The sequence below is a fragment of the Bubalus kerabau genome, chromosome 14, assembly GCF_029407905.1.
Source record: "Bubalus kerabau isolate K-KA32 ecotype Philippines breed swamp buffalo chromosome 14, PCC_UOA_SB_1v2, whole genome shotgun sequence".
In the NCBI taxonomy this organism is placed as follows: Eukaryota; Metazoa; Chordata; class Mammalia; order Artiodactyla; family Bovidae; genus Bubalus; species Bubalus kerabau.
Genome location: NC_073637.1, coordinates 59,829,803 through 60,983,235, shown reverse-complemented (window position 1 = coordinate 60,983,235; position 1,153,433 = coordinate 59,829,803). Strand labels below are relative to the sequence as shown.

Below are 1,153,433 nucleotides of genomic sequence, written 5' to 3'. Positions count from 1 at the left end.
AATCTCAGGAGAAGGAGGCCACTACCCAATCTGGGGACCTTCTGAGAACTTGCATTTTTTTCACTTCTCTCTTTCCACTGTTGTTTTTTTTAATAGCTTTGTATACTTGTGAGCCTGTAGGCATAAACATTTTAAGTGTGGAGGATGGGCCTCTAAAAGAAGACTTGAGGGACTTCTGGCAAAATGTAAGTAAAGAAAAATCCCCTCACTCATCAAAACCACCAAGTACCACCACTCTGAGGAGAATTTGCCTTTGAGAATTAGGCAAATGGGGTGGTCAGAAATTGAGAGAGAGGGACAACCATTTTCTGTTTCTAATGGTCCATGTCCAATCCTTCAAACTGAGGCTTTATCAAAATAAAATTTCTTTTTTTTTTTTTATAGAGAGCAGAAAATCCTCACTCGCAGGAGCTATTTAAAGTCTCTGGCCTTGCATTGAAACTGCGGATTTGGCAGGAGCAGGTTTCAGCTGGATTTTCTGGGCAGTAAGTAATGCAGCAGCAAATTTACTCTTTTTAATATAATGGCAACCATCGTTGGAAGGAAAGCGAATGACTGTAGGCGGTGCCAAATTTTAAATGAAAAATCTAACTATAGCTGTTCCCTGCTCTCGCTGGGAGACCGCTGAATGATTGTGCAGGAAGCCAGGGTGAAGGGTGACCTCAGCCTGCCTGCTTTGGAGACTAACTCACAGGGTAGCTGAGGTCAGCTCGCCCCACACTTGGCCCCTGGGGAGGATTTGCAGTCGTGTGACAATGGGAGCAGCCTGGAATTGAAAAGCAACTTAGCTCCGTTGAACCCATGTAGAGCTGGTATCCAGCAAGGGAGGTTTCCTCTTTGATCTCTGAGCCCTTGAGCTGAGACATGAGAAAGAATCAGAGTTATAAAATAAGAACCCAACTTACTGTGTAAGCTAGCCAACGAGTCTCTGGGGCCTTTCTGGATTCTGTACAGGGCCTGATGGAGCCAAGGAGACATCATGGTGTACATTTGTCCTTATGTAAGTGAGGGGGAAAGACTTTTCATTGGAAAAGACTGATGCTGGGAAGGATTGGGGGCAGGAGGAGAAGGGGACGACAGAGGATGAGATGGCTGGATGGCATCACTGACCCAATGGACGTGAGTCTGGGTGAACTCCGGGAGTTGATGATGGACAGGGAGGCCTGGCATGCTGCAATTCATGGGGTTGCAAAGAGTCGAACCCAACTGCGCGACTGAACTAACTAACTAAATCAGGGGAAGCACCTACTTAAGCTGTTTACTTATAGTGATTTTGCTTTTCACTCTATTTTTCTATCCCTTGACCTTCCATTCCACCTTAAAAAATGAATTGCTTTATGAAAGCAGACTTTGTGAATAATGATGTTAAGTCTCAGGGAATGACTCTCTACCAATCTAAAAGTAGATATTTGGAGTAGAGGGTACAGTCTTGAGCTAAACTGGAATTAAGTTATATCAGAGTGTGTTTGATAGAGTGATTTTCACTCTAGGGCAACTTAACCCTCGTTCATCACCCTGGACCAAGTTGGAAGATGGCTAACTTATGCAGGATGAGTTCCCAGATGTCATTAAGAGAATCACTGGGGAGAAAGGATATCTTCCTAGACAGGTTTTTAATGCAGAAAAAAATGTCCTCTTCTGGAAAAATAAAGTGCCACAAAGGATATCTATTAGTACGGAAGATAAACGAGCACCAGGATTTAAGGCAGGAAGGAAGAGTTTAATGCTACTGTTTTGTACAAAAACAGTCCGGTTTATGATCAGTTCTGCAACTGCCCTGATCTACAAAGCTGCTTATGTGTGACCCTTGAAGGAAAAGACACTGTCAGCTGCCAGTCTTTTGGTTGAACAACAAGAAGTGCTGGACAACAAGAACCCTTTTTTCTGGATTGTTTCTATCTATGGTCCTTTCCATCTGTTTTCCCTGGACAATGCCCGTAGTCATGCAGAACTTTATGAGCTCAACACTGAAGGGGTCAAAGTGGTCTGTTCATTCTCAAACACAATGTCTCTAAAGCAGCCACTAGATTAGGGAGTCACAGGACCTTTGAGGCTCATTCCACATGATATTGTAAAAGGATCATCAACACTATGGAAGAGAACTCCAATAGAACATCATGAAGGTCTGGAAGGATCACACCATCAAAGGTGTCATCATTGTTATGGAAAAAGCTGTGAACAGCGACAAGCCCAAAACAGTAAATTCTTGCCGTGTCCAGATGTTGTGTATGGCTTCAAAGAATTTATAACAGAGGCAATCAAGAAAATCGAGAAAGAGACTGAATATAACCAAAAAATATGAGGGTGTTGGTGAGGGTTTTAGATATGAATCTTCAAGAAATTCAGGAGTGAATAGACACCACACCAGAAATTAATAGAAGATGACCTGATAGAAATGAGTGCTTCCAAACCAGTGTAGGCGATGAGGAAAAGGACATAGAAGAAGCAGTGCCAGAGAACAAATAGATATCCTACAGTCTGGCAGAAGAGTTTCAACTGTTCAAGACTGCTTTAGACTTCTTTTACAACAGGGACCCTTCTATGATATGGACACTGAAGCTAAAGCAAATGGTGGAAGAAAGATTAGTAACGTGTAGAAGCATCTGAAAAGAAATACAAAAGCAATAGAGTCAGACAGAGATTATGATAGATTTCCGTGAAATGACAGGAAGTGTGCCTGTCTCTCCTGTCTCCCCTTCCACCTCCTCCTCCTCTCCCACCTCTGTGACCCCTGACTCAGCAAGACCAATGTCTCCTCTTTCTCTTCCTCAAACTACTCAACGTGAAGATGATAAGTATGAAGATCTTGAAGATGATCCTCTTGATTTAATAGTAAACAATCATCATACCATACAGATAATATTAATAAACATACCTGCTGTGTATGTGTGTGAGAGGCATTGTTTGAAAATCTAGTGACTGTACAGCAACCACTGTATGAGAGGTTTCTGTGTCATTATCATCATGACCTAAATATTCATCGTGTACGACATCATGTGCAAGACTTGTACAGGATAGTCTGTCCTCATATAGGCTTAAGATGAGAGATATTTAATGCAAAATTAATAATGTATTAGTTTTGCTACTATTTCATAACTTTTGCTTTCAGTGAATCACCTTACCAAACAGTAGTGGTCTCTTAACTTTTTTGGCACCAGGGACCGCTTTTATAGAAGACAATTTTTCCATGGACTGGAGTGGGAAGGACGGTTTCGGGATGATTCAAGAACATTACATTTGTTGTGCACTTTATTTCTATTGTTATTACATCAGTTCCACCTCAGATCATCTAGAATTAGATCCTGTAGGTTGGGGGCCCTTGCCATACAGTATGCTTGTCTCTCTCATAATTTAAGAAATTTCATATCAGCCTAGCATCACAAGCGGCTTAAAAAAAAAAAAAAGTACCAATGTTTACAGTACTGTCTTATGACTATGATACTGTATGCCCAAAACATTTTATAATGATTTGTTCAGGGTATAGGCTAGCTTACCATGAAGCAACACACTAGACTAACATAAAGCAATCATTTTGCTGTTGCTTCGTTATCAGGCCATGGATCCTTATACCTTTGAATAAATATAAATTTCTTTTTCACATATCTTTGTTTTTGATGTCTAATGTTAGTAATATGTGTAACATCTAGTGTATCATGTGAGATAATATTGATGTAAGTACTGACAGTCAATTCATCTTATAAACAAATGATATAAATTTATCATATTGATAAATACAGTGCAGAACTGTACGTGTATTTTCCCTTATGATTTTCTTGATACACTTTCTTTTCTCTAGGTCTCTTTATTGTAAAAATATATATGGCATATAATACATATGCCATACAAAATATGTGTTAATTGACTTTTTATGTCATCAGTAAGGCTTCAAGTTAATAGCTGGCTATTAGTAGTTAAGTTATTGAGGTGTCAGAAGTTTTTGACTGTACCTCTAACCCCCACATTGTTCAACGGTCAACTGTACTATTTATACATTGCAGTAGTAGTTTTCTAAAAACCTGAGTGCCAGCTAAGCAAAACTGAAAGCAACATGAACTCTTAAAAAACCCCTGTTAAGGATACTATAGTTTGATCTCATCTATGCATTTTTCTACCAAAAAAAAAAAAAAATGCTGTTCTTTAAGAAGCACTTCACATGGTTATCTCATTTAAACTTCACAGCAGCTCTATGGAGCAGATATGATTAGCTGCACTTTAGAGTTAGGTAGCTTAGACTTTTCAAAGTTAAGAAGTATGTCCAAGACCACAGAATCAATATGTAGAAAGACTAAAATTCAGCTCCCATTTGACTCTGTGGCTCACAGACTTGATCAAGGTGCCAGGCAACACACATTAGGACTGCCATGTTGATCATAAGGCCATGAGGATGAAAACAAAAAGCCAGCTTTGGAAGGCAGTAAAATAGAAAGAAAGAAAGGACCTGGATCTTTTATAATATCAGTGATACATAGAACCCTGGAGCTATCTACTTCCAGACATCTTCCTAAGGGAACAGTAAGTATTGTTCTTTTTTCCTTTCCAAGTAAAGTTCCAAGTGCACCATGCAGTAAGTGTTGTCAAGAGCACATACCCGTGCAGCTCAAACCCTGATCCAGATGCAGAACATTATCATCCCTGCAGAAATTTCCTTTATGCCTCCTCCCAGTCAACCTCTATACCATCCTACCTAACCAGGCAATCGCTGTTGTGATTTTTTTTAATGCACCATAAATGAACATTGCTTGTTCCAGAACCCATATAAATGGAATCCTACAATATGTAGTCTTGGATAAGTCTTGTTTCACTCAACCTGTAATGGGAGTAGTTTGTTGCTTTTATTGTTGAGTGTTTCTTAGAAGAAAAGCTATGACAAACATAGATAGTATGTTAAAAAGCAGAGACATTACTTTACTGACTAAGGTCCGTATAGTAAAAGCTATGTTTTTTTCCAGTAGTCTTATATGGAATAGGCAATGGCACCCCACTCCAGTACTCTTGCCTGGAAAATCTCATGGATGGAGGAGCCTGGTAGGCTGCAGTCCATGGGGTCGCTAAGAGTCGGACACGACTGAGTGACTTCACTTTCATTTTTCACTTTCATGCATTGGAGAAGGAAATGGCAATCCACTCCAGTATTCTTGCCTGGAGAATCCCAGGGACAGAGGAGCCTAGTGGGCTGCCGTCTAAGGGGTCGCACAGAGTTGGACACAACTGAAGCGACTTAGTAGCAGTAGCAGCATATACAGATGTGAGAGTTGGAACATAAAGAAGGATGAGCGCTGAAGAATTGATGCTTTCAAACTGTGGTGCTGGAGAAGACTCTTGAGAGTCCCTTGGACTGCAAGGAGATCAAACCAGTCAATCCTAAAGGAAATCAACCCTGAATATTCATTGGAAGGACTGATGCTGAAGCTGAAGCTGTAATACTTTGGCTACCTGATGGGAAGAGCTGGCTCATTAGAAAAAACTTGATTCTGGGAAGGATTAAAGGCAGGAGAAGGGGATGACAGAGGACAAGATGGTTGGAAGGCATCACCGACTCACTGGACCTGAGTTTGAACAAACTCCAGGAGGTGGTGAAGGACAGGGAAACTTGGCATGCTGAAGTCCATGGGGGTTGCAAAGAGTGGGGCACACTGAGCGACTGAACAACAACAAATTCCATTATACAGGGCTTCCCAAAGCACAGTTGTAAAGAATCTGCCTGCTGATGCAGAAGATACAGGAGATATGGGTTTGGTCTCTTGGTAGGGAAGATCTCCTGGAGGAGGAAATGGCAATCCACTCCAGTATTCTTACCTGGAAAACTCCACGGACAGAGCAACCTGGCAGGCTATAGTCCACAGTATTGCAAAGAGTCAGATATGACTGAGCATAAGCAAAATTCCATTTTACATGGTTTGTTTAATTTGCCTATTGAAAAACCTTAGACCGTTTCTGATAGTCAGAAACTATCAGACATTCAGTCATGTCTGACTCTTTGTGACCCCATGGATTATAGCCTGCCAGGCTCCTCTGTCCATGGAATTCTCCAGGCAAGAATACTGGAGTGGGTGCTGTTTCCTTCTCCAGGGAATCTTCCCAACCCATGGATCAAACATGGCTCTCCTGCATTTCAGGCAGATTCTTCACCATCTGAGTCACCAGGGAAGCCTACTATCAAGAGACATTTCTAAGTATAAAGACAGGTCAACTTAAAAAGTATCAGCAGATACATGTTTGACTTTATCTTATAATCTATAGGCAATACATTAGAATATGTAATGAATCCACATACTTTTTCCAAAGGAATACCTGAGACAGAAATAGCAATAAATTTAAAAATGACAATCATCAATCAGATGAAATAATTTAGATGAAGCTTGTCTCTCTTGAAGTACGTAGTCAGGAAGTAGTCAGGCAAGTAATCAGGAAGAAAATGCAATGTGGTTTTACGAAAACTTTGTATGAAAAATTATGTTCAGTTCTGTGTTGCTGAACATAGTTCTGTTTTTGCCACATAAATCCTCTACATCAAATTACTGTCTGAATGCTTTATTAAAACTCCACTTCTGGCCTTTGTTTTGGAATCTATTATTTTCATTGCCACCTCCTGATCGCTGTCCTCTGAAGCTTCCTTTTTCCCACTGCAGTCTGACACCTTGGTTACCCTCACCCTGTTCCCTGAAGCCTCAGTTGCCTTTCTGCAAGCTTGGGTTATTATCTGGTGGGGGTGGGGGTTGCTGGGCACAATAATATTCTTGTGTAAGTCTTTTTTGTGGACATACATTTTTATTTCTATAGAAATTATTACTAGGATAATTCCAGTGCTCAGTTTTATAAGGGTTGGCCAGATCATGTTACAAAGTGGCTGTACATTTTACGCAGTAGACATGTAGGAGTGACTGGTTTTTCCACGTGATCGCCCACATTTAGCATTTAGTTTTGTCAGTTTTAGTTCTGGTGAGTGGACAGTGGTATCTCATTATGGTTTTACTTCACATTTCCCTGGTGACTAATAAAGTTGAACATTGCTATAAAGCTGCCATAATCAAGACAGCATGGCATTGGTGAAATTAATGATTAATTAATCAATGAAGCAGAATAGAAGACCTAGAAATAGGCATACCCAAATATTATCAATTGATTTGTAACAATGGCAGAAAGGCAATCAATGGAGAAAGGACAGTCTTTTCAACAAATAGTGGTGAACAGTTGGATATTCATGTGCAAATTAATGACTGTATCCATAGCTTGCAACATACACAAAAATAAACTCAAAACGGATTATAGCTCTAAGTATAAAATCTAAAACTATTAACCTTCTAGAACAAAATGAAGGAGAAAATCATTATTAGTTTTAGGCAGAATTTTTTTGATATAAACATGATCCATTGAAGAAAAAAATGAATTGGATTTTATGAAATTTAAAATGTTTGTTCTACAGAACTCACTATTGAGAGAATGAAAAGGCAAGCTATAGACTGAAAGAAAGTATTTGCAAATTATACTTCGGAAAAAAAAAAATTTCTATTCAAGATACATTGCTGCTGCTGCTGCTAAGTCACTTCAGTCGTGTCCGACTCTGTGCGACCCCATAGACGGCAGCCCGCCAGGCTCCCCCGTCCCTGGGATTCTCCAGGCAAGAGCACTGGAGTGGGTTGCCATTTCCTCCTCCAGTGCATGAAAGTGAAAAGTGAAAGTGAAGTTGCTCAGTCAGGTCTGACTCTTAGCGACCCCATGGACTGCAGCCTACCGGGCTCCTCCGTCCATGGGATTTTCCAGGCAAAAGTACTGGAGTGGGGTGCCATTGCCTTAAGATCTCCTAAAACTCAGCAATAAAATGAACAGTCCAATTAAAACTTAGTAGGAAAAAAAAAAAACTTAGAAAGATCTGAACAGACTCTTCATCAAAGCAAATACAGAGGGCAAACTGACATATGAAAAGATGCTCAACATCATTAGTCATTAGGGGAGTAAAACCACAGAATGATACTACTGCACATCTATTAGAATGGCTAAAAAATTAAATATCAAACACTGCCAACGATACAAAGTGACTAGAAGTCATTACAGTGCTAGTAGGAGTACAAAAGACAAAAAAGGGCAAAATAGTGCTACCAGGAATATAGCCACATTGTGGAATACAGTATAGCATGTTTGTTTTAGTTTTTGCTATGAAGTTAAACATACACTTATGATATGACCCACCAGTTCTCCTTCTGGGTATTTACTAAAGTGAAAAATGAAAATCTCACACAAAAATCTGTATGTGAATGTTTATAGAAGCTAATTTGCACTCACCAAAATTTAGAAATACCATGGATATTATTCAATTGGTGAATGCATAAACAAACTGGCACATGCATTAAAAAAAAAATAGACGAATCTAAGTGCATTTTGCCAAGCATAAGAAACCAGACTCAAGAGGCTGCATAGAATATGATACCATTTATTGCCAATGGGCTTTTCTGGTGGCTAAGTGGTAAAGATTCTGTCTGTAAATGTAGGAGACATGGGCTTAATCTCTGGGTTGGAAAGATACCCTGAAGGAAGAAATGCCAACCCACTTCGGTATTCTTGTCTGGGAAATCTCATGGACAAAGGAGCCTGGCGGGCTACAGTCCATGGGGTCACAAAAAGAGTCAGATAGGACTTAGCAAATTGTTGTTTATTGCCAATATATGTGCCATTCTTAAAAAAAAAAAAAAAAAGCAGAACTGTTAGGAAGAAAATCAAGCCAGAGGTTAACAGGGATAGAAAGTGAAGAATTTGGTTGACTACAAAGGAAGCATATGGGAATTTTGAGGGAAATGGAACTATTTTGTACTGTGATATTATGGTAGGTATACAACTCTGTACATGTGTCAAATCCTATAGAACTGTCCATCACAAATAGCAAATTTCTTAAAAATCTTTATAAACCAACAACAATGTATGGGGAAACCTCAGTAAATACAACCTATAATTAATGAACTTAGTTGCACTAAAAGTAATAACGTCACTACACAGAATGGAAAATCATATTTTGATTGGATAATGTAAGACAAAAGACTGAAAGAACCCATACACAAATATTGTATTCTAGATAGAAGGTTGGTTCTCACAGAACTATAGGTTACCAATCCTGAAAATACTTTATGCTAGATTTAGAAAATAAGTATATGGTAGATATTGAGAGCTGATTTTTTTTTTTTTTTTTTTTAGCTTTTAGACAAAGAAGTTACAAATGATGCAAGAAATTGGGGTGGAAAAGCTAGAATGAACCCAAGGTATTTAATTAAATTCACAAGTATCAATATGAATGCATGTTTTTATTTTGTTTTTGTTTTATGCATTTGTGTATATGTATGTGTGTTCATATGGATAGATAAATGAGATAAATGTAGATGTGTATGTAGGCATGAGAGATAGACAGACAGACAGATCCAAGCTCCTTTGTCCACTGAGAATGCCTAGAAACAATGAAACCTTACTAATAATTAATCCATCTAGCATCTATATGATGAATTCTAAATACCATTCTCAAATAAATAAAAGGAATTAAACTAGTTTTAGACATGAAAGTTCAGTGAAACACATGATCCTGGCACAGAAAAAGCCTCTGTGGAAAAGTGGTTGATTCCTGGCTGATTCCTGGTCACTACTAATGTCTCCTCAGCAGCAGGAGGTTGATCTCAGGTCTCTTCAGCTGATGCGGGCTTGCTCCGGGCAGAAAACAAGATGGCTCACTGCCTGCTCTCTCGCGGTCCTAAGGAGATAGTCACATTGCTGCCTCACTCCCAGTATAAGACCTGAGAGGCAGCAGGAATTTGCTTAATGGTCCAGGTGTAAGTAATGAAAAAGTCTCTATTCTCTTCTTATGCATCTTATCTCTGACCAAAGACAACATGTTGAAAAGCTAGGAAGATGTAGTAAACGGAAATTAATTGTAACTTGGTTCAGTTGCTCAGTTGTGTCCGACTCTCTGTGACCCCATGGACTGCAGCACACCAGGCTTCCCTATACAATATTTTGGAGAAGGCACTGGCACCCCACTCCAGTACTGTTGCCTGGAAAATCCCACGGACTGAGGAGCCTGGTGGGCTGCAGTCCATGGGGTCCCTGGGAGTCGGACACGACTGAGGGACTTCACTTTCACTTTTCACTGTCATGCATTGGGAGAAGGAAATGGCGACCCGCTCTAGTGTTCTTGCCTGGAGAGTCCCAGGGACGGGGGAGCCTGGTGGGCTGCTGTCTATGGGGTCGCACAGAGTCGGACACGACTGAAGTGACTTAGCAGCAGCATACAATATTTATGAAAATTGATATCGATAAGCTTCTATTGTATTGCGCTATTCTCAGGGTCTTTTTTCAGTACACATGAAAAATGTTTAAGTTCATGCTTGGCCCTGGTCCCTCCACACCAAGCTTCAGTTTTTACACGTCGGAGTTCTCAGGAGCATCGCCTACAGACAAGTGGACAAAGAGCCTTCTGCCCCCCGAAAGTCCTAATCACCTGTGTCTTTACTCCTCTCCTCACAGACACCGCTCCCTCGGTGGCTCAGAGGGTAAAACACCTGCCCGCAATGCGGGAGACCTGGGTTCGATCCCTGGGTAGGGAAGTTCCCCTGCAGAAGGACATGGCAACCCACTCCAGTATTCTTGCGTGGAGAATCCCGTGGATGGAGGAGCCTGGTCGGCTAGAATCCATGGGGTTGCAAGAGTCGGACACGACTGAGCAAATTCACTTCACTTCACTTCACTGACACACGCCTGACGACTGCTGTTTCTCAAACATTCATGCTTAAAGCTCATTGCTGGATGAATTACTTCAGGGGAACCTTCATGAATTTTTGATCACCTTAAAAAAAAAACAAAACTAGTACAAAGCAATGTTAAAACATTATTTTTTTAAAAAATAAAGCAAGCACACACTTCCAATTTACAATGAAAAGATTTTTATTTTTATATATTCAATGTTGATTTGTGCCCAGAGGCAATCATAATGTTATATGGTTCTAATCATTGGTGTAGAAGGAATTTTATGGTCTTTTTTTTCACTTAAGCAGATCATGAACATTTTCCCTATACTGCCTAGTCTTCATAATTACAGTTTTTAAGAGCGGCATAATATTCCATCTAGTGGGTAGAGCATAGTGTATTAAACCATATTCCCAGTGTAGGTCTTTTAAGTTGCTTTAATTATTTTTTTATTATGAAGAGCATTGCAATAAAATTAGCCATTTGTGGACCACTTTTGTTCTTTCAGGGGGTTTTCTCAAGGTACATTTCTTTCTTCCCACAAATTTCCTCCATATCACAGATGTCTGGGCTACAGACTCTTGGATAGACTGCTGCTTCCTTATTCACTCAATGATCCTATTTGTCTTGATTCCCGGAAATAACAGAGGTATATATGACCTGCAAGGAATTTATAAGACAGTGGGAGAGACAAACTTATAAAAGATCATTGTACTTCCCTTAAGTTTTATGGTGGAAAGAGGCACAAAGTGTTTTGGAAAAGAAAGTGAGGATGGTGCTAACCAAGAATGAGGAGGTCAGGGGAGGGTCCTAGTGAACCAGAATATCAAAACATAAAGAGGGATGGAAAAGGGAAATGATGGAAGATAGAAGATGTGGAAGAATAAAAAACTGCCCTCTAGGCAGAAAGGAGAAGATGAAGGAAATGATGGAGAAATAGCATGTAAATTGTTGCTGTTGTTCAGTCGCTAAGCCACGTCTGACTCTGCGACCCCATGAATTGCAGTGTGCCAGGCTTCTATGTCCATCACTATCTACCTGAGTTTGCTAAAACTCATGTCCACTGAGTCAGTGATGCCATCCAACTGTCTCATCCTCTGTCGTCCCCTTCTCCTCTTGCCCTCAATTTTTCCAACATCAGGGTCTTTTCCAGTGAGTCAGCTCTTGGCATCAAGTGGCCAAAGTATTAGGGCTTCAGCTTCAGCATCAGTCCTCCCATGTACCATACCTTAAGTAAATCATGGTGACAGAAGCATAAAGGGTGAAACATAGAGTTGTAGTAGTAGAGGTTATCAGAGAGAATGTTGTCAAGATCTTAGGGGGCGAAGGTACCTGCACTCCTGAAGAGTGCTGCATGATACAGTACATCTAGCCACACGTGGTCAATCAAATTTAAATTAATTAAAATTAAATTAAAATTTCAGTTCTTCCATCACATTTCAAGAGCCTTTAGCCACACTGACTAGTATTTAGAGTATAGAACATTTCTACCATTGCAGAAAGTTTTCTTGGATATCACTGCCAGTGGCAATGGAAGTGTACATAAAAAGTTGTTAAAAGTTGTTTTAAATATTTTGCCTGAGGAGAGGCAGAAAAGAGAAATTTTCAAAAATGCAAGTATTTATTTGTAGTTGCATATATCACTTGCTGGAAAAAAAAAAAAAGTGCCGTATTTTAGTTTTGCTAAATTCTGCATTTCCAGAAAGATGGATACCTGAGCCAATGAGGAATAAAGCCCTGTTTCCTTGGGAAAAAACTTGGTGGTGTCAATGCAAGGAAGAGAATAAGCTTCTTCCACTTAAAGGGCAATTAATTCTTTCCATGGACTTGGCGATACAGAAGGCAACTTAGTCAATTGCCATAAAGTGACTGTTCCCATTTAATTGGCATCCAGATCAAGAAGCAGAATATTACTAGCATCTCCCAAGTGCATCCACTCTGTGTTTGCTTCCCGGTACTACTCCCTCAAGTGTAACCACTGCCCTGGTTTTGCCAGTTGTAAAATTTTATATAAAGATTTAGGTAAGTACCTTTTCACATCTGATTTCTTTCACGAAACATGTTAACATGGTACTAGTGTTTTTTAATTTTTTTAAGATTTTTTTTTTTGACATGGACCATTTTTAAAGTCTTTCTTGAATTTGCTACAATATTACTTCTTTTTTGTATGGTTTTTTTGGTTGCAAGACGTGGGACCCCAACCAGGGATTGAATCCACACCCCTTGCATTGAAAGGTGAAATCTTAACCACTGGACCACCTGAGAAAGCCCCAACCAATGTTTTTTACTACATGAATTTTAAAATTCTTTAGTTATGTCACAGGCACACCAGAAAAATGCAAAATGCACATGTGTGTTTGAAGTGAAATGAGAAAATAAAAACTTATGTATCCTCATCCAAGTTTACAGAATAGATTTTTACCAGGATCTTAGCAATTCCCTGTGTGCTTTTCTTTCACTACAACTGTTTTTCTCCAAACAGAAGTAACAAAAAACTTGCCCGTGTAAGGAAAGGACAAGAGTGACTAGGCAGGCAGAACAGAGCGTCTGGGTCCTGCTTCGTCCAGCTGGAGGTCTGTGAGAAGCCCTTCCGGGGATGTCTGTGCAAAAGTATTCCTGCCAGTTCTGGGAAACCTAGGGCTCACTACAGTCAGGGCAGGTGACAGCGACCTGCATGGACCAGGAGTGTATTGTTGACCTGAAACAAACAGACTGCCAGATATTTCTCCAGCAAAGATGAGTTTTTTCAAGGTTAGCAGAAAATTGTAACTCCAGGTCTATAACCACGGTGAGCCATGTGCAAGTCCCCACACAGCAAGTGACGTAGAATACATTTTTTTTTTAAATAATTTGCTTTTTTACTGAAGGATAATTGCTTTACAGAATTTTGTTGTTTTCTGTCAAACTTCAACATGAATCAGCCATAGGTATACATATATCCCCTCCCTTTTGAACCTCCCTCCAATCTCCCTCCCCATCCCACCCCTCTAGGTTGATACAGAGCCCCTTGTTGAGTTTCCTGAGCCATACAGCAAATTCCCATCGGCTATATGTTTTACATATGCTCATGCGAAGAGTTGACTCATTGGAGAAGACTGTGATGCTGGGAGGGATTGAGGGCAGGAGGAGAAGGGGACAACAGAGGATGAGATGGCTGGATGGCATCACTGACTTGATGGACGTGAGTCTGAGTGAACTCTGGGAGTTGGTGATGGACAGGGAGGCCTGGCGTGCTGCGATTCATGTGGTTGCAGAGTCGGACACGACTGAGCAACTGAACTGAACTGAACTGAATGTAAGTTTCCATGTTACTCTTTCCATACATCTCACCCTCTCCTCCCCTCTCCGCATGTCCATAAGTCTGTTCTATATATCTGTTTCTCCATTGCTGCCTGTAAATAAAATTTTCAGTATCATTTTTCTAGATTCTGTGTATGTGCATTCAGTTCAGTTCAGTTCAGTCCCTCAGTCGTGTCCGACTCTTTGCGACCCCATGAATTGCAGCGCACCAGGCCTCCCTGTCCATCACCAACTCCCGGAGTTCACCCAAACTCATATCCATCCAGTCGGTGATGCTATCCAGCCATCTCATCCTCTGTCGTCCCCTTCTCCTCCTGCCCTCAATCCCTCCCAGCATCAGGGTCTTTTCCAATGAGTCAACTCTTCGAATGAGGTGGCCAAAGTATTGGAGTTTCAGCTTCAGCATCAGTCCTTCGAATGAATGTTTAGGACTAATTCCCTTTAGGATGGAGTGGTTGGATCTCCTTGTAGTCCAAGAGACTCTCAAGAGTCTTCTCCAACACCAACTCCAACTCCAACAGTTCAAAAGCATCAATTCTTCAGTGCTCAGGTTTCTTTATAGTCCAACTTTCCCATCCATACATGACTACTGGAAAAACTATAGCCTTGACTAGAAGGACCTTTGTTGGCAAAGTAATGTCTTTGATTTTGAATATGCTATCTAGGTTGGTCATAACTTTCCTTCCAAGGAGTAAGCGTCTGTTAATTTCATGGCTGAAATCACCATCTGCAGTGATTTTAGAGTAAAAAAAAAAAAAATAAAGTCTGACACTGTTTCCATTGTTTCCCCACCTATTTCCCATGAAGTGATGGGACCAGATGCCATGATCTTCGTTTTCTGAATGTTGACCTTTAAGCCAACTTTTTCACTCTCCTCTTTCACTTTCGTCAAGAGGCTTTTGAGTTCCTCTTCACTTTCTGCCATAAGGGTGGTGTCATCTGCATATCTGAGGTGATTGATATTTCTCCCGGCAATCTTGATTCCAGCTTGTGCTTCTTCCAGCCCAGCGTTTCTCATGATGTACTCTGCATATTAGTTAAATAAGCAGGGTGACAATATACAGCCTTGATATACTCCTTTCCCAATTTGGAACCAGTCTGTTGTTCCATTGTTACTTCTTGACCTGCATACGGATTTCTCAGGAGACAGGTCAGGTGGTATTCCCATCTCTCAAAGAATTTTCTACAGTTTATTGTGATCTGTACAGTTACAGGCTTGGCATAGTCAATAAAGCAGAAGTAATGATTTCTGGAACTCTCTTGATTTTTTGATGATCCACCAGATGTTGGCAATTTGATCTCTGGTTCCTCTGCCTTTTTTAAATCCAGCTTGAACATCTGGAAGTTCATGGTTCATGTACTGTTGAACCCTGGCTTGGAGAATTTTGAGCATTACTTTACTAGTATGTGAGGGGAGTGCAAATGTGCAGTAGTTTGAGCATTCTTTGGCATTGCCTTTCTTTGGGATTGGAATGAAAACTGATCTTTTCCAGTCCTGTGGCCACTGCTGAGTTTTCCAAACTTGCTGGCCCATTTAGTGCAGCACTTTCACAGCGTCATCTCTTAGGATTTGACATAGTTGAACTGGAATTCCATCACCTCCAATAGCTTTGTTCATAGTGATGCTTCCTAAGGGCCACTTGACTTCACATTCCAGTATGGTTCTAGGTCAGTGATCACACCATCATGATTATCTGGGTTGTGAAGATCTTTTTTGTACAGTTCTTCTGTGTATTCTTGCCACCTCTTCTTAATATCTTCTGCTTCTGTTAGGTCCATATCACTTCTGTCCTTTATGTGTCCATCTTTGCATGAAATGTTCCCTTGGTATCTCTAATTTTCTTGAAGAGATCTCTAATCTTTCCCATTCTATTGCTTTCCTCTTTCTTTGCATTGATCACTGAGGAAGGCTTTCTTATCTCTCCTTGCTATTCTTTGGAATTCTGTATTCAAATGGATATATCTTTCCTTTTCTCCTTTGCCTTTAGCTTCTCTTCTTTTCACAACTATTAGAAGGCCTCCTCAGACAACCATTTTGCCTTTTTGCATTTCTTTTTCTTGGGGATGGTCTTGATCATTGCCTCCTGTACAATGTCATGAACCTCCGTCCATAGGTCTTCAGGCACTCTGTCTATCAGATCTAATCCCTTGAATCTGTTTGTCACTTCCACTGTATAATCATAAGGGATTTGATTTAGGTCATACCTGAATGGGCTAGTGGTTTTCCCTACTTTCTTCAATTTAAGTCTGAATTTTTCAATAAGGAGTTCATGATCTGAGCCACAGTCAGCTCCTGGTCTTGTTTATGCTGACTGTATAGAGCTTCTCCAAATTTGGCTGCAAAGAATATGATCAATGATTTCGGTATTGACCATCTGATGATGTCCATGTGTAGAGTCTTCTCTTGTGTTGTTGGAAGATGGTGTTTGCTATGACCAGTGTGTTCTCTTGGAAAAACTCTGTTAGCCTTTGCCCTGCTTCGTTTTGTACTCCAAGGCTAAATTTATCTGTTACTCCAGGTATCTCTTGACTTCCTTCTTTTGCATTCCAGTCCCCTATAATGAAAAGGACATCTTTTTTGGATGTGAGTTCTAGAAGGATTTGTAGGTCTTCATAGACCCATTCAACTTCACCTTCTTCAGCATTACTGGTGGGGGCATAGATTGGATTACTGTGATATTGAATGGTTTGCCTTGGAAACAGAGATCATTCTGTTGTCTCTGAGATTGCATCCAAGTACTGCATTTCGGACTCTTTTGTTGACTATGATGGCTACTCCATTTCTTCTAAGGAATTCTTGCCCACAGTAGTAGATAAAATGGTCATCTGAATTAAATTCACCCATTCCAGTCCAGTTTAGTTAGCTGATTCTTAAAATGTTGATGTTCACTCTTGCCATCTCCTGTTTGACCACTTCCAATTTGCCTTGATGCATGGACCTAACATTCCAGGTTCCTATGCAATATTGCTCTTTAGAGCATCAGACTTTATTTCCATCACCAGTCACATCCACAACTGGGTATTGTTTTTGCTTTGGCTCTGTCTCTTCATTCATTCTGGAGTTATTTCTCCACTGATCTCCCCTAGCATACTGGGTACCTACTGACCTGGGGAGTTCATCTTTCAGTAACCTATCTTTTTTGCCTTTTCATGCTGTTCATGGGGTTCTCAAGGCAAGAATACTGAAGAGGTTTGCATTCCCTTCTCCAGTGGACCAACTTTTGTCAGAACTATCCACCATGATCCCGTCCATCTTGTGTGGCCCTACAAGGCATGGCTCATAGTTTCATTGAGTTAGACAAGGCTGTGGTCCATGTAATCAGTTTGGTTAGTTTTCTGTGATTGTGGTTTTCATTCTGTCTGCCCTCTGATAGAGAAGGATAAGAAGCTTATGGAAACTTACTGATGGGAGAGACTGAGGAGGAAACTGGGTCTTTTTCTGATGGGTGGGGCCATGCTCAGTAAATCTTTAATCCAGTTTTCTGTTGATGGGTGGGGCTCTGCTCCCTCCCTGTTGTTTGACCTGAGGCCAAACTATGATGGAGGTAATGAAGATAATGTCCACCTCCTTCAAAAGGTCCCATGCATGCACTTCTGCGCTCAGTGCCCCCGACGCTGCAGCAGGCCACCGCCAACCCACGCCTCTGCCGGACACTCGTGGGCAAGTCTGACTCAGTCTCGTGGGGTCACTCCTCCTTATTCCTGGGTCCTGGTTCACACAAGGTTCTCTTTGTTCCCTCCGAGAGTCTGTCTCCCCAGTCTTGTGTAAGGTCTGGTGGCTCTATGGTAGGGTTAATGGCGACCTTCTCCAAGAGGGTTTATGTCATACCCAGGTCTGCTGCACCTGTCTTAATCAGTGCCTGCTTAAGATGGGCCAAGTTCAGATAAGATTCCAACTCTGCCCCTCCGCCACTCCTGCCCGGTCTGTCTTACAGGTAAACATAGAGCAATTGGCAGTGCAGATATTTTAAGAAGAGTCGTGAGTCCGTTGCATCACACTGCCCCTCTCCTAGTACACACTCTTGCTTCTGTTAATGGCATTGGAGATAAATCATAGCCATTTTTTTCAGAATAAAAGAGAAAGGAAATGTCCACTCCCTAAAGAAAACCTCTTGTTGAAAAGCCTTGTGTTAAAAGGCCCTGGTCTGCAAGGGGGCAGTTTCCCAGGTGCTGCAGTGGTGAAGAATCTGCCTGAAATGAGGGAGACCCGGGTTTGATCCCAGCACTGGGAAGATCCCCTGGAGAAGTGAATGGCTACCCACTCCAGTATTCTTGCCTGGAAAATTCCATGGACAGAGGAGCCTGGTGGGCTATAGTTCATGGGATCATGAGTCCAGCAGGACTCAGTGACTGAGCACCACAAACAGGGAGCAGCGTATCCAGGCGACAGGATGCACAGGGTTATCAGGCGGGGTGGGGAGGGGTGCCCAAAACTAACTGTCTGGTTTTGCTGTTGACTTTGCTTTCTTCTTACTGAGTTGAATACATCAAGGCAGGATATAAACTACCTGCTTTATTTCCCTTCCTTCTCAGTAATAAAGACATCCTATTATCTAAATGGGAGTGCATTGAGGTGACAGTAGAGAGGGGGCAGTCAGAGACCATTTAAGCCAGAGTTGGAAAATAAGCTCTTGTCCTCCACTGCCTGGGGTTTAAGGCCAAGGCAGAGTCGTCCCTTTGCGTCCTTCTTGTTAGCCTTTATCCACCACAACACTCCCAGTTCCAGGTGAGAACTGTACACACAGAGCAGGCTCTTACAGAATTAGTTCTGTTCACAGGGAGAATTCTGAAAAGCCCCATTCATTGCTAGCAGCAGAGCCAGTGTGGGGAGGAAAGGCTTGGCTCCTCCGTTTGGAACGTGTGTCTTAACGCTTGTTTTCCATTCAGCCCGTAATTGCCAGGGTTTCCGGGAGGTGACCCGGGAAAGGGCTCCTGAATTCATCCCAAGTTAAAAAGCTCAGTGAAAAGAAGGAGGGTTGCTTTTTAAAATGTAATAGGAAAGCAGCTCATTGCCCACTAGGATCATCAGGGAAATAAACTAGTTTTACTAATTTCTAGTTTCGATTGGAGCGTGTAGGTTTGCTGTAGCATTTGCAAAAAGTATTTCATAGAACTGGTGAAGGATGCTAATGCGTATATGGGAAGGGATTTTTGGTGGTTAAATTTACTAACTAAAAGAGATTTAAATAAGTTAATCATTAACTTGCTATGAACGGTCATAGTGAATTAGCTAGGACATTCTAATTGTAGTTAATGGACTATTTATTGTATTTCTTTGGTCGAACTCAGTTTTCTTATGAAACATAAAAAGCATTACTTGCTGCTGCTGCTGCTAAGTCGCTTCAGTCGTGTCCGACTCTGTGCGACCCCATAGACGGCAGCCCACCAGGCTCCCCCGTCCCTGGGATTCTCCAGGCAAGAACACTGGAGCGGGTTGCCATTTCCTTCTCCAATGCATGAAAGTGAAAAGTGAAAGTGAAGTCGCTCAGTCGTGTCTGACTCTTAGCGACCCCATGGACTGCAGCCTACCAGGCTCCTCCGTCCATGGGATTTTCCAGGCAAAGTACTGGAGTGGGGTGCCATCGCCTTCTCCGAAGAATTAGTTCAGTTCAGTTCAGTTCAGTTCAGTTGCTCAGTTGTGTCCCACTCTTTGCGACCCCATGAATCGCAGCATGCCAGGCCTCCCTGTCCATCACCAACTCCCGGAGTTCACTCAGACTCACGTCCATCGAGTCGGTGATGCCATCCAGCCATCTCATCCTCTGTCGTCCCTTTCTGTTCCTGCCCCCAATCCCTCCCAGCATGAGAGTCTTTTCCAGTGAGTCAACTCTTCGCATGAGGTGGCCAAAGTACTGGAGTTTCAGCTTCAGCATCATTCCCTCCAAAAAAATCAGGAGGTGCTATATTTCCACAGGGAAATATGCCCTTTAAACCACAAGAGGGCAGCAGCATCACATTTTTAATCCAATGCTTCTTTTGAAGCCTAAATCCATTATTAAATACTGTGACAGTTACGTTTTTCTGCAAATGGTTCTTATTAATTCTGATGGTGTTTTATGAGGAAAGTTATTTTAAAAATTTTTGTGACTATAGTTTGTTACATATGAGATTACTTTCAAAGAAAAGTGCAATAAGATCATTTTAATGAGTGAATTAAAGTGCTTCACTAGGGTGAATTTTTAAAAAAAACTTTAAAATTCATTTTTAAAGATCACATCATTAAAATTCTACAAGTAGAGCTTTTCAGCAATATTAAAGTGTATGAAACAAAACTATATTTAACAATGGATAAAACTTGTCATGGTCTAGATATATGTATTTTTTATAGCTATTATCTGGTAGTAAGTTTTAATAGGTTATATGTATTTTTAAAACTGCTGCTGCTGCTGCTGCTAAGTCGCTTCAGTCGTGTCCGACTCTGTGCGACCCCATAGACTAGGCATAGTTAAAATGAGAAAATCAGTACCCATGAAAATTTACAACGAATAACCCAAATTTAATGTAAAAAATAATTGAATATTTTTCTGTGCTGAATCTACATTTTCTTCATTGCTCAATATTCTGTAACAACCTAATTGGGAAAGAATTTGAAAAAGAATATACATGTATATGTGTAACTGAATCACTTTGTTGTACACCTGAAATTGTTAATCAACTATGCGTGTGTTAGTCACTTGTGTCTGACTCTGTGACCCTATGCATTATAGCCTACCAGACTGGAGTGGGTAGCCATTCCCTTCTCCAGGGGATCTTTCTGACCCAGGTATCGAACTCGGGTCTCTTGCATTGCATGCAGATTCTTTACCTTCTGAATCAAATATTCAAATATAAAATAAAACATTTTTAATAATACAATATAATGGCAATAATTTCATCTCACCACCAGATGGTGCTATTTAAACAATGAAGTAAATGCTGCTGCTGCTAAGTCGCTTCAGTCATGTCCGACTCTGTGCGATCCCATAGACAGCAGCCCACCAGGCTCCTCTGTCCATGGGATTCTCCAGGCAAGAACACTGGAGTGGGTTGCCATTTCCTCCTCCAATGCATGAAAGTGAAAAGTCAAAGTGAAGTCGCTCAGTCGTGTCCGACTCCTAGCTACCCCATGGACTGCAGCCCACCAGGCTCCTCCGTCCATGGGATTTTCCAGGCAAGAGTACTGGAGTGGGGTGCCATTGCCTTCTCCAAATGAAGTAAATGGGAAAGACCAAATAGAAGAGCCAAGATTTATACATATGCAACACATATTTCCGAGAAGGCAATGGCACCCCACTCCAGTACTCTTGCCTGGAAAAATCCCATGGACGGAGGAGCCTGGTAGGCTGCAGTCCTTGGGGTCGCTAAGAGTCGGACATGACTGAGCGACTTCACTTTGACTTTTCACTTTCATGCATTGGAGAAGGAAATGGCAACCCACTCCAGTGTTCTTGCCTGGAGAATCCCAGGGACGGGGGAGCCTAGTGGGCTGCCGTCTGTGGGGTCGCACGGAGTCAGACACAACTGAAGTGACTTAGCAGCAACACATATTTATATATTCACTAGATTTTTTTGACAAGTACAGACTAAGTTTAATTTCTGTGACGGAATCCTTTGAGAAAATATGTTTTTAAAAATCCAGGGAAAGAAAATGCACTGTCTGGAGCAGATAGTTCACAGAACTAATATGAAATTCATGAAATTCATGTAGTGGTGAAACTTAAATGTAGATTTTGACCTTTTCACGCACAAAAGACAAAAGAGTCTATTCTAACAAAAGTCTTGTCCCATGGAAGCTACTTATTTTTGTCCCTGAAATTATCCCTTTTGTTTCTCAGGCACCGAAAAACAATCACATTTCATTACCTTTCACTTTAGTAAAAGGAGAAAGAAAACTGTTCCTTGATTCAGCAAAAGGTAAACTCAAATCAAATCTCATGTAATCTGTATCATCTTTAGATGCTGAAGTAATTATATGTGTAGAGAAGCCGAACTTTATCCTTATTCATTCATTCAAAAATAGTTCTGTTTAAATTTGGGGTGTGTGTGTGTGAGAGACAAATGATGTGATTGTAGATATTCTGCTATAGCATAAATGAACTTGGAATGCATTACCCATTTCATTTAAAATGTGCTTTACATTGATTACTTGTAGTATAACAATCAAATGATAACAAAGTTATGAAATTTTACAGGTATGAACAGTTTTAGGTCTGCTATGCATTGTTGTCAAATCGTATATAGGAAAAGGAGCTACACTTTTTGAGTTCTACAGAGATGATAAGTGCTTTTTTTTTTTTTTTTATCATTTATTATCTCTGTTCTCAGTTTTGCAAAGAACTAGAACTTGAGTTCTAGTTTTGGCCCTGCAAGCCATGCTCTTTTCTTCAAGGTTGGTAAAATCAACGAGGGGACAGGAATGTTACCTCATGCCTTCAGCAACAATCACTAAGTGATTCTGAACTTCTTTCCCTCTGAACCCGGATGGGGCTTTGGATTCTCAATTTAGCATTCCAGGTAATTCCACCGTTAACTTGTGGCAGAGAGCGAGGTTTAAAACTGTTTGCTATCTTGCCTTTTTAAGTCATGTTGCTCATAAGCAGAAGTTCTCTTTTTTCAAAGTTTCTTTAAAGTTCTAGAAGCAATTATCAGCCATGGAACACTAAATAGTAACAGAAGGTTGAGACTTTTGCTTTTAGTTCATGAAATTAAGTCCATATTTACTTGTGTATGTTTTGTTGGTAGTGAACAAATGCCTGTCTTAAGTTTCATTAATTCCCTGGTAGAGGAAGGTATATGCCCTAAAATTGTTGGTATTTGAATTTTTCAGTTCAGTTCAGTTCAGTCACTCAGTCATGTCCGACTCTTTGTGACCCCATGAATCACAGCATGCCAGGCCTCCCTGTCCATCACCAACTCCTGGAGTTCACCCAGACTCACATCCATCGAGTCAGTGATGCCATCCAGCCATCTCATCCTCTGTCATCCCCTTCTCCTCCTGCCCCCAATCCCTCCCAGAATTAGAGTCTTTTCCAATAAGTCAACTCTTCGCATGAGGTGGACAAAGTACTGGAGTTTCAGCTTTAGCATCATTCCTTCCAAAGATATCCCAGGGCTGATCTCCTTCAGAATGGACTGGTTGGATCTCCTTGCAGCCCAGGGGACTCTCAAGAGTCTTCTCCAACACCACAGTTCAAAAGCATCAATTCTTCGGTGCTCAGCCTTCTTCATAGTCCAACTCTCACATACATACATGATCACAGGAAAAACCATAGCCTTGACTAGACGGACCTTTGTTGGCAAAGTAATGTCTCTGCTTTTGAATATGCTGTCTAGGTTGGTCATAACTTTCCTTCCAAGGAGTAAGCGTCTTTTAATTTCTGCAGTCACCATCTGCAGTGATTTTGGAGCCCCAAAAAACAAAGTCTGACACTGTTTCCACTATTTCCCTAACTATTTCCCATGAAGTGATGGGACCGGATGCCATGATCTTCATTTTCTGAATGTTGAGCTTTAAGCCAACTTTTTCACTCTCCACCTTCACTTTCATCAAGAGGCTTTTGAGTTCCTCTTCACTTTCTTCCATAAGGGTGGTGTCATCTGCATATCTGAGGTGATTGATATTTCTCCCGGCAATCTTGATTCCAGCTTGTGTTTCTTCCAGTCCAGTGTTTCTCATGATGTACTCAGCATAGAACTTAAATAAACAGGGTGACAATATACAGCCTTGCCGTACTCCTTTTCCTTTTTGGAACCAGTCTGTTGTTCCATGTCCAGTTCTAACTGTTGCTTCCTGACCTGCATATAGATTTCTCAAAAGGCAGATTATCTAATTAAACAAGATAGTAATCAAATAAGAGCTAGTATCTAACGAGTCCTGAGCTCTTAATCTGTGTCATCTACTGTTCTAAGTGCATTTTATGTGTCCTCTCAACAGTCCTATGAGCTACTTTTTATTATCATAGCCATTTAATAGATAAGAAATTTAAGGCAAAAACTTGCACATCAGTAACCACAAATCCAGGAATTTTGTTACACCTTTGGGTCAATGTTTGCAGAATCATGACCTCAAATACTTTTCTCTGTTGGTCACTGGCTCCTTTTGCTGATCTTGACCCAATAATATTAAACATTATGCTAGGTATTGGTTTATTTTTTTCTCAGCTACAAACCTTGTCTTTACTCTTCTTTGTGCACTGGGGCTAGAACTTTACAGACTACAAGTCTGCTTTGCCAGCATCCCCTAAGAAACTCTACCAAAAGGGGGACACCATGGGAAATAGATGGGGAAACAGTGGAAACAGCGTCAGACTTTATTTTTCTGGGCTCCCAAATCACTGCAGATGGTGATTGCAGCCATGAAATTAAAAGACGCTTACTCCTTGAAAGGAAAGTTATGACCAACCTAGATAGCATATTAAAAAGCAGAGACATTGCTTTGCCAACAAAGGTCCGTCTAGTCAAGGCTATGGTTTTTCCAGTGGTCATGTATGGATGTGAGAGTTGGACTGTGAAGAAGGCTGAGTGCCGAAGAATTAATGCTTTTGAACTGTGGTGTTGGAGAAGACTCTTGAGAGTCCCTTGGACTGCAAGGAGATCCAACCAGTCCATCCTAAAGGAGATCAGTCCTGGGTGTTCATTGGAAGGACTGATGCTGAAGCTGAAACTCCAATACTTTAGCCACCTCATGCAGAGTTGACTCATTGGAAAAGACCCTGATGCTGGGAGGGATTGAGGGCAGGAGGAGAAGGAGACGACAGAGGATGAGATGGCTGGATAGCAACACTGACTCAATGGACATGAGTTTGGGTAAACTTTGGAAGTTGGTGATGGACAGGGAGGCCTGGTGTGCTGCGATTCACGGGGTTGCAAAGAGTCAGACACGACTGAGCGACTGACCTGAACTGAACTGAGGGGCTGAAAGTGTGCAGGTCTCCTGAGCGTCACCCTGGTGATGCTTCACCCAGGGAAGAGCAGTGTCTTTTTGCAGCAGCGTGTCTTTTTGCAGCAGCAGCTGAATCCAGCATGTAGTTTCTCCAAAGTCTGTGGTCTTTCCAGCATTTTCCGTTTTCCCAGCATTTGCAGAAGCAGCCGCATTGCACCCTTCTCAAGGATTCCACCAGGTGAGCACAAGTGCAAGTACTCCTTCCTCTTGGAGAAGGAAATGGCAAGGCACTCTTGTATTCTTGCCTGGAGAATCCCCATGGATGGAGGAACCTGGCAGGCTACAGTCCACGGGGTCTTAAAGAGTTGGACATGACTGAGTGACACACACACACCCCTTCCTCCAGCTCCTTGAGGGCGCCTTCTCCAGGCTTCTACATTTTATGTTCAGCCCCTTCCCTTTGCCCCTCCAGTCCTAGCGGTAGTAGCTCGTCCTTCAGTTTCTATCACTGTAAAATGTTTTGGTTTTTAGATTACCTAGTATTATGGATTCAATTGTGTTACCTTAAAAGATACTGAATTCCAAGCCCCAGTACCTGGAAGTGGAAACTTACTTGGAAATAGGATTTGTCAAAAACCAAACTCTGCACAGTGAGATAAACAAAGGAGAAAGAGGTGTTTATTGCAAGGGTTTCCACCTGGAAACTCAAGGCTCTGAAAGCAATGAATTCTGAGTTGCTCACAGGTAAGGGGGTTTAATGAGGCAAACGTGAAAGTGATTTGGCTTTTTCATATGACTGGTTGCCAAGGGGTTTTCTTCCCTATTGGATTGAGGCGAACAAGCAAGTCCAGACCTGATGTGGGCAGCCTTGGTGGCTGGGGGATTCGCCGAAGTCCTCTGCTGATTTCTGAGAAGAGCTGAAAATTCTGTAACTTAGGTAAGGTTAAGGGTCATTTTCTTCTATACACTTGCAGTGGCCAATTCTATTTTGTCCCTAACATAAGTGGCTGCTTTAAGTCCTGGTTCTTCAGGCCTTCGCAGATAGTTAAGATGGGCTCACCGGAGTGGGCCCTAGTGCAATAGCTTGTTGTTTGGTTGCTCTTCTGCGAGCCCGTGGACTGCAGCTTGCCAAACTCCTTGATCCATGGGACTTCCCAGGCAAGAATACTGGACCAGGTTGCCATTTCCTATTCCAGGGGATCTTTCTGACCCAGGGATCTAACCTGCCTCTCCTGCAAGTCTCCTGCAAGTCTCCTGCATTGCAGGTAGATTCTTTACCGCAGCCATGGGGGAAGCCCTGTGCAATATGACTCTGTCCTTCTAAAAAGGGAAATTTGGACACAGAGACAGTTGCTCACCCAGGAGAACACCGTGTGAACAGGAAGGCAGGGATCAAGGTGAGATATCCATAAACCAAGGATTGTCAGAAAACAACAGAAATGAGGAGAAAGACAAGGAACAGCTTCTCCCTCACTGCCTTCAGAAGGAAGCACCCCTCCTGACACCTTGATCTCAGACTTCCGGTCTCCAGAACTGTGAGACGATAAACTTCTGTTGTTTAAGCCCTCCAGTTTGTGGTACTATGTTATGGCTGTCCCAGGAAGTTCAGATGGCTAGTTAGCAATTTTTTAGGTTAAATTCTCTCTGTTAAAATAACTAGCATGACTTATCTCTCTCAACTGAGTACCAAATAATATAAGGACAGAGAATCATAGATCCTGTTTTTATCATGGTACCTTTAAGGGTCCTCCATTTGACATCGCCGCCACATGATTCTTATTGAACTTTAGCTGCTGTGTTTCATTTGCTTGTGCCGCCATAACAAAGCACTCCAGACTGGGTGGCTTAAATAACAGAACTTTATCTTCTCAAAGCGCTGAAGGCTCAAAGTCTGAGATCAAGGTGTCGGCAGAATCAGCTTTTTTCTGAGGTCTCTTTCCTGGACTGGTTTTCTCCCCGTGTTTTCACACTGTCTTTCCTTTGTGCGTTTCTGTGTCCTAATCTCATCTTAAAAGGTGACCAGACATATTGGAGCAGGGCCCACTTGTACGACCTCATTTGAACTTAATCACTTCTTTAAAGACCCTATCCAAATGCAGCCACATTCTGAGATACTGGTGGTTAGGATTTCAACCTATAAATTTTGAGGTTGACACAGTTCAGCCCATAACAGCAGGAATCTTTTGATAAAGAAAAAGTTAATTCCTTGGGGTCACACATCCTCCTTTCAGCAGCTCTTAGAAAGGCCGTGTGGCAGACCTTCCAATACTTCTCTTGCAGAAGCTCACAAATCATTCCTTTAATAATCTAATTCAGGGTGTTGCCCAAGGTCAGACTCAAGAGCTCACTGATCTGTTTTGTCTCCTCTTGAAAAATCAAAACTGGTCTTCAAACTTTTCGTATTCCTCCTGGTCTCCAGCAGTGTTCAGAGTTTAAGAGACCGGCAGGTGGGTCCATGGGCTTTCTCAGAATCCTTAGAAGGTGGTCCATCCATAAGAACATTTTCACTCTTTTAAAAGAGAAATGTGTTCTCTTAAAAATGTTTCACTCCTCTGGGCAAGTTGAGTAGTTCCATATGACTTTGCCATGCCTTACCAAGACTCTATTTACCCCACACTATTTTAATTATTTTGTTTTAAATGTAACTTAAAATCCTTTTAATCAGCTTTAATATTTTAATGACATTTATCTTACTTTGAGTTCTAGAATTATCAATGAAATATCAAATCCATTTTCTTTGTTGTTGGTTACATAATTTTCCCTCCATTATTGAATTAAAAAATGAGATCTTTAGAAAGCACTCTGAGAAGGCTTTATATTTATCAATCCTTTCTCACTCTCTTCCTAAAGTAGAGCATTTCTAATCAAGATCTGGTTTTAAGATCAGATACATCTTTTCAACAAATTCTGTGCAGTGTGGGGTGTAACTTTAACCATTCCTAACCTTTCTCCACAGAATACCAAGATGATAATTCTGATATTGAAATGACACTTGGACACCTAGTAAAACACAGGCATAATTCATGTTAATCCTCATAATTAGCCAATTTGAATGAAACTAAAAATAGTGTGAGTTGATTGGGAACCCTGGGAAAGCTCCCTGATTGCAGGGAAGTGATAGTCATCTCATTAGGGAGGAATATTAAAATCTCCAGGTGGCACAAGCTGTCACTACCCTCCACTAATTAGAACTCCCAACATTTCAAGGCCAGCAAGGTGATTTCTCCTGCCAGACCTCTTCCTATATTGGCAAGCTGTAGGTAGTGATAATAACTCATGAAATATGAAAATCTTTACTTAGAGCAGAACTTGACATGAAAAACTAGAGGAAAGCCATAATGTAGCTCTTCAGAAAACTGCAGTTATTACTTTCAGAAATAGTTCTTCTGAGAGAAAATTACCATGATACGTCTTCATTTTAAGTGACAAGTTCAGTTGGTTTTGAGCCTTCATTCTGTAAAGAGAAGTGTACCTGTGCCATGAAATATAGAGGAAAAGCTAAAGTGTTAGCCGCTCAGTCATGTCCAAGTCTTTGCAACTCCATGGACTGTTGCCCACTAGGCTCCTCTGTCCATGGGATTCTCCAGGAAAGAATATTGGAGTGGGTAGCCATTTCCTTCTCCAGGGGATCTTCCTAACCCAGGGATTAAACCCAGGTCTCCTACTTTGCAGGCAGATTCTTTACTGTCTGAGCCAAAGGGAAATGTGAATATACTATAGTTTTAATAAAGTCACAAACTGAAGCTAAAATATATATGATCATATCAAAGTTGTAAATGTTCTGGAATGTTGTGTTTCCTTCCCTGTCCACCATTATTCTCTTAGCAATACAATGAAATTTTTGCCTAATGAATAAATCCTGCAGATAAATTCAAAATTATCAGTTCATCTTGGTCATGACTTACCTCCTTCCAAATATTAGATTGAAATAATGATAATTCAAGAGAACAAAAAAGCTTTCAGAGTTCATTTCTGAGATACAAGTGGTGGGTACTCAAGCCGACATAGTCACAATTTTGTTTAAAAGAACTAAAATGGTAGTTGATATAGATAAATAAGAAGGTATCTATATGCCCCAAATATTTTGGTCTACACATTTTCAAATATTTATTTCATTTCAAAGTTCTTGCTCCTTGTAATAATACATGTTAAACATAGATGAGTATGCAAACACAGCTGTTTGGATTTTTTACTTTTTTTACTTGTATTTTATCCTGGTGTACAGCCAATTAACAATGTTTTGGTAGTTTCAGGTAGACAGCAAAGGGACTCAGTCATTCACATATGTGTATCCATTCTTCCCCAAACTCCTGTGTTCCCCAAGCTCCTGAGCAGAGCTCCTGTGGTCCTTGTTGCTTATTCATGTTTAATCCAGCTTTATGTCAGTTTACTAACATTTGTACAGGACTCAGGAACATGGCCACTCTCTAAAATACCTGCATACCTACCCCGTCATTCTTTGGTTTAAGGAGAAATATCTGTTCTAGAAAATTCTGTTTCTAGAATTTTTCCAAGCCAATTCTTGTATTACTCTTTCCTGTTTCACTTGCTTTTTTCCCTCTTCTTGCCTTTTGGTTTCAAGCATAGCAACCAATGAATAAAAGCTGCCTCCTTCCTGCATTTCTAGCCAGTCCCCAGTGGGGAGGGAAGATGGACGATAAAAACTGAAAGAAAAATGAGAAGCAGAGAGGCTCTATAAGTGAGACACCAGGGTGCTAACTACTTGTTTTGCTCTTATACTTACTGTTACACTATTGATTTGGAATCACACAAGTCACAAGAGAAAAATGGACCATTCTTTAAAACTTAAAAGCATGAGCAAGTCTGTAAAAGGGAAACAGTGAATGATCAATACAAAAAGATCACCTCTTCTCTAATCATCATCATCTTGGGGGATATTTAAGACGGATCACAACTTCCCTGCTTCTGGTTTCCATGAGGAGGCCCTTTCTCCCAGCACTCCTGGTCCTTTTCTTCTGTCTCTGTCTCCCCAGAGGAGGGAGAGTAACTTATTTGCATAGTAAATTTGAAAGAGATACTCAGCTTGGGGCTTCCCAGGTGGCTCAGTGGAAAAGAATCCACCTGCCAATGCAGGAGATATAGGAGACTAGGGTTCAATCCCTGAGTCAGGAAAATCCCCTGGAGAAGGAAATGGCAACCCCCTCCAGTATTCTTGCCTAGAGAATTGCATGGATAGAGGAGTATGGTGGGCTACAGTCCATGGGGTCACAAAGAGTCGGACTCGACTGACTGTGCACTCATGCACCCTTATCTTAGCTGGGCCTAGCTGAAGCTCTAACTGTCCTTTTTTTTTTTCTCAACACCCCACCCACCCCCCTCAGCTGGGCTCCAGACTTCTCCTGAGAGCCTGCTGCTTGCAGGAAGCACTGTTTCCTTCTTTTTCCAGCTTTGCCCCGGAGGAGAGAGGTGAAGGTTGGTTGGTGCAAAGGCCAGAGCTTCTGTGACTGGTGAGTCAATGTTCTTATTCCGAGGTTTGCATAACGGGTTCATTTGGCTCACCTGGGCATCCATCTTATTCCTGACTAAACTCTCAGCACAGATACTAGTTTGGTCTTCTCTTTATTCTGTTTTATTTATCTATTTGTTTAGTGGAGAGGAGGGATGCTGTTTGTTGGAAACCATCTTATAGACCAGCAGTCCCCAACCATTTTGACACTAGGGACAGGTTTTATGGAAGTCAGTTTTTCCAATGGAGGAGTGGGAGAAGGGGAGGGCATGGTTTCAGGGTGTTTCAGATGCATTACACTTATCATGTACTTATTTCTAATTTAATGCCTTGCTGATCTGACAGGAAGTACCTGTCCATGGTATGGAGATTGGGGGCCCCTATTATAGAACATACCATATCGGTCATAATTTACTTAAATGCTCCATGAGCAATCAATACATATAGAATTAAAGTTATTGCTGAGAACTTGGGTTTACAAAGCTGAGCCTACCAACACAGGCTATTGAAAACAGTTCAGTAGAACTAAGAACATCTTTAAGTGGAAATATGGATATTTGTCAGCCTTCAAGTCTTGAAGTCTTTATATTCACTACTGTTTCTTCATCAAAGCTTTTGCACACAGTTTAAGTCTGGATTAAATCTCTTCTTCCCTCTTCCTCTGTTGTATATAAACCTCTTGTGTAGCACTTGCCAAAATCTGCTTTGTCTTACAAGTGTTTGTGTACTGTTTTCATTGGAGATCAGGGGCCATGGGTTATTGTAATTACATGCTTCCAACTCCCAGATACGTGCCCTGCATAGAGTTATACTCAATAAATGTTGATTGAAATCAATTAAATCACAGCTTCCTTGAAAGCTAACAAAGAACAAATATGAATTGCTTTATTAATAACTGAGAACTAAAGAGTTAGATAATAAAGGCGTGTTTATTCCACTTTACAAAATTGCTGTAGCTAGACTAGATAATTTTCCACTGTTTATTTTTTCAAAATCTGTGGCACGCTTTATTGCTACTAAGTTTTGTGGAAATTAAATTTTAATAGATTGAAGTTTATTTAATAAGTAATCGAGCCTGCAGTGATAATAGTAATTCATTGTGTACATGAAGAAGTACTTGGTTAAGGGAATGATTACCTCCTGTATCACTTTTTCTGATATTTCTCTTCACATATGCTTGAAATTATCTATGCTTTCTGTTTATTCTTTTAAGAACTTAATCGCAGTTACAGATATTATTTTGGGAGTGGCAGGGCTTGACACATGACGCTTGTCGATTTGATGGAATTCTCTCCTTTAAAAGCTGACAGACAGTCGTAGCTGTCATAACGTGCAGGACTGTATATTTAGTCAAGTAGCTTATAAATATCAGGAATTCTATACAATCATTTATTATTCGTAAAAGAACAAAAGGCTTATGATTAGAGAACCTGACATATAGTCCTTGGTTGACCACTTACTTGTTATGAATTTGGGCAAATAAGTTATTGGGGATGGTTTTCGCTTATTAAAAGTGAAATAACTACTTCAAGGGTTAAATGAGAAGATCAAGTAAGATTATGTATATAAATATGCATTGTCAACTTAAAGTTTATATAAACAATTGTTATCATTACTTAACAAGGAACACATTTGCCTTCTGGTCTCAGGATTATTAGAAAGATATGAATGAGTTATCTTTGATTTTCTGTTACTATTACTCTGGTACTTTGATGCATAGATGAGATGCCGCCTAACAGTGCTGTAAGCCTTAATGGAGTAGTGGGTGAACAATCTCCAGAGACCAAACTCAAAGTCACAGCTTAAAGACTTCAGAAACAACCCACAGTCATAACTGAAGGTCTTTATGAATCAATATGATTTATTGACATGGTAAGTGATTATATGGTACGGGGTTATATGCATAACTCTTTGAGTTCTACAACTTCTAACACAAAGGTGTTACTTTTTTCTGTTTTGTATGTTATCATCAGCAATAGTTTTGCTAAACTCGCCAATACTTCCTATCAAAAACCTTTTCCTCCAATGTCCAATAATACTTTCTCCCTGTCTGCCTAAGCTTTGTAACTCTGTCCTTGAGATATTTTCAGTTTTCAATAACAGTCTCCTCAAGGCCTTTCAGTCTCCTCCTAACCTCAGACTCAAAAGCAATGCCAATTCTTTGTAGCCTACATGGAAGCTCCCATGTAGGTTGTATCACTATTACATAATATTCATCCCAAAGTTTACTGGTCTAGTTGTTTTATTGGTTTAAAACAACTGCTTTATTATAAATTCACATATTTAATGGGAAAGAAATTCAAACAGGACATAATAAGAATAGAAATTTGAGTCTTCTCTGTTCTGTGATGTCTGGGGCCTCAGTTGGGAAGACTGAAAAATTGGATCTTAAGATTGGGTACTAGAATCATTTGGAGAAAGTCATTCACTGTCCATGATGGTTGCTGACTGCTGCCTAGGTCGTCATTTGGAGACAAAGGATGGGGAAGAACAGCTGGTCCCACAGCACACACAGGACACGTGGTTCTCTCATGACCTAGTGTCTTGTACAAGCTGAAGCAGCCCCTCAGTGCAGAGGAACACCTGTGATTAGTTCCACCCAGGAAAGTAGCGGCATCAGGAGTTCGGCTAGTCAAAAACAGGTTGATACTCACAGTTTATTATTAGATTTTCTTTTAGGCTAGTCCTTTCTAGAATTAGTTTAAAGCCAGTGATATTTCAATATTGCAAAGGAAAAAGCCTTTGACTTACACTTTTAAAAGTGATTAATCTACAAGTATGTAAAATTTTATTTCACATAGACTTAAATGTGATTGGGTGTAGGTTTGACACGTTTCGTATTTGCTAATATTGTTTTATAGATATTACTTAACATTGTTTTCAATTCTATGAAAGGAATTTGCCCCTCTTCTAAAATGTCCTATCTTGAAATGAAGAAATAGAATTCTAGAGAGATGACATAACTTGCTCCAGTCTCTTAATAACTGGCCACAATCCCTAACTAGGTCTGTTTACATCAGATTTCACATTCTTTCTGTTGCATGGTGTGGGAGGGTTAGTTATATAAGACAATACATTTTTTTCCCATTTAAATATAATAGTTATGCTTTGGTTTGTCACTTACATTAACAACTAAATAGCAAACTAACTACATGGGTGGCCGGTACATGCTATTATTTTCTTATTCATCAATGTGGTGATATCATAAATGCCAGTGAGAGACAGATGAGGACTGACTCTCCCTGTCTCTTTGGATTGAGTTGTACTTGAATTTCATTTGAAAAAGTGCACTGTTAGAGATTTTAGACCCAAAGTCTTTGAAAGGAAACATTAGTTAACAGAAAAAAAGTTGGGTATTTTGCTGATTGATGTTACATTAAAAATCATTACCCATCGATACTTGACATTTTCAGAGTATTTTTGAAAAAATTAACATGCTCTAGAAAACTTGGAAAGCAAGTGAAAAATAAATTTATTGCTATAAGATTTTTGTAATTTAATGAACTATGCGGTTTTATGGGTGGTACACAGGCATTTAATATACCATTTTAACAGTTTATTGCCTAAAACAGAGAGGAGAATTCCCTTGTGTATATATGTATAATTCTGAAGGGACACTATGAAGGATTTTGTATTTTTTCCTAAAGGACAGTGTGAAGCTAGTAAAAATCTTAAGCAGTACAGAGACATCATAATTTTTTTAAAAAGAATTCTGGGTGTGGGCAGAAAAATGAAGTAGATGAGGTATGGACAGAGTGGACAAAAACCAGAAATAAATCATAGGTCAATTACTGTGGTTTAACTGATCAATAATAGTAGCTTGGGTATAGATATGGCAAAGGAGCAGATCAAAGTAGATAGACATACTTTACAGAATCAGTATTACTGGCAATTTATTAGGGGTGTAAAGTATCAGAGCAGGTGGTATCAAGAATGACTCTGAGGTTTCAGACACCTGCAAATGGGTAAGAAGTGGAGTCATTTTCTACAATAGAGATCACAGCAAGAAGATCAGGTTTGGGTGCCAGGAGTCAATATCACAAGTTTAATTCTAGGTCTGTGGAACATAAGAGGCCTGTGAGGCATGTGTGTTGCAGGGATTTGAGGAAAAGTCTAGCACAATCTGAACTGCTGCTGCTAAGTTGCATCAGTCGTGTCCGACTCTGTGCGACCCCATAGATGGCAGCCCACCAGGCTCCCCCGTCCCTGGGATTCTCCAGGCAAGAACACTGGAGTGGGTTGCCATTTCCTTCTCCAATGCATGCAAGTGAAAAGTGAAAGTGAAGTCGCTCAGTCGTGTCCGACTCCTAGTGACCCCATGGACTGCAGCCTACCAGGCTCCTCCGTCCATGGGATTTTCCAGGCAAGAGTACTGGAGTGGGGTGCCATTGCCTTCTCCACAATCTGAACTATTTTCTTTCAATTCTCTGCTGGGCATTTGTCTTCTATGATCATGCTCGTTTCTAACCTACATTTGGCCCATGCTGTATTATTCTTTGCTTTAAAAGGTCAAAGGCATGAAAATACCAGTGTATGTTGCAAAGTGGTCAGCTTGGTAACGTGAAGATAGTTATATATGCTGAAATGCTGAGTCAGGCCATGATCCAAGTTAACTTTGCTAAGATCTAGAGATGATTTATAACAGATCAGGAGACCATTAGCTTTCTAGTCCATCCTAACAAAGAGGAAGATACTCTGGAAAGATGGCCAGGATGGGCTCCCAGCTTCAGGATCGCAATAGCTGGGAGGATGGTGGTATGGGTCATTCTTCTACTTACTGATATTAATTCTTGAATATATCCCCACATGTCAAAGAATATCACAGTGTCTAATTTCTTCCCTTCTCTTTGCCCTATACTTTCTTCACATCTCTTCTCGGTGTCCCTCTTGAGAGAGGGCTTTCCTGATCATCTCTGTAAATTTGTAGCTATCTCATAACTCTATACCCTAATCTACTTATTGATTATCCTACTAATCACCACCTGAAGTATATTTATTTGATTAGTCTCCCCTGTCCTCCCGTTCACCCCACTATAGAATGTAAACTCTTTTAGGGAAAGGACTTGTGCCATTCACCATGTATTTCCACTTCATAGTAAAAATCCTGGCACATAGTAGGTGCTCAATAAATATTTGCTGACTAAGTATTGTTTGAATAATTATTGGATGAGTGGATTACTGGAAACTGGGGTGGAGAGGAAGGAAGAAGTGGCAGGCAACCAGAAAACCACATCATACTCATTCTGATTGTTATAATGCCCTTTGTGTGTTGTGTTAATCATTGTCATACAGAAGTTTCATTTTTTTTTTTACATAGTCACCATATTTTAAATTTTCCTTTAGATCAATGGGTCCTGGGAATTATTGATTCATTATTTCAGATCAACTGAAAAATGTTGTGAGTCTCTAAAGCAACATGTTTATTTCTTCAGTTAGCCCACTGATTGCCCCACTCTGTGTCCCAGTATTCATGCCTCATTTCTGCGCATGCCATCAGTTCAGTTCAGTTGCTCAGTCACGTCTGACTCTTTGCAACCCCATGGACTGCAGCATGCCAGGCTTCCCTGTCCATCACCAACTCCGAGAACATGCTCAAACTCATGTCCATTCAACTGGTGATGTCATCCAACCATCTCATCCTCTGTCATCACCTTATCCTCCTGCCTTCAATCATTCCCAACATCAGGGTCTTCTGAAATGAGTCAGTTCACATCAGATGGCCAAAGTATTGGAGTTTCAGCTTCAGCATCAGTCCTTCCAATGAATATTCAGGACTGATTTCCTTTAGGATGGACTGGTTGGATCTCCTTGCAGTCCAAGGGACTCTAAAACATCTTCTCTGACACCACTGTTCAAAAGTATCAATTCTTCAGTGCTCAGCTTTCTTTATAGTCGAACTCTCACATCCATACATGACTACTGGAAAAACCAAAGCTTTGACTAGACTAGCTGCAGGAGAAGGTGGTGAAGCGTGAGGACCTCTTCATCGTCAGCAAGCTGTGGTACACGTATCACGACAAGGACCTGGTGAAAGGTGCCTGCCAGAAGACGCTCAGCGACCTGAAGCTGGACTACCTGGACCTCTACCTCATCCACTGGCCCACGGGCTTCAAGCCTGGGAAAGACTCCTTCCCCTTGGATGAGGACGGCAACGTGATTCCCAGTGAGAAAGATTTCGTGGATACCTGGACGGCCATGGAAGAGCTGGTGGACGAAGGGCTGGTGAAAGCTATTGGAGTCTCCAACTTCAACCATCTCCAAGTGGAGAAGATCTTAAACAAACCTGGCTTAAAATACAAGCCGGCGGTTAACCAGATCGAGTGCCACCCATACCTCACTCAGGAGAAGTTAATTCAGTACTGCAACTCCAAAGGCATTGTGGTGACTGCCTATAGTCCCCTCGGCTCTCCCGACAGGCCCTGGGCCAAGCCCGAGGACCCTTCCATACTGGAGGACCCCAGGATCAAAGTGATTGCAGACAAGCACAATAAAACCGCAGCCCAGGTGCTGATCCGATTCCCCATGCAGAGGAACCTGATCGTGATCCCCAAGTCAGTGACTCCTGAACGCATTGCTGAGAACTTCCAGGTCTTTGACTTTGAACTGGACAAGGAGGATATGAGCACCTTGCTCAGCTACAACAGGGACTGGAGGGCCTGTGCCTTGGTGAGCTGTGCCTCCCACAGGGATTACCCCTTTCACGAGGAGTTTTGAAGGAGTTTTGAAGCTGCGGGTGCCTGCCCTTGCCCAGGTGACCTGCCATCTCCCACCTCACTTTTCTTGTGTGTAGCGTAATTTGGCCCGTGTCCCTCAGTGGTGGGTCAGCGACTTCTAGACAAACCAGCAAGGGCTCGGCCAGCTTGGTGTCGGGTCCAAAGAGCAGAATCAGTAGATTAGTAGAAGTCTCTTCAGTTTACGTGACTACTGGAAAAACCAAAGCTTTGACTAGACGGACCTTTGTTGGCAAAGTAATGTCTCTGCTTTTTATTATGCTATCTAGGTTGGTCATAACTTTCCTTCCAAGGAGTAAGCGTCTTTTAATTTCATGGCTTCAGTCACCATCTGCAGTGATTTTGGAGCCCAGAAAAATAAAGTCAGCCACTGTTTCCACTGTTTCCCCATTTCCCATGAAGTGATGGGACCAGATGCCATGATCTTAGTTTTCTGAATGTTGAGTTTTAAGCCAACTTTCTTCACTCTCCTCTTTCACTTTCATCAAGAGACTTTTTAGTTCTTCCACCTTTTCTGCCATAATGGTGGTGTCATCTGCATATCTGAAGTTATTGATATTTCTCCCAGCAATCTTGATTCCAGCTGGTGCTTCATCCAGCCCAGCATTTCTCATGATGAACTGTGCATAGAAGTTAAATAAGCACAGTGACAATATGCAGCCTTGACGTACTCCTTTCTTGACTTGGAACCAGTCTGTTATTCCATGTCCAGTTCTAACTGTTGCTTCCTGACCTGCATATAGGTTTCTCAGGAGGCAGGTCAGGTGGTCTGGTATTCCCGTCTCTTTCAGAATTTTCCACAGTTTGTTGTGATCCACACAGTCAAAGGCTTTTGCATAGTCAATAAAGCAGAAATAGATGTTTTTCTGGGACTCTTGCTTTTTCGATGATCCAGCGGATGTTGGCAATTTGATCTCTGGTTCCTCTGCCTTTTCTAAATCCAACTTGAATATCTGAAAGTTCATGGTTCACATACTGTTGAAGCCTGGCTTGGAGAATTTTGAGCATTACTTTGGAGCATGTGAGATGAGTGCAATTGTATGGTGGTTTGAGCATTCTTTGGCATTGCCTTTCTTTGGGATTGGAAAGAAAACAGACCTTTTCCAGTCCTGTGGCCATTGCTGTTTTCCAAACTTGCTGGCATATTGAGTGCAGCACTTTCACAGCATCATCTTTCAGGATTTGAAATAGCTCAACTGGAATTCCATCACCTCCACTAGCTGTGTTTGTAGTGATGCTTCCTAAGGCCCACTTGATTTCGCATTCCAGGATGTCTGGCCCTAGGTGAGTGATCACACCATCATGATTATGTGGGTCATGAAGATTTTTCTGTATAGTTCTTCTGTGTATTCTTGCCACTACCATAGCCTGTAAATAAAAGTACACCATTTAAAGAAAATGGTCAGTCTGAAGTCTAACTACTCTGTGTGCTGCTGCTGCTGCTAAGTTGCTTCAGTCGTGTCCGACTCTGTGTGACCCCATAGACAGCAGCCCACCAGGCTCCCCCATCCCTGGGATTCTCCAGGCAAGAACACTGGAGTGGGTTGCCATTTCCTTCTCCAGTGGCATGAAAGTGAAAAGTGAAAGTGAAGTCATTCAGTCGTGTCTGACTCTTAAGCGACCCCATAGACTGCAGCCCACCAGGCTCCTCTGTGCATGGGATTCTCCAGGCAAGAGTACTGGAGTGGGGTGCCATTGCCTTCTCCGAACTACTCTGTGTAATTCTACCCAAATACCAGCATATGGAGCTATTCAGCAACATCCTGATTACTCTTCCCTGAGAAACACGCTGTCAGAGAAATTGCAGTTTTTCCAAACTGAAATTTGAGGTTTTAGCTGCTTCAGTCACCATAGTAAGGGACATCTTTTGTGTTGTCTCTTGTTCATAGTGATAACTGCTTTAGGTGTAGGTCTTACAGAAAGCATGTGCCCCAGAGCAAGTACAGGTATCTGGCTCTTTTTTATTTTTCCCTCGCTTTCAAGTCAGTCGCTTGGCTTTTGGGAAAGACCTCTACTCTACATTAGTACCTGTTTCACTAACCAAAAGAAACTCAAAGAAGATTTCTGTTTTATGAATTAAGCTCTTCTCTACTAATAGAAGTCTTCTGTAAAAGCTAAGTGGTGTAACGTGAGCTTTTGGAAAGCAGGGAGAATATGCTTTTTTAATGCTGTTTCAGCTCAAAGGTTTCATAGGAATGCTCTGTTGCTGGATAGTGGGGGAAACCTGTGTCTCATTTTCCAAATGCTGTGGAACTGACTACTCAAGGTGCATCTTTCATGAGCTTAAGAAAATGTCTATTCTAGTTCCAACTTTGTCCTGATTCACTGTCTAGATAGGGTGTTCATTTTAAAATAATGTCTAATTAGGTGATCACTCCTATTGCTTCCACTTTAAAACTTTTAATTTATGTCACTCTTTTCAGACTCCTGTAGGCAAAGCCAAATGCTAAGAGTAGAAGGCTTGTGTGTACTCAGAGACCATGTGAAGGATGTGTAAATGCATGTTCTCTGAAAATACAGTGAAAGTTTTATTCTAAATACATTGTTTTTGAACTGTTTGACTTTGGGCAAAATTCTCAGCTTCTCTGACCTTCAGTTTCTTCAGTTATAAAATGACAATAAGGAAACCTGTTTTTCAGAATGATTGCAAGTATGACTACTGAGGAAGCTAAAACTACAGTAGTTGTTATCTTGTTTTACGAATACGTGTTCTGTAGAACACTGTATATTAACCCAGGAGCCCCAAACTCACAGTAGAACAACATATTTGAGAAGACAGTGTGTTGGGAACTTTCTGTGAGGAGTCAGACCTGATTTAGATAGGCTTAGAAGAGAAGATTTCTTGTTTTTAAATAGAGTGGTCTGATCCAGAAAAAAAAGAGATGCCAGTGGATAAGACCTGTTCGCTGGGTAGCAGCAGCAGCCGCTATGGCTGTGGCTATGGCAGAACTACTGAAATTTTCACAGCCAGGAGGCAAACCAATTGTCTATGTTGGTCAAGAACTCAGAACATGAGCCAAAGAACCTGAACGTCACCAAAAGAAATGTAGATTCATGCACTTAATTTATAGGAATGCCATTTGCACCTGGGAAGCCCACATGAATCTCTACAGACACATTTTTATTAAAAAAAAAAAAAAAAAAAAAGAAAGAAAAAAAGAAAGAAAACAGTGCTTCTAACCTGAGTTGAGGACAAAACAAAAATAAAATTTAAAAATTAGTGGTAAGAAACCTCAGATCTGGACATTCCGTGGCTGTTTAAGTACTACCTGGTTATGAGTCCTGGGACCCCCTCGTTGTAAAACAGCACCATACAACCACTGACATTCAGAGTGATGAATGATGAGCCCGGTTTATGTATGTGGAATGTATTCTGAAAATATCACAGGTGGTAAGCTTCGTTTAGGAGAAGGCAATGGCAACCCACTCCAGTACTCTTGCCTGGAAAATCCCACGGACAGAGGAGCCTGGTAGGCTGCAGTCCATGGGGTTGCTGAGTCAGACATGACTGAAGGACTTAACTTTCACTTTTCACTTTCATGCATTGGAGAAGGAAATGGCAGCCCACTCCAGTGTTCTTGCCTGGAGAATCCCAGGGATGGCAGAGCATTGTAGGCTGCAGTCTACGGGGTCGCACAGAGTCGAACACGACTGAAGTGACTTAGCAGCAGCAGCAGCCGCAGCAAGCTTCGTGTATTTAGTATTTCAGTTTAATTTTCTGATTCTGAATTTTCCATGGTTTCTTAAATCATGCTTTCAGAAAGCTTTAAATCATATAAGATTTAAAACCTGATTCCTTCATTCATGTTTACAGTGATCTAATGTTTCCTGAGTTTATTCTGTATGTGAGACAGTGATCAGAACATACTGAGAGGTCTGACCTCTTGCTGTTTTTAATAATCCTTTACCTTGAGAAAGTTAAGTGAAGTGACAGTTGTTTAGTCATATCAAACTCTTTGTGATCCCATACAGTTCATGGAATTCTCGAGGTTTGAATACTGGAGTGGGTAGGTAGCTTAGCTGGTAAAGAATCTTTCTGCAATGCTGGAGACCCTGTTTTGATTCCTGCATGGGGAATTTCTGCTGGAGAAGTCATAGGCAACCCACACCAGTATTCTTGGGCTTCCATGGCAGTTCAGCTGGTAAAGAATCCACTTGCAATGCAGAAGACCTGGGTTTGATCCCTGGGTTGGAAAGATCTCCTAGAGAAGAGAAAGGCTTTGGACTGTATAGTCCATTAGGTCACAAAGAGTCAGACATGATTGAGTGACTTTCACTTTTGCTTTTACTGTGAGAAAAAGATAACAGTGCAGCTACAGTTTATGTAAGACTCTGAAGTATTTTTCTACGCTTTGGGACAACTACTTAGAGCAAGCTGAAAGAGCACAAATTAGCTAACAAATCCCATTACCCCTTACCTTCTCTTTCATGATTGATACAACAAATGAGAAAATGTAAATATAACACATTGTAAATCTATGACTTACAAAAAATAAAAAAAGAGATGAGGGAAATATTTACCCAATGAAAAAATGTAAATATGCATATTTAAGTGGGTATTATTGATATAGGATAAATAATTTTAATAGAAGTACATGAGAATGCTAATCCTTTTTTATTAATCTAAATTTATCATTTCAAATATTTGTATGCCTTTCTGGGGCAGGTTTAATTACAGTATGTAAGGCCAAATTTATTCCACTGAAAACAAGAGAAGTTCTATTCAGCTGACATGTGAAAAACATAAATCCAAATTCAGTCCAAGACATCTTTTCCTTACTTGTTTCGGTACTTAATTGTGGACTCCTACATTTGTGGAGAGTTTGAAAACAGACTCCAGTACGCTTGCCCATCAGTACCTGATGTATTCCTCAGCCCTGGTCCTATTTCTTTGAGGACTTTCATTTTCCTCAAAATGCTGTTGTGGTTAGAGTAGAGTTGAATTCCTTAAGTCTTGAAATATACATCGCTTTAAATGATCCAAAAGTAAAGAGGAATTGTGTCATTATGTCATTTGGGGACCATGGAATCGACAGCAGTAGGAAATAGATGTGTGAAAAATTGTGAAAATGCTGAGCTCACTCAGTGAGCACATTCACCACATCCTGTGACTGGATCCTTCAGTGCTATTTGCACAGAATCCGAGAAGCAGCGATCTTATCTTGAGATGTGTGTGAGAAACTGGCCGTTACATCCAGACTCCAATATCATATTATGCAGGCAAATGTATTGGTTACGTGACTTGTGCTGGTTGTTTTACATATCTATCCCATGAATGGCCTCAACAATCTTCTGAGTAAATACTGCATTCATCTTTTTTAATAAGTGATAAAACTGTGACTCAAATAATTAAGTTCCTTTCGAAAGTCACCTAGTAGGTAAAAGACAAAAGTGGAATCTAAATTTTTTGAATGATTTTGGGGTCCACAAGTACTGTCTGACACCTTATAATGCCAAGGTGCTTCTTAAATTGACCTTGAAGATAACAAAGCTTCATTGTAGTTAAGTAGGACCTTCTGTGCCCAGTGTCAGCCCCAGGGAAAGCTAATTAGATACAGTAAGTTCTTATATATGAACCCTCAGTTGCGAACTTTCAAAGATGCAGACATGCATTCCATCAGCGTCAGGTATGAGTGAAATTGCAGCTTGCTCTCATCTCCTATTGCTGACAATCCTTCAGCTCTACCGTCTCCCACCTCTTCTCTTTCTCCAGTCAGTAACTCTTCTTTCCTCTTCACTGGAGGCCAGTCCTGGTATGCCAGCTGTTGTACTGTACTGTAAGATAAAAAGTGTTGTGTTTTTTTGTGTTTGTTTTTAATAAAGTATTATTTGTATGAAAAGTAGTATACACCTATTAAAGAACAGTAGGTATAGCTGATTGTGTTAGCTGGGTACCTAGGCTAAGTTTCTTGGACTGAGGAACAAATTAGACTTACAAATGCGCTCTTGGAATGGAACTTGTTTGTATGTAGGGGACTTTTTAAAAAAATATGCTTCATTTTTTAGTGCAGTTTTAGGGTCAGTTTTTGCTTCCCTGGAGGCTCAGAGGATAAAATGTCTGCCTGCAACGCGGGAGACCCGGGTTCGATCCTTGGGTCGGGAAGATCCACTGAAGAAGGAAATGGCAACCCACTCCAGGATTCTTGCCTGGAGAATCCCATGGACAGAGAAGCCTGGTGGGCTATAGTCCATGGGGTCGCAAAGAATCAGACACCACTGAGTGACTTCAGTTACTTTACTTACTTGCTGCTGCTACAGCTAAGTCGCTTCAGTCGTGTCCGACTCTGTGCGACCCCACAGACGGCAGCCCACCAGGCTCCCCTGTCCCTGGGATTCTCCAGGCAAGAACACTGGAGTGGGTTGCCATTTCCTTCTCCAATGCATGAAAGTGAAAAGTGAAAGTGAAGTCGCTCAGTCGTATCCGACTCCCAGCGACCCCATGGACTGCAGCCTACCAGGCTCCTCCGTCCATGGGATTTTCCAGGCAAGAGTACTGGAGTGGGGTGCCATTGCCTTCTCCAACTTACTTAGGGTCACAGAAAAACTGTATGGAAGACACATTTCCCAAGGCCCTCTGTCTTCATTCATGCATAACCTTCCCCATTATCAACCTCCCTCACCAGGATGTACAGTTGTTTCAATGGATAAACCTACATATCACTTCATGGCAAACAGATAGGGAAACAATGGAAACAGTGAGAGACTTTATTTTCTTGGGCTCCAAAGTCACTGCAGATGGTGACTGCAGCCATGAAATTAAAAGATGCTTGCTCCTTGGAAGAAAAGCTATGACCAACATAGACAGCATATTAAAAAGCAGAGACATTACTTTCCCTTCAAAGGTCTGTCTAGTCAAAGCTATGGTTTTTCCAGTAGTCACCTATGGATGTGAGAGTTGGACTATAAAGAAAGCTGCTGCTGCTAAGTCGCTTCAGTCGTGTCTGACTCTGTGCGACCCCATAGACAGCAGCCCACCAGGCTCCCCTCCCTGGGATTCTCCAGGCAAGAACACTGGAGTGGGTCGCCATTTCCTTCTCCATAAAGAAAGCTGAGGGTCGAAAAATTGATGCTTTTGAACTGTGGCGTTGGAGAAGACTCTTCAGAGTCCCTTGGACTGCAAGGAGATCAGTCCTGGGTGTTCATTGGAGGGACTGATTTTGTTGAAGCTGAAACTACAATACTTTGGCTGTGAATAACATATCACAATACTTGTCTCAAATTTTCTTATATGATCATTTTAGAACTCTTTTTTAAAAGAATATTTAAATTACATATTGAATCTCTTTGATTTTGGCTAAAGTTTTATTATTATCTACACTTCAAAGTTTACTCCCAAAGTTTTGGAACGTTTCTTGTGAGTATCACATTGAGAGCAGAAGACCCAGCTCTTCATGACTTAAAAATATCTCCTGTGTATTTTAATCATTTACCATGTTATTTATTTGTTCTCTCTGGTAGGATATAAACTCCTTGAGGTAAGGGATGCTTATTTCTTACATTCATCGCTCTAGGCTCTGATCCTAGAAACAGTAGCTGATATATACCTTCTCAATGACTGTTGTGAGGCAATGACTGTTTAGCAAAGATTGTATTGTTGAATGAATGAATTCCCCTTGCTTCCTTCAGTATGACACAGAAACTGATATTTCCTGATATGTTGTCAAAATGACTTTAATCTTCTGTCAGTACTTTAGTTTGTCAATTATCTTTTTCAGATAAGGTTACCTTGGTACCACAGTCATCCCCCTTTACGTGGGGTTTCACTTTCCATGGTTTCAGTTAATCTGCAGTCAACTACAGGCCAAAAATATAAACTAGAAAATTCCAGAAATAAATAATCCTTAAGTTTTAAATTCAGAATTGCCATTCTGAGTAGCACGATGCAATCTCGAGCTCGGCCCCTCCATCCAGTCTGAGATGACCTCTTGTTCAGCGTATCCCCCGTTAGTCACTTAGCACCTGCTTGGCACCTGCCTCAGTTATCAGATTGTGTATCGCAGTACCACAGTGCTTGTGTTTGCTGCTGCTGCTGCTAAGTCGCTTCAGTCGTGTCCGACTCTGTGCGACCCCAGAGATGGCAGCCCACCAGGCTCCCCCGTCCCTGGGATTCTCCAGGCAAGAACACTGGAGTGGGTTGCCATTTCCTTCTCCAATGCATGAAAGTGAAAAGTGAAAGGGAAGTCGCTCAGTCGTGTCTGACTCTTAGCGACCCCATGGACTGCAGCCTACCAGGCTCCTCCATCCATGGGATTTTCCGGGCAACAGTACTGGAGTGGGGTGCCATTGCCTTCTCCATGCTTGTGTTTAGATCACCCTTATTTTACTTAAATAATGGCCCCAGAGCACAAAAGTAGTGATGGAGGCAATTTGGAAATGTCAAAGAGAAGTCAGAAACTGCTTCATTGACGTGAAAAGGTGAAAATTCTCAATAAGGAAAGACAAAAAATGATATGTTGAAGTTGCTAGGATTTGCTGTAAGGAAGAATATTCTGTGAAGTTGTGAGGAAGGGAAAATAAATTTGTGCTAATTTTGCTGTCACATTTCAAACAGAGAAAGTTACAGCCATTGTGTGTCAGGGCTTAAAGATGACAAAGGCATTACATTTGCAGAGACCACATTCACATAACTTTTATTACACTATATTGTTATAAGTGTTCTATTTTATTAGTAACAGTTAACCTCTTACTGTACCCGATTTATAAATCTTTATCATAAGTATGTACATATAGAAAAAGTCATGTATGTGTCAGGTTCAGTTCTATCTGTGGTTTCGGGAATCCACGGCAGGTCTTGGGACATAACCCCCGTGGATAAGGAGGCCCTACTGTAACACTTAAGCACATAGAACTAGCACAAACGTGGTATTTACTTACGATGTAATTTACATGCAATTTACATAACTTACTTATGAAGCCTCCATGTTAAGCATATATGTTCTATTTATATTGGGTTGGCTGAAAAGATCATTTGGTTTTTTTCTATGCCATCTTACAAAAATATTTAACATTCTAAAATATTTAAAAATCCTTTCAGCTATTAGCAGGAATTTGACCACAAAATGGACTGGGAGCACACAGTGGGTAGAATTACCCAAGTAGATGTTCCCATCACTGTTGCAATAGCTTCATGGATTGTTTTTGGCTTAAAAGTTTGGGGCATTATGACTATTTACATTATTAACTGTTTAACTTGCAGAGTATTTAGGGTCTTCGCCTATCAATAGAGAAAGAATAATAACCAAAGCTACAAATCATCTGATCCCAAGAATACACCACTTGCTATTTGCCCTTCCACTTGCTTTATTTACTCCTTGATATTAGAGAATAGCTTGCATAATTTATTATTTCTGGTATGTGTTTAATAACTGGCTATGCCTCCTAAGGGCATTTGAATCATGAGTCTGGAGATAGCAGTAGGATATATGATTCTTTACTTGAAAATGCTGCTCCATTTCATTTTGAGTCTTCAACTGCTCTCTGCTGAAAAACATATCTGTAGAATAAAATTTGTTCTTCTAGAGGTTAAAGGAGAAAAAAACAACGTGACAAGCTTTCATGCAAAAGGTAAAATTCATGGATTGAACTGAACTAAAAGAGCCTGTAACTTCTGTGCAGTAGTATTACAGAAATTACTTTGTAGCTTGTCAATCAATCACTGGACTTTTGCTTAAAATATTTGCATTTTGGTACCTAAACTGTAGTCATCCAATTAAGTGAGTATTGTTTTGAATTCATATTAGCTGTTTTTAGTTACTAGCTATTTGCTGAAAACTTGAAAATCCATATTTTTCGGCCAGCTGTTTTACTTTCAAAAATCTTTGTTTTGAAATGAGAATTTCTGAATAATAAATGTATTACTTTAATTCTTGATTTATATCAATCAAAATCAAAAATTAATAAATTTTGTACCACTACTTTGAATATGATTAGGTTTGGGGACAAAACAAGCTAAAAATGAAATAATTTGCTTTACCCTGTCCTTTCTACCCTTCCCTCTAAATGAAGATTGGAACTGAGAGAAGTGAAAAAACCTGATGACTTAACTTTTAAAAAAATCCCTACGCTTGGATATGTCAAATATTTCTTTTTTCAACCCAGCCTTACAATACCTAAATGCTAAGCTTCTCTTGAAGACCTATGACTTTTTTTTTCAATTAAAGCAATTTTTCTTTAATATGAAGGAGAGTAAAGTATTCACACTTATCTAGAATCCAATTTCAGAGATCTATTTAAGCTTATGAACTTCCAGGTGATACAATTATGCTTTCCTTCTCTCCCACTAAACTCCAGTTGCATTTTAGATAAATCTGCTTATATTTTAAGAGCAGTTTTAGGTTTACACAAAATTGAAAGGAAAATAAGTTTTATTATAAGCCCCTATCCCCATACATGTATAGCCTCCTCTGTTTTCAACATCACTCAGTAGAATAGAATGTTTCATACCAAGGATGAACCTATATTGACACATAAGTCTTCCTAAGTCCATAGTTTATCTTGGGGCACACATTTGGTGGTGTATATTCTATAGGTTTGGACAAATATACAGTGACATATATCCATTGTTATATATCACACAGGATAGTTTCAGTGTCCTAAAAATTCTCTTTGTTCTGCCTGTTCATCTCCCTCTACTCCAGTTCCTGGCAACCACTGATGTTTTATTGTCTTCATAGTTTTCTCTTTTTAAGAATGTCATAAATTTGGAATCTTACAGTATTTAGATTTTTCAGATTGGCCTTTTTCACTTAGCAGTGTGCACTTAAGTTTCCTCTGTGTCTTTTCATGGCTTGAAAGCTGCTTAATTTTTTAATGTCTCAAAACTTTTTCTGTATTTTAAAAATATTGCTAAAATACTCCTCCAGAGGGCAGTATGGTCATGTCAGTGAATATAGCAGAGTGGTACTTTGCAGAAAATAGGACAGATGAAATCAAAAGTAATTAAATAACAAGAGGGTGCTGGCTGCATCTTTTTCTAATTTCTTTTTCCTTTTCTATCATTCTCAAGAAGTTGCACACAGAGGATCTCACAAGGGGGTTATACAGAAATGAGAAGAGGCATTTTGTTAGGACAGAAGTGAAGGAAAGCTATAAAATGAAAAACAAAGTTTTAAAGGAAATGCATTGTCCAAATGTCTGTAAATTTTTCACTTTCGTGGCTTTACTCTCTGGGAAAGCACCTGCTCTTTCTTAAAGATTCCTGTGTTAGATGTCAGTGTCTCCCAGAAGCTTCTTAATTGACTACCAACCTCTGGAACAATGCCCTTCTTATTCACTCCCAGAACAGCCTGTGTTGCTCAAACCCTATTATGTCTCACACTAAATTATTATTTTCTACTGGTTCTACTGTTCTCAACCCACATACTACACTATAAACTCCATGAGTGTCTTTATCAGCTTTTTATGTTCATGACCTAATAAAGCATTAACAAATAATGACTTTTAAATAAGTATTTTTGAAGGAAGAGTTAACTAATACATGGATTTAATTATACACACACCATTAAATTAATTAAATAAGACTTAGGTGGCTCTCATGACATGACAATCTCATAAGCAAACCAAAATTCCTCAGGGTTACAAGATCAAAACTTTAAGGGCAACACATCACAGACAGCTAACTAGACTTTAAACTGCCAATCAAATAACTTCCTTTCTTTTCTTCTTCATTTTCTTTATAGAAGTTTTTCTTCCTGCCTCTAACAGGAGTGCTTCTAACCACCTCTGGTTTAGCGCTACCTGATTGGAATGGTTAAGTGCTCAAATAAACACTTAAAATTTTTAATACACCTCACTTATCTTTTAACAACACACATCTGTGTTCTTTTGGCAATTATAAGATATTTAGGAAGAGTTTCAGGTATCAAAAGCTAAAATTTCTGGATAAAGTGCCTTAAGAAGGTATTTCAATGCATCACTAAGCTACCAGAAAAGGAGGATTCCAGAAGTTTAGAAAGGAAGAGAACACACAAATCCCAAGAGGAAAGGGATGGCTAAAGTTACTGCTCTACAAGTAGCACCTGGAGATTTCTGCCCAGAGCTTGGACTTAATGAAACCTTGCCCCAGTTGGAGAAAAGAAAAGATTTTGCACTTGTATTAATAACTTGGGAATTGAGCTCTGACTCTCTTGCATAAAACCAAAACACCCTCAATGGAAATCAGGTGGAAAACATGATGCAAAGACAGTGGAACTACTTGTTTGTTTTATTTTGGCTCTGGGTGGAAAAGAAATAAAATTTATACATATATATATAAATTTATAATGTGAAAGTTTTCTTGAGTTGGTTTACAGAGGTTACTGGCAAAACTAAATGTCAATTCTTTCTGTAAAAAGACATCTTGAACCCAAGTAGAAAAAGTAAACTGTAAAATAAGCCAATAAAATGTGTTCCAAGGAGCATGATTTCATGATTTACAAAAAGGAATCATTTCACAAAAAATGATAGTTATGTAAGTTTAAATTAACAATATAGAACATGAAAGAGTAATTTTTATTTAAAGGAACCAAATTGTATATTGAAAATATAATACATAAATAAAAGGCTGTCAAAAATAAACAGCTTTGATAAAAAGATTATCTGAAGAGGAAAATAATTAGTGATTGCTATCAGAGACTCAATGAATGAGTTGCCAGCACATTAATCTGAGATAAAGAATTCATGCACTAAAGATAACCCTAAACTCAGGATTCAAGGCAATGGCATAAGAAATGAAAATTATGAAAAGATAAAATTAGAAGAAATAAAAAGTTCTAACATACCCTTAATGAGATATTCAGAAAGGGGAAAAGATATGTCCAAGAAGCACTGTGTGAAGATCAAAGCAAAATCAGACTCCTCAGCTCTAAGAGAAGCTAAGAAATGGAGTCTAGAAATAAAAGGAAATCCACCCTAGGCATGTTGTGTTCCCACTGTAAAACAGCAAAGGCAAAAAGAAGATCTTAAAAGTAACCAAGGTTGGATGCAGGGATGGAAATGGTGAGAAGGTACGCTACCTACAAAAGAATGATGACTTCCATGTGGCTGATTTCTCAACAGCAACAGTAGAAGCCAGGGGATTGTGTATCAGTATTTTCAAAATGCTTAGAAAAAATAACCATCCACCTACATTTTCATAAACTGTATAACAATCATTCAAAAAAAGGAATGAGATAAAGCTATTTCCAGGCCAAAGACAAAAAGTAATATTGTGGGGTGATGTTCAGTTCTGCCTAAAATGGTCAGCTAATTCCTCAGTTTGTCCTCCCTATCCATAAGTTCTAAAGGAACTAGAGTGGAAAAGTGAAGAAAAATAGAAGAAACCCTTCCAGTGACAGCTGGGCACAGGAGGTTCTTTGGAGCTAATGTGTGTGCAGAGGAGTAGATTTGACCTAGGACTGGAGGCAATCTGTCAGTGTTGTAAAAATGTATACTTTTTTCTTTTAATAGGAAAGGAAAGAAATTGTTGGAAAGTTGCTCTTGCTATTGCCTTGGGAAACAGTGCGTGACCTACACCTGCCTGACTCAGATCTCTGATCCAGGTCCCCTAAAGGACAGAATTCAGTTCAGTTCAGTTTAGTTGCTCAATTGTGGCCGACTCTTTGCGACCCCATGGACTGCAGCATGCCAGGCCTTCCTGTCCATCACCAACTTCTGGAGTTTACTCAGACTCATGTCCACCATTGAGTCGGTGAGGCTTTCCAACCATCTCATCCTCTGTCCTCCCCTTCTCCTCCTGCTTTCAATCTTTCCCAGCATCAGGGTCTTTTCCAATGAATCAGTTCTTTGCATCAGGTGGCCAAAGTATTGGACCTTCAGCTTCAGCATCAGTCCTTCCAATGAATATTCAGGACTGATTTCCTTTAGGGTTGATTGATCTCCTTGCAGTCCTAGGGACTCTGAAGAGTCTTCTCCAACACCACAGTTCAAAAGCATCCATTCTTTGGCGCTCAGCTTTCTTTATAGTCCAACTCTCACATCCATACATGCCTATTGGAAAAACCATAGCTTTGACTAGACGGACCTTTGTTGGCAAAGTAATGCCTCTGCTTTTCAATATGCCATCTAGGTTGGTCATAGCTTTTCTTCCAAGGAGTAAGCATCTTTTAATTTCATGGCTGCAGTCACCATCTGCTGTGATTTTGGAGCCCAAATAAAAAAAAAGAAAATAAAGTCTCTCACTGTTTCCATTGTTTCCCCCCATCTATTTGCCATGAAGTGATGGGACCAGATGCCATGATCTTAGTTTTCTGAATGTTGAGCTTTAAGCCAACTTTTCTACTCTCTTTCACTTTCATCACAAGGCTCTTTAGTTCTTCTTTGCTTTCTGCCATATGGGTGTTGTCATCTGCATATCTGAGGTTATTGATATTTCTCTCAGCAATTTTGATTCCAGCTTGTGCTTCATCCAGCCTGGCATACTTAGGATTATTTTCATTGGTAGGCACAAGTGATATTGGGCCATAGTCCCTAAGTGTCTAACATTATCACACTTTGGAATTAATTACTGTTACATTCATTTTACAAAAAGATTCTGAAAGTTTCTCTCTCTCTCTCTTTTTTTTTTTTTTGACTATTCTTTGAAGCAAACTAAATAATCCTGAAATTTATTAGCTCTTCAAAGATTTGGTAAACTTTCTTTGTGAAACCATCTGAGCCTTGTGATTTTTAGTAATATACTCCTTGATGAATTGGTCACCTGTGAGAATCAGTCTATTTAAATCCTCTAATGCTTTAAGAGTCACTTTTTGTAAATATAAAATTTCCTGGAAAATTATATATGTATTCTTATTTTCACATTTGTTTTGAATTGAATTATGTAAAGTAGTTTCTTACGGTTTATTAAAATTTGAAGTATTGTTATTCATTCCCTTTTTGAGGTCAAAAAACTGAAGCTGAAACATTTAGTTCCCAGTTGCACACTTAGGAGAAAACAAAGCCTGTCTTTAAAAATCAGGCTTTCTGACTCATTTTTGCATCTGTTCTCCTAAATCTCATTGCACATCCACCCAGTTTCCAAGCAGCTGGTCTTGACAGGACACTAAAATGTTAAGTTGTTGTCAGAGGGTGATAGAGTCTTCTTAAAATAATACTACTTTTGCTATGATAGTGTTGAGTTCTGTCAAATTTCCTCACTGAAGATAAATCGTGGCCATCCTTTACTGAAATTAAGCAGCCTGAATATAGCTAAGGGGACACTAATCAAAATGACATCCTGTCATATATTGGGCTAAGGAAATGGGCTTCTTCTTTAAATTAAAAAAAAAAAATCAAATTAGGCTCTCTTGCTGTGTTGCAAACTTTGCAAAAGAGTGTCTGCAGGTAGAGAATACAACTCAGTACAAATTTACTTAATGAAAAGTATCTCACAGAAATATTTCCAACTTATTCCTCATACAGAGTGGAAGTGTTTATTGCAATTAAAGTCTAATTAAAAATAATACAAATAAGTAATATATATTTTAGAGGAGGTGTACTTGGAAACAAGGTTTATAGAATGGATTTTGATATATCAATTCATTTAAGTTTTTAGATTGACATAAAAATTGATTCTGGGTGAAAATATAATTGAACATCTCTTGCAAATGTAATGAAATGACCAATTCTGCCACGCTATCAGTGCCAGACAATTTCTATCCCGCATCCAGGAGCTCCAAGCACAGCGTGGAGTACAGTGCTCTATCCGCCTTGTGAGCCTGAACTTGCCAAGAGCCGGAGCAGCATTTGCCGTGGACTAAACCCACGGGGCCGAGGACAGCAATTCCACGTTGTTTTCCAGCTTCACTCTAGGCTATGCTCCTGCTTGTTCCCTAAGCTTCAGTCACTCTGCCTGGCTTTTCAATTCTGGGAACATACATATTTTACTTGTTACAGGTTGGACCTCATCTTTACTTTCCCCCATCCCACCCCTGGCATAATCTTTTCAAAGATCTCCATAAGGCTAACTCTAGTCACTATTCAGCATTCAGTTCAAATGTCACTTTCACAGAGATGTCTTCTCTGACCACGTCTATTATTGCCCTGAATACAGGTTAAATAGCAATGACTCACAAAGGACATTGTATCAATACTTCTGCTGCTAAGTCACTTCAGTCGTGTCCGACTCTGTGTGACCCCACAGATGGCAGCCCTCCAGGCTCCGCCGTCCCTGGGGTTCTCCAGGCAAGAACACTGGAGTGGGTTGCCATTTCCTTCTCCAATGCATGACAGTGAAAAGTGAAAGGGAAGTTGCTCAGTCGTGTCTGACCCTAGCAACCCTATGGACAGCAGCCTACCAGGCTCCTCCATCCATGGCATTTTCCAGGCAAGAGTACTGGAGTGGGGTGCCATCAATACTTCTAGGGTGTGTTTAAATTCAAGGTACATTGAGTTTTGAATATGAAATAGTATGAAAATCCTTGGTTTTGTAATGTGCCTGGAATAAGAAAGATTTCCAACTGAGAATCTGTTTTAGCCTTTATAAGAAGGACTAGGTTCTTTTACAAAAAACAATATCATGAAAACTTGCCATATTCAAGCATGAATTTAAAAGGCTTATATAAAACAGATAAAAATATGTTTAGAAAAAACTTAATATTTTCATGTTTATTACAAATATCTATACACTGATGCTACATTATATTCATGCATTTTAGACTTGCATTGAAAATGCACTTAGCTCATTTAAAGGGATTTCAGTGGGGACTTCAAAGGGATCTTATTCATGCAAATATGATCCAAGATGGTACAAGATTGTATCACATCTACATGTAGTATTAGCTGTTTTACTAAAATATAAACTACATTTTAGATACCATTTCTTTTTTATCAGTTAATAATTCTACCACCACAAAAATTGTTACGAGGTTACAAAAAAGTATAATAGGATCCTCATTCATATTATTAGCGTAGTCTTCTAATAGAAAGATGAAGTACATACAGGAGAGAATTGGTGACTAAGGTAGCCTTATGTACTGAAACAAATCATAAATATACTAAATAATAAATACTAAACAATGTTAGACAAGAGGCTGTAATGTGAAAAGTTTCTATGTAAAAGAATAATTCTTGGGGCCCACAGGACAGTAACATGAACTAAACTTTTCAGAGAATATTCATTGGATTATTGGAACTTCTCTATGTTGAAGGAAGATGAGACATGGATAAGATGAAAAAGGAAGAAGGCTGTTTCCTAGACCTTTTAGGGTTTGTACTTTTTTGTGTGCCTATATTCACAAAGTTGAATATTAATATATTCCAAAATAGATTTAAGTACATTTCATTTATGTTTTATATTGTTTCAATTGTATGTTGACTATACATTATGTCCACACAAGGACATAAGAACTCATCTATAGACTTGACTCTCTTTATAGTTGTAAGAACTATTAATTGCTCAATTTGGGAGGCAATGGGCTTCCCAGGTGGCACTAGTTGTAAAGAACCCACCTGCTAATACAGGAGACATAAGAGACCATCCAGGGGGTTCGATTCCTGGGTCAGGAAGATCCCCTGGAGGAGGACATGGCAACCCACTCTAGTCTTCTTGCCTGGAAAATCCCATGGACAGAGGAGTCTGGTGGGCTACAGTTCATAGGGTTGCAGAGTCAGACATGACTGAAGCTACTTAGCACACACAATGGAGGCAGCACAAAATTCAACTCATTCAAATTGTCATCAAATCTCTTGTAGAAGTCACTAGGTTCTCATCTGAGTTCTGCTTGCCCATGAAGCCAAGTGCTTGTAGCAGCTAATTTCATGTTTCCAGATGCTATTTTTTTAATGTCTCTGTTTGGACCCATGCTTATATTCTTGTGGTTGGCAGAAGTATGATAGCTGAGCAAATAGAATTTTAATATATATATATATATATAGCAAAAAAAAAGTGTTAATTAACTAGTGTTCTAACTAAAATCCCTAGATTTTACCATCCTATAAATATTCCAACAGTGAAGTTCAAGGATCACAATTTATTTGTGACTTTGTAAGATCAGCTTAAAGAAATTACTAAAACACCAAACAAATAAGTGCAGATTAAAGGTCACAAAACAGGTGATGACAAAATCTTTTGATATTGTTAACATTTTTTTAACCTTTAAAAAATTTTTATTTGGACAATTTTAGCCATAAACAAAGCAGAGAGAGGAGCCCCACGAGCCCTACAGCAAGTGACCTCAACTTGCTCTCCTCCATTCTGGTTTCAGCCACACACTCATTCCTCCAACACTCAACCTCCTTCATGGGATTATTTGAAAGCAAGTTCCATATTTCATTTATCTATAAATAGCATAAGATGTGGCTCTTTAAAATATCCTGAAGAAACTCCCACAACTGCAAAAAATTAACAAATCTTTAAACGTCTAACAGGTAGTCAAATTTAAACTCAGCCCATGTCCTCAGCCATGTTGCACTGTATGTCAGAACTTCATTCCCTTTTGTGGTTGAATATACCATCATGTGCGTTGGTATACGGCACAGCACATTTGGTTCATTCATTCATCTGTTGATGGACACTTGGGGTGTTTCCAGCCTTTGATATTGTGAATAATGTTATTAAAATAGTGGTACAAGTATCTCTTTGAATTCTTGTTTTCACAATTGGGGGTATATACCTGAGAGAAAAATTGCTGGATCATATGGTGAATTCTGTTTAACTTCTTCAGAAACTGCCAAACTGTTTCCTACAGCAGCCGCACTATCCCATTCCCAAGAGCAGTGTTTGAGGGTTCTAATTTATGCACATCCTCACCATTTCTTATTTTCCATTTTTTGATATTAGCCATCCTAGTGGGTGTGAAGTGGTATCTCATTGTGATTTTGATTTTCCTTTCCCTACACCATTATGGCAGAAAGCAAAGACAAACTAAAGAGCTTCTTGATGAAAGTGAAAAAGGAGAGTGAAAAAGTTTGCTTAGAAAACAACATTCAGCAGTGTAAGAGGGTTCCCTTTTCTCCACACCCTCTCCAGCATTTATTGCTTGTAGACTTTTGGATTGCAGCCATTCTGACTGGCGTGAAATGGTACCTCATAGTGGTTTTGATTTGCATTTCTCTGACAATGAGTGATGTTGAGCATCTTTTCATGTGTTTGTTAGCCATCTGTATGTCTTTTTTGGAGAAATGTCTTTCTTTGGCCCATTTTTTGATTGGGTCATTTATTTTTCTGGAGTTGAGCTGTAGGAGTTGCTTGTATATTTTTGGGATTAGTTGTTTGTCTGTTGCTTCATTTGCTATTATTTTCTCCCATTCTGAAGGCTGTCTTTTCACCTGGCTTATAGTTTCCTTTGTTGTGCAGAAGCTTTTAAGTTTAATTAGGTCCCATTTGTTTATTTTTGCTTTTATTTCCAATATTCTGGGAGGTGGGTCATAGAGGATCCTACTGTGATGTATGTCAGAGAGTGTTTTGCCTACGTTCTCCTCTAGGAGTTTTATAGTTTCTGGTCTTACGTTGAGATCTTTAATCCATTTTGAGTTTATTTTTGTGTATGGTGTTAGAAAGTGTTCTAGTTTCATTCTTTTACAAGTAGTTGACCAGTTTCCCCAGCACCACTTGTTAAAGAGATTGTCTTTAGTCCATTGTATATTCCTCTTACACTGTTGGTGGGAATGCAAACTAGTACAGCCACTATGGAGAACAGTGTGGAGATTCCTTAAAAAACTGGAAATAGAACTGCCTTATGATCCAGCAATCCCACTGCTGGGCATACACACCGAGGAAACCAGAAGGGAAAGAGACACATGTACCCCAATGTTCATCGCAGCACTGTTTATAATAGCCAGGACATGGAAGCAACCTAGATGTCCATCAGCAGATGAATGGATAAGAAAGCTGTGGTACATATACACAATGGAGTATTACTCAGCCATTAAAAATAATACATTTGAATCAGTTCTAACGAGGTGGATGAAACTGGAGCCTATTATACAGAGTGAAGTAAGCCAGAAAGAAAAACACCAATACAGTATACTAACGCATATATATGGAGTTTAGAAAGATGGTAACAATAACCCTGTATACGAGACAGCAAAAGAGACACTGATGTATAGAACAGTCTTTTGGACTCTGTGGGAGAGGGAGAGGGTGGGATGATTTGGGAGAATGGCATTGAAATATGTATAATATCATATATGAAACGAGTCGCCAGTCCAGGTTCGATGCACGATGCTGGATGCTTGGGGCTGCTGCACTGGGACGACCCAGGGGGATGGTATAGGGAGGGATGAGGGAGGAGGGTTCAGGATGGGGAACACATGTATACCTGTGGCAGATTCATTTTGATATATGGAAAAACCAATACAATATTGTAAAGTTAAATAAAATAAAATTTAAAAAAAATTACACCTAACCAAGTCTAAATACTCTGAAAAAAAAAAATTCAGAAAACTAAGATTATGACATCTGGTCCCATCACTTCATGGCAAATAGATGGGGAAACAGTGGAAACAGTGACAAACTTTATTTTTGGGGCTCCAAAATCACTGCAGATGGTGATTGCAGCCATGAAATTAAAAGACACTTGCTCCTTGGAAGAAAAGCTATGACCAACCTAGACAGCATATTAAAAAGCAGAGACATTACTTTGCCAACAAAGGTCCATCTAGTCTTTTCAGTAGTCATGTAAGGATGTGAGTGTTGGACTATAAAGAAAGCTGAGGGCCAAAGAATTGCTGGTTTTGAACTGTGTTGTTGGAAAAGACCCTTGAGAGTTCCTTGGCCTGCAAAGAGATCCAACTAGTCCATCCTAAAGGAGATAAGTCCTGAATGTTCATTGGAAAGACTGATGCTGAAGCTGAAACTCCAATACTTTGGCCACCTGATGCGAAGAGTTGACTCATTGGAAAAGACCCTGATGCTGGGAGGGACTGGGGGCAGGAGGAGAAGGGGACGACAGAGAATAAGATGGCTGGATGACATCACTGACTGAGTGGACATGAGATTGAGTAAATTCCGGAGTTGGTGGTGATGGACAGGGAGGCCTGGCGTGCTGCAGTCTGGGGGGTTGCAAAGAGTCGGACACAACTGAGCAACTGAACTGAACTAAGGATATTGAACATCATTTCATGTGCTGATTAACCATTTGTATGTCATCTTGGAGAAATGTCTATTCAAATATTTTGCCACCCCTCTTTTTTTTGGTTCTGAATTTTTTTTACTTTATTTATTTGTTTATTTTAGTGGAATACAGTTTATTACACCAGCGGGCCCAAGGCAGAGTCTCCTCTTAGCCAAGGACCCTGAATTTTTTTAAATTATTCAAGTACTTTAAATTGTCTGTCTGTGTTGAAGTGGTTTTTTTTGTTCCAATATTCCACAAAATAGAGACTGTGTATTCATTTCCTTTATATCACTTCTAAAGGATATGTTGAAGTACACTATATAATTTTTAGATTAAGACTAAACTATTAAAAACACTAAAGTGCATTTAAAAAATAGTGTGCAGTTAGAAATAAAGCTTTTTCTTGTATGAAAATGAGATTTAGATCTAAACTTGTAATAATATGTATGTTCCTTTACTTTTGCACTAAGTGATTTCACATTTATTTAATATTGCAAATGAAATTCCCAAATGAACAATTATTTGGAGGAGGTTTCTCTCTGGAAATGGAGCTATACTGGTAGTATTTTTGATAACTTGCAAATATAATACATTCTTACTTAATCATATTTTTAGAAAAGGGTTTTCCACTGTCCTTGGTGATAACTACATTGGAACTACATTGTGCTATTAAAATATATCAGCTGCCAAGTTCAGTAGTATTTATTAGTAAGTATTATTTAATGGAGTCTGCAATGAATCATTCAGCACATGAAGAAATGCTTAGTAATGGGAAGAACTGCTTCTTCTATCATGTCTTTGATATTTCTATTCACATATATTTGAAGTAATCTTAAAAGGATGCAAACTTTGGGACAGTCGGTTCTGGCTGATGGTATGGGTTGGGGAAGGAGACAGTGGTCAAGAATGAGGGAGCTACTCATTCAGAACGTGGAGGTGAGACCAACATGGCCTGTGCTGAGAGAATGGCAGTCATTCCTCGTTTCTGAAGCATCAGTATTCTTTCCATGGTCTTGAATTTTTATTCTAAGTCCGGAAGGCTTTATAATGATTATACTTCAGGATCCGACAAATCTGGCTTCAAGTCACACTAGGTGTCTGACACAATATTTCTCTGACTCAAGACAAGTTATACATCTTTGCTAAGCCTTTCTGCCCTCATCCATAAGTAGGGTTAATAATGCCTGATTCCTCAGGTGCTTCTAAAGAATAAAGGGAATAATGTGTATCCGTATTGTCTCTCAGTAAAGTGGGGTCACGCAGAGTCAGACACGACTGAAGCGACTTAGCAAAGTGTTTAGAGCACAATCAGTTAAAAACATAATAGGACTCTTGACCTTACTTGTGTTAGTATTCTATATGGTTGGTGCCTGTGTCTGGGTATTTTGTGGGCTTGTTAAAGGGTCCTGGTAAATGATCCTGTTGTGATCACCGATTCTTGTACCATGTAAACCAGGGATTTTCTCTCCTTTAGAGCTACAGCTGATAATCCTTAAAGCCTACCAGGGAAGCACAGAGAAGACACTGTGCAAATATACTACTCTTACTAGAAAGCAACAATGCATGCTGTGTGCATGCTTGGTTTTGTCCGACTCTCTGTGATCCCATCGACTGTAGCCCACCAGGCTCCTCTCTCCATGGGATTCCCCAGGCAAGAATACTGGAGTGGGTTACATTTCCCCTCCAGGGGATCTTCCTGGCCCAGGGATTAAATCCTCATCTCCTGTGTCTCCTGTATTGGCAGGTAGATTTTTTTTTAACCACTGAGCCACCTGGGAAGCCCAGAAAACAGCAATACTGCTACCTTAATCTTTGAATTTTACTGTTTCAAAGCACCTTTACATAAAGCTGTGAAAATTATATAGAAAAAAGACACTACCATAATTAGTCCCTTTGTTTAGATATGTAAATTAATCAAGAAATATAAGTAAATTAATCAAAGTCAATATATTCTGGCTCTTACTTAAGATACATTAGTCATATTTCCTTATGAGAAAACCTAATAATCATGATTATGAGATACAATATTATTTTGATTTATACTTCTTGTTTGCTGGTAAGTCTGCTGCCAACATACGTTAGTCCACAGTTATGCAAAACCATCCTATTAAAGTGTAATAGATCACTGGTCTGTAGTCATCTCAAAGTGACTTCAGATGTAATGATATCAAAGGTATGTCTTCTACAAATGTGCACACCAATGGTGGCAGACTAACACATGCAAAAGTCCTAAAATAAAGTTGAAGAAATAAGGCAAGACAGTTTGTATTTGCTTTAAACCAGCGGGATATTTCATATTTCCATTTCAAACAAAAATTTCATGGAGCTTCAGTTTTGTGTTGGCACTATGCTAAGTAGCAATAGGACATACAAACATCATTGTCAGTCTTAAGCAGGAGAGAGCTCATAGGGACTGAGTCACAAAACAAATAACCACGGCATGCCTCATGAAATGTTTATAGTTACATAGTTTTATAAAAATGTAAGTGCCATAGTGTGAAGGGAGAGATCTGGAAATTCAAGTGAAGAGATCTGATTTGGGTCTGGGCAAGCAAGAGAAGTTTTGTGATAACATTGATATTTAAGATGGTTCTTGAAAGATAGATAGTATTTTTATATGAGAAACTGACAGAAAAGAATATCCTCTGGGTCATAAAAGCAAAAAAGAGATGCATCAGGGGAGAAAGTAACTTGAGAGGCTAGGCTAGAGCATGAAGTAGGAGAACCGTGGAAAAACAAGCAGGATGGGACTATTAACGGAATATTATGGAGGGTCTAAAAGTGAAGAAACTCCACTCATTTTTCTTTTTTACGTAATGGGATGTCAGTACGTGTTTCTGAGAAGGAGTAGGATGGTGTGGGGAATAACTGAATCTGATCTACTTGACAATCATTCAACAGATCCTTGAGGCTAGATGCAAAGGAAAAAAGGTAGAGATTGTCACACTGAGTGAAGTAAGTCAGAGAAGGGCAAATATCATATGACATCCCTTACATGCGGAATCTAAATAGAAAAGATACAAATGATCTTAGTTACAAAACAGAAACAGACAGAGAATGAACTTACAGTTGCCGGGTAGTGGGGAAGAACAAGGGGGCGGGATGGTTACAGAGTCTGGGCTAAATATGTATACACTGCTATATTAATTAACTGGATAGCCAACAAGGACCTACTGTATAGGAATAGGGAACTCTGCTCAATGTTATGTGACAGTCAGCATAGGTGGGGGTTTGGGGGAGAATGGCTATATGTATATGTATGGCTGAGTCACTCTGCTTTCCACTAAAACTATCACAACATTGTTAATTGGGGGTACTCGAATATAAAATGAAAAGTTGAAAAAGGAAGAGCTGCTGCAAGGCTCTTTTTAATAATAAGAGCATAATACAGGCTGTACACGGAGAAGGCAATGGCACCCCACTCCAGTACTCTTGCCTGGAAAATCCCATGGGCAGAAGAGCCTGATAGGCTTTAGTCCATGGGGTTGCTAGGAGTTGGACATGACTGAGCGACTTCACTTTCATTTTTCACTTTCATGCATTGGAGAAGGAAATGGCAACCCACTCCAGTGTTCTTGCCTGGAGAATCCCAGGGATGGGGGAGCCTGGTGAGCTGCCGTCTATGGGGTTGCACAGAGTCGGACATAACTGAAGTGACTTAGCAGCAGCAGCAGCAGCAGGCTGAACAAATGGCCAGGGAAAGGCTAGAATCAAAGCCTGGGTCTTTGGAGAAGTTGTAGCCATATGACTTCATAAATCTGAGTGAAGCAGTGATGATGGGAAATGATGGAAGAAGTACACGGGCTTCAAGCCTTGCTGACAGTATCTTCTCAGGCAAAAAAAAAAAAAGGCAGATGGGAAGTGAGGAGCTGCCATCCCTCACTGCACTGACCAATCGTGCTCACTCGGTGCATCTGACCGCCGAGGCCAGGGTCTTCTCCTTTGTCCATCACCATTTTGTGCATCTCTCCTGAAGGATCGAGCATGTCTAAAATATGAGGACTTGCCTAGATTGAAGAGGAGATTTTGTGAGGCAGTGGTATGAGGAACAGTAATCTGAAAACATGTGCTTCATCCAGGGAAGTCCAGAGGAAGAGAATTTGATGAGTTTGGTCTTGAACGTGTCAAGCTTATTTATTTATTTTTTTTAGTAGTGTTGGGGGAACTAATATCTTTCCTAAAAATCAATGTGTGAATTTTACTTTAAATGTCAGGTATTTCAATTGTTTCTGCTATTTTTAATTTTTTTTTCACTGGTGTATAGTTGCTTTACAATATTGTGTTTCTGCTGTACAGCAAAGTCAATCAGTTGTATGTATACATATATCTCCTCTTTTTTAACATTTTCTTCCCATTGCGGTCACCACAGAGCACTGAGTAGAGTGCCTTGTGCTGTACAGCATGTTCTCATTGGTTACTCATTTCATACGCAGTAGTGTCCAAGGTAAGAGAAACCAAGTGAGACGGTAGGTGTTGCCAGAGGGCCAGACACGCTGAAACCATAATCACAGAAAACCAGCCAATCTGATCACATGGACCACAGCCTTATCTAACTCAATGAAACTAAGCCATGCCCGTGGGGCCACCCAAGATGGGAGGGTCATGGTGGAGAGGTCTGACAGAATGTGGTCCACTGGAGAAGGGAATGGCAAACCACTTCAGTATTCTTGCCTTGAGAACCCCATGAACAGTATGAAAAGGCAAAATGATAGGATACTGAAAGAGGAACTACCCAGGTCAGTAAGTGCCCAATATGCTACTGGAGATCAGTGGAGAAATAACTCCAGAAAGAATGAAGGGATGGAACAAAAGCAAAAACAATACCCAGCTGTGGATGTGACTGGTGATAGAAGCAAGGTCTGATGCTGTTAAGAGCAATATTGCATAGGAACCTGGAATGTCACGTCCATGAATCAAGGCAAATTGGAAGTGGTCAAACGAGATGGCAAGAGTGAATGTCGACATTCTAGGAATCAGCGAACTGAAATGGACTGGAATGGGTGAATTTAACTCAGATGACCATTATATCTACTATTGTGCACAGGAATCCCTCAGAAGAAATGGAGTAGCCAACATGGTCAACAAAAGAGTCCGAAATGCAGTACTTGGATGCAATCTCAAAAACGACAGAATGATCTCTGTTTGTTTCCAAGGCAAACCATTCAATATCATGGTAATCCAAGCCTCTGCCCCAACCAGTAACACTGAAGAAGCTGAAGTTGAACGGTCTATGAAGACCTACAAGACCTTTTAGAACTAACACCCAAAAAAGATGTCCTTTTCATTATAGGGGACTGGAATGCAAAAGTAGGAAGTCAAGAAACGCCTGGAGTAACAGGCCAATTTGGCCTTGGAGTACAGAATGAAGCAGGGCAAAGGCTAATAGAGTTTTGCCAAGAGAATGCACTGGTCATAGCAAACACTCTCTTCCAACAACACAAGAGAACACTCTACACATGTACATCACCAGATGTCAACACCGAAATCAGATATTCTTTGCAGTCAAAGATGGAGAAGATACAGTCTGCAAAGATACAGTCAGCAAAAACAAGACTAGGATCTGACTGTGGCTCAGAACATGAACTCCTTATTGCCAAATTCAGACTTAAATTGAAGAAAATGGGGAAAACTACTAGACCATTCAGGTATGACCTAAATCAAATCCCTTATGATTGTACAGTGGAAGTGAGAAATAGATTTAAGGGACTAGATCTGATAGACAGAGTGCCTGATGAACTATGGATGGAGGTTCTTGACATTGTACAGGAGACAGGGATCAAGACCATCCCCATGGGAAAGAAATGCAAAAAAGCAAAATGGCTGGGGAGGTCTTACAAATAGCTGTGAAAAGAAGAGAAGGGAAGGGCAAAGGAGAAAAGGAAAGATATATGCATCTGAAAGCAGAGTTCCAAAGAATAGCAAGAAGAGATAAGAAAGCCTTCCTCAGAGATCAATACAAAGAAATAGAGGAAAACAACAGAATGGGAAAGACTAGAGATCTCTTCAGGAAAATTAGATATACCAAGGGAACATTTCATGCAAAGATGGGCTCGATAAAGCACAGAAATGGTATGAACCTAACAGAAGCAGAAGATATTAAGAAGAGGTGGCAAGAATACACAGAAGAACTGTACAAAAAAGATCTTCATGACCCAGATAATCATGATGGTGTGAGCACTCACCTAGAGCCACACATCCTGGAATGTGAAGCCAAGTGGGCCTCAGAAAGCATCACTATGAACAAAGCTAGATGGAATGGACATGACGGAATTCCAGTTGAGCTATTTCAAATCCTGAAAGATGATGCTGTGAAAGTGCTGCACTTAATATGCCAGCAAATTGGAAAACTCAGCAGTGGCCACAGGACTGGAAAAGGTCCATTTTCATTCCAATCCCAAAGAAAGGCAATGCCAAAGAATGCTCAAACTACCACACAATTGCACTCATCTCACACGCTAATAAAGTAATGCTCAAAATTCTCCAAGCCAGGCTTCAGCAATATGTGAACTGTGAACTTCCTGATGTACAAGCTGGTTTTAGAAAAGGCAGAGGAACCAGAGAACAAATTGCCAACATCTGCTGGATCATCGAAAAAGCAAGAGAGTTCCAGAAAAACATCTATTTCTGCTTTATTGACTATGCCAAAGCCTTTGACTGTGTGGATCACAATAAACTGTGGAAAATTCTGAAAGATATGGGAATACCACACCACCTGACCTGCCTCTTGAGAAACCTATATGCAGGTCAGGAAGCAACAGTTAGAACTGGACATGAAACAACAGACTGGTTCCCAATAGGAAAAGGAGTACGTCAGGCTGTATATTGTCATTCTGCTTATTTAACTTCTATGCAGAGTGCATCATGAGAAATGCTGGGCTGGAGGAAGCACAAGCCGGAATCAAGATTGCCAGGAGAAATATCAATAACCTCAGATACACAGATCACACCACTCTTATGGCAGAAAGTGAAGAGGAACTAAAAAGCCTCTTGATGAAAGTGAAAGAGGAGAGTGAAAAGTTGGCTTAAAGCTCAACATTCATAAAACGAAGATTGTGGCATCCAGTCCCATCACTTCATGGGAAATAGGTGGGGAAACAGTGGAAACAGCATTAGACTTTATTTTTTTGGTCTCCAAAATCACTGCAGATGGTGATTGCAGCCATGAAATTAAAAGACGCTTACTCCTTCGAAGAAAAGTTATGACCAACCTAGATAGCATATTGACAAACAGAGATATTATTTTGCCAACAAAGGTCTGTCTAGTCAAGGCTAGGTTTTTTCCAGTAGTCATGTATGGATGTGAGAGTTGGACTTTGAAGAAAGCTGAACACCAAGGAATTGATGCTTTTCAACTGTGGTGTTGAAGACTCTTGAGAGTCCCTTGGACTCAAGGAGATCCAACCAGTCCATCCTAAAGGAGATTAGTCCTGAGTGTTCATTGGAAGGACTGATGCTGGGGCTGAAACTCCAATACTTTGGCCCCCTCATGCGAAGAGTTGACTCATTAGAAAAGACCCTGATGCTGGGAGGGATTGGGGGCAGGAGGAGAAGGGGACGACAGAGGAAGAGATGGCTGGATGGCATCACTGACTTGATGGACATGAGTTTGGGTGAACCCCCGGGAGTTGGTGATGGACAGGGAGGCCTGGCGTGCTGTGATTCATGGGGTCACAAAGAGTCAGACATGACTGAGTGACTGAACTGAACTGAACTGAGTGTATATATGTCAATTCCAATCTCCCAAACTCATCCCACCCTCCCTCTCTTCCTTTGGTGTCCATATGTTTGTTCTCTATGTCTGCGTTTCTATTTCTGCTTTGCAAATAATTTCATTTGAACAATTTTCCTAGACTCCACATGTATGTGTTAATATGCGATATTTGTTTTTCTCTTTTACTTACCTCACTCTGTATGACAGGCTTTAGATCCATCCATGTCTCTGCAAATGGCATAACTTCATTTCTTTTTATGGCAGAATAATATTCTATTGTGTACATGTGTGCATCTTCTTTGTCCCTTCCTCTATTGGTGGACGTTTAGGTTGCTTCCATGTCGTGCTTATTGCTAATAGTGCTGCGATGAACATTGAGGGGCAGGTGTCATTTGTATGACTAGCAATTGAGTAGGACCAGGGGCTCCAAAGTGAGAATAGAGTCCTGTGATACCTGGCCAGAGGCAGGAGGCCACGAGTGCTTCATCGCTCCTTCACTACCTACAAAGTCTCTAGGCCTTCTTCATGGTCAGGCTGATAAATGATTATTCTACCTTTAATAATTATTGTCAATTACAAAATAAATATTTGGTTCCCAGACTCATTTTACCCACAATTGACAGAAGATTGTTATTATTTAGTTGCTAAGTCATGTCCTGGAGAATCCCAGGGATGGCGGAGCCTGGTGGGCTGCCGACTATGGGGTCACACAGAGTCGGACACGACTGAAGTGACTTAGCAGCTTAACAGAAGTCATGTCCAACTCTTTTATAACCCCATAGACTATAGCCCAAAAGGCTCTTCTGTCCATGGGGTTTCCCCAGCAAGAATACTGAAGTGGGTTGCTATTTCCTTCTCCAGGAGATCTTCCTGACCCAGGGATCGAATGCATATCTGCTGCATTGGCAGGCAGATTCTTTAGCACTGAGACACCAGGGAAGCCCTGATAGAAAATACTAGGTATTAATTTCACAATCAACATGTTATCAAAAAGAACTGTTGAGAAGGAAAAAATCTGAATTAGATTTTTCTTACCGAGTGACATCAACAAATAAATTTAATCCTCTGAGTTAACTGAAATGGAACGTGTAAATGCAACTCCTACTGTGTGCATCTCATTTGGTCTTGGCAACTACATAAATCAGGTTTTGTTTTGTTTTTTTAAACAGGAGAGAAAACTTAGCTTCAGTAAGAGTAACACATCTATTAATTTCCAAAGTTTAGATTCCAATCCAGTCATATCCAAAGTCCATGCCCTTTCCATTTCGACACATTACCCCCAACCTTGCATCTGGGAGAATCCAGCTAATGCAATGCAAAGAATATAAAAAGCTTAAAGCAGGATGCAAATGTGGCAGGGATATTATAAATATCTTCTAAATGGTTCCGAGATACTTTCTACACACCTGATGATTTCTCTCTAAATTAACTGACTTGTTTAATCTTGCTATCTCATTTCCTGTGGAAACCTTCAACCTGATAAACGGTTAAAAGTTATTTAGATTAAAGAAGTCACTGAGCATTCACTGTGAGCACAAAATATACAGCGGTGTGGATTATGAAAAATCCAGAAACCTATAAGAAGTACAGTTACTTTGAAGAAGAGAGGACAGAGATGAAACCTGTCCACTAACAACCGGAAAACATTTCCATCACTGAACATACATCCACCCAAATGCATCCATTGGCACACATGCAATATTGGAACAATTCCCCTGGGGGACAACAGTAATAATTTGTAAACTGTACCCAGATTTTACACCCCATTAACAGTCTCCCTGAGTCTTAACTCAACAGTCTAGCAGTAACTCAGCAAGCGACTTGGAAGTTAAAAATGTTCCAAGGTCAAAGAATCAGAGTCCCTAGGTGCTAAGATTGTCTTAGGAATTAATTCCAGACCCTATTAACTTTAGGGCATGAGGTACTCATGTGTATTAGTTCTAATTTATAAGTAAAATTGTTTATAATTATGTTTGACTTTTATTCATTGTGTAAACTGGCTCAAGCCAGATGGAGATTATGGTATAATCCCCACTTGGGCTTGGGCTCTTTAATATTACAAAATAACAGAGAAGAAACAAATCCTATATCCTGGCCAATTCTCATGGCTGCTTAATGCACTCTGGGCCCTTACCCACCCCCATTGCCCCAGCAATATGTTTTCCCATGCCTGAATAATTCTTTTTTTCTAAAAAAAATAAATGCCCTGGAATCACCATCAAGATTATTGGTGGTAGCCTGTGCTTTTCAAGATCTGCATGAAATTCTAAGAGAAGGAAGTATGGACTCTTTAAATTAAGTATCCTTTCAAGATTTGCAATCCAGGCGAGTAAGAAATACTTCTTTTCCATGGATAATTTTGTGAAAGAGACAACACAGATACACATCAATGTATATATAAGCATATACACATTTCCCAGGGGCAGATGTTGATTTTGAAAGACAGTAATTTTTGAAAAGGCTCTAACCTAAAAAAAAAAAAAAGTAAAGAAACAGCTCCCTAGCTGTCCTTTAATTTGCAAGGTGGTATTTTTCACAAAGGAGTTTATGCTGGGGGGTATGAAGCAACGTTGTGTTCAGCTATTTTCTCAAATTCATTCCAACTTTTCCCCCCGATGCCTGCTGGGCATGAGAAACATCTTCCTACTGCTGAACTACATGCCTTTATAATGTTTTCTTTCTCAGAGCCACATAAACCCAGGTGAAATACTGAGTTTTATGCTCACAGGTATTTTTTCTTTTAAGATTTTTTTTGATGTGGATCACTTTTAAAGTCTTTATTGAATTTGTTCTGTTGTTTATGTTCTGGTTTTCTGGCCAAGAGGCATGTGGGATCTTGGCTCCCCCACCAGGGATCCCACCCACACCCCGTGCTTTGGGAGGTGATGTCTAACCCTGGGCCGCTGGAAAGGTCCCACACATGGCATCTTATCAAATTCTTAAGCAGGACCACCTCCTGTCTGTCTTAGTAGTAGAGCAGGTTTGTTCACTCAGTTACTCCTTTGTTTGTCTTCATTCTGTAAGTGCATTCATTTTTTTTTTTTTTTAACTTCTGAAATTGTGGCATATTTCCCAAAGCACTTAGAGTCAGTTCCACTTTGCCTTAACAGGAAACTTGCCCACTTCTCTACACCAATGACCTATTGCTTCATGTATGTTAGTCTGATTCTCCTAAACATACAAAAGGATCCTTAAGGCAGAAACTGAGATTTATACTTTTAGGATCTCCTAGAGCAGCACTGTCCAAAAGATCTTTCTGTGATGATGGAAATGTCCTAGCGCTGGGGGTTCAGCACCAGAGCCTAGAGCCACATGTGTCTACGAGCGCTTGCAGTGCGGCTAGGGCAGCTGAGGAACTGAGTTTTAATTTTATTTAAGTGTACATAGCTCCATGTAGTTAGTGGCTAAGACACTTGAAAACAGAGCCTTAAAGCATCCAGTTCAAGTAGATTATACAGCAAATGCTCAGTAACTATTCTAATGAACATATAGACCTTCATTGGGCATAGTACTTCTGTTTTCATGTACAGAATTTTTATTCACTTTGGAATTATTAAGTAGGGAGGTAAAACTTTTCTGAAAGAAAGGAAGGGAGGGAGATGGCGAGAGGGAGGGAGGGAGGGGAAAAGGGAGAAGGAGGGGATGCTGGAATGAGATACTTTAAAAGGAGAACTTTAACTGATGCCCTTGAAAATCACTTTAAATTAGAAGTTATTTTCTCCACTTTGAGTTGGACTTAGCTGTATTATAATCTAGTTTCAAAGATTTCTATGGAAGCTCAAAATGTAAAGTGGTTCTTACACTGATTGTAGTGAGACAAATTATCAGTAATATGAGGACACCTAATTTCATTCCAAATTGTTCAATCAGATTTAATCAGCCGGAACCAAAGAACATCCATAAACATTTTCAGAAAATGTGAACTTGAATTGACTTAAAATTGTATTGTGTTCTTCTTAAATATATTGATTGGCATTTTCTTGATCAGTATTTTAGACTGTAAACTCATGCTTTTACTTCATAAAGTATTGATGAACTTTTAAATGAATCAAATAAATGTTATTTTAAGTTTTATCACAAACCTTAAGATTCATGTAATGTTGCAATGTTGTAGGAAGTATACGAGCTGGTTACAGTAAGATAGCTATTCTAATTCTGTACCGGTGATTCAACTCTAAATGGAGGGGGATGTATAAATTTTAAACTATATTCTGAAGAATGGTTGAAAATATTTAATTTTCACAAATACAAAGACTGACGTGCCTAAAACATTTACCCATAATCCCTATCACATATGTTTTGAAACATGCTCAGTATCTTCATTGATTACATACCTTAAGAAACATGAATATTAACAATTTAAACTTATAACTGAATTTATATTAAAGAAATATCACCTATATGTATTTTAGACAGGGATTCTTATAAGGTTCTCTTTGGACATGCTCCACTGCTAAAATCCTTCAGTACTGCTGGCCTGTAAGGTACCTTGGACTCGTCAGAGCAATCTTGATTCCAGCTTGTGCTTCATCAGCCCAGCATTTCTCATGATGTAGTCTGCATATAAGTTAAATAAGCAGAGTGACACTATACAGACTTGACGTGAATTGTATTAATCAGTTGCTTTTCACTCCTATGTCCATTGTCATAATTGATCTTCCTCATGTCAGGAAGGTAAGATTGGTGTGTGCCTGCTAGCTAAGGCACTTCAGTTGTGTCCAACTCTTTGCGACCCCATGGACTGTAGCCCACCAGGCTCCTCTGTATATGGGATTCTGCAGGCAAGAATACTGGAGTGGGTGGCCATGCCCTCCTCCAGGGGATCTTCCTGACCCAGGGATTGAACTGCTATCACTTTCGTCTTTCTATTAGCAGGCAGGTTCTTTACCACTAATGCCACCAGATTGATATGTTTACTTGACCTTATATATTATAATTATGATTGCAAGCCTCTTAAGCAACCTAGATCTTCTGACTAGTCAAGCTTCCTTCCCACAGAACTTTCCTGCACCTGGTATAATTTAGGTTGAAGATCTTCCTCTCCAAGGTCTCCTAGCCTGGTGTTCCAGGGAGCTGTGGTCTATCTAGAAGTGTAAGACAGTTTTTCCTACTCTCAGATCTTGAACATCAGATGATTGAAATTGTTAGTAGTTATTGATCGCTGGAAGAAGAATTTTCACATGACAGGAAGAAAGTTTCCATCTGATGGTGAAGGTTCATGTTTTCCATTTCTCCCAAACTTCTACATAAAAAATCATGAAGCATTCAGCTCAGTAACTGCTATAGATAGTCTGCCTGGCATGTGAGTTTAATTGCATTCCTCCAGGTGTACCGTCTGGCAAATCTAATTTGATTTGTACAAGGAGTCTTCCCTTAAACAGTGTTCCCTGAAAGTCCAGAGAGAAGGAGACTTGAATATAAAGTAGGAAAGGTTCTGATTCAGTTGATACACTGCCAGTCACATCCTCTAGACTTCATGGCTAGTGATAAGATGATGGAAACCAGCTATGTATCTGAGGTGACGACCTGAAGAGCAATGAATTGGAAGGACAAAACCCATCTCAGACCTCAGAAACACCTGGAAAACCAGGATCTCTGACCCTCACCATGTGTGGGAAACAGATTATCTTCGAAAAAAATGTCACTCACCATCAGGCTTTCCGTCTCAAGTAGGTAAACATTTTGACTCATCCTTACTCCTGTTTTCTTTCAAGTTTTGGAATTTTGTATGTAAGATTCAGTCTCCCAAAGGCATTAACCTCACTATCTTTGATTATCCAATGCTAATTTTTGCAGAAGGATTTGACAGGTCCAGCTTAAGTCAGCAAATCGTATTAAACCAATCAGCTATGTCAGTGGTGAGGTGTGGTCTTTGGCTTAATTTGGATCAGGTCCTCATACATCATGGCATTGGTGGGGCAAGGGTTGAGGTTAATAATGACATGCTGTGTACTTGCCTCTTCCTCAGATTTTGAACTCGTTGAGGGTATAGACTGCTGTAGTCCAATTCCGTAGCAGAATGCTAAGCACATAGTAGGTGCCAAATGAAATGTTATGACTTCACTGTTGAGTTTTTTACTTTGCATTTGGGTTAATATTGCAGCCAACATAAGAGCCTATTAAGCAGTTTCCTATGTATTTCAGAGACCACAGACCTTATAATGGTTTCAATTTGTATACAAGTTAAGGCTTAGCCCCCACCACTCTACCCAAGGACTGTATACCAGGGCTTTCCTTATGTAGTTATGCTCCCTGATCCTATAATTTTAATTGCATTCTCCCAGGAGCTCAGCTTGACATCCAATTTGATTTGTACATAGAAGTTTCCCTAAGGCACTTCCCTAGAATTGCTTACTCTAATGAATTTTAAAATCTGTTTTTCCTGGTCAGTCGATGGAACTATTTTTTTTTTTTAAACAAAGAGAACTTTTCAATTTTTCCAGAAAATGTCTCACTGTGCTTATATTTTCTTTTTGTAATATTTCATATATTTTATGTATTAATCCAAGGAACTATTCGTTGCTTATTTTCAATATTGGTTTCTGAATATGTAATTTGTCATTTAATTTTGTTTTTTTCCACATACTGTTGCCCTTCCCTTTAAAGACAAGATATTTATGGGCAAGAAAATAGTCACTATGTGAAAAGAGAATTAAAAAAAAAAAAATCACAGCTGGCCAAAGAAATTCAATTCTTCCCTGAAGCTTGGAAACATCTCAAACTCAAGTGTGAGGAGAAGTCAGAGTTCTTTCTTATAATTATATCCTCCACTTACTATTTAGGATGATTCAACAGGTAGAGTTTTTTTTTCCCATAACCAATGTACATGTCATTTTGCATGAAATACCATTTTTGTTTGGTGTTATTTGCCAGGGTCACAGATAACAATCAAGTACTCCTTTATGTAATTCATCTACTTTTACTTTTTTCAGTGTGTAGAGGGGTTGTCGATGAATTTAAACTTATGAATAACATTTAAAAAAAACAAAGGTCTCCCTTCAAGATGGAGTCAATTCTGGAGCAACATAAAATACCAAGATTACCTTGCTGCAGGCACAGTTACCTCTCTATTTAGTACTAGCCATGTGCCAAGCATAATTCATGTACTTTCCTCACTTCCACTTATGCTGGATATATCAGTTAATATTTTTGTGTCTCCATTTCCTTATCTCTAACAAAATAATAGTTACCTACCTTATAGGATTGTTCTGAAGGTTAATTTTAAAACATGGTATTCTTAAACTAATCCCTAGCACTTAGTAAATGGCAACCCACTCCAGTGTTCTTGCCTGGAGAATCCCAGGGATGGGGGAGCCTGGTGGGCTGCCGTCTATGGGGTCACACAGAGTCGGACACGACTGAAGTGACTTAGCAGCAGCAGCAGCAGCAGCACTTAGTAAACAGTCAGGAAATACTAAGTTATTCTTACTGGACTCTAGAGGGCAAAATTGGTATTACACTTCCACTATGGTCTAGAAGAAAAAGTAAATCTAATCATTTCTATTCTGTGTACAAAAATTCACATAAAGTGAGGAGTGGCAATGAAGATCTCATAAACTTATGGTAATTTTTCTTGATATTAACCTCCTTCAATTCTATGCCCACCAAGCAATACTTCTAAGTTGCTGCATAAGATTGGGCTGCACAGCTCTAAGGACATCATTTGCACAGTAGTCCATGTAAATGGGGTCCCTGCCAGTTGTTCTGTATACAACCTGCACACCCCTACATGGCAGCCCTGCTTCGCCTGTACTCATTTAGAACCTACCCAAGGGCAGAATGAGAATGTCTGAAACTTTCAGATTCATGAGTTCTTTCATGTGATTCACTACTTCAAACTCTTACTGTCTCTAAATGAATTGATGTGATCATGTCACTAAATTTCAAAGTCTAAGCAAAGAATGATTGACCTGCAAGTGACACCACTTGAAAACAACAACACTCTAAAGTCCACCTTAACATCAGGCCAACCTCTCTCTTCATCATTTTTTTGGATAGAGTTACAGCAAATTTCTACTGAGCACTACTTATGGATGTGCACTGGGAAAAGTTAGGTCCTGGATTGATTGATGTTCAGTTGCTCGGTCACGTCCGACTCTTTGAGAACCCATGGACTGCAGGACACCAGGCTTCTCTGTCCTTCACCATTTCCTGGATGATAGAGGTGAAGAAATTAGATGTGAAAGTTACTATCTAAACAGTATTATCATCCTAGGTTAAAAACATCTGGCAGACTTGTATCCAAGTGCGACAGGTAATTGTTACCTCTCCTGTATCTCTTAATGGGGGTGCAATGGAATTTGGGGCAAGTGATTCTCCATCATATAGTAATGTCCCCTATAAGGCAATAGGATCCCTGGCCTTCAGGCCATGAGGTCACGTAGCAAGTTTCAGTCATTGTGACAATCAACATTACTGGTCATTTTCCAGATATTTCAGTTGGAGAAGGAATGGTACTGTTTTTTGCATTTTTGGTTTTTGAGTTTGTTTAGCTCCCACCCTACACATTAACCACTACTGGGCTAGAAGTTCATCCCTATTCTGAAAGAGCTTAATGCTAGGATGTGCAGAGAAAAGAGAGAAACCTTGTTACTTTCTTTATATCTCCCCCTTGAATGCTTTGATCATATAGCTGGATTATACTAGGATAGAATATTTTTTCTAATGAATAAAGAGTTCTGTCACTGTTTTGAACTTCTTTCTTTAATATAATGCTAAGATGTCCATCTTATCTGCATTCAGAATTTTCCATCTATATTATATTTCTTTAATTTTTATGTGAAGTCAATAAATGCAATGTCAAATATGCTGTGATAGAAAATATAAAGGATAGTGTTTGTTGGTTGGTTTTTAAGCTCATTTTATTCTGTTATCGACACAATGTTTACTGAGGTATACTATTATTTATTGATTATTTCCTTGCTCTCTAAGCAAAGATTTTTTCAAATTTTAACATAGGACTTTATACCAATGTTCTTCCTTACCTTTTGATATTTCACTTTTCCTACAATGTTTTTCCTTTCTCTACCACAATTTCTTCCTTTCTTTTCTACTTTTTTCAATTTTTTAATCAAACTTTAAAATAGTGTAACGTTTATTTGAATATACTTGTCAAACATATGAACAGAAATAAAAAAGAATAACCAATATAAAATATTGAATATGTCCTCTCTTATTTAGAATATTGAGTCAGTAATCCTGAGATAAAGCTTACAAACTTACTTTGTTTCAAGAGTCCAATCTGCCAAATGGGGATAATAATATCTGTACCATAATTTTTCCAGTGGGACCGACAACTAACCCCAGGATTGTGCTTTGACCTTTGGATGCACAAATTCTTTATACGGTAAGCTTACTTTTATAAAAATGAGTTTAACTGAATTACATTAAGCTTCTTACCATAGAGTGTATGACCCAGATGCATGATTGTTCTGTAAGACACAGTTTAATGTACAAACTATGTTGAAATGCATACATAAACTCTAACTGCCTCATGCCTGGCTGTGTCGTCTATCTAATTACTTGGCTAATGCTGAATGAGCCAAATGCTTAAAGACCATTAATTTTCCTCTCCTATTACTTCCTAATACTTTTCAGAAAAGCTTGTAATTTTCTTATCTAAATGTTTCAAGTATTAGGAACCACTGCTGAAGTTGGAATGGTAACATAAATAGCTATGAAAATTATCTCGGTAACCAGATATTATTTTCACTCCCTAGGATCCATCACAGGCAATTTTGTTCCAACTGCTAGGGAATGTCAGTGACCAAAATCTAGACCACATTGTGTCCCTTTAATTCTTTGCATTCAAGTCCAAGTATGCTAAGCAAACAGCTCTAGTCTTTTATTTTAGCTTTCTGTTGGCCTTAAGAGATGCAGGAACTTTGTAGCTAATTGCATATATTTTAAAATAACTCACGTAAGCTCTTCAAACTATACTTAGCGTAGAGACTATCACATATTAGAGGATAGAAGTTTGTTATTTTTCAGATTGACATGGGCTGTAGCAATTTTCAAGGGTTCTTGCTCCTCTGTGAAGGCTAGTTCAATAAATCTACGTCAAATTTCCCACCATTAATCTAAGTCTTTATTCCCAGATTGATTTGTGTTCTTTTCGAATATGTCTGGTGGTTCAGGATTTAGGGAAATGGGTTTTACTGAGTATAAAGTAGGGATGTATTTACAATTTTACTTAAAAAAAAATTCTAGATTCCAGACAAATCATAGAGAAACCAAAAAGTGAGATGAGTAAAACTGGTGTTTTTCCTAAATATCTACATAATAACCTTCAAGAAAGGGTGGCTTTGGGTGAAAAATCAGATTTTACAAAATATAGTCAAGCATATTGGTGTACACATTTCCATTCTCTTAAACTTCCCTGCCACTTGGAAGTTGTTTAATAAGCATTTGCTGAAGTAAAGCATAAATGAATGGTTAAGAAACAGGTTCTGGATTTGTACAGTGTTTCTATCACTGATGGACTTCCCTGGGGGCTCAGCTGGTAAAGAATGTGCCTGCAGTGCAGGAGACCTAGGTTCGATCCCTGGGTTGGGAAGATCCCCTGGAGAAGGGAAAGTCTACCCACTCTAGTATTCTGGCCTGGAGAATTCCATGGACTGTATAGTCCATGGAGTCACAAAGCATCGGACACGACTGAGTGACTTTCACTCACTCACTTGGTCTATTACTGACTAGCTATGGGATGTGTGACCATTTATTTAACCTCACAAAATCTGTTTCCTTATGTTGAAAGGATTATATGACCTAATGCTCAGTGATCACCTAGCATAGCCCCTGACCCACTGGCGCTCAAGAAATGTTAGAAAATAGATAATAATGATAATGCTCATCGCAGTTTACTCAAAGTGTAGGTAGCAGGGTGGGAGTTCATGCTTTCTCTCCAGGCTCTGACATTGACATGACTCAACTCTAAATATTTTCAGTATGTGAGTGCCTTCACCCTAAGTTTCCTGTTGTTTGGATATTACTAGCCCAGTTAGGGTCAAGTGTCTACCCTAGAGACAAGCATGGTCAAAAGGACAGAGCCATGTAATGCTATCACAAGGGTAGGAGTTCTGCTTCTCTGTTGCAGGCCTAGTTCCATTAAAAGCAAAGGTGACTGAGAACACAGTAGTCACCTTAGGTATTGTCTAGTTCTACCATTGTGTTACACTCTTGTTGATTTCAAGTAGCAGTCCAGTATTTCAGTGAGTATTGGATTCATTCCTATTTAATGTTCTACTTCCATTAATGACCAGAAGGAGGTGACCTATTAACTTTAGCAGTTGGGGCCAGGTTGTGGGTTGGTATAGAGAGAGTTGCAGAACAATAAAAACCAGAGAAATGAGGTTAGAATAAATTTTACATTAAGGAGTTAAGGAGTCAGGCAAAACAATGGGTTACCACGAAGGGGTAGTAATATCATTAGAGAGAAAACTATAAGATGGGTTAGACTCTATAATAGAATGGAAAAAAAGGTTTTTTTCCCTCTTAGGTTTTGGTTATTTTTATGTTTATGTGAAATATGGTTGTTCATGGTATTCTAGGAAATTACTTCAGATAAAGTAATGAAGCTAAATTATGAAAACAGATCAGTGAGAGCTGGGAAGCAACCCCATGTTCCAACCTATTTCCTTAAGTAATAATCAAAGAAATCAACTTTTCTGTCTTTCAAACATTTCATCAATCAATAGATGTCTCAAGACATGTATTTGAAACTGAAAACACTCTTGTAGAAAAGTAAATAAAAAGAGTTACCTTAAACTATGATTTTATTCCACTAATGTGGAATCATTTTGTGGCAGCAAATAAATTCTTTTAAGTCGTGAAAAGTTCAACAAAGATTGAAAATCATATTCTCAAGTATAAACTTGAATTTGAGTAATTCCTAGTAGGGCCCTGGATTTGGGCTTATCTGGTGATTCAGATCATACAAGTATCTGTCTGCAATGCAGGAGACCTGCGTTTGATCCCTGGATCAGGAAGATCCCGTGGAGAAAAGGGAATGGCAGCCAACTCCAGTATTCTTGCCTGGAGAATCCCCTGCACAGGGGAGCCTGGCAGGCTACTGTCCATGGGGTTGCAAAGACCTGGACACAACTGAGTGACTAACACTTGAGTAATTCAGATCAAAATAGTGTATCACCTTAATATAGCTAGGCAACTGGCCATGATAGTCAACAATGATAATAAAAGTGGCTATTTAATGACAAACAGAATATTAAAAATGTGTGGACACATTTTAAAAATATAAAATAAGTATAAAAACTTATTTTGCCTAATCAAACATTTTAAAATGAGATAAGTAATCTTTTGGTAACAAATCTGTGGAGTTTGTAAAAGTACAGATTGTAAATAATAATAAATCCTGAATTAGCACTTTTCTCTATGCTAATCATGCTTATTTCTCTTACACAACCTAATGTTCCCATTTTATGTGAGAGGAAAATGAGGCATTGAGAAGTTAAATAACTTGCCCTAGGCCACATTAGTACGGCAAAAATTGCTATTAGAACTCAGGTAGTCTTTCTCCATAACCTGGGCTCTTAGCCTCATATGACAGGATTATTCAGAGAATACTCAACTAAATTAAAATCACACATGTCCAAATAATCTTTCCAGAAACTCTCAGCAAAAATATCTTTTGGCATTTGGAGATTAACATTTGTTCCAAAACCATATTCGAATGCTTTTTTTTAATACTAAATTTAATTTAAAGACTGTTTTGAAAGCTTTGTGTTCAAGTGTGCTGAATTTACCCAGAAAAGTATCCAAGAATTGATTGTTATTGCAATGTCTGGCTCCAGTTTTGTCTCAACCAAGGTCTTTGCTGTGACTATGACAAATCTCAAATTGATGACTCACACTTCCAACACAAATACAACTCAATCTCATTCAGCTGCTACAGAAACGATGGAAACTATGCCCAGATGCTCAGTTACTATTCAGTCTTGACTTGAATGGCCAAATGTTTCAATGAGGATAATCAAGATAGAAAAGAAGTTGGGAAAAAAAAAAAAGCAGTAATTCAGAATCTCAATGCAGTTTTTAATACACTATAACAGTTGGGGCACATCTGTATGATTCTCAAGGTTCAAAACAGTTTTTTACATTTCTCTATGCTTCAGATGGGTCAAACTATGCAAAGAATTTGATCAATTTTTGTTAATAAACCAAACTTGGGTCCACTTGCCCACGTGCAGTAAAGCTAGTCGACTAACACAAGGTTGGGGTAAAGGAAAGTGCAGTGTTTATTGTAAAGGCCTCCATATGAGGAGTATGGGGTGACTCCTGCTCTAAAACCCAAACATCTGGGAAGGTTTCAGCAAAGAATTTTTTAAAAAATATTTATTTTTAGTTTTGGCTGTGCTAGATCTTCGTTGCTATGCACAGGCTTTCTCTAGTTGGGGCAAGTAGTGGCTACTCTCTAGTCATGGTGTGTGGGCTTCTCATGGAGGTGGCTTCTCTTGTTGCACAGCACAGGCTGTAGGTTGCATGGGCTTCAGGAGTTTTAGCTCGTGGGCTTAGTTGTCCCGTGTCATGTGGGATCCTTCTGATTGAGGATTGAGCCAGTGTCCCCTTCAACAAAGCATTTGTAAAGGTCAGGTGAGGGGGGGCGGGGGTCACAGGGTAGTGATCAGCTTGTGCACGATTCTCACAATTCTCTGATTTGTTGATGGTGAGGTAACAGGTTAGTGTCACAGGGTTAACATTATCAATCCTTAAGCATAGTAGACATGGGGAGGCATGTGCTTATGGTTGTCAAGGAGCTAATTTCTTCCATGTGGTGGTGGTTTTACCATCTGTTAAACAACTCAGAAAATGTGCACTAGATACTATTATCTAGGTACTTCAAAGAGGAGCAAAAGCAGAGGATATGGGGGAGGGATCTGCCCTGGGAAGGCCCCAGAGGGTTCTGCTCAGTTACATTTCCATTTCTGCAAATTTCAAAATTCCAGTGAATCATGGAGTCCAAACCATAAACCATTATTTTAAGTAAAACTGAACAGAGTAAAATTCAAGCACAGTAGAAGACAGATATAGATTATATTACATGTTTCAACTGGAAGAGGTCTTTCAATCTCAGATTTTCTAATTTTTATTGTTTGGTTGCCGAAATATTTTATTAAAATCAGAGCCCATATAGCAATATGTTCTTTGAAGTTTCCTTTATTATTCTCCTTTCACTCTCTTGCCTGCTTCCCCAAGGAAGAATAGTTCTTTTTAAAAAAATTTCTATTGGAGTATAGTTGATGTACAATGTTGTGTAGGTTTCAAGTGAATCAGTTATACATACACATACATCCACTCTTTTTTAGATTCTTTTCCCATTGAGGCCATTAAGAGCACTGAGTAGAGTTCCCTGTGCCATACAGTAGGTCCTTATTAATTATCTATTTTATGTATAGTAATGTGTATATATCAATCCCAATCTTCCTGTTTATCCTTCCTCCTCTTTCCTCCCTGGTAACCATAAGTGTATTTCCCACATCTGTAACTCTATTTCTGTTCTGTAAATAAGTTCATTTGTATCCTTTTTTTTTTTTTTTTTTTTAAGATTCCACATATAAGCAATATTTGCCTTTGTCTGACTTAGTTCACTCAGTGTTACAATCTCTAAGTCCATCCATGTTACTACGAATGGCATTATTTCATTCTTTCTTTTGGCTGAGTAATATTCCATTGTGTATGTATACCATATGTTCTTTATCCATTCCTGTGTTGATGGACATTTATTAGTAGGTTGCTTGCATATCCTGGCTATTGTAAATAGTGCTGTAATGAACATTGGGGCACTTGTATCTTTAAGAATTATGGTTCTCTCTGGAAACAATAAATGCTGGAGAGAGTGTGAAGAAAAGGGAACCCTCCTACAGTGTGGGTGGGAATGTAAACGGGTTCAGCCACTATGGAGAACAGTATGGAGGTTCCTTAAAGAAGAGCTACCATGTGATCTGGCAATCCCACTCCTGGGCATATATCTGAAGAATAGTCCTTAATGCAATTGGCTCTGAGCATGTTTGCTCATGAGCAGAATCATGAATGAATACAGACACGTGGTTGCTCTTAGTTCTTCATCCTCTCTATCCTGTGTATCTGCACTAGGATACTGTCATTTGGCCAGCTCTTGGGCCTTTGTTCTCATCAGTACCTCCCTTTCTTGCTGAAATGGGGAAAGCTTTAGGTTGCCTTAAAGGAAGGCTTCCCAGTTGGTGCTTGTGGTAAAGAATCTGCCTACAAATGCAGGAGATACAAGAGATGTGGGTTCAATACTTGAGCCAGGGGAGACCCCTGGAGAGGAAATGGCAACCTGCTCCAGTATTCTTGCCTGAGAAATCCTGTGCGGAGGAGCCTGGTGAGCTACAGTCCATAGGGTCACAGAAAGCTGGACACTGAGCAACTAAGCATACGAAGGAAGGTGGGATACCTATTGTCCCAGCCCACTTTATCAGTGCTCTGCATCATGATTTAGAGGAATATCCCAGTAAAAATTAAGTTGTTTTGCTTTATTTTGTGGATTGTTTCTAATGGGAACGTGTAAGGAGAGGGTCTTCTAATTTGGATCTTTTATTTCCTGAAGGCCTTGGCTAATTTACCATTGAACAAGAGAGCTTAACTTTGCTATAGCTTTGGTAAACTTTAGACAGGTTTAACTTTCTGATTCGAGGCCCTGACCTGTCTTTCCTTAGAGCATTCACTTTAGAAAACTTAACACTGTAAATTCTTTCTGTCTCGTTAAGATGTAAATCTTTTTAAAATCCTCTTGCCAGATTTATAACCCAGGAATGTCTTTCTTAAGGAAACCATCTCTTTGAATTGTAAACATAAAAGAAGATAGCATCCTATCTCCCAGTCTTTACAGCAAACCCAAATGGCCTAAACACAGAAGGAAAAATGTGCAAGCTCAGAAATAACTCACTGTACTTACATATCCCAGTGATCAGCTTCCCACAGTGGTTGTCCTCCAGTGCTTTTCCACCAGCTCGTCCTAGTACTTAAAACCCCTCCTGCCTTTTGGTTTAGTGGAGTTGAGTCCAGTCTTTTTCTCCAATTGCAATATCCAGAATGAAGTCATCCTTAGCTGTTTAACTTTGTCTAGTGCAATTTTTGTTTTAACACCATCTTCCCAACCCAGGGGTGAACCCAGATTTCCTGCATTGCAGGTGGATTTTTTACCACTTGAGTCACCAGGGAAGCTCTGCTGGCTCAGACAGTAAAACCATCTCACAGTCTTCAAATCGTAGATTGCCTTATGCTGATCTGGGCCCTATGTGGATGGAACGCTCTGGATCAATCTCTACATTGTCCCTGGAAGCAACCTAGAGGAAATTCCCTCAGCCTCAGGACTACACAGAACATAATTTGAAAACTGCTGAATTCCAGCTTCCTCAAATGAGAGAGGTTTATCAGTTCTCTTAAATAGCCATCCCCACCCCAAAGAGTGGAGAAGGAAATAGCATCCCATTCTAGTATTCTTTCCTGGAAAATTCCATGGACAGAGGAAGCTGGCAGGCTACAGCCCAAGGGGTCACAAGAGTCAGACAGGGCTGAGTACACATGCACACACATCCCACATAGACTATCATAGCCATCCAGGGTCTACTCTCTGGATCTTGGGACATTTTTTTTTTTTAACAGGTGTTGTTGACTGAAAAAATAAAGGCACAACCTAAAAGTTGAGAATTACATTTTGAATAAAATATATTTATTTTAGTGGACTTGCTGAGCACTTAAGCCTGGGAGACAGCCTCTCAGATGGCTCTGAGAGATTGCTTCAAAGAGGTTAAGGGAGTAGCCAGGATGTATAAGAGGTGTTTTGTTGTTGTTGTTTTTGTTTAAAAAAGTTAGGTAGTTAGAATATCAAAAGATTACAGTTAATTAAAGAAAACCAGATGTCTCAGATTAATAAATTTAGCACTTTTTTGTGTTTGGGAAATTACAAGAGTCTGGGCTCATTGAAATCATTCCTCTAATATGTACCTCAGTTATCTAAGGCCAGTTTCTGATTTTTCTCCATCCTGAACCCCCTCAGGGTACACACTCTGGGTGGTTATAGTGGCTGGTAGCTTGATGGCACAACATTCTTTGTTGACTGATATGGGAGGCGACATTACATTCCTCCAGCCTCTCTCTTAACTGGCCTCTTACATATTATGGTGGTCTCTACAGAAGAGATGGTCACACCCAAAATGTCAAACATGTCAAAGGTGGTAGAATATTATATCAGGGGTGTTAGGTGAGCCTGAGAAATGGAGAATTTCCTGCCATATCAGCAAATGATGTCACAGTCATCAGTGATTGCATGGATGAGCCCTGAGGGAATTCAGGAAGGAAAGAACACCTGCTATCTAGCCGCCATCAGACTGCAGCCACTCCCTATGGTGAGTCCTGAGGAAACTCAGGATGTGAAAACACAGGATACTGGTCCCACATAGGTGAGGTATATATCAGAGGAATGATTTCAGCGAGCCCAGACTCTTGCATCTTCCCATACATAGAAAAGTGCTAAATTACTTAAGTTGACATATCTGATTTATTTAATTAGCAGTAATCTTTTGATGTTCCTGTCTACCTACCCTTTTTTGCAAAACTCCTACATACCCTAGCTGCACACTCCCACCCACCCCCACCCCATCTCCTCCAGAGCAGTGTCTTAGAGCTATTGGAAATGCTGCCTCCTGAGCTGCAGTCCTCATTTTTCCCCAAATCAAACTTAACTTGCAACTTTCACATTGTGTAATTATTTTTTCAAGAAAACAAAAGTAGTATTTAAACTCTCTGGGTGGGTCTGTCAAGCAAACAAACCAAGGCCTCGTGGTATCTATTAACTAGATTGACTTTTTGGGGAGGAGGGAGAAAATTTTCTGGAGAAGTAGAGAATAGCAGGGTACCTGTTCCCTAGAATGGTCCCAGATGTCTGTCTGAGTTCCAGAGGGAACTCCAGAATTTCAAGGAAAAATGAGGCCTCTTGGGATACAAGCCTCAGTAATTCATAATGAGGTAGTCTTCATCAAAAACTATTACAATGTGGAGACACAAGTTCATGAAACTGGAGTTCTTATTCTTCATATAATAAAAACATAAAAATCTGGAATAAACTTAGTTATAGTGGTAAGAAGCAATGATTCCACTGAGCAGCTGAGCAAATAATTTTTATAACGATACTTCTTATGACTTGACTTTTAATAAAGTCACATAAAAAAGGTTTCTACGTGTATAGAGGAATAGCAAATGGGGGAAAGAGGCACGTGAAAATGAACAGGAATTCAAATTTACTTGTTGTACATGAGTTTTACTTCCTTCTCATGTGGCATTTCCCAGAATATGTTTTTTGGAACACCAGTATTTCCAGTCAAAAATGTTGGGTCACAGTGCATGCTGTGAGCATTGACTTCCCAGATGTGGATGTCACCAAACACAAGTTCATGTGCCCAGTGTACAGGCCAAACAAACCAAAACATCAGTGTTTGGAGCAGAGAAAGGTTTATTGCAGGGCCATGCAAAGAGACAGGTGGCTCATGGCCCCCAGACCCCAAACTCTCTGAAAGCTTTCAGCAAAACATTTCTAAAGGCCAGGTAAGGGAGGAGGGTCAGAGGGTATGTGATCAGCTCATGCACAGTTGTCTGATTGGTTGGTGGTGATGTAACAAGGCTGTGTCACAGGGGTTAACATTATCAGTTCTTAGGCTCCAGGTGACCTGGGGACTGCATGCTCATAGTCATCAAGTAGTTACTGTTTTCCATTTGGTGGAGGTTTTCCTGTCTGTAAAATGGCTCAGAAATTGTGCATCAGATACTGTTATCCAGGTACTTTAGAGAGGAGCTAAAGCACAGGACGGGGGAGGAGGAGTGTGTCCCAAGAAGGCCCCATAGGGTTCTTCTGGGTAATAGATATGCACAATGCCATTTTAAGGAACTATGGTGGACAGATTCTAAGTTTCTATCAAGCTCTCTGTCTCCAGGGACTTCCCTGGTGGTCCAGTGCTTAAGAATCCACCTCCCAATGCAAGAGACTTGGGTTCGGTCCCTGGTCAGGGAACTTAAGATCCCACGTGCCACAGAGTGACTAAACCCAGATGCCACAGCAAGAGAAGCCCTCACATGTGCAACAAGGAGTCAGCACAGCCAAAAAAGATCTGTCTCCAGATGTTCGTGCTCATGCCCTTGTTCCTTCTCCCACTGAGTGTGGGACCTTTGGCTTGCTTCTGCAGGGGAGCAAAATTATCCACCCCAAAATGCTCCTTTGGCACTTGGATTATTTCAAACTGAAGACAATCAAGACTCAAAAGAAGCAGGAAGAAACTTTGATCTTCTCCCTAAGTGTCTAAAAGAAGGACCTGTTGCAGGAAGGGAGCTATCACCATAGATAACTACACTGTGAAGCAGGTGTGTGGACAGGGAGGGATCTAACAAAGTCCATTTGTTAAAATTCCTATCTGAGTCCATTGTCTCTGCATGGCCCAGCATACATTTGTTTACTAAACTTTTGCTTTCCCATCTCCATGTGAATTGCCATCCTCTCCTTTGAAATCCCAAACCACTACTGCCAATATTTTCTTTTGTCTATAGCCAAAGATGGTATTTAAGATGAGAATTTTGAGTAGTTTGGCAAGTTACACAGTTATCCTGGGTCTTTCCTGTATATACATGTTATTGCACTTCTGATTTTCTCTTGTTAATCTGTAATATAATTCTTGGACCAGCCAGAAGAACCTAGAAGGGTAGAGGAAAATTTCTTCCTCTTAAACACTTGGAACCAATAGAATATAGCAAAGATGTTAGCATGTTACGTCCATAATCATGTTACATCATAGAAGACTGTACCTTGCATCTAGAGTGAGTCTCTAGAGACACTCCCTGCTGGCTTGAAGAAATAAACAACCATGTTGGAAAAGCCACTTGGCAAGGAACTAAAAGCAGCCTCTAGGAACTTATGGTAGTCTCTAGAAGTTGAGGGCAACCTCCAGCAGACAGCCAGCAAGAAGCCAGACCCACAGTTCTACAACTTCAAAGAAATGAATCTTGCCATCAACCTGAGTGGGCTTGGAAGTGTTTCTTCCCCCAGTTAACCTCAGGATAAGAATGTAGCCTGAATGACACGTCAATAATATACCCTTGTGAGACTTTGAGTTCAGGATCCAGCTAAGTTGTGAGACAGTAAGGATGTAGTACACCTTTAAAATGTTACATTTGTATTAATTAGTTACACATCAATAAGAAAATGAATACAGCAACTGAACTATTTTGCAGTAGAGTGTGTGTTAGTCATTCAGTCATGTCTGACTCTTTGCAACTCCATGGGATGTAGCCCACGAGGCTCCTCTGTCCATGGAACTCTCCAGGCAAGAATACTGGAGTGGGTCCATGTGTATTACCCCCTTCTCCCCACTGGACTCTCTCTTAGGTATCTTAAACCTAACACTTTCCCCAAAGAAATCTTCCTGCATCTGAATACCACTGTCCACTCGGTCATACAAACAAACCCTGGGAATCATCTTAGTCTCACCTCACCTACCTCTCATATATATATGTTGACCATGTCATATTGACTGTAATCTCTTGCAGCCTAGTTGTCTGCCTATTCCATTCTGATCCTGAGCAACTTAATGGAGGAAAAAACGTTCTTCCTAACTGGTCTCACTTTAAATTTTTTACTTTGTCTCATGTCTATAGACCTTAGGGGTCATCCAAGGCAAGTGAAGTCTTCATAGCCAGGATTAGGGGACATTTTCCTCCAGCTTTTTTCTCTCTGGGATTCCCATCTGCCAGTCTGGAGGTGGGCTGTGATTTCCCGGTCCTTTTAGTTTCTCTGGTCAAAGAGGTGGTAATCTTTCTATCAGAGTTTTTAGCCTCCTGGACTGTGGAGGGTGCCCTGTGGTCCATCTTCAGGGCAAAGTTGCAAATAATGAAAAAAAATGCCCCCTGTGCCTCCCACTTCTCTAAATTTAGATTCCCCTCACCTGTTTGCTTTCTTTGGTTTCCAATTTGGAATCATTAAGATAGTGGTGTGGTTTTGTTTTTTTTTGGTGTCTGGTCCGGAGTTTATAGTTGTCATCAATGTCAGGGGTGATCTTTGATAGCTTACTTTACCATTCTGGAAGTGGCATTCTGAGATATTTTTTAAAAATTATGTTTGAGTTTTTATTCCTTGTTTTTATTTATAGTATTATTGTGTTCTATTTAAAGTATGTGGTCTACCTAGTTTCTAGTATTCTGAATTGAGTGAGGTATGCTTATTGTCTTATAAGACATCTCATAAAATGATGACTGAAAAAATGTATTTTATATAATACACAGAGAGAGATAGTTTCAATACCTTCAGATATATTTTGTTTACTTGGTCTGTCAAAGACTGAGAAAATGAAATATAAATCCATTACTACTGTGTTTATTGGGCTTCACTGATAGCTCAGCTGGCAAAGATCCGCCTACCATGCAGGAGACCCTGGTTTGATTTCTGGGTCAGGAAGATCCCCTGGAGAAGAGAAAGGCTACCCACTTCAGTATTCTGGCCTGGAGAATTCCGCAGACTATATAGTCCATGGGGTCACCAAGAGTCGGACACGACTGAGCGACTTTCACTTTCACTGTGTTTATTATTTCCCCTTATATTTCTGAAAGTTTTGCTTTATATATTTTATACAATATTTTTAGAAGCATAAATATTCATGACATCTAGAGTTCCATTGTGAAGTTAATCCTTCATCAGTATAAAGTTATTATATGTGACTTCCTTTGATATTGACATTCTGAACCTTTCTTTTTATTTGTATGTACTTGGTGTGTGTACATATATATATAAAACTTCCTGTTTTGAATTTTTTGTTTTTACTTCTTTTTAAAGCAGATGACTGGCTCAATTACCTAAAGCTTTGTTTCCCCTTCTCAGGGGAGACATTCTTTTATTTTAATCAGTATTGTTTTTATTTTTTTTCCCCCTGGAGTATTAGTTATTAGAGAATTTGTATTATGGTTTATTTAATTATGTTTTCTACATTGCAACAGAATCTAATGAATCTCTTCCTTAATGAGATACGAAGAAATTAGGATAGTCAATCTTGTCATTTTTTTAATCTCCATTCTGGGGGTTCTATCATGCTATATTATAGGATTTTTGGTCCCTGTAATATTGTTATCATACTCAGCTTTCCTTCTTAACAATTAATATATATTACTATGTATATAATTTATAACTATAACCATTTAACATTAATTCTGTGTTCAGATATATACAGAGGTGAACTTCCATAAAGTTTACATTTTGGTTTATTTTCATTGCACTAAATTACATACTCAAGTAGATTCATCAGGATGTACATGTAGATGATGTATTCGTGAACGTTCACATAGTTGACAGCCTCTGTTGACTTTGCATTGACAGGACTGTAAGGAAGCCTAGTATGTGATGCACATTCTGTATCAAGTGCTGCACTTTTGTGTAACAGCTATTTTTGCTGACAGATTAAAGCAAGACTAAATTTTTCACTTGTAGGTGACCTTCTGGTCTAGGTATACGAAAGACTCTTTCCTTATTCTTAGAGATCAGTAAGCTCATTAAAATTTTTCTGAGTGTTAGCTGATAAGCCCTATCCTATGAATCTGTAGTTTTAGGTTCTCATTCAATTCAGGAATAGTTTATCTTTGAATTTTTATCTGTTGAATTTCTTCTTGTTTCATATTCAAACATGACTATTATCTCAATGATGGATTTCCATTCTTTTCTACAGTCTTGATTATCTTGTATTTAATCACATGCTTTGAACTATATGATATTCTGAAATCTGTCCTCCATTCAGAGGCTTTTATATTATTACTTCTCTTTTCTGCCTCCAAAGTGGTTTTAAGATCATCAGTGTCATTTTCCCCTTTAATGCATTTTATGCTAACTTTTTCTCAGTCCAGCGTGTTTTTTTTTTTTTTTTTTTTTAATCATCTCATTGCCATCTCCATTTCATAGAGTCAGGATTTTCTTTAATTTCCTTTAAGAAGGTAAAGTTACCCAATATTTTTTCTCTTACTAGGGGGAAAAATCTTTGAACATAGGCTTTTTTGTCAATCAAACATAGCATACCATGCTTTCCTTTATGTCCCATTTTTATTGCATATAGACTTTCTTATTTTTCCTTTATTCATCTTAAATTGTGAGTACAGTTGACCCTTGAACAACATGGGGATTAGGAAGACAATCTGAACATAACTTAAGAGTTGGCCATCCATGGGGCATTTTCTCTATATTCAGAGATCCACATCCACAGATTTAACCAACCACAGATCATGTTGTACAGCAGTATTTGCTACTGAAAAAAATCTGTGTATAAGTGGACTTGCACAAGTCAAACTTGTGTTATCCAAGGGGCCCAACTATACTGTTTTTGGGTCTTAAAGTCTGAGAATGGACACACCTCAGCTACCTTATCTCCCTGAGGTCCATTTGAAGTCCCCTGTTAGAATCTGATTGGAGCTTTGATACTGGTATTTGCATCATTTCCATCATTCAGGCATCTAAAGGTGTGACGTGAGCATTCACAATCAGGATATTTTGCCTCTGCCTTCCAACTTCCTCTGTTCTCAAGGAGAGGGTAGGGGGCTCTTTGCTTGATGCAGTTGCCATTCTCCTTTCTGCACGTTTGTTCTCAACTCTTACAGTGACTCTCAGCTGAAGCAATGGCCAGTCACTCCAGTCCACCACTAGACCTTCAAGGGTGTCCCTGCAAGTAAAATATTCTCCACATTCCCCTGGTTTGGCAATAGGCCTGACTTTGCAGAGAAGTGGTGTAGTTAGTCTTTAATACTTTTAAAGTGTGTGGGAGGAATGCATGTGTATCCATGTCCCAGATTGGTTGAATGATCAAAAAACAATGGCTTTATAGATTGGGTCAGGAAAAGAATGGAAGAATAGACTAAGATCTTGTTTCAGAACAAAGAACTAATGAAATTCAAAGTGTATTTGCATGAAATAGAGCTCTGTGTCTTTTTCCTATCTATTTTCCTATCTATATCCTGTCTATTTCCTTATTTTACCTGTGGTAAAATAAGATTACGTGTTATGAAACTCTTATGAAAATGACAAATATTTCAAACCAAAATAGGCTTTTATTGTTAAAAAAAATTACCCACATAGGATTTTTATTTCTGTATGCTACCTCATTTCAATTTTGCTTTTAAAAAAGTTGCAGGATAAATAAACATATCACAGCTTTCAACTGTTAAAGGATACATTAAAATTCTAATATATCATTATTTTTTAGAGATGATGATCCAATTTCTTATGCAATAAATTCAGTTAAAATTCTCAGAATAGAAGAAAGGATTCTTGGAAGATTTTGAAGTGAATAATGAAATAATTTGATAGTCTTTACATGAAACAAGGCAAAAATCTTTGATAATAAAAATAAATCACTCAAGAACAGTCTTATGAACCCCTATCTAATGAATATATAATTTCTTAAGAATTTCTGGTTGAAAATGCCTTCTAAGACTTTAGTGGCCAACTTGTTGCCACTGGAAGCATTATCTCAATATCCCTCTTATTCTTTTGTTTATAGATAATATCCACCAGCTTAGTACCTTGCTTGTTATTCAGTAAGAAGACGATGCCCAACTAATCACAGGTTTTTCTTTTTTTTTTTTTTAAGTTTCTGGGAAGAATTTACATTCCAAATATCTATAGAAGAGAAAAACTGCCAACATTCTTGGAAAAACACAATACTGATGCTTCTATTTCTATCTAAATTTCAAGTTCTCTTTTATTTCCTAGAATTAAACTTAAAGTCATACCCTTAACATTAATCATTAGTATGCCTTCACATCCCTAGACAGGTGTTAATAATTTAAATATATAAAATTTGTTTAATATGAAAAAAAAAAACATTCGTTCAAGGAAATGATGAGTAAGTAGAAACAGCACATTTTTTAACTTTTGATCTGAAGAGTATTGTCTTTGAAAATAATACCCAATGATGATGACAGTTGGGTTGATTTTCTACCTTAGAATCTTCTTAGCTCTCTACTGTTGCAATCATAGATAAAAGACATTACAAAGAATAATATTCAACTGAACAAAATATTTTTCAAGGACAAGCTATTACAAAGTAATATCATATAATAAATTATGAAGCAAATGTTTGGGTTTCTACTACTTTAGTGTTTCTCTCTATTCCTTTGTCTATAGGGCAGCCAATCAAGAATTTATTGAAATTGTTTAAGCTTCCCTCCCAGGCAGGGGAACTTTGGTAACTCTACTGGACATCTCTACATTTAAAAGTCTGCCTGTTGTCACACCAGCAGCCAATCACCACTTTTATGTGGATTTTAAACCATAATTCTGAAATGGTTAATGAAACAATCCATATAAAGCACTTAGGGTAGTGCTAGCAAAGAATAGGAGAAGGCAATGGCATCCCACTCCAGTACTCGTGCCTGGAAAAATCCCATGGACAGAGGAGCCTGGAAGGCTGCAGTCCATGGGGTCGCTGAGGGTCAGACATGACTGAGCGACTTCACTTTGACTTTTCACTTTCATGCATTGGAGAAGGAAATGGCAACCCACTCCAGTGTTCTTGCCTAGAGAATCCCAGGGAAGGGGGAGCCTGGTGGGCTGCTGTCTATGGGGTCACACAGAGTCGGACACGACTGAAGTGACTTAGCAGCAGCAGCAAAGAATAAGAGCTCCATAAATCTTAGTCGTCATTATAAATTATTAATATCATCATTATATTGTTCTCTTGCTAGATAAACATTCCTAAATATATGAAATACTAGGAAAGCTTCTATTTCTTAGATTCCTTCAAGTTCTTTGAATGTTGCCAACATCTCTCTCTACTTAAAAAATTGACTTCTCTCTTACCTGTTCTATTTTAAATTTCTGTTTAATCCTAACCCTGTCTCTGTCCTTGCTCATTTTACTTTTACTCCCTTTTCCCCTCTCTTTATAAATTTGAATGCATTTATCCTTAATTTGATTTTAAGGTGGACATTATATCTCTATTATTTTTCTCTATAAATGCTCTTAATTTTATATTTGGAACAGTTTTCACAGAAAAGTAACCTATACTAAGTAACTCTTTTTTTCTCTGAATAGCCCCTAAAATTGAGAATTTCCCAAGTTTTTCTGAAAGCATATTCTTCATCTTATGATTAGTCAGGGGTCACAAATTCAGTAACTACAGGTGTAAGAGGGGAAATTAATGGGTGAAGCTGGTTAGGTTTTTTTCTCCAGCAAACTGGAGAGAATGCAGGCAGCTACTTCTTACCTCCAACCAACTGTTGCCTAGAGGAAATGTGGGCTGGTGTTGCCAGATCATCTGATATTTTTTTTTTCCCCCCAGAAAAAGCAGGATTATGAAAAGTTTTGGTGAGATCTTCGAGTGTTTGTTATTAATCAATTTACAAATTTATAAAACACCACATGTGTTTAGGAAGCAACAGTTAGAACTGGACATGGAACAACAGACTGGTTCCAAATAGGAAAAGGAGTACATCAAAGCTGTATATTGTCACCCTGCTTATTCAACTTATATGCTGAGTACACCATGAGAAACACTGGGCTGGAGGAAGCACAAGCTGGAATCAACATTGCTGGGAGAAATATCAATAACCTCAGATATGCAGATGACACCACCCTTATGGCAGAAAGTAAAGAAGAACTAAAGAGCCTCTTGATGAAAGTGAAAGAGGAGTGAAAAAGTTGGCTTAAAGCTCAACATTCAGAAAACTAAGATCATGGCATCTGGTCCCATCACTTCATGGCAAATAGATGGGGAAACAGTGGAAACAGTGTCAGACTTTATTTTTCTGGGCTCCAAAATCACTGCAGATGGTGACTGCAGCCATGAAATTAAAAGATGCTTACTTCTTGGAAGGAAAGTTATGACCAACCTAGATAGCATATGAAAGAGCAGAGACATTACTTTGTAAACAAAGGTCCATCTAGTAAAGGCTATGGTTTTCCCAGTGGTCATGTATGGATGTGAGAGTTGGACTATAAAGAAAGCTGAGCACCGAAGAATTGATGCTTTTGAACTGTGGTATTGGAGAAGACTCTTGAGAGTCCCTTGGACTGCAAGGAGATCCAACCAGTCCATCCTAAAGGAGATCAGTCCTGGGTGTTCATTGGAAGGACTGATGTTGAAGCTGAAACTGCAATACTTTGGCCACCTGATGCAAAGAGCTGGTCTTTTCAAATGAAAAGACCCTGATGTTGGGAAAGATTGAAGGCAGGAGAAGAGGACGACAGAGGATGAGATGGTTGGATGGCATCACTGACTCAATGGACATGGGTTTGGGTGGACTCTGGGAGTTGGTGATGGACAGGGAGGCCTGGCGTGCTGTGGTTCATGAGGTCACAAAGAGTTGGACATGACCGAGCAACTGAACTGAACACATGTTTGTATATAAAATATATGAAATCTTGACATGTAGATGTGACAGAGATGTTGAACTGTCCACTGAATATCTGTTTTCCATTCTGTTGGGTTAAATTCTTCCTGGAAAGTGACTGCATAGCAGGGATTAAGTTTCCTGGTATCCTTTGCAGTTAAGGGAGGCCACAAGATGATGTTTATATACTTTTACATTCATAGGTCCTGTTGTTACACAGCTAGCCTCTTTAAGTAGATGTGGGGGATGTTAAAAGGTAAACTGAAAAACCAGCATTTTCATATTTCCACCAATGAGAAGTACAAATGTCAATATACAATGACAACTTTTTTTATGGCAGTGTTTTTTATGTGAAATGTATTACAGAAAATTTTAGACATCGTGATTATAACGTGTGTTAGTTGCTCAGTTGTGTCCGACTATTTGCGACCCCATAGACTTGGTCCACCAGGCTCTTCTGTCCATGGAATTCTCCAGGCAAGAATACTGGAGTGGGTTGCCATTCCCTTCTCCAAGGGATCTTCCCGACTTAGGGATCAAACCTGGGTCTCCCACATTGCACACAGATTCTTTACCATTTGAGCTACCTGGGAAGCCAATTAATACTTGGCATTAATTACTTCGTTCATTTGAATTATAATACTTTGTTCATGTTGTTTTGTAGTTTAAAAATCATCAAAGGGAAAAAGGCTATCTTGTATTCACTGGATTTAATCCAATTGCTGATGGTAGAATGGCTTTTGTTTGACACTCACTCACCTGATGGCCTCCAATTGGGATAGACTCATCTTCTGGTGTGGAGCTGGGCAGAGAAGAGCAGGATGGGGCAGGAAAGCAGCAGCAGCAGCAGATGAGGAGGTGTGGGTTGGGTCTGTCATTCCTACTATTATCTGTCCCCAGTATCTTCAGTAGAAGTGGAACCGACAACAACCAGCAGGTTTTTGGAACCCCTGCTGGTGTCTTGGAGGGACCAGTCAGCCACTGAACCCAGAGTTGCTCTCAGCTGTATTTAAGCCCCAAATCAAATCCACCACCAGGTGGCACTAAGCCACACACAGGACGTGCAGCCATTGGTATGACATTTCTCCGAGGCTAGCTGAGCTCTCACCCTTGTCTGTTCCTTAACCTTGAAAAGAAAAAAAACACAGCTCCGTATTTTGTGCCATGTAATCATGTTGTATCCCACATATTGTCTTATGGCAGGAGTGTGAGGTCTTTTCCAATACATTTTCTCACTTGTTAATAACAATCCTAAGTGGGTGAGGCTGGTATACTGTTGTCCTTTTGGGTAAAGAAATTGAGGCACAAAGATATAGTGTGACACTAAATAAAACAATAAACAATAAAATTGATTGTACATTTTTTAATTCAAAAATTAAAATTAAATGGAAGTCTTTTAATTGCTCTATTTTAAAAGCCCTAAGTAAAGCAGTTCATCTTAACTTGTGTAAATGGTTTTCATGCAGCCATGGCATTACAGTTCATATATATTGCTCTCTTGTCATGTAACATCCAACAGATAAGGTCCCAAGGGCTCAGAACAGTTACTAATAGTTTGATCTTTACATTCTGTAACATAGATAGCCACTGTCTCAATCAAGCTACAGGCATCACGGTAACAGAGGGAATTTGTCTTACTGCTAGCTGTGTGTAGCAGACAGACATCGATCTAATTTGTTGGATAGCTATTTCGTATTTTAAAATATAATTTTTAAAGAAGCAAGATGTCTAAGGACTTTTATTCTAATTTTACACTGACTAGAATTGGATTTTCTCTTTTTTTAACCTACTCTAATTCTCATAGAATTAAATATAGTTTAAAGATGAATAAACAAACAGATAGCCATACTATGATTTAGGACTTCCCTGGTGATCCAGTGGTTAAGAATCCGCCTGCCTATGCAGGGAACATGGGTTCAATCCCTGGTCCAGGAAAATTCCACATACCATGAGGGAGCTAAGCCCATGGGCCACCACTAATAAGCCCATGTGCCACAGCTGCTAAGCCTGTGCTCCACAACACGGGAAGACACTGCAAGGAAAAGCCTAGGCACTGTGGCTGGAGAGAACCCCAGCTCATCAATGAAGGCCCAGCACAGCCAAATATAATAAATTTTTAAAAAACATACTATAATTGACCAACTAGGCTCCTAACTCAAAGTCATTAATAAATTCAAAGCTGTCATGCTATTAATGAAACCTACATTATTTAACATTGATTAGCAAAGGAAGAGTTGGGTTTAAAATGTGTCTGTAGTGTGGTGAGATACCAGATTGCACTATTTAATTATGTAATAACAAATGAAAAAAAAATATGAATTTTGAAGGAAGATTCAGATGCCCAAGAGTTCCATGAATTTGAGCAAAGTATATGCATTTGTTTTAAAGACTGAATACCAACTTTGTTGAATGGTTCTAAATTGGAGGGGCAAATTATTCTAGTAAGAGAGCATTCATACTTCAAACACTAGAAGAAACAAAAAATAGACAAATATGTTCCCAATTCTGCATAATTATTAATTCAGAGGGCTGATCCCATGAAGTTCCATACATGAATAATGAACAGTCATTTGTATCAAACCTATAACTTGTTTATCGGCAAGGGAGACCTTTTCTTTATGAACAAGGAACTAACCACATTTTAGCTTCAGAAATAACTCATGAAAAAAGGAAACTTTTGCAGCTTATCAACATTCTTATTTAATAATTTCAGTTGCTTGGAGGTAAAACTTACCTTTAATGTTAATTTAAAATATTAATCTTGAAAATGCATATTTTAAAGAGACATCACTCAAAATAGAAAAAAGACAAAAAATACTACATATGTTGATATATTTCATTGATTCTAAGATGAACTTTTTCACATTTGATATGCTAACTTTAGGATGCATCTTCAAATGAATGATGTGTCATGCTGTAATTGACAGCAACTTTTTTTCTTTCTTGGTAGTGAAAAAATAAGTTAATCTTAAAATTAATGACTTTCAGATTCAATGAAATATGTGATCTGTCTTCTACCTCTCTCTGTTTGAACTGAATAGATTCTCTCCCCCAAATTTGTATCGCCTCCCTCTCTTTTTCCTTGCCTTTAAAAGTGTATCTTAAGAACACTCCTACTATCCCTAGTATTCCATGAGTATTAAGTATATGTATACATGTTTTATACATACATATTGCATAAATATATAATTTTATAGTTAGATATATTATTATGGAATATACTTAAAAACTTAAAAACTCTTGCATAGGAAAGGAAACTATAAGAAAGGTGAAAAGACAACCCTCAGAATGAAAGAAAATAATAGCAATTGAAACAACTGACAAAGGATTAATTTCTAAAATACATAAGCAGCTCATACAGCTCAATACCAGAAAAACAAATAACCCAATCAAAAAATGGGGAAAAGACCTAAACAGACATTTCTCCAAAGAAAACGTACAGATGGCTAACAGACACGTGAAAAGATGCTCAACATCGCTCATTATTGAAAGTGAAAGTGAAGTTGCTCAGTCGTGTCCGACTCTTTGCGACCCCATGGACACCAGGCTCCTCCGTCCGTGGGATTTTCTAGGCAGGAGTACTGGAGTGGGTTGCCGTTTCCTTCTCCAGGGATTCTTCCCAACCCAGGGATCGAACACAGGTCTCCCGCATTGTAGACAGACGCTTTACCATCTGAGCCACCTCAAAACTACAATGAGATATCAACTCACACCGGTCAGAATGGCCCTCATCAAGAAGTCTACAAACAATAAATGCTGGAGAGGGTGTGGAGAAAAGGGAACACTCTTGAACTATTGGTGGGGATGTAAATTGATATAGCCACTATAGAATATGATATGGAGATTCCTTAAAAAACTAGAAATAAAACCACCATATGAACCAGCAATCCCACTCCTAGGCATACACCGTGAGGAAACCAAAATTGAAAGAGACCCATGTATTCCATTTTTCATTGCAGCACTATTTACAATAGCTAGAACATGGAAGCAACCTAGATGTCCATCAACAGATGAATGGATAAAGAAGTTGTGGTACATACACACAATGGAATATTACTCAGTCATAAAATGGAATGCATTTGAGTCAGTTCTAATAAGGTGGATGAACCTAGAATCTATTATACAGAATTAAGTGAGTCAGAAAGAGAAAGATAAATACTATATTCTAACACATATATACAGAATCTAGAAAAATGGTACTGGAGAATTATTTTCAGGGCAACAATAGAGAAACAGAATAGACTTATGGACATGGAGAGAGGGGAGAAGAGGGTGAGATGTATGGAAAGAGTGACATGGAAACTTACATTTTTTTTCCTCCTCTATTTTACATATAGTAATGTATCTTAAGAACACGCCTACTATCCCTAGTATTCCATGAGTATTGAGCCATGAGTATTGAGTGTATGTGTACATATTTTATATATACATATTACATAAATATATCATTTTATAGTTAGATATATTATTATGGATTATACTGAAATTTCACCAAGGGGAGGAGATAACAGGAAATCCTCAGTATAAAGCTGGCAAATTCACACAATATTTATGTGATCATATTTTGGTTCTTACCAAGTTTATTGCATGATGACCTGGAGACAGCCATTTTGACACTTCTTGAAAATAAAACAAAGTTTAAAAACTTTCCTAGATAACATGTTCTAAAAACTTTTCATTCATCTTATATTTGTTCTCAATTATGTCCAAATGATAGCAGTAATAATAATGCCAATTTCTTTATGCCCTTTTGCCTAAGTTTTATTTTTATAACATAAAATAATTACATAAACTTTTCTGTATCATTGTGGTGAATGATTATTTCTCATATATTTATGGCTAAAATTTGGTGATTTCATCTTTTGGTGTCACTTGCATTTCAAAATTGGAGAAGGAAATGGCAACCCACTCCAGTGTTCTTGCCTGGAGAATCCCAGGGACGGGGGAGCCTGGTGGGCTGCTGTCTCTGGGATCACACAGAGTCGGACACGACTGAAGTGACTTAGCAGCAGCAGCATTTCAAAATTAAATTGCAAAACTGCTGGAATAGAGTCAGTCATCGAGAATTATGCTATATTTTTCCTCTGTAATTTCTCAGGGCTTCTGATACAGTTGAAATAGTGTTAAAGGCTAATTGACTTGAAAGATTCAACTCTTCAGGCTATAAACAATGTAAACCTAATCAACCCATTTTAAATAGTAATCAAACTAGTTACATGACATTTTTATTATTTCAATATTCACATTCCAGCTATTTTATCAATATTCATACTAATTCAAATTATTTCAATTTTCACATTTCAACTATTTGACTATATCTTCACACATTTTCATACGAAAGTGAAGTGAAAGTCGTTCAGTCATGTCCAACTCTTTGCAACCCTATGGACTATACAGTCCATGGTATTCTCTAAGCCAGAATACTGGAGTGGGTAGCTTTTTCCCTTCTCCACATATTTATATGATTCTCCCCTTATTTCCCTCACAAAATTAAAATGGCTTAATTTTTAAAAACAATTGGTAACAATTTTTAAGATAAAGAAGATAGACTTTATTATATATGTACACTTTGGTCACGATGAAGGGAGATAAAAGTACTTGGGAAAGGGATCAGATGGTTACCATAACTAAGCATTTAAATTTAGTTCTGTGGTTTCTGGCATTCAGGCTCCAAAAATTGAAAATACAAAAAGCAATAGCACTCATATTTTCTGGTAAATGTGTCAGTCCTTCAAAAGATAGAATGATTTGACTCTGAAGTTCAAAATAGATTCATCAGTTAGTTTCTTATACAAAGCTCAATGAGTAACACCATTAAGTTGGACATGGAAGTAAAGCAGAATTGGTATGTACAATAGGAGTTACACATTTTTATCTGGACTAGGTGATGTGTGTAAAATTCATAGTGTTTACAACTGTAATAATTTGAAGGTCTTTCTCTTTTGTAAATTATTTTGTGGAAAAGACATAAATCTGTTGAATGTCATAACAAAGATAACCCATACACTTCTTCAAAATGGCCTGTAAGTACAGTGTTCTTATTCTCACTAATATAACTGTATAGAAGTTTAAAATGTAAATGTCATTTACTCAATGACTGTCACCAAAATTGAATATATATGTGTGTGTATATATATATGTGTGTGCGTGCACATATACATCCCATTCATACAGCTTTTATTAACCTGTACAAAGCATTGATTACCTTTTGTCAACATTTTAACCACCGAAATGTGGCTAGTTAAAAGTTAAATATCTTAGTCCTGTGTTTCCCTTTTGATAATGGTGAGTAGAGAGCCTACTGAACTTTACAGAGCGATACGGATCTTCTGAGTTTTTCAGGAATTTTTTTGGTATAAAATAAAATGCTTTTACACATGAATGATTCACACAGAAGTAAATCTCTGCCCCTCTCATCAATTCTTGAAAGTTTCAAGATTTTTAAAGCCCAAAAGCAATGGAAAAGCTGTCACTTTCTGTTATTTTCAGGTCAAGCCTTACTTAAATGACTGGTAAATCTGGTGGACTTTCCAGCTTCAAACCACAAGTACAAATTTTTAATTTTAAAAGAAATTCTGAATCCAAATTACGTGATAAATTCTTGGGTCATCTCTGCTTTCCTGGATCAGTCATAATGGAAGAGATTTCAGGCATGAAGCTCCACTGGGGCTTAGAGCAAATGAATGACTACACAATTTAACCCAAAATAAGACATTTGCATGGCCTGAAACCTTTGCATTTAACCAGCAACATTCTTCTAGAAGGATACTGACAAGGATTAGGAAGAATATCAGGTTCTTACACGAATAAAATTGAGACTTAAGCTTCCTGCCAGTCCTAGAGAAAACTACAACACTAGGGAAAGAAAACAAATTCCTAAGATTAAGCCATTATTTCAGGGTATAAGAATGCTCAAGCGCCAAGTCCTGATCTCTTGGCAGCAAGATTTATTGCAAGGCCTTCTAGACCGTGGTGCTAAAATACCTAATATACTTACTGCTCTATTTGCTTTTGGCTCAGAAATCAGACAAGGCTGAGTCTCAAGGTAGAGACATCAGTGAAGTGATTGAAAAGGTAGGGACTGGTAGATATTAATGAAGAATTACAGTTCCTACCTAGTTAATAAAAAAATATTAACCTAGTTAATAAAAACACAGTATCACAATGGTGTCCAGGGCACATAATAAAAGCACCAAAAGAGTAGCTTAACCATATCTTATTTAGGTTACCTGCTTCATAACATGAAATTAGGAAATACATAATTCAAGTTTGGTACATCAGTTCAAGTATGCCATCAAAAATTCATTTGCCTTCCGATTTCCAGATCTGCTGTTCTTAACACAGTATTTTTCTCATGCTCTCAAGATATCTACTCATTATATCCATATTGCTGGTGGTGATATTTATTTATTAAAAAAAATCTCCAACAACTCATCTGGAAATACAATACATGACCATCCTTAACTGCAGTTGAAACTGAGTGATTAAATTATTTTCTTTAGATATATTGATGTCCTGAACACAACTGCAGTTATGTTAGAAAGGAAAAAGTTAAATGGATATTGGGTAGATACCTTCATTTTCTGCTCTGAATATCTCATATTCATATATTAACCATGTATTTTGATATTGGATTATAAGATGTCCATGATGAAATGAATAGAGAAATTGTTGCAGAAACCCTAACCTTGAGGACATGAAGTAAAAATGGAATACTATACTTGAGAACTATTTACCTTTATTATGGAAACATAACAAACAACAAACTGTTTGGACTTTTTAAAGCTATTAAAGAAAACACAAAGTATATGGATATAAATGAAATTACAGACCCCATTCTTCATTCCCAAAATAGAAGGATATAAATATGTATCATACATTGTTTTGATAAAAAAGTATAACTGGCAAATTTTTAATGTATTATCTTATTTTGGAGATAGATATGCAATCTCATTTGAGATATCTTCTGTGAGATAACACTGAATTTTTAATGCTATTTGGAAGAGATTGTAGGAATAAAATGTCTTATCAATCCATTATGTTTCTCAGATGAAATTAGCATTTAGACATAGTTTTGCAAAAGTCCTTTTAAAATATATTCAGGTTTGTAGCTTTACATATTATTAGTAAAATGCTATCTTAGAATATACTGTTTGTAACATCCCAATGCAAAATTCAAGCTTGCCAATTTTTGTTCAGATTCCTTTAATAAATTTCATTTGTACTGAACACTTCAGCTCTATTTAATCAAGGGAGAGATTTTCCATTTTATTGCCCATGTAAAATTACAACTTACTTTAACTCCAGTCTTGTTTTTCAAATATGGTTATGCTATTATGAACATATTTTGTTAAGCACCCATCAAAATGTAGTGTAATTTTATCCTTTATTTTCTATAGTAGAGACTGCACCATGAATTTTTTAAAATAACATTTTCTTTGATTGACTTCAGATTTCTTTCTTATCAATAAGAATTATATCATTTCTAACCTTCTCATTATGAAGCCACATGGATGTGAAATATAAGTCAACACAATAAAAAATGAGGATGAACGGGCTTGAGATTCTGTAAGTGTGCCGAAAGGCAGGTTTTGTTGTGGTTGTTTAAGTAGTCAAGCTATTACTTCATTGCTGTACAAATATGATGGCTCCAATTTTGTTCACAATGTGATTGAGGAAACACTTAAACAGGAAGGAAAAAAGACAATAGCATTTCATATGGGATATTCATGATGAAAAGTCACCTTTTAAATATAGCATTCACTGTAGTGGGACTAAGAAAATGCACAATGGCATTTGATAACATCTCAGAGCTACATGTGTGATCTAAAATTCAAATGTTTTCAGGTGTCTTAATGTAAGGAACGGACAAAGTCTTTTTAAAACTCTGTAGGACTTGAAAGACAACACTACCTCTCTGCTTTCGGGAAGAATGGATTGGAGACTGGATACAGAGGGAAGAAAACTGATGCAACGCTAATTTTAGTCACTTTGCTGTAGAATAGGAAACAACAGCATAATCTTCTGCTGGCGGTTTCTTTCCTCAGAGATGGTACCTGTTGATTTGTCTTTATTGTCTGGTTTTGAAAGAAACCTTGGCAGTACAGTAATGCAGGCGTGCTGACCAACCTACCTGTGGATGCCAGAGTGTTAGGATATCAAGAAAGTAGAAATATGGTTAGACTGTTTCTGCTGACAGTAACCGAGTTCGTGAAATAAAGGTTGCAGGATATAAACTAGTTAACATAAGGATTACCTACCTACCTGGCAGTATATGTAAAGGATAGTCCACAAAGGAAACAAAAAACACTTATTTGTTGTGAATGGGGTATTTGGCAAAGGAAAATTCTCTGTGTGTGTCTTATTATTTTTTTGATAAGTTTTGTTGGCATATAGTTGATTTATCATACTATGTTGTATTGGTTTCTGGTGTACAGTAAAGTGAATCAGTTATACATATACATATATCCATTCCTTTTTTAGATTTTTTTCCATATAGGTCCTTACAGAGTATTAAGTAGAGCCCTGTGCTCTAATTAGTTCTAAGTTCTAATTAGTTATCTATTTGTCATCCCATATAGTAGTGTGTATATGTCAGTCCCAATCTCACAATTTATCTCTCCCTTACGCCTTAATCCCCTGGTAACCGTAAATTTGTTTTCTACATCTGTGACTCTATTTCTGTTTTGTAAATAAATTCATTTATACCATATTTTATATTCCACATATAAACAATATCCCGTGATATTTGTCTTTGTCTGACTTGCTTCGCTCAGTGTGACAATCTCTAGGTCCATCCATGTTGCCGCAAGTGGCATCATTTCCTTCATTTTTTATGACTGAATAATATTCCACTGGGGGTTTCCAGCTTGCTCAGCGTTTAAAGAATCTGCCTGCCAAGCAGGAGATGAAGGGTTTGACCCTTGCATTGGGAAGATTCCCTGGAAAACGAAATGTCAACCCTCTCCAGTATTCTTGCTTGGAAAATCCGAAGGACAGAGGAGCCTGGTGGGCTACAGCCCATGGTGCAGCAACTAAAACAGCAACAACAATATTCCATTGTGTATATGTATCACATCTTCTTTATCTACTCCTCTGTTGATGGACAATCAACTTGCTTCCATGCCTTGGCTATTGTAAACAGAGCTGCATGTTTACATGTACAGGATACATGTATCTTCTGAATTATGGTTTTCTCAGAATACATGCCCAGGAGTGGGATTGCCAGATCATATGGCAGTTCTATATTTAGTTTTTAAAGGAACTTCCATACTGTTCTCCATAATGAAAAGATGTTCAACATCACTAATTATTAGAGAAATGCAAATCAAAACCATAATGAGGTGTCACCCCATACTTGTCAGAATAGTAATCATCAAAAAACCTACAGACAATAAATATTGGAGATGGTGTAGAGAAAAGGGAATCCTCCTACACAGTGGGAATGTAAATTGGTACAATCATGAGATTTTTCATCTAACTGACTAAAAATTATTACATTTGGGAATTTCAAGCTAATATAACTTTATAGTTTTATTGTGATATTTTGAACTATATTGTATATTTAAAATGCTTACCCCAGTTCTTGACTAATAGTAAACATTCAGTAAATGATAGTTATAATTAATATTTCATTAAGACTATAAATTGTAAATATCTTTAAAAGATTTTTCATATATACACTGGTTTCATAAGTGGTTCCTCTTTTTTTTTTAATCGACTCATTGAATACACATACAATACAATGCATATATTTTAAGTGATCAGTTCAATGAGCTTTGACAAATATTTACACCATGTGACCACTACCTCAGTCAAGATACAAACCATTTTCACTACCAGAGAAAATTCTTTCATGCCCCTTTTCAGTCAACCCTAAACCCCTAAAACCACTATCACCAATTTGGAGTTGTAGAATTCGAAATCAGAAGAGTATTGTACCTACATTTCTGTGTCTGATTTATTACCCTCAGTATAATATTTAGATTTATTTATGTTGCTATATGTACCAGTAGTCTATTTATTTTTATTGCTGAGGAACATTGTATTATACAAATATTCCATGTTTTGTTTAGAAATTCACATGTTGATAAACATTAGATGATTTCCTGTTTGGAAAATTAAAATAGCTGTACAAATATTGATGTCTTCTTATGTGTGTGTCAGTCATTCAGTTGTGTCCAACTCTTTGCGACCCCATGGACTATAGCCTGCCAGGCTCTTCTTTCCATGAGATTTTCGAGCCAAGAATACTGGAGTGGGTTGCCACTTCCTTCTCCAGGGGATCTTCCTGACCCAGGAATCGAACCCGGGTCCTCCTGCATTGCAGGCAGATTCTTCACCATCTCAGCCACCAGGAAAGTCTTCTTATAGCCACATTTTTTCACTTTTCTTGAGTAAATATCTAGGAATAGAAATGCTGTGTCATTGAGTAGGTGTGTGTACATATATATGTGTGTGTGTGTGTGTGTGTGTGTGCATAACTTTATGAAAGTTAAAGTTCCCAAAGTGGCTGAACCATTTAACTTCTATCATCAGTGTGTGAGAATTTCATTTACTCTAAATTCTTGTCAGCATTTTGTTTTGTCAGTTTTTAATGGCTATAGAGTGGTATCACATTATTGTTTGGATTTTATTTTACTGATGACTTACATTGAATATCTTATGATGTACTTACTGGCCATTCGTATATCTACTTTTGTCTCTTGCCCATTTTATTGGTCTGTTTTTCTTAATATAAATATCTGAGTATATTTGAATAGGAATGCTTTGTCAGAGAAATGTTTGCAAATGTTTTCTGTCATTTTGTAACTTGACTTCTCAGTTCCTTCACAGCATATTTTGAGAAGCATAAGTTTAAAACATTTTTTAATGATTAATGTGTTTTCTGTCCTCTGTAAGAAATCTTTTTGAATCTTAAGCTCATTATTTCACAATCTTTTTTTCTTTCATACAAGAATTTTGAATTCTGTTGACTTGTATTCAGTTTCATTGATATTCCTGCCATTGTGTTAATTATGCTTGAATTTAAGTAACAGGTGTCCAAGACTGTTTTTCAGTCCAGTCCTCAATTTTTTATGCTGCCAAGGGGATTTGTTACTAAAATTTAATTGTATCAGGATTTGGTTACAACAGTAACCATTTGAGAGTGACATAACATTTTGAGAGTGAATTCAGAGGACTCTGAAACTAAGCATTATGATACTCCTAGGCCTCAAAAATTCATAACCTCAAGTCTGCTAGATCATGGGCCTGCGAGACTTGGGAGTCTATGAGACTTTGAGATTCTGAGAAAGTGAGTTGACTTAAAGTATTAGTTTCAGATATGTAACATAATGATAATCTTCAAAATTTTTAAAGATTATTATCTTTTTAAGATTTTTATAAAATATTGACTATCTTCCTTGTGCTGTACAATATAAACTTGTAGCTTGCTTTATGCTTATTAGTTTGTACATCTTAAATTCCTACCCATATCTTGTCACTCTCCATTTTCCTCTCCTGATGGATAACTACAAGTTTCTGTTTTTTATATTCAATTATTTATTTTTTATCACTTCCGTTTGGATACTTATTCGTGTCCGACTCTGCAACCTCATGGACTGCAGCACACCAGGCTTCCCTGTCCATCACCAACTCCCAGAACTTAATCAGACTCATGTGCATCGAGTCAGTGATGACATCTAACCATCTCATCCTCTCACATCCCCTTCTCTTCCTGCCTTCATTCTTTGCTAGCACCAGAGTCTTTTCAAACGAGTCAGTTCTTTGCATCAGCTGGCCAAAAGTATTGGAGTTTCAGCTTCAACATCAGTACTTCCAATGAATACTCAGGACTGATTTCCTTTAGGATGGACTGCTTTGATATCCTTGCAGTCCAAGGGACTATCAAAAGTCTCCTCCAACACCACAATTCAAAAGCATTGATTCTTTGGCACTCAGCTCTCTTTATAGTCCAACTCTCACAATCCATATGTGACTACTGGAAAAACCATAGCCTTGACTAGACGGACCTTTGTTGGCAAAGTAATGTCTCTGCTTTTTAATATGCTGTCTAGATTGGTCATAACTTTCCTTCCAAGGAGCAAATGTCTTTTAATTTCATGGCTGCAGTCACCATCTGCAGTGATTTTGGAGCCCAAGAAAATAAAGTCTCTCACTGTTTTCATTGTTTCCTCATCAATTTGCCATGAAGTGGTGGGACCAGATGCCATGGATCTTAGTCTTCAGAATGATGAGTTTTAAACCAACTTTTCACTCTGTTTCACTTTCATCAAGAGGCTCTTTAGTTCTTTGCTTTCTGCCATAAGGGTGGAGTCATCTGCATTTCTGAGGTTATTGATATTTCTCCCAGCAATATTGCTTCCAGCTTGTGCTTCAACCAGCCTGGCATTTTGCATGATATACTCTGCATATAAGTTAAATAAGCAGGGTGACAATATACAGCCTTGACATACTCCTTTCCCAATTTGGAAACAGTCTGTGTTCCGTGTCCAGTTCTAGCTGTTGCTTCTTGACCTGCATACAGATTTCTCAGGAGACAGGTCAAGTGGTCTTGTATTCCCATCTCTTGAAGAATTTTCCACAGTTTGTTGTGATCTGCATAGTCAAAGGCTTTGGCATAGTCAATAAAGCAAAAGTAAATGTTTTCCTGGAACTCTCTTGCTTTTTCAATGATCCAATGGATGTTGGCAATTTGATCTCTGGTTCCTCTGCCTTTTCTAAATCCAGGTTGTACATCTGGAAGTTCACAGTTCATGTACTGTTGAAGCCTGGCTTGGAGAATTTTAAGCATTACTTTGCTAGTGTGTGAGATGAGTGCAATTGTGCAGTAGTTTGAGCATTCTTTGGCATTGTCCTTCTTTCGGCCTGGAATGAAAACTGACCTTTTCCAGTTCTGTGCCCACTGCTGAGTTTTCCAAATTTGCTGGCATATTGAAGGCAGCACTTTCACAGCATCATCTTTTAGGATTTGAAATAGCTCAACTGGAATTCCATCACCTCCACTAGCTTTGTTTGTAGTGATGCTTCCTAAGGCCCACTTGACTTCGCATTCCAGCATGTCTGGCTCTAGGTGAGTGATCACACCATCGTGGTTATTCGGGTCATGAAGATCTTTTTAATATAGTTCTTCCATGTATTCTTGCCACCTCTTCTTAATATCATCTGCTTCTGCTAGGTCCATACCATTTCTGTCCTTTATTGTGCCCATCTTTGCATGAAATGTTCCCTTGGTATCTCTAATTTTCTCAAAGGCTAACAGAGTTTTGCCAAGAGAGCACACTGGTCGTAGCAAACACCGTCTTCAAACAACACGAGAGAAGACTCTACACATGGACATCACCAGATGGTCAATATGGAAATCAGATTGATTATATTTTTTGTAGCCGAAGATGGAGAAGTTCATCAGTCAGCAAAAACAAGACCAGGAGCTGACTGTGGCTCACATCAGGAGTTCTTTATTGCCAAATTCGGACTTAAATTGAATAAAGTAGGGAAAACCACTAGACCATTCAGGTATGACCTTGATCATATCCCTTATGATTATACAGTGGAAGTGAGAAATAGAATTAGATCTGATAGACAGAGTTCCTAAAGGACTATGGACAGAGATTTGTGACATTGTACAGGAGGCAGTGATCAAGACCATCCACAAGAAAAAGTAATGCCAACAGGCAAAATGGTTGTCTGAGGAGGCCTTACAAATAGCTGAGAAAAGAAGAGCAGCAAAAGGCAAAGGAGAAAAGGAAGATATATCCATTTGAATGCAGATTCCACATTTAAGTGATAACTTTAAGTACTTGTCTTTCTCTATCTCACTTATTTCACTAAGCATAATACATTCCAGGCCCATCCGTGTGTTGCAAATGGCAAAATTTCATTCCTTTTATGTCTGAGTAGTATTCCATTGCACATATACCACACTGTCTTCACCTATTCATCTAGTGATGGGTACATAGGTTGCTTCCATATATTGACTATTGTAAATAATGCTGATATAAACATTGGGGTGCGTGTATCTTTTCTAATTACTATTTTTGTCAGAAAAATACCCAGGAGTGGAAACGCTGGCATGATTATCGACACTGAGCATCTTTTCATATGCTTATTAGCTATCTGTACATCTTCGTTGGAAAGATATCTATTCAGGTCTTCAGCTTATTTTGTAATCAGATTGTTTTTTGATATTAAGTTGTATGTGTTGTTCATATATTTTGGATGTTAACCTCTCATCAATTGTAACATTTGCAAATATTTTTCCACTAAATAGATTGTCTTTTTGTTTTATCAGTGGTTTTCTTTCCTGTGCAAATGCTTTGAAGAAATAGAAAATATGAGTAGTCTTAAGTCTATTAAGATTGCTATGCAGTCTTGAGAGATTTTACAGTTTTAGGAGTGGTTTCCATGGTGTAGTGATATTTTATGGACATATTTCCATGTAGCAAACTGTGAGATTTCAAGACCAAAAGGCTGTGAAATTTTGAGGTCTTGATGTTATAAGACTGCATACAATGGGGTCTGAAATTGAGGACCGAAGACTACTGAGACTCAGTGACAGTGGGAAGATGTGACAAGAGTCTCTGAGATTACAGGACATCAAAATTGTGATACTTTGAAACCAGATTGATCTTTTGGCTTTCCAGTCATTCCCAGCCTCTGATTATGCAGCAAAATTTCTAGATGCAATACTTTGGCCACCTGATGCGAAGAACCAACTCATTGAAAAAGACCCTGATGCTGGGAAAGATTGAAGGCAGGAGGAGAAGGGGGCAACCGAGGATGACATGGTTGAATGATATCACTGACTCAAGGGACGTGAGTTTGAGCAAACTCCGGGAGATGGTGAAGGACAGGGAAGCCTGGCATGCTGCATCCATGGGGTCATAAAGAGTCGGACTTTAGCGACTGAACAACAGCAACAGCAATGAGCAGAGAAATGTGTCTTTGGGTTTGAGCTTTTTCCAGATTGAAGCCTGACACACTAAACCACAGATTTGTCGGAAGTTTGCCTGGCTTCTCCTCATCTAAGCCAAGATTTTCATTTTACTAAAAATGTGTCTCTCCTGTCCTCTCCTCCTAACACAGCTTCAGCCATGGGTCTCGAGGATGGAAGTTTCCTCCATCTGTTCCCTTGTAAATGCACAATGTCTCATTCCTCTGAGTTTAGTGTTTTTAGGTCCTACATTTCTTTGTGTTCACATCTCTTTAAAGAAAATATTTATATCTGGAGTAAAATGTTTACCTTTACATTGAAGTATATAATAAAACTAAATGATTTCTACTAATTAATGTAACTTTGCCAAAGCAGAATCGCTAACTTCTGCGGAAGAGTCCAGTCAGCTAGAAGCAGTGATTCTCCACACAGGAACACCCAGGAGAAACTTGAGAGACCCCATTCCATAAGCTTCCTTTCAAGAGACCCCACCACATTCTTTGTACATGCACCCACACAGACTTAGGAGCGTGGATATGTTCCCCATTTTCATATGCTTTTAGTTTCTTCTTTACTATGATAATCACAAAATTGCCAGTTGACATATGACAATACAGATAATATTTCAAGCTTTACATTATGTCTGTATCTGTCTATCTTTCTGAATATGTATATGTGTGCAGTAATTTCTTATTTTTTCAGTGGGAGTAATGGTATTTCACATCCTTCTACATTCTAACTGGGAGTGGGAACTTGAGTTTCCTAACTTTCCAGGTGTCTTCAGAGTATCCATTGTCCATTTCACAGGGAGTCCTCTGATATTAGTAGTTGAGACAGATTTCATCAGAAAGTTTGACAAACCCTTATTGGTTATTTCAGTTTGGTTTTCCTTGTCTATGTGGTGAACGGTGACTCATTAGTGTGGTCAATGTGTATTTGCAACATAAAAATTTTAACATTATAATTTTGTTCTTGGAACTGATATCTAATTTTAAATTGAGGCTTACACTTTCCTTCTTTTTCCATTTCAGCTGAACACTGGAAAAATTTGGAATTTGGAACTTATGTGTAGAGTTTTATCTGGGAAAAGAACTCTCCAGTTTGAGCCTTATTTCCACTTTTAGTCCATTTAGAATCGCCTTTTTATTTTTCTTTTTCAAAAGGATGTTGAAAATGGAGCTATCTAATATAGCTGCTATTGTACTGTTTTTTAAACATTGTATAGAGAGTGAGTCATGAATGGGTTACACCTTGAAAGTTGTGAGTAGGACAACTTTAGTTAGTATTGTGTCATGGAGAAAAGAGATGGATTTAATTACTACACAAGATCAAAGTTGTTAAAGTAATTACTAACAGTAAGAGACTTCAGAAAAGAAATAGAAGAAAGAACAGAGGTCACTCCTGAGCTTTCTTTATAGCATTTTTTCATTTCCCAACATAGGACATTTTTAGTATATCTGTTTCTGAAAAGACATAATATAAGAGGCAGATGTCCTCAAGACACGGTGTTAAACAATTCCACTGTCCTTCTCTCACTACTTTCAGTGTTCATAACAGTGACACTAGGGGAAAATTACAGGTATTAGTCCTGCAAGTAATATAGCATATGTTATATCCCAGACAGACTTTTTTGTGTGTGTTGATTAATGTACAGCCTGCCCTATTTTTGACTAAAATTTCTGAAAAAAAAATCCAATGTTAAGATAGCTACCAAAAATAGACTCTCATTGAATTTGTATTCATTGTAAAGGTGTTAAAATCTAATATATTATTAATAATTAAAGTTCTTAATATTTAGGATTTATGTTCCTAAAGTTAACATATATGATAGATACTTTGAAATTGACTAGAGAGTAGATTAATACACATGAAACCTCCCCCCACCTCTCTCATGTTTAAGGGAGTTCACACACATACACAAATGAATCAGTCTTCTTGGGATAAATGCATTTTTTTCTTATGGTACAGAATTTTCAGCACTCTACAGTTTGAAATTTTCATGAATAATAGTCTTAAAGAAAAGCTGTTTGAATTCTGAAGTAGATAATTATTGTATACAGGACTACAAATACTTATTCAAAGACATTGTCATCCTTTTCTTTTTTGTATGTGTTCCATTTACATTGATGTTCTTTTTTAATTGTATCTTATCCTTGAAGGATAACAATCACACAAATAACTCATACATTCTCAGCAGAAGTAAATTAATTTGAAAAAATGGAAGGTACTTCCTCCTTGCATAAGTGATAGAATTTCATTGACAAATATCTGGTGAGTCAGGTTTTAGTCTGAAATATTTTGACAGAATGTCAGAAGGTTGACTGATGTTACAAATGCGTGTAGTGAAAGCTTACTTCTTAAGATGAATGGAATAAGAAAGAAATCCAAGAACAAAAATATGTATTGGGACTAAAAAGGGAATAACAAGATGGAACAACAAGTATCAGATATAGTCTCCTATTAAGTCCTCAACAACAGCAACCACAACAAAAAGAAGATACAAGAAGCAATGCTGCTTTTAAAGACCCTGGCATCAGACAATGAAAGACAGTATCTTGAGAAACGGGAAACAAATGAGGTGAGCACTTCTATTACCCTTGGCTTATTGTTTCGAGTTTTTAGTCCATGACACAAAAAAGGGAACCTGGGAGAGCCTGGTAGACTCCCTTATTGAGGAGAATTGTCTAAGGATCCCAGAAGACCAAGTTCTTAGAGTTCATAAGACAGAGTAACATAGAGGATCAAGTTACATAGAAAGAGAACTCTGGAGATCAACAGAAGATCTTTCTTTAGTAATCAGAAAATACAAAAAATTTATCAAGCTAGACAAATAACTAGTGGAAGTATCTTCCAAAAACAAAAGAAAAATGAAGACTTTTACAGACATACACTAGCTCAAGAATTCATCACCAGCAAACCCACCAGATTACAAGAAATGTTAAGGCTAAAATATACAGACTATCAAGCAAACATTTAAAAGTCAAATATTAGAGCTGTAGATTTTGAGTATCCATCTCTCAGGAAATGATATAGAATAATCATATAGAATGATATAGAAATGATAGTGAATAACACTATCAACCGCATTGACCTAATTGACATCTATAGAAAACTTCATCAAACAGCAAAAAACAGTACATTATTTTAAGCATACATAGAATGTTTCCCAAGAAAAACTATATACTAGGTTAAAAAATGTGTCAATTAAATGTAAAAGGATTCAACTCTCACACAAAACAAATTTTTTGAGCATAATAAAATTAGTTATTAAAGAAGAATCACTGGCAAACATGCAAACATGTATGACTAAGTAATGTCGCTAACAAAATACAATGGGTCAAAGAAGGACTCCAAAGAAAGAAATAAAATATTTTTAAATGAATAAAAATAAAAATGCAACATATCAAAATGTGAGATGCAGCTGAAGCACTACTTAGCAGGAAATTTTGGGCACTGGATGCCCATATTTTGTGTGTGTGTGCAAGTTCCTAAATCATTGTCAGCTTCTATTTTAATAAACTAGAGAAAGAAGATCAAAGAAGATCCAAAGTAGCATGAAAAAGGAAATAATAAAGATCAGAGTGGAAATCAATAAAATTGAAACAGAATATCAATAGAGAAAACAAATGAACCTCAGAGATGATTCTTTGAGAAGATCAATGAAATTGGTTAACTTTTAACCAGAAAAATGAAAGTGTTAGTTGCTCAGTCATGTCTGACTCTTGGTGATGCCATGGACTATAGCCCCCCAGGCTCCTCTGTCCGTGGGATTCTCCAGGCAAGGATACTGGAGTGGGTTGCCATTCCCTTCTCCAGGGGATCTTCCAGACCCAGGAATTGAACCCAGGAATTCTCCAGCATTGCAGGTAGATTCTTTACTATTTGAGCCATGAGGGAGCCCTTTTAACTAGAGAGAAAAAGTAAATTAGCATGATCAAAGATGTGAGGAAGTCACCAATTGCATCAGCTAACAAGAGAGTCAGTCTGTCCTTTGACGCTTCGAAGTCAGGTTCTAACTTCTCTCTAGCTGTGACGGTCCTAGATGGCATCTTCTTCCAACATAAGGCTGCTTCATATACATTGGAAATCTGTTGTTTAGTGTAGCTACATTTGTTAATTATTTTATCTAGCTCTTTTGAATAACTTGCTGCAGTTTCTATATCAGCACTTGCTGCTTCACTTGTAGTTTTATGTTGTGAAGACAGCTTTTTTCCTTAAGGCTCATGAGCAAACCTCTGCTAGCTTCATACTTTTCTGTAACTTCCTCATCTCTCTAAGCCTTCATAGAATTGAGGGAGAGGTAAGGCCCTACTCCGGAGAAGGCAATGGCACCCCACTCCAGTACTCTTGCTTGGAAAATCCCATGGACGGAGGAGCCTGGAAGGCTGCAGTCCATGGGGTCGCACAGAGTCAGACATGACTGAAGTGACTTAGCATAGCATAGCATAGCAAGGCCCTACTCTGAATCAGGCTTTGGTGGAAGGGAATGTTATGAGCGCTTTGATCTTCTATCCAGACCACTTAAACTTTCTCCATATCACCAGTAAGGCTGTTTCAATTTCTTATTATTTGTGTGTTCACTGGAGTAGCACTTTTAATTTCCTTCTGTCTGGATTCACACCTTGGCTAACTGTTTGGTGCAAGAGGCCTAGCGTTTGACTTATCTTGATTTTGGGCAAGCCTTCCTTAATAAGCATAATCATTTCTAGCTTTTGATTTAAAGTGAGGGACATGTAATTCTTCCTTTTACTTGAACACTTGCAGGTCACTGTAGGGTAACTACTTGGCCTAATTTCAGTATTGTTGTGTCTTAGAACAGGGAGGCCCAAGCAGAGGGAGAGAGCTGGAGGAATGACTGGGCACTGCAGTAGTCAAAACACATACATTTATGGGTTAAGTTCACCATTCTTAGTTGGGTGCAGTTTGTAATATCCCCAAACAATTACAGTAATATCAAAGATTACTGCTTACAAATCATCATACGATATAGCAATTGCAAGAATTATTGATATTACAAAAACACAAAGTGAGAAATGTGCTTGGAAAAATGACACCTAGAGACTTGCTTGACACAAACCTTCAACTTGTAAAAAAATGCAATGAAGTGCAGTGTAACAAAACAAGATATGCCTGTATTTGATGATGAAATACTGAATCCTTCCCCTCTAAGATCAGGAATGAAACAAAAAACTAGCAAACATTGTTGAATTAAAGACCTAGATAATTCAAGAGTTTCATGGTGTTCACAGAGAAAAAGCACCAAATCTCTTAAAATTGACCTGTAGATTAAATGTGATCTGAATCAAAATCCCAGAAAACATTTTGTATTGATAAATTTATAAGCTAATTCTGAAGTGTATGTGAAAATGCAAGAATCTAGGAAAAAATAAACAACTATGACAAGGAAAAAAAAAGTTGGAAAATCAGCAGTACCTGATTTCAGCCTTAGTGTGAAGCTGCAGTATTCAAGAAAGTTTAGTATAAAGATAATCAACTTGATAAATGGGATACAATAGAGACTCCAGAAGACCAAAATTATGGATTTTCAACAACAATGATGAAGGCAATTCATTGAAGAAAGAATCATCTTTTCCACAAATGCTGCTCTGCTGGGATAACTGGCTATCCATATGCAAAAAAAAAAAAAAAAAAAAATTCTACCTATATTTTATAACATATACAAAAGTTAACCTAACAGACTAAAACTTCTAGAATAAAGGATAGAACAAAATCTCTGTGACTTTGAGTTAGGTAAAGATTTCTTAGATATGCCACTGGCAGCAAAATTCACAAAATTAAAGATTGATAAATTCAGTTCAGTTCAGTTTAGTTGCTCAGTCGTGTCTGACTCTTTGTGACCCCATGAATCGCAGCACACCAGGCCTCCCTGTCCATCACCAACTCCCGGAGTTCACCCAGACTCATGTCCATCGAGTTGGTGATGTCGTCCAGCTATCTCATCCTCTGTCGTCCCCTTCTCCTCCTGCCCCCAATCCCTCCCAGCATCAGGGTTTTTCCCAATGTGTCAACTCTTCACATGGGGTGGCCAAAGTATTGGAGTTTCAGCTTCAGCATCAGTCCTTCCAATGAAATTGACAAATTAGGCCTCATCAAATTTTCAAAACTTTTTTTTGAAAGACACCATTAAGATAATCTAAAGAAAAACCAAAGGCTGAAAAAAATAACTGCAAAGCATATATCTAATAAAGGCCTAGTGTTATGGGCTAAATCATGACCCCTAAAAATTCATATATTGAAGCCCAAACACCTGCTCCCCCAATGTGACTCTTTTTGGATTTAGGGCCTTTAAAAATTAATTAAGGGGGAATGAGGTCATGAGTGTGGGGCCTTAATACAATATGACTGGTGTCCTTAGGAATAGGAGGAAACAGGGATGTGCATGCACAGAGAAAAGGCCTTGAGGATGCAGAAAGAAGGCAGCCATCTGCAAGCCAAGAGAGGAGGCTTCAGGAGAAAATAACCCTGCCGTCTCCTCGATCTTGGACTTGCAGTCTCCAGAACTGTAAGAAAATACATTTCTGTTGTTCAGTCGATCAGTTTGTGGTATTTTGTTATGGTAGCCTGCCGGGGTCCAGCCCCGGCTGATCCAGGGTCTTCGAAGGAGAGACGGCTAGGCGGCCTATTCAAATGTTAATTAGATATAATAAAGAGGAATAGAATGAGGATAGCTCAGTAGGAAAATTCAGTGGAGAAAAGAAGCTGAGTGGCTTGGTTTACGCGGAAAATCAATATAACCCGTGACACCAGGTTAGCTCTGACCACGGAGGCCGCAGGCGCCCTCTCGAATAGCGGAAGGTGCCCCACCTTAGACACCTTCTCGAGTGGGTCTTAGAAGCCCAGGCAAATAAATGGTCGCAGAGGACATCCACGCTCCAGATGGACACTCAGCTAGAAGTGAAAGGGAAGAATGACATGGGGAGACCAAGCGTTGGTGAGCAAGGCCCATAGCTTTATTTTCAACAGGGGCTTTTATACCCTAAGTTACACATAGAGGACAATAGGGGATGCAAAATCAGCAGTCTTTGATGCTTATCAAAAACCAGGGTTTCTTTCCTGCAGATTTATCGTATACAAATGGTTTAGGTGATTTACATCATCTTCTGGCCAGAGGCCTATTAACATTTTATGACTCTTGACAAGGACTTATCAACAAAGACTTATTTTCTCTAAGAGTAATTATTTTAAGGTTTGGCGCCATCCTCCGAAGATAAGATTACGTTCCTATAGGGTGGATGTGTAATGGGTTTACAAAGGAAAGAATTTACTACCTTAAGGGTCTAAAGTTACTAACACCAAGGCCACTACTTATTTTTTCTACATACCAACTATATTAATTAATGCACATTCAAGGATACAATTCAAGGGATGTGAAAACTTGGCAACAAACATTGGCTCATCAATGAAATCTTTTACTAGTTTTATTCTGACAGTTTCTAATTCTCTGAGAGGCTCTAAGCTATTTGAATATCTTAAGCTTCCCGTGCCTCTGGAGGCTGGGAGACTGTAAACAATCGTATGCATAGCTGTAGGTGTCCGGGTAAACTTGTCAGGCGAGTTAGAGAGCCATCTGAGGGGTTTGGATTTAAACACTCCTAATTGCCCAGGAACTTTATTAATTGAAGCTGTAAGTTAACTCTTTGACAGAGAGAGAGAGATGGTGGTGGGGGACAGCCCCCAGTAAAGCCAGAGGTGAGAGCACAAAGCAATAAAGTAGGCAGACTCTGGTTTTTTGGGGGGTAGATGCTCGAGAATATCCGGGGGCACTCCCGAGGCTCGATCCCGCCTTTGCGTATGCCGAGCCCCCTTCCTCATGACCTTTGTCACGAGTGGAATGTCTCTCGCCGGCTCCCGGCATCTCCCCCTTTTTTATTTCTTAAAACAGCCAGATGTAGCTCAGTCGCGAGCCTCTGAATGCTCTGCCGAAGAATCCTGACAATACAAGGAAGAATGAATATGAGAAGCAGAATTAAAACAGCCACCGTAACATAGCTAAGGAAGGTAGACAGCATATTTTTTCCTGAAATGTAGTTAGAGAAAGTATGGAAGAAATCATTTGCTGTTCCAGCGGCAGTAAAATCTAATCGGGAGTGTTCCATGGTTGCTATTTGATTGTGAAGTTTCCCTAAGTCTAGACCAATGTCAGAGCTGTTCCAGATACCTGAAATATGGTTTTTAATCTTTTCCCATTCAAAATCTGTCTCATTTACTTTCAGGGGTGTTACACATATCCACTGATAGTCAGCATGACAGGACAGTGCCATTTTCACCTTTAAAGCCTGCAATTCAGTCCCAATATGTATTACTGCTTCCTCTAGGGCGTCTACCCTCATTTCTAACTTCCTGTCTATAGCTTCCTGTGTTGCCAATGCTAAAGAAACATTTTTGGACATAGAATCAACATACTGAGCAGTATGTACTTGTTGAGTCAATGATATTGCTGTCACAGTAACAGAAGTGATTGCACTTATCAAAGCTGCTATTCCCAAGATAAGTAAGCCCACAAACCGTCGGGTTCGCATTAAATCCTGCAGTTGTTGTAATACAGCCAAACCGTAATTATCATACCAATAAGAATGCACAGATACAGGTATCATGAGATAGGGTGGGCGTTTCAACACAACAAAAGAACAAACATTATATTGGGGGGTCAAACAAGATGAAAGCATACATTGTTCACAACACCACTACCACAAAGGAGCAAACATTATATTGAGGGTTTAAACAAGATGAGCCAGGAAGCAGCTGCAGGCGTCGGCCCGGGGGAGCAGTGTCCCCAGCATCAGGAGGCAGAACGCGAGCGGCAGGCTGTGGGCCTCGGCGCTTACAGAGGGCGGAGGGGCGGGGATCGCGGCCTTGGGCTAGCCGCCGCGGCTTGGGCTCCCAGCGTTCCCCTCTCGCCGGCGGGAGCGCGCTGGTCTGGACTGCATTCCGCGGGCGCGCTTTCTTCTCTGGCCCTCACTCACCGCACAGACTTCTTTGCTCTAGGTCGCGGGGTGCAGCGAGAAGGGTACCGGGCGCTGCTGGCGGCGCGGAGGCGAGAGCTGGCTGGGGGAGGGGGAGCGAGCGAGTGCGCGCCGCGAACCTGGTCTTTGGGGAACGTGACATGACGAATTTGTCTGAGATCCAAATCGAAGAATCTGCATTCTGTAGAAATATACAAGCATACCCTCTCCCACAAGTTAGCAACACATCTGGCCTTTTTCACTCTCCAGTATGGAGGTCTTTTTACTTGACCAGGGGCCGAGTCGTAGCCTGTAATTCAGGCATCTAGTGTCTCATCATTGTAGTCTGCCCCTGTGTGTTTACGTTTAAGTGATTAATTACAATTTGGACATAACTATTTGTCTAGCTGTTTACCTAGAGATATGAAATTTATACCTTAAACCAGCTGTATTTTGATGGTGAATTTTGTGAGAATTTTTGGCTTTATCAATCTTTTTATTTAAGTTTAAAACAATTACTTTAGTCAATGCATCTGCCAAAGCATTTCCTTCATGTAAAGGGCCGGGCAAGCTGGAATGGGCTCTATGTCCCACAAAATATTTTTTATCTCTGTGTTTAATCTTTCTGTAAATCAGATAACAAGGAGAAGATAGTAGTTTTATTTTTTGGAATATTAGCAGTTTCAATATGAGGAAACAACCCAACAATATATCAGGAGTCAGTCAAAAGATTAAAGGTGTGGTCTCCTAAATGTTGAAAGGCCTAAATAACTGCTTGTAACTCAGTCTTGACATTTTATTCCCTTGAATTAAAAGATCTTTTAAAGGCCTTGGAGCTGTAATTTCCTGCACCCAAAAGGCTAGATCACTAGATTCAAATGTTTTGTGGCTCTTAGCTTGAGAAGTCAAGTTTTTTCTTTTCTGATAATAAGGTAAAAGCAAAAGCTATGTTACTCTTTGACCTTTATTAATTTATACAGTTTTGGTAGGCAGTGAGATCAAGACTTTAATTTCTCAATATAATCAGAATCTACTACACCATGCACCACCGAAATTTCTTCTTTTTTTTTTTTTTTTTTATTTGAAAAGAAAGCGAGCTACGTACGCCCCAGGACAAATCTTCCAAAGTCCTCAGGTAGGGGGCCAGCCACTCCCGTTGGAATTGGAGTAAGCGGCACGTCAGGGGTTAATATTGTTGCTCAATCCTCTTGTCTTTTCTCCTAGCCTGGGTGAGACCCCCCCTGAGGGGGTTTTCTCCAAGGAGCACGCTCTGCATATTGTGTACTAAAAGCTCCTTTGTTTAAAAAACTTTTTATCTTCCTCAGGCTTAGGCAACTCTTTGAGAGGCTTTGGGGGCAAAGTGGGGAACTCCTGGGTCCTGGGAGGCACAAACGGAGGCGGTGGCAAAGTGGTGGATAAGTTTTTTTTGTTTTTTTTTTTTTTTTTTTTAAAGTTTGCGCAGAGGGGGAGGGAGCTCGCCAGGGCGCTCAGCCGCAGCGTCCTGTAAGCCCTCTTTTTTTTTTTTTTTTTTTTCCAATAGCAGAAATTATGATCTGTGCAGAAAGTGGAGACTCACCACCATCCACCGCTATAGCCTCTCTCATAGGCTATTTAACAGCCTCATGACGGAGGTCCAGGACATGTCTAATCATAATACACAGAGCCAATAAACATTTGTCTATTCTTAGATGCAGAGAAACCCATATTTTCTTTTTTGAGAATATTTTTATTTATTTTGTACCCTCTTTACCCTATCTAAACTGCAGAGGGGACTAGAAAAGAAGCCTCAAGGTGAGGATCAAATTTATCCTCGGAACTAGAGAAAACCCCTTTCCGGGAAACTCCTAGCGGAGGCCCTTTACCCCCACATGGAGGAGGAGGCATGGGGGGATGGGAGCGTCCCGTATTTCTCTTCTCCTGTTCTGGAGATCTTTTAACTGTTTGGTGACTAAATCTTACAGACTGTCTGATAAGGGATGTTTCCCTCAAGCTCCTAGGAGCGGATGGTCTGACAGGGGAAGTTTCTCTTAGGCCTTTTGGGGCATCATTGTTTAAGAGATGCCGATCTCCATCAGAGTGATATTTAGCTATTATCTCGCCTAAATTCTCTTTTTCTTTTGGGGAAGGCTGATCTTGTTTCTCATCCCTAACTTTAAGTTGTTCCTGAGTAGTCATGGCTGCTAACATTTTTCTTAGTTGCCTATAGTCAGGTGGGTCTTCATTTTTCTCATTTTCCTGAGGTTTAACTACAGTTTCGACCTCATTTTCCTCTTTAAAGGTTACTTTTTTAGATTCAGGGGCAGGTTTAGCCACAGCATTTTCTTCACTATCCCCTTTAAGATGTACTTTTTCTGAATCGGGGGCAGGGTCTAAGACATCTCTAATGATGTTCCATAAGGAAAAAGCGTCATTAGGAACATTTTCTGAGCCATGTTCGGCATGGTAAGTTTTTAGCTGTTTTCCTACTTTTTCCCAGACATCTAAGTTAACAGAGCCTTCGTCTGGGAACCAGGGACAGTGCTCTTGTACAAATGAAAAAAATGATTGAATGGCAGATTTTTTAACTTTGATTCCTCTTTTATTTAATAACTGTAAGATTACTCCTATAAAGAGCTGTCTTTCATTTGATTCAGTGTTACCCATGTCAGAAAATTAAGTATAGTAAAAGATTTTGCTTTTAGCTATCAAAAGATCAGGCTTTTCTTTGGCCTTTTAACTTCAGAAACTGTTTTCTCTCTCTAAGTCTAACACTTTAACACTTTCAACACTTCCCACTCCTCTCGCCCTGTCTGTCCTACAGGGGGGTCCGCGGCACCCTTGAGTGGGGTCCTAGCCGTCCCGAACACTGGAAGGACATTAGGGCTGATGACCCAGATTGTCCCGGAGGGGGGGAACAGAAGGCTGGTGACCCAAACTGTTCCGAGGGGGGAGCAGTAGAGCTGATGACCCAAACTGCTCCGTGGGGGAACAAGAGAGCTGATGACCCAGTTGTTCCGAGAACGGGGGAGCAAAAGGGCTGATGACCCTAATTGCTTTGGGGAGCTTACCTTCGAAAAACCTGTTTCGGGCGCCACCTGCCGGGGTCCAGCCCCGGCTGATCCAGGGTCTTCGAAGGAGAGACGGCTAGGCGGCCTATTCAAATGTTAATTAGATATAATAAAGAGGAATAGAATGAGGATAGCTCAGTAGGAAAATTCAGTGGAGAAAAGAAGCTGAGTGGCTTGGTTTACGCGGAAAATCAATATAACCCGTGACACCAGGTTAGCTCTGACCACGGAGGCCGCAGGCGCCCTCTCGAATAGCGGAAGGTGCCCCACCTTAGACACCTTCTCGAGTGGGTCTTAGAAGCCCAGGCAAATAAATGGTCGCAGAGGACATCCACGCTCCAGATGGACACTCAGCTAGAAGTGAAAGGGAAGAATGACATGGGGAGACCAAGCGTTGGTGAGCAAGGCCCATAGCTTTATTTTCAACAGGGGCTTTTATACCCTAAGTTACACATAGAGGACAATAGGGGATGCAAAATCAGCAGTCTTTGATGCTTATCAAAAACCAGGGTTTCTTTCCTGCAGATTTATCGTATACAAATGGTTTAGGTGATTTACATCATCTTCTGGCCAGAGGCCTATTAACATTTTATGACTCTTGACAAGGACTTATCAACAAAGACTTATTTTCTCTAAGAGTAATTATTTTAAGGTTTGGCGCCATCCTCCGAAGATAAGATTACGTTCCTATAGGGTGGATGTGTAATGGGTTTACAAAGGAAAGAATTTACTACCTTAAGGGTCTAAAGTTACTAACACCAAGGCCACTACTTATTTTTTCTACATACCAACTATATTAATTAATGCACATTCAAGGATACAATTCAAGGGATGTGAAAACTTGGCAACAAACATTGGCTCATCAATGAAATCTTTTACTAGTTTTATTCTGACAGTTTCTAATTCTCTGAGAGGCTCTAAGCTATTTGAATATCTTAAGCTTCCCGTGCCTCTGGAGGCTGGGAGACTGTAAACAATCGTATGCATAGCTGTAGGTGTCCGGGTAAACTTGTCAGGCGAGTTAGAGAGCCATCTGAGGGGTTTGGATTTAAACACTCCTAATTGCCCAGGAACTTTATTAATTGAAGCTGTAAGTTAACTCTTTGACAGAGAGAGAGATGGTGGTGGGGGACAGCCCCCAGTAAAGTCAGAGGTGAGAGCACAAAGCAATAAAGTAGGCAGACTCTGGTTTTTTGGGGGGTAGATGCTCGAGAATATCCGGGGGCACTCCCGAGGCTCGATCCCGCCTTTGCGTATGCCGAGCCCCCTTCCTCATGACCTTTGTCACGAGTGGAATGTCTCTCGCCGGCTCCCGGCAGTAGCCTATCATATCAACTGATCTACTCTCTGGAAAATATGTATTCCACGCATACATGCTAAGTTGCTTCAGTCGTGTCCGACTCTTTGTGACCCCATGGACTGTAGCCCACCAGGCTCCTCTGTACAGGGGATTCTCCAGGCAAGAACACTGGAGTGGGTTGCCATGCCCTTCTCCAGGGGATCTTCCCGACCCAGGGATAGAACCTATGTCTCCTGTAGCTCCTGCATTGCAGGTAGATTCTTTATCGCTGAGCCACTAGAAAATATATGTGTGTGTATATATATATATACACACATATATACAAAACTCTTAAAACTCAATGATAAGAAAAACAATCCATTTAAAAATGAGCCAAAGATTAATAGAAAATTCACCAAAGAAGATGTAAGATGGCAAATAAGCATATGAAAAGACCAAAAATATCATTACTCATTACAAAAATGCAAATTATAACCATAGGAAGATACCATAACAGATCTATTAGAATGACTAACATTTTAAAAGATTCACAAGTTTTGGAGTGAATGTGGAGAAAATGTAATACTCATACAGTGATGGGAATGTAAAATGGTACAGTCACTTTGGAAAACAGTTTGGCTGTCTCTGGAAAAATTCAGCATACTCCTATTGTATGATTCCTCTCTTAGGTATTTAATCAGGAGAAATAACAGCCTATGTTCATAAGAAGACTTGACACAATTTTTTATATCAACTTTGTAATATCCCCAAATGGGAAACAACCTTAATGCTAGTTCTTCAACACATAAATAAATAGATTGTGGTGAAACCATACAATGGAATACTATTCTACGCATGGAAAGGAATAAACTGTTGATAACCAAAACATGGGTGAATGTCAGAAATGAATCTAAGTGAAAGCAACGAGAAAAAAAATGAAAGAGCATATCGTGTATGATTTTATATATATAAAATTCTTGGAAATTCAAACTAGTCTGTAGTGACAGAAAGTACATAAATTGCTGGCAGCAGGAAGAGTACACAGAGAATGGCAGGGGGTAGGGATGAGAAAAGGGCATGAGGAAACTTTGGGGGATGGTGGACATTATAGACTGACTGTGTCCCCTCAGAATTCATATGTTGAAACCCTAATCTCCCAGTGTGACAGTTTAGGAGGCAGGCCCTTGGAAAGTAATTAGGTCATGTGAGGGGAGCCCTCATGAATAAAATTATGTCCTTATAAAAGAGACCCCAGAGAACCCTCTTGCTCTCTTTCCACCATGTATGAGATACAAGATGTCAGTCTGCAACCCAGGAGAGGGCTCTCACCAACTCAACCATGCTGGCACTCTCATCTTGAACTTCCAGCCTCCAGAACTTTGAGAAATAAAATTCTGTTATTTACAAACCACTCAGTCTATGGGACTTTGTTACACCATCCTGAACTAACAGAACATGTATGTCACTATCTTTAGTATGTGTTAGTTTCGTGGGTATATGAACATATTAAAACACATCAAATTTTTATGTAACCTGAAATTTATCATGTATAGATTATTCCTCAGTAAAACAGTTAAAAATTAAATAAATTTAAAATACATTGGTGCATACTTTAATTACGCACTGGAAATTATTTTCCGTTGGTTAAATTTAGCAAAAATCTTCGTATAGTGGCTTCCTGGCAAGCAAGAGATGTTTAAGTGGAACCTCCGTATATTAATTAGGCTGGTGTTTCAGAAAAATTGTGTCTGTTATATGAAAATGCAGTTTTTTGTTTTGTGATATGAATTAATGCTATTTTATAATCCTCACTGGTGACTCCACATGATAATTTCTTTCCAAATAGTAAATTCTATCAGATAATTTTACCTTCAGTTTCTAAGTGAATTAAGAACGTCACAGAAACTTTTTCTGTACCTAAGCCACTTAATGAAAAAAGTAGGCAATGGTTGTATTTAATGGTTATATTACTATATGGGAATATGTCCTCACAGACTCTGAATACCTCTGGCAGCTCTCCACTGACATCCAAATATTAGAATATCCCATGACCTGATCCTCTTAATTTCTGTCTCTTCTCTTAGACAAATTGATTTCATGTCATCCTGTTGTTTCCAATAGCTTCTTTGTCCTGATGATCCTCATATTTTTATTTTACTGAGTCCAGGCATTTTCTTCCTCTGCTGGGTAACTCTACACGTGGTAACTCAAAGTGGTTTCATCCACTTCCAGAGTCTGCATGAGGAATCTTAACACATAAGAGAATGACTGCACTATCTTAATTTATACACTAAGCTTTTTCACATTCATTGTGTATTTCAGACCTTTCTCTCTCTCTAAAATGCTGCTGCTATGTAGGCATTATAGCTATTATCCTCATTTTATAAATAAAGAAGCCAAGAGCCAAAGATTAAAACTCATTGGTAGTCACACAGTTAACAGACTAGTTTTACAGAAAAGCCCATTTTTATGCAGCTGGATTGTAAGCCATGTGAAAGTGAGGACTGTCCAACTCTTCATTATTATTCTTAGTTGCAGGAAATAAGAGATGTTTAATCATTTCTTAAATGATTGAATCTATTTATTTCAATCTTTGCTATTAAAATCCTTAAGTACAGTGTCAATCCATTTTGCTGATTGAAAATGTATCTTCAGATAACCAAGGATCTTAGAATGCATCTCAATCAAATTCAGATCATCAATTTTTATACATTTGTGAAGTTCAAACCTGGAATGAATGAAAATGAAACCCAGAACATTGTCTCAAAGGAATTTAAACCCAGCACATTTACCAAAAGGCATTAAAATGAAATGAAATTATAATATTGAATTGTTTTCTTGTTGTTTGCTTCATTTCCCACTTGTAGAATGCCAAAAAACTATTAAAGAGCTTTAGTTTGCATATCACTTATGTTCATAGCAACAAGTCACATTGTAAAATATTAGCACTTAGTTTCATAAATCACAACATATAATAGAATTAGGTGACTGTAAAAAGGAAGTGGCAATTTTCTGGTCAAATCTAGAGGAGATATGGGACTAGCAGTAGCTTCTCATTTAACCGTGCTAGCATGCCCAGTTGCTTCAGTCCGACTCTTTGTGACCCTGTGGACTGTACCCTGCCAGGTTCTTCTGTCCACGGGATTCTCCAGGCAAGAATACTGGAGTGGACAGCCATACCCTCCTGCAGAGAATCTTCCCGACCCAGGGATTGAATTTGTGTCTCCTGCATCTCCTGCATTGCAGGTGGTTTCTTTACCCACTGAGCCACAAGGAAAGTAGTCCAAAGCAATTATTGTAAAACTAATTTTAAATCTTTGTTACTTTATTTATTTATTTTTGGTGTCAAACCATTTATTTACAAGCAAATAATTATTTCCTTTTATTCATAGTGAACTCATCCTACTTTCTTTTTTTTAATTTATTTTTAAAATTATTATTATTTATTTTTTTTAATTATTATTATTATTTTACTTTACAATATTGTATTGGATTTGCCATACATCAACATGCATCCGCCATGGGTGTACACGTGTTCCCCATCCTGAACCCCCCTCCCACCTCCATCCCCATACCATCCCTCTGGGTCATCCCAGTGCACCAGCCCCAAGCTTCCTGTATCCTCCATCGAACCTGGACTGGGGATTTGTTTCTTATATGATATTATACATGTTTTAATGCCATTCTCCCAAATCATCCCCTCCTCCCTCTCCCACAGAGTCCAAAAGACTGTTCTATACATATGTGTCTCTTTTGCGGTCTCGTATACAGGGTTGTCATTACCATCTTTCTAAATTCCATATATATGCGTTAGTATACTGTATTGGTGTTTTTCTTTCTGTCTTACTTCACTCTGTATAATAATGAATGTAATAAACACAATGAATTTCAGTGAGCTTAATGAGTAAAAGTATTTTTTTTTAGTCTGTAGATGAATAAAGAGGAAGAGTTCATCTTAAAGAAATGGGTTACTTTTAACCACTTTAGGGAAAATGTATACTATTCCTTAAATAAAAACGCCCTTAGAATAGGGATTCTGGTCATGGCAGTGGCAATTGTAGCAGATATGTTGCATTTTCACAAATTCAATAGAAAAACAGAGCAAAACTACACGGTAAAACTAAATCATATGGATAGCATGAAATAAACAACACGGATTAAGCTGAGGGGAATTCTACAAAGTGAAATAAGCCAGACAGAAAGAAAAATAGTATATCGTATCACTTATATGTGAAATCTTAAAGAAAAAAATAGAGTTTACTTCATAGACCCAGAGAATAGTGGTTGCCCAGGGGTTGAGGGAAAAGAAAAATGGTGCTATAGGTCAAAAGGTGCAAATGTCCAGTTGTAAAAATATGCTCTGAAGATATATATGAGTATATATGTGATTATATATTCAGCTAATGTATATTTATATGTTTAGTATTAATTATACAGCATTAATCATATATATTATATAATATTAATATATATTATATATCATTATGTTATATTATATGTATTATGTTAATGACACAGTATTAATAAAATTGAATGTCACTAAGAATCAATCATAAGCATTCTTCACATTTCATTCGCTCTGTTGTGTCTGACTCAGTGACCCCATTGACTGCAGCAGGTCAGGCCTCCCTGTCCATCACCAACTCCCAGAGGTTGCTCAAACTCATGTCTATAGAGTCGGTGATGCTATCCAACAATCTCATCCTCTGTCGTTCCTTTCTCTTTCTGCCTTCAATCTTTCCCAGCATCAGGGTCTTTTCCAATGAGTCAGTTCTTTGCATCAGCTGGCCAAAGTGTTGGAGTTTCAGCTTCAGCATCAGTCCTTCCAATGAATATTCAGGACTGATTTCCTTTAGGATTTACTAGTTTGATCTCCTTGCAGTCCAAGGGACTCTCAAAAGTCTTCTCCGACACCACAATTCAAAAGCATCAATTCTTCTGCATTCAGCTTTCTGTATAGTCAAACTCTCACACCCATACATGACTACTGGAAAAGCCATAGCTTTGACTAGATGGACCATTGTTGGCAAAGTAATGTCTCTGCTTTTTAATACGCTATCTAGATTGATCATAACTTTTCTTCCAAGGAGCAAGCGTCTTTTAGTTCCATGGCTGCAGTCACCATCTGCAGTGATTTTGGAGCCCCCAAAAATAAAGTCTCTCACTGTTTCCCCATCTACTTGCCATGAAGTTATGGGACTGGATGCCATGATCTTAGTTTTCTGAATGTTGAGTTTTAAGCCAACTTATTCACTCTCCTCTTTCACTTTCATCAAGAGGCTCTTTAGTTCTTCACTTTCTGTCATAAGGGTGATGTCATCTGCATATCTGAGGTTATTGATATTTCTCCCGGCAATCTTGATTCCAGCTTGTGCTTCATCCAGCCCAGCATTTCGCATGATGTACTCTGCATATAAGTTAAATAAGCAGGGTGACAATATACAGCCTTGACATACTCCTTTTCCTATTTGGAACCAGTCTGTTGTTCCATGTTCAGTTCTAACTGTCACTTCTTGACCTGCATACAGATTTCTCAGGAGGCAGGTAAGGTAGTTTGGTATTCCCATCTCTTGAAGAATTTTTCACTGTTTATTGTGATCCACACAAAGGCTTTGGTATAGTCAATAAAGCAGAGGTAGATGTTTTTCTGGAACCCTTTTGCTTTTTTGATGATCCCACGGATGTTGGCAATTTGATCTCTGGTTCCTCTGCCTTTTCTAAGACCAGCTTGAACATCTGGAAGTTCACAGTTCACGTATTGTTGAAGCCTGGCTTGGAGAATTTTGATCATTACTTTTCTAGCGTGTGAGATGAGTGCAATTGTATGGTAGTTTGAACATTCTTTGGCATTTCCTTTCTTTGGGATTGGAATGAAAACTGACATTTTCCAGTCCTGTGGCCACTACTGAGTCTTCCAAAGTTGCTGACATATTGAGTGCAGTACTTTTATAGTATCGTCTTCTAGGATTTGAAATAGCTCAACTGGAATTCCATCACCTCTACTAGCTTTGTTTATAGTGATGCTTCCTAAGGCCTACTTGACTTCGTTCTAGATGAGTGATCACACCATCATGGTTATCTGGGTTATTAAGATCTTTTTGTATAGTTCTTCTGTGTATTCTTGCTACCTTTTCTTAATATCTTCTGCTTCTGTTAGGTCCATACCATTTTTGTCCTTTATTGAGCCCATCTTTGCATGAAATGTTCCCTTGGTATCTCTAATTTTCTTGAAGAGATCTCTAGTCTTTCCCACTCAATTGTTTTCCTCTTTTCTTTGCATTGGTCACTGAGGAAGGCTTTCTTATCTCTCCTTACTAGTCTTTGGAACTCTGCATTCAAATGGGTATATCTTTCCTTTTCTTCTTTGCCTTTTGCTTCTCTTCTTGTCTCAGCTGTTTTTAAGGTCTCCTCAGACAACCATTTTGCCTTTTGCATTTCTTTTTTTTGGGGTTGGTCTTTATCACTGCCTCCTGTACAGTGTCATGAACCTCTGCCATAGTTCTTCAGGCACTCTGTCTATCATATCTAATACCCTGAATCTATTTGTTACTTCCACTGTATAATCATAAAGGATTTGATTAGGTCATACCTGAATGGTCTAGTGGTTTTCCCTACTTTCTTCAATTTAAGTCTGAATTTTGCAACATGGAGCTCCTGATCTGAGCCACAGTCAGCTCCCAGTCTTGTTTTTGCTGACTGTATAGAGCTTCTCCATCTTTTGCTGCAAAGAATATAATCAATTTGAATTTGGTATTGACCATGTGTAGAATCTTCTCTTGGAGAAAGCAATGGCACCCCACTCCAGTACTCTTGCCTGGAAAATCCCGTGGATGTAGGAGCCTGGTAGGCTCCTAGTCCATGGGGTCGCTAAGAGTTGGGCATGACTGAGTGACTTCTCTTTCACTTTTCACTTTCATGCGTTGGAGAAGGAAATGGCAACCCAATCCAGTGTTCTTGCCTGGAGAATCCCAGGGACAGAGGGGCCTAGTGGACTGCCGTCTATGGGGTCGCACAGAGTCGGACATGACTGAAGCGACTTAGCAGCAGCAGCAGCAGCAGCAGCAGCAGAGTCTTCTCTTGTGTTTTTGGAAGACAACTTATGCACAGAAATTCATCTTATGTCATTAAGATCAGATTATGAGCATGCCTAGTTCCTTCTCTTGACCAAAATGTGAGGTATTAAATTACTTTACTCATTCATCCAGCCATCCATCTATTTATTAAACAAGCCAAATGAACAATAACTATTCTCTCTCTCCCTCCCTCCCGCTCCCAACCTTCTTCCCTCCTTCCCTCTCTTTGTCTTATACACAGTCACATTATACTTGTGGTATCTCTATAAATGGGAGGATCAGAGATAAATGACAGATATCTTGATCTCAGAATTAATGTAATCTGCTAGACATTTCCAAAGATTTTTATCAAGTACTTTATCAAAAAGCCTCCCAAAAGAGGATCAGAGCTATTTGGAAAATTTTAAAAGCCCACTCAATATGAAACAAGCTAAACTTTTATTGAATTTATTGACTTTTGAGAGGTTCATCTAAAATCTTATTGAATAAACATTTCTATATTAGACTTTTCTTGACTCTATTAAAGAAATAAACTTGCAATTTCTGATTTTCCTTCAGAGGTTGGGTGTATGGAAAATTTTTTCAATATAATTTTTGAAGATTCAATGGGATTTAGTTTTATTCTACATTTTAATTCTCAATTGAAAGTAAAGATTAAAGATATCTCCAAAAATATCAGAAAAGAGAACTATAAATGTAAGGTCCTTGTATATACTATGTCTGCCATTTGTTTCTTTATAACAACAGGTCCAAGTTCTGATCAGTCCAATTTTTTTCACAGAGACAATTATAGAGTTTATATGAGAAAGGCATCCCCCCCTAATAAATCTTTATAAAGGATATTTACCCTGGAGGAGGGCACAGAAGCCCACTCAAGTATTCTTGCTTAGAGAATCCCCATGAACAGAGGAGCTTGGCAGGCTACAGCCCGTAAGGTCACAAAGAGTCAGACACGACAAGGTAGACTAAGCACAGCACAAAGATGTTTAACAAAAAATGAAATGGTTACAAGTTGTAGAAACTACTGCTTAATCAGAGTTTCATTATGACCAAACATTTAAAGCCTTGGCACACCGCCATAACATTAAACAGTTAACTCTGCGTCTGTCACTCTCAAGATAAAAGCAATTATAATTTGTAAATGGCCCCCTCAGTTGTTTTTGAACAGCCACCTTGTAATTATATTCAGCACAAGGTTAATTGAAAACCTGCTTTCCTGGTTCAACTTGAATTTTTATGTAATTATCCAATTCTTATACATGAAATCAATATTAAGGAAGCAATTTGTTTAAAAAAGTTCTGACTTTATGACTGAAAAACACTTTGCTAAAAAAACAAAACTTTGTAAGTAATGTACTTGGGGAAAAAATCAGCCTTTGGCTCAACTCACAAAGTGTGTAATTTGTCCAAGGGTAAAGATTCTCCTCTAGAGTTTTCTGATGTACACATATGTTTTTCAACAAAGATATTACCAAGTTGTTAACCCAAACAGATATCTATTAGAAATGCAAATGCTTTGCGCCTTATTTCACGGTGTATGTGGTACAGAGACGTCTACACATGAAATCATAGTCGTGGTTAACACCCACACAGGGACATACTGCCCCTCCTGTAGTTTGTACCAGCTGAACACAGAGCGGCCTTTGCCCATTTCACTGCCAGCGGTATTACATTGTTCGCGCCCTGGGAACCGTTTGTAACTGGAACCATAAGGAAAGTTACAACTCAGAGACCAGCATGAGCAGCCAGTGTCCCATCACATCCCTGTGAGTGATTATCTTCAGCTAAACTTCTTCTATGTTGTTTTGTTATATTTTATAATGCTTTTCCAAAGCTGGAAGTGGCTCACGTAAACCTATTATCTAAGCACTATGAAAACGATTTAGTTATACTACTAATATAAATATATAGCTAACCTGTCCACTCATTCAATAATTTATATGCAAATAGGAAGATCAGTCAGAAATTATTTGTGATGTACTTACCACTTGTAATGTGCTAGGCCAATTATTACAATAAACAGATGAATATTACAGTGAATAAAATTTATATCGAGTTTAGCATATGCAGGTGATTCAGGGTCATTTGAACCTAAGGATTTGAAAGACATTGTCCTTATAATTTCAAGATATCATTTATAATCCAGATGGCAAGAGAAATTATAGATATTACCTTAAAACTCTGCTGGGCTTCTAAAAATGGACCACTGTACCATGGCTCAGTATTAATACTGCATTTCAAAGGCTCACAAACCAAATAATGACTTCTAAAATATATTGACATTCCAGGAAAATACCTCTAAGTCATAAAGTAACTCAGATAAAATAATTAGCTAAGAAAAATTATTTATGAAAAGATCATAAAATGTTTTGAAGAGGTGATCACTGTTGTTGAGGGGAAGTGAAAAGGCATAGCAAGAAGAGCTTTCTCCAGTGAAAATGTTAGCAACATTTTCAGCAAGCCAAAGGAATCAAACAGAAGAATCCAAGAAAAGAATAAAATGTCCAAAATTAAAGATCGAATGCTGCATTGGTTTTCATCACTTGGTTTCATTTGATAAGCTAGGCATTATTTTAATTCTCAGAACATACCTACAATGTAGGCATAGTTTTCTCTATGTTATGGGTAAGAGAATAGAGACCACATTGAACTGTATCAAGAGCACAGAGAGAAAATAGTAGGGCTTGGAACCAAGTTGTATTTTATACCTAATCACATATCATTTCTAAAGTGCTAAGTTGTTATCTTTGAAGATTACCTGAAGCAAAGCTTAGTGTATAGAAAGATCTGAGTATCCCTTGATTATCACATTCTAAACTTTTAATGAGAGAACATGAACTCTAAAGGAGAAATACGTAATAATTTCTCACTACTATTTGCAAGCTAAACTATCCTTTGATCCAAATAGGCCCTAGTAAGTTTATTTCTGTTAGAAGTACTCTAAATATTAAATTTATTTGTGTTATCATAGCAAAATCTAACAGGAAATCCACATGGAATGAAATTTATTGAAGTGAATAAATATCTAAGGCAAAATTCTGATGACTGAAAAAAGATTCAGTTCAATTCAACTCAGTTCACTCAGTCATGTCGGACTCTTTGGGACACAATTGACTGCAGCACACCAGGCTTCCCTGTCCTTCACCAGCTCCCAAAGCTTGCTCAAACTCATGTGCATTAAGTCAGTGATGCCATCCAACCATCTCATCCTCTGTTGTCCCCTTTCCTCCTGCCTTCAATCTTTCCCAGCATCAGGGTCATTTCCAATGAGTCAGTTTTTCGCATCAGCTGACCAAAGTATTGGAGTTTCAGCTTCAGTATCAGTCCTTCCAATGAATATTCAGGACTGATTTCCTTTAGGACGGACTGGTTTGATCTCCTTGGAGTCCAAGGGACTCTCAAGAGTCTTCTCCAACACCACAGTTCAAAAGCATAATTCTTCGGTGCTCAGCTTTCTTCACAGTCCAACTCTCACATCCATACGTGACCACTGGAAAAAACATAGCCTTGACTAGACGGACCTTTGTTGGCAAAGTAATGTCTCTGCTTTTGAATATGCTATCTAGGTTGGTCATAACTTTTCTTCCAAGGAGCAAGTGTCTTTTAATTTCATGGCTGCAGGTACCACCTACAGTGATTTTGGAGCCCAAGAAAATAAAGTCTTTCACTGTTTCCATTGTTTCCCCATCTATTTGCCATGAAGTGATGGGACCATATGCCATGATCTTTGTTTTTTGAATGTTGAGTTTTAAGCAAACTTTTTCACTCTCTTTCACTTTCATCAAAAGGCTTATTCATTCCTCTTTACTTTCTGCCATAAAGGTGGTATCATCTGCATATCTGAGGTTATTGATATTTCTCCTTGCAATCTTGATTCCAGCTTGTGCTTCATCTAGCCCAGCATTTTGCATGATATACTCGGCATATAAGTTAAATAAACAGGGTGACAATATACAGCCTTGATGTACTCCTTTCCAGATTAGGAACCAGTCTGTTGTTCCATGTCTGATTCTGTTTCTTCTTGACCTGCATGCACATTTCTCAGAAGGCAGGTAAGGTGGTCTGGTATTCCCATCTCATGAAGAATTTTCCACAGTTTGTTGTGATCCACACAGTCATAGGCTTTAGCATAGTCAGTGAAGCAGAAGTAGATGTTTTTCTGGAACTCTTTTGCTTTTTCTATGATCCAATGGATGTTGGAAAATTGATCTCTGGTTCCTCTGCTTTTTCTAAATCCAGCTTGAACATCTGGAAGTTCTCAAATAACGTTCTGTTGAAGCCCAGTTTGGAGAACTTTGAGCATTAGTTTGCTAATGTATGAGATGAGTACAATCATGTGGTAGTTTGAACATTCTTTAGCATTGCCTTTCTTTGGAAATGGAATAAAAGCTGATCTTTTCCAGTCCTGTGGCTACTGCTGAGTCTTCCAAATTTGCTTGCATGTTGAGTACAGACTTTTACAGCATTATCTTTTGGATTTGAAATAGCTCAACTGGAATTCTATCACCTCCACTAGCTTTGTTCATAGTGATGCTTTCTAAGGCCATTTTGACTTCACACTCCAGGATGTCTGGCTCTGTGTGAGTGATCACACCATCATGGTTATCTGGGTCATTAAGATTTTTTTTTTTTTGTATAGTTCTTCTGTATATTGTTGCCACCTCCTCTTAATATCTTCTGCTTCTGTTAGGTCCATACCATTTCAGGAAAAAGATTACGAAACAGTAATATAGAAACTATCATGTTAGATCCAAAGTTAAAGCTAATAGCCAGTTTCGTAGTTACTATAATTTTTCACATGTTATTGTAATGGTATATCTTAGCTCCATCAGTAAAATTTTGAGTAGATTGCATAGAACAGCGTTGTCTAAGGAAACCTTAATATGCAATCGGTATCAACAAGGATGGGAAATAGAGAAGGACATTATCATCTTATGGTAAGCTTCCTCTTGTGACATTTGAGATTTTCTATAATGGTGACCTATAAATTTATACTTTGGAACAAATTAAGAAAGGAAATGTTCCAGAACATTAATAACTGAACTTACAGAGCAAATGTAACAATCTAATGAGGTACTTTCAGAGCAGACTAGTCCTTACTTACAGAGGAACTGAAGAGATGATGGAAAGATGTAATATGATAAAATAATACTGTAATCCCTGAAGCAAGTTGTAATCAAATGCAGCTCAGAGTAATTAAGAAGATGGCCACCAGATAGAACATAGTCATCAGCAATAATATGTATTCTAACCTAAAAAGTGAAGAAGGATATAAGGAAAATGCAATGCATTGCTTCAAAAAAAAATACCAACATAATAAAAAACCAAAAATCAGTCATCTTTGCTGTGACTCTTACCAGTCTCCCCAGTCTTCCCTTCCCATCTTCCCTGATACACATAGAATGTGACCTAAATATTGAGAAAAAAGCATAATTCACAATCTCACTAGAGCACATTCAGGATCCCCTCAGGGTAAAAGTTAACTAGATTGTCATCAGTGCAAAAAGATCCATTGCTTATATAGGATCGAGGGACAAGGAATAAAGAGAAGAACAAATAAAACATCTATGTTAGGCCTCTGATTTTCCACTGGACCCCTTTTCAAGCCCTAGACCATCTGACCATCCTTCAGCATATGGAGGAGTAGATGGATAATAGGAATCTGCAACTCAGCAGAGTATTGGTCTCATGGCTGGAATTAGTTCTGATGAAGTAGAAGAAGAAAATCAGAGTATATTCAGGTCAGAATTATCTTAGGTATATTTCCCCAAGATAAAATATCAAATCAGATCTCAAACTTGCCAAAGCATAAACATTTACATGTATATACATATAGGCACTTACACACACAAGTACACAAGGTTTACTTGCTTGAAGTAGGTTGGATAGAGATATTGCCATGGATATTACCATATACATATTCTTTTTCGAGGACAGCATAGCAAGGCACATCTTGTGACACTGTACTTAATAAGCCTGAGATGAAATCTCCACTGTGTGTCCCTTTGTGTCTACAACTCATTAACAAATACAAAATGTGCACTTAGTGGTAAAATATGGAATGGTGGTAGTTACAGCAAATGGCAAGTTCTCCTTCCCATGTTTTAAATTTATTCAGACCTTAGGGTTTTCCTATGTTTTCGTTCAGTCACTAAGTCATGTATAACTCTTTGCGACCCCATAAACTACAGCACGCCAGACTTTCCTGTCCTTCATTATCTCCCAGAGTTTGCTCAAATTCATGTCCATTGAGTCAGTGATGCCATCCAACCATCTCATCCTCTGTTGCCCCCTTTATTATGTTAGTATTTCCCAAACATGGCAACACTTTAGAGTTCTGTGTAGAGATTTTTGTAAGTATTGATACCCTGGCCTCATTCCAGACTGTCAGAATGGTACAAATGTAGTCTGTAGCAGAAAACCATCATATTACATGATTCTGTGGCCACATGTAAATAAAGTCTGTAGAACTCGATTATCACTTAGAATTGACAAGTATTGTCATGAGTTTTGGTGTCTTCGTGATAGTTATGAAAGCATATGCCACCCTTTCCCTGTGCTTCCTTGGCTAAGATGTCTCCTCTAGCTGTCTTTTGTCCCTTGCAGCATTCAAAAGAGTATCTTCTGATCTATTGCCCCCAGTACTTTTCTCATTTCTGCTCATCTTTCCTCCCAGGGGGATCTTATTCAAGCTTCAAATCACATCATTTTATTTCTACAGAAAAAAAAAAACTCCTGAGGCTATGAACTTATTGCAGTGAATCCAGAGAATAATTTCAGCCTTTCCTTACAATCAAATTATGTATTTTATTGAACATATATATCAAGAGATCTAACATGAGTGCTCTAAGGTTTCAGTCCTCTTAAATAGAAATGGATTGGTCCCATATATATATATTTTTTAAAGTAAGTATATCACATGCTTCTTCTGGTTCTATATCTCTATGCAACTGCCATATTTATTGGTATATTGTCATGTATGGATGTGAGAGTTGGACTATAAAGAAAGCTGAGCACAGAAGAATTGATGCTTTTGAACTGTGGTGTTGGAGAAGACTCTTGAGAGTCCCTTGGACTGCAAGGAGATCCAACCAGTCCATCCTAAAGGAGATCATTGGAAGGACTGATGCTGAAGCTAAAACTCCAATACTTTGGCCACCTGATGTGAAGAGCTGACTCATCTGAAAAGACCCTGATGCTGGGAAAGATTAAGGGCAGGAGGAGAGGGGAACAACGGAAGATGAGATGGTTGGATGGCATCACCGACTCAATGGACATGGGTTTGGGTGAACTCTGGGAATTGGTGATGGACAGGGAGGCCTGGCATGCTGCAGTGCATGGGGTTGCAAAGAATCAGACACGACTGAGCAACTGAAATGAACCGATGAGGCCTTGAACCATGCCAAACTAAAGTGAAAATTTAGTACTTTTTTTTTAGATGCAAATATTACTCAGTTTTCAATTCCTACTGCCCCACCTCATTTAAATGAAATTAATTTTGGTACTGTTTTTCTCCCACTGTGAAAAAATTAGAGAAAAACACAGGATGGACAAAACAACCACCCAAAATCTGGCATGCAAGAATAACTTCTGTATAATTAGGCTTGAAGTGCATTTTAGGAAAGCAGTATCAATCTTATTCTTTCAACAATGGAACAAATGATAACTTTCCCAAAGCTATCAATTCAGTGAGTTACTGAAAAACTTCCTCATGACATTTGCTGATGTGCTAAAAAAATACATATTACAAGGCAGGATGTGAGAAAGGGTGAAGCAAAGTAAGACTGATAAGACTAGGATGTTATATCAGAAATAGCTACAAAGAATTTAATGCAAGATCTAGGATCATAAGTGACAACTGAGGTACTGATAGATGCTAAGAAGAGAGGGTAAGGTATCAGAGGAAAGCAGATCAGAAATGCAAGTCCTAAAATGTCATGAGAGTAGAAAGAAATCAGGACAGGAAAGATATCGACATTCCTTGAGAGACAATTATGTGCTGGTATTTTTGCTTGACACTCAATTTAATTTTGTTGTTGGCATGCTGCAGTCCATGGGGTAGCAATGAGTCGGACATGACTGAGTGACTGAACTGAACTGAAAATACTATCAAGAGGGTCATTGGTAGATACCCAGCAAAATGTTTGCAGAAATATACATGGGAAACATGACAGCAAGGATCCAGTTATTCAATTTAGGACCTTAAATTCAGCTCCAGGGAAAACTTCTGTTAAAAATCATTACTGTCTTTCCAGAAGAACTGCACTCGAAACAGGGACCCAGACTGTAAGATAAGATAGATGCTTGGTCATAAAACTTTCTATTGTTAAGAAATAGGATGCAGGCATAGAAAATGACCAATATCTAGAGAGATTTGGGGCTAAAATCTTAGTCTAGAACTCCCAAGTTCATTTTGATGAAAAACAAGTCAGCAGGTAAATTGATCTAGCTAAAAGGCCAGGAAAACTGTTGACACAAGGGAGGTGAGTGTGGATGTGAATTTAAGATTTTTTAGGGATGTAAGCTTTAATCTCTGGAAGATTAATTTTTTAGGGATGTAAGCTTTAATCTCTGCCATATTTGGGTTCTCTCTCTTTTTTTTTATCCCAGTCATATGTGGCACTCCAACTGGAAGGGAGCCTAAAATGTGATTTCAAGGTGTCTAACCACTTTGGTGCTGAAAGACATGCTAGTAAAGGGTTGACCTGGATGAGAAATGAGCAACTGGGCCATAGATACCATGTCTTTGCTCCATTCTATTGGCACAATCTTCAGTTCAGCTCAGTTGCTGAGTCATGTCTGAATCTTTGCAACCCCATGGACTGCAGCACGCCGGGCTTCCCTGTCCTTCACCATCTCCCAAAGCTTGTTCAAACTCATGTCCATCAAGTCAGTGATACCATCCAACCATCTCATCCTCTGTCATTCTCTTCTTCTCCTGCCTTCAATCTTTCCCAGCATCAGGGTCTTTTCCAGTGAATCAGTTCTTCACATCAGCTGGCCCAAGTATTTGAGTTTCAGCTTAAGCATCAGTCCTTCCAATGAATATTCAGGACTGATTTCCTTTAGGATTTACTCGTTTGATCTCCTTGCAGTCCAAGGGACTCTCAAAAGTCTTCTCCAACACCACAGTTCAAAAGCATCAATTCTTCTGCACTCAGCTTTCTGTATAGTCAAACTCTCACACCCATACATGACTACTGTCATGGAAAAACCATAGCTTTGACTAGATTATCAGCAAAGTAATGTCTTTGCTTTTTAATATGCTGTCTAGGTTGGTCATAGCTTTTCTTCCAAGGAGCAAGCGTCTTTTAATTTCATGGCTGCAGTCACCATCTGCAGGGATTTTGGGGCCCCCCAAAATAAAGTCTCTCACTGTTTCCCCATCTACTTGCCATGAAGTTATGGGACTGGATGTCATGATCTTAGTTTTCTGAATGTTGAGTTTTAAGCCAACTTTTTCACCCACCTCTTTCACTTTCATCAAGAGTCTCTTTAGTTCCTCTTCACTTTCAACCATAAGGGTGATGTCATCTGCGTATCTGAGGTTATTGATATTTCTTCCAGCAATCTTGATTCCAGCTTGTGTTTCATCCAGCCCAGCATTTTGCATGATGTACTCTGCATGTAAGTTAAATAAGCAGGGTGACAACATACAGCCTTGATATACTCCTTTCCCAATTGGAACCAGTCCATTGTTCCATGTCCGGTTCTAACTGTTGATTCTTTACCTGCATGCAGATTTCTCTGGAGGCAGGTCAGGTGGTCTGGTATTCCCATCTCTTGAAGAATTTACCACAGTTTGTTGTGATCTACACAGTCAGAGTCTTTGGTGTAATCAATAAAGAAGAAATAGATGTTTTTCTGTAATTTTCTTGCTTTTTCTGTAAACCAATGGATGTTGGCAATTTGATCTCTTGTTCCTCTTCCTTTTCTAAATCCAGCTTGAACATCTGGAACTTCATGGTTCATATACTGTTGAAGCTTGGCATGGAGAATTTTGAGCATTACTTTGCCCAGCATGTGAGCTGAGTGCAATTGTGTGGTAGTTTGAACATTCTTTGGCATTGCCCTTCTTTGGGATTGGAATGAAAACTGACCTTTTCCAGTCCTGTGGCTGCTGCTGAGTTTTCCAGATTTACTGGCATTTTGAGTGCAGCACTTTAATAGCCTCATCTTTTAGAATTTGAAATAGTTCAACTGGAATTCCATCACCTCCAATAGCTTTGATTGCAGTTATTCTACTTAAGGCCCACTTGACCTCACATTCCAGGATGGGCTCGAGGTGAGTGATCACACCATTGTAATGTGATCTTAGCCCAAGATTGTGGCACAATCTTAGCCCAAGGCTTTCAACACATCAACATCAGATTACACATGATATGTCTCTTGTCTCCTATGTTTTCTCTTCAATCCTTCAACCAACTCATCTTTAAAACCTCACTTCAGGTTATCTCTCTGCTCAGATCATTCTTTCCTTTTTTTAGTTGATTTTTTAGTTTTATTGTATAACTTAAAATTTATTTTTTTTAATTTTTAAATTGGTTTCTATTGGAGTATAGTTGCTTTACAATGTTGTGTTACTTTCTACTGCACAGCAAAGTGAATCAGCTATATGTATGCATATATCCCCTCTTTTTTGAATTTCCTTCCCAATTAGGTCTCCACAGAGCAGTGAGTAGGGTTCCCTGAGCTATACAGTAAGTCCTTATTCATTATTTATTTAAATATAGCATCGATAGTGTATATATGTCAATCATTTTCATCCATAATATCTTTGTTTAATTTTTCTTTGTATCTGAATACTTCACTTAGATTTGCTTTTTTAGGAGGTGCTCAAAATTTATGTAGCTCTTTAAATTACATCTTTTATCTTGGCCTACATATACTTCTTCATCCTGATATAAGACCCCTAAATTCACAGATTGTATTTTATTGTTTAATGTCCTCCTGGTGTCTAGCTCAATATACAACACATGGTCTGCACATGACAAAGAGATTCAACTCATAGAATGCATTTGTCTTTTGGTTTCTTCCGTGTCCCCTCAATGATTAGCATAATGACAAGTTCCATTGATTTAGTGTAGTACATGCTACAGATGCCCCACCCATATCCTGTGGTCTACTTCTGCAGATGCTTCTTCCCTCAGGTCAGTGACTCCCTTTGTCTTTCTGCCTGAGGGTATTCTCTGGCCTCAAGTATGCTCTTCTATAGTTTCTGAAGGATTAAGGCCTCAGTAGAAATCTTTAACCAGTGAGGAACAGAAGTTGTTGTTTAGTCACTAAATTGTGTCCAGCTCTTTGTGACCTCATGGGCTGGAGCATGCCAGGCTTCTCTGTCTTTTTTATCTCCTGGAGCTTGCTCAAACTCATGTCCATCGAGTCGGTGATGCCATCAACCATCTCATCCTCTATTGTCCCCTTCTCCTCCTGCCCTCAATTTTTCCCAGCATCAGAGTCTTTTCCAATGAGTCGGCTCTTCACATCAAGTGACCAGAGTAATGGAGCTTCGGCATCAGTCCTTCCAATGAATATTTCTTGGATTTCCTTTAGGAATGGAAGTTGATGAATGAATATTCCAGCTTTCTCTTAGCTCTTATAGGAAAAACTCCAAGGCATGTTTCCTACAGTCTCATTACAACAGGATTATAAATTGGCTTTTTCCTATGCTGCCCACAGAGGAAAACTGCTCAATAAAGCACTCTCTAATGTCTGTCTTCCCTGCCTGGTTTCACTTCCATACTTGTTTAGAGTACTTCTGGAGTTATTTCCAAAATAAACTACTAGCACTCAAATTCTTGTTTAAAAGTATGCTTTGTGAGACCTCCACATAAACCCAGTTAATAATGTGTTCATTCATAATAATTTTTATTAACTCAGTAAAGCATCTCCACAGAGTTTAACCCAAGACAGGGTAACCCAAAACTGTGCCTGACACTTGGTAGATATTTAATAAGATATTAATTGCCTTTAACTTTGTGTGATACTTTATTCACTTAGATTAAATAAAGTTTGTAATAGTTGAAGATAAGACATTGCATTTTACATAGTCATTTGTTGTGATTTGTTTTGATACAATGCATACTTATATTTCTAAATTGTGACCTAAGTTAATATATTTTTTAAAATCCCTCTTGTTATATTCCATATAAACATTTCCAGCTATTTCTAAGTTTTTATCTGTTTGAATATTATTTAAATGAAATTCGAATGTCAAAATCTTGTGTAACTTAGTAAAATTGTGAGTAAGAAATTGATGAAAACAGTTGCATCAAACTGCATATCAACTGACACACTCTTCATGGGAACCTAGGCACTGAAGTAACTTTTGTTCTTGGGAAAAAGGCAACAGTGTATTTGTTCTTGGAAGAAAATGGCAGAAAGTCTTCAACTTGAGGCAGTTTATGTTATAATTTATTATTAGTTTCTATCACTGGTAATTGCAAAATTTGTACAGTGAAGAATAAATTATGTGGAAGAGGCAAAAGCTAGCACTATAGCTTCCCTGGTGGCTCAGATGAAAAAGAATCCACCTGCAATGTGGGAGACCTGGGTTGGGACGATTGCCTGGAGGAGGGCGTGGCAACCCACTCCAGTAGTCTTGCCAGGAGAATCCCATGGACGGAGCAGCCTGGCGGGCTATAGTCCATGGGGTCCCAAAGAGTCAGACATAATGAGTGACTAAGCACAGCACATAGATTTAGTGCTATTCGTATCTGAACAATATTTTATCAGTTAGGAATTATTTCAGTGTTTTCAACCTCCAGTCCTTCTTACAATAACCCTGGAGAGTAAGTAGGGTTGTTATCCTTTGTATCTCCATTTTACAAAACAAGAAATGTAGCTGAGAGTAGCTGAACACTTTGACCAAAGTGACACAGCTGAGACGTAATGAGCCAAAGCTTCAACTAAGGTCTTCTGAATCACTCTGAAGCTGCAGCATACCGTCACAGTGAAGACAAAGACTATGAATTTTGAACTTTCGGTAAACATGGAAATCTCTTTTAAAAGTCATTTCTATCCCTTATAGAAGAAATTTTAAAAGTTGGATCTAGTAGCCTCTAAAACTCTTTTGGAAAAGGTTTCCATTTTACGTACTTGTTGACCTATCTGAATTTCACTCACCATAAACCAGGTTTGATTTTTCTCTTTGTTTAAATATCTACTAGCTTGTTTTTTTAAAAAGGGTTTAAGTTGGTTCATTCATGTTGTAGTTGCTTTTCCATTAGCCAATTACCCTCGAATGTAAGGCTAAAAAGTCTTAAAAGATTTTTTATTGGAGAGTCCCATGAAAATGTTATTTCCACCAACAGTAGTGTGTCCATCAGTAAACAGGTGTTCAAAGAAGTGAGACTCAGTGGTATCATAACCCAACTGCTGAATGATTTACTGACTGAATGGCTGGGCTAATAATGGTGGGCTGAGGTGAAGATGAGAAATAATGGTGAGGTGTAAGGAATGTACAAAAGGAGAATCAACAGGTCAGATCTGGATGATTGAATGTATAAGAAATAATAATAAAGAAATCAATGAATAGTAGAAGACTTCTGCTTCATCAATAGTTACAAAGCAAGTTATCTGGCTATCTTTGGGTTCATCTTCCATATGCACACAATAGAATGAGTTAAATGTGTATGATCCTATCAAACATGTACATATTTTTCTGTTTAGTGGTTTCATTAAACTGTAATCTAAATTTACACTTGTTCCTATTAGGAAATAAAAAGAAACAAAAGCAAGATTTCATATTTTATGGAACATTAACCACATGTAGCACAGCTTTCTACCATATCTAAATCTAGAGTATTTTGTGCACTTCATTTTTTTAAGCTATTTTATGGCTCTGTACATTATGAGAAAAGCTGGACTGGAAGAAACACAAGCTGGAATCAAGATTGCTGGGAGAAATATCAATAACCTCAGATATGCAGATGACAGCACCCTTATGGCAGAAAGTGAAGAGGAACTAAAAGCCTCTTGATGAAGGTGAAAGTGGAGAGTGAAAAAGTTGGCTTAAAGCTCAACATTCAGAAAACGAAGATTATGGCATCTGGTCCCATCACTTCATGGGAAATAGATGGGGAAACAGTGGAAACAGTGTCAGACTTTATTTTTCTGGGCTCCAAAATCACTACAGATGGTGACTGCAGCCATGAAATGAAAAGACGTTTACTCCTTGGAAGGAAAGTTATAACCAACCTAGATAGCATATTCAAAAGCAGAGACATTACTTTGCCAACAAAGGTCCGTCTAGTCAAGGCTATGGTTTTTCCTGTGGTCATGTATGGATGTGAGAGTTGGACTGTGAAGAAGGCTGAGCGCCAAAGAATTGATGCTTTTGAACTGTGGTATTGGAGAAGACTCTTGAGAGTCCCTTGGACTGCAAGGAGATCCAACCAGTCCATTCTGAAGGAGATCAGCCCTGGGATTTCTTTGGAAGGAATGATGCTAAAGCTGAAACTCCAGTACTTTGGCCACCTCATGCGAAGAGTTGGCTCATTGGAAAAAACTCTGATGCTGGGAGGGATTGGGTGCAGGAGGAGAAGGGGACGACAGAGGATGAGATGGCTGGATGGCATCACTGACTTGGTGGGTGTGAGTCTCAGTGAACTCCTGGAGTTGGTGATGGACAGGGAGGCCTGGTGTTCTGCGATTCATGGGGTCGCAAAGAGTCAGACACGACTGAGCAACTGATCTTATCTGATCTTATGGCTCTGTAAGTTTAGAAAATTGATATTGATGCAAAGTATTCCTGACCATAGATATGCAAGTGTATTTTTTTCCAGTGAAGGTATACAGATCCCCCAACTCCTGAAAAAGGAGCCAGTTTTACATCTATTAACATACCAATTCATCATTGCTTTATTGCCTATGTATGTTTCTTCTCTTTGGCTTCTCCTTTTAACCAATTTTTAATGCCTTTGCTCAATCCCTCATTAATTAATGTTAATTACTTTGCTCCATGTTCATTTTTTACTTGTATGAGAGTTATGGTTTTGCTGTATTTAAAATTATCTTGTAACATACCGCTTTTAAAAATCCAATGAGTTATTATTTCCTCTTGATAATATCTAAGTTGAGAATGATGGTGATGGTGGGGAAAAGAGGGGTTATGCATGTTGGATAGTAATTCAGTGTCAAGTTGCCATGGACAAAAGAAGAAATAATGTTTAAGTAAGAATGAATGAAGCAGATGACTTGCACTGTTGAGTGGGGGAAAAAAAAAAAGGCACAGTGTGAGAACTGTGAGTTTCAGTTTTCCTTGGAAACTTACTGAGGACTGCAGCCCAGAGGACTGAATTTCTCTCAGTGAGCCAAAGAGATAAGGGGGGTGGTCAAGCAAAAAAGCGAAAGTCATTCAGTCCTGTCTGACTCTTTGTGACCCCATGGACTATACAGTCCATAGAATTCTCCAAGCCACAGTACTGGAGTGGGTAGCCTTTTCCTTCTCCAGGGGATCTTCCCAGCCCATGGATCGAACCCAGATCTCCCAAGTTTCAGGTGGATTCTTTACCAGCTGAGCCACCAGGGAAGCCCAGGGGGTGGTCAGCATATATGCAGTTTTGGTTTGGGGCAAATGCAATGAGGCATGAGCCTCAGTAGAACATTGCTGTTGGTCACAAAGAGTAGCTGCCTTCATTAAAGATTTTAGTGCTTCTCTAAATATGAAAAAACACAGAAAATTGGGTTCAAAAATTTTTCTTCTGAAAATACCTATCTGAAGGCCTGCTCTGCCAGTTTTTCCCAGAGCACAGTACCTCATTTTTGATCCCCACCCTGAACTGCTTTCAGGGGGTGTTGGAGGTCAGAAGCTGCAGTGGCTACTGACATAATCCTTGTAGAGCCAGAGGGAGAGTGACATTCTTTCGTTGGCAGCACAAAGGAATGGCGTACTTGGTTCTTACTCCTCATTAGTAATTATAGACTACATAAAGAGAGTTCAATTATTTCACCCTTTGCTTGCTTTTATACCTAAAATAGTAACTTGGTGAATTTATATATTGTGTGTATAATAAGGTTGCTGTATGATGCAGAACTGATTCAATGGAAAACAGTACAATTAACTGGTTGATTGGCTCTTGATGAAGTCTTGTAATTTCAGGTTCGATTTTAGCAACAGCCACAGATCTAAACCTCTTTGAAATATTGCTTTTATTATAGGATGTTGGGTGCTTCACTCTCAATTTTTTCTCAAGTGGAAGTGCGAGCTTATTCCATTTTTTTCCCCCCAAAATAAGAAGAGGGAGCCAAGATGATTCATTTAACTTTTACCTTCTGTGAGTCATGCTGTGATGCATAAGCATCCGTCACCATGTGACACAGCCTCAGCTGCAGGCTGCTGGAGTCTAAACCTAATTACTGTCTGTCAGGATGCTATTGAAGAAGATACCTTAAAGGTTCTGCATATGTGGTTCTAGCCTGCCAGTCACCAGTTCTAAAATGATCAGCTTGGAAAAGTCATACCCTAAAGATACGCACATTGTTAACTAGTTTATGGCTGATTTCACTCTTTTAGGTAAGCCCAGGTATTTAGCTATTTACTTATAATTCCCAAGTTTCCTTTCTTTTGTGAAATTTTCCACGTGTTTTTAGGTTAAAAAAAAGAGAGAGAGAGGAGTTTGACTGTATCTGCATTATAGAATTATAGATTAAAAGATGTTTAGTAGAATGTAAGTGGCATTTATATTACAATTCATTTTTCTTTTATGAGTTTTGAGGGAATGGAGGATCCCTTTTCTTCTTAGCTCTGCTTTCCTTTACCACAAGCAAAGAGATCTTCATTTCTTTTCACAACAAGGAGAACAGAGAAGAGAGTCTGTTTCTCTTTCCACCCCGTATGTACTATATGACTGAAAGAATAACTCATGTAACTGGTAAGTGGATTAATATCCATTTGGTCCTTTTGGCAGTGGGCAACAGTACTGTGTCTCAAAAGCAAGAACTGTTTCACCCTTTCCTGCATTGTTACCATGCGCCAAGGCTTCCCCTCCATTTCTCCTTCTGGAGGCAAACCTATAGTTTGATAGTTACTGGATTTCTGAAGAAACTTGCAACAATCCATGCATCTGGCTGGGTGAATATACTTGGAATCTGCTTCGAAAACTCAGTTCTTCCCACAGATGGAAGTTAAAGAGTAGATTTGCGATAAATAGTAGAATGAATTTGAGCAAATTCTAGGAAATAGTGGAGGGCAGATGACCTTGGCTTGCTGCAGTCCATGAGGTCGCAAAGAGTCAGACACCACTTAGTGACTGAGCAACAACAACAAATAAACTAATTTTTCAGAATCGGATCTCTTTTGTAGTATTGCTTCACTTAAACATTTACCAGTACCGAGCAAATGTATGCTGTTGCTGCCAGCATTATTCAATATGAAAATTTGGAACCTTAAGAAATGCTGATAGTGATAAAATAATCATTCTATGCATACCTTAATGAGCAATGCAAGTATTTTATTTTGACTCACTTTTATTAAAAAGCTTTTATACTGTCTCCAGTTCAAGATAACAAGTTGAGCCCAAGAAATTATCTCATATCTCATAAGAGACCTTGCTAAAAAGATGATAAGAAAAATTTAAAAGTTTTAATAATGAGGTGAAAGTAAGATGGACTATTAGTATATCTTTCAGTGCATTTCTGAAACATCAAAATTAAATGAGAACGTTGAAGGATGAATCAGCAAAGGAAGTCACAGCTAAGAAAAGATGTTGTGGGGACAATGGTAAAAAAAAAAAATGGAGCTGATCACTTTGGAAGAAACAGAGAGAAACTTTAGATCAGGATTAGCAACTATGTCCATGGACCAAATGTGCAACTATGGTCCAGTCCACTGTCTGATCTTATAAACAAATTTTTATTAGAACACAGCTATTCATATATGAATTTTCTTTGGATGTTTTCTTGTTATAATGGTAGAAGTAAGTAGTTGTGACTAAGACCATCCGGCCTTCAAAATCTGAAATACTTTTTTTCTGGCCTTTTATAGAAAAAGTTTGCTGACCCCTCTCTAGACTCAGAAATAGAATGTTGCATAGATAACCAGAGAGAAAAAAAATAGGACTTAAAAGAGAGAAGAAGTGAAGGTGGTAAGGTGTTAAAATATCTACCTCACCTTCCATCTCCCACCTTCTCATGCCAGGAAAGAGTAAAAACCTACCCAAGATGGAAAGAGGGAAAGTCACCTCAAACTGAAAAGGAAAAGAGCACTTTGCCATTCTTCAGGCTGTGAAAACAAACAGAAAAAGCCAGCTTTAAAGTTAACAGAAAACATTGTTTCACTCAAGATCACAGAGCTGTTGTAAAACACTACCACCTGTTCCTCTTCAACTGACTACTGCTTTCTTATCAGTGATGCTACAGAGCCATTTGGCAATTTTCATTTATTACTGGGAATATTGAAATGCTAAGTCTTCTTCGCTTTAAGGCAGACCCAGTGCCTAGTCAATCCCATTTCTTCTAAACCTGCTTCAGAAAAAGTGAGCAGTCCTGAACTGAAGGTGTGTGTGCTCAGTTGTGCCCGACTCTGCAATCAAATGGACTGTAGCCCACCAGACTCCTCTGCCCATGAGATTTTCCAGGAAAGATTAATAAAGTGGGTTGCCATTTCCTCCTCCAGGGGATCTTCTTGACCCAGGGATTGAACCCACATCTGCTGAGTCTCCTACATTGGCAGGCGGATTCTTTTCCACTGAGCCACCTCCTTAGAGTCCTTCAGTGAAAAGCCAAACCTTATAAAATACACTTCCCTTCTCCCTCTGGGCCAGCAGAATTCCTCTGGCGTGTACTCCCTGGCTGCAAATCAATAAATCTTATTTTATCAGACCATGGACTTGTTCCTAGTCACCTGATTAGTTTTTATCAGCTATTCAATATAATATTCTGAAAGATAAGAGCGTGACTCTCATATAATTACAAAATGAACACATGTCAAAGATATTAAATTCAACTAATGAGGGAGTTAATAAAGTTATAGGGAGGCAATTTAATAGAGATTATGGTAGGGTAGGTGTGCTAGGTTAGATACACAGCTGGTTAATGTCCATCTGGAGCACAAGCTATCGTCTCTATCTCTAGGATCATCTTTTCTACTGGACAGAAATTATTTGTATCTCTACTAAACAAAAATCTAAAGATTAACCTCCACCCCCAAGAATTGTAAGACAGCACAGACAACATTAATAAAAAATAAATCCCAGGAGTCCACTAAAAGAAAACTGAACAGCCTCTTCTGCTTTTTACAGATTTCAGATAATTCTCTTATCATGCAGATCACAGAGGGTGTAGACTATCTCCCCTCTCCAAGGCAAAATATCAGTAGTTTTTTTGTTGCTGTTGTTAGTAAATTAGAAAAACTGGGGAGAATGAAGGAATCTGTTTGGCTCCCAACATCTCAGAGTCAGCTCCACTCAAACTTTCTGGTGTTTGTGAGGCTTTACCCCATAATGGTTGGATTTTGCCTGCTGCTGCTGCTAAGTCGCTTCAGTTGTGTCCGACTCTGTGCGACCCCATAGACGGCAGCCCACCAGGCTCCCCCATCCCTGGGATTCTCCAGGCAAGAACACTGGAGTAGGTTGCCATTTCCTTCTCCAATGCATGAAAGTGAAAAGTGAAAGTGAATTCGCTCAGTCGTGTCCGACTCTTGGCAACCTCATGGACTGGAGGCTACCAGGCTCCTCCGCCCATGGAATTTTCCAGGCAAGAGTACTGGATTTTGCCTACTAACCCTAAAGCAAAGTTGAATGAGAGGTGATAAACTGCTCATATATGCAAAGATCTCAGTCAGTCCTAATTAGGGAAGATAAATAAATTACCGGGCCTCATCAAATAGTCCAAGAAAGCTTTCAGAATAAAAAAGAAATAGAAGTGAATACATATATGTATACATAAATATGTTTAATTTAATATAAATTTAACGAATTTATTGTATTTTAATTTATTATCTTAATAAATAATTTTATATTTGTGTGTTTATATATAAATGTATAATATATAGTAAAATATTTTATATTTATAAATATATTTATATAAATATATATATATTTCTTAACGAGGAAGAAATATATAGCCTTAAGAAACAAAATTTTTACTCTCAGGGATATTCAAAAAGATTCTCCACCCTAAAGAACTAGATAACCAAGAAAAAAGGGCAATGAAAATAGGAAAAGCTCCTGGACATTTAAAATACATTGCCAAGACCAGATTTCAAAAAGAAAATTTGAAAGAAAAAGATAAATATCCAATAATATAAACAAAAATTTAAAGAATGAATTTAGTTTGCCTAACTTCATTGGCAGATGCCTGTTTATGAAAAACATTAACAAGTGATTCAACATTAATTGGTGATTTGGGAGTCATATTCTTGAAGTGTTTGCAAATGGGTATTTTATCAATTTAAATACCTAAATTTCCTATCACAGTATTGTACATTTGGAAATTGTTAAGAGTAGATCTTTAAAGTTCTCACCACAAGGAAATAAACTTTATAAAATGCCTACACAAATGTACATACATACATCAGTTCAGTCACTCAGTCATGTTCGACTCTTCGTGACCCCATGCACTGCAGCACACCAGGCCTCCCTGTCCATCACCAACTCCTGGAGTTTACTCAAACTCATGTCCATTGAGTCGGTGATGCCATCCAACCATCTCATCCTCTGTCATCTGCTTCTCCTCCTGCCTTCAATCTTTCCCAGAATCAGGGACTTTTCAAATGAGTTAGTTTTTTGTATCAGGTGGCCAAAGTATTGGAGTTTCAGCTTCAGCGTCAGTCCTTCCAGTGAATATTCAGGACTGATTTGCTTTAGGATGGACTGGTTTGATGTCCTTGAAGTCCAACGGACTCTCAAGTCTTCTCCAACACCACAGTTTTAAAGCATCAATTCTTCAGCACTCAGCTTTCTTTATCATCCAACTCTCACATCCATATATGACTACTGGAAAAACCATAGCTTTGACTAGACAGACCTTTGTTGGCAAAGTAATGTCTCTGCTTTTTAACATACTGATTAGGCTAGTCATAACTTTTCTTCCAAGGAATAAGAATCTTTTATTTCATGGCTGCAGTCACCATCTGCAGTGATTTTGGAGCCCCCAGAAATAAAGTCTGTCAGTGTTTCCATTGTTTCCCCATCTATTTGCCATGAAGTGGTAGGACCAGATGCCATGATCTTAGTTTTCTGAATGTTGAGTTTTAAGTCAACTTTTTCACTCTCTTTCACTTTCATCAAGAGGCTCTTTAGTTCTTTGCTTTCTGTCATACATACCAAGTCAATAATAAATGTTGATTACTTACTCCTTGTGTAAGTTCTGCACAAGTTGCTGCGTATGGGAGGAGGGCATAAAAAATAAAATTATAAAGCATCAGAAACCTCTAAACATATGCAAAATTTGTGATCTTTGTAGCTCAGCTCTATACAGAAATCTCTTCTTTAAATGAAAAGAATCCATTTCAGAAAAGTTAAAATTATTTCCTACTCATGTCTTACGTTTCATTGTGACTAGTCTTCTAAACACTTGAAAGAGCTCACAATGATCATGAGACATAGACAATGACGTTCTTCGGTCCTCAGGGTCTCTGACAATGATGAATGATAAATCTTTAAATAAATGAGCTGTGACATGGTATTGCAGGCAGTCTTACTTGTCATGCAGATAGCCTGTTTCCCTCAAAAGAGCAAGAAGGCAGTAGTTAAGATATTTTAGTCCAACTCCATTGATGTTTCTGAAAAGCCTTACATGGACAAGGACAGGGTATAAAATTGATACTAGGCAATAAAACCCAGTGAAATCTCATCGTTGCTGGATGATGCCATGAGCTCACAAACATGGCTAATGGATAGACACCCAAATCTCCCACTCTTAGAACTCATACAAAGGGTGCTTAATTAGCATGCTTGGGTTATAGATCTCTTAATCACCATTATTCACAGGTTAAATTAAAATGAGCACTATGTAATTGCTCATCTATTGAGAACACAGCTGTAACCAACAAAAAAAGTATAAAAACAGCAAGTCAAAAGAGGGGAAATGGATGGCTTGGAATTCATTGCACATTTTTTTTTTTTTTTGGGTTTCCATCTTTCAGTCTCTAACGATCTTCTTTTTAAAAAAGTATATTTTTTAAAATTTTTATACAATTTTTGAAGGTTACTTTCCAATTACAGTTATTTTAAAATATTAACTATCGTCCCTGTGGTATACAATAAATTCTTGGGTCTCTCTCCCCAACCACTATTTTGCCCCTCCCCTCCTCCCTACTGGTAACCACTAGTTTGTTATCTCTCTCTATGGGTCTGCTAACTTTTTAGCTATATTCACTATTTTGTAGTGTTTTTAGATTCCACACATAAGTGATATCATATGTTATTTATCTTTTTCTGTTGAAATTATTTCATTTAGCATAATACCATCTACTACCCTTCTTATTGCTTTTCTTTAGCAGATTCATGGCTATTTTCCTTCTTTTTCTTAGTAAGTGGCACCTGCAGCTGTATCTTCCTTTTGGAAAAAGTCATAAAAGAAGGTACTGGAAACTTGCTGATCACTCTACCACCAAAGTGAATATTTACTGTTCCTCAGCATTTCTCTATCAAAGTCAGCCCAAGGAAAGGACCAAAGTCAACTTTTATTCTTCTTATTTTGTTTCCTGATAGTACAATATGTTCATTATATTAATTTTAAATATTGCTAAATTTGGAGATGAAATAAAAGACAAATGTAAATTTAGCCCTTGAGGGCTTAGATTTAAATAATTTATATAATAAATTATGGACCATTAAAATTTGATGCCTAATACTTTGGGGTTAGATAATTCTATGAGAAACTAATGAAAAACAATGAACTCTTACCCTAAAGTCAGTAGGGGAATGAAAGTAAAATTCTATTGTATTCATAAATTCAGGAGGTCCTTGTAACTCCTAAAACCAATTGGTAAAACAGTTAAGAATACTTGATTAAAACAAAATGTCTTCTGTGAATGAAATAACTGACACAGATTATTCAGCATGATTATGTTAGTTATGTGATACACACTGTTAGAGAAAAGAGCAGTATATCTTAGCAAAACAATTGATCAGTTCAGTTCAGTTCAGTCACTCAGTCATGTCCAACTCCTTGCGACCCCGTGAACTGCAGCACGCCAGGTTCGCCTGTCCATCATCAACTCCCAGAGCTTACTCAGACCCATGTCCCTAGAGTTGGTGACGTCATTCAACTATCTCATCCTCTGTCATCCCCTTCTCCTCCTGCCATAGTAAAGAAAAGTTAGCATTTCAGGATTCAGTTTTTTAAATTTGTTTTCCACAACTTGGTCTTCCCAGATAATTACTTAGTTTTTGCTTTTTGTCTTTGTGTTTTTAATGATTTTATTCTGTTTGGCTGTTCTCAGTCGAAGGAAAAAAATTATTTTAATCAAACCTGTCATCCTCCAGGCTGCTTACTATACACACATTCTCTCAAAGCAGAACACAAAAGTGCTCACAGAGGGAACTCATGCTAATTTCCTTCACCCAAACCAATGCCTATTTTTCCTTCCTTACAGCAAAACCCATAGATGATATAAATAAAATAATTAATTAGCAAAGAAACTTAATTTTTAAATGTTTTCAGTTGTCCATACCAAAAACAAAATCTCATCAAACTGAAGTGATCACGATGTCTTTTGTATTCACCACTCTGGTGGATTGGCTGTCACTTTGGCAGATACATCAAAGCTGTTTTTGCTCCTTTTTTGTGAATTTCTTGATAAGAAAAATAGTATTAAGCTATAAAAGCTGAATCATATTCAAATGCACATATTTTGCCCATTTAGATACACAGTTAATAACTTGCTTTCTTATAAAATAATAGTAGATATTGGGACTGTTTCAGAGAATCTCATATTTATTCTCTATTATTAGGAATCCCATAAAGCACTATCTCTCAGCCAGGCTGCAGTCTCAGAAATTCTGTTGTAGTTAGTTTGAGGGATAGTCTTGGCATCAAGATTTTTTTAGAGCTCTCCAGCTAAATCTAATATGAAGCAAAATTTAAGAACTATTGATATAAATAATGATATTTTAAATAAGAATATACTAAATTTATCTTATAGCAGGTCTATCTAAAGCTAACGTTTTCCCTCATTACTCTCTGTAATTTAAAACAGTGCTTCCCATTCTTCTGATATCTTGGTCTACTTAGAAAATTGTGATAAATGTGATCAGTGTGATATGTGTATGATATGTGTGATCAGTGAACTGAGGGTAAAGAGAGAAGGTTATTTGTATTAATAGAGAAGCCTGGAAATCTCAGCTGTCCCAGTGGGAACTAGACTTCTCTAGGGTCACAGAGGGTCAGAGGTCAGCATTGAGACATTTCAGTAACCATTCTGTGCAATTCAATGACTGAGACACTCGGTCATGGTTACACTAAAATGTAGTCAATGAATATCAAGAAAAACATAATAATAAAGCTATTTGCTTTTATTTTTCCAGTTTTCTTAGAGGTAGCTTATTGTGGGGCTCATTTAGAAGGTTTCTAGACTGGAATGAACCTACAAGTACTTAGCCAATCTTGGGGGATTTCTGATGGAATACCTGACCCAAACTCATCCCCCCTCCTGAATTCATGGGAGAAGTAATGCTTTTTTGCTCAAATCCAGTCATTCCAGAGAAATACTCCCCAATATTATTCTGAGTCTTATTTTTCCAAGGTTAGACCGGGTTAGAAATTGTCATTTCCTTTATTTTACCTTAATCTTTACTGGGAGAAAAGTATGGAGAATCAATAATCCCTAGCACCTGAACCTAATAATAATGGATTTAAAAGCTGTAAAATAACAGCATATGAGAAAAGAACAAAAGTTGATTTTTATTAAAGTTACATCTTAATAAGAAGACATATAGCATATGGGATGGGAATATAAAATAAGACAGAAGAGGCTGAGTTTAATTATGCTTAATTAAAAATTGTCCATGTGGGACTATGACAAAGCAAAGCATATTTGGCTTTAGTTATTTTTGCTTAAAACAGGTATGATGAAATGTAACTTTTACAGTCTGAAATTAGATCACTATCGAGGTGTTTTATTGAGGTAAATTTCATATTTTAAAACTTGCAGGTGGAAAAACTTAAAAATATGCTATAACAATGTTTCAAGGTTTTACTTGGGAAGTGATTTTAAAATCAAATTTCAGAGTTTAGGAAGAGTAACTTGTAAGAACCTTTTTTTCCTCAAAATATTTATGAACCATCATTTATTGACAGTGACATTTTCTACCTAGACTGAAAGCTTAATTCAAGACACAGATGTATTAATAGAAGGGGGAAGTGGGGGAGAAAATACACAACCTAAAAGTTGAAAATTATGTTTTATTGGTGGACTTTCTGAGGACCTCAGGCCTGGAGACAGGCTCTCAGATATCTCTGAAGGACTGCTCCAAGGAGGCAAGGTGAGGAGCCAGTGTACATAAGAATTTTTGTAACAAAGACCAGGTAGTCAGAACATCAAATGATTACTGTTAATTAAAGAAAATCAGTTATGTCAAGTTAAGGAATTTAGTGCTTTTCTATGTATGGGAAGAAGCAAAAGTCTGGGATCACTGAAATCATTTCTTTGATATGCACTTCAGCCATCTGGGGTCCATATCCTGTGCTTTCTCATCCCCGGTCTCCTCAGGGCTGGCTGCAGCAGCTGACTGCTAGATGGTGGGTATCCTGTTTCCATCCTGAGTTGCAGAAGCTATAATGTGGTGGCTTCATGGTTACAACATCCTCTGTTAACTACCATGGCAGGCAAAATTTTTCCTTCACAGTAAGAAGGATGAGTGGAGAAGGTAATGGCAACCCACTCCAGTACTCTTGCCTGGAAAATCCCAAGGGTGGAGAAGCCTGGTAGGCTGCTCTCTATGGGGTCACACAGAGTCGGACACGACTGAAGTGACTTAGCAGCAGCAGCAGCAAGAAGGATGAGAAAGAGGAATAGCAAAAGAAAGTATGTTGCAACTTATTTACCTGGTGGCTCACACAGTAAAGAATCTGCCTGTAATGCAGGAGACCTGGGTTCTATCCCTGGGTCAGGAAGATCCCTTGGAGAAGGAAATGGCTACCCACTCCAGTATTCCTGCCTGGAGAATCCCGTGGACAGAGGAACCTGGAGGGCAGTCTGAGGGGTCACAAGAGTCAGCCATGACATTAGAGACTAACACTTTCACTTCAAAGATCATCATAGACATCAATGCCTTCACACTCTAGACAAAGTTCTAACTCTATGAACCTTCATTTAAAAAGTGTAGAGAAGAGTTTCAACTAAGTGAATTATTATGAAAAATGATAAGATTCGTGTTAGACAAACATCTGGGACATAGTAGGTCTGTGGTTGAAGTGAAAGTGAAGTCACTCAGTCGAGTCTGACTCTTTGCAACCCCATGGACTGTAGGCCACCAGGCTCCTCCGTCCATGGGATTTCCCAGGCAAGAATACCGGAATGGATTGCCATTTCCTTCTCCAAGGGATCTTCCTGACCCAGGGATCGAACCTGGGTCTCCCGCATTGCAGGCAGACGCTTTAACCTCTGAGCCTTCAGAGAAGCCCAGGTCTGTGGTTAAATACCTTCAACACTTCTATCTCAGTGTGTTTAAAGCTGAATTCAGTTTTTTTCCCTATTCTAAAGCAACCTCCTCTCTCGAATCTCCTATTTTTATGCCACCTGCCTAATATTTCTCAGAGGTGTGAATTTCTTTCTGTTCTCACCAACAGCTTATTAGTGAGGACTTTAGTTCTCCATGCTGTAGTTGTTGTGATGTCTCCTTAGCTGATATATTTTCTTTCTTGTAACCTTATTTGGAAATAGAATTGTTGCAGATGTAATTAATTAAGAAGTAGTGCTGGGGCAGTGTGATTCCCTGATCCAATAGAAACGGTGCCCTTGTTAGAAGAGGGAAATATGGACACAGAGAGAGAGACACAGAGGGCAGGAAATACTGTATGAAGACACAGAAGATAGGATGCAAAGATGAGACAGAGATTGGAGTTATGCTGCCACAGAACAAGGAGCCCCCAGGATGACCAGAGCTAGAAGAGACAGAAGGATCGCCACCACAGGCTTGAGAGGGAACATGGCCCTGTCAGCTCCTTAATTTTGGACTTCTGGGTTCCAGAATTAGAAGAGAATACATTTCTGTTATTTTTAAGCCACTCAGTTTGTGGTGTTTAATTACAGCTGCCCTCGGAAACTGTTAAATCCTCTGAGTTTTTGTAGAGTGCTGCTGCTGCATCACTTCAGTCGTGTCCGACTCTGTGCGACCCCATAGACAGCAGCCCACCAGGCTCCCCCATCCCTGGGATTCTCCAGGCAAGAACACTGGAGTGGGTTGCCATTTCCTTCTCCAGTGCATGAAAGTGAAAAGTGAAAGTGAAAGTGTCTCAGTTGTGTCCGACTCTTGGCAACCCCATGGACTTCAGCCTACCAGGCTCCTCTGTCCATAGGATTTTCCAGGCAAGAGTACTGGAGTGGGGTGCCATTGCCTTCTCCGTTGTAGAGTGCAGCCAACTGCATATGTTAAGGGTCTGCGGCGAGGGCAACTAAACAGTATAAGCAGTGGACGGTGAAGTCTCTCACACAGCCCCTTGGCCTACCTCCCTCCACCCCCACAGCTATTCCTGTTCAAACCAGCTGCAGGCAGGTGCCCCCTTAAAACACCTTGTGCTGCACGTCCTTTACCTTCCGCGTTTAATTGTTTTATTTATTTCTTCTGCTGTTGTCTTCTGTGTTTCTAAATAAGATGCATAGACTCCTATTGTATTATTGTTCAGTCGCTCAGTTGTATCCAACTCTTTTTGACCCCATGGACTGTAGCCCGCCAGGCTCCTCTGTCCCTACTGGAGCAAGTTGCCATTTCCTTCTCCAGGGGATCTTTCCAACCCAGGGATCCAAACTTGAGGCTCCTGCTGCATCTCCTATATTGCAGGCAGATTCTTTACCACTGAGCCATGTGGGAAGCCCAAGTCAGATATTTATTGATTCTTTCCCCCTGTATGTAGGAGTGGTGTAGTTTCAGAAAAAAACGATAGAGGTTGTAGCATTCTGTGAGGGATTTATGCCATGCAGTCTGCTCATCATAATTTAGTTTCGTAACAGACATTCCATTTTATATTTAGAAACTAATCATTTAGCAGCTAGTTTCATTGGGTACCACAGACCATGTAAGAAATCCTGGGCTATCCGGTTGCTCAACATGGGGAACTGAAGGTGCCCAGTTAACCACACTCTATATCTCTTTGGCAGAGAAGGCAATGGCACCTCACTCCAGTACTCTTGCCTGGAAAATCCCATGGACAGAGGAGCCTGGAAGGCTGCAGTCCATGGGATTGCTGAGGGTCAGACACAACTGAGCGACTTCACTTTCACTTTTTACTTTCCTGCATTGGAGAAGGAAATGGCAATCCACTCCAGTGTTCTTGCCTGGATAATCCCAGGGACGGGGGAGCCTGGTGGGCTGCCATCTATGGGGTCCCATAGAGTCGGACACGACTGAAGTGACTTAGCAGCATACCTCTTTGAGGTGCAAGGGAGTCAGCAGTCCTCCGGGAAACCTGTGATCAGTGGGAGATGGGAGCCAATGGCTCACATTCCCCACTTCACTTCCAAATCCAGTGCAGACAGTTCTGATGTACTTGAGCTCATTCCTTCAAGGGCCCACAGTGGTAATTCGGTCAGTGCTACATCCTCAAATTGCCTTTCTTTCCTTCCTGTTTCTCTCCTCTTGTTATCCCATTCTAGTTCCCTAGGATCTTTTTGCAAAGTAAATTAACAACAAGGGAGCAGTCTCTGTTGTCAGAAGGAACCCAAGGAGATAGAGCTGTGAAGTTTTTCCCATAAAGTTGTACCTGACTATTTTCTTTATTATTATAATACAAGGACCCAGCATAATACCTTGTACACAGTAGGCATTCAGTAAGTATTTATTTACTGAATGAACAAATGCACAATGGCTGATCCATTTATTATTACACATTATGTATATACATGATTCTGGGCTTTCCAGGTGCACTAGCGGTAAAGAACCTGCCAGCCAATGCAGGAGATGTTAAGAGTCACGGCTTCAGTCCCTGAGTTGGGAAGATGCCCTGGTGGAGCACGTGGCAATCCACTCCAGTATTCTTGCCTGGATAATCCCAGGGACAGAGGAGTTTGGTAGGCCAAATTCCATAGGATGGCAAAGAGTAGGTATGACTGAAGCAACTTAGCACAGCACAGCACATACACATTATAGTTGACTCTCTATACAACTAAGATAATATCTTTATAGTTTCAGACTGCACTTCTATGCCTTGCCTATGTGGGTATTTTGAGAAACGTTGTTTTAAATAGTAAGATAAGCTATGTATCTGGCAAATTGATAATTTATAATTCTAATATTATTAAAAATAAAATCAGGTTTGTTTTTCAGTCAATTGGTCATGTCCAACTCTTTGTGACCCCATGGACTGTAGTATGCCAGGCTTCCCTGTCTTTCGCTATCTCCAGGAGTTTGCTCAAACTCATGTCCATTGAGTCATTAATGCCTTCCAACCATCTCATCGTCTGTCACACCCTTCTCTTTCTGCCTTCAGTCTTTCCCAGCATCAGGGTCTTTTCCAATGAGTCGCCTCTTATCAGGTGGCCAAAGTATTTGGAGCTTCAGTTTCAGGATTACTCCTTTCACTGAATATTCAGGGTTGATTTCCTTTAGGATTCACTGGTTTCATCTCCTTGCTCTGCAAGGGACTCTCAAGAGTCTTCAGCACCACAGTTCGAAAGCTTCGGTTCTTCAGGACTCAGCCTTCTTTATGATCTGACTCTCACACCTGTACATGACTACAGGAAAATTGACTAGAATCAGGTTAGTGTTTGTTCAATGTCTGTCATCAAATCTAGTGACCTACATGCAGCTGGAGTGTCTGTCTTCCCTCCCTATTAGAGGAAAATCAGTCTTGCCATCATAAGAATGTACTTACCTCCTACCATGCTAAACTTTTATTCTTCCACTCTCCCATCATTTCCACTCCACTTTCTGGAATGCTGTGGCTTTATTCTCCTTTGATGTCTGCAAATGTGTCAATCTCTTTCTGAAACTGTGCAACTCAGATTGGGACTTGAACCCACATGGGGGGCTTCCCAGGAGGCACAGTGATAAAGAATCTGCTTGCCGGTGAAGGAGACATGGATTTGATCCCTGGGCAGGAAGATCCCCTGGAGAAGGAAATGGAAACCCACTCCAGTATTCTTGCCTGGAAAATTCCATGGACAGAGGAGCCTGGCCAGCTACAGTCCATGGGGTCACAACGTGTCAGACACAACTGAGCGGCTGAGCATGCGTGCACACACGCTGGGACTCAAACTCAGTCAAAACCCACAGTCTTCCAACTGAGATCACGCATCTGGTTTCAGGACTTAATGAAGCTCAGGTTCTTGATGTCTCATTGCAGAAAGAATTTAGTGAGACACAAAGTGATAGGTAAGAAGTAGATTTATTTAGAAAGAAACACTCTATAGAGGGAGTATGGGCCATTTCAGAAGAAGAGAGTGGCCTTGAAATATGGCCTGTTAGTTTTTATGGGCTGGTTAATTTTGTAGGCTAATGAGTGGGTGGATTGTTCCACTATTTCAGAGAAGGGGTGGGGATTTCCAGGAACTGGACCACCACTCACTTTTTGGCCTTTGATAGTTCATCTCAGAACTGTCTTGGCACTGATGGTGTGTCATTTAGCTTGCTGGTATGTTACGATGAACATTTATTGAGGCTCAGGGTCTAGTGGAAGTCGTCTGCCAACTTGGACTTCTTTGGTTCTAATCAGTTTATGTTCTGTCCTAGGGCTATGTCATTTTTTTTTTTTAAAGTTTGTGCCCAGCCCCCTTCCCTCCTGCTTCATGTCTACCTTTCAGCCTTTATAACTATTCTTCCTTTGCCAAAAATATTCTTCCCCATGATCTGTTCTCATTCAGAGCTCAGCTTACATGTAAACAATGGAGAGAAGCCTTCTCTGGCCACCATTTCAGAGTAACTACCTTAAACCTCCACATCCAATTCATCTCTGATTTTAGTTCCTAAATCAACTCTTTCTATTTTGCTTTTTCTTTACTACCGTTACCCTAACTAAAGTGGGACAACTTGCTGTTACTTCTTTCCTTAACAACTATGAAAACTCTCTTAAGAATTAACCCCTTGGGAAGGAGTTATCTAAAAAAAAATCTACAATTTCAACTTAAAAGACTAGATGCTGGCTGAAGCGCTGGAACAGCATTCTGGAAGCCCACTGCGATATCAGGTATAGTTTTTTTTTTTATTGCTTGATTCTGGCATAAAGTCCAGACTACCCACTCAAATGGCAGGAAGATAGTTGGGCACATGATAGCAACTACTTCTAATAATGAAATTATGTCAGTATTTCAACAACAGGTATGGTTGCACTTTTGCAAACTGACTGATGCATACTGGCACATACTTGTTAGTAACATATATGCCCAGCCCTACACATCTAAATGTAAGGGACCTTAAATAAACATACATATGTGTGTGCGCACATGTACACCCACACTCAACATTCTACAGTGACTGCCCAATTCTTGTAACCCATCGTCCCTTGATAATCTTGCCCTTGACTACCTTTACAATACCATATTGTATCATGATCCCACTGATTCTCCTCAATACAGGCAAGCAGGAAGCTGAACCTAGCTGTGTTCATATCCCAGAATGTGTATATGACCCCAACAGAAGATAATCTGCACTGATGACCAGCTCAAAGGACAAAATGGCAAAGCAAATGAAAGCTTAAATGCCATGTGTTGTTGTTGCTGTTGTTCAGCTGCTAAGTTGTGCCCAAGTCTTTGCAGCCCCATGGACTGCAGCACACCAGGCCTCCCTGCCCCTCACTCCCTCCTGGTGTTTGCCCAAGTTCATGTCCATTGAGTTGGTGATGCTATCCAACATCTCATCCTCTGTCACCCTCTTCTTCTGCCTTCGATCTTCCCCAGCATCAGAGTCTTTTCCAATGAGTTGGCTATTCGCATCAGGTGGCCAAAGTATTGGAACTTCAGCATCAGTTCTTCCAATGACTATTCAGGGTTTATTTCCTTTAGGACTTACTGGTCTGATCTCCTTGCTGTCCAAGGGACTCTCAAGAGTCTTCCCCAGCACCACAATTCGAAGCATCAGTAGTCATAAATGAGTGGCTATAGATAAGATATCTGAAATTATGTTTTTATGAATAATAATAGAAAGGCAATTGGGTAAAATGTACTAAAAGTGCATAAAATATAAATACCTTTGACCCTGCAATTTCAATCCTAAAAATTCACTTTAAAGAAAGAGAAATATACAATGTTTTTACAAAAATATGTTAATTGTAATATTATTTATAATTAAAAAGTCAAAAAGTTGCTACAATAGCTGGTTAGTAAAATAAAATATGAGTCCACTAGTGGTAGACAGCCATTAAAAATGTTTGAGAGGATGACAAGGGTTTATTATGTATTATCAAGTGAAAAAATCAAGTTATACAGTGGAATGTGCAGTGTGATTCCAATTTACATAGAGTCAGACAAAGTGGTAAAGTTAGATGATGAGATCACAAATAATTTTCTTCTTGTTTATGTTTCTCTGTATTTTTCAAATGTGCTTCAGAAGACTGGAATTGCCTTTAAGATAGGCAGGAAAGCCAATACGTTTTATTAAAAAATGGTAGTACATTATTTTTGAAAGGAATAAGCACCAATGTGCTTCACTGACATTGTGATCTATTGTGAAAAGCAGACCTCTAAATTTCTGTAATGCATAGATGATAAAGGAGATTTTGCTGAACAGAGTCAATATCATTTTTTGGGCTTCTGGTTTTTTTCTGTGACTTTTAAGATGCTTTAAGATGATGTAGCAGACTTTTTTCTAAGACCCAAGAGCGATTTTTCTTGAAGATGACTTTATGCAAATAATTTTTACACACTAAAAGATTGAAATAGAAACCAAACTTATAAAACCAGGCAAGATGAAGGGGAAAAAAGGTTCAAAGAGTCCTGCTCTAATTTCTCAAAAGAGCACTGTGTTCCCTCCTGGCTTGTCTTCATTAAAAAGACCCATGTGCTTAGCTTCTCAAAGACTTTTCGAATTTGCTATAAATTAAAGAGGTATGAAGTGACATCTGAGAATAATGTCAAGTGAAGAAAGCTTCTATTATTCACAGGGCCAAAGTTTTTAAGCCAATTTTGTCCAAAAGAAAAGCTGAAGCATTCTGGGTTAAGGAAAACTGAATCCAAACTCCTGGTTCATTTATTTTATTTTGAATGTCCATTGATTAGAAGTTCATTCTAGCTGATAAAAACTTCAGTAGTGAATGTGTGAGGAATGCTTGTCCGAAGTTAAGTTAGTGTGCCATTTGGTTATTCAAAGTGAATCAACTTTCCCTTAAAATTATGTCTTATTATTTACGAGTTCTGATGACAAGAAAAATTGCAACTTCAATTTGTAAGTGTCTTAAAATTTCTCGGTCTTTTATTCCAACAGGGTCAAATCTCCTGTTTTCAGATGAAAGGAATTACTGATTACCTTCAATGTTTCGTTTCCTACTTTTGTCCATCTTCATTACCATCTTTTATGCATTGCTTCAGTTATCTCTTTTGTCTTGTTACAGAGAACATTTTTGTCCAGCATTAGGTCCTGCTAAATGGTTTCCCCTAAAACTTCTGTTGTATCTTATCATCTCTCTTACATCAAGAGTGACAACTTGTTGGCTAAGTACTCACACTGACCCGCTCCATCTAGCATTAATATCCCTCCATGAGGTTACATTCTCAACCTAAACCCACATAAACTACTTCCCACAGATAATCTCTAATCCTGGCTGATTGTCCTTCTTTCTTTTTTTTTCTTTACTACATGGCATGTTATTCTTTCCTTCTATGTCATTCCTTGTATTTGCATTCCCATCTAAAATCATCTTCCTTGGGGCTTTTCTTTCTTCCTATGCTTAAACAAATTAATATCCTATCTCAAGTCTTTTAAATCCTTTGACAATGACCTATTCCTTATTATTTCAGCACTTTATTTAATTATCTTTAATATCTGTTTGTCTAGTACCTATAAAGTATAGGGGTTGCTCTGATAAAATTTCAAGCTTTTTATTGATAGAGATTGTATTTTAAAACTTGTACATCTCACTTAACTATTAGAATAAAACAAAGCATCTATGAATTGCACTTAATAAACTTTGGAGAAATAAATTACATGATCTTTCATCATATTATTGTATTTATGTTACCTAATAAATTATATTACCTTTCATTATATTATTCAGAATGTGGTTACTAGTTTTAAAACTGTGTCTAAAGGCATGAATTTAGCCAACTGCCCATAAATGCATGTGAATGGAGTGGTTTGGAGATGGAAAGAGGTAACTGAGCTTATCAGTTTCTTCAACAAATTGTTATTGCACACCTCAGGCAATATCAAAAGTTTGTGGGACTTACAATCAACTTTGAGATAAGAGATGCTATGTAAGTTATTAGACACATAGACATGTACTTATAAACTGTTATAAATTCTCTGACATTAACAAGATGCAGTGATGGAGAAAAGTGGATGGAGGGTAGGAGGAGTACAACTTTTAGATGAGCTAAAGGAATGACCTTGCTAGAGGGCTGGCATTCACTTTGTAACCCAGAAGAGGAAGCCAGTCATGTGATGAGGGCTGGGACATTTCAGGTTGTGGCAACAGTATATGAAAAGGCTTAAAAATAGGGACAAAAGGAAAAATAATAGGCTTTGAAGCATCAAAGAGAAGCCAATAAGTTGAGGACACAGTAGCATGAGACAAGGATGAGATGTTGAATATTCCAGGTCATCCAGGGAATCACTAGCCATGTAAAAAAAAAAAAAAAAAGACTGAATTGGTTTAAACTAAAATGGGAGATGGTTTGTTCCTTGAGGTCAACTTTACTGCTTTGTGGAAATAGATTAGAGAATACCAAATAGGACAAAATGTTTATGCTTTTTTTGCAAAAGCTATATCCTTCATTGAACCATATTACCTCAGTTCAGTTCAGTTCAGTCACTCAGTCGTGTCCGACCTTTGCCACCCCATGAACCGCAGCACATCAGGCTTCCCTGTCCATCACCAACTCCCGGAGTTCACCCAAACCCATGTCCATTGAGTCTGTGATGCCATCCAACCATTTCATCCTCTGTCGTCCCCTTCTCCTCCTGCCCTCAATCTTTCCCAGTATCAGGGTCTTTTCAAATGAGTCAGTTCTTCGCATCAGGTAGCCAAAGTATTGGAGCTTCAGCTTCAACATCAGTTCTTCCAATGAACACCCAGGACTGATCTCCTTTAGGATAGACTGGTTGGATCTCCTTGCAGTCCAAGGGACTCTCAAGAGTCTTCTCCAACACCATAGTTCAAAAGCATCAATTCTTCAGCACTCAGCTTTCTTTATAGTCCAACTCTCACATTCATACATGACCACTGGAAAAACCATAGCCTTGACTAGATAATGGCAAATCATAGTATCACCTTAAATTAGATATTTTTAACTTTTGCAGTTGGTTATTAGACAATTGCCAGGTTTTCTTTTTAATGGTAGTTATTTCATTACTCCTTGAGACCATTTTGGGCTTCCCTGGTGGCTCAGATAGTAAAGAATCTGCCTGCAATGCCAGAGACCCAGGTTCAGTCCCTGGGTTGGAAAGATCCCCTGGAAAAGGGCATGGCAACCCACCCCAGTGTTCTTGCCTGGAGAATCCCATGGACTGAGGAGTCTGGCCAGCTACAGTCCATGGGATTGAAAAGAGATAGTCACAAGTGAGCAACTAACACCTTCACATTCAGAGAGCATTTCATTTATGTTTTAGTGGTAATTTAAAAAAAAAAATGCTTCCCTGAAGAAGGAAATGGCAGCCCATTCCAGTACTCTTGCTTAGGAAATCCCGTGGACAGAGGAGCCTGGTGGGCTACAGTCCATGGGCTCACAAAGAATGGGACAGAACTTACCGACAAGCCTCAGCAAACTTCATTTTCATTAACATGATTAGGAAATGGTTTTGTGTCTTGGTCATCTGTGTCCAGGCAGGGCATTCTGAGACATCTATGTGGGATGCCTCACTCTCTCTGGTTATAGCCAAACCCAGGACTGGAGTTTTCTGATGAAAGTCTTCCTCAGTAATCTTTGATACTGTCAAGTTCAAAAGCACCGTTTGCCTCTGTTTAAGATTAAAACTTATTTGAGTCATTTCATCCTTACTTAATTCAGTTAGTGTCTTTCCTCATCTCTTACCTTAGCCTTGATTTATCAGCTAATATTTTTCTAAGCATCTCAAGGAATGGCTTAGAACAAGTTAATTGTATTTCTGTAGAGCTGGACCTTTGGGAGGAAAGAAAACTCTTATATCTACATCCCCTAATCTGTAATATCCTTTTCAGCTCACGATAGAAAATGACCTAAATCAACCGAATTAGCAGAAAACATATACGGGTTTAGCTTACATGGCCCTTATGTGATTGCCGTCATGAAATCATGAAACTCATACAATTTTAAACTGATCTTGAAGTGAGATGAGGACAAGTTAAATAATCCTCTATTTTCTTGCATCGTGTTTCAGTGACAAATTCCATTTTAAACAGTTACATGATTACAAGCTCTGAAATTAAATTTCATGATGAATAATTAAGCACCACTCTTCAGAGTCCCTGGGAGAAATCCCATTCTTGGCAGTGCAAACACTTAGAATAATCGATTGGGAGTCAATTGGCAATTGGCAAAGTACTTCAGATTTACTTTGCAGTTCTGAAGGGCCCTCCTTCACTTCAGCCATTGCAGCCCCTTCTGTCCCATTTTTGTGGGAAAAAAGGAGGATTCGATGTTGCTCTGCTCCTGTTTCACACTGCGGTATAGAATTCCTCACTTGGTAGTGAAAGATACTCATATAAGAGGGTATTTAAACTTTTTACATACCACTATTCATTTTAACATTTTTTATAGTCACAGGTGAAAACAGTGAAAAACATAATTTGAGAATTCTTGTTCACTGTAATTTATTCTGGAATACAGGGTACAGGCGATGTGGGGGTGTTGTCTAGAGAACAGACCCACAGCCTTTGTTTTGAGAGAAAAAACTCTAGATTTCAACCACTTGGGATCTGTAGCAAATGGGTTAAATTCTCTGTGTCTCAGTTGCTTTATCTGTAAAATGGGTATAGTAATATTTCTCAAAGTGAAGAGTAAATGATATTATAAATAAAAGACCCTTCATCCAGTGCTTGGTCAGAGTCGACAGTTCTAAGGATAAATTAGATTATCCTAATAGATTATCCTAATAGATAGATTACTCCTTGTTCATAGACCAGAGAAAGGTTACAAGGCAGGTGTTCAATACTGTTTCCATTTTCAGAAATTTTACCTGCAGGAGTATGAGTGAAATATCAGTCTCTCCACACAGTAATGCTACTTTCTCAGGTCAGTGTATTCTGTCTGGGCTCTGCCACCGATGAAGAGCTGGATATTATTAGCAGTGTTGGTGAAAAGTAGGGGTCAGCAAACTTCTTTTTTTTTTTTTGTAAAAGACCAGATTGTGGGCATTATAGTATATGTCCCATAGACTTAACTCTGCTGCTGTAGTGAGAAAGCAGGCATAGATAACACATAAACAAACAAGTATACCATTTTCCAATAAAACCTTATTTATGGGCACTGAAATTTGAATTTCTGATAATTTTCACTGTTCACAAAACGTTATACTTCTTTGAATTTTTTCCCAATCAATTAAAAATGTAAAAGAATTTTAAAAGGAGAGAACTGTGTGGTTTCATTTTTATAAAAAATGTATGAGGCAAGGAATGAAGATCTGATGGGAAAGATGTTTTGGGTTAAAACAAGAGTTTTAGAGTCAGACAGGAGTGGGTTTGAATCCTGTTCTCTTCCTTCTTTGGCTCCATGACTTTAAACACAAGGCTGTTGAACATCTCTCCCTTGGTATTTTCATTTATAAAATGGTGATAAAAATACCTATTTGATTGGGCTATTGTAAGGATTGAATAAATTATTCTATATAATGGTTCTTGTATACAGTAAGTACTTAATAAGTGTCATTGTGACTAATCTTTCTGTTACTATGTGGTAGGCTGAACAATGGGCTTCCCTAGTGGTTCAGATGGTAAAGAATCCACCTGCAGTGCCGGAGACTTGGGTTCAATCCCTGGGTTGGGAAGATCCCCTGGAGGAGGGCATGGCAACCCACTCCAGTATTCTTGCCTGGAGAATCCCTGTGGAGAGAGGAGCCTGGTGGGCTACAGTCCAGGGGTCTCAAAGAGTCAGCTGAGAGATTAAGCACAGCACAGGCTGAATAATGGCCCCCTGAAACAGACTGGTTCCAAATAGGAAAAGGAGTACGTCAAGGCTGTACATTGTCACTCTGCTTATTTAACGTATATGCAGAGTACATCATGAGAAACACTGGACTGGAAGAAGCACAAGCTGGAATCAAGATTGCCGGGAGAAATATCAATAACCTCAGATATGCAGATGACACCAATCTTGTGGCAGAAAGTGAAGAGGAACTAAAAAGCCTCTTGATGAAAGTGAAAGAGGAGAGTGAAAAAGTTGACTTAAAGCTCACCATTCAGAAAATGAAGATCATGGCATCTGGTCCCATCACTTCATGGGAAATAGATGGGGAAACAGTGGAAACAGTGTCAGACTTTATATTTTGGGGCTCCAAAATCACTGTAGATGGTGACTGCAGCCATGAAATTAAAAGACGCTTACTCCTTGGAAGAAAAGTTATGACCAACCTAGATAGCATATTCAAAAGCAGAGACATTACTTTGCCAACAAAGGTCCGTCTAGTCAAGGCTATGGTTTTTCCTGTGGTCATGTATGGATGTGAGAGTTGGACTGTGAGTAAAGCTGAGCACCGAAGAATTGATGCTTTTGAACTGTGGTGTTGGAGAAGACACTTGAGAGTCCCTTGGACTGCAAGGAGATCCAACCAGTCCATCCTAAAGGAGATTAGCCCTGGGTGTTCTTTGGAAGGACTGATGCTAAAGCTGAAACTCCAATATTTTGGCCCCCTCATGTGAAGAGTTGACTCATTGGGAAAGACTCTGATGCTGGGAGGGATTGGGGGCAGGAGGAGAAGGGGACGACAGAGCATGAGATGGCTGGATGGCATCACTGACTCGATGGACGTGAGTTTGAGTGAACTCTGGGAGTTGGTGATGGACAGGGAGGCCTGGCGTGCTTCGATTCATGGGGTCACAAAGAATCAGACATGACTGAGCGACTGAACTGAACTGAAAAATGTCCATGTCTGGATCTTAGGAACCTGTGAATAGATAGGTTATTATGCAGAGGGGAATTAAGGCTGAAGACATGTAAAAGCTGCTAATTCACTCACCTTCAGATGGAGGAGATTATCCTGGGTTATCCAAGTGGGCCAAGGTACTTACAAGGGTCCTTATAAGTAGAAAAGGAGGCAGAAAAGAGAAAACCAAAGAGATGGCCATGAAGAGGAAGACTTGACCAATGTTACTGGCTTTGAAAATGGGAGGGAGCCACAATTGGAATAAACACAAGGAATGTTAGAAGCCTCTAGATGCTGGAAAATGTGAGAAAAAGGATTATCTCCTAAAGCCACCAAAAAGAAACACAGCTCCTGCCAACACCTTGATTTTGGCCTAGTGAGACTCTTTTTGGACTTCTGTCTTCCAGAAGTGTAGAGTAGTAAACTTGTGTTGTTTTAAGGCGCTAAGCTTATAGGAACTGGTTATAGCAGCAATAAGAAAGTAATATATACTATTGGGCCTCCCTGGTGGCTCAGATGGTGAAAAATCTGCCTGCAAGGCAGAAGACCTGAGTTTGATCCCTGGGTCGGGAAGATCCCATGGAGAAGGGATTGCTACTCCACTCCAGTATTCTTGCCTGGGTAGTATTAATATCTTTATCCATGCTAAGAGAGCTAGTTGTCCACAAAAGTATGTGCTTCCCCCTTCCTTAGTGCAGAGAACTTTATGGAACTGGGGGGTGTCAAAAATCAAGAAATAGCACAATTAAAATCACCAAATTAATAAATAATAAATTCAGTACAAGGTATTATATATTTTTAATAACAGTTTGAAAACTGGGAGTTTTCAGATTCAAAGATTCCCATGAAGCTCAGGGGCAAGTTGTTGTTATAAGATGGCTTATAAAGCGAAAATGAGGTAGCTGTTAACCTTTGCAATGATTGGTTAATGCAATGGGAGGTTTCCAGATGGCAGGATATTGATTAAAAGTGATTATCTCGTACAATTTTTAGGAAGATGGCTTACGTTTCTTTTACGATTTTCAGAGGTGTTTACAAGAAGTAACCTAAATATTGCTTTTATTCATGAAATAAGACTTAGTTTTATTAACATGGCTTTTTGTCTGCTCAGGGAATTCTCATTTCTAGTCTCCATTTTGTATTTTATTTGAACAATTTCCCTCTTTTGTTCATTCTCTCAGCAAGTTTAGAGTGTGACCAACTAGTAGAGTATTAACTTGCATTTCCACTGTAAATGGAGTCAGGCTGAAAAATCACATATTTGCTATTTCTGTTAGTTCAGTAGTCAGGATGGAGAGTCATGTAGTCTCCATTACCAACGATTTCATGTCATCATGAATGTGGGTAGTCAGATCATTGAGTTCTTCCTATTGCCTAGTCCTCATGGATATTGTCTGATACGTGAGTGGCTGCTGAAAGGCATTTTAAAATGACCTTGAGAGGATACAATGCACTGGAAAGATTAACATGATGACTATATGGAGAATAATAGCCAAGAATTGAACAATTTCCCAAAACAGAGATTTGCAGAAGCCAAGATTTAACCAATTAAATAAATCAAGTGGGTTTTATTAAGATACAGGTTTCACTACATTTTTTTTTTTTTTTGGATAATGTATGTGTATTTGGGTTTCGATTTTTTCTGCATTATTTACATAGGCAGAACATGTTGTATTAGCAATCACATATCCTGGTGACCACTTAGGAGAAGATGAACATATGGATGTTTTTATTTCAGGATGTGGCATTATAAGTGAACTTCTACCTAAGTTAGACCTCTATATGCTGTGGGCAATCAGGTAATTTAATGAGAAGCATTTCCATGGAAGCAAAAGAAAAACAAAGGTTAATTTTAAAGAAAGGTTAAGAGGTTAGCAAAGGTTAAAGTTCAAGTAAATTATTAATTCAGTTTCTGAATCTGGGGAGCAGCCAGTTGAGAAAATTTTCTAGATTTGAGTTTGAATCATCCTTACATGGTGGAATGAGGATGGCAGTTTTGCCTGTGGATTTTCCTGGTTTGCAGTTTGTCTGTATCAGATATTATAGAGCATTCTGGTGAACTGTCTTAAGTGACATATAGCAACAGGCATGAGGTTGTCCACATATGGTCTGTTGTGGTGCTTTCTCTTAAATTTACAAGTAGATTCAGTTCAGTTCAGGCACTCAGTCATGTCCGACTCTTTGTGACCCCATGAATTGCAGCACACCAGGCCTCCTTGTCCATCACCAACTCCCGGAGTTCACTCAAACTCACGTCCATTGAGTCGGTGATGCCATCCAGCCATCTCATCCTCTGTCGTCCCCTTCTCCTCTTGCCCCCAATCCCTCCCAGCATCAAAGTCTTTTCCAATGAGTCAACTCTTCGCATGAGGTAGCCAAAGTACTGGAGTTTCAGCTTTAGCATCATTCCTTCCAAAGAACACCCAGGGCTGATCTCCTTCAGAATGGACTGGTTGGATCTCCTTGCAGTCCAAGGGACTCTCAAGAGTCTTCTCCAACACCACAGTTCAAAAGCAGTAGATTACAAAGTTTCAAAGACAATTAACAGGACTAGAATCTGATAATGGGTACACAAGAGTTATCTACTGAAATGCATTTTTTTTATAGTTGGCACATTTTTATCGAAGATATTTACTGTGAAAGCAATTTGTTTGTAAAGTGAGACTAATCCTATTAAACATGGCTTGATTGTTTACATAAATGTAACAAAAAATAGTCTATGCATTTTCTTGAAAATGACTTTTCAGTCAAAGGTTGGGTCATATCTAAAGTACTTTACTACTGTTATAAGGTCAACCTTAGTTCTTCAAAGTGTTTAGTAATAAGGAATCTCAGATTAGACCTTGAAAGTCTCTTTACGTAAAGAATCCAGGCTGAGAAATTGTCTAGTTGTGTTCTATTACACAAGGAGTACAGATTTTTATTGAACTTATGTAAGTACATATATTGTCAAGAAAAATAAGAATATTTAATAAGAGTTCCTGAATTCTGGAGCGATCAGGGATGGAGAATAACAAATGTTTCAACTGTTGTTGACAAAAGTATATTTTACCATATTGCTGTAAGTTATAGATAGCTTAAATGAGAGGAGAAAAAAAAGAGTCCTTTAAATCTGGAAAACAAACCATTAAAGAGCCAGGAATGTTTTGAATAAAGCCATGAAAATTATGATTATCTTCATCAGTACTTTCAGTCTCATGTAATTCTTGTTTTGTTCCATCTTGGGTTAGCAGATTTATGAATCAGTTTTTCATTAGTTTTAGAAATCCTTACCTAGTTCATTGTTGCAATCTTAAAGTGATCAGAAACATGAACTCTACAGTATTGTCAGGGTTTTTTCCATGAATATCTTTGAAGATGAAACATATTTGCCTATAATTGATTATGACCACTTTCAGAGAAGACTTGAGGATCTTCCCAACCCAGAGATTGAACCCTGGTCTCCCGCATTATAGGCAGATTCTTTACTGTCTGAGCCACTAGGGAAGCCTAAAACTATAACTATGAATGACAAAAGTATAAATGACAAAAACTATAAATGACTTAAAAATATCCATGTTTAAAGATCTGTTGATAATTCATCCCCATACCAAAAATGATGCAGCTGATGAGTAAACTTGTTTGTGTTTGTGATATACAGTATTTTAAGATAAATGTTGGAATTATTATTGATAACATTATACCAGACAAGGAGTTCGTCAAGGCTGTATATTGTCACCCTGTTTATTTAACTTATATGCAGAGTACATCATGAGAAATGCTGGACTGGAAGAAACACAAGCTGGAATCAAGATTGCTGGGAGAAATATCAATAACCTCAGATATGCAGATGACACCACACTTATGGCAGAAAGTGAAGAGGAACTAAAAAGCCTCTTGATGAAAGTGAAAGTGGAGAGTGAAAAAGTTGGCTTAAAGCTTAACATTCATAAAACGAAGATCATGGCATCCGGTCCCATCACTTCATGGGAAATAGATGGGGAAACAGTGGAAACAGTGTCAGACTTTATTTTTCTGGACTCCAAAATCACTACAGATGGTGACTGTAGCCATGAAATTAAAAGACACTTACTCCTTGGAAGGAAAGTTATGACCAACCTAGATAGCATATTCAAAAGCAGAGACATTACTTTGCCAACAAAGGTCCGTCTAGTCAAGGCTATGGTTTTTCCTGTGGTCATGTATGGATGTGAGAGTTGGACTATGAAGAAGGCTGAGCTCCGAAGAATTGATGCTTTTGAACTGTGGTGTTGGAGAAGACTCTTGAGAGTCCCTTGGACTGCAAGGAGATCCAGCCAGTCCATTCTGAAGGAGATCAGCCCTGGAATTTCTTTGGAAGGAATGATGCTAAAGCTGAAACTCCAGTACTTTGGCCACCTCATGTGCAGAGTTGACTCATTGGAAAAGACTCTGATGCTGGGAGGGATTGGGGGCAGGAGGAGAAGGGGAGGACAGAGGATGAGATGGCTAGATGGCATCACTGACTCGATGGACGTGAGTCTGAGTGAACTCCGGGAGTTGGTGATGGACAGGGAGGCCTGGCGTGCTGCAATTCATGGGGTCGCAAAGAGTCGGACACGACTGAGCAACTGATCTGATCTGATCAGAATTCTAGGAATTTCATATAATTTCTAAATTACTTATATTAATAACATATACCTATGTAAATATAAGAAACCTCCCTAGTGGCTCAGACAGTAAAGAATCTGTCTGCCAACGTGGAAGATAGGGGTTGATTCCTGAGTTAGGAAGATCCCCAGGAATGACAGCCTGCTCTAGTATTCTCACCTGGAGAATCCCACAGACAGAGAAACCTGGCAGGCTACAGTCCATGGAGTCTCAAAGAGTCAGTAAAAACTAAGTGACTAATGCTTTCACACATGTCATATAATCTAAGGATGTTAAACATCATTTATTTGACAATCTTTCCTATGCAATTTAGCATCAAATATGTCTTCTTGTTCAGTTGCCAAGTTGTGTCCACATTTTCACAACTCCACGGACTGCAGCACTCCAGGCTTCACTGTCCCTCACCATCTTCTGGAATATGCCCAAGTTTATGTCCATTATATGGATGATGCCATCCAGTCATCTCATCCTCTGTCACCCTCTTTCCTTCTGCTTTCAATCTTTCCCAGCATCAGGGTCTTTTCCAGTAAGTCTACTGCTCACATCAGATGCCTAAATATTGAAAAACATTTCTCTTTTATAAGGAGAAAGTACAACTTTTGAGATTTTTGAGGAGCCCTCTGGAAAATCCCCAAATTAGTGCAAGTTTGAAAAGACTTCATTCAAAGTTTGATTTGGGGAAATTTGTCTGAAATGCCAATAGGTTTAAAACATTTGGTCAAACAGGAACATAAGTCACTGTGAAACAATAGTTATACCTTTAGCCAAAGTGAAAATGAGAAGATATGCATTGCAAATACAGGAAGTTACATGGTTGTAAGTAAATAAAAACAAAAACACCTTGGCTATTTAATATTGAAATGACTTAGTTTTTCTAAGTAATCAAAGACCTAATAAAGACAACGTGGAACACAGGAAATATTTTCTAAAGTGCAGAGTCTTTGTTTTCCTAGGCAGATTACATCTACATAAAGAAAAACCCTTTATAAACTTTAACTAAGAGTGGAGCAATAATCTGCAAAATGTTATGGCTTTAACAAAGAGAAAATTAAACTCTAATTTTGTATCAGTACATTATTGGACTCATTAAATGTGAAATGAAAATGAAAAACTAATTTAGCAAGCTTTGGCCTCACAACATCATTTCTTTTCCACAGATCTTCTAAAAAAAATTCCATATCCATTTAGAATTTTTCTTGTTCTTTTTCCTTTTAATCTGGAATAGCCAATCATTTTATTTTGGATGGCATTACTCATTTTTCATTACAAAAACACATGCTATATTCCTTGCTTACTCAATAACCTCAGATATGCAGATGAAACCACCCTTATGGCAGAAAGTGAAGAGGAACTAAAAGGCCTCTTGGTGAAAGTGAAAGTGGAGAGTGAAAAAGTTGACTTAAAGCTCAACATTCAGAAAAAGAATATCATGGCATCCGGTCCCATCACTTCATGGGAAATAGATGGGGAAACAGTGGAAACAGTGTCAGACTTTATGTTTTTGGGCTCCAAAATCACTGCAGATGGTGACTGCAGCCATGAAATTAAAAGACGCTTACTCCTTGGAAGAGAAGTTATAACCAACCTAGATAGCATATTGAAAAGAAGAGACATTACTTTGCCAACAAAGGTCCATCTAGTCAACGCTATGGTTTTTCCTGTGGTCATGTATGGATGTGAGAGTTGGACTGTGAAGGCTGAGCACCGAAGAATTGATGCTTTTGAACTGTGGTGTTGGAGAAGACTCTTGAGAGTCCCTTGGACTGCAAGAAGATCCAGCCAGTCCATTCTGAAGGAGATCAGCCCTGGGTGTTCTTTGGAAGGAATGATGCTAAAACTGAAACTCCAGTACTTTGGCCACCTCATGTGCAGAGTTGACTCATTGGAAAAGACTCTGATGCTGGGAGGGATTGGGGGCAGGAGGAGAAGGGGAGGACAGAGGATGAGATGGCTAGATGGCATCACTGACTCGATGGACGTGAGTTTGAGTGAACTCCGGGAGTTGGTGATGGACAGGGAGGCCTGGAGTGCTGTGATTCATGGGGTCGCAAAGAGTCGGACACGACTGAGGGACTGAACTGAACTGAACTGATGTCCCATTTTCTTCCCATACTTTGCATGCAAAGTTGCTTTCCTTTACTTTTACTATTTCTAGTAGTTCTACTTTTATAAATTTTTATTATAAATTTTTACTATTAGTAACCTTTACTTTCCAGCCAAAACTAAGAAACAGGCAATTTTGAGCTATCATATATTTACATCTTATAGTAGATTCAATTTATAAATATGGAATTAAAGATTATAATTTTTTTAGAAACATGTTTTTCACAGTATAATTTTTAAATGTGGCAGAAGACATATTTATTAATATACTCAAATATACTTTGTCTCTATAAAAATCAAATCAAAAGTAGATAGATTTAAACTTATATTTAGCAATCTGTGTCTCAGTATATTATCTTCTTGGAAATGACCTTAATATTCAATGACTACCCAATACTTAGTTTAACTCTAGTGTAAACTTTCATTTCATTCATATTTACTTAAGCTATTTGTTTTTAATGACTATGCTTAAACTTTGTTCTTGCCACCTTAATGTTCAGATGTCAGAATTCCCCAAATTGATATATTTCATCTAGCCTGGCCTCTTGGTCTCCTGATATCCAGGGTCATGTCCTTTATCTTGCTGCTTGGTCTTAGTTATTCTGGATGTTTTAAAGTGTGTGTGAATGTGAGTACTCATTAAGTGACTATGTTATGATTAGAAGACAACTGTACAGGAGATTGTGATTAAAATATTTATTTTAAAACAAAATGACAGGCTCTGCAAGCAAGCGGAGACAGCTCATAGGTCTTAATGGTTAGAGTGAGCTGAAAAACTGTGGGGCACCATTCTCAACTTGCTCTCCTTCAGAGCCAAAGTGTATTCTGCAGGATAATGTTGAGTGTTAAAGGAAGAAAGACAAGTTCTGTGCTCACATAAGTTTGGGACATCCTGAATTAAACAAGTGAAACACATTTTTTTCTTTGATATTATGGGAATGTTTATTATATACTTCAAAGTGAAATTGCAAGCTTCCCAGATACATTTGATCATGGACTTGCATGTATATTATATATATATATATGTATACACAACATCCAAACAAGAAATTACCATGCCCTAAAAATGTTTGTAAATTCCCTTGCTCATGATGCTGATTTTAAGGGACTAAATTTCTGCTGGTTTATTATTCATCTTGCTTTTTTCCCCTCTTTATTGAATGGTTTCTACCTAACTGTTTATGTATTCTCCAGAGATTAACAGTAAAAGGGAAGGTATAAAAATTCTGAGCTCTTCCTGGCTTACCATTTCAGCTTGTCCAGCTGGCAAAGAGTGATTTGAATTCAGTCAATCATACCCATGTTTACTTGAGACTGATGTCTCCATGCAACATTCAGGAACTACAAATGAGAAAAAGAAAGATATCTAAAGGGGAATTAAATTTCTGTTGTGTGGTGTTAAAGAGAATAACACTTTATTCTTTCCTTATTCAATCATAAATAAGAAGTCTATTGATCTGGATATATTTTAGTTCAGGCTACTATTAAAAAATAGACTGAATGGCTTAATAGAAATTTATCCCTCACAGTTCTAAAAGCTGAGAAGTTCAACATCAAGATGCTGGATAATTGGGTTCCTAGTTTGCAGATGGATACCTGTCTGCTGTGTCCTCACATATCAGAAGTAAGTGAAGAAAGGTCTCTCATCTCCCATCATCAGAGTTCTATTTCATGACCCGATTACATCCCAAAGTCTCCATCTCCAAATATTATCACATTGGGGATTGAGGATTCAACTTATGAATGTTGGAGAAACACACAGTTCATAGCTAGGTGGGCTGTGAAGGTGCATCTCTTTTGGCTTCATCATGGTGTGATGATTGATGACTCAGGATAAGTAGACACTGTCCAAAAAGACTATATAGGGGTACCACAATGTAGGTGAACAGTGCACTAAAGTGGGAGTTAGGAGCTGGCAATCCTGCTTTTATGTTTTATCAACTGAACATACTCGGTGACTCTGGGTCAGGGTTTTTCCTTCCATATCATGAGATCTACTCCCTGTTATTATGCAGGTACATTTTGATCCAAAGGTAAATGTTTTGGGAAAAGGTTTTGAGAGAAAAAAACTGATATTAATGTAAGTATCAAATCCAGAACATACAATATATCCAGTTCATTGGCAATCACAGCCTCTTCACAAAGATGCCCTTAGTTCTACTGAAACATCTGAAAAAACTCTGAGTCATGCAGGTTGTACCATTGCCAAAAGAACTCTTCAGAAAGAGTAGCCATGGAAACAGCACACCAGACCTCTCAAGGGGTGTATAAAAACTAACAGTCTGAGGGAGTGCTTGGCAAACAGTGGGAAAGGTAAGAGTCTGTGCTTACCTTGTGGGTGAAACAAGGGCCTTTTGATTGATATTACTGTTCCAAAAGGTCTAAGCATAAAGTCGAAGCAAGAATCCTGACCTCTGAGCAGAAACTGGCAACTACATTACATCTGGCATCTGTGACTTGCTCTATGGGGATCCTGTCATGACCAAGAATCTTTAATCTGTATCTACAGTAATGTGTCAGACTGCCACGGCAGCATGAAAAGCTCTGCCACCATCAATTCTGTTATTTGATGGTTCATCTCTTTATCTAGTAAAACTTCAGAGAGAGTGTGCACAGAATGAAGGAAACAATTGTCTCCGAATGCTCTGCTACACACGTGAAACCACACCACTCTCCTTATCACCCAGTTATTTCAATGAAAACAACATGAGTTTACTTACAGGTGTATTCATTTTATTGTATTCCATCTGTGATGCATAGATTCATTCTTGCAAAAAGTTTAACTGGACAGAGTACTAAATGAAACTTTTCTTTCCACTTCTTAATTCCCTGCTTTTTGAGAGGCAAACTTATTTATCAGTTCTATATAAAACCATTAAATCCCTTTCAGTCTCAGTCCTCCTGTTTATTGGTTTTGATTTGGGGGTTATTATTAATTGATATATTTTAACCTCCACTTAACTCTATCTTTTGAGCATCTTCATATTTCTGTACATCTAAATCTGCCATCAATCTTATTGTTCTAAAATTTGCATCAAAATATGTCCCATTTTCCTGAGATAAAATATTTTCCTCACTAAGTAAAGATTTAGGGATAGTCAAGATTAGGAGAAAACAGGCTTTAAAATCAATGAAACATTCACATTTTATCTCTGCTGTTTAATAGGTAGTTGTGTGCATGAGTCCTAAATCACTCTGTGTTCGACTCTGTGATCCCATAGTCTGTAGCCCACCAGGCTCCTCTGTCCATGGGATTCTCCAGGAAAGTATACTGGGGTGGGTTGCCGTTCCCTTCTTCAAGGATCTTCCTGACCCAGGGCCACGAGTGCCACCTGGGAACCCCTAATAAGTAGTTGAATTTGAGCAAATTACATGTACGTATGACCCTTTGTTTCCTCACAAAAAGGAAGAGTGGTGGTTATTATAAAGTAGCTATGAATGGAAATAAAAAGAAACCCCACCCAACATATTATCTGACATGATGTAGGTACATAGCATAAATCATTTTCCTTCACATTTAAAAAAATTTCTGTAAAACAGTGATATTCTAGAGCAGACATGTTGGTGATACTTGACACGAATTAGGTGATCAGTGCATTATGTTGTGGATCAATGAATGAAGTTGCATATCCTGTGTAACAGATAGAAAAGATCTTCAGAATCCTGTAGATCCTTGTTTGACTCTAATTGTCTTACTTCCATTGGATGTGAGTTCTTTGAGGAAAGGATGTAGATTTGACTCAACTCTACACACCTCAGAATGTACAGAGCCTTGTTCATGGTTTCATGTGATCACCATACAAAATAGTCTTCCTATGAATGAATGAGATTGGTTTCCAACTGAAACAGTCACCTGATTCTGCACCAAAGAGATTCCCTGTTTCCCATACCCTTCATCTATTATTTCCATTATTGTATTATCAATCCAATTACATTAAGTCTTTATCAATTTGGAAATTCTGGACACATATTAAATGATCAATAAAAGTATGTTGAACAAAATTGTCCATTGATTACAAACTGAGGTTTCCAATCTTAGGAAAAGAATACTCAAATTAAAAATCAATTTATAGTTTCTGGTCTTACGTTGAGATCTTTAATCCATTTTGAGTTTATTTTTGTGTATGGTGTTAGAAAGTGTTCTAGTTTCATTCTTTAAGATATTCTATTTCTTCCTGGTCGAGTTTTGGAAAGTTGTACTTTTCTAAGAATTTGTCTATTTCTTCCACGTTGTTCATTTTATTGGCATATAATTGTTGATAGTAGCTGTATTTCTCTCTTCTTTAATCCCCTAGTCTCAGTGTGTTCTTGTCTCTCACTTCTATTCCATCCTCCCTCCTCTCTTCCCCAACTTCCTTCCATTTCATTGCCTCCTGAATTGGTCTATGATTTAGGAAGAACAATATCTGCTATGTAGTAGAAGTCAGTGTATAATTTCTCTATTAACTGCTCCCTTCCAGACTTTAAGGGTCCCCACTGCGTACTGGTTAAAATATAACCGCTATTTATATGCATCAGCTGATTTGTAGCTACCTGTCCAAAGTCATTTCAATCCATCTTTCCCTTTATTTATTAACCACTCTGATCTTCCTGTTTTTCAGAAGCTTGAGTACTTTGGGAACTTGGCATGTGCATAAGTTGCATTTGTGGGAAAGCTCCTCCTTATGACAGTTTCCTGGAATCATTTAGGCCTCACCAGAAATATCATATCCTCTGAAAATAGTACTACCTTATCTAAATTCTACTCACCCATTATTCTGTAGCACTTCTTTCTCTTTATTTCAAAGGTTTAAAATTTCAAATTGAAAATAGACCACATAATTTTTTGTTTGGTCTGCTTCATTAATTTTTCAGCTTCTTGAACAGATTCCATGTATATTTCTTTTATAATTTGGGTATGCAATGAGTGTGAGTTTTGGCATATAGTTGATATTCATAATTTTGAATAAATAAGTCAATAAAGGATGGCTGGTTGTTAAATTTTGTAGATTTGAATTAATAGTTTCTTGGACACAACACTTAGAGATTTTAATTTATAATGACCATAATTTCTATTTTGATGCTTTGAATCCCAGTGTATTATGATTTACTTTAACATACCATTTGTTCTCATTTTTTTAATTAAGCAAAGTGTTACTTTTTATTGGTTGGAGTTGTATTTGCCTTTAACCAAAGGTGTTCATGCAATTCGATTGGTCATCAGAAACCTAATTGATAGCACTAATGTGCAAGAAACTTTAAAGGACTTTCTGAGCCAATAAAATATCTCATTATTAGGTGCACTCTCTTTTTATTCCAAATACTTAGCAATTCCAGAACTTGTTGTCATTCTTAATGACATACCATATAGTTCATTTTTATTGCACTAAAGTAGAACATTGTAAAATAGGACACTGGCTCAATCAATAATTTAAATAAACGCACCCAGAATATAAAGCCTTCAATTCTATGCTTTTATCCCAAATTTTGGTATATGATAAATAAGAATTCATAAGAGTTTATTAAAGGTACAGCATTAAACTATTATGGGTAAAGAATTGGATTCTATTTTTTCAAAGTTTCTTCTTGCCAAGAATTCTTAATTACTTTGAGCTCTAAAATCATTCCATCTGCACCAACATTTCCCTGATGGCATTCCTATTTTGAACATATCTTTTGAAATTACTTATTATAAGACCGTTTACAAAAGAAGTAAAATGCAGTCTCTCTCACAGCATAAGTCAATCTCTCTTTTAGATGTTTATTTAAAATTTTATAGAACCAGAGGGTCCTAAGAATGCAATATGTTTCCTATAATACCAGCATAAGAATGGATTCTGCAATCATAGAAAGAAGTATCCTTACTAGGAGATAATCAGAACCAACATACTTAATATTTTGCTCCTTATTTTCAGAACTTGGGACTGGACTGTTATTGAACCCATTCTGTAAAGTATTCTGCAGGGGGAAAGGAGACAGGGTGTTACCAAACTCTCCTGGAGATAATCGTGATTATGATGACAATATTCAGTACTTCTTGAGTACTTGCAGTGTGCTAATTTACATGCTCTGGTTAATCCAATTCTCACCACAGTCAAGTAGGAACAATGATTATCCCAATTCCTGAATGAGAAAACAAAGGCTTTGAGAGGTTTCATGATATCCTACAGTTGAGTCAGTTAGTCTCTCTATCAGTCTGTGGCTAATTAGAGGGGCTGAAATATGTGGGAGGGGGAGAGGTACCGCAAACCTTCCTCACTTGGAATTACTAAGGACACGCAACAGAAAGGGGGTAGAAGCTCCAAAGACACTGTAGTCTTCTAGATGAAAAGATTAATGAGAGTATTCATATATTGCTTTAGTAAAGACAGGTGACAAAAGAGAAGAAAGGTGGTGGACACTTAAATATGAGAAACATATCCCACCTGAATTGTTTAGTATATAGAAAATAGCAAGGAAAAATGAAAAGCATAGGGGTGTTTATACCCTAGTTCTATCTTGATATTGATGGAATTCTGGGAAGCATCCTGATTGCAAACAGAAAGCAAAGATAAAATGGGGGAAGATGTCCAGAGATATGGATAGAGATATTCTTGATTTGGTGACTGATTAGAAAATAATAATGAGTTCATGATCTAAGCCACAGTCAGCTCCCGGTCTTGTTTTTGCTGACTGTATAGAACTTCTCCATCTTTGACTACAAAGAATGTAATCAATCTGATTTCAGTATTGACCATCTGGTGATGTACATGTATAGAGTCTTCTCTTGTGTTGTTGGAAGAGGGTGTTTGCTATGACCAGTGTGTTCTCTTAGCAAAACTCTGTTAGCCTTTGCCCTGCTTCATTTTGTACTACAAGGCCAAACTTGCCTGTTACTCCAGGTATCTCTTGACTTCCTTCTTTTGCATTCCTGTTCCCTATAATGAAAAGGACATCTTTTGGGGATGTGAGTTCTAGAAGGTCTTGTAGGTCTTCATAGAACTGTTCAACTTCAGCTTCTTCAGCATTATTGGTTGGGTCATAGACTTGGATTACCATGATATTGAATGGTTTGCCTTGGAAACAAAGAGAGATCATTCTGTCATTTGTGAGACTGCATCCAAGTACTGCATTTCGGACTCTCTTGTTGACTATGATGACTACTCCATTTCTTCTAAGGGATTCTTGCCCACAGTAGTAGATATAATGGTTGTCTGAGTTAATTCCACCCATTCCAGTCCATTTTAGTTCGCTGATTCCTAAAATGTTGATGTTCATCTTGCCATCTCCTGTTTGACCACTTCCAATTTGCCTTGATTCATGGACCTAACATTCCAGGTTCCTATGCAATATTGCTCTTTATAGCATTGGATTTTATTTCCATCACCAGTCACATCCACAATTGGGTACTGTTTTTGCTTTGGCTCCATCTCTTCATTCTTTCTGGAGTTATTTCTCCCCTGATCTCCAGTAACATATTGGGCATCTACCGACCTGGGGAGTTAATTTTTCAGTGTCCTATCTTTCTGCCTTTTCATACTGTTCATGGGGTTCTCAAGGCAAGAATACTTAATTGGTTTGCCATTCCTTTCTCCAGTGGACCACATTTTGTCAGAGCTCTCTACCATGACCCGCCCATCTTGGGTGGCCCTACACAGCAAGGTTCATATTTTCATTGAGTTAGAAAGGTGGTGGTCCATGTGGTCAGTTTGGTTAGTTTTCTGTGATTGTGGTTTTCATTCCATCTGCCCTCTGATGAATAATGATAAGAGGCTTATGGAAGCTTCCTGATGGGAGAGATTGACTGAGGGGGAAACTGAGTCTTGTTCTGATGGGCAGGGCCATGCTCAGTCATCTTTAATCCAATTTTCTGTTGATGGGTGGGGCTGTGTTCCCTCCTTGTTGTTTGACTTGAGGCCAAACCATGGTGGAGGTAATGAAGATAATGGAAACCTCCTTTGAAAGGTCCCATGCACAAACTGCCACACTGGGTGCCCCTGACTCTACAGCAGACCACTGCTTACCCACGCCTTTGCCGGAAACTCCTGGACACTCATGGGCAAGTCTGGGTCAGTCTCTTGTGAGGTCACTGCCCTTTCTCCTGGGTCCTGGTGCACAAGGTTCTGTTTGTGCCCATCAAGAGTCTGTCTCCCCAGTCCTGTGTAAGTTCTGGCAGCTCTATGGAGGGGTTAATGGCAACCTCCTCCAAGAGGGCTTTGCCATACCCAGAGCTGCTGCACCCAGAGTCCCTGCCCCTGCGGCAGTCCACTGCTGACCCGTATCTTCGCAGGAGACACTCAAACACATTTCTGGCTCAGTCTGTGTGTGGTCTCTGGGTCCTGGTGTGCACAAGCTTTGTTTTGGCCCTCTGAGTGTCTCTGGAGGGTAAGGGGTATGATTCTAAACATGATTTTGCCCCTCCTATAGTCTTGTTGGGGCTTCTCCCTTGCCCTTGGACATGGGGTATCTTTTTTTGGTGGAATCCAACATTTTCCAGTCAATGATTGTTCAGCAGTGAGTTGTAGTTTTGGAGTTCTCACAGGAGAAGATAAGCAAACGTCCTTCTACTCTGCCATATTATGCCACTAGACCATTCAGGTATGACCTAAATAAAATCCCTTATGATTATACAGTGCAAGTGAAAAATGGATTGAAGGGATTAGATCTGATAGAGTGCCTGAAGAACTGTGGACAAAGTTTCATGACATTGGAGAAGAGGCAGTGATCAAGACCATCTGCAAGAAAAAGAAATGCAAAAAGGTAAAATGGTTGTCTGAGGAAGCCTTACAAATATCTGAGAAAAGAAGAGAAGCTAAAGGTAAAGGAGAAAATGTAAGACATACTCATTTGAATGCAGAATTCCGAAGAATAGCAAGGAGAGATAAGAAAGTCTTATTCAGTGATCAATGCAAAGAAATAGAGGAAAGCAATAGAATGGGAAAAACTAGAGATCTCTTCAAGAAAATTAGAGATACCAAGGGGACATTTCATGCAAAGATGGGTGCAATAATGGACAGAAATGGTATGGACCTAACAGAAGCAGAAGATTTTAAGAAGAGGTGGGAACAATACACAGAAAAACTATACAAAAAAGATCTTCATGACCTGGATAACGATGATGGTATGATCACTGACCTAGAGCCAGACATCCTGGAATGTAGAGTGAAGTGAGCCTTAGGAAGCATCACTACGAGCAAAGCTAGTGGAGATGATGGAATTCCAGTTGAGCTATTTCAAATCCTAAAAGATGATGCTGTGAAAGTGCTGCCCTCAATATGCCAGGAAATTTAGAAAAATCAGCACTGGCCACAGGACTGGAAAAGGTCGGTTTTCATTCCAATCCCAAGAAAAGCACAATGTCAAAGAATGCTCAAACTACTACACTATTGCATTCATCTCACACGCTAGTAAAGTAATGCTTAAAATTCTTCAAGCCAGGCTTCAGCAATACATGAACTGTGAAATTCCAGATATTCAAGCTGGTTTTAGAAAAGGCAGAGGAACCAGAGATCAAATTGCCAACATCCATTGGATCATTGAAAAAGCAAGAGAGTTCCAGAAAAACATCTATTTCTGCTTTATTGACTGCACCAAAGCCTTTGACTGTGTGGATCACAATAAACTGTGGAAAATTCTTAAAGGGATGGGAATACCAAATCACCTGACCAGCCTCTTGAGAAACCTATATGCAGATCAGGAAGCAACAGTTAGAACTGGACATGGAACAGCAGACTGGTTCCAAATTAGGAAAGGAGTACGTCAAGGCTGTATATTGTCTCCCTCCTTATTTAACTTATATGCAGACTGTATCATGCAAAATGCCGGCTGGAAGAAGCACAAGCTGGAATCAAGATTTCTGAGAGAAATATAAATAATCTCAGATATGTAGATGACACCACCCTATGGAAGAAAGTGAAGAAGAACTGAAGAGCCTCTTGATGAAAGTGAAAGAAGAGAGTGAAAAAGTTGGCTTAAAATTCAACATTCAGAAAAAAAGATCATGGCATCTGGTTCCATCACTTCATGGCAAATAGATGGGGAAACAGTGGAAACAGTGGCAGGCTTTATTTTGGGGGGCTCCAAAATCACTGCAGATGGTGACTTCAGCCATGAAATTAAAAGACACTTCCTCTTTGGGAGAAAAGCTATGACCAACATAGACAGCATAATAAAAAACAGAAACATTACTTTGCCAACAAAGGTCCATCTAGTCAAGGCTATGGTTTTTCCAGTAGTCATGTATGGATGTGAGAGTTGGACTATAAAGAAAGCTAAGTGCTGGAGAATTTATGCTTTTGAACTGTTATGTTGGAGAAGACTTTGAGAGTCCCTTGGACTACAAGGACATCCAACCAGTCCATCCTAAAGGAAATCAGCCCTGAATATTCATTGGAAGGACTGATGCTGAAACTGAAACTCCAATACTTTGGCCACCTGATGCGAAGGGCTGATTCATTAGGAAAGACCCTGATGCTGGGAAAGATTGAAGGGAGGAGAAGGGGATGACAGAGGATGAGATGGTTGGATGGCATCACCGACTCAATGGACATGTGTTTGAGTGGACTCCAGGATTTGATGATGGTCAGGGAGGCCTAGTGTGCTGCAGTCCATGGGGTCACAAAGAGTCGGACATGCCTGAGCAACAGAACTGAACCACACAATTGCACTCATCTCATATGCTAACAAAGTAATGCTCAAAATTCTCTAAGCCAGGCTTCAACAGTATATGTACCATGAACTTCCAGATGTTTAAATCGGATTTAGTAAAGGCAGAGGAACCAGAGATCAAATTGCCAACATCCATTGGATCATCGAAAAAGCAAGAAAGTTTCAGAAAAACATCTACTTTTGCTTTATTGACTATGCCAAAGACTTTGACTGTGTGGATCACAACCAACTGTGGAAAATTCTTATAGATAGGAATATCAGACCACCTGACCTGCCTCCTGAGAAATCTGTATACAGATTTCAGCGACTGAACTGATTGAACTAGAAAAATTAATGGTTTATTCATCAGGTTATTTGATTATCATCGTAACAATGCTGTCAGTAGTATCACCATTTTATAAATGAGAAAATGGAAGCATTGAGAAAGCAAGTAACTGGCCCCACCCCCCGTGGCTATTATAGAGTAAGACTAGGAATCAAATCCTGGGAGGCTGGCAGAAAAGTAAATTTCAGTCTTTATCACAGTGTAAGTAAATCTCTTTTAAACATGCTTAGTTTTTTGTTTTTTGTTTTTTTTTAAACCCAGAGTTTTGTAAGAATATAGTATGACAGCATTTCTGCTGGTCCGCGTGTGACATTCTGTTGGATTGTAGGGGTGAGAGTTTGAGAAGCCAGAGGATAGCTTTCTCATTTTTCAGTTTGGGTAAATGGGAAGTGCTTTTATTAAACTGGGGAGAAATGTGCATTTGTTTTATTTTGCCTCTCATTTTTCAAGAGAGGGCTAAAGAGGCAAAGAGGTGAAGTAACTTGCCTGAGGTTACATAGGGAGATAACAGCAGACATTCCAGCTTCAAGAGACTAGATTCAAGGCTTAGCTCTGCTGCTAAGTCGCTTCAGTCGTGTCCGACTCTGTGCGGCTCCATAGACGGCAGCCCACCAGGCTTCCCCGTCCCTGGGATTCTCCAGGCGAGAACACTGGAGTGGGTTGCCATTTCCTTCTCCAATGCAGGAAAGTGAAAAGTGAAAATGAAGTCACTCAGTCGTGTCCGACTCTTAGCGACCCCATGGACTGCAGCCTACCGGGCTTCTCCGTCCATGGGATTTTCTAGGCAAAAGTCCTGGAGTGGGGTGCCATTGCCTTCTCCGAGGCTTAGCTCTATCAAAGTACTAACTGGAAGCCTTCTTATCTTTGAATCTCTGCTATGTCATATGAGAATTGAAATTCTTATCTCTACCATGAGCCATATTGCACATGATACTAATAGATGGTAAGTTTCAGGGGCCCTTAATTTCATACACTGATACAGTTAATTCATATGTGGGGACCTGAAAAATGGAGACTGCCCCAGTGGCCTGGCCCACTTCACAAATCTAAACCTAAGTCAGCCTTCATTTACCAGAAATGCCTCACTGTCAGGGATACCTAACACCAATCGTAATACTCCAACTCAGTTCTAGCTAGTTGAACTTACCCTAGAAAATAGGACCTGCTAGACTTACAAGGAAATCCCCCACTTCTGAGCCAATCATGCCCTGTTTCTGCATTGCCTCTTTCTTTTCTTTTTAATTAATTTTTTAATTGGAGGATGATTGCTTTACAATGTTGTATTGGTTTCTGCCATATGTCCACATGAATCAGCCACAGGTCTATGAATGTCCCCTCTCTCTTGAATCTCCCTCCTGTCTCCCACCCCATCCCACCCCTCTAGGTTGTCACAGAGCACTGGATTTGAGGTCCCTGCATCATACAGCAAATTTCTACTGGCTACCTAATTTTGCATATGGTAATAGACTTTCTTTAAAACATGCTCTTGCCCCAAATCCCCAGGAAAGAGTGTACCACTGCTTGCTAGGCACTGTACCCCACCAATCCATGGATGGTCTTCTTTTGAATAACGGACATCAGGCTCATCACTAACATTTCAGTTTTGTCCTCTGGCATGTGGATCTTCCAAGGCTCGGCCAACTAAAGAAGGTTGCTAGCTATCTAGCTCTACAAGGGTTGCGCCATTATTCACTGCAGTCACTCCCTTTAATACACCCTGAAGAGTTCATGGTGGAGGTCAGAAATGAGGCACACTCTGCTCCAGCCAAACTGACAGAATAGGCCTCTAAATATTTATTTTCAAAAGAAAATTTTTTATGAACCTGGATTCTTTCATCTTCTCATACTTAGAGAAGCCCTGAAACCGTAAGATATGTAATCCCCGCTAGTTGCAGCAAACTGAGATGTGTACTTGTTTGAACATACTCCCTTCGCCCACATCATATATACACTGATCTTTCCCCTTACCTCTTCAGAGCAGTTTCTCAGAGCTCTGTATTCCAGGCTGTACTCCTCAATAAGATACTGAATCAACTCCATACATAGCTTTTATGTTGTGCTTTTTTAAAAAAAATTCAACAGCTCTACACTTAATTTTGTATTCATATATTTTTTTTCATTTTTTCCTCCTAGAATTTGCCCAGAGACAGATAAGCATCACACAAAGGTTGAATCTGCCCTGGATCTATTTTTACCTGAGGAGTTATGATGGCTTTGTTTATAAACCTAGGATAAAAAATCAAGATCTCCTATTATCCTAGTCCCAAATTTCAATCCCCTAGACAACAGTGGATGCCTCTCCTCTCCTTTCTATTGTCTGGATCTTCTCTCCAGATGATCCTTTCTTCTCAGCCCTCTCACTGAGTCACTAATATTCAGGCACCCCATAAAACACGCCTAGGTAGTGTTGTAGGCTGTAAAAGTAACTTTTCTTCTCTGCAAATATCTGCAGGTAGAATCAAAATATCCTTCTTTTAGTTGCATTTTCTTTAAAGATTTTTTTTTTTTTTGATGCAGACTGTTTTTAAAGTCTTTACTGAATTTGTTACAATATTGCTTCTGCTTTATGTTTTGGTTTTTTGGCCAAGAGGCTCCTGGGATCTTAGTTCCCAGACCAAGGATTGAACCTGCAACCACCTGTATCAGAAGGCCATATCTTAACCACTGGACTACCAGGGAAGTCCCTAGTTACATTTTCTTAATGTTTGATGTTTGTCAAATCCAACAGGTGAAGCACAAGTAAATTCTGCAAAGTTTTAACTCCCATTTTTCCCGAGAGCATTTGCTTTTTAAGAGAGACTGTTTATTAAGACAAAAAAAATGAGTGATTATATAAAGGTAGAATTTGCAGCTGCTGGGCTGGCTCCTGACTTTTTAGAAAGCCAAATTCCTACTCTGGTCCTGTTTGGCATCTGAGGATGGTGGTTGTGCCCCCATGAAACCTGGCAGATATAATTTGAGAAAGTGAGATCATAAGTCTCTAAGACTGATTTACTTCAAAAATTTCAATCCTGAAAAAATGTTTAGCCAAGGCTGTTAAAATGAAAAATGGAATTATGGGCTGTGTTAGTTTCATTTTTTTCAGGCTGCTTCAGATAATTCAACTGCAGTTAAAATTTTATACCTTGAAAATATTTTCATATTTCACAAGTATAAATTCAGCTCTGGATGGCATAAAGCAGACTTTCCAGTTAATGAAGCATTTCAAATACATTTATCCTCTTCTCATAAAAGAAACCAAAAAAAAAAAAAAAAGTTGTTATTGAGTTTTAATCATCATCAAGGATGCTTGTCCAATAGTTTTTCACAGATAGTTAAAATCTCTTTTCCTATAATACACAATAGTCTTAAAGTATGTTAATTATTCTAATATGCTCATCTCCTAAATAATAATTTGCTAAGTATTAGCACACTCACTTTGGATTTTCTGCTATATGCAAATTAGTCCATGAATGATTTAATTCCAACTCATTTAACTTTAAGGTGATACTTATAAAGAATGCTGAGAAGTTCTAAGAACAAAATTACTTTTTTAGATTCTGATTTGGAGAAGATGGATGTATAACTAACAAAAGCACAATGCAGACTTAAAATGGAGTGTGAATGGAGCTCGTGCTGTGGTGCTTGCTGATTTTTCGATGCCCCAGAAAAATAGCCTGGTCATCATCTGAGCTTCTCTCATTCTTAACTCTCACATCTTGGGGGGTAGAGGCAAACTTCTCCATGGCCCCTGATCTTTCCCAATGCTATCTCCAGGCCCTCCTAAACAAAACAATCCCTGTGCATAGCTGGGTAGAATTTTGCTTCAGTTTCAGCCCCAAGCCATCTGGCTGGAAATCTGACCAGAATACAAACAAGACACCTTTTCAAGCCAATCAAGCTGTGATATGCAAATGAACTCTGGTGTCCAGAGATTTCACTACCAGTTCCCTAATTGGGGAAGTCATCACTTCCAAATCCCCACCCCCAAGCAGCATGTAACCTCAATGGTGAAAGATAAGACTCTCTCTCTCTCTCCTGCAATCCAGGCACCACTAATGACCAGACTGGTCTTTGAAAAATGTAAACCTGATCCTATTATCTATCTTCTTAAAACCTTGCTTTCTTCCTAGAACAAAATTTAAATACCTACGCTGTCTCCTGAGTCCCTCCTTTAATGAGGCCTCTCCAGTTCCCACCTCATCTCATTCTCCGTTCTTCCTTGCTCACCATATCCCAGCTTCCACAGCCTCCTCCTCTTCCATGGATCCCAGCTCTCTCCTTCCCAGAAGTCTTTGCATTTGCACTTCCTGCATCAGGAATCCTCTTTCCTGGCACTGTGCAGGCATATATGCCCTGGTCAGCCTGTCTAGCTTAGCTCTCTCTCTCCAGTTAATTTCCCTGTCATCATTTTCTTTCCTCACCTCCCTCCCCACCTCAGTTTGTGCTGTGTTACAAACCAGTATTCTCTTATGTGATTGTTCATATTTTATTGTCCATCCCCATTTAGGATAACATAAGCAATTTCTTGGTACTTACAACAGTTTCAGGCACAATGTAAGTGTTCAAAATTTCTGTTGAATCAATTAATGAAACAATATTTACAAATGGAGAAAGAGAAAGGAAAGAAGAAAGGTGTCAATGAGTGACATGGTGAAAATTAGCATTATTCCAAGAAAACTGTAATAAGTTTCATGGCGAGAAGTTCATTAGGAAATATACATGACTATTGTCAGCTTAAAAAATACATAATGTAAGAGTTGTGAGTTTCAGTTTTATTCAGGGACCTTATTGAAAACTATAGCCTGGGAAACAGTCTTTCAGATAGCTCTGAGGAACTGCTCCCAAGAGGTAGGAGAGGACCCAGAATAGATAGGAAAAAAAATTTTTTTGACAGGAAATGCATAGTCAAAGGTGTATCTTGATAAAAGATTACTGCTAATCATAAACAAGAGAGATCTCAACTTGATGATTTTAGTGCTTTTCTAATATGAGAAGATGCAAGAATCTGGAGTCATTGAGATTCTTGAGGAATGCATCTTAACTAACTAGGAGCCTGGTCATCCAAAACATAGAATACATTATCCTTTTATTTTCCCATCCTGAATTCCCCTCAGGGCACCCTGTCTATGGGTGACTGAAGTGGGTTGGGATTTAACCCTTTGTATAACTGGATGATGGTCTACCTTCTTTGTTCCTTTTTTTAAAAAATACCATAATAACAGAAGTATTCTTTTTTTGTGTTTATCATGTTATCATATTCATTTTTTCTAAGCAATCTAAGTATTTCAGAAAATAAAGTGGACTTGAGGATAGGTTCTCTGCAATGTTTTTCTAATAAATAAATCATTGTATAACTTGGCCAATTTGAATCTTAAAATATTATAAATGTATTCATCTCTTTGTCCTTTCCTGTTTCTGAACAATACAATTTTGATCCAAGACTTAAATACCACATTCATTTATTTCAATTGTGTGTGATGGGATGCTGCATGCACTGTTGTATTTTCCTTGGTTTTGACTTTTAACAAAGTTCAGTGCCATAACTCATGTTCAGAGGAAGAAAACAAAACAAAATTACGTTTCAGTTTTGTTTTGTTTTTTTTCAAACTTGTCTCCTTTTTAAAGAACTCATCAAATAGGCCTTATATTACTTATGATACATGCCAAGCTGAGACACAGAGAGACATCCAAATCCAGCTGCTCAAATGAGATATATTTTTGTTCTTCTTTTATGTCATGGTCCAGAAGTAGGTGGTTCAGGCTTAAAAAGGAAGTTCTGAAATTCCCGACACAGCCAAAGCAACTTCTCCAGCTCTTCTCATCATGAAGCCTGCATCAAAGACAGGTTGTTCCAGACTGAGTTAAACAGGCAAGGAACCAAGTGAACAATAGTATATTATATATCTAAAAGTTGCTGAGAGTATATCTGGAAAGTTCTCAACACAGATAAAACAAATTTATAAATGTGTAGCAATAGATACTAATTGTGACAGCCATTTTCCAATATAAACATATATCCAATCATTTGTTGTGTACCTTAAACTTATTCAACGTGAAATATAAATTATATCAAATAAAATTGAAGGGGGGAGACAGGCAGTAGGTGAGAAAGATTGAAGATGAGAAACACTGGGGTGAGTTAGTAGAATAGTACTGGAGGGCTTGGTGAAGTGGGAAGGTTAATCAATGTGAACAGATCATCTGTATTTGTGAATTGATGCTTCATGGAGTTAGGCTCCTGCCTTTCCACAGAGGCTGGGAGAGAGGGACATGGTCTTTCTTCAAGGTTACCTTTCTAAGGGATGGTTCTCGGGACATTTCTTGGGCTTTGAAATTGCCAAGAGACTAGAAGAAGACTTCAGTAGCTTCCTTCATTCCTTCCTTTGTTTCTTTTTGGTTGTGCTGGATCTTCATTGCTGCGAGCAGGTTTTATCTAGCTGCAGAAAGGGGGGACTTCTCTCTGGTGTGCAGGCTTCTCGTTGTGGAGGCTTCTCTTGTTGCAGAGCATGGGCTCTAGAACATGTGGGCTTCAGTACTTGTGGCACAGGAACTTAGTTGCTCCATGGCATGTGGAATCTTCCTGGACAAGGGATCGAACCTGTGTCCCCCACATTGGCAGGTGGATACTTAATCACTGGACTACTAGGGAAGATCCAAAGATTCACATTTCAAAGGGACAAAGAAGGAATTTACAAGTTTCCTAAAGTAAATGCTTCATATAGTTTATCTTCCACCATGGGAAGAGCATGTCACTTCCCAAGCCTTCCACATGCTAGCCACCTCTCGTTCCTCATGTCTAACCTGTGTGATGGCACTGATATCGTGGATTGATGTTATATTCTGAGGAATTCTGTCTGAATCTCTCCAAATTATATGATGACAGAGGGCAGGAGAATTAACACAACCCTGAAGTAAAAACATAAATAAATGCCTTTGTGTCACTCATGTAAATCCAAACTGTTTCTGATCCCCTTATCTGGCCAGACTAGAAAAGAGTGCACTCACTAAATCAACAACTGCCTACCATGGGAACATGAGGCTTTATAAATCTGATGTAGCAATGACACTATGTCAAGCACAGCAGCTGTGAACAGGGCTATTACTTGTTGGAGCTTGCAGTGGTCTATACTCTAGTCATTCTCCAGGATCCATTGTTAATGTTCAGTCACTAAGTCATCCAAATCTTTGTGACACCATGGACTACAGCACGCCAGGCTTCCATGTCTTTCACCATCTCCTGGAGTTGACTCAGACTCATGTCAGTGAGTTCGTTCTGCCATCCAACCATCTCATCCTCTGTCGCCCCCTTCTCTTGCACTCAATCCTTCTCAACATCAGAGTCTTTTCCAATGAGTCAGCCCTTTGCGTCAGGTGGCCAAAGTATTCCAATACTGATGCTTTAGCATCAGTTCTTCCAATGAATATTCAGGAGTTATTTCCTTTAGGATTGACTGGTTGAATCAATGCATTTCTGCAAGAGCCATGTTGGCAAATTAGGCACAGATGGGAGAGGGACCACCCCAGCATCCTTTAAGTTTTTAATAGTGACATTAATGTCTGACAATCTGAGTATAATATGAAGAAGAAAATGACTTACAACAATTATAGAAAAAAGAATAAATTGCTGACTCACTTATCAGGGAGATAGCATAATCTAGGCAAAAAGATACAGGTCATACCTGAGGAATAGTTATTGTTTATCTTGAAAACATTTATGTAATAGTTTGTATCTGCTTGGCTTTATAGAAGGGGGAGAGTTCTTTCTGTCCTTGAAACCTCTTAGTAGATTGCCTGTAAGATGTATCACATTCCAGTTTAATGACCATTCAGTAATAAAACTGAATTCTTTTTCTAAAAAAAAAAAAAGATACAGGTCAAAAAGACCAAAGTTGGAGTGTTTCAGCCACATGGCCTGATTACTCTCTGAATGACCTATCACAAATTGTTCAACTCTCTAAGTCTCAAATTCTATACCTGTACATAGGCTTAGTAATATTTTCCTTCAATCTGTTTAGTAGGAAAAACTATTAAGTAAACAGATGAATATAGACTGTTTCCTTAATAGTGATAGTTATTGGTGCTGTAGAAGAATGCTGGGCAGGCTAGCACATACCTGAAAAAGAAATGTAAGGCAGACAGAGCAGGAATTGAGACATCTCAGTTATTCATTCTCTAAAATCTGGATTTCAGTTCTTAACCTTCTAGGCCTGACAGATGACATTAGATATTTCATCTATAAACAGAAGGATAAAGTAGTATATTTTTAATATAGAAAGTAAAAGAAAATTTTAATTCTGAAAGAGATTGAAATAAGACCAGGGAACACAGAATATGAAATCTGTTTTGAACTCAGTTCCTGTAAATACTGGTTCCAAGATGAAAGAGAGAGTTCAATATATTCTTATTGGAGCTTGACAGAGAATTGCTTTATTACTTTGAGATGAGAATATGAATGGATTATTATTAAACAAAATCATACTTCAGTTGTGATACAAGAGAAGGACAGAATAAGAGGAGGATTGGGGGCCACTTTAGAATCCCATTTAGACCAGTAACTCAAGATGCTACAAAAGTAAGAATCTCTAGCCAAGGCACACTGTTGTTGTTGTTCAGTCGCTAAGTCATGTCCAACTCTTTGCGACCCCATGGACTGCAGCACTCCAGGCCTCCCTGTCACTCACCATCTCCCACAGTTTGCCCAAGTTCATGTCCATTGCATTGGCGATGCCATCCAGCCATCTCATCCTCTGACACCCTGTTCTCCTTCTGCCCTCAATCTTTCCCAGCATCAGGGACTTTTCCAATGAGTTGGCTGTTCACATCAGGTGACCAAAATAATGAAGCTTGAGTCAGCATCAGTTCTTCCAATGAGTATTCAGGGTTGATTTCCCTTAATATTGACAGGTTTGATCCCTTTACAGTCCAAAGGACTCTCAGGAGTTTTCCGCAGCACCACAGTTTGAAAGCATCAATTCTTTGGTGCTCAGCCTTCTTTATGGTCCAGTTCCCACATCGGTATGTGACTACTGGAAAAACCATAGATTTGACTATATGGACCTTTGTTGGAGAAGTGATGTCTCTGCTTTCTAATAAGATGTCTAGGTTTGTCGTAGCTTTTCTTCCACAGAGAAAGTGTCTTAATTTCATGGCTGCAGTCACCATCTGAAGTGATTTTGGAGCCCAAGAAAATAAAATCTGTCACTGTTTCCACTTTTTCTACATCTATTTGTCATGAAGTGACGGGACCGGATGCCACAATCTTCATTTTTTGAATGCTGAGTTTTAAGCCAGCTTTTTCACTCTCCTTTTTCACCTTCACTCAGAGGCACTTTAGTTCCTCTTCACTTTCTGCCATAAGGGTGGTGTCATCTGCATATTGAGGTTATTGATATTTCTCCTGGCAATCTTGATTCAGCTTTGTGCGTCATCCAGTCTAGCATTTTGCATCATATTCTCTGCATATAAGTTAAATAAGCTGGGTGACAATATACAGCTTTATACATACTCCTTTACCAATTTTGAACCAGTCCGTTGTTCCATGTTTGGTTCATTATCCTCCCCTTTGTCCAACAACTAAGGGGTTAATGCAGGGGGGCTCTGATCCTAATTATCATTACTGTAATTTTCATCTTTACTACCCATCCTCCCATCCTGTGTACGTGTGTGCTCAGCCATGTCCAACTCTTTGGACCCCATGTTCTGTAGCCTTCCAGGCTGCTCTGGCCATGGAATTTTCCAGGCAAGAAATACTGGAGCAGATTGTCATTTTCTTCTCCAGAGGATCTTCCTGACCCTGGGATTGAACCCATGTGTCTTGCATCTCCTGCATTGGCAGGTGGATTCTGAGCCACCAGGGAAGCCCTGTGATTAAGCAGACTATCACTAAAGCAAACCAAAGTAACTCTCCCCATGAATGTCCTCTAACTCTCCCCCAACTTAACTACAATATTTCTGCAAGGGTCTACTAAATATGTTGGTTTAAAGGCATAGAGGCATACATCCCCCATAGAGAAACCAGAGTACTACAAGCTCAGGGGCAATAGCAGTGCATAAGCAGGGGATCTCCCTAAAACTGAAAGAATAGGAATGTGTTTGGACCATAGACTATATCTAAGGCACCAGAAGGTGATGGCTAGAGTGGCAAAGAAGAATTGAGACTGTTGCATAGGGAATCTGGTGCCATTTTCCTTGCTTTACAACCCCAACTTCTTTGTGTGAGCCTGAGCACGTTATTCAACCTTCTCTGCTTTAGTTTACTCATCTGAAAAATGGGAGTAATATCTTCTCACTAAGGTTATTAAGAGGATTAATGGGTGGAATGTGCTCAGAAAAGTGCCTGATTACAGGGAATGTTCAGTAAAGGAAGCTGGTATTATTGGTGAAAAGTGGTGATGTACTGTGTTTAAAAGGAGTCCTATGGCTGGTTCCATGGGCAAATGTTTGCATTTTAGTGACTAAATTTAACTACCTTTGATGTCATCAAAGTATAAAGGGTGTGTACTGCAAACTATTCCAAAATGATCCATGACTCTTTTGAACAGAGGGTGGGAGGCTGTGCTGAGTCATAGGAAATACAGCAGATGAAGGCCCTAGAAAAGAAGTTCATTAGCAACCAGCTGGCCTAGCCTCAGTACAGGCCAGCTTATTTATCCTTTATGCTTCATGCCATAGTATGACACTGTTTGCAAAGCTCAGCAGTAAGATTTCTTCATTTTCTAATGCAGATCCCCCAGAACAATGTCTGTTTAGGTTACAATCAAATCCATACATACATTTTGCTGCTTAGAAGATAAATTTAAAGTTCTTAGCATTGGTGATTTAATAGGAATGAAATTTGGCTAGTTGGTACAGACTGATGAATATTAGTCTAGAAAGGTGGAGAAGTGCACTTTTCTCAGTAGCACTTGATTCTTTTAAACCCCAAAATAAGCCAGTGGCAAGAATTTCATACTAAAATGTTTTTAGTGTTAGAACCTGAGTCTGTGAATGGTAGTCAGGGCTTTTTGGGAAATGAATGTATAAGGTATTAGGGGGGAGTAGGATCAAGATGCAAGATCGTGAGCTTGCCTCCTCCCACTGACACACCAAAACTGCAACTACATGTAGAATAACTCTGAGAATGATCTGAAGACTAGCAGAAGAGCTCTTCTATGATTAAGAATATAAAGAAAACATGCACACACTGAGACATGTTGAAGGGAAGGATCAGTGTTCTAGTCTGGACTCAGGCTCCTCAAGAGGTGATCCCAAAGAGGAGGGCGATATTACAAACTCAGAGGTCCTCCACAAGGAGCAAGCATTTGAGCCCCACATTAGGCATCTCACCCCTGGGGATGGGCAATGGGAAGGTGACCCCCTTATTTAGTCTTGAAAACCAAAGGAGCTTACTATCAGAAGAGCTGGAGGGTGTGAGGAAATAATGGGCATGTGCACAAATGAATTAGCTCTGAGTCCCAGCACAGAGGCAACAGACTAAAAAGTGATTAGTACTCTACCTGGCCTGTCAAGGTCACCCAAGCACGACGTCCAGTCCACACCTTGCTCCAGACCCCCGTGATCTCCTCCAAGGCTGTGGATTCTGATGAGCCCCAGAAAAAGGCCCGGTTCACACTCTAGATACTCTCAATCCAGCTACCACCAAAGTGGTGGCCCTCAGTGCATCCAGAAGAAGCCCCAGCATACATCAGACTTCAGCTCCAGTCCCTTCCACCCCACCAAGGCAGCAGCTTTCAACATGCCACAGGAGAGACCTCAGCCTCAAATGACTCCAGCCCTAGCCCTCCTGCCAAAACCATAGCTCCCAGTGCACCCTTGGAGAAGCCCCAGCTGGCACAGGGATCTGGCTCCAGCACCCCACTTAGGCAGTGGCTGCACGGATCATGGGAAAAGCAACAGAGTTCCAGAAAAACATCTATTTCTGCTTTATTGACTATGCCAAAGCCTTTGACTGTGTGGATCACAATAAACTGTGGAAAATTCTGAAAGAGATGGGAATACCAGACCACCTGATCTGCCTCTTGAGAAATTTGTATGCAGGTCAAGAAGCAACAGTTAGAACTGGACATGGAACAACAGACTGGTTCCAAATAGGAAAAGGAGTTTGTCAAGGCTGTATATTGTCACCCTGCTTATTTAACTTATATGCAGAGTACATCATGAGAAATGCTGGGCTGGAAGAAACACAAGCTGGAATCAATATTGCCGGGAGAAATATCAATAACCTCAGATATGCAGATGACTCCACCCTTATGGCAGAAAGTAAAGAGGAACTAAAAAGCCTCTTGATGAAAGTGAAAGTGGAGAGTGAAAAAGTTGGCTTAAAGCTTAACATTCAGAAAACAAAGATCATGGCATACAGTCCTATCACTTCATGGGAAATAGATGGGGAAACAGTGTCAGCCTTTATTTTTTGGGGCTCCAAAATCACTGCAGATGGTGACTGCGGCCATGAAATTAAAAGACACTTGCTCCTTGGAAGAAAAGTTATGACCAACCTAGATAGCATATTGAAAAGCAGAGACATTACTTTGCCAACAAAGTTTCATCTAGTCAAGGCTATGGTTTTTCCTGTGGTCATGTATGGATGTGAGAGTTGGACTGTGAAGAAAGCTGAGCGCCAAAGAATTGATGCTTTTGAACTGTGGTGTTGGAGAAGACTCTTGAGAGTCCCTTGGATTGCAAGGAGATCCAACCAGTCCATTCTGAAGGAGATCAGCCCTGGGATTTCTTTGGAAGAAATGATGCCAAAACTGAAACTCCAGTACTTTGGCCACCTCATGCGAAGAGTTGACTCATTGGAAAAGATTCTGATGCTGGGAGGGGTTGGGGGCAGGAGGAGAAGGGGACGCCAGAGGATGAGATGGCTGGATGGCATCACTGACTCCGATGGACGTGAGTCTGAGTGAACTCCGGGAGTTGGTGATGGACAGAGGGGCCTGGCATGCTGCAATTCATGGGGTCACAAAGAGTCGGACATGACTGAGCGACTGAACTGAACTGAACACATCCCAAGAGAACCCCCAGTCCATACCAGGCTTCAACTCTAGCACCCCACCTCCATCCTGAGATAGAAGCCCCAGTTTGCACTGGGAGAAGCTTCAGACCACCCCACCAAAAAAGCTCTAGGCCATGCTCACTTCAGCTCCAGCCCTGCTTCTAGAACCATCAGGCACAAGCAGTCTGCAGGGAAATGCTCTGCAGAAGTACCTGACTTCAAGAGTGGGAGAGGTAACTGTTTGACCTGCCTGTGTTTCACATTCACACAGGAAGTGAAACAAAATGAAAATACAAAGCAATATGTTCCAAAGGAAAGAATAAGATAAAACAAACAAACAAACAAAAAAAGCCCTAATGAAATAGAGATAGGTAATGATAAAGAGTTCAAAGGAAGAGTCATAAAAATGCTCACCAACCTTGGTAGAAGAATAGAGGAACATAGTGAAGATGTCAACAATAAATTAGAAAATATAAAAAAGAACCAATTACAGCTGGAAGAATAACTGAAATGAAAAACACACTAGAGGGAATCAAAAATTAAGTGATATGGAACAATGCATAAGCAACCTAGAAGACAGAATAGTAGAAATCACAGAACTAGAAGAGCAAAGAGAAAAAAAAGAATTTTTACAAAATTAATATAGTTTAAGGGACCTCTGGGACTATATCATGTACCTATCATTCTCAAACTATTCCCAAAAATTGCTGAGGAAGTAACAGTTCTGTATCTGTACTCATTCTACAAGACAAGCATTTCCTGGATAGTAAATCCATATATTGAAACCACAGCAAAAGAACAACAGGCCAAATATCACTGATGAACATGGATATAAAAATCCTCAGCAAAACATTAGCAAACCAAACTGAGTAACAGATTAAAAGGATTATTCATCATGATCAAGTGGATTTATTCCAGATATGCAATTATGATTTGATATCCACAAGTCAATCAATGTGATAAACTGTTAAGAAAACAGAAGATTGTATACCTGTGGTAGATTCATTTCAATAAAAAAAAATAAAAAATAAAAAAAATAAAATTGCATGATATTTTCAATAGGTGCAAAAAAATGGATAAAATTCAGCATCCTTTCATGATAAAAGCTCTCAGCAAAGCTGGGATAGAGGGAATATAATTCAACATAATAAAGGCCATTCATGACAAACCAGCTAGCATCATAATCAATGCTGAAAGGCTGAAAGCATTTCCTTTAAGATGAAAACCAAGTCAAGGTGGTCAACTGCCACCACTTTTAATCAACAGTATTGGAAGTCTTAGCCTCATCATTCAGACAGGAAAAAATAAAATGAAATAATTAATGTTGAAAGGCTAAAGATTAAGATTAACACCAAGATTAACACCAAGTCAAGCTTGCCCACTGTTGCCATGTGTTTGTCTTTTTCCCCCTATTTTCTTCCTGTAATTGATTTCTAGTTTAATACTGTTGTGTTTGGAAAAGATAAAAGGCATTCAATTGGAAGGGGAGACATAAACCTGTCACTATTTGCACAAGGCATGATACTATATATAGAAAATCCTAAAGACTCCACTAAAAATCACTAGAACTAATAAATGAAACAAGATATGAAATTAATACACAAAAATCTTGCATTGATATAAACTAATAATGATCTACCAGAAAGAGAAATCAACAGAACAATCTCATTTCCAATTGCATCAAAAATAAGAAAATACCTAAGAAGAAATTTAACTAAGCAGGTGAAAGATCTGTACTCTGAAAATTCTAAGATACTGATCCCCAACCTTCTGGCATCAGGGACTGGTTTTGTGGAAGAAGATTTCTCCATGGACCCGGGATGGGGTGGGAAGGTTTCAGGATGATTCAAGTGCATTGCATTTATTGTGCACTTTATTATTATTACATCATCAGACATTAGATTCCAGAAGTTGCTCTAAGATATTGATGAAAGAAATAGAAGATAAGACAGATAAGTAGAGAGATATTTCTTTTTCATGGATTAGAAGAATTAACATTGTTAAAATGTTCATACTACCCAATACAATCTCTATCAAAATAGGAAGTGCATTTTTTACAGAAGAAGAAATATAATCCTAAAACTTGTATGGAATTACAAAAGATCCCAAATGTCCAAAGCAATCTTGAGAAAGAGGAGTGAAGTGGGAAGTATCATGCTACCTGACTTCAAATTATACCCCAAAGCTCTAGTAATCAAAACAGTATGGTCCTGGCACAAAAGCAGACACGCAGATGAGAGTAGAGAACCCAGAAACAAACTCACATACATACGGTCAATTAATCTGTGACAGTGGAGACAATAATATTCGATGAAGAAAAGACAGTTTTTTTTTAATAAATGATGTTGGTAAAAAATGAAACTAGACCATTTCTCACACCATATACAAAAATAAACTCAAAATAGATGAAGGGCCTAAATGTCAGACCTGAAACCATAAAAATCCCAGAAGAAAACATAGGCAATACACTCTTTGATATAGGTATTAGGAATATTTATCTGGATCTTTATACTCAGGCAAGGAAAACAAAGCCAAAAATAAACAAATTGAACCACATCATTTTATTTTGTTGATGTGAGTGAAAAAGAGTAAAAGAAGGAAAAATTCTCATCTAAAAATATCCATTTATAGGAACTTGGATAGCTAAAAAACACAGCTAAAAGAAGAGACTTTCTAAAGTACAACTTCCACAAATTACCAGATTTTTTAAAATTGCCAAACAAATATTTTAACATTAAAGAAAGTTTCTAAAATAAAAATCATATTTATCACTCATTACTTTCCATATTTTACTTAATTGTTGTCAAGACCTGTGTAGGCCTTGCACCATCCCAGCTAGTCAATGGCCTTGACTCATGCCTTCCAGTTGGCGATTTCTTGAATTCCACAGTCATGAAGACTGAAAAGCTATCAAGGGTTTTCAAAGTCCTGAAAGTGAAAGTAAAGTCGCTCAGCTATGTCAAACTCTTTGCAACCCCATGGACTGTAGCCTACCAGGGTCCTCAGTCCATAGGATTTTTCAGGCAAGAATACTGGAGTGGGTTGCCATTTCCTTCTCCAGGGGATCTTCCTGACCCAGCAATCGAACCCGGGTCAGTCCTAGACAGAAGGATTTAGAGGATCTTCTACTGCTCTATACTTGAGCATTCTGTAGCTCTTTGTGTTCTACAATTCCAATTGCCCACAATTTCTAGAAATTAACTCCATTTGAAAAGAGACCCAGATTTCCTTCTGGTCTGACCCCTACTCCCATCAACAACTATCTACCTCTGCTGTAGTCTTTTGGATATCTACGATTTCACAGCACTTGCCAGGCATTGACCCCAGAAGGAGCTCTGTTCACCATCTGAGCCATCAGGCCAGAGTTTGTTCTTCTAAACTCCATCCAACTAAGGGCCAGGCTCAGGTTTCAAACTCTGGTTAATAAATATATAACCAGACTTTTCTCTGGTTAATAAAATAGGAACATTTTTCCTTCTGTCTCTGACTCTCCATCTTTACTTTACACTTTTCATTTTGATTTTTAATTGGAGGAAAAGTGCTTTACAGTGTTGTAATGGTTTCTGCCAAAACAACACAAATCAATCATAATTTTACATATATCACCTCCCTCTTGAGCCTACCTCTCCTCCCTGCATCCCACCTGCTAAGTCATCAAGAAGTGCCAGGCTGAGCTCCCCGTGTTATACAGCAACTTCTCACCAGCTGTCTATTTTACACATGAAGTGAAGTGAAGTGAAAGTCTCTCAGTTGTGTCTGACTCTTTGCAACCCCATGGACTATACAGTCCAAGGACATGATGGTGTATATATGTCTGTGTTGCTTTCTCCATTCGTCCCACTCTCTCCTTCCCCTACTGTGTCCAGAGTCCATTCTCTGTATTTGCATTTCCATTCCTTCCCTGCAAATAAGCTCATCTATACCACATTTCTAGAGTCCATATATATTCATTAATATACAATATTTATTTTTCTCTTTCTGGCTTACTTCACTCTGTATAAGAGCCTCTAGGCTCATCAACCTCACTATTTACTTGAAATTTTTAAAGCCAAGTGCTCTTCTCCATCATTCAGTTAAAATGTCCTTCTGTTGGGAAGCCTGTGCAGCATCAGATGGGCATACTGCTATAGCCCCTGGGTCTGATCTTGTGGACAGCTGTTCTCTTGCAGAGGATTTGGTAGGTGGTTAGATCTTTTTAATCTCAATCCTCTCACAATCTCTGTGTGCATGTAACTGGCTCTGAGTACTCATTTTCATTGTCCCTCATATGAGAGTCATTTTTTACAATTACAACCATAATGGGTTGATCATACTATATCATTTTATGATTTAGCATAATTTCTAGAAGTCTACATTGCTCATATTCTTCATAATGATTCACTTTGGTGGTTGCATAATATTCTGTCCAATGAAAATGATAATTTACATGACAATTTCCCTATTGCTAAGTCATAAATTGTCCCATCTTTTTGTGAGACTAAAAATGTAATGGTTTAGAGAATAAAATCCACAGTCTGATATCTTCTGCACTGTAACAAATTTCCTAAGCACTTTGTACCTCAGTTTCCTTATCTGGGAGATAAAAAGAGAGCATGTAAGGATTAAACAAGCTTATAAAGGATCTAAAACATGTCTGGCACAGCATAAGTACAACATAAGTGCTGGATGTTATGAGTATTATTTAGCTTTCATTACACAGAAAATATTTAATGAACATTTCTATAAATGTTTTGCTCTTTATTTTTTTAAGAATACATACTACAAATTTCATTTGCTCAATCAAGGTAAGACAAATTTTGTGACTTTTGTTGCTTCCCAAAAAGGCTATTCTAATTTCCAATGTCATAAAAATATATTAATATACTAGTTTAAAATATGTGTCAGATTTTTCTGTTGCTATTTTTGCTGTAATACTGATTCATTAAAAATGAAATTAATTTTTATTTCTTTGATGATTAGCAAGAAATCTAACATGTTCATTACATGATTAATCTCAACATGTTTGCTATATGATTAACCATGTTTTTCTCTACTTAATCCCATGTAAACTCTTCTGTAGTATTCTGAACAATTGCATAATCAATGCATCCCACATTTGATAAGATGGAAGTACATTTACAATTTAGGAAACATGATGAGATTGGCAAACTCATTAAAAACAGTAGATTTTTCTTGGTCTCTAGGGTAGCATTATAGGATACAAATTTTAAGAAGCCTATTGTGAGTTAGCACATATATAATAACTCTATGTTTTCCTTTGACTCAGTTAAACTTAAGCCAGTCATTTGATAGATCAGTTGCCTCTACTAAAAAGAACAGGATGATTTGGAAAGAATGTTATGTTCCATTTATTATTAACATATGAATTATTTGTAACATTTTATGCTCTGATTCTAAAATCTGTTTAAAACTTCAAGTTAATTTTCATAATAATGACTCATGAGGATCGTTTTGATGGTGATGATGATGAAAGGTGAAACTTGCTCAGTCATGTCCAACTCTTTGTGACCCCATGGACTATACAGTCATGGAATTCTCCAGACCAGAATACTGGAGTGGGTAGCCTTTCTCTTCTCCAGGGGATCTTCCCAATCCAGGGATCAAACCCAGGTCTCCTGCAATGCAGGCAGATTCTTTACCAGCTCAGCCACAAGGGAAGCCCAAGAATACTGGAGTGGGTAGCCTATCCCTTCTCCAGCGGATCTTCCTGACCCAGGAATCGAACCGGGCTATCCTGCATTGCAGGTGGATTCTTTACCAACTGAGCTATGAGGGAAGCCCGATAATGATGAAACACCTATTAATTATGGAGCATCAAATATGTACCAGACATTTGTCATTCATTATCCCTAATCTTAATAAATTCTTCACAAACTATTTTGTAGATGAGACAATTGAGAATCTGAGAGAGTTAGTGCCTTGTCCAACACTGAATGAATAGCAAATGAGGATAGAATTATTAATTCTGCAGGAGGAACTGCCATTTTTTAAGATAATCTCCAAACATTCATTTCACAAAAAAAAAAAAAAAAATAGTGTGAAAGACTATCTTGCTACTGTGGAAGACTGTAGTCCATTTTTTTCTTTTTCTATGGGCTTCCCAGATGGTACTAGTGGTAAGGAATCTGCCTGCCAACGCAGGAGACACAAGAGATGTGAGTTTGATCGCTGGGTCAGGAGGATCTCCTGGAATAGGAAATGGCAACTTACTCTGGTATTCTTGCCTGGAAAATCCCATGGACAGAAGAACCTGGCAGGCTACAGTCCATGGCATTGCAAAGAGTCAGACATGACTGAGCACACACACACACACACACACACACACACACACAAGGGTATTTATAGACAAATTATAAACATATTTATTTTTCACCCTGTAGAAAAAAAATTCCTTCTCCTTTGGAATTTTGTTTTTTATTTATATTGGCTGAGAGAACTAAAAATAAATTTTCATTTCTCCTCTGTGTGCCTTCAAAAGTTTGACAGCTTTGTAAAGTTTTGAGAATTTATTTCTTTCAGAGCTTCATCATGGATTTGGTGCATGAACAAAGGTGTAGTGTCCATGGCTATTGCTCTAGACAAATTAATCCCTAGGAATTACTGGTTACTTCCCCTAGATAAACATCAAGATTCTGAAAATTAACATATCTTGTGTGTAGGAACATACGAAATTAGAACCTTGCAGGACCTTAGAGCTGATCAAAAATCATTTTCTTCATTCACTGATTCATTTATTCACAAGCATGTATTAAGTAAACTTCCCAGGAAGCGCTAGTGGTAAAGAATCTGCCTTCCAAAGCAGGAGACATAAGAGACATGGGTGTGATTCCTGGGTTGGGAAGATCCCGTGGAGGAAGGCATGGCAACCCACTCCAGTCTCATTGCTTGGAGAATCCCATGGACAGAGAAGCCTGGTGGGCTACTGTCCATGCTAAGAGTCAAACATGACTAAAGGGACTGAGCATGCATGCATATACTAAAAGCTCACTAATGCAGGCACTAAAATGAGCTTTTAAAGGAAACCATGATCAAATAGCCTTAGTTCTGATAATACAGAAATAAACCTATGATTTAAGACATTCGATGAGATTGTGTTGTTATGGAAGCATTGAGGAAAGAAACTGAGTCCAGCCCTGGTTACAGCCATGGCACTTTTTCAGGGCTTAAGGCAGAATCACACAAGGAGAGAAAGTCTCTGAGGTGTACCAGAGACTCCCTAGTTTATCCTCAAACCTTTAGCAACATGATACGGGAACACAAAGCTAACCAGGCGTAGACACCCACTGCTGAGCGGCACATATTCTTGTGGGGAATGCAAACGTGTATCGAGTCTCTGCTTTGTAAAGTAATGAATAAAGGTATATTTCAGGCCTCTGTGATGCTACTTTTCCTTGTTGTTGAATAACTCACTTGCAAGAAATTTCTATTTTGTCAAATATCAGTTCTTCATGAAAATATAGAGAGCATCGTTATTTTTTCTCTTATCCAAACTTATGACAGAAAAGTACATCTTTCACTAACTTGAACACAACCCTGTAGCTGTAAATATGGAAACAAAGACCTAGAATATAATATTCTGGGAATGGCAACTAACATCTACACATTATGATTCTAATGGCAGCAATCATTTTGGATTTAGAATGTGAATATAGCTTGGATCTCAGTGAAGTACCATAATGCTTTTACATTCAAATTCTCTGTGCATTCCTAGAAAAAAAAAAGTAACCAAGTAGAGGACTTTCTGACTGAAATAACATCCTCGGCTTCTCTATATTGAACCATTCCTATTGAATCAGTGTGTTAACATTAACCAATTAATAATTTTGTGAACATCTATAATGCTTACCATAGTCTTCTAAGTATTCTGAGAAAAAATCAAATTCCAGGTTGCAATCTAACTTGGGAGGCTATAAACATGTAATTTATATGTGTATATGTTTGGAGTTAGATATGAAGGTCCAGGTTATCCATCCTCTGAAACTGTATGTGCTTGTGAGTGTGCACATGTATACATATGTGTATGCAATCTATATAAAAAGAGATAGATCTATTTTAATATGTTAAATCTATAAATTTTTATTTAAATACATTTTTTAGAAATATAATCTTATCTATGAAACAGTAAACATATACTAAGAATAATTCTGTATATTTTTGTACGTGCCTTTCCTCTTAAAATCAATACCTAATGCAGCTCCTGGTGTTTAATAGCCATTTATTCAATATTTTAGGATGAATTAATGAATATTTTTCTCACCAAATATCAGCTAAAAGTGACAGCAATAAGCCAAGCCATGCTTTCCATTTCTTTTCATGTCATTGGAAGTTGAAAACATTTAGAGCAAAATCCAGATGAACATTTTGGTAGACTCTTAATAAGCAATTTTTTAAGCTGAGCATCACCCTGACATCATAATGTTGACAAATATTTCATCACTGAAGGAAATGTTAGCTTGTCTATAATGGAGATGTGAGGGTGTCATTGCTTTACAATGGTGCAAAATTTATAAAACTGAAAGACTATTTTTTATGTCACTGCTAAAGCTCTCTCCATCCCAAATCTCATTTCCTAACTGACTAATCTACTTCTCTGAGGCTATCCAAGGAGGCTCATCTCACTGATTCTTTCCACTGGAATTAGGTTTTCAAATTTGCTCTTGAAATACTGGAAGAGTTCAAAGTAGCCAGGATAAAAACAGTTTCTCTATAGCATTCCAGTAGTTTATTCCTAGTTAGATACAGAAAACAACATGCAAAAAGAAAATCCATTGACATCTATACTGTGTATCCTCAAGACAGGTTGAGTCATTTTTTTTTTAATGAGCATCAATTTGATATCCTGAAATATGCTTAGACCTAGTGAGAGTGCTAGCCTGGTATTAGGACTTTCCGTTTGTTTTGTTTTTTCCAGACTTTAAAGGAGGAAATAAACCTCTGATGAGTTAGCATGTTTTCTTAGGCAGCTGCGATGCTTCCCTGAACACTGCCTCTGAGCAAACATACTTAATCTTTGGGTAGAGTCTCATGCTGTTGTTGAGCAACAACCTGTAGGTCTCATTAAAATGTGGTCTGACAGGTCCTGTAGAGATTTCTTTCTGATTTCCTTCAGCCTCCATGTTGGTGAATTTAGGTGAAAAGGCAGGTTGGCAAAGAAAGAGGCTGTTTGGGGGAACATGGGCAGACATGATGGAATGATGAGAGATCTTAGAGGAATACCATGAGGCATTCTTTTTCCAGCACAGAAAATAAATGTGAACTTTGATTTACTGTAACGGGGCGGTAAGAGTTTTCCAAGGAGAGGTGACTATATTTAGAAAGGGAATCTCAGACTCCTTAGGATTATGAGTACCAGGAATTCAAATGAACTTTGTCACTATTGCCAGTTTTGTGAGAGAAAGATGTCCCTGGAGCACAGATGGCACATTCGAATGAGATGCTGATTATGCCAAGAGGTTAGCATGCCTGAAAGCACTGCTTATTGATCTGTGAGTAGGCCCTCAAGAGAATTAGCGATGAACATTGATTGATCTGTGAGTAGGACGCCTGGAGAGCTAGCCATGAAGAAGAATGCATAACTCTCTAAAACACCTGAGAGAATCAAAGCAACTTGAGATACACATCCAATATAGAAATTATTTTAATCCCCCTGGTCTTCTATTCTCTGTCTTAAAATAACTGGAAGAAATTGCATCTGTTTAAAACGTAGCGCACAAAATTAAAAACATAGAACATTTGAAAACAGTGTTCAGTTAAGAAATATTTGCAGTAGGTTCTCATTAGTTAGATATTTTATACAGAGTAGTATGTATGTGTGTATATATATATATATGTCAATCCCAATCTCCCAATTCATCCCACCATCCCTGTTTTCCACCTTGGTATCCATATGTTTGTGTCTCTATTTCAACTTTGCAAATAGGTTCATCTGTACAGCAGAAACTAACACAACATTGTAAAACAACTATATTCCAATAATTTTTTTAAAAAAAGAAATATCTGCAGGCAGAATTAAGAAAAAAAATTTACAGGAAGTGCAGGAATAGCAAGAAAAGGAAATCCATAAAAAGTGATAGCCAGATTTGCTTCAGAAGCAAAATCAAACTGTGATACTCTGAAGTGTGTGCTTTCACAGGGCTCACTTCCCCTAAATGACAACCTCTATATTTAGGGGTATGTGGCCAGTTTGACTGTCTTCTTCAGTACCTGATAGAGAATCAGAATATAAAGCATAAAAAGAAGCTTCACAGTAAAGTCTGTTACCTCCACCTAAATCTCTCATGCTCTCAAGAAGCAATATGTCTCTCTTCCTATAAGCAAACCTTACTTGTACAGCATCAACTTATTTAAGAATATAAAATATTTGGGTCTCTTTAAACTGAGCTTAAAGACCATAAGCATTTTTAGATTTCTCATCACTTGTAATTAAAATTCATTTAGCGATTCTGAATATATTAAGTAACAGAAAATAAACTTAAAATGCAAGTTTTTGATCACACACACAGTAAAATCTCAGAGGAGAAATCAAACTCTCACCCAGAAGACTCAACTTGAGAAATTTCTTTCAAATACTCCTAAAAAGTCTTGCTTACTTTAAAATGCAATTTGGAATATAAAGATAGATATAGCTTATATATCTCCTAAAATATTTTCAAATACTATTTTTTCATTCAAATTTCCCCATTTTTTATAAGCAGTTACTGTTTTGTTTACTCAAATAAAACAGAAAAGTCAAAACCTTGATGGAGTGATTACATAAATACCGCCACAGGGAGAAAAGTGGTTAATCTTTCACTATGATCATGGTTTATTAATTTCTTCATTTAGTTCTGCCTGAATTTGTTTTATAAATTAAGGTTATGTTATTAATTATAAAAAAAATTTGGAATTGCATGTCTACATAGGAAATTGACCATTTTATTACAAAATATCTCTATCTTTAGTAATGCTTCTTGCCTTAAAAACCTTTTTAAATATAACAGAGCTATATGAGCTGCCTTTTGGTTAGTAACTGCATAGTTTATCTTTTCCTATGCTGCTTTTAACCTTTGTGTCATTATATTTAAGGTGTGTCTCTTACAGGCAACATATCCTTGAATTATATGGTTGTTGTTTTGTTGTTTTTAATTCACTCTCTGAATTTATATTTTATTTTTATTTTATTGGTTGTTGTAATTCTATATTTTATATTTAATTGTTGCTATAAATTAATGACTGGAATGTTGGATTTAACTTTACCATCTTACTATTTGCTTTCCATTTGTTCAACTGGTTTTTGTTCCCTTGTCTTCTTTTTTGCCTTCTTTTTGATTAATCAAGTTTATTTACTATTTCATTTTGCTTGGTGAACTTGTTGGTTATACATTTTTTATTACCTTTCAGTGGTTGTCCTAGAAATTATAACCTATCTATGACATTTTAGAATCTATTATAAATGAATACTTTTACCATTTACCAGCAAGGAGCTTAGAATATATTTACTCTATTTACCCCTCCCAGCTTCTGATGACATTATTAATTCCATATTTATTTAAACTCACAAGTCACTATTACTATTGTTTTATGCAGTTAATATTCATTTGTATTTACATGTTTATCCTTTCTGTGCTCTTCACATACTTAAATTTTGTGTAAGTAGATTGTCAGCTCCTTATGCAAGACTTATTTGTCTTCTTTACAATAATACTGTTTTCTGTCTCCTCTGTCTCATCTCTTAACACTGCCCTGAACAACATAAATTCTAGCTTTAAAACACTGTTTCCCAACTCTTGGCTCATCTTATAATTTAGCAGGTTAGCTTTTATTTTGGTGTCTTTGCTGATATTATTCCTTTTCCTCCCAACATCTCCTCTGTCCTTCAGTTTTTTAAGTCATACTGTGTCTTCCAGATTAGCTCAGATGTCTCTACCTCACAGACAAGATGCCCCATACTTTGACCAGATCTGGAGTGTATATCTCTCCTCTATGACATGAATTTCAACCAATATATACTGGTTGAAAGTTAATAAGACCATTTCTCTAGTAGACTTTGAATTTCATGATACTAAGACAGTGCTTTTTGCCTTTAAACTTAGGTTCTGTGTTTGGTACGTTTTAGTTTCCCTAATGGCTCAGGCAGTAAAGAATCCGCCTGCAATGTGGGAGACCTGGGCTCAATCCCTGAGATGGGAAGATCCCCTTGAGAAGGGAAAAGCTACCCACTCCAGTATTCTGGCCTGGAGAATTCAATTGACTGTATAGCCCATGGGGTTGCAAAGAGTCAGACACGATTGAGCGACTTTCACTTTTCACTATAACAAAGTACCACTGACTAGGTGGCTTAAATAACAGAGATGTATTGTCTCATAGTTATGGAGTCCAGAAGTCCAAGATCAAAGTGTTAGCAAGGTTGGTCCATTCTGAGGCTGTGAGAGAAGGGTCTGTTTCAGACCTTTCTCCTTGGCTTGTGGATGGCCATCTTCATGTTCAGATATTTTTCTTATATGAATTATTTTCTAAATTTCCCTGTTTATAAGGAAACCAGTAATACTGGATAAAGCCCACTCTAATTACCTCATTTTTACTTAATAGTTTACCCCCCAAGTAAAGTCATATTCTGAAAAACTGGGGGTTAAGACTTCAATGAATGGTTTCAAAAAGGACATGGTTCAGCCCATAATGGCTTGTAACAGATATTCAATTATTGCAAGTGGAATAATTGGTTAGGGGAATGAGGAATTTGTGTCACCTGTGGGACAGAGTAGAGTTCATAAATAACCAGTAATATGTATTTGTGCCAAATGGACTCATATTTCAGTTTATACATAAAAGTTCTAGACAATGTGTGATTGACAAAAAGGTTAGAAAAATAATATAGCTATTTGAACCCCCCCATGATGATAAATATAATTTTTAAACTTAATTTAAATGAAATTATTTGTAACACTTCGATTAAATTCACCATGTGGATACACATATAAAAATAATCTGTAATTACCAAAATATTTATTTTTTACTAAAAGCATTTCTCTAAACAATCAGAAGCAAATGATTTTTAAAATATGAAAGTTTGAATTTAGTCACTAGAGGGAGCTATATGTCACTCTAGTAGTAGTGTGGCATTGGTTGCTCAGTCCAGTTGGACTCTTTGCAACCCCATAGACTGTTGCCCTCCACACTTCTCTGTCCATGGAATTCTCTAGGCCAGAATTCTGGAGTGGGTAGCCATTCCCTTCTCAAAGGATCTTCCCGACCCAGGGATCTGTACATAGTATTAATAACTTACAGAGCAAATGACAATATTTTCTAAATATAAACATTGAGAGGAACTAAATTCATAAAGTGAGAAAATCAGGAATAGAGGCACAGTAAGAATAACTCAGATTTTAACTAATTCACCCAGTTTACATTTTTAGAACCTCTCCCAACTGCAGCAGAGAACACACTCTAGGTATATTGTAAGCCATTAAATAAGTCTCTAAAAAATTTGAAACAGTTCAAGACATACCAAGTATGTTCTCTGAGTGCAATGAAATTATATCTATAACAGAAAACTTCCTAAATATTTGGTAAGTGAATACCCTTCAAAACAACTCATGTATCAAAAAAGAAATCAAAGAGGAAATTGAAAAATATTTTGAAGTGGGTGAAAATGAAAACACTTCCTATTAAATCTTATGGGGTGTTAATAAAGAAGTACTTGGAAATATATAAAACCAAAAACCTTTATTAAAGAAAAGAATAAGGTTCTCAAATGGATGACTTCAGCTTCCATTTTAAGAAACCAGGAAAATAGAAAAGCAAATTAAACCCAAAGTAAGTAGAAAAAAGTTAAATTGTACTATAAAGGTCAGACTGAGATAAAAGAAAAAGAAAATCAATGAAATCTAATACTGGTTTTTTGAGAGATCAATAAACTTGATATGAACAAACCTCTAACTAGATAGATCAGATGAACAGAAAAGAGAAGAGGAAAGACACAAAAACTCAAGACAGGGATGGGAGAGATGACATCACTACAGATTCCACAGAGTATTGTCAAGCTACAGTTGGGAATCCAGTTTTTCTAACCTACAGATTAAGAGAAGAATATCTGGCAACTGGTCTTTCCCATACTGACCTCTGTAGGCAAGGTTTGAGACTCTGTCTTTGGGGCCTCTATGGCAGTTTTCCACCTAACTCCACTGTATTCTAAAGTGAAAGTGAAGTCGCTCAGTTGTGTCCGATTCTCTGAGAGCCCATGGACTGTAGCCCACTAGGCTCCTCCATCCATGGGACTCTCCAGGCAAGAACACTGGAGTGGGTTGCCATTTCCTTCTCCAACTGTATTCTAAATTATCTCTTTATGTATCTGACTGTCATCCTAGACAAAGAGCTTCTGCAGGCAGATGCAAATACTTGAAACTATGAAGGTGTAAAATACTCTAGATTGTATGAGCATACCACAGAATAAGAATGAATACTAGCAGAGGGGGGCTTCACTGGTGGCTCAGACAGTAAAGAATGAATACTAGCAGAGGCAGCAAGCCCACTTTGGGTGAGTTCTTGGGGGCACAGCCTGATAGCTCCTCTGAAAGTAAAGACCCTTCAGACATAGCAGAAGGGAGCAGCTGGATCTCTTTTATGCCTTTCGCCTCTAATTTGTTTTTTCTGCTGATTCCTGAGATTGAGCATCTTGTTTTGACCACCTGTGTTTCCTCTTGGAGCTGACTGTGGCTCAGATCAGGAGCTCCTTATTGCAAAATTCAGACTTAAATTGAAGAAAAAGTAGGGAAAAATACCAGGTCATTCAGGTGTGACCTAAATCAAATCCCTTATTATACAGTGGAAGTGACAAATAGATTCAAGGGATTAGATCTGATAGACAGAGTGCCTGAAGAATCATGGATAGAGATTCATAACATTGTACAGGGGGTGGTAAGCAAAACCATCCCCAAGGAAAAGAAATGCAAAAAGGCCAAGTGGTTGTCTGAGGAGGGCTTACAAATAGCTGAGAAAAGAAGAGAAGCAAAAGGCAAAGGAGAAATAGAAAGATATACCCAACTGTTCTTTGCCACACATTCTTTTAACCTTATAGAAAGCTGCATAGAATAATTTCTCACAATTCTAAAATTACTTCTATATCTGTGATTACATGTTCTCTCAATCTTAGTGTTGAACATTTTTGCTTTCTCTATTTCCTTATCTGATTGCATTTTAAAATCTATCTTATTGCACCTTTCAAAGTACCAGCTTTTGTATTTCTTTACCTTTTCTATTACTTTTGCTTGTTTTGACTTTTTCAACCCAGGCTTTAAAAAAAGTGTTAAAATTATTGCATTTGTGTTGACACAACACTTTTAATTGAAGATTAGCTTTTCGATCTAAAATATTGATGTGTCCCTATAAAACAAAAGGCTAAACTTGCACAGAGGAATCAGCTATTAATTAAATATCTTCCGTGTATGCAATACCTGCCAGTATTAAACACCCTCAGCTTCCCTAGGAAAGCTGAAATATCTCAAGAGGGAGGTAAACAAATGAAAAGACTGCTGGCTATGTGAACTCACAATACCATTTTTGTAACCTCTCACGGTGTCCTAGATTTTTTCCCTCAACTCAAGTTAAAATTGAACAGCATAGAAAAAGCAATTCCTAGCTATTAATTAAAGAAACACACACATGAAGACTTGAGGCATGACCGAAGTGAAGTAAGAATCTCCTGTCTCTAAGCGTCTTATCTCTTTGCTGTGTTTGTTTTTCACATATTTTATATTTTACTCTCAGTAGTATTTTGAAAACAAATTCATTCTAAACAACATTTCTGCTTGCATTAAATGAATGGCAAACCCTCTGATAGTCGGAAAAAAAAAATACCTCCCCTCCCCAGAAGGTATATTTACTTTCTAATCTCTGGAACCTGAGACTGTTACCTGGTTTGTCAAAAGAGTAAATGCTATCTTCTTTGGAAAAAAGGGTCTTTGTGGATGTGATTAAAGTAAGGATTTTAAGATAAGGAGATCAGTCTAGATTTCATCACAAGAGTTTTTATGAAAGAAAGGCAAATGGAGATTACTTACATACACACACACACAGACACACACACACACACACACACAAAAGCAGAGAAAGAGGCTGAGACTAACTTGATATGGCCACAAGCCCAGAAGTATCACAAAAAGCCTGAAGCCACAAAAGCTGTAAGAGGCAAGAAACAGAATTTTCCCATAGAATGTGGACACTTTGATTTCAGACTCTGCCCTTCAGAAACTGAAAGAAGAAATTTCTGTTGTTTTACGTGACCAAGTTTGTATTAATTTATTACAACAGCCCTAGAAAACTACTTAAATTTGAACTCTTTTTAATAGGTCCAAGAGAGTCTATTATAGTCATATTTTATTACTTAGGGTAAGAACTGAAATTCTTGTTCAATTCACAGAGATTTGTTTTTAGTAGTTATTTTTCAGCAAGACAAAGGAAACTGAAAGCAAATCATTAAAAATTATATGACTCAAATCCTAAACCCTAAGGCATCTCATACTGATTATCAACCAACAAAGTGCATATTGATTATCAACCAACAAAGTCAGTTTTCTCTGAAACCCATTAATAGATGAGGAGGCATTTATGAGTCTCACTGATTTTAGTTACCTGAAATTCTTTTTAACTTCTTTTATATGTCCACAAGTTCAAGTAACAGTTGATTAGAGAGAAGTCAAAATAGAACAAAATCCCACTGAAGTAAAATTTTATTTATCTACGCTTTCAAAGATTTTTTATTCACACTGAAATTTAAAAATGCATGCATGCATACTCAGTTGCTAAGTTGTGTCTGACTCTTTGAGACCCCAAGGACTGTAGCCAGCTAGGCTCCTCTGTCCGTGGGATTTTTCCCAGCAAGAATACTGGAGTTGGTTGCCATTTCCTTCTCCAGGGGATCTTCCTGACCTAGGAATCAAACCCACGTCTCCTGCATTGGCACATAGATTCTTTACCACTGAGCAACCAGGGAAGTTGGAAGTCAAAAGTATATACATATTACATGTAAATCAGATTCTATCAGAATAAATACCAAAGAATTATCTTGCTTTAATAATAATAGCTAGTTTGAACAATTATCATTAGATTCTTTAGAGACAGTATCTCCAACCTATACAATGGTTTTGAAAAGTAAATTTTAGTATAGTTGACCATTAAACAACAAAAGAGTTAGGAGTGCTGATTCTCCATGAAGAAAAAGTCTGCTTATAACTACAGTTGGCTCTTTGTGTCTGTGGTTGCTTTGCATCTGCACTTCCCTGTCTGAGGGTTCAATCAGTTGTGGATTGTGCAGCGCTATGGTATTTACTATTGAAAAAAATCCGCATGTAGGTGGACCAGTGTAGTTCCAACCTGTATTATTCAAGAAATGAGGAGAATGAGAATTCAGTTCAGTTCAGTTCAGTCGTTCAGTCGTGTCCGACCCTTTGCGACCCCATGAATCGCAGCACGCCACGCCTCCCTGTGCATCACCAACTCCCAGAGTTCACTCAGACTCACGTCTATGGGAGTTGGTGATGGACAGGGAGGCGTGCTGCGATTCATGCGGTCGCAAAGAGTCGGACATGACTGAGTGACTGAACTGAACTGAACTGAACTGAATTCTCATTCTCCTCATTTCTTGAGGTTAATTTACTTGGTGAAGTTTGTGAACAGCAACAAAAAGAACAAAGAATGTTGTTCATCATTCAGTCATACAAAAGGTTTTCTATGAGCTCACTGCAGTCTCCCACCTTCAGCGCGCCTTGCAGGGGACTCAGGATGGTGAAAGCAGGATAAGCCTTGGGTCCTTGGCTATAATGGGGCCTCTAGAGAGTTAAGATGTATATCTCAAGAATAATCTCAGTGACCCTAAATTCTTGCATTTTCCCATGGTAAAGCCCTAAAATTATGAAGTTGAGATATCTGTAATCTTTTACCAAGATGTACGCTTGGCCACATGTACTTCTGGCCCTGCAAATTCATATGCATAGTGGCTCCTCTGCTGTCTCTTGGAAGCAGTTCCTCAGAGCTATCTGAGAGACTCTTTCCTGGGATATAGTCCTCGGTAAGGTCCATAAATAAAACTGAACATCACAACTCTTAGGCAGTAGGTTTTTCTTTCAGTAGACAAGGCTCTACAATTGATACAAACTAAAGGTCCTCTGATTTCTTAGCCTGTGTTCTACACAGGCTACTTCTCTGCACTTCCTCTTAATTCTGGTAGCTGCCGCCTCATATTGCTTGAAGAGGAGAACTTAGAACAGGGCTTCAGCTTCTTTGCCCTTTTATTCCTTTGTCTTCTCCTTTTCCTCCTACGTTCTCTCTTCCTCCTTCTCTTTGTCATCAACAAGGTCTTGAGTTGGCCTGGAAATATAATCAAAATGATCATTTTGTTTCTATAACAAAACATATTCTGAGTTCCTATATCTGAATTCACATATTTAGTAATAAAATTAGTATTAGCACTTAATTTTATCATGCTTCATTTGCTGTACTCTGCTGCATTGTAAGTATTTTTGTTCTAAAACTCTCTTAAATATCATGTTTATGTCCAGAAATAGATGCACATAAATATAGTCAACTGATCTTTGACAAAAAAGCAAAGATAATACAATGGAACAAAGTCTTTCCAACAAGTGGTGATGGGCCAGCTGGACATCCACATCCAAAATAAAAAATAAAAATAAAAATTGAATCTAAAAGCAGATCTTACATGAAGTGGATCACATACATAATAAGTGTAAAACACAAAACTAAACTATAAACCAAAAAGATACCATAGGAAAAAACCTAGATTAACTTGGGTATGGTGATGGCTTTATAGATTCAACTCCAAAGACACAATCCATAAAAGGAAGAATTGATAAGCTGGACAAAATTAAAATTTAAAACTTCTACTCTGTAAAAAGTAATGCACAAAGAATGAGAAGACAAGAAACAGGTTGGGAGAAAATACTGTAAAAGACACAGCTAATAAAAGATGATTATCCAAAATATGCAAAGAACTCTTAAAACTGAAGAATAAGAAACAAGCTCATTTTAAAATGGGCCGAAGACTTCAATACACAATTCATCAAATATATACAAATGGTGAATAAGCAAATGGAAAGATATTCCACATCGTATGTGAGGACAGCAAATGAAAACAACAATAAGATGCCACTACAACCCTATTAGAATGACTAAAATCTTAAACACTGACAACACCAAATACTGGCAAGATTGTAAAACAACAAGAACACTCATCCATTGCTGGTGGGAATGCAGAATGGTATAGCCATTTTGGAAGACAGTGTGGTGGTGATTTCTTCCAAATTTAAGCATAATGTTACCATAAGATACAGCAACTTGGTATTTACCCAGAGAAATTGAAAACTTATGTCCACATACAAAGCTGCTCACAGATGTTTACAGCAGTTTTATCCATATTTGCCAAAACTTGGAAGCAATCAAGATGTTCTTCAGTCAGTGAATGAGTAAATAGACTGTGGTACATTGAGACATCTGAACACTATTCAGTACTAAAAAAAAAAAAAAAAAAAAAAAAAAGTGCTATCAAGACATGAGACATAGAGGAACCCAAAATGCATTTTACTAAGTAAAAGAAGTTGATCCGAAAGGCTAAATACTGTATAATTCCAACTATATGACATTATGACATTATGGAAAGATCAAACTATGGAGACAGTAAAAATATCAGTGGTTGTCAGAGGGAGGAATGAATAGACCGAGCACAGAGGATTTTCAGGGCAGTGAAAATACTCTTTATGCTACTATAATGATGGATACTTGCTATTGTACATTTTTTAAACCCATAGAATGTACAACATCTAGAGTGAACCCCTCTGTAAACCATGGACTTCGAGTGGTTATGATATATCAGTGTAACCTCACCCATCATAACAAATGTTCTGCTGTAGCAGAGCATGTTGGTAGTGAGGGAAACTGTGCATGTGTTAGGGCAGGGGTATGTGGAAAATCACTGTACCTTCCTCTTATTTTGTTGTAAAACTAAAATTGATCTAATAATCTTTTTCAAAAAATCACTTTCATTACTTAATCTTCTGAGTTATCCTTACTAATCTTCTGAATTTGTGCCTGTTTTTCTTTCCCTGTCCCAGAAAATGATAAAAAAAAAAAAAAAAAAGAACAGAAAAAAGTTTTAACTGCCCAAGTTATAATTCTCCAAAGTATATACAACTCTAGTCTTTTTCTTCCATCAGCTAATCTTATTTTACTCATCACCTGATCTTGTTTTAATACACACTTACTAAATTCTGTCTAGCCTATCTAAACATGGCAGTTCTTAAATTTTAAAGGTCATTGACCTTTAAATTTTGAGGTCATTGACCAATTGAAGATCTAATAAAACTCATGTCCAAATGGCACTAAAGGGTGCATATAATTTCAGGGCATCCACAGAATTCACCCTTAGACCTCAGTTGCAGAAACTCTGCCCTACTAACGATTTTCTCCTTAATCTGTCTCAGCTTTCCATCCCCACTTCACATTTCAGTTTTCTTCATCTTTCACCTGACTTACAGTTTAGTCTTGCAACCCATTCTCTGACCCCCATTTCCACTCTGTTCACTAATGAGATGTCAAGATAACCTATCTAAAATAGCTATTTGAGCATGGTGCTGGGAACCAGTTCACACTGTCTGGAAAGTGCTAATGTGAGTCTCTTCCCAGCTTTGAGTTTAGTGATATCAGGTTGGTAGGTTGAAACCAGTCATAGCAGGAGAATTTACACTACGAAAATTGGCAAACGCTACAAATAAGGATTTTCTTTTGAGAACAGATTTACCAACACAATACTGCCTGTATTTTCAGGGCAGATATTTTCCATTGCCTAAAATTAAAATTTTTTTTAGTATTTTTGACCTAAATAAAGAGGTAACCAAGATAACTCCAAAAGATAAGTTTATCTGGGAATAACAGAGGTATTGCAATATTAGACAAGCAAACAGTAGCAAGCCATGGGCCTGTCCTTTGAGGGTTTAGGATAGTTTTTATTCATGGGTAGAAACTGTAATAGGGCTACTGTTCAGTTAGTCAATTAAAATAAAAAATCAAATGGAAACCAGCCTTGAAAACTGCCCAACCAGACGAAGACAGTGCAGAAATACAAGCAAAGCCCTATTCAGCCCCCTTTGTGAGACTTTAACCTGACCTAGGGCATCTTCCATTCATGCCTCTGGCAAAACTTGCCAAGGTTGATATGAGACAACTTCTGATCATCCCTCCATCATTCAAGAAAATTCCAACACTAGGAGTTTTCTGTAAATCAGGCATTTATAGAAAATCAGTCTCTTAGGGCTTAAGTTTTGTCTTCCTGAGTGCACACGTAAGATTCTCATTTTACATCCTCCAGTTCTATTTTTGACTGAAATTCTTTCACAGCAAGTTAGGCCTCTATAATCTGGTCTTGTACTTCCTTTCTGGCTCCATATCCCACACTGCCCATGGCCTATATTCTACAGTCTCCAACCACATCAGGCTGTTCATAGTTCCCTGATTATACTAAACTGTTTCCTGTATCTGTAACCCAAAATGTGCCAATCCCAATCCCAAGAAGCCCTCTTCTCAACAGCTAAATTTACCTTGTTAAAAAATCAATCATAAATATTATCCTAAGTCCAGCCTTCCCTAATACTCCCACTCAACATCAATCCCTACTCTGTGCTCCATACCGGTCTTTCATCCTTCTCAGGACATTTACCATTTGTTTAATAAACATTTATTAAGTATCCTCTGGCAACCCACTCCAGTGTTCTTGCCTGGAGAATCCCAGGGACGGGGGAGCCGTGTGGGCTGCCGTCTATGGGGGTCACACAATCGGACACGACTGAAGCAACTTAGCAGCAGCAGCAGCAGCAGCAGCAGGCAAGGGCAATATATTTCTGTCTGCCCTAAATTTACTGTAAGTTCCTTCTAGGCAAAAACTGTATTATTTATCTTTTTGATTCTCTAGACTGATCTTCCATGCTAAGTATCAAAATTTATTCATTAAATAAGTGATGTGCAATAAAAGTTGGTCAGATTTAATCAAAACCCATTATAGTTCCAGTACAGTTCAACATCTCATTTAATTTTTAATAGAATTCCAGGTCATGAGGCTGGAATGAATTTTCTTTATATATTTCTCTTAACATTCTACAAAGTTGAAAATGGATGTCAACTATTAACAAAATGGAAGATTATATCTACAGGATGACACATTTGTCTTTAGGGCACACAGGAGTATTTCTAAGTAATTAACTTCTTGTTCTAAAGGTTAATTTATAACCTGCCTTTTTAACATCATATGACTATGTGCTGTGAACCCCTTTTGAGGACAGTTATTGGTAGAACTGCTTTTAGGAGCAAGTTTGAGAGTCTGTGCTTCTGCCTAGCTTTGCTGGGTATGAACTGAGCTAGTTGTCACATCTTTCCTCTGACTCATTCCTCACAGCAGTCAGGAAGAATGAATATTTCTATTCCTAAATTCCCAAAGAGGAAAGTAAGGCAGAAGAAGAAGGCTGTGTGGTTTGTTCACATTTAGCATGAAATGTGAATAACATATGCACTGACACACAGCAACCAGACAGCATTTTAATTGCTCATCTAACCTCCAGAAAGAGTCACCATCTGTTGAAATTCCAAAGATTAAAAGATATAAAACCTGACAGAAAACTGAAAGCACATAATAAACCATAGAGCCTAGCCACAAATCTTGGAAAACATCCACGATAAAATGGAATTTATCTGCAAATAAGAAAAGAATAACACCACCAATTAAAAGAGAATGCCAAGAAGGAGTCATAGGAGGATAGAACACAAAGTGAAATATGTGTTAACCTTTCAAAGACATTCCCCAGTGGGAGTCTTGTTATCTGTGGTCAAGGCCAGGACCCTCCCAGTCTCCCAAATCAAACGTTGTCCCTGAAAAAAAGCCTGTATTTTTTATCACCAACGTTAGTTTCAATTAAATTATCAAAGACTAGATGATATTTGACCATGGCCCCAAGGCCAAGCTATTCACCTCTGAAAATGTTAAGGTTTTGCCACAAATCGGTTATTAATTTAATATATATTTTTAGAATCTTGTTTTGCAAGTAAAAACGTAAGTGCCGAAACTGAACATAAATCTCCCATGTACTCGTAGGTGCATGACAGAGCTCTCAGAGGGTTTCAAGTCTGCTAGGAAAACAAAATAATGTATGGACTTCAGATTTTTTTTCCTCTCTGTGAAATCTTGATTAATTGTACAGAAATCAGATTAGGTGAAATCTCAATTGAATTCCTGCCCTAATTATAATCACCACTCATTAAATATTTGCTAATGATAATGTTAACAGCTTATACTCATTGCTGCAGCCTATAAGTTTTATATTATTAATCCCCTCAATCCTCACCAAAGCCCTATGAGATCAGTGCCATTACCAGCCCCATTTAAGTAAACTGAGGCATCAAAGAATATATTGTTGTTTTTTTCCCCCTTGAAGTATACTCAAGAACACAGTTAATGAGTATGAAAGTTGGGATTCCAAACTAGGCAGTCTAATGCCTATACCCACACACTTAACCACTGTTTTAAACCTAAGGGAAAATAGTGTTGATGAATTTTTTCTAGTATATGGTATTTATTAAAAACCCACACACGATGGAACTTTCTAGCCCAAGTTTATTTTTTGATGGCAATTGGGCAACAGCATTCACAATGTTCTCAAACTGGACATTATTTTTAACTAATGACTATGGAATGTCTACTATATGCAAATGTTATGTGCAGCTGGGAATCTGAACATTCACCAGGCATGACTCCCCCAGAATATTAGACTCGCAGAGGCAGATTCATGAACAGAAATTGCTCTGTGGTGTAGGGCTATGACAGGACTTCACAGAACTCTAAGGGAGAACACAGGGTACCCGGTCAGCCAGATGCAGGAGATGAGGAAAGGACAGCAAGAGCAGGTGATAAGTGGTTGGAGACCATGACAGACAGAATAATATCTCCCAAAGATATCCATGTCCAGTCCCTGGAACCTGTGACTGTTATCATCACGGCAAAACGGACTTCAGAGGAGTTCATTACATTAAAGATCTTGCTGTGGGGAGATTATCCTGAATTATCCAGGCAGGCCCAAGGTAATCCTGACAGCATTTATGGGAAGGAAGTGGCAGGAGAAAGAGAAGAAAATGTGAAGATGGAAGCAGAGGTCAGAGTGACGTGCTTGTCAGCTTTGAAGATGAAAGAGGGCTGTAAGGCAAAGAAAGAAGACAGTCTGCACATTCTGGAAAAGACAACAGATTCTTTCCTTTCCTTCAGAAAGAACACAGTCCTGCCAAATTTTGCCTTTAGCCCCACAAATCCTCAGGCTTCTGACTTCCAGAACTGCAGCATAAATTTATGTTGTTTTAAGCCTCTATATTTGTGATAATTTGCTGTAGCAACCATGGGGAACTAAAGCAGATTGCCTTCAGGCTTCAAGTTTCATATTCAATGTCAGCTTCAGGTTGTCCCTGCTCACCTGGACAAATGTTTCCCCTCTTACTCTTTTACATCAGCTGAGGTGTTTTTCTTCATAGACTTTAATATCATTTTAACTATGTAATTGGCAACCCACTCCAGTGTTCTTGCCTGGAGAATCCCAGGGGCAGGGAAACCTGGTGGGCTGCCGTCTATGGGGTCGCACAGAGTCGGACACGACTGAGCGACTTAACTAACTTAACTATGTAATTACTCTTTTACTTAATGTCTCTTCTCCATTAAGCTGTAAAGGCAGGAAATATGCATTGCCTTGCACAGTACACATCGAGCACTCATGAGTGTTTGATCATGAAAGAAATAATTCATGAATCAGCTGAGTCTTGAGATACATCAGCCTTCAGGTCAAAATATAGAGATGGATCCTTTCAGGAAACAGAAAATTCTTTGATGTGTTTGGAGCCTGAGGAGAAGGAGAATAAGAAGGCAAAGAGTGAGAAATTGGGACAGTGGTTTGGATATATGACTTTATTATGCCAGTGAAGGAATACCATTCCAAGATTTTTTAAGTTGGAGATTAAAGTTATCAAATGTGTGTGTGTGTGTGTGTTTTGTCATTCTCACGAGTAATGTGGAGAATAATTGGACCAAGACTGGAAGAAGGAAAACAGATTGGAAAGGAAAACTAATGTTTGCGTTAGTCTAATAAGGAAATGATGAGCGTCCAAGCCAAAAGTGATAAAGAGATGGAAAGAAGGCAACTAATTTACATAATCAAAATGAAATCACTTTTTATTTTGAAAGGCAGACTCTTGGAAATATAAAGAAAACATGACAGTTCAACTAATTAATGCTGTTAATTTTCACTTACTATTATTTGTTTGGCTCAATAGTTTAGACTTCTGAAGAACTTGTCATCAGAGCTTTAAGAACATTTTTAACATAAAATAGTATTTCACAAACTTTATTCCAAACCAGATTCATTATATTTTTGCTATGGATTTATCATATGCCCTATATTTATAGTATTTTTATTTAAAGCAACATTATGTCAATAATTTTATAAAATGAGCCTAGGATGCTAGGCAATATCAATGAAACCATAGTTAAGAGTGCCAGTTGTATTTTTCTAAAACATAATAAAATATTTAACTACTAAAATAGGTCTAATCTGTTTACCACCCCAAATCATTTTACAATGTCACCATTACTGTGCAACACTATAGTTAACAAGAATAGCTAATCTCTGTAAGTATGTCTCTAAAAATGAAGCAATGTAAGTTTGAAAAAGAGAGTGAAACCAACCATAAGAAAAAAATTTTAGGTAATTTTTATTGGAGTATAGTTACTTTGTAGTGTTAGTTTCTAATGTACAGTAAAGCGAATCAGCTATGCATGTACATTCGCTGTTGTTCAGTCACTCAGTCATGTCCAACATTTCGTGACCCCGTGGACTAGAGTATGCAGGCTTCCCTGTCCTTCAGCACCTCCCAGAGCTTTCTCAGACTCATGTCCATTGAGTGGGTGATTGCATTCAACCATCTCATCCTCTGTTGTCCCCTTCTCCTCTTGCCTTCAATCTTTCCCAGCATCAGGTTTTTTTCTAATGAGTCAGTTCTTTGCATCAAGTGGCCAAAGTATTGGAACTTCAGTACCAGTCCTTCCAATGAATATTCAGGACTGATTTTCTTTAAGATTGACTGATTTGATCTCCTTGCAGACCAAGGGACTCTCAAGAGTCTTCTCCAACACCACAGTTCAAAAGCATCAATTCTTTGGTGCTCAGTCTTTTTTATGGTCCGACTCTCACATCCATACATGACTACTGGAAAACCCATAGCTTTGAATATATGGACCTTTGTTGGCAAAGTAATGTTTCTGCTGTTTAATATGCTGTTTGCTGTGTGTGCTTAGTCACTCAGTCGTGTCCAACTCTTGCAACCCCATAAACTGTAGCCTGCCAGGTTCCTCTGTCCATGAGATTCTCTAAGCAAGAATACTGGCATGGGTTGCCATTTCCTTCTCCAGAGGATCTTCCCAACCCAGGAATTGAACCTTGGTCTCCTGCATTGCAGGCAGACTCTTCACCAACTGAGCTACAAGGGAATATGCTATCTAGGTTTCTCATAGCCTCTGTTCTAAGGAGAAAGCATCTTTTAATGTCATGGCTGCAGTTACCATCTGCAGTGATTTTGGAGTCCAAGGAAATAAAGTCTGTCCCTGTTTCCATTCTTTCCCCATTTGCCATGAAGTGATGGGACCAGATATCATGATCTTCATTTTTTTAATGTTGAGTATTAAGCCAGCTTTTTCACTCTCCTCTTTCACCTTCATCAGGAGACTCTGTAGTTCCTCTTCGCTTTCTGCCACAGGGGTAGTGTCATCTGCACATTTGAGATTATTGATATTTCTCCCAGCAATCTTGATTCCAGCTGGTGCTTCATTCAGCCCAACATTTCGCACGGTGTACTCTGCATAGAAGTTAAATAAGCAGGGGACAATATACAACCTTGATGTACTCCTTTCTCAATTTGGAGCCAGTCCATTGTTCCATGTCCAGTTCTAACTGTTGCTTCTTGACCTGCATATAGGTTTCTCAGAAAGCAGATAAGGTGGTCTGGTATTCCCATCTCTTGAAGAATTTTCCACAGTTTGTTGTGGTCTGCACAGTCAAAGGCTTTGGCTTAGTCATTAAAGCAGAAGTAGATGTTTCTCTGGAATTCTCGTGCTTTTTCTATTATCCAACAGATGTTGGCAATTTGACCTCTGGTTTCTCTGCCTTTTCAAAATCCAGCTTGAACATCTGGAAGTTCTAGGTTCACATTCATATATCCACACCCCCCACCCCCAGCCTTTTTTTTTTTTTCCTTCCCATTTAGGTCACACAAGCACTGAGTAGAGTTCCCTGAGCTGTATAGGAGGTTCTTATCAGTTATCTATTTTATAGATTGTATCAATAATGTGTAGATGTCAATCCCAATCTCTCAATTCATCCCACCCCTCAAAGTAACAAAATTTTGTTGAATCTCTCACCTTAGTCATTGATTTGAAGTCAGACAACTCTCTGAGCCTAATATATTCATTTGGGAAATGATGGCAGTAGCCAGGGTACCTATCGGGTCTCTTTTTTAACCTCAAGTTTTCCCTAGTGGCTCAGCAATGAAGAATCCTCCTTCAATGCAGCAGACGTGGGTTCAATCCCTGTGTTGGGAAGATCCCTTAGAGAAGTTAAATGGCAACCCACTCCAGTGTTCTTGCCTAGGAAATCCCATGGACAGAGGAGCCTGATGGGCTACAGTCCATGGGGTTGCAAAAGAGCTGGACACGAACTTAGCAATTAAACAACAGCAATCCTATGCTAGGCCAGCTTCCAAACTTGGCTAAATTGCTTCAGTGGAAATAAATTGTTTTCTATCAACAGCAAAAAATGATAAAAATCAGAAATTGTGGAAATTTGGATTTTTTTTTTCAGTTATTAGACTGACTATTGACCAATCCCAAGGGGATGCTCTGGATTTTTTTTCAAAAGATAAAATCCAAGTGTTCTGTTATCTTCTGGGTTAGTTATATTTTTAAACAGCTTTCTAAGGTTTTTGATACTGTTTTATTTTACTTTGTTTCAATGTTCTATATGTTTGGCTTCAGCAGAAGAGCTACAATATGTCATTCAGTTCACTAACATATCTTAAACTGTAAAAGGTAGCATATAATATTGCAAAATGAACGTGAACCATCTTAAATCTGGATAAGCTGAAATTTGAAACATTTCATAGACTGTGTTTCTCAAAATATTCCATCAAGTCAACACAATACAAATTTGATTTCAAATATTTTAACTACTAGTTTTTGATGTGAAACTGTAAATGTGAAGTAAAATAAGAAAATTTTGCTTTTGTAATTTCTCCTCTCAGTCTAGCTTTATCCCACTGGCATTTACTGAATATCCACATGATGAATTAATTGAATCATATCCCTTTACCAAACTGTTATAGTGTAACCAAGTAATACATAATTAAGCAAAATCTCAGTATTTTCTCACTGTATTGTTTTGCAATATGCCACAGTTTGAACAGTTTTTTCTTCAATATACCTTCATAGATAACATTTTTTAAACTGCTAGGATTCAATAGTGTAGATAAGGGGACCATTTAATCAGCTTAAAAATTAAGAACAGTCAACTGCTTTAGGAATTTGGGGGGAAACATCCCTTTTCATTAAAAAAATTACATATAAACAGGGAGTTAGCTACGGAGTAGGAAATGGCAAATCACTCTAGTATTCTTGCCTGTATTCTAGTACTCTAGACTTCCCCAGTTGCTCAAATGGTAAAGTGTCTGCCTACAATACAGGAGACCCAGGTTCAATCCCTGGTTCAGGAAGATCTCCTGGAGAAGGAAATGACAACCCACTCTAGTATTCTTGTCTGGAAAATCCCATGGACAGAGGAACTTGGTAGGCTACAGTCCATGGGGTCCCAAAGAGTCAGAGACGACTGAATGACTTCAGGACACGACTTGAGCACACACACACGTGCACACACACACACACACACCCACACACACATGCACGTGTATGCAGGGAGTTAGCTAATTAAACTGTTTCTAGCATCTTTGCCCAGTTACTAATTTATTTATTTCTACACATAGATATTTAAATGTATAAAAATTGCAAACACTTATGACAAATTTTAAATACTCCTAACATTTAAATATAGTACATAAAATACTCATATATATTTATAATATATATATTTTATATTTATAATATAAAATACTCATAAAATAGTCTTATATACTCTGTGTGTATGTACAAGGTAAAAGTCTTTTCCTATGTAATAAAAACATAGATTTTGTGTTTATTATAGCTCAGCTTTCACTATGAGGATTGTTTTCTTCTTCTGAGTAATGTAAAGTCACATAAAATATGGACATTATGAATGTTATTTTGCTGTTACCATAAATACATAGTTCTAAACCAGAAAGATATCTACAAAAATATAATTTTAAATTAGATTCAAAATCCTAACAATATGGAGTACCTACTATATCAAAATGAAAGTAAAATATTGAAATATTGATTTAAACTTTTAAATAAATCTTGATTTTACCTTTATAGATAAACCAATACTTCTCATTAACTTGAATGGATATCATCAGTCAGAGATATCTTAAAAGTTTTAAAAGATAAAGGGTTTGGAAATTATTTTTAAATATGTAATGCTTTAATGTAAGATGTTATATGTATTATAAACATCTATCTCATTGTGTATAAGATTTTCTCTTTCTTCACAAAATGAAGATATATGCACTTCCCAGTTTATTACTCCTATGATCAAAACCCACCCTTGTCTAGACTTCCGGAAAGCCTATCTAACGAAACTGACCTTTTCCGGTATTTAAGAAAGAAGGTCTGTCTTATCTGCACACACATTAGCTTAAGCTTTTCACATGTACATTAGGAATAAAAGTTTATTATTTCCATAGACAGTTTTCAGAATTATGATTTATCAAATTCCCACTTCCTTTGTGGCTCAGATGGTAAAGAATCTGCCTTCAATGTAGGAGACCTGGGTTCAATCCCTGGGTAGGCAAGATCCCCTGGAGAAGGGAATGGTAACCCACTCTAGTATTCTTGATAGGAAAATCCCACAGACAGAGGAGTCTGGCAGGCTATAGCCCATGAACTCACAGAGTGGTACACGATTGAATGACTAACACTTTCACTTTCAAACTCCCATATCGCTAATGTTTCTCACACTGCTTTTGAACTTTTTACAACTGAATTTGCTATGGAAATCTACATTAATAATATGTTAGATTTACTAGCTTTTCCAGAATTTCAGCCAAGCAAACTAGAAATAAAAATAGCCTTAAGGCTGAAGTTAATTAAAATCTGCATATACCTTTGGTAATTTAACTTTTTTATGTATTTAAAGGTTTAAACAAAATAACAATTAACTCAATCTGAATACAGATAATTTTTAAGTAAAGAAGATAAGATAAAGGTTAATTTAGCATTCATTTAATTAATTTAACATTTAGTTAATTTAGCATTTAAATAAACATCAGAAAATATTCTGACAAAACTTTTGTTATCCTATATTTTTAAAAAATCTCATTAATATAGTAGTTTGTAGTCACTAGACAAATTTGGAAACTATAAAAAATTATAATGAGGGTGAAATTAACATGGTCACACCAAATACAAAATAACTATTCTCATTTTGGTGTTATTTTCACCTGAAGATTCATGTAAATGTTCTGGGTCATACATACATAAACACACTTTTTCCTTTTATGTAGCTAAGATCACAATATATACTATATAAACTTTGGCTTTAAAATGCTATCATCATTATTTTTCTTACCACTATATTTTCTTTGCTACCATGATTTTAATGTTTGAAAAATACAAATAGCATGTCAAAGTGATATACCAAAATTTATCTTACCATTTTCCAAATTTAAATTGTTTCCGATTTTACCCATCTTAATAACACTATAATATACCTTGCTTATAAATTATTTCCTGTGAATCATTGATTATGTCTAAATCTTTTCTCTTTCCAACTTCTCTGCCACCATCCCAAGTCTAAATCAAACATTCTACACTCACTTTTGCCCACTACAATCCAAACTCCGTATAACAGCCAGGGTGATTTTCTTATAACAGCAGTGTGCCCGTTTTCTGCCTTACTTAAACCCTTCAATGTGCTCATTGCTCTTGAGATAAAACCAAAGTTTTTATGTTGAAATCCTGCCTGCCTGCCTTGTCCTCTTATCTCACATTGAGCTAGGTTTCTCTTCTTTTATTAAGTTCCCATTGCTCTAGAATTCTTACAGTTCCTCCTAAAGGCCAGTTTAAACTCTTTTCCCACATGGAGTTTTCTCATGAGCAATTCTGTCCATCTAGACCATTTTTCTCCTCCTCCTTCACACAGCCAATGCTATTTCATCTAGGAAAAACATCCTATATGCCTTCTCAGTTCCCTGAAATTTCTCATAGCACTTATCACAATAGTACATCATTTATGTCAGTTCTATCACTCAGTCATGTCTGACTCTTTGCGACCCCATGGACTGCAGCACGCTAGGCCTCCCTGTCCATCCCCAACTCCTGGAGTCCACTCAAACCCATGTGCATTGAGTCAGTGATACCATCCAACCATCTCATCCTCTGTCCTCCCCTTCTCCTGCCCTCAATCTTTCCCAGCATCAGGGTCTTTTCAAATGAGTCGGCTCTTCGCATCAGGTGGCCAAAGTATTGCAGTTTCAGTTCAACATCAGTCCTTCCAATGAACATTCGGGACTGATTTCCTTCAGGGTTGACTGGTTGGATCTCCTTGCAGTCCAAGAGACTCTCAAGAGTCTTTTCCAACACCACACTTCAAAAGCATCAATTCTTTGGTGCTCAGCTTTCTTTATAGTCCAGCTCTCACATCCATACCTGACTACTGGAAAAACCATAGCCTTGACTAGACAGACCTTTGTAGGTAAAGTAACGCCCTTGCTTTTTCATATGCTGTCTAGGTTAGTCATAACTTTCCTTCCAAGGAGTAAGCGTCTTTTAATATCATGGCTGCAGTCACCATCTGCAGTGATTTTAGAGCCCCCCAAAATAAAGTCAGCCACTGTTTCCACTGTTTTTCCATCTATTTGCCAAGAAGTGATGCAACCAGATGCCATGATCTTTGTTTTCTAACTGTTGAGCTTTAATGTATGTGTATATAATTGGGCTTCCCTGGTGGCTCAGATGGTAAAGAATTTGCGTGCAATGCCGGAGACCCAGGCTCGATTCCTGGGTTGGGAAGATTCCCTGTAGAAGGGAATGGCTATCTACTCCAGTATTGGAGTATTGGCTACCTACTGAAGTATTCTCTTGCCTGGAGAATTCCATTGACAGAGGAGCCTGGCAGGCTACAGTCCATGAGGTCGCAAAGAGTCAAACATGACTGAGCTACTAACACTTCACTTCACCTTACGTATATAATTATCCTTTTGCAATATTTAATTTGTAGGTTTATACACCTTTCTGCACCTTGCTGTTTTTGCTCAATAACATCCTGGGAAGGTCTTCTAAGTCATCTGGTAGCCATTTTTTAATGGCCACATAGTACACCATGTACAATTGAGTCTTAATCTATCCAGTCATTCATCTGTTGTTGAACACTAACTTTGTTGCCAGTTTTTAGTTTCTATACCCAATACTGCAATAAAAATCCTCATAGATATTATATATTTTGTGTGTCAATGCTTTTATTTCCAGGAATTATTTTCTAAGAGTTTGCATAATACTTTTAAGAATACAAGTATCTTACCTTGTAATAGATGTGGTCGGATTAAGTTTTTAAAAAGCTACCTAATCTTATATTTCTATAAGCATATAGAGTATCTGCTTATATATGCATATAGAATTCCATTTTCTCTATGTACCCACTAGCAATAGATACGTAGAGTTTTTCCAGTCTAATGAGAATAAAGTGATATATCATGGTTATTTTTATTTGCATTTTCCTCATTGTTACTGAAATTAGGAATCTTTATGTGAATTTGGAGCCTGGTAGGCTACAGTCCATAGGGTCACAAAGAGTTTGACACAACTGAAGCAACTTAGCACACATGCACGCATATGAATTTGTTGGCTATTTGGATTTATTCTTCCATGTAATTGCCTAACCATATATATTGCCTATTTTACTTTCATTGTTCTTCTTATGTCAATAATTTTGGTATATTGTACTATTTAGTTCTTTGTGCATTATAGTCATTGTAATTATGTTTTGTGGTATTTTGTGTCTTAAACAAAAGTTACAGCTTGTAGGTATCAAAATGTTTACCTCATCTTATACATCTTCTTTCTCATTCTTGATTAATATCTTTATTTGGCATAACATGTGGCTTCACTTTTATTTCTTCTATGATGAATATCCAGTTGACTCAACATAACTTAATAATTAACCCATTTTTTCCCTATTTTATTAAACTACCCTTTGGCAAGTAATAAATTCTTGTATTTACTAGGTCTAATTCTGAATTTCTATATTTCCCACTCTTTGTCTATTTCTATATCAATATTACATTGATATGATTACAAAGACTTTATTTTTCTAGCATTGTGATTTCTGATGAGACAAGAGTCATATTTGCATTATTCTCCTAATTAATATGTTCTGGCTATATTTTGATATTTAACCTACTATATATATATATTTTTTTTTAAGGTTATTCAGTCTCTACTTAAAAATAACTTGTTGAGATTCTAATTGGAACTGCATAATGTTTATAAATTAATTTCTGGAAAACTTAAATTTTATGACATTGAGTCTTACCATTCAAGATTCATCTTAATGAATAAATAGTAGCTTAGCTGGGTTTGGATTTTTGTGTTGTAGTTTTTTCCCTTAGTAATTTATAGATGCTGTTTCCCTACCTTTCAACTAAGTTGGGAATGAGAGGTCTAGCATCCATCTGATTTTCTACTCTTCTGTAGAAGTACTTATTTTTTTCTGCACAGATGCTTGTAAGCTTGAGATTTTTGCCCGAATTTGCATAGGTCAGTGCATTTTCTCATTCATCCTGTCTGGAACTTATTAAGTCCTTTCAACTGACAATACAGATCTTTTCTCAGCTCAGAAAAAAAATATTTTTCTTAATTATTGCTTCTCTTACATCTGTTCCATTCTCCTTCTGCAATTCCAATTTTTCATTTTTTAATTTTCTTGGACCCATCCACTAACTCTCTTATATTTTCCATTTTATACCTGTAATTTATTTAGTACTCCCCTCTGTACTTTGGTATAGTGCTTAAACTTGATCTTCAGGTTAGTAATTCAGGTTTCAGCAAAAGTCATCCTCTCCCTCATACACATACTGAATTATATAGTTGTGAAAATCATGTTTCAGTTCCAAAAAAAGTACTCTTATTTTCTCTTCATTTTTGCCTCCACCTGGAGCTCTATTTCACTTGGGATGGATTCCATTTATTGTGATTGATCATCCTATTTCTGGCTTTTAGTCCCCTTAGATGGGTGGGGTTTTTTTCCCTTGGTCTGCTTATGAGGATGCTGCTGCTACTGCTGCTAAGTCGCTTCAGTCGTGGCCGACTCTGTGTGACCCCATAGATGGCATCCCACCAGGCTCCCCCATCCCTGGGATTCTCTAGGCAAGAACACTGGAGTGGGTTGCCATTTCCTTCTCCAATGCATGAAAGTGAAAGGTGAAAGTGAAGTCACTCAGTCGTGTCCGACTCTTTGCGACCCCACTGCAGCCTACCAAGCTCCTCCATCCATGGGATTTGCCAGGCAAGAGTATTGGAGTGGGGTGCCATTGCCTTCTCGGATGAGGATGCTACCAACATGCAATTTTCCTAAGTGACAGCATTCTCATAGGTAGTGGAAGGTAAAGTGCCCTACCCCCATGCGCTGATGGTATATATGCAGGCATTTGTTGACGGCAGCACCTGCAAGAAGATTCTAGGAGGAAGAGAACCTTCTGCACAAGCATCTCTTCTTTTCTAAGGACCGAGCTCTTAGCAGGATCCACCCCTCTCAGATTTTACATTGAGACGCATGCTGTTCTCCAACTGCTCTCCAAACCAGTAAGGAAGAAATCTCACTACCATCTTTGTCCACCAGGATGCCAGCCAGGACACGAGCATCATTCATGCACATCTATCTACAGAATTCTGTAGCTATTTGTATCAGTAGCATCAAATTGGAGAAAGCAATGGCACCCCACTCCAGTACTCTTGCCTGGAAAATCCCATGGACGGAGGAGCCTGGAAGGCTGCAGTCCATGGGGTTGCTGAGGGTCGGATACCACTGAGCGACTTCACTTTCACTTTTCACTTTCATGCATTGGAGAAGGAAATGGCAACCCACTCCAGTGTTCTTGCCTGGAGAATCCCAGGGACGGGGGAGCCTAGTGGGCTGCCATCTATGGGGTCGCACAGAGTCAGACACGACTGAAGTGACTTAGCAGCAGCAGCAGCATCAAATAGCTTGGGTTTAGGTGAGAGGAACAAGAGATAGAGAGAGAATTGTGTTTGAGTCACATGTTCCCAGAATACTTCTCCCAGATATTTTTCAGAATTTGTCTCTTCCTTTTAAATGTTCTCAGTGCTCCAAGAAGGCCCAAATCATGTCTATTTTACTCACCATTTACTCACCTAGCATGATGCCTACATCAAACAAAAGAAGTCACCAATTAAATGTTTACAAATAATGGGTGTTTGTGATATCAATCCTCAAAGAATATTTTCAATTAAATGTTTAGGGCCATAGCCATTTCCTGCATTGTTCTTTACACTGTGTTTATACTTTCAAAGTCTTTCCAAATCATGTGTCTGTGAACTATGTACGCTAAATTTTATACATAGATTCATCAGAATTTCCCCCTGTTATCAGATGGTCCAGAGCTTTGCTCATCATAATGACTCACTGACTTCCCTTGGGCCTATCAAAGCTTCCTTGCTCACCCAGCATGTGTGCCCCTTTACAAAAGACCATGTTTGCATTTATCTCAGGAGCATCTCAGTTCAGTTTTCCCATAAAACTAAATAGCCCTCAGGAAGCTGGGTAGTTAGTCTTAGAAGAGCAACATGTGACAGTGTTTTTTAAAAGATAATGAAAAAGTACACTAGAGAATTTTTTTTTTTTTTTTAACTAGGGAGCTTCAGAACATTAACTGCTTTGCCAGCTGAGAACAGGTGCAAATCCAGTGATCAGGTGACACTGTTGCTATGACAGAGGAAAAGTTTTCTTGCTCATAACAGATATATCCAAAGGTGAAATGACAATATGTTCTAGACTATTTTTACCAGTAAATTTCCACATACATTAAAGAAGAGAATTTGTACAATAAAAATCTCTCTTTCAACTCTCCTGTGCTCCTCTCGTACATGTCTTTATCTTTTGAATCAGTGGTCTTCATATCGTGAGGGTCTTTAACAACCCCTGATGACCAGACCACACCCTATACTAATTAAGCCGATTCTCTGAAAGTGGAACACAGCATATGTATTTCTTTTCTTCTTATTTATTTATTTTTATTGAAGTATAGTTGATTTACAATGTCATTAATTCCTGTTATACAGCAAAGTGATTCAGTTATGCATATATATATATATATACACATACATATGCTGCTAAGTCACTTCAGTCGTGTCCGACTCTGTGCAACCCCATGGACTGCAGCCTACCAGGCTCCTCCGTCCCTGGGATTCTCCAGGCAAGAACACTGGAGTGGGTTGCCATTTCCTTCTCCAATGCATGAGAGTGAAGAGTGAAAGTGAAGTCGCTCAGTCATGTCCAACTCTTAGCGACTCCATGGACCGCAGCCTACCAGGCTCCTCCATCCATGGGAGTTTCCAGGCAAGAGTACTGGAGTGGGGTGCCATTGCCTTCTCCGTATATATACACATTCTCTTTAATATTCTTTTCCATTATGGTTTATCACAGGGTATTTTTTTTGTCATAGTATAATTGCTCTACAATGTTGCATTAGTTTCTGCTCTACAGCAAAGGGAATCAGCTATATGCATCCATTCTCCCCTCCCTCTGCAGCCTCCCTCCCACCCCGCGCACCATCCCACCCCGCGCACCATCCCACCCCGCGCACCATCCCACCCCTGTGGGGTGCACCAAGCTGAGTTGCCTGTGTCACGCAGCAGCTTCCCACTAGCTATCTGTTTTACACGTGGTAGTGTGTATTCGTCGATGCTACTCTCTCAGTTCATCCTGCCTTTTCCTTCCCTGCTGTGCCCACAAGTCCGTTCTCTATCTCTGTGTCTCTATTCCTGCCCTGCAAATAGGTTCATCAGTACCTTTTTCTGGATTCCATGTACACATGTGTATTTCTTAGAGTTCTCTAAGTTAAAGTGAATCCAAAATGTGGCCATGTAGCAATAGCTAGGCCCTTGCTATTTAAAATGTTCTCTGAGGGCCAGTATTATGGTCAGTGTCAGGGAACTTGTGAGAAATATTCAATCTCAGGCACCATTTCAAAAATATTGACTCAGAATCTGCAATTTTAAAAGTATTTAATATGCCCATTCAAATTTAAGAAGTATTGAACTATACCACCTGGTTGCTCGCACTGGTCCTAACTTCTGCAGACAGGTTGGTTCCAACAAATTCATTCAAAAGTTGGCTAATTGAGTGTTTATTCTGTGCCAAGGATATAGTTAATAATCCAAGATATATATATACTGTTTAGATAGCTATATATTTTTTTGGAGTATCGAAGCAATACAAAGTAAAAAATATTCTAAGACATACAGGGTTAACTTTAGTTATTTTTCCAATAAAATTAGTGAGTAGGGTTGGCTATTCTACTCAGAAAAGCCAACCTCTAGGTGGCCACAAAACCATTATAGAACTTTAAGCCTTCTCCTGGGTTAGAATTTCAAGTTTAGGATACCCTATTCCTGCAGCAGTTATGCCTAATGTGTCACCAAATATTTGCATAACCAAACTAATAACCTGTCCTTAATGTCCTGAATTGTACAGGTACTGTGGCCTAGGAAAGCAGCAGTCTGGACATGCAAAGTAAGCTTCTTGGAAAGACTTTTGCATATAATCTGGAAGTTTTATATCTGGTGTATAAATCTTTCGACTGATTTGGGGGGCAACTTTTTACTTTCTCTTTCTTTGGCCTTTTTTATATTTTAATGTTTAATATATTCGTTCTAAAAATTGGTGAAAGTGAAGTTGCACAGTCGTGTCCGACTCTTCGTGACACCATGGACTGTAGCCTACCAGGCTCCTCAGTCCATGGAATTTTCCAGGCAAGAGTATTGGAGTGGGTTGCATTTCCTTCTCCAGGGGATCTTCCCAACCCAGGGAGCGAACCCGGGTCTCCCGCACTGCAGGCAGACGCTTTATAGTCTGAGCCACCAGGGAAGCTAAATAGCTTTTTATAAATTTCATAATGTCCTCTCTTTTATGTGTAAATGATAAACTGCATAAGTAAATTATCCCTGAGTGCATAGCTAAATAAACATAAGATTTCTGACCTCCAGAACTCCGTATATTATACGTTTTCCCTTGTACTGGCAAGTATTAGGGGTTGCCATCATGGACTGAGCTTAATATCATAGGAAAAAGAAAAAAAGCAATGCTACCATGTACCTGGCTTCCCTGGTAGCTCAGATGTTAAAGAATCTGCCTGCAATGCAGGAGACCTGGGTTCAGTCCCTGGGTCAGGAAGATCCCCTGGAGAAGGGAATGGCAACCCACTCCAGTATTCTTGCCTGGAGAATTCCATGGATAGAGGAGCCTGGCAGGCTATAGTTCTGGGGTCACGAAGAGTCAGATATGACTGAGCAACTAACATTCTCATCGTATACCTAACAGTCAGTCAATTATTTATTTGATGGAGATAATGCTAGAGTATGGATGTGAGAGTTGGACTGTGAAGAAAGCTGAGCGCTGAAGAATTGATGCTTTTGAACTGTGGTGTTGGAGAAGACTCTTGAGAGTCCCTTGGACTGCAAGGAGATCCAACCAGTCCATTCTAATGGAGATGAGTCCTGGGTGTTCTTTGGAAGGACTGATACTAAAGCTGAAACTCCAATACTTTGGTCACCTCATGTGAAGACTTGACTCATTGGAAAAGACTCTGATGCTGGGAGGGATTGGGGACAGGAGGAGAAGGGGACGACAGAGGATGAGATGGCTGGATGGCATCACCTACTCGATAGACGTGAGTTTGAGTGAACTCTGGGAGTTGGTGATGGACAGGGAGGCCTGGCATGCTGCGATTCATGGGGTTGCAAAGAGTCAGACATGACTGAGCAACTGAACTGAACTGAACTGAATCACATTAAAAAAAAAATCTTAGTAAAGTCTGCTTCTTCAGTTAATAAACAAATTTGCGCTCAGTCACTCAGTCATGTCCAACTCTTTGCCACCCTGAGGACTATAGCCCTCCAGGCTCCTCTGTCAATGGGGATTCTCCAAGCAAGAATACTGGAGTGTGTTGCCATACCCTCCTCCAGGGGATCTTCCCAACCCAGGGATGAAACCCAAGTCTCCCACATTGCAGGTGGATTTTTTAGCCTTCTCAGCCACCAACGAAGCCCAAGAATACTACAGTGGGTAGCCTATCCCTTCTCCAGGGGAACTTCCCAACCCAGGAATCAAACCAGGTTCTCCTGCATTGCAGGCAGATTCTTTACTAGCTGAGCTACCAGGGATATCCAGTAAACAGAGTTATCAATTATTAATTGTAAGATACCAAAAAGGTATAAGAACATTAGAAGAAATGCCTTAAAATCAAGGAATTTACAGTGTAAGTGTGATAATTTCTACATCTTATATTAATTTGCAATTGCTATATATGGTATCTGTGAATCTACTCTACTCTCTGGTATATATATTCCAAATAATATCTGTGTTGTTTATCAAGTATTTATAGCACACAGTACATAAGTGAATCTATGCTATTTTATTTATTACAAGACTGTGTATCCCTAAATCACAAAATGTAGGGGAAACAATTCCTATATTTTATACTGAAAAGTTTGAGTTTGAAAAATAATATAATTCCTTCCTGAATCTTCTCATAAATAGTTACTGAGTACTTACAATGTACAAAGCACTACCCTGGAGCTAGGATACAGTAATGAACCAACTTTTCAAGGTCTTTGACACCATGAGTATTCTAATTTCAAGAGATGGATGGATGGATGAATGGTGGGAGAGGGAGTGATCAGCAATAAAAATCAAAGAAAAATTTAAAAGGTAGCAATAAAGATGGTGATGGATACCTACAGAAACTTGTCTTAGGAAAGAATTCTAGAGCTGAGACCTGAATAAAGAGAAAGAGTTTGACCATGGAAAGAGAACAATTAACAGGGCTGTGAAGTAGGGGTTTATTTTCATATCCCTGAAGCAGGTCAGTCTGATGGGGGAGTAAGAAGAATTCTGCCATCTTAAGTGACTTCACAGGTTACCTTAGAAGGGAAAAGTACCCAGAAACTCACACATGGAAAGTTTCTATGTTCCAGGCTTGGACCAAACATCTCATATTACATCAACTAGAATTCCATATCATAGTCACCCCTAACTGCAAGGGAAAAAAACAAACAAACATACTCCGTGAATTCAGTAAGATGAAGAAACACAGTTAGTGATTAGCCAGGTATTATTAGGGCTTCCCTTGTGGCTCAATTATAAAGAATCCACCTGCAGTGCAGGAGACCTAGGTTCGATCCCAGGGTTGGAAAGATCCCCTGGAGAAGGAACCGGCTACCCACTCTGGCCTAGAGAATTCCATGGAGTGTATAGTCTGTGGGGTCGCAAAGAGTCGGACATGACTGAGCAACTTTCACTTTCACTTTTAGGTGTTATTAACTGCAAAATAAAACTCCAGTTCCTGACTTCTGCTAATAGAAATCCTATGTGCAAGACTGGGCTCCTTCAGTACTGGCCGGTCAAAACTCCAATCCCCTTGGAAATTTTCATTTAATTCCTGCAGGTGGAAGGTCTCAATACTTCAACATTTGTACAGTAACTACTGAAACAGTTCTACTGATGTTACCAGTTACAAAGAGTGCCAGAAACTGCTTGTCTCCTCATATCTGTTCTCCACTTTTTCTACAGTAATGTAGAACCCGATATGCATCTTGGGGCATGCATATATGGACTAAAGACATTCCCTTATGATCAGTTTAGCCAGATGACTAATCTGGAACAAATAGAACATAAAAGAAGGTATAGACGACTTCTGAGAAGTACCTTTACCTTTCTTGCTGGCTGGAATGAAGACATGATGACTGGAGCTAGAGCACAGATCATAGAGCACAAAGTGGAAGATATGCTAGGCTTAGCAGAGCAGTGAGTGTAAGGAGCTTGGATCCTTGATGATTTTGGAGCTGCCACACCAAACCAGAGTATGCCTACATCTTTATAAGACAAAAATTAATTTCTACCAGAAAAGTAATTGCTCAACCCTGTTAAGTGGTATAAATGGCATTCCAAAACAGGTCTGCCATATTGAAGCAAGTATTCTTGACTACCATACTACATAGTGACTCAGAGCATATGATCTATTAGCTTCAAGATAACCCAAAGCCTCTACTTAATGGTGTAGTGGCAACCCTCATTTACCACAGCTCACCACTGGGATTTCTCTAATCTTGTATCCTCTTCCACAGCTTGGACTTGTGACTGATTCCTAGTAGTTAATTCTTGCATTAAGCTCCAGTTTCAGTAAATGGGATTCTGGTTCCTTTGGCAAAACCTATATCCTCACCTTGAATTCTTACCCACCTCTCTCCAATTTTTCTCAGTTGATGAGGAATCTAAAGCCCTAATTCTTGTGGTTGAAACTGTAAGTCACTCAGTCATATCTGACTCTTTGTAACTGCACAGACTATAGCTCACCAGGCCCCTCTGTCCATGGGATTCTCCAGGTGAGTGTACTAGAGTAGATAGCCGTTCCCTTCACCAGGAGATCTTCCCAACCCAGGGATCCAACCTAGGTCTCCTGCATTGCAGACAGATTCTTTACCATCTGAGCCACCAGGAAAGCCCTTTGTTCTCATGGTTGGGTCTCCACTAACTGCAAATTACTCAGTTGTGGAGCATTTGTCTGCCATGCTATCTTCCTGTTCTCAGCAAATTACAGCCCTGACTAGTCTCCGTAATCAAAGATATGGAACATGATGATATGGGTCACAATGTGTAATGATTAAGCTCTCAGAGTCCTGCATTGCATTGTCTGGGCTTAAATATCAACTTTGGCCCTACCTGCCTATGACCTGGATATATCACCTAACATGTCCATGCTTCAGTTTTCTTTTCCAAAGTGGAATAATAACAATAATAAACCCATAGATTTTTTCCATGGGAATTAAAGGAGGTAATTTGAGTAATGCACATAGAACTGGCACATACAATTATTCAAGAAATGTTAGTTTGTAATCATCACTTATTTCTAAGATAAATCTGACCTAATCGCCTATGGCTTTTTCCTGTTGCTAGGCAAGACTTTAACTTTTCCTTGTTGACTCTCCAGGCTATCAGATTTTTCATGAGGACTGCTTTAAGTCTGGTTATTGGTCTGCTTGTCTTTTTCCTCTAATAGATTGAAAGCCCCTCAAGGGAAAGTACTATGTTTTATTCATTGTTATTTCCTCTAAAATGCAGTGGGTACACAGATACATTTTTTGAATTGATTTAAGACCAGAAAGTCAAATAACTTACTTTAAAAATTAAAAACTGGAGGTCCAGACAGGTAAATATTCTGGCCAAATCAATACAGCTATTTTCTGGTGAAACTGGAGCCAATACCATGTCATATCACATCTCTGTGCTTTTGCTCATATTGTTCTTACAACCTGGAATTTTTTAAAAGTATGATCAGATGTTACCTTCCTGATGTGTTCTTTTCATGAAGTTAATTATTTTTATCTGTTTATTTTGAATACTCAGGGTAACATCATATACTCCTGTGTTTTATTTTTATGTCCAGTTCCATTATTACTTTTGAAGTCATAAATGTCACCATGACTTATATTTTATTCCTGTATTATCCAATGCAGTTTCCAAAATATAGAAAGTAACAATAAATATGTGGTAGAGTAAATAAGTCCCATCAATATTTTACTAAATACTGTATGTACTGGCTAATCCTATTGTGCAGACTGTGCGAAGATTGTAATAAAATTTCACTTGGCAGTTTCTCTTAATTGTGCACTGGAGTTCAACTCTTTCAGAGATTTATAGAATCTTAAACTGTCAACCTCCATCCCAGGAGACAAATGCCAATGCCCACCCTTCTTGTTGCTTTATAATAATTGAACAACTGCATTCCAGTTAACCACTACTATCCTAAATTACTCAGTTGAGCTCTGGAAATCTGTGGCCAAATTATCAGGCACTCTTAATTGTATAGATCCAGAAGATTAAAAAAAAACCCAGGCAGTTGAATGAGAATCACTGCTTAAGAGTTGACATTTGAGAAGTTCAAGTTTCTTCCTGTGTTCATGTCAAATATACCACCTTCACATGTCTCAAGTGGAGTGGGGGAAAAGAGGAGCAGTCCAACTGAAGAGTGGGAAAATAGTAGATAAACATACAACCATATTTATTTTGTATCTAACCCTTTGAGGAATCTATTTTTTAATATTTGAATGACAAAATATATCATTGATAAACTGAAAAAACAAATATACTAGAGAGCTCAAAAATTTTTTTTAATTTTATTTTATTTTTAAACTTTACATAATTGTATTAGTTTTGCCAAACATCGAAATGAATCCGCCACAGGTATACATGTGTTCCCCACCCTGAACCCTCCTCCCTCCTCCCTCATTTGTAAACTGCTACCTGAGACATTGTAGTATAGAGCGGACTTTCTCTTCGAAATAAAAGCAAAACTATTTTTATTGTCACCTCTGTATGTTTTGGTGTCTCTCTTTTCTCTCTGTCTCTTTTTAAATATCTGTTTTCACTGATTTCCTAATCCAGCTGATCTTTTAACAGATCCAGAATTTAAAGACTCAGAGCTAAAGTTTAATTCACATTTGTCTTCATGCTGCAAAGTCTGACTGGCTACCATGTGAATGCATTTCTTTTCTTTAAGTTTGAGCATAGCCAGAAAGGAAGGAAAGAAATGGGAAGAGAAGAGGAGGGGAGGGAGAGGGAGAGAGAGAAAAAGAAAGTAAGGAGGAAGGCAGAGAAGGAAGGAGGGAAGGGAGGAAGGAAGAAAAGAACGAAGGAAGGGAAGGAGGGAGGAAGGAATGGATGCTTTTGTTTTTCTTGCTGTTCAGCACTAGAGAAGATGAGAAGGCAGGCAGCTAAACAGGATTAGAAAAGTAATCAATGGCAAGACAAGTACTATAGATTTCTTCTCTCTCCTACCCTTGCAAAGATGAAATCTAGCAATTCATCTGTTTCTTACTTGTCAGTAGCAAAGTCAGTTGTAAGGACTTAGAACTATAATGATGAAAGAACAAAGTGCTAAATGATAGGGTTGTAAAGCCTGTTTATTTCTTTTAAAATTTATGCTCAATTTTTAAAGGTTACTTTCCATTTACAGTTATTACAGAATATTGGCTGTGTTCCCTATGTTGTACAATGCATCTGTGAGTCTGTCTTACACCAGTAGTCTGTGCCTTCCCCTCCCCTAGCCTTATGTTGCCCCTCCCCTCCCAATGGTAAGCCCTAGTTGGCTCTCTACATCTGTGAGTCTGCTTCTTTTTTTTGTTGTTGTTATATATATGTGTGTGTGTTGCACCTTCTTTATCCATTCATCTGTTGATGGATACTTGGGTTGCTTCCATATCTTGACAATTGTAAATAATAATGCTATGGACATTGGGGTGCATGTATCTTTATGATGGGTTTTTTTCCAGGTATGTACCCAGGAATGGAATTGCTGGGTCATATGATAATTCTGTTTTCAGATTTTCGAGAAACTGTCATACTGTTTTCCACAGTGGCTGTACCAATTTGTATTTCCAACAGTGTAAAAGGATTCCCTTTTCTCCACATTCTCACCAACAGTTATTATTTGTGTTCTTTTTGATGCTAGCCTTTCTGACAAGTGTGAAGTGATATCTTGATTAGCAGTGTTTAGCATCTTTTGCTTTGCTTGTTGGCCATCTGCATTTCCTTTTTAGAAAAATGCCTATTCAGTTTTTCTGCCCACTTTTTAATTGGGTTGTTTGTTTTTTTTGATGTCAAGTTGTATGAGCTATTTATATATTTTGAACATTAACTCCTTACAGGTAATATTATTTGCAAATGTTTTTTCCCATTCAGTAGGCTGCTTTTTTTGTTTTGTTTTTATGGTTTCCTTTGCATTGCAAAAACTTTTAATTAGTTCCATTTGTATATTTTTGCTTTTATTTCCTTTAGGAAATGGATCCAAAAAAACATTGCTTCAGTTTATGTCAAAGAGTGTTCTGCCTGTGTTCTCATCTAGGAATTTTATGGTATCTGGCCTTACATTTAGGTCTTTCATCTATTTTCAGTTTATTTTTGTATATAATATTAGAGAATGTTCTAATTTCATTCTTTTACATGTAGCCATTCAATTTTCCCAACATACTTACTGAAGAGACTGTTTTCTCCAGTGTATATTTCTGCCTCCTTTGTTGTAGATTAATTGACCATCATTGCATAGGTTTATCTCTGGGCTCTTGATCCTGTTTCATTGATCTGATCAGTTGTTGTGCCACCGCCATATTGTTTTGATGACTGTAGCTTTGTAGTATAGCCTGAAGTCAGGGAGTATGATTTTTCCAGCCCTGGTCTTCTTTCTCAAGATTGTTTTGCCTATTTGAAGTATTTTTGTGTCTCTTTTCATCGTAATGTAGTTTATAAAATTTGGTGAATATTGATGGACTCATTACCTTTCAGATGGTTGGGGACTAAATACTAAACGGTACTTAAATAATATGTTCGTGAAATAAGTAAACGCCATAAATTCTTTCTTTACCAAGAATTTTTCATGTATAACAGGTACAACCCAATATTTAACAGTTGTTAAATATTGGTTTAATACTCGTCATTTAACTCTGACTCAAAACTTTACAAAATATTTTCAGAAGTAGAAGCTACTAGAATACCTCACCAAAAAATTAATCTCTTGGAGCTAATACTTTTGTTCCTAATCCCAAATTAATTCCAAAGCTAGCTGTGTTAACTTCTCCAGGCTCCTATACTAAATGAGTATGCATGGAACATTTGTTTTCTACTAAACAATTGCATTCACTAAGTTGTCCCTCCACAGCCAGTATTCAACTCCTTCTTCAGAAGCTACCTCACTGTCCAACAGGGTGTAGGCAAGTCTTGTTGTCCTTTCAAAGCATTATACTTAGATTTTTGAGACCATACACATAAGAGTAAAATTGATGATGGCACCAAAGAAGACTTAACCAGTTTGTATTTAGAGAGAGCTGGTAAAGAACTCTTACCTGTGCTTTGAACACAGAGCCAGTTTTCATTTACTTCCTGGTCAAAGAAACTTCCTCACTCTTTTTCTATCACCTAGTAGGTTGCCTACTTGCTGCCCATGCTTATGAGTATTCCCCTCCAGGGCACAGAATAGTAGATACCATTGTGGCTAAGACTACTAGTTGAGCTCCATTACGCTATGCTATGCTATGCTAAGTCACTTCAGTCGTGTCCAACTCTGTGTGACCCCATAGACGCCAGCCACCAGGCTCCCCCGTCCCTGGGATTCTCCAGGCAAGAACACTGGAGTGGGTTGCCATTTCCTTCTCCAATGCATGAAAGTGAAAAGTGAAAGCGAAGTCACTCAGTCGTGTCCAACTCTTAGTGACCCCATGGACTGCAGCCCACCAGGCTCCTCCATCCATGGGACTTTCCAGGCAAGAGTACTGGAGTGGGGTGCCATTGCCTTCTCCGTGAGCTCCATTATACAACCTCCAAATTTTAGTTTAGCACTTGAACTTCTAGAAAATGTCAGTATAGGTGAGTGTGCCATGTGACTAAATGCTGGCCTGACTAAATGCATGACTTAACTTTCACCAAAGTTCTATGTGGCAAACTTTGGGAGTTCTCCCTAATACCTCTTTCTCACTTCCTTTTTATGCCTTCTTTCATTATACTATTTGGAATGTAATCTCTTTGAAATCGGGTTAGGAGCACAGAGCCCAGATGAGCTGGACAGGGTCTAGGGACCCTGAGTATTTCACAGAGCAGAGCTGCCATATTAATCAAGGTTTGCAGAATTCTAGACTTTTGATTAGGAGATAAATACTCTTCTATCTACTTTAAACCACTGTTTTCATTGTTATTGTTGTTTATTTGTTGGTCAGTTATACCTGAAGCAAAATCTATCTAATTTACCATATAAGATATAACATGTATACTAGATCAGAACTCATTCATATTTTGACCAGTTTATTGATAATGCATTCAGCTCTAATCCAAATGTCAGGACCACCCAAGAATCCATTTCCTACATGGAGTAAAAAGCATGGACATTTTTAGAGTGATGGCACAGCCCTACTTTAAAAGGTTTCCTTAGCTAAAGTTATTAATTGTAAAAATAAATAAATAAATACACTTAGTTATACAACAACAGTTGCAATCTAGGCTATTTGTCTGGAATAATATCATCTGACTTTGACCTACAGGGAATTTTCCTTTTAGTATGATGTATGATGAGACTTGATTGCTGGATGCATTGACATTTTAGGAAGAAATAGTTTGCTGACAGCCCAGCCTGAGAGCTGGCCCTATTCCTGCTGCACACTCACTCACCCAGTGCTGCTACAGAAAACTCACTGCAAAAATGTCATAGGCAGGAAGCAAACTGATGAAGGGCCAATTATCACTCGGAGAGAACAATCTGATTGCAATGGCTATTGCATGATACACAGAATCAAGGTGAACAACTTCCCAAGTTCCGGGGTGAACAAAGGGCTATAAATCCATTTGAGGGGTAGAATAAGTGTAATATTTTACCTTTATAAAATATATACTCTCCAAAGAGCTTGAAAGGATTTCCAAGATATACCAACAGCCTCCAAACTACTCTAGAAATGTACCAAAGGAGATAATCTGAAATTAAGCTTGAAAGAAAGAAAAAGTGAAAATAAGGACGCTCAGTCGTGCCCGACTCTTTGCAACCCCATAGACTGTAGCCTACCAGGCTCCCCCATCTGTGGGATTTTCCAGGCAAGAGTACTAGAGTGGGTTGCCATTTCCTTCTCCAGGGGATCTTTCCAACCCGGGGATTGAACCTGGGTCTACTGCATTGCAGGCAGATACTTTACCTTCTGAGCCACCAAGGAAGCCCCGAAATTATGTTTATTCACCATGAAACCCTAATCCACTACCAGAATCCTTCTGCTGGCAGATAATCAGAATATACTCACTTTCCAGAAATGATTGAGGCCATCTTATATGAATTCCCTTCATTTTCTTCTTTACCTTCAAATGTTATTTCTTGAGAAAGATTTATGCAGTCAGTAGCTCTATTCCTATGGGACTTTTCTGTCCTTCTTGGCTTCCCCAGGACTTCTCTGCATCGGTACACACATTACATATTCCAGCTCCCACTGTCCATTTCCTCCCTTCCCCCATACTATAGAGCTCCAAATCGATCGCTTCAATTCCACTTCCTTTCCAAACTGGCTAGCTTCTTCCTGTTGTTGCATAACTTCTTAAAAGAGCATCACTGTCTATTGCTTCCACTTTCCCTTTCTCTATGTTGGTTCATGTAATCTGGGCATAGTCCCCACTTCTAATCAAACTTCGTTATTAAGCTTCACTAATATTGTGCTATATTAAATGAACTTTTCCTAGGCCTCATTCTGCTTGACACTAAAGTCTCTGCTGTAATTAATGTTTTGCCTTTTCTCAACTCTTCCTTCTGTTTGTACTGACCTCTGCAGGGTCCCTCATTATTGACTGTATCCTCCTTAATGTTCTTTCCTCCTCTGGCATCCCTTCCACCTGTGGTGGCCTAGTTCTCATCCTTCTCTTCTAGTTTCTTATGACTCTGCTTTTCTAGCATGTTTTATCAGCCCAACATCTAAATGTATGTTTTCCTGAGTTTATACTTTAGCATATCATGTTTCTCACTATGATTCATGTGTTATCTCATTCGATATTATTTCCATAGTCTTCATGATTAAACCCATGCAAATAATTTTCAAATAAAATTGCTCAAGGTCTTAAGGTCCAAACCAGACACACTCTCTGTACATCCCACATAGTTGTATCAGAAAGACTAAAAATCAAAGTATTTCCATATAATAAATCACCTTACATCTAAATTTTAATTCTCCTTCTCCTTTCTGTGTTATTGGTCCCACTAAATGACTACTTCATCATTTTAATTTCTAAGATTCATGATACAAATCTTATCGTCTCTTCCTCTAACTCGTGACCTATCCCCAGCCTTATAACTTTTGACTTAACTCTAAATAAGTCCAAGGAATTCCAACATGCTACAGCAGATGCAAAGATCAAATATAAGCTTCTGAAGATGCCTGCAAGTTGTTGCTAGTCCTAACAACTCTGCCCACACAATGACTTGTTCATCCACTTTTATTCTAACAGACTCCAGTGCAAGCCCACATAAACTCTATTATTGTCCATTGTTATAGCCTCAAAAGAGGTCTCACTCCTTCCACGCTCGTCTCATATCCAAGGGATCCTCTACAGTGTTTCCATAGTTACCAATACTAAAAGAAATCTAATCCAGATATTTGTCTCTGTTAAAAAAAAAAAAAAAAAAAAGAGCCCTCAGTACCTCTCCACAGCACCTAAAATAAAATCCATTCCCTGTCTAGAACTTAAATCTAAGCACAATTTATTCACATTGCCTGACAAGATTATTGAGTATATATGAGTATATATGAATCTAGATTCTGGAGGCACACAGCCGATGGCTGTATGAAATCTAAATTGAGCATCACAGAGCTACAGATGACTTTAAACACAACATAACCCCGCCCCCCAAAGCAGAACTCTTACAGAATAATTTTTTAAGTCAAGTGGTTGACAGTAATTCGAAAGTAATTTCAGTCCTTATGCGCTCTTAGAAAACATTATCAGAAATTCAGTTTATATCCTACAGCAACATTCCATTAAAAAGTATTTTTCTCTTCTGTTCACTAAAATTCTTTCTTATTAGAGATTAAAATGTAGTAAACACTTTAAAAATTCCTCTGCAGTCTACCCAGGCAGCAAAACCAAGAACATGACTTTTGAAAGATGACAGGTTAGACAGGGGAGTCAAACAAAACTGAGAATATAGCACGAAGTTCTAGCTTTAGAGCTGCAGACTAGCCTGAAAAAGTGAAGCAGCAGAACTCCTGGCCTGGGCATGGATCCAGTCTTGAGAGGGAATTGAGAAGAATAGTGGACAGCAGTAGTAATAGGGACAATTAGCTCCCAGTCTTGTTTTTGCTGACTGTATAGAGCTTCTCCATCTTTGGCTGCAAAGAATATAATCAACCTGATTTCAGTGTTGACCATCTGGTGATGTCCATGTGTAGAGTTTTCTCTTGTGTTGTTGGAAGAGAGTGTTTGCTATGACCAGTGCATTCTCTTGGCAAAACTCTATTAGCCTTTGCCCTGCTTCATTCCGTATTCCAAGGCCAAATTTGCCTGTTACTCCAGGTGTTTCTTGACTTCCTACTTTTGCATTCCAGTCCCCTATAATGAAAAAGACATCTTTTTTGGGTGTTAGTTCTAAAAGGTCATGTAGGTCTTCATAGAACCATTCAACTTCAGCTTCATATATAAAGACAATTCTAAATTTTCAGCTTTCAAATGTTATTAGTATTAAATATGCAAGTCATAACAATACATTTTTGTATAGCATATTTCTTCAAAATGTGTAAAGCATTCATGACATGAAAATTGGATCTTAATACTATGAGTACTCTTCTTCAATCCAGATGTCATAACAATCTCTAGAGGAAGATTTCTTTATTTTACATGTAAAAGCATTCAAGTAATAGATTATTCATAATTTAACAGATACAATATATACATACATATTTATATTTATAACACACTATATATACATTTATAACAGATACAGTATATATATATATATATATATATATTTATATCATGTCACTTCTTTAAAACAATTATTTACCAGTGAATTATTTCTTGCTATGCTAGTTTAATTTTAGAATAGTCCATAACTGAAATTATTGATACAACTGCAGATAACCTACATTAACTTTTGAAGTTAGTGTGAAAGTTGCTATTTTTAACAAGTTATTGATCTAACTAGAAACTAGTTTAATTATTTAATGAAGAATCCAGTTCAGTAAGTTCAGTTCAGTCGCTCAGTTGTGTCTGACTCTTATCAACCCCATATGGCAGCACACCAGGCCTCCATGTCCAACACCAACTCCTGGAGCTTACTCAAACTCATGTCCATGGAGTTGGTGATGCCATCCAACCATCTCATCCTCGGCCGTCCCCTTTTCTTCCTGCCTTCAATCTTTCCCAGCATCAGAGTCTTCCAATGAGTCAGTTCTTTGCATCAGGTGGCCAAAGTATTGGAGTTTCAGCTTCAGCATCAGTCCTTCCAATGAATATTCAGGACTGATCTCCTTAGGATTGACTGATTTGAGCCCCTTGCAGTCCAAGGGACTCTCAAGAGTCTTCTCCAACACCACAGTTTAAAAGCGTCAGTTCTTCGGTGTTCAGCTTTCTTTATGGTCCAACTCTCACATCCATACATGACTACTGGAAAAACCATAGCTTTGACTAGACAGACCTTTGTTGGCAAAGATGTCTCTGCTTTTTAATGTGTTGTCTATATTGGTCATACCTTTTCTTCCAAGGAACAAGCGTCTTTTAATTTCATGGCTGCAGTCACCATCAGCAGTGATTTTGGAGCCCAACTCAATACATAACTTAATTATAAATGTCCCCCAAAACCCTGGGATTGGCATGCATTTCCATGTCTCTTAGTTTAGTTTCCTTTTTCCACTCTAATTCACTTCTCTCATAGACTAAGTAATCATTATTATACTGATAATATTTAGATGGTATGATAAGAATATTAGACTAATTGGTCAGAAAATTTGGGAGCCAGTTTCAGTTCTTGCCCTAAGTTGCTTTGTGACTTTGGGCATGTTATTTAAGCTATGGAGGTTCCGTTTCATAATCTATAAAATGAGAAGTTTGTACCAGATGCTAAGATCCCTTCAAGCAATGAAATGCCATTAATTTCTGATTCTCAAATATAAATCTTCATTACTGATCTGTCTTTCATGGTCTATTTCTACAAACCTGATAGTCATTAGGGAATTTTCTTTTGGATGCCCCATTCCCTATTATGTAAAAAAAAAAAAAAAAATCAAGCGAGTCTATAATAATTTGTACTTTCAAATTAATAATGTCTTCTAATTGTACAACTGGAATCCATATAAGCAAATAATGGGCAATAATTGGTTATTAGAAGAACCTCAGCTTAATGTCATAAGAGAAGCTCTGCCCTAGAAGAAACTATGTGTCTCCCCTTTGGTGAAGAAAATAAAATTTGAGGAAATTTAAAGGGCAGGGAATTTTACAGGAGTTCTCAGCTCAAGCTTTTTATTTTCCTTCTTAAAGTCTATATAGGTTGATATAACATTTCCCACTGCATGCAACTTTTTCAGATACCATTTTCAGGTATGTGAGAGCTCTTAAAGAGAATTTAATAAGAAAATTGCCCCTGGGGCTCCACAAAACCCCAGTAAGCAGTTAATTTTTTAATCAGGCAAGTTTGAGCATTCCTATATGTACTGTGTATTATTTTCGGCTTGTCACTGGTTATGCTATTGCCCCATTCTGGAGTGATGTCCTCATTTTTTTCTGTTTCACAAGAGGCAGTATAAATATGCAGTTGGTTGACCAAATGTTTGGGCACTGTAGTCAGAAAGACCTGGGTTTAAGCCATCTTTTAGTCTTTGTTGGGGGCAAGAGGAGAAGGGGACAACAGAGGATGAGATGGCTGGATGGCATCACTGACTCGATGGACGTGAGTCTCAGTGAACTCCGGGAGCTGGTGATGGACAGGGAGGCCTGGTGTGCTGCGATTCATGGGGTCGCAAAGAGTCGGACACGACTGAGCGACTGATCTGATCTGATCTTAGTCTTTGTATGACCATGTTACTTTGTTGCTTGTTACTAAGTTACTTCAACTTTCTCAGCCTTAGTTTCCTCCAAACACAGCACTGAGGGTAGGCGTGAAAGGAAAGTGAAAGTGAAATCGTTCAGTCGTGTCCCACTCTTTGCGACCCCATGGACTGTAGCCTCCTAGGCTCCTCCATCCACAGGATTTTCCAGGCAAGAGTACCAGAGTGGGTTGCCATTTCCTTCTCCAGAGGATCTTCCTGACCCAGGGATCCAACCCGGGTCTCCTGCAGAGTAGGCAGACTCTTTACCGTCTGAGCGTCTGAATTTTACATGCTGTCATCATCATTATCACCGTCATCATCATCCAGTTCTTATTGATTCATCCTGTTCTTTCAAACCCATGAGAAATTGCCTCTGCTTGCTTCCCACTCTGACTTCAGCTAATCAGCTGGTTAAAAAAGACTACTCACCCATCTTTTGTTGTTGCTGTTCAGTCACTAAGTTGTGTCCAACTCTTTGCAGCCCCATGAACTGAAACTGACCAGGCTTCCCTGTCCTTCACTATCTCCTGGAGTTTACTCAAATCCATGTCCATTGATTTGATGATGCCGTCCAACCATCTCATCTTCAGTTCCCCGCTTCTCCTCCTGCCTTTTCTAGCATCAGAGACTTTTCCAATGAGTCAGCTATTCACATCAGGTGGCCAAAGTATTGAAGCTTCTTTAAATCAGCTGCAAGTTTTGGTGGTATTTATAAAAATTTATGAAGTTATTTCAATCAATGTCAGACTCAAGAAGGAAATATTACTATAAGGTCTATCCCAGGACTGAAATATCGATGGAGTTTCTAGATTTGCTTTCAGGGGTGGACAAAGAGGAAACTGCATTTATGGAAAGACCCTGTATCCTTTCTCCACTCTATTACGTTCTCTCTTTTTCATTCTTGATGTCACTGAAACTGATACCAGTGTGATAGGAATTTACGCAAATCATTTTTGTTACCAGAAGCCTTTTCCTCGTAATCTAGCATCTAGAAAGCAGAGGCTAAAGCAGGAAAGAGCTGAGGGAAAGTAAACAGCAAAGCAGAGAAGAGAGAGATACTTCCCCAGACTGGTCTCCATTCTTAGTTTGGTACATTTATTTCTGGAGAAAACTGAATTTAACAGAGATCTTAGAAACCTGAGGGCCTTCACTTGAAATGTTTATAGTGAAACAAAACAATAGAGAAACTCAGGTTTGTAGCAGTCAAACATCAAATAACATAACCTATTTGTAGGTGGTGCCCCAAATCTTGGCTTCCAGCTTCAGCTAGATTAATAACAAAACATTTGTGAAGGTATAAATAGATGCCTTAAGCCACCTTAATACCAGAAATAAGTCTTTTCTGTTATCTGAGATGCAGGGGGAAGAAAGGAAATAGAGGAACAAAACAATACTGTGTTGTTATTATTATACATTTCATAACACAATTTTCATCTGGAAATATTCTTTGACTGTTCGCAGGTGCCTCCTACGCAAACTTATGAAAAGAAATACATTTCCCAAAATTCGATATTTTTTGTGGCTCAAATTCTAGACCTGGTAAATACAGGAAGCTCCAAAACAACTGAATAGTTGGATCTGACATCTCTCCCATCTTAAAACATGTGGCAGCCTCTCACCATTGTTCTGTGAGGCACTATCACTTCTAAAGCCAGATTTCAGGCAGGCATTATAATTGTTAGTTTGCACCAGACTTGAGGTAACCAGGTAAATACAATTTTGCTGAGAGATGGTGTAACAATTTAGAAGTGTTATGCTTCTTATACCTCGAATGCTGTGACATTTTTCTTCTTCTCTGAAATAAACATTCTTATCCAGCCCAGCAGGGATGCAAGCAAAATTAACCTAATACTTCACAAATATTTGCCTCTTGGTAAATAAAAACCAGCAGAACACACATTATTGACATAGAGCTGCTTTTCCTGCAAGGGGCAGTGGGTTTCCGTCAGAATGTAAGTTCATATTTTTGCCTTCCAACTCCAAGATGGTTAAGATGTTGGCTAGGATGAGAGGTATGCTTTTTGCAGCATGGTCTGTCCTTTTGAAGTTCTCATTTAATCAGGCAGAACATGGCCAATAAAACAGGTGAATTGGTACCCTTATACTAATTTATACAGCATGATCTGGTAAATAGTATAAAAAAGAATAAGAATAGCTAACATGTACTATATGATTACTATATGGCCAACATTGCATATAAATTAATCACTTACTCAAAAATAGTACATCTTTGAATAGAAGGGATGAGAGTGAGCATTCTTAATTGTTCTAAATATTAGAGAAAAATTAGAAATATTTTATTATTAAGTATTATGTTGGTTATATGCTTTTTTTAAATGATATCAGGTTGAAGAAGTTCCCTTCTATTCTTAGTTACTAAGAGTTTTTATCATAAATAGATATTGGAGTTTGTCAAATGCTTTATCTACATTTATTGAGATGATCACATAGTTTTTCTTCTTTATTCTGTTAATAACGTGAATTAAATTGGTTGATTTTCTGAAGTTAAAAGAAGTCTTCATTCACTTATTCTTGATCAGTTTAGGAATTAATCAATTCTGTTGACTTTTCAAAATCTATTCTTGGCTTTCTATTTCATTGATTATGTGTTCTATCTTTACTTCTCTCTAGCTGTTTACATTTATTCTGCTCTTCTTTGCTAGCTTCTTAATATAGAACCTTCAGTCATTGCCTTTAGATCTTTCTTCTTTTCTCATATAAGCATTTAACTCTATAACTTTCTCTCTCTCTTTTTTTTATCTGAATGTTACTTTATTTTATTTATTTTATTTTTTAAATTTATTTATTTTAATTGGAGGCTAATTACTTTAAATTACTTTATGTAATGTAAATTACTTTACAATATTGTATTGGTTTTGCAATACATCAATATGAATCCGCCACGGGTAGTTGCATCTGTCAAATGCTGATATGCTGTATTTTCATTATCCTTCAGTTCAAACTATATTCTAGTGACTTATTTCCTTTTTCACAATGGATTATTTAGTAGTATGTTGTTTAATTTCCAAGTATGTTGCTATTTCTTAGATATTATTATTGATTTACACTTTCTTCCCCCCCTCCCCCGCCCAAAATACCCAGAATTATTCAATCTTCTAACCTGTATTATGATTTGTTTTATGGGCCAGTGTCTGATCCATCTTGAGAGAACAAGAAATGATCTATGAGAGCTAAAAATATTTTTGTTGTTTAGGAATTGTTGAATGTGGTATTATCTAAATATCAAGGTGTTTGATAGGGTTGTTTGGATCAGTGTTGCCACTGCTGAGCTTTTGTTCAGTTGTTCTATCAGTTACAGAGTAGGTAATTTTAAAATCTCAAAATTCAATTCTAGAGTTATTTTCTCCCTTCAATTACATCATGTATTTTTAAGACTTTAAATATAATTTACCTGCTCCTGTCTTCTGTATTTTTACACATATTTTCTTTATTGCACATAGACTGTATAAAACATGTTGGTTAATGTTTTATATAGTCAATATTCATTTATGTTTATGCATAAACATGCCCTTTCTGAAACTTCATTTTTCTGTTTGTGATTATTTTCCTCCCAATTGAAATTTTTTCATTAGAATATTGTTTTTTCTTTTAAATTTTGTTTCTGGTGACAAATTATCTCGTTGGTTTATCTGAAAACATACTTATTTTACCTACATTGTTTTCTTTAAATTCAATTACTTTGCCATTTTCCTCATTTGGAGTTTTGCTGCTTACACCCCTCAATACATGCATTATTTTTCTCCAGGGCATTGTCACCTTTTAGCTATGCTTTATTTATTTAATTAATTTATTTATTTGGCTGCACTGGGTCTTAGTTGTGATATGTGCAACCTTTAATTGTGACAATGGAATCTACTTCCTCGACCAGGTATCAGACCTGGCCCCCTGCGTTGGGAACACAGAGTCTCAGGCACTGAACTACCAGGCACTTCCCTTACTTTCATTTTTGACAAATATTTCCAGTGGATACAGAATATAGGTAAGCAGCTACTTTCATTTAGCATTACAAAGCCTTCTGGTATAGACACCATTCTCTCAACTGGAAGCAGAGATTGGAAACATTCCTCCAAGGAAATGAAATTCAAGTCACTCCCTGAATACAATCAATCCTGGAATATTTGGGGAAAGGACATTCCAGATAGAGGGAAAAGTAAATTCAGAAACTCTGAGGTAGAAACACATTTTTCATGTTAAAGAAACTGTCAGGGGTAAAAAAAAAAAAAAAAAAAAATCCCAGTATGGTGGCAGAGTAAGACATGTGAGCAAATATTGTAGAAGAAAAATTGGAAAACTGCACTTGGTCTAAATCACACAAGACTTTAAGACTTTCCAAGCCAAGATACAGCATCTGAATTTTAATTTAATTATATTGGAAACCTTTGGAATGCTTTGAGAAGTGATATAACTTGATTGAAATTATTTTTTAATTAGTTATCTCATTTGTCTTCATAACCCATGTCATTTACTCCTCACAAGCCCTAGAAAAATTAATGAAGCAAGTGCTACCATTATCTCCATCAAATGGATGAGGGAACTGAGGCTGAGAGTAATTAAATGACTTATCCGAAGTTACACAGTCAATAAATGGCAGCAGTTGAGTATTTACCTATATCTCTCTTCCTCTGAAATTGTAATCATATTTGGATTTGAATTTTACTTGAAACTTTCTCACAAACCTGTAGTACTAACCATTGAGTATAGTGTGTAAGATTCTTTTGTTTTCAAATAGTGCTTTTGGGGGAACATTTCTAAAAATGATGAGCTTGATTAAGTAAGGAGTCTTTTCTACTGGAGTGTTTGCACCTTGCTGTTATGAATATCAAAATATTTTTTTCAATAGAAATGGAATCCAGACCTACTTTCTGTAAAAGAAAACTTGAAATAGCTTTCTTTGCCTCTTTATCATATCTCAATAACTCTGCCACCTGTTCTCTCATTTAAGCAGCCCTTCTACAGATTGATCCAAACACTCAGAGAGCAACTTGGAAGTACTGAGTTAAATTTAAAATTTTCCCCAAGATTCTGATTTTCATACCACCTGATTCTTCTTATGTAGAAATTAAATTTGAAAATAGAAAAAATAAATACAAAATCTGAAAGTTTTTCACATAACATCAAAATTATAGTTCTGAGAGCTTACGGTGAACAATGTCGGATTCGTGATCTACAAAGAAGAAGATTTAGCTCGGGACCAGGGATCAGCCTTGATCACTCAAGAGCTTTTGTATAGCAGAGTTTTATTAAAGTAAAAAGGGACTGAGAAAGCTTCTGACATAGACACCAGAAGGGGGATGGAGAATGCCCCCTTGCTAGTGTTAGCAAGGGAGTTATATACTTTTTAATTAATTATTACAATAAATCAAAGGAATGTCTCAAGTTTGTGAAAATTTTACCAGACCCACTCCCATAATTTACATCTTAAAATAACAGGATTAGCCAGAAGGTTTTCAGGAAGAGAAACTGTCCTCAAGCAGGATGCATTATTGTTATATAATCCATAGTACAGAGTTTAAACTGAGTTGTATATTGTGTAATCATCAGTTCCCAGCTTAAAGAAAAAAACGTTTTATGTGACTAAGACTAAGGAATGTAGAGAAAAAATGTATGTCCTTTCCTCCTCCTTGAGAATTCCAGACCCCTACCTCCTCCTTGAGAGCCCCAGACCCCTTTTTTCCTCCGCGGGAACCTGAACTTCTTATCAACCTGCCTAGGAATTGACTCTCTAAGTACTATTCTATATACCTGGAGTATAATATAAATAAAGAACAGAAAAAAAAAGGAAATACTGTCATGTCCATAATTATCAAGTTGGATACCCAGTAGCTGCTTTTCAGTGGAAAGAGAAGAAAAGCCAGAACCATACATATTTCCTTCCCACTCCATCCCAAGTGAGGGAAGTCCTCCTTCTTTGACCCAGGAATGGAGACTAAAATTTGTATATTTTAAATAATCCAATTTCAGTTTGTAGAAAAACAAGAAATGGTGACAACGCAGATAAAAATATCTCTTATTTTGAATATATGGAGTAAGAACACAAAAACGTGCAGAGATTTAAATGCAAAAAAAAAACAAAACAAAACAAAAAAAACACCTTTATTCTCTAGATCCAGCATGAGAATTCATTTTTGTAAATGATCACTTTTGATCTTTCATAGCATATCTAGTTAACTTTTATCTGCTCCCCCACAAACAAATCTAATTAACTGTAATCAATATCTTTCAGAAATACCTGGCTTTCCATCAACACCTCTGATTATTCTCTTGATCTCAAAAAACGTGTACATTGATACTACAGTGTTTCAAGCCACTGTCAGTAGGAGTGCCAGGAGGTGAGGAAGTAGAGACAGTGCCATTGACTGTGTAAGAAGAATGTACCCTCCAGTCTGAGTTATTTGTAGTGTCCCAGAGAATGTAAGCAAGATTTCCATTTAGCAACTAATCTTGAGTTAATTTACAGATATGCATAGCAGCATTAGGAAAAGCACCTCTAGAAGAAATCCCTAGAGCAGGAGGGAACCATCTACATGTTAGATTTCACACTGCAAGTTCACAAGTTATCTAATGAGTAGAAAGTCTAGGGTGAGAGCTTTTGGCTCTTTCATACAGCAAAAGAATATTGAAAGGTGGGACAGGATGCTTCCTGAGATCATGACTCCTCCATCACTGGAACTGATCTAGTACATACTGATCAAACACTTCTTGGTGGTATTAACCAAACACCACATGAGTGGAAAAAATAGATTTCTACCAAGTCCTCTTCCTGGGCTTCCCAGGTGGCACTAGTGATGAAGAATCCACAAACCAATGGAGGAGATTTAAGAAATGCGGGTTCAATCCCTGGGTCGAGAAGATCCCCTGGAGAAGGGCACGGCAGTCCACTCCAGCATTCTTGCCTGGAGAATCCCATGGACAGAGGGAGTGTGGTGGGCTGTGGTCCATAGAGTCGCAAAGAGTTGGACATGACTGGAGCAACTTAGCACACATGCAAGGCCTCTTCCCATTGGGAATTGCAGACCAAACTATGAGAGAAAACAGGAAATTAAGGACAAATTTCTTACTGCTTGCTGTGGATACTTCAGAATTGTTTAGGGCCTTCCCTGCTGGTCCAGTGGTTAAGACATCACTTTCCAGTGCAGGGGGACGTGGGTTCAGTCCCTGGTCAGGGAACTGAGGTCTCACTTGTCTCTTGACCAAAAAACAAAAACATTAAAAAAAAAAAAGAAGAAGCAAAATTGTACCAAATTCAATAAAGACTTTAACAATCATCTACATCAAAAAAATCTCAAAAAATAAGAATTGTTTAAATTATTTTTATTTATTTATTTTTTATTTTATTTTTTTATCTTAATTTTTTTTAATTTTATGATTGCTTACTATTTATTCATTGCATATGTCATAATTTATACATAACTATACATTTGGGCTTCCCTGATGTGTCAGTTAATCTTGCCATTTAAAAACTGGAAATCTTTGTATCATTGACTTGAAATTTGTTATGTGAGTGTAAAATTAGATTGAGAAGGGATTCAGAATCATTTTCCTAAACTACTTTGAACAGACAGATGACCATTCAAGATTAGAGATACTCAATAAATAGGTCAAACAGCTTTTAACTGAAAAATGGCCTATTGGCTAATTATGGGATGGGCTAGCATACTTGACTCAGTGAAAGGTGTAAGGAAATCTAATGTGGATACATTTTAAAATTTATTTATGAACAGTTTTTAAAAGTGAAGCTTTACTCGAGTTTTAAGAGATATTTGGAAATTAATTTAATTCTCCTATTTTTAAATGGGAAAACTAAAGATTGGAGAGCTTTGTTGTTTAACATCTAGTTAATATCAGAGTGAGTTCTAGACTATCTATTCCTAAATTCAGTTGTAGGTAATAGTTTTATTGTTTCTGACATATCTGCATATTATTTAAAACTTTTTTATATAATATTTTTCTCTAATTTGACTCATACATTTCATTAAAATACATTTATATAAAGAAGAAACTGTGTTTAAATATGGGTACAGAGCCCCAGTGTTTGGTAAACATTAACTTCCAACATCATGCTCTTTCCTCCACATCCAACTATCTGAGAAGGTCATGGTGACCAATGGCCAGAATAGACAAACTCTAAATCAGAGAGTAGATTCTCAGATAGAATTGTTTAAATTATTTTTAAATTAAACAATAATTTAAACAATTGTTTAAATTATTTTAATAATTTAAAAATTTTTAATGTGAATTTTTACATTTACAACTTTTGTAACTTTTTGGGAACTCCATGACAATTTTAAAACCTTATTGTTTTATAGCCTGTGTTTCCAGACTAATAATCCCCAAGGATCCTGCAAATTGTCAGAATGAGGAACTTGATGCATTCTTAAAAAATATTGACTTTACCCTGGGCCAAAGAACAGTAATGTGAAGGCAAAAAAAAAAAAAAAAAAACTTATTACAAGAAGAAACTTTAAATAGGATGATTCATTATCTTCTATTTCTTTCTTTGTATCTTTGTCACATCATTGCATTACACTCAATAAAATGCACTTCTGAACATCACCAGGAGGAAACGGAAAAATGGGATTCAAGTCTAATCTTCATTCATAGTAATTTATGTGATCAACATGTTGTTGAGAGAGTCTGGCAAAGGAGACTCAGGAGAGAACCACCCCCCTAAACAGTAAACATTATTGTGGGCTTCCTGACACATTTCTATTACTTTCCTCTCCTCTCTAGTTACACATCAGAAGCACTGAGGTCAATCATGCCAGCTTCCTTTAGGGACTCACAAGAGATTATATAAATTGTCAGTCATAATAAAGAACCGCATAAATGCCTACTTAAAATGTATTTCAGGGAGTAGGATTTCTTTTTTTTTTTTGCTTTTCCAACTTCTTCATAATTTGAATTCAGCATTGAAATACATCATGAAAGGAAAAGGAAGCCATGCATGATTTTATTAAAGATTTAATAGCAGATCAGTCTTTCCTAATTATCTGTAGTTACATCTTAGTAACATCAGTTACTAACATCTTCAAACATCAAGTATAATGCAGTTTTAATGAGGTTTATTTTCCACAGCAGCATAATGGCACGTTGCAATGATGTCAACTGACGTTCAGTCTCATTGTTTTCTATTCTATCTGAAGGACTCTTTCACAATTGACATTTCCCTCCTTAACAGTTTTTGGCTGAGCAGAACTTTCTCATTACAAGTGTCAACAATTCAAGCCCGAGATGAGTTGTGTTGGTTCAACAAAATAAATAAAATTAGATGCTTTCATTACCAAATCTCAGAAGAAGGACTTTTGTTGAGTGGTGAGAATATGAATTATTTGATTTTATTATTTCTGACTCTCCATTCCAGCTCTGGAATCTGACCATACTTCTGGACCAGTTTTCTGCAGACTCATTACACTCTTTCATCACAATATAGTTCCTAAAACCTCAACATAAAACTTCTGACTCCAGGCCATTTCCGTGTAATGAGAACTCTAACAGCAGGGCATGTGCAGACCAGACGCTCCCCACGGGTTCCCAGTGGAGACAGTTAGGTCTGTTCTCCTCTGATACCACAGCCTGTTCTGATATTATTGTCTAAGGACATTGCCTTTTGAATCCTCTCTTTGGGGCTACTTTGCCCTATTCTCAATTCCATTTCCAATTCTATCCATTTCTTTCCCTTGGACAAAACAAGAAGCACTCCTTTTCCTAGGACCCTCAGTGAGTTTTCTTCCATTTCCTTTTCCTTCTTTCTTATTTGAGAATATGATTAAATTGCTCAGTGCTTTGGCCTCATTTCCTAGGACTCATTGTTCAAATGATCTTTTCCACATTAAGACAAGTTCTTAGCATGGATATTTTCCTCATGTTCACACTGTGGGACTCTGGACTGGAGAATTAATCTGCTTGGATGCACGTCAGCCTTGTTTTAAAATCGAAATGCCTCTTCTATTAATAACAACTTATCCCAAAGCCAGAGACAGAAATGAGGCCCATAGGGTCATTTCCCCTTATTGAAGCTGCATATTGGACATTTATAAATATCATTTCACACTTAGTGGGCATCTACCAGTGTCAGGTCCATTCATGTAGATGATCTTACTTAATCCTCCTATGAGCTCTCTAAGTTAATTACATTCTCTGCAGCATCCAGATAATGAAATCTGAGCCCAGAGAGGTCATATAATTTAGCTAGTTCACACAGCTAGCAACAAGCAGATCTGGGATTTGAGCTCATGGCTCCTAAATCTAAGTTCAGTACTCATGTTTCTTACCATGCGTGCTGCATGCTAAGTCATTTCAGTTGTTTAAGACTCTTTGCGACTCTGTGGACCACAGCCCACCAGGCCACTCTGTCCCTGGGATTTTCTAGGCAAGAATACTGGAGTGGATTGCCATACCTTCCTCTAGGGGGTCTCCCCAATTCTGCTGAATATCAAAACATCAAAACCAGACAAGGATATAGAAGTTCAGTTCCTACCTATCTCTTCAAGCTATGTGGTTTTATGCTAATCTTAACTCCTCATGGCCCAACTTTTCCATCCATAAAATTATTTGCCACTTAATAGAGGTGCTTTGTAAATTAATAAAATTATGTTTAGAGATTAGCATGGAAATAAACTGTGCCTTTAGGACAAGGCATGTGCCTTTGTCCTAAAAAAAAAAAAAAAAAAAAATGGGAGTTAATCAATAAATCTTGGGAAGAATCTAATATATGACATTTCCCCTGCAAGCCTGTGTAGAGTATTGAGAATAAATTTATACCAGACAGGAAATAATATACAAGCTCCAAAAAAAGATGGTGTGATTATAGATGTGAGTAGGTCTGGTTGATATGGGTCCATTTGAAATATTTCAAAACAAATTTTACATTTATGATCTAAGGACTGTTATAGGTATGCTGTCATTGGCAGAAGGAGATCTATTCTTTTAGGAAGAAAAGCATCTGCTCCTCATTTATATAAATCTTGATGGCAACAGTGGGGAGAAGTCATTTGTGAATGGTCACTACTGGGTTTTTAGGTACCCTAATCTGAACTTGCAGGGTTAGGTATGATCCTTTTAAAGAAGGATGGAAACAGTTTGAGACCAGATGTGTAACAGAAGGTTTACTTGTCCAGAAGAATGACACCTTTACATACCCAGGAATTTTCTGGCATTTGCTCTAGAGGTATGTGTCAGGTTCCCCTGTGTTTTCTGGAATGTTGGATGACCCAGCATGTGACACTAACATGCTGCAAAATTATTCAGCAGACTCTGTGAATAGCCTAGATGAATGGCTTCTCTATCATCTTCTATGGAAAGTACCCTTTACCTTTTTTCCAGGGCATTGAAGTGGGAAGAAGAGTAGGAGAAGCAAGGGGAATAGAGAGGAAGGAATTCTAAATAATCATAATCTAAAAGATTTACCGTCAACTTAATTGAAATGAGATTGCCGGGCATATTATTGGATGCTTTACCCACAAATTTTTAGATGAAAACTCAAAGTACTAAGTATATAATCATTGCACACATTAAACACATATACATTGATTGCTAACGCTATTCACACAATGCAGATGATGGCATGTGGACTTTTGGATTTAGTATTGTGAGAGGTGGATTCGTATAATGGCTCTAAGACATCAGGAGTATATCTTAGGTATCTCTAAGATAACATCAGTAAGATAGCTGACTACAACTGAATTGTTTGCATCTTTTCTTTAATCCCTGAAAGGGGATTAATTATCATGCCTCACAGAGTTTTGGGTTTTGAGACTGTTGTACCTTTTACTATGTAAAGCTCTATGAGAGCTTAATTACTCTTGTCATGGACAAAAAATAAAATAAGGAGATTTTCAAAACAATCAACTCAAGATTAAAGGGTAGAATAATAATAATGTGAAGAGTTTGATTATGAATTCTGTAAAAACTTCCCATAATTTTCATACACTTCCACATTAACCTAATTTATAAAGGCATGCCCCTCCTGGCCATAAAGACTGGTTAACATTAATTTACAGCTCATATCGTGCTTTAATCTCCCTGCTATTATTTATCGTACTTATTACTTTACACACTTTTAGTATCTAGAGTAAACATGTCAAACATTCAATAATATTACCTTGCCTAGGGTTGTTTTTTTAATGAAAGCATCTCTAGTAGATTTTAGCTTATAGCTGTCAGGTCTACGATACAAACAGTGTCTAAAAATGATCCTTTCAGAGCCATGATTTTGCTTCAGTGATTACAGCAACCTATTCAATTTTAGGAAAGGAAAATTCATGCCTTCAAGGAAAGGAATCAGAGCCAGACACAGGGACAGGGATGCAAAGTTAACTCCAAGAAGGTCTGCTTTTTGTTCATCCCGAGGAATCTGATTTACAAGAACAATGCCTCCTGATTTTTCAGAGCAGCAAAGGAGGAACCAACTTGACAGAATTCAACAAGATAAAAAAGTCCTATATAAGCTTTTCCCCTTGGGCTCCATAGGAGCTTTTCCAAAATATGCTCCAACACAAAATAGTTTCCAGAGTTCCTCATGAATGGAAAAAAAAAAAAAAAATAGGAAGGTTTCCGTTTTCAAATAAAGATCCAGCACTTCTCAGAGATTAGGAACCATTGGAAGTTTTAAGGTTTGGCAAAATCCCACAATAAAAAACCATTTAACTTTATTCTGTCCAGTGTTTCCTAAGTGCATTTGACCTGAGGATGGTCTTACTGCTTAATATTTACTATAACCACATTTTAGGAATCTCTAAATTACCAAAAAGTCATACATGAAATATGAAAAAGAGAAAAGATTACCTCAGAAGTCAGCCTGCCCAGAAATGCAGTGTGCAGAATGTGATAGGCAGAGACACAGGGATGAAGGACCAAGAAGACTGAGATTTAAGATCTTTCAATTTTCAGGGTTTTTCTAAATATCAATAAAATCTCTCTTCAGATATAAAAAATTCCATCAAGGGGAAACACACATGCTGATGCACACATAAACAGAAGCAATCTAGACCAGAATCTGGGCCAAAATCATCTCTCATAAACTGTACGCTCGGTTACTGGCAGCGAAGGTTATGCCAATTTTCTAATGCAGCCTTTTAAACAGATGGCATGTGGAGTCCACTTCCTGTTCAATCATTTACTGATGTTTTGCTGACTTATATAGCAGGGATGCAGAATAGCAATATTTCCTTCAATCTTTTTGCCACTTTCCAGCTCAACAAATAATCGAAATACACAGTGTATGAAATGTACTAGTTCACGCTTGACTACCTACCCAGATACTTTCCTCATTACTGAGACAGCTTGATCCTCTCTATCACCCAGGTCTGTATTTCCCATACAGAAGGAACTAAACTAGACCCTTTCGAACACTGCACTTACTCAGTATTAAGTAAGAAATGCTAGGGATTCTACCCAGACAGAAATGATGTCTAGCTTTACTGCCTGGAGTATCATTTTATTCCCTAAAATCTTAGATCTTGTTACTGGATCTTTACTCCACTCCTCGAGCCTGATTCTTATTCCTCAGAACAGATATATGCCAGTATCTGAAGAACTGCTGCAGAAGTAGGGGCTTTTTCACAAAGGCTGTGTGAAGGCTTAGGTTCTAGACCTGGAGATAATGTCAGAGCAGGTCCACCTACAAGGCTGATTTGATTCTTCTGCACTAAAATACCAAGTGAGACTTCCTTAAGTCACAAAGCCTAGAGAAATAATCTCAGAATCTTGCTGGGGGCTAAGCCAACCATGGGGACAATGGGGTGTCTGTGAAGACAGAGGGACAAAGGCAAAGGGTGGGTAAATCTCCACCTTTCTACCTCTCTGTATGTTTCTCCTCTGAAAACTTTTACCCCTGCCTACAACTCTGAAGCCAGGCTTCTAGCAGCAAAGTGGAGTGGGGAAAAAAGTAGGCAAATCAGATCATTCAAGTCACTTAACTATCAAATAATAATGGCCAGAAAACCGGGGAATGAGGATGCTGGGATTTTGTCTTGGGTTATCTTGGATTTCTGTTACTGTTTTCTTCATTTCCTGGGCATCTTATCAGATCAGTAAGCCACCCCTGCCCCCTCATCTGTCACCCACTTCATCAATAATCACTATTAATTAGTAAACTGCTGTGTTTGTAGCTTGCAGGAATTAACTCCACAGGAATCCATTTCAAAGATACAATCCATGTCTAAGAGATTTACAGGAAGATCCCCAATCTCCAACAAAATAAAATGGGAAGTCTGTTTGGCTATTTGATCTGCTACCCTTCAACTGAGGGCTTGGTTTCTGTGCCTGAGCTTATTCTTAGTGAGCATCTCTACAAGTCAATTCCTATTCCTGTCTATGCTGCACTCCAATCCTTCACCAGTTTTAAGTGAATTCATCATTTTGTAATTATTAAATCTTCCATTTTGTCTGTAGAAATTCCTTTGCGACAGTCTAACTGTGTCTTTCAAAGAATTTTATGGCAAAAAATGCATCTTAAAAACTTGCAAATTTGTGTGTATCAGAAAAGAGAAATGTTTGAATCCTTAAGGTCTCTGGCTAGGACCGTGGACTATAAATTAGAGGACCAAGAGGAGGCTGGAAGCGGTAGTGCTGGTCATCAATCTGCCACAGTTTTATGTGCTCCCACTTACTGAATATTATATTCTGCTGAGGGTAACACCTCGGCACTCTTCTGTGAACATGTTCTGTTCTAAGTGCTACCAAAAAAGGAGAATGTTCCAACAGAGCCCAAAGTTGATGTGAAAACTTGAACCTACTTATGATTTTCGTCGTTCACATTTAGTTTGTTCAGAAGCCATAACTTACTTTTTTCAGTGTTTCAGTCTTCATTTGGGCCATAGCATGCATAGCCCTGGCTTGGTAAGCTGGAATGTCAACTTCCTTTCTTCTCTGATAATCACAGACACTTCTATGGTTCTTTGGGGATATGAACCTTGACCCTGAACCCCAAACCAATGACTAAGGTGCCAAATAGCCAGCAAAGAACTGTGTTTGTGGCCTTTACCTGTCTGCCTTCAAAGATCCTTCTATCATGTTCTACATTCTACCAACCAAAATACTTTCAAACTTGCCTTCTATAGAACTGCCTTTTTATGCTTCAGTCACATGTTCTTGACTGCTGGATTCTTAGATGCAGACAGAATGACTTCCTCCTCCTGTACATGTGTGGCTCAGTCGCTCAGTCATGTCTGACTCTTTGCGACCCTGTGGATTGTAGCCTCCCAGGCTCCTCTGTCCATGGGATTCTCCAGGCAAAATTACTGGAGTATGTTGCCTTGCCCTCCTCCAGGGAACCTTCCCGACCCAAGGATTGCATCTCCGGCATTGGCAGGAGGATTCTTTACCACTGTACCACCTGGGAAGTGCCCCTTCTCTTGAGGGTAGGGTTTATTTCTTCACCTGTTTTGGCTCTATGGTCTCAATAGTCTCTAGGTCTGTCCATGCTTCCTTCAATCCACTGTTTTGCTAAGAAAAAACAAACAAACAAAAACCTTGGTTATAATAAGAAATAAGTAGCAAAGCCAAATACATATTTGAGGTTGAAGAAACTTCATGGACTTGGTTTAACTTCAGAAAAATAAATAAAAGATTGAAAGCTCTTTATTATTTCATTCATATAAACAAATATGTATTAAATACCCATACTATGCCAGTCAATATGGCAGTCACTAAAGTTCTGAAAGAGATGGGAATACCAGACCACCTGACCTGCCTCTTGAGAAACCCATATGCAGGTCATGAAACAACAGTTAGAATTGGACATGGAACAACAGACTGGTTCCAAATAGGAAAAGGAGTACATCAAGGCTGTATATTGTCACCCTGCTTATTTAACTTATATGCAGAGTACATCATGAGAAATGCTGGGCTGGAAGAAGCACAAGCTGGAATCAGGATTGCCGGGAGAAATATCAATCACCTCAGATATGCAGATGACACCACCCTTATGGCAGAAAGTGAAGAGGAACTCAAAAGCCTCTTGATGAAAGTGAAAGTGGAGAGTGAAAAAGTTGGCTTAAAGCTCAACATTCAGAAAATGAAGATCCTGGCATCCGGTCCCATCACTTCATGGCAAATAGATGGGGAAACAGTGTCAGACTTTATTTTTCTGGGCTCCAAAATCACTGCAGATGGTGACTGCAGCCATGAAATTAAAAGATGCTTACTCCTTGGAAGGAAAGTTATGACCAACCTAGATAGCATGTTCAAAAGCAGAAACATTACTTTGCCAACAAAAGTCTATCTAGTCAAGGCTATGGTTTTCCAGTGGTCATGTATGGATGTGAGAGTTGGACTGTGAAGAAAGCCAAGCACTGAAGAATTGATGCTTTTGAACTGTGGTGTTGGAGAAGACTCTTGAGGGTCCCTTGGACTGCAAGGAGATCCAACCAGTCCATTTTAAAGGAGATCAGTCCTGGGTGTTCTTTGGAAGGAATGATGCTAAAGCTGAAACTCCAGTACTTTGGCCACCTCATGTGAAGAGTTGACTCATTGGAAAAGACTCTGATTCTCGGAAGGATTGGGGGCAGGAGGAGAAGGGGACGCCAGAGGATGAGATGGCTGGATGGCATCACTGACTTGATGGATGTGAGTCTGAGTGAACTCTGGGAGTTGGTGATGGACAGGGAGGCCTGGCGTGCTGCGATTCATGGGGTCGCAAAAAGTCGGACACGACTGAGCAACTGAACTGACTGACTGAACTGAAAGATACAGTGGTAAATAGGACAGAGAGATGAATACTACCTGCTTTATGGTACTTACAGCCTAGTTTTAATCTACCACATATCTCCTATCCAATAAAGCTGAGTCATCTTGGGTAAGTCATTTAATTGTTTAAGCTCTCATTTCCCTTTTAAAAATTTTGGTAAAATAAAAAGGTTAAATTATATTATATCTGAGACTTTTTTCAGCATAATGTTTTAAGAAAATTATCTCTTTAACAATCAGAGTGAATGATCTAAACCATACTATACATACTTCCACATATATCTTGTGAGTTAGCCAAAGCAATTCTGGTTCTTTTTAAACAATCTGTCCTTTCTCAAACATGGATGTAAAAGATTGTTCAATAGTAACAAGTAAATCATAGCACTGATAAACCAAAGGGAAGAATATTCCTTTAATTTCACTTGAAAATACATCTCAATAAAACCCTTAACAAGTTAAATAAGAATGTTCACAAGTTATGTTTATGCAAGTCATGAAGTTAAGAGCGAACTGTGATTGATTCCAATTGTATGCAACTTTTCTACATTTTACCACCTGAGAATTACATTTTGAAAACAGGGCCATTCTTTCAGTTATTTCTGACATTGTATCATTGCATTTTCATCTCTACAGCCAGGCCTACACAACACAGCACCCTCCAAATGTATGTTTTTAAAAACTATTTTCACAGAGACACCTATGAGTACCTGTCTCTACTTGGTACATAATAGGTAAATATTTTTTCCTGTGATCTGGCCTACAAGAAGATACTGCCAAATACCCACACAGTGTTGCAAATAGCAACTTCACAATTTGTAATTACTAACCCTACAGAAACAGATGAACTAGAGAATGTCTCTGGATTCTGGAAAGATAAATTGAGGACAACTGCAAATGGCAGAGTTTGGAGAAACTGAAAGAGGATGAAAAGAAAAGCCTTGAGAGGAATAACCCTCCGGAAAAAAACATCCATGTTCTTTTCCCAAAAAAGAATCATAGATATTAGTGCTCTTCTAATTTTCAGTAGGACCTGGAAAATCAGTAGTGTTTATGTCAGCATGCAAAAAGGGAGGCTGACAAGTAATGAGCTGGTTACAGTAGGATCTAAATAAAGCCCAGCATACACCATAGACTAGATACTCAAGGAATATTTGATAAATATGGATATGAATCTCAGCTGCAAGTAGCGTATAAAAGTCACCTTCATTTTTAAAATAGTGAGTTTGAGGTATCTGAATGGAAATGTGAAAGAAGCAGCTAGATTTTTAGTAGAGTACAGGAGAGATCTGAGTTGGACATAATATTCAGAGCAATTGAAGACACTCCTAACATGTATCTCTTACTAACTGCACTGAAAGACTTGGGGTTTCTACCACGAGATAGATGAATGATTAAAAAGAAATAGATAATGCTTTGTATGTTCTCAAGAGACTGAGTGGATTCATTTAGCAGAGAGAGTGATGTAAATGCACTTAGGTAAATTGAGATGGGGGATGAGCACTCTAGATAATGGAAAGGACAGGTAGAAGAGATGTTAGAATTCCAAACACAGCAAAAATGGCACACAGTTTTAAAAAGTTGTGTCTAGGCACCCTATAGAGAATACAACCTTCACAAATACAACATCCTCAGATTGCAAATTGTGAGACAGGATGAAAAAGGAATGAATCATAATTTTTTTATTATAATTAATTTTGTTCTTGCACAATTTCTTTTAAATTTAGATGTTACTTATTTAATTAAAATTTCAATTATAATTATTTGGGTTATTATCCATATAATGGCCTAAACTCTCCATGAAGTTAGGAAACATGTCTCTGTTATCCCCCCACCAGTGTATGTCTAGGGCTGGTCTAGCGCATGGACTATCAGATCAGATCAGATCAGTCGCTCAGTCGTGTCCGACTCTTTGCGACCCCATGAATCGCAGCACGCCAGGCCTCCCTGTCCATCACCAACTCCCGGAGTTCACTCAGACTCACATCCATCGAGTCAGTGATGCCATCCAGCCATCTCATCCTCTGGCGTCCCCTTCTCCTCCTGCCCCCAATCCCTCCCAGCATCAGAGTCTTTTCCAATGAGTCAACTCTTCGCATGAGGTGGCCAAAGTACCGGAGTTTCAGCTTTAGTATCATTCCTTCCAAAGAAATCTCAGGACTGATCTCCTTCAGAATGGACTGTTGGATTTCTCCAACACCACAGTTCAAAAGCATCAATTCTTCAGCGCTCGGCCTTCTTCACAGTCCAACTCTCACATCCATACATGACCACAGGAAAAACCATAGCCTTGACTAGACAAACCTTTGGTGGCAAAGTAATGTCTCTGCTTTTGAATATGCTATCTAGGTTAGTCATAACTTTCCTTCCAAGGAGTAAGCGTCTTTTAATTTCATGGCTGCAGTCACCATCTGCAGTGATTTTGGAGCCCAGAAAAATAAAGTCTGACACTGTTTCCAGTGTTTCCCCATCTATTTCCCATGAAGTTGTGGGACCGGATGCCATGATCTTCGTTTTCTGAATGTTGAGCTTTAAGCCAACTTTATCACTCTCCTCTTTCACTTTCATCAAGAGGCTTTTGAGTTCCTCTTCACTTTCTGCCATAAGGGTGGTGTCATCTGTATATCTGAGGTGATTGATATTTCTCCCCGCAATCTTGATTCCAGTTTGTGTTTCTTCCAGTCCAGCGTTTCTCATGATGTACTCTGCATAAAAGTTAAATAAGCAGGGTGACAATATACAGCCTTGATGTACTCCTTTTCCTATTTGGAACCAGTCTGTTGTTCCATGTCCAGTTCTAACTGTTGCTTCCTGACCTGCATACAGATTTCTCAAGAGGCAGATCAGGTGGTCTGGTATTCCCATCTCTTTCAGAATTTTCCACGGTTTATTGTGATCCACACAGTCAAAGGCTTTGGCATAGTCAATAAAGCAGAAATAAAAATACATGCTTTGATGGTTGATGGGTGGCTTCTTTGCTTGCTGATAAATGTCTGTAGTAACATGCTGTACCAATGTGTTATGTGACCTCATACACAAGCCTGGAGATTTGAAGCCCTTAAGACTCCACTGTTGGATCTATCCTACTGAAAATATTTTCAAAGATTAAAAATGTTAGATTAAAAATGTTTAGAGCTTTCCACTTAAAAAAAAAATCCTATTCTATCTGATTTCTGATTTCAGGAATACTTTTAATGATGAAATGAAAAAGGTAAAAGGAGACATAATTAATGTTTATTTTTACTCCTATACTCAAAACATTCTTTTCATGGTTTAACTTCTTTTGAATAGTTTCTTCAGTGCTTTTGTCATAGCAATGCCTTACTTTCATGCAGAAAATATTAACTCACAGTTAGAAATGAAGTATATACATAAGAATCACATCAAGTGCTCTGTTTAACTTCTCAACGAAAGTCACTTTGACAGCAAATTTTGAAATGGTTCAAAGCACAGTCTGTTTTTTGTGTTGTATTGTGTTCTACAGGCAAACTATTATGAAGTCTCATCTGTGAATCTTTGTTTTGGGGATTTCCCCCTCTAGTGGTGGAAAAAATTGTTTTTTTTTTTTTTTCTGGTATGTTTTGCTTTTGATACAAAGGTCCTTTGAGGTAGGAACCCTTTCCTTTCTTGATCAAATTTGGTTTAGGTACAACTTGCTATTTGGCTAAGGGGGTTTTCCATGTATTTTTGGTTATCTCATACTATCCTTTTTGCCCATTGTGTATAATAGTAAAAAAATTCACAGCATATTGCCTGTGTTCTCTAACCACCTAACTGATTTCTTGTACTTACTGTATTCAGGTTAGCTGCAAATTCTTTCTCATTGTCCTCATTGAGCAGTGAACTTGCTTTGTCCTCTGTTTGAATCTGGCTCAACTATAGACAGTGGTAGAAATGGCTCACTGAGCCGGGTGTAAGCGGCTCTTTAGGCGGGTAGCTGATTCTGCTTCCTCCCTCTGGGAATGCTGGCTCCTAGGACAGTTCACCCCAGTGTCCAGTCACCAGACTCTGAGATGCTCAAGACTCATGGAAGGGCACATGTAAATGTGTCAGCTAAGAGCCCCAAGTGAGCACTCATCTAAAAACCAGCATTAACTTCCAGTCCCATGAGTAAGAAATCTTGAACATTGCATTCAATGGACTCCTCAGATGACTGTATCCCCAGCCAATCTCATGAAGAACTACCCAGCTAAGCCAGGCAACCTGCAGAATCATGTGAAACAATAAAATGGCAGTTGTTATAAACACTAAGTTTTGAAGGGTGTTATGCAGCGTTAGACAGCTAGGACACTATCCCTAATGAAAGACCTCAATTTGAAATTTACCCCCCATGGTTTTTTCCCAGCCCCATGTATTGATTCTGAACTCTAACCAAGCTAAGAGCGCCAGGGAAATAAGCACTTGTCATTTTTGTCTAATCTACCAAGTTTCTAAGTAAACATTTTCAAAACAAATGAGTTTAATCACAAAAACAACTCCCTCTGTATTTTTGAAATTGTCAAGAGTAAAACATGTGCCAATATCACAATGTCTCCAGTCATAACTGTAATTAGAGTTGTGTTATTAATTATTATGCTTATGTGCATCCCCAATGGTAGCAATTCCACTTTGATATTTACCTTTTTTCTTTGGTGAAGCTGGTAGTTCAAAAGTCATTTTTCACAACTTGTCTATCTCTTAGTGTTCCTGTAACATTTGGCCACTGCTTGATTCTTTTCTGGCTCCTCTTCCTTCTCATAACATCTAAATGCAGCAATTCCTTCAAGTTCTGTCTAAATATCTCTTTATCTAAACCTGCCCTAAATGTCAGTCAAAAAGGACCTGCTTTAGTCAGGTCCATTCGTTTTATTTCCACATTAGTCAAGTCTTTCTCCAAATTTACATTCTGTTTTATGCCCTTTTTTCTGAAACAGACTTCTGACCTATCCTCTGTGAACTTCTTTAAATAAACACAGCTCAGTTATATAAACTCACGTAGGGATCCAATGAGAATTCTATTTAGATCTTGAATCACCTTACTCTCATACTTCATGCTCGCTTCTCCAATTTTTTTTTTCCCCCTTGCACCATGACCCTCATTTATCACCTAGCCCTTAGCTTCAAAACCAGTTGATATGTGCTGCCTCACAACTTGTATTGCATACTGTCCAGACCGCATATTTCAATTTGCTCCTGCATCCCACCTTGCACCCCAAGGACCAGCATCAAGATTTAACAGAAATGCCCATGTCTGGCCGGTACTAGTTACTCAGCTCACTTTGATGACCCCAATCACCTGTTTCTTTTCCATGAAGACTTCCTTGTTAACTGTTAAATATGAACTACCTTTACTTGAAGTCTCATAGTGCTAAGTACTAAGTCACTTCAGTCGTGTCCGACTCTGTGCAACCCCATAGACGGCAGCCCAGCAGGCTCCCCCGTCCCTGGGATTCTCCAGGCAAGAACACTGGAGTGGGTTGCCATCTCCTTCTCCAATGCATGAAAGTGAAAAGTGAAAGTGAAGTCGCTCAGTCTTGTCCGATTCTTAGTGACCCCATGGACTGCAGCCCACCAGGCTCCTCCGTCCATGGGATTTTCCAGGCAAGAGTACTGCAGTGGGGTGCCATTGCCTTCTCCGTGAATTCTCATAGCTCTGTTTATATTTTGAGAACTTATCAATATTTACTTTGTACAGAAGTAGTTTGTAATTATGACTCATTTCCCTACTCATTGCTAACCTGCTTAGAGGGCAAACTCTGCTCTTTAAACTGTCATCATAAGCACTCGCTTTTGTCTTAGTCTTTATTATTTAGTCACATTACACATTTTAATTTCGTCTGCATTATGATTATCACTAACCCATATCTGTAAAGCCATTTCCCCGAAATCATAATTTAGGCATTATCTGCAAGTCACCTTCATTTAGAAATTATACTTTAGGAACTTTTTATACTCAGGAATAGCAGAGAATACTGTCTTTCATATCATATCATCATGAAAAATTTTGTTAGATGAGAAAGTAGGCTGATTCCCTAAAAGCAAATTATGTGATCAAAGTCTTCTTTCTGAATTCATGTTTTGCCTACTTGAATTCTCCTCTTGTTAAGACATTTTTCTGCTTAACATGGATGAGCCATTGCTTTCTCCATCTTGTCTCCCTAATTTATGCCAATTTAAAACCTTTATGAATGTTTTCAAGGTCACCACTAATCATACCAATCTTCTTGATAAAAATAACATTGCTTCATCATGCCATTTTATCTTTTAAGTAATTTACTTCATTTATTTGGCATAACCCCAATTCCTTACTTAAACCATTTCTGTTAAAATAAAAGCAGAGGTGTTATTTTTGTAAAACCTACACTAATTAAAACATATGCCCTTTTAAATATGTTGGCAAGAACACAGAATTTTAGAAAACAAGGAAGAGAGTTATTGTCACTGATTTCTCTTACTTTTCTTTTTTCATTAGAAGGTGAAAATTCAGGAGTAAGATCTTAAGGAAAGTATGTCATATGCATCATTTGATTACTCAAAGCACCTAGCATGAAGTTTGGTAGGCTAAATCAGTTAACAAATGTTTTATATTGTCCACATGAGAAGATCAAGTAGGGGGAAAAGACAGATACATTTTGCCTGGAGATGGAGACTATGAGAAGTCTATGAGATTTTAAGGTATACATGTTCACTTAGCAAATGGCTTTAGGGCTTAATAAATGGGAAAGAAATTTGGATTAAGCATACCAGTGTGAAAGTCATCAGTGAGGAAATGGAGTTTAAAGACTAGGATTGGGTGAATATATCCAGGGAAAGCCTGTAGCATGAAAAAAAGAGAGAAAGAGAGAGAGGGGGAAGGAAATGATCTTATTTAGTACATCTGAATACTTCAGTAAAGAAAGAAAATAGAACTGTGTCTCAAAATATGATTCACCCAGGACCAAAGAGATAATGAGTGCTATACATAGAGGATAATTAGATATAAGTATCCTCTTTGCTCCAGCAGAAATAATCCTGGGTTCATTTATGCAAACAAGACTGAACATAGGTAGAGGGGAAGGAGTAATGTGATGAATCTGGGATATTTGTTGAATGAATGAGTGAAGGAGAAATGTTAAATTTTGTTTTTGGACTCCAGAGGCCTACATGATCAAGCCTATTTGTAAAAACTTGCTTCCTTCTCCCTTGCTGCCTCCCCTGAGAAACCCTCTGGACAGCTGCATTGAAGAGCCAGTTTCTCCTTTTCTCTACTTGCTCTCTATCCTGTTTAACTGCTAATCATTATGCCAAGGTTCTAAGACAGAGGTTCCCAACCTCCAGGATCTAATGCCTGATGATCTGAAGTGGAGCTGATGAAATAATAATAAAAATAAAGTGCAAATAAAAGTTATGTGCTTGAATCATCCCCAAACCACCCCTCCTCCCTGGTCCATGGAAAAATTGTCTTCCACAAAATTGATCCCTGGTGCTAAAAAGGTTGGGGGCCACTATTCTAAAATGTACAGTAGAATAGATATTTCACTCAAATATGCCACCTCTGTTTCTCATCACACTATTTTAAATCCCTGCCATGCTGAGCATGATGATGTCATGAGAAGGATCTCTTTAATCTTAATTTTGCCTTCTCTTCTCTGAGCCCAGTTCTGGCCTTTCTAAAAAAGCAGAAACTTCCTACCTCCCAGGCTAAAATACGCCTTCCCTAGGCATATCACCCAATGTATTGCTCTGATAAAAGTGAAAGGCATGTCATTATCTCTTCAATCACTTCAGTTCAGTTCAGTTCAGTTCAGTCGCTCAGTCGTGTCCGACTCTTTGCGACCCCATGAATCACAGCATACCAGGCCTCCCTGTCCATCACCAACTCCCTTCATTCCCATAAATAAAATGTTTTAGATTTTATAGTTTTAAGATATGTAAAGCTGGGCTTCCTTGGTGGCTCAATCGGTAAAGAGTCTTCCTGCAATGCAGGAGACCTGGGTTCAATCCCTGGGTCAAGAAGATCCCCTAGAGAGGGAAACAGCAACCCACTCCAGTGTTCTTGCCTGGGAAATCCCATGGATGGAGGAGCCTTGTGGTCTACAGTCCTTGGGGTCACAAGAGTCAGAAATGACTGAGCAACTAAACTTACCAAAGCTGGGGGGATGTTGGAGACAGGAATTTGAGGGAAAGAGGATACTAATAAGTCTGTAGTAAGAAACTTTAAACTCTCTATGAATGATTTTCTCTAATGGATTTTTATTATTATATCTTTGGTGCCTATAAGACCCATGGCAGACACTCGTAGATGCCTTAACAAATGAATCCCCCCACCTTAGTCTTACATAAAGACAGACCTCTTTTCTGCTCTCCACATGACATTGTGCTCACAGAATGTGTCAGAATCCCCAGCCTCAAAAGTGTGGGTCTTCACCTCCCAGAATATTGGAAATAAAAGCAAAAATAAACAAATGGGACCTAATTAAAATTAAAAGCTTTTGCACAACAAAGGAAGCTATAAGCAAGGTGAAAAGACAGACTTCAGAATGGGAGAAAATAATAGCAAATGAAGCAACTGACAAAGAATTAATCTCAAAAATATACAAGCAACTCCTGCAGCTCAATTCCAGAAAAGTAAATGACCCAATTCAAAAATGGGCCAAAGAACTAAACAGACATTTCTCCAAAGAAGACATACAGGTGGCTAACAAACACATGAAAAGATGCTCAACATCACTCATCAGAGAAATGCAAATCAAAACCACAATGAGGTACCATTTCACACCAGTCAGAATGGCTGCGATCCAAAAGTCTACAAGCAATAAATGCTAGAGAGGGTGTGGAGAAAAGGGAACCCTCTTACACTGTTGGTGGGAATGCAAACTAGTACAGCCACTATGGAGAACAGTGTGGAGATTCCTTAAAAAACTGGAAATAGAACTGTCGTATGACCCAGCAATCCCACTGCTGGGCATACACACTGAGGAAACCAGAATTGAAAGAGACACGTGTACCCCAATGTACCAGCACTGTTTACAATAGCCAGGACATGGAAGCAACCTAGATGTCCATCAGCAGAAGAATGGATAAGAAAGCCGTGGTACATAGACACAATGGAGTATTACTCAGCCATTAAAAAGAATACATTTGAATCAGTTCTAATGAGGTGGATGAAACTGGAGCCTATTATACAGAGTGAAGTAAGCCAGAAAGAAAAACACCAATACAGTATACTAATGCATATATGTGGAATTTAGAAAGATGGTAATGATAACCGTATATGTGAGACAGCAAAAGAGATACAGATATATAGAACAGTCTTCTGGACCCTGTGGGAGAGGGAGAGGGTGGGATGATTTGGGAGAATGGCATTGGACCATGTATATTATCATATGTGAAACGAATCACCAGTCCAGGTTCAATGCATGATACAGGGTGCACTGGGATGACCCAGAGGGATGGGATGGGGAGGGAGGTGGGAGGGGGGGTTCAGGATGGGAACACATGTACACCCGTGGCAGATTCATGTCAATGTATGATAAAACCAATACAATATTGTAAGGTAATTAGCCTCCAAAAAATAATAAATAAACTGAAAAAAAAAAAAAAAGTGTGGGTCTTGATTACTCCAAACCAGTAAAACCATGGTAATTCTATGTCCCTTTGCCAGTGATTGTCTTAGAATGAGTCATGGCACCCAGTGCTAGAGAATGAGTCAAAAGGGGAAGATGCATAAAGGAGCTATGCTTTTTGAAAAAGAATTTTTGCTCATGAAGAGAAACACAAAAGAAAGAAAAATTATTATTTCTTGCCTCTGGATAGTTTGGTGATGATTCAATTATTTGAACTGTTGCAATCATCTTATGACCACGAAAGGAGTAAAGCAGGGTATGCCTGAGCTGTTTGGGATAAAACTGTTTAAAGATATTTAAATAACCTGCCCTACCTCAGACCTCCTTGCTATATGGCACTATAACTTTGCTTTATTTTTATAACCTTGAGTTAAGGATCTTTTTGCCTGCAGCCAAAAGTTTATTAACTGATATGGGCCCTACTGAATAGGGTGATCGCACCATCATGGTTATCTGGGTCATTAAGATCTTTTTTGTATAGTTCTTCTGTGTATTCTTGCCACCTCTTCTTAATATCTTCTGCTTCTGTTAGGTCCATCAACATTCCAGGATATTGATGGAATGTGAAGTCAAGTGGGCCTTAGGAAGCATCACTACAAACAAAGCTAGTCGAGGTGATGGAATTCCAGTTGAGCTATTTCAAATACTAAAAAGTGATGCTGTGAAAGTGCTGTACTCAATATGCCAGCAAATTTGGAAAAATCAACTGTGGCCACAGGACTTGAAAACGTAAATTTTCATTCCAATCCCAAAGAAAGGTAATGCCAAAGAAAGCTCAAACTACCACTCAATTGCATTCATCTCACAAGCTAGCAAAGTAATGCTCAAAATTCTCCAAGCCAGGCTTCAAAAGTATGTGAACCATGAACTTCCAGGTGTTCAAGCTGGATTTAGAAAAGGCAGAGGAACCAGAGATCAAATTGCCAACATCTACTGGATCATCAAAAAAGCAAAGAGTTTCAGAAAAATATCTACTTCGGCTTTATTGACTACACCAAAGACTTTGACTGTGTGGATCACAACAAACTGTGGAAAATTCTTCAAGAGATGGGAATAAAAGACCACCTGACCTGCCTCCTGAGAAATCTGTATGCAGGTCAAGAAGCAACAGTTAGAACTGGACATGGAACAACAGAATTATTCCAAATAGGTAAAGGAGTACGTCAAGGCTGTATATTGTCACCCTGTTTATTTAACTTATATGCAGAGTACATCATGCGAAATGCTGGACTGGATGAAGCACAGGCTGGAATTAAGATTGCTGGGAGAAATATCAATAACCTCAGATATGCAGATGACCCCTCCCTTATGGCAGAAAGTGAAGAGGAACTGAAAAGCCTCTTGATGAAAGTGAAAGAGGAGAGCAAAAAAGTTACCTTAAAACTCAACATTCAGGAAACTAAGATTATGGCATCTGGTCCTATCACTTTATTTAAATAGATGGAGAAACAATGGAAACAGTGAGAGACTTTCTTTTCTTGGGCTCCAAAATCACTGCAGATGATGACTGCAGCCATGAAATTAAGACACTTGCTCCTTGAAAGAAAAGTTATGACCAACCTAGACAGCATATTAAAAAGCAGGGACATTACTTTGCCAACAAAGTTCCATCTAGTCAAGGCTATGGTTTTTCCAGTGGTCACTTATGGATGTGAGAGATGGACTATAAAGAAAGCTGAGCTCTGAAGAATTGATGTTTTTAAACTGTGGTGTTGGAGACGACTCTTGAGAGTCCCTTGAACTGCAAGGAGATCCAACCAGTCAATCCTAAAGCAAATCAGTCCTGAATATTCATTGGAAGGACTGATGCTGAAGCTGAAACTTCAATACTTTTGCCACCTGAAGTGAAGAACCGAGTCATTGGAAAAGACTCTGATGCTGGGAAAGATTGAAGGTGGGAGGAGAAGGGGATGACAGAGGATGAGATGGTTGGATGACATCACCAACTCGGTGGACATGAGTTTGAGTAAGTTCCAGGAGTTCGTGATGGACAGGGAAGCCTGGCGTGCTGCAGTCCATGGAGTCGCAGAGTGGGACGTGACTGAGCAACTGAACTGAATAGGGTGGAGTCAGGAAAAAAGGTTAAAGGGTGTTGATTTCCAGCTACTGTGGGTGGGTTGAGTGGATGAAAAGGACACTCCATTCTGGCCTTCCTTCTGGGTATTGGAACCTAAAGAAATGAATCAAAGGAAGGTGATTGAGACCCCACATATTCCAGTTTCTTCCATTTTAAAAAATGATGAAAAACATCACAAACAGAAGTCCAGTGTTTCCTTTGCTTCTTTAAAAATAAAACAAAACACCCACCCAAAAGTTTTAGGGTGAGATGATTCGCATGTATCTAATTCACATTAAAAAAATTTTACAGTCTCTATTTCCGTGACCTTAACCTTTTCCATAGAAATATCAGCTGTCCCTCCAAATCGCTTTCTCTCCCAATTTTAACTGTCAGTCTACAGCTGCTCACAGCCTCAGATTAAGCTCCTCCTCGTGCTTCTCTTCTTTCCTTTTCTGTCTTTCACTTTCATTCTTTCTTCCTTGCACCAGGGCAAGGATATTTGTCAATTTTGAGGGCCGGTTCTCTATCCTGGGTTTTCCCAAGTCCATTGTTCTCTAATAGAGCTCTGTTCTGTTGCACAAAACCCCAAGAACTTATACAGCAAAGTCAGACTTCTTTTAGGGGCCAGAAGCACAAGACTGTGAACATTCACATCTCACTTATTACTATTTTTTGTTCTCAAAGATTCACGGCTCCAGACTAGGAAACTCTACAGGACAAATGACCTCGTTTCTTCAACAAATAAATTGCAAAGTAGTGGAAGGAGGGAGAGATAAAAGGGGAATTTACAGATGTGGAAAGGCTAAAGAAACATATCAACCAATCATAATGTATAAACCTCATCTGGATTTTTTATTCCATCACTCCTGAAAAAACTTACTCAATTTTAATTACATTTATGAAATAATTGGATTAGCACTCTGGATATTTGATAATACTAAGGAAATGTTTATTTTATTTGTTATAGTGGTGTTGTGGTTATGTTTTTTAAAAGTTATTAGCTTTTAGAGATCTTTACTGGAATGTTTACTAGAGATCTTTACTAGAATCACAATAAACTGTGGAAAATTCTTCAAGAGATGGGAATACAAGACCACCTGATCTGCCTCTTGAGAAACCTATATGCAGGCCAGGAAGCAACAGTTAGAACTGGACATGGAACAACAGACTGTTTCCAAATAGGAAAAGGAGTACATCAAGGCTGTATATTGTCACCCTGCTTATGTAACTTATATGCAGAGTACATCATGAGAAATGCTGGGCTGGAAGAAACACAAGCTGGAATCAAGATTGCCAGGAGAAATATCAATAACCTCAGATATGCAGATGACACCACCCTTATGGCAGAAAGTGAAGAGGAACTCAAAAGCCTCTGGATGAAAGTGAAAGTGGAGAGTGAAAAAGTTGGCTTAAAGCTCAACATTCAGAAAACGAAGATCATGGCATCCGGTCCCACCACTTCATGGGAAATAGATGGGGAAACAGTGGAAACAGTGTCAGACTTTATTTTTCTGGGCTCCAAAATCACTGCAGATGGTGACTGCAGCCATGAAATTAAAAGACGCTTACTCCTTGGAAGAAAAGTTATGAGCAACCTAGATAGCATATTCAAAAGCAGAGACATTACTGCCAACAAAGGTCTGTCTAGTCAAGGCTATGATTTTTTCCAGTAGTCATATATAGATGTGAGAGTTGGACTGTGAAGAAAGCTGAGCACCGAAGAATTGATGCTTTTGAACTGTGGTGTTGGAGAAGACTCTTGAGAGTCCCTTGGACTGCAAGGAGATCCAACCAGTCCATCCTAAAGGAGATCAGTCCTGGATGTTCTTTGGAGGGAATGATGCTAAAACTGAAACTCCAGTACTCTGGCCACCTCATGCAAAGAGTTAACTCATTGGAAAAGACTCTGATGCTGGGAGGGATTGGGGGCAGGAGGAGAAGGGGACAACAGAGGATGAGATGGCTGGGTGACATCACTGACTCAATGGACGTGAGTCTGAATGAACTCTGGGAGTTGGTGATGGACAGGGAGGCCTGGCATGCTGCGATTCATGGGGCTGCAGAGTCGGACACGACTGAGCAACTAAACTGAACTGAACTGAACTAGAATGTTTGTAAGATCCAATTATATGGTCAGATGTGTGTGTGTGTGTTAGTCACTCAGTCATGTCCAAATCTTTGCAACCCCATGAACTGCAGCCCCTCAGGCTACCCTATCCAGGGAATTTTCCATGCAAGAATACTTGAGCAGGTTGCCATTTCCTTCTCCAGGGGATCTTCCTGACCCAGGGATTGAAACCACGTCTCCTGTGTCTACTGCATTGGCAGATGCAATTCTTTACCACTGAGCCATGTGGGATTTTATATGGTCAGGTATTTGCTTCAAAATAATGTTCCCTGGTGGCTCAGACAGTAAAGAGTCTGCCTGCAGTGCAGGAGACCTAGGTTCTATCTTTGGGTCAGGAAAATCCCCTGGAGAAGGAAATGGCAACCCATTCCCATATTCTTGCCTGGAGAATCTCATGGTCAGAGGAACCTTGTGAGCTACATTCCATAGGGTCCTGGGAAGGGTGGAAGTGGCCACAAATTCATCCTTACTGAAGCTGGAAAATGGGTACTTGAAGGTTTATTGCATTCTTTTTCTGTTTGTGGCTGAATTTCTCTGTAATAAATGATGGATAAGTGATGATGACGATAGGTAGATATAGATGGATGGATGGATGGATAGGCAGTCAGATAAAGAGAGAGACAGAGACAGGGGCTTTCATAGGAATAGATGAACTTGAAAACACCTGGTAGGTGACTCAGTGGGGGCAGCTAGCCTAGCCTTAAGGAGAGCAGTCCTAGAAGCTCTCTGGTTTCTGTTAGTACCTGTCACGCCCATCAGTTATCCCCCTACATAGTTCCTGTGTTAGAACCTGGGCTTCAGGCATATCACACAGTGTTTGCAATGATCCTGAAGGTCACCATGACCTTTCCAGATTTGCTCAACACCTGACTACCCACTTAACTTCATATATGAATACTGAAAACATTTCTTAACCACAGCCTTTGTCAACACATATGCTTGAAGCAGGGGGGAAGCAAGTGAGCTCCTAAGATAGACCTGTGTCCATTTTCTATGGACAAAAGTGAAGCAAGTGAGCTCCTAAGATAGACCTGTGTCTGTTTTCTTTTACTATTAATGCCATCAGCCTTGTGTAACAGGAATTTTAAAGATCCATTATTTCTGTCTTCCACAATGTCTGTGTTCAATATTCATCTCTTCTCCATATTTAGCATGGTTCATATGTGAGAAGGAGGTCAGAGGCCAGATTATATTTAAACATCTTATTTGAAGTTGTCTCAGAAGATGTAAAATTATTTTTCATTCATTATGACTCACTCTTTTATGAAAGACTTTAAGTTCAGAGTTTAATATTTTCAAAATATTCACTCAATTTTGTTCATCTGAATTTTTAAACTTCATTTCTAATGGTTCTTATGCAGTTCTTTTTCATAACTCATTTTTATTCACATGAGTACCAATTTCTAGTTCTGTGAAACTGATTGTATTCTTTAGTTATTGAAACAAATAACTCTTGAACTCCAATATTTGTATGTTCCCGTGACCTGGAGTTCCTTTTATACAAATTTCTCCACCTGAAAAAAAAAATGTAATTCCTTACCTGGTTATTCAGCTTTGTAATTCTTCAGAGCACATCGAAGTTCAGCCTACAGGGTGGCAAGTTCAAAATTACAAAGTTTATTATCCCACATCCTAAAACATTGATGGATTCCTGAAGACTGACATATAGTATAGTTGGGGAAGTGGACCGGGGACAAATAGAGCAGAGGGATCTTAGCTAGAGGGCATTTGTGTTTTTCTTCTTTGTCTAATATCTGACCTCCCTCCTGTGTTTCAGAAATTCTCTGAACATGGGTGTTAGTAAGAATCTATCTTCTACTGTAAAAGCCAAAAAGCCCAGTGCATCCCTTTCTAGCCTCTGAGGCTGCCAATGTTCTGATTTTTGATCCAAGCTTAGCCAATCAAATGTGCCTGACTTGGATCTGGAGTCTGGAGCTGGAAGCAGGGGTATCATCTTTGAGGCAGCAGCACCAGCACCAACATGCAGTGTCCGGAGGTGGGCCTGGCAGTGCCGCCGTGGTGGCGGCCGCTGCTCAGTGCCAGGAGCAGTGCGTGCGCACACTGCAATATCCGTGCCTGGTGGCCTTAGAACCGGTCCTCTCGCTAGACTGCTTCTCAAAACTGATCTTCTTTTGTGGTTCTGGCTGCACCATCACCTTTTATAGTTGTCCATTTTCTGATTCCTTATTTTTGCCAAAAAGTCTTCAAGTAACACAGTATCTATTTAATGAATTATATTTTAGTTTAATTCAGCCAAAGTCAGCCTCATAAGAATCCTGACTTTAAAGGAAATGCTACCATGAGTGGCTGCAGCATAGACCCTCCAAGAAATCTAGGAGTTAGAAAACATCCAGTCAGCTCGTAAGGGATAGAAAACTGTCAGCCTAGGACCTGCCAGACAGAGCGTCTAATAAAATTAGATTCTGAGTTTCTTTAGAACGAAGTTCCCACCAAAAGCAAAATTCTGAAGGTCAGTGTCACTGATGAGGTTTGGGGGCGGGGGAGGGGGGGAGGGGAGTGAAGAATAAGCACTTATCAGCTCAAAAATCAAATGAGATACTCAAACCCTAAATTCTTCTCTCAAGGAATGGGCCTGTGTCTCTAGTTCTGATACACCATCTCCCCATCCACCACACAGCTACTGTGGTTTAGAACTGATTCTGCTCAGTGTCCTGGCGTCAGCTGGAAGACAGCTAGACTTACATCCCCACTAAGTCGTGAAGTCATGAAGCCACTCAGTCATGTGCAACTCTTTGTGACCCCATGGACTGTAGCCCACCAGGCTCCTCCATCCATGGAATTTTCTAGGCAAGAGTACTGGAGTGGGTTGCCATTTCTAAGCATCACTTAAAAGGCAGTGGTTAAGGCTGGTCTAATCAATAGGCAAGACCTTGAACAGTAGATGTCTTTGTCCTTTTTGCCTAGAAGAGTTGTCCTAAAACAAAATCTATACCAATTTGTGAAGAACACATGGTTTGACTTGATGGTCATGGACTTGGGGGTAAAAAAGAGGAATCAGTGACAAATGAGATTGGGGAAAAGTTATGGACAGACCCAGTGTATGAAGACAGGTGTTTGTCATGTGAATTCTCACCAAAGATTCCCACCCTGGAAAAGGTGTTTCATAATTAGGAAGAAAGATGATTGCCCCTAGTGTTCATTCAGCAGGTGCATGCATAAAGTGACCAGTGTAGCTGTATCAGTTATCTACTGCTGTGCAACAAATCATCACCAAACTTAACAACTTAAAACTGAGAACTGGAGAAAACCCAAGAGAATCATAACATGAACACTTGCTGTGGTATTTAAGGATCTTTTCTTAAGCAGGCCTCTCCTTCACTAAGCAGTTTTCAGGCCCAACATTTGCCTCAGATCTAGCAAGGTATTATAACTCTGGAAGGCAATCACCCTCAGGTTCCCAGTGATTCATTCTTAATGTCTTTTAATTGCACCCTTTGAGTAGTACTACCGTCTGCTTCTAATATTAGCTGCCCATGTATGTCACATGCCCAGGGACACCATGCTATATAAAAAACTTCTATAACTCTCTGAAAGGCGGGCCCTGCCTGGAAGCCCTTCTGAATCTGCCACTTCTTAAAATGTGTCTACCCGCCTTCAAACAGTTAAATGGTACCACTGAACTCTGTTGCTTCCCCACTGCAAGCCTTGCTATTAACTCAAGCTTACAGGAGATGGCCACCTCTGACCTTTTAACTGATACTGGTACTACTTTTATCAGGATATTCTGTATCGTTTTGGTGAGTGGTATATCCTCCAGGCTCTTCTATGGAACACGGTCCCCTAGTGAGAATTCTGGCTGTACATAATGTATTTATAGTATATCCAATCCCTGGGTCAGGAAGATTCCCTGGAGAAGAAAATGGCAACCCACACCACTATTCTTGCCTGGAAGATGGAGGAGCCTGGCAGGCTACAGTCCATGGGGTCGCAAAGAGTTGGACATGACTGAGCGACTTCACTTTCTTTTTTCCTTTCTCTGCCACATCCATATCTCTGAGCCTTTTAATCGCTTCTTACACTATATGTTCTGGAAATTCTGACATCTATACCTCATATGTGGTCCGTGACTAATCATTTGTCTTCATTATTTTTCCCAAGGCCTTGTCAGGATGTTCAATTGTCTATCCCAGGAGAGTGATCCCAAATAATTAAAAAAACACTCCCTTATCTAACCCTTATGTTTTCCCAATCAGATCAAACACTCCCAAAATCCAGGGTCCTGTGTAGTCCCGCAGGTCCTCAGGGGTATATGTTAGCTGGTCCTGTGGCAAAAGAAGTTAAAGTCCCTTTCCTTCTTTAGCAGGCCCAGCACATCCCTAGCTGCAGTGATGTCATAACTCAATCGTCCTTTTTGCCTAGTAGGCAGAAGGGAATTGAGGGCAGATCATGGGGGAATGGAGAGATACTTATTATCTTTGAGGGGAGAGGCTTTTGCATTATTTTCTCATGGAGGACAGTTTCTAGTCTTTAATAGGGAGAAATAAGCCTTTTAGTTGGAGTTTCCCTGGTGGCTTAGACAGTAAAGAATCTGCCTGCAATGCAGGAGACCCAGGTTCAATCCCTGGGTGGGGATATTCCCCTATAGAAGGCAATGGCCACTCACTCCAATATTCTTGCTTTGAGAATTTCCATGGACAGAGGAGCCTGGCAGGCCATGGTCCACAGGGTCACAAAGAGTCAGACATGACTGAAGCGATGAACACCTTCACTTTTTTCCCAGCCTTTTTGTAGGCCCAAAGGACTGAACGAGGTCTGGGAAGTCAAGATTTTTAGAACATCAATGCCATCCCAAGGATCATGGTTCCATTTTTATTTTTTTCAACCAGAGTCCTGATCTTGGTGCAGCAGACATGCCTTGGAAGGATCTGGACTTTTTGAAGCCCAACTACTCTTTAGGCCTCAATTTCTCTGCCTTTTTGTTGCAGAAGATGAGAGTCTCTTTGAAGCTACCAAAGGGGCCCTCTGGCTTTCAAGTTTAGCTTTTAAGTGAAGCTTCATTATTCTAAGCTTTCTGCTGTATTTCTCCAAAGCATCCATCAAGCTTAGCCAAGCCACCCAATTCCATCCTCCTCATAGTTACTATGTTCCCCTTATGTCTCAAACACTTCACACCTCACACCAGCTGGTACAATCTTTTCTAACTGTGTTTATCCCTGTTTTCCAAGGCAAAAGTCTTTGCAATGACACTGTCACGTGCCAGGCACTCTCCATGCCCTGCCTACCACCACTAATGGGCTCCTCCCTACCTACCATGGAGCTGTGTGAATCTGTCCCAAATCCCATCCCCGTGTGGGCTCCCTCCTGCCAACTCTCACTATTGGAGCTCCTTGATTCTGAGACAGAGGTGTGCATCCAGGAAGTTCATTAGGAAGGCCTAGTGGTCTTAAAACCTGTTGAAGGGAAAGAGAAGCAAACAAGCAGAATGGGACAGAAGAAGAAGGCAGCCTTGGGGCCCCAGCCAAATCTTCAGTCAACCCTCTGCGAAGTGCTGAAGGTGGAATGAGACAGCTAATCCCTGAAGTGAAGTGAAATGAAAGTTGCTCAGTTGTGTCTGACTCTTTGCGACTCCATGGACTGGGGGAATTCTTCAGGCCAGAATACTGGAGAGGGTAGCCTTTCCCTTCTCCATGGGATCTTCCCAACCCAGGGATCGAACCCAGGTCTCCCACATTGCAGGCAGATTCTTTACCAGCTAAGCCACAAGGGAGTCTGGGGCCCCACGGCTTTGTCTTAGCCACATTATTTTCTTTAAGCCCAGAACTAATAATTACACAACATAAAAACTCATCTTAAGCTCTGTACTAAGCTTTATGTAACAACAATGTATCTTGCTCAAGGACATGTTTCTCCTTTTTAACAAGAACCTTCTGACTAATCTTGTTATCTTAAGACGTATGTTGTGGAACTGGGTCTGGTAAGACCTTTCCATTGTTAGTTTTAATCTTGTTCATTTAAGATGTGCATTTAGCACATCTTGAGAAATTTGTATGCAGGTCAGGAAGCAACAGTTAGAACTGGACATGGAACAACAGACTGGTTCCAAATAGGAAAAGGAGTACATCAAGGCTGTATATTGTCACCCTGCTTATTTAACTTACATGCAGACTACATCATGAGAAATGCTGGGCTGGAAGAAGCATAAGCAGAAATCCAGATTGCCAGGAGAAATATCAATAACCTCAGATATGCAGATGATACCACCCTTATGGCAGAAAGTGAAGAGGAACTCAAAAGCCTTTTGATGAAAGTGAAAAGAGGAGAGTGAAAAAGTTGGCTTAAAGCTCAACATTCAGAAAATGAAGATCATGGCATCTGGTCCCATCACTTCATGGGAAATAGATGGGGAAACAGTGGAAACAGTGTCAGACTTTATTTTTCTGGGCTCCAAAATCACTGCAGATGGTGACCGTAGCCATGAAATTAAAAAACGCTTACTCCTTGGAAGGAAAGTTATGACCAACCTAGATAGCATATTGAAAAGCAGAGATATTACTTTGCCAGCAAAGGTCCATCTAGTCAAGGCTATGGTTTTTCCTGTGGTCATGTATGGATATGAGAATTGGACTATGAAGAAAGCTGAACGCTGAAGAATTGATGCTTTTGAACTGTGGTGTTGGAAAAGACTCTTGAGAGTCCCTTGGACTGCAAGGAGATCCATGCAGTCCATTCTAAAGGAGATCAGTCCTTCCAATGAATGAGAAGGACTGATGCTAAACCTGAAACTCCGATACTTTGGCCACCTCATGTGAAGAGTTGATTCATTGGAAAAGACCCTGATGCTGGGAGGGACTGGGGGCAGGAGGAGAAGGGGACGACAGAGGATGAGATGACTGAATGGAGTGAACTCCGGGAGCTGGTGATGGACAGGGAGGCCTGGCGTGCTGCAATTCATGGGGTCGCAAAGAGTTGAACACGACTGAGCAACTGAACCGAACTGACACTGTGTACATTGTTGTATATCTTTTGAATGATGACAGCGGTCAATATAAAACAATGTGATCTAAACGAAGGAATTCTCAGTAGACCTCAGATTTATTTTCTGATGTTTTAAACCATGACTCAAGTTGTTCAGAAGCACCTTTTTGGTTTATTCATTACTTTAACAAGCTTAATATATAACTCCAAAAGATCTCAGTTAGGAAGAGAAAAATCCTACATCATTTTTTGTGCACTTGACCCTGATTGTGGTTCAACCTGAGATGTAGCTCTCATTGACCTATGCTGGTGTCCTCAGGCCATTATTTCTCCTACTCTTCTGTGCTGTCTTTTCGAAGCTGGCAGGATGCCGAACTCTCCCCTACTAATATCCCATCACTAATGTGTCTGCTCAGATTCACAGGAGCACTCAGTCTGGTCACAGTGGTGACGCAATGGCTTTCTGTGAATAACTTCAGGCTCCCTGGGAAGACATCTCATGACCTTACATGCCATCTGCCAAGCCATCTGTGTCTTACTCCAGAACCTAAATAAAAGCAATAGTCCCTGCTAACTCCTAGGCACCATTCACTCAGCAAGTATTTATTGAGTGACTACTATGGTAAGGTAACTCTGTAAGGTACTATGGGTAAAAAGGTCTCACAGAGAAGAGCAATAAGCAAGCAACTGACTACAAGACAGTTTCACAAGTGATACATAGAAGTATGTGCAGATTCTAAGGGAAGAATATGCACCTTGGAAAGAAAGTAACAGATTTTCTTTCTTTAAGATGTGTACATGTTGTGTGTGTGCATGTTAGTCGCTCAATCGTGTCCGACTCTTTGCGACCCCATGGACTGCAGCCCACCAGGATCCTCTGTCCATGAGATTTTCCAGGCAAGGGTATTGGAGTGGGTTGCCATTTCCTTCTCCAGGGGATCTCCCAACCCAGGGATCGAATCAGGTCTCTTGCACTGCAGACAGATCCTTTACTGACTGAGCTACAAGGGAAGGTATACATGTTAAAAAGAATTTAATTTGACCATACAGAAAAACAGAATCAATGGTAGTGATACAGTGTGTTGAATTGTCTTTAGTCAGGTAATTATACCGGTCATAAAATGAATGGAGGTGCTCTGCTTTCAGCTTGTGAAGTGTTACCTATTACTCATCCTTGAATGAACAGACCTCCCAGGGAGAGAAAGATCGATGAGTTTGGTAGGGGAGAGTGAGGATCTTGAGAAAAGCTCTGCTCCTTGTGACATTCGCAGCCATTGATGTAATTGCATATTCTTTCCACTCCTATGTGTTAGGCTATATTTATGTCAGGAAAAGGATCCTGCCAGTATGTAAAACTGGGACTGCTCTTGGTTCCCTCCCCCCCATGCAAACTGTGCTAATCATATCTTTACCTGTAATATTTATAGTCTTGCATTTATGGCACATTTACTATATGCCAGACACTGAACTGTAGTACAGAGGTAATGACATTTAATCCCTCCCAGGAACTCTTGGAGGTGTCTATTAGTAGCCCCATGCCAGTGAGTAAGTGGAGACTCAGACAGATTTACTAATGTAGCAGCTGACACAAGAAACAGATGACCGATTCAGAAGGGACCATTTTCAAAGATGGAGATGGATAAGGAAAGCTATGAAGGACGGGACAAGGACACACATACTGGCAACAGGAAAGTGCCACAGCAGGTTGCCTCTAACACACCCGAGCCCCAAGGAAAAAGGGAAGAGATGGATACAACTAGAGCCACATGAAGGCTTGAGGGAAGAAAGGCCATCCTCTAGGGGTTGAACCATAGTGGAGTGCAGTCCAGTTCAGTTCAGTCCCTCAGTCGTGTCCCACTCTTTGTGACCCCATGAATCCCAGCACGCCAGGCCTCCCTGTCCATCACCGACACCGGAGTTCATTCAGACTCACATCCATTCAGTCAGTGATGCCATCCAGCCATTTCATCCTCTGTCCTCCCCTTCTCCTCCTGCCCCCAATCCCTCCCAGCATCAGAGTCTTTTCCAATGAGTCAACTCTTCGCATGAGGTGGCCAAAGTACTGGAGTTTCAGCTTTAGTATCATTCCTTCCAAAGAACACCCAGGACTGATCTCCTTTAGAATGGACTGGTTGGATCTCCTTGCAGTCCAAGGGACTCTCAAGAGTCTTCTCCAACACCACAGTTCAAAAGCATCAATTCTTCAGCTCTCAGCCTTCTTCATAGTCCAACTCTCACATCCATACATGACCACAGGAAAAACCATAGCCTTGACTAGACAAACCTTTGCTGGCAAAGTAACGTCTCTGCTTCTGAATATGCTATCTAGGTTGGTCATAACTTTCCTCCCAAGAACTAAGCATCTTTTAATTTCATGGCTGCAGTCACCATCTGCAGTGATTTTGGAGCCCAAGAAAATAAAGTCTGACACTGTTTCCACTGTTTCCCCATCTATTTCCCATGAAGTGATGGGACTGGATGCCATGATCTTCATTTTCTGAATGTTGAGCTTTAAGCCAACTTTTTCACTCTCCTCTTTCACTTTCATCAAGAGGCTTTTGAGTTCCTCTTCACTTTCTGCCATAAGGGTGGTGTCATCTGCATATCTGAGGTGATTGATATTTCTCCCGGCAATCTTGATTCCAGCTTGTGTTTCTGCCAGTCCAGCGTTTCTCATGATGTACTCTGCATATAAGTTAAATAAGCAGGGTGACAATATACAGCCTTGATGTACTCCTTTTCCTATTTGGAACCAGTCTGTTGTTCCATGTCCAGTTCTAACTGTTGCTTCCTGACTGCATACAGATTTCTCAAGAAGCAGGTCAGGTGGTCTTGTATTCCCATCTCTTTCAGAATTTTCCACAGTTTATTGTGATCCACACAGTCAAAGGCTTTGGTGCAGTCAATAAAGCAAAAATATATGTTTTTCTGGAACTCTCTTGCTTTTTCCATGATCCAGTGGATGTTGGCAATTTGATCTCTGGTTCCTCTGCCTTTTCTAAAACCAGCTTGAACATTGGGAAGTTCATGGTTCACATATTGCTGAAGCCTGGCTTGGAGAATTTTGAGCATTACTTTACTAGCGTGTGAGATGAGTGCAATTGTGCGGTAGTTTGAGCATTCTTTGGCATTGCCTTTCTTTGGGATCGGAATGAAAACTGACCTTTTCCAGTCCTGTGGCCACTGCTGAGTTTTCCAAATTTGCTGGCATAGAGTGCAGCACTTTCACAGCATCATCTTTCAGGATTTGAAATAGCTCAACTGGAATTCCATCACCTCCACTAGCTTTGTTCATAGTGATGCTTTCTAAAGCCCACTTGGCTTCACATACCAGGATGTCTGGCTCTAGGTGAGTGATCACACCATCGTGATTATCTGGGTCGTGAAGATCTTTTTTGTACAGTTCTTCTGTGTATTCTTGCCACCTCTTCTTGATATCTTCTGCTTCTGTTAGGTCCATACCATTTCTGTTCTTTATCGAGCTCATCTTTGCATGAAATGTCCCCTTGGTATCTCGAATTTTCTTGAAGAGATCTCTAGTCTTTCCCATTCTGTTGTTTTCCTCTATTTCTTTGCATTGATCACTGAAGAAGGCTTTCTTATCTCTTCTTGCTATTCTTTGGAACTCTGCATTCAGATGTTTGTATCTTTCCTTTTCTCCTTTGCTTTCCACTTCTCTTCTTTTCACAGCTATTTGTAAGGCCTCCCTTGACAGCCATTTTGCTTTTTTGCATTTTTTTTCCATGGGGATGGTCTTGATCCCTGTCTCCTGTACAATGTCACGAACCTCCATCCATAGTTCATCAGGCACTCTATCTATCAGATCTAGGCCCTTTAATCTATTTCTCACTTCCATTGTATAATCATAAGGGATTTGATTTAGGTCATGCCTGAATGGTCTAGTGGTTTTCCCTACTTTCTGCAATTTCAGTCTGAATTTGGCAATAAGGAGTTCATGATCTGAGCCACAGTCAGCTCCTGGTCTTGTTTTTGCTGACTGTATAGAGCTTCTCCATCTTTGGCTGCAAAGAATATAATCAATCTGATTTCGGTGTTGACCATCTGGTTATGTCCATGTGTAGAGTCCTTTCTTGTGTTGTTGGAAGAGGGTGTTTGCTATGACCAGTGCATTTTCTTGGCAAAACTCTATTAGTCTTTGCCCTGCTTCATTCCGTATTCCAAGGCCAAATTTGCCTGTTACTCTTGACTTCCTACTTTTGCATTCCAGTCCCCTCTAATGAAAAGGACATTTTTTTTGGGTGTTAGTTCTAAAACGTCTTGGAGGTCTTCATAGAACCGTTCAACTTCAGCTTCTTCAGCATTACTGGTTGGGGCATAGACTTGGATTACTGCGATATTGAATGGTTTGCCTTGGAAACGAACAGAGATCATTCTGTCGTTTTTGAGACTGCATCCAAGTACTGCATTTTGGACTCTCTTGTTGACCATGATGGCTACTCCATTTCTTCTGAGGGATTCCTGCCTGCAGTAGTAGATATAATGGTCATCTGAGTTAAATTCACCCATTCAGTCCATTCAGTTCGCTGATTCCTAGAATGTCAACGTTTACTCTTGCCATCTCTTGTTTGACCACTTCCAATTTGCCTTGATTCACGGACCTGACATTCCAGGTTCCTATGCAATATTGCTCTTTACAGCATCAGACCTTGCTTCTATCACCAGTCACATACACAGCTGGGTATTGTTTTTGCTTTGGCTCCATCCCTTCATTCTTTCTGGAGTTATTTCTCCACTGATCTCCAGTAGCATATTGGGCACCTACTGACCTGGGGAGTTTCTCTTTCAGTATCCTATCATTTTGCCTTTTCATACTGTTCATGGGGTTCTCAAGGCAAGAATACTGAAGTGGTTTGCCATTCCCTTCTCCAGTGGACCACATTCTGTCAGATCTCTCCACCATGACCCGCCCATCTTGGGTTGCCCCATGGGCATGGCTTAGTTTCATTGAGTTAGACAAGGCTGTGGTCCTAGTGTGATTAGCTTGACTAGTTTTCTGTGAGTGTGGTTTCAGTGTGCCTGCCCTCTGATGCCCTCTTGCAACACCTACCGTCTTGCTTGGATTTCTCTTACCTTGGGCGTGGGGTATCTCTTCACGGCTGCTCCAGCAAAGCGCAGCCATTGCTCCTTACCTTGGACGAGGGGTATCTAGTGGAGTGCAGCCACTGGCAAAACCATAGGGAACAGAGGAAGTTTACTGAGGGAACAGAGACCCTGAGCTCTACTGTCTCTCCTCCCATCCTCTAGTCTCCTGCACGTGCCTCCCATTGACCAAACCCACCCAGTAACAGAAGAAAGGGAGCCTAGATGATATGCTCTGAGAAGTTCAGCATGGAGAAAGTAAGTGGGATGAGGGGAGATAGGAGTAAACAGAATCACTAGCACAAGTAACTTGCCCAGAGTCCCACAGCTAGTAAGAGGCAGTGCCCGCAGATTCTACCAACCATTATCTAATCCAAAGATCATGTGCTTTCCACTGTGACAAGTCATTTTCCGATAAATTATATTAATAGCTATTTCAGAGATCATATACTTTATACATCTAAGACTTTTTTTTAAAAGCATATCCTTTATAAAATCAAAATACTTTGGTTCAAAAACAAAAGAATTTCTATCAGCCAGAGCCATTCAAAGGTTACTTTGATAATCACTGAGATTCCTTAATGAAGGCATTTAAATCTAGTAGGCATTCAATTAATATTGCATAAATGCATGACTGTTTAGCAGGGATCTTAGAAAAGGAAATTGCTATATACGTGCACTTTTCTGTTTCTAAGATTCTGTGGTTCCATAAACATCCACTATGGTCCTCGGGCCTCTGAGTTACAGATGAGGGTTGCTCTAAAGAATAAGTCGTATAAGATGCTTAAGCAATCATATGACTGGAAATACTGCATTCCCAAGGGGGAAAATCAGGGAGGATCATGTCTCAGTCAGGAATGCTTTCAGCTGTTGGCATCAAAAAATTCTGAGCAAAAATGTTTGAACAAACAGGAAGAAAGGGTTTGTAAGGCACTTGTCGGAGCTGCTGTCTTTACGATCCTCCAGGGTGCTTTCCTCATGACTGTACATTAGCTCCTGTGATTCCATCCTCAGGGTTCACAATTAAACCCTGAAGAAGGGCAAAGTGGCACAAGGCCTAGATCAGGAAAACAGAAGTTTTCCAAGAATCTTACTATAGGACCCTGCTTGTATTTCATGACAGCCCAGAAAGAGGTCAGGAAGAGAGGGTTGAAAATAAAAGGTGGGTGGGCCGAGCAAAAGGGTCTGCGGCAGCGCCCTAGCGGTGGCAGTTGTACAAATGGCCATCTACAAGTAGATGTTTGCATCTACTGTTAAAAAAAGGGGGACAGCCCATAGCCCTGCACAGGTTCAAGTTCAGGCCCCAGTGTGTTCCTTAACATTTCCTCTAGAGATTAGAGTCCAGGGAACGTTAGCCCACAGCCATCTGGGTAACTAGGATTGCTGTGACTGTTAAGCATGGGCAATTCCTCTGAATGGGTTTTAAAGGTAAATGCAGCACTTAAAAGCAGCCTTTCTTCTCTAGTTGTAGAAAATGAAATTAACCAAACTGGAAGCATCTTGGTTTGGAGCTGAAAATTATTAGCTTATCTTAACCCCCAATCTGATGGGATTTCTGACAGAGTTTTATTCAGCATCTGTTTTAACACAGCTCTGGCAACAAGGAACCGACTCCCTCACAAGGCAACATCACTAATTTGTTGGAACAACCTTTAAAAACTTTTTATATTGAAGTGAAGCTGGAAACCTCTTAAGTCCCAATCATGGATCCTAGGAATATTTTTTTCTAGTTAAATTGGGTTAAATCCCTATTGCCCATGTCATCCCCCTAGTGTTTGAAGTCATCTTTCATATTTGAATTTGGCCATTTTGTCTTCTTTTCATCATTGTTTTGAGCTAGATGTCCTTTAGTAATGTTTGTTCTATTATACTACAGTTTGACAGTGTCCTTTTTAATTAATAAAAAATAAACCCCCTGATACTCAGGGAGAAGAACACACTATAGATATGATAAGAATAAAGGCTTCAGATCAGATCAGTCACTCAGTCATGTCCGACTCTTTGTGACTCCATGAATCACAGCACGCCAGGCCTCCCTGTCCATCACCAACTCCCGAAGTTCACTGAGACTCACGTCCATCGAGTCAGTGATGCCATCCAGCCATCTCATCCTCTGTCGTCCCCTTCTCCTCCTGCCCCCAATCCCTCCCAGCATCAGAGTCTTTTCCAATGAGTCAACTCTTCGCATGAGGTGGCCAAAGTACTGGAGTTTCAGCTTTAGCATCACTCCTTCCAAAGAAATCCCAGGGCTGATCTCCTTCAGAATGGACTGGTTGGATCTCCTTGCAGTCCAAGGGACTCTCAAGAGTCTTCTCCAACACCACAGTTCAAAGGCATCAATTCTTCGGCTCTCAGCCTTCTTCACAGTCCAACTCTCACATCCATACATGACCACAGGAAAGACCATAGCCTTGACTAGATGGACCTTTGTTGGCAAAGTAATGTCTCTGCTTTTGAATATGCTATCTAGGTTGGTCACAACTTTCCTTCCAAGGAGTAAGCGTCTTTATTCCTTTTTAAATACTATTTTTGTAGCAAGATTACATCAGTTCTTCATGTGAATCATTGTTCAGTCAGCATAAGGTCCATTCAGAACTCTGTGGCCTGACTCCAGAGATCTTTCTTAAGATTGCCTCAATCTCTTAATTATTTCATGCCTGTTATGTTTAAAGGCATTTAAGGATATTTTTTCCCCCATCCTCAGACTCTTCAACTTATAAGACCTAAATAATCATAATCCCAGGACTTTCTTGCCCATTTATACCATCAAACATTTTGTCTTATGTCTTGTTGAAATTCATTACGCTTAAATATTTATTTCCCCTATAAGGAGGTATTTTTGATAAATGAGGGAACAAAATATAGAAATTTTCAATGAAACTACATAAAAATTCATTAATCTGTAAGAATTCTAGAAGTTCTTCAAGATTGCTGATTAAAATCTTGAGATTAAATATGCTATCAAAATTACTTTATACTTAAACACAAACACACATACACAAAAACTCTTGCCATCTGTAGCTGGAAAATTTGAAGGAATTATTCTAGGAATATTCCCTTAAAAAAATTAATCAGGCAAGGGCTTCCTTGGTGGCTCAGTGGTCATGAATCTGCTCGCCAGTACAGGAGACATGGGTTCGATCCCTTCTCCAAGAAGATCCTACTTGCTTCATGGCAACTAGTCCCGTGCACCACAACTACTGAGCCTGTGCTCGAGAGCCTGGGAGCTAAAACTACTGAGCCCGTGTGCTACAGTTACTGGAGGACCATCTAGAGCCTGTGTTCTGAAACGAGAGACGTCATCACAATAAGAAGCTTTCGCTCACTGCAACTAGAAAGCCCGTGCAGTAACAAAGACCCAGGACAACCAAAAATAAAATAAATAAGTTAACAAAATAAATCTAGGCAAATAAAAGAACTTTAGCATCTTAGAATGCACCAGGCATGTTATAAATGAGAAATGAAGAGAAAAGTATCATGGAGAGACTCTAAGACGAAAGCTGTGTCTTTAGAAATAGAAGATGATCACATGATGAGCACAGTACGCAGGCCATATTAAATGGACAGAACAGATAGCAGAAGAGTAAACAAATTATTGGTCAACATCTTTAGGGAAGAAGTTGTTAAGAGTATTTCACTCCCAAATTGCTTTTTGAAGTGTGCAGGTAGGAGGTGCTTGAATAAACATTGGCAAATGCCCAGGCTATTCTGGAAATTATGAACAAACCAAATGCAGTTAAATCCATGAGACCAGATGGTAACTACCTGAAATTTTTAAATTAAGCCAAGGAGGAAATTGTTAGGCAAAATGAAAAAAAAATCCTTTCTGGATATATACAGTGAAGCTAGAGGAGGAGAATTTGCCATGAGACTCTCAACGTGAGTAAAGCCCCTTCAGGAGGCTGTGGAAACTATAGCCAGGGAACTGTTGCCTAATGTTGGGCCCCTGAACACATTAAGCCTTGTTACCTAAGACAATCCAGTTTCTAAAGAGGAAATCATGGTGAGCCGATGACTACATGGGGAGAGAATAGAAACAAATCCATTCACTTGGCAGACACTTACTGAGTCCCTACCAGGTACCAGAAGTTCAGGGACGTCAACTTAATACCTGGGGGGAGAAGGCAAACTGACATAACCCTGCTTAAACACCCATGCGTTTCAGGATTCATGTTTGTATTTCTCTGCGCTTCAGCCAGGCCTCAGAGAACGGTGGACTCAGGAGGCGTCACCCTGTGTACCTGTCTTTCATTTAATTATGGCCATGATCAAGCCTGCTGAAATTGAACAGGAAGGCAACCATACTCAAGGACTAAAAATATAAACATTAAGAAAAGTTGTAAGCAGACATTTGATTTAAAAAAAAGACTCATAGAAGAGTGGAGGGTTATCACAAAGTGGCAGCAATTCGATTCCAGGTGTTACATGACAGGATGGGCAAGGGAGTGGGTTGCCTTGATACAGGAGAGGGGCAGCCAAGCTCTTCTCTAGGTTTCTATCCTCACTCTGGTATAAACCTATGAGGATTTTTAAGTGGCAAGATGTTTTAATCTTGTATCTTTCTTGAAATAAAGAGGGAAAAAATTGGGAGATCTGAGAGTTGCTTAAAATTGTGATTTTAGGATCTGCTATGGGATATGTGGACATGGACATGAACTTGGGCAAACTTGGGGACATGTTGAGGGACAGGGAGGCCTGGCGTGCTGCAGTCCATGGAGTTACAAAGAGTTGGACACAACTGGCGACTGAACAATAACAACAACAATGGAATATGTGCATGCATGTGTGTGTGAGAGACAGAGAAAGAGAGAGAGACAGACTAGCAGACAGAGACAGAGAGAGATGGAGAAGATACAGAAGGACAGTGATCTGGAGAGCATGGAAATGGATGCTATTGTTTTGATGCTGCAATACTGAAAGATAAAAAAGCCAAATATTTTAATATCACTAACAAAAATAGTGTAAGGATTTACAACAATATCATTCATTTTATAGCGTGAAACTGTCTCTACTTATTACACAAAGTCTCATATTTATCTTAGCTGTCATTGGTCATTAATATGACTGTTACCATCTTTAGTCTAACAAAAAGGGCAAGAATGAATAAACTACCACCAGAATAAGATTAGGCCTCTGTATTATTCACTCTCATGGCATGTTGTACTTTTCCCTTTTAGTATTTTGTAGAATTAAACTTAATAGTTACTCATGAAATGTCTATATCTCTTATACTAACCTTGAAGTTCCAGGATGGTCTAGACTTGTTCACTGCTGCAACCCATCACTAGGCAGGGTCTGGCACATGATGGGTCCTCAAATATTTAAGGACAAATGAATGACAGGGTAATGCTGGGAGTGGACATGTCAGTGACAAAATGAGGGGAGGTCAGGAGTGATATGCCGCTGAGAAATGAGTTGAGGATCAAGGATCAGGAGTAGAATTCGGGGACAGGAAGGGGGTAGCTGTTATAAACAAGATGACAGCAAAATAAAATAGAACACTTACACAAATGTGTAAGTCGTTTATTCTTAGAATCAAAGTAAATATTAAGTCATGTTTCTTTTCATATTTTCAGCTCCCACTTCTGAAGTATTTCTTGCATATTCTTTGTGTTGAAATGTTGATAGCATTTTCTGGTTGCGATTACTCGAGGTTGTTCTCTTTGTGATAATCCAATGAGCTGATTACTCGAGGTTGTTCTCTTTGTGATATTCCAATGAGCTGTTTACTCTTGATATGCATGTGTGTTCTAGCTCCATATAAAGTCTGCTTTAAAAGATGCTAATATTTAATTAGCATGTACCCATCTACAGCTAGGCCTTTGCAAAGCTCTCTTTATTCAGATGTTAAGATCTCTAAAGAAAAACCATCCATCCTTGAATTGCACAAATTAGAAATGTTCCCATAGTTTACTTTTCATTCCAAAATCATGTTATCTGGCCCAGTACAAGAAGACATTGGACTTCTACTTTAAAGATCCTACCATGACTTCCCTAGTGGCCCAGTGCTTAAGAATCCACCTGCCAGTGTAGGGACATGAATTTGATTCCTCCTGGGGGAAGCTTCCACATGCCACAAGCCCCTAAGCCTGTTCACTAGAACTGCTGAGCCTGTGTACTCTAGAGCCTGTGCTCAGCAACAAGAGAAACCACCACAATGAGAAGTCCACACACCACAGCAAAGAGTAGCCTGCACCGCAACTAGAGAAAGTCAGTGCAGCAAGGAAGACCCATGACAGCCAAAAATAAAATAAAAATGAAGGTTACAAATAAAGATCCCTGCAGCTCCAGCACTGAGCCATTCTGTGCCAGCCATCCACAGAGCAGCGAAAGCATTGTGCCTGGGGCCACACTGCCTTTGAGTGAGTGAAGTCGCTCAGTCGTGTCCGACTCTTTGCGACCCCATGGACTGTAGCCTGTCAGGATCCTCAGTTCATGAGATTTTCCAGGCAAGAATACTGGAGTGGGTTGCCATTGCCTTTAGAGGCTCACAAATCAAAGTGTTTGATCTCTTCTTGAATCAGAAGAAGAAGAAGAAGAAAAAAAAAGTCTGCATAGGTTAGCAAAAACTCTTTGATGTTATTAACATATTTGTCATTATATCAGTTGAAAATATAATTTTTAATATTTTTATAGAGAAAGGGACCCACAAAGAACGCATAATGTTGGCATAATGTTGACCCTGGGGAGGAAATAAAGTAGATAGACAAAGCCTATTATCTTCAAGCAGATCATGATCTTGGAGTGATGCAATCTACTGGGTCTTCTCCAAATTAGGTCATACACGAACTTAGCCTGCACTAGCTATTTTTCCTTTTATATAACTGTACACTGGGCTGTCTTTTTAAATGGAAAATTTCAGTAGAGACCGTCACTTCCATTTTGTTCAAATCTCTAAAGGCTTTTCAGAGCTAAAGACAGAACTTGCCCTGATGCTGCAAGAATGAAGACTACTTAGAAAATGTAATTCTTTTTTGATTTATTTCTTCTATTATCTATTTATTCTATATATTTTTTTCTTTTTCTCTGTCTCAACTGCATTTTTTGCTATTAGTAAAATATAGTACATTTGAGTTTATACAGATGCGGGCTCCACAAATGTGGCAATCTCTGTAACTCCATTTGAAGTTGCAGCTGTGATAACTGCCTCTCTCTGTCTCTCTCTCTTCCTGTCTCCACTGGATGAAAAGTATATAACTCTATGTTGTACAGCTTACAGAAGAAAAGCAAAGAAAAACAAAGGCTCTGTTCAACGTCCAGAAGAATGTCAAATGAAAGCCATAAATCACAAGCATAATTGAAAAATACTCCTCATTATATATTCACTCAACTTTCATTCAAAAAATACGAATATTTTAATGCTTTCTGTATGCCAGGAGTGGTAATTAAGTCCACAGGAGTGGGACATTTTCAACATCTGGTTCATCTTCTTCCCTAACAACCTGATAAAAGTAAGGCCCAATCAAAAGTCCTAGGAGACTCCAGTCAATTGAAGGTAGATTCAGCTATTTTGAGAAGATGCTGTGTTCGTCAGCAACTGGCAAATTAACAAGACATATCTTAGCTGAGAATGATTTACTCACTATGGACAATTTTGAATAGCCTAAAATAACCATAAACTGCTTTAAGCAAGTACGCAGTGCCTGAGAGCATTACAGCATTGAGTATCTGACTGGTTAACATTACAATGAAGATTTGGAAAGGAATAGATGGAAAATTTAGAACACGGTCCCATTTTAAAAGGGGCTCCAATAGCAGACTGATGCTGTTTAATATATAATTACTACAGAGATGTTTTAAATTAAATTACAATTATATAATAAAGGATTCCTTTTCCATATAAGGCAGGCACCCCATTTCTGCTCTTAAATGAGGGAAACCCATTTTTACCTTAATGTTATTTTGGACCACCAAATTTACAATTGTGCACATGCATTTAAAATATTTATACATAGAGGATTTTTCCAGACTTACTCAACTTAGAAGCCCAGAGGAATCTACAATCCCACAAGACCAAATATTGAAATATACATTAATATCTATATCTATTTTCTAATTGCTCTTTACTTTCCCTAAGCTCATTTTAATGATCTTAAATTGGTATTAGTCCTTGGAAATGCTGACTGACCTTCTCCAGGCTCCCACAGCATCTTCTGAATTTTGGTGCATATTTTTGTCTAGTGGGACGAGTTTGAATGCTGTGAATCAAATTTTAATTAAAATAAATTAGCTTGACTGTAGGCTTTCTGACGTTCTTAGTTGCACAGTTTTAATTATTCATATTAAGTAAAGAGCTGAGTCAGAGGAAAAGCTGGTAAAGAAGATAGATACTTTTCTTGAACAAAGCAGAACTATAAGGAGCAGGGAGAATTGAGAGGCAGCCAAATCCTAAGCTGTCTGATTAATTTGACTCTAGATTAAACAGGCATGCTTTCAGGCTAGGGCTAAATGTGGGATGCCTCTTTCTCCTTAAAAAAAAAAAAAAAAAGTATAGAGCAGAATGAGATTTTTTTCCCCCTTCCCCCAGTCTTAGCACCTACTACAAACAGAGGGGAGGGAAAAGCATCATTTAGGAATAGAATCCAAGAGAGAGGAAGAAAATGTATGTTTCATTATCATCTGAGATCATCTTGGGGCCCAGTGTTGGAGGTCTGGTTATTCCCATAGTCTGTTGTCAGGATTCCAGGATCCCTGCTGCCATTCTATCTACTTCACCCAGAGTAGAGCTGGAATGGGATGAGATGATGGAAAACTATACCAGAGGCTGACAAGAAAACAGGGGAAATCAGGGGAAGAGAAGCAAAACATTAATGGAAGAAAAAGGAAAGAGGAGAAAGAGTCCAAAGAAGTGGATTTGTTCCCCAGGAATTGTGAGAGACAGCTTTGTGAGGTGTCCAGTGCCTTTTCCAAAAGACCCTGATCTCCTGGTGAACTGGGAATAATTTGAAAAGAACAAAGGACCCACTTCCACACTTTCCCTCATCAAAACTCCAAGTTCTTGTGCATGCAATAGGGGTTAGAAATTGGATTTTTGAGCCTGAATTAAAGGCTTGCATATTCTTCTAGACTTCATGTGTGTATGTAACCAGCAAACAGGAAAAGTGGTAGAACAATTGACCCTACCAGCACTTCCTTCCAATTGTAAGGGGTAATGTTAAGTGGGCTTCCCTTGTAGCTCACTTGGTAAAGAATCTGCCTGCAGTGCAGGAGACCCGGGTTTGATCCCTGGGTTGGGAAGATCCCATGGAGAAGGAAATGGCAACCCACTCCAGTATCCTTGTCTGGAAAATCTCATGGACAGAGGAGCCTGGTGGGCTGCAATCCATGGCGTCGCAAAGAGTTGGGCACGACTGAGTGACTAACAGTAATGTTAAGTAAGGGAAACTAATTTCCATTTATACTGTTCAATTTATAGTCTAATCAGTCTAAGGGGAAACATAAATAGTCTGATTTTCTTTTCTACATATATGATATCGAGTCTTTCCAGAAACATAAATAGTCATATACTACACATACTGTTTGGCATCTTGCTTTAATAAAATAGGTATCTTGAAAATCATTTCAACACATAAAAAACTTCTCCATTATTTTTAAATGGCTGCATGTTGTTCTATTGTATAAATGTACCATTCTATAGTTCACTGCTTTCAGACTGACTGACATTTAAGCTGCTTCCAGTCTTTTGCCATTGATGTTATAATGCTTTAATACATATTCTTCAATATACATCATTTTGCACAGTGCAAGTACATCTGTAAAATAAATTCCTAGAAAACGGAATGCTAGGTCATTGTGTAAGTACATTTGTAATTTTGATAGCTATTGTCAAATTACAATTCATAGACATTTTTGACAATTTATACTCACTCCCTCATTAACATAAGGTTATTAAATGTTCTGATATTGCTGATCTTGTATATGAATCATAGCATATCAGTTTGCTTGTAATTTCCGTTTCTCCTGTTTTGAATGATGGTTAGTATCTTTTCATATGTACGGCAATACTTATTTGTCTATTACTGGGACATATTTTGCCTCCCAGATAAAAAATAAATTTGTATATTATTCTCATTCCGGTTATAGGATCACTTTTCTGGTTAATGCAGCCATCATTAGAAGTCTTATATTGTTCAAATATACAGGATCCCTGGGCATCCCTGGTGGCTCAGTAGTAAAGAATCCACCTACCAATGCAGGAGACATGGACTTGATCCCTGGGTTGGGAAGATACCTTGGAGAAGGAAATGACAACCCACTCCAGTATTCTTGCCTGGGAAATCCCATGGACAGAGGAGCCTGGCAAGCTGTAGTCCATGGCATCCCAAAAGAGTTGGACACGACTTAGTAACTAAACAACAAATACAGGGTCCCTAGACCTAAAATATATGCTTCAGGAATACATTTTACAACAAGAGTTGTCTATAGGTGGGTATAGACAACAATATAAAACGAAACTTTTACCTTCTTTTCACCTTCAAGCAATGGATAGAATGTAACTATGAAATACATTAGTTGACTCCCAGATCAAAGTCCTCACGCCTCTGAAAGGTTAGCAGTTTTGGGTCTATCATTGGTAAATTCCCTCCTGAGACTGGTTTCATCGGACCAGGCTTTATAGGGTCATTGCCATGGTTATCTGCATCCTAGAAGATAAGACCAAGAGACAGGGGGAAAGAAAATGAAGAAATAGATTTGATAAATAAATTAGACCATCTTTCCATTTTAGATATATTTTGTCATAATCACTATGGGTGCATGAAGTCGCTTCAGTCATGTCCAGCTCTTTGCAACTCTATGGACTGTATCCCACCAGGCTCCTCTGTCCATGGGATTTACTAGGCAAGAATACTGGAGTGTGTTGCCATGACTTCCTCCCAGGGATCTTCCTGACCCAGGAATCAAACCCACATCTTTTATGTCTCTTGCATTGGCAGGTGGGTTCTTTTACTAGCACCACCTGGGAAGCCCATAATCACCATGAAGGTCCTGCAAATAAAAGGCTTGAACATTTCTTTGTTGAAGCCCAAATGAAGAAATAAAGTAAATATTGCTTGTTAACAGAATTTTAACAAAAAAATGTGGTTCATTTGGAAAATGGAAAGCTAAAAATTAGAAAATATACTGTTAACAGATGAGATTTTGTACTCATTAAACTAGATCAAGGACTTACAACTTTATGATCCACCAAAAATATTAATTAAAAATGGCGACTTCCTTTGGCCAAATAGGAGGCAAGTTATGGGTTAATTATGAAAGAAGTAATCCTTGAGAGCCCAAGAAAAACTGTATGTAGAACTGAGCACATTTAAGAAAAATATAATTTTAAATCCTCCCCAGTTTATTTGATATTAAAAAGTTTTACTTGATAAAAGTTTTACTTTTCCAGTCTGGGTCCTCAATCCTATTCATTCTGATGAGAAGCTACTCTTGATCATAACTGTTATTATAATTTAATTTACCCCAATTTCCCTGATCACCTGGGGCTTCCCTGGTAGCTCAGCTGGTGAAGAATCCACCTTCCCCTGGAGAAGGGATAGGCTACTCACTCCTGTATTCTTGGGCTTTCCTGGTGGCTCAGACAGTAAAGAATCTGCCTACAATGGGAGAGACCTGTGTTCGATCCCTGGGTTGAGAAGATCCCCTGGAGGAGTGCGTGGCAACCCACTCCAGTATTCTAGCCTGGAGAATCCCCATGGACAGAGGAGTCTGGCGGGCTACAGTCTATGAGGTCACACAGAGTCAGACACTACTGAGCAACTAAGCAAGCAAATGTTCTCTGATCGTAAGTACACACAAGGTCACGAAGGCAAAGCTATCCTTATTTAGAGCATATGTGGAAAGCACTTATGAGGCTCTCCAAAAAAAAAAGAAACAAAACCAAAAACTCTGTTTCCACACCAGAGACCAGCTATAGAGGGTCTTAAATATTAATTACATTTAATCACACAGCTGAATGGCATCTATAAGCAGATTTATGGCAGGGGATAGACTGTTCCACCATGGTTACTGGGAAAATAAATCTTTGAAGAAAAACAAATGTTAATGATAACTGGTGTGCATAAAGCATAAGTCAGTTGTGAGGTGCCTGGTATCAGGACTGAGTTTAAAAGTACACTAGATTTTATCTTACAAAGCCTAACAATAAATGTTTCTATTAACAGACAGAATGTTCAGGAAGCATGTTCTGGTAGCCTGAGTGGTAGAGATCTCAAAATAAATTTCATTTTTAAAAACCTCAATCAAAGAATCAGCCTGATATAATTAAAATAACAAACGGAGAAGTACATAGAATATTAAGGATCAGACCCTGCATGGTATATACAGAAAATTAGGTTGTTTTAAGACTCCACTTGCATGCATGCTAAGTTGCTTCAGTTGTGTCCAACTCTTTGCAATCCCATGACTGTAGCCCACCAGGCTTCTCTGTCCATGGAGATTCTCCAAGCAATAACACTGGAGTGGGTTGCCATACCCTCTTCTTTAAGACTCTGCATGGAACTAAATCATATTTGGATATGAAGCTTGCTGGGATTTCACTGGCATCATCCAAACTTTAAAAATTCCATGGAAGGTCTAGGTCAAATTGAAATAGATGATGCCAATGTTTGCCCAAAGAAAAATCAGTTTGGTTTCAGGGAGACTGTGTAAATAAATGAGCAATGCTATAATGTAGTTTGAAATGCAGGACTCAGTCAACATTTAATTATGGGTCAGAGTTTGCCCACATTCAAGAGGCAGAGTTTGATTGGTTAAAAACAAAATAAGAATAAAACTTGCTTTAAAGAAAGCAGAAATAGAAAGTTTCTCAAAATAAATTAAGACCCCACCACCAAAGACTGTGCTTTCAGTTCTGGAGTATGATTTTTTTCCTTTTTTTTAATTAAAGTATAACTTTTTACAGAATAGTTAGGAGAAGAAAATGGCAACCCACTCCAGTATTCTTGACTAGAGAATCCCGTGGACAAAGGAACCTGGTGGGCTGCCATCTGTGGGGTCTCACAGAGTTGGACACGACTGAAGTGACTTAGCAGCAGCAGCAGCACAAATAAGAAGTATACATTTACATGAGTTGTCACGAATAGAACACATTTGTGTAACAACCACTTGGGTCAAGAAATAAAATATGACTACCATCCCTGGAGACCATCTCATGTCCCTTCCAACTTTAGCCTCTGCCTCCTGTGCAAAGACAAACTTCTAACACGATAGATTAATGTCACCTAGCTTTGTTATTCGGAGAAGGCAATGGCACCGCACTCCAGTACTCTTGCCTGGAAAATCCCATGGGCGGAGGAGCCTGGTAGGCTGCCGTCCATGGGGTCGCGAAGAGTCAGACACGACTGAGCGGCTACACTTTCACTTTTCACTTTCATGCATTGGAGAAGGAAATGGCAACCCATTCCAGTGTTCTTGCCTGGAGAACCCCAGGGATGGGGGAGCCTAGTGGGCTGCCATCTATGGGGTCGCACAGAGTCGGACATGACTGAAGTGACTTAGCAGCAGCAGCAGCTTTGTCATTCACATGTATTCTTTTGTATCTGGCTCATTTTGTTCAATATTTGTTTGTTGACTCTTGTTTCATGTTCTTGGAGTTTAGTTTATTTTAAGGTGTAATTTTAAGAATAGCATTTCAAATGTGTAAAGAAGTGAGGTTTGTTGAGAATGATACAATACCCACTTGTGAGCCTCGGGAGTGCCAGTTCATTTTTGATCTTCAGTCAATAAACTGCGCCTTTGCTAGCACTATGCTTATATACACGCTAGTGCACAGTGTATTGTTCTGGGCTTCCCTGGTGGCTCAGTGGTAAGGAATCTGCCTGCCATTCAGGAGACATGGGTTTAATCCTTGGGTTGGGAAGATCCCCTGGAGATGGGAATGGCAACCCACTCCAGTATTTTTGCCTGGGAAATCCCATGGACAGAGGAGCCTGGCGGGCTACAGTCCATAGGGTCAGAAAGAGGCAGACACAGCTTAGTGACCAAGCAACAATGGCAACAGTGCATTGTTTTATTCCTCTGGTTGGGAGTCTACAATCAGAGTCACTGAAGTAGAAATAGGAATATCTGGCTCTGTTCTAAGAGGTTGTTATCACATATTCAAGACTTCTCTATCTATGAGAAAAGACTTAGCAATTCTAACAATTGCTCTAGAAATGAGGGGCAACTTAATCAGAGCATCCAGGGTTAACATCAGCAACCCTCAAAGGACCACACCTTCAAGGTTGCAGAACCCCTAATTAATAGTGTAACTTTTATAACCACAGGAAATGTTAATTTTCAGAATAAAGTTAGGGCATTTGAAGAGAAACCTCTGAGCACCAGTAGTATCATTCTTGAACGTAATGGACCGAGTGAGCAAAAAGGGACCTGCTTCAGTGTATAAATCATATTAATCTGTATCGTAGGTTAATATAAAATAAAGAGACCATAAAGATGGGTGTTAAATGAGCACAACGATGAGATAAATAAAGTTGATAAATTACTAGGCAATTTAAAACTTGTGAATGGAGCACCCTAAGATGCTGAGAAAAGATGCTTTCTTGCCTAGCAGCTCACTGCCGAGCCGTGATCGGGCTGGGTGCCTATTTTTAGTTGTCTTCTGTTACTGAGCCCTGTGGATGCCACCCACTTCTTTCATTTACCTTTGGATAATGGCCAAATACCAGGATTTACTCTTCCTCAAATAGTACAGCTCCCATCTGTTCACAAGAATAAGAAAAAAAAATGAGATATGGAATACACCATGGTCTCTTGGACATTCTTGCCACATCAGACTAAGAGAGGTTTGAGCTATTTTCTTGTGACTTTCTTTCTTTTTTGAACTTACGGCATTGGTAAATCACCATGAAGCGGGTATGGGACGGCAGTGCTTAATCCAGGTTTTGTCCAGGAACTCATTTATATAAGTATCAACAGGGGAAATAAAAGCATAAGGTATTTTTAAGGATTTGTCTTACACAATCTCCTGAGAATGTTTGCATGTAGCTCTTTCGGGCTCTCTCTGTTAGAGAATAGAAGAACACTGGCTCTCAGTGCCCCAAATGAGAAAGGGAAAACAGTCATTGGTTACAGTGAGGCTAGCTGTCACTAGATTGTGCTGGAATAATAAATAATCCCCAAATATGCCTGGCTCACAGTAACAAAGTTTATTTCTTTTCCATATTGCATGTGGCCTGGAGGTCAGATGTGGTTTTGCTCTGTGTCTTTCCTGTTCAAAGTTCTAGAATAAATGAGCAGCCCCTACCTGGAATATGCCATTCTCATAGCAAAAGGAAACAATGACAAAACTTCAAAATGGTTCTTACATTTTCTGCTCATGCTGGCTTATATCGCCTGTGCTCGTATTCTGCCGGCTTGGAAGTCACGGCAAGCCATGACAGCCATTGGGTAGGAAGAAGTGTGCCCTCTTCCAGAGAGGAATGTCAGTGAGAAACAGTCTGATAGACTCATCAATATTTGGGGGAAAAAATATAATTTTCCAACATCACTGTCAATTAATTATCTTGGATGTAAAAGACAAAGACTGTTTATCCCAAGAAGGAGAGGCCTAACATTGAGCTGAGTTCCAATGGGTCTTTGTTGGTTATCCATTTTAAATACAGCACTGTGTACACAACTTTCCCAAAGTCCCTAACTATCCCTTCTCCTTGGCAACCATAAGTTCCATTTCCTAAGTGTTTGAGTCTCTGTTTTGTAAGTTAATTTGTATCATTTCTTTTTAGATTCCACATATAAGGGATGTATATGATATTTCTTCTTCTCTGTCTGACTTATTCCACTCAGCATGGCACTCTCTAGGTCCATCCAGGTTGCTGCAAATGGCATTATATAATTTTTTGTTAATGTTCTGTGCCAGCCTAAAGGGGAGGGGGGTTTGGGGAGAGAATGGATACATGTATATGTATGGTTGAGTCCCTTTGCTGTCCACCTGAAACTATCACAACATTGCTAACTGGCTATATGCCAAGACAAAATGTGTTTGGTGTTAAAATTTTAAAATTAAAGAAGGAGATGTCACTGTGGAAACTATTCATAGAATTTAACTACAAAAGATCCTTTTTGGTCCAAAAAGGATCTGTTTCTCCTCTGAAACAGATAGTTGGTAATGTGACATTTTAACTGAATTCTAATTAAATCTTTAAAACAAAGTAGAATCCTGAGAAACCAGTAAAAGAACAATCAAATCATTACATATTTCTACATATTTTTACATACAAATATTACATATTTTTACTTGAAAAGAAAATAAAGGGGCTTGGTTGGAAAACCTGTCAGACCAGTAGCTATCTTTTATCATGCTCAACCTTTCCCTGGTTTCCTTATTGGAATAACATATAAATTAGTATGAAGCCTCAGAAGAAACAAATACCAGCTCCTCCATTTAAAAAAACCCTTTATATGATACTCCCCCTGACAAAATATTTGCACAATCACAACTTCTGGACTTTACTATCAGTACTACAATTTCCAGGGAAGAAATTCATCTTATACTTTCTTTCAAGTCCCTTGGAAAGGATTCATTCCTCCAGCTTAACTCCTATGACCACTCATAAGCCCATCACCAGTGCCCAGGGATGGGGAAGGGATGAGGGTCATGACTGATTGATAGATAGGTACATAGGTAGATAGATAGGTAGATAGATAGATATTTCTGTGGAACTGTGTGACTAGCAAGGGGTCATAGTCCCAATTAAAGCTGAGGAGATATCCCACAGACAATAAACACAACCACTGCTGCCTTTGGACTCGTGCTTTTACCTGGCCTTCCAACTTCCTCCTGGCTCTTTTTAAAGGACTTTATCCGAGATACTCTTTTCTGTTTCTTCCTGTTTCTGCCTCAGTAATATAAACAGCCTCAGACATGATTGCTGGAGATTCAGATTCACTCATCTGATCAGTATCTTGGTAAGATGACACATTCATTCCTCGTGATGAACAATTTTTAAAACTACCTCATTACATTTACTATACTGAAAAATACCAACCTAGAACAAACGATCCCATATACTCATTTATTTATTCATTCACATATTTATTATTCATTCATACATTCATTTGCTCAGCAAGTATTCATTAAACACTTTAATACACCAGACACTGAGCTAGGTGAGTTTGATTCCTATGAATATACAGAAAATGTGACTTCATTTTCATGATTTTTTACCATAGGATCAATGTATCTCACTGATTTTGAAATTTTAAGTCCTAATTTTGGGAAAGTGGCTTGGAGCATAGTCTAACGAACCACTTATTTTTGTGAAATAGTCATTTGAAGCAATTTTTTAATAATTTGGAAAAAATATCAAGAATCATAAAATGTTTGTATAATTTGACCTAGTAGTTTGTATTTAAGGATTTTTTCTAAGGGAAAAATGCTCAGGAGATGTTTATTTGTAACATTATATTTATTATAAAAACTAGAAACCACCTGACAATATAAGAATAGGGAATGATTAAGAAAATTGTGGTATTTCAATTCAATGAAGTATTATGCACTCATTAAAATAATATATATGAATATGAGTAATGTTTCTGTTAGGTGGCAAAGCCAGAATACAAAAAGGTCAACTCACTGTGATGCATATTATTTAAAATTTGATATGTAGCCCAAACCAAAAGGCAAAAAAAAAAAGTGCAAATATAGTTGTTTATCATTAATATGCTCAATAATTATATGTTTAATCATACTGTCCCCTTACATGATATTTTGTAAAACCTCAAGTTAAATAATATGTAAGTTTCAGGTATATTTATTTATTTATTTTTGGTTTTGCACCATTTTTACAAAATTGCAACCAATTTTTTCCGTGGTGATAATGCAATCAGCCACAATATTAGAGTGATACAAGCTGCTGTAATAAACTTGTCCCCCAGATTTATACGAGCTCAAGAATAATAGAAGTCTATTTGTTGTTCACAGGACAGCCCGATTCACATGGTCTGCTTGGTGTGATGATACCTGCACATAGAGTCTAGGGCTCAGGCTGTTGGCTACTCTGCTGTCTTCAAGAGTTTCGAGATTGCTTTGGTGGTTGCCATCTCTGTTATAGGGGGTAGGGACATATGGAAGCGATTTTTGTGGGGCAAACCTTACTCACTCATCAATGCTGCTCACATTCTGCTGGCTAAAATGCAGGCATTTGTCCATACTCAATTAAAAAGAAGGCTGAGAAACAGATTCATTGTGTGCCTAGGAAAAGAGAAAATTAATTTTGCTGAAGATCTAGGCAACCTCTTCCTGAACCCAAAGTTCATTTGGCTCCAGATACTGGTTCCCTTATATATTGTCTTGATACATGAGTATGAAATAATCAACTGTGAGCTGAATAACAATGAATTAGCACTTACAGCTGCTACTGCTAAGTCACTTCAGTCGTGTCCGATTCTGTGCGACCCCATAGACAGCAGCCTATCAGGCTCCCCCGTCCCTGGGATTCTCCAGGCAAGAACACTGGAGTGGGTTGCCATTTCCTTCTCCAGTGCATGAAAATGAAAAGTGAAAGTGAAGTCGCTCAGTTGTGTCCGACCCTCAGCGACCCCATGGACTGCAGCCTACCAGGCTCCTCCATCCATGGGATTTTCCAGGCAAGAACACTGGAGTGGGTTGCCTTTTCCTTCTCCAGTGCATGGAAGTGAAAAGTGAAAGTGAAGTCGCTCAGATGTGTCCAACCCTCAGCGACCCCATGGGCCGCAGCCTTCCAGGCTCCTCCATCCATGAGATTTTCCAGTCAAGAGTACTGGAGTGGGGTGCCATTGTCTTCTCCAAGCACTTACAGAGAACCTATTATATGCTGCTGCTGCTGCTGCTGCTAAGTCACTTCAGTCGTGTCCACAGATGGCCTCTCACCAGGCTTCCCCGTCCCTGGGATTCTCCAGGCAAGAACACTGGAGTGCGTTGTCATTTCCTTCTCCAATACTATATGCTGCTGCTGCTGCTAAGTTGCTTCAGTCGTGTCCGACTCCATGCGACCCCATAGACAGCAGCCCACTAAGCTCCCCCATCCCTGGGATTCTCCAGGCAAGAACACTGGAGTGGGTTGCCATTTCCTTCTCCAATGCATCTATATATATGGCTCAGATGGCAAAGAATCTGCCCACAATGCAGGAGACCCAGGTTCAATCCCCGGGTCAGGAAGAACCCCTGGAGAAGGGAATGGGCTACCCACTCCAGTATTCTTGCCTGGAGAATATACATATCTGTTTGTGTGTATATATATAATTTATGTCCACACATAAACCTGAACACACATTTTTATAGCCGTTTTATTGCTAACTGCTAAAACTTGGAAACAATTAACATGTCCTTTTAGTAGGTAAATGGATGAATAAACTGTGGTACATTCATAAAATGAAATATTAGTGATACAAAGAACTGAGCTATCTAATCACAAAAAAACATGGAGGAAACTTAAATGCCTCTTGCTGAGTGAAAGAAATCAATCTGAAAAGGCTACATATTGTACAATGCCAACTGCATGACATTCTGGAAAAGTCAAGTAGACAAAAGGTTAGTGGCTGCCTAGGGAAGGAAGGAAGCATGAATACGTGGGACACAGTGGGTGATGTATGTGGCAGAGAAACTGTTCTGTACAATACCATAATAGTGGACACATGTCATTATACATTTGCCAAAATCCATAGACTACACAGTACAAACTGTGGACTTTAGTTAATAATAATGTAAGAGTATTGGCTTGTCAATTGTAGCAAATGTACCACTAATGCAAAAACTTAATAGGGGGAACTGTGTGGGGAGAAAGAAAGGATGTGAAGATAAATGGGAATTTTCTGTATTTTCTGCTCAATTTCATGTAAACCTAAACAGCTTTTAAAAATTAAGTTTATCAGTTTTAAAATATGGAATGAAAATTGCTGTTTAGTCTCTAAATCGCATCCAACACTTTTTGTGACCCCGTGGGCTGTAGCCCGCCATGCTCCTCTGTCCATGGGATTTTCCAGGCGTGAATACTGCAGAGGGTTGCCATTTCCTTCTCCAGGGGATCTTCCCCACCCAGGGAAAAACCTGCGTCTCCTGCATTGGCAGGTGGATTCTTTACCACTGAGTCACCTGGGTTGACTCATAATCTCTAAGTCTGTTTCTTAAAAGGTCAGTTCAATGTTTTCCCTATGGGAAAATTTTATAATTTCTTTTAGTTCAGTTCAGTCGCTCAGTCTTGTTCAACTCTTTGCGACCCCATGGACTGCAGCACACCAGGCCTCCCTGTCCATCATCAACTCCCAGAGTTTACTCAAACTCGTGTCCATTAAGTCAGTGATGCCATCCAACCATCTCATCCTCTGTCGTCCCCTTCTCCTCCCATCTTCAATCTTTCCCAGCATCAAGGTCTTTTCCAATGAGTCGATTACTCACATCAGGTGGCCAAAGTATTGGAGTTTCAGCTTCAACATCAGTCCTTCCAGTGAATATTCAGGCTTGATTTCCTTTAGGATTGACTGGTTTCATCTCCTTGCAGATGGGACTCTCATGGGACTCTCAAGAGTCTTCTCCAACACTACAGTACAATAGAATCAACTTTCTTTATGGTCCAACTCTCACATACATACATGACAATTGGAAAAACCATAGCTTTGACTAGACGGACCATTGTCAGCAAAGCAGTGTCTCTGCTTTTTCATGTACTATCTAGGTTGGTCATAGCTTTTCTCCCAAGTAGCAAGTGCCTTTTAATTTCATGACTGCAGTCACAATCTGCAGTGATTTTGGAGCCCAGAAAAATAAAGTCTGTCTCTTTTTCCATTGTTTCCCCATCTATTTGCCATGAAGTGATGGAACCGGATGCCATGATCTTCGTTTTCTGAATGTTGAGCTTTAAGCCAACTTTTTCACTGTCCTCTTTCACTTTCATCAAGAGGCTCTTTAGTTCACTTTCTGCCATAAGGGTGGTGTCATCTGCATATCTGAGGTTATTGATATTTCTCCTGGCAATCTTGATTCCAGTTTGTGCTTCATCCAGCTCCACATTTCACAATTGTACTCTGCATATAAGTCAAATAAACAGGGTGACAATATACAGCCTTGATGTACTCCTTTCCCAATTTGGAACCAGTTCCATGTCTGGTTTTAACTGTCACTTCTTGACCTGCATACAGATTTCTCAGGGGGCAGGTCAGGTGATCTGGTACTCCCATCTCTTGAAGAATTTTCCACAGTTTGTTTTGATCCACACAATCAAAAGGCTTTAGTGTAGCCAATGAAGCAGAAGTAGATATTTTTGGGGGATTCTATTGCTTTTTCTATGATCCAATGGTTGTTGGCAATTTAATCTCTGGCTCCTCTGCCTTTCTAAATCCAGCTTGAACATCTGTAAGTTCTCGGTTCATGTACTGTTGAAGCCTAGCTTGGAGAATGAACAAAGTTTGTGGAGGTGATGGAATTCCAGCTGAGCTATCAAAACCTAAAATATGATGCTGTTAAAGTGCTGCACTCAATATGCCAGCAAATTTGGAAAACCCAGCAGTGGCCACAGGACTGGAAAAGGTCATTTTTCATTCCAATCCCAAAGAAAGGCAATGCCAAAGAATACTCAAACTACTGCACAATGGCACTCATCTCACATGCTAGCAAAGTAATGCTCAACATTTTCTAAGCTAGGCTTCAACAGTACATGAACCAAATATATATGTGTGTGTGTGTATATATATATATAGTGTTTTATATGATGAAGTTTGATGGATAAATTAGGTGCAATAATATGTTAACAATAATAGTTGATAAAATTATAACAATATACAATTATATAATTGTTATATAACAATATTACATAATAATAAAAGTAATGTGTATGTGGTCTCTCTTTATGTCTCAAATTATCTTACTGTACAAACTTAATGCCTTTTCTGTCTTAACTGAGCACTTACCATGCACTGTGGCTTTAACTTTTGCAGCTTGAGGTGCAACTGCAAAACTAGCATAAATTTCTGTTTCCTGCTTTGCAATTTCACAGACTGAAGATTCATTCTTCCCATTGATCTTAGCCACCTCAGCATTCTTCTCTTTCCTTATTCAGTGGGGAACTTTCATCTTTTCACTTCAGGAAGCACCTCACGGTTTCTCTTCGGCATATCCAAATAACCACCATCACCACTGTTGCTCTGTAGAGCCAACACTTAGTAAAATAAGCATGACTTGAACACAAGCACAGTGGTATCACAATTGTGGATCAGATAACTGAGGAGGCTTTTGTTTGTTGTTTAGTCTCTCAGTCACGTCTGACTCTCTGCCACCCAGTGGACTGTAGCCTGCCTGGCTCCTCTGTCCATGGAATTTTGCAGTCAAGAATACTGGAATGGGTTGCCATTTCCTACTCCAGGGTATCTTTCAGATCCAGGGATCAAACCTACATCTCTTGCATTTCCTGCATTGGCAGGTGGACTCCCTACCACTAGCGCCCCCTGGGAAGTCCAACTGAGAAGACTCAGTTCAGTCGCTCAGTTGTCTCCGACTCTTTGCAACCCCATGAATTGCAGCACGCCAGGCCTCCCTGTCCATCACCAACTCCCGGAGTTCACTCAGACTCACGTCCATCAAGTCAGTGATGCCATCCAGCCATCTCATCCTCTGTCATCCCCTTCTCGTCCTGCTCCCAATCCCTCCCAGCATCAGAGTCTTTTCCAATGAGTCAACTCTTCGCATGAGGTGGCCAAAGTACTGGAGTTTCAGCTTTAGCATCAATCCTTCCAAAGAAATCCTAGGGCTGATCTCCTTCAGAATGGACTGGTTGGATCTCCTTGCAGTCCAAGGGACTCTCAGGAGTCTTCTCCAACACCACAGTTCAAAAGCATCAATCCTTCGGCGCTCAGCCTTCTTCACAGTCCAACTCTCACATCCATACATGAACACTGGAAAAACCACAGCCTTGACTAGACGAACCTTTGTTAGCAAACTAATGTCTCTGCTTTTCAGTATGCTATCTAGGTTGGTAATAACTTTCCTTCCAAGGAGCAAGCGTCTTTTAATTTCATGGCTGCAGTCACCATCTGTAGTGATTTTGGAGCCCAGAAAAATAAAGGCTGACACTGTTTCCACTGTTTCCCCATCTATTTGCCATGAAGTGATGGGACCGGATGCCATGATCTTCGTTTTCTGAATGTTGAGCTTTAAGCCAACTTTTTCACTCTCCTCTTCCACTTTCATCAAGAGGCTCTTTAGTTCACTTTCTGCCATAAAGGTGGTGTCATCTGCATACTGAGAAGACTAGTGACTAACGGTGGGATACCCTGAATAAAGGGGTGATTGACCTCCCACGCAGGATGGAGCAGGATGCGGGAGATTACATGAGGCTACTCAGAAAGGTGTGAGTTTAAAACTTCTGACTTGCTTATTTCTTGAATTTTCCATTTAATATTTTCAGGCCACAGTTTACCATGGGTAACTAAAACCATGGTACATGAACCTGCAGATTAGGAAGGACTACCATACTTTCCCCCTAGACTTATTTGGAGCAAATTCTGTGGGGAATGAATAAAGGAGATGCCACTTTGGACACCAGAGCCTAGATAAGGACACTTCCCTTGAAAAAAATCTTGAAAAAAATTAAAAGGAAAGTATTCTTTTTTATACAAAGTAATATCAAAGTAGAAGTTAAAATTATTAAAATTACTATCTAGGAAATTAAAATAAAATCTCTTTTGAATTTAACATTAGTTGTACAGAGCTAAGCAAAATTAAACCTGTTAAATGATTGTGTGGCTAAAACTAAACACTATGATTTAATGAAGCAATCTCATCACTGTTCCCTTTTAAAAAGAAAAAAGTCTTATTTTGAAAGAGTCTGTCTTTATTAATGGTAAAATTGGGTTTAAAATAGATATTCTCATGTTCGCTGCGGCTTCTAATTAAAGTGTGGAATACCTGTTAATTAATCAGATTTGAGTGAATTTCCCCAATTGTAGATTTTCTCACTAACAAGAAATACAGGAAGAAGAGTTTCATTTCTCTGAATAATACATTTGGCACCAATATTTTAATATCTGACATTGAAACAATATCATGTGTGTCTAAAGGGACATTCTAAATGTATTGTTTGAAAAGGTTGCCTTCAGTTCTAATCTGAACTTCAACTGCTGCAGTAGAAAGAAAAGTTCAAACTGCTTCCATTCTTGGTCATAACTCCCTGAGTTTCTGCAATGTGTCTGACTACAGGGAAAAAATATCCTGATATTTTTAAGGCATTGAGTCTTCAGGACACTAGAATCTCAGAAGAAATGTGCTGTTGTGCTGTGCTAATTCATTTCACTTGTGTCTGACTCTTTGCAACCCTATGGACTGTAGCTAACCAGGTTCCTCTGTCCAGCATTCTCCAGGCAGGAATGCTGGACGCTGTGCCCTCTTCCAGGGGATCTTCTCAACCCAGAGTTAAGTCTCCTGCATTGGCAAGGCAGGTTCTTTACCACCTAGCGCCACCTGGGAAGCCCTAAGAACTAGTTTCTAAAACTTAAATACGAACTAGGTCATAATCTATTATATTAACATGTAGAATCAAGAGGCTCAGGAACAGCAATAAAAATTTTAAGAAATTCATCTTAGAATTGAATTTATTTTCATGTTGCTAATGGTAATGTCACCATTTATTTGCACTTGCTAAGAATCAGACAATGCGCTACAATTTTGTTAATGCTATCATACAACAATCACTATAAAAAGCTACCTTTAGATTTTAATGGATTCTTCTTTTAGAATAAAACCCATGATCTCCTAGACCCTCCTCAGTCTCAGCTCACGCCACCCTTCTCTTGATCTTTATTTGTTAACTGTATGCATGTGTGCCCAATCGCTTCAGTCATGTCTGACTCTTTGCAACCCTGTGGACAGTAGCCCACCAAGCTCTTCAGTCTGTGGGATTCTCCAGGCAAGAATACTGGACTGGGTTGCCATGCCCTCCTCCAGAGGATCTTCCCTGCACAGGGATTGAACCTACATCCCCAGTATCTCCGCATTGCAGGTGGATTCTTTACCGCTGAGCCATGGGGGAAACCCCATTTGTTAACTAAGTGGTCTTTTTAAGGCTCTTTCTAACTCCAGGGCCTTTGTCTACACGGTTCCCTGTGCCTGGAATTATCCTGCCATGCTCTTCACTAGCAAACTCTTGCTCATTCTTTACTTTTCAGTTTACCAGTCAGTTCTCTTGAAAGACATTCCCTGATACCTTCCCAAATCTAAATTTGGTCCCTCTTTATGTTCTTTTGCATACTGCATCCATTCTTGTCCTCTATTATCATTCATTAAAATTTGTGATTATCTATTTAGTTACGTATTCGTATTTTTTTTTTCAAATAATTCCATTCATTTATTTTTGGCTGTGCTGGGTCTTCGTTGCTTCACAAGTTTTTCTGTATTTGTGGAGAGCAGGGGCTACTCCCTAGTTGTGGTGTGAAGGCTTCTCATTGTGGTGGCTTCTCTTGTTGTGAAGCACAGGGTCTAGGGCACACAGGCTTCAGTAGTTGTGGCTCCCAGGCTCAAGAGCACAGACTCAGTAGTTGTGGCTCATGGGCTTAGTTGTTCCATGGCATGTAGGATGCTCCCAGATCAGAGATCGAACCTGCTTCTTCTGCACTGGCAGCTGGATTTCCCACAACTGAGCCACCATGGAAGCCCCACATATTTGTATTTAATACCTATCTCCTTCACTAACTCAGAGGCTCCCGGAGGGCAGGGACCACCTCTAATTTGTGAAAGATACTCACTATATTTATTGAGTGAATGAATTAATACACCAAAACAGGAGTTACATTTATGGTGTTGAAGCATCACTGATGTTGTTTAGTCACTAAGTTGTGTGTTGAAGCATAGTAACTTCTAAACTATCAATATATTATTAAATAACTATTTCATCTGATTTGGTGGCTTTTCTCCAGATTGATACTGTTGGATAGTTTTTTCATTATTGAAATATGATTGACTTAAAAGATTAAGTCATAAAACATATAATTTACATTTTGCAATATGATTACCATTGTAGCAACAATTAGCACCTCTATCATGTCACATAATTATCATTTTTTTCTAATGATGGGAACAATTTAAAATCTAGTCGTGTAGAAAGTTTAATGTGTACAATACGGTTTTATTGTCTATAATCACGCTATTTTGCATTAGATCTCTAGGATATATACTAGCTGCTAGTATGTACCCTTAAACATCTCTTCCATTCCCCCACCAGCCAGCTTCCAGTAATTATCATCTATTCTGTCTTTTCAAGTTTGGTTTTTTATTTTTTTAACTCCACATATAAGGGATATGCAATATTAGTTTTTCTCTGAGTTATCTCACTTAACATCATGTCCTTTAGGTCCATCTATTTTGTCACAAATGGCAGGATATCTTCGTCATACATTCATCAACTGATGGACACTTAGGGTGTTTTCATTACTTGACCATTGTGAATAATGTTAGAGTAAACACAGGAGTGATATATCTCTTTGACAATGTTTCTTTCCTCTGGATATATATACCTAGAAGTGGGATGGTCAGAGTTTATGATAGAAATAATCTCATTTTAAAAGTTATCCCAAAAATGCTACTGAAAAACTTATTTTGTGTCTAAATACAATAGCCACTTGCTTTTTTTTTTTGTAATTTGGATATATATTTGTAAAAATTATCTCTTTATTGTTAGAGTGGTGATCATTTTCCCACAGAACTAAAAGCCATCTTAACTCTGAAACAATCCTTTGACTTTTTTCACAAAGGAAATTGAATAAAATATTCAGAATATCAAACATGCAATACTTCAAAACATCAAGCTTAAAAGAGAAAAAGCCTTATGGGATCATTTTACCAAAGCATTCTTTTGTAGAAGGTTAGATTTTAGTTAGTTTCAAAAAGGCTTCTCCAAATATCCCTACACTAAGATCTCCAGTTTTTAAAAATATTCTCCAACACTTATTGTAGCATTCATTTTTTTCAATTAATAATGTACATAGGTAATTTGAATTGATATCTTGCTGTTTCATTTCTTACCTACCCAAATAGATGCATGCTTCCTCTAGAAAGTAGAGGCTGTTTCTTCAATCTCTTTATACTATCCTTATCTCTGTGCAATGTGCATGGATTGCATGATAAACACTTGCTAAATAAATGAATTCCAATTATTTGATCGCACTGAAGAGTCCAATGCAATGACCAGCAAATAGTTTTGACTCTGCTGCTTTCACTGGGAATAGGAAACATTGCAGAAAAGTCTGTAGAGATGGCACAGGAAGACAGTATTTTCCATCTGGGCTTGATATTTATGGAATGTCTGTTATGTCCCAAGGTTCTAATAGATACTTATCTCACCCAATGCTTTCATCAACTTAAAAGATTGTCATTATTCTGCCACTGCAGACACAAAGTCTAAGTTAATTTCATCAACTTAAAAGATTGTCATTATTCTGCCACTGCAGACACAAAGTCTAAGTTAATTTTTAAGACTAGCTAGCTAAAAAGAATTCAAATTGAGGTCCATTTGATTCCAAGACAGCTCTTTCCACTAACCCATCATACCTTTGAAGAACAGAGGTGACTACACTTTGGTTGTTGCAGATCGTCAGAGAGGAAGGCAACACAATGGGAAGGAATAAAGATGCTGAAATTTAGAAGCTGACATGGTGATTCGGAGAGAAAGATGCTATGACTTTTCTTCTCATTTCTGCTGAAACTAAAATTACATGTTCAGCAGATTTGAGAGTAATCCAGGGGACCCAATGATTGCTAAGACCATGTCTCAACTGATAGGACTACCTGTGGGTATCTGCTAGAGACCAGGAGGAAATTCCCACAGTGAGATCCCAGAGATGACAAGGCAGAGTAATGTATCAGCGATGCATAAAAATGCTGGCTGGCAGATTGGACAGGACACAGGATGGGCAATGCTCTCTCCCTCTTGGGCTGTTGTGAACCAAGGGAGGAACTCCCTGAACTGGGATGTTAAGGATAGGAACAATTTGGAGTTTTCTTTTGTCTTTGGTTGTTTAGTCACTCAGTTGTGTCTGACTCTTTGCAACATCATAGGCTGTAGCCTGCCAGACTCCTCTGTCCATGGAATTTTCCAGGCAAGAATACTGGAGTAGTTTGCCATTTTCTTCTCCAGGTCTTTTGTCTTTTGTATATCATCAATTGACTTAAAACTTTTAAAAATATTATTTTATGTCTTTAAAAAATTTTAAACATAGGAATAAGGCCGCAAGAAGATTGTAAGTGCCTGTACTAGAGTTCAGGTATTTTCAGTTCAAGGGAGGAAGAGGAAATTATGCTAGAACTAATATATAGAAGTGATTATTTTTGAATCCTCAAAAAGGTATGCTAATAAAAATTTATCCCATACATATGTCATTCCATATGAATAATGAACATATAAATAAATGAAGTGTGAAGTAAAATTCCCAGAAAGTACAACTATCTGGCACCAGGTCTGAATTTGCAAGATGCTAAAATAATCCTAACTTAGAAAAAAAATCTAACTCTTAAAAGTTATCTGGTAAATATTCTTTCAGAATATTTATCTATTTCAAAGATCATTGGAAGTTTAAAGTGTCAGTTCACTCTCTCTTCACACATTGTTAGTAGAAATAGAAATATAAATGCCGTCACTTCTGCTCTTTGCAGAAATTATTGTCCAATTATTCAGAACATATTTGAAAGACCATGATGTTACCATAGATATCATCTTCATGATTTCAAATGTTTGCATGTAATTAAAGTACTTTGTTTCTAGAATTCATGTCTTTTTTGAAATTTTTATTTATTTCTCTTTAAAAAATTCCTTCAAACTTCTAAAAATATGTATTGTTTTACAAGACTTTCTCTAAATTGCTCTGCATTATTAGAATGTGACATTTTGATAATGACTTTTTAATATGGAACTTCGAGCTGGAGGGAAACAAACCAATAAAAGTAGATGAATTTGGAGCTGCAGAATTTAGCTACTTACTAGAGACTCTAAAGGTCTGAGCCAAAAGGAAACCAGCATGTGGCCATCCATACTTCTTCTCACTCCCTGAAGGCCTTACAGTAGTCTGCTGCCACAGTGTGTTCTAAGGAACAATACTCCTGTAAGAGGTCCATCTAAAACTTTGGTGATAAAATAACTTGGGGAAATGCTTTGTATTAAATCCACCCTCATATAGACCCTTGGGAATTCTCATTCATGCTAGCTTAGTGAATGCTCCAAAGAGTGCTGAAATAAAGAAGCTTCTTTGTCTCGTAATGCTTGGTGTTTCCTAAATATATTAGACATTGGAAACCTTTCCTCTTCCAGAAAGAGTTTAGTAGTTTCCTTCAGACTTCAGAGTTCAAGGAACAGACTTTGAAAAACTGTTGTTAGTGGGGGTCGCCAGAGAATGTGAAAGTGAAAGTCATTCAGTTGTGTACAACTCTTTGTGACCCCATGGACTGTAGTCCATGGAATTCTCCAGGCCAGAATACTGGAGTGGGTAGCCATTCCCTTCTCCAGGGGATCTTCCCAACCCAGGGATCAAACCCAGGTCTCCCACAATGCAGGCAGATTCTTTAACAGCTGAGCCACCAGGGAAGCCCAAGAATACTGGAATGGGTAGCCTATCCCTTCTCTAGCAGATCTTCCCAACCCAGGAATCGAACCAGGCTCTCCTATATTGCAGGCAGATTCTTTACCAGCTGAGCCACCAGGGAAGCCCTCTCCAGAGAATATATATATATATATGTTCACATATATGTACACATTTTATATATATATATATATAAAATGTGTACATATTATGTACTTATACATATATATGGGACTTCCTGTGTGATGCTAATGGCGAAGAAACTGCCTGCCCATGCAGGAGACATGAGATGTGGATTCGATCCCTGGGTCAGGAAAATGCCCTGGAGGAGGGCATGGCAAACCACTTGCCTGGAGAATCCCATGGACAGAGGAACCTGGTGGGCTACAGTCAGGTTGGCACAGAGCTGGACACTACTGACTTAGCGTGACCTAGCACACATGCATACATATTTATACATACACAGAAAGAGACAGAAATTGAGGTTTATGATGAAGAAGTGGCCTATGTAGTTATGAAGGCTGAGAAGTCCTGTGATCTGCCATATGCAAGCCATGAGATCCAAGAAAGTCAGTGGTATAATTCAGTCAAAGTCCAAAGGCCTGAGAAACAAAGAAGCCCATGATGTAAATCCCAGTCTAAAGTTAGGAGAATCTGAGATGTTCTGGTTCAGTTGGAGTGAGACAGGAAATGCAAAGGAAAGAGACAAGTAAGACAGGAAAAAGGGCTGAATTCCTCCCTCCATCTTTTGTTCTGTTCAGGCCTTACTGGACTGGATGATGCTCAATCACTTTGGGAAGGGCAGCCTACTTTACTGAATCCTAGGATTCAGATTCTAACCTCATCCAGAAACACCTCACAGATACACCTAGAACAGTGTTTATCTGGACATTCTTGTGGCTCACTCCAGCTGACACAAGGTTATCCATTACTGGGTTTAATTTGAAGACCACAACACAGGCAACCACAACAAACAAACAAAAATCAATAAAGGGTCAAAACCACAATAAAACAAACTTCATTTAAGAGCCACAAATGGTTCAAATATTTGCATGACATCATGTACAAAAGTTTATACTTTTTGGAAAGAAAAGTCCAAAATATGAAAAAAAAAAAAAATACAACAGCTATTCTAAATGGGCTTATCTTGATTCATTATTAAAAATGACACTGTCAGCATAAAGCTATGCTATGGGCTTAATGTGTGCCTCACATACATTTTCATATAAGCATGTTTCATATATACATTTTCATATAAATGGGTTTCATACTATGTGATTTTCATAGGTACAAAGAATGGCTCTAGTGCAGAGGAATGTTTTCTTTCTAGGTATCAGATTTGCTCGATCCTGTTTATTCTCATCAAGGCTTTGATAAATTTTCATACTAGTGGAAAAATACATATCACAGCCAGTATTATCTGAAAGAAGTGAGCAATCAATCACTCCAGCGGTCTTGACCCTTCATCATTACAAAGCAAGATGAACTTTGACCTGACCTTTCATACTCTGTTCCCTTCTCCACTATCTTGATGTCAGTCAGGCTCTGAACATCCCAACAGATACAGAAATTGACCTGTGGCTGTGTGCAGTGACTTAACAAAAGAGAAAGGCAAAGGAAGTAAGGTATTCTTCAGACTATGGGCCTAAAGAATATCAATTATTAAACTATATATATAAAAGGTAGATAATTGCTTTAATTTGGGTAATTGGTTAATTAATCTAATTGAAGGGAGAGATACATGCAGAAATGGATGTGTCCATGATAATTTTTTTTAATTAATTCTTATTGGAGTAAAGTTGCTTTACCATATTGTGTTAGCTTCTACTATACAGCAAAGTGAATTAGCTATGCATATACATATATCCCCTCTTTTCTGGAGAAAGATGTGGTCCGTATACACAATGGAATATTACTTAGCCATAGAAGTAAAGAAATTGTATCAATTGTAGAGACGTGGATGGACTTAAAGACTGTCATACCAAGTGAAGTTAAGTCATGATAAATATTTTAACCAAAGGAATTTGGAGATCTGTGTGAATGAATAGCCCAAATCTAATCAGTCATGAAACAATCAGCTCTCATTGATTGAGATCTAGATATAAAATCACGTGACCTGGTAGCATGGGGAATAAGCACCTAGGTTTCTGTTTTGCTGCACGCTTTGATGCTGCTCCTTTTTCAGGTAGCACTCAAAACTAGAGGAGCCTATCTCTTTTGCACCAAAAGTTGGTACGTTTTTAGGCAGTAAGTCCCCTTGACTTTGTTGTTGTTGTTGTTCATTGAGGAGGAAAAGAAGGAATAGGAAATGAGAAGAAGCAAAAAGAGAAGGAAGAGAGGAGGGATGGAGGAGGAGGAGAACAGAGGAAGAGGAAGAGAGGTAGAAAGAGCAGGAGAGAGAGAGATGTGGGGAAAGGGAGAAGGACAAGGAAGAAGAGGAAGAGGAGGAGGGATGGAGAGAAAGGAGGTTCCCCTTCTGGTAGAAAACTAATAGTAACAAAACCAAGTTTCAGTGTCTACACGTGTGTGTGTGTGCACGTGCACACATGCATTCAATCATATCTGACTCTTTGCAACCCCATGGATTGTAGGCGATCAGGCTCCTCTGTCCATGAGGTTTTCCAGGCAAGAATATTGGAGCAGGGTGCCATTTCCTCCTCCAGATCTTCCCAAACCAGGAATCGAATCCGTTGTCTCCTGTGTCTTCTGCATTGGCAGGTGGATTCCTTACTACTCAGACACCTGGGAAGCCCCTAATTTCTACCTACCATGTTCTAAAAAGAAAGTGTTTCTTCTGGAGGATTATTCTTAAAATGGGAAAACCCAGGAAACCCTTCCTCACATCTCGGTAAGGTCTCATGCCTTCAGGCGAATACATTTATGTCAGTTCCTTTGTTGCCAAGGAAGCAGTCAGCTTCCTTGGAGGTTCCAGGACACTCTTGAGGAGATGAGCCTATGAGAACAAAATTCTGGGCATTATCAGGAAAGAAAGAAGCAGAAAAGTGATTTTCCCTTTTCCCTACTCTATGATTTTGTCAAAAGCTGCTGCTGCTGCTGATAAATTGCTTCAGTCGTGTCCGACTCTGTGCGACCCCATAGACGGCAGCCCACCAGGCTCCCCCGTCCCTGAGATTCTCTAGGCAGGAACACTGGAGTGGGAGAAATTGTTATTTGGTAATACAGTACTTATAATCCTCTGTATTGTTAAATCAGCTTAAAAAGGAGACCTGTTAAACAGAGGTGGCTCTCATACTGTGGTGGTTCACAAAAACAAACCAAAATTTAAGCTTGTAAATGCTTCAAGGTTAGAAACTGAAATCCAAGGACAACCAATTTGAGCTTTACTCAAATAAACAAACATTTTAATATGCCTCAGTTTATCTTTTCACAGTAGTTCTTATTTTTTTAAACACTCAGCTGGCTATAGCTGTGCTAACGAGACCCGATGGAGGTTTGCTTGCTTTTTAAAAACTGTACTTCAAGCAGAGTGTTATAGCAGGATCCATGCACAGCCGGAAGGATGATAGCAGTGATCAGGAGATCGCTTGGTCAGCCGCTCCTCCTCCTCCCAGACCTGGCGTTTTCCTTCCTTATAGAATACCGTTCGCTCCTACAGCCCCTCCGTTCCATCATCCTTTTGCTATCACATCATCCTGGCTTTTCCTGGTGAACTACCTCTCTTGATTCTCAGACTGTGAGGTTATCTTTAGGCTGATTCCATTCTGAGGTTCTAAGAGCTCACACACAATGCAGACTTGGTCAACCAAAGAACCCCCTCCCCTGGCTATAGGAGTTGCTTTAGGGATAGGCGTGAAACCCCCCGTTTTCCAAATAGAACCTAAACTATTTGCCCCAACACCTTTTCCACTGAAGTTGACCTGGCAGCACATAGCCTAGAATAACCAACAGCCATTACATGCAAAGAACTGAGAATTTACAAAAGAAAGCACAGCCCATGGGCTGAGTGAGATGACCTCAGGTGAGCCTGAGGACATTGTTTGAGCACCTGGATCTAGTTATGCATGAAATTAACATTCCTCTGGGTTTTACAATTATCTGGCCTAATGCATTGCCTTTATTAAGCTACAGCTGAGCTTCTGATGCTCACCACAAACAGCCAATTCACCTATCCGTTGCTAGACTTTGGAGGTAAAAATTTTATTTCATTACATATGTTTCCTTGCCCTTATTCTTTGGCGCTCCTTCATTTCTTAGCCTTCCTTCCCTGCATTTTTTTCCAAGACAAAATACCAATTTACAATGAAAAAAGAAATAAACAACTACCTCCTACATGAAGTCCTGTCCTGGATTTTTGTAGCTAGGAATAATCTCCCCTTCCTTTAAATTCCCATGAGACTTTATTCCTCTAATATTTCACTTCTATTCTAAACTTTTTGCTCTTTATTCAACACATAAATCTTCTTAAGACATAGGCTACATCTGGTTTGATTTTGTACCCACCCAGCATCCGATGCCTTTCCTTTATTAAATTCTTACCTAAAATTGGAAGAATAAACAATCAAATGTAGTCAGTTACAAACAAAGTCTTAGATATCACTCTAAGACTATTTTGTCTATTAAAATTCAAATAAGGTTTATTTTTCGTTTTAGGAGTGAACAAGTTTCAGAAACTTGCTTTCTTTTATGGAAAAGAGCTAAATGAACCCGACAAGCAAACAAATACAAAAAGCTAGTTATAAAGTACTAGCCAGAGACTTCACTTTCACTTTTCACTTTCCTGCATTGAAGAAGGAAATGGCAACCCACTCCAGTGTTTTTGCCTGGAGAATCCCAGGGACGGGGGAGCCTGGTAGGCTGCTGTCTATGGTGTTGCACAGAGTTGGACATGACTGAAGTGACTTAGCAGCAGCAGCAGCAGCAGCCCTTAATATTATTGTCTTACTAACGCTTTTTCCCTGAGCTCTGACTCCAAAATAGCTTTTAAATTACTTCCCAAGCTCCTTTGGAGAGCACAATCCTGAACTCTGCCAGATGTCACTGTCAGGGGAATTTCTAAAGGCAAGAAGAAGAGCAAAGCCTTTTGTCCTGGACAAGCACGGGCAAAGTCAGGAGGAGAAAACAGAGGGTAGCAAAGGACAGCTGACCCTTTGGAATTGAATGGAAAACACCAACAGATATCACCCGCTCATATCAGGTTATGAGCAGAAGTCAAAGTCAAGAAACAGTAGATGCAACTCATGTTTGGCAGAGACCACTTCCTAGAACTTTGCTGGTTTTTAAAGGCTCTCCCCAGAACTCTGTGGGTCCTGGCTAGCAGCATCTGGTATATACCCAAAGAGAGGGAAATATATTGACCAATCCCAAACCTCTAAGTATAACTCATAAACTAGTTTCTCTTTTACTTTATATTCAATAAAGCATTTTAAAATTCCAAATATAGGGCTTCACTGGTGGTTCAGTGGTTAAGAATCACCTGCCAATGCAAAAGACACAGGTTCAGTCCCTCGCCTGGGAAAATCCCACGTGCCACAGGGCAGCTAAGCCCATGCATCACAACTGTCGTAGTCCATGCCCTGTAGAGCCCGTGCTGCCCAACAAGAGAAGCCACTGCAAGGAGAAGCCCACACACCACAACTAGAGAGTGGCCCCTGCTCACCATACCAGGGAAAGCCTTGAAGACCCCGTGCAGCCAAAAATAAACAGAAATAAATATTTTTAAAAATCCCAAATATGTGCTTTCTATGTTACAGGCTCTTCAACCATTGGAGTACCTGTTATGTCCCTCCCAACAATCCTAGGAACTTGATTCTTTTTCTCATTAATGAGACAACTGAAATACAGAGTAGCTGTCTCTTCTATAACATCACTTCTCTAGGAAGAGAAGCAAGGATTAGAACCCAAGTCTTTTGATATTAAAATTGTGATATCCAAGGAGAAAACTTCTTTCAACTCAGAACAACAGAGCATATTTTAATATGCATTTAGTGTACACTATTCATGTGTTCTTAAGATCTTGAAAATGAGAATGTTAAGAATCAATCTCTGTTTCAAAAATTATAGCACAGACTCATAAGAAAGATGAGCTTAAGGGAATATTTCGGGGAGAGTAAAGAATTAAATGGTTTTTTCTGTGTTTTATTTCAATCTTCTAATATTATACAAACATACAATATTATATATATTTCATTATTATTTTTCTTCCTCCTTCATTTTATTTCTTTTCTCTGATAGATTAAATAGACCGACACTGAGATGATCAGGAAAAGGTAGGTGAGATTATACTGTACTGGACAGACTAGCTCATTTAGGAAAAGCTTTCACAGTGCAAGAGACCTGGGTTTGTCCCCTGGGTTGAGAAGATCCCCTGGAAAAGGAAATGGCAAACCACTCCAGTATTCTTGCCTAGAATAATTCCATGGATGGAAGAGCCTGGTGGGCTATAGCCCATGGGGTCGCAAAGAGTCGGACATGACTGAGCGACTTCACTTCACGTCTGGTTCCTTTTAGTAAAGAAGGCACATTTAGGGGAGAAAGAAGTGCTCATGAAATTGACAACTCAGAGGATGAAATGAGAGAGGTGGCCAATTGTGTTGTGGTATCACTTTACTTTTTTAACAAGGAGGTGTTTTTGAGAAACCTTTGAAAGGGCAGAGTTTTGTTGAAATAATTCAGAGCCTGCAATTTATGAGATTTATATGCACTAGAACATAATATAACTAAATTCTGTTGTGTTTCCTGTATGCAAAGATGTTGAATCATCTCTCTTCCTCTACCTGAAAGGACTTTCAACACATCTGTCTACCTAACATTTCAAAATTCTAATTTACTTTGGGAGAAAAACAAAATCACTCTGACATACCCACTGAGTAAACTGTGTAGGAAGGAAGAAATCTGTTTGCTTCCATTTGGGGGAAAAGATTGAGGATCCTGATTAAGGACATGATGGGGGGGAAAAACCAGATAAAAGAAGTATAAAAGATGAAGGAAAGATTGAAAGACATTGGAAAGAGATGACACTAAAACCATGACCACCAATTTGTACTTACTCTTTATGCACTGGTGCTCTCTGGCTGATTATTTATCCATATGGGTAGCCCATCTTCCCAACTGGGTTGTGAGCTCCTTTCAACTCCAGCACCTAGCTAAAAGCTTTTCTCTGCACTAACTGCCAAAAATCTCTGGCTGTCTACTCATCACAAAGAACAAAATGGAGACTTTTTTTAATTTTAATGCCCAAAGAAAAGATCTCTTCCAATCTTTTGTGAAAGCCTTAACTGAAAAGAGAATTATTACACAAAGGAAATGGAAGAGAGGTAAGTGCTGTGAAGGAGTTCAGAAAAGTAGCCGAGAGAGTCTGAGTTGCTCTGACCCAGGAAGCACAAGAGGACCATACATGCTATAAAGACCAGGGTCTCAAGAAAATGGAAAAGTTTCTTTCATTCCAGGTGGCAAGATAAAGATCCTGGCCTTCAAGGACCCAGGTCTTCCTGGACACTGATTCACTGAACAGTAACCAGTATAGATCGGTGAAAAGTAACAACCTTCAAAGGCTGTATTGTACTGTGTTAGCCAAAAAGTTCATTTGGGCTTTTCTGTATGAAGTTTTTGGCCAACCCAAAACATACAACATTCGGAACTGTTGCAGAATTCTCCTGTAGGCAGAGTTCAAGGAGTATCTATGGCTCCATTTCTTGTTAGCCTAACAGAGTGGGAGCTTTGGTTGAATTAAGTTGACTCAAAGGAAAAATTTCCTGCACAGATGTATTTTGGGAATAAATATCAGCTATTACATATTTCAAGTGTTTTGAGTTTTTCACGACATCAAAAAGGAAATTTAGTAATGTTTTAGGAAATGTTAGGAATTGTTTTTTAGTAAAGTTTTGCTTATATTTCAAAAAATACAGGAAAGTATAATGAAATAAATAAGACATAATTTCACAATCCAGAGATCACCATGTCAGAATCCTGGTTTATTTTTCTTTCATTCTTTCTATTATCTATCTACTAGACTAAAATTTTCTAAATGCTCTTTCATGGAAAATGGAACATTTATATAATTGTAATCACTGTCATCTATTTCTACTACATGTTGTATCTTCCTGGTTAAAAAACACATTTAAAATTAACTTCACAACCATATGTAGAGCAACTACCTAGAGTTAGCTTTATATATCTAAATAGTTTTAATGCCAGCACTTTTTGACTCACATTTCATCATTCTTGAGGGATTTTTTTTCCCCTAGTGATCATCCTTTTGTTCTATAGCACATCTTCAAGCAGATTATGTAAGCAATGTTGGCAACCAGTTAATTTTATAGGAAGCAGCACAGCATGGTGGTTTTTAAAAATATGCATGGTTTTTGAGATCATATAGCTTAGGCTTTGAATTTCTACAATAAATGATCTTGTGACTGACTTTAGGAAATTTATTTCACATGTCTGAGACATAAAAATAACTATCTCCTAAGGTAATTAGAGTTGCTCCATCGTGCCCATGAGGCTCCTCTGACTATGAAATTCTCCAGGCAAGAATACTGGAGTGGGTAGCCATTCCCTTCTCCATGGGATCTTCCCCACTCAAGGATCGAATGTGGGTCTCTTGCATTGCAGGCAGATTCTTTACTGCCTAAACCACCAGGGAAACCAAGGTAACTATGGTGTGCTGTGCTTAGTCACTCAGTTGTGTCCAACTCTTTGTGACCCCATGGACTGTAGCCCGTCAGGCTCTTCTGTCCCTGGGATTCTCCAGGCAAGAATACTGGAGTGAGTTGCCATTCCTTCCTCTAGGGGATCTTCCCAACCCAGGGATCAAATCCAGGTCTCCTGCATGGCAGGTGGATTCTTTACTGTCTGAGCCACCAGGGAAGCCAAAGTAATGATAAGGATTAGATAAAACAATCTCTTATCTGTTAACCAATACACTGTACCGGAAACACAAACTTTCAGTGAATAGTTATTGTTCACTCACTAAGTGGTGTTCATCTCTTTGCGACCCCATAAACTGCAGCACACCAGGCTTTTCTGTCATTCACTATCTCCCAGAGTTTGCTCAAACTCCTTTCCATTGATTCAGTAATGCCACCCAACGATCTCATCCTCTGTTTTCCCCTTCTCCTTTGGCCATCAATCTTTCCCAGCATCAGGGTCTTTTCCAGTGAGTCTGCTCTTCGTATCAGGTGGCCCAAGTATTGGAACTTTAGCTTCAGCATCAGTCCTTCCAATGAATGTTCAGGGTTGATTTCCCTTAGAATTGACTGGTTTGATCTCCTTGCTGTTGAAGGAAATCTTGAGTATTCTCCAGCCCCACAGTTCAAAAGCATCAGTTCTTCAGCACTCAGCCTTCTTTATGGTTCAGCTCTCACGTCCATACATGACTACTGGAAAAAACATACCTTTAACTACACAGACATTTGTCAACAAAATGATGTCTCTCCTTTCTAATATGCTGTCTAGATTTGTCATAGCTTTTCTTCCAAGGAGCAAGCGTCTTTTAATTTCATGGCTACAGTCACTGTTTGCAGTGATTTTGGAGCTCAGGAAAATAAAATTTGCCACTGTTTCAAAATTTCTCCCCATCTATTTGCCATGAAGTGAGGGGACTGGATGCCATGATCTTAGTTTTTTGAATGTTGAATTTTAGGCCAGCTTTTTCATTCTCCTCTTTCAACTTCATCAAGAGGCTCTTTAGTTCCTATTCACTTTCTGCCATTAAAGTGGTCTCATTGGCATATCTGAGGTTGTTGATATTTCTCCCAGCAATCTTGATTCCAACTTGTGAGTCATCCAGCCCAGCCTTTCACATGATGTACCCTGCATATAAGTTAAATAAGCAGGGTGACAATATACAGCCTTGATATACTCCTTTCCAAATTTTGAACTAATCCATTGTTCCATGTCTGTTCCACTGTTCCAGGTTGCTTCTTAACCTGCATACGGGTTTCTCAGGAGACAGGTAAGATGGTCTGGTATTCTCATCTCTGTAAGAATTTTCCATAGTTTATTGAAAAGTAGTTGGTACTATTCCAGGAGAAAGTATTCCATTATAGGCTATGTTGAAGAGTTAGTCCTAGTCAGCAAAATTTGGTCCTATGTTACCCTCAAACGTCATCTACAGCTCCTTAAGTCAAGTGTGGATTCTGTACATAATGGCAGTTAATCCATATGCTGATATGAAATAATAAAAACAATGGATCCAACAACAGCTAGTTGGACCAAGCATATTGTCTTTCTTGGGTATTTGACATAGATGATCTTGTAGACAGAAATGTACTTTTAGGCTATGGATGGAATGGATGCCTTTTAGGCTAAACACAGATGATGTCAGATGGAAAACTGAACCCACATGAAATGAATGGGAAGTTGGTAACCGTTTTGCTACCTTTTTTTCTTAAAAAAAAAAAAGACTGTTTTGTTTAAAACAAAACAATAATAGCATATGTATTATTAATGTTTTCAGTCTCACAAGCAATGTATGAGATTTCCCGTTGCTCCATATCCCTGCCAGCTTTTGCTGTTGATAGTGTTCCAAATTTTGGCCATTCCTGTAGATGTGTAGTGATATCTTGCCACTGTTTTAATTTTCATTTCTCTGATGAAATATGATATGGGGTTTATTTTCATATGCTTATTTGCCATCTGTAAATCTTTGAGGAGGTGTTTGTTAAGATCTTTGGCCTATTTTTTTAATTTTTGTTAATTTGTTTGTTTTTGTTGTGTTGTTACATTTTAAGAGATCTTTGTGTAATTTGGATAATATTTCTTTATTCAATGTGTATTTTGCAAATATATTCTTCCACCCTGTGATTTGTTTTTTCATTCTCTTGGCATTGTCTTTCACAGAGCAGAAGTTCTTAATTTTAATGAAGTCCAGCTTATTAATTATTCCTTTTATAGATCATGCATTTGATGTTGTATCTAAAAAGACAACCCCAAACCCAAGGTCATCTAGGTTTTTTCCTATGTTATCTTTCAGAAGTTTTACAGTTTTGCATTTTACAATTAGTTAGATGATCCATTTAAGTTACTTATTTTGTGAAGGGCAGATGTTGTTTAAAAAGATTAATAAAATGGGCAAAAAAAAAAAAACAACCTAGCAATGTTAATCAAGTAAAAGAATATATAGAGCAAGAACATTGGAATGAAAGACTGAATATTATAAAAAAACTTTTATAGGTATTAAACCTATAATAAGGGATTATGAACACCTTTAAGCTAGCATTCAATATTTGGAACAAGGAACAAATTCCTTGATAAATGTAACTTACCAAAACTCAGGAATAGATAGAATATATGTATAGCTTTATATCTATTAATTGACTTTGATAATAAGAAAGCTTTCCACAAGGAAAATTCTAGACCCAGATCATTACAAATGATATGAATCTTACACACATTCTTTTGGTAAATAGATAAGGAGAGAAAAATTCCCAACTCATTTTTTTGAGGCTATCCTACTTATGATACCCTGACAAAGATATTACAATATAGGTATATTACAGACAAATATACCTGGATCCACAAAACCTCCAACAAAATACAAGAAAATTGATTCTAGTAACATAAAAAGGAATAACATTTTTGTGAATGTCATCCAAGGAATAAAGACTTGATCCAGCTTTCAAAAGATCAATCAATGTACTTAACAATTCAGAATAAAATTTTTAAAATCAATAAAATTCTGTAACTCTTTATTATAAAAATTTTCAAAATTGAAGAAGAGAAGGAACTATTTTATTGTGATAAAGGGCATCATGAAGAACCTACAGCTCATATCATACCTCATGGTATGTTTAATGATATACCATTGGAAAAGATGCTGATGCTGGGAAAGACTGAGGACAGGAGAAGCGGGTGACAGAGGATGAGATGATTGGATGGCATAACTGATTCAATAGATGTGAGTCTGAGCAAACTCTGGGAGATAGTGAAGAACAGGGAAGCCTGGTGTGCTACAGTCCATGGAGTTGCAAAATGTCAGACATGACTGAGTGACTGAACAACAACAAGTGATATACCTAAGGGTATACTTTATCCAAGATTGAGAAAAAAACAAAAATGTCTTCTATTTATCACTGTAATTCAATTTCTAGCCACAGCAATATGGAAAGAAAAAATAAAGCCTGTTTATTAGAAAGAAAGAATTAAATCTGCTTTTATTTGCAGATGGTAGGATGTTCTACATATAAAATCCCAAGTAATCTATTAAAAAGCTACTAAGAACTAATATGTGTTTGGGTTCCCTAGTAGCTCAGATGGTAAAGCATCTGCTTGCAATGCAGGAGACCCAAGTTTGATCCCTGGGTTGGGAAGATTCCCTGGAGAAGGAAATGGCAACTCACTCCATTATTCTTGCCTGGAGAATTCCATGAACAGTGGAGCCTGGGGGGCTACAGTCCATGGGGTCACAAAGAGTCGCACATGACTGGGTGACTAACACATACATACGTAAGAACTAATAAGTTAATTTATAAGATACAAGATCAATATACAAAAGAAACTATATCTCTATGTGTCAATACTATCAACAAACATTTGAAAATGAAATTAAAATAGCAAAATTCCCTGGTGGCTCTGACAGTAAAGCAGGAGACTCAGGTTTGACCCCTGGGTTGGGAAGATCTCGTGGAGAAGGGAATGGCTACCCACTCCAGTATTCTTGCCTGGAAAATTCTATGAACGGAGGAGCCTGGAAAATTCTATGAACGGAGGAGCCTGGCAGGCTATAGTCCATGGGGTCACAAAGAGTTGGACACGACTCAGAGACTAACACTTTCACTATTTACAACATTAAAAAATCATACAGCCTTAGAGTTTGGGGGCAGTCAGGATATAAAAAGTACTAACCCTAAAAGGAAACTAATTTATTTTTAATAGCCTCTGGAAGTGGAAGAAAGAACTTGGTTACTTCTATAGCTACAAAAGGGAATGCCTTGAAAAATCCTCTCACCACACTGGTTCCTCTATTGCAGAAGAGTTTGCACTACCGTCAGAATACAAGGCTTTCTCTTAGTGCCGAATGGGTCAAAATGATGCTGATCTTCAGAAGAAAGTGCAAGTCCAGGATATGGGCCTTTTAACCTCATGATCAATCCTCATCTCCACATTTGTTCTCTGAATTAAAAAATGTCAAGATCAGTTCCTTTTCCCTCAAATCTGGGATGATGCTCTGTAGAGAGTCATGTCATCTTTCATGTCCTTGTTCATTAATCCATATTTATTTGAAGCTACTTTGTGCCTAGGCACTGTGCAAGTGTGGGAGATATTATCTGAAACAAGACATACCCGTTTCCTCAACTGAAGTATCAGATGAGAAAGTAGTCAACAGCAACCAGTAAGTATTAGAGAGGAATGAGTACAACATGATAACACTCGCTTTAAGAAGAACATCCAGTCCAACTCTGGGAGGTGGGAATGGGGTGTCAGTGATTCTAGAAAGATGGTGGGAGGTGGGTAAATGAAGCAAATTCATCTGCCCTGTGTAGATTTTTCTCTGTTGGCATAGTGTACTGGTTGTTTAGGAAGGAGTCTCTTCTCATTGAGAGGCATAAAGTAGCCTCTTTAAATAAATATGGGTTAATGAACAAGTTTCTTACCCTAGAAGCTTTAAAACAGCACAATTTTAATAGTAAAAAACCAAAATTTTCACCAAAAATTTCCCTTCTTACTGACTTCTTTGTTAAAAAATTTGAAATAAAATAATGTCTTACTGATGTTCTATTTTTGCTTACTTCTCTCTTTTGTTCCCTTGACCTCCTGTCCTATTAAATATGCATCATTTTGGTGCTTCATGAACTGTTTGCTCAACAGTATGTGGTAAAAGCAAAAAGTACACAAAACAATATCATAATTGCCCTTTGTGACTGATATCTTCCTAGCCTCTCTTAAAGTAAGTACTTATGCTGTCCTTTTTCATAAATGGAAGTTCTTTCAAGCACAAGTCATTGAGATCTGAGAAAAATTTATAATGTTTATTACTTATTCCAAGCCATGCTTCTTTCTCCAAATGATTACACATCAAATCTTGTTTTAGCAGAATTCAAAACCTTTTCTGAATTATAATGCTGAGCAGTAAAAACTTCATCTCTGCCTGAAGAAGATAGCGGTTATAAAAATTTCACCATTCTTTAGGAGAGGATGAGCATTAAATAACACACCTATCCATGGAACATTCATTTATTCTAGGTGCTGAAATTGTGCTGGTAACATGGTGGTCAACAAAGTAGACAAAATCCTTGCTCTTTTGGAACATACATTCTAGCCAAGAGGGGCAACATTAAATAAATAACTGGGTAATAATTATATATATCCATAGATATATTCTTACATATATGAAATTTTTGTCTGAATCTATCTCCCATCTCCTAGATGTCTTACCAAAGCAACTTAGTGCTCCTATGATTTTCTGATCACCATATCCTCCTAGGAGAGTGTCATCATTTGCTCAGAATAAAACCTGGGGGAGGATGACATAATCAAGGGACTTCTGGATTGTATGTTATGGTGCAGAACCAGAGAGTTGATCTCACCCTGAAAAAAGACAGTAAATTGTTCTGCTTTTCTATTAAATAAAGGTGAAACTGAATACCTTCTACAGTTTTGTGCTTATAGAGACAATGAAAAACATATCTGGCCAATAAATAGATGCATACCAGATGTCAGGGGCTGTCTTGAGTTGCTCCAGTAATGAGGTCACCTTTGAAAAATCAACTGCAGTTGATGCAATCACCTAATTAAGCTTCTGAGAATCCTCTGTCTTTTTCTAGTATCCATATAGCTTGTGCTTAAATGAAAGAGATAAGTTAAATGGGGAGGGGGGGGAGGGTGTGATTGCATTACTACCCCTGCAACTTACATTTGTAACTTGCAAGTTCAGTGGTAACACTTTTGTCTATGATTCCTGAAGCGCTGTGATATTGCTTTGGCTCACTACTTATTACTTTGCTAGGGAGGTTGAGACTTAGGTCTTTGGGGAGTATTTTGCTTTGCTTGTGTGTTATGGGGGGTGTGATTTTCTGCCTTGAAAACCTTCATGATAATGTAAGAGTTCATAACAGCTGCTGAGTATATGTATTCTAACTCTTCACTCAGGAAGGAAAATTAAGTACAGAATGTGTTTGTAGAATCACAGAGCCCCTGGACACTAAGAACAGAATTTCTACTTATCCTCTGCCAGTGGACCACAGTGGTGCTCTCGGTTAGAATTAGAATGCAGTAAGCCCCAGAAAGATCTGGGTATTTCCCTTTTCCTAAGATAGTCACTCTGGGAAATAATTGCCAAGTCCTTTGGGGGGAAATGAGGGAAAAGAATTAAATATCTACTTGTGGAAGGGAACAAGATGGTGGAGGAATAGGTGGGCATGGAGTACATCTCTCTCCATGGATACATCAGGAATACACATTCAGACACAGACACAGTGCATGCAGAACACCAGCTGAGAGCAGACAGGAGTACCTGACTAGCGGAAAAGAATTTATAGAACCACGCAAAACTCGGTAGGAGGAAGGAACTGGGTGGGGAAAACAGGCTTGTTAGTAGGACTGAACCTGCCTTCAGAGGGTAGGCGAACTGGAGCAAGGGTCTGATCCCCACAGCGAGGCAATTGTCTGAGTCAGAGGAGAAACATTTAAAGCTGAGAGTGAAACAGCTGATCTGTGGCAGCCTAAATGGAATGAGAATCAGACAGTTCTTGCTGCAGCCATACATACCCTGGACAGGGACGCAGGTGCCCTGGAAGGTGCAGCAGCTGGGAGCTGGAGTTCAGGGATTGTGGATCAACCCCAGGGTGAGGGCTGCTGTTGACTGCAGAGAGACGGATAGAGGGGATGTGAGGGAGGAAACTGTGGTGGGAAATGCCTGTGGAGGAAAGCTGGGCAGCCATGGAAGCAAGGCAATACTGCTGAGTCATGCATAGGGGGTAAAGCCACCACCATAGCCTCTTTCTCCCCAAATGTGAGCATAGACCCCTGAACAGTAGAGAGGCTGCCCATCAAATGCCTGACACACTGAACTACAGAGTAGAACAGCAGGTGGGGCGGGGGGCCCTCTATGTGCCTGACATGCTCAACAACGGAGAAAGGTCACAGGCAAGGGAGCCGTCTAAAGGCCTGAACGAGCAGAGCTACAGAGAAAGACTGACAAAAGAGGCCTTCTGATCACCAGCTACAAGAGGCTTGAAAAAAGACTCTGATAGGGCCAGAACTCCCGGGGTGGAGGCAGTCCCTGCACACTTGGTGCCGCCAGGGACCCCGCAAGCCAAGCAGCTGTGCCACCTTCACGCTCAACTGTTATTGGGGCAGGGCTGCCACAGGCAAAAAAAGTCTTGCATCTATTCACGTGGGGTTGCTTTGGTCAAGTCCAACTCTTTGCAATCCTATAGACTGTGGTCTGCCAGGCTCCTCTGTCAGGGGGGTTCTCCAGGCAAGAATACTGGAGCGTATTGGCCAACACTGGTTGCCATACCCTTCTAGAGCACTATATTTCCTGCTGCCCTAGCTGCCAACTCCCCTGAGTACCTGGTGCTGCCAGAAGCCCTGTGACCCAAGAAGCTGCACCACTTCCACACTTGGCCCTCACAGGGGCAACCCAAGTCCTCCAGGGCAGCCTCAGGAGCAAACCCCAGTGGATCATCCACATAAAGAGGTGGAAATAAAACCACAGTTGAAACCCAGGGGCAATGTGGCTAAGGAAGAAGACCCCAAACCCTCCCACCAGCTGTACAAGCTTCAGATTAAATCCACAAAATCAACTAGGCAGACTCTGTGTCTATGAAATATATGGAAGTAACCTAGATGTCCATTGATAGATGAATGGATAAAGAAACTGTGATACATATACACAATGGAATATTACTCAGCCATAAAGGGAATGTATTTGAGTCGGTCCTAATGAGGTGGATGAACCTAGAACCTATTATACAGAGCGAAGTAAGTCAGAAACAGAAAGATAAATATCATATTCTAATGGATATGTATGGAATCTAGAAAAATGGTACTGAAAAATTTATTTTTAGGGCAGCAGTGGAGAAACAGACATAGAGAATAGACTTATGGACATGGGGAGAGGGGAGGAGAAGATGAGATGTATGGAAAGAGTAACATAGAAACTTACATTAAACCATTTGTAAAATATATAGCCAATGAGAATTTGCTGTATGGCTCAGGGAACTCAAACAGGGGCTCTGCATCAACCTAGAGGGGTGAGATGAGGAGGGAGATGGGAGGGAGGTTCATAAGGGAGGGGATATATGTATACCTATGGCTGATTACATCAAGGCTGTATATTGTCATCCTGCTTATTTAACTTATATGCAGAGTACATCATGAGAAACACTGGGCTGGAAGAAGCACAAGCTGGACTCAAGATTGCTGGGAGAAATATCAATAACCTCAGATATGCAGATGACACCACCCTTATGGCAGAAAGTGAAGAGGAACTCAAAAGCCTCTTGATGAAAGTGAAAGAGGAGAGTGAAAAAAGTTGGCTTAAAGCTCAACATTCAGAAAACGAAGATCATGGCATCTGGTCCCATCACTTCATGGGAAATAGGTGGGGAAACAGTGGAAACAGTGTCAGACTTTATTTTTTGGGGCTCCAAAATCACTGCAGATGGTGACTACAGCCATGAAATTAAAAGACGCTTATTCCTTGGAAGGAAAGTTATGACCAACCTAGATAGCATGTTGAAAAGCAGAGACATTACTTTGCCAACAAAGGTCTGTCTAGTCAAGGCTATGGTTTTTCCAGTAGTCATGTATGGATGAGAGTTGGACTGTGAAGAAAGCTGAGTGCCAAAGAATTGATGCTTTTGAACTGTGGTGTTGGAGAAGACACTTGAGAGTTCCTTGGACAGCAAGGAGATCCAACCAGTCCATCCTAAAGGAGATCAGTCCTGGGTGCTCATTGGAAGGACTGATGCTGAAGCTGAAACTCCAATACTTTGGCCAACTCATGTGAAGAGTTGACTCATTGGAAAAGACCCTAATGCTGGGAGGGACTGGGGGCAGGAGGAGAAGGGGACATAGGATGAGATGGCTGGATGGCATCACCGACTCGATGGACATGAGTTTGAGTGAACTCTGGCAGTTGGTGATGGACAGGGAGGCCTGGCATGCTGCAATTCATGGGGTCGCAAGGAGTTGGACATGACTGAGCGACTGAACTGAACTGATGGCTGATTCATGTTGAGGTTTGACAGAAAACAACAAAATTCTGTAAAGCAATTATCTTTCAATTAAAAAATAAATTTAAAATATATGTGTGTGTGTATATATATATATATATATATATATAAGTTCAGTTCAGTTCAGTCCCACCGAAGGAGGGCCAGATCCCAGTCCCTGCTGTCCCCCAGCCACAGCCCTCCAGGACCCTCTGGCTTCCAGAGGAGCAGTCAGCACGGAGAGCGCTGTGGCAGCCTTCTTGGGCGGTGGGCAGCAGGCCAGCTGTCGACGGGAAGACTGAGCAGGACCTGGTCGGGCTCCTGGGGACGGACTGCAGGCAGCCACTCTCACTGCTGTTTGCAGGCCGACAGCTGGCGGATCTTGCTGCTGGCCAAGCAGGCCTTGCGGGCAGGGTTGGAGGCGGCCCTGGCCGGGCGCTCTGCCCTCGACCTGGTATTCAGCTGGGTGGTGTCGGTGCCATTCACGCACACAGCCTTGGGAAGGACCCGGTTCTGTGCGCTCTGCCCAGCCTCCTCCTCCAGAACCTGACTGGGCACTGTGAAGTCTTGAGTGTAGATGACGTCATCCTCAATGTCGAAGAGCTCATCCTCCACGTCGTCGGCACAGCCCTGCAGGTCCTCCAGGTAGGGCATCACTGTCATGCCCCGCCACAGGTCCTTGCAGTCCGTGCTGGGTGGGATGGGCACCGGCTGCCCATCTCATACCCAGACTCATTTTCCAATGAGTCAACTCTTTTTATGAGGTGGCCAAAGTACTGGAGTTTCAGCTTTAGCATCATATACAAAATATCTACTTGTGGTAGAGGATTCCTCTCTGAATGTAACCAGACTCCAGTATTCTAACTCAGGTCTGTAAATTAGGTGGAGAGCCATGATTTTCTATTGTGATTTAAGTCAAGTCCATTTTCACCAGAGCACAAGCTACCTATAGATTAAGTACCTTAGTATGATACACAGGTATCCAGTCCAAAAGAGATTATGACTTTTTAGGCACTTCTAAAGATTTCTGTGGGACTTCTCTGGTGGCTCAATGGTAATGAATCCACCTGCCAATGCAAGAGATCTGGGTTTGATCCCTGGGTTGAGAAGATCCCCTGTAGAAGGAAGTGGCAACCCCCTCCAGTATTCTTGCCTGGAGAATCTCATGGACGGAGGAGCCTGGCGAACTACTCTTTCATGGGGTCCCAAAGAGTTGGGCATGAGTGAGCAACTAAACAACAACAAAATATCTCTTTGGGGTCACACTTTCTATGACCGTTTCAGCCTTGTTACCTGCTGTGATAACCACCCACATTGACTCTGGTGGTTAAGTTGGTTCTTGACCTCTTCCACATTGATTTTCCTTTATTTCCATTAAATCCTAGAAACCATTTCAATGTCAATGTCTCTTAACTTCTTTTGTGGCCAAAGAGGAGATTCAAGGAAGCAATTAGTGTCTTGATGAGAAGTCTCTGGTCCTTCTTAGGGACCAGTAGGGAATAGTTGAGCCAATCCTCTCTGATAATGACATTCAAACATTCCTATCTCCACAACCTCACATCCCCTTTATATTGCACACAGGAATTTCTAGCATCTCAACTCCATTTAGGATAGTCTCCACAAGACCAGGATTTAGATAACCAAGTGAACAAACCATTAGAAGCTTTTCCAGGCATTCAAACTTGTACATCAAACGCAAACCCTCTGATAAGAACCCCCGCATTGATAAATTATGTCCCTCTTCCTTCCCTGGGCTAGCATCCTCAGAATACACAGACACACACACACACATACACACACATTTCTTCCCCTGGATCTTGCTGGTATAATTTTTAATACAGCAAAATTTGGTATTATTTAAACACATGGCTCATTGCTATTAACTAAACTCTAGATCCTATTAATTTTTTCATTAATTTCCTCTTTCTTTTCCAGGACCCAATCCATGGTAAAATACTGGATTTAGTTTTCATTTCTCTTTGGTCTCCTTCGGTTTGTGACAGTTTCTTAGTCTTTCCCTGTTTTTTTATGATTGTCAGTTTTGAGGAATATTGTTCGGGTATTTTATAGACTGCTGCTCTGTTTAAGATTGCCTGATATTTTGTAGAATTCTAATTTGGGGGAATAATTCTATAGAGATGAGTGCCCTTCTTATCATTTTGTATCAGGAGGTAAACAAGTTCCACATGACATCACTGGTGATGTTAACCTTCATCATTTGGTTAAGATGGTGTCTGCCAAGATTCTCCACTGGCAAGTTGCTACTTCCCTTTTCCATAGTCTATTTTATGGAAGCAAGTAACTAATTCTCTGAGGGTTTTAAAGCTAAAACAAGTGTAACACATTCGATCTATATTTAAAGGAGAGATCTTTAGACTATGCCAGTTGTAGACAAAGCCTGTTTGCAAGGTGGGGTAATAAAGCTGACACAAGGGAGAGATGAGGATGAGAAATGAACAGAATCATGACAGTATTTCCATAACCTGAGGTTCAGAGAAGCCCCCTGCCTTCTGAAGGTTATATTTTGCACTATTGTGCTGGAAAATCTTCCTTTTCACCTAAACTAGCTTAGATTGGATTTCTATATGTACAATTTAAAAGATCTAAGTAACATACAACTTCACTGGACTGATATTAGAATTAAATGATAAAAATAAGCAAAGTAAGTGCCCACTGAAGAATGAGACACAGAGGTAATGATAAGTGTTGGATATTATTAACTGATGCAGATAGGATTTTTGAACTATTGTATTCAAATGTATTATGAAATAACTTAATGATCATGAATTTCTTGATAAAACTTGAGAATGTGAGATCACATGTTAAGAATATTTGTTATTGTAGCACTGGATTCAATGATAAGTGAAAAGAGTTGCAGTTCGTAACCCAACCTTGCTGCCTGCTCAATAACTAAGCCATGTTTGTGTTAGATTTAGAGGCAAGAAAAGAGCAGCTTGATATTTGAAGTGCATAATTACCCACATTCTTCTTCCCTGAGGAAAGGGCCATCAGAGCTAAGTCTTTTAGTCAAGAAGCATCTTTGATTCACAAATACTATGAGCATCCTTAATGTCCCATGACTATTACCTAGAGCAGTTTTAGCCTTGAAGTGCAGAGCGGGGGAAAGGGGGGGTGCGGGGAATGAACATTTATACCTTTAGTGCATATCATTAGTTGATCTGTTATGACATTTATCTATGGTCATGAAATGAAAGAATAATTTGGGCATTAATGTCTTTGAATTGCTCCCATTTAGTTCTCCCTTTTATACATTTTTTTTCCACAATGGGAAAATAACAGGTATCAAAAAGACAAGCTCTTAATAGCTCTTCAATGAAGCCATCATGATACTGCCTTTTCTCTTGAGGAACTCAATTATGAATAATTTCACATTCCTAATTTAGTCCTGATTTTCTAAGCGGAAATTTAGTATGAAAAGAGTGCAATGGAGAGGCAACTTAGTGTTCAGGTGTCTAAAATAAACTGTCTCTATGTAATAGAAGCGGAATATGCTCAGTGGTCAGTGCCAGTATCGGGGAAAATTACAGGTGTTTGGCAGTGTGGCACAGATCACACTGAAGCATTCCAACTTTGAGAAGGTTGGTAAGAAAATGTCAGGGAGGGAAGAAGGGGCTATACTGAGCTATCCCCAGACAAAATGGAGAGACAAGAAAAATCTACATGCCATGTCATCCTACCCCTAGCATCAGCCCTCTCCAGCCTTTCTCCAGTTAATGAAACTGGGAACTTCAGGCTTAGACCCATTCTTTCAGATCTAAACATTCACCTTCCCTTTATAACCCACTAACACTTGAAGAATGCTGAGCGCCGAAAAATTAATGCTTTTGAACTGTGGTGTTGGAGAAGACTCTTGAGAGTCCCTTGGACAGCAAGGAGATCCAACCAGTCCATTCTGAAGGAGATCAGCCCTGGGATTTCTTTGGAAGGAATGATGCTAAAGCTGAAACTCCAGTACTTTGGCCACCTCATGCGAAGAGTTGACTCATTGGAAAAGACCCTGATGCTGGGAGGGGTTGGGGGCAGGAGGAGAAGGGGATGACAGAGGATGAGAGGGCTGGATGGCATCACTGACTCCGATGGACGTGAGTCTGAGTGAACTCTGGGAGTTGGTGATGGACAGGGAGGCCTGGTGTGCTGCGATTCATGGGGTCGAAGAGTCAGACACGACTGAGTGACTTAACTGAACTGACTGAACGCTTCAGCAAACATCTGTCAAACACTGAAGAAGAGAAAACACACACACATACATAAATTCTCTATAGTTCCAATCTTCTACAAACTTGTGTTTCGGTGGGAGAGGAAAAACAAGTATACAGATAACAAAAACAAATGGGACAGTGGTGTAAGAGAAGGACAAAGAACTAGGAAAATGGAAGAGGAATAATCAGAAGTGTGGATTAATAAGGTGTAGTGCAAGAGACACTGACTGAGGAGTTCTTAGAAGTCAATGAGAAAAAATAAAGGAAGTCAATGAGGAGGAAGATTAAGGAAAAGATCTGAATTTGATGATTTTAATATAATTATAAAATACAGTTTAAATGAAGTGACTCATAGATTGCATTTATTTATTTATAAACAAATATTAAAAAAGGGAACAAGTGAATTCATGGATTTGGGGTATGAGAAACGGAATGATGATCACTTATTTCAATAATTCTCACAGTGATCCATAAGAAAGACATAATATATTTACCATAGGAAGAACAGCATTTCCCTGTCAGGATTGGAGGCAAAAGAGAAATAGCCCAGTTTTTAATTGTCACATGGTTTACAGAATTATCAGGTATGTTAAATCAAAAAAGAAATAATGGGCTTTAAGAATGTGGAAAATGTCATTTTCTCATACAGACAGATTGCAGACTTGAGGGCTCAGCTGAATGAAGGCTCATTAGAAAGCTTTAATGAGTGGCACCACCTTGTAAGTATCTATGACCCTGAAATATAGATGGAAAGGCAACAAAGAGGAACTAAGTGCTACCCTTAGGCAGGCAAATCAAAGTATCTGTTCCTAAAAAGAGGACAGACACTTGCAAGCATCATTATTCTTTTGCTCATTTCTGAATAACTCAAATCAACTGATATCCTGCCATGGGCTTGCCGTCCCTTTTGTTCTATGGGGAAACAAATCCCATCCTCCACACAGAGGATGCCTGTGGAGGATGCCTATTATTTCTATCTTTCAAGCATCCCTTATCCCTTCTACCGACTGGATACTTTATCTCCTTTGGAGAGGTTTCTTCCCCTAGAGGATGCACAAGGACAGCTAACCAGACTCCTTTTACAAAGATTGATGTGCTCATCAGAGCACAAGGTTTGCTTTCTTTGTAAGATCGCAAACTTTGTCATCTGCGTAAGGCTGGAGCTGCACTCTGGGCACAGTCTGATGCAGAACGAAGCCCAAACAAAAGGCAGTGCTGAGAGCAAGTGAGAGAGAGACACACACACATTCCAGCCGATGCTATTAAGCCTTGAATCAGCCCAGCTGAGTTATCGATACACAGCCCAGTTTCCTTTGTTTGCTTGAGTAAGTTAGAGTTGAATTTTCTGTCACTGGCTAATAAGAATCCTGAAGGCAGCAGGTTTTCGAACTACATGTATGGGTAGGAAATCATACAGGCTTCACTTTGACATCAAAATCTGCCTGTTTCATGATTAAGCTTAGTATGCATGCTGTAGCATGAAGATGTCCAGATAATCATACCCACTATAGGATTAATTACTGAGAAAGGAAGAAGAAACACAACTGGGATGAAGATAAAGTATATTTTTCATCTTCTTTCAGTACCTATGGAAAGGAATTGTGCTGATACTCTAGGAGAAATTCCATTTTAATCTTCCTAGTGAATTGCTCATAGAAACTTAGGAACCTGGTGTCATTAAAACTAGGAACCTGGTGTCATTACCAAGTGGCTCTAGTTCTGGAGATGACATCTATGGGATGCACACACCAAAGGAAGAAGGAATGGAGAAGCTGGAGACTAGCAAGTAAAAGGTCAAGCATTAAGCAATCATCTATTTGGGGCTAGACATGGCACTAAATTTTAAGAGGAAGGGGAGGTAAGAGCAAGGACAACTTAGTCCAGAGAGACACATACCACTCAGTTCTGTGAAAATGTACACCTACATTACTTAGTAGGCTTACGGAAACCTCACTAACTTGTAACAACAGCAAAAGAAAGTAGGCGTAGCAAAGACTCTGAATAGTGGGATATAAAATACATTGCCAGTAGGTGCATTGTTCTTAGAAGATTCACAGTACATCTTCTCTGAATGAATAAAAACAAAACGCGTCACTTTCAATAGAATACACACAGTCTAAGCTGTGAATGTTGAGAAAGAAATTAGGGGGAAAATAATGAAGAACAAACTCATATTTGGCATTTTCTCATTCTGAGCACTCCACAGAGAAAAATCGATTTCCTACCCCCCCCCCCCCTCAGCTCTTATCAGGTAAAGCTATTGATTCAAAGAAATAGGTTATACGGAAGCCATTGGAGTTTCTAGTCAGGTAGACTCTGGGTTCAACACTATGATTCCAGACAAGAGAGGAACGTCCTTGAACTTCAACGTCCTCATCTTTCAAATAGGAATAATACTAATTCTCTTATTGGATGGTTGTGAAGGGTGAATGAAGACGGGAATTTGACCCAGGAAACTTTTGTACCTCTCACTTCAAGGAAGAAAAATTTTCAAAAGTAGATTTCTAGGAATGAAGGTAGATCAGACTGAAAATGAAGAGCGGGGAAGGTGTTTTTGCAGGTGCGACGGTTCTAAGACCTTGAGGTGTGAAAGAGCTGGATACTCAGGAGACCTCAGGATGCTTTCTGGCCGAACTGGTCAACAGTACCGAGCCCTCCCTGCGTAGGGTTACCAATTGGCTGAATTCCATTCAGGTGTCAGAATCTACCCGTCTCCAGTGTGCGTCCTTTCCTTTTTTGCATGTAAAGTTGGTTTGAGGGAGGAAGGGTGGAGGTAAAACGTGCGGGAAAGAAATTACAGTTCAGATTACAAGAATAACAAAATCACTAAGGTCGGAGAAGGCAATGGCACCCCACTCCAGTACTCTTGCCCTGAGAATCCTATGGACGGAGGAGCCTGGTAGGCTGCAGTCCATGGGGTCTCTGAGGGTCGGACACGACTGAGCGACTTCACTTTCACTTTTCACTTTCATGCATTGGAGAAGGAAATGGCAACCCACTCCAGTGTTCTTGCCTGGAGAATCCCAGGGACGGGGGAGCCTGGTGGGCTGCCGTCTATGGGGTCGCACAGAGTCGGACACGACTGAAGTGACTTAGCAGTAGCAGCAAGGTCAAGGGAGGATGTCAGCGAACGATGCAAAATCCTGTGGAATGAGGAGTCAGAGACGCCCTGAAAAGAATTCTGTATTTTTACATGCTCTTTCCAGAGCCCCCTCTCCCGGCCGTGGATCATCACCCTCCTTTCCTCCTTTTTCCTTCCAGCAAAACTAAGCATTCCAAAAAACTTAGAGTTTTCTTTCAGAAGTCTTAATTTCACTGTCACGGAGCTTTTCCACCGCTTTAACCCAACTTTCTTTCATTTCTTTGGCTAGAGCCTGAAATTCGGGCTGCCTGACAGACTGGAGCCCGAAATCGGGGAAGCTTGGGGCTTCGTTCCGGCGAAGACTCTCGGGTGCTGGGGCGCAGAGCTCGGTTTTTCCCCGGGGTGAGGTTCCCAGCGCGAGCAGGGACCTAGTAGGACGCGCGCGCTCAGGTCCCCAGTCCCCGGTTGCGGGGACGCGCGAGCGCCAAGGAGGCCTTGGGGTGGGGGTGGGGGGGGGCGCTTTAAACCCGAGCAGCGGCTTCCGCACGACCTATTTTTAGCGGCGCGTCCCCCCCGCCCCCCTTTCCCTCGGCCTCGGGCGTGGTAGCCTCCGGCGGGCGGCCGCCTCCCTTCTGTCTCCCCCGCCGCCTCTCGCTCATGGTAGCGTCCACGCGGGCAGGTCTGGAAACTGAGCATGTCTGGAAGCGCTCGGCGGCCTCGGCGGCGGCGGGGGCAGAACCGGGCTGCGTCAGGCTGAGCCCGTCCACCGCGCGACCGCAGGAGCGCAGCGCCGGCGCCGCGCAGCCCAGCCCCGCCGAGAGGGGCGCACTCGCCGCCGCCGCCGCCGGGCCCGCCGCAGCTCACCGCAGCCCCCTCCCGGCGACCCGCAAGTAAGTTTGTGAGGTGGCTGGGCGGTGGGGCGAGGGACCGGCGCCCCCGGGGAAGCCCTGGAGGGAGGCGCGGCTGGGGCTCCGGAGAGCCGGCTGGCCCCGCTGACCCGGGTGCCCGGCGCCTCGGCCAGCCTTTTGGCTAGTTTGAAAGTGATGACCCCTGGGATGTTGGAGTCGGGGGACCGGCAAAGCAGGAGGGCCGGACTGACTCCGGTTGGAGGCTAAGGGGGCCAACTTGGGGAGAGGGAAGGACCGCACTGCCAGGAAGCGGGCTGGTGCCGGCTTGGGAGGCTGGGTTTGGGATGCGGGCTTCTGGCTGAGAACAGCCGCAGAAGGAAAGAAGGGTGTCCCCGGGGGATAAGGTGGCAGCGACGTGAGAACCCAGTGTGGAAGGCATAGGAGAGGGTGAGCGCGTCCTGGCTGGAGCGGCGGGAGGGAAGGTGGATGGAAAGTGGGGCGCGTGGAAAGCGGATTTGAACCAGAGCAAAGGACGCCGGTGGAAGAGGCCGTCTGCTTCGGGAAGCAAGTGGACTGTAATAATTTGGGGAATCTGTACCAGATCAGGGCAGTGTAATGATGGAGAGAGGTAGCATTGGATCAAGGTCTTTGCAGCGAATATGCGGGGCCAAATGTTGAGAACTGGCTGAGCAGAGAGGATGGATGCAGAAAGTGGCCCGGAAGGGCCAGCTGGAAAATCGCTGGGGTATTTGAGTGAAGGGGAGGAGGGGAACAGTGCAGCGATCGAGCTGAGGAATGGAGCCAGGGTTGGGACCAAAAGGCTCAGGAGAGGCTTGCAGGCTGCTACGTGTGGTCCTCTGAATAGTGACTTGGTAGCGGTTCTCTGAGGTTCATTTGCAAGCCAGCTCCTCCTTCATCTCCTACCTGGCTTGGTTACAGGGCGGCTTACTTAAGGCGAGTTTGTAGATTTGGACAGATCAGGCAACCGGGAAGGTAGTCGTTTGCAGGGGAGCTGTCTGTGCTTCCCTTAAGTGGTTCCCAGCACCCTTGGGGTACAAAGCAGGATCTGAATGTGTATGTTTCGGGGGATGTGGAAGTGGGGGGTTCTCCTCTAGGCCACAGGAGCCCTCGGTCTCGCCCCGAAGGTGCGGTGTTCGGGGCCGAGAAGTCAGGCAGAAGTCTGCAGTGTGCAAGTCGCGGCGGGGCGTGTGAGTATTCGTGTGCGCGCGCGCCAGTGTGCGTGTTGCCCGCCCGGGGTCGCCTGTGTTGATGCAGTCTGTCTCCATGACGAGGAGATCCAGGGCTCCACAGGCGGCACGGGGAGGGGATTAAAGGAAACGTGCTTTCCTGCGTCTCTCCTGCCTCCTTTCCCTAGGGTCACATTCTTTGCTCATCCAGTGATGTTCTTCTCTAACCTCTTCCCGGCTCCTGCACACCCCCACACCTGATGCAGGTCTTGTCTTCCGATTCGGTCCCCGGAAGACGCGGCTGTCCCTCTTCTGCCAGAGGGAATCCCAGGAATCCCGGTGGTTAGAGGGGCTCCCAAATCCGCCCCGGCTCTTTCCCTGGGGCGTCACTAACGGGGACGGGGGCGGGGGGTTCCGCAGTTCGCTCTGCTGCCCCTGCAGGTGACTCTGTGATGTTGCCCAGCGGACCCCGAGTGATGGCTCCAAATAGCTAGAATCCAGAAAATTGGACAGAGTGAGTGGCACTTACTGGTCCTCCGGAGGTAGGTCTCCCCTGAGTTCCCCACAGGTAATTAAATTGTAACTTAAAAAGGAAAAATGACTAGATTAGTAGACTAAACCAACTCTGAGGGCAAAAAAGCTGTATGTAAAAGCGCCTCTTTGACGAGTAGATATTTTACCCACCGACCTCAAGAAAGGAAGAAGCTTCTGCAATGTACAGATCTGAAATTAGAGGGGAAGGGGGCGGCAGAGCGGGAGTGGCATATTTCACTAAATATGAAAAATGAGGATGAAGTCAACTCTGGAAACCGGTACCATCTGTGGAGGGACTCAAAGAAGGGGGAGCGAGAGTTGTACCTACTGTCTGCCGATGTCTCTGCAGACTGGGCTCTAAGATGGTGTGTGCAGTCATCAGAAGTAATTCTGAACATCCAGATTGCAGGGGGGAAACTCAGAGGAAGGGAAGTGAGGAACTCTAAAAAAATGATGAGGACCATAGGAAGGGTAGTCTTGCAGGGTGATCACTGACCCTTGGAGGGACACAGCAGAAAGACCAACAAGCTTCTAATGGCAGGGATGTATCGTCTTATTCCATGTGACAGTGGCTAGGCCAGTTTCTAGTAACTACTGGAATATACCTTTTGAAATATGACCATGATTCTGGATATCTGTAAGGTGAAAAGTTTGAATAAAAAGACATATACTGCCATTTTCTGCTTCTACCACTGTTTTTTCTTCATTGATTATTGTTAATACATGTGGTGAAGGTAAAATAAACTATTATTTTGCCTGTTAATTCTCCCCAGAGTGCTGTTCAAATAGATGTAACGAAATATGTTTGTCTGTTTTTTGCTGGAGAGTCATGGAGGAAGGAGAGTTAGGCAAATTGATTAGGATATCAAGTAAAGTTAGAGTTTAGGCATCTGAAGATATTATATGAGTGTGGAGGTAAAACTTCATTTATATAATGCTAAATTCAGTATGAAATGAGAAAACCCTTCTCTCCTTAACTCCAAACTTCCTGCATTTGAAATACAAAGGGTTGTACCCTTGGACTGATTCCTAGTCTTCAGAAGTCTAGCTTGACAATAATTTTCCTGGAGAACTGTTACCTAAATTCAGGTTTGCTTTAGGAAATAATCAATAATCAACAGATTCTTTGCAGCCCTAAGGTAAAGACATTACCAAAAAAAAAAAAAAAAAGTGGTGAAATGGCTTGATGAAGCAGAATAATGAGTGAGAGAAATATTAACCAAAGTGGGAAAAGAGAAATCACTTTCTCTTACTCCAGGGAATAGATATTACTGATAGGTTTAGAACTTTGGTTCTCAACAGGGGCAAGTTTGCCCCCCAAAGAACACTGGTGGTACCTGGAGATGTGGGGAGGGGTGCTACTGGCATCGTTTGTGCAGAGGCCTGGGAAGTTGCTAATGTTCCACAATATACTGAGTTGTCCCCGCAACAAAGAATTATCCAACTGGGGCTTCCCAGGTGGTATGGTGGTAAAGAATTTGCCTGCCAATGCAGAAGATGCTGGTTCAATCCCTGGGTCAGGAAAATCCACTGGAGAAGGAGATGGCAACCCACTGCAGTATTCCTGCTTGGGAAATTCCATGGACACAGGACCCTGGCGGGCTACAGTCCATGTGGTCACAAAAGTCGGACTGAGCACACACACACACACCTGTCAGTAGTACTGAAGATGAGGAACCCTGGCTTAGAACAGGTGTGATTAGAATGAAAAGCTACTCCTGTCAGGATGCTTTCACATGTTTTCATTGGAAGTCTACCTTGAAAAATCAAAAGTAGTTAATATTAAGAGACTGTCTTTGCAAACTGTTCCCCATTTACAAAAACACTTGCTTTAATGAAGTAAATTAAAGAGATTTCCTTTTAGCAGAACTTCTTTTCAGCCTTCAAAAAAGAGGTCCTAAAATAGGTTGGGAATGTCTGAAAGGCCCATATAGTATGTATAGGAGCTGAGTAAGCTTTTTTTTTTTTGATGATAACAAGTTAAAACTGTTCTACTGTGGTATTTTTCACTGAATTTGTTTGGTAGTTGCTTTTACAAATACATAGCTTTAATTTTTAATTAATATTAATTTATTTTAAATTTAATAAGTTCTTCATATAGTGAGGAATTGAACTGAACCAGAGGAAAATGTTAGCTGAACATTTATTAGAAGCCTCATGAAATGTTCCCAGATGAAACCTTAGTGTTTGTAGGTATCCACACAGAAAGGTAAGAATCCCATATAATTTTCATGGATTTAGTTTCAGTTTTAAATCGACAGCAAGGCATGTATTGAGAGGCAAACCTTTCTGGCCTGTAGTACAATACACTGCCTGGAGAGGAGGAACAATAGCTTACACTCATAGATGTAATAAGATCAGGGCGCTGTTCTAAGATGGCCCACGTGCAGGAACTCAGAACACCAGAACACCTGTTAGATAAAACCTTGGTCATGATGACACTGAAGAGATTTGGTCAGCATTTCCACTCTCTCCCCTCTGTCTGCTTCCACCTGTACAGTGCTTCTGTTGGTTGGCTGATTGGTTTCAGAATTCATTCTAAAGGGATTCTCATTAGGGCTGCTTACTTCCTTTCTTGTTATAATAACCATTCCCTCCATCGTTGGCCGTCACCAGCCCTCAGTCCCTCAGGAATTCACACAGCAGAAGAGCCTCCTGCTTAGTCTCTGGGGCAGTCAGTATCCCCTCCTTCACTCCTGTGTGTACAAACACAAACAACTGTTTCCTGCTTCTAAGAGGAACAGAGCTTTGTCTCTTGGAAAAATATTGGGTGGGGAGAGCCCTTGTTTTCCACAAAGGCAACCTCAGTTTCTCTGTTGCAGTCCTTAATTGCCTTATTCAGTTGTTTGTTTAGTTGCATATTCTTGATCTTAGGAAGGCTTCCTCTTCCCGAAGACAAGAGGGAAAGAAGTGAGGAAAACAGAACTTCACTGTGAGCCACACTGGTGTTGATCGAGGGCACTTCTCATGGGCTCTGTGAAGCCTCAAGAAAATAATCTGAACCAATGATAATACTCTTTGTAAATTCAGCGAGCCTGTGTAATTTCAACACTAGCAGGCTCTCCTCTGGCCACTTGAACTCAATGCTGAGCTGCATTGTTCATTGCAACTGGTTTGCAAAACCACGTTTATTTAGAGTAACATACATGTATTTCATGTATGTCTCTAAAAGTCCGTCTCTACAAAGAAACACAAGATAGGTATTCATTTTCATTAAATTTGAAGAGGCTATAGAGATATATATATATAGCCTTTTCTTGAAAACATTGATACTTCAGACCCCCTTGGTGAAATGCAGAAGGAGTAAAAAAAAAAAAAAAAGGAGGGAAGCAGTTACATGGGTTTCTCTATAGATCAGACAAGGAGGGAGCAAGCAATTTGAGGTGAAAGGGGTCAGTTCTTGTCTACCTCTTCCTTTCTTTTGGAAATAGTTATTGATTTTGTTTGACATCTGAGCAAGGAGAGATGGTTTCTTTTCCCGCAGACACTTGTTGAGCTGATGTGTGCCCTTTTATACATTTAATAGCCATAGTAGGAGGCAGTGGGCTGGCTGGTACAGATGGTTAGAGTGAAGCAGAATTTCAAATCATTTTCATCAATAAAACTGCAACAAAGGCTCACTTTCAAAAACTGAGTGTATCCTGTGACTATTTTGATGAAACAAATAGCAAAGATTACAGAGCTGAGCATCCCTGCTGCACTAGGCACTACCTGGGCTTTAAACTCTCAGAGTATACGTATTGGGAATGGGGAGTGGGCTAATGGCAGCTTCTCTTACCTGAAACAAACTGGGTGGTCATTGAGGCAGGTCAGTTACTGTCCAGTTCAAAGAAGGACAGTGTAAAGACTGGAAATGTTATTGAACAGTGTATGTTGCCCTTGCTGAATTCAAGAGTAAGAACAACAAAAGCAAGAATTTGAAATTTATGCTATAGTAAAGGCAAAGAGAGTTTCTGTTTTTAATTTCATTTTACCTTATTAGCAAGGTAACCTTACCTGTGGAAGGTTTTACCTTCGTTCATAAATGCTTATTCATCTGAAGAAGCAAATAGCCCAGAAGATTTCCCAAGGCTTTCAGCCTTATAAAGAGTGTGTCTCTTCTATCTCTGAAATATTCATTATGTTATATCATTTGGAATCTGAATACTGGGCTAAGTTGGTTGACACAATCCCTTCTAATTTTGTGGTTTAGAGCTGTCTCTGTCCTTTTAAAGTGGTGAAAGAGGTATATTGTTTGTCATTGGGAGCACAGTTACAGGTGCTGGAAGCAGCTTCTTTTACACACAAACATGCCTGGTACTTGACATTGGTCTGGGACTCCACTGAACATAGATCTTAGTCTTCTGGGTTATGAAACATGATTTCAGCCGTTTTGATTTGAACTAGCGTTGCAACCTGGCTTGTGAATCAATTTGATGTATTTGGAAAAGACCAACGGATGAGCCAGAACACTCACTACCCAGTAGCAGAAAACAGGTATAGCAGTCCAGGGAGTTGATCTGGCACTCTTCCTTAGTAGTTTTGTGACTTTAGATGAAGCTTGTTTTTTTTTTTTTTTTTAATTACCTTATGGTGCTCCAATTTCCTCATCTCTGAAACAGAATTTTTTTTCTCCTATAGAATTCACTGTAGGGTTAGAGGAAATATTTTCAAAGCAAAGTGCCTGTCAATAGTGATGGTGATGGGCTTGTGTGTCCTTCTAGAGCTGAAATTAAATGGTTACTGTCCAGGATGGGGAAGCAGTGGGGCCATTGGTGAGCAAACTGAGGTGGAAAAGGACCTGGGAGTGGATCATAGTTAGGATGGGGTTTTGAAGGTGAAGTGGTCTTGTCCTCTTTTGACTGATGGGGCCTTGGGGACTCAGGGTTATGGTGTGATTTGCCGAAGGTTATGCTACATCATTTCAGCTGAGTCTATTTATAGAGTCTCCATTCCAACATTCTCCACTTAAGAGCACACTTATTCTCTTGGTTAAAGCCATGTTTATTCTGTTTATTTAAAAATGGTTATTCAACTCAAGAACCTCTCATTTCAGTTGTTATAAAGGTCTTTTATAGACAGATTAAGACAGGCATCAGTGGATCTCTAATTGAATTTGTACAAGAGCTCAACTCTTCACTTAAATGATCAAAATGATATCTTTATTTTTTCCTAATTGGAGTGAACAAAATTGAATATTAGCCCTTGTTGATGGTTCTGTTGCTAAGTTAATAGTTTTGTTTTTGTTTTAAATCAGTGCTGTTGCCGTTGTGGTTCCTTGAAGAGTTTCAGATTCAGTGAAAATGTAAAAATCTGCATGTGTTGGAAATACTTTGTGAGTTGTAAAGTATTTTATGTATGTTGTCTTATTTGTAACTTATGGTAAAGATATATTATCAGTTGCAATAATGAAAGACTTAAAATTGAAAGCCAGGACAGATGGCAACTTTGAACAAACATTCCCTTTTGAATCATTCAAACTTGAATTCAAATCTCCATGTTTTAGTCACCAGCTGTGAAAACTTGGACAAATAACTTGACTTTCCAGCTTCTCCTATCTTTTGCAAATCACATTAACCGGATTATGGGTATGATTCTTGTGATGATTTAGTAAGATAAGCAAGTAAAGATCTTAGCATGATGCCTGCACCCTTCTTTGTCCTTGTACGCTGCTAATTCACCATATTTCAGCTATGCCCTTGAAAGTAACTATTTAAACTTGAATTTGTTCATATATTTTCACCATAAGAATCAGAAAACTTGATTTTAAGTGACTTGAGAGGGGAATAAAAAGAGAGGCTTCATGGATGTGTAACTGAGTAAAACATGGGTTGTTATATGTATCTAGCTTCCAGCTGGACCTGATTTAGGGCTCGAACCATGTGACTAGTTCACTGTTAATGGGAGTGAGAGTGAAAAGGTTGTTAGTAGTCCAGGTGGAAACTGTGCATTCATTTCTTGTAAGTTTTCCATCAGCTTCCTCTTCTTGGGCAAGGGCATAGAGGCTTGCAAAACACAGTAATAAATCCATTACAGACAATTATACACGGAAAAGTATTGAGCGAATTATATTATTTTGTGGAAGGGAATGAAATGAAGCTGAAATTTCAATGGAACCTACTAGTAGTGGTAAGTCAAAATCCGATAAGCAATAAAACACAACAGAACAAAATTCAGAGCTTCAGCCTGGTAATTTATCAGCGCTCCTTAACTGAATTAAATAGAAACTGATTCTGGATTATTTAAACAGAAAGGGATTCAGTGTATGGTCCTGGAAGAGTTTATGGAATCAAGGAAATGATGAAGAACGAGACCTTGGAAACGATAACCTGGTGCTGGAATAAGTCAACTCTAGCTGTTTTCCGTGATTGGGACTCTGTGCTTAAGACTTAGAATTCCGAGGGAGCCAGAAAGAGAGAAAAAGTGTCAGAGCACTGCCTTCCCTGTGCGCGTTACTCCTCATCTGTTACCTGGCAATGAGTCTTGCTCAGCCATTGGTCAGCACCGAAGCAGGCCCCGCCCACAAGCAGCCAGCTGTCAAGGAGCAACCTTTGGTGGGGGGGATTCGTTCAGCTGTTGGTGGAGTGTCGATCCTGAGATAGAGAGTGAGATAAGAGGTGGCTCCCAGCCTCTCCCCAAGACCCTCTAGCTCACCAGGCCTTGGGCCAGTGGGTGAGCTGGAGGGCCCAGGGAATAGGCTGAAGGCTGTGTCTGCCCACTGGCCTTGGCTCAGGCCTTGATGGCAGCCATGAATGTCTCCCCCATCCTCTCCTTTGTGACCTAATAGCAGCGAGTCTGCAGGTCACAACCTGTGGGACCTGCCCCCGCCCAGTTTGTGCGGCCTGAGGAGCCTGAGAGCCAGTTGGGTTGGGCACCTGGCTCCCTCAGTGATGACCGCTGGGTAGGGTCTGGGAACTTGGCCCTGAGGGACCTGCTGCCAACTGAGCTGTGTCTCCTCTTAGCCTGGACCCAGACCTTGGAGGATGAAAGTTGTACCCTGGGACCTGGACCCTTCCTAATCAGAACAGAGAATAACATTCATCCCGTAGAGATTTACAGGAGCATCATTACCTGACCTCAAGAACAAAGGAATCTGACACAAGATGTCTGCAGCAACTAACCACACCCCTCCCTCACCTTTCCTAGAAAAGGGCTTTGCTGAAAACTTTTGGGGAGTTCGGGGTTTTTAAAGCATGAGCCTCCCATCTCCTTGCAGGGCCCTGTAATAAATCTTTCTCTACTCCGAACTCTGATGTTTTGTATTGTTTGGCCTCGCTGTGCATCAGGCACACGGACTTGCATTTTGGGAACAAGTTCAGAGGAAGAACAGGGCATCATGACCAGCAGTCCACCACCCCTGTGCTTATGGACCCAAGGGGCTACCAAGGCATAATCTGTAATCCACCCCTAGTGGAAAGAGGGGACTAGATAATACTGGACAGACATACTCATATTCACGACATGGATTTCTGATGGAAAAACTGGCTTCAGTGATGATCAGTTACTGATCATCAGGAAGGAAAACAAAACAAAAACAAAAAAGAAGTGTGTTATTTATGTGCCAGACAGAACTACTGTGTCAGTTTTCCAAGGCTGTTCTAACAAATTACCACCCACTGGGTGACTTAAAACAACAGAAGTTTATTTTCTCACAGTTCGAGAAGATAGAAGCCTGTAGTCAAGGTGTTGGCAGGGCCATTCTCTCTTTAAAGCTTTTTGGGGGAGAATCTGTTCCATGTCTTCCCCCTTAGCTCCTGGTGCTGCCTGTAATCGTTGGTGTTCCTCCGTTTACAGAGGCATCACCTTAATCTCTGCCCCAGTGTCACATGGCGTCTTTCCCACTCCCTCCGCCATGGTGAATCTGTGTCTCTTCTCTTCTCATAAGGCTACTAGTGGTATTGGATTAGGGATCTGCACTGTTCCCCTATGACCTCATCTTAATGTAAACAGTTACATCTGTAATGACCCAATTTCAAATGAGGTCACATTCTGAGATTCCAGGGAGAACATGAGATTTGAGGGGATACTATCCAACTTGCTGCTGCTGCTAAGTTGCTCAGTCATGTCTGACTCTGTGCGACCCCAGAGACAGCGGCCCACCAGGCTCCGCCATCCCTGGGATTCTCCAGGCAAGAACATGGAGTGGGTTGCCATTTCCTTCTTCAATGCATGAAAGTGAAAAGTGAAAGGGAAGTTGCTCAGTCGTGTCCGACTCTTAGCAACCCCGTAGACTGCAGCCCACTAGACTTCTCCATCCATGCGATTTTCCAAGCAAGAGTACTGGAGTGGGGTGCCAATGCCTTCTCCGACTATCCAACTTGGTGCCAATGTAATGTGGATAGGGTAAACAGCCATGCACACAGCGATATCTGAATAGTGGGAAGGGGTACTATCCTATTATTCTCTGTCATAAACTCTGTATGAAGTATCATGCCTGGTTTCAGGCTCCCATTTTCAGATGATCATGTGTCTGCTGGAGAACTAATGGAAAAACAGTTTGCTTTGTAAGAGCAGTTTTTTGAACTACGGACCATAAACTTGGCAAAGAGGAGTCCAAGATAAATATAAAATGAGCTTCCAAATGTCAAAAGGAAGAAAGATTTCATCTTTATTGCTTGCTTGAGAACTAGGACCTATGGCTGGGAATTCCAGAGACGCCGATTTTCTCTACGAGAGAACAGTCTTGTGTGAGTGTGGTTCAGGAGTTCCTATCTCTGGAAACATTCAGCAGAAGCTCATCATATTTGTTACGGATGAGATAGAAGAGATTTCTGAGTATGCAGGGAGCTTAGATTGATAACTGCCCCCACGTTTCATGTTTAAGATTGTCTTCTTCTAGGAGTATATAGGACATTCGTGATCCCCAAAGCATTATTATATGTTGTGGCAATAGAAGAGAACATGGCACACATAGACTCTAGTTATTACATAGATAGATGTTTAATTGATCTACTACGGTGGTGATAAAGAACAAACCAGGAACCTGTACAGTATCTGGCACAAAGCACAAGGTCAATAATTACTTGTTGAGTGAATTCGTTGTTTCATCAGCGTCTACTTTACAAATATATGTTCAAGTTGTTTACCTGGAGTGCTTCCCTGATCATCATCAGCCCTGTCATATTCTGTCACCCACTCCAGTGTTCTTGCCTGGAGAACCCCAGGGGCGGGGGAGCCTGGTGGGCTGCCATCTATTGGGTCGCACAGAGTCGGACACGACTGAAGCGACTTAGCAGGAGCAGCAGCAGCAGCCCCAGCAGCATATTCTGTCGTATGGTTTCTCTGTAGCCTTCTGACATCCAGGATTACCTACCTTGTTCATATGTAATTCCCCTCTTTGTTTCATTTTTACCATCTTAAAAATAGGGTTGGAGGTGGGGAGTGATTTTTCTCCTTAATCTGTCCTCCTCTGGGCTGTCTTTGCCAAGAGAGGTAGCCCTGATCCTCTGAAATTCATCTGTTAATGTGAAGCCTGAAGGGGACTTTGGCTAAAGAAGTGTTTCTCAGAGTGTGGAACAGTGTGACTGATTCTACACAGATGACTTTGGGAGCTGTATGGATATATATTGAACTGCAAAGATTGAATTGAAAAGATTCTGAGTTTGTTGTCTTTCAGTGTTCGTTATTAAGGCAAGGAGGAAGTTTCAATTCAGTGCCAGTGTTAAAACTAGTATCTCAAATACATGTTTATCTCCCTTTTGCAAATAGAGTAGGCTTCAGTTGCCAAGCTTTCAAAAGTTTCATAAAAGTATCTTGTTTTCATTGTTTTCAATTTTATCTTCTTTCATGCTAAGTGCTAGTTTCCAAATAAAATAATGACACAAAGCTTCCTTTAAAAATTCATGCAGTGAAATTTCTAATGGTTTTATATTTTAAAAAAGCAAGAAGGTAATATAGATGGATGATTGAGACTTGGAGATTTCTGTGTGAGAGTTCTCCTATGCTTCAACTGTCTGGATTTTCTTCCTTGCTTTTCTGGCACACTTTTGCACTCTGGACATCTGTGATGAGCTGTTCTGTGTAAGAGTCCTCCCTTCCTGAATTGTTTCACAAGATACCTGTTGGCTCAAAGAAAGGGGAAATTGTGCATATAAATGTGGCTTTGCATTGCTTACAGTGCCTAGATAATGTGTATTCCTAAACTGTTTTTTTAAAAGCAATTCAGGATGGGGGACACATGTACACCCACGGCTGATTCATGTCAATGTATGGCAAAAACCACTACAATATTGTAAAGTAATTAGCCTCCAATTAAAATAAATTAATTAAAAAAAAGGCAATTCAAAATTGCTTTTCTGGCTTTCAAGGTAGGTTCTTACATTGATAGAATGAATGTCATATTAATTTATATAATTATTTTTCCATTGTTTTCTCCATGTCACAGGGCCCAGGTTTCAAAAAGAAAAAGGAGATTTTTTTTTTTTTTTCATTTTGCCACCTCGGGGAATCAGTTATAATACTGAAAAAAATTTTAAGCTTTTCAACAAATTTTATACATGTGCATGTTTAGAAAATCAAAATTTTCTACAAAGCATATGATATAACTAACAGTTTATTCCTCCAGTGCTCACCATCTTTAGTTCCTTTTCATGGGAAACAACCAGTTTTTTCCCCCCAGTGTTTACTTCCATATTCCTAAATACATACTTAAGAGTTCTAGGTCTTGATATTTGCTTTTGTCTGATGACTCCCTAAATTAGAAAATATAGAAGATGTGCATTAATATCTCTTTTAGTAACATCCCTCCATCTTATTCTTCTATCTTCCCACTGTTCCCAACACTATTTCATTATTTTTTAAAATGAAATAAAGTTCAGAAGTTTGGTTTCCACTTAAGATGGAGAAAGCCCCAAGAAATCACTCCCACCATCACAATGAGAAAAAGCTGAATAATATACAAAATCTTAACTTGTCTGGGGCCCATCTGTGAGAACTGAACTCATAAGATAAGCAAGTGAACTGAAATCAGGGAAGGACGAGTCCCTCTAAGGAGATATGGGACATGAACCCTTTCACCTGTGCCAGAACACGGGAAGAACAATAAATAAAGGTAGATAAGAAGAGTATGCCTGTGTTCATAGCATTAGCCACAGTAGACATGGGGTAGAAGCAACTCAAGTGTCTACTGATAGATGAATGAATAAACAAAATGTGGCACATATATATATATATTATATATATATATACAATAGAATATTATATGGCCTTAAAAATGAAGGGAAATCTGATACATGCTGTAACATGGATGAACCTTGAAGACATTATGTAAGTGAAAGAAACCAGTCACAAAAAGACAAATTCTTATATGATTCCACTTTTCTTCCTTGACTGTTTAAGGTACCTCAAATAGTTTTTTTCCTTGACTGTTGAAGGTACTTCAGACAGTCATGAAGATAAAAAGTAGAATGGTAGTTGTCAGGAACTGGAGGGAGCGGGAAATGGGGAGCTTTTGGTTAATGGATACAGAGTTTCAGCTTTGCAAGATGATGAAAAGCCTTCTGGTGATGGACAGCGGTGATGGTTGCTCAACACTGTGAGTGGATTTAATGCCCCTCAGCTGTACACTTAAAGTGGTGAAGATCATAAATTTTATGTTATGTGTGTTTTACTGCAACTAAAGATAATAATACAAAATGATTTTAGAAAGCAAATAAGAAAGATGTAAAATATTTTGAAGTTTTTGAAAGTTAAGTGAGGACTGACAAGATAGCTGAGAATACATGAGAGTGTAGATACAAGGGGAGTTTGTGCTTTCTCACAAGGTCTTTCTTTTTTTGTTGTTGAAGTATCATTGATTTACCATGTGTATTAGTTTCTGGTGTACAGCAAAGTGACCCAGTTATATGTACATATATTCTTTTTCATTTTACAGGCATATGTTTCTTCTTTTATACATATACATGTATTTCTTTCCATTATGATTTTTTTGCAGGAAGATTGAATATAGTTCTGCGTGCTATATAGTAGGACGTTGTTTGTCTATTTTATTCATAGTAGTTTGTATCTGCTAATCCCAAACTCCTAATTTATCTTTCCTCTGCTTTCCCCTGTGGTAATCATACATTTGTTTTCCATGTCTGTGAGTCTGTTTTGTTTTGTAGATAAGTTCACTTGTATCATATTTTTTTTTTAATTAAAAAAAAAACTTTTGGGGGGCTCTCCTGCATGGCATGTGGGATCTTAGTTCCCCGACCGGGAGTTGAACCCTGCTTTGGAAGTGTGAAGTCTTAACCACTGGACGCAAAGAAGTCTCATTTGTTTCATGTTTTAGATTCCACGTGTAAGTGCACAAGTTCTTTCCCATGGGCTTCTGCTCAGTGCATTCCAAAGAGTTTGAGGGCAGGGAAGTTAACCAGAGAGAGACTGTGTTGGTTTCACAGGTATGTGCACAGTGCGAGGCTGCCCCTGGAAACAGATGTAGAATCCCGCCTGCACCTCCACATTCTTCTCTTACCAACAAAAGCTTTACACTGCGGGGAAGGGGCAGAAACCCCACTGAGCCCAGGATGGTGCTCTGGTACAAACCTGAGATCTGCCCCAGATCCGGAGCGTAGTCTGGCTGCCATGGGAGGAGAGTGGGGCAGAAAGGGTGAGGAAAAGCCAGCCCAAGGTCCAGGTTTATAAGGCGTAAGAGTGAGGGTAGACCCAGAGAACTCAAATGCAGCAGCCATATTCATAATTGCTCAATATTGGTAGCTGTACAGAGGTCCATCATTTGGGGAATGGATAAACCAGCTGTGGTGGTATTCCACAGACTAGGATTCTGTAATGAAAGGGAACAGAAGGGATGTGCTGACCTCATTGCTGTGCCAGTGATCAGGGAGAGTGACCATCAGGGAGGGGGCCGTGAATATTTCATGGAAAACATGGCACTTTAGAAAATGCAGTGGCTCTAAAGTAGATCAAGACAGTTATGTAGAAAGCAGGATAATTAGAGGGGCTGATTGTGAGGCTAGGAGAGCCTTAGAGGTCATAATTTGCTCAGCAAGAAGATAGTCCTATATATGATCTGAGGTTTTTTCATTTTACCACATAAAATACTATTGATGTATAAACTACTCTATTTTTGAAACTCAAAGCCCTCTATAAATGTATCTAGTTTTTTTTTTTTCCCTACCCTAAACTTGTATCACGTTGGTCATAGACTCATCAAGGTTAAAGTTTCTTTAGAATTCATCTAATAATCTTCTGAACTGGTGCCTCCTAAGCTGTAGTTCATAGGCATGGATAGAATTTGGTTAGTGCACAAACTTGGGTGCAGAAAATGACATCTTTATTGTTGTTAACCTCTAACTGGAAGTTCGGAGAAGGCGATGGCACCCCACTCCAGTACTCTTGACTAGAAAATCCCGTGGACAGAGGAGCCTGGTGGGCTGCAGTCCATGGGGTAGCGAAGAGTTGGACATGACTGAGCGACTTCACTTTCACTTTTCACTTTCATGCATTGGAGAAGGAAATGGCAACCCACTCCAGTGTTCTTGCCTGGAGAATCCCAGGGACAGGGGAGCCTGGTGGGCTGCCGTCTATGGGGTTGCAGAGAGTCGGATACAACTGAAGCGACTTAGCAGCAACTGGAAGTTAGCATTGTTCTTCGTTATGGGTGTAGGTCACAAACCACAGTAGCATGGCAGTACCTGTGGCCTTGTCAGCAAATAATCACAGATAATATCATATTTCATTACAATTGTTGGTAGAGATACTTTAAAAAATCATCTGTGCTCATTCCTGCTTTGAAAATATGTTTATTATTAGATCTGCTGTTAGATCTTTTTATTTAGAATATTAGAAAAGGAAACATGTCACAAATTCATTCTTTCATAATTTGATAACTGTTTCATTGTATTTCATTTCCTTTGTAATCCTATGCATATCATTCTTTGAAGAGGTCATAGGCTCAGACAGAATCCTAGAGGGATTCGTAATATCACAGAAGAACCTGGAACCTTTCTTGGACTCGCAGCAGATAGCTGGGACTGGGAAGCTGGAGCTGTTGAGTGTCTTTTTGCACTCTGCACATGGGCTTGATCTGCCAGATGCCAGCTGTGCCATTCCATAGGAAGCAGTGGTTCCAGCTGGTTTCATGTTTGTTGCGGAGGGCAGTGGATGTGTTTTTCAGGATCTGTAAATCCTCTGTGGCCTCTTTGAGAGGCCTCTCCTAGAGTGGGGGCCAGTGCAGCCTTAGAAATAAGGAGATGCTGTGATGCCTTTTGATCTGGACTGTTAGAGGGCCTTGGTCTTAGAACTCCACCCCATGTCTGTGGCTCTGGGCCTCTGGGACCCTTGCTGGGGAGACCGGCAGCTGTAACAGGGGTCAGCCTGGTGACTTCCACTCTCGTATTTGTGAATTCTAGCAGGACTGGTATTTAACTTCAGAGCTGCAGGTCAGAGCTCTTTTTCTACTTGTGATTCAGTTCCCTAGCAGGTCAGGTAAGATTTTAGTGAACACGTCTCCCTTGCCAAGATTTTTATTATCTTTCAAACTTTCTTATAAATACTGTCATTCCAGAGTGAACCACTTGGGTGACTTAAATGTCAGCAGTGTTAGCGGACAAGTAGGGATTCCCTTAGACCCCTGAGGGATGGGAGGATTGCTTCCCTGTGGGTTATAGTTTACATAAATATTTACATATCCATTATGAAAGTAGATTGTCTAAATTATCTCAGGATAGCTTATTTCATTTTTGACAACCCTGACAGGAGGTTTTACCTCTTTTGGAATAAAATTTGCCTTTGTTTAACTTCTTTCACTGATCTAGGTCTGGTCTACAAAACCTCACAGTTATCTGGGAATTTTTCCTGAAGTCACTATAGTGTTCTTACTATGACCTTCCTGACGTGTGGAAGGACTGCAGATCACTGTGAAATCTGCCCAAAGTATGTTTTGACTGAAATATACTTTCTGGGAGACATTATCGTAGGCTGCGATGGAACATTTTTATAACAAATGTTTAGAATCTGAATATGTGCTAGGCACTCAGCTGAACACTGACCATCTACATAAAATGAGGGGCAGAGCTGACTTGCCCCTGCCCCTGTGGGTGCTGGGGGGAGGTTGCCAGTGTAGTGTAGGAAGGAGCTTGAAACCGCAACTAGCAGGGTGGGAGGCTGTACAGAAGTGGGATCTGACCTGGAGAAAAGAGGAGCACTCTAATTGAAGGCTGGAGGGTGGAGCTGGGGGCAGGGATAGAGCAGTGTCCCAAGTGGAAGAAACAGCTTGGCACTTATGAGGAAGTGAAAGATGATCAGTGTGGCTGGGTCAAGGGTCAGGGTGGTACCAAATGGAGGTGGAAACAGAAGCCAGCATCAGACAATACTGGATTTTCTTGGCCAGGCTGAGGATTTTGATCTTTGAAACACAGACTGACATAATCAACTATTCCTTATTGACACAGAGGTAGCACTATTTCTTTACCAGGAGAACAGATGACATTGAGCAAAAGTAGAATGCCTTTCACCTTAAAAAGAAAATTTTGCTGTTTAAATACAGGGAACATGACACGCATACCATAACACATATACATTATTACAAGTATTCCTTCACTTCTGGGTTAGCAGGCTTTTGGTCTCAGTGCCAAGATTAAATTACTTGTTTCTTTGAGGTTCTGAACTGAGGGAATTCTAAACCACTTGCCTTTGTCATTTGCCTTTGAAGACTTCTTCGTAAAGTTTCCATTATAAAAGCTCTTATAACATCTTCAGTCTTTGAAAGAAAGGGTTATTAAAATCACTCAAGTATCTGCCTGTTATTTTATCTGCCATTGTTTACCTGTTTGTTCGAACCTCATTATAAAAGACTGGAGGTATCAATGCCATAATTGAATGGAACTGACTTGTAATTTTGAACACTGTTGTCTCTGTGGCCTTCTTAACCACTACTCTGAATTTAAAATTCTTGCAATATTTTGATCATGTGAGTGAGAATGTAAAATACAGTTTTTATTTCATGTAAACACTTTTGAAATGGCAGCATTTTGTCCAGAGGTTAATTGGAGCAGCTCTTGCCTCATTTTATTATTAGTTACCCGTGGGGATGAGTCAATTACCGCGTGATTGTATTATTCTCATGGAGGAATTGGACATGAACAGCACGAACATTCTTCCCTCTCGGGCTGCCGAACCAGGATCTGTGTGTCCCCTTCTGTGCAATTTCTGCAAGGTTTCACATGAAGCTGAGGCAGCCTGTGCTGAAATGGCCAGCATCCACCTGTACTTAAGTGGCTCATTATTAATGCCCCAGTTCTCTTTACCTAGTACACAGAAGATCTAGAAGGATTCTTAAGGATTCTACATTGTGAAGGAGGACTTTGAAAGGACCTGGAGACAAGGATATTCAGAGGAGGTGACTAAAGCAGTTACAGAGAATCATTTTTCACTATGTTTGGCATCTTTATGCATGATGTCAACAAGAGCCTCAGCCTAACCATAACATCAGAGGGCTTTGTTCTCTATTTTAGGTCCTTTATTTGAGAATGTACTCCCATGAAAAGGTCATTTTGTTTTTGTTTTTTTTTATCTGTGCAGAATTCCTTTGTGGACTGCCCCACCCCTTAGAATCAACCTTTCAGTCCTGCAGTTGATGCGGAGTGAGCCTGCCTCCTTTGCTCCTGTTCTCCCAGGGTGAACGTGTGACCCAGCCAGCCACAGGCCCCCACCTGCAGTGACCGTGGATTGTTCAAGGATGGGTGTGTGATCCCAGCTGGCAGGATGATGAGAGCACTCCCTGGGATTTTGACAGAGTACAGAAACAATGTCATCTTTCTTGTGGGGGAACAGAGTTGTTAGGATTGTATCTAGAGCTGCTGGTGGCCATCCTTGTTATTGAATGGAGAAAGCCTGCCTAAAAATGAAGCTTGTCCAGAGAAAATAAAAATGAGATGAAAAGTTACATGTCAGCCTATTGATCTGACTACACCTGAAGTCAGTAAGACTCCTGAATATTTCAGTGTCGTGAGCCCATTTTCTCACTTCTATTTAAGCTAATGTAAGCTAGGTTTTGTTACTTTTATTTATTTTTAAAATATTTATTTACTATTTGGGTGTGCTGGGTCTAAGTTGTGGCATGTGGTATCTTCAGTTGCGGCATGTGGGATCTAGTCCCTGACCAGGGATCAAACCCAGGTCTCCTGTGTTGGGAGCATGGAGTCTTATCCACTGGACCACCAGGAAAGTCCCCATTACTTTTAAATAAAATAATTAAAACATTTATGTTTTAATGTTCCCATAAACTCTCCTTATACTAAAATGGCAGCAAGAAAGGAGAGGTCTGAGTATGTCATTTGGTGACATTTGTCATTTGGTGTAGAGTGAGGGCTTTGAAATTTTCTATTGCCTGAGCCAGAAAGTTTATAAGGGAGACCAAAGGATATGCTTTCCTTTCCTCCTGTTGCCATTTCCTTCAAATAACCTTGGGTCTTTGAAACCAGGTTCTGAGATAGTAGCATCCTAGTCTTCCCTATATACAGAAATGGGAGACAGTGCTGCTCTGTATTAAGAAACACCTAAATGGTAGCTGGCTGATTCCTAGTTACAGCCTTGCCATCTGAAATCCGTGGGTACATTTATCTGTGATGCATTTGCTTTTACCATGAGGCATTCTAAGGTCCATTGTTCAACAAATAAGATATTACAGCCCCATTAATGGTCTCTAACATGAATAACAGGATTAGAGGGACAAGCAGTAACAATAATAAAAGACAAATTATCCTCAATTTCTAGTAACTCAGCAATGAAAGACATTTAATTTCTCGTTTGGATGTTAAATAGCTAGAAAATATGAATCGGTCATTCTGGATGCACAATTCTGCAACAGCTTCATTCCATTTGGTATCCTAGGTATTGGTGTCTTACAGGCATTTCCTTTTAAAGACAGGGACGAGCAGATGAACAGAATGGTAATGAAAAAGAGCACTGCAAGTGTCCTGAGAACCTAAAGTGGAAAGCAGAGGGTCTATAATAATATTTCTGATACAAGTTTCTGTTAGTGGCTTATTTTTTTCCATGGTTTCTTTCTGAAAAGATTCATGAAACATCTATAAATTAGGATTGTTTGTGGCTTAAAGGAGGCTAGGGGAATCAAAGACATTATTAACACTTGTTACATTGATGCTTGTCTCATGGATAATAATTTCTGGTAAGAAGGGTTAGAAGATAAGCCCTTTAGCTAATAATAGACTCTGGTTCCTAAGCTGGAGAGGTACTCTGTAAATCATTATCCAGTGACCAGAACCTAAAGTGGAAATTTTCTTCCAGGATATGGCCAGAATGGTCTCCAAATATGTAAAGAAACATCTTGGTTAGCTTACTGTCTTCCATTTAGAAGAGAAAATACAACAAACACCAGTTTTCTGTTAGATATCATAGAATGTGCAGAGGTTTTTATTATCCCTTGTGCTCCCGTAATAGAAAAAAATAGATTTCTCCTTCCCAGGTAATTTAATGGGGAAAAACATCACATTTTCAAAAGAAAAATGCTGCACAAGAGAAAGTAGCATGAAGGTAATGAAACTCTGTTGTGCTGTGTTTAGTGAACTGATGGCTTAATAAACTATTGCCTTGGTGACAAAAAGAAAAACAAGAACCAAAACAATCCTCACCTTTGTATCCAGAGGAGGTTGATTAATAAACATGAATTAGCAGATAAATCTAAATTTGCGGTTTGCCTCCAAGTATTTGTTTTTTTTTTTTTATCAGTTATCATGTCTGTAAGAAAGCAGAGCTGAGAGAACAGAGCCCCCTGGGGTTGGTTCCAACTAGATGGAGACTTTGCAATCTTATGCTGCGAAGTGACTGGAATGCACACTTCAGTGCAGGGAATTTCCTGTGCATTTGCACCTCAGTCTGCATGTTCTTCTACTGAAAGGAGTGAGGTACAGAGCACCACCTATTGCTGTGACTGTGCCCATGTCGGCTGCGGAGACTGCTGGCCGGGACCTAAGGCTGCAGCCCAGGGACAGGTGGGCCATGCAGACCCAGGGTTCCTGGCCAGTGAGGACTCATTTGTGGAAGGAATAGTCTATTGGAAGACAAGGAGCCTCCTTCGGTTTTGTGAAATTAAGACGAGAAAGAACGGGGTCTGCAGAAGTTCAAGTGGTGACTCTGAATGTATGAACCTTGTACTTGGTACAATTGCTGACAGCAAACCTGAGCATTCTCTGCTGTTTGCAGTACAGACGCTGACCCAGGGAAGGGATCGCTCCAGTACAGAAAAGCATGAGTCACGGAGGAGCCACGTCTGGGGGACGAAAGTCCAGGGAAAGTTCAGATGTTCCCTACAGCCTGGCATGCATGAGCACCTGATGGGAGCTGATATATAGGAACCCCCTCTCTTGAAATACATATTTTTGTGTAATACACTTCTGCTAACTGTATAATAAACTGATTGTAGTTTGTATTTCACATTAATTTTGAGGATTCTCAACTCATTTATTCATTCTTTCATTTAGTATGTAAATTGATTGCTTACTCTTTGCCAAACATAGAAAAAAAAAAATATGGTGAATAAATCCAGAGAAATCTCTGCTTTTGCAGACATCACATTCTAGTTTGTGGAAACGATCAGCCATTAAGCACATACAGAAATAAAGGCTTTGAAGAAAAGTTACTCCAATAAAATGTGGGTAATGTGAAAGAGCATGACAAGCCTGGAGGTTGAGGAACAACAATAGTACTGAGATTAAAAAGAGGAGGAATCTGAGGACTGGCTCAGGGTAGAAGAACATTTAGAGAATGGAAAGCAGAGGAGGAAAAAGCAAGGCGTCCAAGGAGTGGCAGCCAGTGAGGCAGCAGGAGAACCAGGAAAGTGGTCCTTAGAGCTTGTTAACGTCATTTGTGAAGCCCGAGTGACCTGACCTAGCTGGAGATTTTGGAAGTTCCACCCTGGCTGCCGAGAAGGCAGGATCATCACAGGACAGACACGGAAGAAGAGGAACCATTGAGTGGGCTGTGGCTGTGACGGATGTGAGAAATAAGTCTTATTTGGACTATGACTCTAGGGGCAGAAGTGGTCAAAGAAGCTGCACTGGGGATATGCACAAAACACAGCACCCAGAGGACTCACTGAGAGAGTCGGTACTGGTGTGAGGGAACAAGAACCATCCGGATTAGGTGGTTTCCATTTAGATCAGCGTCACTCAAAGTACTGGGGTGCAGGCTTTGATGTCACTGGTCTGTGACAACATAAGAAGCTTGTGCCAAATGTAAATTAGCCGACTTTCTTTTGCATAGCTAGGTTTTCTCAAGGAAGGAAACAGTGGATTGAGTCAAATTCTAACACAAGCTCTTTCTTTTGCCATAGACCAGAAAGAGTTTCCAGACCAGACTCATCTCTGGCCTTTACTGGAAACCAGCTGGACCAAGTTCTCAGAGTTATCCATTCTTGAAGAATTGCTGATTTTTTAGTTTCATGTGTGTGCTGTGGTTGCCAAAGTTAATAGGACTGCACACAAATAAGTAAATAAAGTACTTTATGGAGCAATACCTTCTTAAAGATATGATTTCTAGATTTTGATTTGATTTTTTTGATTTTGTTTTTTGACTAGTAGGCAAGTATAAGAGAATAGGCTTAGGAGAACATTCTTCTTTTAAATGTTTTCTAAATTTTTTATTATTTTTATTTGTTTATTTATTTTGGCTTTGCCACAAGGCATGTGAGATCTTAGTTCCCCAACCAGGGATTAAACCCATACCCCCTGCATTAGAAGCATAAATCTTAACCACTGAACTGCCAGGAAAGTCCTGCATTCCTTTAAAATAACAAATTAACCCATGTTTATGAAGTAGGGTCACAGGGCAAGTCAAACTATACCATACTTGTTCTTCAAACCTTAGCACCATCTTTTAGGAAGCCTTCCAGGTTATCTAACCATTCTGATGGGTCTCATGTCTTTTCACAACACTGTGTATGTTTTACCTTTTTCATAGCATTATTATAAATCAAGAATGGTTGACTGAAATTTCTTTGCCTCTCCCAAAACTATAAGCAAGTGGAAGGAAGACTGTGTCTTACAACGCCAGTAGCAAGTAGAATGTTTGGAATGTTGTAGATAACCAATTAAACTTTACACAATGTGTCGCCGATCCTGTTTGTGATGCCAGTTGTCTTGCTGTTTACACTGTTTGCTGAAACCAGGGTAGGCAAAGCACAAGCAGGAAGCTGGAAGAAAACTCAAGGAGCTGTAGGAACTGCAGACACGTTTATTCTCTCTTGGCTGTTGCAGCAGCTTTAACAGTAGACACACTATATTCTCTCCTCTCATGGCTGACCCATCAGACATAGCCATGATGCAGTAGTAAATGCCACTGCTTTCTGGGTGGAGTTATGCTTACAGCACAAAGTAGCCTGTGACCAAGGGAGCACCTCCTGATGCACATGCGCAGTGCTACAAATGGGCTCAGCTGTTACATAGTCATTATTTATAAAATGTGGGGCGAGAGAATCTGAACATGCTATCTTGGACAATTTGCTCTTTCCACACTCATGCTATGTAGCATCATCATAATTTCAAAGAACAAAAGGATACTGTGTACATTGCTGGGCATAATGTTTAGCATTTAAGTTTGGGGTAACTACCAAAGCAAAGGCTTCTCTAGGCTAACTAAAATCTGAGATGAATGATACTATTTATAGCCTCAAATATGTAAAAATGTTTTTAATAGTTAATGAGTTTTGCACATTGGACTTGTCAACCATGTCTATTGAAAGAGAGCAATTGGCCTGGGTGATATCATTTCAGATATAAAGGAGACTTCTGTACATATATTATATATTATAGTAATCTCATTGTACCACAAACGAGGGCTTCCTTCATAGCTCAGTGGGTAAAGAATCTGCCTGCACTGCAGGAGACCTGGGTTTGATTCCTGGGTCAGGAAGATCCCCCAGAGAAGGAAATGACAATCCACTCCAGTATTCTTGCCTGGAAAATCTCATGAACAGAGGAGCCTGGCAGGCTACAGTCTGTGGGGTCGCAAGAATCAGACATGACTTAGCGACTAAACCACCACCACCACAAATGATGTCACTGTCAGATTTGAGCCTGTGGCATCTAGCAATTTCTCTTTCTTTGTTAGCAGGTACTGGAGTTCAGATATGATGTTTGGCAAAATTCCTTGAAAATCTTAAGGTCTGATTACAGTTACAGGTGAACCAGTTACCATCTGGAGAGTCTAGGTTTTATAACCAATCAGAAAACTTGGAGCTCAGGTTTCAATTTTTTTTTTTTTTTTTTTTTTCATTCAACAGATTTTTGGAGCATCTACTGTGTACAGAAAGTACTAGGTACCATTAAAGTGCTGGGTGATGTGGGGAAATAGAAAGATGAATCAGACATGGATTTTTGTCTTTAAGGAGGAGTAAAATGGTATATCATCAGTCTTTTTGCTGCACCTACTTCCAGGTGTTATAAAATAACACAGACTGAACCTCTATCCCTGGAGAGAGTGAGTCATGCTTCTTTGGTGGAGATCACAAAGCCTGAAGGTCTTCTAACCTGATCCTGTCTGCTCTTCCCAGGGATTGCTTCCTGAGGCAGTTCTTCCATTGGTTCTTGCAGTCATTGTTCCCTTGGGTGTACCACTCATCAGGAAGACCTCAGCCATGGCAGCAGTTTTCAAAGCCAGCTTTGTTCTCAGTCTCCTGCTGGTTGCTCCTGTCTGCAGTTCTTCTAGGGTCTAATGGGTTTAGCATCAATTTGCATTGTGCCCCATCCCTTTCTTTCTTTCTCTTTTTGTAGCAAAGTCAAGGCTTATTGCAGGGCCAAGCAAGGGACAGAGAGAAAAGCCTCAGATCCGCTCCAACTTGGTTTTTGAGTTAGGGTTTTTAAAGAAGAACAAAGAAATTGGAATTAATCATCATCTTGTGATACTTCTTAACAGTAGTTTCAGGAGTCAGAATGCCTGTGGATTATAGGTCTCTGGTCTGGTGGTTCACAACCTAGGGAGTCTGTTAGCTCATCTTCTTTGCCTGGGAGGAACAACCTGAGTCTGTCCTTTAAGGATGTTATGATGTTATCAATGACAACAATTTTAGTCATCTCACTCCCCACTTCTTTCTTTTCTTTGTTTTGCTTTGAGGCAGTCAAAGATTCTATCAGCTCTCCCTTGGCTATAGGTGAACTTCCTAAGGGCATCCTTCATATTGTTAGTCCTGAAAGCCCATATAAAAAGGACTTTGTCAATAATGCTGATGTTGATGATGGTGATAGTAATAATGATATCACTAATATATATTGCACTGGTCATAACAAACACCCTCTTCCAACAACACAAGAGAAGACTCTACACATAGACATCACCAGATGGTCAACACTGAAATCAGATTGATTATATTCTTTGCAGCCAAAGATGGAGAAGCTCTATACAGTCAGCAAAAACAAGACCAGGAGCTGACTGTGGCTCAGACCATGAACTCCTTGTTGCCAAATTCAGGCTTAAATTGAAGAAAGTAGGGAAAACCACTAGACCATTCAGGTATGACCTAAATCAAATCCCTTATGATTATACAGTGGAAGTGAGAAATAGATTTAAGGGCCTAGATCTGATAGATAGAGTACCTGATGAACTATGGAATGAGGTTCGGGACATTGTACAGGAGACAGGGATCAAGACCATCTGCATGGAAAAGAAATGGAAAAAAGCAAAATGGCTGCCTGGGGAGGCCTTACAAATAGCTGTGAAAAGAAGAGAAGTGAAAAGGAGAAAAGGAAAGATATAAACATCTGAATGCAGAGTTCCAAAGAATAGCAAGACGAGATAAGAAAGCCTTCTTCAGTGATCAATGCAAAGAAATAGAGGAAAACAACAGAATGGGAAAGACTAGGGATCTCTTCAAGAAAACCAGACATACCAAAGGAACATTTCATGCAAAGATGAGCTCGATAAAGGACAGAAATGGTATGGACCTAACAGAAGCAGAAGATATTAAGAAGAGATGGCAAGAATACACAGAAGAACTGTACAAAAAAGATCTTCACGACCCAGATAATCACGATGGTGTGATCACTGACCTAGAGCCAGACATCCTGGAATGTGAAGTCAAGTGGGCCTTGGAAAGCATCACTATGAACAAAGCTAGTGGAGGTGATGGAATTCCAGTTGAGCTATTCCAAATTCTGAAAGACGATGCTGTGAAAGTGCTGCATTCAATATGCCAGCAGATTTGGAAAACTCAGCAGTGGCCACAGGACTGGAAAAGGTCCGTTTTCATTCCAATCCCAAAGAAAGGCAATGCCAAAGAATGCTCAAACTACCGCACAATTGCATTCATCTCACATGCTAGTAAAGTAATGCTCAAAATTCTCCAAGCCAGGTTTCAGCAATATGTGAACCATGAACTTCCTGATGTTCAAGCTGGTTTTAGAAAAGGCAGAGGAACCAGAGATTAAATTGCCAACATCTGCTAGATCATGGAAAAAGCAAGAGAGTTCCAGAAAAACATGTATTTCTGCTTTATGGACTATGCCAAAGCCTTTGACTGTGTGGATCACAATAAACTGTGGAAAATTCTGAAAGAGATGGGAATACCAGACCACCTGATCTGCCTCTTGAGAAATCTGTATGCAGGTCAGGAAGCAACAGTTAGAACTGGACATGGAACAATAGACTGGTTCCAAATAGGGAAAGGAGTATGTCAAGGCTGTATATTGTCACCCTGTTTATTTAACTTATATGCAGAGTACATTATGAGAAACGCTGGACTGGAAGAAACACAAGCTGGAATCAAGATTGCCGGGAGAAATATCAATCACCTCAGATATCCAGATGACACCACCCTTATGGCAGAAAGTGAAGAGGAACTCAAAAGCCTCTTGATGAAAGTGAAAGAGGAGAGTGAAAAAGTTGGCTTAAAGCTCAACATTCAGAAAACTAAGATCATGGCATCTGGTCCCACCACTTCATGGGAAATAGATGGGGAAACAGTGGAAACAGTGTCAGACTTTATTTTTCTGGGCTCCAAAATCACTGCAGATGGTGACTGCAGCCATGAAATTAAAAGATGCTTACTCCTTGGAAGGAAAGTTATGACTAACCTAGATAGCATATTCAAAAGCAGAGACATTACTTTGCCAACAAAGGTTCGTCTAGTCAAGGCTATGGTTTTTCCTGTGGTCATGTATGGATGTGAGAGTTGGACTGTGAAGAAGGCTGAGTGCCGAAGAATTGATGCTTTTGAAGTGTGTTGGAGAAGACTCTTGAGAGTCCCTTGGACTGCAAGGAGATCCAACCAGTCCATTCTGAAGGAGATCAGCCCTGGGATTTCTTTGGAAGGAATGATGCTGAAGCTGAAACTCCAGTACTTTGGCCACCTCATGCGAAGAGTTGACTCATTGGAAAAGACTCTGATGCTGGGAGGGATTGGGGGCAGGAGGAGAAGGGGACGCCAGAGGATGAGATGGCTGGATGGCATCACTGACTTGATGGACGTGAGTCTGAGTGAACTCCAGGAGTTGGTGATGGACAGGGAGGCGTGGCATGCTGCGATTCATGGGGTCGCAAAGAGTTGGACATGACTGAGCGACTGATCTGATCTGAACCTAGAAAGAGCCATCCATCAGGGTTATCTCTACAATAACTAATCATGACAATAATAACACTAGTGTTTGTGCCTTCCTTTATCACAAAGTACTCGAAGTTCACCTCCACTGTTTATCACCTGTGCGGAGACAGAAGAAATTAAATAGCATAGGCTTGGAAGCCAGAGCAGATGAGTGCTCTCTGGCAAGCTAGTGATCATCTTTGAGTCTCCCTGTGTTTCCTATAAAACTGGGAGCTAAATCCCTACATCACAGGACTCCTGTACAGGTTAATTATAATGGATATAAAAGCCCATCATATGGGAGTTGCATGGCACATATAGGGTACTAACTATCCACTCTCTCTCCCCCTGCTCTGAGATTTTAACTAAGTTGGCCATCATATTCCCCAATGATTTAGTTTTTCCAGTATTTGTTGTGTTGGTCTCTTCCAGTCCACCTTGCAATCCCCAGTGGAGCCATTCCTGCAATCCACTGCTAAAAGCCAATAGGTATATATTCTGATCTGAATATATATTGAAGACTAAAATTAAGTAAGTCCCTAACTTAGGTGGTTTGCAAATATTTTCTCCCATTTTTTAAAATAAAAACTCTGGAAGGACAGTGTCATTATTACGTCCACTTTGCAGATGAATAACCAAGGCAAAGAGAAGTAATTTGGCCATCACCCTCCTCAGTTCCTACCAGCAAATAGGAGGTACCTGTAAAAAGATCCCCAGATAGAGCTCTGGTTCTCCATTAGCTTTGGTGATTGGCTATACTCTAGTGATGCCCTGGGTTGGGTTGATGAGGAGTGATGAGATCTGTGTACATATTGGGGACTAAATATAATCTCTGGCTCTCATTCTGTCATTGGAAAAACAGTGAATATTTGCCTTTATAGTACTTAAGATTGTCTTGAAGGCCAAGGCAGGTTCAAGAGAGAAACGATAAAGCTGGGACTAGAGTAATCTTAGATCTTGACGCCTAATTCCTAGCCCATGCTGGTACAGTTTTCCTAAATTTTGGTTTATGATGTCCATTATTTATTTTGACCTGAAGTGGTAACAGATGCTGTGTTGCCAGTGGTTTGCCCTAAAAAATTATTCTTCACCTGCCAGGGGAGTCCAAGCACACCCCAAAACTGTGATGATGGCTTTATTCAGTGTCATGATCACTAATGTTCAGGGGATTTACTCTTGAAACTCCCACCTACCTCAAGTACTTCATTCTCATTAAATCCTCCTACAAACTTTAAGAGGTGATCCCACTGTGTTATCAATACAGCATTCCCAAAGCTGACAACTGCATCTCTCATTCACTTACTGTCAAGGTAAAGTGTTTTGAGCCCCATGATTAGGAATATATTAGACAAATGGACTCAGATTTTATTTTGTCATGCATTGTGTAATTTATTGTCTTAGATAGATTCTCTTGCCTGTTCTTTTGTCTTAAATTAGATAATTTTCTTAAGGGAAAGGATACTATACTTACTAAATATCTGCTAAGCACTAAACTCCCTGGAGGGGGGCATGGCAACCCACTCCAGTATTCTTGCCTGGAGAATCCCCATGGACAGAGGAGCCTGGAGGGCTACAGTCAATAGGGTCACAAAGAGCCAGACACGACTGAAGTGACTTAGCACAAGCATGAAGCTCACTGTGGGCTTGTGGGTTCTTCTTTTTACTAGTCTTACAATTCTGTGTAGATATTCATTAAGAGTGTTTTCTCACAGATGCACACACATCTTGGCTTAAGAACACCTTGGGAAAGGAGTAGGGAGAAATCTACAAGATAAAGGAAATAAGCACAAACTGGTGAGAATACTTCATGAATACAGTGCAAATGCTTGACATGGGGAACAGATTTTTGATGGCAAACTATTGCCTTGGTGGATATATAAAATTTATCACTGTGGGAGGCAGTGATCCAGCAAAGGACCAGATATAAACCTTGCAAAGAAATATTGCAAAAGAAAAATTTGGTAAATAAGCAACAATTTCTTTTCTTGTGTGCTCCTCTGCCTTCTCTGTCAGATTTGCTGCTGCTTTTTGATGCATATCAAGTAAGTATTAGGGGAGAATAAATCCTAACATTGGGAATCAATCATGATGAATGCTGTTTCTATCTCTAGAATATCTGTTTTCTTATGTAGCATTTTATAAAGTTGAGTGGAATAGAATAGAAGTAGAGTGGAATTGAGTAGAAAATGATGCAAAGGTAGATAATCAGAATCAGAATCTACACATAGATTCTACACATAGATGGAATATACACATAGTTGATGGGGAATAAATGGTAATTATGGGGATGGGGGATAGTGATGGGGAATAAATGATAGTTATGTTTATTGTTTTTTCGAGAGGAGACACTTCCATGGGAGAAAAAGATAACAAAAGCAATTTTACTTATTGGCAGAAGAATAAGAACCTTACTAATCTTTCAACACTGACATACCTTTCTTTCCTCTCTAGTGATGCTGAAACTCCTGAAAGACAAAACATAAGAAAAGCACGTTTACACATGTATGTGTACATTTTGTATATGTATGCATTTACATGCAATACAGAGCTTATGTAATCCAGCATATATAAACACTCATATAATTTGGGATAACCTAGGCTATGGAGTGTTAACAATCACCCCACAAATATTAAGAGTTCCAATGGTTGCCACCGTTTTTGGTGCCAGGGGCCAATTTCATGGAAGACAGTTTTTCTACGGACCAGAGTGGAGGGATAGTTTTGGGATGATTCAAGAGCACTACATTTATTGTTCATTTTATTTCTATTGTTATCATATCAGCTCCACCTCGGTTCATCAGGCATTAGATCCCAGAGGTTGGGGACCCCTGCTTTAGATCACAGAAATGTGTCATTCAGGCTGTGTCCATTGCAAGTCAGCTGCGGCTCTCCTTTACTCGATTTTACTCTGAAGGCAGGCTGACAAATCAGCCTGTATCTAGATCATTGCTTATCTCATAAGAGAGAGAGAGAAAATAACATGGCGGTTGTTGTTGCTATTGAGTAGCTCAGTTGTGTCCAACTCTTTGCGACCACATCAACTGCAGCACGTCAGGTTTCCTATCCTTCACTATCTCCTGGAGTTTGCTCAAACTCACGTCCATTGAGTTGGTGATGCCATCCAACCATCTTATCGTCTGTCACCCCCTTCTCCTCCCGCCTTCAATCTTTCCCAGCATCAGGGTCTTTTCCAGTGAGTCAGCTCTTCGCATCAGGTGGCCAAAGTATTGGAGTTTCAGCATCAGTCCTTCCAGTGAATATTCAGGATTGATTTCCTTTAGGATTGACTGGTTTGATCTTCTGGTAGTCCAAGGGACTCTCAAGAGTCTTCTCCAATACCACAGTTCGAAGGCATCAGTTCTTCAGCACTCAGCCTTCTTTATGGTCCAACTCAACTTTATGGTCCAACATGGCAAACCTTATAATAAATCCAAGAGCTTCTGCCCACCTGTGTCAATTCTTCCCACATGTCATTGGTCAAAGAAAGTCATGCTGCAGCCTGATACCAGCATGATGGGTATAGATGATCCTCCAGCAACCATGTTTCTGAACGATAATGTGAACTACTATAGTATGATAACCCAATATAGTGATGTACAAACTCTGTATTTGTTGGAGGAGTATTGGTGTATAGGGAATGCACTGTAGTTCTCAGAATGTAATTGTACCCACAGGAACTGGTACATCTACTCTTAGGTATTTTTTTCCTAGGTGGTTGGGGAGATAGTAATGGATAAGAACAGAACATTGCTTTATGGCTCTGACCTCACTAATCCACATTCTCTCTCACTCTCCCCCGAAAAAAACTCTTTCGTATTTCCATTCATTCTGTAACTAAAGACATCGAGTCACTATTGCTGTATTATAAAGTAAACAGCCTGTATTTTTCAGTCAAGAATCTATTGAGAACCTCCTCTCTGCCAGGCACATTACCATATGCTTGATGACACCTTGATGTTATTCAGAAATGATGTTTCTTTGTTATTTCAAGCCTGGAGGAAATAGTTTATTTCATTAAAGAACAAATATGTTACGTATATGCTATTCTTAAGTATATATTATAAAAATATGTATATTAAGTAAGCACTCTAGCCACTGTATGAAATTAGATCACGATTTTGTGGAAGAGACAGACATGTCGAGGGCGAGTTTACAAAGTGCTTTGAAACATGGGGAAGAGAAAGGTAGATTCTTGGGGAATGAAAACATTACATGGTGCTATAGAAGAGATCTGTCCAGCCCTGAGAAAGATGGGTAGGATTTGATTAACAGTCAGGGAAGAAATGTCCCGAAAGCCTTCTAGGCAAAGCAGTTAGCATAAGCAAAATCTAAGGCACAGGGAAGAAAAATGCAAAACAATTTTGAAAAATACACCATAGGTCTTTATAGTTGGGATATAGCATTTAGGAAAAGCATAGTTAGAGATAAGAATGGGTCTACAGATTAAGAAAAATGGAGGAGTTATTTGACAGAATTTATCATATGTCTCTAGAAAGATCAACCTTCCTGAACCTATAAGTATGCTCTTTGGCCTGACCGTGGAGTCTTCTCAGTTGAGTGAAATCCCATTCCAAGCCCCAGGGTTTCCTTGTATCAATTACCTTTGATTACTTTGAGCCCCTACCTGTCCCCTTTTCCACATCTAAGATTTATATTGAAGCCTCTTTGTTTTACAGCTTTTTCTATTTGAATAAAGTGAACTCATCCCAGTGAGTGACCTAAAACATTTCTCTCATCTAAATTAATCCCTTATGCGGACTTCCATATTTCATATACAATTTTCACTTTTGTAAATGGACCCCTCAGTTAATGTGTTCAGAAAAATGAATTACTGCATCATTTGCATCATGAAATGTACCATGAGTCACTGTTTTTATGATGTTCTACAAATATTCAACGCAAGGCATATAGTGACTCATCTGTGTCATAGGGACTGTGCTGTACAGACATTTCAGAGACAGATTGAAATGTAACCTGCCAGGAAAACCATCACTGCTTCAGTTCCTCTTTCATAAAAGTCAGAGGGACAGATATTGGAAAAGGACTTCTTCTGCATTACCTTTTTGAAGAGGTTTAATTGAAACTAGGTGCATTAGTGGAACTCTGTGCATTAGTGCTGTGCTTTCCACCAAGGAGAAAGAGTGCCTTCATACCCTGCCTTCCAGGATATCTCTGCTAAAAACCCTGTTGAATAATTTCTGTTGGATGATTCCATTCTTTCTTCTTACCTTTTTCTTTCTTTATGTCTGGATTAGAGAATGAATAATTTGGGTTTAGAACTGGAGTATTTCAAAATGATTCAAACCCTTACATTGTAAAAAGTGAGAGTTTTAGGTCCAAAAATATGAAGTGATGAAACTTAAGTCACGTAAAAGCTGAGGTCTGAAGTCAAGAATCTTGATTTTCAATGTAGTGTTTGTTTGAGCATATCTGTAACATTGCTCCAAATTAGGGATGATAGATGTTACGTAGAGCCAAATTATTCGAGAAAGGGGTGCTTGTTACTGATAAAAGGTTGTTTATAAATTTTATAACCAGTGTTATTTTAGCTATACTTATGTATTGATCTAATGCTTTTGGAAGTTGAGTCATATAATTTGAGAGTTGAGGTGTCTTTGTGTTATACATATAGAGTATTTTAAATTTTCTTGTATTTATTTTTTATATTTGGGGGATTAATTTCAGTATTCAATAGAAATACACAAATGTAATCACACTTTGTTTTTTTGTTTTTTTTTTTTTTAATTTTTTTAATTTTATTTTATTTTTAAACTTTACAATATTGTATTGGTTTTGCCAAATATCAAAATGAATCTGCCACAGGTATACATGTGTTCCCCATCCTGAACCCTCCTCCCTCCTCCCTCCCCATACCATCCCTCTGGGTCGTCCCAGTGCACCTACCATCCCTCTGGGTCGTCCCAGTGCACCAGCCCCAAGCATCCAGTATCGTGCATCGAACCTGGACTGGCGACTCATTCCATATATGATATTATACATATTTCAATGCCATTCTCCCAAATCATCCCACCCTCTCCCTCTCCCACAGAGTCCAAAAGATTGTTCTATACATCAGTGTCTCTTTTGCTGTCTCGTATACAGGGTTATTGTTACCATCTTTCTAAATTCCATATATATGCATTAGTATACTGTATTGGTGTTTTTCTTTCTGGCTTACTTCACTCTGTATAATAGGCTCCAGTTTCATCCACCTCATTAGAACTGATTCAGATGTATTCTTTTTAATGGCTGAGTAATACTCCATTGTGTATATGTACCACAGCTTTCTTATCCATTCATCTGCTGATGGACATCTAGGTTGCTTCCATGTCCTGGCTATTATAAAACACTTGTAAAAGAATGAAACTAGAGCACTTTCTAACACCATACACAAAAATAAACTCAAAATGGATTAAAGATCTAAACGTAAGACCAGAAACTATAAAACTCCTAGAGGAGAACATAGGCAAAACACTCTCCAACATACATCACAGCAGGATCCTCTATGACCCACCTCCCAGAATATTGGAAATAAAAGCAAAAATAAACAATGGGACCTAATTAAACTTAAAAGCTTCTGCACAACAAAGGAAACTATAAGCAAGGTGAAAAGACAGACTTCAGAATGGGAGAAGATAATAGCAAATGAAGCAACTGACAAACAACTAATCTCAAAAATATACAAGCAACTCCTACAGCTCAATTCCAGAAAAATAAATGACCCAATCAAAAAATGGGCCAAAGAACTAAATAGACATTTCTCCAAAGAAGACATACAGATGGCTAACAAACACATGAAAAGATGCTCAACATCACTCATTATCAGAGAAATGCAAATCAAAACCACAATGAGGTACCATTTCATGCCAGTCAGAATGGCTGTGATCCAAAAGTCTACAAGCAATAAATGCTGGAGAGGGTGTGGAGAAAAGGGAACCCTCTTACACTGTTGGTGGGAGTGCAAACTAGTACAGCCACTATGGAGAACAGTGTGGAGATTCCTTAAAAAACTGGAAATAGAACTGCATTATGATCCAGCAATCCCACTGCTGGGCATACACACTGAGGAAACCAGAAGGGAAAGAGACACATGTACCCCAATGTTCATTGTAATCACACTTTGAAATTTACAGGGTCTGCAAGTGCAATAAAATGGAGAACTCTAGGTGTAGATCCATCTAGCCACTGTAATGCCATTGTAGAGAGGAGCAAGAGGGTTTGGATTGAATGAATCAGTCGGGGTCCAGATCTCTGCCATAATGATCTTGTTACTGACTTTCATCAAATGAAGATGTCATTGACTGTAAGTAGTTTCCTGATTTCAGGGATGCGTTTGAATGACAAACCCATCTTAGAACCTAATGATTACAGTTGCTATGTGATTGGGGGCTATATTAAGTAACAACCACTTTGAACATTAATTTTGTTATCTGTTAAAAAGGTGAATGAATACTAATAACTTCCTTAGAAAGGTTTAAAGATTTGCAGAGAGATTCTAAGAATTATATGAGAGAACATGTACAAATTTTGAGGTTTAAGGATTCAGTTAATGCCTTAGTTATTAAAGATAACTTATTTTACACTTCAAGTAAAAATACTTCCTTTTAGAAATTAGTAATTAAAATATAGATTTGGCCATATTTTTCTTTAAGAGGGAACAAAAATCTCTACCACATGAGAGAATTAAAAGTAGAGTAGATAAACATAAAAACCACCTTTGTTAAATTACTGATGATAGGGATAGGAAGGAAAGAACAGAAGAAGGACCCATCTACATATGGCCAGACTGGAGTTACCTCGGCGTATAGGCTTCGTGACTTTATAAAGAGCTCATGGCCACCTGCTAGTATATTGTCTTTTGTCTTTGGCCCAAGTTCTAGAATCATTCTTTGGGCAGAAGAACTCTATGTTTGAATTCAGCAATTTGTTTTTCTATAATACTAAGTTTATTAAGTATCATAATCAAGGGTGAGCCTGTGCCTTAAAAAAAAAAAAGAAAAATTTGAGAATCATTTAGGAACTATGACAGTAAAGTATAATGAGGGGGAAAAACCAATAGATTGAATATATTGAGAGAAGAAGAGAAAGGAATACATACCTGTCTTTTCTAAATTAAAGACATCAAAAGGAAAGCCCTAAGTTAGCCTAATGTTTTAATTTTCTATATTGATTTATCTGACTTTGCCTTTGATATTTTTAAGTGTTATACACATTTCACATGTATAAGCAAAGGAGTAAATTATTGGATGCTTCAGTTCAGTTCAGTTCAGTCGCTCAGTCGTGTTCGACTCTTTGCGACCCCATGAATTGCAGCATGCCAGGCCTCCCTGTCCATCACCAACTCCCGGAGTTCACCCAAACTCATGTCCATCTAGTTGGTGATGCCATCCAGCCATCTCATCCTCTGTTGTTGCTTTCTCCTCCTGCCCTCAATCCCTCCCAGCATCAGGGTCTTTTCCAGTGAGTCAACTCTTCGCATGAGGTGGCCAAAATATTGGAGTTTCAGCCTCAGCATCAGTCCTTCCAATGAACACCAGGACTGATCTCCTTTAGGATGGCCTGGTTGGATCTCCTTGCAGTCCAAGGGACTCTCAAAAGTCTTCTATTAGATGCTTACTTTTCCATAAACTTGTAAATTTGTGTGTAATACTCCCTTAAATCATTCAAGTAAACCTACTAGTTAGATTGAAAAACAGAATTCAAAGTCATTGTGGCATTTTTAGTATTTATGGTCTTATGTTCAAAAACACAAATATCTGTTTAATGTAATATCAACATATATTGAAATAAAATATGTGTAATGCATAAACTTGTTTTATTAAAATTTTAACTAAATATTTTAAAACTAGTGTATTTTCCCTTTCAGCATCTGTCATGTAAATATATTTGAGTATGTATCTCATTTTTCATAATTGTAATACCTACTAGTAGTTTATCAAGTATGTATTTCACTTACTTAGGTAAAAACAACTCAAATAGTATTATTTACCTCTTTTTTTAGCTGTGCAAATTACTGAAAGATTTTTTTAGAATAGTAAAAATCACTACTATAAAATGCCTTATCTGTTTCATTAAATAAAAGTGTCTGACTCCGTTTGTATATATTATTTTTAATTACTTTTACAGGAAAATTGATTGAATCAAGCCTTTCTGCTAGTGCCTGATATTCTGATTAAATTTGAGTTGTTTAAATCAAATACTCTCTAGTTTGTTGCTGTGCTATGATTTAATCTCTTTCTAATATCTCAATAGTAACTGAACTTCTTTGCTAACCCCAAATCTTTAGTCATCACCTACATTCCTAAATATTTCATGTACTTCTTTTAAAAGGCAGACAGCTGGATTTTTTTTCATCCTATTTTATATTCTGTGTCTTTTGCTTGAAGACACATTTTCTTGGATAAGTGTTTTGAGTTTGATCATTCCTGCTGTCTAAATTCTAAGCCTAGAACTATGCCTATTCATTGAACTGTAAGAACCAATCTGTTAGTCCCCCAAAATGTTGGACTTAATCATTGTGCATTTTAATTTAAGAAAGTAAAATGAATCCATAGCTTTTAAAACCTGTGAGAACCAGATGCTCTACTTTGGTTTGTTTTCTTTTAAAGAATCTAGACCAGAGCTATTAATAGAAATATAATGTGAGGGCTTCCCTGATAGCTCAGTTGGTAAAGAATCCACCTGCAATGCCGGAGACCTGCTGGAGAAGGGATAGGCTACCCACTCTGGTATTCTTGGGCTTCCCTTGTGGCTCAGCTGGTAAAAAAAACCTGTCTGCAATACAGGAGACCTGGGTTTGATCCCTGGGTTGGGAAGAGCCCCTGGAGAAGGGAAAGGCTACCCATTCCAGTTTCTGGCCTGGAGAATTCCATGGACTGTATAGACCATAGGGTCATAAAGAGTCAGACACGACTGAGCGACTTGTGCTTTCACTTTAATGTGAGTTATGTTTGTAATTTGAAATTTCCTAGTAGTAACATTAAGAAAGTAAAAGAAATTGGTGAGATTATTTTGAATTATGTACTTTATTTATCCCAATGTATAAAAAAATCAATATTTCAATTTATTAGGAATTTAAAAATGTCAATGAGATATTTAGCATTTTATACTAAATCTTCAAAATCCAATGTGTAGTTTATACTTACAGCACATCTCAGTTAAAGAAAAACGTTCAGCCCCTGCATTGCACTCGCCTCTTCCCAAGTGTTTCACAGCCACTTGTGGGCTAGTAGCTACCGTATTGGACAACTCAGCTCTAAATGGCTATTTGGGGGATTGTCTCTCAACAGGTCATACTTTGACTCAAGGCAACTTTACTTCACTGTTAATTGGGGTCAGTTGTCTGGAATGATCACAATGTAATTCACAGTAGCTAGCAGTTCAGCTAATATATAGATAGAAACCCACATGCCTACTTTAAATTGGTTTTCCATATGTGGGGCTGAGATAAAAATGTAACAATGTCTACCAGAATTACCTCTCTTTAGCTACATAGCACTTTAAGTAATACAGTATTTTATACAGAAAAGAATAAAAACCTAGGTTTAGAGATTTTGTATTTTTGCCTTCTAAATGAGAAGAAGAAATTATAAGTTAGGCTAAGGTAAAAGTATTATATAGAAAAAAATTATGTTCTTTACAATTGAAAATACAGTGCTTTCCTATCCAGTGCACTCAGTCTACAAATTAATGTATTTTAATCATTTTTCATAGTTCTGTGTTTTATTTATTCCCCTTTTTGTTACTATAATTTGTATTATCTGAAAATTTTTTCATAGTCTCCAAAATATAATTTATAAAAAGATAGCCAAAAGAGTTTATATTTATTCCCAGCTTAAGATTCAACATGTGTGAAAGAACATGCTTTCAAATATTACTTCAGAGAGTCCAATTTAGCAAATATACTTTTAAGTGTTAATAGCTCTGAGTAAAGAAATGACTCCAATTAAATTAATTTAAATTTGTTTAGGAGATTAAGTAATTTTTTTCATGGTTCTGCTAATAGTTCTTTTTCTACTATAATAAGATGATCTTAAAGATTTATATTTACTTGAGAAATTATTACTATTTAATGATCTTTTTAGCTATGTGGATAATAATTTTCAAAGTCTGTTTTTATCTTCAGACATTCTCCAAATACCCATCCATTATTTTCTGCTATGGTTGCTACCTGTGTTTTTCTTTTTATCTGCCAGCGTACCCCTCCTTTCTGTAAATCCGGTATCTATTCTTAGCAGTTAATTGGGGTCAGTTGTCTGGAGTGATCACAATGTAATTCATAGTAGGTAAACAGTGTCTCAGATTCATTTTCTGTTCTGTATTTTTACTCCATTGCCATTTGTTAACTATGTTAGTTGGATTTTTCTTCTGTTCTGTTCCTACCTATAACTAGGCTTCCCTGGTGGCTCAAATGGTAAAGAATCCGCCAGCCAATGCAGGGTTGAATTGGCAATCCACCTGGAGATGTGAGTTCCATCTCTGGGTCAGGAAGATCGCCTGGAGAAGGGAATAGCCACCCACTCCAGTAATCTTGCCTGGAGAATTCCATAGACAGAGAAGCCTGGTGGGCTACCATCTGTGGGGTCCCAAAGAGTTGGACACTACTGGGCATCTAACACATAACTGGGATAGAGAGATTTTTAATTACTATTTCTCACTCACAGCTGCATTTTGTAATATAAAGCAAAAACTAAAGGACTTCTTGGTAATATTCTTAAGTACCTCAGGAGAGGGTAAAGTATTGTCCAAAGGGCTTAGATTTTAGGAAGTGAAATGGCTCCCCCCCCCTACTTTTTAGGCTACCTTCATTGTGCATTTTGCCCCATAACTTCAAAGCTCTTTTTTTCCCATTAAAATGCAGGAGCCTATTACACAGAGTGAGGTAAGCCAGAAAGAAAAACACCAATACAGTATACTAACGCATATATATGGAATTTAGAAAGATGGTAACAATAACCCTGTGTACGAGACAGCAAAAGAGACACTGATGTATAGAACAGTCTTATGGACTCTGTGGGAGAGGGAGAGGGTGGGAAGATTTGGGAGAATGGCATTGAAACTTGTAAAATATCATGTATGAAATGAGTTGCCAGTCCAGGTTCGATGCACGATACTGGATGCTTGGGGCTGGTGCACTGGGACGACCCAGAGGGATGGAATGGGGAGGGAGGAGGGAGGAGGGTTCAGGATGGGGAACACATGTAAACCTGTGGCGGATTCATTTTGATATTTGGCAAATCTAATACAGTTATGTAAAGTTTAAAAATAAAATAAAATTTAAAAAAAAAAAATGCAGTATGAATCTGATCCTCTAGATTTTGAAGAGTTACTGATACTGTTATTCAATTGAGTTTTTAAAATTTCCTTGTACTAATTGTTTCTTCTTTGGGGACATCAAAGGAGTGGTTTTCATAATGACTCCTAAATTGTAATGTTAGACATAAGTGTTCAGATTTTATCTTCATGTAAGACAATAATTTTAGATTCACAAAGAACTGATGTGCAAATCCTTACTCATAATACATTGTGATTTAAAGCTGTGGGAATCCATTATCACTATCTCATTAAACATATACATATAGCTAGGTCAAGATATTTATTCACAACAGATGGAAAGCTTTGTTTACAGAAATGGTTGTACATGTTCATATAGTAACTTTAATTGCAATAGCTGTAAACTGGAAAAATTCCAAATGTTCACCAACAAGAAAATGGATAAACAAATCCATACAATAGAATACTAGTTAGCAAACAGTATAGAGAAAATTGAAGTACTGATGCACACTCAAACATGGATGTCTCCGCAACTTTTATGTTATGTGAAAGAATAGTGCATATTGTATGATTCCTTTTGTATGACTTGCTGGGATAGGCAAAGCTAATGGGGTGACAGCAAATCAGGAGAGTGGTTGCCTATGGAGGTTGAAAATGGACTGCTTAGAAGGGAAAGCAAGAGAACTTTTGGGGATAATAGAGATGTTTTATATCTTGATTGGGATGTTGAGTACAAGGGTGTGTACAATTGCTAACATTTATCCAACTGTACGGGCTATACTTAGTATCTGTGCAGTTTCACTCTATGTAGGCTTTACGGATATTTTCCAAATAGAATGTAGGTATTAACAAGTTTGCACTAATAAAAGGAAAATGTTAGTAGCTAAAGGGAAGAGATGTAAAAAGAATCCAAAGATGGAAGGCAACTCTGTTAACCACTGGGACTGTCAACACCTCCCTAAGGTTGACAGAGAAAAAACACCTGTAGTTTACACAGCGGGACAAGGGGATACTGAGCCTATATTTAAATTTACGTAAAATGAGTATTTTGCCTTCGAGGTAACATTCAAAAATCTTTTTATCTTTCATGGGCTGGCACCCACCTCCCTCTCCAGCCTCATTTTTTATTAGCCTTCTTACTTCCTTACATTCCTGATTCACACTCATAATCTTCTGGTTTCACCTATAATCTTCTGGCTTCCAAATGTATCTTATTCTGTTTCATTCAGGGCTTTTATCCATGCTGTTTCTTCAGTTTCAAGTACTCTTCCCACAACAAACTTCTTGGGTCTCATACTCACTTGCTTTGGGATTTTTTTGATCCCATTTGTTCCCCTAGCTTTTTAATCTATATATATCTCCTACTAGAATGTAAGCTTCCTAAGGGCAGGGACCACGTATGTGTCCTTTGAAAGGGTGTGTCCTCAACAAGTAGCACAGTGGCCTGGGGGGTGGTTGATTCCAGGGATATATTTTAAATTAATGAAGTTGGAATTGTTAGTGCCATGAATTTAACAAATAATGTAAGTATTGACTTCTAAATCTCTTCCCATGGTCTGTAGAAATCTCTGAAGATGCTAGGTCAATGGGTACACATTCTTGAAATGAGATTTCTGAGGATATAAAGGCTGTGGTTGTCAGTCTGATTTCTGACAATGTGTGGGATATGCTGTAAGTCCATAATCCAATGCTGACGTCTCAGACCTGGAAGAGTTCAGAATGCCTTCCCTGCCCTTTGTATCAGTAGCTTTCTTTCTATTTACTGCTTTCCATTTATATCAAAATCCAAAGAAAGAAGCTGCAAGTGAATATCCACACAACCAGAAGCTTTCATGTAATCCTCTATTGATTAATGCCTTAACAGCTCTCTTTTAATGCTAGAATGTATTTAGAAACTCTCTCCTATGTGAAAAACTGTGTCATACTAAAAGATCTACACAAAATAAAATTGAAAGCTAGCTAAATGTGTATATTTCCAGGAAAATACTCAATATTTATCTACTTATTCAGTTCAGCTTAGTTGCTCAGTTGTGTCTGACTCTTTGCGACCCCATGGGCCGCAGCACGCCAGGCCTCCCTGTCCATCACCAACTCCCCAGAGTTTACCCAAACCCATGTCCATTGAGTCAGTGATGCCATCTAACAACCATCTCATCCTCTGTCGTCCCCTTCTCCTCCCACCTTCAATCTTTCCCAGCATCAGGGTCTTTTCAAATGAGTCAGCTCTTTGCATCAGGTGGCCAAAGTATTGGAGTTTCACTTTCAACATCAGTCCTTCCAATGAACACTCAGGACTGATCTCCTTTAGGATGGACTGGTTGGATCTCCTTGCAGTCCAAGGGACTCTCAAGAGTCTTCTCCAACACCACACACAGTTCAGAAGCATCAATTCTTCAGTGCTCAGCTTTCTTTATAGTCAAACTCTCACATCCATACGTGACTGCTGGAAAAACCATAGTCTAGACTAGACAGACCTTTGTTATTACCCTTATTATATGTAAATTGTTGACAGAAAAGAACATAGTTACTTCTCAGTTTGATGCAGTCTATATGTGATTTCAGTTTATGACCTGAAAAGCTTTACAATTCTGGCTACAGAAAGTATTTACCAGATGGTCTTGTCCAAGAAAGGATTACTTGAATCTATTATTAACAGATACAATTTCTGCTTCTGTTATAAAATCTATTCTCAATCTATTTGAAAATGAAACTCTTTTGTTGGCTAGATAAATGTGAATATACTTAAGGAATCCCTAATTGTTCTGTAGTATATTATTTCTTTAAGCTTCTTGGGTCTGTTATCAAGAAGGTTAGTATATTTAGTTGGAAAACAAATGATGAATCACCTTTGGAACTAACCTCAAAATTTAGAATAAGTGTACTTTTCCAATATTCATTTAAATATTTAGACATGTTCTTTATTGAAAATACTCATAAAAGTCTATCTGTAACTTACAGGTATATGTTAAGTTGAAATTCTTATAATAAAACATTTTCAGAAAAAAATAAATAGCAAAATTAATTTTCTAGAACCTATATTTGAGTTTTAAAGAATTCTCTCTCTACATATCTATCTATCTATAAAATAACTTACATAGTCTGCACTTAATAAGAGTTACATGGGAGATACCCCTGAACTCTGTATATGTTCATTCATTTAGTATTTACTAAGCACCTTTTGTGATCCAGACACTATTCTGGGCACTGGGGATACAGTAGAAAATAAAATAGAATACCTGCCTTCATGTCACTTAGACTTGTGTGATACTTTTTACTCACCACCCAATGAAGCCTTGACATTTGAGAGAGATGCCTAACTTCTTTCAAAGTCTATACTCACTTAATGCCTACCATTAGAGCAAATACCTTACTCATAAAACAGATATGTTATAACAAGTCAATTGCTACAAAGCACTATGGATTGGCAATGTTGGGTATATTTATCCAGTGAAAGTGAAAGTGTTAGTCACTTAGTTGTGTCTGACTTTGCGACCCCATGGATCGTACCCTGCCAGACTCCTATGTACATGGAATTCTCCAGGCTACATTACTGGAGTGGGTAGCCATTCCCTTCTCCAGATGATCTTCCCAACCCAGGGATCAAACCTGGGTCTCCCGTATTGCAGGCAGATTCTTTACCATCTGAGCCAGCAGGGATGTGCATTAAACTATTCCACAAGTTAGCAGCTGTCCATTATCATTCAATGTATCAGTGCACAATTGAACAGCTTAGAGATACAATAACTCCTTAGCATCTCAGTTTCTATGGGTCAAGGCTTTAGAAGCAGCTGAGTTGGATGCTCTGATTAGGTTTGTCACCAGCTTGAGTCAGTTTGCCAGACAAGGTTACAGTCATCTGAAAACTTCACCTGGAGTGGCTTCTAAGATGTTTCATTCACACAGTGCTAGTGGTTGGCAGGAGGTCTTAGCTCTTTCCCGTCTGGACCTCTCCACGCTTGAGTGTCCTCACAGTGTGACACCTGGCTTCTGTCAAAGCAAGCAAGCTAAGAAAGCAAGGCAGAAGCCACAGTCTCATCTATGATTTCACCTGAGGTGCTGCCCTGCTTCATTTCCTCAGCATCCTGTGAGTTAAAGAGGTCAGCTTGCACTGTTCTTTGTTGGGGAGGACGCTCAGTGGAAATCACAGCCGGGCATACTGAAGTTGGCTGCCATGCTGGGTATTTATCCAGGCTCTTTCCCTGGTTAAAGTGCTCTCCATCATCATCCTGTGTGCGTGTGCTCAGTCTCTTCAGTTGTGTCTGACTCTGAAACTCCGTGGACTGTAGCCCACCAGGCTCCTCTGTATATGGCATTCTCCAGGCAAGAATACTGGAGAGGGTTGCCATGCCCTTCTACAGGGCATCTTCGTGACCTGGGGATCTTCCTGACCCAGGGATCAAACCCGCATCTCTTATGTCTCCTGCATTGGCAGGTGGATTCTTTACCACTCGTGTCACCTGGGAAGCCTGGTGTCTTAAAAACAATGGAATGCATTTCTCACAGTTCTGGAAGCTGGGAAGTCCAAGATGAAGGCAGTAGCAGACTCAGTGTCTGGTGAGGTACCACTTTTTGGTTCGTAGACAGATCTCTTCTTGCCATCTACAGATCTACACACAATGGAGAAGATGGCAAGAAGAGAGCTGTCTTCTTGCTCTCTTCTTGTCCTCAGTGACAGAAGGGACAAAGGAACTCTATGTAGTCTCTTTTAAAGAATGCCAGTTCCATTTGTGAGGGTTCTGTTCTTGTGACCTAATCTCATGACCTCATGACCTTCCAAAGGTGCCCGCACCATATATCATCACATTAGTAACTAGGTTTCAACATAGAGATTTTGAGGGGGACACATTCAGTCTGTAGCACTCTCAAGCTTGAGTGACTCAGATTGTACACTAAGATGCACTAGATTTTGTGGTATTACCTGTGAAGAATCAAAATAAAATTGTTTCTTGAAAATCATTTAGTAAAGCTTAGGTTAACCCAGCAACCTATACCATCTGTTTTATAATGTGAATATGGTTGTCAGCTAACCCAGGACTCAATCAATGGGTTGGACTTAAAATTACTTCTTCAGATGTTAATAAAGGGTGCCTACATTGGGTGTAGATCTGTATGTTTCATGGTGATTATATAGGCCAGATAATCAGATGTAAGATCACACCAAAACAGAGCCTTCTGTTTGAAAGAGCAAATCTTTTGAACTGCATAGACGACTTTGGAGGTATTATTTTTAAAAGTGGTCATTAGATGTTTACACTACCATAACTAGCTGGAAGGAAGCAGCTGTATATAGCACAGGGAGCTCAGCTCTATGTTCTGTGATGACCTAGAGGGGTGGGATGAGGGAGTGGGGTGCGTGGGAGGGAGACTCAAGAGGGAGGGGATATATGTATACATATAACTGAAATATCAATAACCTCAGATATATAGACGACACCACCCTTATGGCAGAAAGCAAAGAGGAAATAAAGAGCTTCTTGAAATTGAAAGAGGAGAATGAAAAAGCTAGCTTAAAACTGATCATTCAAAAACCTAGGATCATGGCATCAGTCCCATCACTTCATGGCAAATAGATGGGGAAACAATGGAAACAGTGACAGACTTTATTTTCTTGGGCTTCAAAATCACTGCAGATGGTGACTGCAACCATGAAATTAAAAGATGCTTGATCCTTGGAAGAAAAGAAAGATATGACAAATCTAGATAGCATATTAAAAAGCAGAGACATTACTTTGCCGACAAAGGTCTGTCTAGTCAAAGCTATAGTTTTTCCAGTGGTCGTGTATGGATGTGCAAGTTGGACTATAAAGAAAGCTGAGTGCCGATGAATTGATGCTTTCGAATTGTGGTGCTGGAGAAGACTTTTAAGAGTTCCTTGGACTGCAAGGTGATCAAGCCAGTCAATCCTAGAGGAAATCAGTCCTGAATATCCATTGGAAGGACTGTTGCTGAAGCTCCAATACTTTGGCCATCTGATGTGAAGAAGTGACTCATTGGAAAAGACTGTGATGCTGGGAAAGATTGAAGGGAGGAGGAGAAGGGGAAATGACAGAGGATGAGATGGTTGGATGGCATCACCAACTCGATGGGCATGAGTTTGAGCAAGCTCTGGGAGTTGGTGATGGACAGGGAAGCCTGGTGTGCTGCAGTCCATGGGGTTGCAAAGAGTCAGATACAGCTGAGTCACTGAACTGAACTGGTGATTGATTCACTTTGTTGTTCAGCAGAAACTGACACAACACCGTAAAGCAATTATACTCCAAAACTGAAATAAAAACATGGTCATTAGAAACACGTGATAATAAAGAACATCAGAGACCAGTTAATCAAAGTGAAATTTAAGAAGGGTATATAGGATCTTTATTTTTTTTTACTTCAATATATTTGTGTTTCTGTACTAATATTCTGAGTAGTCATAATGTTGTATGAAATATCATTTCAAGATGATGGAAGATTGGCCTCTCCCTTGTTAAAAATAATTGTTATTTATCATGACTGCCTTCAAGATTGGTGGAAATTTACTCTCACCTAGCTTCGTGTTGTCAGAGCTATAATTTCATTCTTGAAACTTTAAAAATTCCCTAAGTACATATATTTCTTTTGAAGAAAGTTGTCATATTAATTTTAAGTCCACTGGCAACCAGTATAATTAGGGTACAACATATTCTTTCTTGCAGTAGATTTCAGAAGCATGCAAATAAAGCATTTTGGTTGTTTGATTTTCATTTGGGTGTTTTCAGATTTAATGAGGTTTTCCTAAATGGGTGACCAGAAAGTTCAGACCATGTTTTAATATGGACTTTTTTTTCTTTCTTAGCAAGCACCATTACGAATTGCTAGATTGCTATTTTGTGATGAAGAAGAATCTCTTGTGCAATGTAGTTTGATTTTGCCTCTTGTCAGGACAAAATGAATTATTTCAGTCATATCAAGCTTAAAGATATATTTTTTTCCAGTGGTAGGAATCCATTGCTAAATTAAATCATAAAGCTTTTTATGGAACTAAAACAGTTAATATGACATATGAGACTTAATGTCCTATGCTGTTCTCATCCTGGAGTGGTCAATACTAAATTAGTTGAACTTTTAGCATTAACTCCAAGCTCTGTAGTAGAATTTTCCTGACAATTGAAGAGGAAATCCACAATGCCATTGCTTTAAAAAAAAAATTAAAGAGGAGTGTTTTTTGTTTTTTGGGTTTTTTTGGTACTTTCCATTGGAATCTTTTAAATGCCAGACTGTATTTCCATAGAACTTGGTTTAATAGATGTTATGTGGAGAGAAAAAAAAATGCTGTGATCATACAAATTCAAGAAGGTATAAAATTGTAGCATTAAACAGGCTTCCTTATTAGAGGTGGTCACAGAGCACTTGATCATCACACATGACCAAAAGGGAATATTTTCTACAGTAGGAATTCAAAAGTGCAGAGAGCCTTTTCCCTCTAGGAGTATGTCATGAGGTCAGAATCTATGGAATAAATTTTTTCATTCATTACAAACACGTTCACCTTGGTTCTTGATGTTTTGATTAAGCTGTGACCTCTGAAAAGGTGGGTATTAGGGACCACCATGGAATTAGCACCAGTGCTTTTCTAATTCTAAGGGGAAGGCAATGTTTGATTGTTAATTAGCGATGGAACTGAATATGACATGCCTGAGTCTAAAAGTAGGTTTAATTACTTCTATATATAAGACACTGTGCACACTATGCTGGCTGCCTAAGCTGAAGATAAATGCATTGAGAGTTTGAATTCCCTGACATAGGCTGTAAACTTCAGTAACATTTAAAATATTAATAGACTGAGTCAGCTGAGCTTACTCTGTGCTAAGTGGGCTCAGAGCTTTATGAACATGGACTCTTAAATGATGATGACATTTGTGGCTTAAAGAAGCTCAGTAAGTGGTCCAAAGTCCCACAGCTCAAAACTAGCCCAGCCAGGCTTCACACAAACTCCTAACTACCTCTGGTGAATACAGGCATGGATAGAACATGAGTAATCAGTTGTTTAGTCTCATTAAAGAAAGAGTATCCTGATATATGTGAAAATAATGGGATCTTAACTGAATTTTAGAAAAGATGATTTCATTAGGATGTTACAATATAGTCACTCAAGAATTGTCTCCAGGGGATAACATTGGTTTTAAGGTAAGAAAAGTAAATATCCCTGAAGAATTAGGTTCAGATGATACAAAGGATATATTTCTAAGCAAATTGTCTTAAGCCTATCAAAGTATATTTTAGTAGAGACTTCGGTTTTTGTAAATTTGTTAAGTTGGCATTTTTTGGTGAGGCATTGTAATAGAAAGGGTCTTAGACTTTTGACTTTCCATTCTGCATGGACTAGGTCTTCTGCCTTAGTCAAACTTTTGTTTTTGTTGTTGTTTAACCTCTTTGGTGCCTGAGTTCCCTTCAATGTAAAATGGGGAAAATAGCATGTATTTCATAGGATTATTGTAAGTGTTAAATGAGAGGACTTACATAAAGTACATAGACAACACAACTAGCCACTAAAAACAAATGGTGTTTTCTTCCCCTTTTCCCTACCCCGGTAATATTTGTTAATGACATTAACTTATTTGATGTATTTATTTAAAGACAAGATAAAATACATGAAACTTTCTACAACTGGATGGCATCCTCTTGACATACTAATTTATAGTTGAAAATCTCTATAGCGTGGTTGAAAATTACTTTTGAAAAATCCCTTGGTCTTGATTCTAAGACTCATGCTTTTACTCATTTAACATTTTAGAAAAGATGTTCAGAAAAGCTATTATTAATTCACTGGTGAGCCTTAGAATCAATGGCACCTTAGAATCAAAGAAATACCACAGAAAACATAATGGGTAAGGTAACAAAGAGAAGTAACTGTAATTGCTCGGTGTCGCACAGAGTCGGACACGACTGACGTGACTCAGCAGCAGCAGCACCATTGTTTTCTCCATTTCATTAAAAAGAAACCAAAACTCAGAAAGCCCATGTAGCAATGGGTATAGAGAGAGAACTTCTGATTCTGCTGGTCAGAGAAAGTCATCTCTACTTATATCTAACATTAGCTCTCAATTCCACAAAGAATAACTTCAAATGAGCCAAACTGGAAACAAGAGGCATGTAGTGTGTAGATCATAAAAAACATTTTATTTTTGGTATGTTTTTTATTTTTAAACTTGGGTGTGAACTAGGAAAGAATCATGAAATGTATTTCTCAAAGGCCTTTGGAAATGGATAATCGGTAGGATGGACCATTTGGAGAGGCAGATGGTCTTGAAAGGTTTGTGCGACTTGATAGTAATTTTTGTCAAATCAAAAACTGTAGTAAATCTAAAGTACCTTTGTATCACTGAAGTGACTCAGCATTGGTAACAGGGTGTGTAAAGGAAAATCTGACCATTGGAGAAACATAGGTGTCTTTTTTGGATAATTATGTTCTAATGTAAACTTATCGGTTGTTTGGTTATATAAGGGTAAATTTATAAACTACATGACTGAAAGCTTCTTTTTCTCTGTGTCACATGTGCACAAACAAAGGCAAATCTCTAGGGAGGAGTTTAGCCTCCTGGAATGGAATATCTAAAGAGTAATGATGTACATTCTGCCTTGAAGGCTACAATCAATCTTTATTGAAAAGAATCTAGACTGAAGACAGGCAGAGCTTTTTGGACAATCCTGCCTCATTACATTTTGCATTTGTCTGCCATCTCCCTACTTCTCTTGGTCATTGAGGGTTATAACCATTTACTTACAGTGATTTTTTTTTTTAACAAAGAAAGATAAATGAACCTACAATAGTAAATCACATCCTTGTTTCTTTATTTTATTTGGATCTCTGTAAAGATTCAGCATTGAACTTCTCCCTTCAAAACTTAAGTAAAACATTAGGCTAGGAAAAGCTAGTGGCTTGATATATTTGTTTTATCCTTGAAAAGATAATTACAAATGTTCACTGCAATTTGATGACCAAGTGTGCAATATACTTTAGTATTTTTTATATGAAAGGTTTTGTAAATATATATATATGGACACACACATATATGTGTGTGTGTGTGTGTGTGTATTTTTTCAGTCACTTAGTCGTGTCCAAATCTTTATGAACCCATGAACTGTAGCCTGCCAGGCTCCTCCATCTGTGGATTTTCCAGGCAAGAATACTGAGATGGGTTGTCATTTCCTACCAGGGCATCTTCTCAATCCAGTCATGGAACCTGCAACCTGGGTCTCTTGCGTCTCCTGCATTGGCAGACAGATTGTTTACCACTGAGCCACCAGGGAAGCTCATGTATCTATCTATCTATCTATCTATCTGTCTACCTCTCTCCACACACACACACACACACACACACACACACACACACACACACAATATTGTTGTTCAGTTGCTAAGTCATATCTGACTCTGTGCAACCTGATGGACTGCAGCATACCATGCTTCCTTTGAGTTGGTGTTCCTAACCATCTCATCCTCTCTCAAGCCCCTTCTCCTTTTGCCTTCAACCTTTCTCAGCATCAGGGTCTTTTCCATTAAGCTTCAGCTTCAGTCCTTCCAATGAATATTCAGGGTTGATGTCCTTTAGGATTGACTGGTTTGATCCCCTTGTAGTCCAAGGGACTCTCAAGAGTCTTTTCCAGCACCACAATTCAAAAGCATCAATTCTTCGACACTCAGCTTTCTTTATGGTCCAACTCTCACATCTGTACATGACTACCAGAAAAACCATAGCTTTTACTAAGTGGGCCTTTGTTGGCAAAGTGATATCTTTGTTTTTTAATACACTGTCTAGGTTTGTCATATCTTTCCTTCCGAGGAGCAAGCAGTGAAATCACCATCTGCAGTGATTTTGGAGCCCCCAAAAATAAAATCTCTCACTGTTTCTACTTTTTACCCATCTATTTGCCATGAAGTGATAGGATTGGATGCCATGATCTTAGTTTTTTGAATGTTGAGTTTTAAGCCAGCTTTTTTCACTCTCCTCTTTCACCTTCGTCAAGAGGCTCTTTAGTTCCTCTTTGCTTTTTGCCATAAGGATGGTGTCATCTGCATATCGAGGTTGTTGATATTTGTCCTGGCAATCTTGATTCCAGCTTGTGCTTCATCCAGCCCAGCGTTTCTCATGATGTACTCTGCATATAAGTTAAATAAGCAGGGTGACAATATACAGCCTTGACGTACTCCTTTTCCATTTTTGAACCAGTCAGTTGTTCCATGTGAGATTCTAACCATTGCTTCTTGACCTGCATATAGGTTTCTCAGGAGACAGGTAAGGTGGTTTGATATTCCCATCTATTTAATAATTTTCCACAGTTCGTTATGATCCATGCAGTCGAAGGCTTTGTGCATATCAACATTCTAAGCTTAAGGTCTGATATTAAATATTCATCATATTAAAGCATTTTGCATAAAGTATAACCATAATGTATATTTCCTGTAGCTTATGCCCCCAGATGACTTTCTATCTAGGACACCATTGGAGCAAGGCAGTTAACAAACTGAGCGCTTCTCTCCCGCTACACAGCACAGTGCTTCCGGACATTCTATTTGGAGCAGCTGTCGGATCTGACTAACACAGCAGGATGCCCCAGAATATCTTTTCTATAGAACTCTCATTCTTTCTCTCTCTCTCCCTTCACCCCCTCTTTTTTTCATTTTTTCCAAATAACAAAAAAAAAAAAAAAAAAAGGAGTTGGGGAATTTGTATAGTTTTTCTAAAAATTAACACTTAGAAAAAACTTTTCTTTTTCTGTCCATTGAGATTCTAAACTTTAATCCTCCATGAAAGAGGACACCAAGGGAAGATGAACAAAGAAAAGAAACCTTCTGTGTAAAGAATAATATTAAATGTGAGAAGATAAAATTAATCTAGTCCAAACAACCTTGACAAGTAAATAGTGATACATTATTAAATTCCGATCTCTCTTACATAAATTTTATCCATCCTAAATATATGGGATACTTAATACAGATGGATATTATAACTAAAAATCTAACCTTGAGAATTATAACAAAATTGATAAATTTAAAAAATATCTATTGCTTTGTTATCAGTGTAAACACACTCTCAAAAGGGAAAGTCTGAAGTAATTGGTTAGGATTTCTCCTCTGTTCCCACACTAGAACTGAGAACTGATTAAAATCCAAGTGTAAGAAAATGTAGTTTTCAAACACTCTGTTCTGTAATGTGTACTGTACTTATTTGTCTGAGTGGTAATCTTTCTGGCCAGTTGCTTTGTTTGTGAGTTGTCTTTTCCTCAGAAACCATGGACAGCTCCTCAGAGCCTCAAAGAAAGATTGGTTCTTTGTATGGTTTTCAAGACCTTAAAAAATCCAGCTTGTGAACTGCTTCTCCTACCCTTTCCCCCTGTTTCCTGAGCTCACTGAGCTCTCTGCCTTTCCTCAAATGTGCTACAGATTCATAGTATCTGAAATGGCGCCCCATCACTTTCCTGCCTAGCAAATTCTGATGATTCTCAAAGCTCAGCTCCAATTTCCCCTCAAGTGAAAGCTTCTTGCATCCTTTCTTTTCTTCTGTCTCCTGGCCAGATTACTTCCTCCCCCTCTGCATTCCTTTACTTTCTTTATTCATATCACAAGGATGGCATATATCACACTGTAATTATAGGATGCTTGCTTTTCTGCTAGTTTCTTAATCTTATGGAGAGCAGGTACTTGTTTATCTTTTCATCCACTAGAGCCTGGCATGGTGAAAGAGATAAATACATGAACTGAACCATAGTTTTATTTACAGTTGTCAACAGTCATTTAATAAATGAGGAAATATCCATAAATGTCTTTCCTTTCTATATGAATCTCTTTAATGTTTAAAGGGATAGATTCTTTGAATAGTTGATATTTCTAGTAGCCTGTGTATTCCCAAGGTAATTTACATTGCTCCCACGTTTTTCCATAGCTTAAAGCCCCAAGCCGTGGGCTCCCTAAAGATTCCTTCCGAAATTAATGTAACTAGCTAAAATAGAAATAGAAAAAAAAGGAGATGAGGACAGCAAAGGATGAGATGGTTAGTTAGCATCACTGACTCAGTGAACATGAATCTGAGTAAACTCTAGGGGATAGTGAAGGACAGAGAAGCCTGGTGTGCTGCAGTCCATGGGGTTGCAAAGAGTCAGAAACGACTTCGCGACTGAACACCAGCAGCAGCGGCTAAAATGTCGTAAAATATTCTTGAAACTTACCACTTCACAGGCTCTTTTTCCATAAGATCTTCCAGCAGAAGTAATTTAGGGTTATTATTATCTAGAAGCCCTCTGTATAGCTGATGGAATTGAAGTGGAGCCAGGGAAAAAGATAAAGAAGGCTAAGTTCTCCTTTGCCAGGGAATCAGAAGGACAAGCTGAAAAGTGACTTTCTTTCAACTAAAGAAAACCACATTCCACTAAAGGCAGCACATTTTCAGACAGGTGATTGGCCAACTTTATATCCAGGAGGAAAGCGATTTAATAGGAGAGAAGTAGCTTTTCAGAGAATTAAACTTTTTGTCTTAGTCTGGACTGTAGAAACAAGGCCTATCTCGCCTATCCCACAGTTGGGCAATTACAGTTCTTTTGGCCTGAAAGAGAAAATCAAACTTCCAGGGAATTTTAAAAGGCCTTTTGCTTGTGAAATATGACAGTTTGCAGAAGCCTTTTCTTCTTCCATTTACCTTTCAATGAGCAAACTTATCTTCCTGACCAAAAAAAAAAGAAAATGCATTAAGCAGCAGCTGCAGCCATTTCCCCTTAGGCAATATGCTGGGGGAATATTTGAGAGGATAACTCCCTGAAGATAAGTGGGCTCCTTGGTAGCCTCGGGCAGGAAGAATCAAGGCAAGTCCTTTATCTTATACTCTGGGCACTTCTGGGGATGGGCTTGTTAGCCCGATTTAAAAGGAATACGTGCTTATCTGCAGTATTTTACATCCCAGTTGTTGAAGTTTTGCAGGGAGTTCCTCTGCAAGGTCCTTATGGTTCTTTTTTTTAATTTTATTTCCAAGTTTGAGGCAATTTGAGAGGTACCTTCTTGGGATCTGGAGTAAGTAAGACTGAGAAGCTGAGTGAAGCTTCACTCTGTAAATCTGTTCCTGTTTGTCAGAAGATTGTCTCTCAGGCTGTAGGGCTCGGAGCAATAGTAACTATTATTGACATGTGATGACCCAGTCATATCATACTTCACTTAAAATCCTCTCTGAGACTGTGTTCAAATCCCTCTTGATCATGTTCTGGGACTCTTCTCTTCACTGAACCTCAGTACTATGCCCCTCTCTCCCCACAGACGTGTCTTCTTTTTCATCAGGCACGTCTGCCTTTAGGATCTCCTTGTCCTGGATTGAGGTTTCTGCAAATATTTATTTCTCCCCTTTACCTCTGATGAGCCCACAAAGAAAAGATAGCAGAAATCCTCAGAAGTGGAGAAGTGGGAATGGTTACGAAAACTAATGTTTTAACCTGTCCCATGATTCTGCTGCCTTGCCTATAATGATGCTAATTGGATATGCCCTTTCATTTGGAATTCAGGGCAAAATAGATAATATTTTATCAGTTAAAAATCTGCAGAGCATCTACTTCTTTCCACAAGTACTTTCTTGGTGATGAGTATGAAATCACTCTGTTTGTAACTCTCATTCTTTCTTTCTCTCTCTCTCTTTTCTTTTTTTCTTCTCCCCTGTCATTCTTGACAACAGTTATTATTCTGCTTACAGCTTTGACAGATGGAAATGTTGATTAATAATGTATAAGACTTAGTAACACAAGTCTATAGTATAATACTTCATGTGACAAGAACGAAATTCCTTCATATCTAGGATTCATTTTACCTCTTAAAATTATATGTTGAAAACAGTAATTTTTAGGTAGAACGGCCTTTGAAATCAAAGTTTACAAAAACAGCTTGTAAAAATTTTGTTTGTTGGGAGAAAGACCAGTGGGTTTACATACATTTTTCCCATATTAATGTTTTCAGTTGATTATTCATGTTTCAAAGAAAAAAATATAATAGATCTGATAGTTTTTTTTTGTTTTTGTTTTTTTAGCATATTTTTGTTCCTCCCTCAGTTAATGAAAGTATTTGCAGTGAGGAGGGTTCTCTGATAGTGGGCCTGTGAGTGGCAGTGGTGTAGGTAGTAGGGGGAGCAGGTGAGAAACAGAAGATGGGGGTGGATGTTGAGGTTGGGGATAGGGGTGCTGGGAAGGGCACTGATGGACTGAGCAAACCTGTTGTTGCTAAGTTGTGTGTGACTCTGCAACCCCGTGAACAGCAGCACACCAGGTTTCCCTGTCCTTCTAGAGTTTGCTCAGATTCATGTCCATTGAGTCGGTGATGCCATCCAACCATCTCATCCACTGTCACCCCCTTCTCCTCTTGCCCTCAATATTTCCCAGCATCAGGGTCTTTTTCAATGAGTTGGCTCTTCACATCAGGTGGCCAAAGTATTGGAGCTTTAGCTTCAGCCCTTCCAGTGAATATTCAGGGTTAATTTCCTTTACAATTGACTGGTTTGATCTCCTTGCTGTCCAAGGGATTCTCAAGAGTCTTTTCCAGTACCACAATTTGAAAGCATCAGTTCTTCAAGTGCTCAGCCTTCTTTATGGTCCAAAGTTGTGAATGTGCCTGGTGGTGAAAGTAAAGTCCGATGCTGTAAAGAACAGTATTGCATAGGAACCTGGAATGTTAGGTCCATGAATCAAGGTAAACTGGATGTGGTCAAGCAGGAGATGGCAAAAGTGAACAAGGACATTTTAGGAATCAGTGAACTAAAGTGGATGGGAATGGGTGAATTTAATTCATATGACCAAGTAAACCCTGGATATTATTCAATACAAGGCAGAGCCTTTTTCCAACTTATAAATGACATTAAGATTGTTTTGAAAAGATGTTTGGTGAGCAGTAGGAAGTAAGAGTGATAAGGTAGAAGAGGAAATCAGAGTGCAGCCTCACACAGGCTTTCCCTACAAACCAAAGGCACAGACCCCAAATTCTACCCCAGAGTTCATTTGAAATGACATTCAAAGTTGCCTTCAGCACCCCTAACAAGGGGTTATTTTCTAACATGATGATTTATGCTGCTGCTGCTAAGTTGCTTCAGTTGTGTCCGACTCTGTGCGACCCCATAGACGGCAGCCCACCAGGCTCCCCTGTCCCTGGGATTCTCCAGGCAACAACACTGGAGTGGGTTGCCATTTCCTTCTCCAATGCATGAAAGTGAAAAGTGAAAGTGAAGTCACTCAGTCGTGTCCGACCCTCAGCGATCCCATGGACTGCAGCCTACCAGGGTCCTCCATCCATGGGGTTTTCCAGGCAAGAGTACTGGAGTGGGGTGCCATTGCCTTCTCCGTGATTTATGCTACAATTGTGAAATAATCAACTCTCATTCAGAGCTACCAAATATCTCTTGGGTTTGATGTTGAAAAAAATTTGAGATTAACCTTTTGTTGAGAGGCCCTAGATTATTACTTGGAAAGCAAATTTGTTAAAGCACTTCTTTATGTAACATTATTTATCTTCATTATGCAAATAAAAATCGAACAGTAACAAAGCCTTATTATATGAAAGAACAGCATGTGATACAAGGAAAGGGCCAAAGGCTGGGAACCAGGATGCCTGAATTCTAGCTCAGCCATCCCCATTCCCAGCGAGAATGTCACTGCTTTTATTCATTTTGTGTATTGAATTTCAGTGTCATGTTTTATTTGAAAAGAAGGTTTTATACCAACAAAGAGGAAAAAAGCTTTAGAAATCCTTGTATGCCGTGTCCTGGGTTTGTCCTTGGGTACAGGGACGTTTCCTTTCTGTTTTCAGAGCACCTGGTGCTCTCTGTTGACATCAGCCACCCTCTGTCCCCCATGCTGAGCTCACCTGTCCTGAGTGATGATCAGCATGGGAGGAACTCTCTTTAAGTGTTTTACCTGTGGATTATCTCATTAATGGGTAAACTTTTTCTGTAGAGGGCCAGATGGTAAATATTTTAGGCTTTGGGAGCCATAAGGACTCTTGGCTTATCTCTGCTGATACACTACAAAAGAAGCCATGAGACAGTGTGTATTGTGTTTGAATAAAACTCACACAATGTAAGATGAAATATAATCCACATCCTCTAACTTTCAAATCTGGTAGGTTTTCTATAATTCCTTCTGCAGCCTCCTGAACTATAAAGGAAATTTTGTAGGGAAAAAAATGCATTTATCATCCCAAAGTGGATAACAGAACTTTTAGGAAAAGAATAAAAGTAATAAAAGAGGAAGTAGACTTTGGAGAGAATTTTTAAACTTTTTTAGTTCATAGAAATTTTCCCCTCAGGAGAATAACGCATTTTCTTAATGTTGTTTAGCTGTTAATGAATTTTAGTGTAATGTATTCTGCTAATGATGTAAACAAACATTAATATCTTTGCTTCATTAATATTCTCACGGAATCTGCACATTTTCCCTTTAGAATTAATCCGTATGTGTTTTTCTTTATTTGCACATTTCTCCTACAGAGGACCTACTACCTATAGGAGACAATATAGCATGATGTTGCAGTGGTTGAGTCCTAAGGCTGAAAACAGATTCCCTGGTTTTGATCTCCAACTTTGGCATTTATCTTTATCAAATTTCTAAACTTCTCTAGTCTTTGGTTTTCTCAGCTGTACAGTGGATATGATAATAACATCTATGACAGGGTTGCTGTGAAGATTCTATGAGCTAATACAGGACAGCCCCGGCTGCTATATGCTGGTTACTCTCACTCATGTTCAGGGAATGTTATCCAATATCACTATTTCTGTTAATGCACATCAACTCTTGAATCACTCTGAAATTTACCAATCACATTTCTTTTTCCTGATTTATGTTTTTCATTTGGATCTGAATGTTTTAGGAAGATGCCCATACAGAGAAAACCTCAAAATGTATTTAAATATAAATTTTCTTTAAAGGTGAAAGCATTTCTATAGAAGAATGAATTTAGATGATGTTATCTATCACAATTCCTATTTGCTGCTTATGAAATAAAAGAAGAGAGGTGTGCACAGCCAGAAGTCATCATCAATATGATTGATTTTGTATAAGTACAGTATGCTTCTACAGTTAGATCATAGATGGAAATTAAGAGATCTGAGTTAGATTGTATGTCTTACATAACTTCTGTGAGCTCCCTTTCTCAGTGGGCTAAATTTAAGATCTTTTTCAGCAGTAAAAATGTGTCCCTAGTATTTTTATGAACATAAAATCACCCTCTATATATTTAAGTGGATACTAAATGGTAAGATGAAATCATAGAAACTTGAATGCTTTTTGCAAAGAACCTATAGAATAATGCTTGCTTTATCTAGTGATATATTTTGGACTCTGAGTCAATCTCTCTCTTTTTTTTAATATCAACTTGCCATTAAACTTGATTGGTATATGCAAATAATTCATATGGCCAATTAAGTGTTGAGGAGGGAAAATAACCATCTCCTGCTAGTGTGTGTTCACTTGGCTAGTGGGGGAAACACTTGCCTTCCTTTTGATACTTGTTTTTCAGTTCAGCATACAAATGAATTAAAGGTCTCTAATGTAACCATCTTGTTTGAATTGTAAAGTATGAAAGTGTTTGATTAGTATTATATTGAAATTGCCAGTAAGTATCTGAATTAAGTTCAGTATCAGTTCAGTTCAGTCGCTCAGTCGTGTCCAAATCTTTGCGACCCCATGAATCGCAGCACGCCAGGCCTCCCTGTCCATCACCATCTCCCGGAGTTCACTCAAACCCACGTCCATCAAGTCAGTGATGCCATCCAGCCATCTCATCCTCCGTCGTCCCCTTTTCCTCCCGCCTCCAATCCCTCCCAGCATTGGAGTCTTTTCCAATGAGTCAACTCTTTGCATGAGGTGGCCAAAGTACTGGAGTTTCAGCTTTAGCATCATTCCTTCCAAAGAACACCCAGGGCTGATCTCCTTCACAATGGACTGGTTGGATCTCCTTGCAGTCCAAGGGACTCTCAAGAGTCTTCTCCAACACCGCAGTTCAAAAGCATCAATTTTTTGGCACTCAGCTTTCTTCACAGTCCAACTCTCGCATCCATACATGACCACTGGAAAAACCATAGCCTTGACTAGATGGACGTTTGGTGGCAAAGTAATGTCTCTGCTTTTGAATATGCTATCTAGGTTGGTCATAACTTTCCTTCCAAGGAGTAAGTGTCTTTTAATTTCATGGCTACAGTCACCATCTGCAGTGATTTTGGTGCCCCAAAAAATAAAGTCTGACACTGTTTCCACTGTTTCCCCATCTGTTTCCCATGAAGTGATGGGACCAGATGCCATGATCTTCGTTTTCTGAATGTTGAGCTTTAAGCCAGCTTTTTCACTCTCCTTTTTCACTTTCATCAAGAGGCTTTTGAGTTCCTCTTCACTTTCTGCCATTAGGGTGGTGTCATCTGCATATCTAAGGTTATTGATATTTCTCCCAGCAATCTTGATTCCAGCTTGTGCTTCTTCCAGCCCAGCGTTTCTCATGATGTACTCTGCATATAAGTTCAGTATAACAGGTTTTATTGAAATGTCCAGCTAGGTGTAGCATTGGATATACATTATTTGTTAACATTTTATAATTATCTGTTTGGGCAGTAAAATTTTCATAGGTCTAAAGATCAATGAACCATAGAAAATGATAAGACAATATACAATTTAGTGGCAAAGAAGAGGAAAATCAAAAAGCGCTGGATGAGGAAAGGTTTCCTGGGTTTAATAGGACTCGACCATGGCTTTAAAAGGTGTGTTAGCAATCTCTAAGACTACCTTCAGGCTTGATGATTCACTAGATGGAATCACAAGATTCAGAAGTTGTTATATTCATGGTTACGAACAATAAGAAATCAATGAAAAACAATAACAAAATAAAAAATTGAAATACACGATGCATGCTTCTCTGGTGGCTCAGGCGGTGGAGAATCTCCCTGCACTGCGGGAGACCTGGGTTCTATTCCTGGGTCGGGAAGATCCCCTGGAGAAGGGAATGGCTACCCACTCCAGTATTCTTGCCTGGGAAATCCCATGGACATAGGAGCCTCCCAGGCTCTGGTCCATGGGATCCCAAAGAGTCAGACACGATTGAGCCACTAACAAATACATAAGCAAAACAGATGGAATTAAGTGTAGTGATTCCGTTCCTTTTTTAATGTTTTAATGTTGTATTCATGAAGCAAACTGTACTTTCAGATTACTCCTTTTTACTCTGTTTTAATTACTTATGATGACTGTAGGTTCCATCTTGGTCTCTCAAGATTTGTGTGGTTGATCACAGGCACACAACTTTCTAGTCTGTCTTTTTTACCTGATCAAAGAGAGTTTTTGAAGTTTTAAATCTGTGATTACAAGTGAAGAAATTTATTAATCAATAGAATAATTATATTAATTATTATTAATTCTAATAATTCTGTTAAGCAATCAAATTATGTTTCCAAGTCCTTTTTTTTAAATTTTATTTTATTTTTAAACTTTACAAAATTGTATTTAAGCAGTTTTGAAAATGTACTACTTATTTGTTAAAATGATTTCTAGAACCTGAAAAATCAGAATGGTATTGTATCAGGTTGGCCTAAAGTGTTGCATAAGATTAGTGTTAGGATACTCTGGTTAGATAAATTTTATCATGTTTACTTGGATATTAAAAAGCATTGCCTGCAGTATAATCCCAATAAGATAAGAAAAAGGGTAAGAAAAATATATTTAAATTTAATGTTGCTCATATTTTCTGACCTAAATTCTACCCCTGGAAAGACAAGCAGGTTCTTCCTCTTGTCATTGAAGATAGAACAATAGTCAGGTGATTTTTGCTTCTGATTAGAAAATTTTAATTTAAGCCCAGGGATCTTTTTTAATATTTTCCTCCCTGTTCTCCACTTTAATCTTTTCCAAGAGGATCATTATTATTTAGAGGGTTTCTTCTTATAACACATTTATATACATCTGTGTTCTTCTCTTTTGAGATCAGATCTTTATTTCTGAGCAACCTTGGCTGTTTGTTTTATTTGGAAAAAATCAGAAACCTGGATATTTAAAAAGACATTTTCTATCATCTTCTAACACCACTTCTCTTTTCCTCAACTTCAGGCCCCCTGAACTCTGCAGTCAGTATAGTTTGGTTTCTACACCCTCAAGTGGACAAACTGGGGTTTCTGTTTCTCATCAGAGAGATCATTTCCGTTTATATTAACCCTCCTTCTCTCCTCTCTTCAGTGTACAGTCTTGGACGGAACAATGCTCTTGTTGCTTCCATGAACTGATGGAGAGAGCTCTGTTAGTGTTCCTTCTACTGAGCTGTTAGCCTGTCAAGAATGCGAACTTTAAAAGGCCTCTATTGAGAGACACTGCTGCTGCTGCTGCTGCTTTTGAGTGGCTTCACTATCATGTGTGAAATAGGCAGCTGTGTAGCCCGGGAGCTTGGCTGCTGCAGAAACTAACACGTCACTGTGAGGCAATTACACTCCAATTAAAAAATTAAATTGCAAAAAAAATGTAAATAAAAGGGCCGGCCTCCATTCCAACTTCTTGCCACATCCTTGATCCCATTATGGATGCACATTCACTGTTTCCACCGTCTGTGCTGTAAGCCAGCTCCCCAGTTAGGGTTCATGGGTTACCGGTTTCACTGTTTTAGCTTCATTTTTAGCACCTGGGAATTTTCCTTGTTTCTTCCAAGCTCAGATAATTTGCTGTTAAATTTTATCTCTCACTTCTGTCTGTCTGTAGCAAAAATAGGGGAAGTCGCATTAGCTGACTCCACCGTATTACTGAAAATATGAGTCTTGGAGTCACTGTCTGTGCCATTATTTCACAGAAATTACCTCTTTTCCTCCTCATCTTCTCCCTCCCCACCTCTCTTTTCTATCTCCCTTCTTTTTCCTCATCTGACTTGTTGGGTCTCATTTGCAAGAAAAAAAGAGATTACATACCAAGGAACAGGGGACTTATTTGTTTTCAAACCAGTATCCTCTGGGCCTAGGTGTTTTCGTTGGGCTCAAATTATGTATAGTTTTCCTCTTATGTACAATTATCAGTTTTACAAATTAAAGTACATTTTGGTAATTATAAGTTATGTTACAAACTAGAGGGCTGTATATGGTGTTTATTTTCATTCAGCATTGTCATAGTCAGCTTTTCAGTTATTCATTAAACACATGTCTATTAAATACCTTTAGTATTTCTCTAAGTGCTTGGACAAAAATATATCCCTGTGCATTTTTGTGAGAGAGGGGATAGAGAATAAACAAACATAATAAAAATTTCCATTTATGATGAAAATATTTATTTGCCTATGGTAATAATTTCAAAATGAAGTGTTCTTTATAAAAGTTTTCTCTTATATCTAATCACCTGATTATTTTTTAATGTGCTATGTATTCAGTTTAGAGCAGGGCCTACATTGATCGACTCACTAGTCTCTCTGTTTTTATTACATATTTAGTTCATTCACCTTGAACTACATTGTGGAGAATAAAAATATAGAGAGCAATTTTATGTCCTTTTAAAAATTATAGCTTGAACTAGAAAGAGGTTACTTCTTGCTCCTACTCTTTGATTTCATTTTAATTTCAAAACTAATTTCATGCTTTTAAATGTTAAAGTACTATAAGGGTTTTCAACTTCCTGTCTTTAATTCTACCATTATCTATTATCTACCATGCTAATTTCTTTCCTGATTAATTGGGACTACAACAGACACCAGAACAGAAATAGCAGAGGTCAGAATGCTTACCAAATGATGTTCTGATATAATGCATAATTCATGAAATGTTATATTCACTCATATTTTCCATTGTGCTCAACTGAAAATGTGCCTTGCTAAATGCAACTCTACATTGTTTCAAATGTTGAGATCTACTAGCTTTTTCCTGTTAGCTTTCATCATAAATGATTCTTCAAAAAAAGGATCCTTTTGGTTTTGTCTCTTAAGGTTCTCCAACGTTGGTTCCTCAGTGCCAAAGGAATGATAAGTATCAGTTCATAATTCAAGTTAATCTACTGATAATGAGTTTATTTCATTATATAATGTAGTTATTTTTAACCAATATTCTATTATGTTGTGTTTTCAAAGAGGAAGTTAATTTACTGCTGTTCTTGCATTGGTAATCAGGACTCTCAGCTGCAAGTGGCAGAAATTCAAATCAAATGAGCTTAACTGAGAAAGGAATGGGAAGGGTAAAGGTTGTGGTATTGATTCAAGCATGGTACAGCCAGGGCTTCACCAATAGCACGAATATCCTGGATGCACGCATGTCTCTCTCACCTTTGCTCACTTCTTACTTTGACATCAGTTTTTGAGTAACAGGTGGCAACAGACATGGTCAGCTCTTAGTTCCAGGCCTCATAGTTCACATTTACAGAGAAAAGACAATGATTCTCTTCCCCCTGATGTTTATAATTTCTTCAGAAGGGTTATATTTGGCCATACTCTCCAGCAGGAGTAGGCCAAACTCTCAGCAGGAGTAGTGCCATAATACGAGTCCTTATCACCTTTCATTTTAAGGGCATTTATCATGCCCTTTCGGGGAGGGCAATGGCAACCCACTCCAGTACTCTTGCCTGGAAAATCCCTTTTAAGGGCATTTATCATGCCCTTTCGGGGAAGGCAATGGCACCCCACACCAGTACTCTTGCCTGGAAAATCCCACGGACGGAGGAGCCTGGTAGGCTGCAGTCCACGGGGTCGCTAAGAGTCGGACACGACTGAGCGACTTCACGTTCATTTTTCACTTTCATGCATTGGAGAAGGAAATGGCAACCCACTCCAGTGTTCTTGCCTGGAGAATCCCAGGGACGGGCAAGCCTGGTGGGCTGCCGTCTATGGGGTCACACAGAGTCGGAGATGACTGAAGCAACTTAGCAGCAGCAGCAGCAGGGGTTATCAAGAGCATATTTCTCATTTCAGAGTCATTATTTAGAAACTTAAATATCTCTAATTGAATCAGTGTTTGAGTAGAGTCATGGCTTCTTTTCATTTCTGCTGCCAAAACTCACAGCTCCATCATTTCCAGCCTCCATTACCACTTCAGCCCTCCAGATACCTACCTACTCCATGATCTGTCCCCTGAAGTTCATGCAGAACTTTGGGTCGGGGTCACCTTTGTCTGGAGTCAAATTCATTGTGCTGCTTATCTTTGTGAGACTCATCCGTGACACCTTTTCATCTACAAGGGCTTCCCTAGTGGCTCAGTTGGTAAAGAATCTGCCTGCAATGCAGGAGACCTGGGTTCAATCCCTGGGTCAGGAAGATCCCCTGGAGAAGGAAATGGCAACCTACTCCAGTACTCTTGCCTGGAGAATTCCATGGACGAGAAGCGGGACAGGCTGCAGTCCATGGAATTGCAGAGTCAGACACAACAAGAAAGAAGCAAAACTTGTTTTTCTACACAAGGCCCTTTATTTTAGGCATAGACTTTGGAATCTTGGAGTGAGTGAAGTCGCTCAGTCATGTCCAACTCTTTGAAACCCCATGGACTGTAGGAGCCTACCATGCTCCTCTGTCCATGGGATTCCCCAGGCAAGAGTACTGGAGTGGGTTGCCATTTCCTTCTCCAGAGGATCTTCCTGACCCAGGGATCGAACCTGGGTCTCCCGCATTGTAGGCAGACGCTTTATCGTCTGAGCTACCTGGAATCTTGGAGCCACAGTCAAATCATAGTTCTCCTGCTTCTTAACTGGGTAACATAGGTTTCAGTTTACACACCTTCTTTGTTTCTCAGCCTCCTCATCTATAACCGGGTGATCAAAATAAGGTCTGCTTTTATAGACTTGTTTTGCAATGATTAAATGAGAAAAAATATATGTGGCATTTACCACAGCAGCTGGCATATAGTTAGATTTTTATTGAGGTATAGTTGACATACAATATTATATTAGTTTTAGATGTATTACATAGTGATTTGACATTTGTGTATGTTGTGAAATAATCACTACAATAAGTCTAGATACCGTCTGTCACTGTACAAAGTTAATAAAATATTATTGACTCTGTTCTTTATGCTGTACTTTAAATCCCCATGACATTTGTTTTATAGCTAGAACTGTGTACCTCTAATCCTCTTCATCCATTTCACTCCCCCCATTATCCTCCCTTCTGGCAACCACCAGTCTGTTCTCTGTATCTAAGAGTTTTGCTTTATGTTGTCTGAGTTTTCTTTTTGTTTTTATTTATTTATTGTTTGTTTTTTAGATTCCACTTATAAGTGAAATCATGTAGTATTTCTCTTTCTCTGATTTACTTACATTATACCCACAAAGTCCACCCATGTAGTCCAACATGGCAAGATTTCATTCTTTTTTGTGACTAAGCAGTGTCCCATTGCATGTATTCCACATCTTTATCTGCTCATCCATTGATAGACACCTAGGTTGTTTCCACATCTTGGCTATTGTAAATAATGCTACAATGAATACAGGGTGTACGTATCTTTTTGAGTTAGTGTTTTCATTTTCTTCAGATAGATACCTAGTAGTAGAATTGCTCGACCATTTGGTAGATCTATTTTTAATTCTTTGAGAAACCTCCATACTGCATTCCATAGTAGCTACACCAAGCTGTTATCAAAAAGGACAAGAAATAACAAATGTTGGCAAGGATATGGAGAAGAGGGAACCCTTTTGCTCTGTCGGCATCTAGTTCGTCCTGAAGAAGTACTGGCCACACTATGACTTCTCTCTCTCTTCCTAGCCTCGTCTTTGGGCCATTCCCCCATATCTGCCCTGTGATTTAGCCACAAACTTCTTATTTCCTGAGTTGCCATTCTGTTTTATAAATCTTGGCCTTTTATACATTCTCCTTCCTCTGTTTCCCCAACTAGGTTGAGTGATTTAAGATTAGTATTATATCTTACTTGGAGTTACAGCTCTTAACACAATGCCAGGCACCTTTTTGAAGACTTGTAAGAAATAATGTTGGGAGAATGGCATTGAAACATGTAAAATATCATGTATGAAACGAGTTGCCAGTCCAGGTTCGATGCACGATACTGGATGCTTGGGGCTAGTGCACTGGGACGACCCAGAGGGATGGTATGGGGAGGGGGGAGGGAGGAGGGAGGAGGGTTCAGGATGAGGAACACATGTATACCTGTGGCGGATTCATTTTGATATTTGGCAAAACTAATACAATTATGTAAAGTTTAAAATTAAAAAATTAAAAAAAAAAGAAATAATGTTGAATGAGGACAACTGTTCATTCCTGAAAATAAAATTAGCTCCTTCAAGTATTAGTATTTGCTTTTAGTTTGGCATTATAGTTGGGTAAGGTAGAAGCCTCACTGGAAAAAAAAACTACTTCACCCTAGATAGCCAAGTGTTGTGGAATAGGTTCTTTGGGCTAAGTCAATGATTTTTTTTTTTTGTTTTTAATCACAACCCTTTTCAACTATCGCTGACTAAACTATCTGTTACAACAGACAGACACTTAACATTTGATACCATAAAAAGGGAAAATATGCTCATTTATGAAATTAAAAGGGAAAAGAAGATAATTGTCTCATGGGTAAAGTTCTCTGAATGTGCTTTGTTTACCTGATGAGTAGCATTAAGACTTGCTTATGGCTCAGTCTCTCAAGACCCCACCATTGCTGCTGCTGCTGCTGCTGCTGCTGCATTGCTTCAGTCGCCTTCCGACTCTGTGCGACCCCATAGACGGCAGCCCACCAGGCTCCCCCGTCCCTGGGGTTCTCCAGGCAAGAACACTGGAGTGGGTTGCCATTTCCTTCTCCAATGCATGAAACTGAGAAGTGAAAGTGAAGTCGCTCAGTCGTGTCCTACTCTTCGCGACCCCATGGACTGCAGCCCGCCAGGCTCCTCCGTCCATGGGACTTTCCAGGCAAGAATTGAAAGAGCTCTTCAGTAGAAGGGCTAGTGGCACTTTTATTTGATCAGTTTTGAAGCATTCAACCAAAGTGATTGGACCACACAGTAAAATACATTAGAAACATTTCTACTACAAAAATATGTGGTTGTTTCTGGCAACTTTTTCTGAGGCCTCAGAACAAATAATAATTCTCTGATCTCCAGAAGCTAATTTTGTTAAGTGGTAACTGGCTGGTTTTAAAACTGTTAGTTAAGGAGGGAAGAGTATGAAGTGCAAGAGGAACTAAGTTTCATTGTAAATATCTCTTAGACTTTGGAGTTGCTTTATTTGCATATTGCTGTGATTTAGTGTTGGTGAGTTGCCCAGAATCACAGAAGTACAATAAATAACTGTCTTGTTCAAGACCTACTTGTTATTTGTCTGTTTATAAACTGCTACTCCAATATTATTTACTCTACTTTATAAATAGTAAAGTTCACTTTAACTTTAATCTTCAAGTAAACAAACATTTCATCCAGTGACAAAAAAAAGTACCATATTCTAATTGTCTAATATCAACAAAACATTTTAAAGTTAACTTTTTGCAGATATGATTAGGTATTTTCCATCAGTTAATCGAAATGAAATATTTGAAAAATTGCTTCAAATGTTTTTCACAGTTAAAAATGTTGCCACCATAGATTAACTTGTCATGGAAACACTTATACAAATACATTTTTCTTTACTAATTCATTACAATTACAGTATCTTAGATGAATTTTAGAATTAAGTTATAAAATTATTTTAAACATATTTTAGCTTTTTAGTAAAGCTATAATGTAATAAGTGATGGCTTTGAAGTTATTTGTGAGACTTACAGAAGGAATGTCTCTAAATTCCATTTTGACAGAATTTTATTCTTTGTAAGATTACAAAGGATAGGAAACACTATATAAATATCGTTAACGGAATCCTTTGGGCACCATTTGTTATATTTATTTCTTAGAAAGGATGGGGTGTGTGTACCTCTCCTGTCCTTCAGTCCAACTCCCCATACAGTAATTTCTTCTCCTTTTTGTTTTCTCATAAAATAAATAATAACATTTTTTGGATTAGGGAATTTATAGAACCAAGTCATGTATTCAGGAATTGGGAAGCTAATATGGGAGGGTATCAAGGGTAACATGATAAATTAACAGCTTCAAAATTAGAGCTGTGCATATACTGTTTTAAGAATCTGTTTTTGCTGTATTTCTTCTTCTAGTTGGATATTTTTCCAGTTGGATCTCCACTTTTAAAAATATTATAGAAGAAAAACTGACACTTAAGATCTTGCCATGTTTATTTAAGAAACTTGCCATGCTTATCATAACAAATTAATGTTTTTCATTCTGGTACAAGCTTCTATGTCAGTGCAGACTGGTAACTAACATTTCTTTGATTAGCAGAGATCTGTGAATTGTACTGGGGGTAGCAATACTCTTGTTGATCAGTGGTAAAGAATCTGCCTGTCAATGCAGGAGACTTGGGTTCAATCCCTGGGTTGGGAAGATCCCCTGAAGAAGAAGATGGCAACCTACTCCAGTATTCTTGCCTGGGAAATCCCATGAAAAGGGGAGCCTGATGGGCTACAGTCCATGGGGTCACAAGGCGTCAACATGACTTAGCAACTAAACAACAACAATCACTATCCTAAGTCACCTCCTGAGTCTGTATTTCATGTCTACTTGATATTTCTTTAACACATTCTACATGCAATATCAGAGTTTCTGTGCTCTTTACCATTCTGCATGCAGTGTATTGGAATTAATTTGCATCTTGTTTTCTAGATGTCACTAAGTTTCCATATAAAAAAGAAGAAATTTAACATACTTATCATAAAAAATTAGATTTTTACTGATTCCTACATAATTCGTTGGTCAGAAATTGAATGCATTTATAGTACAAGGGCTAATCATGGGAAAAGCCAAGAAAGATAAAATTGAGTTTGAGAGACTTGTACCTTATAATTGAGACTCAAACCTACCATGTCATGTCTGTGGAGTTTACATTTCCTTTGGCAACACATTAAATGTTTTTTTACTCAAGATAAAATGTTTGCCATAAAATTCACCCCTTTAAAGTATAGAATAAGTAGTTTTTTAATATATTAAAAAAAAAACAAAAAACACTGTACAACCATCACTGCTAATTCTAGAACATTTGCATCATTCACAAAAGAAATTCCATACCTATTGGCAGTCACCTTCTATTCTTTCCTGGTTCCTGGTAACTATAATCTGCTTTCTGTCACTGTGGATTTGCCTATTCTGGACATTTCATATAAATTGAATTGTACAACGTGAGACTTCCTCTGTCTGTATTCTTTTACTCAGCATAAAGTTTTCAAGGTTCATCTGGGTATGTCTCAGTACTTCCTTTCTTTTTGTGGCTGAATAGTGTTCCTTCCCACTCCAGTACTCTTGCCTGGAAAATCCCATGGACGGAGGAGCCTGGTAGGCTGCAGTCCATGGGGTCGCTAAGAGTCGGACATGACTGAGCGACTTCACTTTCACTTTTCACTTTCATGCCTTGGAGAGGGAAATGGCAACCCACTCCAGTGTTCTTGCCTGGAGAGTCCCAGGAACGGGGGAGCCTGGTGGGATTTCGTCTATGGGATCGTACAGAGTCGGACACGACTGAAGCAACTTAGCAGCAGCAGCAGTATGGTTGTATGGGCATGCTACATTTTGTTTACCCTCTTCTCAGTTGATAGACACTTAACTTCCTTCCACTTTTGCCTATCATGAAAACAGTGCTGTGAACATTTATTGTAAGTTTTTGTGTGAATGCATGCTTTCAATGCTTCTGTATAAATACCTAGGAGTGGAATTGCTGGGTCATGTAGTAAAACTATGTTTAAATTTGGAGTAACTGTCCAACTGTTTTCCACGTTTTTACTTTTTCATCAACAAGATATGAGAGCTCCAATTTCCAAACATTCTCTCCAACATTTAAATGTGTTAACTGCCTCAATTTTAATTGGATGGGTTTTCTTTTTATTGGTTGTAGGAGTTCTTATATATTGTGAATGCTAAAGCCTTAACAGCTCTACTTTGTAAATATTTTCTCCTATTCTGTGGGGTATCTTTACACTTTCTTTGTAATTCTCTTTGACATGCAAATATTTAATATTGAAAAATTCTAGCTTATTTTTGTTTTGCTTGCTTGTGTTTTAAAGTGTTTACCTAACATCTAAAAAAATTTAACTAACATCTTTTTATGGAACATCATGCCTACCTTTCCCGTTTCATCTCACGTCTTACCCTAAACACACAGACACACAGGCACACACATACCTTTTATGCCATACCCATTCCTAACCATGTCAACATGCCATGCTCTCTCAGTGGCCTTGGCATATGTTTCTTCTCTCACTCAAAGTGCCTCAGTTGGCAGTTTTCATGAACTCTGACTTGACCTTTAGGAAGCTCACCCAGACCTGCCTTTCCTCGCCATGATCCATGGCTGTATATCCTCCACTTTCCTCTTCTAATCCCCAGGCATACAGTTACATCATACTTCAGCTGCACATTTTCATCTCTGCCACCCACACTGCACCTTGAACTCCTTGAGATCGGATCTTTCTTTGATTTCTGGTTATCCCAAACTGAACAGTGGTCTGCAGTCAATACTGAGAAATATTTGAATGAATGCCTACTATTAGACTCAGGCTGCCTTAGTCACCATCCAGAATTAAAGGCTGTGTCTTTAAAAAAAAAAAAAAAAAAAAGGCTGTGTCTTTCACAAACTCTTTTCCATGGGCGGACTTGGCAGTTTGGACCTTCAGTGTCTGTTCTCCTCCTTTCACCCCATCGTGCCCACTTGGTTACAGTCACTATGGTAGCCTATTCACTGCAGTAATAATAAAGCATGTAATTTGAGCTAAATGATTTCCTGGATTATTTAGTTCCTCATCTGATTACATACTAATTCTTGGGGTCAAGAATTAGAACTAGGTTCAGGATCTTTGATTTTTCTCTGAAAGAGTGAGTTTTTACATAGGTAATTCAGATTCACAAGATATGAATAGAAAAGTTGACTTTAACACCAATCCCATTTTCCTTAGACCCATTGGGAAGAAGGGAGGGGGTGAGGAAAGCTAGCGGAAAAGCAGGTGACAGGATCACAGTTTATGCAGGTCGGACAGGTGCAGACTGACAGTGAGGACTGGGTATTATTATCTGGCATCCCATGCATCCCCAAGAACACCGAGGCGTCCATTGTGCGCTGTTGGGAAGAAGAGCAGTTGAGATGTGATGCAGGCATTCAGCAGTTCCAGTGGCAAAGTCAGAGATGAGGGGTGTTTCATCAGGCTGCCCTGGATGGCTATGAATTACTCCCTTGGGGGCAAGTGACCTACCTCTGGTCATTAACAGATTGGATTTCCCAGTCGAACTAACCCAGTGACTTCTTTGTAATATGTTGCTACCTCACTCACATTTCACTTGTAGACTTGTGCCTAAATTCAAACCAAGGCATTGAATCACATTGTGTCCGTCAGCTTTAACTATTTTAGAGCACATTTTTATTTTTGCCAGGTTCCTCCTCCCTGCAGAGTCTTTACTAACTGGATTTGGGAAGGGACACTGGCAAGGCCCACTACATTGACTTCAGCTTCCTCTTCTGAAGGTATTTATTCTTGGTGAACTCCTCTACAGTTCTTTGTAGGAAATGAAAACCAAATTGGAGAATTTTTGGCAGTGTCGCAGGCTGACAAAACTTCCTATTACTTCTTGTTATAAACATTAGGCTGGAATGACTCTTTAATGACCTGGGAATGTTGACATAAACCAATGGCTTATGCTGGCAAGTGTCATTTAGGCAAAGAGCTTAATTCAAATGTTGTTAAGCAAATGTCTGTAGCATAATGATAGGATATTATAAACCCTTCATAAAGTAAGCTGTATTTGTATTTTACAAATATGTTAAAATTTAACATCCAGCAGCTATGCTTAGTCAATTTTTAAATTGAGAACAATCTCTGCATTATAAAGCATGATTTACTTAGTTTTGTAATTACCATAGAAGTACAGAGATAATTCATGAATATTCTTGCTGTTTCCTGATGAGATTTTAGTTATGATTTTTAAGTCCAAAATATCTCTATCAGATGTCATACTTAGTGAATAAAAACAGTTTGGAATAAATTATTATTCTAAGAAAATAGTTTTATAGTCCAGATGTGTTCTGTACGTGATGTTGGCTTATTGACTAAAATAAAAAAACTGAAAGTAAGAGCTTATGTCACATGTGACAGTAGCTTAAACTGAGAAATAGAGAGGGAGGAAAAGTCAGTAAATGAAGAAAATCTAGAATTTCTTTCTCTAAATTATTTATTGTGTACTTCAGCTACATATGCCAACATTTGTCAAAATTAGTTTGTCAAGAATCCAAAAATTTTCTAAATACAGATTGTCACTGAAGCATAGGACATACCTAGTAGAATATTAAATACTTGATTTACTAATTTTTCTAAAAATAGGGAAGCAATATATATTTGTGTGTCTGTGTCTCTGTGCAAAGCAGGAGAGACAGAAACAGAGAAAGGCAAGAAGAGAGATACAAAGTAAACTGCATTACTTACTATTAAAGCATGCCTTGTGACTACGGCCTTCTAAGTAATTAAATATCTGATGAACATATCGTCATATACCTAATAACTGGAATACAACAAAATACAGTCAATGTTAATATTATATGAAATACAATTTCATATTTAGGGATTCAAATTTTATTAGTTTTTCCAAAGAGCTTTATTAGCACAATCCTAGAATCTTAAAACTTGTTACCTGAGGTAACAATGGTAATACATGATAAAGATTATTGGAATAGTGCTTGACATTTTATAAAATATTTCAGGCAGGTGACGTAGTTCATCTTCCGTGTTTTACAGACAGAGACAGAGATTTCTGCTCCTTAAAGGAGTAGGGTCGTGCAGATTTCTGATATCATCAGGGTAGAACCTGTCTCTGAACTTTGTGACATTGTGCATATAGAAAACTTTCATTATGTAACCACTCTTAGGTGCCTATTGATATGACTTTAAAAATTATTTAAACATTGTCAGAATTTGCTGTACAAAGTCCTAAATGTCTCAGAGTTCCAAACATAAGTGTTCTTGACATCATGCTTTTTCTGTCAAGTTATAAGGGACAGAAGAAAATATTTCTCCAAAGAAAGAAAGTAGAAATATAAAGTCTCCATTTTAAATTTAATCACCTTTACCTTATATTGAAATATAAACAGAACTTCATATCATGTTTGGCTTCAAGTACTATCAGAAGCATTTGTGTTTCAGTATTTAAAATTGTACATAAGGAAAATATAACGTTGTAATAACTGTCTCAGACACTAAAAACTAATTTGGCTTCTTATAGCTTTTGGGGGAAAAAACCCCTTACTCTTCAATGGAAAATCTCAGAGTTTTCGTTGTAAGTCATTATGTCAGAAATGATTTTCAGGTATATTGACATTAACTGTCAGTATATTCTGAACCATCCATGCTTTCATTCCGATCCCAAAGAAAGGCAATGCCAAAGAATGCTCAAACTACCGCACAATTGCACTCATCTCACATGCTAGTAAAGTAATGCTCAAAATTCTCCAAGCCAGGCTTAAGCAATATGAGAACCGTGAACTTCCAGATGTTCAAGCTGGTTTTAGAAAAGGCAGAGGAACCAGAGATCAAATTGCCAACATCCTCTGGATCATGGAGAAAGCAAGACAGTTCCAGAAAAACATCTATTTCTCCTTTATTGACTATGCCAAAGCCTTTGACTGTGTGGATCACAATAAACTGTGGAAAATTCTGAAAGAGATGGGAATACCAGAACACCTGATCTGCCTCTTGAGAAACCTGTATGCAGGTCAGGAAGCAACAGTTAGAACTGGACATGGAACAACAGACTGGTTCCAAATAGGAAAAGGAGTTAGTCAAGGCTGTATATTGTCACCCTGTTTATTTAACTTATATGCAGAGTACATCATGAGAAACGCTGGACTGGAAGAGACACAAGCTGGAATCAAGATTGCCGGGAGAAATATCAATCACCTCATATATGCAGATGACACCACCCTTATGGCAGAAAGTGAAGAGGAACTCAAAAGCCTCTTGATGAAAGTGAAAGAGGAGAGTGAAAAAGTTGGCTTAAAGCTCAACATTCAGAAAACGAAGATCATGGCATCCGGTCCCATAACTTCATGGGAAATAGATGGGGAAACAGTGGAAACAGTGTCAGACTTTATTTTTTTGGAGCTCCAAAATCACTGCAGATGGTGACTGCAGCCATGAAATTAAAAGACGCTTACTCCTTGGAAGAAAAGTAATGACTAACCTGGATAGCATATTCAAAAGCAGAGACATTACTTTGCCAACAAAGGTCCATCTAGTCAAGGCTATGGTTTTTTCAGTAGTCATGTATGGATGTGAGAGTTGGACTGTGAAGAAAGCTGAGTGCTGAAGAATTGATGCTTTTGAACTGTGGTGTTGGAGAAGACTCTTGAGAGTCCCTTGGACTGTAAGGAGATCCAACCAGTCCATTCTGAAGGAGATCAGCCCTGGGTGTGCTTTGGAAGGAATGATGCTAAAGCTGAAAATCCAGTACTTTGGCCACCTCATGTGAAGAGTTGACTCATTGGAAAAGACTCTGATGCTGGGAGGGATTGGGGGCGGGAGGAGAAGGGGACGACAGAGGATGAGATGGCTGGGTGGCATCACTGACTCGATGCATGTGAGTCTGAGTGAACTCCAGGAGTTGGTGATGGACAGGGAAGCCTGGCATGCTGTGATTCATGGGGTCGCAAAGAGTCGGACACGACTGAGCGACCAAACTGAATTGAACTGATCCATGCTTTATAACTTGAAACTCTCTGAAACATATTTTTGGCTTCTCTGGTGGCTCAGCTGGTAAAGAATCCGCCTGCAATATGGGAGACCTGGATTCGATCCCTGGATTAGGAAGATCCCCTGGAGAAGGGAAAGGCTACCCACTCCAGTATTTTAGCCTGGAGAATTCTGTGGACTGTATAGTCCATGGGGTCTCAAAGAGTCAGACACGACTGAGAGACTTTCACTTTCCCAACATATTTTATTCTTCTTGAAATCTATTCAAAGAGTGACTATTTGGAAAGGAAATACATGCTTCCCTGCTGTCATACTGCTTCTCTCTCTCCCTCCCTTTAATGTCGAATCTGGTCTTAATATACCTTTTAGCAAATAGAGTTGTGAATACTCTCTGTCCTCTCAAGTTATCCTCATCCTCAAAAGAAGGAATTTATACATAGCAGCTAAATAAAGTGATTTCTTTTTCAGTTTTCTGTTAAAGCTGCTTCTCTTCTTAAAGGGAGATTCATATTTTGCATTTCACGTTTTCTTTAAGAACAGACAGGTTTTCTGTTTCCACATTGAGAAACTGATTTGAAATCTTGCTATTTGGTAGTTACCCCCTCATTGCATGTGTTCAGCAAATATAGGCATCGACAAATTTAACAAAAGATAAAACAGAAAGAAAAAAGATAACCAGTAATGTTCTGGCCCGTTGCACATGCTGCTATTTAGATATATTGAATACATATTGAATGAGTCGTGCTTCGCAGGTGATACTTTTGTAAAGAATCCACCTAACCAAAGCAGGAGACACAAGAGACGCAGGTTTGATCCCTGGGTTGGGAAGATCCCCTGGAGGAGGAAACCACAACTCACTCCAGTATTCTTACCTGAAAAATTCCACGGGCAGAGGAGCCTGTCAGGCTACAGTCCATGGGGCCGCAAAGACTCAGACATGACTGAGCACACACACGCACACTGATGGAGTCATACTGGACTTTTCCAGTACCTAAAACACAAGTTAATTTCTGTCTAAGAGTCTTTATATATTATTCTATCTTCCTTCTGATAAAAATATAATTTTTCTTTGCTATATAATAGATGGTAAATAATAAGTTTGTCAGTAAAACTCCGAACAGGGTACTACTTTTCTCCCCATTTTCCAGACAAACTGAGAGAGCATGCTGAGTTTTTGAAAGAGGAATTGAGATAAAGTGCTTAGAACAAAGTTTGAAATAGGGTAAGCACTTAATAAATATTAGCTTTTGTAATCTCATATGTAAATCATATTTTTTATCTATATGTTTCTTTTCTGAGTCAATTGACAAACACAAATTTTCAGAGTTAAGGAAAGAACTTTTCTAAGCCTACCACCAATACTTCTTCTCTATAGGCAAGCATTAAGGCCATCAGTTAGAATGTTTTAACTGTTTTCACTGAATCCTTTTAACTATATGTCTAGTTTTCCATACCATAGCAATTAGCAGCAGTCAATTGATAGGTTGTAATTGGAGCAGCGTCAGTTGGGGAAAGGAAAGAAAAGCTTCTGATTTAAATGAATCATAATAATGATCTGCCACTCAAGTCACCAATAAATTTTCTTTGGCTTACTCCATTTAAGAAAGCAAAAGTAAGTGTAATAATATGCTTTATAAGTTTTACTTGAGGTGCTGTATTTCCTACTTTTATTTTTGATGTAACTTTGAAAAATTCTTCAAAATCCATAAGTACTTTAGAAAGATTCAGTTGTTCCCTTTTATATATATATATATTTTTGCCCAGATGTCACCTCCTTAGCTTGACATTACTTGACCACCATATCTAAAATAATAGCCTTATCACACGCAGGCTCCTTCCTTACTTTGCTTTTCCTCACAGCAGTTATCATTTCTTCTTTATTATTTTGTTGCTGTAATCTTTTTCCTATACTGTGATATTAGACCACATGAGGACAGCAGCTTTTTCTTTGTTTTGTTTTTGTTTTTTTGTTATAATCCTGGCTCATAGAACAGTGCCTCTCAGGTAATAGTCATTTAAATATGGCCCAAAGAATCAATGAATGGGTGAATTAATAAAGAACATAAAAGCACCAGGGAACACAGCAGAAAGCAATGACGTAAAACTGCAATAAGTTTATACTGCCTATTACGATCTTGGATATCTCTCAAATGTTTTCTCTTAAAGCCACTGTTTTATTCAACCTTTACTGATATTTGCAAAACGTTTATAGCAAATCTTACTGTAATCTCAAAGATATATTACATAAAATTGCATTATTCATACTGCAGAAATAAGCAAATATGAACTGTGAATAAAGACATTAAGTGGTAGAGCTAAGCTTGAATAGTTTATTTAACACAAGAGCATTGAAAATATTTCAGCTTTTATACTAAAAGTACTGTTCTACATATCCTATAAAAAGGAGAGAGAGATTCCTGTGTTTTATGTCATCTGTGTGTATATAATCTCTTTTATGAGCAATACATTACTTAAAATTTTTTCTTGGGACTAAGGTCATTCTTTCCCAAGTAAATGCTGTCTTGTCTACAACAACAGCAAATACCATAAACATGATATTTAAATTCTAGTTAATTGGATTTGAATGAGATTGAGAAAGGATATTTAAAATAGTGCATCCTTTTAGAAATACTTATTTTTTCTGTGTTTATTTAATCATTCAGTCTATGTCTACTTATCAAGACATGTACACACCGCTATGTTTAAAATGGATAACCCAACAAGGACCTCCAGTATCACACATAGAACTCTGCTTAATGTTATGTGGCAGCTAGATGGGAGGGAAGTTTGGAGGTGAATGGATACATCTTTGTGTATGGCTGACCCCTTTGCTGTTCATCTGAAGCTATCACAGCACTGTTAATTCTTTACCATCAGAGTCACTAGGGAAGCCCTAATCGGCTATACCCCAATACAAAGTTAAAAAAAAAGAATAATGTTAAAAGAAAACAAAAAGAGCTAGGCAATATATGTCAAGGAAACAAAGGTAAAAAAAAGTTACTTTTATTTCTCTGGAGGAGTTCAGTCTAGTAGGGCTAGATAGGTAAGAACATCAGTTATATGCATGCACACATACACATATATGTAGTACTTGCTCCTGATCACCATCTGCTCCTCTACCCCACATGAGCTCATCTATCTTGACAGTCCAGGGCTGCCCCATTGCTTAGCTTCCTACTGTTAAAAGGTATTGGAAACGCTGAACTCTCTTAGTCTTAAGTACCACAATTTCCCATCCTGAACCTAAAAATGTTCCTCTGTCTATAACCAACCTCATCTCTTTCTGTCAAGCCTCAGATAAAGTTTTCTGTCTTTTTTCTGTATTGGCTTTATCCTTCCATCTATTATTGACCTGACCTCTTCTCTCCAAGAATTTTCTTCAGTGTTTCACTTGCATTTTTTAATAATTTGTGTCGGCTTTCCCCCTTTGCTCACTTTCTCCATTCCTTGTACTCCATATCCAGGTTGTTTACCAGCCCACACCAGCATGGTACCTGAGGACCAATAATAAGCATTCCTTCCCAACTTTCCTTTGAATAATGCCACATTGGTAGATTGAAATTGCTCCCTTATACTTGAATTATCTACATGACAGAAATTGGCAGATGTTACAGACCAGATTCCCCCTCTGATTTTTAAACATTTATAGGCAGTACTCAGATCAGATCAGATCAGTCGCTCAGTCATGTCTGACTCTGCGACCCCATGAATCGAAGCACACCAGGCCTCCCTGTCCATCACCAACTCCCGGAGTTCACTCAGACTCACGTCCATCGAGTCAGCGATGCCATCCAGCCATCTCATCCTCTGTCGTCCCCTTCTCCTCCTGCCCCCAATCCCTCCCAGCATTAGAGTCTTTTCCAATGAGTCAACTCTTCGCATGAGGTGGCCAAAGTACTGGAGTTTTCAGCTTTAGCATCATTCCTTCCAAAGCACACCCAGGGCTGATCTCCTTCAGAATGGACTGGTTGGATCTCCTTGCAGTCCAAGGGACTCTCAAGAGTCTTCTCCAACACCACAGTTCAAAAGCATCAATTCTTTGGTGCTCAGCCTTCTTCACAGTCCAACCCTCACATCCATACATGATCACAGGAAAAACCGCAGCCTTGACTAGACGGACCTTTGATGGCAAGTAATGTTTCTGCTTTTGAATATGCTATCTAGGTTGGTCATAACTTTCCTTCCAAGGAGTAAGTGTCTTTTAATTTCATGGTTGCAGTCACCATCTGTAGTGATTTTGGAGCCCAGAAAAATAAAGTCTGACACTGTTTCCACTGTTTGCCCATCTATTTCCCATGGAGTGGTGGGACCAGATGCCATGATCTTCGTTTTCTGAATGTTGAGCTTTAAGCCAACTTTTTCACTCTCCTCTTTCACTTTCATCAAGAGGCTTTTTAATTCCTCTTCACTTTCTGCCATAAGGGTGGTGTCATCTGCATATCTGAGGTGACTGAAATTTCTCCTGGCAATCTTGATTCCAGCTTGTGTTTCTTCTAGTCCAGCGTTTCTCATGATGTACTCTGCATATAAGTTAAATAAACAGGGTGACAATATACAGCCTTGATGAACTCCTTTTCCTATTTGGAACCAGTCTGTTGTTCCATGTCCAGTTCTGACTGTTGCTTCCTGACCTGAATACAGGTTTCTCAAGAGGCAGATCAGGTGTTCTGGTATTCCCATCTCTTTCAGAATTTTCCACAGTTTATTGTGATCCACACAGTCAAAGGCTTTGACATAGTCAATAAAGCAGAAATAGATGCCTTTCTGGAACTCTCTTGCTTTTTCCATGATCCAGCGGATGTTGGCAATTTGATCTCTGGTTCCTCTTCCTTTTCTAAAACCAGCTTGAACATCAGGAAGTTCACGGTTCACATATTGCTGAAGCCTGGCTTGGAGAATTTTGAGCATTACTTTAGTAGCGTGTGAGATGAGTGCAATTGTGCGGTAGTTTGAGCATTCTTTGGCATTGCTTTTCTTTGGGATTGGAATGAAAACTGACCTTTTCCAGTCCTATGGCCACTGCTAAGTTTTCCAAATTTGCTGGCATATTGAATGCATCACTTTCACAGCATCATCTTTCAGGATTTGGAATAGCTCAACTGGAATTCCATCACCTCCACTAGCTTTGTTCGTAGTGATGCTTTCCAAGGCCCACTTGCCTTCACATTCCAGGATGTCTGGCTCTAGGTCAGTGAACACACCATCGTGATTATCTGGGTCGTGAAGATCTTTTTTGTACAATTCTTCTGTGTATTCTTGCCATCTCTTCTTAATATCTTCTGCTTCTGTTATGTCCATACCATTTCTGTCCTTTATCGAGCTCATCTTTGCATGAAATGTTCCTTTGGTATCTCTGATTTTCTTGAAGAGATCCCTAGTCTTTCCCATTCTGTTGTTTTCCTCTATTTCTTTGCATTGATCACTGAAGAAGGCTTTCTTATCTCTTCTTGCTATTCTTTGGAACTCTGCATTCAGATGTTTATATCTTTCCTTTGCTCCTTTGCTTTTCGCTTCTCTTCTTTTCACAGCTATTTGTAAGGCCTCCCTTGACAGCCATTTTGCTTTTTTTGCATTTCTTTTCTATGGGAATGGTCTTGATCCCTGTCTCCTGTACAATGTCCCAAACCTCATTCCATAGTTCATCAGGCACTCTATCTATCAGATCTAGGCCCTTAAATCTATTTCTCACTTCCACTGTATAATCATAAGGGATTTGATTTAGGTCATACCTGAATGGTCTAGTGGTTTTCCCTACTTTCTTCAATTTCAGTCTGAATTTGGCAATAAGGAGTTGATGATCTGAGCCACAGTCAGCTCCTGGTCTTGTTTTTGCTGACTGTATAGAGCTTCTCCATCTTTGGCTGCAAAGGCAGTAGTAGGGGTTCTTAATTGGCAGCAACTAATTCTGCCTAGGGCATGGGGGAATGAATTGGGCAATGTTTCTTAACTCTAAGATTTTATATTATAGACCACTAAACATGTATATTCAGAGTACATCATGAGAAACGCTGGGCTGGAAGAAGCACAAGCTGGAATCAAGATTGCCGGGAGAAATATCAATAACCTCAGATATGCAGATGACACCACCCTTATGGCAGAAAGTGAAGAGGAACTCAAAAGCCTCTTAATGAAAGTGAAAGAGGAGAGCAAAAAAGTTGACTTAAAGCTCAACATTCAGAAAACTAAGATCATGGCATCTGGTCCCATCACTTCATGGGAAATAGATGGGGGAACAGTGGAAACAGTGTCAGACTTTATTTTTGGGGGCTCCAAAATCACTGCAGATGGTGACTACAGCCATGAAATTAAAAGACGCTTATTCCTTGGAAGAAAGGTTATGACCAACCTAGATAGCACATTGAAAAGCAGAGACATCATTACTTTGCCAACAAAGGTCCGTCTAGTCAAGGCTGTAGTTTTTCCAGTGGTCATGTATGGATGAGAGTTGGACTGTGAAGAAAGCTAAGCACCAAAGAATTGATGCTTTTGAACTGTGGTATTGGAGAAGACTCTTGAGAGTCCCTTGGACTGCAAGGAGATCCAACCAGTCCATTTTAAAGGAGATCAGCCCTGGGTGTTCTTTGGAGGGAATGATGCTAAAGCTGAAGCTCCAGTACTTTGGCCACCTCATATGAAGAGTTGACTCATTGGAAAAGACTCTGATGCTGGGAGGGATTGGGGCAGGAGGAAAAGGGGACGGCAGAGGATGAGATGAGTTGGTGATGGACAGGGAGGCCTGGCATGCTGTGATTCATGGTGTCACAAAGAGTCGAACACAACTGAGCGACTGAACTGAACTGAAACATTTATATTCCTGCAAAACAGATAGCCCTCACTATCTGGACTCTTGCTATCCAAATATTTGCTAAAACAATGTATAAAAATTTTCACTAAAAGTTTACCATTCAAATAGAAATTCAAGTAACAAATTTATATAGTGCAAAAATGGAAATATTTAAGTTGCAGGTGAGTCCATGTAGGAGAATGTGTTCTTCCATCATAGTTTAGCTGTTCTCCTTATAAGATCATTTCAGTGTCTTCTAATGAAATGGAAAAGCCTTTGAAGAAGGTTGGTGAGTGCAAAGATCTAGGGAATTCCATTCATTGGAAGGATCATTGAAAGTATTTTGTAAGGGGTGAACACACAAAACATGTAAGCCTGGTCATGTGTATGTCTTCATCTATAATACATAAGGGTTTTTTCACTACTTATAAAAATGTCTATCACAATCTATATTACAATTATTGGTTTTGCAAAGCTTCACTGTGTCACTCAAGCATAGTTTGGTATGTTTGAAAAGCTAGAAATATACCTCATGCAATGGATAGATAATCATGGTATTTGAAAACAGATAGATGTTACTGAAGGTACTACATAGCTATGAAGATCTGAAGAAGAACATGAAAGAGATTGATCTTTTGGTAAAGAAGTCAGGTTTCAACATCGAGCTAAGAATGGTACAAACAATTTAACAACTATGCAAGGCAGCATCATTTGAAGCAACTTTTTGGTAATGAGATTGTAGCAGTTTTTCCCAGTGAATTACAGAATACAGTCGACAAAAGGTGCTAGAGTTTTTTCATAAATACTTATTTTCTTGGTAAAATGTGGCATTTTAAAAATGAATGTTATCAGAGGATAAGAAAAAAGACCCAGGGTATTAAATATCCAAAAATAAGCTGATACAACTTTTAAGTGAGAATTTAAAGTTATGTTAAAAAACATTTCAACCAACAAATAAAAACCTTATGTATTTGCATAACTCTGTACACCTCAGTGTCCTTAAGGAAATGAAGAGTAAATTGCCTATTATTTGGTTCTCAAATCATAAAACTTTGGCTGAAGATAGAGGCATTTAGTCATTATTCAAGGAGTTATAAGTTCTGACAATTCTTAAGGGTATGGTTTCTTAGAAGAACACAAAGACTTGGGGTTGAGATGAGTAAATTTTTATTTAATAAATTAAGAGTTGATGAAGAAATTGTTGAGTAAGTGCTGCTGTGAAAAAAGAAAATTTGGATTATAAGCTAAGAAAATCCTTTTTTTTTTCCATCTCAGAATGAATATCTGAGCTATTTTTCCATCCCTAATTCGTTTTGCTGGTGGCGACACCATCCCTCTGCCAATGACTGTGTATTTCATCGAAACTTCAGTGATACTCTGACATGTTTAGAAAAACTTTCTGTTTAGTTCTCAAAGGTGGAAGTTCCTCAGTTTTCGGTTTTAATTAAGCATGTCTCTCTCTGCAAAATGAAAGTCAAAGACTAGCAGAGAAAAGTCAGTTCTCTAGGCTCACCAGAAGGACTTGTTTGAAGAGGTGAACTGACTTTTGATGCTGTTGGGTATTTTTAGATCATGTCCAAAAGAATAAAACATGTGTCTTAGTGAAGAATGACATGCACATATTTTGCTTGTACTGTAATTTATATCTAATAAAAATGCCTCACTCTAAGATACTACATTCCCTATGAAATAGATATTTCCATGAAGGGGTTAACTATCTGCTTATCAACAGAGAAGCTCTTAACATTTAAGAATTCGTCTCTTGGAAGCAGGCCGTTTTTCCTTATATTTATTGAGTCTCTGATATGCAGATGACTTCACTGTTAAACAAAAGGAAAAACGGAAGAAATGTTAGAAAAAAACAATTATTTACGTGACCATAATAATAACGCAATTCAACTAAATCAATTTAACAGATATTTATTGAATGTTCCTTCTAGATAATAAACCACACTAAGTAATATGGGAATGAAGATAAAAAAAAATAAGATGTAATTATTTCACTTAAGGAACTTTGCTGTTCCATTGCTAAATCTTAGCTGACTCTTTTGCAACCCTGTGGACTGTAGCCTGTCAGGTTCCTCTATCCATGGGATTTCCAGACAAAAATACTGGAGTGGGTTGCCCTTTCCTTCTGCAGGGGATCTTCCCTACCCAGGGATCAAACCCACATCTTCTAAATTGCAGGTAGATTCTTTACCACTGAGCCACTGGGGAAAACTGTTAAGGAAATACTAGACTCAGATAAGTGAATAACTATTGAATTTATCAGCTTTGTTAGTTTTTCTAAAATATCTATAAATAATTATATTTTAAAGAAATATTACTATATCTCCACTCTGATTGTCTGTCCATCTGTTAAAACACAAGATGCTCCTCACACCCATGGCTAGAAACTTCAGTCCATGGTTTTTTTTTTTTTTAAACTATTTCTTAGATGAAGAATATCATATTATTAAAACACAATGCTCACCTTTAACAGACAAATCATAACACTAGTGAAACATGAAAAATATTGCAGTAGAAATATGTATATCATGAGAAGGGTATAAATATGAAGGGGACATCATTCTACTAAGTTTTAAATAACAAGGGGACATTGATACTTGAGCTGTACTTTGCAGGACAAATAGATCTTCAGGACCAGGAAGGGAGAGATAGTACCAGGTAGGAACATAATGACCAGTCTGTTAGTTCTGAAACATATAGTCATGACCATATTCAGTTTATTGAGGAGATAACCAAGCACCGTGTTGTCAGTCCTTAGGAGGCCTGCAGGGTGGGGGTAGCTTGAGATGGGGATCAACAGGGTAACCTGAGCTGAACCTTGAAGAGCCTGGAAGCCGTGCTTGGCAAGTCTTCAGGGGAAAATCAACATCTATATTACATTCCTGAACTGTAATGTGTTCACGGCTGGTTTTCCCTACTTCTCTTAAGTTAATCCTGAATACTAAAGTGCTTATGTTCTGAGACTACAGGAAGATTTATTAAGTGTGCCTAAGATATTTTTTCACTTGAAAGATTTATTTAGAAAAAGTTCTTTCTGTTCTTAAATACACTGTGTTTTGTCAATCTTTTCTACTGGGCAATCCACATGAGATTGGACCTTTAGTGACTCATCAAAAAATATTGTAAATTCTAAGAATCTTAGGCAGTTTAGATGTATCATACATTTTAAAAGGCTTATATAGTTAGTGCTACCCTTGGGTACAATAAGGTACACCTGAAAAATTTGAGTTTTGAACTGAGATTTCAATTTAATATTTTTGACTACTTACAATGTACAGAGTGCTGTGTGAGGCCTGCAGCAGGGGGTGAAAACAAATTTACTAAATGGTGGTAATCCAACTGAGTGAGGACAAGCCAGAAAATAGGGCCAAACAATTTGGAAGAAGAACCCAAGTGTAGTATTTAGGTGGTAGGATTTTTTTGAGGTTTTCTAAATATGGAATTTGTGTGTATATGTGCTTTGCCTTAGTAAAATTAATTTATAATATGGATTGAGGATCAGAGACAAGTTCAAAGCCAATGAAGCCATTTCTAGATAGTGATTTGAAAACCGTACCAGAGAAGAATAGCACTCGAGGGATAGGCTTCATGTGTTTTCCAGACAATATGTTCCCTATCAAACACTAAACTGCCAAAAGAACCTTTTAAAAAATCTATTTTTCAATTTGAATGCTGGTTAGTCCATCTTAAGATTTTAAAGTGTTCTTTATTATCTATTTATTTATATATTTTCAGTTACTTAAAAATATCTGAAAAAAGATAGTTAAGACAAAGCATAATAAGAGCTTGAATTGGGTGGTGGTAGTAGGTATAAAGGAGAAGGAAATGGCAACCCACTCCAGTGTTCTTGCCTGGAGAATCCCAGGGACGGGGGAGCCTGGTGGGCTGCCGTCTATGGGGTCGCACAGAGTCGGACACGACTGAAGCGACTTAGCAGCAGCAGCAGTAGGTATAAAAAGTAAACAGTGAGTTGATATATTATTAAGTGGTAAAATAACAGCAAGAAACAAGGTTTGTCATCTGTTTAATAACTAGAAAAAATGATTCTGGAAGTCAGAAAAAAAAAATCAGATCCATAGATAGAACTTCGTGAATCATGTACTGGGAAAATCACATTAGAGAAAACTTTGAAGAATTTCAACATAAAGGAAATGGAGGAATGATGATAGAATAATGGAGGACAGAGCGGGTTAGGAGACCCTGGGTATTTCAGCATCCTAGAAGTCAAAGAAGGGGAGTTCAGGACAAGTGAACAGTGAGAATGGCATCTGACAGAAGACTATCGGAATCGGTTGACTGGTGATGAGATTATTGGAGTAGAACCTAGAAAGCAGAGGTGGGTGATGAAAAAGGGAAGGCAGTGGATGCAGGTAATATGTCATGGCGTTTGTTAGTAAAGGTAGGAAGTAAGATAAAGGAATAGTTTAAAGTTGTAGGAAAGATCGTACAGAATCAGGGACATGGAGGAGAACTAGGAAGAGATGGAGTTGGAAGATGTAGGCAGCAGAGAAGCTTATGACTATATTATGGTTTGAAAGAAAATGAGATCAAAACACAAAAACACAGCTGTAAAATGTATCATTGTAGTTCATATAAGAATAAAATGAATTTTCCTCAGAAAGTCCTAGTAATATCTGGTATGGTCAATTATTCTGAAGAAAATAATCTCAAACTCTTTTAAGGTGATCTTTGTTTAGTGTGTTAATTTATTTAAAAATTACTCTAAGGCCCATAACCTTTTATTTCTCTTATGATAAGTACTTCCTATAATGTGAACATAGGGGATATTTTGGAAGTGGGTACTTAGGATAATCATAAATAGAGCCAAGTCCCTTGTGATAAATGCTTATAGACCAATTGCTGCCATGCTCAATTGAATACTAACATCTCTTTCCCATGAAGTGGCTTTAATACAGTCAAGTGACAGCGGCATTGCAGTGGGAGGGCACATAAAGCCTTGCATTAGCTTGTCTCCAAGGTTACATCTGTGCTGTTATCAAGTTGTAATGTGTGGGATTTCCCAACCTTCTGCAAAGACTGTATTTTGGGGGCCAAGTATCAATTGGGTATAAAAACAACTTGGAAGGTAATTGTGCTACTTGGTCTATAGCCATGCTGACCTTAATCACGGAATTGTTCTAGAGAGAGACATCTGTCTCCTGTTAGGGATTTTGTGTGATGATTCCAGAAGTAGATAAAGTGTTAGCACTGTTTGACCTCATTTTGCACATCCAAACAGAAGGATCTTAGTTTACTTAGTTTCCTTCTAAGCCATGGTTTGGATAAAATTGAAGAGCAAAAGAGACTTGAAAAATGAAATGGTTTCCCCTCAACGTTTCCATAATTATTATTCCCTGATGTATACAAGTTTCAAAGAAACACAAAAAATCAGTTTAAAAAGTGATTACATTTTAGAAGTCTGGAACCTGTACATAAAACTCAAAATAAAAAAAATGATATTTGTATAGTTTAAAAGGGAAAGAGTCACTGCTTTAGTTCAGCATTCTGTAGAATTTTACATTTCTTTATTTCAGACATTTATTTATTTATTTTTTAACATACATTTATTATGTTTCTTCTCCGTCTCCGGCACTGTGATAGGCTTTAGGTTTACTAGGTTGGTTTGAAACTTGGTGTTTGTTCTCAAGGAACTAGAGGGAAATATAGGCCTATGTAAAGGAAGTAAACCATTGTTTCCAAAAGTTATTGTGGATTAAGAACACGATATTATGAGGGAGCTGCACCTCACAAGGGTAAGGAAAGTTTGGAAGAAACACCATGTTGATCAGATCACTTCAAGTCTTATAAACCACACCGAGGACTCTGGGCTTTACTGTGAGGGCAAAGCAGAGTAATTAAAAGGCACTGGGGCAGACATCTGTTACCATCAGTGTCTCCTTATTGTTATCATCATCATCATCGTCATCATTTCCACTGTCATGGTTTTAAACTCTTACTATGTGCCAGGCAATATTAAGTCCTCTTATGCATTATTATTTTAATTCTCACCATAATCTTTTGCTAAGAGGACAATTAACACTCCTATTTTAAAAATAAACAACCAGAGTGGACTTGTTCCAAAGATCTCAAAAGTAGAATCAACCAGGCTTAGGGATTAATTGGATATGTAAAACAGTAGTACTTCTGATTTGAACAATGTATACACTTCAAGAAGTGTATCTATAAAACCTACCACATTTGTTGGTACTCTTAGAAGCAGTAAAGTCAGAAAGATTAAGCTTATACTCTGTCTGTAGGAGTGCAAATTGCTACAGCTTCTATAAAAGGCAATTTACCTGTATCTTTCAAAAGTAAAAATATGCATAGATTTGACCCAGAAACCTTACTTCCAAACCTTACTAGCCACAAACATAACATCTGTATTGTATTCTACATCTATAGATACATAGGTATACATTGCAGAGTTTGTAATTGCAGAATATCAGAGGCAAACTGAATCTCCTTCACTATGAGACAGGGTAATAGAGTAAACCCATTCAGTGAAATGCTTTATAATCCTTAAAGACAATGAGGCATCTCTGTATGTGAACCGATAAGGAAACACATGTGTGAAAAACCAAGGTGCAGAAAAAGTATGTACATATAATTATGCACATATGTGAAAAAGCAAGGTACAGGAAAAAAGTGTGCATATAGGCTACTTGTATATAGTAGATAGGGAGAGAGAGAGAGAGTTTGGTATAGATAGAAATCCATAGAATATCCCTTTAAGGGTAAAGATTGACTTATAGTCTCCTGAAGTCTTGGAGGTCCTGAAATTTTAATAATACAAGTAAGAGAATAAAAAAAAAGAAGTTAGTATTTGAACCATTATTTTTTCACTTGTTCAAATCATATTGCTGCCAAGATATTACATTTTTTCCATTAGTTTATTAACATCTGGAGAATACGTGATACTTTTGGACGTAAAAGACAATTCCTGACCTTTGCAAACATATAGTTTATTTAGGCAAATAAAAATAATATGTAAATGAAAAGATTATGTATACCTTTTAATGCTCATTGTATTTTGATTGCTAAATTAGATGTAGATGAGTTCAGAAAGAGGGGATATCAGAGATACCCAAACTATGAGACAGGAGTTCACAGCATCTGGACCTTGTATCCTTGAAGAATTTGGATACATGCAGTTAGAGGGGGAAGAAAATGTCAGGCCATGGAGAAGAATCAGAACTTTGTAGTATAGTCAGGGCTCTGGAATGAGCACTGTAAGCAAACAAGATCAACCAGAGTAGGGAATTTGTCTAGGTTTGAATATCAGTATTAGTTTGTAGGGGCACCAGAAAGCAAGAAAAGGCCTTTGATTTGATGTAATAATTAAAAAATGGGCTTCCCTTATAGCTCAGTCAGTAAACAATTTGCCTGCAGTGCAGGAGACCAGGGTTTGATCCCTGGGTTGGGAAGATCCCCTGGAGAAGGAAATGGCAACCCAATCCAGTATCCTTGCCTGGAAAATCTCATGGACAGAGGAGCCTGGAGAGCTGCAGTCCATGGGTTCGCAAAAAGTTGGGCATGACTGAGCGACTAATACTTACTTACTTAATAATGAAAAAGAAGCCCCTCTGTAAAACTCAAAATATTCGAATATCTTCTTGACAGTTTGCTTTGCTAACATTTATTTTGAATCTTTGGCATAAAATTGTTCTTCCCATACTTAATGCCTTTTATTCTTCTCTTTATGCCTATTATTTCTTAAAATGTTTTTAGTGGAATTAGAATATATGTGTACCTCATCACCTGTACATAATTTAAACAAAATCCAATGGTCTCACACAGTTTGAAATCATCCTATAAAGTTTAGTATCACTCAATAGGGTTTGTGGTCAAAAACCCTTAATCATTTTCCTTTCCTATTCCAAGTATTTTTATATATTTATTGTCTTAAGTATAGGGTATATGCTGCTGCTGCTGCTGCTAAGTCACTTCAGTCGTGTCTGACTCTGTGCGACCCCAGAGACGGCAGCCCGCCAGGTTCCTCTGTCCCTGGGTTCTCCAGGCAAGAACACAGGAGTGGGTTGCCATTTCCTTCTCCAATGCATGAAAGTGAAAGGTGAAAGTGAAGTCACTTAGTCGTGTCCGACTCTTAGCGATCCCATGGACTGCAGCCTACCAGGATCCTCCATCCATGGGATTTTCCAAGCAAGAGTACTGGAGTGGGGTGCCATTGCCTTCTCCAATAGGGTATATAAAAACATACTTTTATTATATGGTAGGTTCCTTAAGCCGATATTCATGGAATTTTAACACCTCAAAAATACAAAAGCATCTGTCTATGTATGCACTGGGTTATGAAAATACTTCTTTTGTTTAAGTCAGATCACTTTACAGAAATTCTTTTATGCTTATAACTAAAGGGCAAAATAGTTTCAACTAAATGAGCATATAAAAATACCATATTCCTTTCAACTGGATTTTGAAGTCTAGAATGTTCAGTTCAGTTCAGTTCAGTCTCTCAGTCGTGTCCAACTCTTGGCAACCCCATGAACTGTACCTCCCTGTCCATCACCAATTCCCGGAGTTCACCCAAACCCATGTCCATTAAGTCAGTGATGCCATCCAGCCATCTCATCCTCTGTCGTCCACTTCTCCTCCTGCCCTCAATCTTTCCCAGCATAAGGGTCTTTTCAAATGAGTCAGCTCTTTGCATCAGGTGGCCAAAGTATTGGAGTTTCAGCTTCAACATCAGTCCTTCCAATGAACACCCAGGACTGATCTCCTTTAGGATGGACTGGTTGATCTCCTTGCAGTCCAAGAGACTCTCAAGAGTCTTCTCCAACACCACAGTTCAAAAGCATCAATTCTTCAGCACTTAGCTTTCTTTATAGTCCAACTCTCATATCCATACATGACTACTGGAAAAACCATAACTTTGACTAGACGGACCATTGTTGACAAAGTAATGTCTCTGCTTTTTAATATCCTGTCTAGGTTGGTCGTAACTTTCCTTCCAAGGAGTAAGCATCTTTTAATTTCATGGCTGCAATCACTATCTGCAGTGATTTTGGAGCCCAGAAAAATAGTCAGCTACTGTTACCACTGTTTCCCTATCTAAGTGATGGGACCAGATGCCATGATCTTAGTTTTCTGAATGTTGAGCTTTGAGCCAACTTTTTCAGTCTCCTCTTTCACTTTCATCAAGAGGCTCTTTAGTTCTTCTTCACTTTCTGCCATTAGGGTTGTGTATCTGTATATCTGAGGTTATTGATATTTCTCCCAGCAATCTTGATTCCAGCTTGTGCTTCTTCCAGCCCAGCGTTTCTCATGAGGTACTCTGCATATAAGTTAAATAAGCAGGGTGACAATATACAGCTTTGACATACTCCTTTTCCTATTTGGAACCAGTCTGTTGTTCCATGTCCAGTTCTAACTGTTGCTTCCTGACCTGCATACAGGTTTCTCAAGAGGCAGGTTAGGTGGTCTGGTATTCCCATCTCTTTCAGAATTTTCCACAGTTTATTGTGATCCACACAGTCAAAGACTTTGGCATAGTCAATAAAGCAGAAATAGATCTTTCTCTGGAACTCTCTTGCTTTTTCGATGATCCAGTGGATGATGGCAGTTTGATCTCTGGTTCCTCTGCCTTTTCTAAAACCAGCTTGAACATCTGGAAGTTCACAGTTCATGTATTGCTGAAGCCTGGCTTGGAGAATTTTGAGCATTACTTTACTAGCATGTGCTGCTGCTGCTAAGTTGCTTCAGTCGTGTCCGACTCTGTGTGACCCCATAGGCAGCAGCCCACCAGGCTCCCCCGTCCCTGGGATTCTCCAGGCAAGAACACTGGAGTGGGTTGCCACTTCCTTCTCCAATGCATGAAAGTGAAAAGTTAAAGTGAAGTCATTCAGTCGTGTCTGACTCTTAGCGACCCCATGGACTGCAGCCTACCAGGCTTCTCCGTGCATGGGATTTTCCAGGCAAGAGTACCAGAGTGGGTTGCCATGCCTTCTCCGACTAATGTGTGAGATGAGTGCAATTGTGTGGTAGTTTGAGCATTCTTTGGCATTGCCTAGAATGTTACTCATGAATAAAACTATTAAAATAATTATTTTGGTAAAGTATAATCCCAATAATCCACTGTTTTTTTTTTAACAGGTGTTATTCACATTTTAATGACTATACCAAGTGAGGGGTCTAGTATTAAATTCACACACCATTTTCCTTAACATTGTGCTAAAAGGTTAACCTAAAGAGAACAATTGTGCCTATACTTATAAGTCCTGGCTTGGCATTCAGGGAAAGTCAAATTATTCCATGTATTTTGAAACATTTATATAACCATGAAGATATATTCTCATTTCCTTGTGACAAAGGGGCAGAATGTGGCTCTTAGTAATGCTAGAATTTTGGCCAAAAGCTATAAATTCATACTTCAGTGTGGAGACTGATATTGGGATTAGAATAAAGATTGTGAATCATCACAGTAAATGGAAAATTTAAACTTGCCTGAAGATCATAAAGTTTTTTTTTATGGAAAGGTTGTATTGATAAACAATGAATCATTTAAGTGTCATTTAAAAGAATAACAAGCCCACTCTCAAGACCTCTGAAAAACTCTGCTTCATAGAAATGTAAACATAAAGGGCTTTTCGTGCGTGTGTTTTTCAACTCAGTAAACTTTATTGAGTGCCTCAAGGTGTATGTCCTTGAAGAAATAAATCATTTAGTTATAAGATGCAAATAAAAATGCAAGATGACGTAAATAACAAAACTAATGTCCTAGTAATTATGAATGCATACTAAGTCACTTCAGTCATATCCAACTCTTTGCGACCCTATGGACTGTAGCCCTACAGACTCCTCTGTCCATGGGATTCTCCAGGCAAGAATGCTGGAGTGGATAGCCATTCCCCTCTCTAGGGGAGCTTCCTGATCCAGGGATCGAACTTGGGCCTCCTGCTTTGCAGGCAGATTCTTTACCATTATCGCCACCTGGGAAGCCTCAATTATCAATGGTCACTATGACTTTTTTTGTTCAAATATTTTATTTGTATACAGTCTAAATTAAAATGCAATTCTCTAGGGTTTTTTTTTTGTTTGTTTGTTTTACAAGTCTACATTTAATATAAACAATATAAACTTATTGAAACCCAAGTTGATAGTGCTTGCAGATAAAGTAGATTAAGAAAAGATTGCAGTTTTTAACAATATTGCCAGCACCTTAGGAAATTTTTCTGAACTCTAAAGACTAAAAACAAGACTCTCTCAAAGAAAAATTGAACCAGAGTTCACCTGGCAAGAACAACTTAAATCAAGACTGTTTCAATAGAGGAGGGGCTTCCCTGGTGGCTTGAGGGTAAAGCGTCTGCCTGCAATGCAGGAGACCCAGGTTCGATCCTTGGGTTGGAAAGATCCCCTGGAGAAGGAAATGGCACCGCACTCCAGTATTCTTGCCTGGAGAATCCCATGGATGGAGAAGCCTGGTAGGCTACAGTCCACAGGGTTACAAACAGTAGGACATGACTGAGCAACTTCACTTTTTTCTTTCTTTAAGTAGAGGAGAGAGATGGAGCTCACCTCTGCTGAAACAAAAGGCAGGAAGGTTTTTATGTGCTGTGGGTGAGCTAGTAGAAAAGTCGTGGAGGTGTTGGGGAGGTAGGCCATTGTGATAAGGCATCTTTGTTGATGGGTGTTTATGGAAGTTAGACTTCTGTCCTCCCACTGAGAATGGGGAGTGGAGCAATATCTCCTTTTAGAGTTACATTTCAAAGGGTTGGTTCTTAGGTACTTATGAAGGGCCTTCCTTGGTTGTAAAACTGGCCAGAGACTGGAAGAAGATTTACATTTCAAAGAGGCAGAGAATGAATTTACATTGGTAGTTTTTCTAAGAAAGGGGAGGTCAGGGACCCACAGTCAAAAAGAAGCATGTCTAAGGTTTAGTCAGGCTGAAGGCTGTAGTGGTTGACTCTTCACTTAGGGTAAGTTGGATCACACACACTCATGTTATTTGACCTACAATAGCAACAGTTTTGTTTGACTTGATCTAAGATACTGGATCTAATTTCTTTACATGTTATTTCTTCATTTGGTAGAAGCAAACAACTCTGGAACTGTGGTCTTTTCGCACTCTAAAACAGACTTAAGAATGATTTTATATGCATTTACATAAATATAGTGTGTGTATGTGTGTGTATATGAAGACAGGTTAAAAATTAAAGTTGGGAAAAATGGATTGGTGTAAAAAAAGCAGACCTCAAGGCCCAAGGCCTTATAGAGTTCTTAAAGATGTGTCATAAATTTGCTTCCGAGCTTCCCATAAGTTAAAGCAAGGAAATAAGCATAAATTGCAATAATGCCATGTGTTGTTGAATTGTTGATTTTGTTCAGTTGTTAAGTCATGTCCAACTCTTTGAGACCCCATGAACCATACCATGCTAGGCTTCTCTGTCTTCTACTATCTCCCAGAGTTTGCTCAAATTCAGGTCCATTGAGTCAGTGATGCTATCTAACCATCTCATCCTCTGCTGGTCCATTCTCCTTTTGCTTTCAACCTTTCCCAGCATCAGGGTCTTTTCCAGTGAGTCAGCTCTCCACATCAGGTAGCCAAAATATTAGAACTTCAGCATCAATTCTTCCAATAAATATTCAGGGTTGATTTCCTTTAGGATTCCCTGGTTTAATTTCCTTGCAGTCCAGGGGACTCGCATGAGTCTTCTCCAGCACTACAGTTTGAAAGCATCAGTTCTTCGGCACTCAGCTTTCTTTCTGGTCTAACTCTCACATCCATACATGACTACTGAAAAAAACATGGTGATTTAGTCGCTAAGTCGTGTCCGACTCTTGTGATCCCATGGACTCTAGCCTGCCAGGTTCCTCTGTCCATGGGATTCTCCAGGCAAGAATACTGGAGTGGGTTGCCATTTCCTTCTCCAAGGGATCTTCCTGACCCAGGCATCGAACCCGGGTCTCCTGTATTGCAAGCAGATAATTTAACAACTGAGCTACGAGGGAAGCCGAAAAAAAAAATAGCTTTGACTATACAGACCTTTGTGGGCAAAGTGATGTCTCTACTTTTTAATATGCTATCTAGGTTTTTCATAGCTTTCCTTCCAAGAAACAAGTGTCTTTTAATTGCCTGCAGTCACTGTCCACAGTGATTTTGGAGACCAAGAAAATAAAATCTGTCACTGCTTGCACTTTTCCCCCATCTATTTGCCATGATGGGACTGCATGCCATGATCTTAACTTTTTGAATGTTGAGTTTTAAGTCAGCTTTTTCATTGTCCTTTTCACCCTCCTAAGAGGATATTTAATTTTGCTTCAATTTCTGTGATTAGTGTTATCATCTGCATACCTGAGATTGTTGATATTTTCCCCTGCAATCTTAATTCCAGCTTGTGATTCATCCAGCCTGGCATTTCGCATGATGTACTCTGCAAACAAGTTAAACAAGCAGAATAACAATATACAGCCTTGATGTACTCCTTTCCTGATTTGGAACCAGTCTATTGTTCCATATCCGGTTCCAACTGTTGCTTCTTGACTTTTATATATATTTCTCAGGAGACAGGTAAAGTAGTCTGATATTCTCATCTCTTGAAGAATTTTTCACAGTTTGTTTTGATCCACACAAAGATTTTAGCATAGTCAGTGAAGCAAAAGTAGATGTTTTTCTGGAACTCTATTGCTTTTTCTATGATCCAAAGGATATTGACAATTTGATCTCCAGTTCCTCTGCCTCTGAAACCCACCATGTACATCTGGGAGTTCTTGATTCAGGTCCTGCTAAAGCCTAGCTTGAAGGATTTTGAGCATCATTTTACTAGCATGTGAAACAAGAGCAATCATATAGTAATTTGAACATTCTTTGGCATTTCCCTTCTTTGGGATTGGAATGAAAACTAACTTTGCCAGTCCTGTGGCCACTGAGTTCTCCAAGTTTTCTGACATTTTTAGGGCAGCATTTTAGCAGCATTATCTTTTAGGATTTGAAATAGCTCAGCTGGAATTCTATCACCTCTACTAGCTTTGTTTGTAGTGAGCTTCCTAAGGCCCACTTCACACTACAGAATGTCTGGTTCTAGGTGAGTGACCTCGCTATCGTGGTTATCTGGGTCATTAAGACCTTCTTGTATAGTTCTGATGTGTATTCTTGTCACTTCTTTATCTCTTCTGCTTCTGTTAGATCCTTACCATTTCTGTCCTTCATCTTGCCCATCCTTGCATAAAATGTTCCCTTTATATCTCCAAGTTTCTTGAAGAGATTTCTAGTCTTAACCATTCTCTTGGTTTCCTCTATTTCTCTGCATTATTGAATAGAGATCAGGCAAACCGTATTGACAGAAACCAGAAATTTAGAAGAGTAGTTTTCCTGGTGTTCTGACACATTTTTCCACTGAACGCTTACAAGGGCAGTATTTTTGTGCTGACTAATATTTCACTGAACCTAATAGCTGATTTCACAGGCCTGACTTTTGCTTGTTTACTCATTATTTTCTTTAATGATGTCCCTCAGTGCAATATCTTGGCAAAACCCCAAAGTATAATTCAGTAAGCATAATTTAGTTATGTATTGAAATAATAACATCCAGATATATTACATCTCTCTAAAGATAGAATTAAGAATTTCTAGAAGGATGAATTGTGTCAGACAGTATTACATACATTTTTGGGGCAGAGGAGGGGGCAATAACCAAACCCTTGATAAGACTCAGTGAATATAAATTATGAGCATTTGCAGTTACCAGTTTGAGGAGGAGAATGTCAAGTTCTTGTATCTTTAGTAAACATAGTTCAGTTCAGTTCAGTCGCTCAGTCATGTCTGACTCTTTGTGACCCATATAAGCCCCCATATATTTTAACAATTAACCATGGGCAGGATGTACTTGAAACCTTCTTGGCATGTAAGATGATTTAGGATATAGACTTGCCAGCTGCTTACTCTGCTGGTAGTCAGAATCTCTTACAATTAGAATGTTAGAATTATGGTACTTTCTCTATTCTGCTATAGAGCAATTTTTAGAGTATATTTTATCTTACTTTTTATATGGTTTCTCTGTTAGACAGTGAACTCTTTCTGAGCAAAGACTGTATTTTATTAATCTTTGTGTCCTTAGTTAAGGCTTGGTAAATAGTAGGGCACAGAAAACATTTTATTGATTCTATGAATGACTTAAGAAAACTGAGGAAGCTTGATATTTAAAATTATATATAAAATATGTAAAATTACCCATGAACATGAATCATTTCCACTTCCCCTCTGTCCCATTTTTGCCACTTTGCAGTTCAGTTCAGTCAGTTCAGTCGCTCAGTCGTGTCTGACTCTTTGCGACCCCATGAACTGCAGCACACCGGGCCTCCCTGTCCATCACCAACTCCCGGAGTCCACCCAAACCCATGTCCATTGTGTCGGTGATGCCATCCAGCCATCTCATCCTCCATCATCCCCTTCTCCTCCTACCCTCAATCTTTCCCAGCATGAGGGTCTTTTCAAATGAGTCAGCTCTTCACATCAGGTGGTCAAAGTATTGGAGTTTCAGCTTCAGCATCATTCCCTCCAAAGAAATCCCAGGGCTGATCTCCTTCAGAATGGACTGGTTGTATCTCCTTGCAGTCCAAGGGATTCTCAAGAGTCTTCTCCAACACCACAGTTCAAAAGCATCAATTCTTCAGTGCTCAGCTTTCTTTATAGTCCAACTCTCACATCCATACATGACCACTGGAAAAACCATAGCCTTGACTAGATGGACCTTTGGTGGCAAAGTAATGTCTCTGCTTTTTAATATGGTGTCTATGTTGGTCATAACTCTCCTTCCAAGAAGCAAGAATCTTTTAATTTCATGGCTGCAATCACCATCCACAGTGATTTTGGAGCCCCCCCAAATAAAGTCAGCCACTGTTTCCACTGTTTCCCCATCTATTTGCCATGAAGTGATGGGACCAGATGCCATGATCTTTGTTTTCTGAATGTTGAGCTTTAAGCCAACTTTTTCACTCTCCTCTTTCACTTTCATCAAGAGGCTCTTTAGTTCTTCTTCACTTTCTGCCATAAGGGTGGTGTCATCTGGATATCTGAGGTGATTGATATTTCTCCCGGCAATCTTGATTCCAGCTTGTGCTTCTTCCAGCCCAGCGTTTCTCATGATGTACTATGCATAGAAGTTAAATAAGCAGGGTGACAATATACAGCCTTGACGTACTCCTTTTCCTATTTGGAACCAGTCTGTTGTTCCATGTCCAGTTCTAACTGTTGCTTCCTGACCTGCATACAGGTTTCTCAAAGGCAGGTCAGGTGGTCTGGTATTCCCATCTCTTTCAGAATTTTCCACAGTTTATTGTGATCCACACAGTCAAAGGCTTTGCCATACATCATAAAATATTGGGGGTCAAGATCACAGAATCTCAAACATGATGGCAGACAGTGCTAGTTTTCTCTCAAGGCCCACTCTGCCCACCCCACTTGCTTTCTCATAGACACCTTGATTTGTGACTAAACAGAGGATTGTCCAGAATAATGGCTGCATTTTCTAGTCTCCCTTAGACTAGAAATGGTCATGTGACTACATTCCAGCCAATTAAATGCAAGTTGAAATTTCATGTGTAAATCTTAGGATGCATCCTTATTTCCTTCTTCCTCTTTTCTGCCAGCTGGGCCCAGACACTCTCCCTAGAGTCAGCAGCCAGTTAGAGCATGATGGGGACCATCTGTTGAGAATGGTGAAAGGAAAAAGGAGCCTGCATACCTGGTATCCATGAAGTTGCCATATCCACCTTGGCCTTCTTAAGACTCAAGATTGGTTTTCTATGAGAAAGGGACAAACTCTGTCTATTCTGTCACTTTAATTTTATTTTTTTTTGAAACTTGCAACGAGATTTGATGGTATTAGTATGGGACATATTTTCCTTAGAAATCTTTCCAAAAATCTCTTAGTAGTGGGCTAGAAGCCCCTCTTCTGTATTCCCATACACTCTGTGTAAATTTTTCTTGCCCTATTTTATTATAATTATCTTTTTTATATTAAATATTTTTGATGGCAGAGACAATGTTTTATTCATGTGCCATTTGTCTTTATTCCTGAGCTCTACCTGCCACTGCTAAGTCGCTTCAGTCGTGTCCAACCCTGTACAACCCCATAGACGGCAGCCCACCAGGCTCCCCCATCCCTGGGATTCTCTAGGCAAGAATACTGGAGTGGGTTGCCATTTCCTTCTCCAATGCATGAAAGTGGAAAGTCAAAGTGAAGTTGCTCAGTTGCGTCCGACTCTTAGTGACCCCATGGACTGCAGCCTACCAGGCTCCTCCGTCCATGGGATTTTCCAGGCAAGAGTACTGGAGTGGGTTGCCATTGCCTTCTCCAAGTTACTCTTCTCCAAGGGCTCTACCTAAGATAGCCTAAACATACATATTATATGTTCAATGAATGTTTGTCAACAGATTTATGACCTGAACTAATGAAAGAGCCTAACGTAGTACCATGGAGTTAATTGTACCCTAAGAAAATTTTGGTTCGAAATCATAGAACATTGTACACAGTAAATGCTCCAAAAAATGTATGGAAATGTTTGTTACCTAAAAACATGCTGGTTACCTCCCATGTGTTACTCAGTATAAATTCTTATTTGTTCAGACGTAGTAATGAATGATTTTTTACTAAAACTTTGGATATAACAACAATTTGTGCCAAGGAACTCTTTTTTTCAGTATCTGCTATGAGCTAATCAATATCTTGATCTTTTTTATCACAAGTGTATAAAACTGATTTGTAGCACATAACTGATTGACCCTAATGGGAAAAAAAATCAGTGCCTCTAAAATACAGTCTGTTCCCTCTGTATTTTCTGCTTCAGAGAATTGACAGTTTATTAATCTTTCACTCACTTTATTTTCCAGAAAAAGCGTTCAGTTTATTATGAACTTGGTTTAATTTTCTTTGGTTTATGAGTGTCTTAACATTTGAACTAGGTACTAAAGATACTGTTTTCTTCCTTTTCTTTCCAGGTTTTCTCAAAGTGTGAGTAAATAAGTGGTTTGTGCATCATTGTGGTAGCAAAGCTAAAATTCCTGACGGTCTTGTCTACTTGACCTGCTGCTGCTGCTGCTGCTAAGTCGCTTCAGTCGTGTCTGACTCTGTGCGACCCCATAGACGGCAGCCCACCAGGCTCCTACTTGACCTACTCATTCCCTACTTTGAAACCAAGAGAAGATTGTGCCACAAGACTCCTCCAGAAATTGCTGCAATGTCTGTAACTAATTTATCATGGTAAGTGAATGACTTCCTAACTTTAAATTCAAATATATATATATCATGAAACAACATTTTATAAGTTCTGTGGTCAGAACTCAAAGAGGGAGAGAACTTAAAAATCTGTTTTCAAGAGATTGTTGTCCTATATTAGGGTGAAGGAAGCAACCTGGAATTAAAGTTTGACACGTTCAGCACCAGGGGATCTGGGGACTCTGGGAAGGGTTCAAGCCTGCCACTGAATTCCAATAATATCCAGTGCCATTCTTTCTCTCACACTTAGGGGAAGAGAAGGATGGGAATAAAATAGGCTTTCAGTGTTCCTTTCTGCTGTCATATTCCCAGATTCAGGTCTCATAAGCTGTAAGGGTGTCTCTAAGGGTGGGATAGACATTTTCTCATCAATACTTTCCTTCAGGCCTTCTATTTCAATAGATCTAACCAAATTAAACTAAATGGAACTTAAAAAGAAACTTTTTAAATAGATTCATGTCTCTAAATAGCTGACATTCAGAATAATCTTTGACTTATACTTCATTTAAAAGCTGTTTGTGGTTTTTAAAAAGCATGAAGATGTTTTTCTGGCAAATAATCAACAACTTTTATGGCAATGAAGAGCAGTACTAGTATGGATGAATTTGATGGCATTTTACTGAACTTTGGGGTTTTCTTCTGTAGATTAAGAGCTGGATAAGTGATACTATACAAATTCACAGTATTCAGTATGTGGATGTCAGAAAAATCTGGTAATCTTTTCTGTTTCCTTGAGCCTATCTCATCCTTGTCTTCAATTTGTGCTGGCAACATAGCCTCAGATTAAAGATGAGTTTCTGTGGTTTAACTGTGTGCATTTATTTTTAGTTAAGTAAGCAGTTTCTTTAGGCAGAGCATAGGATCATTTGTTTAGAGTTGTGTTTCTGAAGGGCTTATTTTTATGGATGCCTTAGAATGTATTCTTTGATCCCTACTAGGTGCTAAGTATTTCAATTAAAAAAAAATTGAAGCTGAAATATATTCTGTAAAAATAAATGAAAAAGTATTTCAGGGGTGAATTATTTCTAAAAAATGTTTACTTTTATATTCTGATGAAAATAAAATTATCATTAAAATTTAAAAATTAAACAATTTCTGGAAAGCTTGTGAACCCCTTCAAACCCCTAGGAGATATTAAGGACACATCTTTTTAAAAGAATTACATCCCGGTGGCTTCTCTGGTGGTTCAAGGCTTAGGAACACATGTTGTAATCCAGGTGATACCAGTTTGACCCCTGTTCTGGGAATTTCCCACATGTTGTGGGGCACCCCTTAAGCCATGTGCCACAACCACTGATCCTGCACTCTAGAACCAGCGAGCTGCAACTACTGAGCCCATGTGCCTAGAGCCCATGCTCAGCAACCAAAGGAGCCACTGCAGAGCTGGAGCTTTCTTACAATTAGAGAAAGCCTGCACACAGCAACAAGGACCAGCAGAGCCAATAAATAAATTCATATTTTTTAAAAAAAGAAGAATTATACCACCTGGAAGACATGTGTGTTGGAGTTAAATCCTCAAAACAAAAATTGAATGCCAAAGAAAAAGAGGAGGAGGAAGGGAAAGGGACAGAGAAGGGGGAGAAAGAAGAGGTGTGGTGGGGGAGAAAAAGGAGGTGAGGTTGGGGAAATAGAAGATGAACAAGAAGCAGGAAAGGGAGAGGGAGATTAGAACACAGATATAATTATCTTATCTCAAGACAGGCTGTGGTGTGGCCTGCTTCGCAGAGTCGGGACGAGACCGACACTGGAGCCTGTCCTTGGTTTGCCCCTCAGTTAACAGATGCCTTGATGTGAGCTGGCGCTTTGACCGGGGGCCATCCAAAACACAACGAACTCCTCACCAACAGGGAGATGGGGTCCTGTGGTTCCAGTCCAGTTGTCCAGCGTGGCTCTTAGAATTTAGTGGATGTTCTAGAAATGTATGCTGTGTGAATGCGTGGAAAACATGCAAAGTAGGTAATTCAATGGCAAATTAATGTTTTTATTTGAAAAGAGAATTTAAAATTGTGAGAGTATCTTATAGAATTCATACGTCTGAAATTTGTTAGAATTCTTTCCATGTTAAAAGTTCAAATTTCACAGAAATAGTTCTTGGATATTTTCATGTGACAATACCCTTAATTCTGGCTACAACAGGTGCTCCATGCTGAATCTGTTTTTTTTTTTTTTTTTTTTTTTACTTTTTTAGCTATTAGTTTTATTTTATTTTTTTAATTTTATTTTATTTTTAAACTTTTCATAATTGTATCTTATAGGAAACTCTGAACTTGTTTCACCAGTGTCACCCCTTCATACGCTTATGTGCCATTTGGTACTTCCATTCTGCCTCTTAGAATTTGGGCTCCTCACATACTGGCAAGAAGGAAGCATGGAAAGGAAATCTAAGATGTACAAAACAAATCGCTAATTTATCTCACTTGTACCCGGTTTATTTATTTATTTATTCTTGCAGGCCATACCCCATGGCACATGGGATCTCAGTTCCCTAACCAGGAATCAAATCTGCACCCCTGGCCTTGGAAAGCACAGACCACCAGGGAAGTCCCTACACCCAGTTTAGAAATCATTAATCTTCTTTTTCACATTAACCTTTGTAAATCATCCATATGTCCTAACATTTCTAATCTACAATTTGGGGAATATTATCTTATAAATATTTGAATATATATAGATGCATAGTAACTCATCAATTCTCTATGGAAATTTCTCTCAGGGCTACATTAATTTAGTGAAATAGGGTCTGGCTCTCTGTTTTGAAATCCAGAAACTAAGACGTGAAAATATTGACTGCCATTGGAAAATAAACTGGGTTGCCAGACTACTAACTGAAAATAAGATACGTGTATAACTTTTAAGTGTGCAGACTGCTTTCTTTGGCCTGAGGAGTGCACCCTCTTAACTGTTGTAGAAAACTATCTGGGAACCTAAAGCGGAAGTTTGGCTGAGGTCGTATCATCATGGAAAGGAGAGTTACATGCTTCCAGTGTTCAAAGGAAACAGAGTTGGCGTGCCCGACACTAAGGGATGTGTCTGCCAGACACCACCATCTGTTTCCCAGGGCAGCTTCTTCATGGCTAGGAGTTACAGTAACACTGTCAGTGTTCATCACTCTGATTCTTCTGTTCCAGGTCTGCTGGACTCTCCTTGGGTTGACTTTCTCATTAATATTAGCACTGGGCTTATAGCCAAAACTTCCTTCAGTCTGTGAAGAGTTTGATCTGCCTACTAAGATGTTATGCATACCTAACCATAACCATGTGTTGATTTTAAAATTTAACTTTGAGGATTAATGGGAGAAGGGATGCCTAATTGTGTTCCCTACATGTAACCTGGGATTTAGAAAATATAGGTTAAGATACTTACATTCATGTTTACAACTATCCAAGCAATACTCCTAGCTTTGAAATACAAGTATAAGAAAAATATCTTTTTACATGTTAAAATTGAAATGATTACTTTCTCTAGAAGTTATGTGTGTGATCTTTGAAAAAAAATAAAATAATTTGACTCTTTCATGCAGAATCTCAAAGAGAAAAACCATCTAGGAAGGTTCCAAGTTTCTGAGAGACTATGCAATATTAGGGCTTCCCTGGTGACTCAGGCAGTAAAGAATCCGCCTGCAATACAGGAGACCCAGATTTGATCCCTGGACTGGGAAGATCCCTTGGAGAAGGAAATGGCAACCCACTCCAGTTTTCTTGCTTGGAGAATTCCATAGACAGAGGAGCCTGGCGGGCTATAGGCAGGGGTCTCAAAGAGTCGGACACAACCGAGCCACTAATACTTTCAGTTTTATGCAGTGTCAAAGAGTGGTGGGAATCAGTTACAAGTCACACAGGGACATACAACAGATGTTTCATGAATCCTCTTCTTGTCTTTAGTAAATAATTACCAAAGGGAGGCAATGATGGAGTTGACACTGGTTGAGACAGAGACAGAGAGATGTACAGAATCAATTGCAGGCATCCATGGACAGGTGAGAGGTGTCAAGCTATGACCTGAGGAGGGGTAAGAATGGTTTCTGGTAGCTGAGACAATTAGCAAGAGACATGAGGAGGCAGTAAGAATTGAAAAAGGGTCCTATGTCTGTAGCACAAAGGGGGAAATGGTACAATGCTGAGGGGTGCTTGGAAGGACTTTCAGTGCTTCCTTTTCTGATAATCATCCTGGATTCCTCCTTTCAAAAATATTTTTTAAAAATGTGTATATATATGTGTGTGTATATATATACATAAATAACATATATAAATACTTTATATGTACATATATGTAATGTTTTTAAACATATAATGTTTACAATATGCAATCTAAGTAAATATTATCAAGAATGAACGTTTACATGGCAGTTACCATGTACTAGGCACTTTTTAAAAAAATACTTTGTCCGCATACTCCTCCCAGCAACCATCTTAGGAATGTAATATTGTTATTTACATTTTTACAGATGGAAAAGTGAGGTCCAGAAAGTTAAGTAAATGACCCAGTATGATACAGTCACTAAGTAGCAAAGTTAGGAAGTGAAGGTGGACAGCCATCTGATGCTCCTAACCACTCAACTACCCAAGTAAAACCCAAACCGTCAGTGTCAAAACAGTATCCTAGCTCTGTGCTTGTGGCTTCAAGCCAAGTGCCCTAGCTCCCATCTCCAACCAGAACGTTCCCCTTAATTTCTTCTGTAGAGATATCCTGGAGCCTCTCCGGGAAGGAAGGGAGTGTGTGGACCAGGAGCACTAGCAGGCATTAGCAGTCGTTTGGAAGGTAGGATGTGGGGTCAGGGAATAAGCCCCCTAATTTCCAAGGGGTGGTAAGGAGGTTATTGCTGGAAGAAACTTAGTTGAATTTTCAAAATTCTGTAGAATTAGCTACCTAAACTACTAAATGTAAACCTTAGTTCTATTTGTTATGTTATAGGCTAGAAATTGCCTGGTTTTCAGCAGGATACAAAAGAAGCACAACAGAAAGATACCAGCCCTTTGCTGTAAGTCAGCTGATGTGGCTCTCCAACTGTCCATCTCATAATGACCCTCCACTACTAAGTCTGATACTTTCTACTCCCCCAGCTCTCTTGCACTCTCAGCTTCCATTATTTTCTTGTTGCTGTGCATACATGGGCCAGAAGAGCGATTCCAATAGTGGCTCAGCTAACTTCGCCATGTGACACCTATTTTACCCCCAAAGTATGTTTCAGTGTGCAAATGCCTACACACTGGAGTCTTTGTCCCATGCTATCTTAAAGAATTTATGACATCTGGCAGAGGTAAAGGTAATTCATCTAGAGCCAGATAGTGGAGGCTAGAGGGCAGTGGATGAAAGTGACAAGCTATATAGGCAGTCAGAATCTGCTGAGCACCTGTTATGTGCCACGTGCTGTGCTCTGTGTTAAACACAGGGAAGTGTTGGTAAAAACCGATCACTGGTCTTAGAGGAGCTTAGCGTTTGGCCAGGAAAACTAACTGAGGTTGACCCTAGAACAGCACAGGTTCAGGTTTGAGCTGCCCAGTTCAGTCGCTCAGTTGTGTCTGACTCTTTGCGACCCCATGGACTGTAGCACACCAGGCTTCCCTGTCCACCACCAACTCCCAGAGCTTGATGAAACTCATGTCCATCAAGTCAGTGATGTCACCCAACCATCTCATCCTCTGTTGTCCCCTTCTCCTCCTGCCTTCAATCTTCCCCAGCATGAGGGTCTTTTCCAGTGAGTCAGTTCTTCGCATCAGGTGGCCAAAGTATTGAAGTTTCAGCTTCAGAATTCGTCCTTCCAATGAGTATTCAGGACTGATTTCCTTTAGGATGGACTGGTTGGATCTCCTTGCAGTCCAAGAGATTCTCAAGAGTCTTCTCCAACACCACAGATCAAAAGCATCAGTTCTTTGGCGCTCAGCTTTCTTCACAGTCCAACTCTCACATCCATACATGACTACTGGAAAAACCATAGCTTTGACTAGACAGACCTTTGTTGGCAAAGTAATGTCTCTGCTTTTTAACATCCTGTCTAGGTTGGTCATAGCTTTTCTTCCAAGGAGCAAGCGTCTTTTAATTTCATGGCTGCAATCACCATCTGCAGTGATTTTGGAGCCAAGAAAATAAAGTCTCTCACTGTTTCCACTATTTTCCCATCTATTTGCCATGAAGTGATGGACCAGATGCCATGATCTTTGTTTTCTGAATGTTGAGTTTTAAGCCAACTTTTTCACTTTCATCAAGAGGCTCTTTAGTTCTTCTTCACTTTCTTCCATAAGTGTGGTGTCATCTGCATATCTAAGGTCATTGATATTTTTCCCAGCAATCTTGATTCCAGCTTGTGCTTCCTCCAGCCCAGCGTTTCTCATGATGTACTCTGCATATAAGTTAAATAAATAGGGTGACAATATACAAGCCTTGATGTACTCCTATCCTGATTTGGAACCAGTCTGTTGTTCCATGTCCAGTTCTAACTGTTGCTTCCTGACCTGCATACAGATTTCTCAGGAGGCAGGTCAGGTGGTCTGGTATTCCCATCTCTTTTAGAATTTTCCACAGTTTGTTTTGATCCACATAGTCAAAGGCTTTGGTGAAGTCAATAAAGCAGAAGTAGATGTTTTTCTGGAACTCTCTTGTTTTTTCTGTGATCCAGTGGATGGTGGCAATTTGATCTCTGGTTCCTCTGCCTTTTCTAAATCCAGCTTGAACATCTGGAAATTCATGGTTCATGTACTGTTGAACTGCTCAGGTTCACTTATATGCAGATTTTTTTCACTAAATATTTTGGCCTTCTATATATGCAGGTGCACAAACTCCAGGTGTATGGGCCACTGTGAGACTTGAGTGCACTGGATTTTGGTATCCTTGGCAGGTCATGGAACCAATCCCCCACAGATACTGAGGGACGACTGTAATCAAATAACTGATTTAATGTGATACGTGCTCTAAGAGTACGCCCAAGGTGTTTTGAAAATCAAAATGGAGATTTATTTTTTCCACTTGGAAATAAGTGGCTTAATTTTCAGAAATACAAATCCACCTCTTGCATTTATTTGTAAATATAAAGAAATAGGTTAATTACAGAGTCAAACACTATAGAAAATTACAAAGCAGAAATGAAAAGTGAACTGAATCCTACCATTCATAGAAAGCCACTGTTATAAATGCTGAGATATAGTCTTTCCTACATACACTCACATCTTTTTCAAAAAATGGACTCAAACCATACATGATCTTTGGCCATCTTCTGTTTTCACTGAATAGTTTCTGAAGTCGTCTCTCTCTTTGATAGAGATACGGTGACACCATCACATGTAAAGGCTGGTGAGGTTGTATGGCATTGTTGGGCTTAGTTGCTCAGTTGTGTCTGACTCTTTGAGACCCCATGGATGCAGCCTGGTCAGCTACAGTCCATGAGGATTCTCCAGGCAAGAATACTGGAGTGGGTTACTATGCTGTCCTCCAGGGGATCTTCCCAACCCAGGGATCAAACCCAGGTCTCCCGCATTGGAGGTGGATTCTTGGCAGTAGTGTTATTTATTTCAACCATGCAGGTTGGAATTTCATATGTTTAATAATTTTTTTTTAAAATTTTACTCTTGTAAGTACTTCTCTTGAGATGAAATTTAGTCAGATATTGCTAGGTCACAAGGTACTGGGTTACGAAGTACTGCACCAATCAGGCAAGGCTCTACCTTATTGCTGCTCCTGGAGTTGCAGACCGGAGAAGGCAATGGTGACCCACTCCAGCACTCTTGCCTGGAAAATCCCATGGATGGAGGAGCCTGGTAGGCTGCAGTCCATGGGGTCGCGAACATTCGGACACGACTGAGCGATTTCACTTTCACTTTTCACTTTCATGCGTTGGAGAAGGAAATGGGAACCCACTCCAGTGTTCTTGCCTGGAGAATCCCAGGGATGGGGGAGCCTGGTGGGCTGCCATCCATGGGGTCACACAGAGTCAGACATGACTGAAGCGACTTAGCAGCAGCAGCAACAGTAGGAGACATCAAGGTTATGGAGAAAATGTGAGATTTCTGAGAAAGTTCTTGTCAGCTCAACTCCTTTTTTATTTTAGAAAAGGACTCATCATATATGTTAATCCTTTCACCAGATGTAGTCCCTCATAAACATTGAAAATGTGCTGATAATTGTCAGAGAAGTTATTTTCTTACAGTTTACCAGTAGAATTTTATCAAAAGTCAACAAACTGTTCTATCATGAATGCCCATAGATTGGAAATATGACAAAAGTCTGAATTGTGTGAGTTACTAATATACTGACTAAGTTTAGAAGTGGTAAATGGTCTTTATTGGATATGCCTGTAGTATAAACTGCTATTATGAATGTTGTTAAGTTCAATAATGCTTTAATAGGAGATTAAAACTAGTTTGGATTATCTTCTTTATCCAGATACAGTGTGTTAGAATCCTATAATTGAGAAAGATATAAAATCTGATTTGTCAGGTTATTGACATTATTTATAATATTTTCACCTCAGTTTTTCTTAATAAGTAATGAAGAAATGTATCATTTTATATCATTCTTTGGCACTTGCATTTAGGAGAAAAAATATTCTGGAGAGACAGAGCAGCCTGTTTATTCTAAGGCAGGGGGAGAAGGGGAATAATTAGGATCTTTCCTCAAAAATTGCCTTAGCCACTCTTCTGCAAACTTCTTGTCCTGTTTACATTGTTAAATGGTAGGCTCTCGTGGACAGGATTTGCAGTTGCAGAGAAAGTGGAGACTTGAATTGTCTCTGTTTTTGAAGGGATCAGAGCCCACAAGGGGAAAATATGGATAGGCAGAGATTGCAAGGAACGTTTTTACCCTGAGTTTTACAGTAAAGTTTGAAAGTCAATTGTCATCAGCCTAATATTGGAGAAGAGGAAAAAATAAAAAGCTAATACATAAATATTTATGTGTAATGCTTCAAACTAGAAAAAGAGACGAGAGCTTCTGAGTGATAGGAAAAGTTTAGTTGGTTATCTACTGTGTGTATTTCTCAGCACGGTAAGTGCATGTTGAATGAATGGCTAGTATATTCAGGCACTGGGAAGAAAGAGTGGGTTTGAGAGCCTAAACTTAATCTTCTTGTATGTGGGGATGTTCAGCTTGTGCAGTAGATCCAGAACATAGAAGAAAAGTAAGTTGAGTTTGAAAGTGTGAAACTGCTAGTCACTCACTTGTGTCTAACTCTCTGTGGCCCTGTGGACTGTAGCCCTCCAGGCTCCTCTGTCCATGGCATTCTCCAGGCGAGAATCCTGGAGTGGGTTGCCATTCCCTTCTCTAGGGGATCTTCCTGACCAAGAGATTGAACCTGATCTCTTGCGTTGCAGGCAGATTCAAGCAAATCACCTGGGAGAGAAAGATAAGAGAGGATAAAATAGCCAAAGTGGAAACTCAATGTGTCCCCCAAATTACACAATGCTTTATGTTATAGTGCAATGATTTGGATGAAAGTCAATTTACTGAATTCTGAAAAATTTCAGTATGTATTTCTGTTCATAATATGCTCTTTGAAATAGAAATCCCTTCATCATTAACATGATTAATGCTATCTTGATTCAGGAAACACTGTATTTTTAGAATCCTTGACCATTTTTGGCTTTGTGCTATGTATCTTTAGAAATAGCTTTTTAAAAATTTAGAGGAAACCTTCTTGATATTTTTCTCCATATATCTACCTCAGATTCTTTCTCTTTGGAATAAGAAAATAATTAGTGAAACAGAATGTTTTATTTTTATTCTTAAAAACCAGTGCCAACTAGACATGAATCACATTTTGAAGATAATTGTGTGGTAAGTTTTGGTCTGCTTGCAGGCAGTGCTTTTCTGTGGAGTTAATGAGTCTGGGGTTGCAGGTCCCATTCCCACAGGAGCCAATTAGTTTCACTCTTTGATGACCAAAGCCCACACCTGTAACTTTGACCAGCCCTCAAACTCGCCATTGGTCACAAGTCATAGAAATAGTAGATTGATCACCAAGTCACTATCAGTATCGGGGAAAAATGTAAACAGTAAAATCAAGTATGCCTCAGGGAATGATAATGGGTCACATGTATCATCTTCCTTTTGAATATCATCCAGGTTTATAAATACACTTCAAAATATGTCTTTTATCATTATCAGAGGAATCATAATTTCCTCTGTTGTGAAACAACTACAGTGAATAATGACAGAAATGTTTCCTTAGACTGTAGAGGTTTTAATGTAAAACTCAGCAGTCCATTAGTAACACCAACTATTTTGGGACTTGAGCAATTAAGGTAAAGATAGGTGGATGTTCTATGAAAAAACTTTTGTTAGTAAAATAATTATATAGGCTAAGTTAATGTTATTTGGAGCATGATCACAATTAAATTGTCAAATCTTAAATATCATTTGCCATTGGTGTACAAAATTTTCAAGAATTTTTTTATCCTGGTATATATCCCTCATGACTTTTTAAATGTTTGCTTATTGAGTTTTATTTGTTTGTTTTTTTTTCCTTGATTTTAAAATTATGAAGAGTTCAGTTTGACTTTTTAAAAATGTTATTTTACTGAAGTATAGTTGATTTATAATGTATTCATTTCTGCTGTGCAGTCAAGTGATTCAGTTTTATTTATATATAGATTTTTTTTTCTGTATTTTTTTTTCCATTATGCTTTTATCATAGGATATTGAATATGGTCCCCTGTGCTATGCAATAGGACTTTGTTGTTTATCCATTTTATATATAATGGTTTGCATCTTCTAATCCCAAACTCCCAATCCACTGCTTTTCTACCGCTCCCCAGTCCCTGGCAACCATTAGAATGTTCTCTGTGTCCGTGAGTCTATTTCTCTTTCATAGGTAAGTTGATTTGTGTCATGTTTTAGACTCCACATAGAGTAACATCATAGGGTATGTGGCTTTCTCCTTCTGACTTACTTTTCTTACTATGATAATCTCTAGGTCCATCCATGTTGCTGCAAATGGCATTATTTCATTCCTTTTTATGACTTAGTAGTATTCCATACTGCATCTTTTTTAACTATTCTATGTCAGTGGAAATTTAGATAGTTTTAGATTGTTTCCGTGTCTTGGCTATTGTGAATAGTGGGGTTCAGCTTGATTTTAAAACTATTCCATCTCAATTGAGAAAAATCACTTTTTGAATCAGCTGAGTAAGAGTTAGGTTTATTCATTTATACTTGGTTTTGTGTTCTTTTCTAAAGAATATGAGTTGTTATGAGATTTATAGGAATATAAAAACAGTTCCTGTACAGTTAGAGACAAAGTTAGTATAGTTTAATTGCACTATTTTTATGTAAATTAGAATTTTTTTACAATTATATTTATCCATACTTCATTCAGCAAGTATTTTGAGTGCCTACAATGTACAGTTTTCAATGCTGTGGATAGAATAATGAATGAAACAAGTCCCTACTCTTGATTAATATTATATTCTAGTGCTGAAGACTAGTAAATAGATTAATAAATATGATTTATAATATCAGATAGTGGTGAAGATTTTGAAGAATAATCAAGCAGTGTGAAAACATAGAGTGATAGCAGGAGTGGGAAATTGGTCAGGAAAAGCCTCTTGGACAGGTAGCATTTAAATCAGGAGGGAATAAGATATACAACTCATAGAGGAAAGTCATTTTAGGCAGAGAAACAGAGGAGACTAAAATGGACCTTGTGTGTTTGAGAAATCATCAAGGAAGCTAGTCTGGTGGAGACAATGGGCTTCCCTGGTGGCTCAGATGGTAAAGAATCTGCCTGCAATGCCGGAGACTTGTGTTTGATCCCTGGGTTGGGAAGATCCCCCGGAGCAGGAAATGGCAACCCACTCCAGTGTTCTTGCCTGGAGAATTACATGGACAGAGGAGCCTGGCGGGCTACAGTCCTTGGGATCCAAAAGCGTCGGAAACGACTGAGCGTCTAACACTTTCACTTTTCTTTCATCCAATAGAAAGGAGAGTCCCAAAAACTGCACTTGGCGAGGGTAGCAGGTGAGGGTAGCAGGGGGTGTGTAGGTCATGAGAACGACTGGATTACATTCTAAATGTGATGGGAAACCTTGCCCTCAGTTATCAGATTACAGGAAAAAGTTATATAAAGTATACATTTCAGTGTTAGAAAGAACTGACGGTTGAGACCGGAGTCTAAATTGGATTTCTTAAAAGGACATCTCTGTGATCTTAAAATTTTTTGAAACAACTTATATTTTTAATATAAATGTACAGCAGATATAATTAGTGAGATGTAATAATGAAAGAAAAATAGATTCATGGAAAACCTTTTTCAGGAATATAGCCTGTCTCTCCTTATCATCCGTTTTTTAAAAATCCAACAAATCTGATACATCTGAATAATTACAGGCATAATATAGAAGAAATTTCATCTACAGAAATATTCTACCTTGAATTAAAGAGTCTTACAGAAGGTGAATGAATGTTTTTTTGTAAATTTATACATTGAGACTAGATTATCAATTATCCAACTTACATTTATTTTTAAATCTCTTCCTACAAAATAAACTTCAAGACTGATTTCCATATATAAACACAAAAGTGCATTAAACAGTGAAGTGTCCATTCTGTTCTGGTTGTTTATATATGTGGTTTTAGTGAGGAACCAGATGTAACACGACATCTGCTGCTGCTGCTAAATCACTTCAGTCGTGTCTGACTCTGTGCGACCCCATAGACAGCAGCCCACAAGGATCCCTTATCCCTGGGATTCTCAAGGCAAGAACACTGGAGTGGGTTGCCATTTCCTTCTCCAATGCATGAAAGTGAAAAGTGAAAGTGAAGTCGCTCAGCCGTGTCTGACCCTCAGCGACCCCATGGACTGCAGCCTACCAGGCTCCTCCGTCCATGGGATTTTCCAGGCAAAAGTACTGGAGTGGGGTGCCATTGCCTTCTCCAAACACAACATCTATTCAAATGTTAATGTGTGTTTTGATCAGAGTGTTGGCATAGAAATATTAGACGTTCTTTCCTTGGGAAAAATTCATCTTTATTTTAAGATTATGGCCTTTCTACACTTTTGGTGGTACAGTATGAATTCTTTCGTGGTACTGCTTATAGATAGAAATCAGGTTATTACTTTTTATGTCTTTACTTGATAAAATTAAAGTTGAAAATACAATGTTGAACCCTCTTCCCCTATCTTGTATGTTTATGTGTGTGTTTTAATTTAATTGGACCGTAAATTTAAAAAGTCTGTAACTTCTGGTGTATTGGGAGTTATTTTAAACTGGCTCCAATGCAGAGTATTAATTGTCAATGGTATATTGACCCAGGTCATAGAAGAAATCATCCATGGACACCTGCCACCTTCATTAGGCACTATGGAGTTATAGATCCAATATATTGAGAAAGCTTGAAAATGATATTATTGCCAAAAATGGAATAAAATGGCTTTACAACCTATTGGATTCTTCTTTTGCTAGATTTATGCAAGGCTCTGCCTATATAAGAAAGTGTGGCTAATCCTTCCTTCTTTCTGGATGTACCATTTGATGTCTAGGAGGTATCTCTGCAGGGTTATAACTACCACTTTCCTGCTATTTATTTTTTAGTCATATTTGACATTTATGGATTTCCTTTTCCTTTCAACAATTATTTAATAATTTTCTTTATCTGATAGCATTAAAGTTTTTTATTGGTGGTTCAACAACATTAAAGTTTTTCTATTATGCACAGAGTCAGTTAGATCATCTGTGAACGCTACTTAATAATGCTACTCGCAAGTAACAGGAAATATGTATATTTCATAATAACTAGACTTGAACTTTTGAATGTGTTTTGAGTCCCCAGAATTTGTAAAGTTACCTTCTTTCACATTCACATTGACAGAGGTCACATAAATGATGTTTGGTGAATTGAAACTATTAACTATAGATACCATGTTGAATTCAAGTGAACATTTTCCTTTGATCTAGGTCTCCTTAGGCAAAATGGTGCATAATTTTACAACTTCTGTGCTAAGGATGCAGAGCAGCACGGTCACAGTAGCAGAGAGAGAACCACCTCCCCTGACAGATGATTCCTAAAGAGCCAGACGCACCAGGCCCCCCTCATTTGCTTGAGATCTCACCATACAGAGTGGAAGTCCTGAGACTTCGCCATGTTTTCTGACTGATATATTTCACACAGGAGGGATGCTGTTCTTCCAGATGGCTTTTCAGCTTTATGCACGCTACTTTCCTGGACTCCTGCTGTAACCGAAAATTGGGTTTTACTCCAACGTTTGACAAAGAAATTAGATTAGGTTAACTACTCTTTGGTTTTAGATTATTGATACAAAGTGCTTTCATGAATATGACAGAAAAAATTGAAATTCAAGCTAAGTGATGTCCCTGGGTACATTCTTATTTAGACGTTTTCCCTGAGGTTTTTATAGTGTCATAAAATTATATGCAGATACAAAATTTGCATAGAATCAGGCTCATTGAAATTTTGATGATCTTTTCAATCTGTAATATTCTCTTTAGTGTTTTTATGGAAAGCTAGCTAGATATTTGAAGAGACTATAAAGATGATGATGTGAAAAGATTTGAAAGGCATCTATTAATTCTCCTGCATGATGAAAGCATTCATTATGTTTATTACTTCTGGGTTCTCATGAACTGAGTAAGAAAAAGTAATTTTCTTGAAGTGAGGATTTGCTTGATATCCCTCCAAAGCTTTTCCAAGTTCAGATTTTAAGTATTTGGAGAATAAAACAGATATATCAAATACTTATTCCACTTAGCAAGGTGTAAATCTGATTGATTGAGGTGAAGCATGGAGCTCTAGCTGTGACCAGAACATATACGATGAGATGTCTGACTCTTCAGCTTCTCGGTTAGAGAGTGTCTGGTTAGCCAGCTGCTAGGACAGAGATGAGGTCAGCTTACACCTAGTTGGCACCTGGCACTCACCAGATGCTTTGCGCTCATAACTGGCTGAACATTCACCAGAGTAGTCAGTCTTATTCCCCTCGGAGGCACTGTGATAGACAGGACATATATAGTTTTGGTAGGAAGAGCTCGTTTATAAAAAGGTCCAGCGCTGGAATAGAAGGTGGAATGATTTCACTGTTGTAAGGCTATTTTGTGTGTAATGCATGCAGGCACTTGTCATTGGGCACTGAGCAGTTCTGTGGATATATTTTCAGCTCTAAATTTGAGCTCTGGCTCACTGGAGCTAATTCAGGAGCTATCCTAATATTTGAGAAAATAAGGCACCTCTGTTCCAATCCTGTGATCCTGATTTTTAACCTCTACACTTTGGAGAAGTTTTCTCAGAGCTGTGTTCTGTCATCTTCTGCCCTTTCTGTCTTTGAGCCATTTCACATCATCAAAAATTATTGCCTGGCCTTGGTGGGACATTTGTTTAAAATCATAGAACGTTTTTGAGAAGGAAGTTTTGAGGTCGCATAGGGCATTGGTTACAGAGTTGGGGTTCATGGACAAGGGGCAGTCAGTAATCAACCATTTTGTTACAATATGAGAAAAATAAAAATAATTGCCTAATTTTGCTAAATTTCTTTCTTTCATTCAAAGTGATTATTTCTTATTAAAATGGTCTTTTGTGAAAAGGTGACATTAAACAGTAATAATTGTCCCTAATTGATAAAAATAGAAATATTTAGTCCAAAAGTGGATGTCCAATTTCAGTTTTCAGATTTCTGTTTATATAAATCTAAGAGTCTGGGAACTACTGACCTAGTTTGGATAATTACCCAAGCCATGGATCCCATCAACAGAAATCCTAAATTGATTTCTGTTGATGGGATCCTAATTCACTCTTTACTCAACACTCTTCCTGTGAGTCCCCAGCCTCATGGGCTGCCCATATGAATTTGGGCTTTTCTTATTGTTACAAGTTTCCCTCTATTTTGGCTATAAGGCTACTACTCTAATTACTAGTTTATCATTTTACCTAAAACCGTATATGTTATGTTACAACATTTTCCCAACTATCTTCTAAAGGACACTAATTTCAAGGTATATGTTAACAGGTATCACGAGGAGGAAGAGGAACCACAGTCAGATTATTTGGGGAAGCAAGAGTTCCAAACGGTCTGATTAACTTCAGTATTTCACACATTCTTTGTTGGGCTAATTCATTTAATGATTATTTATTGAGCATCCACTACATGGCATACAGTGTTCTATATTCTGATCTATACTGGAGATCTTTAAGAGGAAGGTAGAATAATCTGAGTTTCCCCAATTTAGACTGTGGGACTTTTTTCTTTCTTTCTTGCAGTTTGCAGTTATTAGGGGAAGCACTAAGATCATTAGATAAAAGTTATCTTTTTCTCCTTTGCTGCCTTTCTTTGACCTTTCACAAAGGAACCATGTTGACTCCTTTAACTCTTACTCAATTACATAATTTCCAGTTCCTTCTGCTCTAGGCTGGTGATGCCTTAGCTTGTCTGTTGCTTCTGTTGAAAGTATGGCTAATAACTGGACACCGAAACTGGGTTTGGCTTGGCTTCATGCAATGTGGGACCGCTATCTTCTTTTGGGGGGAGTATATTCCTATAAGCGCAATTATAAGAGTTCATTTTTGTTTTATTTTGCCCTGCTTTGTTTTTGTCAGTTTTTATCATGTGGTTATCAAATATGAGCTCTGAGTCCATAATGGGCACACATCTCTATTAAGCACCATCTTGTTAGAGCTGGCCCTTAGATCAAACTGTATCCTTAGGTCTTTTTGGAAATATGTTCTTTGGACTTCAGAGGAAAGCTTCCCACTGAAGTCTGCCCTTCATAGGGGCAGGTTATTGTAGGAATGACTCTGGAATAATGAGTACAGGCATCTCAGCCACACAGCTTGCTGTACTGCAGAAACAGTGACACAAGAAAGTGTCAGGGGAACACTGATACAGCATTAGGCCTCACAAAATTGAGAATGTGGTTCAGGAACTGAAGGCCGGTTAAGATACACTGATGTCCTCATGACTGTCATCTCATTGCCCCAAGGAGCAAAACTTTATTGATCTCTCTTCTAGTTCTTTTGCATTCATCTAATTTACTGAGGCCTGACTTTCTCTGTGACTTTCTGATTCTGTATCTGCTCTCACTGTTTAAATCTCATCATGTATTTCAAGCTCAAGTGGTGGCCCATTCAGGACACTACTGTCTTATGTCAATAGGTTTCTCAGTCAAGCAATTCTTCTACTATGGCAGTTCTAATCTACCATATGGCTTGTGTAACAGGTTTGATTTTCGATAACTGTCTTTGAGATAAATTAGTCCTAAGTAAGATCACAAGTAAACTAAATAGATTACTATAGAATAGAGAGTGGTTCTTAATGTGTGGTCCCTGGGCTAGCAGAATTAACAGCCCCTGGGAACTTGTTAGGGGCTCCCCCTGCAACCCTAGTGGATCAGAAATTCTGGGGCTGGGATCCAGCAGTCTGTAGTTTATTGAGCCCTCCAGGTGATTCTGGTACATGCTCAAGTTTAAGAACAGATGGTATAAATTGTCTCTCTGGAGTCTAGATTTATTGTGTGACTGCCAAAAATAATGACTTTGGGCATAATTGATATGCAGAAGATCTTTCTGTTAATATTTAACTAACAGTTTCAGCTGTTTTTTGTAAAGTTGTTTTTTGACAGGAGGAGAATTGTGTCAGCAGCTAAGATGTGCTTCTTTTCCTATTAGCTGTGGCATCCAATTGATGTAAATTTGAGACCAAATTTTTGGTATACAAATTAAAACAGTAATTCTGATTCCTTTATGTTTAAACTGTTCAAAGGGGAATATGTGTTGCTGGAGGCCATTCCTGACCATTCTGATTTTCATGGTATTTAAAAATATATATAACAGATTTATTGAAATAGAATTCATATGTCATATAATTTACTCATGTAAAATATATAGTTCAATAACTTTTAGTATATTCAGAGTTGTGCAACCATCACCATAATTACTGCAATGTTTTTATCATATAAATGGCATCATGTATGTACTTTTATCACTTGCTGCTCTTACTTAGCATACTGATTTAAAGTTCATCTATGTTATAGCATCTATCAGTAATGCAGTCCTTTTCATCATTCTAAATCATTGCAAACAGTGGTTCATTAATATACATACATCTTATATCTAAGAATAGACAATATTTTACATATACATAAGTTGCATTTTATTTATCCATCCACCTGTTGATGGACACTTGAGTTATTTCCACATTTTAGAATAAATAATGCTGCTGTGAACACTCATTTTTTTGTATGGATATACAAATTTTTGTATGAACATTATTTTAATTTATTGTGAATACATCATTAGGACTAGAATTGCTAGATCATATGGTAACTCTGATTTCTTTAGGACCTGCTAGACTATTTTGCAAATAGTTACATCACTTTAGGGCTTCCCTTGTGGCTCAGATGGTAAAGCGTCTGCCTACAATGTGGGAGACCCAGGTTCAATCCCTGGGTTGGGAAGATCCTTTGGATAAGGAAATGGCAACTCACTCCAGTATTCTTGCCTGGAAAATCCCATGGATGGAGGAGCCCGGTAGGCTACACTCCATGGGGTCGCAAAGAGTTGGACATGACTGAGCCACTTACATCATTTTACATCCCCATCATGGATGTATCGGAGAAGGCAATGGCACCCCACTCCAGTACTCTTGCCTGGAAAATCCCGTGGACGGAGGAGTCTGGTGGGCTGCAGTCCCTGGGGTCGCTAAGAGTCGGACACGACTGAGCGACTTCACGTTCACTTTTCACTTTCACGCATTGGAGAAGGAAATGGCAACCCACTCCAGTGTTCTTGCCTGGAGAATCCCAGCGACGGGGGAGCCTGGTAGGCTGCTGTCTATGGGGTCTCACAGAGTCGGATGTGACTGAAGCGACGCAGCAGCAGCAGCAGCAGCAGCAGGGATGTATGGATGTTCCAATTTCTCTATATCGTTGTTGGCACTTATTTCTGTCCCTCTTTTGAGTCCAGTCTTCTTAGTGGATTTGGAGAGCATCTCATGGTTTTGATTTGTACTTCCCCAGGGATTAATGATGTTGATGTTAAGACTCTTGTTATATAATTTTTGGCCACTTCTTTGGAGAAATGCTATTCAGATCATTTGTCCATATTTTAATTGGGTTATTTGGCTTTTTGTTATTGAATTACAAAAATTCTTTATATGTCCTAGATGCAGATCCCTGCCAGATATTATAATTCATGGTAGTTTTTTTAAATAAAGATTTGAAAGACTAGATATGATTTCTATGTATGGGGAAGGAGATTAACGAGAGATTTGAAAGAGTGACTTTTCCATGAAACAAAGTAGCGGTGGTCACTGCTACAATAATTCAACTTCAGATTCACCTGTTATTTTTCTAGGATATTTAATTGAGCGGTTTTGCTTCAGATTTGTTGAGGAAAAAAGCAATACAGAGTTTTACAGGCAAGAGGGTTTTCAAAAGGGGTGCATAGCCAAACAATGAAGAGTTGCAGAATGAAAATTAAATATAAGCTGTGGAAATTAGGATCCTGGTTACTTGTGACACAGGAAAACACTTTGGAATGATGGGCCAGAGGCATAGTGTACTCAGCTTGGAAGTAAGGGAGAAGGATGACGTGGTGACATTTAAATCTGTGCCTCAATTAAATTGCCATGTGATGAGTAGGAGAGAGAAGGCTGGTCCTGAGGTGGAGGCAGAAATAAGGAAGAGGAAGTTCTTTAGACTGGAAAGATTTGAGCATGCTTGAAGTAAAGGGTAGAAAGTGTGTGGAGAGTGAACAGTTGTTTAAACATAAAGGAGAGAAAGTGGGCAGAAGAGATAATATAAGGAGAGCAGTTCCATACTGGCCAGCAGGCCATCTCTCAAAAGTCTTCAACCATCCTCAGACGTGGGACCCAAACAGACAGGCTGTGTCTTTTCTGTTCATATCATTCATTTACTGTTTCCTGAATGAGACATCTAACTCTCATCACATTCCTTTCTCATAATATATTCATCTGAAACATCTATCAAGTCATTAGGGTTTATTTATTCATAAAGAAATATTCCTTATTATAGAATATTCTGTTACTGAGGGATTTTTTACAGTGACATTCTGTTTGAGGCAAGCTTTTAATTGAAAAATTCACCTAATATCTCTTATAACTCAATATTTTAATGGCATAAATATACCTCTAGTTAAAAATCCAGGTGCTTATGTATGTGAGGGTGAAAGTGAAAAGTGTTAGTCACTCAGTTGTGTCCGACTCTTTGCAACCACATGGACTGTAGCCCGATAAGCTCTCCTGTCCTTGGCTCTCTCTGTCCAGGCCAGAATACTAGAGTGGGTTACCATTCCCTTCTCCAGGGGTTCTTCCTGACCCAGGGATTGAACCCAGGTCTCCTGCATTGCTGGCAGATTCTTTACCACCTGAGCCACCAGGGAAATCCCATGGATATGTGGAATGTTTACTAATTTTAATCTCTTAGCCAACACAAAATTAATAATCTACACATTTCTAAATGTTAGATGCTTAAGAAACAATAATCAAAACATTTCTTTCCAAATGACAAGGTTCCTTCGGATGATTTTTTCTTTGTTTTTTGGTTTATATATGAAGCTTTCCATCAATGTAGTATCAATATCTGGCAAATAAGTGTATGCAAATCAGACTTGTAATTGACCAGAAACCAGAAGCTCTAACTTCAAGTCCCTCTGAAGTAACTGTCACCTTAACTAAATCACAGTTTCTCTGGATACTTTGTTTTCTTCATGGTAAAACTACAAGGTCAAAATGAAATTGCCCATGCCTCCCAGATTTATTTTGTGAGTCTTTATAGAAATTTGGAGTTTCATTTTCTCTCTTTGTTTCCTAATCCAGATCCCCAAGTTAAAACATACACACACACACACACACACACACCCCATTCTGTTTCAAAGGTATAATGCAACAAGCATGTGTGCGTGCTCAGTCGCTAAGTCATGTCTGACTCTTTGGGAATCTGTGGACTGTAGCCTGCAAGGCTCCTCTGTCCATGGAATTCTCCAGGCAAGAGTACTGGAGTGGGTTGCCATCTCCACCTCCAAGGGATCTTCCCACCCAGGGATTGAACAGGAGTCTCCTGCATCTCCAAATTGGCAGGTGCATTCTTTACCACTGAGCCACCAGGGAAGCCCCATAATGCAGCATACTATCTTATTTATCATTGCTGATTTTTTCAGTTGATTGCAGATCCTCCAAACAGAAATCTTGGTGTTTTCCTTCCTGTCCTGAATCCTTTCATGTAGTGTTGATTCAGAGCGTTTTGCCAGGCTGACCCAGTCTCAGGTCTCCTGAACAGCACTTATACACTTGCTGGACCTTCATCTCCACGTGAACCACTCTTGGGTTTACTGCCCTCTTGCTCTTCAGCCCAGACCTACCAGAGGGTCCCAGCAATCTGGTATTTTTTCTTTTCCTATCTAGGTCTGTGAATTGCAGTGAGGTTTTTTATTTGTTTGTTTGTTTTACTTGGGGGGTTGTGGATGGGGGACTGAGGATGTATTTTTCATACCAAGCACTGTGCTAGGTACGCTGTCGTATAATCTCAGTAAAATTTATTTTTTTGGCTCTGTCATTTGGCTTTTTGGATCTTAGTTCCCCAAACAGGATTCAAACCTGGGTCCCGGCAATGAAAGTGCTGAGTCCTAGCCTTACTGGACCACCAGGGAGTTCCCTTTAATCTCAGTAAAATTTTATACATCTTCTGGAAATTGGGTCATCGCCAATTTATGTATGAGGAAACTAAGGGTAGTTCAGGTTAAAGAACTTACCCAAGTAAGTAGAGGGAGGTTGTCGGAACCTCTGACAGCTTACATACAGAGTTTTTGTTCTTTGCTACTCTATTTTTGTACATCTGGAATAATCATGGGGTAGAAGACTATTGGGCCTACCTAGAAGGAAGAACTTTAATGCTCTTTTCACTTTTTTTGTCCTGGATGCCTTGAAGAGTGGGGAGGGGAGAGACTAAGTATATGGGGAAGGAAAGCATGATAAACATACCTCAGGGGAGCATGCTCATTTCATTTCAAAGTGTCTATTTTAATGGAAATCATGCTTTCCCATTGTTAATAATAAATGCTCATAAAAGCAGTTGTCATTCCTTGAGTTGCTTGTGTAATGAGGCAAGAGCACTACTGATCAGTGTTTTAATTAGATGATAGCATAAAATGTATTTTTAAGTTTCTCTATGTAAAACTCCAATGCATTTTACGTAGTTAACATCATTGGTGTCTGTACATCTAAATTTATCTTCAGTACCTGTAATAAGCCATGCTGTATTAGTTTGGAAATGTATTATCGGTGACATGTATTACATCCTCTAGGCAGCTACAAGATTGCATTAAAATGAAGTATCGGTTGTACACCAGATGTGTGCCTTGTCATTGCATCACTTGAAATACTGTGTTATGAAGAAACTGATACAGTGTTCACAAATCTATCAGGATTATCTTGCAGATGGTTGATAAGAACAAAGGGAGCAATCGTTACTGTACAGAGGTTGGCAGTTCATCATATATTGAGTGCATACTTTTGACTAAAAAACAAACAGATGATAAGGACTGAATCTTAGGCTTCATCTAGCTAATAGTCTGGTGGAGGAGCCAGGAGATAATTGGACTTTCAGTAGCATGGGAATCATCTTCATTTTGTTTATTCCTATTTACCAAAATAGTCTGTACCCATAAATCACACTAACCAAGTCAAAGCTGTCCCTAAGCAGAATCCTTTTATCACACAGCACTTTGGTTAAAAAAATCACTCACAAAAATTAGTATGAAAAACAGTTGGCGTAATAGCAGCTGCTCAGGAAAAGACCTGGGGATTTCATTGGACTATAAAGTTGATGTAGACCAGTGTGATGCGCTCCCATACCTATTATAATATGCGACATCAATAAAAGCATAGAGCAAAACAGATGGGCAAGGAAGAAGACTTCATCTGTCTGCTCTACTAGTTAAATCACACGCAGAGTAGTGCATACTTCCAACCACCACATTATGGAGACTGACAAAATGAATCCATGTATTAAAGGTAGAACTGCATCTCATAAGGATGTTTTCATTACCAAACTGTTAGTCAACTCCAAGACCAATACAGAGTCTGTGAGGATGGTGATGAAGGTATCATTAATAACTCATGCTTATTATATTACCTTATTTAATGTTCTCACAGTCCAGTGGGGTAGGCATACATATTACCACCCATTTTGCAGAGAATAAAATGGGTACAGAGAGGTTTATGCATCTCCCTCTGATCACACAGTAAGGAAGAGGGACACTTGAGCCCGTGTCCTTAATGGTATTGCCAGGCTGCACAACCTGCGAACAGCTGCCCATCCTGGACAGTGCTATCCTGGGACTGTGATGCTTTTCAGGAGGAGAGAGATTTTATGCAGTGCTATGGTGTGGACCTGGCCAGTGGGTTAAATTTGGCAGACAGACTCTCAAATCTTTGAGTAAAAGCATTTTCTGATAAACAGAGGAGCTCAAGAACTGGCAGGGGAGCTGTTGTAGGTAAATGCAAGATCTAGAACAGCTCTTTCCTATGGTCTGGCCCTGACGGAGATGGAGACTTTCAGTTATCTAAGATACTAAGAGTGGTCAAAAGCTTTTGTTGTTGCTGTTTTACTGTCTTTAAATTATTGACTCAAAACAACATTAAAGAACATTGTGTTATTTCCCACATTAGTTCCAGTCTGGAGTCTATTTTTTTTTTCAGGGATGAAAATAGAGAGTTCTGTTCAGAATTCAAACATTCTGGGATGAGGTTTTTTTCTTTCAAAGAAGAAAGGTATCTGGAAGCTTTCATTGCCTTCCCTGGAACAGCAATCATAGGCTTTGACAATTACCTAATTTGAGGCAAGTTAATAACAGATTTCTTTTCATCCTTTAACAGCAGTATTACAAAAACGTGGCAAAATTTTCATTGATACTCTGCAGGGACCACGTTCCATTAATTGCAATTTATATAAATTGTCTCCTGGTAAAGATGCACAGAGATCTTAGGTCAGCTTACATAAATTTTAAAAAGTCACAATTTCAGAGAAATAGTTTTAACATTTATTGAGCGCTTAGTATGTAAGAGGTAGTGTTTCAAGCATTTTACATTTCAATGCTCTTAATCCTTACACTGGAGAAGGAAATGGCAACCCCCTCCAGTGTTCTTGCCTGGAGAATCCCAGGGACAGAGGAGCCTGGTGGGCTGCCATCTATGGGGTCACACAGAGTCGGACACGACTGAAGCGACTTAGCAGCAGCAGCAATCCTTACACTAATCAGGAGAGTGAAGAATTACAGATATCCCCTTTGTAGACAATATAAATGGATAGAAATAACATGTGACTGCCGAAGATCACATAGGTGCTGTCTGACATGTGATTTGAGCCTTAGCAGTCTCAGTCCAGGGCCTCCTCTCTTAATCAAGTCTTTGCAGGGCCTCATTATCCAGTTTGCTATCCACGAGAGAAGCAAGCTGTTCATTGTATGGTGAGTGCATGGAGCAGATGCTGCAGGCTGGCTCATTTGATATCCACTCTACTCCCCCTCTGGGCTTCCCACGTGGCACTAGTGGTAAAGAACCCTTGCCAATACTGGAGGCCTAAGAGATGCGGGTTAGATCATTGCTGGGTGGGGAAGATCCCCTGGAGGAGGGCATGGCAACCCACTGCAGCATTCTTGCCTGGAGAACCCCATGCACAAAGGAGCCTGGCGCTACAGTCCATGGGGTCACAAGGAGTCGGATACTACTCAAATGACTTATCATGCACACACGCACTACTCCCCTCCTAGCATATCTTCCTGGGCTGGAGCCTGGACATTCAAACAGTACCTTTGCAAGACTCCCTGGCAACTAGAGCTTTCCTCGTGCTCTGGGCTCTGCCAAGCAGATTCTGTTGACTGAGACTTGGGGTGTGTGGAAGTGAGGTGCAGACAAGGCAACAAAGGCATTTGTTCTTCTGTAGTCACTGGTCTGATCTTTGACATCATAGCTGTTGAACAGGGAGTTGGCTACACCAGCAAGAATTCCTGTATGAAATTCTTGTCATGTGGTTGGAACTTCATAACTACTTATTACCCTGCAATAAAATACTTTCTACTTAAGCATGTTCAATTACCTTCCCCATGAACAAGAACCCTGATTAATGCAGAGGTCTTCAAGTCTATACGTGGATATTATCCAGGCATCCCTCTGACTCTTGGTGGCCCTCCAGTACTGGAAAGTCGACTAGAGGCAGTAGATTCCACCAGTGTTAGAAAGTTATTTGGCAAAACCAATAAAATATTGTAAAGTTTAAAAATAAAATAAAATTAAAAAAAAGAAAGTTGGACGAGAAAGCCCACCTCAAGTTTAAAATTTGGTGATTTTTGAGATTAAGGACCAGAATGGGGCTGAGAGGAAATACTTCCTGCATTTGCTTAAGCCAATTTTTTAGTAGAGTTTATCTCTTTCTTTGCTGAGTTAGTCATCTCACAAAAAGCACTGCATTTCTGGGATATAATGTGTCCAGCAAAAAAGTAATGGACACTATCTTGAGGAATAATTGTTATTGTGTGCTCAGTCCTGTCTGACTCTTTGCACCCCATGGACTGTACCCCACCAGGCTCCTCTGTCCATGGGATTTCCCAGGTGAGAATACTGGAGCAGGTTGCCATTTCCTTCTCCAGGGGATCTTCTTGACCCAGGGATCAAACCTGCATCTCCTGCATTGGTAGGCAGATTCTTTACCAGTGGGCCACCTGGTAATCCTATATAATTAAGAAGACCTTCCCCCTCCCCCAAAGCATTGCTTGTTAAATGAATACTCTCAGTTGTGGAGGAGCAATCATGGAGATTGTTCTCATCTCTCTTTTGCCTTTTTCTTCTCCGAACTTCCCCGCCAAGTCAACGCAAAGTGGGGAATTGTACTTTGTCTTAAAAGGTTGAGTAGGACAGTACTAAAGGCATCCCTGGAGCTGAAAATCCACTAGTAAGAGTGGGGTGACGTTGAGACATGAGTCTGCAAGTTTAACTGAGGTGAAGGGAAGGGCAGAGAAATAGGAGAAGCTAAGACTGGAGAGACGAACTTAGAACTAAGGAGATAGTCTATTATGTGGATTGCATGGTATTTTTAGCAGATTTTAAAAAAATTATAGTTGATTAACAATATTGTGTTAGTTTCAGGTACACAGAAAAGTAATTCAGTTTATATATATATATATATACACACACACACACACACACACACACACACACACATACACACACATATACATACACACGTATCTATTCTTTTTCAAATCCTTTTCCCATTGTTACAGAATTTTGATCAAGACTTCTCTGTGCTCTAGTAGGTCCTTGTTTGTTTTTATTTTATTTCTTTTTAATTGAAGGATAATTGCTTTACAGTGTTGCCTTGGTTTCTGCCATATATCAACAGGAATCAGCCATAGGCATACATATGTCCCCTCCCTCTTGCACCTCCCTCCCACCCCACCCCACCCTTCTTGGTTGTCACAGAGCCCCAGTTTAAATGTAGTATTGTGTATTTGTCAATCCCAAACTCTTAATTTATCCTTCCTCCCAACTCTTCCCCTTTGGTAACCATAAGTAAGTCTGTTTCTGTTTTGTGAATATGTTTAAGTTAATTTGTACCTGTATTTGGTTTCTGCATGTAAGCGGTATCATATGATACTTGTCTTTCTCTGTCTCGCTTATTTCACTTTGTATGATTTTCTCCAGGTCTACCCATATTGGTGCAAATGGCATTATTTATTTTTTAATGACTGAGTAATAGTTCATTGTATGCATGTACCACATCTTTATCCACTCATCTATTGATGGACATTTAGGTTGCTTCCATGTGTTGGCTTGGTGAATAGTGGTGCTGTGAATATCAGGGTGCATGTATCGAACCACGGTTTTCTCCAGATATAGGCCCAGGAGCGGGACTGCTGAATCATATGATAGCTCTATTTTTAAAAGGCTCTTTTAAGAAAATTAATATGAAGTTGGTAAAATGGATGATTGAAGGTAGGAAAGAGACAGACGGACGAGTAGCTGTGAATCTACTTCAGGAGCAAACATCTGAAATACAAAGCTAGAAATGGAAAGTTCAGGATTAGTAAAAGGGTACTGGTCCAAGTTATGAAATTGTTGTGAAGCTGACTAAAAAAAAAAAGAGAGCTTTAAAAAAATGACACTTAAGTGGTATGCCATCAATGCCATGCCTCCATGATCTAAATAAGAATAAAAATACACAAAACTATTGAACTTAGCCATTAACCACCCTTGAGGCATAATTTCAAATACAGTTTTAAAAAACAGATGACAAACAGCAGGAGCTGCAGCTGCACACAGGCCACTCGTTCTTCCTGGTTGTGTGTCAGTGGAAGCTGGCAACAGAGGTGTGACCAGCACTGAATGCCCGAGGTTACTGGAAATTCCGTAGCAACTCTCTTTCTCCATCTAGGCGTGATTACGTTTTCCAATGTGAGCTAAGAGGAGCTCCATGCTATTGTTCTTATGGGCCTAGGAAAGGAAGATATCCTTTTGAGATTTTTCCGTTTGGTAGTTTCTCTGATGTTATTGATCTAGCTTTCCTTCTGTTTTAATTTAACTTGTTAACTGTCTTTAAAAACAACACTATAAAGGCATTGGGATATTTAGCAGATAATGGAAAACCTGGGGGTCATAAGTGGAACTCAAAATAGCTTTTTCTTTTCCCCATGGAAAATTTTAAGGCTAAAAAAAGTATTTTAAGCCCAGAGTTGCATCTCTTCTAGAACTTTATTTCAGTTAGATTATTGTAGGGCACGTACTATAGGCAAGTCATGTAGGTACACTTATTTTCCCAGGTAATGAGATTGCTCAGAAAATGTTCATTGTGTTGAGACACTTAAGCGCTATGCATCAGGTCAGTACCAAGTTGGTGACTTCAGGAGCTCTCAATCCGTTTATAATAATGTCTTATTTATCTCAAGGTAATTTATTTGGGAATCTTAGCCATCCTAGAACACATTAAGAACGAGGAATGAAGTTTAAAATTCTCTTACGTCCTAAAATAGATGCAGCATTGTCTGTCGCCAAGTGCTCGCCACGGGTAAAGCCCTCAGGCAAATATTACTTTTATTATAGATTTAATTTTAGCAAGTTTAGATTATGGCTTCCCAGGCCATAGCAAATCAGAAACAACAGACTACAAGGGGGAGGCAGAGGTGATAGTGGCATATCCAGTGAATTCTTCAAGTAACGACTAGGAGTTTCATTTTATGAGGGGCTAAAGATAAGTATCATCCTTATTTCCCCATTCTCAGGAAAAGCTACTCAAAGGCCCAGATATAAATAAAATATGCAGCTAACCCTGAGCAAGGGATGGAATAATGATGTCCCCTTCTCAAGCCTGTGTCATTGGATCAGTCCTTAAAGACACGCAGCCCTTGCTCTTGGCCTAATACTGCCATTATGCCGCCTATTACCATAAATGTTTAAACTCTCTTAAGTTGAACATAAAAGGAATACAGCATTGAAGAAATTCTACCATTTTACTTGTCTGCACCTTAAGGTTCATCAGTGCCTATTGTTAGAAGGTAAACTGAGGCACATTTAACTTTTTTTCAAGAGTTTGCACATACAGTGTATCACGATGGAACAGTGCCATGCAGAAAAGTGGTTAGGAGCATTCCACCGACAGGAGCTACGGGCAAGGATTTTAGAGAAGATGCAAAAGCAAAGCAATGATTGGCTGCAGCTATTTAAACACTTGCCTTACCAGGGGAAGGGCTTCCCTGATAGCTTAGTTGGGAAAGGATCCACCTGCAATACAGGAGACCCCAGTTCAATTCCTGGTCGGGAAGATCTGCTGGAGAAGGTATAGGCTACCCACTCCAGTATTCTTGGGCTTCCCTGGTGGCTCAGCTGGTAAAGAATTCACCTGCAATGCAGGAGACCTGGATTCGATCCCTGGGTCGGGAAGATCCCCTGGAGAAGGGAAAGGCTACCCACTCCAGTGTTCTGGCCTGGGAAATTCCATGGACAGAGGAGCCTGACCCTTCCAGTTTCATGCCCTCCTCGTTTAATTCCATGGACTGTATAGTCTGTGGGGTTGCAAAGAGTCGTACATGACTGAGCGACTTTCCCTTCCACTGGAGAAAGCCTAGGTGGCTATTGGTGATTGTTAATAGTTGTTTTTAAGTTGCACTTTCTTGAATTCTAGTACATTAACTTTGGCTTAGAGCTTCCCTGGTGGCTCAGTGGTAAAGAATCTGCCTTTCCAATGTAGGAGACTCAGGTTTGATCCCTGGGTTAGGAAGATCCCCTGGAAAGGAATTGGCAACCCACTCCAGTATGCTTGCCTGGGAAATTCCATGGACAGAGGAGCCTGGTGGGCTACAGTCCACAGGGTCACAAAAGAGTTGGTCATGACTTAGTGACTAAAAAACAACAATGAACAAAAGGTTTTGGTTTACTTACATAGGCTACCAAGGCATTAGAACCACCTCAGTCTCATGCCCTCCTTGTTTAATTACTTTAACAGTAGTTTGGTAGCTTAGACCAGTGAACTAAGCTGGAAAATTGATAGTGTAAAATTCCTTAGGATGCAGTAGAAGTTATTTTGCCCAGCAAAACCCTTCTATTCTCTCTCACTTCAGAATTTCTTCCTGGGGTCCCCTTGAAGCTCCAGAGGGATGAGAGTGATTATTTAATGGCCTTGATCAAAAATCAGAATTCAGTGGCAAAGTGAATGTTCACTGTAGACCCCTGTCTTTACTCTCACCCTTTTAATAAGAAATGAAGAATCGTAGCAGTCCAGAGCCTTTCACAAGACAGTTTTCCAAACCTCAAAAACTCTATGTACAACACAGAGCAATAATTAATTTTGGTAATGATAACCCTAAGTCATTACAAAAATGTTAAATTATCCATCATAAAAATTAATCAAACAATGCCTGTTCTGGGCAAAAAAGCAAGAAAGAATTAGAATGATTTTGGGAAATGCTCATGAAAATATTTGAACACTATATTAGAGGGGTTGTTGTTGTTTAGTCATTAAGTAGTGTCTGACTGTTTTGTGACCCCGTCAACTGTAGCCCTACAGCCTCCTCTGTCCATGGGGTTTCCCAGGCAAGAATACTGGAGTGGGTTGCCATTTCCTTCTCCAAGGGATCTTCCCCACCAAGGGATCGAACCATGTCTCCTGCATTGCAGGTAGATTCTTTACCCCAGGGAAACCCCTGTATAAGAGCAGTAAGTTTAGGTTTTTGAAAAGTTCGATTCCATGAAGCATTCCATATAATGCCAGTGTAAAGAATCTGCGTATTTGCTGTATTTTCTCATAATAAAGCAAAGCAGTTAACTAAATATTATCTCCTTAACAGTTCTGGGATGCCTATGTCTATAGAGCCTAGATACATTTTTAACTGATATTTTTAATCATTGTTGAGTAATTCATTGAATGATCCATATGCTTTGTGAGAGGCTAGTTAATTCCCATTTCCCGTTATCTTTCTAATGTAGACTAGATATCAAAATTGATTGTATCTCATGAAAAGAAATAAAATTTCAGCCTCAAAAAGACTAATACTATTGTTGATATATGCCTTCAGATATTAAGTAGAACAAATCTCTGAGACATCACTGCCTTTTGGATATGGATTAGTTTCATTTGTCTTGGTGTTCAAATTTATCCATCATGAATATAAGTAGTAGTCACAGAATCTGTAATTTTTTCCTTCATGATTATTAGAGTTTTTACTTTAGTAGGATTGTTTATTCTCTAATGTCATAGTAAGTAATACACATTCATGTTTAAAATTTCCCCTATAATAAGATAACTAAAGTTTTATGTACTTATATATTCAACAAATGTTAATTAGTGCCTGTTTTGTGTTAGTACTAGGCACTAAGCACTATGGATACATACTAGCCTTCCTGAACTTACATCCTGGGGGTGGGGAGTGGGGTGGGGAGCAGTCACACTTACATAGTGTTTACTAGGTGCCCTGGTGGCTCAGACGGTAAAGAATCTGCCTGCAATGCTGGAGACCTGGGTTCAATCCCTGGGTCGGGAAGATTGCCTGGAGAAGGGAACAACTACCAACTCCAGTATTCTTGCCTGGAGAATTCCATGGACAGAAGAGCCTGGTGGGTGACAGTCCATGGGGTTGCAAAGAGTTGGACACAACTGAGTGACTTTCACTTAAGCACTATTATAACACTTTCCATATATTAATTCAGTTAATCCCTCATAACAGCCCCAAGAGATAAGATCTGTTATTATTCCCCTTCTTATACATGAAGGTACTGAGATATAGAAAAGTTAAGCAGTTTTTCCAAGGTCACACTGCAAGTTAGTGTCAGGGCAGGTCTTTATACCCAGGCAGTTTGGACTCATGCTGAAGCTGAAGCTCAAATATTTTGGCCACCTGATGCGAAAAGCTGATTCATTGGGAAAGACCTTAATTCTGGGAAAGATTGAAGGCAAGAGGAGAAGGGGGTGACAGGGGATGAGATGGTTGGATGGCATCATGTACTCAATGGACATGAGTTTGAGCAAACTCTGGGAGATGGTGAAGGACAGGGAAGCGTGGTGTGCTGCAGTCCATGGGGTCACAAACAGTTGGACACAACTGAGTGAATGAACAAGTCTGGCTCCAGTCGTGTAGCTCATAATCATTGCATATGCTGTATATTGATGTTTGTCTTCTACAGAAATTTTTTATCATTTAGAATTATATGCAGAATAAATAATTCAGCAGAAGAGTTTACCTTTGAAAAACAAATGGTTAATTTGCTACTGATAATAGGAATAAAATTGCTTTTATTTTCTTTTGCAGAATTCCCAAATCTTCTGTAAATCAGTATGTATTGACTGTCTCAATAGAATCATACACTAAACTCTCCAATACAGTTTGGTCTTAAGTGAATCATTCAAGAAATTTCTATGACTATCCTCTTCAAAGTCCAGATTTAGTAGCTCCACCTAAGAGTGACTCATTCAGATTCTTCATGATTGTTCTTTTCCTTGTTGACTGAAAATAAAGAGGAACATAGAAAAAATTGTAAAGTCGGAAAAAGTGGTTTTTGATATATTTGACTTTCCTACTGGTACCCTCTGCCTCCCTTGTTTCCTCCTTCTTAGAGAACCTACAGTATTCCCTTTTATCTTTGTCTCATGATGGTTATTTCCCATTTTTGCTTTATCTCATTGAGGATACTTATCATCTGTCTAGCTCAAAAACTGATCGGTTAATGGACTGCCTCATATACTTCCCCTTCAGGGCAACTGATGTGTATTTTTGTCAAGAGCTGGAGAGAATGTGTTAATGCTAGGGGATGCCTCTAAGTCACTACCAAGCAGTCGGTAGGAGTAAATGGTCAGTTTCGTGGTCATTTGACCTCTTGGAGCTCCTAAAAGTATGCTTTGTAGGAGACTGCCAAGTTTGTACCCATGATTTTTTTTTTTTTAATAAGTGTCATTAAACTGAAGGAAACACTTTGCTTATGTTTGCCATTAATCTCTTATTGGGTTTGCCTTTGAAAACAATGTAGAAATTTAAATGTTATAAACTCTGAGATTTGTTTCAAAATAATTGGAGTTGAAAATGAATGGAGGTATAGAAAAAGGAAGAGTGGCATGAGTTGATAACTAGAAGATATGTAAGGAGCTGAAAATCATTGAATTGTAAGTATGTTACATTATATCCTATTCTTATATATATTTGAAATTTCCCTAAGAAAAGTTTAAAGATACAAATATTATATATTTGATGAAAAAAATGTCATAACATTTTACTCTATATTTTATTTTGCTGAGGTTAATATCCAAAGTGAAATTTAGAGTATGCATTAGCGAGAGTTTACATAGATGGTGCTATGCATATGGTAGTACAAATAAATAATAAACTATTTTCACTAAAATGATGCCAGTGTTCCATGACCAAGACTTGAGTCATAAGGGAAAATGTGTGCTTTCTTTAAAATATTTTTTGAGTAATGAATACTGAGATGTAACAAATAAAAACATGTGATCTATTTGAAATGAAATTTCAAGTCTATGTCACTTGAGATTTTCATATATCACAACAAATATTCTTTACCATAGTCTAATTTCTTATGAAGCAGAAATGTATTTGTGTATTTTTTTGAGATCTACAAACTCAAAATTTTAACATCCCTGGTTATTTTGTTTCTTTTTTAGTGTTCTTCCAAATGCTGATTTATTTCAGCACATTTGATGGCTGATGTGATGGCTGAATCAACACATTTACAAAAGAGAAAAATTTTAAAGATAGAAAATGTTAGAGAAGGAAAATGTCACCTGAAAATCTATAATCCAGAAACAGTGCTCAAAGATTGAGAGTAAGGGCCCCTTTATCCCATCCCCCCTTAGCACCTCCCCAGAGGTAGGGTGGCATCAGCAGGAATGGTTACATGTTGCCAGGCTCACCCCGGATTTCCTTACCCAAGCATGACGCACTAGCAGCAGAACTGAAGGACCTTGAAAACAATGAAGGGCAACGGCTGCTCGCCATGTGCATCACTCATCGATGGCGGTGGGCCCTCATCGTGCTCTTTACCAAGTGAGATCTCAGGAATAACAGTAGAGACCCAGGCCCAGTCATGAATGAGAGTGAATTTTTAATGGAATCTCTATCTAAAAAAGCAGACCGTATTATTCTAAAGATTTACAATCCATTAGATGATTAAATAACCACTGACTGGGCATTTGAGACACAATATTTTATTCTGAGAGTTGAGAGTGGAAGAGATGTATTTCTAAGCAACTGACATATAGCCACCCATATATCATGACATGTTGCTCACTTTGAAAATGAAATGTTTAAAATTAGAGGACATTCTTAAGGAATATGTTTACTGCTACATACTTTCTGGAATGCAAAAAATAAGATATAAAATAAAGCAGTTTCTTATAGAAATTAATCATATACTTGATATATGACCCAACAACCCCACTCGTAGATAATTACTCAAACGTAATTAAAACTAATATTCACAGAGACACCTGTATGAAGATTTTTATAACTTAATTCATAATCACCTAAAATTGGAAACAACTTGAGTATGCATCACAGACAAGCCAATGTCATCTAGTCATACAATGGAATACTACTATTCAGCAGTAAAAAGGAAGTAACTATTGATATTAGCAACACCATGGATACATTGTAATTAGTTTGTTAAGTTAAAGAAGCTTAGACTGAAGAAGCTACATATACTGTGATTCCATTTGTTTGGGATTATAGGAAAGGTATAGTTGGAGAACAGATGAGTGGTTGTCAGGATTTTGAGGAAGGGACAGCGGTTGAATAAAAGAGGGTACACAGGGAAATTCTGATGAAACTGTTCTGTGTACTAATCCGGTGATAGATATAGGACACTATGCATTAATCGTAATCCATAGAAATGTATCACAAATGTGAAATTCAGTGTATGTAAATACATTTTTTAAAAGATCAACCATGATGTTGGGTGATTCTAGGGAATAGAATGTAGACTGGAAAACAAATCTAACTTACAAATGTTGCAGATGTATGACATAACCTTAATTAGTCATCATAGTGGGGAAAAAGTCATTTATCTAAAATAATTAGAAAATATATTTTGACCAGAAACTATAAAGCTGAAGACAAAAAAAGAACTGTGCATGAACATTATATTCTAATTGGCAAGTTTGTTTCTCTCAGGAGTACTCAGTAGCAATTCTGAAATTACTTTATATGTGTACATATATATGTAAATTGCAGATAACTAGAGTCAGCTTTATCACTATCAGAAAAATAAATTATAAATAAGCAAGAGGGGGCATATGTCTCCTTAGAAGCCTGTTTTCACTTCCTTTGGATAATGGATTGCTGGATTATAAGGTAATTCTGTTTTTAATTTTTTGAGGAACCATCCTACTGTTTGTTCCCCATAGTGGCTGAACCAGTTTACAGTACCATCAGCTGGGCAGACGTGTTCCCTTTTCTCCACATCCTTGGCAACACTTCCTTATCTCTTGTCTTCTTGATGATTGCCATTCTCACAGGTCTGAAATGATATCTCAGTTTGGTTTTGATCTGCATTTCCCTGATAATTAGTGATGCTGAGTACCTTTTCATGTACCTGTTGGCTGTTTGGATGTCTGTTTTTGGGGGGGTGGGGAGGTGGTGTCTATTTCATTCCTCTGCCTATTTTTAAATACATTTTTGTTGTTGTTATTGAGTTGTAATATAGATATGAGTGTGAGCGTAGCTTCATTTCTTTGCTGATACATCCCTACCTTACTTGTTTTTATTGTTCTCTAAAAATATTCCTCGTACATGCACATCCAGAGTTTTTTTTTCTCATTTTCTCTAAAATTTCAGTTTAACCTTCCCCCACCACCATTAACTAGTCTCATCCAAATTGGAATACTGAATATTTAACTTCTGTCTCTATTGTCATTGTTTATTTTCACCTGCCATAATGATTTTGATGCCCCAAAGACCACTTGAAAGTACTAAAATGTTTTGAAATGTAAGTAGAAGTGACTGCCAATTAGATTTTAAGCCTCCTAAATAATTCTGAGTCAGTTTCCCCATTTCTGACATGGATAAGCTAATTTCATAATTATGTAAGTGCATCATTCTGTTTTTGTGTAAATTAAATGAATAAAGATAATAAAAAGGGCTTGGTATATAAAATACCCTAGGTCTATAGTTTTATTCTGTTCATGGATACAGCTGCAAAAATAGAAATTATAGCATTTTATCATCATTATTTCATCTAACTCTCAGCTGTTTACCCTCTGGGAAGAAATGGAATGAAAATGAGCTGTTATAACCCTTCTTGGGCTTTATAATCTGACGCTATCTACCCTATCCAGTATATTATTCTTTAAACTCATAATTCAAAAGAGAGTGTATAGCCATAGCTGTGATTAATTAAAAAGCATTATTTAAATTAACATTTAAATGTGCCAAAAGAAGCCTTTCTGAGGGCTTGTACTCAGACACCCAGATTAAAAGCCCTATTTTTCTTCTCATGCTAGTATTTCACTGGATTCAGGAAGAAGGAAAATAACCCAATTAAAATGGAATAAAAGTGAAATAATACAATTTCTTCTTAGGAGTAAAATATATATACAGTGTTTTACATAATTTAGGTATGAAACACTAAATAGTGAAACTGCATATATAGTGATATGAGTGGGTAATTGCCAGTTCAGCTCAGTTCAGTCACTCAGTCATGCCTGACTCTTTGTGACCCCATGGACTGCAGCATGACAGGCTTCCCTGTCCATCACCAACTCCTGGAGCTTACTCAAACTCATGTCCATTGAGTCGGTGATGCCATCCAACCATCTCATCCTCTGTTGTCCCCTTCTCCTCCTGCTTTCAATCATTCCCAGCATCAGTTCAGTTCAGTTCAGTCACTCAGTTGTGTCTGACTCTTTGTGACCCCATGAACCGCAGCAAGCTAGGCCTCCCTGTCCATCACCAACTCCTGGAGTCCACCCAAATCCATGTCCATTGAGTCAGTGATGCCATCCAACCATCTCATCCTCTGTCATCCCCTTCTCCTCCTGCCCTCAATCTTTCCCAGCATCAGGGTCTTTTCAAATGAGTCATCTCTTCGCATCAGGTGGCCAAAGTATTAGAGTTTCAGCTTCAACATCAGTCCTTCCCAGATGATCGACACCGAAATCAGATTGATTATATTCTTTGCAGCCAAAGATGGAAAAGCTCTATACAGTCAGCAAAAACAAGACCAGGAGCTGACTGTGGCTCAGATCATGAACTCCTTATTGCCAAATTCAGACTGAAATTGAAGAAAGTGGAGAAAACCACTAGACCATTCAGGTATGACCTAAATCAAATCCCTTATGACTATACAGTGGAAGTGAGAAATATATTTAAGGGACTAGATCTGATAGACAGAGTGCCTGATGAACTATGGACGGAGGTTCCCAGCATCAGGGTCTTTTCAAATGAGTCAGCTCTTCGCATCAGCTGGCCAAAGTATTGGAGTTTTAGCTTCTGCATCAGTCCTTCCAATGAATATTCAGGATTGATTTCCCTTAGGATGGACCAGTTGGATCTCCTTGCTGTGCAAGGGACTGTCAAGAGTCTTCTCCAATACCACAGTTCAAAAGCATCAGTTCTTCAGCACTCAGCTCTCTTTATAGTCCAACTCTCACATCCATACCTGACTACTGGAAAAACCATAGCTTTGACTAGATGGACCTTTGTTGGCAAAGTAATGTCTCTACTTTTTAATATGCTGTCTAGGTTGGTCATAACTTTTCTTCCAAGGAGCAAGTGTCTTAATTTCATGACTACAGTCACCATCTGCAGTGATTTTGGAGCCCCAAAAAATAAAGTCTCTCACTGTTTCTATTGTTTCCCCATGTATTTGCTATGAAGTGATGGGACCAGATGCTATGATCTTCGTTTTCTGAATGTTGAGTTTTGAGCCAACTTTTTCACTCTCCTCTTTCACTTTCATCAAGAGGCTCTTTAGTTCTTCACTTTCTGCCATAAGTGTGGTGTTATCTGCATATCTAAGGTTATTGATATTTCTCTCGGCAATCTTGATTCCAGCTTGTCCTTCATCCAGTCCAGCATTTCTCATGATGTACTCTGCATATAAGTTAAATAAGCAGAGTGACAAAATACAGCCTTGACGTACTCCTTTCCCAATTTGGAACCAGTCTGTTGTTCCATGTCCAGTTCTAACTGTTGCTTCTCGACCTGCATACAGATTTCTCAGGAGGCAGGTCAGGTGGTCTGGTATTCCCATCTCTTTAAGAATTTTCCACAGTTCATTGGGATCCACACAGTCAAAGGCTTTAGCATAATCAATAAAGCAGAAATAGATGTTTTTCTGGAACTCTCTTGCTTTTTTGATGATCCAGTGGATAATGACAGTTTGATCTCTGGTTCCTCTGCCTTTACTAAATCCAGTTTGAACATCTGGAAGTTCACGGTTCACGTACTGTTCAAGCCTGGCTTGGAGAATTTTGAGCATTATTTTTGCTAGCGTGTGGGGTAATTGCCAACCCCCTGTGTAATATAGCAGAGAGGAATAATAAAATTAATTAATCATGGTCCTCTTTGTAATTCTTGAAGTTACTTATAATTTTCTCTATCCCAGGTAGGACATGCCTGTTTTGATTTTATGTTAGTTCAGGAAAGGTTGAGTGTTACCCTGCTGTGAAATAAGATAGATTTTAACATATTTATATTATATGTAGGAGAAGGCAATGGCACCCCACTCTAGTACTCTTGCCTGGAAAATCCCATGGGCGGAGGAGCCTGGTAGGCTGCAGTCCATAGGGTCGCTAAGAATTGGACACGACTGAGCGACTTCACTTTCACTTTTCACTTTCATGCATTGGAGAAGGAAATGGCAACCCGCTCCAGTGTTCTTGCCTGGAGAATCCCAGGGACGGAGGGGCCTGATGGGCTGCTGTCTATGAGGTTGCACAGAGTCGGACACGACTGAAGCAACTTAGCAGCAGCAGCAGCATATTATATGTACCCAGGGGGCGCTAGTAGTAAAGAATCCACCTGCCAATGGAGCATAGATCTTGGGGTCAGGAAGATCCCCTGCAGGAGGAAATGGTAACCTGCTCTGGTATTCTTGCCTGGAAAATTCCATGGACAGAGAAGCCTGGTGAACTACAGTCCATGGGCTCACAAAGAGTTGGACATGAACAAGCAACTAACGCTTTCACTTTCCTAGGCATTCATGACTAAAAGAGTCAGAGTAGTTTTTTATATTAAGTGTATACCTAACTTTGAAGTGGGAATACAACCAGAACCTTCATTACTTAACTTTCTATTCTTTTTTTTTTTTTTAAGAGTTCTAGGACTTTTAATTTGTCCCAAAATTGCTGAAGCAAAAATCATGATAAAACATTCTGCTTTCCTTTACACCCCCCAATGCAAAAAACAAAACAAAACAAAAAACAAAACAAAACAAAACAAAAAAAAACAACAACAAACTCCATAGGAAAAAAATGGTTTTGTACATGGGAAGAAACAATATAAATTCAGAACTTACAGATAAGGGTTAGCTCTGCTGCTGCTGCTGCTGCTAAGTCGCTTCAGTCGTGTCCGACTCTTTGCAACCCCAGAGATGGCAGCCCACCAGGCTCTCCCGTCCCTGGGATTCTCCAGGCAAGAACACTGGAGTGGGCTGCCATTTATCACTCTTTAAAAAGTTTATATGAATATCCAGTCAACACCAACAGGGTTATCTCCCTTGAAATGTTATCTATACGGATTTCCAAGTAGACCACAGAGCTGTATACTGTCTTGGAATGTCCTCAGAAGGCTCTGTCATTGATCAATTAACACAGTAAAAACCCCAGAGTCCTTTCTTTCAAATGGGAGAGGGAGAGACAGGGATAGAAGAAACTATTCAAACTTCGTCTTCTTTCCTTGTGGCTTGTGGTCTCCTCCTCCTCCTCTGCCTCCTCGGAAGCCTTCTCGCCCTCCAAAGCCTCCCCGGCCTCTGCCACCAAAGCCACCTCGGCCACCTCTGCCACCACCTCGGCCACCTCTGCCACCACCTCGGCCTCCAAAGCCACCTCTGCCTCCTCCTCGGCCACCAAAGCCACCTTCACCCTTAGGTTTGGCCCAGTCCAAAGTGACTTTGTTTCCATCGATTTCACCATCTTCCATGGCCTCCTTGGCAGCTTTGGCATCTTCCTCACTGCTGAAGTCTACAAAACCAAACCCTTTGGAGGATCCAGTCTCCCGGTCAGTGACTATCCTTGCTAGTCACTGAATAGAATAGAACCATCAAACGACTCCTTTAACGTCTCTTCTGTGGTATCCTCAGAGAGACCTTTGACAAAGAGAGTTTTGGATGGCTGGCTTCTTGCATTAGGTGATCCCCTGGGTCCTTGCAACTCCAGTCTGATGGCTCTGCCCTCAATTTCCCTTTTATTACATGAATTTAAAGCTTCTTTAGCATCTTCAAATGAAGCAAATTTTATAAATGCATACCCTTTAGATTTGCCATTTTGGTTCTGGGGCACCTTGATATGAGTTGCCTTCTCATATACTTCCTGAAGAGTTTCTTCTGTTGCATTATAGGAGAGGTTGCTTAAAACCAGGGTTTTTGATTCACCACTCCAAGTGCTATTCTTTCCACCTCTATGGTCTTGACTTTGACCTTTCTCTCCGGTGTAGTACAGAGAAATGGATCACCCATCTAACTCTGTTCCCTGCTTTTCTTCCAAGGTTTTTTCTGCATCAGCTTCTGTCTTAAATTCAATATAAGCAATCCCTTTACTCTTTCCATTCTTGCTGACTAATCTGATCTCCACAGCATCTTCAAACACTTCTTTTAATTCATCCCGAGTAACTTTGTAAGGCAGATTTTTAGCCAAAAGTGTTCTTGCATCTCGATCTTTCTTACTGTCTTTCCCCTTTGGTTTTTCTAGTTTAATTTCATTGCCAAAGACTTTTAAACCAGTGAGTTCCAAGGCTTTTTCCAGGTCTTCGGCAGATTCAAAATCCACATAGCCAAACTTCCTAGACACACCAATTCTGACATCGACAACAGCAAGATCATTTTTAGCAAAAAGATCACTGATACCCGTTTTCAATTCAGGAGCAGATTTATTGAAGTTCAAGTTTCCAACAAAGGGATTGAAAGACGTAGTTGGTTCTGTGCCTTCCACTTTTTGTTTCTTGCTTCAGGAGCTGCTTTTTGTTTGGCCATTTCCTTCTTTCGTTTTCCAGGTGCTTCTTTGACAGGCTCTTCTTCCTCTTCCTCCTCTTCTTCCTCCTCATTGTTGTCCTCCTCTTCATCATTGTCATCCTCTTCCTCCTCCTCTTCATCATCATCATCCTCCTCTTCATCTTCATCTTCAGCAGTGCTCTTAGCCTTCACAGGAACAGCTTTTACTGGAGCTTTCTTTCCTTTGGCAGGTACAATCTCCATAGGTTCTTCTTCAGAGTCATCTTCGTCCTCCTCATCCTCCTCCTCCTCCTCCTCATCATCCTCGTCATCATCATCGTCATCCTCGTCATCCTCATCATCTGTGGCAGGAGCAGCACCAAAAGCAGCAGCTGCCTTCCTCACTGCTGGCTCATCCTCCTCTTCATCATCATCGTCTTCCTCTTCACTGTCATCTTCATCTTCTTCATCACTGTCTTCCTTCTTGGCATTCTTGCCGTTCTTTGCTCCCTTGCCTGGGGTGGCTGCTCCCTTCTTACCAGAGGTTGCTACCACTGCTTTGCCTGGGGTGGCTCCCTTTTTGCCAGGTGTTACCACTGCTTTGGCAGGTGTAACTGTCTTCTTGGCTGGCATAGCTGCTGCCGTTTTGCCAGGGGTGATAACTGCTTTCTTTGCTGGTGTGGCAACTGCAACCTTTTTTGTTGGGGAAACCACCATTTTCTTTGCTGGAGTTGTGGTAGCCTTCTTGCATTTTTTTCTGAGGGATAACAACCTCTTCGCCACTGCTCTCATCGTCTTCATCTTCTGACATTTCCTCATCTTCACTATCTTCTTCTACCTCCTTTGGGGGAGGAGCCATTTTCTTGGAGTCACCTTGATTTTTACCGGCCTTTGCGAGCTTTACCATGATGGCGGCTTATGATGGCGGAGTGTGTGGCGAGCAAGTGGCGCAGACAAGCCCAGAGGAACCTAAGCACCGTCGATGGCAGCCGCTAATCCCTGAACGCGTACGCTTGGCTGCCAGCTAGCTCTCGAGACTCTTCTTTTTTTCTAATATGTTCATTATCAGAATTTTCAGATATGCTAAAATTTCTCTGGTCAAACATGTCTGCTAGTTTAATGACCTGGCATGCCATCTGTGTGTTTTCTCTCAACATGCTGGGAAATGTACATTATCCCTAATTTTTAAAATAGTATGAAAAATAGGCATTTCACTTCAAATAAGATATTCACCAACTTTACAATACATTAACTTATTTCATGAGTAATTAGGAAATCAACAAGTCTTATATATGGGAATCATAGAATACTGATTATTTTTCACAAGGACAAATCCAGAGAGTTTAAATTTTTCTTTTTGTGTGTTTTTTATTTAGTAGGCCTTGAGATCAAGAAAATAAATAATAATATTGGTCAAACATATACTAAGTGTTTAATAATATGCCAGCCATTGTCCAAATATTATTGTGTTATTTCATAAGCCTCTATGAAAGTTCTTTGAGGGTGGTATTATTTCCATTTTATTTTTGAGGCAAATTAGGATCAGGCATGTGAAGACCTTTGCTCAAAGTCACACAGGAGGGCAGAAAGTCAGGGGTCACATACAGATTTTTGTAGTTACCAAAACCCCAGAATTTTTCCACTGTGTCAGAATGTTACTTTTTTCATGTCACTTGTAGCTTCTCTTGCCCATGAAATCTGAACAATGAGCAGTAACAATGGTCTTCTGCAGAACAGAACCTCTCAGAATCTCTAGTAAGATATGAGATCGTCAGGCCACAGTACAATTTGTAATAGAATTTATTAAGACAGAAACTAGTGGGGAGAGAATGAATTAGACCCACTTTCCAACTATGACAATTGTAAGCATGGGAGTTAATTTCCTTTACACACGGTTTACTATTTGCATGCCAATCAATCTGAGAATCCAGATACGTCCAGACACTGAAATGACAACACGAAGGGGAGCTCAGAGAGAGAAGCTTGGTGTTTTTGGTAACCTCTGCTTCTGTGGGTCCTCAGTCAAATGTCTGCTGGCAGCCCTGAGTCCTGTTCTTGGTCAGCAGCATGACAAGTAAGGAAGAACTGCTAACGGGGCAGTGGGAGAAAGAGGACAGGCTGAAAACCATCGGGTATCTCTGCATCTGTCCATCATCACAGCTGACCACAAGCCATTCAGAGATTAAATGGTCACTACTTCATTTCCACTCTACATATCTCCTGCAAGTTTTCTTTTGATAAGAATAACCCAGAAACGCACAAAGGGAGGGGTTCTGGGAAATGTAATTCCTACCCTAACCTAGTGGCTGTGATACAATCCAACATACAAGCAGGAGCTGTTTTTTCCCTCGTTTTACAAATGAGGAGACTGGGGCACATAGCCAAGGAACTAGCCCAAGGCCACCTGGCCCGTGAGTGACAGAATCAGGTTTGGATCCAGACAGTCTGATTCCAGATTGCAAGCTCTTAATTCCTGTGCTTTGCTACCTCAGCAATAAAATAGGGTTCTATAGGGTTCTTAGTGTATTTTTCCTTATTTCAAGTCTCCTTGTGTCTGGTAAGAAAGTTCATCACTAGACAGCTATATAAAGCAATGATAGGACTTGTCTTCATGCAGTTCTATTTTTGTCAACTTCCCTAACTTACTTAGTTTTTCTCCTATTCTATGTTTTGCCCTTTTAAGACCCACTATTTTTTCCAAAATAAATTCTTGATTACTAGCTTTCTGACTACTTTGACTTAAAAAATTGTCTTTTAGCAGTTACGTATCTTTCACTATTTTAATGATCATTCACATGTGTGATCTCTGTGTATATTCTTACATCATTAATATCCATATGCCTTATATTCTCAAGCATATTCCAACATTCTTAAGTCAGGAATATTACCTACTTTTCCTTTGTTTCACCACCAAAGTGTGCATGCTGCTGCTGCTGCTAAGTCACTTCAGTCGTGTCCGACTCTGTGCAGCCCCATAGACAGCAGCCCACCAGGCTCCTCCATCCCTGGGATTCTCCAGGCAAGAACACTGGAGTGGGTTGCCATTTCCTTCTCCAATGCATGAAAGTGAAAAGTGAAAGTTAAGCCGCTCAGTCGTGTCGGACCCTCAGTGACCCCATGGACTGCAGCCTTCCAGGTTCCTCTGTCCGTGGGATTTTCCAGGCAAGAGTACTGGAGTGGGGTGCCTAGATGTTAGTTAAGATGCTCTTAACTACTTAAATGCCAAATCTTCTTGTTGTAAAGGAAGTTTCATTTGAATAACTGGAAATCATGTTCCTATTGAATAGCAGTGCTTTCTGTATATGTATACCAGAGTATCTGTTTCAATTCTGGGTTTTATTCTTGTGGTTTTATGGCTGCCTTCTTAAAGATACCCTCAGAAGAGGGTATGCTTCAGTTTTCCTTAGTCTTGAATTCTTGATTATATTATATTCTAACTCAGCATCATTTTCATATTCTATATACTGTTATATTTTTAAAACACTTGTATAGATAAGTTATACTTTGAATAACACCATAAATTTTTAAACAAAAGAAAAAAATTACATAGCATGAGCATTTTGGACTGAAAGAATCCCAGTATTTCTTCAACATTAACAAAAATATTCCTTTCAAATCAGTTTCTTCTTTTTCCAAGAATAGTAAAATATTAAACAGAGTTTTTAAAACCTTTTAAAAATTAACATAAATTGATCCTATAATTTTATAGCCAGAGTTGGCAGATTACTTGAGTGACTGAAATACTGAGTTATAACATCCAGTTTGGATTAGGAAAATAAACAGGTTTTAAATTAGTTGCATCACAAAAGCAAGTGTCTGTAACGAAAATGTCTTCATAACAAGGTTCTACTATGAAGCGCACTTAGAGATAGAATATCTAATTTTGATATGTAAATAAAACATGCTCAAAGGTATGATCCTGCTGAATGGACAAATGACAGATATATACAAGTAGGTATGTATTTGGGGGGTTTAAATGATCCTTTTTACTTTATAATTCAATTTACATGGCTTAGTAGCTACTACTCAAAACTTTTAACATGTTACCATGTACTCAGGTGAATAGTACATTTAAGAAACTGAACAATTAAAGACAGATGGCAAGTTAAGTTTTAAAAGTTGTTTTAGTTGAAACTATCCAGCAAATGAAAATTTTCATGATTACTTCTGTTCTTGTCGAGAAAGATAGGAAAAAGGCCATCAATTAGCACAAAAGTAAAAACTAACCAAAAATAGCTCCATGATCTTTCTGTATCCTCAGAAACGTGATTTAAAGAAGTGACTTGACAATGAATGATTTCAGGAAGAAGGGGAGTTTATCTCATTTTCTCAAACTGGGCTATATATATATATATATATATATATATATATTTTTTTTTTTTTTTTAATAGTGAGGTAAAGTCAGGAGAAGGAAATGGCAACCCACTCCAATACTCTTGCCTGGAGAATCCCTTGAACAGCAGAGTTTGCAGGAAACAGCCTATGGGGTCACAAGGAGTCGGACACGACTGAGTGACTAAGCACCAGCACGAAGTCCCCTCAGTGACAGTAGAACAGCAGCCATGGAAAGCCGTCACTATAAGGCAGTTACCATCATTATCCCAACTTTACAAGTAAGGTGATTTCAGGTTAAAGAGGTCATTACTGCTCAGCTAGTGAATGACAAGGAAGTTCTGAGTTTCAGTGGCTGACTCCCAGAGTTCAAAATTTAAACCATGATGTTGTCCTGCTAGTCTAATAACCCAGATGTAGTGGATTGCAAAACAATGGCATAATACTTCACATTTTCCTGTATTCGTGCCCTGTACCAAGTGGCTTTTCGGCTTTTTCCATCAAGAAGTGAGGTTCATTTCCCCTTCCTTTGAATCTGAGTAGGCCTTGTGACTTGCTTCAGCCAGCAGAATCCCGCAGAATCGACACCCTGCACATTCAGAGCCTGGCCTGCAAGGGCCCCCTGCGTGCTTCCACTCTCTAGGAAGCCCACCCAGACGTCATGTGTGCAGTTAGAGGCTCACCTGCTGGCAGGTGAGAGAACGTAGTGTGGAGCTAAGTCAGCCCCCTTGACCCAGCCATGGTCACAGAGATGTGAGAGAGTACAAAACAGATCAGCAATGCCAAGTTGCCCTGACGGCACAAGTGAAGGAGGGCAGTTGAGAAAAAAGAACCAGCCAGATGAGTCCAGTCAAGATTGCTTATCCAGAGACTCATGAGTTAAATGGGTGGTTGTTTTTAGCTATTACCTTTCAGCGTGATTTGGTATGCAGTAGTGTTAATAAATCCACATTTTAACAATTGTTTGACTATGTTCATACAAAACCTGCACGTGGATGTTTTTAGCAGCTTTATTCATAATTGCCAAAGCTTGTCAAAGATGTAACTTGCCAAAATGTATTCAATAGGTGAACAGGAAAACAGGGATATATCTAACCAGTGGAATATTATGCAGCACTAAAAGAAATAAGTTATCACATCACGGAAAATCATGGAGGAAAGTTAAATGGAAATCACTCAATGAAAGAAGCCAACCTGAAATGGCTACATTACTGTGTGTTCTAACTGTGACATCCTGGAAAAAGCAAAACTATTGGTGTCAATAAAAAAACTGTCAGTGGTTGGTAGGGGTTAGGAAGAAGGGAAGGATGAATATACAGAGCACATAGAATTTTTAGGGCAAGCTATGGACTTTGGATAATAATGTTTGGCACTGTAGGCTCATCAGCTGGAACCAGTGTGACACTTTGGTGGGGCATGTTGATGGTGAAAGAGGCTGTGCATCTGTGGGGCCAATGAGTATATGGAAATTCTCTGTACTTCCCAGTTAGTTTTGCTGTGAACCTGAAACTGCTCTAGAAAAAAGTCTGTTTAAAAAAAAAAATATGGTTTATGTATTGAACTCAATTCTTCCTTCTCTCTCTTTGTGGAAACATTCAGTATTTTTGAAAAAAAAAAGTTTGTACATATAAATATGAATATGCGTACGTCTGTGACATGACAAGATTATAACTCTGAAATTGATGCAGTCCCGAGCAGTTTAATTCACTGTCAATGCAATAATGCTGCTGTTTGTCTTAAGGGTGAATGATTTCTCCTTTGAATCTGAATATGTTCCCCAGAGGGGTGTGAAAAGTGGGGATATATTTCTAATCAGTTTTCAGTACCCAACTTATTAGAACTGTTATTTGATTAGTGCCCACTGCAAATCAATATAACATGAAGGGTATCCATTTTAATGAGCAGAGAGACTTCTGTAAAAAACAACAAATATTTATCAAAGAATTTAATTTGAAGAGGCTCCAGAGGTCAAACACTAATCGAACAGCTTCACTTTATAAGACATGGGCACTGAAACTCCCAAAAGTTTAATGACTTCCCGAGATCACATAGCTAGTGATTGAACCTGTACCATTATTTAGTAAGTTATATGTCTTTCAGCAGTGCAGAGTGTCCAAAGCATGTTATGGTAGAGAAGGGAAAGCATGAGAGAGTGGTGTTCTTGTGCAGTTTGGAGAATTGACTGGCTCAGGGATGGTTAGTACTGACCTTGAATGTTCGCAGTTTTGAGATCTCCAGTTAAATTTACTCACGGTCAAAGGGTTCATTTTGGCTTTCTGAACATATTCTTGCTGACCCTTGAAACCTCAACTGGAGCATCACATCATATTGTTTGGGAAGCTTTCACTAACGTCCCCAGGTACCGTTGACCATGACCCCACCATCCATGATTATGCAATATATCAGTTAGAGTAGTGGTTCTCAAGCAAGGGATGGTTTTACCTCTCCGGCGATGCAGGGCAGTTGTCTGGAGACATTTCTGACTGGCATTACTTGAGTTTGCTACTAGTATTTAGTGGGTGGAGACCAGTGATGCTGGTTTGGAATAATGGTAGATGTTGGCTCTTACTGATATCCTTAGAAGAAAGATATGACTTTTTATTCAGTAAATCAATTCATTAGTACAAAATCAACCCAGAACCTTCTTTGAAAACGAGCCCTGTACCTTCAGAAGGAGACTTGGCCTCTTAGAACATTTAATTAATTCCAAGGTAATTCCTGCAAATTGGTGCTGAGCCAAGATGAGATGCAAATGTTTACAGACATAGCAAAGGGGTTATCAAAATTCTGACTTGAAACCTAAGATGTGGATAATGTGATATGGGACATGACTCAAAAAATATAAAAGCATTGCATGGATGACTGATTGGTAATACAAGCAAAAGAAGGTAATGGGATGTGTACAACAACCAGCTCTACCTGAGTGTCTCAGAGAAAAGAGCAATCATTTCTAATAACTTCATTGTTCCTGTTGTTGTTCAGTCACTCAGTCATGTCTGACTCCTTGCGACCCCATGGACTGTAGCATGCCAGGCTTCCCTGTCCTTCATCATCTCCCAGAGCTTGCTCACCTCATGTCCAGTGAGGCTATGATGCTATCCAACCATCTCATCTTTGTTGTCCCCTTTTCCTCCTGCCCTCAATTTTTCCCAGCATCAGGTTCTTTTCCAATGAGTCAGCTATTTGCATCAGGTGACCAAAGTATTGTAGCTTCAGCTTTAGCATCAGTTCTTCCAATGAATAATAACTTTATTTTGTACTAAATTCTAAGCTTCTCAGTATTTCTCAATTATAATGCATCTGTGGTCTGCCAGAAATGGTTAAATGATTATATGTATGATCCAGAAAGGAGTCATTTGTTCAGAAATTCTTATTCTTCCACTTACTAATTCATTTATTCATTGACTAACTCAATACTAAGGACCTACCAGTTATCAGATTCTATGTTAGGTGCTGAGATTATAGCAGCAAATAAGACTTACAGTGTTTATGTCCTTAAAATTAATTACATAAATAAGTGTTTATTTACATCAAGGTAAGTGTTGAAAAGGAAAATTATCTTATGGCATGAGATTGATTTATAGGGAATTTTGACCTGACCTAGTGTGTAGAAAATTTCTCTATGAAAGTTAAACTTAAGCTGAAAGCTGCTGTGGACAGGCTTCCTGGGCTGGGAAAGTATTCATGTCTTCAAGAATGATAAGAAGTGAGGGAAGAGAGTGAGATGACATGAGACAAGGCCAGAGCATGCATGGCACTTTGGACCAGGTTAAACATGCTGGCTTTCGTCCATTGGGTACCCATCATGTCCTACACCATGAAGACACAGTGTAATATACAACTGTCACATAATAGGCACATTATGGTACATGATTGGCACAATGAAGGATATGAAAGTATGGAAGTCATAGTTGGTTCATTCAAGAACCCTTCAGTGTCATGAGGGAGACATATGGATGATGCTTCTTCTCCCAGTGAAGTTTCTGGGAGACAGTCTCTTATTTTTTATTTTATCCTGTGCCCATAATGCAATAGATTTGTTCTCAGTAGTAAATATGTATTGATGGCATAATTTTTTATAAATATCCATAGTGCAATGGTAAGAATGCTTATCCAAGGTCCCTGATTTTTGAACAACCCTTTGAGTCTTAGAACATTGGCTTCTGGCATCTTGAGGGTTTAAGGCTTCAGGCTATGCCTGCCTTTGATCCTTTAGATTAAACTATATCATCTTAGATACTGTGGAGTATCACCCAAGGACCTGTATTATGTTCAGAACAGGAGAAGTGCTGGGCTGCAAAAGGCCCTGCATTCTACCTATTACTCTAAGAGTATAGGATTGAACACTTTGGATCTGGTGGTGACTGCTGCTCATTAACACTGTGATATTTTAATTTTCTTGTCCTCAGTTTCCCAGTAGTAAAATGGAGAGAGAGGCAGAACCTACTTCATAGGATTATTGTGAAGATTGACTCTAAAAATTTGTATAAACTTCTTAGTATACTCTCAATATATATTAATATTAAACCCTCAAAAATGTTTCATTTTTAAAATTATAGTTTTTATGTCATTCTTGCAGTTCCTCTGAAATACTAGTAACTCTAGCATTTGAACCTAGTTACTGTTTTTGTTTGTTTGTTTGTTTGTTTGTTTTAACAACTTTCACTCTTGACTGTATCAGGCTGTCCCAGGCGTTGGGTGTCTCTCGGGAAATTTCCTCCGCCATCTCCAATAGCATACAAATCACTCTCCGGCATCCCAAAAAGCAACCTATCCTTCAAATGCTTGGATGGAGGAAAGGTGTTTCTGAGACCCAAAGGGAGCTACAAACTCACCTCTCAAACCAAGCTGTAAATATGAAAGCTATTTAAGGCCCACTGTTGGAAACAGTTTCCAGACTTCTTTAAAATCGTCACCATACATAACAGTGTGCTGCTGCTGCTAAGTCACTTCAGTCGTGTCCGACTCTGTGCGACCCCGTAGATGGCAGCCCACCAGGCAGATCCCACCAGGCAGCCTGCCCCTGGGATTCTCCAGGCAAGAACACTGGAGTGGGTTGCCATTTCCTTCTCCAATGCATGAAAGTGAAAAGTGAAAGTGAAGTCACTCAGTTATGTCCGACTCCTAGCGACCCCATGGACTGCAGCCCACCAGGCTCCTCTGCCCATGGGATTTCCCAGGCAAGAGTACTGGAGTGGGTTGCCATTGCCTTCTCTGGTGAACCATTCCTTGTTGTGAAGTTGCTCAGTCATGTCCGACTCTTTGCAACCCCATGGACTGTAGCCTGCCAGGCTCCTCCGTCCATGGGATTTTCCAGGCAAGAATACTGGAGTGGATTGCCATTTCCTTCTCCTACATAAGTATTATTATCAATGTCCATAACCTAATTTATTCTGGTACAGAAAGTTCCTGAACCTGTATTATCATTTTCAAGGTGAAGTAAACAAGGAGTCAGGAGATTTTAGACCTACAACTCTGTCCTGAAATAGAATTATGTTAATGATCAAGTCAGGCAATGTGAGCCTCTATTTTTATTGGTTAACTGGCAGATTGAACTTATATGTAATGGGGTGATTTTCTTTTATTTTAGTATTTTCCTAAATTTTCTAAAAGTTTTATAATGTGTATTATTTATATGATCAGATAAATCATTTTCTTTAAAAAAGGTATATATATATATTTCAGTACAGAATGATGATGTATATATCTTTCATTTGTTTTCAAATCTTATTTGTTTTTATTGTCCTATAAAGGGAACACTCATGCTCAACGTGATATAGATGATAGATGGTAATTTGCATTATTCTGAAAGCAAATCTTGATAAATAACATGAGTTTTCACTGCTTGCCAGGGGATCCATTTGGTTGTCTACAATTGACTTAGAACATTTTTTGACAGAGAGCTAAAGAAGAAATTTGTTTTACACAAGGCTTAGCTTTGCCTTCATTTTTAAAAAATATATACCTTATTTTTCAAGGGCTGTTACTGACCCATCATATTCATCATACTTGAAGCCTGTTTTTAGTATTTTCATCCTATGATAATTTTTGACTTTAGCTTTGACTTTGATCTAAACTGCTTTTGAATACATAGCCATTTAATATTACGCCAAAACATGTATTCACTGTACATGCAGGTACCTGATCCCAGAAATACTGCTGTGCTTGTCTCAGAATTAAACGTCCTTCCAGTACTCATTGGGATTTATTAATGTATGGACTAATAATTTTAGAAAGACATCACTGTCTACTGACCTTTTGGTTAAGGCTCTTATCTCTTAAAATATTTCAGGTCTCCTAGACACAGTTAAGGATTATTAGACACTGTTAAATTGAATAAAAGATAATCAAGACAAATTTTCAGTAACACTGAAAAGATTTTTAACAGGTTGGTTAAGGGTCAACAATTAGATTTTATTTTTATTTTATTACATAGCTTCATGCTATCTAAAAAATATTCTTAATTAGATGTTTTCCAGTTTTCAAAGCAAATTCAGTTCTCACTGCACACACAGTGGTTTGATTGTAAATAACAAAGTAGAATGAAAATATAGCTAATTCTGGATCTACTTTTGGTTCAATATCTTGTAATTATTTTGTCATTAGAATTGCAGAGTGCTTTTCTCTTAACCAATAATATTTTTTTTCCTAAATAAGGAGTTAAGGAGCTATGTTAAATTTCTGAGTTTGATAAACTGACTTATGATATTTGGAACTTTGTTCTCTGGGATTGATGAGTTTTCATTTGTAAATGTGCCATCAGTGATTAGTCACTGATGACAAGGCATGTATTTCCTATGTGACAAGTGCTAAGAGATCATGAACTACTACCAGGTAACACAGTTGGAGTGTCTGTCATGTAATGCAAGGCGGGGAGGGACTATGTTGAATTGGAGAAATCAGGGAAAGGAAAGTCAGTGTATATAGATTTTCTATCATGTGTCAGACACTGTAACAGAATCATTATATGTGAGATCTCATTTAACCTGCTTAAGCTTATCAGCAAGTAGAAAAAATTAGAATTCAGAATCAAATCTATCTCATTTAAACTTGATACTTTTTCCATTTTTATCATTTACATTTCTTTAATAGACAAACTTATTGAGATATATCAGGAAAGCTTGAAAACTGTGGTCATATACAGAGATGGATCAGCATGGGATGTTAATGATGGGAAGCAGGAAGAGCAATCCAGTCAGAATCTCATGAGTGAAGAAGACATCAGAAAGGGTGTTTGAGAAAGGAGAAGAAGTTTAGTTGGACCAGACCAGAACAACCCTTGGAGTGGTGAAAATACAGACTGGAAAGCAAGGTTAGCAACATATGGTAAAGGACTTTGAAATGTCAAGACGAGGAGTATAGACTTAATTAGGAAGGCAGCAGGGAGCCACTGAAGGTTTTGTGCGGAGGAGCAATATGATTACAGCTGACAGCAGTCTTAATAAGGCTTAATAAATAGTCCAGTTTATAACCTTAGGCCAACTGCTGAGCAGAAGCCAAAAGCTGTGCTGCAGAATTAGCAGACTAATTACTGTAGGCAGGATGGCCTGAATTTAATCTGAGTCATCCTTCATAATGGAGTATAAACTCCTAGAATTGTCAACAAATATCTGAAGTGACAGGTGACGTGTCTTCTCAGAGTCTGCTGCCTTCATTTGGCACCACGGTGGCATCCTGTTAAAGTGTCTTAACAGAGCCATGATTTACATTTCACCATTTTTGAAACCTCTCTTCCTTGTCAATATTCAGTGTATTTTTATGGCTTTTCTGCAGGCCTAAAATCTATTGCCATCTGTCTTATTACTTATAATAATGCTTTGCCATATTTTATCAGTATTAATCTGCTTTGCCAAAAGGGAAAGCATCATTATGTTATCCGTAGTCTGAATTAACAGCTGATGTTGACTAGAAGACAATATTCAAATTTCAGTTCTAGCAACCAAGATAATTTCTTTTTTTAATTTAGGGAGTAGGCTACATAAGAATCCTTATGTAAGATAAAGTTTCCTTTATCTTTTGGTTACTTTAAAAGGTTTTAATGTTTTTTAGTGTGTGCTTATGTGTATACATGTGTTGTGTGTATATGTGTTTGTGTGCCATGCTCGCATGCATGTGAAAGCAAGAAGAGTGTGAGAATATGCATATGTAGAAAAAGAACTAGATGTTTATCATATTGCTTCCTTCTGGGGAATAATTCCTGGAAAATAAAAAAGTTGCATAATTAAGTTTTTTATAAAACACTTTCTTTGATACATTATGGTGATTACTATCACCCTTAATAGTAAGAATTTTTTGCTCTTTTGTCAGCAAGCCAATATTATTTTGAACTTATGTAATTTTATATATGTTATGGACTGTTTTTTTGCCTTTTTTTCACCTAACTAGATTGTGTGTCTCTGGAGGATACATATTTATACAGAGCCTGGCACCTGGCTCACAGTATATCTTCAGATAGTCTTCCATCCTGTTGATGCTGTCCTCTTAGGACAGTCTTGCCTGGGCTTTCACTCACTCAACAGATTCTGAGAAACTCTCAAGTACTTTGCCAGGTAGACAGAATACAGGCTCCTCTCTTAAAAAGCTTGTAGACAAACAGTTAATTACAATATAATCTATAAGTGTTGTGATTGTTTTAAGTACAGTGTAGAAACACCCCTGGGGTAAGAGTGACTTACTGGAGGCCATAACCTTTTATCTGAGTTTTAATATAATTGAGAAATGAAAGGCATGAAGATGAGAAAGCAGAAGAGAATTAGAACATACATGGGCCTGAGTATAAGACTGAGTGGTGGGATGACATTCCTGCAAATGTAGTTTGACTTCGGGAGGAGAGGTCATCAGAAAAGCTGAAGCCAGATCCTGAAGGTTTTGACAGCACACAAAATCAGGTCACTCAGGCACTATGATTTCTATGTTGTAATTTGAAGCTACAATTTAAAATTAACTGGGTGCTTCTAAGTCAATTACCATGGCTACCCATTGTCATTTCTTTGAAAGAATAAAAAAGTTGTTTGGCTTAAAATGGCATAGTTTAGTCATTTTAAAAATAGTCTTAATGACCCAGATAACCACGATGGTGTTATCACTCACCTAGAGCCAGACATCCTGCAGTGTGACATCAAGTAGGCCTTAGGAAGAATCATTACAAACAAAACTAGTGAAGGTGGTGAAATTCCAGTTGAGCTATTTCAAATCCTAAAAGATAATGCTGTTAAAGTGCTGCACTCAATATGCCAGCAAATTTGGAAAACTCAGCAGTGGCCACAGGATTGGAAAAGGTCAGTGCTCATTCCGGTCTCAAAGAAGAGCAATGCAAAAGAATGTTGAAACTACCACACAGTTGTGCTCATTTCACATGCTAGCAAGGTAATGCTCAAAATCCTTCCAGCTATGCTTCAACAATATGTGAACAGAGAACTCCAGATGTAGAACTGGATTTAGAAAAGGCAGAGGAACCAGAGATCAAATTGCCAATATCCATTGGATCGTAGAGAAAGCAAGGGAATTCTAGGAAAAACATCTACTTCTGCTTCATTGACTATGTTAAAGCCTTTGACTGTGTGGATCACAACAAACTGTTGAAAATTCTCCAAGAGATGGGAATATTATAACACCTTACCTGCCTCCTGAGAAATCTGTATGCAGGTCAAGAAGCAACAGTTAGAACTGGACATGGAACAACAGACTGATTTCAAATCGGTACAGGAATACATCAAGGTTGTATATTGTCACTCTGTTTATTTAACTTATATGCAGAGTACATCATACAAAAAATGCTGGGCTGGATGAAGAACAAGCTGGAATCAAGATTGCCAGGAGAAATATCAATAACCTCAGATACACAGATGATACTACCCTAATGGCAGAAAGCGAAGAAGAACTTAAGAGCCTCTTGATGAAGGTGAAACAGGACAGTGAAAAAACTGGCTAAAAACACAACATTCAGAAAACTAAGACCATGGCATCTGGTCCCATCACTTCATGGCAAATAGATGGGGAAAAAGTGGAAGCGATGACAGATTTTATTTTCTTGGGCTCCAAAATCACTATGGACAGTGACTGCAGGCATGAAATTAAAAGACACTTGCTTCTTGGAAGGAAAGCTATGACAAACCTAGACAGCATATTAAAATGCAGACATTACTTTGCCAACAAAGGTCCATCTAGTCAAAGCTATGGTTTTTCCAGTAGTCATGTATAAATTTGAGAGTTTGACCATAGAGAAGGCTGAGTGCCGAAGAATTGATGCTTTTGAACTGTGGTGTTGGAGAAGACTCTTGAGAGTCCCTTGTACTGCAAGGAAATCCAACCAGTCCATCCTAAAGGAAATCAACTCTGAATATTCATTGGAAGGACTGATGCTGAAGCTGAAGCTCCAATGCTTTGGCCACCTAATGTGAACAGTTGGCTCATTGGAAAAGACCTTGATGCTGGGAATGATTGAGGAAAGGAGGAGAAGGGGGCAAGAGAAGATGAGTTGGTTGGATGGCATCATTGACTCAATGGACAAGAGTTATAGCAAATTCCAGGAAATAGTTAAGGACAGGGAAACCTGGCTTGCTATAGCCCATGGACTCACAGAGAGTAGACAAGACTGAGTGACTGAACAATGAGGCACATTTAGAATACATAAGGAATTAGGATTCTAATTACTACTTAAGTAGGATAATATTTGTACCTACTTTTAAGGTCACTGTGAACTTTCAATGAGATAATGCAAAAAAAGTGAGTACATGGCAAATATAAGAATTCAGTATGTATTACTGGTGTGTATTATGAACTATTTCTGTCTTGTATTCCTGAGAAAGACTTGAAATGTTGTGAATGGTTACTTAATTAGCCATTTCTTATCTCCAGATTTAAACTGAAAGTTATAACTTTTGAAGATTTTATTTTATTGGGTGGCTTAGTTGTCTGTAGGTGGTGAGACTTGGAAGGGGCCTTAGGGTTTATCGAATTTTCTCTTAACTTAGAATGTTGATTAGCATTACAAAGAAACAAGACTGATGCACAGGAAGGGTGTTATAAAGAGACTTAAAGGCATATTGCGCATCAAATGTATTTCTGTGTGCCCAATGAATCATATTTGGTGTCTTACACTTAACACGGGATGTCTCATGTGGCGCTAGTGGTAAAGAACTCACCTGCCAATGCAGGAGGTGTAAAAGACATGGGCTGGATCTGTGGGTCAAGAAGATCCCCTGGAGGAGGGCATGGCAGCCCACTCCAGTGTTCTTGCCTGGAGAATCCCTTGGACAGAGGAGCCTGGTGGGCTATAGTTCATAGGGCTGCAAAGAATCAGACACGACTGAAGCAACTGAGCACGCACACACACTTAACACAGTGTTTAAAGCTGTCAGGCTCCACTTCTAGCTGCGTCTCTTTATCTGAAAAACAAAATAATAAGAAGAATACAGATGTCATAAGATTATTGGAGAATTGTGCAATAATTTATATGATGTACCTAACATGATGGCTGTCAGATAGTAAATATTCCAACAGTGTTCAATATTGAAACTCTGCTATTATACAAATATGAGATGATAGTGCAAATAAGATAATTTGTGAAAATAAGAGAGAATGTGGATTTATCACTCAGATCTCAGTAAGGGTTACTACAGTATGTTTTATATAGTCTTTACTCTCAGGAACTAATTCTTTCTCACTGCACTCTGTGAGATGGAGGAAATTCATTGTTTAAAACATAATCAGAAAACACCTAATAGTCTTATTAAATTTCAAATGTGCTTTTGAGGCCAGTGCACTCACTTATAAAATTTTTTGTTCCTAATATAATCATAGCACTCCTATCTACAAAATCTATCACTGTTTACAGAAAAAAAAAGTTGTTTCCATGTCAACCAAATTTTGTGATGTAAACAGGAACCACTAGGATTTCCAACTATTACTATATAGCATCAGTATTACTTTTTAAAATTTATTTTTAATTGGAGGATAACTGCTTTACAGGTGTGTTGGTTTTTGCCATACAAAAACATGAATCAGCCATTGGTATACACATGTCCCTTCCCTCTTGAACCTCTCTCCCACCCCAGCTGCATCTCACTCTTCTAGATCATCACAGAGCACTGGGCTGAGCTCCCTGTGTCACACGGCAACTTCCCACTAGCTATCAGTTTTACACGTGCTAATGTATATGTTTCAGCACTACTCTCTCAATTTGTCCCACACTCTCCTTCCCCTGCTGTGTCCTGACTAAACCCTACATAGTTCATAGTACTATTATAGTGTCTAGTCAAGGCTATGGTTTTTCCTGTGGTCACGTATGGATGTGAGAGTTGGACTGTGAAGAAGGCTGAGTGCCGAAGAATTGATGCTTTTGAACTGTGGTGTTGGAGAAGACTCTTGAGAGTCCCTTGGACTGCAAGGAGATCCAACCAGTGCATTCTAAAGGAGATCAGCCCTGGGTGTTCTTTGGAAGGACTGATGCTAAAGCTGAAACTCCAGTACTTTGGCCACCTCATAAAAAGAGTTGACTCATTGGAAAAGACTCTGATGCTGGGAGGGGTTGGGGACAGGAGAAGGGGACGGCAGAGGATGAGATGGCTGGATGGCATCACTGACTCGATGGATATGAGTCTGGGTGAACTCCGGGAGTTGGTGATGGACAGGGAGGCCTGGCGTGCTGCGATTCATGGGGTTGCAAAGAGTCGGACACGACCGAGCAACTGAACTGAACTGAACTGATACCTATGGAATAGGTATAGTTTAGTCAGGGACCCAACCAGAAATAGTGACACACTCAGAGTATGTAATTTGAGACTTCAGTTTAAAAAGGGATGATTTACAAAGGGTAACCAGGATGTAGGGGGGCCATAGGAAAAGCACAGTAACCTCCAGGGATGAGGGACAGTAGTGGTGAGAGGGGGCTGGACCACTCCTAGACATGAGGTGACCAGGGATGGATAGAGACAGAGGGCTTTGTGGATCGGGCTGAATCACTTTAGCTGAGGCCATCTCTGGGGCGTCTGGCTGTCCACTCAGTATCAAGTGGTCAGCTTGGTAAAGGACATCTTAAATTTTAACTTTTGACAATAGCAGCTTACAGAATGTGATTACAACAAAATTAAAAAGAAAAGACGGTAAACCAATGAGTGGGGGGAGGTTCATTTGGGGCTGTGATTACAAATTTGGGATTTTGTAATCTTTACTGTTTATTTCATTTTGTAAATGAACTACTTGGGGAATATATATCTATATCTATATCTATATATCTATATATCTAGCTATCTATCTCACAAGATTCATTTGAAAATATACTAATGTGTTCATCTCTTCATGCCGTCTTTCTGTATATTTCATGTCCTTCTCTCTTCTGTAATTTCTCTGTCATCTCCTGATCCTTTGTTCATAACAGAATGTCTGATCTTTTGAAATGGTGCTAAACGTCCCTTCTGTTGTTTGTTAATGGTTTGTTTTTCAGAAAAAAACAGTGTATCCTTGCCGTGGAGCACAATGCAGCAGCCATTGAAAATTGTGCTATTAATCTGTTCGTTTATGGGAGAATAGATGTCCACAACAAGAGGGGAAAGAAAGCCTTTTGTAAAATAGCACACACTTAGATAGGTTGCAGGCTGTTTCTTATCCTCCATTTGCAGAAAGGGAACATGGAAGAGCTGAGTGGCATATTGATTGGCTTGACGAAGGTCACGTGGTGAGTATCTGCAGCTCTTCCAAGAACACCCCAGTCCCTAGAGCCTGGATCCAGTCAATAGCCTGTTGGCTCAAAAGCTAAAGAGATGACGGATGAGCTGGTTATCTGGCTAGAGGCACGGGGAGCTGAAATCCGTGGAGTCTGCAAGGAGACTTTCTGCTGCACAGTGTCTCCCTCCTTGGTAGGGCTGCAGAGGCTCCCCCTTCAGGACAGGCTGGAACACTGCATCCCTCAGCTCTGCATGTCTGGATTGCTGCATCCTTGGGGACAACCTCTTAGCCGCCCCTCAGGTTCTTTGTTCCTTAATATGGGCAAAAATTCAATGGATTTTTAAAATAACTTGGGCCTTTTATTTGCCAGTTAGACTGCAGTAGTATAAAGTGACAAATTTGTTTCATTTTATGGAATTAGATATAACTCAAAACACTATGAAATCAATATGCAAGTCATATTTTAAACTCTTCTCTCTTTTTTTTTTTTGAAGAATACAGTTCAACCTGGATAAACATATATATATATATATATATATATATATATATATATCCAACCTTCTTTCAAAGGGTTAAAACTGAGCTCTCTGGAAAATCAGTAGCCCAGAATATGTAGCTCTCTGGGACTGAAAAGAAGGAAAGCATTTTTATGTGAAGAGGAGGAAAATTACTTGTGTTTTAAAAATACCTTTAAATATAATGTGTATGAATTTGGCAGAATGATCTAAGAGGAAAAGAAAAAAAAAGCATGTGGCAGCATTATAAGAATTTGATATAGAAGAAGACCATGCTGAAGCAAAGTTGACATTTTGAAATTACTCTCCTTTTAAAGACATAGCACATTGTAAAACTGGTCATGAATTGAAGGTTGTGCATCTTTATTTGTTAATTTGTAGAATTTATGTTCTAACATTTATCTTTACTCTCTGAAGTCATGAAGAATATGTCTTTCTTATACAAGTCCTTAATCTGAAAAATACCTCACTCCTTATTAGTTTACTAATATATATATTTGTAATTTTAGTTCCAGTAAAGGAGTTATTTGGGGGTTTATGTGATTAACTAAATTAGCTGTATTTTAAAATCACTGTAAACCATTAATCTGTGCAATCTCTTACAAAATCAGAACTGCTAAATCTATAAAGATATGAGTATAAACTCATTAAAATAAAGGTGTCTTTTGGTAAATATTTTGTAGGAAAACTAATATATGTCTAAATTGTCTATCTAAAATATTTTCTATCCCAAATTTTAATAAGATATCAGTCTAAATTGATGTGGCAAACTAAGATGTTACTGCTTGAGGACCATGTTACATGGTCTTATGTTAAAGAGACTGTGCAGTATTTTCCCCTGCAAACGTTCTATATGTAGCCAATATATTTAAAAAAGAAAACACTGTACATCACTACCCTTATTTTTCATTTTACTTTAATAGAATACTAATAATTTTTAAAAATATTTAAAATTGCATCATATTCAGAAGAGAATAGTGACACCTAGCCAGTGAATTTGTCTTCATTTAGTTCCTGAAGAGATGACCCACCATGAAAGCCCATGCTAGATAAGAAAATGACCAAATGTAAACAGTCAAGATCAGTGCCCTCTGAACTTTTTTCAGGGTGTGTACCTATCAATAAAATATGTGCCTCCAATACATGTGCATATATTTAGTAATAAATTATATGTCAGCTATGATAATATACTCTGTACATGATAAAACGTATTCCCAAAATGGAGTTCTTTACATAAATAGAAATTTTAACACATGTTGTACCCTTCCAAAATAGATGATTTTTTATAACACCTGGATACAGGCCACTCCCCGCTACTCATATGTACACACTTTGAATATTAGTATTCAAGAATACTATTAGTATAGAATTCTGCTTTTTCTTAGATCTCTTGAAATAATTCCAAGTTGTGTAATAGGAAGCTAAAATTGGAAAACTCTGATATACAAGTATATCGGTTATCCATCACCAAAATAAAACCATGTAGCAACCTGCCTTCAATCATAGTAATTTAAAACAACAAGCATTTATCAAAATTCCCATGTCTGTAGGTCAGCTGGATGGTTCTTCTGGGCTCAGGGGGCTCACTATGTCCGTGGTTAGTTGTAGGGTGTGGAGGTGGTTTGCTGATCTTGGCTGGGTTCTCTCCTGTGGCTAGCTAAGGGCTGGGACAACTAGGGCTTCCTTCCACATGCTTGTCTATTATATTCCTTCAGAAGGCGAGACTGATTGTGTTCTCACCATGATCTCAGAGAAGCAAGATTGGAAGCAAATAACCAAATGCTCTTTCAAGCCTCTGCGTCCATCAGTTTCACTTCTATCTCACTGGCTAAAGTAAAGCAAGTCACTCGATGGGGCTCAGCATCAGACTTGGAAAACAGTACAGAACTATAAGATAAAATGCTTGAGTATGAGAGGTGGGGCCATTAATGCAAGCAATCCATAGCATTAGTGCAGTATCTTTTCTGTTAAATATAGGCAAATGGACTGATGATTGCTAGATAGCTTTAAGAGTAACCAGTGCCAGGTGTACCTCAGTGTTCTGATTATTTCTGTATTTAGGGTAGTTTCCTGACCATAGATAGATGTTTCATCTTTGTAATTCAGCTCATTGGATGTTTAAGTTAAATTTTAAGATTGTATTTCCAAAGGGTTTTGTCATCACTGGTTTAGTCTCAGTTCTAAGGAAGCAGGAAAAGTGAAATTGTGACTATTTTAATTGTGTATAATTATGTATTCACATGTTTCACATGTGAAAAGTGAGCCGCTTTTCATGAAGCGTTGTGTGCATGAGTGCTCAGTGGCTTCAGTCATGTTGGACTCTTTGCGACCCGATGGACTGTAACATACCAGGTTCCACTGTCCATGAGATTTTACAGGCAAGAATACTGGAGTGGATTTCCATGCTCTCCTCCAGGGGATCTTCCTGACCCAGGGATTGAACCTGTGTCTCCTGCATTGCAGGCAGATTCTTTACCACTGAGCCACCGGGGAAGCATTGGTCTAAAACTAAAGAGGAAATATGGTAAAATTCTATTGTTTAAGTTAGAAATTGATAATTCTGCAAAAAATTGATCTTTTGTATCCTGTAGCATATATTACACACAAACATTATTTAAAGAACAAGTACCCCAAAGTGGGAATAAATAATACCTCTCTTTAAAAATGAAAAAAATAAGTTAATTCTGAATGATAAGGTTGTATCTATTTTTGAGGTAACTGATAAATGTCCTGGATTTTGTAACTGTCATTTAAAGCATTATAAAATAGTAAAAAGGTTAATAGTAATAATATCATCATTTTAAGTCACATTTTGTTATTTTCTGTATGTTTCCCACAGGTGTGATTTCAAACAAAGAGCTAAATGGCTTCTCAGAGTGTGTATTCACCCTTATGGTGATAACTACCATTGTTGGAACACTATTTTGTGCCGTATTAGGGCATTCATTTAGTGCTCACAACTCAATGAGGTAACTATGTTTATTACCCCAGTTTTATAGATTAAAAAAGATTTAGAAAGGTTAAGTAACTGGCCCAAGGTCACAATCAATCAGTCATAAGAATCAGAACTTGAAATCATTTTTTTCCAACACCAAATCCTATGGTCTATATTTTTAATTTTATTCTCAATCATTACTCTGTAAAGCATTTAATATTACATGGGTTTTTAACATTATAGAGACCATTTAAGAGGTGAATGATCTGAATGTGCCTACAGAGGAGTCAGAATGGCCCTTGGTGTTGCCCAGGAGAGAGATTCTCTTTGGCTGCTTAGCATAAACATCCAGCATTTCCCTAGAGCTCTAGAAACCTCTGACTTTCAGAGCTCAAAACCAATAGTCATATTGTTGACCTTGTCCTCATTGTGTCTTCATGGTTTCATTGTTATTTCCCCATTTGAGGAATTAATAAGTAGTCTGGTCCTGTGGGAGTGTGATTTCTTATTATAACTGATTAAATTAGCATCTAGTTAAATAAAAATTTACAAAGCAAAACATTTCAAGACAGACCATGTCTTTTTATTGCTGTAGACTCAGTCTTTCAAAATGATATATGTCACTCTCAAAATGCACCTGAAGAGAACCCTCAGATTTAAGGTCCATCCTAGAACGTTGTTGGTGGTCAGTCACTCAGTCATGTCCGACTCATTGCGATCCCATGGACTGCAGCACGCCAGACTTCCCTGTCCTTCACCATCTCTCGGAGTTTGCCCAAACTCATGTCCATTGAGTCGGTGATTTCATCCAATTATCTCACCTTCTGTCGCCCCCTTCTCCTCCTGCCTTCAATCTTTCCCAGCATCAGGGTCTTTTCCAGTGAGTCAGCTCTTCACATCAGGTGGCTGAAGTATTGGAGCTTCATCCTCGGTCCTTCCAATGAATATTCAGGATTTATTTCCTTTAGGATTGACGGGTTTGATCTTGGGAGTCCAAGGGACTCTCAAGAGTCTTCTCCAGCACCACAGTTAGAAGGCATCAATTCTTTGGCATTCAAACATTTTTATTGTCCAACTCTCACACCTGTACATGACGACTAGAAAAACTATATCTTTGACTATATGGACCTTTATCAGCAAAGTGATGCTTCTGGTTTTTAGTATGTTGTCTAGTTTTGTCATAGCTTTTCTTCCAAGAAGTAAGCGTCTTTTAATTTCATGGCTGCAGTCACCATCCACAGTGATTTTGGAGCCCAAGAAAATAAAATCTGTCACTGTTTCCAGTGTTTTCCCATCTATTTGTCATGAAGTTATGGGACCAGATGCCATGATCTTCATTTTTTGAATGTTGAGTTTTAAGCCAGTTTTTTCACTCTCCTATTTCACCTTCATCAAGAGACTCTTTAATTTCTCTTCACTTTCTGCCAAAAGGGTGGTGTCATCTGCATATCTGAAGTTATTGATATTTCTCCTGGCAGTCTTGATTCCAGCTTGTGCTTCATCCAGCCCAGCATTTCACATGATGTACTGTGCATATAAGTTAAATAAGCAGAGTGACGATATACAGCCTTGACAAACTCCTTTCCCAATTTTGAACCAGTCTATTGTTCCATGTCCAGTTCTAACTGTTGCTTCTTGACCTGCATACAGGTTCGCAGGAGGCAGGTAGGGTGGTCTAGTATTCGCATCTCTCTTAAGAATTTTCCAGTTTGTTGTGATCCACACAGTCAAAAGCTTTAACATAGTCAATGAAGCAGATGTTTTTCTGGAATCCCCTTGCTTTTTCTGTGATCCAGTGGATGTTGGCAATTTGATCTCTGGTTGCTCTGCCTTTTCTAAAGTCATCTTGTACATCTGGAAGGAATTGGTTCACATACTGATGAAGCCTAGCTGGAAGGATTTTGAGCATTACCTTGCTAGCATGTGAAATGAATGCAATTGTGCAGTAGTTTGAACATTCTTTGGTATTGCTCTTCTTTGGGATTGGAATGAAACCTGACCTTTTCCAATCCTGTGGCCACTGCTGAGCTTTCCAAATTTGGTGGCACATTGAGTGCAGCACTTTAACAGCATCATCTTTAGGATTTGAAATAGCTCAACTGGAATTCCATCACCTCTAGTAGCCTTGTTTTTAGTAATGCTTTTTTTAAAAATATAAATTTATTTATTTTAATTGGAGGCTAATTACTTTACAATACTGTATTAGTTTTGCCATACATCAACATGAATCTGCCACGGGTGTACATGTGTTCCCCATCCTGAACCTCCCTCCCTCTTCCCTCCCCATACCATCCCTCTGGGTCATCCCAGTGCACCAACCCTGAGCATCCTGTATCGTGCATAGAACCTGGACTGACGATTCATTTCACATATGATTTTATACATGTTTCAATGCCATTCTCCCAAACCATCCCACCCTCACCCTCTCCCACAGAGTCCAAAAGACTGTTCTATACATCTGTGTCTCTTTTGCTGTCTCACATATAGGGTTATCATTACCATCTTTCTAAATTCCATATATATGTGTTAGTATACTGTATTGGGAGTTGGTGATGGACAGGGAGGCCTGGCGTGCTGCAATTTATGGGGTCGCAAAGAGTCAGACATGACTGAGCAACTGATCTTATCTGATACTGTATTGGTGTTTTTCTTTCTGGCTTACTTCACTCTGTATAATAGGCTCCAGTTTCATCTACCTCATTAGAACTGATTCAAATGTATTCTTTTTAATGGCTGAGTAATACTCCATTGTGTATATGTACCACAGCTTTCTTATCCATTCGTCTGCTGATGGACATCTAGGTTGCTTCCATGTCCTGGCTAATGTAAACAGTGCTGCGATGAACATTGGGGTACACGTGTCTCTTTCAATTCTGGTTTCCTCGGTGTGTATGCCCAGCAGTGGGATTGCTGGGTCATATGGCAGTTCTATTTCCAGTTTTTTTAAGGAATCTCCACACTGTTCTTCCAGAGAAGGCAATGGCACCCCACTCCAGTACTCTTGCCTGGAAAATCCCATGGATGGAGGAGCCTGGAAGGCTGCAGTCCATGGGGTCGCTGAGGGTCGGACACGACTGAGCGACTTCACTTTCACTTTTCACTTTCATGCACTGGAGAAGGAAATGACAACCCACTCCAGTGTTCACACTGTTCTCCATAGTGGCTGTACTAGTTTGCATCCCCACCAACAGTGTAAGAGGGTTCCCTTTTCTCCACACCCTCTCCAGCATTTATTGCTTGTAGACTTTTGGATCACAGCCATTCTGACTGGTATGAAATGGTACCTCATTGTGGTTTTGATTTGCATTTCTCTGATAATGAGTGATGTTGAGCATCTTTTCATGTATTTGTTAGCCATCTATATGTCTTCTTTGGAGAAATGTCTATTTAGATCTTTGGCCCATTTTTTTATTGGATTGTTTATTTTTCTGGAATTGAGCTGTAGGAGTTGCTTGCGTATTTTTGAGATTAATTCTTTGTCAGTTGCTTCATTTGCTATTATTTTCTCCCATTCTGAAGACTGTCTTTTCACCTTGCTTATAGTTTCCTTTATTATGCAGAAGTTTTTAATTTTAATTAGGTCCCATTTGTTTATTTTTGCTTTTATTTCCAGTATTCTGGGAGGTGAGTCATAGAGGATCCTGCAGTGATTTATGTCGGAGAGTGTTTTGCCTATGTTCTCCTCTAGGAGTTTTATAGTTTCTGGTCTTACGTTTAGATCTTTAATCCATTTAGTAATGCTTGTTAAGACCCTCTTGACTTCACATTCCAGGATGTCTGGCTCTAGGTGAATGATCACACTATTGTGGTTATCTGGGTTTTAAAGATCTTTTTTTGTATAGTTCTTATGTGTATTCTTGCTACCTCTTCTTAATATCTTCTTTTTCTGTTAGGTCCATACCATTTCTGTGCTTTATTGTGCCCATCTTTGCATGAGATGTTCTCTTGGTATCTTTAATTTTCCTGAAGAAGTCTCTAGTGTTTCCCATTCTGTTGTTTTTCTCTATTTCTTTGCATTGTTCAGTTAGGAAGGCTTTCATATCTCTCCTTGCTATCCTTTGGGACTCTGCATTCAGATGGTCTATCTTTCCTTTTTTCCTTTGCTACTCACTTCTCTTCTTTTCTCAGCTATTTGTGAGGCCTCCTCAGACAACCATTTTGCCTTTTTGCATTTCTTATTCTTGAGGATGGTTTTAATCACCACCTCCTGTCCAGTATTATAAACCTCTGTCCATAGTTCTTCAGGCAGTCTATCAGATCTAATCCCCTGAATCTGTTTGTCACTCTGACCATGCTTACTTTATTGGTAAAGCAATTTCAGGTGTGAAGTTTTGGAACTGTCATTCAAATTAAGTGATTGGGCTTTATTTAAGGAGTTATTTCTGTATTTCTGAAACTATGGCTAGAATATACTCTGAAAGCCAGTTTGAAAGAATAAATTGCCTAAATTCTGGTAGATAAATTAGTTATTCTCAAGATGGCATCTATATTAAGTTTACTTGCTAAGCCTCTGTTATGCAACTTATTGAACCTGAATAATTATTTAGCTAGTGGGTTTCTACCATTATTTAAACTTTTGGTAAGGCAAAACTAGATTTAAAAAGGAGAGGAAAATTGGGTAGTGTTGGTCTGTGTATGTAGGCAGCATTTTTAACCACAGAAGATGAGGATATAATGAAAAGCTGTACATATCCAAAAAGGTTGTTCTTCATTCTCTGAGAGATAAATTGTAGCCTCTTTTCTATCAGGAGCCTCTAGCCAGACAAAAATAATTTCATCATTATCACCTTACATCAAATACTGGGAAAAGGTGAAATCCCTTCTCCCCCCTCATCAAACAGTTTTTTAAAAATTATAATAATGATTTCTTTCTAAGTGGGGAAAAAAAAAAACATGTCTTTTGTCGTTTTTAGGAAAATTAGAAAATACATGAAATGAAAGGGAAGAAATCACTATTATCTAAAATTCAGTCATCCAAGTCCTTTAACTTTTTGTGTGTACTTTTCTGGAATTTTTCTGTACATTTCAATGGGTTCACTCTGTCATAATTGGTTGTCTCCTTTTCCTACTAAAATACACATAAATATTTCCATGTCATTAAATATTCTTGAATAACAGTAATGACTAGTAAATGGGGGTAAAATTCTATTAAATATTCCATTATGAATTTAACCAGGTCACTTAGTCACACTGTGATTGTTTCTTGGCCTTTCACTCTCCGGATACCACTATGACAGGCATTCATCTGACAAATCTTCCAACATTCAAAATGACTTTCTTGGGAAAAATTTATAATGATGTAAGTGATGGGCCAATATGAGTTTAACATTAGAAGTCTTTAATGAAGTTTTTGAATTGCCCTCTTTCAAAGTCTTACCCTGGCCAACAGTTTTATGAGATTCTAATTTCCTTGGACTCTATCATTGGTTTCTATAATTCAATTTTTCTCCATTTCATAAATTTTTTAATGATGCCCTATTTTATTCAGTTTTCTTTTATTACCAGTGAGGATTAATTTTTCGTATGCATTTTAGTATTTACATTTTTTTCCTTTTGAAATATAGGTGTTTCTTTTAACCATCGCCAAGAATTGAGTTATTTAATGTAAATAGACTAAAAAAATAATTTGGATGATTTGGAATTAACCTATGAAAACTGGAAATTGCAGTTCACTCAAATTTTGTTGCTATTTGGTATATTTTTGACTTTAGATGATTTCATTTATAATATTACATTTTACTCTGATACAATCTTATACATTGCATAATATATTTTGTGAAAGTGTAAACTTTACCACTGAATGACAACAGTGATAACAACTAAGGGATCAGTAAGTCCCCATCCTTATTGATCTTATTGCTTTTATCCTCTAGGATGGTAAAAGGGATATACCATCTATAGTCATAGGATTGTATGAACCAGTTTCTCTCTGAAATATGTTTTATTTCCTAAAGTTAATCTTTTATTTTAGAATCTTTGACTCCTACCCCACCCCCCAAAGAATTGGCTGAACAAAGACTAGTGAGGAAAGGAAAGCCAATCCAGAACACCTATGCAGAAGCGTCTTCTTGGTATCAAACATCACTGTGCCTCCCTGAGGGAGCAGACTTGACACAGGTCTGTTTCTTTATTCATTCAATAAATATCTGCTAGGTACTGCAGTTGGGGCCATGGATTGTCATTTTGGGAAGTCAGGGAAGGCCTCTCTGATAAAAGAGGAAATTACTCTAAGTTTCTTGAAGAGGGAGCATGAAGGGAACACAAAGAGGCTGAAACAGAGTGAACAATGGGGAAAGGAGTGGGAGCTGAGGTAGCGAAGAGGTCAAGGGCCAGACCACAGAAAGTGTGAAAGGTCAGCTGTGGAGCCAGATACCTGGGAGCACCATCTACTATCCGCCTGATCATCTCTGTGACTCAGCTGCTTTCATCTCTTACATGGGATAACAATACTTCCCTCACTAGGATGTTGTGAGGTTAAAATGTGATGCTCAGAATAAGGTCTGGCACTTTAAGTGTTCAGTAACTGTTTGACATTATTATTTTTATAAATTGCTACCCAGGTTCTACAGACCTCTAATTTCTGGCATATCTGCTATACTTTTCTTCCTTTCTTTGTTTTTTATTCACTCTTTTAAATAATTGAGGATCATGCCTTAATCTAAAATAACTTTATATCTCAGAAAATACTCATTTTCATAATTGCTGTTTTCTGTTAAGAAGTAGGAGTATAAGTGATGGAGAAAAGTGTTGGTGTGGTCTAAGACTTCTGGGGCTATGAAAGTGTTAGTCTCTCAGTCATGTCTGAATCTTTGCAGTCCCATGGACTGTAGACCACCAGGCTCCTCTGTCCATGGAATTCTACAAGCAAGAATGCTGGAATGGGTTGCCATTCCCATTGGCAGGGGATCTTCCCGACCCAAGGATCAAACCCAGGTCTCCTGCATTGCAGGCAGATTACTGTCTGAACCACAAGGGAAGCCCTACTGGTATAAGTGATGGAGAACAAAGTGTCAGTGTGGCCTGAGACTTCTGGGGGTATCTTGGTACCTGGATGAAAGTGATATTATCTGCATGAAGTCAATGAATAATTCTTGACATTTCTGTAGAGACATGATCCATTTGTAAGAATATAGTGACTAAGAAGACCCTGGAGACAGATCTTAGAGCATTTGAATTTGAGTTTCACCATTTACTCATTTATTCAGCATGACCTTGGGCAAATTTTTAAAACTCTTTGTGCCTTAATCTCTTTATGTATAATATTAGGATAACAACCATAATTATCTCAGAGTACATTTGCAGGGATTAAAAAAAGTTTATTAACATTGCTTGCAATGCTTCTTGGATCATAATAAATGCTCAATAAATATTAGATACTCTTATAATCACTTATAAGAGTGTTTTGTGACTTAAAAATAAATAAATAAGCTGAAATTAGAATTGCTACCTTAGGAAATTTGTCACAAATGTTCTTGAAATTTTCATCATCTGTTCCTCTTTTGCTATAACTAAGTTTAAATAGTAAGAAATTGCTTCATCAGATATTCTTTCAATTGATTTGAATTCTGTGATATGCCTCTATGTTTGGTAGGCTGATTCGTGACTATATTTATTGAAGCCTAATCAAAGTCTGCAGGACAGAGCTTCAAACAGCCAGGCTTGCAGCTGTGGATAATGTGGGTCTCAGATTCAGCTCTCGTCCTGGAATAATTTTTAAGAGAATAAAAGAGACTGGTATATTCTGAAAGGACTGAGAGCTACCACTGGAGAGATTGTCATATACTGAGGTCAGTTGCTTCAACTTGGCAAAGTTGTGATTGTGACATGATTGTGGCTGCCTTTCCTTTCTTCCTGAAATATTAGCACAGGAATATTAATTTTCTTAATTCTGCCATTATCTCTAGGGAGAGTACTTGATTATTTGGAGCTATGTGAAGAATATGTTCTGACAGACTAATCTAATCCTCTAAGAAAGTGTGAGAAATCTCTTGGATGAAAGGCTAGCGATAAATCAGAGTATGTTATTTCAACATGAAACAAACAATCAAGTACCTGGAGGCATATGGCTTAACTGAGAGATGGGGACTGAAATGTTTCTGCCCTTGGCTTAGTGATAAAAATATTAACATCCATAGCATTCACAGTATATTTGGCTGCAAACAACATTTTATTCTGTGCAGTTTAAATAGAAATGTCTGTGATTATGGAAATGTTCTACAATGGCACTGTTCAATATTGTGGAACCAAATTTGCGATTTAATTAAAATTTTAAAGCATATGTGACCAGTGGCTACCATATTGAAGAGAACATCTATAGATAACTTAAATAAATACTAGTTTTATTTCATATAAGAAATCTGGAACTAAGAAGTGTAGGAATAATGTGGGTACTTAGTGTTACTAAGGAAAGGAGCTCCTTCAGTATTGTTTCTCAGCAGGCCTAAGATTTGCAGCCCCTTCATCCTCATGGTCTTGAGATGTCTATACCCCGAGGCATGTCATCTGTATTCAACATAGAAAGAAGGAGGTTGGCTGGAAAGTTAAGGCTTCTCTCTAGAAGGCCCTTCTGTGTTACTCCTGGAACTTTCACTCACCACTTATTGGCTAGAACTTGTCACATGACCACGCCTGCCTGCAAGACAGAATGGGAGTTCGTGTATTTTTCTTAGCACTTTCTATTGTAGAGAAAGCAAAAAGAAGAGAAGTTTGGAAAGCGTATGGAGTATACTGGTTTACAGTGTTGCCACAGAGAATCCTAAGATTCTCTTAGGAATCTCCTAAGAGATTCCATATCCTATGGAATACCACAATTAGGGGCACAGACCAGTTAATATCTTTCTCAAAAATCTAGGTGAAAGACTGTAGATGACACCAGACTTAGGCTTCACAACTGTTTACAGTATAGAACTATAGAATATAGGGCTTTGATGTATTGGAGTGATGATAGGTACAGAGTATTGCATTTAAGGAAAACTGACTAGTATTAAGTGATTTTTGAAGTATTAAAAACAACTTAGCATATTACTAAAGGAATAAAGATATTTGAGTTAGAAATTCAAATGTCAACATATGCAGGCATCCCAGTTACAGGATGTGTGGGAGGCATGGTCTGGTGCCATATGTACCAATGGGTCACCCTGGAAGGACCCCACCACACACACACCACAAGATGAATACTTATCCTGTCAGCCATGAACAGATATTTAAACCCTTCTTTTACAAAATCGGAACCTGAGGCTTGGAGCAATTAAGGTGTTGTCTACAGCTTCATAACCACTGTGTTGCAGAGGATTCAGATCAATCTCTGTTGACAACAATCCAAAGTTGTCCACAAAAGGATAAAGTGAGAGCTGTCAGTACTCACCGCCCTGGGCTCACAATCTGGTTTCTTCACTTACTGTGTGATCTATCTAAGATCCATTTCTGTTCACATTTGTTTCCTGCTGAAAATCCATTAGCAATGGCTGCCCTTTTAGATAAAATTGGCCCCCGGTACTTCACTGTCTTTCCCAAGTGGCACTAGTGGTAAAGAGCCTGCCTGCCAATGCAGGTTAGATAACAGAGACGTGAGCTCGATCCCTGGGATGGGAAGATCCCCTGGAGGTGGGCTCGGCAACCCACTTCAGTATTCTTGCCTAGAGAATCCCATTGACAGAGGAGCCGGGCAGGCTGCAGTCCATAGGATCACACAGAGTCGGACACGCCTGAAGCGACTGAGCATGCACGCATGTACTTCACTGTCCACCCTCAGTTCCTCAAGGGTGGAGAGAAGGCTACCAGCTCAAGACTGTGAGCTCCTCAAGAGTTAAGAAGTTCTTCTCAATATCTTTTGATCTTAGTACAGCATCTGACACATAGTAGAGGCTTAAGAAACAATTGATTTATCAAACAAGCTATTATAGAGATCAATACATCTCCTATTTTTAGAGGACTATAAGATTCTATATACATTTTTGCCTGTGTAGTTGACTTTTTTTTAGACTGCTTTGGATTTCTCATTTTTGCTAAGAAAATAAGATTGTGAAATATAGGTAAATTTGTGAATGTCTTCCAGTATTTTATTCAGTATATTTTAAGCTTATGTATGTTCAGTGTAAATGTTTTTCCAATGATTTCTGTATTAATATCTCTCTTTGAATTGATGGTTACAGAAATTTATATTTCCTTAAGATGGAAACTAAGGCTAGAAGGATTTCTGTAGCCTATTATTTGTGTGCAGATAGAATTTTAGTGATTTCATTTACATAATAGGTTGGTATCTTTTGTTTTCTTTAAGCATTTTTCCTTAAGTCATAATCCCTTATAAAATGAATGCATTTTCCAAACATCCAAAGGCCCATTCAATGAATTGAAAGGAACTTTATGTGTTATAAAAACCAATGGACCGATTTAGTTTGCTTAATCTTAAAAGAGAACTGATGGAATGAAGTTAGCATTTAAAAGATACAATTGTATACAGCACAATGGGAATGAAAGTTATGTTTATCCCATACTTTCTTCAAATGTAGATTGTGCTCTTTACCTATCTGACTTCCTTTCAGAGCTAAGTAAAGGAACATTTATTACTGTATTCAAAATACCTCGATTTTAACAGCTGCCTCAAGAAGAAAAGTTTATTGATTTTATAATCCTAAAAATCAAGAATTCACTTGCCTATCTCCTTCCATGTCTAAAACCTGCTGAGTATAAAATTATACTCTCTACCTTTACCAAAACAAAGTGGCTACCTACTTTACAGAAGTCATAAAGCTTTGGGAACTAAGACAGATGCAGAGTATGGAGTATCCTAGATGTGGTATTTTAGCTTACCTTCCAATCATGATCTTCCAAGTACTAGAGAAAATAATAGAGCCTTATTATGACTATGCCTGGAAAAGGCAATGGCACCCCACTCCAGTACTCTTGCCTGGAAAATCCCAAAGACGGAGGAGCCTGGTGGGCTGCAGTCCATGGGGTCGCTAAGAGTCGGACATGACTGAGCAACTTCACTTTCACTTTTCACTTTCATGCATTGGAGAAGGAAATGGCAACCCACTCCAGTGTTCTTGCCTGGAGAATCTCGGGGATGGGGGAGCCTGGTGGGCTGCCGTCTATGGGGTCGCACAGAGTCGGACACAACTGAAGTGATTTAGCAGCAGCAGCATGACTAGGCCACTCTTCTAGTCCTAGTGGCTTTCAAGGATTTCTTTGACCCTCCTCATCTCAGAGGAAAAGGGTTTTGAGTCTTGTTGTTTCTTTTCTAAGTCTATAGGAACAGATCCATTTTAGAGGTCCTCTCAGGTACTCCCTTGAATGACACAGGTTAAAACTGCATGAGTTCAGTTATACAAAGATTCTTTTCAACAGTCAGTACTGTAGTGCTATGCTATATAGGTGGTTGGTTGAATTCATGCATGTACAGCTGTAGATATGGAGAAACTATGGATACAGAGGGGGACTGTAAGTTATAAACAAATTTTTTACTGCACAGAGACTTGGTGTCTGGCCCCTAAACCCTGCTTTGTTGCAAATAGTTTCTATACATTATTTGCTATCCTTACAGTGCTCTGAGGCAGACATTATTGCTCCATTTTATAGACTTAATTAATGAATTTTAGTTCATGCATCTCTAAATAAAGTAATTCTCTGTGGTAGATTAAATTCCTGCTACTCCTCATAGAAAAAGCAAAAGAATTCCAGAAAAACATCTACTTCTGCTTCATTGCCTATGGTAAAGCTTTTGACTGTGTGGATCACAACAAACTAGAAAATTCTTAAAGTTAATGAAAGAGAGACCCTACCTGTCTCCTGAATAACCTATATGTAGGACAAGAAACAACGGTTAGAACCGGACATAGAACAATGGACTGGTTCCAAATTGGGGAAGAAGTACGTCAAGGCTGTATATTGTCACCCTGCTTATTTAAGTTATTTGCAGAGTACATCATATGAAATGCCAGAGTACGTGAACCACAAGCTGGGATCAAGATTTCTGGGAGAAATATCAATAACATCATATATGCATATGATACCACCCTAATGGCAGAAAGGGAAGAGGAACTAAAGAGCCTCTTGATGAAGGTGAAAGAGAAGAGTGAAAAGCTGGCTTAAAGCTCAGTATTCAAAATCTGAGATCATGGCATCTGGTTCCATCACTTCATGGCAAATAGATGGTGAAAAAATGCAAACAGTAGCAGATTTCATTTTCTTGGACTCCAAATCCACTGTGGATGGTGACTGCAGCCATGAAGTTAAAGAAACTTGCTCCTTGGAAGAAAAGCTATGCCCAACCTAGACAACATATTAAAAAGCAAAGACATCACTTGGCCAACAAAGGCCCATATAGTCAAAACTGTGGTTTTTCCAGTAATCATGTACAGATATGAGAGTTGGACCAAAAAGAAGACCAAGCCCAGAAGAATTAGTGCTTTTTGAACTGTGGTGTTTGGGAAGATTCTCAAGAATCCCTTGGATAGCAAGGAGATAAAATCAGTCAATCCTAAAGGAAATCTACCCTGAATATTCACTGGAAGGACTGATGCTGAAGCTGAAGCTCCAGTAGTTTGGCCACCTGATTCAAAGAGCCGACTCATGGAAAAGACCCTGATGTTGGGAAAGATTGAGGGAAGGAGAAGAGGGCAACAGAGGATGAGATGGTTGGGTGGCATCATCGACTCAATGGACATGAGTTTGAGCAAACTCTGGGGAATAGTGAAGGACAGGGAAGCCTGGTATGCTGTAGTCCATGGAGTTGCAAAGACTGGGACACAAGTTAGCAACTAAACAACTCCTCCCACTGAGAGGTGGAGCTTACTTCTGAGAGAGTCATTTCCTAGGCAGGTTGATAGGGAGTCTAGGGGTCCCCAAGGAGAGAGGGGTCTGGAATTCTCAAGGAGGAAGAAAGGACAAACTTTTTTGTCTTTCTCTACATTCCTTAGGATTATATAACAATAATGTATCCTGTCTAAGGACAGTCTTTGGATTCAACCTTTTGTTATCTTAAAATGTTAATTATGGGAGTAGACCTGGTCTTTACAAGGATGTATCTGGCCTGAGGACAGTGTTACCTTAAGATGTAAATTATGGGAGTGGGTCTGATGAGGTCTTTGCAACCTCCAGACATTCTTTGGATTATATAACCTCATTGTTAACACTAGCAAGGGGGTACTCTTTCTGCCCCCTTCTGATGCCTATGTCAGAAGATTTCTCTATCTCCTTTATACTTTAATAAACTTTATTACACAAAAGCTCTGAGCGATCAAGCCTCGTCTCTGGTCCTGGATTGAATTCTTCTCCTCTGGGGGCCAAGAATCCCGGTGTATTCGCGTGATTCAACAACAACCTTTCACTTCCTTTCTTTTTAGTATAAGCTGTCTTTGGTGGCTTGGTTCACCAACAGTATGTGACACAAGTGATATTCTAGGACTTCTGAGGCTAGGTCACAGAAACTTTGCAGCTTCCGTCTGCAACTCCAGTGACAGTTGTTCTTGGAGTCGTGAGCAGACATACAAGTCCAACTGGGGCCACCAAGTTAAAAGGAAGCCCAAGATATGCTAATATAGCCTACAGTTGTTCCAGTTTCCAAACTTCTGAAACATCCCTGCTGAAATCCCAATATCATGAAACACAGATAAACCTTCCACACCCGATCCGGACCAAATCCCTGACCCAAAAAATTCATGAGATATAATAATAATAAGGTGATGTTGATGATAAATCATTTTTTACCAACTTCCCACAGGAATAAAACTGAATAGATTTTTCTTATAAGAAAACAAATAGAACCAATTTGAAATATCTCTGCCATCTTGTTTTATTTTTCTTTATATTCCGTTATCCAAAATGGCTATATATATATATATATATATATATATATATATATATAATCTGTTACTTCAATTGTCTGCCTTTTTCTGCAGAATATATACTCCATGAGGACTTTGTGTTGCTTTGTATAGCTTCCAAAGCACCTGCAACCAGAGTCTGGCAGCATGAGTGGATGCTCAAGGAATATTTGTTGAATAATGGATGAATCATGATTCACAGTAGAAAAAAAAATAGATATTACTCTTTTCTGAATAGAATGTAATTCCTATGGGAAAATATGAAAACCAGGATATTAGAAAGATAATATATCAAATATCTGGGTATCCCAAACCAGGAATTAACAGATGTTCAGATTATACCATGTTTGCATCAGAGTTTGTTTTTTTTTTTCTAAAGGAAATAAAATATTGGAGAGAGTTGAACCTGCCTAGATTTTCCTATTCCCCTTTCCCCTCTCCTAGAGGCAATACTATCAGTATTCAACATGCAAATTCTGTGTTTTTACTACGTATCATTTTATGCATGAACAATATATCTGCTCGGCTCTGCCTTCAAGTGAAAGTATATTATAGTCCCAAGCCCTGTTTCCCTGTTCTTGCTTCTTCCCTAGTCTCCCTCATGGCATCTTTTATCAGGTTTACTGCCACATCTTCTGAGCTGCTCTTTGATTTCTCTCTCATAGAATCATTTCAACATATTCCATCTCTTCTCCACCCAGCAGCTGGATTGATCCTTAAAAGCATCCATTAAGATCATGTATCAATAACTTCCATCATCCTAGCCCATGGGGGCGCCACTGCAACTGGAATAAAATCCAGAATCCTTGCCATGTTCACCAAGGCCCTGTATGGTCCACCCTCCAACCTCCAAGCCTTCCACTCTCCGCCTTGCCCCCTGAGCTACAGGAGCACTGGCCTCCTTGCTGTTTAGGAAGCACACCAAGCACATTTCCATGTCTGAGCTTTATCTCTTGCTTGTCCTTCCCCAGATGACTGTTCCACAGACCTGTCTTCTGTGGTTCCATCAGATCACTGCCTGCATTTGGGTTTTGTTCAAAAGTCACTTCCCAGTGGGGTGGGGAAGCCATTCAGTCTATAGTTAAAAAGTCCTCATGATCCCTTTTCAGGCTTTATTTTTCTCCATAAAATGTACCACTGCCTGACAGAATGTGCTCATGTATGCATGTATATATACATGCATTTATCTATTTTTGCTGTCTGTTCCTTCACTAGATTATTTGTTAGGTCAGGTACCTTCTTTGATTACATCTTTTTTGTGTCTCAAATAATAACTGACATAAAGTAGGTGCCCCCAAAATATGTGTTGAATGGAGAATATAGAAATATAGTATTCTGTGTATATAAATTACATCATATGTGTTTGTATCTTGTGGCAACTTGCTTTACTCAATCAACATTGTTTTGGAAATATGTTCATTTTTTTATAGTTTTATTTTTAATTGGAGGATATTGCTTTACAATGTTGTGTGAGTTTATGCTGTACAACAACATGAATCAGGTATAAATATACATATATCCCCTCTCTCTTGATCCCCCCTCCCTCCCTTCCCATCTCATCCCTCTAGGTCATCACACAGCACAAAACTAAGCTCCCTGTGTTATGCAGTTGCTTCCTACCAGCTATCTGTTTTAGACACAGCAGTATATATATGTCATTGCTAATCTCAGTTCATCCCACCTCCTCCTTCCCTCACTGTGTCCGTGTTTTATCTATATGTTTATATATCTACTCCTATATTATTCCATACATTTTATTTATCCACCCCCCTATTTTTAGATTATAGTTACTTTTTTAAAGATTTATTCATTTATTTTATTTGTTTGTTTTTGGCTGTCCTGGGCCTTTGTTGCTGTGCACAGGCTTTCTCTAGTTGTGGAGAGTGGGTGCTATTCTTCATTGCTATGTGTGGGCTTCTCATTGGGGTGGCTTAGCACAGGCTCGAGGCATGTGGACTGTAGAGCCTGGCCTCAGAAGTTGCGATGCAGGGGTTCAGTTGCTCTGAGGCATGTGAAATCTTCCCAGACCAGGGATTGAATCGGTTACCCTTGCATTTGCAAGGCAGATTCTTAACCACTGGACCACCCGGAAGCCCTGTAGTTACTTTTGGAATTTCACTTCTCTAAACATTGCTTAAAGAAATTTTTATAAAAAATTTTATTGGAGTATAGTTGATTTATAATGTTGTGTTAGTTTCTGCTTTATGATTCAGTTATACATATATCCACTCTTTTTTAGATTCTTTTCCCATACAGGCCATTACAGAGTATTGAATAGAGTTCCCCGTGCTATACAGTAGGTCCTTATTAGTTATCTATTTTATATATAGTAGCATGTATATGTCAACCCAATCTCCTAATTTATCCCTCCTCCCACAAAAGCCACATTTTTAAAAATATACTTTTCTTGTTTGTTTTTCCTTGTAGGTGTAAAACAGAATTAAATTTCTGAGTTTTCTCACCTAGCAGTTAAATTTATCTAGAAAAGTAATTGTACTGAAATGAGTTTTTGGCTTAAAGGATTAATCTATCATCCATGAAATGTCCCTCTGCAAACCTAAAAGGGGTTTTGGGAGTGGGGAGAAAAACAACATTACAAAACATTTTTAAAGGACAAGTTTAGTATTCTATGTATCTCTTAAATCTCATACTTTTCTGACATCATGCCTTAGTGGTGTGTACGTTCTGCCATTAAAACTAGAATGTAATGTTACTTCTGATTAAATTATTTCATTTTGATGTTGTGTGCATGCATGTTTGTATGGGTGTGCATAGCAATATGATCATTTGAACTACTGTGTTCTCGATGGTTTAAGCAACAGTAATATTCCAATAAATCATAGAGGATCTATTCAGAGAATTTTGCATTTTGCTTGCTACAGTTTAAAAAGGGCCAACTTTATTACAAAGTTATGAACTTTGTTAACTGAAGAGGTGATGAGAAAAATACATTGAAAAACTCATTCAAGCTGTAATTCTAAGACATAGACAATCTTCCAAAAACTTGGAGCTTTCAATGTGCTTTGAAATAGCATATTTTATTGGTGATATCATACATCTTGACTATGAAGCTATGAATGCCACTAAAACAGATAAGAAAAAATTGCTTTTGGGGGTGATCATTTTGACTTGCTCACTGTTAAATGATTCGGAAAGAAAAAAACAGCTGAGTTCAATTTACTTCATTTGTAATTTGTAACAATTTGGATAGAAGTTAATCTAAATGTCAACATTTTAAAAAGTTTATCTATGCTAAGAAAAATTAGAAAGTAACTGCTGTTAAAGTCAAATGGCAATTATACCTCAGTAAACCTGGAAGAAGTTGGATTCAGGAAATATAATTTATTCATTTAGCAATTACTTATTGAGGGCCTACCAAGAGTCAGGTGCTATTCCAGAGACTCAGGACAGAATTATATATAAAATACTTGAGGTCTTTACTCCATTTGAGCTTACTATAACAGTAGTAGGTGAGATAATAAACAAGGAAATTCATACTTAAATGAGGTGATGCCACAACATGAACTGACTTGTGCCATGAAGTCCATAACACAGGGCAGTGTGATTGAAAGTGAGTGTGTCTGGGGGACAGAGCGGGTCAGATCTGCCTTAGCTGTGGGGTCCTGGGGCCACCTCTGAGAAGGTAACATGAGCTAAGAGCTGCATGAGGTATCAGCCATACTGACATCTAGTGAAAGATTCTGCAGTCAAAGGAGCAGCAGGTGAGAATAAGGGTGAGAACAAGTTTGCTATGTGTGAAGACTGCCGAGGTCTGTGTGGCTGAGAACGTGAGGGAGAGAGGGGCAGAAGATGGAGGTGGAACAGCTAGGAACCTTGGGGTAGGAGCTAGATTTTAAGCTAGGAATTCCGAGGTATTCTAGGATGCCACTGAAAAGGTTTAGCAGGGGAGTGGCATGGCAGATTTATGTGTATGTGTGTTAGGCTAGACATATATATATATAGATAGATTTGTAATTATTAGTATACTTAAATTGTATTATTATAGTGCAAGAAAGGTGCCATTTTACGTCACTCCTCTTCGGGTTTTTCAGCTTGGTCTAATAAATAAACTGACAACAGATAGATTAGAGAAAAGCCTGTAAGTTTTACCTGACATGAGAGCCCTTGTGAGAAAATGGAGACCCAAAAGTGGCAAAACCTAAATGCTTTATGCCAGGTTGAACAAAGAGAGGCAATTGTGAGAAAGCACTTAAAATATACAGGGAGGCCAAGGGAAGATAAGGGTGACTTTTACAAGGTGTGTTTGTACAAAATTCACTCTGCTCTGACTCCTGATGAAGAATGTTTCTTTTCTTCCTTGGTACAGGGAGGGAATCTTTCCTACCGGAGTTTTATGTTTTTGTTATATCTTGTTTTGGGGAAGAAAAGGGGAAATTGGAATATGCTTCTTGCATCACTTCAGTTCAGTCGCTCAGTTGTGTCTGACTCTTTGCGACCCCATGAACGCAGCACGCCAGGCCTCCCTGTCCATCACCAACTCCTGGAGCCCACCCAAACTCATGTCCATTGAGTCAGTAATGCCATCCAAACATCTCATCCTCTGTTGTCCCCTTCTCCTCCTGCCCTCAATTTTTCCCAGCATCAGGGTCTTTTCAAATGAGTCACTTCGCATCAGGTGACCAAAGTATTGGAGTTTCAGCTTCAACATTAGTCCTTCCAATGAACACCCAGGACTGATCTCCTTTAGGATGGACTGGTTGGATCTCCTTGCAGTCCAAGGGACTCTCAAGAGTCTTCTCCAACACCACAGTTCAAAAGCATCAATTCTTCGGTGCTCAGCTTTCTTTACAGTCCAACTCTCACATCCATACATGACCACTGGAAAAACCATAGCCTTGACTAGACGGATCTTTGTTGACAAAGTAATGTCTCTGCTTTTTAATATGCTGTCTAGGTTGTTCATACTTTTCCTTCCAAGGATTAAGTGTCTTTTAATTTCATGGCTGCAATCACCATCTGCAGTGATTTTGGAGCCCAAAAAAATAAAGTCTGCAACTGTGTCCACTGTTTCCCCATCTATTTGCCATGAAGTGATGGGACCAGATGCCATGATCTTAGTTTTCTGAATGTTGAGCTTTAAGCCAACTTTTTCACTCTCCTCTTTCACTTTCATCAAGAGGCTCTTTAGTTCCTCTTCACTTTCTGCCATAGGGTGGTGTCATCTGTATATCTAAGGTTATTGATATTTCTCCCAGCAATCTTGATTCCAGCTTGTGCTTCTTCCAGCCTAGCGTTTCTCATATGTACTCTGCATATAAGTTAAATAAGCAGGGTGACAATCTACAGCCTTGACGTACTCCTTTTCCTATTTGGAACCAGTCTGTTGTTCCATGTCCAGTTCTGTTGCTTCCTGACCTGCATACAGGTTTCTCAAGAGGCAGGTCAGGTGGTCTGGTATTCCCATCTCTTTCAGAATTTTCCATAGTTTCTTGTGATTGACACAGTCAAAGGCTTTGGCGTACTCAATAAAGCAGAAATAGATATTTTTCTGGAACTCTCTTGCTTTTTTGATGATTGATCAGATGTTGGCAATTTGATCTCTGGTTCCTCGGCCTTTTCTAAAACCAGCTTGAATATCAGGAAGTTCACGGTTCACATATTGCTGAAGCCTGGCTTGGAGAATTTTGAGCATTACTTTACTAGCGTGTGAGATGAGTGCAATTGTGCTGTAGTTTGAGCATTCTTTGGAATTGCCTTTCTTTGGGATTGGAATGAAAACTGACCTTTTCTAGTCCTGTGGCCAATGCTGAGTTTTCCAAATTCGCTGACATATTGAGTGCAGCACTTTCACAGCATCATTGTTGAGAATTTGAAATAGCTCAACTGGAGTTCCATCACCTCCACTAAGCTTTGTTCATAGTGATGCTTCCTAAGGCCCACTTGACTTCACATTCCAGGATGTCTGCCTCTAGGTGAGTGATGACACCATTGTGATTATCTGGGTCGTGGATATCTTTTTTGTACAGTTCTTCTGTGTATTCTTGCCACCTCTTCTTAATATCTTCTGCTTCTGTTAGGTCCATACCATTTCTGTCCTTTATTGAGCCCATCTTTGCATGAAATGTTCCCTTGGTACATCTCTAATTTTCTTAGAGATCTCTAGTCTTTCTCATTCTATTGTTTTCCTCTATTTCTTTGCATTGATCACTGAGGAAGGCTATCTTATCTCTCTTTGCAATTCTTTGGAACTCTGCATTCAAAGGGGTATCTTTCCTTTTCTCCTTTGCTTTTTGCTTCTCTTCTTTTCCCAGCTATTCATATGGCCTCCTCAGACCACCATTTTGCTTTTTTGCATTTCTTTTTCTTGGAGATGGCCTTGCTCCCTGTCTCCTGTACAATGTCACGAACCTCCGTCCATAGTTCATCAGGCACTCTGTCTATCAGATCTAGTCCCGTAAATCTATTTCTCACTTCTACTGTATATTCATAAGGAATTTGATTTAGGTCATACCTGAATGGTCTAGTGGTTTTCCTGGCTTTCTTCAATTTAAGTCTGAATTTGGCAATAAGGAGTTCATGGTCTGAGCCACAGTCAGCTCTCGTCTTGTTTTTGCTGACTGTATAGAGCTTCTCCATCTTCTCCATGTTCTCCATCTCCTTCCTGCATAGGCTTTCTCTAAAGTGCCTTTCTGTCCAAAACCATTCCCACACTCATGTGACATACCTACAGTTGGCCCAATCTGCCACCCCTCAATATGATTAATAATAATGCAATATTATATATAGCACTTAATGTATACATATATGTTTATATGCTGAGTTTCCCTGGTGGCTCAGATGTTAAAGAATCTGCCTGCAATGCAGAAGACCTGGGTTGAACCTCTGAGTCAGGAAGCTCTGGAAAAGGGAATGTCTACCCACTCTAGTATTGCTGCCTGGAGAAGTTCCATGGACAAAGGAGCCTAGTGGGCTGCAGTCCATGAGTCGCAGAGTCGGACACAATTGAGTGACTAAGCACGATATTATGTATATGCTGTATCTTTATATATGTTTATGCTATAAATTTCTATATTTTAGTAGGCTTTCTGGCTACTGCATGGAGAATGACCCCAGTTGAGAACTACTGAGAAGGGGATAGTATTGGAGATGGGGAACACCATCCATATTTAATATATATTTGGCAGTAGAGCATAAATGACTGATTGGACCTAGAAAGTTCAGGAAAAAAAGACAATGGTTCTAGTGTATGACTTCCCATTTGCCTAAAAATAATATTCTCATTGCAAATGATATTTATCTACAGTTTACTATGCAGAACCTGAAGGGCTTCTCTTGACAAGGACATCTTACTTGCTGACTTTATTGCTATTTACAGAGTCTACTTAAATGTAGAAAACTATGAAATGACTTACTAATCTGGGCTTGTCAGTTATTTAGTCAGGGCCTCTCCCTAATTACCCTCAATCATGAGGATTTGTGATACTGTGAAAGAAAAGTACCTGCTGCTGATAAATATCAGTACATCTGCTTAATCATTTATAAAGTCCTGAATTATTCATGTATGTTTGTGTGACTGCAAGCACTTTGGGGACTTGTGGGTATGACTTGATGTCCCAGATGGAAAGCTAGTACTGTGTCTATAGGTAGCATGTGGAGGACTCAGGGGTGATCATAAAGCTATGGAAAGTGGAAACATTTTGACTCCAAATAATGGAAGCTATCTCCCTGTGCTTTCACTTTGCTGCCTGGTCCCCAGGAACAATCTTTTCTTAGCCATTGAGATACGTGCCCCCACCCAATCCCCTCAGATTTCCCTACACTCAGCAGCCCCAGATATGACAGCCTTTTTCCATGTGATGCATTTTCTCACCTTCAGGGTTCTGATTCCTGACTGCGCTGTAGGATGCCGTTACATGTATCTATGTGACCAGCCCATCCTGTGGACACCTAAACTTGAGCTTCAGAAGCAGTCAGATGGATGCTTTCCTTTGTTTATTCTGGATGCTACATTCATTTTCACTGTTTACGATCACATTCACTTTTTTGAAATGCACGTGACATAGTTTCTTTTTCTCTCCAAGGAAAGATTAAAAATAATCATGACTTTTCTGGATAAAAACTAAAACAGATACTATTTAGAGTGCTTTTGACATAAAATATATTAGAGTTAGTAATCACTGAAATTGTAATAACAAAACAAGTAGCCACCATTTCATGGCGGCTGGTCGTCTGCCAGGCAGTTAGCTAGGCCCTCACATATGCTCTTTCTAAATGATATGGTGTTTCTCTCAAATACGTATTATTATTCTCACTTGATAAATTTGGAAACTGGAACTGAGAAGTCCTGCAGTCTTGCTGAAATTTGCCCTGCAGGTGAGCAGCATGTTCAGTTTTCAAACGTAATCTCTTTGGCTCAAGAGCTCACGTTCTCAACCACCTCACTCTCCACCCCTTTTAAAATAAAAAGAGCACCATTGACTGTTTGCATCCCACTGTATTTCAGTAACTGCATGAATATAATCTCAATTGGCTCCTCCCCAAAGACTAATAAAATGGCTATTTTGTACCTGTTTTATGACTAAAAACTAAGAGGTTGAGAAGTGTTCCAAAACTTACTGTTTCATCATGTGCTTAACGATTTCACGAGAGAGAAAGCCTAGTTGTTGATAATTCATGTAAAGTCAAGGGGCAGGACTGGCTTCCATTATGCCAGAGCTCAAAATATGTCACCTCCCTCTCTCCATGTCTTGATTGTGCTTCCTCTCTGTCAGCTACTTGCACACACAGCCTTTCCTGTTGAGGGGGCTGACTGTCTGCCAACTGCCGAAGGCTCACATCCTGTCTGCTTACTAGTCCTTAGCAGGCCAGCCATGCCTCTTTCCCTGAACTTCCTGCACATTTCTGGAACTGAATATCATTTTCCTTGTTTGGCTGAATCTGAACCCCCAGCTCCCTCCTGGAGCAGGGAAGTGGGCTCAACACAACACAAAGCCCATGAAGAGAAGAGAAGTAGTCCACTGTACCTTCACCCCCAAAAAAGGGGAGATGACCATGGAGTGAGTAAAGCAAACAACAAAATAACATCTGTCCATCCAGAAGCAGTAAGGGGCATAGCCAGGTCTCAAATTCAGATCTATAAGCCTTCAAAGCACTTTCTCTTACCCTTTACACTGATCTTCATCTCTGGATAATTGTCTTTAAAACTCTATTGTGAGATAATTTCAAAATCTCCTGTACTTTTGTGAAAAAAATGCCATTTTGTTAAGGAAATGACCTTTAGAAGCATCAGCCTGCTTGTGATATACCTCTTAAGTCTGTCAACATACAGAGAAATACTATTTCTAGAAGCTAGAGATTCTCTAAAGTCAAGGTTTAAAAATGCAATGATTTAGTATCTAATTTCATGGCAGAATCTTGCATTAAATAAAATGTCCCTGTTTACACCTTGAAAATAAAGGATATTTGGCATAGAATGGACTTTTTCCTCACCTTTCAAGAATGAACTACTATTTTCTATCTTTCCCCCACACACAGTCTTTATCAGCATTTCAGCAATCTTTATTTCAGTGTTTTTGACCTCTCACTTTGAGGACAATACTCTCCCCTTGGGAGAAATTGAGTAGAGAAAGGTGCACAGAAATAAATAATGTAACCCAGTGGAAAGAGTACAGGATGAGGAATCAGGAAGCCAGGGTGATGATCCCAGTATGATAATACCTCTCTGTGAGTGAAGGATAGCAAATTAGTTCCTAACTTTTTAAGATGATCCTCCTACAAGCCTCTTAGATAATCTCATTATTGGCTGTATTTTCACACTGGGGACAGTAGAGCTTTTCAAATTAGCCAGTGAATCAAAATTCATTCACTCAGACAAAAATGAATTGAGAGCCTGTGGCAAAGTGCTGTGGTAGATATGGTGAAACCCAGAAGATAGTTCTTCAAGGGACTCTGTTGTCAGTCCCTAAAATGCATTGTCTGATAGGTACATGACACAGTGCTAGAAGAGGGGACTGTAAAGATATCTAGAAAAGCTCTAAGGGGCTTATAGTCCTACCTGGAGAGATACGGTCAGAGAGACAGATGTGCAAAGCAGCATATACAATGTGTCACGTGAACAGGACACGTACTTAAGGCATTTAACTTCTGATGAGCAGTTCAGACGTTAGGGACTGTCAACACATACCTTGTAAGACGGGTAAATCTAATTAATTCCATGAATATCACCATAAAGGTAAATGTAGGAGGTCAAGGGAGGTATACAAGGACCATATTGTTGAGCAATTATATCTAAATCCAGAGTGGAGTAAATAAGGAAAGAAAAGATTGGAAAAGATCTTTCACAAACAGAGAAATGACCATAACAGTCACATATTAAAATGTTGTCCATATAGGAGCCACTAGTACATATCAACATGTGTTGTAAATGAAAAATACACATTGATTCAATGTGTAAAACCAGAATGCAAAATACATCAATAATTTTTATACAGACCACCTGCCAAAATTATATGATGACATTTTGGGTACACTGGGTAAAATAAAACATTATTAAAATTAGTTATTTTGATGTGGCTTCTACAGCTTATGTTATATGGCTGTTTAACAGCACTATTTAAATTGACCAGATAGGAACTGGGATTATGAATCCCGTTTTTCACCAGTTCTCAATTCCAAGTTGTAAGGAAGCTCTAGATATCTTTATTCTAAAGCCTGGTCACTAATTTCAAAATGTTGGGGAATTGGGTGAGAAAACACATACTTATTGAGCACCTGCTCTTCTTGGGGCTGCCATATAAAGTTGGATTTTTTTTATCCTCACTTCAAAGGAAGCTCATTCAGATTAAGTAACTTGTCCTGGGTCCATAGAGCACAAACAGAATCAAACTCAGGACTTACTCCTTCCAAAATAGATGCCTGTCTATATACTACATTGTCTGAACCAGTGCTGCCTGAGTAGTAGAGTGTCAGGAAGTCAACACAGTATTTACATATTTACATCAAGGTATTTACAGGGACAAAGCATAAGGGCTTTGGAGTCACCAACCTTGGATTCTAAGCCTGGGTCTGCTGTTTTGTAGCTGGCAAATTATTTAACTACTCTAAGATTCTGTTTTGTCATCTATAAAAAGTGGGCATGAGAGTAATGCTGTTCTAAATGTTAAATCAAATTATATTAACTAAGTACTTAGTTCCCAGAATGATAGTAGCATGTTTAAGATAAAGGGCCAGGGATAAGCATGTTGATTCAGGCCCTATTGCTTATCTGATGGGTATAGAATTAGAGCACTGCTCCGGTGCCCTTAACTTACCAGCCATGTGACCTTGGGCCAGTTACATCTCTGTGCCTCAGTCCCCACTGACATATGAATCGGGTTCAATAGGAATCCCATCCCCATTGTCACTGGGATGATTAAATGAGATAATACACAAAAGTTGCTTAGAACTCTACCTGGAGCAAAATAGTGAAACAATGATAGTTGCATTTTTACTTTTACTGTTGATACTCAGAAGACATTTGTTTTTCCAAAATGTATTTATATGTATATATTTATTTATTCTTTTAGCTTTTTGTTTTTATTCTATTTCCTGATATTTGCCTTTAAATTTAAGGGTACTAAACCACTGGCTTTCTGAATTTATTCCTTTTAGACTCTTCTTCCCAAAAAGCTAGTGCTGTACATGTGCTGGCTTTTAGTAGCCACTGCCCTCCCCGCTTCAAGCAGCTTTTTACCTGCCGCCCAAACAGTGTGGGTTTTATCATGCAAATCCCACTGGCAAAAGAAAAAAAATCACTTTTTTTTCCAATACTGAATCCTTAGAACCTAGCAAAATTCCACCCACAAACTAGGTATTCAATGAATTTGTCTAATCAATGAGAAATCAGGTAACTATGCCTATTAGATTAATAATAAAAATAAAGATTTAGATAGAGTTCTAATTAGGTTCTGCACGTAGACTTCTTCTATGAAGAAAGTCGTTGAAAATTTGTAAATCATTGACTGTATTCTGGATAACTGAAGTCACTGGTTAAGTGAGATTTATTGGGGCTGAGACTGGGGGCAAGAATAAAACTGCACTTACTTGACCTTTTTATTTCATTTTCAGTAAGATGGAGGAAAGATTGGCTGTCTCAGACATAGAGGGGATTCATAGTGGTGCCCCTTGTCAGTGGAACTGCACTGGTCGTTTTCAGATTGGACAACAGTTTTAGAAACTTCAGTGTGTTGTCTAGATTATTATAGGTTTATAACTCTTAGATTTATTCTTATACCCTCACTCTCCAAAAGCTGGTTGAATAGGCTCTGCTGTGAAGACAGGAGTGCATCATTACCTGGACAGCTGTTGCTCAGGGATGCCCTATGAAGCCCTGCACAGTTTGTCCTTAATACTAATGAATGTCACAATCAACACAACCCCAAATTATGGGTTTTTTTTCTTTACATGCTGAAAGCACTGCTGATTTCAATAATGAAGAATGGTATGTAGTTAAGTGTGAAAGAGACTTTTATTCTTTTCTAGGTGGGGTGATAGAATAACTTCCAACTCATTAAAATTTGATTGTTAAGTTTTGAGGCATGTATCTAAAAAATAGCAGGCCACTGATGAGTAGATTACAGACTATCCACAGTTTCTACTCTCATTTGTTTCCTTCCAAAGAGGTACAGGATTTGGTTTTTTAGTTATTACCTCTTTGGATAGAGGCAAATTGGAAAATAACATAGAATATCTGGCAGTTGGAATTTTTAAATAATAATGATATAAATAAATAATGTAATAAAATCAGAGTGTATATTTCTTCTTGGAAAAACACAGTAAAATAGACAGCAGTGCCAAATTGAAATAAAATATCAAGTACAGCATGTTAACCTAGATGATCAGGATTTTTTCAGCAACTCATATTCTCCAGTTAAATGTACAGAAATTGTTAGTACTCTCCCATTCATAACACTTCCCAGTATGACTGTCAACTATTGTTTATTTTTATAGCTGAAATTGGACTTATAAACATCTGCCTAATACAAACAAAATTTGCCAAATAAAAACAAAATTTTCAAACAAAAATTCCTTGTTTGAATTTTTTAAAAATAAAAAAGTGTCATTTGTAACTGTAGTTCCAAAATTATCCTAGAAAATTTATATATGTATATATATATATACACACCACCTACACATATCAAACAGACGTTAGAATTAGGATAATGCAAAATACTGAGTTGGCCCAAAAGTTCATTCAGGTTTTTCCTTAAGAGCTTACAGAAAAACTCAAACAAACTTTTGGGCCAACCCAATAAATCATAGTATTTTAAAACAAATATAAAATACTTTAGACTTGACCTTGGGCAATAGGCATTAAGAATTCAAGGAGAGTTCTTTTTCTGGTGTTTCTAAATCCTTTGTCTTAATGAGTCTACCAACAGAGCCCTTTATTTATAGGGAATTAAATGGAAACCACTAAAGCAGTCCTGATAATATCCACCCGCTTTCCTGTTATTAAAGAGACTTGCAGCGCAATGGAGTAGACAAACACTCTAATCTCACCTATTTTATTTCTAGTATAATGTCATGGGCTGGTGACAAGTGTGTAGTTACTTAAGAGGCTTATTTAGATACTAAATACCCAAGTAGGGGAACCCTGAATCATTCATTATAAGACATGCATGCTAAGTTGCTTCAGTCGTGTCTGACTCTCTGCGACCCTGTGGACTGTAGCCCGCCAGGCTCCTCTGTCCATGGGATTCTCCAGTCAAGAATACTGGAGTGGGTTGCCATGCCCTCCTCCAGGGGATCTTCCCAACCCAGGGATGGAACCCTGTTCTCTTACCGTCTCCTGCATAAGCCGGTGGGTTCTTTACCACTAGCACCACCTGGGAAGCCCATTATAAGATATAATAACAATAAAGAAGTAAAAAATACAGTGAGGCCTAACTGCTGAATTACGAGTTGGTCTAAACATGAGCATGTTCATAGGGCCCGGCAAATCCCTCAGCACAATACTGCACCTAGCAGCCTGCTACCCGTAGCTTGGGAACTGCGCATTAACGGGTCATGTTCCAAGGCAGACCACCAGATGGCACTATGTCCAGTTTATGCTAAATAACCAGCCGTATTGCCATGCCTGGGCCCTCCATGCCCTTCCCGCTTTGTGCCAAGGTGTGGGACATCCACTTTCATTTCTGTCCATGTCCATCATGTGTTGCCTTTCTTAGACTTTGCCTTTTAAGTTTACTCTGCATGTCCACTTAATCAGATCTTACCAGAGTAAAATATTAGGGACAGAAAGAAAAGATACACACTCTCTCATTAGTTCACAGCTTAGCACTATTCAGATTGCAAAGGGTGGGAAGGAATTTCTACCCGTGGCAAGTCATATCTTACTATTTCTCTAAAAGTGCAACAAAAATCTAGCTCCTCTTGAAGAAGAGTAGCAAAAACAGATTTTATTGTCGTTGGGCCTGGTTTAGTTCTACCTTAAAAGCAAATTGGCCTTAATTTCTCCTGGAGCTTGAGTGCTATGGAACAGAAGGATTGACAAGACCACAGTCTTAGCACATTTTTAAACCCTACTGTGTGCAGAGGGAAGCAGGCAGAGCCTTTTCTTTCTCGGCTATGATATGGAGGTTGACTTTGTGACAGTCTTCTTCTCTAGCCCAAGCAGGTGGACACGAGTGGAAAAAAGTGTGAGTGTGATGAGAGAGTGAGGTGTGGCTCACCTCCCCGTCACTGTTTCCCTCTAGAAATTGGCAAGGCGGACGCCTTCGTGTATCCAAATGCGGCTCCTTAACAGATTGCTTTGTCATCTGAGGAAGCTGGTATAACTCATTTCTGCTTCTCTTCACAAATCAAGGTGTGGCAATGCCCTGGGGCTTTCTTATTTCCTGGCTTCTCTGAATCCACAGGGAGCTTCTCCATTTAGAAATTGAATTTTTACAGTGATCTCTGGTAGAAGCAGTCTAAGCTTTTATCCCATCCCCAACATATCCTTAAAATGACATATGTTTGACTCTTTCTGCTCCTTCTGTTTATTAGGATGCAAGGTAATTTAAACCTAAGGACTGTGTTTACAGGTTTTTAATATCTTATCATCATCATCCCAGATTTTGAAAATAAATTAAAAGTTAAATGTTTCTTTGAAGGCATTTAAAACTTTTTGAGGGTATTAATTTGTCAGTAACTGAGGCTTATCTCTGGTAATGCTGCACACTAATTTACAAAATCTACCTTATCTAAGTTTTTCGTTTTTAGTATTTAGGAAGAACATTCTGGTGGTATGGAGGACTTTACCTAAAGTTATGTAATAAAGTGAGGGAATGGGGATAAAGTGGTCAATAGGTCAGTGTTTGGAGTCTTAAAGGACAGAGTTCAAATCCCATGTCTGCCATTAACTAGCTATTTGCCCTTGAGCAAATTCCACAACTTTTCCAATTTCCCATTCTTTCGTCTGTTTAGTGGAAATATGAATAGTAGCTACTTCCTGGGCACCACTGTGAGAGTGAGTAATAATACTTCAGGGGCACCACTGTGTGGCAAGACAATACGCCCCACAATGCCTAGCACGTGGTGAGAACACAAGTGAATTCTAGTGAGAGCTGTGTCTGCCTCAATATTACTGCGTTTTCTGAAGATTTTAAAAGTCTGATATGGACACTGTCTCTAAAGTGCTTGTCTGTTTTGTGTGCTACAAGGAAATTTCACCTGAGTACTACCTACCATTTACTAACACTTCTTACTGTGTACTTTAAATGATATGCCATAAAGAAAAATACACTTATGGAAACACATTTCTCACATACATAATGGAAGAGCAATTGGCGTTTATAACACCCGCCTTCTTTGTACTCACTGAATGGCGTGTTCTTTAGGGGATGACAGCTTGCTGTATGGAATTTAGGGTCTCCTTTTTCCTCGGATGTTTTTCTGCACGCCGGCCCCTCCCCGCGACAGCCGGGCCCCTGGTGGAGGTGTGGGCGGAGCTTGCGAGACACCAAGTACCAGGCTCACAGGTAACACAATGCCCATCAGATCCGCCTGGGCTCCCAGTCAGCTCTAAGGTTGCCTGCTCGCCTGCGCAGAAATGACGAAGGACAAAAACAGCCCAGGGTAGGTGGGATCTACCAGCTCCATCTGTTGTTACTTCCTCTGTTCTTATGAAGAAAGCGTTTCCTACTTCCATTAGCAAATAGATCTCTGATTTCTGTGCAAATGGAAAATCAAATCTTTGTGTTTATGAGACCAAACAGATGGATTTCTGTTGCCATTTGTTTCCTGGCAAAATGGGACCATGAACAAGGCAGGCAGCCAAAGGCATAGGTATTAAAGACAGGGAAAACCCTCCGACATGCTTGGTTTTCTGTAAAAAAAAAAATTGCCTTAAATAAATGTATCCATTACTTCTGATCCCTTTCAAAGCCATGGTGCTTTGTAATTTTTTAACGGTATTTTTCTGATTTCACCCCAGCACTCCCTATCATTGACTAGCACCTCTTATGGATGGGTTAAACGACACGACTGAGCGACTGAACTGAACTGAACTGAAACGATTTTAAACGATATGGGGAGATAATCAGACATTTTGGTCTCCATTTTAGTATGTTGTATTTAGCTTGATACATTATTTAAATCATTCTAAAATAATTACTTGAGAAAATAAGTCATGAAAAAATGGTGTTTTTCTTAGAATGATAGTTTTTCAAGCACTTTGTATTTTAAACTAGCAGTGGTATTGGTCTAGCAACATAATGTATCTGTTGGATAGTTTGGTTTTCAGTTGTTTATGGGCAATGGTAGATGTCTGTGTGATTTTTTAGAGCATCTGACATAACAAAGGTATAGAAACTCATCTTTCACCCCAAGAAATAAACTCCCTTTATTTACTAATCCCTTTTATATCTATAAGGTTATGTTTTCATTTTCTTTGTTTAAGTACAATGTGGACTACAGAATTAGTATTTTTTAACGTCATTCAAATATCAAAATTATATTACTTTACATAATTAAAGCTGTTTTTTCCTTCTGATATGGAGTTTACAGATGGGGTAGGTGGGAAAAAACATGATTTTTGAAACTTGAGTTATTTAACCAGATTACTTAATTAGCACTTTGCCACCTGGTTTGATAAAGTTGACCACAAATTTGCATCTGGGAAGCAAGAAAACCAAATTATCTGGAAACATAATTAAAAATATATAGGTGTTTGCCTGCATTATAGTAATACATTAGGGGTTGAAATTTCCTATATAAGAATTAACATGTTTCAACAGATGTCTCCCTTTTGACCAATTTGACCCTTCATTTAATAATGAGAAAAACCTGCAGTTCTTCTTGCCCTCCTTCCATCAATATTTAAAGGAGGAAAACCAGAGTTCTGAGGCAAAAACACACAACTACGTAGAATATGCTTTGATCGCAAAACCAGTAGAGTTATTCAGAAACCTTAGCAAATTATTTCTTTAGAAATGGCCCCAGATGTACCACCACTTTTATTAGAAGAAGATGTTAATCATTTAATACAGACCACTCTTCTGTGTGCCTTACATATATTAATGTAATATCACAACCACTTCTGTGAAATTGGTATTGTTATTATTCCTTTTGTACTTATTAGGATACTAAATGTAAAAAAGTAAATAAATTTCTCAGCATTGTGCATTTACTAATGATGGCAATAGAGTCCATAGTAGATTGGTAATAGATTTTTAAAAAATTATTAAACAAATCCAACAAGATTAAGTTTTTAAAGTTCCACGGATACTTTCTTCATAATATTCTGATTATAAAATATGTGCTTATAGATACAAATCAAACAGCACAAAGAAAAACTTCTGCCTCATCCTCTTTCTGAACCTACTCTCCTGATAGTCGCTGCAATTTTTTTCATGCTTAAGCAACAAACGCATGTGTACTTTCCCACTTGCACACATGTTTTTAAGTGAGTGAAGTGAAGGTCACTAAGTCGTGTCCAACTCTTTGCAACCCCATGGACTATACAGTCCATGGAATTCTCCAGGCCAGAATACTGGAGTGGGTAGCCTTTCCCTTCTCCAGGGCATCTTCCTAACCCAGGAATTGAACCCAGATCTCCTGCATTGCAGGCAGATTCTTTACCAGCTGAGCCACAGGGAAGCCCAAGAATACTGGAGTAGGTAGCCTATCCCTGCTCCAAGGGATCTTCCCAACACAGGAATCAAATCGGGGTCTCCTGCATTGCATGCGGATTCTTTACCAACTGAGCTATGAGGGAAGCCCTGCATGTTCAGACATAAAAGCATCCTATTTGGTATTTCACTAAATGACATGTCATGGTGGAGTAATGCTTCACACCAGTAGTTACGGCTCAGGTTTACAGAGGTGTATAATATTTCATGTGATGAATGAACCATGATTTATTCATATTATGATGGATATTCAGGTAAGTGAATGATCAATTGCCTAAGTGTTTAAAATAGACACTTGACAGAAATAATTAGATGAACCAGTTACTTTAACCAAAGCTAAGATTTGATTATGAGGATATTTTTCATAATACTGCAATTTCTTAGCGTTTACTTAATCAAACTTATGCCTGACTGTATCCCAAGTACACACTTTTTAAAATGCTCCCCATCACTTTAAAGACTATAATTGATCTCATCATCTTTGTCTCTAAATAGTATCTTAGTTTAGATTCTTTGAAGCAAACCAAAAAGACTTAGGACATGGGAAAATTGAAATGTCTATATCTATTAAATTTTTGCTGATGGGGGAAGTAAAAATGCTAAGTCATTACCGTTCTAAATTTTGGATTGAAAAGCAAAACAAAAGCAATAAAAACAGTAAAGAGGTACAGGCAGCTCTGAAATAGATACATTGTCTGGGATAGTCTCCATAAGAATATGCTTTCCATGGCTGACTGAACAGCAGTTCACTGTGTACAACCCGTTGAGTTCCATGTCTCCAGTGGCACCAATCTTATTTCCTGTAGAATGAAACAGGCATCTTTTAGCCACCTAGGTACATAGGAGAATTATCCCTTAAATGCTTTTATGTTTCTATTTTATAGAGTCCTGAAAGAGACTTTTTTTCTCTTTTGAGTTTGAAAACAAAGTAGATCTTCTACAATGCTTGATGCTTTCTTTTTGTGCCTCAGGAAAAAAATTCCTCATTTTTCTTATTTCTTAAGAACAAGCAGCTCGTCAAGTCATTTGCTTGACTTTTCCTGCTTCTGGAACTGAAGCAGGTTTGCTGATCTGGAGTGTTTTGTAAAGCAGCAAACAGTGATTTCAGTTCTATCCCCATCACAGATTGGGAAAAAAGAGAGACTATAACACATTCTTTGTGCTCCTGTGGAACCCATCAGAGGTAGAGACGTGGAGCCTGGCTTCTTAAATGCCTGAGAGAGATTTTACGTTATGTTTATTTCTCAAGGTTTAGTGCAGAAAATACATATATGCTTTGGAGGTGATGACACGAACGCAGTCATCTGAGAATGGGAGTGTTAACGCTGATAATTCTGAACGTTCTGTTCTAGACCATCTGGAATCTAGGACTCCATCTGAGTGCATGCTATTGGAAGTCTTACAAGTATATATCCTGGCTCTAATATATATATTATTCATACATATGAATTCTACCCACTTGGAGACAAAAACTTATCCAGAAAATGCATCCTGGTAGTTACTCTTTAAATATACACTATTCAGAATAAAGGATTTGTTTCTATAATTTTGACGTTTTGTGTATAGTCAGTTCCTTCAAAGCCAGTTCAGTTTCAAAGCAATTTATATGATCATTTTAAATGCAGAATGATAGAAACTTTTTCTCTTTTTGTTTGTTACATATTGATTTTGATGATGCTGGTTGGAATATTAATGATTTTAAAATAGCACAAAGGGACAGAATTTAGTATAAATTTTTAATTGTTTTCCAGAAATGCTCATCTCTATTGAGACTGGCAATAAAAAATTTAAACATTATTCATGTATCTGTAATATAATTCAACATAGATTTCTTTAGCTTTTATTTTTTGCAAGACATTCGACTTTTTGTGAGAAGAAGATTCAGAAATAAACAAAACACAGTCCTTGCTCTCCAGATTTTACTGGTTAGTGAGTGAAACTCAGAGTTAAATGTGTAAATATTAATATGATATCACATCAGGAAGGCTGCTGTGTGCTCACACATTGCAGTGTTAAAAACATGAGGCCATGAGATAATTTGGGGAAGAGAGCATACTTGACTACATGCCTGTTGTGTACTCAGTTTGGGGTCCCAGAGTCTGGCAAGTATCTCAGACATTTACTGTTTGTAACTGTGTGTAACACAGACCAGTGGTCTAGCTCCTGACTCCATCTGCATTTGGTTTCTTTCTAGTAGGGTCATATGTATAATGAAAGACACAGGAAAAAGACATGGCTTCTTCTTCAATGGTAAAAATCAATTTTAAAATGGTAGAAGATGGATGCTGCCCCCCACTAATATCCAAAGGAGAAGCATGACATTAGCTGAATTTTTTATTCTTTTGTGGCTTCTTAAATCTGTGAAATACGTGTAAGTCTGAACTCAAAGACAGCAGCATTTTAAAGTTACTCTATAACCATGACAGAAAAGCAAAATGTTGATGTTAATCATTCATTTATATGTACATATTTATATACTAATATTTACATATATATGTATATATGTAAATATACTCTGCTTCCCACGTGTCGCTACTGATAAAGAACCCACCTGCCAATGCAGGAGACATAAGAGACGCGGGTTTGATCCCTGGGTCGGGAAGATCCTCTGGAGGAGGGCAGGGCAACCCACTCCAGTATTCTTGCCTGGAGAGTCCCATGAATAGAGGAGCCTGGCAGTCCATGGGGTCGCAAAGAGTTGAACACGACTGAAGCAACTTAACACACACTTGCACACAGAAATATAAAAGAGAAACTTTTAATTAACAGGGAAAGGTTTCCATATTTTGTTATCTTTACAAAGAGTAATCTTTAGGCCACTCAGTATCTGTAGGCACCTTTTCTTTCTATTACATGATCCAAGTACATCGTGGAATAATTCTGAAAGCACAGTCAGTCTCTCTGCTTGATATTGGACTTGTCCTTTTAAATTGGTCAAAAATTTACTGCTCCTGGCTTTTCCATTTTTAGAAGCATTTCAAATTAATTGCATACTTTAATGGGGACATATTAGCAGTCTCTTCCCTTGCTTTTTATTGTTTATTGTGTAACATAATGAAAACCCTTTTTGGACTTGTTTTTATGTGTAATCCAATTTAGAATGATAAAATTTTTGAAAGCCTATGGAAATAACCTAAACTGAAATAAAGGTAATCCTAGAGTGGGTTTACAGTACTCCAAGGTTAAATTGAAACTCTTTAATGCTATATAAAGCTCCTTGGGTTTTATACACCCTAATCTCTCCCACCTGTCCATACATATCCATATTTTGAAAATTGCTTCAAACATGGTTTTCTCAGCTCTGTGTTTTTGCGCAGGCTTATCTCTGCTCAGAGGGCCCTTTCTTATTCCACTCTGCGACTTTGTTGTACGTCTTCAAGCATCTAGTCCTTCGTGGCTCCCCTTTGGAGGTCCTTCCCATTTCCAGGCAGTGCTGCAGTTCTGTTCAGTTTGAACTCTCCCAAACTGAATTTGCCCCTCAATCACTGCACATAATCACATCACCTTTCCATCTCTCTCTCTCCTTCACCTCGGAAGACTCAATTCTTCTTTGTATTCCCAGGGCTTAGCTGGTGCCTTGCCCTCCATGTTGGGTGATTTAAGGCTACAGTATATGTAGCATTTTGAAAGTGACAATATGCTTGATGATCAAATAGCTCTCAAATGCTAGATTTTTTTTTCCATCCATGGGAAGGCAGTTTGAATTGTGTGCTGGTTTTCTTTAATCATGAACTATGAGAGTGCAAATCATGTTGATTAAATCCTCTTCTTAGTCTAGCCTTTCATTCAGGCCCTCATTATATCTTGCACAAACTATCTCAGGATCTTCTTAACTAGTCTTCCCTATCATCAGTCCCCTTCTCTGCCGTGCAGCCTGTACTTCACCAAGAGAGCTAACTTCCTGAAAATATAATAACATCTCATCATTCAATTCTTAACCCTTCCTGGGCACACCATATCATAATACATAATCCAGGCCCAGCATCTAAGACTGTAGCCTGGCAGCAGTGTGAGATCTGGGACGCATCATGTTTTGTTCCCCATTATACCCCCAACACCTGGCACAGTGATTGGCATGCCCTACAATCCATGGGCTGTTGTAGGATGTCAGTGATCACAAAACACAGCTTTATTTTATGTACTGCTAAGGGAAAAGAAATCTGCAAATTCTAGTATGGCACAATTGTTTCTTTCTTACATGCCTTTGAATTTTTATTTTCTTCTTCCTGAAAGATTTTTGAGACTTCAGATAAAATCAGATTTTTATTACCTATCACTCTGGTGCATAAAGTGAAAGTGAAAGTGAAAGTTGCTCAGTCGTGTCCAACTCTTTGCGGCCGCATGGACTATATAGTCCATGGAATTCTCCAGGCCAGAATACTGGACTGGGTAGCCTTTCCCTTCTCCAGGGATCTTCCCAACCCAGGGATCAAACCCAGGTCTCCCACATTGCAGGTGGTTTCTTTACCATCTGAGCCACAAGGGAAGCCCAAGAATACTGGAGTGGGTAGCCTATCCCTTCTCCAGAGGATCTTACCAACCAAGGAATCGAATCAGGGTCTCCTGCATTGCAGACAGATTCTTTTCCAACTGAGCTATGAGGGAAGCTGGTAGCAAAGAATAAATCACCAAAATACATGGGCTAAGGTGATTCTTAGGTACTTAGAAGCTTCCCAGGTGGCTCAGTGGTAAAGAACCAGCCTGCCAATGCAGGAGATGCATGTTTGACCCCTGGGTTGGAAAGATCCCCTGGAGGAGGAAATGGCAACCCATTCCAGTATTCTTGCCTGGAGAATCTCATGGACAGAGAAGTCTGGGGGGCTATAGTCCAAAGAGTCCCAAAGAGTTGAGCACAACTGAGTGACTGAGCACATGTGCAAGGTGATTCTTTCAACTGTACAATGAAAGCCTGGCATTTTGGCATCTCTCTCCCTCCCCGCTCAAGGGTCATTGATATTTGTGTTCTGTTCCGGATAATGTTGTTTCCTGTTTCCTCAGGAGCATTAGTGACAAAGTATGACTTAGAAGAGTCATTTTATTCCACCCTCTTTGGAAGTTTTTTTGTGCATTCATAGGTAGTGACAAGATAATAAGTGCCACCTGTCCAGCTGCATCCTGATTTCAGAGGTTAAAAGGTTAAAACTGGGGAAAAAAAAAAAAAAAAAAGGTTAAAACTGTATAATATGTCTCCCGATTGATGAACTCAGTGACTCAAGCGAGGGCTGAATGCATACTATTATTAAAATGCTCCCAACCTACCCTTTCCGAATCCTCTCCCCACCGCTCAGTCCCACACACTGTTCCTCTGAATTGTGAGACTTTGTCAATGGGAGGAGATCCTTTTGCAACTCTGTGCTGTCGCATTCATTCCTACTCACTCAGCATGAAATTGACTTCTCTTTTCTCAAAGAAACACTGGTTCTTCGTGATCCAATTTAAATGCCGTCTCCAAGTCTGCCATCCTTACTACCCCAGATGGACTTTGTTTCTGCCTCTCCAGTGCCCTCTGAACTTTTGTATACACTCATTTGAAAACTTCTCACACTTTTTGTGGCTACATGCTGAAGGATAAAGACCAACCATATGCTATTTTTCTTTGTCCTCTTGCTGCTGGTGCAGTTATTTTTCAGTGAAACTTGAATAAATATAGTTCAGCACATTTCATTCCCCTAGTTAATTGTAGAGTGGTATGAAGTGAGAGAACGTTGTTCCCTGGGAGGACTTGTGATACTGTTGCTCTTAAATGAATGGTACCCTCAGTCCAATATCATCCAACAATGGACTTGTTATTTTTGCTTTAGATAGAATATCTAAGTTCTGCATTGGTCAAGACCTGCATTTTACAAAACAAACAAAAACTCACTAATCCAGTGTTTGTGTACATTTCATCAAAATTGTACAAGGTATTTGCTAAACATCATTTACACATTCAGGACTTTTACACTACAATTAACCAGAGATCAGAGTCTCAAAAAGGACAATTAGAAGCAATTTTAGAACCTTTAAGAGAAAATTTAAATTCTCAGTTGGAACATTGTAGATTGATTAAAGAAAAACATTAGCTGGGATCCAATGACTGGTTCTTTAAAGATGTCTCCTCATTTCATTAACAAGGGTCAAAACCAAGAATCTATGTCCAAATCCCTAATGTCAGCCATGAATCATTCTTTAAATAGATGGTAACATAACTCAAAGAGACACTGAATAAGGAACAGGTGATAGCCTTCTAGAACAGTGTTATTGAAAGTATTGTCTGGTCCAGCCTGTATCAGTCACATGGGATACTGGATAGAAATGCAGTATGGGGCCTCAGCTTCTCATTCCCTGGATTCTAAGTGACTTTTTATAGGCACATAAGCTTGATAAGATGTGGTTTAGATCCTGATCCACTGAATCTGATACCACAGAAGATATAGTTACTGTTTTCTTGATAATCCTCGACTAATTCCCAAATTCCAATAGGGATTTTTTTTTTTTCCTTCTGGGCTGTAAAAGTCAGAGCTCTTAGGTCCCATAATTCAAAAACTTTGAAAAGTATTTTCTAGAATATTTTTATCATTAGCCTTTCACTGTGAAATTCTATAAACATAATGCCATTTCAGGTCAGTCTATATACAGGAGAAGTTAATAGCTCTCACTGTGAATACAGATGGAAGAAAGAACTAAAAAAGATCATTTTGTATTTTATGCTTTCCAGAGGAAATGATCTATGATATAGAATTAAACAGAAAACTTTTAAAAAACAATTCTGAGTCACCGACCACACGTAGAAAGAGATCTGAGTCATCCTAGGTCACCCAGAGGATAGAGCCATAACTGGCAATGGAATATGGATATTGTCCCCCATACTTACCCCCTTCTTCCTTCCTCTGATGATTCTGAATCTAGTCATTGTGTCATGTGATCCTGCTCTTATGAAACAGCATGGCTGTTTTCTGAGCAGCTTTTCATTAAGGATTTTCTCGGATTCTAATATATTCAGCAGAAGCAGAATAAATATTACTTACTTTAAAAAAGGGCATGGGTTATTTACACAATAAAAAGGGCACTTGAAAAAATACTCAAATAATTTAGTTTGAACACATCTAGCTCCATTGTCTGGCTTTATTCCTATTGATGGGATAATTATGTTGGAAATTATGTAATAGCATCACTGTAGCTTGAAAGAAAGAGACAATTTGAATCCATATCTATGAGCTATTGTGAGTTTTTTCCTCCCCATCACAATTTCACCTGCATTCTTTTTGTATTTACATCTATCCATCATAAACTCCATAAATAATAAATTAGCTGTTTGATTACCTCTGAAACCTACCTAATCCCTCTGCCCAGCCCCTCTTTCGGTTGGATTCCTAGCAGAGTCCCATGTCAGCCAGGAATGGCAGATAAATCGAGACTCAGGAATCAAGACCGCATACATAAATGTATACCTGTGTATGTATTCTTCCTGTAAATTGCAGCTATATTTATTATAAGCATTTTATATAAAAATGCATCATTAGATTGACCTCTAATTAAGTGGTAAGATATCTGACTGGCATCATTATCATATCTTAGACAGTTTCCATCAACATTTTCAATCTCTCTCCACCTCTAAAACTAGGATTTACTTAATTAGCATCTACTTATTGATTGCACATGTCCTAAATTCCTTCAGTGTGCCAGGCAGTGTGCTTGGCACTGGGACTCATGTGAGCAGGAAAATCACTTCTTTCAGCCTCCTTGCTTTTTTTACCACTATACCTTGGGCTTCTGACAGCGCTTGTTAGGAGTAATCTTCTCTCTTCCTGTTCCCATCTGTAATTAACAAACCACTTTCTGTCCTAAACTGGGGCCTTTCACTAGGGAGAAGGTGGGACAATCTCTTGAAAAACCCCTAGCATATCTGCTGTTCATTTAGTTTGTGTGTATGTTTTTAGTCACTCAGTCGTGTCCAACTCTTTGTGACCCTATAGACTGTAGCCTGCCAGGCTCCTCTGTTCATGGGATTCTCCAGGTATGAATAGTGGAGTGGGTAGCCATGCCTTTCTCCAGGGGATCTTCCTAACCCAGAGGTCGAGCCTAGATCTCCTGCATTGCAGGCAGATTCTTTACTGTCTGAGCTACTAAGGAACTCCCCTTCCTTTTATAATGAAGGAGTGCTTGTTTGTGGCAGACGAAGTACTGTGCAATAGTTGACAAGCCAGAGATGGTCCCGGCCTTGTAGATTGCGGTCTGTCACTTGTTCAGTTCAGTTGCTCAGTCATGTCTGACTCTTTGCGACGCCATGAGCTGCAGCATGCCAGGCCTCCCTGTCCAACACCAACTCCTGGAGCCCACCCAAACTCATGTCCATTGAGTCAGTGATGCCATCCAACATCCTCTGTTGTCCCCTTCTCCTCCTGCCCTCAATCCTACCCAGCATCAGGGTCTTTTCAAATGAGTCAGCTCTTCGCATCAGGTGGCTAAAGTATTGGAGTTTTAGCTTCAACATCAGTCCTTCCAACGAGCAGCCAGGACTGATCTCCTTTAGGATGGACTGGTTGGATTTCCTTGCAGTCCAAAAGACTCTCAAAAGTCTTCTCCAACACCACAGTACAAAAGCATCAATTCTTCAGTGCTCAGCTTTCTTTATAGTCCAACTGTCACATCCATACATGACTACTAGAAAAACCATAGCCTTGACTAGGCAGACCTTTATTGGCAAAGTAATGTCTCTGCTTTTTAATATGCTGTCTACGTTGGTCATAACTTTCCTTCCAAGGAGTAAGCGTCTTTTAATTTCATGGCTGCAATCATAATCTGCAGTGATTTTGGAGCCCCAAATCACTTGTAGATTGCAGTCTGTCACTTGTAGTTTACTTTAAATTTACTTTTGACACCAGTGCTCTGAATCAGTGTCTTCCCAAGTGACCCAAAGAATCACTGAGAATCTCTTTATACCTGGAAATATTTGCAGAGACTTCCAGAACACTCTCTGAGGCTACCCTGTCCTTCAAGAACTGTCACCATCGGTTTCCAAGTGCAGGATTAAATGCCATCATCATCTTTTTATGTATTCTGCTTCCAATTATCTGGGAATTGCATGCAATACAGCATGGTGGATTCTGTATACGTAGATTGTTACCTACATGCCATTTCCTGGCATTTAGTAAACACTTGTTCCAAGTCAAGTGGTAGGGCCACCAACAGCCTGGGTTTCAGAAGCATTTCTAATGGGAGCTAAGGGGCTTTAAAGCAGTCTTTTAAAAGTGGCTAATGTCTATGCCTCATGCTTGGGTAAAATCAGATCCATTGCTGGTGGAACAGTTTGTGTAAATTATCATTTTAGGTAGTAAGCATGCACTCTGCTGGGAGTTTCAGAATTTGGGGTATGTTCTCGATAATGTGAAATGTTATGATAAAGACTTTCCATAAGGCAAAATCTCTCTGTACTCAGAATGAGCTAGCCACACACACTGGCCTAAGACAGGTGACTAGCAGATGAGTTAAATTATTCCCAAAGAAATTCAGATGTTTCCCAGGTGCAGGTGCTACGATATTTGTATTGTGGACATGTGCTCAGACGGGCTGACCCCTTGTGTTTCGGAGATTTCAGATTGCCTCTGGGCTGTCACTTTTTACCTCTTTGGAATTTAACCCCTCCTCCCATACACACTCTGATGAGGATTGTTGTAGAGACATAAACTAAGTTGGAACTATGGACTCACCAGTGGTCTTGCAAAAAATATGCCGCTAACTCCGATTAAACATCTTTCATTGTTCTGCGTTCTCTGAAGCTCAGGCTGTCTATACTGTGTGCCTCCCAAGGAAATACCAAAAAGTAGCTGAGATATCTTGTATTAACTCTGCAAATGAAGTATCTGAGAGTGGCATCAAATTATTGAGCAGATTAAGTGTGTGTATACTTGTGACTTGGGAAAAATATTTAACTGTTCTCTTTCAGTGCAGTTCAGTTGCTCAGTCATGTCCAGCTCTTTGTGACCCCATGGACTACAGCACGCCAGGCTTCCCTGTCCATCACCAGCTCCCAGAGCTTGTTCAAACTCATGTCCATTGAGTTGGTGGTGGCATCCAACTATCTCATCCTCTGTTGTCCCCTTCTCCTCCCGCCTTCAGTCTTTCCCAGCATCAGGGTCTTTTCAAATGAGTCAGTTCTTCGCATCAGGTGGCCAAAGTATTGGAGTTTCAGCTTCAGCATCAGTCCTTCCAATGAATATTCAGTACTGATCTCCTTTAGGATGGACTGGTTGGATCTCCTTGCAGTCCAAGTGACTCTCAAGAGTCTTTTCCAGCACCACAGTTCAAAAGCATCAATTCTTCAGTGCTCAGCTTTCTTTATAGTCCAACTCTCACATCCATACATGACCACTGGAAAAACCATAGCAGTAGTCTAGATGGACCTTTGTTTGCAAAGTAATGTCTCTGCTTTTTCATATGCTGTCTAGGTTGGTCATAACTTTTCTTCCAAGGAGTAAGTGTCTTTTAATTTCATGGCTGCAGTCACCATCTGCAGTGATTTTGAGCCCCCCAAAATGAAGCCTCTCACTGTTTCCATTATTTCTCCATGACGTAATGGGACCGGATACCATGATCTTAGTTTTCTGAATGTTGAGCTTTAGGCCAACTTTTCCACCCTCCTCTTTCACTTTCCTCAAGATGCTCTTTAGTTCTTCTTTGCTTTCTGCCATAAGTGTGGTGTCATCTGCATATCTGAAGTTCTTGATATTTCTCTTGGCAATCTTGATTCCAGCTTGTGCTTCATCCAGTCCAGCATTTCTCATGATGTACTCTGCATAGATGTTAAATATGCAGGGTGACAATATACAGCCTTGACATACTCCTTTCCCTATTTGGAGCTAGTCTGTTGTTCCATGTCCAGTTCTAACTGTTGCTTCTTGACCTGCATACAGATTTCTCAGGAGGCAGGTCAGGTGGTCTGGTATTCCCATCTCATTCAGAATTTTCCACAGTTTCTTGTGATTGACACAGTCAAAGGCTTTGGCATAGTCAATAAAGCAGTGGATGTTTTTCTGGAACTCTCTTGCTTTTTCGATGAGCCAACAGATGTCGGCAATTTGATCTCTGGTTCCTCTGCCTTTTCTAAAACCAGCTTGAATATCTGGAAGTTCACATTTCACATACTATTGAAGCCTGGCTTGGAGCATTTTGAGCATTACTTGACTAGCGTGTGAGATGAGTGCAATTGTGTGGTAGTTTGAGCCACCATCCCCAAACTTACCTTTAATTACTCTTTTAAGGCACTTCTCCCAGAGAAGGACTCTGAAGTCATGGACCCATACTCAGCACTCAGTACGGTGCTCTCTTGGCAATGCCTGCCATAGACAAGGCAGCAGAAATTGTAGCATGTGTGTAGACCTGTAGCATATATATAGCATATGTGATAATCCTATAAATCCTTACTTTACTTATAATTAGTACTAGATGATGGAGTGTTTAATTTTACTTGGATTAGTCCACATACTTTTAAAATTAGATAAATCCAACTGGGCTATAAATTGATTGAGATAAGTTACCACTTTAGTTTTTTCCATAGGTGCTGGTCAAATTTGGGATATAGAGTAATTACTCAACCATGTATTAACTTGATAAAACAGTGTGATTGAATGACATTCAGTTTCATCTCCTTAGGTTTGTATAATATCTCACAAAAAAATGCAGTATTTGGAACCTGTTTGTAGAGGTTTATATTAAAAAGTTTACATATATTTACATAAATATATGTATCATTTTAAAAATTAGTTGGAAGGAATGATGCTAAAGCTGAAACTCCAGTACTTTGGCCACCTCATGCGAAGAGTTGACTCATTGGAAAAGACTCTGATGCTGGGAGGGATTGGGGGCAGGAGGAGAAGGGGACGACAGAGGATGAGATGGCTGGATGGTATCACTGACTCAATGGATGTGAGTCTCAGTGAACTCCGGGAGTTGGTGATGGACAGGGAGGCCTGGCGTGCTGCAATTCATGGGGTTGCAAAGAGTCGGACACGACTGAGCGACTGATCTGATCTCATCTGATCTGATATATTATGTGTTTATTGTGTGTCAAGTTATATGGTAATTTAATATAATACATATTTTATATATGCTTATATAATATGCTTGTATTATATATGTACATAATATAAAATATATTAATTTTATATATATACGTATGTATATATATATATATATACATATACTTAAGACACAAAGAAGAGTTAAACAAGCAGAACATTTAGCTTGCAAGAAAGAAAATAGAGGGACTTAATAGACAAGCACATATATTTAAAAATTTATTTATCCAAAAATAGATTTGTCCTAAGTGACTTTAAAGGTAAACTCAGGCCAGTAATTTGAGATTATGTGAACAGACTTTGGTAAGGAAAAATTTTCCCAAATTCAGATCTGGCCAGGGTAGGAGTAATCCCCTTTGGGAAATGATGAGTTCCCTTCATTAGATGTTTTTACATATGTAATAGGAATTTTAGGGGGTCAAGCATTGATGTACAATTTAAATATGGCTTTTATAGTTATCTTAAACATTAAAATATAGACTTCTTACTGATTCTAAGTTTCTTTATTTGTAAATAATAATAATACCTGCCTTTCCCCTCACAGATTATTGTGCAAATAAGAGTAGATGATACAGCTGACCCTTGAATAACATGGTTTTGAACTGCATGGGTCCACTTGTGTGTGAATTTTTTTCAATGTATATAGCACCTGTATTTTCATTTTACAGATCTCTAAGTATGCGGGAAAAAGTTTGTGATTGATTAGAGATCACAATACATGGAATCAAAACTAGGGTTTTGAGACTTGATTCTATCCAGACTGTCTCAGCTTCCCACCCTTGAGTGAATCATTTATCAATTTCTTTGTTTTTGAGGCAGAGATAGCACAACACAGATTTTCAACTGTAGGAGGTGGTGGAGGGGAGGAGCGGCACTCTGAACCTCCCCAAACCCTTACATTGTTCAAGGGTCAACTGTATATGCAAAGTGTTGCAAAAATATAAAGTCAGTTCAGTCAGTCAGTTCAGTCGCTCAATCGTGTCCGACTCTTTGCGACCCCATGAATCACAGCACGCCAGGCCTCCCTGTCTATCACCAACTCCCAGAGTTCACTCAGACTCACGTCCATCGAGTCAATGATGCCATCCAACCATCTCATCCTCTGTCGTCCCCTTCTCCTCCTGCCCCTAATCCCTCCCAGCATCAGGGTCTTTTCAAATGAATTAGCTCTTTGCATCAAATATGGGAGTTTCAGCTTCAACATCAGTCCTTCCAGTGAACACCCAGGACTGATTTCCTTTAGGATGGACTGGCTGGATCTCCTTGTAGTCCAAGGGACTCTGAAGAGTCTTCTCCAACACCACAGTTAAAAAGCAAAATATAAAGAATAAGTAGTATAAGTAATTCTATTGAGCCAAAGGAAGTTACTCATTGATGAATGTGAATCAGGTCTGATTAATACCACAGTTATTCATTAGCATTTGTAAGAAACATCCAAATTAAATCACCTAAAGATAATGTATGAACTTGTATTTTTGAGATTTAAATTCAGAGAAAAGAGTACTGACTCACTTTAAAGGGATTTGGGTACGGGTGAATTTATTTCCCTTTCATATTTATTTTTAGTTATATTTATGTATTATTTTTCTCTTACATGGAAGATCTTAGGTGATATTACAGGTTTTTGTTTGTTGGTTACTCTGTTGGACTATTTTGTATGTCTCAAAGGAGCTTTGGAAAAAGATAATAATCTGTTCCAGAATATTATGCCTCTTCAAATAATTTAGAATTAAAACCATTTCATAGAAATGAATTTAGATTTCTTAGCTTTATATATTCACATTCCTACAATAGTCTTTATTAACCTTTAAAGGACACAAGGTTTTTCTGATTGTTATGCTTTAGGCAGCGTGTAAAGGTGTAAACTGGATATTGTGTTGAACTTCTTAATTGCTATTTCTGCATTGAATGTGTTATTTTTCCACCTCTGTTTCAGTCATTATCCATTCACAGACTCTTCAGCTCCTGTGGGGAACTTTGGGAGAACACATTGCTTCTCTGAGTGGATAGGAAATGCAATCCAATACCTTAGATAAACTATTTAAAAGTAGAATAAGAGCCTATGAACTGGTTTTTCATGAAGACTGAGAAATGCGTGATGGAAGGCAAGGCAGTCTAGCTCTGCTTAGAGAAGTGACATAGAGGTTGAGAACATAGCAAGGCTATCAGCCTGCCTTGGTTCAATCCTGGTTCAGCCTGTGTGACCTGTGTGACCTTGCTAAATTACCTGGTTTATGTTTGTCTCAACCAGCCTGTCAGGGAAGCAGAGGTTACGGGAGCACCAGCATCCCTGTATTATTCACGTAAAATACTTAAGGCAATACTGGCATATAATAAGAACTCAATACATGCTTCTAGCTAGCTATTCTTTAGAGCCCTAGATCAGATGAGGAAAACCTGAGCTCTAAGCCTCACTCGTTTGAGTCACACGTAGTCAGTTATTGCTCATAGAAATAGCATTTTCTTCATTAGTACATCATTATTCAAAACCACAGGTGCTTCTGTATTGCAGAATGTAATTTCAGGGCCTCATCTATTTATCTTCACACTTAAGTGAATTTCTCTCTTTTTCTGTTATTTTTCTATTTATTTCATTTTAACATAACAATTTCTAAAGCTCTGATTATATTCTCATTATTTGTTTGATTGTAGCCTTTGAGTTGCACTTAGAATCTTCATGGAAAATATTGTCTTCCACAAATATTTCCTTTGGAATTATAATTGCACCTAATACTTTATAAAACATTTTCAAGCCCAGTGTTGCACTAATCCTCAAAACGTCTTGTGATACAGGAATTTTTATTCTTATTTTGTGTGGAGAAAACTGATAATGTAGTTAATGGAGTAAAACTAAGCTAGGTTATTTATTCAAGTTGTTTATTTCTGCTGCTGCTGCTAAGTCGCTTCAGTTATGTCTGACTCTGTGTGACCCCATGGATGGCAGGCCACCAGGCTCCTCTGTCCATGGGATTCTCTAGGCAAACATCAGTTCACTTCAGTCGCTCAGTTGTGTCCGACTCTTTGCAACCCCATGAACTGCAGCATGCCAGGCCTCCCTGTCCATCACCAACTCCCGGAGTTCACTCAGACTTATGTGCATCGAATCGGTGATGCCATCCAGCCATCTCACCCTCTGTCGTCCCATTCTCCTCCTACCCCTAATCCCTAAATCAGGGTTTTTTTCCAATGAGTCAACTCTCGCATGACGTGACCAAAGTATTGGAGTTTCAGCTTTAGCATCAGTCCTTCCAATGAACACCCAGGACTGATCTCCTTTAGGATGGACTAGTTGGATCTCCTTGCAGTCCAAGGGACTCTCGAGAGTCTTCTCAAACATCACAGTTCAAAAGCATCAATTCTTTGTTGCTCAGTTTTCTTTATAGTCCAAGCTTGTGCTTCTTCCAGCCCAGTGTTTCTCATGATGTGCTCTGCATATAAGTTAAGTAAGCAGGGTGACAATATACAGCCTTGACGTACTCCTTTTCCTGTTGGAACCAGTCTGTTGTTCCATGTCTGTTTCTAACTGTTCTTCTTGTCCTGAATACAGGTTTCTCAGGAGATGGATCAGGTGGTCTGTTATTCTCATCTCTTTCAGAATTTTCCACAGTTTATTGTGATCCACAAAGTCAAAGGCTTTGGCATAGTTAATAAAGCAGAAATAGATGTTTTTCTGGAACTCTCTTGCTTTTTCTATCATCCAGCGGATGTTGGCAATTTGCTCTCTGGTTCCTCTGCCTTTTTTAAAACCAGCTTGAGCATCTGGAAGTTCATGGTTCACATATTGCTGAAGTCTGGCTTGGAGAATTTTGAGCATTACTTTACTAGCATGTGAGAAGAGTGCAATTGTGCAGTAGTTGGAGCATTGTTTGGCATTGCCTTTCTTTGGGATTGGAATGAAAACTGACCTTTTCCAGACCTGTGACCAATGCTGAGTTTTCCAAATTTGCTGGCATATTGAGTGCAGCACTTTCACAGCATCATCTTTCAGGATTTGAAATAGCTCAACTGGAATCCCATCACTTCCACTAGCTTTGTTCGTAGTGATACTTTCTAAGGCCCACTTGACTTCACATTCCAGGATGTCTGGCTCTAGGTCAGTGATCACACCATCATGATTATCTGGTTCGTGAAGATCTTTTTTGTACAGGTCTTCTGTGTATTCTTGCCACCTCTTCTTAATATCTTCTGCTTCTATTAGGTCCATACCATTTCTGTCCTTTATCGAGCCTGTCTTTGCATGAAATGTTCCCTTAGTATCTCTAATTTTCTTGAAGAGATCTCTAGTCTTTCCCATTCTGTTGTTTTCCTCTATTTCTTTGCATTGATCACTGAGGAATGCTTTCTTATCCCTCCTTGCTATTCTTTGGAACTCTGCATTCAGATGCTTATATCTTTCCTTTTCTCCTTTGCTTTTTGCTTCTCTTCTTCTCACAGCTATTTGTAAGGCCTCCCCAGATAGCCATTTTGCTTTTTTGCATTTCTTTTCCATGGGGATGGTCTTGATCCCTGTCTCCTGTACAATGTCATGAACCTCCATCCATAGTTCTTCAGGCAATCTGTCTATCATATCTAGTCCCTTAAATCTATTTCTCATTGTACTGTATAATCATAAGGGATTTGATTTAGGTCATTCCTGAATGATCTAGTGGTTTTCCTTACTTTCTTCAATTTAAGTCTGATTTTGGCAATAAGGAGTTCATGATCTGAGCCACAGTCAGCTCCCAGTCTTGTTTTTGCTGACTGTATAGAGCTTCTCCATCTTTGGCTGCAAAGAATATAATCAGTCTATTTTCGGTGTTGACCATCTGGTGATATCCACGTGTAGAGTCTTCTCTTTTGTTGTTGGAAGAGGGTGTTTGCTATGACCAGTGTGTTCTCTTTGCAAAACTTTATTAGTCTTTGCCCTGCTTCATTCTATATTCCAAGGCCATATTTGCCTGTTACTCCAGGTGTTTCCTGACTTCCTACTTTTGCATTCAAGTCCCCTGTAATGAAAAGGACATCTTTTGGGTATTAATTCTAAGAGGTCTTGTAGGTCTTCATAGAACCATTCAACTTCGGCCTCTTCAGCATTACTGGTTGAAGCTTAGCCTTGGATTACCATGATATTGAATGGTTTGCCTTGGAAATGAACAGAGATTATTCTGTCATTTTTGAGACTGCATCCAAGTACTGCATTTCGGACTCTCTTGTTGACCATGATGGCTACTCCATTTCTTCGGAGGGATTCCTGCCCGCAGTAGTAGATATAATGGTCATCTGAGTTAAATTCACCCATTCAGTGCATCTTAGTTTGCTGATTCCTAGAATGTCGACGTTCACTCTTGCCATCTCCTGTTTGACTACTTCCAATTTGCCTTGATTCATAGACCTAACATTCCAGGTTCCTATAAAATATTGCTCTTTACAGCATCGGACCTTGCTTCTGTCACCAGTCACATCGCAACTGGGTATTGTTTTTGCTTTGGCTCCATCCCCTCATTCTTTCTGGAGTTATTTCTCCCTCATCTCCAGTAGCATATTGGGCACCTACTGACCTGGGGAGTTCATCTTTCAGTGTCCTATCATTTTGCCTTTTCATACTGTTTATGGGGTTCCCAAGGCAAGAATACTGAAGTGGTTTGCCATTCCCTTCTCCAGTGGACCACATTCTGTCAGATCTCTCCACCATGACCCATCCGTCTTGGGTGGCCCCACATGGCATGGCTTAGTTTCATTGAGTTAGACAAGGCTGTGGTCTGTGTGATCAGATTGGCTAGTTTTCTGTGATTATGGTTTCAGTGTGTCTGCCCTCTGATGCCCTCTCACAATACCTACCATCTTACATGGGTTTCTCTTACCTTGGACGTGGGGTATCTCTTCACGGCTGCTCCAGCAAAGCGCAGCCACTGCTCCTTACCTTGGACGAGGGGTATCTCCTCACAGCTGCCCCTCCTGACCTTGAACGTGGAGTAGCTCCTCTCAGTCCTCCTGCACCTGTGCAGCCACCATTATCAATTAAGTGGCTCCAAATCGGGAAAGGAGTACGTCAAGGCTGTATATTGTCATCCTGCTTATTTAACTTACATGCAGAGTACATCATGAGAAATACCTGGCTGAATGAAGCACAAACTGGAATCAAGATTGCTGGGAGAAATATCAATGACCTCAGATACGCAGATGACACCATCTTTATGGCAGAAAGCGAACACAAACTAAAGATCCTCTTGATGAAAGTTAAGGAGAAGAGTAAAAAAGTTGGCTTAAAATGCAACATCCATAAAACTAAGATCATGGCATCTGGTCCTATCACTTCATGGCAAATAGATGGGGAAACAATGGAAACAGTGAGAGACTTTATTTTTGGGGCTCCAAAATCACTGGTGACTGCAGCTATGAAATTACAAGATGCTTGCTCCTTGGAAAAAAAGCTATGACCAACCTTGACAGCATATTAAAAAGCAGAGACAAAACAAAAAAAAAAAACAAAGGTCCATTTAGTCAATGCTGTGGTTTTTCCAGTAGTCATGTATGGATGTGAGAGTTGGATAATAAAGAAAGCTGAGTGCTGAAAAATTGATGCTTTTGAACTGTGGTGTTGGAGAAGACTCTTGAGAGTCCCTTGGACAGCAAGGAAATCCAACCAGTCCATCCTAAAGGAGGTCAGTCCTGGGTGTTCATTGGAAGGCTGATGCTGAAGCTGAAACTCCAATCCTTGGGCCACCTGATGTGAAGAACTGACTCATTGAAAAAGACCATGATGCTGGGAAATATTGAGGTCAGGAGGAGAAGGGGACGACAGAGGATGAACTGGTTGTATGGCATCACCGACTTGGTGGACATGAGTTTGAGTAAGCTCCAGGAGTTGCTGATGGACAGGGAGGGAGGCCTGGTGTGCTGCATTCCATGGGGTCGCAAAGAATCGGACATGACTGAGTGACTGAACTTAACTGAACTGAAGGCTTGTGTCACAGAGCCTCTTTCACAGGAGACAAGTGACAAAGGAGAGAGGGGTTGTTTTTCTTAGAGGGAAATAGAGGAATGCGATTATGGGAAGCAGGGTAAATGAAATCTAAATAATAAAAACAGCAGGTATTTACTATAACCCTCAAATGTGAATTGGCTTACATTTAGAGGTTAAATGCTTCTCAGCATTTGAGGCAAACTGCTTACTTTAATAAAGAGTATGTTTACAGTCAGACAACTTGCTCACGCATTCTTAGATCATGGAAGAGGCTTATGCAATTAAATTATATTGAACTGTTACTCCATGGTGATATATCTTCTTTTCTTCTAAAATTAATATCCACATTGCCCTGTCATCTAATTATTGGTCTCCTTGATTGTATTTCTTAGCAGTTTCTCGCTATTAAGCCAGAATATCAGTACTCTGAACACATGTGTTCTTCCAGGCTCTGTTGTAGTGTCCACGTTTTTGAAGCTGTTCTTAACTTTGTACTCTAAAATTTTTGTTTGATTTTCCCTAGCAGTAAGCCATTTTGCAAATTGCCTGACCAGAATAGACAATGTGTTTTTCTGCCTTTTTTTTGAAACTGCTACTCCAGTTTTACATCGCTGGTATATCCTATAAAATCTGCTTTTGCACTCCTTTTCAGTTGACTTTGTTATGAAATGATTGGCAGGAAAGGTAATAAAGATTTTGTCAATACCATTTGGAAAAAGAATACTGTCACAGTTTAGTGTAGTCTCGGTTGGAAGATCGCATTGGATAAAATGACCGCTCAGGCTTTCTTCCAGCCGTAAAGTAGGATGGAACTTAATGCCGCAGCACAAATAAGCTGCTGCCACAACTGGACACCTGGTAAATGCCTTTTGATGATGGTGATTAAATAAAGGTCAAAGAATATCACTGCCTCCTAATGGTAGTCATCACACATCAGCTTTTCTCCCAGTGCCTTTGAAAATACTACTTGAAAAGACTATAAAAAATATGGGTTTTGTTTAGGCAGCAAATGCTCTCATTAGGCATCTCAAGGTTTCTTCAGAAAAATAAAACAAATGTTAGGGTTCTGAGTACTAGATTGTAGGTTTAAAAGAAAACTAAATGTAACCTTTTGTTATGTAAAATAATAAACTCTTAAGATAACCATAAAGGCTTTCTTTTAACACAAAGTGTATGTCTTTCTATTTTCTAGAAGGCTCTAAAAACAGTTATGTGCTATGACCAGACATCTATTGGGCGGGGGGAGTAGGGATGGACACTTTAATAAAGTAGAAGTTAACAGTGCTTAATTTCTAGTGGAAAGTGAAGAGATTTCTACAGAGGATTGTTTCTATTCTTTAGGGGTAAGCTTGAGTATATAAAAAAATATTACAATACTTTTAAAATAACTGCCTACCAAATTGTTTCTATACTTTTAATGTCTGGGGTCTCATCATTGGGAGAAGTTTCAGTCTTGCTTTTTCAATATTCTAAGAAAAATCAGATGAGAAGCACCTGTTTTCTTTCATATTACTGTGCCTTTCCTTGCCAGTGACATGAGTCTTACAACTGCCAGTGGAAGGCAGAAAGGCTGTCCAATTTGTAAGCAAAACTTTGATTACATATTTGTACTCTGCTGTCATGAATTCAGATATGCAGATGATACCACTCTAATGGCAGAAAGTGAAGAGGAACTGAAGACCCTCTTGATGAGGGTGAAGGAAGACATTGAAAAAGCCAGCTTAAAACTCGATATTAAAAAATCTAAGATCATGGCATCTGTTCTGATCACTTCATGGCACATAGAAGGGGAAAAGGTAGAAGCAATAACAGTTTTCCACTTCTTGTGCTCTAAAATCACTGTGGATGGTGACTGCAGCCATGAAATCAGAAGACAAACCTAAACAGTGTGTTAAAAAGCAAAGATGTCACTTTACCAACAAAGGTCCATATAGTAAAGGCTATGGTCTTTCCAGTATTCATGTATGAACGAGAGAGCTGGACCATAAAGAAGGCTGAGTGATGAAGAATCGATGCTTTCAAACTGTGATGTTGGGGAAGACTCTTGAGAGTCCTTTGGACAGCAAGGTGATAAAACCAGTCAATCCTAAAGAAATTGACCCTGAATACTCATTGGAAATATTGATGCTAAAGCTGAAGCTCCAATACTTTGGTCACCTGTTGCAAACAGCCCACTCACTGGAAAAGACCCTGATTCTGGGAAAGATTGAAGGCAGAAAGAGAAGGGGGTGACAGAGGATGAGATGGCTGGATGCCATCACTAATTCAATGGATATGAACTTGGGCAAACTCCAGGAGATGGTGAGGATGGAGAAGCCTGGAGCGTCGCAGTCCACGGGGTCGCCAAGAGTCGGACACAATTTCGTGACTGAACAACAACAAAATTATGAATTCAGCAAGAAATATGTACATATTTTATTTCATGTGAATTGCAGACCAACATCTCCTTAGTAATGACAATGCTATAGACTATGTAATCTAGAGAATTCTTCTGTTTACCAGATAAATTGGCACCCCCTTGTGCCAGGGGATCATTGTTACTCAAAGCATTCTTGGAAGGCTAAGCTTTTCAGCACCTGATTATGGACAGCAGCATGCAATTGGATGTATCGATTTCAGAGACTAAGAAACATTTATGTTAATCTAAAGAAGTGCATTTTTACGAGATCCTTATGAGCCTTTAAGTTTAAGAAAGACTTCTTTAGATTACAGTTGTTTGGAATGTGAACTCTGAAGATGGATTGTGAAGTGAAGTGAAACTGAAAGTTGCTCAATCCTATCCAACTCTTTGTTGGAATATACAAATATACAACTCTTTGTGGAATATACAGTCCATGGGATTCTCCAGGCCAGAGTACTGGAGTGGGTAGCCTTTCCCTTCTCCAGGGGATCTTCCCAACCCTACCTGGGATGAACATATCAGCTCCAACAATCCCAAACTATATCAGGAGTAGACAGACTATAGCTGGTCTTCCCAATCTGGCCTACTGCCTGTTTTTTAATGACTTGTAATTTAAGAATATTCATAGATTTGTAGAAACTTTTTTTTAAATGGTGACACATGAAAATTATATATGAAGTTCATTTCTGTGTCCATAAATAAAGTTTTATTGGAACACAGCTATGCTCATTTATTTATGTACCATCTGTGGCTTGTGTGCTACATTACCAGAGTTGAGTAGTTGCCACAGAGACCCTATGTTCTGCAAATCCAAAACTTTTACTATCTGGCCCTTTACAGAAAAAGTTTCTCTTCCTCTGAGCTAAGCAGTCTTAGTTAAATCACTTAAATTCTTTGTGTTTCAGTTTTCCCATCTGTAAAATTAGCATAATAAATAAAATCTGTGGCATAGAATTGTCATGAGAGAATAAAGAGGCAGCATAGTGTAATGGTTTACAAGCACAGATTCTGGAGCCAAAATGAATTTAATCTTGGTCTGCCATTTAATAGCTTTTGGCCTAGACAAGTTACATGACCTCTCTGTGCCTTAGTGTCCTTACCTATGAAATAAGGAAAATATGTACTAGTCCCTACTTTTTTGGGCTTCCCTTGTGGCTCAGATGGTAAAGAATCTGCCTGCAGTACAGGAGACCTGGGTTCAATCCCTAGGTTGGGAAGATCCCCTGGAGAAGGGAATGGCAACCCAGTCTAGTATTCTTGCCTGGAGAATACCATGGACAGAGGAGCCTTGTGAGCTACAGTCCACGGGGTTGCAAAGAGGCAAACACAACTGCGAACTACCAAACACACACACACGCATGCACACCCTACTTTATTGGTTGCTGTAAAAATTAGCACACTTCAGTCCAGTTCTGTCACTCAGTGGTGTTCAACTCTTTGTAACCCTATGGACTGCAGCATGCCAGGCCTCCCTGTCTGTCACCAACTCCTGGAGGTTACTCAAACTCATGTCGGTGATGCCATCTAGCCATTTCATCCTGTCATCCCCTTCTCCCACCTTCAATCTTTCCCAGCATCAGGGTCTTTTCCAATGAGTCAGTTCTTCCAATTAGGTGCCCAAAGTATTGGAGTTTCAGCTTCAGCAACAGTCCTTCCGGTGAATATTCAGGACTGATTTCCTTTAGGATGGACTGGTTGTATCTCTTAGCTGACCAAGGGACTCTCAAGAGTCTTCTCCAACACCACAGTTCAAAAGCATCAATTCTTCGGTGCTCAGCTTTCTTTATAGTCCAACTGTCACATCCACACATGATTACTGGAAAAACCATAGCTTTGATTAGATAGACCTCTGTTGGCAAAGTAATGCCTCTGCTTTTAAATATGCTCTCTAGGTTGGTCATAACTTTTCTTCCAAGGAGCATGTGTCTTTTAATTTCATGGCTGCAGTCACCATCTGCAGTGATATTGGAGCCCCCCAAAATTAAGTCTCTCACTGTTTCCATTGTTTCCCCATCTATTTGCCATGAAGGGATGGGACCAGATGCCATGATCTTAGTTTTCTGAATGTTGAGTTTTAAGCCAACTTTTTCACTCTCCTCTTTCACTTTTCATCAAGATGCTCTTTAGTTCTTCTACGCTTTCTGCCATTAAGGGTGGTGTCATCTGCATATCTGATGTTATTGAAATTTCTCTTGGAAATCTTGATTCCAGCTTGTGCTTCATCAAGTCCAGGATTTCTCATGATTGCACTCTGCATAGATGTTAAATAAGCAAGGTGTCAATATACAGCCTTGACATACTCCTTTCCTAATTTTGAACCAGTCTGTTTTTCCATGTCCAGTTCTAACTGTGGCTTCTTGACGTGCATACAGATTTCTCAGGAGGCAGGTCAGGTGGTCTGATATGCCCATCTCTTGAAGAATTTTGCAGAGTTTATTGTGATCCACATAGTCAAAGGCTTTGACATAGTCAATAAAGCAAAAGTAGGTGTTTTTTGGAATGTTCTTGCTTTTTCGATGATCCAATGGATGTTGGCAATTTGATCTCTGGTTCCTCTGCCTTTTCTAAATCCAGCTTAAACATCTGGAAATTCACAGTTCACGTACTGTTGAAGCCTGGCTTGGAGAATTTTGAGCATTACTTTGCTAGCGTGTGAGATGAGCGTAATTGTGCAGTAGTTTGAGCGTTCTTTGGCACTGCCTTTGGGATTAGAATGAAAACTGACTTTTTTCCAATCTTGTAGCCACTGCTGAGTTTTCCAAATTTGCTGGCATATTGAGTGCAGTACTTTCACAGCATCATCTTTCAGGATTTGAAATAGCTCAACTGGAATCCCATCACTTCCACTAGCTTTGTTCATAGTAATGCTTCCTAAGGCCCACTTGACTTCCCATTCCAGGATGTCTGTCTCTAGGTGAGTGATCATGCCATCATGATTATCTGGGTTGTGAAGGTCTTTTCTGTATAGTTCTTCTGTGTATTCTGCACCCCTTCTTAATATCTTCTGCTTCTGTTAGGTCCATACCATTTCTGTCCTTTATTGTACCCATTTTTGCATGAAATGTTTCCTTGGTATCTCTAATTTTCTTGAAGAGATCTCTAGTCTTTCCCAGTCTATTGTTTTCCTCTGTTTCTTTGCACTGATCACTGAGGAAGGCTTTCTTATCTCTCCTCCTATTCTTTGGAACTCTGCATTCAAATGGGTATATCTTTCCTTTTCTCCCTTGCCTTTTGCTTCTCTTCTTTTCTCAGCTATTTGTATGGCCTCCTCAGACAACTGTTTTGCCTTTTTTGCATTTCTTTTTCTTGGTCATGAAAAATTAGCACTGGTGAATTATGCCAATGAGTATCTGGTGTTGCTACTGTAATTGTTTTACTCTTGGTGGTAGTGTTGTGATTGTTTTTACCACCTTCCCTTTATAGTAATACAATTATAGGATTTTCCTAAGAATTAAATCACATAGTCCAGGTGAAGTTTGTGGCATTTCATTCAATAAGTGTTAGCTGCTATTGTTATTGATATGTGCATTTTCAGCCATAATGTGCTGGTGTATGTATAATTCTCATGTTGGCAGGGATTGGAATATTGTCAGAATAAAAGGGAGTAGAAGAATAGTCATGTAGAAAGGCCTTGCATAGGATTAACACATAATATTTATTTCTGTATTTAAATTCATTGGGGACACTAACCTTAACACAGTGACTATTAGTAGCAGTATACATAAGTGACCTTGTTGTATAAATAGGGGAGAACAGTTTATTGTCAGTGTATGAATTTTATGTAGCAAGCAATTCTGCAAGGACTGAGTGTAACCAAAGGAGCCTCTGGGGGCTTTTCCAGAAAAACATCTATTTCTGCTTTATTGACTGTGCCAAAGCCTTTGACTGTGTGGATCACAATAAACTGTGGAAAATTCTGAAAGAGATGGGAATACCAGACCACCTGACCTGCCTCTTGAGAAATCTGTATGCAGGCCAGGAAGCAACAGTTAGAACTGGACATGGACCAACAGACTGGTTCCAAATAGGAAAAGGAGTACGTCAAGGCTGTATATTGTCACCCTGCTTATTTAACTTATATGCAGAGTACATCATGAGAAACGCTGGACTGGAAGAAGCACAAGCTGGCATCAAGATTGCCGGGAGACATATCAATCACCTCAGATATGCAGATGACACCACCCTTATGGCAGAAAGTGAAGAGGAACTCAAAAGCCTCTTGATGAAAGTGAAAGTGGAGAGTGAAAAAGTTGGCTTAAAGCTCAACATTCAGTGAATGAAGATCATGGCATCTGGTCCCATCACTTCATGGCAAATAGATGGGGAAACAGTGGAAACAGTGTCAGCCTTTATTTTTTTGGGCTCCAAAATCACTGCAGATGCTGACTGCAGCCATGAAATTAAAAGATGCTTACTCCTTGGAAGGAAAGATATAACCAACCTAGATGGCATATTCAAAAGCAGAGACATTACTTTGCCAACAAAGGTCCATCTAGTCAAGGCTATGGTTTTTCCAGTGGTCATGTATGGATGTGAGAGTTGGACTGTAAAGAAAGCTGAGTGCCGAGAATTGATGCTTTTTTTTTTTAATTTTATTTTATTTTTTAAACTTTACATAATTGTATTAGTTTTGTCAAATATCAAAATGAATCCACCACAGGTATACATGTGTTCCCCATCCTGCACCCTCCTCCCTCCTCCCTCCCCATACTATCCCTCTGGGTCGTCCCAGTGCACTAGCCCCAAGCATCCAGTATCGTGCATCGAACCTGGACTGGCAATTCGTTTCATAACTGTGGTGTTGGAGGAGACTCTTGAGAGTCCCTTGGACTGCAAGGAGATCTAACCAGTCCATTCTGAAGGAGATCAGCCCTGGGATTTCTTTGGAAGGAATGATGCTAAAGCTGGAGCTCCAGTACTTTGGCCTCCTCATGCGAAGATTTGACTCATTGGAAAAGACTCTGATGCTGGGAGGGATTGGGGGCAGGAGGAGAAGGGGACGACAGAGGATGAGATGGCTGGATGGCATCATTGACTCGATGGACGTGAGTTTAAGTGAACACCAGGAGTTGGTAATGGACAGGGAGGCCTGGTGTGCTGCAATTCATGGGGTTGCAGAGTCGGACACGACTGAGCGACTGAACTGAATGTTATTTCATATAGCACAGTGGCAAACCCCTAACCAAATTATCATTAAGTTTGAGTCCAAGTAGATTACTCTTTACGTATTCTGTTCTTTAGGTCACCTCAAATCACCAGAAGTTGATATTTGGGGAAAAAATAAACATTAATTCACACTTGCAATGCAGAGTAAAAGGATAATAAAAATATCTCATAGTTGAATTCTTTCATGTCTGAACAGTAAGTAAGAAAATGCTTGACAGGAAGCACCTATATAAAAAAAAAAGGTGAAGCACAGCAATTGGTTGAAAGAGACTTTTGTTTAGAGATTAGAGGGGTGGGTGTGAAAGCATGAGATGTTGGTCAGTGGTCCCTGATGCCTTTGAGCTAGTCAATAGTTAAATTTAATATAATCTATATGATTAATTTTTTTAAATAATTTGATTATTGGAGAGAACTGTTATGTAATTTTCCTACTGCTTATTTTTGTTATAAACACATTATAACTTAAAGCAGTAAGAAAAAGTTTTCTTTCAAGTCAGGGTTAAAAATTGGAATTAGTTTCTAAGAAAAGTTAAAGAATACATGTGTATGTGTATGTGAGTGTGTGTATAATTCAAAAGTAGGAAATTAAATATTCTACTGCATTTAAATAATATATGACAGTTTAAGTTCCTTATCTAATTTCAGTCTTATACTTTAGACAAATTCTAGATATTCTTTATTGAGTATGCTATGCTATGCTATGCTATGCTAAGTCACTTCAGTCATGTCCGACTCTGTGTGACCCCATAGACATCAGCCCACCAGGCTCACCCATCCCTGGGATTCTCCAGGCAAGAACACTGAAGTGGGTTGCCATTTCCTTCTCCAATGCATGAAAGTGAAAAGTGAAAGTGAAGTCACTCAGTCGTGTCCGACTCTTAGCAACCCCATGGACTGCAGCCCACCAGGCTCCTCCATCCATGGGATTTTCTAGGCAAGAGTACTGGAGTGGGGTGCCATTGCCTTCTCCGTTATTGAGTATAATAGCAATTAAATATCTACTTCCTCAGAAGAGGAGAAGAAAGGTGACTTTTCTCTAGATTAATCACTTTTATAACTCCATCCTAACTTAATATTGGGCTTCCCCTGTGGCTCAGCTGGTAAAGAATCTGCTTGCAATGCGGGAAACCTAGATTAAAAATATGTATTATCAATAATTAGCTTTTTTGATCTAAACATTTAGTGTGTACTCTGAATAGTACTATGTCAGTATATTTTATACTGTTCATTTCTCTAGGACAGTGCTTGTTTAAATTATTGTTGGATGTTGTTACCAACCATACACTGCTGAGAACTTAATGCATGCTGCCACGCTTCTCTGCCTTTTGGAATAAAAAATCAAAGTCTTTCATTCATGTCCAATTGATATACTATATGCAATGCAATGTCTCATCTACCTAATAAGTCTTTATTATTCTCTCTAGTATAACTTTTGATTCTCTCATTACATATTCTCAGCTGCTAATTGGAAGCAGTTGCTTACGTTGAATTCACATACTGGGCTGCCACGTTACAGAATTCCTGGGCACCGCATTGTGCCCCTGGGGCTGTGCAGTGCACCATCTGCCTGGCCATCATGGCAGCCATGTATTACCTTCATTGCGCAAACACAGGCAAATTCAATCTTGGATATTTATGTTTACTATTTAGAGCCTGCTAATTACTTCATATAAGTTAGCTTTTGCATAAAGAACCAGGATTTACTTACATGAACTCAGATGCTGTAAATTTAGTCAGTATTCACATTTGTTTTTTTCTGAGGACTTTACAGTTATTTCTGAACCGCAGGAAGCACTTGAGAATATAAAGGTCTGTATTCTAGACTTTAATCACAAAAGGTTAAAGTTTCTAATGTGATTTAGAGAACAAATGTAAGAGACCTTACTGGAAATGGAAGTGGTTTTGGCTTATTTACAATGCAGTGTTTTCAGTTGTGAAGTTGGCCAGCTCTGTAGGCGGAAGCTGTAGGAGTTGTGACAGTCAGTATATTACAACATTTTGCCACTTCTTGACTTTTCTACATTTTTAACAATCATTGTAGCAATGCCTTAAGTTTCTGGAATGCTCTTCTCCCACAGTAGTTTCCAAAGAGCTAAGTTTTGTTCATTAATTACTAAACTCTGTGTGATAAGCAACTGAGAAGCGATGGGAAGATGATGAAGAAAAAAAAGAAGGTCACCCTGACTTTGTTAGCATTGCCCTCAATATGCAGAGGCAGCCCAGGTATTTTGGTTCTCTGCATTATGATATTTCTCAAATCCTCTTGCTTGTAAAATTCAAATCTATTATAGCTATTTCACTCTCTCCATTTTTTTCTCAATTCCTTTTAGTAAAGGCCTGAAAGAAATAGGCCTTTATATTTATTATTAGGTTTATGAAAAATAATAACTGCTCTGAGTATACTAATGCCTTTTTTTTCTTAAACTTCTATTTCTTTTGTCCTACTTATGTCCTACTTCGATGGATGGACTGAATATTAGCTGATAATAAGCCATAGAAATGTTTCAGTCCCAGACCTTTTGAATGATAGTATTGCTTAATTCCTCCCTGTGTTTCTTATTTCCTGATCCAGATAGTGAATGTTGGGAGTGCATGCATGGTACACATGATAAGCCCTCAGTAAACACTTGTGATGGAGCACAGTGACATGTGTTCCAACACTGGGGGGATGAACCTGGCTTTGTGTGTTTCCTCCATCAATCACTAGCTGTGTAAACTTTCATAGTCCTGTAAACTTTCTGAACTTTAGACTGCTCATAGGAATATAAAGTTCTTGCCTTGACCATCTTACAAAGGGCTATGTGGATTAAATTATTTAATGTTCTTGAACAAATTTAGACCAGTAAAGTGCCATATGAATTTAAGGAAGAGAGTGATTGAATACTTACAACTAAATTAAGGGGACAGTTATTATTTAAAAGCTTCCTTGTTTCAGGTCACTGAGTGAAATAAATTGGTGTCTCTGAATCTTACATAATCATCTCCATCAGTGTTAATACAGTTTACCAAGTAAATAAAGATAAAAAGGAGACCATGTCTAGAAGTAGGTAAGACTGAGGAGGTGGTTGACAAAGGCCTCTCATTTCTTTGAAAATTTTTTATTGTGCCGATCCTAAGACAGGCAAATGGTTTACCAAAATCTGGTTGGATCTTGGTGTCTTAAACAACTGGGCCATGTACAATGTATTTAACATATAATGTAAAGACTGAATACTGAGTTGTCTTGGAAGACCCTGTATTGATGTTATGTAATGGTTTTCTGCTGCCTCCTCAATTCCACGTGATAGATTAAAAGTTAGGAGACTTTTAGAAACTTGCATTAAAGACTTCTAACAATAGGTAGAGGCTGGATACAAGAAACATAACCAGATAGAGAAAGTTTAGAATGTTGTGCTTAGTTGCTCAGTCATGTCTGACTCTTTGTAGCTGCATGGACTGCAGCCTACCAGGCTCCTCTGTCCATAAAATTTTCCAGGCAAGAATATTGGAGCAGGTTGCCATTTCCTACTCCAGGGGATCTTCCCCACCCAGGGATCAAAACCACGTCTCTTGAGTTAGCAGGTTCTTTACCACTAGCATTACCTGGGAAGCCCAAGATTTAGAATATTGATCTTTTTTTAAACATAAAAGGCAATATTGCATAGTTCTCCAGTGAACTGTTTTGGTAGCTCTAGTTAAAATAGATGACTGGCTTCTTTTGAAGTGATAGCAGGACTAGAAATTAAAGGAACATATGAAGTGTCTTAGGCTAGACAATGAATTTTTAAGAAGACCCATGGGGGAAAAGAGTACATCCAAATAGCTTTTGAGAAAGGAAAGTATAAATCATTCTTTACATGGAGCTACTCAATTTGCTACATTTTAACCTGTTTTATCTTATTTTGAAAAATATGCCTAAAACATACTTTATGGATTCAATTTAATAATCTGATCTCTATTAAGTCAAAATATCTCTCTTAGAATTATAATTAATTTATTCATTAATGCTTATATTATTCTTTGTCATCTTCCTCCTAATTGCCATGCATATGAATTATGGGTAGATTTAAGTAATTCTTATTTTCCTTTATGCTTATGATGCTTTTAGACTTCCATGAGTAGGATATATAGAAAAAGAAATTTGAGATGTTGTTGCTAGAAATTAGGGAGAGGATAATGGGCAAGTTAAAAATAAGATGCACTTAACGGTCATGGATGCTTTCATTTATGCATTAAATAAATTTTTATTGTATGTCAAATATGAGACAGACACCATACTGACAGTGTTAAGTGAATCATGGTTATTTAATGAGGGAAATACACGCAACTGCAAAACAAATTTAGAGTAAGATCAGGGTGCCTCCATGGCTTCTCTTCTTACTGCATTTTGGTGGATGGAGGGTTAGTACAGGGGCTCTGAAGCACTGTTCCATGGGCATGCATGTTCTGAGCCCCCAAATTATCTGGAGGACAAGAGCACAGAGTGGGATTTAAAATACCTTCTGGAAGGTTCTAACCAGAGAAAATCATTTAACAGTGAGTGGATAAGATAGTGAGGCAGTGTGCAATACTGGTGTTTACTACTTTTTTGGGCTTCCTGGTGGCTCAGATGGTGAAGAATAAGCCTGCAATGCAGTAAACCTCTGATCAATCTTTGGGTCAGGAAGATGCCCTGGAGAAGGGAATGGCTATCCACTCCAGTATTCTTGCCTGGAGAATTCCATGGACAGAGGAGCCTGGTGGGCTACAGTCTATGGGGTTGCAAAGAGTTAGACATGACTGAGAAGCTAACACTTTCACTTTCTCAAGGGTTCCAACCAAGTAAGTCTTCTAACAATGAGTGGATAAGATGTTGTAAAATACTGGGAAGAATAAGAATTAGGAATCAGAAGAAACTGGGCTCAGATTCCATGTGTAGCTCCTGCAAACTCATTGACATTGAGAAGGCTACAGAGATTCCTGAACAGCTTTGTATTTTAAAGTAGAGATAAAAAATACCTACTTCTCAAGCTCATTATGTAACATCCTGCATAGTTCCTGGCACATGGCAGGCAATTAATAAATATTAATTTCCTTATTACTAGATACTTTGATGGTATTCAATTCTCAATATATCCATAGACTTAAATAGCCAAGAAAGTACTAAAGTCTTCTTCCTCATCTCTACTATTAAGTGTGGAATTTGTTTTGTTCACTCATTTGGATTTCACTTCACTATGGATCTTCTTTTCCAGGCTTCAAAGATTCTTTCAAATGAGCTGTGGCATTATACATATCAGAATGTGTCTTGCTGGTTTCCTTAATGCTTAGTTGTTGGGGCCTTAAATTACTATGAAGATAAAATCTTCACAGCTAATGAAACAGAATGGGTGAAAGTATATAGATAACTGTCCAGAAATAAAACCATCACTTGGTCATGAGACACCTGTAGGAAGATGTAGTAGTAACAGGCTGTTCCAGTCACTGGGGACTAGGAAATAAAGAAATAAGATTGCTTTCTGATGGGTAAATGTAAAGCAACTATTATATATGAGCTCAGTCAACTAAGAAATATTCGTAGAGCAAGAGTTTACTTGAAAGTATTGGCATTTTTATTTTAAAAGGAAGGAGAGAAGGATGGAGGGAGGGAGGGATGGAGGAAGAAAAGAAATAGACATTATAGCAATTGAAAATAAAAATTGGTGGCTTAGTAAGAGAATGCCTGCCAAGCTCCTCTTGCTCCATCTTTAGGGAGTGGTGATATGACACCTGAATCATGATTTCTTTTTAAAAAATTATGTCCCAATAATGCCATGAAAGTAGCCATTAAAATCATCTACTTATTTCCATCCTCATCAGAAAGCTTCCAATTATAATTTGATGAATTATTAGCTTGCGTATTGTTGTTAATCAGTCACTCATTCAAGTATGACTCTTTATGACTCCGTGGACTGCAGCATGCCAGGTTTCCCTGTCCATCACCATCTCCTGGAGTTTGCAAGCTCATGTCCATTGAGTCGATGATGCCATCCAACCGTCTCACCCTGTGTTGTCTCTTCTCCTCCTGACTTCAGTCTTTCCCAGCATCAAGGTCTTTTCCAACCAGTCAGCTTTTCGCATCAGGTGGCCAAAGTAATGGAGCTTCAGTTTTAGCATCAGTCCTTTCAATGAGTATTCAGGGTTGATTTCCTTTAGGATAGACTGGTTTGAACTCCTTGCGGTCCAAGGGACTCTCAAGAGTCTTCTCCAGCACCACAGTTCAAAGGCATCAGTTCTTCAGCGCTCAGCCTTCTTTATGGTCCAACTCTCACATCCATATATGACTACTGGGAAAACCATACTTTGACTATATGAACCTTTGTAGGCAAAGCTTGCATATAGGGCAATGGAATATCTGGTCCACTTTAAAACATTTCTCATTATAAATTCATGGCTTGGCATTGTGATTTTAAAGTGTTAGTCTCTTGGAAATCTGATTACCTATGGACTTTCTCCCATGGATGAATAATTAAATTTTCAAGTCCACAAGCAGCAGACTAGATACTGGGAAAAGGCATTGTAATCACAAGCTAAGGGGGCCAGTTTATCTGGAGAGCCAGCCACTTTCCCCAGACATCTTTGCCAGCACCTTTCCATTCAAAACTAAGCCATTCTATCCTGGATTCAACTAGAATGACTGAATTTACACTTGATTTTCAAGGATCAGATAGAGATATTTAGCCTCTTACTCTATTTATTAAAAATGCATAGTTAGAAAACCTATAGGACCTTGAGTTTGGCAATGATTTTTTTATTTAGAACACCAAAGGCACTATTTTTGAAAGAAAGAATTGATCGGCTGGACCTTATTAAAATTAAAATTTTCTCTTCTATGAAAGTCGCTGTCAAGAGAATGTATAGTCTCCTACAGATTTGAAGAAAATATTTGCAAATGAAATAACTGATAAGTTATAAAATTTATGAAGACGTTTTAAAATTCAACAATAGGAAAACAAACAGCTCAGTTAAAAAGATGAGCCAAATCTCTTAACAGATACCTCACCATCGAGGATACACAGGCATCTGAAGATACTCCACTTTAGACATCATCAGGGAAATATAAATTAAAACTACAATACAATGCCACTATACATCTATCAGAATAGTTAGAATTCAGATAACTGACAATATGAAATGCTGATAAGGTTGTAGAGCAACAGGAAGTCTCATTCACTGCTGGCAGGAATGCAAAAGGGTACAGCCACTTTGGAAGATGGTTTAAAGGTTTTTTATAAAACTAAATATATTCTTACCATGTGATCTAAAGATCATGTTCCTTGGTATTTATCCAGAGCAGCTGAAGACTTATATCTACACAAAAATGTGCACATGGATGTTTATAAAAGCTTTATTTGTAATTGTCAAAACTTGAAGGTAACCAAGATGTCTTTCAGTAGGTGAATGGATAAATAAACTGTGGTACTTCCAAACAATGGAACGTAACTGTGCACTTAGAAGAAATATATATCACTCAAGATACAGGGATGGACTGTAAATTCATATTTCTAAGTCAAAGAAGCCGGTGTGAAAAAACTCCATACTGTATGATTCCAACTCTGTGACATTCTGTAGAAAGCAAAATATGAAAGTAGAAAAATGACTAGTGGCTGCCAATGGTTGGGGAGAGGCAAAGACAGACAGGAGATTCTTAGAGCAGTGAAACTACTCTATATGATACTCACAACACTAAGAATGAATCCTAGTATAAACTATGGGCTTTGGGTGATAATGACATGTTGGTTTAAGTTCACCAGTTGTAACAGATGTACTCCTCTGGTGGGGTTTGTTGATAATGCTGGAGGCTCCAGGGAGGCAGTGCAGGCAGTATGGGGGAAATTCCTGCTGCTGCTTCTCATTTTTTTCTGTGAACATAAAATTAAAGTTAATTTAAAAAAATAGACAGTGGGATAAATTGAGAGTAGCATTGAATCATATACATTCAGTTCAGTTCAGTCACTCAGTCGTGTCCGACTCTTCGCGACCCCATGAATCGCAGCACGCCAGACCTCCCTGTCCATCACCAACTCCCAGAGTTCACTCAGACTCATGTCTATCGAGTCAGTGATGCCATCCAGCCATCTCATCCTCTGGCGTCCCCTTCTCCTCCTGCCCCCAATCCCTCCCAGCATCAGAGTCTTCTCCAGTGAGTCAACTCTTCGCATAAGGTGGCCAAAGTACTGGAGTTTCAGCTTCAGCATCATTCCTTCCAAAGAAATCCCAGGGCTGATCTCCTTCAGAATGGACTGGTTGGATCTCCTTGCAGTCCAAGGGACTCTCAAGAGTCTTCTCCAACACCACAGTTCAAAAGCATCAATTCTTCAGCGCTCAGCCTTCTTCACAGTCCAACTCTCACATCCACACATGACCACAGGAAAAACCATAGCCTTGACTAGACAAACCTTTGTTGGCAAAGTAATGCCTCTGCTTTTGAATGTGATATCTAGGTTGGTCATAACTTTCCTTCCAAGGAGTAAGCGTCTTTTAATTTCATGGCTGCAGTCACCATCTGCAGTGATTTTGGAGCCCAGAAAAATAAAGTCTGACACTGTTTCCACTGTTTCCCCATTTCCCATGAAGTGATGGGACCGGATGCCATGATCTTCGTTTTCTGAATGTTGAGCTTTAAGCCAACTTTTTCACTCTCCTCTTTCACTTTCATCAAGAGGCTTTTGAGTTCCTCTTCACTTTCGGCCATAAGGGTGGTGTCATCTGCATATCTGAGATGATTGATATTTCTCCCGGCAATCTTGATGCCAGCTTGTGTCTCTTCCAGTCCAGCGTTTCTCATGATGTACTCTGCATATAAGTTAAATAAGCAGGGTGGTAATATACAGCCTTGACGTACTCCTTTTCCTATTTGGAACCAGTCTGTTGTTTCATGTCCAGTTCTAACTGTTGCTTCCTGACCTGCATACAGATTTCTCAAAGGCAGGTCAGGTGGTCTGGTATTCCCATCTCTTTCAGAATTCTCCACAGTTTCTTGTGATTGACACAGTCAAAGGCTTTGGCATAGTCAATAAAGCAGAAATAGATGTTTTTCTGGAACTCGCTTGCTTTTTCCATGATCCAGCGGATGTTGGCAATTTGATCTCTGGTTCCTCTGCCTTTTCTAAAACCAGCTTGAGCATCTGGAAGTTCATGGTTCATGTATTGCTGAAGCCTAGCTTGGAGAATTTTGAGCATTACTTTACTAGCATTTGAGATGAGTGCAATTGTGCGGTAGTTTGAGCATTCTTTGGTATTGCCTTTCTTTGGGATTGGAATGAAAACTGACCTTTTCCAGTCCTGTGGCCACTGCTGAGTTTTCCAAATTCGCTGGCATACTGAGTGCAACACTTTCACAAAATCATCTTTCAGGATTTGAAATAGCTCAACTGGAATTCCATCACCTCCACTAGCTTTGCTCGTAGTGATGCATTCTAAGGCCCACTTGACTTCACATTCCAGGATGTCTGGCTCTAGGTCAGTGATCACACCATCGTAATTATCTGGGTCGTGAAGATCTTTTTTGTACAGTTCTTCTGTGTATTCTTGCCATCTCTTCTTAATATCTTCTGCTTCTGTTAGGTCCACATTTCTGTCCTTTATCGAGCCCATCTTTGCATGAAATGTCCCCTTGCTATCTCTAATTTTCTTGAAGAGATCTCTAGTCTTTCCCATTCTGTTGTTTTCCTCTATTTCTTTGCATTGATCACTGAGGAAGGCTCTGTTATCTCTTCTTGCTGTTCTTTGGAACTCTGCATTCAGATGCTTATATCTTTCCTTTTCTCCTTTGCTTTTCACTTCTCTTCTTCTCACAGCTATTTGTAAGGCCTCCCCAGATAGCCATTTTGCTTTTTTGCATTTCTTTTCCATGGGGATGGTCTTGATCCCTGTCTCCTGTACAATGTCACGGACCTCATTCCATAGTTCATCAGGCACTCTATCTATCAGATCTAGTCCCTTAAATCTATTTCTCACTTCCACTGTACAATCATAAGGGATTTGATTTAGGTCATACCTGAATGGTCTAGTTGTTTTCCCTACTTTCTTCAATTTCAGTCTGAATTTGACAATAAGGAGTTGATGATCTGAGCCACAGTCAGCTCCTGGTCTTGTTTTTGTTGACTGTATAGAGCTTCTCCATCTTTGGCTGCAAAGAATATAATCAATCTGATTTTGGTGTTGACCATCTGGTGATGTCCATGTGTAGAGTCCTCTCTTGTGTTATTGGCAGAGAGTGTTTGCTATGACCAGTGCATTTTCTTGGCAAAACTCTATTAGTCTTTGCCCTGCTTCATTCCATATTCCAAGGCCAAATTTGCCTGTTATTCCAGGTGTTTCTTGACTTCCTACTTTTGCATTCCAGTCCCCTATAATGAAAAGGACATCTTTTTTGGGTGTTAGTTCTAAAAGGTCTTGTAGGTCTTCACAGAACCGTTCAATTTCAGCTTCTTCAGTGTTACTGGTTGGGGCATAGACTTGGACTACTGTGATATTGAATGGTTTGCCTTGGAAACTAACAGAGATCATTCTGTCGTTTTTGAGATTGCATCCAAGTACTGCATTTCGGACTCTTTTGTTGGCCATGATGGCTACTCCATTTCTTCTGAGGGATTCCTGCCCGCAGTAGTAGATATAATGGTCATCTGAGTTAAATTCACCCATTCCGGTCCATTTTAGTTTGCTGATTCCTAGAATGTCGACTTTCACTGTTGCCATCTCTTGTTTAACCACTTCCAATTTGCCTTGATTCACGGACCTGACATTCCAGGTTCCTATGCAATATTGCTCTTTACAGCATCGGACCTTGCTTCTATCACCAGTCACATCCACAGCTGGGTATTGTTTTTGCTTTGGCTCCATCCCTTCATTCTTTCTGGAGCTATTTCTCCACTGATCTCCAGTAGCATATTGGGCCCCTACTGACCTGGGGAGTTCCTCTTTCAGTATCCTATCATTTTGCCTTTTTATACTGTTCATGGAGTTCTCAAGGCAAGAATACTGAAGTGGTTTGCCATTCCCTTCTCCAGCGGACCACATTCTGTCAGATCTCTCCACCATGACCCGTCTGTCTTGGGTTGCCCCACAGGCATGGCTTAGTTTCATTGAGTTAGACAAGGCTGTGGTCCTAGTGTGATTAGCTTGACTAGTTTTCTGTGAGTGTGGTTTCAGTGTGTCTGCCCTCTGATGCCCTCTTGCAACACTTACCATCTTACTTGGGTTTCTCTTACCTTGGACGTGGGGTATCTCTTCACAGCTGCTCCAGCAAAGCACAGCCTCTGCTCCTTACCTTGGATGAGGGGTATCTCCTCACCGCCGCCCTTCCTGACCTTCAACGTGGGATAGATCCTCTAGGCCCTCCTGCCCCCACACAGCCACTGCTCCTTGGACATGGGGTTGGTCCTCCAGGCTGCCGCCCCTGGCCTCGGGTGTGGGGGCATAGGGTAGCTTTTCCTGGCCGCTGCCCCTGACCTCGGACTGGGTAGCTCTTCTTGGCGGTTCCTGCGTCGTCGCAGCTTGGCACTCTCGGCCGCTGCCCCTGACCTCGGACGTGGGGTAACTCCTCTTGGCCGCCGCCCTTCGGGCATGGAGTCCTCCTGGCTTCTGCCCCTGACCTCGGACATGGGGTATCTCTTCTCGGCCTTGCTTAGTGCGCTGGTCACGGCCCCTGCCATATGTAAAATAGCTAGTAGAAAGTTGATATAGCCCAAGGAGCTCCACCCAGTGCAGTGTGACTACTTAAAGGGGTGGGATGGGGTGGGGAGGTGGGAGGGAGGTTCCAGAGGGCAGGGACGTATGCATATCTATGATCTGATTCACACTATGTACACCTACCTGATTCACACTGTTGTACAGCAGAAACCAACACAATGCTGTAAAGCAGTTATCCTCCAACTAAAAATAAAAAAAAGAATAAAATAAAAACTATGAGTAATTTTAAAAGCATGAAATTTCAGTTTTTCCATTATCAATTAATTCATCATTAAGGTATACTAATTTATCAATTTAAATATCATTTAATTTGCTTGTTTATTTTTGGCAAAAAATTGCCCAAATAACTGGATTTCCATTGTATTGAAAGTTATCAGCATTGTTTTATCAAGGAAAATGCTTGATCTTGATGAAAGAATGTAAAACACCTCCTGGCTCATAAACTGAATGATTGGGTTCAAAAACATGGCCTGACTAACTGAATTTGAAGTCAGGAATTTTTTCTTCAGTCACTTTAAATTTTAATTCCATTTTTTAATGCTCTAGATAGACTCTAAATTCCTTCTTCTAAGTAATCTAAATATATTAGATAAAATCATTAATTTAATGGTAGACTCTGTCCAAAAGTCAACATGGGTAAATAATCCTTATAAAATTATAAATGTATTTTATATATAGATAATAGGCAATGCTATTTTTTAAAATTATTTCAAGTCATTCTTCTTTGTATACGTGTCCTTCCTAACATAGCATATTCTTGGATATATTCTCAGGTTTCTTATGGTACCTATGAAATTTAAATTTAAATGTACTTATTAACGTGTTATTTGTGTATGTGTGTGTGTGAGTAATGTTATTCGTGCCTTAAAAACAAGAAAATCCTACCATTTGTCAACACATGGATGGAGGTGGATGACATTAAGCTAAGTGAAATAAGTCATACATGTAAAACAAATAGTCTGTGATCTCACTTGCTTCTACTCCTTGAAGAATCTAAACTAGTACAACCTCAGAGAAACAGAGTAGAATAATGGTTGCTAGAGTTGGAGGGAGGGAGAAATAGGGAGAGGTTGGTCAAAGGTGTACAATGTTCTTCATGATAAATAAGTTCTATATATTTAATATACAGCATGGAGACTAGACTTAAGAGTACTGAACTGTATACTTGAAATTTGCTGATAGGGTAAATCTTAAGAAAGAAAAGAGGAAATGGAGGAAGGAAGGAAGGGAGAGGAAAGGAAAGGAAAAAAGAAAGGAGTAAGTAAAGTGATGGGTTAATAAGCTTGCTTTTGGTGACCTTTTCACAATGTATATGAATCAGTTCAGTTCAGTCACTCAGTCGTGTCTGACTCTTTGTGACCCCATGAATTGCAGCACGCCAGGCCTCCCTGTCCATCACCACCTCCCAAAGTTCACTCAAACTCACATCCATCAAGTTGGTGATGCCATCCAGCCATCTCATCCTCTGGCGTCCCCTTCTCCTCCTGCCCCCAATCCCTCCCAGCATCAGAGTCTTTTCCAGTAAGTCAACTCTTCACATGAGGTGGCCAAAGTCCTGGAGTTTCAGCTTTAGCATCATTCCTTCCAAAGAACACCCAGGACCGATCTGCTTTAGAATGGACTGGTTGGATCTCCTCGCAGTCCAAGGGATTCTCAAGAGTCTTCTCCAACGCCACAGTTCAAAAGCATCAATTCTTCAGTGCTCAGCTTTATTCACAGTCCAACTCTCACATCCATACATGACTACTGGAAAAACCATAGCCTTGACTAGACGGACCTTTGTTGGCAAAGTAATGTTTCTGCTTTTCAATATGCTGTCTAGGTTGGTCATAACTTTCCTTCCAAGGAGTAAGCATCTTTTAATTTCATGGCTGCAGTCACTATCTGCAGTGATTTTGGAGCCCCCAAAAAATAAAGTCTGACACTGTTTCCACTGTTTATCCATCTATTTGCCATGAAGTGATGGGACCAGGTGCCGTGTTCTTAGTTTTCTGAATATTGAGCTTTAAGCCAACTTTTTCACTCTCCTCTTTCACTTTCATCAAGAGGCTTTTGAGTTCCTCTTCACTTTCTGCCATAAGGGTGGTGTCATCTATGTATCTGAGGTTATTGATATTTCTCCTGGCAGTCTTGATTCCAGCTTGTGCTTCTTCCAGCCCAGCATTTACTCAAATGATACATCGTCAATATATACCATATTTTTGGTCGGTTATACCTCAGTAAAATCTAGCAGTTGAAAGGTCGTCTTGACTTGCCCAATGGCTTTGTTCATAAGGAATTTCCTGGAGCATTTTCTTCCTCCTGAAGTTATTACAGTAAAGTGTGAGTCCTTCCCTAAGCTCTGACTTGAGCTGCCACAGTAACTGAAATCTACTTTCCAAAGTGGTGAGTAACCCTGTAGTCAAATGAAGCAAGAGATCTTTAACAGTTAAAGGACTGTGAACAATTCTGTTTACACAGCATCTCTTGCTGAAAATGCAGATATGAGCAAGAAGGGCACTGGGTTCCTGCACTGGGAAGGAAAGTGAGTGGGCTTCCTGAGGGGATGCTCTGTGTGCTTCCTTCCACAGGGAGTGGGGGAGATGCCGCAAGAGCATGGCACCCTTGGGTCCTCCAGTTTGGGTGGACTGGCATGGAGTGTTCTGGTCAGCCAGAGGACAAGAGCCCATGCAAGCAATAGGGGAGCGAGGGAAGGAGTGTCAGTCACTTTCCAGAAGACAGTGGAGACACAAGGAAGGGAATAGCCACTGTCAATTTGGAGGATAATGAGAGCAACCTTGAGGGAGAGAAAAGACCTTTGTTATACTTAATCATTATTAAGAATGCATGGTTATATTCTCAAGAGAATGAATAACCACATACACAAAGCCAGCCGCCTGTTGCAAGTTTCCATGTTGACACAGTATATATACAGCTAGCCTATTGGTCATGTATGGATGTGAGAGTTCGACTATAAAGAAAGCTGAGTGCAGAAGAATTGATGCTTTTGAACTGTGGTATTGGAGAAGACTCTTGAGAGTCCCTTGGACTGCAAGGAGATCCAACCAGTCCATCCTAAAGGAGATCAGTCCTGGGTGTTCATTGGAGGGGCTGATGTTGAAGCTGAAACTCCAATACTTTGGCCACCTGATGCGAAGAGTTGACTCATTGGAAAAGACCCTGATGCTGGGAAAGATTGAGGGCAGGAGGAGAGGGGGACGACAGAGGCTGAGATGGTTGGATGGCATCACTGACTCAATGGACATGGGTTTGGGTGGACTCCGGCAGTTGGTGATGGACAGGGAGGCCTGGCGTGCTGCGGCTCGTGAGGTTGCAGAGTTGGACACGACTGAGCAACTGAACTGAACTGAGCCTAGCCATCTCCCCTTCTCTCTCTCTCTCCATAAGCCCTGCTCAGGTTGCTCCTGCTGTAGCAGCAGCCCCACCACAATCTCAGGTGATGGAACCATTTAGTTTCCCAAGACAAAGAGACCTAGTCTTTGTTTTTTCCTCTTATTTCTTCCCGTCAGATCCAGCTGGTCTCTGTTTTATGTCCCTTTCCTGTATTCCTACTGCCATGCTGTAATTTGAGCTCTTAACATTTTGATTCTGATTTATAGTATTATCCCCCTTGTCCATCTGGTTCTAATCTTGCCCCTTGTATTAGATTTCTGTTGCTCCTGTGACAAATGATCACATATTTAGGGTTTGAGACAACATTAATTTGTCATTTTACGGTTCCCAACACTCATCTGGATAAAATTAAGATGGGAGCAGGGTTGCTTTCCTTTATGGGGTCCCTAGTGTTACTGAACCAAACTTTGGTCCACTTGCCCTTGTGCAGTAAAGCCAGTCTGCTGACACTGGGCTGTGGTGAAGGAAAGTGTTCACCACACAAAGTGTTGCCCTGCAACACTTATTGCAGGGCACCAAGCAAGGCGTTTAAGACCTTTAGGGCTCAAAATACCTAAACTCCCTAATGAGTTTCAGCAAAGCATTTTAAAGCTATGTTTTTTCCAGTAGTCATGTATGGATGTGAGAGTTGGACTATAAACAAAGCTGAGCGCTTAAGAATTGATGCTTTTGCACTGTGGTGTTGGAGAAAACTTTTGAGAGTCCCTTGGACCGTAAGGGGATCCAACCAGTTCATCCTGAATATCAGTCCTGAAATCAGTCCTGAATATCATTGGAAGGACTGATGCTGAACCTGAAACTCCAGTACTTTGGCCACCGGATGTGAAGAACTGACTCATTGGAAAAGACCCTGATGCTGGGAAAGATTGAGGGCAGGAGGAGAAGGGGACAACAGAGATGGTTGGATGGCATCGCCGACTCAATGGACACGAGTGAGTAAACTCCAGGAGTTGGTGATGTACAGGGAGGCCTGGCGTTCTGCAGTCCTTGGGGTCACAAAGAGTTGGACACAACTGAGCAACTGAACTGAACTGAACTGAAGGGAGGGTCATCCAGGGTATGTGATCAGCTCATGCACAGTTCTCTGATTGGTTGATAGTGAGGTAGCAAGGTGGTATCACAGGGGTTAACATTATCAGTCCTCAGGCTCCAGTAGTCTGGGTGAAGTGCTCATGGTCATCAAGTTATTCACTTCTTCCTTTTGGTGGAGGTTTTAGCATACGTAAAACAACTCAGGAAACATGTGTCAGATACTGTTATCTAGGTACTTCAGGAAAGAACTGAAGATTTTGTGACTACCATATGGCTGATTTACTGTTTAAATTGTTACCAACTCTCCTGCTACTTTTGTTACTACATGTTTACATCCTTTTAGTTGTTAATTCTTGACCAGGCTTTTGTGACTCAGGAGACACCTGTGTGTGCTCAGTTGTGTCCAGCTCTTTGCAGTTCCGTGAACTGTAGCCCACCAGGCTCCCCCGTCCCTGGGATTCTCCAGGCAAGAACACTGGAGTGGGTTGCCATTTCCTTCTCCAATGCATGAAAGTGAGAAGTGAAAGTGAAGTCACTCAGTCGTGTCCGACTCTTCGTGACCCCATGGACTGCAGCCCACCAGGCTCCTCCGTCTATGGGATTCTCCAGGCAAGAGCACTGGAGTGGGGTGCCATTGCCTTCTCCCTTTTTCTGTGCAAGGTAGTCTGTTTACAGGTTCAAGAGGTGAGGATTTTAACATCTTTTGGAGCCATATTCTGCCTACCACACTCATTTTATCCTTCATAATCATAATCCTTCGTAATTCCTCACCTTCATAATTACCTCCATGGTGGTTGAGAGCATTGACTTTTAGTTCTTGCTTTATCAGATTCCACCTGAATGATGGTGTATCTGTACTGAAACTCTGTTATGAGTTTCTTGCCTGTAAATGAGTTTCCCTCTTGCTTAACATATTGCATAGATTATGGTACACATTCACCACATTGTAGCTATTTCGGATAACAGTATTGTCATCATGGTCATCAGTACCATGTTAATTAGCTGTTTCCTTACCTCCCTCTACATCTGTTAGCCTGTTTAGCAGATCCGCCATGTCTCATTCAGAGTATGTGTTTTGTATGTTCAGATTATATGTTCTGAGATGGGGCCCCACAGTATGTGCTCAACTCATTAATGTTTTTTAGTTCATTCAATAAATGACCTTTGAATAAATTAATCAAGTAAAAGAAAACTATCTGCCTATTTCATAGTCTAACACACATATTTTACATGTGTCAAATGTCTTCTCATAATTCTCTAATTGCCTCCACTTTTTTATGTTAAGCTAATGTCACTGGAGCTTTACTCCATACTTCACATTGGTTTTCTTCCAGTAAATTTTGCATGTGTACATTATATCAGATATGACCTTCTGGATTTCTGAGCCAACTATATCAAGAATTATGATATATTAAGGAACCCAATCTTGATAAAAAAATATTCTCAAATCTTGCCTGTATTTCCTAAATTTGTTTAATCATACAGAATGAATTAGAGAAAAATACTGATAGTTTTGTGTTGTTTTTTTTTTTCCCAAAAAATAGTGAAACAGTGAAATAGTTCTCCCTTTTCAGTTGCATATACAATAAAATGAAGGTTTATATATTAATTTCTTGGACTTTTGGAAATAAACCTGTTTTATTTATATTGAGAGTTTTTTGAAATTTCTCATGGTTTCCTGTTTTATTTATGTTCCTAATTAATTTAATGCATGAAATGAGACTTTTCATCTTGTCTTTTATCATCTGGGAAGAAGTGGATTTTGTAGATTCCCAATATAGTACTCCAGTTAAGTTCATATGCATAATTTCTTATTGAAATGACCAGATAGGTGTTGTTATATTACAATAAGTTGTAATTACTATATAATAATATATTCAATGTCAACATAATTTTTAACCTAAAAGTTCTTGAAGTTCAAGTAAGCAGCAGTTTGGGATTATATTGAGTAAATATCTCAAATATTATGAGACCTTCCTGAATATTAATTCAGGTTCCTCTGGTGCTGTGAATGACTTGGAGTCAGGATGAAGGATGCAGAGGAGTCCTGGAGGACCCCACCCCAGTGCAGCACCATCACCGGGGTGATTTTGAGAAACTGCCAGAAAAATTCATCATTGTAAATTTTCACAGGAGATAGATTTCCTTTCATAATTAAGGCTATGTGCAATAAGTGTGCACATTTTATGTCAGTGTATCTGACATTATTTACTATTATTTACTATCTTAGGCATAATTGACACTAAATAAATATTTATTAATTGCTTAGTTTTTACATTTGAGGATGGGTATTGATAGTTGGGAATGTTAAATAAACCAGTGATGATGCAGACAACACAAAATGTTATTTAGATACATCAGGAGAGTTGTTATGACAGAATAATAATTTTAAAAATGTTCTAATTATTAATTATAAAATTTGTTTCATCAAGCTGTCTTCTGTACTTAAGATGTTTGATTTTATGAAAGATGCTTCCCTCTGTTGATTTAGGATTATATATTAAGATCCTTCTGTGCTCTATGATTTGGAGGAACTAATTTAACCTTTCCTGCAACATATCATTCTCACCTATCAGTTTTTTCCCTTATATAACTAAAGTGATATAATTTGTGTGCAAATTGAAACACTTGAGAGAGAATTAGGACGCCATTAATAATTATGGTAGGACAGCTGGCTCAAACTAGACTTTTCCAGGTGAATGGGAGGTGTGATCACTCTACCAGTAGCCCTCTTTTCATTAAACACAGCAAATATTTGCTGAGTGTTATTGTGTGCAAGATGCTTTTCTTTGAACCAAAGATACATAAAAAGAAATACATTTCCCTTTAATCAGCCTTCTCCTTCACCACCAATCAGCAGCGTTCCATTTTGACACATTTTATTTATTTTCACTTAAACAATGTATTACCTGACTTAAAATACTTGCAAACCACCAGAACAGTAGAGTAGAAGAATATGTTCAGTGCCCTGAGGAGGATTTAAAATGCTGTGAGGTGGAGAGGTTAAACAAAGCCCGTATGGTAGGAGGATGCAGCCTTTAAAAAGCGTGCTTCTCCCGAGGGTGAGCCTGGAGGGACTGTTAGAAAGAGTGAAGATGGAAATGTAAGCAGGAGGCTCCCTGGAGCAGCTTTTCTGCCTGAGAGGAAGTCTTCTGTCACCTTGGCTTGAAGAGGCACGGGGAACATGAGTCGAATTTGGTGAGTTTAGCCCCTGTGTTGGAGGAGTTGGAGAAGCCAATGCCATATGGCATTATGGAGGGCTTTGTATGCCAACCTGAGGAATGTGTGCTTAATATAATGGTGTTTATTATTAAACGAATGATAGTCCCCAGTCCCTTGTCGTATCCTGGGTGTCCTCTTTGTCTTTATACTGGCTGCTTATGTCTCAATCTGGGGTTATCATTCATTTTTCTCTCCCTTCCTTTCAGATCCACTGTCCTGGAGCCTGTGCTCAAAATATAAGTATCCTTATTTCTACAGATTCTAAATACAATGCCAGCAGACTTGCTTTGGCTTCATACCCTTAGGAGGAATTATCCTTTTGCTCAATTTTGCCTAAATAGCTGGCCTTGATTTTCCTTTCTTTTCTTTCCTGTCCCCAGTTTATCTTTGCTATCTTTTATGGGTTTCCCCCTCGTTTCTTAGTTGGTATTTTATTTTGGTTAATAGAACGGAAATCAATGTGTGTGTGTAGACAGTCATTGCAGACAGACAGACACACACACACACACACAGCAGTGTGAGTACACTGTTTTTCCTTGACCCACAGACACTTTTTTTCACATTTTAACTAATCTAGATGGAATGTATATTGTAACTAATGCATATAATTAATGTGATGCTGTATCTCTTCTTCCCAACCCCTCCCCAAAAGCTCCTATGAAATCTGTGACATTTTAGAAGTGTGAAAATATCAGTAGTGTGAAATTTCCAGTTTTCAAGTCTGTGGAAGACGGCAGAGAGGCTTGTTGAGTTCCATGTCACACTGTTGTTATGTCCCCAGCCTGCCAGGAGCAGCAGTGTGGTGGTGACAAGTGCCAGTTCCGCAGACACACCAACTGCCTGCTCTGAATGTAGGTGACCTTGAGCAAGTGAGTCAGTATCTTCTGTTCATTCCTTGTCTGTAAAATGAGCTGAGAGGGACACAGCTAGGTTGACATGGTTTGAGTGAATATTTAGAAAAATGATTAGCACATCCTGAGGTGTCTATGTGGTCAGCCTTATTTTGTTGCCTCTGGATTTAACAATGAAAATGCAAATTTAAAAAGTGAAAAGTGGTATAAAACCATCTGGTTATATTTCATGAGACATAGGTTTTCAAACTTCCTGGATTCACTAATCTCAGGGTATTTTCATGATGCCCCAGAAAATACATAAAATTTTGTTTAGTAATTAAGTTGAAGCAATGGAAAAGTAGTCATTTGTGTCAACTGAGAAAAGATGCACAACCTTAAAGTTGAAGATGATATTTTACTTAGGGGACATACTGAGGACTTAAGCCCAGGAGACAAGCTCTCAGATAGCTATGAGAGACTTTTCCAAAGAAGTAAGGGAGAAAAGCCAGGATATATAGGGGTTTTGCGACAAAAAACAAGGTAGTCAGAACACTGAAAGATTATTGTTAATTTAAAAAAACACATACATTTGAAGTTAGTTTAGAGCTGGTCTGTGTATGGGAAGACGCAGGAGTCTGGGCTCATTTAAATCATTCCTTTGATATGCACCTTAAATATCTAGAGCCAATCTCCTGTTTTTTCCTTCATCCTGAGTCCCATCAGGGTACACAGTTGTCATTGTGTTTTCCTTGAAAATATTAAATCCCTCCCACCCTTTCCCCTTCCTTCTGTGAGTTTTCTGTGGCCCCTGAGGTATTTTAGGGCACAATTTGAAAGTGGCAAGGTACTTTTGTTTAGCTCTTTCCTCTGCCTGTTCAGCTGTTTCTTCTGGGCTTCCCTTGTGACTCAGCTAGTAAAGAATCTGCCTGAAGTTCAGAAGACCACTGTTCAATTCCTGGGTCAAGAAGATCCACTGGAGAAGGGAAAGGCTACCCACTCCAGTATTCTTTGGCTTCCCTTGTGGCTCAGCTGGTAAAGAATCTGCTCGCAATGCGGCAGACCTGGGTTCAGTCCCTGGGTTGGGAAGATCCCCTGGAGAAGGGAAAGGCTACCCACTCCAGTATTCTGGCCTAGAGAATTCCATGAACTGTATAGTCCAGGGGATCTCAAAGAGCTGGACACAAATGAGCAATCATATGCATTATTCCATATGCATTCAGCAAGTGTTCTGTGCTACTGTCTCATGACTTCCTCTTCTCCAAAATCTTTGATCTGTCTCTTGATGGAGTTAGCTCAGAAAGCCCTCAGAATAAAACCTAAGAAAGAAAGCTGGGGCTTCTTGTAAAGTGCTGTGTTGTGTCTGAAGGCCTTGGAGAATCTAAAGCTAAATGGGAAGAAAGAATGAGACTCGGTTCTCCATGTGTCCACTGTATCAATCACAGCTGCCCTCAAAACCTAGTTGTACCTGCTTTTATGGTTCCCTGGAGCTCCTTTGCAGGTGCACAAGACGAAGATACTCAAAGGTCACCTGCACAGTGATGCAGGTAAAAGGAAATCCTAATGTTTGCTGTCCCTCCCCGGGCTCTGGGAACCGGCAGTCATACATCAGTGTCCATTCATCATCTTCCAGATGGTTCCGTATGTTTTAAGTTGTCACCCACAGGTATTTGGGCTGGTTGTAAAAAGCTAAGAGGAAGCACGGCCTCAGCAGACCTGAAGGTGCCAGGCTAGTTAACCCCTCATGCGTTGTATATTATAATATTATAATTAATGTTTACCAAACTGTGTTGTCAGTGATTGAATAAAATTCTATTGTCAGTGCTTTAGCAATACCAGTCCAGACACCTAAACAGTAGAGTCTAGGTTTCTGAACACTTGGAGGATAGAGACAAGAGCTTTTAAAAGTAATTTTTTTAATGCGTCATACATTTTTCCTACCTTCTGTAAAGATATAGTTACATATACTGAAGGAGCCAGCGTGGACCTTTGGGCCAAGTTACTTTTTACATTAAACTAATTAAAAGGAAATCTTTCTAAAATGCATTATAAATTGTTCTGCATCATTGCATGCTGTAGCTATAGATAAACGTGTGGTCGGTGAGAAGCTTTAGGGTCATACCATGTTGCTGCTGTGTTACAGACTAAGGAAAAGCCTGCGGATATGTCCAGCTGAACACACACTTGTTTGCAGTATGCTGCCTCCTTCAGGTTCAAATATGCCCTGATTGCATACACACCCCCGCGTGCCTCTTCTGAATTCCTCCCCCAAGTGTGCTCTTTTTTTCATCTCTTCTCATTCTTCCTCCTCTGCCCATTTTACACACTCTTTGTTATCACTCTATTCACATATCTGGAGACTCTGCACTCAGATGTGCTGTTCTTCCTTCAGGGATGTCACTGTCTTCCTGACTTGTACTTATTTTTCCTGGGGACTCAGCGTCTGCTGATGGAATAGCAAGATTGTTTTTACTCCTACGTTAGTGTTTATAGTCATTTTAGGAGAGGAGATTGAAAGAAAAATGAGAATAGGAATAAAGGTCAGTATAGCATTACATTACCAAAACGAGCTCTAATGAGGCAGTTTGAGCTAAAAGTAAGAACACACTCTTTGAAGGCTGCCCTCTGTACCTGCTGTCAGACTCCAGCTCTTCAGTGTGGTGTTCACAGGATCTGGGCTGAGACATTCAGCCACTCTAAGCTTCAGTTTCTCATCTCTAGAAAGGGCCTGGTCTTACCTTAAATATTTATTATGAGAAATACGTCAAAAGATGTTGAAAGAGTTAAGATCTCTGAAAATCATAAACACTGACTGATTCTTAACATTAGTCCCATTTTACAGATGGAGCATGGAGAAGGAAATGGCAACCCACTCCAGTATTCTTGCCTAGAAAACCCCATGGACAGAGGAGACTGGCAGGCTATAGTCCATGTGGTCCCAAAGAGTCGGACATGATTGAGCGACTAAACCACCACAGATGGGGCAACTAAGGGCAGAAGTAAGGGACTTGCTGCAGATCATGGTTCATAAATAGCATGAGCAGAGGACCCTTCCCCATCTGCCTCATTCTACAGCCTTTCACCTACTAGATATTCAGAGACCATCTAGAAGCTGACGGTTCTGAAGCATCAGATTTTTACAGTGTTAGGATTTTATTACTGCCTCCCTCCTGCTTCTCCCCCACCCCCGCCCAGCAGTTAGGGAAACTTCAAGCTGAATAAATTGTTCTTGGTCTCACTAAAAATAATAACTTTTCCCCATGGGAAAAAAACATTGTGTTTGATGACCTTTCTGCCCTAAAAATAATTGTCTTGAAATACTGAAGTATTTTCAAGTATTTTCTTAAAATACTTGAAATATTTAAACCATAATACCCTTCACCTTTAATCAATATCCTGATTTATCAGCCAGAAACTACAGTGTGCCAGTTAATTTAATGAATATTCATTGTCACTAAATGTATGAATAATGAGCACCTACTGTGTGCTGATATGCAGTCACATGACAGTGCTTCTCAGACCTTAACAGCCACACACATCTTGTGTGTGCAGTCTTATTAAGATGTCAAGTCTGGTTCCCTCTGCCTAGGATGGGCCTTGAGACTGCTCTTCTGTGCTCCCAGGTGACACCAGTGCTGCTGGTCCATGGAAATGTGCAAATCTTATGCACGTTAAAGTTCTAGAAGCACTGTGTGGTGTCCCATTCCTCTTTTCATTTTCTAATACTTTTGGGTGTTTCCTCTTCTTTAACAATTTTACTTATTACTTATGTTCCCCAATAGAATTAAAGTTCTGTGAGAACACAGAACGTGTCTACCTTGATCATCACTTTATTCCTGGTGCCTAGAATAGTGCCTGATGTGTGTGGCTATTCACAGTGATAAGCTGCAGCAGAAAGCCAATTTCATTGCATACCATTACTCAATATTTGTGATTCCGCAAGTGACTACATGAATACAGGTAATGGTAATATATATAGATATTGTCTATATTATCCTCAGAGCAACATTTGGATAAATCTATTATCAAGCTCAAGTTGTAAATATATAATAATACATGTTAAATTCGTATTATGGAGAGCTACACTAAAACTTCTTGAAATCAGGCAACTATTGAAAGTTTCAGAAAAGAGAGATAACTTGCACTAGTTTTAAATGAAGAAAAACACTTTTATAAATATAGAAAGAGAAGGAGAGGAAGGTAATTCATTTAGATAGAATGTGATAGGATAATTATTAGAGATTTTATCTTAAGGTTTATTCCCCTGGAAGCCTGCCCCCAGTTTCCATACTGTTATCCAGCTCCCTAGTTTCCCTATCATAGAGAATTTTGCAGTGCATAAGCAAAAGTTGCTGAAAGTCTTTTCCATCTTTTTTAGAATTTTAAACTTGAAGAGATTATGCTGTGTAAAGTAGAATAGAGAAGAGTTCTTTTGAGGGCAGTTAAAGGAAAAAGAATTTTTCCCAAGACAAAAGAATTCAGTCTAAGCTGAGATGTTGCTGTAGGTATTATTCATTTTTTCCATGGTCCCCTTCAGCAGTTTGGTGAGAATTATAAACCAAGCCTATTATATTGAAATTCACTTATCAAAACACTTTTTAAGATTGAGATATAGTAATATATGGGCTTCCTTGGTAGCTCATATGGTAAAGAATCTTCCTGTACTCCCTAGAGGAGGGAGTAACAACCCACTCCAGTATTCGTGACTGGAGAATCCCATGGACAGAGGAGCCTGGTGGGCTACAGTTCATGGGGTCGCAAAGAGTTGGACATGACTAAGCAACTAACACATCCATAATAATATGTATTTATTATTAATGCATTGGGCTTCCCAGGTGGCTCAGCTGGTAAAGGCTCTGACTGCAATGTGGGAGATCTGGGTTTGATCGCTGGGTTGGGAAGATCCCCTGGAGAAGGGAAAGGCTACCCACTTCAGTATTTTGGCCTGGAAAATCCCATGGACTCTATAGTCCATAGGGTCACAAAGAGTCGGACACGACTGAGTGACTTTCACTTCAAAAACAGTAAGTTCTGGAAACATAACTGGTAATTATCTTGATTTTGATATAGTGTTGAGCATGGATACTTAATTATGAAGTGATATAAAAATATCTCTACTTTTTATTCATGATGAACTTACAGGTACTGCTAATGCTATTGTGCTTTATTGCATACATTTGTAATAGAGGGAAATTGCAAATGTTCACTTAGAGGTTAATGAAAATAAAGATATTTAATATATTCATTCTCTCTGCCAAGTCTATGGTGTGGGCCTCGGGTTCCCAGGAATGACTGAGCATCACTCCCCAGCAGCCCATATCAGTCAGGAGAGTCCAGGTCAGCAGTTCTCAGTGTCTTGTTCCTGAACCAGCAGCATCAGCATCACCTGGGAACATGTTAGGACCAGAAATTCTCAGGTCTTACCTGGTCCTACTGAATAGAAACTCTGGGAACAGGGTCAAGCAATCTGTGTTTTTACAAACCTTTCAGGCGATTCTGATGCATGCCCAAGTTAAGAAGCACTGGCACCCCACTCCAGTACTCTTGCCTGGAAAATCCCATGGATGGAGGAGCCTGGAAGGCTGCAGTCCATGGGGTCACTGAGGGTCGGACATGACTGAGTGACTTCACTTTCACTTTTCACTTTCATGCATTGGAGAAGGAAATGGCAACCCACTCCAGTGTTCTTGCCTGGAGAATCCCAGGGACGGGGATTCTCCCAGGGGGGGAGCCTGGTGGGCTACCGTCTATGGGGTCACACAGAGTTGGACACGACTGAAGCGACTTAGCAGCAGCAGCAGCAAACTAGCCCCAAATCTCAGTAGTATGAAACAGCATGTTTTTGGTTTTCCCTCAAGATTAATTTCCATGGTGGTTAGGATGGGCTCATTCTACTCCATGTCTGCTCACCTGGGATCCTCATTGACAGAACAGCCGCCATCTGCAACGTTACTAGTCCTGTGACAGAGGAGAGAGAAAAATGGAGGGTCTCACACTGGCGATTCATGGGGCCAAATTGACACATATCACTTCCACTAACCACTAGTTGGCCAGAACTAACCACGAGGCTCTACCCCATGGCTGGGGGACAGGAAGCACCCAGAAGCCAGGGAGCTAGTGATGACAAACACATTATCAAGAGACAGCGGGATCTCAGAGAGGATGACCCACCGACACCCCTGGGGAGACTTCCACCGCCACTCCAATGACTCCCATGTTTGAGGCAAGCACAGAAAAAGCAAAATCACAGCCATGTGATCTGGGACAGTGGGTGGACCAACGTGAGCCAGTGTGACCACAAATTCTGTAACAAACCAGTGATTGGGGCGGGCAAGGAAGGGGACGCTTACTTTATTTTGGTAATGCTTAAGATCCTGGGGCTTTTGGCACAACTCTGGGCAAGGGAGGAATATACAAGAGTGACTGAGATTGAACTTCCTGCTGTAGGGTGTTCCATGTTAGATTTAAGTGGATTTAAGGAAAAATGATATTTCTGACACACCTGAGATTGTAGAGTAAGCTTCATATCCACCAGAGTAGTTTTCCGTGTCAACTGCACTAGTTCAGGACTTAATGCAGAGTGTTTAAAAGGGTGATTACTTAAATGCTTTTGATGATGGTAAACTCAACTCCTTGGATACTTCAGCACTGATTAAATTGACATATTGACTTAGAAAACCTTAGACCTGTAATCTTTCTAAATTCATATTGGGACTCAGTCAATGGAGCAATGAGTAAGTGGTACTTAATCATTTCTTTGTGACAGGTAATTCTTTTTCATCTGTTATAAAATCTTACATTCAGTGGGCATTTTTCTACAATGTTCTAGGCTTACCCTGTGTTTATCTCAAAGAGGAGGTATTTGCTATGTAATGATGAGGAAGTAGTCACAGTAAAAGTTGATCTAATACAGTCTTATAAAAAAAGCCTGGCTCATTTGGTGAAGATTTTATTACTTGACACTCTTGACATTTGAAATATCACTGGAATCTTAGCCACTATGCCTCCATAAATGTGTATTCAATGAAGATCGAAATTTGCTATTAAAATGCAGTATTTGTATTTAGTAATCCCTAATTTTTTCAGTTGCATTGTAATGTACCAGATGGTGATTAAGCCCCTCCCCCAAGGAGAAAAGGTTTCTATAGAAGAATTTATATGGTCACAATACAGTTTTTTGAGGGGGGGGGTTATCTTTATTGAATGTCAGAGAATGAGATTTAACCTATGTTGATGAGAATGTTTCATCTCACTTTGAAATGTACACATTTTAATGTCTGCGCACATTGTGGCCCTGTTTTTTCCTTAGGAAAAATGTATTGTATTGCCCAGAAAAACGTATTTATAGGATTAGTTAGTATACTTTTAACTGAGTTCAAATGTCCTGACTCATCTCTGACTTTTGTACATACGACTTGTGTCTTCTCATTGTAGTTCCTTGCTAGAAATTAGCCAATAATTGTCCTTAAGCAATAGCCACCAAAAATTATTACAGAGACTCCTGAAAATTGGCATATAGTGTCTTCTCTGAATGCCATTTTATAAAGTTATAATAAAATACAACTTTTATTAAATTTTGCAAGTGTATGAATATCACATTTTAAATTTATTAGCAAACATTTTTCTCAAATATGGTTTTGAGATTTGCTGCCTAGATAATAAATCCACACATGGACCATTCCTTTAAACATAGCCCAACATACTCTCTGTCTTATAAATCAATCAATCAAGAGACTATTTCAGACATAATTTTTAAAGTATGGGGGGAAATACACTATCTGCAGAAATAATAAAATTTTTGCTTACTAACAAACTTCATCAGACAGTTTGCAGCTGACATATTTTAGCATTAATCAAATAAATCTTTGTATGAAATCCAGAAACTTTTAAATCGCAACATAAAGCATTGGAATGCAGATTGAGTCAGACTTTCTGACTGTTGTCTTAAATCATGATTGCATCTCTGTTTTCCATTCCATTTCCATGCATCTTAAGGTGTATGTGTAAATTAGACATGCAACTTGGGATTCATTATTATATGTCACTTGGAAAAGTTTTTCAAAAATGCTTGAAGTTGATTTTTTTCCAAGACAGTTTCATTTGTCATTAGTTCAAATGGCAACACACTACAGTATTCTTGCCCGGAAAATTCCATGGACAGAGAAGTCTGGCAGGCTATAGTCCACGGATCACAAACAGCTGGAGACAGTTGAGTACTCACACACATACATGCACCTCGTCATCCTCTATTTGCGGCAAGAGACCAGCTGATGCAGGTTTTACCTCTTTGGCTAAAGAGTTAATAGATATTTTAAAAGTATCTAGTATTTATGTAATACTTAAATAAAAAGTATGAAATAATAAAGTAAAAGTAGCGTGCTGCAATTCATGGGGTCGCAAAGAGTTGGACACAACTGAGTGAACTGAACTGAAATAATAATATTATTGTTATTAAAAATATGTAATAATATAAAAGTAATAATAATTATAAAGTAAAAGTATGTAATAATTTTGCCCAGGATATAGTTACCAGAATAACTGCTTGTTAATTTCTACTGTTTCTTTGGGCTAATACTTGTTCTCAAGAAAAATCTCAGTTTTAGTTGTCTCTATTGAAGTCCGGTCCATAAGGGTCATCCTAAGTCAAGGAAAAAAGCTTACATATTTAATATGAAATAAATTCATTTTAATTTCTTTACCTTTGATGGCCCAAACCTTTGTGTAGCATGATTTTGCTTTTTCTGTTCTGTGTTGTTAGCAGTAAAGTAACAAAATAGATTCAGCTGTGTATGCCTGGAGGGTTGTTTCTCCAAAACCTGTATAATATTTTGTTTCCACAATGTAGGAAAGATTAAAATACACTATGGACTGATCACTGTCTCCAGAATTGCTCTGCCCTTAATCAACTGAGTGCATGACAAGAATTATGAGCATGTTTCACAATTTTCCTTCTTCTTTCTTGATTCTTAAGTAGCAAGTATAATCGTATTCAACATTTCCTGATGTATAGAAAGGAAATGTATAAATATAATTAGTTTGATATATGTAGTGAGATAAAGCGATATTTGGGTTCTGACTCCAATGATACCCTCAAGGTTAAACAGGAGAATATGTGGTAGAAAAAGAATTGTTCTTCCCCTAAAACTGACCTTCTCATCACTGTCTCAGCAATGACTTGCAATTTTAAATCTTAGTCTGAATAATAATGCCGCATTTTTGTTGCCTGTGAAGTGAGAAATGAATGTTAAAAGTGTAGTCACTGAACTTTACTTTCCTTATTCTGACAAAACCAATGACCCAGGAATCATCAATGAACATTAATGTCTAGCTGCCGGCTGTAGTGCTCTATGGATTTTGGGAGTGCAAATTGTCATCGTGTGTAGACTACTTAATCGAGCTCCTGAGAAATTACCAAAGAATTTCTTTAAAAATAAAAAGTATAGTCATCAAGGAAAAACACAGCAGGTACTATACATGAAGTACTACATTTAACATGTCAGTCTTTTTCCTGCATATGTAAAAATCTCTGCAGAGAAGCTGTCAGTTTTAAATGATGGAAAGCACATAACATTTCCTTCTAGTTAAAAGTCTCTGCAGGTACACTGTCATTTTCAAACCAAAGTGTGTAGTGTTTCCTTCTTAGTTAATGCAGAATGAAGTATTTGTGTATGTGACACCATTGCTCTACCATCTAAAATCCTGTGCTAAGCATCAGAGATCTATCAGTGAACAAAGCAGGTGAGCTTCCAGTTCTCACATCATTAATAAAGGGGTTAGGAATCACAGATGACTCATAATAAAGTATGTCTATGATAAATGGTCTGAAGAAAATACAGATAAAATCGGGTGATGGAAAGAACTGACAACTTCAGGATGGGTGGTCAGTCAAGGTCTTTCTGTAAAGGGGCTTTTGAGTTGAAACCTGAATGACAAGAAGCCAGACATATGAATTTCTAGGGAAGGTGCATTTCAAGCAGGGAGAGCTTCTAATACAAATGCCTTAATAGAAGAATTTCCAGGAACAGAAAAACATGTGAACACAACAGAGAATGAAGAGGAGCATAGGGATAAGGCCCATGAAATAGGCAGGTGAAGCGTCCTGCAAGCTGTGGTAAGTGGTTTGAAATCTATTCAGAAGCTTTATTGGAAGGACTGGCTTGATCTGAATTATGTTTTTTTTAAACAGCACTTTGCTCTTTATGTGGAAAATGGACTGAATGTGAGGAAAGAGCAGAGGCGGTAAGAGGCTGTAGTGAAATCTAAAAAGGGGGCGGGGAATCATGGTGGGTCAGCCAGAACATTCTCAGGACTCTTCCAATCATCCTTGCTCTGAAATGCTGCCTGTCTCTGCAGAATAAATATGTGATCCCTCCAAACACCTTCTGCTTCAAGTGTAAAAAGGCCGGATAGCATTCTTCCCACAGCTGTTTCCCATCCCGCAGCTGGAGCCGCTCAGTGTCCTTTTTTCCACATGGAGGTTATTTTGAGCCATCCAGGAGGTTTTCGTCAGATTGTGTACATGTGGAGTATTATTATTCTTAAGCTCCAATGTGACCTGTAGACACAAAGATCAACCTAAGCTGAGAACATTTTAACTGCCAGGAGCTTAAGACACTATTTAAATTCATACTCCGCAATACTTTAGAGTTGAGCTCTGACCTTCAAGATAGGATTTACTGACCAGTAGGAAAGACTTCATCAAGCTGGACTGTCATTCTAGAAGTGTTTCCTTAGACATGATTGCTTGGTGCTGAAGCGTCATTTTTAAAGCTCTTCTTTGGGAAATCAGTGTAGGGGATTGTGTTAGACAACATGGGCAGAGCCAGCCTAATGCAGGTTCATCCTGTGCGACTGTCCAGGGCCTCGGGCTGTCTGCACTTGGCTGTATGCTCTGCTGTTGTTATCCTGAACACCTAATACATTTTATAATGAGGAACCTTGCGTTTTCATTTTGCACAGGGAACCACAAATTACGTACCTGGCCCTGAACACAGGGCTTGGAAAATTGTAGGAAAATCTGTCCCTCTGCTGTAAGGCATAAAAACATAGAGGAAGGAGTAGAACCAATTTGAATAAAGGGGTTCTTGGCAAAGGAAATTCATTGCCTGTAGAATTTGAGACTATCTAGTCCAGTGGTTTTCAAGTGCTTGTGGGCAGTCCATGTCTGCTTGATTTTTACCTCTCCATGGAAAAATCAGAACATGGATGATGATACCCTCCATTTCTTGTAAAGATAAGTTTTTCAGTTGAGAGTTCTGCTCTTTATTCTGAAATGAGATTAATTTTGCCATTTTTGGTCTAACATATTTTCTGTTTTGTAATATGTTGGTAATCAGTTCAGTTCAGTTGCTCAGTTGTGTCTGACTCCTTGCGACCCCATGGACTGCAGGAAGCCAGACTTCCCTGTCCATCACCAACTCCTGGAGCCTACTCAAATTCATGTCCATCACATTGCTGATGCCATCCAACCATCTCATCCTCTGTCATCCCCTTCTCCTCCTGCCTTCAATCTTTCCCAGCATCAGGGTCTTTTCCAGTGAGTAGGTTCTTTGCATCAGGTGGCCAAAGTATTGGAGTTTCAGCTTCAGCATCAGTCCTTCCAGTGACTGATTTCCTTTAGGACTGACTGGTTGGATCTCCTTGCAGTCCAAGAGACTCTTAAGAGTCTGACAGCGCAAAAGTATCAATTCTTTGGCACTCAGCCTTCTTTATAATTCAACTCTCACATCCATACATGACTACTGGAAAAACCATAGCTTTGCCTAGACGTACCTTTGTTGGCAAAGTAATGTCTCTACTTTTTAGTATGCTGTCTAGGTTGGTCATAGCTTTTCTTCCCAGGAGCAAACATCTTTTAATTTCATGGCTGCAGTCACCATCTGCAGTGATTTTGGAGCTCAAGAAAATAAAGTCCATCACTGTTTCCATTGTTTCATGTGAAATTAATTCACATGAATATTAGAATTTAAAGGCAAATCCAAAATGGAGGAGGGATTACCCTCTTGTCACCAGAGTACTTGTCGTTTTCTATAATTTTGTCTTATAAATCCATCCCCTTTTGCGTCCTGAAGGGAAGCAACAGGTTGTTTTTTCATCCTTGTATCCCTAGCACTTAGTGTAGTGCATTGGGCTCATTGAGCTTTCACTGAATATGCTAAAAATCAATTTAAATATGTGTGTGTGTGTGTATGATATTTAACTAGAAATGTTCCTGAAATTAAAGGATGGTTCCATTCTATCACTACCTTCTTTGGTGGTTCCAACCCTTTCTTAGAGAGCAATGACCTTAAGAATGGTTAATAAAGGTAGATTGCATCTGTAGCAGGAAGTTAAAATTAGACATTATCTGTAGTTCAACTGGATCTGAGAAGACACCTGTTACTCATTTTGAAATGAAATATGAAATCACCTAATTGAGATTTGATAAGCTGATGGTCAAGGACTGCTTTTGTGACTCTCAGCTGACCACCCACCACCAACCATTATAACTGTTTGGAGATTAGAACAGGGTTTTTAGAGAGAGCTGCTGGTGTTCTGGCAGTCTTGTCCTATCCAACCCCCCAATCTCACCTTAAATCTATATGGGGGGGCTTCACTGAGAACTTGGGGAAACAATGGGTTAAACTTTGAGTCAACCAAGAGAATTTTGAAGAGTAGGGAGAATCTGACCCCGGGATACAAAGAGCTGTTACCTCATGAATGTGCTGAAATCTACAGGGCAAGGAATGTTTGTTTCTTATCAGCAAGATGTGGCCATAGCAGAGACAGAGATCTGGCCTGAAAGAGTCTTAGATCTTGTCTCAGAGGGCTGTCTGGGGGAGGGCCATAACCCCAGCAGAAATAACATGATAGTGTACATGGAGGCCTGGAATAGAAACTGTTAGGACCCAGAGGGATGATTTGTATTCACTCATAAAGAAGAAACTGCAGAGGAGGGATCTCCAGTAAAGAGTGAACTACAAAGAACCCATGAAATATCTTAGCTGATAAGATAAAACGTTGGCTTTAAATGCCTAACAAAATGCAGCGTATTGATGCTGGCAAGTAAGATCCCTGAAATCTACTACTGTGCCTTGAACATAGATGGGAATCAGCAGATGTTGGGGAACACAAAGACATATAAACATGTTAGGCAAATATCACAGGGGTAATATCCAGCATGGTACAGATGAGTATGATGAGGTTCAGGTTAAGTGTGTTGCTGCTGCTGCTGCTAAGTCGCTTCAGTCGTGTCCAACTCTGTGTGACCCCAAAGACAGAAGCCCACCAGGCCCTGCTGTCCCTGGGATTCTCCAGGCAAGAACACTGGAGTGGGTTGCCATTTCCTTCTCCAGTGCATGAAAGTGAAAAGTGAAAGGGAAGTCGCTCAGTCGTGTCCGACTCTTAGCAACCCCATGGACTACAGCCTACCAGGCTCCTCCATCCATGGGATTTTCCAGGCAAGAGTACTGGAATGGGGTGCCATTGCCTTCTCCTTAAGTGTGGTAAGTCAGGTTTATTCCCAGTTATGGCAGAATCTAGTTGAGAATTTGGTCTGAAAAGAAGCCCAGAAGAGTACTATACTGCCATTACCTGGTTTGTGATAGAAAGCAACTAAGGGTTCATAAGAAGACACAAAGGCAGTCTTTCCTGGGGCATTTGTATGTACCTAGTCTCCCTGGTAGTGGTAGGCTGCAGTCCATGGGGTTGGGAAGACTGAGTGACTTCCCTTTCACTTTTCACTTTCATGCATTGGAGAAGGAAATGGCAACCCACTCCCGTATTCTTGCCTGGAGAATCCCAGGGACGGGGGAGCCTGGTGGGCTGCTGTCTATGGGGTCGCACAGACTTGGACATGACTGAGGCGACTTAGCAGCGGCAGCAGCAGCAGCAGCAGTCCTTCAGTTTATTCCTAGATGAAGTCAAGCCTTATTTTAATGGTGGCTGCTGTGTGCCCGTCAGGGCAGTGTGGCCCAATTATGAATAAGGCAATTCCTGACCTCAAGTAGCTTATGGTGGACAAATTTAAGGCAATAATTGGCTATTTACCTAACATACAGCCTGAGTTCCAGAAATATTAGTTCCATTAATGCCACTGTGAAATTATGTGGTTGAACTCAGTCTCCCTACAGATTTTAAAGGTTCTCCAATCTATAATTAAATATAGATTGCTACTTTTTGCCATCATCAGATTTTATTTCTTATTCTTTAATGATGATTGACTGAATATACTATTTTAAATAGAGTTATGTAGGGATTTCTATCAGTCCTTAATGTAATTAGAAATTAACATATATATGAATCTTTTTTTCTACTTCCCTTTTTTTCTGGCTCATTAATATGTAATACTTTGCTTCTCTGCATTCAATCTCCATTTGATTTTTCTCCTAATGTAATTTACCAGCTGCAAAAATATGAGACCCGGAAAATACAGGAGTGAAATGCCCATTAGCACAATGCCAGTTTATCAACACGTTTAAATGGATCTTCTAGCTCAAGCCTGTTTCTTAGATGATGCATTCAACCATAATTTTCAGCTTTCAAAATTAACCCAGCTCATAGATCAGGAGACAGCTCTCCTTTCACATAACTGCTATGAATATTGTGGTTTTGTAACCAAAGAGATGTGACTGTAATTTCTTAAGAAAGATTTGGGACACTGTGACCGAGACAAACTGAAAAGGAAAGCAGTTGGAGAGAATGAATGTAACCTCACGCCCTATAAGTCTTCTGAGTAAATTCACGTCTGGAGTCTGTGCAGAGGGATAATATATTCATTTATTCACCAGTTCACTTATTTGTATAGTAAATATTTTTGGTGTGCACTTACCGTGCAAGGCACATGGTAGGTGGATAAAGGACATGTGCTTCCAGGGCCACCCAAGTGAACCGTGAAGTGAGAGAGACAGAACGGAGGAATGGACACATGAACAAGTGTATCATTAGACTTGGTGATAAATACCATGAGGAGCAGGTGGGCAGAACACCAGAGAGCAGCTTCAGTGGGGCTGGAAGGCAGGAGTTAGGAGACAGCCTATTTAGAATCATGTGGGATGGTTTTTCTGAGGAGACTTAAAAAATGAGAAGCAACCAACAACTCAAACTGCATTTCAGTCAGTCAGGGGCAGGGGGAGCATGTGCAAAGGTCCTGAGGCAGGAAAGAGCTTGATGTGTTCAAGAACCTTGAAGGACACCAATGAGACCAGAACAGGAGCAGGAAGAATAGCCCCAGATGAATTACAATATGGAGACATGCAGGGCCTTATGGATCATGGAAAAAAGTTTAGAAATGCATCATATCATAGTGGGGAGCCATTCAGTGCTTTGAAGCAGGAAAACAGCTTGTCTCCTTTAGGCCTAACATGCTTATTTTGGCTGCTGTAAGAATAGGTGGGAAGAGAGGAAAGTCTAACAGAGGGACCAACATGGAGGCTGTGGCGGTAACCCAGAGGGCTGATGACCATGGAGGTGGTAGTGAAGATGGAGAGAAGTAGGGAGACTTAACGTGTAATTTGAAGGCAGAATAGAGAAAATTTGCTGATGAATTAGAAGTGGAGACTGTTGAAAAGGAAGGAAACAAATATAACTTCTAGTTTTCGGGCTTGAATAACTGAAGGTATTGGTGCTATGTGCTGATGGAAGAAGAGAGGAAGGGAGATCAGGGTGAATTTAGGGATCAAGAATGTGTTTAGGGACATGGTGAGTTTAAGAAGTGCCACAGGTAATGGATAATGCCAAGTAGCTAGTTATATATTTAAGTTTGCTGTTCTAGAGAAAGTGTGGGCTGGAAGTATAAATATGGGAGTTTTCAGCATAGAAATCTTTCTTCCAAGGGAATGGATGAGAATATTTAGGGAGATAGTGAATGCAAAGCAGAGGGAGGCCCAGTTCTTTTAGTCCCCTGGATATTCCAGAACTTAAGGTTGAAAGGGGGAGGGGGGCGAAGGAACTTTTTAAGGAATGGTGGAAAAAAGGAATTTTAGAAGTGTTATGTGTCAGGGGCTCTAAGCTAAAATGTTTCAATGTAAAGGGACAATTAAAAAAAAAAAGTTGAATACTTAGATGTACTAGTACAGATCACATTGAATATTTATATGGATGAAGTTCAGTTCAGTCACTCAGTCGTGTCTGACTCTTTGCGACCCCATGAACCGCAAAACACCAGGCCTTCCTGTCCATCACCACCTCCCGGAGTCCACCCAAACCCCTGTCCATTGAGTCGATGATACCATCCAACCATCTCATCCTCTGCCATCCCCTTCTCCTCCTGCCCTCAATCTTTCCCAGCATCAGGGTCTTTTCAAATGAGTCAGCTCTTTGCATCAGGTGGCCAAAGTATTGGAGTTTTAGCTTCAACAACACTCCTTTCAATGAACGCCCAGGACTGATCTCCTTTAGCATGAACTGGTTGGATCTCCTTGCAAGGGACTCGCAAGAGTCTTCTCCAACACCACAGTTCAAAAGCATCATGCCTTCAGTGCTCAGCTTTCTTTATAGTCCAACTCTCAAATCCATACATGACTACTGGAAAAACCACAGCCTTGACTAGATGGACCTTTGTTGGCAAAGTAACGTCTCTGCTTTTTAGTTACCCTGTTAATAATCCTTCAAGGCAAATACAGTTATTAAGTTCATTTTACAAATGCATATAAACTGTGGAGAGATTAAGTAATTTCACTGTAGATCCCATAATAAGGAGCCAGGTTTTATACCCAGGCCCCTAACTTCATTCAGAGTCCATGACCTTACCCTTTGTGCTTTGCATATCCACCAAACATCCTGCCATTCTAAGGCGAAGAGTGATGAAAACCAAAAAAAAGTAACCTTTGACTGTGTGAAATGACTGAAAACCACAATGAATTGTTTTGTGAGAGCTCTGGGTGTGAGGCACTATTGGGGAGGATTGCAGTGATGAATAGAGAGAAAGGAAATCCAGAAATGGGATGGTAGCCTAAGGAAGAAAAGGACTTCTTGAAGCGATGGGCGATGTTAGCACCTGGTTGAATGCTGGTGGGAGATTCATGACCAGGATGGAAGCAGATAACCTAGGAGTGCAGTTGAGAAAGCGATGTACGAGGAACCTTGTCTGCCTTGCCTGCATCGCTTCTTGTGTGTGTAAAATAGACTTCCTTCTTTTCTGAAGGATTTAGAAGAGACCTTGGGCTCTCTGTATCTCTGCCTCTCCAGAGAAAGAAGAGTGACTTCTCAGACCGTGGAAAGAACTGCAGGGGTCCGGCCCCACCCCCTCTGCCTTCTCTCTTTGGGGCACGAAGCCCACGGCATCCTCATGATGTTCGGTGAACATGGGGTAGCCTCACCAGGACCTCTGCTGCTCCAGGCTGCCTGCTTGTGATGGGCCCCTGACTCCAGTCCTTATTGGTCAGTTGATTCAGGATTTACAGGAAGGAAGAGAATGGTTAGTACATTGAAACCTTGGGTATGGAGAGAGGATGCAGTTGGATTCAGAAAACACATGGAGAGATTAGTTTTAACAAGAGGAGGATCATACCCTTTTCTATAATAGGAAAATGTTTTTAAATTATGGGGAAAAGTAAATGTAGGTTTATAGAATTGTTACTGGGAAGGAGACCAGTGACTTATTTAATGTAATTCTAAACATTTAAAGTATGTTTATCTGAAGGTCTAAAATCCAACTTCGTTGTGTTGGGAACACACTTCATAACCATCGTGTGTTAAACCACTATTATGTGAATTGAAGAAAATTATAACAGATTTCCCAGTGATCCTCAAATTGAGGGGGACATGGTGTACTATATTTTGCTAGGTAATTAGAATCTACATGGGGCAGGTTAAAAAATCCTTTTCGCACAAGAATAAAATCAATATGCAATCTTACATGTAAAACCCACCAAGCAACATTTTTATTTGAAAATATGTAGAATGACTTAAGGATTTTTTAGTACTCATCAACAGGACAGTTTGGTTTAAAGAGGTAAAGAAACAATGAATTAAATGGAGTGATTTTTTTTCTCAAGCTTCTGAATTAACATGTAAACAAGACACCTATATTTTTATAACTTCTTTTTCTGTTTATCATGTATTCGTTTGGGGAAATTAACACAGGAGACTGTTGTTCTACCTTGGCATTTTAACTGCAAACTGTTGGGTTTTGGCCCAGATCATTGTTACCTACAGAATCTATCTTGATTTAAGTTTGGAGTTGCCTTATGTTGTGCATAGGCAAAACTACATTTTAATCAGCTAGTCTAGATGCATTATACAGATAGTTTGTAATAGGAGATCCTGTTAAAAATAGATTCCTTTAACCAGCAATGTTGGATAGATGCCTGAAGTCTTAAAATAGTGCGTATTTATTCTGATTCCTTCTTCCTAAGATGAATAAACAGAATGCACTCGATGTGGCAATAGCATGTTACAAATCATTTCATCAAAGGTAATAAAATTAAATTCTATCTCTGTGGATTATTACAGAAGACTGTTCAACATTTATAAGAATTTGACTTCCAAATCCTTCAAGCCCTAATCTTTGGATTTGCATAATGTGTTTCTACTTCCAGGATTTTCCAGTTGAAAGGCTTTGAAGTTCCAAGGCAAAAACTGAAATAAATTGGAAATTTGTGTAATTTCAAAGTGAATGCTTGTAATATAGTGGTATAATTGGAAAGTACACGGAAGGGGAAGCTCATAAAAATTTTACTATTAATACTGTTGACTTAATTTTTTGAAACTGTGTAGTAGAAAGATAGGAGAAGGCGATGGTACCCCACTCCACTACTCTTGCCTGGAAAATCCCATGGACAGAGGATCCTGGTAGGCTGCAGTCCATGGGGTCGTGAAGAGTTGGACATGACTGAGTGACTTCTCTTTCACTTTTCACTTTCATGCATTGGAGAAGGAAATGGCAACCCACTCCAGTGTTCTTGCCTGGAGAATCCCAGGGATGGGTGAGCCTGGTGGGCTGCCATCTATAGGGTTGCAAAGAGTCGGACACGACTGAAATGACTTAGCAGCAGCAGCAGTAGAAAGATAATACGCAAATTCTTAATGAATGATCAAAAATATAAAGTAGAACTTCAAATCAAGAAAAGTATTTAATATTAGATTACTTAAAATCAGTAGATCCTGAACTTGAACTCAAATTTTTGATTACAGAGTCCTTGATCTTTTCACTTCTTCATGCCACCACTGAAATTTTTGCATAGGGATGTCAATTTATCAAGACTGCATAGTGTATTTTTAGAAATTACAAGGCTTAATTTAGTGAAAAAAGAAATGTTCCAATTTATTATACTGCTGATAATAGAGGTGGAATAATTTCCTTTGTCTAAGCTTTGAAGCTACCATGATTGAGTGGGGATGTACTAAATTGATTATTACATCTGCCCCCAAACTGTCCAAAATTAGTTACTTTTTTAGCTTATTTTCATAGACTTTATACATGAAGTTGCTTGCATTTTTGTATTATCTCTTGTGGCTTTTTCCCATCTATATGCCAAGAATTATGCTAAGTCCTGGGCTTCCCAGGTGCTAGCAGTAAAGAACCTGCTTGCCAGTGCAGGAGCTATTAAGAGACTTGGGTTTGATCCTTGGGTTGAAAAGATCCCCTGGAGGAAGGCTTGGCAACCCACTCCAGTATTCTTACCTGGAGAATCCCATGGGTAGAGGAGCCTGGCAGGCTGCAGTCCACGGGGTCGCAGAGTCGGACACAACTGGAGTGACTAAGCACCCATGAACACGTGCTAAGTCCTAGGAGTGAAATGATGAACAGACTGAATTTCTCTGAATGTAGGAATTCAGTTGATCTGGTGGTAAGCATCCTGATGAAAAATGCTTCTCTCCAGCCTCTTTTCTCTGGGCTGGTATAAGCATGAAGATATAAATAAACCACCTGGCAGACTTCAAGGATTTGGATGTCTTTTTCATGAAGGGTCAATAAGAAAGGCTAACCATTTACTTTAGGGTTTATTGAACTCTGTAGAGGCAGATTGGTTTTGGATTTAATTTCTATTATTTTTGTTATAAATTTAGGTTATCATAGCAATGGATTCATGTATGCTTCTATTTGGTTGATATTATATACAGCTGGCCTTGCTCTTCACAGATTTGAATTCAGTTGCTTTTAATAAGAGAATTTCTAGCAAACCATTTCTACATATCTTTGTACCTTTGACTCAATTCTTGAATTTTTTGTTCTCTGAATCTCCAAGATAGGACAGCATCAACCTCTTAGAATGAATACAGGGCTAGAAACATCTTATTATAGCAAGGTATCTGGTTTTGCTGTCCCATTAATGGTTCCAATGCCAATTTGCACTCCTGAAGGGTACTTCTGTTGAAACTTTTGCATTGTTTTTGAATTGTAAAAGAAGATTGTGTAATTCGTGATCCCGTGTTAATGATATTTTATGTCTTAATCCTTGTTTGTAGGGGCACAAAAAATAGTTTGGCTACAGATGTAACAGAGCAGGCTGTAATTGGCATACTCTATACCCCAAGGGATTGTTTTCTTGTTTTAATGCATAGGTTTCCAATCTGTCATTTCTTCTGGTTGGATTTCTGAATCTGCTTGTTTTTTGCTGGTTTTGTGGTTTGTTCTTAGCTGCTGATTTTTAGTCAAACTGTACAAGGGGTAACAAAAGCCCTTAATTTTGCAGTGTGAAAATTCTTCAGGCATTTGCTCTCAAAAGCTCTTTTTCAGTGACTTGACATTTTTGCAGTACACAGTATCCAACTTGGAAAATCTGCATTCTCAGCAGCTTTACTACTTCAAAAAATATCCTTGCATTAGCTCTTTTAGGAAGCAGGGAGACAGCTTTGCTAACAGTAATGAGTTGTGCAAATGACAGATGGTCTTCTTGTTGGAAATGACTGGAAAGGACTACAAGCCTTGAGTCTCTGGGCACAGCCATTCACATGTATCCATGTATGTGTGTGTACATGTACGTTCGCTTAAGTATAGACCAAGTGAATTGGGAAAAGAGTGATTTTGTATAGCTACTGCTGTGTACTGCAGAGTTCTGTGGAGTTTTACAATGTGCTTTCATTAACTTTAACACATTTTCTGTTCACAATAACTCTCGAGGGTCAAGTAGGCATATAGTGTGAATACCACCATTATGAGTAAGAAAATAGAGACCCAGTCAAAGTTCTTGTCCAAAGTTACATGGCTGGTGAATGTTAGAGCTGAAATTTTTCTCTATCTCCTAATTCTAAAGCGTGGCTTTTTAGTCCAAATATCCTGGTTGGATTCCAGGTTTCCTAAGTTTTAGTCTTCCAAACAAACTTTTCCTATGACCTAGGGAATATTCCCATTATACTATAGTAGGTTTTCCCAACGGTTTCTATTATTGCTATGGGCATCCTAATACTATATAATAAATGATAATATGAAGTTAATTTTTTTCTCAGATAGCTACAGAGCTCAGGAGCATATCCTATTAATTATCATGAAGGTACAATTTAAATTCCATTTGATGGGAGAGAAGTAATTCCAGTTAAGAACTCAAGTTAAATGAAAATATTTTTTTCTTACATACATAAATCATACCAGAGTTTAGTTCAGGCTTAAGGTAGAGTTCTATCATGCAGTATTCAAACAAGTTAACAAAACTTAAAAGATCAAAAGCATAACAGACAAAGAAAGATGAAAAGTACTGCTTGGTTATGACTTAAAGGGAAGATGATGGAAGAGTGGAGATGATAGGAAGGTGCAAATCCCTCAGTGTGAGATGGAAAGGAAAGAGGTAAGACCAGAAGAGTACGACAGGTAATAAACCAGGGTAATATGGGCCAAATATGAAGAAGCTTCGGAGAAGGCAATGGCACCCCACTCCAGTACTCTTGCCTGGAAAATCCCATGGACGGGGGAGCCTGGTAGGTTGCAGTCCATGGGGTCGCTAAGAGTCGGGCACGACTGAGCGACTTCACTTTCACTTTTCACTTTCATGCATTGGAGAAGGAAATGGCAACCCACTCCAGTGTTCTTGCCTGGAGAATCCCAGGGATGGGGGAGCCTGGTGGGCTGCCGTCTACAGGGTCACACAGAGTCAGACACGACTGAAGCGACTTAGCAGCAGTAGCAGCAGCATGAAGAAGCTTAGAGCAAGCTTCTCCTTGGTGAAAGCTGTTAAAATAGAGGATTGACCCACATCTTGGGGAGAAGTCCTGTGTGATGAGCAGCTTAAAGCCATTCACTCACTTTTGGCACAAGCTCTAGGCTCCAGGATGTCCATTAAGCCCTTAGCCAAAATATTCATGAATTCTACTCCTTTATCTTGAAATGAGTGAAAGATTTCTTATGTTTCTATTAAAGTCAACATAAGTTCCTTCCTTCTGCATGTGTGTTCAGTCATGTCCGACTCTTTGTGATCCCATGGACTGTAGCCTGCCAGGCTCTTCTGTCTGTGGGATTTTCCAGGCAAGAATACTGGAGTGGTTGCCATTTCCTCTTCCAGGGGATCTTCCTGACCCAGGGATTGAACCTGGGTCTCCTGCACTGCAAGAAGATTCTTTATCAACGGAGCTATGGATACCTGTATATGTATGGCTATACTCCAGTATAAAATAAAAAGTTTTTAAAAATTGTGCAGAAGCTGATATCATTTCCTCAGCATCCATAGAAGTTTGAACAAAATTATATCCCCTTAAAGAGATTGGAACTTGCATTCCATGCAGGTGCTATGCTAGGTACTGTCCATAGGATATTTACTTAGTCCTCAGAACCTTCCTGGTTCTGTTTTATCCCTGTTTTATAGATGAAGAAAATGAGTCTCAGAAAAATGTCCAACCTTGTTACCATAAGGATTTGCCTGCTGGCTCAGACGGTAAAGCATCTGCCTACAGTGCGGGACACCTGGGTTTGATCCCTGGGTTGGGAAGATCCTCTGGAAAAGGAAATGTCAACCCACTCCAGTACTTTTGCCTGGAAAATCCTATGGACAGAGGAGAATGGTAGGCTACAGTCCATGAGGTCACAAAGAGTCAGACACGAATGAGTGACTTCACTCACTCACTTTGTTACCACGATGAAAGAAGGCATTGGAATACATGTTTGGAGGAGTAGGAATAATCCTTGTTTGTTCACAAGAACATAGGAACAAGAAAAGGCAAAGATGATGAAACACAAGGGGGTCTGCCCGTTGAAGCCGTACCAAGGGGGAAACGCCTCTTTTTACTCAGTTCCTTTCCCCCTTCTAAGAAGTCGACATTTATTTTTCCTTTGGTAATGCAAGGCACATTAAACAAAGATCCTCTTGGTATCTATTGAGAGATCTTTTTGTCTCTAGTTCTAGAGTTTCGTTTATTACTCCCATACACCTACATAGGCCATTATGCTACATTTACATTTGTTTAACTCATTTAATGAAGAGCATTGTTAAAAATTTACAAAGACTTCCCCTTTCCTGAAATATGGAAATCAAAGGTAGCATTTAGCAGGTTTCCTTGTCAACCACAGTAGTCCTTTTTAGGATCCTTAAAGAAGCAATTCGGTTACCCACACAGTTCTCCTTTCTAAGATCATGCAAATAGAAGTCTTTCCTTAAGCAAGCCCACAAACCTGCTAGCAGCATTCCAGGCTCCAGCGACAACAGTGGAAACATGTCACCTTCAAGTTTTGATTGGGGCGAGTGTCTGGTGGGAAAGAGCAGAAGAAGAGGGAAAATACAGAAAATATAGACTGCTTGCCTTTGTCCTTTGCTTATTCCAGGGGCTGTAAAAGGAGTTGTAGAGTACTTAGGTATTTGAAGGGATGGAGAGTTTCATTAATTAATTATCAAGCCCTTTATCAAATATTTAAGATTCATTGCTGATGTCCTCCAGCCTGAGACATAAATTTAGCAACTCTGATCAATTCTAAAGCAGGCCAGCATAAAATGTAAGCAGTTTCTGGTGATGAAATAGTTTGCTCTGTGGACTGAAGATAAAACTTGTCACATTTACATTTGGAAAATAATCTTTCCTGAGAACTAAAGAGCAGTTGGGCTTCCCAGGTGACTCAGTGGTAAAGAATCTGCCTGCTAATGCAGGAGACGTGGGTTTGATACCTGTGTTGGGAAGATCCCCTAGAGAAGGAAATGACAACCCGTTCCAGTATTCTTGCCTTGAAAATTCCATGGACAGAGGAGTCTGGCAGGCTACAGTCCATGGGGTTGCAAAGAATCGGAAACGACTGAGTGACAAAGCATGCACACAGACAAAGAGCAGTTGGATTTCTTTCAGTAAAATGCAGCACCTTTCCTTTCAATTCCTACTCCTTTGTACCACCTCTCCCCACCCCACCCTCCCAAAAAAACTTGCTTTATGCTGAAACTCGTTTGATCTTGAAATAAAGTTTATAAAATGCACTATAGAAAATTAGCATTTCTGTAGGTGAAAATGGTCAAATATTGGTGATTTCTTAGAGTTTTTAGGGTTTAATATATTTTTAGTGTAGTCTACATCTTTGTATGCCTAACTGTGCTTCTCTGGAAAACCACGTTGGAACAAATCAAAGTTGTTGCCTCGATGACCTTCACCTTGTTTCTTAACTTATTAATCTTAATGCTGCTCACAGTACTACTGTAACTTTTAGCTACAGTGCATAAACTCCAGACTCGGACAAGAATGATGATATTGGAGGACCACGGCATTAATAAGTACATAATCCTGTGCAAAGTAAACCCCCGTTTGCTCAAGTATGTGGTACTCTAAGTGATTTTTGGTGTTGACTCCTTGAAGGTCATTGCATGCAGCTTGCTTAACTTGGAGATACAGCCTTCAACCTGATTTCAGCAAAGCAAACAAAGTGTTTTAATATACAGTCATCATGACCTGCCTCCTTGGATCAGACCCTCTCCTGGCCTCATTCTTAAATGACCTTGAAGCTCTATATAATCTGTCCTCTTTCTCCTGCACCCCATCTTGTTGATGGAGGGCATCTTGTTGACCCCATCTTGTTGACCTCATCTCCTGCTTCTCTCTTCCAGTCACTTTGTTCCTCTAATGCAGAAAAACAAGTTCCCCATTTGCTGAAATACTTCTCCCCAAATTTCTCACGGCTTCTCCCTTCATGTCTCTTCTCAAAAGTCTGATGGTCCAAGAGCCCTCCATTGGCTCTCCTTTATGTAACAATATGCTTGGGCACTTTTGTTTGCTATCCCTTTTACTCTGTTTTAATCACAGCATTTTTCACCACCTGATTTGTTATATATTGGTTTGTTTTGTTACTTATTACTTGTCTTCCTCCATGAGAATGAGGATTCCATGATGGCAGATATTTTGCCCCTTTGTGTTCACTGTGTGTTCCTGGTCCCCAAAATATTAGCTGATGCAAAGTAGCCTTTCAAGGAATGAATGAATAGCCCCACTCAGTTCACGGAAAGCAGGGGGACGAGGTCCAGCCAACCCAGTGAGGAAAGGATTCTTCTTTAGATTCACTCTACTCTGGCCGTCTTTGGGAGGCTAGAGGCAAGACTTTCATTCTGTTTCTTTTTACTTGCTGCTTTGGGGCAAGCAGCTATTCAGTAACTATATATAATCTTGATTTTAAATGAGTAAGTTAAAAATTTAGCCAATTTCCAATGGAAGCTCTATTGGAGTGTACTGTATACTCAGAAAAGATGCAGAAACCGTAGATGATGAGATTTTCACAAAGTAAACACATCCTGGTACCCAGAACCCAGATCAGGAAACAGAACAGTCCCAGAGTCCCAGAAAGCCATTCCTGTCTCTGTCCGTGTAATGTGTGTGTGCTCCGTTGCTCAGTCATGTCCAACCCTTTGCAACCCCATGGCCAGGCTCTCCTGTCCATGGGATTTTCCAGGCAAGAATACTGGACTGGGTTGCCGTTTCCTTCTCCAGGGGATCTTCCCAATCCAGAGATCAAACCTGTGTCTCTTGTACCTCCTGCATTCGCTGGTGGATTCTTTTACACTGCACCACTTGAAAAGCCTGTCAATGTAATAACTCCCCACTAGCCACACTTTTAATAGCAGAGAGAGTTTGATAGTTCTATCTGAACTTTATATAAACTGAATTCCATAGCATGAGCCTTTCTCTGTCTGCCTCCTTTTGCTCAAGTTATTTTTATGAGACCCATCCATGTCATTACAAGCAGGTGTAGTTCTTTCATTTCAGGAGCTGTATAAAATTCCATTTTATAAGTATTATCACAACCTATTTACCCATTTCTACTGTTAGTAAGGCATTTGGGCTGTTTTTGATATTTATGTATTCATAAATAGTGCTTCTATGAATATTCCTTTTGGTGAATATGTCTATATTTGTGTAGGATAAATACTAAGAATATAATAAGTGACACAAAAGATGCATGCCTTCAGCTAAGATCGTGGCAGGAATTTGCCCAGAGTGGTCTCCACTGTCAATGTCCTGGAATTCCAATTGCTCCTTATCACTACACTTCATGTCACGTCTTTGACATTTTAGCCAGTCTGGTGGTCTGTTTTGAGTGTGAAGTGATCTTAATTTATATGTCTCATGACTAGTGCTGTCTAGCACTTGTTAATATACTTGTTGGCAATTTTCATAAAGCAAGTCAATTTTCATGAATATTAAGTAGATCACATAGATAGTATGTAAACCAGTCCATCCTAAAGGAAATCAGTCCTGAATTTTTGTTGGAAGGACTGATGCTGAAGCTGAAACTCCAATACTTTGCTGTCTGATGCGAAGAACTGATTCATTTGAAAAGACCCCGATGCTGGGAAAGATTGAGGACAAGAGGAGAAGGGGGCAACAGAGGATGAGATGGTTGGATGGCATCACTGACTCCATGGACATGAATCTGAGTAAGCTCTGAGTGTTGGTGATGGACAGGGAAGCTTGGCGTGCTGCAGTCCATGGGGTCACAGAGTCAGATTTGACTGAGCAACTGAACTGAACTGAAATATAGCAGATATGCTACAGGTGATAATTAAATGACTAAATTTGAATAAACACTGCTTTCATTAAAGAATCTTTTAATAATTGGCATATTCTATTCCTTTAACAAAGATTTTTCTCTGATAAATTCAATTTAATAAAGACTTGTTGAGAGCTCATTATGAATAACCTCCCATGCAGAATGGTGTCAGGCCACCAAGGTCTGTGTCATAGAAAGTGTCCAAGAGAAGGCCACATGTAAGCCAAGTGTAGAAGCAGGAGAAGGGTCTGACCAGTGGGGCAGAAAGTGAAGCTAATACACTGGAAAAGCTTGACTAAAACCTAGAGGTGTGAAATTTTATGAAACTTTTAGGAAGTTGCAAATGTGCAAGTGTGATTACCATAACCGATAAAACTGTCAACTAGTTTTCTGTAGGGAATTAAGGCTTGGAAAATGACACTTAACATTAGCCTCCAAAAGTACCAAGCACCGAGGGTATGCTGGGCTTAGGGTTCAGTTACGTTACAAATATCAGGTTGTGTAGCTTGAAGTATTTGAATTTAAGGCATATCACTTACCAATTATTTTTACACCAAGAAAAATGCTCTTGTGCTCTCTTGCTTTTCCTATTAGACCTATGTCTGCTCTCTAAAGTTTAGGAGGAGCAGTAGTATGCTTACTGTCATTAAGAGTATCTGGAGAAACTGTATAAACTCTGCAATTTTTCCAGCTAAGATGCTGTTACCAATGACACAGAAAAGCACTGGCAGCCTCTAGTTATACAGATAAACATTTCATTATTCTTCTGGGGGTTGCAATTATTTGTTTCCAACTAATGTTTTACTGTGACATTAAAAAATACTCTGCTCAAAACTTCAAGCAATTCCTCAGTGCCTTGTGTTTGTCTGAAGCCAGATTTTAGTTTGCTATTCGAACAGTTAAAGTCCTTTATCACCTTTCATTTGAATGTATTTTAATGAAATGTTCTGATTAGAAGATCCCCTCCCCTCAACTGGTTTCAAAAATATTTGAAGGATTTAAAATACTGTAGGGAAGATCTGTAATTTCTGAATAAACCTTGTTCTCTTTCAAGGCCAAATGTAGCTCAGTTGTTGACAAAAATTATGATGGAGATAAATGTGAAAAAAAAAATGTGTCTCTCTGGAGTCAGGAGTTATCACATGTGGTATGCTCTACCTGTAGGTTGAAGAAAAAGTCCCAGTCGGTGGATATTACTGCTCCAGGGTTCAACCCTTTGGCTGGTGCAGGAAAGCAAATGCCACAAGCCAGTAAGCCCCCGGCACCCAAGACGCCCATCATTGAAGAAGAACAGAACAACGCAGCAAATTCCCAGAAACATCCTTCCCGAAGAAGTGAGCTGAAGAGGTTCTACACCATTGGTGAGTGCCATGATTTATGCAAATGAGTAGATGACGTCTATTCAATCAGAACCATGAATGTGAGGGGCTGTGGTTAATGTCGCCTTGTTTATATAATATATGTAACTGTTGCTCAGTATCCATGGGGATCGGTTCCAGGACCCCTAAAGGACACCACAGCTGAGGACGCTCAAGTCCTTTATATAAACCAGCATAATATTGGCATAGAACCTACACACATCCTCCCATATACTTTAAATCATCTCGAGATTACTTATAATACCAAATAGAATATACTGCTGCTGCTAAGTCGCTTCAGTCGTGTCCGACTCTGTGTGACCCCACAGACGGCAGCCCACCAGGCTCCGCAGTCCCTGGGATTCTCCAGGCAAGAACACTAGAGTGGGTTGCCATTTCCTTCTCCAATGCATGAAAGTGAAAAGTGAAAGTGAAGTCGCTCAGTAAGTGTCCGACTCTTCGTGACCCCATGGACTACAGCCTACCAGGCTCCTCAGTCCATGGGATTTTCCAGGCAAGAGTACTGGAGTGGGTTGCCATTGCCTTCTCAGAATAGAATATGAATGCTATGTAAATCGTTCTGGGTGTAAAACAATTGCAAGTTGTTTTTTTTTTGGAACTTTCTGAATTTTTCTCCCCAAATATTTTCAATCCTTGTTTGGCTTGAATATGTGGATGTGGAACTTGCAGATACAAAGGGGCAACTGTATTTCTGGTAGTTTCCGTGGACATTTTCTCATACAGCCTGAACATAGAGTTGGAAAAACACCACAAGCCTCCAGCAAAGTGAAGTAAGAGAGTAGGCCTGAAGACTTTCTATATCCTGCCTAACAGAAGTAACTTACATATAGATGTACGATTTTCTAAGTTTTAAGCTTATGTGCTGATGTTTTCATTTTTGCCAGTCTTTAGCCAGTGCTGTTTTCTCTGTGGGTTTTGGGTTTTTGTTCTTTTCATTCTCCCTCCAGGCTCTCAAGTGGCTGACCCTGTTCTGTCGCATTGTTGAGGCGGTGGTTGATGTCAGCCTGTAACTAAAAAGTCACCAAGAAAATAGAAAATTATTACATTCTGAAGAAGGACGAATTATGTTGTAGGTCTGTTTTCACCTTGCACATTACTTTACATTGGAGAGAGTGAATCACGTCCAGATCCCATTGTATGATAAGGTAGTAGGCTAGGGATAGGGTCTGTCCACATTCAGTTCAGTTCAGTCGCTCAGTCGTGTCTGACTCTTTGCAACCCCATGGACTGCAGCACACCAGGCTTCCCTGTCCATCACCAACTCCTGGAGCTTGCTCAAACTCATGTCCATCCAAAATTTGCTGTACACCCAGAACTATTTACATAGCATTCATATTATATTCAGTATTATAATTAACCTATCTACATTGTGTCCCTTTTTTCTCAAGTAGAATAATATCCTATAATTCTAAACTTTAACACCTAAATAAAGTGTTTGAGATAATACAAATAAGTTTTATTGTCCACTTTCATGTACCAGTGTTTGCTTATCATGTCTTTGACCTTGATTTCTACCTCTCAATAACAATTTTCAGTGTGTTTGGTCTAATTGAGACAAAAGTTGCTAGACGTATATATGGTAGAGGTCATACATGGGGGAGATGAATTTACCCAAGAAGATGATGGATGCAGCGGTGTTGCTTATTATCTCTTGGAGAGATTTAATCATCACCAAAAACCCTAACAGTAGATGCTGTTGGCTTAATGGTTTTACCAAAGTTACATTAAAGGGCTCATGTTTTACATGGTATCCAATACTCCTGCGCTCCCAATATGGGATGTTTGTATTATTTTTCTCAGATATTTTAGTGTCTCTATCTAGAAATGTAATCATATCAGTTTTCTACTCAGATTCCCACACCAGTTTTCTATGTGACTTTGTGCAGTCATTATACTCTGTCTTTGGGTTAAATTACTTCCTTCACACTTAAAGAGATGCCTCCATGTATGTCTAGTTGTATTCAGGATTTGGCGCCTAAAACCATGCTTTCTCTTCCCATTATGTCTTCTTCCTATATCTATTCTCAGGTTTCCTCTTTCCAGATGAAGCTATTTGTGTCTTACTTTTTTAATGGGTGTCTTTCAGGATGTCAGTGGTCACCTATAATGAGACTTGATATGAGAGAGGGTAGACAGGAACTTATTTCCATTTGTAAAACTTAAAATAGCAGAGTTCTAAAAAGCAATCAGCTGCAAAAGCCCATGACATTTACATAACTGCCTCTCTCCATTTCCCAGTGTCCTCTCCTTGCATCTTTCAACATGTCCACAACCATCTGCTGCTTTTCTCATGTATTAACCAGCTAAGATTACAGTATTTTTCCTTCAGAAAACAAAACTTATCTTACAACTTCAGTATTCCTTAAAGATGAGAACATGAGAGCAAAAAATTGACCAGCTTGATCAAAGGAAATGAAGAGCTAAGCATGAAAAATAAAAGTCTAAATCATAAGTTTGAATTGCAGAAAGATGAACTGTGTTATTTTAAATAGCCCTGCCACTAGTGAATGGTTAAGTATTGGATTTGCAAGAATTTTATTCATAACTGTTGTCAGTGACATGTCTGTATGTTAAAATAGACATAAGAATTGTCAACTTTCCTTTTTTGATATCACCCTTCTACTAATTTGGACCTGGAGACATTTTCAAGATTGAAATATTAGCAACCATGTAAATCATCTGTGTTGAAAGATCATTTTGCAGAACAAGTCTATTTAGTATCCCTTAGTAAATGTGTTGGTGATAAACAACAATAATTTTAATTGCCATTTATGAGTAATTCTCAATACCAGGCATAAGTTAAGTTCCTTCAATCTCAGTTGATCTTCACAAGTCTTGTTAAGTACTATAGTCTCTGTTTATGGATGAGAGATAGAACCTTAAAGGAATTAGACAAAAAATTGTGGGCCAGAGATAGCTGACTCTGTGAATGAAGTGTGGTACTATACTTCAGTGATTTATGAAAATTCAAGCAATAATTCAGAAAATTTTTAAATTAAAAGAGAACTTCAATTAAAAATAAATGACGTTTTCAAAAAGAGCTAAAACTTTTTTGGAATTATTTAAATGTCCCTTAGTGGCTGAGTGGCTGCAGTAGCTTTTCTAGAAATTTCTTTTGATCTCTCAGCTTCTATCCCTCATGAACTTGTTTATGGATCTACTTCCTATTGAGAGAACTCTACAAAGAGGAATTAGTGCTTCCTTGTGTAGGCAGTAGATTCAGGTCCTTACTTATTCTTAATAGCAGAAATATTTGGAGGAGGAAATGGCAACCCACTCCAGTGTTCTTGCCTGGAGAATCTCAGGGACGGGGGAGCCTGGTGGGCTGCCGTCTATGGGGTCGCACAGAGTCAGACACGACTGAAGCGACTTAGCAGCAGCAGCAGAAATATATTAAGCCTATTATAGAGACCAAAACATGGCACAGCATAAATTCATTACTTTTTGTAGGAGAATAATTCATCTTACAAGAAGTGTAATAAAATTTTGTTGTTTTGAAATAAGTAGGGGAAAAGCTTTTCTCTTTCAATATGAGATATATGAGTCTTTAGCTAAATTTAAACAATTGTAATTACTGTATCAGGACTATGGCTAAAGAAAGAGCTTTCTCTGTGCTGCTTCTGTCACCAAGTGTACAGTCTTGCACAGTTATTTACCAACACTTGACCTTTACTTTCTCATCTGTACAGTGATAGATTTATAGCAAATTGGTCTTTCTGAGTATTTTTTTTCTTTTGCATTCTTTATTTTACAATTGACCATGTAAAATACTGTATACATTTTCTATTGCAATGAAACAAATTACTACAAACTTAGCTGTTTAAAACAACACCCATTTATCAGTTCATAGTTGTATAGGTCAGAAGTCCACATAGCATGCCTAGGTTCTCTGCTCAGGGTATATCTACAAGGCTTAACTCAAGGTATTAGCTGGGCTGAGTTCTTGTCTGCAGATTGGTCCAGCTAGGGAAGGATAGACCTCCAAAAAAAGGAATGAATGCTTCCAAGTTCATTCCTTTTGTTGGCAGAATTCAATTCTTTTCCTTTGTAGGACCGAGGTCCCCTTTTCCTTGTTGGCGATCAGCTGAAGCTTCACTCTCAGCTTTCAGAGGCTACTCTCTTCCGTGTCATGTGGCCTTTTCCATCTTCAAGCCAGTAACTGTGTGTCAGATACTTCCCATAATGCATCTCTGACTTTCTCTCCTTGGGCTTGCAAGAAAGCTTTCTGCCCTTAAAGGGCTTATGTAGTTAGGTCAGGGCCACAGAGATGATCTCCATGTTTGAAAGTCAACAAAAGCTAATCATGGGAGTGATGTCTATCACCATCACAGGCCTGGGGATCACAGGAAGGGTGAGAGGGGTAAGAAATATTGGGGACTATTTTAGCATTTTGCCTAACACATTTTACACTACTTACCCCATGTACACTCAACCACAACACAGCTGAAAAAAATTTTCATAAAACATTTCCTTTCTATTCATTATAATTGTTATTTTCTCATGTCTTAAATGCAGTCATTTAAATTTAATGTAGTCATTTAATTTACCTCACTAAATTGATTGCGTGTTATGTTAAGGAGCTGTGACCTACAACTGGGCTAGATATTTGAAGTTCTTCACATACTTAAAATTCTATGATTATTTTTAAATGAAAGTGCTAATTAGAACTAGAATAATACAACATTAAATTAGTGGACTAGCTCTAATGGCTAAACAGATGAAAAAAGAATAGAATTCTTCCCTACTCTAATTTTTGTTCGTGCTCAATAAAGCCATTTGAGTTTGGCAGTTTATATGAGGAACCTGCACAGCCTTGAAAAACATAATCCCTACTTAAAAAACATGTATAATATCATATATGAAACGAGTCTCCAGTCCAGGTTCGATGCACGATACTGGATGCTTGGGGCTGGTGCACTGGGACAACCCAGAGGGATGGTATGGGGAGGGAAGAGGGAGGAGGGTTCAGGATGGGGAACACATGTATACCTGTGGTGGATTCATTTTGATATATGGCAAAACCAATACGATATTGTAAAGTTAAAAAATCAAATCAAATCAAATCAAAAAAAATTTTTTAAAAATGGAAGATGAGCGAATTCCCTGGTGGTCCAGTGGTTAGGGGTCCAAACTTTCACTGCCAAGGTCCTAAATTTGCTTTCTGTTCGGCTAATCTATGATCCCATAAGCCTCGTGCTGTGTCCAAAAGGAAAAAGAAGGAAAAAAAAAAAATAAACAGATGGAAGATGAAATCAAATAATAGACTCATTTTTCATACTCCATGTACTTGCTACCTTTAATCCAGAGAACTACATGCAAGGACTTCTGAAAGAGCTGTAAGGTAGGCGTAGAGGTAGTGAAGAAGACTAAGCACACAGGACCCCAAAGTGTCCCATCGCTCCCTAAGCTGAGCTTGTACGGTCCAAGTAATATTTGTTCCTTGGTTCAGCGTCTTAAAGCCAAAATTCCAGCATCTGTGACTGTTAGTAAAAGGTGCTCATTTCTTTCCGTTCTGAGATTTTCCCCTTGAAAGTTAGGAAGTGGGACAGCTCTTGAATAGATGCTCTGTAATCAGAGCCATTCATTAACATTAAATGCTGATTAATCTCCGATCAGACCTGGCTGTGGGAGGCCTGATAGCAGATGCTGTTCAGAATAAAAAGAGTAAAACAGAGATCTCTGCTTTCAAGGTGTTTATTGTGTGTGTGTGGAGGGGGGGGGTGTGGGCAGAGGGAGTGTCTGATTAAAGCAGGCACGTCATTGAGTGGAACACAAGACAGATGCCCCCCAGTGCCATGGTGAGGGGTGGGGTGCAGAGGAGACATGAGAGAGGAGCAGGAAGGGCAGGGTAGGTTCACTCCAAGTGCAGTGGAATCCAAAAGATGGACAAATCACATCAGATTGTATAAACACAGGGGCTCTTTATTGACTGCATAGATCCGGCCGCTATTCACCACCCTCCACTGTCCTTGTTTATCAGCTGCCTTGCATCTGGCACCTACCTGTCTTCCTTATCTTCTTGTGTTGTCTGTCTCCATACCAAGTGTCACTTCTTATGAGGAGGGAAGGATGCCATAAATTTCACTAATCCCAGCACTTAGTTCAGTGTGAGGCACACAGTAAGTGCTCAATAAACTTTAGGGATGGGACAGAGGAGTGAGAGAGGGGTGCTGGGGGAGGTGGAGGTGAAGATCCTTGCCCTTCTCAGTGGGGGAAGAGGGAGGAGACCTGTTAAAAGTTCTATTTAAGGAAGAGCTTTGAAAACTCAGTGCATTAGAGAAGGATTGGAACCCCTGCTGTGAGGAGCAGTGAATAAGATCATACAACCTTGATATCTGCTAGAAAATAAAAAGTTTAGAGTTAGCAAAGCCCTCATTTTTATTTTTTTAAATTGCAGCATAATTGATTTATAATGTTGTGATAGTTTCTGTTGTACAAAGCAACTCAGTTATACATACATTTTTTGGGGGGGTTTCTTTTCTTTTATACCTTATTACAAGATGTAGAATATAGTTCCCTGCGCTATACAGTAGGTACTTGTTGTTTATTTTAGATATAGTAATGTGTATCTGTTAATCCCAAATTCCTAATTTATCCCTCCCCCAACCTTTCCCCTTTGGTGAAGGTGAAAATGAAGTCACTCAGTCGTGTCTGACTCTTTGCAACCCCATGGACTGTAGCCTAGCAGGCTCCTCCATCCATGGGATTTTCCATGCAAGACGACTCGAGTGGGTTGCCATTTCCTTCTCCAGGGGATCTTCCCGACCAGGGATCAAACTGGGCTCCCACACTGTAGGCAGACGCTTTACCATCTGAGCCACCAGGGAAGTCCCTTCCGCTTTTTTAACCACAGTTAGTCTTCTATGGGGAAGGCAGTGGCACCCCACTCCAGTACTCTTGCCTGGAAAATCCCATGGACAGAGGAGCCCGGTAGGCTGCAGTCCGCGGGGTCGCTAGGAGTCAGACACAACTGAACGACTTCACTTTCACTTTTCACTTTCATGCATTGGAGAAGGAAATGGCAACCCACTCCAGTGTTCTTGCCTGGAGAATCTCAGGGACCGGGGAGCTTGGTGGGCTGCCATCTATGGGGTCGCACAGAGTCGGACACGACTGAAGCGACTTAGCAGCAGCAGCAGCAGCAGCAGCAGCAGCGGCAGTCTTCTATATCTGTGAGTCTGTTTCTGTTTCGTAAATAAGTTAATTTCTATCATTTTTTTTAGATTCCACATATAAGTGATATTAAACGATATTTATCTTTCTCCTACTTCACTTAGTATGATAATCTCCAGGTCATCCGTGTTGTTGCAAATAGCATTATTTCATTCATTTTATGGCTTTATTCCATATATATATATACACACATACATACACACACACACATACATATACTACATTTTCTTTATCCATTCATCGATGGACATGTAGGTAGCTTCCATGTCTTGGATATTGTAAGTAACACTACATTGAACATTGCGGTGCATGCATCTTTTCAAATTAGAGTTTTTGTCTTTTGCATATATGTGGCCAAGAATGGGATTGTTGGATCATATGTTAACTCTGTTTTTAGTTTTCAAAGACCCTCCATACCGTTGTCCATAATGGCTGCCCCAATTTGCATTCCCACCAACAGTGTAGGATGGTTCCTTTTTTCCATACCCCCTCCAATATTTATTATTTGTAAACTTTTAATTATGGCTGCTTTGACTGTCGTGAGGTGAAAACTCATTATAGTTTTAACTTGCATTTCTCTAATAATTAGCAGTGTTGAACATCTTTTCATATGGCTGTTGGCCATTTGTATGTCTTCTTTGGAGAAATTTCTATGTAGGCCTTGTCTCCATTTTTTGGTCGGTTTGTTTGGGTTTTGTTTTTATATTGAGCTGTATGAGGTGTTTGTATATTTTGCAAATTAAACCCTAGTTGGTTGCATTGTTAGCAGAATATTTTCTGCTGTGTCTTAGGTAGTCTTTTTGTTTTATGGTTTTCTTTGCTATGCAAAAGCTAATAACTTTGATTAGGTCCCATTTGTTTATTTTTGCTCTTATTTCTTCTGCCTTGGGAGACCAACCTAAGAAAACGTTGCTGCTATTTATGTTAGAGAACGCTGTGCCTGTGTTCTCTTCTAGGAGTTGAATGGTGTCATATCTTATACTTAAGCCCTTTTTTGAATTACTTACAGTATTTAAATGCTCTCTGCAAGTTCAAGGAGAAGACAGAAAAGGGTTGAGTTTAGCCTTCCCAGGTTCCTAGCTCTGCAGGGTTTCCAAACAGGGCCAGTAGGGGACTCCTTGGCCAACAGGTGTCTGAATAATACCTCTGGAACTTTCTTTCTGTTGAGACTTACGTTCAGGTCCTCACCTTGTCAAGGGAACTAACAGTCTGCTCACCCCTTTTAATCTCCTGTTTGCCCTTATGCCTAGTCTCTACTTTTTATCCTTTCTGTATTAATCTCACTGCACCACCTTCTCTTTGTTGGATACCACCTATGATGAACCAGTCACTATTCTTTACACAGTAATTTCTAGTTGTATTCAGAGGAACAAATTCAGGGTTTATTTAGTGCATGTGTTTAACTCAGAATTTTCCATATATGAAAATATGTTCCTTCATTTGTTAACCTATCCACTTATTAATTGAATAAGTACTTACTAAATGCCTAGTACATACCAGGTCTTATGTGAAGTGCCAGTAACACAAGAGAAAATAAGATGAAGTCCAAGTGCTCAGGTGCTTATATTCTACTGGGAAAAACAGGCCATAAATAAATGGGATATTTAACACATTGTCAAAGAATGATAAGTTTTTAAAGAACAGTAAAACAGGTTAAGGGAAGAAGGCAATAGAAAAGTTACTTGGTAAAATGTGTTTAAATCTTATACAATTTTTGTAAACATTCTAGCAAATAAATGATACAGTTCTGAGAAATCAATTAGGCTGGTTTCAATTACAGGGCATTTGATGTATTAATAATAGATTTTTTTTCAAAGAGTTGTTTTTCACTTGGCATAGAATTAGTTTATGAAGAGACTAATGGAATTGATATTCGTAACATGAAGAATTGATATTTGCAGCATGAAGAAGAAGATGATTGATGGGAAATTTAGTGATTCTCAAGCTTCTCAGCATTGTTTTAAAGAGGAGGTGCCCAGATGTTCTTCATTTCTAAGAAAAGAATAGGTTGTAGCAAAGAATATCAAAATGAAGTATCAAGGGACTGTAACAAATTGAGCACGTGTACTGGGAAGTTTGGGTTTTGTTTTCTGAAGTATAGCTGTTATGTCTTAAGAGCGGTTTAGGCATCAACTTGCCTGGAAAAGTGCTAAGATCAGCTCTCTGAGATCCTGAATGGTTTTGACCCATGGCAGGAAGGCAGAAGGATAGTCACACATCCCATAGTACTTACAGAGTTCCTACTTCTGCTCCCAAAGGCAGGGTGGATCAGTGAGGAACTTGGCCTATGAAATGTGATGTCTAAGTTGGAATCCCATTCCCCCTGCCAGTTATGTGACCATGAACAAAATACTTAAACCATGAACAAGATACTCAAAGCTCAGTGTCTTTACTTATAAAAGAAAATAAAAACTGGTGCTTCCCGAAAGGGCTACTGTGAAGAGTATATGAAGTTGTCTGTATTAAGTGCCTAGACCTTGGAGGTTCTCCATGAATATTAATGAATTGTTGTTGAGCATTAAAGATATGGCTTGAATGAGGTGCCATGATCCCTTCCCTCCTGCATATATGAAGCCAGCCTCCACTCCTCATCCTTGTGGATATGCTCGCTTATCTCTTGGTTTTTAGCAGGCAGTTTCTCATTCCCCACCAGATAAGGTTGTTGCTCTATAGGCCTTTCATTCTGTGCCCCAGTTTGCTGTCCAGCTTAGTCTCAGACCCCAGCCTTGCCCTCTAGCCATGCTTCTGTATGATGTGTCATGGGCTTTATGGAAGTATTTCCTTCTGCCTAGAACAGTGTTAGAATTCCCCCCATACTTGGCCACCCCTTCCCCAAATTTGATCACATGGATAAATCCACAGCATTTTAGCATATGCATTGTCTGTGTCTTAGGTTACTAACAAATACATGTTGAATTGGGTGAATGCTTATATTAATAACATTCCACTCAACATTAATGAGTGGATACTTATTATGGCCACTAGGTAGCATTCTGTGGAACTAAGTGTCTGAAAGTTGAAGATTTATTCACAATCACACTGGAAATAGTGGCAAAACCAAGCAAAGAATCTAAGTAGGTTGATAACTAATGGTAAACAGCTTATCTTCTAAATGTTTTCAGGTCAGGTTCTTTTCTCAAAAACAAAAATGAGACTAGACCATTGACAGAGATCTCAGTGAGTGGTTTTGCAAGTGCTAGTCCATACCACTGATGGTGAAACAGATGCATTAAAAAAAAAAAAATACTAGTTTTTCATGAAATTACATTTATTTGACCAAAGTGACCATCTTTTCCTTTTTTTTACTCATCCTTTCTTCTTTCTGTCCTTCTTCCCCTCCTTCTTTCTTTCCCTGTCTTTCTTTTCTTAACTCCTCTCTTATGTTAGTGAAGTCGCTCAGTCACGTCCAACTCTTTGTGACCTCTTGGACTGCAGCCCACCAGGCTCCTCTGTCCATGGGATTTTCCAAGCAAGAGTACTGGAGTGGGGTGCCATTGCCTTCTCCAGATGGATGATACTTTAACATTATGTCTGTGAAATGATAACATAATATGTGTATTACTTCTGTAGAAATTTTTTTTTTAATTTTATTTTTAAACTTTACAATATTGTGTTAGTTTTGCCAAATATCGAAATGGATCCGCCACAGGTATACATGTGTTCCCCATCCTGAACCCTCCTCCCTCCTCCATCCCCATACCATCCCTCTGGGTCGTCCCAGTGCACCAGCCCCAAGCATCCAGTATCATTCCTCGAACCTGGACTGGCAACTCGTTTCATACATGATATTATACATGTTTCAATGCCATTCTCCCAAATCTTCCCACCCTCTCCCTCTCCAGAGTCCTCTCACAGAGTCCATAAGACTGTTCTAAACATCAGTGTCTCTTTTGCTGTCTCGTACACAGGGTTATTGTTACCATCTTTCTAAATTCCATATATATGCATTAGTATACTGTATTGGTGTTTTTCTTTCTGGCTTACAGAAATTTTTAATAAGATGTGTTATTTTTAAACCTCCTCACTTGTCAAAATTGTTAGGAAATATCCCTAAACTATTCTTTTGAACTATTACTCGTCTTTGGAATTGAAAAAGTCTGACATACACTGATCTTGTCCTTTGCCCTGCCTTCAGAATAGAGTACTTTCAACCCTCCAAACTTAATGAAGCACAATTAAATACAAATTTGTATCTCGCTAACCCCAGGCTGCTTATATATCGAAAAGAGCGTCTATAAAATTAGGGGTTCCCTGGGAATTCTTCTGAGTAGTTGGTAAAATTAAAGCAGTAATAACTGGTTTCGAAATTCTGAAAAGGGGAAAGCAAGACATATTTAACTGCTTTTTAATTGCAATACACCAGGCATTTTAAAGTATCATCACATAACTTATATGCCTCTCATTTTGAATCCAGACTTTTTAATTATATGAATAAAAAAGATCAACTCTAAAGTGAAAAATACTGTAATGGGAGAGAGAGGGGGGAAAAAAATGGAAAAAACTACTCTTGCTGGAGGCAATACATTCTGCAGCATAAAACTAGGTCATCACTGAACCAGCACCTACCTTCTTTCCAAGCTAGAAGATTCTTCATGTAAAAGCAGGAAGTCTTTCTGATTTAATCAGAAGGACCAACTTGTCATGCAGGTCACTATCTGTAAGCACAAAAACAAAATGGATAACTGCTCTGAGGGTTCAAATTAAATTATGTTCTTGAGAAAAATGACTTTGTTTTAAAGTTTGTTCTGATACTTTGATGACTTCTTATATTTTCTGGGTCAGAAGATTATTTAAGGAAAATTATTCTGTTGTTGAGCTTCGTGTTATACATGGAATCTGGACTTCCCTAAATGGACCTGGGATTTTAACAAGTTTTAAAGACTGGTGCATATGTAGAGGCGGGCTTCCCCAATGGTCAGTAGGTAAAGAACCTGCCTGCAATAAGCAGGAGACACAGGAGACCCAGGTTTGATCCCTGGGTCAGGAAGATCCTCTGGAGAAGAAAATGGCAACCACTCCAGTATTCTTGCCTGAAAAATCCCATTGACAGAGGAGCCTGGTGGGCCATAGTCCAAAGGGTTGCAAAGAGTCAGACGTGTCTGAGTGACTAAGCACAAACATACCCATATGTAGAAGCATCACATTGCAATAGAATGGGCCCTTTCTACTAATATAGTGGAATTTAAAGATAGCTGAAAATCCAAGTTCAGTTTTTTGTTCACTTATAGGATAAGCAGACCTTGGTATTATCCAGTATATGAGAATCTGTGTCTGTGGGTATGTATATGCTAGAGGGGAATTTGAATGGGTTTTTATTTAGTGTCATTTTTAAATTTCCATTTAAAGTCCACTTTAAAACGTGAAACCTAAGACAACTCACAGATGAAAACTCACTTTCCACTCTAGAATAAATATGAACACTTTATTTCTTTCAAGAGAAATCAGATTTCTTAATGAAACGTTTATACAATTTTAACTAAAGTTTACTAAGCAATAGTAGGTATACTCAGAAAGAAGAAAAAGACATTTGTTTGATACCCCCTATAGATTGGTAATGTTCATAACATGCTATGGAAGCTCGCCAACTCTAGTTTATAAAGTTTCCATCAAATTTTGTACATTTGTCTTATGCTCTTTCCCCTAATTTTATTATTGTTCTCTGTCAGAAGTAATCAACCCAGGATCAAGGAACACACTTTAATTATGGTGGTGATCAGTGGATTAAGAAATGTCAATGCCCCGAGGTTCCCCTGAGCTTCTAATGTTGGTTTAGTGTTTGAGTTACAGCATAAGTTATAACTTATTAAAAACAAATTGTACCTGCCAATTCATTTAATGATTTCCAAGCAGCCTAATTAAAGCTAAATCGGTTAAAATTGGGGAATAATTATAATGGACATTATTTTGTGGTGGAGAACTAATCATGATCCTATTTGAAATTTGCTGAATTCCTATGAAAATAAGTCCTTAACAGTCCCGGCCATCAAAACGTGTCCTTTACACCCACCAATGCTTGTAGAGACTTTCCCATTTCACCATGGCTAGGGGAAAAAAATGACAGATTATTAAGAAATATCTACTTTATTTTTAATATTCAGGGACAGCAATAATGGCAATTTAAACAGTGAATTGATATGTTCAGTTTTCCCCAGTATTTCCATTTTTTAAAAAAATCATCAATTTAAAGCATTTCTAGGATCTTACAAATATTCAGAAGTTGGACTATTGATATCCCCTTGTTATGTCACACACTTGAAACTCATAAATGCCTATGTCAACTATATCTCAATGAAAAATATATTTAAAGAAACAATTCTTATCATGTGATCTTTTTAAGATGTGGCTTTTCTTCATACTTCATATCTAAAGACATTTTACACATTAAAAAAAAGAAAAATTCATACTCCTCAATAAAATTTTGACCATGTTCATTCACAACTCTGCCCAAAAGAATATTACTTCGAAGGATGTGAAAATAGTTAAAAGTGAGGCACAGATGAGGGACATGCTTCTATTTCCTATTTCTGCCAGAGGTTTTGAAAGGATGCTGACCACAGTTAATTACTTTGAATAACCCAATTATAAATGTTTCAGTGCCGTTCCTAATAGAGTCACTGCGAATCATGTGCACACCTACATGCGAGTAGGCTTTCAGTGAGCTATTTTAAAACTGTACTAATTCAGATGTTGAATCATCTAGACAAGCTATGAGATAAAAAGCCTTTGTGTCAGTATAATCTGTGAGTAAAAAGCTATGTGAATTCTTAATGGAAACATGATTTCACAATGCAGAAAATATTATGTTCAGCAAATTAGTTTCATAGCTTTTTAGTAGGTAAAAATACCTACTAAGAGAAATTCATATGATGGTTTGAAAACAATGTTAAACATTACTTAATCTCATGTTACAATATATGTTTAAAGAAAACAAAGTTAATAAATGCCTTCAAAATATTATTTGAATAAGTCTTTATCAATTTATATGGATGTTCCCTAGAGCAGAAAGCCTATACTGTCTGCATAAACATGGCCAACACATGTTAGCATTCCACTTCAGCTCCATTCTGTTGGTCATTTATTTGGTCAGCCTGTTTCATGAGTTGGAATTGCAAGTCTTCCAATACGTCCTGTCTTGTGGACGTTAAGTAGTAAGACATTGCACATTAGGTATGTGGAGGATAGTCCAGCAAAGAGGAATCGGCAAGACTTTAAACAGTGCCTGCCTACTGGCAGCATCACAATGTTCTTTGTCTGCTAGGATTTTCACTCAAGGCTCCTTGGACTTTGTTGCTTAAATTTTAATACATTGATAGAGAGGACATTGATTTCCTCTCCCAGTTCTCTGAGCCAAAAGAGACAAAAATTAGCCTCAATAGTATATTGGAGATAAAATATCACAGGTGCCCACAGAGACTTGAACCTTGCAACTCTATTTGTTGAGTGTCTCATAGACCAGTTCAAAACAATTTCCTTTTCAATTTGGTGATTTTAGTGTCTTTGAGGTCTTTTTCAAGTATTATTTCAAGTGAGTCAATATGTAACAAAACAGCAGAATAATGTTTAAAGGAACAGGGTATCTGGTATGCTATTTAAGGCTACAAAGTTTCACTTTCTGCTTTAAATAAATAATTCCCTGGAATTACAGATTTTTTTGTGATATGAGAAACATTCTTGGAAACAAACATAGGGTGAGTGGGATGGGATGAGGATAGCCAAAAAGAGGCATTAAAATTAGAAAAAGTGGAATATAAATAGTAATTCTCTCTCCATGCTCTGATTTACTTTTCACCTCTCCCCTAATGTAAGCCTATGTAAATCTCAATTTAGTGGGCAGTTTTAAGAATGCTTACTCATGCATTTAATAAATGGATGACTAGTGTTGGCAACTGGCAGTTAGAGATGAGACGAGAAAGATGAGAGGCCAGATAAAGAGGGGTGCTGTGCACTACAGAATTTGGACTAATTGTGACAGTTTGGGGGTTGTTAAAGGCCTTTCACTTCTGGAGTACCTTGATAAGGTTGCTTTATAGAGAAATGTTTTGAGCATCATATGGACAATGGGTTGGCTACCCACTCCAGTATTCTTGCCTGGAGAATCCCCATGGACAGAAGAGCCTGGTGGGCTACAGTCCATGGGGTCACACAGGGTCGGACATGACTGAGTGACTAAGCACAGCATATATGCCTAGAGACAAAATAATTTTTTAGGTATTATGCTGTACTGTTTAAGAGCTTTGGCTCTAGGATTATATCAACCTAGTTTTGGATACCCACACAGCTATCCTAAGTAGCTCTGTGACCTTGGAAAAGTCACTTAACCTCTCTGAACTTCTAATTTTCTTTTGGGAAGTAAAAATATTACCTTGTACCGCTCAGTTTTAAGAAGGATTACATGAGGTAATGCATACAAATTGCTTAATAGATCCTGGTGCAGAGTAAGTGCACAGTAGAAGTTAAATAAAAAGTAAAGTATCAAAATAATATTAATGGAGACTGACAAGGTCCTAATCTAAGGCAGAGGCAATATGTAAAGAGAATTACAGAGAAGTGATGAACATAAGTGAAGAGGAATTGGCAACCAGCTGGAAATGAAAAAGAGGAAGATTTTCCAATTGGTTATGATTTCAAGTTTTGAATGCTTGAAGCAAACGTAGCTGACAGTTCCCAATTAAGATATGTCTTCTTTACTAAACTAAGCAGATATCTCTATGGGCCAGAAAAGGAGTAAAAACACATAGAAATAAAGGAGCGTGGAACGCAAGGGCCTTTGGATTCTGGTCCAGAAATAATCAGGGTCAGCCAAGACCTCAGCCCTAGCAGGGTGGCTGGGATTAGAAGAGCCCCAGGGGCTGTCGCAGTCAAGCACAGCTTAGGAGGACATGGCACCTACACGTAGAGCGATGTCCTGGATGGGGTCCTGGAACAGAAAAGGGACTTCAGGTAAAGTGTCAGGAAATCTGGGTAAAGCATGGACTTTAGTTCACAGTAATGTGCTCATTAATTACAACAAATGTAACTAATTAATATAAGAGGCTAATAATAGGGGAAACTGGATACGGGTATATGAGAACTCTGTGCTATTTTAGCAATTTTTTGGTAAATGTAGAAACTGTTCTCAAATAGAAAATTTTCTTTAAAACAAAAAAGATACTATGCACACTAGGAGAACAGAGTCCCATTTACTTCTTCAAATATAGCACCTGAGCAGGGACTCCCAGGTGGCTCAGTGGTAAGGAATCCTCCTGCCGATGCAGGAGACACAGGACACATGGCTACCATCCCTGGGTTGGGAAGATCCCCTGGAGGAGGAAATGGCAACCCACTCCCGTCGACTGAGCGAGCATACACAAGGGATTCCCAACCATGAAAGAAGGAAGAAAAAAATCTCTGATTACTGCCCACCCCAGGTTGTGGCTTAGCATAAGCTTCAGAGGCCAGAAGAAGCAGAGAAAGGCTTGGAGACTGGACCCAGAAGTCAGAATCTGTTTTTCCCCCACTGGCAGCATGCAACCTGAGCCACCAATCTCATATCTTGTTCTGGAATGGAGATCTCAGGGGCAAGTAGAGCTAGGGTTGAAATGGCTAGAGGAGAGTGAACGTACTGGAAAGAGAGAAACATGTGAAACTCAAAAGCTCCCTCACAAGAGGGAAATGTTGAAAGAGTTAATCACTCAGTCGTGTCTGACTCTTTGCAATGCCATGAACTGTATCCTCTGTCCTTGGGATTCTCCAGGCAAGAATACTGGAGTGGGTTGCCATTTCCTTCTCCACGGGATCTTCCCAACTCAGGGATTGAACCTGGGTTTTCCTGTATTTCAGGCAGATTCTTTACCAGGGAAGCAGTCTGAAACTAAAATTCCAAGTACATGAGAAAAGCTAAATTTAAGGGAGTCAACAAAAGCAACAATTGGGTGAGGAATTCAGTAGATAAAATGAAAAAAAAAAAAAAGACTTAATGATTTGTGTGAGGCTTCTGGGATAACTATCAAGTCTCTAATTTGAATGTCTAGGTACACCGGTTTCGCATTTACCAAGATGGGAAATGCTCAAGGGGTCACTTCTAAAATGGGATATTGGTTCAGTGGTGGGGCCATTGAGCTTTGAGGTACCTGGGGAGATAGGTGGTTGGATCTGCGGTTCTGGAGCTCAGGAGGTAGGTTTAGGATGAAGATGTCACTCCAAATCAGCCTGTAAGTATAGATGAGTTTCTTAAGAAGAGTGAATAAAGTGATAAAGAAAAATTGCTGTTCATCAGTTGCTAAGTCATCTTCCACTTTTTGTGACCCCATGGACTATAGCTTGCCTGGTTCCTCTGCCCTCCACAATCTCCCAGACCTTGCTCAAATTCATGTCCATTGAGTCAATGATGCTATCTAACCATCTCATCCTCTGCATCCCCTTCTCCTTTTGCCTTCAAACTTTCCCAACATCAGGGTCTTTTCCCATAAGTTGGCTCTTCACATCAGGTGGCCAAAGTATTGGAACTTCAGCTTCAGCCTCAGTCCTTCCGGTGAATATTCAGGGTTGATTTCCTTTAGGATTGACTGGTTTGATCTCATTGCAGTCCAAGGGACTCTTAAGACTCTTCTCTAGTACCACAATTGGAAAGCATCAATTATTTGGCACTCAGTTTTCTTTATGGTCCAAAACTCAAGCTGGCTTAAAACTTAACATTCAGAAAACCAAGATCATGACATCTGGTCCCATCACTTCATAGCAAATAGATGGAGAAACAATGGAAACAGTGACAGACTTTATTATTTTGGGCTCCAAAATCACTGCAGATGGTGACTGCAGCCATGAAATTAAAAGATGCTTGCTCCTTGGAAGAAAAGTTATGACCAACCTAGACAGCATATTAAAAAGCAGAGACATTACTTTGCCAACAAAGGTCCATCTTGTCAAGGCTATGGTTTTTCCAGTGGTCATGTACGGATGTGGGAGTTGGACTATAAAGAAAGCTGAGCACCAAATAGTTGATGCTTTTGAACTGTGGTGTTGGAGAAGACTCTTTAGTGTCCCTTGGACAGCTAGATCTAACCAGTCCATCCTGAAGGAAAGCAGTCCTGAATATTCATTGGAAGGACTGATGTTGAAGCTGAAACTCCAATACTCGGGCCACCTGATGAGAAGAACTGACTCATTTGAAAAGACCCTGATGTTGGGAAAGATTGAAGGTGAGAGGAGAAGGGGATGACAGAGGATGAGATGATTGGATGGCATCACTGACTCAATGGATATGATTTTGAGTAGGCCCCAGGAGTTGGTGATGGACAGGGAGGCCTGGCATGCTGTGGTCCATGGGGTCGCAATGAGTCAGATACAACTGAGCAACTAAACTGAACTGAGCGACTAAACTGAACTGAGCTCACATCTGTATGTGACTATTGGAAAAACCATAGCTTTGACTATATGAAACTTTGTTGGCAAAGTGATAGCTCTGCCTTTTAATACGCTGTCTAGGTTTGTCATAGCTTTTCTTCCAAGGAGCAAGCGTCTTTTGATTTCATGGCTGCAGTCACTATCCACAGTGATTTTGGAGCCCAAGAGAAGAAAACCTGTCACTATTTCCACTTTTTCCCCTTCTATTTGCCATGAAGTGATGAGACCAGATGCCATGATCTTTTTTTTTGAATATTGAGTTTTAAGTCAGCTTTTTCACTCTTCTCTTTGACTTTCATCAAGGGGCTCTTTAGTTCGTCTTCACTTTCTACCATAAGGGTGGTGTCATCTGTGTATCTGAGGCTATTGATATTTCTCCTGGCAATCCTGATTCCAGCTTGTGTTTAATTCAGCCTGGCATTTCGCATCATGTATTCTGCATATATGTTAAATAAGCAGGTGACAGTATACAGCCTTGATGTACTCATTTCCCAATTTTAAACTAGTTGGAAAGAGTCCTCCCCAAAATTTAATGTATAAGACCAGACCAATAGGCTTCAAAGGAAAATGAAAAAACATGAAAAGGGACATAGGAGGAATCTTTGTGGTTTCCTCAAGCTCTATGATCCTACAAATTTTCCATTTTTTTGCCTCTTATTAGCTGTGCAGGAAACAAATGAAACTATACCATTCATATAACCAGAGGTGCAAGAGATTATCACAGTGTGGCTTTGAGATCCTAGGGTTCACGAATACATATTTTCAGGAAAGGTATGTTGGAAGAGCAGTAGAGTGGGGATATTCTTTTTCAGAGAGGGAGGGAGCAGCAACTTCTCTTCAATTCCCTTCTTTGGTCATCACCTGTGATTTAAGTCCATTGGAGTAATAAAACCTGTCAAGAAAAATAAGATGAACTAGGATTGTTGTGTGAAGTATCATATCAGAAACCTTTTGATGTTAAAAGCAAATGGTTTTCTTTCTGATTTAGAGGAAAGTCAATGCATCTGAAAACATCTCTTCTTCCAGTATTGAATTAGTATTCATGAGCCTGTCCTCTTAGTATAAATCACACTTGTGATTCATTCTGTTTAAACACCCTATTTCTTGCAGAGTCATGCCACATCACACAGTCTGAGCACTTTCTCCTACTTTATTTTGGGACTTGTAGAAAACTTCAGGATAAGCAGCAGACAGCAAATGACTCAGGGTCTCAAGGCACTTCAGTGATATACCACCTGAATGGGGGAAACGCTTGGTCTTTTCATCAGCAGAACTCAGAAGGAAAGCTTGATTTTTTTTTAATCTATATTACTTTATTTTTTTCAGATTTTAAACATTTTATTTTGTATTGGAGTATAGCTGATTAACACTGTTGTGATAGTTTCAGGTGAACAGCAAGAAGACTCAGCCATATATACACATATATATATATATGCAGACATACATACATACGTGTGTCCATTCTGCCCCCCACCTCCTCCCATCCAGACTGGCACATAACATTGAGCAGAGTTCCCTGTTCTACACAGTAGGTCCTTGTTGGTTATCCATTTTGAATATAGCAGTGTGTACATGACCTTCCCAAACGCCCTAATTATTCCTTCCCCCTGCAACCATAAGCTCATTTTTGAAGTCTGTGAGTTTCTTTCTGTGTTGTAACCAAGTTCATTTGCTTATTTCTTTTTACAGTCCACATATCAGGGATGTCATTTGATATTTCTTCTTCTCTATATGACACTTCACTCAGTGTAACACTCTCTAGGCCCATCCATGTTGCTGCAAATGGCATTATTGCATTCTTTTTAATGGCTGAGTAATATTCATTTGTATGTATGTACCACCTCTTTACCCATTCCTCTGCTGATGGACACGTAGGTTGCTTCCGTGTCCTGGCTGTTGTCAACAGTGCTGCAGTGAACATTGGCGCGCATGCAATCCCATTGGACTGTGTTTTTCTCTGGATATATGCTTAGGAGTGGGATTGCAAGATCATACGACAACTCTAGGGCTTCCCAGGTGGCACTAGTGGTAAAGAACCTGCCTGCCAATGCAGGAGACATAAGAGACAAGGGTTCGATTCCTGAGTCAGGAAGATTCCCTGGGGGAGGGCATGGTAACCCACTCCAGTATTCTTACCTGGAGAATCCAATGGATGGAGGAGCCTGGCAGGCTACAATCCATAGGGTCAAGAAGAGTCGGACATAACTTAAGCGACTTAGCTTGCACACATGCATGGTAACCCTATTTTTAGTTTTTAAGGAACCTCAATATTGTTCTCCAAGATCAGTTCAGTTCAGTCATTTAGTCATGTCTGACTCTTTGCAGCCCCATGTACTGCAGCACGCCAAGCTTCCCTGTCCGTCACCAACTTCTGGAGCTTACCCCAACTCATGTCCATCGAGTTAGTGATGCCATCCAACCATCTCATCCTCTGCCGTCCTCGTCTCCTCCCACCTTCAATCTTTCCCGGCATCAAGGTCTTTTCAAATGAATCAGTTCTTCACATCAGGTGGCCTAGGGTATTGGAGTTTCAGCTTCAGCATCAGGCCTTCCAATTAATACTCAGGATTGATTTCCTTTAGGATAGACTGGTTTGATCTCCTTGCAGTCCAAGAAACAAGGACTCTCAAGAGTCTTCTCCAACACCACAGTTCAAAAGCATCAACTATTTGGTGCTCAGCTTTCTTTATAGTCCAACTCTCTCATCCATACATGACTACTGGAAAAACCACAGCTTTGACTAGACAGACTTTTGCTGGCAAAGTAATGTCTCTGCTTTTTAATAAACTGTGTAGGTTAGTCATAGCTTTTCTTCCAAAGAGCAGGTCTCTTTTAATTTCATGGCTGCAGTCACTGTCTGTAGTGATTTTGGAGCCCCCTAAAAACAAAGTCTCTCACTGCTTCCATTGTTTCCCCATCTATTTGCCATGAAGGGATGGAACCAGATGCCATGATCTTAGTTTTCTGAATATTGAGTTTTAAGCCAACTTTTTCACTCTCCTCTTTCACTTTCATCAAGAGGCTTTTTAGTTCCTCTTTACTTTCTGTCATAAGGGTGGTGTCATCTGCATATCTGAGGTTATTGATATTTCTCCTGGCAATCTTGATTCCAGCTTGTGCTTCTTCAAGCCAGGCATTTCACATGATGTACTCTGCATACACATTAAATAAGCAGGGTGACAATATATAGCCTTGACGTACTCCTTTCCCAGTTTGGAACCAGGCTGTTGTTCCATGTCCAGTTCTAACTGTTGCTTCTTGACCTGCATGCAGATTTCTCAGGAGGCAGATAAGGTGATATGGTATTCCCATCTCTTTCAGAATTTTCCACAGTTTGTTGTGATCCACACAGTCAAAGGCTTTGGTGTAGTCAATAAAGTAGAAGTAGATGTTTTTCTGGAACTTGGTATCTCTAATTTTCTTGAAGAGATCTCTAGTCTTTCCCATTCTATTGTTTTCCTTTATTTCTTTGCATTGATCTCTAAGGAAGGCTTTCTTATCTCTCTTTGCTATTCTTTGGAACTCTTCATTCGGATGGGTATATCTTTCCTTTTCTCCTTTGCCTTTAGCTTCTCTTCTTTTCTCAGCTATTTGTAAGGCCTCCTCAGAAAACCATTTTGCCTTTTTGCATTTCTTTTTTGGGGGGAGATGGTTCTCCAAGTGGCTGTACCAATTTACATGCCCACCAACAGTGTAGGAGGGTTCCAAAAGGAAAGCTTGAAAGCCTTAAGACTGTTCTAAAGAATCCCTTCTTAAGTTTTAATATACATTGCAGAAGCTTATAAAAATGCAGATGCTGACTCCGTAGGCCTGGGTGTGGCCCACCGTTTGCATTTATAACAACACTGCAGGTGCTGCAGGTGACTAGCGAGGCTAAAGAACCTGAAGGCTTCTTCACTTGGCAACACACATAAAATATGTTTCAGAATTTGGACCCAACTTATCATCCTGGACTGCAAATTTAGCATTAAGACATTTGTTCCTTTCTTGTAACCAACTACTTGACTCCAAGCCCTTGACATCCATCATACTAGAAAATTTCTGAGTAAGAATAAGAATGTAGGTACGTTCACACATACGTACACATAGTTTTCATACATATAAGATACAGAAATTTCCCTAAGGTGGTAATAGATAAAATTGTTTTGTTAAGATTAGAGCATTTGAAACATGTTAGCAGTTTCTGAATTTGATTAGTCAGGGGTGTTATCTGGAACACTATCGTGTAGTTTAGTGCAGAGCAGGAGAAATGATGTGGGTTCTGACGCTAGAAGCCTGTTGTGCTGCAGTCCATGGGGTCACAAAGAGCTGGACACAACTAAGCAACTGAACAGTAGCAATGCATATAAAGCTCTTAGTATTGAATCTGACGAGTAAATTCTTAACAAATAGTGGCTCTCTCATTAAAAAAGGAGAATGAAAATGGAAAGAGGTCATTGGGGAAGTCATAACTGATCAGTAATAATCAGTAATAAGTATTCTTAGCTTAGGGAAGATACATGATTGATATATTTAATGTCTGTAGTACCAATTTTGCCCTGAAAGCAAGCATGAGGCTAAATTTTTATAACCCTTGGGAAAACAAACAAAATAGCTCAGAGTTTTAGCCTCCTTTGAAATATAAATATGAAGCTCCAGTGAGATAAATCTCTGTCTGTCTCCAGAGCTCTTTATTTATTCAGCCATCCTTTAACCCAAATGCCAATTTTCTTTGCTAATACCGGGCCTTCCAATGCTCCCTCCTCCTGTCCCCTTCCCATGACTCCTGAACTTTCAGCAAAGTTTATACAAATCAAGACATTTTGTCTGTGATAGGATTTCCTGTGGAAAATGATGCAAAGACGAAATTCCTTGTCCTGGTTGAATTGGCAGAAGTAGTACAGTTGACTGACCCATGGGATAAACCCATGCCTGACATTAGGGTCAGACAGATAATCACTAACAGTGGGAAGAGGGGACTCAAAAATCAGATGGCTTTGAAACTGTTCCCACATTTATTCCTAAATCAAATGTGTGGTCTTGGAGCTGGGTTACTTATCCTCCTGGAATTCTAACTCCTACTTGAAAAACTGGGGAATTTTATATCCTCCTCATCAAGAAAACCCCTTTGAGCCTCTAAGCCTTGGATTTTAATATTTTTAACTGCATTTCATTAGTGTTCTATTCAGATGAAATTATTTTGAGCATTGATTTTTGGTATAACACGTATCTAAATATAGGTAAAAATAACATTTGTCTGTAAAAACATCTTCCATTACTTATACCGTGTCCTTTCTGCCATTTTTAGTGTTCTTTCATTAAATTTGGTTGTTCAAAAACTAAGCTGGCTCTTTAACGAAAGTGTACAAGTTTCAGGCTGGATCTGATTGTTTACTGTTCATGATTGGAACTGTTCATCACAATTTGTCTTTTTGAAGTCTCCTAAACTCCTTTTATTTAGTGTAATTGTTTTGCTGTGTTAAAAGGAGCACCCTTTATAATAATTACATCCTTTATAGAAAGGATCCTTTTCTCAATGGCTATGTTCTTTGTTTGGGTTTCATGACCTCAGGTAGTTCTGACAAATTCAGCAATTCTGAATAGCATAGACAATGGGTATTTTGAGTGTAATAAGCATAGTTAAAGTTAAGCATGCAAAAATGCATGTGGAGCTAGATTCTTCAAACGGGGAAGAAAAAGGAGAAAAACCTCAATAGTTATGAGCACATATCTTTGCTGGATGCTGTGCATTGTCATTTCATTTAATCATCATAAAAATCTTGTAATAGTAGATTTTTTTTTTGGTCTTATATGTATACATTTATGTGAGGTTCATGGTTTTTCCAAGGTTATCCACCTCATAAAGAGTAGAACAAAGATTTAAATCCACATCGGACTCCAAAAAACCTATCTTCTTTCCATTAAATTTCACTTTCTCCAAAGAGTCCTAAATAAGTTGTCAACTTATTTAGCATATGAGATGTTGCTTCTATAATGAGCTCTAAGTCCTGTACAACTGTAACTCATTGCTACGATAATTGATAAAACTCCAGGAATCATTTTAGATTCCTAGGGAATAATAATAAATAGGTGATCAGCACAATTATGTACTAAGTCTTGCTTATGTAATATTATTTCTCATATGTGTATTAGAAATAGCACTCTGTAATTAATGCATTGTTCCCACTGAAGCACTAAACCTACCCTTTTCATATTTTCTCAATGAAAGCAAAATACTGGCAGTGTTTGAACACTCATTGTATGATTCAGCTTGAGATTTGTGATGGAGTGTATGTGTGTGTAGATTCAAACTCAGCTTCCGTCATTTGTGTGTTTTCATGTACTATTAAATTGTGAAGTGATAAAATTACAATAATTTTTTTATAGGAATCAAAGCTAGTTCATTCAACATACTGCTAAAAAAAGGTAAGTTAATTTCAAATGTCATGAAATGGAATTGGGTGTGAGTTCTTCAGGAATGATTCATGTCAAACCTTTTCTTTTTAAATAGATTTAAGGATTAGGGAAATGTCTTAGAGAAAATATCTTGATTTCAGCAGAACCGTCTGACAGATTCCTTATGATGGTCAGTTAAACAAAAGGGAAATAAGCATGAGACAATTCTGAGGATACCTTTGAGGGTAACTAGTAATGAAAAGTCAGCTTGGAGAGTGGTTTTCTAGTTCTGAGTCACAAGGCCTGAATTTAGGACTTTGTCTCATTCACATTTCCCCATTGTCTTGACCTATACAGAAAAGCTGTAAATTGCCACAATGTTGACTGAGATCAAAATATGACAAGGTGAGTTCACTATAAATGATTGACCCAGATTGAAAAGTTAACATTTAATAAACTTATAAACTAAAATTAACTTATTAAATGTCAACTTTTCTCTGCTTGAAAAAGCCAATTGTACATTTCAGAAAGCCTGATTTAACAACAATTTGGATAAAAAAGATATGGATGGATTTTAGTTTTAGAAGTAGATTGGCAGCAGTGTGACATTGCAGGCTAAAAAGAGACTATGATCTTGAATGATCAGTGTCTCAGGGAGACCTTGTAGCTGTTTTCTACCCTAAGGATCGGTCATCATTTACATAGCCCCCAAGGTAGCTCTAAAACCAGTGGGCAGAAGTTCCGCTACAACTTTTTAGCTTAATATAAGGACTATATGGTCTTCCCAGTGGTCATGTATGGTTGTGAGAGCTGGACCGTAAAGAAAGCAGAATGCCAGAGAATAGATGCATTTGAACTGTGGTGCTGGAGAAGACTCTTGAAAGTCCCTTGGACAGCAAGGGTATCAAACCTGTCAATCTTAAGGGAGATCAACCCTGAATATTCACTGGAAGGGCTGATGTTGAAGCTGAAGCTCCAGTATTTTGGTCATCTGATGCAAACAAATGCCTCATTGGAAAAGTCTCTGAAGCTGGAAAAGATTGAGGGCAGAAGGAGAAGAGGGCATCAGAAGATGAGATGGCTGGATGGCATCACTGGTGCAGTGAACGTGAACGTGGGCAAAATCTGGGAGATGGTGAGGGACAGGGAGGCCTAGCGGGCTGCAGTCCATGGGGTTGCAAAGAGTTGGACACAGTTGAGTGACTGAACAACAATAACAAGGACTATATAAAATTATGACTGCAAAAGGAAGGGATTCTAAGAGAACTCTGCCCAACAGTTAATCTATTTTTTTCAATAATATTTCATATTTTATTTTTGCATAAAATAATGATAATGTCTGTACTGTTCCATTTTTTAGAGTATGCAATGCCACAGTCAAATCTTGTTTGCATTTTAATAGACTTCTGAATGATTTCCTTTTCTTTTACTTCTTAAGCATTACTGCCCTCAATTAGGAAGGTCCCTCAGTAAGAGGTAGTAAGAAGAGGGGAAAAGCCTTGGCTAAAAGCCAGACATAATCTGATTTACATCTCGGCTCTACTGCTTATTAATACTATGTGCTTAATTTCTCTGAACCTCTGTTTCTACATCTCTAAAAAGATGTTGTCTGCATCAATAGCCTGTTCTAAGGATTAAATGTAGATAATGTGTTTTTTTAATTAGTAATTTCCAATGAAATACAATAAGTATTTAACAAGTACTCTTTAATAGTCACTCACAAGAGTATGATAATTCATGTTTTTAAAACAGAAATGTATCAGACATACAGTAAGTAGTGGATCAGTGACTAATGATTATGTTGGTGTGAAGCAAATTGGTACAACAGTGCTCCTGGGATGCAGCACAAATCATTTATTCCCAATCCTTTTACCTCTAAAACAAGCAGAAACTCACACATGCTATATGCTCTCCTTGATTTCCTACAGGAAATACAAGTTCATTTCACCATTTTTCTTCACATTAATCCCTACCAAGGGAGATACAGCAGGAAAGAAATGAAGAAACCAAGGTTCGCTCATTGTTGCCAAGGCAAGCTGCGTGATTAGAGGGCTATCATAAAGCCATATCTGTGCCCCAGTATTTTCTGTTTTAGTTTGATTCCAACGCCCTCTCCCAATGAAAATCACCCACAAGTTATAAAATAAAGAGAAAACTTTTTCCGGGGAATCACTTATCCACGTGTGGATAAGAAGAAAAGGGGATACTTTTGCTTTTTGCTGTGAGCACTTGACAAAACTGAATTTAGCAGATTGGTGGCTAGTACCTTAGAAGCATGAAAGTGGTTTCCTGAGGTGTGATGAGCTATGGAGACAGTTCATTTCAGGGAGTTAAGAAGCAGGGCAAGAACGAACACTGAGTGGTCGAAATACTGAGCTGTCTAAGAGGGATCCCTGGGAATGAATAGGTCTCAAAGGTGCAGAGAAGAAACACATAATACAAGCGAGGCTAAGGTTCCAACATTTTATCTAGGCCCAGTGCTTATTATTGTATTTCCTCTTGGCTCTTACACGTACCATTCTGTATTATCTTGAGCATATACTATGAGCTGTGTATTTTTTATCTGCATTTAGTCAATGAGCAAGTTAAGGCTCAGATAGGTTAAGCAGCTTGCCTGAGATCCCCACAGTTAGTAACCAACATACCAAGGGTTTGAGTCTGTCCTGTACAAAGCAATAACCTATATTCTGTCATTTCCTTCAATAAATAAAATGATCCTCTCTTATACAAATACAGCAAAATTATTTCACCATTTTAATAAGTACACAGATGATCTCCTTAAGCCATTTGGAGAGAATTCTTTAGCTTGAGAGAGACTGTTTAGCAGCTTAAATTATACTTGGAGATTACTATGAAAATTACCCAACCTCAAATCCTAGTGAAATAAGTTCACAAGAAAACCATAAGTTGCCTAAACCAAAACTATAAGTTGCCTAAAACAAACGTTTAGTAAACAGGTGGAGCACGTGATGGGGGAAACATATACTCTCCTCCCCCTCCCTGAGATAAGTTTGTTAATCTTCATAAAGCAATTCTGGGAAGTTTTGGAGGCAAAGCTTCCCAAACATGTAATTCGTGTTCAGAACTTTAAAAGATCACAAAAACAGCTTATTTCTTCTTCCCAATCTATAGTTCTGCCAAAGTTTATTGAGAAAATGATACATATTCATATATTCACACATATACAATCATAAAATTATTTTGTCTTAGTAAATTTCCACTGTGAGTTAGACTGTACAAGTTTTTTTTTTTCCATTCCCTTCAATATAACTGTGGTAACATTACTGCATATAAATAGATTCAGTTTAAATAAATGTTTCCAATATAATCATGCTGTTAGCAATAGCCAGAAAGTAATAGCACTATAAAAAACTAAATTTCACACTGGCTTCAAGTCTAAGGTCATGAGAAAAAAATTAATGGAACTATGTGTAACTTACTTCCGTTATCTCAGAGAATTTGCCCTTTTTTTAGCAAACCATCAAGCTCTGGTTTGTGCTCTTTTTCATAAGTGAAAACAGGTTATGTCAACAGTCTTCCCGTAAGTGTTGAAGATACGGGATGGTAAATTTTTTCTCCCTGTAATTGATTTCAGATATGGCTGGTAAATCTGCTAGCTTTTGACTTAAGACTCACAAATCTGAAGTCCCATTTTTATGACTATGATGGTGAATGTGCTACACCTGCAGAAATTTGCAGCTTCTTTTTTACCATAAGCATAAAGAAGAGGTTTCCTACATGTCTGTGCTATTTGGCAATGTCCTCAGTGATTGGCTCTAAATATAGACATTGGAGGATTCTTCAGAGCAGGATGGGGGAAGGGAGAAGGATGCAGTCTAACGAGCGTGCACTCATCATTCACAGAACTTCTTAAATGGCTTATGGATCAAGTGTGCTACCTGGAAATTAATTTGATGTAATTAGTTTAAGCTGTGTCATCCTATCCCATTCATATGATCATTCCTTTGTTTTTATACCCTCCCTTTATTTTTAACATCCCCACCTGAGATACAACCAGTTTATCTTTGTTTTTCTTCAGGGTTATGTTGATAGATTATTTCTTTTTTGAGGACCCACATGTGGGTCAGAGATTGATTAATTCCCATAAGAGAAGATATTGAACATTATATACACTTGAAACAAAGACAAAAAAACACTGTAGAAATTATGTAATTTTTAGCCATAAACAATTTCTTTAAAAATGTATGAAAAGCTACCGTCTTTCTTAGACAGATGATTTGATTTCTTCAGACATAAGTAGGTACACTTCTCCCTGTGGATGCTCATTGGTCAGCTGATACTACAGAGTACTGGCTGAGGTTTGCTTAGGAAAACAAAGACCACTCTAGGTATTTGAACAAGATAGGACTGCCTACAAAGCCTATGGAAAAGGCTGGGAGTGAAGGTCAGAGAGAACTACTTCTGATTTTGAATAAAACCTGGAAGTGCCAATTTGACAGGAAGCAAACTCTCAGCTATGTGCAGCACCAAAATGGTTTTAGAAACATGGGAGAAACCTCTGAAAAGCTCACATTGCCATCCACCCATAAATCTACCTTTGCCACTAAGGAAGAAAAGTAAAGTCTTCTTATCTTCTCCTTTTCAAGTCTTTATGAATGCCTCTCATTGATGGACTCTAAATGTTTCCAACAGGAGAATATAGAAAAATATAGTTTTTAGTCTTCAAGCCCCTTGGGTCATTGTATCTAAAAGGTCAGGGATGGGACTGTATTGATATCTCTATAATAAAGAGAACACTGGTCAGTTCATATAAGTCTTAGATGGAATTGTATATTCTCTTGTAAGAGCTAGCTTGAGTAATGTTGAGTGAGTTACCATTCTGAATGCTTACATATCCTTTCTTATCCTGACTCTTAATTGTAGAGAGGACAATTTTTTTACTTCCATTTACAAGATTGTCAAAGTGTATAATCCAACAGGAGACAGATATGTGTAATAAGGATGTTACCTAGCAACCAACAATATTGGCAAAATCAGCTTTCCTTTGCTGCCTTTTCTGAGAATTTTTGTTAGCAAATCTGATCACATTAAAAGGTGAAGCAAGCAGGAACCGATTTTGATATTTTCAGTTATTTCTTGTTCTAGAAGGTAACTCCATGATGGAAGTGTTACTTCAGATGTATCTGACTTTTTTCAGTTGATGAGAGCAGTTAAGCACATGTTGATACATTTACTGGTAGAAGGAGCCTCTGACAAAAGAAAGCTGCTCTTCCTGGGGTGTCAGAGTCTTTTTGACTAGCACGAAAGAAGGTGAAAGTGTTCTGTGTTCCCCCGCAAATAAAAATAATGGAGGGAAAGTCTGATTTACCAGCACCCCTAGCCTCTACTCACTAGAAACTAGTAACACAACCCCCAGTGAGACAACCAAAAATGTCACCAGACACTGTCAGATGTTCCCTGGGAAGTAAGTCGTCTCTGGTTGAGAAGCACTCGTCTAGACAATTAAGTATACTACAAAATAGAAGTTAGAAACAGCTACCAAATGGGAGGGAAAATTATTGTTTTAGATAATTTGTTTACCTGATAAAACCAAGACATTCAACTGAGAAGTTATTTGAACAAAAGACATCATTTAACTAGCAAAACAATGTATTTATACAAAAATTGATAATCATCAGAAACAAGCTAGAAAATGCAGTTTAGAGGTTCCTTTTGTGGTGGGGAGCAAAAACCTATGGAAAATGCAAGCAAGAAATGTATGAACATTATAAAAAGAAAGAAATGAAAATAATGGTGTCCTGCCATGGCACCCCACTCCAGTACTCTTGCCTGGAAAATCCCATGGATGGAGGAGCCTGGTAGGCTCTGGTCCATGGGGTCGCTAAGAGTCGGGCACGACTGAGCGACTTCACTTTCACGCATTGGAGAATGAAATAGCAACCTACTCTAGTATTCTTGCCTGGAGAATCCCAGGGACAGAGGAGCCTAGTGGGCTGCCGTCTGTGGGGTCGCACAGAGTCGGACACGACTGAAGCGACTTAGTAGCAGCAGCAACAGCCAGATACTAAGACATCCCTTAAACCTATAATAATCGAGACAGTGGTACACCAACATATTTATCTAACAAACAGGCCAGTAGGAACAGAGTAAATGGCCTCACACTGACTTAATTTACATTAAAAATTTTACTTTTGAAAGGTAGCATCACAAAGCAGGCGGTAAAGGAAGGAAATTTTATTGAATGATGCTGAATTGTTTATGTGAAAGAAAAATGTTAAATCCATCACACTTTACATTTCATCAGGATAGGTATTGAGTTTTTTGTGTCATTTTTGTGGGTTATCCTTCTACCCAAAGGCCTGTGCATGTCTTCACCAGTGCACTGAACACACCCTGACTTACCAAAGCCATTTCTCTTCTGCTTTCTGCTGTTTCTGGTAATCCCCCTCTTACATATTTCCACAGCAGGACAGGCTTAGCTTTTATTGTGAACGTCTATTTACTTAGCACTCTTCCCTGTTAAACAGTCCTCTTTGAGACTTTTATCATTGCATTCCCAGGCTCTAGCACAGTGCTTGTAAAGTATACTTACTTTAAAAAAAAAAATTGTGGTAAAATGCCCATAACAAAAAAATTACCATTTTAATCTTTTTTAAGTGTACAACTCAGTGACATTAAGTACATCCTAGAGTGTGCTACCATCATCCCATTCATCTCCAGAACACTTTGCATATTGAAAAACTATAACTCTGCACTAATTAAACAATAGCTCCCTGTTCCCAGCTTGACCCAGCCCCTAACAGCCATCATTCATTCTATTTTCTGTTTCTGAATTTGACAACTCTAGGTGCCTCATGTAAGTACCTTTCGTGACTGGCTTATTTCATTTACCATAACATCTTCAAGATTTAGCCATGCTGCAAAATTTGTCACAGTCTCCTTCCTTTTTAGGACTGAATGATATTTTAATATATGCATTTACTGCTTTTTGTTCATCAATTCATCTGTCGATGGACAGTGGGTTGCTTCCACCTTTTAGCTATTGGGAATAACGCTGCTATAATCACATATGTACAACTGTCTTTGTTCCTGTCTTCAGTTCTTTTAAGTATGTACTCAGCGGTGAACTTGCTGGGTCATATGATAATTCTATTTTTAATTTGTTGAGGAAACACCATACTGTTTTTTCATAGCAAGTTTACAGTCTTATCGGAGAAGGCAATGGCACCCCACTCCAGTACTCTTGCCTGGAAAATCCCATGGATGGAGGAGCCTGGTGGGCTGCAGACCATGGGGTCGCGAAGAGATGGAAATGACTGAGCGACTTCCCTTTCACTTTTCACTTTCATGCATTGGAAAAGGAAATGGCAACCCACTCCAATGTTCTTGCCTGGAGAATCCCAGGGATGGGGGAGCCTGGTGCCATCTCTGGGGTCGCACAGAGTCGGACATGACTGAAGTGACTTAGCAGCAGCGGCAGATTACAGTCTTATATTCCTACCAGCAATGCACATGGGTTCTAATTTCTCTACATTGTCTGCCAACACTTGTTTTCATCTGTTTTTTTTTTTTTTAATAGGCATCCTAGTGGATATGAAGTGGTATGAATCATTCATTTTTATATCTTAGCAGTTCTGTGATTTGACTCACTCATTTTGCCATAAGCAAACCTGAGTCAGAGAACTCACGGGACTCACCCCAGATTAAGAGGCTACTTATCTTGTTTCCAGGCTCCTGGTCCACTGCTTCTCTGACCAAGCCATCATGTTCCTCTGGCTACACAAGTGGACACAAACAGGGACTGACCAGCAACTTTGCATTTTAATTTCACCTTTGTCTCTCTCCTGCTTTATGGCTAAACATCTTCTAATCTCTCATATAAAAAAGACAGAGCAGAAAAATTACAAGACTGTGGAGGAAATAACTATAAAAAAATGTGCCTGTAGGTAATAGTACTATATAGTACACTTGAAGTTTTGCTAAGAGCACTTAACACCCTGTTAAGTGCTTAAATTTTTTATATAAAAAACTGAATGAGGAACATGAACAAATAATACTTTCCCCACAAACCGGCAAAGAATGGTGAATTAAAAAGTAATATACACTGTGGTCTCAACAATGCATTGATAACCAACTAAGGGGTTTTAATTTATTAGTGTGCTGTGTATTTGGGGCCTCGAAGTAGTGTTCAGGAAATTGCTGCATGTAAAAAGAGAGCTGAATATATTTGTGGGATGTGTACTGCCTATTGCTTTGTCATCTTCTATTAATATGGAGAGAGTTGGACGTGATTTTTAGAGTTCTCAAAATATTTGGGGATTCAGAGGTGATGTAGTCTGTGAATGTTTTTTAAGATGCACCATTTTCTGGTAGCCTAAAACCAGCTGCAGAAAAAGAACTACTTGTCTAAACATCCAATCATGGAATCCTTCCCCCTCACTAGAATCACAGCATTAAAAATAACCCCAGCACATTCATGAATATATTAAAGCAACAGTGAAGAATACACCTGCCTCAGTCACGGGTGCTGCTGAAGCACACATCTGCCTCAAAGGTGTCATCCCTGGAAGAACAATGCAGCCGCGATGTAAACTCAGCCATGGGCATCCATCTCCTCCGGAAACTGGAGCTGTGGCACGGAACCCATGCTCCATGAAGCGGGGTGATGTCATGGACCAGACTGCAGAACTCCCGGGGCGTGCTGGATTTTTCCACTATAAAACCCATCAGAAGTTTTGAAGTGGCTTTCATCCTTCTCTAGACTATAATCCCCAGAAAGTCAGGAGTCAAGGCTGCTTGGTTCATCATCATCTCCCCTGCACTTTGCTCAGGGCTGGACACATAGGAAACACTCAATGAATATTTGCTGACTTTGTAAATAAATGAATGTTAAGAAACGTGTGTGAGTATGATTGGGAAAGTTCTAATTTTTTTAAACTCTGGAGTTTCATTTCTGCATATGACCCCAAGGGTTCTTTCTTACAAATGCCATGTTTGTAAAATGTTTCAGTTCAGTTCAGTTGCTCAGTCGCTTCTGACTCTTTGCGACCCCATGGACTGCAGCACCTCAGGCTTCCCTGTTCATCACCAACTCCCAGAGCTTGCTCAAACTTATCTCCATGGAGTCAGTGATGCCATCCAACCATCTCACCCTTTGTTGTCCCCTTCTCCTCCTGTCATCAATCTTTCCCAACATCAGGGCTTTTCTAATGAGTCAGCCCTTTCATCTAGTGGTCAAAGTGTTGGATCTTCAGCTTCAGCATCCAATGAATATTCAGGATTGAGTTCCTTTAGGATTAACTGGTAAAGTGTTTACTGTCTGTCAAATGGTATGATTACTCAGATAAACACTAAAGATATAAATAAATGAAAAAGGGTCAACTATTCACTGTCTACATGGGAGATCCTGTGTTCTGTTACTCCAGCTGTTTGTTGGGAAGAACATAGCTTAGTGTGGTCATCCTGAATAAAAAATAACTGGTGGTTCTGAATTCTTCCTATTTGCCTGGCACCATGCTACTAAACTTTCCCTAGATATCTAATTTAATTCTTATAACAACACTGTACAATGAGGGTGAGGTTGCCATTATTCCTGTACTATGTATGAGAAAACCATGGCTTAAATTGCTTTAATATCTACCGAAAGTCACAATGCTGCTAAGGAAATGGGACTTGGAAACCTGTGCTGTTAGTCCTGGGTTCCACTGCTCATATGGGAGATTCCAACTGCTCTCTCTGTCTCTGACTCTCTCTCGAAGGAAGGAATTCCAGTGCAGAAAGATACTGTAGTCACAGCTCTCAAAACACTCAAGTTCTAGTGTAGATAGAGAACAAAAGGCAGAATGTATATAACATGACAGCAGTCCATATTCTTGTTAGAAAGACTTATCATCCATTCACCCATGAATGAATGGATGGAATCCAACTGCCTACCATATTTGATAAGCCAAAGAAAGTGACATTGCCCAAGCAGAGCAGCAAACAGCTATCGCTACATTTAAACACTCAGTTGTTTCTTTATCCTAGAATGATCCTCTCTTTAAACCTCAGGTAAGTTAGTCACCTATTAATGCTCTCAAACTTAATTCAAATGCTACCTCTCCTGTGAAACCTTCTCCCAGTCCCCAAATGAAGCTTTTCCTTCTCTGTGGCCACATTCTATTGTACCTTTGTTTACTTGGGCTTTTAATTGGAGTAATAGAATTCAAATAGTTTACCATCAGGAGCAATTACATTTTAAAATACATTTTTGTAAATTATCCAGAAAATTCACTCATCCCAAAGTACTATACTTATTTTAGGAAATAATTAAATATAGTATCCAACCAACAACCAGCTATGTCATGTTCAATAACTGCTGCCATTAGGGAATATTGCTTGTTGAACTAGGCAAAATTTAATGAAAGCATAATGATTAAGAAAAGAAATGAGCCCTAGCAAAACCACTCTAAAGTCCTCTTCTCTTCAAACACGTTTGGGTACAAAGGATTTTTGTATTTTTTGAGGCATTTTAAATGTATTTTTAAGCACAAAAATATAAGACTTTCACTTAGTTATTTTCTTAGTATCAGTTTCACTTTGGGGCCCTTAGAGGTCAAAATGAAATGCCCACCAGCTACTTGAATTCTGGTCTGCATTTCTGATAACAGCTCAGTTTATTAATAGAATGCTAAAGCCGCATCTGAGGTCAGTGTCTTAGAGATGGAGAGGGATTTCTTTGTTCTAGGGGAAACATTTGTACTAGGGGGATCCTTGTGTTCAGAAACCTGGGAGGATTTGTACATCATTTGAGATGCTGAAGCTTTACTTTCAGCTGCCCCCTTTCGGTGCTTGTCTGTAGGGAGAGTGCATGGCTTAACCATGCCGGAGGAGCTGCCCCTGAGATAAGGAACCGCGTGGTGCTTTCTTTCATGAATCTCTTCTGAATAGCCCCGTTTCTGTTTATCAAGCAAATACATTTTGATTATGTCCCTCAAGTTCCATAGGAATATACTCTTTGGGCAGCTCTGTTCTCTATTCTTAGGCAGTGTATATATGTGGACTTTGGGCCTAAACTGTTGCTACATTTAAAAATCAAAGTTGAGTCAGTGTCTTCAGGCCTCCTAAAAATCCATAGGGACTTCAGAGAGATTCAGTAGTAAGCCTTCTTGATACATGTTGTTTCACTGCCGAGTTGTGTCAAACTCTTCTTGTGATTCTATGCACTGTGGCCCACCACGTTTCTTTGTCCTTGGGATTTCCCTGGCAGGAATACTGGAGTCGGTTGCCATTTCCTTTTCCAGGGGATCTTCCTGACCCAGGGATCAAACCCGAGTCTCCAGAATTGGCAGGTGGATTCTTTACCACTCAGTCGATAGCATTCTGTCAACTTAGGGGCTAATTGGCCAGATATATTTGTGAAAGACCAGAAAGTAAAAATGCATTGTAACTCTGCTTATTCTCTGTATCTTCCTGAGAGAAGATTCAGTGACTCTTGCATTTGTGAAAAATAGAATATATAATTTTTCCAGGGCATGCAGATAACAGAGACTATATTTAACCTTAGGTTTTCAGATGTGAAATTCATTTGAAATGTGCTAAGTTCATTAGTATGAATATTTCATGTCTCTTAACAGTGGCGACGTTGATGGGTTCTCAATTTTTTTAGTCCACATGGCTTCTGTAAACCTGACTGTGGACATGGGTGGTGGGTCATTTGAACTTGTCTCTCCCAATAAATGGTAGCAACCTGGGCATCAAAGACTCCATTTTATTCTCCTCTTAATTGTCCCTTGGCACCGATCAGTAACTGGGTGTGTAGTTAGTGTTTTATAAAGATTTACTGGCATCTTGGGAAAGAAAATGTTTCTAAACCCAAGGGGAGAAAAACTGTTCATAAGTATAATTAAAAATATATTCTTATTTAGAGAAAAATAACCCTAAAGTCTTACATATTAAAAGACACAATCCAAGCTAAACTTGTAATGCTGTTTTGTTCTGCTGCAATTTTTATTTTATTTTTCTTATATATCTCTCTCTCTCTCTCTTCATTTTCTTGTATATATAAATTTATATTTTTGTTATATATATCTTATTTTTCTTATATATTTTCTTTTCTTTATATATATATATGTTTAAATTATACTATATAAAGGGTAAAATGTATGTAGTCCACTCCACCCCCGACCTATGTAATTTGCTGTTCTTGCCTGCAATTCTTTATTCATAAAGTTCCTCATTTACCTAAAGGCTATTATCCTTACTTTTCTTCACTTAACTTTTGCCTCTTCTTTTAAGATTCGGTTAAGGTAACATCACTTCCAGAAAGCCATCATAATACCTCTGTATTAGCGTTTGATGTTTCATTATAAAGATATTTTCTTCCCCATTACCTTGAGTTCCCTGAGGGCCAAGTTTATGTCCTATATATTTTTGTGTCCTGGTACCTGATGTGTAAAAAATAAAAATAAAAAATAAAAAATTTTAGGCCTAGGTGTCAGTTATTCATATTTATAATATTTATATTTCCATTTATATTCTATCATCAGTTTTCATTATCCCAGAATGTTTTTTCTTATTTTCCTCTCTGTAATATTCAAATCCCAGAATCTATCAACTTACCATAGATTCTGGAGACACTATGATCTCTTCTGTATTAATGGGTCTCAAACTCCAGTGCATATTGGAATCACCTGGGGAGTTTTTTTTTAATGTACTCGTACTCATACTCATAGTAAGTCATATTAATAGCCCATACACCCAGTATGATGTATTAAGATGAGCTACAGTGTCACCTGTGTGGTATGCGTCCGGAAAGGGTATAACCCAGTCAAATCATGAGAAAACACCAGGCCGATCCAGTTGAGTGGCATTCTGTGAAATGCTTGGCCGGCATGCTTCATATAGTTAACGTTACATGAGTTTCACCTTTTAAAGACTTGTTTATTTGTTTATTTTTGGCTGTGCTAGGTCTTTGTTGCTGCACAGACTTTTCTCTAGTTGTGGCGAGCCGGGGCTACTCTCTGGTTGCGGTGTGTGGGCTTTGCATTGCGTTGGCTTCCCTTGTTCCAGAGCACGGTCTCTAGGGTGCGTGGGCTTCAGTAGTTGTGGCATGTGGGCTCAGTAGTTGAGACTCAGTGCTTGTGGTGCACAGGCTTAGTTGCTCCCTGGGCTAGTGGAATCTTCCTGGATTAGGGATTGAACCCATCCATGTCCCCTGCACTTGCAGGTGGATTCTTCACCACTGAGCTACCAGGGAAGCCTGAATCTCACCTTTATTTTCATGATCTAATGCAGAGTCCTCTGAACCAGGCTGGTAATATTTGCAAAAGACATAGATTAGCTAAAATATTCTATCAGTGTTATTTTCTGATCTTGATAGTTATACTGTGATTATATAAGATGTTAATGTTAGAGACAGCTGGGTGAAGGCTATATGGTAATCTTCTGTACCCTTGTCACAACTTTTTTGTAAATCTACAATTACTTAAAATAAAAAGCTTTCTAAAAAACTTTTTAAAAATGTCACTTATGTCACTCCCAGGTTTTCTGATTTAACTTGTCTGGGTCGAGACCTTGGAAACTCAGGACTTTAAAAATTTCCCCAGGTGATGCCAGTGAGCAGACAAGCAGAGAACCAGTGCTCTAAACCAGCAGTACTTGAATTTGCCTGTCCATTAGAACCTCTTGGAAAGATTTTTTTAAATCCCAGTGCTCAGCCTTTCGGAGAAGGCAATGGCACCCCACTCCAGTACTCTTGCCTGGAAAACCCCATGGACGGAGGAGCCTGGTACGCTGCAGTGCATGGGGTCGCTGAGGGTCGGACACGACTGAGCGACTTCACTTTCACTTTTCACTTTCATGCATTGGAGAAAGAAATGGCAACCCACTCCAGTGTTCTTGCCTGGAGAATCCCAGGGACGGGGGAGCCTGGTGGGCTGCCATCTATGGGGTCACACAGAGTCAGACACGACTGAAGCAACGCAGCAGCAGCAGCAGCAGCAGCTCAGCCTTTCCCCCAGATTGAATTAGAATATCTAGGGTTTGGACCAAGGCATTGATGCTTTTTAAAAGCTCTTCACATAATTCTATGCAAAATGTGGTTGAAAATTGCTGCTGTAAGCTAATGTTCCCAAATGTGCATGATCGTAAGCATATCCTGGAATATTCCATGATCATGACAATGGCCGTAAGCATTTTAATATAGACTTAGGTGCTCCAAACCTACTGAATCAATATTCAGAGGAGAAGAGTATTTTTAATATTCAGCCAGGTGAATTTTATGATCAGAAAAGTTTGGGAAACATACAAATTATCTAGAAATACTAAAGTTGGTGTAGATTCTGGCAGTGAAGGCTGAAGCTCTACAGAGAGAGACTTTTCCTTATTCTACCAACAGGAAAAGAAAGGGTATAAATGATGGGCTACAGAGGAAATCCATGGATGATAAATCCCCCAACTTGGATAGAATGTAAGTTTGGCCATTATTTATTTAATAGTGATTTACTGGGGAAGGAGTAATGAACAGGCAAGTCCCTGACCTCACAGAAGTGGTAGTGCATTCCAGTGGTAGAGGGATACAAATGATAAACAAGCAACTTCATAAGTGAGTGTGATAATGTCAGATAAATTACACTTAAAAATAATTTTAAAACAACCCAGATGTTCATCAACAGATGCATGGATTAACAAACTGTGGTATACACACCACAATGGAATATTATTTATCCATAAAAGAATGAAATATTGATACATGCTACAGTGTAGATGAACTTTGAAAATCTTAATGTTAAGTAATATAAACCAAACACAGTAAGTCACATGTTATATGACTCCTATATTAAATGTGTAGGAAACGTCAGTCCATACAGATAGAACATACATTATTGATCGCCAGGGGCCAGTGCAGGTGATGAAATGGTGAGCTACTTCTTCATACATGTGGCATTTCCTTTTGGAGCTATGAAAATATTTTGAAAGTAGTTAGAAGTTAGCTGCACAGCCTTTCAAATGCACCAAATGCTACTGAATTGTTCACTTTATAATAATTTTATGTTATGTGAACAATAGCTCATAAAAATAGTAATAATTTTTTTTAAATTTAATATGACAACATCATAGAGAAAAGTAGATGGTGGATGGATCCTCCAGATTGGGCCACCAAGGAAAGCATTGCCCAAGGAGTTACTTTTGAATTAAGACCTAAAGGATGGAAGAAGCCAGTCATGTAAACTTCAAGGGGTAAAGAATCCCAAATGCAGGGAATAGCAAATACCAAGGTCCTGAGGTGGGAATGAGCTACACATATAGGAGGAAAGGAAAAAGGCCAGCATGGCGAGGGAAGGGAGAGTGGATGAAGTTACCAGGGACAGTTGAGGTAGGTCATAAGGGAACTTATAGACCATAGTAGAGAGTTTTAGCAGCCACCATTTGAAGCTAATTATATATAGTGTGTGTATATGTGAACACATGTATATGTAGTTAGTGTATATAGAACATGGATTGTTGGAGACAAGGTAGGAAGCAGAAACACCAGCTAAGATGCTGTTTCAGTGTAGCAGGGAAGTAGTAACTTGGAGTCAAATGATAGTCACAGAGAGAGATAGAAGTGAATGGATTCAGAATCTGTTTGAAGAGTGTGTTGATGGAACAGATGTAGAGACGTGAGAGTTGGAAAGAGGCACAGGTGGGAGGTTCGAGGTATCTGAGCATGTTTGTTTCCGTATTTCAGATAGGGTGGAATTTTCAGATAGGAGGAGAATTTTGAGGGAGAATGAATATGTTTGATGCCTTTCAAGTCCCAAGGTATCCTTGTGACCCTAGAGAATTCTGTCTTATCTTGATCCATGTCAGGAGTATCTAGACATTGAATTATTAAATGCTAAAGATGAGTACCTGTTTCAGTTATTAGTCATAACTGGCTTTGTTCAAAGAAGTGAGATAGGTGTCTTTATTTAATCACAACAGGGATTTTTTTGGTTGGTGTTTTCTGTGTTACATGTGTCCCTGAAGCCATTTGGGAATTACAATCAAGCTGAATTTCACAACGAAGATTCTTTATATGTGTTCAGTTCTTAATGCACAAATGCATGGAGTTACCGTAGAGATGAATAATTGAGATAAACGTCGGTGCTTTTCTGTAGACATCACTCAGACCTGCTCCGCTGGTGGCCATCTTCCTGCTTCTCACAGACCCTGTGAGTATCCAGTTGTGAACTTCGTGTTTCTTCATCAAGAGCTCATTTGATAACACACCTGCCTTCCTTGGCATCACCCACTCCTTCCTTGAACCCAGGTTCTTTTTTTCTCCTGCTCACCACTGAACTTCAGTGATTAAGGGTCGAGGAAAGCCTGGCAGTTCCTAGAAGAGGAAGGGCCATGTGGTCCCCCTACATTTCCTCCCTTTTCTTTTACCCCAATGCTTGCATTGAGGAGGTGGTGTCCTAATGTTGCCCTTCTAAGAATGCCTCCTGCAAGCCAACCTGATTACTAGCAGCATTTCGGAAGAAGCACAGCTGTAACTGCACACCTCTAAGCTGTCATTTTGTAACAACTGCAGATCTGATCAGGAATCTTTACAAAGGAGGAGCATGGTATCTCCTTCCTTATTTGAATTTATTTGTTCTTACATTGGTGTTTAAAATGAAAAAATGTGTGAAAACAAATTTGGCATGTTATTTGAGGGAATTCACGATTTCCATATTCAGTGGAAATAATTTTCCAGTCTCTTTCCTGTGAAAAACCACCAGCACCATGCTGATAAATATGGAATAGTAAGTGTCCTTGTCAGAAAGCAGGCTTATCTGATACTTTTCTACTTATCTGACTATCTTCTTATGTGATACTTTCTACACTTTTGTAGAAAGTGTAGAAAAATAAACTCTGCTTACACAAACTATTTATTAAATTAATATATTATGTCTAGGTTCGTTCCTGTATTTGTTAGAAACAATTTGCCAATATGTATTGTTTAATATCTCCATAACTTGAGAAAATAATTTATACCTATATCTATATTTTTTCTGTATTTATCATCTATATCCATTCTTGGCTTATGCAGTAATATACAACATGAGTAAAATAAACTGAGAACTAAATACACTGAGTAAATTTCCTTTTCTAGAACAGTGGCTTCTGCCATATCATGCTCTAGAACTTGAAATTTGCCTCAGAGTAGCTAATGCCCTGAAAAAAACCTCAGTTGCCCACATAAAAGTATTTTATTTCAAATACACAGTTTACTAAAGCAGCTTGATTGATAGCATCAGGTCTAATGCTGATAGCTTAAGATGAACAATGTCAGATTCATGATCACCAAAGAATAAGATTTAGCTTTGGGACCAGGGACCAGGCTTGATCACTCAAGAACTTTTAGTATCAGAGTTTTATTAAAGTAAGAAAAGGGTCAGAGAAAGCTTCTGACATAGACATCTGAAGGGGAGCAGAGAAGGCCCCCCAGCTAGTCTTATCCAGGCCTTATATACTTTTTTCAGACCCACTCCCACAACATACATCTTAAATTAATAAGATCAAGACTAGTGGAGAAGGCAATGGCACCCCACTCCAGTACTCTTGCCTGGAAAATCCCATGGATGGAGGAGCCTGGAAGGCTGCAGTCCATGGGATTGCTGAGGGTCGGACACGACTGAGCGACTTCACTTTCACGCATTAGAGAAGGAAATGGCAACCCACTCCAGTGTTCTTGCCTGGAGAATCCCAGGGATGGGGGAGCCTGGTGGGCTTCTGTCTACAGGGTCGCACAGAGTCGGACACGACTGAAGTGACTTAGCAGTAGCAGCAATAGAAAGATCTTACCAGACCCACTCCCATAATATACATTTTAAGATGACAGGATTATTCAGAAGGTTCTTATTAAGGAGAAACATGTCCTTGAGCAAAATACATTGTTACATTGATTAAGACAAAGAAATGTAGAAAAATGTCTTTTTCTCCTTGAGAGCCCCTGACCCTTTTAATCCTTCTTGAGGGCTCCAGACCCCTTTTCCTCCTTCAGGACCCTTGACTTCTTATCAACCTGCCTAGGAATTGACTCTCTCATTGCCAACCTACTTATTCATGTGATGCATAAAATGAATATACTAGTCATAATAAGTGAGTCTTAGGCTCAGTTTTCTCAAATGATGCTAAGGTTTTTTCCCAAGGTTTCAATTAAGTGTGAACTGAAGACTTTCTAGCCTCTGCTTATAATCAGCTTAATAAAATAACTTAGGACAAATTCTGAGCTTAACTACATGTTCTGGTTTGAAATGAAGCATTGTCATAGAGTAAGAGGTGACTATGGCAATACTGAGGAAATTGGAGATTAGTAGGATAATATAGCGGAGAAGGCAATGGCAACCCACTCCAGTACTCTTGCCTGGAAAATCCCATGGATGGGAGGGGCCTGGTAGGCTGCAGTCCATGGGGTCGCTAGGAGTCGGACACGACTGAGCAACTTCACTTTCACTTTTCACTTTCATGCATTGGAGAAGGAAATGGCAACCCACTCCAGTGTTCTTGCCTGGAGAATCCTAGGGACGGAGAGCCTGGTGGGCTGCCATCTATGGGGTCGCACAGAGTCGGATACGACTGAAGCGACTTAGCAGCAGCAGCAGCAGGATGCTGTAGACATAATATTGGAGAAGGAAATGGCAAACCACTCCAGTATTCTTGCCTTGGAGAATCACATGGACATAGGAGCCTATAGACCATGCAGTCACAAGAGTCAGACTCGACTGAGTGACTAAACCTAAATCTATAGGCATAATATATTTAAATGTTACATTTGCTCATCTAACAGGATATTGAATAGAGACCACCATAGTGTAATTTTCTCTTCTACTTAAGGCAGTTCTAAATTATTATTTATTCTGGCATAAGTTCTACAAGTCCTTCAGCTTACCAGTATACTGGTATGGTTCATGTATGTAAGAATCTTTTCTTTTGGGGATATATATACACACATAGATGTATACATGAGATATAAGTCAGTGTATCATTCCTAAGACTGGATGACTATCCAATGAAAGGAAATCAGTTTTCTATGATCTGGGGAGTTCCCTCAGACTAGGATTCAAGCCACATTGCTGTGTTGGAAAAGTATATGAGCAGAATCTTCTAGGAAGAAGATGAAATTAGCTAGAGTATGAAGTTATCCACACATCTATTTAAGCCAAGACTTTGCCTCTGAGGAAAATTTGCAGTGTCCATTTGGAAAGTAAGTTCTATTCAGCTGTAGGTTTAGTAAAGAACAGAAGCAGAGCAGTGGAAGTTCTCTAAGCTTGGCTGGAGATTAAAATGAGAAAAAAAAGTTTATGGAAATGTTAACAGATGTGGGGTGGAAGACATAAACAGACATTTCTCCAAAGAAGATACACAGATGGCCAAGAAACACAAGAAAAGATGCTCAGCATCACTAATTATTAAATAAATGCAAATCAAAACTATCACACCAGTCCGAATGGCCATTATCAATAACTCTAAAAACAATAAATGCTGGAGAAGGTGTGGAGAAAAGGTAACCTTCTTACACTGTTGGTGAGAATGTAAACTGATACAACCACTATGGAGAACAGTATGGAGTTTCCTTAAAAAACTAAAAATAGAACTACCATAGGACCTGGAAATCCCACTCCTGGGCATATACCTGGAGAAAACCGTTAATTCAAAAACATGCATGCACCCCAATGTTCATTGCAGTACTATTTACAGTAGCCAGAAGATGGAAGCGACCAAAATGTCCATCAGCGGAGGAGTGGATGAAGATGTGGTACATATATACAATGGAATATTACTTAGCCATAAAATGGGATGAAATTGTACCATTTGCAGAGAAACATTGCTACTGTTGTTCAGTTGCTTGGTCATGTCTGACTCTTTGCGACCCCGTGGACTACAGCATGCCAGGCTTCCCTGTCCTTCACTGTCTCCTTGAGTTTGCTCAAACACACGTCTATTGAGTCAATGATGCCATCCAACCATCTCATCCTCTGTCATCCCCTTCTCCTCCTGCCCTCAGTCTTTCCCAACATCAGGGTCTTTTCCAGTGAGTCAGCTCTTCACATCATATGGCCAAAGAATTGGATTACAGTTTTGTGTAATTTAATGAAACTTTGAGCCATGCCATGTAGGGCCACCCAAGACAGATGGGTCATGATGAAGAGTTCTAACAAAATGTGATCCACTGGAGAAGGGAAGGGCAAACCACCTCAGCATTCTTGCCTTGAGAACCCCATGAATAGTATGAAGAGATGGAGATATGGAGGAACCTAGAGATTGTCACACAGTGAAATAAGTCAGAAAGAGAAAAACAAATATCGTATAATATATCTTATATGTGGAATCTAGAAAAATGGTTCAGATAAACTTATTTGCAAAGCAGAAATAAAGACACAGATATAGAGAGTAGACATATGGATACCAAGGGGAGAAGGAGGGTGGGATAAATTGGGAGATTGGGATTAACATATATACACTGCTGTGTATAAAATAGATGACTAATGAGAACCTATTGTCTAGCACAGGCAATTTCTCAATGCTCTGTGATGACCTAAATGGGAAGGAAATGCAAAATAGAGGAGATACACGTATACATATAGCTGATTGACTTTGCTGTGCAGCAGACACTTATAAAGCAACTGTACTCCAATAAAAATTAATTTTAAAATTCCCCAAAGATGCCAAGTGCCTGAGCCTTACTGCAGAATGCATATTCTTGTTAGCACCAGCAGTATCTAAGAACTCTATGAAGGCATTAGGCATGACCCTTGCCTAGTAGAGCTCTCTTGATAATAATAGCATTTATAAAGTCCAGAAAAGAGTAAAAGTAGACTGAGGACATGGGAAGAAGCAGATTGAAACCCCAACATTCCGTGCCCTTGTTACTTGCCTATGGGTACAACTTGTTGGGTTGGCAAAAAAGTTAATTCGGGTTTTCCTGTAATATCTATGGAAAATCCGAACAAACTTTTGGCCAACCCAATAGAAAGCTAGAAAGTAATGAGGCTGCACAAACCTGTTTTGTATTGTGCTTTCATTTAAGACTCTGGATTTAGGCATCTCTGGGAAGAACAAACCAGTGTTCTGTAGTGTTGAAGAATACACATTTTTATGTTTAAAATTATGTTATCATCTTTAAGATCAGAAGCTGTAGAACTCAATGATAAGCATAAGCTTTGATATCAAATGACAGAATCTGTGTTCACATCCTGGTTCTGCCTTTATTTTCTGCGTGACCTCGGCTGAATACTTCATCTCTCTCTCCATTTATTTCCTCTGTAAAGCAGAGTCATTTAGATTCTCATCATTAACTGAGATCATGCATCAACAGCTGAGCATAGTAGGACAGCTAATTGTCCTTAAAAAGCAAGAGGCACAAAAAAGTGACTTCAGCAAAAGCTGCCCAGAAGCCGCTTGTGCAAGATGACCATGTAATGCCAGGCCCGTGTTTTATATAATCTTTGCTCACCAATTATGCAATATCTTCGCTGGTGTTGCCTCACAGTTGCTTGGCTGTGTGTATGCTTCACTGCTAAATGTTCTAACTCACTATGCTTCCTAATAGCTATCTGAGCTTTCCTTCCATAGCTTCAGGCCACAGCTTCCTGTTCTCTCATCTGAAACTGAGCAATTCCCTTCTCTCATTAATTTTGTAACCTTGAAGCTACTGAAGCAGTCTGAGCAAATACCCACCTGCGGTTTTCTTTTTTATCTAAATTCCTGTGAATTGGAATTCTTTCCTCTTCTTCATACATCCATACACACACACACACACACACACACACACACACACAGAAACTCAAATTCCTTTTTTTTTTAGTGTTGACTCTAATTGTTGTTAATGAAGCATTTTCTATATTAAGCCCTTCCAATTAATTAATTAATTTTTTTTCTTCTTCTAAAGAAAGAGACATAACTCATTACCTGAAAAGCTGATCAGTAAGATTTAAAGAAACTTTCCCCTTTATAGTACTTGAAACCATTTAAATTTTTTGCCATAATGAGGTAGCTGAAGCATGGTAAATAAATCCATATGTAGTGGTACGTTAGTGCTCAGTATTTTAAATTTTAAAATTTAAAATCAACTTTTAAGTATACAAAGCATATAGTTAAGTGTTATGTTACCCTCAGAGGCTATTATTCTGGCCTGGGTTTCTTCCAAATGATGACCACTTGGCATTGACAGCAAAGTCAAATGATTAATATTTCCTGGACATGTTTATCTGAAGCACAGAAGTAGCAGATACTGGCTGTCAATAAAACTATGGTTTGTGAAATTCTGCTTATTTATTGGTAACTGTCTTATTACATATAGCTCCTAGGAAGAGAAAGAAGCAAATATTTTGCTGCTGCTGCTGCTAAGTCACTTCAGTTGTATCTGACTCTGTGCGACCCCATAGACGGCAGCCCACCAGGCTTCCCCATCCATGGAATTTTCCAGGCAAGAACACTGGAGTGGGATGCCATTGCCTCCTCTGTATTTCCCCCTAGATTCCATTTATTGAATTTATCACATAGGATGCTTTGGGACTCAGCATATATTCTCCATCTCTGCAAGCACCCAAGTTGAGCTAAGGGAAAATGCGGCAAGGATCAACACTTACGGTCCCCTGAGCACCAGTCAAGTCCAGTGTCACACACGTTGGTAACAGACCCTCCTATCTGAAATGGGATGTTTGTTGTGACAGTTCTTATTTGTTTTAGGAGAAAATGCTCCATATTAATAAAGAAGGAAAAATCAAGGAGTAATTTAAACATAACTAAGAAACTGAAGACACATCAGCAAACTAAAGTATATTGCATGTTACTACAGATGTTCACATCAGTGATTTGACGTCAGATATAACTGGCTTTGAATTCTGGCTTTATCACTGATTAGATTTTGTAACTGGTGAAGAAGTCATCTCAGATCTCTAAATCCTGTTTTCTCACATTCAGAGTGGGAATAACAGTCACTTCATTGAGTTACTGTGAAAATTATATGAGAGATGAGCTCCCATTTCTGGGACATGTGCTTGGAAAAGCTAGCTTCCTTCTTGAAGCTTCCCACTTCCTCCTCTGGGAAGTAAAGGTCATAGCTCTCTTGTAAGAGTTAGCTGCTGATGCACAACCAACCAACCCCAAAGCCAGTAGCTTAAACAACTGTTTATCGAGCTCACAGTTCTTGCAGTTGGAAATTTAGGTAACACTGAGCTGGGTGGTTTATTCAGGCTTCATCTGGGCTCTCCTGCTTCTCATGCTCAATCAAAATAGTCGATTTTTATGAAAATGTATGTATTTTAGCCCCACTCAGAATCAGTTCAGTTCAGTTCAGTCACTCAGTCGTGTCCGACTCTTTGCAACCCCATGAATCGCAGCACGCCAGGCCTCCCTGTCCATCACCATCTCCCAGAGTTCACTCAAACTCACGTCCATCAAGTCGGTGATGCCATCCAGCCATCTCATCCTCTGTCGTCCCCTTCTCCTCCTGCCCCCAATCCCTCCCAGCATCACAGTCTTTTCCAATGAGTCAGCTCTTCGCATGAAGTGGCCAAAGTACTGGAGTTTCAGCTGTAGCATCATTCCTTTCAAAGAAATCCCAGGGCTGATCTCCTTTAGAATGGACTGGTTGGATCTCCTTGCAGTCCATGGGACTCTCAAGAGTCTTCTCCAACACCACAGTTCAAAAGCATCAATTCTTCGGCGCTCAGCCTTCTTCACAGTCCAACTCTCACATCCATACATGACCACTGGAAAAACTACAGCCTTGACTAGATGGACCTTTATTGGCAAAGTAATGTCTCTGCTTTTGAATATGCTATCTAGGTTGGTCATAACTTTCCTTCCAAGGAGTAAGCGTCTTTTAATTTCATGGCTGCAGTCACCATCTGCAGTGATTTTTGGGCTCCATTCAGAATAGTGATAGTCAAAATATTTAACAGCCACTTTGGCAGAAGCTCAAACCAATCAAATTCAATTGCAGGGCTGGATGCCCCCTGCAAGGAGACTGTTAATTCTTTAGTTCCTGGGTCATCAGTTGGCCAGAGGGGCCAAACTGGGGAGCCTGGACTGTGAGGGAGAGGGCTGGCTGGGGGAGGGGTGCAGTAGCTATAGATTGGCCAATACAAAAGTTTCTGATACAAACTGGCTGAATGTTAGCCCTGTCCCATCCATATTATAATCTTCTTCCTGTCCAAGTTGTCCCAACTCTCTTGATAGCTCATCACTGATGTACTGTACCTTGCAATTAGCACTGGTGCCCCCTACATCTTGACACCAGGGATGCTGCTTACATCCTTGTGTCTGTCCATCTCACCTCTCCCAAATTCCAATAAACCCACATCAATAACAAGCACAGGTTAGATACATGCTTCTTTGAAACAGGGCGATGATTCTTCATTGGGGAAAAGATGGCAATGGTTGGCTTAGGAAAAAACATATTAAACATTCCGATATTTTACCAGTCCTGCTTGTCAGGTGGGACAGAAAAAGTCCAATTATTTTTCATCATAATAGATAATAAAACTAAAGTTGGTAGAGATTTGCCCAATTCTCAAAATGGGAAGAGATCCACCCCATTTCAAAAAGCATTATGGATTAAAAACATTGAGAAACATAAAACTGAAGGTTATGTGTAGAAAGCCAGAATCTCTGAGGTGGAACGTGGGAGTCTGTATTTCAAACAAGTCTTACTGACACTGAAGTTGAAAAATCATTGGCCCCAAGTGGTCCACAGTATTGAGGAGGGGCAGGTGTGAAGAGTCGGACACGACTGACTGACTGAACTGAACTGAACTGAGTTGTGTAAGGGCATTAACCTAAGTAAAAAAACAGGGATGTCAGCAGGTTTGAGCTATACACTGGAAACAGAGGTCTGTCCCACAAACTGGGCGGGGTCTTTCCTTGAACTCCTTTTGCAAAGCCCCTCCTGATAAGCCTGTTCTGATAGCACTGATGCTCCTAAGTGATTTGTTTTACCTCTTTGGGAATTGTATATAGCTGACCAAGATTCCTGGTAGCAGGCATCTAGAGGTAGTTCCTGCCCCAAACTTTGACAGGTAACCTATTAGGACTCTGTTGAAGTCCCTCCATGCCCTGGAATTCCCATCTGCTGAGGAGGGAATCTGCCTGAATGTCTTGGGCTTCAGATTCTGTACAGCTCACTTGCCAAGTGCCATGACAAGTAACCGGGATTTTTCGGGTAAGAGTGCTGGAGTGGATTGCCACTTCCTTCTCCAGGGGATCTTCCCAACCCAGGAATTGAACCTGGGTCTCCCAAATTGCAGGCAGACGCTTTACTGTCTGAGCCACCAGGGAAGCCCATGACAAGTACATGCCACCCTGTAATTAGCCTATCTCATTTGTATTCAATTGGCCACAACAAACTTGACTGAAGAACTTGAATCTCTCCTGCAATTATTTTGTTTTCACACTCTCTGTATCTCATAAGGGGTAGGAAGAAGAGGCAAGGGGGATCTTTGTCTTTTATAAATGCATGCTGTGCATAGAGAGATAGCTGGGATGTTGAATTTATTTAGATTCAAGACAGGTGGAACAAAGACTTCAGGTAAGTTCTCGGGTTTTAAAAAGATTACTCATGGCTTCACCAGATGCTCTGCAATTTCATCAGCACTGTGTGCTTTATAAAGATTCTGCCTCAAGAAGAGGAGACACTTGTTTGATGCCATGGCTTTTGTTTTGTGCTTAGCTCAGTGAGGAAAGGGTTCAGATACATTTTTTAGCCTCATCTGTCTGTGGTGTTTTCTATAAACTGATTTCCATATAATTTCCCAAATAAGGAGTTACTTCTCTGAAGTTGGCCTGCAGAAATTCATTGTAATACTAAATATAAATGCTGTTAAATGGGGTAGCATTTAGAAACTCTTGTTTGTCCGTCAGAATAGTAAATAAATTACATAACTTAAAAGTTGTGTCTATTATGCATTTCTTCAAAACAGAGTATTCAGAAAGAGTCAATAAAGGTAATGAAAACTAAGTAAGGGTAAGGAAAGAAAATAATTTTTAAAAATAATTTTTGTGACTTTCCATTCCAGTTGCTAATAAACACAGTATATCTTCAATTAAAATGTAAATGAAATTCACTGCGTAAAATATATCTGGATGATACGTTATCACTGAATAATTTGCAAACAGCCACTGAGTAATGACCAAAAGAAAGTAGAATTATTGCCTAATGACTCACACTATGATATTTTATGATCATTTCTCCCTAGTGCTAGGAGAATGTGATGCTGGACAAGTTGCGTAGCCTCCCAGAGTTTCTGCCTTCCCACCTCTAATATGAGGAAATAGAAACCCATGATGTACAAGATCTTTTCCTGATCTAAACTTTTGTGGCTTTTTAGGTCATTGACTTTATTATACCCTGTTTTCTTCTGCCCTGCTGGCCAAGGTAATGAAAGGAGGACTGATTTTGGACATAGATATGATTTCAGATCTTGTCTCCTCACTTTCTAGCTGTGTGAACATGAACAAAATACCTTTTCCATGATTGCTGATGTGTAACAAATGGAGATCACCTACCTGGTGGAATTATGAATAAGGAAGTTAAAAACTCCAAGTACAGAATCTCTCACTTATGACTCAGCAGGTCCACCATAAATTGTACTCCTTTTCTTATCCTGCATCAGTTTGGAAATCTCAAATCTGCTTTTTCCATGACCTCTGACCTCTGGCCCCTACAGAAAAAGTTAGAGTTCTGGAGACTGAACTAGAAGGATGATAAAGTATAGAACAGTGACAGATGAGACCTAAAAGATCATTTTGTTTTTCTCCTGAGTTGTCTTGGTGAAAAGAGTAATGGCAGCTATAGAAATCAATTATCCAGTCTGACATTTCTTTTTCTTTTTGTCTATGAGGTCGTAATGGCTTTATTTTTTGTAAATGAAATGTACCTGAATCATGAGAAAGTGACATGCTTCCTAAATACTAGACAACCTTTTCTTTTTTCAAATGTTTATTAATGAAGTATAGTTGATTTACAATGTTGTGTTAATTTTTGCTGTACAGCAAAGTGATTCAGATATATATATATACACATATATATGTCCGTACACATACATCTTTTCCACATTCTTTTCCACTATGGTTTATCACAGAATATTGAATATAGTTCCCTGTGCTATATAGTAGGACCTTGTTGTTTATCCATCCTATATCTACTAGTTTGCATCCGCTAATCCCCGACTCCCAATCCATCTGTTCCCCATCCCTACTTGGCAACTGCAAGTATGTTCTCTATATCTGTGAGACTGTTTGTGTTCCATAGATAGGTTCGTTGGTGTCATATTTAAGATTCCAATTATAAGTGATGAAAGTGTTAGTCATGTCTGACTCTTTGTGACCCCATGGACCATAGTCCCCCAGGGTCCTCTGTCCATGGGATTATGCAGGTAAGAATACTGGAGTGGGTAGCCATGCCCTTCTCCAGGGAATCTTCCTGACTCAGGGGTTAAACCTGAGTCTTCAGCATTGCAAGTAGATTCTGAGCTACCAGGGAGGCCCCAATTATAAGTGATATCATGTGGTATTTGTCTTTCATTTAGTATGTAATCTCTAGCTCCACCCATGTTGCTGTAGACAACTTTTTCTCATTGCCCCTTTTCACCAATTTTTTGTTATTGCTGGCTGTTGTATATCCCAATTTTTTCATTAAAATAACATAATTATGTGTTCATTATACAAAGTACCAGAAAATATAAACAAATAGAAGAAATGAGGCATAAACACACTCTCCAGAGAGAACTACTTTATATAATTTGCCAGATTTTCTAACTACATGTAATCTGTATATCAAAATGAAAGTAAAAGTCACTCAGTTGTGTCCAACTCTTTGTGACCCCATGGACTATACAGTCCATGGAATTCTTCGGGCCACAATCCTGGAGTGGGTAGCCTTTCCCTTCTCCAAGGGATCTTCCCAACCCAGGGATTGAACCCAGGTCTCCTGTACTACAGATGGATTCTTTACCAGCTGAACCATCAGGGAAACCCAAGAATACTGGAATGGGTAGCCTATCCCTTCTCCAACGGATCTTCCTGACCCAGGAATGGAACCAGGGTCTCCTGCACTGCAGGCAGATTCTTTACCAGCTGAGCCACCACACTTTAACAAAATTGGTTGATGTAAGATTCTAAGATGAGCAGCAGTATGTGTGCTCTGCAACGACTGGGATGTGCTTCGATTTGTTCACTGCTGTTGCTACAGCATCTGGACATGCCAATCACAGAGGAGATTCACAATAATCTTTTTAACTACTATATTCCTATATATATATATATTTTGTACCAATAAATGTGATTCTGTAGCATCATTTTCAATGATTATATAGTATCATATAGTATAGATATATTGCAACTTAATTGATCCTCTGTTATGGGACTTCAAAGATTTTGTTCGTTCATGTTTACCTACAAGAGTATTTTAAGCAAAACCCATGCAATTAAACCTATGCATTTCTCCTTCTTTATGACTTTGTTAGGATAAATATATCCTTTGTTAGGATAAATTCGAGGTGGGAATCACCAAGTTCAAGTAACCCACTCACAATTTTAGAAACTTATTACATATTTCCAGATTACTTTTCAGAAGATTATGTTGATTCACAATCCAGTCAACAGAGATTGACTGTTTCCCTGTCACTCTCATAGATTATTAGGTGTTGTATGCTCAGTCATAGCTGATTCTTTGTGGCCCCATGGACTGTAGTTCACCAGACTCCTCTGTCCATGGAATTTTCCAGATAAGAATGCTGGATTGGTTACCATTTCCTACTACAAGGAATCTTCCCAACCCAGGGGTTGTCTCTTGCGTCTCCTGCGTTGACAGGCATGTTATTTACCACGAGCACCACTATTAGGTGTTATGTTGAAAAAAATTAAAAACTAATTTAAAAAGTTGATCACTAAATACTAAATGTTTAAAATACTTATTTCTACATGCTACATAACCAGCCTAGGACATCTTTCCAAACACTTTTTATGAGACATAAGATCAAGTAACCCAGAAAGGATAAAATCTTGCTAAAACAGTGTGTAGAGTTCTGTTTTGTTTGTTTCACTGATTTGGTTAACTTTGGAGAAATGACAAGAAAGTCCCCATACATATTCCATTGATATTCACATCAATACTCTCACTTTGACATCCTACCCTTCTACTTTAAAATCATTTTCAGTAAACCATATTTCACATTTATGTAGTTTGACAGTGCCCATTTAAGTCAATCCCAAACTGTTATGAAATCCAGAAACACTATAAAACTTTGTGAAATGTTTGTAAGCCTGTTTGATGTTTTCCTCTTAAAGAATCAAATGTGAAATGTCTGTGTGGGAGCTGTTTTACCAAGGTAAATATTATTTATATCTCTAGGTGCGAATGCTTTAAAATAACCAGAACACATTGCAGCTGAATGTGGCCTTACATAATTTTCACAGCTACTACATTCTTGTCAATATGCTGTCATGGTATGGCTCTGATGGTGTGACCCCCTGACCATGATTGTGACTCACATTTTTATTATCCACCCTTCCTTATGTGAACAACAAATATGAGAATATCCAGTCTGCTTCCTAGTGTGCTCTGACTTTGACATTCAGGAAAACCGTTAATGCTACTTCTACTGTGTCTGTCTTGAGATTTCAGATTTCCACCCCACACCCCCTTGAAGATATTTCTAGGCTACATATGTTGCAAGTACAAAGTCAGTGGCATTGTATTGGGTTCACCAAAGTGAATTTTTCCATAGGATGTTACAGAAAAACCCGTACAAACTTTTTGGCCAGCCCAATACTTTCTGTGGGCTTCCTAGGTGGCTCAGTGGTAAAGAATCCACCGGCCAAGCAGAAGACACAGGTTTGGTCCTTGGATTGGAAGATCCCCTGAAGAAGGAAGTAGCAACCCACTCCAGTATTCTTGTCTGGGAAATCCCATGGACAGAGGAGCCTGGCAGGCCACAGTTCATGGGGTCACAAAGAGTCAGACATGACTTAGTGACTGAACAACAACACCAAAATACTTTCTGTATTGCATAGAGCTCAACTTTAAGTGATCAGTTTATGATTACCAAGAGCTTTAGACATGAGTTTGCTATTTAAGAAGCAGCTCAAAGAGAGCTAGTTGACAACATGAATAATCAAGAAAGAGGTTGGGGTAATATTGTGAAGATTTAGAGAAGGGAGGAGCAAGCGCATTTAAAAAGAAGAGTTAAACAGGAAGCTGAGAGAAAAAAAACAGGAAAGTTGAACTTCATTGCCTTCTAGAAAATGATGATATAAAAGTCGGCAAAGAAGCTGGCCTCTATCTGCAGGGGAAGAAGGTTATTATGGAAAAGAAAGTTGCCAAGAAATCAAGGGAAAAATTACAGTAAGAAAGCAGAAGAATGGCCAAGAATTTTGCTTTAATAATAGAGATAGATTTGAACTCTGAGACCCTGGCTAGCTTAAAGGGATGGGGAAAAACTCTGAAAACAGCTCTTTGATAAAGAATCATTTGAGTAATACTCCATTGTATATATGTACCACAGCTTTCTTATCCATTCATCTGCTGATGGGCATCTAGGTTGCTTCCATGTCCTGGCTATTATAAACAGTGCTGCGATGAACATTGGGGTACACGTGTCTCTTTCCCTTCTGGTTTCCTCAGTGTGTATGCCCAGCAGTGGGATTGCTGGATCATAATGCAGTTCTATTTCCAGTATGAGGTGGATGAAACTGGAACCTATTATACAGAGTGAAGTAAGCCAGAAAGAAAAACACCAATATAGTATACTAACACATATATATGGAATTTAGAAAGATGGTAACAATAACCCTGTGTATGAGACAGCAAAAGAGACACTGATGTATAGATCAGTCTTATGGACTCTGGGAGAGGGAGAGGGTGGGAAGATTTGGGAGAATGGCATTGAAACATGTGTAATATCATGTATGAAATGAGTCGCCAGTCCAGGTTCGATGCACGATACTGGATGCTTGGGGCTGGTGCACTGGGACGACCCAGAGGGATGGTATGGGGAGGGAGGAGGGAGGAGGGTTCAGGATGGGGAGCACAGGTACACCTGTGGCGGATTCATTTCGATGTTTGGCAAAACTAATACAATATTGTAAAGTTTAAAAAATAAAATAAAATTAAAAAAAAAAGAATCATTTGAGACAGCCTACTGAGGATAAAGATTGAGGAAAAATAGTTACTAGTTGTCAGACTGTTCAGATTTAGCACATTCATGTTTTTTTCTTTTTAAAAGTCAGTGCTGTCTGCCTTGTTTTGACATTGAAGTTATTTCCGAGTGGTCTGAAAAATTCTGTTTTTCAAAAACAAAATTTTAAGTCTTCAAGTTTTATAGAAATGTAAAGAGGTAGGTGTTGGCTAATGTTTCAAAAACTCACATATGAAATGATACCTCAATGTTTTTATTTGTTTGGAATTTATCAGTATTACTTATCTAAAGCAACCTAGTATAATAGAAAGAAACTGAGCTTCGGAGATTCAGTTCCCAGCACCGGGATTCACAGCTGTGTGACCATGGGGATCTTCTCTGAACTTCATTTTCTATGTCTGTTAATGGAGAACCTGACCTTCTCAGTTTTGAGATTAAACAAAACAGTATACATTGAATGCCTGACTCAAAGTAGACAGAGAATCAATAAAGATTTCTTTGCCTCCGCTTTCCCATGCAGTGTGGAGAGGGTTATTACAGAAGTTTATGAAAGTTAACTGTGAAATGGTGTAACTAGTTAAAAAACCAAGGACCACCTTTAAGAGGGGATTGGCGATATCCACGAATGTGAGGTGAGATTAGTGTTGGAGGTTAGCCCGGAATTTGCCTCACTTTCTTGCTGTCTTTATCAGGCCTGATCTGTCTGTTTAAATGGCAGCAGAAGGACCCATTTTTATGCCCTCTGCATTGCTTGTTTCTGCTTCTTCAGTGCTAACCCATTCTTTGTGAGCTTTCCACCTCAGCCCCAGGATGGCTACTTTAGTCCACATTCAGGTTTCTTTACAATTAACATGTCAGATCTGCATTAGCTAACAGTCTGTTGTGAATGGTTGTGAACTTGAGCTTGAATCTCATATATGCTATCTCATTTAGCAAAAAAGTGTACAGCTTTCCTACTCTCAAAACTCCTGAGCTTTGGCCTAAGTTAATCAGCTTAGAGCACTTGCCCACCCTTATCTCCATAAATGTATTGTGGTTGGATCTGGGTTAGGCCAATTAGTTTAGGTGTGAACCATTGATTCTTTAATTTGGAGGTCAAGCCAGTTACCATCAAAGTACATGGGTTGTGTTGGAGAGAAATGGAGTCAGTACAAGAATGGGAGTGCTTTTACTAGGGATCGAAGGAATATATGGTAGTAGGCTAAAGGACAGATGGGAAACTTTGAGTTTTATGTATATATGTATGAAAAAAATAACAAATATATTTATATATATTTGAAAAAAGAAAACTTGAAGTTTATCTTATACTTCTAGAGATGAAATTGGAGAAAGAGATTATTGAATTGAATTTTGTCTAAAGATAACAGAGACAATGTATTCAGTAATAATTCTGCTGCAGTAGGTAAGAAACACCAAATACTAACTTTACATATATATTTTTTGTTTGTTTGTTTTCTCATGTTTTAATGATGATTTAGAGAATCTAGAATAGATTTCTAGTGTATCCATTAGTCTTTCAAAGAAAGCCATTTTAAATGCTTGAGCAGTATTCAGTTGCAGTCAGTTTGTGGTTCAGTTCTCTTTGGGACAGCATCTAAGATACAAAGTAAAGCAAGATTTCTGTACACTTAAGATGTCAGGTCTGAAGTGCCTGACATTCCATTGTGAACAGTTGAGAACCTGATTCTCTTTTCAGCACTGGTGTCAAAAGTCAGGTCACCTGAAAGTGCTCCCAATATTATCCCAATAAATACTTTGAATTTTCTTCAGCAACTGAGTCTTAACCATATGTTATATGAGTGATATTTAATTTGGGAGAAAAAAAGGCATTCATTCATTGAAGGACCTTAAATGGCTTCTGGGACATCTGGTTTCAAGTAGCATGGCACTCTGTACCCTCAAATAGCTGTATTAATTGGCCTACAGAATGGGTTATTAAAGATTAGCTCTTTAAATGTTGAGAAATTGCTACTAAATATAGTGATTTTAGTTTTGGTGTAATTAATGGTGAACTAATCTTCTAAAAGTAATTAACTAAATCCAGCTGCTTCTGCCAGACAGAAGCAGCACGAGTTAAGAAACTAATTTGACTGTTGCTCTTTGTTTTCTGAATGTTGAGCTTTAAGCCAACTTTTCCACTCTCCTCTTTCACTTTCATCAAGAGGCTCTTTAGTTCTTCACTTTCTGCCATAAGGGTGGTGTCATCTGCATATCTGAGGTTATTGATATTTCTCCCGGCAATCTTGATTCCAGCTTGTGCTTCTTCCAGCCCAGCGTTTCTCATGATGTACTCTGCATAGAAGTTAAATAAGCAGGGTGACAATATACAGCCTTGATGTGCTCCTTTTCCTATTTGGAACCAGTCTGTTGTTCCATGTCCAGTTCTAACTGTTGCTTCCTACCTGCATACAGGTTTCTCAAGAGGCTGGTCAGGTGGTCTGGTATTCCCATCTCTTTCAGAATTTTCCACGGTTTATTGTGATCTACACAGTCAAAGACTTTGGCATAGTCCATAAAGCAGAAATAGATGTTTTTCTGGAGCTCTCTTGCTCTTTCGAAGATCCAGCAGATGTTGGCAATTTGATCTCTGGTTCCTCTGCCTTTTCTAAAACAAGCTTGAACATCTGGTTAGATGGGGAAACAGTGGAAACAGTGTCAGACTTTCTTTTGGGGGGCTCCAAAATCACTGCAGATGGTGACTGCAGCCATGAAATTAAAAGATGCTTACTCCTTGGAAGGAAAGTTATGACCAACCTAGATAGCATATTGAAAAGCAGAGACATTACTTTGCCAACAAAGGTCTGTCTAGTCAAGGCTATGGTTTTTCCAGTGGTCATGTATGGATGTGAGAGTTAGACTGTGAAGAAGGCTGAGCGCCGAAGAATTGATGCTTTTGAACTGTGGTGTTGGAGAAGACTCTTGAGAGTCCCTTGGACTTCAAGGAGATCCAACCAGTCCGTCCTAAAGGAAATCAGTCCTGGGTGTTCATTGGAAGGACTGATGCTGAAGCTGAAACTCCAATACTTTGGCCAGCTCGTTCAAAGAATTGACTCATTGGAAAAGACCCTGATGCTGGGAGAGATTGGGGGCAGGAGGAGAAGGGGATGACAGAGGATGAAATGGCTGGATGGCATCACCGACTCAATGCACATGAGTTTGGGTAAACTCCGGGAGTTGCTGATGGACAGGGAGGCCTGGTGTGCTGCGATTCATGGGGTTGCAAAGAGTTGGACATGACTGAGTGACTTAACTGAACTAATGATAAAGGCCAAATGAGTTTGTTTTTGTCCTATATAACAGTCTGAGGATAAGGAATCCCCTGGCCAGGTTTCTTAGTGTCAAGAGTACAGACTCCTAGTTCCTCTGGCATCTTAATATTCATCCTCCATCTCTTAATCTAAAAAGACTTCTCCAGTGTCCACTGCAGCATCTGCATTTCAGCCAGTGAAGAGATGAAATGGAGAGATGGGACAGACCTTTCCTTGTAGGAGCATGACCCAGAAGTTGCCACATTGCTGCTTTGTTTATTTCTCCCTGGCCAGAAACTAGTCACGTGGCCACCCCTTGACCCAAGGAAGGCTGGAAGACAAAGTCTTTTGTTGAACAGCCTTGCTCCTGGTTAAACCAAGTTTCTCTATAGGAGATGACTACAGATATTAGGGAGAAAACTAGCAAACTCAAGCACAGCGTCTCTGAAGAAAGGAAGCTGCATGACTGCCTGTCCACCCAAGCTAAGTTACATCTGGCCAGTTCTAACAGTTAGTACACCAACTTGTCCAAATATAAACTATCATGGACAGAATATAAGATTTTATTTTTGCACACAAAAATAATGTTCTACCTCAGTTACCATGGGTTACAGAATCCAGCCTTTAAAATAATTATAACATGTACTGTTTGTTTCTGATTCTTCATCATGTATATTTTTGGAGGCTTGGAAAGTACAGACAAATATAAAGAAGGTAACAACCATAATTCCATTAGCCAGTGATAACCATTGTGAAGATTTTGGCACATTTACTTTATGGCTTTTCTCCATGAGACTTTCTCATCATGGAGATAATTGGACAGAGTTTTGCCTTTTTTTAAACTGGTAATATACATTATTATCATGTCATTGAAATAGTGTACTAAATATTTTTTTATGTATGCATTAACTTAACCTGTAGAAATACCAGAATTTATTCAACATCTTACCAGTATCAAAGGCTTAGATGTTTAGGTTTTTGTTGCTATTAAGAATGTTGCTATGAATATCTTCATGCATTAATGTTTGCCTGTATTTTGAATTATTAGATTAGGGTCTTAAAATTGAATCACAAGGTAAGAACATTTTAGAGACTCTAAATTTGTAATGCTAAATCCACAAATGCACTTTCCACAAAGGGTCATGAATATTTCTCCCATTAGTTCTATTGATCTCTTTCATATCACTCTCACTAGCATTATTATAATTAAATGAATTTGTCTCACATGATTCTACGGAGAAGGGCATTCTCAAATCCTCGACGCCTGATGAGCCTGAGTGTAGCTTCATGTACCAGTGAGGTTTTCATGTCCATGTTAAATTCTATTATAGTGATCTTCAGTCTTTGTTTTAATGCAAATATAAACTCTTGTGTCCCCAGCTGTTAGTCACTAAAGCAGGTGCAAAGTGAACATGTGATGTCTCACTTAATGACACCTACCTAATCCTACCAACCAACTTGATTCAGCCAAGAATCCTGAAGACTGGATTTTAAAAAAAGAGAGAGAGCAGGTATTGAATTGCTAACATACATGGCACCTCATTTATGTACCAAAGCTCATGCAGTTTTCTCAGAGCACAGACTTAACATTCTCATTTCAAAGTGCATTAACTCTGAAGTTAGATAAAATCCTGACACATTTGACTATATGATTTCCCAGTCAATGGCAGATTAAAAACAGCAAATTAGAAGAGAGTAACAGACATATTAACAACAAATAATAGGTTTGTAGGTAAATAGGTTGGTAAGAGGTTGACAGAGAAAGAGAAAGATTTTGTGTTGTTTATAACACACACAGCAACAACCTGAAATTCTATTTTCTTTAAAATGTAGCTTTTTGTAAAAATAGTGTTTAATTCAACTATAGCTCATCTATTGAAAGTGTATATAAGAAGACCTTATAGATTACTTTTATAAGGAAATTAATATCACAGAAAATTACCATTTATAATAATTAAAAGCTGGATATAACTTTGAACATAGAATTTGACCACAATCATGATTTTAAAAATTGAAAAGAGACATCTTGGAAGTAAAGCATTAAAATATTAGCTATGATTTTCTTGGGGTGGTAAGATAAGTTTTCCTACTTTTTCTGTATCTTCTAAATTTTCTAAAATATATATTTATTACTCTAATAAAGAGAGTAAAGTTTATGTTATTTTGGAATAATATTCTGGAAAATTTAGGAATAGAAATTATTACTTTGTAATTATTGGCAATATATGGAATTGTAAATCATTTGTACCTACAATGGTAGCCAAATTAGCAAGAAGAGATCCAGAGACTCTACTGCAGAAGACCTGAAAAGTATAATCTGTTTTGAAAAGATTTTTATTCAGAGTAAAAATAAACATGCAGTATTTGTAACATTTAAAATGGAAACTAGATGAGATGCAAAACACATAATTAGCAGTGATGTAAAAAACATCAGTATTTAGGCAATAGTCAATTGGGGATATCTCTTGTATTCTGTTTAAATTATTTGTTCTTTGAAGTAATGATCATAATGATTGATCATACGTTCTAACATTAGAAAGGAAATTCTTAAATTAGATAATTCAAGCATCATTATATATTTAGACAGAGTACTTGTGCTATGTAAGTAATATTACAGACATTTGACAAATTAAAATTGTTTCAGACATAATTAGAACATCAACAATTTAAACCAAAATATATTTAAATTTTTTCATACATAGTCATCTTGCATGTAGGAGCTGTATGTTTATTTAAATTGCTTTTGTAGCATTCTTAAGTGTAAATTATTTTTCTTTGTATTTTGGGAGAGTAACTTTTAACTACTTTTACTTGGAAGAATTCATAGTATTTTCTAGAAAATTGCTAAATGTACAAAATATTTCCTTTAATAGCTTGTAATTCATCATCTGCAGATTCTCTAAACTAGTCACATGAACAGCTGAATTACACGATTTCCTTTATTAAATTAGAAGTTACACTGAACATATTTCTTCAAGTGACAGTTTTTAAGTTATTGTCTCACAGATCCAAACCCACTCCCCATCTTAGCTCTGTTACAGCTATGGCTGGATCGCTGTGAAGCAACTTTATGCTCTGCCCATGGAAGTGAAAGTAAAAGTCGCTCATCTTGTCCGACTCTTTGCTACCTCATGGACTATAAAGTCCATGGAATTCTCCAGGCCAGAATACTGGAGTGGGTAGCCCTTCTCTTCTCCAGAGGATCTTCCCAACCCAGGAATTGAACCCAGGTCTCTCGTACTGCAAGACGGATTCTTTACCAGCTCAGCCACCAGGGAAACCCAAGAATCCTGGAGTGGGTAATCTATCCATTCTCCAGCAGATCTTCCCAACCCAGGGATCTAACAGGTGTCTCCTGCATATCAGGCAGATTCTTTATCAGCTGAGCTACCAGGGAGCTCTGCCTATAGGGGGCACAAAAGGAAGACACATTCTTTCCTGAGTGAAGGCTGGGGTCATAAGAAATGCCGGTTCAATCCGTGGATAGGAAGATCCCCTGGAGGAGAGCATGGCAATCCACTCCAGTTTCTTGCCTGGAGAATCCCATGGACAGTGGAGCCTTTCGGACTACAGTCCATAGAGACACAGAGTCAGACATGACTTAAGTGACTTTAACACACACACATGAGTAGCTGCCCAGTTCAGTTCAGTCACTCTGTCCTGTCCGACTCTGCAATGCCATGGACTGCAGCACGCCAGACTTCCCTGTCCATCAACAACTCCCGGAGCTTACCCAAACTCATGTCCATCCAGTCACTGATGCCATCCAGCCATCTTGTCCTCTGTCTTCACCTTCTCCTCCTGTCCTCAATCTTCCCCAGCATCAGAGTCTTTTCAAATGAGTCAGTTCTTCACATCAGGTGGCTAAAGTATGGGAGTTTCAGCTTCAGCATTAGTCTTTCCAATGAATATTCAGGACTGATTTCCTTTAGGATGGACTCGGACTGTCCAAGGGACTCTGAAGAGTCTTCTCTAACACCACACTTCAAAAGCATCAATTCTTCGGCGCTCAGCTTTCTTTATGGTCCAACCCTCACATCCATATATGACTACTGGAAAAACCATAGCTTTGACTAGACAGACCTTTGTTGGCAAAGTAATGTCTCTGCTTTTTAATATGCTGTCTAGGTTGGTCATAGCTTTTCTTCCAAGGAGTAAGCGTCTTTTAATTTCATGGCTGCAGTCACCATCTGCAGTGATTTTGAAGTCCCAAAAATAAACTATGTCACTGCTTCCATTGTTCCTCCATCTATTTGCCATGAAGTGATGGGATGCCATGCCAGATGCCATGATCTTAGTTCTCTGAATGTTGAGTTTTAAGCCAACTTTTTCACTCTCTTTCACTTTCATTAAGAGGCTCTTTAGTTCTTCATTTTCTGCCATAAGTGTGGTATCATTTGCATATCTGAGGTTATTGATATTTCTCCTGGCAATCTTGATTCCAGCTTTTGCTTCATCCAGCCCAGCGTTTCTCATGATGTACTCTGCATATAAGTTAAATAAGCAGGGTGAAAATACACAGCCTTGACGTACTCCTTTCCCGATTTGTAACCAGTCTGTTGTTTCATATCCAGTTCGTACTATTGCTTCCCGATTTCTCAGGAGGCAGGTCAGATGATCTGGTATTCCCATCTCAAAAAGAATTTTCCACAGTTTGTTGTGATCCTCACAGTCATTTGGTGTAGTCAAGGAAGCCAGGTTTCATTCTAATATCATTCTAATATCTTCATTCTAATATCTAATGTCTCTAAGTTCCTTTGTTTTGATAAATGCAACTACTTCCTTTTGTTCCAGTAGCTACTTTCTGCAATTGCTATCTTTGTAGTAATCACTCATCTCACGTGCTATTAAGTAATGTTCAAAATTCTCCAAGCCAGGCTTCAGCAATATGTGAAATTCCAGATGTTCAAGCTGGTTTTAGAAAAGGCAGAGGAACCAGAGATCAAATTTCCAACATCCTTTGGATCATTGAAAAAGCAAGAGAGTTCCAAAAAAACATCTATTTCTGCTTTACTGACTATGCCAAAGCCTTTGACTGTGTAGATCACAATAAACCGTGGAAAATTCTGAAAGAGATGGGAATACCAGACCACCTGACCTGCCTCTTGAGAAATCTGTATGCAGGTCAGGAAGCAACAGTTAGAACTGGACATGAAACAACAGACTGGTTCCAAACAGGAAAAGGAGCACATCAAGGCTGTATATTGTCACCCTGCTTATTTAACTTCTATGCAGAGTACATCATGAGAAACGCTGGGCTGGAAGAAGCACAAGCTGGAATCAAGATTGCTGGGAGAAATATCAATCACCTCAGATATACAGATGACACCACCCTTATGGCAGAAAGTGAAGAGGAACTAAAAAGCCTCTTGATGAAAGTAAAAGGGGAGAGTGAAAAAGTTGGCTTAAAGCTCAACATTCAGAAAACGAAGGTCATGGCATCTGGTCCCATCACTTCATGGGAAATAGATGGGGAAACAGTGGAAACAGTGTCAGACTTTCTTTTGGGGGGCTCCAAAATCACTGCAGATGGTGATTGCAGCCATGAAATTAAAAGACGCTTATTCCTTGGAAGAAAAGTTATGACCAACCTAGATAGCATATTCAAAAGCAGAGACATTACTTTGCCAACAAAAGTCTGTCTAGTCAAGGCTGTGGTTTTTCCAGTGGCCATGTATGGATGTGAGAGTTAGACTGTGAAGAAGGCTGAGCTCGGAAGAATTGATGCTTTTGAACTGTGGTTTTGGAGAAGACTCTTGAGAGTCCCTTGGACTGCAAGGAGATCCAACCAGTCCATCCTAAAGGAGATCAGTCCTGGGTGTTCATTGGAAGGACTGATGCTGAAGCTGAAACTCCAGTACTTTGGCCACCTCATGCAAAGAGCTGACTCATTGGAAAAGACTCTGATGCTGGGAGGGATTGGGGGCAGGAGGAGAAGGGGATGACAGAGGATGAGATGGCTGGATGGCATTACCGACTCGATGCACATGAGTTTGGGTAAACTCCAGGAGTTGGTGATGGACAGGGAGGCCTGGCATGCTGCGATTCATGGGGTCGCAAAGAGTTGGACACAGCTGAGCTACTGAACTGAACTGAACTAAACCTTATAACTAAATTGTTCCTTATATTCTTTTCTGTCTCCTGGCTATACTAACTGAAACAGCATAGTTTCCTAAAGCAGAAATACAAGACTTGATAATTTTCCTTCTAGTTAAGTTAGCATTGGATATATTATGGTTACTCTGATAGAAGTTATCAGAACTTTGTCTACTTCATAAAGAAATGAGTTCATATATAGGATATATATAGTTCCGTATGGTTCAGGAATACAAATCAGTCAGTTCTTCTCATGTTTCAGCATAGCTTCCTTGTCAACATTTTAAGGAATTAAAAATTTACTATATATACTCTATGAGTGTATGTATATAATTGTATATATGTGTATGTGTTTGTATGTGTGTCTTTATGTACATTGTAAAAATGTGACAGGAAGAAAAATCTTACATATTTAATGTGGTTGTAAAATAGGTCAGTTGTTAATTTGTAACATAGGTTAGTTCCACTGTCCTGCTTGCATCTGAAGTCTGGACTCTTGAGTACTCAGTTCATTAGTTAGCAAAATACTTAACTCATCTGTCATTTACTTTTTCATTAGTTCAAAAGTATTTACATGGTGTTTGCATTGTTCTGGTCAACAAGGTTGTCCTTGACTTCCTGTTGACTCTCTTCCCTGTTTCTGCCATCATCTGAACTCAACTACTATTTATACTATGATTGGCACCTTTGACCTTAGTTCCTACTTAGATAATCTTTTCAATCTTTCTCTTAAATAGAAATATCCTCCTGAGATAAATGCTCCCTCTTTTTTTATTGACTTGGACTGACCCCTCCTAGCTCTTGAAATTCTTGACTCCCTACTCCTTTGCCTGCCTCTAGCCATGGCTTTTTTGATTCCAGAATTTTTGAGCTGACTGGTTCCTGGCTTGCTGCTTGGCTTTTGCTGTGATTCCCTATCTGTGGCTATGGTTGGTTACACAATGACCACTTGAAACTTGTCCTGTTCTGTCTGACATCCTGTAATGGCTGTTCCTTGACCCTGGAAACTCCTCACTCCGATTCGCCTCACACTTCTGGCTCTTCTCCGTGTCCTTTCATCTTACCTGAGCCCAGGGTTAGCCCTCATTTTGTAGATTCCTGGGCCTGCCAGCCTCTAGCTAAATAAAATTAAGTAGGAAAACTAAGCCCAAGTGGGAGGGTGAGTGACTATTTTTACATCTCTGCTCATCTCAGAGTGTTGGGGGAAGGTTGCTGGAAAGCCATGTGGCTGAGTTTGCTGGCTCTGGAGTCAGAGGGTTAAGCTCAAATTTTAGTTCAGCCATTACTAGTTGTGTGACTTTAGGTAAGTTTCTTTACTTTTGTATACCTCAGTTACCTTATATATAGTATGAATAGAACATATCTGCCTCAAAATCATTGTAAAGATTAACTTAAATAAAGCAAGTAAATTGCTCAGAATGTCCAACACAGAAAAGCACTCAAATATTAGCCTTTGTTATGTTATCCCTCAATGATGATATTTGATAATTTTTTGTTGATATCTAAAATTGAATATCTTGTCTAAATGACTACCTTCCAGACTTGTGAATCTTTATGAGAAGATGGTTAAGTACATATAGCTTCCCTTACACAATTATTGAATGCTCCCATTTTTATGTGGCATCTATTTCTATAAATGAGAAGGGAGAAAATTCACTATTAATAAAATCTTTCTTCAGTCTGTGTTTGAAGGGCCCAAAGATTGTAGGAACCTGGAAGAAGCAGTGACTAGAATGGAAATCTTAGAGCAGGCTGTTCCATGGACCCAAGTTTCTGGGTTAACCTGTTAACAGTCTAGCTGAGTTTGCACTTTGAGTCCATGTAAAAGACAAAAATACCATTTTCATCCATCAAGGCAAACCTGCATGTAATTGGCTAACATTTTTTTGCCCTGTGCAATGACTCCACAATGAACAGTTACTAATAATATACATCCTATATATACTTGATTCTTAATCCATACATCTTAATTATCAAATAACTCTAATAAACTTCTTACATTTGTACCATAGTAGTGTTTACAGCTGTTTTTGGTAAGCATGATTACAGTTGATCACATTTAATTTTCACGCTTTTAATAGAAATTAATCTAATTTTCCATATGAAGATATTGACACAAAATGTAAAGTTTATACATGTACTCAGTGTAACTTAGCTAGTAGTCAACAGCATATCTACCCTGTCATATGGTTACTTACTACAAGTTTAGTATTCTTTCTATTACTACTTAAAACAGAATTCTCTTACTACTTCAAAAGATCTCATAGAGTTTGAAAGTAACAATGGTAAAAATTAATACCATTAATATTTGAATATTTAATATCTTAGTATTTGAAGGAACCAGGTAATCTACAAAATCAAAGTAATTATAAAGCCTGATTTCAGAGACTCATTAAAACAGTCTGACTCATTTTCCCACTCAGAATATTGAGAACAAAGCTATAGCTTCAAATATCTCTTCCAAAAAAGAAAAAGTTATAACGATAGCCAACATTTAAGTGTTATGTGCCAGCACATATGTACTGTTATGTACAGTAAGCCTTTGCATGCTTCATTGGATGTACTGCTCATGAGAGCCACACAAAGTAATTACAACTTTTTTTTACCACTCAGATGAGAGAAAGCTTAAAGTTCAGAAAAGTTAAGAATTTCCAAAGTCATGCATATAGCTTCTAAGTAGGGAAGCCAGGATTCAGACTCAGAAAGGCTGAATTCTGAGCCCATATTCTTAATCACTGTGCTATCTCTGTGCTTGATTTTGTGCAATTTAGCCTTCATGAGCTGTGCAGTTCTTTAAATCAGTGAAGTTTGGGGGTAGTGATGATTGGTCAAAAACCCAAGAATTTTCACAGCAGAAGTGTGTGTGTTTTGAATGACCACAGACTTCCAGCTGCTTGCATTATTGATGATTTAGCCTGGAAAATATATCCTAATGACCACCGTTTACGTCCTATGTATGACTAGCCCCTGTGATTTTAAACACACAGAATGATAGGCAGAGAACAGTTTAAATAGGAAGCTTTTCAAACAATATATCCTTTTTCTTACCATCTTAACCACTTTTGCGTGTACAGTTCAGTAGCATTAAGTGTATTCACCTTGTTGTGAAACATCCTTTTTCATCTTGCATAAAACATATTTTTCCATTTTCCCCTCCCTTTTAGCCCTTGTTAACTATCATTCTACTTTCTGTTTTTATGAATATGACTACTTTGGATACCTTATGCAGGTGGAATCATAAAATATTTGTCTTTCTGTGACTGGCTTATTTCACTTAGCGTGAAGTGTTCTTAAGACCCCTCAATATTGTGGCATGTGACAGGATTTCCTTCCTTATTAGGACTGAGTGATATTGTGTTGTATGTATACACTGCATTTCATGTATCCATTCACCCTTTGATGCACATTTAGGTTGCTTCCAACTCTTGGCCATTGTGAACAGTGCTGTTATGAACATGGGTATGCAAATATTTCTCTGAGACCCAGCTTTCCATTCTTTTGTATATACATCTGGAAGTAGTATTCCTGGATGCTATGGTAGTTCTACTTTTATTTTTTTGAGAAACTTACATACTGTTTTGCATGGTGGTTGTGCCATTTTATAGTCCTGCCAATGGTCCCCTAGGGTTCTAATTCCTCTGCGTTCTCAACAGCACTTGTTATTTCCTGTTATCTTTTTCATTTTTTGATGAAGAAATATACTTTGTATTTCAGAAAATGTAATATTACTGAAGCTAATATTTCATGAGAAACAACTTGGGGCTGACATATTTAAATATTCTTCCCTCTGACTGTGTTTAATCTAAGTAACTAAATACTTCTCATAACATTTCTTGAGTAAATGAATAACTTGCTCTTTCGAACCTAAAGCACATACTTGTTGCTTCATTCTTTTGGCTATCACTGTTTTACCCAGCTTTAAAGTCTTCTTAAAATTAGTCAGAGGAAGACAAGTGGGAAGGTGTAGACTTCTCACTTCAGTAGTCTGCTAAAGATGGAGAAAAAATGATGCTATTCAAAGACACTCTGTATTTGGATTTAGAATTTGGGATGGAAATAAATCCAATGAAATAGCAAGAGTGTTTGAAAGACAACCTGCCAGCCCACTACTGCAGAAGGCTGAATTCTAAAAAAATATGCCCAGGATCCGTGAAGCTGAGAAGTAAGTTTTTGAAATTATGCCTATTTTTTATTTCTCATTTATTAATGCTTGAAATGTCAGTCATAGTTAGGGAAAGCAGGATCCTACTAGTGAAGCATTTGGAAAATTAACCAAATGGTAGAATCTCATGCAAATAAGAATGAGTTTGGATATTTGTATAGTGTCCCTTCTATGGAATAAGCACCAGAAATTGCTAACCTTGAACTTTAAGAGCTGTCATTATAATAGCTGTCTGTAATATTTTGCTGTTGTGATATGGGTTTTTAAAATATTTAAAACATTTATCTTACTTCTATTAATTTTTTTTTTTATTTTTCTTGTTTCCATTTCCATTTTATTAGTAGAAATGTCTAGAAGCAAATACCTTTTTCACTCTAAACATGAGAACAGATGAGTAAAATAAAATTATAATAATTTAATCTCATGTTTACTTGCTGTAAGATGACAATATTTAGATTCTTAAAAGCAATGCTAGTATGGAAAAAAAAAAAAGGGCAGAATATTGAACATTTTCTAGCCAGTGACTGATAAATTTTCTAAAATACTATCTGATAAGTGATAAAAAAAAAAAGCCAGACAACTAATTTTTTTAATGTATTGAAAAACAAATATTGTTCAAGACTCAAGATAGCTTACTTGGAGAGAAATAAAAATAACAAAGACCTAGTAGATAAGACAAGATTATGTGGAAGTATAAACTTTAATAATAAGACAAAAATAAGACACTTGTTCTGTATGGCAGCTAAAAATAGCAAAACTGTACAATGAAATTTTCTTTCACATTTATTCTGTGAATAAATGGTTATCTAGCATGTGGAACAAAACAGAAATACCCTGTCATTACAGAGCTTACTGTATATTTCTTCTCAAGGACAAGTGTTCAACAGTGGAAATCATTAAACAAAATTAAATAAGAAGTCTTCTACAACTCTTTAATTTTGGCTTTGCCAACCTTAAAAAGCCAAATTTCTTACTAAGTTTATGAGTAGAACTTAATAATAGTGTAGTTAGAGGGAAAGCACCACATTTTATATAAAGTAGATACAATAACTTACAAAGAAGCAGCAGTGTTGTACTTCCTGTTTTTAGAAATTAACTGCTATAACTTATCACTTGACAAGCAGGCTTAATTTATGAAGGAATCACTAATATATTGAACAGGGAGAATTTGGAGAAGTCTATAGACTTAATCACAAAGTAGTCACAAAGCAAGTAGATTTCTTAGAGACAACTGGGGTAGATTAGAAATAAAGACCTTTGACTTCTCTAGGGAACTTTTTAATAATAGTTGGAGATAGTAAATAATATCCAGACATAGTTATAATTTTTCTTTCTTTTCTATCAAAGTTCTTGCTGATGAAATATGCTATTGATAGTGTAGTATAAACAACATAGCACTATTATCGAGTGCGTCCTAATAACAGACTCAATAAGCTGTTCTACCTTGTTACAGTATTCCTTTCAGGTAACAGATATGCTTATTCTCTGGAGTCCTATATAATCACACCAGAGAATGTCTAACTACATGTAATTACTTCAAACCGCCAGCCCCTCAGACATTCCCTGAGGTTCCCTTTCACTCCCTAGGTGTCCTGTTTGAGGGACATTTGTTGTTGTTTAGTTGCTCAGTCATGTCCAACTCTTTGCAACACAATGAACTGAAGCACGCCAGGCTTCCCTGTCCTTCACCATCTCCCAGAGCTTGCTCAAACTCACGTCCATTGAGTCGGTGATGCCATCCAACCATCTCATCCTCTGTCGTCCCCTTCTCCTTCTACCTTCAATCTTTCCCAGCATCAGGATTTTTTCCAATCATTTAACTTTTCACATCAGGTGACCTACATATTGTCAGCTTCAGCATCAGTCCTTCCAATGAATATTCAGGACTGATCTCCTTTAGGATTGACTGGTTTGATCTCCTTGCGGTCCAAGGGACTCTCAAGAGTCTTCTCCAACACCACAATTCTAAAGCATCAGTTCTTCAGCAGTCAGCTTTCTTTATGGTCCAACTCTCAAATCCATACATGACTACTGGAAAAACCATAGCTTTGACTAGACGGACCTTTATTGGCAAAGTAATGTCTCTGCTTTTTAATATGCTGTCTAGGTTTGTCATAGCTTTTCTTCCAAGGAGCAAGCATCTTTTAATTTCATGGCTGCAGTTACCATCCACAGTGATTTTGGAGCCCAAGAAAAAGTCTTTCACTCTTTCCATTATATAATATTGTAACTCAACTATACTTCAATTTTTTTAAATAGTATTAGGTTGGTGCAAAAGTAATTGAGGTTTTACACTGTTGAACTTTGTCATTTGATATTGGAATACATTATTAAATGTGGTTATGTTATACATTTTTAATGCACATCTCTCACTTTATGTTTTTTTGCTACTGACTTATTACTTGCTGTGTATATTTATTTTAGACTAGGGAAAATGAGGTTAGATAAAAAGCAAATTCTAGAAATTTTCTTATTCAAGTTAAAAATGGGTCATAAAGCAGCAGAGACAGCTCAAAATGTCAACAACCTATTTGGCCCAGGAACTGGTGACAAACGTACAGTGAGGTGGTGGTTTATGAAGTTTTGCAAAGGAGACAAAAGCCTTGAAGATGAGGAGCACAGTGGTCGGCCATCAGAAGTTAACAGTGACTCATTGAGAGCAACCATCGAAGCTGATCCTCTTACAACTACAGAAGTTTCTGAAGAACTCAACATTGACAATTCTATATAGTCATTTGGCATTTGGAGGAAATTGGAAAGGTGAAAAAACTCAATAAGTGGGTGCCTCACCAGCTGACAGCAAATCAAAAAATTGTTGTTTTCAAGTGTCTCTTCTCTTATTGTATGCAACAGTGAACCATTTCTCAATCAGATTGCGGGGTGCAAAACAAGTGGATTGTACATGACAACCAGCGATGCCCAGCTCAGTGGTTGGACTGAGAAGAAGCTCCAAAGCACTTCTCAAAGCCAAACTTGCACCAAAAAAAAAGGTTATGGTCACTGCTTGGTGGTCTGCTGCTCATCTGATCCACTGCTGCTGCTGCTAAGTCGCTTCAGTCATGTCTGACTCTGTGCAACCCCATAGACGGCAGCCCACCAGGCTCCCCCATCCCTGGGATTCTCTAGGCAAGAATACTGGAATGGGTTGCCATTTCCTTCTCCAATGCATGAAAGTGAAAAGTCAAAGTGAAGTCGCTAAGTCATGTCTGACTCTTAGCGACCCCATGGACTGCAGCCTACCAGGCTCCTCTGTCCATGGGATTTTCCAGGCAAGAGTACTGGAGTGGGGTGCCATTGCCTTCTCCTCTGATCCACTACAGCTCTCTAAATCCTGGCAAAACCATCATATCTGAGAAGTATGCTCAGCAAATTGATGAGATATCTCGAAAACTGCCACACCTGCAGCCAGCACTGGTCAACAGGAAAGGCCTAATTCTTCTACATGATAACGTCCAGTTGCACGTTGCACAACCAACACTTCAGAAGCTGAATGAATAGGGCTACAGAAGTTTAGCCTCATCTGTCATATTCGCCTCACCTCTTGCCAGCCAATTACCACTTCTTCAAGCATCTCAACAACTTTTTGCAGGGGAAACTCTTCCACAACCAGCAGAAGGCAGAAAATATTTACTAAAAGTTCATCGAATACTGAAGCACAGATTTTTACACTAAAGAAATAAGCTTATTCCAGGTTCCTACAGGAACCTGGAGTAGGCTTCCCTGGTTACTCAGATGGTAAAGAGTCTCCTTGCAATGCAGGAGACCTGGGTTTGATCCCTGGGTCAGGAACATCTCCTGGCAGAGGAAATGGCAACCCACTCCAGTATTCTTGCCTGGAGAATTAAATGGACAGAGGAGTCTGGCAGGCTACAGTTCATGGGGTTGCAAAGAGTCAGACATGACTGAGAGACTAACACACACACACACACACACTTGTTGGCAAAAATGTGTTGATTGTAATGGTTCCTATTTTGATTAATAAAGATATGTTTGAATCTATTTATAGTGACTTAAAATTCATGGTTTGAAATCACAATTGTGTTTGCACCAACCTATTAACTTGCATTAAAAACAACCATAAGTTAGATGCTCCTAAGTATTTCAGACATCTTAAAAACATGACTTCCAGTTAAAATAGCAGATTAAACACAGCCATTAAGGTCAATTCCTTTTTGATGCTCAACTAAAATGACAGTAAAGTGACTTTTTTAGAAGGACAATATAGGTTAAAGGAATACAGAGAGGAGATAACAGTTAAAATATCTTGTAAGTTGTAAAGCAGACAGCTTGGCAGACCCAAGAAAGCTAAGGCTAACATTGGGAAAAGCTGAGAAGCCCAAAACTTATAGTGCAGAACCCCTGAAATGTAGTTGGTGATACTGAATATTTCATGAAGTAGGAATAAAGGTAGAACCAAAATAATGTCTTTTATAAAAGTACATTGACCTAGGAGAAAACACCTAATTATTCATGTTAAGAATTCTCCTAGGAATGGGCTCAACTAGAGGCTCTTAGAGTCAAGATGACAACTGACAAGCTGCACTTCCAATCAGCATTTTTTTAGTGTCCCACCCATATAGGAAAGCTGTTGAGTTGAGAACTTGGGAAAGCAGGAGTTAGAAATGGTGAATAAGGAAAAAGTCAAGGAGCTTTTTTTTTTTAAATCCAGAATAGGGAGCAACAGAAGGAATTGCTCATCTATGGAGTAAATTGGGTCAAAGAGGGCTTTTTTAAAATGGGCGAAATAGCAGCATAATTTGAGAGTAATTCAGCAGAGAAGGAAATGATTGATAATGTGGAGCAGAGTAGAGAGTTTCAGAAGGTTTGTCTTCGAATAAGCTAATTTACTTCCCTCAAAGAATAGGCTAAATTTCTCATAGAAGTCCAAAGAGGTCAGCGTTTAATCATCGGTGAGTTTCTGCTTGACATGCACACGTGGCCGTGACTGTGCCTACACAAACATTGCGACCTGGCCTTTTCTCTTTCCTCTCTTCTTGAAACCTTTCTGTATCCCCTTCCCACATGTTTTCCCTTTCTTATTGGCATGTATTTCCTTTCCTTATGACATTTCTAGATAGCAAATGTTAATATTTGAACTGATGAGTATTCTTTTTAAGATGGTGAAAGAGAAAAAAAAAAGCATGAAAGGTACTAGAATAGCTGAGAATAGAGAAGGGAAAGTTACAGATATAGGTAAGAAATTGATCAGAAGAATAGACCCATGAAGGTAAGGCCAGCTGAACTATGATCTAAATATTTAAAAAATAAAAAGCAGGATGAAGGTGTAGAAAGTCAGTGTCTCAAAAGGACTCTCAAATTATCTTGAATTACTATTGGTAGGTCTTCCAGATACTGAGTTAACTGAATATTGAATCTCTTATTTGATGATCTAATTTCTCAAGCAAATGAAAAAAATTTTTCTCACTTCTTAGTTTTCATTTACTTGCAAGAGGTTCATATAGTCCCTTGTTTACTTTTAAACTAAGCAGATTCTTATAAATAGTTAATGGCTTCCTTTCAGAGCTCATATATCCCAGCTGTGTGATTTTAGGCACATGACTTATCTCTCACTGTTTGGTGTTCTAATATCTAATTCATAGGGTTGGCCTAAGAATTGAATAGTATTATTATAGATAAGTTATCATCAGCTACTTATTCTCAACATTCCTAAGGCCATAAGCTAGTAGAAGGGAGGAGTGGAAATACCAGCACCACAATCCTTAAATCCAAATCTTATGGGTCCCAATATTAACTGCTTTCCCACATGGAAATAAAATCAGAAGGCAAGACTGACTTTTCCTTTCATCCTTAAATTGAAAACTATTTTTACAAAAAGAAAAGACAGTTTACATATCATTTCTCTGAAGATATCAATTCTTTCCTTATCTCACAGGACTTAATGACTTGCTGGAATATTTAAATACAGGTTACCCGTCTCAAGGGAAAATGAAGACACCTGAGCTAGAGCTGCAGATGCATTTTTGGCATGCTGCTGCCCTCTGCTGCCTAATATATTATTGTACTTTTTCACACCTGCGTGCTGCCTGCTAAATCATGTCCGCTCTTTGCAACCCCATGGACTGTAGCCTGCCAGGCTCTTCTGTCCATGGGATTCTCCAGGCAAGGACAGTGGAGTGGGTTGCCATACCCTTCTCCAAGGGATCTTCCTGACCCAGGGATTGAACTGGTGTCTCTAATGTCTCCTGCTTTGGCAGGCAGGCTCTTTGCCACTAGAGCCACTTGGGAACTCCTTTTCACACTTGCTGCTGCTGCTGCTGCTGCTGCTAAGTCACTTCAGCCGTGTCCAACTCTGTGCGACCCATAGATGGCAGCCCACCAGGCTCCGCCAAATTGACAAAACTGTATCCCATATAGAATCTCACTAAGGAGGAAACTCCAGTACTCTTGCCTGGAAAATCCCATGGATGGAGGAGCCTGAAAGGCTGCAGTCCATGGGGTCGCTGAGAGTCGGACACAACTGAGCGACTTCACTTTCACTTTTCACTTTCATGCATTGGAGAAGGAAATGGCAACCCACTCCAGTGTTCTTGCCTGGAGAATCCCAGGGACGGGGGAGCCTGCTGGGCTGCCGTTTATGGGGTTGCACAGAGTCGGACACGACTGAAGTGACTTAGCAGTAGCAAGGAGGAAACTGATGCCTCCAAAGTGACCAAGATGACACAGATGGTGGAAAATTCAGGTTTAGGCTACAGAAAAGTCAATCGTTTCTACTTTGCCTTATAGCCCAAAAGTAAGCAAATTACTTCTTAGGTGCCCCCCATGAATCTAACACTGTCAGAAATACTGAAGATGGAGAAGAGGAAAACCAAGATTTCTTCACTGAAAGAATTCGTATTGTTTCATGAGTAAATAGCCAAAAAATAAGGAAAATACCAATAAATAAAATAATTTAATGTTATGATAGATATATTAAACAATGTTAATAATTAATATTTGGCATCTCTGTGAACACAGAAAGTTAAAGGCACTGTTCACAGTGCTTTCTGTGATTTGATTCTGAAATCGTTCTCAAATAGCTACTTCACAGGCAAGGCCAGAATGATCCTAAGAAGTGGAATCAGGATTTGAAACAAAAGCACTCCTGACCCTAGGAATGTTTAGGGCCAGTTTCTCTGGGGAGATGACTCTGAAATGAAGAAGAGAGCTTTTGAAGATCTAGGGGAAAGCAGGCCAGGCAGAAGGAACAGTAGGTGCAGAAGCCTAGAAGTGGAAGTGAGTTTGGAGTGTCAGTTCAGTTCAGTCGCTCAGTCATGTCCAACTATTTGCGACCCCATGGACTGCAGCACGCCAGGTCTTCCTGTCCATCACCAGCTCCCAGAGCTTGCTCGAGCTCATGTCCATCGAGTCGGTGATGCCATCCAACCATCTCATTTTCTGTTGTCCCCTTCTCCTCCTGCCTTCAATCTTTCCCAGCATCAGGGTCTTTTCCAATGAGTCAGCTCTTCACATCAGGTGGCCAAAATATTGGGGTTTCAGCTTCAGCATCAGTCATTCCGATGAATATTCAGGACTGATTTTCTTTAGGATTGACTGGTTTGATCTCCTTGCAGTCCAAGGGTTTGGAGTGCCAAGGTACTAGGAAAAAAGACCCTGTATTAGAGGAGACTGCAGAGAAAGTAACAGAAGCCAGTTCACGCTCAGGATCTTGGATTTTTATTCTAAGTTACAAGAAGGAGCCAGAGGAGGGACCTTATTCCTGTTTTTAGGAGCTCACTCTGGATATTGAAAGGACAGCAGACAATAAAAGAACAAGAGCTGGTAAAGGACAACTCGTTGGAAGATTGATGACTTCTGTCGCCTCCGGCCTCTTCTTCAGGAGACCTAGCGTTCCTAGTTCCCCAGCCCTTCTTCTCCCCAGGGCCTTCAGCCACGTTGTTTTCTGATGTTCTGTGGTTTGCCAGTGTTCCTTTACACCCAACCCTGGGCAGGCTACTCCAGATCCATCAGACAATGGGACAGTCAGCTCCCTTAATCACATGTCAGGTCATCAGATTCAAGTGGGAGCTCCCTCTGATTTCCTTCCTCATGTGACCCATTTGGGATTGAACTTATGGCCAACTGAATCCCTTGCTCCTTATAAAAACTAGAATCCCACGTCATGTAAATAGCAGCAGATTTCTTTTCATACTTCTTTTTAGAAAAATAAGAAGGCCAACTCTCATGTTTCTAAATATAAAATCTTTTTTTCCCCTAAGCTTTCTCCCCAGCAATACCATAGGATACTTTTATTTTTACATCTGATTTCCTGTTCATTTTTTAAAAAATTGTTTTCCTTGCCCAAACTTTGAGAAATGTTGTAAAACCCTTTGCCTACTTTTTATCAATTTTATCTGGATTAGTACTTTATGGGAGAACAAAACCCTTTAGTCCATGGATACAGCAGAATGACTAATGAAATAATAGAGAATCCTCAATCTTGTTTCCATAAGTTGTAGATATCATTGAAAACAGGGCAGTTAGGACTAAAATTTTCACTATTTCAGTGAAAATGTAATACTTGCATCAAAGGAAAGTACATTTAGCTGGTTGTAACAGAGACACAACTGTTGTATTTAGTCAAACTAAACCTTTATGCTCTGCAAAATGATCAGGGATAGGCATTTAAGGTTTCACAAAGTCATTGGACTCAGTCATCTTTCTGCCCTGCCTTCCTTAGCACAAGGCTTCTGTCTTTAACATGGCTGCTAGCATTCCAGCCATCATGCCTCTTTTATATAATCACCTGAACATCCCTCGGGTCCATCAAACTGAACTCTCCCTGGAAACCTGTTCCTACCTTTTTTCACATTTTTACCTGTAGCACTACCCTTCTTCTGAGCCCCCAACTCTAAAGCTTATGTTATCAACACTCTCCTAAATAGCCTGTTTCTAAGTCTTAAATATTCTTCCTCTGAAATGCCAAACAAGCTTTCTCATTTCCATTTACACTATGGCTTCAGGTCCTCATTGCCACTCACATGAACAATGCAATAGCCTTTCTATCCTTGCCTCTGTTTTCACTCATTTTACCCACTATTGCCAAAGCATAGCTCTGACTTGTTAAAGGGGAAGAACACTTATGTTTAGGGACTTTGTCATAAAGGGGTTTGACTCCAGCTCTCCCACTTAATAGCTACTCTGACATGGGAACATTAACCTTTCTAAGCTCAGTTTTCTAATTTGTAAAATGAGAAATAATAATCGTACATATTCCATAGGATTTGTCATAAGAGTTAAATGAGATAATGCATGCCAGGAGTTCAGCAAAATGCCTTATTTTCTTTATCACTATCTTTATTTTGCTGAAGAACACCTGAGACGGTGTCTACTGAATTAAAAGCAGAACCCTCAGGTTGTCCTTCAGCGCCTTCCCCATCATGGACTCAATGTATTGTTAAAGCATTACCACCCATTTCCACCATTTCCATAAACATTACACAAATTCTAGAAACACTGAATCACATCATGTTTCCTAAATATTTGCCGATATTCCCTCTTTCTATTCATTTTTTTTATTTCAGAGTTTTTCCTATCTAGAATCCCTTGAGCCCTCTGCTTTCCATTGCAGCCTGCAGGAGAGGGGAATGACTGATTGGAGTTTCTGGAAGTGGAAAACGCTGCCTGGTCAAACAGCAGCTCCTCTTTAGCTCCCAGAGGCCATTGCTTTGCAGAAATGCCTGTCCCATTGCCACCAGATTTTTTAAGTGGAGGTTGGCATTCTGGAATTTTATGAAAAATCTCCTGTTCTTGAAGCATTGACAATTAATTAAAAAATAGTTTTGAAACTTATATATATATAGGCTTCCCTGGTGGCTCACCATACCCTTCTGGAGGCGGGTGGGGGCAGGGCGCAGATGTGGCCTGTGGATCGCCAGTTTGCAACCCTTCCTTAAAAATGATAGTAGGCTCCTGGCCGCTGGATTCTGAAAAAAGAGCATTCACAGAACTGGCTTTATGAATTATTAACCACCAGTTGCATCATTCCATTATCTGTTCAAACAGAGGAAGAATACCAGCACTATACCTCGTGGGGGAAAGAAATTAAGAAAGACAGCATTTCTCTTGTTTATATGGTCAGTTTATGTATGTATTAATAATAATGGTGGAAGTGGCCTTTTCCTCCTTGCTTGGGGGAAACAGACATAATAGGAACAAGACGTTCAGTAAAGGTTGCAACTAAAACTCCTAGAGCGGTATTTGAATTCTCAATAACCTGCCGAAATCAGAATTCAATACATGCTTTGGAAATGCAATCAGGCATATCTAGCTGTTATTGATCCAAGTCAGAGGAGACTAGTTAACAGAAACCTTCATAAGTTAGAGTGTTGAATCAGGCTTTAGATTTTTGAAAATGCATTCCAAAAGTTTCTTCTTAAGGTTGTAACTTCTACTTACGGTAATTACTTTGAAAATGTAAATTTTAGCAACAGTTTCTACCAGACTTTCCTTTCATCTAGTTTTTTATTTGATAAGTTCAATAAGTATTTGTTGAGCACCCGCTAGTGCCAGGCATCCATCAAGGTACAAGGGAGCCATCATTTAACAAAACAGATGAAGATACCTGCTCTCAAGATGTTTATATTTTAGAACTAATAAATAATAAATGTCCTGATATGTTAGAAGGAAATAAGTACAGTGGAAAAAGTAAAAGTACATCAGGCTGATTCCATTGACGCTGAATTTGGTACCCCAGCAATTTCCCCAGCACCCTGTGCTTATCCTTATAGGACTAACTGCTGCTTCTGTAATAGCTTGTCTGTGAGCTCCTAGAGGGCAGAGACTATGTCTTCTCCATTACTGTATCCTCAGTTTAGTTTTTGGGCCACATGGGTCTTTCAGCTGATGAATGAACAACATCATTAATCAGTTGTTTAGACCACATGCTGCCGCTGCCGCTGCTGCTAAGTTGCTTCAGTCATGTCCGACTCTGTGCGACCCCTGAGACGGCAGCCCACCAGGCCGCCCCCAGTCCCTGGGATTCTCCAGGCAAGAACACTGGAGTGGGTTGCCATTTCCTTCTCCAATGCATGAAAGTGAAAAGTGAAAGTGAAGTTGCTCAGTCGTGTCCGACTCTTAGTGACCCCATGGATTGCAGCCTACCAGGCTCTTCTGTCCATGGGATTTTCCAGGCAAGAGTACTGGAGTGGGGTGCCATTGCCTTCTCCATCAGACCACATAGGAAGCTGCGGTTCTGGAAACTCCCATGAAAAATCTTGTAGGTTCAGGGCTTTTAATAGCTTTCTCCTGTTCATTGTCATTTGTCTCTACACTTCACCTTCAAAGCCCTACACAGTGATCCTCAGCCTTCATCCAAACTTATTCCAGAGGTATCCTGCAGTTTGTGCAGATGTGGTGAAATCCATAATCTGACTAGATCAAACTTCTCTTTTCACATTTTTTCTCGACCTTCCAAGATGATAGCTTCATGGCTTTATGCATGCCTCCTCTGAGAGCATGATGTTTCACTGGCATTCTCCTTCTGACTCCCTGCTTCTGCTAATAACTTCAGTTTCCTTCTGCCAGTTGATTCCTGTCCAGCTCTGTCACTACAGAAGAAAAGATAACTTTTTCCTCTAGGACTTCTCTGGTTTTTATAATTACTTACCAGAGTCTGGCACTTCCCCAGTCCTTCCCTAACTCTCCTTTTTCACTCCTTGGAAGTAAACTGATTGTGTTCACGAGTTTGATTCCTATCTTTGGAGTTAACTGCTTCATCTTCTTATTGCTAAGCACTTGTCTTAACTATGGGTGGAAAATGTCCATAGTTGTCTTGTTTATCTGAATGGCTGAGACTTTCTTGATCACAACAATTAGAATTAGGCATCATTAACTCAAAGGGCGGAGAAGGCAATGGCACCCCACTCCAGTACTTTTGCCTAGAAAATCCCATGGATGGAGGAGCCTGGTAGGCTGCAGTCCATGGGGTCGCTAAGAGTCGGACACGACGGAGCAACTTCACTTTCACTTTTCACTTTCATGCATTGGAGAAGGAAATGGCAACCCACTCCAGTGTTCTTGCCTGGAGAATCCCAGGGACTGGGGGCGGCCTGGTGGGCTGCCGCCTCAGGGGTCGCACAGAGTCAGACACGACTGAAGCGACTTAGCAGCAGCAACTCAAAGGGAGATTGTGAAGATCATTGGCATCATGGTCTGGTTCACCTGCCATATACATTTGGCTCAGGATGTACAAGCATTTACCAGTTATTTCCATTTCTCATTCACAGCAGAAATAGAACTTTGGGAACTTTGAAAGCTTGATGACCCCCTCTAGGTATAATAGTGGCAGTTTGCTGGCTACAGTTGGGGGAAAAATACACTGGAGTATTTTAATTTGAAAATTTGACGGTTAATACATCAGATTTCCTTAAGAGCCTTCAAGTAGACAAAGCCTTCTGACCCACATTGTCTCATTTCATTTCCACAATACACATGAGGTGTTATTTTATAGATGAAACATAAGAGGCTTAGAAAAGTCAAGTGATCTTTTAAGCCCAAAGTCACATAAGAAGCAGCAGAACCAGGACTTTAGCCCAGGTGCTTCCTCTGTTGAATCAGACCACTTCTCTTTAGCTCTTGTCTATATACAGTCCATGTCCTTAGAGAACATAGAGTCCTCTTCTTAATGCCAAGGACATTGCATGGGACCAAAGCCTGTCCAATAGCAAGTTCCTTCATCCATTACTCTTGCTTAGTCTTTTTCTTCATTATGGGTTTTTAAAGTGATAGTCATTCTCTTTTGGGCCCAATGTACTTAAGTCCTCATAAATAATCTTAGGAAAACTCTCAGTTAACCAGAATGGACAGATAATTTTGCCTTACTGAATTTTCAGAACAACAGATGCAATTTGGATAAATATAATGTGAAGAGGGCTTCCCTGGTAGCTCAGGTGGTAAAGAATCCATCTGCAATGCCTGAGTCCCCAGTTCTATTCCTGGTTTGGGAAGATCCCCTGGAGAAGGGATAGGTTACCCACCCCAGTATTCTTAGACTTCCCTGATGGATTGGACAGTAAAGAATTGGCCTGCAATGCAGGAGATCTGGGTTCAGTCCCTGGGTTTTGAAGATCCCTTGGAGGAGGGCATGGCAACCCACTCTAGTATTCTTGCCTGGAGAATTCCCATGGACAGAGAAGCCTGGCGGGCTACAGTCCATGTGATCTTGAAGAGTCAGACCTGGCTGTGCTGGGCCTTCTTTGCTGCACGTGGGCTTTCTCTAGTTGTGGTGAGTGGGGGCTACTCTTTGTTGTGGTACTCGGACTTCTCGTTGTGGTGGCTTCTCTTGTGGAGCACAGGCTCTAGAAATCTGGCTTTAGTAGTTGTGCCACATAGGGTTAGCTTCCCTGCAGCCTGTAGAATCTTCCTGGACCAGAGATTGAACCTGTGTCCCCTGGATTGGCAGGCAGATTCTTAACCACTGGACTGCTAGGGAAGTCCTTGGTTTTCTTTTAGTAATTCTATTCATTTATTTTTGTCTGCACCAAGTCTTCATTGCTGCAAGAGGGCTTTTCTAGTTGTGGCAAGCAGGGGCCACTGTCTCGTTGCAGTGCATAGGCTTCTTAGTGCAGTGGCTTCTCTTGTTGCAGAGCACAGGTGGTAGGGCACACGGGCTTCAGTAGTTGTGGCTCCCGGCCCTAGAGCTCAGACTTAGTAGTTGTGGTGTACAGGTTCAGTTGCTCCACAGTGATCAATTATAGATCACTAATTGACAGGCTTTTCATACTGTTCATGGGGTTCTAAAGGCAAGAATACTGAAGTGGTTTGCCATTCCCTTCTCCAGGGGATCTTCCCAACCCAGGGATTGAACCCATAAATTAAAAGATGCTCTCTCCTTGGAAGAAATGCTGTGACCAACTTAGACAGCATATCAAAAAGCAGAGACATTACTTTGCCAACAAAGGTCCATCTAGTCAAGGCTATGGTTTTTCCAGTAGTCATGTATGGATGTGAGAGTTGGACTATAAAGAAAGCTGAGGGCTGAAGAATTGATGCTTTTTAAGTGTGATGTTGGAGAAGACTCTTGAGAGTCTCTTGGACTGCAAGGAGATCAAACCAGTCAATCCTAAAGGAAATCAGTCCTGAATATTCATTGGAAGGACTGATGTTGAAGCTGAAACTCCAATGCTTTGGCCACCTGATGTGAAGAATTGACTCATTGGAAAAGACCCTGATGCTGGGAAAGATTGAAGGCAGGAGGAGAAGGGGATGACAGAGGATGAGATGGTTGAATGGCATCACTGACTCAATGGACATGAATTTGAATAAGCTCTGGGAGTTGGTGATGGACAGGGAAGTCTGGCATGTTGCAGTCCATGGGGTCCCTAAGAGCTGGACACGACTGAGTGACTGAACTGAACTGAACTGAATTGACAGGCTAATTGACCATAATCATATTAGATCAAGTTTATGATATGATTTTTGAAGTTCATTCATCCTTCAAAACTGCCACTAGTTTTAGCTATTCTTCAACAGTTTTTGCCTGCAGCCTCTGTTTTTGTCCTCAACCTACTCAAGTCCCCACGCAACCCAGGAAGGCACAAATGTGAACACTTCTCTGCATGAGTACACACAGGTCTGAAGGTAATACTTGTCTTGTGAGGAGTCGTGAGGGTAACACAACTCTGTAGACTGCAGAATCACAGGGCCTCTATAGTGTGTACTGAGGTGTCCCACTTGACCCCATACATGGGAGAATCTAAGAATTATTAAAGGCAACTTCATGATGTCCCCTTCACACCTGCAGCTTTGGAGTATTGTAAAGAAAGTGTCTATACTTATCACTTATAACTAATACTTAGCTGTAATTTAACTGAGAAAAGTTGATTTCCATCATCACAGATTGATGTTAGTGGGAGACCAAAGGTATCTCTGGACTTACTAAATTGGATGTGAAAAGTAACATAATAGTACAACTAAAATAAAGACTTACCAACTATCCGAAATGAAAACCTATACCCTACTAGACCTCAGAGAAACTGGCATGAAAGACTACCATGTGCTTTGGTGTATGTTCAGATGTGGTAAATTAAAGCCATAATCAGGCAACTGTTACAAAGTTTCACAACAACCTCCTGAAATATAAAGAAACCCAACTTATGGAAAAAATTTGATTATCACTTTGATTACTTACTCTGTAATCAAAATGTGGGTGATGATGTATTCTTCTGGCTCAAAACAGTTGACCAATACCACAAACATTTAAATAACATACTGTTATTTTATTTTACATAACATTTTTTAAAATGCTGTTATTCAGTATTTTAAAAATTGTTGCTCCAAAAAAAAAAAAAAAAAAAGAGTCTAGATTTAATACCACTTAAAGGGGATTTAGACAATTATAGATTGTGGAATTCTCCAGGCAAGAGTACTGGAGTGGGTTTCCTTCTCCAAGGGATCTTCCTGACCCAGGGATTGAACCTGGGACTCCTGCATTGCAGGCCAAATGACAACATAATGGCAGAGGAATAGGACAGGGAGACCACTTTCTCCCCCACAAATTCATCAAAAGAACATTTAAACACTGAGTAAATTCCACAAAACAACTTCTGAATGCCAGCAGAGGACATCAGGCACCCAGAAAAGCAGCGCATTGTCTTCGAAAGGAGGTAGGAAAAAATATAAAAGACAAAAAGAGAGACAAAAGAGGCAGGGACAGAGCTCCATCCCGAGAAGGGAGTCTTAAAAAGAGGGAAGTTTCCAAACACCAGGAAGCACTCTCACTGCCGAGTCTTGGCGAGCCTTGGAACCACAGAGGGTAACATAACTGGGAGGAAAAATAAATAAATAATTAAAATCCACAGATTACATGCCCAGCAGTAACTCCCCCAGTGGAGAAGCAGCGCAGATGCCTGCACCCACCACTAGCAAGCGGGGGCTGGACAGGGAGGCACAGGCTGTGTTGCTTAGAGTAAGGACCAGGCCTGAATGCCCCGAGGGCAATCTGAGGGAACTGATTTGGGATAGCAAACCAGACTGTGTGATAGCTACCACATGAAAAGCCCTAACCTAAGACACCATCAGGCCCGCTCACAGAACAAAGGACTGAACAGATATAGATAGCCGGCTGCAGACCATCCCCCTCCGGTGACAGGCGGCCAGAGCTGGGAGGGGGCAATCGCAGCCCCAGAGAGGCATTATCTACCAAACTGCAAGAAGGCTTCTTTGCTAACTAAGACGTCTTGGGGTTCTGGACGGTCAACATCCGCCTGAGAAGGCACACTGGTTGTACACCCAGAAAACCCAGTGGCAGGGACGGGAAAGGCAATAGGTCGCAGCAACCGCACTCGCCAAACACCTCATCACCTGAGCTGCTCGGACCTGGGAAGGGCACAAAACGCAGGCCCAACCGAGTCTGCGCTTCTGAGGACTACCCGAGTGCCTGAACCTGAGCGGCTTAGAACTGGGAGGTGCAAGCAGCCCAGGGCCGGCCTTGGGCAGTTCCCAGCGGAGCAACATAAAGCCTGAGCAGTGTGGGCAGGGAGGGCATATGCGCTGTAAGCAGTGGCAGGCCCAGTGTGGCTGAGGCACTGTGAGCACACACCAGTGTTATTTGTTTGCAGCGTCCCTCCGTCCCCACAGTGCAACTGAACAAGTGAGCCTAAAAAAAGTGTCCACCACCATCCCCTTGGTGTCAGGGTGGAAATCAGACGCTGAAGAGACCAGTAAACAGAAGAAGCTAAAACAGAGCGAACTGCCTTGGAAGTGACAGGTGCAATAGATTAAAACTCAGTAGTTAGTACCGACTACATAGGAAGGGCCCTATAGATCTTGAGAAATATAAGCCAGACCAAGGAACTATCTGAAAATGAACTGACCCCACACTGCCCACAACACCACCAGAGAAAGTCCTAGATATATTTTTACTATTTTTACTGTCATTCTTTTTTTTTTTTTAATTTTTAAGTCCTCTATTAATCCTTTAATTTTCATTTTTATAACCTACTATTACTTTGAAAAAAAAAAAGAGACCCTATTTTTTAAAGCAAACTTCATATATATATTTTTTTATAATTTATGTGACTTTTTCTTTAATATTGTATTTTTGAAAATCCAACCTCTACTCTAAATTTTTAATCTTTGCTTTTTGGTATTTGTTATCAATTTTGTACCTTTAAGAACCTAATCTTCAGTACCCATTTTTACTTGGGAGCGAGATTACTGGCTTGACTGCTCTCTCCCTCTTTGGACTCTCCTTTTTCTCCACCAGGTTGCCTCTATCTCCTCCCTCCCCCTTCTCTTCTGTACCCAACTCTGTGAATCTATTTGTGTGTTCCAGACAGTGGAGAACACTTAGGGAACTGATTACTGGCTCGATCTGTCTCTCTCCTTTTGATTCCCCCCTTTATCCTCCTGGCCACCCAGTCTGTCTCCTTCCTCCCTCTTCTCTTCTCTGTATTACTCCGTGAACATCTCTCAGCGGTCCAGACTGTGGAGCACACATAAGGAAGTGATTACTGGCTAGCTTGCTCTCTCCTCTTTTGATTCTACATCATCTCATTCGGGTCACCTCTAACTCCCTCCTCCCTCTTCTCTTCTCCATGTAACTCTGTGAACCTCTCTGGGTGTCCCTCACTGTGGAGAAACTTTTCATGTTTAATCTAGATGTTATATCAATGGTGCTGTATAGATGGAGAAGTCTTGAGGTTACTGTAGAAATAAGACTGAAAACCAGAAGCAGGAGGCTTAAGTCCAAATCCTGAGAACACCAGAGAACTCCTGACTCCAGGGAACATTAATAGACAGAAGCTTATCAAATGCCTCCATACCTACACTGAAACCAAGCACCACTCAAGGGCCAACAAGCTCCAGAGCAAGACATACCATGCAAATTCTCCAGCAACACAGGAACACAGCCCTGAGCTTCAATATACAGGCTGCCCAAAGTCACTCCAAACCCATTGACATCTCATATCTCATTACTGCACACTTCATTGCACTCCAGAGAGAAGAAATCCAGCTCCACTCACCAGAACACCGACACAAGCTTCCCTAACCAGGAAACCTTGACAAGCCACCCGTACAATCCCACCCACAGTGAGGAAACTCCACAATAAAGAGAACTCCACAAACTGCCAGAATACAGAAAGGCCACCCCAAACACAGCAATATAAACAGGATGAAGAGACAGAGGAATACCCAGCAGGTAAAGGAACAGCATAAATGCCCACCAAACCAAACAAAAGAAGAGATAGGGAATCTACCTGATAAAGAATTCTGAATAATGATAGTGAAAATGATCCAAAATCTTGAAATCAAAATGGAATCACAGATAAATAGCTGGGAGACAAGGATTGAGAAATACAAGAACGGTTTAACAAGGACCTAGAAAAAATAAAAAAGAGTCAATATATAATGAATAATGCAATGAACGAAATCAAAAACACTCTGGAGGGAACAAATAGTAGAATAACGGAGCCAGAAAGAAAAACACCAATACAGTATACTAACGCATATATATGGAATTTAGAAAGATGGTAACAATAACCCTGTATGCTGCTGCTGCTGCTAAGTCTCTTCAGTTGTGTCCGACTCTGTGCGACCCCAGAGATGGCAGCCCACCAGGCTGTATGCGAGACAGCAAAAGAGACAGAGATGTATAGAACAGTCTTTTGGACTCTGTGGGACAGGGACAGGGTGGAATGATTTGGGAGAATGGCATTGAAACATGTATAATATCATATCTGAAATGAATCACCAGTCCAGGTTCAATGCATGATACAGGACTTTCTTGGGACTGGTGCACTGGGATGACCCAGAGGGATGGTATAGGGAGGGAGGTGGGAGGGGGGTTCAGGATGGGGAACACGTGTACCCCCGTGGCGGATTCATGTTGATGTATGGCAAAACCAATACAATATTGTAAAGTAATTAGCCTCCAATTAAAATAAATAAATTTATATTAAAAAAATAATAAATAAAAAAAGAATAATGCCTTAGTAATTAAACTAAGTTTTTCAGGTGTTCATTGATTGCTCTTAGACTCACAGCAATGAAATAAATGCCAAGTACATATTTATTAATCTGAGAGGGTAAGTGTAAAATTTATTGTACTAAAAATATTTTTTCTTATCTCCTCAATTAAAAAAAAACACATGTTTTTTCCAGTTTTCATATTTTTCCCAAGTTTTATCATTTGGGAAATTTCCACAAAAAATAGGGGTTTTTGTGAAGAGAATTATAAACACATGAGAAAGAGGAGACTTTGTAGCAAGTTCAGTGGCTTCTCTTGGTAGACCTTATTCAATTGAAGGAGGCAAGTTAACAGGTAGATTAGAGGATAGTGTTGCCTCCTCACATACAATGAACACTTTGATTTCTTCCTAGTTGCTGTTTATTACTGAATGGATAAAATGTCACCATTTTCTTTATCAGATGCTAGTTCAGCTACTCAAAGAGTAAACATTGGTGGTGGGTCACAGAGCTGACCTACCACAGTGGTTTACAGTTACAGTGTGTGCTGATAAAACCACATACAATTGTAACTCAATGACTTAAATCAAAAAGAACATTGAGCCTGAATTGACTGTTTACATGGTCAGAGAGACTTATTACTTTCAGTATCTTCCTTCAAATATCTGAACCGGGTCATATTTATTCTTCAACTGGGAATAAAAAGATTAATTTTCTTGTGATGTCCACAGATATGTTGAATTCTTATCAGGTTTCTTACTGGGAAAGGTTAAGTTAATATTTTGATAACAGACAAAATCTTCGAAGTGAGCCACAGGCTTATGTAATGAGAGTTGGATTTCACGTCCAGGCTAGAATGTCAGGGATAAAGAGTCGAGAAAGGATTTGCAAGTCCCAGAGTGATGATTATTCTTAGTGTAAAGTTTATATCCCTTCCTCCCAATAACTCTCTTAACATGTCACCTAGTCCTTGATAATCAAGTGTTCAAAGAGACCTTAGAGAATTCAAGAGCAGAAAACTCCTAGGCTTGTTTGGGGTCAAGCAACTACTATAAATAAGCATATCCATCATTTGCAAATAATAAGAATGATGGAAACCATGGGAATTTGAAAGCGTATGCCCAATCTAAAGATATTCAAACCAATTTATTTATTTTTTATTGTAATCTTTGTTTATTAAGATAATGTCATTTTTTTTAAATATTGAATTTTATAAAATTTGTATGGTTATGATTACATGGATTATTATATTAGTTTTCCTAATATTTAGCTATTCTTCTATTAAGGTGATGCCTTATTAGCTTAATATAATGCTAAATTTTATTTATAAAGTAATGGATCTCTAGTAGGCCCCCCTGCTAGAGATTGGTACATGTGAGTGTGTTGTATCTCTCAGTTTTAAGAACAGTCAAACCAATTTAAAAATAAATGTTGTTTGCCTTCCATACAAACCCATCCACAAAACAAATGTGGCCTGTGGATCTCCCATTTGCTACCCTTAAGATTTGGCCCGACCTAAACAGCACTTTCTTCCAACCTCTTACCCAAGCCTCAGATCCCTTCTCAAACATTTTTGTCAAGTGGCCATTCACTTCTGTTGAAACAATTCCAGTGATGATAACTCATCAACTTTTGAAGCTGCCAAAGTTTTTTGTTGATTATAACAGTGATACTAGTCTGTCTTATGCTTTTGGATAATGACAGCGATTTGTGACCTTCAACAGTAGATTGCTATGAACATCGAGTCCAGTAGCTTCTCTGCTTTATGATTGTCACTTGAGAGTTTGTCACTACTGAGGATTTTAACACTTGGCTTCGTGGATGATACATACCATCTGTTAACTGCAGAAAGGAACCTCATATTTTCTATATTATTCCAAGTTTTTTTTTCCTATGACCCATATCATATAGGCTGATCTTAGAAAGGCCCATCTGCCATTAGTATGTGTTCATCCCATCATATACTTACTGAGCAATTTCTTGGTGCCAGGCACTGAGCTAGTTACTGGTGTACAATGGAAAAAAAGACACAAAGGGCTTTGCTTTCCCTGGGCTAACAGTCTAATCAGGGAAATGGACAGAAAGCAAGATGATGAATTTTCTCTGGTATATTTCCTGAAATTATGTCTAGAATCAGGCACTATCCTTATCCTCAATGAGCTTTCCTCCATAAAGTATAAAATACTTTTATAGAATTTATCAATATAAAAGAAAAGCCCTCAACATTTTTAATCCTGTTTTTCTATATTTTTAAATGGTATGTGGTAGATGATATTACCATATTATCCTTCTGAGCTAAAGCTATCAATTGAAACCTGTACAGTATATCTCAAGTCATTTAAAATGTATTCTGTGTGTGAGGGTGTATTTAATACACCATTAAATAGTGGTTCCCTGTGAGTAATGGGATTATGATGGGTGGTTGTTTTATTTTTATTACTTTTCTATATTACCCAGATGTTTAAACATTGAAGATGTAATTTTTCTCGAAAAATAAAGATTTGGATAGAATTTTAAATTTAAAAAAAAAAAAAAAAAACAGTTTACAATGTCTTAGAAAGCAGTGCCTTGGAACTGCTTTATAAGTCAAGAATAAACAGAATCAACCTAACATTTGAAGGGACTAAGTGAAAAAACTCTTGAAAAAGCAGGCTTATACGGTGTAATTGTATGTTGTAACACTTGACCTCAAATCTACAATTATACTTTTGTAAAAACCTAAACCACCCTTTAAACATATATTTCAACCACCTTTTTAAAATGGATAGGGTGGAGGTGAATGGAATGCCGAAAGGGTAGAGCCCTGCTGGTGAAGGGATAAGCCAGATTGCTGTGAAATCAGGAAGCTTGACTTTGAGAAGAAAAGGCAGTCTTTCACAGCCCAGCGTCAAACACACATGTTATTAAATGGCATTTGCAAACCTCATGAAAGGGCCTACAGGCTTCTCTTTGTTAATGATGATAATATCTCTTGTTTGAGTTTTTTCTATGTACTGGGTAGAATGCTCTGTGCTTTACATGCATTCAATTTCTGACACCTTTACAGAATATTATACACTGACTGAGTGGGCTCCGGGGGCTGGTGATGGACAAGGAAGCCTTGCATGCTGCAGTCCCTGGGGTCGCAAAGAGTCAGACACAACTGAGCGACTGAACTGAACTGATTTTTTATAAATGAGGAAATCATATTTAGAGAGATCACCCCTTGGAGCAGGGAGGGTAGGATTTCACCTCAGGATTGTCTTACTCCTAGATCTTACTCTCAGCTATTACTTGCAATCCTTAATCTGCTGTCTATCTAAACTGTTTTTCTTTCAAGTACATAAGTAATTTAGCCTCCACTGCTTTCAAGACTGGCTGACATTGAATCAGACTGCTGCAGTGCATTTCTCTGCCATTGTCGCCTCTTTTCATTGCTCTTCCCTAAGGCGCTTGGTGGGTGCAGAAGCTCACTCCCTGCGCCCAGTTTGCTTCAAGCTGGAAAGCCACACCTTCTTCCTTTGACTCCCAAGACACAACTAAAACAACATTAAAAGTGTGACACACTTGATTGGAAGTGGGGAGAGAAGTGGTGAAGCAAAGAGCAGAAAACAACTCAAATTCAGTATCAGATACCACTGTCCCTAGTGATTCCTTTCTCAGGCTTGGGCCACTGGACACATTACTGGACCCTCTGCCTTTCTTCTGGACTTTGTTTAAATAACTCCCACCGGCTTCCTTCCACTACTCCCTGGTACTGGGAAGATCACACAGCTGTCCATGCTTCACCCCAGTCTAGGCTCTCATCCTGCATTTGTATTTTAATAACTCACTAAGACATTCTACTAAGTCAAGTGTCATCTGCTCGGGGTCTCTACGCCCACCTTTACAAAGGACTGCCTGTGGATTTTAAACTAAGGTCTTTTTCTGTATCATCTCCTGAGTTAAATTTTCCCACCATCAACAACCTCAGCAAATCCTCAGTATTAGGGTTCTCCAGAGAAACAGAATCAAGTGGAAAGACACACACACACATTTAAAAATACATAATCTATCCACCTATCTGTTGGGATATCTAGAATTACTTATCTAGAGGGATTTATTTTAAAGAAATGGTTCATGCTTTTGTGGAAACTGGCACTTCCAAAATCTGAGAGCAAGCTGGCAGTGTTGAAATTTATGTAAGAATTGATGTTGCAGTCCTTAATCCTGATTCTGTAGGACAGGACAGGATAGGCAGGCTGGAAACTCAGGCAGGGTTTCTGTGTTGCAGCCCTGAGACCTAATTCTTTCTTTGGGAAATCTGTTCTTTTAAAAAAAAAAATTTAAGTATAGTTTATTTATGATATTTTACAATTTGCAAGTGTGTAATACAGTGATTCACAATTTGTGAAGGTTATACTCCATTTATACTTATTGTAAAATATTGGCTAAATTCCCTGTGTTGTACAGTATATCCTTGGAGCTTATTTTATACATAGTAACTTGTACCTCTCAATCCCCTCCACCTATGCTGCTCTTCTCCCTTAATCTCTTCCCACTGGTAACCACTAGTTCTCTGTGAGTCTGCTTCTTTTTTGTCCTATTCCCTAGTTTGTTGTTGTTGTTTTTAGATACCACATATAAGTGATATCTCATAGGATTTCTTTCTCATACTTGTTTCATTTAGCATAATATCCTCCAAGTCTGTCCATGTTGTTGCAAATGGAAATATTTCATTCACAAGTGACTGAGTAGTATGCCATTGTATATAGGTACCACATCCTTTACCCATTCATCTCGATAGACACTTAGATTGCTTCCATGTCTTGGCAATTGTGAGTAATGCTGCTATGAACATTGCGGTGCATGTATCTTTTCAAATTAGTGTGTGGTTTTTTTTTAAGATATATACCCAGGAGTGGAATTACTGGGTCATATGGTAGTTCTACTTTTAAATTTTTGAGAAACCTCCATATTGTTTTACACAATGCGTGTGTGCTCAGTCATTTCAGTATGTCTGACTCTTTGTGACCCTGGACTGTAGCCCACCAGACTCTTCTGTCCCTGGCATTCTGTAGGTAAGAATACTAGAGTGAATTGCCGTGTCCTCCTCAAGGGGATCTTCCAGACCCAGGGATCCAACCTGAGTCTCCTGCGGCTCGTGCATTGCAGGTGGGGTCTCTACCACTGAGCCACTGAGGAAATTCCATTTGACACAGTGTCTGTACCAATTTACATTCTTGTCAGCAGTGTAGAAGGGTGCCCTTTTTTCCATCCTCACTAACATTTATTATTTTTGTTCTTTTGGATGATAACCATTCTGATAGGGGTGAAATGATATCTCATTGTGCTTTTGATTTGCATTTTTCTGATGATTAATAACATTGAGCATCTTTTCAAGTGCCTGTTGGCCATCTGCAAAACCTGTCTTTTCTTATAAGGCCTGCAACTGATAAGGCCTATCCACATTACAAAGGTGCTTTACTTAAAGACCATTCATTTAAATGGTAATAACCCTCAGTGTGGAGAAGGCAATGGCACCCCACTCCAGTACTCTTGCCTGGAAAATCCCATGGATGGAGGAGCCTGGTGGGCTGCAGTCCATGGGGTCTCTAAGAGTCAGACACGACTGAGCGACTTCACTTTCACTTTTCATTTTCATGCCTTGGAGAGGGAAATGGCAACCCACTCCAGTGTTCTTGCCTGGAGAATTCCAGGGACGGGGGAGCCTAGTGGGCTGCCGTCTCAGGGATCGCACAGAGTCAGACACGACTGAAGTGACTTAGCAGCAGCAGCAACTCTCAGTGTACTTAAAGATTAGTTGAAAAGAATATGATTCTTTAAAATAACCTGTACCTTCAGAATCCACTTACTCATTATGCCCATCAACACCTATTTGCAGTACTATCAGATTTACTAAATTGGGGTAAGGGCTAAAACCTCCAATGACAAGTTTGACAGCACTGTGTTGCGGGGGAGAGAGCTCTACATTTCTACATGAATCCTGGGCATGTTGTCAGTTAGTAAGAAAATAAGGACATCTGTGATTATGGACAAATTTTGTTAGCTACTGGGAAGAAACTGTCTAGGCATAATGGTGGTGGTTAGATGGAATAATGGAGATGCACAGTCCTGAGTTGGAAATCCCAGTTTTGGACAAAGCTCTACAGTGTTGAACTGTACTCTCAATCTTCCTATTTCCTTTTTATTGCCCATAAACTAAAAGTGGTATTTTTTCAGAGCTTTAGTAAAAGGGTCAAATGGGAAAAAAAAATAATAATTTTTTTTATCAGAATATTTCATACACTTTAAATGGTAGTGTTCTTTCTAGTCAAGGCTCTCTGAGTCATAAGAAGTTAAAACTGACCCCATTATACTCAAAAACAGTAGAGATGATAATGATTGGGCAAGCAGTGACATCTGCAATCTAGGCTTGGTGAAGACAGGACTTGGTCCTAGAAAATCAGAAATCACGGTTTTCTCTCTCTTCCCCTGCTGCCCAAGGTCTTTTTTCTTTCTTTTAAACTTTTAATTGGAGGATAATTGCTTTACAATATTGTGTCAGTTTCTGTTATACAACACCATGAATCAGATATAAGTATACATATATCCCCAAGGTCTTGGATTTCCATTTTGCTGTGCAAGTCTTTTCCATTCTCCTGTGTATAGACTAGTTTCTCTGCTTATCCATTAGCTTGTACATGGCTTTGGTCATTAAGACCTGAACTAGATTCTAACAAGAAAGTGTTTGAGCTCCAGAATTCACCTCTCAGTTCCAAATTGAGTGTCTGATTATCCAGACGTCTGCTCATAGAAGAGCAGTGCTTGAGTCAAGTGTCAGGTAAGACGTCATCATCCGGTCAGCTCAGGGAAAAGGTCATGGGCAACCATATGCCAACACGTATCCACCTCTTCAACAAGAGGAAAGTGTAAATTTTGGTGATATTCCTAGACATGTCTACCACTTACAGCTACAGTGAAATTATAACACCTTGAAGTTATTCAAGGACTTCAGACCCAGAATACATATAAAGTATAGAATGTGGCTCCATAATTGTCATCTAAACCTCATGATAAATAAATCTATTAAAATTGTAGAGCTTAATATGTATAATAGAACTACAAAGCAGTATACCAAAAAGCAAACAGAAATACTTTATGGTCCCCCATCCATACTCCATTTACCACCAGGGTTTCATAGTTTTCTTAAAGTCATGTAGTTTGAGTGTCCAAACAACTGCATACAGAATTTCCTTTTGTTCTTCCTTCAAACATGCTTTAGTGTGCGTAAGAATTTCTGTACATGTGGGATATACACAATACATTGCATACCATATATGTGGGTGATTTAATGATTTTTTTTTCAGTTATAAATTTGACAATACATCTTATTCAACTCTTCCCATTGACTTAAAGATTAACCCCATGTAAGCTGATCTTCCATGTGGTAATGCTCTTATTGGTCATGTCAAATGGAATATAGGCATTTTGAGTTATAGATGGTGCTGATTAATATTTGATATCATTAGTTTAGTTAATTATAATACTAAATACTTGTCAGAACAGAAAGAGTTCTTACTAAGTTTAATTTTAAAGACTTCGCCAAGGTTTGTGCAACTGATTAGTTTTAGAGCCAAAATATGTGGACTCCTATTCTTGCTTTTTCTCTCTCCAGTTTATTTACCTATAAGGTTTGTTGTACTTCACAGTCATGAACCACTGAGTTACTTGAAAAACATTGGCTATTAATAGCCAAGAACTGTGGAAGAGGAAACCATGGCTATATCAAGACAAGGCCATGGCTATTAATGGCAAAGCTTATTTCCTGTGTTCATTGTTTGGTATCCTCTTTTAACAGGGAACAAACACAAAATGTATAATTTGCTGGACAATATGCATATTTATGTGAATTTTTAAAAGACTTAGATGCTGCCATCTTTCCCTGTTCTATCATATTGTTGATATCCTCTAAATTAGATGCAATATTGTATTTTAGCTTTTTGTAGATTGCTATGGGTGTTGCTCTTATTAAGAAGACTTACAGCATTAATAATCATTGCTTTTTTACCTCATCCATTTGTTTTCAGTGGACAGATGTCTAAATTTATGCAGTAACAAAACTCAGTTGCTTTACTGAAGTGTTGGATTACATGTTTTTAAACCAGGTGCAAAGAGAAGAGTGGAAGAGGTTTACTGAAAAAAAATGTTTACTGCCATTCCAGTACACAGCTGGTGAACAAATGGTTGTACAGCTGTTTGTAAATAACATAGACGTGGTAGCTACCTTTTGATAATTGTTACATATGCTTTTCTTGTTTGTTCTCAGAGAGTGGTTTTCACAAAGTGTATGTACTGTTTTATGCCTGATGTAACCATTTCACAAATGATATAGGCTACTCATGTTTATGTACAAGATGTGTGTGTATTTGTGTGCCCCGTGTACAGATGTGTGCATGTAACTTGCACACCTCTTTGCACAAAGTTTTTGAGGTTGTACAGCATGTCATTCTGGGTAAAAAGCCAGGTCAGAATACAGCCAGTTAATAGACCAGATGCCGCCTCATGCTCTCTTCAGCTTAAATCTCTTGAAATCTTACAAGAAGAATGAGGTGAGATCCTGGGACTTTTAATTTGCAAATTTGCACTAGGGCAAAGTCCTTCCTTTGTGCTACAGTGGGGTGAAGAAAAAGATTTCATGAAAAAGGCGAGCTTTTAGAAGCTGTGTAATTTACTGTGTAATTCATAAAGATAAAATTGCATATATATATATATATATATAAACACTATTTTACACTTGAAAACTAAAATGAAATATTTATAAAAACTACAACTACAGGAATTAAATTAAAACACAAGGATAGGGTATGGCTGGCTGTTGGCATTGCCTGTCTGGTTTCTGTCTAAAGTCTTTTTGTACAAGTCAGGTGTTCTTCCTTTTTCTCTAGCAAGACTCAGCCTAGGCTTACCTAACAGTCTATTTTAATTGAACCAACCACCTTCTGGAGGGAAGGAGCCAGGACAGAAAGAGTAAAATTTAATGTGAGTAAAGGCATTGCTGAAATAACCTCAAGTCAAATAGTTCCTACTTCTTATTTACATTGAAATGTAGACACTAAGTTTCAAGGGATGGAAATTATTTATTTATGACAAGGTCCTTTTTACATTCCTGGTTGAAAGCAAAGGATAAAAAGTCATCCTAACAAGAAAATAATTATACTGTTTTTATTAAGTGTGATTATAATCTGTTCTTGCCCCATTATACTACTATGTAGTTATCTTTAACTGAGTAGAACTACGTTGAGGCATTTTCTAGGAAAACAAGTTGATGACATCAGACTCCTCTCTAGAGATTTTGGAGGAATTTAGAGGGGGAGAAGGTAGTGGCTCAGAGCATGGACTTTGGTATCAGACCAAGGTAGGACTTCTCATTTTAATTCTTTGTAAAATGGGGATAATAATAGGTCCTACCTCAAGTATGGCATGAACACTGGTTTCCTGTTACACTTGTAACAAATTATCAAAAAATGAGTGGCTTAAAACAACACAAATTTATTATCGTATACTACCAGTGGTCTGAAGTTCAAAATGCATCTCCCTAGGCTACAGTCAGTATGTGAGCAGGGCTACATTCCTTTCTGAAAGCTCTAGGGGAAGATCTATCATCTTGCCTTTTCTAGAAGCTTCTAGAGATTTTCACAGGTTCCTGGCTACAACCCCTGGCTGTTTGCCCACTGCCATCTTCTGTACCAGCAACGACCAGTCATGTCTTTCTCACATGGAATCACACAGGCACTGAGCCTTCTGTCTCCCACTTCCACTTAGGAGGACCCATGTGATTACATTGGACCCATCAGGTTAATTTTCCATCTCAAGGCCAACTGAGTAGCAGCCTTAATTCATTTCACCCACATATCTATTCCATCTACAACCTTAAGCCTCTTTTGCTACTTGTGGTAACATATTCACAGGTTCCGGGGATCAGCACAAGGGCACTTTTAGGAGCCGTTATTCTGTCTACTACACAAGAGTACCTGCCACGAAGCAACACAGGGAATGTTAATTTTTGCTATTCTTTGTTGTTCAGTCACTCAGTCATGTTTGACTCTTTGCGACCCCATGGACTGCAGCATGCCAGGCTTCCCTGTCCTTCACCATCTCCCGGAGCTTGCTCAAACTCATGTCCATTGACTTGGCGATGCCATCCAACCATCTCGTCTTCTATCGTCACCTTCTCCACACACATCCGATGAGTCAGCAATGCTATCCAACCATCTTGTCCTCTGTCGTCCCCTTCTCCTCCTGCCTTCAATCTTTCCCAGCATCAGGGTCTATTCTAATAAGTTGCGTTAGGTAGCCAAAGTATTGGAGCTTCAGCAGCACTCCTTCCAATTAATATTCAGGATTGATTTCATTTAAGGTTGACTGGTTTGATATCCTTGCAGTCCAAGGGACTCTCAAGAGTCTTCTCCAAAAAAAAAAATAAATAAAATAAAAATTAAAAAAAAAAAAGAGTCTTCTCCAACACCACAGTTCAAAAGCATCATTTCTTCAATGCTCAGTTTCTTTATGGTCCAACTCTCACATCCATACATGACCACTGGAAAAACCGTATCTTTGACTAGATAGACCTTTGTTGGCCAAGTAAGGTCTCTGCTTTTAAATATGCTGTCTAGGTTTATCATAGCTTTTCTTCCATTGCTATTCTTAATCCCCCATAAAGAAAGAAACTCTCTCTGAATGTTTTTTGCTGTTTAAATAAGACATCAAATGACCAATGTCCCAGAAACCAGATGCATACGGAACCTTCCACACTGTGTTTCAACACCTTTTACAAACATACTTTTGACATTCAACCTTTAAAGATGAAAAACGTAGAACAGGATTGTTACCTCTGACCTAAACACACATGGTCAAAGCTTTCCTGTTCTCTTTTTTCTCTGCACTTCCTCCTTTCTTAAGGGTATTTACAGCTGTCATATCAACTTACCTATACGTAGCTAACTCCCCCAAGGGAAACTTGGGTGCTGACCTTTCTGTTAAGCTTAAAGCAGCACACGTCCGTCTGAAGCTGGGCAACTGTTCCTAATAGTCTAAGGGTCTCTGAAAACGTATCTAGGATTCAGATGACCATTTTGGACTCAAGCCATCTCTTCCTCCCTGCTGGTTGCAAGGGCAGCATCATGCTGTCTGCCATGCAGATATGAACATGAGACGTCATATGACTTTTGTGCTTGGTAACACACTCCCGAACCCTCTGTCACAGATGCCATCCAGATATGAACATGAGGCGTCACATGACTTTTGTGCTTGGTAACACACTCCCGAGCCCTCTGTCACTGGGGCCATCCGAGCTCAGGCTCGGTGTGCCCTTGTCTGGACTGTAGGCACAGCCTGCTGTCTCCTGCTTTTCTTCATTCCCTGACTTATATCACCACCTCCAAGAAGTCTCTGTGCCCTCTCCTCTGTCTCTTCTGCCTTAAATCAATCCTTCTGCCTCAGATCAGTCCTTCTGCTTTGTGGTAAATCAGTCCTTGTCAGCATGCTGGAGGGCTCAGGGAATATTTTTTAAGCACCTACCATATGGCAGACATTGTACTTAGACATGTTACATATGTTATCTTATTTAATCCCAATTTAATGCCCTGGCAGGTATGTTCTGTCTCTCTTTCGTTACTAGCGAGGCAACTGGGGGATAGAGAGCTGTGTGTAATTCAGTCAAAGCAGCACAGTAAGCAGCAGAGAGAGAATTCAAACTCAGATGTGTCTGATTTCAAAGTCCCTAATTTTACAGGTTTACACTGGAGTCCCATCGTTTGATTTTGTATTTAAGGTTCTCAAACAGGTACCGTATGAAGGTGCGCCCAAATTCATGTACTTTAGGGGCAGATCTTCCAGTAGCCTAATGACAAACCTATCATTAGGGTTGATCATCTTGCCAGTGGTTTCCGTAGGCTGCTAAGGACTGCTGTGTGTACTAATTTTTATCAAAGACTTAAGATGTATCAAACATTTGCCTTTGCCGTGGCTTGCAGATTAACTCAGGTCCATTTCTCACATCTAAAGAAAAGAGGGCTGGGAAAGAAGGAAGGAAGAAGAAGGTCATTTGCACATGTGTGTGTGGCTTTGAGCCATGTGAACTTAGGGTTCTTATGGAAGTAAATAATTCTAATAGATCTGTTTCTTTTCCATTAGAGATCAGCTCTCAATGACAAGCCCAAACATGCTTCTCTTCTTTGACCAAAACACCCACAAAGGAAACAGAAACCAGTTTAGCAACTTTGCAAGTGGGTGCAAAAGGATTCCTATAAACAATGGTTCCTATTGTGCAGCTCCGGCCCTGTTAGGTTTGGAATGCTGATGGTTTATATCATCCTGCTCTGAACTCTTACTGACAACCTGCTGACTTTAGCTCAAGCTGATTTTTTGATGTGTCACAATTGTTAGAATTATAATTTTGATATTTCTTAAAGGTGACTATAATTGTAAAGCCTCCTTTACAGAATGAACTTTGTTTCCTTCTGTCACTATCCTTCACCCTTTCCTTACCAATTACCTTCTTGAAAGGAGAAAAAAGTAATATAACTCAAACTGGGTGATCTTAAGAACAGGAAGAATGCTCTCTGGAGTCTTAAGAAGCCTCACTGGTCATTAAAAAAGCATCATAACAAATAAACTATACAAAACAGTTCAGTTGGGCAACTCTTATTCAAATGACAGCTTTGTCCTTATGTAGATCATGGAACTTGTAGAATTTTTATAAAGCTGCAAGAGATGGACTTCACTAATATAAAGAAATATCCTTTCAAACCTTATTACTTCTTTTGTAGGAAGGAAAATGCAAACAAGATCGAATCCTAAACATGGCTCTTAGATTTTTGTGTAATTGTAAAAGCTAAACATAGCAGAAGGAGACCTTAATTTGAGAATTAAAAATACTGTCTGATGTTAGTGTTGGATCAGTAGTCCAAACTCGACTGCAGAAGACAGTCATATAAAAGTATTATGTCAGTGTGAAATTGACTAAATTGAAAACTGCACTGCGATTCTATAAAAGAATATCCATATTCATAGGAAATATACATGTGCGTATTTAGGGCCACAACCATGATGCATGCAGCTTACTCTCAAATGGTTCAACAAATATATACACTGTACATCTGTGCGTGTACACGTGTGTGTATGTGTGTCAGAGAGAGAGAGGAGGAAAACACAAATGTAAAACAAATGTGATGGATTATTAGCAGTAGCTGAATCTAGGTAAAGAGCATATGAGAATGTTAGCCCTAAGCAATATTAATTCACACTGGTGAGTAGATGCTGTTCAAATCTAAATTTCCAACTGAGAAGATTATCATAAACTCTAGATCTATAAATTCAACTGTTTACTAGACATCCACTAGAATATACCACAGGTATTTCAAAAGCAATATTTCCACAGTCGGTTTCATAATTGTTGTCATTGTTGTTTAGCTTGTAATTTGTGTCCAACTCTTTTGTGACCCCAATGGAATGTAGCCCACCAGGCTCTCTGTCCGTGGGATTTCCCAGGAAAGAATACTGGAATGGGTTACCATTTCCTTCTCCAAGGATCAAACCCACGTCTCCTGCATTGGCAGGTGGATTCTTTACCACTGAGCCACCTGGAAGCCCTGGTTTCATAATGCCCCTCTTTTTAAACCTGAGTTTCTGTCATTCTTCTCTAGTCCCAAAATCAGTTCTTTCCTCTATCTCCCCAACCACATCTTCCCCATTAACACAGCTATAATCCCTCAAGAAATCCTAGCGATTCTAACCTGTTTTTTCAAGTTTTTTCAATTGATTCACTTCTTTCAGCCCCTACTGTCATTATGCTTAGATAGCATCATTGACTCAATGTATACGAATTTGAGTGAACCCTGTGAACAACAGGGAAGCCTAATGTGCTACAGTCCATTGGGTCTCAAAGAGTCGGACACGACTTAGCAACTGAACAGCAACACTGTCATTATTCAGCTTCGTATACCACATGGATTATAATCATCACCTCCTAAAATCACTCTTACATTCAGGCTGTGTCTCCCTTTGATCTGTCTCCTGTATTTGGGCTAATTTTTAAAGTTCATGTTGGATCTTACTGATGCTTTCCTTATTGCCCTCTGATTAAAATCTTAATTCTCAGTGTAATTTACAAGGCACATGAAGGCCCTGGTTCGTATTTCTCTAATCTCATATCTCTCCTCCCTCTGCATGCTCTAATTTATCATATCGTCTCCTGTACCCTGCTTCTGTCACACTGGACTTTTTGTGGTTAAAGCTTCCTGCTGAACCCGGTCTTTCCCCCTGTAGTCTGTTTGCCTTGAATACTTTCCATTCAAGTACTCCTATTCCCAACTACTTTTTCAACCAATGATCCTATTTACCTGATTTATTTCTCTCTTTAAATTTCAATGTAGACAATGTATCTCTAGCAAAGACTAATGACACCCCAAGTCTGAGCAAATAAGTAATTAGAAGCAAATTTAAAATAAAATAACAACAGGATTATTATGAATACATTTTTAAGTCTAGCATAAGTCTATTTCCCTGCCTAAAGAATGTACACATTCATTCAGTCGTTAAGGTTTTCCACAAATATTCACTGGACATCTGTTATCTGCCCAGCAACATCTAGTTGGGCCATTGAACTGATGTTTCTTGGTCTCCTACAGTGTTCCAGACATCATTTCAGCTGTGGGGACTCTAGCAGTGAACATTCTTAGGGGACTATGCAAAAACCTATAAAGGTATGATATCAGTTAGTGATGTGTTATGAAGGAAAAAGCATGTAAAGTGTGTTTCCCTGGATAGTGGATACTGTAGTAAGAAAAGACCTCTCTAAGGAAGAGCTGTATGAGCAGAGACCTAAATAAAATGATGGAGCAAGTTCAGACCCGTGTCTGGGATGAGCATTCTAGGAAAAGAGGAACTGTGAGTATGAAAGCCTTAAGACAGGAGCATGCTTAGTGTGTTCGAACAACAGCGAAGAAGCCTGAGTATGTTAAATTCAGTAAACAGAAGGGGATGATGATGAAAGAGTGGTCTTAGGCCAGATCCTGTGATGGTGAGCAGTGAGTCTACCTTCGCAGGTCTGATTTGGTCTGAGTATTGATTTCAGTTGCCCTCATGGATTTGTACTTGGACTGAGGACACAAGAGAGGATATTGGGAACCAGGGACAAGGTGAGGAGAGTCCCATCTAGTTCAAAGATGTTGCCTTAAGAATTAAGGAGCCAGAACTGGGCAGACTCTGGAGAACTGGAACAGTGATGTCAAAAGGTGTTTTGCTTAAAAGCCTAAGTATCTCCCTGTTGCCCTCAGATTCAAATCCAAATCCTCAGTATAATTTACAAGGCACACAGAGGTTCTTTTTAGTTGGTAGAGCAAAGCCTTTGTCCCACATTAAAGTAGCACTGCTGGGCAGACAGCTTGGACATTCCAAATCTCTTCTTTTTGCCCTTTCCCATCCCTGTTCTTACCTGACTGTCCCAAAATTAACCTAGTCAAATCTACGTTGTTTGTTCGTTTCCAGCCATTAAATGCTGATAGAGAGTACTTCTACTTTTGAACTATAGCAGTGACTTTTGTCAGGAAGTATAATAGATTGTTTTTAAAAATACAATAATAAATTCCAGTTTTTACATCAATTTCCAGCCACATGGTCTGATTAGATCAAATACAGTAGGATTTCAATTTCTACACTACATACGGTAGACATATATAAAAACAAAAACTAAAAGACCATTCTATTTTTCAAGAGAACTAACTTGCTTCTAAGACTAATCAATAGGACTAAGATCTTGAGTTATCTTCTCATATGATATCTATTCCATTTCTTATCCACTAATCATTTCATCATGGACTGCAAGGAGATACAACCAGTCCATTCTGAAGGAGATCAGCCCTGGGATTTCTTTGGAAGGAATGATGCTAAAGCTGAAACTCTAGTACTTTGGCCACCTCATGCGAAGTCTTGGAAAAGACTCTGATGCTGGGAGGGACTGGGGGCAGGAGGAAAAGGGGATGACAGAGGATGAGATGGCTGGATGGCATCACTGACTCGATGGACGTGAGTCTGAGAAAACTCCGGGAGTTGGTGATGGACAGGGAGGCCTGGCGTGCTGCTATTCATGGAGTCTCAAAGAGTCGGACATGACTGAGCGACTGAACTGACTGAACTAACTGAATCATTTCATCATTTTCCTCTTTTATTATCTTCTACTTGATCTTTGCTGTTTCCACTTCTCAAATGCCTGTACTCTTAAAAAAGTGTCTCCTTTTTGTTGAAAAAAAAAGTTTTTTTCCCTCATATACATACTCTCTAAAATTTGTAGAAAAAATATAAATAAGTAAGGATAGAAGAGAAACTATAGAGGAAAATCATAGGTAAATGAAATCAGTATGTATATATATATGTATGCTGCTGCTACTGCTGCTAAGTCACTTCAGTTGTGTCCGACTCTGTGTGACCCCATAGACACCAGCCCACCAGGATCCCCCGTCCCTGGGATTCTGCAGGCAAGAACACTGGAGTGGGTTGCCATTTTATTCTCCAATATATATGTATACATATAGGTATATAATTCATATACAGGGAAATTTTTAATCAATAGTTATAATAACTAACTTCCCTGGCTTCCCTGGTGGCTCAGAGGTTAAAGCGTCTGCCTGCAATGTGGGAGACCTGGATTCAATCCCTGGGTCGGGAAGATCCCCTGGAGAAGGAAATGGCAACCCACTCCAGTATTCTTGCCTGGAGAATCCCATGGACGGAGGAGCCTGGTGGGCTACAGTCCACGGGGTCACAAAGAGTTGGACATGACTGAGCGACTTCACTTTCTTTATAATAACTAATAAAGTAAAAAATTTTAATATATACTATTAGGCAGTGTCCACAGCACCACTGAATCAACATTGACTTTGTAAGGTATAGTTCAGGCCGAGGCAGAAAGAGGAAAGAGCACCTCAACAGAAGTTCAGTTCAGTCCCTCAGTCGTGTCCGACTCTTTGCGACTCCATGAATCACAGCACGCCAGGCCTCCCTGTCCATCACCAACTCCCAGAGTTCACTCAGACTCACGTCCATCAAGTCAGTGATGCCATCCAGCCATCTCATCCTCTGTCGTCCTCTTCTCCTCCTGCCCCCAATCCCTCCCAGCATCAGAGTCTTTTCCAATGAGTCAATTCTTCGCATGAGGTGGCCAAAGTACTGGAGTTTCAGCTTTAGCATCATTTCCTCCAAAGAAACCCCAGGGCTGATCTCCTTCAGAATGGACTGGTTGGATCTCCTTGCAGTCCAAGGGACTCTCAAGAGTCTTCTCCAACACCACAGTTCAAAAGCATCAATTCTTTAGCTCTCAGCCTTCTTCGCAGTCCAACTCTCACATCCATACATGACCACAGGAAAAACCATAGCCTTGACTAGATGGACCTTTGTTGGCAAAGTAATGTCTCTGCTTTTGAATATGCTATCTAGGTTGGTCATAACTTTCCTTCCAAGGAGTAAGCGTCTTTTAATTTCATGGCTGCAGTCACCATCTGCAGTGATTTTGGAGCCCAAAAAAATAAAGGCTGACACTGTTTCCACTGTTTCCCCATCTCTTTCCCATGAAGTGATAGGACCAGATGCCATGATCTTCGTTTTCTGAATGTTGAGCTTTAAGCCAACTTTTTCACTCTCCGCTTTCACTTTCATCAAGAGGCTTTTTAGTTCTTCTTCACTTTCTGCCATAAGCGTGGTGTCATCTGCATATCTGAGGTTATTAATATTTCTCCCGGCAATCTTGATTCCAGCTTGTGCTTCTTCCAGTCCAGCGTTTCTCATGATGTACTCTGCATAGAAGTTAAATAAGCAGGGTGACAATATACAGCCTTGACGTACTCCTTTTCCTATTTGGAACCAGTCTGTTGTTCCATGTCCACTTCTAACTGTTGCTTCCTGACCTGCATACAGATTTCTCAAGAGGCAGGTCAGGTGGTTTGGTATTCCCATCTCTTTCAGTAGGTTGCCTTTATTCAGGCAAGGAGGGGTGACAGTCGGCCTAAAGACCAGGCTGAGCATGGAGAGGGGATCAGGGAGGCTCCATATTTATAGGGAGGTTTGTGTAAGCGATAAGGCAAATGTTAATCAGGTGGGATGTTTTGGGTATTCTTTAGTTGAGATGGCATTTGTAGTTGGGCAGGGGGTGATAAGTCTTCTGGGCAGGGGTAGGGGGTGGAAGGTTTCTGGACAGTGGGCGATAAGTCTCAAATAGATGCAACCGGCCTGGAGCATCAGGGCAGAACCTAAAGTTCTGTTTTGTTTTTTCAGAAGTTAGATGATTAGGCAAGGGCCTTTGAAACTGTTGTTTCTTTTCCAGGCCCAAAAATCATAAAACTCCTTCATTCCAGACCCTGAAATCGTAAAAAAAAAAAAAAAAAAAAAAAAAAAAAATGGGAGAAAGGGCGCCATATCTCTCTGGCTACTTCCTGCTGGATAGGGGCGACGATTTTGGGTCTGGAATGGAGGATCGTCCTAGGGCCCAGGGTCTCCCTTTTCTGAGCTTGGGGTGAGGCTCTCGAGAAGAAGAATGGTCTTGACCTGATCTCGAGAGATGGCCCGAATCCATTCTTCGAGAAAACTTTGAAAGAGATTGGGGAGACAGGGTCCAAATAAGAGGAATAGAATAAGTACCAGTGGTCCCAGGAAAGGGAGCAACCAAGGGAGGACCTGTTGGAACAGGTTTTTGGGACTGTAAAGGTTTTATAACCTTTTCTGTGGCATTCAATTCTGTCTCTAAGTTCTTTGACTCTTCCCTAGACTATGCCCATTTTATTAACAAAATAGCAGCAGTCCTCTCCTAGGAAAAGGCAGGTCCCTCCTTTCTGCGGTGAGAAGGTCCAGGGCTCGCCTATTTTGTAGGGCCACAGAAGCTAATGAGTTAATTTGTCTTTGAATTGAAATGAAGGGCTCCTCTACATGCTCCATGTCTTCATTAAGTTCTTGGGACAGCTTGTAGTAGAAATGAGCAGAGGTCGAGACGCCTCCAATCCCAGTGCCTAGGGCTGCTGCTATGCCAGTCCCAATCAGGACGGGGGCTCTGACAGCTTGTCTTTTCCTGTGGGAAAGTTCCCCTTGAGGGTAGACTATTTGTTCTACCTCTTCTTCTTTGAGGAATGTTAGGCCCGGGGTCAGGAAGACCAAGATGCAAGGTCCAGGGGGGTCCAACGGGAGATATGAATATGCATAGGTCCCGCAGAGAATGAAGATTCCCAGATTGGTGCAATTATTTGTGCTGTTCCAGAGAACCCAAGTGGAACAGAAGGAGGGAGCGGACTTTGTACGACCAGTGTAGTTGGGACTAGAGAAGTTGATACAGGTTAGGTTTGAAGAGGCTGAGAGTAGGACATTGTCAGAGACTGGCCCAATGAGTTGTGTAGTTTTTTTGTTGGGAAGGGGAGGTATAGTTGCCCTGTAACAGCCAGGTTGAAGGTAAAGGAATTGCTGTGTGCCGTGAGGGAGACAGTGACATGCATGCTCAACACTGGGATGTGTGTTATGTGTACTGGAAGAATTGGAAGGAAGAGTTGAGAAGGCGGGTAAGGTGTTGGTTGCCAGAGGGAGGTTTTAGGACAGGCCGTAATTGGGAAAGAAGGTCCAGGCGTTTATAAGGCTCAGGGGTCTCCTGTAACCGGGAAATGATGTTCTTTATGACTTGTTCTTGTTTCTTTTCCTGATTTTGATCTAGTACCCCGCCCCCGTCTGAGTACCCCCAGTGGGTAATGAGATAGAAACATGTTTCTTCAATTTGGCTTATGGCAGGTACTCACGAAACTCCCTTTCTTTTGTACTTTAAGAGTGAGTAGGGATTTGGACTTCCCGCCCCCGAGGTTCATGGTGCATGGTTTTGGAGCTGTATTATAACATGAGGAACGTACATAGGAATAAATGTCAGAGCAGGGGCAGGGAGTAGCCAGAAGGCTGGGGAGTGCAGCAAGGATAAGGAACAGAGGAGTCATGGGGCTGATAGTTAGGCAGTGCAGAGGAAATAGCACCCTAGGAGTAGAACACAGCTACCTAGGAGTAGAACAGTAGCAATGCAGGCGATACCTACAGAAAGACGAAGGGCAGGTGGCCAGTCCTGAGGGGAGAAAGTTACTAGGCCTACAGCAAGGATTAAGATTAAGAGTGCTATTATGATTAGAGACACAGGGAGAGGCCAGTCAGGGCAAGGGGAAAAAGGCCCCAAGTTGGTGGTTGTTTGAATCTGAGGAGGAACAGTGTTCATTAGGATGTAGAATGATGTAGAGAATGAGAGTAAAGAAATCAGTTTTGTCTGGAGTCAGGTTGTAGAAGGTTCCCTGAAGCCACAGTTGAGACACCAATGTAGTCAGGTCTTTGAAGGAGGTTCCTGTCGGAGCGCTGGTCCAGAGGTCTTGTAGTAGTTGGGTCAGGAACAGCTGTAGGTTGAAGAGTGTCCAGGTCATTCGGTGACTTCTTGGATGGTTGACAGAGGTTGTCGCCAGGTGAATTTTAAGGAGGTGGGTCCTGTGAGGGAGACCCGATAGGGGTCAGTTAAGGAGGGCAGCGAAGGATCGGAGGTGACCCGTTTTAGGCAAGAGAGGTGTACCCAGGAGGTGACCTTCTCAAGTTTAGCTGTAGTTGGGGTAAGGAGGATGATTTTGAATGGTCCCTGCCACTTTGGGGTTAAGTCACCCTGGGGGTTATTAGACAGATAGGCCATGTCCCCGGTTTGTAAAGAGGGCAGGGAGGCTTGGGGTTCAGGGGCAGGCATACATCACCTCAGAGGGGCTCAGCCTCAGGGGCTTTCTGGGCAAAGCCCATATTCTGAGGAGAACTATTGGCAAAAGTTTAGTCCAATCTAGATGTACTTCAAGGGTTAGTTTGGTAAGGGTTTCTTTGATTATTCTATTTATCCTTTCTACCTTTCCTGAGGACTGGGGATGGTATGGAGTGTGAAATTTCCATTTACAGGGTATCTATAAGAATTGGACAAGTTTTTGGGTGACCTTGGATGTAAATTCCGGGCCATTATCAGACTGTAGGGATGAAGGCAGGCCAAACCTGGGGATAATTTCTGTGAGGAGGATTCGGGCCACGGTGTGGGCTTTTTTGTTTGTAGAGGGAAATGCTTCTACCCATCCCGAAAAGGTGTCCACAAGGACCAGGAGGTATCTGACTCTCTGGACCGGGGCATATGAGTAGAGTCTGTCTGCGAATCCTGTGCTGGGAGGCTGCCTTGCACTTGATGGGTTGGAAAGGATGTTGGTTTAAGGTTGGAATTGGGGTTAGTACGTTGACATGTCTGACAGGAGTGGGTAAGGTTATCTAAATATTGTTGGTCAGCATTGGATATGGGGAAGTGATTACGGAGGAACTGTTGGAGTGTCTTGGATGAGGGATGAAAGAGTGAGTGTAGATAAGAGAGAATTCCTCTGGTGGTGGGAGGGTCGAGTGGAGTCAGAGCTCAGATGACAGGGGACTGGAGGGAAGGCTGGGACAGTGCTATCTCCTTTCCTTCTGGTCTGCAGCACTGTTGTAGGCTGATATGAGACTTCCCTTTTGATGTCCCCTACAGTGGAGGATGGCGGCTTTGTTTGGTAAGAGTGCTGCCTCTAGAAGTTTGTGGATCAGGTCTGAATTAATAATGGGGGATCCCTTTTGGGTTAGGAAACCTCTTTCTCTCCATATTAGGATGTTTGAGTGAAGTATGTTATAGGCATATTTGGAGTCTGTATGGATGTTAACCCTTAGATTTTTAGCCAGGGTCAAAGCTCTGGTGAGAGCTATCAGTTCTACCTGTTGGGAGGTGGTGCGAGGTGGCAGAGGTGAAGCTTCAATTGTGTGGGTTTCGTGATTGTGACAAAGGTCCCCTGGCTGATGGCATATCCTGCTGCAAAGGGTGGGGATTTTTGAGAGCTGCCACCAACGAACCAGTGTGGGGTGTCTGGGTCTAGGATGGGCTGATCTGTTTAATGTTGGAAGGGGTTTTGGGTAAGATCTGCTGTTAGGCTGCAGCTATGTAGGAGGGAGTCTGTTGCAGAGGACATGGGTAATAAGCTGGTGGGGTTAGGGGGAGAGCAGGGGGAGAATGAGAGCTGAGGGTCTAGGAGAAAGGCATGTAGGACCTGTACCCTGGAAGGGGGAAGGGAGAGGAAAGCCTGATGTGATAGTAAGTCTCGGAAGGTGTGTGGAGAACAGACTGTTAAAGGGGCATGTCTAGAGAGTTTATCTGTTTCGGGTACGAGGGCTGCGATAGCAGCCATGGCCTGTATACCAAGGCCAGCCCTTGGTCACCATGTCACGCTGTTTTGATAGATAGGCTATGGAAGCTCAGGTGTCTCCGGCCCGCTGACACAGAAGTCCCAGGGCCTGTTCTTGGTTGGAGTGTGCAAAGAGAAAGAATGGTCTGGTGTGATCTGTCAGGTGGAGAGTTGGCACTCAGAGGAGGCTCTGGGTGAGCTGGCGAAGAGGATTGACCAGCGAGGAGGGATTAAAGAGGGGCTCACCCAGACATCCTTTAGTTGCCTCATAGAGTGGCTTTGCAAGGAGGGAGAAGTTAGGGATCCAGATATGGAAAAAGTTGAGGAGGCCGAGGATAGACAGGAGCTCCCTTTTTTTTTTTTTTTTTTTGGAAGTGGACAGTTAATCAAGGCCTGGATTCTATCTGGGGGAATAGTTCTTTGTTGGTGGGATATGGAGAGCCCCAGGTAGATGATGTTTGTCTGGGCTATTTGGGCCTTAGATTGGGATACCCGATAACCCCAGGATCTCAGGGCCCCAAGGAGTTTGGCAGTATGTTGGAGGCAGAGTTTTCGGGTTGGGCTACAAAGGAGGAGGTCATCTACTATTGGAGGAGATGACTTGGGGCTAGGTCTAGTGTCTGTAGGTCCTTTTGTAAAGCCTGTCCAAAAAAGTGAGGCCTGTCTCTGAACCCCCGGGGGAGAACTGTCCATGTTAGTTGAGTCTCAGGGTCTTGCCAGGTGAAGGCGAAAAAGGGTTGGGAGAGGGGGTGGAGAGGGATGGTGAAAAAGGCATCTTTGAGATCTAATACCATGAAGTGGGTTGCAGTCAGGGGTATGGTAGACAGAAGAGTGTAAGGGTTAGGGACTACTGGGAATGTCGATGTGATGGCCTCTTTGGCTTTTCGCAGATCCTGGACCAGTCTCCAAGAGTTTGGTCCCTTCTTTACTGCCAGAATAGGGGTGTTGTGTGGTAAATGGGTAGGAATTAGGATAGAGACTTGAAGAAGACGGTCTATGATAGGCTTAAGTCCATTTTGGGCCTCTGGGGTGAGAGAGTACTGTTGTTGAGTGATTATAGTCGAGGGGTCTTTTAGGGTAATGTGGACTGGGGGATGATGTTTGGCTATGGATGGGTGATCAGTGTCCCAGACTTGGGGGTCTAAGGCAGGTAGATCCAAGGGAAGGTCAGGGGTGAGGATAGGGACCGTCCAGGTGCCATCTGAATGCAAAATATAGAGACTGTATCGAGGGCCGGGGGTATGGTAATAAAGACCCCCAATTTGGATAACAAATATCTCCCTAGGAGTGCCATCGGGCACTGAGGCATTATGAGGAATGAATGTATAAGGGTCGATTTTCCAAATTGACAGAATAATGGAGGGCTGGTTTTTGGCCTTAGGGGAACTCCAGAGACCCCCTTGATTGTGAGTTCTGAGTCTTGAGTTGGGCCAGAGTAGGAAATTAAGAGAAAGTGGCTCCAGTGTCTACTATAAAAGAGATCTTTTTTCTGGCCAGTACCCCATCTACCCTAAGTTCCGAGCTCGTGTTTGGGACAGGGCCAGGGGGCTGGAACCCGGGCCCCGTCATTGGAACAACTCTTGTAGGGTTGGGCTGGGGTTCTGGGGAGAAGTGGGGATTTCCCCAGAGGCGCCAGGGCATCCCTGTGGACATTCCACTCTCCAGGTCTGGGAGGTGGGGACAGTCCATCTTCCAGTGTCCCCACTGGCCACAGGTTGGGCATAGTTTTGTGGGGGGCCATGGGTTTGGGCATGCCTTTGCCCAGTGTCCTGACTGGTTGCATAGGAAGCAGGGTCCGAGTGGGGGGGCAGGTCTTAAGCCCCGTTCTGGGATGACTTGGGCCAGGCTGATCTCTTCCCTTAATTGCTGCTGCCAAAAAGGCATATTTAGCTTTTCTCTCACGTTCTTTTTCTCTCTTAGCTTCCTCCTCTCTATTATCGAACACCTTGAAGGCTACTTTTAGAAGGTCTCTTTGGAAGGTCTCAGGGCCCTTTTTTAGTTGCTGAAACTTGTGTCTGATGTCAGAGGCGGACAGGCTGATGAATTGAAGGTGAAGGTAGAGTAACCAGCAGGGATGGTGATATCTAGGTTGGTATACTTCTGGACTGCCTCTGTGAGGCATGCCAAGAATAAGGCTGGATTTTCATCTGCCCCTTGGGTGATTTCTCTGACTTTATCATAAATGACATGGATATGAGTATTTTTCTGCATTCCTTCTAGAATGCAGGTAATCATATGATTGAGTCTCCTGATACCTGGGTCACCGGGCTGGTAAGTCCAGTGGGGATCTAACTGAGGAACCGCCTCATCAGCAACTGGGCTATCCTGGTCTTGGTTATGTAAATGATCAGCATGGGCTTTTACCGCTTGCCAGATAAGGTCTTTTTTGTCAGGGGTGAGAGTAGCATTTAGGATATAATATACGTGAGGTTATAATATCCATGTGAGGATATAATATACGTGAGGATATAATATCCATGTGAGGTTATAGGCCTGGGAGAGTCTCAGGAATTCTTTTCGGTATCTGGTAGGATTTTCAGAAAATGATCCCAACTTTGCTTCTCTCTGGCTCATATCTGACAATGAAAATGGCACATGGACTCGGGCAGGGCCCTCTGGTCCTGCCACCTCTCTCAGGGGAAACATGTGTTGGGTACCTGACCCTGTGGCAGGGGGCGAAGGAAGCGGGGAAGGGGAGTCGGGGAGATGGGGTAGCGGGGTCGAGGGGGAGTCAGGAGAGGTTTCCAGGCCAGTAGGTGAGTTGGATGAAGGGGAAGGAGAGGGTTGGCAGGGTGGCGGGTAGGGAGGGGGCTGGGTAGGGTGGGGGCTCCTCAGCGGGGTCGATCTCCAGGGGGTGCGGAAGGTCTGGGTCTGCGGTTACCTGAGAAAGAAGAGCCCTTTTGCTTGGGAGGCAAGGTGCATAGAAGGACCTCATGGGTGGAGCAGTCCTTGCATAGGGAGGGCCTGCTCAGAAGGGCCCAAAAGGCTTGGGCATAGGGGACCTCCGACCACTTGCCATTCCGTTTAAGGAAGTCTGTGAGATTTTGAAGAATGTTAAAGTCAAATGTGCTGACTTCAGGCCAGCGATCTTGATTGTCTAATTGGTATTGAGGCCAAATCTGTGTACAGAGTTGTTTTAAACAGTTAGCTTTGAGTTCAGTGAGTGAGAGTGGTTTGAGATTTTTGAGAACACAAGTCAGAAAGGAATCTTTTGGGACAGATTGGCCAGACCCCATAATTGAAAGGCAAGCAGAGGCTCCTATTGAGGGCTCGAGTCGTCACCCGTAGTCTCAATAGGAGTTATGAAAAAAGAGCTCTGTGTCGAGGTGGAGCGTCCCCCACCATCACCTACAGTGTGGCCCTGGGCCAGGGGTCCCCGGGATCCGGAGAGGACTGGGTTCTAGGGAGCCTCTAGAACACCGTCCGGATCTTACCTTAATCTAGGGGCCAGCTTGAGTGGAGTGTTGCATGTAGAGCAGTCGAATGACAAGAGTTCCCTGTTCCGGAGGTCATCAGAGAGAGAGAGAGGGAGAGGGAGTAGAGCCGAGGCCTGGGGGTATACAAAGCACCAATAAAGCCTTAGCACAAGGCTTGCACCTCTCAGGCACTGGGCGCCCCGAGGGAAACTTGAGCCCTGGCAGAAAAGTGAGCTCGGAGGATGTTCATGCTCCCAGACTCCAGGAAAAGGGAAAACAAGGAGAGTGAGGGAGAGCGAGAGTGAGACGAGTGCCTCGCCCCTTCCCGGCACCAATGTAAGGTATAGTTTGGGCCGAGGCAGAAAGAGGAAAGACCACCTCAACAGAAGTAGGTTACCTTTATTCAGACAAGGAGGGGTGACAGTCGGCCTAAAGACCAGGCTGAGAGATCAGGGAGGCTCCATATTTATAGGGAGGTTTGTGTAAGCGATAAGGCAAATGTTAATCAGGAGGGATGTTTTGGGTATTCTTGAGTTGAGATGGCATTTGTAGTTGGGCAGGGGGTGATAAGTCTTCTGGGCAGGTGTAGGGGGTGGAAGGTTTCTGGACAGTGGGTAATAAGTCTCAAATAGATGCAACCGGCCTGGAGCATCAGGGCAGGACCTAAAGTTCCCTTTTGTTTTCTCCGAAGTTAGATGATTAGGCAAGGGCCTTTGAAACTGTTGTTTTCTTTTCTAGGCCCAAAAGGCTCCTTCAAACTTTAACGTAATTCTTTTAGGCTATAATAATTTTCATGTACTGCACAACTTCTTGTGTGTGTAATCATTCATTTTCTTGAATAGATTTTACTATAGAAGCTTGAAATCAAGCTTCAAACTCATTTGTCATTATCAAGTGAGTGTTTTTCCCTTTACTTCCTTTTGGCATCTCTTTTCTTAGAATAATTTTGAATTTTCAAAATTAGATAGTTAAGGAAAGCTTTGTTTTGAAGAATTCAACCTAATTAATGTCTGCATTAGCATGGCTTATCTTGATATGGCTGGCAAAATGTAAAATTTCTACACCTAAGTTTTTAGGTTTCTCTTTATAATGATAATTTAATAAGCTAGCATTTATTGAGTACTTATTCCATGCCAAGTGCTATTCCTAATTCCTTGTATGTATGAAAACACTTAAGCTCATAGTAGTCGTAGTTGGCTGGAAGTATTCAGTTGACCAAAAAGTTCCTTAGGGTTTCAAAAACCCAAAGGAACTTTTTTGCCAAACCAGTATTAAAATGCTTGTTTCACAGGTGAGAAAGCTAAGAAGCAGAGACATTAATAATTTACCCCAGGCCTCAGGGCTGGAAAGTGGAGGCTGGAACCCATGCAGACTGGCTCCAGAATCTTAACTGTTGATCACTCTAATGCTTAAATTAGCTGATACAGCCCACAGAAAGGAGACAAGCTGACCATTTAATGTAGATTGCTGAGAAATACAACAGGAGGGAAGAATGGAAATTGTGCTCCCTGCTCCATTGAAGACCGTTTTCCCAAGGGAAACATATGCAAATTTAAGAAACTTTTTTCCTTTAGTCAGAAAATAGGTCCACAAGGAGACAGAAGAAGATTAAGACTGTGTGTATCATGTCACTGAAACACCACTGTAACCCCAGTGCTTGGCACAGTCTTGCCGCAAGCTCCAGTTGCTCAGTAAACAGAGTTAATTTTGTTAGTGCTACATGATCTGATTTGGTGAAAGCTCTTTTAAGTAAACTCTACATATAGGAATTTTGTATGACATTTATTTCCAGGAAGACTAGCACACTTGAAATACCCTACATATCACCCAACAATAATCGCTACTGTAAGCAGTTCAAATTTTCTTTTAAAAATCGCTCTTAAACATCCTTTCTCTTCTAAAAGGAAATTAAATACTCAGTAAGTAACCCTTCTTATAGAGAAGCTGGGTGTTTTCCCTCAACCAGGGAACATTGCTTTTCCTTGCATCCCCTGAGGGACCTTTGTTTTAGAACTGACACCATGGATCACTTAGCATCTTGACCACATTTATTTACAACTTTGCTCTTCACCGGAGGAGGGAAGTGTTCTTTTGTATTCTGAAGCATGCATTTTGATAAGGGTGTATATCATAATTAAATTTCACATCTCAAATTAAGACTGCATCCCTGACTGTAATGAGATACTAGCAAAAGTGCTTTATTAATGCTGTGCTGTGCTGTGCTTAGTCACTCAGGACTGTAGCCCTGAGTGACCAGGGCTCCTGAGTGACACCAGGCTCCTCTGCCCTTGGGGATTCTCCAGGCAAGAATACTGGAGTGGGTTGCCATGCCCTCCTCCAGGGGATCTTCCCAACCCAAGGATCGAACCCAGGTCTCCCATATTGCAAGTGGATTCTTTACCACCTGAGCCATCAGGGAAGCCCAAGAACACTAGAGTGGGTAGCCTATCCTTTCTCCAGGGGATCTTCCTGACTCAGGAATCAAACCAGCGTCTCTTGCATTGCAGGCAAATTCTTTACTGATTGAACTACCAGGGAAGTTCCTTTTATACCTGCCAACAATTAACATAAATAGGAACATAAAAGGTTCCAAAATTACCCAAGTCTTGGAAAGACTATTTTTCAAAAATTTCCCTTTAGGAAGGGATCCTACCCCTACCGTCTTCAAAAAAAGGTTCAGTTTGAACAAGCCCTATTTGTGTAATCAGGATTTATCCATCACATAAAAATAAAAAAAAATTAAAGTCACATTATTTACTGGAGAGGATGTGAAGAAAAAGGAACCCTCCTACACTCTTGATGAGAATGTCCATAGTGGCTCAGTATGGAGGTTCCCTAAAAAACTAAAAATAAAACTACCATATGATCCAGCAATCCCACTTCTGGGCATATGCCCAGAGAAAACCATTATTCAGAAAGAGTCATGCATCCCAATGTTCATAGCAGCACTATTTATAATATCCAAAACAGATACAACCTAAATGTCCATTGACAGATGAATGGGTAAAGAAGATGTGGTATATAATGGAATATTACTCAGTCATAAAAAAGAAATAATACCATTTGCAGCAACATAGATGGACCTAGAACTATCATATTGAGTGAAATAAGTCAGAGAAAAACAAATATCATACAATATCACTTGTATACAAATGAACTTATTTACAAAACAAAAACAGACTCACAGACATAGAAAACAAACATAGTTACCACAAGCAAAAAAGGGGTTGGGAGGAGACATAAATTGAGAGTTTGGGATTAACATATATACATCACTGTATATAAAATGGATAAACTACATAGGGAACAATATTCAGTATCTTATAATAACCTATCATGGAAAAGTATCTGAAAAAGAATATATATACATACATGTATGTGTGTGTGTGTGTGTGTGTATATAGCTGAATCACTTTGCTATATACCTGAAACTAACACAACTTTGTAAATCAGCTATACTTCAACAACAATATAATAAGGAAAACAGTCACATTATTATAATGAACAATAATGTACACAAAATTTTATATGTTAACACATTGAGTGTTAGAATTCAAATAAGAGAGCTGTAAAGACACACACATATCAAACACTTGTGAATTAGCCATATGAAAAGTACCTGTGTAAACAAGTATCTACATCTATATATATGTCATATCTACACAAGTTACGTATTTCTCAGTATGTCATCATTTGCTCTTTCTTATTTGCTTACATTAGGAATCTGGTAAGAGCTAGACTCTGTGGTTACCCACTATTCTTACCACAATAAAATTGGAAAAATACTTTCAATAAAAAATTAAGTCTCATTATCATGAATTAATCAAACCATATGATGTAACAGATATAAGGCAAACCAATGAAAAAGTGAACTAAGAAATACATTTTAAAAAACTAGAAAAATAATCTAGAATGAAAACTGAAGGTGATATAGAAGCAGTAGCATTCCTGACCACAGCACTAAAAATATTTTAAAATCAGAGCTTCTTAGCAACCTGGATCCTAAAGGTGATAGAGAGATAAGGGGAAGCAGTGCTCAAGAGCCAGTGTTTATTTATTGGAAACTATCTTGCTCAGATGCATAATGGACAGTTCTAAGCACAAGTGAAAAATTAATTTGGTCTTACAAAAGAACTACACTTAGCTGACAAGTGAGTCAAATCTAGTTCCTATCAGATTCCTAGTGAAAGTGAATAAGAAAGAGCAAATGACAAAATACTGGGAAATATGTATCTTGTATAGATATGAAATGTGTATAGATATGTGTATTTGTTTATACAAGTACTTTTCATATGTCCAATTTACAAGTATGTTTGAGCTGTGTGTATGTCTTTATATCTCTATAATTTGAATTCAAACACAATGAAGATATGGATAGCATTACTGTCTGTGTGAGAGGTAAATATATAAAAGCCCCCATTTTACATTTTCTGCAGATATTGAAAAACATGTTTATGTTTTGTCTAGTGTTTTGTGTGTGTCTGTCTCTTTTTGTGTGTTTGAGTCTATTTTTCTAATATAAAGTCTTGCTTCAAAAAAAAAAAAAAAAAAACCCAGTTCATTCCTGTATTCTGCCTGCTTGCTGTTGTTTGCCAGGAGTCTGCAGCTATGTTAAATTATATAAAGATGAACATTAGAGCAACTTCAAAACCCATCTTTCCTCTGTTTTTTGCTTACCATATAAAGCTGCAAGGAAACATTCTGTCATTAATTTTCTATACATACCTAACTCTGCAGAACTTTGAGAATAAGCAGCATCTCCCAGAGTGGTTGTGTGTGTAACTAGAGAATATTAGTTGAAGCAGTTCATCAGTGATAAAGCCTTACCTGCATGTGAGGCATTGTTCGCATTAGCATTGCTCTAACGCAGTAGAATGGTATCTAGGACTGAAAAAAACCAGTCATGTCGTTAAGGAATGGAATGGAAATTAATAGCTATTAAAACACTTATAGCTGAGTTTTGGGAACTTTACCAGAAGTTTCACATTGTTTGTCTTACTACTTAATAGCATTTGTAGGGAATACTGCTGGAACTCTTAAAAGAGACCAAATAATTTGTGGTGGTTACAAAGGTAGCTCCATAGAAGATTAGCTATCATACCTTTTCATTTGAGAATGAATCATATTGCCAGTGCAGACCATTGCCCTCTAAAATTGTGTTGGTTTGGTCAGGTACTTTACTTACTGATGGGTAGCCTATTATGGAACTGTCAGAACTCAACAAATGCCAAAAGTTCTATATTGCATGCAAAATCATGGTCTTACTATATTACATAGAAATGACAGTGTTGTGAATTTGGTGGTATTCATGAACTCCGTTGTCTTTATAATCATTGTCTGTTCATTACAATGTACTAACTCTGCAGACAGTTTTAGTGACATGTAGATCGTTTTTAACTTGCCCCTGAAACCCACCTATTGTGGCAGGAAGTAGACCTTGGATCTTTATCTACTAAGTTGACATTTTCTCTATCTGATGATTTTCATCCCTACCTGTCAAATAAAGTAAGTGTTATCATATGTTTATATCCCAGTGAGCTGCCATTGAAGGATTTCATGAAAAAATATAAGGGAACTATAAGGGAAACATCCACCAAAACCTTCTCTAGATTAAGTATATGGATGGGGAGTCTATAGAGCAGGCAGTGGATGGTGCCATCTGCTTTTAAAGGATAACACAGAATGTGAATTAAAGAGGGGTTGGGGGCAGGTAGGAAAGGGGATTATTATGACTCTTATCCATTCATTCACTTGCTAAGTTGCAGAACTGTTACTAGTATGATGTACTCTCTCCTTGTCCCATCAGAGAGAAAATACAGAAGGAAATAACTGTAATGTAAAGCAATGTGCACTATATCATGACAATGCAGATGGAGGTTCTGGAGGAAAAAAAAAATCACACTTATGTTTGGATTATTAGCTCATCAACTAATAACATATTTAAATATTTGTAAAGGTATAAATATTGGGGCTTCCCTGGTGGTTCAGTGGTGAAGAATCTGCCTGCCAATGCAGGAAACGCAGGTTTGATCCATGGGTCAGGAAGATCCCCTGGAGAAGGAAATGGCAACCCACTCCAGTATTCTTGGCTGGGAAATCTCATGGACCAAGGAGCCTGGTGGGCTACGGTTCATGGAGGTTGCAAAAGAGTTGAACATGACTTAGTCACTAAACAACAGCAAGGATATAAAACACCAACCAGGTTAGGACCCAGCCTTATCAGATCTGCTGAATGTCAGTGCTGTTAGGACTAAATTACAGAGATTTGCTGTGCATTGATTTACTTTAAGATAAGAAGAGTACAGAAGTTAGATATTGAGTTCTGTTCTCTCACTCTATGAGAGATTTTAGAGGGTCCACTTAGTAACTTTCTAGGCAGAGCATACTGGCACTGTTTCCAGAGTGTTCAGTGAACCAAGAATGAGGCTGCAGTCAGAAAGCGGATGCAGTGGGTTTCCTGTGTGCAGAAACCTCTGAATCTGAGTCTTGCACACTGCCACCAGAGGTCAGGGCCTGGAGGAGAGGGCAGTCTCTCCCAGGAAGGAAGTGTTGTATTACCTGAGGAAGCACAGGAACCAAAATCCCGTCCTCTCTTCCTGAGAGCAGCTCACTGCTGGCTGAATAGGGTTTGAAGGGAGGACCTCAGAAATGCTCTGCCTACGCAAAGGTATGTGTGAGTGCTCTCAGCTTTAAACCAGTCATTTTAGAAGGTCAGAGAAGGATGACTTTGTTCTATTTTCCAAATCCAGATGAGCCCTGCAGTTCTGTTGGCTGCTACCTCCAGAAAGGGAATGTTTTCTGGGAGTGCCCAGGAGGGAGTGACTGTTAAAATACTAATCTGAATAGAGGATGTAAAAAAAGACTTTCTGTGCATGTTCATTATTTGTCTGTGATTTTCTGTAGGTGCGGCTGCCGTGATTCTATATAGAGGCACTCCCAGAAATAGATTCAAACATAGTGATTTTAAGTCTGTTTTCATGTCCAGTGGCCATTTGAATATGTCATTGGTGGTTTTTTTTTTTTAGTGCATTCACAGGAAATCATTTGTCATATTTGTCAATTTGTCATTTGTCATATTTGTCTATCTTTTCCATATTACCTTCTCTTGCCCCAAACTGACAGTTTGTGCACAGCTAGGGTAATGATCGTGATTAAGTCACATGCTTATGTTTTTATCACCACTGTGCTCTGGGTTTCAGAGACTGGTATGCATTTCCTTAGATTCTCCTAACCATTCTCTTAAAAGTTTGCTTAAATGCCTTTGTTTTTCTTTAACATGTTATTTCAAGTCCTCTAGGCTCCACTGAAATGTGGAGGGAAATGGATAAGTTTTTGGTTTTTTTGTTTTAAGTTTTTGTCAGACAAGTCAAAATAACTTTATTATTGAGGGGTTGGCCTATGCTTTTCAATGGAAGGAACAAAGACCTAAAAAGATCTGAGGCATGTGAGTAACCTCTTTGTTTTTAATGGCATGCAGCAGATGGAATTCATTATTGACTTTTAAAAATGAAATTGTTCTGCATTATTATTTTATTTTTTCTTTTCAAAAGAAGTAAATACTATTACCAGGTTAGTTTTTCCTCAATCACAAACAATGTGTAACAATATCAGAGTGCTGTTGGATATGCCCTTTCAAATTAGTGATAAATTTATGAACATAATGCCCAGTTAAAAGGTTGAATGTTTTTCTTTTTATTTGGTTAATTTCAAAAGCAATTATTTCACAATACAGGGTAAATTATGTAATATCTTTGCAGAAAAAGAAATGTTTTTAATTAGAAATAAACAATCTAATTTCATTTTTCCAATTCAGCACACAGATTCAGTGCTGGTAATCATAATATCAATAATATGCAAAATGCCCAAGTTAGATATTTAGATGATTGGCTTTAGCCCAAACAACTTTTCATTTTAATCACAGAATCTAAAACTTTTAAGTCATCAAACAGGTTGATAACCAGTCATGTTGCTGCTGCTGCTAAGTCACATCAGTCGTGTCCGACTCTGTGCGACCCCATAGACGGCAGCCCACCAGGCTTCCCCGTCCCTGGGATTCTCCAGGCAAGAGCACTGGAGTGGGTTGCCATTTCCTTCTCCAATGCAGGAAAGTGAAAAGTGAAAGTGAAGTCCCTCAGTCGTGTCCGACTCTTAGCGACCCCATGGACTGCAGCCTACCAGGCTCCTCGGTCCATGGGATTTTCTAGGCAAGAGTACTGGAGTGGCTTGCCATTGCCTTCTCCAGATAACCAGTCATAGCAAAATGTAATTTCCAAGCAACACCCAGTGTTTAAACAATTACATTCAGCTCAAATTTGAGAGGTATCCAAAGTGTCTAAGTCTTCAATCTTTGAGATTTAAAAAATATACAAGAATGGAAAAACCTTTGGACTATAGATGTTACAAAAGTGTGTGAAGCCCTTTTTCAAAGCTGTTGTTTTTAAGAATCATTTCACATACAGCCCAGCAATTATATTTTATAAGATTAGGAGATCCATGCGCACAGGATTCTGGCCACTCCTGAATTTCAGTGAAGCTCTAGGTTGGGTTGGACCCCGCCTTCCATTCCTCCTACCTGTCCTCCAAGCCATCCTCCCCTCCCCCAGTTGCTTCCTCTTCTTTATTCCTCTCTTCCTCCCTCCTATATATCATATCCCCCTGGCAGTTGCACACCCAGGCATCTTTGTTGCACAAGCAGATTTGTTTTCTCCAACCAGTGGCCATCACTGTAAGACTGAAAGACAGCAATTAATATTTTATATGTAGCACTTAAGCCTCTTCGCCTAGATTACGCATTTTGCTTCTTTATACCCATCCAAAGGCACTTAATAAATGTTTATTGATTGTCTAGTTAGATTGTATTATGACTGATTTTGAGAATTTCCATACCCTCTGCTGTTACCAGCACTATATTTCCTGGCTTCTAAGACATACCTTTTTTCACATTTTAACTTTTTAAAATCTGAAAGTGCCTTATGATTAGTGGTGTGTCGTGGTTTAATTGACAGGAGTTTGCCTTTTTCTCTCTCAGTGGTGCATCCTATAATCAATACAATCTTGATGAAATATGTGAGTAAAAACTTTAAATACATTACTTGTATTATATGCTAAATGCTATGCATTTCACATTTAAACTCTGTAATAGTATTCTCTTTCTGTTATGTTGCTTATCCATGACTAACTTGGGTCACTTCTCACTACTTTCCTCCACTCTAATTCCTTTGCACTGTGATTCTACTTGTTCTTGGACCAACTGCCTTGACTGAAAACCTCTGGAAGATACTCCCAAAATTTTATTAGTAAGATAATTACCAATATTTAACAGTACTGATGTGGTTCAAGTTATGGTTCTACTCATTTAAACTATATGTACTTAGTGATTAATTATTGTTCTCAGAGTTTCAAATTACATATTCAAAGAATAGAAATCATGAATAAGTTCTTCATCATGAGATTGTTAGGACAATTTGTAAAAAAATATTGGACCAGTAAAATATTGAATTGAAATGTGTATGACAGTATACGCTTGATAAACTATGAAGTACTGTTCAACTATCAACTGTGGCATCAACATTAAAAATCAGACTACTGGAGGAAAGAAAAAGAAATTATAAAATTTATCCCAAATTAAAGAGAGTAAATTCTGCATTTTAATTATCACTGGAAATGATGATGTGGCCCATTAACTCATTGACTAAATTGTAAGAAGAACTGTGAAATCTCTCTTCAGAGAACTTCCAGCTTTCGAGTCCAAAGCTGTCTTGAATCCCAGTGCTGAATGCATGCCAGTCTTGAAAGCTTGTATCCTTTATTGAATTAGCAGAAAGAACCAAAGCCCACAGCACCTCTGTGGCATTAAAAATAAAAGATGGTACTTAGATTCCCCAATTCCTTTCCTATCTTTGTTCCTTCCATTTAAGAGTCATATCGATCTGTAAATTACAGTAAGACTTTGAAAAAATAACATAAGGGTGTTTAACAGTGTATTTTGGAATCATTATATGACAAAGTTTTGTCTAACGGAGGAAACATGGTGGAATGGAGTGGTGGGGAGATGGCCAGAAATTATTGTTTTTTCTGTGTTTGAATTGATTGCTTGGTCTGGTTGAAACAACCAAAACTTATTGTCTATTTATTGGGTCCCCAATGTTATTTATTTACCAAGCCCTGTTATACATAAAGACTTAAACAGAATTGGCACATGAACATACATTTTAGTAGAGTCTTACTTCCCACAGAAAGTCATGGTGTAAGTTAATGCCCACTGGGAAAAAATTCTGTAAGTAATAATACTCCCTGGTCCCAGATATTCACAAAAGAGAAATGATGCAAAAATTGATTGAATCAAATCAGATAAGTCACATAGTTATTTCCATCATCAGGACCCTTTTTCTGCCATCAAGATTTCAGATATTTTCAGCTTGAAATTTCATCTTACAATTTGCCAATGAAAAATGAATTCTACAGAAAAACATAGAAACCAAAAGTGCTTTTTAAAAAAAGCTGGTTAGGATATTTGTATGTATTTGAGCATTCTTTAATACTTACATTTCATTGTATTGGCTTTCACAGTTTCAAGAAAATAAAATAACAATCAAAAATAAATGTCATTGCTGTATCTTCAAAATACAGGATACTTCCACATCAGTTAAAATAGTATTGTTGAATATAAATCTCATAGCTATAGTAAGTATAAAACACAATTTTTTGGGGGAAGAGAAATATGCTTTGTGCGTGCATTGCTTTTGAAGATAGGGATACTTTCAAGAGCTAGAGTAAAAAAGACAAATACTATATTAAAGGCGTGTGCAGGTGAAAAGGGGAATTGAAGGAGAGGGAATTGTGGTCATTTGAAAATCCTGTTTATCTTCTACACTTAAGCTTCCAATGGAGAGTCTGTCATTATCTCATTTCAGTCACTTTATTTTCAAAAGCCAAAAGTTTTCTACTGCGAACATTTTCTCATCTAATAATATATTGGGGGTATCTCAACTTATTAATAGTTAACAGTTAACACTTATATTGGATGGACTTAATATTAAGTACTATACTAAGTGGTTTACCCATATTAATTCATTAACATCTTAACACATTTTAGCAAAGTTATATAAATCATGCATTGAGCATGTATTAACTCCTGGAAGTTCATGGAAGCACCATTTTTCTAGTTGTTCAGACCAGAGACACTGCTGCATTTTTAAGACTCTTCTTTTTCCTCTTCTACTTTGATCATCCCTGAGATTCAGCTGGCTCTATTCTCAAAATGAATCCAGAATCTGCCCAGCTCTTAGCCACCTGTGCTGCTCCCTTCTGGGTCCAAATACCTTAATCTTTCAGCTGCGTTATGGCAACGGCCTCCTGACTGGTCCCCCTGCCTCTGCTGCTTTCTGCACCACCCCTTTACCCGTCAGCTTTCAGGAAGGCAGGTGGAGGTATGCGATACCAGGAATCTCATTGTGTGAATCTCATTGTCTCTCTCCTATGCCCAAACCTCTTCAGGGGCTCCTCTCTCTCAGAGTCAAAGCCAAGCTGAAGTTCTCATCATGGTGCACAGTCTTAACTGGTCATCCCCACCTGAGCGCTCGCGCGCACACACACACAGCGCATTTCCTTCAGTGCCGCTGCATTCCAGCTACCTTCGCTGTTCCTTGAACCCACCAGACATGCTCGTTTCTTTCACACGGCTTTTTCAATTGCTGTTCCCTCTGTCTTGGAGATTCCCAGGTGGCTCAGTGGTAAAGAATCCACCTGCCAATGCAGGAAAGGTGGAAGATGCAGGTTGATCCCTGGGTCAGAAAGATTACCTGGAAGACAAAATGGCAACCCACTCCAGTGGAAAATCCCACAGATTAAGGAGCCTGGCAGGGTACAGTCTACAGAGTGTCAAAGAGTTGGACATGTCTGAGCCTTGGAGGCTCTTCCTATAGAGGCTTATATAGCCAGCTCCCTCATGTTCTTTAGCCTTTTTTCAGGAGTTATAACTTTTCAATGTGACTCCCTGGCCACCTTATCTAAAACTTAAAACCCTCCAGCCCCGCCACATTTCATACCTGTCTTCTCTGTTTTTTTTTTTTTTTTTTTTTTTTTTTTTTTCCTCCTTAGCACTTATCAGTAACAAATATGTGTATTGATATTTATCTTGCTAACTGGAATGCAAACCCTGTGAAGAAGAATTTTTTTGTCTTTTTTTTTTTCATGTTCTTTCTTTTATACCAAGAACAGAGTCTAGTGTGTAATAATATATCCTCAAATATTTGTTGACTGTATCCTCAGATATCAACCCTGTTCATTAGGTATAATTATTACCCCCATATTATAAACAGGAAGTGAAATCGCAGAATGATTAAGAAAATGCCTGAAGTCAAGCAAGCTAAGGGTCAGAATCGGGATTCAAATCCAAGACTTGATTTTGGAGTCTATGTTCAGACCACTCCTTGTTTAAATCACTGAGTAGATCAATTGGAAAAATAGGACTATATATAGATTCAAGTACTCTCTGGGATTTTCTGCAATTTGTTTTTCTTCCAGTTAAGGGGAAAATTGATAGTTGCCTGACCTGGCACGGCCAGACATAACAAAGCCTCTTTCCTCCATCTCTCTTTGACTTTTTTTTTTTTTTTTTCTAAAAAGAAGGTGTGAGTTTTTAACATGGAAAAGTGTACAAACAAATGACTCCAATCCCACTCATGTTTATGTTCTAGTAGTAATAATAAAGTAACATATGGGCAATGTTAAAAGAAAAAAGCAACACTCTGGAAAAATACAAAATGAAAGCATTTATTGAATGTCTACTGTGTTCTATAATAAATAAGTGCTAGAGCTCTGTATTTGGTAAGACAAGTAGAATTTAATGAGGACAGACATATATGCAGACAGTTATGCATTTCGTAGAGTGTCACAGTTGGGTTATCTCTACTTCTGAATTGGAATTTAGATGAAACAGCAAATAGAGATCTGCTGACAGCTGAAAGCGGGGCCTTGGAGAGTTGTGGGGCAGGTGTGTAAATAGTGAGTGCGTGCATGTATGCTAAGTCACTCCAGTCGTGTCAAACTCTTTGCAACCTCATGGACTGTAGCTCATCAGCCCCCTCTGTCCATGGGATTCTCCAGGCAAGAATACTGGCGTGGGTTGCTGTGCTCCCCTCCAGGGGATCTTCCAGACCCAGGGATCGAACACTCATCACTTCCATCCCCTGCTTTGGCAGGCGAGGTCTTTATCACTAGCGCCACCTGGGAGTGAAAGGGGATTAAATATCTCAAGAGTCAGGAAACACTTTATGAAAGAGGAGGTTGGGGAATGCCAGCAGTAAATGTGACACGTCACAGTTTTGCTTTAGATGACTGGACTAAGTGAGAGAGACTACTTTAAAACAGCGTTACATATGCTGCTAAATAGAAATTACAGACAAATAAAGTTATCTGAAGGTTGTGTAAATACATATTGAATTTAATTAGTAAAAGGATATCATTACTTATCTAAATGCATCATTTGGAAAATTAGCAATTGCACATCCTTCCCTACCCACCTTGCTCCTCTGGGAAGTCAGGTTTCCAGCTGATCATTTCTTTGATTTGACAAGGTCACTGTGAACTTCTGACTATCATCCAAAGTGTTGGCAGTCCCATCTAGCTTAGTGACAGACTGCTAAGTTGTCACTCATCGCATCTAGCTTAGTGACAAACTGCTAAGTGGTTACTCAGGTTGTCCGTAAAAAGGACACTATGCCCTTCCATGGTGGTGATTTCTCCATAAACAAGTGAAAAGCAGGTACGATATTTAAATAGTGTTAGGAAGAAAATATTAATAATAGGAAAAATATAGAGTCATGTGATCACATGAGACTGTAGTAGGGTGGGGCAGCAGTGGGATTAGCTTGGATAATGATGGGGAGCATCTCTGAGAAGGTGTCATTAGAGTTGCAACCCATATGATGAGAAGCCATACACTAACCAGGTAGAGAGATTGTAAATATAAAGATTGGAAGATGAAAACAAACTTGGTTTGTTCACAGAACGGAAAAAGTACAACTGGACAAAGTAGTAATAGTCCAGGATGAGGTCTCAGAGTCAGCCAGTGACATAATGTACACTCATAATTGATGTTCATTTATGCCTAAGAGCATTGGAATTGTTTTTCTTCTTTAAGTGTGTCTCAAGTATAAATCTACTGCTATTTCTATCAGTAGTAGAAAATAACTGGAATTGTCTCTGCACTGCATCATTTGTAAAAACCTTTACATGCATTCTCATTTTACTTAAAACTCCTTAACATCCTCATAAAGTGTGTGTGTGTTTGTCGCTCAGTCGTGTCTGACTCTTAGCGACCCCGTGGGGTGCAGCCCACCAGGCTCCTCTGTCCATGGGATTTCCCAGGCAAGAATACTAGAGTGGGTTGCTATTTCCTTCTTCAGAGGATCTTCCCGACGCAGGGATCAAACCCAGATCTCCTACATTGCAGGCAGACTCTACCATCTGAGCCCTGAGGGAAACTTCATGAAGTAGGCAGGACTAACTTTATTTCTATTTTACAGAGAAGGAAACTGTGGTATAAAAATGTTGCATAACATAAGGCCTACAAAGCAGCCCTTCCCCCAGTTACACAGATGTAGGTCATATGATTCCCCATGCATCATCAAAGTTGTCCAAGAGTCAAATCTGTCTTTTAACCTAGAGTTAAAATGAACTTGGGGCTTTGGTATATAACTAAAGGCTGCTTGCTCATTGCTGAAAAAAGAGGAACAAAGGAATTCCTACAATGAATCAAAGAAAAGGTAATCTCAGTTTGCTCTAATAGCCTCTGTGTGTGTGTGTGTGTGTGTGTGTGTGTATGTGTTTTATAGCATAAGTTCTTTCAAGGCAAAAAAGAATTTTAAAAATGGAAAAAACAAAACAAAACAAAACAGGGCTTTCCATGTGGCTCATATGGTAAAGAATCTGCCTGATATGCAATCTGGGCATATTAGAAATATCTCAGGGCTGGAGCTATTAAGCTTGCTTATTAGAGGCAAGTCAGGGTTGTACACTTAACCTCATATTCTTTTTTTTAATTTTTAAAATTAAGTTATCATTTAAGTTATCATGTAGACGTATGATATTTATTGTCTTGGTCTATTAGCTAAGAAAACCCTTTTCACTTTTGTGGATTTATTATATTTTTAAATAGTATTTCCTGTTTCTTGCTTATTATATTTATATTTTTATTTGTATTTCTACAAATGTCATTCTCTGTAAGACATGGCCTTGATGAAGTTTGGTGACTTTTCTCTTTTAATTCAGTCCTTTTTCATATTTTTAAATTAGTTTATTTATTTCTCCTTTGGTCTTTGGCTTCTTAACATCTTATCTGTGTGGATGATTAACTCTTAACGATATATTTTTTTTACTTTAAAAGCATCTCACTTTTCTTAGTTTTTAAAAAATTCTACGTGTTTTTTAAGCTTCAGATAAATATTTCATTTAGGGATGGCTTTTTTCCCTATACTTTCTCTTTCAAGTCTTAAAGCTGATTTCCTGATTTAACATCATACATTTTTGTAATAATCATAACAACCACCACTAAATCTTAAACTTGAAGAAACTATCTCCAGGTTATTATTCACTATTGTTGAGATACTTTTTCTCAGTTTCAAAACTATTAGATAAATAGTCCATAGTTTAATTTACTCCATAGTGTAATTCTTCAAGACATTTACAGTTTCTAGTTTTAAATATATAAATATTTAAAGTCAATTTGTAATATATATAATAATACATTTTAGTTGCAGCTTAATTTTTAATGTACTCTGTAGCTTAAGGGATAGTACATATATTTTATCATTTCAAAATTGCAAATCCTGAAAAACAAAAAATGCCCAGACCCTTATTTTCCTCAAGGTCTTGACTCTTTTTTTTCTATACAGTTAACCTTTCAAGTCAGCAACCACATTTATCTTTAGGTACATGTACATGTTATGCAAACAATTGAAATTGTGGCAACTCTGAGAAAACATGTCTTGTTAATAAAAACTGGATCAGAGCACAAGCAGAAAGGGAAGACTTCAGGATAGAAAAGGTGGTATTTCAAAACTTGGTTTCTCATACATTTCTCAAAGAATATATTCAGACACTGGTCCATAATCAAGATAGCAGTCCTTATGAACTAGCTTCGGTTTTGTTGAGAGAAGACTGGCCATCAACATGTTTTAATCTTCCCTTACTTTCCTTTGTCTTTCAAAGCATATATTTTACCGTTGATAATTTTAAGCAAAAATAGTGAAAAGGGACTGCTGTTCCCAGCAGGAACATTAAATGTAGAAAATAGGCTTCTTGAAATAGAAAAAATAAAACATTAGGTATGTGATGGTAAATCAATATAAAGTGAGATATTCTGTTTATATTTCATATCACTTTTCCTACTGTGGATGATTTACTACTATTGAATCAATACAGGAAACTAATAATGATAACATAACCAACATATGACGATGACAAAAATGATAAAGCCAGCAAACTACCCAAGTGTTTTTAGAGCTTTTGTCTACTTTTCCCTGCAGTCAAGGAACAATCGCACTGATACTTGGTTCTTCCAGTACCAGCAAGGGACTTACTTGCTGTCTTTTCAGAGGTGATTAAGCTTCATGCCACTTGCTAACAAAGACGACCAATTTGAAAAGAATGCTGGTGCAATTCATAGCTGAAAACGTTAGCTGTAAGGCAAGTCCTAAAGCTTCTGTCATGACAGGATGTAGGAAGAGGTACAGATTGGAGGGGCAGGGGATCTGCCAGCTATTTTTTTCTGAAGCATTTGGAATTTCCCATACTACTATATCTCAGAGTACTTGATTACAAGGAATTCCTAACTGGACTTCTAACCTTCTTTTCTTTCTTCATGCCCTTTCAATCCATTATCCACACTGCCATCTTAATGATCTTTCTGAAACGTATTAATGGAACTGATTGGTTCTCTCTTTTAAAAATCCTCTTAAGATTTACCATTGCCTGCTACATATATTCCAAGTCCTTATGTTACACACACTGTCTTTTATGGTTTGGAACCTACCTTCCTAACATCTCCTGTGCTCTATATCCTCAGTCCTCTTTGTATTGACTTGATTTTAAGAATGCCTGTCCACTGGATTGTTGCAAGACTTCAGTGAGAAACTATATATAGATTACTCAATAATAGCCAGTATTTACTGAACACTTACCATCTTACAAGGTGCCAAAGACTGGGCTGAGTCTTTATGTGTATTTTCTCATTTAATCTTCATACAATCTTCTGAGGTATAGACCCTTTTATCTATAATCTCCATTCTCTAAATGAAGAAACAGATTTTGAGAGGTCAGCCAACTTGCCCAAGGTCACACCTAAAGCCAGAAATGGAGTTGTAATTTTATCTAGCCAACTTCCAAACTGATGCCTTTATAGACTTTACTGCTGCCTGGCACACTGCCTGGTGTACAATTCGGCTTGCTTAAATATTCATTAAAACAAACATTACTATAAAACTTACAGTGTCTAGAAAATGACCTTTTTTTCTTGCCTCCATGGTGCAGCAAGGTTAACTGATAAAGCACTTTTTGACCTCTTTTAAGATGCTCCTATCTCCTCTATGCTGTCTTCTTTCACTTCACACTCACAGACCTGTAGTGTGCTAATTGTTTAAGTATCTAGTGCCTTTCATCTGTGGGCTCTTCGTCTCACGCCACATCTTCACTGTCTTTGTGTCCTTGGAGCAGAGCAGTTCAGCAATTGTGAACGAATGGAAGCAGTGAAGCAAGCTCTGAAGAGAATTTTGAAATATGTGGGGTTTTCCCCTTTCTCGAAAATGAGGAATTCCTCCTTCCATTTAATGTGTAAGTGCATTAACATTCTGAATAACACTCAACTGGATCATTATGAGAGAGCAGAATCAGACTTACGAGGTTGGAGTGGGAAAAGGGAAGATGAACCCTTCTTTTTCTTCAGTCCCCTTTTCCCTACACATGAAAAAGAAGCAAATGATAACATTTAGAAATGGTGAAAAGAACTATAAATTCTCTTTAAAAAAAAATAGTTATGCTTCACACCAAGTTGACTAAGATTCAAGTCTTAGCTTTTCTGCCCTTACCCTTTTCACATTTTCTAAACACAAGTTACTTACCTGTTGGCTCAGACGGTAAAGAATCTGCCTGTAATGCAGGAGACCCGGGTTCAATCCCTGGGTCAGGAAGATCCCCTGGAGAAAGGAATGGCAATCCACTCCAATACTCTTGCCTAGAGAATTCCATGGACAAAGGAGCCTGGTGGGCTGCAGTCCATGTGGTCGCAAAGAATTGGACACAACTGAGTGAGTAACACACTCAGACAAACACAGTTATACCTTCTTTCACAGTGTTTCTCAAAGGTTAGTGAATTAGAAGTGTTAGTCACACAGTTGTGCCTGACTGTTTGCGACCCCATGGACTATAGCCCGCCAGGCTCCTCTGTCCATGGAATTCTCCAGGCAAGAGTACTGGAGTGGGTTGCCATTCCCTTCTCCAGGGGATCTTCTCTATGCAGAGATGGAACCCAGGTGTCCTGCATTGCAGGCAGATGCTTTACTGTCTGAGCATTAGGGAAGTCTGAAACACCACTAACTTTTAAGATCTGAGAACTTGAGGGAAATCAACTGATGGGCACATGGTCACAGAGTGAGTCAGTGAAAGTTCCGGGAGTAAATCTGCTCATCTGACTGCTAGTTCAGGGTTCTACACTTCCAGCTACATGCCCCTAAAGGAGTGATAAATCTTGAAGATGGTACAGTTGGGGCTAGAAATCACTGTCATTGCCACTGCCCATATTCTGTTTCCCCTGCTTAGTAGAATAATAATTTTAAACTCATAAATGGGAATATTCTATTGATTAGCATGTACTATTATGCCAAGGATACCAACAAAGAAATATGTCTAAAATTTACATTATCCCCTAAAATATAGAGAACCAACATATATCAGAACACAAGCATTTCTTAAGTTATAAAACAAATATTCATTATTTTGTGTGAAGAAGAGGTTAAACATTATTTTTGATAAACTGCTTTCCTTTTTCTTTTTAACTTGTGTGGCAAGATCCTCCATCCCTAGGTGATATTCAACAACTATAAGGTTTAAAACAGATTTGTTACTCTGGAGGAATATAGTAATAATTTCCCTTAGTCATTGTACATTAATACAGTCTGATATATCTACATTACAATCCCATATCTTAAGAGGGTGAAACCCCTGCTTCTGTCTATTAATTGATAGGTAACCCTTAATATCCCACCCACTTGACCTTCTCTGTTTTCTCTTTGTATTGGGAAGTAGTGCCATATGTTTCTCTGTAGAGATAAAAGTCAGCTAATACCTGGCTTTGGTTCCTTACACTGCTACCTGGCAGGTATGCAACCCCTCATTTCTTCATCTGCAACATGGGGATAATATTACTCACCTTCCCCACAAGGTTCTCACCAAGATGAATGACATATGTCTAAACACAGGCTTAAATTGTAGAATCCCAGAACTGAAAAGGACCTTCCCAAGGTGAGTCTACCTCACCATGGTAAGGAATACATGGGAAGTGCTCTGCCCAAGTGCTAGGCCCTTAAATCCATTTCTCACTTCCACTGTATAATCATAAGAGATTTGATTTAGGTCATATCTGAATGGTCTAGTGGTTTTCCCTACTTTCTTCAATTTAAGTCTGAATTTGGTAATAAGGAGTTCATGATCTGAGCCACAGTCGGCTCCTAGTCTTGTTTTTGTTGACTGTATAGAGCTTCTCCATCTTTGGCTACAAAGAATATAATCCATCTGATTTCGGTGTTGACCATCTGGTGATGTCCATGTGTAGAGTGTTCTCTTGTGTTGTTGGAAGAGGGTGTTTGCTATGACCAGTGCATTTTCTGGGCAAAACTCTATTAGTCTTTGCCCTGCTTCATTCCGTATTCCAAGGCCAAATTTGCCTGTTACTCCAGGTGTTTCTTGACTTCCTACTTTTGCATTCCAGTCCCCTATAATGAAAAGGACATCTTTTTTGGGTGTTAGTTCTAAAAGGTCTTGTAGGTCTTCATAGAACCGTTCAACTTCAGCTTCTTCAGCGTTACTGGGTGGGGCATAGACTTGGATTACTGTGACATTGAATGGTTTGCCTTGGAAATGAAGAGAGATCATTCTGTCGTTTTTGAGATTGCATCCAAGTACTGCATTTCGGACTCTTTTGTTGACTATGATGGCTACTCCATTTCTTCTGAGGGATTCCTGCCCGCAGTAGTAGATATAATGGTCATCTGAGTTAAATTCGCCCATTCCGGTCCATTTCAGTTCGCTGATTCCTAGAATGTCGACATTAACTCTTGCCACCTCTTGTTTGACCACTTCCAATTTGCCTTGATTCATGGACCTGACATTCCAGGTTCCTATGCAATATTGCTCTTTACAGCATCGGACCTCGCTTCTATCACCAGTCACATCCACAGCTGGGTATTGTTTTTGCTTTGGCTCCATCCCTTCATTCTTTCTGGAGTTATTTCTCCACTGATCTCCAGTAGTATATTGGGCACCTACTGACCTGGGGAGTTCCTCTTTCAGTATCCTATCATTTTGCCTTTTCATACTGTTCATGGGGTTCTCAAGGCAAGAATACTGAAGTGGTTTGCCATTCCCTTCTCCAGTGGACCACATTCTGTCCGATCTCTCCACCATGACCCGCCCATCTTGGGTTGCCCCACAGGCATGGCTTAGTTTCATTGAGTTAGACAAGGCTGTGGTCCTAGTGTGATTAGATTGACTAGTTTTCTGTGACTATGGTTTTAGTATTATCTAAACATACAAGCTTTATTTTTCTCCTGTGTAAAGAAGTCCAGAAATAGGCAATCATTGGTAAAGATTCAGGATGTCAAGCTGGTGTCATTTTGAAATTTTCTTAGCCTTTTCCTCATTGTTCTCTGTGAACTACTATAGCTCTTGCCATCACATCCATCTTTCAGATAGGAGGAAGGTAACAGGCAGAAAGGGGTAAAACCCATATCAGTGAAGAAAAACTTATAGCAGATTTCCACTTCTATCTTAGTTTCTATAACTGTGTCACAGAACTACCTAGAAAAAGAAAGTGAAAAATTAGCTTTTTTGCTAAATGCACTGTCATCCAAAATAGAATCAAGAAGGAAGAAGGGCAGAATGGATAGTTAGTAGTCGGGCAGAGCAGCATTGATGAGGGGAAAATGAATGAGAATTTCAGCACATCAAAAAGCAGAATGTAATATATAAATATAAGTGACATATAAATAGAAGGGAAAGAGCTGTCTGTTTTAGAAGAAGACCGTAATGCATGCCTTTCTGCTTCTCTGGTCATTGGTGACAATAAAATAAGCATAAATTATTTTAAAAATCCATGGTGGGCATTTTAAAAATATACCAATAGGTGATAGAAATTTAACCTTAAAACACACCAGCTGCAAACTATTCTAACATCTTACTTTCTTACATGACCTCTGTGAACTCTTGCCATTCAGCCAGTTGCACAATCCAAATGTGGTCTCAGTTCAATTCAGTTCAGTTGCTCAGTTGTGTCCCACTCTTTGCAACCCCATGAATCACAGCACGCCAGGCCTCCCTGTCCATCACCAACTCCCAGAGTTCACTCAGACTCACGTCCATCGAGTCAGTGATGCCATCCAGCCATCTCATCCTCTGTCGTCCCCTTCTCCTCCTGCCCCCAATCCCTCCCAGCATCAGAGTCTTTTCCAATGAGTCAACTCTTCACATGAGGTCTCAGAGCACCTTAAAAGATGGGTCAGATATGCCTGATGTAGGACAAGACAGTTAAAATATTTCTACCTGGAAATCCCTGATGTGAATAGTTGGTTTAAAAAAGAGATTCCCCCCACCCCAGACAAAAGAGTGGGAGAAGGGGACTGAATTTTAAAAGTAAACCACATGGTATCATTTTTTGTGTATTCACCATTACAAGAACTTCAGACTTTTCTAGTGAAAAAACATTTATCCTTTGTCAGCTGACAGTGGTCTACACTGAAAAGTGTTTTTCAATGGAATCATGTGTAAAAAATTTTAGTTTCAAGAGTATTAGCACATAATCAAAATTAGAATTAAGGTTAAAAGCCAGAGATGAGCTAACTAATATCCTGAAGCCATCCACACAATAACCTTCTCTTATAGATCCAGATTCAGCAATAGCCAAATAGCTTATCAATGAAAGATATCAGGAACAGCAGAGCTCTCTACCAATACTACTAATAAAAACATCCAGACTCTTAAGAGCTCAGATAGACTTGAGATTAGTAAAGACATTTATTTCACTGAAAGATTTGAGATCACTACCCAGAAGTTTTCTTTTTGTTTTTAATCTCCTGGACTGTTTTATTTTACTCAGGAGCTATCTTAAAAACCTGGGGCATAGTGGAGAGGGGTAGAAAGCCATTGGCCTCTTATTTATACATGGATCAGAGTTGAGCCAATATTCAGTAAATGGACAGGACAGTTAAATGGAAATTTCTGGAAGTAACCTGTAGCATTATGCTCAAGAAAACATTAGACCAGTCCTCTGAAGGATTTTATTTTGGCCTTTTGCTGTGTAAAATGGGACCTAACCTCAAGTGTGAAGCCTGGAAGAATATACCACAAGGTCCAGAGAGCAAGGGAGAATCTTCTAGATCAAAGGTAATGGTTATCAGACATGGAAGTCATGGAAGGAGAAGAAACTGCTGATTAAATATCTCAAAGACAAATACAGGAATACTCCTGAGGCACCTGTGTGCAGGTCAAAAAGCAACAATTAAAACTGCACATGGAACAACAAACTGGCTCAAAATTGGGAAAGGAGTATGTCAAGGCTGTATATTGTCACCCTGCTTATTTAAATTCTATGCAGAGTACATCATGTGAAATACTGGGCTGAGTGAAGCCCAAGCTGGAATCAAGATTGCTAAGAGAAATATTGGAGAAGGTAGTGGCACCCCACTCCAGTACTCTTGCCTGGAAAATCCTGTGGATGGAGGAGCCTGGTAGGCTGCAGTCCATGGGGTCACTAAGAGTCGGATACAACTGAGCGACTTCACTTTCCCTTTTCACTTTCATGCTTTGGAGAAGGAAATGGCAACCCACTCCAGTGTTCTTGCCTGGAGAATCCCAGGGATGGGGGAGCCTGGTGGGCTGCTGTCTATGGGGTCACACAGAGTCGGACACGACTGAAGTGACTTAGCAGCAGCAGCAGCAGTAGCAAGAGAAATATCAATAATCTCAGATATGCAGATGACAGCACCCTAATGGCTGAAAGCGAAGAGGAACTAAAGAGCCTCTTGATGAAGATGAAAGAGGAAAATGAAAAGACTGACTTAAAACTCAACATTCAAAAAACTAAGATCATGGCATCTGGTCCCATCATTTCATGGCTAATAGATGGGGAAAAAGTAGAAACCGTGACAGACTTTATTTTCTTGAGCTCCAGAATCACCGCAGATGGTGACTGTAGCCATGAAATTAAAAGACACTTGCTCCTTAGAAGAAAAGCATAGCAAACCTAGACAGCGTATTAAAAATAAGAGACATCACTTTGCCGAAAAAGGTTCATCTAGTCAACTATGGTTTTTCAGTAGTCTTGTACAGATGTGGTAGGTAGACCATAAAGAAGGCTGAGCACCTAAAGAATTGATGCTTTCCAACTGTGGTGCTGGAGAAGACTCTTGAGAGTTCCTTGGACTGCAAGGAGATCAAACCAGTCAATCATAAAGGATCAGTCCTGAATATTCATTGGAAGGACTGATGCCAAAGCCGAAACTCCAATACTTTGGCCACCTGATGTAAAGAACCGACTTATTGGAAAAGACCCTGATGCTAAGAAAGAGTAAGGGCAGGAGGAGAAGGGGGTGACAGAGGATGAGATGGTTGGATGGTATCATCTATTCAATGGACATGAGTTTGAGCAAATTCCAAGAGATAGTGAAGGACAGGGAATCCTGGCGTGCTGCAAGTCCATGGGTTCGCAAAGAGTCGGACACATATGAATGACTAAACAACAACAGGTTCAAGAATGAAAGGGAGAGAAGATTAACATGTGAGTGGTAAGAGATATGGGGCAGGAAGGAGAGCTGGAAGATTATGGAAATGTTTAAAGTTTTTTAGATCTGAGTCTACACATCCAGGGGCTTCCCTGGTGGCTCAGTGATAAAGAATCTGCCTGCTATTGCAGGAGATGTGGGTTCAATCTTTGGATCAGGAAGATCCCCTGGAGAAGGAAATAGCAACCCACGCCAGTATTCTTGCCATCTGAGACTAAACAACAGTAGTAACTACACCTACACAATTAAAACCCATAGTTTTCTCACATCTCACAACTACTTTATAGTGATTCTTGATACCATAATATGAGGATGTTAACAGCCATTGTTTTTCTAAGTATGGATGGAACATGAAATTAAGAAGACAAATTAAGTATTTTTATTTTTTTTTAATTTTATTTTATTTTTAAACTTTAAATAATTGTATTAGTTTTGCCAAATATCAAAATGAATCCACCACAGGCACACATGTGTTCCCCATCCCGAACCCTCCTCCCTCCACCCTCCCCACACCATCCCTCTGGGTCGTCCCAGTGCACCAGCCCCAAGCATCCAGTATCGTGCATCGAACCTGGACTGGCAACTCATTTCATACATGATATTTTACATGTTTCAATGCCATTCTCCCAAATCTTCCCACCCTCTCCCTCTCCCACAGAGTCCATAAGACTGTTCTATACATCAGTGTCTCTTTTGCTGTCTCGTACACAGGGTTATTGTTACCATCTTTCTAAATTCCATATATATGCATTAGTATACTGTATTGGTGTTTTTCTTTCTGGCTTACTTCACTCTGTATAATAGGCTCCAGTTTCATCCACCTCATTAGAACTGATTCAAATGTATTCTTTTTAATGGCTGAGTAATACTCCATTGTGTGTATGTACCATAGCTTTCTTATCCATTCATCTGCTGATGGACATCTAGGTTGTTTCCATGTCCTGGCTAGAAATAGTCACCCTTGAACTCTTATACATCTTGTTTTGCATTTATCTATTACTCTTTTCGGAGAAGGCAATGGCACCCCACTCCAGTACTCTTGCCTGGAAAATCCCATGGACGGAGGAGCCTCGTAGGCTGCACTCCATGGGGTCGCTAGGAGTTGGACACAACTGAGCGACTTCACTTTCACTTTTCACTTTAATGCACTGGAGAAGGAAATGGCAACCCACTCCAGTGTTCTTGCCTGGAGAATCCCAGGGACGGGCGAGCCTGGTGGGCTGCCATCTTTGGGGTCGCACAGAGTCTGACACGACTGAAGCGACTTAGCAGCATTACTCTTTTTAGGGTACACACACTCATAAATATCAAAATGTCTTTGTGGCTTTAATTTTAAATAGTTATAAATTGAATTGTAAATGGTAGAATATTTCATGGCTATGGGTCCAGACTGGAGCACTTAATGAACATTAATATGTTTTCATTGTGTCTGTTGATATTTTTTCATTTAATTCATTCAAAAATATTTATTGAATGGCCTCTGTGTGCCAGGAATGAGCTAGATCATGTCATAGAAGATCATAATCAGTCTAGTAAGAAAGATAAGAGCCTAAATAAAAACATATAAATGTTCAATCACTTTCAACATACTTTTACTTGGGAACATATTACTGATGCAGTGATTTAATCGCCATCTGAAAAAACTCCTTCAGTAAAGTTTTCTGAAGAAATTGCTATGTCTGCTATTTATTATGACATGTTATATAATGCTATGCTTCTCATCATAATACACTGTGAAAAAATATGCTAAAGACTTGCAGTTTGGAAACTGAAATAAAACAGAAGCACTGGGAATATTCTAGTTCATATGCTGGACAAGAAAACAGAAAATGTCTACACTCATTGAGAAAATGTTATTGATATGGTCCCTAAACCTAAACGGGTTTCCCTGGTGGCTCAGATGGTAAGGAATCCTACGGCAATGTGGGAGACCCAAGTTCGATCTCTCGATCGGGAAGATCCCCTGGAGAAGGGAATGGCAACCCACTCCAGTATTCTTGCCTGGAGAAATCCCATGAACACAGGAGCCCAGCAGGCTGTAATCCACGGGATCACAAAGAGTCGGACACGACTGAGAGACGTACACTGTCACTAAAATTAAATATAGTTTGGGAAAGCAGAAGGTTTCCTAGGAAATGTAGATCTTGCAAATATTATTGATTTATTTTTGGCTGTGCTGTCTTCATTCCTGTGCGCGGGCTTTCTCTAGTTTCAGTGAGCAGGGGCTACTACCCATTTGCGATGCACAGACTTCTCGTTGCAATAGCTTCTCTTATTCAGGGCATGAGCTCTAGGCATGAGTTTCAGTAGTTGTGGAACCTTCCTGGAACAGAGATAAAACCCATGTCCCCTACATTGACAGGCGGATTCTTAAGCACTAGACCACTAGGGAAGTCCTTGCAAATGTTAAGAATGAAGAAAGATATAACATAATCCAATTAGGCCCACCATTCAGATTTTAATAAATGGTTGGGGGGGGATAAAATAATGATCTTAATGCTTAATGTGGAAGCAAATACTGCCTTCAGGTGTGATCACATAAGTACATACCTAGCTTTGCAGTGGCATCCACTGTGGGTGATGGGTCACATAATACATCTTCTGTGCCTTTATCTTTATATGGATGATTTGGAAAATTTCTGTGGCCTAAATTCTAAATTTTAATTTTAATAAAATTCAACCTTGTTTCTAAGTAGACTTATTCCATCTAATTCCTTTTTATGTTTGGCTCTGAATCAGTAATTTCAGGCTGCTGCTGCTAAGTCGCTTCAGTCGTGTCTGACTCTGTGCGACCCCATAGGCGGCAGCCCACCAGGCTCCCCTGTCCCTGGGATTCTCCAGGCAAGAACACTGGAGTGGGTTGCCATTTCCTTCTCCAATGCATGAAAGTGAAAAGTGAAAGTGAAGTCACTCAGTCGTGTCCAACCCTCAGTGACCCCATGGACTGCAGCCTACCAGGCTCCTCCGTCCATGGGATTTTCCAGGCAGGAGTACTGGAGTGGGGTGCCATTGCCTTCTCCAAATTTCAGGCTAAATGCAATCAAATGTCTGAAAATGAAACAAATTGCCTAATATGATGCTCTATTATCTGATAGTAGATGGATTGTCATTGTTAGCTAATTCTTATTCTGTATTGATTTGGTTTAGGTGCTGTGTGTATGTGTGTGTATATATATGTGTGTATGTATATATTGTTGCTGCTGCTGCTGCTGCTAAGTTGCTTCAGTTGCGTCCAACTCTTTTCAACCCCATAGACGGCAGCCCACCAGGCTCCGCCATCCCTGGGATTCTCCAGGCAAGAACACTGGAGTGGGTTGCCATTTCCTTCTCCAATGCATGAAAGTGAAAAGTGAAAGTGAAGTTGCTCAGTTGTGTCCGACTCTTTGCGACCCCATGGACTGCAGCCTACCAGGCTCCTCCATCCATGGGATTTTCCAGGCAAGAGTACTGGAGTGGGGTGCATGTATATATTACATGTGGTTTTAGGTGCTATATATGGGTGTGTATATATTATAGGTACTGAAAAAGGGGGGAGCACTTTTTATATACCACCTTTTTTTCATTTAAATTTTTACTGTGTTTTGTTAAGTTAGACATAGTTATATAGTCTAACATATGATTTCTAGTTTTTCTTTACTTGTATCACATGTAAATACTGATTCCCAAACACTACATAATTGTAAAATTATGGTAATGTCACTATTCCTCTGTTACCATATGGCTGTCTTGCAAATAAGTCTTCAAAAGTAATTGACTTTCAGACTATTCTCTTCAATTATTTTGATTTGCTGCTAGTACTCTTTGCCTATTCTACCTTCTTATCTTACTCTCCATATCATTAAACTAAGAGAATACATCTCTGAAACAAATACATTCATTGTCTCATAGGAAAGTCATTTGAGAAAATCAGGCTCAAAAGGAAAAAGAGCAAAGTGTAGAACAATATTGGGCTCCTTGCCTCATTTATTTTTGGCCCTGATCATCTGTGCCAGCGCTTGCTTGCAATGAAAGATGACTCTAAGTGATTCTGTGCTGATGGAATTTATTAGAAGAGAAGGAATAATTTACAAGTCATGGTTTCAACTTACTGCTGCAGACTTCTTGTCCATATAAATCATGTGTTGTGTTCATATATATAGTCACTCATAAAAAAAATTCAGAATGCACTGTGCTGTTGTGAATTGACCTAGGCTTTCTTCCCTAGCTTCTTAGATTTCCCAAAGTATCAAGTTTAATTTGGGGATTCTCTTCAAACTTCATAAGTTAAAAGAGAGATAAGGAAATATCAGAGTGTCCCATCAACTCAACTTCAGTAATCTTGAAGATTTGCTCTCTGACTAAACCCTAGTCCTAGTATCAATTACTGATAATGTACAAAAAGTTCTATACTTTATATAAGATTATATGCATGAACAACAAGTTTCCTTAGTTTTACGGTATCCACTTAAGATGGGTGATTTGGGCCATTTCATATTGTACAATTTTATTACCTAAATTTTATTAATGAACTGCCAAGAACTGATACTTTTCGAAAGACTTACTCGAGTTGATCTAATATTTTTTAAAGTCTTAATTTCTAGTTATGATACCCTGAAAAAGCATGGATAGGAAATCCTCCAAAAACAAATAATATTCTCCCCCTTATGATCCTGCCCAGTTCTATAGTCTGCACTGTACAGAAGGAGAGAAAAGCTATAGCTTCTAGGGGAGCCTAAAATGAAGGAAGAACTGAGGAGTTAGTTTTAGAACTTAGAAGGAAGTCTCAGAAACTAAAATATTTTAACTTGGAATAAAAAGATTACATAATCAATAACAATAATAATAGATTACATTTCTCGAACAAATGCCACATCATTCTTCGGTTACTCTATAAGAGGAGAGCATTATTATACTCATTTTACAGATAAGGAAACTGAGTCTTGGGAAAAATTAACTTTTCCAAAGTTGTATAAATAGTAAGTGATAGAGGTGAAGTTGAATCGCAGAAATCTGACTCTATAACCAGCTATTTAACACAGCAGTTGCCATAAAGCATGTGATATTCAGAAATAGGTGAGATTGAATCTATTCAAGGTTTAGAGCAAACATTATTCACAGAAACTAATGATATTAGAAGAGGAATAAATAATATCAAATGGAGACAAACATGGAAATTCAGACCATGGGCTATAGCCCAGCATCAGTGACCTGTTTCTGCAACAAGCCATTGGCCTGCACAAAACAAACAAACGCCAGCAGAGCCTTTGCTTGTATCTTACTGCTTCAAATACGGTCCATTTTGAGTCCAGCAACACTGACACCACCTAGACAGAAGATATCTCAGATCCTGCTTCAAGTCTTACTGAATCTTAAGATCCCTAAGTGATTCATTTGCACATTAGAGTTTGCAAAGCACTGGTCTAGATGACTAGAGACTGAAATACTTGTAACAGGTAGATCTTGTTTGGATTGTGATTCCACAAGCCAAGTGCAAAAAGACTTTTTCACCTATTGGAGAAATTGGGCATGGACTAGTTCCTGGCTTCTAAATGCTAATTTTATTTGGTGTGATAAGTAAACCTATCAAAAGTTCCAACAAAGGTCCATATAGTCAAAGCTTTGGTTTTTCCAGTAGTCATGTATGGATGTGAGAATTGGCCTGTAAAGGAAGCTGAACACTGAAGAACTGATGCTTTTGAACTGTGGTGCTGGAGAAGACTCTTGAGGGTCCCTGGACTGCAAAGAGATCAAACCAGTCAATCCTAAAGGAAATCAACCCTGAATATCATTGGAAGGACTGATGCTGAAGCTGAAGCTCCAATACTCTGGCCACCTGATGTGAAGAGCTGACACATTAGAGAAGACCCTGATACTGGGAAAGACTGAAGGCAGGAGGAGAAGGGGACAGCAGAGGACGAGATGGTTGGATGGCATCACCGACTTGATGGACAGGAGTTTGAGCAAGCTCCAGGAGATGGTGATGGACAGAGAAGCTTGGCATGCTGCAGTCCATGAGGTCTCAAAGAATCCTACATGACTGAGAGACTGAACAACAGAAAGGCACCTAATGGTTAATGATGAATGCCCAAATCACTTATTTTACTGCTTTTTTATATTTTATTTATTTATTTATGAGGTGGCACCAGGTCTTAGGTGCAGCACCTGGAATCTTTGATCTTTGTTGTGGCATATGGGATCTAGTTCTCCAGCCAGGGATCGAACCCAGGCCACCGTGTTGGGTGCTTGGAGTCTTAGCCACTGGACCGCAAGGGAAGTTCCCAAATCTTTTAAAATGTAGACTTGTATACCTATAGATGTATATTACCTATATAGGGGTAAAATAATATGGCTGGAATTTGCTTTAAAACATTTTGGCAAAGACAGTAGCAGTAAGTGATACTAATGTGGTAAAATCTTGAAAATGTTTGAAACTGTCCTATTAGTTATTATGCTCTTGTGTCAACTTTTCAGTGTGTTAGAATATTTCATACATCTTAAAAAAATATCAAAATAATGCAAATCAAAACCACTATGAGGTACCATTTCACGCCAGTCAGAATGGCTGTGATCCAAAAGTCTACAAGCAATAAATGCTGGAGAGGGTGTGGGGAAAAGGGAATCCTCTTACACTGTTGGTGGGAATGCAAACTAGTACAGCCACTATGGAGAACAGTGTGGAGATTCCTTAAAAAACTGGAAATAGAACTGCCTTATGACCCAGCAATCCCACTGCTGGGCATACACACTGAGGAAACCAGAATTGAAAGAGGCACGTGTACCCCAATGTTCATCGCAGCACTGTTTATAATAGCCAGGACATGGAAGCAACCTAGATGTCCATCAGCAGACGAATGGATAAGAAAGCTATGGTACATACACACAATGGAGTATTACTCAGCCATTAAAAAGAATACATTTGAATCAGTTCTAATGAGGTAAATGAAACTGGAGCCTATTACACAGAGTGAAGTAAGCCAGAAAGAAAAACACCAATACAGTATACCAACGCATATATATGGAATTTAGAATTATGGTAACAATAACCCTGTATATGAGACAGCAAAAGAGACACTGATGTATAGAACAGTCTTTTGGACTCTGTGGGAGAGGGTGAGGGTGGGATGATTTGGGAGAATGGCATTGAAATATGTATAATATCATATATGAAACGAGTCGCCAGTCTAGGTTCGATGCACGATACTGGATGCTTGGGGCTGGTGCACTGGGACGACCCAGAGGGATGGTACAAGGAGGGAGGAGGGTTCAGGATGGGGAACATGTGTATACCTGTGGCGGATTCATGTTGATATATGGCAAAACCAATACAATATTGTAAAGGTAAATAATAAAATAAAATTTAAAAAAAATAATAAAATAAAAAAATGATTAAAAAATCAAAATAAATGAACTTATGCCCTAGAAATTGTAAAAATAACTAAAAGAAGTTTCTTATAGTAAAAAGGGTTAATCATGTAACAGGATGCTATTTTCTCCAAAGGATTTAAATATGTGCTGTTATTAGCACATATTTTTTGGTCTATGGGCAATTTTAGATATAGTCCTTGTAAAAACCAGAAGACTCAAAAAAAATCTGCCAAGCTCCCTTTCTCAAAATTGATTCTGTGGTAGATGTTATGCTTTGTGAATACTTTGGGCTGTTGGTCTTAGATTTAATGCCTTTGTTGTGTTTAAAAACAAGAAAAAGCAGTTGGTGATGCCTCTGATCTCACCGCATGTTTCCTCTCTTGCGGCATTCTTCAGTTTAATGGTTGATTGATGGAATGTTGAGCTACATAGTCATCCAAACCAGGCATTTAATAGAGAGTCCTGTACTGATCTCATTCTGTTGAGAATCTGTGCTTGTAAGTGCAGACTAAGGTCCTTTGATGTTACGTGATCAATAGGAAACCCTTTAAGCTCGTATGTATTTGTCATATAAAAAGGCATTCCTTTCAACATCATATAAACCCTTCATGTATCTAACCACTGAAAAGCATATCATTTTTTGTTTGTTTGTTTGTTTCTGGAAAAGGGGATAAAAGAGAATTCCACGAGCTATTAAAAAGAGAAACCAAGTACTTTTGCAGCTTATTAAATGGCAGTATTTGTGGCAATATGTTTTATATTTTCTGGCTCCTTCCTGTAGACACCAAAGAGTGGTTCTCAAAGACTAACTAATGAACTCTGCCAACATCCCCAGATGCAGACATTATACTGTTTACAGATGAACAACCGACGCCTGACTGGTTCAGTGGATGCCTTGTGAGTGAGTCAGAGGATGAGTGAGCAAGGTGCTTCCAGAAACCTTCCCATTTGAACCCCAAGTAGTTTTCCCAGCGTGGCACTGTATTTGGTCTATTGGCTTGGATTTGATGGAATAACTTAGATCTAAGGTTTTCCTTTGATGAATCTGTATTTGGAGGAATAAATGAATAATGGGACAGTGAAGGGAATCTGGGTGCTGACTTTGAATCAGAGAATGACTGACACTCAGGTGCCGCTCCGTACACTTCTGTAATTTAGGTTGTGCCCCAAGAGTCTCCCTATTTATAAAAAGCTGCTTTGTTAGATGTCTGTGGTTTTTTATTTTGACTTAAGATCTTTTTTTCTCCCTCTTCCTATTCTTCCTGGTAGATGGCCAGTCACCTAGTCTTTCTTTCTCTGTTCTTTCCACGAAAACAGCCTCTTATGAAATTTTCCGTATTGCCCATTAGCCCTCAAAAACCTGTTAGTTAAACTATGAGCTTTTCTCTTTTTTTATTGAAGTATCACTGACTTACAGTGTTGTGTTAGTTCTGGTCTGGAGCAAAGTATTCAGATATATTTCTATATATATTAATATCTATATAGAGCTATATTCATTTTCATATTCTTTTCCATTATTGTTTATTACAAGATATTGAATATAGTTCCCTGTGATAGGGAACAGTAGGACCTTGTTGTCTATCTATTTTAAATAGAAGAGTTTTTATCTGCCAATCCCATGCTCATAATTTACCCCCTCCCTTTTCCTTTACCACATAAGTTTGTTTTCTATGTCTGTGAGTCTGTTTTTATTTTGTAAATAAACCTATTTGTGTCATATTCTAGATTCTATGCATAAGTGATAACATGGTGTTTGTCTTTCTCTTTCAGACTTACTTCACTTAGTATCATAATCTCTAGGTCCATCCATGTTGCTGCAAATATACACAATATATTGTGTATATACCACATCTTCTTTATCCATTCATCAGTGGATGTATATTTATGTTTCTCCTATATCTTGGCTATTGTAAATAGTGCTGCTATGGACATTGGGGGTGCGTGTATTTTTGCAATTAAGAGTTTTCACCTTTTATGGATATATGCCCAGGAGTAGGATTGCTGGATCATATGACAACTCTATTTTTAGTTTTTTGAGGAACCACCACACTATTGTCCATAGTGGCTGCACCAATTTACATTTCCAGGAACAGTGTAGGAGGGTTCCGTATTCTCACACCCTCACCAGCATTTATTATTTGTAGACTTTTTAATGATGGCCATTCTGATGAGCGTGAGGTAATACCTCATTATAGTTTTGATCTGCATTTCTCTAAAAATTGAGATTTGTCTGCAAACCTCTTCCACTCCTTAGCTTGTTTGTTTTGCCACAGCATAGCACAATATTATCATCTTTTTCTGGAGAATTATTATTAGAACAACTTGTTGTTTTTCCTAAGAGTTTTTCCTACTGTTAAAATTATTATCATAAAATATAACAATATTTCAAAAGCTCTAAAATACCTTTATTACTGGAGATGAGTTTTATAGGAAGCATGATGCAAAGTTTCATAGCCCCCAAATTAATAAACATACAATTAATAACTATTATATATCCTTTTGCTATTTTAAAAGAATATCATATTTAAAAAAAAAAAAACAGAGAAATAAGATGGTCAGGGAGTACTGTGCTGCTGTGCTTACTCAGTTGTATGTCTGATTCTTTGCAACCCCATAGACTGTAGCTCACTAGGCTTTTCTGTCCATGGGGATTCTTCTAGGCAAGAATACTGGAGTGGGTTGCCATGCCCTCCTCCAGGCAGAGAGTACTATTTAAGGATGATTTCCCCCTCAAAAAGGTAACATCAAGACCGATATAAAAATGAACGTGTTAAATACTTTATTTAACTCATTACTTAAGGAAGCAATAAGATGCTACAAAAAGATGTTACAGCCAACTTAAAGGAGGATCCAAATAGACATAGACATGGCTTACTGGAATGCGCGTGCAGATGGGGACACACTCTTCCACTGTTGCTGAAGAAAGTCAATTCAAAGTCTCTTGGACAGAACTTGCAAAACAAGAATGTCTCTGTTTATAGACAAGAATAATTTTGCATAGCTATCAGCTTTTACACTTTACAGAGTTGTAAATCTGCTTCCATAGAATCAAAATCAGATAATCCAGAAGAGTGTACTCTAGACACTGCATAGCTTTCCACTGAAGCACAGAATTATTTTCCCCGTAACATACTGTATCCCTAAGTGCATTGTGACTATCAGTGACCCTCAACTATAATCACAAAGAGGTCCACATTCCTTAGATGTTCACAATTTAGCTTCAGCCTCTTTCCATTTTCTGTTCTCTGGCCCAGTACCTTAAACCCTACTTTTTTCAGCCACAGTTAACTACATTCTACTATTTTTACCAATCCTTCAAGTCCCTGTTGTCACTTCCTCCAAAAAGCGATATTGTACTTTATCTATTTTAACTGGGAATTACCGTACTTCCCCTTGACACTCATCACATTCTTGTGTATTGACAATCTGCTATGATCTATGGTAGTTCTGCAACTTGAGAGTACATCAGGATCCTCTGGAGAGCTGGTTAAAACACAGATTTCTGGGTTCCACCAGTCCTCTGATGGAGCTGAGTTTAAGCCTGAAAATTTTTATTTCTTACAAGATCCTAGATGCTGCTGCTGCTGCTGGTCTGAAGATAACATTTTGATAACCACCTGCCCAGAGAAACCCTGTACAGATACTGCAGGTAAGATTAGTGAGACATTAGACGCAACCTTTTAGGAATTCGTGTGTGTGCTAAGTCACTTCAGTCATGTCCAACTCTTTGCGATCCTATGGACTGTAGCCCTCCAGGCTCCTCTATCCATGAGATTCTCCAGGCAAGAATACTGGAATGGGTTGCCATTTCCTCCTCCAGGGGATTTTCCTGACCCAGAGATTGAATCCACATATCCTACATCATTGGCAGGCGGGTTCTTTACCACTAGCATCACCTGGGAAACCCTTTAGGAATTCATAATCTAATGTCAAAAGTTGGCTCCCTGAAATATCCCTAAAACTACCTTTTTGTAAGACAAATCTGAGTTTATTGTGGTAGAGAGACTCAACAGAGCCTTTCAAGTGCCTTGTGTTGGGATGGGGGAGAAGACTAGGGAAGTAATAGTTGAGATTTTTGAGATTTTCAAATTTAAAGCAGATCTTTCAGTGTAACAACTTGGTTAGGACTGGGTAATGGTTTTTCCAGTGGTCATGTATGGATGTGAGAGTTGGACTGTGAAGAAAGCTGAGCACCAAAGAATTGATGCTTTTGAACTGTGATATTGGAGAAGACTCTTGAGAGTCCCTTGGACTGCAAGGAGATCCAACCAGTCCATTCTAAAGGAGATCAATCCTGGGTGTTCTTTGGAAGGAATGATGCTAAAGCTGAAACTCCAGTACTTTGGCCACCTCATGCGAAGAGTTGACTCATTGGAAAAGACTCTGATGCTGGGAGGGATTGGGGGCAGGAGGAAAAGTGGACGACAGAGGATGAGATGGCTGGATGGCATCACTGACTTGATGGACATGAACTTGAGTGAACTCCAGGAGTTGGTGATGGACGGGGAGGCCTGGCGTGCTGCAATTCATGGGGTCGCAAAGAGTTGGACACAACTGAGCGACTGAACTGAACTGAACTGAAGGATCTTAGCATGGTAGTTTAGAATTGATAGAATAAGATGAGGATTTGGGGGCAAGGAGTTCAAAGAGTTCTGGTGTGTAAACTGTCAGTTGATGCCTTCGATTAAAGAATTGATGTATCTGTTTAGGATATTTATGAAATGAACCAGAAGAGAGTGGAGTAGTAAAGTCAAGTTAACATAGACAGTCAACTAATAGTTTCAGAGACAGACACATAAAGTGTGTCCAGAAACACCAAATACATATCTTATAAACATTCAATATTAAATTTTGAGCAGCAGAAAGAATTTATATTTATTAAGAACCAATTATACTTCATTGTATATATGCGTGTGTGTGTATTTCAACTAACTGTATATGTGTATAAGACTATTGTGATAATTATTATTATCTCTAGCTAATGCAGATAAGAGAACCTTTGGATAGAACTCTTTATATTATCCAAAACTCATGGTCTCTTCTTTTTTGGAGAAATAAAGTAAATGTGATAATTTTAAAACACAGTAATCCTCTATTTAGAAATAATAAAAATAAGTATATATATATATATATATATATATATATATATATATATATATTAAAAGTCTGAATAGCAAGTGATTTTTACTCTGGGAAGTAACTCAAACTCTAACCCTTGGGGGCATAAAGTTGACATCTGTTACCTTGCAAATCAATTTTTAGAAACACCCTAAAGTGAGTGTGTTAAAATTACACCTGAAAAAGACAAATCTTTTGAAATTCAAATTCTGGCACAGGGTTCAATGTTTAAGAAATAGTTAAAACTTTGTACCAAATACAACCTATGTTTGGTCACAGTGCTTGAAAGAATACCCAGAATGCTTTTTAAGATTCTAAAATCAAATTAGAATATATGCATACTATAAAATAAAATGACTTAGATTTTTTCATGACAAGCTTATAAATGCATGTTCTATAAAATCACTGAGGAAAATTCATTTCAGTGTTCTTTTGCTGAAGTTTCGAAAAAACACTTGCAGATAGCACATCTTTGTTGTTGTTCAGTAGCTCAGTCATGTCCTACTCTTCACAACCCCATGGACTGCAGCATGCCATACTTCCCTGTCCTTAATCATCTCCCAGAGCTTGCTCAAACTCGTGTCCATTGAGTTGGTGATGCCATCCAACCATTTTGTCCTCTGTTGTCCCCTTCTCCTCCTGCTTTAATCTTTCCCAGCATCAGAGTCTTTTCTTTAGAAGTTATCAAATACTTGACATTTGTGCTAATGGTGTTCACAACATACAAATTTGTTTTCTACAGAAGCATCATTCTGTTAGCAATAAACTATTTTGCATGCATCTGTCTTGTCCCTTTGCTGTCTGGGGTTTTTTTAATCACACCTTTCTTTCAGTCTCAGATTTCTCTGTGCTAACTGTAGCTAAGTCAGATTGGTGCAAAGAGGACTTCAGCAAGTAGGCATCTTAGTTGGGACCACATAGATTTTGAAACAGCAAGTAAAAATGTGGGGCTGAAAGAGAAAGCACAGAAAGATATTTCAGCAAGTGGCCATAGTCTGATCCCGAAGAGGTATCAGGATCCATAGAAACATGCTATCCCTAGGCACAACATACTAATGCAAATATAAAAGAATCTTAAATATTATTTTAGCTAGGCAGAGGATGAAATAAGGCTGTCTGAGGACAAACTATAAAAGTTGCCAGAGGCATAATGCAATTATCTTTCCCACCATCTATTAGATCTGGGTTTCTCCACCTGGGCACTGTTGGCGTTTAAAGCTGGATGACTCTTTTTTGTGGGAGCTGTCCTGAACATTGTAAGATCTTAAGCAGCATACTTGGCCTCCACCTACTTATATGCCAGGAACACGCCCTCCATTTGACAACCAAAAATATCTCCAAACATAGCTAAATGTTCCCTGGGGGTGGGGTCACCAGATTTAGAGAACACCCAGGTAAATTGGAATTTCTGGTGAACAACAAATGACATTTGGGTATGAGTATGTTCCATGCAAAATTTGGTATAAATTTTTATTTAAAAATCATGTGTACTTTATCTGAAATTCAAATTTAACTGGGAATCCTGTATTTGAGGGCTTCCTTGGTGGCTCAGCGGAGAAGGCAATGGCACCCCACTCCAGTGCTTTTGCCTGGAAAATCCCATGGATGGAGAAGCCTGGTAGGCTGCAGTCCATGGGGTCGCAAAGAGTCGGACACGACTGAGCGACTTCACTTTCACTTTTCACTTTCATGCATTGGAGAAGGAAATGGCAACCCACTCCAGAGTTCTTGCCTGGAGAATCCCAGGGACGGGGGAGCCTGATGGCTGCCGTCTATGGGGTCACACAGAGTCAGACACGACTGAAGTGACTTAGCATAGCATAGCATTGGTAGCTCAGTGGTAAAGAATCCACCTGCCAAAGCAGGAGACATGGGTTTGATCCCTGGGTTGGGAAGATCCTCTGGAGAAGGGAATGGCAACCCACTCCAGTATTCTTGCCTGGGAAATCCCATGGAGAGAGGAGCCTGGTGGGCTACAGTCCATGGGGTTTCAGAAGAGTCAGTCACAACTTAGTGACTAAACAATAACCTGTATTTTATCTAGTAACACTACTGGGAGGCAAAATCGCCCATGAAAGAGAGAACTTTCTTTTACCTTCCTGAGGTTACCAGTAACCTTGTTTATAAAGTGCGGCTAATTATCTTTCCTCTCAAGGAGGACTTGAGATCAAAGGAAATAATATAAGAAAAATCCTTAGTACGATGCCTAACATAGTAAGCGATTGATAAATGTTCATTATTATTATCTCAGGATCCCTCACAAGATGATGTCATAATCATTACTGGTTTCTTGACTTAATTTTCACTAACAGGAAAGAAAACTGTATTACAGAAACAACAGGAGCACAGTGGCGATTCTTAATCTTGGCTACACACTGCAGTCACCTAGGCAGTGTCCCTCCTAAGGTCTGTATCCCACCTCTAAGAGATTTGGATTTCACTGATCTGGAGTGTGACCTGAGCACTGGGATTTCAGAAGATCCACAGGAGTCCTAAAATGTGTAGCCAAGGCTGAGAACTGCAATTTGAGAGAATAGAGTTGGATAGTTGGTACTCCTTAATAAAAGAGAGGGAGTAAGCTAGACTTAATTACATCTGTGTCTTGAGTTATAGAAAAGTAAGTTGGGATCAAATTTAGAGAAAAGATGGACATGATTTCACTCATCCATTCATTCAACAGATACAATACTTGAGTGTCTACTATGTGCTGGGCCTTGTTCTAAGCAGTGAAGGGAGTCCCTGTCCTTGTTGAATGCCACTAGGGGACTGAAAGTTTCTCAGTCATGTCTGACTCTTTGCGACCCCCTGGACTCATCAGAAACCCATCAGGCTCCTCTGTCCATGGAATTCTTCAAGCAAGAATACTGGAGTGGGTTGCCATTTCCTTCTCCAGGGGATCTCCGTGACCCAGGATCAAGCCCCAGTCTCCTGCATTGGCAGGTGGATTCTTTACCATCTGAGCCACCAGGGAAGCCCAACAATAGCAACAGCGAATAGACTTAAATTTTTTTGGCCACGACATATGGCATGTGGAACTTCCCTGACCAGACAGATAATAAATAAGACATTTTGATCAAATGTCAAAGATTAGCACTAAAGAGAGGAAAGATGGTAGCATTCCAAAATATCAAAGACATAACTAATCTTGTTAAGAAAACAAAATGGGGAAACTCAGTGACTTACCATGTTCTCTCAACTTTGACCCTGAAACAGATGAATAGGAAGGGCATGTTAACCAAGAAAAAAGGGTGGCATAAAACTGTGAAGAGTGTCAGAAAGGCTAAAACCCAGAGTGAGTTTTCAGAAACACTAAAGGAACCAGCCAACTAGCATCATTCTATGAAAAGGAAAGTCCTAAAATAAAGGAAAATAAGAAGGAAGTGTGAGGCTCTCTTCTTGAGGAAGATGTACATTGCTGAACTATTAATAGACAGAACAACTGTGCCTATTTTGCTTTTCTTTTCTCAGTTAAGAATGAATGTGCCAGACTTCCCTGGCAGTCCAGTGGTTAAGACACCGTGCTCCCAATGCAGGGGGCATGGGTTTGATCCCTGTTTGGGGAACTGGGATCCCACATACAGTGCAGCCCTTGCCCCCACAAAAAAAAGAATGAATGAGCTACATGTCAATCTAATTCTTAGTTTAGACAGGGGAACCTAGAAGGGTAGAGGAAAGTTTTCTTCCTTCCCAAGAGAGCACCGATTATATGTCAGGCCTGTGTCAAATATCATGAACTTACACTGTTTTCATTAGACACTAGGTCACCTTTGCTATCCCAGTGTGATGATAACTGAGGAAACTGTCTCACCAGTGTTTACTGAGTTCTTTAAGAATACCAATCAGGAATTACTAGAAGCGGAAGTATGTCTGTCTGGTTTAGCACTTACTTGGTGCCTAGTGAGGGCACCACATCTGTTGAATGACTGAATCAGTTCACAAACCTCTGGGCATTTTTTTTTTTTTTTAATGAATGAACTACTAGAAAATACAAAACAAAAACTGTGACATGGAAATTTAGGCAAAGGTAGGTGAGGACATAGTGAAAGACCCCTTACATCCACTTTGCATGACTTGTAACCTCTTTGTCCAGAAAACTGGTTATGAGGATATTTCGATATGCAGTCATAGAGCCTTTGGTAGTGATATGCTGAGAATGATAGAAAACTTGTAAAATTACCCTCCCTTTTATAACAAGCAAACCTCAAAGCATAGATAGTGGCTTAAATACAAGTTTATTTCTTGTTCAAGTCTGAAACTGATGTTCCTCAGTGGTGGGTGGCTCCCGTCTAAGAGAATATCCAGGGACCCAGCTTCCTTCGATCTCATGGTCATGTTTAACAAATGTCTTCTCAGGTCTTTATGTTCATCTGCTTCCAGGCTGTGAAAGGAAAGGACCATGGAGGGTCATCAGTGGGATGCCCTTGTGGGCCAGGCCTGGAAGAAGCACACATCACTTTTGCAATCCTTCCATTGGCTAGAACTCAGTCACTTGGGCACTGAGATCAAAAAGAAAGCTCGGAAGAATAATCAGATTTGTTGACAGATAACCAGTCTCTATCTGGGTAGTAGGACAGCTGCCAGAAAAGTATAATTAGATGAAGAATTCAGATTTCAAAAGATGGGGCTAAAGTGGAGTTGAAGGATACAGAAACAACAAAGTTTGTTTGAAGCCCACTGGGAAGGGAAAAACAGTGATCACTTGGAGTCTGGACCTCATCTTCTAATGAGAAAAGCATTTAACAGTTACATGACGTAGCTGACAAATGAAAACTGGGCGACGGCCTCAGGTAGTGTATTCATACTTCTTTGGATAAGTGTGTCCAGTGAGTAGTAATCACAGTCATCTGAAGGCACTCTCAAGTGTTTGTGCCCTGTGCCTGCCCAAGGCCCAAATATTTTGTGAACAACTTAGAGATAAATCTGTAGTTGGCTCAGGGAAAGAGATAATGGAATGATACTTAAGTGAAATAATCAAGAGTAGTTTCAAAATGATCTCAGCAACCTAGAACACAGGTGAGCAAAATTTTTCTGAAAACAGCATGGGAATACATCTGGGGGCTTTTGGGTCATAAGGTCTGAGTCACAACTAGTCATCTCTGCTGTTGTAACATAAAAGCTGTTATGGACAATACATACATGAACTGGTGTGGCTGTGTTCCAATGAAGCTGCATTGATAAAAACAGGTATCAGGCTCGATTTGATCCACAAGCCACACTTTGCTGAACCCTGACCTAGAAGTATATAGACTGAACTCTGAAGACAATAAATCTTAATTTGTTTACTTAAAGCCAGGGGACAGTGGGTCTAATAGTATGGGTCTGAACAGCGCGGGCGGCTGCGACGGGCGCACTGAAGCGCGGGCGGCTGCGACGGGCGCACTGAAGCGCGGGCGGCTGCGACGGGCGCACTGAAGCGCGGGCGGCTGCGACGGGCGCACTGAAGCGCGGGCGGCTGCGACGGGCGCACTGAAGCGCGGGCGGCTGCGACGGGCGCACTGAAGCGCGGGCGGCTGCGACGGGCGCACTGAAGCGCGGGCGGCTGCGACGGGCGCACTGAAGCGCGGGCGGCTGCGACGGGCGCACTGAAGCGCGGGCGGCTGCGACCGGCGCACTGAAGCGCGGGCGGCTGCGACCGGCGCACTGAAGAGCGGCCGAGAGGAGCTACCCTGCGTCCGACGTCAGGGACGGCGGCCGGGAGGAGCTACCCCACGTCTGAGGTCAGGGGCAGAAGCCGGGAGGACCCCATGCCCAAAGGGCAGCGGCCAAGAGGAGTTACCCCACGTCCGGGGTCAGAGGCAGCGACCGAGAGTGCCAGGCTGCGATGCTGCGACGGCGCAGGAACGGCCGAGAGGAGCTACCCCGCGTCCGAGGCCAGGGGCGGCAGCCGGGAGGAGCTACCCCACACCAGAGGCCAGGGGCGGTGGCCAGGAGGAGCTACCCCACACCAGAGGCCAGGGGCGGTGGCCGGGAGGAGTAACCCCACACCCTAGAAAGGATCAGCGGCCAGGAGGACCAACCCCACGTCCAAGGAGCGGTGGCTGCGTGGGCACAGGAGGGCCTAGAGGAGCTATCCCACATTGAAGGTCAGGAAGGGCAGCGAAGGTCAGGAAGGGCGGAGGTGAGGAGATACCCCTCGTCCAAGGTAAGGAGCAAAGGCTGCGCTTTGCTGGAGCAGCCGTGAAGAGATACCCCACGCCCAAGGTAAGAGAAACCCAAGTAAGATGGTAAGTGTTGCAAGAGGGCATCAGAGGGCAGACACACTGAAACCATACTCACAGAAAACTAGTCAATCTCATCACACTAGGACCACAGCCTTGTCTAACTCAATGAAACTAAGCCATGCCCGTGGGGCAACCCAAGACGGGTGGGTCATGGTGGAGAGATCTGACAGAATGTGGTCCACTGGAGAAGGGAATGGCAAACCACTTCAGTATTCTTGCCTTGAGAACCCCATGAACAGTATGAAAAGGCAAAATGATAGGATACTGAAAGAGGAACTCCCCAGGTCAGTAGGTGCCCAATATGCTACTGGAGATCAGTGGAGAAATAACTCCAGAAAGAATGAAGGGATGGAGCCAAAGCAAAAACAATACCCAGCTGTGGATGTGACTGGTGATAGAAGCGAGGTCTGATGCTGTAAAGAGCAATATTGCATAGGAACCTGGAATGTCAGGTCCATGAATCAAGGCAAATTGGAAGTGGTCAAACAAGAGGTGGCAAGAGTTAAAGTCTACATTCTAGGAATCAGCGAATTAAAATGGACTGTAACAGGCGAATTTAACTCAGATGACCATTACATTACATCTACTACTGCAGGCAGGAATCCCTCAGAAGAAATGGAGTAGCCATCATGGTCAACAAAAGAGTCCGAAATGCAGTAATTGGATGCAATCTCAAAAACGACAGAATGATCTCTCTTCATTTCCAAGGCAAACCATTCAATGTCACAGTAATCCAAGTCTATGCCCCACCCAGTAACGCTGAAGAAGCTGAAGTTGAACGATTCTACGAAGACCTACAAGACCTTTTAGAACTAACACCCAAAAAAGATGTCCTTTTCATTATAGGGGACTGGAATGCAAAAGTAGGAAGTCAAGAAACACCTGGAGTAACAGGCAAATTTGGCCTTGGAATACGGAATGAAGCAGGGCAAAGACTAATAGAGTTTTGCCAAGAAAATGCACTGGTCATAGCAAACACCCTCTTCCAACAACACAAGAGAACACTCTACACATGGACATCACCAGATGGTCAACACCGAAATCAGATTGATTATATTCTTTGTAGCCAAGGATGGAGAAGCTCTATACAGTCAACAAAAACAAGACCAGGAGCTGACTGTGGCTCAAATCATGAACTCCTTATTACCAAATTCAGACTTAAATTGAAGAAAGTAGGGAAAACCACTAGACCATACAGGTATGACCTAAATCAAATCCCTTATGATTATACAGTGGAAGTGAGAAACAGATTTAAGGGCCTAGATCTGATAGATAGAGTGCCTGATGGATGGAGGTTCGTGACATTGTACAGGAGACAGGGATCAAGACCATCCCCATGGGAAAGAAATGCAAAAAAGCAAAATGGCTGTCTGGGGAGGCCTTACAAATAGCTGTGAAAAGAAGAGAAGCTAAAAGCAAAGGAGAAAAGGAAAGGTATAAGCATTTGAATGCAGAGTCCCAAAGAATAGCAAGAAGAGATAAGAAAGCCTTCTTCAGCGATCAATGCAAAGAAATAGAGGAAAACAACAGAATGGGAAAGACTAGAGATCTCTTCAAGAAAATTAGAGGTACCCAGGAAATATTTCATGCAAAGATGGGCTTGATAAAGGACAGAAATGGTATGGACCTAACAGAAGCAGAAGATATTAAGAAGAGCTGGCAAGAATACACAGAAGAACTGTACAAAAAAGATCTTCACGACCCAGATAATCACGATGGTGTGATCACTCACCTAGAGCCAGACATCCTGGAATGTGAAGTCAAGTGGGCCTTAGAAAGCATCACTACAAACAAAGCTAGTGGAGGTGATGGAATTCCAGTTGAGCTGTTTCAAATCTTGAAAGATGATGCTGTGAAAGCGCTGCACTCAATCTGCCAGCAAATTTGGAAAACTCAGCAGTGGCCACAGGACTGGAAAAGGTCAGTTTTCATTCCAATCCCAAAGAAAGGCAATGCCAAAGAATGCTCAAACTACTGCACAGTTGCACTCATCTCACATGCTAGTAAAGCTCAAAGTTCTCCAAGCCAGGCTTCAGCAATATGTGAACTGTGAACTTCCTAATGTTCAAGCTGGTTTTAAAAAAGGCAGAGGAACCAGAGATCAAATTGCCAACATCCACTGGATCATGGAAAAAGCGAGAGAGTTCCAGAAAAACATCTATTTCTGCTTTATTGACTATGCCAAAGCCTTTGACTGTGTGGATCCCAATAAACTGTGGGAAATTCTGAAAGAGATGGGAATACCAGACCACCTGACCTGCCTCTTGAGAAATCTGTATGCAGGTCAGGAAGCAACAGTTAGAACTGGACATGGAACAACAGCCTGGTTCTAAATAGGAAAAGGAGTACATCAAGGCTGTATGTTATCACCCTGCTTATTTAGCTTATATGCAGAGTACGTCATGAGAAACGCTGAGCTGGAAGAAGCACAAACTGGAATCAAGATTGCTGGGAGAAATATCAATAACCTCAGGTATGCAGATGACACCACCCTTATGGCAGAAAGTTTAGAGGAACTAAAAAGCCTCTTGATAAAAGTGGAAGAGGAGAGTGAAAAAGTTGGCTTAACGCTCAACATTCAGAAAACTAAGATCATGGCATCTGGTCCCATCATGTCATGGCAAATAGATGGGGAAACAGAGGAAACAGTGTCAGACTTTATTTTTGGGGGCTCCAAAATCACTGCAGATGGTGACTGCAGCCATGAAATTAAAAGATGCTTACTCCTTGGAAGGAAAGTTACGTCCAACCTAGACAGCATATTGAAAAGCAGAAACATTACTTTGCCAACAAAGGTCCCTCTAGTCAAGGCTATGGTTTTTCCTGTGGTCATGTATGGATGTGAGAGTTGGACTGTGAAGAAGGCTAGCGCTGAAGAATTTGATGCTTTTGAACTGTGGTGTTGGAGAAGACTCTTGAGAGTCCCTTGGACTGCAGGGAGATCCAACCAGTCCATTCTAAAGGAGATCAGCCCTGGGATTTCTTTGGAAGGAATAATGCTAAAGCTGAAACTCCAGTACTTTGGCCACCTCATGTAAAGTGTTGACTCATTGGAAAAGACTCTGATGCTGGGAAGGATTGAGGACAGGAGGAGAAGGGGACGACAGAGGATGAGATGGCTGGATGGCGTCACTGACTCGATGGACGGGAGTCTGAGTGAACTCAGGGAGTTGGTGATGGACAGGGAGGCCTGGCGTGCTGCAGTTCATGAGGTCGCAAAGAGTCGGACACGACTGAGCGACTGAACTGAACTGAACTGAACAGTATGATAGCCTTTCTAGTCAAAATAAAGCTACAAGGTATTATTTTCCTTTTTTTATACATAAGAAAGCTGCATCTCAAAAGTAAATAGTTTGACCTAGTTTTCACATTGGAAAACATTTTGTGGGCAATCCTGCCTCTTTAACAAATGTTTGAGTGAATTGAGAGTCACAATTGCTCAGGTCAGAGAAGGAGAACTTCATGTGGCAGCACTCACTGTAGGAAAGCCCTGGGTTTTTCTGGCTCTGTTCTTACCCAAGCATGTGACTTTGATAGACTCGCTTGACTTCTCTGGGCCTTAGCTAACAAATCAATGAAGATAAGAGACGAAACTAGATTAACACCAAGGTTTCTCTCAGGTTTGACAAGGTTGTTATTGCTAAATTCAGGGCAGCATGTGAAAGAGAATTGAGACTTCCTCTTTATAGCTCTAAAAGCAATTCTTTTCAAGCTTTTTTTAATATAGTTTTACCTAAAACCGATATATAAACATAAAAATGGCATGTTATGACCATACATGGGCTTCCCTGGTGGTTCAGACAAGAAAGACTCTGCCTGCAATGCAGGAGACTTTGGTTCGATCCCTGGGTCAGGAAGATCCCCTGGAGAAGGAAATGGCAACCCACTCCAATATTCTTGCCTGGAAAATCCCCATGGACAGAGGAGCCTGAGGGCTGCAGTCCATGGAGTCGCCAAGAGTCGGACACAACTGAGCGACTAAGCATACACACACATGATCATCCATATGGTTTACAAGTTCAAATTTATAATATTTTCTGATCATAAAAACATTTATTGAGAGAATTAGGCTGATATGGATGAAACTAAAGTTTTAAACTGGGAGTGATAGATGATTGATGGGTTGTTTTTTGCATGACTACCTCACCATTTGGGCTTGCCAGGTGACGCTAGTGGTAAAGAACCGGCTTGTCGGTGCAGGAGGCATAAGATATGTGGGTTCGATCCCTAGGTTGGGAAGAGCCCCTGGAGGGAGCATGGCAATCCACTCCAGTATTCTTGCCTAGATAATCCCATGGACAGAGGAGCCTGGCGGGCTGCAGTCCATGGGATTGCACAGTCAGACGTGACTTGACACATGCATACCTCACCATTCTACTCATTGTGCTTGGTTTGCTTGCTTGCTTTTGGTTGCAAAATGTCAAGAAAGTCCTTATTAATATACATTATTTAAATGGTAAATTAATACATAATCTTGGAACCTGAGAATACTTGTCAGAATATAAAAATGGCAAGAAAGGCCTGAAAAACAGATACATGAACTTGACAACGTAAATCAGGTAGTGTTTTGTATATTAACTTGGAAGGTATGATAAAAATCAGTGAAAATTAACCATTTACAAACCCTTGTATCAGCCAGTTTGGCTAAGCTTATGCTATGGTGCCAAATGAATCCCTAAACTTCAGAGGCTTACTGTAACAGTGTTTATTTCTTGATTTATTTCTCTCTTATATTACATGTCCAGTTCAGGTTGAAGTTGGGGGAGGGACTCTGTCTGCATAGTTTCTGGATCCAGGTTGTTGGAGATGGTGCCACCATCTCACCACATGCCAGCTAAAGCAGGTAGTATCCTTGGTTGCCGAGGCAGGGGCAAAGGCATGTGGAGTGTAGAAAATTGAGTCCTTTAAACAGAGGCTGTTTCTTTACACATGTGAGTATAAAACATGTCACTTCTGCTCAGTGGCTCAGTGTTTGTCAAAACTAGTCTTGTGGTCCTATTTCAGAAGTAAATGTGTGATTTGCATGAACTAAATATGCAAAACACTTGAAGAACTATAATATAAGGAGCAGATCTCAAACATGCCTCATAATCAAAAAATGAGGTTCCTGAGACACACCCTACAATCCTGGAATCAGGTTCTCTGGGGTATAGTTGGGAAATCTGAATTTTTAAAAATGTTCCACAGCTGATTCTCATTATCAGCAGGATTCTACTGCTGTGAAGAGGAGTTGTTTTTTTTTTTTTAATTAGAGGAAAGGCAACCGTTAGATCTGTAGATTTGAGATTACCCAGCTGCAGTGTTGGAGATTATTAAATAGGGGAAAAACAAAAAGCTGAGAGGTTCATGTCACACAACCAACAGAAACGCATGCAGTTATGTATCAGGCAGTGTGCAGTAGGACCAACTCAGTCTGAGAGTCTTAACAAAGCTGTTGTACATTTCTTTGTGTGTTTAAGACTCTTTTCTCCACCTCTTCCTTCCTTAACTCCCAGAAAACTAGTAGAGTAGGCACAGAGTGGCTTCTAATCAGTCTTTGTTGACTTCATTCATTAAATGCTTTTTGTGCCTGTGTTGGTTGTAGAGCCTGCTCAGCACCCATAGAAGGCCCAGGGTAGGGAGCAGGGTAGGTGGCCATAGTCTGCTTCTTTTTTTCATTTTTCTAATACCTTAAAAGAAAAATACAAAGCAGAGATAGGGAAATTATTTCTAATATAGTCTAAACTAAAACAACTAATAACATATAAATATAGAAGTTTGTAAGAGACTACCATGAAAAATTTTAAATACCAACAAATCAGATAACTTAGGAAAAACAGGTAAATTTCTAGAAAACTTTAACCTAAAACTGAATCATAATGTACTAGAAAATCTTGAGAGCAATAATGTAAGGGGTTTGGACCTGTAATAAAAAACATCCCCAAAAAGAAAGGTCCAGGACAGATGATTTCACTGGTGAATTCTACCAAACATTTAAAGAAATATTAACATCAGTCCTTCTCAAACTCTTACACAAAATTGAAGAGGATGGAATTCTCTTAAATTCATTTTGAGGCCATCATTACCCTAATACCAAAACCAGATAAGGACTCTACAAGAAAAGGAAACTACAGGACAATATCTCTGATGAATATAGATGCAAATTTTTTTAACAAAATACTAGTAAACAGAATTCAGCAACACAGTAAAAGGATCATACACCACAATCAAGTGGGACTTATTCCTAGAATGGAAAAATGGTTCAACATATGCAACTCCATAAATCTTATACACCACATCAGTACAGTGAAGAATAAAACTTATAGGATCATCTCAATAGATGAAGAAAAAGCATTTGACAAATATGCTTCTGTGACAAAAACTCCCAATAAATTGGGTATAGAAGGAATATACCGTAAAATAAGGGGTATATATAGATAAGACACAGCTAAAATCACACTCAGCAATGAAAGATTGAAAGCTTTTCCTCTAAGATCAGGAAGAAAGCAAGGATGCCCACTGTCACCACTCTTATTCAACATAGTACTGGCAGTTTCAGCCAAAGCACTGAGGCAAGACAAAGAAATAAAAAGCAGCCAAATTGGAAAGGAAGAAGTAAATTTACAGATGATATGATATTATTATATGATATAATTAATATAATTTATATCATATATTCATATAATTAATATGATTAATATATTAAATATGATATGATATAATTAATATATGATATTAAAACAACTTCAATAAAAGTACTGCTAGAACTAATAAACAGATTTCATAAAGTTGTAGGATACAAATCGACAGAGACGATCAGCTGTATTCATATATACTAAAAATGAACCTATTTGAAAAAGAAAGAACATCATCTCATTCACAATAGCATCAGAAACAATAAAATACTTAGGAATAAATTTAGCCAAGGTGGTGAAAGATCTCTACTTTGAAAACTACAAGACACTGATGAAAGAAGTTGAATAAGACACAAATAAATGGAAAGGTAGCCTATGTTCATGGATTGTAATATTGTTAAAAATGTCCATACTACCCAAAGTGTTCTATATATTCAGTGTGATCCCTGACAAAGTTCCAATGGAATTTTTCATAGAAATAGGACAGGACACGACTGAAGTGACTTAGCAGTAGTGCTAAAATTCATATGGAGCTGCAGAAGACCCCAAACCACCAAAGCACCTGAGAAAGAGGAACAAAACTGATGCACATCAGACTTCCTGATTTCAAATTTATTACAAAGTCGAAGTAATCAAAACAGTGGATACTGATGAACCTATGCAGGGCAGGAGTAGAGACACAGAGGTAGAGCACAGGCTTGTGGACATAGTGGAGGAAGGAGAGGGTGGGACGAACTGAGAGAGTAGCATTGATACCCATACAGTACCACGTGTACAATAAATAGCCGTGGGAAGCAGCGGTATAGCACAGGGAGCTCAGCTCACTGCTCTGTGATGACTTAGAGGGCTAGGATAGGGGCAGGAAGATTTAAGAGGGAGGGGATATATGTATACTTATAGCTTCCAAGGTGCTGCTGCTAAGCTGCTAAGTCGCTTCAGTCGTGTACGATTCTGTGCGACCCCATAGATGGCAGCCCACCAGGCTCCCCCGTCCCTGGGATTCTCCAGGCAAGAACACTGGAGTGGGTTGCCATTTCTTTCTCCAGTGCATGAAAGTGAAAAGTGAAAGTGAAGTCACTCAGTCGTGTCAGACTCTTTGCGACCCCATGGACTGCAGCCCACCAGGCTCCTCCGTCCATGGGATTATCCAGGCAAGAGTACTGGAGTGGGGTGCCATTGCCTTCTCCCAGCTTCCAAGGTGGCTCAGTGGTAAAGAATACACCTGCTGATACAGGCAACACAGGAGACATGGGTTTGATCCCTGAGTCAGGAAGATCCCCTGGAGTAGGAAATGGCAACCCACTCCAGTATTCTTGCCTGGAGAATTCCATGGAAACCAGTATTCTTGCCTGGAGAATTCCATGGAAAGAGGAATCTGGTGGGCTGTAGTCAGGGGGTCACAAAGAGTTAGATAGAACTGAGTGACTGAGCAAGCACACAGAGCTGATTAATGTGGTGCAGCAGAAACCAACACAACATTGTAAAGCAATTATCCTCCAATTAAAAAAAAAAGTGGAATACTGGCATAGAAACAGACACATATGTATATTCATATACCAGTGAAACAGAATCAAGAACCCAGAAATAAAAATTAACCATGCATATACCATCAACTAATATTTGACAGGGGAGCCAAGAATAAATGTTGCTGGGGAAACTGGGTAGTCACATGCAAAAGAATGAAATTCTATACCTATTGTACAAAACATACAAAAATTAACTTGAAGCAAATTAAAAATTCAGATGTGAGACCTAAAACCATAAAACTTCTAAAAGAAAACAGAGGGAAATTGTTTCTTGACACTGGTCTTGGCAGTGAATTTTTGGATGTGACACCAAAAGCACAGGCAACAAAAATGAAAATAACCCAGAGGGACTGCATCACACAAAAGAAATAATCAACAAACTAAAAAGCCAACCGAAGAAATGGGAGAAAATTATTTGCAGACCACTTATCTGAAAGGGGTTAATATCCAAAATATATATGGAACCTGTAAAACTCAATAGCAAAAAACCAACGGTTGAATTAAAAACTGGGCAGAGGATCTGAATAGACACTTTTCCAAAGAAGACATACAAATGGGCAACAGTTACATGAAACCATCCTCAACATCACTAGTCAGCAGGGAAATGCAAATCAAAACCACAATATGATCACTTCACACCTATTAGAATGGCTGCTATCAAAAAGGTAGGTAAGGCAATGGCACCCCACTCCAGTACTCTTGCCTGGAAAATCCCACGGACGGAGGAGCCTGGTAGGCTGCAGTCCATGGGGTCGCTAAGAGTGAGACACGACTGAGCGACTTCACTTTCACTTTTCACTTTCATGCATTGGAGAAGGAAATGGCAGCCCACTCCAGTGTTCTTGCCTGGAGAATCCCAGGGGCAGGAGGGCCTGGTGGGCTGACGTCTATGGGGTCACACAGAGTCAGACACGACTAAAGTGACTTAGCAGTAGCAGTAGCAGTATCAAAAAGGTAGGAAGTGTTACCCAGGATGTGGTGAAAAGGGAACCTTCATGCATTGTTGGTGTGGATACACTGGTACAGCCACTAGGGAAAACAATATGGAGTTTCCACAAAAAATTAGAAATAGACCTACCATAGGATCCATCAATCCCACTACTGGGTATATATCCATAGGAAATGAAATCCTCAAAGAGATAGCTGCATCCGCATGTTCACTGGATCTTTATTCACAATAGCTAAGACCTGGGTAGAACCTAAATATCCATCATTGGAGGAATGGATAAAGATGATAAGGTTTAGATACACCATGAAATATTATTCAGCCATGAAAATGAAATACCATTTGCAATAACATGGATGGACCTTAAGGGCATTATGCTGACCAAAATGTAAGACAAAGACAGATCGTGTACTGTATGATCTCACATGTGGAATCTTAAAAAACTGCACTCATAGAAACAGAGTAGAAGAGTGGTTGCCAGGGTCTGGAAAGTGAAAGTGAAGTCACTCAGTCTTATCTGACTCTTTGTGACCCCGTGGACTGTAGCCTGCCAGGCTCCTGCGTCCATGAGATTCTCCAGGTAAGAATACTGGAGTGGGTTGCCATTTCCTCCTCCAGGGGATCTTCCCGACCCAGGGATCGAACCCTGGTCTCCTGCACTGCGGGAAGATGCTTTAACCTCTGAGCCACCAGGGAAGCCAGGGTCTGGAGGATGTAGGAAATGGTGAGATATTGGTCAAATGGTAGATATTTCCAAATTTTTCCTTTTTTACTGCATGGGATTTCTCTAGTTGCAGTGAGCAGGGGCTACTTTCTAGTTGCGGTGTGTGGGCTTCTCATTGTGGTGGTTTCTCTTGTTGCGGAGCACAGACTCTAGGGTACGTGGGCTTCAGTAGTTGCAGTACATGGGCTCAGCAGTTGCACTCCCGGGCTCCAGAGCACAGGCTCAATAATTGTGGTGCAGGGGCTTATTTGCTCCAAGGCCTGGTGGATCGTCCCAGATTCAGGGATTGAACCCGTTGTCTCCTGCATTGGCAGGCAGATTTCTTTACCACTGAGCCACCAGGGAAGCCCCTACGTTTCCAATTTTAAGTTGAATAAAATTAAGTGAGGGATCTAACATATAATATGGTGACTGTAGTTAACAATATTGTATTATATAGTTGAAGAGAGTTGCTAAGAGAGTAACTCTTAAATGCTCTCCTAGCAACTATACCAAGAAGGTAATTATCTGAGTTTATGGAAATGTTAATTAACCCTACTGTGGTAATCATTTTGCAATATATACTCCTATCAAATTATCACATTGTATACCTTAAACTTAGACTATGTTATTTAAAAAAAAAAAATCCACCAATTCAACCTCAGGTATAGAAAGAAATGAGAATATATGTCCACAAAAAAATTTATTAGCAACATTATTCATAATAACTAAAAAGGGAATAATCCAAATGTCCACCAACTTATAAATGGATAAATATCTATTCCTATAGGATATTATTTGGTAATAAAAAGAAATGACTTACTAATACATGTTTCAACATGAATAAGCCTCAGAAACCTTAGGCTAATTGAAAGAGGTCAAACATCAAAGACCAGATATTGTATGATTCAGTTCATGTGAAATGTTTATAAAAGGCAAATCCATTGAGACAGAAAGTAGATTAGTTGTCTATGCCTGTGGTGAGAATGGAGAGTACTACAAAGGATAAGAAGTTTCTTTGGGAGGTAAGTTTTGTTGTTGTTCAGTCACTAAGTTGTATCCATGATAGAAATGTTCAAAAATTAGATTTGGGATTGTTTAACAACTGTCTAAATATACTAACAACCAGTGAAGTGTACACTTTTAACAGATGAATTATATGGTTTGTAAAATCATATGCCAGTAAAGTTATTTTAAAAATAAGGCAAAGGGTTGCTGGAGGAGTCAGGCAAGATATATAAAGAAGGCCGTTTTTTGTTTGTTTGTTTTTAAAGCTTGAGAGGAATATATGTGGATGATACAGGTAGGATAAGGAGGAAGGAACGAGAGTGGAGAGAGAAAAAATAGTAAAGCACAAAGGAATAATAAGACTGGCAAGTCATAGCACACTAAGATCAAGAATTAATTTGGAAAAGGAGAGGCATGGACAAGAGCAAGGACTTCCTTCCTTCTGAGGCAATATATGGAGATAAGCTTGCTGTAGATTACAAAGAAAGGGGGAAGAAAAGTGAGAGTGTTTCATGGCCTATGATTTTGAGTCATATAGAAGACCAAGTAACATGTTTGAATAATGAATTTGGTAACTTCAGGAGAATAGTGATGGCTGAGACAACAAATGTGAAGAATTAAAAAGAAAAGCTGATGAAATGAATAAATGGATTTTAGAGACATTAGGGCTTGGCTGAGTTTAAATAAAAACTTGTAAAGCACTTAATCATCAACGTTTTTATCTGGAGCTCTAGGTTTCTATGAAACTGAAGCAGGAAAAAAAAAAAAAAAGGTTAACTGCTTGTAAGCCAGTATTTGAACTGGTAGCGTACAGGTTCTTGTTAAGGTTAGAAATAAAGTGCAGATTTTATCAGGTATAAAAAACTCAACCACTGTTCTGCATATGATTATCACAAAATAAATAGCAAATGTGAAAATGTAATATGTATTTTAGAAAAATAAAATAATTTCAGTTTATTTAATCAAATTTGGCCTTGGAATACGGAATGAAGCAGGGCAAAGGCTAATAGAGTTTTGCCAAAAGAAGACACTGGTCATAGCAAACACCCTCTTCCAACAACACAAGAGAACACTCTACACATGGTCATCACCAGATGGTCAACACTGAAATCAGATTGATTATATTCTTTGCAGCCAAAGATGGAGAAGCTCTATACAGTCAGCAAAAACAAGACCAGGAGCTGACTGTGGCTCAGATCATGAACTCCTTATTGCCAAATTCAGACTTAAATTGAAGAAAGTAGGGAAAACCACTAGACCATACACGTATGACCTAAATCAAATGCCTTATGATTATACAGTGGAAGTGAGAAATAGATTTAAGGGACTAGATCCGATAGATAGAGTGCCTGATGAACTATGGACGGAGGTTCGTGACATTGTACAGGAGACAGGGATCAAGATGATCCCTATGGAAAAGAAATGCAAAAAAGCAAAATGGCTGTCTGGGGAGGCCTTACAAATAGCTGTGAAAAGAAGAGAAGTGAAAAGCAAAGGAGAAAAGGAAAGGTATAAGCATCTGAATGCAGACTTCCAAAGAATAGCAAAGAGAGATAAGAAAGCCTTCCTCAGCAATCAGTGCAAAGAAATAGAGGAAAACAACAGAATGGGAAAGACTAGAGATCTCTTCAAGAAAATTAGAGATACCAAGGGAACATTTCAAGCATAGGTGGGCTCGATAAAGGACAGAAATGGTATGGGCCTAACAGAAGCAGAAGATATTAAGAAGGGGTGGCAAGAATACACAGAAGAACTGTACAAAAAAGATCTTCACGACCCAGATAATCACGATGGTGTGATCACTCATCTAGAGTCAGAAATCCTGGAATGTGAAGTCAAGTGGGCCTTAGAAAGCATCACTACAAACAAAGCTAGTGGAGGTGATGGAATTCCAGTTGAGCTATTTCAAATCCTGAAAGATGATGCTGTGAAAGCGCTGCACTCAATCTGCCAGCAAATTTGGAAAACTCAGCAGTGGCCACAGGACTGGAAAAGGTCAGTTTTCATTCCAATCCCAAAGAAAGGCAATGCCAAAGAATGCTCAAACTACCGCACAATTGCACTCATCTCACACGCTAGTAAAGTAATGCTCAAAATTCTCCAAGCCAGGCTTCAGCAATACATGAACCGTGAACTTCCAGATGTTCAAGCTGGTTTTAGAAAAGGCAGAGGAACCAGAGATCAAATTGCCAACATCCACTGGATCATGGAAAAAGCAAGAGAGTTCCAGAAAAACATCTATTTCTGCTTTATTGACTATGCCAAAGCCTTTGTGTGGATCCCAATAAACTGTGGGAAATTCTGAAAGAGATGGGAATACCAGACCACCTGACCTGCCTCTTGAGAAACCTATATGCAGGTCAGGAAGCAACAGTTAGAACTGGACATGGAACAACAGACTGGTTCCAAATAGGAAAAGGAGTACATCAAGGCTGTATGTTATCACCCTGCTTATTTAGCTTCTATGCAGAGTACGTCATGAGAAACACTGGGCTGGAAGAAGCACAAGCTGGAATCAAGATTGCCGGGAGAAATATCAATAACCTCAGATATGCAGATGACACCACCCTTATGGCAGAAAGTGAAGAGGAACTCAAAAGCGTCTTGATGAAAGTGAAAGTGGAGAGTGAAAAAGTTGGGTTAAAGCTCAACGTTCAGAAAACGAAGATCATGGCTTCTGGTCCCATCACTTCATGGGAAATAGATGGGGAAACAGTGGAAACAGTGTCAGACTTTATTTTTGGGGGCTCCAAAATCACTGCAGATGGTGATTGCAGCCATGAAATTAAAAGACGCTTACTCCTTGGAAGGAAAGTTATGACCAACCTAGATAGCATATTGAAAACAGAGACATTACTTTGCCAACAAAGGTCCGTCTAGTCAAGGCTATGGTTTTTCCTGTGGTCATGTATGGATGTGAGAGTTGGACTGTGAAGAAAGCTGAGCACCGGAGAATTGATGCTTTTGAACTGTGGTGTTGGAGAAGACTCTTGAGAATCCCTTGGACTACAAGGAGATCCAGCCAGTCCATTCTAAAGGAGATCAGTCCTGGGTGTTCTTTGGAAGGAATGATGCTAAAGCTGAAACTCCAGTACTTTGGCCACCTCATGCGAAGAGTTGACTCATTGGAAAAGACTCTGATGCTGGGAGGGACTGGGGGCAGGAGAAGAAGGGGACGATAGAGGATGAGATGGCTGGATGGCATCACTGACTCGATGGATGTTTGATTGAACTCCAGGAGTTGGTGATGGACAGGGAGGCCTGGCGTGCTGCAATTCATGGGATTGCAAAGAGTTGGACACGCCTGAGCGACTGGACTGAACTGAACTGATCTGAACTGAGACTTAAATCATTCAAATTCAATTTTTAAAGCTTACTGAGCCTAATTTTTGGAAGTGGTGCTAAGCTTAGTGCTTCCTTATGAAATAGAAATCTCAGAAAAACTGGGAGCCACTTACTACTATACCAGATGGGTTCCTAGGAGGTACAGAACGATGTCCAGAGCAGTGTTGTCCCAAGCACCACATCTGAACACATGGATGGTTGCTGGATATTCAGATGCCTGGATCCTTACTCAGAAACTCTGTGAATTAGACTTTGCGGTGTATGCGGTGTAGCCCAGTCATTCTATACATTTAACCAAGTATAAAAGTGATGCTGCTGTTAGAATGGTGCAGTCTGTTCTACCTGTTAAGCTGATAATAACAGTAGGGAAACGACCAAATAATTGAAAAGGGGGCAGGGGTGTGCGGCCCGGAGGATAATCCTCAATGATTTTGGCAAAACGCTTAAGTTCCTGAAAGATGTTTTCTGGACTCCATTGTTAGGTATTAGCTCTCCAACTTTCTAATTTAAACCTTTTCTTCAAATACATTAATAAATTGGTAATTACAAGAAAGTTTTATTTAATGCATGGTAAAAAATAAGAGCCATGTCTCCCAAGTGGCTTCAGTCATGTCCGACTCTTTGCAACTCTATGGACTGTATTTAGCCCACCAGACTCCTCTGTCTATGGGATTTTTTTTTTCCAGGCAAGAATTCTGAAGTGAGTTGCCCAGCCCTCTTTCAGGGGATCAAACCTGCTTCTCTTTTGTCTCCTGCATTGGCAAGCGGGTTCTTTTCCACTAGCTCCACCTGGGAAGCCCACTTGGTTAAAGATCCTTCAAACAGACGTAAAAGGAATAGAATAACCAGCTCTCATAAGGAGTCAAAATTGGGTACTAAATGCCTGTCAAGTGTCACTGCTCTTTCTCTCCTTAAAGGATAAAGGTGCACATTAAAGCCCTAATTAATTACCTTGCTTTACAGACCAGTCATGGAATGTCAAACTCTTAACATCAGTTCCTAATGCCACAGCGAACTTCGACCGTGACGATTGATGCTTTATTTTACGAAGATGGTTTCCTTAGGAAGCATCTTAATCTGGGCTGTTTCGTGTTAACTACGACCTTAAAACTAACCTCTCCTTTACCTACTCGGCCTCCCTCCCCCAAATTTCAAACTGCAAAAAGTTTCCTGTGGATTCGTGCCCATCCTCCTAACACACACTGAAACTTCTTGACGGACAGAAGCTTTTGGACGCTGCCCTCCCAGGCCCCAAGCTTTGCGCAAATACCAGCAAAGCCTCCCCAGGGCCACCCTGACGCCCGTGTAGGCCCTCGGGGCGGGAAACGCCCTCCCCAGCTTCCCCCAGCGCCTGAAAGTCCGGTCGGGTCGGCCCGGGGAGGGGCGGGGCAGGGCGGGGCGGGCCGGCTCCACTGGGGCCAGGCACGGGGAGGTGGGGGGAAGCGGACAGGCCCCGCTGGGCTTGCTAAAAGACCGCGCTTTTCGCCGCGGCCTCTGTTCCAGGAAGTATGTGTCTACTTTCTAAGCTAAGTTTGGCCCAGAATCGGCGTTAAGAAGCAACGGCAAAAACTTTTCAAAAACTTTCGTCCCGCTCCTACTCCCCCGCTGCAGGGTTTCCTGATGGTCGCCCCCGGGCCGAGCGTCGGCCGTTCCCTCCCCCTCCCCGCCTCCCCAGAGGCGTGAGGAGCCGCCGCCGCCCCCGTTGTCGGGTGGGACGCGCGGGCGGGCGCGCACCGAGTGGCGGCCGTCGCAGCAGAAACTGTCGGCCTCCTCCTGGGTTCCTGCCCCCCGTGGCAGGATGGACTACCTGACCACGTTCACAGGGAAGAGCGGGCGCCTTCTGCGGGGCACAGCCAACCGCTTGTGGGGCTTCGGGGGTGGCGGCGAAGCCCGTCAGGTGCGCTTCGAGGATTACCTGAGGGAGCCCGACCAGGGGGACCCCGGGTGCGGGTCCCCGCCCCACCGGCCCCCGGCGCCGTGCAGCCCGGAGGGACCCGGTGAGCCCAGCCTTCCTTCGCGTCCCGCGCGGCCGACCCGGGCTGAGGACGGGGGGCAGAGGGGGACGGCGGCGGGGTGGGCGCCGCGCGAGGGGGGCGCGCGCCGGGCCAGCGTTGGCAGGTGTGCCGGGGCCGGGGCGGGGGACGAGGAGGCCGAGCGCTCGCTCAAGCGCTGGGGGCGGAAGACCTCCTCGGGGCTGCGTCGCGTCTCTTCCTGCCCTGCTCTTCCTGCTTCTCTGCGCTGGGACTCGACTTTCTTTACCGCGCCAACTGTTTCAAGGGTAGGAGCTCTGAAGTTTTTCCCTCCCACTGGGAGGTGAATATTGAATCAATTATGACCCTCGTGTTTTTCCTCTCATTGGATCATGAAGAACGCCTTGTCTGGCTTGGGTTTGGGCTGGGTCATTGTTTTTATTTGACATGTGAGAATTCACATCAACGCTTACGTATTAAGACTTTGAAAAAGAAAATGCGTAACGTACACAGGAACCCGGATTTTTGTATCGTGTATTTTGAAAGGCGTGTTGTCTTGAGGGGCAGAACGTAACAAACTTCTCAGTTGTCATTTCTACCGCCTGTTGTGTTTTCTTTCGTCATAGTGGAGTTATACTATTCTTAAGAAAAAAAAATCAATCGTAATGACACGGTACTGATACCCTACGAAATTTTTTAAAGCCCTTGCTAAAGCGGTATTGGCGTCATGCATACGGTAACTTCTCCAGTGTCGTTGGCTTCCTCAGACTTCTCATGGTCATATTTTATTCTTGTTACCTGTTCTGATACGCATTTTGGTATTATGAGAGTAAATTATATCAGCATTAGAGTGTTTAGGAATTAGAGAAAAGTACAGAGAATATAAAATCTATCCACAACCCCACATCCTACGATTTATTTTAAAGCAGTGAACCAGTGAGGACATCTATAGAGGCTTTGCTGGTATTTGCGCAAAGCTTGGGGCCTGGGAGGGCAGCGTCCAAAACTACAATGTTTAAGTGTGTAGTTTAAGCTTTGAAGAAACTTGAATATTAAAATATAATTTTTAGCATGGTCCCTTTTGTTAACTTTTCTAAACTTTACATAAAATCTTTTCTTCACAACTCCTGTTTATGAAATTAGAAAAACGAAGGGGTATGTAATTCGTTTCTGCTTTGAAGAACATTAATCAGGTGCAGATTCCTCTTAAAGGTGGACCAGGGATGAGGACTGGAACTTTAGTGTTTGAATAAGAGGTTTGTTTGTGTGTGTAAGATCTCAGTTGACTTATTGAAAACAGTTGAAATGTGACCAGCCTCTAGGCAGGTGAAGAATATGTGGGGCAACTTTTAACCAGGAAAGGATATGGTGAATATTTTAATAAATAAGCCCAAACATACACATCTGATTCATTGATTTAGAAACATTTATTGAGCACACTGCTATTAATATAGCAGACATTCTTTCAGAGTTGCAGCTTCAAAGTATTATACAAAGTCCTCTTCTGGGGAAGCTGGCTTGTGTACTCAGGGCCCAGTCTTTAATATTCATGGTGCCCCCAAGTCTCTGATACAAGTTATAGAAACCTTGTGATGTCATAGTTCTGGCTACAATCAGGTGGGTAGGTACTTCCTACCATTAACTTGCTGAAAGAATTTGTGAAAATTACTTGCTCTTTGGGCCTATATTTTCTTATTTGTAAATGAGGTTGATTATGGGCTAAAAGGTTCTCAACTCTGGTGTTTTTTTTTTTCCATTTGGAACAGGATTAGTGAACATGTTGGGAAGTAAAGCTACAAAGTAGCATTTGGGGTTAAAAATATTGTAAGTCTATACAGTTACGCCTACAGAGTTCTGAAGCTAGTTCAAGAAATGAATGTTCCAGCAATAATTTGATCACCCCCTCTGGTTCTTGAATAAGTACAGCTTTCTAAATTAATTCCTTTGAGAGGCAACATGTACATATGCAGGTAAAAAGTAAATGGTTCTTCATTAATTTTTAGTTCAACCTTTGCTTAAAATAAGAGCTCTATTTTTTTGGCTTTGACTGTAGGGTTTTCCTTGCATTTGTGTCCTTTGGAATGAGTATCTGTTAGTCTGTTTCAAGGATTTCCTCTACTTTTTTTGCTTGTGACTACTATTATTTTAGACTTTTTTAACAGCTGCTTAAGTTCTCTGTTGTTAGTTACTCTTCCTTCAGTTTAAGTATCCTGTGTGTTGTAGCAGTATATCTTGTGCAGACACTTCCACACTTGGAGATTGGCTGTATTCCAGGACTCCATTTGTTGTTAGTGACCTTATCCGTCACCATTTCATGTTCAGCAATGATGATGGTAAAATAGTTTTACCATTGAAGGATGGGCCTAATAGAACTTGGGTCATCTGTTTCTGATTTTACTCTTTCTGTAAAAACAGACCAGTTACCTGACTGTTAACTGTTACTAATGTCTCTCTCCTCTCCAAGGTGTCTTCTTTTGGTCTTACAGTTTATAGTGTTTGCTGACTCCAACATTATAGTCCCCTCTATGGAAAACCATAATTGGGACTTAGACATGTTAAGGAGCTTATCACACCATTGCTCTAGTTAATAACAATTACAAAGAAAACACCATATGACCCCATTTTTGTTCCTGCTATAAGAGTAAATTGGACTTTCCTGGTGGCTTAGTGGTAAAGAATCTGCCTGCAGTGCAGGAGCTGCAGGAAACACATGGGTTTGATCCCTGCATTGGGAAGATCTCCTGGAGTAGGGCATGGCAACCCACTCCAGTATTCTTGCCTGGAGAATCCCCATGGACAAAGGAGCCTGGCAAGCTGCAGGCTATAGGATTGCAAAGAGTCAAACACTGCTGAAGTGACTTAGCATGCATGCAAGCAAAGAGTAAATTATTTTATGATTCAAAAAAATTTTTTAGGCCTAGAGCATAGCTCATGTTTGGAGGCATCACTATAGTCAGTTTACTAGAGCATGTAGTTATAAGTACGTAAAAAAATATTTTTTTTAGTATTTAGTTGTTGTTGTTGTTCAGGTGCTCAGTCGTCTCCAACTCGGTGACCCTGCAGACTGCAGCACGCCAGGCTTCCCTGTCCTTTACTGTCTATCTCCTGGAGTTGGCTCACACTCATGTCCATTGAGTCGGTGATGCTATCTAACCATCTCATCCTCTGTCACCCCCTTCTTCTGCCCTCAATCTTTCCCAGCATCAGAGTCTTTTCCAGTGAGTTGCCTCTTTGCATTAGGTGGCCAAAGTATTGGAGCTTTAGCTTCAGCATCAATCTTTCCAATGAATTTTCAGGGAATCTGGTTTGAAAGGTCTGTGGAATTTGATTATAGAACTTTCACAGGATTGGGGAAACAGAGATTTTTGGAGGGCACAAACAAAACCTTATGTGCACCAGAACTCAGGAAAAAAAAAACAGTGACCCCCCACAAGAGACTGAGCCAGACTTGTCTGTGACTGTTTGGGAGTATGGCTGAGGTGTGGGTTGATAGTGGCCTGCCTTGGGGGCAGGGGCACTGACAGCAGCAATCCTGGGAGGCATGGTGTGCTGACATACGTCCTCTTGGAGGAGGTCACCATTACCCCTGCTATAGAGCCTACAGCCTACCATAGAGTTTGCAAACTCTAAGATTGGGTCACCTCAGGCCAAACTGCTGGGAGGGGCACAGCCCCACACATCAACAGAAAATTAAATGTTTAATGGGCATGGCCCTGCCCACCAGAGCAAGACCCAGTTTTCCCCACAGCCAGTGCCTCCCATCAGGAAGCTCACACAAGCTTCTTATCCTCATCCATCAGAGGGCAGACAGAAAGAAAACCACAGTCACAGAAAACTAACCGAAACAATCACATGGATCACAGCCTTGTGTAACTCAGTGAAATATGAGCCATGCTGTGTAGGGCCGCCCAAGACAGGTCATGGTGAAGAGTTCGGACAAAACGTGGTGCACTGGAGAAGGGAATGACAAACCATTTTAGCATTCTTGTCTTGAGAAGCCCATGAACAGTGGGGCTCTAAATATAAATATTAGAGTTCCAACTTAATTGTAATATAGTTTTTATCATAAACTTCCCTGTTATGGCAACTCTATTTTCCCACTTGGTGACGGTATACTTTAAATATGTATATCTGAACTCCTTTTTAAAGTTTCTTTTCATTTACTTTTATCATTTATTAATAAAACAATATCTTTTGGGAAAATGACAATTAGAGCAGCTAAGAACACTTTATATGGGGCTGCTGCTGCTGCTAAGTCACTTCAGTCGTGTCTGACTCTGTGCGACTCCAGAGACGGCAGCCCATCAGGGTCCCCCGTCCCTGGGATTCTCCAGGCAAGAACACTGGAGTGGGATGCCATTTCCTTCTCCAACGCGTAAAAGTGAAGTCACTCAGTCGTGTCCGACTCCTAGCGACCCCATGGACTTCAGCCTACCAGGCTCCTCCGTCCATGGGATTTTCCAGGCAAGAGTACTGGAGTAGGGTGCCATTGCCTTCTCTTTATATGGGGCAGCTACTACCAAATATTTTTGTTTAATCCTAATAACAACTTGGTGAGGTAAGTACTATTATTAACCCATTTTCCTGATTAAGAAACTTGGCTAGGCAGAGAAATGAGAGAGACAAAATCCATTTGAGTGTTATCTTCCTATTTCTAAGAGTTATGTCAGACAAGAAAAAAGCATGAGAAGAATGCAAGATTCTTTAGTTTGATATTAAAGTTAAAACAATTTAGGTAAAGGATAAGATGGATTGTCATTGAAATTTCTTTAGAGTCAGAAAAATATTAAATGACTGACCTGAAAATACAAACTCCAAGGAAGGTATAAGAAAACTTTGTACATTTCGGGTTGGAAATTGAGATGCAGATTGTCTGAAAGAGTTAGATAATAGTTTAACTTGAACCCAGGAAAGACCAAGTGCCTGTAAAGGATTTGTAGTACCAATTGTTAGAAAGTGGAGTCACTCAGTCGTATCCGACTCTTTGGTACCCTATGGACTGTAGCCTACCAGGCTCCTCCGTCCATGGGATTTTCCAGGCAAGACTGCTGGAGTGGGCTGCCATTTCCTTCTCCAGGGGTTCTTCCCAACCCAGGTATCGAACCCAGGTTTCCTGCATTGCAGACAGGCACTTTACCATCTGAACCACCAAGGAAGCCCAGTTGTTAGAGTAACTGTTAATTAAGAGTACTGGTCAGTCATGGAAGAAGATAATCCTAGATGTCTGCAGTCTTAGTCTCATTTCCTAAGGTGGGAGGTGGGGAAAGAATCTTTTCTAGATAAACAGCCTCAGTCTGCTCTGATAGTAACTTTGATGAAGTTTGAAGTCATAACAGTGTTCCCTGATTCCATTGGTTCTCACAAGTAGATTTGCCCATTTTAGAATTGCTGCTCATCTCACAGGATGGCTGAACACAAGACTTACCTGTGTTTTTGGAGAGAACTGCCTCTGAGTATTTCAGGCTACAATAAAGCAGTAAGTTTCAAACTTTAGTGTGCCTCAGCATCACCCAAAGGCTTGTTGAAAATGTTGAACCCCTCCTCTAGAGTTTCTGATTCAATACTTCTGAGCTAGACCCCATAGTTTGCATTTCCAACAACAACTCAACTAATGCTGATGCTGCTAATCTGGGGACCACACTTTGAGAATCACTGCTTTTTTTAGTGGGTACATTAAGATTTGTTCATGTTAAGGTCAGAAGTAAATATAGAAATGATGAAATTTGTTAAATACTTAGTATTTTGTATTAAGATTAGGAATAATTAGTGTATTTGGTCTTTAAAATATTTGTTATATTTCAGAGAATTAGGCCTATTAGAGTGCATGTAAATTAGTCTAAGAATTTAATTGAAAATGAATACCAAAGAGAACTTTTCATTATATTTAAAACTTTATTGTAATGTATTTACTAAAGAGTTTAGAAAGATTTTCTTGTTATAGAGGCAATTAAAGTGTTTACAATAAAATACAGTAGATTTATAAGTGCCTTTTAGTATAGATGAGAGAATGTAATTACTCTAGTTTATAAATGGGATTATTTAAGGATATCTAGTTTGTTTTCTGAGTTAACTATTGAAAGCATCTTAGAAAGTGCGTTAAAATTGACTAGTTTTGTAAATATAATACACTGACATGGTTGAAGACTTAAGGGAAAACTGGATTTTTATATTTGCACTTCAGTAAATCAAAGATTACTTAAAAAGTAAAGTAATTGCAAATAGTCTTCTGTGTATAAAAGTCCCAATGGCCACCAGCAAACTTATATTGAGACTCAATACATTTTGTTGAATGAATGAATGTTCATACAAAAAGGGGCATATTTTAAGGTCAGAGCAATGTATTAGGGAAAGGCCCAAAATTTGCCTTTGATTTCTAGCAATCAGTGAAAAAAGGGAAATGTGATCAGCGATAAATCACAGTGTCACTAAGGTAAAGATAAACCTATTGCTTAGGTAAAAGAAATATGACTTTTCCTGATAGAATAAAGAGAAAAAAATTCTCATGCAACTCTTAACATAGCAAAAAATATCCTTATCATCTTTATAGTAAATACAGATTCTAATTTCAAAAAGCTGTTTTTTTAACACCATTACTTAATGTAGTTCAATGGTATAACAACAAAATGCAAGGCTGTAAAAAACAATTCCATATAGGGCCAAAACGATTAATTTATATATGCAGTTATCTGATGGTTTGTCTTAACTGAGAGGTGGGTACTAGATTCTAAACTTTGGTAAAACTAATGCGTGCTAACTATGAAGTCATACATAACAAAAATTAAAGTTGAAAAGCTACCTCTAATCCAATATCTAGTGATATTACTAATTTTAGGGTAGATGTTATTGTTCAGATCTATTTTATGTATGTGTGTGTGTTAGTTGCTCAGTCATGTCCGACTCTTTGCGACCCCATGGACTGTAGCCTACTGGGCTCCTCTGTCCATGGAATTCTCTAGGCAAGAATACTGGAGTGGGTTGCTATTTCCTTCTCCAGTTTTGTGTATATTTATGTATAAAATGATGAATGGATGATTAGAAGGAAAGAGTGACTAAAAGATAATATTTATTTGCCTTAAGCAAGTATTTCCTAGTGTGTCTAAAGTTAAGCAGAATTTGCAAAAATATTAAGAGGTTGGTATTATTACATTCTTGTTTCAGTTTTAGGTGGGGTTTGTTTAACTCTTAGGTGATTTGAACGTTTCATCTCCTGTATTTCTTCTCTCCACTTCCTGTTATTTATTACATTATGTTTGCAATTTTTCCCCCTATATAATTGTTCAGTACTCCCTGTTAGATCCTTTTATCATTCCTAGAGTTTTTATTTTGATACCCTTGGTATAATCTCATTCTTGTGTCTTAAGCAAGCTAGACTGTTTTCTTTTTCCGCTAGTCAGTGATTTGCTTCTTATGTATGAATTCTTGAAGAAATTTTCTTTTCCAAGCACTATAATTTAACCAGGAGCAGAAACAGGAATGACTAGATGTGTGTGCACAGGTATGTGTATGTGTAATAGCCTTTTAGGGAGTAGCCACTAGATGAAACAGCCCTGGTCTTAAGATAGAAGGAAAAAAGAGCTAAAGTATAATGTTGGATCTTAACACTTCTGCCAAAAGACTTATGGTTTCTATTCATGTCTGACATCAGTGGGATGGTACAGTGTATTTTCTTTTCCTCCCCAGGGAGATACAAGATATTTAGTAACAGTAGTAATCTATCACAGTGACTAGTAAACAATTAGTTTGACAGACGTTTGAAGATGCTAGTGTTACTGTCATGAGTGGGAAGTTGTAAAGAAGCCTATTTCTTCTGTCAGTTACTCAGTCTGCAAGCTTGATCCTTTCAAAATCTCAACAGTGCTTCTCAAATTTATTGTGCATGCCAATGGGAATCAGTAGTTCTGGAGTGAAATCTGAGATTCTGTGTTCACAGTAAGCTCCCAGGTGATGCCAGTGCTGCTGATCCTTAGAACATAATTTTAAGTAGCAAGGCTGTATTAGCACTCTATATGGAAGTTCCCCAGTGGCTCAGCAGTAAAGAATCCACCTGCAGTGCAGGAGATGGGGGTTCAATTCCTGGGTTGGGACTATCCCTAGAGAAGGAAATGGCAACCCGCTCCAGTATTCTTGCCTGAGAAGTCCCATGAACAGAGGAGCCTTGTGGGGTCGCAAAAGAATCAGACATAACTAAATAACAACAGTAGCATTCTATATCATGAAAGTTTTCACGTAAGAAGTGGGCCACACACAAAAATTCCTTGATTAGGTAGAGGAAAGGAGCATTAAAGGGGAACAGCAAATGTTTTAGAGACCAAGGGACTTGAGATGTTACCAAATAAAAGGAAAGGTGAGCATTAAGGCCTTAGTTTGGTGCTTCATAAAGAGCAAATAAAATAAAATAGAAAAAGCTCAACTGATTTTCCCCTTAGTTTGGTCTCCTTTACAGGTTTAGGGAACTGGGAAGACAGAAGCCATTGCAGTACGTTGTGGAATCTCTTGATAGAGTAAGGACAGTGAGACTAGACTCATTTCTAAAAGTTGAACTATGAAAAGAAGCAGAAAGGCTGATATCTAGAGCAGGATGGGTACAAAGTTGAAGAAAAACTGAGGGATTAAAAAAATTTTTTTTTCTGTTTTGACTATGGATAAGGAGTCATTAGCAAGTGAAAGGTTGAAAACATAGGCATAGTTTCCTATACTACTGCACTATAGATGGAATCAGTTAATTAGAAAAGCAGTTCTCAGTGTATCTTTCTTAGTTTAGAAGATACTTTCAGAGTTTAAAATCTGTTTTATCGTATGAAAATAATTTGACTCCCAGCTCAATATTTTTAAATCATCAAACTTTTTATCAGTAACTACAGCCAAAATTACAATATTCAGTTATATTAGGAGTCTTTTAGTATATTAAAATGAGACTTCATACAGGATTCATCATTGGTTTTTCAGGCTTGCTTTATTCTAGTTTGCCTTTCCCATTCTATTACCAAAATGATTTTTAATTTAAAGGTCTGATACTGCTTTGTCAGTTCTCTGCTTAAAAATCTCTTTGGACTTCTCAGTCTGGTAATAATAGCAAGCTAGATAATTCATACCGTCCTGCTAAGAACAATTTAAAAAACTGGACCAATCATTGAAAAGCCTGCAATTAATAAATCCTGGAGAGTTTGTGGAGAAAAGGGAACTCCTACACTATTGGTGGAAATGTAAATTGTTACAGCTATTATGAAAAACAGTATGGAGATTCCTTAGAAAACTAAAAATAGAGTTACCTTATTATTCAGCAATCCCTCTCCTGGTAATATATCCAGAGAAGAACATGGTTCAGAAGGATACATGCACCCCATTGTTCATTGCAGCACTGTTTACAATAGCCAAGACATGGAAGCTACCGAAATGTCCACTGACAGATGAATGAATAAAGTTGTGGTATATATACACAGTTATATATTGTGGAATACTACTCAGTCATGGAAGAGAATTAAATAATGCCATTTGCAGCCACATGGATGGACCTAGAGATGATTATACCAAGTGTAGTAAGTCAGAGAAAGCCAAATACTGTATGATATCACTTAAATGTGGAATCTAAAATATACAACAACTAATTTACGAGACAGAAACAGATTCACAGACATAGAAAACTTACGGTTACCAAAGGGAAAAGGGTGTGGGAAGGAACAAATTGTGAGTTTGGGATTAGCAGATGGAAACTATGATATATAAAATAAACAACAAGGTCCTACTGTATAGCCCAGGGAACCATATTCAATATTCTCTAATAAACCATAATGGAAAACAATATGTAAGGCTATGGTTTTTCCTGTGGTCATGTATGGATGTGAGAGTTGGACTGTGAAGAAGGCTGAGCGCCGAAGAATTGATGCTTTTGAACTGTGGTGTTGGAGAAGACTCTTGAGAGTCCCTTGGACTGCAAGGAGATCCAACCAGTCCATTCTGAAGGAGATAAGCCCTGGGATTTCTCTGGAAGGAATGATGCTAAAGCTGAAACTCCAGTACTTTGGCCACCTCATGCGAAGAGTTGACTCATTGGAAAAGACTGTGATGCTGGGAGGGATTGGGGGTAGGAGGAGAAGGGGATGACAGAGGATGAGATGGCTGGATGGCATCACTGACTCGATGGACGTGAGTCTGAGTGAACTCCGGGAGTTGGTGATGGACAGGGAGGCCTGGCGTGCTGCGATTCATGGGGTTGCAAAGAGTCGGACACTACTGAGCGACTGATCTGATCTGATCTGATCTATGTATAACTGAATCACTTTGCTATATATGAGAAACTAACACAACATTGTAAATCACCTATATTTCTATTATAAATAAATAAATGCATGCATGCGAAGTCACTTCAGTTGTGTCCGACTCTGTGCGACCCCATAGACGGCAGCCCACCAGGCTCCTCTGTCCCTGGGATTTTCTAGGCAAGAATACTGGAGTGGGTTGCCATTTCCTTCTCCACCAGTTCTATGCTGCTGCTGCTGCTAAGTCACTTCAGTCGTGTCCGACTCTGTGCGATCCCATTGATGGCCTCCCACCAGACTCCCCAGTCCCTGGGATTCTCCAGGCAAAAAGACTGGAGTGGGTTGCCATTTCCTTCTCCAGTGCATGAATAGCTGGGCCAAAACAAATTTTACTGAGGCTATCAGAAAACTGATTGATAGAACTAGATTAGGATCTGAGTGAGGACAGAGGCTGAAGGAAGAGCAGCTCCAATTTGGGATTGCTTTTTTCCCCAGGGGAAGTATTGATTCCAGAAGCAGCAGCTCAGAGATTAAAAGTTGCTGTTGGCAGTCTGTTAGTATGAGGGAACAGGGACACAGTACAAGACCTACCACAATAGAGGAATGAACTACTGTCACTTAGGACCCCCAAAATGCTGTAGGAATAGAGGAAAACTCATAGGATGGTAACTTGGCTCTAAATCATCATTCCTATAACTGCATTAATAAGATTTGGTATTGCTAGTGTCCTCAAGCGTTTGGCAGAAGCAAGCATTAATCCTGTCTAGAGAATTTCAGCTTTCTGTTTGTCAAATTCTGTCTGTAGACAATTTTTCATATTTAAAGTACATAAAATATAATTAGGCACCTGGTAAGACATCAGAAACAACAAGAGAATAGAAATAGACCCACAGGAACCCTGTATCTTGCAGTTATCAGATTTAAAATAGCTGTGTTGAGAATTTTGAGCTGATTGAGAGTTTTGTAGAGATTCAAACTATAAAAAAGAAAAATGGATATTCCAGAATTGAAAATAATTTTCTAATTAGGACCTTTGTGGATGAATTTAATAGCAAATCGGCCACCACAGAAGAAAGAATTAGTGAATTGAAAATTAGATCAGAGGAAAATATCCAGAATAAAGTGGGGGGGGGTGCTGGAAAATAAAGGCGGGAATAAGTTTAATACAAAATATAATTAGAAGTTCTAATATGTGTATATTTGAGTCCCCAAAGGAAAGGAGAGGGAGAATGAAGGCAGAAGTATTATTTAAGAGAAGAATGACTGAAAATGCCAAGAATGATGAAATTAACAGATTCAAGCATCGCTACAAACCCCAAGTGTGTGCGTGCTAAGTCACTTCAGTCATATCTAGCTATATAGCCTACCAGGTTTCTCTGTCCATGGGATTCTTCAGGCAGGAATACTGGAGTGGGTTGCCATTTCCTTCTCCAAAGCCCCAAGTGGAATCAGTACCAATCTCACCAAAGATGAAGAATTTTAAAAGCATTTAGAACAAGTAGTCAGTCTGTAAGAATAAGATTGACAGTTATTTCTCAACAGAAACAGTGGAAACTAAACAACAGAGGAGAACACGTACCAACTATAAGAATCCATCCCCTACAAAATTACCCAGAGTTGCGATAAAAATAGTAAATATGAGGGAAGAACCGAATGAATGTTGACTGTCTAGAAAAATAATGTCTTAGAGTGTTTTTGAATATATATATTTGTAATTGAAATATGCAATAAATATTGCATATAAGTCTTGGTAGGATCACAGTTTTTAACATCCTTACATTGACCAGAAGGAAGATAAAAGTACTAGTAAATATTAGACTGAAAATTAACAATTTAGGCTATAATCTATGGTATGACCACTAACATAATTGTTTAATGTGTTGTGTGTGTGTTAGTCACTCAGTCCTGTCTGACTCTCTGTGACCCCATGGACTGCAGCCTAGCAGGCTCCTCTGTCCATGGGATTCTCCAGGCAAGAATACTAGAGTGGGTTGCCATTTCCTTCCCCAGTGTTATATATCGGTTCAGTTTAGTAGCTCAGTCATGTCTGACTCTTCAGGACCCCATGGACTGCAGCACACCAGCTTCCCTGTCCATCACCAACTCCCAGAGCCTACTCAAACTCATGTCCATCAAGTCAGTGATGCCATCCAACCATCTCATCCCTCCTCCTGCCTTCAATCTTTCCCACCATCAGGATCTTTCCAGTGAATCAGTTCTTCTCATCAGGAGGCCAAAGTATTGGAGCTTCAGCTTCAGCATCAGTCCTTCCAATGAAAATTTAGGACTGATTTCCTTTAGGATTGACTGGCTGGATCTCCTTGCAGTCCAAGGGACTCTCAGAAGTCTTTTCCAACACCACAGTTCAAAAGTTTCAGTTCTTCGGCGCTCAGCTTTCTTTATGGTCCAGCTCTCACATCTGTACATGACTCCTGGAAAAACCATAGCTTTGACTAGACGGACCTTTGTTGGTAAAGTAACGCCTCTGCGTTTTAATATGCTGTCTAGGTAGGTCATAGCTTTTCTTCCAAGGAGCAAGCGTCTTTTAATTTCACGGCTGCAGTCACCATCTGCAGTGATTTTGGAGCCCCCCCAAAATAAAGTCTCTCACTGTTTCCATTGTTTCCCCATCTATTTGCCATGAAGTGATGGGACCGGATGCCATGTTATATACAGTAGCACGTATATATTCAACCCAAGTCCTGATTTATTCCTCACTTGCCACCCTTTCCGCTTTGGTAACCATAAGTGTGTTTTCAATATCCGTAAGTCTGTTTCTGTTTTATAAATAAGTTCATTTGTATCATTAAAAAAAAACTAGGTTCCACATATGAGTGATATGACATTTGTCTTTTTCTATATGACTGCCATCACTTAGTATAATCTCTAGGTCAATCTATGTTGCTCAATTGGGACTTCCCTACTGGCCCTTGTGGTTAAGACTCCTGGCTTCCACTGCAGGGGGTATGGGTTTGATCCTTGGTTGGGATACTAAGATCCCACATGCCACATGGAGCAGCCAAAAAAATAAAAATAAAAATAATTGTTTAAAAGTATATCAAACTTTAAGTCTAAAAATATTCTAAGAAAAGGTTCAACATAACCAGAAAGATATAACAGTTTTTTATTTTGTGTGAACCTAATATCATGGTCTCAAAATATAGAAAGCAAAGTAAAGAAACGTTAGAGGAACTGAATAACCCACAATCATAGTGAGAGATTTTAACAACCTCTAGCAGTAATTTGAAGAAAGCGTGCAGAACCAAACCAATATGTATATAGAAGATTTGAACCCAGTCAGAAAATTTGATCTCAGGGATATGGAGATAGGTGTTTGTGTGTCCACACAAACACACACACATGCATGTCCACACATGCACACACACACATACATATAGCACTACCCTTCTGTATAGAATACACATTCTTTTCAAGCACATGTATATGGAGCATTTGCTAAATTTATACATGATTGTAAAGCAAGTTTTAATGAATTTCACAGGTTTTAACTATTTAAGAGTATTTTTTTTATCACAGTATGGTTAGAAATCACTAACCAAAAGATGAAAATTTTTAATTGTCATAGATTAGTAAATTAAGCAATATTCTTAAAATAGCAAATGGAGAAATTAGGGTAAAAGTCATGAAATATTTTGGATGAAATTATTAAAATACAGTGTATCAAAACTTACAGAATACAGTCTAGATGGGAATTTCTTGTTTTAGATTACGTACATTAAGCTTCTGCTTCTGATAATGTAGAGTAAAATCTAATGCCCTTGCTCTTTCCACCATACCAGATAATTGTACCTCAGGGGAAAGTATTACATATTCATTTATTCATTTGATATTTATGGAGCACCTTCTATATGTCATGGTTACTATTAGGGTATATTGCATGGTTTCCCAACTTGTGCAGGGTTGACATTTTGTGACAGATTGTTGTCTCGTGGGGGGACGGTTATTTGCATTTTAGCACACAGTGTTTAGCAGTGTACTGCTGAACAGTATCCTGTTGTAATAACCAAAATTGTGCCTTGGTTTTCTCAGGTGTAAAATGGTAGTAAAAGTGATACCCTCTGTATAAGGTTGATGAATAGGTAAGATAGGAAATGAAGAGTACTTAGAGCAGTGCCTGGCACATGCTAGAATGCTGGAGTGGGTAGCCTATCCCTTCACTAGCAGATCTTCCCAACCCAGGAGTCAAACTGGGTCTCTTGCATTGTAGGTGGATTCTTTACCGACTGAGCTATCTGGAAGCCCTGGCATATGCTAGGCACTTGATACATGTTCACTATTATTTTCATTTTCAAATCATAAATATCTATGCATTTCTAAACTGTAATACTAATAATTTTGTGAGGAAGCTAAATGGGGCCTCTCTTTTCCATACTCCCAATCCAGATTCATGTATGCTGGCAACTGTCTTTAAAAGGGTAGTATAAAGTTAACAAATAGGAAACGGGGCTACGTAACCTGTGTGATCACTTTCAGTTCTCAAATATTGTGATTATATTTCTGTATTGATAGAAGAGAATGATTAGTGTATTTCATTGTGCTCTGGTACTTATGTTTATTAATACATGTTTTAATATTGGTTATTAAAATAATTTTAGAACTTATTATAATAAGACATTGCAATATATTTTATTATAATTTTAAATTATTAAAGTGAGTGCTTTCAGTTTGTTTCAAACTTTAAGCTGCAGAAAGCTGATATATTAATTTTCTTTCTCTGAACTGCACTCCATGGTAAACTTTTGAAAATGATATTGCAGTTGCAAATTTAATTGTAATTGGTGGCTCAGACAGAGAATCTGCCTGCAATGCAGGAGACCCAGGTTTGATCCCTGGGTCAGGAAGATCCCCTGAAGAAGGGAATGGCAACCCATTCTAGTATTCTTGCCTGGATAATTCCATGGAGAGAGGAGCCTCATGGACTACAGTCCCTTGAGTTGCAAAGAATCGGACATGACTGAGTGACTAACACTTTCTTTTAGACCTTTAATGAACTTTTTTAACAGATTAAAAAAAATACAACTATACAAAGCAAGTGCAGACCATCACTTACTCCTGAAATCATGAAAGGATATATATTATTAGTTAAAAGTAATCTGAACTTATATTTTGCATTGCTTTTAAATTGCAAAATGAGATAGAGGAAAGGAATTAATTTTTTAATGTATTTTAAAATAGCTTTAATGTTTTATCACAAAAAAACAAACTTAAATATATGCTGTTTAATGGAGGAAAATTGGAATATAGTGAAAAGAAAAAATGCTGTCTTTCCCTAAGAATTATACCATTTTTCATTCCCAGCGTAACTTTAGGAAAACATCTCTTTTTCTACAGCCAAATCGTATATATTTTTCTTCTTTGTCCACTTTTCTTTAAAAAACAAAATGACTGTAAGAATTGTGGCAGTTCTAGATACAGTTTAAGCTGTAGCTTCAAAACATTATTTCATTCAAATTTGATGCTTGCTATGTGTTAGTCTCTTTGTTAGGCACTGAGGAGTCATTGTGGAACTAAGTAGGGTGTTTTATAGGTTACAGTTTAGTGGAAGAGATTTAAAAAGAAACTTAAAACTGTGCCAGATACTGTGAAGGAAACAAAGACACTATATGACTAGTAGTAGAGATCTGCCTTAACCTGGGTGATCAGAAAGGTGACAGCCTTTTTAAGTACTGTAGAGCTAACTGGGTTTTTTTGAGATGTGAACTTTATTTTTATCATTGTTAATGCTTCATTAGAACCATTCACCCAACTGAGCTAATTAAATACATATAAACAAACTCTAGAATAGTCAAAATATCAATTAAGATTGGATGGAGGGAGAACAAAGAGGAAGATATTTTCTAAATTCCTTAGGCTTAGGTAGAACTAATTTTTCTTTGAGAATTACTGTTTTAATCTTGTAAAAATTGAGCATAACTATAACATCTTGTTACGTTTATGATCTTATTCAGCTTTGAGTTTATTTTTTAGAGATTGATTTTATTTAAAATTGTTTAGATAGGAGTGATATTTTATCAGTTCTGTGCAATCTTTGTTACATGAAGTACAGATGAGAAAGCTAACACTAATACAGAATTTAAAACAGATACTATAAACTTGGTGGTAATGATGTGTTCAAATGAAATATCTTGATAAGCAAGTGACAAATAGTTGGCACTCTATCTGAAATGGTGTGCATAAAAAGTATGTTTATATATGAAAGCATATCTTAATCTACTTCATGGTATGTATAAAGAATACAGTATTTTAATATAACTCCATAGTGAAGATTTTGTCTTTAACTATGATTGTATTAGAACTAGAGATGTTTTCCTCTGTGAAGATTAATGTTACATGCCTCAAACTTGGTTTGGTTAATAATAATAAACTTCAAATATACTTTATTATAATAGGACTAGATGTGTTGAAATATATTTACTTTTTAATAACTTAATTTACTTTTAATAAATTAATAAATTTTAAGTCCTTACTTTGCTTTTTAATAACTTCCTTTCAGCTGACAGTTACGTTTCTTCAATTTATTTTTTTAATTGGAGGATAATTGCTTTACAATATTGTGATGATTTCTGCCCCACATCAGCATGAATCAGCCATAAGTATACATATGTTCCCTCCCTCTTAAACCTTTCTCCCACCTCCCACCACATCCTACCCCTCTGGGTTGTCAGAGAGCACCCAGTTGAGCTCCCTGCATCATACAGCAAATTGCCAGTGGCTATCTATTTACATGTGCTAATAGGAATGTTAGTCTCTCAATTAATCTACTCTCTTTGCTACTCTCTCAATTCATCCCACCCTCTCCTTTCCCCACTGTGTCACAAGTCTGTTCTCTGTGTCTGAGTCTTTATTGTTGTTCTATTGCTAAGTCCCGTCCCAACTCTTTGCAACTCCATAAACTGCAGCACGCCAGGCTTCCCTGTCCTTCCCTATCTCCCAGAGTTTGCTCAAACTCATGTCCATTGAATCAATGATGCCATCCAACCATCTCATCCTCTGTTACTCCCTTCTGCTGCCATCAGTCTTTCCCAGCATCAGAGTCTTTTCCAGTTTGTCAGCTTTTCACATCAGGTGACCAAAGATTGGAGCTTCAGCTTCAGCACCAGTCCTTCCAGTGAATATTTAGGGTTGATTTCCTTTAGGATTGACTGGTTTGATCTCCTTACTGTCCAAAGGACTCTCATGAGTCCTCTCCAGCACCACAATTTGAAAGCATCCATTTTTTCCACACTCAGCCTTCCTTATGGTCCAATTCTCACATCCATACATGACTACTGGAAAAACCATAGCTTTAACTGTATGGACCTTTGTCAGCAAAGTTGGTTTCTCTGCTTTTTAATATGCTGTCTAGGTTTGTCATAGCTTTCCTTCTAAGGAATAAGCGTCTTTTAATTTCATGGCTGCAGTCACCATCCTCAGTGATTTTGGAGCCCAAGAAAATAAAATCTGTCACTGCTTCCACTTTATCTATTTGCTATGAAGTGACAGGACCAGATGCCATGATCTTAGTTTTTTGAATGTTGAGTTTTAAGCCAGCTTTTCACTCTGCTCTTTCACCTTCATCAAGAGGGTCTTTAGTTCCTCTTCACTTTCTGCCGTTAGAATGGTATCATTTGCATAGCTGAGGTTGTAGATATTTCTCCCAGCAGTCTTGATTCCAGCTTGTGAGTCATCCAGCCCAGCATTTAGCATGGTGTACTCTGTATATAAGTTAAATAAGCAGGGTGACAATATACAGCCGTGACATACTCCTTTCCCAATTTGGAACCAGTCTGTTGTTCCATGTCTGTTTCTAACTGTTGCTTCTTGTCCTGAATACAGGTTTCTCAGAGGCGGGTCAGGTGGTCTGGTATTCCCATCTCTTGAAGAATTTTTCACAGTTTGTTGTGATCCACACAGTCAACGGCTTTTGCATAGTCAATGAAGCAGAGAGGATCTTTTTTTTGGAATCCCTTTGCTTTTTCTCTAATTCAGCGGATGTTGGCAATTTGATCTCTGGTTACTCTGCCTTTTCTAAATCCAGCTTGTACATCTGAAAGTTCTTGTTTTATATACTGTTGTAGCCTAGCTTGAAGGATTTTGAGCATTACCTTGCTCTCATTTGAAATGAGTGCAATTGTACTGTAGTTTGAGCATTCTTTGGCGTTGCCTTTCTCTGGGATTGGAATGAAAACTGACCTTTTCCAGTCCCGTGGCCACTGCTGAGTTTCCTCATTTGCTGGTATATTGAGTGCAGCACTTCAACAGCATCATCTTTTAGGACTTTAAATACCTGAGCTGGAATTCCACCACCTCCACTAGCTTTATTTGTAGTAATGCATTCAGTGAGTCTATCTCTGCCCTACCCTGCAAATTTCTGCCCTGCAAATGTTACATTAGTAATGTTTTTCTAAATTCCATTTATATGTGTTAATATTGCAATATTTGTTTTTTTCTTTCTGACTTCACTCTGTACAACAGTGTCTAGGTTCATCTACCTTACTAGAACTAACTCAAATTCGTTCCTTTATAGCACTAGTAGTCCATTGTTTATATGTACCACAGCTTCTTTATCCATTCATATGTCAATGAACATCTAGGCTGGTTCCATGTCCCGGCTGTTGTAAATAGTGCTACTGTGAACACTGGGGTGCATGTGTCTTTTAGAATCATGGTTTTCTCAGGGTATATGCCCACTAGTGGGATTTCTGGGTTATATGGTAGTTTTGTTCCAAGTTTTTAAGTGGATGACTCCACACCCTGCATGTGACTCAGCAGTAGTGCCCTGCCTCCATGGCTTCCAAGCTTTCCTTCAAAGCATTCCCTGTGGCCATATCTTCTCTCCTGTCTCCTCCTGCCATCTCTCTGAAGTCAAAAGCAGTCCTCACCCTGGGATTACTCTCCAATCCCTACACTCCAGCTCCCAGCCATCACACGTTCTAGTGGACTTGCGTTCCTGTCTGGGGTATGTAGGATCACGTCCTGGGTTGTCTGTGTGGGTCTCAATCTATTCAGACTGTCACATATCAGCTGCTTCACTCTCCAACAGTTTTGAATGCTTCCCCTCGGTCCCAACTGATTGCCCCAAATGTGGGGATCTCACCGCTGCTTCAGCTTCCCCACCTACTCGGTGCACGTCTGACCCTGCTCACTCTGCTCTTCTTTTTTCCTTCCTTCCTTCATCCTACTGAGTTTTGTGTGGCTCTATATATTCCTTTCTGGTGGTTAGGGACTCCTGCCAGCCTCAGCTCGTGCTCCACGTGATCTTTTGCATCTGATCTTCTGTGTTCCTGATACATCCATGGAGAGAGATGTGCCCCTTGTCCACCTACTTCTCCGCCATCTTGTCTCCTTCCTTCCTTAGGTTTTGAATTGACTTCCAGTTATTAACTGTATTGCTTCATACTGGTCAGTTTGTAAACCTAGCAGGGAAGGAAGTACATTTACTTATTTTGATACTTGGTTGTATTTTAGAGCAGAGAATCCTCGGTGGCAAGCTGTATTCCTGGTGAATCTGTAAATATCTGCTCCCTCAGCTCTATTTAGCTGTCCTTAAGTTACTCTGAAAGGGAAAATAATTTAATAGAATTTTGCATCATCTTTTTTTCCAGATACTGGCCAAAAGAAGACCCTAGACAAAAAAGATGGGAGAAGAATGTCTTTTCAGAAACCCAAAGGGACTGTTAAATATACTGTAAGTTATTTGTTTTGGAAAAGGTGATTTCTATTTGTGATAGTCTTATTGGAGGTATTCTTTGTTTATACTGTAAATGAGACAAGGGTTCCTAATTGCCTTATTTTAAAAATCTGTACTTCACTGTCAATAACTTTTACTAACAATGATACTTGTTTTTAATTGTATTTAGGATTTTTTTTTTAAGTGTGATATGAAGATAATTCTAGAAAATTTAATAAAATAATAGTTTGCTGGGAGTTAAAGTTTCTGTGCTACAATAATTTTTATTAGATTGGGCTTTTAGGGAAGCACTTACTTTTTAAAAAATGTGATCTTCATTGTATTCCCAGCAATGATAGTGATAATGAGAATGACAGAATATGGAAAAAGCAAATTGATATTAATTTTCTAAAATAACCTCTCTCATTCGATTATTTGCACTGATACATAGCTAAGTTTCTCTGTTCTAGAAATGACTCTCAAAAATGTCCTTAGAGTCAGCCTTTCATATTTCTGGTTACTATGGAGGACTAAAGTGAGAAATCTAATCTGTGTTATGCTGCTTATTTGATTAAATGTAAATGTTGTTAGATAATGTTAACATGTTATAAAGCAGTTATTTTAACCATAGTTTGTCTAATATTTTGTTACATCTGTATTTAGAAAATAGTAGGTTATACATTTGTGTCATCACAAAGCCTTCCAATCTTGGCTTGAGTCTTGATTATTTTTTATAAATTCTAAAAATTGAACAAAGTATCAAAACCTTGAGTCACACTTTATTTTCATAAACTGTGTAATTGACAGTTTGAAATTTTAATTATTTTTAAAAGGTTTGAAATGACATAATTTAGGGTAGAAATGTATTTACTACTATCAAAAGGATCTTCTCTCAAACATATTATAAACTTGAGTGTGCTCGTACCTTCTCTGCCTAATTGAGAAACTAAGAATATAAATTCAGACAGTAAACTCTTAAGTAGTGTAATTTGATGTTTCATTAAGGCATAAGACTGTAGGCATGGGGCATTTCATTGTCTATATATGTAATCACACAATTGTGAAGAATTATGAAATTTTAGTTGGTTTTGAATTCAAGAGCTTACCGATTTTTTTTTTTTTTTGTAATTCAATAAAACTTGTGTTATTGGTTGCAAGTTGAAATTTAAATTAAGAATCGTTATTTTGGGGAAAAGGTTAATTGAAATTTGTAGTTACAATTGACCCTTTTTATCCTTGGGTTCTGCATCCACAGATTCAATCAACCATGGATTGAAATATTTTGGGGAATAAAATTCCAGAAAGTTCCAAAAAGCAAAACTTGAATTTCCTTTACTGGCCACTGTTTACTTACATTGTATTAGTATTATAAGTAACCTCGAGATGATTTAATGTATATGAAGGACATGTGTAGGTTATATGCAAATACTGTGCCATTTTATGTAAGGGATTTGAGCACCTGTGAATTTTTGTATCTGTGGGACTGCTGGAACAAATCTCCCAGGATACTGTATTTTATACCTGTTTCTCTGGTTCTGCTCTTGTCGATTCCAAATGTGAGTGGTCCCTTGTATCTTTTCACTTTTCCATTTCCATTCTATTAGTCGGAAATCTTAAGAACTGTATTATCTGAAGTGAGACCCAAACTTTTTTCTATTTCTAAATAGAAAAAAGTTTGGGTCTCACTTCAGATAGTACAGTAGAAAAAAGTTTGGGTCTCACTTCAGATAGTACAGTAGAAAAAAGTTTGGGTCTCACACTTCAGATAGTACAGTTCTTAAGATTTCCGACTAATAGAATGGAAATGGAAAAGTGAAAAGATACAAGGGACCACTCACATTTGGAATCGACAAGAGCAGAACCAGAGAAACAGGTATAAAATACAGTATCCTGGGAGATTTGTTCCAGCAGTCCCACAGATACAAAAATCCACAGGTGCTCAAATCCCTTACATAAAATGGCACAGTATTTGCATATAACCTACACATGTCCTTCATATACATTAAATCATCATATTTAACAAGCTATAGAAAACCTTATACCAATTCTTTTTTCATCCTTGCCCAGTGCCTAGTTTTTTATTCCATTTACCATCAGTCTGTTGTTCATCCAGGTTGGCATTTTTGGATTTAGCATCAGTTGCTCATTAACGTTCACACCTGTGACATTCTACAACTACTACTGTATTACTACCTCATTCAGTCCATTCCTATATTCTCGAGTCTTATTTGAAAATCTTATACCTTAATCTCTTTTACATTTTTATTACTTTAAAGATTATCTACTGCTGTAGTATTATATTGGTTTTTCTGCATCGATTCTCTTATCTCATTAATCCTGGACCTGTTGCCACAAATCTAAGATGCCTCTCAGCCACATAACTTTATTGCTTTATATTGGTGGGCTTTTCTTAATTACTTCATTACCCCAATTAGTAATAATAGTGAAGATTAAATGTGCATTAATTCATATGAAAGAAAGTAATTTATAAATTTTCAGATGTTACAGCAAAGTAAAATTGGTTTACAGAGAGCTTTTACATACATTATCTCAATAAAGTGAGTGAAATACCATCTCACTGCATAGATGAGAAAGTTTGCACAGAAGGGAGCAGAACTAGGTTATTTATTCTTGTCTTTGGCATCAGTTTGGTTTTACAAACCTTAAAAGGAAAATATATATTTATTGGATATTTTTAGCCCCCCCACATTCATATCTACTTTTCCTGATTTTTCAAAGTCTATTACAGTCTAATTCAAAATACCCTATTAATATCATCCTTTTTTGAGATTTAACTCTAGTTATTTCCCTTCCTAAAATCATAAATTCATAAGTGTACTCTGGATAGTTTAGGTGGAAGTTACAAAATCTCACAAATGTGTTTTGTAACTTTTCTATCTCTGATATGTCGGTTCTATTCTTTCCACTTTGAATGTTCCTTTCCCTTTTCTCTACTTCTCAAATTCCTACCCCTTCTTCACGATTTAGCTTTTAAATCTTTTCCATAAAACCTTTCTTGGACATTTAGGAACAAATATGTTGTTTTATCTCTACTCAGCTTTTGTTGTATTTGTTGTTTCATTTAAACTGCTTTTCATCTTTTATATAATCTTTTTTGTCTTTCTTACTTTCCAAATAGATTATAAATCTTTTATGCAGTAAAACTATTTAATTGCACTTCATTTTGTTCTTACAGAGCTCTCATAATGCTTTATTTATGGAGAATTCTAAAGGAATATGTTGAACAATCAAATGACTTTTTTGTTTCAGGATAATTGGCAATCAAATCTCATAATTTAAGATTTCTATAAGTATTCATTAAGATATACTGATTCACAAACATATTCCTCACCTTTGGTTTGAATATATTTTCTAATTTATCCATTTAAATGACAGGTTAGGTATATAAAGATTGCTAGAAATAGCATTTTAAGTTTAATACAACATGCTTTGCTAAAGTAAAATTACTTTATAAAAGTTACATATATTTTTAGAAACTATAGTATATTGCTTTAAAGCTTTTGTAAGATGAAAATCACTTGTGTTTTGTAAATTATGGTTTGTATTTTGAAATTGCTTGAAGTAGAGAACTTCATATAATTATAATGTATGATGGTAAAGCATATACTCTGATAATAGACTGAGACTAATTGTTAACAAACGCAAAATTTCTCAAGCTATTCTATCTCTAAAGATGGAAATACAGCACTTACTAATCAAATGTAAGATTGTTCCATAGACATATTAATGATCATTAAACCTTATGATTTAGATTTTCTCTTTTGACACATTAATTTCTTTTTCTTTTAAACAGGTTGAATCAAGGGATTCTTTGAATAGTATAGCCCTGAAATTTGATACAACGCCCAACGAACTTGTTCAATTAAATAAATTATTCTCCCGAGCAGTTGTTACTGGACAGGTACCATTTTCTAAATGCATTGATGGTTAGAAGCATTCAGTTGTTAAGACAGAGTGTCCATTGCAATACAGTTAATTTAAGAAGAATAATTTTGTGCGTACTTTGAACAAATCATATTGGTTCTAGAAGAGAAGATTAAATGTCACTTACATCCATGTGAATTTTTAATATTAATGAAAATAACTAAATTGTCTTTTCAAATATAGTTTTAAAGAGCTTTTAGAAATGTTCAAAGCAGGACATGTATATCATAAAAAATTCAAACTTCTTTAAGGGTAATTTATCTCAGACTTAAAGTTTTCCTTTCCCAGAAGCAACTGTAGTTACCAGTTTGTATACCCTTCCAAAAATACTCTAGCCCTTTCTTCTTTTTTTTAAAAAAATAATTTTGATCTGGGAAAATGTTCTATTTATGCATAACTCAGTCTCAGACTTTCTCATGTATCTAATGTTGCACTGTACCAGTATACAGGTATGCATTGGAAATACTGTGGATTTGGTTCCAAACCACTGCATATCACAGTAAAGCAGGTCACAGAATTATTTGGTTTCCCAGTGTGTATAAAAGTTATATTTACACCACACTGTAGTCTGTTAAGTGTGTGATAACATTATGTATAAAATAAGTATATACCTTGATTTAAATCGTAATTTGAGAGAACTTTATTGCTAAAAAATGCTAACCATCATCTGAACCTTCAGAGAGTCATAATTTTTTTTGCAGTAGTCACTGATCTCATATCAGCATAACAAACATAATAGTAGTAAAATGTTTGAACTGTTTCAAGGATTACCTAATTGTAACACACAGACAGAAAATGAGCACATGCTGTTGGAAAATGGCACTGATAGACTTGCTTGACTCAGGATTGCCACAGACTTTCAATTTGTAAAAACGTGGTATGTGTGGAGCACAGTAAGGTGATGCACAATAAAACAAGGTGTGCTTATATTGTGATTTAACTAAGCACAGTAAATGTTAGATTTTCTGCTTTTTTTGCTATTGCAAACATTGCTGTGAGGAACACTCTTGTTTATATCTTTTTTGTTATATTCAGGTATATCTATAAAGTGAAGCCGTAGACATAAAATGGCTCAGTTAAAGAATGTGTGCATTTTAAACTTTACTGGCTGTTCCCAAATTGTCCTTCAAGAGGAACACCCATAATTTATAAGGATCATTGTTTCTCTTCACTGTCGCCCACAGTCTGTGTTATCAAACCTATCTAAATTAAATTTGAATCTTTTTAAACTTTGTTAAAGATTATTTCAGTAATAAGATACTTTTAATCTGAAGGTTTTAATTTTTAAAATTTATTTCTGAAGGATATTGTTAATGGTGTTTTCTTAGAGAACAACATGTGATTATTAATATTTTAGTTTGACTGAATCTTTATGTGAATGTGTTCTCTCAGGTTTTATATGTTCCTGATCCTGAATATGTCTCCAGTGTTGAGAGCTCTCCATCTCTAAGCCCGATAAGTCCTCTGTCACCAACATCATCTGAGGCAGAATTTGAGAAGACCACTGTAAGTTTCCCTTCTTTACAAAGCTTTCAAGAAATGGCACTGTATATATATCATCATTATTTAATCTTAGTTTGACTATGGCTAGAATAAAATTTTACCTCATTTTGTTAATTAAATTTGTAAGTCCCAGTTTTTAAGGTAAACATTCTTATTAAATCAGATTGCTTAAATTAACTTACTGTTAGTGGTGGTAGTAATCCAAAGATATTCATCAGCCCTCTTATAAATATCATGTAATAATTTATAAATATCATAATAATTTAAATATTAAGTTAATCATATAATATCATGTTGGCTATCTTATAAAAATGACAACACTGTACCTTCGTGACCCCATGGACTATAGCCCACCAGGCTGCTCTCTCCATGGAATTCTCCAGGTAAGAATACTGGAGTGGGTAGCCATTCCCTTCTTGAGGGCATCTTCCTGACTCAGGGATCAAACCCAGGTCTCCTGCATTGCAGGCAGATTCTTTACTGTATGAGCCACCAGAGAAGCCCATGAAAGCAATATATTACATTTATTCTCATCATCGATGAAAATGGAAGTGAGGTTCTAATGATAGGTATTACTGGACCAAACGATGCAGGAATACCTTTTTGAACATGGCCATACCGTTTTCTCATGGGCCTTAACAAAGAGATGTATTCATAAGGGGCAATGACAAAGGAGAGTAGTGTAACCTTAGGATAGTTTAATTTAGCTGTGTTCCGTACACTAAAACATAATTGTGGAAAGCTTGACTGTAGTATTTTGCCTGACTAGGAACCTGTGGGGTCCTTTTCTTGTCCTTTGCTTTAACCCAAATCTGCCTGTTAAGTGGCTTTATTTAAAGGCATAAGGTCAAAGAGAAGAGAGTGCTGAAGCTCAAGAGAGCAATAAAACCTACATGAAAATGCTGTCTTCTTCACTTTGCCATGTTGGTAAAAGAGAGGGAAAGAACAATAAAGCCGTGAAACATTTTTAACCTTTAGTGTCTCAGCTTCTGTCAAAGGTAGCCCCAAAGTGTCCTCTAATATGACTAGTCATATGAATAAATTCTTTCTCCCTGAGATGAATCCAGGAAAACAGTAAGAAACATGAGTTCTTGAAGTTGCCTTTACCCAAGTGATCATTACCACCTTCTGTCTGATTGTGGGCAATCGTCAGAAATAATTCTTTTGAACAGTAATTTTATAAACTTTAGTTATATCTTTTTAAAGCTAGAAATATATTCATTACTAGCCTCTGAGATAATATTCCCATGTGACTTTTTATATTCAATATCTCAAGTGCTTCTGTCTCTATATTGTAAATATTGAATGTATATTTCCCACACGCTGTGTGTAAGTTCCTTAGAAGCAAGGATTTTATGATCTTATGTTTTATTTGATATAATTCATCTGTATTATATTAATTCAAATATTGTTTATTAGTTTTTAATATGTTTTCCCATAAATTGTCAAAAGTTTGTATTTCTAATATTCACTGATTGGTTTCCTGAATGTTCAGCTTTTTAACGGCTTATTTATAAGGCTAAAATGTTATTACCATAAAGGATCTTTTTTGTTTTTTTTTTAAATATTTTATTTTTATATAAAATATAATCTTTGGGAATTATCAAACAGTCCCCCCTCATGTTTTCATATATTGATGAAGAAATGTGGAAGAAGATAGAATGAAAGTGAGAGTAAGTAAATGCTAAAGAGCTAAAATTTACTATATGTCACATAAAATTCTAAGCAATTTAAAAGAATCACCATCTAAGCCTAACCTCAAACTCAAGAGATAAGCGCCTGGCCTGGCTGTCTTTGTTTTTCCCTCTAGACCTATTCTACAGCCTTCTTCATCCTTGTAGGTGGTGGCCTGCATAATGGATGGGCCACCTTGACCTTTCATTTCTATTGGTTTTGGTCTTCTGAGAACATTAACAGAAGATAAGAGGAACAGAGGAGGAGCATATTTATTCAGCTGTCTTCCTACAGGGTCACTCCAGAGTGGCTGCATTCTTCAGTAGCTAATTTCTTGTCATATGACCATTTCCACAGAGCCCTCCCTGTCTGTCTCTCTCCCTTACTTCTTTGGGCCTATGGGTGACGATGAAGCCTCTGTTGTTTGCCCTAAATTTTCGTATACACTGCATACCTTTGTAAATAGTTCCATTATCATACTCTCTTAAAATCATTCAAATTGGTGTGCCATCTGTTTCTTCCAGTACATTAACAGTACAGTACTTATTTTACAGATGAGGAAACTGAGGGAGAAAGGTTAAGTACTCTTGTGTCTGTCACTCAGCTTGCTAGTATCTGAATCAGGATTTCAAGGCAGGTTAGTCCAGAGTCCATGTTTTTTGAATTTCCACTTTATAGCTGGAAATTGGTAACTCAGAAACTACTGTTACTCAGTAAATATTTGGACCCAGCTCCTAAAGATAGGTAATATTTAATCATTGTAAATGTAGTGAGACCTATCACTTTTGTACTGTGAACATTTCTTAAAAAAATTTTTTTAATCTGTCATTCTTTTATAAATATAGAAACCTTCTTTGTTTACTTCCTTTAATTTCTGTGCATCTTAAAATTTATTTATTATGCTAATGTCATTTTAGGCTAGAGCTGCTAATGTGATATACTCAGTATAGAATTCAGAGGAAAAATTTTTAATATAAGTAATATGGAAAAGTGACATGATTTTAAATAGCTTTCAATTTCTGCTTTATGTTAATATATTTCACTGAAGAATGGGACAGTAGATAGCTGTATTCTCCTTAATATAAAACACTCTTTACTGTACTCTAAGTGAAAAATAAGAAAAGGACAGTACTTCTAATATGTTAAGGAAATATAATTTTCAAATTATATTTCATGGTAGTAAGAACATGCAATTTTGAAAAACTTCTGAGAGATTCTATGGGAGGCCTAGAAGGTCTTACAGGAGAAAATATATAAAGTATTAATAGAGTTTAGACACACTAAAAGCTTCTTTTTAAGCATAATTATATTGCTGCAGTTACTGTTAATATTTTAAAAGTAGTTACTATGCATTTATTATCGAGGAAGCTCTGGCATAGAGAGAATGAGTAATTTATATAAGTCACATATTTAATGAGTGGTAAAGCTGAGATTTAAACCCTGACAGTCTGCATTCAGATTTTGTGTTATATTCTTAATCACTTTTTGAGCGAATTGATTAAAGCTTAAGGATTAGCAGTATGCATTCTCTGAGATTGAAACATACAGTCTTAAAATATTTGTGTCACAATTTGTAGAAACTAGAAAGTTTGTAGTAAAGAGCTGTGTGGAAGTAATACAGCAAATTATTGCTTAACAAAGCAAAAGTAAAAGTAAAGGAGATGATTCAGAAGTATTGCTTAGAATGATTAAAAGGTGAACAAAAATATTGCTTCGTTTCTTCTTTACTCCCAATATAAGATTCTCTGGACTCTTTAATATGTTGCTCTTCTGTTTTTATATCTGAAAAAATTATCTGCCTGTATTCATTTCCTAGAATTGCTGTAACAAAGGATCACAAAATAGGTGGTTTAAATCAGAAATTTACCTCACAGTTCTAGAGACTCGATATCTGGAATCAAGATGTTGGCAGGGGTATGGTATCTCTTTACGAGGAAGGGTCCTTCCTTGCCTCCTCTAGCATCTGGTGTTTACCCACAATCCTTGTCCTTCTCAGTCTTGGTAGATCACTCCAGTTTCTGCCTTTGTAATCCCGGGGCTGTCTTCTCCCTGTGTGTTTGTGCCTTCACATAGTGGTCTCCTCTTCAGATAAAGAAGCCGGTTGAGTTGGATTAAGGGTCCACTTTACTCCTGTATGACTTCAGCTTAACTTCATCTGTGAAAACCTGATTTCAAAATAAGGTCACATTCTGAGGAAGAGGGTTAGGACTTCAGCATATCTACTTGGGTGATACAGTGAAGCTGTAAAGACTTTGCCTTTTATAAAATTTAAAGAGAATCACATAGTTTAGTCAGGAAGCTGTAGAACATTTTCTAACTCGAGTCAAATAACATTTTTTTAAAAGACATTCAGTGACTATTTTCTTCACGTATAGATGAGAGGATATATAAAAGAGTGATGTTAATTTCTTACAGAGTTTTGGGGATCTTGAGAATATATGTGATAGCTAATAAAATAAACCTCCCTCTATTTTAATCATACTAAGCACATAATTCATTGACATATTGAACTTATATACCTGAAAACAGATGTTAAAGTCGTAGCACACATGCACGAAGTTAAAAAAATTTTAGCTAAAAATATCAATGTGGGTCGAAGAGATTAAATACAGCATATGCTTCCAAAATTGTTCTCACATAGGCCATCCTTAGACTAGTTACAAACATTCCTCTCCCCTCTGTTTACCTTCCTCTTTACTTCCTGCTTCCTCTCTCTGTCTTTGTTTATACTATTATATATTTAAACCAAGAATAAATTTAAAATCCCTGTATGTGAAGTATATTTTACCTATTATATATAATATATATGTAAAATATTATTTTAACTTCCATGCTTTTAAATCTAAATATTCATATGTAAATATGTAACATATACTTTGTTATATAATAAACATAAGCTTATGTTACATATTATATTAAAATAAAGTACAGTTCAGTTGCTCAGTCATGTCCGACTATTTGCGACCCCATGAATTGCAGCACGCCATGCCTTCCTGTCCATCACCAACTCCTGGAGTTCACCCAAACTCTTGTCCATCAAGTCAGTGATGCCATCCAGCCGTCTCATCCTCTGTCGTCCCCTTCTCCTCCTGCCCCCAGTCCCTCCCAGCATCAGAGTCTTTTCCAGTGACTCAACTCTTCACATGAAGTGGCCAAAGTACTGGAGTTTCAGCTGTAGCATCATTCCTTCCAACAAACACCCAGGACTGATCTCCTTCAGAATGGACTGGTTGGATCTCCTTGAAGTTCAAGGGACTCTCAAGAGTCTTCTCCAACACCACAGTTCAAAAGCATCAATTCTATGGCGCTCAACTTTCTTCACAGTCCAACTCTCACATCCATACATGACTACTGGAAAAACCATAGCCTTGACTAGACGGACCTTTGTCGGCCAAGTAATGTCTCTGCTTTTGAATATGCTATCTAGGTTGGTCATAACTTTCCTTCCAAGGAGTAAGCGTCTTTTAATTTCATGGCTGCAATCACCATCTGCAGTGATTTTGGAGCCCAGAAAAATAAAGTCTGACACTGTTTCCACTGTTTCCCCATCTATTTCCCATGAAGTGATGGGACCAGATGCCATGATCTTCGTTTTCTGAATGCTGAGCTTTAAGCCAACTTTTTCACTCTCCTCTTTCACTTTCATCAAGAGGCTTTTGAGTTCCTCTTCACTTTCTGCCATAAGGGTGGTGTCATCTGCATATCTGAGGTTATTGATATTTCTCCCGGCAGTCTTGATTCCAGCTTGTGCTTCTTCCAGCCCAGCTGATGTACTCATGATGTACTCTGTTCTCATGTACATCATATTCTCATGATGTACTCTGCATATAAGTTAAATAAACAGGGTGACAATATACAGCCTTGATGTACTCCTTTTCCTATTTGGAACCAGTCTGTTCCATGTCCAGTTCTAACTGTTGTTTCCTGACCTGCATATAGGTTTGTCAACAGGCAGGTCACATGGTCTGGTATTCCCGTCTCTTTCAGAATTCTCCACAGTTTATTTTGATCCACACAGTCAAAGGCTTTGGCATAGTCAATAAAGCACAAATAGATGCTTTTCTGGAACTCTCTTGCTTTTTCCATGATCCAGCAGATATTGGCAATTTGATCTCTGGTTCCTCTGCCTTTTCTAAAACCAGCTTGAACATCTGCAAGTTCATGGTTCACATATTGCTGAAGCCTGGCTTGGAGAATTTTAAGTATTACTTTACTAGCATGTGAGATGAGTGCAATTGTGTGGTAGTTTGAGCATATTTTCGCATTGCCTTTCTTTGGGATTGGAATGAAAACGGACCTTTTCCAGTCCTGTGGCCACTGCTGACTTTTCCAAATTTTCTGGCGTATTGAGTGCAGCACTTGCACAGCATCATCTTTCAGGATTTGAAATAGCTCCGCTGTAATTCCATCACCTCCACTAGCTTTGTTCGTAGTGATGCTAAGGCCCACTTGACTTCACATGCCAGGATGTCTGGCTCTAAGCGAGTAAGCACACCATCATGATTATCTGGGTCGTGAAGCTCTTTTTTTGTACAGTTCTTGTGTATTCTTGCCACCTCTTCTTAATATCTTCTGCTTCTGTTAGGTCCATACCATTTCTGTCCTTTATCGAGCTCATCTTTGCATGAAATTAAATAACTATAAATGCTATAAATGCCAAATGTATAAATAACACATGAATTGTATATTATCTATATATTGTATAGTATAATTTAGCTTTGGTGCTTTTAAACTTAATTTAAAAACCAAGAGTTAAAATTTTTAATATGTGCTTTTTAAATGATGGTGCTCTAATTATAACTTAGTCTTATAGTCTTAGAACAAAATTTTATATTTGAAATATGTGAAAACATAGAACTTCATAGTAGGACTTAGTATTTATGTAGATTTTAGGAAAGCAGTTCTTTATATAGAAGAAATCTCTTTATTTGTAACATCACAAATAAATAGTTAAATTATTGAGTAAGAGGTTTCTTTAGATTCTGAATGGGAGCATTGTTTTCATAAATAGAATTTAAAAACTGATTCTTCTTTGCTTTTTAACCTGGTTGCTAAAAAGTTCAAAGCCAGATCCAAACCCCAAGTACAGCACATAAAATTGCATTTAAGTTTTTCTTCACTCTAATATTTTTATTTTTTATTTGTATTGTATTTTATTCTGCATGTTGGATTTAAAAGCCTCAAATTCTTAAGAAGTGGAATTTAAATAAATTCTGAGAGTGATAGTTAAACATAATAATTTATACAAAATAAATGATACCCATCATATTTACTGGTTAAGAAATGTACAGTGCTTTAAAAATAACATTTTCTTTTAGATTATATTATGTTGTATGAAATAAAATGTTGGTATTTCTGTGCCTTGTATGGCTTTTCCTCCTCAAATTTTATATACCTTAACCTATGTGTTACCAGAGAACATTTCTACATATTTTCAGTCACTAAAGAGCAAAACCTCAATAAAGCCAAGGCAGCATGGGAAAAGGAGAGTTTGTAGTTGCTAATTAGCTTATGATAATGATTTATAATAATAGTCTACAAATTATATAATACTTAATCATATTGTACAGAAAAAAAGATGGCCTTTTTGGGTCACTTGTCATAAAATTGCTTTGCTTTTGCACATTTGAACAATTGAAGTGATTATTGAGGCTTGATAATTTTTAATTCTATATTTTTAAGAACCTTTCCATCCCTAGTGGCTAAAGCGAAATTGCAGAAAGAAGCTTCAGAAAGCAAATAAGCCTCAAAATCACCTTATTAAGAAACAGAATTTGTAAATTCACAGAAATACAGAGATGTTGATGCTTTGTATCAGTATGTATGTAAGTTAAAATGAATTCTGATTATGATTCCTCCAAACAATTTTGATTTCTTTTAAAGAAATACTCTTTTGTGCTATAATTGAAGCATTTGTTAAACTAATCTGTGTTATTTTTAATAGGATTACATTGACAAATCGGAATTGCTAATGATACTGAGTTGTATAATAGAATTTGAGACTGTGATGTAACAACAGCAAACTGTTCTATAAGGTCTATTTTTAAGGGAAATATTTGAAAGTGTAACAAGGTACATACAGTTTTTGTGAATAATACGGTTATATAGTAGATGATGTTGTCACCTGATTTGAGAGTAAGTGAACAACATCACAAACTTTATTTGTAGTTTTGTGCCAACTTGCAGGGGACTTTCTGATGTCTTTGTATTAACTTTTTCCCCCTGTGCACACAGTCATTTAGAAAAATATTTGAAATGGAAAGTACATAGTATTCTAGTTAAGCTCACTAGTTGATTTTTTGGCACCGTGGGTTTTCATCTCAGCTTCATCTTACTCATTGGGCAAGTTACTGAATTTAGCCAAGTATAAGTTTGCTCAAAAATTAAGGTAATGGAAAAAATAAATAAAAGTAAATTAAGGCAATAGTATATGTCTTATGGTTTTTATAATACTTAAATATAAAGGTTCCAATTAATATTATTATTAATGTCCCTTATTTAATTATCATTTGTGCTAAATGAATTTATATATGATACAAAACTCTTAGATACAGTTCTGCCAGACACAATAGGAGGAATGTGAAGTTAATAATTTGCATCATAAAATGAAAAAATTGATAATAATGATTTACAATGTCATGCAGCATTAAAATACAATTTCATTTTAGATTTTTAAAAAATATAGCTATAATATATTAAATGTAGTTTTTTTATACTGTTCTTAGCTGGTCTGTCTTCAAAAATATCTGTTGAGTATCTGCTCAAGTGCTTGGGATTCAACCCTCCATTTTAGGAAGGGCATATGAAATTTAGAAAGGAATTCTAAAAATTCTTTCCTCATATAGGCTTAAGAAATTAGATCTACTTATTAGAGTAGGAAAAGTTACGTTAAAATTTGGTAGCTCTTTTCAAGTATATAAGAGTCTGTGAGATTGACGAAGAAGCAGTCTTGTTAATTATTTCAAAAGGACAAGTCATAACTATTAGGTATTAATTACAGTGTGGCAGGTTTTAGTTCAAAACTCTGAAGAACCTTGGTATTGTATGAAAGCTATTTTATAAGTTATTGTGAATTTACTCATAAAACATGAAATGGTTTCGTTCAGTTCAGTTCAGTCGCTCAGTTGTGTCCGACTCTTTGTGACCCCATGAATCGTAGCACGCCAGGCCTCCCTGTCCATCACCAACTCCCGGACTTCACTCAGACTCACGTCCATCGAGTCAGTGATGCCATCCAGCCATCTCATCCTCTGTTGTCCCCTTCTCCACCTGCCCCCAGTCCCCCCCAGCATCAGTCTTTTCCTTAAAACAGAAATTAAAAGGCACCTGTCTAATCATCTTATTTTTGTACGTAATACTGATCTTTGGGAGAACTATGAGTTCTTTGAACTTGGATATAAAAAATTTTAAGTGAAATCTAACGTTTTTAAGTATTAGGAATATAAGCAGTAAACTACAGAAAAGCACCAGACATACCTGTGACTTTGTCCCCAGCAGAATTCACATATTTTCAAATCAATTTAGTATTGTTGTAGATATCACAGAATGTTGTCTATGGCCATGTGCTTCAAAATTATCATTATAAGAGTCATCTCTAGATCTTGTTATTTAATGTATTAATAAAGAATCATAGATACCTATATATCCAATTAAAAAGTGTTTCGATAATTGTGTTTCAATACAGTTGTTTTTCTTTGTAATCTATTTTAAGTATTCAAAAAAAATTCCATTCTGTAAAGGAAGTCTATAGGCTTCACTGTGGAAATGCTCCATGGCATCAAAAAAGTTAAGAACCTATGATCTAACTAATTATAATTAATACCTTGTAAAATGTTACTGATAAACTCATTATAGCTTGAAATTTTAAAAAGTTCTACACTGAATGGATTCTGCTGAATTCCTAGGTTCACAGACAAGCACTCACATTTTCTCTGTCCCAACACCTGAGGAACTTATTAAATGATCAGGACCGGTCATTCAATTCAGGAGCAACTGAATGTGTATGTGTGGATTGTGTATATTTAGGGTGGCAATATAAAAGAGATGGTTTTCAACATTTTCATGATGATTTATATATATGTGTGTGTGTATATATATATGTAAAAAATATCATTATATAAATATATTCTCATTAAAGAAGTAATTGAAAATACAAGTTTAAGCTGTGCTGGAGATCTTTTCCAAATGTAAAAAAAGTGACTTTTTTCCCTTTTTTAAAATAATAAAAACATTTTGAGCTGATCTCCAGAATATGATAAGAAGGAAAAGTACTTACTGAGGAAAGCTATTCATTTGGCTTTAATAATGTGCTTAGTTTTATTTAGTTCACTGAAATCCCTTTATCTTATTTTTTTTTTTAAGACTCCTGATGTAGTCCACCCAAAAGAACCAACTCCCTCGTCTGCTTTTACTGCTATTCGACCTGCACGAGTTGTATCTTCAACTTCTGAGGAGGAAGAAGCATTTACTGAGAAATTTCTTAAAATTAATTGCAGATATATTACCAGTGGCAAGGTAAGGAATAGCACTTTAGAAAAACTTTTAATCATTTTTTACTAGTAAAATATGACAGTTTGCATTTATATTTTTAGTTATCAGCATCAGCACCTGGTGATCATTGTAAAATAATCTTGTGAAATAGGCAGTTCTTTTCCTTCACCATTGGAGAAGGAAATGACAACCCACTCCAGTATTCTTGCCTGGGAAACCCATAGACAGAGAAGCCTGGTGGGCTGGAGACCATGGGGTTGCAAAAGAATCAGACATGACTTAGTGACTAAATATTCCTTCACCACAGGGGAAAAAAGAAACTTTTTAAGAAAAGGTTAGCAAGTGCAGGGTTTCTCTATCCTGGCCAGAATTCAAATCCAGTTTGAATCTGTGTTTTATCTGTCACAATTGTTGATTTTCTAAGGCAGAGAACTTGTAATATTCAAAGGAAATTAGTAAAAGTACCACAGTGTTCAGAAGAAATCCACATATTTCTTAGAAAGTAAATACCGTATGATACTACTGACTTGAGAAGTCACACATGAAAACCATTTCTTTATAGTTGTAATTCATAAATTATGAGTATTTGAGATAGATGTTTAGTGCTATAAATTTCCCCCGTGTACTGTTTTAACTGCATCCACAGTTCTGATATGTTGTATTTTTATTCATTACTTTCTCTTTATTTCTTCTTTGGCCCATGGAATATGCAGAAGTTTCTTAGTTTAGTTTCTTTGTTACTTGGAGTTTTTTGAGATATCTTTCTGTTACTGATTTCTAATGTTTTTCCACCATGTGGTTAAAGAACATGACGACTATTTGAAAACTTAATGTTTTATGGTCCACAATGTGGTAAATCTTGATACATGTTACATGTGTACTTGAAAAGAATATGTATTCAACTGTTATTGGGAGAAGTAGTCTATAAATATCACTTATGTCAAGTTGAGTGTTATTTTTCTGTATCCCTACTGATTTTGTTCTATTAATTATTGACTGAAGGATGTTGAAATACCTCTATAACTGTGGATTTGTCTATTTTCCCCTCCTCATCTATCAGTTTTTATTTTGTTATTTTGAAATGCTGTGCTTACATAGAAAAATGTTTGGGATTCTTAAATTGTCTAGATGAATTGATATGTTTAATTATGATGGAAAACTGTTTATTCTTGGTAATACTCTTTGCTGTGAAATCTGCTTTGATTGTTACGGATATAGTCACTTCACCTTCCTTTTGGTTAGTGTTAACATGGTTTCTCTCTTGTCTTATTCTTAAAGTGGGATTCCATAGTTTACATCAGAATTCACTCTTTGTGTCCTACATTCTGCGGGTTTTGAGAACTGTATAATGATGTGTATCGAGCATTGCAGTATTATACAAAATAGTTTCATTGCCCCCTAAATCCTCTGTGCTCTGTCTGTTCATCCATCCTTTTCTTTGAACCCCTGGAAACTACTTACCTTTTTATTATCTCCATAGTTTTTCAATTTGTCAGTGTCATACAGTTATTATAGAATCCTGAAGTTTGCTTCTTTCAGACTTGCTTCTTTCAACATGCATTTAAGAGTCTTCCATGTCTTTCATGGGCTTCCCTGCTGCCTCAGCACTAAAGAATCCGCTTGCCAATTCAGGAGATACGAATCTAGTCCCTGGGTCAGGAAGATCCCCTGGAGAAAGAAATGGCAACCCACCTCAGTATTCTTGCCTGGAAAATCTCATGGACAGAGGAACCTGGCAGGCTACAGTCCATGGAGTCACAAAAAGTAGGACATGACCTAGGGACTGAACAACAACATGTCTTTCATGGCTTGACGACTTGTTTTCGTTGCTGTGACTGTACAACAGTTTATCCATTCACCTGCTGAAGGACATCTTGGTTGCTTTCAAGTTTAGACACTTAAGGAATACAGTTGCTGTAAACATGAATATGCAGGTTTTGTGTATACATACATTTTTACTTCCTTTGATTGAATACTAAGGAGTGTGATTGGTAGATCATGTGGTAAGACTGGGTTTAGCTCTGTAAGAAACTACCAAACTGCCTTTCAAAGTGGCTGCATTATTTTGTTTTACTGCCAGCAGTCGCTGAGAGTTGCTGTTGCTCCATATGCTTACCAGAACTCCCTATTGTCAGTGTTTTAGAATTTAGTTATGCTTTTTGGTCTTTAATGGTAATGCAGTTTATACCTCCCTAATGATTTGTGATATTGAGCATTTTTTCATTTGCTTATTCTCTGTTCTATGCAGTAGGGCTTTAGCTATCTTATTTTTTTTTAAGTTTTAATTTTTAATCTAATACTTGCATATAAAGGACTTTAAAAGATCAACTAGTACAAAAGGGCATATAATGAAAAGCAGTAGATCCATGCTTACCCTTCTCAACTTTTGTTTTCCCAACCCAGAGGTAGAAACTTTTATATATGTCTGTTTAGAGGTTAACTCCATTTTTCCTAATAGACTTTTCTTAATGTTTCTTAACTTGATGACATGAGGCATTTTCTACTGACTTTCTACTATCTCCTTGGTTTTTCTATGCCCCCTCCCACATATGGTTGTGTCAACTATTTTTAACTCTTCTGTTTGTTACCTTATTCACTTTAAAAATATAACCACTTTATATTCACTAAATATATTCGCTTTAATAATATAACTTTAAATTTGTCTTACCCTTTCAACTAGAGACAGTATCTGAACTTCCTTGTTAAGGAGAATAACACCACTATTCCGTTTCCTCCCCTCTACCTGCCAACTTGTTGCCTGTACTTGTCAAAGTTGGTTAATATTCCCATTCTGTTCTGTGACCATAATTAAGTCTTCCCTGCTTTGCCTAGAGATTTACTCTAAAAATGAAAAGCCATAACTAATATTTCCATTGTAATGATTATCTAAACACTGTTGACTGAATAGCAGAGTTGAGCACTATGATTGGATTTTCCGTGACTGCAGAGTCTTGATCCACGTGTGCCAGTGTTCAGATTCCCTTTCTCACTCTCCAGGCAATGGTTAAAAAACAGTTACATCTGATGTTGCTTCATATTTGAAGCATGCTCTCCTTGTACAGTTTGAAATGTTTGTTTTTCTTTGTAGGTTCTGTTTGCCCTTGTTTTTTCTTTTGGGATGAGGAAATGTGTGCTTTCCAGATAATGTGATTAGCTTCTAACTTTATCCATCTATTGACTAGAATTGACTCTGTTCAGTTGGAAGTCTATTCACTTCTTTTTTCTAATTTGGAAGATTTGCTTCCTATTTGGACCATTTTTGTACATTTTATCTTCACTGAAGTCGTTAGTAACTTTTCCTTTTTTCCCCATAGGATGCCCTGTGGGGAGGATGCTCAGTGTCACTTCCCTATGTTTGTGCTGTCTTTTGTTTTATGTATGCAAGAGCTTTGTAGCTATTTCTGAGGATTTTCAAGTTTTTAAATTCTGTTCCTTGAATTAGCTATTTCCTTGAGATTCAACTTCTCATTATATCTTAGACTTTTTGGTTATATTGCAAGCTTTCCACGAATAATGATTTCTAGTCACCAATTTACATGAAAATATGGGTCAGTGGCAGGACAGGCCAGCAAGTGTGTGTGCCTGAGGTGAGCTGGTCACTTTACCCTAGAGGAGGTGAGCTGGGGGTGGAGGTCAGCCATCCTGCTGCCTCCCCCAACCTCAGTGCCCCAAAGTTAGTTGCTCTAAATATGTAGATGCAGGCAGATGTTGAGAATCACTGAATCCACGACTTAGAAGTAGGGGAAGATAATATATAGCTACCAGGCCAGGTCAAAGAAAGTTATCAGCATGCAAGTGGGTCCCTTGCTAAAGAGAAGGAGCCTAGCCATGGGTCGAGGCCAGGCATGACAGCTGCACCACAAGGCCCGTAGACAGGGCTGCCACAGCCATCGGGCTGGTGGAGCCACCCATTCAGTGCCTGGAGCCCAGCGCTTCCTGCTGGCTCTGTGGCCAAATGGACACACATGGTGGGAATTGGTGGGGGAGGTGGATTGTGTGGCCACAGATATGAGTTGCTCTGCAAGGCAAATACCTTCCTCCTCTAGCTGCCTTTGGGCCACTGTGGTCTGGTTATCTATTTTAAATATAGTAGCGTACACAGGTCAGTTCCAAACTCCCAATCTCTCTCTCCACCTAGCCTTACTCCTGGTAACCCTGAGTTTGTTCTCTCAATCTGAGTCTGTTACTGTTTTGTAAATAAATTCATTTGTATAATTTTTTTTAGATTACACACATAAACGATACTACATATTTGCCATACTCTCTGATTTACATGACTTCGTATGATAAGTCTCTGGGTCCATGCATGTTGTGTATTTGGCATTATTTCACTGTTTTTAATGACGGAGTAATATTCTATTGTATATATATGCCAATTCTCTTTATCCATTCCTCTGTCGGTGGACATTTAGCATGCTTCCATGTCCTGGCTATTGTCAACAGTACTGCAGTGAACATTGAGATGTGTGTATCTTTTCTAACCATGTTTTTTTTCTGGATATATGCCCAGAAGTGGGATTACTGGAGCTCTATATAATAGAGTAGCTCTATTTTTAGCTTTTTAAGTAACTTCCGTACTGTCCTCTAAAGGGGCTATACAAATTTACCTTTCCACCAGTAGTGTAGGAGAGTTCCCTTTTCTTCACACCCTCTCCAGCATTTATTGTTTGTAGATTTTTTTAATTAAATTTTTTTAAATTTTTAATTACTTACTTTTGGCTGTGTTGGGTCTTTCTTGATGCCCGTGGACTTTCTCTGGTTGCAGCAAGTAAGGGCTACTCTAGTCATGGTACACAGGCTTCTCATCGCAGTGGTTTCTCTTGTTGCAGAGCACAGGCTGTAGGGCCTGCAGGCTTAGATGCCCTGCAGCATGTGGAACCTTCCTGGATCAGGGATCAAACTTGTATTCCCTGTGTTGGCAGGCAGATTCTTCAACCATTGGACCACCAGGGAAGTCAGTGTAGATTTTTCTGATGATGGTCATTCTGTCTGGTGTGAGGAGATATCTTCTTGTATGTTTTGATTTGCATTTCTCTAATAATTAGGAGTTTGAGCACCTTTTTTCAGATATATCTTGGTCATCTCTGTGTCTTCTATAAAGAAATGTCTGTTTAAATCTTCTGCCTATTTTTTGAGTTGTTTTTTTTTTTTAATTGCTGATCAATTTGATTATGATGTGCCTTGGTGTGGGCCATCATCCAAAAAATATACAGGTGGTCCAGTAGTTAAGAATCTGCCTGCCAATGCAGGGGACACAAGTTTGATCCCTGGTCCAGGAAGATTCCACGTTCTTGTCTTGTCTTGTGAAAGTCACTCAGTCATGTCCGACTCTTTGCAACCCCTTGGACTGTGCAGTCCATGGAATTCTCCAGGCCAGAATGCTGGAGTAGGTAGCCTTTCCCTCTTCCAGAGGATCTTCCCAGAGATCAAACCCAGATCTCACGCATTGCAGGTGGATACTTTACCAGCTAAGCCACAAAGGAAGCCCAAGAATACTGGGCTTCCCACTGGAGTGGGTAGCCTATGCCTTCTCCAGCAGATCTTCCCGACCCAGGAATCGAACGGGGGAGATTGCAGGCAGATTCTCAAGGAGCAACTAAACCTGCATGCTCCAAAATGAGAGTTTGAAAATGGGATTAAGAATGTATATATTAACTCTGTTGACTTAAAAAAATGCACAACATGCACAGCACCTCAGATAGCTCTGAGAAACTGTTCAAATAGGTAGTGGGGAAGCACAGTATATATGTGATTTTGGTAAAGGGGGAATACATGCAATCAAGCAGCAATTTTTGGTAGGAAGTTTCTGCTGGTCTTGTGAAGCTTCTCCTAGTCATAGGAAACAGTTGTCACCATGAAGGATTTTAGTGCTTTCCTCGATATGAAGAGATGCAAGAATTGGCTCATAAAATCAGCTCCTGAGTATATCTAACTATCTAAAGACCTGCCCTACCAGTTTTCCCAGAGCAGAGTGCCACATTTCTACTCTCCACCCTAAACTCCTTCAGGGGATGTTGAAGGTCAGCAGCTGCAGCAGCACATGGTTTAATCTTTGTAGAGGTAGATGGCAAGCACCCATGGCAAATGCCAGTTAGTTGACAGGGCCCCATCATGGTATTAAATTCAATCATACTTTGGGAGGCATTTCATGACCATCCATCCCACATAGCTAGGCTCATTCCTAGGTGATGATTTTGCTGATAGGCCATTCAGTGTGCTATTCCTGGACTAGGTCTTTATAGTCAAAGATCTCTGGACATCTGTCTTCTAATTATGATCCAGGAAAATAATCCCTCTTCTTTTATCCTCCCATGTCTAGAATTGCACTATTACAATCATTGATACCATACAGAACTATGTATTTGATCAACTGCTTCACATTATCTAGTCATCATTATTTTCATTGGAGGTTCAGTTACACCTTTGATATTGTAAGAAACAATAATCTTGTAAAACTGGCAAAGTACAAATAATACAGCTAGCAATATTATTAAGATCATAATTAGAATTAAGCCAGGAACTTCTATTAGGTTTAGCCCAGTGTATTCTCAGATCATCTGATGTAGTCTGTTCTATACTAATCTTTATCTTTCAGGGAAATTATATATTGGCACTGTCCATAAAGCTCCCAGTCCAATTTCCTAGTGTTACTAGGCTGGTTATCCTTAGCATAATTTAATTGTTCTCAAGATTAAGTGCTAAGTCACTTCAGTCGTGTCTGACTCTGTGACCCCCTGTTAACTGTAACCCACCAGGCTCCTCTTTCCATGGGAAGGGGGGGCCTTAAATCTGAAATGACCACAGCCTGATGTTAACCTCATAAATCCATCCTATAATTGTAGGAGGGTTTTTTTTTTTCCCTTGGCTGAATTTTGCTTGTTGTTCTGATTGAGCTTGAGTAGTTTAGAAGAAAATTCATATTATGATCAGGGTCAGAGCAGGCATTACTAATTGGCCAGATGAGAAGATCCCACCTACTAATACTGAATCACTTTATGCAGAAATCAAAGAAACTGTAAATCAACAGTACTTCAGAAATAAATAAATGGATAAATAGTATGGGATTAAAGAATTTTTGGTACTTGAGTTGGAGTGATTAATGTTTGTAACTCAAATGTGGAGAGAGTATAGTATAAAGCATTGGACTTTTTGGATTTTGGATCTTAGTCCTACCACTTATTAGTTAGCTGTGTTGTTGATTATTTATAACAAATTGCCTAGCCTCTCTCAAATTTAATTTTCTTGCCTCTATTCTCATTTCAGTACTATAATTATGCAGAGGAAATCGAAAAAATATATATAAAGCATGGTACATACAAAGCATTCAGTAAATATTAGCTAATATTAGTGGGATCAGCTTCTTATGTACTTCAACTTGCTCATTTGTAAGATTAGAGGGTTGGATTCTTTATATTTGTATTGCTATTTATATAAATATATTTAAAATGTCATAGCTTTTCATGATTAAAGTAGATGCCATATGCCTTAGAAGTCATAGAAGTCATCTAATCTATCCTATGTTACAGATGAAGAAACAGCCCAGAGGCTGTGCTTGCTCAAGGCCACATAACTAGGCTAGCAGAGTTAAGTAAAGTTGAGACTTATTTTTAAAGATACTTTAAACAAATTATACTATTTTCATTTTATAGTGGATTGGGTTATAGGCACATTATTTATTAAACTTGCATTGTCTGCATGAAACTATTTGATACCTTTGGTGAGGGAACAACACAAGAAGTTGTGTGCAAATTAATGTGAAACAAGGCTCATGCCTTTAGAGGACTGTAAAGTCCTCCATACATTACTGCAATTATCTTGCTGATGTAACTCAACAGTTTACTGAGGCTGCAGATTTTAATTCCTGACTTGACTGATTGACGGTGAATAATATTCTTTGTACTTTGCCCTGCTAACAAGGAGAATTTACTGGGAAAATTTAGGTATTATTAAAAACATTTTCATGAGAATGCCATAGTGCTTGAGTGTACTACTTTTGTGTAAGGTAGGTGGCTTAACATGAGAAAAAAATCAGTAAAAATATCTAAAATAATTTTTTGAAATGTAAACTTTGAAGATTAAATATTATTTTCTTTTTTCATCTTAGGGCACAGTCAGTGGTGTATTGCTAGTTACACCAAATAATATAATGTTTGATCCACATAAAACTGACCCATTGGTTCAAGAGAATGGCTGTGAGGAATATGGCATCATGTGTCCAATGGAAGAGGTGATGTCAGCGGCAATGTACAAAGAAATTTTGGATAGCAAAATAAAGGAATCCTTACCCATGTAAGAGTGATATTTATACTCCTTTGCAGTTTTATTTCATCTAGTTAGTTGACCTTGGTCTAATAACTCTTAAGTATCTTTTAGTAGTTTTATTATGGATGATTTTCATTTTATCAGTAATGAAACATAGTATTGAAAAGATTATTCTTTATGCACTGGAATAGTTAGGAATTGTTTTAATTGATATTGGCATATTTGATCAGAGAACCTGATATTTAAAAATAACCTGTAGTATTCATTTAATTCAGTGTTTACCAACCCTTTTTCTTCAGATACAGAATTCATAATTCTGTTATTTTTATTAGTAATTTAAAGTAATATAAGTAATCAAGGATACCTTTCAAATTTTCCTTAGAAGAGCCTGGAGAGTTGAGTGTGGGATTTGGGAGAGGTCATGAGCAAAGACCTGACATTAATAAAACTAGAGCAGCTTTGTCTTTTATTTACTGATTTATATGTTTGCATCCTTCTCTCTCAGGAAAGTATAAAATATAGGGGGAGAAGACCCACAGATTGCACAAGTGTAAAGTTAACCTTGGAATGTACTGGTTATGGATTTTGTGTGTTTCAGGTAACAGGTGTGAGGTTACAGGTCAGCACAGCCTGTGAAAGTAATGACAGAGAGAAAAGGGAAGAATAATAAATAAAAGAAGAAAATAAAAGATAGGTATACAAAGAAAGGAATAGGAAAGTACAAAGGAAGAAAATTGAAATAGAAAAGAGCTTCCCTGCTGCTGCTGCTAAGTCACTCAGTCGTGTCCATCCCTGGGATTCTCCAGACAAGAACACTGGAGTGGGTTGCCATTTCCTTCTCCAATGCATGAAAGTGAAAAGTGAAAGTGAAGTCGCTCAGTTGTGTCCGACTCTTAGCAACCCCATGGACTGCAGCCTACTAGGGTCCTCTGCCCATGGGATTTTCCAGGCAAGAGTACTGGAGTGGGGTGCCATTGCCTTCTCCGAAGAGCTTCCCTATTTCTATTTCTTCATAATTTATCATTCCTTTGTCAACAGTTTAAAAACTGTCTTCACTTTAACTGATACTGAGATTTCTGTCCCTGTAATAACCTACAAAGTTGATAATGATTGTTTTAAAATTAACCTTTGTGAGACAGAACTACTTACAAAAGAGACTTACAAAAGAGAGAAAGTTATTTTTGTTTCTGAGGCAGACTGCATAAATTGTTAGAATACCTAAGGTAGAATAAAATCATTTATTTAAGAATGTCCATTATACCGGCCACCCCAATAGATAACTGTTTTGGCTTGGTAAACTCATCTTTAGAGGTGCAGATTATTCCTAAGATTGCCTCTACTATTAGTTATTTAATATATCATCATCTAAAATCAGTCTGAGCAAATAAAGATTACCGTGGCAGGTAGAGAGGTGAGACAAAGGTGAAGGAGTGAAGGATTAGATTAAAAGAGAATCAAGATTATAGCTATGTCAGTCATGAGTGAGATCATTTTCTCTTGCCCTGATTTTCCATTTGTGTTAGTATACTTTGGGATTTTATTGAGTATTATGTGGTATGGTCCATAACTATTCTACACAGATGCTGTGGAACTCTTCCTCTTGTAAATCACTTTTTTTTTTTTATCATTTAGAATATCACCTGGAAAGACCATCTATTTGATCCAAACATTTTTTTAAAAATTACTCCAAAAAGACATTTCTTTAAATCCTGCCTTATGAATTGATTAAAAACAAATATCTGGCAACAGATCAGATAAATGAGTCCTGTGGTTTTGCAGAATAATGTTATATGTGGTAAAAATGAGGTGTATAAGATTTTATTGGTTTTCTTCTGTCTTTTACTGGGAAGTTGATTTCAAAGGTATTGTTCAGGAATAATAGCAGCATGACTGACATTAAAAAAAAGTTACAACACTTATCTAAATCTGTGTCCTGTTGGATTTACTTAATTTTATCTCTTACCTAAGGCTCTTCTACAGATAGTGTCTCAAACCTTTTTGCTGAGTTCCAGGACTCTTGCCTGGAAAATCCCATGGATGGAGCAGCATGACATGCATGCTGCAGTCCCTGGGGTTACAAAGAGCCCCACTTCACTTTCTTTCAGGACCCTTATGTGCAGTTTTAGTCGATCACCAGTAGATGACACTGTTACATATTTAATAGCACAGACTAGATGCTTGGATTTCTTAAGGTGAATCAATCATTGCAAGGAAAGTAGAGCTAGGAATTGGACTTCAACTAATTGATACTTTTTTAAAAAGTATCAATTATAAAAATATCAAATACTAGAATAAGAGGAAAAGAGTTACCCAACTTTACCATCCAGAGGTCACCAATAAATTTTGTGTCAACTTACTTCCCAGTCTTTTCTATTCTCAAACTTGCATAAATATTCTTTTCCCACTAAAAACTCATGTAGTTTCCGTTTACTCGTTTTTAGCCATCATTTTAAATTGTTGATTTGTATATCATGCTGTAGTGTTTGTACGGCCTCCATGCAGAACTTACACTACCTAACCTTTGAACATTAGTGCTTGTATATTACAAATGGCATTAAACATGGAAATCTAGAAGTAACGATGAATCATTCAGCTAGCTAATATCTAACCTGTTAGCTGAACAAGTTCTCTTAGAATTGTTAAGAGTTGTCACTGGAACCATGAAGAATTCCTCTAAGTACTTTTGCCTTGATTCTGTTCAGGTTGATTTTTAGCTTTGCATTTGAGTCATTTATTTTAGTTTAATTTCTGTTTAAATCTATATAAGCACTATGTGTGTGTACATAGTATCAGTCAATGTGCTTTATTAAAACATTTAAAATTTTAATCAAAACTTTATTTAAGCCTATTTTTCATATTTCATCAGTGAGTAAATTTTAGTTTAGAATTACAGCTTCACCCAAAAGTTGTGTCTTCAACTTCTCTTCAGGTAGATCAGTTCAGTAAATCTAACATTGATATTTCCCATATCTTAAGTAGTTGATGCAGAAACTTAATTACTTGTTCTATATGAATCAGTTTTTTAGTATGCTATTAAGAGATGTATGCTTTGTCCTTTTAGAAAAGCCTTTTTAGTGATATTAATTCAGTGTTAAGTTTGTGGAAAATAAAATTCTATAATTTAAAAAATAATAACTTTAAATTTTGTTTACTGACAGAGAGATAGATCAGTTATCAGGAAGGGACTTCTGCCATTTAAAGAAAGTGACAAGAAGTAATACTGATGAACTAGACTCAAGAGTCCGTGATGCAGCTAATGACAGTGCCAGCACTGCTCCTAGGAGCACTGAGGAGTCTCTTTCTGAAGATGTGTTCACAGAATCAGAACTCTCTCCTGTTCGGGAGGAGCTTATTTCTTTGGATGAGCTACAACACGATAAATCATCTGGTGCGTCATCAGAATCTGTGCAGACCATCACTCAGAGCGGAGTAGAGTGTTTGACGGTCATATCAGAGGCTGCTAGTACTCCTGATCACTTAAAATCTGGTTCTGGACATACTGCCAATGAAGTTGGGACTCTTTCTCTTAAAACTGGTTTAAATAATCTTGAAATGCCCACTAAGGAAGGAGATCAGGCTGCAGATAATCTTCTAAAAATATCAGGTCTTAAAGAACAAACCACAGGTATAAAAAAAGATAACCAGGATTTTCCTCTTGATGAGAATTCACTACATCAAGAAGAAGTTGAAAAAGAAAGTATGCCTTGTGGGGAAGCAATAGAATTAAAACAAAAGCAAGTTGTCGACAAAGGAAAACAAGGAAGGGAACAAAATCAGGACTCAGAGACTGAGGTAGAAGAGCTACGGAAACTCTGGAAATCCCATTCCATGCAACAAACTAAACAGCAAAGGGAGACTATTCAACAGGTGTCACAAAGAGAAATTAAGCATAAAATAGCAACAGCCGACATAGAAGGTAAGTGTTGAGGAATATATTAAGTTAGTTTGTCTTACTGTGTATTGTCTCTCTCTTTGCTCACTGACTCAAAAGCTGCTGTATCTTAGGCCACTCTGAAGGATAATCTAGTGGCCCTTGACTGATGTTTCTCTGGGACAAGTACATAGTGTCTGGTTTCTACAGTCTTATCTCACAGTGGATTATACACATATTGAGCATCTTTTTCACCATATTTAAACATTCCTGATTCACTGCATTCTGTCTTTAAACAATTTATTTCTTGAAAATGCACAGAAGTCTATAATACCTAATGATTTCTCCCCCCCCCTTTTTTTTTTCATTTAGTTCTTGGTATGTTACATCATTAGAATACTATTTAAAATTGTGTAGTGTATTAGTTGCTCAGTCATGTCTGACCCTTTGCAACCCCATGGACTGTAGCCCACCAAGCTCCTCTGTCCATGGAATTTTCCAGGTGAGAATACTGGAGTGGGTAGACATTCCCTTCTCCAGAGGATCTACCCAACCCAGGGATCGAACCTAGGTCTCCTGCTTTGCAGGCAGATTCTTTACAATCTGAGCCACCAGGGTAACCCCTTAAAATTGTATATCAGATCAGATCAGACCAGTCACTCAGTCGTGTCCGACTCTTTGCGACCCCATGAATCGCAGCACGCCAGGCCTCCCTGTCCATCACCAACTCCCGGAGTTCACTCAGACTCAACGTCCATCGAGTCAGTGATGCCATCCAGCCATCTCATCCTCTGTTGTCCCCTTCTCCTGCCCCCAATCCCTCCCAGCATCAGGGTCTTTTCCAATGAGTCAACTCTTCGCATGAGGTGGCCAAAGTACTGGAGTTTCAGCTTTAGCATCATTTCCTCCAAAGAAATCCCAGGGCTGATCTCCTTCAGAATGGACTGGTTGGATCTCCTTGCAGTCCAAGGGACTCTCAAGAGTCTTCTCCAACACCACAGTTCAAAAGCATCAATTCTTCGGCGCTAAGCCTTCTTCACAGTCCCAACTCGCACATCCATACATGACCACAGGAAAAACCATAGCCTTGACTAGAGGGACCTTTGTTGGCAAAGTAATGTCTCTGCTTTTGAATATGCTATCTAGGTTGGTCATAACTTTTCTTCCAAGGAGTAAGCGTCTTTTAATTTCATGTCTGCAGTCACCATCTGTAGTGATTTTGGAGCCCAGAAAAATAAAGTCTGACACTGTTTCCCCATCTATTTCCCATGAAGTGGTGGGACCGGATGCCATGATCTTCGTTTTCTGAATGTTGAGCTTTAAGCCAACTTTTTCACTCTCCACTTTCACTTTCATCAAGAGGCTTTTGAGTTCCTCTTCACTTTCTGCCATAAGGGTGGTGTCATGTGCATATCTGAGGTGATTGATATTTCTCCCGGCAGTCTTGATTCAAGCTTGTGTTTCTTCCAGTCCAGCATTTCTCATGATGTACTCTGCATATAAGTTAAATAAACAGGGTGACAATATACAGCCTTGACGAACTCCTTTTCCTATTTGGAACCAGTCTGTTGTTTCATGTCCAGTTCTAACTGTTGCTTCCTGACCTGCATACAGATTTCTCAAGAGGCAGATCAGGTGGTCTGGTATTCCCATCTCTTTCAGAATTTTCCACAGTTGATTGTGATCCACACAGTCAAAGGCTTTGGCATAGTCAATAAAGCACAAATAGATGCTTTTCTGGAACTCTCTTGCTTTTTCTATGATCCAGAGGATGTTGGCAATTTGATCTCTGGTTCCTCTGCCTTTTCTAAAACCAGCTTGAACATCAGGAAGTTCACGGTTCACATATTGCTGAAGCCTGGCTTGGAGAATTTTGAGCATTACTTTACTAGCGTGTGAGATGAGTGTAATTGTGCAGTAGTTTGAGCATTCTTTAGCATTGCCTTTCTTTGGGATTGGAATGAAAACTGACTTTTCCAGTCCTGTGGCCACTGCTGAGTTTTCCAAATGTGCTGGCATATTGAGTGCAACACTTTCACAGCATCATCTTTCAGGATTTGGAATAGTTCAACTGGAATTCCATCACCTCCACTAGCTTTGTTCATAGTGATGCTTTCTAAGGCCCACTTGACTTCACATTCCAGGATGTCTGGCTCTAGGTCAGTGATCACACCATTGTGATTATCTGGGTCATGAAGATCTTTTTTGTACAGTTCTTCTGTGTATTCTTGCCATCTCTTCTTAATATCTTCTGCTTCTGTTAGATCCATACCATTTCTGTCCTTTATCGAGCCCATCTTTGCATGGAATGTTCCCTTGGTATCTCTGATTTTCTTGAAGAGATCCCTAGTCTTTCCCATTCTGTTGTTTTCCTCTATTTCTTTGCATTGATCGCTGAAGAAGGCTTTCTTATCTCGTCTTGCTATTCTTTGGAACTCTGCATTCAGATGTTTATATCTTTCCTTTGCTCCTTTGCTTTTTCCTTCTCTTCTTTTCACAGCTATTTGTAAGGCCTCCCCAGACAGCCATTTTGCTTTTTTGCATTTCTTTTCTATGGGAATGGTCTTGATCCCTGTCTCCTGGTACAGTGTCATGAACCTCATTCCATAGGTCATCAGGCACTCTATCTATCAGATCTAGGCCCTTAAATCTATTTCTCACTTCCACTGTATAATCATAAGTAATTTGATTTAGGTCATACCTGAATGGTCTAGTGGTTTTCCCTACTTTGTTCAATTTAAGTCTGAATTTGACAATAAGAAGTAATTGCAATTTGTAATTGCCAAAGTTATATAATCCCTTCATTTTTTAAAAGTGTAATTAAACATAAAATCTGTTTCTGAAATTCTTCCGGGTATCCACAGGTTCCATCATTGTCTGGGTGTTTTTCTTTAAAATGCAGTACTAAAGAGACTTCCCTGGCTGTCCACTGGTTAAGACTGTGCTTCCAGTGCAGGGGGCCCAAGTTCAATCCCTGGTCAGGAAACTAAGATCCCAGATGCCATGCGTTGTGGCCATAAATGAATTAAACATTTTTAATTTAAAATAAAAGGCAGAACTGAGATAAATTAAATACCATTTTCTCTTTCAATTTTGTATTTTCATACTGTTTACTTTTGAAAATTATAGTAATAGCTTTTATTTCTACTACACAATGATTCTGCTTTGTACATTATGTTAAAAGTGGTATAACTCAAGTATCTTAGCTAACATTTCTCATATTCTGTTGGAGTATTGATTTCAGATTAATCTAATTTACGTATTTCTGTTTTATAATTAAAATTTTAATTGTTCAGTTCAGTCGCTCAATTGTGTCCGACTCTTTGCGACCTCATGAATCGTAGCATGCCAGGCCTCCCTTTCCATCACCATCTCCCGGAGTTCACTCAAACTCATGTCCATTGAGTAGGTGATGGCATCCAGCCATCTCATCCTCTGTCGTCCACTTTTCCTCCTGCCCCCAATCCCTCCCAGCATCAGAGTCTTTTCCAATGAGTCAACTCTTCGCATGAGGTGGCCAAGGTACTGGAGTTTCAGCTTTAGCATCATTCCTTCCAAAGAAATCCCAGGGCTGATCTCCTTCAGAATGGACTGGTTGGATCTCCTTGCAGTCCAAGGGACTCTCAAGAGTCTTCTCCAACACCACAGTTCAAAAGCATCAATTCTTTGGCACTCAGCTTTCTTCACAGTCCAACTCTCACATCCATACATGACCACAGGAAAAACCATAGCCTTGACTAGACGGACCTTTGTTGGCAAAGTAATGTCTCTGCTTTTCAATATGCTATCTAGATTGGTCATAACTTTTCTTCCAAGGAGTAAGCGTCTTTTAATTTCATGGCTGGAGTCCCCCCAAAATAAAGTCTGACACTGTTTCCACTGTTTCCCCATCTATTTCCCATCAAGTGATGGGACCAGATGCCATGATCTTCGTTTTCTGAATGTTGAGCTTTAAGCCAACTTTTTCACTCTCCTCTTTCACTTTCATCAAGAGGCTTTTGAGTTCCTCTTCACTTTCTGCCATAAGGGTTGTGTCATCTGCATATCTGAGGTTACTGATATTTCTCCCGGCAGTCTTGATTCCGGCTTGTGCTTCTTCCAGTCCAGCGTTTCTCATGATGTACTCTGCATATAAGTCAAATAAACAGGGTGACAATATACAGCCTTGACGTACTCCTTTTCCTATTTGGAACCAGTCTGTCGTTCCATGTCCAGTTCTGACTGTTGCTTCCTGACCTGCATAATTGTTAAAATATGCATAAAATAAGATTTACGAGTTTAACCATTTTTAATGTAAAATATAGGAGCTTTAGGCATATTCACATTATTGTACAACCATCACCACCGTCCATTTCCAGAACTTTTTCATCTTCCTGAGCTGAAACTCTGCTTATTAAATGATAGCTTCCATTCTCCCTTCCTTACAGTCCTTGGCAAGCACCATTCTATATTTTCCCTTTTGTGTGTGGCTTATATCCGTTGGCATAATGCCTTCAAGTTTCATCTATGTTGTGGTGTGTCAGCATTTTCTTTCTATATAAAGCTGAATAATGTTCCATTGTACACAGCACATTTCCTTTATATGTTCATTTGTTGATGGACATTTGAGTTGTTTACACCTTTTGGCTGTTGTGAATAATAATGCTGCTATGAACCTTAGTGTACAAATAATTTGTTTGATTTCCTTCTTTCATTTTTTTTTTGGTTATATACCGGAAGTAGATTTGCTGGATTGTATGGTAATTCTGTGTTTACTTTTTTGATGAACCACTGATCTGTTTTCCACAGTGGCTATACCATTTTATTGTCTCACCAGCAACACACTAGGGTTTGATTCAGTTTTTCAAAACGGAATTTTCTTTGCATTTAGATATACTGAATTTCAGAGAAGGCAATAGCAACCCACTCCAGTACTCTTGCCCGGAAAATCCCATGGACAGAGGAGCCTGGTAGGCTGCAGTCCATGGGTCGCTAAGAGTCGGATATGACTAAGCGACTTCACTTTTACTTTTCACTTTCATGCATTGGAGAAGGAAATGGCAACCCACTCCAGTGTTCTTGCCTGGAGAATCCCGGGGACGGGGGAGCCTGGTGGACTTCCGTCTATGGGGTCTCACAGAGTCGGACACGACTGAAGTGACTTAGCATAGCATACTGAATTTAGATATACTGATATATACTGTATATAATTTACATATACTGAAGACCTAAGGATTATATTCAATAGATGTTAAGTAATTACATTCTATAAAAGCTTGAATATTTTTTCATTATTCAGAGTTAATGTTCATTAAAGAACTTGTGACAAATATGTTGCTTTTTAGAAAATTTATAAACAATTACCTGGAATTCATCACCTGGATTTGATCCTTGTTAATATTTGATGTATTTATCTTTGCTCTTTAGTGCGTATGTGTATCTACATACACACATTTACATATACACACATATACAATATTGATATAATTTGTATATATCTTTATATGTGTATAGTTTTCATATAAAATTAGGATTACATGTAGTATAGTTTCTTGCTTTTTTCACTTCATATTTTATGTCATGAACATTTTCCTGTGTCATACAGTTGACCCTTAAACAACTCAAGGGTTAAGGGGTGACACATACTCTTTCCCACATTCAAAATTTTATGTTTAACTTTACAATCTGCCCTCCATATCTGTGGTTCTGCATACATGGATTCAACCAACCATGTATAGTAGTATTAAAGTATGTATTATTTGAAGATCTACATATAAGTGGACCTGGGCAGTTCAACCCCGTGTTGTTCAAGGGTCAACTTGAACCTGTATAGTTCTTTCATGGTTTTTAATGGCCCTGTAATTTAGCTATTTCTGTATTTATCAAGACATTCACTTGTTATTAACAATTCATATTATTAAGATTGATGTTGTAACGAATGCTGGCATAGATATCTTTATTTGATATGTTTGTGTTTGGTTGTCTTATGTTCTGAAATCTTTGAAAATGATAAATGTTGCATTCTGGTTGACCCAGTAATATAGTAGACTGCTTGTATTTTATTGCGTTTGTTTGGGTGCAGGGTTTAATTGGGTTTTCCTTTTATGACATTACTAAAAGGAGAAAGTTTGGTAGATATGTTTAGATAGGTGTTCCTGGATTGCTGGTATTTGGTTTCTTCTTTTTTGTATGTACATATGGAGGGAGGACAAGAAAATTAGTTTTAAGTAGCTAATTTTAAGGAACTTGAGATTCTATATAGGGAGGTATTCAAAGTTTCTGATCTTTTATCATAAAACTATATAATATAAATATATAATGTAATATAATTGTGAGAAGAATAGTAAAAGTTCATTCTTTTAACCTGATGCAAATGCTGGGGCTCAGATAGATTATGTATCTTGCACAGTGTTACACAGAAAAAAGCCATGACTGGTATCCAGATCTCCTGACTATAGCAAAGTGCTTTTTCTTCCATAGTATGCCTCCTTCGTAAGCTAATGTCTAGTTTCCTGAATTGATCCATATTGTCAGACCTTCAGTGTGTCATATGTCAGCATCTCTGGTTGGAAGGGTTAGAGATAATTCAGGCTTAATAAACTAAACAGATGGCTGAATCTAGCATATTGTTTTTGTCACACCTTCATATGTATGTAAAAGCCTCAGAAACTTTTTTACTGAATTTTTTCTGTAACAACCGTATTACAGTAAAACTTTGAAAATTCTGCAAACTTATTTAGATATTGTTCTAGAAAGATGATAGAGAGTGTGCAGAATATTGTATATGTATGTGTATGAATAATTACTTTAGTGTGGTTGTTAGAAAAATTTAACCAGAATTTCTGGATCTTCCACATTTTTTCCTAATACCCTTAGATACAATATCAGTTCATAACTTGGGTGTTAGTTTATTAGTCTTGCTATACTTGTCACTTTTGATGGAAAAATATACACGCTACTTAAGAGAATTCACCTTTCAGTAAATTAACGTTTTATTCTGTAATTATTTGTCAAAAGTTTAGAGATAAACATTACTTAGTCTGAATTGTTTTAAATTATTCAAACATGGTGTATGAGAATTGAATAAACACTCTATCTCAATTCTAGGTTCTGCACTTTTAAAAGAAAAGAGAAGGCATCGATTGCATAAGTTCTTATGTCTCAGAGTCAGAAAACCTATGAGGAAAACATTTGTATCTCAAGCAAGTGCAACAATGCAGCAGTATGCACAGAGAGATAAGAAACATGAATATTGGTTTGCTGTGCCACAAGAAAGGTAAAACAATAACAACAAAATCTGGAAAACATTGAGATTCCTTGAGTTGAAATTATTTTATATAACAGTTCACACCAGTAGCAAAGTACTGAAATAGTTTATGATTAAAACCTGACATTAAATCTGTTCAAAATCAATTAGCTCCTCTTTTATACTCTTTAATTTACCCCACTTTTAATTTTAGTCCCCTTTGTGGTTTAATGCAAAAAATATGAAGATATACCTCGTGTTACTAGTAAACAGTCATAGTTAAAATGTTTTAGATCAAGAAGGTTCATTAAAATATTAACTGGTACAGCTCCACCTCAAGGCAGGAAATGATACAATTTCTTTTTTTTTTTACTTTGTATTTTGTTAACTGAGATAGCCAGTTATCACTGTTGTGATAGTTTCAGGTGAACAGCAAAGGGACTCAGCCATACATATGCCTGTATCCGTTCTTCCCCAGACTCCCCTCCCATTCAGGATGCCACATAACATTGAGCAGAGTTCCATGTACTATACAGAAGGTCTGTGTTGGTTATCCATTTTAAATATAGCAGTGTGTACATGTCCATCCCAAACTCCCTAACTGTATATAATTTCTCTTTTAAAAATTTCATCAAATCCTTTCTATTATAAATGCTTGCTGTATACATAGCACTAAATTAGCTACTAAAAGGATCTGGTCTTCAAATTATTTTTTATACTCACTGCACAGTGAAATTTCTCATATTATGATTGATCAATATTTGTAAAGGATGTCTGTTATCACTGTATTGTAAATACTGACATTTTAAGTTCACTGTATCATAAATAATGACATTCTAAGTTAAAACTTACATTTATCTATTAAATATATCCAGTGGGATTTAGATAATGGAACAGTTTGCCCTCTATGGTTAGATTATACATTTAAACACTACTTGAATGTGCTCTTCTAAAACAGTTAAAATTTGCATCACTACTTTTCTCTTTGAATTTATATTTCAATTATACTTCCTCATAGAATCTTATTATAAAGTAGTATATTTTTATTCCTTTTTACATTTTTTGCAACAAATTGCATATATTTACACATTTATCTGGGGCTTCCCAGGTGGTGCTAGTGTTAAAGAACCCACCTGCCAATGCAGGAGACATGAGACGCCGATTCGATACCTTGGTCAGAAGATCCCCTGGAGAAGGGCATGGCAACCCACTCCAGGATTCTCGCCTGGAGAATCCCCATGGACAGAGGAGCCTGGCAGGCTACAGTGCATACGGTCACAAAGAGTCAGACATGACTAAAGCGACTGAACATGCATGCACTGTGTGTACTGACATTGCACATACTAAAAATTTTCTGACTATTCTCAGAAGAGTAAAGGATCTAAGGCTCCCTACTTGCTAACACGTTGGCCTGCCTCCGTTTAGTGAGTGCTGGCAGAAGAGTCACAGCAGCAGCAGTCACAGCTCTAGCACTTGTATGAGTTCTTTGAGCTTCACTTCCCACACTTGGGTGTGAAGAAGGCCAAGTGACAGCTGCATGTGCCATGGGTTATGTTAAAGAAGAGGAACCATAAGTTTAGGGAACCTAAAATTTCTATAATGTACAGTAAGCATGGTTTCCCTTTGATCCAGAGTAAGATACTAATGGGCTTTCCTAGTGGCTCAGTGGTAAAGAATCAATCCATCTGCCAGGCAGGAGACACGTGTTCAATCCCTGGGTCAGAAAGATCCCCTTGAGAAGGAAACCGCAGCTCACTTCAGTATTCTTGCCTGGGAAATCCCATGGACAGAGGAGCCTGGTGGGCTACAGTCCATAGGTTCACAGAAGAGTCAGACACAACGTAGCAACTAAACTTCCACCACAAGATACTGAATATTTCTACCTTCTAAAACCATGCTATGCTTTGTTTTCTGTGCAAACATAAATGAAAAGGTAGTGCTGAACACAGGTACACAGTGCCTCTGCCCCTAAAACATGCAGAAATCCAAGAGAAAATTGTCTTTCAACACCTACATTATTCCAAATATTAATTAAACCTGGAATAACATTTTATCATTAAAATTATTACTAATGAACAGTTGATCAAAGCAACATGAATTATAATTTATCATACATAGCTATTACACATAAAATGTAAAATACAGGAAATGTCTTAATAAAATAGTTAGGGCTTTCCCCCAATTAGTTTATGTATCCATTGATGAATATTGTTCATTGAAATGATAAGACTCAGTGACTCAGTTCTGCCCCCTCCCTTTTTTCTTTTTCTATAAGTACTAAAAAGCTTTGTTCATAAAAATGTCTATGAAACTGAGAAGTTTTATTATAATGTCAGTCAGTTCTTTAAACGTGTTTCTGTTTATATTCTAAAATTAATCATCTTTCATCAAAATTATTTTTAGTAACCATCATTTGAATAGCTTCATTCAGTTTTGTGGAAATTAGTGAATTAGAAACCACCTGATATGCAAAAGGACTTATTACCCAGTTTTTAAAATCTTTCCCTGTCTCAATACCAACTTTGGGCAACCTGGAAGTTTTTTTACTGGAAGTTTTTTGACTATAAAGACAGGTACCATTGTAAAATTCTGGATGAGTGAGGATGGTACTTTAGTGAAAGCAGAGAAGAAACAATCTGTAAGATATCTTAACCACGCTGTTCTCAAGAAGATGAGTAGGAGTGAAGATTACCATATGGAAACAGAAGAGAAAGAGATTGATTCCCTTAGATCTATCTTAAATGTCTGTATACCTCTTGGAAAGGCTTTATATGTTCCTCTGAAGACTTACTTTCAAGAATAGAATAATAAAATTCTTTTCTCTCCCGCCTCACCTAAATATACAGTACAATCTGTGCGTTCAACAAAATGTGATTAGAATAATTTAAAAATATGCTGTGATTTGCATAATTCATGAGTACATGAAAGGCAAAGAGCCAGATACTCTGATCTGCCAGTGATACCAAGATGATGACAATGAAATATTCAACCCTATTATATCTTAGGATTATAACATATTATATTTATAATTATATATATAATATATATATAATCCTATAATTATAACCCTATTATAACATAAGGATTTATTTTTCTCCTTAGTGTTGGCTTTGTTTTAATTTTTGCATGGAATTTTCCATTTTAATATTGACCTTGCACCTTCGCTAATGTTCATTAAAAATTAGTTTTATTAGAATTTTGAACTTTATTTTAGGATTTTATGAAAAAAATTGCTTCATAGAGACATTATCTGAAAGATGATGCTTAACACCTTTTTAAAGCATTAGTTGCCAGATAACAAATGACACTATTAAAAATTTATTTTATTGCAAACAATGTCCAGGACAGTGATTATTGATTGCTATATGTTAGTAGAGAGGTTTTTTTTAATATAAATTTATTTATTTTAATTGGAGGCTAATTACTTTACAGTATTGCATTGGTTTTGCCATACATCAACATGAATCTGCCACGGATGTACACGTGTTCCCCATCCTGAACCCCTACTCCCAATTCCCTCCCCATACCATCCCTCTGGGTCATCCCAGTGCACAAGCCCCGAGCATCCTGTATCATGCATCGAACCTGGACTGGTGATTCATTTCACATATGATATTATACATGTTTCAGTGCCATTCTCCCAAATCATCCCACCCTCGCCCTCTCCCACAGAGTCCAAAAGACTGTTCTATACATCTGTGTCTCTTTTGCTGTCTCGCATACTGGGTTATCGTTACCATCTTTCTAAATTCCATATATATGTGTTAGTATACTGTATTGGTGTCTTTCTTTCTGGCTTCCTTCACTCTGTATAATAGGCTCCAGTTTCATCCACCTCATTAGAACTGGTTTAAATGTATTCTTTTTAATGGCTGAGTAAAGTAGAGAGTTTTATAATCACTTTTCAGTTATCCATACCAATTAAAGCCAACAAAGCATAGATGTTTGAAATGCACATCTGACCCTTCAGATAATTTTTATTTCAGGGATTTAGGCTTTAGTAAACAAAACTGAAAGAAGGAACATAAAAGTTAAAAATATTAAATTTCTGTTAACCTGGGAAAAACCTGTATAGTGGTCAGGTTTCAAAATAGGTAATTAGAGTAAGTTGTTAGTTGTATTTCAGATAATTAGATCATTGTGTGATTGAGGTTAAAATGGTGAGTTCGGTTTTCCTTCCCATTGTCAAGTTTCCTTCATGAAAAGAAATGTTGCCATGAACAGCATCTGAGCTAGTCAAAACCAGGCTGAAGAAAATCCTAATGTAGTTAGGAGCTTGACAGAACACAGCCCCAAAAGTTTAAGTTAATGTCTTCCTGGTAGTCGGCTTTGTTTTATTTTTAAATAAAGAATAGTGTATGTAATATTTTGTATATTTTAAGTCTTCAAGTTTTGTGAAGCTGTTTAACAAAAATAATTTTTAAATTCTTGCTAACAACTCAGAATAGCAGATGTATTAATTCATAATCACTCATTCTAACAGGACAGACCACTTGTATGCCTTCTTCATTCAGTGGAGTCCAGAAACATATGCAGAAGATACTGGTGAATATACCAAAGAACCTGGATTTATAGTAGTAAAAAAGATTGAAGAATCTGAAACATATGAGGATTCTACTAATGAAGCAGCAGCTAGAGAATGGGAGGTAAGGGGGAAAATGTGAAGCTTTCATTTATCTTTTTTCTTTGTATGAATATATAGTTTTAGAGTTGGCAAAGTTCAAGTGATCTTTAAGTGAGTAATATTTTAAAGGTTCACTGTCCCTGTATGTATGTGTTTATTGAATAAATCTGATTAGTAACTTTGGTTTATTCCTTTTTGTCATTTCCCTTTTGCTTTAAAATGCTAGAGAAGCAGCCTATCATCAGTAAAATGCCTTTTATTGAATGAACTTTAGGAATAATCACTGTTATACTAATTTTCATAAAACATTTATTGCAGATCTAATTCACTTTAATATTATCTCCTGCATGAAGGAGGCATAGCAGTTATTTAACACATTCATGCAAATTAGCACTCCTTCTAAGCTCATATCCAAGCATTATCTTGACATGAGTTTAGCAATATGCAAAGAAAATAAGCTGATGCTAATTTTACAAAGTAATGAAAGTTTTATGCTCTTCTCAAATATACTGAGCTTGTATAAATGGTCAAATTGACACTAAACAACTTTTTTTAACCCCTCTTAGATCTATCTTTTAAAATTGTGTATTATGATTTTACATGCTTTGTCATGTGGGATTGATAGAGTGACGTATCTGGTCTTTCTTTTGCTATGGTTCCCTGGATTCACCTCTTCATGCATTAGAAAATACAGAGCAGATGCTAAAATGTGATAATAAACTGAATCAAATTTTGTTATCCATCTGGTGTTGTTTGTGATTGCTTGTGTGATGAATGTGGTGTATATGTACTTACCATGTATAATGATTAAAGGTATACATGGCATGTCTTTTGTTTAAAATGCACACCTGATTTTGTATGTGCCTCAGTCCGTTCCGTGTAGTATATTCAGCATCAGTTTCTGTTGTGACTACTATATAATGGAGGAATCTCCCTACCAGCTTTCACAATAGCCATGAACTGGAAACAACCTGAATGCCTGTCTGCAGGTTATTGGATAAAAAAAAATTTGGAATATTTATAAAATTCCAAATAATGAAGCAACAAAAAGGTTCTGTTGATACAACAATATGGATGAGTCTCCCAGAATAAAAGAAGCCAAGCCAGACATGAAAGGACTATATATTATATAATTCCATTTACATAAAATTCAAAAGGGCAAAACTAGTCAAAAGTCTACCAGACTACCTGTTTCTGGGAGTTTAGGGGTTGTCTAGGCTCAGGAGGGAACTTTATAGAGTACTGGAGGTGGTCTGTATTTTATTCTGGGTGATGATTTACTTGGGTGTTGGCATATGCAAAACAATTCCTGTGTATTTACAGTTTAGATTTAGAAAACTTAAAATAGCCCAGGTGATCAAGGATGTAAACCTATACTAAAGCAGTAACAAACAAAGGTAGAATGAAAAGGGATAAAATAAAGTGTTTTAAAAGGTATTACCTCGCTAATAAAACAGGATATAGTGACAGATGATGGTGAAATACTAATTTGGGTGGCAAGGTAGATGGCAGTATTTTCAGTCAAGTCAGAGAATTGACAGTTTTCTCTCTCTTGAGATTGAAACACTTAATTTTGGAAATAATAGACTTTAGTACTAATTTTTTGAGTATTAACTTTTTATTTAAAAGGGACCATCTTAATTCTTATGGACAACTCTGCAGATTATAATTTCTAAAGAAAAAGAGTTTTCTCACCTGTTTTCAACTAGAATTGATTCAAATAAAAAGATGATAAAAAATTGATAAAAAATTAAATTTTAGAAACTTTCTGCTGTGTTTTCTAGAAACATTTTGCTGCACTGTCTAATAGAGTAGCCACTAGTGACATGTGGCTATTGAATACTTGAAATGTGGCTAATGCCACTAAGGAACTGAATTTTTAATTGTTTAATTTTGATTAAACAAAAATCAATACTTGATTCAGTATTGGATGACTTTTAGATATGTTTTGAACAACTTAGATATATGAATTATTTTAAGCTATAAATTTCATAAAATCTCAATATGATCTCATAAGATCAGGTATTTCCTGTGAAAATCTGGTATCTGCATTGAGATGTAGTTAAATATGCTAATTCCTATAAATACAATAGCCCCTCACTGCTTGCACACAGCTGTTGAGCAAGGAAATATGGCTAGTCCAAATAGAGGTAATCTGTAAATATAAAAAATATGCTGGTTTTTAAAGATTCAGAACTGAAAGAAAAAAATGTAAGATATCATTAATTCTTACATTCATTATGTTGAAATGATAATGTTTTGGATATATTGGATTAAGTAAATATATTAAAATTGATTTAACTTTTTTTTTTAATGTGGCCACTAGAAAATTTATAATTGCATATGTCTTGCATTGTATTTCTCTTGTATAGTATTGGTCTAGTGCCTGATAGCTACTAAGTACATAAAAAGCTGTTTGTTTTTTTTTCCCCATCAAAAGTCTGTTCTTTATCTTAGAGTTCACTCTTGGTGCTGTACATTATATGGGTTTGAGCAAATGTAAGAGAACATAAAAAGTATTTTAAATGTTTAAAGGATGTTTTAAAAGGGAATTTGAGGTAGATGAACCTCATGCCTGTTATACAGAGGGAAGTAAGTTAGAGAAAAACAAAATGTTATATATTAATGCATACATATAGATTCTAGAACAATGGTACTGATGAACCCACTTGCCTACTTGCAGGGCAGGAGTAGATGCAGGCATAGAGAACCTACTTGTGGACACAGCAGGGGAAAGATAGGGTGGGACAAATGGAGAGAGTAACATTACATATATACACTGTCATGTGCAAAGTAGATAGCTAGTGGGAAGTTGCTGTATAACACAGGGAGCTCAACCCAGTCGTCTCTGACAAATTATAGGGGCAGGAGGGAAGTTTAGGAGAGAGGGGATATATGTATACTTATGGCTGATCCCCAGTTTTGTATGACAGAAACCAACACGACATTGTAAAGCAATTATCCTCTAAATAAAGATCAATTTTAAAAAGGAAATTTGACTAGAGAACATACATAAAATAAGAAAAACTCAAAATTTCTACCTAGGTGTAGAGAATAGGTGACTTAGAATTTAAGATGAATTTTTTATGAATTTATTTCATGCTGACATGAAATTTGTACATTGGGGAACGTTTGCCTATGATAAACTTACCTTCTCAACTTCTTTTCTGTTCTCCCTTCCTATTCCCCTTTACCTTCCCCCTACCTATGTAAGTACCATGAGGGCAGGGTTTTATGGGTTTCATACACTGTTCTATCTGCTGAGCAGTGCAGATTATATGACAGTGCAGTCATATAATTAACCCTTTGTAAATACAGCATTAGTGAATAAATTTGGACATAGATTAAAATAAATAATACATATAACTTGTACTTGTTAACAGTTGGTCTAAAATAAGTTCTTATGTCACTTGTAGTAAATATTTTATCATAAAGCCATAGACTCTTAGAGTTGAAATTAACGGACAGTTCAGCCTCTCTCATTTTACATCATTCTTGATTCTCCTCTAGCATATTTAGTGATAGGGAACTTACTACCTCAAAGGGCAGTGCTTTTCAGTTTAGGACAGTTCTGTTAGAAAGTTCTTTCTTTTAGTGAATTTAAAGAAATATACCTTTGTAAGTTTAATATGTTTATCTTTGTTCTTCCTTCCCGTGCACATTAGTAACAACAAAATTTTTCTGTGTAATATGATAATGTTATAATTATCAGATATTAATATTTAAATATTATTATTTATTATTATCTTTTTAAAAATCCTCTACCAAGATTATTTTCACTGGTACTTCTGTTTGACTTTAATAACTCTTCTTTGATCTGACACTGTCTTCATCACTACCCTAAAAGGACATTAACTGTAGCACCCCAAATTAATAAAATGTGCATCTTTGTAACAAGAAAAATTTTATAAATTGGAAACAATTGAAGTTCCCAAATGTGCAGGTTAAAGGTCAGTCCTACTGAAAGGGCTGGAATTTGAGAATTAGATATGATGAAAAAAGGAAGGAAGAAAAGAAAGCAATATTAGAGATTTGTACAGTGAATTCCAGAAAGAGGTGAGGGCCACAGAAACCTACCTTTGCTAGCAAAGAGAAAAGATAGTTGCATTTTAAGATTGTTAGCAGTAAGAACCCTTTATGATACATCAGAACTAAGATTTCTGAATACTTGGAGAAAAAAAATCTAAGAAATATTACATGTGTAACTCAAGATGTGTGTTGGATTAATGTTATTTAATATGTACACTTTATTCAAATTTAGTCGTTAGTATAAATATAGTTAGCATAAAACATCAGCTTACCTTACCATTGTTTCTTTTTTAACCATACTGTCTTGAGTATCTTAAGAATAAATTCTTCTGCTGTTGGTAATTCAGTAGCCCTACCTTGCAGCTGAAGCAGAACAATTTCTACAATTGGTAGAGTCTTCTCTGTTTTTCTTCAGTACTCAGTTCCAGAAATCAGTAAAGCATGTATACTGAGGAAACTGTATTATGTGGGCTTTTGCAATTTTGTGAGAAAAATTCAGGGGATTGTTTTTATGAATTTTCATTGAAAACACACTAATGGCATTTCAACAGTGTAAGGAAGATCCTGAGGTGAGGGTGGGAAAAGATACCTGTTGACCTCTTATTACTTGCTGATGATTGTGCTTTTATTTGATTAATACATAAATACAGAGATTAACAGTATAGTGAATTTGCATGTACCACTCAGCTTTATCAACTTACTTCATTTATAATCCTTTTCTACAGTTCTTCACATTTCTTCACAGGTGATAAAAATGTTTAAAATACACATAATATGAGTGTATTTTTACAATTTGCTGTTTGAGTCAGCATCCCAGCATGTGGCATATAGTTCTGTGACCAGAGATGGAACCTGGGCCCCCTGCATTGGGAGCACAGAGTTTTAGCCACTGGGCCACTACAGAAATCCCAAAGCCTGTTTCATTTTTAAGATTCATGTGAATTTTGCATTATCTTAATTCATCTGATATACATTAAAAAACCTTTAAAAATTCCTGATCATGAAGTAAAAGTGATGCTACAGTAGTGAAGAAAATTATTCTGGTTTTTCACTTCTCACACTTGCCTAATTATTGACAAAAATATGTTACATTGAGTTTTTGGTTTCTGATATGACTTCTCCATTTTTATGTGCTTGACATTACTCACATTTTCTCAAACGATCCAAGCTTTCATTTAAGTAAAAATATAAAGGTGGCACTAGTGGTAAAGAACCTTCTTGCCAGTGCAGGAGACACAAGAGATGTGGTTCAATCCCTGGGTTGGGAAGATCCCCTGGAGGAGGGTGAGGAGAATTGATTTTGTTCAAAATAAAAGTAGTCTCTATCTCTGAGTCACTAAATAGAGGTCACATTTATCACATAAAAGCAGTTAAAAATGAATATACTTTTGTAAACAAATTGAATCACATAGGATTACAAATCATAACGCCAAAAGAAATTCAGTAAATCTGAAACTTTTGTAAATCAAAAACATTAAAAACATGAGTTACACAAATTGTCTTGTGTAATATTTCCATATTGATTATTTTTAGACTTCTTTATTGAGGTATGATTGATACACAAAAAATTGTTCATATTTAATATACACAACTTGAGTTTGGAGACAAATATACATCCATGCAAAATTCAGGCTTAAATTGAAGAAAGTAGGGAAAACCACTAGACCTTTCAGGTATGACCTAAAGCAGATCACGTAACAATTATACAGTGGGGGTGACAAGTAGATTCAAAGGATTAGATCTGCTAGACAGAGTGCCTGAAGAACTATAAATGGAGGTTCATAACATTGTACAGGAGAAGGTGGCCGAAACCATCCCCAAGGAAAAGAAATGCAAGAAGGAATAGTGGTTTTCTGAGGAGGCATTATAAATAGCTGAGAAAAGAAGAGAAGTGAAAGGAAAAGGATAAAGGGAAAGATATCTGAATACAGGATTCCAGAGAATAGCAGGGAGAGAGAAGACAGCCTTAAGTGAACAATGCAAAGAAATAGAGGAAAACAATAGAATGGGAAAGACTAGAGAATCTCTTCAAGAAAATTGGAAATACCAAGGGAACATTTCATGCAAAGATGGCCATAGTAAAGGACAGAAACAGCAAGAATCTAACAGAAGCAGAGAAGATGATGAAGAGATGGCAAGAAAACACAGAACTATACAAAAAGATCTTTATGACCTTGATAACCATGATGGTGTGGTCACTCACCTAGATCCAGACTTCTAGAGTATGAAGTCAAGTGGGTGTTATGAAGCATTACTGTGAACAAAGCTAGTGGAGGTGATAGAATTCCAGCTGAACTATTTCAAGTCTTAAAAGATGAAGCTGTTAAAATGCTGTACTCATTATGCCAGCAGATTTGAAAAACTCAGCAGTGGCCACAAGCCTGGAAAAGGTCCGTTCATTCCAATCCCAAAGAAAGGCATCACCAAAGAATATTCAAATTACTGTACAATTGTACTCTTTTAACATGCCAGCAAGATTATGTACAAAGTCTTTCAAGCTAGACTTCAACAGTACATAAACAGAACTTCCAGTTGTACAAGCTGGATTTAGAAAAGGCAAACGAACCAGAGCAAATTGCCAACATCTGTTGGATCATGAGAAAAGCATCTACTTCTGCTTCATTGACAACACCAAAGCCTTTGACTTGTGGATCACAGCAAACTGGAAAATTCTTAAAGAGATGGGAATACCAGGCCACCTTACCTGCCTCCTGAAAAACCTGTACGCAGATCAAGAAAAGTCAGAGTGAAAGTGGCTCAGTTATGTCTGACTCTGTGGGACCCCATGGACTACACAGTCCATGGAATTCTCTAGGCCAGAATATTGGAGGGGGTAGCCTTTCCCTTCCCCAGGGGATCTTCCCAACCCAGGGATTGAACCCGGATCTCCCACATTGCAGGCGAATTCTTTACCAGCTGCGCCACAAGGGAAGCCCAAGAATATTGGAGTGGTAGCCTATCCCTTCTCCACTGGATTTTCCTGGCCCAGGAATTGAACCAGAGTCTCCTGCAATGCAGGCAGATTCTTTACGAACTGAGCTATGAGGAAAGCCCTAAGCAGCATTTAGAACCAGACATGGAACAACTAATTAGTTCAAAATTGGAAAAGGAGTATGTCAAGGCTATATATATCTATGCTATGCTATGCTAAGTCACTTCAGTCGTGTCCGACTCTGTGTGACCTCATAGACGGCAGCCTACCAGGCTCCCCTGTCCCTGGGATTCTCCAGGCAAGAACACTGGAGTGGGTTGCCATTTCCTTCTCCAATGCATGAAAATGAAAAGTGAAAGTGAAGTCGCTCAGTCGTGTCCAACTCTTAGCGACCCCATGGACTGCAGCCTACCAGGCTCCTCCGTCTATGGGATTTTCCAGGCAAGAGCACTGGAGTGGGGTGCCATTGCCTTCTCCGAGATATATATATATATATATATATATATATATATAGCCACCCTGCTTGTGTAACTTATATGCAGAGTGCAGCATGCAAAATGCCAGACTGGATGAAGCACAAGCTGGAATCAAGATTGCTAGGAGAAATATCAATAACCTCAGATAGGCAGATGACATCACCCTTATGGCAGAAAGCGAGGAGGAACTAAAGAGCCTCTTGATGAACCTGAAAGAGGAGAGTGAAAGCTGACTTAAAACTCAAAATTCAAAAAACTAAGATCATTATCCAGTCCTATCACTTACTGCAAATATATGGGGGAAAAGCAAAAACAGTAACAGATTTTATTTTCTTGGACTCCAAAATCACTGTGGACAGTGATTTCAGCCACAAAATTAAAAGACACTTACCCCTTGGAAAAAAAGTTATGACAAACCTAGACAGCATATTAAAAAGCAGAGACATCACTTTGCCAACAAAGGTCTGTCTGGTCATAGCTCTATAGTTTTTCCAATAGTCATGTATGGATGTGAGAGTTAGACCGTAAAGAAGGCTGAGCATAGAAGAATTGATGCTTTTGAACTGTGGTGCTGAGGAAGACTCTTGAGAGTCCCTTGGACTACAAGGAGATCAAACCAGTCAATGCTACAGGAAGTCAGTCCTGAATATTCATTGGAAGGACTGATGCTGAAGCTGAAACTCCAATACTTTGGCCACCTGATGCAAAGAACAGACTCATTGGAAAAGACCCTGATGCTGGGTAAGGCAAGCATGATGATGGAGGGCAAGAGAAGGAAGTGACAGAGCACTAGATGGTTGGATGGCATCCCCCATTCAGTGAACATGAGTTTGAGCAAACTCCAGAAGATGGTGAAGGACAGGGAAGCCTGGCATGCTGCAGTTTATGGGGTTGCGAAGAGTCGGACACGACTGAGCAACTGAACAACAACAAATACACCCATGTAGGCATCACCACAACCTTTACCGTAAACACTGGCCATCTCCAGAAGTTTCTCATCTCTCATTATTTTGTAATAACACAACATAAAATTAACCTTCTTAGCAAATTTTGAAGTATATGTTTAGTACTATGCTGTAGAGTAGGTCTCTGGTTCTAGGCTATTAAATGTTTTAGCATGTGAGAGTAATTATGGTCTGTTTTAACTATTACTAATATTAGCTATGGATGTTAACTATCTCTGGAAAGTTTTGAACAATGCTTTGCTTTCTTTATTAATATTCGTCCTCAGTTGGTAGCCAAAAGCTGTAGGCTATAAAATTTCCATTAAAATCCAAAATGTTACTTAATTTATATTGTGAGAAGGGATGAATAATGAATGACTGTTTTATGATTTTAAAAATTAAAAGTGCTTCATTTTTATAGTCTGTCATTTTAACTTTTGTAATGCTAAATTGATATCTCCTTCAAGCTCTGGGGTATCTAGCCAAATTTAAATGACCTGGCATTACGTTTTCTGAGTATTATGAAAAAAGAAGGGATAGAAAGGAGATTGACTGAGCTCATTTTATGTATGCTAGGTAGGTATTACATTCATTAATTAGGAAGCATTTGGCTTCAAGAAACAAAAAATCACACTTAAAATAGCTTAGACCAGTTGATTTTCCTTTTTTAATTGAGGTGTAAATGACATATAACTTATTAGTGTCAGGTGTATCACATTATGACTTCACATTTGCACATATTATGAAATGGTCACTACAGTAAGTCTAGTTAACACAATACATACTTAAAATTTTGTGATAAAATATTTTTTTAAATCTACTGTCTTCATTTCAGTTCAGTTCAGTTGCTCAGTCGTGTCCGAATCTGCGACCCCATGAACCACAGCACGCCAGGCCTCCCTGTCCATCACCAACTCCCGGAGTCCACCCAAACCCATGTCCATCGAGTTGGTGATGCCATCCAACCATCTCAGCCTCTGTCGTCCCCCTCTCCTCCTGCCCTCAATCTTTCCCAGCATCAGGGTCTTTTCAAATGAGTCAGCTCTCCGCATCACGTGGCCAAAATATTGGAGTTTCAGCTTCAACATCATTCCTTCCAAAGAACACCCAGGACTGATCTCCTTTAGAATGGACTGGTTGGATCTCCTTGCAGTCCAAGGGACTCTCAAAAGTCTTCTCCAACACCACACTTCAAAAGCATCAGTTCTTCAGCATTCAGCCTTCTTTATAGTCCAACTCTCACATCCATACATGACTACTGGAAAAACCATAGCCTTGACTAGACGGATCTTTGTTGACAAAGTAACATCTCTGCTTTTGAATATGCTATCTAGGTTGGTCATAACTTTGGTTCCAAGGAGTAAGCGTCTTTTAATTTCATGGCTGCAATCACCATCTGCAGTGATTTTGGAGCCCAGAAAAATTAAGTCAGCCACTGTTTCCACTGTTTCCCCATCTATCTGCCATGAAGTGATGGGACCGGATGCCATGATCTTCGTTTTCTGAATGTTGAGCTTTAAGCCAACTTTTTCACTCTCCACTTTCACTTTCATCAAGAGGCTCTTGAGTTCCTCTTCACTTTCTGCCATAAGTCTGGTGTCATCTACTCTCTTAGCAACTTTCAAATATGTGTTGCAGTATTAACCATAGTCTCCATGTTGACTATACAGTTCTTATGACCTATTTATATTTTATAATTTGGCCCCCTTCATTCATTTTGCCCACCCCAGCATCCCCCCAGTGGCAACCACCAGTCTGTTCTCTTATATCTATGAACTTCATTCTTTGTTTTAAATTCCACATATACATGAAGTCTATGGTATTTATCTTTATTTGAATGTTTCACTTAGCTAATGAACTCAAGGTCCAGCCAATACTGTCTCAAATGACGAGGTTTCAATCTTTATTTTGGCTAAGTAGTATTCCACTGTATATGTGTACCACATTTTCTTTATCCATTCATTGATGGACACTCAGGTCGTTTCCATATCCTTGTTGTTCAGTCACTAAGTCAACTCTTCAGGACCCCATGACCTGCAGCATGCCAGGCGGCTCTGTCCTCCACTGTCTCCTGGAGTTTGCTCAGACTCATGTCCATTGAGTCATGAATGCCATCTCATCCTCTGCCACCCACTTCTCCTCTTGGCTTTAATCTTTCCCGTATCTTTTCCCTTATCTTAATTATTATAAATAATGCTGCAGTGATTATGGTGGTACATACATCTTTTTTAAAAATTAGTTTTCATTCTTCAGCTAAATAACCAGGAGTGGAATTGCTGGATCATATAATAGTTCTATTTTTAATTTTTTTAAGAACCTCCATATACTGTTTTTCATAGTAGCTACACCAGTTTATCGATATAATCCAATCCCACCATTAGTGCACAAGGAGGTCTCCGTTTTCTCCATATTTTCTCCCATGTTTCTTATGTCTTGTTTTTTTTTTGATAATAGCCATTCTAACTGGTGTGACATGATAGTTCATTGTGGTTTAATTGTTTTTCAAAGTATAGTCCCCAGACCAGCAGCAGCAGTAGTATCTAGGAATTGTTTAAAAAGTTAAAGAAATTCACTGGTGGTCTAGCGGTTGGGATTCTGTGCTCTCCCTGCTGAGGACCCAGGTTCAGTCCTTGGTGCTGCTGCTGCTAAGTCACTTCAGTCGTGTCTGACTCTGTGTGACACCATAGACGGCAGCCACCAGGCTCCCCCATCCCTGGGATTCTCCAGGCAAGAACACTGGAGTGGGTTGCCATTTCCTTCTCCAATGCATGAAAGTGAAAAGTGAAAGGGAAGTCGCTCAGTCATGTCCGACTCTTAGCGACCCCATGGACTGCAGCCCACCAGGCTCCTCCATCCATGGGATTTTCCAGGCAAAGTACTGGAGTGGGGTGCCATTGCCTTCTCCGTCAGTCCTTGGTAGGGGAGCTAAAATCCCATAAGCTGTGGCACACCAAAAAATTAAAAAGTCCATTCTCAGGCTCCACTGCAGTCTACTTATCAGAAACTGATTTTGGAGCCCAGTGTTCTGTTTTAACAAATGTTGCAAGTGATTCTGACATAGCTAAAATTTTGGAGCCACTGGTTTAGATCTTTAAGAGCCCATCCTGTCTCGACATGAAGCCAGTTTTCTCAGAAACACATGGCTGAAAGATACCTTAACAAAATCAAAGCTGTATTAGGAAGAAGGTGTGAGGATGTATACTAAGACAAAATAGGCTATCCTATGCATGGTGTGTGTGTTTATATATGTTTTATATATATGTGTATTTTAACCAGCTAGACAGCATATTAAAAAGCAGAGATGTTCCTTTGCCAATGAAGGTCCGTCTAGTCAAAACTATGGTTTTTCCAGTAGTCATGTATGGATGTGAGAGTTGGACTATAAAGAAAGCTGAGTGCCGAAGAATTGATGCTTTTGAACTGTGGTGTTGGAGAGCACTCTTGAGAGTCCCTTGCATTGCAAGGAGATCCAAGTCAGTCCTGAATATTCATTGGAAGGACTGATGCTGAAGCTGCAACTCCAATACTTTGGCCACCTGATGTGAAGAACTGACTCATTTGAAAAGACCCTGATGCTGGGAAAGATTGAAGGTGGAGGAGAAGGGGACAACAGAGGATGAGATGGTTGGATGGCATCACCGACTCAATGGACGTGAGTTCAAGTAAACTCTGGGAGTTGCTGATGAACAGGGAGGCTTGGCGTGCTGTGGTCCATGGGGTCTCAAAGAGTCAGACACTACTGAGGGACTGAACTGAACTGATGTATGGTGTGTGTGTGTGTATATATATTTTTAAATCTCATTTAAACCACGTTTTGGTATACATATTTTTAGTTATAGAAATTCTGACTGGAAGTAATGATAGGTTTTCAAAATAGCATCCCACTACCACCAAATTATTAAATGTTTGTTTTATGTGTGAGGCAGTGCAGGGATGGGGGTTGGTAACCACAGTTCACTGTATATGTAAGAGGACTCTGTATTGTACAGATGGTGTAGAGATGGTTATAGTGTGTCTATGAGGGGTTGTGGGAGAGAGATCTTAGGGTAAGTGTGATGTAGAGCTGGTTGGGAAGATACAGGGGTGGCTGGTGTGAGTGGCAGGGTGGATGTTCATCAGAGGTGTACTGTGTCCTATGCATGCACATCCTGAAATGTGGAGAAAGGAGATGTGGGGGTGTGGGTATGGTACAGTGCATATACTAGAAAAGTGGTTGTGTGTGTGTGAAGGGCGGCCTTGTGTGCACAGCTTTGTGTGTACACACAGCAAGGTAAAGGGGGAAGAGCAGGTTTAATTTAAAATGGAAGAAATATTCAGTGTATCATTATGATACATTCAGTGTATTATTTACCTCTAGCTAAAAGTCAGGTAATCTAGATATTTTTTGTTTATAGTCATAATATTTAATCTTAAAAATTGAGTTACATTCAGGATACCCCCTTGTTAGTGAAGTATATACCTAGGCATAATAGATAATAATTACTTTTTCAAGAAACTAAGTGTTAGGAAATGCAGTTTAAAAATGGGCTATGTAATACTCAAAGGAATTTTCAGGTCACACTGAATATTTGTATAAGATTTATTTGTAGTAGATTGGCTTCATTTTTATAGTCACTCTGCAAGTTTGAAGGGTCCTCAAAGGATGTTTTAATGCTTAAAAATACATATAAGATGAAATGTTATAGGATTCTTAGACATAAATAAGGCACAATTTTATGACTGTAGAAACATAATAAAATGTTAATTGAAGTCATTTGTGTACTTTGGAAGGGATTCTGGAAACTGTACTGATTACTTTTTTTATGACTGAGGTATTTTTAGTGTATTTTTTAATGTACTGGTGTTTGGAAATACATGCTCTGTATCTTTAAACCTTTGAGTCCTTTCTTTGCACATTTGGGTACAGTGCAACCAAACTTAAACATGGGAAATCCTCTCTTCCCTCCCCAGCTTAACAGTCTCCACTCAGGACTATCTTGGCAATGGATACTACTTAGTGATTAGCTCTCTGTCTTGTCAATCAAATCGTTGTCTCCAGCAAACTGTTTTGTCACTGTAGTAGGGCTCTTGTGCTGGAAATGGATCTTTGACAGAGGAAGAATGCTTTTTAAAACAGTTCTTAGGAGATGATGTAACTTAATTTGTCCTGGAAACGAAATGTCTCGTCTCTGGTATGGGAAAAAGGGGAAAAGGCATCAACCAATTAATCAAAAATATACTCTGGTAAATCTTAGTCAATGATTTCAATTTCTGTATTTACTAGTCTTTTTATGGTGACATTCTGCAGAATTATGCAATTTTAAATTTTAAACATAAAGAATACTTACAGAATTCAAAATTGTATGATTGTAAAAAAGTACCTTCAAGTTATTTCTGCTAATCCTAAATATCTTCAAAAGGAAATAAGTAAGGGACTATGATTTTGGTTTGTCAAAGTGTTTTGGTTTTCCTGTTTTGCATCAGCAGGAAGTTATAGAATTTTTATTACTGCCTTAATTTTCAAGTTTAGCTTTGTAGGAAAATACTCAGAATTTTGTTTTCCTTAAAAATGAGTAAATTTTTGTTTTGCTTAAAAATAAGTAGACCCTTCTTAATGAATTTGTATTTTTATTGATTGGATCCCAATCCAAATACATTTATAGTTTAGTGTATGAAGATTATTGTTTTAGCCATATAAGACCTTTTTTAAGCTATCCAGAAAGTTTCAAGGATTACTGCCTAATACAAAACTTTAAATAATATTCTAACAAAGAAAAATCTTAGCCTTACTATTATAAGACTCCTAGGTATTTTTTGGTGTAAGTATTTATGCATTATTTGTTAGAAAATGTATTAACAGTTGTTCTTTCTTTGGTAGTTTAGGATTATATCTTGCCTTATGAATGTTCATTTTATTTGTACTATAGTTGTAGGTGATTTAAATGAGACTGGATATATACTTAGACCCCAGAGTGACTTTGAAAGTTGCCCCCAGCAGCTTGCCACTCTCAATTGTGTAAAAATATCAAAATGATTTCTATTAGTAGTGTTTTAATTTGGCTGAGAGTACTTTGTTAAATCTTTTTATTTTGACGATTTCAAGTTTTTGTTTATGAAACATCACCACAGAGGGTTTAGTCATCTGAAATGACTGGATTTGTTAAAATTCTGATCAGATTATCAGATTAGCCAATTAATGCAGCTTTTTTTTTTTAAACCAAGAACAATGATGCTATTCATATATTTTTAATTTGCAGTTTGAATTAACATTTATCATTAGTTTGCTAATACTCTAATATAGTTCATTACAAATACAGGCAAATGTGGATATTTTGAACTTTATAGGTCATTATAATGTACATCACACATTTATTACAGTCACAGATTCATTTCCAACCTTATAGTAAGGTGTTACGTGATTTTGTCACATGAGAGCATGCTTCTCATTGGTCCTTAGCTCTGCACATAATTAGAGTTTATATATAATACTTCATTTAACCTTCACAATAAGTTGCAAAGTCAGTAGTATCACTTGGCATTTTAAAGGTGAGAAAATTCATATGGACTTATTACTGAACTAAGCTGTCCTGGAGAACAGAGACAGCTCAACCCTAGCATATTCATTACCTCACTAGGATGTCTTTGAGAGTTTTATAAGATGGTACAATATAGTATAATGTGTTTTGGTGTGTAGACAAGCTCAGGTCCCCTATTTTCTAACTGTTTTCCTTGCTTTGGAGTAGAAATCCCAAAAGCTGTAGGGTAGTAGAAAGGCTTAAGAAAATTTGCCATTTGCAACAACATGGATGAACCTAGAGGTTATTATGCTTAAGTGAAAGTTAGAGAAAAACAAATACTGTATGTTATCACTTGCATATGGAATCTAAAATGTGAAACAAAGTAGTTAATATGACAAAGAAGAAACCATTTTACAGATACAGAGAACAGGGAATATAGCTGATATTTTATAATAATTATAAATGGATTATAATCTATAAAAATTTTTTAATCACTGTTGTACACAGTGATTGATAAAGTCAAGCATGCTTCATCAATATGGTTCTCACTTAAGCTAACTGGACAGATTTTACTTCATTCTGTATATTTTAGAGTATATTCTACCTATTAGTCCTATTAGTTCCAAAGATGGCTTTTGCCAGTGTCTCTGTCCCCAAGGTGAACTTCTTTTGCTCCCTGCCTCTACAGAACTCCAAAATCTGCAAGCAGATCTAACTCTGGCTCCTTGCAAATTACTGCTTCTGTCCCAAGTCTTTCAGAGTATGTGTGCTCTTTTAAGGCTGAAGTCTTCTTTTTCCTACAACTCTCTGGGTCTCCTTGAAAGGAAACCCCACTGGTCTTCAAAGATAAACATTCTGGTGGCTCGGTTTTTCTAGCAGAGGCTGCCCACGTTTGGGAACCTGGTGTGGGACTCAGACTCCTTTGGAGAGAATTTCTGCAGTTAGTTAGCCTTCTGTTTCTGGTTCACCTAACAAAGGTATGGTCTGGACTGTACTATGACTCCACCCCTCCTGCCCATCTTCATTATATCTTCAGTTGTTAAAGATCTTTTCTGGTAGGTTCCAGTCTGTTTCACTGATAGTTGTTCTGTGAATAATTCTGATTTTGCTGTGCTCATGTGCTCAGCGTCTTTCTACTCAGCCATCTTGCTGTCTTATTTTTAAAGGCTGTTGCAGAGTTTATTGTGATGTATAACGTAAATTTAATAATTTACTTAAAGCTGTTTATATATTTAGTATACCCATATACTCTGCCTTTTTTGTGTTTGTCAATAAATTGTAATTGACATGAAGATTTATAAGCTCATTTTATAAGGGTGTAAGCTTAATCACATTAAAGTCACAAAATATTAACATTTTTTATATTTGTTTAATATTTAAAATATTAAACATCACTTTTCTCTGTCAATTATTCACTAGATTTTGTCATATTTCCCTTTTTTTGTTGTTGCCTAGACCCTCATATATGCCAAGATAAATTTCTTTTCTATATTTTAGGCTTTATGTTTGAAAACACATGATGAATTATTTACGTCTGTGTAGAAATTAGCTCACAGCTAGAATTTTAAGAAAAACAAATTTAAATGTAAAGCTCTTTCCAGTGACCTCAGCCGAAGAATGATTATAATACTGATAAAAAAATTATTTATACTAACACTATACATGTACCATGAGTTTTTTTAATTTAATCCTCAAATTGTGGAATATTGCCACTTTCACCTTCATTTTACAAAACAGAGACATACGATAGTCATATTGCAACCAGAAGTCAGGGCTGTGGTTTGAATCCAGCCATTCTGTTCTGGCTCTAGGCTGTGCTCTCAAATTCTTTGCTGTGCTTGCTCTCAAAATCGTCAGAATATAACCAGGAGAAGGGGGTTGACATTTATTTTGTACATTTATTGTATCAGTTTCTACTTTATATATATCTTATATATACTGTTATTTATTCCTCATAAAGTGCCTAAGATCATTTTCATTTGAAAAACCAGAAATAGATTAAGTTTGATTGCTCAAGTTCACCCAACTAATATAATCAGCCTTCCTTATCTGCCACTTCTGCCTTCTATGGTTCTGCATTTGCAGATTCAGCCAACCACAGATCAGCAGTATTTAGGAAAAAATTCCACAAAGTTCCAAAAAGCAAAACTTGAATTTGCCACATGCTGGCAACTATTTCCATCGCATTTATATTGTATTTACAACTATTTACATAGCATTTACATTGTATTAGGTATTGTAAGTAATATACTGGAGAAGGAAATGGCAATCCACTGCAGTTTTCTTGCCTGGAGAACCCATGGACAGGAGAGCCTGGTGGGCTACAGTCCATGGGGTCACAACAAGTCGGAAATTACTGAAGCGACATAGCATAGCACAGCACAGGTAATATATAGTTGATTTAAAGTATATGAGAGGGGTGTGCATAGATATATGCAAATACTTTGTCATTTTCTGTAAGGGACCTGAGCATCCATAGATTTTGGTTTCAGTGACAGTTTCTGGAACTGATCTCTTAGGCATATGTAGGAATGACTGTTAAAGAGAATCAGAATTACAACAGAGGAGTTTTACAGCTAAACCCAGGATTCTTTCTGCCATACGGCGTTTCCTACCTATAGTACATATTCATGGGAAGTTTAACAAGTGGTTATATATGCCTTATTGTGTAAACCGTCTGCTCTCTGGTTACAACGTAATTGAAAAAAGGACATATACATATATATTCAGTGTAGAATATTTTCTTTATTTGACTTCAGTAGTTGAAAAGCATATTTATTAGTATATAAGTTGTGAGACCTAATGATAAAATGAGTCTCTTTGATCCCATTCACTCACTCACTCACTCACTATCCAACTTAAGAACTAGAATGTTACCAATGAACCAGTATCATCCTGTGTGTTCTTTCTCATTCTCATCTCATGTCACCTCCAAATTGGTAGCTACCTCCCTGAATTTTGTTACCATTTCCCTGCTTTTCTTTAATTATTAGATTTTATTTTTTGGAGCAAAGTTTATAGAAAACTTGAATGGAAAGTACAGAGAGTTCCCATATACCCCCTTTCTCTCCAAACACAGTACCCCTATTATTTACATCTTATATTAATGTGGTACATGTTATATTGTATAAACTAATATTATTATACATCATTACTCAAAGTCTGTAGTTGGCTTTGGGGTTCATTCTTTGTGTTACACATTCTATGGAATGACATGTATCTGCCATTACAGGATGATGCAGTGTAGTTTTCATTACCTTCAAAATACCTGTGCTCTGCATTTCTCCTTTGCTCTACCTGAAAACCAGGTAACCACTGATGTTTTTACTCTTTCTGTAGTTTTGCCTTTTCCAGAGTATCATATGGTTGGAATCAAACCATATGTAGCCTTTTCGTATTAGCTTCTTTCAGTTAGTAAGATGAATTTAGGGCTCCTCCCTGTCTTTTCATGGCTTGATGGCTCATTTCTTTTTAGTGCTGACTTTTAATATTGGACTTCCCTTGTGGATCAGCTGGTAAAGAATCAGCCTGCAATGTGGGAGACCTGGGTTCTATTCCTGGGTTGGAAAGATCCCTTGGAGAAGGGAAAGGCTACCCACTCCAGTGTTCTGGCCTGGAGAATTCCATGGACTATAGGCCATAGTATCGCAAAGAGTCGACATCACTGAGCGACTTTCACTTTAATATTCCATTGTTTTAACATACCATAATTTATTAATCTGTTCACCTACTGGAGAACATTTTGGTCACTTCCAAGTTTTGACACTTAAAGAAAAGATTGTTATAAACATTTGTGTGCAAATATTATGTGGACATAAATTTTCAGCTCATTTATGTAAATACCAGGGAGTGTGATTGCTGGATTATATAATAAGTGTATTTTTAGTTTTGTAAGAAACTGTGAAATGGTTTTCCAAAGTGACTGTACTGTTTTGTCCTTTACCAACAATAAATGAGAGTTCCAACTGCTCCTCATCATCACCAGCATTTAATGTTATCAATGCTTTCATCCTGAAGACATTTGTAGTAGTATCCCATTGTTCTTTAATTTGCATTTCCCAGATGACATATAACATAGAGCATCTTTTCATAGTCTTGTTTGTCTGCTCAGATGTTTAGTTCATGTTTTTTTCTCTCATTGTTTTTAAGTTCTTCGAATATTTTGGATAACATATGTATCAGATATAAATCTGGCAAAGATTTTCTCCCAGTCTGTGGATCATTTTTGTATTGTCTGGACAGTGTCTGTCACAGACCAGTTGTTTTTAGTTATAATGAAATCCAGCTTGCTTTTGGTGTTTTATCTAAAAAGGCATCCAAACCCAAGGGCACCTAGATATTTTTCTGTGTTATCTTCTAGTTATTTTATAGTTTTGCATTTTACATTTGGGTTTAAGATCCATTTTCAGTTAACTTTTGTGAAAAAGTGTGAAGACTTTGTCCAGTTTAACTTTTTTGCATGTGGGTGTCCAGTCGTTCCAGCACTCTTTGGTAAAGACCATTCTTCATTGTGCTATCTTTGCTTTGTCAAAAATCAGTTGACTGTACTTGCCTATATCTAGAGTCTGTATCTTCTATTCCATTGATCTGTTCTTTTACCAATATCCAGTCTTGATTATAGTAAGTCTTGAAGTTGAGTAGTGTCAGTCCTTCAGTTTTCTTCTTTTCCTTCATTATTGTGTTGGCATTGGGATCTTTCTACATAAACCTTAAATAATCAGTTGCATATATCCACAGAATGACTGAATAGGATTTTTATTGGAATTGTGTTGTCTATAAACCAAGTTGGGAAGAACTGATATTTTTTCTGTACTAAAATAAATAGTATTATTTTACATTTCATATTCCCATTACTCATTGCTGATATATAGAGAAGCAGTTGACTTTTATATATTAACCTTATATCCAGCTAACCTGCTACAATTGCTTATTAATTCCATTGGTTTTTGTTGATTTTTTTAGAATTTTCTTTACAGATAATCATGTCATGTGCTTAGAGTTTAATTCCATCCTTCCTACCTGTATACCTTTTATTTCCTTTTCTTGTTTTACTATGTTAGCTAGGTCTTCCTAGAATATTGAGTAAGAGTTGAAAAATATTTTAATTGTAGGACTTTTTTTTTATTAGGTGTTCTTTATCAAGTTTCAGGTGTTACTCTCTATTTCTAGGTTGCTGAGAGTGTTTATAGTACATGTGAGATTTTGACTAATGCTTTTTCTGCGTCTATTTATGTGTAATGGAATATATCAGTTAATTTTCATATATTGAAATAATTTGCATATCCCTTGCATGTGTGCTGTGCTAGATCACTTCAGTCGTGTCTGACTCTTTGCAACCCTCTGGACCATAGCCCACCAGGCTCCTCTGTCCATGGGATTCTCCAGGCAAGAATACTGTAGTGGGTTGCCATGTCCTCCTCCATGGGATCTTCCCAACCCAGGGATTGAACCTATGACTCTTAAGTCTTCTGCATTGGTAGGCAGGTACTTTACCACTGGTACCACCTGGGAAACCCCTATCCTTTAACATACCTGCAATTAAATCCCACTCGGTCACTGTATATAAATCTTTTTTTACATGTTATTAGATTCATTTTTTGAGGGGTTTTTGCATGTATGTTCATCAGAGATAGTGATCTGTAGTTTGTCTTTCTTGGTATGTCTTTATTTTTTATTAGTGTAATGCTGCCCTCATCAAAAGAGTTGGAAAGTATTTTCTCTGCTTTTATTTTTTGGAAGAGATTGTAGAGAATTGCTATAATTTATTCCTGAAAGGGTTGATTGAATTCAGTAGTGAATCTGTCTAGATTCATTAGAGATGCTCCAGAGCTAGAGATCATGCCACTTTGGGTTCCTTTGTAAGCACAAACTCAGCTGTGATGGGGTATGAATGTTTCCTTTGCAGAAGTCAGTATCATTATATTGGCCAGAATGAAAGTCTGTTAATTTTTCCTTTTTTCTATTATCCTGTCTGTCATAGCTTTCAACAAGTTTGAATAGCTTTTGATAGAGTTACCTTAATGTGTATTGGTAGCTAATTCATTTTAGTTGGCTAGAACTAGGTCTGGTACTTTATGTTTTACAAGACTATAAATTAATAATTAATTAATTTAGTAGATATAGAGCTACTCTAGAGGATCTGTTTCTTGTATGAATTTAGTGTTTTGTGTCTTTCAATGAATTGGTCCATTTCATCTAGGTTTTCAAATTTGAAAGTGTAGAGTTGTTTATAATATCCCATTATTATCAACAGTGATGGCCTCCATTTATGATATAATTTATTTGTATGTTCTCTTTTTTCAATTTTATTAGCCTGACTAAAGATTTAAATTACAACTATTGAAAACAGTAGTTGTAATTTAAGGCAAAAAGGAGCAAAGTTTTAACATAATCCAAGTCTTATTTTGTAATAAAGACTTTGTCATATATTATGAAATGTAGAACAGAGTTTTAGGTAGTTTCAGGATGCTATTGTATTCCCTTTTTTGTTAGCTACAACAGCTCAACTTTAATTCCCTCCTTTTTAAAAATATTTTTGGATATCAAAGTAAATATAAATAGCATTGTCAGTAACATTTTTCTTTCTACATTATCTCCCTTTACTAAGGAATAAAAGTAAGGAGTAAATGAGAAATGAAAATTCCAGATTCACAGATATCTGTTAGTCTGCAAGGCAGTTGGGGGAAGGGAGATTTGTTTACAAATAATCCTAAGGGGAAATCCAAGAAAGAGAACTGTTGAAGCCAAGCAAAAGACACTCAGTTGTATCCTACTCTCTGCAACCCCATGGACTATGGCCTGCCAGGCTCCTCTGTCCATGGGATTCTCCAGGCAAAAATACTGGAGTAGGTTTCCATTCCCTTCTCCAAGGGATCTTCCCAACCCAGGGATCAAACCCAGGTCTACCACATTGCAGGCATGTTCTTTACTGTCTGAGCTACCAGGGAAGCCCAAGAGGACTGTTAGACCAAAGCATTGCCCTTTCTTTCTAGGAAAACATGTTCTTATTCATGACATTTACAGCAACTATACATTTCCTCTTTTTTCGGCTTCTCTTCTTAGTTGTGTGTCTCACTATAATAGAGATGAGCGGATTTCATTCTGCCTTTACGTTTGTAATTTGTTGAAAGTAAATGCTTAGGCAAACACTTTGTGAGAGTCCTTTGTCAAGCAGTTCCTACATATGGGATTTAGCAGTGTATCCAAACCACTTTGCACCTTAAGAAATAACTTTCTATCCAGACAGCTAATACACTTTTAGTTAGAAGGTCTTGAAATAGAGGAAAACAATAGAATGGGAAAGACTAGAGATCTCTTGAAGAAAATTAGAGATATCAAGGGAACATTTCATGCAAAGATGGGCTCAATAAAGGACAGAAATGGTATGGACCTAACAGAAGCAGAATATATTAAGAAGAGGTGGCAAGAATACACAGAAGAACTATACAAAAAAGATCTTCACGACCCAGATAATCACAATGGTGTGATCACTCACCTAGAGCCAGACATCCTGGAATGTGAAGTCAAGTGGGCCTTTAAAGCATCACTACAAACAAAGCTAGTGGAGGTGATGGAATTCCAGTGGAGCTATTTTGAATCCTGAAAGATGATGCTGTGAAAGTGCTGCACTCAATATGCCAGCAAATTTGGAAAACTCAGCAGTGGCCACAGGACTGGAAAAGGTCAGTTTTCATTCCAATCCCAAAGAAAGGCAATGCTAAAGAATGCTCAAACTACTGCACAGTTGCACTCATCTCACATGCTAGTAAAGTAATGCTCAAAATTCTCCAAGCCAGGCGTCAACAGCACATGAACCGTGAACTTCCAGATGTTCAAGCTGGTTTTAGAAAAGGCAGAGGAACCAGAGATCAAATTGCCAACATCCGCTGGATCATGGAAAAAGCAAGAGAGTTCCAGAAAAACATCTATTTCTGCTTTATTGACTATGCCAAAACCTTTGACTGTGTGGATCACAATAAACTGGAAAATTCTGAAAGAGATGGAAATACCAGACTACCACCTGACCTGCCTGTTGAGAAACCTATATGCAGGTCAGGAAGCAACAGTTAGAACTGGACATGGAACAACAGACTGGTTCCAAATAGGAAAAGGAGTACGTCAAGGCTGTATATTGTCACCCTGCTTATTTAACTTCTGTGGAGAGTACATCATGAGAAACGCTGGGCTGGAAGAAGCACAAGCTGGAATCAAGATTGCCGGGAGAAATATCGATAACTTCAGATATGCAGATGACACCACCCTTATGGCAGAAAGTGAAGAGGAACTAAGAAGCCTCTTGATGAAAGTGAAAGAGGAGAGTGAAAAAGTTGGCTTAAAGCTCAACATTCAGAAAACAAAGATCATGGCATCTGGTCCCATCACTTCATGGGAAATAGATGGGGAAACAGTGGAAAGTGTCAGACTTTATTTTTTTGGGCTCCAAAATCACTGCAGATGGTGATTGCTGCCATGAAATTAAAAGACGCTTACTCCTTGGAACCAAAGTTATGACCAACCTAGATAGCATATTCAAAAGCAGAGACATTACTTTGCCAACAAAGGTCCGGCTAGTCAAGGCTTTGGTTTTTCCAGTGGTCATGTATGGATGTGAGAGTTGGACTGTGAAGAGAGCTGAGTGCCGAAGAATTGATGCTTTTGAACTGTGGTGTTGGGGAAGACTCTTGAGAATCCCTTGGACTGCAAGGAGATGCATCCAGTCCATTCTAAAGGAGATCAGTCCTGGGTGTTCTTTGGAAGAAATGATTCTAAAGCTGAAACTCCAGTACTTTGGCCACCTCATGTGAAGAGTTGAGTCATTGGAAAAGACTCTGATGCTGGGAGGGATTGGGGGCAGGAGGAAAAGTGGACGACAGAGGATGAGATGGCTGGATGGCATCACTGACTCGATGGACGTGAGTCTGAGTGAACTCCGGGAGTTGATGTTGGACAGGGAGGCCTGGCGTGCTGCGATTCATGGGGTTGCAGAGTCATACACGACTGAGCGACTGAAGTGAACTTAACTGTACTGAACTGATTTCCTCAACTGTGTACTTTAATACTTGGGAGTATGATACAGGACATTTTGTAGCAATCTGTCCATTTCCTACTTAGGTTTAATCTTTTGGATAAAATAATACTTTCTGTACATGGATTATGATTTACTAAGGGGTTAAAAGTTAATTTGAGACTAATTTCAGATCCACCATATATACTAGGAATCTGTATCTCTTTATTCATTTTGATAGGGGGAAGTATATTTCTTTAGTTGCTGGAGGAGATAGATGGGCCTAAGGCTGAGCAGCTAGAGTTTGTTCTTTATGGGCAGATACTCCAAGATGAAGATAATAGCAGGAAGAAGGAGTATCTGAGCCTTGCCCAGAATATATCTAATAAACCATATATTTCTCATTCTCAAAGTCAGAGACCTTCCTGACTACACATGTGCAGAAAGGCTCCTCGAAGGTCAAAAGGGGTGGGGGTGTCTATCCACAGTAGGTGACGTCAATCTACCCATAGGCCTCTTTGCAAGAATCCATCTTGTCTAAGAGATGTGTGAACACACATGGAAGATCCGTGGGATAAGCCAGATACAGTTTCAGAACCAGGCAAAGCAAGGTGATTGGCCAAAGGAAGCCCAGAAGAGAATGCCCCTTAACAACTGTTTAAACTACCATGAACGCTAGATTTGCTCTCTGAGTTCACTGATGTGAGTCTATTCATAACATACCCTTTTTCCTCCTAATAAACACTGTACTTGTTTCACTACATTTTGTGTCTCTTTCAGAATTCATTTATATAGAGCCGATGTGTCAAGGGCCTTGTCGCTGGCCACTGTGCCTGGTGGTCCAGTGGCTAAGATTCTGCGTTATCACTACCACAACGTGACTTCAGTCTCTGGCCAGGGAACCAAAATACTGCTTCAAGCCAAGGCCATCCGAGATCATAGTCATTTGATTTCAAGTCTGTCTTCTCTATTAGTTTACCTGCACTTTTGACACTGTTGTATATCTCCATTCATCACAGCATGAGTAAATATTTAAGGGTAAGGAGGCGATGAGTTTGCAAGTCCAAGAAAGGAATATAGTTTAAAAAAAAAATTAGAAAAGTAGATTTGTGACATTAAAGAAACTGTGACAGTACCAGGTATAATAAGCTTATAATGGCAATTTATGGCTCCCTCACTGTCAGTTCCTGTTCTAGGTGATGTTGGTACATTGATTATAACTGATCCCTTTGTGAGCAAATTCAACTTTACTGTCCTCCAGGAAGTGTGTTTTATATGGTAAAAGAAGAGCTTTAAGTGTAAGATAACCGTTGAGTGGAAGAATAGAAAGAATGGAAAGGAATAGTTAAGTCATATAATTTGAAAACTCTTGTATAGAAAACTCCTGTAGACTGAATGCCATAGGAAAAACAGAAGAAAAATATAACTGATCTTTAAGTATTTTGTAGAAAGTTATGTTTGTGCCTTAGAAAAGGAAGCTGTGATTTTTAGTTTTTTACTTTTAGTACCTAATTTTTCTTTCATATTTATTGAAAATGCTGTTCTTTGCCGGGAGCGGGCATATTGCATATTGAGTGAGGATCTGGAATAGCTCAACTAGAATTCTATCACTGCCGGGGGCCAGCGTGAGGCACTCCGCCCGTGGCAAAGGTCATGAGGAAGGAGGCTCGGCATACGCAAAGGCGGGATCGAGCCTCAGGAATCCCCCTGGAAATTCTCGAGCATCTACCCCCAAAACCAGAGTCTGCCTACTTTCTGCTTTGTGCTTTCACCTACACCTCTGACTTTACGGGGGGCTGTCCCCCACTACCTCTCTCTGAAAAAAGAGTTAGCTTACAGCTCCAGTTAATAATTCCTGGGTGTGACAGTGTTTCAACCTACAAACTCCTTTGGAAGTCCTCTAGCCTGCCTGAATAGTTTTTTTCCGGCAACATGTGAGAGGCAGGAGATGTTCTAAACTATCTAAACACCGATTCCTTTGAGTAGTTAAAAGATTGATTAGAAATTGTATTGGTGAAGGGTTTTTCACTTGTTGGGCCAATGTTTGCTGCTAAGTCTCCATATCCCTTACCTACTGTGTCCTTGGCGGTGTATTGATTGATATAATGGGTGTATAGAAATGTAAGTAGTAGCCTCAATGTTTGTAACCTTGGACCCTTGAGTTAATTCTTTTCTTGATTGAGCCCACCTCACCGTTTGCCCTATAGGAATGCAACTTTATCCAATGCTTTTTGGAGGCTGGCGCCTGACTTTAGAATAATCACCTTTAGAGAAAAATAAGTTTCTTAAAATGTTAACAGGCCTCCTGGCCAGAAGATGATGTAAATCACCTAAACTTTTGTGTATGATAAGTTTGAAAGCCTGGCTTCGATAAGGATCAGGAACTGCTGTCTTTGCATGACTCTACCCCTTCCCCCATTATCCTCTATGCACAACTTAAGGTATAAAACTACTTTGGAAAATAAAGTATGCCCTTTTTTTTTGTTCACCGAAATTTGGTGTCTCCCCATGTCGTTCTTTCACCTTCTAGCTGAACTTTTCCTCTGAGGCAGGGAAGCTCGTCAAGCCTACTAATTTTGCCTGGGCTTCTAAGATCTGACCGGGGAGGCCTTAGTGTCTCCTCTCCTTCGGGAGAACGGGAGGACGCCTGCGGCCTTCGTAGGTGACGTAAATTCCCTGCTTTGGAATTTTATTCAGCCTCTTTTCTTCACTGAATTTCTTCGCTGAGCTCTCCTTATTTCACCACTCTTTATATCCTTAATAAACGTTTAATTAAGCAGTTGTTTCCTGATTTTCGCCGACGCCATCCCCGCTTCGAATTCCCTGGATCCACCGGGGCTGGACCCCGGCAGTTCTTAATTGAACAATCTTTAATATTTTTAAATTTAAATTTAAGAGTAGGGAAACTGGGCTTCCCTGATAACTCAGTTGGTGTAGAATCCGCTTGCAATACAGGATACCTCGGTTCAATTCCTGGGTCGGGAAGATTGAAAACTGAAATGTTTTAATATCAAAAATAAAAACCAAATATGGATACTCTTCAGCCTTATCCTCTAGTCCTTAGGTAAATGATGGAAAATCATCAAGTAAAAGTAGTGTTAATCCCTATTTACTCTGGTGGGCACTATATTCAGTCCTTTATGTGCATTTCATTTCTTATTTTTATTTACACAGAAACCCTATTTGGTATGTACTCTTATTGTTTTCATTCTTTTATGTACTCTTATTATTTCCTTTGTCTTATTGTTCCCATTGAGAAAAAGAGATAAAGGAGGAGGAAAACCTAGTTCCATCCAATTCCCCAGAGGTTGAGATCATAACCACTTTAGGTTTCTTTGTAAGTGAAGAGTCAGCTATCATATTGTATGTTCTTTGCTTTGCGAAAGTCAGTCTAATAATGGCCAGAATGAGAAAATCTGTTCAGTTTCTTTTCAGTTTTTTTATGCTCATGTCTCTCATTGCTTTCACCAAGTTTACTTTGCTCTTTATAGAGGTGACTGATTCTTTTTGGTTGGCTGGAACAAAAACCTTTTTAAAAACCTAGTTTAGAAGTCTAAACTCTTGTGGGTCAATTGGTTTAACTGCATTTTGTGGCCAGAACCTCTGCAAATAACTGTTTGATCACAAGAGGAATTTGTCATAGCTCAGGAGTATTCAGCACATATTATAGCACGACCAGAGTTCACTGTATTATGGTTACTGTTTTGGTATTATGTCATGATCTGAAATTATGTCATGATCTGAAAAAGCGGTAGCTGTTGTGTGAGTCTGAGGAAACTTGTCTGTTTTCGTGGGCTTTTTATAATGTTTATCTGTTATACATGGCTTTCAGGTTCAGCAATGTGCAACAGACTGGTCTAGGCAACTACAGAAGATACAGAATTTCCCTTAGTAATTTAGAATGTAGGAAAGTCATTAAGTTTTAGTCACAGATAACTGCTACAGTACCGACTCTAAAGTAGTACTGTAGAGGAGGGGCAAAAACTTTCAGTTCAGGGTTATTTAGAAAGACTGAAGTAGACATGCCTGAGAATACAATTAGATATGCTTTTAAAAATCTCATTTTCTGTTTCCAGAGCTTATTTTTCTTATTGTTTTAGGTTTTAAAATGTGCTTCATATCTTTTTCTTGCTCTTCCACTTCTTGGTTATGATACAGACTGTATAGCTTGGGTATATGCTACCTTTGCCAAGAAGAAATTTTTCCAGCATTGCTGTTAGGATGTAATGTTTGAGTTAAACTGATTGGGAGAGTTGAAACTACCATTTTTTTTGTAAACTGCAACACAGTTAGATTTTAGATGTTATCTTTGATGTTAGCAAACATGTTATATTTCATATAGCATTTTTTTATAAAGGACTGTGATGCTACCTAGTCAAATTTTGTCTACATGAAACAATCCATAAAATAAACCTTTTACATTGTGTACTAGTAGTAGTGTGTTAGTAGTAGTTAGTAATTAACTACTAATAGTACTAACTACTACTTGTAGTTAGTTTGGGTGTGGTAGTTAATAAGTTAAATGTATTCATTTGTATTTCACTATAGATTAATATATAAATCTCTTGGATTTTGAGCATGGAGTGGGGAAAGAAATCCTAATTACAGTTCTCTTTCCCATTTAAACTTCTCCAGTTTTTATTTTATTTGGGCTGTTTTTCTCAACTGTCAGTGGAATTATTGTCTTCCTGTCTCCATATTCAGGTAGTGTCAGTGGCTGAGTATCACCGCAGGATCGATGCTCTAAATACTGAAGAACTGCGCACACTCTGCAGACGTCTCCAGGTGCCCCCTTCAGTAGTTTAAACCCCTTCAGAGATTGAATACTTCCTATTTTTAGTGTCTTTCATCAGAGCAAATCTCTTTTTTGAAGGATTTGTTTTGACTGCAGCACTAAAATGCCCCATCAGAAAATTCCTTTTTGTATTAATAAGAGTACAGTATTGCCTTGAAGAGCTGTAGGGCTATCTTTTCTGGCATCTTTTCATTTATTAAAAATATTCAGAGGAATTTTCTGTTATTTTAGAACTGTTCTTAGTACTGTGTTTCTTAGATTGATGAGGAGTTTTCATTTAACATTGGAAGAATGTTTTGAGTTTGAGATTGAATCTTTACTAACTGGTATCTGAAAGATGTGGTACTATGGGGAAATGTTTAAAAATTTAATGGGTAGCAAGGTTCTCTTTAAGGCTATTTCAGTTGTATCAACCTTACATCAAATATCTTAATGAGATGAATTGTTTTTGTCCTTGAGGTTTTCCTGGTTGGTATTAGATATATTTTGGAGTAGTATTGATTAGGTACTAGAACTAGATAAATTATTTAAAAATATGTGCAATAATCTTTGTGATTTTTTTCAGAAATAACTATATATTTGAACTCATTTTTCAGTTTTGTGTATTATTGTGTGTTTTTCTCTTTCTTAATGAGATACGCTTTCCTGATTTTTTTTCTTTTAATGCTTCTCATGCTGCCTCAGATTTTTTTTTTTAACCTTTCACATCATCAAAATAAGGGTAAAACATGATGTGAAAGAATTAATATAGTTCTCATCAAAAAACAATACAGTTCTAGAACATGTATTGGTTGAAAATGTATGTTGTTAAGTTTTGGTAAGAAATCTGTTAAAGGAACAAAATAATTTAGCAAGATTTCATTCCTGTGTGGAATCACAGTCGCCGAAAATTGCTGCATTTTAGTTATCTGCTCCAATAGAATTCTGTTTTCCGATTTAAAAGTTTCATCAGTAATACTTATGTTTTCATATATTTTACTTTCCAATATTATTGCATTTAATAGATTAAATTAACATGAAAAAGTGCCAACATAATACATTCTAAAAGAATTTATTTTGATTTAATGAACATTTTTATCATTTTAAGAATATCAGTGAGATCATTTTCATCAAACAAACATATACATTCTTTTAAGTGCATCAAATTGTTCTAATTTTAAAAATAGGTTTGTGAACAAGTTTTAGATGTATTGTTTGGTTCAATTAGATTTTAAAATTTTGTGTTTAGAAAGTAAAAATTTTAAAGGCATTTTTAAAAATAACAGTAACCTTTTCAAAGCATATAAATTCACATATACATGCACACCAATGAAGCATTATAGTTTTTATTGTACTATTTTTTAAATTAAAATTAAAATTTTGGCACCCAGGAAGTTTTCTTAATACATTTGGCAAATTTTGTTTACCATGAAAAAAAAAATCTCATAAAAATAATCTCTTTAAATAGCACAGAGAAAAAAGCAGGCTAGCTCACTCACTTTTGCTCTTCAACAGAAAAAGTATAGTTTGCATGCAATTTACCCTTTTTACACAGAAATACAGGGTTTATCTTTCAATACCTGTCCTTATTCATGTAGTGGATGAGGAAAATGTCTTCTTTAGCAGAAATCTCTTTCTACATTACACATGCCATTATTATTAGATGGAGCATCTTTTGCCTTCTACAATCCTAAATTAAAGCTTTAGCCTCCTTTTTCAAGGTATAAGATTTGATATCTCTCAAAAGGCTAAAAATTAAAGGTTTGTTGCAGTTTTACATTAATATATTGCTTCTATTTGCTTCTTTAGATTACTACGAGGGAAGACATCAATTCAAAGCAGATTACTCCAGTGAAAGCAGACCTGGAATCTGAATCTTTTCGACCAAACCTAAGTGATCCCAGTCATCTCTTACTGCCAGATCAAATTATAAAGGTATGATATTACCCACTTTTGTAAAATTCTGAGTATGTGCCCATGAGAGTAAAATAGTTTCTTTTTAGTTGATTTAAAAACTGAAGAAGCAGAGCTATTGCTCCTGTTCTTACTTTTCAATGAAGAAAAAGTAAACAAATTATAGCAATTAATGTAATGGAAGATATTAGGAGATTTGGGTAACCAGACATTAAAATAAATGGCAATAGTAATTTAGGTAAGACAGGATAATAGCCAGTATTTAATTTCTTATTATGTGCCAGTTACCTGCTTTATATAGGTTATCTAATTTAGTTGCTGCAGCCCCTGTAGGAGTTGGATGCTCTTATTGTCACATTTTGTAAATGAAGAAACTTGGGTTTAGAGAGGTTGAATAAATGTTCAGAGCCATACAGCTGTAACATATTGAAGCTTGATTTCTAATTCTGAGAGTCTTACTCTAGATTTGAGAGGTGTTAATAATCAAGGTAACAGTTCATCTGATAGTTTTGTTAATTTGATACAGAGGATGCAAACAACAAGGAATCCATGTTTCTTGCCTCGATATATTGTTTGATATGATTCTTTCTTTGTCTGATGAACAATTAATATTTCATACCAAGAATTGTACAGACTTCAAGCATCTCTGTATCTTTCAAATGATAAATAATTTCTACTGTTACTTTCATAGCCTACATTTTATAAAGTATCATTTAATTCCAGCTGGCATTAGTATTCTGCAGATTGACAATAAGAAGCTATCAAGTATGTGTTAATTTATTTTTCAAAGCTTACCAAGCATCTTCCACCAAGAACAATCGGCTATCCATGGACTCTTGTTTATGGTACTAGGAAGCATGGCACAAGCTTGAAGACCCTTTATCGAACAATGACAGGTTTAGACACTCCAGTGCTGATGGTGATTAAAGACAGTGATTGGCAGGTATGAAAAGTAACCACATAGGCACCTTACCTTTTAAGAGATGGAAGTAGCAGGAATTTTAGCATATTCTTTTGATAAAAAGCATTAGTATATTTTATTAAGTTTATTTGGTAATTATTGAGTGCTCTTGATATGCAGGGCAGTGCTGAGTTCTGCAGAGGGATAGATATGAGCATGAATAATTAAAGAGTTCCTACCTTCAAAGAATTACAGTCTGGTAGAAAAAAATATTAAAGTATAAGAGTATCTCTAATGCCAAGCAAAATATGCCTAGTATAGTGAGAACCTATAAAAAGTAAAAGAGGTGTTTATATTGTTCATTTCTGTCTGAAGGAGATAAGAGTGAGGTTCAGGGAAATGGTGAAAATTGACAGTCCTGAAGTGTGGAGAAAGTTTTGAAAGTTAAAGATTATTGTGTGAGGATGAGACCAAGGACAAAGTCACAGATAAGCAAGAAAAACATTGGTTATCTCTGAAACAGTAGTTTCATAAATGGCCAGAACAAATCTTTGGTGTCGTCAGACCTGGTAGCTTCCTTTGGGGAGGTGGAGGTGGTCACATGGAGGAGGCACAAAGGGAGTTTCTGGAGTGCTGGTAATGTCCCATTTCTTAATAAGAATGAAGGTTAAATGGGACTTTGCTTTGTGCTAATTCCATATCAAGCTGTATAATTATATTTTATACATATATATATTTACACACATACCTTACAATAAGAAAGTCTATTTAAAAATCAAGAGTATGAAAATAGAATATGAGGGGATATAATGACTATAGAGATCATCAATAAAACTCGACATTCCCATTTCATGATCTGAAACCTTAGACCTAGAGATTGGAATGACTTGTCCAGGCCTCTTATTCATTGTGTGTCTTGTACTGTGTAAGGCCAAGGCATTATAGTACTGAACAATTCAGACCCAAATTCTCTCCTCATGGAATTTACTGTGTAATAAAGAAAAAACTAGCATACCTTTGTAGTAGTATAATGTTTACCTATGCTGGAGGGTTTTGCTTTCTTAAATTCTATAGTACCACAACAGCTGTTGTCTTTATTATACGTACATTGTCATCCTGAAATGTGTCTACCACTTTTTTAGATTGTCTTTTTTAATTGTTATAATGAACATCTTTCTAGGTTTCAAAATGAGGAAAAATCTAGCATTTTCCCACTGAAAAACTGATATGTTTATACCTGCCAATAATATGAATTGTTTAACAACTGATCGTGCTTCTCTGTTTAAGTACAGATAGATAAAACTATGGTATATTTCCTTTTTTTTTTTTTTTTTGTATTTTAGTTAAACATATATAATGGACTAATGCTTAAAGAAACAAATTGATAGTTGTGTCATTGAACATGCCTTTTTTTAATCCTTAGGTTTTTGGTGCATTTGCATCTCAGCCATTTAAAGTGAGTGATGGCTTTTATGGAAATGGAGAGACCTTTGTTTTTACATTCTGTCCAGAATTTGAGGTAAGGACAGTTATTCCAGTTATATTCAGTTTGTGAAGAGATGGTATCATGAACAGAACATTCAGTCTGGAGTTTTGCATACTTGGATTTGACTCTCAGTTTCTGCCTTTTACTGTTAACTTGGCACTTTTTTTTTCCATTACCATTTTCACCTTCAACTTTCCTGTGGATAGAATGGGAATTGTAAAATGTAACAGGGTTGTTTGAAAATCGAATGAGAACCATACATGTGTAACACTTGATGTGGTACCAGACACACATTGTGGGCCCAGTAAGAAGTATACATCATAATTACTATTTTGTTTATGAATATTCACTGTAAAATTTCTAGAAACTTTAACTTACTAAATAAGTTTTAATAATGAAAGTCAGTCTTAAAAACTTAAAAAATAAATCATTTGGGTTTAAGTCAAAAGTGATTACCTGATTTTTCTTTATTGTGACTTGACTAAAGTAGATACATCCTAGCGCCAATAAGATCTAAAATTTTTAAATGTACCTAAATTTTAGTGAATGTGCAACTCCGTTTGAAGCTTCGAGTGCAGTCTTAGTATCTCTAATACAGTCTGGTGCAGCATGTCAGTTCCTAGGAGATAAAATTTTAATCTTGAAAATAGGAACCGTTGTTGCTTAAAAAAACAGAAAAGAGTTGTCTTTAGGAACAGCTTCTGGTTAATCTGGTGAGCCACTTAAACCCAAGTTTGTTAGAGTTTTTATTGTGTTACCAAATTCTCTTTTTTTCATGCCTTCCTGGTGGCTCAGTCAGTAAAGAATCTGCCTGCAGTGCAGGAGACCTGGGTTCGATCCCTGGGTTGGGAATATCCCCTGGAGGAGGGTATGGCAACCCATTCCAGTCTTCTTACCTGGAGAATCCCCATGGACAGAGGAGCCTGACGAGCTGCAGTCCATGTGTACGCAAAGAGTTGGACGATACTGAGTGACTAAGCACAGCTTATAGAAAGTGAAAGTCTCAGTTGTGTCCGACTCTTTGTGACCCCATGGACTATACAGTCCATTGAATTCTCCACGCCAGAATACTGGAACGGGTGGCCTTTCCCTTCTCCAGGGGATCTTCCCAACCCAGGGATCAAACCCAGGTCTCCCACGTTGCAGGCAGATTCTTTACAGACTGAGCCACCAGGTAGGCATGAACAAAATATAATTTGGTAGCACAAGAAAAACTCTCTTAACAAACTTGGGTTTAAGTTGCTCACCAGGTTAACCAGTGCTTTCCATTCTTTCCATAAAACATATCAATTGACACCTACAGCTAGCTGGAAGCTTGTAGTTGTTACAGATTTTGGAAGTTTCAGTTGTGCTTGTTTTCAGTCCTTTTTGTGATACTGTTTCTACCTGTTAACTAACAATGCAATTAAACAAATGTTATGTATCTATGAAAAAGTGAGTGTTAAAAGTTTATTGAGAACTATAATGAATACTTTGGAAAATGTTTATAAAGACAGGGTACTAGAAATTGATGTTGTGTTCATATTATGTTTAGGTAGAACTTCCATGAAAGGTTGGAAATATTTAAGAATATTACTAGAAGGTTTTTTTGGCTGCTCTGGGTCTTTGTTGCTGCACATGGACTTCTCTGGTTGTGGAGAGTAAGGCTACTCTCTAGTTGTGGGCTTCTCACTGTGGTGGCTTCTGTTGTCGCAGAGCACAGGCTCTGGGGCCCGTGGGCTGAGTAGTGGCAGCTCATGGGCTCTAGAGCACAGGTTTAGTAGTTGTGGCACATGGGCTTACTTGCCTGGCAGCTTGTGGGATCTTTGTGGATTAAGGATTGAACCCGTGTCTCCTGCATTGGCAGGAGGATTCTTAACCACTGGACCACCAGGGAAACCCAACATCCAGAAGTTTTTACCCTTGAATTTCTCAGATGTTTTTATATTCATTGCTCTTTAAAGAAATTGAAACTGGAAGTCATAAATAAGCATGTTACTTGTTTTTATGAGAATAATGATAGAGCAATTCATACCCAAAGAAAAGACCTTGGCCATAATCAAAATATTAAAATATTTTCAAATTAATATATATTTATATTTGATGTCCCTGGAAGAGGGAATGGCTACCCACTCCAGTATTCTGGCCTGGAGAATTCCATGGACTGTATAATCCACGGGGTTGCAAAGAGTTGGGCACAACTGAGTGACTTTTACATCACTTAAATTTGGTGTTAAAAATAGCATCTACTCAGTTTTTAGCTGATTTACTTTCTTTAACATTTCTTAAACCCAACTTTAACTTGGGTTTAAGTTGCTCACCAGATTAACCAGTGCTTTCCATTCCTTCCATAAAACATATCAACTGACGCCTACAGTTAGCTGGAAGGCATCATTAACCATCGAATTCTTGATACCTATGTAGTCAGAAAAATTTGTATATATGAAGAAATAGTAAGATGTGTGTATTTAAATTATGTTGCAGTTGAACACATGCTTTCAAATTTAGTCTTAAAAACTGAAAGCAAAAGCACCACCCTTTCGGCCCAAACTTTTTCTGTTCTTCTTATTCTTCTTGCTGTCTGTCTAGGCTTTATTAACTATTTGGGATTCAGGAGAACTAACTATAGTAATCATTTTCATCTACATATTTAAAGGTTTTTTTTTTTTCCCCATATTTGTAGGTCTTTAAGTGGACAGGAGATAATATGTTTTTTATCAAAGGAGATATGGATTCACTAGCTTTTGGTGGTGGAGGGTAAGTCTCTTGAAAATTTGACTATGAGATTTTAAAAGAAACTTTAAGAATTCATTTGTGTTATTTTTAAATCAGCTATCTTCGAAAAGTTTTGATACTAGAATCCTAATTTATATATTATGACTAAATTTTTATATTATGACTAAGAAAGTATGTATTGCAGGAAAGTGCATAAGTGTAATATATGAAACCCTTGATAGAATATTTGTTTATTCATCTCAGAATGCTGTTTAGTTGATTCCCTTTCGATTAAAACCCATCTTCTAGAGTACACTGACTCCTTGATATTTGACAGAGAAATATACTAATCCCTTCGAGCTTCTCAAATTTTCAAAAAATTATGATTTATTCTTTATTTCAATTTATTGTTTTTAAAAAAGGTCTAAATTTTTTCATATTATTCTACCCTGGAGACTATTTGGATTGATATTTTAGACAACAGAAGTTTGTTTTCCTGTTAAAAATTTTAGTGATCCCACCCCACCCCCCCAAAGTTTTCAGGGCTTATTTTCTTATTTATTTTGTTTTTAGCAGTATGAGTAATCAGCAGTTTGATTTGATTTGTTTAGCATAGCAAGCACTGCAGGAAACTTCGGTTTCTTATTCTGGTATTTCAACTTCATGGTTGCATGGTGTTTGTAGATGGGTGGCTCTACTGCCTCCTAGCCCAGACTTCTTAACTAGCCCTTGGCAGATGTGATCTCCTTCGTTTGTTACTTCTCTGTGTCCTTCAAAATAAGACATAATACATGCTAAATAATTCCCAAATTTATGTAAGTGTTGTTTATTTCCTATATTTGAGGATATATATAATAATAATAATTCATTCAGGTTAACAGAATTGTATTAGCCTGAATATGCATCATCCCAATTCTAACAAATTCTCTTAACAACTTCTCTGTAGATAGGTATTTGGAAGACATGATTTCAGTGATTAAAAATTAAGCATGGTTATTATAGCCTTCTCTGAAGGACATAACTGGGTAACTAAAAACAATGTTGTTTTTAGTTATTGGAATCAGCTTATTGTGTTCATATGTTCCATCTTTTTTGGTGGAGAGGGGCAGTCAGTCAGCCCTACTCCGAATGGTAGTCTTATATGTGATTCAGTTAGTTCTCCAGGAAAGCCTCACAAGCAAGTGGCTTATAATTTCAAACTGTTAAGCGTGCCTTCAGTCTTTGAAAGTAATATACACAGTGTCATTAGATGTTGGCTGGAACTTGGTTTTGATGATACAGCATGATTCCAGCAAACTAAACTAACCATTGGGTCATTTGATAACAAATTAGAACAAGTTTACAGTCTTTGAAGAAGGAGAGTATGGTCTCAGGAAATGGGAGGAAAGGACTTGATATTCCAGAATTCCAAACAGGAGCCCCAAAGAAATCAAAATCATGTAACAGACTGAATATAGGATTTAGAATCAGACCTGATTCAAATTCTCAGCTTCAGCACACATTATGTATGGGACCTTGAACAACTCAAGTCTAAAGTTTCCTCAGCTGTGAATTGGAGATTGAACCCTTAACACTAACCACACTTTTTATTTTAGATGATAGGGAGTTTTCATGTCTCTGAGAAACTCATATTAAATATGTTAAAATCAAACAGCAGAGAGAAATTTATAATACCAGACAAAGAATAACAGAGTAGTGCCTGCCTCAAAAGCTAATTCTTTGTGAAACTAATTTTAGAGGGTTCATTATATTCCTTGCTCTTTATGTTCAGTGATTTTATAATGGGATGAACAAAAAGTTGCCTTGTGCCAGTGTGGAAAGGAGTAGAGAACGGTTTGAAAAAAAGAATGAGTTTAGAGTTGCTGGATATTGAAATGTCTCATTAAATTAATATTTTATAGCCTCTGCAATAATTCTTTTATAACTTAGGGCATAAGTATTAAAAGACTCTTGTTAGAACTATTGTCTTCTATATATTACAGGGGAGAATTTGCCCTATGGCTTGACGGAGATCTGTACCATGGAAGAAGCCATTCTTGTAAAACTTTTGGGAATCATACACTTTCTAAGAAGGAAGATTTCTGTATCCAAGACATTGAAATTTGGGCTTTTAAATGAATATAATGCTCTCTGTCTTAGCAGGATAATGGCCCAAACCTGACATAGACAAACAAGCATTGTTTGGAAAGTTCAAGAAGCAATACAATGTAATATGTAGCTCGTGTTTTAAAATTAGTTTGTATCACCATTTATTATAGCTATAATTTTGGAATTTATTTTTAAAATCATGTTTCTTTCCCAGACGTTTTTAGGTTTATACCATGGCATGGGTCCATGGAACATAACAGCTTAGGTTTTGTCAAAATTTTGGTAGCATTTTGATCATAGTGACCACCTCATCTATAATCCATGTTTTCTCAGTCTCCTAATAGGATGGTGCTCTTTTGTTGAACCTATTTTGGTTTTTTGTTTTTTAAACTATATTGATTGTTTTACTAAAGTAGTCTAACTTGAGATATCTAGGGAATGAATACATGATACTGCCGTTATCTGTGAGGTTGGCACAAATGACTATTGGACATGCTCAACCTAGTTACTCTCAGAAAAAAACACATGCCAAAACAACACGTACTTCATAGATCACTGAGTTCTAGTTTTAATTCACACTACTGCATTCTCTTTATTAATTTTGCCTGTAATCTCAATTTCATTTTAATAAAAATGAAATTTGAGGAGAATTCTGATTGTAATAGACCACAATGCACATGGTCTTCAGGTTTGGGCATATGCTTTCATCATTGAATTGTCTGATGAAGAATTATAAAATGACAAAGGAGAATGAGAACTTGATGATTCTACTGGATTTAATATATCAAGCAAGAAAATATCTATTTACATATTTGTAGCTTAGCAGGGCATTATCATAACTAAAAAACTATGAAACAGATGCATATTTCGTCAACATATTGTGTCAGGTAAACTGTTTTATAGTTCTGTTGTTTTAGCCTTGTTGCACACCAACTCCCAAAATATAGGTTCCTATTCAAAAGGAAAAAAAAAAAAACTTGTGATTTTTTTTAAGTGGTATATGTTATTACCATTAGCATTTGCTATTACAAAAGGGCAATGATTATAGTAGAATATTGTAACTCAGTAGACTTGTTGAATATGCAGACTTACTGTCAAGTGACCTCAAAAAAAAAGAAAAGATAGAATATATCAGTAGTTCTTATCCTCTTTTGTAGGAAACCAATAATAAGCCATTATGGCAATAATTCATCAGTTAATTTCAAAGCTTCATGTTATGCAAAAAAAAAGAATCCTGCTGTTATACATGTGACAGTGACCTTGTGCTGAAATTTCAGCTATTCCAGATAAACATTGTATATTATCTTGTAAATTAATGTTTAAAGGTAGTTTTGTTCTTATAGAAAGTGTTGATTGCCAGGTTGCTTATAGCACTTTAAATTATTCTAAAAATGAAATTATAAGCCAAATATGTTGGCTTAAGTAGTTTTAGTTGTATAGTACTTGAATATATTTAGATCTTTTGAATATTTAGATAATATCTAAAGAAAGCATAATGCTAATGAAAAAGAAAATCTGATATTCTATTTAATATGCTATTGCTGAATATGAATAGAAATGCAGGGCATCGTTTCTTTGTCTATGTAAAGCTCTCATTAAAAGTTACTAACAGTGTATAGATTAAATGTTTACAATATAGGGAACTGTAAATAAATATATCAGTTTTCCCCCCTTTGGTCTTCCACAGCAGTATTATTGTCTTTGTGGAGTTGACTAATCATAAAAAAATCCTGTATTGGATTTCAGTTACAATAAGGTCATGGTGGTGTATACCAAATAAAATTAAATACATAAATATAAATTTGAATTTGTATTTATTGAATAATCAAGTTATTTTCTATTTAAGAAGTCTTTGATTAACCATACTACTGTGTTTTACATGTGAAAAATGGTTCTAGAAACTGTGGTGGTTGTGGTAATATTAATAATGATGGAGGGATGAATTTAAGAGTCAGTTTAGAAAATGGGGATATAACAAGGTACTTGGCATGTGAGAAGCTCATGTAAGAGTGTTTGTTATTTTTAAATTATATCACTTTTTTCTTTTTTTAGTGGAGAGTGCACAGCAAGGTAAGACTAATTTCATAAAGAGCTTTGGTTTTGTACAATGTCAAGAAATTTATTTTTATTTATCTCACAGGAGCAGTTAAGAAAATTTGAGTAAAAGAATGACATGATCAAATTTCTGCTTTAAAGAGATATCTGTGAAAAATTATTAGTAGAGAGAAAAAATAGAGACAAGGAGACCAATAAACAAGCCTGTTGAGAAGTCAGGAGAAAAATTGTGAGGGCTGAATATGAATAGTAGCGATGGTGGTAAGAAAGGAGGCATGTGTTTGAAAGAGACTGAAGAATTAGGGTTAAGAAGATCTGGTTATTAGGTGGATGTCAGAAAAAGTTAAGGATAGCTGTTGGGTTTTTAACTTAGAAATGGGGTACATTATTCATTGGGATGGGTAATCTACAAAGAACAGAAATAATCAGCAGATAGGGAAGTTAGGTTTGTTGTGAACCTTATTATAATATAACATGAGAAACTAGAAAGTAGACTGGAGAAGTGGGGATTATTATTCTGTTCTGATAAATAAAAATTTTTAAATCAACATCATATAGGTAGTTGTTGAAGCCACAATCTATGTGTGAGATATCTTTGGAGATTATAGACTGTTGAAAAGAAAATTCTTGAGATAAATTTTGGGGTATAGTAACATCAAGGGACAAGCTGAAGAAAAGGCTCTAAGCTTCCATCTCAAACAGCTAGAAAAACAGCAACAAATTGAACCTAATGGAAATAGAATGTAGGACAAAGTAAAGATATAAGTAAAAAAATTTAGAACAAGCATACAAAACAAAATCTCAGAATAGTAAAATTGTGAACCTCCAGCAAGATTAAGAAAAAGACAAATCACTGTTAAGAAGAATTTAAATGGCGACATCATTGGGGCCATCAGGCCTTAAAAAGATAGGATATTGGGAAGAACTTTGCATCAATAAACCTGACAATGTAGGTGAAATGGAAAAATGTTTTGGAAAATAATTTATTAAAACTGACCCTGTGAAGAAATACAATTTTTGTATTAAAGAAATTGAATCTCTTAATTTAAAAAAAAAGTCCTTCCCACAGAAATCTCAAGCTTGTATGTATGTTTCTACTGGGTAATGCCTTTAAGTTTTTAAAGGAAAATAAAATGATCAGTTTTACATGAATCTCCCAGGCTGCTAAGAAAAGAGAGAACTCAGTCTCTTCCATGATCATCTCTGTGGAAGCATAAGAAACATTTGATCAACTTCAGTCCCTGTTTATGATTTTTTTTTAAAAACTTAGCAAATTAGGGAAAAAATGATCTTCCTCAACCTAAAAAAAAAGTTATCCTTGAAAAATGTACAGGAATCATCATCTATAATGGTCAATTATTGAAAGTTTCCTCCCAGAAATAGGAAACCTGACAATAATAACTGCTTTCACCACTTATATTTAGCATTATCTTGGAAGTGCCAACCATTTCAGTAAAGCAAGAAGAAGAAAAGGCATAAGGATTGGGAATGAAAGACATATCATTTGTATATGACGTAATTGTGTACATAGACATTTCCAAAAAGATCCAACTGTTGAAACTAGTTGATTTAACAAGGTCACTAAAGACAAATTCAGTATTAAAGAAAAAAATATATAAAAACTTTCTTTTTATTCTTTCTAAACCAACAATAAGAAAATGAAGCTTGAAGTACTGTCATTTTGTAATGCCATTGAAAATATCAGATATATAACAAAAAGATAAAGACAAGTGGGAAGATAAATGGGAAGTATATACCATTAGGGACCATACTGATGATCTGAAGACATAATTGAAGGAAGTTATTTCTCTAAAATCAATCTGTATTGGCAGTGAAAATCTCAGCCAGAATTTGTGGAAATAAGCTATTCTATGATTTAACATGGAAATGGAAATGCAAAGATTAAAGCAACACTGAAGAATGGACTGTGGTCTTAAATACCAGATATTCATGATCTATTAAAAAGATGATTAAAATAATGTAGTATTGGTCAAAGGATATACTAAATAACCAATCAAAGTTAGTCTAGAAACAAACTGATTTTTTTTTAATTTATTTATTTATTTTTATGGTTAATATATTTTTCTGTTTGTTTTTTTTTTCTTTTAATTTTATTTTATTTTTAAACTTTACAATATTGTATTGGTTTTGCAAAAACTGACACTGCTCCTCAGTGAAGAGAAAGGTCTTTTTGGTAAATGATGCCAGTTTAATGGGATATCTTTATGGAACACCGAATCTTAACCTATCTCATACTGCATGCAAAAGTTACAAGTTATAGATATAAATGTGAATGTCAAAAAATAATAATGCTTTTAAATTGAAAAGTATAAGAGATACTGGAGAATAATCATCATGACTTTAGAATACACATACCTTGGGCAGAAAAGCATTAACTGTAAAGAGAAAATTGATAAATTATACTACATTAAAATTATAAGAGCTTTTCATCAAAAGAAAACATTGAAAATGAAAAGGCAATCAACAGTTTTTGTAATACACAGATCAAATGAAGGTCTCATATACACAATATATAAATGATTATGAATCAAAAAAGAAAGGCAGACTTTGTCAATTGTCAGTTCTAGAGCTGCAGGAGATGCCATCCTCAGGTCATGAAGATCCTCTGGAGAAGGAAATTGCAACCCTCTCCAATATTCTTGCTTGAGAAATCCCATGGACAGAGGATCCTGGCAGGCTACAGTCCTTGGGGTCATAAAGTGTCAGGCACAACTAAGCGACTGAGCATGCGCACACCAAGAGTATTAAATTAGCCAATAAAACCTATTAAGTAAAGTGAGGTGACTTTGGAAAGTTTTTTGCCAGTATTCTTCTAAACAAAGCTAACTTTGGCCACCAAATTTTATTCCTTGTATGTACTCTACAGTAATGTTTATATTTGTTTACCAAAATATACATACCAGTATGTTTACAAAAGAGCTATTTGCTTGCTTTTTCTTCTCCCAGTCATATCCCCTCTCCCTCCATGTATTTCCCTGGCTCAACTATTTTACTAAGTCTAATTCTGTTACACTTAATGTAAATGTTTGCTTGCATCTCCTAAGAACAAGGATATTATTTTTAATAACCATAGTAAGTGATTGAGAAATTTGTATGCAGGTCAGGAAGCAACAGTTAGAACTGGACATGGAACAACAGACTGGTTCCAAATAGGAAAAGGAGTACGTCAAGGCTATATAGTGTCACCCTGCTTATTTAACTTCTATGCAGAGTACATCATGAGAAACACTGGGCTGGAAGAAGCACAAGCTGGAATCAAGATTGCCGGGAGAAATATCAATAACCTCAGATATGCAGATGACACCACCCTTATGGCAGAAAGTGAAGAGGAACTCAAAAGCCTCTTGATGAAAGTGAAAGTGGAGAGTGAAAAAGTTGGCTTAAAGCTCAACATTGAGAAAACGAAGATCATGGCATCTGGTCCCATCACTTCATGGGAAATAGATAGGGAAATAGATGGGGAAACAGTGGAAACAGTGTCAGACTTTATTTTTGGGGCTCCAAAATCACTGCAGATGGTGACTACAGCCATGAAATTAAAAGATACTTACTCCTTGGAAGGAAAGTTATGACCAACCTAGATAGCATATTCAAAAGCAGAGACATTACTTTGCCAACAAAGGTTCGTCTAGTCAAGGCTATGGTTTTTCCTGTGGTCATGTATGGATGTGAGAGTTGGACTGTGAAGAAGGCTGAGCACCAAAGAATTGATGCTTTTGAAGTGTGGTGTTGGAGAAGACTCTTGAGAGTCCCTCGGACTACAAGGAGATCCAGCCAGTCCATTCTGAAGGAGATCAGCCCTGGGATTTCTTTAGAAGGAATGATGCTAAAGCTGAAACTCCGATACTTTGGCCACCTCATGTGAAGAGTTGACTCATTGGAAAAGACTCTGATGCTGGGAGGGATTGGGGGCAGGAGGAGAATGGGACGACAGAGGATGAGATGGCTGGATGGCATCACTGACTCGATGGACATGAGTCTGGGTGAACTCCGGGAGTTGGTGATGGACAGGGAGGCCTGGCGTGCTGCAATTCATGGGGTTGCAAAGAGTCGGACACGACAGAGCGACTGAACTGAACTGAAGTGATTTAATTCAGGAAGTTTAACATAATCCAGTAATATGATTTAATTAAAAAATCCATTTTTTAATTTCACCAATAGTCCTAATAATATCTTTTAAAGCACTGTTTTTCCTGATCCATAATCTAATTCAAGATTCTATATTGCCTTCAGTTGTTCTTTTTGATCTCCTTTAACCTGGGAAGGCTCATTAGTCATTCTCTTCTATGACAGTGATGTTTTTGTCGATTGATATTCAGGATTGTTGAATATCCTTCAATGTGGATGTCTGCATTTTTTCTGTATTTAGATTATACATTTTGGACAGGAAAACAAAATTGATGTGTCTTCTGTATCATATTAGGATGCACATGATGTATGTTTATTCTTTATTGGTGATACTTTTGTTAATTAAAATAGTATCCACCATGTTTCTCCACTGCTATCAGTTTTTCCCTTTGTAATGAATAAGAAATACGTAGGGAAATACTTTGATATAGATACCCTATTCTTCACCAAACTGTCAGTGTTTTTGGTATCAATTAAGCATTTCTTTCCTGAATTACTAAAAAATGCAAAATGATGATTTTTCTAATTTTTATGTTCCCAGCACATTTGTTTGTCAGGGTTTTCTGTAAGGAAGAACTTCTGTTTCTCCATCATTTGAAAATTATGTTGTTGTTGTCATGATTTGTGTGCGGGTTGCAAAAGAATTTCCAGACAGAGGCAGAATGAAAGGAGATGGACTGATGGGTTTATTCTTTGCTTTTTTCAATTCAGTGCATCAAATAATCTATTTCTGTCCTAGATTTAACCAATGGGAACCCCATCATACTGACTTCTGTGTGTTTCTCCATTTTCTTGAGCACTTGCTTGCTTTAGGTGCAGCAGGATGTTTCAGACTTACTTGTACTTTCTGTAACCCAGTCCTAAAATCAGCCATTTCTTCCAGTTAGATGTGTTTCCTCTTAAGGAGAATGAAATTTTGAACATTGAATATATTTTACTTGTTGCTGCTGGGGTGACATTACTAGAAGCGGTTGCACCAGAGTAAGAGGGGCTGATGCAGGTGCCCAGCGTGGGCCAGGGCATGCACTAGAGTGGTCACAGAACCAGCCAGAGCCTTGGGTGTTTGCAGTCTATTTCCTTTGCCTTTGTTCCTGGGAGTAAGCAAGCTTCACTAGCAGAGTCTTGGTTCTTAACACCCCTCTGATAAGTCATGTAAGAGGACTCACATTCCCAGCATTGGACTCCAGCTCTGGGGGGTATGTTTCAAGCCCTCAGTCCCCAGCCAGGATCCCTGAGCCTGTGACTTGCCCCCTCCCCTGTGTGTTCCCTGCTCAGGGTGTAGCTCTTGACAGCTTCTCTTCCCTTCCTACCCGACTCTGTGTAGATCTTTCTTTAGAGCCTTGGTTGTAGAATAGCCTTTCTACCAGCCTCTGTTTTCAGAAACAGTTGCTCCATGTGTGCTTTCGATGCATTCCTGGGGTGCAGTTGAGCTCAGCTTTCTGTTCTGCCATCTTCATCTACCCCCATCCTACCTTGTACTTATTTTTTTAGAGCTGCATTCATGTGGAAGTACCATACTTTTTTCAACCATTTTCCTATATGTATTGTTTTATTGCATTATTTTACAATTAAAAATAGTACACACTGTGTTATGTAAGAGCAATATTGCATAGGAACCTGGAATGTCAGGTCCATGAATCAAGGCAAATTGGAAGTGGTCAAACAGGAGATGGCAAGAGTGAACATCGACATTCTAGTAATCAGCGAACTAAAATGGATTGGAATGGGTGAATTTAACTCAGATGACCATTATATCTACTACTGCGGGCAGGAATCCCTCAGAAGAAATGGAGTAGCCATCATCATCAACAAGAAAGTTCGAAATGCAGTACTTGGATGCAATCTCAAAAACGACAGAATGATCTCTGTTCGTTTCCAAGGCAAACCATTCAATATCACAGTAATCCAAGTCTATGCCCCAACCAGTAACGCTGAAGAAGCTGAACGGTTCTATGAAGGCTTACAAGACCTTTTAGAACTAACACCCAAAAAAGATGTCCTTTTCATTATAGGGGACTGGAATGTAAAATTAGGAAGTCAAGAAACACCTGGGGTAACAGTCAAATTTGGCCTTGGAATATGGAATGAAACAGGGCAAAAGCTAATAGAGTTTTGCCAAGAGAACACACTGGTCATAGCAAATACCCTCTTCCAACAACACAAGAGAACACTCTACACATGGACATCACCAGATGGTCAACACCGAAATCAGATTGATTATATTCTTTACAGCCAAAGATGGAAAAGCTCTATACAGTTGGTGAAAACAAGACCGGAAGCTGACTGTGGCTCAGATCATGAACTCCTTATTACCAAATTCAGACTTAAATTGAAGAAAGGGGGGAAAACAACTAGACCATTCAGGTATGACCTAAATCAAATTCCCTATGATTACACAGTGGAAGTGAGAAATATATTTAAGGGCCTATATCTGATAGCGTGTCTGATGAACTATGGACAGAGGTTTATGACATTGTACAGGAGACAGGGATCAAGACCATCCTCATGGAAAAGAACTGCAAAAAAGCAAAATGGCTGTCTGGGGAGGCCTTACAAATAGCTGTGAAAAGAAGAGAAGCGAAAAGCAAAGGAGAAAAGGAAAGATATAAGCATCTGAAAGCAGAGTTCCAAAGAATAACAAAGAGATAAGAAAGTCTTCTTCAGCGATCAATGCAAAGAAATAGAGGAAAACAACTGAATGGGGAAGACTAGAGATCTCCTCAAGAAAATCAGAGATACCAAAGGAACATTTCATGCAAAGATGGGCTCGATAAAGGACAGAAGTCGTGTGGACCTAAACAGAAGCAGAAGATATTAAGAAGAGCTGGCAAGAATACACAGAAGAACTGTACAAGAAAGAGCTTCACAACCCAGATAATCACGATGCTGTCATCACTCACCTAGAGCCAGACATCCTGGAATGTGAAGTCAAGTGGGCCTTAGAAAGCATCACTATGAACAAAGCTAGTGGAGGTGATGGAATTCCAGCTGAGCTATTTCAAATCCTGTAAGATGATGCTGTGAAAGTGCTGCACTCAATCTGCCAGCAAATTTGGAAAACTCAGTATTGGTCACAGGACTGGAAAAGGTCAGTTTTCATTCCAATCCCAAAGAAAGGCAATGCCAAAGAATGCTCAAACTACCGCATAATTGCTCTCATCTCACACGCTAGTAAAGTAATGCTCAAAATTCTCCAAGCCAGGCTTCAGCAATATGTGAACCATGAACTTCCAGATGTTCAAGCTGGTTTTAGAAAAGGCAGAAGAACCAGAGATCAAATTGCCAACATCTGCTAGATCATCAAAAAAGCAAGAGAGTTCCAGAAAAACATCTATTTCTACTTTATTGACTATGCCAAAGCCTTTCGCTGGGCTGGAAGATGCACAAGCTAGAATCAATATTGCCAGGAGAAATACCAATAACCTCAGATATACAGATGACACCACCCTTATTGCAGAAAGTGAAGAGGAACTAAAAAGCCTCTTGTTGAAAGTGAAAGAGAAGAGTGAAAAAGTTGGCTTAAAGCTCAACATTCAGAAAACGAAGATCATGGTATCTGGTCCCATCACTTCATGGGAAATAGATGGGGAAACAGTGGAAACAGTGTCAGACTTTAATCTTCTGGGCTCCAAAATCACTGCAGATGGTGATTGCAGCCATTAAATTAAAAGACGCTTACTGCTTGGAAGGAAAGTTACGACCAACCTAGATAGCATATTCAAAAGCAGAGACATTACTTTGCCAACAAAGGTCCGTCTAGTCAAGGCTATGGTTTTTCCAGTAGTCATGTATGGATGTGAGAGTTGGGCTGTGAAGAAAGCTGAGCACCGAAGAATTGATGCTTTTGAACTGTGGTGCTAGAGAAGACTCTTGAGAGTCCCTTGGACTGCAAGGAGATCCAACCAGTCCATTCAAAGGAGATCAGTCCTGGTTGTTCTTTGGAAGGACTAATGCTGAGTCTGAAACTCCAGTACTTTGGCCACCTCATGCGAAGAGTTGACTCATTGTAAAAGACTCTGATGCTGGGAGGGATTGGGGGCAGGAGGAGAAGGGGACGACAGAGGATGAGATGCCTGGATGGCATCACCGACTTGATGTACCTGAGTTTGGGTGAACTCCGGGAGTTGGTGATGGACAGGGAGGCCTGGCATGCTGCAATTCATGGAGTCGCAAAGAGTCGGACACTACTGAGCGACTGAACTGAACTGACTGAACTGATTGTTTGAGTTGTATCTTGAAAGGAAATTTTAGGATTGGAATTTTTTTCTTTTCTTGACAAGGCTTTACCAGGCTGAACGGAAGAAGAAAAGACTATCTGTGTAACAAATAGCTTAAATGGAGTTATAAATCAACTCTGTACTTTTCAGAGGATTTATTCAAGTGAAGACATGTCCATTCAGGACTTCATGGCTTTTTCTTTTCTTTTGCCTATGTGGAAAAATAACAATGTAGTTAATTATTCCAAGGCAGAAGAGTACTATGAAAAAAGAATATAATGTTATGAGTTTTTTAAGACAGCATCAGATATTTTAAGGTTTGGGTTTAATGAGATGTAATTTTTTTGTCTTTTTAAAAGGATGGAAACTTTTTTTTTAATTTAATTTTGGTTATTCTGGGCCTTCGTTTCTGTTCCTGGGCTTCAGTTGTGGCACAGGCTTGTTGCAGTGGCTTCTCTTATTTTGGAGCATGGTCTCTAGAGCTCACAGGCTTCAGTACTTACAGCACAGGGACTCAGTAGTTGCGGTTTAGTCTCTCTGTGGCATGCAGAATCTTCCCAGACCAAGGGTTGAACCCATGTCCTCCACGTTGGCAGGCAGATTCTTTACCACTGAGCCATTGGGGAAGTCTATAATATTTCTTATATGGGATTTTTGTCTCCTCAATCTTCATTACCACGTATGTTTCATATTTTAAAATGAGAGTATCCTACTAAGATCAATTGAGCAGACCCTGATCCATATTGCAATAACCCATGGCCTTTATAGCCACATTGTCATTTTCCCTCACTTATCTCTTTCTCTAAGCAGATGAGGTAGGGAGAAAAAGAACCAGGTGTGGCTTTCTTGACATAAGCCATTTTTGGCCTATGTTATTTTGTGATCAAGCCTGGCCACAGTGCTTGACCTTGAACAGATCTCAGTAATAAATGGATTTCAGTTCACTTCAGTTCACTCACTCAGTTGTGTCCGACTCTTTGCGACCCCATGAATTGCAGCATGCCAGGCCTCCCTGTCCATCACCAACTCCCGGAATTCACTCAAACTCAGGTCCATCGAGTCGGTGATGCCATCCAGCCGTTTCATCCTCTGTCGTCCCCTTCTCCTGCCCCCAATCCTTCCCAGCGTCAGAATCTTTTACAATGAGTCAACTCTTCGCATGAGGGGGCCAAAGTCCTGGAGTTTCAGCTTTAGCATCATTCCTTCCAAAGAACACCCAGGGCTGATCTCCTTTAGAATGGACTGGTTGGATCTCCTTGCAGTCCAAGGGACTCTCAAGAGTCTTCTCTAGCACCACAGTTCAAAAGCATCAATTCTTCAGCACTCAGCTTTCTTCACAGTCCAACTCTCACATCCATACATGACTACTGGAAAAACCATAGCCTTGACTAGATGGACCTTTGTTGGCAAAGTAATGTCTCTGCTTTTCAATATAGGGGACAAAAAATATTTGAGAACAAAACCATTACCAGGCAAGAGAAATAACAAGAGCAAAGATAGCAGTTGTAAAGACTGCTAGTTCTCTGTCAATGGTTAAGGCTAGCATAGAGCATTGTCTTGAGCTGGTTTGCAAAACTTAAATCCCAACAACCAGATCAACTGGAATCGGAGGGATAATGATGCTGACCTTTTCTGACCCTCATGTTATTAGTCAACTAAAGTTTGAAGTCTGCCTACCACCCAAGCCCCTTCATGAATATGCCTGTACCAATAGCTTAAAGTTGCCCAGTTTTGCTGTTCCGAGAGACACTGTTTTGGAGAAGATCCCTGGTGTTCTCCTTACTTAGAGCAAGTAATACGTCTTCTGCAATTTGGCTTGGTTGTATCTTACAGCAAACCCAGTTTTCAGGTAACATTTCTACACGATCGAGCCTACTTTATAGTTATTCATAATTTTTATATACACAGCATTTAGTATACATACACAATACATTGTGATCATTGTGTAAGAGGAAAGGCCGGGGTGGCAAGGATTCCTAAGCTGGTTTGGGGAGAGAGTGAAGAAAGAAAGTTGTCTGAGCTAGACTTTAAAGCCTTTTTTAAAAAAAAAAAAAAGGACCATGTGTGTCTGTTCTTCAAACTACCCAGCACATAGGAGTTATTCTGGTGTGACAAAATGTTGTGAAAATTGAGAAAAATTGTTTTGGGTGGAAATAATAGACATCCTCAAAGGAGGAGGAAGGACAGAGATTAACATTTTTTATTGAAGCCCTAAAATGTGCTAAAAATGCTCTATGGGTAGGACTGAAGATAAATGTGAGGGGCAGTGATTAGTTGGTATGTATGGCCACACATGATAGCTTCACAGTTCTCAGCTATATTCAGAAAGAGGTCATTTACTTGGAAAGAACAGGTAGTTGGCAACATAATTGGCAACAGCTGAAGCCCTCCAACCTCTAAACTACACTTTGTGTGAGGAAATAAATTCCCTTTGTTATTTAAACCAGATTCTGTTACACAACTGAAAGCAGCTGAGCTTTATGTCAGAAGATAAAGGTGTTAAAACCTGAAAAAGTGACAAATTCTCCCTGTTTTGCTCTAAGGTGTTCTAAAGAATAACAGCCATAGTTGCACCACCTTGGAACTTAGAAAAGCCAATTCTTGAGCCCCATCCCAGACCTACTAAAATCTCTGGGGTTCACCCAGGGATCCTTAGCAAGCTTTCCAGGTGACTTTTCAGCATGCCAAAACTTGAAACCTCTGCAGTGCTGAGCGACTCCTTATTTGCATTTCTAACAAGCAACAGGTGTTGCTGATGTCCGTGGAAGGCAGATCAGCCTTTAAGTAGCACCTCTGAAATTCTCTGTTCCCTGAGATGTTGAAACAAACAATTCAGAGCTTTGAAGAGTGTGCGCTAAGTTTTCCTCCTCTTCAGAGGTAAGCAGTAACTGCTTATGAGCCGATTCAGGCTGGTTTCTTTCCAAAAGAAGAGGTGACTAACGGAGAACATTTTTTTTCTCTGTAGATTAGGGATAAAAATATATCCTATTGTTACCAAAAGTGGGGTCTGGCTGCTTGCAGTACTGGAATTTCTTGGTCAAAAAGTCAATATGATGTTGTTCTGTTAGAGACAGGTTGTTTTTATGTGAAGAAACAGGGATGCTCCCCAAATCTGGGCACACAGTGCCATGAGAAAATCCTTGTTGGTATTCCCAAAGAGTTTTAAGGTTTTTCTTCATTATGAAAGAATTCAGAGACAAAGCAGAGAGGTTAAGAAAGTAAAATGAAAGTTTACTTAAGCAAAAATACACTTTGAGAGGGAGAGTCTGGTCAGGAGCTGGTGTCCACAAATGGTTGACTTTAAAAAGATACACAGCGTGAAAGGTAAGTTAAGTTTTATTTGGGGTAAAATGAGGATTGCAGCCCAGGAGACGGCACCTCAGACATCTCTGAGGAACTACTCCAGAGAGGGGGGTGTGTGTGTTGGGAGAGGGGGGTATGTGGTGGGGGGGTGGGGGGAGCAATATATGTGATTTTGGTAAAGGGCACGTTCATGCAATAAAATGCTTATCTTTACAAAAAGGTTCTCTGCTAGTCTTGGTGAGGAGCTGATGTCACCGTGAAGGGATTTAGTGCTTTTCTAGCTATGAGAAGATACAAGGATTGGGCTCATAAAATTAGTTCCTGAAAATGCCTATCTAAAGACCTGTTCGGCCTTGAAGGTCCCTGCTCCTTTCTCCTTGGAATAGATTTTGTTTGCGTCCTCCAAGAGTCTCTGTTTCCCTCAGTCCTGTGGAAGTTCTGTAATGAAATCCTGCTGACCTTCAGAGTCAGATTCCCTGGAGATTCTCAGTCCTTTTGCCAGATGCCCAGATTGGAAAGTCTTTTGTCGGGCCTAGAACTTTTGCAAGAGTGCGAGGACTTCTTTGGTATGATTGTTCTCCAGTTTTGGATAGCCCACCTGGCAGGTCTGTTGTGGAGCTAATGGCAACCTCCTCCAAGAGGACTATTGCCTCCACCTGCTGCACCTCTCAGAACCGCTGCAGCCAGAGCCCCTGTCCCCGCAGCAGGCCACTGCTGACCCGTACCTCCACAGGAGACCCTCAAACACAGGCAGATCTGGTTGAGTCTTTCATGAGGGTCACTGCACCTTTCTCTGGGTCCTGGTGACCACAAGGTTTTGTTTGTGCCTGCCAAGCATCTCTGGTGGGTATGAGGTTCGATTTTAAATGTGATTGTTGTACCCCCCCTACTGTAACAGGAGGGAAAAGGGTAGGGCACAACTTTTGAAAGAATGACATAGCCCAGGGATACAACATAAACTGATTAGAATCAAATGGGACCACAATGGCAGGCAAGACTAGACCTTGATCCTGAGTCAGCAAGTGAAATGACACATCCAGAGGTGGCATGACAGTTCCAAGGCCCTGTTAAAAGACCAAGGAGTGGGCTGTGGCCTAAATCCAGGAAATCTCTGCCCCTTCCCCAAAACAGTTGGAATAGTCCTCCAACTCATAAGCATATGAAATTACCCAGGCTATAAAAACTATGCCACATTTCATGGCCACCGCGTTCACCCTCCGCAATGGCCCACACTGTGGAGTGTGCTTTGGAACATACTTTAAAATAGTATTACAAAAACAAGAACATAAAAGTATGTTTTATTCTCGTGCCATGTTTTAAGCTTTTGACATAGGTTTCACTGTTATGATAAAAGTATACATCTTATGTGAAATTCTACTAAGTAATATGTAATTTGACAAATCTATTATTAAAACAAAAATATACAAACTTTCCTCTTTAGGAAGATATTGAAACTTTCAGTTTGAAAGAAAATAATTTATGAAAGCAAAGATAACTCCTATGGTAGTTTAATCCATACTTTGTATTAAGTCTAACAGTTTACAATTAGGAGCACCTATTATTTTGCTGGATTATTCTTTGACATTAATTTCTGTATGTAACACCAAAGTGCTGTCATTTAGTAACTTTCGTTGAATTTCTTAAGAATTGTAATCTCACATTTTATTCAGCTTGTTTTTAGAATTATATAAGGTACACTAATGGAGAAAAATGACAAGGAACAGATTAGTGCCAAATAAATTTCCTTGTCATCATTAAACTATACTTTTTTCACTTTGGCTGGACTAATGTTGCTGTTTTAGACTTTCGGGTATTTTCAAAACTTTTGTTAGAGCACAAAGTAAAATGAAACAGTAAAATGACTTGATTAAAGTTTGTTTCTGATCTACCCATGACTCAGATTCTTCTACACTCAACATTCCAGTTCATTGTAGCATTTTCTGTTTTTCTACTTTGATGTGTATTGAGGTAAATGTAGACAGCATGACTCATTAAGGTTTTTGAGAAAAAAATAAACTTCCCCAAGCAGTCCTGCAAAGGCAGAGAAATCTAAATCTCTCACCTCTGCTTTATCATAGAGAAGATGAACAGAAGTGCTTTCTTTGCCGGCTCTATGACCACCAGCAATGCCTGTTTTCACATGATTTGCGCAAATCACATCAGAGAAGGATGGCTAACTTCTGTTGGAAACCTATTAAATTCAAAGACCACAGAGCAATTTCATCAATTTCAGTGTCTTATTTGAATACAACTTTTTATTTATGTGCTTATTTTGTAAGTGATGCTATCATAAAAATAATAGAACAAAGTCAGGCTGCTTAGAAAATTTTAAGTTTAGTTTTGCCAAAATTAATGGAATGGTTTTTTGTCCCTAAACAATGACATATCATAGTATGGTTTGCTGGTATTTACCCGAATTCATCTTAGGTATAATTATTTACATTAATATCTATAGCAGCTTTGCAAAGAATAGCCAAATATCTTTGCCCAAAGGGTAAGTGGCATTTTAAATACTTATTGTGCACAAATAATCCTCAGTGTGCTTTCTGAAATGCTTTGTGTGTGCTTTCTCAGTCTTCAAACTCCCTCAGAAATAGAGTGCTCAAAAGTTATTTATGTAAAAAAATTGTTTAATATTTAGTGACTTATTACAGAGCAGTTTGCATTTTACTTGCTCACTACGTTAGCATTTAGCATTAAGACAAGAGTGGGTCAAGTCTGGTTTGTGTGCTTGAAAGCTCACTTGAGTAGAGTAATCACAACATGGTCATCCCGGCCTTGCCATAACATCTCTCCTTCAAAGTCGACCAGTCCGTGTTTCCTGGCACGCATGAGAATGCCCACGACTTTATCTGAAATACGGACATATCTGTCAAAGAGATCTCCAAAGGTAACCTGGATCTTGCCATCTCGTCGGTGGCGAGCCATCGAGCGGATGATGAAACACATGTCCAGGATTTCTCTGTAGATATGTTCCTCGGCTCTCTTGGCCCGTTCGGCAGTTTTGGTTCCTTCCTTGGGACGGCCGTAGCCTTCGTCTCCTTTGTGCAGGCGGGTAGACATGGCCAACTCATAATCAAACTCTTCACTGAAGGGATTGAGCTTCTGGGATTGGATATGTTCATCAGCCCATTGTTGCCATCTCCCTTTCAAATTGCCCACTTGACTGTATTTTCGCTGGGCTTTGCAGTTGAGCTTCTCTGTGAATCTGTTTGCCCTAAAAAAGAGAGAGGGTAAAAAAATCAAGATATTCATAATTTAGCAAGGGTTGCTTTCTACTTGTACTTCTTATACATATGCATCTTAATTTAAGTCTATAAATTTTTCATTATAAAAGACACATAAACCAAAAAAATAAGAGATGGAAGAAGGAAAGTCATAGACGATGCCACCATTGTTCTGAGTTTGAGATAGGTCCTAGATTATTTTCTCTGTGAGTAACAATAATGTTTTAAGCCTCATAAAATGATATTAAACTCTATTTCAAGGAAAAACTTCCTTACACAAAGGTAAGGCAAATATGTGTAGCTCAAACTTGCATGTTAGTAACATTTAGAACTGGAGTCATATCAGTGGGTTAAGGGAATCCACTTTATACACGACTTCAAAAAAGTTATTTGCCTCAAATAAGGTTTTTTATCAGCCACATACTTGTACTATTCACTCGTGTAGATGTTTAAATTATTTATTTTAATTGGAGGATAATTACAATATTGTGATGGTTTTTGCCACACATCAACATGAAGCCATAGACATACATGTGGCCCCTCCCTCCTGGACCTCCTCCCACATCCCTCCCCACCCCCATCCCTCCAGGTTGTCACACAGCACCGCCTTTGGGTGCCCTGCGTCATACAGCAAATTCCCATTGGCTATCTACTTTACATGTGTTGATATATATGTTTCAGTGCTATTCTCTCAAGTAATTCCACCCTCTCCTCCTCCCACTGTTTCCAAAAGTCTATTCTTTATGTCTGTGTCTCCCTTGCTGCCACCTTTGCCATGTATAGATTTTTAAATACGTATTTTTAATGAAGCATATCTATGTTCATATCTATGATGTTCCACAAATTTTGAAATATCTAGTTGTATAAATAGGAGATACTAGCTAACAATAGTAATATTTATTGAATACTATGTGCTGACATTCTTCTAAACACTTTCTACTAATATTTCCACAACCCTCTTATGAGATAGGTACCATTAATCTCATTTCACAGATGAGCAAAGTGAGGGCAGAAGGGTTAGGTAACTTACAGTCACAAAGTTGTTAAATGATGGAGCTGGGACTTGAACCAAAGTAAAGCCAGCTCCAGAGCCTGTGTATAACTACTGTGAAGTGCTGCCCCAGCCCAGCGGAAGACGTGTGATTCAGACCCCAAATGTCTGAGGCCAAAGACCGTGCTCTCTCCGCTATGTAATGGTGCCCCTCAGCCTGCCAAGACAGTGTGTAATAAGTGGATGAGTTTTGTCTCAAATGTGTGGGTCTGCCATTGCAGCCTGGAATGCATTTTTTTTTTTTTTTTTTTTTTAGTGTTTCATTTGATATTTATTAGATAAAAAGATCTCAGGACTTGGTCTTTTGAGTGTTGAATACAGAAGTCAATTTCTCTTCTCAAACTTGAAGTCAAACTGTAGAGAGGGAGGTTCAAAATACACAGTAATATTCCGGGAAAGCAGCTCTTTGGAAGTAATCCTGCCTTTTAGCAATTGCAGATTTATCTGGTATAAATACTCCTGCTGCTGCTAAGTCGCATCAGTCGTGTCCGAATCTGTGCAACCCCATAGATGGCAGCCCACCAGGCTCCCCCGTCCCTGGGATTCTTCAGGCAAGAACACTGGAGTGGGTTGCCATTTCCTTCTCCATTGCGTGAAAGTGAAAAGTGGAAGTGAAGTCACTCAGTCGCGTCCGACTCGTAGCGACCCCATGGACTGCAGCCTACCAGGCTCCTCCATCCATGGGATTTTCCAGGCAAGAGTACTGGAGTGGCTTGCCATTGCCTTCTCCATGGAATGCATTTCTTATTAAAAACCATCATTGGCGAGTGTAGACCTAATTTTAAAACAGCAAAGTTTGTCTTTAACAGACTTTCCTGTCATCTCTCTAGCGCCAATCTTATAAGTAAAGCATGAACTCTTGGACTATATAAAAGTCAGAAATCTATATTCCTCATTCCCCACAAGTGACTCACCCATCCTTCTCCCCAACACCAAGTGGTTTCTTGTCTGGAAGCTTTGGAATTGGAGATGTAGGGTAGAGCTGAAATTGCTTATGTGGCTACAGTCCATGGGGTCGCAAAGAGTTGGACATGACCGAGTGAGTAAGCACACACACATACACACACACATGAATGGCATGGGTGAATTCAATAACCCCTCCCTGAACTCTCATAATTTGCTGGTCAAAACCCAGGAACAAGTCAGATGCGGGTGTTCCTCACCATCCAAATTGATTTCCTAAAATCTGATCAATCAAATGCAGGAAACTAACAGATATGGGTAGGGAGGCATACATGTATTATTTTTCAAAGAGGAATGACAGCCACTAGGTGGCGAACTTTCATTAATTCCCATGCTTTGTGTCCCTAGCTTGCTGCATTGTTTCACTGTCATAACAGAATTGAAACCAGGAGCATACTGCTACAGATAACACTACTATTCTTTGTAAGCACATGGACAAAAGTATATGATTAAGTCAATTGGGAAAAATCAGCATCCGAAAACTTTACACAATTATTACAACTTAAAAAAAATCACGTATGTATGGAAGGGCTTCCCAGGTGGCTCAGTGGTCAAGTATCTGCTAGCCAATGCAGGAGCTGCAGGAGACAGGGTTCCATCCCTGGGTGGGGAAGATCTCCTGGAGGAGGAAATGGCAATACACTCGAGTATTCTTGCCTGAGAAATCCCACTGACAGAGGAGCCTGGCAGGCTACAGTCCATGGAGTTGCAAAGAGCCGGACACGACTGAGCAACTATGCACACACGTATGTATGGACAAGTGCTAGGAACTACACTGCCCTGAAGTGAAATGCATTTTCCTCAGCCCTGCTGGTCCTTGTCTTCATCTGCGTCTCCACAGACTGTCCCTGTTCCGCTGCCCAGAGTATGGGCTGCTAGATCTCATGATCAAACGAGAGTAAATGCCTAGTCCCCTTGCAATGATGGCAATCCATGGCAGACACAGCCTTCGATAACAAGCCCAGTGTCATCCTGGCAGAACCCAAAGCTCATATCAAACTTGAGGCTAGAACAACTTGCTCGAGAACAGACTGAATATCTCAGAAGACAGTGAAAAGAACAGCATGAGTCACTAACTCATGGTTTTTGTCTCCTGAGCCCTAACTGTGGTTCTGTCCTATAGTATAGAACATAATACATCCTCCCTTTAAGGAACTTCTGGGCACTTTGACATTCCTTCCATCCTTTATTAAATTATGTATGACACCTATTGTGTACCAGACACACTTTTTTCAAAATTAATTTATATTTCTGTGGCTTTGCTGGGTCTTTGTTGTTACGCGAGTGTTTTCTCTAGTGGGGGCTACTCTCTAGTTGCGGTGCGTGGCCTATCGTGGTGGCATCTCTTGTGGAGCACAGGCTCTAGGGTGCACGGGCTTCAGTAGTTGTGGAGCACGGGCTCAGTTGCCCCACAGCACGTGAAATCTTCCTGGACCAGGGATCAAACCCGTGTCCCCTGCATTGGCAGGTGGATTCTTAGCCACTGGACAACCAGGGAAGTCCCACTCTTTTAAGTACTAACGAATATTCAGTAATGAAAAAGCATGGTGAATAATCACTAAAAGACATTCATAAAAATAAACAGAATAAAACAAATTTGAGCACATGCTCCAATTTTAACTATGTAAAATGCATATATGCACCAGGTTGAGGAAATCAAGAGTACGTGCATAACTGAAATTGTTCATCTAGAGATAGTTGATTTTCTTTTAAATTTTTTTTTCAAAATTCTTTCTGCTGGTATTACAGTTGATCCTTGAACAACACAGGTTTGAACTCCATGGGTTCACTTCTATGTGGACACTTTTTCAGAGTAAATACTACAGTACTGGGCTTCCAGGTGGCACTAGTGGTTAAGAAGCTGCCTGCCAATGCAGGAGACGAGAGACCTAAGTTCAGTTTGGGAAGATTCCCTGGAGGATGGCATGGCAACCCACTCTTGCCTCTCCTCCCATAGACAGAGGAGCCTGGCGGCTACAGTCCATAGAGTCGCAAAGAGTCGGACACGAACGAAGCACCTGAGCATGCGCACACACACTGCAGTACTACAGGATCCGCATCCGCTTTTTCGGGGGAATTATGTATGGGGGCGGGGGACTCGGATACTTCAGGCACCTGAAAACTTGAGTATAACTCTACAGTTGCTTCCCTAGTGGCTCAGCTGGTAAAGAATCTGCCTGCAATCAGGAGACCTGGGTTCCATCCCTGGGTTGGGAAGATCCCCTGGAGAAGGAAATGGCTACCCACTCCAGTATTCTGTCCTGGAGAATCCCGTGTACTATATATATGGTCCATGGGGTCACAAAGAGTCGGGACATGACTGAGTGACTTTCACGTTCTACTGTTACACTGTATCCATGCTTCCACATCCATGGATTCAACCAGCACAGGTTGAGCAATACTCTAGTAAGCATTTGCTGCTGCTGCTGCTAAGTCGCTTCAGTCGTGTCCGACTCTTAGCGACCCCATGGACTGCAGCCTACCAGGCTCCTCCGTCCATGGGATTTTTCCAGGCAAGAGTACTGGAGTGGGGTGCCATTGCCTTCTCCCAGTAAGCATTTATTGAAAAAAAAAAAAAATCCACTTATAAGTGGACTCACACAGCTCAAACCCATGTTGTAAGAGTCAACTGTATTGATTTTATAACTTAGAGAAAGCACAGAATTGAAAAATATTCAAATTAGTATCCAGATATAATTTGCATAAACTGTATATTATATGGGCCTCATTCTTTGATGATATATATTTTTTTCTTTTTACTAGGAACTTAAATTCCCTGAGTGTTGAAATTCTATATCATTTGGGATAAGGGTGGGGTTTGGTGAGGTAATAACACTATGAAGAAGAGAAACATCTAAAAGAGAATCTTCTAAATTTTAATGTCCATTTGTTATATAGTTAAACTATAATTTCCAATAATAGGACAGAAGGAAAGTGAAAAAATTGGTCCTTTAAGCAAGAATTAGAAAATTGCGTTGCTTAAAAATTACTAGAAGGAAATATACCTTAAGGAGTATTTAATTTTATCTATCTTGTACATGTTCGGTATTACTTTCATATTTTCAATTTTTAAAAAGTCTGAATGGATCAGGTTTAAATCAGGATTAGTAAGTCTCAAACTCCGAGCATCTGAATGTAGGAATCAATATAGCAGCTTATCCTGTTTTTTAAATTTTCAAGTAAAATGTGAATGATAGTTCAGATTGAGCTTCAGAAAGATGACCTAGTATAAATTCATAGAAAGCAAAGCAATATTGAAAGACTGGCACCACGTTCATATCTTAAGCTAAAACGCTTCTCTGTCAGTAAAACCAAGAACTTCTGCCACATTTCTGATGTCTCAGGGAATTTCTGGGAAGAATCTGCTCCTGTGCACACTCACGTGCTTACTCTTCTTTCAGGAAGTATATAGCGAGTTTGGTTAATGGGAGCGTGACATCCACAGGGTCACATTTATCAGAAGCAGAGTGACTGTGCATTCACAACTGTGCTCTTCATTCTGTTATCAGCCAGGTGTGGGAACCAGGCCTGTGCTGCTCTGCTCCTTGCAGACGGGTAACCGTCCTAAGTCCATGGAAGGGTTCCAAGCTCTAGAACTGGGGCAAATACTAGAAGGCCATACTTTCCCCTTTGTTTCTAGCAAGTATCTTTAATAAAGTAGAACCAAAACATTACACTTTGGGAGTTTTCCTGGGATTCCATTCCACCTGGGAGGTGATGCTTGGATCTCCATTTGATTCATTGAGTCTGTTCTCTGCTGAGAGATGAGTCTAACACAGTGGTTAAAAACACAAGCTCTAGGAGTAAAGTCATTCTTCCCTGGTGGCTCAGATGGCAGAACCTGCATGCAAGGTGGGAGACCTGGGCTCGATCCCTGGGTTGGGAAGAACACGAGCTCTGGCATCACTTCCCGAGGGCATCACTTACTGGCTCTATGACGTGGATACATTTCTGTGTTCAGTTCCCTTTTCTATAAAGCACCCCCTCATGCGCAACCATTTCATTTTTACTGAATGCACCTTGGAGGAGAGGGTGGATGCATGACTCTCATTTTAATATTGTGTCACTACTGTATGTAACACGCTGTGTACTGCTGCGCCTTTACCGTACATAGGACGCCGTGTCATGCTGCGCCCTTACTGTATGTAACACGCTGTGTCATGCTGCGCCATTATCGTACATAGGATGCCGTGTCATGCTGCGCCCTTACTGTATGTAACACGCTGTGTACTGCTGCGCCATTACCGTACATAGGACGCCGTGTCATGCTGCGCCCTTACTGTATGTAACACGCTGTGTCATGCTGCGCCATTACTGTCATGGGGGGCAGATAAAAGTTGCTTTGTCTGAAGGACCTGGACCAAACAAGTCACATAGCTACGCAGTCAAAAGACTTTTAAAAACAAAGCATAAAGTGGAACTCATTTTCATAGTAAAGCCCCAGTTAGTAAAATTCTTTTGGTAAGGAATATTTCTACTTTTTATCTAACCTGAATTGTTTGTCTCTGTTATCCGTGGGACCACCCAGAAAACTCTCCTTCTGCTTAAATATCCATGACACATCATTTTCTCCCTATTAGTGGATATGGGGAAAGAATGGTGCTTAGAATTAAAAATAAGTGAACAAACCCCCTCTCATATAGGCCTAGTCAGGGATGCCACATTTATGTCTCCAGCAGTATGTGAGCACCCCATGAGGTAAAAAGCCCCATCGGGCTTCCACTGTAGCTTCCTGAGTATCGCTCACATTGGCTGACATTCAGAGCTGCTATTGCTGTGGGCAACATTCCGGTACCCTGTGTGCTCTAAGACTGAGGGAAAGGAACCCAAGAAACAAGGGAGGGATTTCACTCCCATAGGTAGGTACGTAGGGTTAGTCACTCAGTCATGTCCAACTGCAGTCATGTGACCCCATGGACTACAGCCAGGCAGGCTCCTCTGTCCATGGGATTCTCCAGGCAAGAATCCTGGAGTGGTTTGCCATTTCCTCCTCCAGGGGATCTTCCCAGCCCATGGATGGAACCCGGGTCTCCTGCATTGCAGGCAGAATCTTTACCGACTGAGCCGCAAGGGAAGCCCTATTCCCTTCCCCAACCCTGACAGCCAGTCTCCTAGTATTGTGCAGTGTTGGGATGACCAGGGCTGGCCCCTTGTATTATACAGAGCACAACTCTGTGCCCCTCACTTTACATGATTGATACCAAAATGACTCTATGGATTATCACAGCTTTTTTTTTTTTTTTTTTTTGTGCGAATGAAGAAACTAAGATTTTCCCAGGTAACCAATATTCCAAATCTAATTGTCTCTCATTCAAAGCCTATGTCCTGCTCTAGCACACAGAGAAGGCGTGTTTTGGGGAACCATGAGAAGGGCCTACTATGCATGTTCCCACTTTCAGGTGAGACAGTTTAGAGTAGTGGTCAAGAAGGTGGGCTCTGGATCCAGAGTGCCTGGGTTTGAATCCCATGGACAGTACAATCCTATACAAATTCCTTAATATTTCTTTGTCTCGTGTTCCCATCTATCCAGTGAAGATAATGATTACGCCTACCCTGAGAGAACGTTGTGAGGATTAAGTAAATAAACATATGAACAATTCTTAGGTGCCGAAAGAGAGGACATGTGTCAGAGACTGGTCCCAGCTGTCATCTCCCTGCCCTCAGCCAATTCAAAAGATGCTGACAGGAATATCTTCATTGTGCTACCCTCGGTTTTTATTCTGTTGGGTTCTATTATTTCATTTTCTAGCATGCATACCTCCTAAATCCATACGATCTGGTAGAATAGTGATTTCTGGTTATGAATTCCTATGTGAATGTAAGTATAACACAAATCCAGATCTCTGAGTGTATCCTCAAGGCGCGGAGTGAGAAGTAGCATCATGTCTGGTTTCAAAGCGTGACATTTGGAGATGGGCATGAATGTCTCAGGTCACTAACTTGCTGAGTGAACTTTCCCTCTGAGCTTCAGTGCTCTCATCCCTAAAATGAGATATTACCAACCTTATTGTGAGAGTTCAAAGGACAAAGCAGGTAAAACACCTATATGTGTGTGTGTTAGTCACTCAGTTGTGTCTGACTCTGTGCAACCCTCTGGACTGTAGCCCACCAGGCTTCTCTGTCCATGCAATTTTCCAGGCAAGAGTACTGGAGTGGGTTGCCATGCCCTCCTCCAGGGGATCTTCCTGACCCAAGGATCAAACCCAAGCCTTCTGCATTTGCAGGCAGATTCTTTACCACTGTGCCACCTGAGAAGCTCTCTGGGAAGCCCATAATAGTGCTCATTCTTTCAAAACATCTTTAAGGTCACAAGCTGTAAGGCAACTTTTTGTCAAATAAGGTTCCCAATTTTGTTCTTTACTGATTGTTCCATAAAAGTTGAAAAGCACACCTTCACATATAACTGTTCCCAGAGGGAGTCAGCTTGTAAGCATTTCATCACATCTGAGACTTTCCCCATATTCTGATATCCTGTGGTTGTAGAGTGAGAAATCCTGACTTTCTGTTCTGTGGAGGGAGAGTTACTGTCTTGAAATAAAGCATGTGTTTCTTGTCAGAATAAATGTATAACTGTATCAGTCTGAGTCCATGTGTTGGTGTGTGCATGTATGCATTTAACTGCTTTAGGATTGTGCTTCCCAAGTGGCGCTGGTGGTAAAAAAACCCGCCTGCAAATGCAGGAGACATAGACTCAGATTCGATCCCTGGGTGGAAAAGATCCCCTGGAGGAGGGTGTGGCAACCCACTCCAGTATTCTTGCCTGGAGAATCCCATGGACAGAGGAGCCTGGTGGGCTACAGTTCATGGGGTCACAAAGAGGTGGACACGACTGAAGCAACTTATCACACATACATAGCACACAAGCATTGTGATATTTTAATTACCTAGCTTTAACGGCATTCTGCCTTTGTTTATAAATGGAAAAAGCTTTCTGAAAGTTTGAAGAATTGCTAAATAATAAGCTATGAGGACTAATAACTTCCATATAGTGAGCTTAGGCGCAGGCACTGTGCTAAGTTCTTGGCAGCTTTAATCTCATCTACTTCTCTCAAAACAGCAGAATTTATTGTTGCCATCATTTTACAAAGGAGGGTTTGGAGAAGAATAACTGGCTATTTTGTTTGTGTGTGTGTGTGTGTGTGTGTGTGTGTGTGTGTGTGTGTGTGTGATGAGAACATTTAAGAGCTATTCTCTTAGCAACTTTCAAGTGTATCACAGTTTCATTATCTATAGCCAGGGCAGAGATGGGATTTGAACTTGGGTCTGTCTGTCTGTCTTCAGAGGTTGTTCTCAAGTCCGACAGCAGCCTCCCACCTGTGTCCAGGCTCACAGAAGTCTGTGTTCCATGGGCACTATTTGGGTAGATGTGTCTCTTGATAATATTACATACACTGATTTGAGACAAGGGAAAGGTCTCTCCCCTCAGTCTACCAGGAAATACTTTTTTCTGCAGAAAAAATAAGCCAGTCCTTACTCATTATAGAACTGACTTCAAACATTAATCCGTAGCAGACACCTATCTCTGGTGGCTTCATCTTTGCTGTGGCTAAACCTTGAGGGTTCAGAACAGAGAGGAGAAACCAAAGGGGGCAAGCCCTTGACCCGGAGGTCCATGACTGAGCCGGGGACTGTCCTCTTGGCCCAGGGGCCAGCGTTCACCCAGCCCCGGCTGCCAGCCCTGTCGGCGAGTCCCCCCCTTACTCGGGCAGGGCTCCCCTGCTCTCTGGCACCCCTCAGCTGCTCGGGGGCGTGGCAGGCAGGGTGAGGCGCTGAGAGACGCGTTCACTTACTGGGAGGGCAGGGGGCGTCTGATCCTGGCCACGGCCACCTGCTCTCCATCCGGCTCCGGCCTCTCGTCCGTCTCGCCTCCGTAGCCGCTGTCCTCTGTGTCCACACTGTCGCTCCTGCACTTGGGCTCCTCCTGCTCCATCGCTTTCCAGCCTCTGGTCAGCTCGGTCACCAGCTTGGCACACTTTCTCCTCCGCGTTGGGGAGCCGCGGCTGCGGAGGAGTCTGTCAACATCGCTCTCTGGCTGCCTGGCCTCCGGCTGGTCACCATCCTGCTCGTACCGGTGGCTGAGGTGGCCAAGGTCCCCTCCTCTCTCGTAAGCCTTGCTGACCACCGTTTTGGTCACCTCTTTCCTTTTGATAGGAGAAACCGCGCTGGCTTCCTCCGAGCCGTGTCCATCTTCTCCACAGCCCTCCGGCTTCGGGGAGGAAGGCTTTGGGGCCCTCTGAGCTTTCCAGCGGGTGGGGGCGTCTATCGCTGGTCCAGAAGCATCGGCTGGGTCCTGGGTGCCCCCTGGCATCCAGCCTGCAGGCTCCTGGGCCTGCCTGATGCTGTTTTCGTTGGCCCACTGCTGCCAGCCTCGGGCCAAGGTGATAACCAGGGTGGCTGTGTGCACCTTCCGGAGGGCACTCTTGGCCGGCCCGTCCCCCCTTTTCTTTTCCCCGGGAGCCATGCCACCCTTCTCTGCGGAGAGCCTGGGTACTGGCTAAAATGAGTGTGGACCGGTGGAGGGCCCAGGATTTAAATAGAAGCGGGGTGTGGGGTGGGAAGAGAGTTTGGTGACTGGAAACTATGTTAAGCTCTTCTTGCCAAGATGCGGTGCCTTCCCCCTGACCGTGCGCTTTTTTTAAACCCTGACGGCTCTAGTTTCATCACAGCAGAGGGACATCTCTCTTGGTAAAGGACAGTGATAGGATCCTGCCCTTTCTTCTCCAAGTGCCAGAGTGGAAACTACTAGATCCGATCATGTGCTCAGCCTTAAGTTTTTCTTGACCTTAAAATATGGTCCGACCATTTATAGGAGCAGAAAATACGTGTACAAGTTGTACTGGGAACATAATAGGCTTATTTCCATTGAAACCTCAGCAGTGCTCGATACAGCTTTAATTAGTCCCATTTTATGGCTGAATACAGTGACGCATAACTTCCTATAGCTAATAATATCTAAGACTGGAACTCAGATGTCTGATGCAAAGCCTGTGCCTCTTTTCATCCTACTCCTCAAAGGCATCCGATTGCCTCTTTCTTTTGCCTTCAGCTCTATTTGATGTAGACCTTAGAGGTCATCTCATCCAAGCTCCATTTACCAGATGAGAAAACCGAGGCCCAGATAAGTGGGGAGAAAAGGGCCTAGTATTCTAATTCCAAGTTTGAATTACTTTATAGACAAGTCGTATTAATACACAAGACAATAGTCAAAATTTTAGTCCAATTATTTTTTTAAAAAATCTTTAAATTGAGACCTATACACACAATGAACTTCAGAGACTGCTATTACAACAAATCTTTTCAAATATTTTGTTAAATAAGACTATTTAAAGACAAAGTAAGTGAATGTTATCAGAAGCAAGCCCCACTCGGCTGTTTGATTTTAATAACACAAACTTCCTTGGCATAACATTAGGTTCATGCAGAAAAAGCCATGCTTTCAGTTCTGAGAACAAAGACTGGAATATAGTTGTGTTCTGTTTTATTTTAAATAGGACTGGATAGATGGGTCGTTTGTATAGAGAAAGAACTATCTAGAATGTGTCCTAAACCAGGTAAAAATGTGCAGGGGTCAGCACTGAGTATTTCTTAAAGTAAGACAAATAGAAATTTTTTTCATACCACAGTTCTATAGATTTTTACACTTTCCTCCAATCTTGACATGCAGTTAAACACACTGAAAATTGCTGTCCAAGAGCATTAAAAAAGGTAACTGTAATTACTTCTGAAATTGAGACAAATTTATTTTTAAAAAATGTTATCAGTTTTTCATCCTGTAGGTCATTTACCTCCTAAGATTAAGACAATTGGGAAGATGACTTAATACTCTATCTAGAAATCTGTCAGATGTTTTCAGAGTTCAACAGCATCTGATAATGTTAACTATGGTCCAACAATTCAGAGACAAAATCCCAGTTGATTAATTAAGAGGAAATTGGATCACATAAAGAGAAAACTATGACAAAGATTTCGATCTGAGTCTGAAACTTCTGGCATTCTTTCTTGGAATGTAGACACACTGCAGGCGGTTTGGTTCCTGTTAGATTCCCTTTACCCACTTGGAATGCCTTGGGAAAGGAATGGGGTTCCTCAGAGACATCCATGCACTCAACCCAGGATCAGGCTGATTTATAACTCTCAAAGGAACTTTTCTGCTTCCCTGTCCACACCTGTTCCTTATTCACTTCTTACAGGGGGAGAATGAAAACAGCAAAATGTTAATAGTCTTTCACATATTAACGGACATTGCAGCTGGCTGCCTGGGGCTTACAGCTGTCAGCAGATAGTCTTGGCAAAAACCAGGGAACTCCTAAAAGAATCTAGTCATTTCTTCTGAGATTTTACTTCCACGCCAACTGTGGTCCTTCATTTATGCTTCTTCCGAAGAGAGTGTACAATCCCTTTCCTCCTCGTGTCAGCTTTGGGCGTTCCTTCCCTACAGAAAGGTCTGTATGCTGCCTACTATGTCTTTTATAAGAAATGTTTTATCTTCTTTCTCAACCTAGATCTAGATTCTTGAGTTCAACATTCTTCTGCTTTAAAAGAAGGTATAAAAGAAATGAATATAAAAAAAGACAAAGATATCGTGAACTAAGTAGTTTACATTGTGAGTTTCCTGTGAGACACGAGATTAGAAACTAGGTGATGATGTAGACCTGATTAACGAAGTATTTACCACCTAAGAAATTTGTGGTGTGAATGTGTTTTATAAAAAATATTAATTATTATTTGATCATATGGGCAATACTAGGGAAAGGAGGGAGTTAATATTTATACACTTCTCTTCATGATATGCTTAGAAATCAGGTTAAGTCAGCTATCATCACCAGTGATATAATCTTACTAAAGAAACTTTAGAAAGCCGCATTTGCTCAAAGCTCATATGAAATAATAATTTCATTGATCCTTTCTATGTAAATAAGTCCTTTTCTTGTTTAGTTACAGAAAAGTGGGAATGAAAAGACTTTAATGGACATCAAAAAAGGGCTTTTGACTTCAACTGACTTTACTTAACTCAGTGCTCATGGAAAGAATACATGGGTGAGGCCTGATGGTGGTTGTGTGAGGAAGGGTGTGAAACTGATTAAAGCAGAACTACCTTCAAGGTTTTCCCATCTAGCCAGGAGAGAGTTGTGCATATAGCTGCCTTTAACAGTTTGGGGAAAGCTGCATTAGAAATGGGGCTTCCCAGATGGGCTCAGTGGTAAAGAATCCACCTGCCAGTGCAAGAGATGTAGGTTCAATCCGTGAGTCAGAAGATCCCCTACCTGAGGAATTGGCAACGCACTCCAGTATTCTCGTCTGAAGAATCCCATGGACAGAGGAGCCTCGTGGGCTATATATAGTTCATGGGGTCACAAAGAGTTGGACACAACTGAGCAACTAAACATTAGGAATAGAAAGCTTTATTGAGCACAGGTGAATAATTTTATTGGGAAGACTTCACAGAAATGGTGGTCCTTTATCTGAGCCCTTCAAAATAAAACTTTACGGGGGGAGAAGGGGCACACCAACCTGAAGAAATGCCGTGAACAAAGTTACGAAGTTATGGTGTGCCTAGAGACCTTCTCACGGCCCAGCATAGAGACCATAACCCCAGACGCCTGGAGGATCACACAGGCCATTTAACACACGAGGTTAGCTGGGTTGGAGCACAACTGTGGGTGTGAGGACTCGGGAAACTGGTGAGGTAATGTCTCAAGAGAAGTAAGAAGTCTGGGTTTTTACATGAACTCTCCCAGTTCCTTACATGGTGAAGAATTCCTTACACCGTGATGGTTAATACACACACACAATAGTACAAGGTGAACCTATACAGTTCTTGGACCAGATTCTGTGGGCCCCCAGTTTCTGAACTTTAGAGAAGACCGTGTTTATGGGGTAAGGACAAGAGGCCAGGGCACTTTGAGAAATAAGTTGGAGCTATACTTTGAAGAACACCTTGCTAAGGAATCAGTATTTTATCAAATGAGACTCATTGCATCATTAAAAAAAAGTAAACCTCAATGTGATATCAAATTTGCATTACCAAATGGTCAAATCAAAAACCAGTGAAGTGGGCTGTAGATTTGAAAAAGACAAGTCTAGGATAGGGAGATAACCTAAGATAACCTTATCCTCAGGATATAATCCCTGCTTAACAGGGGTTATGAAAATAATCTTGGAGGGAACCATAAAGAATAGTTCTGAGAGAAGGATCTGAAAGAAGAGAAGATGATTTGGGAGCCAGTGAGGGTCAGAGCAGACTCACTAGTTGCCATGGATGATGGGTGTTGGGGAATGATCTAGAGGTTTCAGTTTGAGTGACAGGTGTGAGGAGGTGACATTATCTGGGAAGGGGCTGGAGAAGAGGAGGATTTGTGGTGAGAAGGAGTTTCCCTCTGGAGTTGCAGAAGCGCTGGGGCGTTTACGTGAAGATGTGGAGCAGTGAGGGGAGCCGAGGACATGAAGCCGGTGGTCGGGCAAAACCAGGTGAAAACCCAGACTGCAGGTTAGCATGTTGTCTAATTTTTCCAAGATTCAGTTTCTTCATGAGTATCAGAGAATCTTCCTCACAGAGTCAGCGTGAGAATTAAGGGTAACACACATGAAGCACTGAACACCATGCCTGAACACCATGGCACGTGGAAGCTGGATAAGCAGCTATTGTTCTTATCATCTTAAGGTCGAGCCATGGAGTTAGAGAATGAAAACTCCTTAGATAATTCTGTGTGACCTAGGACAGGACTGATACCAAACCCCTGGTCGGGGTGCATCTTCAGGTGGGAGGGTCAAGTGGGGTGACTGGTAGGAACTGGAGGTTGCGAAGGGAGTGCTTATTTATAGTGTTTTATTTTAAGGTAATTTATAGTGAGGCCTTTAAGACAGTGTCTGAAAGGTTTCCCTCAGCCTGGTCGGGGGTCAGATGAGGTCTCAGTTACTTGGTAGTAATTACCAAAGAGTTGCGCACAGGTGCCTTCCTGGAAACTCCTGGAATAGGGAGCTCAATGGTTTCTAATCACTGAGGATCACATTAGGGTCTTAAGCACATTAGGATGACCTGTGAAGCTTTGAAAACTAGAGCGAAGCCAGAATGGCTACACCCAGGAGCACAAAGGGCGAAGGGAACCCTCGTGATGGCTTTGAAGACCAGAGGAGGCAGCGACTGCTGAGAGGAGAGCTAGTAAGGTACTGGCATTCTGGGAAAAGGGTTGCAATAAATGGAAAACCATGAAGCAGATGATACTGTCAAGGAGAACTTAACTGATATCATAACCAGAAAAATTAACCGACTTCCAGAAGCAGAAAGGAATCTGCTTGAAATGGAACAGCCTATATTGGACTTAATACTGCTCTCTGGGGCCCAATAGCAGCTGGTCTTTTTCGGTGTATCTTACATGTCGCACAGGCTCCTGTAGCTGCTGCCTCACCACTGGCAATGATCCCACTTTTGATGGCATGTGTATTGTACAAGTTTTGTAAGTTTACCTTTGAATACAGGTGATTTGTATTGTGAAACTTGTGCCATAACATGAGGCGGATGGGGGGGTCTTGTTTTTGGTGGCCTGTACCCTGTTTTCTTGGCTAACCATGTGAATGGTGGCCTAGCAGCCAGGTGTAATTCAGCCTGGGCTACCTGAGAAAGGAAACATCTTAAATGATTGGATGAGGATTTCTAAGCCTTTCTAAGAAAGATGTTATTTCCCATTTGGCTCCAGCCTGGGTTTGCAGCATCCTTTGGGTCAAGACAATATATACTACTGATAAAGGCTCTTTGGTTACCTGAACCTGTCCTAGAAATTCAGCGATTGTTGAGAAAATCTGTACACAAAGATAAAATTGTGGGGGTGGGGGGAAACTAGTACCGAGCTGTCTCTGGAGACAGGCCTTGCTTGGGTAGGGAACCTAACCCACCACGAGGGCTGACAACCCTGCTTCTAGCTTCTAGAGACTGTGGGGGCCAGTAGATACTCCACATGCAGGTCTCAAGGGTGTGGTGACCAGTAGCCCAGGTATGGGTCCAGACAGATGGATCTCCATTTAGGATCTGTGTACCAGGAAAGTTGACTTCTCTGAGACTCAAATGCCTTGTCTGAAAGTGGCAAAAACATGACTTTCCCCAGCACTTTTTCTGTGTTCAAATGAGATTGTTTGTGAAGCAATTAACACAGTGCCCAACACACTGCATAAGAACATCATGTGGAAGTGGTTCACAATGTTCTTTACACTCTTACTGAGGCTAATGATGCCACCTTCTAAATAAATGACCTTGATTCACAGTCAACACATCAAACCTCAGTATGTACTTATAATACTGCATAAACTTTTACATCATAAACAATACATACATTGCCAGAGACCAAAGAAAACTTTAGAGAACACATGTCACAAAAACCATGATCAAACTATAGCCACATTGGTTTAGTTTAGGAAACAAACACATAAATGCTTATGATATTAAGTCTAAATGGTGGTGTCTTAGAAACTGGCCTTGTAATTATGACTAAATTTACTTCTCTTTTAATAATAGTTGTTCAGTCTTCACTATGTTATTAACACTAACTTGGTTCAATTCATGCTTAATCTATTAACTCCAAACTGCACAATTCAGAAGTGTATCTCATTAAATTGAATGACACCCTGAACTGACAATACCCATAAAAGTATAATCTTTCTAATTGCTCTGATCTTTCAGTAGTATAGAGTCAACCTACAGTTCAGTGAAAGGAAAGTGAAATCAACAGCTGGTTTGGTCTGACCATCACCCACTTAATTAGTGTGATATCTCCTTAATATATTTCACTCCTCATTTTGCTCTATGCAAATCCATCCGTACACATCTCCCTTGTTTATCTTAAAACTCAATTCATGTCTCATTCAGCTGATCAAAACACTCTAACCGCTTCCCAATACCATCCAGGAAAAGTTAAAAGGCCTTAGCCTCATAGTCAAAGCTTGCTATCATTTGCCTTCACTTTTTACTCCTTTCCTTTATAGTTTGGGTGAATCTGGAATTGCAACTGCAAAAGCCTTTTTCTTCCTGTTTTGGAAGATATATGATTGAACAAGAGTGCATATAGAGGAGAAGTTTTGTCTGTGCTGAGACAGTTCATTTAATTTTTGCTGTTTCTACCTATATAAATCTTCTTTGTCCTGGACTTGGTGTGAGAATTAGTAATATATACCGAAGTCTTTCATAAACTGCAAAGGGTGATAGGAGACGAATCACCATGCTCAGTTTTTTCTTTCTTTCTTCATCACTGCATGCATGCAAGCGTGCTGTATTGCTTCAGTGTGTCCGACTCTGTGTGACCCAATGGACGGTAGCCCACCAGGCTCCTCTGTCCATGGTAGGAGGAGACAGGCAAGAATACTGGAGTGGATTGCCGTGGCTTCCTCCAGGATATCTTCCTGACCCAGGGATTGAACCCGTGTCTCTTACATCTAACCTGCATTGGCACGTGGGCTCTCTACCACTAGCACCATCTGGGAAGGCTTTCTTCACCACTGGATAAGATAGTACTATGCCCGTCTCTGGGTGTATTACAGCTCTGCACCGGCTGTTGTTTTTAAAGCTCCACAGGTGATCCTCATGTGATTTAGGATCTTAATGTGATCCTTAGGGATAGGGGTTGTGAGCCACTGAGCTCTGAGTGCCACTGGTGCCACCTGTCTTTACCTTACTACGTTATGTCTTGTGCACTCATGTAGTCACTAAGCACCACGTGTGTGCTATGGAGGGGATGGGTGTCAAGAGATGAATCTGACTGGTGTCTGCCCTAATGAACCTCACAGTAGGACATGAAGAAAGTGAGCAATCGGCTGTTATCATTATATACGGGTTACGATAGCAGTGTATCTGAGGTCAGAGTAGTATCTTTGGGATTAGGGAAGGCCTTAAAAATAAGGTGCTGCTTGAGCTGAGCATGATGGGTTATTTTCCAGTGGAAGGAGCTGGGCAAAAGTAAACCCCAGAGAGAAGCTTAAAGATTCAAGGTATGGAGGAGGAAATAGCATGTCTTACTAAAGTGAGACCTGAGTTTCCCTACAAACTACAGGCTGATGGGGTCGCCTTTCTTTTAAGAACCAAAGAAAAGGATATACATCCCCTTCCACTCAATGTAAACAGAAAGAGTCTGGTAGTCTATCTTAGACATCTTCTCAAATAAGAGTGTGCATGGATGTATCCAGAATGTGACCACTTCTCACCATCTTTACTGACATTACCCTCCCCACCTTCACTCACCTAGTAGCTTTCAAGCCACCACCGGCTCTTCTGTGAATCATTGCATTGTCTTCTTAACTGGTCTTCCTGCTTTCACTCTTAGCCAGTCCATTCCCAACATTAGTCAGATCCTTTAAAAACCTAAGTCAGATTATATCACTTTGCTGAAAATTTTTCTATGATTTTTTGCTTCAAAGCAAAGGTCAAAACCCTCGCAATGGTCTGCAGGGTCTTACCACGCAGACTGCTTCCCCTCTGACTCTCCTCCACCCATTCTTCACCCTGCCTTGGCCACTCTGCTCTCCAAACTGTCACCTGCCCCCAGACATGGGCACTTGCTCCCTTTGTCTTTTTTAAAAATATTTACTTATATTTAATATTTGGCTGTACTGCATCTCAGTTGTCTTAGTTGTGACACGTGGGATCATTGGTTGCAGCATGCGAACTCAGCTGCAGCATGTGGGATCCAGTTCCCTGACTAGTGATTGAACCTGGGCCCCCTGCCTTGGGAGCACAGCGTCTTAGCTGCTGGACCACCAGGGAAGTCCCTAGTTCCTTTGGTCTTCACCTCCTTATTCCCCACCCTTGGTTTCATTGCCTCTGTATATTCAAGCAGCGTAATAAAGTCTCTCTAAACAAAAGGGGTTCTCCTCTTAAGAGCACTGCTACCTCCTCTGCAGTGGAAACTGAGAAGGAAGTACAGTGACATTTGTAGCTGGAGAGATAAGTAGGATCAGATTGTGGAGGAACTTGAAAGCCCTGATAAGAAATGTAGATTTTATCCAAACGTTGTAAAGCTTTAACCTGAGGAATGGCATGATCAGAATTGCATTTTAATACATTCACTTTGTCAGTGGTATGAAGAACAGGGGCTTCCCTGGTAGCTCACCTGGCAAAGAATCCACCTGCAATGCAGGGGACCTCTGTTCGATTCCTGGGCGGGGAAGATGCCGGAGAAGGGATAGGCTACCCACTCCAGTGTTTTTGGGCTTTCCTGGTGCTCAGTCGGTAAAGAATGGACCTGCAATGTGGGAGACCTGGGTCTGATCCCTGGGTTGGGAAGATCCCCTGAAGAAGGGATAGGCTACCTACTCCAGTATTCTTGGGCTTCCCTTATGGCTCAGCTGGTAAAGAATCCACCTGCAATGCAGGAGACCTGGGTTCGATCCCTGGGTTGGGCAGATCCCCTGAAGAAGGGAAAGGCTACCCACTCCAGTATTCTGGCCTGGAGAATCCCCATGGACAGAGGAGCAGGGAGGGCACAGTCCATGGGGTCGCAAAGAGTCAGAAGCAACTAAGCACAGCACACATGGAGAGTAGATTCAAGGATGGTGTGTGGGCAAGAGAAGAGGCTGAGATCATTTTTATTCTTTTATCCTGAGGAAACCCCAGCCAAGAGCAGACTATTTGGGGGTCTCTATAGGCTCTCTGGAGAAGCAAATGGCAACCCACTCCAGTATCCTTGCCTGGAAATCCCATGGAAGGAGGAGCCTGGAGGGCTGCAGTCCATGGGATTGCAAAGAGTTGGGCACGACTGAGTGACTAACACACATAGGCTCTCTGGTCTCTCCCCCATTCCCTTTAGGCTTTTCTAATGCAGAAGTTCCAGTCAATTAGCTTCATTAACTAGTTGGAAGTAAGGCTGCTGCTAAGTCACTTCAGTCGTGTCCGACTCTGTGCGACCCCATAGACGGCAGCCCACCAGGCTCCCCCGTCCCTGGGATTCTCCAGGCAAGAACACTGGAGTGGGTTGCCATTTCCTTCTTCAGTGCATGAAAGTGAAAAGTGAAAGTGAAGTCGCTCAGTCGTGTCTGACCCTCAGCGACCCCATGGACTGCAGCCTTCCAGGCTCCTCTGTCCATCGGATTTTCCAGGCAAGAGTACTGGAGTGAGGTGCCATAAGGCAGACCCAGATTATTTCTACCACTCCCGCAGGGAGAGTGAAGGGGCAGCCCCCCTCCCCAAGTCTGGTTACTATGGTGACAGCCTAGGGTAACCTAAATGCCCCTCCCACTCTCCTCCCAAACCTAGAAAATTAATTGCAGGTGCTGACTAAGCCGAATTCTAGCCAATGGATGGCTGTTCCTGCTTTCCCCCACCCTCACCTCCACCTACCCAGGAACCTGATTCCTGAATCTGGACTGGGGATTTCTGGTTCCAGGCTAACTGCATGGGTGCTGGGCAGAGGAATGCAGAAGTCTAGGTAAGAGTTGATGAAAACCTACTTTTAGATGGTAGTGCTAAGATAGGAAAGGAGGGCATAAGTAACTACAGGTGAAAGTAAGAGGTGAAATTGATAGAGCTGATCACAGTGAGATGTTAGATGTGAAGGAAATTAAGGCATTTGGGATGGGCATAGCCTTTTTGGCTTGGATTTGTAGGTAGGTGGTTTGATCCCCAAAGAATAAAAATACTAAGGGAATACTAAGCTTGGGGATTGGGCAGATACTAAGTTTTGGACATGTTAACTTGGAGATACCTTGGAGGACATTCAGGGTAAATTAGTAGACAGAGACTGGAGCTCAGGAGAAAGGTCTGGGCTCTTTTATATTCAGATTAGGGGATCATTTTAGGTCAAGGAGACTAAGGTCGTGCCAAGTCACAGAGCCAACACAAGTTAACAACGGGATCAGAGTCAAGCACTCTGACTCCAGAATCAGGGCTTTGAATGGCTGTGCTCTGACACAGACTCCTTTCCTTCTCCTTGCTGTCTACCCCCACCTTCAAGGACGGGACTTCCGAAGCTTGTGACATCACTCTCTAAAGAAGCTTCTTAAGAAGATCTAAATATAGAGTTTCTTAGCCCTGACTTTCTATCTGATCCTGTAAAGCTTTCCTTTCATTCATGCCAAGTGTCATTATGTGACCCGATAGAGGTGCTAACTAACTCGATCCTGGTAATAATTTTGTAATGCATGTGTATCCCATCAACACATTGTGTACCTTTAAACTTATACTTCCCTGTATGTCAATTGTATCTCAGGAAAGCTGGGGATAAGGTATCTTGAAATAGTCCTTACTCCTTATTTTAATAACTTTTCTGTTCACTTCTCAATCCATTCAACTCACAATTCTGATTTCTTCCCACAAACTCAGTTTAGTCAAGGCACAGATGCCTTCCTCATTGTGAAACCCAGGGGATATTAAATTTTTTTTTTTTTTTTAATTTTTGGTTGCACTGGGTCTTCATTGCTGCCTGAGGGCTTTCTCTAGTTGAGGTGAGCAGTGGCGCGCCTTCTCACTGCAGTGGCTTCTCTTGCTGTGAAGCTCAGGCTCTAGGCAGGCTGGCTTCGGTAGCTGCAGCTCATGGGCTTTGGAGTGAGGGCAGTAGTTTGAGCGGTACTTGGGCTTAGTTTCTCCATGGTATGTGGAATCTTCTGGACTGGGGATCAAACCTGTGTCCCCTCCACTGGCAGGTGGATTCTTACCCATTGTACCACCAGGGAAGTCCTCAAAGGACATTTTTTGTGCTCACCTATTTAACCTTTATATAGCATCCTCTCCTGTGAGTGTGTGTGTGCGTGTATGTGTGAATATGTGTATGTGTTGAAGGTAAGAGAGTCATGACAGAAAGTTTGGAAAACCAAGAAAGAATAACCAGTCCTAATTATATCACACTCAAATACCTCATTCATAGGCCAGCATGAATGTAACATAGAGAATTAAAATATACTCCAAATCCTGAAAATTTGGCTGTGCTAAAAGTATTCCTTTCAGTTCAAGGCTGTCATTTTGAGAAAAAAAGCTGAAATCGCCCATTTTACGTGGCTTTCTACACCACATGTTTACCCTCTTGTCCTAGAAATCATCTAAAAGCAACAGGTAAAATTTTTTTAAAAAGCCTCTCAGACTCTATCTTCTGTGAAGTAGGACACAGATAATCTGCAGACAACTCACTGGAAAAGACCCTGATGCTGGGAAAGATTGAGGGCAGAAGGAGAAGAGGGCGTCAGAGGATGAGATGGCCGGACAGCATCACTGATGCAATGAGCATGAACTTGGGCAAACTCCAGGAGATGGTGAGGGACAGGGAGGCCTGGCGTGCTGCAGTCCATGGGGTCACAAAGAGTTAGACACAGCTGGATGACTGAAGAACAGCAACAATCTGCAGACCCTGACGTTTGTGAAATGACTGCTAAAACTAACTGAGATTGGTTAGAATCGATCTCGCATAAAGTCCAGAGGTATACTGAGATGGCCTGGCAATGGTGGGTTGCAGAAGGAATTTGCAAAAACACATTTTTTTTTTGGAGGGAAGAGCTTTGTCGTGTAGTAAAAAAGCTGCATGGCTGTTTGCTGTAGTAAGTGTAGAAATCTGGTGTCAGGGCTGGCAAGCAAAATGCTTCTAAACTTTGACTTTGAAAAGCAGGTAATTGAAACAGGAAGAAGTGGTTAAGGTACACAAAGAATGCAATGGAGGCATCATATTTGCAGGAAGCAGTCAGATTCTGTAGAAGCAACAGAAGGTTCTCTGGATCGAAACACCTGCAAGCTACTCTGATCCATCCTCTTTCCTCACAGGAACTTTCTTAAATGCCTAGTGCAGAAAAGTTCAACCCACTTAAAAGATGTAAGATGGTACAATAGCAACCCAGAGACACTTTAAGAAAAATCTGTGAAAAAGAAGAATAAAGTTACCAACAAAGAACACTCGCCAGAAAAAAGCTGCCACAGAGCAGGTGAAAAATGTGAACCTTCAGCCAAAAATTTAAAGACAAAGAACCATCACCTCTATGAATAAGAAGGGAGCAGCAGATATTATAATTCCAGGGCGAGATGGCAAGACACCTGTCAAAGACAAAAAAAAAATTACAGAAAAAATATTAGAGGTAGAAAAATGGGAACAGAACAGATACATCTGGTGGTATTCTCAAAGAATATGAATGTATAGTTGGAAAACATGAGAAGAGCCCGCATGGTAGTCACTCGACAAATGTTTGGTCAGTGAATGAATGGGTGATGGGGGAAGGAGATGTTACTGCATTCCTTTGTATATCTTTAATAAAGAATTTATTTTTTAAATAAAAATGAAACAAAAGAGTGAATGATAGAAGGGCCTCTGATTTATTCTTTTTTTTTTTTTCCAATTTAAAATGTATAGGAATCTATCTCCATCTCCCTGACAGTGTTTTGATTAGATGAGGACTGAAAACAGGTAGTTGCTCTGAATATCCTGGGGCCTCCTCTCAGCCACATGAGCTCAGCGTGTCTGACTCTTTGTGACCTCATATACTGTAGCCCACTAGGCTCCTCTGTCCATTGGATTTTCCAGGCAAGAATACTGGAGTGGGTTGCCATTTCTTCCTCCAGGGATCTTCCCAACCCAGGGTTGGAACCTGTGTCCCTTGCATATCCTGTCCTGGCAGACAGATTCTTTACCACTCAGCCATCTTGGAAGAGCCTCCTCTGTATCTCCTAAAATGAGGACAGGGTTCCTGATCCTTTTTCTCAATCTCAAAAAAGAGCCACCTGGGTGATTTCAATCTGATCTGCCCTTTGGAAGGGGCTGACTTGCCACAGTCTCCTCTGTCTGCCCTCAGATGATGCCCGTCTTGGAGACACTGCTAGCTCCCACTTGCCACACTTTCAGCTGCTTCCATGGGCCAACTCAACAAATATTCACTGAGCTACAGGTGAGAATCATGAATGTAAGAGATACAAAGGGAGGCAAGGTGGTGTCTCTGATAATCTAGTCATGATAATTATAGGGGCCTCCAGAAGTGTTAACCTAAGGATTTTTGTCTAATTCTGTATTATTTTGCTAGAGCTGCTGTCATAAATTGCCACAAATCTGGTGATTTAAAACAGAAACTCACTGTCTCACCATTTTGGTGTCCAGAGTCAGAAATCAAGATGTTGGCCTGGCTGTGCTTCCTCTGAAGGTTGCAGGAGAGGACCCTTCCTCGCCTCTTCTGCCTCCTGGCTGCTCCGAGCTCCCCAGGCTTGTGGCATTGCCCCTCTGGTCTCTGCCTCTGTCTTTTCACGGTCCTCTTCTTTGTGTCCATGTCTTTTCCTCTTCTCTCTGTGTCAGAGCACCTTCTGCCTTTCTCTTTTATAAGGAGACTTGTTGTTGGATTTATGTCCCACCCAGATGACCCAAGTGACACAGTGGTGAAGAATCCGTCTGCCAGTGCAGGAGACACCAGAGACATGGATTCGATCCCTGATCGGGAAGATTCCCCTGGAGTAGGAAATGGCAACCCACTCCAGTATTCTTGCCTGGAGAATCCCATGGACGGAGGAGCCTGGCGGGCTACAGTCCATGGGATCACAAGAGATTGGATGCAATTGAGCGTGTGTGTGCCTGTGCACGCACAGTCCAGGATGATCCCAAGTTCCTCAAAATTCATTACATCTGCAAAGACCCCTTTTCTGAATAACATTATATTCCCAGATTCCAGGGGTTAGGATGCTTACATCTCTTCTGATGGCCACCATTCAATCCACCACAGTCTTCTTGCAGAGTCTTCCTTCAGCATCTTTTAGTCTCGCTGTTTATATTATATAGGCTGACTTTGGATCAGATGAAACCCCGGTTACCAGCTACCTGTATGACCTTTGGTCATGTTACTAACTTGCTTCTACTGGAATTCTCTATCCAAACAGGAAGTGTAAATATGCTTTTGACAGGATTGTTATAAAGAGTAAATGGGGCGTGGATGGTAAAGCTATTAGCCTGGCTCAGTAAATACGGAAAGAGATGATTTCCCTGTGGTTAGCATCTGTGACAGGAAGGGCCGGGAGGACTTCAGCTTTTCAATGTGTAGTTTTTCAAGGAGGCGTTGCTCTCTCCTTTATCGCTTTCTGAATTCTCCTAGTGCCCAGGGAAGCACTGCAGACTTGCTCCAACATCAAGACATGGGCCTTGCTTGCAAAGTCTTGCAGGGAGCTGGCAACTCACTATTTTAAGTTTTAGGACACTGGCAGGAGGTCTGAGTTATGTTAATTTCAGAACACTCTGACAGGCTTATCTTCAGATTTCTTTCTTCTTTTTTGTTTAAATAGAGATCGGAGCCTACTCAAAGAGGCAAGGCAGCTGTTTAGGGAAGTATCTTGTTTAACATCTGTCTGTCATTTAACACCACTTGTAGCCCATAGGAGGAAGGAGAGGCTGCCAGAGAGCTAAATTTAAGTTGCAGGGGTCTAAGCAGCATTTGAAGAAGAGAGATAACAGCTTCCTGTCGGGGAGAGACTACCAAAAAAGAAACTTTAATTTAGCCTTTCTTATGCTTCTGGTGAGAATAATTTACCTCCTCCAAAGTCCAGGGAACATTATTTGTAGTTAGTTAAGATGTTTTAAATCCTTGTATGTCTTTTCTTCAAAATAAGTATCTTTTCTTTTAAAACACCAAGGAGTGTTCAACACCTGTGTGTCTGAAATCTATATTGCTTCTTGTGTTAGGTTTATTCACCTAAGATAATCTCTTGGTTACAACTCACAGTGGAAAAACATGCATGTTATCTTCATTTTACAGACAGGTAGGTGGAGCTCTGGAGGAAATGATTGTCCTCGTTATGGAGGAAATACGTGGCACTAGAATTGAAATCTGGCATCTTGATTCAAGTCCCGATACTCAAAACATCATAAACTGTTTGCTAGGTGGCTCAAGACAGGTTCAGGTAGAAGACTGTTGTTCAGTCCCTAAGATATCTCCAGCTCTTTGCAACCCCATGGACTACAGCACACCAGGCTTTCCTGTCCACTATCTCCCAGAGTCTGCTCCAACTCATGTCCATTGAGTTGGTGATGCCATCCAACCATATCATGCTCTATCACCCCTTTCAGCCCCCGCCTTCAATCTTTCCCAACATCAGGGTCTTTCCCAATGAATCAGCTCTTCGCATCAGGTGGCCAAAGTATTGGAGTTTCAGCTTCAGCATCAGTACTTCCAATGCACATTCAGGACTGATTTCCTTTAAGATTGACTGATTGGATCTCCTTGCTGTCCAAGGGGCTTTCAAGAGTCTTCTCCAGCACCACGGTTTGAAGATGGACTGTATTAAGCAGACATTTCCCAGCACACATCTCAGCACTTGCTGCTTTATTCTGCCTTTCCTAACCTACCAATCAGTAAATAGTCTAGACCCTTTCTGAAACTTTGTTTTGGGACTTGCAAAATGTTACTTAGATTACACACCATCTCTTGCAGGTATAAACAATGCAGAAGCAATAGCAGGTCTCTGAGCCTTTGAGTGGCAGCCTACCTCCTGTCATGACAATCAAATTAGAATGGGAGACAAATTATACCCTTTCTTCTGACACAGTTTTTAAAACCACCATATGAAACTTCACATACAATGTAATTTCCAAGTACTTCCTTTCTGAGTATTCTTGTCATTCTCTGTCAATGCCTGTGTTACCTTCTTATTGGAATGACCTTGTATATTGTATTTAAAATACTATTCAGATATTTTTAATTATAATGGCCTTTCAGGAGACGTGTATCTGGCAGCCTCCTATTATATTGTTCTTTGTTTTGAAGCTCAATATGCATTCAGGGCTTTTTTTTTTTTTTTTTTTGTCCTACTTTACCAAAGACACAGTTGGTTCTTGGCAAATACCACAGATGGGGTCAGGCTGTAATTGAACTTTCATAAATCATCCTCCACCACGTAGAACCAAATTCCTGCAAACTTTTCTTCCCTCAGAGACATTTTCAAGCCAGTGAGGGATGAGATAAAGAAACAGATTTATCTCCCTTGGTACATGTTTTACTTTTCATTCCTTTATCAACTAAGCGTTTGGGTTTTGTGGGTAATGCAAATAAGCTGTTTTCAAGTCAACTGCTGAGGAAATAGAATGAGCTGTGAAAATTGTATGTGTCCTCAGATATTTATGATAGTAAAGTAGAGGATATACAGGATATATATATATATATATATATATCTCCACACACACATATATATATATATTTGTTTAATCAACTTACTATGCAAGTCTTGATGTTTACAAGTCATGTCTCAATTAGAAGACAGGTATCTGCATACATAGGGCTTCCTTGGTGGCTCAGTGGTAAAGAATCTGCCTGCCAATGCAGGAGATGCAGGATCTTCCTGGGTCAGGAAGATCCCCTGGAGAAGGAAATGGCAACCCACTCAAGTATTTTTGCCTGGGAAATCCGATGGACAGAGGAGCCTGGTGGGCTCTGGTCCATGGGGGTCACAAAGAGTCAGACACGACTTAGCAACTAAACAACAACAAGTTTGCTGCTGCTGCTAAGTCACTTCAGTCGTGTCCGACTCTGTGCGACCCCATAGACGGCAGCCCACCAGGCTCCCCCATCCCTAGGATTCTCCAGGCAAGAACACTGCAGTGAGTTGCCATTTCCTTCTCCAATGCATGAAAATGAAAAGTGAAAGTGAAGTCGCTCAGTCATGTCCGACCCTTAGCGACCCCATGGACTGCAGCCTACCAGGCTCCTCCGTCCATGGGATTTTCAAGGCAAGAGTACTGGAGTGGGATGCCAACAAGTCTGCATGCATATAAATACTTATTTATGTTCTTATATTAGATGTTCCTGGATTTGTAATATACTCTAATCAACCCTAAGATGCCAACATCATTATTTTTTCTTATTGTGTTAAAAAATATGAGAAGAATATATTTTTTTTACCCAATCAAGAATATTTGATTTATGGATGGTGAAAAAGAGGGAACATAAACTTCCCTTTAGAACAGAGGTCCCTGACCTCTGGAATCTAATGCATGATAATATGAGGTGGAACTGAGTTAATAATAAGAGAAATGAAGTGTATAATAAATGTAAGGCACTTGAAACATCTTCAAACCATCCCCCAACCCCAACCCCAGTGGAAAGTTGTCTTCCATTAAACCTGTTCCTGGTGCCAAAAAGGTTGGGAATCACTACTTTAGAACATTATTAGGTGCTGAAAATATCTAACATCAACACAATGCACTAATGATGACAACTATACTTATGCCTTCTTTTAATTTGAACCTAGCTAAAAGAGTACGTATGCTTTTTTAATGAGCACGTTAGGAACTTTACAGGACAAATATTCTTTAAGACTATTTCAAAGACAGACAATGCTGGAGAGAAGTGAGGAGATTTTTGGTGACAGATCGTCCTCTGGAAAGTTTTCACAATCACTGTGTTTTCAACTATCTTACATACAAAAGCTAAGACATTGAGATTAATCACACAATTGCATAAGAAATACAGCAGAAATACAAAATCTGGACCATATCATGTGTTCTGCTATATCTTGTAATGAATAATTTGGAGCAGCCTAGGCTATAAACAGGAGAAGGCAATGGCACCCCACTCCAGAACTCTTGCCTGGAAAATCCCATGGATGGAGGAGCCTGGTCGGCTGCAGTCCATGGGGTCGCTAAGAGTCGGCCACGACTGAGCAACTTCACTTTGACTTTTCACTTTCATGCATTGGAGAAGGAAATGGCAACCCACTCCAGTGTTCTTGCCTGGAGAATCCCAGGGACGGGGGAGCATGGCGGGCTGCCATCTCTGGGGTCGCACAGAGTCGGACACAACTGAAGCGATTTAGCAGCAGCAGCAGCAGCAGGCTATAAACAGAAATAATATGATGCAGGTGTACACAGACACAACTAATACAGTTGCTAAAGTGTTGAAATACTCATGTAAATAGCAGCTGTGCTCGGACCCAGGGACCTCTTGACAGTGGCCTCCCCCACCACACACAATCCAGCAGCCAAAGGGTTACGACTCTCAATACTCAGGTTTAATTCAGTACACGGGCTGTCTGACATTGTACAGGAGGCAGGGATCAAGACCATCCCCAAGGAAAAGAAATGCAAAAAGGCAAAATGGTTGTCTGAGGAGTCCTTACAAATAGCTGTGAAAAGAAGAGAAGGGAAGGGCAAAGGAGAAAAGGAAAGATATACCCATCTGAATGCAGAGTTCCAAAGAATAGTAAGAAGAAATAAGAAAGCCTTCTTCAGTGATCAATACAAAGGAATAAAGGAAAACAACAGAATGGGAAAGACTAGAGATCTCTTCAAGAAAATTAGAGATACCAAGGGAACATTTCATGCAAAGATGGGCTTGATAAAGGACAGAAATGGCATGGACCTAACAGAAGCAGAAGATATTAAGAAGAGGTGGCAAGAATACACAGAAGAACTATACAAAACAGATCTTCATGACCCAGATAACCACGATAGTGTGATCACTGACCTAGAGCCAGACATCCTGGAATGTGAAGTCAAGTGGGCCTTAGGAAGCATCACTATGAACAAAGCTAGTGGAGGTGATGGAATTCCAGTTGAACTATTTCAAATCCTGAAAGATGATGCTGTGAAAGTGCTACACTCAATCTGCCAGCAAATTTGGAAAACTCAGCAATGGCCACAGGACTGGAAAAGGTCAGTTTTCATTCCAATCCCAAAGAAAGGCAATGTCAAAGCATGCTCAAACTACTGCACAGTTGGACTCAACTCACATACTAGCAAAGTAATGCTCAAAATTCTAGAAGCCAGGCGTCAACAGTATATAAACCATGAACTTCTAGATATTAGAGCTGGTTTTAGAAAAGGCAGAGGAACCAGACGTCAAATTACCAACATCCGTTGGATCACTGAAAAATAAATAGAGTTCCAGAAAAACATTTATTTGTGCTTTATTGACTATGCCAAAGCCTTTTCCTGTGTGGATCACAACAAACTGTGGAAATTCTTAGAGAGATGGGAATACCAGACCATCTGACCTGCCTCCTGAGAAATCTGTATGGTAGGTCAGGAAGCAACAGTTAGAACTGAACATGGAATAACAGCCTGGTTCCAAGTCGGGAAAGGAATACATCAAGGCTGTATATTGTCACCCTGCTTATTTAACTTATATGCAGAGTACATCATGAGAAATGCTGGACTGGATGAAGCACAAGCTGGAGTCAAGTTTGCCAGGAGAAATGCAGATGACACCACCCTTATGGCAGAAAGTGAAGAAGAACTAAAGAGCCTCTTGATGAAAGTAAAAGAGCAGAGTGAAAAACTTGGCTTAAAACTCAACATTCAGAAAATGAAGATCATGACATCTGGTCCCATCACTTCATGACAATAGATGGGGAAACAATGGAAACAGTGAGAGACTTGATTTTGGGGGCTCCAAAATCACTGTAGATGGTTACTGTAGCCATGAAATTAAGACACTTGCTCCCTGGAAGAAAAGCTATGACCAACCTAGACAGCATATTAAAAAGCAGAGACATTACTTTGCCAACAAAAGTCCATCTAGTCAAAGGTATGGTTTTTCTAGTGGTTATGTGTGGATATGAGAGTTGGACTATAAAGAAAGCTGAGCACTGAAGAATTGATGCTTTTTAACTGTGGTGTTGGAGAAGACTCTTGAGAGTCCCTTGGACTTCAAGGAGATCCAGCCAGTCCATCCTGAAGGAGATCAGTCCTGGGTGTTCATTGGAAGGACTGATGGTAAAGCTGAAACTCCAATACTTTGGCCACCTGTTGCAAAGAGCTGACTCATTTGAAAATATCCTGATGATTTGGAAAGATTGAAGGCAGGAAGGGAAGACAGAGGATGAGATGGTTGGATGGCATCACCGACTCAATGGACATGGGTTTGAGTAAACTCTGGGATTTGGTGATGGACAGGGGAGCCTGGCGTGCTATAGTCCATGGGGTTGCAAAGAGTCAGACACGACTGAGCGACTGAACTGAACAGTCTGTCTGAGTGGTTCAAGAGTTTGAATGTTACCCAAGAATAAAGTTGTTTAATAAGTCATTTCAGTGCTAGTGGAGTTTCAGTGGTTGATATGATCTATAACCACCTTAAAAAGAATCCTGATATGTCTTCTCTATGTTGCAGTTTGTTTTGCTATATCTTCATCTCAAGCTCTAAAAATGTCAATTTACCTACCTCTGTTCTGTAAAGTTCCAACTGGCAAAGCTATTCCAGGGAGTCTTATATTTGGAAATCTGAATGAATACCTTAATGGAGCTGCTACAATACTCTTGCTGAGACAGGAAAGGGAGATAGAAATGAAATGGGGTATATACATATGTTTTATAACAGTAATCTGAGGAAAGCAGAAATATTATCAGAAAAGACTTAGAAGATTTGGGTACATAGCTGCAAATTTTGTTGGTTATGATGAGCTGGCTTCAAACACATAGGAATAAAGGAGAGATTTTGATCTTCCCTGGAAGATAAACAATGGACTGGATAGTATGATCTCATTTTTCCCTCTTGGTATGTTCTCCCTGTATGCTTGGCTTTCAGAAACAATTCAGTTGCATCTTAGTCCAAGTGTCCAACTGAGTGGCTTGCCCTTTTCTATGCTACAGAGTCTCTCAGGGCAAATCGGGCTCTCAGCCTCCCACTTTCACATCTCATAGCAGCAGGCAGAACATGTTCTTATTCACTACTTTTCCAGCCACCGACTGTTTTGCTCAGCAGGCAGCTATGTTACGGCTGGAAAAAGTAACCATGCAACAGACCTAATATTTATTTAACTAACATCAACCCCTGGGGCTCACTTACAGAATGAGCCTCAATCATACATTTTCTGTACATGCTTAAGCATGTCAAGGACTTGTGATTAGAAACATTGATAGAGTGGGATTTATACTCACTCAGGCTCCTGAATGCCTTTGGGGCTCTCAGCTTATACTCAGGACACTCTTGAAATATGGAAAGGAAATAGCAGTGGGTGTTATAGTATAATTCAAAATATAAGCCAAGATCTATGTTAGAGATGAATCCCATTGGTCCAATTAACATTTTTAAATGCATTTAAGGGAAAGTAGCCTTTTATTAAAGCATCTAGGGATAGACTTAGGTGAAAAACAGGTGAATAAAATCAAATAAATTTTAATTTTTTTAAAAAAGGATAAACCATTAATGTATTATGTTTTAGTCCCTTATAGAGTCTAATATATAAAAATATTTGGGCAGATTTTATTTTTATTGGATTCCATGTTCTTAGTTTTTCTTCCCCAGGAGTCAACTTATTTCTTAACTAGACCAGCTCTCAGGATAATCCATATCATTCCAATATAATTCATAACTCTTGCACTTTACACTGAAGAAGATGACTATTTCCTTGCCACCACTTATCTGTCTTTTAAACTTGCCTCCACCTGACCTTCTGTCCCTTCTTCAATCCTCACTTCACATGCCAGTATTTGACCTCTCTTTTGCATCTTTCTATTCTTATCGGTTGAAGTAAATGTGTTCTAGAGAGCAGAAGTCATGTAGCAAGTGTCATGACAATATTAATCACCTCTAAAACACGTGTTGATGGTATCAACAAATACGCTGAGTTTGCTTAGTTTAAAAGCAGAAGCAGAGGAGTTAGCTCTTGAAATATAAGTGTCCCTTGCTATCCAAAAGGGGTTGTTTCCAGGACCTCCCGAGGCTACCAAACTCCTCAGGTGCTCAAATGCCTTGTATAAAATGGCATAGTATTTGCATATAACCTATGCAATCCTTCCGTATATTTACTGGGCTTCCCTGGTGGCTCAGCCTGCAGTGCAGGAGACCTGGATTTGATCCCTGGGTAGGGAATATCAACTGGTGAAGGGAATGGCCACCCATTCTGGACAGAAGAGCCTGGCAGGCTACAGTCCATGGAGTCACAGAGTCAGACATGACTGAGCAACTAACACTTTTCACTTTATGCAATCCTTCCATATGCATATACCATCTCTATGTTACTTATAATACCTAAAAGAATGTAAATGCTGTGTAGATAGTTGTAAATACAATGTAAATGATGTGTTAATAGTTGCTGGTGCTTGGCAAATTCAAGTTTTGCTTTCTGAAACATTCTGGAATTTTTTTCCAAATGTTTTTGATCTGTGTTAGTTGAACCTGTGGTGCGGAACCTGCAGGTATGGGGGCCACTGGACTCATTCTTGGGATGCTAGCTAGGACCACAGCCACCGTGTTGGGAGATACCCAAGCCATATGGATCGGCCATGGGTAGACACTTTAATCAAGAGTGGTCAGCTGAACTTTTGGTCAGTAGTTCTATGAGGTGTCTTGGGTCTGCAGCTTACTGATGTGATTAGACAACTCCAGTCCCAATAGCTGTGTAATTACCTACATGAGAGACTGTAAGAGAGAAACTTCCAGATGACCCTGGTCACCCTACAGAACCCTTTTCCAAATGGAAAATGTATCTCAATTTTTAACCGAATAAAGATGGTCTGAAGGTTGCAGTTTTAAGACTCCTCGTAGGCCCTTTCAAGTAAATAAGAAGTCTTTTCAGACTCTTGGAGGCATCATCTCACCTAAAATTGCCAGATAGAATATAGGATATGACATTTGTCAATACTTACATGAAATTAAAAGACGCTTACTCCTTGGAAGGAAAGTTATGACCAACCTAGATAGCATATTCAAAAGCAGAGACATTACTTTGCCAACAAAGGTCCGTCTAGTCCAGGCTATGGTTTTTCCTGTGGTCATGTATGGATGTGAGAGTTGGACTGTGAAGAAAGCTGAGCACTGAAGAATTGATGCTTTTGAACTGTGGTATTGGAGAAGACTCTTGAGAGTCCCATGGACTGCAAGGAGATCCAACCAGTCCATTCTAAAGGAGATCAGCCCTAGGTGTTCTTTGGAAGGAATGATGCTAAAGCTGAAACTCCAGTACTTTGGCCACCTCATGCGAAGAGTTGACTCATTGGAAAAGACCGATGCTGGGAGGGACTGGGGGCAGGAGGAGAAGGGAACAACAGAGGATGAGATGGCTGGATGGCATCACCGACTCAATGGATGTGGGTTTGGGTGAACTCCGGGAGTTGGTGATGGACAGGGAGGCCTGGCGTGCTGCAATTCATGGGGTCGCAAAGAGTTGGACACGACTGAGTGACAGAACTGAACTGAACACTAAAACTTCATTTATTGTTTATCTGAAAATCTAATTTACCTAGATCTGTATTTTATTTGCTAAACTTGGCAACCTAGCATACCCTGAATCTCAACCCAATATTGAAAGGAGCTGGTTTCAAAGAGACTCTTTATCTTCTCTATCCATGCTTGATTCCTTGAATCCTTGTTAGATCAATACGGGAAGTAAAATCCCTCGAGCAATCAAATCCATTTATTAAAATCCTGTAAACCTTTCTCTAAGATCTTTAAGCAAACATTCATCCCCAACACTCCCAAAATATCTACAAAATATGTAACTCATTCCCACAAAACAGTCCAAAGGAAAACTAGAACTTGGGCTTCGGGAAAAATCAATTGCAAATAAAAACAAACTTTGAAAAAAGCAAAGCATTACTTGTTTTGATTTGTCTCTGAATGATACAGTGAAAGAAAAAGAAACCAAAGAACTGAAATGATTTTCAGTGACAAAAAAAGGCCTTAACATTCATGGAAAAATAATCCCAATACCATTTAACTGTTGGAATTGACTCTTAGTTTATAAAAGATTCTTTTCTAATTTGAATTCCATAAGAGCCAATGTGATGTAGAAAAGCAATAGATCATTTTTGAATCTTATAGACCTTAGCTCTGATTGGGATTCAGTACATTTTAATGTGGTTGAGTAATTATTTCCATTTGCCCACAGAGAAACTGAGGTTCTGAGAAATTATGTTAACTGCTCATGGCCAGAATTAGATAATATGTGAAAAACCCAGGACTTGAACTTGGTATTCTCAGTCTTGATGAAGTGGCTGCATGGTACCATTATACTATGCAGCCTCTGAAAATTCGGTAACAAATGTAAATCATTTTAAAAAATAAGCAAACAGCATCGTAGATGAGCAAAATGCTGATTCATGTAGTATTATTGAACACCTATTATGTTATGTGTCAAGCACTAAGTTATGTGGTTTTGCACACATTTTTCTCACTTTCCAAGGAATACCAGCAACAATTTAGGTGGAATCCACATTTAAGTTTCAGAGCAGTTAAACAAGCGCCAAGCTGTACATTTATTTAGTCATTCAGCACATATTTACTGAGTACCAGTTAGGTATTAGCCACTGTGGTAAGGTTCTAAGAATGCATTCATGGCTCTGCTGTCTTTGACTTTGGCGGTGGAGTTGATGGACCTAACATAGTTTATGCACTGAAACTGTGGTACCTTATTCACTGATTCACTGCAGAGTTCCTTAAATGATCTCTGTGGTTTTATTTTAAACAAATTCTAACAAGCTCAGTTACCTATTTTTCTCTTCTGCCACAGGTTGGAAATGGCAATAAGGAAGACCCTCTTCCAGCACTAAGAAGCTGCAGCTGACAATCTGGCGGTGGTGGGGACACAGTGGATACATCAGTTGCATGTGAGCTTGAAGTTATCTAGTATATTGGCTAAACATCCATAAAACCCTGTAAGTTATTGCAATGTAAGCCGTGAGACTGCCGCTGGTTTTTGATGTGTTAGTTTTTAAAATTTAATTTGGTTGCACTGGGTCTTCGTTGCTGCACTCAGGCTGGTTTTTAGTTGCAGTGTGCAGAGGCTACTCTCTAGTTGCCGTGCCTGGGCTTCTCATTGCGGTGGCTTCCCTTGTTACAGAGCACAGGCTCTAGACACGCAGGTTCAGCAGTTGTGTGGCTCACAAACTTTGTTGCCCTGCAGCGTGTGGAATCTTCCCAGGCCAGGGATTGAACCTGTGTCCTCTGCATTGGCAGGCAGATTCTTTACCACTGGACCACCAGGGAAGTCCTTGATGTATTCATTTAGTTGGTGTTTTTATCTATGACCCAGATATATATGCTCACTAAGCTACTACATAAAATAATGCACTTTAGAAAAATATATCAAAGTAACACATAATTAAAACAATTATCTGGAAAAATCTTCCTATATAGAATGTCTTGGTCTACAATGATAGTATTATTTTAGGACACTAAAAACCAACTACATGTGTAAAGCAATGAAAGTCGTTGATTTCTACTTTCATTTTAAGCATGGATCATTCTGCAAATTTTATTATTGATATCATCCTTGGCAACTCCCACATTACATGCCAGTATAGGTTGAAAAATCTAAGAACAAATAAATCCAAAATAAATGCAAACAACATAGACTGAGCAGCCAGAACAATCTTTAGTAGGCTAGAGGCTCTCCTGCCGAGTTCGATTACACCCTAAGGCTCATTGTTCAGAGATCTGCAGTTCTCCAACTTTTGTCTGCTTTTCTATATGTGAGAGATGGGACTTAAAAAAATCTGGATGTAAATATAAGCAATATTTACCATGATGGCATTAGAGTCAGTATGAATATGGAGATACTACTTACTCTTTTTGCATTTTCCCTTGATCTCTTCCTTATTCAAAATGTATCTGTCAATAAAATGAGAAAACAACTTTTTAAAATTTATGAAATTATAATCCACAAATACCACCACAAAGCAATCACTGTTGTTTTGCAAGAGAATAAAGCATAAATTAGGATCATCTGGTTAGGCGCATTTGACAAATGCTTTTACTAAAACTCTACCTTCCTGTATAGAGTTGATTACAAAAGGAGTTTCGTCTCCTTTGTTTTCATTTTTCTCTTTTCTGGAAACAGCATGTCAATTTTTGAGAAATCATCTTACTTTGTAGTTGAATGGGACTAAAAACCCACCACCTGCCTAGTTCCTCCCTTCCTGGTAAGTGACTGATCTCACAAACCAGCGTGTTTTTATCCTCCTTGGATGTAGGAAGGGACAAGTGACCTTATTAATATAGTGAGACTCAATCCCAGAGTGTTTCTAGAATTATTGGGAAGGAAAGGTTTTGTTTCTATCGGTATTGCCAAGTTCTAAAGTAAGCTGTTTTGCTACACAGGGAGAAACTGTATAAAAGTAAAATCAACCTAAAGGAAAGCAAATCAGAAGATGGAGAGTATCCAAATAACACTGTTTTAGCACCTTGGTCAAGCCATACCTGAAGATGTTTTTCCCCTAAGACTCTTCAGTTATGTTAATTAATAAATTCCCTTTTTAAATGTTACACTGGACTGGAATTTTATCATTTAAAATCAAACTAAATCCAGAATTAAACAAAATATAAACCAGTGAGAGTGACATTATAGGAAAATCCATGATTCTGTTTTAAGAAAAGCATAATCTTTGATCCCTTAATTGCAATTACTTTAATTAATTAAATAAGTTATTAACTATTTGTGCCACTGACTTCAGAGCACTGTGAGATGTCTGTGAGAAAGAGTCATTATTTGTCCTTTGCACATATTTAATTAAATTAAGGAGTTTGCTATACCTAAGAATGTCTTATGGCCTAGCATCATAGACAAGTAGTCACCTCCATTCATGAGAAATTCCAGAAGAGAATACAACAGAATACTAAGCCTAATGGATGGTAGCTTCTTGAAGAACATAATATGGAACTCAAAAGCAAGAAGTACTTGAATTACTTGATTTAAGGTAGCCTACCCACGTGGGTGGGCTTCCCTGGTGGCTCAGACGGTTAGAATCCACCGGCAATGCGAGAAACCTGGGTTCGATCCCTGGGGTGGGAAGATCCCCTGGAGGAGGGCATGGTAACTCACTCCAGTATTCCTGGCTGGAGAATCCCCATGGTCAGAGGAGCCTGGTGGGCACAGCCCATGAGGTCACAAAGAGTCAGATATGACTGAGCTACTAAGCAGCAGCAGCACCCATGTGAGTGTCACAGATGAAGAAACAAGTTGCCTTATGTTAGCTTCCAATGCTCATGGTCAGCTAGTATAAAAGTTACATCATGGAAAAGATGCTATTTAAATAATGGCTGTAATGGGCTGTGAGTACTGTGGTCTTTGCATTGAGAGTATTATTAGCCACAGGAGTGTTGTACTATGGTGTTAGGGCAATAAATATTTATACCCTTCCAAAGGGTTGTATCCAGTTTTCCTGCCAAAGAACTTGTCCTTCAGGGTTAAGAAGGACATTGTAACTGCATTCACAGCCATCTGGCCCAGATACCTGTGGGTCTCGAGTGCTTTCCTCCCTTGGCAGGAAAACACAGTTTCTCTGGCAAGTTAACAGGTCACCTTTGCCTTAGATGGGACTGTCTTCTGAATTCCAATCAGAAGTTATTTTTGATGATCACAGGCATCCTTTTCAGGGATTTCTTTTTTCATAGTTTCTGACTTTCAACCCACCAAAATCACCGTGTGTCTGCACATGTCTACATGAAGAGCAACTGATTACTTTAATTTTTTTAATTAAAATCTTTTTATCTTTTATTTTTTAATAAAAATTGTACATATTTAGGGTATACAACATGATTACTTGATATACATGTACAGTGAAGTTGATATTATAGTCAAGCTAGTTAACATACTTCCTTGCACAGTTACCAACTTTGTGTGTATGGTGAGTGCATCTGAACTCTATTCTCTTAGTATGTATGCTATGCTAAGTCACTTCAGTCGTGTCCGACTCTGTGCGACCCCATAGATGGCAGCCCACCAGGCTCCCCCATCCCTGGGATTCTCCAGGCAAGAACACTGGAGTCGGTTGCCATTTCCTTCTCCAATGCATGAAAGTGAAAAGTGAAAGTGAAGTCGCTCAGTCATGTCCGACTCTTAGCGACCCCATGGACTGCAGCCTACCAGGCTCCTCCATCCATGGAATTTTCCAGGCAAGAGTACTGGAGTGGGGTGCCATTGTATCTAGTATTAAATAAATACAGTATTGTTGAGAATAGTCATCATGGCAAGTGGCTGCTTTTAAACGTATGAGTGACTCTGTCATATCCCAGATTGGAGCCCTGATGAACTTCTGGAAGGAAAGGAATTTCACAGTACTGGAGACAGGTGAACTCCAGTGAGGGATAAGGACACAGCTAGACAACCTACCCAACGAATCAATGAAAGGGTTATGTCTTCACTTGGTCAAAGCCAGAGAGAAAATACTCTGATATATTTTATTAGACTCTGTTGGATTTAATAAGATGGCCTCATGTTGTGGTGAAGGGCATGGGTTCTGTAGTTAGAGATCTGGTTTTAAACCCAAGCTGAGCAACTTACTAGTTATACGACCTCGGGTCACTTTATGAACCTCTCCGGGCTTTGGTTTTCTTATTTGTAAAACGGGAAGGCGACAGCTGAGAGGTCGATATTTGATGATATTGGTGAAGTGCTAAGTGCCCAGGGGGCACTCAGTAGCTCACTGTTAGTCTCTGATCTTACCTGAAAGTGGCCAGAGAAAGTGACCACTTGCTCGAGTGGTCACTATCTGTCTTGTCTATTAATTCAGCTCCTCAGTGGCAGTTGAAGAGAGACATGAAAACCTTGGCACAGTTTTTACTGAAGTCTGGACTAGGAATTTGGATCGTGACAGACATCTAAGTTCTAACTTAGAATGAAATGACCAGCTCACTGGATTCTCAGTTCTCTGACATTTTGAGAGCGAGCCCAGACTGAGGGTTTGGATTCACTTCCTGAATCCTGCCACATCCCTACACAATAGGCTTAAGCATGGGTGTTTCCAATCCCTTTGATAATATTGTGTCCATTTGGAGGACCAGACATCACTGAGATAGAAAGAATGACTCTGAGAGATTTCCTGTCCTCGCTCATTCACTCAGAAACCGAGTTGGGAGGTCTGGAGGCTCCTTGGAACTGGATCTCTTCCCTCTGGGAGAATTGGACTCAAAACTTTTCAGAAAATGAATAAATGTGTTTTTGTTGTTCAGTCTTGATGATCTGGTAAATCTGACAATATCTTTGCCAAGAGAGAATATATATACAACTTGTGATCTCTGCTGATTTTTCCTTCTTTGTATGTGATCTAATTTTAATTTTCTGAGCCCCACTTTTCACTTATAATCCACAGCAGAAGGTCTTTCAAAAGCAATCTTAGGTTTGCTGAATTCATCAGGGACTGTGGAGACTTTGTTCTGCCTTTATTCATCTACTGAGATGCCATTTGTTAAAGCCTTTTTAAAAGATTTCAGTTATCTTAACCCTCTCTAGTAGTTTATGTATTTACCAAGGATGTGCTTTAAAACTCCACAGTAGGGAAGCACAGGCAAAAGTCAGTGTTTGTCAAACACAGACAAAAGTCTAGAGTATAATGTATTAATAATAATTTCTATGTACTATGAATCTCCATCAGTCAGATTCAGTTCAGTTGCTCAGTCATGTCTGACTCTTTGAGACCCCATGGACTGCAGCACACCAGGCTTCCCTGTCCATCACCAACTCCCGGAGCTTGCTCAAACTCATGTGCATTGAGTCGGTGATGCCATCCCACCATCTCCATTACAGGTTCAGTAATCATAAGCTAATGCCACGCTCATCTCACCTACATGAGTACCCACTCTCCTTCCATTGTCACACTGTGTTGAAATAAGCCCTAGAATAACATAAGATTTTATTAATAAAGTTTATACCCTGATTCCCTGGTGGCTTAGACAGTAAAGAATTCACCTGCAATGCAGGTGATGCAAAAGACCTGAGTTTAATCCCTGGGTCAGGAAGATCCCCTGGAGTAGGAAGTGGCAACCCACTGCAGTATTCTTGCCTGGAGAATTCCATGGACAGAGGAGCCTGGTGGGGTTGCAAAGAGTCAGACACGACTGAATGACTAACATTCACTTCATTTTTTTCTTTCTGAAAGATCTCTTATTTTTTAATACATCAATTATGCCATAATCACACCTAAAAAAATAAACCGTCATTCCTTAGCATCACAATCTATCAGTTAGAGTACAGATTCTACCAAACTCATCATACTTTTAGCTGCATAAACCTGTAGCTTCTTTTCCTAGGTTGATCTCTAGAGCTAATCATCAGTATCTGTGGCCACCAGTGGATGGTCACTCTGTGCCTACCAAGAGTACTTGGCCACCACGTGATCCACTTCTTCTCAGGACATGGGGCATTCCCCGGGGGCTTTGTGTGCCACGGGCCAGGAGCGCTGCCTGCTCTGAGAAGCGGGGGAGGGGTGGGCCTGAACGCGCACGTGCATTCATGAGACGCGGAGCCAATGGTAGTCGTTAAGAGAGGCAATCAGAGAAGGCTTTCTCTTCATCCACTAGTGAGCTGGGTGATGCAGAGGTGTGGGCAGGGACCCTCCGTGTAGATGGAGAGATGGCATCGCTTAGACTTGTCTCCACACAATCTCCCCACCTCCCACTCCGCATATTGTGCAACCCTGCGGGTGGGCTGTGCAAGAAAAAGGCTGGAATTAGTGTCTGTCATTCCAGAATGTCCTTTCCAGTCATCCCCTGGGGAGGAGGATGTGGAAAACAAGGATAAAACCCTGCCGGTATGGGAGGGACATGCTCTCTCACTAACACCCGCTCTCCAGCCTCTCTCTCTCCCCAGAAGAGGCTGTGAGCTGGGAACAGCGCTGACGGGGGGCGCATTCCCTGTGAGGTCCCTGCGCACATCTGTCTGCTGGCAGTGATGCAGGTACCAGAACCAGGGGGCTGGAGCCTGCGCTGTGCAGTGCTCCTCTCGTCCACAGGCGCCTTCTGGGAGAGGGTGGCGACTTCCTAGCAACCTTAGGTGGATACGGCAGAGAGACGGGGTACAGGGACTCTGCCACCAGTACCACCTCTAGGCTGTGTGCAGGACGTGTCCAGAGCGGGTCAGCGCCTGGAATGTCTGGGCTGGTCCAGAGCTTTGCCTGAAGAAGAGACAAGAGACATGCCCTGGGATCGGGTGTGTTGCTTACAGCGCTTGGGGATGGGGTTTTCCTTACTCCCTCTGTAACAAAGTTAATGTGGCTCACACCAAGGAGCAGAGGGACCCCGGCCCACCTCTCCATCCTCATTGCTGGGCACCCTCCCCCGATCCTCTACAAACCAGCATGAGCAGCTTCTACCGCTTCCTCAGAAATACCTTGCTCTCTTGATTGCTGGCCTTCATGCTTGTCCTCTGTTTGGCACATTCATTCTCTCCCCAAGTCCCCTTCCCTCTCCTCCCTCTGGGCTCAGCTTGTAGGCCCCTGGCACTGGCAAGCCCCTTGTCCACCCCAATGGGTGAGAAGCTGCTGCTACAGGCTCCTACACTTTCTCGTATTTCTTTATTCTACCCCATTTGGAGAGGGAGGCAGGAGAGCGGGTATTAGAGAGAGAGCATGTCCCTTCCATCCTGGAACAAGCGAGTGCTTGTTTATGTGTATATTTTTCATGGTTGACTCTTAACACCTTGAAAGGCAGGGCCCACCCCTGTTTTGCTCACCCCTTTCATCCCAGTGCTTCTACAGTGCCTGACACAACTAGGTCCTTATTGAGTAAATGATTTCAGTTTATAAATACACTCAAGGAATAGACTTGAGCCAGGTTTTTTTTTTAGCTTTCTGCTGCTGCTGCTGCTAAGTCGCTTCAGTCGTGTCTGACTCTGTGTGACCCCACAGACCCTTTGCGACCCCATGGACTATACAGTCTATGGAATTCTCCAGGCCAGAATATTAGAGTGGGTAGCCTTTCCCTTCTCCAGGGGATCATCCCAACCCAGGGATCGAACCCAGGTCTCCCACATTGCAGGTGGATTCTTTACCAGCTGAGCCACAAGGGAAGCCCAAGAATACTGGAGTGGGTAGCCTATCCCTTCTCCAGGGGATCTTTCCATCCCAGGGATTGAACTGGGGTCTCCTGCATTGCAGGTGGATTCTTTACCAATTGAGCTATCAGGGAAGCCCGACTCAAGGAATAGGTTTGAGCCAATTTTTGTTTAGCTGTCTAAAATGCTTTAATTCTTTTCTTAAATTGGAGTATAATTATCTTACAATATTGTACAGGGATGTGAATCAGCTATATATACACACATATATCCCCTCTCTCTTGCTCTTCCCTCCCACCCCCCTACCATTCTACTCCTCTAGGTTATCACAGAGCACCGAGCTGAGTTTCCTTGAGCTAAAATTTTGAGCAAGCTCAAAAACATCAAAAGGGGAACTAAGTAATTAGGGATGAGATCATCAATTGATTACAAAACACTTTGCTGATGGTGAGGGGAGTAAGGGCAGAGAAGAACAGACAGTGGGCCATCTGTGTTCTCTGCTGACCCATGCTGTTGAGAGAGCTCATGCTCAGTCATGACCAGTGGCTCCAACACAGGACAGAGGCCACACCTCCTATCCCTGATGCCCTGGGGGCTGTCTCAGGTCCCTGTGGGGTTGGGAGAGTCATCTGACCTCTTAGAACCCAGGACCTGGGAGCCTTAGCTGATGGCCACCTCCAGATGCTGGAGTGGACCCTGACAGCATGAAGAGGCTGTTCTAAGGGCTGCCTAGCCTCTCCTTTAAGTCATTTTTAGTTGATGATGCAGACCCTGCAGGAGGAGTTGATGCCCAGTGGAGCTCAGTCTATGGCTAAGCCATTCTCATTAAACAACCAGATGTTTCTTTTTGTATTTTGCTCTGAAACCTGATTTTCTGAAGCTTCCATCCATCAGCCCTCATTCTGGAGAAACTCATAGGGACTTAATCTCCCCTGAGGTAATGGACCATGAAATATTTAAAGAGAACTATAAACTTGTGGTCATGATGCCTTTATCTGTAATGTAATTGAGGCATCACCTTGAATCTAATCTAAAAGGGAAATGGAAATTAATTATTTTGAAGGAGAAATGTTTTTTTTTTCCTAATTGTGTAGTGATTATTCTTTATGGGTAATATATTTATAAAAATTATCTAAAATAGAACCCTGCTAAAAAGATTCCATTTATCTATCACTTTTAACTTACTTTTCCATTCCTAAATACTGCTTCCAGGGACTATTACCACATCTGGCAAATGGACATCATAAATGTACTTCACAGACAATCCCAACTTAAAAACTATCCTATAAAAGACACCCAGCTGACCTTATCGATGGTCTGAGAAAAGATGTCACCCAAATTCTTGGATATTTTGCTATAGAATAGAACCCTGGGCTCAGTGCTCCATTAATTTATTAATTTGAGTTCATCTGATTGTGATAATGGATTAAGGTTTGCTCTAGTGATGTCTTCATTTTCAAATTGTTGTCTGCTGAATTAATATACTGGCTTATTCACAGGTTATAAACAACCAACTCTGTTGCTTTGTTTAGTTCCTAAATCACTTCCCTATTTTTAGATCATTACCATATTTGAGAAGAATAGATAACCTTTGATTTCTTGTACATGTGGCCGCCTGAGATGCCAGCACTTAAAGTTAATGTAGCTAAATTTCATTCATGGAATAGAAGTGTGGGGCTGTTTGTATGTGTGGACATCTACTTCAGTGGAGTTTTTTTCTAAGAACAGATCCCATCTGATAACTTTAGCCCAAGTTAATTTAGCTCTGCTGGAAGCTGCTGCCCCTCTCAGTGAGTGGCTCTGTGGCAACATCCCCTCTGCCCACTAGCCTGTGCCCTGTAACTCGAAGCTACCTCCAGTTGGTTGAGTTGGTGCCTGATCTCCTAAGAAGTCACGCCATGCCCTTACAAGTGCAGCCACCATACCTTTCTTATTTAATGCCATTCGAAGTCAGTTTGCCAGGAAAAATGATTGACTCATGGAAAAAGAGCTTGTGTTAAAAGTAGGGGAGAAAGCAATGATTTATCCAAATACCTAAGTCACGCAAAATGGATATTTATATCCCAAACTGTGTTCCATGCATTGAGAACCTAATGACTGGTGGGATGGACACATATCCTACCAGCATATATTTCTCAATGGAACATTTGCCTATTCTGAAATAGCCAAGTTATCCTTGGAAGACGGCTTCTTTTATTTTCCCCCAATATACCTTTGGGATAAAACATTGGTTCTCAGTCACCCATAGTTTTTTCTCTAGGGGACGCTTGGCCATGTCTGGAGACATTTTTGATTGTCACAGTTGGAGGCTACTGGTATCTAGTGGGTAGAGTCAGGGCTGCTGCTAAATATCCCACAACACACAGGACACCCCCACCACCAACAACACAGAATGGCCAGGCCCCAAATGTCAATAGTCTCAGACAACTTGAGATACCTTGAGCTGGAGAATTTATTTCTAGTTGATTTAAAATTTCTCCCAATGATCTTTAACTTTATTGTTTTAAATTGTTTTCTGGTGTCCAAGAATGACTAAAGTTAGTACACAAGTTCTGCTTATCAGAATCCCCTACTTTGCATCCAAGATTAACTCACACGACAAGAGTAACACATATAATACATATTACTAGCATATTCCTAGGAATGTATATTCCTAGGTGAGACTGTGTCTCCATGTCTTTTCTATGCTTCATGAGAAGAGACTGAAAAGGAATAAGGAATTACTTTTTCTATGGCTGCTATAACAAGTTACCACAAACTTAGTGTCTTAAAGCAGCACAAATTTATCTTACAAACTGTAGGTCAGAACTGTGGGCTAATGTCAGGGTGTTGGCAGAGCTGTGTTCCTCCTTGAGGCTCTAGGGGAAATCCATTTCCTTGCTTTTTCTGGCTTCCCTAGGCTGCCTGCATCCCTTTGCTTGTAGCCCCGTTTCTTCACTGCAAAGCCATTAATGTTGCATCTCTCTGACCAGGCTTCTGTGGTCACATCTCCCTGATCACAGGCAGGAAACGTCCTCTACCTTTAAGGACGGTTGTTATGACATTGTGTCCACACGTATAATCCAGGATAGTTTTCTAATCTCAAGATCCCCAACTTTACCACATCTAGAGTTCCTTTCACCTTGAAAGGTGACACACACATGCACACGTTCCAGGGATGAGGATATAGACATATTTGAGGCCAGTATTCTGCCCATCACAGAATAATAACTAATAACTAATTTCCACTGAGCTATTGATATCCTATAAACTGGGGACAGGCTAAGCACACACACGTTGGGAAGAAGGTTATCAGTCATCACAGAATTGTCCTGTGAACAGCTCAACTGCAAGGTTGTAGCTGGAGTGGGTTTGCCTCCAAAAGAAATGGATATTTCAGTTGTCAGCCATTCTGGAAAGAAGACACTGCTAAATGAGGCTTAGAATAGGGTGGGGAAAACACTTTCTTCTTTCTCTGGGACTGGGTTCCCTTTGATCTACACCTGGAGATGTGGTGGAGGTACCTGGAGCACAGACAGCTGTTGGATAAACCCTTGGGGCTGAGCAAGTGGCCTGATGCAGAGGAGAGGACATGCCATAAACTTGGTTTATCAGGGATCTTAAAGGAGCAGGGGACTGTGCAGTATCTTTGAATTACTTTTAGAATAAATTTAGTATCATTTTTTTTTCAAAAGTAGCTTGTATCTGCTAGGCTATAAAAAGTGAAGGGGAAGAGTTTCTGTTCTACTTGGGGATGGCTCTCCTTAGGGAAGGAGAAGCAGTTCACAGAATCCAGAATTAAATGCCTGGTGAAGGGAGGATCTGGGAAACACACAAAATACTGAGATACTCAGGAACTGTTAGTAGAGGGAAAACCTATGCTAACCTAAACATGTAAATGGAATGTTTATGTCCTCCCCCCACCACCCCCGCAAATCTGCGTTGAAACCCTAAGACCCATGGTGATAGTATTAGAAGGCCAGGGCCTGTGGGAGGTGATTAGGTCATAGGAGCAGAGCCCTGTGAATGGGATTAGTGCCCTTGTAAGAAAAGGTCCAGAGAGCACCTTGCTCCCTCCCACCCTGTGAGGACACAGTTAAAAGGCATCCATCTGTGAACCAGGGAGAGAACTCTCACCAGACAGCAAAGCAGGCAGGCACCTTGACCTTAGATTTCCAGACTCCAGACCTGTGAGAAATAAATTTCTGTTGTTTAGAAGCCACCCAGTCCACAGTATTCTGTTAGAGCGTCCTGAACTTGAATGGACAAAGACAACCTGGAAAAGATTGCACAGCAAAAGGATGAGGGGTTCCAACTGTTGTGATTTATGTATGAAAGGGAAATGTGACCTTCTGGGTGCTGAAGTCTGGGATATTTGGGCTATGTGCTAAAATATGGGCTTCCCTGGTGGCTCAGACAGTAGAGTCTGCTTGCAGTGTGGGAGACCTGGGTTTGATCCCTGCATTGGGAAGATCCCCTGGAGAAGGAAATGGTAATCCATGCCAGTATTCTTGCCTGGAAAATCCCATGAATTGAGGAGCCTGACAGGCTACACTCCATACGCTTTATAAGAAACAGTATAAGTGTGAGATTGGAAAGCATTTTGGTAATAAACATGGCATTTTACATTGGCATAAAACTCTCTTAAATCACAAGGTTTTCCATTGTGATACGGTGAGGGTGTCCTTAAGTTTTTCCTTTGAAGGTATTGAGTAGGGTGGGTCTTCTGGAAAGAACCTTGGATGGCTCACGAGGAGACAGGAGTTTGTGTTTCCTTTTTTCACTCTGCACGTTGTCCCTAAGTAAGCTCTTCAGGGAGCTCAGCTTGGTGCTGTGATGACCTAGATAAGTAGGAGGGAGATGCAAGAGGGAGGGGATATATATACACATAGAGCTGATTCACATTGTTGTATTGCTATAACTGACACGACATTGTAAAGCAATTATGTGTATGTGTGTGTGTGCGCGTGCGCTAAGTCATCAGACTCTTGGCGACCCTAGGGACTACAGCCCGCCAGGCTCCTCTGTCATGGAATTTTACAGGCAAGAATATTGGAGTGGGCTGCCATTTCCTACTCCAGAGGATCTTCCCAACCCAGGGACTGAACCCGTGTCTCTTGCATCTCTTGAATTGGCAGGCAGATTCTTTACCACTGCATCACTTGGGAAGCCAGCAAAAGCAATTATACTCCAATTTTAAAAAAAAAGAAAAGAAAAAACAGAGTAAGATGACCATTTATACAAATACATTTTGTTCTTTCAGTTCCAATTTGTTCCTGCTATGTCTGCACAATACAAAGTACATTAGAAGTAAATTTCACCCCTGGGCTTTGTCAGGTAGAATCAAAGGAAACAGTTTCTGGGCTTTACATCAGACAAAGGTTTGGGCAAAATGAGGCATGAGGTGGGCTCTGATCTTTAAACTTTCCCTTTGCTGTGTTTTCTTTTTAAGCTTCTTAGATTCATGTATCTTGTATCTGGTTCTACAGAGGGAATGTAGCCATTCCCCTGGCTGGGACCCCCATGAGTTCTCCAGCTCTCCCCCTTATTCTCCAAAGGAAAGGCTGAGCTTGTGTGCTAAAACATTTCTTAATTGCATTTTCCTCCCAGGAGCCACAGCAGCTGCCTTTCTCTAATACACATGTCTTCTGAGATTCGGCATTCGGGTGATGACAGAAATATACTGGTTTACAAGTGCCAACACCCAAGGCCACCATAGGGATGGAGAATTCACCTGCCAGAGCATTTGACACTTGCGTCAGGAAAAGGCAACAGCTGAGAAAAGCCCTGTGAGAAATAGTTTCTCATGTATGTGGGAAAGACTGTCCAGAATCGTAAATCAGTTGGATGTCTGTTTCTTCCAGTGAATTCTCCCGAGGGTGGAAGAGACGGGGAGTCCATTCAGCTCAGTTTGCACTTATGTACAGAATGATAGCATACCAGAGATGAAGGAATCATTTTGTATGATGAGATGGAAAGCCTTTGATTCCTCCTCCTTAGAAGTTTGGCTAAGACTGGAAGACCAATTACTTCCAGATGGAAATGTTTGGGTACAGTCCTCTTTATTTTTAATAGGAGAGGTCGTAAGCTTTGAGCCTGTCAAAGGAGACTAGCTCTTTCATTTGGCCAGTTGTGACAATGGTATTCAGATGTCCTACCCTTAGCTCTGTGTCCTTGAGGTCTAATCTTAGCTTTCCTTTCATTTGGAATGGTGTCTAGATGCCTTTCAGTTCAGTTCAGTCTCTAGTCGTGTCCGACTCCTTGCGACCCCATGAATTGCAGCACGCCAGGCCTCCCTGTCCATCACCAACTCCCGGAGTTCACTCAGACTCACGTCCATCTAGTCGGTGATGCCATCCAGCCATCTCATCCTCTGTCGTCCCCTTCTCCTCCTGCCCCCAATCCCTCCCAGCATCAGAGTCTTTTCCAATGAGTCAACTCTTCGCATGAGGTGGCCAAAGTACTGGAGTTTCAGCTTTAGCATCATTCCTTCCAAAGAAATCCCAGGGCTGATCTCCTTCAGAATGGACTGGTTGGATCTCCTTGCAGTCCAAGGGACTCTCAAGAGTCTTCTCCAATACCACACTTCAAAAGCATCAGTTCTTTGGCACTCAGCTTTCTTCACAGTCCAACTCTCACATCCATACATGACCACTGGAAAAACCATGGCCTTGACTAGACAGACCTTTGTTGGCAAAGTAATGTCTCTGCTTTTGAATATGCTATCTAGGTTGGTCATAACCTTTCTTCCAGGGAGTAAGCGTCTTTTAATTTCATGGCTGCAGTCACCATCTGCAGTGATTTTTGGAGCCCAGAAAAATAAAGTCTGACACTGTTTCCCCATCTATTTCCCATGAAGTGATGGGACCAGATGCCATTCGTTTTCTGAATGTTGAGTTTTAAGCCAACTTTTTCACTCTCCTCTTTCACTTTCATCAAGAGGCTTTTTAGTTCCTCTTCACTTTCTGCCATAAGGGTGGTGTCATCTGCATATCTGAGGTTATTGATATTTCTCCTGGCAATCTTGATTCCAGCTTGTGCTTCTTCCAGCCCAGCATTTCTCATGATGTACTATGCATAGAAGTTAAATAAGCAGGGTGACAATATACAGCCTTGACGTACTCCTTTTCCTATTTGGAACCAGTCTGTTGTTCCATGTCCATTCTAACTGTTGCTTCCTGACCTGCATACAGATTTCTCAAGAGGCAGGTCAGGTGGTCTGGTATTCCCATCTCTTTCAGAATTTTCCACAGTTTATTGTGATCCACATAGTCAAAGGCTTTGGCATAGTCAATAAAGCAGAAATAGATGTTTTTCTGGAACTCTCTTGCTTTTTTGATGATCCAGTAGATGTTGGCAATTTGATATCTGGTTCCTCTGCCTTTTCTAAAACCAGCTTGAACATTAGGAAGTTCACGGTTCATGTATTGCTGAAGCCTGGCTTGGAGAATTTTGAGCATTACTTTACTAGCGTGTGAGATGAGTGCAATTGTGTGGTAGTTTGAGCATTTTTTGGCATTGCCTTTCTTTGGGATTGGAATGAAAACTGACCTTTTCCAGTCCTGTGGCCACTGCTGAGTTTTCCAAATTTGCTGGCATATTGAGTGCAGCACTTTCACAGCATCATCTTTTAGGATTTGAAATAGCTCAACTGGAATTCCATCACCTCCACTAGCTTTGTTCATAGTGATGCTTTCTAAGGCCCACTTGACTTCACATTCCAGGATTTCTTTAGATGCTAACAAGAAATAGGCCACCCAGTTTACAGTATTTTTGTTTTAGCAGCCTGAATGAACTAGGACACTCTCTCTTGCCTTCTGGGACATTAAACTTTACAGATATTTATTCCACATCTCTGACTGTGTCTTTATGGTTCCTTGCCCTGTCCCTTAGAGATCAGTTCCTCCAAAGCTGGCCAGACTTCATATATTCTTCCTTGTCAGTCTCGCCCATTTTTATATTTTCTGCAATATCTCTATGGTGATGATTCCTAATTCTCCATTTAAGTTTGGACCATGCTTTTAACTTTCAGAATAACCGAACAACAAGGACATTTGGCATCTGCCTCTGCAAAGATTGAACCCTGGGCTGCTGTGGCTGCTGACCTTCAACACTCCTGAGGGAGGAATTCAGGGTGGAGAGTGAGGCACTCTGTACTCCAGGGAAACTGGTGGAACAGGTCTTTGGATAGTGTGAGATTTTCAGGAACTGATTTCATGATCCAAATCCTTGTATGTCTTTATATCTAGATAAGCCCTAAACCCCTTCATAGTGACATCATCTCCTCATGACTAGCAGAAAACCTTTTGTGAAATGAATGCTTGATTGGGCTGAACTCCCCCTTCACCCAAATCTTATATATTGACCTTCCCCTACTGCCTCTTTGTAGCAGTTTCTCAGAGCTGTCTGAGGTGCTGTCTCCTGGGCTGCAGTCCTCATTTTGCCCCAAGTAAAACTTAACTCAAAACTCTCATGTTGTGCATCTTTTTAGTTGACACCTTTTAAAATACACCAATACCTGGTCACCCAGCCTCTGCCTGCACTGGAGGTTGTTGTTTGTCATTGGTATTTATAGACTGTGCAAAATGGCTTTTTACTTTTTTTATATATATATATAATGAGAAAGAAAGAAATACTGAACCAGGAAAAGTTTGGGGAAAATCCTAGAATATATAAACAGAAGTAGAAAGAAACTGACCACTTCTCAAGAAAGAAATCATGTAAGAAGGTTAGAAAAGGGCTGAACTATTCACCTCCTGTAATACCCATTCAAAAGGGAGTCTCAATAGCTACAGCTGTTTCAGTTTTGCCAATTTCACCCTCTAGATTAGACACGTGCCTGCCATATATTTTAATGGGAACCATATGTGTGCAGTGCCATGTTGGTACTTACTGCTAAGGAAGTGAAGTGCTGAGTCCCGCCATCCACCCACACCTGCGGCTTCACAAGCCACAAGAAAATGAAAAACAAACATGCTGCTGGCATACCCGGAAACCATGGAAGTTTGGCAAAACCAACCAGAAAGGAAAAGAGAATTGGAGTGTGGAGGCTGTGCTGGTGGGAAGCCGGAGCATTACAAAAGGTCAGGTCTTAATATTTCAGTCTTTGGGGGTACTTTGCTCTTTGTCGCTGGGGTCTTTGGTTAAAATTTTGGAAGCTGTTTCTAAGACTCTAGGATCTAGTAATGAAACACAAAATACATGGGCAATAAAGATAGCATTCATTTTTTTGATCAAATGCTTGTTTGAGTTCCCAGGAGTTGTTAGCTAAGACATGGCACGCCTTCCCATAGTACCAGGTTTGAATTTTAAAAAAACCTCTTTTCATAAGTACAGACAAGGATATTCACTGCAGCGTTCTTTAGGATGTCTCTGAATTGGGTAAAAGTCGGCGGTCAGAATAGTGGACTTGCTGAATAGATTATAACATTTTTGTACAATGAAATCTGTAGAACTTGAGGGAGTAGGCACTGGTATGAATCTCTTCCCAAGACATTGCTAAGTGAAAAAAGAAAAGCTGCAGAAAATTAGGTGTGTAGGCTTTTGTTCAACTGACTGAGGATTCTCTTAAAAACACAATTTCTTTAACAGCTTAGTAGGTTTGGGCTAGGTTTGGGTTCTGTTAGATGTCAGTAAATTTTAAAAAAGACAAACTAGTTATCTTAAGTCAGTGCCACTGACTTTAGATACTGGTGAGTGGACCCCAGAGTAAGCTCTGTCCAGCTGACCAATATTTAATATCTCTCCTAACATCTCTCCAGTTTGGCCTCTGTTTCAAGATGGGTCAGAAGTCCCATCTCACCTTTCCCTTCTCACTAATTTGCAGTCCAATGACTGGTTCTTTTCCTTGGGGTTGACTGTCTCCTTTTAAAATAGTCACAGGTCGAGGCGTGTTTAAAAGAAACCTGAGGGAGAAAGTCATTGATTCCTCCTGCTATCTTATCTCCTGTTCCACTTTTAGCTTCAATTCCACCTTTATCCTGGCTAGGACAGATAACTTAGGATCTCTAACCCAGCAAGTAAAATGCAAACAGAATTGAAAACATCTCCAATTACTTGTAGGTAGAAAGGGTCTGTCTTCGCAAGGTTTTATGTTCTTCCCTCTGTGTCCAGTAAGGTGAGCATGCGTATAAGTTCTTTGTAAAGGAAGTTTGTTTCTTGCTGGAGCTTAGTGAGGAGTAACTTGATAAATCCCTATGTTCTAGAGCTTTTCTGCAAAATTTCCTAATAGTCCAGGCTTCATAGGCATGCGCTCTGTATCCCCAGGTGCAGTAGCTCAATCACCTCTTAACAAACACTTCCAACTTCTTAGCTTAGTTAGGATAGAGGTCTCCTAGCGCTGCTCGACCAGTTCCCTGTTGTGGACTCTTATTTATAATAACCCTAATTTCTAAGCACTGGTTTCTGTATTGCATGTAACTTTCAGTCTCAATTGACAGAAACCTAGCTCAATATATTTTAAAATAATTGCTCTTTCACTTGTGAAACAGGATAGTTTTTCTTGAAGTGCAGCTGGTTTCCATCAAAAACTTAGTAGGTTTGGGATTAACCTACCGGAGTGATGTTCTTACACCCAAGTTCACTTTCTTTCTACCTCTGTGTTCTGGGTCCTTGTCGGTTTTCATTCTCAGACTTCCTGTACTCACTTTGGGCTATTAGACATGTATTCTATCTCTCAGGCCTGGTATCCTCAGAAGAAAGAGAAAACCGTTTGTCTGACAGCTTAAGCAGTCTTGAAGTTGGCCTGTTGCCGCTAACCGTCCTGACTGGACTGTGCGCATCCTGAGTAGACAAGTCACTGCAGGTTCCAGGTGACGGCCAGGCTCACACTCAGCCCTGGAGACAAGTTTGCTCGGCCACATTTGAAACACTTTCAAGAAAGGGGGTGGTTTCCTGAGGAAAGTACTCCTATTACTAGAAAAAGAAATCATGGATGCTGGGCATAAAACATAAAAAGTAATGATGACAGAAATATGAGAGAGACAGAAAGCTACTTATAGAAGGAAAGGATGGGTTAGAAAAAGAGGAGAGAGAAATGAAAAATACTGAGGAGGCTGAGTTTTTTAGAGACGGGGTGTTTTTGAAAGAGCTGGGAGGAGACGCTAATATTAGAGATGCTTGTTATTTTGCGATGTGGAATTTTGGGAAGATGGTGTTTTTAAGCTTAACTGTGCTATGTTTTATGGCTATATAATTTCTCCTCCCTAAACTTTTCAAAAAAAGATAAGCAAAGACTCATACCCTTTGTCAAGGCTTTTCGGGGATATACTTGTGCTGGCCTGTGGACACAACACTATGTTAATTCTGGTCTAGAGGGCACCCAGCTTTGGGTTACATAAGATACTTGGAAACAGTTGCTAAATCTTTATGGACGATGACTAGACTCAGGATAACATTGAGTACAGAATCTCTGCTTTTAAGCAACAGTTTCTCTAAGAGCTCTCCCTTTGTCTTTTATTTTCTTTTCAATTTTTAATTGGAGGATAATTGCTTTACAATATTGTATTAGTTTCTGCCATACATCAACATGAATCAGCCATAGGTATACCTATGTCCCCTCCTCCCTCTTGAACCTCCCTGCTACCTCCCAGGCTATCCCATCCCTTTCCTAATAGTCTTCCTTTTTTTTTTTTTTTCCCTCAACTAGTAAATTTCCTTTCAATGAGGAATTAAGGGCCATTTGCAGTACTACCTATAGCAACAGTTAGAGGTGAACAGTTAAGGGTGGTCAGCCCTACAGGAAAAAAAGGCATTGAAAAACTTTTATTCTGAAACCAATAAGAATTTATTGTCTCTGAAAATAATATAAAGCAGAAACGCACTTAGCTGCACATGAGAATCATAAGGGAGCTTTAAAAAATACCAGTGCAATGGCCCTTCTCCTGGTTATTTTGACATAACCGTTCTGGGGCAGGCTAGGCGTCAGCATTTTTAAGAAGCCCTTTGTGTGTGCCGTGCTCAGTCACTCAGTCACGTCTGATTCTTTGCGACCCCATGGACTGTAGCCTGCCAGGTTCCTCTGTCCATGGAATTTTCTAGCCATGAGTACTGGCGTGGGTTGCTATTCCCTATTCCAGAGGATCTTCCTGACCCAGGGATCGAACCTGCGTCTCTTGTGTCTCCTGCATTGGCAGGCAGATTCTATACCACTAGCACCACCTGGGAGCCCTGTAGGTGATTCAGAAGTGCCTCTGGACCTGAACTATTGCTGCAGAGGTCATGCCATCAGGTTTGCAGATGAGGGTCACAGTCACATGAACTGCATTTGTTGAGCTCGTGCCTTTTATCCAACACCCACCTGTTAGTGAAGTATTTAATTTAGGTGAATAGGATATGGGAATGCCTAACTGGACTGCTTTTCTCAGGAAGTAAGGATGGTGTCCAGTATGCTCTCTGGGTTGGCCCGAGGAAACAGGAGTTGACCTGCAGAGTGACCCTGCCTATCACACTCTAACAAAGTGACTAAATAAGGAACTTGACGAACATAGTCCATGTTGCCCCTGCAGTAAAGGACAGAGCTGGCCCAGAGTTAAAGGTCAGCATATACGTATCAAAAACCTGCAGCCAAGGCCTCTGAGGTCTACAGAGCCAGTCAAACATTCCAGCAGTGGTCTGACAGCAAAGCTGTTTTGACTTTCTGTACCTGTAGAAAGGAGGACCCAGGCCACTGAGTTCATATTTAGCATATGTGGCAACAGTAACTCCCATGTAGGGGAGCTGTCAGGGACTTAGGGGAAAAGAGTTGATGAGTTAGAAGCTTGGATGTTTCACTTCCTTTCCCCTCACCTGTCCCATGCCCCACAGGTCCCTGTTCCCTGTTTTCTGGCTACCAGCCACCCCCATTGCCTTCCCATTTTGATTAGTCCTAGCAAGGGATTTTTGCAGAAACTAAGCCTGTGGCCTGTGAGTTGTTCTGTGAGCAGCTATTGAAACACCTGTATTTGAATAAATATCAACTTTTTTGCACCTAATGTATTCATTTGAAACTGTTCATTTCTTCTTAAAACATTCTAATATGTCATTAGAGTCTGATAGGTAGTGTTGCAGACGCCTCTGTGCAGGGGAACAGACTGTCTATTACAAATCTACTGTGTTTAACTGTGCCTTCCCCTGGAAGAGCAGACTATACTTTCTGGTGGCATTTTTTTTAGTCCTGTGGGTATTATGTCCTCTAGAATGTTGTTTAGTCCCTGAGTCATGTCTGACTCTTTTGCGACCTCATGCACTACAGCCTGTCAGGCTCCTCTGTCCATGGGATTCGCAGACAAGGATACTGGAGTGAGTTGCTATTTCCTTCTCTAGGGAATCTTCCCAACCCAGGGATCAAACCTGCGTCTCCTGAGCTACAGACAGATTCTTTACCGCTGAGCCACCAGGGACGCCCTCCTCTAGAGTACCTTCTTTTATTTTGCCTGATAGTTGACAAGGTGGATCTTTGCAGGTGAGCAGAGTTGAGGTGGGGGAGGCTCTTTTACAAACGCCACAAAAAGGACCAGCTGTTGGACTGCCATTACATTCGCCAGAATGGTCAGTTACCCATTCTCTAGCTGCTGCTAACAACAATTGCTTGTAAATTACTTTATTCTGTGCATTAAGGCTGCAATAAATTTTAAGCTCTAACAGCTTCACATGGTGCTGTTAATTGTGTCACTCTAAAACCCTATTGATTCGTCTTTGCTCAGTGATGCTCTAGGAAGGGGGAGGCAGATGATTGATCTCACTGGCAGATGCTGTGATGGTCACTCCTGAGATGGCTTCCCGACCTGCACAGTAGCATCCTGTAAGTTTAGGTCTGGGTAGCAAATGCCTTATTGACTGTTGTCTGCATTGGTTGTCTTTCACTCCTGGTGAAGTGATTGTTCTGTGTTAAGACAAAACAACAAAATTTAATGGCATGTTGAAAATGGACCTTTTTGATGTTTCTGTCTTCCAGTAAAATACTTCCTCAGTCATTTGGTAGTTTTCTCTCTCAAAAAATAGCCATTTCTGCAGGTGAGGATCACTGGAACTTCCAAACTGAGGGATTGGAAAATGGTGTTTCACTTGTTTTGTAATGAAAAAGGTTTGACAGAGGTGAGCTTCTGCACAAGAAAAAGTGCTGTAGGAGCCCTTAAGGGAAGAGAGGAAGCAGAGGGAATGCATTCCCTGGCTTTCAGGTTGCCAAAACCTCCAAAAACACAATGGAGTCTTCTTAGGCAAATGTGTGTGTGTGTGTGTGCTCAGTCGTGTGCGGCTCTATACTGTACCTTTGAATCATCTTTCTTGTTGAAGGTGAAGGAGATTGTATTCTCTGTAAGATCTGTTTCAGATTATCTATTACCCTGTCACAGACTACCCTCAGGTAATGGCTGGTTACAACGATCTCTCATTATCTCCAATAGCACTGAGTTGGTTGGGCTCAGCAAGGGGAGTCCCACTCGAGGTCTCTCATGGGGTGAAAGTCCTCTGTGGCTGAGGCTGGCTGGTCTCTAAGGTCTCCACACGCACAGTCTGCTGCCTGGGCTGAGGACGCCACAGCTGGGGCTCCTCAGGTGTCTTTCTCTGGGTCTATGGGCTCTTTCCATGTGCTCACTCCATCATGGTGGTTTGAGGGTAGCAGCACTTCTTACATGAGGTCTTTAGTCCCTAAATACACTTGTCTCATGAGAGATTGCCAGGCAGGTTCCTGCCTGTGGCTCTCTTTCTCTTAGAGCTTAGTCTTCTAGGAAGGCCAGCTGCCATTTTGTGTGCAGTCCTTTGGAGAAGACCCTGTGGTAACTGCGGGCTCTGGGCAATGATCCCCCGAGTGAGCTTGGAAGCAGATCCTTCAGCCCAACCAAGACTTCAGGTGACCACAGCCCCAGCTGATACTTGACTGCAGCCTCCCCAGCCAGATGCACCCAGCTAAGCCTCCTTCAGATTTCTGACACTGTGAGATAATTAATACATTTTTGTTGTCCTAAGGAACGCCATTTGGGGTTAATTTGTTATACAGCAATAGATAACACGTACAACCTCTTTTCTGCACTTTCCTAATCTTCCATCCGCCAAGTAGGCACTTAGTTGTTGTGGAATGAATAAATGAATGAGGAATGAGTAATACACTGTCTTTGACTGTGAAAGGTAGTCCCTTGCTTCTTATAGCACACATTTGCTTTTGAAAGGGAAACTTTATACATCCACATTGATTGTCAACAGAGCTGGAAATTGCCAATGACCATTACTTAATCTCATTCAATAAGTCAGTGATATATACATATAAACACATATACACAAGTACACATAGCCTATGTGTATATGTATCTGCGTATTTGTATATATGTACATACACACACTGGGCTGCCGTATATTTTTCATGTCAGAAAGCATTCTCTTTTCAAATAAAATAAATCAGATGTTATGTTGGTTTGCCACATCCAGAAGTTATTTAGGTCTTTGCATGGTGGCACAAATAAGTAAAGAATTTGCCTGCAATGCAGGAGACCCAGGTTTGATTCCTAGGTTGGGAAAATCCCCTGGAGAAGGGAATGGCTACCCATTCCAGTATTCTTGCCTGGAGAATTCCGTGTGCAGAGGAGCCTGGGGGGCTATAGTCCACGGGGTTGCAAAGAGTGGGACATGAATGAGCAATTATCACTTTCACTTTTCAGTACAAGTATGGTATAACCCCATAAAAACATTCGTTTTTTCCTGACGTGTTATATACTTGGCTGTTTTGCTGTTCTTAATATTTATTTTTCCCTATTTACTTCTCACCTCTTTAAGTCAATTTAGTTGGTATCTGGGAGTTATAAAAATATTTTAAAGTAGACTGATTTTTACTACCCAGTCACTGGGTTATGATTTTGAACTCTCCCTTAGAGGATATATACACACACACACACACACACACATATATATATATATATAATCTAGAAGTAATTTTTATGCCAGTCAACTCTGTTGAATGTATTTGTTTTGGATCTCTAGTGCTCAAATTATTTTCTGTTCAGTCGCTCGGTAGTGTCTGACTCTTTGCAACCCCATGGACTGCAGCACACCAGGCCTCCCTATCCATCACCAACTCCTGGAGTTTACTCAAACTCATGTCCATTGAGTCAGTGATGCCATCCAGCCATCTCATCCTTTGTCATCCCCTTCTCCTCCTGCTTTCAATCTTTCCCAGCATCAGGGTCTTCTCAAATGAGTCAGTTCTTCGCATCAGGTGGCCAAAGTATTAAGTTTCAGCTTCCAACGAATATTCAGGGCTGATTTCCTTTAGAATGGACTGGTTAGATCTCCTTGAGTCCAAGGGACTCTCAAGAGTCTTCTCCAACACCATAGTTCAAAAGCATCCATTCTTCGGCACTCAGCTTTCTTTATAGTCCATTTCTCACAATCCATACATGACTACTGGAAAGATTGTGTTAGAAATGTACTAATAATTCACTGAAACCTAAGTCAAACCAGAAAGAGTGAGTTGCTTGGGATTTATTTTTTAGTAACAACAGGTAAATAAAAAAGATGAGTGAAGACATTCTAGATAGTGTTTCTAGATACTTCTCACCTGCTATACATCTCATCCAGGGCTGTCATTATGAGGGTGCCTTTTTCCCTAGTTCCATCAGAGGTCACTCCTGGTCTTCTTGCTCCCCTGACTTATTCCTTTTAGCAGAGAACAGCCTTGGCTGATGTGAGTTTGGGTGAGTAGATAAGCATGCATGGCTCAGTCCTTTCCCCTTTTTTGGCTCAGGGAACCCTAAAGGCTGGTCTACTCTTAGCCATGGTGAGGTTGGTGTGTACTGCCTGTGACTCTGGAGAAGGCAATGGCAACCCACTCCAGTGTTCTTGCCTGGAAAATCCCATGGATGAGGGAGCCTGGTGGGCTGCCGTCTATGGGGCTGCACAGAGTCAGACACAACTGAAGTGACTTGGCAGCAGCAGCCTGTGACTCATTGAGTTAGCAAATGCTATCTCTCTTCTCCCAGCCTTCACCTGGACAGGCAGAAGGTTGCTTATTACAAATGCCTGTACTCCCTTAGTGTATGTGCCTGGCCATAGGAATGTGTTTGGCCCATGCACAGGACAAGCTGGAAGTGCCCTAGAGCTGATGTCCCTAGAGGCAGGTCTCTAACGAGCTGGGTGGGAATTGATGCATGTAGACACTGGGGTGAGTAACTCTCAGAGAAGAGTTCTCTTCTTACTCCCAGAAATGCCCTGCTGGGTTGAGGTCAGGCTGCCCACGTTGGTAACTGGCTTTAGCACACACTCTTTGCTGGCTTTCTTCCCCTCCCTGTCCCATTCCCTCACTCTTCTAATACTTGGATTAACTCCCAAATAAACTGTTACCTGTGGTCAAACCCTTGCCTTGGGTCCTGCTTCTAGGTAGATCTGTTCAGGATACATTGTTAGAGACCCTTGCTGCCTCCCGCCAGAGTTGCCTCCAACAGTTCACGTCAAGCTGACATTTGTGGTCTCATTTGCCTGACTTCTGTTTATCTCGGTTAGTTCAGAACTCAGGAGAGTAAGTCGTTTATATTATTAGGGCTTCTTCTTAAATCCCCATAACTGGTACTTTTCTACTTCTTCTAGTTTCTTCACATTTAAATTTAAAAATACAGAAAGCCTTAACAAGCAAACATTAAGTGAATTTGTCTCACAACCCACTCTGTTCTGCCAAAGACATGGAGGAAAAAAGCCAATATTCTGATATATGACAAATATATAACTTCTGTTTTGTTTACAGTGGTACAGTCTCATGACAAGTTTAACATTCTTAGCTTAGAATTGGACAAAAATTGCTTTAGCTGACTGTATTGAATGTTTTATTATTATTATTTTTTCTGTTGGATAACTGTATTTGCCTCATTGTTCTACCTTTATTTGGTGATTTTCTTGGGAAACTGAAAACAGTTATGGTAGCATATGGCTCTTTGTTTATTTGCTCTTAGAGTTGAGTCAGAAAGATTTACAAATGGGAGCTTGTTGCTGAAGTTAATTCACTGTGCAAATGGGTTAATTATTTAGCCTTGATCTCCTCATCTGCAAAATGGATATGGAATTATTATACCTACACAGTAGGAAAGCATAATGTGGTAAAAATATTCATTGTTATTTCTTCAAGGATAATTTTGTTTTTGAGGCAAAGAGTGGTAGCTAATTCTTGAGAATATGGCTAATTTGAAAGTACAGGTGAGGCCTCCACAAGAAACAATGACTTCATAGTAGAAAAATATGAAAATTTCTAGAAGGTACCCATCTGTTGTAAGCATAGTATTGTAATTTTAGGTCTGATTGAAGTGAAGGGAATTGATTATTTTCACTTGATTCTTTGTGGCAGTATCAATTCCCTAAATAGGGGAACCTCTTCTAAAATTGCCAGTAAGAATCTGAGCAAGGTTATTTGCATGGGGAGAGTGGAAAAGCTAGTAAAAATTCCTTGGGATTATTCAAAAGTTGTGTTCCTCCAATAGCTGTCCGTTTCATGGGACGCTTGTGTTGATCCCAAGTGGAAATGCATCTGATGGCCAAGTTTATGAAAATAATTTACTGTTTGCTGTGTATCTAATCAGTAGGAACCATTGTTTCTTTCTCCCCTGATGTGGCATTGGTTAACTAAAATAGATGTTCTTTGATAATATGAGGAAAATTGGTAGTTCATTTATCATGGTCTTCATTAACAAAATTTTTTGGTAATTTCTTTGTATTTGAAATTCCCTTTATTATCATTACTTTTCATTATTATTATTAAAACATGTCCAGAATGTTATCTCCTAGTGTAAATTTAGACAAGTTATCTTTTTTAAACACCCAAACTTGATTTCATTTTCTAGCTTTCGCTGACACCTGGTGGCCTCTCCTGCTCTAGGGAAGGAAAGCCATGCTAGGCTGTCCTTGGGACAGCAGCCTGGTGTCTTCTGCATAATGTGTTTGAATCTCAAAGAATCTTTAATTTCTCATTGAAACAGTACATCCTTTCTAGAGCCATGACCGTCTACCGTCCGTGTCATGTTTCCAGTGATGGATTTCCTTTGTTTGCTAAGGATTTTCATTATCAAAATTTTATATTTGCTGAGGTTAAGTTTACTTTCTATTTTATATGGCTATTAACCTTCTCCCCATATTTCTTCTGTTTTCTTTCTTTAATAGAATCTTGCTGTTGTTATTTTGGAGAGAAGTTGAGACCAGATGACCCGTAAGATGTGTTGATATTCTAGATTGTATTGGGTCTGCCTTTGCAGCTTCAGAATTTGTATGTGTGTGTTTAGGGAGAGGAGGAATTAGAACAGAAGAATTCAGTGTTCACTCTGAGTCTTTTTTTTTTCTTTGCCCTGGGGTCATAAAGAAACTGTCCTGGAAAGTGAAATTGAGTTGGTTTAGAAATGGCCAATTGTAAGCCTGTTTGTATTCTAGGATACTGACCTTACCTCTCCTCTTCTGTAAGTGTTAATAGGTAAAAAACTGAATCAGGGAAAACACATCATTTTTAAATAAAGAAACAGTAATTTCCAAAACTGAGGACTCCTTGGTTGGAAGTTAAGGCAAAATTCCTAGTGCTTCCATCTGAATCTAGACCTTGCACTAGCCTTGGGGAGAGTTGAGTCTGCTGGTGAACTGATCTCTATAAGCTTTGTAGAGGATCTTGGATTGCCTTATTTCCATGTTGGTCTACTTGGGTAGCAAGGTTCTAATAGCCTTGGGATAGGCTTTTGTCTCACACTAATGCAATCCAAAATGAACACCCAGTCATGGTTCACAGGTGCCCAGCAATAATTTTTGTCTACACACAAACTTCACAATTATTACTGCCTCTGTTTAAACCTTATTCTAGCAAATAGAATATTTGACACACAAGGTAGAAACAGTGGAGATAATAGACAAGAAGCTGTGTGGCTAATGACTCACTAAGATATATCAGAAACTGGTGTTAGTTTGGTCTTCCTTTAAACACTTTCATGGTTGACCAGAATCTTCAGAGTTGGGTTTTGGACACATATCCCCAGGCTGCCGGCCTCCTAAATAAAGTAAACTTTTTGTTCCTACCAGAAAGAAGCATTCATTTTAGTTTGCAAAGTGGAGGGAAATTGATGAGAATTTAGTCACTAATTATCTTGAATTCCTGTATGTAAATGAAATTGACCTAATAGGCACTAAAAAAAGTGCTATTTGAAAATTCAAGGAGGATCTGAATAAAGGAAGAGTATCTGTTGCCTATGGAAGCACACTTACTACTAAAATTACTGTCTCATCACAAACTCTCCACGTGCTCAGCACCATGCAATGGAACTCCTCAGTCAATTTCCCCTTGAAAGGGTATATTGGAGTTCTCCAGAGAAGCACCATCTATAGAATCTATACCTGAGGGGATTTGTTATAGGAACTGACTCATGAGTGTGCAGGCTAAATCCCATAGTCTGCCATCTGCAAGCTGGAGGCCCAGGAAAGCCAGTGGTATATTCAGTCCAAGTCTAAAGGCCTGAGAACTAGGGGAGCCAATGGTGTATCTACCAGTCTGAGCATAAGAACCTGAATGGTAAGTGCACTGGTATAAGCCCAGGAGTTCAAAGACCCAAGAATCAGGAGCTCTGATGTCTGATGACAGGAGAAAATGGGTGTCCCAGCTGCAAGAACAGGAGGGGAGGTTGAGAGAGATGTTTACCAGCTTTCTGGGCATCCCTGAGCCCAGTGATGTTAAAATAGAAAATTAACCATCTACCTCCTTGTAGCTACGATGGTAAAGAATCTGCCTGGGTTCGATCCCTGGGTCAGGAAGATCCCCGGGAGAAAGGAATGGCTACCCACTCCAATATTCTTGCCTGGAGCATTCCATGGACAGAGCAGCCTGGTGGGCTACAATCCATGGGGTCGCAGTCAGACATGACTGAGCGACTAACACATTCAGTGACACTTAGCATATAATTCTTTTCTTCTCTTTTCAAGAGAAATAGTATTAACAAACTGTGCTAGTTGTTTATTCTTCTTAAACGAGTCACTGTAAAATATATTCTATATATTACACAAGTAGAGAAAACATGTGAATCGTGTAAACATTTCTGAGATTAAAATTGTCCAAAATTCTGCATGTTGTTTAATGATTCTATAACAGGTTAGAAAGAGACTTGCCCCTTTATATCTCAAAACGTAAAGTAAAAGAGTTGTGATTTGATAGCACAGTTGAGATCCAGGTGGTATTAAAAGGATGTAACACTGCCTCACTCTTTGTAGCCATCAGTTGGTCAAGGCCATGAGGTTTGGCTGTGGGTTGTACACGTGCCTTAAGAATCCTGGATCACTCAAGTTGGGGAGACCCACACCAGACTCAGAGCAGGGGCAGAGCTGGTGTTTTCTGGGTAAACAGACAAAAAGGGATGGTAGAACCTGCCTGGCTGGTCTAATTGTCCTAAGTTTCCATCTCACTGTGATTAAAACAATGCCAAATCAAGTCCTACCTGGAATGGGGAGATGTCGCTAGTCTTGTAAAGCTCCCAATGTCTTTGGCAAAAAGATTTGACAGGTACTGAAACAGTGCTGGAGAGACACACTTGGCAAATGCCTTGTTTCTGCGACAGCCCAGTGTCCGTCTTTCTTTTGAGCTGCTATAATACCATGAAGGCAGAAACCATGTTTTACTCACCCACGAATCCTCAGTAACTGACACATCAGAAGACACACAACTAAGAGATAAATTGGTACAAGTTAGGGTTCTGTGGGGAAAGTGGGAGTTGAATCTAGAAACTTAGAGTGATGATGGGCAACTCATGAAGGATCTTGAATGAACCCTAGCGACTGTGTGGTTGATTTTAAAAATAAAAAAATATATATATTTTTTAGTTGAATATTTGAATCTGAAACTATAATACTTTGAAATCCAGGGGGTGGTTTAGTCGCTAAGTCATGTCCCACTCTTACGACCCCATGGACTGTAGCCTGCCAGGCTCCTCTGTCCATGGGAATTCTCCAGGCAAGAATACTGGGGTGGGTTGCCATTATCCTTCTCCGTGAAATCCAGGAGAGGCACATAATTGGAGAAGTATGGTCGTGCGGCCTCTGTATGAGATTTAGGAGCTCATCTAACTGAGACACAATAGTGTCTCAAAGAGTGAAGAGTTAAGAATGGATTTTTTGCCACGTCTCTCAATGTCAGGTGTTCATGGGAGCTTGTGGCCGGAGTTGGATCATCGAGAATTCCTGTCTGCATTCTTGAAGTGCCCAAAGTGCCAACTGTCTGTGGTTTTGATTAAAGATAGATCTATATACCTCACATGCCAGACTTGCAGGCTGTGCAGTTGACTTTCTGCCATGAAATGTTAGCAGCCCCAGCTTTTGTGCTGACGCACAAGGGTCATCCCACAGCTGGGAGGAGGCTTTGGGGCTGCCTGAAAGCAGGGGAAATATGTTTGTTCAAGTAGCCTAGGCCTTCAAGCCACTAATTGTCTAGGGAGGCGTTCATATCCCTGTGTAGAAAGCGTCCTAAGAGACCTATTAAAACTTTGTTAGGGATGGCCACCAGTCTGGCTACTTTCGGCTTATTACAGTTTGAGAAGACTGGAAAAATTATATACCAGGAAAGGCCTTTTGTACCCTGGCTTCCAGGGAAAGAGAGGCAGACAATCGAATCAAGTTCATTAATGAAGCTATCAATAAAAGAGAATGTCTGATAGATGTTTAGGTGTCATATCAGAGTTGGGAGCTGGAGGGAGTTGTTATCTTTTTAAAGATATCAGATATTACAGCACATAAGTATGTTGATAAGAATGGGTCAGGGAGACAGTAAAAGAATGATGTAGGAGAGGGATGTAATTATGCAGGAGAAAAGTCTTCAAAGAGCTGAGATTAGTGGTAGATTTAGGAGCAAAAGGCAATGGCACCCCCACTCCAGTACTCTTGCCTGGAAAATCCCACGGACAGGGGAGCCTGGTGGGCTACCGTCCATGGGGTCGCATAGAGTCGGACACGACTGAAGCAACTTAGTAGCAGCAGCAGTAGGAGCAGGAAGTCCATCTAGGACAATAAGTAAAGGGAACTAACGATTCAGAGCTGCACCTGGCTGACTGCTGAGTCACCCTGAGGGAAAACAGCATAGTCACTGTACTGGTCAATACTGCTTTAGGTGATCTTTCAGAACCAGTTTCCGGTTATTCCCTCTCTTCCCCGGCACCTTATCCTCAAATCACTAGTCCATGTCTCTGAATAACAATCCTGCCTCCTCCTGAACATGCTTTAAAAACTAACAGTCCTAAAGAGAGCATTTTCATTGTTTATCTCTACTTCCTTCTTCCAGCCACAAGACATGTTCCCATCAGCTTTCAGCCTTGGGCTGTGGACTGCTTGTAACAAGAGACAGGACTCTCCTTACAATAAAGGAGACTTTGGCCTCCATTCCTGAGGTCATGTTTTCTTTGTGAATCACCTCATCACCTACCCCAGACAGCAAGGGGAAAATGACAGAGAACGACCAATTTAAAAATAGAGGACCTCAAAATTTTTATGTTTAAAACTCAGGGTCCTCCCTACCCCAGCCCCAAGCTCAGGGTGGCTGAGCCTGGAGGTTGCAGAGGAAACATCATGTATCTAAGCATCAGAGGGACAGTCACTGCCCTGTCCCCCATCTCCCATCTGAGTTTCTCAGGACTCTAGACAATCCTAAGTGTTCTTGAGTTCCCTGGGTCCCCGAGTGAGTGAAGAATTGGAATTTTTCCCAGTCTGCAACCTGGTGACCAAAGCTAGAAGCAGGATGAAGTGTAATACAGGAAGCTTGGTCAGAATCTCAGTAGACCCCAAAAGCCAGGGAGAGGGAAATACATAGTCAGTTACACAGGATGCTAAGGTCATCATTGTTTATGCGAGGAACCCACAATCACTCAAGCTCCAGGGAGAAATGGGATAAAGACCCAGCAGCTGGTTCTGCAGCCTCCCTGGTATTAGGAATGTAGAGGCAACTCAGGAACTGGGTAGAGGAGGAAACCCTAAAACACGTGAAGGAATTTGGAACTCTTAACAAAATTGTACTGTAGGCCTGAACTTAAGTGCTTGGGCTGGACTGAGAACTGATCTAGAATTGACCATCAGCAGTGTATAGTTAGTTATAGAGAAGAGGCCTATATATTTTCATACTCAAGCATGTACTTAAAATTCCAATACAGTTATAATAACTTACATATTTAATTTAAAATTAGTGTGTAAGTATAGAAAAAGATCTGATCTTCGTCTCTCTATTGTTGGATTTTGTAAAACACAAAAATGCTCTAGGAAAACACACTAAATCTGGTATAAATTAATAATTTGTACATAAAATCTAGTAGAATATATAACTGTCCAATAAATATTTTAGTAGTAGATTATTTAAACAATCGAATAATCTTTGCTCATTTGGTTCAGTGTTATTTTTTGGTAAATTTCTGAATGTAGATTAATTTGTGTTTTGGTGAAGTTTATATTGTCTTAGTGGTAGCAAACTATAGAAAGTTGGGCATGTTATCTATTTTTGAAAATTAAGTTTTATTGCAGTATAACCACTCCCATTTTGTGTATAAATTGTCTACCATTGCTGTTGCAACAGAACATTTGGCTTGCAAAGCCTAAGGTATTTATTATCTTACTCTTTGTAGAAAAAGTTTGCCAAACTCTAGACTAAGGTTTAATCAAAGCAAAGTGTATTTGTAATCTTGCTTTCACATTTTAAGTAGAGACTGTTTTATTTCCCTTCGAGCATATTTAGGTCTTATTTCATTAAGGCATGATGCTTTCCAAACACAGTGCTTGGCACGTTGCAAAGAATGAATGTCCTCTAAGAAATGGAGCATCAAGGAGAATATTAATTCTAGAACTCAAGCTGACATTTATAGCTATATAGCAATTTTCTTTAGCTTGTTATGAAAACTAAAATACTTGCTACAGTAGCTAGAAAAGAACATCTGCTGTGTGGTTGAGAAAAGTTCAGTGAAGTATTTCTTGTGTCGCTTTGACTTTCATGTACTAACACCATCCCACTGCAGTACAGATTTCTGCTCTTCAGAGTTAGTTTGCACAGAGTGTTGAAGTCAGACCTAATGGACATTATGATGTACAGACAGGAAAGTGTGACGATGCCTTCCTATGAAATGACTTGATACTTTACAAAGATCAAGTCCATATGGCAAACCCTACATGTCAGGCCTGACATCCTATTGTTTTCCCTTTGTCTAATCTTAAAATGTATTCTTAACGAGCCTCTTCTATTCCAGCTGGATTCATTTCTTCTTGTCTGCTCTATATGCTACTCCCATTTTTTTACTTCAAAATATAGACTCTTCCTTATAGCCATGAAAATACTCTTGTAAGGAATTATTTGAGTGAGGACCAAAAGTCCATCTTTGGATAGAGGCTCTGTAAGTAATAGTGTCTCAGACTGGACAGGATTGAAATCTATATTCATTTTAGAAAAAAAGACAATGTTTGAAATAATAGAAAAGGAAAAAAAATGAAACATTCATACTGCCTCCCTACTTTCACACTGTTACTAATTTTACACCTTTTATAAAAGTATAAATACCTTTTATAAATTTTCTATGAACACGTTTTTTCAATTTCAAAATAATTGTACTAGATTTGCCTTTTTTCTTTCACACTTTGTCTTCCTTGATTAATCTCTTCATCAGGTAAGCCCATATAATTAAATTTGTTTTCTCTGTGCTTATAGAATCATCTGTTGACCTGTATACATGTATATATATATATACATTCATGTATATAGATAATGCATTCATGTATATAGATATATGCATTCATGTATGTGTGTGCATATATATATATATACACACACACACACACACACACACAGTTCAGTCACTCAGTCATGTCCGACTGTTTGTGACCCCATGGACTGCAGTACACCAGGCCTGCCTGTCCATCACCAACTGCCGGAGTTTACTCAAACTCATGTCCATTGAGTTGGTGATGCCATCCAGCCATCTCATCCTCTGTCATCCCCTTCTCCTCCCTTCAATCTTTGCCAGCATCAGGGTCTTTCCCAATGAATCAGCCCTTTGCATCAGGTGGCCAGAGTATTGGAGTTTCAGCTTCAACATGAGTCCTTCCAATGAATATTCATGACTGATTTGTTTTAGGATTGACTGGTTGGATCTCCTTGTAGTCCAAGGGACTCTCAAGAGTCTTCAACACCACAGTTCAGAAGCATCAATTCTTTGATGCTCAGCTTTCTTTATAGTCCAACTCTCATATCCATACATGACTACTGGAAAAGCCATAGCTTTGACTAGATGGACCTTTGTTGGTAAAGTAATGTCTCTGCTTTTTAATATGCTGTCTAGTTTGGTCATAAATTTTTTTCCAAGGAGCAAGTGTCTTTTAATTTCATGGCTGCAGTCACCATCTTCAGTGATTTTGGGACCCTCCCAAATAAAGTCTGTTACTGTTTCCACTGTTTCCCCATCTATTTGCCATGAAGGGATGGGACTGGATGCCATGATCTTAGTTTTCTGAATGTTGAGTTTTAAGCCAAGTTTTTCACTCTCCTCTTTCACTTTCATCAAGAGACTCTTTAGTTCTTCTTTGCTTTCTGCCATAAGGGTGGTGTCATCTGCGTATCTGAGGTTATTGATATTTCTCCCAGCGATACACATATGTACATATATATGTTCATGTGTATATACATATATAGACATGAATGTATACATTCAACAAACTCCAGGAGATAGTGAAGGACAGGGAAGACTGGCATGCTGCAGTCCATGGGGTCACAAAGAGTTGGGCACGACTGAGCGACTGAACAACAGCAGTATACGTTCATAGTAATTATTTACAGAACTGAGACCACATTACACTCATTTTCTGCGTCTTGCTTTTTTCCACTCTGGTTCTTGCAGAAAGTCTACCAACTCATTTGTTACACCTGTGCCTGTTAGGGGTGCTCACTTTATTTCTACTAAAATACGTTGTGATTTCGGCTTCAACCCTGTAGTTCAGCGTGTGCTCTTCCCAGCCCTGGTGGCCACACCCAGGCCCTCCTGCATGGGGATGGGAAAGAGATGGCATGAGAATGTCGCAGCGCCTTGCTCCAGGTTTGGCCCAAAGCTGGCCCCCCTGGGGGTCCCCCATCCCTTCCTCTCCAGGTGGCAAAGCCCCATGTATTTCAGGGGGCAAGAGTGGTTTTGGTTGTGGAAGGGAGACAAGGTGCCTGTGACCACAGCAGCTGTGGGGACAGAGTCCAGTGGGGCAGGACTCCTCTGGGCCGTCAGTAGCCAATGGTGGGCTTGTTTCATGGACACACAGTTTTTATTTTTTAAACATAAAACTTAGGTGGCACCATTTGTATTGTAACGTAATCCAGTCATGAATATCTTTCCATATTGATAAACAACAACTAGTAACCTTCGATGTGTTTTATATACCTGCCACAAAATTTGTGTAAAGCATCACTCTATCCTTTGATCCTTTGGTTGATTCCAGATTTTATTACTATTCATGATGCTGTGAAAAATATGTGTATCTAAGTACTTGATCAAATACTTCTTTAGGCCAATTATAAGGTCAAAAGATCTGAACAATTCTGATGATTTTGGTACCTATTACCAAATTGCTTTCTGAAATGGTTATATAATTTCACTTTCTCTGAAGCATAGGAGCATGCCTGTTTTCAACACCATCACCATGACTAGGTTATCTAATTTAGTGACTTTAAAATTTTTTCTTGACTATGACCCAAGAGTAGGAAAAAAACACTTTATATTGTGGCTTAGGATGCATACATTCATATACAAAATAAATGCATATACATAAACACATACTTAATGAAAACAACATTCTCAAAAAATAACGCTAACCACAACTGTATAAAATGCATTTGATTCTTTTTATTCTATTTCATTTAAACAAATGCTGACTGAGATTGACCAAATAGATATCATAAGTGATATTAAACTGGAAGAAATTGTGGAATTTTAGGGTTAAAAGAAATATGACCTAAAAAGTATTCTATCAGCCAGAGCAAAGGTCTGTAACAAGATGAAATTTAACAGTTATTGCGAAACTCCTCAATTCGGATAAACCCCACCATCAACACCACCAGGACCTGTGTCTAGGCTTTCCAGCCACATGACACTCATCCTGCCCTCATGTGCTACAAATCTTCTGAACTTTCAGATGTTCTTAATGGTTTCTGCTTTTGATTCATCATAAAGTTTGCCTTATTCTCCTCAACATGCTCCCTGCATCTTAAAAAAATCTGTATTGGTGATGACCCTTCCAGCATGTAGCACCATTCCACAGCCTTCTCACTTTTAGGCGCCTTCAAATTTAATTCAGGTACCCCTCTCTGTCCTTAGAATTATCTTTTATCCCATTATTACTTCTGTCAAACTGTCACTTTGCCCCTGAGCATCCATCCATTCACATTCTCCGTTCCTTCCATGTGCTAATAACCTTCATACAATCTTCTCTGCTTGACTCTTTCCTTAGAATGATGTTAAGATGCTCCTCAAACCCTAAGTCCAAGGGGCTTGTGTTTGGCCCATCAAATGTGCTTGGGGATTTCTGAATTTTAGGAAAAGACATGGGTGTTCCCTTCTCCCATCCCTGCCATTCTCATGAAGACCTTCAGGGAAGTGGACTTTACTGGCTAACTTTGGCAGAGTCATCAAAACCTGGCTTTGTTCTCGATCCTCGGAGCATTTCATTTATTGCCTCCAGAGCTCAGGGTCACTGCCCACCTGTTTCCTACCTGGTAATAGCCAGTGGCTTACAAACTGTGATCTGGAGGCCCAGGAGTTTCATAAAGCCCTTCATGTGCCTGAGCAGGAGGGAGATATATTAGTGGGGGGCGGGGAGGCTCCAGAACTCCAAGTCCCTTCAATGAAGCTGCCACACGTTTAAAACTTTTTATATGCTGGGCTTCCTTCTGAAATATACTTTAACTCTCTACCAGTAACTTCCACAGCATTTCCAATTCTGAATGATAACAAAATAAGAAAATTACCCCCAAATCATTAAATATGTTAACAATTATAATTCAGCAAGGAGTATTAAAAAGACATCAAGTCCCATTGGGACATTTGTGTTCTATTAACTCTTACATAGGTGAGCAAGTGAATGGCTGGAGCAGTCTTTAAAGGATTGGGAGAGCTGACCCTGGTGGGTCTTAGCCTAATAATAGTATTGAATTTCACATGGGAAGAGAGCAAACCAGATGTTTTCTTTTAGGTACCTGTCATTTCCTACTACAGCATAAAATAAGTTGAGTGGAATTGGCTTTAAGCTTGTACTTGGTCCTGTATCCAATGCTATTTCTCTGCCAAGTAAACGGAAATCCACTGCATTTTCTCCAAACAGCCCATTCCAGGTTTGTACAGCATCTCCCACCAGAGTTGGGGCCCTGAAGGTTGTTCTTAGCTTTATTGTCTGTGAAAGTCTTACAGAGCCAGTACCAAGCCCCTGATTACAAACTGCTCTCCATGGTGGCCCCCCAAATCTGGATTACCGCTTAGTTATGAGTGCAGCTCTGGATGTAGAACAGTGTGTGTAATGTGTTAGTTGCTAGGTTGTGTCTGACTCTTTGTGACCCCATGGACTGTAGCCCACCAGGCTCCTCTGTCCATGGAATTCTCCAGGCAAGAATACTGGAGTGGGTTGCCATTTCCTTCCCCAGGAGATCTTCCTGAAGCAGGGATAGAACCCGGGTCTCCTGCATTGCAGGCAGATTCTTTACCATCTGAAACACCAGGGAAGCCCTTGAATGCGGAACGTCTGGATTCAAATACCAGTCCTGCAGCTTCCTAGATGTGGGTCCTTGGGCGAATTAGATCTCTCTGTGCTTCACTTTACTCATCTAGAAAAGAGTTTTGATAAGCATAGTACTTGGCACAATAGTACTTGAGAAATAGGGATATCATGGGAATTATATATACATAGGGCACTTAGATCAAATCCCTTATGATTATACAGTGGAAATGAGAAATAGATTTAAGGGCCTAGATCTGATAAAGTGCCTGATGAACTATGGAATGAGGTTCGTGACATTGTACAGGAGACAGGGATCAAGACCATCCCCATGGACAAGAAATGCAAAAAAGCAAAATGGCTGTCTGGGGAGGCCTTACAAATAGCTGTGAAAAGAAGAGAAGCGAAAAGCAAAGGAGAAAGGGAAAGATATAAGCATCTGAATGCAGAGTTCCAAAGAATAGCAAGAAGAGATAAGAAAGCCTTCCTCAGTGATCAATGCAAAGAAATAGAGGAAAACAACAGAATGGGAAAGACTAGAGATCTCTTCAAGAAAATTAGAGATACCAAGGGAACATTTCATGCAAAGATGGGCTTGATAAAGGACAGAAAAGGTATGGACCTAACAGAAGCAGAAGATATCAAGAAGAGGTGGCAAGAATACACAGAAGAACTGTACAGAAAAGATCTTCATGTCCCAGATAATCATGATGGTGTGATCACTGACCTAGAGCCAGACATCCTGGAATGTGAAGTCAAGTGGGCCTTAGAAAGCATCACTATGAACAGAGCTAGTGGAGGTGATGGAATTCCAGTTGAGCTATTTCAAATCCTGAAAGATGATGCTGTGAAAGTGCTGCACTCAATATGCCAGCAAATTTGGAAAACTCAGCAGTGGCCACAGGACTGGAAAAGGTCAGTTTTCATTCCAATCCCAAAGAAAGGCAATGCCAAAGAATGCTCAAACTACTGCACAATTGGACTCATCTCACATGCTAGTAAAGTAATGCTCAAAATTCTCCAAGCCAGGCTTCAGCAATATGTGAACTGTGAACTTCCTGATGTTCAAGCTGGTTTTAGAAAAGGCAGAGGAACCAGAGATCAAATTGCCAACATCTGCTGGATCATGGAAAAAGCAAGGAAGTTCCAGAAAAACATCTATTTCTGCTTTATTGACTATGCCAAAGCCTTTGACTGTGTGGATCACAATAAACTGTGGGAAATTCTGAAAGAGTTGGGAATACCAGACCACCTGACCTGCCTCTGAGAAACTTATATGCAGGTCAGGAAGCAACAGTTAGAACTGAACATGGAACAACAGACCAGTTCCAAATAGGAAAAGGAGTACATCAAGGCTGTATATTGTCACCCTGCTTATTTAACTTATATGCAGAGTACATCATGAGAAATGCTGGACTGGAAGAAACACAAGCTGGAATCAAGATTGCCGGGAGAAATATCAATAGCCTCAGATATGCAGATGACACCATCCTTATGGCAGAAAGTGAAGAGGAACTAAAAAGCTTCTTGATGAAAGTGAAAGAGGAGAGTGAAAGTTGGCTTAAAGCTCAACAAAAATGAGTATTATGGCATCCAGTCCCATCACTTCATGGGAAATAGATGGGGAAACAGTGAAAACAGTGTCAGACTTTATTTTTTTGGGCTCCAAAATCACTGCAGATGGTGACTGCAGCCATGAAATTAAAAGATGCTTACTCCTTGGAAGGAAAGTTATGTCCAACCTAGATAGCATATTCAAAATCAGAGACATTACTTTGCCAACAAAGGTCTGTCTAGTCAAGGCTGTGGTTTTTCCAGTGGTCATGTATGGATGTGAGAGTTGGACCATAAAGAAGGCTGAGTGCTGAAGAATTGATGCTTTTGAACTGTGGTGTTGGAGAAGACTCTTGAGAGTCCCTTGGACTGCAAGGAGATCCAACTAGTCCATTCTGAAGGAGATCAGCCCTGGGATTTCTTTGGAAGGAATGATGCTGAAGCTGAAACTCCAGTACTTTGGCCACCTCATGCGAAGAGTTGACTCATTGGAAAAGACTCTGATGCTGGGAGAGATTGGGGGCAAAAGGAGAAGGGGACGCCAGAGGATGAGATGGCTGGATGGCATCACTGACTCAATGGGTGTGAGTCTGTGTGAACTCTGGGAGTTGGTGATGGACAGGGAGGCCTGGCATGCTACGATTCATGAGGTCGCAAAGAGTCAGACACGACTGAGTAACTGAACTGAACAGGGCACTTAGAAAAATGTGTGGTGCATAGTAACTTATATTTAGTTATTTATTTATCCATCCATTCATTTATTTACCCATCCATCCATGTGTTTATTTGGCTGCACTGGGTCTTAGTTGCAGCATGCGGGATCTAGTTCCCTAGTCAGGGATTGAATCCAGGCCCCCTGCTTTGGGAGTGTGGAGTCCAGGGAAGTCCCCTGGTGGTAACTTCTTAAGAAAAGTGTATTATTCCCACGTAACTCTAATTTGCTCTTATCTAAGTAAGATTGAGATTTTACTGTAAGAGAAGGCTATAGATCTTATATTGCTGTATCAAAGTAGAAAAAGTGTGAAGATAATAACTATTCACATATTATGTGGAAAAATATTTTTATTCATTTCTTGATACACATGAATGTATGATGAGAATAAACTGAGTCAGTTTGACATGTTGTCTAGCTTCGTAAATGACAATATCTACTCTGTAGAGATGTTTTAGAGTCTGATGTGTTCTGAACACATCAAACATTTTAACAAGAAAAATCCTTTTTTTTTAATGAGATAAATGGCTTTTTATACTTGCTGATTTCCTCTTCCTTGTCATCACTTTTCTTCTTCCTTCACTGTCATTGCTAATAGCTTTTTAACGGAGTTTGCCACAAAGTGCTTTCACATTTTGGAATATAAAAAGCTCAGAAGCACATTGAAATGCAAGGAGAAATTGAGACCATTGAGTCCAAGTGGAAACATTTGCTGGTTCCTCTGCCTGCCCTGGATATTGGTGACATCCTGTGACAGAGACCTGAAAATGCTGGTCCTGATTCAAACTTGGCAGGTGTTCAGCGATGCTGTTGAGTAGATTTTGTTCAGTCACACAGTTGTGTCTGACTCTTTGAGACCTCATGAACTGCAGGATGCCAGGCTTTCCTGTCCTTCACAATCTCCTGGAGTTTGCTCAGACTCATGTCCATTAAGTCGATGATGCCATCCAAACATCTCATCCTCTGTTGCCCTATTCTCCTCCTGCCTTTAGTCTTTCCAAGCAACAGGGTCTTTTCCAATGAGTCTTCTCTTCACATCAGGTAGCTAAAATATTGGAACTTCAGCATTTGTTCTTCCAATGAAGAGTCAGGGTTGATTTCCTTTAGGATTGACTGGTTTGATCTCCATGCTGTCCAAGGGATTCTCAATTGTCTTCTTCAACACCACAGTTCAAAAGCATCAATTCTTCAGTGCTCAGGCTACTTTATGGTCCAACTCTCACATCAATACATGACTACTGAAAAAACCATGGCTTTGACTATATGGACCTTTGTTGTCAAATTGATGTCTCTGCTTTTTTATATGCTGTCTAGATTTGTCATAGTTTTTCTTCCAAGGAGCAAGCATCTTTTGATTTCATGGCTGCAGTCACCATCTGCAGTGATTTTGGAGCCCAAGAAAATAGTCTGTCACTGTTTCCATTTTTTCCCCATCTACTTGCCATGAAGTGATGAGACTGGATGCCATGATCTTAGTTTTTTTGAGTGTTGAATTTTAAGCCAGCTTTTTCACTTTTTCACTCTCCTCTTTCACCTTCATTAAGAGGCTCTTTAGTTCCTCTTTGTTTTCTGCCATTAGGGCGGTGTCATCTGCATATCTAAGGTTATTGATATTTCTCCCAACAATCTTGATTCCAGATTGAGCTTCATCCTGCTCAACATTTCTCATGATATACTCTACATATAAGTTAAATAAGCAGGGTGACAATATACAGCCTTGACGAACTCCTTTCCCAATTTGGAACCCCAGTCTGTTGTTTCTCGTTTGATTCTAACTGTTGCTTCTTGACCTACATATAGGTTTCTCAGGAGGCAGGTCAGGTGGTCTGGTATTCCCATCTCTTTCAGAATTTTCCACAGCTTGTTGTGATCCACAGTGAAAGGCTTTAGTGTAGTCAATGAAGCAGATTTTTTTTTTGGAATTCCCTTGCTTTTTATATAATCCAATGAGTGTTGGCAATTTGATCTCTGGTTCCTCTGCCTTTTCTAAATCCAGCCTCTACAACTAGATGGTCTCAGTTCATGTACTGCTGGAGTTTAGCTTGAAGGATTTTGAGCACTATATTGCTAGCATGTGGAATGAGTGCAATTGTGCGGTAGTCTGAACATTCTTTGGCATTGCCCTTTTTTTGAGATTGGAATGAAAACTGACCTTTTCCAGTCTGGTGGTTCCTGCTGACTTTTTCAAATTTGCTGTCATATTGAGTGCAGCATTTTAACAACATCATCTTTTAGGATTTGAAACAGCTCAGTTGGAATTCCATCACCTCCACTAGCTTTATTTGTAGTAATGCTTCCTAAGGCCCACTTGACTTCACACTCCAGGATGTCTAGGTGAGTGATCACACCATCATGGCTACCTGGGTCATTAAGGTCTTTTTTGTATAGTTCTTCTGTGTATTCTTGCCGCCTCTTCTTAATGTCTTCCACTTCTGTTAGGTCCATGCCATTTCTGTCCTTTATTTGTCTCCATCCTTGCATGAAATATTCCCTTGGTATCTCTAATTTTCTTGAAGAGTTCTCTAGTCTTTCCCATTCCATTGTTTTCCTCTATTTCTTTGCATTGATCATGGAGGAAGGCTTTCTTATCTCTTCTTGCTGTTCTTTGGAACTCTGCATTCAAATGGGTATATGTTTCCTTTTCTCTTTTGCCTTTCGCTTCTCTTCTTTTCTCAGCTATTTGTAAGGCCTCCTCAGACAGCCATTTTGCCTCGTTGCATTTCTTTTCTTCGGGATGGTTTTGGATGCTGCCTCCTGCACAATGTTATAAACCTCCATCCATGGTCAATGTGTCTATCAGATCTAATTCCTTGAATCTATTTGTCACCCCCACTGTATTATCATAAAGGGTTTGATTTAGGTCATACCTGAATGGTCTCGTGGTTTTCTCTACTTTCTTCAATTTGTCTGAATTTTGCAATAAGGAGCTCATGATTCAGGATTTGAGTCACAGTCAGCTCTTGTTTTTGCTGACTGTCTAGAGCTTCTCCATCTTTGGCTGCAAAGATTATAATCAGTCCGATTTTGATATTGACCTTTTGGCATTGTCCATGTGTAGAGTAGTCCCTTGTGTTGTTGGATGAGGGTGTTTGCTATGACCAGTGTGTTCTTTTTGCAAAACTCTGTTATCCTTTACCCTGCTTCATTTTTACTCCAAGGCCAAACTTAGGTACCAATAAGACCACTTCTGTATCATCAGCTGATCACAGGCTGTTCCATGTCCTCAAGCAATCATGCCACTCTACTTTCTAGAGTCAGAGGTGACCTACTAACTTCTATATTTACATTTATTGTTTTCAACAACTCTCTTTATATGACTGGATATCTCCCTTCCTATTTATCATGATAAAGTGTGTGCAGATATTGAATCCTGAGATCTGACTCTTTTAAATGCGTGCACTGCATGTTGCCACCTCTCTGGATAGCTCTGTACCATTGGAGGAGGTCGTAGAGATCGCCACTGTGTTGGGTTGACCAAAACATTCATTTGGGTTTTTCCTTTCCCTCTTATGGAAAACCCCAAATGCATGCTTTGGCCAACTCAATTTTGGCAAGAAGAGTAAACCTTTTAGGTGGAGTGCTAGTTCAGACTTGGACTCTAAAAATCATTATTTTTGTTAATTTTTGTTTGCATCATCAGATAACACTATGCCCTTTGCTCCTGCTTGAAATCCAACTGGCTGCAGCTGTAATGAAATCTCTCCCCTTACTGATCAGCAGGGTGATGATGGTTTTTAATTGTTTCTCTGCTATACATATTGGTTCCACCCAAAAACTGAAGCTATAAGGGAAAAGACCAGAGAGGGGGAAAAAAGAGAATAGTTTATAGTGTTTGTGTTAAGTGGGGTTATCTTGGTTGAAAAGAACAGAAACCATCTAAAATGAATTTCAGGTAAAGGTTTCTTCATAAGGGCACTCGGTGAAGCATCCCAAGGACAGGAATCCTTATGTGCTTCACGACAGGCAGGATTCAGGAATCTGGCTTTTCTTTCTGTTCCTCACTCTGTACAGATTTATTGTTTGCTCTTCCTTACATGATGGAATACGGTCACACGCTAACAGCTCCCAGGCTTTGTAGACACACAAGGAAAGGCTGTCTCTTAGTCTCTTGATTCAGGTCTAAATTTCTAAGGAAGGAAACTCACTAGCTAGCAGGCAGGTGACCTGTTGTAACTCGACAGCTCCTGCAACAACCACCCAGGTCATGAAGGGATCAGTTCCTAGGAAAGGAATGCTGGACACACACTCACAGAGGTGGTAATTTTGGATATTTTACCCCAACTTTTTTTTTTCCTCAAGCCAGTTTTGAATTAATCTCTACAAATTTCCATTGCTGTCCCCTCCCAAGTAACCCATCTGAAAGAAGCAGTACTCGCACATGTCCTAACTCCACCTCACTGGGATGTGAAGGAGATGTTAGCATCAGGGAATTAGGGGAAAGAGTCTGCTATTCCATGCTGGTGTCTCTTGTGTTCCTTTTTCTGTTCCCATTCCAGCCTCACCCTTACAGACCTACATGTTCCAGAACTGTTAGCTTTCTCTCTCCTCTGCTTGTTATGGTTGCCTTTCTGTGCACGTTTTCCACTTCTTGAACCTTGAGTTTTTGACATGAGAAATGATTTCCAGCAAAATGGTTGTGTTATTTATTAATGAAGTTCGACATGGCTCGTCAGCTTAAGCGTTAAGATTGTAAATTTCATCTGTATCATATCCCATGTCCTCTGGGGCTAAATACTGCACATGAATTTCTGCCTGAAATTCATTGATAGACCGTGGTATATTAAGAAACTGCTTGTTTTGTTCAGGTTTTCAAAAATGTTCGGAGGCAGCCAGGCTATTCTTGACTAGTAAAAAAAAGGATGAAAATGTAAGTTTCTTGAAATTTGAGAGCCCACCTTCTCAGAAAGCTATTAAATCCTTTCTGTGAGAAGTTCATCCCCTGGGTGATCTATTGGTTATTAATAGTGACAGAGGAAGCGTGGAGAGGGTGGGTTCAGCTTGTACAGGTTCCTAACTTGATTCCTTGGGAAGTGAGGGATGAAGCAGGAGGATTTTGCTTTTTCTGTTTTCCTACTTTATATTTTCTTCTGTTTTCTCCATCCCTTTCACAACTTTTTTTTTTTTCTTCTGCTTCTGTTTGCCTCCCCGCACCTGTCCACTATCTATAAAGCATGCTGTTAGGAGGGTGAGGCTTAGATGGTGAAAAACCCATCTGCCAATACATGAGATCCAGCTTTGATCCCTGGACAAGGACGATCCCCTGGAGAAGGAAGTGGCTATCCACTCTGGTATTCTTGTCTAGAGAATCTCATGGGCAAAGGAGCCTGGTGGGCTACAGTCCATAGGGTCACAAAGAGTCAGACATGAATGAGCAACTAACACTTCCACTTTCTTAGCAGGATGGGGTAAGACATGCCTCACACAAGCCAAAATCAGTTCAGTTCAGTCGCTCAGTCGTGTCCGACTCTTTGTGACCCCATGGACTGCAGCACGCCAGGCTTCCCTGTCCATCACCAGCTCCCGGAGGTCCCACCCTCCTGTTCCACCCTTCTAGGTCATCACAGAGCACTGAGCTGAGGTCCCTGTGCCATGCAGCAGTTTCCCACCACCTGTCTAGCTATTACTGTCCCCAGACTATAGCTAACGGTATTGTATACTTGGAATTTCTATGGGGGTGGATCTAAGTGTTCCCACCACAAAAGAAAGGTAGCTATGTGAGGTGATGATTGCTATTTTGAAAATGCAAATTTTAATCAGGAACAAATCTAAAAGGAGACAATGATGGAGAGGGTTTCCACCACCACACCTGTGTACTTCATCCACCCTAGTGTTCCTTGCTTCTGCCAGTATCCCCCTGGGTTCTCTATTTGACATGAGGGCATGGTGACCCACTCCAGTATTCTTGCCTGGAGAATCCCCAGGGACAGAGGAACCTGGCGGGCCACAGTTCATGGGGTTGCGAAGAGTCAGACATGAGTGAGCAACTAAGCACAACACCATTTCTCTTTCCTTTGTCACCCATACTAATTTCTTGTGATTTTTAATTCTTCCAAGTAAAAGCAAGAATGTATGTGCTGGTAAACTACATTGGTAAGATATTTTGTGGTTATAATTTAACATGAATACTAATGTCACTTCTAGACTGTGAACAGCTCAGACAGGGTTTATGTGACCAGCCTCCCGATTATCACCTGGTCTATGGTGGGTGACCGGTAGTGCTGGTTACCTAGACTATTTTTTTTTTTTTTTTTTTTACTTTTTTGAGGGCATGATTTTAGATTTATAGAAAAGTTGCAAATATGGAGCATTTCTGTGTTCATTACCCAGCTCCTCTGCTTATATAACAAGCTTTGTTCATTTGTCAAAACCAAGAAATTAACATCAATATTATGCTACTAAATTAACTACAGACTTTATTCAATATCACCAGTATTTTCCATTAGTGCCCTTTTTTTTCTGTTCTAGGACTTAATCTATGAAACCATCTGGGTTTTGTCTTCATGTAATTTTCATATCCTCTAATATTGAATACCAATTTTTAAATTTACCTTTTACACTTTTACTTTTAAAAATAATTAATTTATGATAAGTGGTATGGAACATAAGGGAAATAAACATATGAATATGTAAAATAAACTAGACTATATGTCATTTTCCAGTGATTCTAATTTTGTTTAGATTAAGATTGCCTAGTATCAGTATGGTACAAAGAAAATTTAACAGATTTAAATTTCAAGATCTGGAAAGGGACCATTTTCGCTTGACTTCTGAAATTCCCTTTATTTTAAAATATAGGTCTATTTGTTGGACTTTCATAATACAGTGAAAGTTTCTTTTTAGCATTGATAATTCAAACTCTACTCGGTTGGCAAGGTCAATACTGATATCTGGAGAAAAATATTTTACAATTTTATTTTTGTAAGGAAATTAAATTCCAAAGGAAATACCTTTAGAAACAACAAGGGTTGGAATTTTGGAGTCAGTCTTCAAATTTTTTTGTGGTAATCCCAGTAGGATTTTTAAAAATTGCCAGACACACCCAGTCTTCTGCTTTGATTATTGTTTATGTATTACTTTTCTCACATACTTTTTAGCTGCAGCTTCCTGGGCACCGTACAATTACATTAATATACTGTCCAAAAGTTCCTGCCTTTTCTCCAGGAAACAAAATACCAGTGTTTTTTTCTAAATCGTATGGTAAGTAAAGGTAATCTTTTAAAACTGAGTGATATTACTGCCCCAAGTCTAATAGCATTCTTGGCATATAATATGCATTCAAAAAAGAGGTATTGAGAAGTTGAACTCATAGAAGCAGAGAGTGGAATGGTGGTTGCCAACTGGAGGAGGGGGAAATTGGGATGCGGTCGATGGAACAGAGACTTTCAGTTATAAAATGAATAAATCCTGGGGCTCTAATGTGCAGCACCCAGACTATAGTTAACAATAGCATATACTTGAAATTTCTAAAGCAGTGGATCTAAGTGTTCTCACGATAAAAAAAAAAAAAAAAAGGTTTTAACTGTGAGATGATGGATGTGTTAATTACCTTGATGGTGGTAACTGTTTCACTTTATGTACATGTATCAAATCATCATGCTGTAAACCTTAAATATGTGTAACTTTTAATGTTTCAACTATACCTCAATAAATTTTGGGGAAAAAAGTTTTGTTGATGGACTGAATAATAGGAGATCTGAATCAGAAAAAAGCTATGAAGTCTTGTACTAGAACTCTTACTCAGTCTAAATCTCCACCTGCCATCTTGTGGACACAGTGAGAACTGCAACAGATTCTATCTAAACCTTGCCTACTAGTGAGCAAGGCAACGTTTATTGAGTCAAGGAGGAGAGACTACAGTTTTTCAAAAGGATGTGAATTGAGACAGTTATTCAGATGATTAAGATGGAAAGGAGTTTTCACCATAAATATTCCAATTATGGAATCAGTTTAAAACAAAATTACTGGGAAAACTACTTGATCTGGTTAGATTGGACAAACAAAAAAAAAACCTATATTTTCTTAAATTCTTCAGTATCTGTGGGTCAAATTCTATTGCATTTAAATTGTTTCATTTTCTTAAAATCTATAATGCTTATGTTGGAAACAAAAACAAGAAGACTATTGATAATAAAGGAACAGGGAGGGAAGAAGTTCAGGCGAAAAAAACAAAATGCTGCTTTGCATAGCCTCAATGGATGCATTGTAAAATCATGAAACTTGAGCACAATGGAGCGGTGGAGTGGGAGGCCAACTAAATCTAGGCATAGTCCTTTTTCTCCCTTTCTTTGTCCTTCTGCCTCATCACAAATCTGTACCACTCTCTTATTTTTATTCCCTTTTTTATATGTACAGGGCACAGTCCCTTTCTCTACATTCACCCTCGATTATATCTGGTGGCCCTTTGAACCTCCCCAGTGTCTGGCGCACAAAAGGTGCTCTTTGTGTGAGCAGGAAGGCAGGGCCCACACCCTGTCCTTCAATGTCCTTTGTGGGGTGACTGCTTCCTTAGCATTTTTAGTTTTCTCTTTCTGGTGTTTTTTTTTTGAAACATCATGGGTATTGTTCTCTGTAAAACTCACTGCACTGCAAGTTTGTCAGTTCAGCCCACGGCCCTTCACCTCTCCATCTCCTGTCTCACCCACCTCTTGAGGGCACGGCTGGATCCTTCCAGATGTCTCATTCCAAAAGCACAGCTGGCTGTTCCCTTCTTCACTGTGGTGCATTGCCAGCCAGGCGAGGAGAATACTTACATCATTACAGGCACATTTTCCACATGACGATTTTTAATGGGCATTATCCATCCTGGGATTGACAAAATCATTAGAACATGGTATTGGGGGAGTACACCCAAAGAGGAAGTGGTTCTGGGCACTCATTTTCCCCAGTACAGAGTGAAAAGTCAGCGGGCACAGAGATTTTCTGCCCACTGTGGGCGTGTCTTTATACTTCTCTTGCTCTGGTTGCTTCAGTTCCTACTTGATACTGCATAGACCTGTGTAAATGCAGAGCCTGAAAAGCGCTCCATGAGCCCTTTGAAATGTTTCTGAAAAACTGCACCTTGCTATATGATAGGAACTCATGCCAGGCACTGTTTGAAGTGCATTACACAGAGTAACTCATTTATCCTTTCCCCTATGAGGGAAAAACTTGTCTCTGTTTCAGAAATGAGAAAACAAAAGCTGATGAAATTCTTCTCCTATTGTAGCTTCATGAGGCATTCTCCACAGCAGGTACTTAGGTAATAAAATTCCTAAGTTGTAGAACCAGGATTTGGACATAAGCAGTTGGGCTTGAGAATCTGTACTCAGATTATCTAGATGCCTGTTGCTGGTGAATACTTACTGGGGTGAATGTGAGAGGGGTATTTTATGAGCTTCATTGGATTTCAAATGATCCGATATACTCCAGCAGCCTGTAGTTAATTGAACATGTTAACTCTGAAAGTATGAGCATCAGACATTAGGAGTTTGATTAGAGTCTGTGTGCGTCCACCAGAGCCCCAGGTCTAGGCTCTCAAGGGAATGTTCTTGTGCTGTTTTTGTGGGAAACCCTTCATCTCAATAGAGCTCTTCTCACTGAATGATAAGGGATCAGGTGAAAAGAAACATTGGACTTAGGAAAGATTCTATGATCTAAAGAATGACACCACTTTTCTCAAGTTGTAGAGAAATATCAGACTTCTAAAAATTAAAACACATAAACTTAAATTATATAAACCATCTGCTTTGGGGTTTCTTTGGTGGCTCAGATGGTAAAGACTCTGCCTGCAATGCAGGAGACCAGGGTTTGATCCCTGGGTTGGGAAGAGCCCTTGGAGAAGGAAATGGTAATCCACTCCAGTATTCTTGCCTGGAAAATCCCAAGGACAGAGGAGCCTGGCGGGCTATAGTCCTTGAGGTCTCAAAGAGTCTGCTTTGGGTTTTTGATACAATACAGAAAAATTATTCTATAAAATTATATAACCAACACATACATATGTGTTTATATATACACACACACTAGCATAGTCATATAATATACATTTGACAAGAAATATGAAAAAGAAGTAACTCTTGTGCAGATAAAAATAGGGAAAACCTGTATAAAACCTAAAAGTGATGAAGCTTGATTTATAGCTTGAATAGAAGCAGTGAAGGGCGTAATCAATATTCAAGAAATTCTATTAGAGAAAAAATGGTCCTGGTCAGAAAAGAATGAAGAGTAATAAGTATCAACTGCACAAGAGCATAAAGCTTTACTGACATAAGAAAGATCAGTTGTAAATAAAGTAAGCGCACCAATTATCAGGCAGAATTGATGAAAAGACAGATTCTGATGAATTATTTTAAAATTTTAGAGCTAGAGAACAATCTATTTAAGTATCCAGTTGGAAAAATCAAAAAACAAAAAAACAGGCCAGGGTAATTACAAATAAATTGAAACTTTTTTTTCTGACAGTTCTTTACATCAATTATAGACTCCAAGGGCACAACATTTATACTCACTCCTGGAAAGGAACTGTGATCCAATTTTTCTCTTTTAAAATTTAAAATATTTTAATTGAAATTTATTTGTCATATAACACTGTTTAAATTAAAGGTATGAAAAGTGAAAGTTGCTCAGTCATGTCTGACCCTTTGCAACCCCATGGACTGTGTACTGTATGCCAACTTAATACTTTTACAGGTTGTATAATATGATTGGCACTGTAGCAATAATTAACATCTCTATCATGTTATATAGTTATTTCTTTTTATTGATTGGAATAATTCTTATCGCTTGGGAAATTTGATTTTCATACAGCATTGCCTATATTCACCACATTGTGCTTCAGATCTCTAGAATTTATTTACTACTTGTTTCAAATTTGTCCCCTGAAACATCTGTCCTGTCCCTCTCATGCCCATCCCCTGCTAACCATGTTTCTGCTCTCTGTTTTTATGAGTTTGGCTTCTGTAGATTCCGCATATAAGTAATATCACATAGTACTTGTCTTTCTCTGACTTATCACGCTTAGTGTAATGTGCTCCAGGTCCATCCTTGTGGCCAATAACATGATGTCCTTCTTCACCATAGCTGGATAATATTCTGTTGTATAAATACATCGCAACTTCTTTATCCATTTGTCTGTTTTGGGGCGCTTAGGTTGTTGCCGTACCTTGGCTATAGTAAATAAAGCTGCAGGAAGCATGGGAGTGCGTATATCTCTTTCGTATCCTGTTTTCATTTCCTTTGGGTGTATACCCAGAAATGGAATTGCTGGACCATACACTGTATCTATTTTTAATTTTCTGAGGAATCTCCACCTTGTTTTTCATAGAGGCTGAAGAACCAATTTACATTCCCATCAACAGTACACAAGATTTCTGTTTTCTCAACATCCCTACCAACACCTGTCATTTTTTTCTCTTCTTGATCATATCCCTTCAGACATGTGTGAGGTGATATTTCATTGTGATTTTGACTTACATTTTCCTGATGTTGAACATCTTTTCATGTACCTGCTGGTCCTTGGCCCATTTTTATAAAACACATTTTTGGTCATGTTCTATGAATTGATTGTATATTTGAATGTTAACCTCTTATCCAGTATATGGGTTGCAAATTTTTCTCCCATTCTGTAGGCTGTCTTTATTTTGTTAATTGCTTCTTTTGCTGTGCAGAAGCTTTTAAGTTTGATATAGTCCCTTTTGTTGTTTGTGCTTTTGGTGTTATATTCAAAATGGTTGCTGAGACCGGTATTGAGGAAATCCTTCTGTATGTTTCCTTCTAGAACTTTCATGGTATCCTACCTTGTGTTTGAGTCTTTGATCCATTCCTGGGTAATTTTTGTGAGTGATATAAGATAGGGGTCCAGTTTCATTGTATGTGTTTATCCAATTTTCCTAAGGCCATTTATCAAAGAGACTACCCTTTCCCCACAGGTATTGTGGCTCCCTTGTTGAACATTATGTGACTGTGTGCTTCTGGGCTTCCTGTTCTATTTTTTTGATGTAGCTATTCTTATACCAGTGTTGTGTGTGTGTGTGTGAAGTCACTCAGTTGTGTCTGACTCTTTGCGACCCCGTGGACTGTAGCCCACCAGGCTCCTCCATCCATGAGATTCTCCAGGCAAGAATACTGGAGTGGGTTGCCATTTCCTTCTCCAGGGGATCTTCCTGACCCAGGATCGAACCCAGGTCTCCCACATTGCAGGCAGATGCTTTAACCTCTGAGCCACCAGGGAAGCCCTGTGATTATTACTTTGGCTCTGTTGTATAGTTTAAAATCAGGAAGGGTGATGCCTCTGGCTTTGTTTTTCTTTCTCAGGATTGCTTCGGCAGTTTGAGGATTTCAGGGTTTTTTTCCTGTATCTTTAAAGAATGCTACTATTATTCTGATGAAGGTTGCATTGAATCCATAGATGGCTTTGGGTAGTATGGATGTTTTAATAATACTTGTCCTTCTAATCATGAACATGAGATGCTTTTCCATTTGTCTGTGCTTCCTTCAGTTTCTTTCAACAAATTCTTATAGTTTTTACTGTACAGTAAAACTGTACTGTACCTCCCTTTGTTACATTTATTGCTAAGTATTTTATTGTTTTTGATGCTGTTGTTAATGGGATTGTTTTATTTCTTATTTATCTTTTATAATTAGTGTATAAAAATGCAGCTGATTTCTGTATATTGATTTTATATCTTTAAAATTTACTGAATTTTTTTCAATAGTTCCAACACTTTTTGGTTGAGTCTTTGGGATTTTCTATATACAAAATCATATCATCCGCAAATAATGACAGGTTTACTTCTTCCTTTCCAATTTGAATGCCTTTTATATCTTTGTCTTGCTTAATTTCTCTAGGTAGGACTCTCACTAGTGGTGGGCGTGAGCTTTGGAACCCTTGTTTTATTCTTGGAAAAGCTTTCAGTTTTCCACCATTGAGTATATTGTTAGCCACGTGTTAGCTGTATATGGCCTTTATTATTTTGAGGTATGTTCCTTCTTTACATGAAGATCTTTTCATTTCAACTTGAAGAACTTTTGGCATTCTTGCAGGGCAGGTACACTGGTGGTGAACTCCCTCAGCTTTTGTTTGTCTGGGAAAGCCTTTATTTCTCATTCATATCTTGAGGATAACTTTGCTAGATAAGTACAGCTGGCAACTTTTACCTTTCAACACTTTGAATATGTCATATCACCCTCTCCTGACCTGTAAGTGCTTCTGCTGAGAAATCTGCTGATAGTCTAATTGGTAATTGGGGATGTCTCTGTACTTCCTTCCTTTCCTCCTCTTGATGCTTTTAAGATTCTTTGTCCCTGATTTTTAACAATTTCATTACAATGTGTCTTGGTGAAGGTCTTTTTGCATTGAGACAACAAAGTGGATTGATACATTCAAGTTCTCCCTCAGGTTTGAGATATTATCAGCTATTATTTCTTTAAATAAACTCTCTGCCCCCTTCCACTCTACTTTTTCTAGTACTCCAATTATTCTGATATTTGCCTTTCTAATCAAATCCAATAGCGTTTATAGGGTTTCTTCAATTAGAAAAAGATCTTAGTTCTCTCTTCTCATTAAATTATTTCTGTTTTCCAATCCTCTGGACCATTTATTCTCTCTCCTAACCATTATTCCCTGTTATTGCTGGTTAATACTGCATTTGGGAGAGGAAATGGCAACCCACTCCAGTATTATTGCCTGGGAAATCCTATGGACAGAGGAGCCTAGCAGGCTACAGTCCATGGGATCGCAAAGAGTTGGATACAATGGAAGTGATTCAGCGTGAGCATTGCATTCTTTATTTCATGTACTGAATTCTTCAGTTTCAGAATTTGGTTCTTTTTAAAAAATAATTTCAGTCTTTGGGTAAAGAACGCCTTCTCTTTAAATATCTTATTCCTGAGTTCTTTGAATTGTCTTTTCACATTTTCTTGGAGCTCAGTGAATTTCTTTGTAACAGTTCTTTTGAATTCTTTATAATTTAGACTGCAATATTCCATGCCTTTGAGGTTAATTGCTGGAGAATTAATAGTTTTTTCTTATGAAACAACATTTCCTTTGTTTTTCATGCTGTTTGAAGGTATGCGTGTCTGCTTTTGTATTTGAGGTAGCAGATCCACCCTTAACTGAACTTTGATTTTGTAGTTCTTAAAATTCAACAAGCTATTATACTCCAGAAGGTGGCGCTACAGCTCAAGCCTGCGGTTTCTGCTACTGGAGCTGGCTGATGCACTTGGGAATGTGGAGCTGATGGCAGATTAGGGGGTGGTGGGAGCTTAGCACCTGCAGCTTTGAGGGTTCCCATGAGCCCAGGTGGGGACTCCTCAAGTGTGTCGCTCCCAGAGGTCCACAGGCCGACCGCCTGCTGAAGTTGTGAAGCCGACAGCAGGAAACACATTCCTTCAAAGCTCTTTTATGTTATTTGCCTCCTTCCCTTTCCCTTCCTCAGTCACAGAGTTCCCTCCTCACAAACCTGGATGTTGCTGGAGAGAAACAGGTTTCTCCAGCTGCAACCCGCACAATGGCACAGCCCGGAAGCCACTCCCCACTTTGGCTTTTTAACCTCCTCCGTGGGAGAGTTTAACTTTTTACCTCCTCGTGGGAGAGGCCACCACTTTCCACCACCTCTGTCAGAGAGGTCGCCACTGAAAGTGAAAAGTGAAAGTGTTAGTCACTCAGTTGTATCCAACTCTCTGCGACCCCATGAACCGTAGCCCAGCAGGCTCCTCTGTCCATGGGATTCCCCAGGCGAGAATACTGGAGTGGGTTGCCATTTCCTTCTCCAGGGGATTTTCGCAACCCAAGAACCGAACCTGGGTCTCCTGTGTTACAGGCAAATTCTTTACTGTTTGAGCCACCAGGGAAGACCTCTGCAGCCAAAAGCCCAGCCATTTGCAGTGTTGCCCTGGGGAGAGGGTCCCATCTTGGCCCATTCCTTCCTCTCCTGTCATCCAAACTCATCTATCTCCATCTTGCTTCTGTGGTGTGCCAGACTCTCCCCTCAGAAAGGCTGGACTCCCATGAAGTCTTCTGCACAGGTGGCCATGGGTATTCACCCAGTTTTGTACCCTCCACATTTCTTTTCTCTGATCAGGTTGAGTAAAGTTGGGGCAGGCTTGTCAAGTCAGCCTCATAGCCACTACCGAGTTCCTATCTGCCCATTTTCAGAAGCACGTGTGAGTAGAAACCTTCTGCGAATCCTGGTGTAATGTGCACAGGCCCTTTTGTCCCTTGTGCGGTGGTGTGTGTGTGCTGGGCTAAGTCACTTCAGTCGTGTCTGGCTCCTTGTGTGCCCATGGACTGCAGCCCGCCAGGCTCCTCTGCCCATGGGATTCTCCAGGCAAGAATACTGGGCTGTCTCGCCATGTCCTCCTCCAGGGCATCTTCCTGACCCAGGGATTGAACCTGCGTCTCTTGCGTTGCAGATTTTTACCAAGCCACCTGCAGATGTCTAATTAGATGTTAATCAAAGAAGACAGAAAAGAAGAATGATTCACGCTGCCATTGTGCTGACGTCACTCCCAGCTTTCCTTTCTTTTCCCGAGGTTTATAGGAAATGTGAAAAATAGGTGTATTTATAAGATGACATATGAAATAAAGGACAGAAATTCGCATAAAATAAAAAAATAAAAATTATATCACTCATTCATTAAAAAATTAAATGTAGTACATTGGAATAAGACATAAATTAATAACAAACTCAGAAAAAGGACAGATTAAGCCATAGAAGTCTGACTTTTAAACTCTGACACCAGTGACACACGTTTAAATTCTTACTGTAAATATAAATAAAAAATAGTACAAATATAAATATATGCCTAAAGAGAAGGTACAAGATAAAAATAATTCATGCCTAAAGAATTCATATTTATGAAAAAACTGAGTAGGTGAGAGAGAATTAAGAAAAGCCAAAACATGTTAATTTTCTTGTTTGCAGGGGAAAGTCAAGAGATCTTCTTGAATCCTTAATCAATAGAAAAATAAGTCCAAGCACATTTTGAATTTTGAAAACACATAGAGTATCTTTGAGTTGATGAAAGTAGAGAAAATAGAGCAGTAGTTCATAAAGCAAAACACAAAAAACAAGTTATAGGTCATACCGTGAATAAGGGCATATTAAAACATATACAAGTAAATAACCAATTTTTCTGTAATTTAAAATTGATCATAGCTTTTTATTTTTTAAAAAAAAGAAAAAAACAAAATAAATATGTTTCCAAGGGACAACACCAAAGCAACAAAAAATTTTAAGAGTAGAAGGATTTGCCAGGCTAGGTCAGATACACAGAAATTAAAAACAGTTGTGGCACAGTGTGAACTCCTGTGGTGTGGGCTCTCCTGTGATTCCAGATTAGTCTCCCCTAGTTAAAAATAAAGTGGTTTATTTGCTTGATTAAAAAAGCAAAACAAACAAAACAGTTGTGGCAGCATCAACATTCTGCAGCGAAGGGCCATTTTCTCTGACTATGAAACTAAGTAACATGCGCACTCCAAAACCAATAAACACAACACAAAATCCCACCTGGTCACACATATACACCCTGGAAATTAATATTTGGAGAGCAGTACCTGTTTACTGACTTCTTCACTTTGAGCACTTTGACAGCAAAATGCTCTCTTAAATGGCTCCACTCTTGCCATCCAGCTTGCGTGCTTCATAGTCTTTTCTTGGCTCCTCTCATTACTTATGTCTGTGCTGTGTTTACTACTTGATTAATCCCTACTTCCCTTCTAAACTCTGTTAAGTTTTTATGCTATAATCCTAGGTTTTATTTTCCTACTTTGACCAACTGCCCCCCAGAATCTTTCATAAATATGTGTTCTCCTTAAGACTCGGCAGATTTTCCACCTTTCAGCATCCCATCCCAATGCCAGTGTATCAGGTGTCATGTCTATTTAGAGAAGTCAGTTTAGATCTGTCATCCTAATTTCCTTTCTCAACTGCAAGATGAAAATTTCAACTCTAATATGCCTACTTGAAAAGATTTCCTGAGCATCTCCTATGTGACTGGTACTATTTTAAGTGTGTTCATAGGTTTGCTCACTCAATCTTTGGAAAATCCTGTAAGGCAGATAGTATCACCACATTTACAGGCATGAGGGTTTTAACTCCCCGACCAGGATCCAACCTGTAACCCCTGCATTAGAAGGAGAAGTCCTAACTGCTGGATCACCAGAGAAGTCCTTCAGTTTCTTTATTTTTAAAATGAATAAGTTAAATGTCTGATGACTAAAGCCCTCTTTGGTTCTGTTATTATAAAATTCCACAACTCTTGAAGGAGGAGCCAAGATGGCGGAGGAGTAGGACGGGGAGAACACTTTCTCCCCCACAAATTCATCAAAAGAGCATTTAAACATCGAGTAAATTCCACAAAACAACTTCTGAATGCCGGCAGAGGACATCAGGCACCCAGAAAAGCAACCCAACTCTTCAAAAGGAGGTAGGAAAAAGTATAAAAGACAAAAAAAGAGACAAAAGAGGGAGGGACAGAGTTCCGTCCCGGGAAGGGAGTCTTAAAAAGAGAGAAGTTTCCAAACACCAGGAAACCTTCTCACTGCCGAATCTGTGCCGAGCTTTGGAAGCACAGAGGGCAACATAACAGGGAGAAAAAAATAAATAAAGAATTAAAAATCGCAGATTGTGAACCCTACGGTAACTCCCCCAGCGGAGAAGCAGCGCAGACGCCTGCACACGCCATTAGCAAGCGGGGGCTGGGCAGGGAAGTGCGGTGTGGGCTGCGTCACTTAGAGTAAGAATCTGGCCTGAATGTCCTGAGCGCTATCTGAGCGAAATAATTTGGGCTAGCAAACCAGACTGTGGGATATCTACCACGCGAAAAGCCAGCCCTAACCTAAGACACCGCCAGGCCCGCGCACGGAACAAAGGACTGAACAGAGATAGCCGGCTGCAGACCTTCCCCCTCCGGTGACAGGCAGCCAGAGCCGTAAGGGGGCAATTGCAGCCCCAGAGAGCCACTATCTATAAAACTGTAAGCAGGCTTCTTTGCTAATTAAAACTTCTTGGGGGTCTGGACGGTCAACATCTGCCTGAGAAGGTGCTCTGGTTTTATACCCAGATAACCGAGTGGTGGGGAGGCGATAAGTCGCAGTGTTGGCGCTCGCCAAACACCTCATCACCTGAGCTGCTCGGACCTGGGAAGAGCACAAAACGCAGGCCCAACCGAGTCTGCGCCTCTGAGGACTACCCGAGTGCCTGAACCTGAGCGGCTTGGACCTGGGAGGTCAGCCCAGGACCGGCCTCTGATTGTTCCCGGCGGAACAACCTAGAGCCCGAGCAGTGTGGGCAGGGAGGCTACACGCGCTGTGAGCGGGGGCAGACCCAGTGTGGCTGAGGCACTGCGAGCGCACGCCAGTGTTATTTGTTTGCAGCATCCCTCCCTCCCTCCCCACAGCGAGGCTGAACAAGTGAGCCTTAAAAAAAAAAAAAAAAAAAAAGTGTCCTCCACCATCCCCTTTGTGTCGGGGCGGAAACCAGACACTAAAGAGACCAGCAAACAGAAGAAGCTATAACAGAGGGAAACGCCTTGGAAGCTACAGGCCATTGATTAAAACCCTGTGGTTACTACGGACTACATAGGAAGGGGCCTATAGATCTTGAGAAATATAAGTCAGACCAAGGAACTAGCCAAAAATGAACTGAACCCACAATACTCACAACAAAACCAGAGAAAGACCTAGATATATTTTTACTATTTTTACGATCAATCTTTCTTTCTTTTTAAGTCCTCTCTTGTCCTTTAATTTTCACTTTTATAACCTATTACTTTGCAAAAAAAAAAAAAAAAGACCTTATTTTTTTTCTTCTTCAGCAAACTTCATATATATATTTTATAATTTTTGGACCATGTTTTGTTTTTTTTTTCTTTTTCTTCTTTTCTTTAACATTGTATTTTTGAAATTCCAAACTCTACTCTAGATTTTTAATTTTAGCCTTTTGGTATATGTTATCAATTTTGTACCTATAGTGTTTTTTTATAATTTCTGTGACTTTTTTTTTCCCTCTGTTTCTTTCTCTTCTTCTTTTATATAACATTGTATATCTGCAATTCCAAACTCTACTCAAGATTTTTAATTTATGCTTTTTGGTATTTGATATCAATTTTGTGCCTGTATTTTCTTTATAATTTTTGTGACATTGTTTTTGTTGGTTTGTTTGTTTTCTCTCTTTATTTTTCTTCTTCTTTTTTTTAACATTGTATTTTTGAAATTCCAAACTCTACTCTAGATTTTTAATTTTTGCTTTTTGGTATTAGTTATCAATTTTGTACCTGTAGTTTCTTTATAATTTTCGTGACCTTGTTTGTTTTTCTTTGTTCGTTTTTTCTCTCTTTCTTTTCCTTCTTCTTTTCATTAACATCGTATTTTTGAAATTCCAAAGTCCACTCTAGATTTTTAATTTTTGCTTATATGTATTTGTTACCAATTTTGTACCTTTAAGAACCCAATCTTCAGGACCCATTTTTCACTAGGGAGCGAGATTACTGGCTTGACTGCTCTCTCTCCTTTTGGACTCGCCGTTTTCTCTACCAGGTCACCTGTATCTCCTCCCTAACCCCTCTCTACTCTACCCAACTCTGAATTTCTGTGTGTTCCAGATGGTGGAGAACACTTAGGGAACTGATTACTGGCTGGATCTGTCTCCCTCCTTTTCATTTCCCCCTTTTATCCTTCTGGCCACCTCTGTCTACTTCCTCCTTCTTCTCTTCTCTGTATAACTCCACAAACATCTCTGAGCAGTCCAGTTGTGGAGTGCACATAAGGAAGTGACTACTGGCTTGTCCACTCTCTCCACTATTGATTCCACTTCATCTCATTTGGGTCACCTCTAACTCCCTCCTCCCTCTTCTCTTCTCCATGTAACGCTGTGAACCTCTCTGAGTGACCCTCACAGTAGAGAAACTTTTCATCTTTAACGTAGATGTTTTATCAATGGTGCTGTATAGAAAGAGAAGTTTTGAAACTACTGTAAAAATAAGACCGATAACTGGAAGTAGGAGGCTTAAGTCCAAACCCTGACTCCAGGGAGCTCCTGACTCCAAGGAACATCAATTGACAGGAGTTCATCAAATGCCTCCATACCAACACTGAAACCAAGCACCACACAAGGGCCAACAAGTTCCAGGGCAAGACATACCAAGCAAATTCTCCAGCAACAAAGGAACACAGCCCTGAGCTTCAAGATACAGGCTGCCCAAAGTCACCCCAAAACCATAGACATCTCATAACTCATTACTGGACATTTCATTACACTCCAGAGAGAAGAAATACAGCTCCATCCACCAGAACATCGACACAAGCTTCCCTAACCAGGAAACCTTGACAAGCCACCTGTACAAACCCACACACAGCGAGGAAACGCCACAATAAAGAGAACTCCACAAACTGCCAGAATACAGAAAGGACACCCCAAATTCAGCAATTTAAACAAGATGAAGAGACAGGGGAATACCCAGCAGATAAAGGAACAGGATAAATGCCCACCAAACCAAACAAAAGAGGAAGAGATAGGGAATCTACCTGATAAAGAATTCTGAATAATGATAGTGAAATTGATCCAAAATCTTGAAATTAAAATGGAATCACAGATAAATAGCCTGGAGGCAAGGATTGAGAAGATGCAAGAAAGGTTTAACAAGGACTTAGAAGAAATAAAAAGAGTCAATATATAATGAATAATGCAATAAGTGAAATTAAAAACACTCTGGAGGCAACAAATAGTAGAATAACAGAGGCAGAAGATAGGATTAGTGAATTAGAAGATAGAATGGTAGAAATAAATGAATCAGAGAGGATAAAAGAAAAACGAATTAAAAGAAATGAGGACAATCTCAGAGACCTCCAGGACAATATTAAACGCTACAACATTCAAATCATAGGGGTCCCAGAAGAAGACAAAAAGAAAGACCATGAGAAAATACTTGAGGAGATAATAGTTGAAAACTTCCCTAAAATGGGGAAGGAAATAATCACCCAAGTCCAAGAAACCCAGAGAGTCCCAAACAGGATAAACCCAAGGCGAAACACCCCAAGACACATAGTAATCAAATTAACAAAGATCAAACACAAAGAACAAATATTAAAAGCAGCAAGGGAAAAACAACAAATAACACACAAGGGAATACCCATAAGGATAACAGCTGATCTTTCAATAGAAACTCTTCAAGCCAGGAGAGAATGGCAAGATATACTTAAAATGATGAAAGAAAATAACCTACAGCCCAGATTATTGTACCCAGCAAGGATCTCATTCAAGTATGAAGGAGAAATCAAAAGCTTTTCAGACAAGCAAAAGCTGAGAGAATTCTGCACCACCAAACCAGCTCTCCAACAAATACTAAAGGATATTCTCTAGACAGGAAACACAAAAATGGTGTATAAATTCGAACCCAAAACAATAAAGTAAATGGCAACAGGATCATACTTATCAGTAATTACCTTAAACGTAAATGGGCTGAATGCCCCAACCAAAAGACAAAGACTGGCTGAATGGATACAAAAACAAGACCCCTACATATGTTGTCTACAAGAGACCCACCTCAAAACAGGGGACACATACAGACTGAAAGTGAAGGGCTGGAAAAAGATTTTCCATGCAAATAGGGACCAAAAGAAAGCAGGAGTAGCAATACTCATATCAGATAAAATAGACTTTAAAACAAAGACTGTGAAAAGAGACAAAGATGGTCACTACATAATGATCCAAAGGATCAATCCAAGAAGAAGATATAACAATTATAAATATATATGCACCCAACATGGGAGCACCGCAGTATGTAAGACAAATGCTAACAAGTATGAAAGAAGAAATTAACAATAACACAATAATAGTGGGAGACTTTAATACCCTACTCACAGCTATGGATAGATCAACTAAACAGAAAATTAACAAGGAAACACAAACTTTAAACGATACAATAGACCAGTTAGACCTAATTGATATCTATAGGACATTTCATACCAAAACAATGAATTTCACCTTCTTCTCAAGCGCACATGGAACCTTCTCCAGGATAGATCACATCCTGGGCCATAAAGCTAGCCTTGGTAAATTAAAAAAAAAGAGAAATCATTCCAAGCATCTTTTCTGACCACAATGCAGTAAGATTAGATCTCAATTACAGAAGAAAAACTATTAAAAATTCCAACATATGGAGGCTGAACAACACGCTGTTGAATAACCAACAAATCACAGAAGAAATCAAAAAAGAAATCAAAATTTGCATAGAAACAAATGAAAATGAAAACACAACAACCCAAAACCTGTGGGACACAGTAAAAGCAGTCCTACAGGGAAAGTTCATAGCAATACAGGCACACCTCAAGAAACAAGAAAAAAGTCAAATAAATAACCTAACTCTACACCTAAAGCAACTAGAAAAGGAAGAAATGAAGAACCCCAGGGTTAGTAGAAGGAAAGAAATCTTAAAACTTAGAGCAGAAATAAATGCAAAAAAAAACAAAAGAGATCATAGCAAAAATCAACAAAACCAAAAGCTGGTTTTTTTGAAAGGATAAATAAAATTGACAAACCATTAGCCAGACTCATCATGAAACAAAGGGAGAAAAATCAAATTAATAAAATTAGAAATGAAAATGGAGAGATCACAACAGACAACACAGAAATACAAAGGATCATAAGAGAGTACTATCAACAATTATATGCCAGTAAAATGGACAACGTGGAAGAAATGGACAAATTCTTAGAAAAGTACAACTTTCCAAAACTCGACCAGGAAGAAATAGAAAATCTTAACAGACCCATCACAAGCACGGAAATTGAAACTGTAATCAAAAATCTTCCAGCAAACAAAAGCCCAGGTCCAGACGGCTTCACAGCTGAATTCTACCAAAAATTTAGAGAAGAGCTAACACCTATCCTGCTCAAACTCTTCCAGAAAATTGCAGAGGATGGTAAACTTCCAAACTCATTCTATGAGGCCACCATCACCCTAATACCAAAACCTGACAAAGATCCCACAAAAAAAGAAAACTACAGGCCAATATCACTGATGAACATAGATGCAAAAATCCTTAACAAAATTCTAGCAATCAGAATCCAACAACTCATTAAAAAGATCATACACCATGACCAAGTGGGCTTTATCCCAGGGATGCAAGGATTCTTCAATATCCGCAAATCAATCAATGTAATACACCACATTAACAAATTGAAAAATAAAAACCATATGATTATCTCAATAGATGCAGAGAAAGCCTTTGACAAAATTCAACATCCATTTATGATAAAAACTCTCCAGAAAGCAGGAATAGAAGGAACATACCTCAACATAATCAAAGCTATATATGACAAACCCATAGCAAACATTATCCTCAATGGTGAAAAATTGAAAGCATTTCCTCTAAAGTCAGGAACAAGACAAGGGTGCCCACTTTCACCATTACTATTCAACATAGTTTTGGAAGTTTTGGCCACAGCAATCAGAGCAGAAAAAGAAATAAAAGGAATCCAAATTGGAAAAGAAGAAGTAAAGCTCTCAGTATTTGCAGATGACATGATCTTCTACATAGAAAACCCTAAAGACTCCACCAGAAAATTACTAGAACTAATCAATGACTATAGTAAAGTTGCAGGATATAAAATCAACACACAGAAACCCCTTGCATTCCTATACACTAATAATGAGAAAACAGAAAGAGAAATTAAGGAAACAATTCCATTCACCATTGCAACGGAAAGAATAAAATACTTAGGAATATATCTACCTAAAGAAACTAAAGACCTATATATAGAAAACTATAAAACACTGGTGAAAGAAATCAAAGAGGACACTAACAGATGGAGAAATATACCATGTTCATGGATTGGAAGAATCAATATAGTGAAAATGAGTATACTACCCAAAGCAATTTATAGATTCAATGCAATTCCTATCAAGCTACCAACAGTATTCTTCACAGAGCTAGAACAAATAATTTCACAATTTGTATGGAAATACAAAAAACCTCGAATAGCCAAAGCGATCTTGAGAAAGAAGAATGGAACTGGAGGAATCAACCTACCTGACTTCAGGCTCTATTACAAAGCTATAGTTATCAAGACAATATGGTACTGGCACAAAGACAGAAATATTGATCAATGGAACAAAATAGAAAGCCCAGAGATAAATCCACGCACATATGGACACCTTATCTTTGACAAAGGAGGCAAGAATATACAATGGATTAAAGACAATCTCTTTAACAAGTGGTGCTGGGAAATCTGGTCAACCACTTGTAAAAGAATGAAACTAGAACACTTTATAACACCATACACAAAAATAAACTCAAAATGGATTAAAGACCTAAATGTAAGACCAGAAACTATAAAACTCCTAGAGGAGAACATAGGTAAAACACTCTCTGACATACATCACAGCAGGATCCTCTATGACCCATCTCCCAGAATATTGGAAATAAAAGCAAAAATAAACAAATGGGACCTAATTAACCTTAAAAGCTTCTGCACATCAAAGGAAACTATTAGCAAGGTGAAAAGACAGCCTTCAGAATGGGAGAAGATAATAGCAAATGAAGCAACTGACAAACAACTAATCTAGAGAATATACAAGCAACTCCTACAGCTCAACTCCAGAAAAATAAATGACCCAATCAAAAAATGGGCCAAAGAACTAAATAGACATTTCTCCAAAGAAGACATCCAGATGGCTAACAAACACATGAAAAGATGCTCAACATCACTCATGATCAGAGAAATGCAAATCAAAACCACTATGAGGTACCATTTCACACCAGTCAGAATGGCTGCGATCCAAAAGTCTACAAGTAATAAATGCTGGAGAGGGTGTGGAGAAAAGGGAATCCTCTTACACTGTTGGTGGGAATGCAAACTAGTACAGCCACTATGGAGAACAGTGTGGAGATTCCTTAAAAAACTGGAAATAGAACTGCCTTATGATCCAGCAATCCCACTGCTGGGCATACACACTGAGGAAACCAGAAGGGAAAGAGACACGTGTACCCCAATGTTCATCACAGCACTGTTTATAATAGCCAGGACATGGAAGCAACCTAGATGTCCATCAGCAGATGAATGGATAAGAAAGCGGTGGTACATATACACAATGGAGTATTACTCAGCCATTAAAAAGAATACATTTGAATCAGTTCTAATGAGGTGGATGAAACTGGAGCCTATTATACAGAGTGAAGTAAGCCAGAAAGAAAAACACCAATACAGTATACTAATGCAAAGATATGGAATTTAGAAAGATGGTAACAATAACCCTGTGTACGAGACAGCAAAAGAGACACTGATGTATAGAACAGTCTTATGGACTCTGTGGGAGAGGGAGAGGGTGGGAAGTTTTGGGAGAATGGCATTGAAACATGTAAAATATCATGTATGAAACAAGTTGCCAGTCCAGGTTCGATGCACGATACTAGATGCTTGGGGCTGGTGCACTGGGACGACCCAGAGGGATGGTATGGGGAGGGAGGAGGGAGGAGGGTTCAGGATGGGGAACACATGTATACCTGTGGCGGATTCATTTTGATATTTGGCAAATCTAATACAATTATGTAAAGTTTAAAAATAAAAAAAAAGAAAGAACAAGGCCAAATCAATGTATAATCTATAAATAATAAAGATAACCTAAGAATGAATGAGGTCAAATTTATACAGCACTCAGAGTCTCTCAGAGAAAAACGGTTTCAAAACTATATATCATTACCCATCATTGGTGCTTTAATGGAGCTGATTGCCCTGCAATTCTTTGTGTTATTGTTTGCTCTTCTTAAATAAAAGTTATTTTTGTGACACCAAGAAAAAAAAATACAACAACTCTAAAGAGAAGAGTTGATCTCTGAGAAAATTGCGTACTGTAGTAACCAGAGCTGCAATTCCATATTTTGCCTCAAAATTCACCCTCTGCATTCTCATTTGATCCAACATGCTTCTCCTCCTGTGATCTCCATCTCAGTCAATGGCACCATCCTTCACTGAGCTGACAGACATCTGTGTGTGCGTTCCCTGCCCCACCGCCGCTTTAATTTAGACAGTTACCTACTCCTATCTTCTTCTATGTCCATTATAACTTTCAAAACTGGCCACTTCTCACTGGTACAACTTTAGTCTCAGCTACCCTAAACTGGGCTTCCCAGGTGGCTCAGTGGTTAAAAAAAAAAATCCACCTCCCAATGCAGGAGATGCAAGAGACACTGGTTCGATCCCTGGGTCAGGAAGACCCCCTAGAGCAGGAAATGGCAACCCACTCCAGTATTCTTGCCTAGGAAATCCCAAAGGAGCCTGATGGTCTACAGTCCGTGGTCACAAAGAGTTGGACACCGGTGAGCATGATTGCATCCTTACCTCCAGCCTGTAGCAATGGAAGACCCTTGTTACTGGTCTCTCTGTCCCTACTATGGCCCTTCTCTTATCTCTTCTCCACAAGGAGCCAGAATGGTCCTTCTGAAAACCAATTCTCATAACAAAGCCTTATTGTGGAATTCCCATAAAATCAGGGTAAAATCCAGTCTTCTCAGCATAGCAAATATTACCCCTACTGTATAAATGACTTTTACTAATACATCTAGCCTTATTACTTGTCACTTCTGTCCTGTCCCTAGTAGCACTGAGTTAGCAGTAGTGCCCTGACTCCATCACTTTCTCTTGACTTTGAGTCTTTCTATATATAACTGCTCTTGATGATCGGATGCCCTTTCTTCTCCTCACCTTGCTTTGCAGCTCTTCAAGTTTTCCTCCTCAAGCTTGGGTCAGGTGTCATCTCTGTCAGCTTCCGCATTATCCAGACCATCCTGGACTTTCCCGTGGTACCTTCAAATGGCTTGTTAGTTCTCTGTCTTCCTACTAGGTCCGTGAGAAGAGCATGTATCCAACCCAGTATATGGCATATCTCAGGTGCATAGTAATAGTTGTTGAATGAATGAAATAATTTCTAGAAGAGTCATAGTCCCTTTTTACATCCACTAATCTTTTATTCCAAAAATATTTGTTCTTGAGGCTCATTTCAGTCCTAATCTGCAAGTCCTGTGGGAATACTTGCTAAGAAACATAGAAGCGTGAAGAGGATGGGAAAGTCAGAGGAGGGAAAGTGATGAAGTTTGACAGAAAGGGAAGAAAAAGAGCAAATAAACTTCACAGAGCTAACTGGGCCAGTTCCAAGGCTGTTTTTCTGGACAAGGAGCCAGACCAGAGGCGCTACTCAGTTACGCTAGGTGGGATGTCTTATGCTGGTGAAAAGTGTCAAAATAAAATGCCAAAGACCCCAGAAGCCCTGTTCTTCAGGATTCATTTAAAGTTCAAAATCATTTTGCCTTGGATTACACATTCTATAGTAGATTTTTCCATCTTTATCTGGACTTGGCCTTTCCTTTCCTCTTATACAGGTGGTGCTTTCTCTGCTCCAAGTGTGTAATCGACTCTCTTCGATAGCAATGGTACTCATTAGAGGCAGTCCTGCTGCTTAGGGATATTTTGGAAATCTGTGTGTGTGTATGGGGTGTGTTTTATGGTTGATCCATGATTAAAAGGCTCTCCTGGCATTTAGTGAGTGGAGAATCATGAGGCTGGATGTCTAATATTCAGGTTAGTCCAGAGTCACAAATCACTGTTTCTTGTACTGCTGACTTTTAGAAGTCCTGCTGGACATTCATATAGGTCAAGAACTTATTTATAATTTTCTGAAGGAAGAACCAAATGATTGTTTTAACGTATAAGCAAATGATATTTTATGCCGTTTTAATATCCACTGAATTTGCCAGAATACAACTATTGTATGCATAGAGAGAGGGCTCCCATTGTTTTATTTGGAACTTTTCCAAGAGTTATTCATCATTATTGGAACATCTCATCACTGTTGACAATGCCGCTTGAGGTACTTGAGTCAAAAATGCAGCACACCTGTGTCAGTCTGCAGTTTTGGCTGTTGAGATCATTATTTCTCCTAATGTGAGATTTTGTATATTGAATTATGTATGATTTTTTTAAACTGAAATTTGCTTTGTTTTTATTTCTCTTTTATATAACAACCAGGGAGTTTTATGGGGTTTTTTATTTGTTTAATTATATCTGTAGGAAGATTACACCTTCTGTAAATTTATTTTAGGGTTTTGAAATAGGAGTTAGTATTTTTTTAAAGTGGGTGTTCAGTGTGATAGGGTTAAAAACCATTAATGTATGGAGGAGAGCGTAATGATTTAAGGGCAAGGGCTATGGAGTTGGTCTTGGGTTTGAATCCCATCTCTACCTGCTTGCTGGGATCTTTGAAAAGCTATTCCCATTCTCTTTGATTTAGTTTCCTCGTCTATAAAACAGTTAACTTGTAGGGTGGTTGTGGCCATTAGCTAAGTTTATACAGCTGAAGGTACTTGGATCTGGACATGGTACAGAGAAAGTATTTGGTAAATGTTAGGTATAATTATTATAAGCTTTGATGATTGAATGGCTTTTGAAAAAAGAACAGCTTTATTGAGACATAACTGAGAAACCATGAATTCACACATTGAAAGTGTAGTTCAGTAGTTTTTAGTATATTCACAGAGTAGTACCATCTTCAAGACTGTCTAATTTTAGACTATTTTTATTACTTCAAAGAGAAACCTGGTGCTCATTAGCAGTCATTCCTCATTTCCCCCTCCCCCCAGCCTCTGGCAACCACTAATCTTCTTTTTATTTCTATAGATGTACCTATTCTGGAAATTTCATGTAAATTACATTATACAGTACTGGCCTTTCACTTGACAGCCTTCCTCACTGGCATAATATTTTCAAAGATCATTCCTGATGTGGCATGTATCATAACGTCATTCTTTTTTATTGATGAATAATTTCTGTTCTATGCAAGCCTTGATCATTTAAAAACTTATTTGCTATCTCTTTTTAAAATCATATCTGAAGGCATCTGTTTTAATTTTTGGTTCCCTTCTGTTATTTATTATTAGGCTATGAGACTTTCCAAAGCATTTTCATCTTTGAATATGAAATATAGCTTGTCAAACTCTGTTAATATTCCAAAGTTTGAATATACAGTTATTCATTTAAAAATGCTTCAAGACACACATGAGTTGGAGAGAGTTTACAGTCATTACAGGGAACTGTTATAATAGTAATAAGTAGTTAGAGATTAGGGTTTGTAAATTTACTTGGATAATAAATGAATATAAGATTTGTGTTTGAGCCTTTTTTTTGGAATGGGGACAAATATGAAGATTAATTGGTGGAGAAAAGATGAGACTGCAAGGTATGACAGTGAGGTGGCCTTGATTAATCGAGTAATCCGTCTTAGTCCTTCTTTTTATGGAAGAAGACAGCCTGTAGATGTCCCCTGACACTGGTGCGCTAATAGTTAAAGCTTAGCTTTGCTTAAAACAGTTATCACTTTTGTAAATTAGCAGCAGCTCCAATTAAAGGGTGCAGGGGGGACAAAGACAAGCTTGAGATGGTTTGTCAGAGGAAGGGCGGAGGAGGCTCAGACAGACAGAGGAGTGTCACAGAAGACAAGCATGGCTGCCAAGCAATGGAGAAAGAAGAAACGAAGTCTGTATTTCCAAGAAAGATCATCAGTTATGGATAATAGATTTGTTTGGCTGAGGCAGTGCTAAAATAAAGTTTTTTTTAATTTACTTGATAAGTTTGAGATGGAGCTTAAAAAAAAAATTCCCGACAGATAGTTAATTTTGTTGATACATTGCAACATATGTTACTAATTATTATATTCCTTAACTTAGGAAGAAAAATCGTAAATTATTTAAATATATTTATAGTCAGAATATTTCTGAGATGTTATTAAATTCTTATTTCCACAGGAAATGGCATAATGTGGATATATTTTTGATGCCTTTTAGCATCTAACTAGTACATTGACCAGTTGGAAATTGGACATGTAACACAGCCTAAGAAACAAGAATTTAATCATTATAATTCAGTAGTTTATGAAGACTATTGGGTATAAAATACCATGTTTCACTAACAGGAAAATGAATATGTAACACTTGTTTACTTCACTGGAAAGTTCAAGTGAATTAGGTTTTCCAGTATTTGATTCTACAAGGCAGATGACATCTTGGACCTCCAGCAAAAGTCTAGCTGAAAGGACTTATATGGATGGAACTCTTACTCTAACATGCTTGCCAAGATAGGTGAATATGCATCAGCTATTATTTTTATGGTGAGAACATTGCTGTATACAAATGCTCTAGATGCAGAAGGATAAATGAATGGAAGTGTTAGTAGAATTTTAGAGCTCAAAAATACAACCTAAGAGGTAAGAGTGAAAAAAGTCAGTGTTAGTCGCTCAGTCATGTCTGACTCTTGGCAACCCCATGGACTGTAGCCCTTCAGGCTCCTCTGTCCATGGAATTCTCCAGGCAAGAATACTGGAATGGGTTGCCATTCTCTTCTATAGGGATTGAATCCTAAACCACGGATTGAACCCTGGTCTCCCATATTATAGGCAGATTCTTTACTGCACGAACCACCAGGGAAGCTACCAAGAGGCAGAGTGGACTGCATTATTTAAGCAAACCAGGGCACATTTCAGTGTGAGAGGAGATGTTATATGAGCTCCAGGAGAGCAGGTACAGACTGGGTCTGTTCTGGAATGTATGGTCATTTACTAAAAAGGTCAACCCTTCTCATGGTACATGTTAGAAAATGCAGCCACAGAGATTTGCAATTGAATGAAGTCACATTCCATCGGGGACCAGAGTAGGACTACAACCCAGCTCTCGGTAATGTGCTGTGTATCTGTTTTCCCACTCACATGACTTCTTTTCTAGTTACCTCTTTTACATGTTTCTACAGTCACCTTGCAAGAGAGGCTAAATTTTGATCTTTGCAAATATAGAAGAAAGTAGAGCAAAGGTAAATTCTTATCCTCAGTTTTTTTAGAAATTGACCTTTTTGTCTTCTGCTTGCATATAATGGAGAGATACTTGGGAGAGAAGGAAGGAAAGGACTTAAGAAATATGCTGGTTAGTGAGCTCTTCACTAGCTCAATGTTACTGTTGCAAAGATTGTGTTACTTCAACTACTATATTTTTTAATTTTTATTGGCGTATAATTGCTTTACAATATTGTTAGTTTCTACTGTACAACAAAATGAATCAGCCATACATATACATCTATCCCCTCCCTTTTGAACTTCCTTTCCATTCAAGCCAGTGCATTAAGTTCCCTGTGCTGTGTTCAGCTCAGTTCAGTTGCTCAGTCATGTCTGACTCTTTGCGACCCCATGGACTGCAGCACGCCAGGCCTCCCAGTCCATTGCCAACTCCCGGAGTTTACTCAAACTCATGTCCATTGAGTCAGTGATGCCATCCAACCATCTCATTCTCTGTCGTCCCCTTCTCCTCCTGCCCTCAGTCTTTCCTGTGCTATGTTGGTGGGGGTATAAATTGATACCACCACTAGAGAAAAATTATGGAGATTCTTAGGGAAACTAAAATTAGAACTACCACATGGCCCACTAGCAATGGCCCAGTAGCAATCCCACTACTGGGCATATACCCAGAGAAAACCATAGTTCAAAAATGCATGCCCTCCAATGATCATAGCAGCACTATTTACAACAGCCAGAACATGGAAGCAACCTAAATGTCCATCAGCAGAGGAGTGGATAAAGAAGGTGCGGTACATACATACAATGGAATATTACTCATCCATAAAAAGGGATGTAATTGGGTCATTTGTAGAGACGTGGATGGACCTAGAGATTGTCATACAGAGTGAAGTAGGTCAGAAAGAGAAAAACAAATATCATATATTAGCACATACATGTGGAAGCTAGAAAAATGGTATAGATGATCTTATTTGCAAAGTAGAAATAGACAAATGTAGAGAACAAATATATTGATACCAAGGAGGAAAGAGGTGGGGTAGGAGAAATTGGGAGGTTGGGATTTACACACCTATACTAAAGATACTGTGTATAAAATAGATATCTAGTGAGAACATACTGTAGCACAGGGGACTCTGCTTAGTACACTATTACTTCACCCTTATTGTTTTCTGAAGCTTGATTTCAGAGTGTGAGTTTCTTTCATTGTTCTTTTCTTCTTTCTTTCCTAAAATCTGCAACCTGATAACTCTGCATAGATTGTGATGCTGTGTTTTTCAACCTGAGGTGTCTTTTATGTTTACTCGGCTTTGTTTTATGTAACTACTGTTTAAGCAGTCTTGTCCGGGCACTGCTTAATTTTGTACCTCTTTCTTTGTAACCTGTTCTACCACAGGAGTCCTGGTAGGGATCAAATTTCCCGGAGACTGTGCGGAACATAGTGGTGTCAGTTGCTCAGTCGTGTCTGACTCTCTGCGACCCCACAGACTGTAGCCCACCAGGCTCCTCTGTCTATGGGATTCTTCAGGCAAGAATCCTGGAGCGTGTTGCCATTCTCTCCTCAGGAGGATCTTTCCAACCCAGGGATGGAACCCAGGTCTCCTGCACTGCAGGAGGATTCTTTACCGTCCAAGCTACAGGGAGGAGAGCATACTGTGAAGAGGCCTTCACGTAATGCCTCCAGGGCACCCAGCATTGAATTCCAGGGTCTGCCTTAGGGGATCAGCGGTGGACACAGCCAAGCCAGAGGGCTATAAGTTTGAGGACCTTTTTGAGCCTCCAAACACAGTGAGTTCTGAATCTACACACTAGGTTCTGAAAGCCCTTTAGCCTGTGGCCATGGCTGTGGGTATCACTGTACCAGATGCCAGGACATCTGTAGTTCTTGGCAGATGGGAAAACATGTGGCAAACATTTGATTTTACTGGTCAGAACTTTATGAAAAAAGATCTGACCGCAATAGCATTCATGTTTTTTTAAATAACAAAATTTGTTCATTAAAATGAACTTTGTATAAATTCTTCAGCTTACAATGATTCTTTTGTGCATTTGAAATAACTGAAGTTATTTTGAATTTGTAATATTAAATTTTAAAAATTTGAAATTTTATCCAAAAAGTACAACTGAGCACAGAGAACTGAAAAATGAGGTCATAGGAGCTCCTGTTAATCAAGCCCTCACCACATGGCAAACATGGTATTATGTGATTTATAGGTCTTAAAAAATTAATCCTTAAGACAACATAATAAAATACTCATTATTATGATCATCCTCTAGATGAGTAAGCTGAGGCTCACAATGTTTGACTTTATTGCCCAAGATCACACAGCTGGTAGTGTTGGAATCTGGGGTTAACCGGGCTTCTGTTTAAACCAAAGCACATGTCTTGTTTCTTCACCTAAACAGTAGCAAAAGCAGCATAGTTCAAGTAATGGCTACAGAGTTCATGTCAGCTAGAGTTTAGACTTTTCCTATCAAAAGTAGTTTTTACAGTTACTAAGGAGAATCATATCATCGTTAAAAATCAATCCCTTGGGGCTTCCCTGGTGGCTCAGTGGTAAAGAATCCGCCTGCCAGTGTAGAAGACGTGGGTTCAATCCCTGATCCCGGAGGATCCCACGTTGCTCTTTAGCCGCAGAGCAACTAAGCCCCGTGCGCCGGAACTATTGAGCCTGCACTTTAGAGCCCGGGAACCACAACTACTGATCCTTTGTGCTGCAGCTACTGAAGCCTACACACCCTGGAGCCCGTGCTCCGCACCGAGAGAAGCCACCGCAATGAGAAGCCTGCACACCACTACTAGAGAGGAGCCCCAGCTCGCCGCAACTAGGGAAAAGGGCCTTGTGGCAGCGAAGACGGCACACAGCCAAAAAGTAAATAAATAAATAAAATGATGAAAAAACATTAATCCCTATCCTGTTCCCTTTGAGGAACACACACACACACACAGCACAGGGAGAAGCAGCTTGAGGCCGTCACAGCAATCTGAAGCATCTACACTTCGGGCTTTCTTTCGGAGGTCAGATTTGAAACCAACGCTTTCTCTGTCAACGGTGTCTTAACATATTTGGCATTTTTTCTTCAAATTGGCAGCCATACTGGGCTTTTTATGTCCCTCAGTTTCAACTGTTCAGGCTCTTGAGGCAGTTGTTCAGTCGCTCAGTCGTGGCCGACTCTTTGTGACCCCATGGACTGCAGCATGCCGGGCTTCCCTGTCCTTCCCCATATCCCTGAGTTTGCTCAAACTCATGTCCATTGAGTTGGTGATGCCATCCAACCATCTCATCCTCTGTCGTCCCCTTCTCCTCTTGCTTTCAATCTTTTCTAGCACTAGGGTTATTTCCAATGAGTTAGTTCTTATGTAACAAACCAATCTGATGACCGTGTATATACATCCTATTTATATACTATAGCAATAGATGAATATATGCATAGACCAGAGCTTTAATGATCATTTTTTAAAAACTTTTGTTTCTGTGTCTTTTCTACTGAAAGGAGAATGAATGTGGATACTTGAGATAGAATATGTAGTCTGTATAATAATCATTCTCCCTTTGTGGTAGACACTGCTAGTGCTCACTGACTCCTTCCTCTCCCTTCCTGGGCATGCAGGAACCCCACTCCACAGTCCGTGCATCTGAGAGGGGTCATGTTTCTGTTCCTGACAGTGAAATATGAGCAGGAAAGAAATAGGTACCATTGGCTTTCCCTGTTTATATAGCTTGACACCCTGTTGTCCTCTGGGTAAGGACCAAACTCTGAGTATGGTTTAAAAGACTTCCAACTCTCTGATTGCCGTAACGTCTCCATCCCTTCTCTGTTTCATGCTTTGCTGTCTGTCTCAGCCATTCTGAAGCTCCTGGAAAGCACGTAGCTCTTTCTTGCCACTGGTTCCTCCTTCAAACGACAGTTATTTCCTCCAGGCTGTCCTCTCTGACCTCCAAAGCATGGTTCAGGTGCCATACTTATATCCTGCTCCAGTTTCTGCATATTCCTAGTCATAGCACTTAGCACGTTTGATAGAAAGTTCCTTCTTGCTTGTTTGTTTCCCCACAGTTTGAGGACAAAGACTGATGTGTCTTCCTTCCTTCCTTCCTTCATTCATTTAATACATATTTCTAACGCTAAATACCTTCCCCTTGAAAACGTTTCTTCTATTCTTTCTTACAACTCTCTATTTTCCTCCTTTTTTCGAAAAATTACTATAAGACATCTTTGAATCCTTCACCCCTGCCTTTTCCCTCTCATATCCAATAGTAGTCTTGTTGGTTGTACCTCCTAGATGATGACGCATCCATTGATTTCATTCCTTCTCCACTGCCACCACCGCCTTAGTCTAATTTCTTGTCTAGGTTATAAAAATACCATTCAAATTGGATTCCTTACTTCAACTCTTACTCCTTATTTGTGAAGTCAGGTATATATTCCCTGCTTAAAACTTGCCAGTAGTTTCCTATTTTATTTAGAATTTAATGCCAGCTCCTTGTCATGGCCTGTGGTCCTCTGTGAATTGGCCACTGCCTCCTCCCCTGACCTCACCTCACCATGCTCAACACTTTCAAGCACGCTGGCCATGCTGTCCCTTGAGCTGGTATGGTCCACATGTGTTTGTGTGTTCATTGTGCTGCACGAATATCCCATTGTGACATGACAGAGTGATTTAGGGCAGAGATAATGGAGCAAATACAGTGACATGCCATCTCTACCACTTCTTTTCCTTTTTTTTTGCTGTGTCAGTAAACTGCTGCTATGGTAATTAGTCTTGCAGTCATAAATTATTTTGTTAGCTAAAGAGAAGTAGCTAAACCATTGCATAATGGCTTATGGGATAAAGTATGTCATTGCAGTAGGCAGGAAAATTTCTGTTCTCCTCGAGTGGACACTTGTTTATCTGGCAGAGAGCAGAGGGGGAAGTAAGTGGACAGAGACAGGTTGAAACTGAAGCTGCTTACCGACTAAAGGCACACCTTGTTTTATTGTGCTTCACTTTACTACACTTCACACACCGCAGTTTTTTAAAACAAATTGAAGGCTTATGCAGTCTTGCATTGAGCACATCTGTTAGAACCATTTTTCAACAGCATTTGTTCACTTCATGTCTCTGGGTCATATTTTGGTAATTCTTGTAATATTTCCAAGTTTTGTTAATGCATTTGTTATGGTGTCTTGCGGTCAGTGATCGTTCATGTTACCAGGACTTGCTGAAGTCTCAGATAATGGTTAGCATGTCTGGAAATAAAGTATTATTTAATTAAGATATATTTTCTTTTTAGACATAATGCTATTGTGCACTTAATAGACTACAACATAATGCAAATGTAACTTTTATATGCAGTAGGAAACCAAAAAATTCACTCATATGACTCACTTTATTGTGGTATTTGCTTTATTGTGATGTCTGGAACAGAACCTATAATATCTCCAAGGCATGTCTATATTTCATTCTTCAAGGCTCTTCCCATATTTTCAATAACCTAGCTGGCACTAAAAATCTAGTAATAACTAGGAAGAAACTAGATTGAACCCTCTCAATATAAGAAAATATATTAATAGGAATATGACAAAATTGAAAATTGATTCAAGTGAGAAATATTTTACCATTAAGCAGGTGAAAAATTAGGATAGAGACTTTATAAAATTAAATAGTGGCTATCAAAATAAATGCTCAAAGTAGAAATAATAGAATGTAAGAAAAATATTAAGCTGCCAACACTCATTAAAGAAGCATGAGAAATAAAGTCTTTTGGCAAAACTAATACAATTTTGTAAAGTTTAAAAATAAAATAAAATTAAAAAAAAAAAAAAAAGTCACACCAGAAATAAAAAATATAGATGAATTAGCAAAAAGAAAATTGAAGATTAGATGCTGCTGAAAATGCAATTGGTGGCATGAAAAATTGAGCAAACAAATTTTGAGGAATGAGGAAATTGAACAAACAAATTTAAAAAATAGAGTTAAAAAAAAGGAATAGAGAGAACTTGCCAGGTCAAAGAAAATACACATACATTGATATTTTGCAAGAAAAGAATAGAAAAAAATGGAACAAGAATGTATAGTTAATCCTTTGAACAACACAAGTTTGAACTTCACAGGCCCATTTATATGCAGATTTTTTCCCATAGGTATGACACAATCTGCAGTTGGTTGAATCCACAGTTGCAAAACTGCTGATATGGAGGGCTGGCATAAGTTACATGGAATTCTTCACCGTGCAGAGGGTCGGCACCTTTCCCTTACGTTGTTCAAGGGTCAACTGTATTAAAATATATGAGGCCAGAATTTTCCGTAGCATTGTGAATTAGATACTGTAAATATTTTTTATACTGTAGACAACTGAAAATACTAGATAAAGCATATCTTTTCAAATGCATCACTGAGCTGACAAGAAAACAAATCCATGCAAACCAAAACCAAAGTGGAAGTAGGAATGCTGGGAAGTGAAGGTTTGCCCTAAGATATCTGGTACACCGTGAAAGTGAAAAATTGGACATCGCTCAGTTGTATCCGACTCTCTGTGACCCCATGGACTAAAGCCCACCAGGCTTCTCTGTCCATGGAATTCTCCAGGCCAGAATACTGGTGTGGGTAGCTGTTCCCTTCTCCAGGGGGTCTCTCAACCCAGGGATCGAACCCAGGTCTCCCACATTGCAGGCAGATTCTTTACTGTCTGAGCCACCAGGGAAGCCCAAGAACACAAGAGTGGGTAGCCTATCCCTTCTCCAGCAGATCTTCCTGACCCAGGAATCGAACAAGGGTCTCCTGCATTGCAGGCGAATTCTTTATCAGCTGAGCTACCAGGGAAGCCCTGCTACACCTTAAGTGACCCTAAACTTCTGGTTATTTGATTTTTAATATTTTATTTCAACGTTGTTTAAAACTACAAAAAAGATCCAAGAGTAGCACAAAGAACTCCTATTTAGCAATCTCTCAGAAACCTCCATTCAAGTTTTGCTAATTGTCCCAGTCAAGTTTTTGAATAGTTAAGGGATCTAATGCTGGATTACATTACACCTATTGTCTTGCCTTTCAACCTGGAACATTACCTCAGTCCTTGACTTTCAAGCCATTGATGGTTTGCGAATGCTAGGCAGGTCATTTTGCCAAATTCCCCTCAATTTGAGTTATTCTAGTGTTTCTTTGGAGAAGGAAATGGCAACCCACTCCAGTGTTCTTGCCTGGAGAATCCCATGGACGGAGAAGCCTGGTAGGCTGCAGTCCATGGGGTCGCACAGAGTCGGACGCGACTGAAGCGACTTAGCAGCAGCAGTGTTTCTTAGCATCGGTCCTAGATTATACATTTCCCCCCCCAAATAGCATTGAATCCTATTGGGGGGCACATGATGACCATTCATCCCATTATTGATTGTGTTAAATCTAACCACTTTATTTATTAAGATTATGCCTGCCAGGTGTCTCCACTCTGAAGTTACCCTGAAATAGTCCTCCCTTTTCAATAATTACTTTGTGGGGAGGTACCTAGAATCTATATGAAGTCATGATTCTTAACTAACTTTCTGAAACCAGGATCTAAATAGGACTTGTGGATGATGCTAATGAAGTGTCACTCTTCCCAAGTTCTTTCAGTGGGAAGATTAAGAAAAGTATGTATATATGTACAAACACATATTCATAGAAAACATACATTTGCATTTAACTCTATATGTTTAAAGCCACGAGTTTACATGGTTATCTCTAGTTGCAATCCAACCACATAAAGCTTATTCTAGCTTTTCCCTATTTGCTATTTCTACTTCTTCTGATGAAAAAGTTAGTTCCCACTGTCTCCATCTCCCTATATATATATCCAGTGTTCTCCTCCTGCTGATGTTAATCCTCTCCTGTAGAAGAGTGCTTCTGTAAAACACCATATCATTTAGAATTATCTCATGGCTTTTTGATGAAGAAAAGAAGAAAGTCAGCTTTTTAAATGAAGAAGATGAAAGCAAAGGAAGGGAATTGAATCCAAATTTTCAAATTTCATAAACCTTGATATATGTGAAATAAAATCTGGGACCTTCTGCATGTGAAGACTCTGACAGAAGACCCTGCTAAGGCTGGAACCTCAAAGACTCACACTTCAACGTGATGGAAAATGAATGATAGCCCTGCCGCACACAAGAGGGCATGACTTTGGCATGAGTTGAAAGAGCATTTCTCCCATGATGATTTGTGCCACAAGTTAATCCTTACACAGGTTTGCTACTCGAATTCATCTAATCTGCTTGTTTCAAAATTAAGTCATGGATAAACCACTTTAAATTTAGTGAGAAATCTGTAATAAAAGTATAATTGAAGTTTTTGAGACCACATATTTAAAAAAACATAGAAAATACATAAAACAGGATAAGACACACATGATAGTAAAAATGCATCTAACATACACCTAATTAGAATCACAGAAGAAGTAAGAGGGACTAGAAAAGAAACAATATTTTAAGGGATAAATGCTAAGACTTTTCCAGAATTTTGGAAAGACCCCTCAACTGAAGAGAGATGAAGATAAGACACAAAATTAATAGGATAAATAAGAAGAAATTCTAACTTAGATGAGACAGAGTGAACTGTAGAATGCCCAAAAGCAAAAGTAAGATGTTGAAAGCAAGCAGAGAAAGAAAAATGATTAGTACAAGGAAATGGCAATTTGATGGATGACTGTTTAATAGCAATAGCCAAAAGACAAGTAAACACCTTCCAAGTGCTGAAGAAAATAACTGTCAACCTAAAACTATACATCTGGTGGAAATATCTTTCAAGAATATTGATAATATGAAGTCATTTTCAGGCAACAGTAACTGAGAACATTTATCACCAGTATATCCACACTACAGGACGTTCTAAAGAATATTCTTTAAGAAGAGAAGAAACATCTTACTATAGGGAAGTTATCAGAAGTGAAAATAAATGGTGAACAAAGATATGATAATTGTGTCAGAAAGCTCTAAACATTTGTTGTGATATAATATCTGTAAGAGTATAATTTAAGTTTTTTGAACTGAATAGACAGAGGAAAATGTAAAACTGAGAGGTTAAGAGAAAAGGGTAGTGAGATATAGTCTACGTAGTCTAACATATATCATCTAATCTGAGTGAAATACAGTCTAACGTGTCATGCGATGTGTAATAGTGGAATTAATAATACAAGATAGAACTGAGACACTAGAATATAATTGCATATGCATTAGTAGGGGATATCAGAATTAATGTGTCCTAAGACTCTTATAGTTGAAGGGGAGGCGAGTAAAGATCTGATCTGGATTTAGAATTGGTCTGGATTTAGTCATACATGGAACTTATTAAAAGAATAAGCATAAAAGTATATGATATAAATTAATAGAAGGGAGTAATAAATTGAGAGAAAAAACTTCTTCCAGTTGATCAAATAAGGAAAGACAGAAAGAAAAAGAAATAGGAAAATCAGGACAATGAAAAACTACAAATAAGATGGTAGAAATATATCAAAATTTATCAGTAATCAAGATAAATACAAATAAAGTATACTTTCTCCAGATAACATAAAGTAATTGTAAGACTAGATTTTAAAAACCCAACTTTGTGATATTTATAGGTGAATTGTTGTTCAAGCTGGTTTTAGAAAAGGCAGAGGAACCAGAGATCAGATTGCCAACATCTGCTGGATCATCGAAAAAGCAAGAGAGTTCCAGAAAAACATCTATTTCTGCTTTATTGACTATGCCAAAGCCTTTGACTGTGTGGATCACAATAAACTGTGGAAAATTCTGAAAGAGATAGGAATACCAGACCACCTGACCTGCCTCTTGAGAAACCTATATGCAGGTCAGGAAGCAACAGTTAGAACTGGACATGGAACAACAGACTGGTTCCAAATAGGAAAAGGAATTCGTCAAGGCTGTATATTGTCACCCTGTTTGTTTAACTTATATGCAGAGTACATCATGAGAAACGCTCGGCTGGAAGAAGCACAAGCTGGAATCAAGATTGCTGGGAGAAATATCAATAACCTCAGATATGCAGAAACACCACCCTTATGGCAGAAAGTGAAGAGGAACTAAAAAGCCTCTTGATGAAAGTGAAAGAGGAGAGTGAAAAAGTTGGCTTAAAACTCAACATTCAGAAAACGAATATCATGGCATCCGGTCCCACCACTTCATGGGAAATAGATGGGGAAACAGTGTCAGACCTTATTTTTCTGGGCTCCAAAATCACTGCAGATGGTGATTGCAGCCATGAAATTAAAAGATGCTTACTCCTTGGAAGGAAAGTTATGACCAGCCTAGATAGCATATTCAAAAGCAGAGACATTACTTTGCCAACAAAGGTTCGTCTAGTCAAGGCTATGGTTTTTCCAGTGATCATGTATGGATGTGAGAGTTGGACTGTGAAGAAAGCTGAGAGCTAAAGAATTGATGCTTTTGAACTGCGGTGTTGGAGAAGACTCTTGAGAGTCCCTTGGACTGCAAGGAGATCCAACCAGTCCATTCTGAAGGAGATCAGCCCTGGGATTTCTTTGGAAGGAATGATGCTAAAGCTGAAACCCCAGTACTTTGGCCACCTCATGCGAAGAGTTGACTCATTGGAAAAGACTGTGATGCTGGGAGGGATTGGGGGCAGGAGGAAAAGGGGACGACAGAGGATGAGGTGGCTGGATGGCATCACCGACTCGATGGACGTGAGTTTGAGTGAACTCTGGGAGTTGGTGATGGACAGGGAGGCCTGGCGTGCTGCGATTCATGGGGTTGCAAAGAGTCAGACACGACTGAGCGACTGAACTGAACTGAACTTGGCTAAAACAAGATATTAAAAATTTAAAAGAAAAAGAAAAGGGAAAATACGGTTATATACCAACCAGAACAAAGTGAAATTCCAAAGTGTCTGAATTATTAGGCAAAATAGACTTTAAGGTAAAAAAAATAGACTTTAAAGGTGATTTAAAGAAACATTTTATGGATTCTCCCTGTAATGAAATAATGTTTGATTCACTTGGGAGAAATAACAATTATGGCTGGAAAATATGGCTACAGAATATTATAAAACAAAAATGTAAGTGAAAAGAAAAATGGGGAAATCCATCATCATCTAGGAAGGATTTATCATGCCTCTTTCAGTACCTGATATATGAAACAGTCAAAAAAATCAGTTAAGTACATAATAAATTTGATCACTAATCTTGAAACTAGACTTGATGACAAAAATAGAGCACTGTATTGAATAATTGGAAAATATGTCCTGTGTCAACCTAGGAACAAAACACTTAAGTGCTAGCCTGAAAAGATATTCCTATGCGTTACTGATGGGAAAGGGTTAAAATCTTTAAATTCTTAGGGATAAAAATCCAAAACTCTAGACAGAAGCTTATTCCTCGGTCTTTACCTTTGTGTTTTTCTATTTCCCTCCTAAACTTCAAATGTTTATACATAATGAAGTTGGCTGTATTTGAATTAAAAACCTGCTGAGAATGAGTTTCTGTTTTCCTCCATCTGTGTCTAATTGGATTTCCTTCTTTCATGGGCTGGTCAAATCAAGAAAAGCTTGTCTACAAGCCAAGCAGATTGTAAATTCCCATCCAGATTTGTGATCAGTCAGGCTTTAACAAGAGTGTTTATCATTTTACGTGGGACAGGCCCAATGTTCAAGCATAAAGGTGATCTTGAGCTCGTTCACAGAATATTTAGTTTCCACTAATGTGCTGCTAACCTACTATATGTGTTTTCCTTTTAACTTTTCTTTCCTGGCCTGTCCTCTTTTCATGTAGGACCGGTCTTGTGCATGAGTGGCCATATGGCCATTCTATATACCTATTTTAGTAAAAAATATAGCTTGTTTGTGTTGAAATACATATTGCATTGGTATCTGGCTCATGAAAAGAGGTGTGTGTGTGTCTCTTCCTATTCAGAAAAATAATGGATGGTCACATAACATATGCAGTAATTTCATCTTTCATGTCAAATCTCAAAAAACAACTTCCATTAGTCTGAGGAAACTGATGTTCTAATCTAAAGAGATACTCTGCCTACTAAAATATAGGGTTACAACTGTAGTTCATATAATTGGCTGAAAAATAAATCTTAGAGAAGAATCCTGTGTAAGAAAGAAATGCAATATGGATAATGGTTAAAGCTTCTGATTTCTTTTTTTCTGTGGAGCTTCAAAATCCCTTATCTGTTCTTTGCCTGATCAAGTTCTTGTTTTTAAAGTTGATGCTTACAATCCAGCTCCACTTCCTGTCTTTTTTTTTAATTTAAAAAAGATAGTCTGTCTTTTAAAATTATTTTTTTCAGTTTTATTAAAGTATAATTGGCCAATATAAATTATATGTATTTAAGGTATTCAACTTGATGCTTTGATGTACATATACATTGTGAAATGATTACCATCACCAAGCTCATTAATGTACTCATCCTCTCACATATTTATTTCCTTCTTTCCTTCCTTTCTGTTTTTTTTTTTTTTCTGTGTGTGTGTGACAGTAACTCTCAAACCTACTCTCTTAGCAAATTTTAAGTATACAGTCTAGTTTTGTTAAATAAGTTCCCTGTGTAGTACGTTAGCTCTCCAGCACTAATTTATCTCACATACCTGAAAGTTTGTGCTCTTTGACCAACGTCTGATTTGCCCTTCTAGCCTCTGGAAACCATATTCTGCTCTTTGCTTCTATAAGTTTGACTTTTTTAGATTCTACAGTTAAGCAGATCATGCAGTATTTGTCTCTCTGTGTCTAGCTTATTTTACTCAGTCTTCTAGGTTCATCCACATTGTTGCAAATGACAGGATTTCCTTCTCTCAGTCCATTCTAAAGGAAATCAGTCCTGGGTGTTCTTTGGAAGGAATGATGCTAAAGCTGAAACTCCAGTACTTTGGCCACCTCATGCGAAGAGTTGACTCATTGGAAAAGACTCTGATGCTGGGAAGGATTGGGGGCAGGAGGAGAAGGGGACGGCAGAGGATGAGATGGCTGGATGGCATCACCGACTCGATGGACGTGAGTTTGAGTGAACTCTGGGAGTTGGTGATGGACAGGGAGGCCTGGCGTGCTGTGATTCATGGGTTCGCAAAGAGTCAGACATGACTGAGTGACTGAACTGAACTGAACTGAAAGGCTGATTAATATTCCATTATGTTTATTTATATGCTGTATTTTTTCATACATTTGTCTGGAATGTGGAGATCAACTTTTCCTTGGACAACTGAATACAAGACAGTTGAATATAAGCTACCCTTTCCATTATGATCATTGCCAGGTGTGCAGGAATCTCAAAGCTGGTTCAAAATAAGAAATCTTCCAATAAATTGACTTGCTGGGAACTAAATCCCCACTATCAGGTTGCAAGGTTGTAGCATGTGTTTGCTTCACAGGTGCTTACTGTTTCAAAAAAATCTATGCCATGGAAAAATTCAGGGTATATTTATTTTGTGTTTGTGAATCTGATTAAAAGACTTGATGTTAAAGTCATCCTACAATGACTACTTTGGTAATAACCACAGTGCTTTTATACAGAGAAGAGTTTCTAAAACTTGGATGTGTCTGCCTACCCGCTGAGGATCTTGCTAAATGCAGAATATGATTCAGTTATGTTTGCAGTGGGCCTGAGATTCTGCCTTTTTAATGAGTTCCCAGGTAATGCTGATGTTGCTAGGATCACACTTTAGGTAGCCAGGGTGTAAAGCTTTGCACATTTACACAGAGTTCTCCCATAGCTGCTTGGGGTAGGTATTAACCCCTTGTGCAGATGGGGAAATAGAGTTTAATAGAACTCATCTGATATTGTCATGTATCTCTAAGTCTTCTGATTAAGCTTTTTTTCCTGCTTCTGTTCTTCAACTTCATTCCTCCAAATAATCTTATGTCCTGAATTATTATTTTTATGTATTTTATTTTCAGGTAACAGCAATTCCTGCTCTTCCCTTAGGGATTTTGTATCTTCTTTGTAAGTTCTTTCAAAAATAGTCATATTCAAGTAAATCATAACACTTGTTAGCACTAGATTCTAAAAATCTTAGAGGCTTGTAATTTGTCCTGCACCTTAGACATGGCAGCCCCACTGTATTCTGTATAGCTGACCACAACAGAGTTTCATGTTGACCTGTGTAACATATAGCGTGTTCTGAACACATAAGGCCAGGGAGCTAATCTATTAAACAGGACATTCTGCTAAAGGTGATTTTGAGATCTCTCTTCATTTTTGTAGAAGAAATTCTCTCAGAAGTTAAGAAAATTCTGGCCTATTAAGAAGTAAGAAAATTCTGGCCTACTATTAAGAAGTAAGAAGTACTATTAAGAAGTAAGAAAATTCTGGCCTACTATTAAGAAGTACTTGTGAGCTTTTAAACACTACCGTCATTGATTGCCAATCACAGAGTCTGACCAATTGTTATGGGGATGGAATAACATTCCAAGGACATTCGAAATCCCTGACACTGGACTTCCCTGGTGGCTCAGATAGTAAAGAATCTGCCTACAATGCAGAAGAACCCGGTTAGATCCCTGGGTCTGGAAGAGCCCCTGGAGAATGGAATGGCTACCTGTTCCAGTATTCTTGCCTGGAAAATTCTATGGACAGAGGAGCCTGGTGGGTTACAGTCCATGAGGTCACAAAGAGTCGGACATGACTGAGCGACCAACACTTTCACTACTTTCAACTAGGCTTGACATTATGGGTGATCAGAAATAATCATATTCTAATATTGGGACTGAAAGCTATTGTTTTAAAAGAACTGATATTTAAGTACCTACATACCTGGGAATATTAAATCACAATTTGGGGTAGAACCCAAACATAGGTATTTTTTTAAAACTTCTAGGTTATTTTAATGTGAAGTATGTTTGAAAATTGCTGCCACAACTCATTTTTCTAGTGAGTTCATTATCTTTGAGATGTATGGCTTTTATTAGTGATGTGGTCTTTTAAAAAAGGAGTTACTTTCCTTCTCCCAAGATTAATAAGAATTATCACAAGAGGCTAGGGGGTTAAGCTTTGGTTAAAATGATAACAGTTCTGAAAACTGAAGCAACAAGGAAAGGGTATCAGTAAGATGAAGTCAGACTGTACATGTTTTAAATCAGTAGTTTGTAAATAAGAATGTAGTAATTACCTGTCAAATAACTCTCAGTTAATCACATTTAAGAATAATTCCAGGATGCAAAGGTAAAAGCACTTTGAGATCTCATATTAGGTAAATTGTTAGAATTCATCACATGTTAACTTTTATCTTCATTTTCCCCTATAGTTATTTTTTCCCTTATGCAAGGTCATGCTGATTTGCCATGTAAGCTATTTTAGCTTCATAGATCTTGGTTTCTTATCAGGTTCAATGCCATGTCTGTTAGTATAAAAACAGCAGTTACAACAAATTCCCAATGTACTCTTGGATAAAAATGGAGTATGACTAGAATTCATTGCTCTCATTTATCTGTATTGTGTTGCAGAAAAATCACAAAGCTATTTTCTCCAGTGCAATGAACTATGTCCACATTTCCATATGGAAAGCAAATTCAAATTTAGAAGCCTGTCTACCACTTCTTTCTAGAGAGACATTGAGATTTAAGTCGATCTTTTCACAGTTTATTTAGAGATTTTTGCCCAAGTTGAAGGCAAAAATCAAAATGTTGAGGTGAGACCTTAGGTAGTCAATTGCTTAGCTTCTAATATTCTAGGTAGTTAAAATCATCATTTTTCATGTTTGCATTCATGGAACATACTCTCCTGAGGTTAGTTAATAGTTAATAGACAGTAAATATTTCTGCCTTATCAATCTCTTGCCCTTAACAAAGACACTCTATTTGGAAAAGATTCTTAAATTTTGTGTGCTTTCAAAGATTGAGGCGGGGCGTGGGCAATGGACTTCTTCCAAATGATAATGGTGATGTGACTGAAATGCAGACCTCACAGGGACATTGCTTCATAACTAATGGGTGCTGAACTGTTAAAAAATGTGATAGGTCTTTGTGGTGAACCATGAGATGCTAAGATCCCTGATAAGTTTGTGGCAGATTGATAGGTGTTTTTCTTTACTTCTTGCCAGCGTTTCTTACTTTCTCTTGTAGAACTTCTCTCCTTCTGTTCTGTGCTGTGCTCAGTTGTGTCTGACTTTTTGTGACCCCAGGGACTATAGCCCCCCAGGCTCCTCTGTCCATGGAATTTTCCAGGCAAGAACACTGCAGTGGGTTGCCATTTCTTCCTCTAGGGGATCTTCCCGACCCAGGGATCAAACCTTCATCTCTTGCAACTCCTACACTGCCATGCAGATTCTTTACCAATGCACGACCTTGATGGTTAAACGAAGCTGAATTTCTTTCAGTTCTTGCAATGACATCTCAAACTGTTTCCTCACAGGATCCCTTAACACACTTTAAGATGCCTGAGAACTCCAGAGAACTTTTGTTGAGACACAGGTTAAATGATCATGTCTACCAAAATAGAAATGGAAACAGAAAAATTTTAATTATCAATTTTTCTGATATAATGACAGAACCCATTATATTATCACAGATAACATTTTTGTGGAAGGTAAACTATATTTTTCAAAACAAAAAATAAGTGAAAACAGGGGCATTGTTTTATGTTTTTTCAAATCTCTTTAATAGAATATAGGCAGATTCTTACATTGTTCTGTGTTCAGTCTTTTGTAATATGTTGTTTTTGATTGAAGCATTTGAGCAAAATCCAGCTTCAGACAGATTTGAAGTTGAAAAGGGAAATGTATTTTTATGATCCTTTTCAGATGACTGTGAATATTCTTCCTTGCTGCTAAACCAAAATTCAACAACAGCTGCTTTCAGCTTATTTGTGCTGTTGCTGCAAGATTAGTTCACTATAGAAATTGTTAAGATGCCCAAACATAGATTTACTCCCACTTTTTGGAGAGAACAAAGAAAGCTCCACTTTTATGAACCTTTCAAATCACCTAACACAAGCCAAATCCTGTTACGGATCATTTCTAAAACCCTCTTGTGGAGCTCTCCCCATGGTTCTCCATGGTATGTATTCTCCTTTGTTGCAATAAGTCAATCAATAATGCCAACTTTGCTTGACTACAGGGATATTCCTGGTGGTGGTCTTGGACTGGAAAGAACCAACAATTTCTTTTATGGTTCCTTATGAGTGAGGATTTGTAGAGTATATTTCTGCAGGAAGATAAAATGGCTTATTATTCTAGAGATTGCTATAAAGATAGAGCAGCAACAGGCCTACTTTAGGATTGGTGCTATTCTGACGGTACAACTGCTCTAAGTCTTTTGGCTTTCTATTTAGAAGACTCTAAACCTAGTAATAAACACTACAAGTGTTGTTGAATTTTAACATTTACATCTGGACTTTGTAAATCTGAATCCTAGAGTCAGACTCCCTGCTTACTGATTGAATGATCAGGTGCAGTTCATTTATGCTCTCTTGTGTTTTAGCTTTCTCATCTGAAAAGTAGGGGTCATAATATCACCCATTATATAAGACTGTTATTTGGATTTTAAGAGTTAATACTTGTGTTCACTCTGCATAGCACCATCAGGTACATTACTTACATGTGTGTGCATGTGTGTGTGTGTTTTTAAAACAGCTCAGTTTCTTAACAACAGAATCTGAACTCTTCATATCCCCTTAGACCTAGATCTCAGTTTGTCACATCTCTAATATCAATTTAAAAAATTTAAATAAAGCATCATGTCTAATAAATTAACAGAGGGTCTACATTCATGGGGTCGCAAAGAATCAGACACATCTGAGCTACTAAACAACAACAACCACAACTCATAGTAGGTGATACACAGTACGAACTCTGGAACTTGGCTGTTTTAGGTTCGAATCTCAGCTTTGCCACTTACTGCCTGGATAACTTTGAGTAAATTATGCCTTTGTGCCACATGTTCTTTACCTATAAAAAATGCACTTGTAATAGTACTGCTTATAGAGTGGCTGTGAGTTTTAAATAGGTTAATATTTCTAAAATACTCATGAGTGCTTGTTATATAAAATACACTGTTTATCAAAATAAATACGTACAAAAACTTCTCTAAAATATGAAATTAAGCATTTAAAAACTTAAAAAATTGATGATTGCAGAACTTATTTATAAATTTTATACCAAATTAATAATAATAATTTGATTTACTTATTATTTCTCTCCTTGCTTTCACAACTTCTTGTAGTTTCAAACTGGCCTAACTGTATAGGGCAGAAATATCTTATACAAGTGGACATTACCTGCTCAATTTTGGTGATTGTGATGCAATCAGATTTGAATTACTGGCCAAAAATTTGAAGGATAGGACCTAGGATTTGTTTTGAGTTTATACCTTCCAGAAGGATTTTTTCCCTAAAATATTTAATGTCAATAATCTGATCTTACTCTTAATGGTGGGACTCTGCTTGCTTTGTCATAGACTACTGAACTTGCATAATTACAGCATATGTGTGTGTGCATGCTGCTGCTGCTGCTGCTAAGTCACTTCAGTCGTGTCCGACTCTGTGTGACCCCATAGACGGCAGCCCACCAGGCTCCCCCGTCCCTGGGATTCTCCAGGCAAGAACACTGGAGTGGGTTGCCATTTCCTTCTCCAATGCATGAAAGTGAAAAGTGAAAGTGAAGTCACTCAGTCGTGTCCGACTCTTAGCAACCCCATGGACTACAGCCCACCAGGCTCCTCCATCCATGGGATTTTCCAGGCAAGAGTATTCAGTCATCTCAACTCTTTGCGACCCCATGAACTGTAGCCTGCCAAGCTCCTCTGTCCATGTGGTTTTCCAGGCAAGAACACTGGACTGGGTTGCATTTCCTCCTCCATCCTAATTACTGTAGCTGTGGTTTAATTTATTAATCTGGTCAGTTTCGCTCTGGGGGATTCCCAGGTGGCTCAGTGGTAAAGAAGCTGCCTGCCAGTGTAAGAGACATGGGTTTGATCTCTGGGTGGAGAAGATCCCCTGCAGAAGGAAATGACAACCCACTCTAGTATTCTTGCCTGGAAAATCCCATGGACAGAGGAGTCTGGCAGGCTACAGTCCCCGGGGTCACAAAGAGCTGGACGTGACTGAGCACACACAAATTTAGCTCTAACCCAATTTTCAACTTCAATCTTCCTTCTAATCTAGTCCTAAAATTTAATTGTCTGAATGGAAAGGATAGGATTTTTCAGACTTTACACAGACTTTAAGTAATTTATTCACTAGTTGGATTATACTAATCTCTCTATTATTTGATAGAATTCTTAATTCTTCTCATTTTTCTTATCTTTTTATACTGTGTAAAATTCTATCATTATTTTATTGACAACTTCCTCAATTCCTCTGCTCTCTCTTTTTATTTATTCCTAGACAAAGCACAGAGGAAACCAATTACACTATTACACTGTCTGACATTGACAATCAGATTACCAGCCCTCTCTTGGCAAAGCTTTATATCCCTGCTGCTGGCCCCCTTCAGATGGAATACCTTGGACTTTGTGCTCCTTCTCCAGAAACAGTTTATCAGAAGCTGAAAAAAGTAGCTAAAACACTGCACCATCCTGCCGTTTGCTTTCCAGTAGTCTTGAATTCTTTCGTCACATGATCTGGGTCTCAAAATACAACAATTGGTTCCTTACTCAAACAACTTTTAGATTTAAAGCAGCAAGAATCGAAACTTTCCTAGCCCTTCATGTAAGAAAATCTCACCGTTTGTTGTTCAATCTCTGTAATTTATTCACATTTTAGCATTTGGCACTTCCAAGGACTAATTTCTTTATTAGTTAGGAGTTTCAGTTGCAAGCAACAGAGGATTACTCTGTTTAACATAAGTTTGAAAGCAGAAACTAGGGTTATTGAAGAAACAGTGTGATAACCCATAGACTCAAAGGAAGAGTGGAACAGACTTAGGGAAGTAAGAGGAACAGGGGGGCTTTGGATCCTCTCTCCAGTGTTCTGACATTTTGATGACATAGCTCGAAAATTTTTTAATCAATTACCTAAGTCCATCTTCCTGCAAAATTCTACTTAGTCTCTAACAAGCTTTATCAAAATTCAGTGGTTCTACTTGGTCTTAAAACCCCCTTTACTTTACAGATGAGAAAACTGATCTAGAGAAGTTAAATAATTGGATTATTGTAAATAAAATAAAGTTCCTTTGACACGTAAATAAATCCCTCTGAATGGCCCTAAGCGTAAATTAACTTCTATAGCATTCCTAAGAGTAAATATGATTAAAGTGACATTTTACCAAGATGCACTGTGTAATTTCCTTTGTTGTATCAGCGAATGTGACACCATGATCTTTATATCTATTGTCTTTATACTTTCCTCAGCCCTTCTCTTTTATCTTCAAAAATACCAAGATTATGTATCAGTTGTTGCCCAAAGTCAATCAGTAACAATGAGAGCACATTTGAGACAGACTGCCTAGGCCTAGATGTGATACTATAGAAAACTGTTTTCCCCAACGGTACCTCACTGCTTTTTAATCTAGTGGCTTATTAAGATTAGATTACTCTGAAGAAAGTTTTTTCTTTGGAATTTCATTCACTTCTCCAATAAAGATTTATTGACCATGTACTATATAAGGCACATAATTTGGGATGTGTTCAGGAACAAAACAAAAACTAAAAATATCTGAGGCTTCATGGAACTCACGTTCTCATTGGAGCTTACTTTATTGTAAAAATACAGCATATAACACATATAACATATACAATAAGTTTTAAATATGTGTTTATCGACTGTTTGAATTGTTGGTAAGGCTTCTGGTCAACAGTAGACCGTTGGTAATAGTTATACTTAGATTTTCCACTGTTCAGCGGGTTGTCGCCCTTAACCCTCATGCTGCTTAAGGCTCAACTGTATTTTGAATTACTAGGTACTTGATGGGAATAAGTACCTACCTGTATTAAAGGCAGTTGCTCATTGATGCTGTTACTACATTTTTATAAAATGTGTTTTAGAGCTACATCATTTACCATTTCTAAATTGCTTGAAATATTCAGATGCCAGTTTTTTACCCCTGAAACTGAGGGAAGGTGTATTCTTCATGCTGTCACTGGGTTCTTAACATTTCCTAAGTTTTACTGAGTGTAAAAGAGCAGACATTTGGAGAAATAAGGAAATCAGATATTTCAAGTTTTCATGAGGTGCCATACTGTGGTCAGACCAACTCAGACCAAAGCTTTAGCTGCGGATATATAAAAATGCTGTCTTCTTGTTAACAACTGAGATGAAACATAAATCTAGGTTGTATCAGAAGCATTCCTTGCTTAAAATGATAAGCTAAGGCCAGCTCAGTGGTGGGAAGGATACTCAAGTGTGGCTCCTTCTCTAAACCCACCACACTTGTCAGAGACATTGGCCTGTGTTAACATAACAGGAAGCAGGATTGCCCAATGTGATGGAAGCATATGGAAGGAACATGAGCTAGCAAATTCATAAATGGCATTTGTCAATAGCACTGCCTACAGTTTTGTTGCTAGAATAACATGTCTTTTGGAATAGCTTCAGATGGCCAAACAAGGAGTGGTTGGGCATAAATGAGGATGGGAAGTCCAGGCAGGATATGGTTTCATCCTATTAAATTTCCAGGTTTTTGGCACAAACTCCACTGCTGTGGGGAGGAGTCCACGTAGCCCATCACATCACAGCTTTCTTTTTAACTTGACAGGGCTTCTATTGTACCAGGCAGATAAAGCCCAAGAGAGAGTCATTGGGATTTAGGCTTTGGGTGGGAACTAGGTTAAATTGTGTTCCCAGCTCATGTTCTACATATCACATTCTTAAGCCAAATAAAAAAACACCCATCCCTTCAAGGTTGACATACAACTGGGTTTTACTTCACATAGTGAGATTGAATTTTTGAACAGGGAGCATGTCCCTAGGGACCATTTATGGCTGAACTTTCACTCACTCCAAGCTAAGTGCAAGTCTCGGCAGCATATGAATATTCAGTGAGAACATCAGTGTTTTGTTAGAGTGCAGGTCCTGTTTGATTTTTTTGTAGGATAGGTGCTTATTCATTAGGATTTTTCTCCTTGGAGATTATTAAATTGAATGGTTTTCTTCCTTTAATAAAATACTTAAAAAAGGGGATTTTTATTCCTTAAGCCAGGTAGATTCCCGTGATATTTACCTAACCTTCACTGACATCAGATGTTCACATTTGTTCAACTGACTTTTAGCTATTTCAACAGCTCTAGCTGTTTCCTAAAAGAAAATAATTTTCTGAGATTTTCACACAATATAGAATCTTCCCACTTAGCATATAATATTTTCTAAAATTTTAGGTTTGGACATAAAATTGTGTCTCTGTTTTTTTCCTTCTTCGTATTTACCACCACTTTATTACTTTGTGAATTGTTTTTATAGACAATGCATTAGAAACTTGAGGTGTCCTTTTGCTTTTGAAATGTTTGCTATCACAAAGCATTCCACACCACTAAGGTAGAAATTAGCTCATTTTTGTGGCCTCATTTAGAAGAGTTTTCATGACAATATTGTATTCGGCTCTCACCTGAGACTGTCTTACAGTGTAACCTTTTTGACCATCATGTCAACACCCATCATACTTCCATTCTCATATTCATACATTCTTACTGTTGTGAAAGATGATGTAGCATGAAAAAGTATAATAGACTTTTTTTTTTTCATTTAAAGTGCACAACTAAGACTGACTACTGGTATTACTTTAGGAATTTTCACAGCGTGTTTTCTTTCTGGGAATTATGAAGTTAGTTTTGGTATCTGGACAAGTTACAAAGAATTCTGAGAATCCGAGTTCTAAAAGTAGCTATATCAGTTCAGAGGTCAGGTAGTTTGGCCAGTGAAAGGGCAGTGCTGGGGCAAGTGACCCTTCATCATACTGTCATAGAACTGCTGCTTTCTTCTGCAATCTGCAATGAAGAGAATGGCTTCTTTCCAACCACCTAGCCCTGTTCTGCTTCCCCAGTTAACATAGGATGTGGGGGCCTGACTTACTCTTTGGGGTAATGACTTACTGAAGATTGGTGAGCTTTGTTGCTGCTCGTCTCTCTTGACTGCTGGCAAGACTAGGTACATTTGTTTGGAAGATGAGTTCAATTTTTTTTTTCTTTAAGAGATGAAAGTGCCCCGTTAAAGGCCCGGTCTTGTCCAGAGGCATGGAAAAGGCATTTTATCTCAAATATAGCAGTGTGTACTTGTCAATCTGAAACTCCCAATCTATCCCTCCCTTCCACCCTTCCCCTCTGGTAACCATTAAGTTCATTCTCTAAGTCTGTGAGTCTGTTTCTGTAAATAAGTTTATTTGCCATTCTTGAGTTATGTTAATGGTGATCATATCCTTCAAACTGGCACATTTTTGAGAGTGAAAGGCATGCCATGAATAATTACACTAGGGGACAGATACTGAGCAAGTCTGCTCCAGACAAACAAGGATGAAATTTCACTGTACCTGCAACAGTATAGTGCTGGTTTCAGTGTATCGCTGTAGTGAGAGGGACTGACAGGACAGGGAGCAATGTACAGCCATAAAGTGAACTAGATGGTGGATTGATGTTGTGCCCATGCAATGACCTTTTAAATTAGAGTCCACCCGGACCAACACAGAAGGGAAACACCAAATCATTGCTGATTTTTCATCCAAGCTTGGTGTCAGTAAACTAGGATATGCTTCACTTTTTATAACAGACACATTTTGAAATATGATAAAAGTTAACAAAATGTTCTTCAAAAGAATACACATAGAGGTTACATTTTGCATGCAAGTCCAGGGAAGTCTCACTTTTCTTGAAGCCATCTATGAAAATATGGGGACTTCCCGGTGGCACTAGTGGTAAAGAACCCATTTGCCAAAGCAGGAGACAAGGGTTCAATCCCTGGGTCGGGAAGATCCCCTGGAGAGGGCATGGCAACCTACTCTAGTATTCTTGCCTGGAGAAGCTCATGGACAGAGGAACCTAGAGGACCACAGTCCATAAGGTCGCAAAGAGTCAGACATGACTGAAGTGACTTAGCACAGCACATGAAAATGTGGACCCTAGATTTATCAGCCCTATAAGATTACACTGCACAATAGACTTTTACTACTTTTTTTCAAAGGTGCTATAATAAATTTAGGACTATGTAACATGTGAAGAAAGCTGAGTGCCGAAGAATTGATGCTTTTGAACTGTGGTGTTGGAGAAGACTCTTGAGAGTCCCTTTGACTGCAAGGAGATCCAACCAGTCCATTCTAAAGGAGATCAGCCCTGGGTGTTCTTTGGAAGGAATGATGCTAAAGCTGAAACTCCAGTACTTTGGCCACCTCATGCAAAGAGTTGACTCATTGGAAAAGACTCTGATGCTGGGAGGGATTGGGGTCAGGAGGAAAAGGGGACGACAGGGGATGAGATGGCTGGATGGCATCACCGACTCATTGGACATGAATTTGAGTGAACTCCGGGAGTTGGTGATGGGACAGGGAGGCCTGGCGTGCTGCGATTCATGGGGTCGCAAAGAGTCAGACATGACTGAGTAACTGAACTGAACTGAACATGTGGAATCTATTGAAATATGATCAAAAACCATCATGTATCAGGTAATATACAAAATGTGTATGAATCTAATTCATAAGTGGTTACCTTAAGTTTGCTTTTGTGGCTGTTTATCACTGACTGACTTCTGGACCAACTGGGAGATGATAAAGAAATTCATATCATCAGAATTCAGCATACCTAGATCCCCAGAAGGTTACTTCACTAGAGGTATTGTTTATGGCAGTGATCACAACTTGGCAATATTCTGTGGCTGTAGTTGATGTGAAATCTTATAAGGAACATAGGCCAAATTTTTAAAAAACTAGCATCTATTGAGTACTTGCTGTGGACCAGGCTTGCATTACATCTAAGAACTTTGCATGCATATCTCAATTGTCTTACATGTAACACTCAAAGTACTTGATTTCAAATTGCATTTCTATTTCATAGATGAGGAAACTGAAGCTTAGAGAGGTAAAGGAACTCCCTCACACATTCTCATTTCATCCCAGATTATCTGACTACAAAATAGGCACTCTCCCTGGATAACATATAGGCTACGATTTATGAGTACCCTCTTTTCTTCTGCTAATGTTACAGGATTACAGTCTCAGGCACAAACAGGAGAAAATATGACAATGTAGGGGAAGGAAGAAAAGAAATTGTCCATGTTAGGTTACAGTTTGCCTCACATGTCATTTTAGAACTGCCTCAGGAGAAAAGAAATGAGGATTTTTGAAAAAGGTCTTAAGCTAGTTGCGATCAAGAGAATGTAAAGATGAAGTTTTGATAGAAATATTGGTAAGAAAATGGTTCCCTAGCTGTGCTTCAGAAGACATGGATTCTACTTAGCTTTTATGTCAATCCCTGCTTGTGATTTTTCACATTCTTTTTATAGGGACATATTCAAAGGCTTTCTACCTCACTTGGAAATTCTGTCCCATTTTTGATATATTTAAAGAAACGATAAATTGTTTAGGGCATGGCCAAATCCTCTAATGACCTCTTTAAGAAAAAATGGAATTACCTAAATATAAGAATCAGAAAAATGGGAATAATTATAGTGTATGGATACAGCAGAAACCCGTGCAGCTTTAAAGATAAATGAATTAGAATTACAGTTATATGAATAATTCTTAAAACAAAATAAAGCAAGAAGAACATATTCAGTATGATATGACTGATACGGTATATCAGTAGGGAAACAGATTTATGTGACAAAAGGATAAACAAATGTAATACAAAACACTTACTCCAGGTTAATGTTTATCTTTGGAGCAAAGGATAGAGAAAAGTGACTGTGAAGCGGTATGCAGGGGGCTTCAGTCCTGTTGTCTTCAGCTAGAGGACTTGAGGGAAAGTTCCAGAGAGGAGTCACCTGAGAACTTTCAGTTGCCATTACTGCCAGCAGCTGGGGGAATGGGTATTTGTATCCTATAGTGGGGGTTCATGTGGGTACCACAGCATCCACTAAATCATTAGAAATCAAACCCGCCTGCACATTAGGGTAACTTGGGGGAGATTTACAAACTCCAGTTTGCATGCTGGACCCATTAAATCATAATTTCAGGAAGTGGGGCCCAGGTGTCAGCACTCTTTAAAACTCCCCACAGTTACCAATATGCAGCCCCAGTCAAGTTGAAGAAACACTGCATATTAGTACAAGCCTCCACTTATCTAGGGATTAAAAAATGCCTTGCAGTATGATTCTTTTGCATGTAGCTGTCCAGTTTTCCCAACACCATTTATTGAAGAAACATTCTTTCCTCATTGTATATTCTTGCTAGTTTGCTGTAAATTAATTATCCACATAAAAGTGACTTCATATCTAGGTTCTCTATTCTGTTTCATTGATCTGTGTGTCAATTTTTGTGCCAGTACAAAATTTTTTTTTATTACTATAGCTTTGTAATATAGTTTGAAATCAAAGCATATGATACATCCAGCTTTGTTCTTCTTTGTCAAGATTGTTTGGCTATCCATGGACTACGGTATATCCATGAAAAATTAGAATTATTTGTTTTAGGTCTGTGAAAAATGCCATTGTTATTTTGATAGACATTGTATTAAATCTGTAGATATCCTTGGATACTATGGTCACTTTAATAATATTAGTTTTTCTAATCCACAAATGCAGTATATCTTTCCATCTGTTTATGTCCTCTTCAATTTTTTGCATCAGTGTTCTATAATTTTCTGAGTACAGTTCTTTTATCTCTCTAGATTTATTCCTAGACATTTTATTCTTGATGTGTTTGTAAATTTTTAAAAAATTTCTCTGTCTGATAGGTTGTTTTTAATGTATAGAAATGCAACAGATATCTGTAGGTTAATTTTATATCCTACAACTTTAATAAATTCATTGATGAGATTTAGTAGTGTTTGGTGGCATCTTTAGGATTTCCTATGTATGGTATCATGTCATCTGCAAGTAGTGACGGTTTTACTTCTTTTCAATTTGGATTTATTTCTTTTTTCTTGTCTGATTGAATCAAACTGGATTACTCTCTCATACCATGGGAAAAACTAAATTCAAAATGGATTAAAGACTTAAATTTAAGACCTAGAACCATAAAAGTTCTAGAAGAAGGCATAGGCAGTATGCTCTTTGGCATCAGTCTTAGTAATATGGTTTTGGATATATCTCCTCAGGAAAGGGAAACGAAGGCAAAAATAAGCAAGTAGGACTCCATCACTCTAAAAAAAAAAAAAGAAAACCTTTGTAAACGGAAGGAAATTATCAACAAAGCAGGGAGGTCATCTACTGAATGGGAGAAAGTATTTCCAAAGAATATGTCTGATAAGGCATTAATATGCAAAGTACGTAATGAAATCATGCAACTCAGTATCAAAAAACAAACAACTGGATTAAAATATGGGCAGAGGATCTGGATAAACATTTTTCTGAAGAAGATATGCAGATGGCCAACAGACACTGGGAAAGATGTTGAGTGTTGCTCATCATCAAGGAAGTGCAAGTCCTTCACTGTTGGTGGGAATGTAAATTGGTAAGTCACTGTGGAGAACAGTATGGAGGTTCCTCAGAACACTAAAAATAGAGCAATCCCACTCCTGGGCATGTACCCACAGGAAACCATGATGGGTATTTTTATATTTTCCAATTCTTTGTTGAAATTCTCAGTGTGTTCCTTTATTTTTTTCCTGAGCTTGCTGAGTATTTTTATGACCATTTCTTTGAACTCTTTATCAGGTAAGTTATTGGGCTGGCCAAAAAGTTCAAGTTTTTCCACAAGATGGCACAGAAAAACCCAAATGAATTTTGGGGCCAACCCAATACTTCTCTCCACTTCATTAGTGTCATCTTATTTTTGCATTTGGAATATATTCCTCTGTAGTCTCATTTTGTTTGAATTTCTCTGCTTGTCTCTATGAAGTTAGACTATCCCAGCCCTGAAGCATGTCCTTGTGTAGAAATGTCCCTCCATGGTCTACATGTGGCCAGCGGTTTTGGTGGGAGTGTTGGAGCTGAAACAAGCGTGGGTTGGGGCTTTTTCTGGGGTGCACAGGGACTGCTGTCATGGCAGGTGCAGACTAGAGCTGGGGGGCTAATGCCAGAGCCTGGTGCAGACTAGTGCTTCTTACGGAACATGATTGAAGCTTTTTCCTTATGTTTATTTTTATCTATTGAGTTTTTAAAAAATTACCTAAAATTCCATTATTAAAATTTCATTTTCTCTTGTTGCTAGTCTACAGAAATAAAAGTAATTTTAAGAAGTCTACCTGTGCCCATCAATCTTGGTATATTTTCTTAGTAGTTCTCACATATTGCCTATGTTTTCTCTTGTAATATCTCTATGAATAATTATAAAGTATTGAATAATACTTGTTAATTTCCCTCTTATCAATGTTATCCTCTTAAAGTTTCTTTTCCCCATCTTGGTGTGATGGCTTGGATCTCCAGGGCTAAGTGGATAACAAGTGATGATGACAGAAATTATCCATTCTTGATTTTAAGGGGATGCTTTTAATGATTCATTATTAACTATGGTATTTTCATAGTTTTCTGTAGATCCTCTTTATTAGGTAATAAAATTCTCTTCCTGATTTTATAAAAGTTTTATATATACTGATATAGATTTCAGTTCAGTTCAGTCGCTCAGTCATGTCCGACTCTTTGCGACCCCATGAATCACAGCACACCAGGCCTCCCTGTCCATCACCAACTCCCGGAGTTCACCCAGACTCACGTCCATTGAGTCAGTGATGCCATCCAGCCATCTCATCCTCTGCTGTCCTCCTCCTGCCCCCAATCCCTCCCAGCATCAGAGTCTTTTCCAGTGAGTCAACTCTTCGCATGAGGTGGCCAAAGTATTGGAGTTTCAGCTTTAGCATCATTCCTTCCAAAGAAATCCCAGGACTGATCTCCTTCAGAATGGACTGGTTGGATCTCCTTGCAGTCCAAGGGACTCTCAAGAGTCTTCTCCAACACCACAGTTCAAAAACATCAATTCTTTGGCACTCAGGTTCTTCACAGTCCAACTCTCACATCCATACATGACCACTGGAAAAACCATAGCCTTGACTAGAGGGACCTTTGTTGGTGTTATCCTAAAAAAGTTACAATGTGTTACTTCTTTATTCTTTGGAGAATTTGTGAAGTTTGTAAACATCTTTTCCTTTACTATTCAGTAGAATTCATCTATAATACAGTCTGAGATACTTTGGATTAGATTTTCTACTAGTAATATAATTTCTTTAATGATTTAAGGAGTATATATGTTTTATTTTTATTCTTGAGGGAGTTACACTAAGTATAAATTTGTAGGAAATTGTCCATTTTATTTAGGTTATTAAATACATTGACTTAATATATAATTGTTGTAATGTCTTATTCTGATTTTATGGCTCCATAGTTGGCCCTTATATAATTTATTTGTACATTTTCTACTTTTTATTGGTATTTTCTGGGGAAATCTATTCATTGGTCTCTTCTCATGCTAATGGTGATGAGTAGATTCATATTCACATACTTGGTCCAAAGAAAACATTGGATTTGACTAATGCTCTTCTGCGAACAAACCCAAAGTTTTTCTAATGACAAACATATTAAGCATATCTTGGGAGAGGTGGGTGTTAAACTCAAGAATTTTGAGAATTTTCCCATTCTGATTATTGAATAGTACTGCTTTGCTCTCATATATTGCCCAAGTTTTTGTGTTTAACAACAAAGTAAAAAATTAAAAGTCGTATTCAAAAATAAAGAATTCAAAGTGTACAGTCAAGCAATGAACTGATTTATTAGTTCATTCATTTATTCAATAAGTATTTGTTAGACACATGTGCCAAACAAAATCTTAGGCACACCACATTACTAGGCATTACCATTTTTCCCGGCCTAGATTGCACATTGCTCTGTAATTTGAGATGTGATATTTCTAAAGATCCAAGAAAAACACAGAATATTCATAAGGGCCAAAATCAGCAATAGGATGAAAACACTGCATCAAGCAGTTGATAGAAACTAAAACATTGGGCTTTCGTTCTATGTCTCTTCAACCTAAGTCTTTGTGACAGAAGTATATTTAGGTATGTTTCTCTCCTAGTGCTCCTGTTTATGTCAGATTGATGTCACCCAGTGAGAGGATTATTCACTTCATACCATTTATATTGCTGGTGAAATATGAATAGTATATTTATTTCTTTAACTGAGTTATTTTTTTATTTCATCACTGTCATTTCTAATATATTCTGAAAGAAATTTGGTTAAGTAGTTATGCCCACTCACATAAGGAAAACCATTTTGGCTTTGATGATACTAGTACATAGTTTACAATGTTATTACCAAAATCTAAGAGTCAATAGCCATTTATATGAGAACCATTTTATAATTTTCAATTGTGACCTGTTGCAAGTTGCTTTTTCAGGGTACAGTGTTTGGCATGTTTCCTATCCTTTGGAGGAATTTAGATACTCATTCCCATTCTCTGTTATTAATATAAATAAAATCACTTGAACATTTTTTGAAGATAGTTCTCATTTCAGTATCCATCTAAATTTACCTTTAATACTGTTTATTATGGAACTTCAGAAGAGAACTTCAGACATTTCAGGATTGAGTAGTTGTCCATCCCAGTGCAACTGAGTAACTCAGATGCTTTCATTAGTAAGTAAGATACCTTATCAGTGATTTATTTGGAGGTGGAGAATGGTATGAAGTTTATAAAAATCAACAAAGAAGTTTATTCACAAAGAATATCATAAATATTTGTTGAGTGTTGGCTATATGTTAAACACAATCTGAGCTTCTGAAGATATAGGACTGAGAACCTTGAGCAGGATAGTTACTGTTCTCTTAGGATTATATTGATGAACTTTTATCAGGTAATGGGATAGGAGTTAATGCAGGATTTAGGATTTAGTGTGGATTTAATACAGGTGCTCATAGAGCATGCAAGAGATTAAAAGAACCCAAATTTGGAGACTACAGAAGTGTTCCTGGAATAATTCTCTCTCCACCAAGACCTGAGTAACAACACTTAGCTAGGTGAAAAGATGTCAAAGTTGTGGACTTGGGGGTTGAGCATTTTAAGAAGCAGAAAACAGGCAAACAAAAATTCATGTGAAATGGATTGGGGTTATATGAAGCAGATCAAGTTTATGAATTTAATATTCATCAGCCGCACTAGAATGTGTACTGAGTGACTTGAAGCAGTTTTAGGACATGAGTCTGTCCCTCTTTGTCTTGTCATTTCATTCTTATATACTATGTATACATTTCCTTCTTATATACTTAGTGTGTGAATTAATTTATATACCACCCACTACAGGGTTTACTTCCTTAGGCCCCAAAATCAAATGCATAAAAAGGACAAAAGGAGGTATTGGGAGAAGACTGGTGGCTATTAGTAATCTGTCTGGTGAAAGGAGCACCAAATTTAGTTTAAAAAAAAAAAGGAAAAGAAAAAAGTCTTGTTTTCTTTGGTTCAGAATAACATTCTCCATTCTACAGAAATATTAACAACCTCAGATACACAGATGATACCACTCTAATGGCAAAAAAACCAAAGAGGAACTAAAGAACTTCTTGATGAAGGTGGAAGAGGGGAGTGAAAAAACTGGCTTAAAACACAACATTAAAAAAACTAAGATCATGGCATCCAGCCCTATCACTTCATGGCAAATAGATGGGGAAACAATGGAAATAGTGGCAGATTTTATTTTTTGGGTTCCAAAATCACTGTGGATGGTGACTGCAGCCATGAAATTAGAAGATGCTTGCTCCTTGAAAGAAAAGCTATGAAAAACCTAGCCAGCTTATTAAAAAGCAGAGACATCACTCTGCCAACACAGGTCCATATAGTCAAAGCTATGTTTTTTCCGGTTATCATGTAGAGATGTGAGAGTTGGACCATAAAGAAGACTGAGGGCCAAAGAACTGATGTTTTTGAACTGTGATGCTGGAGAAGACTCTTGAGCACAGTATGGAGAGCAAACCAGTCAATCCTAAAGGAAATCAACCCTGAATATTCATTGGAAGGTCTGATACTGAAGCTCCAATACTTCAGCCATCTGATGCCAAGAGCTGACTCAATGGAAAAGACCCTGATGTTGGGAAAGATTGAGGGCAAGAGGAGAAGGGGATGACAGAGGATGAGATGTTTGGATGACATCACTGACTCAATGGACATGAGTTTGAGAAAATTCAAGGAGATAGTGAAGGACAGGGAAGCCTGGCATGCTAAGGTCCATGGGGTCACAAAGAGTGGGACATGACTTAGCGACTAAACACCAACAACAGAAGTCACTGATGCCAACAGCTCCAGAGTTAAACATATCAAAGCCCTGTCATCAGAGAGAAACTTTCTCAGATGTTCAAAGAATCTTGGAAAGAGACCCTTTGGCTCAGAGCAAGCCAGAGGTCCTCCTTGGACCAATCAGTTGTGGCCACTGTGAATGTGGTCTGCTATTAATGACTGCACTTGAGTCTTGTTTCCACTCTTGGACCTGTTGCCAGTATGAATTTACATAAGACTTGACAGTTCTCATAGGAGTCTTATGAATGAAGAGGAGGGCAAGACATTTCCCAGGATAAAGAAAAATCCTTGGCAACCAAAATATATCTACTACACTAAAAGTTACTATAAAAAATCACTTAATTTTTCTGAATCACAATTGTCATATCTCAAAAGAGTATGAATTTGTATCAAGTGAGATATTTACAAAGTGTTATAAATGATTAAGTTCTATGCAATTATAAAATGCTTCTTTGATTATTAGTATGACTTTGCTGAAGTGGACACTAGAATCTAGCTCTCAAGATCTTTAATTTGTGAAAGTAGAATGATTTTCTTCAATTTCCTATGGTTATGAACCAAGAAAACAAGCAAAAATCTTCCTTTTAAAGATGCTTTATTATGTAGCAAGAATTACGTTAGGAGCTTTGTATTTAATTTTCACCACAGTCACATTAAGTAGATATTCTAACCAAGTGCAATGTAAATTGAAGATAGTAAGTAGGTTAAGCTTCTATAATTAATAAGTATCAAAGAGAAGTATTAAATCCAGGTCTGAGAAATTCCAAAGGTAAGGAATGGATGGCAGGAATTTTTAAGGAGTCGTTTTAACTTGTATGAATGAATGTATTATAATTATTTAAAAAATTAGTTATTTATTTGGCTGCACTGGCTCTTTGTTGCTGCACACTGGATCTTTTAGTTGTGGCATGTGGGAGCTAGTTCCCTGAGCAGGGATCAAACCCAGGTCCCCTGCATTGGGAGCAAGGGGTCGTAGCCTCTGGGACCCAGGGAAGTCACATATTATAATAATTTATTTTTATTGTTCATCTTTATAATTCAATTATTATGGTTGTGCTATTTCTTAACTAGTATTCTTTTAGAAATTAAAATAATATTTTACTCTTGTTTTTTTTTTTTTTTTTTTTTTTTTTGGTGATCTAGTGATTGTATTCAAAATCCTATATTTTACAAAGACATGACTTCCCTGATAGCTCAGATGGCAAAGAATCTGTCTACAGGAGCAGGAGAGCTGACTTCAGTTCCTGAGTTGGTAACACCCCCTGGAGGAGGGCATGGCAATCCACTCCAGAGTTCTTGCCTGGAGAGTCCCATGGACAGAGGAGCCTGGTAGCCTACAGCCCATGGGATCGCAAACAGTCGGACACAACTGAGCAACTAAAACAACAACAGTTTAATACAGTGGATCTGTCAAGAGCAGCACTACCAGTTGATAAATTAAAAAATTTAATTCTGAATGGAAAGCTTGATTTTTGTAAATAACTGCAAGGAGAGAGGGATAAGTAATCACAATTTGTCCAGAAACAGTATAATAGCCTCCAGAACGTTTTCTGGAAAATTCTTAATAGCAGGTCAACATTTTTGGTCTCCATAGTAGAAAGTACAAGTAATAAGGAATTATGAGAATTTCTGGATTCTGAGCAGCTGAACAGAATACACCCTCTATTCTTTTAAAATCTGTATCTAAAAGGAGGAGGTATCTGGCCTATCTGAGCATGTATGATTAATTTTGTGAAATAGTGTTCTAAATATGAATAATAGTTTTCTAATTATCATTGTAAGACAAAACTTTTCAGCTAGATATCAAATATCTTAAAAGGTCTTCTGCTTAATGTTTCTTAATATAATGAAATGTTATTATATCCAAATTATATCCAAAGCAATGAGTGAGCCAGCCATGTGATAGTTCTCATCACTGGGATATTTTATGACCCTTTCAAGTATTTCTGCAGACACATGGGGGGCAGAGTCTACTCTTCATGAAGCCTCTTCAGGCTGGTTACTGTTTAACTCTTGACTTCCAGAAAGTTTCTGTGCTATGCCTTTCTTTGTTGACCTGACTTTAGGTCTGTCCTTTGTTGGTCCGGGTGGCCCAGAAGGTAAAGCGTCTGCCTACAATGCAGGAGACCCGGGTTCGATCCCTGGGTCAGGAAGATCCCCTGGAGAAGGAAATGGGACGCCACTCCAGTACTCTTGCCTGGAAAATCACATGGACAGAGGAGCCTGGTAGGCTACAGCCTATAGGGTCACAAAGAGTCAGACACAACTGAGCGACTTCACTTTTTTTTTTCTGTTGGTCTGATGTGTATACTTAATGGTTCTCTTTCAAAGAGTATTATTTCTTTTAATGTTTAGGCTCCTTTGTGATTAATCCAAACTTGTGGCTTCACATATTCATCTGGGAACCATAAAATTATTTATATACCTGTGAGAACAATCTCACCCGCAATGTATTGTCACATTACTCAGAAAATATGTTTCTTTGGACATGATTTCTTATCTGTGGGTTATCTCTTCCATGTACCAAAAATGTCCCAGGTACATATAGCTTTCTTATTTGAAAATACTTTCAAACATTGTGTCCTGTGATGTTGGAAGAAAATGTTATATTATTTCTATTTTGCAGGTGGTAGAACTAAAGTTTTATGGGATGATATTTATACAACTGTCACATGGCACATTGGGAAGTAACACCGTGTTTGTCCTTCTCCATCTGACTTAGTGTACTACCCTCAAGATTGTCCATGTACACACACACTACATCTTCTTTATCCATCCATCTATTGATGCATACTTAGGTTGTTTCCATATCTTTTATATAATGCAATGGATATAGAGGCACATATATGTTTTCAAATTAGTGTTTTCATTTTGGATACGGAGAAGGCGATGGCACCCCACTTCAGTACTCTTGCCTGGAAAATCCCATGGACGGAGGAGCCTGATAGGCTGCAGTCCATGGGGTCCTGAGGAGTCAGTCACAACTGAGCGACTTCACTTTCACTTTTCACTTTCATGCATTGGAGAAGGAAATGGCAACCCACTCTGGTGTTCTGGCCCCGAGAATCCCAGGGACGGGGGAGTCTGGTGGGCTGCCGTCTATGGGGTTGCACAGAGTCAGACATGACTGAAGCGAATTAGCAGCAGCAGCATTTTGGATAAATAGCCCTGAGTAGCTGGATCTATTCTTAACTTTTTGAGGAATCTCTATAGTGTCTTCCACAGTGGCTACACCAAGTTACATTCTCATCAACACTGTATGGGTGTTCCCTTTCCTCCATGTCCTCTCCAACACTTGTTATTTCTAGCCTATTTAAAAATAACCATTTTAATTGGTGTGATACCTCATTGTAGTTTTGATTTGCATTTTTCTAATGGCTAGTGATGTTAAGCATATTTTCATGTGCCCATTGGCCCTCATATGTCTTCTTTGTTAAAAAGTCTATTCGTGTCTTCTCATTTTTTAATTGGGTTGTCTGGGTTTTCTTCTGTTGTTGTTGAGTTTTATAAGTTCTTTATATATTTTGGGTGTTAACCCCTTATTGGATATACAATTTGAAAATCTCTTCTCCCATTTGATAGGTTGTCTTCATTTTGTTTGTGGTTTTCCTTGCTGTTCAGAAGCTTTTTCGTTTGATGTCATCCCATTTGTTTGTTTTTGTTTCCTTTGCCTGAGGAGACATATTCAGAAAGATATTGCTGAGGCTATTGTCAATGATGCCCAACTTCTTTTAGGAGTTTTATGGTTTCAGGCCTTACAACCAAATCTGTATTACATTTTGATTTGATTTTTTTGTATGGTGTGAGATGGTGGTCTAGTTTTATCATTTTGCACATGATGACAGTCCAGGTTTCCCAGCACCATGTATTAAAGAGATTATCCTTTCTTCAGTATATGTTCTTTGTTATTTTAAATTAATTATCCTTACATATATGGGTTTATTTCTGGGCTTTCAATTCTGTTCTGTTGATCTATATGTCTGTTCAGCCAGTACTATGCTATTTTGTTATTATAGTTTTGTAATTTTTAGTATTACTTTGGCTATTTGGGATCTTTTATGTTAAATTCTGAAAGAGATGGGAATACCAGACCACCTGATCTGCCTCTTGAGAAATTTGTATGCAGGTCAGGAAGCAACAGTCAGAACTGGACATGGAACAACAGACTGGTTCCAAATAGGAAAAGGAGTACGTCAAGGCTGTATATTGTCACCCTGCTTATTTAACTTATATGCAGAGTACATCATGAGAAACACTGGACTGGAAGAAACACAACCTGGAATCAAGATTGCCGGGAGAAATATCAATAACCTCAGATATGCAGATGACACCACCCTTATGGCAGAAAGTGAAGAGGAACTCAAAAGCCTCTTGATGAAAGTGAAAGTGGAGAGTGAAAAAGTTGGCTTAAAGCTCAACATTCAGAAAACGAAGATCATGGCATCTGGTCCCACCACTTCATGGGAAATAGATGGGGCAACAGTGGAAACAGTGTCAGACTTTATTTTTCTGGGCTCCAAAATCACTACAGATGGTGACTGCAGCCAGGAAATTAAAAGACGCTTACTCCTTGGAAGGAAAGTTATGACCAACCTAGATAGCATATTCAAAAGCAGAGACATTACTTTGCTAACAAAGGTTTGTCTAGTCAAGGCTATGGTTTTTCCTGTGGTCATGTATGGATGTGAGAGTTGGACTGTGAAGAAGGCTGAGCACCGAAGAATTGATGCTTTTGAACTGTGGTGTTGGAGAAGACTCTTGAGAGTCTCTTGGACTGCAAGGAGATCCAACCAGTCCATTCTGAAGGAGATCAGCCCTGGGATTTCTTTGGAAGGAATGATGCTAAAGCTGAAACTCCAGTACTTTGCCCCCCTCATGTGAAGAGTGACTCATTGGAAAAGACTCTGATGCTGGGAGGGAATGGGGGCAAGAGGAGAAGGGAATGACAGAGGATGAGATGGCTGGATGGCATCACTGACTTGATGGACGTGAGTCTCAGTGAACTCCGGGAGTTGGTGATGGACAGGGAGGCCTGGCATGCTGCGATTCATGGGGTTGCAAAGAGTTGGACATGACTGAGCGACTGATTTGATCTGATCTGATCTGATGTTTCCATATAAATTTTAGTATTTTTTTTAAACATATCATTGGGATTTTGATAGGAATTTCTTTGAATATGTAGATTTTTGTAGGTAATATGGACAGTTTAACAGTTTGCACAAAATATTTTTTCTTTGTGCCATCTTCAATTTCTTTCAACAGTGTCTTATAGTTTTTAGTGTAAAGGTCTTTCACCTTGGTTAAATTTATTCCTAGGTATTTTATTCTTTTTGTTGCAAAGAAAATAACCTTTTTGATTGAGACCTACATCTGTTCTGTTGCCAATAAAATAAACATTTCTTAAGTGATAAGTGATTTAAAACTTTAAGAAATATGGAAATTCTTTTCATCTAAGTCAATTAAAAAAAAAGTTCTTACAACTCTTTTCTTTGAAACCGAATTGACATAAATTTAAAACCATTATTATCTGCATCTTTCAGAACATCTGTTAATTTGCTAAATGTCTACTAGGAAGAAGTTTAATATTTATTACCAGGAAAATAAAGGTATATATTTCAATTTTTAAAATATTAAATAAATAAAAGTGGAATCAGACAATGTCCTAGCCCTGGTGTTATCCCTAAAAGTTGTATGGCTTTGAGAAAGTCACTTCTCTTTCTTGCTGTGGGCCTATATTAGTTCTCTTTTGCTGCCTTTATATACTACCATATACTTAGTGGTTTAAATGCACAAATTTATTATCTTTTATTTCTGTAGGTCATAAATCTGATCCAGGAATCATTGAGCTAAAATCAAATTGTTGACAAGGCTGCACTGCTTTATGGATGCTCAAGGCAAGAATCTGGTTGCCTTGCTCATTCCGCGTATTGTCAGAATGTATTTCCTGGCAGTGGTAGGATGAAGGCCCCTGTTTCTTTGCTGAATGTTGGCTGCTGGTCATTCTGAGTCTCTAGATGCCACCCGCATTCTTTGACACGTAGGCCCTTTTGTCTTCAAAGCTAGCAGTGGCAAGTGCCTGCCTTTTTGTACCTTCTTTCTCCGCCTCCTTATCTGTCATCACATCTCTTTGACTATAGTTGGGAAAGACTTTCTGCCTTTTTTTTTTTAATTTTATTTATTTTTAAACTTTACATAATTGTATTAGTTTTGCCAAATATCAAAATGAATCCGCCACAGGTATACATGTGTTCCCCATCCGGAACCCTCCTCCCTCCTCCCTCCCCATACCATTCCTCTGGGTCGAACCAGGGCACTAGCCCCAAACATCCAGTATCATGCATCGAACCTGGACTGGCAACTCATTTCATGAAAAGATTTTCTGCTTTTAAGAGTTTAAGTGATTAAATTAGGGCCACATTGATAATCCAGTGTAGTGTACTCACCTCAAAATCCCTACTTGCATCATATCTGCAAAGTCCCTTTCGAACGTGAAGTAACATTCTGTGAATTTGAGGATGGACGTTTGGAGGTCCATGTTTCTTGCTACCACATGTTCCTTATGAGATTCTTTAGCTCTTTCAAGTTTCTCTCTGCAGAATAACTCTTCTTGACTTCAGAGAAATAAGAAATATTGGGAATATTGTCTGCTTCTCTGGAACTAAAATCTTTCAGTTTAATTGCATTAGAAATAACTTTCAGGATGGATAAAATGGGTTAATGTCATCAGTAGGTATAAGCTTAAAGGTACAAGTTCTATGGATATAATATACAGCATGATGGCTATGGTTAACAATATTGCATTGTATATTCAAAAGCTGCTGAAAGACTAGGTCATGAAAGTTTGCATCACACACACAGTCAAAATTTGTAACTACATGCGGTGATGGATGTTAACTAAACACAGTGGCAATCATTTTGCAATATACACATAAATCATTATGTTGTACACCCAAAATGAATGCAGTGTTATATGTCAATTATTGCAATTAAAACCTTAAAAAATTTTTGTTAAAACATTAAAACTCCTACTATAGATTATAAATATATAGAAAAATTCTTTAATAGTAAAAGCTATATTTAAATATTTTATCTAAACTATTTGAAACATTGAGAATTAAAGTGCTTTATCTGTTTGTAGAAAAACTTCTTAAGAGTACTTTGAACAATGCTTGCCTTCTTTTCATCATATGAATAAAGAACAAATATCTTAAAGGAATTGTTCTGGGAAAACAAACCCTCTGTTCTAATTTATGCTAAGCATACTGTTGCAAGTGAGAAACCTGAAAAAATTTAATAATGAGCTTGCTGTCCTTTATTCTAGGGAAAACAATCCATGGGTTGGGAGAGTACAATGCCTCTTAAGCAGTAGAGATTTCCTCCTAAGGGATTTTGGACAAGAGCAAGCTATGTAGACTGTTAAGAGTAAGTGATGTGGATACAGGGCATGATTAGCAATGAGGTTGGGTGATTTCTTTAAAGGCTAGATGGTTCTGTTTTCTAGGGTGAGGTAAGCTAGCTAAAGCTGGGTTGGAGGATTGTGATTGGTGCTCACTTTCCTTGACAGGGAGGCATTTCTGTTAGTGCAAGCTGGCTTAAGTAGAGATTTGTAATGTGGGCTGGGCAGCTGGGTCTGCCTCCATTTTGCAGGTCCTGTTATACAAGTTAACATTGTGAGTGAAAGTTGTTCAGTCATGTCCAACTCTCTGTGACCCCATGGACTATACAGTCCGTGGAATTCTCCAGGTCAGAATACTAAAGTGGGTAGCCTTTCCCATCTCCAGGGGATCTTCCCAACCTAGGGATCAAACCCAGGTCTCCTACATTGCAGGCAGTTTCTTTACCAGCTGAGCCACAAGGGACGCCCACGTTAACATTATCGATAGCAAATATAAGGTTGATTTTTGTTAATGCAGTTAGTCACCACCATGAAAAAATTGTACTCTTGGTTGTTTAGTGTCAAAATAGCTGAAGATCCTACTTCAAAATGTGAAGCATAATCACATAAATCCACTAAAAGAGAACTGTAGCTTAAAAGAAAACCTAACATAATAAAACATGAGCATTGAGCAATGACGAATAAATTTATCAGAAACAAAGTGAAGCAAAACCCAGTTTTATTAGTCATTGGAAAAGTACAAATTAACTCCATAATGGTAACCCATTGCCAACAGAATGACTAAAATTTCAAAGATTAATGAGTGAATAACGAATAATGAATTAATAGTCATTAATTAATGACTGACAGTACCAATTATTATTGATGACGATGTGCAGCAACTAGAACTCTCAATATCTATTACATCTGAATGTATTCATCATTAAAATAAATAAACAAATATTTGGTCTTTGTCCCTAGCTCCTGGCACAAAACTTCTAAAGCCTTTAGAATTTCCAGAGTAATGAGTGTCATTAGAATGTTAAAGAGATACCCAGTGGCTGGGTCTCCTAGATAGCTTCAGAATGGGTGCTAGTCACCAGAAAGACCAAAGCGTGATTAGAGGGTGGACGCTTCACCCTCCATCCCCTGACCTCTATCTTTCCTTTAACCTATTATTCTTTTCCTCATCTCTCGATGGACATTGATTGAGCTTTTCATTTTTAACATGTACAGTTTCAATTATATATTTTTTATTCCTGTTAATTACAGCCTCTTCAGTTCCATCTGCTTACTTCTCATTTGTTGTTTCAGTCGCTAAATAGTGTCCGACTCTTTTGTGACCCCATGGACTGTAGCCCACGAGGCTCTTCTGTCCATGGGATTCTCCAGGTAAAAATATTGGAATGGGTTGCCATTTCCTTCTCCAGGGGATCTTCCTGACCCAGGGATCAAACTCATATCTCCTGCACTGGCAGGTGAATTCTTCACTGCTGCTCTATCGTGTGTGTTAGTCACTCGGTCATGTCCGATTCTTTGTGACCCCATGGACTGTAGCCCACCAGACTTCTCTGTCCATGGGGTTCTCCAGGAAAGAATACCGGAGTGGGTTGCCATTTCTTCTCCAGGGGATCTTTGCTACCCAGGGATTGAACCCAGGTCTCCCATGTTGCAGGCAGACTCTTTACCAACTGAGCCACCAGGGAAGGCTATCAGGGAAGCCCTTATTTCTCCTAGGTTTACTATATACATATCTTTGTAATTGTATTTTTCTTTTATAAATTTTATATGTTTCATACATAGCTGTTTTCTATTATGTCAAAGCCATTCCAATACCTGCAGTTCTTTCTGTTTAAACCTTTATTCCTTGTCTGCTGATTCTCACACACTGTGGCTGGTTTTTCTGTGTTTGGTGATCTTTATAACAAGGTTTGCAACCTTGCTTCAGTCTGTGCTATCCTCGTGGGTCTGTTTTAGGGTAGCTTTCTCCAAAGAGTTTACTTTTGCCTCTACTGTTGCCTGGATAGGTGGGAGGGTGGGACATTCCTGATACTTGAGACCTCTAATCCCTGTTATGGGCTTCCCGTGTGGCTCAGATGGTAAAGAATCCACCTGCAATGTGGGAGACCTGGGTTTGATCCCTGGGTTGGGAAGATCTCCTGGAGGAGGGCATGGCAACCCGTTCCAGTATTCTTGCCTGGAGAATCCCCATGGACAGAGGAGCCTGGTGGGCTACAGTCTGTGGGGTCGCAAAGAGTCGGACACAACTGAGTGACTAGGCACATAATCCCTGTTATGATTCAGAAGAAAAGTCTCAGACTCCATTTTCCCTCTTGGTGCCATGACATTGTTGCATTGGGGCTATGCCTCTTAGTGGTGCCTATTGATTAAGCCTCTTTCCTTCTGGCTATTCAGCTCTCTGCTTCTTTAACCTAGACTCTCTTCCTGTGTGGCCTGGCTCTAGGACGTTTCATCAAATCTTTCAGGGTTTCTGCTTTGTCTTCTGCCTCACCTAGTCGCTGTCAGTGGAAGTCCTGTGGTCATACCTCCTTAGCTGACTTGTCTGTTTCCTTTCTGGGGGAGGGGAATGTGACTCCAGAAACCGTCTCCTACCTTTCATGATCCCATGGGTATCTCTAAGAATGTGCAGTATATGGTCTGGTTGAATGATTGCTCATACCTCTTAGATACTAGGGATCTTGGAAGTAAAATCAAGTCAATGGCTTCTTGGCACTTGGTAGTACAAGTGATAATTCCAGAAGATAGCTATATGTTTGTATACAAGAGAGTGAAAAAGCTATCTTTGGGGAGTTTTATTTTGAGAAGCAAATGCTGGCAATGACTGTGTCACTTGTATATGTGACCAGCTAACAAGAAGCAGCAGCCAGAACCTGGACAGCATTGCAAAGATTAAAAACACAAGCAAACAAAAAACAGTCAAATCTATGTGTATTCTCTGTGGAAAGAAAGAGATGAGAGTTTCAATGCTGTTAAGGACATTCTAGTTATTTAAATATCAAATAGCTTTAAATATGAACTATTTTCTGTTCTTCCTAGGAAGCATAAAATTCTGGGTAATATATGGATGATCTAGATGAAGAGAATTCATTTTCTATACAAGTCTGTATATAGATGGATAACTTCAGGGGAGTTAATGTCACATTGTCCAACATATGTAGATAACATGAAAATCTTCTAAGAATTACAGAATTTTATAGAGAATCTGCCTGCCATGCAGGAGATACAGGAGCTGTGGGTTTGATTCCTGAAGATTCTCTGGAGGAGGAAATGGCAACCTACTACAGTATTCTTGCTGGGAGAATCCCATGAACAGAGGAGTCTGGCGGGCTATAGTCCACGGGGTCACAGAGAGTCGGACACGACCGAGCGCATGGCACTTCATAATAATAAAGGACCATCTCCATTCAACTCCTGTAGGAGACTAAGTTCAAATTAGGTAGAATGCTTTGTTTAAATATAAAGAACCAGCCAGTGACACAGACAGTTCAGGATAAGTTTTTGATTTCCAGACCAGTGCTCTTTTCATTGTAACCTGCTGCCAATCTAAGGATGGGTGAACAGGGCCTGTAGACAAGCTGAATAGACAGCAAGAGTCTTTGAATCAAAGCACATCTAAAATTGGAGTTGGCTTTATTTAGGCCTTTAACAAAAAACACTAATTTGTGAAGAGATGTTAGCAAAAACAAATCTTTCTTGAATTATCACTGATTGAAATGTCATGGTGTCTGCTGATTAAAACTGTGTGTGCAAGGGAAGGAAAACTTGTAGCTTCATTTCTTCCTAATGAGGTAGAATTTGGCATTCATCTAAAAAATTAAAAATATGTTTCCATTTTCATGGTGCTCATTTCTATCATTTTATGTCATTGAATATTTAATGAGGAAAAATATAGGGAACAATAACATTTTGAAAACATTAGAAGTTATTTTTTAAAAGAATAATAATTATAGCAGGCACTTTATTGCGCTGTGTGTGCCAAGCATGGCTCTAATTGGTTTAGGAATTTTAACCCATGTAACTCTCAGAATAGCCCCATGAGATAGGACTTATTATAATTTATATTTTAAAGATGAAGAAATGGAAGCACAAGGAGATGAACTTTCTCTGGGTCAAACAATTAAGCCTAGGGACAGCATGTTTCAATATTACATTTTGAGATATTAATATTAAATATTAATTTAAAATGAAATATTTTACAAATCATTATGTATTTAGAAATGAATAGCAGAACCAATTATAAATCTAAATGAAGTTTTTTTTCGTATCAGGTCATTCGATGGCTTCTGAAAACCACTTTTCCAAGTTTGAGTCTGAGATCTCAGAAGTACTCAAATCCATTCCTTTTGTTAATTGTCCTTTCCCCATTTTTCTAGGCTGCTTTTGTTGATGCTCTTCCACGAGGCCCAACTTTACTCTGAAAATAATTGATGTCGGAAGACAAGCAAGGTGAGAAAATTCTATAGAGAGCAAGGCACTCTATAGAGAAGTGCCAATGGCCATATTATTATGTAGTTTCTATATGAACACAAATAAAGGATATCTGTAATGAGTCACAATCATTGGATAGTTTTATGTCATTGTCACCTTAAGTGAGGTGCCCAGCCAGTGACGTCGGTTATAGAAGGAAGAAGAAAGGTTTCAGAAAGTCAAAATGAAAAATAACTGTGGAATTGGAGGTGACAATGGGAAAAAAAAAAAGTTGATGGCAAGGGATGTAAAGATTGTTGGATTGACTAGGAGAATATGATCTTGAATTGAAAAGATCTGGATCTTGTTTGTTCAAGATTCTTTTGCAGATAAACCAGAATGTTTTCCCAACATTTTGGTCTAAGTACATTGTAGCACACACACCACAGAGTATCTAAAACAATGACCAATGTTTCCATCATTAACTTTGTGTTTGGTTCAGAGATGCCACATGGAATATTATATATAAAGAACTTGACATAGTCTAAATGGCTATATACATTTAGTGTAAATAAATAACTTGGAAGAACATCTTGAATTGGGTATTTCCTTAAGTCATAAGAATGAAATTCGAGTCTTAATGGAATACAGAGTGGGAAATTTCTTACATTTTTGCCGTTTGCTTGTAGGGATATTGAGAAGGACACTGTTAAGGATGCTATCTCACATTTTCTTTTTGATGTTGACCCACAAAGGAAATGCCTGACAGATTTCCATGTTGTGAAAAGTTGTACTTCTCTTGAGTCACTGCTTTTTAAGGTTTTTGGATCATTATGTATCTGATAAGGGATTATACTTCTCTCTTTGCTTTGGACACCAGGAATCTCAAAAACTGAATTTGCGGAGCTTTTAAATATGAGTTGCCAGTCCAAGTTCGATGCACGATACTGGGTGCTTGGGGCTAGTGCACTGGGACGACCCAGAGGGATGGTATGGGGAGGGAGGAGGGAGGAGGGTTCAGGATGTGGAACACATGTATACCTGTGGCGGATTCATTTTGATATTTGGCAAAACTAATACAATTATGTAAAGTTTAAAAATAAAATAAAATTAAAAAAAAAATACAAGTAAGCATGTAAGCTCCTGTTGGATTCCATTTTATGTACCAAATCCATCTAATAGGCCTGCCTTTATTCTCCTTTGCACTCATTTTTCATTTTTTTGGCCTGTTGCAGTATCTATATTTTTGTAAGCAACTCCTCCAAATCATTTTGAAAGCATGTAAGGTGTAATTACCTGAACAAATCTTCTATTTTTTTCCTTATCAAAGCTTGTAAGTATGGTAAACAGTGATAAATGAACGATCAACTATGCCAAAATGACGTATCAGACAACCGTATACCATTATTTTGAGCTTGGGACTCTAAAGTATAGAGATTAGAAATAGAGAAATCTTAATGTTTTATATTTTCAATAATGGAAAGGGAGAAAGATAAGTATACAATTTAAATATTGAACATATGTATTGGAAAAACTTAAAAAAAATTTTAAGAGGTAAGAGCTTTGTAATGTGTTTTGCTTAATGTAAGCCAATTGTAATTTATCCTACTTGTTTTTCCATATGAGTCAGTGAGAGTATTCAAGGGACCAAATTTAATTTGTTATACATTCGCTTTGGCTTATTCAAAGGTTAGATTGTTGAAACTGAATTTCAATAGCGTAAATAATAGTGATGGGATTGTGACTGGAGGCTAGGCGGTTTGCTGATCTCATCCCCTTAATCACTGTGTTTCATTGTTTGTATCTGTAGGGGTAACAATGCTAATGTGTAGTAACAAAAGACCTCCCAAATGTAGGGGATTTAAACCATGAAAGTAGATTTCCCGTTCACATGTATGTGTTCACCATTTCTGGCTGGGGCTTTGCCATCTGTTGTCTTCAATCTTGAACTGAGGCTGATAGAGAAGTTCCTATTAGGGACGTTGCTGGGCTTATAACAGAGGGGGAAATAGAAATAGAAACATGATTCATGGGCTGGATCTGAAAGCTTCTGCTGAGAAGTGGTATGTGTCACCTTCTGTTCACATTTCATTGTGCGAAGAAAGTCACATTGTCTAAACCTATTGTCAACAGGATGGGGTTGTGTAATCCTCCCACAGAGGAGCAGTTGTGAATGGTAATACAATATATAACATTGCTGTGAACAAGAGTCTTATCTCTTGTATGTTTTGTTTAGCTAGACTGAGCTTGGTATAGTGTATGGAACCTAAATCGTATGGCTGTCAAGTCCACACACTACCAGACTATCTGATCTTGACCCTGGCTCAACCAGATAGATAGCATTTCCTTCTTCCTGTATTGTCTAGGATGACTATTCTTTGAGGTGGGGAAATGTGAAGCAATAGCCTCTTAATAAAGTCTCCTCTCTCACATTCTTTTCTGAAAGCCTTTACAATGGATAAATAGAAAGTATATATGTGACCTTGGCAAAGGTATGAGGTATGGCTTATATTTACCTCATAGAGTTGTTTTGAGGATCAAAGGAGATGATTTTGGGATGATCTTTAGCAGGGTGTTTGGCATATCGAAAGCGTTCAATACATTTTATTAGTAGTAGAATTAATTCTAGTATAATATCATTTTCTCTCCTTATGGATCACCTAGGCTTCCTTCATAGCTCAGTTGGTAAAGAATCCGCCTGCAATGAAGGAGACCCCAGTTGGATTCCTGGGTTGGGAAGATCCACTGGAGAAGGGATAGGCGACCCACTCCAGTATTCTTGGGCTTTCCTTGTGGCTCAGTGGGTAAAGAATCGCCTGCAATGCAGGAGAACTGGGTTCGATCCCTGGGTTAGGAAGATCCCCTGGAGAAGGGAAAGGCTACCCACCCCAGTATTCTGGCCTGGAGAATTCCATGGATTGTATAGACCATGAGGTCGCAAAGAGTCAAGACTGAGCAACTGAGTGACTTTCACTTCACTGGATCACCTAATACTTGCTGCTGCTACTGCTAAGTCACTTCAGTCATGTCCGACTCTGTGCGACCCCATAGATGGCAGCCCACCAGGCTCCCCCGTCCCTGGGATTCTCCAGGCAAGAACACTGGAGTGGGTTGCCATTTCCTTCTCCAATGCATGAAAGTGAAAAGTGAAAGTGAAGTCTCTCAGTCATGTCCAACCCTCAGCGACCCCATGGACTGCAGCCTTCCAGGCTCCTCCATCCATGGGATTTTCCAGGCAAGAGTACTGGAGTAGGGTGCCATTGACTTCTCCAAGAAAAGATATATGTGAAAGACATTATTTATTTAGCCACTAAAAAAGCAAGATGGCTGTCTGAATTATTTGAAGACTCTGCAATAAACCTGTACCCTCTCATCTACTCTGATCCTTCAAAGTTTCATGGTTAGCTTCTTGATACATGTAGACAACTGCTCCCACTCCTGCAACAAAACACTAATTCTAACACTGGCCTCTCATTCATTGCCAGTCATCAAACTCAATATTATATATAGTGTAGGTTTAACTGACTTTACTGGTCAACATCAAGAAATTCACTTAAATCTTAATGATTTTAAAAGGAATCAAACACTTCTGAATTAAAATTTTCCATAAAATACACATGGTTTTAAAATTGGATGGCCAAAATACTCCATAAAATATGTTCTGAATTTAATGAACCCAAGGCTGTTAGCAATAATTTCATCCTCAATGAAATCAACACGTATGGCAAAGATTTGTCTACTCTTGTGACCAACATGGCATTTGCGCACCAATTTCAACTTTAAATCTTACAGGACTGTACCAAAAGTGAATGTGGTTGTTTACTTCAGCTCAGTTGTTTAAATCATTTTCTGAATAAAATGGAGAAAAATTTGCAAGAAAATAAATGAAGGACATCATTCAATATCATACATACATTTGCATTGACTTTTCCCCAGAGAAATTATATATTATCATGTTAGTACCATGGCTTGCATTTTCTTTGTTTCTTTCTCTAGAGAAATATTTTCCTTATGGTGGAAATTCAATGATTTCTTTCCTTATAATTGAAATTCCCTGTTTGCATGAGGCCTAAGCAGAGTAAATAAAGATATAAGTGAAGGAAGCTGACAAAGAAATGTTAAATGGGTGCTCTTTCCTTGTGTGTAGGGGGCACAGACATAAATGCACATGAGGTAGTTTTACATCACTAGAAACAAGCCTTGAAGCCCTATATGAATAAATATTTTGGACAGTGAGATAATTTATTCCCATTTTGTAGCTCTAGAGATACTTGGTTTTTATTTCTAATTGATTTTAAACCATGTAACCCCTTCTCCCACTTTGCAAGTATCCTCTATATGTATATATGAATTGGAAGGCAGAAAAATACTTACAGAACCTTGGAATGAGTGAGTGTTTTTGTAAAATAAATATACTATTTTAATGGTAGTGATACCTTCAGGTGATCTCTTTTGTAAGTCTTTTAATCTTGTGTCATATGCCATGGCTTTTGAATGTGAGTGTTCAGTGAAGAATCTGTAATCTGAATGATGATCCAGTAATTGTCTCCTTTGGAGGTGTGGACTAACTGCATGTTAAATTTCAATGGAGGAAGGATGGATCCACACATCTCTGGGATTGGGAATGGGCTGGGTCTGAGGAATTTTGCCAAAATGACATGGCCCCTGGTGTTGGTGGGGTACAGGTCTCCACAGAAGTCCCACCCATCTTGTGTCAGGGAGGGCTTTTACCTTTTCATGCCCTGGTTCCCATGGTAACTTGGTATATTATTTGCCTTTGGCATTAATCATGGCATATCGTGTTAAATTAGAGCCAGGGACTCAGCTACAAATGCTTTGGCTTCCTGATATATGAGAGATAGCATGATTGGGAGAAAAGAATTTGTAAGTAGCAATTAGAAGAGCAGAGGTAAAGAATTGCCCTGAGATTTATTTTTCCGGTGAAGTGCAGTTAATGGAGCATGTAAATGGAAAGGACTTGCCATTCTTTGGCGAGTTGGTACATTCCCTGATTTAATCAAATGAGACTGAAGTGTGCCTTTACTTTCTATACAGTCTGACAAAGGTAATTTAGGATGGAGCTTTCAGATGAGTGCTGGCTGCTGCTGCCAGGGCTTATGTCTTACGAAGGAACCCCAATTGCAGATGTCTTCTTCAGCTGATTGATAGGCAATAAGAAAGTGAAACAAGAGCTCCATCTTCAAGAAATGAGAAAAAAAAGTTGTGTTTGTTAAATGGGGCAGAAAGATATCTACTCTCCTCTTGTGATTTTTGTGTCTCAGTTAGTCCTTATGCAGATCTGAACTCCAGCATGTGAAACCAGATACACATTTCCAATGTAACATGCTTCATTTGAGTCATAACATTTTCACTGAACTGCATATCCCATAATGCTCCAAAGTCTGCCTAAAAGTTTTTGGCTGATTAGAATTATCCACATTTGCAAATTATTGATGTTGGACATGGAGAGAAAAGTTCTTATTACAAAAGACTCAAGTTCTTATTGTAATTACTAGAAGAATGTAGATTAAAATCCTTGTTTTCATCCTCAAATGATTTCCTTCTGTTCATATAAAATCTATCTACTAAAAAGTGAAAACAATTCTCTAAGTCCACTGTATAATGATTGTTTATTACCCCAGCACCTTCCCACTGCCCTCTCTCTTTCCATTCTTACACACATTTTTCACATCTTTACATACCTAGCAAAGGCATGGCTATCTGCTGTGGAGATAGATATAAAGCTGAATAATTATGATACAGTGTGTCTTGACAATAGTAGACTGTCTATACTAGACGATTAAGTCTGTGTAAGGGATTTGGAAAGATAGAGCCAGTAACTCTGTCAGAGGTTTCGGGGTGAGCTCGAGAATATGTCATGCAGGAGCCCGAGGAAAAAAGAAAATTCCAGCCAAGGGGAATAGGCAGTGCTACAGAGACATGAAAAAACAAGGTATTTTCAGTTCCTCAGGTCTGGTCAAGATTCCAAGGAAAGTCTAAGAACAAAAGGTAATGACAGGAACCTTCCCATGTGACTAAGCTGGATTACTGCACTTCCCTGGTGGCTCAGTGTTAAAGAATCCGCCTGCCAATGCAGGAGAGGTGGGTTCGACCCTTGGGTCAGGAAGATCCCCTGGAGAAGGAAATGGCAACCCACTCCAGTATTCTTGCCTGGGACATCCCATGGACAAGGAGCCTGGCAGGTTACAGTCCATGGGGTTGCAAGAGAGTTGGGCACAACTAAGTGACTAAACAAGCTGGTTTACCACATTGACTTGATGTTGTAAAAGTGCACAGAGCTTTATGATAAAGCATGTAGTCAGCAGCAAAGTTTAAATGTTGATCTTCTCCTCGACAAAACTCTCAGGTGTGTTAAGTGACTGTAATATTCACCTAAACAAGGTCCACATTGGTAAAGAAGGTCCAGATATTTGGTGCAAGAAGCTCCCTGATATTGGAGAAAGTATTAACAAGAAAAAGTGATGATTGTCCAAGATTATTGTCAGATTTATCTTTTGGATTACTAGGATGTCTATGCAAGTATTGGACAGGTTAAGTTTGAAATACTAATAAGCCAAGACAGTTGGCTTGTAGCTGGAAATACAAATTAGATTCCAGGAAAGAAGCTGAGATTTCAGACATAAATTTGAGAGTGCCTATCATAGAGTTGGTAGTTAAAGTCATGAAGTAGATGAAAATACCCCAAATTGCTGTAGATGAAATTCTAGAAAGCCACAAAGTTTAATTGATGGTCTAGGGGGAAACTGATTGGCATTTGTCTATGATCAACTGAGCAATAGTTCCCCCGCTTTTCCCTTCCTCACAGTACCCAGATTTTTGCTTGGGTATCCACACATCTTTCCATTATGCTGCTGATGTGTGTCCTCAAAAGCTGACTCAGACTCAGCCTTAGGGGTGAGCCCTGGTTTATACAGCTATTCAGAGTAATCCTATACCATTGCCACAATGATGGGTTCAAATAACCCAATCCTAAGACAATCAGAACATTTCTAGGGTGAGAAGAATTAGTTTAGGAAAGGGGAAGAGACCCAATTAAATTTAATTAGACATGATGGGATGTTTGCTGGAGGTTTTTTTTTTTTTGGAAATAAAAAAGCTCCTGAAAGGCAAGCTCCTCCTCCTGATTAATAGGTATGGCCTATTAACGTGAAAAGTGGAACTGTTATGACCTAGAATAAAACTGACATCGGAGAACCAGAATCCAAGGAAAGAAACCAAGTTCTTGGTGAGGGGCCTAATCAAATCAGCCCTGACACCTGCCATAACTGAAAATTCCAATAATAATACCTTATAAATTACTGTTTAGGCCAATTTTAGTTGAGTTCTTTATTTGTAATGACCGTTATTCTAACAGATACAATCTCATTATCACAGTCAAGAAGACGTTGAGAAAAGTGTCAAATGTCGTAGATCACTGAGGTTTGGGAGTTCATTCCTGGTCTTTGCTAGAGCAGCCTTGGACAGGGCAGGGACAGAGGGGATGCAAGGGGTTGATTTCAGTGGGTAGAAGAAAGAATGAAAAATGAAAACAAGTTCAGTAACAGCAAGCATTTTTGTCTTTTTAAAATGTATTATTGCATCCCCAACATCTAAAAATGCCCATGACACAGAATGCACCAAGCATGTATTGGAGAGTGAATGAGTGTGTAAAAATTCATTGCCTCCCTGCCTGTGTGTGTACTCAGTTGTGTCTGACTCTTTATGACCCCATGGACTCTAGTCTGCCAGGCTCCTCTGTTCCTGAGATTTTCCAGGCAAGAATACTGGAGTGAGTTGTCATTTCCTTCTCCAGGGGATCTTCCCAACCCAGAGATCAACCCCTGGTCAGTTGCATCTCCTTCATTGGCAGGCAGATTCTTTATCACTGAGCCACCTGGTCTCATTTAAAAAGTATAGGGAGAAGAAAATAGAATGTGGTAACATGCTGAAAGAGGGTGGGGTTAAGTAAAACATAATTTTAAATGGAAACTTTTTTAGTTTAGCTAGGTCTTAAAAGAAATTCAGGAAAATGTAAAAGACAATAGAAAAAGGATGAAAATATGAAGAATAGACTTAGAAAATTTTTGACAACCTACTCCATGCCCTCCTCCAGGGGATCTTCCCAACCCAGGGATTAGAACTCAGATCTCCCACATTGTGGGCAGATTCTTTACCATCTGAGCCACTAGGGAAGCCCAAGAATACTGGAGCAGGTAGCCTATCCTTTCTCCAGGGGATATTCCTGACTCAGGAATCAAACTGGGGTCTCCTGCATGGCAGGTGGATTCTTTACTAGCTGAGCTACCAGGGAAAGGCCTTGATAAGGTGGAAGATGCAAAGAGAAAATCTTGTAGGTTTCTAGATTGAAAAAAAACAGAGTTTTTACAAAGGAAGAAATATAATATTGGCATTTTAGAGGCAAGATGGTGGACTAATTGCTATAGACCACTGGGAGGAAGTATTGGGTCACAAAGAGCCAGACACAATTGAGTGACTGAACTGAACTAAACTGGGAGGAAAGGTCGGCAAGCTGAGGCTGTTGATACAATTCATTTGCTAAGGTATAGGAAATATTTGTAGATTTGTGAGGATTCTGAGAAACTATCAGGCACACACTCTAAATGGGGCTGCTGCTGCTGCTAAGTCGCTTCAGTCGTGCCCGACTCTGTGCGACCCCATAGACTGGCAGCCCAACAGGCTCCACCCTCCCTGGGATTCTCCAGGCAAGAATACTGGAGTGGGTTGCCATTTCCTTCTCCAATGCGGCAGATACTATTAAAAAAAAAAAAAAAAAAAGAAAGAAAGAAAGAAAGAAACCTTAATGTAGGTGAAGAAAGAGAATGGCAAGCATGCATATATAAACAGATGTAAATATATGCAAATAGTATTAAACATATGTGAGAGCAGATGTAAATTTATGCAAATCACATTAAGTATATGCAAATAACTAATGATACTGTAACAAGAAATGTACAATTTAAGTGCTGAATATAAATTGTCAAAGCAAAAGGGACATATGGAAAGGGAAGCGGCAGGTTACTAAATGTTTACCTAAAAAAGGATTTAGGTGTTGAAGTTGGGGGAATAAAGAATGGTGAAGCATTCTACAGAACTCAGCACCAAGCAGTGGAGAAATAAAAGCCTTTTAGTGGTCTCCTTGGGGAAGGGAAAGAAAACAATGGGAAATAGCTCATCTCAGTTGGGAGAAATAGTTGTTATTTTGGTTTCATATAAAAAGAGGTAAATAAGAGCTTGATTATGAGTGCTGGAAAAAAGAAGGTAAACACTGACAGAGTGGAAAAGTACCGAATTTCAAATTAAATACAGGGGGAAAAAGGGAATAACTAGCAAAACAGCCAAAGCAAGAAGAAAGAATGAGTAAGCAAAAACAAAGTAAAAATGAACAAACCAAGTGAGATGTAAGGAGTAAAATAAAGTATGTAAATTGTTGCATTCAGTATGACTTGGCAAATTCTCTTACTGAAAGATAGATGTTGAGAGATTGGATTCTTAAACAGGAAAGCAGATGCATTCAGTTTGATGAAACACTTGAAGTGATGAAAAGTGAAAGTGAAGTTGCTCAGTTGTGTCTGACTCTTTGCAACCCCATGGACTATAGCCTACTATGCTCCTCCGTCCATGGGATTTTCCAGGCAAGAATACTGGAGTGGGTTGCCATTTCCTTCTCCAGAGGATCTTCCCAACCCAGGGATCAAACCTGGGTCCCCCGCATTGTAGGCAGATGCTTTACCTTCTGAGCCACCAGGGAAGTCCCTTGAAATGATAGTTTGGAAATAGAAGGATGGATAAGAGAGACCAAAGGCCAATAAGAATGAGGGACTGGTGATAGTGGATGAGGTTGAACTTAGCATTAAAGTATCAAATATGTATGTGTGACTAAAGAATGAGTAAATCTATGTCAACTTTCTTGGTGAGATTTACATGTGTAAGTGTGAAATGGTAGATGTAGAGACTATAAGGTGAAAATCAGTTGTGTAAGATAGTCCCTCAAACCTAGGTACTTGTGTTTGTGAGTGTGCATGTAATTCTATGATTGTGGGGAAAGGTGTGGAAGGATGCATACTAGTGTTTAACATTGACTACCTAGAAAGGGTCAGGGCAGGTTGTTCAGGATCAGATCAAGGTGGGTTAGAGGAAGGGAACTAAGGATTCAATAACATCTGACTTTGAGCAAATGTATTGCTAATGGCACTAGTGGTAAAAGAACCTGCCTGCCAATGTAGAAGACGTAAGACATGTGGGTTGGATCCCTGGGTCAGGAAGATCCCTTGGAGGGCATGACAACCCACTCTAGTATTCTTGCCTGGAGAATCCCGTGGACAGAGGAGCCTGTGACTTAGCAGACGTGCATTGATAAACATCACCACCACCAGATCTCTTCTAAACTCTGTGGAGTACAGGGCTTGGATTGAAAGGAAGACCTTGGAAAATGGGATCAATAAGCACAGAGTGGGATCTTGCAGAAAAGGTTCTAGAACTGACCCATAACTACTTGCTGAGCCATACTATGTAGGTGGAGAATAAATTCTTTTTAAAAAATATTTGGTGGACATATAAATTTACAAAGAAAGCTGCATAGAATTTGCATTTTAAAACAAGAAGCATAAAAATGATGTTTGATTCCAATAAAATTTGTTTGCTTTGTTGTGCCTGTGTCAGAGGCAAATATACTTTAATGTGTTCCTGTATTATTGTCTTAGGTGAGTGCATGTGAAGGAGTGCTACTAAGTCAATTTCCCATAGTCCTGTTATCACAGATCTTACATATGTCAGCAGAGTTAAGCATAAGGAAAACAGGGGACACTGAACACTTCAGATCTGTACCCCATCCTTTCATTGACATTGCCTATAGGCAGATTAGTTTTGAAGAGACAGACACATACATACATACATACATACATATTTTCTTATTTCCCTAATTCCAGGTAATTGCTTTGAGTATCCTGCAGAGGTCCAGAGTCACTTTTTGGGGGGTGATTATAAGTAAAAGACAATTTATTATATAAAATCCTGATAATTCAGAATTTTTCTATATGTTTGAAGGTCTAAGAGGTTTAACCATGACTTAAGTAAGTATCAAAGAACAGAGAAGTTCTCCAAACAGGAGGTAACAGAATTATGTTATTTAAAAAAAGCAAGGTAACTTTGTGATATATTTAGATGAATATGTAAGGAATGAGATTACTTTTCCTTCTACAGCTATAAAAGGAAGGTAGCCAAAATGCTCCCTGCTTAAAAGAAAATCCATTTGATGCATTTCATGAACACAAGAAGGATGAGTTCATTTACAGGCGACTGGATGGATTATAAGGTTGATGTTGGTGAACACATCCATAACTTAAGTGTATAAATTTATCTTCTGATGACAAACATTTTTTATTTAAGTGAATGAATATGATTTCCTGTAACAAATGTTGCATAAAGTTTGTGGTCACCGAAAGCTTTACTGTTAAGAGTTACATTTCTTTGTGATTAAACCAAAAGGTTAGTTAAGCAGCTGGATATTAAAGAGAAGAGCTTTAATCATGCTAATAAGAAACAGAGTTTGTATAGATTTAAACTTAGCTAAGACAATTGCTCCTTCTGGCTAATTTCTGCATCATGGCTAATTTCTACCCTTGTTCTGTCTCCCTTTTAGGGTTCTACCAGAAAGAGACAGAGGCAGGCTACGGGAGGAGGGGAGAGGAGGAGTTTGGGATAGTTATTCCCTTCTCTGCCTCCCTGTCCTGTTGCTACAAGTTGATGGTGTTTGTCTCTGAAACTCAAGGCTGTGCAGCAGCCTCTTTATACACAACTCTTTGGATTCCAATATCCCTGTTTCCCATTGTCCCTTCTGCTCTGCATGTGATCCTGACTTCCTCTATTGCTCTAGGCTGCTGTCCTCAGCTCAAAGATTTGCATAGGATCCATTTCTGAATCCTCCTGTATAATTAGTATGACTGTGCAGTCTAACCTTCTCTTCTGCATCTTATTAACCAAGAACTAACCTCTTTTCACTTCTGTTATTCAGAAATGCAGTTCACAGCACAAGTTTTGTTTTGTTTTTTTTAATACTCATATCAACAAGTTTTCAAGATCATAGTCCTCAAATACAAGTATACCTTACATTTTCTTCAAAGTCAGCCAAAGAATTTCAAATTTACTAATCCCAACATTCATAGCTAGATCCTGTTTTATAAGTTGCTAATCAAAGGCCAACCAATTATGTTGTGGGTATTAAGATCCGTGTGTTTCATTATTTTGATGTCCCAGGTTTACTTCTGTATTTCTTTGGACTGTGGGGATTGACATCTTGAATATTTTCTGGCAAGGATGTGTCCTTAAGAGAATCCTGAGCAGGTATGAGTGGCAGTGATTTATCATTTTGTCATTGATTGTGAGACCCACAATCTCAGTGGGGCCTGTCTGGGTCCAAGAGGATGTGTGTGTATCTGAATCTCTCTAGGAGAGGGATGTGTGCCATGGATGTACCCTGTCTGTCCCTTCACTCATTCAGAATTCTTTTTTTTTTATTTTTTTATTTTTTGTGGGTTGCCACACATATGTGGGCACGAGCCAGGGTGCCCACCATTGGATGAGCTGACCCTGCCCAAGGTTATGGGCAACGAGCCGCCTGACCATGGCTTCCCTTGTTGTAACTGAGAACTAGACCCCTTTCACTTGTGTTTTTCGTTTATTTATTCAGTCATTCATTTATGGCTGCGCTGGGTCTGCATTGCTGCACGTGGGCTTTCTCTAGATGAGGTGGGGGGGCTGTTCTCTAGTTGCAGTGGGCAGGCTTCTCATTGCAGTGGCTTCTCTTCTTGCAGAGCATGGGCTCTCAGGTGTGCAAGCTCAGTTGCTGCAGCACTTGTGCTTAGTTGCCCTGGGGGTTGTGAGATCTTCCCGGACCATGGATTGAACCCGTGTCCCTTGCATTGGCAGGTGGATTCTTAATCACTGGACCACCAGGGGAGTCCAATTAAGAATTCTTGAACATGTGGACGTTTGAATCTCTAGAGATTTTTGTCCTGCTCCAGACCCGTCAGCCTAACTGATGACAAAGAAGTATTTCTCAACGTGAGAAAATCCTAGAGCTGGATGGAAAATGACCAAGTATTAAGGGCGAGCAACCTGACAGCCCAACATGCAAATTGTTGAAAACCTTTTGTGATTTGTAATCCTTACGTTTGGCTTTCGTTTGGGGAAAAACTGCTGCCAATAAAATTACACTGACTAAACTGTGATCGGGGTGCAGTGTCCTCCTGACATGAAACAGATGTGAGAAGGATTCTGGATAGGGTCTTTTAAAAAAATATTTATTTTTGGCTGCGTCAGGTCTTCCTTGCGGTGCACAAGCTCAGTAGTTGCAATATGCAGGCTTAGGTGCCCCGAGGCATGTGGGAACTAAGTTCCCTGACCAGGGATCATATCTGCACCCCCAGCACTGGAAGGTGGATTCTCAACTGCTGGACCACCATGGATGTCTATGGATAGAACTTTTGACACCTGGTAAGTGTATACTGCTCAGTGCCAGAATCTTTTTCCAGGAGCCCTGCCCAGAGATCTGAGAAGTAAGAAAGGAGACCCAGTTTTCTCAGCCCCAGGGCTGCCTCTATCCAGAGGCATCTTACGAAGATGATGGTGCCATGAACATGAGAAATTTGGAGCCCCAAGACAATTTCTTCTGGGTTTAAAAAGAAAAAAAAAAAAGGGCCACTTTGGAAGACAGTTTGGCGGTTTCTTACAAAACATACTCTTACCATGTGATCTAGCAATTGTATTCTTTTGTATTTATCCAAATGAGTTGAAAACTTATGTCACACGGAAACCTGCACACAAATGTTTATAGCAGAATTCTACATAATTTCCAAAACTTGGAAGCAACCACGATTCCCTGAGTAAGTGAATGGATAAATAAACTGTGGTACATCCAGATAATGAAATGTTACTCCATACGAAAGAGATTTGCTATCAAGTCATGGAAAGATTTAGAAGAACCTCAAATGCATATTACCAAACAAGAGAAGCCAATCTGAAAAAAGCTTCCATATAGAATGCTTCCAACTATATGATGTGTTTCAAAAGGCAACACTGTGCAGACAGTAAAAAGATCAATGATCATCAGGGTTGAGGGTAGGGGTGGATTTGAGGAGGGATGGCTAGATGGAACATAGAAGATTTTTAGGGCAGTGAAACCATTCTGTGTGATGCTATAAATGGTAGATATATGTGATTACACCTCTGTCAAAACCCATAGACGAAACAACAGCAAGATTGAACTGTAATAAATCTATAGACCTCGGATTGTAATGATGTGTCAGTGCCTCTTTATTGCTTGTAACACATGTACCACTTTGTTTCTGAATGTAGACAGAGGGGCTAAGCATGTGCAAGGGCAAGAGGTATATGAGAAATCCCCATACCTTCTGCTCAAGTTTCCTATAAACCTAAAACTAGTTTTAAAATAGCCTGTCTTAAAGAAAGAAACAAGGTCCAGATTTAAACATGAGTGAGGACGTGTGTCTCACGGAGTCTCCAGCTCCGGGGTCACATGTAGAGAGTGTTCAAACGGCCTCTGTTTAAATGCTAGGATCCTTCCACATTGTGTGTCTTGCCAACAGAGCAGAGCATCGGAGCCGTAAAACAGGGGAGGTCATCCAGTGGTCATGGGACATACCCCTGTCTTCAACTTATTCTTCAGAGGCATTTTATGCCCGTGGGAATCTAATGAGAGGTTTAATAAACACCCTCAATCTATTAAAAAGTTTCTTTGCCATTGGTGGCTTTGGCCTTTTTGTGTGTTTCTAAAAACACTTCCTAAATTACTGCTTGTGGCTTAGGAGTATTTGGGGGTGTCCTATTTTTAAAAAGACAAAGGATTCACCCTGCATATGATTTTTCTAAGAGGATAAGGGAGAGAATTTATATTCACACCAAAGACCAAATGAAATATTCTGTGCCATGATTGCACATTTTTGGAATACTGAGGCTTTGGAGCAGTGTTTTCTGATGCCCTTAGTTTTTCAGTAGCTGCCAATTGGCCAAAAAAAGAAAATGGTAGGAGGGCACATTTCTGTCCACTACTATTCATAAAGGTTCTGGATATTTTTCCCTAGAGAAACTGATGATCCTTTGGCAGGTAGTAGATTATGAATCCATCATCCTGTCTTTATAGAGAAGAGTTTTCTGATTTACCAGATGAAGAAAATGTGATCACTCATGGAAAAGAGACTGCAGAGGTCAGGTGTTTCATGGCCAAGCTGAACAGCTTGGACTACGGCGCACTTACGGTGTTCTGGCGGCTGAGGCAGTTTCCAAGAAAGATTGGCTTGTTTGTCTTGACACACTCATTTCAGAAGCAGATGACTAGACAGGGGCAGCATAAATTTGGGGCAGGAGTGTTCAGACGTTTCTCCTGCTGTGCATTCTTTTGTCTCTCCTGGAAATTCAGCATATGCATTTATCCCATTAGTGGTAGGAGAAAAAAGTCCTGATCACCTTCCAATTCATATGATATCCGTCAGTGGGTTGGACTGGTGCTGGGCATGCATTCTTCTCTGCTTAGGCTGTTCCATGTATTTAAGGGTCCTTGAAATCTGAAAATAGCCACCCTAAAAGCAGCTGAGCCCCTTTTCTTAGTGACTGCTTAGATACAGACTTCTAATTTAAGTAAACAAATAATCCTAATCCAAGCTGCAGAACTCTGAAGGAGATCCTGCAAAATTCTACCTTCAATTTCATTTCTTTGTGGTGGTTTGTCATGGTTTTACAAATGTAAGTTTAGGCTGAAAAAGAAAAGACACATATCTTTATCATGCCTAACATAGGTATACAGGCGTAGTAACAACAACATCCACAAACCTTAGTTAGAGCTTTAGAACCTTTTGTCCCAGTGTTTTGTGTGAACTCTGTTAGAATGGCATGAGTGTGGAGAAATGTTAGCAATCTACTAGGAGGGGAGCTCTGGAGTAATTTTTCATGTAGGACCTGTTTCCCAACTGCAGAATGACATAGGGGATGAGTTGCAGAGATAATGCCCTTTGTCTCCTGTCTTGGTAGGTCTCTGCCAACTATGTTCAGAGTTGAGCTAAGCCCTATGCTGAATTGTTCAACTTTAATGCCCTGCCTAGAGATTGAATTTTGTGTCTTCTCCCACTGCCCAAAATATTTTGAAATCTAATTCCTCATAAGACTGCATTTGGAAGTAGAACCTTTGGAAGGTGGTTAGGTCAGGGGTCCTCAACCTCCCGGGACATGGACCTGGACTGCACCAGCAGGAGATTGAGCTCAGGGCTCCCACTGATTCTGCATTATGATAAGTTATTTCATTATATATATATATATATATATATATATAATTATTTCATTATATATCACAGTGTAATAATAATAGAGATAAAGTGCACAGTAAATGTAATATTCTTGAATCATCCTGAAGCCACGCCCCCATCCCAGTCCATGGAAAAATTGTCTTCCATGAAACTGGTCCCTGGTGCCAAAAGGTTGGTCATGAAGGTGGAGCCCTCATGATGGGATTAGTGCTCCTATAAAAGAGACCTTAGAGAGCTCCCACATCCTTCCCCTATATGAGGACACAGCAAGAAGACTGCTGTCTGTGAACCAGAGGGTGTGTTCTCACCAGACAGTGAATCTGCCATCACCTTGAAGTCTAGGCTTCCCAGACTCCAGAACTGTGGGAAATAAATTTGTGGTTTTTTTAATAAGTCCCCCAGTTTATGGTACTCTGTTATAATAGCCTGAACCAAGAAAAGTCAGAAAAAGTAGATTGTACTTATGGCAACAGCAGCAAGAGGCAGGCACACTGAAAAGTAATATGGAATTTGGAGACCCAAGACTTGAATCCCACCTTTAACCTTTAGTTGTTGCACAGTCTTGGGTAGGCTTTCATTTTTCGTGTATATAAAATGGTTTCAGTAAGCATAAACGCAGGTAAAACATGTATTTATTTAACATAGTTCCTGGTCTTATTGAGCATACAATGTACAGTGCAATGATAATTATAATACTGAGAATAGATTAACTCTGTTTTTGAATCAGAATCCAGTAGTCTTTTCTAGCGTCTTTTACAGAGTTACAGAATCTGAAGAGTTGACATGAGGGCCTAGACATCTGTATTCTAGACTGTAGAGACTGGAAAATCATCCTTTGGGGTTGGGACTTTCTCTGGCCTCTCTCAGCCTGCTCTCTGATTATACGGCTCAGGTAGCTTTAGTCAATACTGCGTGCAGCTAAATGGTCCTGGACTCAGCCTTTCCCTGTTACTATGCAATTCCCACTTAACACCAGAACTGTTGGAGGAAAGGGGACCCCTTCCAGGGCCCGAACCTGGGCTCTTGTCTAACACTCGGAAATTATTGTCCGAGGAGACACATCTGCTGACAAAGCAAGAGATTTTATTGGGAAAGGGCACCCGGATGGAGAACAGTAGGGTAAGGGAACCCAGGAGAACAGCTCTGCCACATGGCTTGCAGTCTCGGGTTTTATGGTGATGGGATTAGTTTCCGGGTTGTCCTTAGCCAGTCATTCTGACTCAGAGTCCTTCCTGGTGGTGCACGCCTTGTTCAGCCAAGATGGATGCCAGAGAGAAGGATTCTGGGAGGTGGTCGGACTTGTGGTGTCTCCTTTTGACCTTTCCTGAGTTCTTCCAGTTGGTGGTGGCTTATTAGTTCCGCGTTCCTTAGCAGGACCTCCAGTCATAAAACAACTCATGCAAATGGTTACTATGGTGCCTGGCCAGGGTGGGCGGTTTCAATCAGTGTGCTTCCCCTAACAGAACCATTTCTCTGCTCTCCCACCCGGCCCCAGAACACCACACTTCAGGGAGTAGTCAGAGGGCTCAGAGGAAGATGGGATAATAAAGAGAACGATAGTTATACCAAAGTAGGACAAGTTTTTTGTGTAGAAGATGCAGCCTATGAAAAGGTGTTAAATTAAGGAGTAGTATAATCATTTAAAACATTACCTGGTTTTTTCATGCTTTGCAGACACTGTATTTTTGTTTTTTAACCAACTGAAAGTTTGTGGTAACTCTGCAGTGTCAGATGAAGGTTAGCATTTTCTAACAATAAAGTATTTTTAATTAATGCATGTACATTTAATCACCATATGTTTTTCTGAGTCATAATGCTACTGGATTAATAGGCCACAGTATAGTGTAAACATAACTTGTATTGCACCAAGAAGCCAGAAAACTCAAATAGAATGTCGTACTGTGGTATTTGTTTTATTGTGGTGGTCTGGAACTGAACTCGCCATATCTCTGAGATATGCTGATAATTCATGACAAAGTTGCACTGGCAAAACTGAAAAACAACTTCTGATTCATCTGCATTTTACTGGAATAATTTTATCTAAACTCCCAGCTTATATCAGATGGTGCGCAAGACAGTAAAAATGAAAATTCAGCCTGGCATTTGCTGTGTTAATTGTTAGCTGTTTAAGCAATGGTGGGTATTTAAATATCCTGTTCACCTGTGAGGTCAGGGAGCAATGGACATTCCTGTTCACTTGTGGGCAGTTCCAGCGTCATGGAGAGAGCAGGACTAGGATTGAGCACAGATGAGTGAAATACGACTTTCCACAGAGCATTCAAAAGAGAAGCAAACCTTCAGAGTCAGTGAATGTTGTGAAGACAATCTCAGAGATTGGGAGTGTGGCCAAGAAACTGGAATCCTCTAGGAGATATTTTTCAGATGTGGAGCTTGAAAACAGAAGGCTGATTATATGAATCTGGGAAGATTTTTGGGATGTTTACTCAGGAACTGGGAATTAAATAGACACCAAAGAACAGTGAGGAAGCCCTGGTGGTTCAGTGGTAAAGAATCTGCCTGCCAGTGCGGGAGTTGCAGGAGATGTGGGCTCAATCCTTGGGTCAGGAAGATCCCCTGGGGAAGGAAATGGCAAGCACTCCAGTATCCCTGCCTGGGAAATCCCATGGACAGAAGAGCCTGGCGGACTAGAGACCATGGGATCAGAGTCAGACACAACTTAGTGAATAAATTACAACAAAGAATAGTGAACAGGAATCAGCCTGGGCTTGCCACTTCTTCAAATTAGAGAATAACTTAATGCTATCAGCCCCATATGAAAAGATTCCATGTTTCAGGGAATCTTCAGTCAAAGGATATTTATAGTTATAACTGTGAGGAAGGCAGGAAAAAAACGAGGCCAAAGGCAATGAAGAGAGGCCCTACCAGAGTGTTTCCAACTTTGAATTTCCCTAAATGCGATTTGCAAAGTATTATAGGTGAGAATCACCACCACCTAGGACTTTATTAAGCACTACTATGTGCCAGGAACTGTGCTCAATATTTTACAGATATCATCTCTTTTTCTCTTCCTAGCAACCTTATAGGTAGATTTCTTTTATGGTTGATAAAATTTTCAGAGAAATAATATGTTAAGTGGAAGGGTGAGAATTCAAATCTAGAGGTGTTAACTACTCTATACTTTCGGAACCCGGCTGGAATATGTTCATCTGTGCTAAATCAAAATAGTCCTTTTTGAAGGAGTTTTTTTTAAAAAAAATTTATTTGGCTGCACAGACTCTCACCAATGGCATGTGGGAACCTCAGCTGCAGCATGCAGAATTTAGTTCCCTGATTGGGAACTGAACCCAGTCCCCTTGCACTGGGAGCACAGAGTCTTAGCCAATGGACCTCCAGAGAAGTCACTCTGAAGTAGTTTTCTTTATTCTCTTCTACCGGTAACTCTAACTTACTCAGAGGGAAGAGGAGGAGGCATAAGACACAGGAATATATTCATACTCTCTTTCTCTGCCTTCCATCTCCCTATTATTTATAAATTTTTGTCTTGTGTTGCTGTTGTTGTTCATTCGCTAAGTCTATATAGTGCTAATGCAATATCAATTGTTAAATATTGTAAATACTGAGCTCCTGTTCTGTCTTAAACATTTAGTAAGACAGGTGTGAAAGATTTGAACATTTAGGAAACATTTTCCCTGGGCTCCAAGGAATCTATAATTCAGTTGGGGCCCATAAGACAAATGCCATAATAATGTGACAAAGGTCAAATGCTATGCAGTCACATGTTATGAAGTCAGGCAAACAAAATGATATAGAAGTCCAAAAGAGGGAAATTATCTCCTTTGATAACAGAGGAAGACTTTGAGGGCAAGGGAGCTATTCAGATGGGCCTTCATAGAATCCTGTAAAAATAAACTGACTTGAGGTTCAGGCTTTATCTCTATACCAGGAATATCTAGCCCATTGGCTAAGACACAGTAGGAGTCAATAAATGTTTTGTGTTAAGAGGATGAGCCAATGAATAATGTTTGTTGACCACTTAGCTCTTTTACTTTTGTGACAGATTTATGGCTACACATAAATCATTCCTTTTATACGACTGTTATATATTATTTAGAAGATAATTATATTTACTACCAGATGTGCAGATGACACCACCCTTATGGCAGAAAGTGAAGAGGAACTAAAAAGCCTCTTGATGAAAGTGAAAGAGGAGTGTGAAAAAGTTGGCTTAAAGCTCAGCATTCAGAATACTAAGATCATGGCATCTGGTCCCATCACTTCATGGGAAATAGATGGGGAAACAGTGGAAACAGTGTCAGGCTTTGTTTTTTTGGGCTCCAAAATCACTGCAGATGGTGATTGCAGCCATGAAATTAAAAGACTCCTTGGAAGGAAAGTTATGACCAACCTAGATAGCATATTGAAAAGCAGAGATATTACTTTGCCAACAAAGGTCTGTCTAGTCAAGGCTATGGTTTTTCCAGTGGTCATGTATGGATGTGAGAGTTGGACTGTGAAGAAAGCTGAGTGCTGAAGAATTGATGCTTTTGAACTGTGGTGTTGGAGAAGACTCTTGAGAGTCCCTTGGACTGCAAGGAGATCCAACCAGTCCATTCTAAAGGAGATCAGCCCTGGGTGTTCTTTGGAAGGAATGATGCTAAAGCTGAAACTCTAGTACTTTGGGCACCTCATGCGAAGAGTTGACTCATTGGAAAAGACTCTGATGCTGGGAGGGATTGGGGGCAGGAGGAGAAGTGGACGACAGAGAATGAGATGGCTGGATGGCATCACTGACTTGATGGACGTGAATTTGAGTGAACTCAGGAGTTGGTGATGGGCAGGGAGGCCTGGTGTGCTGCGATTCATGGGGTTGCAAAGAGTCGGACACAACTGAGCAACTGAACTGACTGACCAAGCTTTTAAATGCAATCATCTTCTTATATTTGTGGTTAATGTAAGAGGCTCTCCAAAAAAAAAAAAAAAAAAAAGCTGGAAATGGAAAATAAAAAGCCACTTTGATCTGGAAAAGAAACTCAAAGTGTTTTGAATTAGACTCATTCAATTGTGCATATCTGTATTTTTCCACGAGCAGAAGCTTGTAAAATCTTGTACACAAGCAGTTCTTATCCAACTGAAAAAGACTCAAAATAAAAACATTCCTTATGGTTGGGAGACTAGTGTATTTCTCTGTTAATTACAAATAGCTTCAGCCTTCTAGTCTTTCCCTCCCAATGCAGTTGCAATACTTATCTATTTCTGTATAACAGAATACCCCAGAACTTACCAGCTTTAAACAACAGACATTTATTATCTGAGTTTCTGTGGGTCAGGAAATTTGAGAACAGCTCAGCGGGGTGGTTCTGTGTTAGCATCTCTCATAACATTGCAGTCAAGATGGAGTCCTGGGCTGCAGTCATCTGAGAGCTAGTCTGAAGCTGGAGGATTTTCTTGCAAGCTCTATCATGTGTTGATAGGAAGCTTCAGTTTATCACCAGTTGTTGGCTGGAGACCTTGGTTTCTTGCCACATGAACCTCTCTGTAGGGAAGCTCAAGACAAGGCAGCTGGCTTCCTTCAGAATGAGTAATACAAGAAAAAGAAAGAACAAGATAAAAGTCTGCCTTTTTATGACCTAGTCCCTGACATCACACACCATTTACAGATGATGCAGCAATTAAAAATATCTATTAACTGGCAGGCAAATGCATGTGTGTGCTCACACACACGTGTGTGTAGCCCATCAGGCTCCTCTGTCCATGGAATTCTCCAGGCAAAGAATGCTGGAGTAGGTCCATTTCCTCCTCTAGGGGGATCTTCCCAGCCCAGGATTGAATACAAGTCTCCTGTGTCTCCTTCATTGACAGATGGATTCTTTACCATTGTGCCACCTGAGAAGCCCATAATTGGTAGGACTAGGGTTCAAACCCATGTCTCTCTGATTCCACAGTCTCCCTATAACCTAGAGCACGTGTAAATAAATGGCCAAGATGCCTGGTCCTTCAGTTGGACTCTCCCAATGAAGCTTTCTTCACAGTTACCACTGATCAATCCTGCTTCCAGGAAATAGTTGCATCTTTGGGTCATGGACTTGAACTAAAATCTTCCTTTTTGTGGTATGAGGAGTAGGCTTCCCAACTACTTTCTGTTTTGTGCATTTCTCTCCCTGACCAACCCCAATAATATACAGTAAAAGAATGATATAGCACTAGTGGAATACGGACTAAAATGTATATTTTGGGAAGGCACGGACAGCTTTGTGGACTTAGAATACTTGATGAAAATCTTTGAGGGCTCAGTTTGATTCTATAAAATTCCCTCCACATTTATGTGTTTGGACTTTGGGATTGAGATTAGTGTTTCACTTGATATTCAGTCCTACTGCCAAAATGAAATGATGACCTTCTTGTTTTAAAAACAAATCTGTAGCAATTACTGAGCCATGTAGAATTTCTACCTGTGTTAATAAATCAATGACCTAAAATCAGAGAAAGGACCATGGTGTATACTTCATTTGATCTGCTGGCTGGTAAAGGCAGAGAATTAAGTTTATGAGATTCAAATTCACAATTTGCTTTCAATCAACATTTTTTTTTGAGTCCAGAGAAAATGTTTTCTCTCTCTCAAATTTTCCACATGAGTAGATTTTAGAGTCAACTGTTCAATCCATTCTGTGCCGAGATGATAGGGAGGGAAGGCTTGACAGATATCGGCTCTTCTTGCCCTCTTCAGTCTCTACAGACATAAAAAAAGAATGCTATAAAATAAAAACTATTTGTGTAATAGCTTCAAATATATACTTACATTCCTAGTTCTAAAGTATTAGTAGAGTACTACCTAAATGAGCAAATGAAGCAGAAGCTACAATCAACTAATGCTCATCCAGTGATCTTGAATAAATTGAGTTTTTCCTGGGCTAAATCAATAGATGAACATTACAGATGACATGCCAGTTCAGAGAGCTGATAAGAAATTAGCCTCAGGGATTGAAATAGTATAATTATTAGACTTTCTCTAAAATAAAATAATCACTCCATTTAAGAAAATTGGAGATACCAAGGGAACATTTCGTGAAAAGATATGCACAATAAAGGACAATCAATCCTGAATATTCGTTGGAAGAACTGCTGCTGATAGCTCCAGTGCTTTGGCTGCCTGATGCAAAGGACTCACTGGAAAAGATCCTGATGCTGGGAAAGATTGAGGGCAAGAGGAGAAGAGGGCGACAAAGGATGAGATGGTTGGATGGCATCACTGACTCAATGGACATGAGTTTGAGCAAACTCAGGGAGACAGTGAAGGACAGGGAAGCCTGGTATGCTGCAGTTCATGAGGTCACAAAGAGTTGGACATGACTTAGTGACTGAACAACAACAACTCTATTCTCAGATCTATGAAGGTATAAAAGAAATTGTCTTCTCAGGAAATGACTAGAAAACTCTAAAGTTTTCTTTGGAAGATTTAGAAAAGGCATTGATTAAATATTGTTTTTCCTACAAATTTTCTGGCTCTAGTCCTCTGTTTAAATTAGTAATTTCTGAAGAAATGGACCAAAGGAGATTTTATCTGATGTAACTGAATAATTGAAGCCAAATGAGTATCCTTAATTAAATTATTTAAATAGTTTCTTAAATTTCTCGTCACTGAAACTAACATTGAAAAAAAAAACAACAAAACACTTGACTATATATTGGGAATAGCATAGAGTCTCTGGGATACAAAAAAATACAGTGTCAAAGATTTTGGACATTCAACCATTCATTCATTCATTTATTCATTCAATAATTTTTGGACTATCTACTATATACCAGGCAGCATTCTAGGTACTGGGGATTCAGCACAGAAAAGAAAGCAAAAACAAAAACAAAGTGAACACAACAAAGACAAAAGTCTCGGTTTTTTTGAACCTGAATGTCTGGAATGCCAAAGGGAATAGGGGACATCTTGGTGAGCCCTTATATTAAAACTTCAGTTTGTGTAGAGACATATGTGACCTTGATTTGTATTTTGGGTGTCCGTGAGGCAAGAAATTTGCTGAGTTTTTAATCCCAGTGGGAGCAACCGTGATTGAGGAATTGCTGTTGCCATTGATTAGAACAGACAGATCATTGTCAATGGCCAGGAGTGTGTAAAATTATGCAGAGAGGACTGATTATTGTCTTAGTCATCTTCCAATATTAAGACTCTCAAGAGTCTTCTCCAGCACCACAGTTCAAAAGCATCAGTTCTTCGGCACTCAGCTTTCTTCACAGTCCAACTCTCACATCCATACATGACCACTGGAAAAACCATAGCCTTGACTAGATGGACCTTTGTTGGCGAAGTAATATCTCTGCTTTTCAATATGCTATCTAGGTTGATCATAACTTTTCTTCCAAGGAGTAATCGTCTTTTAATTTCATGGCTGCAATCACCATCTGCAGTGATTTTGGAGCCCCCAAAAATAAAGTCTGACACTTTTCCCACTGTTTCCCCGTCTATTTCCCATGAAGTGATGGGACCAGATGCCATGATATTCATTTTCTGAATGTTGAGTTTTAAGCCAACTTTTTCACTCTCCTCTTTCACCTTCATCAAGAAGCTTTTTAGTTCCTCTTCACTTTCTGCCATAAGGGTGGTGTCATCTACATACCTGAGGTTATTGGTATTTCTCCCAAGAGATCCATCCAGTCTATTCTGAAGGAGATCAGCCCTGGGATTGCTTTGGAAGGAATGATGCTAAAGCTGAAACTCCAGTATTTTGGCCACTTCATGAGAAGAGTTGACTCATTGGAAAAGACTCTGATGCTGGGAGGGATTGGGGGCAGGAGGATGGGGGGACGACAGAGGATGAGATGGCTGGATGGCATCACTGACTCGATGGAGGTGAGTCTGAGTGAACTCTGGGAGTTGGTGATGGACAGGGAGGCCTGGCGTGCTGCAATTCATGGGGTCACAAAGAGTCACAGTTGCACATGACTGAGCAACTGAACTGAACTGAACTGAATATTAAGACAGTTGCTCAGGTTGGTCAGTTATGCTGCCCTTTGGTGCCATCTTTTTTTTTTTTCCTTTAAAAAAGTATTTATTTTCGGTTGCACTGAGTCTTCATTGCTGAGTGTGGGCTTTCTCTAGGTGAGGCAAGCGGGGCTACTCTCTAGTTGCAGGGCCGGCTTCTCATTGCAGTGGCTTCTCGTGTTGTGGAGCACAGTCTCCAGGGTGCATGGACTTCTGTAGTGGCAGCCTGTGGGCTCAGTATTGCAGCTCCCCAGCTCTAGAGCACAGGCTCAATAGTTGTGGTGCATGGTCTTAGCTGTCCCGAGGCATGTGGGATCTTCCCAGACCAGGGATCATACTGGCAGACAGATTCTTAACTGCTGGACCACCAGGGAAGTCCCATATTTACTTCTTGAATTGCTTGTTTTGCGTATTTCATTTTTATGTAACAGCAACTCCTCCCTCTTCCCTTAGGGATTTGGTATCTTCTTTCTAAAATGGAAATATTCCAATACAGCATAACACTTACCAGCACTAGATTTTAAAATCCTATAGGCTTGTAATCTGTCCTGCCCCTTAGACATGGCAGCCCCACTGTATTCTGTATAGTTGGCCGCAATACAGCTTCATGTTGACTTGCAGAACACAGCATATTCTGTAAACATAAGGCCAGGAAACTGATCTATCTATAGGTCCTTTGATCAAGGATGTCCAAGTTAGAGGATAGATAGTAGTGCCTCTCTGGGGAGTTCCATCACCCGTGCCATCTGTAAGGTGGATGAACTCACCTTCTGGATCTCTCTCAGTTGATTCCTGTGGACTTCCCAAGTGGTTAGTGGCTCTGAAAAGGAGTGACCGTCTCTGGTGCCATTGCACCTGAAACGGAATGAGGATGGGAGAGCCACTTCCTCTCATAGGTGGAATGTAGCAGAGGGTCCAGGTTTGGCTTTATCTGTAAATACAGTTTCCATTTTAATAAGGAAGCCTCTGGGGGCATACAGAGTCTTCAGCCTTCTGCCCCCATGACCCAAGGCATAACAGTCAGCTGGGCATGGGGAGTCACAGGCTCAGGACTTGTGAGAACCTCCATCTCTAGAAGGGTTCAGTATGTGGACAGGATTTGCTGCTTTAATGGAGTGTAGCATGGGACTGAGGAGGGCCATTTTTGGCACTGGAAGCCCACGGGCAACCGTGGCCATCCCGGATAATAGAGCAACTGTAGGCAGCAAGAGAGGAGTTTGCTGAAGCATCAATGGTGACAGAGTCTCTGGGAGCACCAATAAGAGCACCTGTAGAATAGCAATTTGAATAGATTCTAGAGTCAATTTTTGTTGGAAGACACAATTCAGAATGAGCCAATTCATAAGTAACAACATGAACAAGCCTATCAGTTACAGATTATGCTAGAATTGAGATTCAATTCTGATTCAATCTGTGTCTAGGCTAAGACATGTAAGCCAGGTCCACGTGAAAGGGAGCCCTGTTCCCATACCGTTGCCCCTAAAGTCAGTTTTTGTCACTTAGTAGGTAATGTGTATAACAGAGGCTTGGTGAAGTGAAGTTTGGTGGGACTCTGCAAATGCAGCAGAGTGTAGGACAGCTCAAAATGCAAGCTTGCCAGAGGGCAGCAACACAACTCAAAGTTCAGACTCGTTGACACATAGCAGTTCAGAGCACATGCTTGCCAGGGGCAGATGATCTAGTAAGCAAACCAAATGCAAGAGAACGAAGAATCCCCACATGCGGTGGTAATTGCTAGATGGTCCAGTTTACAGCACCGATTGCATTGTGGTGGCCCTGTGGCAGGTGGGTCAACCCCTCACTCAGATTTGGTTCAGATGTTGAGAAGGATGATGTCACATGTGCATCAAGAGGATAAGACAGGCTTTATTACTCAGAGTGTGGGATCGTCCAGAATGGCTTAAACCAAAGGGGGTCAGTGGCTTTGGTTTTTACTGTGGTTGGGGGTTGGGGTTGGGATGAAGGGTTTGTGTGGTTTGAACTTCCCCTCTTGTGCCAGAGGATTTTGCATGGGCTTATCCGGGTGTGGATCCAAAGGGAGAGGAGGAAGGATGGGACTTGAAAGCAATCAGGGGGGTCTACCAGTGAAAATGAAATCAGACTCTTTATTATGGTAGGTTCCACACAATTCTGTTTCTGTTGAAAGAATTAGAACTAACCTGAATACTCAAGGAGAGCACTGAGTAATAATTCTGTAGATCCATGCATTGGACTATTGTGAGGCTAGAAATATTGTTAGGTGAGGAAATTAAGTTATGCTGTATGATTCTATTTCAGTGTATATGGAAACACATATCTAAACATACATAGGCACATATACATGCTGGGCTGTGCTTGCTCCTCTGTCCATGGGGATTCTCCAGGCAAGAATACTGGAGTGGGTTGCCAAGCCCTCCTCCAGGGGATCTTCCCAACCCAGGGGTTGAACCTTCTCCAGTGTATCTTCCTGACCCAGGAATTGAACTGGGGTCTCTTGCATTGCAGGCAGATTCTTTACCAGCTACCAAGGAAGCCCATGCACATAAATACACACATACATTTAGAGGGAAATACACCAAAATATTCATGGTGTTAACTTATGTAAGATTACGATGGTTTTTATTCTGATTTTGTTTCTTTGGATTTTCCTTTAATGTATATTACATTTTTTTTTAAAAATAAGATTTTGTGTGTGGAAGCAGTTCTTTGTTGAAAACTGGTTTAATATAATTTCTAGCCATGGAGCCACAGATAGAGTTGAGGGGAGAGTGGCTGCATGTGAGTTTGGTCCTCTTGCCTATATGTTTCCTCATTTTGTTTGTCTAGTTTAAAAATGATCCAGATGGCCCCAAATGCTATGTTGTGTAAATAGCTTTGCTACATGGTCTGCTTAATTCTGATTTACCATGGTTCAGAACATCTTGAATTAGTTTTGTATTTATTTTATAGCTTTGTAAACCGCACCCCACTCCCCCGCAAGTTCAGAGGTAGATAAGATTATTCAGAATTACTATGGTAAATTACCTTCTCCTCCACTTTTTCAGTGCCTTGGCTAGAAATGATAAGATCTTCATAATAAAATTATTGAATTCTGATGATAGAGTGAAAATTTGGTCCATGATAATGATTACTTCATTGGTAAAGAGCATAAGCTGTAGAGGACATGAATAGTTCATAACACAAATCAAGGATAATAAATAAGGATAATTAAAAACTATCCTAAAGACTATGTAGACTTTGCACGTTTGAAAATAGCATTGCTGGGACTTCCCTGGTGGTCCAGTGGTTAAGACTTCATGATCCCAAGCAGGGGGCATGGGTATGATCCTCGATCAGGAAGCTAAGATCCCATATGCCATAGGGTGTGACCTAAATTTTTTTTTAATTAAAAAAAATAAAAAGGAAAATAGCATTATTTTCGACTGAAAATGAGTTATTATGTTCAAATATAAAAATGTCAATAAACATTGGTTAATGCTTCCTCATACTTACTGAAAAAAGTATATGTTTAAAGTTGTTTTAGTAGGTCATGTAAAATTATGAAGTCTTTATTGTTTGGCATTTAGTTTCATTATCAGAATATTAATTAAAGATATAATAGACAATGTCCAGTGGGTAATACTGTAGGACCTTCTAAATCTAAAAAGAAGATGGTTCATTGAATTCAAAAAAAGAATTTTGGCAATAACTGCATGTATTACATTCTAATTATTTTCAAATTGATAACTTATATAATGCATATGTACCATTTAAGCACTCTAATCCAGAAATCAGAAAACCTATTCTCCAATTGCCAAATATAAAGAGTTTGTATAAGATAGTTTCCAGAGAGGTGAATGTTGTGAGACTGGAAGAAAGTACATTCAATACTTGGCTATTGCTTCGCTGTGCCACACAGCCGGATCTGTTACCCATAATGTTCATTTATTCCTTGCTTTTAAAAATTCATCACAATAACAACTCATATTTAGCATCTTTTGTGCCAGCCTTGAATTAGAGTCAAGTTCTCTTCCCTGAGGAAATGTATACCCGTTTATATAATTTCAGCCTTATTACAAGTCTTCAGAAGAAGTTTCTGTAGTTGACTCAAGGGCAGAGGCCACCCTCCACCTCATTTTCTCGGTCTCTCATAACTGAGATGTGGGTGACTTGGCCCTTTGAATGGGAAGAGTATGTCCTGGTGAAGCAAAGACCATAAGAGAAAAAATCTATGCTTGTGACTGATGGAAGCAGTGGGGATAGAAGCAGAAGTCTGTTTTCCAGAGGGAGCATGGCATCCCCAAGGCAAACCAAAACTTCTGCTGGTGGTGGCGGCTTGAAGGTCAGCTTCTGGTCTTCCCTGCGATCCTGTGAAAGTGAAAGGTGAACATGCTATTTGCTAAGTCATGTCCAACTCTTTGCGGCCCTGTGGACTGTAGCTTGCTAGGCACCTTGGTCCATGGAATTCCCCAGGCAAGAATACTGGAATGAGTTGCCATTCCCTTCTCTAGGGGATCTTCCCAACCCAGGGATCGAACCCGGGTCTTCTACGTTGCAGGCAGTTTCTTTACCATCTGAGCCACCAGGGAAGCCATGAGATCCTGTGCACCACCTTTTATAACAGCCTATAAATAAGTCTTGTGGTTTTTGTTTTTGGCTAAAATCAGCTAGATGCAAGTGTCTCTTGCTTGCATCTAAGAATCGAAGTCATTTAATATTATTAATCTTTACCAAGGAGAAAACAAAATCAGAAAAATTTAACTAAGATCTGCTTCTTGAAATGGAGAAGGCAATGGCACCCCACTCCAGTACTCTTGCCTGGAAAATCCCATGGATGGAGGAGCCTGGTGGGCTGCAGTCCATGGGGTTGCTAAGAGTCGGACACGACTGAGCGACTTCACTTTCACTTTTCACTTTCATGCATTGGAGAAGGAAATGGCAACCCACTCCAGTGTTCTTGCCTGGAGAATCCCAGGGACGGTGGAGCCTGGTGGGCTGCCGTCTCTAGGGTCACACAGAGTCGGACACAACTGAAGCGACTTAGCAGCTTGTTGAAAGCCCATGGTGTTTTTTGTTTTTTGTTTTTTTTTTTTTTTAAATATGTCCTGCTGCAGAGATTGGAGAAGGCAATGGCACCCCACTCCAGAACTCTTGCCTGGAGAATCCCATGGATGGAGGAGCCTGGTAGGCTGCAGTCCATGGGGTCACTAAGAGTCGGACACGACTGAGCGACTTCACTTTCACTTTTCACTTTCATGCATTGGAGAAGGAAATGGCAACCCACTCCAGTATTCTTGCCTGGAGAATCCCAGGGACAGAGGAGCCTGCTGGGCTTCCGTCTATGGGGTTGCACAGAGTCGGACATGACTGACGCAACTTAGCAGCAGCAGCAGCAGCTGCAGAGATGTCTTCTCTTGCCAGCAAAGCTGCTTCTGGGTCCAATTTTCCAACCTGCTGAAAAATCACTCAAGGCTTATTACAGCCTACGTGCCCTTCTGCAGTGGCGCCTCTAATGAGGGTGGGAATAGACTTTATCTTAACTTGGGTTTTGTCTATGGTGCTGAAACATAGACTTCGGTTCATTCAGTGTAGTGGGAAAAACAGTCCAAAAAAATGGCTGGACAAATAAAGCACAGCATCGTGGAAGAGGCTAAGTTGACTTATTGCATACTTTAGTTTTCAAGTCATTGTTTAGCTATTAAGTATAAAATAGCATTTTTTTTAAAAGCAAAACCTGGTCATCTTCTGTTAGACAGGGCAAGGCAGCTTGAAGTGGGCTGGGGTAACACGGCTCATTCCACACACTCCTGCTGTTTTGTAGAACATGCTCTTAAGATTTATGTTTGTCTTGAAGTTAATTAGCCCAATGTAAACCTTATGTGCTTTTGATTAATGGGTTTCACACTGGCAGGCCCTGATAAACACGCATGATCTAATGCTGGCAAAGACATGGGATGACCTGGGCTGGTGGAGCTGCGGAGGGCTGACGGGTCTGAAGAAGGAGTGGATGGGAGGTCTTGCCGTAAGATGGCACTCCATTCTCTTTGTTTTCAGTTATATCCAAACAAAAACCTGAGTACATATTACAGTCTCAGAGGAAAAATTTGTGTTTCACAATCCAAGTTGTGATTTGATGATATATCATGTTTCACATCTGAACTCATTTCCGATATTTAAAATATACTTTTTTTTTTTTTTAAAGCTTCTCAGGGTGTGTTTTGTGGAACTCCAATGGTTGTTGTGTCTTGTTTTGTGTACCAGCGCCCTTCTTGGGTAAAAGCTCAGTTTTTTCAGATTCCATTCTTAACCCTTCTCCTTCCCAAATTAACTACTTGGCCCTTGGGCTGGTCTGAGATCGTGGGGTGGTAGGGAAGGCTTCAGATTGCTATCCAAGTCCCAGAGTTCTTTTCTGGGTCCTTGTTGAGCTCAGCTTCATGGTGACCGTTGTCTATGAGGGCAATGCTTAGCCTGCTGGCTCTACTGCTAAAGGCTGTGCTGGTTTTTCTCTCACCCCTGAGCTTCCTCTCCTTTCTCTGCTCGGCCCTCTCTTTCCCTGTCTTTCTCTCCTAAGTCCTGCTGCCCAGAAAGAACCAGTCAAGGCCTGTCTTCCCTGCACAGTGCACAGAAAAACCTTTGCATACCCTCTGCATCATATGAGGGCAACTGGCAGAAGCTTAAGAACGCTGAACGCAGGCTCTGCTGCTCCTCCATTGAGCCATTACATGGTGTCTACTGTTGGGTGGCCGCTCCACACAGGTCTCCTGCCTCAGGGCAAGACGGGAAACCACGCAAACTGTGCCCCCTCCCCACCCCCCTCCACACACACACTTTCAGTTTTCTCCTCAACCTATCAACTATGCCTCCAGCCTCGAGCTAAGATTTCAACTTCAAGTGGGGAGGAAGTTATGACCTAAGATTTTGGCTCCTCACCCCTGAATCTTTTCCTTTGTCCATAATCTTCTAGGCTTGGAAGAGACTTCTTTCTCTTCCTCAGTGACACCTGACCTCTCACCTTCTCTGGGCCATAACAGTTGGTCAAACTGCAACAATAGAAGTTGGCTTATTTTAACAACAGTTCTAGAAATTTTACAGAGCTTAAAATTCCATGTGTATGTGTACATTTAATTCTATTGTAATCATATATATATATATATATATATATATATATATATATGCACAATAGTGTCCTTCACCTTGTGGTTATAACTTAATAACACATCATGCATACTCTTCTTTGGGGGAAGTATGTGTATTTACATACTTTAAAGAATGTGTTTTAAAAGGAGACTACTAAAGCCACAGTTCCTTGCCTTTCTCTTTCCGATCCCAGTCCCGTTCCCCAGAGGGAATTGCTGTTTACCTTTTTCTAACCATTATCTCTGTATCATTGTGAGGAGGGAAGCTGCCAGCCTACAGGGCACTCCGCCACTTCACCTGAAGGTGAGTCCAGAAGTTATTGGCTGAGGCATCACTTGCATTTGCTACACACTGTCTCTATGTGGAGTTAGAACCATATACTTCTTTTTGAGAATCCGTTACATGCTAAATGCATGGATATGATTAAATTTACTGCAACATTTGAATTAAGCATGCCCAATTATTTGCAGATGTCTTAAAATGTCCAGACCACAATATTTATAATAAAGATGACATATCTGTAATTGGTATGTGTTACTGATAAATTGAATGCGTCTCTCTTGGGGTGGGATCAAAGCTTTGTCTCCCGATGCCCCTTTTGACTTTATTCAGTAGAGGGAAGACTTTCCTCAGTTATGCAATAGAGCTGTTGAAGACCATCCTGGAGTCAATTTATGTCACAAAACAGTCACAATTGAAAAAATGAAAAGCATCTTATCCAAGTTATTAACACTTCAGTCTATATTCAAAGACATGTCTTCTCACCTTCTCCCAGCTAAGACCCAATGGGTATAATGATCAGCTACCATCTTTCTTCCTTATTCTATCCTCCATGGGATGTTTTCTACCCTATTAGTGATAAGGCATGAGAAGAGAGGAAGCAGGATACAGATGTTGGCTGGATGGCTTTGTGCCCTATGAACTTGGCATGGTCAAAGCCTCCTTTTTCTCTTGTGGTTCCTTTTTGAGAATCCCAAATGGGGAACCTCTTACTTGCTGTTCTCTTTAACCCAGAAGACTGATTATCTTTCTACCCTGACTAGTGACTTGAGCCTCCTTCTCCAGCCTCTTGGAACTTGCTTCCATCTCTAGCTTCTTGCATCTTCTAGTTTTCTCTCTGAATAGAACATTCTCCAGCTCACTAACAAACATTCCTCTCTCTTCTGTCCCCACCAGCACCTTGGTTAACTATGCTTCCAACCTCAGGGGTCACAGATTAAGTTCTCTGTGGAGCCCGATTAGAGTCCCTCCCCATCAGAGCTTGAGGTAAGAGGTTAGGTTCCACAGTCTCCCAGTGCTTTGGGGCACTCTCCAAAACCCCTCTTCACACAATGGTCTCCTTGTATCATACTTTGTTTCCACTCTGGCCTCCTTGATGTTCCTCATCTGGCCAAGGTATTCAAAGGGTCACAGGCAAGGTTTTGACTCTTGTAAGTTCTGTATTTTTGTCTGGCATTTCCTTTTGTAAATTTTTAAAATCTTTGTCATCTGTTTAAAGATGTAAAGATAACACCTTGTCATACTTTTTCCATTCATGCTATCAATCCTTTCTTAAACAGTGGGTTAATTATAGTTCACTCGCTTGTAGTTTTAGACTCATGTCTCTATTCATCTCTTGTCCTATTTTCCTTTATCTGTATTATTTAGGACTCTTTGCTTATTAACTAAGAGAAACCACCTAAAGTTGGCTTATGCAGCTGTTCATGATGGCAACTCTTTCAAGGAAGTGAAAGGCATGAATACTGTCTGGCCTTAGGGTGGGCTTGAGGCAGGAAGAAGTTGATAGGGAGCCTATGGAATAGTCTCTTTCTATTTTATTTACATACACACACATCAATTTTTTCTCTCTTTATGTAGACAGGCTGGCTAGCTCTGTTACCAGCAACTGTGGTGGGAAGAAATGATGATGCTCAAGTTCCTATGCTACCATGCTAGTTACAAAGAGAGACTACATCCCTTATTTCTAGGAAAATGATCCTGATTGGCCCATCATGGGTCAAGTGTTCATTTCTTGTTCCCATAAAGACAGATGGTAGTAAAATAATAGAAACACTGGATGCCTAACACTCTGGATTGGGTTTGTTGGCCCCTATAACACCTATAGTTTACAAGACCTTCTAGTTCAGTTCAGTCACTCAGTCATGTCTGAGTCTTTGTGACCCCATGAACTGCAGCAGGCCAGGCCTCCCTGTCCATCACCAACACCCAAACCCATGTCCATTGATTCGGTGATGCCATCCAACCATCTCATCCTCTGTCGTCCCCTTTTCCTACTGCCCTCAATCTTCCCAGTATCAGGGTCTTTTCAAGTGAGTCAGTTCTTTGCATCAGGTGGCCAAAGTATTGGAGTTTCAGCTTCAACATCAGTCCTTCCAGTGAACACTCAGGACTGATTTCCTTTAGGATGGACTGGTTGGATCTCCTTGCAGTCCTAGGGACTCTCAAGAGTCTTCTCCAACACCACAGATCAAAAGCATCAATTCTTCAGCGCTTAGCCTTCTTCACAGTGCAACTCTCACATCCATACATGACCACAGGAAAAACCATAGCCTTGACTAGACAGACCTTTGTTGACAAAGTAATGTCTCTGCTTTTTAATATGCTGTCTAGGTTGGTCATAACTTTTCTTCCAAGGAGTAAGTGTCCTTTAATTTCATGGCTGCAATCACCATCTGCAGTGATTTTGGAGCCCCAAAAAATAAAGTCTGACACTGTTTCCACTGTTTCACCATCTATTTGCCATGAAGTGATGGTATTGGATGTCATGATCTTAGTTTTCTGAATGTTGAGTTTAAGCCAACTTTTTCACTCTCCCCTTTCACTTTCATCAAGAGGCTCTTTAGTTCTTCTTTGCTTTCTGCCATAAGGGTGGTGTCATCTGGGTATCTGAGGTTATTGATATTTCTTCCTGCAATCTTAATTCCAGCTTGTACTTCATCCAGTTCAGCATTTCTCATGATGTACTCTGCATATAAGTTAAATAAGCAGGGTGACAATATACAGCCTTGATGTACTCCTTTTCCTATTTGGAACCAGTCTGTTGTTCCATGTCCAGTTCTAACTGTTGCTTCCTGACCTGCATATAGGTTTCTCAAGAGGCAGGTCAGGTGGTCTGGTATTCCCATCTCTTTCAGAATTTTCCAGTTTATTGTGATCCACAAAGTCAAACACCTTCTAGAACTGTCAACAAAAAAATATTTCCTTTTCATCATAGAGGACTGGAATACAAAAGTAGGAAGTCAAGAGATACCTGGAGTAACATGCAAGTTTGGCCTTGGAGTACAAAATGAAAGAGGGCAAAGGCTAATAGAGTTTGCCAAGAGAACACACTGGTCATAGCAAACACCCTCTTTCAGCAACACAAGAGATGAATCTACACAAGGGCATCACCAGCTGGTCAATACTGAAATCAAATTGATTATGTTCTTTGCAAAAGAAAATGGAGAAGCTCTATACAGTCAGCAGAAACAAGACTGAGAGCTGGCTGTTGCTCAGATCATGAACTCCTTACTGCAGAGTTCAGACTTAAACTGAAGAAAGTAGGGAAAACTATTAGGCCATTCAAGTATGACCTAAATCAAATCTCTTACAATTATACAGCGGAAGTGACAAATAAATTCAAGGAATTAGACCTGATAGAGTGCCTGCAGAAGTATGGATGGAGGTTTGTAAAATTGTACAGGAGGCAGTGATCAAAATCATCTCCAAGAAAAAGAAATGCAAAAAAGCAAAATGCTTGTCTGAGGAGGCATTATAAATAGCTGAGAAAAGAAGAGAAGTGAAAGGCAAAGGAGAAAAATAAAGATATACCCATCTGAATGCAGAGTGCCAAAGAAGAGCAAGGAGAGATAAAAAAGCCTTCCTCAGTGATCAGTGCAAAGAAATAGAGGAAAACAACAGAATGGGAAAGACTAGAGATCTCTGCAAGAAAATTAGAGATACCTAAGGAACATTTCATGCAAAGATGGGCTCAATAAAGGACAGAAATGGTATGGACCTAACAAACGTAGATAGATATTAAGAGGAAGTGGAAAGAATACACAGAAGAGCTATACAAAAAAGATCTTAATGACCTGGGTAACCATGATGGTGTGATCACTCACCTAGAGCCAGACACCTAGGGAGTGTGAAGTCAACAGGACCTTAGGAAGCATCACTACAAATGAAGGGAGTGGAGGTGATGGAATTCCAGCTGAGCTATTTCAAATCCTAAAGGACTGTGCTGTTAAGTGCTGCACTCAATATGCCATCAAATTTGGAAACCACAGCAGTGGCTGAGTTTTAGCAAGCTCCAGGAGATGGTGAAGGACAGGAAAGCCTGGCGTGCTGCAGTCCATGGGGTTGAAAAGGGTCAGACATGACTGAGTGAATGAACAACACCAACAGTAACATCTATGCTGATTTTTAATTGTTGAATTAGCTGCCATAACTGTCACTGTAATTATTGAATACCTTTTTAATATTAGTTCTATGGCTGATATAACAAATTATTTGTTTGCTTTAAACAATGCAAATTTATTGCCTGGGTTCTGTAGGTCAGAAGTTTGAAATGGGACTTGCAGGCCTAAAATCAAAGTATTTCATGGCTGCATTCCTTCTGGGAGGCTATAGGGGAGCATCAGTTTCCCTGCCATTTCCTATGTTTAGAGGCTGTGCACATTCCTTAGTTATGGCTCCCTTTCATCTTCAAAGACAGAAGTGGCTTGTCGAGTCCCTTTTAGGCTGCATCACGCTGAAACTCACTCCCTCACTTATAAGAACCTTTAAGATTATATTGGGTCCACCTGCATCACACAGGAGAATTGCCCCACTCCAAGATCCTGAACTTAATCACACGTGCACAGCTTCTTTGAGTTGTTATATGAGATTATATGTTATATGAGAACTGGAATGCAGATATCTTTGTGGGATTGTTATTTCGCCTACCGCAACTTCCATTGTTTACCTTTCCCCCCTGACTTCTCTGTATTTGTTGTACTTGATCTTACACTTAATGTTTCTTCTTTTCCCTTCCTCTCCTTGTGGATAAATTTTCTTTAGCTGGTCACCTGAAGCTTACACAGACAACAATGACATTCTAGTACTTTATTTAGTCTACTCTGCTACTCACTTTATTGATGCTACTGGAGCTTACTATTTATTAGATGGACTCATAGGTGAAAATTATGTATCAATTATATCTTGAGAATATATACTCTTGCAAGTTGATGAGCTTTCCAAAGGAGCAGAAAGCTAATGACATAAATTGATAATTTGTTGTTGTTCAGTCACTAAGTCATGTCTGACTCTTTACAAACCCATGGACTACAACACGTCAAGCTCCCCTGTCCTTCACTCTCTCCCAGTTTGCTCAGATTCTTGTCCATTGAGTTGGTGATGCTAACTAATCATCTCATTCTCTGACACCCCCATTTCTTTTTGCTTTCAATCTTTCTCAGCATCAGGGTCTCTTCCAGTGAGTTGGCTCAGTGCACCAACTAGCCAAAATATTGGAGCTTCAGCTTCAGGATCAGTCCTTCCAATGAATATTTAGGGTTGATTCCCTTTAGGATTGACCGGTTTCATCTCCTTGCAGTTGAAGGGACTCTCAAGAGTCTTCTCCAGCACCACATTTTGAAAGCATCAATTCTTCAGCCCTCAGCCTTCTTTATGGTCCAACTCTCACATCCATACATAACTACTGGAAAAACCATAGCTTTGACTAGGTAGGCCTTTGTCAGCAAAGTGATGTCTCTGCTTTTTAATATGCTTTCTAGGTTTGTCATGGCTTTTCTTCCAAGGAACAAGTGTCTATTAATTTCATGGCTGCACCACTGTCCATGGTGATTTTGGAGCCCAGAAAAAGAAAATCTGTCACTACTTCCACTTTTCCCCCTTCTATTTGACATGAAGTGATGGGACCAGATGCCATGATCTTAGTTATTTTAATTTCAAGCCAGATTTTTCACTATCTTATTTCGCCCTCATCGAGAGGCTCTTTAGTTCTTCACTTTCTGCCATTTTTTGGTATCATCTGTTGATATTTCTCCCAGCAATCTAGATTCCAGCTTGTGACTGATCCAACCCAGAATTTCACATAATGTACTCCACATATAAGTTAAATAAGCAGGGTGACAATATACAACCTAGTCATACTCCTTTCCGAATTTTGAACCAGTCCACTGTTCCATGTCTGGTTCTAACTGTTGCTTCTTGACCCACATACAGGTTTCTCAGGAGACAGGTAAGGTGGTCTGGTATTCCCATCTCTAAGAATTTTCCGCAGTTTGCTGTGATCCACACAGTCAAAAGCTTTTAGCATAGTGAATGAACCAGAAGTAGATGTTTTGTCTGGAATTCCCTTGCTTTTTTCATGAACCAGTGAATGTTGGCAATTTAATCTCTGGTTCCTCTGCCTTTTCTAAACCCATCTTGTACATCTGGAAGTTCTCGGCTCACATACTGTTGGCGACTAGCTTGAAGGATTTTGAGCATAACTTGCTAGCTTGTGCAATGAGTGTAATTGTGTGGTAGTTGGAACATTCCTTGGCATTGGCCTTCTTTGGGATTGGAATGAAACCTGTCCTTTTCCAGTCCTGTGATCACTGCTGAGTTTTCCAAATTTGCTGGCATATTGAGTGTAACACTTTTAACAACATCATCTTTTAGAATTTGAAATAGCTCAACTGGAATTCCATCACCTCCACTAGTTCTGTTTGTTGTAAATGCTTCCTAAGGCCCATTTAACCTCACTCTCCAGGATGTCCATCTCTAGGTGAGTGACCACACCATCATGGTTATCTGGGTCATTAAGACTTTTTTTTGTACAGTTCTTCTGTGTATTCTTGCCACCTCTTCTCAATCTCTTATTCTTCTGTTAGGTTCCTGCCTTTTCTGTCTTCTACTGTGCCCATCTTTGAATGAAATGGTGCTTTGATATCCCCAATTTTCTTGAAGAGGTTTCTAGTCTTTCCTATTGTATTGTTTCCCTCTATTTCTTTGCATTGTTCATTTAAGAAGGTCTTTTTATCTCTCCTTGATATTCTCTGGAACTCTGCATTCAGTTGGGTATATTTTCCCTTTCTCCCTTGTCTTTCACTTAGACACAGTGCCTGAAGAACTATGGACAGAGGTTCATAACATTGTACTGAGGCAGTAGCAAAACCATTCCAAAGAAAAAGAAATGCAAGGAGGCAAAGTCATTTCTGAGGGGCCTTTCCAAATAGCTGAGGAATGAAAATGGATAGTAAGAGAAAGCTTCTTTTATTTTTAATATTTTTATAATTTTATTTATTTTTGGCTGTGCTGGGTCTACATTGCTGCACAGGATTTTCTTTAGTTGCAGAGAGCAGGGGTTATTCTCTAGTTGTGGTGCATGGGCTTCTCATGTGGTGGCTTCTTTTGTTTCAGAACATGAGCTCTATGGAGCTTCAGTTCAGTTCAGTTACTCAGTCATGTCTGACTCTTTGCAACCCCATGGACTGCAGCATGCCAGGCTTCCCTGTTCATCACCAACTCCCAGAGCTTACTCAAACCAATATCCATTGAGTCGGTGATGCCATCCAACCATCTCATCCTCTGTTGTCCCCTTCTCCTCCAACCTTCAATCTTTCCCAGCCTCAGGGTCTTTTCCAATGAGTCGGTTCTTCACATCAGGTGGCCAAAGTGTTGGAGTTTCAGCTTCAACATCAGTCCTTCCAATGAATATTCAGGACTGATTTCCTTTAGGATGGATTGGTTGGATCTCCTTGCAGTCCAAGGGACTCTCAAGAGTCTTCTCCAACACCATAGTTCAAAAGCATCAATTCTTTGGTGCTCAGCTTTCTTCACAGTCCAACTCTCACATCCATACATGACCACTGGAAAAACCATAGCCCTGACTAGATGGACCTTTGTTGGCAAAATAATGTCTCTGCTTTTGAATATGCTGTCTGGGTTGGTCATAACTTTTCTTCCAAGGAGCAAGCGTCTTTTAATTTCATGGCTGCAGTCACCATCTGCAATGATTTTGGAGCCCAAGGAAACAAAGTCTCTCACTGTTTCCATTGTTTCCCCATCTATTTGCCATGAAATGATGGGACCAGATGCCATGATCTTAGTTTTCTTAGTTTTAAGCTAACTTTTTCACTCTCCTCATCAAGAGGCTCTTTGGTTCTTTTTTGCTTTCTGCCCTAACGGTGGTGTCATCTGCATATCTGAGGTTATTGATATTTCTCCTGGCAGTCTCTTTAGTAGTTGCAGCACATGGCCTTCGATCACAGACTCAGTCATTGTGGTAAACAGGTTCAGCTGCTCTGTGGCATGTGGGATCATCCTGGCTCAGGGCTTGAACCTGCGTCTCCTGCATTGGCAGTAGGATTCCTTACCACTGAGCCACCAGGGATGCCCCAGAAAAATCTAGTTTTAAAAGGCACATTCCTATTGGGAAAGGAAGGAAACATGGGTTGTATGGTGACAAGGAAAAGTGGTCTCTTAGAAGTGAATGAAAAATGATACTTTGGTTTGCTGTGATTTTCCCCAGAATGTCAATTAAGGAAGCAACCACAATATAATAATTTTAACTATGAATACAATCAGGATGGTTAGACAATAATAGATAGTAAGAACTTCCCAGGTGGCTCCATGCTAAAGAAGACACCTGTCAATGTTGGAAATACAGGTTCAATTCCTGGGTCAGGAAGATCCCCTGGAGAAGGAAATGGCAACCCACTCCACTAGTCTTGCCTGGAAAATACCATGGACAGAGCCTGGTAGGTTATAGTCCATGGCATCACAAAAGAGTCAGATAGGACTTAGCGACCAAACAACAGTAGTAAGTAAAAATAAAAATAATACCTATCATTTTTTGGAAACTTAATGTATGACAGGTATTATATTAAGTGCCATATGTATACAATAATAATAATAAGCCTGCCAGCTCAGGTGTTACCATTATTCCCCTTTGTAACTGGGAGACTTAGAACCAGATTATGTAATTTCAAAAGCCACACCAGTTGTAGTAGAGGATTTTGTATTTAAACCCATGTGGTCAATTATACTCTACAGCCTCCCTCTTATGCACTTCAAACCCCACTAACTGCCTTCCTCCTCACTTTATCCTCCTTCTAACCATACAGATAAAAACATCAAGCTGTGGCAAGATAAAGAGACTTTCCCAAGGCCACTCAATTTCTGGCAGAACTAGAGCTCAGGGTCCATGTACTATGATACTCAGTCTAAGGATGCTAAGTGTTGGTCATACACAGGGGGAAAAAAAGAAAGAAAGATGAAGAAGTGAAATAGGATATGAAGTATGAAAGTGGGAAAATGATAAGAGGGAAAAGATAAGTAATATTAAGGCTGAACAAAACTAAAGAGTATTCATGCAGTGGTAGATGCTGCTGGTGTCTTGCTATCTACCTAGAATACTTGCATCCTATTCAGCTGAACAAAATATTGCTGAGCTCCCACTATTTCTTGTTCTTTCCCAAAGCTAAGCTGTGTTGTTTTTACCTCCTCATGAGCCACTGATGATGACCAAGTTGTATGGTCAGGCAGGGAATCATTTAAGATCAGATTATTAAGGAGTGTTCCTCATGGAAACAAACCTTTTCCATATGTGGGCCTTGATTCATGGCAATTAGAGAAACATAAATTTAGATGCTCTTTTCCACTATATGGCACTTATAGTCATTGACTGCAAGAGCAGCTCTGACCTCATCTTTGCTTTGAAGCTATGCTTCTTGGCTTTGGGGGTGAAAAGATGACTCCTCAATTCCTGGGGAGTTACAGGGTGTGTAACTGTTTCTCCCATTGCAGTTTATACATAGATAGCCCCAAACTGCTTCTTAGAAGTATGTTAGGATGTAGTCTGGAGTGAAAACTTGTCAAAATAGTTGACAAAAATATTGTGCATCCCTCTGATGAGAGAATCTAAATTTAATAAGTTCTGTACACAAGGTGTCACCTGAGAGAGAAACCTGCGTGCCTTCCAGATAATCTTTCTCATAAGCTAGCAGTGATTCCTCAACAGGTCTCTCGTAGGCAACCTCTGCAGACACAATTGGCATTAGAGAATAGAATGTTTCTCTTGTCAGCAAGATCAGATAAAACAGTGAGGTGGTGAGAAAGGGATAATACAGGCTTAGTCCTATGACTTTTAGATTTTGTAGAGTTTGCCCTCATCCCTTGTGTGGTGATGAAGGTCTTGTGATCCTTCAAACTCTCTATCTAGAATGTGAGAAATAGGTCATTTTTAGTTTCTGATCCCACAAGTTTATCTGGGGTTCATTTGAAATTCTCCACATTTATCTCATCTTTATCTAGATCTATCTCCATAAAATCCAGAGAGTCTTTATATGGCCTGGCTAGGTGGACGGCAAGGCAGTGTGAGTCAAGGAAGAGGTGTTTTCACTCAAGACACATCTTCTTAAGTCCGGACTAGGGGTTCTCAAGTGGAAACATGAGAGCTGTATTACCAACATATGATGAGTAATATTTAAGTTAAATTTGCCTTTATTCAAAAAAGGGAATATGTCATATGTAAATTGCAGTGCCTGTTTGTGTGTTTTTTTCCTTTCAAAAATCCTAAGTTGTTTCCAGCACTTGATGGAACTTGCCCATTCCAGCTCTTTATAGTCCCCACTATTTCTCTTGTCTCTTCAACATGATCCTGAGTGTCAGTTGCTATATACCATCACACACACACCCTGAAAATCTTTTCATAGTCTAAAAGTATGAGAATCTAAAATTTTGGCTGTAATTTCAATAAAGTTGAATTCTTTATGATTGTGGCCCATGTTCTGTTGAATTTCCATAAGGAATGAGATGATTGGTAAAGAGTTGATCAAGCATGGGCAGTGAATGAACAAGTGATCTTAAGCCTTATTGTATATATTTTAACAGGGCTATGAGATACTCATTGATAAAAAAAAAACAGTGAAGCAGTGGTTTTAACTCTAAACTGCAACAATGAGAATCAATAATTGCTAAAATGTCTTTTGATTTTTTTCTTTGGCGGGACAGGGACTAAGAAGGTGTAAGAAATCTCTGAAACTCTTACTTCCTGGACAGTGGTGCAGCTCATTTCTTCATCTCCTGCAGCTCTGCTCTGGTGTCATCAGTGAGGCCTTTTCTAAGCAGCCTATTAACAATTACAACACTGTTTACTCCTCAGCAATCTCTTTTCCCCTTCTCGCTTTATTTTTTCTTCAAAACCTATCACCTTTTAAAATAGTAACATAATAAAAAGGGTTTTTTTTTTTGTTGTGTGTAGTTTATTATTCCCCCGTCTTAACTAGAATGTAATTTCTATAAAGGCACAAATTTGTTTGTTTGGTTCACTCTCATGACCTAAAAGAGTGCCTTCATCTGTATATTTTGAATGGATAGTTGCTGAATGAAGAATCATCATTTTGAACGGGTAAAGAATGTGTGCCTCCATTTCAACTGATAATCTAAACTAATTTTTTTCAAAGCAGATGTTTCTAAGATTTGAGAGTTGTGAACTATTTAAAAACAAATTAAATCCATTTTTTGCTGAGTTTTTTTTTTTTTTTACCATAGTAGCTTTCATTGTTTTAAGATGAAATAAAGGTTACTCAAGGAAGATTGCTCAAGATTTTACTTCTCTTCTCACATTTTTTAATGTGGCATTTTTCCAGAGGGCATTTATATAGCCTTTTTAATCAGAAAAAAAATCCATGAATTATGTATTTAGGTGATTATTATTATTGTTTGAAATTTGTAATATCTGGACTAAGGAGAGTTCCTGAAAGCTGTTAACAAAGAAGACATCCACTGTTATTAATTCAGAGTCCTCTGGAATCTCAGTGTTTCCCATAATGGCATGGTTTCCTGCTATGTAAATACCAGGGCCAAAGAGTGAAATGTCTAAATTCAGAAAGCATCTAGGAAAATATATCCTAAAATATTATTATAAGCAAAAGTAATCTAGTTGGAATGAAAAGGAAATGGCACATTTAAACTTTTATTCCTTCTTACTTAATGCAGAACTTTTGTTATTTTTCTATCTCAGTTAATTTTGGCATGCATTTATTTTATTTTTGTGTATGTAATGTTACTGAGAACATTGGTTAAGATTTGTTCTGATTTTCAGTACTTTTACTATATTTTATTAAACCAAGAGAATATTTAAGATAACATGTGATAATTAATATGAAACCCCTTTAGAGGGGACACTAAGGTGATTTAAAAATTGACTTAACAGTTTTATGAGATATATGTGGAGCAAATGGCTCACTTCAACTTAATGCACTGAAGTTGAATTTTTATCTCCATTCACCATATGCTATATTTTAGCTTTTTTTGTACGTATTTTCTGTGACCTACATCCCATGGAAGTAGCTGGGCAAATTTGAGAATGTGATAATTTAGACATAGAATCTTCACAAAGAGATGGCAGGAGGCAGAAAAGAAATGATCTTGGATCTCGCAGCAGTGTTTGTCTTTTTCTGTCCTACTTCACTTAGCATAAAGCCCTGAAGGTCCATCTATGGTGTCACAGATGTTGATTTCCTTTTTATTCCTGAGTAATATTCCGTGTGTGTGTGTGTGTGTATGTGTGTGTGTGCGCACGCACCTGCGCACACACACACACAACTTCTTTATCCATCTGTCCATTGATGGATACTTGGGTTGCTTACATGTCTTGGCTATTATAAATAATGCTGTGATGGGAGTATAGATATCTTTTCGAGTTAGTGTTTTCATTTCTTTGAGATAAATACACAGAAATATAATTGCTGGATCAAGGGTAGTTCTAGTCTTAATTTTTTAAGGAATTTCTGTATTGTTTTCCATAATGACTGCACCAATTTGCATTCCCACCAACAGTGAAGAAGGGTTCTATTTTCTCTATATCCTGTCAACACTTGTTATTTCATATCATTTTGATAATAGCTATTCTAACAATCATGAGGTGATAGTTTATTGTGGTTTTGATTGCCATTTCCCTGATAATTAGTGACATTGAATACCTTTTCATATACCTGTTAGTCATCTTTATGTCTTCTTATATATCTACTCAGTTCTGCCTATTTTTAAATTGTATTGTTTTTGCTATTGAATTGTATGAGTTCTTTATATATTTTGAATATTAAACCCTTATCAGATATATGGCTTGCAAATATTTGCTCCATTTTTATAGGCTATCTTTCCATTTTATTGATGGTTCCAATTTGCTGTGCAGAAGCTTTTTAGTTGATGTAGTCCCACTTGTTTATTTTTGCTTTTGCTTTGGAGTCTAAAGATACTTTATTGATTTGACTAAAATCAGTAAATTCTAATCATGAAAGTGGAGCTGTCATATTCACATTATATTTATCCAAATTCAACTACATGTATTAGTATATTTATTTGGTGCTGACCAGAAAACCAGAACCAATTAAATTCTGTATTGGAGAGAGAGAGTGTGTAGTGCACTCACATAGTGTAGTTTATGGTGATTTAATGGGCTATTAAACATAATTTTTACAACATGCAGTATTCTCCTTTGTAGTTATTTTAAAACATAGCCTATGTTAGAGATGATTTTACTGTGGTATTAATATAAGTGTTTTTCTATGAATTATATTAATTTTGCATGAAGTGAAGTCAAATGAAGTCGCTCAGTTGTGTCTGACTCTTTTGTGACCCCGTGGACTGTAGCCCACCAGGCTCCTCTGTCCATGGGATTCTCCAGGCAAGAATACTGGAGTAGGTTGCCATTTCCTTCTCCAGGGGAATCTTCCCAACCCAGGAATCGAACCCAGGTCTCCTGCATTGCAGACAGATGCTTTAACCTCTGAGCTACCAGAGAAGCCTTAATTTTGCATAATAAACTCTAATTCATTAGCTTTGTACCTACCCTTAACATTCTGAAAAAAGCTTTAGTACAGAACTGGATTTTTTTATGGTGATATGCTTATAAGTCTGTTATTTCCTAGATTGTTCAAGTTTATATAGTTTAAAATATACTCATATTTTATTCATGTGCATACACATTGTTATAAATGATAGTTACTACTCCCCAAATTCCAGAAACTGCGAGGAACTTGAAATATGCATTCTACATTTATAATGAAAACAACAACACAATATCAACTTAAAAGTGACTTGCCCTGGATTACTCATAAAGCAGAAAAACTTGCCATAGAAATGCTTTGAAAGCCTTGGAAGAAATGTGCCATCAAAATGCAAATGTGTTTTCACTTAAAAAGAAAAAAAAAAGTGTCTCTGGAAACTGGTTTACATAGGATTTGGAGTTAACATTCCAGTTTTTCAACTGATTGAAACCATTGGCTATTTTATTTACCAATGTTCTTTGGACTTAGTACCATCTGCTGTTCATTGTTAGAGCATGCAAAATTCCTGGGATTATATATCCTCCAGCAGATTTCTTTGTTATGGTCCATTTTTGTAGGCTGTTGGTTCAACTTTTCTTGGTAGCTCCAGTATTTTTTGCTAAAATCTATGTTTTGGTGTAGTTCTTCTATGACCTGAATTACAAATTCCTAATTTCCAGAAGAAATAACAAAGCATAGGTAAGTTTAATAGCTTATTCTGACCTTGTTAACCACACATTTTTTTTTGCTTTTGATAACTATATTCATTTATCATCCTCTCATTTTCACTTCTTCCTTGAACTAAAATCATTTCACTTACATTATTACCTAAGGTATTGTTAGGCAGTACTTTACTCCATCAGTTACTTAGTGTTAGTCGCTCAGTCGTGTCTGACTCTTTTCAACCCATGTACTGTGGTTCACCAGGCTCCTCTGTCCATGGGATTCTCCAGGCTAGAATACTGGAGTGGGTTGCCCTTCCCTTCTCCAGGGGATCTTCCCGACCCAGGGATTGAAACTGGGTCTCCTTCATTACACTAAATATAGTCTTTCCTGATCTGTTGCTTATTGTCATGGGTTGATGGTGTCTCTCCTGTTACTGCTCAAAAAAGACTCATTGGAGTCTCAACTCCCAGTATCTTAGAATGTGACCTTATTTGGAGATAGGTTCTTTACAGAGGTAATCAAATCTCCAGAGGCTAGGAGAAAGTCCTGGAACAGATTTTTCTTTAGTGCCTGGAGAGGGAGCATGGCCCTGCTGACACGTTGATCCCCTATTTCTAGCCTCCAAAACATTGAGAATAAAGTTATAAGTCACTCAGTAAGTAGTACTTTGCTATGGCAGCCCTAACAAACTAACATTTACTCACTAATCTTATTGCCCATTGTATTTCTTCATGTCCCCTCCTGTGTGCCCAGACTTTCCTGATTATTTGACTTTTTATTATTTATCATGGGCTGTCCTTCTCACACATCAGTATATTCAAAATTTATTGTTGTTTAGTCACTAAGTTGTGTCTGACTTTTTTGCAAATCCATGGACTGTAGCCCAACAGGCTCCTCTGTCCATGGGATTCTCCAGGCAAAAATACTGGAAAATACTGGTTGCCATTTCATTCCCCAGGGGATCTTCCTGATCCAGGGATTGAACCCTCATCTCCTGCTTGACAGGCAGATTCTTTACCACTAAGCCACCTGGGAAGCCATATTCAAAATTTACCTTTTATTTAAGGTCCTATATTTCAAATGCAAGATTGTTTATGAAAACTTCATAAACAATAAACTTCTCATTAAATTAGGTATGTTTTCTCCTTGATGTCCCATTTTGAGATCCTTTGCTTAATCCCAAATGGCTAGCTAGAGATTGTTTTCATCACCATAGTAGATATCTTGGGCCCATGTATTCTGGAAAGATTTGTTAAATGAGATTTTGGAAGAAGACATGAGATATGCATGTGGAAACTGATACATACAGGTGGCAGAAGTCCACATTTATGGTGCAATGAGTGGGAAAGTTCTCCCTATTTAAACCAAGCTCAGTTTTTGGAAATTTCTCCAGAGGCCTGAGGACAGTTTTTTCTTTATTCTACTTATCCTGGCTCTTCCTAGGTAGCAAAACCACTGCAAAACTGTTCTTTTATGTTTTATCCTAGTTCACTTTCTTTTAATTCTTGGCCTTTAATATGAGATTTATTTGGGGGTGCAGTAACGACTTAGCGATTAAACCACCACCATGATCTAATTTATTTTCTCCAAGTCAGTTTTTCCATCTCCATTCAAATAGAATGATCTATATCTCTTTGATTGTGCAGTGAGTCATCTGTTGATTGATTTTGGGGTTTTGTATTGTAACTCCTGATGGCTGAGGGTACCAGTTTGATCCCTGATGTGGGGGGTAAGGGGCTTACTGGTTGGCTCAAGTAGTAAAGAATCTGCCTGTTGATGCAGGAGACACAAGTTCGATCCCTGGGTCAGGAAGATCCCCTGGCAGAGGAAATGGCCACCACCTCCAGTATTCTTGCCTGGAAAATTCCTGTGGACAGAGAAGTGCAGGTGGGTTGCACGTAGGGAGCAAAGATCCCACAAGTCTCATGGCTGAAACACCAAAACATAATAGAAGCAATATCAATATTGTAACAAATTCAATAAAGACTTTAAGCACACCTGCAAAAAAAAAGACTTTAAAAATGACTTTTCTTATTTTTATATTTTCTTGCATCTTTTTTTTTTTTTTTTTTTTTAGTATATGTGCTACCGAAATGGGAACTACATATCGATTTTTAAATAGCCAATTGATTTCTTTATTGTGGTAACATTGGCTTATAACATGTATGTTTCATGTGTAGAACATTATATTTCTACTTCAGTATACACTAAAGTGTGCTACCTGATAAAAGTTTAGTTTTCATTCATTAACATGGAATTGACTCCTTTTACCCATTTCACTCTCTTCCCACATTCCTTGCACTGTGATAATCACTACTTTATTCTCTGTACCTAAGTATTTCAGTCTTGTTTTATGTTCCACATATGAGTGAAATTATATGGTATTTGTCTGCCTTCATCTAACTTATTTCACTTAGCATAATATGACCAAGGTCCACACATGTCACAAATGGCAAAATTTTATTTTTCGTACCTGAGTCGTATTGCTGTGTGTCTGTGTGTACAATATCTTATCCATTCATTGCATTGCTTTCATATCTTGGCTGTTGTAATGCTGCAATTCACATAAAGGTGTATGTATCTATTTGAATTAGTTTTTTGGTATTCTTCAGATAAATACCCAGAAGTGGAACAGCTGAATAATATAATAGTTCCATTCTTAATTTTTTGAGGAATCTCCATACTGTTCTAATCAATTACAATAAGAAGCAAATCAGTACAGCTATGTTTTCTGACTTGTTTCTTATTGTAATTGATTAGAACTTACAGAAAAAAAGAAATAAAGATCAGAATAGGAATCCTTACTAATTCCTTTTTGAATGGAAATTTCTATTAACTGTTGCATTAAGCACCAGTAAGTGTGAAAATTTTATTGACTGTCTTTTTCACCATCTCATGAAATGATTATGAAGTAGTTTTATTTTTATTAATAAGTTCTTTTGGCTTCATATGTGGGTCAATTTTAGTAATTTATATTAGCAAATCAGCTTTTCTATCCTTTACTATAATTTCTAATTTTAGTCTAGAAACTATTGTAATCAAATAATTCTATTTTATAGAAATTATTATAATCAAATAATTTAATTAATCCTTAATTAAATAGAAATTTGTTTCTAGATATGTTTCTTCATATCTAAAACTGTACAAATATATATTACTACTTCTGTTGCTTAATAGATTTATGTTTTTTTAAATTTTATTTTATGTTTTTGAAGTGTGAAAGTTGCTCAGTCACATTTGACTCTTTGCCACTCCATGGCCTGTACAGTCCATGGAATTCTCCAGGTCAGAATACTGGAGTGGGTAACTTATCACTTCTCCAAGGGATGTTCTTAACCCAGGTCTCCTACACTGCAGGAGATTCTTTACCAGCTGAGCCATGAGGGAAGCCCACGAATACTGGAGTGGGTAGTCTATCCATAGTGGATCTTCCTAATGCAGGAATTGAACTCCAGTCTCCTGCATTGCAGGTAGATTCTTTACAAGCTGAGCTGCTAGGGAAGCCCTTTATGTTTTTATCCTTATACTTATAAATATATCCTTATATATTGCTATTTATGTTACTTAATAGGTATATGTTTTTATTTTTTTAATGCTTTTATCCTTATACTTTTTTCTTCCTAAATTCTTTGCATTTTATTATTAAAAACCTTTTTTCATTGAGATAGAATTGATATATAGCAATGTATTAATTTCAAATATACAGAAAATGATTTGATATTTGTATATATTGCAAAATGATAACACAGTAAGTGTAGATAACATGTATCATCATCTATTCTCTTAGCAACTTTCAAATATGCATTAACTACAGTCATACTGTACATTACATACTCATGACATGTATTCTATAACTGTAAGTGTGTATCCTTTGACCACCTTTACTCATTTTGTCCATCCTCCCAACCTCTGGCACCAATGTTTCCTCTGTACCTATGAACTCCAGTTTTATTTACTTGTTTTAGATTCCACATAGAAGTGAGATCATATGGTATTTGTATTTTCTTCCTCTTATTTCACTTAACATAAGTCCCTCAAAGTCCATCCATGTTGTCACAAATGGCAAAATTTCCTTCTTTTTATGGCTGAACAATATTCCCTTGCTTATACATACATATAAAATGTCTTGATCCATCCATCTGTCTGCGGCCACTTAGGGTAATTCATGTCTTGGCTATTGTAAATAATGCTGCAGTGAACATGGAGGAATAGATATTTTTTCTAGTAAGTAATTCTGTTCCCTTCATATAAATACCCAGAAGTGGAATAGTTGTATCATATGGTAGTTCTATTTTTAATTTTTTAAAAAAAATCTCTACTGTTTTCCATAGTAACTACACCAATTTACATTCCCAGAAACAGGACACAATCATTCCCCTTTCTCTGCATCCTTGGCAACACTTGTTATTTCTTATCTTTTCAATAATATCCATTCTAACAGGTATAAGTTGCAGTCTCATTGTGGTTTTGATTTGCATTTTTCTGATGATTCAGATCAGATCAGATCAGTCTCTCAGTCGTGTCTGACTCTTCGCGACCCCATGAATCGCAGCACGCCAGGCCTCCCTGTCCATCACCAACTCCCAGAGTTCACTCAGACTCACGTCCATCGAGTCAGTGATGCCATCCAGCCATCTCATCCTCTGTCGTCCCCTTCTCCTCCTGCCCCCAATCCCTCCCAGCATCAGAGTCTTTTCCAATGAGTCAACTCTTTGCATGAGGTGGCCAAAGTACTAGAGTTTCAGCTTTAGCATCATTCCTTCCAAAGAAATCCCAGGGCTGATCTCCTTCAGAATGGACTGGTTGGATCTCCTTGCAGTCCAAGGGACTCTCAAGAGTCTTCTCCAACACCACAGTTCAAAAGCATTAGCAATGTTGAGTACCTTTTCATGTATCTGTTGACCATAAGTACACTTTCTTTGGAAAAATGTCTTAATCATATCCTCTATCCATTTTTACATCAATATTTTTTGTGGTTTTGTTTGTTTGTTCTACTATTGAATGAGTTTTTAAAAACACATTTTGTATATTAACCCACTATCAAATATATGATTTGCAAATATTTTTATCCCTTTCAATATGTTGCCCTTTCACTTTGTGGGTGGTTTCTTTTGTTGTGTAGAGCTTTTTAATTTGATATAGTCCCACATGTTGTTCATTTTTCTTTCCTTTACTTTTGTTATCAAATAGAAAAGTTGAGCTATTTCAAATCCTGAAAGATGATGCTGTGAAAGTGCTGCACTCAATATGCCAGCAAATTTGGAAAACTCAGCAGTGGCCACAGGACTGGAAAAGGTCAGTTTTCATTCCAATCCCAAAGAAAGGCAATGCCAAAGAATGCTCAAACTACTGCACAATTGCACTCATCTCACATGCTAGTAAAGTAATGCTCAAAATTCTCCAAGCCAGGCTTCAGCAGTATGTGAACCGTGAACTTCCAGATGTTCAAGCTGGTTTTAGAAAAGGCAGAGGAACCAGAGATCAAATTGCCAACATCTGCTGGATCATGGATAAAGCAAGAGAGTTCCAGAAAAACATCTATTTCTGCTTTATTGACTATGCCAAAGCCTTTGACTGTGTAGATCACAATAAACTGTGGGAAATTCTGAAAGAGATGGGAATACCAGACCATCTGACCTGCCTCTTGAGAAATCTGTATGCAGGTCAGGAAGCAACAGTTAGAATTGGACATGGAACAACAGACTGGTTCCAAATAGGAAAAGGAGTATGTCAAGGCTGTATATTGTCACCCTGCTTATTTAACTTATATGCAGAGTACATCATGAGAAACGCTGTGCTGGAAGAAACACAAGCTGGAATCAAGATTGCTGGGAGAAATATCAATAACCTCAGATATGCAGATGACACCACCCTTATGGCAGAAAGTGAAGAGGAACTCAAAAGCCTCTTGATGAAAGTGAAAGTGGAGAGTGAAAAAGTTGGCTTAAAGCTCAACATTCAGAAAACGAAGATCATGGCATCCTGTCCCATCACTTCATGGGAAATAGATGGGGAAACAGTGTCAGACTTCATTTTCTTGGGCTCCAAAATCACTGCAGATGGTGACTGCAGCCATGAAATTAAAAGATGCTTACTCCTTGGAAGGAAAGTTATGACCAACCTAGATAGCATATTCAAAAGCAGAGACATTACTTTGCCAACAAAGGTCTGTCTAGTCAAGGCTATGGTTTTTCCTGTGGTCATGTATGGATGTGAGAGTTGGACTGTGAAGAAGGCTGAGGGCCAAAGAATGGATGCTTTTGAATTGTGGTGTTGGAGAAGACTCTTGAGAGTCCCTTGGACTGCAAGGAGATCCAACCAGTCCATTCTGAAGGAGATCAGCCCTGGGATTTCTTTGGAAGGAATGATACTAAAGCTGAAACTCCAGTACTTTGGCCACTTCATGCGAAGAGTTGAGTCACTGGAAAAGACTCTGATGCTGGGAGGGATTGGGGGCAGGAGGAGAAGGGGACGACAGAGGATGAGATGGCTGGATGGCATCACTGACTCGATGGACGTGAGTCTGAGTGAACTCCGGGAGTTTGTGATGGACAGAGAGGCCTGGCGTGCTGCTATTCATGGGGTAGCAAAGAGTCGGACACGACTGAGCGACTGAACTGAAAGCCAGTCAGATAGTTTTTCACCTTAGTTTTCTTCTAATTTTATGATTTCAGGTCATTGTTCAAGTCTTTAATTCATTTTTAGCTAGTTTTTATTTATGGTATAAGATAATGGTCTAGTTTCATTCTTTTGCATGTGACTGGTTCTCAGCACCATTTATTGAGACTGTCCATTTAACATTTTATATTCAAAGCTATGTTGTCATAAATTAATTGACTAATTTGTGGATTTACTTCCTGGGCTCTCTATTCTGTTCTATTGATCACTGTCTCTATTTTAACACCAATACCATACTGTTTTGATTACTATAGCTTTGTAACATAGTTTGAAATCAGGAAGTGTGATGACCCCAGCTTTATTCTTCTTTCTCAAGACTGTTTTTGCTAATCAGGGTGTTTTGTGGTTCCATACAACTTTTAGGTTGTTTTGTTCTACTTTTTTGAAAAATGTCATTGAAGTTTTGATGGGAATTACATAAAATTGTTGGTTAGTTTGGGCAGTATGAATGCTTTAACAGTATTAATTATTCTAATCCATGAACATAAAATATCTTTTCATTTTTTTCCCTTCAGTTTCTTTCATTAAGGTCTAAGTTTTCTGTGTACATGTCTTTCACCATCTTGGTTACATTTCTTCCTTTTTTTTTATGCAATTGTAAATAGGATTGTTTTCTTAATTTCTCTTTTTAATAGTTTGTTATTAGTGTGAAGAAGTGCAACAGAGTTTTGTATACTGATGTTGTATGCAGCAACTTTACTGAATTCTTTTATTATAATATAAATTTTTGGTAGAGTTTCAGATTTTTTAATATATTTTAATAATTTTTTTAATATATCATTGGCAAATACTGACAATTTTACTTTTTTTCAATTTGGATATATTTTATTTTGCATATTTATTTAGCCTAATTGCTCTGTCTAGGACTTCCAGTAGTATGTTGAATAAGTGGCAAGAGTAGGTATCCTTGTCTTGTTCCTAATCTTAGAGATAAAACTTTCAGCTTTTCACTATTGTGTATGATGTTAGCTGTGGGTTTATTATATATGACTTTAATATGTTGAAGTGCATTATCTCTGTACCCACCTTGTTGAGAGCTGTTATTATAAATGGATGTTGAATTTTGTCAGATGCTTTTTATGCATCTGTTGGAGAATCATATGATTCTTTCTTCAATTTGTTAATGTGGTGTATCATATTAACTGATTTGCTGATGTTGAACCATCCTTGAATCCCTTGAATAAATCCCATTTGATCTTGGTGTAGGATGCTTTTAACATATCATTGAATTCAGTTTGTTTTATTTTTTTGAGGAGTTTACATTCTGATAAGACTACGTTCATCAGGGATATTTGTCTATAATTTTCTTGTGGCATCTTTAACTGGTTTTGGTATCAGAGTAATGTTGGTTTTGTAAACTGAATTCAACAGTGTTCCCTCCTCTTCTGTTGAGAAAGGTTGGTAATAATTCTTCTTTAAATGTTTGGTAGAATTTACCAGTAAAGTCATCCACTTCTGGACTTTTGTTTGTTGGGTGCTTTTATGATTCGATTTCCTTAGCAGTAATAAATCTGTTCAGGTATTAAATTTGTACATGCTTCAGTCATAGTGGATTGTGTGTTTCTAGGAATTTTCCAATTTCTTCTAGCTCATCTAATTTGTTGGTATATAATTGTTTACAGTAGTCTCTTATGATCCTTGGTTTCTTTGTATCACTTGCAATGTCTTCTCTTTCAATTCTTATTTTGTTTGAGTCCTTTCTCTCTCTCTCTCTCATTTCTCCCCACCCTTGAGATTAGCTGAAGTTTTGTCAGTGTTATTTATCTTGTCAAAATTCAGCTCTCTATAGCATTGATTCTTTTTTTACTTTAGTCTCTATTTCATATATTTCCTTTCTGATCTCTGTTATTTCTTTTCTTCTACAAGCATATCTCAGGAGATTTTGTGAATTTGGTTTCAGACCTCTGTGATAAAGAGACTATCACAATAAAGTGAGTCACATGAATTTTGGGGTTTCCCAGGGCATATGGAAGTTATGTTTGCACTATATCTTAGTCTATTAAGTGTTCAATAGCATTATATTTAACAAAAACAAAGTGTATATCTTAAATAAAAATACTCTATTGTTAAAAATGTTTAATGTCATCTGAGCCTTCAGCAGGCTATAATCTTTTGTGGGTAGGGGTTTAAAATATTGCGAGAATTACTAAAATGTGACAGAGAGACACAAAGTGAACAAATATTTTTAGGAAAATGGCACCAGATATACTGCTTAGTGCAAGATTGCCACAAATCTTTAATAAAAATCACAATACCCATGAAATTCAATAAAGTGAAGCTAGATAAAATGTGCTGTGCCTATACTACCTTTGTGTTTTAATTTTTGTTTTTCTAGTTCCTTGAAGTATAAATTTAAGTTGTTTATTTGAGATTTTTCTTGTTCCTTGATCTAGGCATTGTCCCAGGAATTTTCATCTTAGAATGGCTTTGACACATCTCATAAGTTCTGGTATATTGCATTTATATTTTCATTTGTTCCAAGGTTTTTTAAATTTCTCTTTTGATTTCTTCTTTGACCTTTTATTTAGTAGCACATTTAATCTCCATGTATTTATAAATATTCCACTTTTTTTCTTGTGATTGAATTTTTGTTTCATACTAATGTGGCCAAAAGGATGCTTGACTAGGATTTCAGTTTTCTTAAATTTATTAAGACTTCTGTTGTGGCCTAACTTATGATCTCTCCTGGAGAAATTTCCATGTGCCCTTGAGAAGAATGTATATTCTCTTGCTTTTGTATGAAAGATTCTGAATATGTCTATTAAGTTCTTCTGATCTAACATGTTGTTTAAAGCCAGTGTTTCCTCATTGATTTTCTGACTGGATCATCTACTCATTAGCTAAAGTGTGGTATTAAAGTCTCTTACTATTATTGTACTATTTCCCCTTTAAATCTGTTTATATGTGCTTTATATATTTAGATGCTCCTATGTTGGGTGGGCTTCCCAGGTGGCACTTGTGGTAAAGAACCTATCTGCCAATGCAGAAAACATAAGAGATGCAGGTTCAATCCTGGGGCCAGAAATATACCCTGGAGGAGCACATGGCAACCACTCCAATATTCTTGCCTGGAGAATCCCATGGACAGAGGAGCCTGGCAGGCTATAGGCCATAAGGCCGTGAAGAGTCAGCATAATTTATAAATGTTATATCACCTTCTTGAACTGAGCCCTTGATCATCATGTAATGACTTTCTTTGTATCTTATTAAAGTCTTTATCTTAAAGTCTATTGTTTCTAATACAAGTATGCTGCCCCAGATTTCTATTGGTTTCCATTTGCCTGGAATACCTCAGCCCAGACCTTTATTTTTAGTCTGTGTGTGTCCCTATATCTAAGATCTTCTGTAGGCATCATATAGTTGGTTCCTGATTTTTATCCATTTAGCTACTCTATGTCCTTTGATTTGAAATTTTAGTTCCTTTACAGTTAGCAATTATTGATATGTGTGTACTTATTGCCATTTGTTCATTGAGATTTCTGACTGTTTTGTAGCTTCTCTTTCTTTTCTAGCTCTATTCCTTTCGATGCTGCTGCTTTATAGTGGTGTGCTTAGCATGCTTTTTTGGTGTATATACTATAGAGCTCTGCCTTATGGTTATCATGAGGCTCACATAAAACAATTTATAACAGCCTATTTTAAGTTAATAGCAACTTAAGTTGGAATGCATCCCAAAGCTCTATATATTTACCCCCACACACATTTTGTTTTTAATGTCTTAATTTATGTATTTTTATATTGTGTATCATTAACTAATCACTATAGTTGTATATACTACTTTTGTCTGTTAACCTTCATACTAGCAATATAAGTGATTAATGTACTACTTTACAACATGAGATTATTCTAAATTATTCTGAATTTTACTATATATTTACCATTATCAGTGAGATTTATACTTTCGTGTATTTTGCTTTAGTAAGCACTTTTCATTTCTGCTTAAAAAATTCCCCTTAACATTTCTTGTAAGGCTGGTCCAGTGCTTTAGCTTTTGCTTGTCTGGAAAACTCTCTCAATACTTCATGACAAATTTATTCTTTTTTATAGGCAGTTATGTGTAAGTCTCTTGTTTTATTTCTTTTTAGTAGTTAATGAAATTTGGGGTAGAAACTTACTTTTACTATACCTTGGTCAATCTATGCCATTTGATATGTAGTGTTTTTATTATTTTATAAATTGTTTTCGGCAGTTTCAGATTTTCTCTGTTTTTCTGGTAAGAACATTAATTTTTAGTTCCCATGGTTGGGATATGCTTTATTTTGTTGTGTTTTACTGTTTACCTTTTTTACATTATGGAGAATTATAGATTTTAAGGTTTTATTTAAGGTTGAAGAGATGATCAATTTTAGCAAATGTCCCTTGACAAAATATGAAAGTCCTTCTTTCCTTTGTAGGATGGAAAGTTAGTTTTAATCTTTTTATTTAATTTTATTTATCTGAGCAAAAACCTTATACTTTTTTCTCTTCTTGTTTGTATACTTGCTCTGTTAAAGGCTAAAAATTGTTAAGATCTCTCGTTATAATATTTTCAGTAATTTGTGCTTTTTATTTGTTTGTGTATGTCTATCTGAACCTCGGAGGCAAAGTATTGAGTGAATCACACACCTCAATACACAGCACAGGATCACTGATGGTTCTGTAAGGCCTTATGCTCTTTTTTTGATTTATACATTTATTCCTTTTAATCCTCATCTTCTATTCGACCTATCCCCCTCTTTCATCCCAAACTCAATTCTATCTAGTTTTGCACACGTCCTTTGGATTGTATATATGCTTGTGAAACATGAATTGTTTTATGTACATTGTTATTTTTTAATTTTTATAAATGGTAATGTAAATTACATCACTTGTTTCTCACTTTTTCATAAAATATTGTGCTTATATGACAGTTTTGCTGTATATGTGGCTTTTAAAGTAGGCTTGGTTCTCAACAGTCGTATGTATGTATATACCATGTTTATTTCACAAATTCTCTCAACAGTGGTCACCCAGGTCACATTCAACTCCCTGAAACAAGTTGGCATAAATTTCCTTATAAATTTCCCCTTATGGACTTCTTTTAGGTTATAGAGGCAAGAGAAGGGTGCACAGATGGAAGGATATCAATATACTTAATTTAACAGATTTCTCAGAAGAGTTACACAGTCTGCACTTACATCAACAAAGTATGAAGATCCTCATTCTCTAATCCCAGCCATTTGGCCTTAGCCAGCTTTATAATTTTTGATACTCTGAAGGGTATAAAAATGATATCTCATTTAAATTTGTTTCTGATTATTATGTGCTCTGAGCATATGTTTAAAAGTTGAGACCTTTTAAATTTCACTTTCTATATTTTGTTTGCTTTTACCTTTTGCCTATTTGGTATTGCTATTCTTCTTTTACCTCTTTCATTTGTAAAGCTTCTTTTATAGTCTAGACTAGGGGTCAGCAAATTTTGGTCTCTGGCCCAAATATGACTTGCTGCCTATTTTCATATAGCCAGCATGCTAAGAATGAAGTTTACATTTTTAAATGACAGGGCAAAAATGAAGGGAATAATAATATTTTGTGACATGAAAATTATATAAAATCAAAAATTTTAGTGTTGGTAAATAAAGTTGTATTGAGCACAGCCATGCTCATTCATTTATGTATTGTATATTGCTGACTTTATGCGACAATGACAGTGTTTAGAGTTTAGTTCCAACAGAGATGATGTGACTCACAAAGCCTAAAATATTTACTAGCTTTTCCCTTTATGGAAAAAGTTTGCTGACCTCTCATCTGAGGGAGTCTCTGATTGATTTCAGACATTTTCAATTTTGCCATCATGTTCTCTAGTCAAGAGCCATTATTTTGCTATAATCAACTTAATCAGTTAAAAGTTTTTTTCTGATATTCCATGCTTTTAAGATTATGTTTAAAAAGTTCATTTCCACTCCATTATCACAAATGTATTTTCTCACATTATCTATAATTAATTTTGTGATTTAACTTTTACATGTAGATATTTTATAAACCATGAGTCCATCTTTGCAAATTGTATTAACAAATGAGCTAATTGGAATTTTTCTCTGTATAGGCAACCAACTTTCCCCAAACCATCTAAAAAATTACCTGTTCCTTCTTTTTTATACGTTAATGTATGGTGCCATCTTTATTATGTATTATGTTCCTGTGGGTTCATGGGTCTGTCTCCAAGCTTTCTCTTTTGATCCAGCTGTCCCTTTGTCTTATTTACTGGTTATTATAATAACTGGAAAGGTAAGTGTTCACCTTTGTTTTTTTTTTTTTATGTAGGTCAACTTAGTAATTTCCTCACTTCTATTTGTTCATGTAAGTTTTAGAATATGTTTGACTTTTAAATATTCCAAATGGATTTTTTAAATGCAGTTTATAGATTAAATTGGGGATATCTTTATAATGGTAAGTGGACTTGTCCACAGCACAGAATATACTCCATTTATCCAGGTAATTATTACATACTTTAGTGAAGCTTAACATTTAAAAACATGAAATTTTGTGTGATCTTGAAAAGGTAATTCCTAGTTACCTTAAATTGTTGTTGCTATTGGAAAGATACATTTTCTTATATTTTTTTAGTTGGTTTTTGCTGTTGGAGAAAATGCCATTGGTTTTTGTATATTGATTTTGTCTCTGGCAACACTGTTGTACTCTCTTATTTTTATTGTTTTTTAATTTAGTTGGTTTGTCTAGGTAGATGATGATGTTATCTGCAAACAATAACATTTTTATATCTTTCCTTCCACCCTGGTTCCTCCTCATTATCACTGTTTTTGCTGCTGCTATTATTAAAACACTTTATAGTATTGGCCAGGAGTTCTGATCCTATATTTAATGACACTGTTGTTGGTGGACATCCACGTTGTTTAAAATGAAGTAACTTTTAACTTTCTTGTGGCTCAATTGGTAAAGAATCCTCCTGCAATGTGGGAGACCTGGGTTTGATACCTGAGTTGGGAAGATCCCCTGGAGAAGGGAAAGGCTACCCATTCCAAAATTCTGGCCTGGAGAATTCCATTGACTGTATGGTCCACGGCGTCGCAAAGAGTTGGACACGACTGAGCAACTTCACTCACTTCCAGTAAGTGAACTGTTTATCATAGTTGGGTTTTGACTGTGTGTGCGGGGCGGGGTGTGAATATAAATTTTAGCAAGTTAAGGTGATCTCCTTCCATCCTACTTTGTGATTTTGTTCTAATTTGGAAGCTTTTCAGAAATTTGTTGTCTTTGTTGAGGCAATCAGATTATTTCACTCCTTTTTATGTGGCAAAATATATTGTTATTTTTTATGAGATATATTCATATATCATAAAATTTACTTTTAAAGTATATAGTTGGGTGATTTTTAGTATATCTATATATCTGTGAAGGATTCCCAGGTTGTAGTAGTGGTAAAGAATCTGCCTGCCAATGCAGGGACCTGTGTTTGATCCCTGGGCTGGGAGGATCCCTTGGAGGAGGGCATGGGAACCCACTCCAGTATTCTTGCCTGGAGAATCCCATGGACAGAGGAACCTGGCGGTCTACAGTCCATAGTGTTGCACCGAGGTGGACACGTCTGAAGCGACTTAGCACACACTCATGTATCTGTGAAGCTACTACTTCAGTCTAATTTTAAAACATTTTAATCACTCCCAAAGGAAACTCTGTGACCTCATTTCCCTGTGCCCCTAGCCCCTGGCAACCATAAAGCTGCTTTCTCCACCTCTATGGATTTACCCATTCTAAGCATTTCATATAAATGAAATCATACAATATACTGCTTTGCATGTCTGGCTTCTTTCACATTGCATAGTGTCTTCCAGCTTCTTTCATGTAGCGTGTACCAGTACTTCATTACTTTTAGAGCTGAATAATATTCCATTGTATGGATATACCATATTCTATTTATTTATCAGCTGAACATTTGGGTTGTTGATACTCTTTGGCTTTAATGAAGCATTTGGCTACTATAAACATTTAGATACCAGTTTTTATAAAGTTATATGCTTTTATCTTTCTTAGATAAATACCTATGAGTGGACTTGCAGAGTTATAAAGTAATGCTATTGAACTTCTTAAAGAATTGCCAAACTATTTTTGAAAGCAGCTGCATCTTTTTTTCATTCCCATCAGCAGTACATGAGTTTTCACATCTCACCTGTGCTTACTGTTTAGTCTTTTTTTTTCTTTATTATAATCATCCTAGTAGGTGGACAGTAGTATCTCATTGTGCTGTGACTTGCTTTTCACTAATAGTTTTTTTCTTTATCTTCTTTCGAGAAATGTTTCTTTGCCTATATTTTTATTGGGTTATTTGTCTTGTTAGTGAATTTCAAATATTCCTGCCAATCTGTATGCCTTTTATTTTTTCTTGTCTAATTTCTCTTATTATAGCCTCCAGCACAATGTTGAATAAGTGTAGCAAGAGCAGACATTTTTGGCTTGCTCCTAATTTTAGAAGAAAATCTTTCAGTATCTCTAAGAATGAAGTTAGCTGTTAATCTTTTACAGATATCCTTTACCTGGTTGAGGAAGCTCTCTTCTATTCCTAGTTTATTGAGTGTTTTTTATAATAAAGGGTATTGGATTTTGTCAAGTACCTTTTCGCATCTGTTGTGATGATAATGTTTTTAATCTTTTATTCTATTAGTACCATGTATTAATGTTCATATATTGAGCCAACTTTGTATTCTTGGAATGAATCGCAATTGGTCACAGTGTATATTTTATATGTTGCTGGATTTAGTGTGTTAGTATTTATGGAAGATTTTATGCCTGAAGTCAGAAAATATATTGGTCTATAGTTTTCTTTTCTTATAATATCTGATTTTGGGTTTAGGCTAATATTGACCTCATAGAATGAGTTGGAACATGTTCCTTTTCTATTTTTTGAAAGAGTTTGAGAAAGTTTAGTGTTACATTTTCCTTCAACATTTGGTAGAATTAATGACTGAAGTTATCTCTTGTGGTATTTTCTTTGTGGGAATTTTTTTTATTATTAATTCAATTTCTTGTAAGTGTATTCAAACTATTTTTCTTTTTATCAGTTTGGGTAGTTTGTGTCTTTCTAGGAATTTTTCCATTTCATCCAAGATATATAATTTGCTGGCATAAATTGGTAATTGTATTACCTTATAACCTTTTTTAATTCTTTAAGGTCAGTAGTTATTTATCTTCTTTCATTTCTTATTTTAGTAATTTGAGTCTTCTCTCATTTTTTGGTCAGTGCAGATAAATAGGGGGATGGGTGGGATGAACTGGGAGACTGAGATTGACATATATACACTACTATATATAAAATAGATAACTAATGAGAACCTGCTGTACAGCACAGAGGACTCCACTTTGTGCTCTGCGGAGACATAAATGGGAAGGATATCCAAAAAAGAGGAGATATATGTGTACATATGGCTGATTCAGTTTGCTGTATAGCAGAAACTGAAGCAGCAGTATAAAGCAACTATACTTCAACTCCAATAAAAAAATACATTTTCAATAAATAACCAAGTTAGAGAATTATTTATATTGTATGATAACATATGTTTAAAGTTTGTGTACATACATATGTCTATAGCTGTCTGTATATGTAGACTTTGGTATGTAAATCTGGGATGAGAAGGATATAGAGCACCTTCAAGATAGCGGTTTCACAGAGGAGAGAGGGAAGGAGATGTGCTTTCATGGCCATCAGTTGGTCTGTAACTATATTTAATGTTTGGTTTTCTAAAAAAATAAAATAACCAAAAGAAAATATGCTATAATGTTAATATTTATTATTTCTGAATTTGGGCACATGGGTTTTCATTATATTAGTCTCTCTGATTTTTTCATATGTTTGAAATATTTTAAAAGGAAAATATTTTTAAGAATCTCATCAGAGTGGAACAACATGCTGACAATAACAAGATAAAAATTAGGAAAGATAAGTTACAGAAAAATTCTAACTTTAAATCAAATAGAAACCCCACCAATTGGATATATACCCAGTAGGGGGGCATGTGGGTTAAAAGAAGAATTTATTTCAGTATCTATGATTTGATTTGATTACAGTTTCATGTATCGATACTACTAAAGCCTGCCAACAAATCTAATTTGTCCTAGAGCGGAACAGTATGAGTGAAATGTCGGAAACAGAAAAACGATAGCACTATTCAACTTTTTTCAGTCAAAGCTTATGTTGCTCAGTTTTCTAGAAACTGGAAGCTGTTTAGAGAGACAGTGACCAGAATGATGAGAGGAACTCTGAGCTGCGTCATGTGCCTGGCTTAGAGAGGACAACGTTCAGGATGGACATGATGACCATCCTTGCTGTCTTGTAGAAGCAGAATTTGCCTAGTTTGCTGTGGCCTGAAGGGTAGAACTGGAGCCAAGAAATTGCAAGTAGATGAGTACAAACATTACATTTCACCTCAAATGAACAGCTTTTTAGTTGGACTGGCCAAATATGACATTCCTCACCATTAAACTTGCTTAAGCAAAGACCCTGATTATTTAGTTGTGAATTTGTCAGTTGTTGGCTGGATTAGACAGTCATTCCAGAAACTGGAGTTTCATGGACCAGTAAAACTTCAAATGAATAATTGGCAAGCCAACAAAAAGTTTCCAACCTACTATCTTGCTAAGGAAGATGGTTCAGTTCAGCTCAGTTCAGTTGCTCAGTCGTGTCCAACTCTTTGCAACCCCATGAATCGCAGAACGCCAGGCCTCCCTGTCCATCACCAATTCCCGGAGTTCACTCAGACTCATGTCCATCGAGTCAGTGATGCCATCCAGCCATCTCATCCTTTGTCATCTCCTTCTCCTCCTGCCCACTATCTCTCCCAGCATCAAAGTCTTTTCCAATGAGTCAACAGATGGTTACAGAGAGACAAAAAATATACACCAACCCTATTTTCACCATTACTTACCAAAGTTAACTCCAGTTCTTTGGCCATCTCATGCAAAGAGTTGACTCACTGGAAAAGACTCTGATGATGGGAGGGATTGGGGGCAGGAGGAGAAGGGGACAACAGAGGATGAGATGGCTGGATGGCATCACCAACTTGATGGACGTGAGTCTGAGTGAACTCCGGGAGTTGGTGATGGACAGGGAGGCCTGGCGTGCTGCGATTCATGGGGTCGCAAAGAGATGGACACGACTGAGCAACTGAACTGACTGACCAAAGTTAATGCGGTACATTATTCCAGAACATGTTTTTCTTTTCAAAAAAAAAAAAAGATTTACCATTTGTATTGATATTTTTTTAAAGTGTATATATATATACACACACACACACACACACACACACACACACTTATGTGTATATATAAACACAGCAAAAGAATGAAGTACTGAAAACAGCAAAAGGAATGAAGTACTATACCAATTAAAGGAGTATTTTCAGGGATTTGTTTAATTATGGAGAGAGTCAATTATGGAGAATGGGCAGTTCTACAGACTCTCTCCTATTTAGTCAGAGATATTTCTTCTTTTGGACATGGATAAAAATATCTGGGAACAAGTTTCATCTGCATAGTGGTAAATATATATATATATAAAATGTTTTAAAATATAAGAAAATATAAACCTATTTTTGTTTTTTGTTATATGCTATGTAAATCATTTCCTTGATTAACTATATCAATTTGGGAACTCATACATATAATTGTATACTATGAAGTAGAATTTATGTATCCAAACTGTTCTTGAAATTTATTTTTGTTTATAGTCATTGTCAAACATACTACTTGGTCTTGAGATAAAAGGAAATTCCAAATGTCATTTCTTTTCATTTAGAATATACTTTGTGGGCTGGAAAAGCCAAATAACATCAGTGAATATAGTTCTATCTTCCCTTTGTGACTTTCTGAAAGCCAGGTCTGCTAGAAGGAAGGAGCAAGGCAGTGGTTTCCAAATAACTGCTTACAAAGAGGACCACACAGCTTAAAAATAAGGACAGAAGTCCCACCAGTTGAATGCATCCACACCAGGGGGAACATGGCTCCAAATGGCTGCTTACAATGAGGATCTCCAAGGTCAGAAATCGGTAAGATTGTACTTCCTCACAGATTGGGCTGATCTAGCAGATACTGATCTACAACAGTGTTTCTTATTCTATGCACTTAAGAGTTTGGGCCCTAATTCTTTCTGGTCAAGGATTGTCCTGTGCGTTGTAGGATGTTTTACAGCATTCCTGGCCTCTATTTATTAGATGCCACAATTACTTCCCCCAATCCAGTTATGACCATCAAGAATGTCACTAGACGTGCCAAGCGTTCCTTTGGGACCAAATTGCTCCCTGTTGAGAACCACTTGTTTAACAGCCCTTAGACTCTTCCTTCCCAGACTGGGGATCAGTCAGTTTTCTTGAACTGACCTGATGTATCTTAAAGAGGGTTTCTGATAGTAATCCTAGAATCACTCACTCTTTTTTATGATCTTTAAGCATAAATTAAAATAAAAAAGGGCACGAGAGCGGGCAGTTCTATAGGCTCCTATTTAGTCAGAGATATTCCTTCTTTTGGACGTAGATAAAAATATCTGGAAACAAGTTTCATCTGCATTTGAGTGTAGAGAAACTGGTGAACCTTTAAATACCATAGCTGCCCTTTTTGTATTCATCAGTCTTGATGAAGGCTGTGACCCTTTTATCATGCTGTTTCTTCTTTTTAAAAAATTACCTTGGAGTATTTGAGAAAATATTTTTAAGTTGTGTAGCCTGACCATTACATTTCCATCATCCTCCAAGAGCCATAAAAAAAGTTAACTTCATTATTTAGGGAAAATCCCTACTTATTTAGGCAACTTTCTCTCAAATACATACATATGGCTTCTCTTATTCTGGGTTTGGCTTGCTGCCTGAATCAAAAGTAGGAACTGATCTGTATTTGCCTTTGAGAAAAGGATCTGTGACCTGACTTTTGTTTTCCAGTGCTGTTACAGCCATACACTACGCAGCTGTAAATAGTCTTTCTTACTCATCCTAATGGAAAATTATATTTGGCAAATATAGTGTGAATTGCTGTACACAAGGCACCATTGGAACTTGTGAAAACAGCAAAAGGAATGAAGTACTATACCAGTTAAAGAAGAATTTTCAGGGGTTTATTTAATTTTGGAGAGAATAAAGAATGCAGAGGTTGGAGCAAAGCATTATTTGCAAGAAGATATTTAGTGCCAGAGTAAGGCGTTCATAAAATAAATTTCATACAGGTTGAAATCCATCTCAGTTTCTTGATAGGGCTGTGTATGATGGTGTTTGGATCCTATGCTTTCCAGAACTTTGACTCTTGTTTGTGCTCAGAACCTCATTTATCCCAATAGGAGAAAGAAATTCAAGTTAAGGTAGATGAACTTTCAGTGGTCTGCTCTGTGAAGGTAAATCACAAAGGTAGAGCTAGTAGCCCAATAGTTCTAAGATTTCCTAATCCCATGCGTTGGAAATCATTCAGTTCAGTTCAGTTCAGTTTCTCAGTCATGTCCGACTTTTTGTGACCCCATGAGCTGCAGCACGCCAGGCTTCCCTGTCCATCACCAACTTCTGGAGTTTACTCAAACTCATGTCCATTGAGTCAGTGATACCATCCACCCATCTCATCCTCTGTCATCCCCTTCTCCTCCTTCCTTCAATCTTTCCCAACATCAGGGTCTTTTCAAATGAGTCAGCTCTTCACATAGGTGGCCAAAGTATTGGAGTTTGATCTTCAACATCAGTCCTTCCAATGAACACTCAGGACTGATTTCCTTTAGGATGGACTGGTTGGATCTCCTTGCAGTCCAAGGGACTCTCAAGAGTCTTCTCCAACACCACAGCTCAAAAGCATCAATTTTTCTGTGCTCAGCTTTCTTTATAGTCCAACTCTCACATCCATACATGACTACTGGAAAAACTGTAGCCTTGACTAGATGGACCTTTGTTGGTTAAGTAATGTCTCTGCTTTTTAATATGCTGTCTAGGTTGGTCATAACTTTCCTTCCAAGGAGTAAGCGTCTGTCAATTTCATGTCTGAAATCACCATCTGCAGTGATTTGGAGCCCCCCAAAATAAAGTCTGACACTGTTTCCACTGTTTCCCCAAATATTTGAAGCCATGAAGTGATGGGACCAGATGCCATGATCTTAGTTTTCTGATTGATGAACTTTAAGCCAACTTCTTCACTCTCCTCTTTCACTTTCATCAAGAGGCTCTTTAGTTCTTCTTCACTTTCTGCCATAAGGGTGGTGTCATCTGCATATCGGAGGTTATTGATATTTCTCCTGGCAGTCTTGATTCCAGCTTGTGCTTCTTTCAGCCTAGCGTTTCTCATTATGTACTCTGCATATAAGTTAAATAAGCAGGTGACAATATATAGCCTTGACGTACTCCTTTTCCCATTTGAAATCAGTCTGTTGTTCCATGTCCAGTTCTAAGTGTTGCTTCTTGACCTGCATACAGATTTCTCAAGAGGCAGGTCAGGTGGTCTTGTATTTCCATTTCTTTCAGAATTTTCCACAGTTGATTGTGATCCACACAGTCAAAGGCTTTGGCATAGTCAATAAAGCAAAAGTAGATGTTTTTCTGGAACTCTCTTGCTTTTTCGGTGATCCAGAAGATGTTGGCAATTTGATCTCTGGTTCCTCTGCCTTTTCTAAAACCAGCTTGAACATCTGGAAGTTCACAGTTCACGTATTGCTGAAGCCTGGCTTGGAGAATTTTGAGCATTACTTTACTAGCGTGTGAGATGAGTGCAGTTGTGAGGAAGTTGAGCGTTCTTTGGCATTGCCTTTCTTTGGGATTGGAACGAAAACTGACCTTTTCCAGTCCTGTGGCCACTGCTGAGTTTTCCAAATTTGCTGGCATATTGAGTGCAGCACTTTAACAGCATCATCTTTCAGGATTTGAAATAGCTCAACTGGAATTCTATCACCTCCACTAGCTTTGTTCGTAGTGATGCTTTCTAAGGCCCACTTGACTTCACATTCCAGGATGTCTGGCTCTAGGTGAGTGATGACAGCATCATGATTATCTGGGTCGTGAAGATCTTTCTTGTACAGTTCTTCTGTGTATTCTTGCCACCTCTTCTTAATATCTTCTGCTTCTGTTAGGTGCACACCATTTCTGTGCTTATTGAGTCCATCTTTGCATGAAATGTTCCCTTGGTATCTATAATTTTCTTGAAGAGATCTCCAGTCTTCCCCATTGTATTTTTTTCCTCTATTTCTTTGCACTGATCACTGAGGAAGGCTTTCTTATCTCTCCTTGCTATTCTTCGGAACTCTGCATTCAAATGGGTATATCTTTCCCTTAACTTAGAAAAAATGGAAAGAGAGACTCAGTGTGGTGGAAAGTTTTTTTGCTTATGTTCTTTATTTTGATAGTGAATGGGGCAAGACTTCTTGTTTTAGATAAAGATATTTCCAGAAGCAAAACAGACACTTGAAAACAACTTTTAATATTTAGAATCTCCCCTGTGGCCTGATTACCTGGTTCATTTTCCTTTGAGGTGTTTGAGAATGAGGAATGCCCTTTCAGAAGGTTGGTGTCACCACCTGAGTTGTGGGTTGACCAAGCTATATAATGTATTCTCTTACGCCCTTTTCTTAAGAAAGTAAATAATTATCTATTACTTTCCAACAATAACTATCTGAATACATATTCAAGCCTCATTTTGTTGCTTTGGTCACAGTTGTAGGAAATTTTCCAATTATGACATGCAAATATCTTTGACTTACTTTTTATCACTCTTTTTCTCCCTGCTTTTCAGATGTTGAGAATTTAATGATTATTTTCTTGATGTTTCTTTATCAGTATTTCAGATGAATGCCCTTTTATAAGAATTTACTGTTGGTTTCAGGAGGGTTCTTGTGTGACACATAAACTGCATTTCTGCTAAATATGAGGATTTTTCTTATTACATTCCAGTGAATATCATATATGCAAAATTTATATTTATTTATTTTTTAATTTTATTTTTAAACTTTACAATATTGTATTGATTTTGCCAAATATTGAAATGAATCCGCCACAGGTATACATGTGTTTTCCATCATGAACCCTCCTCCCTCCTCCCTCCCCATATCATCCCCCTGGGTCATCCCAGTGCACCAGCCCCAAGCATCCAGTATCGTGCATTGAACCTGGACTGGCGACTCGTTTCATACATGATATTATACATGTTTCAATGTCGTTCTCTGAAATCTTCCCACCCTCTCCCTCTCCCACAGAGTCCATAAGACTGTTCTATACATCAGTGTCTCTTTTGCTGTCTCGTACACAGGGTTATTGTTACCATCTTTCTAAATTCCATATATATGCGTTAGTATACTGTATTGGTGTTTTTCTTTCTGGCTTACTTCACTCTGTATAATAGGCTCCAGTTTCATCCACCTCATTAGAACTGATTCAAATGTATTCTTTTTAATGGCTGAGTAATACTCCATTGTGTATATGTACCACAGCTTTCTTATCCATTCATCTGCTGATGGACATCTAGGTTGCTTCCATGTCCTGGCTATTATAAACAGTGCTGCGATGAACATTGGGGTACACATGTCTCTTTCCCTTCTGGTTTCCTCAGTGTGTATGCCCAGCAGTGGGGTTGCTGGATCATAAGGCAGTTCTATTTCCAGTTTTTTAAGGAATCTCCAGACTGTTCTCCATAGTGGCTGTACTAGTTTGCATTCCCACCAACAGTGTAAGAGGGTTCCCTTTTCTCCACACCCTCTCCAGCATTTATTGCTTGTAGACTTTTGGATTGCAGCCATTCTGACTGGCATGAAATGGTACCTCATAGTGGTTTTGATTTGCACAAAATTTATATTTAGAGTAACCATACTGTTATTAGATTTTTCCTTGTATTTTTCTTTTAGGTTCTTCTTACATAAGGATAGAAAGCTTTTCTGCTCTCAAACTGGCCATGTGCCCTGTTGGAGCAAGTATTAATTCAAGATGGGTTTCCTGGGTGGCTCAGCGGTAAAGAATTCACCTGCCAATGCAGGAGATGGGTGATCCCTGGGTCAGGAAGATCTTCTGGAGGAGGAAATGACAACCCACTCCAGTATTCTTGCCCAGGAAATCCCATGGACAGAGGAGCCTGATGGGCTACGGTCCACAGGGTTGCAAAAGAGTTGGATATAACTGAGCGACTAAACAACAGCAGCAACAAATTCCTTCAGGATAGATGATAACTGATAAACCAACATGCTCATAGCCCCAGGACTGCTTGAGTATCCAAGAGCTCAGTGGGAACGTGGCAATAAGAAAGAATGAGACCCACAGAGAACGTGAAGGTAGGCAGGTAGGAAAGGGGAGAACTCTGATCCTGATGTCTGTAAAAGTAAAATGGGAGAAAGGAATTCTCTCTCTGGTGACACTGGGGAGTGAGAGTAAAAATGGGAAAAGTGTACAAGTAAGGCAGTCAGGGATCATTAGCATATGAGCAAGTTACAGTAAAGACTTCTCTAAGGGGTTGGTACCTTGTACCACAGCTGACCTAACCTCATACCCTGAGGAATTTAATAGACTGACAAAAGAGCAGGTTGCCAGCTTCTTAGACAAACTACTTATGATAATGTTAGGATGTAAAATATCCTGGTCTGTGTTAGATATATTCCCAGGACTTTTGGAAGAGCACCAATTTAGAAAAGGCCTATGAAATAATTTCCAGAGAAATTCACCTAAAAGGGCTCTCACATGGGTCTCACACCAAGTATCTCAGCCTGGAATGGTGAGCCGTTCCAGGCTCTTGTGCAATCTCTTCTCCATATCTTCTGCAGCACCTGGATGTGGCCTCTGTTTTGTTGATCACTATAAGTGCTGCACTCAATATGCCAGCAAATTTGGAAAACTCAGCAGTGGCCACAGGACTGGAAAAGGTCAGTTTTCATTCCAATCCCAAAGAAAGGCAATGCCAAAGAATGCTCAAACTACCACACAATTGCACTCATCTCACACGCTAGTAAAGTAATGCTCAAAATTCTCCAAGCCAGGCTTCAGCAATATGTGAACAGTGAACTTCCTGATGTTCAAGCTGGTTTTAGAAAAGGCAGAGGAACCAGAGATCAAATTGCCAACATCCGCTGGATCATGGAAAAAGCAAGAGAATTCCAGAAAAGCATCTATTTCTGCTTTATTGACTATGCCAAAGCCTTTGACTGTGTGGATCACAATCAACTGTGGAAAATTCTGAATAAGATGGGAATACCAGAACACCTGATCTGCCTCTTGAGAAATTTATATGCAGGTCAGGCAGCAACAGTTAGAACTGGACATGGAACAACAGACTGGTTCCAAATAGGAAAAGGAGTATGTCAAGGCTGTATATTGTCACCCTGTTTATTTAACTTATATGCAGAGTACATCATGAGAAACGCTGGACTGGAAGAAACACAAGCTGGAATCAAGATTGCCGGGAGAAATATCAATAACCTCCGATATGCAGATGACACCACCCTTATGGCAGAAAATGAAGAGGAACTTAAAAGCCTCTTGATGAAAGTGAAAGAGGAGAGTGAAAAAGTTGGCTTAAAGCTCAACATTCAGAAAACAGAGATCATGGCATCCGGTCCCACCACTTCATGGGAAATAGATGGGGAAACAGTGGAAACTGTCAGACTTTATTTTTCTGGGCTCCACCATCACTGCAGATGGTGACTGCAGCCATGAAATTAAAAGACGCTTACTCCTTGGAAGGAAAGTTATGACCAACCTAGATAGCATATTCAAAAGCAGAGACATTACTTGGCCAACAAAAGTTAGTTTAGTCAAGGCAATGGTTTTTCCTGTGGTCATGTATGGATGTGAGAGTTGGACTGTGAAGAAGGCTGAGCACTGAAGAATTGATGCTTTTGAAGTGTGGTGTTGGAGAAGACTCTTGAGAGTCCCTTGGACTGCAAGGAGATCCAACCAGTCCATTCTAAAGGAGATCAGCCCTGGGTGTTCTTTGGAAGGAATGATGCTAAAGCTGAAACTCCAGTACTTTGGCCACCTCATGCGAAGAGTTGACTCATTGGAAAAGACTCTGATGCTAGGAGGGATTGGGGGCAGGAGGAGAAGGGGACGACAGAGAATGAGATGGCTGGATGGCATCACTGACTCGATGGACGTGAGTCTGAGTGAACTCCGGCAGTTGGTGATGGACAGGGAGGCCTGGCATGCTGCAATTCATGGGGTAGCAAAGAGTTGGACACGACTGAGCGACTGATCTGATCTGACCTGATCTGATACCTCTAGTGTCCTGAACTGTACTAAGCACATAGCAGGCATAATATAAATATTGTTGAAAGAGACTGATATTCAGAGATCCTAAATGTCTCACTCAAGATTATACAGCCTAATCTAGCAATCATCAAAATCAAGGAAAATTCCAATCTAGCTCTGCTGCTGCTGCTGCTAAGTCGCTTCAGTCGTGTCTGACTCTGTGCGACCCCATAGACGGCAGCCCGTTAGGCTCCCTTGTCCCTGGGATTCTCCAGGCAAGAACACTGGAGTGGGTTGCCATTTCCTTCTCCAATGCATGACAGTGAAAAGTGAAAGTGAAGTCGCTCAGTCATGTCTGACTCCTAGCGACCCCATGGACTGGAGCCCACCTAACTGGCTCCAAATCCATGCTTTTTATGTTCACTTATGCATAATGTAATTTAGCTTATCATTTTTAGCTAAGCCAAATTATGTGGTACATCAAAAGATACACAAAAGCTCTGAATAAAATGTTATGCAATATTTGATACATATAAGTAATTGACAAGACTTTATGAAGCATAATAACATCAACACGGTGAACTCACTGTTTAGATTAAAAACTAGAATGTTATTGACATCACTGAATTTGGGTGTATTCCTCGAAAATTCCATCCTTCTAATACCATTCCAGAAATAACTGATATATTATTCCCTATGCATTTTTTGGAGACTTCCCATGTGGCCCTAGTGGTAAAAATCTGCCTGCCAATTCAGAATACTTAAGAGATGCCGGTTCAATCCCTGGGTCAGGAAGATCCCCTGGAGGATGCCAAGGCAAACCACTCCAGTATTCTGGCCTGGAGAATCCCATGGACAGATGAGACTGGTGGGCTACAGACCATAGGATTGCAAAGAGTCAGACACAACTGAAGTGATTTGGTGCACATGCATGTATTTTTTTATTTTGTAAATATCATTTTATTAGAATTGTGACCTCAAACCAATATAGTGGTAATTATTATTTCAAGTTCTGGTTTTTATTTTTTTTAATTTTTTTATTAAAAAATTTTTGTTTTACATTGGAATACAGTTGATTTACAATATTGTGTTAGTTTCAGGTCTACAGCAAAGTGATTCAGTTATTCATATACATTTATCTATTCTTTTTCAGATTCTTTTCTAATACAAAATATTGAGTAGGGTTCCCTGTGCTATACAGTAAATCTTGTTGATTATCTGTTTTACATGAAGTGGTATATATATGTTAATCCCACCTCCCTAATTTATCCCTACCCCAATTTATCCATTTGGTAACCATAAGTTTGTTTTTGAAGACTATGTGTCAACTTCTATTTTTGCAAATAAGTTTATTCACATATTGTTTTGACTCCACATATAAGTAATATCATATGATATTTGCCTTTTCCAACTTACTTCATTTAGTATGGTAATCTCTAGGTTCATCCATGTTGCTATAAATGGGATTATTGCATTCTTTTTCATGGCTGAGTTATATTCCATTGAATATACATACCACATCTTCTTTACCCATTCCTCTAATGATGCATAGTTTGCTTCCCTGTCCAGGCTGTTGTAAATAATGCTGCATGAACACTGTGGTGCATGTGTCTTTTCTAATTATGGTTTCCTCTGGACACATGCCCAGGAGTGGGATTGTGGGATTATATGGTAGCTCTTTTTAGTGTTTTAATGGATCGCCATACTGTTCTTCATAGTAGCTATCCCAATTTACATTCCCACCAACGGTGTAGAAGGATTCTCTTCTCTCCACACCCTCTCTAGCATTTATTGTTTAAAGAAATTTGATGATGACCATTCTGACCTGTATGAGGTGATACCTCATTATAGTTTTGATTTGCATTTCTCTAATATTTAGCAGTGTTGAATATCTTTTCATGTGCTTCTTGGTCATCTGCATGCCTTCTTTGGAGAAATGTCTATTTAGGTATTCTGCACATTTTTTGATTGGGTTGTTTGTTTTTTGGTATTGAACTGTCTGTACTCTTTGAAAATTTTGGAGATTAATCTCTTCTTGGTCTCACTGTTTGCAAATAATTTACCCCATTCTTTGGGTTGTTTTTTCATTTTGTTTATGGTTTCCTTTGCTGTGCAAAAGCTTTTCATTAGATTCCATTTTTTTTGTTTTTATTTCCATTACTCTAGGAGACAGGTTGGAAAAAATATTGCTACAATATTTGTCAAAGAGTGCTATGCCTATGTTTTCCTATAAAAGTTTTATAGTATCTGATCTTAAAATTTAGATTCTAGTTTGAGCTTATTTTTGTGTATGGTATTAGAGCATCTTCTAATTTCATTTTTTACTTTAGCTTCCAGTTTTCCCAGAACCATTTATTGAAGAGACAATCTTTCTTCCATTGTATTGTCTTACCTCCTTTTTCAAGGATTAAGTGACTGTAAGGGCATAACTACTTCTGAGCTCTTTATCCTGCTCCATTGATCTACAGTTCTATTGTGTGTGTGTACAGTATCATACTGTTTTGGTGAGTATAATTATTATCAAAGATTGTAAGTCTACAGTATTGAGAAGTGCAGAACAAAATACAGTTACTGGAGGACAATTGCTCTACAATATTGTGTTGGCCTCTAGTCAACCACAGATATATCTATGTCTCTTCCCTCCTGAAACCCCTCTCTACTACAAACGAATATAGCTTTGTAGTATATTCTGAAGTCAGGGAGCTTCATTCCTCCAGCTCCATTTTTCTTTCTCAAGATTGCTTTAGCTATTCAGGGTCTTTTGTGTCTCCATACAAATTTTCAGATTTTTTTTAGTTCTGTGAAAAATGCCACTGGTAATTTGATAGGGATTACATTGCATCTGTAGATTGTCTTGAGTACTATAGTCATTTTGACAATACTATTCTTCCAATTTAAGAACATGCTATATTTTTCCAACTGTTTGTATCATCTTCAGTTACTTTCATCAGTTTAAAGTTTTTCAAGTACAGGTATTTTGACCACTTAGTTAGGTTTATTCCTAGGTATATTATTCTTTTTGATATGTGGGTAAATGGGATTTTTAATTTCTCTTTCTGATTTTCCATTGTTATTATATAGAAATGCAACAGATTTCTGTGTATTAATTTTTGTATCCTGCAACCTTACTGAATTCATCAAAGAGCTCTAGTATTTTTCTGGTAGCATCTTTAGTATTTTCTATGTATAGTAAGTCATCTGCAAACAGGGAGAGTTTTACTTCTTTTACAATTTGAATTCCTTTTATTAATTTTTCTACTCTGTGGCTAGGACTTCCAAAATTGTGCTGAATAAAAGTGGTGAGAGTGGGCACTCCTGAACTTAGAGAAAAGGCTTTCAGTTTTTCACCATTGAGTATAAAGTTAGCTGTAGGTTTGTCGTATTTGGCTTTTATTATGTTGAGGTGTGTTCCCTCTGTCCAATTTCTGGAGAGTTTTTATCATAAATGGATGTTGAATTTTGTCAAAAGTTTTTTTTCATCTGTTGAGATGATCATATGGTTTTTATTCAATATGTTGATGTGCTGTATCACACTAATTGATTTATGGATATAAAAAAATCCTTGCATCCCTGGGATCATGGTGATCATGGTGTATAATCCATTTAGTGTATTGTTGATTTGGTTTGCTAGTATTTTGTTGAGAATTTTTTCATCTATATTCATCAGTGATATTGACCTGTAAGTTTCTTTTTTTATGGTATCTTTTTAAAATTTTGTTATCAGGTAATAGTGACCTAATAGAATGAGTTTGGGAGTATTCCTTTCTCAGCAATTTTTGGAATAGTTTCAGAAGGATGAGTGCTAACTCTTTTCTCATGTTTGATAGAATTTGCCTATTAAGCTATCTCGTCCTGAGCTTTTGTTTGTTGGGAGTTTTTAAATCACAATTTCAATTTCAACTTGTGATTGATCTGTTTATATTTTCTGTTTATTTCTGATTCAGTCCTAGGATACTGTACCCTTATAATAATTTGTCCATGTCTTCTAGGTTATTCATCTTATAAGCAGATATAGTTGCTTGCATTAACAGTTGTCTCTTATGTTCCTGTGTATTTCTGTGTTATAAGTTGTAATTTAGCCTGTTTTCATTTCTGACATTGATTTGAACCCCCTTTTTTCTTGATGTATCTGGCTGATGCTTTATCAGTTTTGTTTATCTTTTCAGGAACCAGCTTTTAGTTTCATCAATCTTTCCTATTGTTTTCTTCATCTCTATTTATTTCTGTTTTGATATTTATGATTTCTTTCCTTCTATAAACTTTGTGTTTGTTCTTCTTTCTCTAGTTGCTTTACTTGTAAAGCTAGAGGTTGTTTATATGAGATTTGTTTCCAGAGGAAAGGTTGTATTGCTATAAACTTCCCTCTTGGGACTGTTTTTGCTGTGTTTCATAGGTTTTGGATGGTTGTGGTTTTGTTGTCATTGTGTCTGCTGCTGCTGCTGCTGCTAAGTCGCTTCAGTCGTGTCCAACTCTGTGCGACCCCAGAGAGAGCAGCCCACCCGGCTCCCCGTCCCTGGGATTCTCCAGGCAAGAACACTGGAGTGGGTTGCTATTTCCTTCTCCAATGAGTGAAAGTGAAAAGTGAAAGTGAAGTCGCTCAGTCATGTCTGACTTCTAGCGACCCCATGGACTGCAGCCCACCAGGCTCCTCCATCCATGGGATTTTCCAGGCAAGAGTACTGGAGTGGGGTGCCATTGCCTTCTCCCATTTGTGCCTAGGTATTTTTTAATTTGTTCTTTGATATCGTTTAGCCTTTATGTATTTGTGTTTTTTACAGTTTTTTTTCTTTTGGTGATGTTTAATTTCATAATGTTGTGGTTGGAAAAGATGCTTAATATGATTTCAGATTTCTTAAATTTACTGGGGCTCACTTTGTGGTCCAGCATGTGATCCATCCTGGAGAATATTCCATGTGCACTAGAAGAATGTGTATTCTGCTGCTTTTGCTTGGAATGCTATATAAATACCAATTAAGTACCTATGGTCTCTTGTGTCTTTTAAGGCCTAAGTTTCCTTCTTAATTTTCTGTCTGTATGATCTGTCCATTGAGGAAAGTAGGGTGTTAAATCCCCCACTATTATTGTGTTCCTGTAGATTGCCCCTTTATGGCTGTTAGCATTCACCTTATGCATTGAGCTGCTGCGACGTTAGGTGCATGTGTATTTTCAATTGTTACATCTTCTTTTTGAATTGATCCCTTGATCATTATGTAGTGTCCTTCTTTGTCTCTTGTAACAGTATTTATTTTAAAGTTTATTTTGTGTAATATGAGTTACAAGTTCAGTCGCTCAGTCATGTCCGACTCTTTGCGTCTCCATGAACTGCAGCACGCCAGGCCTCCCTGTCCATCACCAACTCCCAGAGTTTACCCAAACTCATGTCCATTAAGTTGGTGATGCCATCCAGCCATCTCATCCTCTGTTGTCCCCTTCTCCTCCTGCCTTCAATCTTTCCCAATATCAGGGTCTTTTCAAATGAGTCAGCTCTTTACTTCAGGTGGCCAATATTTTGGAGTTTCAGCTTCAACATCAGTCCTTCCAATGAACACCCAGGACTGATCTCCTTCAGAATGGACTGGTTGGATCTCCTTGAAGTCCAAGGGACTCTCAAGAGTCTTCTCCAACACCACAGTTCTAAAGCATTAATTCTTCTGCACTCAGCTTTCTTTATAGTCCAACTTTCACATCCTTACATGACTATTGGAAAAACCATAGCCTTGATTAGACGGACCTTTGTTGGCAAAGTAATGTCTCTGCTTTTTAATATGCTTTCTAGGTTGGTCATAACTTTCCTTCCAAGGAGTAAGCATCTTTTAATTTCATGGCTGCAGTCACCATCTGCAGTGATTTTGGAGTCCCCCAAAATAAAGTCAGCCACTGTTTCCCCATCTATCTGCCATGAAGTGATGAGACAGGATGCCATGATCTTAGTTTTCTGAATGTTGAGCCTTAAGCCAATTGTTACTCTAACTTATTTTAAAGTTTATTTTGTGTGATATGAGTATTGCTACTCTAGCCTCTTTTGAACTCCATTTGCACAAAATACCCTTTTCCATCCTCTTACTTTCAATTGTATATGTCCCTAGGTCTGAAGTGGGTCTTTTGTGTGCAGCATATATATAGGGCATGTTTTCGTATCCATTCAACCAGTCTGTGTCTTTTGGTTGAAGCATTTAATCCATTTACCCTTAAGGTAATTATCAACATGTATGTTCTTACTGACATTTAAAGCATTATTTTGGATTTGCTTTGTAAGTCTTTTTTCTTCCCTTCCTCTTCTTTTCTCCTGTGATTTTTTGATCTTCTCTCTTGTGATCTGATGTCTAAATTTAGTATTGTGTTTGGACGCTTTTTCTTTTATATATGTATCTATTCTTCAGTTTGTGGTTACCATAAGGTTTTGATATAGCAATATGTATATAAACAAGATTGTTTGAAGTTGATGGTCTTTTCATTTCAAATGTATGTCTAGTATCCTGCATTTGTGCTCTCCTCACAACTGATGGTTTTGATACCATATTTTTATGTGTATGATTTTGTACCTTTACTATATGTTTGCCTTTACCAGTGAGTTTTTCCAATTGTAATTTTTTTTTTTTCTAGTTGTGGCCTTTTCTCTTCTGCCTAGAGAAGTTCCTTTACCATTTGTTTCAAACCTGGTCTGGTGGTGCTAAATTCTCTTAGCTTTTGCTTGCCTGTAAATCTTTGGTTTCTCTTTCAAATCTGAGTGAGAGCCTTCCTGGATAGAATATTCTTAGTCTTAGGTTTTTCCCTCTCATTACATTTTACATATCTTGCAACTCCCTTCTTGCCTGCAGTTTCTGCTAAGAAATCAGCTGAATAACCTATGGGAGTTCCCTTGTATGTTATTTGTTGCTTTTAATATTTTTTATTTGTCTTTTTTTTTATTGATTTGATTACCATGTGTTTCAGCATGTCCCTCTTTGGGTTTATCCTGCCTGGGACTCTCTGCTTCCTGGACTTGGATGACTGTTTCCTTTCCCATGTTAGGGAAGTTTTCAGCTATTATTTCGTCAACTCTATTCTCAGGCCCTTTCTCTTTCTCTTCTCCTTCTTGGACCCCTATAGTGTGAATGTTGCTTGCACTTAATGTTGTCCCAGAGGTCTCTTAAATGGTCCTCATTTCTTTTCATTCTTTTTTGTTGTTGTTGTTCTGTGGCAGTGATTTCTACCCTGTCTTCCAGCTCACTTATCTGTTCTTTTGCCTCATTTATTTTGCTCTTGATTTCTTCCAGAGTATTTTCATTTCAGTTCTTGTTCATCTCTGTTTGTTCTTTATTTCTTCTAGGTTATTGTTTAACATTTCTTGTATCTTCTTGGTCTGTGCCTCTATTCTCTTTCCTAGATCTTGGAGCATCTTCACTATCATTACTCTGAATTCTGTTTTGGGTAGATTGCTTGTCTCAACTTCATTTAGTTGTTCTTCTGGGGTTTGTCTGGCTCCTCCATTTAGAACAGATTAACTGTCTCATTTTGTCTTTCTGTGATTACAATTTCCATTCCATAGGCTGCAGTGGTGTAGTTCCTCTTGCCTCTGATATCTGCCCACTGGTGGGTGAGGCTGGTTTGGAGATTTGTGGAGGCCTCATGGTGGGAAAAGACAATGGCACCCCACTCCAGTACTCTTGCCTGGAAAATCACATGGACGGAGGAGCCTGGTAGGCTACAGTCCATGGGGGTCGCTGAGCGTCAGACATGACTGAGTGACTTCACTTTCAATTTTCACTTTCATGTGTTGGAGAAGGAAATGGCAGCCCACTCCAGTGTTCTTGCCTGGAGAATGCCAGGGACGGGGGAGCCTGGTGGGCTGCCGTCTCTGGGGTCGCACAGAGTCAGACATGACTGAAGTGACTTAGCAGCAGCAGCATGGTGGGAGGGACTGCTGCCTGCCCACTGGTGGCTGGAGCAGGGCCTTTTGCCTCTGGTAGGCATGGCCATGTCAAAGGGTGTGTTTAGCGGGAGGCTGTGGGCTCAGGAAGATTTTAGGTAGCCTGTCTGATGACAGGTGGGCTGTGTTTCTGCCCTGTTGGTTGTTTGGCCTAAGGCATCCCAGCACTGGAGCCTACAAGCTGGTGGGTGATTCCACATCTTGGTGCTAAATGTCCCAAAGTATTTCCAGACATGTTCACCACCAGATTTTATGTCCAAAGAGAGAGCTATAACTGCTCCCTGCTTCTCAAGTGACATACTAACGCTAGCAGGTAGGTGAGATCCAGGCGTCTATGAAGTCATTGCTTTTCCTCTGGCATCTGGTTTACATGAGGCCTTGCTTGCACCCTCCAAGAATGCTGTTTCTATGTTTCAAAGTCCTTGGAGTTCCTGTGATCAAGCTGTGCTGGCTTTCAAAGCCAAATACTCTGGGGGCTGCTCCTCCTGATTGATGTCAGACCTCCAGGCTGGGGAGTCTGACATAGGCCTCAGAAACCACACTCCTGTGGGGGAACCTCTGTGATATAATTATTTTTCAGTTTGTTGGTCATACACCTGGTGTGTGTAGGATTTTATATTGTCATGAATGCACCCCTCCTCTTGCCTGGAAAATCCCATGGATGAAGGAGCCTGGTGGGCTGCAGTCCATGGGGTTGTGAAGAGTCGGACATGACTGAACGACTTCACTTTCACTTTTCACTTTCATGCATTGGAGAAGGAAATGGCAACCCACTCCAGTGTTCTTGCCTGGAGAATCTCAGGGATGGCGGAGCCTGGTGGGCTGCCGTCTATGGGGTTGCACAGAGTCGGACACGACTGAAGCAACTTAGCAGCAGCAGCAGCACCCCTCCTATCATGTTATTGTGATTTCTTTTTTTGTCTTTGGATGTAGAATATCTTCTCTCGTAGTTTCAGTCTTTTTTCTTGATGGTTGTTCAGCAGTTATTTGTGATTTTGGTATTTTCATGAGAGAAGCTGAGCTCAAGGCTTCCTACTTCACTATCTTTTCTCCAACCTGCCTCTTTTTCCTTCTTAAATAAAATCTTCACATACGTAGCAATATCTAAAAAAAATAAAAATCTCTTCATAAACTTTATACTATATAAGTTAGCTAATTACATAATTACATGTGTATTTATGCTTTATATAAGTTCATAATACGTAATTTTCTTCAACTTGCTTTTTTGCACTCAACATTGTTTCTGATTCATCTATCATGTTCTAGTAGCCATAGTTCCCTCTTTTTCACAGCTACTTAATATTGTATTCTTTGTGACTATGTCATAATTTATAAAGTTTCTTTGTCAGTGCTTCTGTTACCTGATTTTTTGTTATTAATTAATTATTATTGTCATCTACACAATTCTTGTACATAGCTTCTGGGGCTCAGGTGCAGGTTTCTCTAAGTTTTGTTTCTAGGAGTAAAATTCCTCAGTTATAGGTAAGTTCAGGCTTAAATTTACAAAATTATTGTTTTTCAAATTAGATATTCCAATTATACAGCCTCTAGAGTTGTATATATGTTTTATCACTCTGCCTTCTGGCCAGCAATTAATATAAGAATTTTAAAATAAATAAATAAAATATGTCATTGTGACATTAAATTCTACTTATCTGATTACTAATGAGGTTAAATCATTAGTATCTTTTCTCATTTGAAATACAGGTTTGGTCATTTATTAGATTGTTTTGATTTGATGGGAGAAGGGTAGTTGTTTTTCTTGTTGCTTCATAAGCATATTATACTTGGTGGATACTAATTCTTTGGGTCTATCTTCTTCAAATAATTTGTGGTTTCCTATTTTCTTTATTATGTCTTGATAAGCAGAAGTTTTTTCTATTAATATAATTGAGTTTAATATTTTTTCATTTAAGATTGATATTTACCCTATTCTGAGATCATAAAAGATATCTTCTAAAAGTTTCCCTTTGGAATTTAATATTTAGTCAACTTGAAATTTATAGGTATTATATTCAAAAAATATTTTTTATATGATTAGTATAGCTCCTTTCTCCAATGATCAGTAATATCATCTTTGTCATTACTGAGTTCTATTAGGCATACATCTGTTTCTGAACTCTCTAATCTATTGAGTATTTTGTACCATGACCAGTTGTGAATTAATATCACACTTTATTCATTGGCATACCTCTATAATAAAGCTTATTATCTGACAGCACAATTTTCTGCACACTATTCTTCTTCAGTTATGTTTTACGCATTATTGGGCCTTTACTTTTTCAAGTGAGTCTTAGAGTTAACTTATTTCCTAAAAATCCTGTTACATTTTGATTAAATATATTGTTGCAGAACTCAGTAATTGAGAAACCAAGCACCACAGTTAAAGAGTTGGAGAATTCAGGTTTATTACGCCGGCGGGCCTAGAGGAGATAACAGCCCAAGCTCTGAGCCCTGAACAAAGGGGTAACAGAGTTTTTATACACTGACTATAGTGGGCAACACTAGCTGCTAATAGGCTGGTTTAACTAAGGGGTTCCGCATACAGGAACAGCAGTCAAGATGGGGAGGGGGATGCCTGACCTTTACATGGACAGGCATGATTAAGCAGGTTGGCAGGGGCTGGGCAATTGCAAAGAGCAGGACAAGGGTGAGTGAGATAAGCTCCAGTTCCTGGTATTGTAAATAAGTCCCCACTTTCTGAGACTACGTGACCTACATAATCCAGACTTTGCAAGGAGCAAGCTGAGTTACAGAGGCAGAACGAGCAGGAGGTTATGTAAACTTTTAACTTTTCCTCCTCAATATAGTGACATTTAAGGAGAACTGACATTTAATGCTATTGAGCTATCCCATCCATGTACTTGGTATATTTATTTTTATATTTCTGTGTTCTATAAACAGCTTTCAATAAAATTTAGTCTTTGTTCCTTGGCTTCTAGCACATCATCTTTTAAAATATATATATTTCACTGTGTGTTTCATGTTATTAATAAAATACATTTTAAGTTATGCTTTCTAAATTTGTAGCTTATATATATTAACACATTAATGTTTAAATGTTATAATCAGGCACTTTGGTAAGCAAGATTTGTTATATTCAGGCACTTTGGTAAGCAAGATTTCTAATATTTGCTGGTAAATTCTTTAGATTTCTATGTAGACATTCATATTATTTGTTCATTTCAGTATAGTTCAGTCACTCAGTCATGTCCGACTTTTTGTCACCCCCATGGACTGCAGTACACCAGGCCTCCCTGTCCATCACCAACTCCTGGAATTTATCCAAACTCACATCCATTGAGTCAGTGATGCCATCCAACCATCTCATCCTCTGTGGACCCCTTCTCCAACCTTCAATCTTTCCCAGCATCAGGGTCTTTTCAAATGAGTCAGTTCTTCCAATCAGGTGGCCAAAGTGTTGGAGTTTCAGCTTCAGCATCAGTCCTTCTAATGAATATTCAGGACTTATTTCCTTTAGGTTGGACTGGATGATCTCCTTGCAGTCCAAGGGACTCTCAAGAGTCTTCTCCAACACCACAGTTCAAAAGCACCAATTCTTCGGCACTCAGCTTTCTTTACAGTCCAACTCTCACATCCATACATGACCACTGGAAAAACCAAAGCCTTGACTAGACAGACTTTGTTGGCAAAGTAATGCCTCTGCTTTTTAATAAGCTGTCTAGGTTGGTCATAACTTTTCTTCCAAGGAGCAAGCGTCTTTTAATTTCATGGCTGCAGTCACCATCTGCAGTGATTTTGGAGAGAAGAAAAATAAAGTCAGCCACTGTTTCCCATCTATTTGCCATGAAGTGATGGGACCAGATGCCATGATCTTCGTTTTCTGAATGTTGAGTTTTGAGCCAACTTTTTCACTCTCCTCTTTCACTTTCATCAAGAAACTCTTTAGTTCTTCGCTTTCTGCCATAAGGGTGGTGTCATCTGCATATCTGAGGTTATTGATATTTCTTCCGACAATCTTGATTCCAGATTGTGCTTCATCCAGCCCAGTGTTTCTCATGATGTACAAGTTAAATAAGCAAGGTGACAATATACAGCCTTGATGTACTCCTTTCCCTATTTGGAACCGATCTGTTGTTCCATGTCCATTTCTAACTGTTGTTTCTTGACCTGCATACAGATTTCTCAAGAGGCAGGTCAGGTGGTCTGGTATTCCAATCTGTCAATGAATTTTCCGGAGTTTATTGTGGTCCACACAGTCAAAGGCTTTGGCATAGTCAATAAAGCAGAAACAGATGTTTTTCTGGAACTCTCTTGCTTTTTTGATGATCCATTGGATGTTGGCAATTTAATCTCTGGTTCCCCTGCCTTTTCTAAATCCAGCTTGAACATCTGGAAGTTCATGATTCACATACTGTTGAAGTGTGGCTTGGAGAATTTTGAGCATTACTTTACTTCCCTGGTGGCTCAGACGGTAATGCGGGAGACCCAGGTTCGATCTCTGGGTCGGGAAGATCCCCTGGAGAAGGAAATGGCAATCCACTCCAGTACTATTGCCTGGAAAATCCCATGGACAGAGGAGCCTGGTAGGCTACGGTCCATGGGGTTGCAAAGAGTCAGACATGACTGAGCGACTTCACTCACTAGCATGTGAGATGAGTGCAATTATGTGGGATTTTGAACGTTCTTTGGCATTGCCTTTCTTTGGGATTGGAATGAAAACTGACCTTTTCCAGTCCTGTAGCCACTGCTGAGTTTTCCAAATTTGCTGAATGTTCTATGTAGACATTTATATCATTTGTTAATAATGACATTTTAGTTTTCTTATTTAACTCTTGTCTTACTGACTACTTAGTACTTCCAGCACATATGGCTATTGAACATGCAAAATGTAGCTAGTATGAATAAGCACCTGAATTTTTAACTTTAAGTTTAAATGGTAATTTCTGTCTAATAGTATTAGACTGTGCATATCTAGTACCTTTGTTGTCTCTTTTTAACAAAGTTATTCATCATTAAACAAAATAGTTATCATTTTCTTATTTTTAGTGTATAGATTAATCTGTATGTTTAACATTTGCTTTGATCAACATTGTTTTCTTGTATTTCATAATTTATATCTAGAATCTTTCCTCCTTTAAGTACACCTTTTAGAATGTATGCTAGTAAAGGTCTATTGGTGGTAAACTTTTTTCTTTTTGTGAATGTCTTTATTTTAATAATGACCTTGAAAAAGAACTTTTGTAATACAATTCTAGGTTCATATTCTCTCAGTCTTTTGAAGATTTTGCTCTAAGGCCTTTGACTTACATTGAAGCTGTTCAGAAATATATTGTTAGACTAAATTTTCTTTATTATAGGTGTTCTGTTTTCTTTTTTTTTTCTGGCTGGCAGAATTTCAGATACTTCCTTTATAGTTGGTGTTCTGGAGTTTTACTATCTTTTACATACAGATTTTCCTCTGATTATTAAGTTTCTATCATAATTCTTACAAAGCTGTCATGTTCATGAGACTCAGCAATTCTCAGCCTGATTCTCAATTATTCCATTATTGCTTCTCTGGATTATTTTCTCAAGGATTATAATTAAATGCGTGTTTGACCTTCTGTGTTTCTTTCTTCAATGATTCTTAACCTTTTATACTTCCATGCCCTTATCTCTCAACTGCAAATTCTTCATTTCTTGTTTCTAGTTCATTATCTCTTTAGCTGTGTCTTATATATTATTTAACATAGCAATTGAGATTTTAATTTCAATAAATGTTTTTTATTCAGAAAACTTCTACTTGATCCTTTTACAATTTGCTTAGCCATTTTTAATAATCTCATGTTTCTAACATATTTTAACTGTGTTTGTCTTTTTCTTCAGTTCAGTCGCTCAGTCGTGTCTGACTGTTTGCGACCCCATGAATCGCAGCAGGCCAGGTCTCCCTGTCCATCACCAACTCCCGGAGTTCACTCAAACTCATGTCCATTGAGTCGGTGATGCCATTCAGCCATCTCATCCTCTGTCATCCCCTTCTCCTCCCGCCTTCAATCTTTCCCAGCAATGGGGTCTTTTCCAATGAGTCAGCTCTTTGCATTAGGTCTTTTTTCTAGGTTTTTATAAAAATCATTGTATATTTTTCATCAGCTAATTCTAATGTCACCAGGTTTTGACAGGTTTATTTTTTGTTACTTCTGATGATGCTCACTCATGCAGCCTATTTTATTTATTAAGTGATTTATTTAAACGGTGAGTTTTACTTTATGCAACTTTTGAGAATTCTGAAAGGCTAATGTAGGGTGACTTTCTGGAGATTTGTTTGCTTCAGTGAGCCAAAGTTACATACATATATTCAACCACTTTAGCTCCTGTGGGGCATTCCACCTTCCTGTGCAGCATCCCTACCTTGAAGACAATGGCCTAGGTGTCCCCTGAGCCCAGGGCTGGTATTAGAATTGGGGAACCTTAAATTGTATATTTGTTTCCTGGGATTATTCAGGGTTTAGCTCACTGTTCTTTTTATTCTTCCCCTACATATCTTAATCTTTGGAGATTTTCTATGTTTGCTTTTGTGTTCAACTCTAATTTAAAAAGCAAGTATGTTGTAGTTATGCAGGATCAACTTGCATTACAAGAGGAGGACCATTTGGAACATCTATCCTACCCTTGTCTTAACATCAAAACTCAGTTCAGGGCTTTATGATCACAAATAGGCTTCTTCTAGAGCCCTACAGCATTTTTGGATTAGAGAGTGCTTATTGTAGAACTTCTAGCAGTGGGGTTAAATTGATTGACTTTATTTTTCCTGTATTCTAGGCTTTTTTTGAGCCTCATAAAATCCAATTATGTTGTCTGATCATTAAATTATTATAATAAATTGTGGACAAAACAAAATACTAGTTTGTATCTGAAAAGCAGATATAGGTTTCACACTTATGGTCTTCCTTGGGAAAATAACTTCTGAGAAAGTTGTAGATATGCTTTGTAAAATATTTCCCAGTTTTATCCTCCTGGCCCATATTGTCTAAGACTACAGAGAAAGACAGTGCATGGAAAGAGTACTAAATTTGGGGTGAAAGAAATGACTGTAATCCTTAGACACTATGTATATGATTTTCAATGATGTAATTAACTTTACACAAATTTTTATAAGAATTAAATTCAACAACATAGTACATGTTGAGTTACCTGTGAAAATGTCCAGTCAGGAGAGCAGTATATGCTATCCCCCAATACTCCTCTTTGGCATAAAAATTACCTTGAGCCAGTTATTCTTAAGCCACAACAGACTTTTTAAGCAACAGCAGACATAGGAGAAGCTCTGAAAATCTAGTAGAAGTTGTCCATTTTATAAACAACATGCATAGTTATAAGGGAAAATGTCCATTTATCAGTCTGTCTCCCTCTCTGTACCAGGAAGAGAAAGATCACTAAATCTTTAGACAGGCTTACCAGTGGAGAAAACTACTCTATCCCTGTTTATTTTGCTTTGCCTAATAACTGTCCATAACTGGCTTATCCCTCCCTTTTGCAACATCTTCTGTATGTAAAGTATTGTTGTTTAGCTGCTAAGTCGTGTCCAACTCTTTGCAACCCCTTGGACTGTAGCCTACCCAGCTTCTCTGTCCATGGGATTTTCCAGGCAAGAATACTAGAGTGGGTTGCCATTTCCTCCTCCAGAAGATCTTCCGGATCCAGGGACTGAATCTGCATCTCCTGGATTGGCAGGTGGATTCTTTACCAGTGAACCACCAGGGAAGACCCATGTAGTGTGTGGCTTGGGCCATTTGGGGAGTTAGTTTTCCATGGGTATCACCAAGGTATACATGTTATTAAACTTCTTGTTTTTCTCCCCTGTTAATCTGCCCTTTAGCACAGTTGTCTCCACTAAGAACCTAGAAGTAGAGAGGGAAAATTATTTTTCCTCCCCAGTAGTTTTGAAAGACCCATGATAGGAGTTTCTGAGACAACTTACTCACTCTGGAGCCTGCAGATGGGATCCTGAAAATCTGGCAGAAGCCGGCAAAAAGTAAAAAGTTTTACTAAAGTCAATTCTCCTAAGTCCCTATCTGTATACCCAGTTTAGACAAGAGGGTAAAAATTTCTTGTCCCTCCTGTCAACTGAAACCTGTTTAGTTACAGTAGGGCTTCCCTCATAGCTCAGTTGGTAAAAAATCCACCTGCAATGCAAGAGACCCTGGTTCGATTCCTGGGTTGGCAAGATCCCCTGGAGAAGGGATAGGCTACCCACTCCAGTATTCTGAAAAGTAAAAAGCTACTTTATTTGGTGGGAATGTTTAGGACTCTGAACCTGGGAGGCAGCATCTCAGTAGCTCTGAGAAAACTGCTCCAAGGAGGCAAGAGGGACCATCAGGCTATATACAAGTTTGCAACAAAGGGAGCAGGCACTCTAAACATCAAAGATCAGGTATAAAGTTAAGGAACTGAGCATTCTATGTATGTAAGATGCAAGTCTGGGCTCACTGAATTCATTCTTTACAAATGCACCTCAGCTATCTGGGGCTCATCCTGTTTCCTTGTTCACCATGCTTCTTGCATTCCCCCAGCTCCTCAGCAATCACCTGGGGTGGCAGCATCCTCTAGATTACAGTTTTGGGAGCTGCATTCATTTTTGAAGGCCAGAAATCACTGATGGCTGTGACATTTCTTGTTTATTAATATGGCAGGAGATATTTTCATTTCACACTTGCATTCCAAATTTAGATTAGACGAAGAAATATTTGTGTGAACTAGTTTCTTGGGTATAGCAACTAGTGAAGAGGCCCTGGAGGAGGACATGGCAACTCACTCTAGTGTTTTTGCTGGAAAAATCCGATGGACAGAGCAGCCTTGGCGGAATATATAGTCCATAGGGTCACAAAGAGTCAGACACGACTGAAGCAACTTAGCACACGCAAGCCAATGAAAGGCTTATTGGTTTGAGTCACTATTGCGATAAATATACCATTGAGTATTCTACTTGTCAGTGGGCAGATAATGGATCTTTTGAACCGGAAAGACTTCCGTATATGAAAAAAAATTTTTTTAACAACTGTCTTATTGGTACTATGGAAAGATAACATTGAAAAGAAGACAGAAAAGTAGTAGTATGGTATTTAGCTTTAGGGATTTCCTTAACAGGATGAAATTATGTAAAACATCCTTTTTCTTCAGTTTCAAAAGATCCTACCACATTTATAAGAGTTGAAAACACCAGTGGACAGTCACATTTCCATTTACAAGACCTTGCCTGGCTGCTAAGTTGTGTTCTTTCATTATAATACTGTAGTTAACAGAAAAGTCAGATGGTCCCCTGGGGAAAACACTTCTCATAGAGGTAACAGATGAGCAGAATTCCTCCTAGGTCCGTTTACAAATGATCAGGACATGACTCAGGGGAAGGTTGATGTAAAGATGCTGGTAGGAGCAATAGCAGAGCTTTACATCCTAAGGTGAACTGGTTGAGGTTGAACTGTACATTCAGAAAAAAAGGTAAGCATTTTTACAGACTTTACAAAGGCATACCACATTCATTCAACCCTGACGTTCCAAAACATAGGATTCTTTTGATTCCCATCTTGGTTCAACCCTGAAGTTCCAAAACATAGGATTCTTTTGATTCCCATCTTGGTTGAAAATCTTGATAGAAAAGAAGGAAATGGGAGATAATGTATTTGGATGGGCAGGTCAGCCCCTTGATATGATTCAGGCTACAGTCTAATTCACTGAGGAATTCAAAACAGTTGTCTTTGTCTTTAAAATCTTTACAAAGCCAGAAATGTAGCTGTAGAAGCAATTCAAAAATCCAGCTATCCTTACCAACCCCCCAATCTCCCTGTTGATCTCAAAATGCTTGCAGATATTGTAGATTAGGACATTGGAAACAGAATTGTTCTGCACTTGAGAAAAAGACAAAATTTTTAATTTTCCTAGACTTTAATAGTATCCCCCAAACTTCATCTTAGAGGAAACTTGTACACTTTCTCTGTGCCTACCTTGTCTACTCTAGGAACTGATAGCCGTTTCTTTGAAATGCAAACTTTAAGGAAATCATTCTCATCTAGAGGGAACAAAATGGAGCTATTTAGAAATTGAGCAAATAAAAAAAATTTTAAGTGTCTTCTCCACAGATATTAGTAAAAAAAGCTTCCCTCTGAGCAGGTAAACTTATTCCATCTTCCAGAAACACAGTTTGGATCCAACTATTTTTAAAAATGAGTTTTATATTGGACCTGACATATGGCCAAAATTTTAGAATCAAAGCTATATTGTTTCTCTTTGTATTTCTCTATATGATTACGTGTATCTCTATATGTAGGTTATAGATGTGGTATTTTTCTATCTCTATATGATATTGTCAAACATAATTTGTCAAAACTCTATTTGGTCAGCTTGAAGGAAAACACTGTATGGCTTGGATAGTCCAAAACTCACAGAAATACAGAAACTAACCCTACAATATTTTTTTCAAGTACATGTGATCTGGAATGCATGCGTACGTGCTAAGTCGCTTCAGTCATGTCCGACTCTGTATGACCCTATGGACTGCAGCCTCCAAGGCTCCTCTGTCCATGGGATTCTTCATACAAGAATACTGGAATGGGTTGCCATGCCATCCTCCAGGGGATCTAGAATAATCTTTGGTAAATGAAAGCTAGTTGAAGTTTGTTGGTTTAATTAAAATGACATGTTTTCAGTGTTATTAGCACTAAATATAATGCATACATACAACTTATATTCTACCTGAGTTTACTACTCAGCTAAGCTCATGTCTTACCTGTTACAAAAACTGTCAGCAAGAGAAAAATAATATGATGGTTAATTTTGTCTAATATTTATGAAAGTTTCATAAATAATTAAAATATGATTAATAATGAAGTATATAGTCTGTAAGTAGACTTTTCAATAATGATGAAGTTTTTTATGTCTCCTTTAAAATCTTTTAAAGCTTCCAAAATCTTTTTAATAACTTAAAATTTTGCGAAATTAAAGGATATAGATTCACTGAAATCTATATCATTTCTAAATAAGATAGCATTTTGAACATTAGTTTTTCTGTAATAAAAAATAGATGTGCCAAAAATGTTTGGGTCTCATGCCACATCCAAAAACTGTACTATTAAAAAGGAACACTATTATAACAGACCATTTGCAATTGTTTACTTCTGAGGTTTGAGTAGAAATTAAGGTTTCTATAGGTTAAGGATTCTAATATATGTAATTAAAACTAGTAGCAATAGTTAAGAGAACCTATTCCATCTCTGAATACAAGGTAAGTAGGGTATGTTATTGGGTAGCAAAGTGTGAGACATGGAGATGTGTTTTTGTTAGAGGAAATGAAAATTTTGTCTTTAAGAACAACTGGCTATTTCAAAATGGAAAAGATGAGAATAAAGAACAGTCTAAATGGATATGAAAAGTTGTGAAGAGAGAATCTTGTGTGGTTAAGCTAGCTAAAATTGAATTATTATAAGGATTTTTAAATAAGCTTTAATATTTGTACTTCTATAAAACTATAACTTTTCTTTCATCTACTTAAAGGACTATGTTTTCTTATTGGGTGGGAAAACCTATGGGTGTAGGAACCTCAGGATATCTTTATTAGATACCTAATTGCTTGCATCATATAGGTCTAACTTTGGGAGCCCACCCACAAGGCTGCCTTCTGAGATGAGGCAACTATTTAACTGACCTATTTCAAGACTAAGGGGCTGGTTCAATGAATATGGACCTATCTCTTAACTCACCTTCTGTACTATGATTCTCCTTGGAGAAATTTCAGTAGCAGGGCAAGGTGAACAAATATGCCACCCAGAATAAGCTTCATTGGTATATGGATTATCTTGAGGTGGTTATTTTTAAGAAACAGCAGTCACAGGAGAAACCCTGAAAACAAGTACAAGTTACTTGTTTGTAAGAGGCATTCACATTTATAAGGAAAACCTCCTTTTGTAAGGGACGTCTCCTCTTCTGCTGTAGTAAGCAGAGAAGATGACTAATCTCTAGAAATTCTTATCAGTAGAGAAGGTAACCCTTCAACTGACATAATTAATGATCATACCCTTGTTGACTGTGCTATGCCTGGTAACCATGCAACTGCTTCCTTGGCTTACCTCCAACATCTTTTGTCTTTAGTTGGAGATTGTATTTAAGGTGATGGCTTGGGCCATTTGTGGGAGTAACTCAGTGTTTCTGGGTATTTCCTAGGTATATCTCCCATGCATACTCAGTTTTCTATCAGTCTCTCTCAGGTATACATGCTATTAAACATTTATTTTTCTCCTGTTAGTCTTGTAACAGAAGTATCACAGCCAAGAACCTAGAAGGGTAGAGGAAAATTTATTTTTTATCTGCTACACATGCACATAATGGACACTTGGACAGTGTTATTTTTTCTTTCCTTCTCATGGCATTGTTGAGCTAATATAGTTACATGTGTGATTTCAAAAACTATATCTTGAATTTTCATTGATACTCATTTACTTCTAAGGAAATCTATCAGCTTTATCTCTGTATTTAAGCTGAAAGTTAATTTTTAAAAAACAGAGCAGAGTCGAACTCCTACCTATACAAATTAAGTTACTTTCAAGAAATGGGAACTTAGGTCTGATTGTAGTTAAAAATGTGAACAATGCTTATGTAACTTTAGTTAGGCAACATCTGGAGCTGATTTCCTAACTTTGATTAAGAGAACCAGCCTGATGAATCCCAGATGTTTAAACATGGCTGTGTTTCTTAGACTCCCTAAATTATTAGAGCGAATACATGGGAGGAAGGGAAACATTTATAGGAACTAGGTGTCAAAGTGGCCAAGGGGGTTTTGGGGTGTTGGCTTAGCTGTGTGTGTGTGGGGGGAGTCTAAATGAACATCCCCTTTAAAGTTTTATGCATGTTATTAAGACAAAGGCCCAATCTTTGATAACCTCAAAAGTATGTCTTAATAGCTTCACTCATATTTATTCCTGCGGAAATATATTTTTGAGCATCCACTGTAGCTAAAGTCCTGTGGTTAGAAAGATAAATAATAAACATTCCCTCCCTTTGAGTCACTCAGTTTAGTGAACCAGTCAGGCATGTGAACAGTAATTATAATCAATTATAACTGCTATATTGAAGGGCTGAGTACAGAAAGTAGCCAGATCTTCCAGGGAAGATAGGATGGTTTCAAAGAGGAGGCAGCCCTGGTCTCAAGATTTCTGTACATTACTTCTATCAGCTGCATTTAGCTGTAGTAATACAATTCGGCTTCCATAGAATTGTATGTTCCATTAGATCATGAGGCCATTTACATGTCATAAAAATACATTTAAAACAACAATTTCTGAAATCGTACAATAGGAAGATCCCCTGGAGAAGGAAATGGCAACCCACCTCCAGTATTCTTGCCTGGGAAATCCCATGGACAGAGCAGCCTGGCCATGGAGTTGCAAAGAGTCGGATGCAAAGGAGCACACACACACATTCTGATAATTCAGCATCACAGGGGTAAAAATATGATTATTAATGTTGACTTCCCATCATTTGGTAAAGCTTTTAGGAAAAAAAAAATGAAAACTGAAAAATGGTAGTCACTCAGTGGTGTTTGACTCTTTGCAACCCCGTGGACTGGACCCTGCCAGGTTTCTCTGTCTATGGAATTCTCCAGGCAAGAATACTAGAGTGGGTTGTAATTCCCTTCTTCAGGGGATCTTCCTGACCCAGGGATCAAACCCAGATCTCCTGCTTTGCAGGCAGATTCTTTACCGTCTGAGCCACCAATAAATATTAATAGTTTAGTCTGTCTTTTCACACATTGTGCTTTTAAGTGAAGGAATGCCTTTACCTTGTGCAATCTTTTCCTGAACAGTCTCCTGCGCTTTCTTCCGCTCTTCACCCAGCAATGCTTGCTTAGCTTTCACAACCTGGTTTTAAATGTCAGTTCCCCAGAAAGGACTTCCCCAGTCCTTCTAGGCTTGCTAAAATCCATTCATCACATATGCCCACATAACACTAGCACACGATCTTTATCACACCTGTAATTGCATGCTGAGCGTCTGTCTTTTTCACCTGATTACAAAGTTCCAGGAGAGCAGGAACTTTTTGTATCTATACTCATCACTGTATTTTCAACTCATTGCATTCATGCAGTAGATGCTTGCTGAAAAGAAAACATTCAAAATCTTTATCACTGTAATATTTTATGCTCTACTTATATCTTGCCTGATCTATCTAGAAGGCATGTCTTACCTTACAGGCTTCAACACATGTCTATCTGGACAGACTTTCTCATAAATGATTACATCTTGACCTTCAGATCTCAGCTGAAACCTCACCTTTTCATGAAGATCTTCTCTCACCAATCTAAATGAATGGGTTAATTTCTACCTTATTTGTTTTCTTCATGATGCTCATCAGGATTTATAGTTATATATTAAATTTTTTCTTGTTCAATAGGTAAGTTGAGGGCAGGGCTGTGTTACCCAGTACTTAGCCAGGTGACTAGACAGGAAATACTATTTTTTGGGGCAGGGGAGGGGGGAATGAATAAAAGTTACATATATGAATTTGGTGAATCTCTCTCTAAATATATTTTATGAGTTTCTTAGGCACAGGGGCTATGGCTTTTTATCACTGTTATTCTATATCTAGCTTGCTTCTTTGTATATATTAGGAGTTCATGTATTTTTTATTAAATGTATAAATAATGTTTTAGTCATCCAAACAACTTTTGTGGTGTCTTATTATATAAAGGTTGTCATTTTTACTGTATACCTATTAGAAAAAAATTCAAGATGACTTGTATATCTAAGACAGACAGTAAAACATCAATTACCAAAACCTAACTATAAGTTTTATTCAGTTAACTATTAACACCTAGAGAGCAAGGTGCTATTGGTCCCTCTGAACAAGACTGAAACCATCTCCTCAAGCAGTTATATTTACTGGGGCGGCTCTTGCCTCACCGTTTCAGGGGGGTTACTTTTGGGCTCCAGGCCATGATGGGATAATAGGATTGACACTGCTCTCCTTACCTATTAGAAGTAGCAGCAAATCCGAAATAACCGCCTTCCCAGAGGTCCCCAGGAGCTAAACACTCAGAACGAGACTCCCAGAGCTGCCCTTCTGAATGAGTAAGTGCCCCATGTTGGCAGTTCAGATTGCAAAGCCTGACATCCCCAGGGATGCTAAGCTCCATTCTCTCACTGGTGCTCCTGGGCAGGGGCACCAGTGACGTATGAGCCCAGGGGCTAAGCGGGGTGCTCTGTTAAGGGCACTTACAGGTGCACTGGGATGATGGCCTCTTTCAAACCATTCTTATACTTCATAGGACAGTGAAGGGGTAAAAAAATTAATTTTTCTTCTACCCTTCCAGGTTCCTGACTGGGACCCTAACCCCATAATAAAAAGCAAGTTAATAGGAGAAAAACAAACAGAAGCTTAGTAACATTGTTGATGGAAAAATTAATAGTTAATCAAGAAAGAAATGGAAATTTTTATTTGAGCCAACCTGAAGGATTATAACCCAGAAAACAGTCTTTCAGAAAGCTCTGAAGACTATCCTGCCCATTAGAGGTCAAAGCACAGTTGTGTAAGTTTCTGAGACAAAGGGATATACTTCAAATGATGTACTGACACTTTACACTGTCCAGATCTCCTTGTACAAAGAAGCGCACAGTGGGGCATGGTCATCCTGGCCCCTTACAAGATTAAGAAGGAAGGTTATCTCCTGAGGAGCTGTAACCCTTGATCAGATTAAGAACGAAGGAATGTTATCTGCTAAGCAGGTCTGGTTAAGGCATATGTACAAAGAGGCCCAAACAGGTGAAGAAAAAAAAAAAATCATGTTTAAAATTTTCTCATCTTGCTATAAAATAGGAATTTTATTTCATCAACATGTATACCGCCTGTATATGTGGAAGATACCTAGAAAAACTGAGTAAAACTACCAGAAGTGGCCAAAGCTGCCATCTTAGAATACCATCTCCAGAAAAAGACAAACAAAAGACATTTCGCAGGGGATGCCAGCTATGCTTGCCTGAAAAATACAATGGCCAGAGGAGCCTGGCAGGCTACAGTCCAAGGGGTTGCAAAGAGCTGGACACGGCTGCGTGCACTCACACACACAAGCTATGCAAGGTTACCAGGAAAAGCCTGGCAACAAGGTAAGGTTTGCTCTGCAGATTTAAGTGGCTGTGGTAAAGAACTTGCCAATGAAGGAGATATAAGAGACCCGGATTTGATCCCTGGGTCAGGCAGATCCCCTGAAGGAGGGCATGCCAACCCACTCCAGTGTTCTCCTGGAGAATTTCATGGACAGAGGAGCATGTGAACCATTTAGTCCGTAGGGTCTCCTAGAGCCGAACACGACTGAACCAACTTAGCACACATGTACACTTCTCCACTGATAAGAAATTCGGGAGATGGAGAATCCTTCTCTTCCTGGGACAGAGAGGAAGATGCCCTTACAAATGGAGATTTCCTGTATAAATGTCCCTTACCAAAGGGCAACTACTATTCTATTTTTATAGATTCTCCTGTGTTTGTTGTTTCTCAAAAATAAGGAGCTAAAAGTAATCCTTATGCCAAAGAGGTGTGTCTGGGATGGCATATTCTTCTGCCCTTCAACAGCTTCTGAGGGTGGGTCAGGATTGGGATGAGCATCTGCTTGTATTTTAAGCTAAGAACCATTGGAGGCTTTGTTCTGCTTTCTTTCCAAGAAACTGCGGCCACCCAGTCACACCAGTCTTAAGTAAAGCAACTTTTTGGTGATTCCAAGTGCTTTTCTCTCCTGTGGGTAGGAGGGATGAGTCAGTGATTGCAGAAAGCGCCCCACCTCAGCCACCCACCCAGACTCTTCTAAAAAAGAGCTGGATCTCATTTTTTATTCTATTCTTCCCCCTTTTAAAGTATCTTTCTTGCTGAGGCAGAAAGGGAAACGTTCTCAAGTTTACTCTGTGTTAGGAAAATCCAAATATAGTAATATTAGATAAGATGAAATGCTTTCAGATGTAAGGTAATGAATGATGCTTTTTGAAGGGTACCAGGATATATACCACTCCAAAATATGCCCCTCTGGCATGTGGATTATTTTGAACTAAAGTAAATTGAGAACAAGCAAAAGCAGGTAAACCTCTAAGAAAAGGTACGAGTTTTCCTTTGATAAAGGAAATTTACATTTATAAAGGAAATTTCTCTTCATAGAGATGTTGCCCTCTCCAATATCAAGAAAAGACGCAATCACTTAGTAAGACTGTCTGGCCGATGGGGCACCCAGACAGGCCGATATGCTGTCCCAATCTCTATCACTGTAAAAACGGGAGCCTCATATCCAGGGAAAAAATAATACCCTCTTAAGAAAAAGGCCTGGTTTTTAACTAGCTGGTTTTAAACTTCTAAAGTATGGGCTAATTAGACTCCATAGGTCTCCTTGTGTGTGTGTGTGCGCTCAGTTGCTCAGTTGTGTCCAACTCCTGCAACCCCATGGATGGTAGGCCACAGGTCTCCTTATA

General features: G+C 39.1%; 4 protein-coding genes, 2 long non-coding RNA genes and 1 pseudogene across 26 annotated transcripts; 5 read left to right on the top strand and 2 right to left on the bottom strand.

Moving 5' to 3' along the window:
* The first annotated feature begins 36,275 nt into the window (after positions 1-36,275).
* Positions 36,276-37,274, top strand: LOC129626974 (aldo-keto reductase family 1 member B1-like). Its single transcript, XM_055546463.1, has one exon. The coding sequence runs from the start codon at positions 36,543-36,545 to the stop codon at positions 37,059-37,061; it is 519 nt and encodes a 172-aa protein (XP_055402438.1). The 5' UTR covers positions 36,276-36,542; the 3' UTR covers positions 37,062-37,274.
* Positions 37,275-449,745: 412,471 nt separating this feature from the next.
* On the top strand, positions 449,746-890,452 carry OXR1 (oxidation resistance 1). Of its 12 annotated transcripts, none has more exons than XM_055546450.1 (17): positions 449,746-449,982; positions 618,724-618,920; positions 767,985-768,068; positions 811,732-811,814; positions 815,611-815,718; positions 817,134-817,247; positions 827,280-827,432; positions 835,513-835,697; positions 838,829-839,586; positions 846,628-846,796; positions 851,250-851,412; positions 879,977-880,057; positions 881,856-881,981; positions 882,751-882,903; positions 884,285-884,380; positions 887,010-887,083; positions 889,024-890,452. In XM_055546450.1, the coding sequence occupies exons 1-17, from the start codon at positions 449,960-449,962 to the stop codon at positions 889,157-889,159; spliced, it is 2,703 nt and encodes a 900-aa protein (XP_055402425.1). In that variant the 5' UTR covers positions 449,746-449,959; the 3' UTR covers positions 889,160-890,452. The 12 variants fall into 12 exon arrangements, with proteins under 12 accessions (XP_055402425.1, XP_055402424.1, XP_055402426.1 ...); XM_055546449.1 differs by lacking the exon at positions 449,746-449,982 and adding an exon at positions 541,743-541,911; XM_055546451.1 differs by lacking the exons at positions 449,746-449,982; positions 879,977-880,057 and adding an exon at positions 541,747-541,911.
* LOC129626973 (nucleolin-like) lies at positions 489,103-491,616 on the bottom strand. Its single transcript, XM_055546462.1, is given in 4 exon segments — positions 489,103-489,684; positions 489,687-490,597; positions 490,600-491,338; positions 491,340-491,616. Coding segments are annotated over 4 exon segments (2,175 nt in total). The 5' UTR covers positions 491,490-491,616; the 3' UTR covers positions 489,103-489,309.
* Positions 890,453-902,276: 11,824 nt separating the features above from the next.
* LOC129626967 (uncharacterized) lies at positions 902,277-996,222 on the top strand. Of its 10 annotated transcripts, XR_008702342.1 has the most exons (7): positions 921,100-921,258; positions 941,456-941,600; positions 957,518-957,774; positions 961,994-962,132; positions 962,374-962,471; positions 967,799-967,844; positions 996,015-996,222. It is a non-coding gene; the product is annotated as an uncharacterized LOC129626967 (long non-coding RNA). The 10 variants fall into 10 exon arrangements; XR_008702348.1 differs by lacking the exons at positions 961,994-962,132; positions 962,374-962,471 and adding an exon at positions 956,724-956,870 and having other exon boundaries at positions 941,456-941,552; XR_008702343.1 differs by lacking the exons at positions 961,994-962,132; positions 962,374-962,471 and adding an exon at positions 956,724-956,870.
* On the top strand, positions 902,651-905,080 carry LOC129626971 (uncharacterized). Its single transcript, XR_008702354.1, has 2 exons — positions 902,651-902,874; positions 904,932-905,080. It is a non-coding gene; the product is annotated as an uncharacterized LOC129626971 (long non-coding RNA).
* ABRA (actin binding Rho activating protein) lies at positions 905,089-916,606 on the bottom strand. Its single transcript, XM_055546447.1, has 2 exons — positions 915,885-916,606; positions 905,089-906,070 (listed from the first exon to the last, which is right to left on the bottom strand). Exons 1-2 carry the CDS (start codon positions 916,553-916,555, stop codon positions 905,593-905,595), a joined length of 1,149 nt encoding a protein of 382 aa, XP_055402422.1. The 5' UTR covers positions 916,556-916,606; the 3' UTR covers positions 905,089-905,592.
* LOC129626966 (transmembrane protein 126A-like) lies at positions 921,291-922,218 on the top strand (annotated as a pseudogene).
* Positions 996,223-1,153,433: the final 157,211 nt, after the last annotated feature.

Excerpts from the sequence above, each read along its gene's own strand:
- OXR1 (XM_055546449.1), top strand. The coding sequence starts at position 541,886 with ATGACGAAGGACAAAAACAGCCCAGG. Across the intron at positions 811,815-815,610 it reads AAGGGACTGTTAAATATACT|GTTGAATCAAGGGATTCTTT; the intron begins GTAAGTTATTTG and ends TCTTTTAAACAG. Across the intron at positions 839,587-846,627 it reads AGCAACAGCCGACATAGAAG|GTTCTGCACTTTTAAAAGAA; the intron begins GTAAGTGTTGAG and ends TCTCAATTCTAG.
- LOC129626974 (XM_055546463.1), top strand. The coding sequence starts at position 36,543 with ATGGAAGAGCTGGTGGACGAAGGGCTGGTGAAAGCTATTGGAGTCTCC.
- ABRA (XM_055546447.1), bottom strand. The coding sequence starts at position 916,555 with ATGGCTCCCGGGGAAAAGAAAAGGGGGGACGGGCCGGCCAAGAGTGCC. Across the intron at positions 906,071-915,884 it reads AGACGCCCCCTGCCCTCCCA|GGCAAACAGATTCACAGAGA; the intron begins GTAAGTGAACGC and ends TCTCTTTTTTAG.